The sequence below is a fragment of the Castor canadensis genome, chromosome 5 (genome assembly GCF_047511655.1).
Source record: "Castor canadensis chromosome 5, mCasCan1.hap1v2, whole genome shotgun sequence".
Classification (NCBI taxonomy): Eukaryota; Metazoa; Chordata; class Mammalia; order Rodentia; family Castoridae; genus Castor; species Castor canadensis.
The window spans coordinates 137,399,751-138,490,631 of NC_133390.1; the positions used below are offsets into that span (position 1 = coordinate 137,399,751).

General features: G+C 40.9%; 3 protein-coding genes, 2 long non-coding RNA genes and 3 other non-coding genes across 15 annotated transcripts; 2 read left to right on the forward strand and 6 right to left on the reverse strand.

Annotated features, from left to right (window-relative positions):
• Positions 1–7,256: 7,256 nt before the first annotated feature.
• Positions 7,257–217,560, reverse strand: Rin2 (Ras and Rab interactor 2). 5 transcript variants are annotated; one of them, XM_074074247.1, is made up of 15 exons: positions 217,412–217,560; positions 211,166–211,236; positions 185,527–185,648; positions 105,581–105,673; positions 70,865–70,965; positions 70,490–70,648; positions 50,319–50,511; positions 48,683–48,794; positions 45,699–45,771; positions 39,892–39,983; positions 35,398–36,531; positions 19,989–20,294; positions 17,720–17,851; positions 12,775–12,938; positions 7,257–9,544 (listed from the first exon to the last, which is right to left on the reverse strand). In XM_074074247.1, the coding sequence occupies exons 6-15, from the start codon at positions 70,510–70,512 to the stop codon at positions 9,224–9,226; spliced, it is 2,550 nt and encodes an 849-aa protein (XP_073930348.1). In that variant the 5' UTR covers positions 70,513–70,648; positions 70,865–70,965; positions 105,581–105,673; positions 185,527–185,648; positions 211,166–211,236; positions 217,412–217,560; the 3' UTR covers positions 7,257–9,223. The 5 variants fall into 5 exon arrangements, with proteins under 5 accessions (XP_073930348.1, XP_020026200.1, XP_073930347.1 ...); XM_020170611.2 differs by lacking the exon at positions 70,490–70,648; XM_074074246.1 differs by lacking the exons at positions 70,490–70,648; positions 185,527–185,648; positions 211,166–211,236; positions 217,412–217,560 and adding an exon at positions 161,998–162,520.
• A 2,895-nt stretch (positions 217,561–220,455) lies between these two features.
• LOC141423112 (uncharacterized) lies at positions 220,456–223,075 on the forward strand. Its single transcript, XR_012447768.1, has 3 exons — positions 220,456–220,514; positions 221,378–221,629; positions 223,007–223,075. It is a non-coding gene; the product is annotated as an uncharacterized lncRNA (long non-coding RNA).
• Positions 223,076–237,232: 14,157 nt separating this feature from the next.
• Positions 237,233–737,021, reverse strand: Slc24a3 (solute carrier family 24 member 3). 4 transcript variants are annotated; one of them, XM_074074249.1, is made up of 17 exons: positions 736,877–737,021; positions 666,266–666,394; positions 423,838–423,914; positions 362,247–362,321; positions 356,617–356,701; positions 356,140–356,243; positions 293,644–293,718; positions 282,463–282,488; positions 274,859–274,912; positions 270,449–270,582; positions 268,560–268,720; positions 267,560–267,842; positions 259,981–260,147; positions 257,152–257,266; positions 255,996–256,108; positions 240,501–240,566; positions 237,233–239,169 (listed from the first exon to the last, which is right to left on the reverse strand). In XM_074074249.1, exons 2-17 carry the CDS (start codon positions 666,381–666,383, stop codon positions 239,020–239,022), a joined length of 1,803 nt encoding a protein of 600 aa, XP_073930350.1. In that variant the 5' UTR covers positions 666,384–666,394; positions 736,877–737,021; the 3' UTR covers positions 237,233–239,019. The 4 variants fall into 4 exon arrangements, with proteins under 4 accessions (XP_073930350.1, XP_020026199.1, XP_073930352.1 ...); XM_020170610.2 differs by lacking the exon at positions 736,877–737,021 and adding an exon at positions 735,805–735,963; XM_074074251.1 differs by lacking the exons at positions 666,266–666,394; positions 736,877–737,021 and adding an exon at positions 657,263–657,437.
• A 56,879-nt stretch (positions 737,022–793,900) lies between these two features.
• On the reverse strand, positions 793,901–794,007 carry LOC141423552 (U6 spliceosomal RNA). The gene has a single exon (XR_012448397.1). It is a non-coding gene; the product is annotated as a U6 spliceosomal RNA (small nuclear RNA).
• A 100,988-nt stretch (positions 794,008–894,995) lies between these two features.
• On the reverse strand, positions 894,996–896,798 carry LOC141423113 (uncharacterized). The gene is made up of 3 exons (XR_012447769.1): positions 896,594–896,798; positions 896,350–896,490; positions 894,996–895,094 (listed from the first exon to the last, which is right to left on the reverse strand). It is a non-coding gene; the product is annotated as an uncharacterized lncRNA (long non-coding RNA).
• A 55,390-nt stretch (positions 896,799–952,188) lies between these two features.
• On the forward strand, positions 952,189–952,295 carry LOC141423557 (U6 spliceosomal RNA). The gene has a single exon (XR_012448402.1). It is a non-coding gene; the product is annotated as a U6 spliceosomal RNA (small nuclear RNA).
• Positions 952,296–1,061,418: 109,123 nt separating this feature from the next.
• Positions 1,061,419–1,061,889, reverse strand: Scp2d1 (SCP2 sterol binding domain containing 1). The gene has a single exon (XM_020152614.2). It carries the CDS (start codon positions 1,061,887–1,061,889, stop codon positions 1,061,419–1,061,421), a length of 471 nt encoding a protein of 156 aa, XP_020008203.2.
• A 7,907-nt stretch (positions 1,061,890–1,069,796) lies between these two features.
• On the reverse strand, positions 1,069,797–1,069,870 carry Trnaa-agc (transfer RNA alanine (anticodon AGC)). The gene has a single exon. It is a non-coding gene; the product is annotated as a tRNA-Ala (tRNA).
• Positions 1,069,871–1,090,881: the final 21,011 nt, after the last annotated feature.

Consider the following 1,090,881-nt stretch of genomic DNA (forward strand, 5'->3'; position numbering starts at 1 on the left):
CATCTACGATTGCAAAACTCTGCATTTTTAAACAAGCAAACAGCTTGGCATCTCATCTGTTATTGTTCTGCTTCTTTTCTTCCAGATGATATGGGAAGTACAAAGCACACTGTAAATATCTATTTTGATATGTCCTAGGCAACATACTTCACAATAAAATAGCTTGGATAGGTGAGTGCCTTCATTTAAAGATTTATGTTTTCTAAAATAATAACTGGGCAGGAAGGATGTGTTGATGCTGGCCGTCATTATAATTATCTATTTTCAATATTGCTAACTAGGATATACAAATGCATACACCACTGAAATTTAAAACTGACTATAGCTTTCAACTAAACAGGGCAGGCTGTTTACATCTGTTCTCTACACTATCTCACTAAAATGAGAAAAAAACCAAAGAGCTTATACTTGTAAGACAAAGAGATTGGAAGAAGAGACAAGAGCCAATGAGAATGGGCAACAAAAATTTGAATGCTAGAAGACTTATTTAGCAGACAGGAGAAAGCTAATGTTTATATAAGTGTGTGGAGAAAAGCCAACAAGAAAGGCAGTGGGTTCCAGGTGCAGAATCTGGGGAGACTCAGAGATCAGACACAGTGAGAGTGACCACAGGGAGAAGATGAAGGCCTTATACCAAAAAGTTGTGTCCCAAGTCCTCAGAGCGCAGGCAGAAAGGGGAGAGGACATTCCATTGGAAATAGGGATTATGTGAAAGTTGGTGTACTGAAAGATGAAAGCCTCACAGAACTCCCAGGTTGCTGGTCCCTACATTGAGCCAACACTACAACCCTGGGGAGGATATTGGAGAATATTGTTGGGTAGAGACCGCCTGATCCAAAAGAAAAGTCCCACAAATATTCATATTTTTGTGGTCCCTCAATAAAGTGACCAAATTGCCATATGGGGAGGACCTCAAATTAAGGAAGTTGAATCTTTATCTTTCATAGTATGGGATCAAAAAATAATATGTAACAATGAAAATAAGTCAATAAACCACAGCATACGCATTTTTTTTTTTAGAAATATGGAGATTAGTAATGGAAGACACAGGTAAGTGCTTTTGGCAAAGAGGCACTCAAAATGGGTTTGAGGTGGGGAGCAGGGAACTGGTGCTTTCCATTAAAGCCTTTCAGTGTTTGACTTTGTAAACCATGTACTGTTTTAATTAACAAATTTTTATTTTTGGAGTACTGGGGATTGAACCCAGGGCCTCACACTTAGCTAGGTAATTGCTCTAGCACTTGAACCATGTCCCCAGTCCTTTTGTTTGTATTTTGTTTTGGAGATAGGATCTCCCTAACTTTGCCCAGGCTGGCCTTGAACTCATGATCCCTCTACATCCCCTCTAGAGAGGCTGGGATTACAAGAATGCATTACCATGCCTGACTTAGTTTTTATTTTTGAAAATCTCTCTTTTTCCCCTAAAAGGGGGAAATCATGTGAAAGAAACAACTTCATCTAGAATAGCTAATGAGGGTTTGGGATGGTCCAGAACAATTACCTGGAGAAATGGAGGTGTTCTGCAGGATGTCCCACCCTGTCACTGTGAAATCACTTCTGGTGGTTCCAGCAAACCGCTTTTTTCCAAAGACATTCTCAGTAGTTCATTCTTTGCTCAGCAAATACATTTGATTAAATACATCTTCTTTTTCCAAATTGAAGGGTAAAATAGCCCTATAATTACTATATCCTCAAGGAATGAAATGCCTTTAAAAGAAGTTGGCTATCTTCTTAAAAAAAAAAGGCTCCGAGTGTGACTGATTCAGCGCTTGGATTCCATGGCCATGTCCCTTGTCACCATTCATACACCTACGCAAGCAAATTCCGGCCAAATCAGCAATCGTTAAGTTTGTCTTCTTCAACCTCTCATACTCAGAGTCTTTCCCCCATGTCCTGAGGGCCTTTCTCTTTTTCTTTTCTTTTTTTTTTTTTTAACTATCAAAGCAAGAAAAATATGATGGATGATCACAAGGTGAAAGTCTCTTTTCTTGACATTGGTATTTTAAGCCTTTTGTAGACTATGCTGATAATGTTTACACAAGCTCATGCCTTATTCCTACCTAGGAAGCATCATAAACTATTTCCTTCTCCTCTCTTTCAGGGATATAACAGCAGTACTTCTATTATATTTATTTACATTAATAAATACAAGTGCCAATGCCTCAAATATGCTCTGAACTAATGTTTTTCAATCAAACTATGTTATGTCATGTGGGGATTTTGTTAAAATGTAGATTGTGTATTTTTTGGTTTTGTGTTGCAGTACTGGAGGTCAAACCCTAGGCCTTACACATGGTGGGCAAGCACTCCACTACTGAGCTGCACTCCCAGCCCCAAATGCAGATTCGATTTCAGTAGAATTCAGAGGGGCCTAAGATTCTAACAAGCTCCCAGCAGATGGGATGCATGGTCTATGGGTGGTGGTTTTCATCTGTACAACCTTAAACTATTTGTTCAGTGAAATTTTAAATATGCCAAGAGTTGTATTTGCAAGTGATAATAATAAAAACAGAAGCCTTCTACTGTCCCAACTTGTTCATTTACATATTTACTTCTGATTGGTTGAAGAGCCTTTAACAGCTTACTTTCTTTGTAGTTTTCCTTTCAGTTTATAGTGACGTGTAAGTCTGTTCTGCATACAAGTGTACATCAATAAATTGCAGAGAAAGGAAGGTGAGAGTCGACTGAACCTGCAATCTGACAAATAAGCCTGTTCTCAAATAAGTTGTAGAACTGGCAGGAAATAGGAAGTCTGGATAAAAGAAATTATGAAAATTAATCACATCAAATACCTTCTTCTTTCTGTAAACCATAATAAAGAGCAACCCTGTGAAAGGATATAAATGCATATAATAATATCTATATAAATATGCAAATGTAGTATAAAATAAAAAGGAAAAATCTGGAGGAAAGTTGTCAAAAAATCAGTGACTATGGTTGCATTTTACTTAAATAATAATACTTTTCTGGGAAGTGTTATTTTAGGCTCCTGTGGGGGCAGAAATGGTTCCTCTCAGCTATGACTAAGAAACTATCAAGACTTGTTTTTGCAAGCTGCCTTTCTCCCTTTCTCCTTTTTTGGAAAAAGTTTCAATTGGCTACAGCTCCTGAGGATGCTCTTGACCAGTAGAGAATGCTGGGAAAAATGGGCTACTCCCAATTCTCTCTGTGTTTCTACCTCTGTCTCTCTCTGTCTCTCTCTCTCTGTCTCTCTCTGTCTCTCTCTCTCTCTCTCTCTCTCTCTCATACACACACACACACACACACACACACACACACACACACACACACACACACCCTACCACCACCACCACCACCAAAGTTAATGAATACTACTCACTTTGTTTTTGGTCCTCTCACATTAAGCATCCCACTCTAAAACATATTTCTTAATAATTTGATACCTGTTTTCTTTCCTTCTATTTCACAAGAAATTTGCTAGCAGATAACATGAATGGGTAAGTAGAAATAAATCATAGTGGGGAAATGTCATATCAGTAGACTATCTAATGATAATATTATTAATAATCCATGTTTAATGATATTTATGGTGTGCTAGGTAGTGTTCTATTCATTTGGCTTAGATAATTCATGCTGACCTTATGGCAACCCTGATGAGATGTGGTAGTCAGCTTTCTATCACTGTAACAAGTATCTCAGATAATCAGCTTATAAAGAGGAAAAGGTTTGGTTTACAGTTTTAGAGGTTTTATTCCATGATAAAGAACACCCATTGGTTTTAAGGCTTCTAATAAGAGTGCCAAATCACAATGGAGGGGAACATGTGGTACAACAAAACCACTCACTTCACAGCCAGGAAGCAAAAAAGAAAGGAAGGAACCAGGGTCCCACAATTCCCTTCAAGAACCGACCCCCCAGTGACCTAGTGACCTCCTATTAAGCCCCAGTTCTTAAAGGTTCCACCAACTCCCAATGGTGCCACCCTAGGAATCAAGCATTTAACATATGGGCCTTTGGTGGATATTAAGATCCAAACTATAACATAAGGCAAGATGCTATTATTACCTTCAGCTAATAATAAGTACATATGTTTGACACTATGTATATGTATGTTCCTTTGTAGGTTTAACCCATGGGTATGGTTTTATTTTATATGCACATGCAGGTTTAATTTAAAAAATTTTTTTCTCTAATTAATATGCTAGAACTTTACACTATCCAATATGGTAGCCACTAGACACTGGGGCTATAGATTATTTGGTCCCAGTGAGAAATCAGAAGTGCTTTAAGTGAAAAATACAAGCTTTTTGAGACCTAATATTAAAAAAGAATTAAAAATACCTCTTTTTTGTTAATTATTGAAATATATTTGGAATATCTATTACTAAAATTGATTTTACCTGTTTCTTTTGGCTATTAGAAAATTTAAAAAACTACCTATGTGATTAGCTTCATGTTTCCACTGGATGGCACCATGCTGGAGATACATAGTCCATAGTGTTCTGCCAGCCAAATAGTCAAGAATGTGCACTTGCTGGAGTGTTTGTGGCCATAGACAAGGTGCTGCTCTCTCAGGTGTGCTTCTATCCTAACACCTGTATCTTGAGCTAAACTGGTGGCTCCCAGCCCTGCTTTCATAGTAGAAGCACCTGGGAGGTGTTAGTTACCTGGGCACCTGGGTCCCATTCAAAGACTTTCTAATGGACTTTCTGATAGTCTGGGCAGCCCAACACCCAGAGTGTTATAAGCGCCCAAGTTGTTTCAAGATGCAGCCCAGTTCTGGAGGTGGTAGGCACTTGCTTAGCATGTGTAAGGTCTTGGATTTGATCCCCAGCACCTCAAAAAAAAAAAAAAAGTAGCTCAAGCTGAGAGTCACCTGTCTAAATAGGAACAGTGGACACTAAGTCTTGGTGACAGATGACTGGGTAAGTAATATATGTTTTCATAGTTCACAGTTGAGCCTCTGGCTGGAATTAGAGAACAGAGTTGTAAAAAGGATAAGGCAAGCAAAGTCTCCGTTTTGGCAGGGAGCCTCGGAATGGAATAAAAGCATTTAAAAGACCTTCTGTGTGAGAGAAACCCACCTTGTACATCCTAGTGAGGGCAGGAGAGGAAAGGAATGGAGCTCAAAAAGGCAGAGGGAGGCCCCTGCTGGAAAATGCCTTATGCTGTGTGTAGTGACATGTACCCCAGGAACCCAAGGGCAGTTCTATGATCCTAGAGGGGCAGCCATGGATACCCCTGGGCCTCAGGCTCCTCACTCCATGCTGCCAACTCACCTGGTAAGCAGTGTGTGTGTGTGAGAGAGAGATGCACTCTACCACTGAGTTACACTCCTAGCTCTAAATATATGTATCTATTTAAACTTCTTACACCTCCTTTACTAGTATCCATGTGGGAAGTTTGTGCCAGCTGCCACCTACCCTTTGATGCTAAAAATACAGATCTTTTTCAAAAAAGGTGTTTCCTGAGACACATGCCAGCTGTTTTCCTCTTCCCTTTCTCCCTTCCTGTCTTTATCATCTGCTTATGATTATGTAATATTATATGATTTTTTTTCATATTTTCACCCTAAGGCTCACTAAATAGCAAACATTATTTTTGGTCTCAATTTCACCCACATGAAAATGGTCTGAAAAATGACAGTATTTGAGAATTTACTCTCAGATACTGCTAGGTGATTAAAATAGTGTGTTCTGTGTATACCGTGTGCCTTGCAGCCCTTCCTGTGCCATTTCTCAAAGACTTTTGGGGGAGTAACCAAGGGTGATCTTAAGAGTCAGGGGCTCACTTATTCTTTGTCTCTGGCAGAACACGAAGCTCAGAGCTGCAGTGGAGGTGACACCATGTTTGTGAATGGAAGCATTCAGGCTGGGCTTCCTGTTGTATGTATATGTTTATAGATCTAAAGTTGTCACTTCCACGTGATATGAATGGCTTTAACAATTTCTATTTCTATTCTGTGTCACTGTGGGGGACACTTGGCAGTGCATCCAACATCAAAAACAAAATCCCTTCCTTTGGCTGATGTTCAACTTCCAAAACATATTTTTAGCTTTGGAAAAGCATTCCCCTCTCCCTCTACCCTGCATGTATATTTTTACTCTTCTCTTATTTCATCCAAACTTCACCAGAGTTTGTTTCCTGGCAATTTGAGAAGTGAGAAATGCCTGCGTGGGGGGAAAAATGAAGACACATGTTGTGTTGAAATTTTGACAGGGAAGCATTGCCCAATGACAAAACCAGGGATGGTCTTGTGATGTTTCCTCTTACTCATCCTAACTTTTCCTATTCTGATCTGGCTCTCATCTCACTACAGGCTGCTCGAACTGTCTCAAATTCAAATGTTGTGACCTGTTTTCAATCAACAGAGCACTGATTTCTACGTTTACAAGGACAGCATTATGGGCTTAATTTAGAAAGCAGGAAGGACAACTCTATGGATTAAGAGGCCATCTTTTAATTCACTGCAAATATCAAAAGGCAGTGTGAGCCAGCCAGTGCCTGTAATCCTAGCTGCTCAGGAGGCAGAGATCAGGAGGGTTGTGGTTTGAAGCCAGCCCAGGCAAATAGTTAGAGAGACCCTGCCTTGGAAAAATCCATCATAAAAAAGGACTGGTGGAGTGGCTCAAGTAGTACAGCATCTGCCTAGCAAGTGTGAGGCCTTGAGTTCAAACCCCAGTACTGCTAACAATAACAACAACAAAAAAACCAAAGTAGGCAGTTCATTCAGCCCTCATTCTGATGTCTAAGTGGAATCTACTACTGATGGCTTAGAAACACTTCTCAACTTGTTTTCCTTCCTCAATCAACAAGGATCAAATGAGCACTTATGATCTGTCAGGCACAGTTCCAAGTATGGGGAACACAGCAATGAAGAAAACCATGCCTGTGACCTGTTGATTTTGCAAACGCACTGAACTCTCAATCAGGACACTTCAGAGGTTGCCTAAGGCCGGGCGGGAGCTTCTGTAGGGCCCTGACTAACTCTGTTCATACTAACTGTGATTTACTCTGGATCCAACTAAGCCAAGCACTGTGCTAGATAATCCTGCGAACACTTTCAGGCCAGAGGACCACCTTTACTCTCCTCTTCTTCATAACCCTGCCCCATCAGTCCCCAAGCTTCTGAACAACTTGAGCCTTTCTGTTAACTTTCCAAAGATCATCTGACCACAACCCCAGGCACAATCTGAAATTTACTGTCATGTAAATTTCATGTCTGATTTATATGATATCTTTTGGTGCCTACTTACATCCTGACTCTAAAAGAAACAAAAAAATAGACAACCAAAGAATACTGCAAAAATTATTTTCACACAAGATTAAGGTACAGTATTACAATGTATTATGTGCAAAATGTCATTTAAAAATCATTTACAAAAGCAAGTACAACACAGTATGTGCTGAGAGTTCTATACAACAAAAACTAAGGCTGAAAAAGGCACATGGTACAAAGCCCTCCAAATTAGATGACTATACACCCTTACACAGTACAGTAACAATTTTTTTAATGACGTGTTACACTGATACATGATCCTTCTAGAATGTGTACCTACAAACTGGCTTTATAAAACATGAATCTAACTTTGCCATACATCCATAAAAAACAAACAAACAAACAAACAAAAAACTTTTGTTTGTGGTTCTGGGATTGAACTCAGGACCTGTGCATAAGCAAGCACTTTACTACCGAGCTAAGCTAAACCCCCCACTTGCCATGTTTGTATAACGCAGATGGGATTTTTGGGTGCATTTTCAAACTCTTTTTCCCAACGGCATCTTATTTAGCTCAACAAAAGCCACATTATACATGACTTACTTTCTGCTCCAAATAATTGGATGCTGTTCATTTTGATTTATGTGTAAATGGGATTGGGGGAGTATTACCCTTTATTTTTTTCTCATGGGGTTTTCAAAATTGTTTCCTAAAGTAGATACCATATGGAATAGATTTTTGCCAAATCTCATTGCCTATATACAGTGTGTGTGTATGTGTGTGTGTGTGTGTGTGTGTGTGTACACATATATATATATATATACACACACACATACATACAGATATATGTATATATAAATATACATCCATATATAAATACATATATATGTATTTTTTTGAAACAGGGTCTTGCTATGTAGCTCAGGCTAGTCTGGAATTTGCAATCCTCCTGCCTCTGCCTCCCAAGTGCTGGGATTATAGACATGTGCCACCATGCCTGGCTCTATTTACAGTATTTTAAGTATTGGTGGTTCCTTCCAACTACTTTTCTTATGTCATCCAAAGAGCCTGAACCAGCAGACTTCTCTCTTGGGTCCTTTGTTAAGAGTCTGTATTTCTCTCTCTCTCTCTCTCTCTCTACATTCATTTCTTTCTGTATTCTCAGCATCACTTGTTTAAAAAAACAAACAAACAAACAAACAAACACAAACACACAGCATAACATGGCTAAATGTGCACGAGGTGACAGTACATCCGATTTCCAAAGGCATTCTGAGGCCAGTGTCAGGAATACATTGCTTTAAGAAATCCATCAGTCTCTCTTCACAAAGTTGCCAGAACATCCAGTTACAGAAGAGAGGGTTTTAAAATGCAATACTCTCAAATCCAGCAAGAGATTTATTTTCAAATATTAAATGTTAAAATCACATGCATAATTATAGAATATTTTAAAGTTACAAAAATATTTTAAAAATCAATCCTGACAGTTTACCGGCAACTGCTATAAAAATTTCTATAAAAACACAAAGACTCTGTGTAAAAAAAAAAAAAAGGAAAGAAAGAAAGAGGAAAAGGAAAGGGATCAGAGAAGGAGAGGGGAAGGGGAGGGGTGGGGGAGGGGATGGAACCATCCACAGAACAGAGAAGTACCTGACGCACTGCACTGGGCAGTCTTGTCAAACACCTGCTGTTGGGTTCAAGAGAAGAGCTTGTACCTTAAATGTTTATTCAGCACATATACATATATGTAAGCCGACCTAGAACCTGGCTAGGAGCAGGCAGCAAACAATATCAGGATACTTGAACCATCAAAATGCAATTCTCCATTGCTGGAGGAGATGCTCACTGTTTCATGGATCTCAGGTACCTTGCCTGGCAATGTGCCTAACAATGCCCTTGACCAAGTCAGCCTGTGGACAACTTAGTCACTGAACTGAGGGGTCTTCAAGAAGGTGACTGAATTCCAAGCACAAGCATGTGGCAGCCAGAAGGTCAGATTCCTAGCTCCCTTTGGAGGCACCAATGGGAAATCCTGCATGCCTTCTATGAGGGGGTGAGGTCTTCCTCATTCTGGAAAATGACACCATAAGAATCATTCTTGATGCGCTTGTACACAAAGTGAAAGATGTGGGGTTGTGGCCGGCTGTGAAGCTCAGCCTTGATTTTTTGAGGGTAAGTGTCTTCTGCCAGCTGCTGCCACGTTTCATCAACAAAGAGAAAGAGGCTGTACTCCTCAGGGTCCTCCACCTTAAACTTCTCAGCACAGAGGTGACACACGTCCTCGGTGGTGATATAGGGTCTCACGAGGAGGGTCTTTCCTGTGCAGCCACTGTTGAACTCTTGGAATGCAACTCGGAGGTAATTCTGTAGATGGAAACAGAGATGTTACAAGAGGAACCAGTCAGCAAGAAGTCCCACTGTGAGAAGCAAGTGCAAAATCAAAGTTATAAGCCACTTTAAGGCTCTGGTTTGGCAGCATGTCTAGTGTCAGGCCATGAAGCTTGAATCACAAGGAAATAGGCTGATCTGAATTTAGTTGTGAGGAGGACTACTACGTGAACTGAGCTACCACATTTTAGTTCTTTGCAAAAAGAAGCAACTAGAAGGCCATTCAGCCCTGGTTTTCATCTTTCTGTATCCCTTATAAAGCCTGCTTAAAAAATCCCTGCATAAGAGTGTGAACTACATCTAAAGCTGGGATGATTCCCAGCTTGGAAAAGAAACCAAATAGCAGAAAATTTGGATGCAGGAGTCAGCAGGAAGAGACTTAAAACATCTAGACACAACAGCAGGTACCGTGCTTGCTTTGGCCTTAACACTTTTCTATGAAGCCTTAAGTAAGGGCAGTGAAGAAACTGCTGATGCCTAACCACTCTTTGAGCTCTTCAAATGGTGATTTCATGTGCTTCAACCTAATATAAGGGTCCAAGTGGCTTGGGAAAAAAACCAGCGGGAGGAGGATGTTGATTCTGCCAGAAGACTTTGGGAGATGATTAAGTACAAAGTGGTGTTGCAGGGACGTAAAAAGACATGTTTTGCAGGCTTGGCCTTGAGAATTGTGTGGGGTGTTTGCAATCTTGAAATACAGTAAACTTGGGGCCTCACACAGCACAAAGCCCAGATGAGGCCCAAAGAATCCTAAACTCATAGCAGGCTCTCCTGGATTCTGTGACCCTGGATTACTCTTCCAGTCTCCATGTCCTTAAGAGTAGGGCTCCCAGATAAAGTAGAGAATGCCCAGGCAAATTTGAGTTACATCTGAAAAACAAATACATTTTCTTTTTCTACATCTGGTGACCCTGCTTGGCAGTGAGGGAGGGGTGCTCTCTGACTAGGTTCTCACGCAGCTTTGGGAAGGACTGTGCACACTGCCCACATAAGATGTTTCGTGTCTACCTCTACAGAGGACATCTGCCATGACTCAGCAGAATGAGCTAGTGGGGATACCCAGACTGACACTATTGGACTTTAGAACGCATACATGTGCCATCGGACCACAGCGCCTTGCTTTACCCACCCCACTCACCCTGCCAATACTTGGTGTAACACTTGGCATGCATTTCTCAAAACTCCTGAAGAGAACTCTTTGAGAACAGTCTACATTATGCCCATTTAACTAGTGAAGAAACTGAAGCACGGAGAGGCTAGGTGACTTGCCCAAGGCCATGCAGCTTCTAAGTGGCAGAGCCAGTATTCCACTGCCCTTACCACTAGGTCACAGTCCCCCTGCCAATGTGAGGAGACTCTGTGTCTGTCTGTGACTTCGGAATGAGAGGAGTTTTGTGTCTGGGTTTTTGCTTTTAGTCCTGAACTGGGTGAGAATTTCCCTCTTGGGTGAAATTCTGAGAAGATGTTCATCTCCAAATTGAGTGTAGTCAACAGGGAGCACGTGTATCAAAGGAAGCATGGTGTCTGGGGGCCTCTAGGTTAAGAAAGAAGCTGCAGAGGGACAAAGGTGAGAAGAGGAAAGGCCTGGTGGCAGATGGAGAAAAGGAAGAACACACTTGTTTCATTCCTTCATATCTTCTCAGAGGATGAAGCACCTCAGAAGCCCCCTCCTTGCACAGCCCATGTGACAGTAGTCTAGGGGTCTAGACTACTGTTGTAAGTGCTAAATCACTTAAAACCTGGATGTTCTTAAATGACCCACTGGGATGGAGGCAGCACACAGCATGTGTTCTTGATTTTTAGATTTATATGACTGGAAGGAGTTTCTGAGAATTCCACAATCTTGGAGAACATGCTGATCTTGCTTTTCAATGACAGGCTGACTTTGAACCAAAATGTGCCTCTTGGTTACTTTCAGAGAATTAAGAAGGGGGAAAAAGGGCAAAGAAGGTGAATCTGGACAGAGACAAATCTGTCCTGTTTTTCCAGTTTCCTGCTAGGAAACTTGCCAGGTGGCACATAGAAACAAAGCACACTCAGGTTTTGTAATTCCATTTCAAATCTTCAGAATATTATTCAAAGACATTTGCAGACATACTCATAATTGCATGGACAATGGGCAAATCAGGAGTGGTTGGGTTGGGGAAAGGCTCTAGGAACCTACTATGCCACTCCTCTCTAAGAAAAAAGCTCTCTGGCAATCTGGCATTCCTGGGCACCAGCTAACGGCCCTGGAAATTCCAGCCTGGGGACCTGAAAGAGACTTGGCTCAGATGTTCACTCTTAAACTTTGCTTCCTGACTAGATGCCACAGCTGCTGCAGCTGAGGTTGTGGGGTCTTCTGTCTGGGGGAGTGAAGGAGAGAAAGGGGAAGGAGCAAGCAGCCAGCTGCAGGACATAACACTGCTGTTTCCTGAAAAAGTATGATACCAGACACCTGTGTCAGGTGCTCTGCCCTCCTTTTGGACTTCCTGTCTGGTCAAATACTCAGCACCCAGGCTGAATGTTATGGGAGAAATCCTGCCTTAATTTGACTTTCTTGTCCAAAGGGCAGTGAAATTGAAGCCAAGTATATACACACATGTACATATACACACACATGTACATATACACACATACTTATGTGGCTCAACTTAAGAGTTTTCAACACTATGATGATAGTAAAGTGATTCACACTTTTTAGAAACTATACTTTGAATTTTGAAATTTTTTGGTGTGTGTGTGCTAGGGATTGAACCCAGGGACTTGCACTACCACTGAGCTGTGCCCCAGTTTGAATTTTGAATTTGGATCCTTTCCCAGGCTAGCAACACGTGGTATAGTCCTCTCTTGTGATGCTGGGCAGCAGCATCAGTGAGCTGTTGCTCCCTGACAGCCTTGGGATCACAAGGGGCACTTCCAATCCTCTGTGGTGTGCTGATTTGCTAAGTTAGGTTAGACGCATTCAAAGCATTTTCTGCTTATGACATTTTCAACTTATGATGGGTTTGCAGGGATGTGACCCCTTTCAAGTTGAGAGCATCTGCATATCTAAACTTAAAGAAACAGAAGTGAAACAATAAGGTCAGAGGATGGCTTAAAACATCCCTTTTCCACCAGATGATTCAACCCAGAATGAACCTGGGGGCCCCAAGCTGGGATGTGCTGTGGAACCAGTTCAGTCTTCCTGGAGGACAGGGGAATAGCTTGGGGACTCAGCTGTGTACCTGGAAGTCATCCACGGAAGGGATGGTCCGGTTGGTGGTTCTCCGTTTGTGCCACTGCCTCAGGGTGTCCCTGGTCTCTGAGCTGAGCAGTCGTGCTGCTTGTTCTTCTTGGAAATTCTTTATCAGAGAGAGTGCTCCGTAGGCACTTGTCAAGTAATAGCCTCCTGGGAAGGGCAGAAAAAGCAAGTTCTCAAGAGTGTCACATTCTGGTTATGACAGTGGAGGTGTGCTAGCATTAGATGCCATATTGTTCTTCTGAACCCTCAGGGATGGGTTCCAGGACACCAACTTGGATATCAAAAGCCATGGATGCTCAAGTCTCTTACATAAAAGTATTTTAATGTAACCTAAATACCTCCTCCTGTATACTTTAAATCATCTCTAGATTACTTATAATACTTAGTGAAATGTTAATTCTAGGTTAATCATTGTTATACCATATTGTTTAAGAAATATGGACAAGGAAAAAGTCCATATATGTTTAGTACAGGCATATTTTCTTTTTTCTAAATATTTACAACCCATGGTTGGTTGACTCCATGGATGCAGAAGTCCACAGATATGGATATGGAGGGTTGACTGTAATTTCCCCCATTTCTTCCATAGAAGCACACATTCAAGAACACGTCATTCACTCTTCATCCATCCACTCATGCACCCATCTCACAGAGATTTATGGATTAACCCAGGTCTGTATCAGGAGCTGAGGGCACTGATGAGCTGAGAACAGTCCTGTTTCCATGGATGGGATTTCCATACTAGTGAAGAAGACAAAACTCCCACATTATTAAAGGGCAACTGCGAAAATGGTTTTCCAGAAAACGTCAGGGTATTGAGGCCTGTTGGGGAAGTGGGAAGAAAGGTAGCTGAGGAGAGCAGGACCAAATTCTCCCAGGCCAGAGTCATCTACAGATTTACTGGCAGTACTTGCTCTTGGTTTTTTTATTTTATGAATATTTTCTAAATTTTAAGTAAACAAAACACCTTGAAAAAAACTGATGCATACACAAAAACATGAGTATTTAAAAATAATTTCTCCTTGCTGATTTCCTTTCTTACACTTACTTGAAGACAATGTAGAATGACATTTAAGAAAAAATTTAAAAGCAACTGAGGCCAATAGGAAAATGGGACCAGGAACTAAAGAAAAGGTTAGATCAAAAAGAATTAACCTAGAAGGTAACACACACGTACAGGAAATCAATGTGAGTCAATGCCCTGTATAGCTATCCTTATCTCAACCAGCAAAAACCCTTGTTCCTTCCTATTATTGCTTATACTCTCTCTACAACAAAATTAGAAATAAGGGCAAAATAGTTTCTGCTGGGTATTGAGGGGGTGGGGGGGAGAGGGAGGGGGTGGAGAGGGTGGTAAGGGAGGGGGTGGGGGCGGGGGGGGAAATGACCCAAGCCTTGTATGCACATATGAATAATAAAAGAAAAAAATAAATAAAAAAAAAGAAAAAATTTAATAGGAAAAGTTAGTGATGTCCCTTTAATGTGCCTTTAGGAACTATCTCTTCTGCTCATGGGGAGTATTAACACACTTACAACATAAGGAGATGCATATGCATTTGTTAATAGTTTTGTACTAAAATATAATTAGGTGCCTACAGAGGAATTTGTAAATTCTACGTTTGAGAGCCACTAGGGGGTGCCTGTATATGTATTAAAATTTTTGTAATTGGGTGCAGCATATTAATATTAGAGACATTCTTTTGAAAATATCTGCTGAATATCCACTGAGAAGCCCAAGCCAATCACAGAGCAGGGGGTCGTTTGTAAGAAATAGAACATGAGATCCTGCTTTCCAGAAATGTATAAATTTATTAAAGAAAACAAGAGCAATTTATTCATGCAGGGACTAGAATTTTGTTGTGGTTAAGTGAGTTTTTTTGTGGAAGTGTCACTTTCCTGGTTCAAGTATTTAACTGATCATGCAAGACCCTGCAGAACTCTCTAGCCATCTAATCAACGTATAAAATAGAAAAAGCTCTGTTCCCTGGGAGCATGAGCAGTGAACCCTGCAAACTTGCACTAGACACGAACTTGACAGAGAACACCTTCGTTCTCTGTTGATGTGCTGTGTTGACGGAGATTTGGGTGTGGGGTGTGGGGTGTGGGGTGTGTGTGGGGGGTGCTAAAGATCAAACCTAGGATCCCAATACATGCTAGGCAAGAATTTACCACTGAGTTGCAACTCTAACCCATGTCAAATTTTTTGCTTTGTGGTTTCCTGACCTGACCATCTGTGGTGTAAGTTCCCTGTGGCAGCCTGTAAAATGCCTAATCCAGAGTGAGTTGTTGGTCTTTATTTAATATTCGTCCAATGAACAAATCAGCACATGACTGAGCATGAAATGTCATAGTACAGAATGCAAATGGTAGACAAAAGATTTCAGGAGAAAATGATACTGAATTAAGTAATCGGAAGGGTTGTGAGGGTCATTTCCATCTCCTCTCTCTCTAGAGATGACTCGCTTTCAGTCTATAGAAAGTGTATTCCTTTTCTAAGAAACTTGAGAATCACTTTCATTATATTAAAAAAAGAAGGGTTGTGAGGAGGTGTCAGCATTTAACTATGACTTGGAGAACTGCTAGAGTCCTAGTGGGGAGGAGGAGGGTTCCTTTGAATTTCAGATTTTTAGACTCTATAGTTCCGATATGCTCAGGCTGGTAAGGAGAAACCTCAAAATGCTGGAAGCACAAAATTGACCATACTTTGAAACATATGGATGCAATTAGAGGAATGTTTTAAGTTTCAGCAAAACTGCAACTCTACCAGAAGAAAGAGCTGTACTCTTCTAAGGGATTCCATGGCGCCTGTTCTGAAAATGAGAATGCCTGCTTAAACAGCAGAAAAGACATGTGGCTGTTGCTTTGCAAACCAAAGAGGGCTCTGGGCAGGCTACAGAATGGATGATCTGTAATGCCTCACCACAGTTCCTATGGGTTTGCAAAGCTGCAGTTTGAGGTGGTGCAGCTTGATCTGTACCCAAAGCTAGCCTGCCTGGCAGTTCCACTCTCCCAAGGAAGGGAGCCAAGCAGACCCAGACAGTCAAGTGAAGCAAGCTCTAGTTCATCCACAAGCTCACAGATTACTCTGTGTGTCACTAGAATAACTTTGTCTTTTTCTCACATGGGATTTCTGGAAGTGAACACAGCCACCTGTCCATCTGTCATCAACACAGAGCTTTGCTTTGGGATTATAGGGAGAGAAGGGGCAGGAAATGGTTGTCCCTATCTGCAACCACAAGAGGTAAGTATCTGTTTGTCCTAAGTACACATCATCAGCAACAGAATGGTTATTTTCCAGGGGAGACTGGCATGCCTTTCCCCTCAAATTCTCAAGAGGGCTTCATATTTATTACTACAATTACATGTGACTAAAGCTTCAAAAAAAAAAAAAAAGGCATGGCATTGAGACTAACATATGCTTCTCTTGGTGCTTGGACAAAACCACATGTATTTCTCCTCTTTCCCAATCCCAGGGAAGAGAAGACATGTAGAAGGTCTTGGTGGCTCATCATGAACATCTGGGTCCATGGCTGAGAATATTAATGAGGGAACATGAACAGGAAAGAGGGTAAAAGGAAGAAAGGGCCCATTCCTATCTGTCTGGGGTGGGACAGTGTGGAAGATGTTTATCACTCATCCTGTATCAGCACTGCCTAGAGAAAGCCTGTAAGAGTGTAGCTCTGGCTCTAGGGACCAGTGAACTCAGGTTAGAGGAATGAAAACATTAAAGGACACATTCTTGGAGTGATAATACATTTAAGTTCCTCCATGGAAAATGCAAGGTGATGTGTCCCCTGGAGTGAGTACTGTTTGCAGGTGGATCTTTGTACTCACAAGCCCAGACTGAAACTCCCTGAAGAAAAGAAAACAAATCCTCACCCTCAGGCTCTGTCTGGGTTCTCCCAGGGACACATGAAAATGGATTAGCAATGCACAGGCCCTGATCTGTTCTCCTTTAGAAAGACAAACTCACATGAGTGGCCCAGTTAGTGCTGCTTCTCAAGGCTGTGAGCCACAGTGCCAAGAATCAAATGGCTCTCCATGACACCATACCTAACTGACGTGTACAGAGGAGGAATTTCTTCTGCTAAAACATAAGGCAGAGACAAGAAGGAACCTGAACTTCTAGCAAACCACCCAGATTTCCCCCACTGTGTTTTTTTTCTAACACTGAGCAGATAAACAGGAAAGAAAATCAATGCTACTTTTATCTTAAAAACAAATAAAGATAAAACAAAAGCCAGGCTTTCATTTATTTCACTGATGCAATACAGGTTATTTTTCTGGCAATGAAAATATTTCCTGATAAAAGTTTGTAACTTCCTCTTCGAATCAAAGAAACCATTCTTTGTAAAATGATATTTATTTGATGGAATGGTAATTTTTATTGTCATTAACCAATTTCAGTGAAGTATTAATTATGGCAGGGTCACATTTTTCTCTGTGTTTTTTTCTGATCCCATTTTTCACAATGAATATATATTACTTTTATAATCAACCAAAAGCCAGTACATACTTGTAAAGAAAATAATTAAAACTGAAGTTTACCATTAAGATGCTTAAAAAAAAAAAGCCCCCTACTAACTGCTTGATGGGTACAGGGCTTTATTTTGTTTTGTTTTTTTGATGGTGCTGGAGTTTGAACTCAGGGCTTCATGCTTTGCTAGGCAGGCCCTCTACCGCTTGAGCTATTCCACCAGTCCCCTCAGGGTTTTATTTTGGGATGAAAAAAATGACTTTGGGCTAGACAGAGGTAGCAGCTGTACAACACTGTGAACATGCTAATTGCCACCAAATTGTTCACCTTAAAATGGTTCATTTTATGTTCTATTCTGTTTATCTCAATTAAAAAAATGAAAATGAAACTAAAAAAATGAAAATGAAACAAAACCTACCCAGTTCCTACAACTTTTTAAAAAACACATTACCTTCTCCATGTAACAACGATGGGTCTAGGAGCTCCATCATATATTCAATTTCAGTGTCTAATTCAAGCATGTCACACTGAGCTATGACATAGGTCAGGACTGGCAAGAAGTCATCAGCGCCATACATCCTCCCTGGGATGAGGAAGAAAGAGCAGGATGAGAATTGTATCAACTTTTCTTTCTTTCACATCCTACTTTCTACTTTTATTAGACAGAAAGAACTCATTCTGGGGAAATGTGCTATTTTTAAACAGAGGTGGGTGTTTCTGGAATCCTATGTAGTCCTTGACCCGCCCAGTTGCTAATAGGAGAGACCAGCCCTCACCGACAATCTCAGAATGAATGTTTATGAGTCAACTAACACATTTCAGATTTTCTCCCCACTTTTATGATTTGCATAGTTACAAACTAAAAGAGTACTTATAAATGTTTTCACTTTTAGCAAGTAATATTGTAAAACATTTTTTACAAAATATTTACTTATGTTAATTCTTTAAGTCTCATTTCCTATGGCTTTCTCTGCACATTAATCACAGACATAATGATAAAACCAAACTCAAACCTTTGCTCTCTACTTTGTGAATACACAGTTAAATTTTTTTTTTCTTGGGAGTACTCAGGGCCTCACTCTTGCTAGGAAGGTGCTCTACCACTTGAACCACTCCACCAGCCCTTTTCTGTATTGGACTTTTCCAAGATAGAGTCTTAGGAACTATTTGCCTAGTATGGCTTTCAAACCATGATCCTCCTGACTTGCGCCTCCCAAGTAGCTAAGGTTACAGGCATGAGCCACCCGGTGCCTGGCTCACAGTTAATTTATTTAAATGTGCCAATTCAGTACAAGACGAATATATGCACCGATTAATAGCAACATGTGGCAAAAAATTTTTAGACCTTAATTCTAGTTTCCTTTACAGTGACAGTTCTCAACCAGAGGTGATTTTGCTGCCCCAGGGGACACTTGACACTGCCTGAAGACATTTTTCACTGTCACGGTGGAGGCTAGTGTGGAACTGGCATCCAGGAGGCTAAGCTTCTTATAGGAAGCAGGACAGCTCCCACAACAAAGATTACCCTGTCTAAAATGTCACTAGTTTGTAGGTTAAGAAACCGCGCCAGAAGAAGGAATCCTATGCAGATGTTATTTTGGGATTTTTTTTCTTTTTTTGAGACAGGATCTCACTGTGTAGGTCAGGCTAGCCTTGTACTTGCTATGCAGCCCAGGCTGGCCTCAAACTCAATCCTCCTGCCTGCACCTCCTAAACGCTGGGACCATGAGTTTGCCACCATGCCTAGCTTATTTTGGTCATTTTTGCAAACCATTTTTGAACTACAGCAAATACACTTCATACTTGCAAATTTTAGAGGCCGTGTTCACAGACTATCATTACTAGCCCAAGAGGTCAGATTTTAATGTTCTCACTCAATAATCTGCAATATGCACACACATTCCTATCTATTCAATCAGAGGTTAATAGAGCTTATGTTTCCTCTTTGTTACTGCTCCATTAATTTACTCCGTAAAAAAGGTGGTAATTGCCTATAGAATCACAACATACTCACTGAAGACCTGGAATGGTGTGGGCTCCATTCCTACCTGTGAATCACGGTTATTCCTGCATCTACAGGAAACAGCAAGGGGAAATCCAAGGACTTACTTTTCTACTTTGCAAATCTCTGGTGAATTCCAACTACATTGCTTCAGCTTGTATCACAGAGGGGTGGGCCCGTGAAACTGCTCTAATGAAGCCTCATTGTTACTGAATGCTCCAAGTCTCTGAGTTTCTGACACATGCTATCAATCATTAACACAAATCCTCATTGGCCAAAACATAATAATGGTTATCACTAAGCTTTCCATTGCACTTAGGGCTACGTGTGAGTTGTCTCAGCTCATTCCCACTATATGATGGAAAGGGCCATCTATAGCTAGAGATGCAGAAACTGCAGTATAGGAGGTTAAGCCTGCCAAAGTCCCCTCAATAAATGAACTTATTCTCAGAGAGAGGATTTGAACTCACACCCCTAGAGACTGAGCTCATAACCACTACCTGAACTGAATTTTTACTCAACTCAGCATTGTACAAAAATTTCATTGTCCTTACATTTATTGGTGCTATTCACATGTGATTCATTTGACAGATATCAGAGTAACACTTACATTACCCCTGTACTGCTGGGCTGCTAGGTGAAATCAAGAAACCACAGACAGAAATCCTGGTGTGACCTGGAGGGAGGTGGCCCAAGGCCTGGACCTCAGCAGCCTCACCTGAGTTGTTCTCCATGACAGTGTAAATGAGCTTGCACACCCTCAGCAGCAGCATGACCTTCTTTTCTGGCGAATACATCTTCTGCATGGTCATGAATTTGACTTTAATTTTCTCCACATCCACCAAGTCAGGGGTGGGGGCAAAGACCCCCAGCTCCTGTGGATTCCTCTGTCGAACGAGTTGCAGGTTCTCCTTGAGTTGTTTCCATGAGCCGTCGGCCATGTGGAAGTCCTTCAGCATGGCCTCCACGTGCCCCTTGAGGGGCTTCAAGATACACTTGTGCATGGCTTTTTCCAACACCACATCTGCCAAAGGAAGCACAGCTACTGTGACCATTGTCTGAAGGAAGAAGAAACGTAACGTCTGCTTTCTTACAATGCTTGTCTGCAACTCTACATAGTGGTTAGAGGAGACAGCAGACAAGTGAGAACTTAACACCCAACAGACAACACCTAGCAACACCATGACTCACCACACCAGCATTTTTAATTATGAGCCAGCAAAACTTGATTTCCCCTAATAGTTTCTTACTTGCATATCATCAATACGATTAAAAATATCTGATTTACTTGCATCCCCCTCATAAGCAAATATTTTAGAAGACTTTCCTTTGGTCCACTGTCTTTTCCTGTTGACAAGAAAGAAAATATGTTATATTAAAGGAAAAATTTTCTAACAGAAAGGATTCAAGATCCCTTGAAAATATTTTGAGGAAATAAATTAATAATTAAACAAAATTAATAATTAAATTAATTAAGAAATAAACTAATTTCCCTCAGAAAATGTTTTCTGAGGAAATAAAGTAATAATTAAACTAAATAACTGAACTTGAATTGGATTCTGGACCAAAAACTACTTTGCTTTTTCTAAAGGACATCAGTGGGACATTAGAAAAGATCAAGATCAAATAAGGTCTGTAGACTAGGTATAGTGTTCATATGACTTCAATGTTAATTGTGTGACTCTGATAATTGTACTGTAGTTATGTAATAGATGGCTTTGTTTTTAGGAAATACACAATGAAGTACCTAGGGGAAAGTGGGCATAATGTCTCCAACTTACTGTCTCCTGGTTCAGAAAAAAGGAAGGAGTGTGTGTGTGTGTGTGTGTGTGTGTGTGTGTGTGTGTGTGTGTGTGTGTGTGTGTGTGTGTGTGTGTGTGGTGTGTGTGTGTAAACAAAAAGAAAGGAGAAAAAAGGAAATGTGTCAAAGTGCTAACATCTGGGGATTCTGGGTGAAGGCTAAATAGTTCTGCGAATTATTTGTGTAACTTTCCTGTAAGTCTGAACTGATTTCAAAATTAAAAGTTATAAAATGTTAAGTGTGTTTCTGTTCAGGGTTAGGACACACTTCAGATGTGGGCAATGTCATTCTTCCCTCCTTCCTGGTTGCCCAGCAGAGTAGCTTTCTTAGTAGATACTAAAATCACCAGTACCATAAATCTGGAAATCCAAGCTGAAAGTGATTTCTACAATGATAAATTCTCTGCTTTTTCAACACCAGATTTTTTTTTTTTTAGAGGCCGGAAAGATTTTATTTGTAGAGAATTTAGTTGTAGAAAAGAGAAGAGAAAGACTGCATATTGAGGAATGCAGGGGGTCCTGGAAACCAGTGATCCCTTCAACACCAGATTTTTAATGTCACATGCTTGCACATTCTCATTAAAGCCACTTGAGTTCTACAGCAGTGATTCCCTCATATATGATACTTCAATATGATTCCGGTTTGGAAGCCCCTGGACACACTTACAAAACTGGAAATAAGTTGTCTCTCTGGACTCTGGAATTCCTGACATTGGATCAGATCATATTGAATTCAAATTACTATCTATTATTAGAAGTACAGGGAAAAAAGAGTAATCTAAGCCAGATGAAAAAATACTGAAAACAAATTTCCTCTACCTTGAAATCAAACTGAGGCCAAAAGTTAATGCTAATTCTACAATGATTAGATCCCCCAGCCCATGGTTTTCTTTGTTCCTCCACTTCCAAATTCTGTCTGGGAGAGCTTGTTGTTTAAATATAGAGCTTAATATAATACAGAAATCAGGACTGAAGCAAAAGAGGTCATAAAGTGAGAAGAAAAGCAGAACATACCTCACATTCAACATTAAAACAAATTACTTGGTTTGGTTGTTTTGTGTTAATTAAACTTGTGCAATTTCATAGCATCTTTGAATTTACTCTATATGATCATTACCATGAAAGTCAATAATAGTAATTAATATTGAGCACTCAGATGGCTATGTCCTATCCAAATACTTCACCCATTAGCATCTAATCCCTGCAATAACTCTTACTGCTTTTGAATAACACTAACTCTATGTCCAGATGAGGAAACTGAGGTACAGAAATGGCTAATGGCTTGCTTGATGTCACATGACTACTTGAAATAACCATATATACTGGTTTTCAAAGTAAATGATCTCCTCTCTTCTTTTTTTGATGCTGTTGATTGAACCCAGGGCCTTACCCATGCTAGGCAAGTGCTCTTATCACTGAGTTACATCCCCAACCCCAATTAATCATCTCTTAACATTAAAGACAAGGTACCTTATGAACATTCACCAGTTTATTTTTCTCATCCAAAGGTTCATGAATATTAGTGACCTCTACTGGGTAAAACAGGGTCAGCAAGGGGAGAGGGCAAAAGTCATGTCAATCATTAATAAGTAATGTACATGAATGTTTATAACAATGCTATTCATTTTTGTCACAAATTGGAGATAATCCAAAGCCTTGTCTAATAGAGTGGATAGATGGGATATATTTGTACAATGGAGTTCAGACAATGGAACACATTGATTCAGTGAAGAAGTGCAGTGCTGCTCCAAATGCAGCATGGGTAAAGCTCACAGACACAATGCTGTGGGAAAGAAGCCAGATGTGAGAGTCCTACAGCATTTCATTCACATAAAATCCAAGAGCAGGCAAAACTGACCTATGGTGTCATGATGGCAGTTACCCTTGGGGTGGAGCCCACTGGGAGAGGGCAGGGGCAATGGAGGTGTTCTATTTCAGGATTCATGTGGTAGCTAGATCTGTGTGGATGTACAAAGTTCAGCAATTAAGATTTACGTACTTTATGGATGCAGATAAACATGTAGTATCAGATAACAGAAAACAACAAAACCAGCATAGGGTTTTCACCTTGAACTCCAAGAGAAACTTTTAACTTCAGAGTGAGCCTAGCAAGTTGAGTAGGTGCTGGCCTTTACCCCATGAACTTGACCCTTAGGCATAGTGGGACTGTGAGAATTCATTAGGAGATCAATTAGGCAATTGAAACTTAGATCCAATTGCCAGGTGAATAGCCCACTGTCTAACAATCCAAAATGAAAAAATAATTGCTGGTGCTGAAACCAAAGGGAAAACCTGAACAAACTCTCTGGTTATTAACCTTTTAGCTTCTAATTCTTCTAATTAGTTCTGCCTTCTTCACTGATTGATTTTAAAGTCACACAGCCAAGCAGTAAACTATTAGACTCCTTGTAGCTTTACTATAGATGACTGACATATGGTCACTATGGTAGCAATTGTTTATGTTATTTTTCAGGAATTTGGAGGTAGCCTAGTCTAGCTCAAACCAGCTAAAACCAGTGGATCTGGTTCATTTGGATCTGCCACACATGTCTAATAGGTGACCTGTCAATGTGAGTCAATGCCCTGTATAGCTATCCTTATCTCAACAGCAAAAACTCTTGTTCCTTCCTATTATTGCTTATACTCTCTCTTCAACAAAATTAGAAATAAGGGCAAAATAGTTTCTGCTGGGTATTGGGGTGGGGGAGAGGGAGGGGGTGGAGTGGGTGGTAAGGGAGGGGGTGGGGGCAGGGGGGAGAAATGAACCAAGTCTTGTATGCACATATGAATAATAAAAGAAAAATGAAAAAAAAAATAATAGGTGACCTGTTGATGTCAGAGAGTCAAAATGTCACCCTTAGAGCTAATGCTGCCATTTTCTGGATGCGTGTTCTATGAAGAGCCATGAAGTCTGACTACGCATGTGCAGACCACCAATTACTTCACTTTCCCTAACGCTAATCACCTTTTAACATGTCTCAGTCCACCCTATTCTCTTATTCCATAAGTATCCCTAAACTGTACCTTCAGGAGGTGGATTTGAGACTTGAGTCTCCCATCTCCCCACCTTTGACCACTTTGTAAATAAACTCTGTTCCTTTTGCAGAGCTTGTTAGCTGGGTGCCCATGGCTCACGCCTGTAATCCTAGTGTCTCAGGAGGCAGAGATCAGAAGGATCCTGTTTGAAGCCAGCCCCTGAAAATAGTTCACAAGACCTTGTCTCAAAAATCTCAACACAAAAAAGGGCTGGTGGAGTGGAGTGGCTCAAGGTATAGGCCCTGAGTTCAAGCCCCAGTACTTCCCCCCCCAGCCCCCACCCAGAAAAAAACCCACCAAAAACAACAACAAAAAACCTTGTTGCTTCAGTGATTGTGTGGTGAACAGGTCTGGTTCTGTAGATGCTAGATATATTTTTAAGTACTTAAAAAAAAAAAGACCACAGTTAAAAAATAAGACTTCTCTTCATTCTTTTCCAGGTCTTTACTCTTAATCACCTCAACCAACAAAAAAAATTCTTTATAAACATAGAGAATGAAAAGAAAGGCCCTGTGACCCAGCTCATTCTTTCCAGTTAGAAAATTATGGTTCTGTTCGTAAGCAAAAGGGAAAAATTATTTGAGGAACACAAGAAAAGAAGGATCTTTCAGAATGAGGACTAGCTCAGACAAAAAAAGGAAAGAACACACCCATCATGTTCTTGTAAATTATTCTTCTTGTAAATTACTCCTCTCTTTCCTCATGCAGCCAGGAAGAGGGGAAGTCAGGTTTCAAATCTAAGACATCTGTTTCTCTTGTTCTTGAAGGTATGTCAATTGCATTTACCTACCAGGAAGCATACATAACAGACACTTGCAAACACCAGAAACTATTAAAATAAAATGAATAAGGTGTTTATGTTTTTCTTGAAGCTCATTAATGTCTTTTCTATTTTTTATGATAAGAAGAACATACTAGAGAATTTCTTGAACTATAACATATTGAATTTTAGAAACAAAAGTTGAACTACTTTCTGAATGACCAAAACTAGAAACAAGTTTTCTGAAGACATTTATATAGATCATATCAATTGGTTCCAAAGACCATGGCTAAGTGGAAAGTGGAAAAGACCAAGGCAATGCTTGAGTTCTGCTTGCCTTACTGTTACTAAATGTAGTAACTGATAGGAAATATTCTGTGTGTTGACCTCTACATAAAAATTGATTCACTCCCTGATTAACAAAAGGAGGCAGAAGCCTGACCCTTTTTTCTTCCCCCTGACCTACAACACAGATTCCAGAGGTTAAAGATCAAACGAGGAAGGACCACAAACACCAATAACATTGGGTTTTGTTGTGCACTTGCTGCTTACCCACGGCTGGCCAGGGGGAAGTGTGAATCCAAGAGGCAAAGGTGAAATCCACAGAAGGTGCTTATCTTAGAAAGAGTACTAGAGCCATGGCAGCCAGCAGAGCAAGCTCCATTTACTAAATGACATTGACCAAGTCTCTTCAACTCTCACTGCTACAATCTGAGAATGTCACTGAATCATTGCCTGTGCAATCTGCCCACGACAGACTGGCAGTCTGAACCTGGATTGGTAATTGTTCAAACAATACAAAATAATAATATTCTCCTGGGAATTCTAACAGAACCCAGAGTCTAAACAGCATAACACAAGTTGAATGAATATCCCTTACCTGAAATGCAAGGGACAACAAGTATTCCAGACTTCAGAGTTTTCCAGATTTTGGAATATTTGCATAGATTTTACTGGCTGAGCATTCATTCCTAACCTAAAAATCTAAAATTTGAAACTTTTTGAGCATCTGACACAAAGTTTCAAATTTCAGACCATTCAGATTCTAAGATTAGGGATGCTTAACCTATATTAAAAATGGACAGGTTACAATCTAAATTTCTTGACAAAGACAAGAACATGAGGTTAGATCATATGGTCTTTTGGTTTATTCCAGTTCTGGCATTCTGATTTTTTTTTTGAACAGATAAAAGTAAAGTAGTAGAAATAGAGGCCAATGTTTGATTTTAAGATGAAGGTCTTTCTTGTAGGAAAATCATATAGTCAAATTTAAACTTTTATAACTGCTGAAATTTACTTGGGCAATTCATATTCTAAGATTATTTTTATTACCCTACTAGACCCCCTTTCAGCCCTATGAAGCAAGAACTATGATTGTTTTTATCTTACTGTGGAACATGAGGCTTGGAAGCCAGATGACTTTCCAAGGATGGTGGAGATGAGGTGCAAAGCAGGCGGTTCCTACGCTAAACAAGTTAGGAGATGGCATGGTGGGCCTCTCTCTGGGCAGAAAGGGCAAAACTAGTTGATGCCTCTTTTTTTTTTTTTGTGACATATTTTCCTTTTGTTGTATTAATAGGATAAGGATCAGAATGTAAGTTGAGAGAGTGTTCAGTATGGTTCAAGCACTATTAAGCACTTCACATGTATTCAACACCGTTTGACTAAGTGGGGTACATGATCTCCATCTGTCTTAGTTTGGGTTCTTCCAGAAGCTGATCCTGAGACAGGGATTGGGTGTGAGAGGTTAATTTGGGAGGTGATCCTGGGAAGTACCAGAAAAGGAAGGAGAGTAGCGAGTAGAGTGTGCTTTATTTTCACCATGGGCCACTGGAGCTGAGTCCTGTTGGGGACTCTTAAGACACACTGGTGAACATGCTTTGGAGTTGTCCCACTTAGGGGACAGGTTGCTCCTAGAGGGTGAGGTGGGGATTAATTTCCCAATCTTCCCCACTGCCCTGGGCTAGGGCTCTGGTTGCATGAGAAAGTCTTAGGTGGCAAGTGTTGGCCACTGAACACCAGACTGGCAAGCATCAATGGGTAGGGCACAATAGTGTCCACCACACCTTGTTACATGTAAAGAAACTGTGACATGGAGACACTAAGAAACAAGATCATGTGCACATGGTCAGCAGCAGCAGAGCAGGACCTCAAATCTAGTGGTCCAGCCTGAGCTCTTCTTCCCACCCACAGTCCACTCCTGCCTTTGGATGGAGAAATTTCTCCATCCAAGCATGGTAGAGCTAGAAGTTGAAAGAAATAGAAGCCTGCATTCTGCAAAGCCTTAATTTGGCACCATGTTCATCTTTCTTTACAAGCTACTCAAAATGCAGACCGCTTGGTGCTGCAGAGGCACTCAGCTTAGACACAAAGTCTGAATGGTCAGCTTGGCGATCTGTGAGCTTCAGGGAAGATGCTCTTTCCCAGCGTTATCTCCCTCAACTGTAAAATGGGGCTGCTCAGAGCTTCCCAGTGAAACGTCTGAGAGGATTGAGTGAGACCCCTCACCACGAGCACCTATCTGGATGTAAGCAAGCTGAAGTCATTAGTTCCCTCCATAGAAGGAAGGGACCCTTTGAAAAGGAACCCCAGGTTTCATGATTCAGGTCAGGATTTTTTTTCTTTTCATTATTAACTGTGGTTTGGTTAGATTGAAATGGGAACTGAAAGAGCATTGATAAGTAAATTAAAAGTCCCTGATTTCCTGGTTATCTTGCTCTCTCTCTAGACACTCATCTCTTACTCTTTTCAGCTCCTCCCCTTCATAGGTTCAGAGACCGAGGATCTGATCTGAGATTGGTATTCTGAATTTTCCATGCCTTAATTCACAGCCTCATTCTGTCCCTAACATCCTGAAAACCACAGAGGAGTCGAATTTCTTGATGGTTGTGTATCCTTCAGAACAGTGAGAATTGAGACAGGGAGAGAGAGACCTATTCCTATTTAAGATGATAAAACACAATGCATGGTGGGGGCTGGGAGAACACTCAAGCCTCTTGCTGTGTGTGGGATGAAGGGTGGATTCAGTTCCTCACTAATGGAGTTTTTGTCTTCTACTCTGTTGAGCCTCCTTTATTCTACTTCAGAACCTGGTGTTTTGGCTGGTCACATGGGTCCACAGGTTCATGTGGCTAGTGTCTCTTTTGATTGGTTAACCCCTGGGCTAAAGAAATGCTTAAGTGATTTAATTCTTATCCTGCCTGGATTCTTATCCTACAGTGTTCACCACCTTAAGGTCTCAGGCAGTTCCTGGGGATCTGCCTCTGCCTGTCTTCCATCTCTTCTTTCCTATAGGTCCCCATAAGGACCCCATATTCTTGGTGAAGCAAGCAACATTATAGGCCCTCTCCCTGTGCCTTTCCACCTTTTTCCAGTGGTTCCCTGCCTGGAATGCCCCTTCTTTCTGGGTCTAGGCTCCCGTCTTTCCCAATGTGGATTCCAGTGAAGCTTGCCCACCTGGCTGTCTCCTTCACTGGGCTCCTTCCAACTCCCAGCACACTATATCCAGTGTTCCTTGTTGCCTCTGCTAAGACACAGAGCAAATTAGATTTTTCTCCTTGACAGGAAGTCCTCTGAAAGCCAGACCTGGAGGCTGTAACTGCAGCCACCTGAAGTTCCCAGTGCAAATCTGGCCTGTAGTAGATGCTATCTGTTGAACTGGACAGAAAATCCTTACTTTGGGTGCCTACATGAAAACGATGTTTCTTGTCCTTACATCTGTAAACACAGATATGTAACTATTGATGAAATAACTGCCCATGTATGGGGCAGGTGGTGTCCCCTGTGGCTCTGCAGGGATGTTCTACTACCTGGATTTGCTTTAAGCATTGTCAATAAAGCACATTTTGGCTCATAAAGAGCAAATAATAATATGGATGCTTTGTCATTCTAAGGGTGATTCTACTACTGCCAATATAAAGATGATAATCACTGTGGCTGTCAGTCACTTGTATTTGCTCATTTTGGTGGGCTTCAATGAAGGTCATCACGCACAAGGAAAGGTAATATTCAAGTAGGAACTTACATCAGGAATTGGTTGGGCTGACTTCAGTGCCCTCTAGTAAAAGGCTAGCAAAAACAAGGGCAGAAGAGAAGAAGAAACAAATTTCCTAGGGAAGAATTCTAAAGATTATTGCTATCGTCCCTTCTTTTAGGGGTAGGGTGGAGCTTAATTCACTGTTCGAGTATGGTCGGTGCTTGGTGACTTGCTTCTAAATTGTAGGAAAAGAAGGGAACATTTAATCTTACAGGGCAGAACAACATGACCTTGTCCAGGCAATCAAGGAGAGCCCTATGGGTACCAGGCACCTTCTGGTATGATGTAGCTTCACCTCTATGGTCCTCCATCCTCTTCAGACGAGAAAGGCAGCCATTACTAACCAAGACGGGTGTTGGAAAAGGGATACCACACATGCTGGTGTCAGTCCTATTTGCGTCATAATGTGACTGTTCTAAACTTTTGTTTCCTCATCTATAAAAATGGGTATAATAAACAGGGCCTCCTGACATGTTAAGAGGATTAAAGGGGATTCTACATATAAAAGTGCTTTCACTGAGTTCCATTAAAAACACAGTAAAGTCTGTCCTTTGTATCTTCATGTCCTGCATCCATGAACCAACTGCTGACTGGAAATATTTTGGGAAAAACATCCCACAACAATAAAAGACAGAAGCAAAAATATAACAACTATATACAAAGCATTTATATTGCATTAGATATTGCAAGTAATCTAGAAATGATTTAAAGAATAGAGGAGGATGTTTACATGTTAGATAAGATACTTAACCATTTTATATAAGGGACCTGAACATCTCAGATTTTGGTACCCAAAGGGGTCCTGGAATCAATCCCCTAATGAATGCTAAAGGATGACCCTATGCAGTGAATATTGACTCTTTGACTCTACAGATGAAATGGTCCTGTGACTTCTTCTGGGCTTTGATAATAACTGAGACTCTCCAAAGTGGGCATTGAACTGAGAGGAGCAAGTAGTGTTGGGCAGTGTTGTGATACTGGGCTTGTGCAGCAGGGCGATGAGTCAGACCTGTGGGCCAGTGAGGGCTCCATCTGGGGGGTATCTGATTCCCAGAGACAGCCAGTTGGGACCATCCTTTTGCTAGGAGTAGAGTGGTGGAAAGTCACATCAAAGCCCTAACAATTCTAATGCTTTCACTTAATCATCACAGCATCTTCGGTACCCCATCCCCAGTCATGTTCCTTAATTTCTTTAACCTGGTCTGTTTCCCATCTGGGAGGCAGGAAGAGGTTAGGAATGTATCAGGAAATACTCAAGCACAGCCATGACTTGTTTTGTGATGCTGTCTGTCCCTCCCACCCTTCACACACCTCTGAGCAGAGGCTTTGTGAATTACTGAGCTCCTTGGTTGGGTATCTTGGAGTCAGTGACTCATGGTCAAGGATCCTCAGCTCCAGGGCTGGGAACCTCCTTGTGGCCTATATAATCTAATTGACCCAATTCTGATGCCTAAAGTAATAAGGTGCTTCCTCCTGTGGTCTTCAGTCTATTTTCAGAAGTTGTGTAGGCATTCTTTTCACATAACACAAGAGCCCAATCTTTCTCCCATTTCTCTAGCAATTGTTAACTGGAGGACATTGCTGTTTTTCAAGCAGTAGGATCACAAGGACTCGATCAGAAGAATCAAGATTTTTTTTGGTGGTACTGGGGTTTGAACTCAGGGCTTTTTGCTTGCTAGGCAGGCAATCTATCGCCTGAGCCACTCCACCAGAAAGATTCAAGGTTTTAATCTCAATTTGGCACTAACATGCCTCTCAAGTCACATCTCTTTTAAAACAAGGCAGATATAGCCGGATGACAGTGGCTCACGTCTGTAATCCTAGCTACTCAGGAGGCAGAGATCAGGAGGATCACAGTTCGAAGCCAGTCCAGGAAAATAGTTCATGAGACCCTATCTCAAAAAAAAATTCTGCCTCTCTCTCTCTCTCTTTTTCTCTCTCTCTCTCTCTCTCTCTCACACACACACACACACACACACACACACACACACACACACACACACACACACGAAGGCCCTAAGTACAAACCCCAGTACTGTAACAAAAGAAAACCAAGACGGATAATTCAGAGATTCATCAAATTGTGAGTTAAAAAAATTTAAATCATAGTAGATATTAGAGTTTGAGCCACCTTAAATATTCACTAAAATCAAACAAAAACCTGATCCAAATCAAAGCAGTTATGACTGTTAACTTCTAAAGAATCACATAAAACTCCTCCCATTCCCTCTTTCTGGGGGAAGGGTGAAGGGTCTCACTATATTGCAGAGGTTGACCTTGAACTCCTTGGCTCAAGAGATCGTCTTGCTTTAGCCTCCTGAATAGCTGGGATTACAAAAGTGTACCTCTGTGCCTGGCTCTTAATCCCCCTTTTCATGCATGCTTTATTCTCTGGTGACCTGCCATATTTTCAGTATAATTTCTCTATTAAAAAACAAAACAAAACAAAAATTTGGAGAGGTAAATTGGTATGCTCTTTGAAACACATGGGAACTGAATTTAATGATACTTTTTCAAGTAATTAAAATGCTCTTTCAAGAAAACACATTTCAGATGACAGCAATTAAAAAAAACAATATAGTCTTGTTTTTCACTATTGAATGGAATGTGAATAGGTGATAATTTTAAATCACTGTGGAAAGTGTAGCAAACAGTTTGAATGAAATAGAAAATTTGGGATTGCTAATATTTTTGGAGCTGGAGAAATTTTGTTTTCTTTGAAGCAAAACTTGAAAAGAGAGGGGTTTTCCAAGACTGATGTCAAGTCAAAAATAAAATTCTTTGCTGGGCCCTGGTGACTCATGGCTGTAATTCTAGCTACTCAGGAGGCAGAGATCAGAAGGATCACAGTTCAAAGCCAGCCCTGGGCAAACAGTTCACCAAATAGTCCAAGAGACCCTGTCTTGAAAAAACCCATCAAAAAAAAAAAGGACTGGTGGAGTGGCTTAAGTGGTAAGAGTGTCTACCTAGCAGGCATGAGGCCCTGAGTTCAAATTGAAGCATCGCCAAAAATATCTTTTACTAAAATTTAAACAACCAAACAATGCAACCAGTTTTACAAAATGGAGATTTCTTTACCAGAGATTTTGGACAAATCTCTCCCATTGGTGGAAAAAGACCAATGCAAGAATGGTATGACATGAAAACCCACTAATAAGGAGTAACAAGTAATGTCACATGCACCTGCACATCACAGCATGGGACACCAGTAATGAGTCTACTTCACTCTACAAATGAAAAAACTGATCCCAGGGCTTTGTGTAGGGCCTGAAACCTATGTCCACTTGTTGGTAAAACATTGGTTTGTTCTTCCATGTACTACCTTAGAGGGATGAAGGTAGGAGGCAGCTTTCCAAAGGGAAGCCCAATGGGCAGAATGAAGGTGATTCTTAGTTGCATAAAGAACCACCCTCTGAAGAAGACAGATTAGCACCATCTCTACACACTAAAGAGATCCATATGCATGAATTCAAATGGTCACTTTCCACTTATGAATGTGGCTCTAATTCTATAGGAGTTATACCAGTGAAATGCCTCCTCCTTCTTCCTTGACTTCAAGATGAACATTCTATAAATTTAGTCTTTAAATTAGAATTTTTGTCTCCTAGTTCAGAGCTATGTCTCCAGAAGTGATGGGAAAGGAAGATAGAACTAGATTCTTTTAAAGCAGGGAAACCCAACTGGCTTTCTTGAAAAGCCTACAAGCATTAGGAGACACCTGTTCAGAACAAATTTGAGACTTGAGATTCTGGGGATAGCATTTAAGTGAAGACTCTCTGGTATTCCTCCCAGGAGGTGGATGTGGTGGGAATGAACACACAAGGACAAGAAGATCTGGGATGAATGCATGCTCCCCTATGTACCTGATATCACTTTCTGGACATAATTCTGTAAGTGTTGGCCTCTGATCCTGAATTTTCAGTACAGGAACAGTATCTACTGAAATACAGCAAGCTTGAGTTATGGAGTATCAAAAGTGTCACTGTATTAACAAGTCCACAGTATGCCTCTGAGCCCTTCGTGTAGGAATATGGAAAACATAGACAACTGGGTCAAGTCTGTGTTCTGCTTAGAGTCTTAGTCTAGTTACTTGTACTTCTAAGGGGACAGACCTTTCTAATAATTAGGCCTACATCTTTCCTGCCCTGTGATGAGATTCTCAGGTTGACCTCTAATCTGCTTGCCTTCCCCTTTCTTTCCAAAAGATCAGAACTTTCACTATACTTTCAAAACAGAATGATGTTTTCATTGGTGAAGCAATAGGAAAAGCTGTCTGCTTTAAGGCAAATATTAAAACAAAACAAAACCAGGCTGGGTATGGTGGTGCATGTCTGTAGTCCTAGCTCTTCTGGAGGCTGAGGCAGGAGGATTGCTGGAGTTTAGGAGTTTGAGGTCAGCTTGGGCAAAACAGGGAGACCCTAGCTCAACAAAACAAAATCAACCAACCAGCACAAAAGCATGGCAATGTTTCTGGAGGTCACGTCCACAACTCAACAGAGGGGTTGTGACCTATTACAATACCCCTTAACTTATGATGACAAAACATAATACAAGCAGTAGCAGAAGGGTTAGGTTAGGAAAACAGGGGCTTGTGATTCCACAGAAATTCAAGTACTACACTTGCTAGCTACCAGCTGGTGTGGCCTTGGGGAAAATGGCTCTACCAGACATTCCTCCATCCCATAAGGGATGCAGATGCCTCTTTCACAGGAGGGAGGTGAGGACTCACTAAAACAGCTTGGACAGGCTGCCCGGCTCCTATGATAGGCTCCACAGATGTCAGCTTTCCTTCTCATTAGGACCTAGATTTTAAATTAAAAGGTGCATCGTCTGCAGCAGTGATGTGTATAATTTTCAGCATGTTTCTGGAGAAAATGAGCCCTTGAGCTCTAAGAGCAAATACTATATGTGAACTTAATTACAAAAGGGACTGCCAGGAGACCCTCCCAGGACTGCCTTGGATTGGTACTTACAACATCAGCAGGGAAGCAAAGGCCAAGGCCCTGTACCCTCAGGAACCCCTTCTCTGTGGGCTGGCTGGCACTGCCTACACATAGCTCAGGCCTGACATCAGCGCCTGCTGGCTACCCACCAACCGAGAGAGGAAGCTTTTCATGCAGGTCATGGTTCCTGTTAATGTTAAGTCAGAGCTGGTCTCCTCTGAGAGAAGGGTCTGGGAGGTTGGAGGAAAGAGACAGCTTATGTGGCTCTTCTGCCAAGCCTTTTCAATTCGAAGGCATGTCACAAAGACACACATTCCTTTAGCCACTGACTTTAGCAACACCCTAGCTCTAACCACGCCCCATCAACTCAGGCTCAGTCAAACCAAGGCAAGAAAACAAACAAGGCTTTGATTCCATTGTGAGCAAATCAAAGAGCTGCTCAAACTCACTTAAAGGAGAGAGGAGAGAGAGGAGAGAGAGAGAGAGAGAGAGAGAGAGAGAGAGAGAGAGAGAGAGAGAGAAAGAGAGAGAGAGAGAGAGAGACACTACTCTACCCCACACTGTTTACTATTTTCAACAAACAGACTCAATCAGAAAGAAGAAATTTGGCTTTAACTTCTGAATTGCCTGGAAATGTTTGGAAGTTTTTGGCGGCTTCTGCCTACTGAACGAAGTCTCTGAAATTAACCTTTTAGAGCCAACCTTCCAAAATTAAAACAAACCCAAAAAACCCTTCAATATTCTGTCCCTGGAAAAAAGACTGCTTGCCAAACTCACATTTGCCCTGGCAAGCTACTTGCCAAAGTAACTATTAATAATGCAGCCCTTCAATGAGGTTATAAAGTATTTCCCTTGACTTTGGAGGAAATGCCTTTCAGGTGACCTCCAAACCTTATTATTTATTTTAAAGGTATACCAAATAAATTTGTTTCTTTTTTCTTATTCCAGAACAATGTCCTGTACGGAACTCTGTGGGACAAAAAGCCAGCAGGGGGGTTACCCAGGGGGCCAGGATGGTTCCCAGGGTCCCTGAATACTGGTCTGGTTCTGCTTACTGAGCTAGCGCATGTTCACAGGTGTGCTCAAGGTAGAAACTCATTGCTCTGATCTGATCGTTGCACTCTGAACATATGCTATGCCTCTGTAAAAAATTTACTTCCTAAACAGAGCAGAACAAAATAGCCACTGCCTCTCAGAAGAGTACCTGTCTATTGAGTATCCAGCCTGCAGAGATGCACTTTCAGAAACCACACAACAGATGTAGCCTGCACAAAGCACCACAGCAGAGGCAACTCTCACCATCCAAAGTGGCACAGACTTCATCCCTGAAGGAATCACTTCGCCATTCCAACTATTCTCTCCTGAAAACATTCTGAAGCAGGGACTTGCAGCAGCAACCTTCATAAATTGATTTTTTTTCCCATTCAAATCAAGGCTGTGTCATTTTGAACTTCAGAGTAACCTTATCCAAAACAACTAACAGGGTGCGCTGTCTGACAAAGTTACAGATTCTATATTTGAAAAAAGAAAGAAAAAAAAAAAGGGCACTTACCAATTTGGTCTTCTGGGATCAGCGATTCAATGGGGGGGTCCAGCTCGGAGCTCTGAGACAAATAGTTCTTGACCTGGGTCATGAACTGCCGGATGGTCTGCAGCATGTCAGTGCTGGACACGTGGCATTCCTTGTTTTCCTGCAGGAAGCTCACGTAGTCTTGCACCAGGCACCCGAAATAGGTGCATTTGTCCCGGGACAGCTCAGCGATCCTGCGGACCATCCTCTTCTCGGGGGTCATAAAGGAACTGAACACCCCGCTCATCTTTCGAAGCTGGGACTTGACGAGCTTGGGCAGCACAAAGGAGCTGTTCCTTTTCTTTTTGGACTTGATGGGGGGAGCCATGGTCTCCTGGTCGCTCTCTTCATAGTCCTCCAGGCTGCTGTTGGTGTCCGCCTCGTAGCCATACAGAGGCATGCTCCGGTCGAACTCCAGCGAGTCAGAGGAGGAAGTGGAAATGCTCATGTCGCTCAGCCTCTGCCTGCCTCCATGGCACGGGGGCCGTGGTGATTCAGAGCTGGGAGGCTGGGCCCTTGTGCAATCCCCGGGGACGTCCTCAGGCGGGGCTCCACCTGCACTGCCAGCTGTGCCCAGCTCCAGTTCCCGGCTCAGGCCCGGCCGACTGGCGGTCAAGGTCTTTGCGCTGCCTTCCGCTTCCAGAAAAGAAGCCTGCTTCTTCAGGCGGGGTGGAGGGATGGGAGTTGGTTTTCTTCCAAGCTGAGCTACGTTCCCATGTTTGTTATGGTTGACTGTTTCTGGCATGCTCGTTTGGGTTTCAGTCCTGGACAGCCGAGGGCTTGTATAGAGACTATTAATAGCGGGTGGCGGGGGCCTGGGTGGGGGGGACCGAGGCCTCTCGGTGCCATTCGCGTTGGGAGTCCTTGTACTCGGCCGCTTCAGGCCTCCACTGAGGTCCTGGCTGTGCACTTTCAAGAAAAGAGGATTAATAAAACACAAGGCTCCGTTGGTCTGGCTGCACTCCAGCTCCGAAGGCGTCCTGGTTTTTATAGAATGCACTCCATTTATAAGGCAGAGCTGACGCAAGGAGGCAGGGCAGATGTGGTCGGAGGAGAGAGGCCTATGGGGAGGTGGAGGGTTTGGGGGTTTGTTGTCAGCTGAGGAGCTCCAAAAATCTGAAAGTCATTATCAGTGAACACAAGAATGTAAATATAGTACACTCAGGCCATTCCTTCACAAATTTAAAAAACCACACACTGTAGGGACAAGGCACCTTTTAAAAAATTTTTGCATTTATTGCATTCCCTTACCGGCAAGGGCAGAAAGGCTTGCCAGGCCCAGCTCTGGGCTGGCAGGAAGGCTCCAGGGTCCTGTAACCTTCTAAGTCCTTGAGAAATGTTGTCTCAGCCAAGACACCCAGGTCCCACCCTTCTCACAGGTAAGTCAGAAGGAAAAAAAGAACTGGAATGGTTACAGTATAAGCTCAGAAAAGGCCATCTGGGCTCTGGGGCTTGCTTTCTAAAAACCCAGTCAGTTCAGAAAGCAACACCACCCTTTCCAATCAACTTCTCCTGGGATGCCCTCCGTGAAGGCTTCCAGCCAAGGAATTGGGCCTTCAAGTTCCCATTTAATCCGTAGGATCAGCAGCTGGGCCTGGAGGATGTTACTCAATCTGCTTGGGGTTTTACACATTCAGCATTAAAACCCAAAGAAGAGGAAAACTACACTCATGGGTCCCATCAGCAAAAAAAAAAAAAAAAAAAAAAAAAAAAAGGCAGCAAGCTTATGCAAATGTTAAGTGCAGTCTCCATCACTTATCTACAACCTCCTTACTAAGGCCGATTTTGGAGTAGTACGGAGTGTTTATTGTGTCTGTACTACCTGAGTCTTCTCTTACACAAGAGTCTCTGTTTTCCATGCAAACCAAGGGAGGCCGTGATAGGGATAAATATGTGTTATAATTTCCACTTGGAATAGGTTTCTCTGTCTGTATATTTCTCTCTCTCAGTGTATTTGCTTTACCTGTGTTTCTTTCCTATGGGCCCAGAATGGCTGGTCACAGAGGGGCTGGAGGAGAAGCTTGCATTGGGAGCCTGGTTCTGCCCTGTCTGTGTGGTGACAAGCCCGATGCTGGTGTCTGTGTCATCTCCTTCATTTATGAGGGCTTTCTTATATCCTTCCTTCCCTTCCCTTCCTTCTACTTCTGGGCCATTCAACCCAAGAGTAAACAGCCACAGGTGGCTACTGAATACCTGAAAAATGGTGCATTTTTCAGAAACTGAGTATTGAATTTTTGTTCATATCAATCAATTTAAAATTTAAAATAGATACCTCAATTCATTACAAGCATTTAAGTATGTTTAGAACTTGCTTATGAGAATCTACTTTTTAAATTCTAAATACAGATCACATATTTCTGATGTAAGTTTAGGGCCTGAATGGAGATGTAAGTATACAACAAATACTGGATTTCAGACACCTTGTACAAAAAAACAGAATATAAAGTATATCATGAATACTTTTTTTGGATTTCTTATACTGATTACATGTTGAAATGATAATATTTTGGATGCATTGCATTAAATACAATAAATTATTTAAATTAGTTTAACACCAGTCCTTTTTAAATGTGGCCGCTAGAAAAATTTAAATTACACTAGGGCTTGCTTATGTTTCTGTTGGCTAACACAGCAGGTTTTGGAGGAACTAACTGATCCTTGGTTCTTTGGATCCTGTTTGGATTTCTACTGTCATGGTTGTAAGACCTTGCAAGACCTTACAAGGCTTAGAACACTTAATGTACGTGTATCTCCTTTGTAGACTAGGAGCCTTATTAATCAGAGAAGGAAAGATCTTATTAACCTTCAAGTAGACTTTTAAGAAATATTTGTTGTATGAATGAATAAATGGGGTACAGAAATTTAAAATGTGCCATCTCCACCCCAAATGGGTAATGGGTACATTAAGAATAACAAATTGAATATATACTCATTAGACCACATTCACTTCTGGTTAGTTAGTGCCCACTAGTGCAAGCTACTTTTGCCTTTATCTTTGCAAGGCACAGGCACTGTCATTGATATTCCAGTCCTTCAGCCCCCATGCTAAGCATACACTGCATGTTGACCACCAAACTAGAGCTAAGGGGATGGAGGTCACCAGAGAAAAGGGAGACCTGGTGCATGTCTTCAAGAGGCCTTGTAATCAGGTGGTGGGATGTAGCTCGGGGGCAGAGCACTTGCCTGGTATGTGCAAGGCCCTGGGTTTGATACCCAGCATACACCACAAAGGACTATAATCTATCTGATTATATTAACTTCAGGAAGTATTTCAATCTCTCTTCAAAGGGGTGTAGGACTTTGTTGCAAGAGAAGGAACTACTTTTAAATAGGGACATTTTCATTACTCTGCCATTTTTTTTTCCAGGATTCTCTTTCCCAATCCTACTACCCAGAAAGGCCTCAGACACATGTGGCAATCCTTTTGAAGCAATTAAAATTTCAGAAGGGAATGCGGAGCTTCCTCCAGCTTCTCTGTGAATGAGGGAGGCCCACTAAGAAAAGATACCCACTTCAAAACAAGTTCTTCAGATTAGAGAAAAATATGACAAAGGGGGAATATATATAATATATATATATATATAATATATATATATAATATATATATATATAATATATATATATATATATATATTATATATATATATATTCAATGTTTTAGGTAAATATTACAGTTTCTTAGGTTCTAGGAATTCTGATACTAGGGCTTCAAAATCCCAAACTTCCATTCCAATACTGTGGTGTGATTATTAACTTATCCAAAGACGGAAGTCTAAAAGAAAATTTCCCCTTTCCATCCAGAAGAAAAATTTTAGCCAAACTTAAAAAGTCTCACAGAATCCCCAGGGAAGTGGGACAAAGAAGTTGAACCGGGTGAGTTGTGTGTCCTGATCTGGTGTCAGCCTCTGCCCAGCAGAACTGTGGGAGGTTGGGAAGCCTCAGCAAAGGGGTGAAAGGGAGGAGCTAGTTCCAGCTGCCAGAGCAAGGATCCTTGGCAGGGTAAGGGATGTGACCCAGAATAGCAAGGCGGGAATTCAGTAGTAAAAGGGGAAGTGAGGCAGATGTTACTTAAGATGCTTTCATTGTCAAATTCCTCAGAGCACAGAAATGGCATCCATGCCCATGTGCTACTCAAAAATAAAAAGCTTGCAGCACCCTGGAATTTTCTTTGCCCAGCAACAGCTCACAGGTGTCTACATTATGATAGGCTTTCAATACTTGGTTGGTCCTAAACCACTGACAGGAGAAGCTAGGGAGATTTGAGGGTACCCAGACAAAACCAGACCCAGTTTTTGAGGGTTGGCTGAACATTTGGACTTAGGAAAAGAATCCCAGAATGTGTGATTTCAGGTCCTCATGCACCTCAGTGCTGGATTTTGCCATTGGAGGTGAGGATTCTTTTTGACATAGCAAGGTAGCATTAGCTAGTCCCATGGACTCATTTTAAGACAGAGCTGGGCAGGGGAACCCACTTACTTAGTCCCAGCTGGGCTAGTTCTTCAAGCTGAGCCTCAGTCTTGGCTGTTGAAATGGCATAAGGCAACTTCAAGGTGAACGGCAGCACATCCCTAATATTTCAGAAAAAAAGAGAATGTTTATACGTGCCCAGCTCCTATTGCTTGCATTCATGTTCATGCTTGAGATGTTTTAGCTTACTGTTTAAAACATCCAAAGTAGACACCACACCACAGAATGTCTCTTTACTAATGACAGGATTCAATGCTTTCCATCCTTATCTTCATTAGCACACTCAGGGAGGCCAAGAGACAAGGCCCCCATGGTTTTGGGGTACACAGTGAGGACCAATCTCCCTGCTGGGTAGCTAAAGGTATGTAGTTACTATCAGAATTGCTGACTATGTTGGTAGGTCTATCACACCTAAAAAACAGTAGGCACTAATTTGCTAGATGCCTATCTGAATGTTAGACTCCAACTCCCTGGACAGGAATGTGCAATCCTAAATTCCATCGCCTTACACATGGCAGGTGCTCCGTGAATGTCTGCTGATATCACTTGTGACATTTTCCAACTGGAGGCTGCACATTGTCCTTTGTGTATGGAAGACAAAACTCTGCCCTGTGTTTTTAAGGAAAAATTTTTCCAACTTTAATGTACACAGGAATTCCTAGGAGTCTTGTTATATTGCATACTTGGATTCAGGAGGTCTGGGTGGAGCTGGAGATTCTGCATTTCTGCCAAGCTCCCAGGCAATGAGTGCTGCTGGGCCCTGGACCATTCTTTGAAGGCAATTCTAAGGTGGTGGGATTGGTTTAAAAAAAGCATTATTCTTTCATTCATTTGACTAATGTTTATGACCATGTAGGATATGCCTAGATGTTATATGTTCCAGGGCTAGAAATAAAACACCGAAGTCTGCATAGGGTTTCCTTTCACTGCAAGAGAGGATAAATAAATATGCAATTTATAAAATAAATTTGTAGAATGGGACATATATAGAAAGTGCCATTAATAAAGGTTATACATGAAAGAGTATTTGAGGGTGATATTTGGGCAGACAAGGGTTCCCAAACAGGTGATACTTGAAGATCAATAGATGGCCAGGAAAGAGACCATGTGGGGAAGAATACCGCAAGCAGAGGAAGCAGCAGGTGAAAAGGCCCTGGGGTAGGAGAGGGTTGGCATGTATGAACCACAGCCACTGTGGTTGGGGTACAGTTAGGGAGGGATAAAACCTGGAGCTTCTGCTTGTATTCTGTTATTACGAAAATGTCCTGAAAATTTCCATTGAAGAAAATAACTATACCAAATGACCTGTTGTTTTTGGTAAGATTAGGCAACCAGATTAAATCTGGATGACTAGACAATTTTGGAACCCTTGAAGCTGTTTACAATGAATAAACAAGTCGTAAAATTAAGGAAAAGAACAAAAATATGGATGTTTTGATACTTCATAGTGTCACAAAAGCTCTACTATGCAGCTCACATGAAGTCAGGAGGTTGTTTTTCTGAGAATGTCCAGCCCAGATCACCTGATTCCATGAGACCTTTTCATCTCTCCCCCAGATGTTGTGAGCATTCCCTTCTGTGTCCACTTGTATCTGTCTGAGATGAAGCAGGTGGAGCTTCAGGGGACAGCAGCTGCTACGTGACCTGGCAGGGGCAGTGACCCTCACTACAATCCGAATGAACAATAACAGAAGGCAGGACTTTGCAATACCAAAGTATCCTGCAAATACAAGTTCACATCGATGGACCCACTGAATTAAAATCCCATTTCTTCGGCCAATTTGGGAGAAAAGCCAGTGCAACAAAGCCAACCTACCTTAAGCTTTTGCCTGGCTCAGGACAGTGCCTGGAGTTTAAACATCACCTGACTTGTTTGGGGTTTTCATAATGACATATGACAGGAAATAACATCTGCCATTTGTTAATGGATGGTTATAAGCTTTGATCTACTAGATCAAATTAGATGTTGTACATGAGTCCTTATTGACACACATACATGGGGACACTTCCTGCTCACTTACAGCCTATTAAAGAGAGGGTCCCAATCTTATAGCTTGCATAAGACAAAATAAAGCCATCATTTTACATATAAATGTGTCACCTAAGAGTTTAAATACATGTGTGGTCTAGATTTATTTCATCTCCTCTATATGTTGCATTTCTAAAGGAGCAGGAACTAACATTATTTGACAACTATTATTGCACTGCACCTGGCCCTTTAACTCCCGTGGGGCCTACATGCCAATGCTAGGAGGAAGCCATGATGCCCCATTCTATGGAGTCAGAATCATACAACGTCATAGACAGGTAAGGTCCTTGGCATGCTGTCACAAAGCCTGCGGAGTGAAGTGGAGGTTGGAACCAGCTGTGTTGGATCTCAAGGTGCATCTAAGTGGCAGAGTGTAGTGGGAAAATATGAGCTTTGGCATCGAGGTGGCCTGGTTCAAACCCCCTATCTGCTGCTTTTGATTTAATGACTGTAGGCAGGTGCCCCAATGTCTCTGAGCCTCAGCGGCTTCTCCATCCTAGTTTATGGGGATCCATGAAGATTAATGTACATATGGTGCCCAGCATAGATTTAGAAGATCCCCGCGCTCCCAATTGTTATTTTCTCTATCCCCTCAATACTCAAAGTGTAGTCTGAAGACCAGCAGCAGGAACATCCTCATCACTCAGGAGCTTGCTGGACATGCAGGATGGCAGTACCACACAGACCCCAAGAACGGACTCTGCATTTTAACAGGTGGCAAGTGATTCTAGTGTGACAGGCAGTTCTCCACACTGCTTTGACTGCACCTGAGTGACAAGAGCTGCAAAGCATTAGTAGCCAGCTGCAGTCACTACTTGTGTTCCCAATTGTGCTTTCTTTTCTTTCTTTTTTGGCAGTACTGAGGTTTGAACTCAGGGCTTTGCATTTGCTAGGCAGGTGCACTACCACTTGAGCCACTCCTCAAGCCCCTTTTGCTTTGGTTATTTTGGAGATAGAGCCTCTCTTTTTTGCTTGGGCTGGCCTGGACTGTAATCCTCTTATTTTTGGCTTCTATAATAGCTGGGATGACAAGCATGCACCATCATGTCCAGCTGTTGATTGAGATGGGGTCTCATAAACTTTTTGCAATTCATCTTGAACTGCAATCCTCCAAATCTCAACGTCCCAAGTAGCTATGGTTACAGACCAACGCCACCATGCCTGGCTTCCAATTGTGCCTTCTGTTGAGCCATCCCAATGTGGCAAGTCGTGGGCCTACCTGTCTATGAATTCCTTGTCCATGCATACTGGACACCCTCTGTGAGAGAATCCAACTCGCTATTAGAATATACTTGTAATACCAACAACCAACTTGAAAGATTTCAAATGTTTCCTTAAGACTGGGTCTTAAGAACCAAGAACACAGCTGAGTAACATTAAAAGAGAAATGAAAACATCAACTCCTCTTACATTTTGGAAAAAAACAGGAAAATTAATCTCAGGCCCTTCTAGCTGCAAAATGTCAACACTGAGGTTTTTCTGTGAACACCGTAAGTGGGTATCATGCTCTGTAATTTCCAAAGGCTTTCCTATACTGTATGTCCTTTAATCATCAGACAGTCCTGGACAGCAGGTATTCGAGTGTGCTTTGAACTTGAAGGGGACAGATGATATCTGTTCTGTGTGGCTGCCAAGTAATGTTTCATGGGTGTGAGGCTCTTTCCCAACCTCAGTATAATTACCAACAGGCAAACTATGGAGAGTAAACACCAGCCAACTTCACCTCTGGCTGACGTGAGCACTGAAATAGTCTCCTCTGATCTGGTTGGCTTTAGAGCAGACCAGGTGCAGGTCCTTGGCATGAGGTGAGGTGGGGTGGGAGGTGGAGATGAAGGAAATGCTGTCCTGCATTTTCCTTTTTGTTTAAGGCAGAGGTAGCAGTTTCATATCATTTGGGTTGCTCCTGACTTTTAGTGCTTAGGGTTTGGGGATAGCAAACCCTAAGATACTCTCATTTTCTTGGGACAGCACTGCAACAAAGAATTGAACTGTCTCAAAGTCTTCCTTATGAGGCAGTTTTTGCACAATTTTAATACAAACTTGAATGGTCACGAATGAAATTACCATGTTCATTGAAAAAAGATTGTACTTTGTTCTGTTCTGGACTTTACTTGAAAAGGCTCATCTTTGTGTAAAATGACTTTGCACATCATTTGGGTGGTATGCACACTGCAAACATAGCACTTTAGTCTGCGTTTAGTGGCTATAGCATGCAGAGTGATTATATGTATATGTGAGCTAGTAACATATTATTTTACTAGTAACATTTATTTTAAAAAATTTTATTTCAAATTTTAAAATGCCAAATAAAAAGAAACAGTGGCATTATTCATCTAAGTAATGTTTCATTCTCTTAATCTAAAGTTATTCATTATAAGTAGTTGTACTGGTTGTTCTTGGATGTTTACAAGCAATTTCTTCTCATAGGCTTGAGGGATTATGACCCAACCCTGGCAAGCAGGTGGCACCCCCGTGGGAGAGGCCTAGAGGGCCCTGGTCAATTCTAGGAGAAGCTCTAATTTTCTTCCTGCTGGTGAGCAGCGCTGAATTATCCCTCTGGAAGTGAATCCTCTTCCTCAGGACATTTACTGTGCAGCTTCAGTACCCTGGAGATCTTAGTGACTGTCCCAGGCAGGACTGAGTCAAAAACAAGGAATGTTGTTTCCAGGTAAAAGCAAGTGCTATCAGGCACAGAGTTCTTTCTTAGAATGGAGCTTTGCGCTGCATTCTAAACCTTGTTAGTAAGCTGCTTTTAGAAGAGCAGTTACATCGTACTTTCAATTAGAGCATATGGGTGCGCTATGAGCAATGAGGAATGTTGCTTCTAAAAGGAGAATGCCTCAAGGTATAAGCAAGTGCTATCAGGCACAGAGTTCTTTCTTAGAATGGAGCTTTGTGCCACATTCTTACTCAGTCTCTGAGGAAAAACTAACCCTAAATTAAACAAAAACAAACATAACCCAAATGAAATTCTCAGCTTCAGTGTGAGTTAGCTGCAAGGAGTGACCTTTGGAAACAACTGTGGTAATATATTTCCCTGTATCGCTGCAGTGAGCAAACAGAAAAACCAAAGAAGCCAATTGAGCTCTGCCAGCAAGAGAAGGAATGCTCATCTCTGAAGGTAACAAGTGTTTCGTTTCTTAATTACTGTGAGAACACTGGGTTTGAAATGCTGTTATTGCTAGAAGGAAAAGAAAACACCAATAATAATAATAATAATAATAATGAAAAGCTTTCTACAGCTCACATAATCTTGACACTGTTGATTTGGGGCTTAATTTCATGTAGACTAAAACAATTTCTTCAGTTATGAACAGAACACAAGCATCCAGTTGGCCTGAAGAATAACTGTGTAAGATTTATGGTTGGTTTAAGGAAGCCACATTTGTAGAATGGTCTCCATCCCCTGGAGAATTCTCAAAACCATTATCAGGGACCTTGAAACATTCTAAGTTTGCATCATTGGCTCCTTTCTCTCTCTTTGTGTACGTGTGCACATGTGCGTATTTGTGTGTGTGCTTCCTGCTTGATGAGTCTAGCTGACAACAACCTTGGGAACAGCTTGAAGAAATAATAATGTTAATGAGAAGTTTCTGGAGGGGTGGCTAGTTGTTTCCATCTGCAGCCTGGTCCATGGACTTGGTGAACATTTTACTTAAGCAGCCAATCCTTCCTCCAACATCTAGTAGGTGGCCAGCCTCCCAGATCCCTCCTTCCGGCTCAAATCAATATTACATCACACAAACCAAGCAGGTGATTGAAATCATAAGAGATAAACAGGCCTTACCTGCTGATGCAGTAGAAAGCAATGAGCCGGAATAAATCCGCAAAACTGATTCCTGAGCCTTCCAGGGAAAAGGCTGGAAAAGAGAGATTCCAGAAACCAGCTGAGTCTCCCTCAGTGTGTCTGGGGAAGGAAGGGCTTTCTAAGGCAGCATGCGTGGGACCAGCTCAGTCCCTGAAATGAACTACTGTGTGGCTTATCAGAACCAGCTGCAAAGAGGATGCACGACCGTAAACAGTCAGACTGCCAGATGCAGGCGGTAAACAGTCGGGAGACCGAGAGCCTCATCCCTTGACTCATGCTGTGCACATGCTCAATGCTTGGTAAACACACCAGACAAACTTGAGTTGCACAATGCTCTTTGTTTAAAAGTCTGGAGCACAACATTGGGCATAGGCAAGAAGACAGTCTGGCTACAGTGAGAGGCCACCAGCAGGACTAAGGCAAGGCCCACACTGCCCTTGACCATGGGCCTCCTGGGCCACACTCCTTTTTGCAAAACCAGGGTCCCACTGACGAAGGCACAGGGCAGAGGGACATGGAACCTGGGGGATGGTTCAAAACTCCTAGAAATCAGGTTTTGGTTAAATTCAAGATGAAAGACTCTAAAGCCACGTCCTCCCAGGTGACCTCATTGCACAAGTTTCTGAATGGAAGATGCACTCGGGAAAAAAGCTGTGTTCATTTTGTCTATCTCCCAAGTGGTGGAACAGAGAGTGGCTCAACCTCAAATCCCCATGCTTCTGCCAACAACCTTGCTGAAATTCTACTCAATTGTTATTCCAAATACACACAGTGTTACGAAGATATACTCAATCACGGACACTTTTTATTCCCTTCTTGAAAACACTTCAGGACTGGAGGTGTGGCTCAAGCAATAGAGGGCCTCCTGGCAAGCTGAAAGCCCTATGTTCAAACCCAATACAGCCAACAAACAAAAACCAAACAACAACAAAACCTCCATACCCTTATTTGCTTTGCTTATTTTGTATCATTTCGCTTACTTGTATCTTTGTAGTACTCTGAAACACAGCTAGCCTTCTAAACATATACTGTCACAGACAGACATATACACAGAAGCAACAAGCACACATGTGGGTCACAGTCTCTAGTGTTCAGTACAGGGAATCTGTTTTGGGTGGGCTAACTTCTCTGAAACTCACTTTTATCATCTATAAAATGAACAGTCATAAGACTTTGTCTCCCAGAGGAGACAAATTAAATAATTTATTTGAAAGTACTGTATAAAGACATGAAGTAGCTTTTAAAACTAAACCCTCATTGTCTACAAATAATGAAAATATGTTTTTTTGTAGTAAGCCCTTCCATCTGTAGTAAGAAAGGACCTGGTCAGGAAGGTTCCATCATGATGGGACCAAGGCCTGAGGAAACAAGTTACGCCCAGGTTAACGCTTTGCCCAAACTAGCTCTTCCAATCTCTCGAAGTCACCGGAGAGGATTAGGGAAGCTACTGAGCTTCCCTCTATTATATTAGGAAGGCAAAATCTCGGGCCACAAGGACCTCAATGAACATGAGGAAGATTTCACAAACACTGACTGTGCTTCTAGAAGCGAAAGAGGGAAGAGGCTTCCAGGCCACCTCATCATGGTGAACTTTGGATATTAGAAGGGATTTACAAACCAGTAAGATTTATGCTGGGCATGGGCGCATACCTGTAATCCCAACACTCCTGAAGGCAGGAGGATTGTAATTTCCAGACCAGCCAGGGCCACACAGTGAGACCCTCCCCAAACAAACAAGTAAACAAACAAACCACATATCTATACGATCTATCACTGCTTAGCCAGCAGACTTTCAAAAGTCAATTCAGGATCATTTAATCAACTTAAAATTCATCATTAATCCACTTAATATAAATTCAGTATCTTTAAAACAATGGGTCTGAAATGCATCTTTGGATTACCTTCTCATATGTATTATTGGCCAGGTTCTGTCTGCTCAGATGGACAGGTTTCTCTGAAATCCTTGACTTTGTGAGTTCTATGTTTACACTTCAACAGGAAGTAGATCACCAAGAATGGCAGGTTTGATCTCTGCTAGAAATGTACCCACTACAGATTCAATGAAAGGTCATTTGGCTCAGGAAGACTGACCTCTGCACTGAGTATAAATCTCACCTCTGTCCTTAAATTGACCTCATTACCTTGGGTTTCTTCAAATGCAGAAACAAAGGCAGGGTTAGGGGGAGATGGAGAAGCAAGTGAGAACACTGGTTCCAGACCTGCTTCCAAACTTGCCTCTCTGACCTTCATCCCTCAGCTTGTAAACCTGACATGTGCAGAAGCCTCTAACCTCTTTGGTGTGCAGACCCACCTTCTGATCCTTTCTTGGAGACTGGCAGTACATCAGAACTGCATGTTCCCTTTTTTATTTAAAAACTTGGCCTCCTTACGCTTCACATTTCCAATGACTGAAGGTAGAGAGCAACCATAGAACAGCAGAAAGAAAACCAGTGCTGCTGAACACCATCTCCCCTTACAACTTCTGCCAGTAATTTACCCAGCAGCCTAGATTCTGCCCTGATAAGCTGCATTTCATGGAAGACTGCACAGTCAGTGCCTGAGGGAGCTGTCTGCTAGAGGATTATTTACTCCCAGAGATGTGAAGGCACACGTTTTAGCATTAGATCCTGTGAAAAGGCTCTGTGGCTGCAGTCCTTCCTGTGACAGCTTAGTCATCCATAAACCTGGGGACCAAACCCACACTCTCCCTAACTGGGGAAGGGGCAGGGATGCCAGTAACCATTAAACCCTTACCATGCGCCTATCAGTAGGATGGACACTGTGAACAACTCAGAGGTTACCATCACTCCATTGCTCTGATGAGAAAAGCAAAGCTTCTGAGGTAGGTCATTCAGTGCCAGGACTCAGTCCCTAACATTCTGTCTGTCTGTCCATCTCAAAAACCAGGCTCCTGCCATGAGATTTGAGGCCTTCACATGAACTCAGTCCTGACCATCACTTACTGTATGTGCTTTCCTTTATGGCAAACTCCTTGAGTGGGGCTCCAAATTCACAGGGCAGGCGAAGGGAGAGGACCTTCTTCTGCATTTTGGTAGATTTACGAACCAGAAAGATCTAGTGGCAAGAAGAAAAAATCAAGTTCAGGAAATTTCTAGAAGGTTGGAACCTGGGCATATGATTTCCCTTACCCCATATGTCTGTGAATAGAACCTCCTTCCCAGAAGAACTACATGACTCAGCACAGGCCCCTCTATTGCCAGAGAAAGTTCTGAGAGCAGGCTGAAGAGCTCTCTGTTGATAACTGGCTTCAAGGAAATCTACTTTCCCTTTGACCCAGCCTTCTCCACGCACCTGAGAGCTCCCTTAGTCTGCAGAAGTGTTTTCAGTGTGGTGAAAACCTGTGGTACACACTCTCAAGCCCCCATTGCATATAGGCATCTTGGTTGATGAAACTTAAATTCTAAACACAGATAACATGGCTAAACCATAGGGCGAGGTAGGGACCACTGGTTCATCTGTCTCATGGTATAATTAAGATAGGAGTTTGAATTTATTGCCAATAGTGAAAAAGCAGGAGCTGTTTTGTATTTTTAGTTTTTACATTAAAATCTGAGTTTCAGCTTCTCTTGAAAAATGAGATAATATGATGGCAGCAATCTTCTGAAGACAAAAAAATGGCTGCTCCGTTTGGAAATGTCCTGTATTCTTTGCTATCCAATATGGTAGCCAGAATGGCTCATGAGCAATGAAGATGTGGCTAATGAAACTGAGGAACTGAATTTCTAATTTTAGTTATTTTAATTTAGGAGGATTTAAATAGTCACATGGAACAAGAGGCTAGCATATCAGACACCACCACCAATCAGATGCCAATGTCAGATACCAAACATTGAATAACTGCTTTTTTTGTTTTTAGGAACTTGTATAGACTCATGGCATGGTTTGGTTTGTTTGTTTTGTTGTTCTATTGTGTGTGTACGTGTGTGTGTGCGCGCATGTGCACATGCTGGAGATGGAACCATGGAACCCAGAGCCTTGTACACGCTAAGCAAATGTTCTATCACTAAGTTACATCCCCAGCCCTGTGGATTGGTCTTGCTTAGAGGAGACTGTAGTCTTGGATAGACAGTAGCTGAAGAAACTGAATCAGACTTTGATTCATATGGAAAGCCACTGAGACAGGCAAAGAAAAAAAGCACTACATCAGCAGCCAGAGTAGACAACTATGAGGATGTAGAACTCACTTTTGAAGGTTGGGTTCTAAGTTGATGCCTGGATCCTGGAGGGTTTCCAGGCTCAGAATGAAAGAGAGCAGTAAGGGTAACTGAGGACTCCAGAACCAGGCTTATCCTCAGTATCCATTCTCAAAAGGTCAAGCCCAGCTCCTCCTGCTTACATAGGTGCCCTACTGAACCCTGTACTTTCCATGGTAACTGAGCAGATGAAGACAGAAAGACAAATTATGAAGAGTTCTGTTTCTGGATTTGCCTCTGTAGTTTCCAGAATTTCCCTTCACTATAACCAAGTACACTCTGGGAACAATGCTTTCTAAAAGCCATGAAGAACTTCCAGGAAGTAATTCCCAGCATTTCTCTTTAAGACAGCATCAGCCCTGTCTCATGAGGGTCTGAGTCTTACCCCTGGAGGCTGGGACTGCAGGATTTCTGCTGCCTCCTCCTCACTCAGACTCAGCTGCAGCCATATGGGGTGGGTGTGCAGAAGCCGGTCCAAGATGCTGAGCCTGTTGGAGAGGCTGTCATAGCCAGAGTCCCGGGGACAGGTCTTTACATCTTTCTCCTCTGAATAACCATCATCCTTGTGTCTTACCATGCTAGGAGAAAAAGAAAAGCAGGGGTCAATGGCTGCTGCTAATTTCCTATAGGCTCATAGAGCAGAGCAGACCAGGCATAGCATGTGTACCATTCTGGGGTCACCACCTTATTGTCTCCCCCTCAACACTAAAGGCGTTGAGGACAGACAGATGTTTATTTTACCATATAAATCCCTACTATTAAAGAGAACACTTTGTATTCAACAGATCCAACCCTCTATTTTAATCCCATTTTCAGAAGGTCCTAAGCACTCTAAATATTGCTTATTTCAGGCTTTGTCTTTAAGCATAAAACATTTCTGACTATGAGGACAGAAGCCTAAATGTTAAATTCTATATATGGCAACCATGAGGTTTTAATGCTCAACAGCATCCACTAAAGCATGAATACAGCCCCTCCAAAGGCAAAATGCACCTGCATATATTCATTTTGCACCTGAATGATTGGATTTCATTTCTTCTGAAAATGAAGAACATTATGTATAATAAAACATCACAGTGAAATGGCAAAATCAGTGACATTATTCTCAGTGTCCCTGGAGTGGAAATAACCCAACTGTCTATCAATGATGGTAGATAAAGTAAATGTGGTCTATCCTTACAAAAGAGTATTATTCAGCTAGAAGAAGGAATGAATTACTAAGACATGCTAGCACCTGGATAAACCTTGAAAATACTATGCAAAGTGAAAGAAGGCAGGCATACAAGACCATGTATTATATGACTCCATTTACATGAAGAGGTCAGAACAGGCAGATCCCTAGAGAGTAGATCAGTGATTGACAGATAATAGAGAAGGGGACCAGAAGAGACTGGTACCAAGTTTCTTTTGGAGGTGACAGAAATGTTGTGGAATTGGATCATGGTGTTGATTGTACAACATTGTAAAAATACTGAAACCCCTGAATGAATCACCTAATTTTAAAGTGTGAATTTTATGGTATGTGAATCCTATCAATAAATAAACCATATTGACCTCCTTTGGTACCAATGATAATTCTGACAGTGAGATTTTAATCTCTATTTTACAATGAGAAAAATGAGGCCCAAGAAGTCTTTGAGCTGTCCAGAGTTGTAAATAGCCATAAAATGACAAGTGCTAAAAATTAAAACAAGATCTGGTGTTTATTCAACTTTGTGGGTAACAAAGAAGATTGAGAACATAGGAAAGTTTGCATCTATATGGTATCTACTATATGCTAGGATCTTTACATATATTCTCTCATTTACTCTTACATAGTAATATTTACATACTTCTCATAGGCACTATGATCCTGGTTTTTTTTTTTTTTTTTAAAGAGGACCAAGAGGCTCAGACCAGCTAAATATCTCACTCTAGGTCATGCACTTGCTCAGAAGCAAGGGGTTCTCAAATTCTGATCCAAGGATGCTTGGCTTTGGGGTCTCTCTCCCTCTCAGCCTTGTCACTTTCTGTGGTTCTCAGGGGACATATCACCAACATGGTCCTGGAGCAGCCAGTAAGAACATCAAACCTCACTGTTCATGCCCAAAGGGGCAGATGAGCTTAGGGTATACTTGGTCATTAGACATCTGAACCCCAAGAAACCCAAGTGTGTGGCCTGGATAAAATCTTTAAAAAGGATGGATGCTGAAACTGAATGGATAGTGAGAGTGAGGACATTAAAAAAGGAAAAGCGAGATTGTTCATGTGGATAACACTCCTAAGAAGTAGGACTGAACAGCCAACCTATGCTGATAATCAACTAACTGAGGGTATGAGGTAGAAGGATCATGAGTTCAAGGCCGGCCTGGGCTACATAATGAGATCTTGTTTTGAAAAACCAAGGTCTGGAAGTATAGCTCAGTGGTAGAGTACTTCACTAGCATGTTCAAGGCCCTGTGTTCCATCCCCAGTACCACAAAAAATAAGTAAAAGCCACAATGAAAGTGCAGGGGCTGGTCATAATCCCCTTGCTATCCCCCACCCCCACCTTCTTGGCTTTCTTCAGACCTAAATAATTTCATGTTTCCATTCAAGTTTTACCTTTTAGGCCAGGTATAGTGGTGCACACCTGCAGGCCCAGCTACTTGGGAGGCTGAGTCAGGAGGATACCATCTCTTCCCTCCATTTGAGCCCAGGAGATCAAGGTCAGCCCTGGCAACATAGCTAGACCCACCTCAAAAATGATTTAAAAAGGGTTATCTTTTATTTCCTCCCAAATATATGAAAGTCTTACTTTACTTTTACTGTATGTTTCCAAAATGGGGTCTATGTCAAAAAAATGGGCAGTTCCTCTTTTTTACAAATTCCATTCCAGTACTTCTGGGAATACTGAAGTGACATTTGAAGCTACAAATGAATATTTGCAACTTCCTCTTCAGAAGGAAGTTGGTGTTAAAATTCCAATCACATAAAGAAGTTAACTTTAGACCAGTAATTCTCAACTCTGGCTGCCCATTGAAAAATCACTTGAGAAGCTTAAAAAAAAGTCAATGGCTAGACTGCACCCCAGATCAAATAAATGAGACATTTTGGAGTTTTTTTTTTTTTTAAGTCCCCCATATCCCAACATGGTAAGCCAAGTTTATAACCACTGGTTAGGATTAGCACTTTCCAAACCTGAGAGTTTGGAAAACTCTTTGTGGCAATCCCCATGAGTCTTGTAAAGCCACACACTCCCGGTTTCAGTCCCAAGGTGGACACAGAGCTGCCACATTTCTAATGAGCTCTGGGAAGTATGGAAGCTGCTAATCTAAGGGCCACATTTTAAGGAATCCTTGCTTGAGAACTGAGCGCAATGCACCCACATGAACTCGGATCATGTTAGGTGATCAGAGTTAGGTGTCTGGTTTCGTTAGAGAGAGGGGGATGGATAACATGGCATTGGAGGAATTCTTGGAGCTCAAATGAAGATATTATTGGAGGGCTGGGGATGCAGCTCAGTAGTATAGCACTTGCCACTAGGCAAGACCCCAGTTGGATCCCCAGTACTGCAACAACAAAATAAAACAATACAAAATTCATCCACACCATATCCAGCTGGCTATATTTTATTGTGACCAAATTCAAGAGTTTAATACAACAGTTGTGCCCCTCATGCATGCAGTGAATAAACAGGCTGACACTTCTTCCTTCCTGATAAAGGCATATCCTATGAGTCCTCACTTGTTTGAAGATGCTAAAAAGCTTTTGTTCTGAGGATTGACCTCAGCATAAACAGCCAAGGTCCAGACAGGAAGATGGTAAGTAAGACTCATGGAGCCTCATAAAAGGCCAACCATAAAATTAGACCTTGCCTTTGCAAATGACTCAGCTAACTCCTTGATTCAGCCAGCCTCGTGAGGTTTATGGTGTATCATTACAGGACATACTGGCTTTTATCAGGGTCACCCTTCAGGGAAGAATCGATGGACGTGCAGTGAATGCTATCGTCCCAGCCAGAGCCCCTGTGTCCTGGCTGCTATGGGCAATGGCTGTCAACAGCTCACAGATGTTTCACTTCTCCCAGAAATGCCTGGAAAGTTATACCCTCTTCCTGGGCTGAGACCCATTGTTGATGACATACTGATTTGTCATGGTAGAAAAGTGGCCTTCTTGTCTCAAGGTGGGACAACTCTGGGGTACTGTCCAGCTGAGTTCCCCCTGGGGTCAGTCTAGACCCACATCTTTGCCTTCCTTCTCAGTCTATCCCTCATCCCTTACTCCTCCCTCATCCCTCACTCCTCTGCAGCCCCCAACTAGAAGCCATTTGCACAAGAATCCTTGCCTATGGATTCCTCTAGGGAACTCCCCCTAAGACAGGAAAGTTACAGAAACTAAAAAGTATTAGAAATAGAAACTAGAGAGTAAGAGAAACTAGTGACTTCCAAGACAGACAATATGCAAACAAGAGGGAAGGCAAATAATGAGTGGTTTAGAACATAATGAGATTCCAAAAATGACAGGGTCACAGTGGGGTGGCTGAAGTGCCAGCCTCAGGCCTACGACTCAATCTCACATAGCATCAAAGTTTTTAAAAGCTACGAAGGACAGTTGATGATATTTGAATAAGGGAATATATTAGATATACATTAGCTAACATTGTATTAATGTTTATTTTTCTGAATGCAATAGTTTTGTTACGGTTATATAGAAAAATACTTTTTTTTTTTTGGTGTGACTCGAGTTTGAACTCAGGACTTTGTGCTTGCAAACCAGGCACTCTACTGTTTGAATCATATCTCTAATTCATTTTGCTCTGATTATTTTGGAGATGAGGTCTTGTGAGCTATTTGCCTGGGTTGGCCTTGAACCCAGCGATCTGCCTGATCTCAGTCTCTCAGGTAGCAGAGGACAGGAGTGAGACACCAGAGCTGGTGAAAAATACTCATATTTGTAGGATATATACACCAAGGAATTCAGAAGCAAAATGTAAAAATGTTTGAAGTTATCACATGTTCTTCTTCCCATTTCCCTCCCCCCAAAAAAAGAATAAAAGAAAAAAATAGAGATAAAGCAAGTGTAAAGAAATTCAACAATTGGTGGACTTCAGTGAATAGTATTATTCTTGCAATTGAAATATCTCAGTGTAAGAGGCTTGAGAAATATTCCACATCTCAATGGGGTTTTCTGAGTATACAATTCATTCATTTATTCAATAATTACCATTAAGTCCAGGCATCTAAGCCTGCTACCACCAGGAAATGAATCTCAGACCAGGATTTAGGGAGAGACACAAGTGAAAACACTACAAACCACAGACTAGTGCACAAATGTCAGGTGCCTCTGAGGGCAGAGAACAAACACCTACTGGAAAGCTCCTGTCCTACACCTGTCCCCATGGCAACCAGGCATCATGACTCTGAAGTAGACTGGTGAGTAATTCCATCCACTCTGGAGAGCAGTGTCTCCAGCAGCAGCAACCCTTGCTTTAAGGCTCTTTGGAATGTGGGTGAGTGGCTGTCCCACTGGGCTAGATTCCCTTCATTTGCAGGGCCTGAGGAAGTTAATAGCCTTAAGTGACAATAGAAAGCTAATTCTGAGTAGGTTATCCAGGCTGACGTTAGATTTAGTTTTATGAAAATTGGCAGAATTTGGCTCATCTCAGGGAAAAGATGAATGTTCAGAAGAGACTCCAAATGACAGATGCTCTTTCTTCTCCTAATTCAGAATTCCAGAAGACAGAAGAGTGTGCTCCCAGTGACCAGTCCTAGTGGTCATGTTGTATGTATACAGCCCCTTGTACCTCCTAATACATCACTCCCTCTCCTACTCCAGTCCAAACAACATACCTGAAATGTGTATTGTGACATCACAGTCCAGTCTTTTCAAATGAATGTGAAATAGTAAGGCAAAAATATATAAAAATTTAATGTGAGGTTGTTTTAGTGGGAAAAAAATACTGGCTCAGTAAATTCATTCAACTCTCTCGATGTAAGAATCTTAGTTCAACTGTCAACATCAAAACTAGAGTTCAGGGGATGAGATGCAAGGCAAAATGCCAAATTCTTACTGTCAGTCAAGAACAGTACATGTGGAGCTGGTAGAGTGGCTCAAGTGGTAGAGCACCTGCCTGGCAAGAGTGAGGCCCTGAGTTAAAACCCTAATACCACAAACACAAAAACAAAACAAAACAAAACAAAACAAAACCAGTACATGTCTATTTGGTTAATGGGTTTCAGATGTGCAGTGCTCTGCATGGTTCTGCCCTCAGACTTTGTGCATGGGGACTACTGAATAAAAATGATAGGATTCCATTGAAAACTAACCTCTTGCCCTAGACCCAGGAGACAGACTAAAAACCAAGATGGAGTCACTCATGCTAAAAGTCAATCCAAAACCAAGTTGTTACTTGTCCTTGGGAGAATCAGGGCAGAGAAATAACAGCCAATTTTCCAAACATGACAGTGTCAGTTGGCATAACAGTGACATTTCCTCTACCTTAATGTTTACACAAAAAAGCTAACTTGATGTTAATCAATCAGTTATTTTTCTATTGTTTCCCATCTTAGAAGGAAAGTGACTTTGAAATGACAAATTTGTTGTTTTGTTCCCTATTTCTTCTTCCTTCAGCCCTTTCCTGTCTTTAAAACCAACATCCTGTGCTCAGCTCATTGGAACACTCATTCTGTTTTATGGAATGATGTGTAGCTCGATTCTAGAATAAAAAAAAAAACCAATTAAGATCTTTAAAGTGCTATAATTTTGTCCTTTGATAGGATGATAACATTATATATAAACAAGTAAAGTGGAAAGATCCTCAAACCTTCTCAATGTGTGTAAAAACGCCAGTCCCACAGATAAGTATCACATCTTTCATTTGTGGAAACTAGAGGAAGGAAATAAACAGAACAAACAACAAAGTCGTGAAAGTAAAAGGGTGATTACTAGAAGGTGAATGGGAAAGGAAGAGGGGAAGGGAAAGGAGAGGGATGACAACAAGTAAAAGGGGGGGACAAATATGATCAAAGTATACTGTATGTGTGAATGGAAATGCCATACAAACGCCTTACTTTGTAAAAATTAATACATGCTAGTAAAAAGCATACATGAAATAGTGAATAATGTGTAATACAAAATAACCCCACATCTGCACTGAGCTAAACAATAAAGCTTCTTTGGCTATATTGGGATTTGAACTCAGGACCTTGAGTTTACTAGATAAGCACTATGCAACCTCAGCCACCTTCAGCCCTTTGTATTTTTGCCTGGACAGCCTCAGATCAAAGTCCTACCTGCACCTCCTGCATAATTGGGATTACACCCACACACCACCACAACCAGCTTGTTTGTTGTGATGGGGCCTTGCTAATTTTTTTGCCTCATTGGCCTCAAATCTTGATTCTCCCAATCTTTGCCTCTAGAGTAACGGGGGTTACAGATGTGAGCCACCATGCTAACCCCTAGATTTTTTAAGTGGAAAAGTTATATCATCTAAGATAGTATGTGCCTGATTTTTTTAAGTACAAAAGTTGTTTCAGTTAAATATTTAAAATATACTAATTTTTCCTTTCTCCAGTAGACTCTTAGTTAAGTAACAACTTCTGAAAACTTCTCATGGAAGGAAAGACAAGTCCACTGCTAAATTTACCAAGATGGATGGAGGTTGGGTGTTCTGACTCGCTTCTACATGTGCGCGTGCACCTCAGCACAAACGCCCACATATCTGCCTTGGAACTGGGTACCTTTGAGGTCCACCTTCACGGACAAAACTGCTTTTACTTTAACCAGGGTCTTTTGCTTTGCTTCTACTTACAGACTTGCTGGGCTTTATAAATTGGAAACATTGGGATGACTGAGTCAGCAGGATGTATTGGAAGAATTACCACAACCCACTTGGCGGTGTGGTTTTTATCGCTGCTTCCCCTCCTAACTTCTGGCTCAGGTACCACATTTTCTTCTGTCAAGTCCTACAAAGGTGTGGAGACGTGTGTGTGTTGTGTGTGTGTGTGTTGTGTGTGTGTGTGTGTGTGTGTGTTGTGTGTGTGTGTGTGTGTGTGTGTGTGTGTGTGTGGTGGTAGTGGGGTTTGAACTCAAGGCCTCCTGCTTGGTAGGTAACCTCTCTACCACTTGAGCCACGCCTCCAGCCCCAAACCTCTCTTCTTGAAGGGCGATTCCTGTTTGCTTTGCTTGCTTCTCCTAGGCCTGTACAAAGTGTGTGGGGTTAAGAATGTCCATCACTGTCTCAGATCTGGGTTTAAGGAGTGGGTGACAGGCTCCTGCCCTGTCTCCTCTCCTGGATTTGCAGCCAGGTACTTCCCAAACTCATCCTTTAGAGATTCCTTGCTGTCCTTGAAGCTTGAAGGTCAGTTCCCTGAAGGTTCCTAGTGGATGTTCTAGTCTTTAAAGAAAAAGTTTCTCCTTGTTTTCAGGGCATGTGCCTTATACACAGTTACAGAATGAAGACTAATGGATTGGGTGGTTATTACCAGTAGGATGCTAAACTTGTCAATCAAAAGAGAATGTAAATAAACAATAACTAAACCAGAGTCCAGGTTCCAGTTTGAGTTCGCTTATGACTTAACTGTGGCTTACGGTTCATCTCATTGCTTATCTCCTGAGCATAAAGAGCTACAGTTCTGCCACCAAGTGAAGAGCTCAAAACCAAAACAAAACTCTACTGGTGGAACAGAAAGATTAATTTTGAGACTTTATAATATCTCAATGGTTGGCTAAAACTGACAATATTTCCCAAAGTGTGGTAGATCTATCACGGTGATACACGGAGGTATGGGTTCTGCTTCAATGACTAATGTGAATTTTAAGTGTTAAATGAAAACTATAGGAGGCCATTGCTTTTGACTGAGTGCCTGCATTAGGTTCTAACAGATCAGGTGAAAATTCAGATCATTCATACTTAAGTACATGTCACCAAGCGGAAATGCAGCTGTTTGTCTGACCTTCTGAGAAACCCGGATAACAGAGAGAACAGCAAATCTCTCCAAAAGGTCAGTTCCATCTGGCACGAGAATGAAGAGTCCTCTGCCTTAATCTTTGCACTCCAGGTAACCTGAAGTGGCCTGATGCTAATCAATCACTCATGTTCTACTATTCTGTCTCCCTGTCCCACCTTACCAGGAAGGCAACTTTCAAATGACCAATCAGCTTTTTGCTCTTTGTTTCTGCTTTCTCCAGCCATTCTCTGACTAAAAAACCAAAGCTCCTCTCCTTTTGGTAATTTTTTTTTTTTTTGGCACCACTGGGGTTTGAACTCAGGGCCTCACACTTGCTAGGCAGGCACTTTTACTGCTTAAGTCACTACACCAGCTCCTCTCCTCTGTTTATTGGAACACTTATTCAATTTTAAGGAATGAAGTGTTGCCCAGTTTTAGAATAAGAAATAAATCTAATTAAGATTTGAAACATTTGAGATTTTAGTTGTAATTGTTTCCTTCAACAATAGTTACATATATTTAGTGTATTTTCAAATTATTAAATTTACCTTTTAAGTGAATGTATACCCCTCCCATGTATATAAATGTAAAAGGTGAGTCCATTTAAAGAAAGCTGTTAGGTATGTGAATAAGAGGAAAACATGGCATAATAGAGTATTGAAATCTGGAATAATTTGGATTGGAACATGGGAATTTTTTTGTATTAATATTTACAAGCCTGTCTCTTGGATTCAAGGGGGAAGATCATCTTGTAAAAAGCTATTATAGCATGCTCAGTTTCCTTCTTGCTAAGTTTAAGCTGTTCTTTGTTTCTTTATGTTGGGGATTGAACCCAGGGCCTTGCCCCTGCTAAGCGCATGCTCTACTAGAATTATACTCCCAGTCCTAAGTTGTTCTTGAATGTCCATGTATGCATCTAGCTCCTGTCTACCAGTCAAAACTGAGCTCCAACCCCAGTCTCCTCCCATCTCCTTCAGATGCAAATAATCTTGGGGTCCTGAATCCCTTCACATACTGATTGCACACCTCTGAGGCACTCAGCTACTTTGGTTTCTGCACCTCATCCCCAGGTCACATTCAGGGGCAGACATGACCAGAGGTTTGAGTAGGAGGTGATGTGCAGACAGTATGGTTTATTCCTTGTTAGTGAAGAAGAGGAGAGGCTCAAGGGCACAGGGTGTCCCTATTAGCTTCCTCCTGGGGACCCCACACACAACCTCTGATTCAGTTGAGCCCTAACATGAAGGATCTGGTTGCTCAGTTCCAGTCTCAGGAGACAAAGAGCTCTTGTCTGTGTGTTTATCAGGAAATGGGTGGCAAAAATCACCACAGCTACTATGAGCTCCCTGGCCTTTGGCCATCTTGGGGCCTGGGGCAAGAAAAGGAGGCAGCTCTAGTTCTTCTGGAATAACAAATCCAAAGTTTTCAGCAGCTTCTTCCTCATTGCTCATGAATTCCTCTCATGGACACGCCCCTCTAGTTGCCTTAGGTCAACTAGCAGGGGGGGGGGGGGGCTTTGGGTGTAAAAGCCAATAATGAGTTTTAGCCTAGAAATGGGGATTCTATGCCCACCAGCATAGGATACTGGTGACAAGTTCTCCATTCAAGGTCCTCAGATACACAGAACCTTATTCCAGCACTGGGAATGGGGTTGGGATTCCAACAATATCAGCTTGTTGAGCAAGGAGAAAGTAGGTGGTAGATAGAATTGGTGGTTCTGGTCTTCGGTTAAGGCATGTGCACCCTGTAGCATCTAGAGAAACCCACAGTGGGACTGCACATGAAGGTGGGGGGCTTTAGCATTCATTCAACGAGGTCTCATTTACCTGGAATCTAAACCACCCATTTGTAGCATGTGTGTTTTTTTTCTAGGAGATAATATGTTTGGTAAGGCATATCATAGTTTCAGTTGATCAACACCAAGTGTAGTCTTCCTTAACCTTGTAATCTGTTTTCTTTTCTTTTCCTTTTTTTTTCTCTTGTGGGGCTAGGGATCGAATCTAGGACCTCAGGTATGCTAGGCAAGTGCTCTGCTACTGAGCTACACTCCCAGCCCTCCCCATCTTCAGGGATTCAGTGGAAAGAGGATTTACAATCAGTGTAGAATCAAAGCCTCATGGTCGGCCTCTTAACTATGAGGGGTTGGCCAATGACACATGCCATTTAGCCTCAGTTTCTCTGTGTCTGAAAACAGGTTCTTGTTGAAAAAAAGGAAGTCAGTTACCAAACAAACAGAACCTGAACAGAACTGCTGATTCTGAAAGCCTTCGAGTATTCATTTTGTTCCGTGAAATTTCCATGATGACTTTTATTGGCTCCTAAGTTTTGAATAGTCACAAAAAGAAAACATAGGCAATGCATTTCCATCCGAGGATTTACAAAAACTATTCCATAGACAAAATTCTAGCATTTGTCTTGGCAAAATTTAATGTGACCTGGGAGAAAGAAAATCCAAGAACCTTCTTGAGGATCACTCCCAGCAGCTCCTCAGAGAGCAGCTCCTCAGAGATGAGGTGTCCTCCATCCACCATTAGAGTCTAATACCAATCTGTCCCCAGTGCTTACCATCTTCAATTTTCAGATGGACAAAAAGGAAGGGAAAGAACGAGCAAGGGGCTAGGGGGAGGAGGTACAGGGCTTGCTTAGTGTGCTTGAAGCCATGGCTTCAACTGAGGGAGGGGAGGCCGCACTTGTGTTGATACTTTTATGTTTTTATGAGCTTTGCCCAAGACTTACAAAGCCTTTGCACATGAAGTTGCCCCAAAAGTTTGAATGAAAAGTACAACCTAGGACACGACCCTGCTGGAGGGCCCAGGATTCTTGCTACAAGAGATCAATGCAGGAGTTGTCTTAAGTATTAAGGACCAGACAGAAGTTGGAATCTGGTATATACCATGGTTATGCTCATGGAGAAGATCTTTGACCTTGTATCAAAATGCCTCCCAGTGGCCAAGATTTCAGGTTTGGTGGGAGATGAATCCACGGCCTGGTAGGGCTAAGAGAAGAGAGGTGGTGGGTCTGAGAATCAATGAGTTCTGGAAAAATATTAGTAGAAGCTTCTTATATTGAAAGATATACTGAAGAAATTCATCTAATAAAAATCTCAGGCACAAGGAACATTTCCAATTATTGTCACACACACACACACACACACACACACATACACCTCAGGCACAAGGAACATTTCCAATTATTGTCACACACACACACACACACACACACACACACACCCCAGAACAAAACGTCCCAGAAAATCTTCAATTTCAAAAACACCTAGTAGATACTCAATGATTGCTTAACACCTTCAGACATGATAGTAATTCTTTAGAATTCTGAAAGTGAATTGAATCCTTTCTCTGTAATACTAATGCCTGGAAAGGAAAGGAGGCCCAGATTCCTTCTCAGTACAGTAGAGCCCTGGCTGATACTCTCAGTTTACAGCATAAAAATTGGCAGGTGAGTTGAGAAAACCTTTTACCTTCTACCTGAGATGGGAAAGGTGGTGGGCAGAAGGCTGGGGAGAGATGTTCTTATAAAGATCACAGCATATTTGTCTGAGTTGGGAGGGACAGTAGAGGCCATCCAGTTTAACTCCTTATTTGAGGTCAAAAAGAGAAAAGTTGACAGAACTGGTCAGTTTTCTAAAATGTTTTTTCCAGTACTGGGGATCAAACCCAGGGTCTTGTGCATGCTCAGTCCACTTTATCACCCTAGTACCAGTTGTCTGACTTCTTAAGCTTTCTTGTCACATATAAGTTGGTATTTTAATTCCTTGAGGCATTTTTGTCACCTAAAATTCTAAAAGAAAAAAAATAAGTATCATATTTTGGATTACAGATTTTATTCCTGCAGGGTTGAGAGCTGTTGGGTTTTGAAGGTAGAAGCCAAAACTTCCTAAAAATGATTTCTAACAGTGAGGCACAGGAAGAGTTCTGTGACAAACTTTGAGGGCTTTCAGTGATTTTTTTTTTTTTTTTAAGTTCTATCTCCTGAGGACCAGGAGGAAAGGACTTGGAAATGGGGACAGAAAAGCCCGTCTGCCTCCAGGGTGGCACTGCCATTTTCCCAAGAGAGGAAAGATTGGGTGACGATTTTGCTTAAGAACTTCCTCTCGTTGACTCTCCGACTAGAGATGAAAAGGCCAGATATGGAGTCAACACTGGCAGCGGCATTCATTTGTTCCTGTAAAAATAAGAAAGAGAAACAAAGAACCGGTTGTCCTGGTTGCCCTTGGAGCTGAAAACAGGCAGGAGAAGGAGCCAGGCAGGCTCCAGGCTCAGCCCCGCTGCCCTCCAGCCTACAGCACTGGCATGTACACTGCTTACAGAGAGGCAAACTTTCTGTGGATTTGTAATTTCTAGTATTCAAGTGCTTTAAGCTATACTGATGTTATTTCCTAGCTTGATTAATTCACCAAGTGAATTCTAACTAAGCAGATATCTTGGCAGGGAGGCGATGCCTGCCAAGTGTAAAATAGGGCAAGGGGTATAGCTCAGTGCTACAGGGTTTGCCTAGTGTGTGTGAGGCCCTGGGTTTGATCCCCAACGCTGCTAAAAGAAAAAAAAAAGTATAAAATAAATCTATCCCTAGAGTGCGCCACTGCTAAAATTATGCAGCTGAAGTTTACTGTTGACAGAGAAGCTAACTACTACACTGAATGGTGCTATGGTTCAGCAAAACAGGAATCAAACCAGGTGCAGTGATTCATACTTATAGTCCCAGACACTAGGGAGATTGAGGCAGAAGGATTGCTTGGGCCCAGTTCAACAGCCTGACAACATAGGGAGACACTGTCTCAAATAAACCAACAAACACAAAAATACCCTCCCCCCACCAATAAAAATGGAACATATTTCTAAGACCCTGTGCAGTTCTAGGATGATCAAAAGCACCCTTGTCAGCCAATGAAAACTCATGCATGTTCTACCACTTAAATGTGTAGTAAGGCAAAGGAAAAACACTGGAAGGATAAGCACTAAAGAAATACAACAGCCAACTCAACAAACAAACAAAAGCAACTCTATCTCAGTGAGTGAATTCATGCCTTTTTTTTTTTTTTTCTAAGACCGAGTCTCTCTATGTAATCCAGGTTGGGCCTCTAATACTAGATCTTCCTGCCTTGGCCTCTCACGTGCTGGCACGTGATCATTTTTACTTTTGTCTTCTACATGCTTTTTCCATAACGTTTATGTTTAGCTTTTAGTAATTGAAAAAAAAAAAAAACCTTTAAATGTTTTTTTTTTTATATACTTTCTCATATATGACAGAAATCACCAATTGAGATAGGTTCAATAGCTCTTTGGGGGTATTTGTGATTCAGAAGCTGTTCTTACACTTGCTTAACTCATTCTTTAATAAAGTTGATGTCAGGTCTCATGTTTCCTAAAGCCACCAATGACCTGGAATGACATCTGGCTTACTTTTGTATTCATGTTATCTTTTCATTCCATTATGAAATACTCACGTGTTTATAATTATTTCCTTCCTTATTTTGTATAAATTTTTAGGCTCTACTGCATAGGTATTTTGGCACATTGCACCCACTTGATAAATATTTCCCGTCAGTTGAACTTGATGGTTGCCACATTGGTAACAAAGACTTGATCAATCCTCATAGAATTCTTTGAACCACATTCAGAACATTCTTGGTGGCTTGAAATCAGTAGTAGGGAATGACTGGAGGTAAACTGACCAAACTAATCATAGCAATCAATGGGGATGATAGGAAAAATGTCTTATTGCCAAACTACCACAGCTATAAGTCCTGCTCTATTAAGAACAAAGCCACAGCCTACCTCCACTAAGAGACAGAGCAGCTGTGTCTATGGTATCACGGGGGTGCTCCACACACACAACAGATTTTTAACTGTCTTTCGCAACACAGTCTTGACCCAACAAGCTTCTCTATTCTGCTTTCCTGTCTTGAGAAAGAATGTGAACAGCAGGCAATAAACATCCAAGAATTTATGGAAATGTACATTTATGATTCTTTGAAACAGACAAGGTATAAGAAGGAACCACAAACTTGTGAACACCAAACACTTTTTCTAAACCGCCTGAGAAACTGCAAGATAAACGTACCATTCACACAATGTACCATTCTGTAGCAGATGGTTCCTGTGAGTCTCTCATGTACTGCCAACCCAGGCTGGAACAAATCTCAATAAAGGAAGAAACTAAACTTTTTTTTTTTTTTCAGTACCGAGGATTGAACCCAGGGCCTTGAAATGCTAGGCAAGCACTCTACCACTGAGCTACACCCCAGTTATAGCTGTGACTGGTTCTAGAAGAGGCTGCTCACAGATGTGGGATGCCCTTAGCATGGGCCCCAACCTGGACCAATATGACCTGTGGTCTAGGCAGTTTTCCAGATATGGCAAGATAGAAAAATATTTATTTTGCTACCTAACACTGCACACGACACAGGTACTATGTAAGAAGTCAATTGCTTGACCTTGCTTCCAAATGACCTCATGAATATACTCTCCAAATTATACACAAGAGCAAAAGAGAATCTAAATCAGTGAAGGACCATCTCGTTTGAAGAAAAGATGGAAAAGAAATGAAATTAAGTGGCTTTAAAAGTCACAGAATTTAATTCTGTATTTGAAGTCACAGAAGTTGACAACACTTAATTTTTTTAAATATCAAAAATTATACTGGATATAGATATATTTTGAGTTTAAAGGCAGAACATAAACTTCAAAAATATCTGTATCATATCCAGGCTCTTACTTTTATTAGTTATGATGCACTAATGACAATGGCCAGATCAATTCATGAGTTGTTGAAAATCTCTACATACAGAAATACCAAAGTAAAGCAAAAGACTCTAAGAAGTAGGAAAATTTCATTGCCAACTTTTTTCTTCTGCAAATTTATTAGATCTAAAATTCAAAAGCAGAAATATAAATAATAAAATATGCATTTATACTATTTATACTTCTTCATAATTTCTGGGTAACCAACCTTTTTTTTTTTTTAATGTCCTTTTCCCAAATAACCCTTTCTATAACTTCAGTTTCCATAGATATTGCCCAGTGAAACTAGCTATGAGCTCAGAATTTCCCATGACTTTAGTCTGGAACTTAGATGTAAAAAATATGACACTATTAAACCCAGAGTTCCCATTCCTGAGTCCAACAGCACTAAGATAAATATTTGAGTCACAACACACAAGTACACCTATCTGTCTACATCCATCTTGGTTTCAGAAACTCTGAATCAACATAGCCACTCAAATGGCTAAAATGGAAAAGTAGCCAATACCAAGTGTAGATGAGATTGGAGCACACAAGTTCATGTAATCCCTTTGAAAAGCTGTTGAACACTACCTATAGGAGTTGAATATATAACCACCCTACAGACCAGTAACACTACTCTTATGTTACTGTGTCACTGAGAGATATACACAAGAATGTTCATAGCAACCTTATTCAAAATATCTCCAAACAGGAAGCAGCTCAAATATCTATCAGTAGTAGAATGGACAAACAAATTGTGGTGTATTCCTGCAATGACATACCATGCAAAACTCTGAATGAAAGAAATCAGCATTTTTTAAAGAGTACAGCTGTATAGGATTCTAGCTTCATAGTTTTGGAACTTTATAGTTCCAAACAGAGCAAAACTAGGGTTGTGGGTAGAGCTCAGTGGTAGAGCATGTACTTAGCATGCAAGAAGCCCTGCATCCAATCCCCACCACCAAAACAGAAACAAAACCAAAAAGAAACTTGAAGCAGAGCAAATCTTCAGCAATAGAAGTCGGGGTAGTGGGTACCCTTGGGTGGAGAAGGGGATGTCGGGAATGTCCTGTTTTTTGATTTGGAGGCTGGCTGTGTGGTCTGTATACTTTGTCAAAATTCATCCAGTTATATATTTATGTGTATATTTTTGCCGAATTATATTTAACATCAGGGAAAAGGTTTTTAAAAATCAGTACCCAGTGAGGGTGGGGGTCCAAAGACCAGCTGATACGGTCTCAGTTGTCTCACTGGAGAGTTATTTGATTGCAACTCTAGGCAGTCTTTCCCGACTGTAGCCCCTGTTCTTACTCAATCTTGTATTCTACCTTCTAGTCAAGGGAAGACAACAGTCTGAGTTTCACATGGCGTTTGTTTGGTTTTGTTTTTTTTTGGAGACAGGGTCTCACTGGACTAGTGGCTCACTAGTCCAGCCCAGCCTCAAACTTGTGATTCTCTGCCTCTGCCTCCCAAGTGCTGGGATTACAGGGTTGCCACCACATTGGCTTCATGATTTTTTTTTGTTTTTGTTTGCAATGAGCAGACTGCATGCTAGGCAAGTGCTTTATGATTGAGATACATCCCCAGCCCTTCAGGTGGTTTTGATGTCAAGGCTGTTACACAGTTGCTGGCAAGTTTAGACTTCTCAGAAGAGCCCTTGGGTGATGGCCAACTGCTACATGATAGCAGCATGGGGTAGAGCTTGCTAAGGAATTTTTGAATTCCATGTGCCTGGTTATGGGACAGGGTGGGAGGAATGGAGCTGCAAGACCCTGGGCATCACTCAGTGATCCACTGGGGTACAGCCTGCCAGCAAGATGGCCATAGAAGTCATGGAGGTGAGGAGGACAGGAGGAGCCAAAAAAGGCGGCAATGATCTTCAAGAACTTGGTCTGGTCACAGACCTCAGGGGTCTGAGCCCAAGGTATTTATAAGGTCATTCCTCTACTCTGATGAGGACAAAGAAATCTTTAGAGATGTGTGTCAGCATAGAGGTGATGGGCCCAGGGACGATGAAGGTAGAACACTGGTTGGCTTCAGGCATGGAGGATCTAACCAGAGACACCCTTCCTCCAAATGAACATGGAGGAAGGCAGAGTAAAAAGCCTTTATGTTTTCATACTCCCAAGTCTTCAGAGGGATGAAGTGGGAAGAAAGACGAGACACAAGACATCAGTAGAGAGAGCAGCTCACCAGGAGTAAGAAGCTTTTCATTTTTCTCCTGGTTTGCTAGCTTCTTTCTAGTGAAACATTGACAGAGGGTGGGGTAGATTTAAAATCAGCTATTATGCCAATAGCAGAAAATTAAAACAGGTTATAACTCAGGACTGATGGAGGAAGCACAGGGTGGGAGAAGGAAGGGATTCAGCCCCCCCCTCTTTTCTAGGGAGGAAGCCTTAGGCCTATCCCACATTGTTCAGTTTTTATGTACTAGTACAAGGTGGACATCTTGTTTCTGCAACAGGCCTTTGTTGCTTTAATACTTCAGAACCTACAAAGGGTTTGGCACCTTTCCTTCATCCATTCCACAAACAGTTACTAATTGTACATAGCAAGACCCTGTCTCAAAACAAACAAAATCACTGTTTTACAATATAGTTGTTTTTCCTTTCTATTATCTAGTCTATTTTATTTTGTTCATTTAAAGTATTATTCTGAGAAGGGGTCTGGGTCACAAGAAAAAGTTAAAGATCTCAAGTTCATTTCAATATTTAACCATGGAGAAACCAAATGCCAACAAGGTAAAGGAGTACTAATTCCTCAACTAAGGGACTAGCTTGGCACTTAACCTGGTGTTCCAATCATCTAAGAAAGCACAGAGTTTTTGCGGTGGCTGTGCTGTAGCAGGTGAGGGCCCGTCACAGCTCACACTCATGGAGAAGGGTGTCAGAGGAAGCTGACTGTGGTGTATCCACACAGCTGTCAGATATGCAGAGTCACGGTCCAGGGCTGTTGGCTACTTCTTTCTATAGGAGTTTTGAGTAAGGCTGTATAGTCTGAATTGTGGTTTTCCTTGTGGCCACAGCTATGTTTGTCTTAATTTCAGAAACAACTCAAAGTCCTCTTTTTCCTACCTCCCCACTGCCTGGTTCTCCTTACATCTCCTTTGGATAAGATGGAGCAATTAAAATAACAAAACAGAACAAAAACAGTGAGAAGAGCTGGAGGGGAGGGGCATGGCTCAAATAGTAGAGCATTTTGCCTAGCAAGTGCAAGGCCCTGAGTTCAAACCCTAATACTGTAAAAAAAAAATACTAAAAATTCAGTGAGAGACTCCAACACAGAAGCCCAAGCCTCATTAATTCTGTTTTTGTAAAATTTAATTTTTCTTTATTGAGACAGGGTTTCACTACATAGCCCAAGACTGGCCCTGAACTCACAATCCTCCTGCCTCACCTTCCCAAATTCTGGGATTACAGATGTGTGCCACCACACCTGGCTATAAATCCAGGTTTTTAGCCACATCATGCAGTTCCTACATTAGTAAAACAGGGGTCATAACAGACCTTTGATTCTAGAATTGTTAAGAAGATGTCATAGCAGTAAACCACTGAATTAAGTGCCTGGCATGTGGCAAACACTATATACATTGTTAAATAGAGACAGTTCATCTTGGCTTTTCTCTTTCTTTCCTATCAAATAGTTTTTTTTTAAAAGTGCTTCTAGAAATTAGTAAATTCAATTATTAAATCCTCAAAATCTGAGAACAAGTGACATTAATCTTAAAAAAAAGTTATTAGGTCATTTTTAGGGGTCAGTGTTGGGGTGTGAACTTAGGGCTTTGCAATATCAGAGCAAGTGCTCTGCCACATAAGCCACACTCCAGCCCTCTGGTCATTCTTAAATTTGGAAAGGACAAGATGAAAAGAGATACTAGGACTGGGGGTGTATCTTGGTGGTACAGCTCCTGCTTAGTAGGCACAAGGGCGTAATACTCAGCAACAAAATTAAACAAATAGATAAAAGAGATGTAAAGGATTAAATGACCCTCTAGCTCTCCCACACTAATACCTTCTGAAGTCACAGAACAAGATCTTAATGGTGCCTACCCCTCGCGCCTATAATCCTAACAGCCCCTCTGGATCTGAGTGTCTGTCACCAGCAAAGCTTGACGTTTATCTCACAGCAGTGTATTTCCTGGATGTGGAAGAAATCTGTGCTATTCATCCTTAAGTAAAAGTCACCATACATTTGTAAGTTTAGGAAAAAATTTTAAGTACTCAATTCCTTCACATTGAAGTCAAAAGAAAGCACAGAAGCATGGGGGACATCTGGTCTACCTCTGTCATTTTGAACAAAGGCAAGAAAATGGAAGGCCCACAGAACTTGCACAGCTAAGGCCAAATGCAGTTCCTCTAGAGACTCCAGGCATCAAAGCACCACCTCCCAGCTGCTTAGCACCCGCCTCCCTGGGATGGTGCTCTCTCCCCTCAGTCTTGGGCAGAGAACAAGTCAGGCTGGTTTGAAACTTGCCTGGACAACCAGAATCATCTGTATCGCCTGCATGTTGCATGACATATAAGTAAAACCCACACCATAAATCTTAGCTTTGTACTTCTCCAGGCAGCTTCAACCCCACTTTCCGGGAAAAAGTGGGGAGCTGATAATGCATCTGGCTTCCAAGGTACCAAGTATCCATGTCTTTTTGTAGGGATTACACTCTGTTGTCTTTGTTAGCAACACATTAAAATAAAGAGCTGGAAGAGGTTATTTCCAAAGATCCTTTTCCCACCCTGACCCCTGTATTCCCATTCTCCAGATAAAAATCCAGCGCCCCCCCATCCCCGGGTTCAGAGAGCGTGTAACACATGAACAATGCCTCTCCTTTCTTAATCATTTACAACTGCATCATTTCCAATACACTGGGTTGCTTTTTAGGTAACACTGGGGATTTTTCTGACCTGAGAATGCAAAATGAGTCCATCCTCTTTAGTTGCTCCCCTTTAAACCTTCTGGAGACTGACAGGGCTACACTGAATTCTATTTTGCCCACGGAGGATCCACTGCGTTATTGTTTCCATCACTGTGACATGGCACAGACAATTTTAGGTTTCCGGGTTCTGGTGCCAGGAGGAATTGAGAAGGTATAAAGTTCAAGTGCCTTCAAAGCGATTAAAATAAACGAGCAGACAAGGAGCTCCTAGGCCACTCCCACCTCCTACAGAGGATTTCATCTGGAGCCACCACCACACTCCCAGTACCCAAACTTCAGAGGAGTGACCAAATGGGCTTCACCGAGTCCCTCTTGCACACAGCACCTATTAGTCTTTGGTCACCTGTGGGTTTCAGAAGGTTCCAGGCCATTTTCCAGGCTGACATCTGGCTGCACCATCTCTTGTTTCAGTTGGCCGATCTCTGAAGCGATTGTGTCAATGAGCTATTCAAAGACAAAAATAGTATGACGTCAGAAAGTGGAGGGGCGTGGCCTGCTCACAGAGCCTGGAGAACTGACATTTCAACAGGAAGGGAGATGACCACCTATTTTTTTTTTTTTTTTTAGTCTTGGCTCTGTGAATTTCCTCTAACCAGAAGGAAAAATAAAGAGGGAGGGGGCAGCTTCCTCTTAAAAAGGGGAAGAACTTGGGTTTCGATATTGGGGAAGAACTTGGGTTTCAGTACTGTAATAAGGAAAAGAATCTGATACCCAGTTTGGTTGCTCAACACGAATACGGAGAGGAATAAATAAATTCTACTAAAACCAGGTTTCTGAATTCACTTTTCAAAAGAAATACTTCAAAGGAATTCTTTGCATTAAATTATTTGCAAGCACTATTCGGATTATAGAAATAAACTATTTAAAAGATATACAGCATATATAAACTAATTTTTTTGTGTGGTACTTGGGATCAAACCTAGGACCGACCACTGAGCCTGGATTTATTTTTGAACTCAGGGTCTTGAACTTGTCAGGCAGGTGCTCCACCACTTCAGCCATGCTGCCAGCCCTGCATTTTTTAAAAAAGGAGAGAAAGGCAGGCATGTGACACACACCTGTAGTCCTGCCTCTTAGGAGGCTGAGGTAAGATCACTTAAGCCTGGGAATTCAACATCAGCCTGGGCAATACAGTTAGACCCTATGTCTTTGAACGAATGAATGAATACATGAATACATGAATAAAATAAATTTTAAAATTTTTTAAATGGAAGCAAGAAGACAGGGGAAAGAGAAGAGAAAGGACCTATCCATGCTGGGAATGATAAGTGGTTGCTGGTTAGCCACAGAGTACCTAAGGGGAAATGTGGCCTCTTCTTGCTAAAGATTCCTGTTTTCTTATTGTCCCCACTTATGCACTGTGAAGAGGCTGCATCCAATCCTGAGACTGTAAAATCTCAAAATCACCTATTCAACAGGAGTTTTTTTTTGTATGGGTGTGTGTGTATGGTGCTGAAGACTGAACCTCGGGCCTTACACATGCCAGGCAAGTGTTCTACCACTGAGCTGCATCCCCAGCTCCTCAATACCATCTTTACCGGAACTTACTAGATAAGTGTAGAGTTGCTGCTCAAGTTTGCTACTCTGCTTACTATTTTTGAAAATATAGCTATTTTCATGTAAACATGGAATATGTTAACATGTAATAGGTCATTGTTTTAAAATAAGTATTTAAAAATATCATTTTGATTTTTGATATGGCAAATATCTAGAGATATAACCCACATAAACACAACCTCTTCAGGGTCCTCAGTAATTTTTAAGTCTCAAGAAGGTCTAAGACTAAAAGGCTGGAGAACAACTATTCTGGTTAAAGACAAATGTTATCTTGTCTCAAGTAGCTTATTCTTGCCATACAATGGAAGGGAAATGTCACTTGAACTCAGTCTGTTCAAGAAAATCTGATCTAATCCACCCATTCATTAATTTCAGAAACCTTTAGGGGCACCCACTATGAAGTGGGTACTACAAGTTGAGAGTAAGGAAGCAAGCCTCCATTCTCATGGTGAGACATTCTGGTGGTAGACAGATCACAGAACTGAGCGCTGAGAAGTTCCTGAATAAAAATAGATTAGGGTGGTGTTCTAGGGAACAGCTAAGGGGCCATGCTAATTAGTGTGGGCTGTCAGGACAGGTGTTTGTGCAATTGATAGATCCCTGAACAAAAAGGGAGGCATGAAAAGGAAAGACCCTACCACACAGAAAGTTCCAGAGCATTAGGAAAGAAAGGCAAGCAGGCATCACATCATGCCTACCTTGAAGATCATAGAATTCATGAACTTGTGTTTTGTTCAGTAAGAACAATTGGAGGGTTTTGAGTATAGCAACGATGTTTGATTGTTTTTTTTTTTTTATGGTCTAACGAGAGATTGTCTCCATGGGGTTAGGTTGTAGCTCAGTGGTAGAGCACTTGCCTAACATGTACTTGTCCTGGGCTTCATCCCACTACCAAAACAGAAAATCATCTTTTGGCTAGAGATGATTTAGAAGGGCGAAAGGAGGAAACAAGTAGACCAGTTAGGGGAAGTGCAGTGGCCCAGGCAAGAGGTGGCTTGAACCAAAGTGGAAACAGTGGAAATAGAATGAAGGGTAAAATCCAGGAATAACTTGCCATAGAAATTCATATGAGTTGATGGATTGAATGTGGAGCGAATGGGAAGGAAAGAATCAAGGATGACTCTTAAATTCTCAGTTTGAGCACTTACGTACACTGAGATAAATGATACTACCATTGACTGAGATAGTGAAGAATGAGGAAGGATTAGGCTTGAGGGGAGAAACTGAGTGGTTCTTTGGACAAGTTAAATTTTATTTCAGTTGCTTATTAGTTACCAAATAAATCTGTTCAGTATCTTTTGACATTCAGGATGGAGCTATTTATATATTTGGAGGTCAATGGCTTATATGATTGGTCTTTCAAAGCTTTGTGACAGAGAGAGGTTCTCCAAGAACAATCAATGTCCCAGTGGAAAAGGAGCCCAGCAAAGAGTTCTGGCACTCCAAATTCATAGGTCAGGAGGGAAGTCAACCAAGCATTTTATGCTGGCTCCACCCCCCATGTATGTATGACTGGGGTAAGAACCGCAGGTAGAGCTTCCAGAAGCACTGGGATCTTGAGGGAGAACCTGATCGAGAAATCCCATTTCACACACAAACACACACACACACACACACACACACACACACACACACACACACACAAAGTGGCAAAAAAGCAGACAATGACAAATATTCCAGGATATGAGAAAGGAGAAAGGAGGATCCCTCTTCTGCTGTGGAGAAATATTGTTCATAGATCCACTCTGGAAAGCACTTTGGCAATATCTTTCAGGGTCAAAGATATAGAAATCTAGAAATGCACACTTGCACACAGACTCAAGGAGACATTTAAAGACTATTTGCTATACCATAATAGGCGTGTAAGAACACCAAATTATAATCACCTAAATGTCCATTAATAGGTGAGTGGATAAAGTGAGATATAGAATACCGCACACAGTGGGTAAAATTAATGAGCCAAAGCTATATGTACTGACACATACATAAACAAAAAAGTTCAATAAGCTTTTTTTTTCCCCCTGATGTTGGAGACTAAACCCAGATCTTGTGTATGCCAGGCAAGCATTCTTAGTCTGGAAAACTTTTTTAAAAGCACAAAAATTCCAGCATGGTAGTATATGCCTGTCTCAGAACTGGGGAGGATAAGGGAGAAGGATCATTTGAGCTCACAAGTTTGAGACCAACCTGGGGCAATATAGCTAGATTCTCCCATCTCAAAACAAAAGAAAACAATTAGCAAAAAAGGAAAGACAAAAAGTGTTTCATTGAGTCTATACAATTTAACACCATGGGAAACCATTAAATATTGTTTACAGATGTACACACAGATTTAAAGGCTACCCCAAAATGTGTGGGGATTATAATCCTAACCCACAAGAGTAGTTGTCTCTAGACAGGAGAAATAGATGCATATGGTCACAGGTGGAGATGCTTACTCCCCTGTGAGACTCTGATTCTTAAAATGAAACAGAAACACAGCAAGATTTAATACAGCTGAGTGATAGATGTTTCAGTATTAGGTGAGATTTTCTGTATGCTTAATGTATGTCATAATAAAAATTGTTATTAAAAGCAAAAGAAAAAGTGGATGCATATGAAAATGGAAGGAGAGAGACTAAAAAGATGTGAACAAGGTGGGAAATCTGTGTGTCTCTGCTGAAGTCCCACCAGGCTGGGCCTGGGTCCCCTCCACTTGGTCCATGGCTGTGGTCTAGGCAGGAGAGCCATACACAGCCCAAAAGGGAGCAGAGAACACTGCCCAATGGAGGACCAGCCACACTCTCGGGTGAACCTCAGAGAGAGAACAGATCATTAAATATCTACTCACGTCTCCATCCTTTGGTCGCCCTTCAGCCCACCATATTGTTTTGAACATAAAAATCCTGGATGGCTTTCCTTAGTCAATACAGTCAACCTCCTCTAAGGAGGCTGCTTCCTCCAGATCCAGCTCTTGTTGACACCTTTGGCTGCATCTCCAGATCTCCTCATCCCACATGTGATCCATTTCTACTAGCCAAATAACATGGCTCTCACTTGGAGGCACTGGGGAGGCAAATCACTGATAACACCATTTATCTATAGTACAGAAGGAACACACAGTGACCCCAAGAATGAAATGGACAAACAGAGGCTGCATGTGGATGAATCACTATGGGGCCCTTCCCTGAGAATGGTTTTTTTCAGCTTCCTCCATCTTTTCCCTCCCCCTGCATTCAATCCTCGCTCACCTGCCTAACAGCATAAGGGGATTTTCTGACAATGGACCAAAGTTGAGTATTCCTGGGCCATGCCTGCCTCCCAAATTGTGTTCATATGTCCACCAGTTCTGCGCCCCCCCCCAAAAAAAACATACACCACCAAAGATACCATGACAGAACATTCCTTCTTCTCTGAGGTCATTCTCAGTTCCCACTGTTTGGATTTGGGTGTTCCTCACATTGTTCCTTGATAGATTTGTGTTTGTTTGTTTTTAGTTCCTGTTGACTTTGGCTCTCATCTCTTACACCTGGCTATTCCTAATTTCATTCTTTCAGGACAGAGATAACTTGTCACCCACACTCAGGGACCAGTTTTAATCTAAGCTTTCCCATGTTAAAGTCATTGGCAGTTTCTGCCTAAGTCTTTATCAAAGCTGATGCTACTAACAGAAGTTTCTCCAAATCCAGTTACATACCCTAAGACCCCAGCACACTCCTGTACTTTGTCTAGAATTCCTTCAAGAAAGGGAAGGGTGATCTAAGTATCAGCAAAGCTGGCAGGTAAACACTGCTTCTAACAATGTTTGGCTTCCCAGGAAGAGTGCAGACTCCTGGGGAGGTAACAGAGACAAGTGGCAGATATTTGGTATAGTCAGAGGGTAAAACAGGACACCAGATTGCCAAGGCACAAAGTTGGTAACACAGTGGTTCTGACCCCAAAACCCATCGTATCTGTGTCATTCCCATGAAACCAAACAGTGACTCAGGTATTAACCCAAGAGATAGCAACTACATATACAGAGCACAGTAGAGCTCAACTGGCAAAGCCAGGGCACTGCATGGGTTTGTTTCCCCCGCAGGCATGCACAGCAAGACTCATAAAGCAAAGGCATGGTGTGCTTGTCTTCAGAAGTTGGGAGCGGGGCTAGGAGTGCAGCTCCCTGGCAGAGCGCTTGTCTAACACAGGTGAGGCCCTGGGTTTGATTCCCAGCCAGGAAAAAATAAAATAAAAGATCATGGGAGGGAGAAGATTGCTGGCATGGCTGGGGACTACCAACCTAAAAAGCCAGAGGGAAGGGCCCTAGGAATCACCTGAAGAGAGAGGGAGGCAGTCAGGGTAGGTTTCTGGGTCCCTTCCCTTATTCTACTCAGAAACTCATTGCACTTGGGTGCCTTAACTTGTGAACATTTATGTGTCTAGAACCATGAGGTATTCACCAAAGGCAACTTTGCCTGCAAACCAACAGAATAATCATGAAGGTTCTGGTTCTTTCCCTACCCTTTGAGGTCACACCCAGGGCTGGGCCTGGGCAAGGCTGGGCCTGCCATGCTCCAGTCTGGCACAGGAGTCTCCACCAATTTGTACCATTTTGTAATCATTCTGGGTTATTTCTCTGTAGGCAGAGTCCTCATCTATAGAACAACACTTGAAGCAGCGACTTGTACAATTCCAAGGCAACTGTGGTTTGGTAGTAAGCACACCAGCTTTGGGCTCAGAAAAACTTGCCTTTGAATCCTGTCTCAGCCTCTCCTGTGGGCTGGGCCACCATGGACAAAAGAATCAATTTCGGTGCCCTCATCCTTGAACTTTCAAAGCTAAGGCTGAAACTAGCAAGAGGGGTAGTTGGAAGATTAAATAGAACAATGCTATCCAAATGTTTTGTAACAGGTTTATTTACATTTCTCTTAATTCTGGAAATCATGAATAAGCAGAGCTGATGCTTAAAAGACACTTAAAATGGACCCATACACCTCCCAGTCTGGAAGGAGCCATTTAATTCCCAGCAGAGACCTGGGAACCCCATCTCCCTCTGCCTGTCTGCCCAGAAGTCTAATCTAGAAATTTGCCCACTGGATATCAACTTTCCTCTAACGAGGAGAAAAGTAGTTGTATGTTTCCCTGTATGCACAAGAGGGAGGAGGGAAAAGGGAGGGACCCCAAATCTTGTTTTCTTCACTTTAGGGTTAGATAAAAGGAGAAAATTCTCTTGAAGGTCAAGTAAAAATAAAACAAGAAAGTGCTTATAAAGCAAGCTCTGATACAGAGCTTTTCAAATTCTTGGTCTCACTCAGGAATGTTATCAGTAGTTTAAAAAGGGATGTGTAGGATGAAGGATGAAGGCTTGAAACCCAGGGTGTGGGAAAAGTCAAGGGCTTGGCTCCCAGCTATTCCCTACTTCATCAACTTGGCCTTGGGGGTGTGGTGGGCTTTTCCAATCCTGGAATCAGCTCTGTGGGAATAGACCTGCCTCTAGGACCTGAAAAATCACATGATCCAAACAATTTGCTCTCCTGTCTGCTTCTGGTCTAGTGGGTGCATTCCATACTGGGGTTTTCTAAAGCAGCCACCTCTTCTATAGGGGCATCTTGGGAATGATGTAGGGCCTTAGAAGAACCTTGCTTTTTTTTTTTTTTTTGCAGTACTGGGGTTTGAACTCAGTGCCTTGCAGTTGCTAGGCAGGTACTTTACTACTTGAACCATGCCTCACCCCCCTTCCCTTTTAAAAAAATTTTATGTACTTTAAAGGGTGAGGAATGTATGTAGCTCAATAGTGTAGTACATGCTTGGCCCTGGGTTCAATCTCTAGTATTACCAAAAAAAAAAAAAAAAAAAAAAAGCCCAAAAAACTTTATGTGTTACATCAGGGTGTTTGCATTTATATTTTTTAAATTTAAGGATAATTATAAATACAACACATAAATACATTCCCATTGAACAAATCATTGTAGTTAGAACTAATCTCCCTTGACTATCTCTCATATTCCCTTTCACCTACTCAGAGGTAACCACTATTGTCAGTTTTGGGTGGATCTGGTTTTTTTTTTTAAAGACAGGGTCTCACTGGATATTCCAGGCTGGCCTCAGACTCCCAATCCTGCCATCATGCCCAGATGTGATGGTATTACTCTGCTTTTTCCATTCAATGGACTCATACTGATGTATTGTTCCATAGCTTGCTAACTTCACTCAACAAAACACTGTGAGATTTATCCACACTGCTTGATGAATCCCCAGTTCATTTAAGTGGAAATCACTTCCACCATAAGGCTATATCACAATCATGTAAGTCTACGTTGATAGACACCTGGGTCGTTCTCAATGTTTCACTCATATGCAGTGCTACAATGAACATTGTGTGTGTGCCTCTTGGACACATGTATCACCTCTGGGAAGGTGCCAGGGTCTGAGGATGTAGGTGTAAAGGTGGTGCCTCACTGTCATCCAGGAGACTATGCCCTTTTCTACTATCCCCGCCATCTTTGAAAACACTCATTTCACGTGCCAGTGTTTGATATCCAATTTTTAAACTTCAGCCAATCTGATGAGTATAAGTGATTTTTTAAATTTCATTTTGTTTTAGTTTGCTTTGCTCTAATTATTTTTTTGTTGTCTATTTGCATTTCTTTTCCTGAGAAATCACCTGGTCAGTTATCTGTTGTCCATTTTGGATTGAATAAACTATTTGAAATTAAGGGAGACCCAGAAAATTAAGGACCCAGTGCCCCTTGTGTATAGTGATATGTCAGGGTGTTGATAAGACCTCCACAGCTTTTAGCTTGTTGGACCTTCCTCAGATCTGAAACTCCCTGCAAATACCAGGTTGCTCAGTGGCCTGGCTTGAGACCAGGACTTCCATCACAGGAGGCCTCTCACATCTTGGGAGAGCGGTCAAGAAAAGAGAACGGGCTGGTGGAGTGGCTTAAGAGGTAGAGCATCTGCCTAGCAAGTTCAATGCCCCAGTAATACACACAAAAAAAGTCTGAAATCTCATAGAAAATGCTCTCTAAATATTTTGCCAGGTGCCAGTGGTTCAAATCTATAATCCTAGCTACTTGGTAAGCTGAAATTGAGAGGATCATGGTTTAAGGCTAGCCCAGGCAAATAGTTCATGAGACCCCATCTCAACCAGTATCTGGGTACAGTGGTGTGCATCCCAAGACACTCAGGAGGCTGAGATTAGGAGGACTGTGGCTCCATGCCAGTCTGGGCAAAAAAGTTCCATAGATACCATCTTAATGGAAAAAAGCTGAGTGTGGGGGCATGTGCCAGCCATCTCAGCTACAGTGGGAAGCATTAAACTAGAAGGATCGTGGTCCAGGTCTGCCTGAGCAAATAAGCAAAACCCTATCTCCATAATAACCAAAGCAAAAAGGGCTGCAGGTGTGGCTCAAGCAGTAAAGCTCCTGCCTAGTGAATGTAAAGCCCTGAGTTCAAATCTCATGCCGCCAAAAAAAAAAAAAAAGAAAAGAAAAGAAAAAGAAGAGAAGCTTGCTCCACATTCCTTGTCAGAGGTCTACAGGATGCTGGAAACTGCTTCATCTGGTACACAGAGACCAAGAAGAACCCTCAGACTCAGTCTTCAACCAATGACTGATGGAGTATAAGTACTCCAGCTTCCTCACCCCTGGGTGGGACCACTCTGAAGTGAGATCTTTGCTGCCCTCAGCCTCCCGTTAAAATGAACCAAAAATCACCCTCACAGGACTGGCTTTTCTTGATATTGGAGACTGGTCTGATCTCTTTTCCTTCCTGGATCCAACCTCTACTCCATCATGAGTTTCTCACAGGAGTACTTCCTGGTAAGGCACTTTTACAAAAACCTTTAGCTATGGACTTCTTTCTGGGGAACGTGACCTAAGATGCCTTCAACCTTTCTGCTTGGCCCCACATTTTGACCATTTGGGCTGATCTGCCTGCCTGTGGGTTATTCCTGGAGCCAAGGACTCTCCCCAATGGCCCTTACCTGGAAGCAACTTCCTCAACTCAAGCATGTTGCCTTTTGGCCCACTGCTCTATTCTCTGAGCTTGCAACACATTAGTTGAATGAACTGATTGCTTTTCCCTCTTCAGCTTTCCTCTTCATAACTTCCCTGTTTATTGGTCTTCTAGACAGGGGTAAATCAGGACACAGAGGAGGTAGCGCTCTAACTAGTCCATTATAATCTCAGCTGGACAGGATGGGGAAGTAGCTGAAATTGTGCCATCCACTAAAAAGAGGCTGCTTGAGATTTTTCAGTTATTTACTACCAAAAAGTACATTGAGGACACAATGGCTCTTCTCAGTTCAAAAGCTCTCATTGAGGGTAAGCTGTTTGCTTTAAAACACAGCTCTCCCAATAACTAACTTATAAACTGCATTACCAACACATAAAAGAGAAAAGATGGCTCCACCTTGCCACACACTCCTCACCAATATGGGGAAGGTTGGGAAGGGTGGAGAGGACCATGGTAAGGGGGCACCACTAATTCAGTACAACTTCTGAAGGCCTTAGCCCAGAGTGGGTTTTTTTTCCTTTTAAAACAATGTTCAAAATTATCCTGCAGAACACTTTGATATAACCTTCAATTTAGTGCATCCTTAGAAAAAAGTAAAATATTTAAAAGAATACGTACAGTGTCTATAGTTCAATATATGAAAAGAAGAAATAGCTTTGAGGCTGAATCTTGAATTAGTTATCCTGCCAAGGCCCTGACATATTTTGTTATGGTCTGAGGCCAGTATCATAGATGACACCATATTTCCCCCCGTGGCTTTGTGTTTTCAGGTTCAGTAATAAACTACATAACAGAAGCACCATGAAGAATGAAATTCTTGAGTTGTCACTGATGTTTTCTATGTCACTAGTTTCAGCATTCATATTTTGAATTTGATTTTGCATTTTCTTTCCCTTCCCTTCATCCTTCATCCTCCCTCCCTCCCTCCCTTCCTTCCTCCCTCACCCACCTAATTCTCCTGCCTCAGCCTCCAGAGTGCTGGGATTACAGGTGTAAACCATGCCTGGCTTTACAGTGCTTTTTAAACATCAGACTCTGAGATTACAGAAGGGGAGAAAAACAAAACCATCATATAAGAAAACTATATAAAACTTGGAATAAAGCAAAAAAGTACTGCTTCAAAGTTGCAGTTGTACACTGACAAGTATCTAAGGGTCATCTGGGATATCATTTTGTTTGATTCTTATTTAGATTAAAGCCCACACTATGAAGTCAGAGTTTAACTGAAGGAGTTTATGGAAACTACAGAATGATGTTTTTTTTGTAGAAAACAGAGCCTTAAAGGTTTTGGTTTTATTGTCCTGAATGTCGTCAGCCAGTTTTGTACTGGGCTGAAACTTGTGAAATGATGTGGTTTGCAAGTAATAAAATCATTGGACATTGGTTGGTAGATATGTAAGGCTGGCTCACAGTAGATGTTAAAGCTCATCAAGATGCTAGTTTTTTGCCCTTAGCTCTTTATTTGCCAGTTTCTGACATCTGAAAACAGCTTTAGTATGCTGTTGATTTTCTCAGTCATGAGTTAAATCAATATCAACACATGCACTCATTGTTTCAGTCTGTTTTGTGCTGTTAGAAAAGAATATCTGAGACCTGATAATTTATAAAGAACAAAGATTTATTTCTTATAGTTCTGGAGGCTAGGAAATCCGAAGCTAAGGTGTTCACATCAGGCAAAGGCATTCTTCCTGCATCATTCCATGGCAGAAGGCAGAGAGGCAAGAGAGCAAGTACATGTGGGAGAGATGGAGACAGAATCCTCACGACTCAATCACAACTATTAAAGGTCCTAATCTTTGATAGATTAAATTTCCAACACATAAACTTTGCCACATTCAAACTGTAGCACTCACTATGTATTTGTATGAGAGCCATTTATCACTTTTTGAAAATTATCCTGACATTTGGGGCTATCCCTTGTGAAAGACTTGCCAACACTTGGTCTTGGGTGGAGTATTGCTTAATCTCTCTGGAATTTAGCCTCCTCAAGCATTAAATAGATCAGAAGGTTTCCAATGCCTCTTCTGGCTCAAACACGGTGCTCCCCAGCTGTCCTGCTTTGCCCTTCCTGGATGCAATGGCATGGATAGTACAGTCATGCTCACTTCCCTTTTTTCACCTTCCTACTGACCAGCTGTCTTCGCTAGGCTTTCTATAAGCACTGGAGGAAAAAGAATGACTCACCCTTTCTGGAAGGCAACCCAAATGTATATGTCAACATTTTAAGTATGAAAGCTATCAGATTTGATGTTTCTAATTCTAGAAATTGGCCCAAAGAAATAGCCATACAAAAGAATGCTCTTGGCAGCATCATTTATAATAGTAAACAATGGAAAAGGGATGACATATCTAACAATTGTGGACTGGGTAAATAAAGTATGGTATAACAATATAATGGAATACTATGTGCCAATAAATAATGATTCTGACATATATTTATTGAGATGTGCAGTATGTGACCATGTATTATATATTAATATATCAATGCAGAAATGCATTATTAAATGAAAACAACAAACTGAAAAACAGTATGTGTTCCATAAGCCCACTTATGTAATATATCCAGATGCACTCCTGTAACAGAATTACAGACAGAGCAAAAATCTGGATGCATCAGTGACAAGATGTTCACTGGGTTCGTTTCCAGTAGAGATATAGGTGGAACACTATACATGATATTCTTTCCCTTCTTTCCACTTTTTAAATTTTCCCTGCAACAATTCCATTTTTTTTAATTGTTAAAAAAAAAAACAAAACAAAACAGAGCTCCTGGACTCAACCATTTAATACTCAGGCAACCAGAGCTTCATTTTGCCATATGGAAATGCCAACAATAGAACACTGCATTGGTGTAGGCCTTGATAAACAAAGGAAATAAGATGTTCTGTCAATTATCATGGCTGAGCTACTGAACTAGGTTCTTTACTCCCTGGAGCCAGGGCTTTGCTAATCGTACTTGCCTATCCAGCCATGCTCCCCAACCCCACTGTTGAGACAGGGTGTCACTATGTATGCCAGTCTGGGATAAAGCTTGCTAAATAGCCCAGGCTAACCTAAGTTGGTGGCCCTCTAGCCTCAGTCTCTTGAGTATTGGGATTATAGGTGCCCACCACCATACCTGGACCTATCTTTCTTTCTTTTCTTTTTCTCTCCCTTCCTCCTTCCCTCCCTCCTTTCCTTCCTTCCTTTTGACAGATCTGCTCCATTGCACAAGAGGGCAGACTTCATTATGGAATTGCAGTCACTCTTCATTCCAAAATATTAGTTATGCGGCAGACATATTTTTTAAGTTTTATTTTATTGTTTTTATATTTACTTATATGTGTATACATTATTTAGGCCACTTCCCCCCTCCCCTCACCCTGGCAGGTATTTTTTTTCCAGTTAAAAAAACTGAGTACACTCTGAGCTGTAATTTGCCTCCTGCCTCACTGCTTCCACAAAACCCACTCAAATACCTACTAATTTCAAGCTCACTGAGAGTCCAGGTCTGTGATCAAAGTAACATTTTCCCAAATGTTTTTACTCAACATTCCTAGCGTAGGATGTGAACAGGCAAGATTTTAATAAAGAGTCACTGCTCCAATAACTCTAGAAACAGCCCATGTAACCTCCTGGGTTAGAGATGTGATTATACAAAGTTACCTTAGATTCTACAGGAGCTTTTAGAGAACGAGTGAACAGGATTCTCCAAACAGAGTGATCAAAAGACTCTGTAGCCAGACACCGGTGGCTCACACCTGCAATCCTAGCTACTCAGGAGGCAGAGGTCAGGAGGATCATGGTTCAAGGCTATATTAAGCAAATAGTTCACAAGACCCTATCGAAAAAATCCATCACAAAAAAAGGCTGGTGGAGTGGCTCAAGGTGTAGGCCAGGAGCTCAAACCTCGGCACTGCAAAATAAATAAATAAATAAATAAATAAATAAATAAATAAATAAATAAATAAATAAATAAATAGTAAAAGACTCTGTTGAGTTTCTAGAGAGCACTGTTTTTCACAAATTCTGAAAAAAAAGTGCTAACTTAAAATACTGCCCCTAGGAACAATAACTGCTGTAGTTAGAATGTCAATTTTCATTAAAAAAAAAGAACACAGAAAAGAATGCAGTGAGAGTTCAAAGGGGAAGAACTGGAGAGAGGGCATGAATATATAACTTGCAACATCAAGAAGACAATTATGAAATTACTTTTTCTGTAAGTAAAGTATGATGAGTACATACATTTGGTTTAGAGGAGAAGGCAAGGGGGTTATGAAGAGAGAATTTGAATTGTAAGCAAATGTACAGCTCGGTCATTTTCAGTCCATGGAAGATGATTAGTAGTAAGTGGGGGATGAAGCACTGGGAACATGAAACTTACTGACGTGCAAAGGGGTTGTTCTTCACTGGGAAGCTGGGCTTTGATGAAGGCGTCTGTGGAGGCCCCCTCACTTATCATTTTATATAGGACTTACACAGCAGGTACTGTTGAGTACCCTGCCTGCACTCAGAAGTCAATGTTCCCTTAGGCTGTCATGGCTTTCTAGCAAGCACCTGGGAGCACCTGCCTGAGGATTTAGGATACTCTGTGGCAAGGAGCCTTCTCGAGTGTCCCAGCAGGATTGAGCCCCAAAACTCAGGCAACAAAAGCAATAATCAACAAATGGGATTATGGCAAGCTAAACAGCTTCTGCACAGCAAAGGAAACAAAAAAAGGAGAAAATATTTGTAAACTTTGCATCTGACAAGGGTTAATATCCATAATATATAAACAATCAATTCAACAGCAAAACAAATAATTTGATAAACGAACAAGAGGGGGCTGGTGGAGTGGCTCAATGGTAGCGGGCCATTCTAGCAAGCATGAGGCCCTGAGTTCAAACCCCAGTACCACCAAAAAAAAAAAAGGAACAAGGGACCTGAACAGACATTTCTCAAAAGGAGACATACAAATGGCTAACAGGAATATGAAAACATGGTCAGTATCACGAATCATCAGGCATATGCAAATTAAAACCATGATGAGATATAACCTTACCCAATTAGAATGGCTGTTACTAAGAAGACAAGTAACAGATGCTGGCATGGATGTAGAGAAAGAGCAACTCTCATACACTTCTGATGGGCGTGCAAGTTAGGACAGCTGTTGTGGGGAATAATGCGAATGTTCCTCAAAAACTCAGTTCCTCTGACCTCTGAATCAATTACACTGCTATTACAGCCGTTCAACTCTCCCATATAGGAAACACTGGGACTTGCATTTTGCAGCAGGGACTCAGATTCAAGTTCAGTCCTATCACGAACCCATCAAAACACACATGTACATGTACCTTGTGGGTGGATGGGACTCCTTAATCAGAGGAGTTTTAATATTCTTATTCAGGGCAAGAGAACTAAATAATATTCCTTAAAAACAGAATTCAACTCATATAATGGATGTCAGCATTATTTATAGCAGCCAAAAGATAAAGGTTGTACAAGAATCTGGCAATAGATGGATGGACAACCGCAATGTGACATACCCATTTGATGGAGTATTATTCAGCCTTAAAAAGGAAGGAAATTCAGACACATGGCTACCACATGGGTGGATCTTGAGGACATTATGTTAAGTGAAATACACCAGTCACAAAAGGACAAGTATTATGATTCCACTCAGAGGAGGTACTTAAAGCAGTCAAATTCATAGAAACAGAAAGTAGAATGGTGGTTGCCAGGACTTGGAGGAGAGGAAATGGGGAGTTATTTAATGGGTATAGTTTCAGTTTTATAAGATGAAAAGAGTTTTGGAGCTGGGTGGGGTGATGGGTGAATAATAATGTGAATGTATTTAATGCCACAGAACTATACTTTTTTTCATGTTTTCAATGCAGTTTTTATTTTTTTTTGTTGTGTTGGGTGGTAGTACATTGTGACATTTACAAAGGTCTCACAATGAATCAAATATATCATACTTGAATTCACCCCCTCCACCATTCTCCTTTATCCTCCTCCTCCCCCCATTCTTAGAGTAGTTTCAATAGGTATCATTTTTGCATTTACATACATGTGAACACATTTTTTTGTACCATATCCACCCACCCATCCTCTTTCCACTCTACCTGCCACCTCACCCCTCCCAGTGGTAACACTTCTCCTACTGGGCAGCACCTGTTTCCCCCTCCTATTCTCCAATTTTGTAGAAGAAAAAAGAAAAAAAAGACATTTTTGCTTGTTTGAGATTAAGGTAGCTACACGGGGAGGTTCCGTGTGATATTTCCACGTATATATGTATTACAACCCCAATTGGTTCATCTCCTCTATTTTTCTCCATTCTGCATTACTCCCTGTCTTATGGTGGTTTCAGCCAGTTTAAGAATTCTATATTCTACTTGATTTGGCCACTGTGAATAATGGTACTAAGAATATTGGCATAAAGATATCTGTTCATGTCCAAAAAAAAAAAAAAGAATTTTCTATATTCATTCTTGTATGGAGTGTATCGACCATATTCATCTTCTTAGTTTCCTTCTTTTACCCTCCCCATTTCATATGTGACCTCCGCTTAGTGTGACCAGCATTTCACAATATTGCTGCATTTGTATTAGAACTACATTCCACAAATGAGGGAGAACATGTGACCTTTGGCCTTCTGAGCCTGGCTAACTTCACTTAAAATGATGTTCTTCAGTTCCATCCATTTACCTGTGAATGACAAAATTTCATTCTCCTTTGTTGCTGAGTAAAATTCCATTGTGTATAAATTCCACATTTTCTTAATCCATTTGTCAGTGTGGGGCATCTTGGCTGTTTCCATAGCTTGGCTATTGTGAATAGTGCAGCAATAAACATGGATGTGCAGGTGTCTTTATTATAACCTGACTTACATCCCTTCACATCCCTAGGAGTGGTATAGCATGACCATATGGCAGATCTACTTTTAGTTTTTCGAGGAGCCCCACACTGTTTTCCATAGTGGTTGTACTAATTTGCATTCCTATCAGCAGTGTATGTTACTGTTTGTAGAATTGTACATTTTTAAATGGTTACCATAAGATTGGAGGCATAGTTCAAGTGGTAGAGCACCTGCCTAGCAAGGATGAGGCCCTAAATTCGGAACCCAATACTGCAAAAATTAATAAATAAGTATTTGGACTGAGGGTGCAGTTCAAGTGGTACAATACCTGTCTAGCAAAAGCTAAGCCCTGTGTTTACCACAATTAAAAAGCAACAACATATACTCTCTCTTCAACAAAATTAGAGATAAGGGCAAAATAGTTTCTGCCGGGTATTGACGGGGTGGGGGGGTAAGGGAGGGGGTGGGAGAAGGGGGGAGAAATGACCCAAACATTGTATGCACATATGAATAAAAAAAAAAAAGCAACAACAAAAATAATAATACAACATGGTGGCACATGTCTGCAATCCCAACACTCATGATCACAAGTCCAAGGCCAACATGGGCTATAGTGAAGTCAAGGCCAACATGGCACACATAGCCAGAGACCCAGTCAGGAAAATAACAAAAACCCAGACTCCATAGAGTCAGAAAACAGAATGGGAAAGATTTTTAGTTGTTTTTGTTGTTGCTTGGTATTGAACAGAATAAAATTTTATTTTACAAATACATGCTTTAGAGAGCTCTTTCTACAGAAATGATCTGTAATAATGCAGGTCCATCTTCTAAACTCTGTGCTCTCCCAAGAAGGTGATATCATCTAAGCAAATCCCAAGAGGACCCTAAGTGTGAAGTGGAGTAAACACTCTACACCAACTTTCATTGGTTCCCTACAGAGGAGCCAACCAACAGGGCACCATCCTATGCATAGCACACTCAGATGGTGCCAATTAATGCAGGGGACAAATGTAGACCCCTCAGCTAGGCCTTTCCCACACTTTACTATCTTCTATTTCCTGGTGACGTCAACCACCCAGGATGGTGACAACGGGCCTGCCATTCACACAATAAGACAGGAATTAGCATCCCACCAAACCATGTTGGGAATCTTTCTAATGTGGACAGGCCTCCTGTGATCAAGTGCCTGGGCTGAGATACCCCAGGAGGGACTCTGACCTAACTAGGAGCATCCATTGGTGCTGGCTGAACCCAGTGCTTTTCTCCTGCTTCTGTGAGCAAAGCCTGGAATCCCTCCTCCTGTTCTAGATTGTACCATTTTGGTTCAGATAAGAAAGTTGTCTGAAGCCAGATGATTTTTATCTGGGTCAAGTTGACACATACTTGAGGAAGACTCCTGGAACTGAGGTTGAACTTTGAAATCTGTTTTTGGCATTCACCTTAATTAAAAATGAACTAAATTCTCAATGACAAAACACTTAGAGTGGATAGTTGGAAATAGGTGCAAGGCACACAGGAATCCAACCCACGCGCATAGCAGCAGTATTCATAGTTGCAGAAAGATGGAAGCAGCCCCAGTGTCTATAGATGGAAAGACACAAAAATAAAATGTGAGCTAGGTGCCAGTGTTTCACTCCTGTAATCCTAGCCACTCAGGAGGCAGAGATCAGGAAGATTGAGGTTCGAAGCCATCCTGGGCAAATAGTTATCGAGACCCTATCTCAAAAATACCTATCCCCCCAAAAAAAGGGGGGGGGGCTGGTGAAGTGGCTCAAGGTGAAGGTCCCAAGTTTAAGCCCCAGTACCACAAAATAATTAAATAAATAAATAAATAAATAAATAAAAACGCAGTATATGCATTCATCAGAATGATATTCAGCCTTAAAAGGAAATTCTGGGTTGGGTGCTGTGACTGACGCCTGTAAATCCTAGCCACTCACGCATCAAAGATCAGGAAGATCACCGTTCAAGGCCAGTCCTGGCAAACAGTTAGTGAGATGTCATTTCAACCAATAAAAAACTGGGTGTGGTGGCACATGCCTGTAATTACAGCTACATGGGAATGGTAAATAGGAGGATCACCTCAGGTCAGCCTGGGCATAAACAAAAAACCCTATGCAAAAAATAACTAAGGCAAAAAGGGCTGGCAGGGTGGTTAAAGTGGTAGAGCACCTGCCTGGCAAGCGCAAAGCCCTGAGTTCAAATTCCAGTACCATCAACAAAAAAAGAAAGAAAATTCTGGCATGCTATGACAGGGACAGAAAGCAAAAGCTGAACAGAAGGGAGTTTGCAGGGTTCTGCAAACAAAGCCACAGGCATCACATGTTTCATGGTCCCAAGACCATGGCTGGCAGCACATCCACCCTCTGGGCTCACACATCAGGGTTTTTGTTATTGTTGGTTGTAGTGCTGGTATCAAACCCAGGACTTTGCACATGCTAGGAAAGTGGTGTCTCTGGGCTAACCCACAAGAATCATCTACTCTAGCAACCAAGTGATTCATTTTTGACTTCCCATTTAAGCACCATTTAAAACCAGAACCAGGTATGCTGACTTGGTAAAAATTCTTTAAGTCAGACACTTATGGAAGCACTTTCTTATATTAAATATGTAATAAAATGAACAGAACAGAACCTTTTGGAGACAAGAATCCCAACATCTAAATGCAGTGAGTATGCCTGAGCGGGATCTAGGATGAGAAGAAAATCAAGACTTGACTGGGGCAATGGATGAACATGAAGATGGGTCAGAGGTAAGAGAAGAGTACTGGGTCAATGTTTAATTTCTTGGCTTGGATCATTTGCTGTGCTTATGTAAGAGATGAGATCCTTGTTCCCAAGATTTGGAAGTACAAAGGTGGGATGCCTCCACTGTATCCTCAAGTGGTGGGAAAATATGCTACCATGCATATACAACTCCTCATAGAAAGATGAAATCACATATTTATACAGTTGTGATTGTGCACGTGGGTGTGCAAAGCAAATGGAGCAAAACGTAAGCCATGGCAAATCTGCAACTAGGGTAGTGAGTATATAGAAATTCTTCGCACTATGCTTACAGCTTTTATGGAAGTTTAAAACTGTATCAATAAAAACCACTGCCCTCATAGGGAACACAAATAACTTCAAACAGCGTTCACCGGAATGAAAAGCTGGATGCTGGTAACCACGTCCCAATTTCTCCTAATACATTTCCAAAACTCCCTTCACCCATTCTTATTTTCAGAAGTCTCTCCTTTGCAAAGTGCAGTCAGCTCTGTTCCTTGTCCCCAAAATCTGCAATAAATGTACGCTTAGAGCACAAGCCAGCGGAAGTGTGGCCAGCTGCCCCAAGGCCCACACCCCTTCCTGCACAGACTGGCTGGGCTCTGAGGCATGGCCCATGCCTTGGTCGCCATGAACACCAACCTCGCCCAGCACAGCCCCTTCCCCAGGGCTCCCACTTGATGCCCCAGAGGATCACGGCTGCTTACCTCGGACACAAGCCACCTTGGCTTCCTCCTGAGCCCTGACACCCATCAGCCTGGTTTGAAGTCTGCTCTAGCTCCTACTTTGTGTGGGGCCTGTGGAGTGAGAGTGAAACCTCCCTGAGCCTCAGTTTCCTCACCTGTAAAAAGGGGCTGTAGTACCTTGGTGGGAGGATGAGAAGGAACTCAAGTGAGGAAGGTGCCAAGTCCATGGTGGGTGTATAACAACCCAAATCACAATCAGCCCATACCATGGAGGGTTGAGTATGTGCTGGATGTCAACACGCAGGCGCACACATGCACAAAAACACACATCTGAAGGCTTTGGAACATGTCATGTCCTGGCATGACAGGACGGAGTTATTAATCCCACACTGCAAATGAGGAAACTGTGGCACTGAGAATTTGTCCAATGTCACACAGTAGGAAATGGTGTAACTGGGATTGGCAGCCAGGGTTCTCAGAACCCTGGTTTTGCCACCAGAACTTCCTGAGGCAGGCCACATATAACTTTGAGACACTAAAGTCATGCTGGACTTTATTACATTTGAAAAGTTGGTATGCGGGACTAGGGTGTAGCTCAAGTAGCAGAATGCTTTCTTAGCAAGAGGGAAGTACTGAGTTCAATCCCCAGAAAAAAGTCATTGTGTGGACCCCAGGAAACTCCAGTTGCTGCCCCCAGGTAAAATAAATCAGCTTTATCTCACATCCTGGGGCTTTCCCAAATGCACCCACCCTCTTTCTCTCAGAGCTCAGCCTTGCTACATCTGCGCATCCTTCTTGGGGTGGGCGTTTGCTTTCCTCTGGTGATAAAATCAGTAGGCAAACACCCTCTGTACAGAGGAAGGCTTGTCTCGGAGCCAGGAATAATGGCTGGAGTGGAAGTTTTTCCGTGAGAGCCCAGTGTAGCTCCCCAGCGGCCTTATCTAGATCTGCTCTTCATCTCCTTCCCCAGGAAGGCTGGACAGCCAGCCACTGCAGTAGTGTGGCATATATCACAATCACAGGCCATTCTTCAGTGGCCTGTGGGACACACTCAGGTACATTTTTGTCCAGCTTGCTTCCCAAGGGCTTAGCCTGTCTTTCGTAGTTAAGACAGCTTTTTTAGCATTTAAATAAGTACTTACCATACAAAAATCAGAAAAGCTACATAAACCCCAGATATCTAGATTCTTACAAATTACAATACTCTATCATGTTGCTGCCCTCTTTATTTTTGGAGCAAATATTTTAAGTTTGTAGTTAATTTTTTAAAAACAAGTATGCCAGAGAATTATGCAGTGCTTTCTGCATTGGATAGAGTCCTGGGCCACAAGTTTGCACCCTCCTTTGCAAATGGTCCCGAGATGGCAGAACCTTGCCCCCATCTTTACTGTTTACTGTGACCCTGCGTTATCAAAACAAGGGGACACACTGTCTTTTCTACAGTATGACTTTTGTTGTCCAATTACCACTATGGGATGTACCTTTTTTCTGAGCTCTGGCTTGTCTCTTCTTTCTTTCCTCCCTCCCTTCTTCCCTCCTTCCCTTTCTCCCTCCCTTCCTCTCCTCCTTTTGTTCTTGTCTTGTTTTTGTTCACCTGTTTGTGTTGTACATTGCTATAGATCAAATCTCACACATGCTAGCAAAAGACTCTACCATGGAGCTGACCTTCACAATGTCACCCACACCAGCAGTGGTAAGTCTTTTCAGCTGTCCTTTGTTCCCTTTCACAGAGATGATACACAGATTTTTTTTGACTCCTGTGTTGTAAGCATAGTTGATCATGGCTCCTATAGAAAGACCCAGGCAACTCTGGAATTTCCTACTGGAGAACCCACTGCCTCCTCACTTTGATATTTTGAACACTGGGTAAGAGAGGCAGGGATGGAAAAAGAATTGGCTCTGGCCTCAGCAACCAGGCCCTGAATCCTGGCCCTTCAACTTATTCTCTTGGGGGAAATCAATGGCTCTGGTATATGTTTGTTCGTTTGTGAAATGATATATTGCTACCTATATTCAAGATTGTCTTTGACTTGGGAGGGTGAGGCAGGAGGATCACAAGTTCAACGTCAGCCTGGGCTAGATATCAAGACCCTGTGTCAAATAAACAAAACTAAAGCAAACAAAAATAAAGCACAACAACAACTAAAGATTGTGTTTGAGAATTCAGTGATGAAATGCAATTATTTTCCAAATCAGCAAACTTTTCCATAGACAGCCAGATGGTAAATATTTTAGGCTTTGTAGGCAATATAGCCCCGAAACCTCTTAGCTCTGCAGTTGCATAGAAGATGCTGCAGACAACACATAAAGGAATAGCTATGACTGTTCAAGCAGAACTAGAACTTGACTTACAGAGCTTGGCCGATGGGTGGCAGTTTGCTCACTGTGTCAATGATTACCTAAAGTCCTCTTCTGCCTGCCTCTTTTCTACTCTAATACAGTATTTCAGGTAGAGCAGTGACTTCAAAACAGTGTGGAACAATCTTTCAGGGGAGGGAATGGAACCCAGGGCCTCATGAATGCTAAGAACATGGTCTACACTGAGGTACATCCTCTGCCCTGGGACAATCTTAAAAAATACACAAATGTCAAGAGTATTCAGTTTTCCTTCCTCTCTTGCCTTCCAAGAGGGAACATGTGAGCTTGGAGTCAGCTCTAGCCCATTTTTTCCTGAGCAATTATGAATGAGGAGCTGAGAAGAAAGGCAGAAAACTGAACATTTCAGTCTGGCCAAGATGATCTGCTCTAGAGACCAGAGGTGAGGAACCGAGAGGATGTTTCTGGAGAGGCCTTGGATTGAGAGACCTATGCACTTGGAGAACCATGGGTAAAGAAAGCCCACACAGGCCGTTTTCAAGAGTTCAAGTTGTACTGGTTAGGAAGCTGCTTGTGGCTGGTGTCCTTTGAGACTCCAGGGAAGATCTGAATTGCACTTGTTTTCTTAGTTGATGGACTGAAGATATGGCGCTAATGCCAGGTGACTGTTATAAAGGTGGCACATTGGTGATGTTATCACCCCCCCTTCTTAAAACCTTCTGTGGTTTTTTGATCACACTACAAATGGAATCCAATACCTCACCAGTCAGCAAAACTCAAAACTTCATGCCAGCCTCCAGCTGGCCTTCTGTTACCCTCGCCATCCTCTTCCTCTTCCAGAGTCTCACACTCTGCTCCAGGCCTTTCTTGCTTAGAAAGACTGTTCTCTCTGTCACTTAATCTCCAGCACAGTTCAGCTTAAACGTCACCTCCCCAAGAGGCCTTTCCCATCATCCATACAGGGAGCACTGTGCCTCTTCCCCAGCATCCTAGCCTGGGTTTCTCTGTTACCAGTCCCTGCCTCCCCATCACTGTACACTCAGTGCCTAGGACTGGCCCTGCCATGGAGTGCTGATTCGATTCCAGGTGATTCACATATGTGAATACATATGTATTTTTCAATCATCTGACATATTTATTGAACACAGGCCAGGTACTAAGCTAGGCCCAGGTGATACAAACTCAGTAAGACATAGTCTCTGCCCTGCAGGAGCATGCAGGATAGTGGGTGCTAAATACACGAGCACACTTTTCTGACTTTCTTTTCCTTTCCTGCTGGCAGGCCTGATATGGAGCTAGCTACAGAACCGTGGGAAAGACTTCTGTCCTATCTTACAGTGCCGATTGGGAACTCTCAGCATTACCACTACTGAAATTTGGGGCTGGATAACTTGGTGAAGGCTGTCCTGTGTAAGCACAAGTCTGGCACTGGCAGCATCTCTGGCCTCTGCCCACTAGAGGCCAGTAGCTCCTCCATCCTTCTTGTGGTGACCAGAAATATTTCCAGAAACCCAGTGGCCTGTACCATCAGGACTCTGAAACAAGCCCAGAATCTGGAAGCAGAGCAAGTGAGAAGTGACCTGGTGTGAATAATGCACATGATGCACATGCTAGTTACTCAGGGCCACCAAGGGACAGATTTGAAGCAAGTCAGAAAGCAAGACACTCATGACACAAAAACGACCCAACAGCTCCTACTCTTGATATACAAGTGTGTCAACTGCTTCTTTACCAATGACACCTCTAGCTCCCTTTGTTTCTCCCACCTTTTCTAGATAAAAATTAAGCCACCCAATCACCAAATTGCCCCTGCTTCCAGACAAACCCTCCTTTAGAGTTACCAGATATAATATGGGATGCTCAGTTAAATTTGAATTTTAGATAAATAAGAAATAATTTTTAGTGTATATATGTATACCCTAAATACTGCCCAGGAGGTACTTACACTGCTTCTGAAATGCAAATGTAGCTGGTGTCCTATGTATTCTACTTGCTAAATCTGAACACTGCCTTTCATAGAATTACACAGCACACACAGCATCCTAAACTGGACCCTCCTGCCGCCTCGGAGATCCTGGTGAGGTGCTTCTGTCTGTGTTCCTCCTAGCTGCTGCACAGAGTGATTCTCTTGCCTCAGCCTCCAGAGTGACTGGGACTACAGGTGTATTCCACTGTGCCCAGCTTTTTATGTTCTCTGTTTGTGTCTTGCTCACTTGCTCAGATATTGGGTTTAGTACAGAGGTTCTCAAACTGGAGTGAGTATCAGAGTTACCTGATACTCATCTGGGACCCCGACCCCAGCATTTCTGATTCTCTAGGTCTCGGGTAGAATCCAAGAATTGCATTTCTAGAAAGTTCTCAGGTGATGCTGGTGTTACTGTCTGGTGTAACCACTGCTAACAAGCTCTAGGTGATACCCTTGTGGCCCATTTGGGAACCACATTTCAAGTGTCAATCACTTCCAAATATGAATACAAGTACAGAGACTCAGACTCTGAAGGGGCCCATGTAGGCTAACTAGTAAGCCTCTCTGAGCTCAGGAATCACCTAGACCCATGTTAATCCCAGGGCTGCCACACCACTCTCTTGTAGGTTGGGATTTAGAGGGTTTGAGACAAGCCCGGGAAGTTTCTGCTTTTAACAAGTACCCGTAGGCACTCCTATTACATAAGAAATTTGGGGAGGAAACTCTCCCTATAGAGGGTCCTTATTTAACAGAGAAGAAATGGAAATGTGAGGGGAGTAGTATGTGTGCTCTGGTCTCACTTACCCTAGAAAGCCCCCAGTACTCAAGGCAACACCATCCCTTAGCCCCTGGGTTTACTTCACCTATCTAAAAGCAAGTCTAGTTCCTACAGAGCAAGTTAAGGTCCAGCTTGGAGGCAGTACAGGTACAGAGTGGGAATTCAGCTCCTCCATATATGTTCTATGCAGAGCCCAGTCTTGTGGACTCTTCTGTTACCCAACAGTATGTACCAGGCACAAGATAAGTGCTTTTTAAAGGTGATATTATTAAATTTTTATAACAGCAGCCTTAAGGGACTGAGATACATCTATGCCTAATTTCCAGATGGAGAATCCGAGGCCCAAATTGTTGAGATAACTTGCTCAAAGTCACATGGGTAGTAGGTAATGGAACTGAGGTAAGACCAGGCTGTCTTACTCCAGAGATAAGCACAGTTCTTAACCTCACCTGTCTTGCCTGTGTCTGGAAGAAAGATATGGCCAAATAGAACCCCTCAGGGAGTCATATGGCCTCCAGGGTCAGGGCAATGGTATATGGGAAATATCAGAAGATGTGTTTATTTGTATTTTCACCTTCTCCTTCCTGCTACCCTCTTCTGACTACTCTCTACTCCATTAAAGGTGTCTAGTGCCCCATGCTGCCCAGTCTACTCACAGTGAGGCCCTGCGCCCCATCTCACCCCACGCCAACTCCTCAACACACAAACTCAGGTTTCTTTTTGAGGCTGATCTCAGCCCATGGTTCGGAAAGCCCTAGTTCATACTAAGCTGTGAGTCACCTTAGGATACTATACCATTAAGTGCTACTTACTAAGTCAAAATAAATCTCCAAACTAAAGCCATTATGAGAGATCACCTCACACTTGTTAGAATGACTACTATCAAAAGGATAAAAGAGGACCACTATTGAAGAGAATGTGGAGTAAAGGGAACCCCTGCAAACTGTTGGTGGAAGTGAAAATTAAGACTGTCAAAAACCGAATGGAGGTTCATCAAAAAGTTAAAAATCAAGCAACCATATGATCCAGAAATCCCACAACATTTCAGAAGAAATGAAATCCCTGTTAAAGAGACATCTTCATTCCCATGCTCATTGCAGCATTATTCAAACAGCCAAGCTACGGACTCAACTTAAGTATCCATCAGTTGATGACTATATAGAGAAAGTGTGGTGTATATACACAGTGAAATATTACTCAGTCTCAAAAGAAAGGAAACCTGCCATCTGTGACAACATGGAAGAACCCGGAAGACATTATGTTAAGTGAAATAAGCCACTTACTTCAGATAAGACAGATAACACGATACCTTTCTCAAAGATCAGAGAGAGGAGAAAGAAGACTGTATCCTACCCAGTCCTCCCCGACATGTTTCCATCTGGGCCAGGGGGCTCCAGGTACCCTGCTACCTAAGGTGAGGTTACTCCTAAAGCCAGAGGATGAGCCTCTCCAGATAAAGTCTGGTGACTTTGGGCTGGCCCAAGGTACCATCTTAAGACTTAGAGAAACTTGCTGCCCCTTACCCTACCTTTCTCTTCCAGCCTTGGCTGAAAGTCCTGGGCTCTGTCTTTGAATCTTCTACCCTGTTACTGCTGAGCGTGAAGTCCTCCAGTTTGGGGGGCTCCTAGAGCCTCCGTGAGGTGGGTAGCAGTAGGAGGTAGAATGCTATATCCCAGAGCGCGTGTGTTAAAAACTTGGTCCCCAGTGGGTATAATTGGGAGATGGTGGAACCTTTAAGAAGTAGGGCCTCCAACAGGAGAAGGGGACCAGGAACTAGAGAAAAGGTGAGATCAAAAAGAATTAACCTAGAAGGTAACACCCACGCACAGGAAATCAATGTGAGTCAATGCCCTGTATAGCTATCCTTATCTCAACCAGCAAAAACCCTTGTTCCTTCCTATTATTGCTTATACTCTCTCTACAACAAAATTAGAAATAAGGGCAAAATAGTTTCTGCTGGGTATCGAGGGGGTGGGGGGGGAGGGGGAGTGGGTGGTAAGGGAGGGGGTGGGGGCAGGGGGGAGAAATGACCCAAGCCTTGTATGCACATATGAATAATAAAATAATAAAAAAAAGACACTGCAAGATCACATGCCATTCTGCAGACTTATGTTCAGAAAGAAAAGAGATAAACCTGAAGATTCCAGTTTTATTGCCTTTTAGGACTGATTTTTAAGTCAGCCAACTTAGGACAGGATGCCTTTGTTAAGTAGAGTGAAAATGTGTTATTTGTCAAAGCATTCGTTGAACCAGCTGTATCGTCTTACTGGTTCCTTCATTTGTGAGATGAATAAAAGTTTTTTTTTGTGAGTGTGTGTGTGTGTTGGGGGGTTCTTTCTTTCTTTCTTTTTTTTTTTTTTCCAGGTAGGGTCTTGCAGCCATGAGTTTAGGCTAGCATTGAACTCGAAATCCTCCTGCCTCAACCTCCTGAGTGTGAATAAAGATTTCTTTCTTTCTTTTTTTTTTTTTTTCCATAGTACTGGGGTTTTGACTCAGGGGCAAGCACTTTACCTCTTGAGTCATGTCCCCCACACCTTTGTTTTTAGATCGGGTCTTGTGCTTTTGCACTGATTAGCCTTGAACTGGAATCCTCCTACCTCTGTCTGCCTGTAGCTGAGATTACAGATATGTGACTAACTTTGCCTGGGATGGCCTAGAATCTCTATTCTACTACTTCTGCCTCCAGAGTAGCTGGGATTAGAGTCATGTACCACCACATCTGGCCTAAGTGTGAATAAACCCTAATGAGTTTTCATTTTATATCATGTAAGAGTCATGTTCTAACTTTAAAAAAAATTATACATTGACAGAACTGTCCTTCAAAACCATAACTCCTTCCCTGCCATTTTCTAATTATGAAACTTGGAGTATCAAAAAAGCCTAGACAAATACGTGACTGAGGAGAGCTTGTAGAATCTATTTCACTCCTGATTTTTAAAAAAAAAAACAAAGACCCCTGGAGCAAATGAGCACATTGGGACCTGCAGGCAACATTTAGTACCAGAAACTCTTGGCCACATGTTCTGGAATGCTATCCTATAAAACCATGCAATCCATCACTTTTTGTAAACACTAACAGTAACTGGCATCCAGTAAGCTCACGGCATTCCTGGAAAGTCATGTTCTGGGGCCTGGGGAGCTGACCTGGGATCTAATGGTATGAACAGCTGGTGAGAGGTATTGTGTGTGCATCCAGAAAAAGCCAGCGGTTCCTCCAGGGAGGAGAAGGCCACTGTTCTGGTGACCTCTCCAGATGGAGTTTCCTGGGAGAGCAAGCTGTAAAAGGGACAAATTAGTTTCTAACACCTTCAGGGTTGCCAGGTGGGGAGTTACCTGAGAACAGAGTCAGGCCAGGGCTGGCTCCTGTCCCAGCTGTATGCTTGCTAGCCCCATTTGTAAAAGGAGGGTTTAGACCAGATAAACATGAAGTCTTTGCTTTCCGGCATGGTGGCCCTCAGTCACATGTGGCTACAGAACACTTCAGATGTAGCAGTCTGAACTGAGGTGCACTGAGTGTAAAATACACACTGGATTTCAAAGACATGGTACAGTACATATGTCAAAACAGCATACTGAGCTGGGTGTATGCTCACACTTGCAAACCCTGCTATTCTGGAGGCAGAAATTGGCAGGATTGAAACTCAAGGCTAGCCTAAGCAAAAAGTTACTAAAACCTCACCTCAACTAGTAGCTAGGCATGTGCCTGACATCCCCGCTATGCAGGAAGCATAAATAGAAGGGTCATGGTCCAGGCCAGCCCAGGCAGAAATGCAGGACCCTATCCCAAAAGTAAGTAAAACAAAAGTGGCCAGGGGCATGGTTCAAGTGGTAGAGCACCTGCCTAGCAAGTGAGAGGCCCTGAGCTCAAACCCTGGTACCACTAAACAAAAACCCCACAAACATGCTATACATGTTTCATCAAACATGTACAAAAAGCCAATGTAAATTTTCTGACTATTGTTTATTTTATATTTATGACATGTTGACATGATAAAATTTGAGATATGCTAGGTTAAATGAAATATATTACTGAAATTAATTTATATGTTTTCTTTTAAACATTTTTCATGTGGCTACTAGCAAATTCAGCATTACATATAGGGCTTGCATTGTATTTCCATGGGACAGCTCTGCTCTATAGGTGTTAATGCCTATTTTCATAGAAAATAGAAAACAAAAGGCACACCAAAGTTCCAATGTCTGGAATGCTTCACAATATCATCATGAATAAATTATCACTGTCAATTGTTTGGACTAAATTTCTAATTGCTATCTTTTCCACTGCAAGGCGTTTAGACCAGTCTGCAGACAGATGGTATGGAGGGGCCTCTTAGGCAATATCTGTTTGTTCACCATCCAGGGGACATGCTAGGAACCCAGGAGGGCACTGCGTTCATCTCTAAGGTGTTTACGTATTCACAGATCCATGGAAGGATTTGCTTACTAAAATTATTGGCTAAAAGGGGACTTTTGGTTCTATCCATTATTTTTCATGCCTTTGCCATCTCTTTCCACTATTACACAATAGTGAATTGTTGTCTTTGGTTGTATATACAGAAAAAGGAATTTCCACATAAAGAAAATTCTGAAAACTCAAATGCCGGGAGTCACTGAGGTCCAAGATACATAGTTGTACCAGTTCTAGTGATTGAAAATTTGCTCTACAGACAGGATTTCTGAAAATGAATAGTGGGTCAAATGCCCAGCATATGCTGACAGTTAAAGGAACTCAATTGAGATAAAAGGAATCACAAACCCTTTAGTGTTCTATCTAGTTGGCAGAGCCAGACATGGCAATTGGGTTTTTTTTAAAAGATAGTCATACCTCTGCTCTTTATGGTACCGGAGAGCTTTCCCACAGCTTCTCTGAAATGTCTTTCCATTTCTGAAAGACAAACTCGACGTACCACCTTGTTCTACAAACTTTGCAAAACAACCACTCAAGAGGATCTCCTAAGTTGAGCCTCTGCTGCTGATCTGGACCCTCAAATGGGCTGGTTTGAGAGCCCAGGTTTTACCCCATGGCATAGTGGTTCTGCAGAACAGGAGAGCAGGGTCCCTGTGGCCCAAATACATTTCCTTCCCAGTTAGTTAAGAACAACTCTCACCTGTCCTGGAATTCCCAGGGAGGTTGGGAAGTGCCACTTAGAAACAGGGGACTCTTATACACATGTTAAGCCTGGTTGAGGCAGGTGGGTAATTCACATTGATCCTCTCTGGCATTATTAGAAGATCCCCATTGGGGTCAGGGTCATAGTAACAAAAGAGCAGAACAAATTTCTGGAGTTACAGATTGACATTCACTTCTTGGCACACTACATCAGGGCCATAGGTAGCCATTCCTACACACCATTTCTACCACAATTTTATCTTTACACAAAAGTAAAGACAGATACCAGCTCAGCCAATGTGGGCTCCATTGTCAGTGGATAAAGTGGATCTACACAGCCTGGAAAGATAGTTAGGAAGTGGAGGGTGAGAGACAGGAGGCCATGCAGGGAAAGTTGTTTTTGGGAAGCCTGATGACTGGACATCAGCAGGTTTGACTCAGACCTGTGATGCAGCAGAAGCAGGATGGGTATTGGAAAGTTGGTAGAAAGGTGAAGCACAGCCTGACAGTCCTCAAATGTCAAGGTGAAGATTACAGATGTGGTCTGGTGCCCCGCCAGAGTCTTCATACAGGTGACATGGAATATCAATGGAATGGTTTGGTGATTGTACAGACAAATCATGAATATCATCCATAATGCCCACAAATGAAAGAATGATAACCTCATTGGGAAGGTGGCTGTAGCAGAGGAAAGAAGGGTGTAGACTTTGGACCTGAAGAAGATTTGCCAGAAATGAGTGTCAAATGGTGTAGGGGTGGGAGCAACTTATAGGATGCTAAGAGATTCAGGAAAAGGAAGGATACCATGACTTTGAGCGTCCCTGCCCATAATTTAGGACTACTTGGAACTTTTCTGGCCTAGGGAGACATCTTTCTTGTACAAGCTCTTTCACTCAAAACACCCTTGAAGTTTGATAGCAATAGGTGTACATGTCTATTACTTAGAGATAACTTTGGCCTCCACTGTTTCCCATGTTTTCACAGTGACCTTGTAGAGCAGGAAGATAGCATTTTCACAGATGGTTGAGGAAAATTAACCATGATGCTGAGAAAGACTGTGGAAAATGTGTTTGTCCAGCACAGGATTTATGTGGCCAGAGCTTCCAGGATGTGATTCCACAGGAACAATAACCACAGGGCATTCTCAGTTATCCCACAATGCGTAGACCATCTGTGCATTATCCACGTGCCCCATGTTCTCCAACCTATCTGAGTCACTTCCCTGAGCCAGGACAGAAGGGAAACCACAAATCAAAGCTTGCTACTGGTGGTTAGCAACTCTGGTTTAGAAACACAAACTGGATAGGAAGGGTAATGACGAAAATAAGGTCCAAAGATTGCCCTCCAATTATTTGTGCTTTGCACAAAATCACATGAGTGCTAATAACCAAGAAAGGGATAATAATAACAATATGGAATTCAGCTGTGAGCTAAGAATCCTCACCCTTTATGAAATTGTCCTAGCTGTTACAGGGAATTTCTGATGTCTGTTAAGAAATACATTATAGTAGCATAATAGTCATTCTGAAGTTTAACTCCACCCCCACATTCCTAGATGATAAGGGGTTAATTTCAGCTCTTAAGTTAAAGTCCACTTTTGCGAGAAAGATTTCTCTGCAACCCCAGGTTGAGTTCTACATTCTTGGAACCTTTTTTTTTTTTTTTAACTTTTCATAAGAAGCACTATTTTTGTTTGTAATATCTAATGGTGTGTTTAGTACTATGATGATGCAGTGAATATCTTTCTTTGCTACTAGACTAAAAGTTCCACAAGGTCAGGGATGGCTTCTAGCTCTTCTTTCCCTGACCTAGGTCAGAGCATGGTTGAACCACAGGTGCGTAATAGATGTGACTCTAAAGTGCATAATAGATGTGTCCCAAGAGGGACAAACTGTCTCAGCAACAGAACTCTTGCTTGTTAGTGTTAAATATTCAAAGGGATGTGTCCTTCATCTTTGCAGGTAACTCCATGTCCAATGCTGGTGAGGGATTCTTGAATTAACAATGTCTATAAAGAAGAGGAACCTGGATGCGGTGGCTCACACCTGTAATCCTAACTACTTGGGAGGCTGAGATCAGGAGGATTGCAGTCTGAGGCTAACCAGGGCAAATGATTTGCAAGACTCCATCTCAACTAATAACTGGGTGCAGTGGCATGTGTCTGTCATTCCAAGTTACACAAGAGGGTGAGATCAGGAGGAATGCAGTTCCAGGGAAGTTGGAGCAAAAAAGTTTTGAGACCCCATCTCAATGGAAAATTGCTGTGTGAGGTGGTGCATCCCAGCTATGATGAGAAGTATAAAACAGGAGGATCACAGATCACAGTCCAGGCCGGACTGGGCAAAAAGTGAGACACTATCTCCAAAATTACTAGAGCTACTAGAGGTGTAGCTCAAGTGGTAGAGTACTTGCTATGTAAGAGTAAGCAGAGAGAGAGAGAGAGAGAGAGAGAGAGAGAGAGAGAGAGAGAGGGAGAGAGAGGAGAATAAAGTAATGATATTATTTACGTGGAACATCTGACTTAATTTAAACTCTGCCAAAAAATATAGATAAGAACAAGATAAATAGTGCAAGCTTCTTTGTGAACATTTTCCCCAGGGTGATTTGACCCAGGGGATATCAAATAGCAGACTCTTCATGGTTTCAGGCAGACCTTTCACCTCTTCCCTGGTTTATTCATTCATATCACATAACCTAGAAATAACCAGTTCACCTGCTGTTCCATGGAAAATTAAAATGAAAGCAAACATGTTTTTCCCAGAACTGCAGGAAAAACTGGGAATGATGGGCTTCATGATAACCTATTGAGCCCAACAGGACCCCTTCCTAGGGAACTTTCAAGGGCAATTTTGACTACATTCAATTTTCTTCTGCTTTGACTTCAAAATCTAACTACTATGTAAGATACAACTCCATGGTGCTCCCTCAGCATCATAAGGTGGTAATTATGGGCTAGCCAATATTTAAGCTAATTTAGGCAAAATGCTTTGGGTTAAGGCGGGGTTTGAGATCAGCCCTTACACATAGACAGCTAGGCCTAAATTGCAATCCAGGAACCTAGAGGTTTCAGCTCCTAGTCTATAGGAGACCTGAGGATGACCCTCCTCCCATCTGCCTCATGTCAATAGAAGCTAAACAGATTTTATTAAAAACTGGGTAAATCAATAGAGAGTTCACACTACTTATGTCGATGTAGCTTAACTATTAAGACAGAGAGTTGGACTAGTACAACTTAACTCTTTCTTCCAAAATTTCCTTGTCCAGAAAGTTAAGGCTATAAACCAATAAATATCCTTACTGTTTGCTGCAAGAAATTTCTACAAAGCAATTTTCCTTCCCAACAATCTGCTCATCTGGGGAAACAGTTCACTTATCAATGATTTACTCGCCAAGACTCACTTCAAGAACCTCTTCTTGCTGTATCCACCAATCCTGAACTATGATGTCATGAACTTCCTAAAACCCAATCAGTTCTCCACCTTGAAAGGCTTAAAGGACCGAGGCCCACAGTCCAAATTCATAAATTTATGCCTCCCAACTGTCCCTTACTTAGACACTAGGAAGACTGTCCTGATGGTCTCCCTCATTTCAGTAACAAACTCAGCTTTGCTTTATCAACAGATTGTGATTTCCTGGAAACAGGGATACATAAATAAGGCTAAATATATCCTTATAACTATAAGAGCTGAGGTAATTATTCTACATAATCACTTTTTTAGTCATAAAGTAATAAATTTTCCTCAGTGTTCTGCCTCTGGCAATAAGACTCAGTGTTTGGAACACCTGCCTATAGGAGATTTTAAGTGTACATTTTACCTCCATTTTATTTTTATTTTTTTTTCAGTTTTTATTATTATTATTTTTTTTTTATTCACATGTGCATACATTATTTGGGTCATTTCTCCCCCCCCTGCTCCCCTCCCCCACCCTCTTCCCCCTCCCCCCCGCCCCCACCCTCTTCCCCCTGCCCCCCTCAGTTCCAGGCAGGTTGTGTTCTGCCTTTATCACTAGTTTTGTTGAAGAAAAGAGACAAGCCTAATAAGGAAGACAAAGTGTTTTTGCTAGTTGAGTTGAGGATAGCTATACAGAAATATTCCTAGCATTGCTTTCATGTACACGTGTTATGACCCATGTTGATTCATCTCTAACTGATCTTTACCCTGGTTTCTGATCCTCTTCTCATGATAACCTCTGTTGCTTTAAGGTTTCTGTATTAGCTCCTCTGCAGTGGGGACATCAAACGCTTTCATGTTTTGGGTTTTCTACCTATTTCTATATCCCCAAATATTTTAAAACCAGTTTTGGACATGGTTTTGTATATTCTACAATAAGTATGCATTAATTTTAGGCTAAGTAAAAGGAAACAAATCAAAAAAGCCACCACAAGGGAACTAACTCTCAAGTGTAAATCAGAAATGACACCAAGTTTCACACACACACACACACACACACACACACACACACACACTCACACTCACACACAGTCTATATAAAATACCCATTTAAAATCTTATCTCGTTATGCTAGCAAGGTAACTCAATCTCATCATCAATATCAATATGATACCCATACAGTTGAAATAATGCTGCCTTGTTTTCCTTTTGCCTTATCACAAGAAGCCTTTGGAGTGTTTAAAAAAATGCACCAGCAAATAACATTTTATCAGTCTAAAGTGAGGCCCAGGAATTGTTGGCATTTTTTCTCTCCTTTAAGCACTTAAGCACTTCGTACAGACAAGCAAAATAAAAGGCAGAGCTTCCAGGTCTCCACACCAGTGTGGAAAGCAAAGTCCAGCTTTCATTATAATATCACCCAATCATAAAGGAAAAAGCTGAGCAGGTCACAAATCAAGAGCCCCTCCATGTCTTAGGGTGGCATCTCTGTGCCCAAGCTCTGTGCCTCTATGGAAGCACTGAATGACAAACCCCAACCTGCTGTAAAATGTGCTAACAACCGCACTGGGCTCAGGCAAGCACCCAGGCAAGCCTCAGAAAGCAGGCTTCCCTCTGCGGCTGTGGAATGCTGCAAGCTCCCCAGGTAAAGGGGGCAACCTGAGAGGGCAGATCCCAACCCAGTCTTCCTTTTACCTTAAAGAAGCTTCCTCGCTTGTCCAGACCGCGGGCGCCCATGGTCCGAGCTGACATTTCCCCTGGTCAGGCTCTACTGCATGCCTGGGACTCCTGAAGGTAGAGACATTTTTAATGGTTAGTCCAGCCTGTAGGAAATTCCTTTCAAAGCCACGGAACACTCACAACAACAGTCTGCCAAAATCTTTCTCCGTCAACAACACAGTGCCATTTATTTCCTACTAAAGCCCTTACATCTCCTTTCAGCCTGATTTCCTGCCGTGGCCGACACTGTTCCTAGATTGTGCCCCACCTCGCTGCCCCACCCCCTCCTCCAGCAGCTGACGTACAAGGTCCTTAGGACTGTGGGGAGCATAATGATTGCTTTGTGTGTTTCTTGACCTCAAGTCGAAGTCCAAGAGGGACCAATATTAGATGTCCCCATAATCTGCTCCAAAAGCTTATAGATTTAACGTGGCTGATCACAAAGGGACAGAGGAAGAATGAGGTTCTGTATGTCTCAGGAAATCCCACTGGAAAGGGGGGTGAGGTCCTCTTTAGCTCTCCCCAGGCGAGGTCAGCAGAAGGGCACTAGGAAGAAATGTTTTCTCCTCAGAAATCAGCAAGATTGGGATGCAATCTTATGCCACTGTTTACAGAGATCAGTTTGTGTAAGGGGACAGTATGTAAACAGTCCCATGATCTTCCAAGAGGTGGGGATAGGGGTTCACTTTGGAAAGAAGAGCAAAATTTAAAGGCAAGATAATCACATAGTCCTGAATCATCACCGTGGTTCTTTGAGCTTGGAATTTCCCCTCCCAGGGAACACTGCATAGAGACCAATAAACCACCCCTCCCACCCCCCTGCCCCCCACCCCTACCATCCCCCCTATCCCTGGCTCTGGACTTCAAAGCCTTGGCCTTCACTTCTAAGTTAAAAGCACACATACCTGGAAGAGCTGACCTGCCTAGACCAATATATGCACTGAGAAGGCTGGGGGAGTCCCCCACCCCTTCTTTGCCCAGAGAAACTGTCCTAGGACCAAATAGAAAACTGTCCCCTCCTTCCCCCCACATTGCTTCTTGCCAAGACATGCACAGGATGTAGTTCATCCCAACCATGACCAACACAGTGAAATAACAATAAGGGACTAGGAAGTAAAAACAACGTATCTTCCATCATTAAGGATTATTAAAAGTGGTTCACTGTAGGCAGGGTGTGTGTGTGTGTGTGAGACACGGATGGAGGAGGCACCAAAGCCAAGGCAGCCTTTCATTATGACCTTGATGACAGAGAGCCAGCAGTACAAAAGGGACTTCAAGGGTGGCATTAGAGAGGAACACATCCACTTCAGAGAAGTGCATGCATATGAGTGATCAAGGACCTTGGTAGAGAGACTGGTTTGGTCTCACGTGTTGCTGCTCAGCTTCAGCTGTGCCAACCTGTGCGGGGATCCTCACCTAGGAAAAGAATAAGAACACAGCCCTCCTTCCAGAACCTTCACCTATTTGAGGCATTGCTCCATGGCTCGGCCACTTAAAAGGTCAGCAGCGTCTTTCCTGCATTTCTTTCCACTTGCGATACTGCTGGGGTGAAGGCCAATGTCCCAAAATCCTCCTGAGAAGGCGGTGAGCTTCCCACGGCAATCCTGCTGACTCCAGAGGTTCAGGCTCTCAGGCTCAGCATCTGAATGGAGCCCAAGCTCCAATGCCTTTGAAGTCCATCCCTTATTAGCAAAGTCTGCAGGTTGGAGCCACTCCAGAAAGAAAACAGCGCTGTGTTCAGAACCAAGCATGAGATGGGAGTCTTGGGGAGCAAACGATTAACTATTTAGATCCAAAAGCACCAAAATTTTTAAAAAGCGTACACTACTTTAAACCAAGCCTAATGCCTGTCATTCTTTTTCTTCCAGATGTTTTCCCAGCAGGAGATTTAAAGTAGCCTGGCAGTTCAGGAATTGCTAAACGAGAGCCAAGACTTCCCGCCTCATCCAGACCTAAGTTTCTTTGTTCCGTTTGGAGGTTTTCCATATACAAACCCTCACTGACGATCCAAGACAGGCAGGGAATTTTGCCTGCAGCAATGGAGCAGAAATTTTTCAGGTCCCTGAAGTTTGTCACTTTAATTAGCTGCTGATGAATGCATACACACACACTTCAACCTCAAGCCGTCCTCAATTTAAAATCCACTTTGGATTCTGCACCAGATCCGTCATTTCTTTAAACCATGCAGGTGGTGTCTCTCCTTACTCATAAGGCTGTTCCAAGATGGAGATGGGCACAAGTGACAGAACATATTGACAGGTGCCAAGCGGTCACAGCCCACAGACCGGATGCTGAACCAGTCCACAGTCCAAGCAGATGGTGTGTACATCATCACCATCATTATTTAAAAAAACAAACAAACAAAAAAAAAAACCTAAAGGTCTCAAAACCAGAAGAGGTTTGGGTTTAAAGTCTTTCCTGTAGTTGCAACAGTTTCCTTCCCAAGCTATAACCTTTGACACCCTGGCTCAATATTGACAGCATCTAAGTTAACATGATTATGCTTCCTTTCCACGTGGGGTTCCCCATCCTTCTCAGATACCACCCAGCAGATTATAAAATTCCTCCAGATTTAGACCCGTGAAAATTTTCCTGTTTCCCTGAAGAGTAAACAAGCCCAGTGTGTCCAGGTCCTGTGATCTTTTCAGATGCTAGCTAATAGCCAGCAAAAAAAAGAAAAAGCATCCCCAGTGGTCTAAGGACAGGGCAAACAGTTCAGAGCTGCCAGGCTTCCCATCACATCACCAAAAGAATGTAAAAGAAGCTACAGTGGGGACCAAAGGACAAAGGCAGGAAGTGACTACTCCTCACTCTCCCAGAAACACCAGGCTCTGTCCCTTTACGGTCAGCTTAGCTGTGGCTTTCTAGGTGGCTCCAAGAGTGAATACTGAGGCAAAGGAAGATCTGTCCTTAAAAGTGAAAATAACTCCCGAGTACTCTGGCTGGTCTCCTCCTGTGTTGGCAGCAGGCTGTCCAACTCATTCTGCTCAGAGCCACCAAGGCTACCCCTACTGGACATGGCTGCAGACAGGTCTTTGATGAGTCAAATGCAGAGTTCTCAATTTCTCGTTTGCTGATTAACAGGGCTAGACTGAGTCCAGCATTCCTGCAGCCTGTGCTACCTGGCTAGGGGCCAGATTGGGGTTCTGAAATATATTGTCATGAATAGTTTAACAACAGGGATATGTTCTATGTGGAAGTCACAGATTATACTTTAACTAAGATGACTAGGATGTCACTGTCACTAGGTGACACAATTTTATGAGACCACAGTCCTATATGTGGTCTGTTGCTAGTAGAAGGATCATTATGAGGTACATAACTATTGAGAGATGGGTTTTTCCAATCCCCTCCTCCCCCTTCCTCTTCATTTAGTCAAATTGTACCCTTCCTATGTTGGGGGGTATTTTTAATTGACAAGTTAGAATTGTATAGATTTATGGTATACACCAAAACGTTTTGAACGATGTATCCATTATGCAAAGACTTAAATCAAGCTCACTGACATATCTGTCACCTCACATACTTAGCATTTATTTCTGTTGAAAACACTTAAAATCCATTATTATTAATTATGGTTACCATGTTATATCCATGATTTTTTTGGATTTATTACTCCTATCTAAATGGAATTTTATATCTTTTGGCCAGCATCACCCCAATCCTTCCCCCCTTCCTATTTTATTTGCTTTAGGTCACAAGCGTAAACCCACAAAAGACTAACAGGACCAATTATATTGAAATCCATCACTCACAAGTCTGATTGAAAGAGACACTTTGCTTATGCGGTCCTGGGTTCTCACTTCCAAGCCACTGTGAAAGTTGGTCAAAAAAAAAAAATTTTTTTTTTTTTCATTTTTCTTTTATTATTCATATGTGCATACAAGGCTTGGTTTATTTCTCCCCCCTGCCCCCACCCCCTCCCTTACCACCCACTCCACCCCCTCCCGCTCCCCCCCTCAATACCCAGCAGAAACTATTTTGCCCTTATCTCTAATTTTGTTGTAGAGAGAGTATAAGCAATAATAGGAAGGAACAAGGGGAAAAAAAAAAAAATTCTAATCACTACTTTTTCCTTCTAGCAGTTGAGGGAGGAGAGGAAATGTGGACTTTAGTCTTTGTAAACAAGATCTCATTATTCTAATTATTTTACAGCCAAATTGACAGAAGTAGGAGAAAATGACTCACCCAGGAGACCCATCAGGTCAAGTCCAAACCCTTTGCCTCGTTCTCTAAACAGCTTCCACTGGGGCAGGTCTTCTTTCATTTTAATGTTTTTCGTCTTTTCTAACAGAAGTCAAAGCAATTGGAGTGGTCTATGTCTGGGTGCAGAGAAGATCTCTGAATATTTCCATAATTATCTTTCTAATATGATGGATTTTATAAGTTGGACAGAAAAATGTTATTCCAGACTCTGGCTCAATTACTCAAGCTATGTGAATTTAAAAAAAAAAGTGTCTTGTGTCTCTGTCCAGCACTGGTTTTCTGGCACTCAACTGTCAAACTATTTTTTTTTAAAGAGTTGAGAATATAAAAACTTTTCATTGAAAACAGAAACTACTTCATTGCAAAGTAAGAGCTCCAGAGCAAGGAACTCTATTTTCTGCTCCCTTACTCAATAACTATGTTTTTAAATAGAACTAGGAGCAATGCTTAGTGCCTCAATTTTCTGAAGAGTAACTCAGCGAAATTATTATTTTTTAAACCAAGGTGCTCAGGAGGTAAACCAGGATTGGACAGGAAAAGGGGCTGATTCCAGTGAGGGTCTATGCTTTCCTATCTTGGAAAAGTGATTGACAGACTCATAGAAATTCTCACTTCATTTGTGCAACAGAAGCTCTGCCAGTGCCTCCATAGCCAGTAGATATGTAGCTACCCAAGGGTAACAGGAGGGCAGCTCTGCTGGTTAGCAAGTCTTCATTTTCTTGGATAGGAAACTGCCTCTTTCACCTCCCACCCTCATATTCTCCCTTGAGTCATTCAAGAATTAACCTCTGCAAATCTTTTGTATGAGTTCATTTTGCATTATTATACCAAAGGCTGGGTAACTTTATACAGAAAAGTGGGTTATTTAGCTCTCAGTACCACAGGATCAAGGGCCATATCTTGAGATGGCCTTCTTGTTGATGCAGGGCACCACATGGCAAGCAATGGGAGCATGCACATATATGTCTTCTGGGCTTTCTCTTACAAAGCTACCAGGATGCAATTATAGGGGATCCACCCTGATGATTTTACCTAATTCTAATCACCACTCTGCAAAGGCTCTTCCTCTAAACACTGTTTCCACCCTCTTAATACCTCACAGTAGGGATTAAATTCCAACATGAGTTTTGATGTGTGTGTGTGTGTGTGTGTGTGTGTGTGTGTGGTCCTGAGTATGAAACTCAGGGCCTTGTGCATGCAAGGCAAGTACTTTACCACCAAGAAATACTCACAGACCTGCACATGAGTTTGAGAGAGGAAAAACCATATTATCCCTCTGGACAACTGTTATTCTTCTCCTAAAGCCTCAGAGCTGGTGGGCTCAAGGGTGCTTTTCTCAAGGTCAATGAAAAGTGTGTGTATTTTCAGACCTCCTCACTTGAAAAGCTCCCACGAAACTGCACACATGTGCAGGGATTCCCACATATAATGTGGAAGCATCTTAAGCCAGCTCAGCTCTTAACCCAGAGGGTCCCATGGATGGAGCAGTCACACACACTAGTCTTCCTCAGGGCCCACTCAAAAACTTGTCAGTACTTGAGTTTAATGCTTTCTTTTTCAAGGCTCTCTGTCCATGATGGTAAAGGAGTCTATGTAGGTAGTTATTTTAATTGGCTGTGACATTCCTGGATTGGGTTTTCATCTGGACGTAATATATTAAGTGACACTTCTTTTTTTTGTGGTGCTGAGAATTGAACCCAGCATGGTCAACAAGTGCTCTACTACTGAGTTATAGCCTCAGTCACATTAAAAATTTTTTTGGAATTAACTAATTAATTAGTTAATTATCTTGAAACCATGAGACAAGGATTCCCGTCAATAGCTTATTAGAGATGACTTCAGAATACACTGGTAGGGCAGTGGAGGTGAGATACAGAAAAGCAGGGGGCAACCAATATATAAGGTGTATTACCAAGCAAGGAGCCCATATGGATCAAACCCTCTGGGGAACTTTGGGAGTTTCTCAGAGGTGTCCCAAAAGAAGGAAGAGAGAGCTGGAATAAAATTTGTCAATGAACTCCCCCCCAGAACTTCCAACATGTCCCATGGGCAGAATGGTTCTGGTGGCCAAAGAGGGCCCTTGAGCAAAGTTGGACGTTGGGGATTAGCTTGGCACAAGTAGAAATGCTAAGTACCAAGGGGATATGGGAAATACTTGGCTGTTGTCTGTCTGCTATAATTGGCAACTGTATTAGTTGGATTTCTATTATTGTAACAAAATATCCAAGATAATTTACGAAGAGAAAGGTTTATTTAGCTCATAGTCCTAGAGGATCCACTCCAAGACTGAGAATCCCAGTGTTTTGAACCTCTGACAAGGTAGCATATAATGGTGGCATGTGTAGAGAAGCAAAATCACTTACCTTATCAGCTCGGAAAAAAAGAGGGAATAAAGAAGGGGCAGAGACCCACAGTCCCCTTTGAGGGCCTTTCTGCAATACCTAAAGACCTCCCACCAAGCCCTACTTCCTAAAGATTCCACCATCTCCCAATAGCACCACCTGGGTAGGTGGCCCTTATCCAAACTATAGCAGCAGCTTTACAAAATCAGGGCACTGTGCATAAAGAGTATAGGTCAAGCTTCTCTGCTCACCCTAAACAACCATCAGTGCAGCACAGCCACAGCTTGCAAGCACTGAGTGCTTCTCTTCAGACAGGACATACAATATTCCAGTTCCCCAGAGCTCATGGACTCTGTGCCCTAAATGACCCACCTACACCCCAGGGCACACCTGGAAGGGAGACTTGTATCCTGTGCCTGACATGCAGTGTGTGTGACTCAGCTGAGTACATCTAGATGGGCACTGACCCAGGCTGTTCTCAGATGAAACAGAGAATCTTCTGCTTAGGAACTTCAGCGGACAGAGTAGGTGCTTATGCTGGAAAGCTGGATTTAGAACCTTATAACAGGTCAACTTAGGGAAAGTGGTTATCTAGAACACATGCAGAAAATACCATGAGCAGACATGAGAGGCCACAGGACCATAGTGGTGAGGGTAGAGGAGAGAATGTGTACCTGATAGACTTGAGGAGTTTGGGTAGACTTACACTCTTTTTCCATTGTTACACTTTGACCAGAATAGCTTCAGGATACAGGAGACCAGGAATTCTCAGAGCAGGGAGAACTTTAAAATCTTATCACCATCTAATAAGATGTTTAATTCAAAGATCTTGGAAACTGAAGCAGACACTGCTAAAGAAAAAGCCCCTCAAACTAGAATGGTACTTGTAGATGTCACCTTTGATGAGGACTTCCTAGTAGAGGGAGAGCTTTGGACTAAATCAGAGTAGATGCATCAACTTGTGATGATGGGGACCTGTTTCTAACCTCTTTTGTCACTATTGCAAAGGTGACTACAGACTTTTTCTATTTTTCTCCTCTCCCTCTTTCTGTGTCCTTTTTATTTAACTTTCTGACTTGAATAAAATGCAATTGATATCAGTTGATTTAGCTTCTCTGATCATGGGACAGTTGTGGACTGTTGTAAAGATGTTAACATCTTTATTATTTTAATCCTGTTATTTTAATCTGGTCTTTGTGGTCTCAAGGAAGTTTTAACTCCATATTTAATAAACACAAATATTTTGATTGGAATGATACCAACATCAGTACTTTTCATGGGGAAAATATTTTTTGGCACAAACTCCATTAAGTCATCACGATTCCTTGGCCAGTTTTCTTATGCAGTGCTGTTAAGCTGCTTAAAACTTTTTTTCAGTTTTATTTGAATTTTGTACCTTTCTTCCTTTCTAATATAAGAATTTAAAGCAGTTGAAGAGTCTATGTTTTAGTCTATTTTTGTTAAAGTTTTGGCAGTAGTGGGGTTCAAACCCAGGGCCTCATACATGTTAGGCAAGTGTTCTACCATTGAGCTATGCATTTTCAAAGCTTTACAGTGTTAGTTTTTATGTGTAGGTCTGTGATCCATATCAAATTGATTTTTGTGTATGATGTGAAGTAGAGTGTTGAGAGTCTTTAGTTTTGCATATGGATAGTCATTGAATTTTATGGGAAACAGGTTTTGGAGATAAATTCTTTTCTTTGTAATATTCGTATCAGAAATGTGATTAAACAAACAGATTTCTGACCTCAGGAAACTTTAATGTTTAAGGTTCTGACTCTGTGAGATTGTTGTTGTTTTCAATTTTCCTGGGTTAAATGATAAATATCTGATTTTTTTTTTTTTTTTTTTGGTGGCACTGGTGTTTGAGTCTCATGCTTGCTAGGCACACCCTCTACCATGAGGCATTAGGCCAGCCCCATTCTGCACTGGCTATTTTTGAGACAGGGTCTCCCTATCTCAGGCCTATACTAAGGCCATTTGTGCTTCCTTGAGTAGCCAGGGTGACAGTTAAATGCCACGTTGCCCAGCCATTGGTTGAAATGGGGTCTCATGAACTTTTTTTAAAACACTTTGGAGATCATTGTAGTAGTCTAGGTGAGAGAGATCAAAGTGGTTTTTCTCATGAACTTTTTTGCAGGGGCTAGCCTCCAGCAATAGCGTCTGGCTGAATATCTGAATTTTGTAAGATGAGTTGATGCATCTGTCAACTTTTAGTAATAAATAACCAATATGACTGTGCATAGTATTAGCTGTTATGTGTGAGGTTTTCTTCTGCCAATGTAATCTTTTCAGACCAAGTTGCTGGCATTTTCTAAAATTACAATCATTATGTAATTCACCAGGCAGGGTTTGGATCTCTCATGAATGCTGTTGGGTACAGCTTTACCCATTTTATTAGGCAATACTTGGAACAATTAGGCCACAATACTTGGAATTTTGAAATTCTTAGATAATCAGTAAGAAAAGTACAAGCAATTCTCCTCATGCACTCTAAGAATAAAATTTGACCCTGCGATGGACTAGTGTCATTCTAAACTCAATACTCTTATTCTTTAATGTTTTTGTTTAATTTACTAACAGCCTGTGCTATTAGTAAAGAGTAAAGTTCTTTACTCTTTTTTACACAAAGTCCAAAAGGTTACATTAAAATGCCCTGGGTCACCTGTCATGGTGGTATTCAGAAGGCTGAGGCAAGAGGATCATAAGTTTGATGCCAGCTGGGATACATAGTGAGATCCTGTCTCAAACAAACAAACAAAAAACCAAGGCTAGCGTCAAAATGTCATGATGGCCAGTTCTTTGAAGAAAGGATAGACATCATCACTACATAAAAAACTAGTCTCTAGAGCACATGGTGCTGAGAATCTCATGTAGTAATTTGTGCTCTGTTTTAGATATGAAGTGTTCCTCCAAAAGGCTCATGTGTTGAAGGATTGCTCCCCAGCTGGTGGTGCTAATGGGGCAATTAAATCATGAGGGCACTAACTTCATAAACAACACATGAAGTTGTTAACAATAGGGTAACAACATGAAGTTGTTAACAATAGGTTAACCCATGATGACCTCATACATGAATGGGCTATTTGGAAGTGGGCCTTGTGGAAGGAAATAGGTCACTGGGGGTGTGCTTTTGAAGGGCATATCTTGCCCCCTCCTCCTTTCTCTCTCTGCTTCCTGGTGGCCATGAGGTGAGAAACTTTCCTCTGCCATCTCTTTCACCATGATTTTCTGCTTTGCTACAGGCTAAAAGCAATGAAGCCAATCAACCATGATCTGAACCTATGAGCCCAAATAAATCGTTCCTCTTTTTGTTTCTGTGGTGCTGAGGATTAGACCCTGGGCCTTGAGCATTCTAGACAAGTGTTCTACCCCTAAGCTGGACCCCTAGCCATTTTTTCCCTTCATTTTGACCCCACTGAGGACGTTACAAACTTTTAATTTACCATTAAGATATTTATCCTTTCCTTTAACTCAATGATGTGCTGGAAATGTTTAATAACTGGTTTGCTAAGGAGTGGAAGCCCCATGTTTAAGCATTTGCCTATTTTGTGGTGCAAATACTCCTACCATGGTTGGTTTCAAACTTCCAACATGACATCAACAGACTGGCAAAATTCACAAAAATTTAATAATCAGCTCTAATGAACAGGCAGAACCAACTCCAGTGTACCGCTGTATTTAATTTGCCAATTCTAAGCCACAAGGTCTCTGAAGAGGTTGCTTTTATTTGATTCTTCATATACTGAAGTAATAAATGATACAAAAGTAAGAAACTAGACCTCTAGACTGAAACCAGTGTTTTATCCATGAAACCACATTATTTGTCACTAGTAGGACATAAACTATTTCTGGCTATTATCTTAACCAAGTTAAATGGTGCCATCAGGGAAATTTGAGGGAATTCATGTGTTTAGTGTATTATTTTAGACTTAGTGGATTTCATTTCTTTAGAGTTGAAGAGGCAAAGAAAGACTGTTCTTCAGCTAATCATACATTGGGCATCCTATATGCTTATTCATAGTAGTATTATAATCTTCCCTTACCCATGGTTTCAGTTACCCAAGGTCAACTGGGATTCAAAAAATATTAAATAGAAAATTCCATAAATAAAGAATTCACAAATCTTAAATTATGCACCTTTCTGAACAGCATGACAAAATCTTGCAACCTCCCACCCAGGACTCAAATTATCCTTTTGTCCAGCTAATCCATGCTATATATTCTACTTGCCCATTAGTCATTTAGTAGCCATCTTGGTATTCAGATGGACTGTAATGGTATCACAGTGCTTGTGTTTAAATAACTCTTATTTTGCTTAATAATAGTGATACTGGCAATTCAGATCCATCACAAGGGTCATTAAAATACTTGCATTAAGTGAAAAAGTAAAAGTTCTCAACTTAATAAGAAAAAAATTCACATGCTGAGGTTACTAAGATCTACAGGAAGGATGAATCCTTTATCTGAGAAGTTGTGAAAAGGAAAAAGTAACTTGTGGGAATTTTGGCCACAGTATGTGATGAGCACTCAGTTAAGAAGAAAAAGCACTGGAGCTGGGGATTTGGCTCAAGCAGTAGAGTGCCTGCCCAGCAAGCATGCAGCCCTAAGTGCAAACTCCAGAATCACCAAAAAATGCACAGGAGGAAAGGACATTAAATTTGTGTGTGTATAGGGGAAAAACATAGTATTTATGTATACTTTGACTATAAAATACAGCATATTCAGTATTACTGAATACTTTCAGTACTATCTGTGGTTTTAGGCATTCTCTAGGGGTCTAGCACATCGCTTGCAGATAAGGGAGATAAGGGATGTGTGTGTGCACACGTGTGTGTGTGTGTGTGTATCTACAATGTCTCCAATACCTTACACTTACACAATGCCTGGCATTATGTGCATAATATGGAAAGAAAAAAAATGAAATTTTATTAATGAATTTATTTTTTCTTTACAATTTCATAGACAGAATATTCATTCTTACCATAGGTCTTAGCAACCTTAGCATATGATTTTTTTTTCCTTTGTTGAATGAGTAAGTACAGGAGATTTTACTGAGACATCATCTGGGATGAAAAGAAGAGTTTTTAAAGAATGACTTGCTCAAAAGCATGAAATGATAGAATGAAACATACCTTCAAGAATGAGTAGTAAGCCAAAAGGCCAGTAACATACCATGAAATCTACCGTAAAACATGCTTTAAAAAGCCTAATTTTCCTCCTCTTCCTTGTCTTCCTCCTCCTTTTCCTTCTCCTCACCCTCTTCCTTCTTGAGAATAATGTGTTGATGACTAGCCCAGGCGGGCCTCAAACTTATTATGTAGCCTGGAGCTGACTTTAAGCTCAGATCCTTATGCCTCAGCCTTCCAAGGTGCTGAGATTATGGGCATGTGCCACCATGCCTGGCCAGAAATGATATTTTTATACTACTTTGAAATACTACAAAGCTGGCTTAGGGAGTTCACATGTTCCTTCTGGTTGTACCTTTCCTAGAGTCTGTAACTTGAAGGCCTTTCCTCCCTTTATAACCAGACCCAGTTTGCTTTATACAAGTACCTGATCAAGCCTGTTTCTCAGCTCTTGCATTTTTGTACAAATCAGAATGCTAGAGAGATCTCCAGATATGTTTAAGGCATCACCATTGGAGATGACAAAACAAAATGAAATAAAAATCCACTAACACAAAGGCAAAGGCAAAACTCCCAGAGAAATATAGCCTAACAAGCAAACTGACTTCTTCAAGTGTTTGTGCAAGTACATGGATCCCAGTGTTGTGGGATTACAACCTTAAAACTCCCATCCTTGCTCTAAGAAGTGAATTAGAAAGTAGGGTGTTCAAAAGACTGTGACACAGGTTACTCCAGAGGCACCTGCACACCCATGTTTATTGCAGCACTATTCACAATAGGCAAGTTATGGAAACAGCCAAGATGCCTCACTACTGACGAATGGATTAAGAAAATGTGGTGTCTATATACAATGGAATTTTATGCAGCCATGAAGAAGAATGAAATGTTATCATTTGCCGGTAAATGGATGGAATTGGAGAACATCATTCTGAGTAAGATTAGCCTGGCCCAAAAGACCAAAAATCCTATGTTCTCCCTCATATGCAGACATTAGATCAAGGGCAAACACAACAAGGGGATTGGACTTTGAGCACATGATAAAAGCGTGAGCACACAAGGGAGGTGTGAGGATAGGTAAGACACCTAAAAAATTAGCTAGCATTTATTGCCCTCAACGCAGAGAAACTAAAGCAGATACCTTAAAAGCAACTGAGGCCAATAGGGGAAGGGGACCAGTAACTAGAGAAAAGGTTAGATCAAAAAGAATTAACCTAGAAGGTAACACACATGCACAGGAAATTAATGTGAGTCAACTCCCTGTATAGCTATCCTTACCTCAACTAGCAAGAACCCTTGTTCCTTCCTATTATTGCTTATACTCTCTCTTCAACAAAATTAGAGATGAGGGCAAAATAGTTTCTGCCGGGTATCGAGGGGGTGGGGGACAGAGGGAGGTGGTGGAGTGGGTGGTAAGGGAGGGGATGGGGGCAGGGGGAGAAATGACCCAAGCATTGTATGCACATATGAATAATAAAACAATTTAAAAAAAGAAAGTAGGGTGTTTTTTTTTCCTGGTGGTACTGGGATTTGAACTCAGGGCCTCATACTTGCTAGGCAGGCCTGCTACCATTAAGCCACTATGACAGACCCCAAGAAGTGAGTTAGAAAACAGTTGGACCGCCTCAGAAGAATGTCCCCTTCTAAGCCCACACCATTCTGTGTGGGATGGTCAGCAGAATCTCATTCTCCAAAATCAAAACAACAAAATGCTATGACACCTAGAGATAGCAAATGCTCTAATAACGTGTTGTAACCGTCCCGAAACAAGACTCTGGAAGTTAGCAAAGGAGAAGCATAAAGAAACAGTCCTTCTCCAAAACAATTTAATATTTAGTGTGTCCACAAGAGTCATGGAAACCCACATCATGCCCTTGGTGGTATCTGCTACATCTCCTAAAGGCTTGATGTCAATGACTGTACCACAAAAGGTACCTGTTTAAGTCTCTCAGTTGGTTGATCAATGGCATTCATGTCTTTTGCTGGAAGAGACAAGTGCGTAGGATTAGGGTATTTTATATTATTCAGTTATGCACAGGTGGCAACTACCACATTGTTTCTTCTGGGCTCCACAGTATCTCTTTGAATCCTTGTGTTTTCCTTTCAATGGTATGCCCCACTCTTATTCAGTGGTTCAGGTGTCTGACCCCTTCCTAATGCACAGGACCAGATAGGTCAGTTGTGATCAGTGTGGGGCCCAAGGCAGAGGGAAGCAACAGGTTCAGCTCATATCCATTGAGAGTATCTGAGGGGGAGCACACACCACACCCTCAGAGAGATGATGCAGAGCATAATGGTAACCAAGGGTCAGACTCTGGAAGAACTAATGATGCATGAGCAAATGGGCCCATGGATGGATGATCTAAGTGGATAGTAGTCAGAGCCCTTGATCTTGCCTGGGTTCTTGTGGCACTCAAAAGGATGCTCAGGGAACACTGATACTTTCAGGGCTTGGACCAAGAGGATAGATGGAGGTTCATATATGTTTTATATCTAAATATTTAACAGTTATAAACCAAGACTACAAACTACAAATTACAAGCAGTCAAACATGCTACAAGTCAAAGTCAAACACACTCTGTTCTCCCACCATGACAGATGTGCCTTTGCAAGGACTTGAAAGACCCAGTTTCAATTCAAAGTTTTCAGACTGCTTGGTGTTCTGTGCCTCAATGTGGGAACATGGGGCAATCCTGAGCCTGCCTCATGACTTGTCATATCTCTCTTCCCTCTGTCACCTCTGGACACTCCTGCTTTCCTGTTCAAGTGCTGCCCCTCTCTTATCTTCTCCCAGGCCTCTAGACTACAGATGCTATACCAGGAGCAGGAAGAGTCCCTTGGGTGGAGGGATTTGGAGATAGCCTGTGTGGAGAGCAGAAGCAGGCTTGGGCCATGTGGGTGGGAATTCTAGAATGCTGGACATGAGGAGCATGGTCAAGATGGGGAGGAGAACATAAGTTCAACACAGGCACAATCTTTTGTATAGTAGACCTCTCCCTCCAGGGGGCCCTCCATGGCGGGGGTACGGTGAGGCTGGAGTAAGACAAAGTATAGGGCCCAGGTCTCAGAGAAGGATCACCTTAGGACTCACAGCAGACAGAACTCAACTTCCCTTACTGCTTTCTGTCTTCCCCTGCTTTCATCCAATCTGGGTTTGCAGAAGTATAAAATTCTGTCCTGTGTGTGACCCTGTCTGTTGTGCTCCTTCATTTGCATACAGCTTCTAAAGCCCTTTCACTGTGGACTCACCATCTTGTACTCCTTCCTCAATCCGTTCTTCATCTTTAACCATCAGCCTTTCCCTTCCAAGCAGCCCTTTATTGGAAGTCAAAACATGTGTAAGCACTGAAAAATCCTTCTGCCTTGTGTCAGAAATCAAGCTGCCATATGTACACTATTGCTGGGATTGAGGCAATTTATGATCTCACTACCAACAGCTTCTATTGACCTCAAGTTACTGCAGGTAACAGAAGAGTGTATTACATGCCTGAAAATAGCCCCAAAGCTGATTATCTTGGGGAAAGAAGGTCCCCTTCTCTTTAAGAACTTATAGTACCATCTCCAGTTAAAGGGAAGATTAGAAGTTAATGCTTTTATCTTCCTGAAGAACTTATCCTCTTACTCTCCTTCAGAAGGCTTTTTGTTAAAAGCCAAAGACAGTTTATATCTGTTTCAATGCAGGACCAAACGTCCCCTCCCCATAGTCTTTACTGGTCTAATCCAAATGAGGTGGAGAGGTCTGGATATAATGAAACTAATGCTGCATTGTTCTGGATACAATAGTGCAGTTGGCTTATGGTATTTTGATTTACAAAGGGCTTTTACTCCCAGATTCCCCATGTTATCTGTTATAAGATCACACACACTGCATGGCACCTCTATCGTGGTTCCCCTACAGTACAGAAAGCTTCTATTTTAACCAGGACTTTCTCCCCAGAGCCTTTTCTCTGGTGAGGCCCTGTTTTCTTAGGAACATTTCCCTACCAACAATTTTTTCTCTTGCTTTTTTTTTTTTTTTTTTACAACTATTGTTTTCTAACCTTTCATTATTTCATTGAAGGACACAAAGACAGTAGACAGAAATCAAATCATCTTATTGGCAGATTTGCATATTATTTCTGGATTGCCACTATTTTATTTTGTCTGGTTCCAATAAAAATAAGACAAAAACAAAACACTCAGGGTTTGTGGAGGTCCTCTTCCTGTTTCTCCACTCCTTTTCTGAACTCAGAAATACTTGTCTACAAAAAAGTACAAGAGACACGCATTTCTGGTTTTTTCTCTCTCAAATTTAGCTGCAAATGCTAATTTTCCACTTCACATTCCGTTCCTCTGAAGTCCTCGCTCCCTCTTCTGTTAATGACAACTCCAGGCTCTAAACCTCAGAGGGAGAGATCTGGCTCTCCATCACTTTGCTCGGCACATCAATCATTCTGTAGTTCTTCTGAATCTTCTGGTCCAAAGTCTCTCATCTTCCTTTCCATTCCCCACACCCACTCAGGCCTTGGACGACAGCAGCCTTAATGGCTTCAGCAGCCACTGTCTGTCTCAACCCCATCCATCCATACTGCAGGCCTGCACCAAAGGGATGGTCCCGACTGTGAGATTTTAGGAGGGCAGGAAACTTAATCTAACTATAGCATTTAGCCTGTGATGAGGACTAAATAAGGCCGTCAGGGCAGAGCCCCATGCTTAAATGCTGGTAGGCTTATAAGAGCAGGGAGGGTTGGAGGTGTAGCTCAGAGGGAGAACAGGTGCTTAGCATGTGCAAGGATCTGGGTTTGATACCCACCAACACATGTGTGCACATGCACACACACCCAGCTCCCTGTCTTGCCATGTTGTCCCTTGCTCTGTCTTGGTACCCTGCCAGCATGAAGGCCAGCCATCACTGGTTCCTGAAACATTTGATCACAGTATTTCAGACACAGGCCCTTGACCTAATGGACCAGAACTATGAGCCAACATAAAGATCTTTATAACATACCCGGTATTGTGTTAGTAGCAACAGAAATCAGACCAGCTCTTTCCCAGTATTTCGCTTCCCTGCTTGCAGCCCACATTTTAGAATTTGATATCCACGTTCCTGTATTGGGTATTCAGAGCCCCTTTGCTCTCTTTCCAACTCACTTGCCAGTCTTCTCAGTGTAATTGTGTCTCTGCATCCCTCATTAGAACCCTCTGTTCAAGGTAACCTGCCATAGTCTCAGTCGTCCCAGAAGCAGACTCTGAGACAAGTCATTGATTCCAGGAAATGCTGGTAGAGAAGGGGGACAGGTAGTACAAGGGAGCCACAGAAGAGAAGGGAGCCAAGAAAGGGTGTGTTACTGACATCCAGAAATGTTACACAAAAATTTCTGGTGTGCTGCTTCAAGCACCCTTCTAAGTTACATCTGCTTTTCATTGTCTGAGCTATAATCAATTATTTTACTTCATAATATTACGTTCTATAAGGTCTGGCCAACAGTGAATGAGTGAATTCCCAACCATTGCTCCTAGGGGAAACAAGGTTATGTTCTTGCTAGACTCTAGTCACAATATTTCATTTAACAGATCAATGCATAACCTTGCTTTATGTGTGCTTCTGCTTAAAATCACTGAATTCAATATGCCATTGACTTACTAACACTAAACTCAAGGTCAATAGCACTCTAACTCATGCCTGAACAATGTTATCTAGCACACATACTTTCTCCACAAGGCACATCACAGCCTTCTTGTGCAGAGGAATGCTAGACAGCACTTCAGAGCTGTGGTTAGGGGCCATTTAAAATAGCAAAATCACGCACACACACCCCCCCCCACATACACAGCATAAATATGTGAAAACAGCACTAAATACACTACAAAAAGGACCCTCATTCACAGTATGAGAAGTGGAACAAGAAGGATAAGCAAGACTTTATTCAGATTAGCTGTGTCAGGTGACTTAGTTTTTTTTTTTTTGCCTCTCGGTGCATGTGTACCAATGACTGCAAAAGCTTAGCATTATTAATTTGGGAAGTACAAATATACTTTAGTGAGCAGGCAAATGTGCAAATACAGAACTTGCAAATAATGACGATCAATGATGTTTATTTCAACCCATAAGGTGTGAAAATTGATAATAATACAAGTGATCATTGCCCATGAGATGCACATTTTGTTCTGTAGAGGTACAATTATTATTGCCCTGCAGATATTGACCAGTTTTCATGACCACTTACAAGTTTCAGTATTCTTAGATGGCTATGCGAGGGATCTCAAGGCCAAATGCACCTGCCATATGCTTTTATAAAGTTCTATCGAAACACGCCAAGCATTCCTTTATTAACATACTGTCTATATCTGTTTCAGGATACAGTGGAAGTGAGACCACATGTCTTACAAACCTTAAAATATTATCTAGTCATTTCCTGAAATTTTTGGTTGTATGTTTGTATATATGTACTATGAGTCCAGTTTTAACATATTTGTGACATTTTACTGTTTCCCCCATTCATTATGAGTTTTAAAAATCTTTGACATAGTTTTTTATTTAATTATCTGTACAAGTATCTTATTCTACCTTTTCTTTTGCAGTGCTAGGAATTGAACCCAGGATCTCGTGTAAGCACTTTGACACTGAGCTACAGCCTCAGTCCGTGACTATAACTTTTAAAAAACTGTATCCTTTAAGACTGAGTCTGTCCATTACTATCCATCTGGATATTGATGCCTCTGGAGAATGTGGGAAGATTGTGAGAAGTGAATGGGTTTCAAAGCTGTCCCATCAAGGTAGAGGAAGCTGAGCCACTGATCTGCCAATGCCTGTCAGTCACTGACAGGGCATTAACTCCATGGGGCTGTCTGATTGTCAGACTGAAAGCTACAGTACAGAGCCCACATGAGGGCATGGCAAGGGAAGCTGCAGGGCCCAACTGCAGATGCACCTGTCCCAGCACTTCACATCCAGTCTCACCTTTGCATTTTGGCCAAGGTGCCACACTCTGGTGGCTCTGCTTCGCTTACCCAAAATTGTTCATTCTTCAAAGACCACTGCCACACCACCTTCTCCCTGGACTTTCCCAGATCTCTGTCCCTCACAGTGATCCTCTGAAAACTTACGAGATTTATCTAGCAAACCAATAATTTGCTGAAAGAAGACTTAAAAGTTTGTAATTCCTAAATCTTGGAGTCCTCCTCTTCAATGTCACTGAAATAAATTGAGGATTCATTTCAGCTTAGTAAGAAATTAATGGGAAATATAGGGCTCCTGCCTAGGAATCATTAAAGAAGCCTGATGTATGGAGTGGTTCTGCCGCCTCCACTAGAGACCCTCAGAAAAGTGGAGATAGGAGCCATTCCTTACCAGCACCAACTTATCTCGTTGAGAACTTTCCAATGTGATAGGTACATGCTCTGACTCCAGACCAAGCCCAGACTAGCTCCCTGAAAGTAGCTTAAGTTGGCTATCCCAGGCAGGGACCTTCAGAAGCCATGTAGTGCACGGTGCACAGATATTTGCCAGCAGTGGTGATTTTTTTTATTGTTTTATTATTCATATGTGCATACAATGCTTGGGTCATTTCTCCCCCCGCCCCCACCCCTTCCGCCCCCTCCCTCTCCGCCCTACCCCCTTAATACCTGGCAGAAACTATTTTGCCCTTATCTCTAATTTTGTTGAAGAGAGAATATAAGCAATAATAGGAAGGAACAAGGGTTTTTGCTGGTTGAGATAAGGATAGCTATACAGGGAGTTGACTCACATTAATTTCTGTGCATGTGTGTTACCTTCTAGGTTAATTCTTTTTGATCTAACCTTTTCTGTAGTTCCTGGTCCCCTTTTCCTATTGGCCTCAATTGCTTTTAAGGTATCTGCTTTAGTTTCTCTGCGTTAAGGGCAACAAATGCTAGCTAATTTTTTAGGTGTCTTACCTATCCTCACACCTCCCTTGTGTGCTCTCTCTTTTATCATGTGCTTAAAGTCCAATCCCCTTGTTGTGTTTGCCCTTGATCTAATGTCTGCATATGAGGGAGAACATAGGATTTTTGGTCTTTTGGGCCAGGCTAACCTCACTCAGAATGATGTTCTCCAATTCCATCCATTTACCGGCAAATGATAACATTTCGTTCTTCTTCATGGCTGCATAAAATTCCATTGTGTATAGATAAGCAGTGGTGATTTTTCTCACTCATTATCTTTGCCATGAGATTAAGCTGCAGTTTCCCTACTGCTGTCTGGCTTGATAATAGACCTTTATTGGCTGCCTTTCTTTTCTTTTTTTGCAGTACTAGGGCTTGAACTCAGGGACTAAATTTAGAACCACTCCACCAGCCCTTTTTTGTGATGGGTCTTTTTGAGATAAGGTCTTGGGAATTATTTGCCTAGGTTATCTTCAAACCATAATCCTCCTAATCTCTGTCTCCTGAATAGCTAGAATTACAGGTGTGAGCTACCAGTGCCCAGCCTATTGGCTACCTTTCAAATCCTTAGCTCAAGGTCAGTTTCTGGGACAATCAGTCATGGCCACACACACACACACACACACACACACACACAGATTACACACTTTAATGGCTGCTTGCCCTTCCCTGTATCCTGTCCCCTTTCCTATGGGTGTTCTCATCTCAACAAGTTAGTTGTACTTGAATCTCTTCTCAGTCTGGTTCACCCATTCTTTCAGAAATAATGAGGAAACCTGCTCAATTGGTACTATATTTACAACTAGTGGATGATTTTTTTCACCAATGTAAAATCCAGAAAAAGAACATTGCAAGTTGCAAATAAGTTAAAATGCTGTGTTACACTTAGGGCAACTAAGATAAATCTATTTTGAAGAGAAGGTATAATTTTTATTAATAGAGAATCTCTCTCTCTCTCTTAAACCCTTACAGAATATATTTAAATGTGACCAAATAATTAGTCCTCTCCAGATACCCATGTGCTTTGGTCTAGCTCTGCTCCCATCTGCCCACAATGAAAGCTCTTAACAAATTGCTTCTATTTTTCTTATCATAATCCCTTGCCTGTTTCTCCATGGTAATCAGCAATTAATACCAAAATATAAATGGGCCTTTGAATCAGGCCCATTTGAATCAGATAGGAATTTTTATGTAGGAAGTGACAGAAAACTCAATTTGAATGGAATTAAAAATAAATAGTAACATCTTCTCGAAGATGGCCTGCAAATTTCATGGGGGAATGACAATGACCACACTTATAGACAACTAGATAACACCTTGACCAGGTGATCAAAATCAGCATCCAATGAGAGCAGATGGATGCTGTGCTCCTCCCGATGTGAGGCCTCAAGAAGAACACAGCATCAGTTATAGGATATGCCAAAAGGGAGTGTGAACACTGAGTCTCATCATGAGGAAACATCACATATATGCCAACTGAGGAACAGTCTATAAAAGAACTGACCTGAATTCTACAAAAATACCAACTTTGTGAAAGACAAAGTTCAAAGAGATTAAAGAGACCCCCTCAAAAAAGACATAACCTGTACTAGTTCCTAGACTAGAAGAAGAAAGATACTAGACAGATGGCCCTCAACTTACAATGGAGGAAAACCTGATAAACATATCTTGAGCTGAAAACATTGTGAGTAGAAAATGCACCTGACCTACTGAGCAGCCCAGCTTAGCAACACAGTACACTGCAGATGTCAGTTGCTTCTCTCCTGATCTCGGGGCTGAAGGGGAGCTGCCCAGTATCACAACATAGGATCTTACCACATATCACTAGCTCCAGAAAAGATCACACTTCAAATTCAAATTTGACTTTTACTGAATCTGTATTGCTTTTGCACCATTGTAAAGTCAAAAAAACTGTCAGTTGAAATCATCCTAAGTCAATGACCAACTATAGAATCTTTTGGGGAAATTGATGAAAATTGGTATGGGGGAAGGAATGTAATTCAGTAGTAGAGTGTTTGCCTAGCATGTTCAAGACCCTGGATTTGAGCCACAACACTGCAAAGAAGAAAAGGTATCAGGATGTAGAATTGAATTCCACATCACTGATCAGGCTTCAGTCTTGAGTCACCGGACTGTAGGAATGAAAGCAGACATCCTGCTCTTTAGGATTCCATACCTAAAAAGCAATGGGTGTGATGCCTGCAGTCTGTTCTCCACTCACTCAGAGAACAATGTAACAAATGGGGTAAAGCCATACAAGCAGATGAATCTGTGTAATGGTGTATGGGGTCCTCTGAGATACTGAAACTGCTCAAGGCATTATTGCCAAGGAAAAACTTAAAATCTTTAAGCAGCAAGAGTGGAAAAGGATATACTGAGTCCAGTGGTGGGGCTTCATGAGGTGGCATTGACTGATCCAGTGGCTCCGTGATTCAGTGAGGCCCTGTGTCCACATTTTGTCTCTCTTTTGGTCCATCTTCCCTAGGGGTGGTGTCTGCCCACCCTCAGGGTGGCCTATGGCCAAATGGCTGTGACAGCTCCAGTCTTCACACCTGCACACCTCACATTTGATCAAAGTCAGCACCCTCAGAAGGGTATTCTTTCCTAGAAATCCTTCCCAAGTTTGGGGAACCCCAAATTGAATCAAGTGCTTCTGATACTCAGAATGTAAAGTCTAGACTTTGACAGAGCATATGTGGTCTTCCTTAAACCGACTCAAACCTCTATTTCCACTTCTGACCTCTCCCCTGAGCTCACCCTCACCCACCACACCCTCTGTCATTAGCCCTTCTGTTTAATATGGCTCCCTTCACCACCTGGTAAACACCTTTTTATCCTTCAAGACTCAGCTCAAAGATCACTAGCTCTGTGCAACCTGCCCTAACTCCCAACCCCTGCTCATGGTCACTTCTGACAGTCTGTGGTGTGATGTTATGATCACAGGGTTCTTTGTCACCCACAGGCCACTGGCTCCTCCCGTGCAGGGCAGTGCCGCTGTTTGACATTTACAGTGAACCCAGCTCATCTGTAACATGTGGAGGAGACTATAAACCTGCCCTGACCATCCATGTTTCCTGGCCCAGCAAACATGTGTGGCAGAAATTCACAAGTGAATCTATGAGTGTACTTCTTACAGTGATGGACACGATATAATTTACTAAAACAAAGCGTTGCTCAATAAAATGCAGCTTAATCCGTGTGGGTATTTTCTTCCATGAAGGAAAATTACCCTGTTATCCGTGCCACATGGAAGCGCTGACAAGCGCAGAAGGGAGCCAAATGTGGGAAGTGCATAAGTTCTCATTTCCTGTTTTTCTCTGAGAGGCTGCTGCACCAGCCTGGGTCAGGCAACGCGTGGTTTGTGGCCCAGCACTTAGTCCTGGCTCAGAAGACAGACTGTTCATTTTATATGGGAAAGTGGGGGAAACCTCAGAAAAGCCACACTGCACAAATATCCCATCGCAAAGTAGGGGACAAGCAACCACTCTTAGCAACAGTCTGAGCTGGGCTGCTGTCAGCTCCTGATGGAGATGTATCGGGGCCCTTGGTGTAGCAGGGGCCTCATACCAGACACGCTGACACTGATGGCTCCTGCTGCCCAGCCGCAGGCCAGCCTGCTGATGCTGCTCTTTTTGGGGCCACAAAAATGCCCCATGGCTTAGAGAGCAGACTGCTGGCCTAACTGGATAACATTATCAAAGCAACTTTGCAGCCGACATCCAGAAATGTCTATTTATCTCTCTGATTTATCTCTCTGATTTGTCACTTTTAGTGAAACCACAACTCTCAGAGAAATGCGAGGACACACCCTGAAGCAAGTGATCACTCATAGTGCAATAAACCAATCACTCAGGCTGGCCTTCTGATACAAGGCATGGGGAATGCACTACCACGCTGTAGCATTCATGCCAAGAGCACAAAACCTGAGTCCGCTTGTGAGGAGTGTGATCAAACCCAAACAGAAGCTCATGCTGCAAAAACAACTAGCCAGCACTCTTCAAAAATGTTAAGATCTTGAAAGACAAGTGAAGTCTGAGGATCCGTTTCAGACTGTTTGACTCTCTGAAGAGAAATGACAATTAGATTTAAGGAGTGATCCCAAATCAAATCCTGAACCCTATGCTATGAAGAACATTTTTGGGATAATTGGTAAAACTGAGATATTGACAGGAGATTAAAATATTGTTAACAAGGAGGTCAGGTGTGGTGGCTCACATCTGTGATCCTAGCTACTTAGGAGGTGGAGGTAAGAGGATAGCTGGTTTGAGGCCAGCTGTGGCAAAAGTTGGCAAGGCCCTATTTCAAGAAATAAGCCAGGATGTGATGGCACATGCCTGTAATCCCAGCTAGGCAGGAGATGACAGTAGAGGATCATAGTCTGAGGCCAGCCTGAGCAAAAAAGGGCAAGATCCTATCTGAAAAATAACCTAAAGCACACACACACACACACACACACACACACACACACGTATGAAAAGAGAGAGAAGGAAAACAAAACAAATGTGGTAAAATGTTTTAAAAAGTGCTAATCTGGATTCATTACATTTTAGAATTCATTGTTCTATAATTGCAATTTTTCTGTAAACTTGAAATTATTTTAAAAAATTTAAATGCCTTTTATTGTCTTGTTAGTAACAAAACAAAGTAAAGTATGATTCTTAGTAATGGCTTAATGTTTTGCTAGCTCACCATGCAACATTGGAAAGTGTTTAATGAAACAAAGAAGGCACGGGAAAGCTTAATTCCAACACTGTTCAAAGCTAAATTAATCTGGAAACATGGTTTGATATGTTAGTTCTGTGTGTGTGTGTGTCTCAGTGCTTTGTAAGATATGAAATTTGATATAAAACACATTTGTGGGTGTGTGCTTTGTTAATTTAGTACTTAAGATATACAGGAAAGTGGCTGGGGTGTAGCTCAGTGGTATAGTGAATGCTTAGCATGCATGAGGACCCCAATACCCTCCAAAATATACAAGAAGTCTTAAAGACATACCTCATAACTCTGTATTTATCATTCTTGTGGATTACTCCCTATCACATCCCCTTCTCAGAGGTTACAAGAATCCTAAACTTGGTGTTCATCAGTCCCAGTATTTCTGTATTCATCTGATACATCTATATATATGTGTATATTTTTAATATATTTTTAAAAGTATAGCTTCTTTGGGAAGTAACTTGAATGCCGTGACTATAATGCATACTATATACATCACAGCACACCAAAAATACCCATTTCACAAAGGGACTACATACATCTCTTCTTAACTCTGCCTTCAATGACTTTGCATTGACCATTTGAAACCCGCCATGGTTGGAGTACTGACACCATGGAACTTTGCAAATGCTACATATGAGGGTGCTGTACACATCTGCAACAAGTCATTGAATGCACCTAGCTCCCAGGTGCCTTTGTGTCTCAAGTTTTTCAGATACTCTTTCAGATACCCAAAAGAAAAAAAGGAAGAAATGAAGCTTGGTAAGGTTTTATGGCCCAGCTAGATTGCTATAGAAAGTATTAAGGTGTCTCCAAAGGACCTTAAGAAAAAGTATCCAAAATATAATTACCCAAATAAACTTTACAAGTAACATTTGTTTAGTAGAGAATAACTCCAACAGTGACAGTCTAATGGTCCTGTAAGGATGGTAACCAGTTTTATATCTCAGACAGTGAGCACAGTGAGTATATTTCAGCAGCTCTCCCTAGATTGACTAGATATACACAGTCTTGTTTCCTTCCACCTTATTTTGAACTTGCTTTGACATTCTTTTGAGGTCTCCCTAATGAGTGAGAGAAATACTTAATCCCATGCTCATTACACGTCCATAGGAGACTTCTATTTTTAAACTCTTTAATGATCAGACATTGAGACAGAGGAAATGTGGCTGGAACTAAACATATTGGTCCTTTTTTCTTCTTGTCAAATTCAGTGTTCTGGAGGAGATTTCAGGGAGTTGGAAAGAAAGACCCAAAGGTCATTGTGTTTGATGACCTGGTAATCCTTCTTGTTCGTAGATCTAAGCCTCATGATTCTCAAAACATAACCAGGTCTGGCTGTAATAAGAACCAGGAAAATCTTAACCACAAACAGATGGATGTTTTGCCAAGAAGCTTGGTGTCCTGCTGAGCAAACTTAACAACTTTATGAAAGTTCAACTGTTAACTCTTACTCCAGAAGAGGACAAGAACACTACAAACTCAATGCTGCACCCCAGGGCAGTCAAAAGTCAGGGCAACGTCAACAGCAACTTCTCATGCCTTTGATAAACTAATGTTCCCCTAGAGTCTTTGAACATTTTTTCTCATTTATACCCTTCATTAAATTTCAATACCACAGATATCACTGTATATGAATCAGATGTAAATCTATAATTTATCTATAATTTATACATTAAAAGGAGAAGTTTCATTTTTCTCCCCCTAAAAACCAGTTTTTGCCCCGATGAGGGCAATATGTATCTGTCACACATACATGTAAACTGACTGCTATGGACTAGCAATGCCCACACAGGGCTTCTCACTGCAGTGTCTTCTCTACATGGCTGGTGAACATCAGCTTAATAACAGCAGAAACAATAACTGTTCTATGGCTTCCTAGATGCTAGTCTCTAAGCCAGCAATTCACATACTGTCCTAGTTTGGGTTCTCTCAGAAGCAAACACTGAGACATGGATTACAGGGCAGGTAATTTCTTGAGATGTGATACTAGGAAATACTGGTAGGTGAATGGGAAAGTGAGGGGGGAGAGAATGGTTTCTGATTCAGTTATCACCATGGTCAAGTAGAGTCTAATGTCACTGGGTAACTGGGAAACAGTGGCAAACACAAGCCTTAGTGTGATCCCATCTAACAGGGAAAGGGCACTGGCGTATTCAGATACCAACTGCCACCCATCATTGACTGAATTCTCCAGTACTTTTTAGGCAGAGATGCAAATGCTTCCAGCCAGAAGTCAAGTTGGTATGAGATTGGGACACGAGTATGATTTCATATAATTCTTACAGCATCTATGACAGGTTGACCTCCTAATCAGGGTGAATCTTACAGAAATGAAGCATAGAGATGTCACTGTTCCTAAGGTCAACAGGGAATAAGTGGTGAGGTACATGATGACTCCAGGGATCACAGGCTTAGCAGTAGGCTACAAGTTTACACTGCTTTTCTCCTTTCACATATGTGCAGCTCTTCTTGATTTTTCCTGCTCAATCAGATTCAACAAGTCACTGACTTGTATGAGATTGTGTTCCCCTTATGCAAACGCCCAAGTTGGGAGGACAAGGGAAGTATAGAGAAGAGGATTAAGGGAACAAGAAAAGTAGTTGTATAGAGAAAAGGATTAAGGGAACAAGAAAAGTAGTTGGCTCCTCCTCAGCCAAGAGTTCATTCCTTCGTTCCTTCCTTCCTTCTTCCCTCCCTCCCTCCCTCCCTCCGTCCTTCTCTCCCTCCCTTCCTTCCAGAGTTGAACTCAGGATGTATGCTTGCTAGATGGGCACTGTACCACTTGAGCCACACCACCAGCCCATGGTTTGGTTTTCTTAGCCACACTATAAAACAAGATCTAGCCATGAAAGGGGACAAACTTAGTAAATGTGCATTTGGCAAGGATTTAAAGCTGGGGAATGAGCTCCCAAACACTGGAAACAAAAAGATGAATAAGACCAGCCTATATCTAACTTTGAAGAACTCACAGTCTACATATCATTTTAAAGAAAAAAATAGGCTGGTTGTAGTGGCTCAAGTCTATAATCCTAGCTACTTGGGAGGTGGAAATGGGAAGGATTGTTGTTCAAAGCCAACCCAACCCAGGCAAAAAGTTTGAGAGACCCCATCTTAATCAACGGCTGGGTGTGGTGGCTTATTCCTGTGATCCCAACTACTCAGGAAAGCATAAGTAGTAGGATCATGGTCCAGGCCAGCCCAGGCATAAAGTGAGACCCTGTCTCAAAATTAACCAAGGCAAAAAAGAACTGGGTTTAGCTCAAATGATAGAGTGTGCCTACATAGTAAGCGTGAGGCCCCAAGCTCAACCCCCAGTACCATCCCCCAAAATATTATTGCATGATATGTGTTATAGCACAATAAGACAGACTTTATTCAGGATCAATAAGATGCAGAAATGGACCATGGTGATGGGGTTTTGTAGTGGGGAGAGAAAACAGCATGGGTAAGTGGGAATTTACAGCAGAGAAGCAGATAAAGAATCACTATGAGGAAGCCTCAGAGGTGAGGGGGAGTCTAGCTATAAAAACCTATCAGGAATTGTGCTGAAGATAGGCCAGATGATCAAACATCACCAGGGGAATGCAAGAGACTCGGAAACTAGATAGATATAGAGGGAGAATGGTTCCTAGTAACTTTGCGGGGTTCTTCACTAAACCTGGATTCCATAAGGACATACACAGACAGGTCTGGGAGAAGGTTTAGGAGCCTGACTAAAATCTGGTCAACGGTCTTCCTCAAGGAAAAGGCTATAGCGAACAGCTGCACAATAAAGATGATAAAGGGTGATGAGAGTGGATTTTTGTAGATAGGGAGAAATCAGTTTTGCTGCAAAGGTTGAACAGGTAGGAAAGTTATAAAAAGGAAGAACATTTGTGATGGGCTTTAAAAGATGAATAGGAGTTTAGGAGATGGACGAGATTGAGAAGGGCAGAGGGAACAGCATGCATCAGCTGGGATACTCAGTTTGTTTAAAGCAAGACATTCGACAAATTCTTGATTTACTCTGCTGACCACACTATACTTCTGAAGATAGATAAAGCCTTAAAAGGACCAATTAACCTTGAACCTAGATGACTTGGAAGTGATAAAATGTTGCTTTAGTGTTTTCAATAGTGAAAGAATAGCCCTGTTCTTCCAATGCTATCTTCCTTAATTATCTGAATAAATCTTGAGGAATCTGTATACTATGCTACTTCTTCTATGATATTTTTTCATTTGTTCATTCATTCACTCAACTATGGGGACATAAAAATGAACTAAGGCTTGGTCTCAGTTCCTAAGGTGTTCATGCTTCAGTGAGGGCCACAGTTAGAGAACCCATTACAATACAAGGTCATCAAAGCTCAAAGAGAACGATGCATGCAATATATACTTCAAGGAGAGTGAGGATGTGAGAGTGATGAAGGGTTCCTGGATCAGCTGAACCAAGAAGCCTAAAAATAAGGTAAGAAAGACCCAAGTAAGGGGACAGTCCAGTTTATAAAGAATGGCTTCCTTGTATACCAGTCCAGAGCTCCAATACTAACTTTGCACCTATTAGTACCTGAGTCATTTTGTCTGAGGGTTCCTTGGGTCCATGGCCCAGGGCTAGCACTGGTAAGCCAGAAGTGCTGGGGAGCAGCCAATGATGGAGACAGCCAGTGATTGTCAGGGGTTGGTGAGTGACTCCCTAGATCCTCTGCCCTGTGGGAGGGGCACTCCAAAACTGTGTTCCCCCAGATGTCGGAGTTCTTTAGCAGACTTAAGCTCTTGTTTTTCTCAGGAGTACCAGGCTTACTATACTCACTTCTTTCCTTCCCCATTTCACTTCCTCAATTTACTACTGGTGATTATCTGTGGATTTCTGGGGATCATCTCCCAAATAAACCACTTGCACTTGAATTCATGAATCCCAAGTTTAGGGTTTGATGACTGGATTCTCAGAATGGAGACTGTTGGTGAGGAGTAGGGCCATTTAGGGGGAAGGTAATGAGTGGAGTTTTGGAACTGTTGGGTTTGAGTTGTGAGTAGGTCATGCATGTGTAAAGTTCAGGAGGCATGGGCATTATAGATCTGGCTCTCAGGAAGGAGACATGTGCTGGACATACAGATAAGGGAGTTGTCAGCAAATATGCAGAAGCTGTTGCCATGGAATAGATGACTTATACGTGAAAGCTAAGAGAAGGTTTTATTTCAAGACACTGTCACTATAATGTTGCCAATGACACAAAAGTGTGCAAGAAAGAGAAAGGCTAAAAGCTATTTGTTGGATAGAGTCACAGAAAGGAAGAGCCAAAGAAATGGGAAGAAAATGGGGAAATTGGCATTTTATACATCCTATCCTGTTTGAGCCTCTTGAGAATCTTTGGGTGGGGTATCATCTTGCCTAACATTATCTAATTAACAAGTGATGGAGCCAGGACTGGATATGTGGCTCCCAAGAGTCCTCTTTCTACTACATGATGCTCATCAGTCCAGCAATGACAGGTGGAAGCCTCAGGACACTTAAGCTGCCTCACCCAGGCCACCTTTGGGAGATGGATGGCTCCTTCCATCTTGTTCTTGCCAATTCTTACCTCTTAGGAGACTCAACCCTATTCCTGTTGGCAGAGAATTCCAAGGACAAAACTCCTAGAATGGCTTGCCAGGGAAGTAGGTTCTGCCTACAAAGCTGCTCTGCCTTCTAAGGGAAGCCTCATAGTCTATGGCCTCCAGAGCTCATCTCTCCAGCCCCAGGGCCTCAATTCAGCTGCTGTTACCTGATTTAAGATGTATGCTTCTGTCCTCCACAGAGCTCTCAGAGGTCCTGTCTTCTCCCTGCATGTCCTGCCAACCCCTGCCTGGCTCAGGTCCCCACTGCCTAGGCAGTTCAATCCAGGCCCTGCCAGGGTCTCATTATGAAAAGCAGACCCAAACATTTGCCCTGGATTATAGGAAAACAGATGAAATCATGGAATTGTTGACATTGACCTTTCTTAGGAAAACTTACAGAGAATGGGGGTGAAGTCAGAGGATTAGGGATGAATAAATGTTATTCCAATGGAGGTCTGAGTTCCTGGATATGGTCAAGAAAAGATTATTAAGATAATGGTTTCTGAGCACTTAATAAAAAAGTGATGGCCACCAGACATTAACAAGATGTCCCTAAAATATAAGCTTTATTAACTTTTTAACATTTCTAGGCAATGAGTAAGAAGTTGCAAATATGGACAAATTTGATTTCCTTAGGGAGCTTGACAAGCATCTCAAAACATCCTAGTGGGGAAAGCAAGACAACTGTCATCTTCTCACCCAATCCCAAAGCCTCTGGAACACAGTTTTCCTGGACCAAGAATCTAAATGTTGGGCCCCTTCCTGCTTCAAACATATTCTGCAAATTTGCCGACCTTATCTTCCTAATTTGACTCTTTGATCCTTCCTGCTTCACCTACATTTGACCAGACCTGATTTCCATATCCCTCATTTACAAAATCACATTGGCATGCAGTTGAATTGGTAAGAAAAACAGGGGTTATGACACAGGAAAATGAGGAATAGCAAAGATCTCTTAAATAGGACATAGAAAAATACCCAGCAGCTCAACACAATTTTTCAAAATAACAACAAAAACATTTTAGAACGATCAACCACTAAACAAAAATAAACTGTACTGAATTAAAATTAAAAGCTTTTGTTCAGCCATACATATAATTAAAAAGTGATGAACACAGAATAGGTGAGAAAACATTCTACAGATTCTACATTCTCTTTGTTGTTATTGAGGGTCTTGTTATAGTGCCCAGGCTGGCCTTGAACTCTGTCTCAAGAAAACCTGCCTCAGCTTCCCTTACAGCTGGGACTACAGGTGTGCTCTACCACATCCAACATTAAAATGCATATCTGATGAAGAACTTATGGACTGAATATATAAAGAATCCTAAAGACTAATAATAAAAAGATAGAACAAATTTATTTTTTGCAGTAGTAGGGTTGAAACTCAGGACCTGCACCTTGAACCACTCCACCAGTCCTTTTTTGTGATGCGTTTTTTTCTGAGATAGGGTCTCTAGAGTTGTTTGCCTGGGCTAGCTTTGAACTGCAATCCTCCGGATCTCAGCCTCTTGAGTAGCTAGGATTACAGGCATGAGCCACAAGCACCCAGATCAGAACAAATTTTTAAAAAGAGCAAAAGACTGGAGACTACAGAGAATATCCCATCCTAAAGCATATGAAAGAGCATTCAACATTACTCACCAGGAAAATCCAAACTAAAGCCATAATGAAACAACCCCAGGCACCAACCTGAATGAGTAAAATTGAAGAATGACCATATCATTGTTGGCAAAGACATGGAGCACCAGGTCAAACCTAGCACTGCTGGGAGGTCAAACCTTCTTTTCCAGTCTATGCCACTGTTTCCAGCTCCACCAATCAACATGATCACTGAGAACAGATGGTAAGATGACCATCATGGCCAATTGGGTTGTGAGAATGACGGGTTTCATTTCCCATGAAAATTAAGGTACTTATGCTCCTTGTCTAGAATTCATCCAGTGTTCACACTAAGGATGAAATATTTCTCTTCACAGATGATCACTCTCCGGAGAAATGACAGCTTCTTCTGAGCTGACGGTGCTGGCACAGCTGGACAAACCCCTCAGATCCAAGTGAAAGGATGGTTGTACAGGCTCAAAATACCTGCCTAGTTAGACGGAAGGAATTTGTTTGAGTGTTCCATAGCATGGTAAGTATAGTTTATATCAATGATTTGCAACCTTCCTTCATTTTTCCGTTCCTTCGTTCCTTCGTTCCTTCCTTCCTCCCTCCCTCCCTCCCTCATTCCTTCCTTCCTTCCTTCCTGTGCTAGGAATGGAATCCAGAGACTTGAGCATACTAAGTGTGCTCTGAGCTATAATCCCAGTCCAGTAATTTCAAACCATCTAGAAAAGGAGACTTGAAATGTTCCCAACATGTATAAATGATAAATGTTTGAGGAAGTGGAAATGCTAATCACCCTGATTTGAGCACACATTGTATATACGTATTGAATAGTCATTCTCTACCTGATAAACATGTATAAATATTATGTGTCAATTAACAAAACAAACCTGAAAGACACTGTTCAGAAAAAGAGATGAAAATGGAAAGGGGGCTTCTTCATGGTAACTTATGGGTACTGTCATTTATGATGCTGGATGAACCAAGTGCTAAGGCATTTGTCCTGAAGACATTTTTGCAGAGTATCTAGGCTAAAAACGACTCAGGTGTGAAGTCTGCGGTTCAGTATGGATATTTTCAGTGTACTTTGAAATTGCTTCAATGAGAACAGTCACTTGCATAAAACCAAAAATAGATGTAGGAGGTGGTTCAGGAGAAATGAACTGGCTCCTTTTGGCTCAATCACAAGGAGCAAAGAGGGAAAATGTTGATCTTTAAAACTGTTTCTTCGAGCCTCATACATTAAACTTCACATTTTCTGGAAGCCGCTGTTTTGGGGCATTAAGAGACTTGTATTTTAATATAAAAACCACAAAACACTGGCTTTTCTCTGTGCCTTGCATTATCTGGTTCTTGGCAGACTAAAAATTCTTCCTTTTAAAACTATTTCCTTTTGGAGGTCAGCTGAAAGACCAGTTCAAGTACCACATTGATAAAACTGAACACAGGACCACTCTTAAAAGGCAGCAGTTACGGGTCCCAGTAGAAAAACACTCCGTGGTGCCAGGCTTCTGAGACATCATGCCTCAAATGTGGCTTTGTGTCAACGCAGCTGTATCCACAGGCGAAAAGTTAAAAGACTTATTTAAAAATGTTTCCCCTTCTGGAAGCTCCCTTTCAGGAACTTCTCTGTGGATCAGGAGCAAGGGTTTGGGGTAAAGGATGCTCTCTCAGCTACCAGGACAGGATGGGTCTGAATTTGCTTGTCCTGACCTTGGGAGCCTGTCTTCATGGCTGCCTGGTTCTCTAACCTCTAACCAGTCTTTCTTCTCCAGTCTGAGTGAGCATGAGCAAGTGCCTTGATAGTTGGTCAGTATCCAGGCCCAGAAAGAAAAGTCATACTTTTCTGGCTGTTTGTATTCTGAAGGCAAAAATATTAAAAGCCGCTTACTCATTCTGCAGGCAAGATGAGCTCATGGAGAACCAGGATTTGATTTTAATTGGCAAAATCTGGTAGCTTAAACATAGGCAGCTTTAATACAGTTTATAATTTGATGATATTCAGTGAATTCTATTCCTTTCCAGCTCCTCAAAAGGCCTGTAGCTCTAATTTTGTTCCAATACGATTTCCCCAAAATAGTGACCATTGTAGAGAATATAGGTATACAGAGACTTGGGGAAAAGCTAAATGCATCTGGACAACTAAACAGTAGACTAGTGGTAGAGAATCAAAATGGCAACAGGATTGTCACTGATCCACATGAGCAGATGCACATTTCTGGCTCTTTTTAAGCCAGCTGTTTAGTGGAGTTCAATATATATATTGAAATATATATATATAGACATATCATCACCTGTATGTAGCTTGATGAAGTTTTGAAAAGTTAATACATCCACTGAACCAGCATAAAAAAATAGTCAACAAACAGAAGGCCCTATCCCCTACATTCCCACTGGCTTTTATCAAAGCAGGAGGCAGCAAAATCAGGCCCCTGCCTGATTTTATAAATAAAGTTTTATTGAAACATAGCCACACCCATTCATATACATCTCATCTATGGCTCCTTTAGCACTAGACTGGCAAAGTGAGTATTTGCAACAAAGACCACCTGGCCTGCAGAGTCAACAAGAGGTACTGTCTGGATTTTAGAGGAAAAGTTTACAGGTCAGTATTCCAGAGCAGCACTGATTAAAACGGAATGGGAATCATAGATGTAATTTTAAAATTTCTAGTAACCAGATTAAAAAGTAAACAGGTAAAATTAATTTCAGTACTATACTTCATTTAACCAATACATCTAAAAATCATTTCAACTTATAATCAATATAAAAATGTGATTTTTGATCATTTTTTGGGGTGCTAATGAAGTTTGAACTCAGAGATTCATACTTGCTAGACATGTGGTCTACTACTCGAGGCATGCCCTCAGCCCTTTTTGTTCTGGAGCTAGGGTCTCACTTTTTACCTAGGCCAGCCTGGACTCTGACCCTCCTATTCTGCACTTTCCACCATAGCTAGGATGACAGGTGTGCACCACCACACCCCGTTTTTTTCCACTGAGATGAGTTCTTGCAAATTTTTATCCAAGCTGGCCTGGAACCATGATCCTCCCAATCTCAGCCTTCTACGTAGCTAGGATGACAGGCACACACCGTATCTAGCTAATGGCTGAGAAGGTGTCTTGTAAACTTTTTGTCTGGACTGGCCTCAAATCACATTCCTCCTGATTGCAGACTCCCCAGGAGCTAGGATTACTACTGGTTTCTGAACTTGATCTCCTGCAATTGACATACTTTTGAGACATCACAATAGCCTTTTGGAATTATAGGCTAATCTGGAAAGAAATCTACTTATATCCTATTGGCCACAGGAAAAATTTTAATGGAGGTAAAAAAACAATTACTTTTCAGGTTTACATCCTAATGGTTTCAGGACTTAAATTTTTTAGCTTCTATCTCAGAATGATAGTTGGTCACAGATTCAGAGGGAAAGGATGTTTTTATCCTTCAAATTTCTGAAGCAATGAAGTAGTTAATGAGCAACTCCCAAAGACCCAGCTTGCATATACAAACTGTTTCCAATCTCACCAGCCAAACTGGAAAAATACTCCACCGACATCATTTCTAGGCTATCTTTGCTTAAATTATTGTGGTCTTGGAGTTTGACATAAATAAGGATTTAAATGTAATTGACATCAGGAAATTAATGGTGTCTTCTACTGGCATCTCCACATAAGGCGTATGTACCTTGAAGCTTGTTATTTTGCCTAAATCATGTGGTCTTCCAATGGTTTATAGAACCATAAAATGTACTCTTTATAAAGTCATCAACGTTTATCTGAAAGCATTTTGACAACTGCTATGGTTTAGATGTGGTTTGTGCCCTGAAGGTTCCTGTGTTGGAAGTTTCATTCTCAGTTGGTGATGTCTTTAGGAGGTGAGGCAGAGTTGGCATTGGCTGTGTCTTTGGAGGCACAGTCCTTGGAAGAGATTAGGGTAGTTTCTGTGGGATGCTAGGTTAGTTCTTGTGAGAATGAGCTGCTATGAGAGCCCCTTTGTTCTCTTGCTTCCTGTCTAGCCATGTGACATTCCTTTTTTTCTCTCTCTCTCTCACCAGTTGCCACCATGATGGTGTTAGGTCCTCACCAGAGGCTGAATCAATACAGTTATCTGACCTTGGACTTTCAGTCTCCAAAACTGTAAGCTAAATGAACCTTTCTTTATAAAGTTACCCAGCCTCAGGTATTTCATTATAGTAATGGAAACTGACTAATACAATGACTGGAAGTTATTTTGTGAGAATAATTTTCTACTTCCAATAAGACTGATTATTAGAAACTAGGAATAGAAAGAAAGTACAACATTATAAAAGCTATATATGACAAACCTACAGCCAGCATTATACTTAACGGAAAAAAACTGAAACCATTCCCTCTAAAATCAGGGACCAGACAAGGATGCCCACTATCTCCACTGCTATTCAACATAGTACTGGAATTGCTAGCCAGAGCAATTAGGCAAGAAGAAGGAATAAAAGGAATACAAATAGGTAAAGAAACTGTCAAAATATCCCTATTTGCAGACAACATGATCCTATACCTTAAAGACCCAAAACACTCTACTCAGAAGCTTCTAGACATCATCAATAGCTATAGCAAGGTAGCAGGATATAAAATCAACATAGAAAAATCATTAGCATTTCTATACACTAACAATGAGCAAACTGAAAAAGAATGTATGAAAACAATTCCATTTATAATAGCCTCAAAAAAAAATCAAATACCTAGGTGTAAACCTAACAAAAGATGTGAATGACCTCTACAAGGAAAACTATACACTTCTAAGAAAGAGATTGAGGAAGACTATAGAAAGTGGAGCGATCTCTCATGCTCATGGATTGGTAGAATCAACATAGTAAAAATGTCCATACTCCCAAAAGTAATCTACATGTTTAATGCAATTTCCATCAAAATTCCAATGACATTCATTAAAGAGATCGAAAAATCTACCGTGAAATTTATATGGAAACACAAGAGGCCACAAATAGCCAAGGCAATACTCAGTCAAAAGAACAATGCAGGAGGTATCACAATATCTGACTTCAAACTATATTACAAAGCAATAACAATAAAAACAGCATGGTACTGGCACAAAAACAGACATGAAGACCAGTGGAAGAGAATAGAGGACCCAGATATGAAGCCACACAACTATAACCAACTTGTCTTTGACAAAGGAGCTAAAAATATATGATGGAGAAACAGCAGCCTCTTCAACAAAAACTGCTGGGAAAACTGGTTAGCAGTCTGCAAAAAACTGAAACTAGATCCATGTATATCACCCTATACCAAGATTAACTCAAAATGGATCAAGGATCTTAATATCAGACCACAAACTCTAAAGTTGATACAGGAAAGAGTAGGAAATACTCTGGAGTTAGTAGTTATAGGTAAGAACTTTCTCAACGAAACCCCAGCAGCACAGCAACTAAGAGATAGCATTGATAAATGGGACCTCATAAAGCTAAAAAGTTTCTGTTCATCAAAAGAAATGGTCTCTAAACTGAAGAGAACACCCACAGAGTGGGAGAAAATATTTGGCAGCTATACATCAGACAAAGGACTGATAACCAGAATATATAGGGAACTTAAAAAACTAAATTCTCCCAAAACTAATGAACCAATAAAGAAATGGGCAAGTGAACTAAACAGAACTTTCTCAAAAGAAGAAATTCAAATGGCCAGAAAACACATGAAAAAATGCTCACCATCTCTAGCAATAAAGGAAATGCAAATTAAAACCACACTAAGATTCCACCTCACCCCTGTTAGAATAGCCATCATCAGCAACACCACCACCAACAGGTGTTGGCGAGGATATGGGAAAAAGGAACTCTCTTACACTGTTGGTGGGAATGTAAACTAGTACAACCACTCTGGAAAAAAATTTGGAGGTTACTTAAAAAGCTAGACATTGATCTACCATTTGATCCAGCAATACCACTCTTGGGGATATACCCAAAAGACTGTGACACAGGTTACTCCAGAGGCACCTGCACACGCATGTTTATTGCGGCACTATACACAATAGCCAAGTTATGGAAACAGCCAAGATGCCCCACCACCGACGAATGGATTAAGAAAATGTGGTATCTATACACAATGGGATTTTATGCAGCCATGAAGAAGAACAAAATGTTATCATTTGCTGGTAAATGGATGGAATTGGAGAACATCATTCTGAGTGAGGTTAGCCTGGCCCAAAAGACCAAAAATCGTATGTTCTCCCTCATATGTGGACATTAGATCAAGGGCAAACATAACAATGGGATTGGACTTTGAGCATATGATAAAAGCGAGAGCACACAAGGGAGGTGTGAGGATAGGTAAGACATCTAAAAAACTAGCTAGCATTTGTTGCCCTTAACGCAGAGAAACTAAGGCAGATACCTTAAAAGTAACTGAGGCCAATAGGAAAAGGGGACCAGGAACTAGAGAAAAGGTGAGATCAAAAAGAATTAACCTAGAATGTAACACACACGCATAGGAAATTAATGTGAGTCAACTCCCTGTATAGCCATCCTTATCTCAACCAGCAAAAACCCTTGTTCCTCCTATTATTGCTTATACTCTCTCTACAACAAAATTAGAAATAAGAGCAAAATAGTTTCTGCTGGGTATTGGGGGGGGGAGAGGAAGGGGGCGGAGTGGGTGGTAAGGGAGGGGGTGGGGGCATGGGGGAGAAATGACCCAAGCCTTGTATGCACATATGAATAATAAAATAAAAAAAAAAGATTGATTCTTAGGAAAAGAAACTCAGAGAAAGTGACTATCTTTTTCAGACTTACTTTGACTTTCACTTTTTAGCATGCTGGTGGGATGTGGCACTATAAAGATTACTGTATCAGGCATAAGGAAGGGGTAGCAGTATATCTAATTCTGCATGCTAGTTTATTTTCTGTTGTTATAACAGAGTATCTGAGACCAAGTAATTTATAAAGAACAAAGATTTGTATTAGCTCATGGTTTTGGAGACTGGAAAGCCCAAGGGCATAGTAGCAGCATCTGGGAAGGGCATCATAACATAGCAGAAGGTGAGAAGTAAGTGGACACATGAAAACAGGACAGAATATGAGGTGTGGCCTCACTTTATGACAACCCAATCTCATGATAACCTTTCCCATAAGGATATTTATCTCTCTATCAAGCTAATCACTTCTTGAAGGCCCCATTCTTAACTCCTCCACAAAGGTAATCCAATGTCATGACACGTTTCAGAGGAATCAAACCATTTCCAAACCACAGCCCTGCTGGTGACTAACCGTGCAACCTGGAAACGAGTTGCCAACTCCCTTAGCTGGAGTTTCCCTGCATTTAACAGGAGTGGAGAGAGAAACTGGTAAATCCCAACATTTTTATTTGCAGCAGAGTCCCTTTCATCCAAATGAAATCCTAGGAGGAAGTTCCCAGGTAAAGGCAGAGTGGCTTTGGACATCAGGTGGCCACCCATACTCCAATTGCCATAGGAACACAAGGGCTGACTAAATACTCAGGTCCCCTTCCAATCTGCAGTCTCTCTCTCCATGTCTCAGGGTGACTATGGCAGACCTTCCAGAACTACACCCCACTGTCCTCATGACGTTCTCCACATGCCTTTGCCAGGTACTTCATAGCCCAGCCTGTCCCTTAGCTCACTCTCCCTTAGTCCTTTATGCTTGTCTGAATCTCATCCAATTAAGAGATTTCTCAAGACACACCTCCTAGAAAGCTCTCTCAAACACTTTGTTCTTCCCCATGCTCTCTTCTCTCCAGTTCTCTTCTCACCTGGGAAGCATGCGCATTACAAGGACCTTTTAATGGAGTTGACAAACATTCCCAATAAGACTCTCATCCAGAGGAGGCCCAGCACCATCCTCATTAAACACAAACTGAGTTCCACAAGTTTCCTTTGCTGGTTTCCTGTTTTTCCAAGTTGTTTCCAGTGCCTCTCCCCGATTTTCAATAGAGGTTTTGATCTCTATAAAGGTTACCTTCATCACATGATAGGCTCCATCACAATGAGGACACCTAGATCATCTTCCAAAGTACAAACTCTTCTTACACTAAAGCAAATACTCTACTTGCATGGTTCAAGTCACCATTTCAACAGTGGCCTTTTTATTCCATAAGCAGCATTTGTTATTCCCAACACCAGGTGAGGTCAAGTTCACTTCAATAGAACTGAAAGAACAGAAGCCAATTCATGTTCAAGCCACAACGCCAAAAACCAAAAAGCATAATAAAGTCCTTTTGATAAAGTCCTTGCCTGGTATGCATGAAGGACTGAATATGGCCCATGTGATCAAATGATCCCTAAAGGACAGATGTCCTTAAGAAAATGAGAGGGAGTCAAAGAAATAGGAGGCAAGTGGCACAGAAGTGCCACTGGGGACAATGGAACACTCTTAAGTTTATGTTTCAACTCTCAACAACAAAATGCCTTAATCAATTGCAAGAATTTATTTATATTTTTAAAGTGTAAAGCAGAAGTATATTAAGAAAGAAAAGTGTAAAGTGGGAGAATTGAGCCCTAGAGTTGGGGGGGGGGTCCCAAGAAAGGGTGCCCTCAATTTCAAGAATTTAAATCTGTGCATTTCTAGAAAGAAAAGACATTTCTTTATCAATTGCTTTGGATAACTCCAAGCATAATGAGGGGTCTATGAGAGCAGGTGGTAAAACCTGGAGAAGACCATGGAGCAGCCTGCATAGAACAGCTGTGCTGGGCCTTGAGGAATCGAGGCTTGCTGGCCCACTGGCTATGTCCTTGCTGGGTGAAGATGTTCTCTCTGCATCCAAGTTGTGCGAATGAAAAGACATCTGCTTACTGCAAGTATTTTGTTGTTGAACTGAAGTCAGGGAGACTTAAGCTTTGAGAGTAGCCTATGAGTGGGCTCTGTAAACATTTTTTTTCTTTTTTTGGTGGAACTGGGGTATGAACTCAGGGCTTCACACTTGCAAAGCAGGAGGTCTACTGTGTGAGCCACAACTTCAGTCCATCATGCAAACTATCGGTCCAGGCTGGCCTCCAAACTTGATCCTCCTGATCTCAGCCTCCCAAGTTAGCTAGGATTACAGGCATGAGTCATTGGCACCTGGTAATTTTTTTTTCAATGCTAGGGATAAAATCCAGGGTTTGATACCAGAAACAGGTGTTCTACCACTCACCTATATGTCCAGCCCCTATGTCAACAATCAAATGGCACCTCTGTGCACTGTGTTGGGAAGTGCTCTCTATGGAAAGGGAATGATAATATATATTTGCATGCCAAAAAGAAAAGAACATTTGATTGTTTTGTTTCTTCCCCAGCTTCCCGCCATTGTTACATTGGGGAAACATGAACACCTTACTAGAAACAGATCAATCCATACTCCTGCCCAAGGAAACATTGAGATGCTTGACCCCTCTCTTACCAAGGCAGGGTGCCAGGGTGCAATGGGGTTGGGATTCCTGAGCCTGGGTTCAGTGGGTCCCATTGGTGAAAAACGATTGTGTGATCTTGGATCAGCCATGTTCTCCTCAAGTTTCTGTTTCTTTGTTTATGAAATTGGAGGTTGGAGTTGTTGGTATTTGTGTTAGTTGGCTTTCCACTGCTATGACAAAATTCCTGAGAAAATCAGCTTAAAGGAGGAGAAATTTATTTTGGCTCATGGTTTTAAAGGGTTCAGTCCATGGTCACATGGTCACTTGACTCCATTGTTTCTGGAACTGTGGTGAGGCAGAACATTGCCGTGGAGCAAAGTTGCTTACCTCATGGGCCAGGAAGCAGAAAGAGAGAGAGACAGAAAGACATATAGGTGAGAGAGGAGGGAGGGGAGAGAGAGAGAGAGAGAAAGAGAAAGAGAAATGAAGGAGGAGGAGGAGGAAGAGGAGGAGGTGGCTCAACTCTAACTTTATATGGGCAGTAACATCTGTCTCTCGGGGGGGATGTCTTTTATTACTATAATAGATTGCTTTTGGGGGCTAGTATGTTTCATGTGACATGTCTTTATGCTCCTTTTCAGATTCCTTTTGGAAAGACTGTGTGATTTCAGGAAATGCTGTTTTAGGAAATGGAGCCACCATGCCTTCTCCAGTTGGTTCTACCCCATGTAAACCGTCTTTTAAGACTGTATAAGGATGGCAGCCACATGTACAGTGTCATGTTGTCAGCCCCTAAGGAAAATTGTAATTAACCTGTGGTTGGAGTACTCTATGGTAATATAGTTTTTGTATGTATTATCGCTAATGCATTAGTTCATCAAAAATTGGGCAAGAACTTTCTTTGCCCCAAAAATTTTCAATAAAAAAGGACCAATTTTATTTTGTCACAAAAATCTAGCTGACTGATCTGCTGCTGAGAATAGTGACAAAGGATGATTTAAGAATGCACTTTGAATTAATGTAATTGTTGTGTGTGTCATTATGAGTATTTTGTGTATGTCTTAGTCTGTATGCTACTAATGTACTTGTGGCCAGTTTTTACATTTTTGGGCTCATACATATGTGCTTAAATTGAGTTTTTTGGCATGCTTAGCTCAAAACATCTGATGTCTTTAGGTTGCTCTTAAACTACTTTTATAAAGTTAATGTGTAAAACTGTTGTCTCAAAAGTTATGCAAAGTTCTTATCCCACCCAGGTTGAACTATCTTCTGCCTTAGGACTAAAGGGAATTTATGGACAGTGATCTTAATTTGTTTAATTCTATAGTAACTGTAATTTATATTCAACTCTCTTGTATAATTAGGTTTATCAACCCATGTGTTTTTATAGATTGCTATTTTTAAAAAGAAAGAAAAATAATTTAAAATTACTTTTCTTCCTGGGTCTTCTTTTAAGGTATAAAGTTGCTAAGAGTATTTTATTAAAAACAACTATCTAAATTTGAGATTTTGTGAAAGTTGTTTCAAGATACAAATTAAACTCAATGCTTAAAAGTTCATAAGTATGTGATTGAGTTGGCTGTAGTTTAAAGTTTGTCTAGAGAATTTTCTGAGGCTAAAATTTAAGGTACTGATGTATGTCTAAAAATGGGTTTTTGTTTTATCAAGATAACTGTCAGAGATTTTTGGTGCTATAGGCCGCTACAAAAATTTATCAAAAGCAAAGCAAAAGTACACCTTCTAGATGGGATGGTGGGACTCCAAGTTTTACATGGGGTCTACAAAAAATGATCAATCCTAAAATACTGGGTTGTGTGTGTCATTAACTCTCAATGACTGAGCCTGTTATTTTTGGACTCCAGGGACTGTCAGCAAAAACCCTGCTGTGTGTCCCAAACCATTCTCTTAGTTAACATCAGCAGTCTAGGATATGATTTCTTATCAGTATCCAAGCTGTGACTCTCAGTTATCAGGTTTCCTGACTTTATGCTTACTCCCTTATCTCTTTGCATATAATCACTTGAGACATTAATCTTGTTGGCTTATTATTACCTTTTTAGAAAATGTCCTGTTTCCCCATTCTTCTCAGTTTGCAAGCTGATTACAATCCTGTGGCCTGGTGTGGCATAGGCTGCTGGTTGTTCCCTCATAGGCACAGAATCCTGAGCTCTCTGCCCACAACGTCACACTGCAGCAAGTGATGGTCTCAGATCTTAGGGAAAACTGACAAGGTCGTGGGTCTGTTTGCCCATTTCTTTGAGACTTCATACATGGTGATTTTGGTGGCCTTTGTAAAAGTATAGTTCCCATCACACAATCTGACAAGGCTTTACTTCCCAACACTAATGTACTAAATAATATTAAACAATAATTAAAATCACCTTACATCTTTTTAAAAAAATATATAACTTTCTTCAATTCCTTCAGAAAAGATTTTCTAATACTGCTTGTACCAGATGCTCCAAAATACTATTCAGTTTTCTTGCACTGAGGAACTCTTTCCCCATTATGGATTCCTAGTTTCCATTAGCAAGACTTACCTTCATGTAGCTTGGATTTGGTAGTCAATTCTCCACTGGCTGCAGAGTTTATATTAAGATGTTTTCTTTTTCTTTTTTTTTTCCCCCACACTCAGCATATTGTCTTCCTTTATATTGTTATCTTTTTATGCTGCATGTTGCTTTTGACATCAGCCTGATTCTTTGCCCAATGTGATAGTTCTACTGATGTTTTGTTTGTTGATAAACATACCTTCATTAAGAGTTTTTAAAAAATCTCATCAAACTCAATGAACAAGTTATCTTCATAACCCATTTGAAATTATTTACTCTATTTTTTGTGTCTTGCCTAAATTAATCTCTTGCCTGACATAAAAATAGAAGTATTTTTCTGGTAACACTGAGGAAACTGAGTTTAAACTAAATTAAAAAAATTCTAAGTAGGTCTAATACAGCCAGTGTCCTGTATGTTTATCTAATGATTATAAAATCATTTATAACAGTTAAAAGTATATAAAGTGAAAAAAAAAATAAATAAAGTGAACAGATATATCTCTTTCATCTAAGGTGCATTCTATGTAATAAGGTCTTTGACATTTCTACCATGTATGACAAATACTAAGAGGTCTGCCCACTTGGGCCTGACATCTGTTTGTCTTGGCTAGATAAACATTGTTAGGATATATGCTATGCAATTGAGCATTAAAACAGGGGCTACTTGGGATTACTGACACTGCCTTCCCCTAAGTGGTGGGAAATCTAGGGTTTCTGATTTTGTCAGTACTGTTCAACTGCTACTTTACCTGTAGCAGGGAGGAGGATCAGAAGAAAACAGACTAGGCCTGAGTTCTGATAACATGGCAGGGAGGTAGGGATGGCATAGCAGAGAGATAAAACATAAAGAATTCAAAGGTGAAGAGGTCACATAGCACTAGGGGTAGAAAGGCACTTAGCACTAGGTTGAAGTAGCCTGTAGAATTGCATGTAACCATATATGGGTTAAACCTTGTTTTTTAATTTTATTGCCTCTGTAACCTGCTTGCAAGGGTATATAAGGCGAGACCCCTTTGTTCTTAGGGCTCAGCCTTTGGACATGAGTCTGCTGAGTCTGTGCTGGCACAATAAAACATTGCTTCCTGCTAACTGCCTCAGAGTCTCCTATCTCAGCTAGCAAACTCCCACAACATACCTACCAAAATTCAAGGTGATGCTGTTACTAGCTCCTTTATACGTCAGGTGTATTTGTGCCCCTCAAGTATACAAACCTTTTAAAATAGAGAGTTATATAAAGACATTATACCAAGCTGGTGTCTTAGCCGTTTTTTGCAAGTTTGTGCACATGCTCCTAATTGTAATAAGAGATATTTACTAATACTGTATACAATAGAAGTAATTAGACTGTTATGTTAATTGCTAAACTGTTAATCATGGTTCTTATAAGTTAGTCATTACAGTTATGATCCTTCTGGAGCATAGACAAGTCCATGGGAAATGACTCTGACAAGTACTTACCTGTCAACTGAGTCAGACATTCTTAAATATTAGGGTCATTTTGTACTTACCTTGTAAAACTTTACTACTGTTGTCTGTTGACATTTTACAACAATTTGCAGATGCCACTACATTCTCTACAGGACAGACAGAATTGGACTTAATTAAGCCCAGTCTGAGTCATTTAAAAAAAACTCTCTTTGTTGCTTAATTTGATCAGAAAGGTTGCACTGCCACTGACTTCTGATCTGTCTGATATACTACTTCCCCTCCAAAGTGGAACCAAATCAGACTTGCTGTGAGAAAAAATAACTCCTGGCACACAAGAGACCAAACTGCCTAATCCGCAAAACCTTGAGAAGCAACTGTTCAAAGAAACAGTTTAAGATGACTACAGTTTAAAAAGACTACACAAATGAGGAGTCAATTATGCCATGCCTCTAATGGTAGCCAGAGCAGAGATATTTTTTTTAAAACGGGGTTCTTACGTATGTGCTTTCTAGTATTAAAGCCTTCTGGGCTTCTGACAAGAGTCAAACTCTTTCCTTTGGACAGGGCCTTCTGTTAAAGCAGAGGCAATACAACCATTTCTACTTCTTCCAGGGATGCTCTTTTAATTTCATGCTCATGGAGTTGTTATACTATTTCCTCTTGCATTCTACTTTGTAATGGAATTTCACTTCTGCTTAGAGACACTATGAGTCTTCTTTCTGTACAGGACCAACTATTATTGATGTTTATCCTCTAATTGGCCTGGCATCTACCCCTTAATACACCTGGCCCATAATGTAGCTATTGCCCCAATCAGTCCTTAACTGCCCCACTATAGTGGCAGTCCAAACTAAGAGGGCCATTCAAGGGTTAGAGATAGCTACAGGTATAGACACTTATAGGAAAATTAACCAATCGACTCTCCGATGGTTGTCACTTTTCACAATGAAAAATTAGATCCTTTGAGAGCTAAAACAACAAAAAAAAAGAGAGGCCTTGTCTTTTTTCTAGAAAATGGGTGCTATTTACATAGTTTAAGAGTTAATATTGTACATCCTGACTGCTGCACCTGGCAAGGCCCCTTCTGATGCTCCTATCAGTGTTCATGTTAGATCATGCCTTCTAAACTTGTTAACCAAGTTTATCTCTTCTAGGATATAAGCCTTTAGGATCCAAATTGTGAGGCAACAGGGTTATTGAACTCTGCAGATAAATGAGATCCCCATGAGAAGCCTTGATCATGCTGGACAAAAATTCAATGAGACTCAACTGAGCCCTGAGGGAGAGAAGTAGGAGAGACAATTTCCCCTTATAAGTAGGGTCTGCCACCCCTTGTCAGGCAGATACTGAAGAAGAGAATACCAGCCCTCAGCAACCCCAAAAAGATTTTTTGGGGGATTTTGTCTCTCAGGGGAAAGTTGAGGCAGGCTAAGACAGGAAAAGTTCAGGACTCTTAAAAAACATTTATGACTTAATATTGTATTGCAGATTAAATATCCTTCTCTTTCTCTGAGCCTTTTCTTCAATTGCAAATGTGTATAGGTTATTCACTCCCTGGCCCAGGGACAACTCAAATCACCCCCACCTCAGCCCAGGGATCACCCATGCCCCTTCCCATTCATCAGTTACTGGTGATTGGGAATCACCTTCCCACAGGTTAGCACCGATTTTAAAAGCACCTGGAAAGAGAAAGACACTCTCTCTGCTTCTGGTTTCCACCTGGCCCCACCATAGGCTTTTGTAACATTCTCCCCTAACCTTTAGTAAACTTTTATCATCATTCTCGCTATGTCTCCATATCCTGCCTGGATGCATCCACGTGGGATATAAAAATCCAGATTTTCTGTTGATCATTGATGACAGCAGGTTGAACTAGATCTTCCAAGAGTAGGCTGGAGATGTAACAGAGGCTTAAAAGCTACTTTAGCTGAAGGCCCTTACAGAAAACAGATGGTTGCAATGCCTCTTTTCCATAGAAATGGAAGGAATAAATGGACAGTGGGGAAAATGTAACCAGTACCACAAAAGGGGGAAAAAACCCTTTTTGTATAGCCAGTTTGCCTGCTGGCCAGTTGGTTGATTAAACTAACATTCTTTCCCTTTATCTAAATGCTAGGGAATCCAGTAACAAAGCTTAACTCCCTCTGCTCTTCAATTAGACCAGGCAGTCTTCTACCCCTTATCTCTTCCTGACCAACACAGCAATAATCCTTCCACTAAACATACAGCTTCAAAGAAGTGGCTCTGAACACTTGAAGAATCAAGGCCAGCAGTCATGGTGAACACACATCTGGTCACACAGTCAAACTGAACCCTTGAACTCCCCTTTAAAAGGTGGACATTTCTCTCAGAAGTGGGATGACAGAGGTTTCAGAGGTTGACTTTCTCTGTCCTCCTTTTTGTCTAACAAGTAATAATCCTTATTTCCTTTTTCTCAAAACTCTCCTTGTTATTTGGAAACTATAAGTCGGCATTTAGGCCAGGGGACTGGTTCTCTGGTACCAGAGAGAGAAGAGAGAGCAAGCCCTTCTGTAAACAAGTAATTCTATTATGACACACAGACTTTGAGCAGGTAAGTGGACACTGATGAAGGGAAAACAACAGGCTGGAGGCCACAAGGCATGTCTGGTTCCAGTGGTTAAATGGTTTGATGACTAAGAGTGGGTGAGGGAAAGTTCCTGAGTTTCCATTTCTTCATCTATAGAGTGAGGACAATGGGTCCTGACATCCAATTTCCCTGTACAATTGGGATAGTATAATGGATCTAGTTTCTGCAGCTGGAGGCAAGCTCTAAAGTGTGTAGGAGGAAGTTATTCTCTCTGCATGAGAGAGGAGGCCGCTCCTCCTGCTGCCTCTTTTATTTCCTTCACAAGTGTTTAGACCAACAAGTATTTATACAACACAACAGACTTTCTCAATGGCGATTTTGCAACTCCCATGGAAACCATGTGGTTGTTAGACAAACACGAATGCAGACCAGGAGATAAGAACAAATATCAGGCACATTAAGAATGTTGAGCACAGGTACATGCACAGCCTTGGACTTGGGCCCCTCTCACCGAGCAAACAATCTCACTATAGAATTCCTCCTGGAATCTGTTCTTCATAAACAGGTTGGTCCATTCATGTATGGATTTAAAATGATCCCACAGGCCTCACAAGTTTGTGTTGTTAGGCCACTGGATGGGGTTTGGGTAAGGTCTCTAGAGACTCTAGTATATAGGGTGAAGGTGTCATCCCTAGCATTAGTCTTGCTCCACAGTCATATCCCACAGTGGAGAAACAGACACTAGAGTGTGGGTGTGCCAGTACATGCTGAGTTGTCCAGACTGTGCCAAACTTGACTGCGATGGACACATTTGGACCATATGTGGGAGTATGATTTTCCCTAACCATAGGAGAAAGGGACTTGAGTAGATACAGTCAACTCTAGGCTCTAGGATGAATCCCAGTAGGAAAAAGAGTAGCTGATACCTAATTAGCTGCAGTAATACCAAATGTTTATAGCCACATTATTCATATTAGCCCAAAGGTGGAAATAATCCAAATGTCCATCACTTTATGAATAGCCAAACATAGCAAAGTATATCCATGAGATGAAATATCATTTAGCTATAAAAAGAGATGAAGTACTTATACCATGGATGAAACTTAAATACAAGTAGACCCTTGGTGTCCGCAGGTACGTGGTTCCAAGGAGACCACTGTGGAGGAAAAAACATGAGTGTTCAGGATGCACAGAGCTCAGTGCTGTACTGTGGATGCTTGGCTCATTTTTCCCATAATGATGTGAACTTCTGCTAAAGACATGACGTCTTTCAAAAATCTCAAATTTTCACTTTATCACTTAAACCAAGCATTTACTTTTACCTTGCTTTTTGGGCACCATTTCCTTTTGGGGATGCAGATTTTCACAAAATTAAGGGCAGGGAACCACTCAGCAGATTCTAAGATTTAAACACAGCTGAAGATAACATGGGACTGACTGAGAGCTTCTTCATATCCACTGAAATTTCTTTTCATTTAAAAAAGTTATTATTTCTTTGACTGTGCTTGGTCAAAACTGTGTGCTATAATCTGCAAGTAAGATGGGCTTACTGCAATAAGTGAAAGAAGACAGATGCGAAGGCCATATAGTGTGTGATTCTATTTATACAAATGTCCAAAACAGGTAAATTCCTAGAGACAGATAGTAAATCAGTAGTGGCTAGGGAAAGAGGAATGAGGAAATGACTGCAAATGCTCATGGGGCTTCTTTTGGGGACATGGAAATGTTCTGGAATTAATTCAAATAAATCAATAAAAAATTCCACTCTCCCAAGGGTAAAATCAGAAGTTAAAAATAGAAAAGAAAAAACAACCATAGAAAAGAAAAGTGATTAATTTGAGAATGTTGAAACTTCCCAGGAATAAAAATACAAATTAAACCGACAGTGAGAAACTGTTTCTCACTTACAACATTAGCCACGATTAGGAAAGAGATAATACTCATTGGTTGACTTCTCAGAGCCTCTATTTTCCCCTTAAGTATTTTAATTTTCTTTGAATATTTCTTCACATTTATTGAGTTAAGTTAATTCTCAAGTATTTTCTTTTTTGCTTCTCTTCCATATGTAGACTTTGGGATCAGGCAAACTTAGGTTAAGACCCAAGCTCTGTAATTTGCCCAGTGTGTGCACATGTGTGTTTATGTGTGCATGCATGCATATACCACATGTGTGCAATTTATGAGCAGTGTTACTTAACCTCTTTGAGACTCAGTTTTTACGTCTTTAAAAGGGGATCCTTACAGTACCCACCTCATAGCCTTACAGTGGTGTTGTAAAGAGTCACTGAAATCATGTAGCTAAGGCTTTAGGGGAAGTGTCTCGGTATGGCATGCAACAAACAACAGCTACAATAATGGTGCAGCAGTTTTGCATCACTGTGGGAAATATGAGAGATAATTAACTTATAAAGATAAAGGGCTTATTTTGGCATATGAGTAAGTAAGTTTTGATCCATAATCACTTGACCCCATTGTTTGGGGCTTGTGGCCAGGTGACCACCACGGCAGGAACAGGTGGCAGAGCAGAAGTGTTCGCCTCATGGCCAGGAAGCAAAAATGGAGAAATAAGAGAAGGCAGAGATCCCACAATCCCCTTCAAGGTCACATCCCAATGGCCTAAAGACCTCTCACTAGGCCTTACCTCCCAAAGGGTCCACCACCTCCTAAAAGTGCCACTCTGGAGACCAAGCCTTTAACACATGTGCCCTTGGGGGACATTTCAGATTCAAGCTACAGCAGGAAGCCAAGATGATGCTACTTCAATATCTCTTAATTCCTCCAAATTTAATACTTATCACTTTCAGCTCATATGACTCAACTCATTGGTCTTGTTCTTACAAAGTGATTTATATACATAAAGTTTGACAAAGCTCAACAAGAAATATCTTTGAAGAAACAGTTAAGTTCAGCAAAATTAAAAGGATGCTACTTATAAACACAAAAATAACCACATTATTTAATGTCAGTAACGGAATAGGAACTCATTCTCGTCCTCATCATAATAGCTAGAAAAATTAGATGAGAATCACATAATTTAATAAACATAAGAGACATTCAAAATTATATAACCCTAATAGGAGAAACAAAGAAAGATTTAAATAAATGGAGACAGAGAGAGAACCTGGTTTCCCAGTTGGTAAATTAGAAATGCTAGCAATGAAAATATTCCTTAACTTAATATAAAGATTTAATGTAATTTCAATTAAAATAGCTACATAACTATGATAAATTAACTTTAATCTGTTCTGTTTTTCTGATGAACAAACTGGTAGTATGTTACAAGAACTGAAAATCTTTTCATTCTCAAATTTTTAAGTTGCTGTGTGGGAGTTGAAGATAAATCCTTTAGTTTTCACATGAAGCACAATTAGGAAATAGCTTGTACTTATGAATTTACCCTAATTTTAATGAATTTAAATAAGAATTGGGGTCTATTGTGCTCAGCTTTATAATTGTTGGGGCTTCCAATGCATTAATACTATAACTCACTCTCCCTTACAGGTAGAACAACCAGCATGGATTTACAGAACAGTGGCAAGGTCACAAGGGGACATCATGGGAACAGAAGTGGCACAGGCAATGGTCTATCCCACAGACATGAGCTCAGGTATCCCTCTGGGTGTGCAGGATGGACACCAGGTAGTATAATCATGTACCAAAGGAACAGAGGTGGCTCCCCAGTATCAAGCACAGGGTCCAGAACACAAAGAAACACTGTGGTGCCTTCCCTCACCCACCTGCATTCTTTAAGAAGTGAGGCAAATTCTCTTCTTCCAGCCAGGAACTTTCCCTGCTATGGCTTCTCTGCAATAACCATGTCCACAGGGAAGAAAGTTTTTTTTTTTTTTTTAAACTCATCATGGTTAGCTAAATGGAGTATTTGAAAAAAATAAGTAATTCTGAGCATTCACTCAATTCCCCATTCATATTTGCATTTATTCTCTAAGAAAGGTAATTTAGGCTTGTGCTTGTGTTCAAAGGAAAAATGAATTTGTAGAGAAACTGACTTTTCTGGATTTCTTTTAACTACATTTATTTATCTTATAGTATAGCATTCTAAATTTTTATAGCTTTATGTAAATGACATGAAATTCCATCCCTTGTAACTCAATGGACATTTATGTTCTTTTCACCTGATCTCGTTTAAAGTAATATAATTGTTACTGAAGATTTAAAAAATTTCAGCCCTCAAGAAAATTAGTAAGTTTTCAGGTAAGGACATTTATAGACAATAACCTAAATATTTGGTGATATATATATATATATATATATAGCTTATATATATTTGATATATATATATACATCTGGTTTATATATATATTACATATGCACACACATATAGATACACACTTTCCACCACCACCACATGTATATTAGCAGAGAAAAGTAATGTTACAGATAATTCACACAATTACTAGTACAGTAACGCATTAAGAAAATGATCCATGCACTGTGGGAGTTAGTCCAAGAAACCTCTGTGACTGAATTATTTGGAGTCAAGTCTTAAAAAGAATGAGTATTATTTTTAAACAACTTTTTAAAGAACAAAAGATAATTTAAGTTTCCTGATCTGTATACTTATGAACTCTGAAGAATAAATATAACTGGTAGGGCCAGCCATGTGGTATCACACCTGTATTTTGGATTTGTTCCTCACCCTTCACAGGGGGCAGGAGGGCAAGCAGGGAGCCTGGTTGGCAACAGCAGGGCATATGCTGTGCGGCTGGGTGGTTATGTGTGTTGAATTGGACACTGCTGTGTATTAGCTGTGTGATTTGGGGTGGACCATTTGTCCTCCCTTGGCTCAGCAAGAGTACCTGGCACAAAGCAAATGTCCCACAAACTGCTATTTCCACTCACAGACAGCATCTAGTTTGGGAAAATGGGTCCCACTTGCCACATAAGCAAAAGGTCAAATGGGGAAATGTGAACAGGCTGGTAGATAATCTGCTGCTCACATCAGTGATTTCTTCACTGGTCTTAGAAGTGGGATATTTAAGAAGCTAAAGAAATAGTCCATAACTAGTCCACACAGCAGGGAAACCCTGATACATGACTGCAGGTAACTGAGCCACTGCGGTTCTCATTCAGAGCATGAAGTGGAGATCTTTGTGCACATGATTTTGGGGGAGGACTCCGAGGAGAATGGGAGTAGGGCAAGCAGGAGGGGGCAGGGAATGTGACTTCAGCAAGAGCCAAATTCAAGGCAAGGCTGCAAGGAGTTCTGGGGTTGGAATTGCACCAGAGGTCTTGTCCTGCACTGAGGCAAGGGAGCTGCTTTTCCACACCACTGGACAAGTCAGCAACTGACTGTGGGCTGACCCCATCCCTCTGTGAAGGAGACTCTCCAGAGAGGGACTGGGAACGGGCTAACAGTCAACACTCCCAACAGGGTGGGACACCAGACCAGGTTCAAGGACCTAGTGGGGCCCCAACTGCACTACAAAATGCACTTACTCCTGCACAGATAGCTTTTGCTCACTAATCATGCCTGTGAGATCACAGAAACCAAGTATTTGAGGGCAAAACATTCTTGGCATTCATACTATTGTAAGAGCTCAACAAGTTGCAAACAATGAGTCTGTGTAAAGCTAGACACCAAGGGATGTTGGCACCTAACTAGTTTTTTAAAATGCAGGTTTTATTACCATTTTGACATGACAAGGCCAACAGATCAGGAGATGACAGCCATTGAAAAGACAGTTTGTTACTCACCACTATGGTTTGAATACAGTTTGTCCCCACCAAACCTTATATTGCAATTTGATTGCCAATGTGATGATACTGAGAAGTGGTGGGGCTTTTAAGAGATAGTTGGGGTCACAGGGTTCTTCCCTCACGAAGGGATCAATGTAGCTGCTATGAGAGTGCGTTAGTTATCTTGAGAGCAGGTTGGTATAGAGCATCTGCACCACTCTTTCCCCTCCTCTCTTGCATGGCTCTGCTTGTCCTTCTACCATGCAGTCATCATGACGAGTCAGTCCTCTGATCTTGGACTTCCAGCTTCCAGAACTGTGAACTAAATAAACCTCTTTTCGTTGTGAATTACCCAGTAGTATGCCTTCTGGTATAGCAACAAAAAACATTAGAAGATAATAAGGAGGGGCATATCATGCCCTGGGAAAGCACCAGGGATTATCAGGAGGCAGAGGAGGAGTTGGGAAACAAGGTGGAGCCTTTTTGGTGATCTCCAAAGGAAGGGGCAGGCAGAGCAGGTAAGCAGGCCTAGGACTGACTCATTTAAATGTCAGCAAGCTCTAAGGCATAGGGGCTGATATGGATTGCATGTTTGTGTTCTTCCAAAATTCATGCTGAAACTTTATTCCCAATACAAACAGTATTAAGAGGAGGGGCTTTCCAATAAAGGAAATGCAAATTAAAACCACACTAAGATTCCACCTCACCCCTGTTAGAATAGCCATCATCAGCAACACCACCAACAACAGGTGTTGGCGAGGATGCGGGGAAAAAGGAACCCTCTTACACTGTTGGTGGGAATGTAGACTAGTACAACCACTCTGGAAAAAAATTTGGAGGCTACTTAAAAAGCTGGACATCGATCTACCATTTGATCCAGCAATACCACTCTTGGGGGGATATACCCAAAAGACTGTTACTCCAGAGGCACCTGCACATCCATGTTTATTGCGGCACTATTCACAATAGCCAAGTTATGGAAACAGCCAAGATGCCCCAGCACTGACGAATGGATTAAGAAAATGTGGTATCTATACACAATGGAATTTTATGCAGCCATGAAGAAGAACGAAATGTTATCATTCGCTGGTAAATGGATGGAATTGGAGAACATCATTCTGAGTGAGGTTAGCCTGGCTCAAAAGACCAAAAATCGTATGTTCTCCCTCATATGTGGACATTAGATCAAGGGCAAACACAACAAGGGGATTGGACTATGAGCACATGATAAAAGCGAGAGCACACAAGGGAGGGGTGAGGATAGGTAAGACACCTAAAAAACTAGCTAGCATTTGTTGCCCTTAATGCAGAGAAACTAAAGCAGATACCTTAAAGCAACTGAGGCCAATAGGAAAAGGGGACCAGGAACTAGAGAAAAGGTTAGATTAAAAAGAATTAACCTAGAATGTAACACCCATGCACAGGAAATCAATGTGAGTCAATGCCCTGTATAGCTATCCTTATCTCAACCAGCAAAACCCCTTGTTCCTTCCTATTATTGCTTATACTCTCTCTACAACAAAATTAGAGATAAGGGCAAAATAGTTTCTGCTGGGTATTGAGGGGGGGAGCGGGAGGGGGTGGAGTGGGTGGTAAGGGAGGGGGTGGGGGCAGGGGGGAGAAATGAACCAAGCCTTGTATGCACATATGAGAAAAAAAAAAAAAGAGGAGGGGCTTTCAAGGAAGTGACTCAGCCATAAGGGCTCTGCCCTCATGAAGGGATTGGTGCCTTATTGGTCTTGAGGGGGTGAGCTGGCTCCTTCTATCCCTTCTATCATGGGAGGACACTGTGTTCCTCCCCTCTGGAGAGCATAGCAGCACATGCCATCTTGGAAGGAGAGAGCAGCCCACACAAGACACCAAACCTCTTAGCACACTGATCTTGGAGTTCTCTGCCTCCAGAACTGTGAGCAACAAGTTTCAATTGTTCATAAATTACCTAGTCTAGGGTACTTTGTTATAGCAGCACAGGCTGCAATGCAAGTCTTGTCCCTGTGAACGGGAGGTGGAAGAAAGGGTAGAGAAAGCACTATAGACCACTGTGCAGGCAAGAGAAGCTGGCAAGGCTATTAGGGAGTAATGGATCAGCAATGGCTGTCAGAGGAGTCCCATATCTTTTGGGCATGGACCTGTCTTATTATCTCCACTGGGCTCCATCACTGGCTTAGAAATTCAATGATAGATTACAGAGCACAGCAGCTGACACCCTCAGTCATTCACATTTCCTACAGCTGCAAGTCTGCAGGCACATTTTCATGCTCCACAAGAGGAGAAGATGTATCAAAATATGTGAAACCCTGAAATACTGCCAAGAACACAAGAACACTGTGAAGAGTAGTTATTATTATTATTATTATTCATTACTGGAAAAATCTGTGTAATAGAACTATTAAATGCAATTTTCAAAGTCTAGGCTGGGGCAAGCATGGTGATGCACACCTGTAATCCCAGCACACAGGAGGCTGAAGCAGGAGGATTGGGAGTTTGAGGCCAGCCTGGGCTACATAGTGAAACCATGACTCAAAACAAATTCTAGGATGATATGCTATGAACTATTATTATTTAATTTTTTATGTATGTTTTCTCTACTATAATGAACTTGAAGACTAAAGCTCTTACATTTCTCTCCCCTTCCTGGATCTTTATAGTAGTTATATGTGGTTGTAGTATATTCTTGGTAAATGTTTACTGAATAAAGATGAATTCAGTACATCAGGGAAGACACACTGATATAATCTCAAGTGTAAGGTGGGCTTAACCTTATCTCTGAAATAAATTCATTAAAGGTTCCCAGTTTGCCCTTCTTAGGATGGTTACACCCAATTGAAAGGATTTTCAGTGAACACTCATACACATACCACCTGCCATTTTACAGTCAATCTTCCACATCCTTTTGATTCAATCTGGATTGAAAATATCCAGAAAAAAGAACCGTAACTGTATTGAACATTTGCAGACTTTTTTCTTGTCATCATTCTCTATCTAATACAGTATAACCTACTCCACAGCACCGTGTGTTATAAGTAATCTAGAGAGGATGTGAAGCACCTGCAAGGGGGCGCATGTCATGAAATAGGACTTTACACAAGGGACTTCAGCATCCTCAGATTTCTGTATCCAAGAGGGATCCTGCAACCAATCTCCTGCAGATACAGATCACAACTATACCTGTTTCACAGATATTTATCCATCTCTGCATCCGTCTATCCACCCCTCAATCCATGCTATTTTGGGTGCATTTCAGAGAAAACTGCAGGTATCTGTATTACTAACCACAGTTAAATTTTTTCACGTTAAAAATTTTCATATAAAAATTTACACTGAGTTTTTAAATAAATGAAAGAACTTCCAAATACTAGGCACCAGACATTACCTGGCTGAGAGCAACTGGCAGCTGCACCTTCCGAAAGTAAATCAAAGGCCTTGGAGGGTGGAACATCAGCTTGGAATGTGGCGTGTGGGGCGTCTGTTTGGGTGCTTCTCACATAGTCTCCAGGAAGCAGACTCTGAGACAGACGTTAATGTGCAGGAGGCTTTTTAAGGGGCCCTATGGGATCAGTGCCTGTGGAATGGGGGGTGGAGGCAGAGGGAGAAAGGCATGCGGAAAGAGGAGAGAAGGACAAGCTCAGGCAAACCCATGGGGAACTCTGGAGGCGTCGAAGTGAATTGAGTCACTTAGGCCTTTGTACTCTCCTCCTACCGTCAGTCATTGGATGTGGGCGTCCCTGGGTATAGCCATGACTTTGGACTAGGAAGCTCTGACACCCCCAAAAGATTTAGTCAAGACTGCCTGTGGTTCACATTCTCAGAAGCCAGACAACATGTGCCTCCTTAACGGGGGATCTGGTGACACACTGCAGTGTCACCACAGTAATGATACTTCACTCATTTTAACGACATGCAGTATGACAATTGCAAATGCTCTATTCCACAACAACAGGAAATTCCAGCCCAACCACATTTAGAGTACTGGAGACAGAATTATTGGCCTGGAGTAGACTGCAACATATAAGCATTTGCTTGTATGTTATGTGCTGTGGGAAGTAACACTGCAAAGGACTGAAATTTAGGGCTGATTGTTACATTATTAGGGCGTCTCTCATGAAGTAGGAAGGATCCGTACCTTAAGTAGCAGCTGGTCTCCATCACCAGGCACCATGTACCGGAGTGATGCATTAAAGAGAAGTCAAGATAGGATTCTGAGGTCATGTCACAGAAGTGGAAAAATGATCTGAGATGTGGCATATAAGTTAATGAACCACTAACTTGAACTGAGAGACACTGTTAAAATAAAATGTGAAGTTAATTAAAGCAACCAAGTCTCATGACCTCATACAAAGTCATTACAATTGACCTTGAATGAAAACCCAAATGGTTTCATTAAAATGAAATTTAAAATGCAAATTTCACTTTCTACTCCCTTCCCTTCAAAAGTATGTATCTTCCTGAGGTGTCATTTGTATATACCTCAAACCTTTTGACCATACTTCACACCCTTTGACAGTGTCTTACATGATAACTCCTGCCTTTCCAACCTAGAATGAAGAAGAAAATAACAAAAACCTCATTTTCTGGCCTCCTTGTTGCTGGACTGTGGTCATGTGCCAAGCAGATGGGCTCTTGCAAGGCTTTCTGGGGAACTGAGTGATGCAAGCAGAGCCAGAGGCATTGTTTGACAGTCAGGGGCCATGGCAGAGCTGGCTTGGCTGTAAGCAACAGTTGGGAAGGCGGTTTTCTGACTCAGCAGCCTACTGGTCCTGATAGCAATAATCTACCCTTGGGGAGAGAGGTCTGCTGTGCCATGGTGGGAGTCATTTGGGAAGCTCAACCTAAGGCCTACTTCTTGGTCCACCCATGATTCTAAGAACTCTATTCCTCAGTATCGCTCCCTGCCTACATCAGGTAGAGGTGATTCATTTGTATGCATCAAAATCCCCTGACAAAACCAGGTACGTAATGTAGGTATATAATCCCAGCATTTAGGAGGCTGGGGCAGGAGGATTGTGAGTTCAAGATAGCCTGAACCACACAGATCAAAGACAGAAAAAAGAAAAACCCTGACCAACGCATAGCCTATCATCCAAAATAGTGAATTTTAAACTTTATAATCCACAGCTCACTTTCATCAAACAATGCAGATATTCCTCCACTTATGATGGGGTTATGACTCACAAACTCATTGCAATCTGAAAACATAAGTCGAAAATGCACCAAATACACCTAATCTACTTATCATCACAGTTTATCAGAGCCTACCTCAAACATGCTCAGAACACTGACATTAGCCTACAGTTGAGCATTGCAAGAGGTACTGCATATCAGGAGCCGGGGAAAAGATCAAAATTCAAAATCCAAAATATGATTTCTAAAATCATATCACTTATATACCACTGTAAAGTATAAAACTTGTAAGCTGAACCACTGTAAGTCAGGGACAGTCTGTATTCTCTAGAAGCCCAGTATACAAAGTGGATTATAAATGGTATCATTCTAAGATAGCTTTGGTCTTTTCACACCTCTGCACTCTAGAACTCTAGGGATCCAGTGATCTCACCTATAGGAGGAGGTACAAATTCCTTAATGAGGTTATTAAAAAAGGACTCATTCATTGGACCCCACCTACTTTTTTTTACTTCATTTCTTATCATGTCTCCAGTTTTCCAGTCCCATTTGCAAGCACACCCTACAACTCTGGGTTTCCGTAACTGTCCATCTACTCTTCCCCTCTCACATGCCCATCAAGAGTATATCTGCTAGGAAAATGCCTATGCATCCTTTGAGAATCAGATCAATCATAATCTCCATGAATCTCTTACCAATACTTCCTCCCACTTCATAGGGGATAATTTCAAAACAATCTTTATATGGGCCTAACATTTCCAAATGGACCATTCTCTGGTGAGTCCAGGTAATCTATAATTTTTATGAGACACGAATTTTGAATTACTACTACACTAAACTGTATTACTAAGGTTTTTCTTTCCTTATACCCATAATATTCACCAGGGCTTCACATCAGCCAAACCTAGCAGGACGCAGTTAGCAAAGGGAGCCTGAGACCACTTAGCTAGTTGGGCCAGCCCACTTACCATATAGAGCAGAATCAGAGAAGGCAAGACTTAGGGATGGTGGGGGAGATGACCAACACAACAGCTCCAAAGTAAAATTAAAGAGAATGGGGCTGTGGTTACAATATGACACAAAGAGGCCATACTTTGTCTTGCTCTTTTTGGAGAGTAGTTAGCTCTCTGTAAGTCAAAAACAAATAAATCTATGCGTCTGTACATGAGTTTTCATGTTGGAAAATAATGCAGATGAATGGAGAAAAAGCCAACAAAGTGCTATATAATGACATGATACCACCACCAGTTAAATGCAGGAACTGAGTGATTCATCTGGCTACAAAAGTCAGATAGAGAGGTAGAAGACACAACTGATGGTGGGGATTCAACCACCCATACACATTCTCACGGCATTGCTGTGATAAAAGCACATATGACACACCCTTGACCTAACTCATTTGAGGATTCTGTCCTCAAAGTTGAGAAAGGACTGAGAGGAACTGCTATTCTTGACTTACTTACAATTAACAAGGAGGAACTATTAGGGGAAGTGGAAGTGACGGGCATTGTGAGAGGTAATTCTTAGGTCATCTTTATGTTGATGATAGCTGACAATGGGGAACCTAATCAGGCTAGGAGTTTTGTTATTCATAAGCAGAGATATCAAGAAGTTTTAAAGTGAGCCAGAGTCTCTTTAGTATCCAACTTCCCATCAGGCAGAATGGGAATGGACACCACAAACACACAAAAAAAGCAAACTGCTGAGGGAAAAGCATTGCAATCAGATCATGTGTTTGCACAGACAACGTTGCAATGAACTCTTAGAAGGGACAACTGTAAGGGTTCTAGAGGCATAGGTGAATCCTAAACAGTGCAGTGGGTCCATATGAGTAAAGTCTAGAAGATGAATGCCCAGAAGACAGGTATCCTATAATTAACAAAAAAACTCAATAAAACCCTAAAATGATTTTGTACATGTGCTTTTGGAACACAGTAAGGTTGGATGGCAGCAGAACAAGGGGAAAGCAAATCTTAATGCACATATGATGATCAAATAAAGACTTAAAGACCTGAAAGAGAAAACAAACCAGCATTAAGAAGTACCTTGAATCCTGAAGTTCATAAGATAGTTGCAAAACAGTATCTGAATGTTCTATAGGCATTTCTATTCTGGAGGGACCACAAGCCAAGCTATGGCTAAAAATAAAATGTAGGTGAGACTATTTATGATCTTGAATGCTTAGAGAAGATTAGAGAAGCATTCAAGAGAACTGAGGAAGATCTGGACAAAATTGATAGATAATAATGATTCCTGGTTCCAAAAACAGAGAAGGCAGTGGACTCCAGCTATGAGGCTGAGGGCCATTTTACACACAAATCCAGTTTGGAATTTTTGCAAGATGACATATCTTAAGCAGGGACCAGCTTGGGTTTCTAAAGATAAGCTATGCTAGCTTAGCTACAGTTATTATACGTTTGGCAGGGCTATTAAATAAGAAAATTAGGAAAAACCAGTTATGTGGCTCTAAATTTCAGAAAATGTGAAAAATGTCTTTTTAACTAAATTAAAAACTGTTCATAAGATGATGACAACAAAAAAGCTTAATGTTCACATGCAAAAAGCCCCAGACGATGGACTACTATCAACAGAAGCAGACCTGTCCTTTTCAGAGTGTCTATTAAAAAGTTAAATGAGGATAGGTATTTTGTGGAAGTTGACAAATGACTTAAAACATAAATCTTCTAAATCAAATGTTTCCTAAACATCATTCATTCACGCATTACCTTCATGATCCTTAACCACACAGAGTTAAGTATTTTCTTTAAATTGACTCACCTTTTAATTTAAATTTATATCAAATGAAGCTAATGGATTAAATGTGTTAGTTATAGCTTTGTAACAAAATGAAGTATGTAAGATTTAAAATAAATAATGATATAAAAATGCAAACAAACATTAATCTGAGTACTATCTAAAAATCTTCTGGGTTATATCTGATGACACTTGCTTTGGAAAAACGGAACCAAGATAACACAACTGGGATACAAAATACAACCCAACTGGATAGGACAATAGGTTCACAACATGAACTGCAGCAGACATGAATGTAAACTCCTGTGAGTGGAGAACATAAAATATGACTCAAACACAAACTAGAAGTGGACTCCCAAGGAAACATGTGTGAAAAGGACTCTGGGTTGAATTGAGTCTTAGCTTAAGATGATGAAGTTGCTTGAATCACGGATAAGCATTTTGGCTCATGCAAATATTGGGGAGGTCCTGTTCCATGCATCTTCAGCTCTCAGTGAGAGAACAGAGCTTAATTTTGGTAAAACTCTGCCACACTGGATTGAGGTGAGGAGAGATTTCCAAAGTAAGAGAACAAAAACCTAACGAAAGTAGGTTTACTCTACTTGGATCAGACTAAAAAAGCTACATCTAAAGGTCAGAGCTGCCTACACATTGAATGGATGTCTCTGGAAGGGAGAGGGCCTCTAATGACTGTGGAAGGCCAAGCACACGCTGAGAGCCATGTAGGACTGTTGAGAAAGTCTGAGTCCTGGAATCCCTAGAAACAAAGCCTCAGATGGAGCTTCAGATACATGTGGTTCGTTGGTACTGCCTTGTAAGGAAAGCCGGTACAGAAGGATAAAAACCAGCGCTGTCACTGCAGATGGAATCTGGTCTGGACCTGGTCCTGAGGGAATACTGGACTATGAATCATACCACACAGTTGTACTTCTTAAGGAAAGGGTAGGGCAGGGACTGCCTTTTATACCCCTATCAGTCATTGGCTCTGCTGGGTATGTCTTCCTGCATTAGTAGTTTCCCATTGGTCTAGAGCAGGTTTCCAGAGAAGCAAGCCTTAGAATTCAACACTCACTGCAGCTGGGGCAGGGTGCCCCCACCAAGTTAAGGGGATTGTGGTAAATCAGTTTCCAAAAAGTGGTTTAAGAAGTGGCCTTCTAATGTTCCTCTACTTGGAGATGAACAGTGGATCCTGACTGAGTTTTTATAATTAATGTCTTCAGCTCATTTTTTGAAAATGATTAAAGGTCAATTTCCTTTTCCTTGGTTCCTATTTAATCTTTGACAGTCAGACAGAAGTCATGACAATCTCTCTTCCTGAGACTCTAAGAAGTTCCCATTGTTGTTACAAAATCCAAGTTATGTAGGCGCTGATACAAGTTTCTGGGAGTCTGAGACCTATTTCATTTTGGAAGCCCCTTTTATGAAGGAGAATGCAAAATTGCTAATGCAAAGTTCCTATAGCACCCCCCACCCCGGGAGGGCTCTGGGCAAAGGAAGGGCCTTGAAGGACCTTTGAGTGTTACTAGATACAAAATAAACCTATACCTACCTGTATTAATTTTTGCCATAGCTACAAAAACATAGTACTATTATTAATTGACTTTAAAAAACTGACTCAGAGTATGAGAGGAGATAAATATGATCAAAATACATAATATGCAAATATGTAAGCTCATAATGAAACCCAATGTTCTGTAAAATTAACAATAAATTAAAAATTAACTCATTTCAAAACAAATATACCTAACTCATTTTAAATAATAATTATGACAAATTCACAATTTGATATGTTAAATACATGTGTTTTAAACAATCTTAAAGTAATTCCCTAAGCTCAAAAGAGTTACACCTAAAACCACCTCTTGCTCAGCCAATGGTCAATGTGCCTCCCTATAATAAAAATTAATTTTGGAAACTCTGGGCTCTGTCCTAGGCTTGCTCTTCCCAAAAGGAAAGAGTAAGGTCACTGGGACAGAGACAAGTTGGAGCTTCTGAAATAGCAGTTCACTCAGGTCCAGTTTTCAAAGCACTGCTTCTAATGCAGCTGATGCCCACAGCCAGCCTTGAGTGGGTAGAAATGTGGGCAAAGTAGGTGTTTATACCCCTCACTCACTTTGGCTCAAAGGTCAAATAGCAATTAAGGGATGAAATGGGAACTTAACTCCATCTTCAGACTTTACAGCACCAACATTTTTTGCTGCTTTCTGCTTCTTTACCACATTCACCACCAGTAGCTTTGATTTTAAAGTAAGAAGCCCCAACAATCAGTAATGTCTCCTTGTTATGGGTCTATGGCTATTAAAACAGGGAAGAGTACATTCCACATAATCATTAAATGTGTGACTTTAAGCAGTTACTTAATCACTTTGTGCATTAATCTTCCCACCTATAAAATGGGTATGCAATGAAATAATCTATGGAAAAATACTTCCATGGTGTATAACACCTGGAATATGGTGCTTAATAAATATTAGCTATTCTAATGAGTGTTATTTACTATTATAATTATTATTATTATTAGTGGTACTGGGGTCTGAACTCAGGGCATTACTTGAACCATGTCCCAGCACTTTTTGCTTTTAGTTACTTTTCAGATAGGGCCTTATACTTTTTTTTTTTTACTTAAACCATCCTCTGACTGCAATCCTCCTACATACTCCTATAGCTTATCTGGGATTACAAATGTGTATCACCCCACCAAGCTTATTTCTAGAGATAGGATCTCATTAACATTTTGTGTAGCTGGGATCCTCCTGTTCTCTGCCTGTTGAGCAGCTGGGATTATAAGTATGAGCTACCAGAATTATTTTTTAAAATACTGTTTTATTAAGTTGCTAGGTCAAATAGTCACCTCCTTTTATAGAGTACATTGTAAAGAAATAATAGCATATTAAATGTATGAAAACCATTTTGCAAGTTCAGTTATTGCTAAAAATATAAGCCATAGTAATGCATGTTTTAACATAAGTAATAAAGAGTGACTACAAATAATTAAAACTTCATTATACTTATCTAAATAGATTGCTTGGTGCCTTAGGATCTGGATTTGTAATTATGTGTATGTGCCTCATTAGTTCATTAGCATAAACCAGGGAGCACCTATTGCACGTATTGCATCATTAGCAAAGGCAAGAGCAGTGCTCTAGGTTAATATGATTCTAACTCCTGATAGGATGAAGGCTCTTAGAGAGGATCAGGGAGAGAGGCTCCTACCAAGGTAGCTTTAAAGATGAAACCAGAATGTCAGTGTATTCTTGCATCTCTTCATACAAAATGGGCTCTTCCCACTATCCCATTGATTGAGCTTTTGAAAAATCTTGAAATTCTTTGGTTTCATCTATAAGCATTCTTTTATGAGCTCTGAGAAAACACAGGAAGCCCTATGGAGAGTGATGTCACTCCCAGTGGTCAAATCTAGGCCATTCTTAACCCATTTCCTATCTTAGAGAACTGGTCAACCTGTTCCATACCAGCCAGTCACCATTTCTAGTCTGCAAGTCTCCCAGGAAGCTCAGGCCTAGAGCCATCTAGAAATAAAATACACCTGGGTTCATCCTAAAGGGTGGAACACAGACTGGAGAAAGGATTTCATGGGCCTGAAGATTCTGGATGACATATTCCTAGAAAGTCTGAAAATATCTTCTAAAAAGTTGTAGGAGATAAAAGAGCTAGATCTAATCCTTGTGTAGTGAATTCTTATAAATTTGTGTGGCCTTGGCATTCATTTTTAATATAAGTTGGACTTTCTTATACTAGAAACAGGTCTCTGTCACCTCTAACACAGTTTCCAGCCCTATGCCTCCAACCAGTTCTTCAGTGTGGTTGGTTCAGATATCTGAGCATCAACCTCCTGGAGATCACATCTCCATAAGACAGAGGGTGGCTCCTTTGCACTTCTTAGTCACTATGTGACCTCCTGGAACTTGTGCCTGCTTGCTCTAAACCCACCAATTAAAACTCCAATGTTTGGATAACACCCAAGACCCGATAAACATACTGGTCAAGAGTTTCTCCCTCTCTCTCTCTCCCCTCCCCCCATCTCTGTCCCTCCATCCCTTCTTCTTTCCCTCTCCCCCACTTTCTCCCTCTCTCCATGCCTGTATTCTCTGACATCCATGTATGTAGCCTCCAGGCATGGCATGAAACCCCCAGGATTTGTAAGTAACATAATTTTTATTCCCATATTGGGTCTCTCCTAAATTTTGATGGGATGCTTTCCATCTTAAAGATCCTAAAATACTGAGTTTTCACCCTTTCAGTTCTATTTTTCTCAGTTTATGTACTGAGAATGGGTGATACATGGCCCATAATTCATTCAACCATTCTTCTATTAAAAAAAATAAGATTTGGCAGTCCAGAGAGATGGCAGAAATATGAAAAATGCTGCCCTCTGCACCCAGACATGTATAAGAAGAACACTGCTAAAATTCAGATTTGTGACCAACCAGTGCAACAAGAACAGAAGATGGAAAGTAGAAGATCTTCCAAAGGAGGTCAGAAGAGCTTTACAAAGAAGGTAACCTTTGAGATCAGCCTGGAAGGATGAGTAGCCAAAGGAAGACAGTCGAGTCAGAAAGAAGAGAATGAGAAGTGGGAGAGTGAGAGGAGAGCAAATTCTCTGGAAAAGCCACAAATCCAACATTACCTCTACCATTGGAGTCTCACATATACTATAGAGGGAGAATGGAAGCTGGAGAAGGGAGACCAGATTGTCTTGGAGCCACATAAACACATAGATTCCATAATATGGGTGAAGATGAGGCCCAATCCTAATGCTAGCTACCTGCACACAAACTTGAAAATGAGTGACAAATACAAATTCTCAGGTCTTGCCCCAGATGTATTAAACCAAAAACCCAGGGTACTTTTCACCACTGAATACTTCTGAGCAGGAAAGTGACATTGTGGAGGGCCAACCAAGTGGGGGAATGAGACAAATGTAACTAGGGAACACAGCCAAGAGCCTGGGATTTCCCTGTAGTTCACTGAGTTTCTATGCCTGTAAAGGTTTCTGGCCAGTGTTCAAGCTAGCTAGTTATTCACGATATCACCAGCAATTATGGTCTTCTAGGCTGTCATAAGTCAAAACATCTTAGAGTACTATTAGCACTGGTAGGAAGCTGAATGATCATTGAGTAGGTAGACAGTGGGAATCTGGTATACTGATTTTCTTTCTTTCTCTCTTTTTCAGTGTGGAATCCTTTCTACAGAGTAGTCCAGGCCTTCAGGTAGAGTTGGTCCTAACCTTCTTTATTAATGCAGAAGGTGAGACCCAGAAGGCAAAAAAATCACATACCCAAAGTCTCAAGGCTAGTCATAGTCAGAGCTGGGGTTAGAACTTGTCTCTTCATGATTTCTACCTAGGAGTTCATGCCTCAACAGCATGTTAACACTTAAATTCTAACTTCAAGCAGGAAGGCTGTTATATTGTCTACTCAGAGTAATCAGATGATAAACAGGACAGGCAAAACAGAAACTTCCAGATAAGAGCTCTGTTGTCTCAACAGGATAGAGCTGGCAATCCTTGTTACTGCAAGGGTTAAAAAGTTGTATGTATGTCCTGTTGGGTGTGGCTCGAATGGTAGAGCGCCTTCTCAGCAAAAGCAAGGCCCTGAGTTCAAACCCCAGTCCCACCAAAATAAAGAAAAAAAAGTTACATGTCATTGATGTTCAGCTAATATTTGATCAGACATTTTGTATATGTGACTCAGTTCTGATTGTAGGTCAATCATATCTAACCCTTACCAGGGTGGACTGCTTTCTTGTTTTCATTTCCACCTGTAACTCTCCAGGCCAGGAGACTTGCAGGAAACTTGAGGACTAAAAAGGTAAAAATAATTTCCCATGCTCTCAGGGCTCAAACCAGAATCTGATCTTCTGACAACTTGTTTGACCTATCTAACTGGCTTAACCATTTGTCCTTGTTCTTAAAGTGCTTGAAATCCTTAACTTGCAGAGGCTTTACTCTGAAGAAGAAACTTACAATCCTCTTTATTGTAAGGATTGCAGCCAGAGCACCCCTGAGTCAAGTGACAGCAAACAGAAGTAGGATGTGATCACCCTTTGGGGACGAGTGGCCACAAGCTGTCGGTGTGTGTTATATGTGACAGAAACCTATTGAGAATAACTGTGTATGATTAAGGTATGGCTTTAAGAATATCTCTATATGCCAGGTACCAGTGGTGGTGGCTCATACCTGTAATCCTAGCTGTTCAGGAAGCAGAGATCACAGTTCGAGGCCAGCCTGGGGCAACCAGTGTGCAAGACCCTATCTTGAAAATACCCAACACAAAAAACGGCTGGTGGAGTGGCTCAAGTGGCAGAACACTTGCCTAGTAAGTATGAGGCCTTGAGTTCAAACCCCAGTACTGCACCCTCCATCGGAAAAAGAACATCTTTATAAGTCTAGCCTATGAAGAAAAAAATTACTTGGCTTAAAATTTTCTGAAATTAGACTCCAGTTGATTAGATAAAGTATAATTTGAGACAAATGAATCCATTCCAAGTTTTTCAAAGCTGCATCCATCTAATAAAATTCAACCCATCCACAAACATTATGCAGGCACCACAGGCAAGGTGCTGTGACCCACTCCTGCATCTTTTCTTGTGGAGAGAAGTACTGTTCCACAAGCTTCTTAACCAAATGAGACAAGTTTGTCCTTTCAAAATCAAGTATGTCTGTTTGTTACAAAATAAAGTGCTGCAAACTGTACGAGCCTCCAAACCGAGGCTTTATTACTTCCCTAGAGGAAGATTTAAGGCTGCTTTCATCCTGCCCCTAAAGGCAGCTGCTGAGCTGATGCTGGCCAGGCGCTTGCAAGGTGCCTGGCTCAGCCATGATAACCCATTTCCCAGAGGACCTGTGACTCTGTGGTGTGGCATGCTCAGAAGGAAGTGGCCAGCAGTGACTCCCAGTGCTCAGAGTGAAAAATGCAACTGTGACTCACATTCAAAAGAGAAAAGGTAAGGAGGAAAAAGCAATCAAAAATTAAAACCACACCAACACACTCTCACATCAGCAGATACCACACTGAGTATGTCAGTGTGACTTCTCCTTTCTCAAAGTCCAAAGAAGAAAAAAAAGAGCAACTTTTCAAAACAAAGCCTAATAAAGCTACTGATAGCAAATTAAATGAGTATAATACCAAATATAGTTGCACAAAAAGAAATGGGTTATTTTAAAGAAGCTTATATTTGTTACAAGAAAAAATGAGCTAATATAGTATTTTGTGGCCAATCTCAAATATTCCTTTATATATCCCTTCTTTCATTTTTATTGAATATTATCAAATTTTAATCTTTAACTTTTGATTAAATTACCTTTGTAAATAGGATTCTTGCCTCATTATAGGCTTCTCTCAACGAGCATAATTTGATTTCTCAATAATGAATTATCTTGGAACCCCAAGTAATTGAGTAAAATTAGATTCATTAGAATCAAATCAATAAGGAAGTGAAAAAACAAAATAAATAAATAAAAAGTAAGCCTCAAAGTTACTGGGTTCAGTCACTTTGAAGCCTGCTGGAAATGAACACATAAAGCCATAGAGCTCAGACTCAGAGTATAAACCAACTAATAATCCACATGGGCACAGATCATGAGTTTTTTTGCCAGTTGGTACTTACATGAATAAAGTGACATGGTCAACTTTAAATGTAAAGTTGATATTTCCAGAGGCTTCAATTCAGTGTGGCACGAAAGATGGCTAAGGGATTTTAAAACCAGTATAGACCAGAGCTGAATGACTTTAACAGTGTGAAGAGGAGGCTTTGCTTGGAGGTCTTGGGTGGGTGTTGTGGGATTATACCAGTTGTAGTGATCAGCCATTGCTGTAATCAGTAGTGGTGTTAGAAAATAAACACATCGCCTTTTGGCGGAAGTTAATGTCAATCAGAGAAAAGGCAGAGTCCGGCTTGTAGGAGGGGCGAGAGAGAGGAAGGATGGAGTAAGTGTATCCAAATGCTCCAGAGATCTGACCAAGAAAAATAGCCTGAGTTATAGTCTTTAAAGTGATTTTTTTGTCTAATTTTTTTTCAAGTTTGGGAGTCTCCTTGGGCCAAGCTAACCAAATCACTGAAATCTCTATTTCACATTTTATTGTGTGACGTCTCAAACACACATTTGCACTCCATTTGCCAATAAAAACATAACAAAACCAAACAATATCATTTTGGGCTCAAATAATTAAACTCTGTGTCTCACATTTAGTGATACCATTTTTCTATCCCGACCTAGTTAGCACATTTTGCCTCTTACTAGATGTGAGATTATTCATCACTTCAAATGACCCATTTGGAAGGCATATTTTTAAATGTCTGGTTTTCTATAATTTATCTTATACTTCCAAATGTCAAAATTCCTAAAACATGTTGAAACCACACTCCAGATAATACTTGTATTATTTTTCCAAACAAAAGTTTAAAAGTATTTCTGGTTATAAAATTATGAAACGAAAAGGTGACACAATCATATCAAAATTCAAATCTACTGCATTTTTACACTGAGAATAAAATTTCTGAACAAAAGAAATACAAGTCTGCTATAAAAAAAATAGAAGATATAAATTTTTAAAGTCTACACCTCTATTTGTTAATCTTCTGGAGTATATCCTTCCAGAGTTTTTATGTAAGTATCTATCTCTACCTCCTTATTATGTTTTATTTCATTTTGTAATGCTTATTATAACCTGAAATGTACTGTATGCTTATTTGATTGGTTATTGTTATGTATTTCTCCCCCTAGGATGGAAGCCTTTTGGTGGATTGCATTTTGCTACTTGGTTCATGACTAAATCCTCTTAGCCTCACTCAGTGTCAGGTGCATCATAGGTGTCTATAAAGATTTAGTGATTGACTAGTTGGCACTCACTAAATACTGAGAAAATTGAAAGCAGTTAGTAAAAGTTAACCAGCACCAAATGAGGAGATGGAAAATGGATTAGACATTTTTCTTTGTACTTCATTATTCTTTATTTCATCTGCTATTGGATGATGAGCCCATTAGTTTCTGTTTGAAACTCAATAAATCACCTCTAGGTATGTATTTGGCTCAGTTTTATTCTAGGAGAAACAGCAGAAAGAAGGAGTGTGTTTGGGGCAAATGAAAGAGAGGGGATCCAGATGACTGGGGCTGATGAGGCCACTGTGGAGTAGAATGGACTGGAAGGCCCATCGCAGAACCCCTATGTGTCTGGCTCACACTCAATTCTTCCTTGCTCATGGTTTGATCCTACAGTGTTTGGTGAAAGTCTACCAAGTGATTCTCACTCATACCCAGAGGGCAAAGGCTGAGGAAGATGAGCAACTTCTTCAGGAACTAAAGAAAGGAAGATAATAATGAGCACACTTTCCTGTCTTTCTTCATCCAACATCTTGGCATTTTTAATCACCAATTCCCCATTCACAGACAAAAAGCAGCCAAGGAAGTTTGTCTTGATTTAATGAAGATCATTGTGCCAGGCAATGAGTATTTCTGCCAAAAGCTTTAAAATCTGATCCGATCTTGCCCTTCCTTTTAATTCTTTTTGTAAAACAATTGCTGATGGGTGATGAGGGAATGGTGGCAACTAGAAGAGTTTTTAAACTTTTCATTTGGAAATCATTTTGAACTACAGAAAAACTGCAATAGTCCAGAACTTTTACCACTCAATAAGAAAAACAAGCCAACAAAAAATAAGCAAAAGATATGAACATACATTTTACCAAAGAAGGTATCAAATGATGAATATAATAGGTGGATTTTTGTGTCAATAGTTTGTTTCCTTTTTTACTGCTTAATAGTATTTCATTGTGTGGATATATGACATTTTATTTCTAAAAAATTCCATACATTTACTAAAGTACTCATAGGTGTATATTTTAAGTGGGTGAAATTTATGATATATAAATTATACCCCAATAAAGCTGTATTTTAACAATGGGAGCATATTCTAAACATTATTATATGGTATGCTTTTCTCTACTCAAAACTACAAAGAGACTTTCTCACCAGCTCTTCCTCTTATTTTTAGTGGTTATAATAATGGCTGGAGGTATTTAGTTTCTGTTATGCTCAGTGTTAAAAGCCAGGTCTTCCTTCCATCCATTCCTCAAACTTTCTTAAATATCCTGCTGCAGATATTAGTAGTACCTCACTGGCATCCCCTCAGTTTTTCAAGGATTTCCCACCACAGGTCCCTGTGACTCTCTTCCTAAAGACTCTCTGGGGACAGAAGCATACTGGAATAACTCAGGGATGGGCCAGAAGCACCAGGAAGTTATTACCCCTTGTAACTGTCCTCACCAAGGAAGGATAGTGCTGTGAGTACACACCCCAGCTCCCTCACTGGGGAGGGAGCTTAGCACACAGTCCACTGTAGAGTACTGGTTGCTTCTGGCCTTATCACGTGGCTGACTGGGAGCTGTGGCTCGCTGCTGCCTCCCAGCATCCCAAGAGAGCATTGTACTGTTCTTATCTTTAGCTGAGGAAAGGATCAAAATTCAAACTTCAATGTGGGTTTCTACTGAATGTTTATGGCTTTCACACCATCGTAAGTCAGGGACTGTCAGCTGGCTTCCCTTCCCGGTCCCATTTTCCTACTCTCCACCATTCTTCCTAGAATCACCCACCAAATAAATGACTTGCATCTAAATCTTTGCCCCAGGGTCTGCTTTGGGGGACCCCAAAATAAGACTGTGCCAAGAAGTAACACTTACTAATTAGCTTACACATTTGGTAACTTTCACTTAATCCTGTGCATTTATACAGATGGAAATAAGCTACTAAGTACACAGGCATTTTAACAGTATTAATAAAAGGAATGATCTAGAAAGAGTAATACAGAAGGTTAATCTGATTAAAGCACAATATATATTTAATATATATACATATATATATATATATATATATATATTTATGTCTGAAATACCAAGGTGAAACCCCCTTGAACTATCAATATATACTTTAAAAAATAGGAAGATAAGACAGGTCCTGTCTGGAGGTGGGTATCAGTGGGAGGGGGAAGGTAAATGGACAGGGTGAAGGAGGTTGAACTATGGTGGATGTACTTTGTATTTGTGTATGAAAATAGAACACAGAAACTGGTTGAAATTATTTTAAGAAGGTGGGAGGAGGGATTAGGGAAAACAATGGAGGGGATGAATCTAATTAAGATATATTGCAAGCACATATGTAAATCTCACAATGTATCCCCCTGTACAATTATTATATGCTAGTAAATTAAAAATATGAAAAAAAAATAAATAAAGGGAATGCTCTATCAGGCCAAAGAAGATGCCATCATTGAAGTACTGACATTGGGGTCCATGTTCATCTGCTTGCTTGCTTAGGCAATGCATGGACATAGTATAAATAATTTATGAAGTTTGGATGGTAGAAGGCTTAGGTTTCTTCCTCATACCTTCTATATATGGCCAGGAGCTCAACAGTCATGCCACATCTAGCATATGTTTTATATTTTAGAACTTACAAAAAGCATAAAACAGCAAATCTTTTCCATGCTAACTTGGAAAAAGTCCTGCAAATTTATGGCTGCAAATTCCAACCAACATGAAAGCTTTGCCTCTTCTCCTTCCAGCTAAAATTGTCTTCATGCCAGATAAGAAAGCCAAGGCATTGAGAGAAGCAAACAAATGACATTTTTTTTGCAGAAGTCAAAGCCTTTGCCCAAAATGTGTGAAAACATATATATCCACATACTTGATTTTTTCATTCTACTTGCTGCTCTTACTCCATTCAGATAAGCTACAGCAACTGCTGTATACTGATTCCAATCTAACCATTTTAGGCAGCTGCTGGGGTGGTAACAGGTTGTCACTGTCAAAGGAACAAGCTCAACAACTCCAAACACTTCAGGGACAAGGTAAAGCCACAATTCCCAGCCATGGTCTGAGAAACCAAGAATTTTCTGGAACATGATGGTGTGCTGCTTTTAACATCATTTCATCTCCCATGAATTACAAATTAGAATGTTATTGAGGATTTGGGATTTTGCTTAAGACGATCGCTAACACTGGCCTTGGTAGATTTTTAAACTTCACATAATGGTTGCCTAACTTGGAAGAAGGCAGAAGGAAGCATGGTAGGTTGTCTTGTTGGTCTGAAGACTGATTATATGCTAGATACAATCAGTCACAGATCCCCAGTGGAATACTAGAAATTCTTCTAGCAAAGGCAGAATGTGTTTCTCTGCCTCTTGACTTAGGTTTGAACATGTGACATGCTTTGGCCAATAAAATAATGAAGAAGGGTCAGCATATCAATTTCAAGCCTAGGCTTTAACAGGCCTATTGGGTTTCCGCTTAGACTTCTTGACAATGGCATGAGAAGAGCTTCCCTCACATACCTACTATCCACCAACCTGCTCTAGGATGTCTTCAGGTGTTTCCAGCCCTAACTTAGACATTAGCAAGGAGCTAAACCTAGATAGATGGAGGGAAAAAGCAGAGTCAACAAGCTGAATCCAGCCTTCATTGGCCAACTCCCAGACTTGTGTTACTCAGCTAGGATGAGCACAGCTGGGCCCAACACAGATCAGCCTAACCCCAGTCAATCTTCAGTTGTACGAGCTAAATAGATGCTTATCATCAATTTTCCCCTGAGTTTGGAGGTGGTTACACATGCAAGGACTGATGCAGAGGGCAACAGGGAAGTACAGTAAGTCAGAGGAAAAATGCATGATAGCTTTTACCTTGTTCCTTTTATGGACAAATGGACATAACAGAGAAGTTAAAATTATGATATTTATAAGTGCCTTTAAAAAGTCCTCATACCTTCTCCTAAGAATACCCCAACTCTATGTCCCATGTATGAGACAGTTCCAAGATGTATGCTATGCAACCGGTCACAGATTCCCAGCCTAAATGACCCTCAGGTGTCCACATAGTACTTTGCTCATGGTCACAGACTGTGTGGCACCCCGTACTCCCACACTGTTCTTCTGGGCTCACCGCCCATGCAAATACTTGCACTCCAATTCTTGACAAGCTTCATTTTTACAAATAATGACCAAAGCTCATTGTGCACTTGAGTTTGTTAGATGCCACACACACACAGGTGACTTGTTATTCATGCCTCAGTTTTCTCACCTATAAAATGGCGACAAGAATACCTATCTACTTTGTGCGAGGTAAGATGCAACATGTTTAAAATTAGACCTGACCCATAACAAGAGTTCCATAGATGCTACTTATCTTCAAACAAGACTTACTTATCCCTACTAGTCTCAGGACTCTAAGCTGCATCTGCTAGGATTGGAAAGAATGAGGTAGGTTTGAAGAACACAAGAAGAAAAAAGAGAATGAAGAGACACAGAATAAAATCTATCTTCATCTTTCTTTTAAAGTGATTACTTTAAAATTCTCAGCCAGCTGATGGCAGCACATGCCTTTTGCTACACAGTGAGCAGAGAGAACAAGAAGAAAGAATTCTCCATTAATTTTAGTGAGCAAATTTCTATTGCATTGAGAGTAGGAAAAGTCTGAGAACTAGAGAGGGTAAAAGAGAGGCCTGTGATGGGAGGTGTGGTCAGCATGTGCTCTTCAATGTACACACAATATGGGAGATATTCCCAGAAGACTGTGTCCCAAGTAGGGAATTATTTCAAATGGCTCAATAGTGGCCCAAGTGTTCTGGTGGGCAGAGACTTGGGGCTTGCTCTGGATTGTGCCATAGTATTGCTTGGGGTACTGCAAAATAGGGTGCTCAATCTAGATTTTGGGGGCCCTCAGGACTCAGCTAGGGAGAAAAAGAGATGGATCACCTGATTGGCATTACAGATTACCCAACTCTAATCACCCAGGTAAAGGTGGAACACTACCCACAAATAGTTCACTTACTGTTGCCAATAAATCATCCTCCAGCAATGTCATCTCACTACCCCTGCCTTTCTGTAATCTTCTCCTCATCCCAGACCTTTGACCCAAATTGCAGCAAAAGCAAGGGGGATGGAACTCAAGGGGGCCCCGGAGCTCTAGTTATACTAGGTAGGGCTGCCATTTCTAACAGGCAGCCCACCATAGCATGGGATGCTCAGCACAGGGCACTGTGAAATCACACAGCCTGGCTTCAAATTCCACCTTGGCCATTATCTCAGTTCCCCACCTGTAAAATGAAAACAATAACACCATCATCTCTTGGTACCCACAGGGGATTGGTTCTAGGTGCCCCTCGGATATTAAGTAAAATGTCATAGTGTTTGCATGTAAACTATACACATTCTCTTGTGTACCTTAAATCATCCTCAGATTGCTTATAATACGTAACGTAATGCAAATGTTGTGTAAAAGTTGTATTGTTTGGGGAACAAGGACAAGGGGAAAAAAGTCTATACTTGTTCAATACAGATGAATTTTTTTTAACTGTTTTCTATCCACTCACTCACTGTTGATTGAATCTGTGGATACAGAACCCAGAGATGCAGAAAGCTGACCCTAACGTCATCCTTATAGGTCTATTGTGATTAAATACAACAATACATGCGGCAGTGGTGTTAAGAGGCCAAGCATTTGTAAGTTGAAGCCTTGAAAAGAATATAGGAAACCATCTGACCCTTTCCCTCCTCTTTGGTTGCCCTGCCTTCTCCAACACATGAACCCATGGGAGAAGCCACAGGAAGCTTAAAGCTGCAGTGGCAGGGAGGCAGGCAGAACTAATGCTATTCCAGGCTTGTTGAATTCAGTGGGGTTTCTTTCCACCCAGTTAGAGACCAGTTACCTCCAATCTGCCTGCCAAGCCCTCACAGTTTGGCACCCCCTGCCAGACAACAAGAGGAGAAAACAACAGCAAAGAAAAAGAAATTTCAATTCCCACCTATCAACCCTGTGCTCTGCTGCCCTGTCTCAATTTCCCCTTGCCCTTTCACAGACTTAGGGAGATGAAGTAGGGATTGCAGATGGCGCCTCTTCTTCTTCTTTTTTTTTAATCTTTTGGTAGTATGGATTTTATCCAGGGCCTTGCTTAAGTGCTCTACCACTTGAGCTTTGCTCCTAGCCTTTTGTTTATTTGTTTTTCAAGGTAGGGTCTCATTAACTTTGTCCAGGCTGGTCTCAAACTTAAGATCCTCCTGCCTCTGCCCACTTAAATAGCTGGGATTACAGAAACGTACCACCTCATTGAAAACTTTTCTATTCTATATTGGTCTCAGCCTCTTCTCATCCTCTCTTCTCAATCCCTCTCAATCCCATCAGATCATTGTAAGTTATAAACCATGTGAATGGCTTCCTTTCCACATCTCTATTGTAATGTTAATTCCCTCAGTAAAATATGTGCACACTTCCACTCTCCCTGTATCCCTGCCATTTGAAAGCTGGCTCAGCAGTTCCTTCCACTAAGGGCCGACGTCTATTTCCCAGCTCTTGAATCTGGACTGTCACTTGTTTTGGCTAATAGAATGCAGCAGTGGTCACACTGCATCTTCAGCCCAAGCTTCAAGAATGCTCCCTGCCTTGGAGCCTTGCTTCTCTGTGGACAAGCTCAGACTAACCTGCTAGAGGATGAGGGATGTGTGGGACAGAGATAAGCCATCCCACTGAGGCCATCCTCCCTGGCTCAGGTCCCAGACAAGCTGGCAGGGGACTGAAGATGCATAAGGCAGCTAAACTAGCCCAATAAGCCCAGCCCAAACTGCCACCCTGCAGAATCATGACTATGATTTGAGGCTCTAGGTCTAGCATCTCTACTATGAAAATCTAGAAGATTCTGGAGCATTCCAGCTTTCAGATTTTCATGTTAGGGATGCTCAACTGGTAGAGCCTTTGCAAATATTCTAAAATTTGAAAAATCTGAAGTCTGAAACACTTCCTATCCTAAGTATCTCAGAGAAGGGATACTCAACTTGTACTAAGTTTGGGGGTAGTTTGTTAGGTAGAAAAGCTAACAGACTAGGTCATACAAAATACAGTTAAAGAATTAAACTCACCTAACATTTTGCATGAATTTATTCACCAAAGGATAATTTAAAAAATCTCATATCCTGGTCTTCTGACACCTCTGTTACTGTTGGGACCCTACCTACTGCTCCTAAGTGTACAGCTGAGTACTGGGTATTCTGAACAATGTGAAGATAAGATTTGTCCACAGTTCTCAAGTATGTGCAGTAGCATGCAGGCACATACCTAACACAAGATAAAAATCACAGTGCTACAACTCCTATGAGCAAATGCTAGCCATATTTCATATTTCTACAAATCCTACTTATTTCCCGTTCCTATAACAGAATACCGAAGACTAGGTAATTTATAAACAAAGAGCTTTATTTTGGCCAGTGGTTCTGGAAGTCCTAGAACATGGCACTGGCCTCTGCCAAGGGCCTCATGGTGGAAAGGCAAGTGGTGCACGTGGAAGAGAAATACATAGACAAGAGTGGGGTGCAGGTTCCAGGCTCACTTCATAACAACCCACGTTCACAGTGACCATGCAGCCATGTGAGAGTGATAACTCACTCTGGCTACAAAAGCATTAATCAATTCATGAAGGCTCTGTCCCCACAATCCAACACCTATTAGAGACCCCAGTATGTCCTGTCACTGCAACACTGAGGACCAAGCCTCAACATGAGATTTGATGGGGACATACCAACATACCAATTACACATATCAATGTCAGGTCTTCAATGTTGTATAGTGAATTATAGTGTCTCAAAGCCCTGTGGCAGTTTCTGCTACTGTTTAGTTTACAGTTGCATTTTATTGAAGTTATTTATTTTTACAAGTCACACACAAAGATGTTTTTATCTAACAGGAAACACAGAGGAAGTGAGAAAGGAATCTTTGGTTTTGTTAAAATGACCAGGTCTAAAGAATCCCTGAGCAGACAAAAATAGGCCTCATAAGTGACCCAAGCTTTGCTTCATTTGCAAACATAAGTGAAACTTTATACTATGTCTTGTACTTCTAATGTGCTAAACTAAATAAGGCAACTATTAATTGTAACCACTATTTTCCTTGCTTTACTTCTTCATCTGCCCTATAAAAGCCTCCCCCAGAACTACCCTCTTGTCTCCCTTGACAGAGCTCCAGTATCTCTTCTGATTCGAACTGCTATTCAAGAATTGTTGATTGCTCATACCAACTCTCTAAAAAATTTTATAGTGTCTCAATTTACTTTTTTGTTTATATTTTTGTGGTGCTGAGCATCAAACCCAAGGCCTTAGACATGCTAGGCAAACATTCCAGTTACATCCCCAATCCTTGTTTTTTTGAGACAGGGTCTTGCTCTGTAGCCTAGCCTGGCCTCAAATTTGCAATCCTCCTCCCTCAGCTTCCTGAGAGCTGGGATTACGAGTGTGTACTACCATGCCGGGTCTTCGTTTACTTTTTTAACAGCCTCAAAGGACAAACTTTCAACACCAAGATAAGATTATCTATCCCTGGAACTATATACTTCTTTACTCTATCATGACCATTATCAGGAAAACTCACATTTAACACTCTGGTATATATTTCACATGCATTTTTGAATTTTCTACTATAAGTCAGGGTCTATGCCAAAAGAAATAAGGTGACACATGTTAAAGACAGACCAATCCTTGACCTTCACAAAGTCAAACAAGGGATAGAAACATTGATCACATAGTCACACAATTATTATTTTACATGATAGGTAAAAGCATATTGTGTAACCCAAGCAGATAATGCAGTATGTGAGCACATAGTGGAAAAGTAGATAGCTTCCCAGGAGAACTCTATGTTCAAGCCAGTGCTAGAGGCATTTAAGAAGGGTCCACATTAAGGAAGCTGAGTCATAACACATTACAAAGCTAGTTCCCTAAAACATTTTTCTCTTGCCTTTTTACTCAAAAAGGCTTTGTTCTCTGAGAGCAATTGTGTCTCAGGGGCAACCAGGGCTCCAGCTCTGAGCCTAAAAAGGAACAGGGATGAATCTCACAAGACAGAGAGAGCTCTTGGTTTACGTCCCAGCAACATATGCACTAGTTATGTGGCCTTGGGTGAATGACTTCATCTCACTTGTCCTCTGCTTTCTTACTTGCTAATGAATGTAAGAGTATTTATCTTGGGTGGTGTTTCTGTGGGTTTAAGTGAGTCACCCAAAACAGCAGTGTTTATTTTGCTCATGAATCTGCCATAGGGCAGAGCTCAGCAGGATGGTTCATCAGGGACAGCTTATCTCTGCTCTATTAGGCATCAGTGGGGAAGCAGCTTGAGGCTGGTACCAGCCTACTAATATCTTGCTTGCATGCTTGCATGTCAGTGGGCTGTCAGCTGGAACTCCTGCAAGAGGCCTCACCATGGGGCTGGGCTTCCTCACCACTTGGTGGCCAGATCTCAAGGGCACACATCCCAAGACACTGAGTAAGGCAGGTGGAAACCACATCACTTTTGCTGATCTAGGCTAAATCACTTGGTATCACTTCTGCCTCATTCTCTTTGTCAAGACTGTCACTGAGTCCTGCTCAGACTCAAAGGGTAGGAAAGTCAACCCGTTCTCCTGATGAGAGAGCAGTAAGATTCTGGAAGAGTGGTAATATCACTGTTGCCCTTTGTAGAATTGTGTGCCATAGTGACCTAGACTGATGATCCTTTGATGTTCATTTCCTTTCAAGGTAAAGATTTACAATTCTATGGGAAAAAAAGATGAAAAGTGGAGACGGGGGAAGGTTGTGGGAAATGCACAAGGGAGAAAAAGGAGTGAAATAATTACTGTTGGTAAAGGCTCTGTCCTTTCTCAGTTTCTTGTGCTCCCTGATGGCACCATTTCTAAGGGCAACAACAGTTGATGTTGTGAGTATTGAATGAATTAACCCAGTAAGTTGTGCCTGCCACATGGTGAGTACTCCCTACACCTAAGTGTGATTCTACTTTATGCTCTAGGGTCTCCTAACTGTCCTGATTCGGGGGTGTCCTTGCTGCTATGGCATATGAACAGAACCCCTCAGATACCTGGGAAAACTTCCACAGTAACATTACAAAACTATGACACACAATATCCTCAATCATGTTGACAAGCTTGGAGATGAACAAAAATCCCTCAGTTTCTACATACTGGGTTTATAATTTTGTTGTTACATACCCCGTCAGGCCAGCATCTCTTCTCTCTCACTTCAGTTCAGCTCTGACCGCCCAGCCTTCTGAAGGGCTTGAGCATTTGATATTTTCTGGTAGAATTCAGAAGTCCAGATCTCATATCTCCATCTACAACAAACAGAATCCACCCTTTAGGATTTGTATGCATTTAAAATTCACCACAAAAACGACAAAGATGGCCTCTTCTTAATATGGCTCTGGGAGGACACTGACAGATAAGAGCACAGCGGTGGCTTTCCCTTCCCATGCTGGACCATGAAAGAAGGGAGAGGTCTTCATTACTAGAAAGCTCCCTAAATTCCCATGCAGATGCTCAGATTTTAAATATCCCAAATGGTCTTTCATTTTTTTAAAAATGGAACTAATTGCCAGGTAGTAGCTCACTCCCAAAATCCCAGCTACTGGGATGTGGAGATCAGGATTGCAGTTTGAGAACAGTCCTGGCAAAAAGTTAGTAAGAACTCATCTCAACCAACAGCTGGGTGTGGTGATGAACACCTATCATCTCAGCTACATAGGAAGAATATATAGAAGGATTGTGGTCCAGGCCAATCCAGGCAAAAATGCAAGATCTTATTCCTCAAATAACTAAATCAGAAAGAGTGAGGAGTGTGGCTTAAGTAGTGGAGTGTCTGCAAGCACAAGGCCTTGAGTTCAACCCCTAGTACTACCAAAAAAAAAAAAATGGGACTAAACAACCATTCTGTCATCTCTACCAATTAAGTGACAATTTGTTTTTGCCTTTACCCCTTGTACCATGTCAGTTCCATCAAAAAGGGCCCTGAAATCTTCTAGCTTGAGATTGTGGAATTGGGACTAACCTGAACATGAAATTCCCAGGTTACTTCATATTTCATTTTAACTCTATCAATACCCTACCTTTTTCAAAATTACCTAAGTACATGAATGCACTCATTTTGTTTGCAAAGAAAGCAAAACAGAAATATTAGATCACAGCTCAAGTTTCCTATGACCATTGCCACTAAACTCTGTATCCTCAGCAGAGGACTCTGTTTTAATTTGGATTATATCCTTCTAGACTGCTATGTGTTATTCCAGTATTCAATTATACTCATACAAATATGTTTCTTTTCTAAATACACATTTGTCCTAGCATTTTCTCTCCATTCTTAGGATGTCTTATTAAATGCCTTACACTAGTATAAGATCATCTCATTCTTTTTCCCTCCCAATGCTTTCACAATATGCCATTATCTCAACTCCTTTGACAGGTCCGTAACTGGTCTCTGACTTCCCCACCTGAACCTCCCTGATTCTCTCCCATGCAAGTGTCGCACACATCCCATCCTTTATATGCAGGTCCATGTTAGGTTTCTGTCCTGGAATATCCTCCAGGACCCTCTCCAGTCATTTGAGATGATTCAGTTTTTCAGGCCTGGATGCAACATATTTTGCCATGAGTCCCACATGAATCTTTCAAGCAAATTACTTAGCTTGAAATCCTCATGTATAAAATAGGGTGATTCTAAAAGCAGTTATAACCTACCTAACAGCAGTGATTATAACCTACCTTAAAGCATTGTTCTAAAAAGAAAGAAAAATAATCCATGGAATGCATTGGTCCAGGGTAGGCTACTCAGTAAATTCTGAATAGTTTCAACTGCCACCAAAACTAACATCCCCATCATCTTCATCATCAACATGACCATCATCACCAATGTGACCATCGCCACTAGCATCGCCACCATCATCGACGTCACCACTAGCATCACTGTCACAATCACCACCACCACCACCATCACGGACATAAACATCACCATCAACATTATCATCACAATCACTTTTTTCAGGAATATTTTAAATTCGACTTTCACTGTCCTTTTTTTTCTTTTTTTTGAGATGGTGTCTCACTATGTGATCCTCCTGCCTCAACCTTCTGAGTAGTTGGGACCAAAGGCACACACCACTGTACCTGGCTTCCACTTTTCTTCATGATCCAAGTTTTCCTCTAAACTTGTACTTCACACATAGATAGAACTAGTGGAATATAATCTCAATAAGCTTTACTCTCCATTTTTACCACTTCACACCTTCTAATCCTTATATGAATAGATAGATAAGAAGATTGACTTGATTTACCGCTCCACTATGTTCAGGATGAGCCGCAAAGAGCTAGTGAATAATGTAATTTAATCCTTTGAGGGTCTTCCTTTATGTTATCTATATTACGGTACTAATTAAGTGCATCCATATAAAATAATGAGGTATAAAGGCCCCATGTGCTCACTCTTACACAATTATAAAATGCACAGTTATAAATTGTGCAAGAATGTGAAGCTTGAGTCATTAAATACAAAGGATGGCATTGTTTTGATGGAACTAAGTCATATTCCACAGATGAATGTGGTGGAATTGCATCTCCTGTGAAGGGAAGGGCTCACGTAAGAGTAAAAATAGTTACCCTTGCTGCAGGGAAAGGTCAGGCTAGTAAAAGGCACCTATAAACTGAGATCAGCTGGGGGAAAGCAGACTCCAGTGCTCCCAGTGCCATGATAATTCTGGGAGTTTCACTCCCTGAGTAGAAGAGCAGGTGGAATTGCTCACACAATTCAGACCATTCCAATTTCTCTTTTGCTTTCTCTATAAATCCTGTCACATTTGTCTACCCAAACTGCTGTGATGCCATTGTTCATTTTCCCTTACTAGATTCCCTTCTCTTGAGGGAAAAACATTATCTATCAACATCTTACATCTCCTCTGCACCATCACACTCTGTAACAATCCTAATTTACAGGATGACTGAGTCCCAAAGAAAATTTAAACAACTCAAATCCAAAGCCAGGCACTAGAATTATTTGCAGAACTTGGTCACAAAAACCCAACTCTTCAGGGGTTCTCGACCCTGGCTGCACATCTGAGAAGCTTTAAGCCAGTGCCAAGCCCAGATTACATCCTGAATAAATCACATCTGAGTCTCCGCAGGTGGCACCCTGCAGCCCTGTGTTCAAAGCTGTACAGATGACTCCAATGTGCAGAGGAGGCTGAGAACCAGTGATTTAGTGATTAATGACTTCCACACTCAGCTGACTGCCATTTACAGTGGTAAATACATTTTACATCACGACCCACACTCAGGCACATGTGTACAAAACAGAAGCAAACACTTTATAAAATACTACTGCGCTCTTACCAACAGTCACACATGCTGGTATTTCCCACCCCCTTCACTTCTATTTAAAACAATGCTAGCTGTGCTCCACTTCACCAATTCATAGGTCACAATCCCCTAGGGGGTCATGACCCACAGTTTAAAAACAGTGCTCGAGATAATCCAGGATACAATTTGATAAACTGTTAAAAGATTATCCCTGAAATAAAAACATATTTCAAAAATTCCCAAAGAGGATATGTGATTCTCTGAGAATAAATCCATACTTAAAAACAACTTCATTATACGACAAATCCCTTACTTTACAAAATAGGAAAGGTCGAACTCCTGTGTACTTTTCCCCTTGCCTCAGTTTGTTATGCTTTGCCCACTGATATTTCATATCTATATGTTCATGCAGCATTTTGTCTATTTAAAAAAAACTTTAAGGATCCATTGGGGATCCTTAAACTTAAGACCTTGTACTGCTTAATGCTGTTGTGACACTGCGTATTATTCAGGGCACTGATGTTATTTTATTTTATTTTATTTTTCTGTAGGCCCTGGTGAATCACAGTATGGAGTATGCAGCAGGTCTTTGCATCATTGTTTGTTGACTGAGTGTTAGCATTCTGGCATATACTTACAATCTGGATTTTAAGAAATCACACTCTATGGAGCCTAATAAAGAGCACATGAGGCCTCACAAAGAAGGAAGTGTGCTGTCGCTATTCTCAATAGTTAACATGATGCTTCAGTAGAAGGTTCTAACTCAGACTAGTGTTAGGTCTCTAATACCTTTATCATATGGGCAAAACAGAATTAAATGTTGCTTGACAGTATCAAATTTAAATAAATGTTGCTGCAGTAGAATTAAGTGTTTCAAACACAGTTTTTGAAGACCCAAGGCGGGGGGCGGTGGGGAACCCACCAAGCAAAATGCTATTAGTCTACTTTCACAGGCAATTTGATTTTGAAAAATATAATTATTTAAATATTTTTATCATTTGTATTACTTATCCAATACTATTAAATAGCCAAACCCAAACAAACATTTATACTTGATATGACATGCCATAAAATCTTACATAAAGAAACGTAAAACACTAGCCACTTAAAACATGATTTTCAATAAGAAAAACACAGTATATATTCAAATGAGAAACAGAGTTGGAGTTAAGCAGCTGGAAAAACTTGGGAAGCTGTCCCAGTCTTCCTGGGGTAGTGTCAGGTTGTGTGTGCAAAAGGATTTGCCCTGCAGAGGGCATCTGTTTTAAATTGTTACTGAACTTGAACAAGGTTGTGCTCCTAAGAGAAATGCAAATTCTTCCAAACTTACACGGATTCTTCAACAAATTACAATTGCTCTAATGACGTGTTTCTAACCTTGAGAATTTAAATTGTCTTAAGTTTTAACTTAATTTCCCTATGGAGGAAAGCCAAATTTATGGGGGTGGAGAGGATGTCTTGAACACAGGGCTTGTTAATTACATGTCGATTAGGCATCTGTAGGAACCATGCAATGTGGGAAATTCTGTGACTATTCTCTTTACCCTCAAGTCCTTATAAAGAAATTTATAAATTAAACTCGTTAAGGCAAAAAGGAGTCGAAGAGTTGACAAGATTGGATATCATCGTGTGAAGTGAAGCCAGGCTAAGAAAGACAAATATCACATGTTATCTCTCACATGTGGAGTCAAGACCTAAAAAAAAGAATGACAAGAGTGTGAAGTGGTGGGGAGGCTGTTTGGGGGTGGGAACCTGCAGGAGGGGAGAGGGTGAAAAGAGAGAGTGAAAGGGGGTGAATGTGATGGGAGCACTTCATATGTACTTATGAAAACAGAATAATGAAATCTATTAAAATTGTTTAAAGGGGGGAGGGGAAACAAGAAAGAGTAATAGAGGGAGCTAATCTGGTCATGTGCATATTTTATTATGTGCATACATGGAACTATCACAATGAAACCTCTTTGCATAACTAATACATGCTAATATATGCTTTGTATAATTAAAATATGCTAAAGAGAAGAAAACAGGAGTTGGAGAGTAAGAGATCAACTAGATTTCATTCTTCTTGATGTAGTAGTTACTTTGCAAATTGAAATAGTTTCTTATTTTCCCATATACTTTAATGAGGTTATCTAAAAGGTTGATATGCACATCGTACGTCAACATTGAGTGCCATTAAATTTTCTGTTTGCAGATCTCATTGCTTTTAAAAAACTGGTATCAGTAGCGATTATCTCAAACAACCCCCTTTTTACAGTCTGTGCACATTGACTATGGGCGTACCATTCTCTGGATTATTAATTGTGGTCCTGGGTGTATTACTGAGGTGGTTTAAATTTGTCCCTCAGAGTTCATGTGTTGGAAATTTAGTCCCAAATTCAGCAATATTCCAAGGTGGTGATTGGGCCATGAGGGATCCATTCATGGGTTATTGGATTATCAAAACTGGCTTTGTTATAAAAGCAAGCTCCCTCTGGCACAATTGCCCTGTGTTGTCATGTGATACCCTCCATAATGTTATGGTCAGTAAGAAGGCCAGATGCCAACCAGATACAACACCAAGCTCTGGGTCTTTCCAGCTTTCAAAATCATGAGCTAAATAAACCTCTATTCCTTATAAATTATTCAGCTCAGGTATTTTGTTGTAACAACAGAAAATAAGCTAAGAAAATTACTTCACTTGATCTTTTCTTAAAGGAGGTAAAAATGGTTAGGCCCATTCTACCTTTATGTATCCAAGATTCACACATTAAAAGATTTAAGGACAAATTTAGTTGATTTCTGTTGGTACCAATGAGTGGACCACATCACTGCTGTTGGCTCAGTCTAAGAATTTACTCACTCACCTGTGAGCTTTCTCTCATTCCAATTCCCTGCACATAATTCATTACTTACAAATTCCTCAGTAGCCACGATTCAGAACTCAAATCTAGGCTTGTCTACTTTTTCCCCCAGTTTTTCTTACAATCGCTAGAGTCTCAATCTTAGGAAGTATTAAAACATTATTCCATAAACCTACTAAATGGGAAATATAGGCTTCTTACACTAAGTGAAATAGGCTTCTTAGCATCAAGACTTCTGAAGCATCTATGCAGTATGATCTAAAAGCATTACATGTGTTTCATTTTCTCCCAAAACCTTTTGAGCTTTTTGTTCATGAAAATCTTAGGATTAGGCTGGCTATGAAAGATGGTGTCCTGGAGTACTTTTTAAATGCCTGCCTTTTTCTTTAAGAGAAAGGCATTACCATCTTTGTTAGTCACTATAATAAATATTGAAATAATTGATAAGACAAAAGGCTCATTTTGGCTCATATTTTTGGAGATATCAGTCTGTGGTCTCATGGCTTTTATACCTGTGATGAGGCAGCCCATCATAGTGGGAGACATGACATTCACCTTGCAGCTGGAAAGCAGAAGGAGCAAGGAAGGGACCAGGGTTTCCAGTGCCTTTTAAGGACACACATCCAATGATCTAAAGACCTCTTGCTAGACCTCTCCTATTGAAGGGTTCATCATCTCTCAGCAGTGCTACCTTCGAGATCAAAGCTTTGAGAGATATTGAAGATCTAAACTATAGCATCATCTATCTCTCTGGGGGAGAAGACAAAGAGAAAAAAATATCATTCAAGGAAAACCATGCTACTATTATTAGAGTTAAGACCCTCTAATGTGGGCTGTCCAAAACAGTAGCCACTAGCACCATGTGGACTTGATCCCTTGAAATGTGGCAAGTCAAAATAAAGATGTATGGTAAATAGAAAAATATACACCAGGTTTTGAAGACTTAGTATGAAAAAAATGTAAATTAATAAATTTTGCTATTAATCACATGTTGAAATATTTGAAATACTGGATTAAACATCTTATTAAAATTAATTTTACTTATTTCTTTTAACTTCTAAAAATGTGACAACATTGGGCTGGACATACAGCTCAAGTAGTAGAGTGCCTGCCTAGCAAGTGTGAGGCCCTGAGTTCAAATTCCAACCAGTTCTAGGAACATTTATCCCAAGGAATAATTTATTTTTGATTAAAAAAAAAGGATAGTACCTGTGAAAAATGAGGTTTAAATTTGTTACCAAAAAAGAAATAAAAATAAGACAAAAAATTTGTTAAAGTATATTTTTTATTTCCTTCCCAGATGCTGGTGTAATGAAGATGATTTTGATTACTGTAGATTACTTTAAAATGGACTTCTCGGTTCATTTTCCTCAACCAATTATTTTAATGAAGCTCTGTTGCTATGACCTAAAGAGTTTTTCTCACTTCCACGTAGTAACATCTGAGGCAACAGGCAGATCTCCTCTCCTGGCCAATCATCTTTTACTCTGCCATGTTTTATTTCAAAGATCCAACCAAGAATTTGTTGATCTTAAGTAATCTAAACATTAGCACTGAAACTATCAAATTAGATTCTTTGCGCCTTTCTTAAATACATAGATTGAATAAAATCCACAAGATTTTTTGTCATTTTCTCAAATAAACATATTCAGTAGTTTGTAAACCTCTTATATCCATGAATGACCAATATTTCTACATCTATATATCTATATATATTTTCACGATAATTTTCAACAATTTCTAATTCTATTTTGCTGATTAAAGAAGTAGGACAAGAAATTCGTTTGTTTATTCAATTTAACAAACACTTGTTGATTCTGTTCAAGGTCTAAGCAGGACACTGCAGGGACACAAATGGGGTCCTGTTTTAGATGTGGGCTACCTGCCAGGGGTGCAGAAGATGGGTGTGGTTTTGGCTGGGGGAGTGAGGGGAAAGGCCTTTTAATTTTGGCAGAATTACTTGGCCAAAAGCAGATGTGCCAAGGTACAAGCATTAGAATCTTGGCTGGCCCCAGGCAGTTGGGGATTGCAAGGAGAGACAGGCCAGGTAAGGGCTGGGACTAGGGGAAGAATTTCCATTTTCATCTGCAAACCTGCATCTGAGTGAGGAGGTGGGTACCCGAGGTAGAAGGGTACTTAGGGAAGGCAAAGGAGACCTGAACTAGGGAACTATGGGCTGGAACTAGAAAAGAAGGTGCTCTTCAGGAAGGAAACCGTTCTCACCTGTGCCAGGCAGGAGGCAGAGGGGCAGATATGGCCACCCAGCCCATAAGGAAGTTGGGAGGACAAACCAGTATGGGCAGGTGGGTGATCATAATATTTTTAGATGAGCTGGGTCTAACTTGAAAAATCTAACAGTTAAAAAATTAACAGTAATAAATGGGTAATTCTGCATCAGCACTAAAATGTCCCTTCCCCCAAGCCCACATATACAAATAGAGAATGATGAAAAAAAGGTGCAACGACTGCCCCCTTCTAATTAATATTTAACTATATGAGGTGCAGGCACCCAGGCCTGCTAGCCTTATGAAGACTGGGGGAACTGTGGTGTCAGGGGGTGTTGGATTATTTCATTTTTGGATATGTGGAGTCTGAAGTTCTGGGAAAATCCAAATTTATAAACCCAAGAGACTGCTAAGGAAGTACCAGACACAAATGGATAACTATATCCAGAAAATAAATGCATCAATGATGAGAAAGGTGGTGGTCTAGACAGGTCAGGCCACCCTCAGACCTTCTGTTAAATTCTGGGTGCTGCAAATAAAAGGAATAGCACCCAGAAGTGGCCTATTTTGAAGCGCACAGAAACAAAATATGTGGCCATAATTAGGGAAATGTGTTTGAAGGAATCTTGGTTTACTTGGAGAAAAAAAAAAGCAGGAAAGTCTCCCTCAATCCTATCGTGTGAAAATGGACTTGATCAGTAACAATGAGAGGCTGACCTAGAGTCAAAGAATAGAATTGGAGGCAGGCAAGTTGTAACTGAAGACAAGGAATTCCGGATTTTTACCTTTAGGATGGAGTCAAATTCCTCCTCCTCAAAGATTAAAATACAGACTGGACAATCACCCTGTGGGATGCTACAGACAGGATTGAAGCATATGATGAGGACTTGGTAAGAGTCAGATGTCTCTGTCATTCCAAAGACCCACAGGAGGCGGCAGACTGGAGCAGAGAAGAGCCACCTACAGAAAGCAGGCAGGTGAAGCCACAGTAGGTAAGATGCCCAAGATACAGATTGAAGTGACAGGAAATAGTGACCTGTGGTAAGAATCTTGTACAACATGAAAGAAAAGAAGTTAGTAGAGATAGAGAAGTCCTAAAGCAATGGGAAGAAATTAAGAGTGCCAAATAACAAAACAAAGGAAGGGGATTTTTTTTTGGAAGTGTACATTTTATACAGTAAAGTACACAAATCTTAAGTGAATAAATGGGTTCACTTTAAAAGATCTTTGTATATTCCAGGGTCATGAAGATATTTTTGTATATTTTCTTCTAGAAGGTCAATTATTTTAACATTTAAGTCTGTGATTCATTGTGAAACAGTTTTTTCTGTATGGCATGGGAATCAAGTTTCATTTTTTCTAAGAAATGTCCAACAGACCTAGTACCATCTGTGGAAAAGACCTAGTACGATCCTCTCCCAACTGAGTTGTGGTGTAGCTTTTGTTGTAAGTCAAGTGACTATATATCTTGTAGGTCGATCTCTGGACTCTCACTTTTGTCCATTGATTTATATATCTATCATTGCTCTGACGTGACAGTCTTGATTATTTAGCAAGTCTTGATTATTGGTTACAAAAGACCTATAGCTATATTGGCATTTTAAAATATTACCTTGGTTATTATAATTATTTTCCATCTCCATCTAAATTTTGGAATTGCCTTATTAGTTTATATAGAAAAGAAATTCTTCAGCAACTCAATTGGAATTTCAATTAATTTGTAGGTTATCTGGAGGGGAGAGAATATTCCAATTCATGAACATGGTATGTTCTGGTCTACCATCGTCCTCTTTAAAAATTATCTAAAACAAAAACTAACACAAAAGAGATATTGGGCAAGCTGCTATTCCTTCTCTGGAAACACTTTTACTCCTTGAGGCTTCATTCATTCTAGTTATCTAAAGCAGCATAACAAGACCACAAGACTCAGTAGCTTAAAACAATAATCATTTTATTATTACCATGGTTTCTGAAGGTCTAGAATTCAGGAAGGGCTTGGCTGGGTAGTTCTGGCTAAGAGCCTCAAATGTGGCTGCAACCAGATGGTAGATAGAACTGGAAGAAAGAATGGTGGTAGGATGAGGCACAGCTGAAACAGCTGGAGAGTGGGCAGGGCATCTCTCTCTTCATGTAGTTTCCTGGTTTTGTCATGTGGTCTCTTTGCATGGACTAGTCTGGGCTTCCTCACAGCATGGTAGCCTCAGGACAATCTGTTCAGATAATGCAGCTCAGAGCTCCAGCAAGAATGTACCACAGTAAGGTGAAAATTGCATTATCTTTTCCTTTCTGACATCCTCAGAAATAATGCAGCATAATTTCTGTGACATTCTATTGGTTACAAGTTAGACACAAAGTCACCCAGATTCAAGGGAAATGATTGAAGGGGAGATGGCTAGGGAAACATGTAGGATGAATGGATGATGCTGTCACATTCTAAATTTAACAGTGTATTACAAGTGGTACATGTGAGGAAGCCACAGCCATTCTCACCTTTTAGACATATACACCAAGACGAAGCATTTCAAAGTTGTTTCTGATCACACAGAAGCAGGGGGAACTATAGCATGTTTTCTGGCTTACATACAACCTCCATGGTAAGTATAATGTATGGAAATTGCTTCTTCAACTCTAAAATATGGTATAATCTATTGTGGTCACTCATTACAATTTGGAACCATGTCTGAAAAGTTAAACTCTGAAATTTTGACATTTTACCAAGGAGAATGAAGCTCCTCTTGGAAAGTTTAATCTATTCCATAAGTACCACTTGACTTGCCCTGAGAAAGCATGGGGATATTTCATACAGTTTCGTTTAGCTAATAAAGAACTTGGAAATAAAAACTATGGCTTAGATTGGCCTTATAGTGTTTTCCATTGGAAGAGTCAGTAAGCTTCTATGTAGGCAATGCTTGCCTTGGGGTTGGGACCCACAAAAGACAGACAAAAGGTAATGGGTGATTATTGATCTGCTTCTTCTAACAGGATGGTCCCATTGATAGCATGAAGGTCCAAAAATTAAACTTGTTCATTTTCCTTCTAGAATCGCACCAACTTTCATTTCATATCTTCCTGAGTCTTATCTATTTTAGTTTTGATTTTTTGAGCTTATGATTCAAGGATATATTTTTTTACATATGAAAATACTAATCCTAGGATATTTAATTAATGTTGGAACACTGTGTATTTGTGTGTGTGCGCGTGTGTATGTGCACGCGCGCACGCGCATGTGTGTGTGCATGTGTGGGGGTGGTTGCAAGCAATGAGAACACTTATCATCCAAAATGCTTTGATTCCCAGATTGTTTTCTTCTTCTTGGAGCTTTGCTTGCATGCTCTCTGCTACTTTTTGTTCCTTTTTCAATATATTTTCTTTTCTGGACCAGCAGAAGAGTTGAAACAATCAAGGGACAGCATGTGGGTGGCTAACTGGATTTCCTGATTCAATAACGCCCTCTGCTGTTGAAATAGTGAAACAGTGTCATTCCTTTATTGTCTAATGTTTCCTCTTGGAGAGGAGTCTTCTGATTGATTCTTGATCTCCACAGGACCCTCATTTTATACTTTTTGCTGTCTCTCTCGAAATCACTAAGTTTCCAAGGGGCAAGTGCCTTTCCTGGGATTCCCTGCTTTTCTGGAGGCTTCTCCTTGTAGAATTCTGTTTCTTAGTAATTCTGAGGGCATGTGTAAACGATTATTCTATTTGTTGATTAGGATGATTTTCTTAAGTGATGAGAAGAGATTTGGATCTAGTTAATCACCATAGTTCTATTGCAACTCAGAGCTTTTATGTTTAATAGTGCTTTATATGTTTGATATGTTTAATATGTTTTTACTGCATTAAAAATACCTGTTTTACCCAAATTTGTTTACTTTTCACAAAACAGGCATTTCTTAGTTCAGTATCTTTAGGAGAACTGGTTCCAGGACCCCTAAGGATACCAAAATCCATGGATGCTCAAATCTCTTACATAAATGACATAGAGTTTGCCTATAATCTATGCACTTCACCCATATATTTGAAGTCATCTCTAGATAACTTACAACACCTAATACAAATATAAATGCTATAAAACAGTTATTAAACCACACTGTTTATGGAATAATGACAAGAAAAAAGTCTGTCCATATTCAGTGCATGGTTAATTATTGAATATTTTCTGATGTTATTTGAATCCTTGGACTTAGAACCCACCAACATGGAGAGTGAATTGAGTGACAGTTAATACATATTAAACAAGGAACTTTTTGTAATAACACATGCATAAACACAATTGTTTACATTCCTTTCTGACAACTAATGCATTCTCAAAGCTACAATTCTTAAGTATCAGCAGCTGTCACCAAAATAGGCAAAATCTTCTGTCCTAACTATGACATCAGAGGGCACAACACCCTTTATGGCAATTTCTGCTCTCAGTGAAATCACAGGTCATAGGAGTTATCAGAAAAGCCAAATCTTATTTGCAAGCTGTCTTAGGATACTGAGAACATCACAGATTTTCATCAGGGTTCTCGGGCATTGTGTACCAGTTCAGATACAGGCTGGCTTCTCGCTGTGCTAACCTGGGCCTCACCACTGGTGTAGCTGTTGCACGTACTGCCGTGTTCCCTCTTTAGTGCCAGTCTCCCTGACTCCACACTGCCAGCATCTGCATCTCTTTGCCTGAGGACTTACTTCTCTGGCCCTCCAGAGAAGTAAGTCCCTGAAGTGCTGGGCATCAGTCTTTCCAGTCCCTCGAATCCCTCAACCTATATCTGAGGGGAGATGTGTATGAATACCTGCCCTGTACTCTTCACCCTTGGGGTTTGCTGGGATCACCCTCCAAATAAACCAATTGCACTCAATCCTTGTTTATGGTCTGCTTCCAGGTGAACACAGACAAAAACAGTTCCCTAGTGCAAGGCCTTACTTCCAGTCTACTAGAGTCATCTGTACTGGTGTCGCCCAGGTCAGAGCCAAGAAGACAACCCCAAACTGGGTCCTCCCATTCAAGCAGGGTGAGAATAAGAGGTAGCCTTGGATGTGATGCCCATGGACCTGAGATCCAGGGAAGTCCCCAAGAAGGTTCTGATGGGAGTGTATGGAGAACCCATGGTATGGCCCTGGCAAATATTAACAGGGACTCTGGTGGGGTGGTCACTCTGACATCCATGGCAAGACTCTATAAGCAGTGACTTCTCTGGAACTGTTCATGGAATGAACTGAATGAGGAATTTAGTTTGAGAAAACTACATCAATGTAAACCTCATTGAACATAGGGTATTTCCAGTTACAATTCTTGCATAATAGAAATATTAGTGGTGTTCTGGTGTGACACAGCAATACCACCAGGAAGGGAGGAGCTGGATTCTGCAGAATTCCTCCCACTGACACCTACAGAATGCTAGAAAACCCACTGCCAATCATGGGATACTGCTGCTCTGAGTTCTTGGGTGAGGTCACTTCCCAAAGCGGCTATTATATGTGGAGAAGTAGAAATGGATTAGGCATATCTTCATCCCTTCACTGTGTCACAAAGTTATCAGGCACACTGGCTCTTCCTGTCACCTGCATGGCTTGACATCTCAGCACCCAGGCAGTCAATCAGTGGATCCTACTGAACACTTGCTGAGCAGCCATGCAATAAATATATCTATGCATCAAGTAGGGAATGCCCAATGTCTAAGTTAAGGGGTAAACCAACTTGGGTCATGTTTTCAAAGAGGCCAATTTGGTACAAAGTTGATGTTTTTGGTTCATTCAAAGAAAGAGAAACGGAGGCACAGGGAACCCAGGAGAAAATATCTATCTTCCACATTAACAATTCATGCTCTGAATTACATTATACTCTGGCCCAATAGTTGAATCAATGAGGCATTGGTGTTTCGTATTTTTCTGAATTGTTCAAATTGTATACAATGAGTGGATATTACCTTTATAATCAGAAATCAAAGCTGTTGTCTATTAATGATATGCAAACAGGGAGGAAAATGTTCAACTATTGCAAAAGTCATAACATTGCCTCTTTAGGGCAAACACTCTAATTTCCAGAAATAGGCTGGTTTGCCATGCTTGGGCAAGCCTAAGATTTGATGTCTTCTTTCCCTAGAGGCACAAAGTATGCTGACACCACTAAAATCCAAGCCAATCACATTAACTCAAGCTCTGTAAGCAATATCTGTGATGCCTTTGAGATCCATGACACTGCTAGATTATTTAACCACCAAAGGTCTTAGCTTAGAAAATTTCAGTGTTCTGGCTATGAAGAATACTTGTATTTCCAATGCTTGGGCCTGGGGATACTTATCTGAGGCTCTCTGCTTGTCTACAATGTAACAAGTATTGCCAGAATGAATCAGTTTTTCATCCCACATGGATCCTAGAATTTGGAATCACATTCCTTCTTGAAATCCTCTGAAGCTTCCACGTTCTCTCATCTTGGGATTCTGAGCAAGTTAGTCACACCCTTGTGAGGTTCAGTTCTACTGACCGATGAACTGTGGGTGATAAGAAATGCCCCACCCTCAGGACTGCTGTAAGAATGACACGGGATGACACCTGTCACATGCCAAGCCCAAGACCTGGCTCAGAAAAGAGCACTTAGCTCAGCACCTGCTGCATGGTGACACAGACTAAACACTAGCTGTTACTATTATAATGAAGATTTTTCTTGTCTTGTCTTTGAATGCCAGGTTTTATTTTGATGCAAGGAAACAGAGCTTGATACATAGAACTTCCAGAAATTCAGCAGTCAGATACTTTCCAATCCCTTCACTGATGCACCCTCTGGGATTGATCCAGACTTGCAATGAATGTTTAGGTTTACCACTAGGTCTCCTTTGTGGTGAACCAAGATAGGTCCTCCTGAATGCTTCCATGAGCACTCTCATTGAATCAGCCCCATAGTCCTCTTTTCTCTTTTAAGTTACTTATACTTATGGATATTATACCTTTTGACTTGGTAGTATTCTCAATCCAAACTCTGTATTGGCTGTGAGAAAAAGTAGAAAGGTGCAAATATTGTGTATACATGTATATAAATGGAGAAAAGAGACATGTTGAAACTATTCCAGGAATGGGGGGAGGGGAGATAAAGGAAAATGATGGAGCAGGTGAATTCAACTATAATATATTGTAAGAACTTTGGGAAATGCCACAATGTACCCCCAGTACAACAACAGTAATAATAATAAAGAAGCACAGCAAAAGAATTTGGATAGTACTGTAATGGGGTAGGATTTAGTAAAGAAGGTAAGAAAGCAGCTACTTTAAATAAATTGGAAAGATGGACTTTAAAAAAAAGTAGAAAGGAAACGCGCAGAGTTGTAGAAAAGTTGAGATGCCTGGAACACAATCCCAACCACCATTCATTATAGCAATGCATGTGGTTCTTCTGAGCCTCAGTTTCTTTGTTGCACTCCAACGAGCTTTCTGAGGTCCCCAGGGATGCCTGAAACCACAGACAGTACCTAATCCTATATAGAAATGTTTTTTCCTGTACATGTGAAAGAGTTAAAAAAAATAGGTCAAATTGGCATATTGATTATTTAAAGCTGAAATCACCTAAGGAACAGGAGAGTGTCCTGTTCAGGCCAAGGCTAGAAAATAGCCTTGATCACTGAAGACCAGCAATTGAGGATGTAATGAACCCAAATAAACAAACTCTGAGCTAACCCTTGTCTTCCATAAGCTTCTAAACACTGCCATGTATCTCTTAATAACATCCCTACAAACTGCTGTCCTAGTCCAGATATCCATTTGTCCTGTCACTCCTTCATAGATTTATTGCTCTTTGTCTAAAACATATAAAAGCATCTTGCTGCCGGGCACCAGTGGCTCACACCTGTAATCCTGGCTGCTCGGGAGGTAGAGATCATGGAGGATCTTGGTTTGAAGCCAGCCCGGGGAAATAGCTCATGAAACCCTATCTCGAAAATACTCAACACAAAAAAGGGCTGTGGAGTGGCTCAAGTGGTAGAGCACCTGCCTTGCAAGCATGAGGCCCCGAGTTCAAACCCCAGTACTGCTCCCCCCCCAAAAAAGTGTCTTGCTTTGGTTATTTCTTTGGACTCCATTCTCCTGTGAAGGTCCCCATGTACATGTACATCTAATAAATTTAGTATGCTTTTCTCTTGTTAATCAGCTCTTGTAGTAATCGGGTTCCTACATCAAAAGAGCCCATGTAAGAACTAAAGGGGAGAAAGAAGGATCTTGCTTTACCCTACACACGATGCCTATAATAAAGTTGAATTTCTACATTAGGCACAGTAAGAGCTTACCATCCATAACTAAGAATAAAACAGAACAATTGTAATAACATATGAAGAAGGCTATAGTTGACCTAATCAAGAAGACTGGTGATTACTCAGTGAATAGTGAATGCCACATGAATACGCTGGACAAAGGGATGATTCACATCCTGAGCAGGATGCAGCAGAAGAGTGTGACATTTCATCATGCCACTAAGAATGGTGTGCAATTTAAAACTTATAAATCATTTATTTCTGGAACTTTCCACTTCAGACTACAGGTAACTAAAACTATGGAGAGTAGAAACGTGTGTAAGGGGAGAGTCCAGAACTTAAAAGTGAAATAGTACACTTTAGGGCACACAAAGGATTGAGGCCAGAGAATGCCTGGGAAAGTCATTAATAAATATAAATAAATATCACAAAAAATATTTGTTAGTATTGGTATTTCTGTTTGAGGGAAACTGTAAAACTAAATTTCCAGGGCACTTCTTTACAGCTACACCTGGAGTAGAGGTAGAGGCTGGGTCAGCCCTCAGAGGATGACACAAGGCTCCTGAATTCAGAGTCCCACACTCAGCTGAACAATGGAGGGCCATGGAATGGAAATGTTCCTTAAACTCCAACTTCTAGAAAATGGTTAGGCTTGTCACTTATGTTTTTGGGCTCTGCCAATGGGTACCGTGGATTAACATGACCTGGTGCAAGTTATCTATATTCTCCAAGCCTCTGTTTTCCTACTGTAGAATGGTTATAAGAGTCGCCATCTTAAAGATGGAAATGAGTATTTAATAAGGTAGCATGTGGAACTCTGTCCAGTCCAAGAGTGACACACACACCTGTGCACTCAATAAACAACGGTTCTCATGGTGATCATCTGTGCTCCCACCTCTGAGAACTCTATCAACAATGTTTTGACAAAATGAAGTGGTATCCTCAGTCCCAAAGTACAAGGCAGGCATAGCTATGCCACACTCAGAAACCCTCTGCGTTAGAAGAAACCAGATGCTAATGTCCTGGTAATACCAAAGTGGGCTTATTGCATGGGTCTCATATCTTTATGCAGCTGAGGGAAATAAGCCAACAGTCAATCCTTGAATCCTTTTTAAGGACTTTGGACACCATATTTAGAAATATAAAATTCTGCATTTGTTACCATCTTGCTGATCCTAGGACAGCATCCCCATACCCTTTCCTAATGCAGTATCATCCTTGCCTGGCTTTATCTAAGCTGGAGACTGCTAACCATATCTTGCTCCACTGAAACCCTTTCTATAATCAGAAGGGAGGGTGATCTTTCAAACACAAGATCCTATTATATCATCATCTCCATAAGACAGGACAATGGCATGGAGATTAGGAAGTACCTCACCACTCAACATAGTTGAACTAACAACATAGTACTCAACAGTGATTTGATGTTGAATGCATGGGTCTCACTCCCTTCTGTCCTTTTCCTAGATTATGAAATGCTTTTATAGGCATTTTTAATTCCTTCACATGCCACAGTGGCTGAAGGCAAGAGGGGAATCATGCCTTTTCCTCATGGTAAATATTCTTCTGACTTTTTCTGCAATTTTTGACTCTTAATCTTTTCCCCACTTTTCTAGTTGCAAAACTATCACCTTTATCAGCTGCTGCTCTAAGAAAAATACAATGTGCCCAGTCCACATGCTTATCTAACTTTACTTGGAAATTGAAATCAAGGCTGTGCTGTATTGAGCTCTAAATGCGACTCCATCACCCTGTCCTCTCAAGAAATTCCAAGACACTCTCTACTGCTTCCAGTAAACTGGGGCTTGGCCACTGGGGGTAGTAAAGGAGACAAACTGATATTCAAATCATTTTCTATGCATGATGCAAGCAGAGTTTAGATATCTGAGCACTTTATTTACCAATTTTATGTAGCCAAAGGCCTCCAAACTCTGCCTGTGGTAGCTGTTTGGCAGCCCCCTAGAACAGCTGCTCTATAGGACAGGACCTCAGGGTCAGAATGAGCATCCTCCAAGGTGAAGGGAACTGCGAATTGGTCAAGGTGCAAATCAAAGGCACAATGGTAAGTTTTATACAAGCTAAAATTATTTCTTTTATTTCAATAATTTTATATTACTTTTATGTTATCAGTGAATTATTTGTATTTATTTTATTATACAATCCATGATGTTTTATAGTGACTGCAATCAGGAATTTTGAAATTCTATTGTTTAATCTCCCAAATAAAGTCATTTGGTCTCTAGCATGCCTGAAGCCAGCTGAAAGATGTTACAGTTATTAAGTGGCAACACCTCAGAGACACGTGCCTGGCACCTAACAGTGCCAGTAGGATTCTGGAAACCAGCCACGCTAGCTTAATGGGCAGCATGTCATCAAATCAATGGTCACTTTGCTTGTCCATTTCTTTAAGCCTTCAGCTCCCATCCTCTGCTTATACGCATGCCTGAGAAGGTACCAAAGCTGCTGCACGCAGCAGCTGAAGGCAGGATAGAGGCTACTCAAATGAGGCACCTTAACCATGGAATAACTACTTACCATTGAGGATGCCTGACGGTTTTCTGATTGTGTGCAAGGTCACACTTCCTGGATATTTGATCTCTCATTTTACACCTGGTTGTGAGGTGAATTATGCCCACCCAGGAAATATCTGTTAAAGTTCTAACTTTCAATACCACTGAATGTGACTTTATTTGGAAACAGGGTAAGGGCAGATTTAGACAAGTAAAGATGAAATTATTATGTGGGCCCTAATCCAGTATGAAGAGGGAAATCCAGACACAGACCTGCACGCAGGGAAGATGATATGAAGACACACAGGGAGAACATCATGTGGATATGGAGGACTACACAGAATCATTTGCAAGTCAAAGAATACTTGACGATGCCAGAAGCTGGGCAAGAAGTGAGGCCTGGAATGGATTCTTCCCTAGCACTTTTAGGGAAGCATAGCCCTAGAGACTTCTATCTCCAGAACAGTTTATCTGTTTGAAGTCACTTGTTTGAAGTCTTTTGTTATGCAGACCTGGAAAATGAATGCAGACCACATTTCCATACACAGCTATTCTGGAGCCATTATAGAGTAGTTAAGAGCATAGGTACCAGTTTGACAGACCTGGCTTTAATTATGGCTCCTCCACTTTCTTAAGTTTTGAAACCACAGATAAATTACTTCAGCTCCCTGGTCCTCAGTTTCTACCATCTGAGAAAAAATGGGGGAAATACAACTATGTCATGCATATCAGGGGAATGATATACGAGGTAACTACCTCCCAAGCTAGTCAGGTAATCTGAACTGAGGCGGGCACATGTGAAGCCCTGAGCAGAGTCTGGCACACTGAGGACACTCAGTACCCTTAGTTGCTATAATTCTACTTGGGATTTAAAGTGCTTTTCAGTGGAGCTATGTCTCCTATGACTTGAAAATGAGACCTGCACGCTCCCGGGCCAGCTTCATCATATGTGTTGCATGCAGTCACACAGGGCTTCTCCCTTGGTTCAATGTCACATGCTGCTAGAAAAATCAAATGAGATGGAGTCAAAAACTGGCAACTGAGTTGGTAGCACAGAGGCCATTAGTGACTTTGACAAATCAGTTTGGGTGCAGCATGCTGACTGAAATGGAGCTCAGAGAGAATGGGAAAAAGGGACTTGGAGACAGTGAACACAGACTGTCCTATGAAGAGTTCTGTTGGAAAATGAAGCTGAGAAATGGCCAGAGGTGGAGGTGGATATGGGGTCAAAAGAAGTGTCTTAAAGATGGGTGAAGTTACAGTGTGATTATTCCTGAATGGAGAGAGAAAAAGAAAAGAGAATGACAATTGCTGCAGTGATGTCCTTGAGGATGTGAGAGAAGCTGGGAGCTACTGCACAAAGCAGAGGGGTTGACCCTGGAGAGGAGCACAGACATCCCATCCACTGAGGCAGAACATCCAGTATAGATTTGGGTGGGAGTGTCATGTGGTGGTGGGAATATTTCTTCCTGAAATAAGAATTAGGATGGCGGGCCGGGGAGGACTGTATAGAGAAGAATCAGATGAAATAATGAGAAACCATTAATGAGTTGTGAAATCCATTTAGAAGGTTGCCACCAGAATATTTTTAATTAAGTGAAATAGGATATGATCAGAGAGAAGAAAAATATCAGAGTAGCAAGTACTGTCATGTGTTAATGATAAACTGTAGGTGCTTTTATTCTTATGTAAACATCATAGGGTATACTTAGACAAACTAAGACAGATACAAGGTCACTAGGAGATTAATCTTATGGGCGACTACCTATATTGTTGATCAAGAATATCCTTACACAGTACATGTCTGTATTAGTTCCTAAAACTTTATTTCTTCCCATATATGTAAGTGTAATTATAAGACAAGTTTTTCAAAGACTGATCAGAAGAGGAGAGTGGATGGATCAGGAATGTGGATAGAAGCCCATGAGACCAACAGCAGCTATGATTTTTCTGGTTATGTCTACCTGGCTATGGCGGCACAGCCTGTGGGAAGTGTGCTTCAGCCAGGGTTGGGATACAGTGAAGAGCATACTCTGAGAGAGACCAGGCAAGAGGATTGAGGTCTCTGCAAAGGAGGGGTTATAATTACAGAACATGGAATGACACCTGGAGAAGAAGGTAGCTCATGAGGCAGAGTGCAAAGGGACAGCTAAGCCAAAGGAACTGTATAAGAAAAATGCTATTCCATGGACTGAAACCTCTGAAACTGAGCCAAAAGAAATCTTTCCTTCTTAAAAGTTGTTCATCTCAGGCTGGCAGAGTGGCTCAAATGGTAGAGCACCTGCCTAGCAAGCATGAGGCCTAGTTCAAATCCCAGTACCACAAAAAAAAAAAAAAAAGGAATACTATGAGCAACTCTGTGCTCATAAATTTGACAGTTTAAACCGTGCACTGGTGGCCATACCTATAATCCTAGCTGTGTGGAGGCAGAGATCAAGAAGACTGCAGTTTGAAGCCAGCCAGGCAAACAGTTGAGATCCTATCTAAAAAATACCCAATACAAAAAAGGGGTGTTGGAGTGGCTCAAGTGGTAGACTGCCTGCCTTGCAAGTTTAAGGCCCTGAGTTTAAACCCTAGTACTGCCAAAAAAAAAAAAATTGCTCATCTCAGGCATTTTGTTACAGTGATGGAAAGCTGATTAATATACTCTACAAGATTGAGAGCAAGGGGAATTTTTTCCCCATACAAACAGTCATTCACAGAGAATAAATGGAAATACTTTATCAATCAGAGGACTTCCTTCTTGACACTGTGCCAGGCTTTTTGTATGGTATGTAAAAACTTTTGAAGTCAAATAGCATAGCTTGGTCAAGATTCTCAGCAACCACAAAAAAAGTTTCCTCAAAGGCAATCCTGTTAAATTAAATAATAGTAATCATATAATTGATCATATAGTCATGTTACCTTCAAATGTTGTTTTTCTGCATTTAGCAAACACAGCTGAAAGCTAGGGACATGGCTCAGTGGATATGCTTAGCATGTGTGAGGTCCTGGGTTCTATTCCTAGCACTACAAAAAAAAAAGGTAGTTGGGTATGGTGTTGCATACCTGTAATCCAAGCATTCAGGAACCTGAGGCAGGTGGATTATGAGTTCAAGGCTAGCCTAGGCTATGTAGTGAGATCCTATCTCAAACAAACAACAAAAAAATAAACCCCACAAAAATCATAATCCCAAGGCTGGGAGTGTAGCTTGGTAGTAGTATGCACAAAATCCTGCGTTCAATCCCCAGCACCCTACCCTATAAGGCATAATCTCTGAAAAATAGGAAGTCTTGGTTGCTATGCCAGACTCCCCTTTTCTCTTTCTCTGGGATCTGAGTATAGTTTTCCCAGAAGCATTTCATATTTTCATGAGAAATATAAATAATCCCCCACACTATAAAAGACCAGCTATGACTCAGAAGTTTAAATGGGGTACAGAAAAATAATAGCTAAAATGTAACCCTTTCCTTTTATGCTGACCACTCTTTTTCCTTGTTACAGTTGATCATTTTTCTCTGGAAATTAATATTCTTATGATTTCTTAATCCTTAAACTAAGCAAAAAGTACCATAGGAAAAACTTTAAAAAGAGATGAATTCCCACCTTATATCAATAGTTCAAATTAGACCTTATAATGATATCTCTTGAGATACTGAACCAGGGGGTCCTGCCATGTCATTCCAGCTTCTGTCTCACCATTGTTCCAGCTGCGGCAGACTTAGAATAAAAGATGCATGGAATTTCTACTGGTGATTTATCACTGGTAGGATTTTCAAGTTAATAGAACTCTTTCAGTAACAACATGCTTTGTCTCTGAGACCTGCTGTAATTGGTTAGTTTGAAGCAATTTTGCATATCTGGCCCTTTTATGATCCCATTGGTGGCGCCTAAGCAACTTACTAGCAAAGATGAGGGGAGGACGTAGGTGACCATGGCACAGAGCGGCAGCATGGTAGCATATGGACTCAGATGCTTCCATGCATGTATGGAGTAAGGATTTCACAAATAATGGCCTGGATAGTGAGGGTGCATGTTGCCATAGCCTGACATGGTCAGCAAATTCTTTGGACCCTCATATTTTCTGGTTTCCTAAACCCAAGGTGCTCAAAATCCCCTATCCTACACATCAAAAGCTACCCTTTAGAAAACCTGGAACCAATAATACTAGAAACAGAAAGCTAAGTATTTCCAAGAAGGATATTTACCTATCTATAGGCATCCCATAATTTACAGACTATTTCTAATAAATTCTAAAAGCATAAAAATCTGCAGCATAAGAGTGAGAAACAAACATAGCTGAGAAAGATGGTTTCTGGCAGGCTAATGTAACCATCCAGGAAGCCATGCAGGTTATCGTGTCTGGCAAATGGTTACTAAGAAACTCCTGCTCCTCATATTATTAGGAGATCACAAGAAATGAAGACGGGTAAATTCTTCATAACGGCTACCCTGCCTGCTTGAGCAAAGCTGAGAACAGACATCCCAGGCCCTGGCAGGTGCTGCCAGTGGTCTGCCCGCACACCCTCAGGTTTCTCACCATGTCTCTGCACATTTCACTGGATAGCCAATACCGGTCTCTGTCAGAGAATGGGCCTGCTTTGCCTGCATGCACAGTGAGCTACAAGTGCCTGGGGGCAGCTGTGAGCCAATGTCTGACTGATGCAGGGGTCTGAGAAGTCCAGTAAACTGGTCTCTGATCTGACCACCCTCGTGGGGCCTACGGTATCCAGAACTTTCATGTGAGATAGAGTTCAATTCCCTCAGTGGGAATTCCTCCATGCACTCTTGCTTGGCTTACTTCCCTGCCAGCTCCTTTTCCCTCTCCTCTATTTTCCTGTCCAGTAGGAACATTTCCCATTCCATTTTCAGATGAATCTTCATCTCAGCGTCTGCTTTTAGGGCACTTGATCTAAGACAGAGGCAGGTGGATGGCAAGTTTGAGGCCAGCCTGGGCTACATAGTGAGACCCTGTCTAAAACAACAAAAACAGATTGGGCACAAGTTCACAAAGGACCTGAGCATTTGTTTGTGGAACAGACTGCTCCTTTGTAGACTATCACCTTCTCCTCATACTGATTCTTTAGGATTGATGCTGCCCCAAACTGTCCTCTTGTATAGTTCTTTCCCCTCTTCCTGCACTGACAGCCATCACAGGGTCTGGACCATGTCCTCTGTCTCTCTCTTCATGCTATCCAGTTGAGAGCCTTGCATTCTAAGTGGAGTGCAGATGAATGGCATGTTCTTTCCCCCAGTCCGCCACACTCCTCTTAGTTCTCATTCCTTGTGCTTATCATTCCTGCTGGGAAGTCACTTTTCACTAACTAACACCAATGAATCCAACCATTGTAGCTTAAACACCCCTTCCACTGCAGATCCTTTGTAGATGTGCAGGAAAGGATTAAATTCCCCTTCCTTCTGTATGCAGAAACCCACTCCACATCTGCTCTTTCCTAGCTCTGCTCTTAGAAATGACTCCACCTCCAATCACAGAGTCCTATGAAAATAGAATTTAATAGAAGGACGATAACTGAGCTAACATTAAACTGCAGGAGGTTATCTGTATTATTTATATTATATATATAGCCTAAGGTCATCCTGTCAACTATTTAGAAAAGACAATGGCTAAAATTATTTGTTGGAGTATGACATGTATTCCAGGGAAAAATTATAATTCTCAGTACATACCATCTGTTAAGGCAAGAATTCCAGAATACAGGAAGAATGGTGGGGCACCCCATGAACATGGTGGAGGGGTGGGACAGGATGCTGCCTGACTGCCATGTCACACACCACACGTCACTCAACCCCAACAGGGATACCAAGAAGCTGTGAGGAAGCCAGTTAAAGTAAGTACCATCCTCACCCTGGGAGAGCACACTCTTTATCTGTCATTTCATTTTCTTCCCCCTCCTCCCTCTCTTCCTCCACCTGTCTTTCCTTCCTTCCCTTCCCTCTTCTCTCCCACCACAGATTCCATTGTTCATGAGCCATGAAACCTGTAGATAGGTCTTAATGTCCACAGGGTTGGAGTCTCCTGTCTGTAGCAACACTAGTCCATTTAAGACCCAGAGGAGATTCTTAATGTTGCCATGCTCGCTTTAATAAAGGAAAGAGGAAAAAATTCCTTTTCTAAAAAGACAGGAACCTCTACCTTTGTCCTCATTCAGACCTCTAAACTGCCAAGTAGAAAAACCACTGGAAAGGAACATAACAAAGAACTTGAATGAGAGGTTTTCAATTTCAAACTCCATGCAGATGTGTCTGTCTCGCAAGTCAAGCACTGACTACACACTCCTGACCTTGATATATTTCATCAGTATTCCCTGCCAGGCTACCAGGAAGATGAGGCAGAATCATGAAAGGGTCCTTGCAAGGGTCAGAGTACAAATGAACCTTGGAGTCAGCCAAGACCTCACACTTGCCAGCAGTGCTGAAACCAGAAACCCATGTCCCCATGGGACCAGTGTGTCATCAGGCAGCCCAGGGACCCATATGAGTATGTGGTCTGAATATACACAGCACCTTCGGGTTTTAATTCAATCAAAGATTTATCAGATGAAGAGGATCCAAAACTATCAGCTCTTTCCAAATTAATATCTAGGCTTAATATAATTCCAAACAAATTCTGTAGAATAAACCTGACTGAAAGGACTAATGGGTGAATTAGTCAAGAAAATTTCAGGGGAGGGGGAGATAAAGGGACATAAAGAGCAGTGGGACTTACCTTTCCAAATGGTAGCATGTATGTGGTACAGAGCTGGAGAGAGGCAGTTCATGCTCCAAATGATGCTGGGCCTAGGGACCAAGTATTGGGGAAGAAAGAATTCAGTTTCCATCTTCCTTTACAAACCACCTGCTGAATTATTGCAAATGAATTTAAACAATGATCTATACAATTGACACCACAAACATTAGAAGAAAGTATAAAGGGCTCTATCTGGGGACATGGAAAGGCTTCCTACGCATAGGAATCAGTAAAGAAGTCCAAAGGAAATATATAAAACATTAGACTATGCAAAAAAGTAAAGATTTTTGAATGACAAAAAGTTACAGATACTCAGCACTTTCAAGAAAAGCTGACCGAAGGGTGTGGAGGTGCAACCTTATGTATCCTGCACCTGTGTGCTGAGATCAGCCAGTCCTGGAACTGATCTTGCACAGGTGTGAATGCTGCTTGCAGGACTGCTGCCAGGTGTGTGCTCTTGGCTGACTTCCACTCAAAGTTCAAGTGCAATCCTACCCATGCAGCTGCCCTCAGTTAATGGACAGGAGAGACATCTACCTCCATTCTCTTTTAAAAAGTATTTTTGTAATGGAGCCAGTTTAAATACAATGGGGAGTTATAGCTACAGGTGTGTGTGTATGTGTGTAATGTTTTCTTTAATAAAGAAAAATGCTTTATAAAGCAACTAGAGTTCAGCTGGCTATTTAAACTAGAAAAATGTTTGGGTTTTTGAGTTTTGAATTCCTGATGATAAGCAAAATATTTCTTTCTCCCACTTACTGGGTTAACCTAGTCAATAAAATTAAACACTTCACTCATTAAAAAGGAAAAAAAAAATGCTTCCAAGTCTGATTTTTAAAATAACTCAAATTCTGAGAATTTCAGGCAAGTGGAAGATTATTTATGTACTGATAACTCCCTCTATGTACTGCCACACATCACTGAACAAAAATAACAAGCTCACAGCAGTAATTTTTAGAACACCTCTTGAGTTTATTTCCCATATGGATACTATGAAGCTCAGCAATATCATTTATTCCATTAATGATTATTAATTTATAATTAGCATAAATAGTACAGGGGAATACATTGTATTTACACGTAGGCTTACGATATATCTTGATTAGATTTCCCCCCTCCATTAGTCTACCTCTTCCCTCCTTCTTAGAACAATTTCAACAGGTTTCATTTTTCTATTTTCATATATGAATACAAAATACACCCACCATATTCATCCTCAGTCACCCTTTCCTTATGCCCACGCCTCCCCCGACTCATTTCAGAAAAACACTTGTTTTACCCTCCTGTCCACTCTTAGAGATGGTTTAAAAATAAACCAACACACCTTTATAACCTAGCCTACATAAAATTGAATCAGGAGTTTTCAATCAGGGTCAATCAGCTTAGGCAGGTGTTCAAAGCCAGCAATGAAGGGCCTTGCAGCCAAAGATTCTTGACCAGAAATAAGATCTCTCACACAGGCTGGAAAGTCCATAGCCTCATTTTTTAAAAATCCAACTTTGGGCTGGTGGAATGGCTCATGTGGCAGAGCACCTGCCTAGCAAGCCTGAGGCCCTGAGTTCAAGCCCCAGAACCACCAAAATAATAATAATAATAATAATCCAACATTGTTTCTTAGTCTCTTCCACAAAATTGGCTGTTTAAACTTTGCCAAACTGTTAGTGAGTTTAAAAAGGTTCTGTTACTAAAAATACTGTTCTTTAATCATTCATTGACAATGTGATAATGCCCTTGAGTCTTTTTGCTAGTGACTACTAACGTGTGATTCTGTCCACACTCTCAGCAGACTTCTGGGAGAGCCTGGGTTCTACCCAGTCACAACAGATGCTGGTCCTGAACTAGCAGGCGGAAAGTTCTGGATTGTCTGGCTTCTATCAGCACAGAATCTTCGTCCCCCTCCCTGGCTTAACAGTCCCTTCTCTATACCCTCTAGATAAGTGCTTCCGGGATTCCACCTTGACCCTCTTTCTTCTTGACCTGGGGCTTCTCCCTGGGTTAGTTCATCAACTACCGTTTCTGTCACTGTTGTGCCCCACTGTTTCCTGCTCCTTACTACACATTTCTAGGGAGGTGACATACAGAACTCTTGAATTCAAAAGGTGAAAAACCACTCTCAGTATTTCCTTCTTACCCTCTCCTTGGTCATGCACCCAGGAGCATACAAGTGCACACACTGATTCCTGACCTCTCCAGGGCTTGGTTAATGATTCATTATCCTTCCAGTCATCTTCCTCACCAACCCTTGATACTCCCACCCCACCCCACCTCATAGGCCCATTTTTCTCTTTTTTTTTTTTTTTCATTTTTCTTTTATTATTCATATGTGCGTACAAGGCTTGGTTTATTTCTCCCCCCTGCCCCCACCCCCTCCCTTACCACCCACTCCACCCCCTCCCGCTCCCCCCCTCAATACCCAGCAGAAACTATTTTGCCCTTATCTCTAATTTTGTTGTAGAGAGAGTATAAGCAGTAATAGGAAGGAACAAGGTTTTCTCAAAACACTCCATCCCTTGACTTTGCTGATGCTACTGTTCAAAAGGTAGCTCTGAATGGGACTTGACTTTGCACATTTTGGAAAAAAATATATATATGAAAGAAATCTTGAGATAAGTTTGCTCAGTGTAGGAGACTTAGGAACCTCCCATTGAATACTAGATCCATGTAGGTGTGCCTTTCTGATCACTGTATCACCTTTTCCAGGGCTCCTCCATTAGCCCACAATTCTCCTTTGAGTGCCTGCAACTGCCTGCCCTCTTCAGTTCCTCCTTAACTGCAATTGAGCCTGAATAACTGGGATTACTGGCCCGTGAAGAGTGCCCAACAGCACATGCAAGCTGACTCTGATTACACACACCTGATTTCAAACAATGGGTGCATATGAACTGGGGGCTGCACCTTCTGGGGTGAGGGATACCTGTTTGTCCTGGCTTGAGCCCTCCAGAGAGTGCCTATTGCTACCTTTTCATAACTAAATGCAGACACTGACACCCTAGAGAATCCATGTGGCCAGGGAGTGAGAAGTGAGAGAATGGGCACATTCCCACTCAAGGATGTGATAAGCCAAGATAAAATAGTGCTTTCGGCCTAGCGGGTAGCTCAGTGGTAGATAGAGTACTTGCTAGCATGTGCAAGGTACTGGGTTCTATTTCCAGCACTGCAAAAAACAAAAACAACCAACCAAACAAAAACCTTTAAAAACAGAATAGTGCTCTCAGTATAAGAACCTCTGGGGTTTCCACCCATATGCATAGCTGCATTGGGGACACTTGGGTTGGAAAGACTGGTTGAGATCAGAGACATTCTGGGCAGCAGGAAGGCAGCTACCGAGCTTCAGATCTGATCAAACCCTGGGAAGCTGACAATCAGATGCACAAAGCTGGCAAACCAACAAGTTAAATTTAGTAGGGTGGGTTGCTACACCTTCCTAATGTCCAGAATATGAATGTTTACCACCCTAAACATCACATAGTGACTTAGCTGGCAGAAGGTTTTGGATGTAATACCTCCCCAAGTGGACTCCTTGGAACACCGTTTCTAGAAGATGCTTCATGAGAAAGAGTACTCTGTGGCCAAATAAAGTTGGCAAACATGCCACACTGCAGTGTCATCCTAGAGCCCCAGATCATGTTCTAATAATAAAAGCTCTGAAAAATCCTGCTGTAAAAACTCAGCTTACCATTAGCATATTTACCTAACATACTCTGCCACTGTAAACCCTAGCATATCCTCAGTAAAATCACATGTTCTGGCAACTGCTGCTCTAGACCACATTTCCTGGAGTCTGCCTCTAGATAGGGCCACTTTTAGCCAAGTATGCTAGGGTGTAGCAGAATGACTGCTGGACCTGGAGCCCTGGCTCCTGGTGCTTTCACCCCTCTCAGCCTCCATCTCCTTGCCTACAAAATGCAATTAAGATTCTTGTGAGAAACAACTGAGTTACTACCTGTAAAAGCATCTTATAAAGGGCTATAAAAAATACTATCTGCTTTCTTTGGAGGCATTATTGTCCTAAGGATGTACTTCTTGCTGTGCAGTTCCTCAAAATGCTTTAGCAAAGGGATACTTTGTTCATTCAATCATTCATTCATACAGTTGTTTAACACACACTCCTTTAGCTGCAGGTCCTAAGGGCTATGATCTGGCTTTGGACCCTGGGAAGCAAGTGGCAAGTGGAGCAAGTGGCATGTTGCTTGGAATTGATACACACATGGAATTCTGGTGGTGCTGAGAAGCACCTTACCAGGGAAAGTAGGAGGAAACTTTCCTTGCTGAAATCATTAGGACTCTTGAAGTTGGGCACTACATCAAAATAAAATATAGCGAGTATGCCCAATTAATTGTGGACTCTCCAGTGTAACACACTCTTGACAGAGGAGAAATGATTCTCTGTCTCCTCCAAGCATAGGAAGAGGATTTAACTAAGTAAGGAGGTTGTTTCTAGAGACTGGAACTTCTCTTTGGAGGAGGCAGTGGTCCTTGACTTTGGAGAAGGCATGGAGGAGGGGGCAAGAGTGGGGGGATAGGAGAGCATGCTGCTGGGCTGTTACCTCTCAACAAGCACACGGGTAACCCAGAGGAAGTCGAGTCCCCTTCACTGTGCTAATCTGTCTGGAGGGGGAATGTCTCCAGATAATGGAGGTCCTGGTATCAGGTGCTCTTGCCCCATGTCCCTACTTCCAAAAACTAAGAGCAAGCCCCCAAGCCCCAAGCTCTGGTTAAGGGTCTTCTTCCCAAGTCCCAAATGTAATAGCCCCTTCACTGTCCCAGATCCTTCCCAATCCATGACCTGTGACATCCTCTAAGGAGATGAAAGCACTGAGAACAGACATACAGAGACACACAGAGCCTGAGGCAAAGAGGAAAATAAGCACCTGTATATGCATTTATCAGAACATCCTGCCCTGTTTGAACTAGGAGAAAAGCACATAAAAGCTCTACAGTCAATAAACATGACTATGTTCAAAGCCTCAGTTGCCCAATCTGTCATGTACCTCATAAACCACAAAGCAGGGGACCAGACTAATTGAGGTGGGGGTTGGGAACAACTGTCCCTTTTACACAATGACGCAGGGACATAACAACCTATCTTTATTTTACATTTTGATATTTTGTTTTATTATGGATTTTTTAGGTTCAGTTTCCTTTACATACGATTGCGTTAAACTGAGTGCTGCCAAGGCTTTATTTTTGTTTCAATATTTACAAAGTCCTGTTGGTGGACAAAGAATGCTCTAAAGTTTCCTTATTGATTCCAGCATGTTCCTAAGAAACCATAACGTGTCGTGTCCAAATCCTGCAACAAAGTGCAGCTATACTGTGCGGTCCCTTCTGCTGAACTCGGAAAGGATTTGAGAGCTCTGAGGAGAGGCGCCTCTCAGGACCCAGGGGGCCGACCTTGCCCTGTATTTCTTGGCAACATAACACAGGCTTTAAAGCCTAACGTCTGCAAACCCTGCTGTCCCCCTAGCCGTCCAGGGGCGCGCCACCGCGGGTGGGTGGAAGCCGTGCTGTGGGAGCCGAGGCCAAGGGTGGACTCCAAGCCCAGAAGGGGGCGGGGAGGCCTCAAAGCAGGCAAGTGGCCCTGTCCCTTCGCGGTTGGAACCCAGGACTCCTCCTCCGCCCGCTGTGCTCCCATCAATCATACGCAGCCCAAACACTCCTGCCCGGACTTCTTCACAAGCATGGGGAAGGAAGTCTCCTGTTGGAGCCTGTGCCCTGCACCCGGACAGGCTCCAGATTGCTCCATGGTTCGGATCGCTCGCAAGCACAGGCGCGGGGCGCACTTGACACACCGCAGGCGGCCCCACAGGTCAAGAAAGGTTTCTACCTCCCCACTCCGGCGCATTAGCTCACACACCTGCACCTCGAGCCATCGCCCCTGCACCCTGCGGTTACCCTTACCTCACCTCTGCGGGGGTCAGCCGAGGACACTCGGTGACCCTTCCTAGACCCGAGGCCTCTTAGCGCAGCGGGACATCACCCTACCCCCAGTCCTGGCGTTCCGACTCCCTGGTGCTCTCTTCCCCATCGGTACCCCCACGACCCCGGAGACACTGGCTAGCTCTTCCCCCCCCACACACCCAAATCTCCTCCGGACAGGAGGAGAATGGGGAGCAGCACTTCGCTCCTGGATCCCCAAACGCCCCCAACAGCTTCCGGAGCTTCCCCTGGCGGGCAGTGGGTGAGGGCATAGGGGGTGGGGTCTCCGCTGCCGCCGCCCCTTACCTCGCGCGGGCCCTCCCCGCAGGTCCCAAAGGCGGGGGCGACCGGTGGCCCTGCGGACAAGCGCGGGGCTGGGTTTCCCCGCCCAGGAGGAGCAGAAGGAGGAGGAAGAGGAGGAAAAGACTGAGGGGGGGAGGGGATTGGGGAGGAGAGGGGGTGGAGAAGACAGAGAGGAGGAGGGAAGGGCTTTGTGTCTGCCTCTGGCCCTCCCCCTGTTGCAGCGCTAGCCATCCCCCTCCTCCCCCAGCCACCCTCCGGAGCTCGCGGGGGCTGGGGGGGGCAGGGGCGATCGGGTCGGAGGTGGAGAGCAAGGCGCCTGCGCGACCCCAGGTCCGACCACCCCCCCCCCACTCCCTAGTACCGCCCACCCTCCGCAGATCCAGACCTCCACCCTCTTGCTTACCGGGTTACAGAGAACCCAGGCTACCACCAGGAAAAGCTAGGATCACAAAGTTTATCTAACCCAGAGCAAACTTGGCTGGGCCGGCCCTGACCCGCCTTCTTTCTGGCCTCCCTGCGGAAGACCAGAGTTTGTTCTTGGAGATTTTCCCCTTTAGCACCCACTCCCAGCGCCTGCCTTCAGCTCCCGGGATCCGCGGCGCGAGCTGGGGAAGCTCCACTGGGAGGCCAGTGGCGGCCGCGGCCCTTTGTCCTGGGCCACGATCTCCAGCGCAGGACCCACTGTAGGAGCCCAACAGCTGCAGTGGCCCTGGCTGGGCCGGGGCAGCCTGGGTTTGTGTGTGTGCTGGGCCGCCCCACCCCGCCCGGCCCGACCGAGCGGGAGCCGCAGGGAGGCTGAACGTGGTTTGGCCCGGAGCTCGAAGCCTTTTGTAACCCCGCTGGAGGCCACGCAGAAAAGCAGGGAGGCGGAAAGCTGAGGACCAGGCTCCCTAGGAGAAATAAGCATTCTCCTTTTCGGAGTCAGGTGGAGTGATGGTCATCTGCCCCGCGTCTCAGGTTTCCTAGGGGGAGGGAAACAGCACCTTTGAGGGGTAATTAGAGTAATCAAAGTGGCCTGTGTCACAAAAGGAATCCCAGAAGTCAGACACCTTGTTTTGCACGAAGTGGAAAAGAAACAGACTTTATCATTGGTATTGGTGTTTGTGAATCTTGGCTTCTAAAACCCCAGAATTATCATCTATCATCAGCTCTGCTCCCAGCAAAACATAACCCACCGCACTTGTCTCTGTGTTCAAGTCAAATGTTTAACAATTGAGCTTCTGCCATGTGCCAGGTGCTACTCAAACTTGGATGTTTGGGGAAATACATCAAATATTCCCCTCCCCTGGCAGAGCTGACACTGGTGGTCAGGCCTGAGCTAAAGAAGAGAAGCCATGAACATCATCCTTGGAATCTTGGGTCAGTGATGGAAGAAGAAAAAGATAAAGTAGAATATGGATAGCTGGAGTGCTGGTGTCTGGCACAGGTTGTAGAATTAAATAGGTGGGTGAATGGCATAAGACCCCTCCAGCAGGTGGTATTTGAGCCAAGACTTGAGGATGCTGGGCAAGGGAATGCCTCCAGAAGATGGCAGGGATCAAGGGTCTGAAGCGGCAGGTGGAAGTTCATGAGGGTTTGAGCAGAGGGTGCCATAATCTAGTGTTGCTGAAGGCTGGATGTGACTATACGGAGTCCCTACTGCAGAGTTAAGAGGCACTGAAGTCATCCAGGCCAGAGCTGAAGGTAGCACAGAGCAGGCTATAGCACTGCAGGTGGGAAGAGGTAACTGCATTCTTATCTATTTTGAAAGTAGCACTGGAAGCAATTCCTAAGAGATTGCATATGTGGGCAAAAAGGGAGAGGTGAACAGAGCTGGACTGGGCCCAAATTCCTCCCTCTTCTCTCCCTTTTTCAGCCCCAGAGAGGTGCACTTTTGTAGACAAAGGGTCCCAGGAAATGCTGAAGATTCTTGGCCCTTGCTCCTTTCTTCTTTTTCCTTTTTTTCCACTCATCCTCTTGAAAACTTCCTCTTTGCACATGGCTGCGTGGACTGTCTCACGGGCTAAGTCTCTTCCAGAAGATGGGGCCCATTTGGCCTGGCCCTGCCCCCACCCATGCAAACATCTGTTATTGTTGAAAGCTTTATTGAATCCCTGCAGCAGGAAATCAAAATAGGCCACCCCCAAAATACACTCTCTGGCATATTTCAAGTTGGCTCTTCAGAGGGGCTGCAGACCCAGGGATACCTCAGAAAGGTAATCCCCTGCCCTCTTTTTTCCCCTTTTTTTGACAGTACTGGAGGTTGAACTCAGAGCCTCTCCTTTGCTAGAGAGATGTAGTACCACTGAAGCCCCACCCCCAGCCCTTTTTACATTGGTTATTTTTGAGATAGGGTCTTGCTTTATGCACAAGGCAGCCTGGGCCAAGATCTTCCTATTTGTGCTTCCACAGATAGCTGGGATAACAGGCACATGCCACTGTACCCAGCCTTTGGTTGAGATGGGGTCTCACAAACTTTAACTTTTGCCTGGGTTGGTGGGGATCCTTCTGATCTCTGCCTCCCACATAACAATGATTATAGGCTTGAGTCATGGCACCCAACCTGAAAAGGGCTGTCCTTTTGCCTGGACTTGCATCTGTAATTGAGTGTCCCAGGCTTGGCTTCCTCTGGGACACTTTTTAGGATAGAACTTTTCACAGGAAGAAGAAATGGGGATGTGACACTTGACCTAGACAGTTACCACTGGTGAACTTCTGATGCCTCTTACCTGGAAGATGTTATCTACAAAATAGAAATACTTTGTTCAGTAAATTTGCCTCTCTTCACCCTTCCATAACTATTTTGCTACTTCCTTTACAGTAACCTCAAGCTTTGATTTCTTTCTGTAGCTCAAAATGCTATTTAAGTTTCAACTGTCAGTCCCTTTCTTGAGTCTTGTATTTTGGATATGGCTCCAGTGTTCCTGCACATTAATAAATTTATATGCTCTCTTTTTCCTGTTAATCTGCTTATTGCCAGTTTAGATAGACTAAAAATATTGAAACTTCAGTGAGGAAAGAGAACATTTCAAACTTTGCTACACTGTTTTATTCTGATTACCATTGTAGGTACCTGGTCCGTTGAAGCAAAAGAGACAAAACTTCATGCTCTGCTGGAATTCACACTGTAAGGATACTAAGTTTGCTCTCTTTCAGGGACTCACCTCCTATTTAGCAGGTTTAACCTGTAGACTGGTATGGCCACTCTGCTCAGCTGCAGAGAGCTGGAGTGCTCTCAAGGCGCTGTTAGTTGGGGGACCAACTAGCCAAGAAAATGTCTTCATTTCTAATGAAGTTATTTTCCTTTTAAAGTAAACCAAGTAGCATTGGCTCTGGAAGCAGTGTCCAGAGCTGGCAATTCAACAGTTTGTTTATCTCCTCTGCTGGACAAGGCAGGTAGAGAGGAGTGTCATGTGCTCATAAAATGACTGGAAAAGAGCCGTGTCTAAACTATAAAATAATTGAATAATAATGATGGCAATTGTTTATTTATTTAATGGTCTGTACTGGCAATGGATGATGTTACCTTGACCAATCCCCATATAGCCACTCTAGGAGACAGAGGTTACCAGTGAAGAGTTGAATATTTTCAAATGTTAGGAGTGACCTAGTAGTTATAGTTAGTTAGAACTGCCTATCTCCCTCTCCAAAAGAGAGAGGATCTTGTTATTAGGAGGAAGGAACATTGACAAGGATATATGTTATTCTTTTACTTGTATTTTTGTTTTAGAATCTAAAAGAAAGGAGTGATCAATCATCTCTGGAGTGTGGGATTATTGGGATTTTAGGTTTCATGTTTATGAACTGCTTAAATATTTAAAAGTATTAATGTATTAATACTTCAATCAGAAAAATCATTAATTTTATGTATAGAATTTATACATAGAATTAGAAGCCCAAATGTAGATGCAAACATATAATTGCCTAATATTTTGATGCCCTCTTTGACTTTATTAATTGAATCATTTAAAAATTTCTGTGCTACCTTAGGTTTCCATTGCTGTGACAAAATCAACTAAGAAGGAGTAAAAATTATTTGGCTTCCAGTTTCAGTGGTTGCAGTCCATGGTTGCTGACTCCATCACTTTGGGCCTATGACAAGGCAGAACATAATGGCAAAGCAAAGCCACACATTTCATGGCAGCTGGGAAGCAAAGAGAGAGGGAGAAGTTGGTGTCCTAAAATCTCCTTCAAGGTCACACTCCCAGTGACCTAGCTTCCACTGGGCCCCACCTCCTAAAGGTACTACTACCTCCCAATAGCTATAGGCTGGAAGCCAAGACTTTGGCATATGGGTCTTTGGGGGGAGTTTAGGCTCCAATCCTTAACAATTTGTAAGCATTGGGGTTTGTTGTTATTATACACTATTTCAATAATTGTTTATTAGTGAATGCGAACATTAAGTAATTAAGTATTCATTTATTTTCTACATTTATTCAAAATCTCAGTGTCATTTATTTTTACTCTTTTATTTCCAGCCAGTGTCACAGCTTGTATCTTGCTTTCTCCGGTAATGCTTTTCCTGAATAGAATGGATTTAGGGATTTGGGGCAGATGTGTTCACATCTTTCATTTCTATGGAGTTCTGACATTTTCCTTTGACTTTCAACCATTTATTTGCATTCCAGCATTTTCATGCTGTGTTACACAATACATAAATATTTATGTGTGCTATAATTTCACCAAGGATTGCATTAGTCATCAGTATAATAAACCTCTTTGGCCCCATTCACTGTTTGCCTCAGTATATTCCTTGACTAAAAATTCATATCTTGACCCTTTTTCTCTATGTTTGCTTCACAAAATAAAACTGTCCGTACTCTATATTAAACCACTATGGATCACTTTATTTTAGATGAATTCTTTAGAGGCAACATATGTCATAATTAGATTTTATTTTTAAACTGATGAACTTGTTTTAATTTTTTCTGTATTATTTTATGATTTTGGAGTTTTATAAAGCTGTACTATTCCCTAAGTTCTATGCTTTTATGTTAAGCTGAGGGTACTTTATTTCTTTATATACTCTCCAGTTGTTTGGAAAGTATACTTACTTGACCATTCTTTTCTTCAACACATAACTTTTGATTATCTACTGGTGTATTTACTGGCAGGCACTGTGTTTAGAAATTTCATGAAACAGATAAAGTCTTTCCTTCAAGTTCCTTGCCATCTAATAGGGGAACAGGCAATAAATATGTGAACAATGAACTATGAAGGAGCACAGTGCACGATGCATACCATGGAAAAATCACGCAGTGTTAGGGAGGAAGAGCACCTATCGGGATTGCTTTCTTTGGGGGATGTGTTAGTAAGGCTCTTGTTGTTGTGACAAAATACCCCAGAAAAACAATTTAAAAGGAGGAAAAGTTTATTTTGGCTCACGGTTTCAGAGGTTTCAGTCCACAGTTTCTGGGTCTATGGTAAGGCAGAATATCATGGTGGGGAGCATATGGCACCTCATGGCAGCCAGGGGACAGCAGGATGAAAGAGAGAGAGAGAGACCACCAGGGACAAGGTATATCTACAGTGACCTCCATCTAGGCCCCACCTCCTAATAGTCCATTCAGCAATGAATTAATCAGTGGATTAATTCACTTCATATCCTAATCACAACAGGTGATCAGAGAAGACCACCCTGAGAAGGTTGTTTTAAACTGAGATGAATGACAACGAGGACCCAGACAGGTAAATATCTGGGGAAGAACATTCAGGAAATAAGGTGCTAAAGTGGGTGTCTAAGAACAGGAAAAAGGCCACTGGGGCTGGAGATAGGTACTTAGGGGCAGTTGGGAAGGGCTTGAGCAGGAAAGTGGCTCATTGTATTTGTGTTTTAAAGTGACTATAAAGAAGCTCCTGGGAGAAAGGACTGATTGCAGGGTGGAGAGAGTGAGCAATGAATGAAAGGAAGACAGCAAGGCAGGCCTGCAGCACCAGGCAAGGGATGATGGATTATGTAGAGGGTTGGAGACCAAGGAAAGTGAATGGATTCAGGGCATACTCTGAAGATAGGACCCACTGGGCAGACTCCCTTATGTATCCTCCTGTGTGTATCTGGATGCATTTTGGATTACACTTCAGTTTCATTTAGCTATCAGTAAATTTACTAAGCTTGGAGGATGACTTAAAATAGCAAATACCTGTTGACTTTAGCTGAAGAAATATTGTCTGTTGAGACTGTGAAAATCAGAAGTTATAATGAGACAAGTGGTGTGTGTGCATGCATGTGTATTTACATTTCAGCCCTTACCTGCATTTTTCAGCAGACTAGTTTTCAGGGCACATGTGGAAATCCTGCAGGGAAGAGGGAACGAGAAATCACACACTCACTGAGGCTTTTGTTGAGCTCTTGAGTGAACTGTGGAGTCATTTACTGAGATAGAAGATATTTGGGGGGAATGGGAAATAGAGTCCTGGTTATCTTTAACTTATTTAAAACTGCCTACCATGACTACCAAGATAAAAATACACAGCTCAGCCCAGGTACAGAGCGGAATTTACCCTGCTGTCCATTTTCCTACTCACACCCCAGGCTCAGCCTCCCTATTCTTTCTATGTAGTCTTTGTTTATACACACGGGACTGTAAGATAATTTGCATTAGTGAATCATTACATTTAGACTACATGACTCATCTTTTGAGAGTTATTTTCATATCTGTCTTCACATTTCAATTCTATTTATAATAATTACATAGATTTATTTACTTGCTTATTTACTTATTTACTTTGGTGGTACTGGGGTTAGAATTCAGGGCCTCACACTTGCTAGGCATATGCTCTATCAGTTGAGCTGTATCCCCATCCCTTTTTTGCTTTACTTATTTGTGGATAGAATTTCATGTTTTTGCCTGGGGCATGCCTCTGACTGTAATATTTGTACCTATGCCTCCTGAGTAGTTGGGATTATAGCTGTATACGACCATGCCCATCCCCTAATTCTTTGTTTAATCTTATTTTAGTATATAATAACCTATCTTTCACATCATATTTTTGCCATGCTTAATGATTAACCTTTTTGTTAGTTAGAATATAAAACATTTTTAAAGAATAACATAAAAGTCGTAAGTTTCCTTAGCATATGTGTTTCTTTGAAAGCCTTTCCTGTTACACAAATGTGTATGGAACGTTCTGTTTTCTGTGGTAGATTATTAGCTCTCAACAGTTGCTCCCATTCTGGTATGGATAATATCTGTCAGTTGTCACACCAAGAGGCTGTCAGGCTTTCCTTTGCTATTCCTCTGCATCTTATGTGAGGGACCCTACAATTCCTGGCACAGATGTCTCTCTGTTACTTCTCTGTTATATAGGACAATGGTCTCAGCTTTGTATGTTACTGTCTCCCAGAGGGTCTTATAGAACCCGGATGCCCTGTCACACCTCAGACCTTTTAAATTAGAATCTCTAAGCTGGGGCTTAAGTGTAAGATGGTGATTTTAATATGTAGTCAAGGCTCTAGAAGTGTTGTTTCCTAGAAACTACAGTCTTTAAGTCAGTTCTCAGCTTTGACTGAATACCGAGAAGCTTAATAAAGAAAACACTGATGCCCAGGCTCCAACCAAGAGTCTGGGATGGTTTGGGTATAGCCTGGGTGTCAGAAAGTTTTTAAACTTCCAGGTGATGCTAGCAAAGGGTGAAAATCACTAACTCACATCCATGTAGCAAGATGCCCCAGGGATGGGTCTCAGTTCTCTGCTCTTCTCAGGAAAGGAACAGGTGTCCAGTTTTATACATAATATGTAAGAATAGTGGTGCTTGGAAAACCACAATCTGTGTTGCTTTTGCTCTGAAAGTTGGAATCAAGAATATTAATTCAAGGACAGATCAGATTCCCCACTTTTAGGAAACTTTTCCAAACAAGCAGTTGAAATTTCCCTTTGACACCATGTTTTGCATGTGTTTTGCTTTTACAAGCAGTTATATTAAGAGAACATTATTCATATCCTCCGTCTGGTAAGTCAGTTTGCGTCTGTACAGCACTCCCCAACAACCCTTTGATTTCAGCACTGAGATCATTATAGACTGGGGCTGCCAATGGACTCTGCATGGAGAAGTTGACACACAGGCTGAAACTTGAAGGGTAAGTTTTGCTAAACTGGAGGAAGAGGCTGAGCCTCCACAGAGGGCACAGCAAGGCCAAAGGAATGGAGGTGAGATTGTGCATCATGGCATGTTGATCAATGCAACTCAAAGAAGAAAGGATAGGAGAAGGCTTAGGAGAGGACAGACATCTTCCAGATACCTCAGTAACAGAACTTTTTCTTCCCATCGTCTCTATCAGCACATTTAATTTTGCAGGTGTGCTCTGTTCCATAATCCTGATTCCATTTTCTAGAGTTTGTTTATATGCCTTGTTTTAGATTTATTCTATTGATTGAACACCAATAAACCAAACTGATATTACAATTGGTATTCATGATAAGGTCTCATAGTGGGTAAGATTCAATTTCCTTCTCTTTGAATTAAGTGTCATTATTCCATAACATTTAAAGAAAAATGATGCTGGTAGCAAGATCCAATGAATTCTTTCCTTGCCTCCTTCAATTTTTAAAAATCATGACCTGTATTTTACCTCCTTAATATCTGAACCATCTTCTTAAAAAGTACCCCCCTAAGTTTCTAACTGCCCTCCCTCCCACCCTTCCTTCCTTTTTAAAATTAGCACATATTCTTTCCTTCCTTTTAAAATCATTTATATTGTCAACAGAGGATATTTACCATTACAGATCTTCAGAAATACCTAGCCTTTGCACCACACATTATGAGTGCTTCAGGAAATCTGCTTTTTCTCTGAAGTCATGGTTCCAGAAACCTCTGCATGTTTTGCTCCAGTCTGAATTGGTTGTTTTCTAGACTTGCTGGGAACTATATTGTACTACATATTTTATTGCACTGAGACTTTTTTTCTTCTACATAGATTTATTGTTTTCTACACTCTCAAGTCTTCCTTTTGTTCCCCTCACTTTATCCCAGAAAGGGCTTCAGGGAAGAAGTTCTGGTGTTCTATTGTGTGAATAGGGTGACTATAGTTAACAATAATGTATGACATATTTCAAAACAGCAAAATGACAGGATCTGTGATTTCACCACAGAGAAATGGTAAGTATTTGAGGTAATGGATAGGGTCATTGTCTTGATATGATCATCCCATAAGTGTATACATGTATTGAAATATGTAGTTATGCCAATTAAAAAATTTTAAATTGATAAGCAAACAAAAAAAAGTTGAAGTGCAGGAAAAAAAAAGCTCCAGAAGGCTCACTTACAGAGCTGAAAACATACTCATTTTGTCTTCATGGTTGGTGGATAGTTTGGATAACTGTGATATTTTGACTCAAAATACTTCTGAATCGGAAGGCATCCTTCCACGGGGCTTTACGTTTGGTGCTGTTGAGAAGAGATGTAATTGGTATTAGTCTGAATCTCTTCCTTCTCGCAGATGGTCTCATTTTCTTTTCCTCTGCAAAGTTTTCTTTAACCTCCAATTTGTGATATTCATGGGAATATGTCTGAAATGGATCTTTCTTTCATTGCTTTGTTTTCTCAATCAGTAGCTTCCTCTCTGTTTGTATCTTCACTAAATTTACTGTAGGTTCAAATTTCCTGATAAGTCTTCACAGATTTACCTCCTCGTGTAGCTCCTTACAATCATTTTAAGGGGACTCAGAGAAGGTAGCAAGTTAGATACATGCAATTAGCCTCTATTTTTAATTCTTGGTCGCCAGACACTTTACTTGGGTATTAAAGGAAAGGACAGACCCAAAAGACTGAAGGACTTGGATATCCTTGATTTACATAGTAGGAAACTGTGCCTCTCACAGTGGTCACTGATGGCCTAAAGACATGACATTAGCATGACCTCCATGTGCTCTGCCCTTAAGCAAATAGGGACGTCACTTTTCTAGTTGAATAAAAAAAGACAAAATACTCCATTAATTTCTGGACTACTTCCATATTCCGAGTATGGAGGGGAGAAATAAGAAGGGCAGTTTACTGTATAAGCTCTAAATGTCCAGTATTTCTGCAGTGTACCTGGGGCTTGTGATGTTCATGCTTCATAATTCGTAAATTCCAATGCAATTTGTAGTCGGTGCATAAACTACATCCTCAACCAAAAGATGATGTTTCTTATTCAAGTATGAAATAATGAAAAATTATCAGATGATGGCTTTTACCAGGCACTGGGTACATTTAAGCCTTCTGAAGGGTGAAATGTCCCCAGCACCACCAAGTCTTAGCCCTGTCTCCCCAGCCCCAAGCCTCTGGAAGGATCTCTTTCCCTGTGTGTGTGCGTGCGCGTGTGCGTGTGCGCGCGTGCGCGTGCGTGTGTGTAGATGCTGGCATTGGCTTTGTGTCCCTGGCATCTTCAGGTGATACTTGGAATGGATCTGCCATAGAAACACTTTCAGAGGTGGCAAAAACAAAGTCCTGTTGATCCTGTTGGTGTTGTGAAATCACCCTGGGGTCAGAAGTTCAAAGTCAATGAGTGATGGTATCTCCTTGAGAGCTCAGGATGGGAATCTGTCCCGAGCTTCTCTGTTGCTGGCAGTACCTAGCTTGTAGCAGTGTAAGTCCCATCTCTGCCTCCCTAGTCACACGGCCTTCTCTCTGTGTCCGTGACTAAATTTCCGTCTAGCATTCAACTCTGTATGATTTCATCTTAACTTGATTGTTTCTGTAAAGACCCTACTTCCAAATAAGGTTGCTGATTAAAGATTATTGAGTATCCTAAACTAAGTCACAGGCCAGAGGACAGAGGGAGGAAAGGGATAAGTTCATTTTAATTCTCAGCTTCAAACTAAATTAACAACACCACCACCAAGAAAACATAAAAAACAAAACAAAACAAACAAACAAAAACCCCTCTGCTAACTGCTTACATTCCTTTCTTATTTGGTGAAGTTGAGCTATCAGGGCCACATCATATTTGGCTTTTATTTTTACTTTTGGTAGTGCTGAGGATTGAACTCAGGGCCTGTGTGCTCTACCACTTGATCCATGAAGCCAGTCCTTTTCGCTTTTACTTTTTTTCAGGTAGAATCTTGTGCTTTTTCACCTGGGATGGGCCTTGAACTGTGATCCTTCCACCTCTATGGCCTACATAGCTGGGATTACAAGTGTGTACACCATGCAAGGCCATATCATATTCTGTTTTTAGAACTAACCAAAAAGCAGCAAAAACTTCTCTTTAGGACTAACCTCCAGGACTTTGCCCACTTTATGTTGTCGTGCTCCTCTTACTTACAGCCAGTGAAGGCTCAATGTGAATAGTTTATGTTTCTTCCCCCCAAAATTTTATCATAAAGCCTCCCAACTCCTTGATTCAGAGGACTTATTCCCAACAGCTGTCTGGCTGGTAGCTTCAGGAATTTGAGCCAAGAAAGTCCTTTTTCCTTCAGTGAGAGCTATACTGCTCAATAAACCCCTTATTTCAGAGATCTCTTAGTCTCAAAAGTTTGATTTAATATTATGTTCACATGTTTTTCTTGGAGGGTCACAATTCAACCCCACACAATCATCAGAGCAAATTAATGACAATTAGAATAGAAAAATGTGATAAATCTTGTTATCTTTCAGCAAGAGTGTTGTGAAATTTTCTTAGACTTATTATAAGTCACAGCTTTTCAAATACAGGAAGATTTGCATATAAATTCTTAGAGTACAAACATGGAAAATAAATGCTCCCTCCTAACCTCAACTCCCAATAAACACAGTAAAAGGGAAAAAAAGTGATAAAGGCGAGTGTTCTTCTACAATAAACTGCAGAACAAATGCAGAGAAATCATATTCTCATAAGAATGAAAAGTAGTTCATCTCTTTTAAAAAGATAAAGTAATTTTGTTTTTTGCTTCATCTCCTTTTAAGGTAAAAAATCTTTTTTTACCTTAAATTATTTTTGGGGAAAATAATTTTCAGAATGAACTCCTACTTTCATAATTCTTTTACTTTCTTTCTTTTTTAACTAGAGTCCTAAAGAACAGAAGTTAAAAATATAGCATTTTTTTCCATTTTGCAATTTTATGTATTCATTACACTTAGAGAACTATCACAAAACTTTTAATTCTGCAAAACAAAACAAAACAAAATTTTTCATTCAACTCAGCAAGACATTCCTGATTTATTCTGATACGTGAGCACACTCAGCTCAGTTTTTTCAGCTATGTTCTTGCAGCTTTGAATGAAATGTGAGTAATATGGAGAAGGAAAGAAAAAGAATGTAGGTGCTTGCATTGAGTTCTGTCAATTAACATCTTGTGCTGTATTTGGGGGACTTCAATAGGGTATATTTCAGGAAGAGCAAAGACTTTTAATGAAATTTCTAGAAAATTCTAGACCTGCTTGGTTGAAACATGTGTGAACATGCATGGGTAAGGAATGGTTTCTATTAAAACCAATAGGAGTTTCATGAAATCATCTAAAGCTTGGAAATAAGGCCCAAGGTTAGTAGAAGGGACATTGGTTGGCAGACCCACCCAAAGATTGTTGTGTGGACGGAGGAATGTACCTCTAACTCACTATTTGTTGTTGATCAAGAACCTAGATGTCACAAAGTTGCATGTTAACTGTGGGTCTTGTCTGAGAGGGGCAAAACATTTCTGTCAGGGAATAAAGATCATGATAGGTTGTGAATTTGCTCTGGAGCCCATTTGTGGGTCTCATATCTAGCACTTTTTTTCAGAGTCTTTGTAAATACCTATAAATCCCCAGATCTTCAAAATGCTTTTGGAATCATGTCTACCACTTTACTGACTCCCACGTTAATGAATTAATAAATTGTAAGCTGGCACAAATTCTGTTTTTGCACAAGAGTCATCTTGGAAAGACTTCAAATACTGTACTTTGACACACTTTTTATAAACTATCTCCTTGTTTGTTTTGGCAGTGGACTATAAAGAGGCTACAGCGCCAATGTGTTTCTCTGAGGCCAGGCCCTTGTTAGTACTGGGCAGAGGCCACAGACCAAAACTCCTCACTGCTTTGCTATTCTAAATGAGTAGAATAAAACTAAAAAAGTCAGAATAAAATGCCTCATTTGTTTTCATCTTGTGCTTTTGCAGATGCAATTCTGGAATGATGGCCCCAGCAGATGTGGAAGGAAGAAGCACTTAAGATCAATTCCCAATTGTTTTGTTTTGTATTTGCATTGCGGGTACAAAATAAGGAAGGGAGAATTGGGTGCAGAGTAAGGGTAACAGGAAGTCTCTAGGAAAGGAAAGTTCTACCTGAAGGAAAATTCAGGGACCCTCTGGGTTTAACACCCAGAATTTGGCATGCTGAGAGCATGATTAAATTTTGTTCACAACAGCAGAAAGACAGATTTCCATTCTTGCTCACACACTGAAGTTCCTGATGTTATACAATGGATGACTACTTCTATTCCCCTGGGTATAGAAATTACTCAGTCTTTGTGCCCTGTGGGCCAGTCATCTGCTTGTCTGCTTCCTGGCTATGTTTGCTTCTGGCTTTGACCCTTGCTACTATCTAACTGAGGTCCCAATTATTATATTAAAATTAGCAGCCTAAATGTTCTCCTACACATCTTACAAAAATTGCTGTTCTGTAAAACCACTCTGTTCCTTGTTCTGTTTTCTGCCCATTTTTTACTAAATGCATCACTTTTGTGGTTGAATTTTTCTACACCCCCCCCCGACTTTTTTCCACTTAGAGATTCAAAGGAGAAATCTCTTATCTTCCAAATGAGGCAAAGTTTCCAGGGGCTTTAGAAGGAAAAATGTAGGATTCATCCCCAAGTCATAATGGAAAGGAGATAGGCCTGTTTTGCTTATTGTTACAACTCAGAAATTTCTAACATTAGCAAGGTATCTGGCCAAATATCTGCTGTGAGTCCGGGGAGTGGGATGAATTTGAAAATGAGTGAGATGAGATACACCTTGAGTTAGATCTTTGCCTTTCAATTTAATTCTCTACATTTCCTCCTTTGCCCTAAGAAATAATAACTTGCTGAAGGAAAATGTGACTCTTTTTGCCTTCTACACTTCACTATCCATTTCCAATTTCCAATGTGTTGCTCTCTATAACTGATGGCCTGCCCATATTTGGCAATTCTGGTAATTTACTCTGATACCAGAGACAACATAGAACAACCTCATGGAAAAGGACAGTGCAAATGACTCCTGTCTTCTGGAAAGCAGAGGGAAGATAGCTACTGGCAGCACTTCTCATACTTGAGTGTTCACCCAAATCACCTGGGGATCTTATTTAAAGTGTGAGATCTGGGTGAGGATTGAGATCATGCATCTCTAACAAGTTCCCAAGAGATACTGCTGCTGCTATTATCCTGTGATCATCCTTGAGAGCTGCTACTCTTAGGCATCCCTTCTATTTTAGGGGAGCCTCATGACCTTGGTCTACGGCAGATGTGGCATCTTGCCTACATTATGGAAGAAAGTCTATGATCTTTGTTGGTCAAGGCAACTCCTAGATACTGTACTTGCTCTGCTCGGTACTATAGCCCCTAATCATGTGTCTCTTTAAATACAAGTAAAAATGAGTTAAAGATAAATAAGATTAAAACTGCATTCTTCAGTTGTCTGAGCCACATATCAAGTTCTCAATAGTCATATGTACCCAATGGCTGCCATACTGGGCAATATGGACATAGAACATTTCCTTCATTGCAGAAAGTTCTACTGGACAGCATTGTCTCTCCATCTCATCACTGTTTATATGAATTCCAAAGTATCTCTCTCCCTCTCCCTCACTCTCCCTCTTGCTCCTGCACTCACCAAAGCAGCTAGACATTCCTACACTGAGTATCAAAGACCTGTAGGACACATACCAATCCTTTTGGAATCTGCATAATAAAATATTCCAAACACTATGATTATACTTCCTTAAGTCAGTGGTCTGAACCAAGAATACATGTTAGAAACATCTGGGGAGCCTCAAACTAAAGCTAAGGTCCTGATGTGCCAGACAACCAGATAATCCAAATCAGAATGGGAAGGTAGAGTGGCTGGGCATTAGTATTCTTAAGTGCATCCTAATGCAATCACCTTGGGCTTGAGTTGAAGAATCACTGCTTTAGGCCTCAATGTAGTACCATGACCTATATAACTGACTCATCTGGAAAGCCAGGAGTGTTAGGAAATGTTTTTTGGGCTCAACAAAACACATAATTTTCCTGTCTAACTATATTCTTTTGCTGTGGTTTGGATCCAATGCAGGACTTTATGAATGATAGGCATGTGTTCTACCACTTAGCTACATCCTCAGCTGTATTTTGTATTTTGGCACATGTTACCAAACCTTTCTATCCCTCCTTCCCCTTCTACCTCCTAGTCTCTAGTGACTCTTATTCTAAACCTCTGTTCTATGACCTGAAGATTCCCAACACATAGAAATGATCAATGTTTGAGGAGATGGAAATGTTAATTATGTGATGCGATCATTATACATTATATTCATGTATTGAATTATTATAATCCACACCATAAATATGCACAAATATTTTGTACCAATTAAAAATAAAAATAAAAACATCCAGCCCTTCAGGGAACTCGTTGAAGAACCAGCAGAAGACTTCTTGGTTTTGTCTCCTTTCAATGCCTCCATTTTCAGGTGGAGTCTGAGAATCAAGACTGAAGCCTTAACAATTATTGTTTAAAAATTTCTAATAGGGTCTAAGGGTGTAAGTAGCAGGCAACTGCAGTGTGGATTTCTCATACAAGAAATCCACAGCCTTTGAAGGGAAATAAGCTTCCTTTTAATATTTCGTTTCTTCAAGATTCCCCAAATTGATCCCTGACTCATGGAGATCAAGAAGGAAAAGTGAGACATTTTTATGTTAACACATTTATTATACCCATCAGTATCCTCATGAGTGCCCCCATCACTGGGAAACACAAAGTGCCATAGAACCATAACACCAGTTACAGTTAAGCAATTTTATTTTTAGTGGAATTTGTCTCTCTAATTGTGACTACCTGCATGTAAAGGATGCATTTGGGCTGGTTGTAAGATTTTGAATTCTCTCTGTTAGATGTATAAATTAAGAAAAATACATTTAATAAAGCAATAAAAGAAAACTTTCCTGATTTCTATCTTACACTTCCATGACTGCATTGAGAAAAAGAGAGGGATTATAGAAAGAACTGTTTAGAAACAGCACTCGTGGTTTGAATATGATTTGTTTCCAGAATTCATACAGAAGTTTAATCCCCAAAGTCATATGTTAGTAGTATTAAGAGGGCAGAAACTTAATCTGACTCTGGTGTTTAGAGGTCAGGCATTTGGGAGATGAATTAGGATTAGAAAAAGTCAGTAGGGGGGAACTCCCATCATTGGATCCTGGTACCTATGAGGAGACAAACAAAGACACACATATTCAAACTTGTGTTCCCTTGTCTTTTTCCATGTGATACATTTCACTGCTTTGGGATTCTATCAGATTTAGAACAGTAGCTCTCAAAGTGGGTCTCAGACCAGCAGCAATTAATATCTGGGAGTTGATGAGAAATGCAAAATCTTGGGCCTATTCCTAGATCTACAGCTGTGAAGCCCAGAAATCTGTATTTTAGTAAGTCTCCAAGCAATTCTGAAGCACACAAAAGACTGATTTAGATGAAAAGATCGTAAATGCAGGTAAACATTTTTTTTTCATAGATGAAGTTAGGTAGAATATGTAAGCAACTGGAAAGAACAATTTCACCTGCTATAACAATCAATTTTTAGATGTTGGAATTGGTATATCAGAAACCTATAACCACACACAAAATAAATTCTACTAAGAATGAAGCATGAGGCATTTTATTCCAAACCCATTGGTGGTGAGAGCCACAATAACTAAGGAGTGTAGTAGTTCAGTATCTCACATTTGAAAAATAAATCATCTTTCATCAATCATGACACAGATGAAATATTTGGCATATCTCAAAATGAAAGGTATGGAACTGATCATTTTATCTTCTAAAAGCACTCAGAAATATTAACTTTATGCTGAAAGCACCTTTCATACACAGCACATTTCTTTTTTAGCAAAGACCACTAGACATGGCCCAGAAGCACCCAAAAAGCAATTGCAGGGATTCTGAAATTCCTCATCACATTTCACTCCCAAGCTTTGTGTGCAGTTTTCTGGAATCAGTCACTGAAATGATTATCTCAGTAAATCAGAAGATGTAACATCACCACATTCAGCTTTTGATAAGTAGGATAAGTTGGAAGTTAAATGAAAAAGAATTTTAATGTATAGAAACTTAATGTATATATGCATGCTTATGTAAATTAATTCAAGTAGAAAAATTCTTCAATGGCATACATATCAAAATCATAGTCTTAAATCTTCCTTTCCTCTTCCCTGTTGCAAAAATACAGACCAAAAATAAGATGGGTACTCACTATGTTTAAAATCTCTACAACTTGGCAAGAATGTTTGCTATATTGAGGTTTAGTAAAACCTAACAAGATTACTGGGTATAAATGCCTGGAGTGCAACAGTAAGTCATCTGAAAAATGGTGCAGTTTTATTACTCTGCCCTATGTTCTGAACGAAACAAAAATTTCCATGTGAAATCAGTTCTGGGCCACGGAATAATTTATTTTATGTGCACTGCTAATCTCCCCTCCATGGCCTTGGTTCCCGACTTCTTCAGCATCTCAGCAATGCCTGCATCTCTGGATGATGATGCAATAGAGAACTTTTTATTTGTCAGAGAAAAGCTTGTTGGATTCACCTCATTCCTGTAGTTGTATGATAAAAACAGTTGGATATTTAGGAAAATTTCAAAGATCTATTGGATTTTTTTTCCTGCAGTTTTGGTATACAGTTTTGGTATAAGACAGCTGTGTGTGTGTGTGTGTGTGTGTGTGTGTGTGTGTGTGTTCAGCACCAATCCAGAAATTATCAAAATAAACGAGACATTAATTATTATGAAGTTTACATAAAATCCTGAATGGAAATGGCCCATCTGTTTCAAAAATTGATCAAAATGGGTCAGAGCCATTGGTCGAGTATCCTATTAATGAGATAATTATCCCATTTTGATAAGGCAAAAATAAGTCCTGAGAAAAGTACCTGTATCTTCATTACCAATTTCCCAACTCTTTTCCCCAACAATCTGAATGTATCCATGAACAATTAGGCAAAGCTTAAATGCCATATTTGATTACAGTTATTGCAATTGGATGTCCTTCCTGTTTTGTACCATAATTTGAAATCTGTCTGGACTTTACATTATCATTCTCTGTCCCCTTAAAACATTTAGCTTTACTTTGAAGCTTAAGTGCTTAAAATCAGTTCAAACTTACTGTTTGGGATATACAGAGTCTCAAATCCCCAGTATGCAAATTCATGACTGTAAACTCTTAAGTGTTTGTAGCAAGAGACTTAGGAAAGCATAATCAACTTCATCCTCCTCTCCTCTATCCTGTCTTTTTGGAAGTAAGTATGTAGCTACAAAACATGTACCTATAAAAGCACCCATCCTTAAAAGGGTAAGATGAGCACTTTCCTTTTCAAAGAAGCAGAAGCTCATTCTAGTGTGCCTGGAATTATCTCCATGTTGTGGCCTCTTGATGTATCTGAGGCTGCCTGAGGGCATATGTGCTGGTCCTGGCCGGAGGCAAGCCAGGGACAGGTTGGGAATAGTCCATAAGAAAGGAGAACCTTCTCTAGGTACCTCCTAGTGTATATGGGGGTATTGGGTCAACTAAGATATGTTCAGTATGTCAAGGCCATGAGGGGTGTCCGACTGGTATATGAAATCACAGTCTCCAAAGTTAACAAAAATCAGTCATGGTAGAAAATTGCTGTGAGGATCTCTTTAGCGACATTATCAAGTTTGGAATACTGAAAAAAGTTCTTTCTTCAAATCCATCCCAACCCTTCTTAAGTTCCAGCACAGTAGAGGCAGTGAAAATGGTAACATCAGAAATTCTGCATCATGGCTAATTGGAAACCATATTCTCAATCAATAATCCAGGATCTAATTGTGCATGGTTGAGAGCTGGACAGAAGTATGATTTGCAGATTTCTCAGAAAATGCTTTTTTAAAAAATCAAAGCCTCTGATCAAATGTCTTTGCTTAAAACTAAGTACAACTAAGTAAAACTATTCCAACAAAATATTTAATATGAATACATAATGCTTTTATAAGCACCAATTAGCATAATGAAACACCCTAACCTGTGTTAAGGGTTGTATTCGTAGGATACACAAATATGGCAGTAAAATATTCTAAGATATACATGTATGCTCAAAAAAAGGCTAAGTACCTACTATTTTCTCATTCCCTTGGGAATGTATATTTTTGAGCAGTGAACTAAAGTTGGTGTTGTGAATTAGTAGCTATTTTTCTTCTGAGTCCTATAAATCAAGTTCAGGTAGAAACATGGCTTTTTTGCTAATTTTAGATCTGAATAATTATTTCTTGAGTGTCCTGTAGGATCAGAACATGGTTTACTACAACTGTGTGTTACTGTCTCTTTTAAGGAATCAGCTTGTAGGGGTTCTTAACTTTCACAATTAAAAACTTATAAAATCAGAATGGAGAACTTGACCAGTACGGAATGTCAACATCAAGACTGTAATATTCTTCCTCTCATGTCCATAATGTCAAGTGCTTTCTATAACAGGTAGAGTTCTAGAATTCTATGACAAGACCACAGGCCCAAAGTTCCTTCAAGATTTAGAAAGGACCCATGACTTGCTGCTTCCTTCCTGCAATCTGCCAGATATATGCCAGGCTTGCAGGTGAGTCGCCCTAGAAACAGTAGAAGCACAAATAACTAGCCAAACAGTGATTGCAATCATTTTACCATCATGCATTCTCCTTACTGTAATAACAACATTCCAGGAGAGAAAGTAATACACTGTGCTCAAGGAAGGATATAGAACAGAGAAGTTTATTTTACACTATCCGTCCGAGAAAACAATCGCCATAAACCAGTGCAAAATGTGCAACAGAATCGATAAGTGTGTCTTAGCTCTGAGACCCAAATTGGTGATCTCCTTTCCTGGTCCTTGGTTGGGCAGGTGCACCCTGGGCTAATGCCACCCTTGGTTTGCACCTCAGACAGAAACAGTCGACCAATTTGTAGCAGGTTATTTTTACAATTCATACCAGAATGTGTACAAGGGACTGGGAAAACCATACCAAATGAATGATAAGTGATCAGTGCTTAAAGTAAATACAAGGAACAGCACGGGCGGGCAATAATCCACAGTTTCAATAAATACAAGTGTAACAAGCATGGGTGTGTCTCAATTCGGTGGAACTAATCTGCATAATAATTCAGCATCATACAAAATCTAGCAGGGCTGTTGAGCAGTGATTGGCAAAATGTTCACAATAACTTATGCCCTTGAGCGAGTCTGTGGTTAACACACTCTGTGGTTTCCAAGGTGTCAGTTTTCTGCTTTCTCCTTCCATGGTCATCCCTCTGGGAGGGAGGGGTGGAGCTGGGCCAGCTTGGTGGTGGCATCCCATGAGGAACGACATTTGCCCAAGAGCCAGCCATCAGGGTCCAGTGTACTCAATACCAAGTGGCAAATTGGGACTTAATTGACGACATCTGTGCAAAATGCGCTTCTCTCCATTTTCCAAGAAACCAGTGTCTGTAATTCCTGCCTGGAAAGCAGTAGTGGCCTATGGGTCACTCCCTGTCACCCCAAATACCAAGCAACAAGAGCACATCTCAAGTACTCACAGACTGGGAAGCTTCTGTCAATGACTGCCTGGCATCTTGAGAATGGACAGTTAACCAGGACCCCTTAGTCAAAGGCCTCAGGCAGGCTAGAGCTATTGCTTGAAAAACTAGAAAGAACCTAGTGAGAAAGAGATGGTCATAGTGAACATGTGGGAAGTGGGTTTTCTTCCTCCAACACCTTGTGCCGCTCACCCCCACCCCCCAGGTGCAGGACATTCACGAGGTGTCCTTGGGCAGAAAAAATGCCATGCATTTGTTCATGGTGACCTCACCCAGTGGACTAAGCTCTTCCTCTATACACACTCCAATATGCCTGGGGTTCACCCCCAGGAGACAAAGCAGTACAACCTGCAGATCGTCAACTAAGCCAGAGCCCAGTGAAAGAAGACGCAAGAGAAGTACTCCAACTCTGGAAGAAAAGTAACAAAAGAGGGAGCCCCCCCCGCAAAATAAAACCCCCAAACCCAGTAACCTAGGAATCACCTCCAAACAAAACAGAATCCCAAACACTCCGCTATCAGTGGACCCTCTCTTCTCTATTTCTTCAACAGTCTCAGGTCATAAATTAGGGTAGTCTTCCATCAAATAACTTAAAAAAGGAGGTGGGATTGTAGTAAGTTGTGCCTGGCTTGGGCCAGTTAGCAGCCAGTTTTGTTCTAGAATCTCAGTCACTGTTCAAAAATGGAGCTTGAAAATTCATGTAGATGTTGGATGTCTTCACGTGGAGGAGGCAGGGAAGAAAGGGCGGGCAGGTAAAAGGGGCTGGGCAGGAGGTAGGACCAAAGAGATGGGGCATGAGGGAGGTGGCAGGGAGAGCCTGGGCCACCAGGACAGGAGCGGAGGCCTGTGGACAGCACGAGAGAGACGGACGCCATGGCCCTGGGGGCCCACGTGACTCAGGGTGCGACCAGGTCTCGTATTGCACAGAAAAGAAGGAACTGGGCCTCTGCAGGTGGCCCAGCAGATCAGTGGTCCCCACACATGGGCAAGTTCACAAAGGTGAACACGTTGAACTCCGTCATGATGGAGAAGCATAAGAACACGCCATACAGGAAGAGGCACCCACACCCTAGCTTCTTGTCCAGCTGCCACTTGTTCAGGTGAACGCCAAACACCTGAAACACACAGAATGCGTCAGAGTGCACCAATGGGGTGACCAGAATTGGGGCTGTGGGTGGTGGACCTTGGAAAACCTGCAAAATCCATGTCACAGATGGAGGAAGGTAGGAACATTAAGAAGAGAGGAAGCCAGCACATGCAGGTGGTGGAGAAGCACCTTAAAAAGTAAAAATGACAGGACCAACAAAGAGAGCTATCCAGGTCAATGACTGAACTCCAGTCCAGACTCTTCTGTGTGCAGCACCTGTGCCAGCCTCCTGTATCCTGCCCTAACAGGCCCTGGTTCACCACCAGGATACCAGCCTCTTTGTGTCAGGTGGTAGCCCAGTCCTGCAGGTAGCCCTCTAATATGCATGAATCTTTTCCCATTGTTGTACCTGGAAGTGACAAAATTGTCCTCATCTTCATTGCTGCTTCCAAACCACTATCCTTTCCTCCCTAAAAACACTCAGCATGGAATCTCAAGTCTTCAAGAGCTTCTCAAGAAGCTCTCCGTCACTTCTCTTGCTTTCTGCCTGCCCTTCTGAATGCGTATGTACAGTAAAAATATCTTTGGAACATTAAGGACAAAACAGTGCATTTCAACACTTATCACTGTGAAAATTCAATGGAATACTTGCATGGTAACAGAAAGTTTATGTGAGTCAGTCCATGTATTGATGTGAATTTGTTTCTACCAAACATGTCAGTAGAGTTGGGAATATTAACTTACAAAAATGGATGTATTGGCTCAGGTAGTGAGTGGAATGGGATAAAAGTACATTGTCAATAAAATATATTCTTAGTCTCTGAGTATTGGCTAAATCTGTGGATTCATGGATGTGTTTTGCAACCTAATAATCAATTATTATAATCTACCTCTTCAATGGCTCATCTTGCACAAAAGTGAGACGTCTCCCTTCTCTTCCCTTCCCTTCCCTTCCTTCCTTCATTTCTTCCTTCCTTCATTCCTCCTTCCCTCCCTCTTTCTCTTTCTCTTTTCTTTTGCTGTTGCTGGAGATCCAATTCAGAGCTTTATACCTGCTAGGCAAGTGCTCTACCACTGAGCTATAGCCCTGGCCTCCTCTTTACTTTTGACAAAACATTTTAAGTTTGTTATATGAGGCAGGACCATGCTTCTGAGAAGAGGGCTGGCTCCTTTCAGACAGGGAGGAGTAATTCCAGTGGGTTGCTAGGATCCTTTTTTAGAAGAAACAGCCAAGAGACAGCACATCTGGATGTCTATTGTCTCCATTCACCAGGAGGCCAAACTCATCTAGTCCCCAAAGAACCCAGGGGGAAGGAAGAACATGTGAACTCAAGAATGGAAAGAAAGCTGCAAACCTACCGTGACAAAGACAGAGGCCAGGAGCAAGCCCACAGAGTAAATCAGCCCTCTGCTATTCAGTCGAATCTATAAGAAAGGATTGAACAGAGTTAGGTTTCTGGAAAGGGCACCTGCTTAGTGTAGGGCACTCACGCAACTCTCAGGGATTCCGACTCTCTCCTCTAGGATGGAAAAAAAGGCAACAGCCTTGGTAGCTGTACTTGGGATGCATGTCCTAGAAATGTGTTCTTGTCACTGTCTTGTCCATTCTCAGCCCAATTCTGTCCTTACCTTCAGCCTCAGTCCCCCAGCTGAACCACCCAAGGCCACTTAAATTCTCATCATGTGTATTTTTGTTCTTTGCAAAATGGTTCCATCGAGGTGACCTCCAGAAAACTTTAGCTTTATCAAACTCATTACTTTTAGGGTAAATTTCTTCAAAGTAGTGATGGGAAAACATGAATATGCTTTTAAAATCTTATTTGCATAAAAATGTGGTTTTTTTCCCCCTGCCTTGCTAGGAAGAGGCAAATGAGATACAATAGAGAACAAACATAGAAGAGGAATGAGTTAAAATTCAATTTCTGGTATTAGCAAAAGGATTTTGGGGGAAAATAAAATGCTGAAGAGAGAGAAAAAGGTTTTGGAGGTTTTTTTGTTTTGGGTTTTTTTTTTTTTTTTTTTTTTTTTTTGTGATACCAGGGGTTTGATCTCAAGAACTGATGTTTGTTAGGCAAGCATTCTAGCACCTAAGCCCAGCCCCAATTTTTGGAGTTCTTATAGAACAATGTTGCCCAGTAGGACTTTCTGCAATGATGGAAATGTACTATATCGGTCCTGTTCAAGATGGTACCCATTTGGCAATTGTGGCTGTTCAGTAAAGGAACAAAATGTCTAATCTTGTTTAGTTTTAATTAATTTAAATTGCATTTGAAGAGTCAAATGTGATTTGTGGCTGTAAAATTGGGCACAGCAGGTAAAGTGTTAAGGGATTGAGTTGGCCAACAAAAATCATAGAGTTTTTACCATAGTCTAGAAAGGATATGGCTTTTGTCTTTGGCCAAAATCATGAGGCTTCCCTGAAATGGAAGGGATGCCTGAAAGTAGCAGTTCTCAAAGAGTGGTCCCAGGACCACAGCAGCAGCAGTGTCTCTTGGGAACTTCTTAGAAATGCATCACCTCAGGCCCTGCCCAAACCCACTGAGTCAGCAGTTTTGGGGGGAGTGGGGGGCAGTCCAGCCATCTGTGCTTTAACAGGCCTCCAAATGTTTCTGATGTATCAGAAAGTTTAAGAATTACTAATTTAGGGGAAGAACAAAACCTAAATCCACTTTTGTTGACCTCCAGTGGTTCTGGAGGTAGGACTTCATTTTTTAAAAGTGTTCTCTTGAAATCGCTCATGTGGATTCAAGTGCAGCCCCCCCACCCCCCGACTCCACCCTCACCCTTGACCAATGTACACAGCTGGTCCTAAAGCAAGTAAAAAAACTCAGCCTGTGTACACGGAAAGGGAAAATAAAACGATGGATTTGTCCATTATTTTCTAAGTGGTGATTATGAGTGGGAGTTGTTGGGATCCTTTGACAGTGTTCAAGGTACTGCTTGCCCGCATTTCTTCACTTCACAGTGGGGTGTTTGTATGGGAGCATGGATGTATCACCACAGGTGGGTGTATCAGGTTCAGTTCTTACTGTAGGAACCTAGGGCATAATACTTCTCACAGTAACCAATGCTCTGTCACAGAGGAAATGAGCTGAACTCTTTCCCCCATAATTCACCATCTCTGTGAATCTACTACCTGCTGAACCACAACAGGGATTGGCCTCCAATCACCTTCCTTAGGATTGCCTTCCTAAGATTAAAGGAGGATTCAACTCATATCGCTGTGACATGCAAGCAATGGGTTGATCTTGTTAATTTGGTGCAGAAAATTAGAGGATTGGCCCCATCCCAAACTGACTGGTAGCTGAACTTCTTGTAGACCCTCAACCTGGCTGTGGCTGGATCCCTCCTTTGATCAGCTGAATTGGTATAGAGAAGCCAGTATCCAGGAATGCATTACCATGCATTGTCCTGAAAAAGATTCTCTTTCCATCACGGTGGGGCATATCTGTCATCTCAGCACTTGGGAAGCTGGGGCAGGAGAGAAGATCATGAGTTTGTGGCCAGTCTGTGCTACAGAGCAAAACTCTGTCTTCAACAACAACAGCAATAACAATAACAAAGCTTCTCTCCTCCAAATATACTGTTGACACTGCCTATGATGGTTCCACTTACACCCTGGCCAGTGTTGGAAGTGACAGTTGTTCCTCAGAGCATCATGATGGCCCCTAAACAGAGGGAAGAACTGCCTTCTGGGGCTCTCCTCAGTTGCATTGTCCATGGGTGGCACAGAAACACTGAGACACTGTGAACAAACACTCAAATCCTTTGAGCTGTCAATTTTCAATACCATATGGATTGTTTATAGAATAGGGTCAATGTATTCCCAGCCCTGCTTATTCTCTGAGTTCTAGGGTTAAATCCTTGTCACCAACAAAAATTAAGTAAAGTGATTTCTTTCCCCTTAGAAACCAAGGGCCAGTGAGAGTAAAGACCTAAGCAGGAAAATTCTCTCTGGCTAGTCATTTTTCAAGTGAATCATGTTAAACCAAAGCTATTGAATTTTACTCTTCGTACATTCACATAAAGTCACAAAGAACTGTGTTGCTGAAATTCTAAACTTGGCTCTAAAGATGAAAGACAACTAAATCTTTTGTGAAATGTCTGTGGAATTTTCCACGTTCTCACTCCCTTCTCTGCATTCTTCATTTCATAGTGAATTGCTATGTGTTTTGTTTTTTTTTTCATTGTTAATTAGGGAGCTGGCTTCTAACAGCCTGTATTTATTCCCTGATGTCTGACCCCACACTTTTACACAAACATGGGAGCCAGGAATTAGGGTTCTTTCAGTTGCCTTTTGGTCTAACTTAAACACATCTGCTGGAGACCATGGGTGGTTTGGGGCAGGAGTCAATAAGCTACTATCCTTGGGTCAAATCTGTAAATAAAGTTTTATTAGAACTCAGCTCATTCATTTAAATATTATCTAGAACTACTTTCATTCTACAACATTGCACTTGAGTAGTTTTGACAGAGACTCTTTGGCCCACAAAACTTAAAATGCGTGCTTTCTGGACCTTAAAAAAAAAAAAAAAGAAAAAGCAAACAATCTATCAACCCTTGGTTTAGTGCATGGGCTCCAGACTTGGCTTCCTGGATTTTGAATCCCTGATTGATCACTCACCTGCTGTACAGCCTTGGAGAAGTAATGTAAGTTCCTTAAGCCTTGGTTTTCTGAAGCGTAAAAGGGGATTTGACTGTTTTTACTTCATGGATCTGTGAGGGTACTGAATTAACTCACATGAAAGCTCTTGAAAAGGGGCTGGAATGTAGCACATTCTCAGAAAGTATGGGTCATCATTCCCTACCTGCTCAGCAAGTTGCCTTCCCTGGCACACCTGGGTTCTTTTTTATTAACCCATCACCTGTAGCTTTTGGATCAATATCTTATTAGATTACAGACACCAAGAGGACAGGCCCATGCCTGATTTTCCCTCCATAGGCTACATGCTTAACATGAAATTGATGAGTGATAAGGAGTGGCCATGAGGTATCATGTCAAATGTGGCTGGCAAGAAGGCAATTTTCAGTGGACAGTGGGGACTGATCAGAGAGAGGCTGGAAGCAGGAACCCTGGATGTTACTTCCTGCTTAATATTCTAGAAGCAACATGATCTCTACCAAACATTCCCTATCTCCCTTCCCTTTATTTTTTATGAGGCTGTGTGGGCTTTTTTCAAAACCCAAAATATTATTATGAAAGTTTTCAAGAATTCACAGATAGTGTGTATTTCTTCCACAATTTAAAAGCAAAGTGAAAAGAGGTCTACATTGGCTTCTTCTCACCAATAGGATAGGTATTAATAAAGATGCTGAAGTTAACTAGAGACCCTACTCAGTCCTTCATGTCACCATCTCCCACCCCAGAACCCCACTCTATAGTTATGTACTTGGAACTCTTCCAAAGTGGTCCAGTTTGTCTTTCCCACCTCATTCCAGCACCTCATTTCCCTGGCTCCACATTCTGAATGTTTAAATGAGTTTCTGCTGATGATGCTGGATGTATAAGTGTGTGTGTGTGTGTGTGTGTGTGTGTGTATGTGTGTGTGTTGGGCAGGAGCGAGGCTGGGTGGCAAGGGGCAAGAGTGGAGATTTCATTGGGCAGACAGACCAGGGTGAGGGTTGGCTTAAGAAAGGGGGCAGGCAGCGTGTGCTTTTTGGTTTTAAAACCAAAGCATCAGGTATATCTAGTACCTGAATACAGCAAAACACACAGATCTTAAGTGCACTTACTCTTGAATGAGTTTTGACAAATGCATGTAATCCACACCTCCACAAAAATATAAAATATGTCCATATCCTTCAGGGCAGCAAAACTAGTCTCTTGGGGCCCACTAAGCCAGATGATAACACCAAATCCTTCTCACCTTTGCAAAAAAACCTTTGTGCTCCAACTGGGCACAGTGTTGAGCTAAGTCATTTCCTTGCCCCCGCCTCACAGATGCGAGGCACAAGAAGTGGAAACACAGAAAAATTTCATGGCAATGCTGATCTGAGAGCATGTGAAGCACATCTCAGATTGTTCCATCCTGACATTTAATGTTGTTTTTATTTCTTGTCTTCAGAAATATGCATTTTCACTTTCCAATTCCTTCTTGGCAGTGGTGCAGAGGAAACAGAAGGCTGGCTGCTTCCAAAGTCAACAGGAATGCAGTCCACAGTGCATGCATGTTTTTCAGTATGGATGTGCACATAGAGACCCATTCATAACAAGTTTCATGAAGTCATGTTGCTCGCAAAACAGTTCCCTGAACTCTACTGCATTTGGGGAACCAACACCCCCAGCCTAAAGTATTCTGATTTCCCCCATACAACAGTTTAAAACCTCTCTGTGGTCTGAGGTCAGCTCCACCCAACCAACAAATTCTTTTGGAAAAATAAGAAGCCCCTGGATTTTTTCTAATTTATTTATAATTTGGAACACATGTTGCATGTTGCTCTACACTTTCTTCTTTGGGTAGTTTTAACACTTGTTTGGGTGTAGTTTCCAAATGGATATTACTAACCTTGGCCTTACATTGGATAATATCATAGGGTAGGAATCTCTTTCCCTGAGATTTAACTGAGATGAGAAAGTGAAAAGAAAAGAGGCAAATTAATGACAGCTGGCATCCCTAAGTCCCTTCCTCTCCAAAGTCTCTCACAAAGACAATGTTGCCTTCAATTCTAGGGGCTACTTCATTAAGTAAGTAGGTAGGTTTTGTTCTCTCTATTTGAAGATGAGACAACTGAGGCTCAGACAAGTTAAGGCACTTAGTCAAAGCCACAAAGCTGGAGAAAGGTCAAGCCTGCACTTTGACATGGGCTTCAGACTCTAAATTACAGGCTCTTCATTGCATCCTGCCAGGCATCACATGGAGAGACAGAGCAATCATGCTCACTTGAGTCTTTTTTCCTGTTTTTACAAAGCCACTGAAGCCACCCTGGGGGCCCCACCCTCATGACCTCTATTAACCCTAATAATCTACCCAAATCCCCACTTCTAAATGACATATAGCTTGGGGATTAAGTTTCCAACACTGGACTTTGGGGGAACACATTCAAACCATGCACTACATCCACATCTGTTCATTTCTGATATGACCATTTAGGTGGGTGCCAGCTGCCTCCCAACACCCAGTTCCTGCAACTGTCTGCAGAGAGCTTTTTCCTGAACCATGGAAGTGCCAAACAATAAATCCCCATCAATGACTCTTACAAGCAGCTAAAAGCACCCCAGTTCCCGTGTTCTGTGTTCCTCGGATAGATCATTCAGAGACAGAGAGGCTATACACCATCTCCCAAAGCTCCCTCTTGTGAGGATTCAGTTCCAGCAGCCCATGGTGGTGACCAGCTTGCTGATGCACCTTCTGATGGCTGCTTCCCTATCCCATCTCATGTCTCCATTTTCACACTGGAGTTTCCTGCTCCTTCTGAGTAAACTTCTCACTTGAATCCTTGACTCAGGGTTTAATAGTTTCTGGGGCATCCAAACTGTGATAAACAGCGAGACTGAATCAGCTTTCCAGGTTAGCCCTTCCATGGTAGGATCTGTAAGGATCCTTCCTTCCCCAAACATCACCTAATTTTTCTTACATAGTCTCTGAACTCCAAGGGTCAAGATTTATGGTCTTACTGTAGCTCCCAAGAGCTCTTTTAGAACCATCTTGAGAAATGCCATTCATTAAGATGTCACCAAACTATCCCCAAGTCATCTCTCCAGATCTTGTGGGAGTAGTTTATAGATTGGCTCTTACAATGATTTCTGTATTGTAAATACTCCCATACTGGCCAGTTTCAAACCAGCAACATGATATCCTTGCAGGTGGGTTAGAAAGAGCTTGCTCAATTGCTTCTCTTGTCTGATCCAGCTCCAGGCCAGTTTGGATGGCTCTCACCCCCTGGGATTGGGGCAGGGATTTTCAGGAAAGGGAAGGCTGCGGTAGCAGATGGAATCAGGCTCCAGGTATTGGGGGTTGGACAGAAATGCTTGCTGGAAAAGGTGAGAAAGAACAGGGGCAACATCAAGGATTGATTGGCTCACTGACCCATTCCATACAGGTCCTCTGCTGGGTGCTGGGAGTACAGTGGAGAGAGGAATAGTTCCTGTCCTCAGTGGGAGAGTTAAAGGGAGACACTTGCATCAGAGATCACAGCCCATGCCCTAATCGGGGTTCTGCGTTTGGTGGTGGGAGTGCATATGCATGTGGAGTGCATATTCTTGAAGGAGATGACGGTGGGATGGTCTTACACCCATTTTCTCCCAATTTTCCACTTTTCTGGCTGACTAGTCCTCAGTCTCCTTTGCTCGATGATTATTTTTTTCTACCTAATGTTAAGATTTGGTTCTGGGCTTTCTTCTCTATTTATATTTACTTTTTAAAATGAGTTTTACCTTTTCAAAAACAATATTGTTGACTCCCAGGTTCATACCTGCAAAGGAGATGTCTCCTTGGAACTTCCCATTTAATCTGTTTAATGTGTTCCACTGCCTATTTGACATCAACTTAGTCCATATTAAGTGGGATCCTCCTTGTCCTAGTCTTCTTCGTCATTCTTCTTTTTGGTAATACTGGCGTTAGAATTCAGGGCCTTATACTTGCTAGCTCTACCACTTGAGCCATACCTCCATCCCTTTTTGCTTTAGTTTATTTTTTGGATAGGTTCTTCTTTTTTTTGCCCAGGGCTGGCCTTGGACCATGACTCTCCTATCTTTACTTCCCCTATAGCTGGGGTTGCAGTAGTGTATTACCGTACTAGCCTGTTTTTCAAGATAGAGTCTCACTAACTTTTTAGCCTGGCCTGGCCTCAAACTGACCCTTCCACCTCTGCCTACCTCATAGCTAGGATTACAGGCATGTGCTAACATGTGCAGCCATATTTCTTCTTAAACTTGTTCCCCATCCCTCATCTTATTTTTCACTTCCATAAATGACACCACAATACACTTAGTTGCCCAGTAAAGACCCAGAAGTTAGTTACCTTTGGCTTTTCTCTTTCTCTATCCCCTCCATGCATCCGTTAGAAAACTCTTAACAATTCTTCCTTACAATCTCTTTTTATCTCCATCTGTACTACCACCTTAACCCACATCACTAACCTCTCTTGTGTTTACCTTCCTGGCTGGTTTACTCTCTTGCAGTCTTGCCTTCATCCAATGCATCTCTAAATGGCATCACATATGATCTCAAATAGTGACTTGCTGGTCTCCCCTGCTATAGACATATAGAAAGCATGTCCAGATGCTTTCTATAGCCTCATGGTGGGCAGAAGTAGTTCCCTGCCTTCTGACTTTGAGCTTGTCTCTGTGACATACTTTGACTAATAGAAGATTAATGGAACTGACACAAACACCAGCTTGAAATCTGTCTGCAGGGTTGGGCATTGTCTCTTGTGTTCTTGCCTTTCATCATGAGAAGAACGTGTTTCATAAGTCACTGGTCCAATCAGAATGAGAGACACTTGGAGCAGAAGCATCTGAAACTTAGAGCCAAGCCCAAATCTGCCAAACACTTGTCAATTCACAGCTGCATGAATGAGAAACATATACTCGTGGATTTATGCTACTGAGTTTGGGGTCTTTTGTTACACAGCGTAATGGTAACAATAGTGAACTGACAAAACTATCCAAATCCAAGTCACCTTATTTTCCCTCATGCAAATGCTTCCTCTTCTTATCTTGCTGCCATCAGTCTTGTCTGGGCTCCAAACCTTTCTACATGTATGTCTCAGAATGTTTTTTTCTGAAATGTAATGTGATCACACCTCTCCATACTGACATCCTTCATACTTTCCATTGTGTCTTACAATGCCCTTTATCACGTGACCTCTCTCTGTCTCTAGTTTCATTCCTGCCACTCACCCCTCTACTCTCTCACTCTACCCTCCAGCCACAGAAATTGCCCGAGGGTGGGGGTCCTTCAGTCTATCAAGCCTTCTTAAACTGTTTATTCTGCTTAGAAAAAAGTCCTCTCACTCCTATTGATTTGAGCTGATAATCTCAATTTCTCAGAACAAGGGTTATTTTCTCATTAGTGTTCTAGGTCCCCAAGCCTCTGTCACACACTGTCACACCTCTCACACATCTAGCCCTAAGGTGTTCATGCACCACAATTTGTTTGGAATTGCTTGTATGTGTGGTTCTTTCTTCAGGTTGTCATTCCAGGTGTACAGGACTACCTGTCTAGTTTACCACAGCATCTCAGCACACAGTAGGTGTTCAATTAATGCCTCATCTAAGAAAGAATAAACCATGCAGAAAGTGTGGGATGAGAACATTTCTGGTTACCTCTTCTCACCTCTACGGATTCTGTCAGAAGTCATAGACTCATAGACTCAAGTGAACTCGTGCTTAGAAAGAGAAAAAGACAGCTATCTTCCATTCTCCCTCCATTGCTTCTCAGATTTATTTTTACATTTCTAAGCTCTAGCTCGGAAGTATGAGTTTGCCCTTGCTTCCTGCAGCCTGCGCAGTGACTTTCTTAGTCCTGTTAGAGCTCACTATACGAACGTTCATCACCATAATTGGACAAGAAGCACTCATTTTCCAAGCTTTGACTTTTAGAAATATTTCTTATTTTGGGTGCTAGCTCGCTTCTGAGCAAGCTGCAAATATAATAAATGTCAAAATCTGTAAAAGTACATTTTTTCCTCACTGCCAAATGCTTGAACCTAATGTCAGGCATAAAACAGCTGTCTGGATGATAATTATTCCATAATTATGACTTGGAAATCCCAGCTGGATGAGATGGGAAAATTGCTTGGAATTATCGGTAGGTCCCTTGTGAGGTTGGAAGAGGCCATTAAACCCACGCGGGACACTCAGTTCCGATGTCAGAGATGCAGAAAGATGTCCTGGGGTGACTGCTATGCTAAATGGAAGGAGGCTCTCAAGCATCCTTTTGGAAATGAAGCCCATTTTCAGGAACAGTTGGGGGTGGAGGTGAGGGCAGATCAAATGCTTGCAGAAATAAGCCTTACATTTGATTTTCCATGAACTGGAGCGTTTTTCCAAATGATTTCTGTATCTCAGATCTCAGCGTGAGGCTACACAGTGATGCTCCCAGTGTGGCTAGGTGTGGGGAAAATGGCCACTAAATGGCATGCAATGAAAGGCAGGGAGAGACCAGGGCCTGAACAAAGCGGTCATTCTCCGGAGAAGACCTGCAACAAACGGTTCCTCCAACTCTTCAGACAGAAATCCACCGTAGAAATATTGCTTACGACGGCCCAGGAAAGTGTTAACTACAGCCCCCACCATGTCTGTGGGATTTTTAGGGTGGGAATCTGGGGGGAGGGTCAGGAGTTCTCTCGCCTCTAGTTTCTTCTCTCCCTATATGAAGTTGATAAGGCCATTTTAACGTTCATAAACTGACCCTGTCCTGTCTTATAGTAAAGATTCAAACTGAGGGATGGATCCAGTGACTGCACTCCTGCTCCTGTGGCCACAGCTGTGCATGGGGACTGCTATGGCACCAGGTGCTTTTCTCAATGGTCCCTTCCCCTCTCCCTTTGGTCTTCAGTGCTTTTCTGGTTCATGGAAAAAAACCTCACTGCCTCATCTTTGCTTTTCTGGCTGCAGGAAGTAACCTCTCTGGGGCTTGCCCTCTCAGTCTGTGGAATAGGGGTTCAAACTGCATTGTACTTAGCGAGAAACCTGAGCTCTCAGCCAGGCCTTGGTGGAGGATACAACCCCTTGTCTACCCTACCCCCGTACTCCCACCACCTGATCTTCTTTCTGTTTTTGGATACAGCCTGCCTCAGTGTCTTCACATTTGCAGTCCCCTCTTCTTAAAACTCTCCTTCTCCTCCCCATACACCAATTCTTCCTGTCATCTGATTGTCATTCACAACCCAGCACAGAGCTCACCTTCCTGTCCCATAATTTCAGAGTGACACCTGCCCCTGCTTTCTATCACGTCACCATGACTCTTATCTTCATAGGCATGTCCTCTCCCAAGTCAGCACACACATGTATTTGCTCACTCACATACTGCCCTGCCCACCCAATGTACGCTCCTCTCTAGAGGGAGGGCTAAGCCTATCTTGTTCATTTCTGTATTGCCACGTTCCTGCCATGGCAGGTGCTTAGCGAGCGTTGGTCAAAGCAACACAACTTTCTCTAGAGTCTTGTCAACCAAAATTTCCATGAGGATTCTTGTGTATGCCATGGTTATTGGTCATAGAATGGCCTGGTTTTCTTGCTTCTTCCCCTCTACATCAAGGGTAAAGGACATCATTAATTACAGGCCTAATAGTTGTTCTTGTACAATTCCAGCAGAATGACTAGAGTAATCCAATTATGTAATTTTCATTTGGAAGACATAAATTTGGGCCAAACATCTAATAGGGCCTTAAGTTTTGTCTTCATGATGTTACCCCATCAATAAACATTGGGACCTGGAAAGTGTATGTTTTCATAGCTGTGGAAATTACTGACATGAGAGTAATGTTTAATTTTATGTCATCTACAGAGTATTGGGAGAATGTCAGGAGAGGGAGGATGGCAAATCACTAGGGGGATTATTTATGATAGCTGGTGTACATCTGAGTTGGAGTCTTCTTCATTCAGGAAGAGTTCAGAGTTGATAAGAGGGCCTGGCTTAATTCTGGGATGAGTTCTACTTTTGTTTTTGAAAGTTTCTGATTTTTACCTTCCATGGCTGTACCCTGTAACCCCAGTAAAAGAAAAAAATAAACATATGGATTGCTATGGTGTAAATATAGTGTCTCCCAAAGGCCCACATGTTAATGGCTTGGTTCCCAGAGGGGCACTATTGATTGTTGCTGTGGCCTTTTAAGAGGTGGGCCCTATAGAAAGTCCTAAGGTATTGGGGGCGCCTGCCACTACAGGGGATTTTGGGAACTCAGTCTGTCCTTCCTTTTTTTCTGCTTCCTGGCTCATGAGGTGAACCATTTGCTCTGCCATATGCTCCCACCATGATATGCCACCTCTACCAGAGACCTAAAGCAATGGAGCTGCCTAATTTTGGACTGGGAACCTCCAGAACTGTGAACCAAAACAAACCTTTTCTCTTTGTAAGTTAGTTGCTTCTGTTATTTCATTTTAGTAACAGTAATTCTGAAAGGCCTGAGTTTTACTGCTTCATAACTTTAGTAAGAGGGAAGTGAGAAAGTGAAACAAATGGGAACAAGCCAGGTGGGTGGTGAATTATCAGATCCACGTGCTAGAACTTGGCTGGGCCGGGGGCATCGCTATTGGCTGCTCTGCCAAGGAAGATTAATGCTGACAGAGGGTCACTAATTTCTCTTCTAAGGAAGTTAGGTCATGGTAACTGCAGGGCTTCTGCTCAGAGCAGGACAAGCAGGCTGCTTGATGATAAGGGAAGACTGAATGATGGAACCAGGATCCTCCTGTCTCCACCACTTGCTCATGTAGCATTCTGTTTCTCCTTAAAAATAAATATGTGAAGGGGTGTCATATGCATGAGCCTGCCCACACTCTCAGACCTGAAGCAGCCTTCTAACTGTGAAGGGTAGCTGTCTTGTGAAAATGAATATGAGTGCCAGGAAAGAACTTGCCATGGGTTCTATTGCATTCCACACATTTTTCATGGCTCCAGTATATGCCTGCCCCATAGTGTGTGCCATGAGGAAGACAAAAATATGAAAGTCAGTGTCCACTCTCACCAATATGTGGGTACATGAAACTGCTTCCTAACCTTATGGATAAACTTTGACAAATTCAAGAGAAAAGAATATTGGAATTTTGAAAAACAATTCTACATAATAATTTCAACTTTTTTTTTTCAGTACTAGGATTTCAACTGAGGGCATGTGTTTGTTAGGCAGGTGCTCTACCACTTGGGCTATACTCCAGAACTTTTAGTTATTTTTTGGATAGGGTCTTGTGTTTTTATCCAAGGTTGGCTTCAGCCCATGCTCCTCCTACCTACACCTCCCATACAGCTGAGATTATAGATGCACACCACGACACCTGGATTATTTGTTGAGATGGGGGGATCTCACTAACTTTTTGCCTGACTGGCCTTGAAACACGATCCTCCTGATCTCTGCCTCTTGAGTAGTTGGGTTTATAGGCATGAACCACTGTCCCTGGTCTTCCAACTCCAACTTGGAGTTCTAAAGAAAGAACTCAAAATGTAGATATAAATTTAGGTATAATTTTTAAAGCTCCCACAAAATCTATAGATTGAGGTACAAAGATGTCTGAGGCATAGTTACTTAAAACAGTGAAAATCTTGAAGCAATGTGTCTAAGAGTAGTGGCATGATTAAGCAAATTTTGGAATATCCTTATGCTAAAATATTAGGCCACCTTTGAAAATGAAGTTTCTAATGAGATTTTAAGACAACTGGGTTTGACATAACAAGAAGTAGAAAAAGTAATGTACACAATGTTTGTGTAGTGTGATCTCAGCTGCATAACACACCTAGAAAGAGGAACACTAACAATAGTTATCTCTGGATTAGAATATGGATAAATTTTATTTCATTCTCCAGAACTATAGTGTCCAACAAACAGCTGTAAGCTACATGTGGCTATATAAACTTAAGGTAATTACAATTAAATTAAAATAAAAAAATACAGTTCACACACTAAGTGCTTCTAAGTCACTTGTGGCTGGTGACTCATGTATTAGCCAGTGCATCTGTACAGCCTCTCCATCATTACAGAAGATTCTATTGCGTGGGTACTGCTTCAGAGTTTTCTATAAAGTACATGAGTTATTTTTGTGAGGGAAAAAAAAGAATAAAAAAGTGAGGGTTCAGACTAGCCAGTTGGAGAGAAACCTGAGAGATTTCTTTAGCATTGGCAAAACTTGCATTTTAAGTATGTGACAAGCCAGCCTTAATGGGAGAGTTTAAACACAATCAATAATACAGCTCTCATCTTGAGAACAGGAAAGATGTGTTACAGAAGGGACAGGTGGTCCACGTGCAACCCAGAAAAAAGGAGTCAAAGAGCCGGGATTGATCAATGTGCCAGCATGACTGGGAGAGAAAGAGGCCTCCAATATGGGTGGGTGCATTGAGCAATGGTAGCTCCAGGAAAAGTTACCCAGCAGATTTCTTTTGTTTGAATTCTGTCCTTCATCACACAAACTAGACTGGAGAGCCTACTAGTGCTCACTGCCACCTACATCTCTTCCCCTTCTGGGGCACACAGCTAGATGAATCACTCAGATCTTTCTTTTTATTATTATTATTCATTTAGTCACATGTGCATACATTGTTTGGGTCATTTCTGAGATCTTTCTTGCATCTAGGTGAGTATCCATGTGTTATTTGGACAATGGAATTAGGAGAGACAAGACACAAACTACTTTTAGCCCTTGTCAAAATGATCTGTGTAATCTATGCCTTTTCTTTCTCTTTTTTGGCTAAAAAATAAGGATTCTAAGATGGTAGAATAAGCCCCAGTCTCTGAGTTTCTGTTTGGAAGAGTCCATGGAGCTGTCAGAATGGGAACATCTGCTGTGGAATTTGAGAAATCAACCATTGTGAGTTACTCCAGGGAGATTTTGGAGTTGTCTGTAATATTGTAGCATGCACTCCTAGTCTAACTTAACCTTCTTTGCAGACGGTGTTAATGCAGCACGCCTCCAGAGACGCTTCGGCCAGTCCCTGAGAATATGGCTCTCAGGGTGTTACTAACTGATGATTTTTTTTTTTTGTACACAAGAACCAATGGGCCATGCTGTACCAGCTTGTTTAGCAAGCTTTGGGATGTATAACTGGTCTCTGCTTTGGGACTCTGAGAGTCAATTATCACAGCTGTTCTTGGAGAAGAACTGTGCCTACCTGACTATCCCCCCCAAGAGTCTCAGACGCCAGTGGACTTCCCTGAACAGAGACATCTCACATATGTCCCTCTAGTTCACTTTTAGAAGGAAGGAACTGGAATCCTGCACTTGACCTCTCTGGGCTTCTGACATTCTTCATTTACTTGTGGCTTTTATTCCATATCCTTTGCTATAATAAATCTTAGCCACAAATATAATCTGGTATTGATTCCTGTGAGTACTTCTGATGGATCATCAAACAAGGATGGTCATGGAATATCAAGAGTATCTTCCACATAAGATTTTTCTATGGGAATACAGAGAACAAATCACCCCAAATAAGTATGCTCTCTGCCTGTTACTTATGTACCTTACTGCTATCTGTTGACATAAAATACTTGTGAATTTGGTTGATGTAAGTCAACCAAAGAGGCTGACTGACAATGGTTTCACTCTTGACCTGCAGAATTTAGGAGGGTTATTTGGAATCCTGTGTCCACCCAATGAATGACACCCTTTCATTGGCCAACCTGGATGGCATCTCTTCAGGGTCTCTCTTACATGAATCACCCAGCATGTAATGAGATGAAGTAAGTACAAATATACTAGAGATGGGGTTGGCAAATTATGGCCAGGAGCCAAATTTGGCCCATCAACTGGTTTTGTATAGCTCATGAGTTGATATGATTTTTATATTTTTAAATGGTTGAAAAAAATCAAAGTATAACACACTATGACATGTGAGAATTACAAGCATTCCAATTCCAGTTTCTATAAATAAAATGGTACTGAAACTGCCAGGCTTTCTAGGCTGCTTCCTGCTACATAAGCAGGGTTAGTAGCTGTGACAGAGACCATCTGGCCCATAAAGCCTAAGATATTTACTATTTGGCTCTAGACAGAGAACATTTGCCTGCTTCTGTTCTAGAGTACTGAACATCTCCAAAGCATGGCATTGGAAAGACTTTGACAAGAGGGTTTTGTTTCTTCCTCAATATTACTATTTCCACACTTCCTTTGTCATAAGATGGTCCCAGTGGCCAAGGTCACTAAAAACACACTCCATATAGTTCTGGATTTAAGAAAAAGTTATGGGGAAAACCACTTACGTATGATCCATAATCCACAGCTAGAGTCTGCAGGGCCCAGGGAAGACCCAGCCCGATCAGGATGTCAAACACATTGCTTCCAATGGAGTTGGACACAGCCATGTCCCCCATCCCTGCAAGGATGAGAGGCCACTTGAGTGAGGGAGGGAGGGGACCCCAGGAGAGGCAGGAGCCCCATGTGGGACTCTCTCAGCTCTTTGATATAAGAGCCAGAGAGTAGTTTTTCAGGATTACATATTTGATTCTCTCCCAGTTTCTCAATGATAGAAAAAAAATGACACTGATTATAAAACATAGAAAAACACGTTCTATTGAAATGTTGAACTTTCAAATATGATCACTGATTCAAAAAACCAAACATTTTCCTCAAAATTCTGGAGGTTTTGAGCCATGCTTCTGAAAGGAACAAATTTAGTAGAGACTCACAAGCTCACAAATTACATATTTTAGTATTATTTCCTGACTGCTGTAGACTGTATTTAGATCTTCTGAATAATTGGGTAATATGAAGATAATGCAGTTAGTATAATTTTGTGAGGATTTCTAGAGGACATGGTGCTAAGTTTTGTAGCTGCACAATGCATTTGCTTAAACTAAATGCCTTCTAGCATCAATCAAACACATAAATGAGTGTGGGTGTGAAAAGGGCACAGCCATCAAGAATATCTACCTGGGGAAGTAAATGTGGTGTTGAAGAAGGAAAGGGTCTACTATACGCTGAAAACTGAACTCTGGCAACTGTCACTTTGAGGGGTGTGCATCTTGGTAAACCTTAGGTGGGGGGGGTCGGGCCTTTCTAAGCCTCAGTTTCTTTATCCACCAAATGGGAGTAAAATTGTCCCTACCTCACACACTTGTTTAAATTGATAAGAAATGCACCTAAATTCCTTACTCAGCAAAGGAGGCCCACCACTATATTTTTATTATTAGTTTTAATGATGAAAGGATGGTAATACAGCCAGAAGGGGCTGTGGGTGCTGCCTAGGAAAATGAGGGAAAAAACCTTCTGGCTCATTTGACCACCACATTGAGGTTACCCACCACTCCTTCCAAGTGGAATTTTCTGCCCCATTTGTTGCCACATGGACCCCACCCCCAGGTACAAAGAATTTCCTTCCTATTTTTTTTCCATCCCTGTCACCTCCAGAGGTCCCACCTTGTCTAGCCACAATGAGGCTGGCCATGCAGTCAGGCACACTGGTTCCTGCAGCCAGGAAGGTGATCCCCATGATGACGTCAGGAATCCCTAGCGTGTAACCGATGATCGTGACCTGGAAGAAGCAGAAAGAAGTGGTGAGTGAGCTAAGGCCCACTGTGACCCCACCTGTCCAGGCTCCCTCTGATTAAGACTCAGAAAAGGTTCCAATCTGGGCCAGTTACCTGGGGTGCACGCCTGCTCACTATATCAACACTGGGACAATGGACATCATACAGATGAAATTCAGGCCTACTGGTCATGAGACGTTGTACTCTCAGAATACAGATTTTTCAGTAAAAAGCTAGGCTTCTCATTGACTACTTTCAGGTGACAAAGGCAGTTTGTGGAAATAGATTTTCAGGAAAAAGATAATGGAACAAAATATGTGAACTCAAGATGGTCCTGGGAAACCCAGGATGCTAGGCTATGCTAAGAATGTAAGCTCTGCATCCGCAGCTGTATCGTGGGAATTTCTGTGACTTGGAAAAGGGCTGGATTTCACATCATCTAGTCTTGTCAGAAAAGCTATAGGCAGCTTTTCCTGTCATTGATTCTGCGAAGCTTGGTAAAAATGCCATTTTCTGTGTCAACTTCATCTTCTTCACCAGTTTCTCAGTTTCTTTCTTTGTTTCTCTCGCTCTCTCTCTCTCCCTCCCTCCCTTCCTACTTCTCTCCTTCCTTCCTATGCTTTCCTACTTCTCTGATGAGGAAACTGAGGCTCAGGGAGGCATTTGTCCAAGTCCAATGCTGCTGGAAAGTGGCAGAGAGGATTCCAACCTAGGTGGATGGGCTCATTGCATAGGCAGCACTGGGGTCTACACAGGAGGGGCTTTTACCAAATGAACCTGTGATACCTGAGATTTCACTATGCAGATGAGCCCATTGTTGCTCCCTGAATTTCCAGATGGAAGGAACTGAAAGTAGTTTGTGAGAGAGACATGAAGGAATTGGTAGAAAGTAACAGATAAGTGGGAAAAGAGATAAATTCCCTCTTTGTGGGCCTAGGGAAAAGACACTGGCAAGACCTAAAACTAGTAGGACATTTTAGGGCACCGTTGGGTCTTGCTCACTTTCTATAAAATTGCAACGAATGCAAACCATATGTCATAAAGAGCACATTATTCTGACAGCTGGGTGGGTCGATGTAAAAGATACCAACACAGGAAACCAGACTTCACTGCAAGACTACAATTGCTTCTTCCCTGTCCAGAGGTTTGGGGGATGTGAGGGAAATCCACTGAGATGTTTGGCTTACTCCCTTCCAAACCAGAAAAGTCTCCTCATTTCCGTTCAGAGCTGAATTTACCCCGGGGGTGGCCTCAGGCTTCTGACTTCTAGTCTCCAGGGAGGAAAGGAGATGCCACAACACACATTTCTATTCTGTTATCCTGAGGAGCTTTTGTAAACTGGACCTACAAACTTCCCGATTGAACCTTGTTTTTCCTTTCCTCAGCTCTGTCCCTGAAGACTGCGGTCTGGCTTAGCCCAGATTGGCATGCCGCACTTATGCTGTTATTATGATGTATGAGCTTGAGTATAACATTTTGGGGAACCGATTACCCAAGGAGACCAGGCCAGGTCTCTTGCTTCTCCCTGTTTTCTCCCTTACTATCAGACATTTCTCAGGACTTATCAAAATCCCGTGATTAGGAACCCAGATTAGTCAATTCACCAGTTAGTGGACTTCAGAGAAAACCAGTAAGCCCCTTGAAGTTAGGGGTAGCAGCCCCTGTCCTCCAAATCTGGATCAGAGGTAGCTCTCAGTGAACATGTCAGATGAGGGAGAAACCCCTGGCTATAAGACTTCAGTTTTAGTAAGTTTTGTGATGTTGAGGTAAGGGATAAGTATGAATTCATTGTATCAGTTTTACAAATTTGTTATTACCTCCAAAATAATCTTTTCAGAATCTTATTTTTAGCTCTTATTTCCCCTGAATTATATTGCATTTTTGTCCAATACTCATGCAAATATAATTTGGATTTTCATAACTTTTGTCATGGCTTTTAATTTCTGTCCAAATCCAATTCTAATGAATTAGGCTCCCCAGTTAAAAAGCGTAGTTCTAAGTGAACAACACATTCTGACTGGTTGGGTTTCTTAAAATGACTTTGAGGCAGAGCTAGTTTAAACTACAGCCCCATTACCCAGGCTAATCACTTAGTAAGTATTTTAATCTCAGAAGGGACCCTTAATCCAATGATGCCATTGTCTGGCTGAAGAAACTAAGACTTGGGAAGATAGGGAGGGGGCAGGTTGATTATCACTTTCCCAGTTCCTCACACTTTCCTATGTGTCTTTTACCTGTGACTTCCATTGCTCCTCACTAGAGTAAGTGGAGTGCATTTTCCCCACCTGGTGGGTGCTGGGCTTGGCCGTTGGAGTATGGGAGGAATAATGGTAAGGTAAATTAGTCCCACGTGACAGCCCTAGGGAATATCTAGTGTTTCCACTTGTCCTCTTGCATTCTAATGATACATCATGAGAGTACCATTTCCTGGTCACTACCACTATCTGAACCAAACATAACTATCCTGTAGCTTGGAGCAGAGCTGGATAGTCAGTCCCAGCTAAGATGAATCAAATCAAGTCGACCTGAAGATGTGTAAGCAGAATGAAGGCTTGTGATTCTAAACCATTCAGTTCAGGGGTAGTTTATTTTGCAGGTTATTGTACTAATCGCTGGCTGATACAGTTATTGGTTGAAGCCTCAACTCTTACTGCCCTCTACTTCAGTCTACCTTTCTCTAAAGAGATCTAGCAATGCCTGGGGTCCTGTATACACTTACCATCCACACCATCATGTAGGAGAAGGCTGCGATCCATAATGTGGATGAAGCAAATGTCACCATAAACCATTTCTCCCAGCGAGGCTTGTTGCAGTTGGGGACAGTGAAGTATAAGACAAAACTCAGTGGCCAGGTGAATGCCCATTTCACTGTTTCCAGTTTGCCAGCTAGAAAAATGCAAGGAAAAGACAAGAAATTTAGTTAGCTTTGTTTCTTTGTTCTACTAGCCCCTGCATTGCTTTCCCCAGAACTACATCTTATCATATTGCTCTTTTTCTAAAACATGGCTTTTTTTTACCACCAAAGAAGACTGACATACAAAACCAGAGTAAAAAGAGTTATCCACTGCCCACCTGCTAGTTAGGTCAGGGTGGGGCTGAAGGAATGGTTTGGGAAAAGAAGAGGAAGATACTCAGGACACAAAAGGAGTGGCATTAGAGTAGGTATGTAAAGGACTTGAAGTGGGGGGTGAGGAGCTAGGAAGACCACCGGTTTGTGTCTGTTCTCATCATAGTTTGGTGACTGAATTTTTCTAAAATTATAAAGCGCCAGTAGATATAGCGCCATCTAGTGGAATTTCTAAGCATTCGCACCCCAAGCTGATAAGGATTTGCAAATTAGTAATTAATTGGCTTCCTACCCAGCAACTTGCTGGTGTGGACAAGATGATCGATTTGCCATCTATCCCATCTTACACTATCCCTATACTGCCTGACCATTTTGTGTATGAGAGACACCCAGAAATGCTTACTTTCGTGGTTCTACTGCCATGAGTTCCTTATAACCTCAGATTTGACAAATATTAGCTCGAGTCCTTTGGCTTTTGTTACCATCCTGCTTAGCTGCTAATTCACATCCTGCTTCACTGCTAAGAAATATGTACATACCCACTTCAATGGAGATACAGAACATCTCCATCTTCCAGAAAGTTCTGTGTCTGTTTCTAGTCAGCCTTTAATCTGACAATCACAGATTAGCTTTTCCTGTTTTAAATCATCTACTAGAGTTATATGTTTACCTTCTTTGATTGAACAAGTATTTTTTTTTGTAATTTATTGATGTGTCAGCAATTAATTCCTTGTAATTGTAGTATTATTCTAACCTGTGAATACGCTACACTTGTTCATCCATTGTCATGTGGGCGGGCATTTGGGGAGTTGCCAGTTTTAGGGCATTACAACCAAAGTGACTGTGAAAACCCTTCTGGAAGTCTTTTTGTGGGCACAGTTTCATTTCTTTTGGGTGAAGACCTTGGGAAATTTCTGGGTCATGAGATGGGTATTTGCTTAACTTTGTAAGAAACTGAGAACAGTTTTTCAAAATGATTGAACTATTTCATATTCCCACCAAAGTTAGGGAGGTAATTTTTATTACAATATTTTGAATAAGGAGAATGTGTTAACACAAAGTTTAATAAAATTTGTTTCATATTTTGAACCAATACACAGTCCAATTTCATATTTTCTCTTACCAAACTCGAGTTTCTTACAATTGCATAGAAAATTGCCTAACATCATTGCTGGCACCCTCTGGTCTCCCTTAGAAGCCAGGGCAGGGTGGTTTATAGGAGAGAGTGGGGCTTCCCCATCAGATAGCGTTGGGGTCCAGTTTCCACTGTGGCTTAGGAGTTGCATTGTTCAGTTACTTAAACTCCCACAGCCTTGGTTTTATCATCTATGAAATGTGGACATGCAAACATGGAGCTCACAGAATTGCTGGGAGAATCAAATCAGATATTAGCACAGGGGTTGGACAATCTAAACTTATAAGTGGCTCTTGCCAAAATCCTGATATATTCTTGATTTGTCCTTTTCTTTCATCCCATGCCCAACCCTGACACTGACCTATGAAATTTCTACCATTTCCACAGCCTCCACTCCCCCAGTCGTTCATCTGTGGCCTGGCTACAGACCTGGCTTCTGAAGGGGAGTCCCACACCAGTAAATGTCCTACCTGCATCTGTTTCCTACCAGCAGCCAGAGGCAGAGTTTCCAAAGGCAAATTGTTCTAGAACCTTCCACTACATTTATGGTAGGGAGATATGGTTTTACTCCAAATTATGAGGCCTTTCTGATCTGATCCCTGCCCATCAATTTCCCTGTTCATATACCATCCCTCATTTGGCTCTTTTTCAGCACTCAAGCACTCTGAGCCCTTTTCAGGAAGCTCAATAAATATTAATAGTAATAACACTACTATAAACAATTTAATCAGACAGAAAAAAGAAAAGTTTGAGACTCTAGCAAAGACAGATCAAAGCAAGGAGAAAAAATTATTGGGAAAGAGGATTTCTTCCTGTCAGCTGTTATGCATATTGTTAGACTTAAAGCTGGGTGACAGTCAAGGAGATGATGACATCTCTGAGTCTGTTTGGATGGATTGTAAAGCAAGAAGTCTGTGTGACTGTTGTCTTGTGAGGGCTTCAAATACTACAGAATCTACAATATGGCCAGATCTCGGAATCTCAAATAATCCTGCAATTCCACATGTTCCTAAATCCTGCAATGGGGCGTCCAGGCTTTATCCACATGGAACTCTTAGGATCCCCTTTCTGGCCCCTTATGGGACTTGCAGGGAGAGAACCTGAGATATGGTTTGGTTTAAAATACACACGCAATCAAAGATTTCAAAGAAACACATGAATAGGAAGAGAAATGACCTCAATTTGGTTCTTTAATATTCCTCAAAAAATAAAAAAGAGAAGAAAGATGAAGTCAGACCTTACAACGGCAAGTGCTGGGAAAAATGAGATTAATCAGACAAAGCTGCACACAGTTCAGCTAGGGCCAGTGAGGGCTAAGCTTTTCCTCAGCTGTTTTCAAATATTTCAACTTGGCACTGTGAGGACATTATATCTGGAAGGCACAGTTCCACTGTCTTTAAAATGGTGTGCTTTCTTTTTGTTATTGCTCCTTTGTAACGACAATCTCAAAGGTAGAAATTCAGTGAGTATTATCTAAAATATGTCTTTAAGAGTAATATAACAAATATAACTCCTTGAGCAAACTAAGTGTTTGGGAAAGGCATTTAAAAATGATTTTGATGAGAAGTTAAACAAGAAGAGTCCACATTTTAGCTAGTCTCAATGTCCATTTCTGGACAAAGGGGTAAAAATTATTTCCTTTCCTCTTTGAGTCAACAGCAATTCTGAGCATTATTTTATCTTTTGTTCCATTACCATTTGGTCCAAACAGTGCCCCAAAGGGACAGGTTTATTTGTTCACTTAGCAAATATTTATTGGGTGCCTTCTTTGCCACTTTGGGCCATGTGCTGCTCCAGGCACTGGGGACACAGCAGTGAATTAAGAAAACAAAACTTCTTTCCATGGAGCCCATGTGCCAATGATTAGGTGATTTCATGAAAGCCAGTCAGCAACATGGAGATGAAGCAAGGGGAATGTGTTCTAGTATTCCTTTGTGAATGACTTGACTTTAAAGAGCAAAAGGCCTTGTTTCTAAATTATGTTCCTTAATTTTTTTATAAAGATTAATTCAATTGGAGACAGAAAAAGTAATTGTGCAATATTTTAGACCAATAGCTAAATACATACATTTGTTCTGGTTGTCTAGGAAATGAAAATGCACATTTTAAATAGAAAGTATAGAAAAAATTAATTCCATCTAGAAAAAAGCATAATTATATTTTGGTGGATTTCCTTCTAGTCTTCTCTTTATGGAAATGTGTTCACATTTCTGTCTGTCAATGACAAGGCATTCTTCATTCAAGAGATAAGAATAGGTATATTCTTATATGTATGTATGCATGTACATAAACTATGCATAGCATAATATACACATGACATATGTGTACATTATATCTATATATCCTATACATACAGTATGTGCACCTATGAACAGTTACATTAATACCTGTGCATTTTACATAGTATACAACACATTAAATGTATACAGTATACAATTCATGTCCCATGTACACATACATCATTTATACATTGCATCCTATACACATATGCACAATCTATTCATATATACATTCCTATGATGCATATATGCATATACACATTTATACATATATTATATATATATTTCAGGATTTACATATTACCAAATAACTAATTGGTTAATTATACCCACTACAGTCAAGTCCTGGAGAGAAGTAAACCCCAAAGCTGCATAACAGTAACAAGGAGAGGGAGCTCCATTTCCTTGCAGGATTACCATGAGAGAAAAACGTCCTCTTTGTGTGGATGGACTTTTTTCAGGCCAAAGGATCTTGGTGCAAGAGGGCCCATCGTGGGCTCCCTGGTCTGAATCTCCTTGGCATGTTGATATCCTCTGCTGGCCTGAGGCACACTCTGGCCTTCTTACCACTGAGCCATGGCCTGTCTGACCCAGGGAGGGGCCTGGTTGGGCCCCTGAGTCCAGAGATGGGGTTTCTTAGTCGCTCATGGGAGGAAAGTGAGGTCACAATGTGGCAAGTCCATTCTTCATCTCAGAGTAGAATCTGGCTCTGATTTAGGCTCTCCTAGGTCTTAGAAAAACTGTGGTCACTCTTTCACTCTAAGTCACTAGTTCTTGACTACTCCAACTGTGAACTATGGACCAGCAGCACAGGTGTCACCTGGGAGCTTGTTAGAAATGCAGAGTCCTCAGTCTTACATCAAACCTGAGTCAGGAACTAAATTTCATCAAGGATGTCCAGGGGTGAAGGGCTGGTGAGAACTTTGGTGCCTGATATGAGGTTCGTGAGCCTCAGCTGGCATGATTACAGGGAGTAGGTCACCTGCAGCCACATCTCCTCACACACAAGGAGCCAAGAATATGTGACCAAAGGTCTGAACACTCTATTGTCTGCAACTTAATCACTGAGTCAGAGGGGCTGTGAGCAGGCATTTCAAATACAGTCATGCACTGCATAATGGCCTTTCGGTCATGAATGACCACACATATGACAATGGTCCCGTAAGATTGCATCACCTAGTGATGTCATAGCCATCTTAGTGTATATGAATACACTCCATGATGTTTGCATAATCACTTAAAGACATGAATTTCTCTTAAATGACACATGATTCTACCTTGAAACTCCACAGGAAGGTCTGGAATTGTTCTTGACCAGGAAAGGAATATGGAACAAGTGATGGAAAAGGGTACTTTGTCCCACCAAGTAATGAGGCTCAGGCATGGGAACCAGACCATCGGTCTCACATCACATAGGTCTCCTTCATTGTCTATCTGGAGAGATACACTTAATCAGTGTGCCATTTTCTGCACACTGGAAGACTTTAGCAAAATAAGTGGGAGCTTGATTATGGTCTGCTAATGGTAGGCTCTGAACACAAAGTGGGATAAGCTAAGTTCTAGACATGGGCCCCTAAATTCTGCACGCCAGTCCTCAGAACCCATGAATAGGATAAGCTGCAGTCTCATGAGTGCTGTGTTTTATGGCCAAGTTGACCTTCAGTAGTGAGGTATACAGGTGGTCTGGTCTAATCATAAGCAGAAGGGGATTCCAGAGAGATCAGAAGGGTGAGCACCTGGTACATTCAGTTGAAGATGAAGAGGCTCTGTGAGGAGGAACTCAGAGGGCCTCCAGGAGCAGTGAGCAGGCCCAGAAAACAGCCAGGAAGGAGCTGTACAGCCTTAAGGAACCGAATATGCCACCAACCAGGTGTATGTGCCAAGGAAAGATTCTTCCCAAGGCTTCCGGAAAGAAACACAGTCACGTCTTTATTATGGCCTCGAGAGCTCTGAGAACCCAGCCGGTCTTCCTACCTGACCTGCAGAACTGTGAACTAACCAGTGGGGGTGTTTTCAGCTGCTAAATATGTGGCTATTTGTTATGCAGCAAGAGGAAACAAATACAGAGGCTTTCAGGGGAGGAATGGAGGGTTTGGTCATTTACTCCTTAAGATGATTTTGACCTGGTTAACAAGGAAGAAGGTTGTCAAGAAAAATCCTCAAAGGTGGCAAAATGTATCAATAGCCAGTATAGAAAACCCCTTGTCTGAGGGGTTATGTTCCATGGCCTCCATTTGTTGCCTGAAACTGTGGATGGTATAGAGCCTCACATACAGTTTCTCCTATACATTCAAACTTAGGTAAGGTTTAATTTATAAATTAGGCACAGTAAGAGATAAACAACAATAACTAATAATAAACAGAACAATTATAACATACTGTAATAAAATTGCCAGCATTACTAATCTTGCACTTCAGGGCTGTTATTAAGTAAAAAGGGTTACTTGAACATAAGCACTGCGATACCATGCTGCTAAGTGACTAACAGTTGGATAGCATACACAGTATGGATACACTGGACAAAAGAGTGGGATGGAGCAGGACATAGCTCATTATCAAACTTACAAATTGTTTATTTTCAGAATTTCTCATTTAATATTTTCAGGCTGTGGTTGATTACAATTGACCACAGTTGACTTTGGATAACTGAAACAACAAAAATGAAACCACAGATAAGGGAGGACTGCTGTATACATTTTACTATCAAGATAACTTACTGACAAATAATAATCTAACTGACAATGGTTGTAGAATTTGGCTGGAGCATCGGAATTTGGACAGATATTTTCTAATTAGTTTTGTTAGGGGTTTAATAGGTTTCTATTTAAGAGCCATGAGTGGGCTCAGTAGCAGTTTTGGTCTGTTTTATGTATGGTCCCCTGGACCCAGAGAGAGAAGCACCTTAGGATCACAGCAAGTTCTTGCACCCAAAACAACACAAAACTCAGACATATCCCCCATTAAATGGGCTTTCAAGTGGGTCATGTAATCTTCCTTAGATAGTCCTCATGCACATGCTTATTAAGCCTCAGGCACTTTGATGGTCCCCAAAAACAGCCAGAAGCTTCTAGAAAAGCAGAGACTGAATTTTTTGGGCTTGGTCCACCATTCTACTAATGGGTGGGAGACAAGGTTTCTAAAATGTCTAACTACAACAATCAGAGGAAGGAGGACTTGGCCCTGTTGGCTGAGGTCCTGAAAACTCTTACAGGCCTTGCCCCTCCCACTTTTAAGATACCAGGGAACCTGGTCAGCCCCACTGGGGAAGGACCTGCAGACCAACTTTTTGCCCAAGTCCGCATCTTCTGTGGCTCCAGCTCTGAAAATAGCAGGTTGTGGAAAAGGGAGGGACTTGAATAGGGGCAAAGAATAGGAAGTGGGAACAAAGGAATTTGGGCATGAGCCCCCAGTGCTGGCATTAGAAAGAAAGCCCTAGCAAATATATTTAATGGTATAGGTGAAGGGGAATGAAGTACTTGTGCCCTGGAGCAGGAAGCTGCCTTGCCAACATGGGTCATGTGCATTTCCTACTTATCATTGAAAGGTCTTGCAGAAGAGCTAAGAGAGGACCATTGTCTAAACAATGCATTTGATCAAAGCTCAAATTTCAACCTGTGTGATCATGTGCCACCATCTTTGTCATCTTTGGACCTTTTACAAAACAGACTTGCCCACTGTAGAAACCTCATATAAATATGCTTATGTTTACATAGACACTTTTTTTGAATTGAATAGTAAAACATTCATCCAAGTCAAGGCATCCACTCAGTGGCCTTAAAATAACTCCCCAACCCAGCCCAGATATAGGACCTCTTACAGGGGGGGTCAAATGGCGTGTATGGTCCTTCATCATCGTCTTCATCCTCCTCCTCCTCTTCTTCCTCCTCCTCGTCATTCTCATTGTTCTCGTTGTCCTCGTTCTCATTCTCTGTCTCATTGCCAGCCTCGGCAACAACATCGTCTCTCCGAGTCCCATTCACGCCCCTGTCCGGAGCACTGCTGGGCCCTGTTCCATTCTCCACCGTGTGCTTAATTGGGATTTTGATGGCGACCTCTGATTCCCCATTGGCATAAGCCCTGCTGTTTATCAGTCTTTGTCTCTGGAAAGAGAAAATGATATGTTTACCATGGTCAAAAAGATGGCAAGCACCTCACACCCAGAACTTGAGCTATCAGGATCTTTCCCGTGCAACTGACAAAGAGGCGCTTTCAGAAGACTCTGGAGTCAAGTTTTAAGAGATTACGCAAAGGAATAATCAGTTCAGACAATCTCCCTCTGGGAGGAAGGAGTAACCTTTGATGAACCATTGGAAATTGCAAATCCCCTTAGCAGAAAATTCCATGTCCAGTTGTACACTTCTTTGACGTCTGCACTGTGGGGTTATCTTTCTTCTGCAGATTGTAGGAATTCTTTTTCCATATGTGAGAAAGCCATAATAGAATTGTGTTTGGATTAGTGTATCAATAAAGCGGTCACCCCAAAGAAGGACAATTAGCTCATAGACTCTGGATTACTTTAAACTAAGATAATCTTTATTTAGCAGCTGCTTCTGTTCAGGCTTACACTAGGGGGCTTTATTTAAAAGGATGAACAAAGGAAAAAGGTAGGTAGAAGGGGACAAAAGAGTTTTGCTATATAACTGGGAGCTAGACATGCAGAGAGAAGAGTATGGATTAGTATATACAGCTGGCCAGTGAGCAAAGATGCTGGGAAAGGACTGAGGGATACTATCGCATTAAACTCGGAGTCAGGAAGCCTTCTGTCCTTTGTTTACCACCCCTGTCCAGTGGTAGGTGGACTGTGCTTTCCCAAGTACCTCATTGATCAACATGCGGCTAGCCATGGAGAGCCGGGTCTTGGGGGGGAAGTGGCTTGTGATCATGATTCGAAGGCCAGCCTCAGAGAAAGAAAGCTGGTGTGGGTAGGCCGACAGCAACTCATCCACCATGATCACTGACGCTTTGCGGTGGAAATTGGCTAGGGAAATGAAACAGATGAAATAAAATATTATTGAGGCCAGGAGTAGGAAAGAGGTATTCACTCATTCTTTCTTTTCTCCTTTATCTCCTCAATCCTTCCCTTCTTTGCATCCGTTCATCCATCCATCCAACCATCCATTTACTTACTCACTCTCCCTGCCTCCTGTCCCTCCATCCACCCATGCATCCAGGGAAGGTTATATAGAGAAAAAATTGGTGAAGAGTAAAAATCTCCTTCCCATGGGTCTTATTAATAGTTTATTTGAAATGATTTGAAACAATTCAAGCATTGCTCATTGACATGGTAAAGATGAATGATAACATAAGAGAATTCATCTTTGTCCTCAAAGGTTTCTTTCCCCACCACTTATATCTGGGACACAGGAAAGACCCCAATAACCTTTAGTATTCCCTTCAGCAGTGTTTGTACTGAGCTGTTAAATGTTACAGAACTGACTTTAGTGTCAGGTGTAAGTCATGATGTTGACATGTACATGCTCCTGAAGCCCAGCCTGTGAGCAGAGTGGACAAGGGGATGGGTTAGTGAGCTATATACGCACAGAAGACTAGTTTTCAGAAGGGATCTTGGGACAAGTCCATTATAATTATGTTCTGGGAGGCCTGAAAAATGTTCCAGCATGGCCTAAGTCTCTTCTCTGTGAATGAGTCACAGGTGCACATAGCTTACAGGTACCTTGCCACAGCCTCTATTGGTACATATTCCTATTTTTCAATCCACTAAACCATGAAATGTTCTCTGAAAACACTGACTAATATTAGGTAGCTCTACTTGGTCCTACAAGAGTTCCTTTTATGGTTATAAACTACCAAGAAGAGAAGAAATTAAATAAAATCCCCAGGAATAATGGTTCTAAATAGCACCTAAATCTTTATTAAACCTACATATAATACTCAGAAAAAAATATTTGTTTTTCGAAATTTAATAATTACCTAGGGAGTCCAAAGTAAGAGGTATATTTGAAAATAATCTGTATAGTTTCTAATATATTTCCTGTTTTTTTTTTCTGCAAAGCAACTGTATTTTCCTATGTTCTTCTACAAAAGAATGTTATTTGTCAGTGGTATCACATTATTTTGCTTAGTATATAAATTGCTTTATAAGAACATAATATTTATGTTCTTATAAATATTTATAAATATTTATTTATTTGAACATAATAATTACTTTCAAAAGAAAAGCACTTTTCACATCTCCTTTTGCACCTTGGACACTCAGTTAATGTAGCTTGAAAGTGAATTTGGATATATGTAATATTGTACTAAAAACACCTGTCACTTATAAAGCATCACACCAAATTATTGCATATACTTCATCTGATTTATTCATTACAAAATGATTCTCATTAATCTGAAGAAAAAACTGAGGCTCAGAGAGGTTAAGTAATTTGCTTCATGGTCACATAACCCAGATGTGATGGAACCAATACCCCAAAACCCATGATCTTCTCTCATTGGTCCTCTTGGCCTCATTTCTCTGTATCATTTCCAGAAAATGTGTTCTCTGAGACTCTCCACTGGGCTTCTGAGTTGGCTACCAGATACAAGACTGTTCATGATGCAGCCAAAGGGAGGGTGGGAGAGAGAGAAGCTTCTGCCTCCTTGTCTCCTCTTCCAAGAGACAGGCAGTGGTCCAGCAGAGCCAGCTGGGAATGCCTGGGTGTGGCTATGAAATGGGCAGGAGGACTCACACTCTAGCATGGGTTACCTTTCTTAAGTAGCACCACAGTTGCGTCGCAGTTGCTGCTATCATCGATTTCCGCATTATTGGCCAATCCATTGACCATGTTCCCAGCACCTTTTGTCCTCCTTTCAAAGCACTGATGGATGCAAGCATTGTATCTGAGCAAAGCAATAGATAAAAGAAAAAGTCATTAGCACTTTCCACTCCGTCATTTCCTCCATTTCCCAACTCCCTCCATGCTCTCCCTGGAGCTCCAGTGATCTAGATACATTGAGTGGGGTCCCATGCTTCATGTTATGATTGTTCTCATCATCCCGTTTCCCCTACAACATAACAACTACTTCCCAACTGAAGGGTCTATGGTAAGTGAAAATAAAATGATTATTATATAAATCAATGGTACAGGGCTTCCTTAGCCACCTCTTCAATGGCAGTGGAGGACTGACCTCCCATACTCTGAGGCTGAACATGAAGGCTTTGTGATAAGGCTCCCTGGACAATCAAACTCTCCCTTCCTTGGGCTACATCTCCAAGGTTTTTATTGTGAGGAACTAGCTTGGTGGGGAAGGGGATGTCTCATGTAATGGTTGGGCCCCATGGTCTACATATTATACACTGGGTGACTGTCCAGGTCTTTGTCTGTCTTTTGTTTCATGGAGGCAGAGATTTTATTGTGTGAATCTTTGTTATTGTTGTACCCTAATTCCAGGTCCAATTGGCTCCTGGCTTTATGAAAAAATTCTGATCTATAATTCTCTAAAATGATTGAGTAAAATCATTGTGTAGTGTGTCTTTTTAAAAAAGAGACCAGGTAGCATATGGTTTACTGAAAGAACACATAGGGAAATTTTCAGAAAGATAATAAACACAAATCCTAGCCACAAGTCACTGATAACCAGAAAAATAAGAAATGGCAAGATCTCTAGATCACTCAGGAATAATGGGAGCAACTTGAGTACAGCTGAACTGGACAGGGGCTGTTCTTGACAGGTAAATGTTCTTGTCTCTTTTTCTCCAGTACTAGAAGATTCCTAATAAGTACTTGTAGGAAACACATGAAAACTCCTGGGCAAAGACATGGATAGTGTAGACCACTACTGCTTACTCTCCCCTATTGTGCTCAAAGATCTAAAGGCTTCATAGCTTACTGTGGGGGTCCCCACACTTTGACATCCAGCCTCTCATATGAATGACAGCATGCAACCTCTCAACTGCCGGCTGGAAGTCCACTCCACCTGTGTTTCCTCTCCTCATCCTTTTGGTGCTACAGACATGAGACCCTCTGGACTCCCTTCCTGTTATATCCCTGTACCTGATTCTTCTGTCAGTGCAACTCTGGGTGGGTTCCCTATGGGAACAAGACTTATCATGGTAGAGACAGAGGGGCCCTCTGGTTGAACCTTCTCTTCCATGAGCCCCTTTCCGTATTCTTTGGAACCTATGGTTCCTACGTTGAATGAAGAAAAATAGAAAACTAGTCAAAAGTGATGGATGTTGGCTTCAAAAAGAGAAATAGATGGGCCAATCGTGGAAGACCCTCAGGATTCAACAAGAGGTGAGCACAGAATTACAACATCACTATATTTTGCAGCCTTCACAAAATAATGGATCCAGATAGTGAGCATCAATGGCTACCAACATGACAGAGAAAAAGGCACTATCAATTTCCATCCTGATGGCAAATATAGCACTATTCAGGACAGAGTCTAGCCTGATTTGAATCAAATATTGACATATAAGGAAACAAAGAAGCCAAAGGAAGAGGTTACTCTACGTTACAGGATCTCATCAACAATTTCCAAACCATGGAATCTTTGCAAGGTAAACAACTAAAGTTTGTCAAAAGAGTGATTTTTAAAATCATTTATTTGGATTCTGACTTTAGAAAAATTTATGATATATGAGACTCAAAGAAACTGTAAAATATGACCCTTGTGAAACTACTAGAAATTTGAACATTATTTTATGATATTAAAAATTAGCATTAACTTTTATGATAGTAATTGTGTCTATATTACAAATAAATCCTTTTAGGAACATATGTTGAAAGTTTTATGGATGATCTATTATAATGTCTGGGGTTTCAAAATTGTATGGAGGGAGGGATATAGATACAGTGCAGGTGAGGCAGTCATAGGCTGATGATTGTTGAGGTTGGTGATGAACACAAAGGACTTGTCATACTATTGGGTCTACTTTTGTGTGTACTCAACATTCTCCTTAATGAAATGGTCTTTCCACTTTCTAGGTTCAGTAAGAGTGCCTTCTCCTACTGTGGGAGGAGAATCAGTGTTTGTGCCATCTTGACACACAAACCATTTACCCATAAAAATACTAACTTGCATGAGAGTTTGCTATTAAAACACAATTGCATATTTTTCACTTATTGAGGTTTGGATAATAGGATAATGATATCATACAATGAGGACTTTCTTGAAACCAGACATTAGGTTAGTAACAAAGATGCCACATTCCATCTTCATAAAAAATCATTTGAGGTAAGAATTATTACTTTTATTTTATAGAAGAGGAAACTGAGATTCAAAATAACTGAATAACTTGGCCAAGGTCCCATGACTAGTAAGTGACAGGTCCATTTCCAGGGCCAAAAGAAAGCACTGGTTCTTACCCACCAGTCTTTATTGCCTCATTTGAGGAACAAATCCAAAGGAAGTGACCCAGGATGTATGGAAATCAATCGTTGCCAAGGCCATGTATATTGCATGCTCCCTTAAGGTTTCCACCTATTTGGCCAATCCAAAATTGCTTTTGGACCTTCAGACAGAATGTTTAAAATCATTTATATGCTATCTACCCAGAAGGCAACCCACGATTCTAACATATACTTTTTTTTTTTTTAAAACTGCAGCTCTGTTTTATATTTTTAATTGAATGTTTTAAATTTTGTGCTTGCACCCTGAAGCTATTTTATTGTGAAGCATGTAATTTTATAAATCAGATTTTATAAAACCCAATGATTAAAGCCTCTGATTGCAGAGGAGGATGGCTAAAGAGCAGAGATTTCAATTTAGAATTTAGGACCAGAATTTATGCAGAAAATTCTGCGAGCTGCCATTCGCTGTTTTATTTGTATCCTGCTGGTTTGAACAGCTGGAGTGGTAGTAAAGCTGAGGCATCAGCAGAAATACACTTCCGTAGCTTCCATGTCTGGCGTGATGTGGGACAGAGGAGAGGATGTGTTCACTCACTATCTTAAGGCCCCCATGCCTGCCTTTCTGATGGCTCTGGAAAAGGGTGAATTGACTGTTGAAGGGAAGCTAGTGAAATTCCTCAAACTTCCTTCCCTTTAGACTTGATCTGTGTTTGAAGACCACCACATTCTGTGAAGTCGCCAGGAAATTCATGATGGGATGCACTTTTATAGGTCAAGGTTGGGCATAGAGTAGACACTCTATGGCAGTTCTCCTCGAATCACTGCTTGGATCCACTTTCTCAAAAGGGAAGAAGAGGATTCTGACTCTCTCAGAACTCAAACTTAGAGCCTTAGACAGTTTTCTTCATAAAGTTACAAGAATTGAATAGAAAACACTGAAGTAAACTGTGTGTACTATTTAAAGCCTTCCCAAATACAGGCACTGAATCACTATATAATTTTGCCTATGTAGTTTGTCACTTGAGTGTGGCCTTTACTTAGTGACTCACTTCTAATAAATAGAATATGGCAGAAGCGATGGTGTGGAGTTCTGAGATGAGGTCATAGAAAGTGTGGCAGAGACCCTCTTGCTCCCTCCCTCTTGCTCCAGAGGAAGACGCTCAAGAAGCTCAAGTGAGGAGCTAAACCCTCCAGCCAAGTGGCATCAGTTTACCAGCTGTGTGAGTAGACCATCTCCACAGTGGACATACAAGCTTCCCTGGCCAACATCTGACCTACAATCTCATGAGAGACCCTGAGTTGGGACCCCAGTGAAGCAGCTCCTGGATTTCTAACTCTCAGAAATGGTGTGAGATGATATGTGCTTGTGGTTTTAAGACACTAAGTTTTGGGGTACTTTGTTATATGGCAACAGATGACTGGTACCACAATCGTGTGCTCCTTGGTTTTAGTCATTTCCTAATTAGCTCTAGTCCTATCTTCCCTCACCCCATGTAGAAATATAACTTATTCAATTTTACTTTATTTCTTATGAAAGTCAAAGGCAAAGTGGCCAGATCCTGAAGAGGGAGCATGGGTTCTAGAGAGTTCTCCAGTGAAACATGGAAGCTTTGATTCTGTCCTCATGTATGGATTAGAAAGGTCCTTGTTATTGCCACTAATCAAGATGACAGAGATCCCTAACAGGTTGCCAAGGAGCTGAACGAGTCTCTCATGGTGAAGGCTGAAGACCAGCCAATACCCTCTTGTACCACATCATCACATCATGCTGGGTGTAGGAGAAGGTTTGGGAAAGGAAATTATGGAGATATCTTACTTACTTCATGATGACAATGTAGATGAGATACATCAGCACAAGGACTAGAGACTCCCACCTGCACACAAACCAAGAAGAGTTACAGAAAGTGACCCCAGGCAGGCAGCGGTGAAACACCCCAACCCACTCTGAAAATGGCCAGGATGGCAAGGCAGGCGAAAAACATTTCCTGGTCTGCAGATGATTTCTATGCTGTACATGGCTTTCAATGATCTTTCTCTTTCTTCTCAACCTAAAAGGAAAATACTCCTTCTTTCCTCGCTGGTATTTGAGCCCTTGGAGCTGGCTGGCTCACATCTATAATTCAAGATACTTGGAAGCTGAGATCTGGAGGATCACAGTTCCAGACCAGTCTGGGCAAAAATGTTTATGAAACTCCATCTCAACAGTAAAAAAAGAAGAAAACAAAAAACAACTGGGCACAGTGGCATGTGCCTATCATCCTAGCAACAGCAGGAAGTATAAAATAGGATTGCGGTCCAGGCCAGCCTGGGTAAAAAGCGAGAGCCTAGCTCCAAAATAACCAGCACTAAACAGGCTGGAAGACATGGCTCAAGTTGTAGAGTGCTTGCCTAGCAAGTGTGAAGACCTGAGTTCAAACTCTGGTACTGCCAAAATGAAAAGAGAGGGAGGGAGCAAGGGAGGGGGGGAGGGAGCAGGGAGAGGGGAGAGTGTAGGGGGGAGGGGGAGGGATGGAAGAGGGAGTGAGTGAGAGAAACCTGGACAGGAAATGTCCCAACAGGGAAAGGTAAGAGAGAGCGAGAAGAAGAAAATAGTTAAGAAGAAGGAGGAAACCATAACGAAACCCACGGCAATGTACCTTGAGCTTCTTATAATTTGAAGACTTTTATCTTATTTATTTTAGTAACTTCTAGCTAAAACACAGGGAACTTGTTTCTGGGCTCCCTTTTAGCTGTAAAATTTAATTAGCTAATTGAGTAGTCATTTTGGCTTCGAGAGAAGGTGGCTAGAGTGGTGTAAAGAGGAAATTCCATGTTACGTCTATCCGTCTTTTACCCTTTTCAAAATCCATGTCTGGAAGTTGACCCTAGAGAAAAATCAGGCTAAATATATAAAGGACACTACACATTTGTACATGTATAAAAGGCTATATTGCTTCAGCACTTATAAAAGTGAAGAACTGGGGACAAGCCCGTTATTAAATGGGGAGTGGCATGTAACTTGTAAGTACGACCACACTACCACACCTCCATTAAGAATGATTCTGCCAACATTTATGTATCCATCAGAGAAAGTGCTCGGGGTATCCAAATCCCTCCAATTTCTGCCACAGTTTTCTATTCCTCTAACAGTGGAAATTCTCAGAGGGCTGGGTTTAGTACCCCTTCAATCACTGGTAAAATGGCTGTAATGTAACTTTTACCTCAATGACCCCCTAAAGAAAATGTATGTGCAGCCTAAAATTCACGAGGAAAGCAAGATTTTATTCTCGGCATTCATTTTGAAGAAAGATGCATTTTAATACACTCAGTGAGAGGTCCTTGGGAAATGAACCAACTTCAATAAAATATTACAGCCAGGGTGACTTAAGTCCAGACCTTTCTAAACAGTTATATTTATACTTTTTCTCATTCTTTTAGATCTTTTTTATTTCTTTGCTGAAAGCAAGCCCTTTTGTCACATTATTCAGACCATGTTCTCCTAGGTCATTTTTCAGGGATGCCTGTGGGATGGGACACCTGCTTTAATTAACATTTCAAGTTTACTTTGTGGACACCAAGACACAGGGTTCACTCAAGGCCTCCACATTAGACAAGCTGGGCTCCCTGACACGTCTGGGCCATCCACCTGCTGTTCCCTTGGATTTGATGGCTTGATTGTTTCATCAGCAATGCTCTTTAGAATTCTTTCCTCTTGTCCCCTTCTCCCTAGTGCCATGTGCATCTGGAAAAGACCCCATGATTCCATGTCAACTGTCTGCCTCCCTACTATCCCATAAGAGTCTCCAAGTCAGTGTTGTGTTTGATTTTTTATTGTGTTCAGTTCTGAAAGAGTCCAGTACACAGGAGGTGTGCTGAAAGAGTCTGGGATTAGACCAGATCCAGATCCAGACCTCTGAAGTCACATGGCTCTCCTTTGCTTCTTTCTGCCTAGGACATAGGCATCTTCTCCACCTTTCTCTCCAGACTATACTCCATCTGCTGCTCTCCAAGGATCTGGTTCTGTGGAATGATCCGGGTTTTTTTCTGCTCTTCCCCAATTTTCATTTTGAACCACTTTCAACTGGCTCCTGATTCTCTTGCCAAAGATGGTCTTTGGAGGGCTGCTCTGTGCTGGTACCTGGTGTGCACTGCTCTCTAATCCTAACCATGACCCAGAGTATCTGAGGCTACTCTTTTAACACCACCCAGGTAGAGTTTCCAGGTGATGATCCCAGAATCTCCCCCACAGTTACAATTTGAGACACAAAAGAAGAAACAAAACCATCATCCTGGGTACTTCAGTTTTCATATTGGGCCCTCAGACTCATGGAATACACATTCCAGATTTCCTGTGGCAGCATCACAACCCTGAATGAGTGGCCATCATGGATTCATGGACTGTGCTCTTCAGAATAAGCATATATCCTAAGAGGTGGCTCTCTGATGCTTTCTATTATAAGTGCCTTTGGGGATAGGTACCTAATAGTTTGTCTCTTGCCCTAGAATAGAACCTCACTATGTTGCAAATGATCTCAAGGAAGGTGAGCCCTGCCTTCAGTCCCAGAAGATGAACAGTGATTGGTCTAATTCTAATTTCCTGCCTGATCATCTATTGGCCAAAGCAGACCTAGTTGTTACTAAAGATATGTAAGGTGAAAGGGTACTGAGGAAGACACCAGAGCACCTTATTTCTCCCTTTTGTCTTCAATACAAATTTGACAACTAGAACCACAGCAGCCATCCTTGGGACAACTGGGTAAAGGCCAAGAGAAATACTCAGCCATTGTACATGATACATTTGGAATACTTGCTATGTCAGAAAAATAAGCCAATATAGCTGTTTTTTCTATTTAAGGCATATCTCACTAATTGCCAACCACACCACTTCTTGGCTTATGTGAACATATTGCACAATGGGCTTTGGCAATGGTGGAGGAATCTAAACCATGTGTGATGGGATACCTTGTTTTATGTACAGTTGGCCCTGTGGTGTGGCTCAACCACCCACAGATTGAAAATATTGTTTAAAAACTGCCCCTGCCTGCACACCTATGTTTATTGCGGCACTATTCACAATAGCCAAGTTATGGAAACAGCCAAAATGCCCCACCACTGATGAATGGATTAAGAAAATGTGGTATCTATACACAATGGAATTTTATGCAGCCATGAAGAACGAAATGTTATCATTCGCTGGTAAATGGATGGAATTGGAGAACATCATTCTGAGTGAGGTTAGCCTGGCCCAAAAGACCAAAAATCTTATGTTCTCCCTCATATGTGGACATTAGATCAAGGGCAAACATAACAATGGGATTGGACTTTGAGCATATGATAAAAGCGAGAGCACACAAGGGAGGGGTGAGGATAGGTAAGACACCTAAAAAACTAACTAGCATTTGTTGCCCTTAACGCAGAGAAACTAAAGCAGATACCTTAAAAGCAACTGAGGCCAATAGGAAAAGGGGAGCAGGAACTAGAGAAAAGGTTAGATCAAAAAGAATTAACCTAGAAGGTAACACACATGCACAGGAAATCAATGTGAGTCAACTCCCTGTATAGCTATCCTTATCTCAACCAGCAAAAACCCTTGTTCCTTCCTATTATTGCTTATACTCTCTCTACAACAAAATTAGAAATAAGGGCAAAATAGTTTCTGCTGGGTATCGAGGGGGTGGGGGGGGAGGGAGGGGGCGGAGTGGGTGGTAAGGGAGGGGGTGGGGGCAGGGGGGAGAAATGAACCAAGCCTTGTATGCACATATGAATAATAAAAGAAAAAAAATTGGATTAAAAAAACCCTTCCTCTGTATCAAACATATATGACAATTTTCTTGTTATTATTCTGCAATCAATATAGTATACCAGCTATTTGTATTTACATTGCATTTGCATGGTATTAGGTATTATAAGTAATCTAGAGATGATTTAAAGTATACAAGAGAATGTGTGCAAATACTGTGACATTTCATAAGGGGCTTGAGCATCTATGGATTTTGGTATCTTCAGGGGTACCTGAACCAATTCCCCAGTGATCCTGAGGGACAAATGTATTTATATTTGGCAAAGCTCATTTCTTCCTAAAGAGTAGTCCTCTTGTTTCAAAATAAACACAAGTGAAATGAGTTTTCTTTTGAAGATTTGGAGTAAATTAATTACCTGCCTTGAAATATCTAGGTCATGGTGGAATAGTCTATGCCAGGAATGGATTTCACTGTTTGAAGTACTATCGAAATGTTACTGTGCTTTAAAGCGCAGATTGAAGAATCTCATTTTAAAGAGAGAAATCAGCTCCTACAAAAACCCTTTCAGCAAAACAGAGCCTCACGATTAGCTGGATAAGAAGGCAGGAGAAGTGAACAGTAAAAAATGTCTTCAAGTTCAATATATTTTGCATTCCCTAAATGAGGAGTTAAAATCCCTGAAAGTCCCAAAGCAGTTAAGGGCCAGTGGCGCAGGCTTTAATTTCTCAGCATCACCCATGTGAGAAATGCTTTCTGTCAGTTCATGCATGTAATAACAGTAATTATGCAACAGGCCGACACTCTGGGAATGATGTTATTCGGGGGCCCTGGATGCCCCCTGACTCAGCTCTTCCCTGGCAGTGACAGCTGTGAATGATTTATGATTCCAACATCCCTTAGACTATAACAGGCACATCCTTTACAATTCATTTATCTGTGATTCCCTGGTCCCATACTCCAAACTCCATGTACAGGGGCCTTGGTGCTCAAACCAAAGGCCTACTGACTTGTTCCCTTACAGAATCTAGACTCTTCCTGTGGGCTTGGGATTCTACCCAAGGATGGGGTCAACTAATATCACAGGGAAAAAAATCCTTTGGAATGAAGAGGAAATAGAGTCTTCCTTTCTTGCTCTTTATTACCTGAAATATCCTAAAAACCTGCTTTCATCTCCTCCTGCCAGTTTTCATGCAGCAATGCCATAGAGATGGCACCGAGTGAGCGTCCTTGAGATGGACAGCCACCACACTGGCCTGGCTCTCCCTAACATTTTTCTGCATAGCAGCAGTAGAACAAGTCCTGAGGTCACTTGTGATGGAGCATCATTAGCAAAGACCGGCAACACTGACCAGTACCAAAGCACCTACTATTTGCTATGGCCGAGCAGTGGTTCTGCTAATTGTGCCATCAGCTTGTGAGAGATTGCTTCTGGAAGTTTTCTTGTGCTGCAATTTGTCCTCTTCATACCTAAGGACATGGTAGGGAAGCCACCACCTCACTGGGTGACCACACCCAGGATGATGACATAGGATCTTTCCAGGCATTTAGATCCCTTTCAGGTGGTTGATCACTATTACTCAAAAAAGACCTGATTAGAAGTCAATGTAGAGATCATGTGTCTTAAAGGACATTCTTCTAGGTTGTCTCTTTCTCTCACCTCTTGGACAGAGGAAAGAGTTGGCAAAAGTATCTTTTTAATTTTTTTTTAGGATATACCATTTGAACAGAATCTTTTTTTTTTCTTTTCTCCTTTTATTTACTTTTACTTACATGGGTATACATTGTTTGTGCCACCTCCCCTTCCCCTTCCTCCTGGGCAGAACCTGTTCTGCCCTCTTCTCTGATTATGTTAAAGAGAAAACTTAAGAGATAATGAGGAAGACATCACATTTTTGCTAGTTTGGGATAAATATATATATTCCTAGCATTGCTTCCATGCACTTGTGTATTGCAACCCCCATTTGTTCATCTCTACCAGACCTCTTTGCCATTTCCTGGTCCCCTTCCCATAGTGGCCTCTGCCAATTTAAGATTACTTTATTCGCTCCTCAACAGGGGGCACATCAACCACATTCAAGTTTTAGATTTCCTTTCCTTTCCCTGTTCTTCCTGTGCACATTCTCCCCTTAGTGTGTGACCCAAGTCCTGTAATATTACTACATTTATTTTGGGTCTACAATCCCCATATGAGGGAGAGCATTGGATTTTTGGCCTTCTGAGCCTGGCTAACTTCGCTTAAGATGATGTTATTCAGTTCCATCCATTTACTTGCTAATGACAACATTTCATTCCTCTTTGTAGCTTAGTAAAATTTCATTGTGTATAAATACCACAATTCCTTGATCTGTTTGTTGGTTGTGGGGTATCTTGGCTGTTTCCATAGCTTGGCTATTGTAAATGGTGCTGGCAAAAGTATCTTAATATCTGTCATAGTACACAACATTCATCATCAATGTGATAGGTTCCCAGCTACCCTCAAACTCTGGAGATCCCAGGGATGTCCTCAGACATAGAGATGCCCCTCCAACAAAGGGTTAGGAAAAAGATTTAGCTTTCATTTTGCTGAAAGTGAAGCTAGGTGAACTCTACTTCTTTTTCCAGCTCATTCCTAGATTTAAGTAATGCCATGAACCTTTTATAACTACAGAGTCATTCCTATTCCTAAGAAGTTATTTCACACTATTCTATTTCTGTAGATCAAATATTTGAAAAAAAAAAGGTAACAAGAAAGCACAGCACAATCAATTTCCATTTCCATTTCAAACATTTGACTTGCTCAGAACTCATCTCAAGAATAGGGATTTGGACAGTTGGTCAAAATGCAAATACCCTTCCATACATATAATTTAGGCAAATTTTTCTATAAAAAATAACTGATTTTCAGAGCCCTAAGATTTTTTTTGAATATCAGGGAGAACTTTAATGAGTTAGAGTAGGTAAAGGTCACTGATGTGCCTGGATCCTGACTTCTAAGACCTCTGTGAGATTTAGAATACTGAACTTGGTTTGTATACTGCTACAGTTTGGGTCTGGATTATTAGAAGCTTGATTCCAAGCATGGTACAACTGGAAGGTAGCGAAACCTTTAAGGGGCATGGCCTAATGGGAGGCCTTTGGGTCATTATGGGTATGTCCTTGAAGAGGATAGTGGGACCACATCCCCTTCTTCTTTCTTTTGTTTTTCAGTCATAAAGTAAGTGGTTTTGCTCTGCCCCCCACTCCCACCATGATGCTGCCAAATGCACCAGGGCCAACTGATCATGGACTAAAATGCCCGAAACTGTGAGTGAAAATAAAATTTTTCTCTTTATAAGTTGATTTCATCTTTGGTATTTTGTTATAGAAATGGGAAGCTGACTAACACAGATATAATTTGGAAAGATTAGCCAAATCTTAACCGTGGCCTAGCAAATAACTCACTACAGAATGATACAAAGAGGTCATAACATACAGCTTGGACGGTAATATCATCTAGATATAAATACCCCAAATAGAACCCTACTATCCCAGTTCAAGGGCAAAAATCTGTTTGGTAAGAGCTAATTTAATGTCTTTGTTAAGGTGGATAGAGTTTCCAAGAAATTCTAGCTGTTTTAAGCTGTCATGATATTTTCTTTTCTCTTCTAAACCCTAACTCTAGTCTTCAATATATTTGATTCTGCAGCACAAGAAAAAAAACTGAGAAAGGAAGAAGAGGTACTTACCAAGAGACCTTTTCATCATAAATGAACTGTGAAAAAAAAGGATAGAAGATTAGACACACACACACACACACACACACACACACACACACACACACACCATGCTTTAGGATGGCACATTGTCCACTTTTTTCGCTGCTATGGTGGTAATGAGCCACCTGTGGGCAAACTCTGTTCGCACTGGTTTAGTCTTCGGCCAGTACTTGTGGAAGGAGGTGGTGTTGGCAGATTCGTGTTGGGTGGCGCATGTACAGATGAGAGAAGCTTCAGGTAATCCCATTCTCCCTGCAATTTCTGTACAACAGTGGAATAACCAGGAAAGGTGACTACTCCACTTTCTAAAGCAAGACACATTGTGGAATTTAGGTCAGGAAGTTGAGGTAGGAGCTCAGCAGGTCCCTTATGTGCAACCTGTGAGATTTCTGCACATCTCAGTGCAATGTGTATCCCCTTCATGGCTTTTATGCAAGCACTTGAAATTCCATGTACTTAATGCTTTTATTTTAATTGACTTTTTTTTTGTTTTCATAAGATAATTTATATCCAGAGGAAACCTTACATCACAACCAGAAGTGGAGAATCAGCACCCCTTGACGCACATGTAGAAGGGAACCCTGAAAAAACTAAATGCAATAACAATAGTATTTTGCAGATGCTGGCTGGACCCTGTGGGCACAGTCCCTGTGCCATGAGCCTGCCTTGTTGTTAAGGCAGGAAACAAAGGCAAGTCAGAGCAGTGAAAGACGTAAGTGCTAAACTGAGGTTTTCTTCTTTTCAGTTAGAATCAGGACAGCATAGACAACAGGATTTACTTTAAGCCCTAGTCCATACTCCATGTAAGATCATTTCCCACTGCAAGGAAAAAGAACTGGCATAATCCTTTGGTTTATGTCAGGAAACTGGTTGCAGAAAACAAGTAATTTTCCAGGGGTGCTCAATTTATTATAGACTTGGTTCTAGAACTCAGTCCTGGCTCTTTTTTCATGATACATTTATTTGCTCAAATATCTTGTAGAAATAAATAATAAATAAAATGGGTACACATGTGTTACTTCAGCAAGAAGTCCTGGACCTGGTTCATAGCTCTTTCTTTCCACACTCACGAACTACAACTGCTCTGAGCACTGCTCTGAGATGGTCATCTTTGAGTGGCACTCCCTTTGGAGGCAGAAACCCTCTGGAGACTCTAAGGCAGATGCTTGCAGGATAATTTGGGTATAAAGTGTCATCATGACACCAAGACAGTAAATGTAGCTAACGATGTGGGCATCCTTTCAGTCCCCAGTGATTATAATAATCACCAGCTAAGCTGAGATGCAGCCAGTACCTCAAAGACAGCCCACAAGATACGTACAAAGAGCTCTCTCTAATTATCTTAAAGGTCCAAGAGAAAGATGAGGCAGAAGGAGCCATGCTTATTTGTAAATCATTCTTTCTAACAAGCTGTTGAAAAAAAGACATTGGCTTTATCATTTTTGTTACTCTTGTCTTTGTCATCAAATTCAACAAGTTGACATTTGGATGAAAATGCCAAGCCAGAATGGGAAGAGAATGAAAGAAATAAAAGAAACAATCCCATAATCTAGGCTGGATGGCATGGAATTCATTCCCTGGAAGTCATTCACAGTTGTTTTGTATACTCACTAGCTTGAAAAAAATTGTTATAAAGAAATAATGGAACAGACCAAATTATTTAAGATGGGAACATTTTTTATTAATTAGTTAATTCAATATTACTCTTAGCAGTAGGTTGGAACAATCAATTCATAGTCACTTAAGAGAATATAAGATACAGGGAAAAAGCTTATCAGACCAGGCCAATTTAATTTTCTTCTATCATTCAGCTATATCATATAATAGGAAAGCAGTTTTAGGAAGCTCTTATTCTATGTGATCCCCATAGATAGGAGCACAGAACCTACAGAGTTGTCACTGGGAGTTCAGTTACCCTGGCACTCACAAAATTACTTTTTGTGTACTTTCTAGGAACCAGCCATGGACCAATATGGCTGTGATATTGATTATTTCAATGATCATATCAAGGAAAAGGATGAGAATGGGCTGAATTCTACAAAGGCCTTCAAACTGAAAATAGTTTAGAGGGAGCCCAATAAAGCATCATGAGCCCAAAGGACTGTTGTAGCCAGAGAAGGAAGAGGGGGATATAATTCAGGAAAGCTGACAGGGAAAGAGAAATGGAGGTCATCATACTGTGGGTTCTAATAAATAGAAGAGTGCTGGGAAACTCTGAACGATAGATGGAGTTTTCCCTCTGATCGTTCCGCCTGGCATAAAGACACCCATCACTCAGGGCACACAGCTGCTGCTGCTGCAGAGGCCTCCACAAAGGCGGGAGGACTTAGCTGCCTTGTGGCTGAGGAGCAAACAGGTTCAGGTTTATCTCTGTGCTTTTAGAGGATTGCACTTTAAGAGAAAAGAAGAGTCTCAGAAAAGAACAATAAAATGAATGAAAGGGACTAGAAATCAGGGCTGTGAAAAAAAATGGAAATAGGCTCGTTTCTTGTGAGAATGGGGCGGGGAAGGGCACATTTGGTGGTGGTATTTAGAGGAGGTGGGGTGGCTAATCAGTTCTCAGAAATAGTGAAAATGAGGAAAGTGCCATAGGTTGCAGAACGTTCCCTTGGAAGAGGACAAGCTGGGCCATCCTGATAGGGCATTAAAATCATTCTATCTGAAAGCTTTTAAAATGACAAGGTATGACTTTTGCTTGAGGCTGCTGATGGTTGGAGGGAATGGATTTGTTATTCCTTACAGATTGTATTTTAATTATATTGAGATAATTAATGCATATTCCTCTGTTTTTATGCCCTAGTAATAATAGAGAACAAAACAACCCACAACCACTTTGGTATTCCTAGTGTAGAAGAAAATCTGAAATCATTTATTCTTGTTTAAAACAAGCAACTGCACCCTAAGTTCCACCTAGTCACCACTAGGTGGTGCTCATGCTCCGACCCGCCATCCATATTTACCCTGCCAAGGTAGTGAAGTAAAAGTGAAGTCAGTTCAAGTCCATTTTCAAAGCTCCACTAAATCTCCTGGAAGGAGAAGTACCTCAAGGCATACAGCCTACTGAAGAATGTACAGTCAACCTACTGCTGTCATGGATCAAGGTGGTATTCTAGGAGTAGCTTCTGCTTAATTCTTTTCCTTGGGGACAAGTCATCATCTATACAACACTTAATCCTCAATGTGAGTTGCAACCTAGCCTCCTTTTGGAGCCTTTGGATCAGAGTCAGCCTTTTCCCAATTGGAACTTTGAAACAAGTTTTGGGTAAGCAGCTCTTCTTTCTGGGCTCTGCTAGCTGTGTTTGGGGCCAGGCACTGGGATGGCCCAGGGACCACATGTGGGTGGTCAGTACCCAGATTTACTGAGCAGGGGCTGGGCAGGGGTTCTGACCTTTGGCCCACGTGCATTCAAAGCTATCCTTGGCTACCATGTGTTCCAACGTGTTTCCATGTGTTCTGCAGCTGGGCTAAATGTGAACAAACAGGAACGAATTGGAAAAAAGAACCAATTTCCTCCAGGCTTCAGAGAAATGCTTGGGTACCATGGAAACCAGCTTGTCAATCTTGGTGTCTGCTCTAAAATTCTTCCAAGCAAGACAGCTGACATCAGGTAGGTGAGTCCCTTGATGTCAGAGCATCCCTGGGAACTGCCAAAGAAATGGCTCATTCAAGGTAGAAGAGAAGGGGAAAGATAAGCCAGGAATGGCCCAGGTAGTGCAAGGAAAGGAGGCTGGGTGGGGAGTCAGGTGGATGCCTCAAAATCGCCATGTTGTTCCTGAGGTTTGTTTTCTATAAGCTGTAACCATGAAACAGGCAGCCACACTGCTGAAGGTAAGATTTCATAGCCTGTATTATAGTCATTGTCACCACTAGAATTTTAAGCAGTGAAAATAATAGGAGAAAATTAATGACATCACTTTCTTTCAAGAGATTGAGCCTTGAAAATGGAGACAGCTCCCCAGAGACCCTTCTTATCCAACACTGTGGGGACTCCCTTGGTTGATCTGCATTTTGGAGTCCTCACTTCTTCAGCTCTAGGAACAGGAGGTACAGATGGCTTAGCTGAGACCAGGGCAAATTTATGTGGGGAGAGGAATCTGATGGAATATACCAGAAAGCTGGGTGTTATTTATACAGACATGATTTGCACATTAGGGTTAAACAGAAATTCCTACTTGAGGACAACTCACAGGTTGATTTTATGGTGTTTGTGGTTGCAGGAAGAATGAGAGCAGGAAATAAAGATGACCTCGAGGCAGGGTTCAGAAAGAGCTGGTCATTTTATATAAGTACACAAGGGCAGGCTCCAAGGAAGAAAAGGGGATGAGAAGATGAATTTAGGAAACAGGAGATGAAGGTCTTTAAACTAAAGGACTATGTTTGCCAGGCAGTGCACAACAAACAGAAGCTAAGATTTCTTAGTCATTTTCTTTATAAAAGGTGAGTGGTTCCTTCTTGCAAGCTGCATTTTCCAAGGCTAGCTGACCAATGCTTCTGTTCAAGGAGCAAATGCAAGAATGACTCCAGCCTACTAGTTCCTCCAAACTAGGCCCTGCCACCATAGCAGGGATTGCAAAACAGGTAACCACTGTATGACCATAATTAGTTTGTTTCAGAACCTTAAAATTCTCTCAGTCATTCCTGGTGAGAATCTTCTAGCTACCATTGCTATTCTTACTTGTCCAGGGGAGAGCTGAAACGAAATGGGGCTACAATGAGTGAAAGAGACTCATAGTCTCTAAGTTGGAGAGAGAAGCAATTAATTCCCAGTGAAGAATAGGTTCAAGAGAGTGGAGTGACAGGTCAGAGGGGAGGCCAGATGAGAGGTGAGGGACCATCATCAACATGACCTCTAAGATGCTTTTCTCTCGCAGAAAGGTCAGGATGAAAAGATTTCTGGAGTATTTAAGATTAGTCATCTTCATAAATTCTAGGACAATGGGGGTACGACCATTTCTTTCTGCCTAAAAACAAGACTGCAAAATAAGGAAGCTTTAAAAGACTATAACAGGTGGGTTTCATTGGAAGTTAAATTGAATTCTGTGTAGTTGTGTAGCAGGAAGGAGGGCCAAAAAAAAAAAAAAAAAAGAAACAAGTCTGTGTTCTGATAATGTACAGCGGGGAGAGGATGACATAGCAGGGAGATAAAATTTAAAAATCTAAATGGGTAGCACTGGAAGTGAAGTAGCCAGTAGAGTTACATGCAACCACAAAGGGGTTAAACCTTGCTTTTTGCTTCTATAACCTGCTTGCAAGGGTATATCCGGTGAGACCCCTTTGTTCTCTGGGCTCAGCCTTTGGATGTGAATCCGCTGAGCCGCTGCCGGCACTCTAATAAATATTGCTTCCTGAAAAGCCTTGGTGTCCCATGTCTCTGTTCGAGATTTTCCTAACAGTTGTACAGTACAGCTGCATCTACACTGGAGTAGTGTAGATAACTGTACCATCTTAGGTATCTTCTGTGGGAAGCTTGAGGAATTGCAGCTCACTGACTTTGGGCAAGTCATTTAACCTTGGGAACCTTGGCTTTGCCATTTGTAATGGGACTCATATAATACATAGCTAGTCTGCATAACCATGAACATTAAAATAGATAATCTTTATCAGTAGACCAAATGTAGTACTCTGTTCCCATTGAGTAGTGAATCTATGCTTGTTAAAAATTATGGAGGCCTGTGAGAATGCAGGTATATTTTCTGTGGGTCAGTTTGCTGGACTGGGCTATCCAATATAGTAGCTGCTAGTTACCTGTGGCTATATAAACATAATTAATTAAAAGGAATAAAATTAAAAGTTTCTTTCCTTGCTCTTTATTAGCTGCCTTTCAAGTGTTCGGTAGCCACATGCGTGCCTGGCGGTTACCATACTGAATAGCACAAAGTTCTAGACCATTTCTTCCACTGCAGAAATTCTGTTGGAAGGGCTACAGTTTGGATGAGTACCCCAAAAGGTGCATGTGTTAAAAGCTTGGACCTTAGCATGGTACTATTGGTACTTTGAGAGGTGGAGGCTAGTGGAAGATCCTAAGTCATTGGGTCATGTCCTTGAAGATGTTTGTCTCTTCTTGTTCTTGCTCTTGCTTTTTTGGCTGGGGTTAGAACTGTGTTCTACCACACACTCCTGCTGTAATGTCTCACCCTTGTTAGAGGCCCAAAGCAATGGGGCTGCTTGTACTTGGAATAGAACTTCCAGGACCATGAAAAGGTGAAAAGGCTGGTGGTGTGGCTCAAGTGGAAGAGTGCCTGGCTAGCAAGTGTGAGGCCCTGAGTTCAAATCCTACTACCACCAAAAAAATTACCTCAGGTGCTTTGTTATAGTACCTAAAAGCTGTGTTACTGAAGTGTTGACCATCTGAGCTGTCTCTCTTCATTCCCATGGAATTCCTTCATCAGGGGCAATTGCAATGACCTCCCCCCACCAAGGCAAAAACAGAGGCATTAGCTTAGACTAGCCTTGTGCTATGCCTGTGCCCAGGGTGTCCTGAGGACTGTCCCAGCTGGGGTCAGTGGTTTCCATGGCCCTTGATCTGCAGATACACAGCACTTGTGAATCGGACTTCTGCACCAGCCCATGTTATGGGGAACCTGTTCCACAGGCCTCTCCATTCCCCCTGCAGCTTTCCTTGTCCTCAAGCAGAGATGAAGGGTAAAAATAAAGTATTTCTTTTAGGACAGCTGTCAGACTGATGATGCAACAGTCCATTTGCATTTATGTAAATTACATAATTATATAAATTTCAGTAACATTTCAATACAAGAAACTGACAGTCCTGCTGGAGTATGGAGAAAGGGGAGGATTGGGAGCCCTGAGATGCCCACAGTCCAAGTGCTTATGGGGTGGAAGAGAAGCAACAAGACAGCTGCAGTGATTTATAGACATCTGTTGGATCAGTTGGGTAGATGGACACAGAGCAACACTACAAAAAACCCACAAGGAAAGCTGACACTTTCCTTGTAGAGAGACACTTAAGTCATTGAGGGAGTCTCCAGGCACTGCCCAGCTTTTCCAAGGCCTGATGCTCCAATGTACAGAATGCCACCAGGGCTAAAGGGGATGCTTGATTTGTGTGAAGGAAGGGCAATGAGAAGAACACACTGTATTCTTTGAAAATAATAATTTCTTTAGACATTGATAAATTCTTATTTTTTTCTGCTTTCTCTTAAACACAGGCTATAAAATAGCACAGAGAAAAATGTAGGTTAAACCCAAATACCACAGTGGATGGACTCTGTGTCTCTGCATCATCAGTGTTTAGCTCTGTTGGTTGCAGAATGCACGTGCTTGTCCTGCTCCTGTGTTTTTGGTTTCTGCCCTGTTCATGTGCCATCTGTATCTGCTTACATCTTAGCTGTTTTAGATCCCAGGCAATAATGATGCTATTAGCACTTTTCTGGCTGGCTCGGAGCCTTCTGCCCCTCGGTGGCCATCAGCATCTCTGAGAAGCCATCTTGTCTGCTCTTTGGATCTCCAGGGTCCCTGATCCTCCTCGGGGCTCCTCTACATGATGGAAAATTCTCTTGATGGGGTTGTACATAGAAATGGCATCTGGTCCCACTTATTCTGGACTTGCCCTGTGGATGAATGGGCTCTTTATTGTACAACAGTTGTGCTTTCTGAACAGTTCAGAACCATATAATGGGAGAGAGCATTTAAAAAAATCTCTAATAGTTAAATAAATTGTTTAGGGAGGTTGGTAATTATTTTGTGGGTTGGAGAGAGGGCTTTTAAATAAGGAATTTTAAGTGCTCATGGTAGGGTTATGGGGAGAAGCCTTGTACTACAGCAAGAAAACTGGAATAAAAATGATTTTGTTACCATGATATTTGGGGAAACATGGAAGAGTAAGAAACCTTGATTAAAAAGCTAGAGTGAGTGTGAGTGGCAGCTTGAGGCTGGGGCATGGAAGAGATTTGGGGACATTGAAAGTTGATTTGATAAATGCTTCCTTTCTGAATATGAGATTCTGTTTTATTCTTGATTCAATTTTAAGCCTCATGTAAAAATGACCAGGGAGCATGGTCACCACTTCCCAAAAATCAATGATCCAGGAAGAATAACAGAAATCAGAGATCCAGACAAACTAAAAACAGTTAGGCTGCCACAGTTCTTTTGAGATTCTTTGGGAATCTCAAAAACTGCCTCTGGAAATGACCACTAACATGGCACAGATGAATACCCTGAGACAGGGTTTCCAACAATGGGCAAAGTGATGTTTCTCAAAACACAGCATGGGACATCTGGTATCAAATCCCCCAGGAGTGGAAGATGATGGCTAAAATGCAGTTTCCTGGGTTTTACCTCAGAGTCTGTGAAGGGAAAAGTCTCTGGTTTCTGCATTTTCAGTAAGCACACTGCTTGTTTCCAATGTGCACTGAAGCTGGGGAATCTCAGTTAAACCTCAGCTAAAGTAAAAAGAACCAAGATCCAGCCTTGAGGCCTCAGAGCTTTTCTTTTCCATTCCATTTCCCCCAAACCACAAAACTCTAGCTTTGAAAACTTGTCTGAAGTATACATCCAAATCTTTAGGTGATGGCAAAGAGTCATTTGATTTTGTAGTTTGATGCTGTCTGAAGGAAATACAGAGCTTCTCTGGCAGCCTGCACATTGGCTGTCTCAGTTCTCTGGTTTATGCACCATACCCCAAGGGCAGATTGTTGCTTGGCCCAAAGATCAGGCTCAGAGGAGTGTCACCTGGGACCCAAAGAAGCCAAACCTCTTTACTTCTTCACACATCATTAGTAACAATTAAATTTATTTTATCTTGGACAGGTCCAGATAAATTGGGCTGAAAACAAGGTATTTCACACCATACTCCAGGAGGTGCCTATGTTGAAAACGGAAGAGAGCTGACACCAGCAAAATTGCTCTTGGGAGTGGATGTTGCTATGTCTGTGTTCCTTGGGGATCTTGGCCTTCTCCATTCCATTTTGTCACCTTGTCTTTGTGAGCATAGTCATCCCTTTCTGGAATTCAGTGAAGTAGATAGTTGCATTCATTTACATGAAACAACTATCCCAACCCATGTCTCTTCAAGAACACAGTTTCCAAACAACATGCTAAAATACCCTAAAAAGGTAGGGAAGCAGAGTACACATGACCAGCAGCACAAAGCTCACTAGAAAGAGTGTTTGGGAAATATGCGTTGAAGTGAAGAGGAGAGACTCTGGGTTTCAGGTGAGCAGACCCTTTCCACAGTAACAGCTGAGAATAAGAAGACAGAGTTCACATGTCCTTAGGTCTATTAACCAGGACTTCAAAAGATGAAGCAAGTCTTCAGCTCCAATATGGCATACTGAGCCCTTCTCCTCCTCTTCTCTTGGGATGGGTCTTGGTCCTCCTAATTATTCCTACTTTAACTTGGGAGCTCTGGAGGACAAGCTTTAGAACATGTAATTAATTTCTAGGACATACATTGTGATGATTTATAAACCCAAGATTCTGAAGGTCAGAAACTGAAGTACCTACCTTGTTTCTTGTGGAAAATCTTATATCAAACAACAATGTTTACCTTATAGGCACAGAAAGTTACAATAAATTCATCTACAGGTGAGTGCTTTATGAAATAGGTCACTACATTCATTAGTGGATCTATTCCTGTCTTATAGGTAAGAAAATTAAAACTCAGAGAGATTGAATTCTTCAAGATTATTAGAGCTAGCAAGGTATATTACTTGTGGTTGTCCAGACATACAGAACCAATAGCAGATATATATTTATATACATACACACATACATACATATGTACATTAGATTATGAAGTATTAGCTCACATTATTATGGAGGTTGAGAAGTTCCAAGATCTGCCATCTACAAAAGCCAAAGTGTAGTTTCAGTCTGAGCTCAAAGGTCTGACAACCAAGGAGCCAATGCTGTAAGTCCCAGCTGAAGTCAGAAGGCCCAAGAACCAGGAGTGCCAATGTCTGAGGGTAATGGAAGATGATGACCCAGCTTAAGCAGAAAGAGGAAATTCACCCTTTCTCTGACTTTCTGTTTTATTTGGGTCTTTAGGGAATCGAGTGATACCCACACACATTGGTGAGAGTGATTGTCTTTACTCATTCTACTGATTCAAATGCTAATCTCTTCCAGAAACAGCATAGACACACATAGAAATAATATTTCACCAGCTAACTGGGCCTCCCTTGGTCCAGTCAAGTTGATACATAAAATTAACCATCACATGGGGGTTCCAGAATTAGGACTCAGATCTCCCAACTTCTATTTCATGTTGTTTCTAATTTACCATCATCTCTTCCCACATGGTTCAGCTTACCAAGCTAGGGAGTTTGGTTTTTTCCCCCCAACATGTGCTACTGATCAGCTAAACAAGAGGAAAGCAGGTATTCTTGGTAGAGACTTGGATGGTTCTGAGGACTGAATGGGGTAGAGAGGGAAGGGAGTAGGTGGCAGTGATAGTCCCACATTGCAACACAGTTTACACCACGGATATAGAGATCTGGACTATGGGGGGACATGCTGAGGAGATTTCTATGAAATGTAAATCCACAGGAAAATTAAGCCAAATGTATAAAGTGAGAGTTTGGAGGAGAAGGTCAAGTTAATATCATTTTTCCAGGCTGGGTGGTCAGGATAGAAATGGGGACTGAATTATAGGAGGAAGGTCCAATCTTAGGGTACACATTAAAAGTTCAGAGACATGTTGAGTTTGGGGCAGGAAGATGTCTAGCATGGAGTTGTTTGTTCACAACTTGCCTTCAGGGAGGTGAGGGGTATTGGCACAAAGGTGGTCATGGGAAGGGGAACTGTGTGTGTTGAGAGGAAGCAGGCATCCTGGGAGTTCACAGACTGACAATGGGAATAAGTAAGTTCCAAAGTGGGGGACTCCAAGAAGAAAAACGGGGGACTCCAAACGAGAAAGGAGTCCAAGAAGAGCAATGAGATAAGTCAGAACAAAGGTTCACCGAAACAGTGACAGGGGACTGTCATGTACCCAGATAACCTAAGTCAAAACTCCTGATGTGAGGACTCAGTGATCAGTCAGGGGTGCTGGTGAGCAAAGTAACAGGAAGCAGAGCTGTCTCCATACATAGACATGCACTTGGTCTTCACCAACAGTGTCCATGTGGATTTGCTGTGCTTTGCTCTGTGCTGAGAACTATGATGGTGAGGACTGCAACAGTAAGAGCAACTTACCACGATGAGTGCGACCACAGACAGTGTGTAGTAGATCGAATCCCTCAATAGGCACCAGGAGGAAAGAGCCACAACCTAAAGGAAAAGAGAGAAAAAGAGGACAAGAAACGGGCTGTCAGATTATTATGCAAATGAGACTGTATGACTTTTGTGGTTCTTGTCCTTCTTGAGGACCTGAACAGAATGAAAAGGTAGAGGAAGGGAGAATTTGCTCTTTCTGCTTAAGCTGAGTGATCCATCTTCCTCTGGTCAGTGACAAACCAGAGACACAGTCTCACACATATCTTCATTGTGTGGGACCCAATCAATCTGTCAGTCAATAAGAATTTATTGAAGGTCTTCGGCGGATTAGTCTGGATTGTTTTAGAGGTAGATGCCAAGATAGGATTAAACTGTAGCAGTTGGGTTAGGAGTAAATGGCCGGTTACAGAAAACGGGAGGGACAAAGGAAGCTGGCAGCAGCATCTGCCCCACCATGACCCTGGGAAGGAGAGAGGGAAGGTTGTGTAGCCCAGGCTGCTGGGCAGTCTGAGGAAGGTACAGTAAGGTCAAAGGTAAAAAGTGCCCAAATGAGTAAAAAGGTGCCCATCAGAGGTCTCTCATGTCTTCCAGGAGGTGTCTGCCTTAGCATCCCCAATGTCAGGGAGACGAGAGGTGCAGACTTAACCCAAGCCTTTGCCAATGATTCTAACATCTTCTGCAGTGTCTATGTCCCTGTGGAAGGAGCACCTGAGTTGGGCAGCTGCTCCCTTCAGAAGGGACACAGACGAGCCTCATGGCCCTCATGCCTCATTTATATCATAAGCCTGGATGTGCATTTCACTCTTGATTAATTAAAATTAAAAAAAAATTGATCTGCCTGGTGATTGGGAGAAAGTATTATTCTTAGCGCTTGGAACATGGCCCCTTAAAGAGATGCTAGCTTTGCTGACACTAGGACAACAGGCACATGGCAGCAATGGCTATAGGGGAAGGAGCACTGGCTCTGGGTACCATAAGGAAGGCAGTAGACCCAGGGATGGGCATTGTGAGGAGGTGAGGATGTCAGGTGAGACCCCTGTTCAGGAGGGAAAGTCATTTCTTCTTGGTAAATCCTTAAAAATCTCTTTTCAAGGGACACTTAGGTCCACTTTGTCAGTCAAAACATCTTTACAAAGATGTTTGGGAAGGTTTCCAGAGCCATTGTCAGAAGGCAGTCACCTGGTTGTTACTCAAACTCCCTCCCTTTCCCATCCCTGGAAGAGTGTCAACTACCCCATGGCCACAGGACATTTGTCCTTGACCTAGTAAGTGAAAAAGAACACAGCAAATGTCAACACTCCCAGACAGGTCAATGACAATCACATGCTACACCAAGAACAACAGGAAAAAGGAATCCCAATGATAAGGTGGTCTTTTGTGTTTGTATTGTTCTTGATTGCTGTTTCATCTATAAAGACCAGGAATAAACTGACAGAGTGGTTCAAGTGGTAGAGCATCTGCCTGGCAAATGCAAGGCCCTGAGTTCAAACAATAGAATTAACAATCCCCACCCTCCCCCCAAAAAACCCAAAACAACAGAAAACAAAACAGGCAAAGTCAAACCGGAGAAGACTTTCTGCATTCAAATAATAGGAAATATATGACTTAAACAAAACCATAAATGAATAATGAGGACAGTATCTTTCCATTACTACATTCTTTCACTTGTTGTATTGACACCTAGTTATTTTATGTTGCTAATATTGGCTCATTAGGTTTTGTATTTGTTGATATAAGTCACTGATGACAGGACTGTCCAGAAGAGGACTCCATGGAGATCACTGTTGAACAAAAATAAAGTATTGTTTACCCTTTCATCATTCTGTCCTGGCATTGTAAACTCTTAGAACCTGTGGTTATCACTCAACCATCTCCAGAGTAGACTAAATTGGACTAAATTGTTCATTTTCCAGCAGATCATAAAAGGTCTTGAATATGTATTTGAATTATATAATCAGGCAAATGAACTTACAAAGGAGGCAAATATCAATTTTGAATTTCTTTTAACAAATCACTTGGGCTTCTGGTTGAACACAGCATATTGAACACATACTATTACCTTTGCTCTTATTATACTGTAATGAGATGACGATAAAGGGATTTTTAAAAACGACATAAACCTACAAGTAAAAAGAATAGAAGAGATGATCAAAGCAATAAGCTTTGGGAAGCTGGAAAACAGCACCATAACTGGTAACTCATTGGTTTGGGGGAAAAGTTCTGAAAGTGGGGCTAAAGATAGGTCTGAAGACAGGACAAGTATAAGGCTGTTAAGAAGTCAATTCCCAAACTTCCTTCTGAATGACAAGCAGCCCAACCATTTCCCCTCCCTCACCTTAATAGAAAGCAAGCAACCCAGCAGTCAAAGAACAGGAGAAAGCAGAGAGGAGGAAATAATTAAATAGTTAAAGAACAACTGGCAGAAGTTAAGGACTTCTGCATTTTCAGATTCAAAGAGGCCCCCTCTGAGTGTCTGCCACAATGAATAATGACAACAAAAAAGATGTATGTAAGATACTAATCATGAATTTTCAGACTACTGAGAAACACACACACACACACACACACACACACACAGAGAGAGAGAGAGAGAGAGAGAGAGAGAGAGAGAGAGAGAGAGAGAGGGAAACAAGTTTATGTACAAAGTTTATGTACAAAGCATCAAAACCAGAATTTTTAAACAAAGATATTAGAAGCTAGAAGGAAATGGTCAATGACTTCAACCTGGAATTCTATGCCCATCCAACCAATTAATTAAAAAGTGAGAAAAGAACAAATATAAGTTTAGTTGTCTTAAAATTTTACTTCCTAGATACCCTTCCTGAAAAAGCTATTGAAGGATATATTCCATCAAAATAAGAGAGAAAACTACTTGTTATATAAAATTATGTGGCAATAAACCATAATATTTAGCAAATAGAGTCAATAATAATAATTAAAAGAAATTTTTAGCATGATGGTGAAGGGAAACCATAGACAGAAGGTAAAAGGAGATTCCAAAATAAAACTTCAGTTTAGATGGCACCTTTGTCAGACTGGACGAGATCAGAAGACTACAGACAAATAGATACCAAAAGGAGAAAACTGATGGAATATCAGATAACGTGAAACCTACAGAGAGAAGGTTAGAGAACTCTAGAAACTGAACACAGAAAAAACTGAACACAGAAAACTAAGAAAGCAAGCAAGGAAAAACCCCCAAACAACAAAATCATCAATTATGATGTGATAGTACACACTTGTAATCCCAGTAAGTGAGAGACTAAGGTGGGCAAGTTGCAAGTTTGAGGCCAGCCTGGGATATATAGCAAGACCCTGTCTCAAAAAATAAAGCAAGTATAAACCACTAGAAAAACACAGAACTGTGCCTCAAAGAAAATGAATTATTATATATTAATGGCTCAGCTATGAAGAGTGGTCACATAGTCATAAGAAGTCATAATTAAGTAGTATCATCGAACCAAACTCGATATAACTATTTGAGGACAGTTGGTATTGACTGGGTGTTAAAAGGGGCCCAAATCTTCCTGTCTATACTATGAAATCAATGGAAAATGTCTGCAACAGAAAAATCAAATAGTTGCCATTTAAGCATGTCATTTAGCAACTGTATGGCAAATATTTGAATCAGCCAAATTAGTAGGAAGTAGTTGCCTCAGAAGAGTAGGAATTGGCCTGGTGGGACTGGATAATGGCTGTTTTCTGTAATAAGCCTTCAACAACTGGTTGCCTCTTTAAGTTTTTGCATGTGTAACTTTAATAAAAACAAAAATAGGAAAGCATAAATTATCCACTTTACTGCTGCAGGAAATAAATTCCACACTAGGTCTAGATGTTTGAGCAAAGAGTGACATATTTTTTGTATAAGTAGAATCATTTCCAATGTCTGGATTGTCACAGATTTCAGCCTCAGATACAGAGCCTACTCTTAGCAAAACCGTTTTCTTTTTCCATAGATGTGATGAACTGGAGCACAAGTAAGAAGTTAAACCAGAGATGGTATCTTTCCACACTCTGGAGGGAATTAAAGGAAGGAAGGCACACATCTCAAACCATTAGTGACTGCAGGATTTATGAGGAGGGTCGGATCAGGAGTTCATGACCACATCTGTCTCACCTTTGTGAAACCAGCATGCCCCACTACAGCCAGTATTTACCTGACACTTTTTACAACCACGGGGATTGAAACATTCACTTCATTCAATCTGCACAGCAACCTAGTAAGTTTGGACTTACTCTCTTTTGCCAGCTATTTGAGCTTGGCAAAGTTGAGAGACTTGACCAAGATCATACTAGCAGTATTGGGAAAGAATGGGTCTTAAGTCTCTGTGTGCATGTACTGTGCCACAGTGTCTCACTGGAGGCCATGGGGGTTGGAGTTTCTTTACTCTGTTACTTTAAGCTGATAGGATAAGTACAGTAGATATTATAGCCAAAGTGGGCAATAGTTAAAGGCTGAAAGAAAAAAAAAAGATAGTGGCCACAGTTAAATTGAAAAATGAACTGCCTGAAGGAAATCAGGACACACATTCAAAGCAGAACAGGAGTAACCATAAGCTATGGATATGAATGTATGCTATGGATGGATATAAGGAAGAAAAGAGTTAGCTAAATAAGTACTGAAACTACTTGTCTGTTCACCTAGTTTTCAAAAACAAAATTCATGCCATTGTTTGGTAAGAGAATGTTTCATTTTTTCATAAGCATGAATATGCTGATCCTATGGGGTTCATGTGATTCCCTTTGATTCTCAGTGAAGGATATTTAAAAAAATCTCTAGATGAGGCTAGTGACCTGCTAACTCAGACCTTGAACACATTTCCTGGCACAGAGAGACATACTGGCATCTCTGCATCAAAAGGGGAGGCTCTTTGCATCTGTTGGCAGGTGTCATCCAACCCAGAGCAGGTTGATGAGAAGACAACCAGCTTCCATAGCACTTGAAAAATGGCTGGAAGGAGGCAAGACAAGTTGTTTTGGCAAAGAGACCAGAATAGGGGAGCTGGGAGCAAGCCAAAACTGAGTAATTCTGCTCTTGACCTCATAATTAATAGAGATGGTGCAGATTACAAAAGGCCATCCACCAGCAAACTCCTCCATAAATTCTGCCTTAGACAGTTTTCTTCTATAGTGCTGGGACTCTTTCCCAGCTGAAAATTCACCTTGATATTTCCTTCTCTATTTCTGGAGTGTAGTTCACACATTCTCTATTGAATATGAAACTTCAGTCTCCTTCCTATAATTTCATTTAGTTTCAGAGTGGCCTGATGCAGAAAAAAAAAATCACACTTCCAAAACAGAAGAAAACACATTCTCTTTTGGAATTCTGGCTCCTTCTAGGAGACTAAAAGTAATTGTTTATGATAAAACTATATTTTCTGTATTGTAAATCTATACACAGCTATTTATATATATGATAGTATACACAATGTCTATGGATATGTAGACTGTGTATGTATATAATGCAGCATAATATTTATGGCCATTTTTCTTGATGAATAATGGAATCTGACATTGCATTCTGCAGGAAAATGGATGGAACTGCAGATCACTGTGTTGAGTGAGATAAACAAAGCTCAAAAAGCCAAATATCTCATATTCTCCCTCATTTATGGAGCCTAGACCTAGATGATGCTGTTGATAATAATAATGGGACATTATTATCACTTAAAATAATATAAAAGGGGAGCTGTGTGGAGAGAATCAGGGGGAGAGGGAGAGAGAAGGCAAATACTACTGAGGAGTGAAGAGGATTGAAGTATGCCATATATATGACAGCATAATGAGACCCACCAAACTCTGTTTGAAAAGTGGGGGAGGACAGTTAGAGTGACTTTATTTAAGGGCAAAAACAGCAACAAATGCTGGTGAGGATGCAGTGAAACAGGAACCCTTATACACTATTGGGAATAATGAAAATTAGTACAACCATTATGGAAAATAGTATGGAGATTCCTCAAAAAACTAAAGATAGAACTGCCATATGATCCAGTGATATAATTCCTGGGCATCTATCCAAAGGAATGTAAGTCAGGATACATAGAGACACCTGCAAGCTGATGTTTACAGTACTATTCACAATAGCCAAGCTATGGAAATAAGCCAGATGCCCAACAACTGACGAATGGATCAAGAAAATGTGATATACAAATGTGTATCATAAATGTGATGAAAAACATAAATATGAAAATATGTATATATATATATATATATATATATTTTCACATATTCACATACACACAATGGAGTTTTACTCAGCCATAAGGTGTGGTCTGAAGGTAAATGGGTGCTATTGAAGGACATCATGTTAACTGAAGTAAGGCTCAGAAAGACAAAGGCCTCATGTTTAAATTACATATTTTTTCTAAGAAAATATACATGGAAGATAGATCCAAAGATAAACATGTACAAAAACAAACACGATCATATACAAACTCAGATGAGGAACATGTTTGTAACATGGAATTTCTGTATGGAACTCAGGGAAGGAGGAAAAGGAAAAGAGAATGATAAAGCATCAACAATATCATAAAACATAACATCTGTGAAGGTAGAGGATATAAGGATGTGTATTGAAAGCTGTGGAAAATGGAGGGTGGGAGGTAAAGGGGTAAGGGAGAGTAATGGAAGAAGTTGAATGGATCAAAGTAAAGTATACCCACAGCAGGGATACATCAAGATACAATATCATTAATAACACTGACTTAAGTATTAATAACAAAGAACAGGACTGTAAAATAGGTACAGAGTATGTGTGTGGGGTATTTGTGTGACGGGAGAGGGTGAATGAAGGAGATTAAGGTGAGGGATATGGTTGATGGACTTCAGATACTTGTAGGAAATAGAACAAAGAAACCTGTTGCAATTACTTTAAGTGGGGCAGGGAGGGGGAGAGATGGTAGAGGTTATCTAATCAATGTACAATATGAACCTATTTGGAACTGTGATAATGAATACCCCCTGTACAACAAATATATCCTAATATATTTTTTTTTCAAAAGGGGGGGAGGAGAAAGAGAAAGAGAGAAGATGGGAATATAATGGAGGTGATGAGCTTGTTCAAAGTGCACTGTATGCATCATAGAATTGTCACAATGAAATCTCCTTGTATTATTGAAGTATGCTAATTCAAAAATAAGGTAAAATTGAAAATGAAATAAATATGAAAAAGGCACAAATGCCCTCAATTGTGAGTGCTTGCCTTTTTTTTTTTTAAAAAGGAAAAGTATTGGAGCAGACAAAGTACCGTAATAGTTACATGACATGAAACTGCTATCATCTCATAGAAATGTTATTTCACACAAATTTCATGGAAAAAGGATTTGAGAAATCGTAACATGAGTTTTGTGCCAAGCTTTTGAGTTGACACAATTTCTACAGTGAATTCTTGTCTCAGAAAATACAGCCACACAGTCTGGAGCTAGGACAGGGACAGGCCTCCCTGAAGTGATCATCAGCATTGAAGTTCAGACAGGTGAAAGCCTGGCGTGGGCTTTTCCTCTGTAGGGAAGTCTTGGCACTACCATCTGTCCACTGTTCAAATACAGTTTTCAAAATATTTGTATGCTGAGAAAAGCCATGGAAACCTGAATCTAGCTTTCTAGAAGTTCACTAGTGGAAAATGGATGGTAATACCGGCCACAAGAAAAGACAAGACCATGCTTTTGAAAAATACAAGGAATTTCTGCTTATTTATCTTCACAACCAGGAACATAAAATGAATTGACAGTTTAAGTTTTATATTTTTCTAAGAAAACTCATTTGAGTTCTAGTTTTTATGTGAGGAAAATAAATGACAAATAAATAAGCTGCTATTGGTATATTTAAATAAAAAAGAGGCCATCTCAGGACAGTGCACACAGAGAATATGTCCCGCATAGCTTCACTGAGTGAGTACAAAAGCAGTGCATGCTCCCAGTGACCAGGGCTCTGCGGGGCTAAGAAGTGCTTTCTCAATCATCCTGACATAATGGCGGCAGTTTTCATGTTAAATGTAAGTTATCGATTTCTAGGTCTTCAAAATTGAGTAGTTCGGAGTGTTCGCGCACACGCACACACACAATCAGAATTCACAGGAAAGCAAATGCTAGTCTTGCAACCACAAGGCTATTGTCTGCTGAGCCCCTAGAGCCCTTTGCCCACTCTGAGGACCAGGTGTAGGGACATTTGCATTCACTACCAGGCCCAGATGTACCAGCACTTGGCATGGAATTTGGCAGTACTAGGTACCTGATACAGGTTTGTTGAATAAATGTAGCACATTTACAGCAATTTCATTTGGATTGGATTCACCCAGAGACAGACCTAGATCCAAATGCAAGCAGCTTATTTAGGGAGGTGGTTCTAGGAAGCATTGTTGGGAGGTTGAGGAAGTGAGGCAGGAGGTAAAGGAAGATTATAAGGAAGTTATGGTAGTGAGTGCGAGTGGCTCAGTCCCAGTAGGGATCCCTAGGATGCCATGTAGAATATGTCTTTCCCCTTGTTTCAGCCAAGTGGAGGGGAGACTGGTCTATTGGCCCACCAACTCTTATCAGTCACTGGCTGAGGGTCACACCCAGGAGTGTTGATTTCCTGGTAGCTTCTTACCCCAAGGTAGAATATATGGGCTTCAGTGACCGGGAAGAACCCAGAGAAATGAAGGTCTTGCAGTTGGAAGTCAGGCCAGTGGGAATTAAACTGAGAAAGCAGAGGGTCATGTGTGGGGCACTGGTGATGTTTGCTGTAACCAGAAACATGGATATATTCAACAATAATAGGAGTACGCATTCACACGCAGAGAACTTTATAATTTTTAAAATACAACCTGCTATAGTTTAGATCTTAAATGTCCTCCAAATACCCATGTGTTAAAAGGTTTAGTCCTCAAATTGGTGCTATGGGGAGGTGGACCTTTAAGAAGTGAAGCCTACCTAGTAAAGAGAGGTTTTAGGTCATTGAAGGCATGCCCTTGAAGGAGCTAGTGGGACTCCACCCCTTCTTCTTCTCAGTTTTGCTTTCTAACCATGAAGTAAACAGCTTCCACCATGATATACTCTCTACCATGACATACTGCCTTGCCACAGGCCCTAAAGCAATAGGACCAACTGAAACATGAGCCAATAAACCTTTGCTCTTTTTAAGTTGAGTATCTTAGGTATTTTGTTATAGTAATGGAAGCTGACTAAAACACAACACAATCCCATCGAGTAAACAGATGGTCACAGGAATTCATGTTTCAAGTTAGGAATACTGTTCCCTTCAGCCAGTAGAGTTTGAAAGAAAATTTGAAGGATTCCTGGAGGTTAGGACTGTTCTTTAGTTTGTGACACGCCATAAAGCATTTCATACTTACAATGAAGGCACTTTTCCTGAACATATGCGCTTTTCAATAAAAGTTACTAAAAATGAAATTACAATATTAGTTATCAATATTAATAGTACATGTTAGTTTTAACATTAATACTCCATCACAACTTCAGGTGATCATTGTTGTTATTATTAGCTATATTGCCAAATAAAACATAGGAGGCCCAGTTAAACTTGAATTCTAGGAAAATACAAAACAATTTTTAAATATAAGCCTATCTCAAATATCATAAACTAAAACTATAGCCATTGCTCATATAAAATTAAATTTAACTAGGTATCCTGAATTTTTGTTTGCTAAATCTGGTAACCCTCTTTGTTAGATTCTGGGCATTGATTAGGGTAATGATTTTGCATTTCTTTGGATAAACACACAATGGGAAGCTCAGTGATTTTGGATTAAATATTCTTAGGGCAAAGGGAAAGTTGAACCTTTTCTATACTGCCAGGTATTGACTGCTGTTTTATTCTTGTGGTTTGGTCTGATCAGTTTTACTTTTTCTTTGCTACTTGTTTAACTGAAATGGCTTCCAACATGTACATTATCACTCTGGGGGTGAGGAGGTGTCCTACAACTCCAAGATTTGGCTTCTCTTGGAAAAATCTGAACAGGAAACTGTGTGTCACCATGGAACTGACAGGTAGCTCCCTCTTTAGACAGGACATACATTCTTCAGGACCAAAGTTCCAACTCCAAAGCCAGGAGTCTGCTGCCATCTGCTGCTCTCTGTCATTGTTTACCTTGGTCCTGACTATGTCATTCACTTCTTCTGTATACGTGAGCCTTGGATAAACATGCATCTGTGACCCTTGACCTACAAGAATTAATTAGTACTGGCAATGAACACAATCAGTTGCCATTTCTTTGAAATTCAACATGGAGGGGGTTCTTAAACATTTTCTGTGTCAAGCACCCCTATTACTCCATGGACCTCTTTACAGAATAGTGTACTTAAAGGCATACATAAATAAAATAGCTTATTAAGAAACTGATTTACTGAAATCCAGTTATTCAAATATTGAATGATGGAGCCATAATTATACATGTACTTTTTGTAAACAAGAACCAGTAAGTTTCCTTATTATAAGAAGAGTTAGTCATTCCAACGTTGGGATGAATGAGGAAGGAAATAAGAGATATAAGTAACTATAACATAGCATGAACGCATCCTCCATTTCTACAGAACATGATTTCGTAGGTACTGGTAGTTGATTTCTCATATCTAATGACATTAGCCACCTATGCTGGGCCTAAGTGGTTGGTAAAAATAAAGGTGTAAATCTTTTCTCATTCAAGTTCACTGACCCCTCTGGTACAGTTTTTGGAGCTGTAATCCCTGAGGTTCTACTTGTTCTTAGCTCTTCATATTCAGTCATTTAATTGTCCCTCCATTAGCAAGGGGAGTAAAGGTAATGTGGGTCAATTCTGGCTATGCTGATGAAGACTCAGGTAGAAGAGATTGAAATTAATGGCAAAAATGCTGTTTGGGGCTATCTCTAGATTTCAATTATGTGTGCTGCCTGTTTTGTCCATTATCATAGATGGAAATTTGGCTATATTTATATAGTTTTCCTGGAAGAATTAAAGTAGCTCACAACATTCATTCTCTTATCTCAGACTGGTAAGTGTGGAATTGGAGTTACTCCTGGGAGGACTGAGCAGACAGATGCTCCTCACAGATGAGTGTGTGCTTGCTGCAACTCACCCCAAGTGTGTTCCAGGACAGCAGTGTTGGCCTCCCCTGGGAGCTTGTTAGAAATGTGCCTCTCCACTGAAGACTTGTGCATCAGAATCTTCCATGTCTGTGCACTTACAGTGTGAGACGCACTCACACCTATGAAATGGAAAACATAAAGAGAAAAAGACTGGTGTGGGGCCCACAGCCCTTGCCTCGAGTAGTGGGGTTTGGATGTGATGCAGCTGACATGGGAAGCCATCTAGCATCTTTGGGCCAGAGAGCAGCTGTGTGTGTGTATGGGTGTGTGTGGGGGGGTGCAGCTGGAAATGAGAATTTCCACTTGTTGGGGGTTTCTTACTTCATCCGTTCCAAGACCACCCCTGCTTAAGAAGCTGGGGAATCATCCCTTTCTACCTTGTTTAGAGCCACGCATGGGAGAGGAAAATTTCTGCTCCCTTACAAGCTTCCGCCACTGAAAAGAAAGCATAAAGAAATCCAAACCAGAATTTATTTTAAAATATATGCTCTTCAGCTTAGTAGACAGATATATGTTAGGGGTGAATATTTCCTGCTTTTAACATTTACATAAATTAAAAGGACAATCTCAAGCTTGAGGTAGCATTTTGGTGTCGCTATCTGTAATGTATAATTTTAGAACTTGGTCTCCAAGATAGTGTTGGCAAAATGGGAAGTTAACACATATCACACAAGTTCAGAAATCAGGTAGCTGAGACCATATATAGGATTTGAGTTTAAGCTTCTGGAAGTAAGGGCCTTCCTCAAGCGACATAAGTGATTACATTAGCATTTGGTGTCAATAATATTATCAGATGGTGAATGGAATGTTTCTCATAGTGTTAAGAGAATGGGTAATGGAATCATTGGGCAGGGGGGAGATGCTCCATCTCCCTTTACTTGCTCTGAAAATTGAAATGCTGCAAAAAAAGGGGATAGCAATATAGGAGAATAAGCTACTTTTCAGTCCACAGGCTAGGATATGGATTCATATGTTTCCATTTCATACCTGGAAAAATCCAAAGTTTTCTGGTTTCATCAATTAACAAAGGACAAGAAGTGTTGATTGTGTACTTTCACAATACAGATTTCTACTTACTGCTTGCAAAGAATGGAACAGTTGCAATATCGGAGCTAATATGAAGGGAGTTTCAAGTTGGAGGGATATCCCCTCTCTGGAGAGGATGCAGACCATGCTCTTCTCTTAAGGAGTGTACAGTGATGGTTTTATACAAAAAAAAATTGGTTGTTGTGTCTTTGTGGCTGCAATGGTCTTTCAGACAATCTATTTTCTTTTATTATTCATATGTGCATACAAGGCTTGGGTCATTTCTCCCCCCTGCCCCCACCCCAGACAATCTATTTTAAGTAATTTCTGTTACCCAGGGTAGGGAGAGCAGGTGGCGCTCATGAATCAATCCTGCAGCCAGGGCAAACTGAACATAAGGACATTTCATAATGTGTGCTTGGAAGATATTATATCCTCCCACATTAAACAAATTGAGAATTAAACATGGTAATACATCAATAACACAGCTAGGCTTGATCTGTATTAAACAACAAAGCAGAGCTGGGAGAACAGGGTGACTAAGGCAACCAATAAATCAGCCAGTCACTAAAAAACCCCTCCCCAAGGAGCTGAATATTTTTTAGACAAAAACATGGGGAGAGGTTGGGGGAAGCAAGTGTCCCTTCTAAAAACTAACTGTGCAGTACTTCAGAGAAAGAGGTCCTCTGCTAAAAAATGAGTACACTTGGGCTGGAGGTGTAGCTCAAGTGGTAGAGTGCCTGCCTAGCAACCACAAGGCCCTGAGTTCAATCCTCAGTACTGCCAAAAAAACCAAAAAATGGGTATGCTTCAGAACTGCCAGTGAATTAGATATAGGCTGTGGACAGGAGACAATATGTGTACAAATCTAAAAAGACAAATGTATTTTCTAACACCCACCCTGTGAAAATGATTACATTATTTTCTTCTATCTCAGTTGAATGAGGTTTTACCTTCTGATTGACTTTTAAAAAGAAAATATGAAGTATAATTTATAGGCAAAACATTGCACCCCCACAAAATGTATAGCTTAATGAGATATAAACATTTTGTACACCCATGTAGTCACTACCCTGATCATGACAGAGAACGTTTCTATTATCCAGAAATGTGTCCCCCTTTATGGCCTTCCAGGCAATCACCCCACCTATCCACACCCAACCACCCATCTAACTTCTATCACCACAGATTGGTTTTCACAGTTCTATGACTTCATTCAAGTAGAATCATAGAGCATGCATACTTTTGTGTCTGCTACTTTATTTTTGAGTTTCATCTTTGCTGTTCTGTGTATCAGTAATTTGTTCCTTTTTTTTATGGCCCTGGGGTTTTAACTCAGGACCTTGTACTTGCTAGGCAGGTGCTTTATCACTTGAGCCATGCCCCCAGACCTGTTTACATCAGTTAGTTTTCCAGTAGGGTCTGATATTTATGCCTGCACTGGCCTGGACCCCGAGCCTCTTATTTACACTTCCCAAGTAGCTGGGATGACAGGTGCATATCACCACACCCAGGCTTTTTTTTTTTTTTTTTGGTTGAGATGGGATATCTCATACTTTTTTGGTCAGGCTGTTCCTTTTCATCATTGAACAGTATTCCATTTGATTTTCCATTTACCTGCTGATGGATATTTGAGATTTTAGAAGTTTTGACAAGTGATCAAAGTTGCTGTGAACATTTTGAAACAAGTCTTTTGATGGACAGTAAAGGCTTCTTTAGAACTAGATATTTTAAAGCCCTTTGTTTCCACCTTAAGAATCTAGAGCCTCCCGGACAGATTCTGGTGTCAGCTGGGCAACTGAAATGTGTAAATGATTCTATCTATCTGACACTCTGTCTCTCTCTCTGTCTCTGTCTCTCTCTTCCTCTTTCTGTGTGTTTTTCAGCTTTTCTATGAATAATATGACCCTGACTCCTAGAAGTTAGAAATAATGAGCTAACCATATCAAAAGTGGTCTATGAAAATCAAAGCCAGGATTGTTGAACTGAAAAAGTTGACTCAGGATTGCCTTGTTAATAAGCATTTCAAAAAGATAGGCAGCCTCTCTTTAGACAGCATATAAACATTACTGTAGAGCAAAAGACTGGAAATGCTTCCCCTTTGACTGGCAATGTCTCAGTATTTAGGAATGGCCATGCTTATAAAAATAAGTGCTGAGTAGCGAACCTGGAAGGAAGGGGAAGGCACAGGAAGATTTTCCCACTTATAAACATGTGAATTATCATACGGCAGATATAGAAAGTAGTGGGAGGGCGTGTTGGACAACTTTCTTTCAAAACAATAGCAGCAGCAGCTGTAGCATCTCATTGAGTAGTTAGGAATCCAGGCACCATCCTAAGCACTTTCTCGTATGCGTTAATTAATTTAACTCTCATGCAACTCTTTAAGACGGGTGCTTGTTATTGGTTGAGTTGTATCTCTCCCTCAAGCCCCCAATCCAAAAGTTTGTGGTTTTAACCCTCAGAATGTAACTGTATTCAGAGATATGGTCTCAAAAGATATAATGACATTAAAATGAAGCCACTAAGATGAGCCCTCATCCAATATGACCAGCTTCTTTATATAAAAGGAGATTAGGATACAGAGATGTGTTTTCCTCCTGAAGACACAGGGAGAAGATTGCCATAGGCAAGCTCATAAGAAACAAATCCTCCAATGTCCTGATCTCAACTTCCAACTTTCAAAACTGTGAGAAAATAAATTTGTCACTTAAGCCACCTCTCTATGGTATTTTGTTATGGCAGCCCAAGTTTACGGATTATGATGCTACATGGTGTAATCTCCATTTTGCAGATGTGAGCAACTGAGGATCTTAGTAACCTGTTAAGCCCATATGCCCAGAATGAAGCTAGCTGAATGACTCAAAAGCCCATTCCTGTAAACATTATATAAAAACCTTTATTGTTCTCAAGTAATAAAATAAAAGGCAAGCCCCTATCTTGTGGGATTTTACAACTCACTGTGAAACTGAGGATCTGCAGACCAGGCTGGCCACAATGCTCTGTCATTAAGTCATCAAGTCCAAGGAAATGCAGACAGACTGGGCATTTATCAAAGTTCTGTCTGAGATGGGTTCCTGGGACCTTTACCAGGCCAGATCTGGGATACCTAACATGCAACACAACTGCTCTTTATCTTTGGTACTTTGTTCAGCAGTGATACACAGGGTCTGTCTGATGTTCTCCTGAGAAAATAGATAGTTTGGTATAGTCAGCTAAAATGTCCACATCCTAAACCCTGGAACCTGAGGATGTGCTAGTTTACCTGGTAAGAAGGGCTTTGCTGATGTGATTAAGTTAAATTTCTTGGATGGGAAGAGTATCCTGGATTATCCTTGTAGGCCCAAAGTAATCACATAAATCCTTTTACAAGGGGGAAGAATGAAGATCAGAGAGATTAGTGGGAGATGCGATGGTGGCAGCAAGAGGCTGACGTGACCCAAGGATGGGACCACAGTCAAGAAATGTAGGCAGACTGCAGAAGCTGAAAAAGGCAAGGAGACAGACCCCCACCCCCCAAATATCCCTAAAGCTAGATTTTATATTTTTAACCTCCAGAACTGTAAGAAATCAATTTGAATTGTTTTAAGCCACTGAGTTTAAGGTAATTTGTGATAAAGGCCTTAGGAAGCTAACCCACGTGTCCTGCTGTGGAACTCCGTGTGCCAGGTGCCAACTGCTGAGCACCACTGGCTGCACGCCCACAGCGCCCTGAATGAAGGCTATGGTCCTTCCCCTGAGGTAAAAGTGACCTGCTGTCATAAAACTAAGTGGGTCCCTAAATCTGTGCTGACAGGAGGCTGTGTGAATGTCACATCTTCTAACTCTTCCGGAAACAGAGGAGCATGCTGTTACTCTCATTTTCCAGAGAAGGAAGTGGAGGCTTAGAACAGCAAGTGCCCCACACTTGAGAGTGGCAGTGTGAGATCCACAATGAGACCAATGGAGTCTGATGCCCACAATTTCAAAACCTTTTAAAAATTAGCTTGTAGACCTGGTATGATGGGACATGCCTTGAATCTCAGCATTCGGGAGGCTAAGGCGAGAGGATCACGAGTTTGAGGCAAGCCTTGGTTGCATAGCCAGTTCCAAGCCAGCCTGAGCTACACAAGACCTTGCCTAAAACAAAACAAAGCAAAACAAAACAGAGCAAAACAAATAAACTGAGCAAAACAAAAAATACAACTAACTTTTAAAAACTATGAAACTATGTTACAGATAACTGACCAAACCATTTCAAGTGTGCAGTTCATTTGCACTCCATGTATTGAGTGCATTCACGCTGCTGTGCTTTTATGGTTAGCATCTATCTTATCACAGACTGCTGTTAAGATTGTTACCATCACCACCATCCATCTCCCGATCTCTTCAACTTCCCAAACTGAAACTTTGTATCCATAAAAGGTAGCTTCTCATTTCCCCTTCCCATTCTGGATAAATACCTTTCTAATTTCTGGCTCTGAACTTGACAATGCTAAGCACTTCCCATATGTGAAATCATACAGTATTTGTCCTTTGTGTCTGGCTTACTTCACTCAACACAATGCCTTAGAGATTCATCCATGTTCCAAGCCCATGCTTTTAACCTCTGCCCCATTTCCCACTGACCCTCAGGGAAGCTTTCTCCTGGATCCGGGTGATGGCTGCGTATATCATCTCAGTACTCAAGTCTCAAATTTACAGATGATTGGGACTCATTCTTGGCCCTCAACAATGGTGCAATGCTGAATTCTGAGACAAAAGTACACTCACACAGTCCCTGAATTGCCCACAGAGAAGCTCATCAATTACAACAGAATGAAAAAAATTACAAAATTCTTTTTAATCCTCTATAATTTCAACCAAATATTCCTCTACACAAATGCTACATCACAGAATGATGTTTCTAACACATTTATTTCCTCTAATCTTCCTGTTAAACTAAAACAGACTTAAAAAAAATTTGGGCTTTGTTTTAAATATTCCACAGGAGATATATCCTTAGATGACTTTGTAAAACAAATCTTATTCACAATACTTTTATAATGCAGTAATTGATATCCATAATCCACACACACTGACATGGGCTTGCAGATTATGGTGTACATAATGAAGGTGTCGTTCATGTAATTGGTTTTTATTCCTAAGCAATTGACATGTTCCATCCATACAACTGGCTCCTCAAGGGCCACCATCTAAATCCCATGAGAGTATTTTTGGAGCACTATCCATGGGGACCCATCCCTCCTTGCTGTTCTGGTTGTAGGGCAGTTTTTATGCTGGGGAATACCTCCCTATGGACAAAATCAGTCCTTTCCAACTGTAGCCATTTAAAATTTTTGATTTTCAATTTTTTAGTGTTTGGCAATACTGGAATTTGAACTCAGAGTCTTGAGCTTGCTACACAAGCACTCTACCACTTGAGACACTCCTCCAGATCTTTGAAAATACTTTTGATATAGTGGAGTTTAGCTTATGTCATAGCTTTGAAAATGATGTTCAGTTAGAAAATGGTTGCGTCAGATGGAAAGATGACAGCCATCCTATTCAGAAATAACTTTCAGTGAGAGGATGCTAGGAGCTAGTTGTATTTTTCTGTTTGTCTGGGATCCTAACTTAGGATCAGAATTTGGACCTTTTCCCCTTCTCAAATGGTCTCCAGATCCTAATTTGTTGTTTATTTTCACCACTGCACCCTTTTTCAAAACAAAGTCAGTTACCTGGCCAGTGTAAGTGACAAATGACCTAAGGATTTTGGAAACTGACTTCACAACCTCTCAAGACATTTAGTCAAACGTGGCGGGACATATGAGTATTTGGCTAGCTTCTGATTGTCTCAAAATTTACTGCAATTAGCTTTATACTTGAACAAAAATACTCAAAGTCACAAGTTGTCACAATCTTATTTTCCAACTTCATCTAATGCATTGACCTCTGGTTGTCTTTCTCAGCCCCAGCTTGATAACTTTATCATATGAAATCCCTCTTGTGAGTTTACACCAGAGTGGCTTTCCACAGGGTCTTTTGTACAATGAGTTTTGGAGTTTATTTCTTTCTACTCATCAATAATTTGTGCTTATATCTTTTAACTTTTATACTAGAATTAAATAATTTGACATGGTCACAATACTATAGGACTATATTTGCCTTTGCAGTTACTTTTATCAGAGAGCATTACATGTTTGTAGATTTTCATGTTTTGCCTAGCATTTTTGTTTTAACCTGAAGGAATTGCTTTAAGCATTTCTTGTAAAGTAAGTTTATTGGTAATGAACTCTCTCAGCTTTGTTTATCTGGGAAAGTGTTAACTTCATTTTTTTCTTTTTTGGTGGTATTGGGGCTTGAACTCGGGGCCTTGTGCTTGCTAGGCAGGTGCTCTACCACTTGAATCATGCACCCATCTATTTTTTCCTTTAGTTATTTTTCAGATAGGGTCTCAGGTCTCAAGCTGTTCCCCCAGGCTGGCCTTGAATCAAGATGCTCCCAATTTCTGCCTCCTGCATACTTGTGATTACAGGCGTGAGACACTGTGCCCTGCCACTTCTTTTCTCCCTTTCCTTCTTCTCCCTCTTCTGCTTCTTCTTCTCCTTCCTCTCTTCTTCCTCCTCCTTCTTTTTGTGGTCCTAGGGTTTGAATTTTGTCTTACTTCTGTTGAGAACTCTGTCAATAATCTCATGGAAACTTTCTTGTACATCAGAGTTGCTGTTCTCTTGCTCCTTTCAAGATTCTTTGTTTTGATTTTGGCCAGATGGATTACAATGTATCTTGGTGTAGGTCTCTTAGGATTAATTCCTCCTGAATTCTTTGAGTGTCTCAAATTTGTATGTACACTTCCTTCCTCAAATTTGGAAAGGTTTTGGCCATTATTCCTTCACATTGACTCTGCCCTTTCTGTAATGCATGTATTGGTCCACTTGATGGCATTCTAGAAGGCTTTCTCCTTTTTGCCCCTCTAACAGTAATTTCAAATGAGTTCTTCTGCTTGGTTGAGTCTACTATTGATTTTTTCCAATTCAATAATTATGATCTTCAACTCCAGAATTTTTTTTTAAAAAGTTTTTCTCTTTTTGTTTATATTCTCAGGTTGTTTATGGTAATTTTTAATTCTTTGTAAGGTCATTCACAGATTTCCTTTTCTTCAGGGTCCATATCTGAGATTTATTTTGTTCCTTTGACTGGCTATGTCAAAGGCCAGTCCCACCCTCCCTCCCTCCCTCCCTCCCTGCCTTCCTTCATTCCTTCCTGCCTTCCTTCCTTCCTTTCCTCCCTCCTTCCCTCCTTCCTTCCTTCCTTCTTTCTTTCCTTTCTCTCTCTCTCTCTCTCTTTTGTGGTACTTGGATTTATGCTTGTTAGGCAGGTGCTCTATCTACCATTTGAACCACACCATACCCCCAACCCCTTTTATTTAGTTAGTTTTTGGATTAGGTCTTGCATTTTTACCTGGGGCTAGCCTTGGACCACAATCCTCCTATTTATGCTTCCTGCATACTGGGATTACAAATGCATGCTTCCACACTCAACTTGTTAGTTAAGATGGGGCTCTCACTAATTTTTTTGTCCAGGCTGGCATTAAACCATGATCCTCCCAATCTCTGTCTCCTGCATACTGGGATTACAAATGTGCACCACCATGCCCTGCCCTCCTTTTTATTAAATGTCTTATTGAGATATGCACATTTGAGAAAAACGGCCACTTCTGCTAGTGTATGGACTGTCCTCATACAGAGGGACACTTTCACCATTAGCTCACTAAGTTTTCTAAGGGCCTCTACAACTATTTCTGGGGCTGTGTGTTCTCTGAGTTTGTGGGTGTATCTCCCTGCTACTTTGCCTTTTTCTACTCAGGAGTGCCCGCTGGTGTCTGTTGTGATGCTATAATCTCTACTGCTGTGGTGAACCAAGGGGCTGCCTTTGCTCTCAGTGGTCCCCAGGCATCCAACCTGTGCTGCCATTTTTTTCCCTTTAGTGCTCGGAGTCAGGCAAGACAGAAATCATTTTCTTGTGAAAGAGTAGGGACCCACCTCTCCCTGGGGAACTAGGGCAGGAGTTTAAGTAGTGTTAAGCACGGTCAAATGTGGCAAAAGCAATGTGAATGTTGACAGTATACCTTCTTTATAAGTACCCCTTTTTATGCAAATTTTTTCTTTTGTTTTGTTTTTGGCAGTGCTGGGGTTTGAATTCAGGGTCTTGCACTCTCTAGGCAGGTACTCTACCACTTGAGCCACTCCGCCAGCCTATTTTTTCCTTAAATGTGCTGAGATATTAAGGGCTGGGGAGATTTAGCCCCCAAATCAACAGCTGTTAGACTCCTCCTGGAAGCTCTGCCTGCCAAGTAGCCAGCCATACTGTCCCCATGCCAGCACCAGCTGCTTTAATACTCTAAGACTACTTTAAGGAAGCTACATGGCAACCACAGCTTGCTGCCACAGTACAATTCTGTCTCCTGAAGGCACTATCCCAACAAGTAGCTTACACGGGACTTTTGCTACCATAAGTCTTGATGAACTCTAGAAGACCTTGCAGCCACTTCTACCCAGACCAGAGGGTAGTACCTTATTCCCCTGGTGGCCCAACAGAAGACCTGTGACTGGTGCAAACACAGTCCTTCATTTGCATAAGGGACTGCCATGACTAGTGACAAGGACTTGCCATGTTTGGTGCCAACATAGTTCTTCATTTGCTTGAGGGGACTACCATGATTGGTTCAGACATCCTTGTCACATCCCCTTTCTGGCTGTATAAATAGGCTGTTGGGCTTATTTTGTAAGCAGCCAGGAAATACCTTCCTGTGCTGCCCCCTGGTATTGCAACAGCAGGACCAATAAAGACTTCTCTCAAGTTGTCTTTGTTGTTGCCTACTTCTGACTTTCATCATTAGTTAAGCGACTAAGCTGGTGACATGAAAAAAAAGAAGAGAAGGAGCAGTGGCGGAGATGGCAGCTGTGAGTACAAAACTGAGATCCCTGATGGTTTTCTCAGTGGCAGGTTTGTGAGTGTCAGCCTCTCACAACCCAAGGTGTGACACAGCTGTACTACTTCCCTGCAGCTGGTGCCACCTCCTATATACAGTAGTAGCAGTACTTGCCACCAGTGCTTCAGCCACTCTAGTTCTGACCCCATGGCCAGTGCTGACAGGTGCACTCCAGGTTGACCCTGGAGCCTGCACTGACAGATAATCTTCATCCTGATCTCAAAGGCAACACTGTCAAGAGAGGGTGCCACCTGCTGCTGCCAACTGTCATATGCCACTGCCGCTCACTAAGGATTACAGTTAACCTGCCAAGGGCCTGGAATAACTGGAGGAGCGTCTCCTTGCCTACCCATGATTTCTATCTGGGTAGAGCAAAAGAACCCCAGTCAGCAGGTTTGTGACACTTGGGCAGCACCTCAAAAAGCCAGACATTGGACGTGTTCTACCAGTCTCTTTCTCCCCTGACAGAGAAACCACGACTTGGGAGTTTCCCCAACTGCAGCCCTGCTGTTGTGGGAGGGGTAAAATAAAATGTCTACGTGCAATGGAATTTCCTTCTTTCTCCTCTAGAGCAGCTCTTCTTGGCCTTTTGTTTACCTGGAATGCTGTTTCTTGTCCAGTGATTTCTGAGGTCCTCACAAAGGCAACCTGGTCCACATGTTGCTATTAAGTTAGTTTCTGCGTGGGTGAAGGAGGATCTGGGGTGTCCATTCCTTCATCTCACTGGTATCATGGTGATACGCCCTCCACTCGTCAGTGATTTGAGCACTTCTACTCTCACAGGTTAGGACGTACCCTTTAATGGGAAGCTCATTAAATTTTCCTTAAAGTTACTTTACATTTTCCTCTACGTGTGCTGACACACATCTCCTTATGATATCCTATCACATGTGGCAGGTAAATGTTTCACAAATCACTCAAAGAACATTCATCAAGGGAAGATGCCAGGCTGTTCCAGTGCTCCTCCCTCCACTAACTAAAGCAGTAGAACAATTAAACAGTGTTGCAGGCATTACTTGTTCTTTCCTTCTTATTCTTCTCTTATCTGTTTTACCATAATTTCCCCTGCTTTCCAGAATATTTTTATTCCATGCCTTTTTTTCCATCTTCAACCTATTTGCCAAGTAAACACAAGAGTCAGGGCACTTTTATCTATAGAGGGTATAAGTAGTGTCAGGGTTCTTAAAAAATAGAAAGGTCAATGTTGAACCTATTCCAGGAATAGGGAGAGGGAATAAAGGAGAATGATGGATGGGGTGAATTCAACTACAATATAAGAACTTTTGTAAATATCACAGTGTACTCCCAGCACAACAATAATACAATAATAAAATATAGAAAAGTTAAGAATTGTGTTAGGCTAATAAATATGAAATGCCTTTTCTTTTTCTCACAAAATTCCAAATATTGGAAATACTATAATGATAGTAGGAAAATCCAGATGATAGAGAATCTAGACATACTTGAATAACAACATTTATACATGTTAAAATAGGGAAGATAGTGGATGGGAAGGATGGCCCCTGTATAATTATACCATGCCTCAAAAGAACACAGTCGGATAACTGCATCTTGGGAACAGGCACATTCTTGAATAGAACAGATCCCCACGTGATATCTTTTATTTTGTGAGACCTTTCCTAAGTGCCTGTTGTACTCACACGACTCACTGGCTTGGCTTATTCTTGCTTTGCAGATATCAGGGAAGTATGCTAAGCTTAAGTCTCATAGGCTTAACTCCTGGTCAACCTGTGGCTCTCTATTACTGGACAGGCATTTCTACCAGTTCATAGAACCATGTGGGAAGAGTCTTCAGTTAGAAGTGGAGGGTATCTAGTTCTTGTCCAATATCACCTACAAGATTGCCTATGGGATCTTTCTTGCAGTATTTAATTGACTTATGAAACAGTCCATATAGGCATACTACTAGTACTGGAAATACTCAAAGTATTTTCAGTAGATCTGGAGGAGTTGGCTTATGAAAACTGCCTTTTTCTACACTGTTAACACACGGTGGATAAAATGCTTGTGGGATGTAGCAAGACCACCGAACTAATTTTATACAAAATTTCAGATTTTGGTAAGTGCAGACATATGAAGAGAAGCATGACTTCCTTGCATTTAATGTTTCCCCAAGAAGACCTACTTCGAACCTCAAAGAATAGAATAAGGATTATCCACTTATTCTTGAAATAAGTTGCATGTTTAGCCTAAACATGGATTCGATTCTGTTCAGCACGGCATCCATGTTTGGTGTCACCTACTATAAGCAAAGTATAAAAATAGATGTTTTTCAGAAAAATACTAGAATTTCTGATTTACTCTATATGTAACTTATGTCACAATTTTGTCATCAGGGAAAGTAACATGGAGAGTATTCTTGCTCTCCTTTACTCCTGTCCTGGATCTTAGGTAAGGGGCCTCATTGTTTGGAGGCTCAGCTTTATCACTTGAAGCACAGAAGTAAAAATCCACCTCCTTTTGAACTGACATGAATCTGCATACAATCATTTAAAGTCTGACTGTGGAGCCTGACATGTAGTTTTCCTTCCTTCCTTCTTCTTTCCTTCCTTTCTTTTCTTCCTCCCTCCCTTTCTTCCTTTCTTTCTTTCTATTCTGATGTATTTTCACTGGACTTAGTGACTACTATAAGTTGAAAGTTAATGCTTTACAAATCCAAATAATATTAAAATAAAACAATTGTTATTGAAACAAATTCAAAGATACCCTACACAGCTATGGTCAGCTGTACAAACAAGGAGAAATGAAAAAAACTATTCCTCCAGATATAAGTAGGAAGAAAAATAGAATTTGGTAATGATGGAGAAAGGGAAAATCCAAAAGAAACTTGCACCAGATGAATAAATTAAGATGCCCAAAGTAAGAGACAGTGTTGCATTAAAACTCTGGGTAGGATGAAATGGAAAACTGGGAATGCATGGAAAAGATACAGTTTTCAAAGAGTTACTACTTGCATTCACTTGTGGCCAACTTTTCCTGCATAAATATACCCCTGTAAGGATAAATGGCACAGTATATGTTTGTAGTCACTTGGCTTCCATAAAGAATGAAACTATGGAAACTAGGGTTTAGTGTTATTGCTGCAGCTGTTATTGACAGCTGTTATTAGCAGCTGCAACTCCTTCCCTTAGAAAAGAACTGACAGGTGGCACTGACTGAGGATGGATGTTCATAGGGACTTTCTTAGTAAACTCAGACCCAGGGGACTTTCTCTGTGAATTACTGGTGTGAAATTGGATTGGCTGGCTGCCATCAAAATATAATGTCAGCATACTTTTAATATTGTCTCATCAAGTAAGGCAGGACATGTCCCACTATATAGTCTCTGATGAAGATTCCTTTTCTGAACTCGACCTGCACTTAATATATTTTACTTCTCAGCTTGCCTCTATATAGTAAATTCTGGATGAGGAATAAACCTTTTAATTCTATTTCCAATCATAGAATATATATCCTGGCTTCATCTAGTAGACTGCAAAAATAATCCAGATTCTTTAAGCTTATACCATCAAGAGGTAAACTTTGCTCTCCCCTCCTCTCAAGTCTGAGGTGATTTGCTTTGAGCCACACAGTACAATAGAATTGGTGGGCACCAGTTTCAAGCCTTGTCCTTAAGCAGTCTTAAGAGTCCACTTTCATTCTAGAAAATTTCCCCCACTATGAGAACTAGCCTGGGCCAGCTGCTGGAGAAAGTGAGGTTCAGCTTTCTTGCTTGAGACCTTTAGTAAATCCAGCCAGGAGCATCCCAGACCAGGACCATCTCACTGAGCTCATATTACTGGCCTAAAATGTTGTGAGCTACATAAGAGTGTTGATGTTTTAAGTCATGAAACCTTGGGATAGTTCATTACATAGCAATAGATAAATGATACTATTCAGAGCTCACTCACTGAGTCAGACTCCATGACTTTCTTTTCTTTTCTTTCTTTCATTCTTTCTTTCCTTCCTTCTTACCTTCCTTCCTTTCCTATTTCCCTTCTTCCCTCGCACCTTCATCCTCTCTCTGTTTCCTATACTTCTTTCTTCTCACTCTTTTCCTTTGCCTTTTCTTTTTTTTCCTCCTCCTCCTCCTCCTCCTCCTCCTCCTTCTCCTTCTTCATTTTTGAGACAGGATCATATAATGTAGCCCATCTTGCCCTCCAACTTTCTATGTAGCTGAGGATGGCCTCAAACTCACAATCCTGCCTCCACCTCCCAAGTACTGGGATTACAGGTATGTACTACCATGCCTGGCACATGTAAGGAGCTTACTATTTTTTGTGGGGGGGGGTGCTGGGGATTGAACCTAGGGTCTTTGACATGCTAGGCAAGTGCTCTACCATTGAGCTTCATTCCCAGCCTTACCTGCTCACTTTCTTTCTCCAAGATCTGGATAATCTGTGTAACACATTGAGTTGGACTGAATTACTGGATACAATTCTTTGCTCAACTCTGGACTCACACTGTATTTCAGGTAACTTTGCGATTCTTATAAAATATAGACTACAAATTCTAGTGCCTTGATTTTGAGAATGGTGATGTAGCTTACTCTGGACACTGGAATGAGAGCAGAAATAATGGCTCACCCATCTCTGAGCCAGACATTGTGAAACCTGACATAGTTCACTTGTCCTCTTGTGTTTTTGTCATCACTGAAAAGATTTTCCCCTGAGTAGTTGTTGCCATTTCAACCTGGCCTGAGAATGAAGGTTATGTGAGAAATAAATGCTTATTGTTGTGGGCGCCTGAGATTTAGAGACTGGTTGTTACATAGGAGTAGCTGACTAGCACATACCACTTTATTTTGACACAGCCAACATATTTAAACCTCCTTCCCAGATAAGTGGGTATCTTGTGCACTATTCTAGGCCCGAGTTCCAGGATGGTGGGTTCCAGGATACTCGCCTGCAGTGCAGCCATTGAGTAGCTTTGGAAAAATGACCTTCTGAGGCCAAGGCAAGATCAAAGCAAGCGAGAGTCTAATAAACACATTAGAGAGCAAAAGCGAGACTTCAATAAACACATTAGAGAGAAGAGACTGAGCAGAAAGGCAGGTACCAAGTAAAATTCTTCAACACAAGAGCATAGAGACACCAAGAAGAGCAGCAAGTTCATAAAGAAAATTAATAGGAGGTGAGATCTGAAAAGACTTCTGCAGGCCTTGGCTATTTTGATGGAGGTCTTTGCCCTAGCACCTGGTACAATTCATCATTATAAACCTCTAATAAATATCACCAAATTTACATCTAAAGCTACTGAAAAGATAAGCCTCTTCAAAAGTAGCCACAGGCTTGTTGGTCCTTTTGTGCCTTTGCCTCAGAGCTGAGCATGCTGGAGGCTGGCAGTCAGCACACAAAGTTCCAAAGAGCCAAGGGTCACTTATTTTGGAAAAGTGTTGATGTCTTGAGAGTTGCCACCACCAAAATAAACAGATGGTAGCAACATGGGCCTGTGGTGCTAGGTTTCTCAAGTCTTCTGAATAAGTTTATAGTCCATAGCAGCTACCAACAGAAACCTTCTCTTGCTCAATTAAAGACTCTGAATTTGAGCTGGGCATGGTGGTGCATGTCTGTAATTCCAGGTATTTGGGAGGCATAGGTAGGGAAGATCACAGTCTGAGGCCTGCCTGTACAAAACCATGAGGCCCTACCAAAAAAAAAACTAAGCCAGAAGAGCCAGGGGTGTGGCTCAAGTGGTAGAGTACTTGCCTAGCAAGTGGAAGGCCCTGGTTTCAAACCCTGGTACCACCAGAAGAACTCTCTCTCTCTCTGTCTCTGTCTCTTGTTCATTTTCAGGAACTCCCCCCAGAATTACAACACATTGTTGTTGTTGTTGTTGTTGAAGAAGAAGAAATGAAGAAGAAGAAGAAGAAGAAAAAGAAACAGAAGAAGCAGCAGCAGAAGAAACAACTCTGAATTCAAGTTGCTGGATTTGTTAACTTCTTGTCTGAAAACAAAACAAAACAAAAAAACAAATAAACCACTGAACTCATCTGAACTCATCACCATGCTCCAGGGATGGAAAATAATTCAGCATGGTTGGAATGTTAAGTCTACTTTCAGATATTCTATCCCCAAGTTTAGCCCAAAGTACTGTGTGCTGTGAAATGACCTCCTCAAAAGCGTACAGTGGTCTCAAGAATGAGAGTGAAAAATGTGTTGGACCATGCTCCCAGAAATAGATTTTTCATTTTCCAGCTCTGTCTGAAACCCATCCTCAAAGGATGTAAATGGAGGCTGTTGGTTTTATTGTAAGCAGAGAACCATCTTTAAGCACTACTCCAGTTGTGTAAAAGACACTCTGGACATTACTCAGCTATATTACCTTAGTTTCCCCTTTCTGCATTCCCTTAAGTCTGTATGGACTTTCAGATCTCAGCGGGTTAGCCCTTAAAAGGCCTCCTGCTCATTCCTCTAGTGAGGCGGTGGTTCACTCTGATTACAGTATCACTTTCTCGACACATCACAGAACCCTGCTCCAGCTTCCCATCTTGCACCAAGTCCCTGAGACTGCTCCCATCTGAGTCTCCTCTTGATCTCCTGAGGGCTCATAGTACTGGAGTGGTGCAACCATGTACTTTAAATATTTTTTTTCTTGCTCACTTATCTGCTTGTTTTTCTAGGCCCTTGACTTTGCAAGTGCACATGAATTCCCTGAGGACACCTTCTCAGAATCCATAATTCCCCTGCATCTTGCCTGATGTTGACCTAAGGAAGATGCTCCACGTATTTTTGAAATTGGATGGGTGGGGTCTGATGAGAGTGGTAAGTCTGCAATGTCAACCAGGAGAGTTGGCATTTCTGGGCTTAATGCTCTTCCATAAATAGAGTAGCTGAGATGGCTCTGGGGAGATTGGAAAGAGCAGAAAACTAGGTCTGCCCTATAGCCTTGGTCTATAGTAGTGGTAGCAACACCAAGGGGTGGGTTAGGGGTACAGAATCTTAGGTCCCATTTCAGACCTTTTGAATTAGAATCTGTATTTTACCCAAATCTCCAGTGACCTATGTGCAATTTTAAATGTGAGAAGTTTGGTATAGAAGTAAACTGGCACCTGGGACATACATACATAAGGGATATGAATCCTGCTAAAAGGAACAACTTGCTGAACACATTTAGGAATGAGGTATTATTCCCTAGGGGATCAGTCCCAACACACTCTGACAAGAGTATCAGGATCCAGGTTTTTATTTAGGTGAACAATATTAAGTATAGTAGTAAAAAAAAAAAACAACAGAAAGAAAACAGCCAAGCAACAAACCCTTTACTCATACACACAGCCTGAGGGATACTGTGAGGTGGTAACCATCAAAGTAAGAGACCTAGGGGAAAATGATGCTACTTTGAATCAATTTATTGGTTTGCTAATGTCAACCTCTGGAAAATCACTCAAGCATTCTGCATGGCTGCTGTCCCAAGACAAAGACACAATTAGGAAGATGTAGATCAAGAAGGTTCTTTAGGGATAGGAAGTTTGGTGGCTTTCTTTTGTGTTTTCTAGAAATTACACAATTATGGAATTTGCTTCTTTTTGTTACCCCTAAATACTGTGGGTCCAGAGTCTGGAAAATGAATCCTTAATTGGCCACTAAAGACAGTGAATAGAAAATCTAACTGTACATTTCACATCAAACCCATTCCAGAAAGAAATCCTTAGCTCACAAAGTTTTACTTCTCAGCTAAATTTTTTTCAGAGCCAGTGACACTTTTTATCCCCAGGAGAGTAAGGAGGTAGGTCCCTTGAAAACTGTCGGGGTTTTGCCAACATCTCTCCTGGCAAATGTAATGAGAACCAGGAAGCCACCATTCTCTTTCTCAGTTATTGCAAGGCAGACTCAAAACGTGACCAGAGATGCAGCTTCTTCTAGCCCCAAATACTTCTCTTTTCTTATCTTGTACCCTGCAACAGAAGCTCTAAAGCCATTTTTCACATAAGGAGCAAAGGCGATATCCATCGAGCTTCCCTGCAAACACAGGACAGGAGACCTGATAATGTCCTGGCAGATGGAGACTCATACCGTTTCTCCACTGATGTGATGAGCTGCTGTCCTGGTGACATCTGAGGACAGTTGATGTGGATACTATAGCTGCCGGCTCCCCACTGAATGTGAAGCCTTGTTATCAAGTTTTAATGTCAAGGTGCTGAGTGTCTTGCAATGTCATTTGTTAGTCTTTCGGCCTTTCTCTCTCAATAATGACTAATCTCCCACTGCCTGTAAGGTTTCCCATTGCAGAGAACTACCAAATGTCTTGGCTTTAAAAGAGCTTCAAATTTGAGATACTCAAGTGCAATCATGATCTTTCCAAGTTTCCTGCCCCCCATAAAGATTGATAGCACACTGACTTGTTAAGACTCCCCGATCATCATTTCCCTTATCCTGAAGGAACAAGAATCATCATTTAATCTTATTTCTAGCTGCTGGAAGCTGTCCTGATAAAAAGATCTGCTTAACAGTAAAGGTGATGTGGGGAGGCTTTGCAGGATTATAGTCTCCTTGTGCTGGGAGACCCTCAGGCTAGGCAGACTGATGGATGCCCAGCTGCTGCATCGACACTGGAGGTTGTGGAGTGAGTGAGCCAAGGAAGAAAGTGGCCAGTTTTTCTGGAAATGCCAGGACATTTGTGGAAGGGGAGGGGGTCTTTTGACTCTTTTGGTGGGGCCCAGGGGCTTTTTTGCTTGCAGAATAAAGCCTAAACCCATTGGTATGGTCTCATCCTTCTTTCCCTTAATCAACTTTCCTCTTCACCAAGATTTTCTTTGATCATAAAAATCCATAATTTTTCACCTGCACTGCCACTCCATAACTAGATTTGGTCATCTTTTAAGACAATCAATTGTCATTAGCTGACAAACATGATTTCCCCTGGCAATTTTAAGTGACATAAACAAACATATACTATTAAAAGGGTGTAGAGCACATTTTTACTTTATTAGTGCACCAAATGAAGGGGTTAGAGCCACTCCCTTGATTAGAAGCCTTAAGTAGAACCCCACAAAGTCTGTCCCAGAGTGGTGGGGATGATTTGATTTATGTTGATGTTACAGTTGTGTTGTTAAAACATGACTCCAAAATGTGGTAGCAGAAACCAACCATTCTGAGGCTCATGGGTTTTACAGATCCACAGGGATGGCTTGTCTCTGCTCTAGTTGGCATCAACTGGGGTGGCTTGAAGATTGGGAACTGGAGTCAGATGACAATTGCTTATTCTCATGTCTTTTGGGCTGGAAATACTTGGGTGGGGTGGCAACATCTGAGGCTTCTACAGCATTGTTCTCTATCCTTATAAGATCTATACAACATGGTGGCCTCAGGGTGGCTGGGCTTGTTTCAGGGTCCCAAAGGACTATGTTCTGAGAATGTGTGTGTGTGTGTTTGTGAGTGACAGACAGAGAGAGAGGAGAGAGAGAGAGAGAGAGAGAGAACTCTGGGAAAACCATGCTGCCTTTTGTGATGCAGCTCTGGAGCCATGAAATGTCACTTTTGCCTCATATTTGCTGAGCCATATAATGAGCCAATAATAATAAAGAGAGGTGATTAGATTCCATTTCTGACAGGAGGAGGGCAAACAGGTTTGCTGTTATGTTTTAAGTCACCGCCAAGTAGGCAGGAGTGGGATGGCGAGATGAGAGGGCATACCTGTTAGTAGTGCTAGGGAGGTGGCCAGGAGCTCTGGATGTCTGGCCCTCATCCAGCCAGTTTTTCTGTTAGTTTGTGAGAATCTAAACCATGTGACACTCTCAAATAGTGAGAATAAACTGACTATAAATGCTTTCTGAACCTAAAGACAAAGTTGGGCATGCCTTGTCCAACAGAGTGAAAGAGCTATGCCTTGAGAATTAGCTCAGCTTTCCTCTAAAATAACAATTCCTAACACTATTCTAATTCATTCCACATTAACTCATAAACCTTAGAACAACTCCAAGTAAGTGTTATTACCGTGTCCATTTTTAAATGAGGAAACAGAGGCACAAGAGGCTTAGAAAGTACTTACTTAAGATCACCTAGTCAGTACAGGATTGTTATGAACTAATTGTGTCCCCTCGAAATTCCTATGCTGAAATCTTAAACCCTAGGGGTCCAGAATGTGACTGTGTTTTGAAATAAGGCCTTAGAAGGGATAATTAAGGTAAAATGATATCATATGAGTGAGGCCTAATCTAATCTAACTGGGGTCCTCATAAGAAGAGATTAGGACAGGATGCATAGAGGGAAGGCAGATAGCCCTCTGTAAGCCAAGGAGAGAGGCCTGGAAGAAACCAACCCTGGTGACATCTTGACCAAACTTCTAGTCTTCAGAATTATGAGAAAATAAATTTCTGTTTTATAAGCCACCTTGGCTGAGGTGCTTTGTTATGGCATTCCTAGCTGACTAAGGTCGGGGAGAAGTGGAATCTGGGCACAGGCAGCCTGCCTCTGCTCTGCGTTCTTACATGTTTTACTCCTGTGGTTGGAATGTGGGTCCCCATCAGTGACTTTCTTCCTCTGCCTTTCCCATCACTACTAACAAGTGTGTTTTAAATTAGGCTGCACTTGTCCCTTGCAAATGTTAAGGTAGATGCTCAGTGGAAATGGTAGAAGGTCAAGCCAATTCAAAGAGGAGGAAAAATATCCCCACAAACAAAACCTGAAATGAGTCATTTAAAATAGGATGAGGGGAGTGTTAAAGCTCCCTGGGATCTGGCTTGGAAGTTGAAGATCAAAAAAGAAAAGTCACAGGGCTCTCAGAGCTTCCTGTCCATTCCTTACCAAACACTTATGTAATGTGCAGCCATGACTGAACTGTGGACCAAAACTCCCTGCTGGTACACCTCTACTCTTTTTATTAAATCCTCTTTGTACAATTGTTGCTGTGACAGACAGAAAGCATATGGGCTGGGGGTGGGTAGGGTGGGTTCTGGAAGAATGTGTGCATGGACTGGTTTGGGATCTGGACAATGGCAGCAGACTTCCCCTGAAACAGCCTAGCTCCAAGCATCAGAGAAGAAACCTGGAATGCCCTCATGCAACCAGCTTTGGTTTGCAACAGCAAAGGTTTCATCACTTGCCTTTCCTATCTGTCCTGAAAAAACTCTCATGGACCGTCTCATACGCCTATATGAGAAGAGACCTTGATACTGAGGCCAACTCAACTGGATGCTTCAAAGCTCTGCAGATGTGGGGAGCTGGCTCCTATCCTCCTAGAGGGTGGTGGATAGAAGGATCTGGGCATCTTTCCATGACTGCCACAGTCCTGGGGGCTTCTTGCTCAACACCTCTGACATGATCTTGGGACAAGTTGTTCTTTAATCACCAGAAGGGATGGGTGGACACAAATGCCTTGGAGTGGAGCCCACCAGGCATGGTCCAGGGCTGTGTAGATTCCCAAACTTGAGTCCAGATGAAGTGGGCCTGGAGGATGTGCTCTAGAGGAGCCTGTGGAGTCATGTTCATGTTGAGATTTGTCTAATGGGATTGTAAGCTCTGAAGGGCAGAGCCATGTCCATGAGACTTGGCATACCATCCTAGTATGGTGGCCAGCACACCCTAGTGAGAACAAGGTCTATGAGGCAGGGACTTCATCTGCTTCTTTCATCACAAGTATGCATTTAACAAACACTGACTGGATGTAAGAAAGAGTAAGTGATTGGTCTGTGGATCTTCTGTCTTGTGGGGAACTTGAGGCATCTATGGCAGATGTTTTTTCCTTTCCTTTATTCCATTCCTTAAACAGGCTTCAAATGGAGTCCTAAGCTGCCCATGCAGCATCTTGGATGGACCCATGTTCCAACTCTTGGTTGAAATCATCTTTAGGAAGAACAAGATACAGGAAAGGAGCTGATATTCGTAAGGATGTGACTCATCATTGATTGGTCAAAAGTTCCTCAGTGTCTCCTAGGCCTTGTGGGGGCCCTCTGTGTAATGAGGCACTTCTTGCAACTCATAATCTTAGGAGTGGTTTTGAGCACCGAAACTATTTCTGCCTACTGTTTGGTGGCCCCAACATCAGTGGGCAGTGTTTACAGATGGACACTGAGTTTGAAAACTGGGAGGGCATAACTCTTATGAAAATGTGGTCAATCTCTTATTCTACTGCAGCTGACAGGCTGTGTCCTTTCTGGGGGCCCATGCATACTCAGAGGTCCTGGATGACTCTCTCCAGAGCATTGTACAGCACATGTGGGAGGCACAGAAAGGTGATATCCAAACATTCTCTCAGGAAGTATTCACTGTTCAGCCATAGGAGTGTGGTCATCAGGTAGCCTCCACCTGCAATTGAGTTTGCCTCCATGGCAGAGCCAGCTTGCCAGAAAATATCCTTTTTGGGAGGCCCGAATCTCTGACTCTAAGAGAGGCAGTGGTATAAGGTCCTGGTACTTCAGATCTAACTAACATGGACCACACTTGTTCCATAACTCTTTGCCAGGTTGGCTAGAGCTTTGTTGAGCCTGCATTACAGCTGATTTTATCTTCTTTCCTCTTCCTTTCATGGCATTGATCCCTAAGAAACATCTTGTGCTCCAAATCCTGCCTCAGTGTCATCTTCCAGAAAACTCAGTCATTGACAGCATATTCAACATTTAACATTTCTGGATTCTTTTACAATTCTTGCATAGTACAGCTTTTTTTTTTTTTTAAAAAAGATAAAAGTTACACAAAACTGAACCAAACAACAACATAAACTAGAAACGGAATTCAATCACTTGCTGGGAAAGATGCTCTCTTCTAGAGGTCTGCCTGTCCAAGGATGAAACTAAATTCTAAGAGTCTGCAAAATTAAATCTTAAAAGATTATGACTTAAAAAAGAGATTATGGCGAGATTATGGCTCAGATGAAGAGCACAAAGAAGAGATTTACTAATCACAACACACACACACACACTCACACATATCACTAGTAAATTTTTATTGGGGTTGTTAAATGTTAACTCAGCGGATCATTTGATCTTCCTTGAATGCTCTTTCTTCTTTTTTTTTTGAATGCTCTTTCTAATTTTACTTATTATTCATCCTCAGTCTTACTGTCTTTAGAAGGGTGATCTAGGGCAGGATCTACTTGGGAACAGAAGCAAAGCCATAGCAACTGTAAAGTTGGTAGCATTTTAATCAAATCCATAGAGTCGCCATGGGAGCCTCAGTTTCCCAGGCTACACTTGATCAGTTTTATTGCTTGGGCTGAGAATTTGGTTCATAAGAGCCTTCTGTGCAGCACTTGTTTTCTCTCCGCCCACAGCCCAGCTTGGTGGCCCAGAATAACGAGTGTGAGGTGGGTATGAAAAGGAGAACAGGACCAGAATGGCTATGTACAGGTTCTGCAGTAAAGAACAATGTCTGGAGAAAAAGAAGTCAAAGGGCCTGGGACATCATGGGATAGCTTCTGGGAGAGGAAGAGCTTGGGATAGATCCTGCAGGAAGTACATTCTAGGACAAAGACATTGGATGAGCAAAGGTATAATAGCTCATTTGCACTGAAAGCTTTATAGATACCTGGTGCCACTCTAAGAATTTACATGTATTCTCTCATTTAACTAGTGCAAAGACCCCACAAGGTACAACTACTATTATTAACCCATCTTACAAATGAAGAAACTGATACATAGAGAATTTCGGTAATTTGCTCAATGTTATATAGGCAGCAAATGACAGAGATGAGATTCCCAGTAGTTGGGTTCTAAATTCCAAGCCCTTAATTATGTCTCCAATTATAATCTGCATGGTGCCACTCTAGCCACCTCACACAATTCTACAGAAATTAAAAATATATACAAAATCTGATTCCCTGCCTTGTTACAGTTACCCTAATGAGGGTTATCAGACCCAGGGAAATATCATCATCAGGTATAATCAGTTACAGAATCTCAGATGGTAGCCTAAATTCTAAGTTTTAGTCTAAGTTCTAAGAAAGTCTGACTATCAAAGGGACCCCAAAGCCAGTCACCCACTGGAGGAATCCTGAATCTCTCAGGACTAGTTACTACTCCTGTACCCACTGGCTGAAAACCACCCATGGGTAGCACTACCCTGACCCAAACACTATGATGTATTTCAGAATATAACAACCAAGACAGTTAGTCAGTTTTATTTCTTATAGTTGGAAATCTGAGAGGCTCATTCTCATAGCTACCACATATGCAAAGGTGATCATTAATGGTGGGCAATGTTAAGTCACCTGCTTTGGTCCTATTCTCACCAGCACTCTTATCTAGAATTTTGAGATAGACCAATATTCATTGGATATTCAGTAGACACAAACTGGCTCCACCCTTATCACACCATTGAAACTGCTTATTAGATCCTCGGACATATACAACTGGGAGGCAGAACTCTCACTGTGTGGAAGAATCAAGATTTACAAAGATATCAACAGCCTGTGTCAAGACAAACAAGGGTGGTATAAGAGAAATGGGTACAAATATGGAACATGCTTAAATATAGAACAGGGTGGTGCATGGGAAAAATACCTAGAGACTGGAGTTGCTCAAATGACCTCATGAACCAAGTGTAAGATCCATCTGCTACAGGGACCAATGCACCTTCACCTGGGTGAAAGGGTGAGTCATGTGATGGGGAAGAGTTGGACATTTCTCCAGGCTCAGCATTGGTCATTATACACTGAGACAATAATATCCTCTAGGTTTGGTCTCCACCCTGAAATAGAAACCTTGACCAGGTATATACATCTCAAGGAGGGACAGATATTTTGAAGCCAATTTCTAAAAAAAGTAGAGAATCCAGGGAACAGTTACCACTGTAGTTATAAACAAGGACTAGGAGGTGATCTGAGATCTGGCATTTATGACTAATTAAGCATGGAATAGATGTATTCCTTTTTGGAAGAGAAACAGAAATGGAATCTGTTGTGTATTTCAAGGAGGGAGAACTCAGAATAATACTATAAAGAACTCTTTAAAAACTCAGTAGAAAAAAAGTGTCTTGCAAAAAATGGTAAATGCTGTATCACTAAATGAGAAGTCATTGAGGATGGGTGAGCACTTGATTATGATCAACCATCAGTCAGACACCAAAGAGAACTTTAACACTGCTTAGGAATTGAGGAGATAGCAGGAAACAAGCGATAAACCTGCCTGTTCCCTGATGGAGGAAGGTGCATAGTACGTGCATAGATATTACATTGTTTACCATGTTCTATGATGATACATACTATGGAGAAAAATAAGGCAGAGCAAGGGGACTGGGAGCTGTGGGTGGGAGCCTTGTTAGTAGGGAAACTAAGGAAAGTGAGTGATCCTGAAGTAGAGGAAAGATCCAAGGATGAGAAGAAGCAAGTGTGAGGATGTCCAGGGCCGGGTGTTCCTGAAAAAAGGAAAAGAAGATACAAAAGGTACAGCACATGATGTTTCTGGGAAATAGCAAGCAGGCAAGTGAGGATGGAGGAGACACAGTGAGGGAAGAGCTGTATGTTCCTCCCTCCTTGGAATATGTGGATACAGGTTTCATTTATCTAACTTCACATTAATACCCAGAGGTCAAAATATTAAACAAGACATAGGCTCCAAAGGGCACTATTTGGCTTTTGCTTGGGTACAATGGGGCCTTGATGGCAGTTTGAGTAGAGTGGTGATATGTTCAAGTATCACTCTGGCTGCTTCGTGCAGCACAGAGCACAGGGGATGATGAAAGAGATAAAGAGATCACTGAGGGGCTACTACATTAAACCTGGGAAGGGATGATGGCAGCTCGGTCAGGGTGGCAGCCATGGATAGGATGAGAAGTGGTAGGATTTTAGATGTATTTTGAGGATTTCCAGATAATTTTGACATAGGTTATGGGGTATGGAGTCAACCAACAATGGTTTCAGGGTTCACTTGTGCCTCTGGAGATACCATTTACCTAGTAGATTGTGAGAGGAGCAGATTTTGGGACAAGTCATTAATTAGTCCAGGTTTGGATATATTTCAGAAGTCATGAATGACTGGGGATACTACACTCTTATTACTATTTCTATTATGGAGGAAGGTCTAGTAAGTAGAAGAGAAGTTGAAAAGGTGCGTGTGTGCGCGTAGGTGTGTGCGTGTGTGTGTGTACGTGTGTGCTGAACTTAGGGCCTTGTGCATGCTAAACAAGTGCTGTACCACAGAGACACATTCCTAGCCCTTTTCAATTTAAGGTCAAAAATCTTTTGGAGAAGTTCTGACCTTGACCAAAGGCTCTGCAGCAACCAGGTCTGTTTCTCATTTGGATACATCCATCCATCCAGTGGCTTTACTGATGATAATTGAGACACACATTTATGTATTATGCACTTGTGCTATAGAGTCCTAATTTAGGAATTAGAAATCTTGGTGGAGGTACCAGACTGATTCCTATTTTCAAAGAAGCTCTGAACAGGTTATAGACACCCTCTTTCCTTTTTCTTTCCAAGAACTATGCTGGTGACAGATTTAACCTTTATTCTAAACACTGAGAAAGAAGTAGAACAATGAGGAATCTTGCAGTGGAGATAGGCTGGTTGATATCCATCTTTTACACTAAATTTACTCCCCCAGCCTATTGAATTTTAGCATTTAGTACACTGGTGAAAATACCCTCACTTAGATCTAGATCTGTGGTGACTTCCTAGTTCTTCTCTCTTTTCATTCATGAAAAAGGAATTTAATACTTGCTATAGTATGAATATTTTGTTGTTGTTGTGATAATGGGATTTGAACTTAGGGCCTAGTTCTTGCTACCACTTGAGCCACAAACCCAACCCTGTAGTTTGAGTCTTGATTGGCTCCCAAAGTCCATATGTTAAAGATTTGGTCTCCAGATTTGTGTTGCTATTGGGATGTGGTGGGACCTGTGAGAGGTGGGGCTTAATGGGAGGTCCTTAGGATATTGGAAGGCATGGCCTTGAAGGGAATTGTTGGATGCTGATCCTTTCCTCTTCCTCTCTTTTGATTCCCAGTCATGAGATGAGCAGTTTTTCTTTGCCACACATTCCCACTATGATGTGCTGCCTCACCACAGGTCCCAAAGCAACTGATCATGGACCCAGAACCTCTAAAACTATGAGTCAAAATAAACCTTTTCTCTTGAAAGTAGATTAAAGCCATGGCCTTGTGCATGCGAGGCAAGTGCTCTACCTCTGAGCTATTTTCCCAGTCTAATGTTTCTTCTTTGTAAGCTTACTATCTCATGCCTTTTGTTACAATGATGGAGCACCAACACAGCATTTATAAAACCAGTACCTTCCTACCTGCTCAGAGGAGAGTAGATTTCATGCCATGATGTGTGGAAAACATGGTGGTATCCTATCTTAATCTTTTCCATATTCAATCATTTCCATGCACTCATGCTGGACTTCAAACTTCCAGTGCCTACAATTTTGCCTGAGCATTCTCTGGCTTCCTGAGCCTGTTTGTCTTCACATGGAACAGGCTGTATGTGCCAGGGAGTCACCCCCCAACCCAGTGGGGGCAGCTCTGCACGAGTGACTAACAAGAGTTGGTGGATAAACACCCCAGCTTCCTCAGCTCTTAGGAGATTTTTGAAGTGTGTGTAACCTGCCAGCTCCCAGAATTCTTCCATGGGATTGAGTCCCCAGCAGGCAGAGCAGCAACCTGCTTTACAATACACTGTGGGCTGCCTTCTTTCTCTTTGTAGTCTCTGTCTTCCACCCCTGCCAAGTATTTGCTAGGATCCTGTTCTGAATAAATTACTTACTCTAGAATGTTTGTCTGAAGGGCTGACTGCTTCCAGACAGCACAAAGTTGGACCTGAAGGAAAGGCTCCAAGATCCATCATCCCTAGATTACCATCATCTCTCTCTGTGGTCATTCCTACCAGAAGGCAGGGCAGGTACCAATCTAGAAGCTGTGGCTTGGAGCTCTCGATGGAGGTGGAGGGCAGGTCAGCTCCACCATTCTATCCCATTCACCCCACCCAAATAGGGGTGAGCCAGATTGTCTGTAAGGTTTGTTTTTTAACATTAGTGTTCTACACCTTGGAGAAGAGAAATAGTAGCTATATGATCCAAGTGTTTCTCTGTGTAAGTAAAACAATGTTTGGTTAAAGCAATAACAGTGACAACAACAAAACAATTACAACAACAACCAAAAACCCCCAGTAGGCATGGTGGCTCACACTTGTAATCCTAGCTACTTGGGAGGTTGAGATCTGGAGGATTGCTGTTCCAGTCCAGCCTGGGCAAAAACTTTGTAAGACCCTATCTCAACAGAAAAAAAGATGGGTATAGTGGTGGTTGTGTGTCTCACACCTGCCATTCCAGCTAAGGTGTGAAGCCTAGGAGGATTGACGTCTAGGCCAGTCTGAGAAAAAAGCAGTACTGGGTTCTAACCACAGTACCACCCACAAAAACCCACCAACAAACAACCTCCCCCAAGAAAAACAAAAAAGAAAAGAAGAAGGGGAGAATGAAGAGGATTAGGAGGACATGGGGAGAAGAAAGAGGAGGAAGAAGGAAGAGATGAAGAAAGAGAGGAGGAAAGAAAATGGAAAGAAAAACAGAAGACCAGGTACCAACATTCAAGAAAGGCTTATTTCATTGGAAGAGCAGTTTTCTACCTGAGTTCATTGGAAGCAATTCAAGACCAGTATATTGACTCAGTGAGTACAAATTGAGGGCTTGTGGTTATAACCAAGATGAACAAACACTGCTTCAATTTGATGGCAAAGTCACTGCAAAGAGACTGTTACTGCTTCCACTGGCCCCACAGGTACACAGAGACCGCTAAACCAAACCCTTTTTGGTCTTGAAGTCTTTTTTTTTCTTTCAGAAAAAGAAACTTCTCCCATTACTTAAGCATAATAAACATGAGGACAACTGGCAAAGAAAGACACCTTCATGTACACTACCTGAAATGGAGGTAAGTTGCATAAGAAAAAAATGGTTGCACTGAAGTTTTATCTTGCAAAAAAATATATGAACATAACATTTCCTTAAAAACATATGTTCTAGGGGCAACACACCCTGCTTGTAACAGTGAACAAAGTAGGAATAAAGTCTTGATTGTTCTTTGGTGTTATTTCCCCCATAAAACAGTAGAAGAGCATTAGATAACATCTCCCCCTCCTCCAGCCTCCTATTTTATTTTTCCACATAGTCATAAAGGGAGTTTGGGGAAACTGTGCAAGGGTTTCTTCAAGTTTCCATTCTTTTCCTAATCCTTTAATTTTTGAATCCTTCTTTGTGGAAGGATAGAGAGTCTGTGTCATCATCCTTGTCTCTTTTTCTTCCTCAACTATGAGATCCTGGTTCATCAATGTGTGGGTGTGTGGAATATGCGCCATTCTCTAACACAGGCACTTCATGAGAGCCTCCATCTTTGCCAGATTTTCAGCTTCACTTTGCAGTCAGTTAGCATTTTTATGGGATGTCACCACTTCCAACAAATAGCCTCAAACTGGACAAAGAGGCTGATGGAATGGATGGGAGAGATGCTATTGTTAAGAGGGAAAGACGGATGAGGGGGTCTAGTTTTGTCAAGTGGCTGGCTCATTAGTGAATACTGAGTGTGTTGACAACTTTGTGTCCTTGTGCAACCTCCCACAGCATTGACTCAGATAATGAACACAGTACTTAGATCAATGAGGTTCCCCAGCTCCACTACACATTATACTCTTTTTTTGTCCACTTAAAACCATATTGTTATTCTTCTTTTTTAGAGCCTTATTGTGACATGGTGATTCTATAGAAGCAACAAAAACATACCTGAAAAATAGAGCTAATCTGCAAAGAAAGTCATTAACTTAGCAATGCTTCTTCATAAAACAGCATGTGCTGACATGAGAACACATCAGCAAATGGAGCAGATACCAGTGCATTAGGTTCTCAAAGCCTGTGTGATTCCTCTGGCAGTTAACCATTTACCAACCTGTAACTTGGCATTTCATGTTTTTTTGAATGTATATGTTAATCTTATACTGCTAATGGGTATTTATTTGCATATTCATGTACTTTTCTCTACTCCTATACCACCATCACTAAAGGAAACAAAGAGCAGAAAAATCAGTTTGGCCAGATGAGTTTAGGAGTCTACTATAGATTATCATCAGCACAAATTAATAACAAAATAAAACTGGAAGATTGTCAAGGGAGTTTGAAGAAAAGATTATGTCTACCTGGTGAAATTAGAGAAAGCTTCTTACAGAAGGTGACATTGAATACTGCCTTAGAGAACAAAAATAATACTTTTTTAAAAAATACTTTTAAAATTGGAAGATGGTGTGGAGTGAACAGAGGTGAAGATGGGCATTCTGGCTAGTGGGAACAGCACTAGCCAATACACAGGTGGGAAAATGAAGGTCAGACACAATGAGCAGTTCAGTTCTGCTGGAAATATGGGTAAGGAAAGGGCAGCCAGCAATAAGGGATGGCTGTTGGGATGTGAACATGGAAGGGAGACCATGCAGGTGAGAGCTGAGGTTGGAGTGGAGGTTCAGGAATGTGAACATGGGCCTGAGGGGGTAGAGAGATAGGGATGAGGGACTGTGGAAGACCAGCTGAACAAGAGTGAAGGTCTGTACTTGATGACGTAATGGACTTGGAAAGGAAGGGACAGACAGGGGGATGCTGTGGTGGAAGAATGGGTCAGATTTGACAGCAGGTGTGATATAGAGAGTCTGCTCAAACACTAAGGCTTAAAGCACAAGGGACAGAAGCTACAGGGTACAACCAATGCTCCCAAAGAACTCAGATGCCTGATTATTAAGCAGGAAGTTTAATTCAAGGTTTAGACCTTGAACTGGAGGCTGTTTCAGAAGACTCAAGTTAGATCTGTTGGCCTCTGGCAAACCATGTCCTGAGGATGAAAGAAAAATCATGACCAGGGATGAAGAGTGGATGCTTAGAGGGGAAAATTAACATCATGAGATTAGATGAGATGAGCCCATGTAAGTGTAGCTCTATGGGGAAGGAGTGTCTCTATTTGGGGGTGTGAGCATTTTATAGAGTGGAAAGAAAGGATGCCCAATGTGAAAAGCTTGATGGATTTGTGTCTAGGAAGAGATCTTTGGGGAGCAGCTTGAAATTAGTATCAACTGGCAACCAGGGCAGGAGAAAGTCATATGGAGTATCTTTGAGTTGAAACATTTCTGGTGGTTTTCTTGAATACAACAATCTGGACCCATTCACCTGCTTCTCCCTCTCTCATACCTACACATCTCTTCCTTGATTCCTGAAGAATGAAAGAATGAGACACTGCAGAGGGTTATAGACTGACAAGTGTACCAGGTGGAGAGAATAGCTTTGTTACACATGCTCCCCCCCCCTACTGGAATGCCCAAGGAGGAGGTTGGACATGAAGCAGAACTGTGGGAATCAAGTCATCTTATGATAGTTACAAGTTGTGTGGGCCCAGACAGGCCACTTCCCTTCTGAGCATCAGTTCATTCATCTGCAAAATTAGGGGACAGACCTTCAGGTTTCTAACATTCCTGTAGGCTATAGTCATTCATTCATGGTTCATGACCTTCCCTGGCTTTCTTCACTCTACATCCTCCATCCTACCTGTCCCTGTGCCGCTCTGATCTCCCTCCTACACACAAGGGTCACACAAATGCTTTCCATTTACATTTATGGAAAGAAAAGAGGTTACTTCCTTGGGTTCTAAAAATTTACTCATCAAAGTCATCAGATGAATGTGGTTTGTAAAACAGAATTAAATTTAGTGAGAGGTCTTAGAGCTTCACTAGAACTTGAAGTCCCCAGCAAAAAATTTGTGTTTCTGTATTTCAACACCAAAATATTTTTAAACACCCTAAGTTAGGAAATAAAAAGAATAAAATCAATACCAATTGCTATTATCTCTATGGGTACTACCTAAGTCAGTGTCAATCAGAATCATTCTTAATTTAAGAAGCTCATTTAAGTGATGTTACCCCCACTCATATTGGAAGCCTCTAAGCACTCAGCAAGCAGTAACTAGAATATGACACACTCACTGGCTGAGTTCATGTGGAGCCCAGGAAGGCAGGCCGGTCTCACCTACACCTCAGGACTTTCAGGATTATGTTGAGCATGGATCTTAGGGCATGCTATCACAAGCCCACTTCATCTTGGAAAAAGAGGGAGGCTAGCTAGTTAGGCCAACTTTCTTTTATTTGGCCATTGCTCACCATGGCCAAATAGCAAGTCCAGCTGGGAAATGTCATAAGGCTTAAGCTGAGAATGTTTCCAGGTTTTTAAAATGATTATTCCCAGACTAGGAATTCAGGGCTGGGGTTGGAACTGGCTTCAAAAGGTGAGCATAACTATCCAGAACAGGGAGGTCAAGCAAGGTAGAGATTCTTCCTTTCAAGTTCCATCAAGTCTTGTGCTTCTGACTTTTGAGTGGAGAACCTGGAACAAGGTAGTGTGATAGCTGTAACACCTTTTCCTTCCAAAGATATTAAATTTTACTAGTTTTCTTTAGGCTTGACAAGTTTAATGGATAGATTTGTAGGAAAAACTGAAGCTTTCAAACTCTGGTTGTGACATGCTGGGGAAGATGTTAAAAAAATCAGGTCACTAAACAGAGACTCCATGGGTAGGAGCCAGAAAGTGTACAGTATAAAGACTTTTTTTTTTAAAGAAGGCAGCACATCCTATGGGTCTGGATGAGCAAATCTGATGATGATTCTTTTGGCAGGCTTGTAGGATTGACCTTCATTCTCTTAATAGTAGTTGATATAAATTGCTAGGAATCAAAAGAATCAGTTGATGTTAGCTTCAGGAATTCACAGGTTGCTATTGTATTCTAGCACCAAGGCTACAGTTTATTTGAAAACAGGAAAACAAAAACCTCTATTGTGGAGAAACCTTAGTAGAAGTCTTAATTGGAAATAGAATGTTAAGTGATCTAAAAGAAAAATCACAAGAAAAAGAACTGGAAATAAATATAATGTAAAAGCTTTTAAATACCTGACAGCTGTAGGTTGATACTGTTGAGTACAGAGCTTTAATTAACTTGGATCAATCAAACACTTTATATAAATGTTTCAATCATCTCTTTGCCTGGTCTTTGACCATTCCAAACCACTGGGGGAGAGGGTTGCTGAAAATCGAGGATCACTCGTAGATTTGAGATGAAGCCAGCATACCTTTCCTTGAGATTATTTGCTTGTTAATAGTTGGATGCCACAGACAGGAATGCAGGGATGTAAGACCACCATTTGCATGAATCAAGGATATCTGATTCCCTGCCCTTCCATTTACTAGCAAATGCTGATATCTTGGAGTCTGCTTTCTTGTTTATCAGATGGGGGAAAATTTTTAGCAAATCAGTTATCTAATGCCATGTAACAAATCGTTCCCACACTTAGCAACTTCAAACATAAACACTTTCTCACATAGTTAGTGAGGATTGGGAATTTGGATGTGATCTCGGTGGGTCATGCTGGCTTAGTGTCTCATTAGATGACAGCAAAGATTTTAGTGGGGCCACAGTCGTCTGATGACATAGTGAAGGATCTTAGAAGGTGGAGGATCAGCTTCTAAGGTGGCTCACTTGCATGCCTGGTAAGTCTGTGCTATTGGCAGAAGGCCTGAGTTTCTCAACATGTAGGTCTCCACACAGGGAGACTTGAGCATCCTCACAACAAGGCCTCTGCTTAGTCCAGAAAAAGTGAGCCAACAAGAAGCTATATTGCCTTTTCTGGCTAACCTCAGAAGTCACACACCACTATTTACACAACATAATAATGTTTACATGCATGGGCCTTGTTCAGCATAGGAGGGGAACAAAAAACCTGATTACCTGGAGGCTGGAGTCAATGGAATACCATCTTGGAGGGTGGCTACCACATTGACCACATGTCCTCATTTTTCAAATTTCAATGTTAGAATGAACAAACAAGGAAATATGTGTAATGATTTTTGTGTAGCATATAGCTCTCCATAAACTCTCCCCTCTTGAATTAAGATTTAGGCCAACTGTGATATGTCTAAGCTACAAAACTGTGGAGGACAGTCAGCTTAGGCACCATATTCAGAGTCAGGGAAATAAAGGAAGCTCACTCAATCTTAACGGAAAGCCAACAAATTATAGCTTAAAAGAAACACCTGTTAGATGGTTAGCTAACTAAGGGAAGTGTAAGAACAAAGTGGTCACTCTTTGGACGTTCCTAATTTCAAATATTCCATCCTGTTGTTCATAACAAACCACCTTATGGTCAATCCAATTACAATGTTTTAGCACCCAATTTGACTTCTCAATTGAACTTTTGTACCTGGAAATGGAATAAATTGTGGTCAGGCCAAGTGTTCCACTATGGGAATGGGAGGGGAGAGAATGGTCCCCAGATTAGGGGTGGCAAATACTAGAGCTGGAGACTAGCTAATAAAAATCATTGATTATAAGGGGGAAATGCTGAGAATTTGAAGGAAAAGGGGATGAGACTTGGAATAAGACAATGAACAAGATAGTGGTGAAGGTCAATGGACTGCATAATCTTTCTGGAATGAGTTGAAATGGCTGAGGATAGGCAGGTGTCCTGATGTGAGGATGCAGACCTATGACCGAAGGCAGAGGGCAACTGTGGGAATTTCTTGGAGTCTACAATTGGGGGTTTTGATCCAACAACCAAAGGCATCTACAGCTCTGGTGGAGAATCATACTTGGGTAGTGTTATGGATATTTACCATATAGCATTAAGCTGGCTTAGAACCATTTCATGCCTCTGAGAGATCTAGACTGAAACTTGGGTTTATACTCTCTGTGACATCTCACCAGAGACAACATGCTCATGAGATGCAAGTTCCAAGAACACTGTCATAATTGCAGCCAAACCCCTCACTAGGATTCCAGGGCCCCAGGACCAGCCCTGCCTGACTGTAGCTCTCCCCATGGCCTCTGCTCTCCAGCAGCATTGACTTTCTTTCAGATCCTCCTTGTTCCCTCCTCACAGCTGTTGCACAGTGGTTCATACTGTTTGGAACATTCTAGGTCTTCACACGGCTCTCCTTGCGTACAATGCAGGCCTCAGCCCCAAAGTTCCCTTCTCAAAGAGGACTCTGTTCCCTCCCCATCTGTGGTAGTTTGCTTTTTGTCCCTCCTTCTCACTAGGCACCAATGGTACCTATTTTACCATCTTTGGACCATTTTCATCTGAAATTACCTCATTAGTTTATGTTTACTTTTTGTTCACCCATCTTCCCTCTACTATCACACAGCACCAAGAGATCAGGGGTCTGTCTTTCTTGATCATTGTCATAGCCCCAAGTGCTAAAACTATCCCTTGGTAAATATTCACTGACTAAGTGATTGGACCATTTGGAGCTGTCTAGGGACTATAAAAATCTCTTCTGCCCTAAACGATATAAAGGCATTGGAGCCTCAAGCTCTCCTTGGAAATCCTTGCACAGATCTGTAAACAATGGTGCATAGTGTAACCCAGAAATAACAAAGAGGACATCTGGCTCAGTTGTTCTTATATGCACCAGCCTCAGGGAACTCAGAGGACCTGGACAGCTGTGGCTGGCACCCCAGGAATTCAAAGTCTCTTTCTGTGGCTCTGTCTCTGTCTCTCTCATTATGTGCATACCTATCCTTAAGACTGGCGATTTCACACTTACTTTCAAAATGAACAAAGAAATTAAGAAATTTAAAAAAAGAGGAATGAAAAGAAAATAAGTACCTAAACTCAAAAAGCTATAGGAAACATCTTTCTTCTGATGGAGAAAAGACTCCCTGATTTCAAAAAACTGCCAAGTGGTTTGGCAATAGCCAGCCCTCTGGGTGAACAGGTCTTCAGACTCAGGAAGGATTTAGTAACAAATACGAAGTCATTGTGGACTATTTATGGAGTCCATTGATTCTATCTTTGATAGGGTCCACTTCTTACATGAGCATCAAAAGCAGGTAAATAAACTCAAAAATATCCACTATGAACCTCCATTCCACACTGATCTCTTTCCTCTGGAAAAGGAGAGGAATTAGGGTACCCAAGGTTGGAGGTGCAAAAATTCAGTGTACACCATCCTCTCCTGGTAAGCTGCCTGAATTTTTTTCTCCATCAGAAGGAAAAAGAGGCTTTGTATAGCTTTCAGAGTTTAGGTACATCATGTCCCACTGGGTTTATCTGCTCAGTGGGCAGATGCTGTGTTGTGACCAGGAGTGCTCAGACCAGAACCCTCTCAGAATTTAAGTTTAGTCCTAGGGACTTGGTGAGTTAGGCCCAGCTCTGGCCAAATTAGGGCCAGAAATTTAATTATGCATAAAGATCCCTTTGCTTCCAATTTCTACTTGGAGCTTCACTGGATAAACTTTGAGCCCTTGATTGTGTCATGCTGTGCAATTATAGAGCTTGAAAGAGATGGAAACCATGACTCATCTTGCTAGGCCCTAACTGCACATATTCCATGTATCCCAGGCTTCTCCTGAGAAATCACTCTCAGGTCAACCATGGTGTGGGTAAATTCACATGGACTGTTCATACTCCCAGTGGTAGCAGAAAGGGGTCTGCTTGAAAGGCATGTGAACTGGCCTTCGATTCACCCATGTACCCTTTGCTGGTCATCATCATGCAGAGAGATTGCTGAGAACCAACTGTGCCTTCAACCATCTGAATTTGACATGAGTCCTGGGTAGTAGACCAAGGGACAGGACTCTTGTAAATATGGAGAAAGAACTCTTTGGATGTTGCTGACTGTGAAAGGGGGATATTCACGACAAATCATTCTTAGCACAGGGAACTATTTTAGAATAAATATTGGAGAAGGTGATATGGCGTGGATTTTAAATTTGTCCATATCTGGGTTTGAAGTGTGAACTGGACATTCCCAGCCTGGGTGACATTGAAAACCAGCCATATTTATAAAGGAGAAGTGCAGACAGTAGTCTGTATAGAGGAGAAGGCAGAGGCCTTTTCTGAAGTCATATGATTATAGCAAGTGGGGGTTTGTATGCAGAGTGGGTAGGCAAATGCTCTCTCAAACCAACCATTGACATTGCCACTGTTGAACTACATCTCTGTTTTCTCATCTATAAAATGGGGATAATGACTACTTTCTTCAACTGGTTCTACAGAGGATTAAATAAAATAATGTTTGAAAAGAATACAGCATAACAGTAACCAGAAGCACTCAATGAATGTCAGAAATAATAATTATTATTTCAAAGTAATACCACTACTATTAGATTTAAATTTTATTACTAGTAGAAAATAGGACTAATGCCTACCTTTTCTTAATCACATTATGATAGTCTTATTTAAAGCAAATCATGTTAACTAAAATATAGATTTACCCTCCCATACAGTGATATGGTTCTATGAAACAAAATTATTCACATGGGACATTAACCATATTGTTCTATCTAAGAAAAACATTAACTTGCACCCTTCTTTCCAGGAAAACTCCAGCATTTCATGTGATCTGAGGTAAGATGCTCAAATCCATATGCCATCTTGTACCACAATCATAGACAGTGTGAAATTCTAGGAGCCCTGGCATAGGTCATGTTTCAGAGCCCTTCAGAGAAAGATCTGCAATAAATCTCCATTCTCTGGTGTGTCTCCAAGATGGCACTGGTGACTTCTTTGGTTTTGCCAACAGGTCAGGGTGAGAAGTGGGAAGCAAGGGTTTTGCCCTGGGCTGTGACCTTCTCTGCAGGAGTGGGGAGGGAGGGTGCAGATGCCTAGGTTCTGGGTGTGGCACCTCTTCTGCCCTTTTCTGGGTATTAATCCCCACATAGAGGGAATTCTAGCTCCTTAACCTCTTGCCAGCCAAGGCTTAGGTATTCTTCAGAGAGAGCCACAGATCGGGGCACCAAAGCATCAGGGGATAATTGAGAAGGCAGCTGCAGAGGCTGGAAATAGACCCAGAGCCTCCATGCAAGGGGCCCCATAGAAAAGAAGGTCTAAATCCTCCAGACAAGCTCTCATCTGGGTGGAAAGGCTGAGCCAAGGCCTGGGGCAGCAACACAGGTGGAGGCTGGGGCTGCTGTGGTGGAGGATGGGCAGCAGAGAGCATCTTGATGAGCTACACTGTGGTTTGTGAAGAAAACAGGGAAACTGAAAAGAAGCAGGCAGGAGCCCTGACCTCAGGGAGGACTGGTGCCACGCTCGTGTTCTTGTTCATGCTCATTCTTAGCAGGGCCATTAGTAGCGAGCGTCTTCTGGGTGGAGGTGAAGTCAGACACATCTGAGTGTGGAGCTCGGCTTTGCTGATACTTGCTACTGGATCTTGAACAACTCACCTGTCTCTTTCAGACTTTACTCTCTCAGCCCTCAGGGTGGGATAGGGATAATACTCCTCTCTTTGGTGCTGAGCAAATTAACTGCCCACTTTGCTAGTGTTATGGACATTTCCCAGGAGGTGGCAATCTTCTAGGTGTTTGCAGATAAAAACATATGTGAGTAGACATTATTACTACTTTCACTGAATTGCTAAGGAAACCAAGGCACCGTGAAGTTAAGCAACTTCCACAGTTCATATAGTCCAGATATGGGGAGACTGGGCAAGCAGCCTTCGGAACAGTATAAAAAACAGCCTAGTGCTCGTACATTTTAATAGGATATGACTAATATTTATAATCATCTCTCTGCCTAGGGCCAGAATTATAGCTGTACATCTTAAATATTTGCTTCCCTTAAAACTTGTAGAGTCACATTTCATTAAAATCCATTTGCATTTGTGGGAGAAGACAGATGTGTAAGATTCTTTCATTTTACTGTCATAGAAATTAAGAAAATATATTTCAGCTTGATATTCTCAGTTTTTTCTGTATGTGAAACTTTTTTTTTTTTTGGATAGAACTGAAAAACAGTCTCTAAGGACCTTTGAGTCTATTAAGGGTTCTCCTGGGATTTAATTGCCCAGACAGAATTTATCTAAGCTAGGGACAGGTGGGACCTCGTGTGTGTGTGTGTGTGTGTGTGTGTGTAGGGGGATTTGGGTAGGTTGAGCTGGCAGGATCTAGAGCTAGGGCCCTGGGCAACGTAAGGCTGACAGAGCAGGGAGATTAATCAATCCCCCACTGTGTAGGAGTTACATATCTCCCACCCTGACTTGGTTTATGACTTTGTACAAGAGCACAGAAGACTTCCTTCAGAAACACTGCCCTGAGCCTTCAACCTGGCCCCAACGTTAAGAGGCAGCATGCACCAAAACCACCCAAAGATTCCAAAGCAAATGTGGCTCTGAGAAAACAACCAAGTATTTCACAAGGGACAACTCTGAGTTTTTAGTCCCAGAATCACCTGGCTGCTCCCTTCTTGGTCATTCCTCCATGTCCCTGAAACAGAGGGGACTCAAGAGAAAGCACAGAAGCAGAGAGGTGGCTGAATAAATCAATCCCATGTTGCCCCTATTAACACAGGACAGTGGGAAGGTGAAGACTTCGCTGCTCTGTCACAGCAGCGTTATGTATAGGTAACAGAAAGGGCCACAAATTTCCACTAGTCCCATACCATATTTCAATCCCCTTCCTCTTAAATTACATAATCAATACACATATAAATGCAGCTCAGAATGAAGTCTCAGTTTCTAAATGAAGACATGATCATGTTTTTCACTAGGAGATGATGGATCACCTGGGTAACCAGATTCAGCATTTTCTATAAGAGACTCTAAAACAAAGAGGTTTTAGATGCCATGTTCTGGACTAAGGAGAAGAACTACATGACAATCTGACACAACTCATTCCTTCCTTTGTGAGACGCAATCTTCTACAACCTTCCACCACAGGAGGCCCCTCTGTGCTGTTTTGCTCCACTGGTTTCTAGTGCCCCACAGAGATTAAGAATACATTCTGGAATGAAACTGCCTAGCTCCAAATCCCAGCTTTGCTATTCCTGCATGTGTGGCCCAGGGGCAAATTTCTCTACCTCCCTCTCTGGGTTCTATTTTCTCATTTGTAAATTGAGAAAAACAGTACTTCATTGCATTGATATAAGGATTAAATGTGTTAATGCATATAATTTTGTATTAACAAAACTCAGATCCAAATAAAGATTAGCTATTAACACAAAAGCTGTTTTTAATTAAAAAATAGATAATAACTGGGAACAGAAGAGGTTGTATATTTTTTTAAAGAAAAAAATAGATGCTGTGGGGAGACAGGACAGATGTTTTTAGAAACTGCATGTTGCAATAATCAAAGACAGCAAGAGAGTGGAAAAAAAATAAGGTCTACTATATAATAGCCAAGATCTGAAAATGATGAAGGCCAGGGGTCTAATGCCGTCTAACAGCTGTACCTAGTCCTTGAGTCTCCCAGCTGCTGGCTACTGCACCAAACACACTAATTCTAACTTTCCATGCACTGACTGCAGCCACAATTTCATCTTAGAGAAAAAAGCCACAAACCAATGAAGCACAAAAGACCAGTTTTCTTTCCCCTCTCCTAGGGAGTGGCAACTCAGGTATACCCTGCATATACAAGGTAAGTGGCCCCTTGCTTGAGTCAGGGACTTTTGCCAGTGAAAGCCAGACATTTGGTCCATGAGCTCCACTGCTCCCCAAATGATCTGCACGTTAGCTGGAAAGGCTAATGAATGGCATTTGGTTTTCTCACTTGGAGATTCAGACTCAGCTCCAGTCTTAAGGTTTCTATTTAAATTCAGAATTGAATTTCCCCTGCAGGAAAGAGCATCTGGATCAGGAGGGCATACATCTTATTTCACATATGTCAAGGGATGAAAAGGATTGGACTAGAAAAGTGTTTCTTCATATTAAAAAACAAAATAGAAAAAAATTGTACAAACTTTCCCATGGTTGTCTCCTCTGCTTCTCTGGTTTGGAGTTGCAACTGGGTCCTAATTGTTTGATGGCTTAGCAAGGAGAGATGGGGATTGTCAGAAGCTCATCCCAATGGTATTGCAGCCTAGTATGAACTGACAAAACGGCCAAGTTCTAGCCGGATCTAGAGCTGGCCAGGAAAGAGGGTGGAAGAAAGGAAAGGATAGAGAACATGAAGGGTCAAGCCACACTAGAGTAAATGCTGTGGGTTTTCACCATTCATTTCCTGTTCACCATATGCGAAACTATGGCCACTAAGGGGTCTGTCAACTTTGCCAATTTGAAATTCACAAAGACAGGTTGACTTGAGGTGGGAAATGCTAACCAGTGCTTAGGTGTCACTGTATTCAAGGTCCTGTAAGAGCCAACCAGGGCTTTCATCACAGTGCTATCAATGGAGTCAAGGTTCCATGAGAGAGGTGAGTTGCTCAAGGAGGTTGGGCAGGGATGCCAGGGACAACAGCTAGTGAGCAACAGATTGGTGTGGCCTTTGGAATTTAAAGTTAAATTTTAATTAAAAATAATATCTCACTATTTCAGTGACCCTCCCAAGTTTCTGTATCTGACACACAATCATTGACTTCAAGACATGCTGTTGAATGATAGGCTGCCTATTCTCTGAAAACAAACTCTCGTAACTCCTCATGGTCAATCTGTCATTAGTAGAGTCAATAGACAAATTTACATTTTTCAGGATAAAATTCCTGTTTTCTTCCATGATTTATCTCATTCCATAATTGCAGTTTTTAATTTATCAGCAAATCCTCTGTGTGATACCACCAAAAACTATTCTAAATTCACCAATCACTTCTTACTATCTCTATTCAAAAACCCCACTGAAGTCTCACCATAGGCTTCTGACTTGGTCTCCTTACCACCATCTTACTCCTACAGAGTTTTTCCTCCACTGGGTAGACAGGATGATTTTCCCAAAGTATAAATCAGAAGATGTTACTCTATGGATTAGAACTCTCTAGTCGCTTTCCATTGCACCCATACCCTTACCATGACCCTGATCAGACCTGATTTTCTCCTGCCAACTTCTCTGAGCTCTCTTTTAACCACATACTCCTTTCTGCACCAGGCTCCAAACTGGCTGTTTCTCTAATGTGATCCATTAGATACTGTTCCTGTCTGCACACCACTATTCTTTTCATCTGGAACTTTCTCCTGGACCCTTGTAGGGAGTCGCCTTCATGATCTGAGACTCCTTTGAGATATGTCCCCTGGCTACCCTCACAAAAGCCAGTCCTTTGCCTTCCCCACCTGTCACCCTCAATCCTATCGCCCAATGCATTTCCTGAAAGAATTTTTAAAAATATTATTTGACCACTTTTTGGTTTGCTTGCTGTTTTCCTGTGTTCCTCCACTGATCTACATGCTCCAGGAGGGTGGTGGCTTCTCCTATCTTGTTTATCTTTTATGTCCTATGCCTACACATAATACACAATGAATGGAAGGGCACATAAAATCACTAATTTTGTTTCATGACTTGTCTCAGGTTATGATCAAAGAGCTTCTGCTCTACACTTAGTCCCTTTCATAAATGGCCAACACTACTCTTCCTGCCATGCTACATCAGGGTCAGGCAGACACCATGGGCTCTTGGGGAGCTCACAGCCTAGTACTGTTATTTTCTCCTGGGAGAAAAGAGATTCCCTATACCTCTGTAGCCACATCAGTCATTTCATCATTGCTGGGGATGTTTTTGGATATACATCTTCCTATCAACCTTGATACTGCTCTTTGCTTACTCTGGCTTATGAGGCTAGAAGACCAGCATTTCCCTGTGTTTCCTGGGAAACACGGTTTGTCTGTCAGCTCAGATGGTATGCTCCCTCTGCTTGGATAGTGACTCATGTTCAAAGCAGTACCTGAATCAAAGCCTACATTTTAAGCAGTGCCATTTTCTTAGAGTGGAAGATGGCATTTTTTCATTGTATTAACCTATTAGCCTTCGCAGAGGGTTCTCTCATGCATTCGCTCTTGCATTCTCTATGGACCTTACTATGCTTTATTTTTTTCCACAGCACTGATGTCCAACTGACACAACATAGCTCCTCCCTGTCTCACTATCTGTCTCTATTAATATCTCACTCTCTCTTTTTCTCTCCGTCCACCCATCCATCCTCCCACCTATTCATCCATTTACCCTTCTACTTTTCTACTTACCTATCATCAATCAACCATCCTTTTTTGATATTTAATATCCTGCAGGCCAATTCTAGAATGCTATTTTTTTTCCACCGGTTTCCCTCTGGTAACCATAACAGTGCTCAGTAGACAATGGGCAGTCAGTAAACATTTGTTAAATGAAGGTACTCAAAGAAGGACCATAATAACTATTTTTGCTCAGAACACGATCAATGGATATTACCCTGACTTTAAATTCACAGATTATAAGGAGACAAAGCACCTTTCATTAACATTATCGTACAAAAAACAGGCCTGCAAGTGTTGGGAAGCCTCAGACCTCAGGTGCTGATTACAAGTCAATGCCTGGGCCCTTTGAATGGTGGAACTGCATGAAATGTGGTCTGTTCTGTCATAGCTCACACACGCCCAGTACAAGTGGGGGTGACAAGAGGTAAGACCAGGATTGCTCTGGGCATAACAGCTGAAGAGGCAGAGGTAGCTGCCTTCAGTGTCCTTCTATACATACACAGCACTGTTCTTGTGCCTTGCTAATATTCCCTGTCCCCTTTATCTTGGGAATCTTTCCCGTGGGGTGGTGTTACAAGGCCATAATTAGAATTCTTCTCTCTTCATTGGTATGTTGACTTTGCCTGTGCATAAGGGGCACACATGGAAGTGAGGGGTCCCTGTGACAAGTGCTGCGGTTCCTGGGCCTCTCTGACAACTTTCATGGAACTCAGGAGGGATGTACACAGTCAAGATGGCCTGAGTCCACCAGAAGCACAGGAGCTCAACTAAAACCACACACTCCAGACAAGGTTGAAAGAGGCAACTGATGGCCCACTGTTCTCTTTTCCCCCACTCACACCACTCTGTTGCCTTGAGAAGGTAGGCCTCATGGAACTAGAAAGGCTCTGAGGTGTGAAGAAGTGGTGGGGATAGCTGCGTTATGGTAGGAGCTTAGGGTGTAAGACCTCTGGTCTAAACTGAGTCTTTGAGCCAAGCTTCAGAGAGAACCTTCCATTTCTGTGCTGCTGTCTGAGCCCTGGAGCCTCAGTTTCCGTACTCGCTAGTTCTGTGACTGACAAGTTACTTAAGCTCTCTGAGCTTCAGTTTCCTCTTTTGCAAACAGTGTCCTCCTCAGAGAGTTCTTTGAGGATTAAGTGAATGAATATATGGTACAAGGTCAGCACCATAGATGTGTTTGTTAAAGAGATACATTAATAAAACCAACACTTTTCCAGCCAAAATGACTTTTGTCTTCATTATGTTCATCCTTCAACTCTGGGTTCAGCTACTTAGCTGGGGAGAGGGGCTTGGTTTCACACTGTCTGTACTGTGTTTGGCACTGTGTACCTCTTCCTGTGTTTTTTCCTGAGGGGTAGCCTGGCTTTGGTTCACTTTGGCATAAGCCAACATGACAGATTCCCACTGATTGCCCCACCTGTCTGTGATGAGAGGCAGTGATGGAAGCATTGTGTCCCGGAAAGAAATGGCTTTGTCTACAAGATGGACTCTCCTCTCCTCTAGGGAGGATGCTTATTTGTAATGGTGGTGAGGTGCTGGGCTCCTCGTGCATTGACAGTGTGTGTCAGCATTGAGGGCGTGCTCTCCAAGGATGTAGGCAGTGACCTAAAACTCACTTTCTAGGAGCGACACGAGGATTAATTGCATGGAAACAATGCTCATCCCCAGCTGTCCAGGACTCTGGCTTTTCTCTTCATATTTCCGGAATGGAATGATGAATCTCAGATCTCAGTTACTGCTGCACTCAGTTTGCTGGGCACCAGGGAAGCGACCTCATTTTTTTCTGTACAATTCAAGATTGCTGTTTCTGAGCACCTTTCTTGCAAACCCAAATGTGAGCAACAGCACGAATAAAACATTGCCATGACTACTCTAAATCATTTCTAATGGCCCTACTCTCTATTGATTCGGAAATAAAAACAAATTGGACACAAGGACTCAGAGGAGTGGTTGCATGTAATGATTTAGAGCCTGCCTAGACAATGGAGTAAGACAAGGACCAAACCCCAATGAACACATGGGCAAAGATCAGACTTTTCACCAAAGACAGCAGATAGGCACTTGACAAGATGCTCAGTATTATGACTCATCAAGGAAATGCAAATTAAAAGCAGTGAGGTGCTATTCATTCTCCCTAGAATGGCTAAAATTAAAATGAAGCAAAACTGATAATACCAAGTGCTGGTGATGATGGAAAGTCACTTGAATCTGACATATTAGTGGGAATACAAAATGGTTCAACTACTTTGAAGGCAGTTTGGAAGTTTTTTGTTTTTTTTTTTTTAACAACTTACTTACCACACAACCCAGTAATCTTACTAGGTAATTTGCTCAAAATAAACAAGAGCATATGTCCATAGAAAGTCCCATGGCAGATTTGTACATCCTACCATTTTGTGATGCCAGCCCAAGGAATGCAGTCATTGAGGCAGGCCACTATATCACACAGACTTTTGGCACTTATCTGCTTCATTTGATAATCAGCCATCAAAAACTATGTATTTTGGGTGGAACTGATGAGAATCTTATGTCTGAGAGAAGAGAGAAATGGGAGAGTGGTTCTGGATTAACCTAAATCAATTAAATAACTCTAGTTCCTTCCCCAGAATGATTAGCAGGACCTGAGTTTGCCGAATCAGATTTTTGTTTGATGATGTTAAGTGGAGAGAGGGGGATGGTGTGGGAAAGGAGACATTCTCTTTCTCTTTTTTGGACAATGTGGTATATATATTCTGACAATGCTATAGCCATTTTCTGTTATGAAGAAAAACTAGTTTGAGGAAGGGGACAGAGCAGACTAGAGACAAGAGAATAATAACAATGGGGCTGGAGCCCTGATGAAACCATGCCTGATATCAACTTCCCTCTGGATTCTTCAAGAGTACCAATACATTCTCTTCATTTAAGATGTCATTTGGAGCTGGATGCTAGAGGCTCATGCCTGCAATCCTAGCTATCCAGGAGGATCGTGGTTCAAAGCCAGCCTGGGCAAATAGTTCACGAGACCCTATCTCGAAAAAACCATTCACAAAAAAGGGCTGGTGGAGTGGCTCAAGGTGCAGGCCTTGAGTTCAAACCCCAGTACCACCCCCCCCAAAAAAAGTGTCATTTGGAGTTGGAGTTTTTGGTTACCTAAAACTAAAAGCTTCTTAACTAATCTAGATGTGGCTCTGATTTCAGCAGATAGTTCAAAGAGGGAGAAGAAGCCAGAAACGAGTTCTGTGAACCAAAGTCAAAGCCAACAAAGATCTGGGATAAAGATGTAGAGGCAATCTAAATGGAGCAGGACAACGCTGGGTAGGTGACCTTAGAGGAACTCTGGGCCTGGGAAAAATTGTCTGTCAGGAAGATCAGGTGTGGGGCCATGCCAGGACTTGGCCTTGGCTGGGAAAGAGTGGGAACAGCCAGGGAAAAGAAACTACCAGGGTCAGTGAGGGAGACGGCCTCAGGCAGATGGCCACTTATAGGATTGGGACATCAAAGGAAGCCTGTTCATGCCACTGGGTGTCTTCCTGGGCCAATGTCAGTCTCAGAATTGACTGGCAATGAGCCTGCAGATGGAGCTTAAGCAGGTTCAGCTGCTCTTCTGATTTAGTTGGCCTGGGACTGGAGCTAGGGATCTGCATTTGGACAGGGATCTGCCTCCTGACAAGCAGCCTGCAGAAGACACTGGGAGGAAATGAGTGTTACTGGGTGATAATCCAGTGAGTGCTCCACAGGACCTGGCTGTGGCCTTGGTTCACTCCCATACCACACATTCTGCTTTTCTACCACTCACAGGATCATGTATCAAAGCATCCTAATCCTGGGTGGGGTCTGTCCTGCTTCTGCCCCTTAGTTTCTCAATACATCACTGATCTCTTCCTCACTCCTTCATCTCCCTCTCTATGGTGGATAGAGAACCTTCAACCTCTACTTTTAGGTTTGGCAATTGGTAGTGAGTGGTTTTCAGCCTTGCTGTCCTTTGTCCCCAGTCTCTTGGGGATCTGAATTATTTCCAGAATTGAAACACAATGGGTAGGGTGTTGGGTTTTACTGGAAAACAATAAAGTGGGAATCAAGGTGTATGGGGTAAGCTGGGGTGGTTTGTGTGTCTCCCATTGTTTTTCAGCCCAAATCATCCATTTGTTTGGTGAAAGCAAAAGCCCCATTTCAGAAGATGCCATCTGATTAAAAGAGAAGCTTCTAGATGCACGTTGGTTGGGCTGAGTATTTCCATCATCCGTCTGGGGTCACTACCATCTTGCTGATATTTTTTTGTGTTGTCCCCTGATCCTATATCCTAAACTTCTAAAGAATGCATAAAATCTCAGGCTAGTCATGAGAATGCAGCAATTATATCTGGAGATTTTTAAATCATAGGTTCCCCATGTGAAAAGAGAACAGATTTGGGGTCAGCATTTGGTCAGTCTTAACTACCTCAGTAGATCCCCTTTTCAAGCTTTTAGAATCCATTTCCTTGTCTGTAGTAAAGAAACTCAGTGAGTGTATTTCTACAAACATTTGCAGAGCATAGAGTGTGGTGTCTGCACATTGGAGAAGCTTAATAAAGAGTATCTGGCATTTTTTAATATTAGAAGAAACTGTCTAATCTCTCTCCGATTGGGTGCTGAGGATCTAACCCAGGGCCTAGACAAGTGCTCTGCTACTGAGCTACATCCCTATTCCATGGCCCAGGATTCTGGAATTAATTCCATTAATTCCTTCAGTGGAGTTGAATATGAGACCAAGCAGGCAGCTTATTTTAAGACTTAGTTTTGAGTTTGTAGCAAATGTTTTATGGGTCTCCTCTTATCTCCCCACATTTAACACTTCGGGTCCTTCTGATAGTCGACACTTGTATCTCTGGCTGGGGTTTACCCTGCCTGTGCCCAGTGACCTGGAGTGCTAGAGAATATATGTTCTTTAAGAGGAGTCCTTAACCAACAAATTATGTAAGTTGGTGGAGAAATACCCCAGCTCTCTCACCACTTCCATGAGGTCACTTAGCCACCCGGAAGCCACTGTTTCCCAGTTCCCACAGATGCATTAAACCCCAGTTGCCCACCAGTATAAGTTGCTTGCTAGCACATTTTCCATGACTGCCTTCCCTTTCCTACCTCACTTCCTCAGTGTCTTATTGGCATTTCCTGTGGTCACCTTTTAAATTAACTATTGCACTTGAATCTTTGTTTAGAGTCTCCTAGGAGTACTGAAACAGAGGCATGTTCCAATTCAGACATGCAGCTTCTGGGTGCTGTTCTGCTTTGTGTAAGTGAGCCAGCTCAGATAGGGTGCTATCTGAAGAAAGGTAAACCCAGCCAAGATTAGATGGTTCTTGCCAAAGTACATCAGGCACATCCCGAGTATGCCAGGAGCCAATGTGGGAGCTCGTTATAATAAACTACAGCCATCTGCTGTCCCATAATAATTGGAATATGAAAGTCCTAATCTGGGATGCAGTTAAACTGTTTACTCTCTGTTTGTGGTTATGTATTTAAAGCCTAACATGCGCTGAATGGTGGATTTAAATTCATAAGCACATTGTCTTACAAAATTGGCATGCAGTCCTTTCAATGCAATATGCAAAATACATTAGGAGGTTGCATCAATATCGTGTTTTCTCTTTGTTGTTATTATTCTTTGTTCTTAAATAAAGAAAACTGGTAGGACCACAGCCCTGTAAATGTCTTGCAGGGATGCCAAGAACAACTCTAAGAAGCAATTTACTTCCTGTCCCATAAAATTCCCCCAAGCACCTTAGGCGAATGCCGAAACATTGGATATGTTTGCAAACTGCAAATACAGCAGACATTTAATTACATTGAATTCATCAAAACCCTAATTGAGACAGGAGCTCAAACCTTACAGCTTAATTACTTTTAATTTCAGATGGGTAACACACTTCGTCATGTACTGCCCTTTATGCTGAAATTCGTTAGAGGGAGGCCCATGGGCGCTTACTGGTAATTCTCCCAGCCAAATGAAAGTGGGGATCAACATAAATAATAATGCTAAGTGAGACCCATGATTGGTTTCATTAATCACTTCAATTCCCAATTTCCACCCTTTGCCATAACATTCCACTGCACCAGCTCTGCCGCCTAGGAAGGCTTCTCCATGTGCAAAGGCTAGGCAGCTTTCATTTCTTATGGATTTTCTTTTCCACCCACTCATCGGACAGCGCAGAATTCAGTACCAGTCCTCCGAGATCATCCTTCTGTCAACATCTCCTCATTTTGATTCTCATTTAAAAGGTCTTCTGCATGACCTTCTCTTTCCTTCCCACCACACATCTGGTGTGAACCTCACAGACTCATATTACATAATTCCACCAACCAGGTGGTCAAATTATCACTGTGACCTAGGGTGGAATTTGGTGGTGATCAGGGGTTGGTATCCTGAGAGTTGATAACTTCTATTGACTTGCCCTGCAGTCTAGGTGCTCTCAATGCTGAGCATGCTAGCTTTCATCGTTGTGGCAACACTAGCAAGTAGGTGTGCTATACCTACTTTAGAGGTGAGAAGACTGAGGCTTTGAGGGCTGAAGTAACTCCCCAATGTACCTCAGCCAGAAAATAACAGAATCAGGATTCAGTTCCAAGCCAACCAGATTCCCCAGCCCATGTTCCCTCTAAAACATCATTTTGCTTTCTTTGAGAAGACTTTAGGGTTCTACAAAACCTTGAAAAAGAGAACTGGTTGGAATTGGGAATCTCTAAGAGGGCACAGGACAAGGATAGTCAGAAGGAAGAGTTGGCTTCATATGTGGACTGCTTCTAACAACAAACCTGCTTGTTATTTCTCTCTAATCATGCGGACCTTCTGGAGGGGACAAAGTGACAGACACCAGCATTTGCTGAAGTCCAGACAATCATGTGCCTTGGATACAGCTGCTCTAACTAAGCTGGTGATGACCTGCGTTGCTGACAAATTATGTGCCACACATGCATTTGAGCCGTTTCCTAAATAATTAGTTGTGTGACACTGACTAGACACCACCCAGTCATTTGTTTCATCTCTTTACATTAGCTCTCCTTCTTTGGGCTCACTTTTGAATCAAGCTTCAGGTATGAAAGACTAATGATCTAATGACAACACTAATAATGGCCAGGCTAATAATCATACTGCTAATGGTGACAATGCTAATTAAGAGAGTGCTAACAGCAACAGATTCTGCTGGTGTGACTCTTCATCTCTGGAAGGCAATGAGAAGGCATCCAAAGCAGAGGAGAGCCAGGAGAGTGCAGATGGCACTGAAGGCAGTGGAGGAGACACATTTTCTTCTTGTTGTTTGGCAGTAACCACATACATAGAAGAATTGAAAAGCCTTGTTGTGTGGGTCACCAAAATCTAAGAAAACAGATCACTGGGAAAATAGAAGACATTCAGTCTAGTGAGTTGGACAGAGCTCAAGCATCATGAACAAAAACAACTGTCCGGGAGCCCCTTAAAAGAAGTATACTGTCCATCCGGGGGCCCTGGAGCTGATTCGTAACAAGATCAAGGTGTCCCTCTCCCTATCACTTGGAAGGAACTAACACACCAGGCAAGCCAGACAAATCTATCAGCATGAAAAAGGTGGCAGTAAGAAACGGGTCATGGAGCACAGCCATGGTGCACCTGAGTGTATCCTACAAGGAGACTGTCAAGTCTGCACCATGGGGTGCCCCACTGGCTGCTGAAAGAAACAATGGCTGCCACAGTGTGTGGGAGAAAGTAGCCAGGAGCTGCCCTTAGCCCTTCATGCCAACCAGCCACTGCTAGCAGGATTGGTCCTGACCATACAGAGGTTGTTGATTGGGTGATTAAGGCTGCCAGGTTCCTCGAAACTGCAAAAAGAGTCACTTTGGGATTTCTAGACGTTAGTTTTCCTAGAAGACACTGAGTCTTGGCTATTTGTGCAGAGAACACAGAATTTCTGTAAAGAAATTAGACTTTCAGAGCTGGCAGGACAGCTGCACACCCTTCATACTTTCAGATGCTGCTTCACCATACTGTGACCTTGGCAGCCACAAGCCTCACACTTACTTGGTTTCCCAGCAAATTGCCAAGACTTTGCGAAATGTACACTGACATTCATGTGGGTCAATCTCAGACCCACATGATATCCCCACAGCAGTGGGTAGAGTGTAGGCCTGCAAGAACCCTTGGGACCCCAACTAAAGCAAACATTGAAATAAAATAAAATGCCCCATCACTGTAGAAAGACAGGCTGTGTCTTAACCAGGGCCCACTGCAAATTATTTGTAGCAGAAACATTTCTGTCTCTTTCCTTAGCCCTCTTTCTCTCTTATTTCCTATGGGCAAAACCATACCCAAAATTGTTTTAGATGATCATGGTTGACATCAGTATAAGACGAGTTTGACACTTTCAAATTTGGAACTTGAATCTTTCAGGCGGGTTAACTTTTTTTATGTGGAACTGGGGAGTCTAGATTCTATCAACCTGAGACCAGGCAATCATGACTTCAGAGTTTTTTCACTCCACCTCATCGAGCCTCCAGGGGTGCAAGACTCCAAATAACCACTGCCCAAGACCACTGGGCCCTGATGTGGGTATGTCCCAGAAAGACAATCCCCTGCCTCCTCCCTCAAGTCCTCCCACCCCCAGATGCCAGAGGAGTCATCAGTCTTACCTGCCCTGCAAAGAGCCCACAAACACCGATGATGCACAGGATATTGAACACGGCAGAGCCCACGATTGTGCCAACTCCCACGTCACCTTTAGTGATGAAGACCCCTGAAACATAGATCCAACATCAGCCTGACTGTGGTGGCCTACCTGCATTTCAAGCTGGGTCTGGGGGAATCTTTTATGAGTTCTAGACTGTTCTCAAGGCCTACAGGAAACAGCCAAAGTTGGAGGAAGCTGTCTAATCTATAGAGAGGAGACTGTTGCTTAGCAGCATTGGCCCTGGGTCTAGAACAAGTTCACGTACAGCAAAAGCATCACTTAAATAAATCAACAGAAGAGTGGCAGACTGACGCTCTGCTTGGGCCCCTGGACTTCACTTCCTGTCAGTGGTAGACAATCCAAGTCTGGAGATTGTGTATCCCCAGAGCCCTTTTCTTTTAGATAGGGAAGGGCTGAGATATTCCTCTTGGTCACCTACCTATGACCGATGTGAACAGCTCTGGGGCCGAGCTGCCTGCTGCCATGAATGTGGCCCCTGCTACATCTTCACTGAGGTGCAGGCGCTGTAGAGGAGGAAAGACAAATCACAGGTAAGTTGGGATCCCACCTGAGAACACAGGTGACCATGACTCCTGAGGTCCAAGCCCTGAGAAAGGAAGGGCCAGGGCTCTTGGAGGCCTGGGGCTGGTCTTAAGCCCTCAGTGCCTCTCAGCCTTCTTCTCCTTCTAGAGCTTGACCACATCTACTTGTCCACACTGCTGGACCAAAACTCCTCTCCTCAATCTTCCTCACCAGCAGGATTAATGGGGAGGCTGCATATCTTCATATAGTCAAAGGTTCTGGAGAAGATCTAGGGGTTCTGTTCCATACATGTTGCACATACTCTGATTTTTTTTATTGGCATAATAATCCAAACCTGTGAACAAAATACCATGAGTTTTGCAATACTTTGATGATTTCAGGCTAAATAAGGCTTATGGTGAACAGTTTGTGAAGCTTCATTCTATAAGGATTAAGGAGGCTTTTGGGGGTATACCTGTGAGGATTACTCTCCTGAAACCCAGTCCCCATTCTTGGCCTTCAAACTCTTGGAGACAAGAGTGGAAGTAGAGACTTGAGACTGAGTAGGGGATTGATATCAGCTCTGCTGAGATAGTCCACACAATGGACTCTCCAGGTCACTCTGTTTGGTAAGTCAAAAGGTGATTTGCAAGAAGACAAGGCAGACACACATTAGAGGTTTGTTGGCAGGTTTAACTTCTTCAGTCCATCATGACCCAGAAAGTAAGTTGCTGGTTGTCAGTAAGCAGCCACTTTCCACATGCTGTCCCAGCAAAGATGGGCCATTCTGGAATGCCATTGTCCTCTTCTCAGTGGCACCAGTGGTTGCACTGTCTTGCTCAGCCATGGAGGGGCAGCGTGGCCTTGGTGGACAAAGATTGACGGGCAGGAGCCCTAATGGAGAATTTGATCTGGGATCCTGGATCCTTTAGTTCTGGACTCAACAGCTCTGGACTCACGTGGGGTACTTAAGAGACTAAGATCGAAGTCAACACTGAAAACTGGCTGGAAGGGATGCTCATTACTCTATTCTCATCAGGAAGGAGACTGCAAGGATGGCAGCATGACAGAGAGCTCAGGCTGTGGTGTGGCATGGCTTGCTTTGCTGTGAACTATGAGCCCTGAGCCTTGCCTTGCTGTGTTTCCCTTCACCTGCACTCCATGACGAGTATAACAGTAGCCTCGTGTCCTGTTCCCCTTTCTCCTTACTCAGTCCATTTGTTTCTTCTTGCATATCTCTTTCCATTCCTCCCTCTCTCATCTATAATTCATTCCAGCACTGGCAATATCTCCCTGGATTCTTAGACTCACCAGCTGGGTGGAGGGGGCCTTCTTGCTCCTGGATTCTAATGACGATGACATAGTTGTGGAAAGCCCTCAGCTCCCTCCTGAGCATGGAATAATTCCTCATGACCCAGACTGACATACAGGGCTCCCAGGAGCTGATGCAAGCTCCTGTTCTGGGGCTGTGGCTCAGATTCTCACTAACTAATACTGTTTTTTTTCAAAGACAGGATCTCATTATGTAACCCAGGTTGACTTCAGACTTATGATCCTCCTTGCCTCTGCTTCCTGAGTGTTGGGATTACAGGTATGATGCCCTGCAACCAAATACCTTTTCTTGAAATGCTTTATTAACAAGGCCTTTTCTCCAGGCATTGCTTCTCTGGTCCTGTCCCCTGCACAAGCCTTGCTCTAGTACTTCCGTCAGGATCAATCCTTTCCCCTGACTCTTCAATTTCCATGAAGCCTCCAATTACATGACCAACCTTCGGTATCAAGAGGGTTTGGTTCCAGGATCCCTGGGTGTGCCAAAATCTGCAGATGCTCAAGCCTCTTGTAGAATCGTGTAGTATCTGCATATAACCTACGCACATTCTTTTCTATACTGTAAATCATGTCTAAATTACTTAAATTCTTAATACTATGTAAATACTATGTAAATGATCGCTATAATAATAAGGGAAAAAGTCTGTATGTATTCAGCACACATGAAACCTTTTAAAAAATATTTTCAATCCGAGGTTGAATGCTTGGATACAGAATTTGTGGATACAGAGGACCAACTGTATCATTCTGGAGCTGCTCTGTGGCCTGGGAATCCTCTGATGTCAAGGACCATGCTATGTTTTGTCAAGTTTCCTACCCTGCCTTAGGCACAGAGCTTGGCCTGAGTGGGATGGAGTCTGCCCACTACTTTCACTTACTGCTCAGAAGGTTCCAATATCACCCTGAAAACTTCAGTATGGCCCCAAAGCCTTCCCACTCTCCCCATCTGACTTCATCTTCTATCCGTAAGTTTCTGCCTGACCTGGAGCTACCACCTTTTGGTCCTTAAAAACACCATGTCCATACCTTTGCTGATCTTTGGCTTATGCTGGTTGTCCCTGAAACGCCTTTCTCCTCCCTTTACCTCAGTGTAGCCAAGTCTGTCTGTCCACCTGGACAAAGGATTTCTCAACACTTTGCATGTCCCCAGATGAACCTCCTGGCTTCCCAAATCTAGCAACTGATATTTCACATAAGGGGAAAGAGGAAACTGAGGTCCAGGCGGGTAAAAAGGTTGATGGGGAGTAAGAACTTTTACAATACCAGGGCCTGACCCTTTGCTGCTTGCTGGATCATCATGATGGTCCTCTTCTCTCTTCCTTTCCCTTCTTGCTTCCCACCAGCTTCACACTTTTTCTGACTCAACTTTGAAGTATTTGAAACTGAATGAGAATCTACGCTGGGCTAAGATTTGTTGAGCAATGTGGATTTCTTTCCTAAAAACTGAAAACAACATCCTTTTTAGTGTCTCTGCCCTGTCCTGCTTTACTCTTTAAGCAATCACTAAATACACAATATCACATCACTAGGAGGAGATTATGGAAAGCAATTTGATAGGGAGGAGCCAGCTCTGACTGAACCAGGCCTGGTACAAGATCATCTCTGAACTAGGGAGGGTTCTGACAATCGCTCCACCCCTAACAAGCTGGGTGACCTGGGGTAAGATGCTCAATGTCTCTGATAACCTTTGTTCCTAAAGTGGGGATAATTTAGCTAGGGAAGTGACTACTTAGGAGGCAGAGATTGTGAGGATTATAGTTTGAGGTCAGCCTGGGCAAAACGTTAGTGAGACTCCCGCCAATCTCAATAAATAAGCCTGGTGTGGTAGTACACACCTGTGGTACCAGCTATGCAGGAGGCAAAGGTAGCATGATTGTTCCAGGGCAAAAACTGGAGACCTTATCCAAAAGTTAACTAAAACTAAAAAGGACTGGAGGCATGGTTCAAGTGGTAGAGACCTTGCCTCACAAGTCCATGGTCCTGAATTCAAACCCCAGTACTGTCTCAAAAAAGAGGGAATAATTGTAGGCACCTGGTAGGCAACTTTTTAGGGCTAATGGAAGAAAGGAATGAGTACATTCATACCATACTCACTTACCAACTGATGCAGTTTCTGGCAACTCAGGGACCCAATGAAAATAAGATTTTTGCCCTATTAAACATCTTTCTTCCTTTCTTCCTTGTCCTCGCCTCTTGTTCTTTTTGTTTTTTTGTTTGTTTGTTTGGTTTTTTTTGTTCTTTGTGTTTAAAAAGCTCACCCCCATTCTATTTTTTCTGCCATATTCCAGCTCTATGCCTTCACCTAGAAGGGCTTATGTGCCCTTGAAGGTTCTATAGGTTTCCTCAATTGAGTAGAATACATGCCAGCAACTGTATTTATATTTCCAGGACATAATGAATACCTTTGCTATTAGCAATACAAGAGTTGCATGGGGAAGAGACAGTCATTTTGATTTTCATCACAGTAGGCCATCTGTATCCTGGGTTCTGCATACATGGATTCAATGAAAATATTCAGGAAAAGAAATTGTATCTATACTGAACATGCACAGACTTTTTGTCATTAGTCTCTAAAAAATACAGTATAACACTATTCACATAGCATTTGCACTGTATTAGGTATTATAAGTCACCTATAGATAATTTAAAATATGTAGAATGACATGAATAGGTTACATGCAAATACTATACCATCTTATATAAGGGACTTGAAATTCAAGGACTGTGGTACCTACAGGGCTCTGAAACCAATCCCCTCTGGATAATGAGGGCCAACTGTATTTCAGAAAACATGAATGAATAATTACAGGTGCTGAACACTTCAACATACAGTGACCTTGCTCCTAGGTTGAGACACCACTTCCTTATCTGTGCTACTGCATAGAGGAACCCACTTCTGTGATTTCTCAAGGTCATCACTGTGGAATGATTACTTATTTATTTATAAGTACAAACAAACTTCCAGGGTATAGAAGAAACTGCTTAAGTTAGTGGTTCTCCAAGTGTGGTTTCCAGACCAGCATTGTTGGAATCCTCTGGGAACTTATTAGAAATTGAAATTATGCTCACTTTCGCCAAGACCTACTGAATCAGATGCTGTGGGGAGGGTAAAGGAAAGGGGGAGTGTCCCCAAGGTTTGAGGACCAATAGCACAATAAAATTGAAGTTCCAGATAGGAGATGTGTCTGGGAATGATGCTCTATAAAAACTGGGAATCTTAATAAAAATAAATAAATAAACCAATAAAATGCAAAGCTTGCAGATAAAGGAAGTACATCTCCAAAGAGACAGAGACGAAAGAAGTGAGAAAATGAGAAAGTTCTAGATATGCTAAATATTTTTTGATGAAAGGGATGTAACTTGCAGAGCCTTCACTGTGATGATCTATAGTGGAGACACTTTCCTGATCTGTGTGCCCAATTCTTTCATCTCAGTGCCTTTTGGGCCTCTACTTGGAGCATTTCTGTAATAAACAGAGAGAGGAAGCCTGAGGGAGGCATATAGCAGTTGAAAGTTTCTTATCCTGAAAGGATTCCACAGAACACCAAAAGAGGGGTATGAGAACAGAAGGAAATGAAGGAAGGGAAGGTGGAGAAAATGAAAAGGAGTATGAAATAGCAAAATTTAAAAGAGAAAAAGAAAATGGTGACCCAGAACACAAGTACAGATGGCCCTCCATATTTGAAGGTTCTGAATCTGCAAATTCAATCTATGGTGGATAAAAAATATTGGAAAAACTGCATCTGTACTGAACATGCACAGATTTTTGTGTTGTCATAATTTTCTAAACAACTCAGAATAACAACTATCTGTATACATTTACATTGTATTAGGCATTACAAGTAATCTAGAGATGATTTAAAGTATACAGGAGAACATGCATAGGTTATACACAAATACTACTCCATTTTAAAAAAGGGACTTGAACATTCATGGATTATAGTATCTGCTGGGTGTCCACCATAGATACCCAGGGACAACTCAAATGCAGCAGGAAAAGCTGGTCATGTGGGTTAAAGTCTGACCATCCATTGGTGTCATGCAATGTTAAACAAAGTAATTGAGCTTTTATTCTAATATTGGCTTTCTCTGTCAAACATCAGGTGCTTGGCATCTAAAACTCCCCAGGATCTTGGCAAAGAGGGTGGAACATACCAGAGCACAGACCCCATCCCAGGCCTCACTCAGTATCACTGAGAATGCAAGACAGGCATGTACCTCACAGATCTTCTCCAAGGAAGGAACGAAGAAGTCATCACACACAATGGCCAGTGCGTAGAACATGTACATGGCCTGCAGAAGAGGAGAAAAGAAAAAGTTAGGGTCAGGCAGAGCCAAGGGGATGAGGGCATGGCCACCTTTGGCTCCAATAATGTTCTCTGTTATCATAAATTTAACCTCTTACACAAAGTACGCACAAAGTCTTTGCAATGCCTGCAAGACCCAGTATGGCCTGGCCCCAGCTTCCTCTGTGTCTCATTGCCTGCCATTTAGCCCTTGTTCTCCTCTTTATTCCCTTAGCATGCCATGGTTGTCTGCTTTAGGCCCCTTGCACTTACTTTCTATTCCTTCTGCCCAGAACACTCTTTCCCTCAGATATCCTATTGGGCTAACTCCATCTTCCCCTTCAGGTCCTTGCTTAAATGTCAACGTAACTCTTCCACCCACCCTTTCCCCTCCATTCCCCTTATCTTGTTTTTGTTTTTGTATATTATATGTTATATTAATTTGTCTGTTGCCAGTCTCCACTACAAGAAGTTCAGGAGTCTATGAATTTATCTTCTTATTATTGTTGTGTCCAAAGGACTGGTACATAGTTGGTACAGTGGAATGAAGGAATAAGTAGACGAACACTTCCAACTGAGCTTGCTTGCTATTCTGGTCCCTGTAGGATGGCCTTTGCAAACTTTCTTCCATATCCTGGTCAGTTATGACCAGGGCATCCTCTAGAATTCTACCTTCTGGACCTTACCCAATCTCATGTTTCCTCTGTAAGTAATGAAATATTATTTGGATTCCAATATTAGTTGATCACCTAACATCCATTTCTCACTCCTTCCTAACAGGCCCCCAGTTCTGCCACATTTTTAGGGTGTGAAAGGTGACCCTACTCATTTCTTCAGGAGTAGATACTGATTGGTCAATCAATGTGTAGTATTCCTATTGATGATGGTTATTAGTTCAGAGGTGGGCACATAATTTAGGATTGTCCAGTTAGATAGCAGGAAAGGATTTTATTAGCCTTGCCAAAGGAGCCCATTTCTCACCCTCTGTTACTAACTGTGGACAGGAAGCTGGTGGCTCTAATTGCCACTGGCAGTTGTATTAAAGAAATTTGACTTGGGATGTAGTTGACCCTGAGTTGGAAAGCACTTGAATCCTTAATGACATCACTGAGCCATTGCTCATATGGTGCTACACCCACTCTGCCTCTGGACTTTCTGACATACATAAGCATTGTTGAGGCCAGTTTGATTTGGAGTTTCCCTATTACTTCTAGCCCAGAGCATGTACAGTGGTTCAATTTCCAGCATCCCTCACTAGTGGCTTCATTACTGGTCTTCCATCATATTTTCCTGTTGAGAACTGCTTCACAACATGGGACCCTGAGTCACACACCCTGCTTCTCACCTTAAGGCATAGGTACATGACCCAGGCTAACTATCTGAATACATCATTCCCATAACACAGTGGTGGTGGACAGAAGGTCTGATTACATGACCAAGCAGGAATTAATGAGAAGATGGGGGGAGGTCCTCTCTCCTTATAAGAGATGAAGATCTCTCAGGCCTGAAGCTGCTAGGGGCAGCTGTCATGGAGAAAAAGCTTGCCTGAGAATAATTAGAAGCTGAAACAGGCGCACACACACACACACACACACACACACACACACACACACAGAGGGATGCCCAGTGACACAGCGTGAACCCTGGACCCAGCTCAGTCTGAAACCAAGTGAACTTTCCAATCTTATGAGCTTATTACACTTAAGCTGTTTTGAGTTGAGTTTCTGTCACTGTTGACTATGTTTTATGAAGCCTTCTGTAGCAACCCATGCATGAAATGATCTTAAGTCTTTGACTCTTGGCCATTGAACAATTTAGTTCCCCACCCCAACCCCCTTTTGTATGAACTTGTTTTCTTTTCATGTGTAAATGTTTGTTCCTTTCAGCCAGAATATAAGACTCTCAAGTACACTGTGGAAACATCACACAAATGCACAGAGATAGTTGCTCCAAAACTACCAACTAGGCTAAATTATCGAAAGCTAACAAAGTATACCATAGGGGATGGGTTATATAAACTATAATTCATCATGCAATGAGATACATTAAGAGATTATGAAAAATTTACCTTTAGTGATAAGAAAATGCATTCAGAATACATGGGTAAATGCAAATGTTAATAATATGTACAATCTTTTTTTTCTTAAGCTGTTGAGGTATATGTATGTATACACATAGGTACATAAGTACATTTGCATGTAAGAATTTATAAGGTCATTCATCAAAATAATACCCATGTTTCTTCCTCAGTTAGTGTGATTCTATCTGTATTTTATAATCAGTATCTGGGGTTTCTAATTTTCTGCCCTGAATTTATATTTTCTCTATGATTTCTGTAGGTGGTGGAAGATTTTAGAGGTAAAAGCTTTGTTTTATACTTCTCTAATCTCTGAGGAGCTGGGAATCTTGGCATACAGAGAAATCTTTAAAAATAACTTTTTATTGGTTGATTATTTATAATCTACAAAATTATTCACCTGTGGTTTTTTTTCTAAAGATGTCGATTTAAAAATAATTAATGCTGTGTTTTACAGCCTGTAGATAAGCCAGAAAGTTCATTCCCAGATTGTAATGGACTCAAACCCTCTTCTGCTCTATGACTTGGCTGATCCAGTGATAAGCAGGTTTTAACAATATCCTTGAAAGGACATCCAAATTCAGTAATTGAAATATAGAACTGCACATCTGTGGATTAACCAAGATCTAAATAAGCTGTCCATCGCTGACATATTCAATTCACTGAAACAGTCAACACTGCTTAGAAGTCTATAAACCATCTCACCAGGACTATGTTCCTATATTAAGTATTGATCTTGTTTTGAGGCAAGAAGCTGTAACATCAGTGCTTGGATTGAGGTGAGAAGTGAACTGATCTGCCAAACTCTCAGTGCCTTCATGGGCAATAGCTATAGAAAGCCATGTTAGTTTCTGTGCATAAGCCAGGGTGAGGCCAGGATGCCTGCTGTCAATCAGACACCTAGTGTCAAAGCACCTCTGGGGATTTTAATGTAGTGGGGCTGCTTGCTAGCTGCAGGGCACCTTCTGACATCTGAGGACAGGCTTGTCTCTAGGGTAGCAAAAACCCCACTGTAAATCTCTCCCATGTTACTCATGGGGAAATAGGTTCCTATTGGAAAAATAAACAAAAATGCCCAAGCAAATAGAAAAAAGGAACAAAACAAAGGTATGAAGTCCAAAGGTACAAATTTAGGATGAATCCAACCTACAGGAAGTGTGACATTGATGGTATTATCAGTACAACTGGCACAAATATTTTTAAAAGATTAAGGCTGTTTCAGATTCATTTGGCCATTCATATATTTCCAAAGAATATAATATTATCATGGGCAATAATGATCACAGCAATAACATTTGCCACTGTTTCTTGAGCCAGAAATTCCATGCACGGTTCTGGTACTTTACAAGGAATAACTCACTTAATTCTTCTGACTCCTGTGGGAAGTGGGGAGTAGCTGGTCCCATTTCTCGGATGACTCAGAGAGTGTAATAACTTGCCTATAGCTTCCATAGTTAGCAAATGGCAGGGATTAGATTTGATCCCAGGAATCTCTCCAGACCTTCAGAGCCAGAGCGCTCTGCACCCCCATCTCTGTCTCTCTGTCTTTGTCTCTCTCTCTTTCACACACACACACACACACACACACACACTTCTGATTCACAACTCCACTGCCACTTTTTCTGGTTTTCAGCTGACCTGCTGATCAACTGTCTTCTCTAATCACACAAAGGGATGGACATTGTTAGAATCCAACTGTCCACTTTTTGGAGCTGCTTGTCAGAGCCATTGATGTTCTTTACTAATTTTATTTTTATAAGATACACTACAAAATATAAGACAGATTTGAACTCTCAAAAATATTTCAGCTGGCCTAGTACCTGGGGGCAACCCAAATGTGCTGTCACATACTCTGCAATCCAAGTCCTGTAGCTTGGCTTTTGGAATCAGAATAAGCCAAAGTGGAATCTGTTCTGGAAATGAACCATAGGGACATGTGTGTATGTGTGTGTGGGGTGGGGGGAGGGTCTTCTGGAGCTTTAAGTTGAGTCTTATGACCACATAGACATCTTTTCCATAGAAACTTGCAGAGCCCTCTGCAAGGGAATCTGTAGTTTGGCATTGATCATGTGCAGTCTGGGGCACGGGCCACAGTTTTGTTCACGTATCTGACCTTTTCTTAAAGGGCAGCAGCTCCAACCTTTGCACATTAATATCTGTCCTGTCTTGAAGTGGGCTGGCACAGAGCAACTTATATGAAGGAAACGGATTCCAAGGAGGGTAGTATTCATGGAGTATCTGGTGTCACCTCTGGAGTCTAGCAAAAGAAATGCCTGAGTAACACTGACTGGGCACAAGCAGCTGCTGAAAGAGACACAGCCTGGAGCATTGAAGAAAGCCCATGATAGGTCCAGGATCTCAAAACAAATCCTAGACTTGACACTTACAAGCTGGGTGATTTGACTGACTCTTCTTACCTCATTTAGCTTTCAACATAATGTGCCCTCAAGTTACTCACAAGATTGTTGTGAGCAGTGCATGGAAACAAATGGGCAAAGAGGTTTGGACACAGTAAAGTGTCTCAAGCATAGCCATTGTTCTAACAAGAGCAATGCCGTGGGGATATGGCCCAGCTAGCTTACCAGAGGAAAAGGGATGTGTGGAGCTGTGGTGAGTCAGCCCAGTTGTCTCCACCAAGGCTGTCAGGGATCAGATGAGAAGGAGCTAACCCTCGAATACAGGCCCACCTGAGACTAGCCAAGTCCAGCCCAAGTTTGACAATTCAGCTAAATCCAAAGACCCTCCCCCAACAACCAGACCAAGTAATGGCTTATTGTATGTCTCTGAGATTGTAAAGCCATTTGCTACACAGCTTAACTGTGTCAATATGTTAACTATGTCTTTTGATGCACAAGATAACAAAAAGAGTCACAGTGAAAATAAGAGTAATGAATAACTTCCAAGAAAATAAACAATGAAAAATTCCTAAGAGACAAGATGAAAAAGCAGAACTTCCAGGACAATCAGGAAGATGGGTTCCCCATTCCACTGAAATAATACTTACATGATTAAAATATATACTGTTCAGAGGCCACTAAAGAAAAAATGACTTTATTTTGAGAAAGTCACCCTTTGGATTTACAGACATATTTATTAATTCAATAATAAAGTGTGGAGCACCAACTCAAAGACAGATGCACTAGTTGGTGGGAAGTTGTCTAAGACTTAATAAGTCAGTGTCCTTGGGCAATGACTTAAAGCTCAATTGGAAACACCCAAGATAATTGGCTCCTCCAATTCAAGGTGTAAAGATCCTAAGGTAGAGGTCGGTTCCATGGAACACACTTGGTTGCCTATCCATTTGCCATTCACTTTTTATCTTGCAAACACAGCTCCAATGTTGCTCTGAGTAACAATATCTTCAGCTTTTCTAGACTCTCTGGAAATAGCTATGGCCATGGGACACAGTTTTGGCCAATGACAATAAGGCACAGATCCAAAAAGTAATCCTTCCTTTCTGCCTCAAACTTTAATTTGATGTGTGAAATAGCAGTAGCCACTGTTTGACCACAAGTGAGACAAGTGAGACGAGTACAAGATCCTGTGGATGGGAAGGACCCCTGTCTATCTGCTCTAATGTCTGAAAAGCATCTTTCTTTGCACTTCCTATTAAGTGAGAAAAGGAATCCCGTTCCAGTCACATCACTTGAGATTTGGATACTTGGAAGTCACACGCTTCTCTTACTGACATGCGGCATAGAAGATATTTTGCTGGGCAGGGGTAGTAAAGGAGACCAGAGAAGGCTTCACAGAAGAGGGATTTTGAAAGATAAATACTATCTCATCAGTCAAGTTCAAAGGTTGATTGGAACAAATAAAACTGGACAATTTTGACGACAGTGATTAAACTAAAAAATACCTAGGGTAACAAGAAATCATTGTGGCCTGTGACTTAATGGGGGTGAACAGGCTTTAGCTGAAATACTGATATACATAAGTGCTTCTGAATCATAAGGACAAATGTATTTGAGCAGCACAACGTTAACCCTGCTGTTTTATGTGGCATCTATAGTCAGCAGTTTTCACAGGTAATTTCTTTTTACTACATCATCTGAACTCCTGTCTCTGTCTTTAATTTCAACGAAAAGAGTGCTGGAGAAGCATTTCCTATCCTAGGGGAGATCTATAGAACTCTGGCCTGAGTGGAAATTGTTTTAAATCTCCCAGGGAATATGATTTGAATAACAAAAGAGAGATCTTCCTTTTTCTCCTCTTTTTCATAGTTTCAAGCAATCATATGAATAGGTTTAGAAAAGGAAATTTATTTTAAAAGCATTTCCTGCCATTACAGGCTCTGTATCATATGACCCCATAAGGCTCATGGTGGAACTCACAACATGCCTGCTTTTGAGTTCTGCTACATTTGTGGACATCATTCCCCCGGAAACACTCACTGACCTTAGTCACCAAAGAGATAAACTTAGCTTCACACCCAGATGAGGCTTTCTGAATGAGAGGATTGGGAGAGGGGAATTATAGGAAAGAAGAATGTAGCTGATGGCTATCAGTGTCCCTTCTCTTTTTCACCATATTTTTATTAATTTAGAGCTCCACTGACCTTCCAATTGTAAAATCTACCCCAGTTTCCTTGAATACTTTGATCTAACTCCACTGTGCAGTCAAGAAATGCAGGGAAATTAACCTCTGTAAGAGTCCTCAAATAGTGATTGACAGGATTTGGGGTGATAGTGTTCAGTCCCTTGTACTCTGCATGGGGTAATTATGCTGTCTCCCAGTTCCCAGCTGGATTAAACTTTCCATGTCCAGAGTGCGGCATGCTTGTTCACACACCTTTCATTAGCAGCCTTGTTTTCCCTGCCCCACTTCCTATAATCCTACTGATACCACAAATAACCTCTTACGTTCAAATTCTTGTCTCAAGGTCTGCTTCTGTGAGAACTTAAATTAAAACAAGAGGGAAGAAAGTTAAGGAAGATTATGGCTGGAATGAAATACAGTATAAAATCAACATGGGCCATTCTCATCAACCACTGTCTTCCTAAATTCTAGGGGACTTTCTTCTGAGTCCCACACCATGGTCATTGTCAGTTGGCACTGCCAAGTGAAAAGGTTTATCTTGTAGAGACTCAAATTCTAAAGGAAAAGAGCATATGCTAATGTAATTGCCCCATAGCACAAATCCTAGAATTATTTTATTCTAAAGGAGTTTCAGGATGCCCAGATGTGGACTGGGGGTTATCTCAGTGGTAGAGCAGTTGTGTTCATAGCTATGCGGTGCTCTTGGAGACTGCCATATTGGGAGACACTGTCTGGAGATTTGTCAACTCTAGGAGATATTTCAGAAAAGGAAGAGCTTTCCAGATTTCTCTTGTACTCTTTTTTCTTCTTTCTGTTTCCTCTCTCTCCTCTTCTCACTTTCCATGCCTTTTGCATGTTGTCCATTCCTGAACTACTGGCTCCTGTGTCCTTGAGGAAGTCATTTATTTCTTTTTGCTATCTGTGCCTCAGGTTACCATTGTTGTTGCCCCTTGATATCCACTGAAGGAAGGTCTGGGAACAAGTTGGGAACAGCTGGTATTGTGCCGACACCAAGGTGGGCCTGCAGGATGCTTCCTGTGGGTCAGCTACTTACTATCTCCATTTACTCTCCCAAACTTCAGGACCCTGGGTGTCATCTAGTCTCATAGGTGGGAACTGAGGCACAGGGAATATGAGGAACCTGGCTCAGGCTACATAGCTTCCAAGTGACAGAGGCAGAGTTTGAACCTGGGTGCCATTTCCTGAGTCAGCCCTCCTGAACACCAGGGCTCAGGGCATCTCAGGAAGAGGACTGTCTGCCATCTATTGAAGGGACATTTCCTGTCCTCTACCAAATACAATTCTGAGGAGACCTCCTTTAGATGGAGGTTTTTAACCTTGGTCCATAAGCTCTCAATCCCCAAGGAACACAGAAAAAAATGAGGAGTTTGTTGATTGGCAACAAGTTACATTTTTGTTCTTAAGTACTTTTTAATTATTAATTTTATTTTCTTGATTGACATAGTATTTGTCCATATTTATGAGGCACAATATGATAGGTCTTTTGTTGTTTTGTTTTGCCTTTTTTGCAGTACTGGGGATTGAACCCAGGACCTCTCATATGCTAGGCAAATGATCTATCACTGGGCCCCAATGTGATACTTTGATTCATTTACACACTGGGTAATGATCACCTTAGGATAATTAGCGTATCTATCATCTTAAATTTTTGTCATTTCTTTATGGTGAACACATTCAAAATCCATTCTTCTATCTTGAGATATATGCATCATCATTTATGCTATTTACCTTGCTGTGCCATTTTTTCTCACTAGCTTCTAATTGGAATTCAGCAATATTGCAATTGCCAAGATTTGGGCATATGTCACAGCTATTTTGTATCATACTACTAGTGTAGCAAAGACTTTGAACTCATTTATAATCACCACTTCTTCAAAAATTATGAGACTTGATGTTAAATCTTTTAATGTCTTAACAAAATACCACATGTCACTGTACTGTGTGATGTAGTGCACCAGAATAACTGGGAAATGCATACAAATGAGAGCTCTCTAGCACCATCTCTACAAGATCAAGCTGCAGTTCTGGGGCTGGGGCCCAGGGAGCTGCATTTCTAACCAGTACCAGGTGGTTCTGAAGCAGATAGTCCAAGAGAACAAACTGGGAGGGACTTTTGATGTGGTTTTTGGTCCTACTGGACCTTTGTAGGACCCCTTTAAGGGTCAAGTTCAGAATAGTGGAGGAGAGGGGCTAGTGCGTCTGACAAGATCCAGCAGGAAACAAAAGATAATTGAAGAAGGAAGGATAAGGAAAGGGATATGAACACATCTCAAGTTTAACTGACAATACATCCAAGAAGACATGAGTCCTTATTCACTTCCTCACTCCATCACCTTTACAGCTCATTCCAGGAAAGAGGAATCAACTCCCTTGCTGCTGAACAGCCTCAAACTGAGGTACTCAGTACCTCAGGCCTATAGTCTATGAATATGAAAAGGGCAGAGGCTTAAAAAAGTTTCATTCATGTCTGTATCCCCAGGCCTGGTTTAGTGTCTGCAATATTTCCCCAGTGAATGAACGAATCTTCATCCTCTTTCAATGGGCCAGGCTCTGGGCTCAGTGCTTGGCATGCATCAACTCATTTCACCTTCCAACAACCCACAGACTGAGATTCTTTTTTACATATGAATAAAGTGAAGCTTGGAAAGAATAAGACATATACCTTGTTTGAAGAGTCATAATTCATCCAAATCAAGTGCTGTATGACTGCAAAATTCCTGATCTTAATCACATAGCCCCCATTCCCAAGTGGACTTCACACACCAAGGATGGCTAATTCTGTCTGTGTGCAGCACCATTCCATCTACACATGCAAGTTTACACTTAGTGTGAAAGGGCAATTATCATCACAGAAGCAACCTCAGTTGGGTTGTTCAGAAGCAAACATTCAGAAGAGAATCTATTTGTATTGGGAGACCAATAAGGTAGCAGGGAATGCTGGATAAGAAAGGGGAAAAAGTCAAGAAGTGGAGTGATGCTAGGGGACATCCCAGCCTGCGCTTGATCCTGCACAGAACTCTGCAATACAGATTACATCAGAGAATCTGCCTTGCCTTGAGACCAAGGAGCTGAACTTTCTTACTACACCAGGTAATCATTGGCTATTGACCACCAAAAATGCTAATTCCCAGCACTGTCTACTCTCAGTGCATCTCCACCAAGATGAAGTGAAGTGGCCCAGGATAGTTCTTTGAAGGTTACAGGGGTGACCCATTAACAGCAAAGTACACAAGAGCTGTTGGACAAGCACACAAACTGGTAAAGAGGATTCATGTGGGTTTAATGGAGCACTACCATGTCTGCTAAATATGTAGCCAGAGCATTTGATATTAAAGCTAAACACAGAGCCATCGAGGGGACGAGTATGGTAAGATTGTCTGGAGGAGTTGATACTTATATCTAAGAAGATGAGCATGCATTAGCTCAGCAAAGATGTCAGGAAATAACTGGCAAGGATCAGCATGAATAAAAAAGCATGGTGTCATAAGTTAACATGGTTTGTGCTGAAAACTACAATTATTCAGTGTTGCTGGAGTTTAAATTGTGGTTGAGGAAGCAGAGACAGATGAAGTTGGAGAGACAGATAAACTTCAGGATGGAGAGGGTTTTGCAGATCATGATGAGATATTTAGATGCATAAGCCCAGACTATTGGTCTTAAAAGTAATCACTGTAGGCTCTACTAGATGGATCTCATGATGATGGTGGTGGTAGTCAAGGTCATGATGAATGACTGTGATATGATGTGGATGATGGCGATGACAGTGATGATGACGGTGGCCATGGTGATGATTTGATTGATGATGATTATAATGATGGCAATGGTGGAGATAGTGACAGTAATAGGATGTGGGCAATGATGATGGTGGTGGTGATAGGGATTGTGATGATGGCATAATCATGACAAAGCTAATGAGAATGGTGATGTTGATGACAACTGGTATTTGTTCAATATTTACCATGGGCCTATAAATTGCTTTAAAATTTAATCCTCTCAAATACATCAGGAAGCAGGCACTATTCTCTTTACTTTTCAAGCAAGAACAGTGTCAGAGATAATATATTTCCACAGTCCCAGAACCAGTACATGACAGAAACTGGACTTCATCTCTATTGTATGACTCCAATCCAAGTCAGAGCTCATGACCCTAACCCTAATTTCTTTTTGCAAGGAAAGAAGAGTGGATTTAATTCCCAGTGGTTTGTAGGTTTTCCATGACCTCTCATGCTTCTTTGGATTCTTTCTTCCCTTTTTTTCTTTGATACTTCCTATCCTTCCAGCCAACACCGGGGCACAGTCTAGGAGTTTTGCAAATTCCATGTAAAGAGGGATTCACATGAGACCTTATCTACCAACACAGGTTTCTTCTTATGGCTCACTTGAGAAAATTAGGACAATGACTTCTACTTTCAAAATGTACTGTCTGCACTAGAAAAATTGGAGGACTTTGAAATTTCAAAAATTCACTCTGTAAGACGTGGAACTCTATTTCAAGGCTTAGAGACCTGTTTCTTGCCCAAAAGTTTTTTATTAATAACCTAAGCCTAGCCTTTCAAAGGAAAACTATAATAAGGTAGTGCCAGAGATAGCACTAAATCTATTGCACAAAATAGTTCCTTTGAAAGATACCAGGCTGAGTAAAGCTATCAAGATATTTGCATTCTTGCATACCTGTCATTTTTTGTTATTCTCTCTGACATAGTTCTAGGAATTGGTGGGCCCATAGCTCTCAGATAACATCAAAGAGTAGAGCTGCAAGCTAACAGAGAGTAAGCAACCAAAACCAGAATAGGCCTGTGACATGGGCACCCAGTGCAGGTTTATAACCTGGCACCTCTTCAAACCCATTCTTTTTTTTTTCTTTTATTCACATGTGCATACAATGTTTGGGTCATTTCTCCCCCTTTCCCCCCCACCCCCTCCCTTCCCTCTCTTCCCCCCCTATGCCCCTCACTACCAGGCAAAAACTATTTTGCCCTTATCTCTGATTTTGTTGAAGAGAGAGTATAAGCAATAATAGGAAGGACCAAGGGTTTCTGCTAGTTGAGATAAGGATACAAGGAGTTGACATGCATTGATTTCCTGTACATGTGTGTTACCTTCTAAATTAATTCGTCTTGATCTAACCTTTTCTCTAGTTCCTGGTCCCCTTCTCTTATTGGTCTCTGTCATTTTAAAGTATCTGCTTTAGTTTCTCTGCGTTGAGGGCAACAAATGCTATCTAGTTTTTTGGGTGTCTTACCTATCCTCATACCTCCCTTGTGTGCTCTAGTTTTATCGTGTAATCAGAGTCCAGTCCCCTTGTTGTGTTTGCCCTTGATCTAATGTCCATATATGAGAGAAAACAAATGATTTTTGGTATTTTGGGCCAGGCTAACCTTGCTCAGAATGATGTTCTCCAGTTCCACCCATTTACTTGTGAATGATAAGATTTCATTCTTCTTTATGGCTGCATAAAATTCCACTGTGTATAAATACCATATTTTCTTAATCCATTCCTCAGTAGTGGGGCATCTTGGCTGTTTCCATAACTTGGCTATTGTGAATAATGCTGCAATAAACATGGGTCTGCAAGTGCCTCTGGAATAACCTGTGTTACACTCTGTTGGGTATATCACCAAGAGTGGTATTGCTGGATCATATGGTAGATCTATGTTTATATTTTTAAGAAGCCTCCAGATTTTTTTTCAGAGTGGTTGTACTAGTTTGCATTCCCACCAACAGTGTAAGAGGGTTCCTTTTCCCCCGCATCCTTGCCAACACCTGTTGTTGGTGGTGTTGCTGATGATGGCTATTCTAACAGGGGTGAGGTGGAATCTTAGTGTGGTTTTAACTTGCATTTCCCTTATGGCTAGAGATGGTGAGCATTTTTTCATGTGTTTTTTGGCCATTTGAATTTCTTCTTTTGAGAAAGTTCTGTTTAGTCAAACCCATATTCTTTAAATATTTATTCAACACTTACTCAGTGGAGGATGGAGGACAAAACTAATCTTCTATTAATAGAAATATCTACATAAATAAAGGCACTTATCAATTCATTTCCATTGGCACATACATAGTCAGTATTCTGAAAAATATTCTGCAAATTTCCCATTTTCTGTATTTGCTATATATTATCTTTCAAGTGTCCTTGTACTTTTCTAAAGTAGACAAATTCTTGTTGATGATTCAAAGTTTTGATGTTTGATATTTGGATAGCAAAATACATTTTATTTAACATTAGCAAATACTATACACTATTCAATTTTACATTCTTGGCTGGGTAGGATGCTGTGAGCACTTACCAAATGTACGTAAAAGAAACAGGTGGACAGTAGCAAAGCAGGAAGATGCTTCTTATTTTTACTTCCTGTGGTCGTTTCCCTCACGTATAAAGGATCAACTTATTTGTTTTGAGTTGCGTAAGGATTGTGTCATGTGGAAATCCAAGTTAAGTGGCATCATTTTTTCCACCTTATTACAGTCATGGGTGAGTGCCTACCCATCACTCACATGGTGAATCTAGCTTTGGGTACATAGTTAGAAGCCACTGTAACCTTCTTAGATTGGGAACACCACCTTAGCTGTGTGTCTTTACTGTGTCCTACGGGCAAAATCAACCTAGTCCAAAGGGACGTGGTACTGAAGTGTAAGATTTTGCATTAGTGGTGATGGGCTGCACTAGGTCATCTCAGGGTCTCTAACCCAGTTCTTCTTGTGATAGGTATAAAGGGCCAACAAGCTGGGCATTGTGGGTAGGGGGCAAGTCTGAGGCCATGTATGTAAATGAACAAAGTCTATGGGCTTGAGCAGGGTTTAAACTCTGACTTTCATTTTATTGCTTAAGATCTAGTACAGCTAGCTAAGCCAGACCAAAGCTTCCCACTACAGCACTTTGACTTCACACTTCAATGACAATCCATTAAAATAATTACCAGATGATTACTATGGACTTTTAACTAGGAGATTCAAAATGTCTCTTGTCAGACAATTAGCTTGGTTGGGCACACAGACTCCTTCCTTGCTGGCCAGTGTAGGTTGGTTTGCAATTGAGGGGTATTCTCAATTGTGGGACCTCAGTGCAAATGACTGGTGGTCTCAGCATGTTGATCTTGCAATCTGTTTACTTGGTGTGTACTTTTAAAAAGCATTCAGGGAAAGCACAAGAGAAAGATGCTCTCTGACTATTCAACTCAAACTCTTCTCTGTTGTTAGAGAAACAATGTGGGATGTTCTCATCATTAATGAGAAGGACTGATTCTTGAAGCAGTTTGTAGATGCTGACACCAATATTAGGAGCTGTGGCTGCAGGGCAGAAAGATAAAATTTAATCATGCTTTTAGTTTCCTCTCCTAGGGTTCCAAAAAGCAAGAAGCAGAGTTACAAATAAGAACCCAGGAGACCATCTAAAAAGGCACACTGGGGTAGATACACTAAAGCACAAGAGAAGTAAATTCTCTTGAGGTTATAAAGGGACTGGAAGACACTAGTTTCTCTGAGTTTTTGCAGTTCTCTTCTACACCATTCCAAACAGGAATGGAAGAAATTTGCTAGCTGATTACTGCTGCTATTTTCTACTATAAGTAAGTCAGTGAAGGCAGTGATGATACCACAGTCATGAAGCAGGGGTCAGGAAGCTGGGTCCATATCTTGGCGTGTGATGCTAGGTGAGAATTTAACCTCACTAAGGTTTTAGTTTTCCTTGTCTGTAAAACGGGAAGAATAATAGTACTTACCTTATAATGTTGTTTTGAAACCAGATAATACATGCAAAATTCTTAGCACAATAGCTGAATATTGTGAACATTCAGTAAGTACTAGATAATATTATTGGGACTGGAGTTTATTTTCATCAGTTTGCTAGAAAAATGGAGGGAAGCATTCTCTCTCTCTCACTTTTGGTGGGACTGGGGTGCTAACTCAGGGCTTCATGTCTCCAGTCCATTTTTCCTCTGGTAATTTTGGAGGTGGTAGGGGTCTCATAAATTATTTTCCCAGGTTGATCTCAAACTACAATTCTTCCTGTCTCAGCTTTCCAGGTAGCTAGAATTATAGGCCTGAGCCATAGGTGTCCAGCTAATTCTTACTTTCTTTACCAAATCAGAAGAAAAGATTAGCATGCTATTCCTCTCTTTCACTGTGGCTGTCACCTCCATAGAAGCAGACATAAGGGAAGGGTTTGCAAAAGAACTTGGTTTCCTTTTCTTCCTTTGTTTCATAAGAGTTGTTGCCTATCCAAAGAAATTCAACCCAAGTTTCATGTTCCAACAAACACATGATTTAGGATTCCCCAGTGGTCAATGGGGATAGCCAACTCAATGGTAAAATTCAACCCACCCCTGGATCCAATATTAATTGCAACTGAAAAGCAGATGGTGTCTAAATCTACATCCATCTGCTCCACATCTGTGGGATGTTTCCCCAGCAGAGAAGACAGAGCCATGGCCAATTTCTTCTTGCTCCAAGAAACACTGGACTTTTGCATTTAAGAAACTTATTATTATTTGTCATGATAAGATTTTCTCTTATCTACATAACCACAGAAACATTAAGTCAGAAATCCAGGCCAGGAAAGGTCAGTAGAAATACCTCAGGAATGTATGTAGACTTGCTACTAGAGCCCACGATACTATCACAGCAAGAGAAGAAAATATCTGAAGAAATATGACTTTTCTATTGGTTTGTAAGACAATCTCTGCTCCTGTCCATAATACATATAATTTCAATGGTTAAGTGACTTGGGTGGAGACATTATTCTATTTGATTCTATTACTATTTACTTATCTTTGTGGATAAAAACTAAGTCTACTAATTGAACAGAAGAGGAATGAATATAATGGTTCTTGTAGGGAATGCTGGTGTCTCTAGGTTGTGGTCAGGTGGGGACTTTGAACTCACTGCTATCAGCTGACAAAGCAAGCATTATTAATCAACAGTGAGGTGCCTTTCATAGTTATATTTTCTTAGCAACTTTGCACCATACAGGGAATGATGCCTTTGATTGTGTGTCTAATGGAATTTCTTGTTTATTAATGCTAATTCAGGGCTTAAAAAGTGTGTGGTATGTGTAGTAGATGTACTCCTTGCCTATTTCTGACCATAGACAGCTTTCCATCTTACCAGTGGCTTCCTACTTTTCTACCAGTGCTATAGGATGTTCCTCAGCCCATCTTCACAGCAGCCTAACAATCAGAGCAGCCCATCTTAACAATCCAGGGGCAATTCCAACAAAAGAGAAGTAGAAGTAGGTCAGTGAATCCATGACCCTTCTCAGCCCTCACTGGGACAATTTCAAGTTGTGGTCTATGCTGTCCCTCTGAAAGTCCTCAGTGGGATTGAATCCAGTTGTTCTCATTGTTAACCAGTAATTTAATTCCCTCTTTGTTGTTGTCTTCTGACATTTTTCTTGTCTCATATGTGTCCTTCTCTTACTTCTGATTCCTGGGGCCACCTCATATGAGGCACCTATAACAGGTGATATAGTGGAGTAGACTCATGAGAGCTGATTATTAAATTTTAAGGGATTCTGCAAGTCAATTGACAAACATAGGTAGCTTAAAATTGGCTATGTTGTATTTACACCCTGGGAATTTACAAATACTACCAATCAAGGCTTTTATTTATCTGTTTTTTTCAGGAGAGCCCATTGTTAAGAATTTACTAGTATACGATTGCCTTTTGTCTAAAGTTTGTGTTAGAGAACACCCAAGCCAACAGCGCTAGTAACAAGTGCTCTGGAACCAATTCATGAGCACTATCACAAAAGAATCAAAAGTTGCCATGGCTATTATAAGCATTTCTTCATGGGCCAAAGGATTAATGACTCTCAGGGCACCTAGCTGGAAAAGATAATCTGTTACTAGATTTAGAGTAAAGTGACTAGTTTAGAGAAACTAAAAGGAAAAAATGCCAGGAGCTATTGCCACTTGAAAGTAATTCCAGAAGAAATCACAGGAGAAAATATTTGTGACCTTAGGTCACACAAAGATTTACTAAATGGAACACACAAAAGGAGAAATCAGGAAAGAAAAAATATTTATAAAATGAACCACACCAAGCAAAACAAAGCAATAAAAATAAAAACCTTTGCTCTTCAAAAGATGATGCTAAGAAAATGAAAAGGAAGGTGATAGACTGGAAGAAAAGAATTGCAAAATAAAAGCTTATAAAGTACTTGTATTCATTATATATGAAAAACATTTATAACTCCAAAACAAGAAGACAATAACCCAATTAAAAGTGGGCAAAATAATTGAGCAGACATTTCCTTAAACAAGATAAATGAATGAACAAGAAGCTCCTGAAGAAATTTTCAACATCATTAGTCATTAGGGAAATGCAAATAACCACAATAAGATAATTCTACAAACTTGCTACAATATTTAGCATTAAGAATACTAATCAAGGCCCAGATGGCTTGGGAAGACGTGGACAAGGTGAGCTTCGTGGTACCGTGGTACTCCCACAGACAAGCCTGGGCCAGAGCAGAATAGCCCCCTGGACAGACCGACCTCCACCCGGGGAAAAAAGAGAAACTGAGTAATAAGCAATAAGAACAATAAAGACACGCAGGAAAGAGGGTGGGGCACCCTGAGTGCCGAAGACTGGGGGAAGGGAAGCCTTCCCAGGACTGTAAATAAACAAGCCAGGTGGGCAGGAGAGGCTCTGGCGGGAGCGGGGGTGCACGCGCCCAGCAACCAGGAGCAGGAAAGCTTGTGAGAGTGGCGGAGGGAGGAAAACTCCACAGGAGAGGAGGGAAGACCCACTTCTCATGTGAGCTGTAAACAAACATGGCGGCTGGCAGGAGCAGCAGCACCGCCCAGTAATCAGGAGCAGGAAAGCTTGTGAAAGTGGCGGTGGGAGGAAAACTGCACAGGAGAGGGGAGAAGACCCACTTCCCACATGAACTGTAAACACGCAGGCCTGAGAACGCGGGTGCAGTGTCACCTTTCCCACTGTGCTTGGAAAGGGAAAAGCTTGTAGCAGAGGCTCCCGCACAGGAGAACTCTGAGTAAACAATGCCTTCAGGGCCAGGTGAGTGCTAAGCTCACCCCAGAGATCTGCATAAATAATGCCTCCAGCAACAGCAGGCTGACAGCAGTGGGCAGGCAAGCCACAGCTGCAGATACCATCCACAGAACTGTCTCCAGACTCTTTTTTTTCTTTTTCTCTCTACCTTTGATGAGAGAACAACTGAATTACACCTGCATGCTTAAAAACTTACTGAAACTGTATTGCATTTGAACTTGGGATACTTGGTGGGCTTTTTTTTTTTGTGCGTTTGTGTGTGTGTAGTTTTGTTCTACTTTATGCGTCCCCTTTGATGAGACAACTACAGAACAACATCTGAGGCACCATCTCCAGGATTGGAGATTGAGACGGACATCCAAATTATTAAGACTGAAACTTCATTGCATTTGAACTTGGAGGTTTTTTGGTTTTTTGGTTTATTTGTTTTTTTTTTTAATTTTCTATTTTTCATTTTGTTTTAATTTATTTCTATATATAGATATTTCCTTCATTTACTTATTTTTTATTTTTATTCTTATCTTTTATTTTTATTTTTGATTTTCAATCCTCTGTCTCTATAATGTCTGTTCAGCTTACTGTCGATTAGTACACTAACATTCCCTGCTTATACTTTTGAAACTTTCTTGTCTGATTCGTTCTTCTGTTTTCTCCTCCTTGTCTGTTTATTTGCTTTGCCCTTTCCTTTAACTTCTTGCTTTCCATCTCCACTCACCCTTCCATTCTAAATATTACCATTGTTATTATTACAAGCTAGAAAATACTAAATTGGACACAGTACAGGGACAGTAACAACACCAAAGACAATGATGGGAAGACAGAAAAAAAAACAGGGAAACCAGTTTCCCAACAGCAAAAAAATTAGTACAGGAAACAGAGGGGAATGAAGAAAACAGAAACTCAGATCCAGACTCCAAAAAAATGAAGATAAATTATGCCAAAGGACCCAATGAAGCCCACAAGAATAATTTAAAAGAAGATATACTACAGGTACTCAATGAGAATTTTATAGAGATGATACTGGATAGGGTCAACCAAAATGTACAGGAGACACTCAAGAAATTCCAAGACAATAAAAATAGAGAATTTGAAAAAGCAAAAGAAGAAATAAAGGAAACCATAGAAGCACTGTATAAACACCAAAGGGAAACAGAGAACATGATGAATAAACAGATAAATGAACTCAGGACAAAAATAGACAACATTAAAAAGGAAACCACCCAGGATATGGAAAACCTCAGAAAAAAAGAATGAAACAGAACTGAAAAACAAAATGGAAGGCCAATCCAGCAGAGTAGAACAAACAGAAGACAGAATCTCAGAACTTGAAGATGAAATGGTAATTAAAGGAAAAACCGAAGAACTATTAATTAAACAACTCAAGACCTGTGAAAAGATAATGCAAGAACTCACCGACTCCATCAAAAGACCAAACTTGAGAATCATGGGCATCGAAGAAGGAGAAGAGGTGCAAGCAAAAGGAATGCGTAATATATTCAACAAAATAATAACGGAAAATTTCCCAAATCTAGAGAAAGATATTCCCATACAGATGCAAGAGGCCTCCAGGACACTAAACAGACCAGATCAAAATAGAACTACCCCACGACATATCATCATTAAAACAACAAGTTCAGAAACTAAGGAAAGAATATTGAAGGCTGTAAGAGAGAAAAAACAAGTAACATATAAAGGTAAACCCATCAAAATCACAGCAGACTTCTCAACAGAAACATTAAAAGCAAGAAGAGCGTGGGGTGAGATCTTCCAGGCATTGAATGAAAATAACTTCAACCCCAGGATACTCTACCCAGCAAAGCTATCATTCAAAATAGATGGAGCAATAAAAGTCTTCCATGATAAGCAGAAACTAAAACAATATGTGACCACAAAGCCACCATTACAAAAGATTCTGCAAGGGATTCTGCACACAGAAAGTGAAACCCAACTTAACCATGAAAAGGCAGGCAGCACCAAACCACAGGAAAAGAAAAAGCAAGACAGTAGAGAGTAACATCAAGTTAGGTACACACAATCAAACCTTCAAACAACTAAGACAACTAAATGGCAGGAATCACCACATACCTATCAGTACTAATGCTTAATGTTAATGGACTTAATTCACCCATCAAAAGACACCGTTTGACAAAATGGATTAAAAAGGAAGATCCAACAATTTGTTGCTTACAGGAGACTCATCTCACCGACAGAAATAAGCATATGCTTAGGATGAAAGGCTGGAAGAAGATTTACCAAGCCAGTGGCCCCCAAAAACAGGCAGGAGTAGCAATACTTATCTCTGACAAAGTAGACTTCAAACCTACATTGATCAAACGAGATAAAGAAGGACATTCCATACTAATAAAAGGGGAAATAGACCAAAAGGAAATAATAATCATCAATCTGTACGCACCCAATGTCAATGCACCCAATTTCATCAAACATACCCTGAAAGACCTAAAAGCATATATAAACGCCAACACAGTGGTTGTGGGAGACTTTAACACCCCATTATCATCAATAGATAGGTCATCCAAACAAAAAATCAATAAAGAAATCCAAGATCTAAAATATGCAATAGATCAAATGGACCTAGTAGATGTCTACAGAACATTTCATCCAACCTCTACACAATATACATTCTTCTCAGCAGCCCATGGAACCTTCTCCAAAATAGATCATATCCCAGGGCACAAAGCAAGCCTCAGCAAATATAGGAAAACAGAAATTATACCGTGCATACTATCTGATCACAATGCAGTAAAAGTAGAACTCAACAACAGAAGTAAAGACAAAAAAACATGCAATCAGCTGGAAACTAAATAACTCACTACTTAATGAACAATGGATCATCGATGAAATAAAAGAGGAAATTAAAAAGTTCCTGGAAGTCAATGAAAATGAAAACACAACCTACCGGAACCTATGGGACACAGCTAAGGCCATGAGTGCATATATTAAAAAGACTGAAAGATCCCAAATCAATGACCTAATGATACATCTCAAACTCCTAGAAAAACAAGAACAAGCAAATCCCAAAACAAATAGGAGAGAAATAATAAAAATAAGAGCTGAAATTAACGAAATAGAAACCAAAAAAACCATACAAAGAATTAATGAAACAAAAAGTTGGTTCTTTGAAAAAATAAACAAGATCGATAGACCCCTGGCAAACCTGACTAAAATGAGGAGAGAAAAAACCCAAATTAGTAGAATTAGGAATGCAAAAGGGGAGATAACAACAAACACCATGCAAGTCCAGGAAATCATCAGAGACTACTTTGAGAACCTATATTCAAATAAATTTGAAAATCTCAAAGAAATGGACAGATTTCTAGATACATATGATCATCCAAAACTGAACCAAGAGGAAATTAATCACCTGAATAGACCTATAACACAAAATGAAATTGAAGAAGCAATCAAGAGTCTCCCCAAAAAGAAAAGTCCAGGACCTGATGGATTCTCTGCTGAATTCTATCAGACCTTTAAAGAAGAACTGATACCAACCCTCCTTAAACTGTTCCATGAAATAGAAAGGGAAGGAAAACTGCCAAACACATTTTATGAAGCCAGTATTACACTTACCCCAAAACCAGGCAAAGACACCGCCAAAAAGGAGAACTAAAGGCCAATCTCCTTAATGAACATTGATGCAAAAATCCTCAACAAAATAATGGCAAACCGAATTCAGCAACACATCAAAAAGATTATTCACCACGACCAAGTAGGCTTCATCCCAGGGATGCAGGGGTGGGTCAACATATGAAAATCAATAAACGTAATAAACCACATTAACAGAAGCAAAGACAAAAACCACTTGATCATCTCAATAGATGCAGAAAAAGCCTTTGATAAGATCCAACATCATTTCATGATAAAAGCTCTAAGAAAACTAGGAATAGAAGGAAAGTTCCTCAACATTATAAAAGCTATATATGACAAACCTACAGCCAGCATTATACTTAATGGAGAAAAACTGAAACCATTCCCTCTAAAATCAGGAACGAGACAAGGATGCCCACTATCTTCACTCCTATTCAACATAGTACTGGAATTCCTAGCCAGAGCAATTAGGCAAGATAAGGAATAAAGGGAATACAAATAGGTAAAGAAACTGTCAAAATATCCCTATTTGCAGATGACATGATCCTATACCTTAAAGACCAAAAAAACTCTACTCAGAAGCTTCTAGACATCAATAGCTATAGCAAGGTAGCAGGATATAAAATCAACATAGAAAAATCATTAGCATTTCTATACACTAACAATGAGCAAACTGAAAAAGAATGTATGAAGACAATTCCATTTACAATAGCCTCAAAAAAATCAAATACCTAGGTGTAAACCTAACAAAAGATGTGAAAGACCTCTACAAGGAAAACTATACACTTCTGAAGAAGTAGAATCAACATAGTAAAAATGTCGATACTCCCAGAAGTAATCTACATGTTTAATGCAATTCCTATCAAAATTCCAATGACATTCATTAAAGAGATCGAAAAATCTGCCGTGAAATTTATATGGAAACAGAAGAGGCCACGAAGAGCCAAGGCAATACTCAGTCAAAAGAACAATGCAGGAGGTATCACAATACCTGACTTCAAACTATATTACAAAGCAATAACAATAAAAACAGCATGGTACTAGCACAAAAACAGACATGAAGACCAGTGGAACAGAATACAGGACCCAGATATGAAGCCACACAACTATAACCAACTTGTCTTTGACAAAGGAGCTAAAAATATACGATGGAGAAATAGCAGCCTCTTCAACAAAAACTGCTTGGAAAACTGGTTAGCAGTCTGCAAAAAACTGAAACTAGATCCATGTATATCACCCTATACCAAGATTAACTCAAAATGGACAAGGATCTTAATAGCAGACCCCAAACTCTTAAGTTGATACAGGAAAGAGTAGGAAATACTCTGGAGTTAGTAGGTATAGGTAAGAACTTTCTCAATGAAACCCCAGCAGCACAGCAACTAAGAGATAGCATAGATAAATGGGACCTCATAAAACTAAAAAGCTTCTGTTCATCAAAAGAAATGGTCTCTAAACTGAAGAGAACACCCACAGACTGGGAGAAAATATTTGCCAACTATACATCAGACAAAGGACTGATAACCAGAATATATAGGGAACTTAAACAACTAAATTCTCCCAAAACTAATGAACCAATAAAGAAATGGGCAAGTGAACTAAACAGAACTTTCTCAAAAGAAGAAATTCAAATGGCCAAAAAACACATGAAAAAATGCTCACCATCTCTAGCAATAAAGGAAATGCAAATTAAAACCACACTAAGATCCCACCTCACCCCTGTTAGAATAGACATCATTAGTAACACCACCAACAACAGGTGTTGGCGAGGATGCTGGGAAAAAGGAACCCTCTTACACTGTTGGTGGGAATGTAAACTAGTACAACCACTCTGGAAAAAAATTTGGAGGCTACTTAAAAAGCTGGACATCGATCTACCATTTGATCCAGCAATACCACTCTTGGGGATATACCCAAAAGACTGTGACACAGGTTACTCCAGAGGCACCTGCACACCCATGTTTATTGCGGCACTATTCACAATAGCCAAGTTATGGAAACAGCCAAGATGCCCCACCACTGACAAACAGATTAAGAAAATTGGTATTTATACACAATGGAATTTTATGCAGCCATGAAGAAGAACAAAATGTTATTCGCTGGTAAATGGATGGAATTGGAGAACATCATTCTCAGTGAGGTTAGCCTGGCCCAAAAGACCAAAAATCGTATGTTCTCCCTCATATGTGGACATTAGATCAAGGGCAAACACAACAATGGGATTGGACTATGAGCACATGATAAAAGCGAGAGCACACGAGGGAGGGCTGAGGATAGGTAAGACACCTAAAAAACTAGCTAGCATTTGTTGCCCTTAATACAGAGAAACTAAAGCAGATACCTTAAAAGCAACTGAGGCCAACAGGAAAAGGGGACCAGGAACTAGAGAAAAGGTTAGATCAAAAAGAATTAACCTAGAAGGTAACACCCACGCACAGGAAATCAATGTGAGTCAATGCCCTGTGTAGCTATCCTTATCTCAACTAGCAAAAACCCTTGTTCCTTCCTATTATGGCTTATACTCTCTCTACAACAAAATTAGAAATAAGGGCAAAATAGTTTCTGCTGGGTATTGAGGGGGTGGGGGGGAGAGGGAGGGGGCAGAGTGGGTGGTAAGGGAGGGGGTGGGAGCAGGGGGGAGAAATGACCCAAGCCTTGTATGCACATATGAATTAAAAAAAAAAGAATACTAATCAAAACCAGGCATGATGGTACATTCTAACCCTCAGTAAGCTGAGGTAAGGAGGATTGTGAGTTCAAGGACAGTATGGGCTATATAGTGAGTTTGAAGACAGCTTGGGCTATAATAGTGAGACCGTGTCTCAAAAACACACAGCCCCAGAACAAATCTAACATCATCAGTAGTAAAACATCAACATTCCACACTTCTGATATGCTAAACTGAAAACTGTACATCACCATAATATTCAATTGAAAACATATGACCACATTCAAATAATGAGAAAACAGAAGACAAACCCCAAATGGCCTGGACTCTTTAAAATTGTTAAAGTCAGAAAATAGAAAGACCAATGATCTGTCATGGATTAGAGGCAACCAAAGAGGCGTAACAACTAAATGCAATTTGGGACTCTGGGTTGGAGCAGAAAAGGAGATTAGTAGGAAAATTGTTGAAATTTGAATAAGGACTGTAGATTAGTTCATAGCAGTGTACCGATGTCAGTTCTTGGCTTTGATCATTACACTATGGTTATGCAAGATGTTAACATTAGAGGAAAGTAGGTGAAGGGTGTATGGGGATTTCTTACACTATTCTGCAGCCTTTCTAAATTTAAATTTATTTAAAAATAAACAGTTTCTAAAACAGTGAATAAATGTGATTAAAAGTGAATAAATGGTATGAAATTATAGATCATTTAAGTTAATTTTAATTAGAGTGTCTGTGTTTCTCAAATGTGACCCAGAGAGTCTGGGGTTTCTTTAAAGGACCTGTAATAAGAAAATGGTAAGCCTGGGAAACTCCATCCTCATTTCTTCCCCCTTCCTCTACCTTTCCATTCTAACATACGCACATATTTTCTTATGACTTTATTCAAAAGGGCGAAAATTATCACTAATAAAAATTTTAAATTTTTCATGGGATTATATTTTAAAACATCCTATTCAGGTCTAACTTTCAGAAGCTCATGATTATCAAAATGGAAATGGGGGTGGCTTTGGAGATGGTTGCTGAGCTGGTGGTGGTGATGTCAGTTGGAAAATGGTTAATAACGGATGCTCTTGGGGAAAAAAAAAACCACGTGCCAATTTATAGCATTGGCCCAATTTCCATGGTATAACTACTAACACCATGACTGATGTTAGGCTACTCCCATCATGGCCAAATTGGACAATAAGGGGCACAATAGACTCTTGTGAGCCAGTCAAAACTCCAACATCCCAGTTGACAGGCATGAGGAATTTCCATGGTTTGGGGACAAAGCTGGACACAGTATATTGATGACAGAGACACAGGCTCCCAGAAGTGTCTAGAAGTGGATGGGCCTTAAAAGCCATAGAAGAGTCAACATGTCATTATTATAAAATATCCAAGAAGATGACCTGAAGAGAAAAGAACCAGTTTGTCCTCATGAAAGTTTGAACTGAAGACTTCTACATTATCTAGGAACCCAAGCCCCACATGGAAGGTCTGGAGGGTCTGGGGCATCTTGTTGGTAGCAGGTGACAGAGGTGCAAGGGGCAGTTAAATCATGGAGAAGACCCTACATCTTACGTTACTAGGAATGGAGTGAAGACTTTTTTTTAAAATGAGTTTTGAGAAGTGTGGGGAAAATTCTGCTCTTATAAGCCATCTTGCAGGCCTAATGATTACCTGGTGCTATCTTCTGATTAGACTTCTTATTTTAGAACTTTGAGTTTTGAAATCAGTAAAGATGTAGCACATGTTGTCTGTGCAGTAAAAGAGAAAATACTACTCAGGAAGAAATACATGAAACTAATCACTTGAGGCACAGGTGCCCTAATCAGGTGTCTCTAATCTATTGTAGAAGTGAGTTGTATTTGAGTTGTTTGAGCTGCCACACTGAAATTGTCTTTTGTTTGTTTCTTATTTCTTTTTTTAAAATATACTGGCCACTACAGCAACATTTTAATAATCCAGCTAAAAACAATGCCTCCTTCTCAAATTGACATCATTACTTAGGGGTTGCCAGAAGATAACCCACTCTTATTAAATTACTTAACTCAATGGTGAAATTATTCAGCTGACTCTGAATTCTGTACCAGTTTGGGTGATGGGGCAGGGAAGAGGACAATTTAATAAGACAAACTGATTATTAACACTATGAACAATTTTCCCAGTAGAATTATTTTGTTAACAAGGAATTTTATTTTGTGTTATCCCTATGCCTAAAGCACACTGAGAAGGATGCAAGCAAGAGGCAACTTTTGCTTTTTTCAATGCTTGGGGATCAAACTTGTCTTACCAGGCAAGTGCTCTACCACTGAACTACATCCTGAGCCCCAGCATGCAAATTCATTTTTATTCTTACAATACTGGGAATTTAATTCAGCCCAGGGCCTCATGCTTGCTAGGCAAGAGCTCTACCACTTGAGCTATGCCCCCGGCACTTTTGTTTATATTTTGTCTTTGAGATAGGGTCTCACTAACATTAGCAAGGCTAGCCTTGAATTCTCAATTCTTCTATTCCACCTCCCAAGTAGCTGAGATTACAGATTGTACCACCACATTTTTCTCTATCAGGCATATCCATAGTGCTATGAATGTTTATATCCCTCCCAAATTCTTACACTGAAACCTAATCACCAGTGTGATGGTATTAGGAGATGGGGCCATTGGGAGGTGATTAGGTCATAAGGAAGGATCTGTCAAGAATGGTATTAGTGCCCTTATAAAAGAAGCCCCAGAAAGCTGCTTTGCTCTTTCCACAATGTGAGGACATATACCAGAAGATGCTATCTATGAATCAGAATGCCTTAATTAGATACCTAATCTGCGGTGCCTTTATCTTGGAGTTCCTATCCTCCACAACTGTGAGAAATAAATTTCTGTTGTGTATAAAAGAGAGGCTATTTTGTTACAGCAGCCTGAATAGACTAAGACATAAGGCAAGTCTTATGACGCATCTTTCTGAGTACTAGGGGGTTGTTGAAGATGTGATGTGATGTGTTTGTCATGCAGAGGACAGGGGTCCCTTAAAACTCTGAGCAATTCACAGTCATCTCCAGTCATTTAAAAGATGATGTTTGGGGCCTTCTTTTCCCCAGGCATGAAATAAAGGAACTGGTTTCATGATGTCCTTTCCTGCATGAATGGTCTTCACTTTACACATGAAAAATTGAGGTCCACTGAAGAGGGACTTGTTTTTCCCTGGGAGATGGAGCTAGTTAGTTATTGGTGCTATTATAGTAGAAGCAAGTTTCCTTAAATATTCTAGACCAGAGAGCTGTATAATTCTCCCTAATTTGGAGATGATCTACTGTCCTTGGTTTGCCAGCCATGCAAAAGTTTTTCTTTCTTATTGTTAATATTCACTAATGGAAGAAGAAACAGGACCACTCTTTTGAAGTATGAATTTAATAGATTGGAACTAGATGATGGAATTTCTCATCCATAACTTTTCCTTGGCTTCAGTTCCCTTTATTTAAGAAGTGTCAAATCTCCTTCAGGGGTCTCCCAAATAATGTGCTTTTTCTCCTGCCACTGAGTCTCACCAGGATCCTAGTACATTCATTATTATTTGATGTCCCTTCAGCAGGTGACTTATTTATGAGTAGCAAGTAACAAGTTACTCTCATGAGTTTCTAAGCTGAACAATAAACAAGTTTTATTGTTTTCTCAGGAATGCTGCATTCTTTTTTGAAATGTATTAATGTTGGAGGTTGCTGAGGTGATAGCTAATGCAAGGTTAATATTACAAAACTGCAATGAATTTTCAAATTCTTTACCTAATGGGAACAAATATATCTATCTAATCCAAGATTATCTGAGAGTAGCTTTTTAGCAGCTCTAAGTCTTCCCTGCTATTCCTCAGGACTTTTCTCTATTGTCCTCCCACCCTCTCTCCCAATTGGGTAGATGACTTTGCTGGCTGGCTGCAGTCCTTGCTCAACTGTTTGGTTTCTCCACTGCACTTTTACTTCTCTTTTCACTTGCCACATTTGCTGCCATCCAAGTCATTCAAAAATTGAGACACACATCCAGAGCTTACTAAAGTTATTTCAACTTTGCTTGCTGCCTCTGTTGTCCCTGATATGTCACCCTGGGTGAGGGGAAAGAAAGGAAGAAATAAAATACTATTTGAGAATCTCTTGCTGCATGCCAGGTATCCCATTAGAGGCTTTGTTTAGTTTCCTATTTAGGCTTAATGACCATCCTATGAAATAGAGGTCATGGACAAGCACTATTTTACATACAGGGAATATGAAATTTTCTGAGATTATGTAATTTGCTCAGCCACCGACAACCAGAATTGAACTCTAAGCCCAATGTGATTTCTACTGCCACAGTATTCTCTCTTCACCTTCCCTCTTCTCTCCTCAAACTCTGCTAGAAGCACTTCCATCAAACAGGCCATCAAAGAGAAATAAAATGTGAGCTACTTATGCAATTTAACATTTTCACAATTTGAACTTGTCATCTGGCATGGACTTCTGGACTATTCTGACTGGTGGCTGTCATACTGAATTTCTAATATTCCATCTCGTGCTTTCTTTCTTCTTTTAGATTGTATTGTTTTTGTTGGATCCATTCCTCTTACTTTGTATTCAATGCACTAGAGTCACTTTATGCTCTTCCAAATAATATTTTTTTCCTTTTCCTAAACCCTGTCAACTTCCCTGCACTGTGAGCCCTCTGCTATTCACAGATCATCCATTTCTGCAACTTTATCCAAAGAACACATGGGCTGGTCTGGCTCTCTGAATGTTCCCTCCCTTTTTTCACACAAATATTTCATATTTCTCATGATGCACATTTCTAAAAACATTTGAAGACAGACCTGCAGGCTTCAATGCATACTCACCCTCTGTCTTGTGTTCCCTTTGACTTCTTAGTGTCACTTATAAGGCTTATAGTCACTGTTCCACAGTCAACTGACACGGACATGGACAGCATCGGTGCTACTAACATGCTTTTTATCAGTATTAGTTTTACACACCCCCCATTCATTCTGTTATTTACTAAGTACTAGAGTGTCAAAGAGAGAGAAGCAAAGATTATTCCAATCTAGCCTCCATTTTTTTTTTGAAATTTACATAGCTGTGTTAGAGAGGCTATTCTACCCATGGATGAATAAGACTTCTAACTTATTTTTTTGTGATGAGGTGAATCACCTTACAGTAACTGTGACCAACATACCATCTTCCCATGGCTTTTAAGTGTCCTGTTAATACTAGGAACTATCCACATTCAGCACACACACAAAGCACATACAGAAGTGCACGCACAGACTTCCCTGTGTCCTCTAGGTGCTTGTGATTTACAATAATAACTTTTCAGACAAGAAAAAGGAAGGGAGGGAAAGGATGAAGGAAGGAATGGAGGAAGGTGGGAAGAAAAGTGGAAGGAAGGAAAAAAGGAAGGAAGGAAGGAGGGAAGGAAGGAAGGAAAGAAGGAAGGAAGGAAAGAAGGAGGGAAGGAAGGAAGGAAGGATGGAGGGAGGGAAGGAAGGAAGGAAGGGAGAGGCCAAGCTAGTTTGAAATCTTTAGAAGCTCTGTGTCCCTTGGCATTTGCTCACCATACTACATTCCTACTGGTCACAATCTATGGGTCTTACTAAGTATGCCCTCTTCCTCTGATGAAGCAAGATGACAAGGGAGTAGACTCATGTAATTCTGCTATTTCTTTCTTATTAAAACTGACACTTGAGGTAGCTGGGGAGGGAGCCTCTAATGCTAGTGAGAATTACAGACCAAGAGAGTGGAGAAAACCCATGAAAACCCAAACAGAATTTCAAGAGACAGAATGAAAAAAAGATCTTTAGAAATGTTTAACCTCCAAGTAAAATGCAAGCAGCTGAAATCAAATGCTGTTTCATAATGAAGCTCCATCCAGCCTTCTTATTGGAGTTTAGAGATCCAGCTGATAAACAGTGAAGCAATGATTCCTGTTGACAACAAAATAATGGCAAGAGATGTCCTAATCAGGGGAAAATGGGAATATGACTCTGTTTTTCTAAACTTCTCAGTAGATGGTCATGGCGAGGAGACTCTAAAGACCTGGTGTTAGAATCAAGTCACATCAGCAGAATATGTCCGATGTTCGCGCCAGTTGTCAGACAGAAGAGCAGACAGAAAGATGACACAGGTGAGTTTAACCTGACATACCAAGGAGAAAGGGTCTGTCTGTGGTGAACTGGAGATGTGGGAGGAGAGATATTCATGTCTGTTTTCCAATCTGCTGGAGGCAGTGGCTTAGAAGAACCAGCTCACTTTTCTATTCCTGGTTGAGAATGAGAATGGGATGGCCCCAGCTGTTTTTTTCATGAGGAGAAACATGAAACATTCCAGGAATGTTTTAATAATAAGATTAAAAAATGAAAAAACAAGGTTTCCCAACAGGTAGATTTTGAGGGAAAGTGAAATCTCTTAGGTGAGCAGTAAATAAATTGAAAATAGTTTCCAGGCAAACACAGTATCACACAGCAAAGGAGTAAGTAGCTTCTTGCTCAGTCAGCAAAAATCAACTTTCAAGTTTTTTTGCTTTGTTATGTTTTTATTTTTTAGAAATGTTTTGGTTTTGGAGAGATTTTGATATATTTTGAGCCCCAGGAATGGATCTGGGAACCGAGATCAGCCTTTTTGGTCCTCTGGAGAGTGAAGAGAAGTTGGATGATGGTAACGAAGGAGCTCCTTGAACTTGATTCTAGGACTCATGAGGACTGTTTAGGGTGTGTCCCACCAGGTGGATGATGAGCAGAAGAGTCTTCTATGGGACTGTATCAGTCCCCAGCAGCCAAAGGAGTATAGCACCCCTACCACTGCCCCCAGGGTAAAGGTCAGCTGCCTCTCCAGCACAGGGTGATAAGTGCTCTCTAAGAGGAGGTTGGGAAGAAAATGCACATGAAGCAAATGAGAGATTCAGGGCATGTTATAGCAACTCCACCAGGAATTTATTTATCTGTGCTCATCATGAAAGCAGTAGGATGAAATATGGATGTGGGATGGGGAGGTGGGAGTAAGAATTTTAAAATAATACCACTTCTATTTTAATTTTTGGAGATTTCAATATACATGTTGATGATCTTTTCAGATTCTTGGCTTTTTCTCCTCTAAAGGTCTTGTCCATCCTACCTCATACTCTCACCTCCACATTCATACTATATTAGACTATGTCATTATTAATACCTATTGTCCCCTCCCTAATTTCAAACTCACCCATTTCACCCTGAACCCTACATCCTACCTTCCTAGATTATTCCACCTAACGTCCTTTTCACCCTAAATACAGCCTGTATCTTGAAGCCATGAGAACCAAAGGAAAGCTTTGCTAAATGGAAAGATAGAAGGGACTAGCAAGGAACGAAGCTGTAACAGCATTGCATTAGTCCTTCTAGTTCAGAACTGACTCTTCTCAATTCTTTTCCTTGAAAAAATGGGCACCTGTGAATTTAAGCCACTGTTAGTTGGGTTTTCTATTCCCAGCAGCCAAACAGGACTCTCAAGGTGCAGAGTCTGTTTGCCCTATACAGTGTGTCCTCATTCTCCTCCCTACTTTTATTTTCTCTCACACCTCACTGCCCACTTGGGTCTACTTTACTTTCCACTCTCACCCTTAGCCTCATCTGCTCTTAATTACTGCCTCTTTTAAATTTTTTCAATATGGTTCTTTAATTGGTCACAGCTTTCAAGGCACTTCCTCTCTCAATTAGACTTAGGGGTAACTTTCCTACAGGTACAATATAAGAGTCTAGCAGGCCATGGATTGAAAAGCAGGAGTTAAATCTTATGCAAAGGCAAAAGGGAATTATATTGGTCCCAAACCTAATTGCATTATGACATCATTCTTCTAGCGTTTAAATTGAAGTCAAATAAAAGTAGAAATGCATTTCCCCTTTTCCTTGTACACATGCACACTTTCACACACACAAATGCACACATACATGTACACATGTACATCCCAAACCCCATCTTTGTGTAATTGTGACTTTGTTGTTACATATAAGTCATGAAGGTAGAATTCTTCTTTTCAATTTCCACTTGTTCACTGGTCTCATTTCATGAACTGAAGAAAGTCTTTAAAAATAACTGGACATAGCTCTTTCCTTTTCCTCCTTTGTGAGAAGTTTCAAGTACTATAGGACACAGCAAAATTTAGCTTGAGGATGCTACGTGCGGTCTTTGGTGTTCTCAAATGACACATGAATAAACAACGATATTGCCTTTTAAAGAACCAAAAAGAAATACATGAAGTAGAAAAATTAAGAGTGGGAAATAAAAGGAAATTATAATTCACGAGTTTCTTCTAGAATAGCATGGAGAAAGTAACTTTCAGAAAATTTCCAAGTCAAAATTTAGTAAGTGCTCTCTTGGCAATTCAAAGCTTTATTTGTATTTTTCCCAAACACACTTCTTCATGATAAGGAGTAGCAATGATTTTTTCTTTTATTTATTAGTATAATATAGTTGTACCTGGGGTATATGTTGACATTTACAAAAGTGCTTACAGTATAACTTAGATTCACCTCCTCCATCTTTTTCCTTCCTCTTCTCTTTTCCCCTTCTTAGAACAGTTTCAGCAGGTCTCACTGACCCATTTCCACACATGAACGCACAATACTTCCACCATACTCACCCCATTCACCAACTTCTTATGTCTCCCCTCCCACCGGGACCAATCCCAGGACAGGACTTGTTATACCTTCCTGTTCTTCATTTTCTAAAAAAGACATTTTTGTTTGTTTATGATGGCTATGCAGGGCGTTTCATTGTGATATTTCCATATACAATGATTAAGTGATTCAAGCAGCATAAGATATTTGAAAGAAAATAACTAGAACTTTTATTTTCAAATGAATATCACAATTCAAACTAGTCATCTGGGAAAGTTAGATAGTTTTTCTCATGTTTTCCATTTTTCAAAACATATTTGAAAATGACATTTATTATATCATTTGAAATAACCTGTCATCTAACTCCTCATCAGTTGGGAATGGGGTGGAGTGTTTAATGGAACATGATAGAGGGAGAAACTTGCTCAAAATACACTATATGCATATATAGAATTTTCATATGAAACCCCATTATACTATTAATGAATCCTAAATAAAATAATGATTATTTTAATTAAAAGAGTCCAAGATTTTGAGACTCAGTCTAGCAAATACATTGAGCAATTAGGTTATAAATAATATATATCCTGATGTTTCTAAAAATCAGGTCTGTCCTCTACACATAACTGAGGTATTAGTTTTGCTATGCCAACTTTTAGCCTGGAAGAACAATATACCTCATTTTGAGGTATGCATTCTGGATTGTTTTCCTAAAATTCAGTTGAAAGAGAGACCTGCTTATCCATCAAAACCTGGTGCTCCTAATATTTCTGGACATGGTTCACACATTAACGGGAGAACATGCACGGGAGGAATAGGGAAAGGAAAGGAAACCTAAAACTTGAATGTGGTTGATGTACCTACTGTAGAGGAGTGAATACAGCAATCTTAAACTGGCAGAGGTCAATATGGGAAGGTGACTGGGAAGTAGTGAGGAGGTCTGGTAGAGATGAACCAATGTGGGTTGTAATACACATGTGCATGGAAGCAATGGTAGGAATATCTCTGTATAGCTATCTTTATCTTAAGCTAGCAAAAATGATATGTCTTTCTTATTATCTCCTATATTTTCTCTTCACCAGAGAAAATCAGAGAAGAAGAGACAAGTGGTGGTGGTGGGGGTGTGGGTTGGTGTGGGGTGGGTGGTGGTGGTGGTGGTGAGTGGTGTGTGGGGAGTTGGCACAAACAATGTATACACATGTAAGTAAATATAAAAATGATAAAATAAAAGGAGAAAAAACCCCCCAAAACTGGTTCTCCCTAATCATGGTGTAAAGACACTAAGAATTGGCTAACCAGATAAATAAAACAGGTTCTAGCATCTATAGGAATTAGACACCATTGTGTGACTCAGTTCCAGCTAATCAAATGTGAGCTGGCAGAAGTGAGGTCTCTAATCAGTTGAACTTAGAGAGTTTATTCTTGGGGAGTCAAACATAGTCAGGTAAGGCCTCAAATGAGGCCAAGCTCTTCCTAGTGGAAGAGATGCAAAGAGTGAGAGATATTGCCTTGAAGATATCCTCTATTGATGGATGACACCTTGATTTTAGCTTGGTGAACCAGGGCAAGAGCCCAGCCATACTTTACCTGATACCTGAGACTAAGACAACAAACAGGTTTTGATTTAAGCTTCCAAGCTTATGGTAATTTGTACACAGCAACAGAAAACCAACACAGGGTCTATCTGTTAGCCTATCCTAACTAGTACCTAGACCTATTTAGTGTCAGACATCATGTAACAATTCATTATTCAATTAAAAAATAGTGATAAGGAAATTTCTAATTAATGACAGAGTTTTTCCAAGACTATTATTATAGTGTTCAAGTAGGTGAAAATAATGAATTTTCATAACAGGCCAAGTCTTCTAATTTGTGACAAGTGTGCTACCTGAATGCAGAGGAGCCACTACAAATATTTAGTAGTAGATAAGGCTTGAGTACCAAAAAATCAGACTAGATGCTGGCCTGGTCACATCTGAGAAGGGCTGACCATCAGCCTTGCTTTTAAAACAACACTTTTAATGCCACATCCACATTATTCATGCACTTGGCCAGAAGTATCCTGCATGGTCACAGAGGCGACCATGTACATCCAGAAGAGAAAAGAGTGAAGGTAGACAAATTCTAAAATAACAAATCTTGGCTGGGCATTCATTTTTGATGATCTGGGAGGAAAATCCCAGACCGTACCATACTTCCCAATACTTAAGTTATTTTGCTACAGTTGCAGTGATAGCTACAAAGATGTTCTGATTCGGGGCTGTGCCCAAAGGAGACCACTCTAATTAGAGAAGGGACAGAGCTACAGCTGGAGCTAAGGATTATTGGAAATCATGAATCTTTCTCTTGCTCTGGCCCTGGGACACTATCAAAGGAACTGCAATTTCAGCATCTGCTTCTGAGCTGGACCTAGAGCAGGGGTTGGTGGGGGAGGAAGTTGTTTTTGGCCTGGCCATTTACCCAACTACTGCTGAGCATGCATGAGTCCTCACTGGACGGAGAAGGGGGATATGACAGCAGCCATGTGGCTGCAAACTCCTGTGAGATTCTGGTTCATTGCATTGCATTGCACTGCTTTGCATTCATCTTCTGAACAGCTTTATTGAGGCATACTTTACATAAAATTCACCCATTGTAACTATATAGTTACGATTTTTAACAAATTTATGCAATCATGGAACCCTTGCCACAGTCCAGTTTTATAACACTTCCATCAACCCCAAAAGTTCCCCCACATCCATTTGCAGGCAATCTTCATTGCTACCCCCATCTTCAGGTCATCAATGAACTGCTGTTTCTCTTTAATTTGCTTTTTCTAGAGATTTCCTGTCACTATACCATGCAGATCTCATCCTTTGTACCTGGTTTCTTTTATTTAGCTCAGTGGTTTTGGGGCATCCATGATGTGTCATGCATTTAGTCAGGCACTGGAGGTGGACTGATTAGTAAAATGACACGATCCCTACCCTTATGGAGGTTAAGACTACAAGGGAGAGAGATGCTAATCAAATAACTCCACAAAAAAGTATGTAATTACACATTGTGATAATAGTTAATTGCGGAAAAGGTACAGAGTGTTATCTGATGGGTGGTCAGAGGTGCCTTCAGAATGAAGGTGACCTCTCAGATGAGATCTTAGGAATAAACTGTGATTAATCTTCCCAAGAAAGAACAAATGTCTGAATAAATGGAAGGTCAGAGGTGTCAGCTCTGTGGGAGTCAGTAGGTGGGTAGAAAGGGAAGGGAGGGGGATACTGTTTCAGCCAGATCCCACTGAGGACTCTGTAGTACAAATGCAGCAGAGCTGCCCCAATTGGAGGTGAAGCAACTGCAGGGTCTAGGCAAGAACACATGGGGGTAATGGGTAGCAGAGAAGGTAAGGGGACAGTGTTGAGAATCACTTGCTTCTCACACTGTGACATGCATACATGTCTCCAGGTAATCTTGCTAAAGTGCAGATTCTAACACAGTAGTTTTGGAGTACAGCCTGAGAACTGTATTCTCTTCAGCACACAGGTGACACCCATACTGGTGGTCCATGAACCACAGTTTGTGAAGACAGCACTGAGAAGACCCGTCAGTGGATTCAATAAGGCAGATGAAGATTTTATGGAGGGTACCCAGAATTCCAGGCTCTGCAGTACAGAAAGGGCAGCTCCAATTTCAGAAAAAGGACAGACTTCAAAGGAACCAGATTGGGAGCCAAAGTTTGGCTTAACCCCTATGGGAAGATAGAGTGTTCTGTGACTATGCTGCAGAGACTCAAAGAATCTCCAGCTTGGAAAGGACCTTAAAAATTCACTGGTCTGGTTGGGTGCGATGGTGCAAACCTGCAATCCCACAGAGGCTGAGACAGAAGAATGGAAAGTTTAAGGGGAGCCTGGGCTATGACTCCAAAGAAAAAATTGACATTCCAGAAAATGAAGGCAGTGTTTTCATACTATGGTCAACAGTTCTCAACATTCCATGAAGCTACATTGGTGGGGGCGGGGGGAGATGTGTGAAAAGTGAAGGGGGAAGAGCAGATTTGTGGTCCCTCTGACTATATATCTGGGAAGCAGCTCTGTTTTATACTATGATGAGATTTGGTTTATCATCTATTGTTTAAAAAGAAGAAGAAAAAAGAGATGGGAGGAGGCATTGAAGGATTTGAAAACATCTTACCAATCAATCCATTTGTATCAGCGACCATGAAAATGAAGCTTACAGAGTTCTTTGTCTCCTTCAGGACCTTGAAAAGCCATGTGCTTCCAAACTGGTCATCACACTTGCCCAAGCACTGCAAAAATACTGCAAGGAATTCTCCAGTGGGGAGCAGGTAGCCCCATGAATATACCAGGGGATAAGGGCAGGGCTGGCATAGCAGCAGCAGGGCCCAGGCTCCCTGCATCCACCACTCTTTCAGGGGGTTTGCTAACACTGCTCCCTTCCCAGGGCCTGGGGGGAGCATGGTTGACCTAGTTGTTTGATTCCTTTCAACTCCACATGGGAGCAAGAGTCAGAAAAAAAGCAGCCGTTTTATCTGGTCTTGATTAAACACGATCTGTGTAGAGGGGAGTGGCCAGAGGGAGGCCAGCTGGCTCTGGGGGGAGGGCCCTGGAAGAGGAGCTATGCAGAGGCCAGAAGCTGAGCACTCATATCCATTCGGACACTGGGAATTCCTCTCTTCCCAAGTTGCATTTGTCCACACAAGCTGTCTGAAGTACTTACTCAGACTGGCTCCTACAGAGTTCACTTATTTTATGTGTCATCCCTCATGTATATTATAAGCATCTTGAGTTAAAAGCTGCACATGTGTTTTGCAAATCTCCTTCTCACCTGTTGGTGCCTAGTAAGTAATGAAAGCTAAACAATAGAGCTGCATTTTTTTAAAACCCCACATGATATTTCTTCCACTAGATATTTTTTAAAAATAGCGAGCTCATGCCTATAATCCGAGCTACTCATGAGGCAGAGATTGGAAGCATTGCAGTTCGAGGCTAGTGCAGGCAAAAAGTTCAAGAGACCCCATTTTAACCAATAAAAAGTGGGGCGTGAGCTCATGTACCTGTCATCCCGGCTCTGTGGGAAGTTTAAATAGGATGATCATGTTCCACGCTGGCCTAGGCATAAATGTGACACCCTATTAAAAAAAAAAACAAAACTAAACAAGGGCTTAGGGTGTGACTCAATTGCCTGTCTGGCAAGTGCAAGGTCCTTTGTTCAAATCCCACTACTGCCCTGCCCCCCAAAAAAAATCATGAATGTGTTCAGACAGCCTTAATCTTCCCTAATCCTTGGACCTGGTGCTAGGAAGAAGCATCCATGTTTCCTTTCAGTGCTTCTAGTCCCCTGCTATTTCCCCTTACTTGCTCTCACAAGGCAGCTAATATGAGGTCAGAGTTCAGGTTCATGGTGATTCCTTCAAATACTTTGTGCCTTTCTATCCCACATGGATAGTCAGGTCCCTTCTACCATATCATCTTAGATCTGGTGGGGAGAGAGAACTGAGTAACATTTGAACCTTGGTCTTAGGCATATAAACCTAGCTTTTATCAGTGTTTGGCCCAGGTGGTTATCAGGTATGTGCCTAATTTCAAGGTTTTCTATTGTTCTTTGCTAAGAAATGCCCCTTCCCACCACCTTTAACTCTAAATTTTCATGCAAGAGTGATGTCACTCAGGCTGACTTCCCCTCCCACCTCCAGGCACAAGCACTAGAATTACAGCGGATCCTTTTATGCTTGTTTTATTTTTTTATTTCAAGCTACCTGCTGATTCTACTGCTACGTCACATCAGAATGTGGACTCGTGTTATGTCTGGACTCTCAGAACTAAGGTAAGATTAAAAGTGTCTTTCTTCCTTGCTGGTCTATTTCTCACATCTCAAGGCCAAATGCAGACTGGGCACCTCTCAGGGGTCCTTGAGGAAGGATTTCTGTGATGTTACTACTTGCCTTGGGAATTGCTTTTAGACTCCACACCTTAAACTTTCTAACAACATCAAATGTGGCAAAATAGATCCTGAAAAGGTGGTTCTGATTTTGGGAAGAGGCCCAAAACCCTCTGGAGGTAAAAATATGTGACTCATGTGGGTGGTCAAGCTGGATAATCATATCTTTTTTTAGTTAGAAATGAAGTGTAACATAATGAGCTTCCAGTGGGGCTCAAAAACACCCAAACTCTTCACTGAATAATTAGTACTTGGGATGACAGCAACATCACAGGAACCAATGGGTGGCCTCTTGGGTAGTTTGAAGATAGCACAACTCATTTCAATGCACCTTTGGAGTGTATAACTTGAACCTCATTCTGCACAACCATCAGTTGCACCTGGCAGGACTGGATTGTGCTGCTGAGTTTTGCTAAGCTCTTTGCAAATAGCACATACACTACCTTTAGGAGACTGTTTATCAGTCAATTCAACAACATTTACTGGGGTTAGCAGCCTATAAAGCATGGCATCTGGTTCATTCTAGAATGCAAGGTGCTTTCTTTCATCACCTGGGAGACTTCCATCCACCCAGCCCAGTGGTGCACTCCCTCCCAGTGGTCCTGCAGAGGAGACCTGTCAGACATACAGCTTCCTATACCAGCAGCCTTTGGGCTTAATGGCAGAGTTGCATTCACCTTTTGTTTAAGGAGCCTAAGTTTCCAAAATGATCACCAGCTTTATTCTGATCTCAAGCACAGTCACTACTAATTTATGGTAGACCCCAACTGGGTGCCTGAAACCTGGGATATTATCAAACTCTCTAGATAGAACTTCTTTCCTATTAAGTAGAGAACATTCACCTTTTCAGTTAAAGGAAGCACTATAGGGTTTTCTTTGGTATATCTGAATTGCCATAATTGCTACTCTTGTGCTTTGTGGCCCATTATTCAGTAAAAAAAAGGGTTACTTGAACACAAGCACTGCAAAACCATGACAGTCAATCTAATACCTGAGGAGACTAAATTTCTAATGGGCGAGTAGCATATACAGCATGGATATACTGGACAAAGGGATGATTCAGCCCAGATGGGAGGAAGCGAGATGGCTCCAGATTTCATCATGCTACTCATAACAGCATGCTATTGATAACTTATCATTTTTTTTTTATTACTGGAAGAAACATTTAATGTTTTCATTTAACATTTTTGGAGCATGGTTGGCCTTGAGTAACTGAGACCTCAGGAAGTGAAACTGGATAAGGGGAGACTACTGTATATATTTTCAGTATCTAATGAACACACACATGTGGTCTCCCAAACGCACATTCTCAAGGGTTGCTGAGGAGATTGGAGGGCAATTTTTACTTTGGCTTCAATATTCCATACCTGCTCAGATGTGTTCCCTTTTCTGGGCATTGCCTCTCTTGGTACGGCTTAACTCCATCTCTCCCCTTCTAAAAATCCATTTTCCACCTGGCTGCAGGTGGGCCCAATCAGTTGATTTGAAAATGCTTTGCTGGGTGGGATCTCTTGGCTTCTCATTTGGCATTGCCATGGCTTGATCCCGGATAGGTTGTAGACTCCTGGAAGGCAGGAGCTGAGGCTCTTTCTTCCTCCTGTCTAAATACCCCACATCCCCAGGCTGACCTGGCAGCCTGCACATGGGAAGAGCACCACAATGCATACTGCAGCTGATGACCTGCAGACTAGGAGAGTGTGTGGAGGGTGTCACGGAACAAGATCAACAGTCATGCACAAGTCCCATTCCTGCAAGACTGGCTTGCTAATGCCCCAACTGGAAAGCACATCCTGTCCCTCTGCTAACATTTTTTTGAATCTCAGGTAAGACCTTCTATTTGAATGGAGGCATTCTAGAAATAACAACTGAGGTCTTCAAAAATGACTTTTGTAAGGAAGAAGACTGTGTGCATAAGACCCTTCCCAAATCTGAGATTCTAGGGTCTAGGATTCGGACTGGATGGAGGCTACAAGGAAGGATGAGGACACCCACATTCCTAGCCTGCATCCTTAGGTCACCTTCCTTAGCATCTGTCCTGACATAGGCAGGTCTAAATCGTGCTTCCCAATGAATGAGTACAACCAATTCTGTGGGTCTGGGACAGGCGGTGAAGAAGGTGTTACTCTTGGATACAGGCTTTTTAAAATTTTAATTTGACCATAAAAAGGCAACAAGGAATGGGAAAGATGGAGAAAGAAGCCAGAACTGCCAGGATGGGTGGGACCTAGGTAGGGCAAGAGCTCCATTTTCCAGAGCATAAATAAATGAGTGAGCAGGGATGGAGGAGTTTTAGTGCAGCTCCAACATATTCTCAAAAGGTAGCCTCCTTGGGATAACATTGCTATTGCTATTGCTATTATTATGAAGCCTTTCACACAGGCCACTCCTTTCTCTTTGAAAGGCATCCACCCTGGGTTTTAGCCTAAAAGGTCCATTTTGCTGAAAGTTTTAAGCAAAATGTGTTCTATAAAAAGCAAAAAGCTGCTTTTAAATCAGAAGTACATGTGAGCTATATATATATGTACCGGGATCTTAAGGCAACCACCTTCTAAGTCTTCACTCTCTCTCCTGTTCTTACCCAGGACTGTTTCGCACAGTTATCTCACAAGAAGCAGGAACCCAAACCCAGACAGAATATTAGTTTTAAAATTGCTTCAAGGCCTATACATTTTTTTCTTTGCATTAACACTTGTAAGTGATCTTGGGTGACTGTAAAAATGACCTAGTACTGCCCTTAAAAGGGAAAGAAGATTGACAATGTTTTGTATCCCTCCCCCAACTTCCATTTCCATTGCTGAAAATAATTTTGGAAATTAAGGAAATCAAATGCAAACTTGCCCATTGATGCAGCCCTGACTAAAATGTGGAAGCCAAATGTCAGGACATTGGCCTCGCCCAGGCTTCATGCAATATTAACACACCCACGTGTAACACATGTGATGTGTATTCCACACAGACTATTGCCCCTCACGGACTATATGGAATGTAGGATGCATGCTGGACTTTTGTGTTACTGGCTTTTGAGAACCTTCTGTTTTCATCTTTATGTAAAGGAACAGCATTTGCATTTCATGGAAGATTAGAGAAATTTGCATTTAAAATGCATGCACAGGCAGAGGCACTTTGCAAATGGCTTCCATTGGTTGTGGGTTGCTTAGGTTGGGTCAGGGAGTACCCTTGCTGGAAGCACTGTTTACTGAATTCCCTGGTTTCACTTTTCTGATGAAGGGCTAAGTCCTTTAAAGGACAAGTTCTAGAGTCTGGGAGACACTGCTCCAAGTGCAGCTCTGCCCTGAACAAATTCACTATGTGACCTGAGTAGGTCACCTGTCCTCTCTGGGTCTTCAGTTTTTAATCTGAAAAAATGGACAGGTGATAACACCAAACATGCCTACTGTTTCCATGCAGATATCCACCAGCCAGCAGAAGAGCAGGCAGGCAGGCTTGGTAGTGAACCACCTGCACATGAACTTGAGGCTTATAGTCATGCACCTGACCTCTTGGAAGATGTGAAGAGCCTCTGTAACTGGCTGACCTCTAGCATAGTCTTTTATCCCAGGCTGCTGCCCAGAGGTAGGGAAGGCAGGAAGCCGACTAGGCCCTGTGTGTCTGGGCTGCCATGTCACCTGTGACTAGAAGATCCTGATTTTATGTTTCCTTTTAAAGTAGAATGGGTATATTTTAAGTGTTCAGTTTGAATGAATTTCAAGCCCAGTAAATGCACCTACATAATTGATAACCAGATTGATACTACACAACATGACAAGTACCCCATCATAGTCACTAACAGCCTCTAAAGTTAACCATTGTTCCAACTGCTAAGTTTGGATCTTCACTGTCTATCAAAGGCTTGGTCCATAGCTTGGTGCTATTGAGAGACTTAGGGAGGTGGGACCTAGTGAGTGGTCTTCTGATCATTGGGAATGTCCCCTCAAAGTGATAATGAGACCCTGATGTCTTCTTCTTCCCTTCATATCCTGGCCATAAGGTGAACAAGCTTAGCTCTGACACATGTTCCCACCATGATGTGCGAACTCTCATAGGCCCCAAAGCAACAGGGCCAATTAATTATGGATTAAAACCTCTAAAACTCTGAGTTTTGGCTTTAAGCCTTTCTCTTCATAAGGTGACTTATCTCAGATATTTGTTACAGTAACAGAAAAATGACCAATGCACTGACTTCTATCACTGCTGGTAAATTTTGCCTGTTTCTGTACTTTAGCACAGGTAGGTCACCTAGTCTGTACTCTTTTGCATCTGGCTTAACACAGTGTCTGTGGTATCCCACCATATTGTACAGTTGTTGATCATTGCTATTGTTGAATGGTGTTTTTGTGAGCACTGCATTGTGCATTTCTCCTTTCTATCATGCTTGGGTAGTTTCCAGTGTTTGGTTACTATGACCACTTGAACATTCTAGTACATTTGGTGGGCATCTACATGCACTTCTGCTGATGCACAGGGATGCGATTGCTGGGTCACAGAGCATGCAAATGTTCAGTTTCAGTACTTATTGTCAAACAGTTTTACAGACTCATCAATTGGTATTTCTACCAGAAGCAGATGAGAGTTCTAGTTGCTTTATATCTTTGTCAACCAAAGATATAAACACCATGTGGTGTTGCCCATCTTTCATTTGAGCCATTAGTATTTCTGAACCATTAAGAAAGGTTATTTTGCATATCATAACTATGACCATCTTTCTTTCACTACTGTCCTGAGGAAACAACTTTGCAAATGCCAATGTAAATCTATAACCAAGCCTTAGTTTCTAATCTGTAAATTATAAACATGCAAAGGAGCCCCAATGTACTGAAAGGGGCTCAGGAATCTCTATGCCTATATAGTGAGAAAGGTGAAAACAATTTTTTTTATGTTAAAAAAGAGTCTCCACACTCCAAAAGAGATTAGGGATTATTTCTCCTAGTTTCAGATTGCTGACTGTTTCCTGGAATTGTACCTGGTAAGGCTATTAGACAGGTAGAGGTCACCTGACGCTTTCCTTGGAAAGAGCTGTAAGAAGACAAGTGCTGGCTCCAGAAAGTGACGAGCTGCTTCTTGCTAACTGCCAAAATTCTATATTTACAGGAAACTGGCACTTTGTAAATACCAAGCTGTGCTATTTATGTAGCGTTTCTCATCAATATATGTAGGGATTCTGTAATTATCACAAGTGCTATTCAAAAGCTTCCGGAACCTCAGACAAGTGAGCATAACAGATTGCTGGCAGAGCCTCCAGACACCACCACCCTGAGATTCTACTTTTACATGAAGCTGAGCTACTCAGATGATAGCTAAGAGCCAGGGAAGGGCCCAGGTCTGAGATGTGACTGGGGTCTAGCCTGGCACTCATCTTCTTGAAGAATGAAACAGCTGGGGAAAGGCAGATATCTGGTCCACCTGTCCTTGTCCACTCATTCTCCATTTTATAGCAGCAAAATCTTTCCAAAATCTAGATGTGATTGGGTCAACTGAGTCCTCTCTTGATTAAATCTTCTTGATGGCTTTCATTGAAGTAAGGATAATTATTTCAGGTCTCTCCTCTGCCTCAGTTCTTGCCATTGTCTATCTTCTGCTACCGTGAGAGAACTTTGTAAATCCAAACATGTTCCATATTCTTTCTGCCTTTGCATAGACTATCTCAAGGCCTGGGAAATCCTGCCCTGCCCTCTTCACTAGTTCCACTTAGATATTACCTCTTCTTTGGTTGCAGTGGCAGACTGCTTTCCAAAGGTGACCACACCATTATTATTGTGTCCTAAGTGCTCTTTTGCAGTATGTCTGCCACACCACTGAATGAGCCTCAGGACTCTCATCCAGTAAAAGCTGGCAGAGGTAATGATAGATCAGATTCAGGGGTAGCCCTTCAGCAGTCTGATGCCCCCCCACTTCTGCCTCTTGAAGCTCTGAGCTGCTGTGTAAGTCATCCACCCTTCTCTGTTGGTGAGAGACCCCATGTAGAGCAGTGCTGAGACAGTGAGCATATGAATGGGGAGGCCATCTTAGAGGTACAGCCCTGGAGAGCACTGAGATGACTCCAGCTACATGTGTTTTCTGACTGCCATTGCACAAGGGACCTCAAGCAAGAGCTACCTAGTTGAGCCCAGTGGAACCATAGATCCAGTAATTGGAATAACTTAGCTCATTAGTATTGGGGTGCTTTGATATGCAGCAATAGATATCCAGAAGGGGAGCTTTCTCTGTTCCCAAGACAGAATCAGGCAATTCTGAAATTCAGTTGGTATATGTCAATGTGGCCAAACTGGCTATTTGTGGCTTGTATCTCTGTCTGCTTGGTTAGAATCTACAGTTGTTAAATATCAAATGCCACCCAGTCAGGGGCTTGTCAGTGAACTCTTTTCACAGTTGTGCTGACCCTTATTATACCAGATAATTTTACCTTTTAGCATATGGCTACGAAGGTACTTGTGTCTGAGGGTTTTGAGGGTTTAAAGAGACACAGTGAGCAGAGGACCTAGCATAGTGTTTGGTGCAATGCACAGCAGGCAGAGTCTTCTTGCTACATAGTGCTTGTAATTTGCCTGTCCTTCTTTTTGGATTGTAAGCTCCATACATGCCACCTATTAGGAGCTCTTCCTGCCTAATACTGCCTGGTGTCCCACAGGCACTCAAGTGTTTATCAAAGGAAGGGAAGAATGATCATTGTCTTTGGTCCCCTGTCATCTTTCCCTGCCCCCGGGATGAACCTACATGGCTGGGCTGGTTTGAGGCTCCATCAAGCTACCATGAACATCATCTTCCAGTGTAGAAAGCAGGACCCATTTCCAAAGGGGGTCTCCAGTGTGGTGAAGACCCCATGAATCACAGTGGTCTTGGGCATCAGAGGCTGAGACCATTTCTGAGGATGCAATGGTAAGAGAGGGTGAGGCAGACACCCCATTTAGGGGTCCAGACTGAGGCTGCAGGGCATGTCTGTGAGTCCCTGGGTCCCCTCAGTATTAGACTCAAGGCTAGATGACACTGGTGTAGGAGCAGGCCCAGACCATGGTCCCCACCTCAACCCTTTAGATCCTCAGGCCTTCTGGTAGCTTATAGGGATGAGGGAAAGTTGTTTTAAAATCTTTGTATAGAACAAAGCTGAGAAAACTGATCAAACAATGTGCCACTGCTCAAGCCTGGATTTTCTTGTAAGCCACTATGGGAAAGGGTGATTCTCCCTGCTGCAGTTCTGGAGCCCCATAACCTAGGGTCAAACCCTAGTTCCTCCATGCATGAGCATAATGCCCTGAAAAACATGCTCAATTTCTCTGTGCTTTATTTTCCTCTCCTTTAAAATGGAAGAATGAATTATATCTGCACTCTAGTGAGTGAGTCATCACCATCTCTGAGCCTCAAGTATCCATCTATAAAATGGGGGTGATAATAGCCACATGACAGAACAACTAATGTCTGCACTAGTGCCTGGAGAGCTGCTCACCCTTCCCACTGCTGTCTAATGTTTCCAACTTGTATTTGGGGAGATACCAGGTGGTGAGGACCATGTCTTATCTATCCCTCTGCCCCTCTCATTTGCAAAGATCTCAGTAAATAGTTACTCATTTCATGGAACCTGAGATATTGACAAACACTTTGGCCTGAACATGACATATGAAATTTGTTTTCTTGGACTAGTTAGTTACTTCTCAAGCCTCAGTTTATTAATTTATAAAATGGAGAGGATTAGAGATTCTTGGGCTGATCCAAATCCACTTTCATGAGAGAGCATGAAGACACTGGTGCACACTACCCTCCTCACCACACAGTAGGCCCCAGCCAGTACCATTTCCCTTTCCTCTTACTGGCCTGGAAGCAAAAGAATTGGACATCTGCATTTGTACATTATGTGTTTCTATGAGCCACATTTCTCTTTCTCCTGTTCTTCCTTGTAAGCATTTTAGTAGGAGAGATAAATTCCTATTACTTGGTTGATTATTAACTTACTTGTTTGTTTTTATTTTTGTAACTGTTAGGATATCTTCTGATGGACTCATTACTTATTGTGGAGTCCACTTACGGCTAAGAAATGAAATGGGGGTTCTGTGGCCTGTATACCTGTTGGCTGAGCTCACCACAGAGGAACGATGGACATAGGATGACTTTTCTGCTCATTTCCTGTTCTGACCTATGTGGACAGCTACAGAATTGATGTGACTGCACTGCACAGATTAGCTGAGTCATAAGCACTTGGAACCAGGCATTGTCCAGCATCTTGTTCTTTGCCATTAATATTATTATGTTTTAGAGCAGTGGCTCTTATTTGTGATCAGGAGTCCTACTCCTTACATGGTATTGCTGAGTCTGCACAGGTCATGTGATCTAACTCCAGGGTTTTGGAGATGTGCCCATCTACTCAGGACAAGAAAGTATAGAGTCTCCCTTTGGGACTTCTTGGTCACACCTTATTGCTCAAGATCCCAGCTACTGCCTGGAAGTTTGAGTTGGGCAACATCAAGCCTCCCGCTATGATTTTGGGTACCTCAGGCTTATCAGAAGGGGTTGTGTTCCTGGGAGTCCAACTGCATCATTGTATTATATCTGTCCAGGGATGGGGGTGGTGCTCAGGTCACCCAGTATCCCTTTCCTCTTGTACTGTATAAATCCTATATCTTGGCATTAGATTGGACCCTGAGAACATTTCCCTCATTTTAAGCATGAAGAAGCCACGATCCTGAAGGGCAAGTGAATTTCTCAAGGTCAGATCTGGTCAGCAGTGACTCTAGGACAGAACAACTCATCACCATTGAGGTGTCATGGATATCAATAAGCTTAAAAGGACATCCTCACTTATACATGCTCTCTCTCCTTTGATGAAAGGACTTGCCATTACCACTGTCCCCTAGAGATAAAGAGAAAGAGACCTTGGTACTCAGTGGATTTGAAGACATTCAACACAGCATAGCAGGGCTGAGAAGAGGCGGAGTTGCACAGTGGTAGAATACTTTCCTAAAATGCGTGAGGCCCTAAGTTGTATCCCAACACACACGCGCACACACACACACACACACACACACACACACACATCTGGTTATCATGGTGATGTCCAGCAAGAATATTATTATATCTGTAACTTGTTATTAGTCAGATCACAGTGGGAAACAATGGAAGCTTCTGCCCCTGTCTTATATTGCAGGACTCACCCTTCCCTTGCTGTGTCTCTATGCCAACACCATCACTAAACCAAGACTATATGAATATTCACAGAGCATATTTTTGCTGCCTTTCTAACACTTTTTTTAATGAGGGCCAGCTTGTTTTATATGGAATGACACAGTAAATCATCTCTTTAGTCATGCTGAGCTTTTTCTAGTTTGAATAGATTCCTCTCTGAGCTGACTTGTCTATTTACTACAGTAAGAGAGACAAGAGGATTCACATTTTGCCATTTTTGGTATAAAAAAGTCTTATTCTTTTGCCAAAATAGAAAAGAGTAGGGTGAAATTTTTGGGCAGTAGGCTCTTGATGAGAGTTCACATGGAAGCAAGAATTGGGACACGTGCAACTGACTGTACAAAACAGTTGAGTCAAAGGGGAGGCAAAGAAAGGCAGTATACACAGGTATACAGGTGGCAGAAATTTGGAATATTTGAAAAACAGGAGGAAGGTCTGGAACTAAAGTATAGTGAGTGGGAATTGAAGAGGTACTTGGAAAGATGGGCAGGGCCAAATCATGCAGTCCTGATTCTTGTGTGTGTTTTTAAAGTAGCATTTTTACTTCTACGTGGAATATGGACGTGAGGGAGAACCCTATTCACAAGCTCTTGCAGTGGTCCAGGGGGAGATGGCAGTGGCCTGAACAAGAGCTAGACCAGTGGAGATCATGAGAAGATAGGAGCAAGGTACAGAATTTGTTGATGGCTGGGAGGAGGGAGAGAAATCAAGGTTTATTGCTAAGAGTCCAGCCTGAATACCCCAGTGCATGGCAATACCAGTTATTGAGATGAAAAGGGTAAGGAATAAATTGGTTTTCAGGGAGGATGAAAGTTTTTAGTCCTTTAAAACCTTACAGCTCTATTTCAAATTACATTGTGACTCCATGTAAATCTAAGAACTGCTGTCTGAGTTGGTAAGGGAGATACACACACGTACATGCAGGCACACAAAGAGAAAAAGGTTTTCACACGTACATATGTACAATTATTTTTTTCAGAATCACATTTTAGGTAGTTATACATCATAGGTTAAAATTATTACCTACTTGTTTATTTTTGTTTGGGGGCACAGTACTGGGGATTAAACTCAGAGTCTCATGCTTGCTAGACAAGCACTCGACCACATAAGCCATGCCTCTAGTCCTTTTGCTTTTAGTTTGTTTTTCAGATATGGTCTTGAACTAAAATTTCACAGGCTGGTCTCAGACCAAGATCCTCCTACTTCTGCCTTACAAGTATCTGGGACCACAGGTGCAACACCATAACAGGCCCTGCCTTTTATTTTACAAAAAGAGCTACAGTAAAGTGTGTGTGTGTGTGTGTGTGTGTGTGTGTGTGTGTGTGATGTGTACATTCAGATCTGAGCACAGAGATAAAATTATCCTCCAAGACCTGCATTCTATACAGAATAATGGGTCTTTCCCTGAGCCAACTCTGTAACTCCACGGTGATGAATTTAGATGAATTTGGGACTATGTCCAGGAGAGGATGAGATGTACTAACACCAGCCAAAACTGCTGGTTCTGTCACAGCTTCAGATGCTGACAAGCATTATGCTAACCTCCAAAAATATACCTCTGTCCACAGAACAGAGGAAAAGGCAGTTCTAAAAATCTCAAGAAAGGAAAAGAAGAAATCCTCAGGCTTCCACCTTTGTGCATAAAACAACAGCAAACAGAGTGCTAATGAAACAGCTGACAAGACAGATTCCATGATAACAATTGGAATCTGCTCATAGTGAAGAAATAGGGAGATCTTCAGTACTGTGAGAATCAACAATATGCAAACAAACCAAAGGCCCAATACTGAGGGCCTCATTTGGACCTAATTTGTGTATTTGCTGGAGATTTCTGGGTATAGAGACTTGTCATCAAGGAATCTACTTGCAAATAGCTCCAAGGATTCTTGGGGAAAAAAGATAAGAACCTTAGGAAATAAGTCTCAAACAAAGAGTGCTATTGCTAGCTAAGGGCACATATGCTAATCATGAAGAGACAGACAAATAGGTCCCATTTTAGGCTTGCAGACTAGGGGAGAGGGAGGGTTGATTTAGGGGAGAGGGAGGGTTGATGGTAGATAGTTTACTCCAACAGTCCTCCCACCAACTCCTTGAGATCTCGTTCCAAATTCCTGAAGAAAAGAAGTTTGTGTAAATTAAAAGGGCAAGTAACTTTTGGAGCCCTTGAGTTTTCTTAAATGTGAAAAATTTGGGAAAGTCTTCAGGGGCTTTTGGAAAAGGCAAGAAACGACTGGGATCTCAGGTAAATGGAGAGGTCTTCTAGACCTTGGCCTCCTGGGGCCTTCAATGGGTAGAGTCCTCAGGTGGTGGTATAAACAGGACTGGTTTATTTCCTAGTGGTTGCATTCCAGGTCAAATGGGCTTAGGAAACCAAAGCCAGAGTTCCAAATTTCACTTCCTCCCATCCTTAATTCATGACATGTTTGGACACCTTTCATATGTGGGACACTGAGTTTGGTTGCTAAAATAATATCTTAGAAGTTTGAGGCCAGTTATTCAAGGAAAGAATTTAACTCAATAGAAGTTGGAGAACATCATGATCTGCATTAATGATGACATTTGTTTAGATTTTGTCTTTGTGAAATGGTCAGAAAGGACTCTGAGTCATTTTTAAATTGTGAAATAGACACATTGTTGCAGGGGAAGGTCTTCGTTGTCATTAGGTCTTTGCAATGTCCATTCTGTCTGGGAAGCACCAAAATCTTGCAGAGCAAGGCATGCCATTAGTATGATGCCTATAGTTGCTTCAACTTGCTTTTTCTTGCCTTGAAAGCTGAGGAGTTGTGTGGATTCAACTCACTACATGTCTCTCAAAGAATGTCTAGCACTGAAAGTCCATCCTAATATACTTAGAATTGGCAGAATGCCAAGAGCCTTATGAAAACACTGACAAGCAACTCTATCTGCTGAGAAGATAGATCATATACTCAATAGCCAAGATACTGAGTGCACTTAAAATTAATTAATTTATTCAGACACTGAACATTTGGTGTGCAATTTCTCATGCAAAGTGCCACAATGGGCATTATAGGAGCATAAGGACAACTAGGACATGGTCCCAGGTCTCTAACACCAATCTGGCGGGGGGGGGGGGGGCAGTAAAACATGTTATAGGAAAGTAACAATGAAAGGGGGTTCAGAATAGGGAGATACATGCTAGCACAAAGTTCCTCTTCTCCTCTTTCCTTAAGGGAAGTAAGAAAAAGCTTCAAAAGAGATCACATCTAACTGGACCTTATAAGGATTCCAAGAACACGAAAGGTGATGGGGATCTAGGCAGGAACTGAAGGAAAGTCAGCCCTGGGATTTCTTGGTGGTTAAAGAGTCAGTTTTGCTAGGTAATAACATGAGTGTACCTGAGAAGAGAAAAAGAACCTGGAAAAAATGGCTAACACACGGAATAGTACAAACACTCTGAAATAATAATAACAGTGGCCCCTTCTAAATGCATGGCCCTCCTCCTAGCATTTGGCATAGACTGATTTATTGAATTCTCATATGTGAAGCAGATGTTATCATTCTCATTTTACAGGAAAAACGAGGCACAGAGAAGGAAAGTAACTTGTGCCTTTACTTTAGGTAGTAATGCACCTAAAGGTGGTGAAGCTGGGGATTTGAATCCCTGCAGCCTGACTCTAACAACCCACCCCCCACACACCATACCATGTTGGCCCTCTAATGATGGGAGGTTGTTGGGGAAGAGTTCTGTGCAACACATGACCTGGACATTGCTCTCAAGAAGCTGATCTGGTGCTGGTGGAGCTAGATTTCAATAGTAAGGGGAGTAGACGGAACCAGGAAGATCATTTAGATGGCAACTGTCTGGGCAAGGGTGACCACAGCTTGACCCAGGGGAGAAGCAGTGAACATAAGATGAGAGTTAAGATTTTCTCATACCTATTATGTGTTAGGCACTGGACTAAGCATTTGTTATAATACATTCTCTTATTTAACCCTATGAGGTAGGTGCCAGCCTCATATCCATACGCAAATTGGAAAACTGAGGCCCATAATAGTAAAGGTCATATAGGCAGTACATGGTATAATAAAAAGGGCTTGCACTCTTGACTTTTATACTAACTCTGCAAAGTGGTTATAGAATGACTTATCAAGTCCAAAGTTAGTCACAGTGCTGGAGAAAATACTAGGGAATAAGTGTTTTTGATTGGGCAAGACCGTTGCTATTCAGGGCTAGGAGAGGAAATGTGTGGGCTGAATAGAAGAAACACTATCTGGGAGGGGAGGGCCAAGAGGGGATGACATTGCACACCTGTGGACAATGCCAACAGTTCTTCCATATGGGGTGTTAGAACTAGGTAGCCATAGACTTCCCATAGACCATTTAATGAGAGGCACAATGTCTTTTTCCTTAACCTCCAAGTTGGTTCAGACACTGCAAAATGGCAGAAGAGTCTGCCCAAGCAACCTGCCTCAGGAGATTCCCAAAGTGCCTTTGTGGCATCTGAGTGGCTCCAACACTGCATGTCTATGGCATGTGGAAATGGGGAGAAGACTCTGAGGAAGTCACAGCCAGAATCTGCAGGCTGAACTCAGGTGTGGGCACTGGCAAGGATCTGCCCTTTTGTGGGGTGGCCCTACTGAGTAAGATCTGGAACACAATATAGCAGGCGCTGTCAGTGACTGTCCTCTCTGGGCACTCATGTTCTGGCCACCCCATGATAACTGTCCATTTGCATGAAAGTTTTGGAGCTGCCTTGACTGTGAGTTCAACTGGAAATGCCAAGAGGCGAGGACCCGCTAAGCAGCCCTCAGTCAACAAGTGAGGAGTTTGTGCATGAATACCGCCAACTGCTCACGACCCTGTTGGAACATGTGAGAAGGGTGTTCTCCACTACCTGCCAGTTCCAGTGGCTTTAAGCTGCAGCTGAGATGCCTGACTTTGACCTCTTGATGACTGCCTTCCTCATCAGCCTCACTTACCCAGGATGCTTCCTGGGACTATCCCTGAAGGAAGTACCAGCCCTGGGCTCCTTGTCTTAGCTCTTCCTGGCACAAATCCTGAAAGAACACAATGACCCCTAGGGACACTGACTTTGAAATTCACAGCACATCTGAGTTACTGAGGTGCAGAATCTTCTTTTCTCTAAGATCAGGATTATTTTGTTGTTGTTGTTAAACTCAAAATCCTTATCTGGATTATATTTTATACCAGGGAGGTATGAAGGGGAGAGAAAGGATATACAGAATAAAAAAAAATTCCCACTGGATACCATTTAGTCAAGGGGGTTGATAAACAGATCTTTCAGTGAGGTTTTCCAGAGAACAAAATCATCAGGAAACTATTGCATTGCCAAAGAGCAAAAACCACTGAATAGCAATATTTAACATGCATGGGGCATTTTCTGACTAGAGCATTTGATTAACTGTTTTATCCAGATTGATTGGCTGAAGACTGGTTCTTTAAAGTATGACATATGATAAACCCAAATAGCAGTAAGTCATTGTTGATTTGACTTTTATACCCATATGTTCAGTGGAAAACATACACCTATAAATTGTAAATAGTCTATAGATCACTGTTATACATTATCTGTGGTGATTGGCAATGTAATCTCAGAGGAACAGATAAGGTTTATTTACTATATAAAAATTTTAAAAAAAGCAAAATATTAGAATGGGGGACAGGTGGACTAAGTAACAAGTTAGACAAACAATATGAAGAGGAGCATGTTTGTATGTTCTCCCTCATATGTGGACATTAGATCAAGGGAAAACACAACAATGGGATTGGACTTTGAGCACATGATAAAAGCGAGAGCACACAAGGGAGGGGTGAGGATAGGTAAGACACCTAAAAAAATTAGCTAGCATTTGTTGCCCTTAACGCAGAGAAGCTAAAGCAGATACCTTAAAAGCAACTGAGGCCAATAAGAAAAGGGGACCAGGAACTAGAGAAAAGGTGAGATCAAAAAGAATTAACCTAGAAGGTAACACACACGCACAGGAAATTAATGTGAGTCAATGCCCTGTATAGCTATCCTTATCTCAACCAGCAAAAACCCTTATTCCTTCCTATTATTGCTTATACTCTCTCTACAACAAAAATAGAAATAAGGGCAAAATAGTTTCTGCTGGGTATTGAGGGGGTAGGGGGGAGAGGGAGCGGGCAGAGTGGGTGGTAAGGGAGGGGGTGGGGACAGGGGGAAGAAATGATCCAAGCCTTGTATGCACATATGAATAATAAAAAAAAAAAGAGGAGCATGTTGCATGCTGCAGGTATCTGGTCTTTGAACATAAACATTTGGTATCTAAGCAATGCACAAGTTCTCTCTATTGCAGGAGGATGAGCTAAAATCCCAAATTATCTCCCTACCATCTCAATTTGGGATCTCATAAAACTAACTTTGAAATCATTTCCCTCAAAGCTTATTCCTAAAATTGCTTTCTATCTTTTCTTAGGTTCTGGTCATGAACCAAAGTGATGACAGACAGATCAACTCAAGCCAGACCTTCTTCTTTGGATGTCTGAACAGAACTGTGGTCTCAGAAATCTGTGTCTTCTGAAGTCTCATGGTTAGAAGGGGATCAAATTTGCATAGTAAGCATGGTAGGATAAATCCTGGTGAGCCCATGCCTCAGTAGTGAAACCTGATACCAAAATCCTAATGCAGGTTGAACTGGAAAGGAGGGTCCCAGGGAGTGTCAGTGGGAGAGACAGGAAATAGGTCAGGGAACAAGAGGCTGCTAACACAGGTGTCTTACAGAGCAAGTTACCAGGATGGCAACTAGAACTCCTCCTGCCAGGGGACACTAGGATTCAGGATAGAACATGCATTTGGCTAGTCCAACTTAGGCACAAGGGAACCAAGGGATTTATCCACCACCCAGCCCTTCTCTGTCAAAGGGCTGCTTCCAGGAGTGTTAGAAGTTGGTACTTGGTTAACATATACAATTAGCAGATACTAAGGGGGTAGACTCTATTCAGTGGCAGAAACTCTGGCAAGAGCTTCACATAATCTGCTCTTAGGTATCCTTTAAATCAACCTGATGATGTCAGTGCTGTATTTTTCTTCCGTGACAGATGAGGAAACTGCAGCTGTGCATGGCAAATCAACTTTCCTGTGACTACAAGATGAAACTTAGGTGGGTTTCATTGAAGGTACATGCTCTAAACCATCATGCTTTATATTCAATTCAGAGGTTCTGGGGTACCAACCCACCAGCAAGCCTGTGGGGAACGTAAGGGACCTAACAGTTTGGCATGAGCCTTCTGAATTAAGTCCCATGAGCATGGCAGAGAGGGAGTGATTTAAGATCCATTGAAACATAATTAGTTACTCTCTTTGTGTTAATCCTCTCTGGACACCAGTTTTAGCTTTGTGTTGACACTGACAAATTAAGGACATGCTCAGCACTTTTCCAAGAGTAAACAGCAAATTCCACAAGCTGCTGTAATCATTTTTCTCTTCCAGGGTGAAAGCCCTTAACTAAACATGTCTGCCCAGAGCGTGAGTTGTTGCCGGGACCTTTCTGACCAAACCATTCAGGTCCCCTTCAGTTTCAAAATCCCCTCGGCTAAATTTACTCCTAAGTATTCTATTAATGCTGTTGTAAAATGGATTATTCTTGTAAAATTTTTTTCAGGTACTTCATTGTTAGTGTATGAAAATGCTACTGACTTTTGTAAGTGGATTTTGTAATGTGTAACTTTGCTGAATTCATTTATAGGTTCTAACAGTTTCGGGGTGGTTTTCAGGGTTTCCTCTATATAAGACCACATCATCAGTAGACAATTTCATTTCTTCCTTTCTGAGTTTATGGTTAATAATGATGTGTTACATGCCTCAAATTACTGAAAGAGTGGATTTAATTAAGTAATCAATTAATTAACTTGCAGTGCTGGGGATCAGACCCAGGGCCTAACACACGTCAGGCAAGCACTCTACCACTGAGGTATATCCCTAGCCCCCAAAGAGTGGGTTTTAAATATTCTCACTACAAAGAAGTAATGAGTGTATGAGATGATTGATGTGTTAATTAGCCTGATTTGATCATTCCACAATATATACATGTATTGAAACACCACATTGCACCCCACAAAGACATACAATTATCATTTGTTAATTAGAAACTTAAAAATTAAAAACCCCTGCAACAGGCAGGACCCTGTTCCTGAGCCCTAGGCTTGATAGAAATGCCAGTTGTAGAGGCCTCCTGTGGCACCCTGTCCTGTTGCTCATGAGAACAGCAGCTGTATGTGAGTGGACTTGGTTCTAGTCCCATGACAGGAAGTACTCTGTGACAGATTAAACAAGCAAAGGCAAGTTGCTTTTTGTGGAGATGGGAAAAGGTGAAGATCAAAACCCCTAACAGTTATTGAACATCCACCATGTGCTCCACTTTAAAGATGTCTAAACTGTGGTTAGAAGATCAGGAACTTGTTCTAAAGCATTGAGTTTGTTGGTAATAGATAAGTTTTCTAAGTTATGCCCTAGATGTCCTTCTTTCTACCTAGCAAGTTATATCTTGCCCTTGTTTCTGTAAGCCTGGTGGCCTGGCAATGCCTCCTATGCATCCTGCTTGTTGGATGGCCAAGTTCAGACCATTCCTCAAGGGAACTTAGTAAAGGGGCAGAGCCTCTGTGCCAGCAATCTTTCCTCCTGACCAACTCTGTTTCTTGATTTCAAATAGACAATAAGGGAGTGGAAGCAAGATGCTAAATTACAATTCATTGCTAGGCCTTCTAAGGAAATCCCTCAGCCATATATGGCTATTTACATTTATACTAATTAAAATGAGCTAAAACAACAAAGAAACAAACAAAAACTAGTTGCTCAGTCATGCTAGCCACATTTCAAGTGCCCAATAGCCACCCATGGCCAGTGACTACAATATTGGATACTGCAGATATAATCAGCACAAAAGGTTCTGCTGGACAGGAATGGTCTATAAGGGATCCCTTGAGTTCCAAAGCCAAAGAAACAGAAGGATATGTGATACTTTAAGCCACTAAACATACAAGCATATAGAAACATCTGCCTGCTGGAAAAGAGGAATTATATTAAAATGGAAGAAAACCTCAAAGCTAGGAAGAATACTTTTGAAACCTAACAAGGTGTACAGAGAGTATTTATTCCTGTTGTGGAGTTTGATCTACTAAGGGTACAAAGCTTCCCTTACTCATTTGAGAATCTCAAATATTGATTATGTAAAACTTCATTTGACTAGAAGAGAAAATGCATCGCTTGGCTGGTAATCTCAAAGATTCATCTATCCATGTCATGCAGGACAATTAGCAAAATTCTGTGAGATATTTATAAATTGCAAACAAATCACGGGTCTAGAAAATTATTCACAGGCGTCTCTCTCTTTGGGGCAGGCCCAGTGAGTTTATAAAGGGTGCAAATTTCCTCACCAACAGGAAATTCAGCTTTTAATGTCTCAATGTTATGAAAGATGGGATATAAAGCAACCTCTAAAACAAGTGTGTTTTCTGGGAGCTATTCTTTGTTGACAAAAATTGTAAAGATCATGGATTTCTCCACTTCTAAGGAACACACACATGAAGAACAGTTGGAAGGAATACAAACCTTTTGTGAAATGCAGTCTTAGGGCTTAGGGATTTTCGAATCCACAAAAGCAGAAAGATCCAAGGGGAAATTAAAGCTGGAGTGTTCAGCAAGTTGAACTAAAAATGGTTGTGTTGAGTTTCACAAATCAACCACAAAAGAGGGAAGTATGTACATGAAAGAAAAGCAGAAGCAAGCTTGGACATCTGAGATATAAAAGACTAAGACAGGGGTCCCCAGAAACACCTGCATCCTCAGACCTGTACCTATCTGAGATTGTACAGGCCTTACGTGAAAAGGAAATTCCTGGGGTCCAAACAGTATGGGAAGCAGGAGTTTGGATGCAAATGCTGTTTGACCAGGTTTTCCAAGAGGATTGGAATTCATTTGGCACTTCTGGAGATCTCTGATTATGGCCAGTTAATCCCACTTCAAGACAGAGGTGAATATGACCACAGTGCATTAATTTTTTAAAGGTGGGGATAATAAAGAGTAATAGGTGGAGTGAATATAATTAATGTACCTTATACACATGTAGGGAAATATCACACTGAAATTCCTTTATATAATTACTAAACACTAATAAAAAAGAAGAAAGAAAAAGGACAATTCCATGACTTTCTCTGGGGCAGCTTGAGAGTTGTTTGGGGTATTTAGCTGTTAACTAAAATTTCGTGGGTTTGATGGCTGGATGATGTTCACTTATGACAGATCCTCCCAGGTCTGGGGTGTTATTTGGTGTGCCTGGGACTCTGGGATTCACTGCCCAAATGGTCCTGAGCCTTTTCTGGTGGCCTGCATAGGCCTTTCTCAATCTACAGCAGGGAAGACCACTGTGGTCACCTCTGGGCATGTCTCATCTCATTTAGCCCCCACCTTAGGCAAGGAAGGATGACTTAGCAGTAGCAGCATTGAGAACATGCCCCTCACCACTTCCATCTTTGCAGCTAAGCCATGGTGGAGTGTCTGCCATGTGAAGTCCCACCCACTGCCTGTACACCCTCATGTACTCTCACTCTCTACCACTCACATCCTGGGAATTTTCTCCCTTTAGATACCCTGGACTCCCATGTCTCTATATTGTTTCTTTCTTTTTTTGTGGTACTGGGGTTTGAACTCAGGGCCTCACACTTTCTAGGTAGGTGTTCTGCCACTTGAGCCATGCCTCTAGCCTTTTTTTGTTTTTTATTTAGTTTTTGGATAAGATCTCATTTTTGGCATGCCTGGCCTTGAACTGTGATCTTCCAGATCTCTGCCTCCCTGGTAGCTGGGATTATAGGGATAAGCCACCCACTCTCAGCTCTATATCCTTGACCATGGTACTTCACACTCCTACTTGGAAACCCTTCTCTCCATTCTCCTTTGGAAACCACCTGCCTACCCTTCAAGATCAGCACCATGGACTGGAGGCATGGCTTAAGTGGTAGAGTACCTGCCTAGCAAGTACAAGGACCTGAGTTCAAACCCCCATACTGCCAGCAAATAAATAAATAAACAGCACTACCTCAGCTTTCTGGAGGCCTTCTCTGAGACCCACAGTAGGCAGTAAAGGCCATGGCCATCACTTTGTACATGGCATGTGCTGACCATAGTGCTTCTCTTCACAAGACACTGGGTGAAGATGTTTCTCTGCCATCTAGAAGGGCCCAGACCAGCACTACTACACTTCAGGGGCTCAGGAAATGCTTTCTAGATGTGAGTGTGGGGAATATGTACTTAGTTTCTTGCAGTTTTGACTAGTCTGTTTCCCGCTGGCCCCTACGATGGTATTTGCCCTCACAGTAATTATTACATGCAGTGACATTCACATGACATTCATTCCTTGAGCATCCTCCATGTGCTGGGTGACACTGAAAGTGAAGAGGATAGAAAAAAATCATTCATTTCTGCACTGAACCAATAACAACTATGCAACTTTTGTGGTTCATGTGCCAAACATAGTACAAGTAAGCTTCTCTCGTGAAGCTTATGTCCTGGAGGAGGAGCCTGTAGTGGGTTAGAGTTGACTTTCACCTTTGGTACGCATCAGAAGGTCCACCCTAATATTTGGCTGTGCCATGTAGATGAGAGCCCCATCCTCCTGCCATGCCCACCTGCTTCTACTTTGGAAAACACATGAATGTGGAGGCCAGGCAACTTGTTCAAGCTACCATCATCTAGGTCTCTTCCCCCCAAGGGGTGGACCCTGGAGGGAGGCTTGTGTAGATAGCACCAAGTTTGGGAATATGTGGGTAGAGAATTCTGAGGTTCTGTGCAACTGGAGTGATTTCGTGAAGGAATGGGCATTGAATTTGACCCTTTTTATTGCTTATCCTGTGGATTCTAAAGTTCAGGTTCAAGGACAGGAGCTAACAGGAGCATTAGAGACCAAGAATTACCAAGTGTTAGTCTACAGACTGATGTCCACTCTTGTAAGAAAATGTCTGAGGATGATTTTTCCCATTATTGGCCACTTTGTCTTCATGCTAGCCTGGAACTGCACTACCTCAGCCAGCAGAGGCCTTGCTGGGTATCCTGGGCTCATGAAAAGCAAGGACAATGCAAAGGCTTTGGCTTTTAGCTGGGGAGGTAGAGGTGAAGAGGAAGGGACCTGCCAGCTACAGGCAACAGCATTGCTTTGGGAGGATGAAAGCACTCACTGTTTGGACTGAGAGTGGAAATCTCATATCTCAGATGTTGAGGTGACAGGGCGCAAATGGTTACCAGGGAATTCTGGATCCTATTCAGTGCCTGGGTCTCCTCAGCCTTGTGACAGGGTAGCCTCTGTGGTGCCGAAGGAGGCATCCATATTAATTGCTTAGTGCATATGACTCTCTGGAAGAGGAGGGAGGGCTGAGAGTGTTGCAAATTTCTTATTCACTTGGTTCTTTTAGAGAACATCTTAGCTAAAGTGAGATAGCTCATGCTTCCCTACCCAGCTCCCCCTCCAGATAAGAGTGGGAGTAGAGAAAGAATTGAAGAGTTGATTGCATTGACCAGGAAGGGGAGGTCAAGCTTAGGTGGCTCATGGGTCCAGATAGGTGAATCATCTTGTTAGAAGTCACACATAAAGCAAGGACAGCAGAAGTGGGCCTCAGACTCACTTCTGGATCTGTCTCCAGAGCCCAGGATGTGTCTATTGATCATCTCCATGTGAAGATAGAAAATTAAATTCCCTAACTTATCCCCTGTATCATGGTGGGTTTGTGACTGCAAGAAATACAATGGAAATGATGCTGTGTAATCTTCAAGGCCAAGTCGCACAGGGCCATGAGATTTCCTACTTGTTCGCCATAACTTACCCTCTCTGAGTCCCAGGCTGCCACATGGAAGTCGGAACTTCCACACTGGAAAGACCACATGCAGAAGCTCTGGTTAATGGTCCCAGTTAGGCCTGTTCCCGGCCAGCACCCCAGACATGGGAGTAGAGAAGCCTTCTTGGAAGGGCTCCTCCAGCACCAGAGGCTCCAGCTGCAGTCATCTGAATTGTCCCATCCACATAGAACAGCATTCCCAACATGTCCTTTCTAAACAATTGACCCAGAGAACCCATGAGCAAAATAGTGACTGGGTATGTCACTAAATTTGGGTAGTTTGTGTCATAGCAATGAATACCCAGAATGGAATTAAGAGTGTTTCAAAGGAAAGTAAATGTCAGAGATGGAAAGTATTGACATGCCTAGTCTAGGCCTTGGCTTGAGCTTGCTGGCTCTGCAATCATTCCTTACATATATCTTCAAACCCATACCCTTCCCAAATTCTCCAAGTGGGGACAAGGTAAAACAGAGACCTTAGATTCACTGGGTTTGCAGAGGAAGATGCTAGGACAATGGTGGACATTATAAAGCCAGAAGGGAGGGAACAAGCTCTTATTGATCACAAACTATGTGCTAGACACTGTGCTAGCTGCCATATACATTTACTGATTTAGCAAATACTTTGTCCCCAACATGTGTTAAGAATGGGTGTGGGAATGAAGCTATAAACAAAAGTCCCTGTTCTCATAGTGCTTATGTGTGAGTGAGGTCGACAGACAACAAGCATATAACTGTATAATGACAGGTCACATGGAGAAAACTAAAGGATGGTAAGGGGGAAATACTGTGGCATCATAGATAGGCTGTTTAGAAAAAGGATGGTGTGTGAGCAGAGAGAGAATTAGGGTAAATAATAAAGAGCAAGTCTATTTTCTGTCAGAGTCTACACTTAGGCACTAATATGAAGGAAAGTTTCACACAGATGTTTTCCAGATTACAAATCTGGAGCCTTTACAAGATACTGCATTTGGAGGGTCCTAAAGGCTCCTATGAGGCATGTGGATAGAAGGGAGGGGAGACTCTGCAGGCACCTCAGCTTCCCACCTACCTTCTGCCCTCTGAACCCCAGAGACAGAGGTATGAGAGAGGTACTTACACAGAGCACGTGCAGGACCACCGCTCCTTGTCTTCTATCCTCATTGGTAAAGATGTCATTGGGGAATTCATGCAAGGCTGAAGAACAGAGAAAGAGAACCAGCTTAGTACAGATGGCAACATTTTCAGTGCTGGAGGTCTGGGAGAGAATCACCAGCCCTCAACATGAGAATTCAGTTTTAATATGGGTGCATGAACTTGGATGATGAGAAAAACCACATCTTTAAGTTCATGAAACTCTACCCAGAATTAGTGTTTCCTTCAAATAAGAATGTAAGTGACAAACCACAGTAGTGTTAGCAGAGCCTGAGACTCAGCCTCCAATAAAAATGTTCATACTGGAGTTATATATTGGTATTCTTGCAGACTTGGATCTAGGAATACCAAAATTTGAGCACACTTAAGTAACTTATATAGAATGGTATAGTATTTGCTTACTAACTACGCATCTCTTCCTGTATAGCATCAACACTAATGAGTTATGATACCCAATAGGTTGTAGATGCTATGTAACTAGTTGCCATACTACATTGTTTAGGGTACAAAAACAGTCTGTACATGTTCTGTGCAGATATAATTTTTTCAAATACTTTCACTTGCTGCTGGTTGAATCTGTGGACGCATAACCATGAACACAGAGGGCTGACTATACTGTTACCCTATGCAGCTATCCCCCATCATTCCAGTGGTATGCGGTTCTGTAGATAACCACTTGTGACTACAGTTGACTGCAGAAGCATGTGAACTACTAGCTCACAAACTTGTTTTCTAATATTTTGACATTTCATTTCAATATGATTGGTTTCCTTTTGTAACACCATATACTTTATCACACAGAATGAAAAATGTTTTTCTGAGCAGAGCTTGTAGACTTTGCTGGATGAGGAAGGGGGCCCATGGCACATGTAGATTAAGCCCTCTGTCCTTCATTTTCCTCCTTTCTGTCTCCTCTTCACCTTCCTTGGCTTGGGGCTGTGGCCTGTGCCCATTACAACAAATCCCTCCCTGCCCTGTCACCGCGCCCCTTTCTAGCTTGGTGCACATTTGCCATAGGACCAGGATGTCAAACACAGGGCTGGTGATGGCCCTCTCTGCTCCTACAGGAGTCATGTGGATGATAAAAGCGAGAGCACACAAGGGAGGGGTGAGGATAGGTGAGACACCTAAAAAACTAGCTAGCATTTGTTGCCCTTAACGCAGAGAAACTAAAGCAGATACCTTAAAGCAACTGAGGCCAATAGGAAAAGGGGAACAGGTACTAGAGAAAAGGTTAGATCAAAAAGAATTAACCTAGAAGGTAACACCCACGCACAGGAAATCAATGTGAGTCAATGCCCTGTATAGCTATCCTTATCTCAACCAGCAAAAACCCTTGTCCCTTCCTATTATTGCTTATACTCTCTCTACAACAAAATTAGAAATAAGGGCAAAATAGTTTCTGCTGGGTATTGAGGGGGAGGGGGCAGGGGGGAGAAATGACCCAAGCCTTGTATGCACATATGAATAATAAAAGAAAAAGGAAAAAAAATAGATAAGTAAATAAAAAAAAAAAGGAGTCATGTGGATATAAGCAATAGAGGACTGAGGGCAGTATGTGAAGGGAGTTAAGGTCACACATGAGAGGGAAGCAGAAGGCTCCATTTTCCTGCCTCACCATCACATTTTTGATGAGTAACCAAGGCAGAGAGTGTAAGGGTTTCACCAAGGGTTCCATGACAGTAAATGAGAACTTGGTTTCTAAGTCCTGGCATTTTGATTTCAAATCCCTTTGGCATTCAACAAACAGAAACTGGATGAATGAAAGTTAAGTGAAGACCTGGATCCCACGGACGGAAGAGTTAAAGCCCAGCAGACACATGAACCTGTCTGGTACTCCTGAGCAAGATCAGGGTAGAGGCTGTGCCCTGAATGGGGCAGGACCCAAAAGACTTTGTCAGCTCAGCAAAGTCCAGTGAAGTTTCACCCACGGCCCTGGCCAAGCAAGAGGGAATTGAGACAGAACCACAGAAATGCTTTCGGGGTCCTCCTTCCCTTGATACTCAGGGACTATCCTCTCTGTTTCTTTTCCTGGGGTCATCAAGGGTTTTAAAAGTGACCCAATCTTGTTGTGTCCTCTGGAACCTAGCCTTGATCCATCACGAACTGGAAGCTCCTGGCCCTAGGTGCCTTGCCATCAGAAAATGTGTGAAAATTATCTAACAGATTATGCCAGCCACTGCTCTAGTACAGCTCCTGCCAGAGTCTGGGAGGAGAGTAGGCGGCCTGGGGAGCTTCCTTGCTGAATTGATGTGGCTGGTCAATGTCCAAGTTGAAGGTGAGGGATGTGGTGTAGGGAAGGGTGGAGAAAGCAAAAGTAAGTCAGTGAAATGCTTTCAAAACAATTTGCTTGCAGAACAACAGAAATTCTTACTTGGTGGTTAATAAAAACATGGAAAGAATGACCAGATTAAATAACCCCCTAGGGCACTTCATCCAACATCAGTCACACGTAACCTGATCACTTTTTCATTATAGCTCCTCTCAGCAAACACTATAGGTTCATGACAAAATTGTAACAATAGCTTCAAAGGGCTTGAACACAGTTTGCACAGAAAAAAGAATAAATATTTTAGGCCACAATTGACCACAAGTAACTGAAAAAAAAATGTGAAAAGCAAACCCAAATACCATCACACTGGAGACTGGGACTTCATAATTTGAATTGGGGTGGGGAGGCACAAATATGTGGTCCATGGTACATCCATAACCAGGAGGTCAGATAGTATGGTACCTCCAGGGCCTCTGGTATAGCTAACGGATGGTGCTGATGCCATTCTGCTTGGGTATGCTTCCCATGCCAAATCCAAAAGAATCCAAGGTGTTTCTTAAGACTGGTGCTAGGATGTTCACTGTCTTTGGGAACTTGTTTGTTTTGTGCATAAGGAGCTACGGTGAGGAGTCAGGCCCAGGTTCAGATCCCATCTACACCAAGCAAAGCCCCATTTCCTTCATATGTACATGAGTGTGTTGATATCAACCTTGTAGGATTGCTGTGAAGAGTATAGACAGTGTATATGAAATACACACCACACCATGTTTCTTGGGTCAACCTTGGGTCATTATTTTCAATTATAATAATACCAAGATGCTGGTCTGGCATGGATGGGGTAGAAGGCATAGTCTTTTCTGATTTAGGTGTTGAAATTTACCTTTTACCAATCCTGCCTTCTTTGTCTTGGCATCTGTTTGCACAGGATGGTGTTTAGTCTGTAAGAACTGTGTTTATGCATGTACTTCTCATGTTCATGCTGTTAGGACCACATGGCCCATGTGGCATGCTAGGAGAATGAAGCAGCCTCTCCCCAAAGTTTTGGGCCAAATGCCTTCAAAGTCCTCAATGTCTCTTTCTGCTCCTCTCTTTTATTTGTCCCCAATTTTCTTTACAGTACATTCTGCCAGACCTAGGGGCCAGCAACAGTCTGAGTGCTGTTCCCATGGAAACTGCAGATCCCTGAATGGATGGATCCCCCTTTCCAAGGCAACAGCAATCAACGTCCCTGCTTCTGTCTCCTGGTTGCATTCATGAAGCCTGAGTTCAATGATTCTAAGTGGAGGTTTGCAGAGAGAGGTAAAAGTGTTTTTGGTTTTGTCTGGTGAAAAAAAATTCAGAAGGGACGTGCATGTCATCTTTACACTTACTCATCACATGTTGATGAAGGAGCAGCCCAGGTTGGACATGAACACATCCTAAAGAAGTGAGATCCTTCAACATGTCTCAGCAAAAGGAATCCAGGCTTTTGCAGCCACCAGAACACCAGGCTCTCATCCCAGCAGCCTGCTCATGACAAAATACCTAGTGCTACTCGTTTGACTTGTCTTTTAGGATTGCCCACAAAAGTGGGGGTTCTGTGCTGCCTAACTCTTCTCAGCAGGCATGGGTGACTTCATGCTATTGTTTCAGACACTTTTCTCTGTCTTAGTGCTCCTCCCACTCCCCTCCCCCAAAAAACTGGCTGCTCTCACTTTCTCTGAATGGAACATTGTGAACTCTGCCAGGGGCAGAATTTACTTGACCTCCCACAAAGCCTTTCCTGACTATTTTTTTGTGGTTCATTGTACCATGCAAGCACCCATCAAATGATTTTCCAACCACATTGCAGTCATTTGCTTGCCCTTGTGTACCTTAGATTCAGGGACACTGTGAGCTCCCTGAGGACAGGAACCTTGCCATTTCTCTCTCCATTGTCGGCACCCACCAGGCAGGGATTTATGAAAATGAAATGTCAAGTAAATGTAAGTGTGAATGAACACAGAGGGCTTTTCTCAGGAGACGGCCTTTGTGTGGACACAAAAGAGAATTATTAACTGGGAATTGATGTTGGGAGGGACATTTCAGGAAAACTCCCAACAACTGGATCCCATCTCCCATGTTCATTAGGGTTGGTCATAAATATCTCATTTCTTTTTGTCCCAGAGACTTAGAAGGAGTACTTTGTATAACGCCTTTAAGTTAGGTGGGGCCAGGAAGCTAGTTTGGTTAATAAAATGTGAGCAAACTGATCTGTGTTGTCCCATGTAGCTTTGAAAGGCAGTGCCTAACTCACAACCTTGCATATTCTTGTTTCAGTATTCCTAAAAACATGTCAGGTTGAATCTTCACCAACCTGGGTTCTTGAGTGACCTGTCAGAATCCCCACTCCCCCATGTATACATTTTATACGCAGAAGTAAAAAAAAGTAACATTTGTTTTTTTGTGGCCACCAGGATTTGGGAGTTGTTTGTTACCCAGTAGACCGTAGTCTGCTTTGAGTAACACCGTAGTTAGTATGGGCCTCAGCATCCCTATGACCTTTTGTAGTTAAGATCTTGCCTCACAGCAAATTTCGGTTGTTTTCCATCTGCCCTGTTAGACTGGAGGAGGGAAGTTAAGGTTGCAGGGTTGATTCTTCCTTGTCTCCTCAGTGCTTAGCAAAATGTTCACTTTAGAAATGAGAACATTTTTCATATGTAAAGGCCCCTGAAATTATACACAAGAGAACCTGTGTGAAAGTACATCTAGGTTGAGTATCCTTTATCTGAAATGCTGGGGACCAGAGTGTTTTGGATTTGGGATTTTTTTTACTTTTGAATATATGGCTATTCAAAATGAGATATCTTGGGGGTGGGACCCAAGTCTGAACCTGAAATTCACTTATGTTTCGTATATATCTTACACACATAGCGTGAAAGTAATTTTAAATTTGTGCATGAGCAGTTTCATAATGTGATGGAATTTTCTACTTGTGGCATCATATTGGCACTTAAAACATTTCAGATTTGGGAACATTTTGAACTTTTTTTTGGACTAGGGATGTTCAACCTGTATATCCACAAGTTAATTTTCTAAATGTCTAGCCTCTGGAAATGTTTTAGAGACATTTTAGTGTACTCTCACACTCAGTGGTTAAGCAAGCCATAGTGCGAGAGGTGAAAATAAACAAGGAGAATGCTGGGTGTTCCAATGAACTGAAACTTGCTCTGAGATCATCTTCTGATTCTGTATCTGTTCTAAGGATCATAACTTAATGACTTAGAAAAAAATTTATTAACAAATCAATATACAGCGCAAAAAGTACATATTTAGCCATCCTTTATGGTATGTGCTACATACCATACTCAACCTTATGGAAAGACAAATGATGCATAATCCTTATCATGGAATAATTAACAGTTGAGTGGAGGAAAGGCTAAATTGGGGGCAAAGGAATGCTCAAGTCTGTGAAATCATTCAGTAATTTCAGTATCCTGAATTTAAGGATAGAACTAACCTTTACTGATCACACAAATAAATACTTCTCACTTTTTCATTGCTTCTACATAATAAAAAGCATTACCCTCAAATTACAGATAAGTAATCTGCGAGATAAAGTAAGTTACCAGCCCAAGTCTGAACAGTTGTTACTGGAGATGAGATTAAAGTAGGAGCTGACTTTCTAGAATGTTAATTTCAAAATATGAGAAAGGCAAATCAATCCATTTTTCTTGATTTTTAAAGAGTATATATCCTTCCTCTCAAAAACCAGAAACAAAGTCCAGTTTTGAATGAACTGATGAATGACTGATAAAGTCATGAAAAGTATCTCTGTGAAGGAAGATGCAACCACAGGTCACGGGAGAGAAGAGTCTCAATAAAGAGCTCATCAAGCTGTCAATCAAAAAGATACTGTCAATTAAACTGGTTTGAGAAGTTTAATCAGGCATATGCTTATGAGATGTTAGCACAGGGATGTGGAGGCAGGAGGATCTTGAGTTCAAGGCTAGTGTGTGCTACACAGCAAGTTCCAGCCAGCCTGGGTAATATAGGAAGATCCTGTCTCAAAAACAAAAAAATGCTTATGAGGGGACATTTTCTTACTACAGGAGCCAGGGTCCTTTAAGAGCTAAATGTCTGGATTTGAATTCCTCCTTCACCATTCAAATTCTGTAGCCTTGGGAAAATGTCTTAACTTCTTTGTATCTTAATTCTTGATATACAAAAGGGGAAAATAAAAATAATACCAGTTTATTTGTTATGAAGATAACTGTGAAGATGCTTATGAAATATGCATTACCTAGAATCAGGTAATTATCAAATGGTATCTCTTTTTCATTTTAATTAAATAAATATTGGAGAAGGAGAAATATGGGTAAGGGTGTTTCTCTAGTCATTAACGCCCTGAACACGATCCTGTATCACTTTCAAGGAATATTCAGCACTTATATCTCTTTCTCCAAAGCTAAGAAAGTGTACCCTGCCCAGATATTGCAGGCTGGAAATGCTGAAAAACTAATACTTTTCTTCCACCTAGGAGAAGACTTCAGCCAAAGTCTGATGGAAGGAGGTGCAAAAATACCCCAGCTACCTTGCCACTTGGGTGTGTTCTACTCTGAGTTTGCAGCAGAATGAAGTTTCTCACAGCAGTCTCTGACTTTATAACACACCTTTGATTGGCTGCCTTTGTTTCCTTGTCTCACTGTTTCACTTCTGGACTGTTCTCCCTGGGATTCCCTCCCAAACAAACTACTTGTACTTGAGTTTGCCTCAGGGTCTACTTCTGGTGAACCCATATTTAGACAAGGAGAGTTAGGAATTTTGCTCTTTCACACCTCTTCATTTCACACAAAGATTAGCTTTTTATCAAATGACTCATTCATATTCAGGTGATTTTACCCCAGAACAATGACAATAGTCTCTGTGGGCAATTTTCAGTGGACTTATTTCCATGTATTTATAGAGAAATGCTAGTCATCTCACTCCTGAATGCAGGTTGGATAACTGCCTTTGCTCCTTTTTCCATGGTACTGAAGCTGATCCAATACCCATGACAAACTCTCCTTGGTTTTCATTTTAGAGTTCTTTTTCTCATGTCCATATTGGCAGGAGATTTTAAACAATCATCCCACAAGCTTTTCTCCTGGAAAGCAACAGACATTCTTTGGAACTAAAGAACCTTGATCATTAGTTACGTAGACGTTTGGCCTGGCAGAGCAATGAAATGTAATTTGATGAACAAGAAACATATTTTTTATCAATAATAAAAAACCACTGCATTAGTGCTGCTCATGTCTCTGAGCCAGCAGCTACTGTAGAAAGTACAGTGATCTCATGAATAATGTAGTGTTTGCAGGCCACAAATATGGCAGCAGATAGGAGACCTATTTGCAGACCATTTGTTGGTCACGTGGGATTATCAAGACTATGTCAGTAATGAATTCTCACTAAAGAAAATAAGACATTTATGGTAAATATCCCTGTGGTGTTCAGAATTTTATGTTCTTCTTCGACTCCATTGTTCCTCAAAATGTCCCTGTTGCCAACGTCAGAGACAGACTGTTTGAAAGGATGACCTAAGGGTCCCATCAGGTGCTACATCTCCCATGTTCTTATGTCTGTTTATTGATCTAAAGAAATTCAGATCAACAAGCTGATATACACAGAAATCCACTTAATTGTACCTTAAGAGAACCCTCAATGATTAGAAAGAATATTCATTCCCTCAGCACCCATGGAAAGGATGAGGCTACACAAAAAGCTTTCTTAAGAAAATATGCTTAAAATAGTTCTTTTAGAATGTAATAATTCCCTACAGGAATCTGCACTTAAGAATTTTAATCTTTAAGCCTTTAATTTATAAAAATAAAGTATGTATGCTAAATGAAAGTTTCAAAATCAGTAACATCTTTAAATGTTAAATCATCAAATCTCAGCACTAGAAGTAACCTTTAGTGTTCTGTTGGTACATAGGTGAGAAGGCAATAACAGAAAGAATTTGTGAGAAGTACAAAGGTTTCCCTTTAAAACCTGCTCCTTTTCTTTCCCCATGTTATCCCATGATTGTCAATTTTGAAGGCAGAAAATAGCTCTTGTCTATGTTCCTCAGTTGACTGGGTAATGAGTGACTGTTAGGCTGAGTCTGTGGATAGACCAACATGATTTAATGTATTCAATGTCTGCCATGGTTATATGAATGGGAATGGAGACATGCATGTTCTTTTCACTGAATGCTGACAAAGTTCTAAAATAAGAGAATAACTGTCACTCTTGGCCTTCATAATAGTGATTACCACCATCATTTCTTTTGCTCTATATTTCTTTTAGAATATAATCCATTTAAGAGGAGGAGTATATCTTTTAGGATATAATCCATTTAACAGGAAAAGAAAATATTACAGGTATTTTAGTACAACACTCTGAAGATACTAAATACATTCAAGCATATGGTTTAGGTTATTACTACCCATAAAATATTAACTGGAAATTTAGTCTAGGACAATAAAATAAGTATCTAAGAAAACTCACAGCTTGTTATAGGAAGACAAAATATTGGCTAATTTAGTTGTCAACATGCAAACTGTGCCTACTGTTCAATTTTGTACTTGACAACCTTTGGTCCCTTCCTTGAGGGGAAAATGAAGATGCTACTGACAGGAAATCATTTGCCATTTGGTGTTACCATGTAACATATGGTTTCAGATCAAAGCACTCAAGAATCTATCAAACATACCTGGAATTATTTTAACAGGTAGATTATAAACATAGGACTCTTTTGTTAGGTAACTATATTTTTGTGTCCAAAGTCTAGATTCCAAATATCATAGATTCATTTCTTAGAAAACATGTCACTGAATATGAAGAGATATCAAGAGACCATAATTAATCCAACCCAAAAAGTAATTCTCTTATATACTTTTTTCATTTCCTTGTATATAATGTTTTTGATGATGGCATATGGTAGCTTTAAATAAAATAAATTGTCTTTTGCTTTGACAATGTGTCCAACTCAGCTTTTAGGGTATGGACCAAGAATAAGAACCAATAATTATGGAGAAACCTTAGGAAGGCCAGTATGCTATCATATATTCAGCAGAGCAAGACTAGTCAGTTTGGAGTAGGCAAGATAAAAATAAGAGGATTTAGAATCTATTTGATGTATGTGCAATAATTTCTATTATATATTTGATTTTATGTATGATGCACTGCGGAGACTCTGGATTCTGTTGTCTTCCTCTGAAGAGTGTATAATTTTTTCCTAAAAAGTGGTAGAATTACTGAGGGCTAGCTCTGATGGTGGTTTTAGGTTTGAGGCTTTGGTTGAATTGGTGAAGAGTCATCTCTTATGATGTTGTAAGCATTTCTTCTTTTTTAAATTTTCTCTGTTTTTATTGTATCATTTTCACATTTACTTACACGTGTATAAACTTACAGGTTTGTGCCACCTCTCCCCTCCTCCTGCCACCTCACCACCCTCTCCCTTCCAGGCAGAACCTGTTCTGCCCTCTTCTTCTCTGATTTTGTTGAAGAGGAAAACTTAAGAGATAATAAGAAAGACACAGCGTTTTTGCTAGTTTGGGATAAAGATAGCTATACAGAGAGATTCCTAGTGTTGCTTCTGTGCACTTGTGTATTGTAATCCACATTGGTTCATTTCTACCAGATCTCTTCACTATTTCTTTGTCCCCTTCCCATAGTGGCCTCTGCTAATTTAAGATTACTTTATTTGCTCCTCAACAGGGAGCACATTAACCACGTTCAAGTTTTAGGTTTCCTTCCCTTTCCCTATTCCTCCCATGCATGTTCTCCCATGTCCATTAAAATTACTGCATTTGCTTTAGGTCTATAATCCACATATGAGGGAGAACATGCGATTTTTGGCCTTCTTAGCTTGGTTAATTTCACTTAAGATGATGTTCTCCAGTTCCATCCATTTACTTGTGAATGCTAAAATTTCATTCTTCTTTGTGGCTGAGTAAAATTCCATTGTGTACAAATACCACATTTTCGTGATCCATTCATCAGTTGTGGGGCATCTTGGCTGTCTCCATAGCTTGGCTATTGTGAGTAGTGCTGCAATAAACATGGGTGCCCAGGTGCTTTTGTTATAACTTGGGTCACACTCCTTTGGGTATATCCCTAGGAGTGGTATTGCTGGATCATATGGCAGATCTATGTTTAGTTTTTTAAGAAGCCTCCATATTGTTTTCCATAGTGGTTGTACTAGCTTACATTCCCACCAGCAGTGTATGAGGATTCCTTTTTCCCAGCATCCTCGCCAGCATTTGTTGTTGGTGGCCTTCTTGATGATAGCCATTCTAATAGGGGTAAGGTAAACTCTTAGTGTAGTTTTCATTTGCATTTCCTTTATGGCAAGCACCTTTTCATGTGTTTTTGGCCATTTGGATTTCTTCCCTAGAAAAAGTTCTGTTTAGTTCAGTTGCCCACTTCTTTATTGGTTCATTGATTTCTTGGGGAGTTTAGTGTTTGAGCTCTCTGTATATTCTGGTTATCAGTACTTTGTCTGATATATAGCTAGCAGATATTAGAGACCATGTTTAGAGACCATGTCTTTTGTTGTGCAGAAGTTTTTTAATTTCATGTAGTCCCATTTATCCATCCTTTCTCTTAGCTGCTGGGCTGATAGAGTTCTACTGAGGAAGTCTTTGCCTATTGCTATTGTTTATAGTCTTCCTCAATCTCTTTCTATACACCAACAATCAACATATTGAGAAAGAATACAGGAAAACAATTCCATTTACAATAGCCTAAAAAAATTAAATACCTGGGAGTAAACTTAATGAAGGATGTAAATGACCTCTTCAAGGAGACTTACAAGCCACTGAAGAAAGAGATCAAGGAAGACTACAGAAGATGGAAGGATCTCCCATGCTCATGGATTGGTAGAATCAACAGAGTAAACATGGTTATACTACCAAAAGCAATATACATGTTCAACATAATACCCATCAAATTCCAATGGCATTCATCACAGAGATTGAAAAATCTACCCTAAAATTCATTTGGAAATACAAAAGACTTCGAATAGCCAAGGCAATACTGAGCAAAAAGAGCAATGCTGGAGGTATCAAACTATACTACAGCAATAAAAACACAGCATGATACTGGCACAAAAACAGACGTGTAGACCAGTGGAACAGAATAGAGGACCCATCTATGAATCCATGCAGCTATGCCCACCTTATTTTTGATAAAGGTGCCAAAAACATACTGTGGAGAATAGACAGCCTCTTCAACAAATGTTGCTGGGAAAAGTGGTTATCTGCCTGCAGAAAACTGAAACTACTTCCATGACTGTCACTATGTACTAGTATCAACTCAAAGAAGATTAAGGACCTTAATATCAGACCTAAAACTCTGAAATTAGTACATGTAAGCATTTATTCTAACAATCCTGTGCCCTTGATCTTGGGATATGTTCCTTGTAGGATTTTGATGGAAAGTATGAGCTGTTTATCAAACCTATTTAACTTTGGGACTCTGAACTCCTTTCTCTTGCTAACCATTCAGTCTTTCAACTGTTCTTTGCCCTTGGGCTGCTTGGTGTCTTTTCCAAGCATCCACAGTTGAGGCATCGATCAAGAATTGAGGAGTTAAAAGACTGTGACACAGGTTACTCCAGAGGCACCTGCACACCCATGTTTATTGCGGAACTACTCACAATAGCCAAGTTATGGAAACAGCCAAAATGCCCCACCACTGATGAATGGATTAAGAAAATGTGGTATCTATACACAATGGAATTTTATGCAGCCATGAAGAACGAAATGTTATCATTCGCTGGTAAATGGATGGAATTGGAGAACATCATTCTGAGTGAGGTTAGCCTGGCCCAAAAAACCAAAAATCGTATGTTCTCCCTCATATGTGGACATTAGATCAAGGGCAAACACAACAATAGGATTGGACTTTGAGCACTTGATAAAATCTTTAGCACACAAAGGAGGGGTGAGGATAGGTAAGACACCTAAAACATTAGCTAGCATTTGTTGCCCTTAACGCAGAGAAACTAAAGCAGATACCTTAAAAGCAACTGAGGCCAATAGGAAAAGGGGACCAGGAACTAGAGAAAAGATTAGATCAAAAAGAATTAACCTAGAAGGTAACACCCACGCACAGGAAATCAATGTGAGTCAATGCCCTGTATAGCTATCCTTATCTCAACCAGCAAAAACCCTTGTTCCTTCCTATTATGGCTTATACTCTCTCTACAACAAAATTAGAAATAAGGGCAAAATAGTTTCTGCTGGGTATTGAGGGGGTAGTGGAGAGAGAGGGAGGGGGCGGAGTGGGTGGTAAGGGAGGGGGTGGGAGCAGGGGGGAGAAATGACCCAAGGCTTGTATGCACATATGAATAATAAAATAATAATTAAAAAAATTGAGTTTATGTGCAGATTTCAAGGCTTCCCTTTGGTGACTCCTTCCTTTATTCCTTTATGATGTTTCCCCAACTTGTTCACTGTTTTAGGAGCTCCAAACTCTAATCACTGATGCCACAATTTACTAAGATTGCTGCATTCTACCTGAATTCGATTCTCTACACACCACACATCTGGGCAGCTTCCCTGGGAGAAAGCCAACTGGTGTGCCTCTCCTCTGTGTGATTTCCTTCTTTCAGGTTCATATTTTCTCCAGCCTCTGCTTGCTTTATTCACTTTCCAGTGCTTTAAAATGATTTTCATTTCTCCTCCCCCTCCTCCCCCTCTTCCTCTTCCTCCTCCTCCTCCTTCTCCTTCTCCAGCACTTTTTCCTGATAGTTTTTTTCAAGATAGGTTCTTGTGGACTATTTGCCCAAGCTGGCTTCAAACTGTGATTCTCCTGATCTCTGCCTCCTGAGTAGCTAGGATTACAGGCGTGAGCCATTGGTGCCCAGCTTTATTTATTTTTGTCTGGAGTTTATGATTGTCCCTACAGAAGTGTTAATCCACTACAATCTATATACACTACCATGCCTGGAAATCAAAAGGGCAGATTATTTTCTCCATCATGCCCTACCAAAAGGAAATGATAGTAAACCAAATTCACAAAACTGTTTTCCAAACTTGTTATTAACCACATTAAGTCCTCTATGGAACTAATGCAGCCAAGGATAAATCAGAACCCAGGGAAAATGAATGTTGAGGGCCTGGGAGGTAACCTAATTCCATGCTAACTTATATGAGTAAACAAGGAACAGACAGAAAGAGCATTTGGTACAATAGGAAGTCACAGGAAGAGATGCTTCAGCATTCCAAAGCTCTTGGCTCTAAATATTTCAAGGTCAGGCCATCTCAAAAAGGCATCAGTGGCAGTTCTGATGTCTGATGGGTGATGCCCCAAGGCTCAGAGGCAAGAATGTATGTTCAGAGGTAAAACAACATAAGACACCAGTTATAGTTAAGGGAGTGAAATCAGGTTCTTCTTTCTTTCAGGATCGGGAGGATCTCTTACATGTTTCCTCTAAGTGTTAGATTTTGATGTCTCACGTGAAGTTGGCAAATTGAAATTCACAGCAATAGAAGGTAGGTGTTTAATAAATGCTTTTCAAGCCCAGACAAATTTGTGACGTTAAAAAAAAAAAAGAAATGAATGTGCACAGAAAATGAAATTTTGACCAAGTCCAGCCATTAAATAAAGCACATAAAAATATTAACATTTAATTGTTTTAAAGGAAGAAAAGGAAAATTGTGTCCCCTTCTTACGTTAGTAGAGACTAAGATAATAAATACCAAAATTTGTGTTCAAAGGAAAGACAGAAGACAACACAAAGTAGGAGAGGAAGATTTCACGTTATTCCTGCACAGGCAATCTCTCCCATAATAATGCAATGACCTCTTGGCCCCTCAGAACTTAATGAGCTTATGCCGTTGGCTATCTTTGTGTCCTATGTGGTTATATATATATATTTGTAGAGTTGGCTGGAGTTGAGACAGATTAAAAGAAATCCTTGAAGTAATCAACATAATTATGCTGAGACAAAATAATGCAGAGGTAATGGCAGCAACATAAACTCTGTGATATAATAGCCTTGGTCATGACATCACAGAATCTAGATGCAAATGTAGATATTTAATGCCATGAGCCAGGATAAATCTCAATCTCACTTGGACCAAAGGCCAGTCAAAGAAAGAATATTCCCTTTCTAGCCCCGGTATCCAAGAATGGTTTTCCATGTGTTTGCAGAAGTTGGATCGCAGCTCATCACCTGCCATATTCTGCTTGAGTTAGTGTAGTGGATAGAGTAAAATGACACAACAGACTTTTAAAGGACAGAAAAGAATTTCACATCATTACTTCCTTTGATATTTTCTCATAAACATTAAATTTTAGGGCTTTTCATATAGATCTACTGAGAAAGTCTATTCTAATAATTATTTTAAAAAGATCCCTTAAATACTTTTCCCTTTTCCATACTGGGGATTGAACCCAGCATTCTACCACCAACATATATCCTCAGCCCTCTTTTCAATGTTTGAGCCACTTTTTAAATACAGATCACATTATTTTCTGAGACCCCAATGTTTAATTTTTTTTCATAGCTCAAATAAATGTGATCAGATCATTAAACTTATCTCCATAAAAGTGTCTGATCTCCTTGGTAACACTCAGAGAGGAAAGAGGAAAGGGGTTTCTTTGCAATCTGGTGATTAGAAGCAGCAAATCCTGTGAGGAGCCAGGACTGAGGGAGCAGGGCCCAGGCTAATTGCTTCAGAGAGGCTGGCTGTCCTATCTGAGGTAGGAGGGCTGCTGAGAGCAGCTTGTCTTTCTCTGAGTCTGTGGCACAGAAGCAAATCAAATGGTTTATTCTCAGCAATTTCAGGCAAATGGCTCTTTCCAAGGACACAGGGTTCCTTTGAGAAAGATTCAAAGATCAAAATGACTCTGGTTTCTTTATGATCACAGTCGCATGCATCCTGTAATCAGCTTTTCAGGGACACAGATGTGCACACATTTTCCCATCAATTTAGCTCAAGTGTTCAGGATATAGTGGTTATATCTGTCATGTCACTTTAAATCTGGCAGAGAATAACAAAGGAGTATACAACATGGTCTTGACCTCATGGAGTTTGTGGCTTTGTGGGGGAAGCCAGATTCAAGACTACACACACAGGAACACTAACTGAAGACTGGGAGAAGACTATGTCCCAAACTGTGCATGCACGATATGAGCACATGAGTACACACATGTAAATAATAAGGTGTATACACCCACATTGTGTATATTTACATACGTACACACGTGTTTCTACGTGTACATATGTAAGTGTGTGAGTGCATGTTTTTCCCTCTTGGTATGTAGAAATTCTAATCCCCAACATGATGGTATTGTGAGGTGGGGCCTTTAGGAGGTAATCACATGAGTGGAATTAGTGACTTTACAAGAGTCATGATAGAGCTTGCCCCTCTCTGCTCTCTACCACCATGTGAGGGTACAGGAGAAGGTGGAAGTCTGTAACCCAGAAGAGGACTCTCACCAGAATGTAACCATGTTGGTACCTTGATCTCAGACTTCCAGCCTCCAGAACTGTGAGAAATCAATTTCTGTTGTATTGTACTTCCTTGTAGCAATCAGAACTGATTAAGACAGCATGTATGTTTATTATATATCCATTGTTTCATAATAATCCTCTCCAACCACAGTGGTTTAAGACAATACAAACATTGCATTATTTTGTCTCACATTTCTGGTGGTTGAATGGCTCAGCTAGGGAGATCCTTACTCCAACACTTATCCAATTACAATCACACAGTGGTTGAATCTGGAAACATATGAAGGTTCAGGTTCTCAGTGCCTGCATGGCATTGTCCTGTGGAGACCCTAAACACCTGGGGGCTGGAACAGCTGGGAGCTCCTTGGCCTCTCTCTGTCTCCCTGCGTTCTTTCCAGGTAGTTGCTTTAGCATGGACACTTTCCACCTAATGGCTCATAGCTACACATACATGTATCAAGACAGAGCCAGGAAGAAGTCATAAGGACTCTAACAAACTAACCTGGGAAGTCCATGGAGTATTTCCACTGCCTTCTGTTAGACTAACTTCCTATTAATTCTTCTTAATGAGAAGAGTGGGCTCTACTTCCAGATTTTTGGTAGGGGAGGGACAAGATCATAAAAGAGCATGTGGAACTATTGCTGTGGCCAATTTGGAAGTTACAATCTGTCTCTATACCTCTATTAGAAATGATAACTTTCAAATAATCCATAGCTTTTACCTGGATCAGTCAGTAGCTCATGAAGTCAGGAAGAAAAGGATTACTCTGAGCCAATGCGGAGGACAAAGACCTCATGGGATGAGTGGAGTCTTGTGAAAGGGATGAATGTAAAATGGCACAGAGGAGAGGAAAGCAGAGAGTAATGTGCAAATGTAGGAGCGAGCAGGGCCATCCTATGTCTTAATGTAATAGGTATTCTTTAATGTGCTTTTTCCTTGAACAAACAGCCAAGCTCTCCAGCTAACAAATATATCTATAATGTGTTTACATGTCATTGCTCCCATTATATGATCTCTCCTGACTCTCACAGCACCCATGAGTGCTCTGTGTGGAAAATTGAGGCCCAGTTCAAAAAAGCAAGTGTGGTCCTGAGGCCAGTTCTCCTAAGCCAGAGCTACCAGAGTAGCCTCTTCAGAATCAACACTGGGCATAGCTTAGTCCACATTTTCCCCATCTTATTCAGATGAAATTGTCCTAGCCCCTTCTAATCCAGTAGGGACTGGTTGGGAGTTCTTGCCTTATTTAAGTGCTGACAATATCCTCTTGTGTCTTGACATTCTCAGCTCATTTGCTGAGAATGAGCAAGAAGTTGACTCAGTTTCTCCTGTTGCCTGACGTCCCTCCTGATGAAAAGCACGTTGGCATCTTTTGCAGTAGTAGTTTCTGTGGTCCTGGAGCCACATGTTACTATTTACTTTATGCTCATGGGATGCCAGTACCTTAATATTTGCTTGGGCAAAGCAGAGAAAGGTTGAGATCACGGCTTGTGAAAGACCCCAACAGAGCAAGGTTTAGAAATTGGGGAAGAACTGGCTTGGTGCGCTTATTGCTCCTGCGAACTCCCTTGAAAATCGCTAGAATGGGATGGAAGCAGGTGCTCTGCCCACCTCCTGAGGATGCCTTTACTATTTTGCTTACTCCAGCTCCCAGGGTGCTTACACAGCCAACAACCTGCACCCAGGCTCCCTGTGAAACTGAAGGTCCCCTCTGTGAGACTTTGCTTGATATAGTGCCTTTCCTGACTTCTTAGCTTCCCTGGTCCTAATTCCTGCTTACTACTTGATTTTTTTGGGGGGGGTCACTTTCAACATCACTTTCCAATGAAAGCATATGCCAGGCTAACCCAGGAATTACAGACGCTGCTTTTTCCTGCAATATTCCCTTGGTCATCCTAAAGGAATCCTATGCTAAATCACTGCAGAGATGAGGATCTAAACTCATGAGTGCTGGCTGGGGTGGTGGGCAGCAACTTGTTTTCCACACCCCTGGGGGTATGAGTATGGCCCTGTATGCTCTCCCTTCAATAAGAGGAACCCCACTGAGACACATACATCACTCCACAGTCCATCAGTTCCTAGGGATGTCTGTCTATTTATGCTCAGCAGAAAACACTGTTTCTATCAAGACACCCACATGCCTATGAGTCCTTACTGTGATTAGATGAGCTGGATGGTATTTAGGGTGGATTGATGCTAGACTGGACTTGCTCTGGGAAATTGTCAGTAAGAAGGGGGGGATGAGGCAGGGAGTGGAGAAGCCACAGAAACAACTACCCATGGCCAAAGTTTCCATTCCCTTTGCCAGCCAAAGGGAGCCAGGGGTGTCCCAGAGGCATGTCTGACTAGTCTGAACTGAGAGGCGGCTGTGAGATTCTCTTCTCACAGTATTTCACTGGTCTTGAACATGTTCCAGACATTTCTGTGTTTGCTCATCACATCGTTTTTAAAAATCTTGTTTTTACTGGGAAGATCAGGTCCAAAGAGCCCAAAGAGAAGAATGTGTGGTTCTATCTTTGTCCTTTGGAAATAGGTACATACTCAGGTGTCAATGGTATGCTCAGTCCCCATTTGAAGTATGGTGGAAGATTTATTTGGATATTTGAACCACATGGAAATGAAAGAAAATGGCAACACGGGTTTGGCAATGGAAAAGATTGTAACTTTTGTTGACCATTTCCAAATACCAGACAGGCAAGTGGCAGAGAAAAGGTGGGAAGCCTTAAGTAAATGGTCAGGGGCAAGAGTAGGCATATCCAAGAGAAGAAAGTCTTCCAAATATCTTCCCCACAAAAGGTATGGACCACACACACATTTTGGCCAGCTTTGCCTTTCCTGGGGAAACTGTCCTGCCATACAATGATTGGAATTAGCTATTTTTATGCCATCACATTTTTATAAGCCTGGCTGAATAGCTGAGTAGCTATGTCTCTGACTGGTGATGATTTCTACAGCAGAAAGCTTTCATGTCTGACCAACTATGTTAGCTTATGTATCCACTCTCCTCCCTATTTGTCTATAAAACATGTCTAAGACCTGCTGAGATATATGGATTTGAAAGGAAAGAGAGCTCTCATAGGATGAATGATGCTTCCCTATAAAGATGCCAACAACTTGTACAACCCGTACGATATGAAGTACAAGCAGGACAGCAACATGACTTTCTAACTCTGCAGTAGATGTGGTTGGTGTTTTCTAAGAAGCCTTCATAGAGCCTGCACTATCCCATTGGCATGTTGTGTGCTAATGCCCTGAAGTGCATTCTTCCAATTATATAATGCATGTTATCTCATCCAGAAATGTCTAGAAGATTAAGTCCTTGCTCCCAGACAGGGTTCAGCCAATGCGTGACTGATACAAAGCCCAGTCCCTGCCTCAAGATGGGACAGCTCTGTGGTACCATCCATTCTGCATTGTCTCCATGAAATCAGGCCAGGGCTAGACGGCAGTAGAGACCATACCTTTGCTGGCTCCTTCTCCTGCCTGATCCCATCGATCTCACTCCCTTCCTCCTGGGGATTCTCCATCAATAAATCACTTGCCCATCAATAAATTTTGCTCCATCAATAAATCTGCCTTAGGCATCCAACCTGAGAAAATCCCTTTGGTTGGCTATTGTTTTAAGTCTCCAAATGAACAGGCCATCTCTTGAAATGTTAAATGTGTACCAGCTGCTAGAAGTGAGTTCACTGGGCACTTTAGGGATGAGCAGAGCAAGTTTTGCCTCTTTTAATCTCTCCAAATCACTGCAGAGTTGGAATAGTGGTTCTAGCTCTTTCTGTTCCAAATAAACCCCTATCCTAAGAAAAGCGCCTGCCAGGCTGTGTGCCCTGGAAACTGACTGACAGCACAGACCAATTTGGATTTGGCATCAAGAAAAAAGTATGTTCCTGTTTTCCCACCAAAAGAAAAGAAAACAAACAAACAAACAAACAAACACAACTCTGAGGTGGTTAAAATTGGGTAGAATTTCTAACTCCCAAGTTTCCCTTTGAAGTTTGAGGAGGGATTCAGGGGGATGTTCCACATTTTAATAAAATTTCTTTTCCAGATGAGTCCATCACCTGGAAGGGAACCAGGCATTCTTTTTTGAGATGCCCCAAAGATGTGAGTCTACAAAGCTTTCCTTAGCAGATTGAACTATGATTGAGCTTATAGATTGATCCCTCTTCCTGAAGGGATGTTTTTCTGTTGAAGGACCCCTAACTTAACTTCTGGAGGGAGACTTTTCTCTCTTTTCTTACAAGACCTAAAAATGTTTCAAACATTTTCCATGGCAGGATTGACTTGGGTAGACAGGGATTGCCGATGGGCAACCTCACAGTCTAGACACGGGCAGCATCTCTGCTGGTCATATGAAGAGCTGGTGGCCAAGGCTGAGCAGCATAGACAGATGCTCATTTTTTAAAAAATTTTTATTTTATTCCTATATGCATACATTGTTTGGGTCATTTCTCCCCACTTCCCCTCACTCTCTCCCTTCCCCTTCCCACTCCCTCCCTACCCCCCCTTACCCCTTGCTACCAGGCAGAAACTATTCTGCCCTTATCTCTAATTTTGTTGAAGAGAGAGTATAAGCAATAATAGGAAGGACCAAGGGTTTCTGCTAGTTGAGGTAAGGATAGCTATACAGACTTGCATTGATTTCCTGTGCATGTATGTTACCTTCTAAGTTAATTCTTCTCGAACTAACCTTTTATAGAGAAGAGTTTTCCCCAACTTGTCTTTGACAAAGGCGCTAAAAATATACGATGGAGAAAAGACAGCCTCTTCAACAAAAACTGCTGGGAAAACTGGTTAGCAGTCTGCAAAAAACTGAAACTAGATCCATGTATATCACCCTATTCCAATATTAACTCAAAATGGATCAAGGATCTTAATATCAGACTACAAACTCTAAAGTTTGTACAGGAAAGAGTAGGAAATACTCTGGAATTAATAGGTATAGGTAAGAACTTTCTCAATGGAATCCCAGCAGCACAGCAACTAAGAGATACCATAGATAAATGGAACTTCATAAAACTAAAAAGCTTCTGCTCAACAAAAGAAATGGTCTCTAAACTGAAGAGAACACCCACAGACTGGGAGAAAATATTTGCCAGCTACACATCAGATAAAGGACTGATAACCAGAATATACAGGGAACTCAAAAAACTAAATTCTCCCAAAATGAACGAACCAATAAAGAAATAGGCAAGTGAACTAAAAAGAACTTTCTCAAAAGAAGAAATTCAAATGGCCAAAAAACACATGAAAAAATGCTCACCATCTCTAGCCATAAGGGAAATGCAAATTAAAACCACACTAACATTCCACCTCACCCCTGTTAGAATAGCCATCATTAGCAACACCACTACAGGTGTTGGCGAGGATGCTGGGAAAAAGGAACCCTCTTACACTGTTGGTGGGAATGTAAACTAGTACAACCACTCTGGAAAAAAATTTGGAGGCTACTTAAAAAGCTGAACATCGATCTACCATTTGATCCAGCAATACCACTCTTGGGGATATACTCAAAAGACTGTGACACAGGTTACTCCAGAGGCACCTGCACACCCATGTTTATTGTAGCACTATTCACAATAGCTAAGTTATGGAAACAGCCAAGATGCCCCACTACTGACGAATGGATTAAGGAAATGTGGTATTTATACACAATGGAATTTTATGCAGCCATGAAGAAGAACGAAATGTTATCATTCGCCGGTAAATGGATGGAATTGGAGAACATCATTCTGAGTGAGGTTAGCCTGGCCCAAAAGACCAAAAATCGTATATTCTCCCTCATATGCAGATATTAGATCAAGGGCAAACACAACAAGGGGATTGGACTTTGATCACATGATAAAGCGAGAGCACACAAGGAAGGTATGAGGATAGGTAAGACACCCAAAAACCTAGATAGCATTTGTTGCCCTCAACGCAGAGAAACTAAAGCAGATACTTTAAAGCAATGGAGGCCAATAGGAGAAGGGTACCAGGAACTAGAGAAAAGGTGAGATCAAAAAGAATTAACCTAGAAGGTAACACCCACGCACAGGAAATTAATGTGAGTCAACTCTCTGTATAGCTATCCTTATCTCAACCAGCAAAAACACTTGTTCCTTCCTATTATTGCTTATACTCTCTCTACAACAAAATTAGAGATAAGGGCAAAATAGTTTCTGCTTGGTATCGAGGGGGTGGGGGGAGAGGGAGGGGGTTGGGGGGTTAAGAGAGGGGGTAGGGGAAGGGGGGAGAAATAATCCAAACATTGTATGCACATATGAATAAAAAAAAAAGGAAGAGGTTTCCCTCACCAACAACAGACCCTCTCTTCCTTTCACACAGGTCTGTACCCTCCAGGCCTGGGAAGTCTCGTAGGTGCCACCCAGAAGGAATATTAACTATTTTATCAGCAACAAGGGTATCAGAGGTTCAGTGTGTAGCAAATATATACCAGAAGACCATTTCTCTTTACCTAGGCCTCTGCGGAGCCAAAGAAGCAGCAATCAGAGTGGCCATCTGCAGTACACATGTAGAAAGGTAGTCTCGTCTCTGTTTCTGGGATGTGAAGCACTGAGCCATTTTCTCCATGGAGAAAGGGAACAGGGGATGAATTGGCAGTTGACCTGAGATGTATTTTCTTGACCTCTCCTTAGCCTAACTATACCCCTAACTCAGATTCCTGACCCTCCAACCCCAGTGTTCCCATGTTGTAATCTTGCGATCCATGATCTTTCTTGAACGTTCTCAGACTCTTCCTCTTTACAACCACCCCCTTACTTTCCACTAGTGTTTCTCATTTCTGGACTTTTCTGCACATTTATCTTCAAGTTTGTCCTAAGAGTGCAGAAAGTAGTAAGCAAATGTTGATTGAAGGAGAAGATGCCTAATTATTATATTGTGTGGTTTTAGTACTTGGTTTATTCTTTCCACAAAAATTCTGGAGTACCTACTCTATGCAAGTGTTATATTCATCTGTAAGTAAACAGGTAATGCTTGGCCTTTCTTACTCTTTTTATTTTTATACATCACAGCATTGTGTGTATCTTCCAAGCTATGCAGTTAGACAGGGTTCCATGGGCTTCAGACACCCAGTACACACCAGCTGAGATGCGAATGGTGCAATCTGAAATAATAACTATTCATGTGACAAGCTCAGGGGGATGGGACGGAGAGCTATTGAGATGGCTAACAAAGAAATCTCTCATACCTGTAATGCTTCCCCATCCAGCTGGTCACCTGGTCAGCTTGTGCTGATTCCTGTCACCATAGAAACAAGCTCAGAACCAACCATCTAATTCAGAGAGCTACCCATCATCCTCACAGCAACCTCAGGGTCAGAAATAATTCCATGCCTTAAGGTAGACGTTGGCAGTCAGAAATAGGAAATGTTATTGGAAAGATTAGAAACACCATACTCAAAGCTGCTTCTTAAACTACAGGGCTGTGTAAGTCCCATTGCTATGGCTGGATGTGCTTTGCAGCTTTAATGAATGGGATGTACACATGGTGGGAATGCCTAACCAGTGCTCTGGTGCTCTGTATACGTTAAAGGATATTTGAAATGTAGTCAGGCCATGTGAGAATAAGCTTAAAAATGTTGATCTGAAGTTCCAGCTACTTCAGAGGTAGAGATAAGAGGATCAAGAGTTTGGGACCAGCTTCAGCAGTTAGGCAGAGACCTTATCTCTAAAACACAATCCTAACAAAAGGACTGTGGACCTGGCTCAAGTGATAGAGCATTTGCCTGAAGGTGTGAGGCCCTGGGTTCAATCTGCAGTGCCACACACAAAATAATGCTAATAGTTATATACTGGTTATTTTAATATTTTTAACAGGTTTGTTTATGGATCAGATAAAATAAAAATAAAATCACCTTCGGAGATAAATATATTTTTTGAAAAGTATGAAGGATAAAATTTTCTAGGGAGTATGTGGATATGATGGCCCTATAAATATGGGATGCAGGAACCTAAAGTGCCAGGCTCTTGACTTCAGGATTAAAGGGCCAAAGGTCTATACTAAGTGCGGGGAGCATGAAGAGGCTGAGATCTGCTGTCCTCACATCTTAAGACCTCCCATGGATGGACCAGGTGCCCCCAGGATGAACTCTGGTGCCAAGCCAGATGTGCATTGTCTCTATCAGTCTGTCAAACACTCTGGAAGATAAGTAGAATTATCACCCTTGCACAGATCTGGAGATCCTTCTCAAAAAGACAAAGAAGGTGCCTAAGGCCAAATAATTCCTAAAGCAGAATAAAACTGAAAACCAGTTTTGATTCCAAAACCGATTCTCTCATCCACAAGATTGTCCTGATTACCATGAAGCAACTATTTGGCCCAGAGGGTAAGGAAAAATATGCATGACTCTGTGAAGGCCAGAAGGTGCTACTAGAAAACTCATCTATGTTCTCAGTTTGTCACTTTCAGATCAGGGGCACAGTAGACAAGATAGGGATCTTCTCAGAGCTTCTTTTTCAACAGTCCTCTTCCCCACTTCACTAAGCTTCCAGCTTCCAACAGCTAGCACCTGCATGTCCTCTTCAAAGAATAGTAGCCTTAGGGCACCTATGGAAGAGTTTGGACCTTAACATCACTTGTTTGTGTCAGGTGTGTACAAACCCAGCTTCCTGGCCTGGGACACCTTATGAAGAGAATTTACACTTGAGAGTCCCCTGTGGAGTTAGAGTGAAGCTGCCCCAGGCACGACTTTTAGCCAGGTGAGGACTTTTACAGAGGTACACCCTGATTTGGTTCTTCCTCTTCCTCCCCTAATTCCCTTACCAGCCATCCTTAGAAAGTGACTAGTATACAAATCATCGTGTTGGAACCTCTTCTGGGAGCCTATCATGTCCATCTGTGTGCCAACACATAACCAGGAGGAGGAGGAGGGTCTGGGGAGTACCCAGAACATAATGGCCATTCATCAGGATGGACTGGATGAAAGGCTTGGAGAGGCAGGAGCCAGGATGACCAGAAGCTAGTCTTCATCAGGCCACCTTTGTCCAACAAGGATGAGGATTGGTCATTTCTTCCCTGAGGCCATTTCTCCCCTGAGGCCTGCACTAGAGGGGCACAAAAGACAAATGGCACTCCAGTTAACCAATTTAGGATCATGACAAAGAGCAGACATTGATGCTGGGAGTGGGGTAAGTAGAAGGAACAATCTTTGAATAGGTTAGTTACAGACTAACTAACAAGGGAGGGGAAACTAATGCACAGGAAACACAATGGCTGGAAAATCAGAAAAAGAAAAATATAAAAAATACAGTTTCTTCCTTTGCAGGGAAGAAACTGAGGGACTTGGGAAATGAAAGTTGGTGTCAATACCCCTGGCATACAAATGCAAGAATGGCAGTGAGGACCCTCCTCACTGAGAAATGGCAAGGCGAAGTTTACATGCTTTAAGTGATTGTTGCCATACCTGAATTACTGATGTGTGGAAAAGGGGAAAAAGCTTGAACTGAATTTTATTAATGATTCATATGTTAAAATATGAATAGATCACTTTCTGCTCTGTAATTTGAACAGCCTATATTATATACATGTATTGAAACATTACAATATATCACATAAATAAATATAATTATTTGTTAACTAATTTTTAAAAAATATTTAAGGAGATGAACTTGTTAATTACCCTGATTTGGTTATTATGTACTGTTTATGTGTATCAACTTATCACATTGTACCCAATAACTTTGTACAATTAAAATAATAATTTTTAAACTATAAAACAATCAGATTTTAAAAGTAGCAATTGTAGAGAATTTCCATGAGAGAAGATGGGGAAAAAGAATAGCTCTCCCAAAGCAAGTCATTCATATCTATATAAGGAATATTTTTTAAACCCTTGGGAAAGGCAAGCAGCATATTGCCTTGCACGCAGATCCCCTGTTGCTCTATGCAAAAAGCACAAGGAATTCTGTGTCTTCTAGGAAAGTGGGTCTGGAGTGTGCAACAGTAAACTAAGGAACAATGTCTATTTTTAACAGTATGTTTGGGATCCACTCACCCTAACCTCCCCAATCTTAATAGCTCTAATTGTATCAACTACTGAGTCATAATTGTTATCTTTTAGCTGATGTCCAGGTCAAGCTTTTCAGAAAATCAAATATGATTGTTCTTAAAGCTGTTTTTTTTAGGTAATTATACACATGATAACATGAGCAGGGGAATCTGGGCATCTTTCTGCCCGGAAAGCTAGTTGATTTGGTAGCATGGGACTCCTGGGCTGTGGCTTGGCTCTCTCTCAGGCTTTGCAGATAGAGTTGGGAGGTGGGGTGGGGAGGCAGAAGACATTTTTAAATTGCCTGACTTCTTACAGGTCTAAGATGAATTTCTGTTTTGGGGAAGTTAACCAGGGACCACCTTCTTAATTTGCAAAGCCCTGAGCTGTGCCTTGGAGAGGTGTTACTCTTGGGCTCAAGATTAATTTCTATAATCTATTGTCTAGAGTGACAGATGGGTAGGCATTTGGCTTTAGGGGTCAGATTGGGTGAACTGGTAATAATTCTTATGGTCAGTCATGCAATCTCTAGGAGTATCTGGAAGTTTACATAGAGGCAGGTAAGCAATTCAGGAATGCATACACACACACACAACAAAACAAAACAAAAAAAAAAACCATGCACTTTCTCTTCCCAGAGACATTCTCTACTTCCTTCTATCAGAAACTTCCAAAATCTAGTGATGGATTCAGAAAGAAAACAGGGCAACATTCAATTTTGCTATTTCATATGGTAAAGGGAATGGAATATTCCAGAGAGGTACCTACCATATGTTAACATGTGAGCCATAAATTTAAAAGACCGCATGCTATAAAGTGCATTTTAAGTTAACCCTTACAGACAGTTCAGGACATCCTCAGGACTACTCTGAAGCTCAACAATAGTTAAAATTCCACTGACAAGTTCCATGGTACCTCTGAATCATGGCTTCTGTTGATGGTGTCCTGGAACATTCTAAAGGCCCTTGAACTCACTTGAAAAAATAAATTGGGAAACTTTCATAAGAGAGAGAAATACGTAAATGTTTAGAATAGTACCTACCAAACTGCAGGTGCTTAGTAAATATAAATTAGGAACTGAGATTAAAGGCTGGAGGCCAAGGCAAATATACTGCCATGGTGTTTATTTGATTTTCTTGAATCAAGGGCTGCTTTATCATTCAATGGTAATTAAAATAAAATAATATAAAAAAGAACAAAATATTTGCCATTAAAAACTGCAGTCTTAACTCAGGATTCTGAAATGTTAAAAATTCACATATACTGAGAAAATGAAAATTCACAGAGGAAATGGTCTAATCACATGGAAAAGGGGAGCTGTCTGCTTACTGGTTCCTGTGAATGGGATCAAGACTCTAGTAAACAATTTTGAATATATGAATTGTACTAGGTCATTAGCCTTCCCCAGAAATCTAAGGATATATTCCATTGTTGAGTGCAGAAAAAAAAAAAAAACCCAACCAACCAACCAACCAACCAAAAAAAACTTGATAAGTGCTCTGGGATTGAGCTCCCTGAACTTAGCTTAAGCAAACTGTTCATACTCCTTGGCAAGGTGGCTAAAATGCAGTGTAGCCAATTTCCCAACTTGACTCAACCAAAGGAACTTTTGAAATGAAAATTCTAGGAAAAGACTATTTCCTGGTAGCACCTTTAGTGAGGAGCCCATGGTTTGTTCTTCATCGGGATGTTGTTAGGCTGGGTGGAGCCACCATTTTTCTCTACTTTATAGAATAAGGCAACTCCTGAGATCTTTCTCTTGGTCTAAGGGAGCAGAACAGAGTCCCATACATGAAGTTCCCTGACAAAGTGTTTTATTTAATTTTTTAATATAAAGAATGGTCTTCTTAACCTCTCAGACCAGGTCTTAAAGTATTGCAGTTGGAAAGAAGGAGGGGCAGACCTCCAAAGTCAGTAGGGAGCTGACTGGTATGTGTGGTCCTAGTTAATGCTCCTAAGCCCCCACCCTCTGGATTCTGCCCAGATGAGGTCCCAACCATTCCAGTTATGACTGTGGGACAAATTCAGAGTAAACAATAAGAACCACATTATTCCAGACATGCTAATTTGCCACTTGCTTTGCATAAGAGTCTCCCTTGACCACCCCCACTGGTCTTTTGGAAACAAGGGTACAATATAAGAGTCTGATTGGATGTAGTGGCATAAACATGCAGCGATGATTATCAATACATATTTCAATTTGGCCCAAATTTGAAGAAGAAAGCATTCCCCACATATAGCCTCATAGGGAAACAAACAAAGCAAAACTCTGTAGAGAATCTGACAATAAATTTGAAGCAACAGCTAACCACAAAGAACTTCATTCTAAAAAGGCTTAGAATAGAGCTTCATGACCTTCAAGTGGCGTCAATATCTTGGAGATCAGCAAATATTTCTAGAATTAAGTAGGCATGGCTTACCCTGTAAATTCACTGGGATGATGGCATGGTACACAGACTTTTTGTCTTCACCTTCTCAACCCATAATAAGGGTTGAGAAGTATAAGGGCTGTGATTGACTCAAAATTCAATTTCTTAATGTTTTACAATGTTGATGCTATTATTGCTGGGTTTAGTTCTTCTGAGAGCTTTAGGTCCACAATATGTATGAGTTTGGGGCTGATAGATGAGACATGTGTCTTCTCTGAGGCTCTATTTCCTTGTCTATCAAACTAGGCAAGAGATGTCTTGCTTTGGAAATTGCAAAGTGCTATTGTTCTTCTTCTTATTATTATTCAGAATCACTGACTCTGATGTGAGAAAAGCCAATCAGACTTGATAAAAGTGCAGAGTGAGGAAAAAGGAGGGACATATATATATTGAAAACAATAGGCTGAACCTCATTAAATGAGGGGTTGAGGTCTTGAGCCCACACCATCCATAGATAACAGCAAATATTGCCTTTTGAAATTTTCACTTACTTTTTATAAAAATTACATTCAATAAAATTCATAACTTTAGGGGAACTGAGTTTTGACAAAAAACATTAATTAATTCAACCTCTTTACAGTCAAGATGAAGAACCCATCACCTTCCAAATTCTCTGGTAGTCCACTCCTAGCCCTTGGCAAATGTTGATCTGTTTTTCTGTTCTTAAAATAAAGGAACCTAATTTATTATGATAATGATTATTTTCAGATTTTATAAATTCTGTTTCCCCAATTAGTACCATGCCTAGAGGAGAGAATCTCTTTCCTTGGGTCAGCGAGGACATGCTAAGCCTAAGGAGGCAGGGGGGATAGTAGTGAGGTTCCTGAGATGGAGTAGCAACTCCCTCTACCTGCCCACATGTCCACACTGTGCCTGTCCTTGTACCCACCTACACCATACTCCTACAGGCAACAATGTCCACAGATGGCATGATCCAAAGCCCTCTGGCTCATGACTTAAGCTAACCCCCAAAGTGGAAGACATCCTGGTTCAAGGAACAACACAATGAAACCTACAAGAAGAGGGCTTTCTGCCCTGAAGGGATGCTCTGTCTTCTGGAAGTGGCTATCTGTCTTCTCTGGGGAAAGCATGCTCAGTTGAGAGTCTCAGTTGAGATTCTAGCAATCAATATGTGGGAGACAGTTGAAGCAGATGTGTTCTGGAACTAGGTGAAGGTTGGTGGTTTGGCTTTCCAGAGCTGTGGATCAGAGAGAGGGGCTGGGGCCTTCCTTCAGCATCATAGTCAACTCTAAAAGGGAATGTGTGACCTTAAAAGCAACTGAGGCCAATAGGAAAAGGGGACCAGGAACTAGAGAAAAGGTGAGATCAAAAAGAATTAACCTAGAAGGTAACACACATGCACAGGAAATTAATGTGAGTCAACTCCCTGTATAGCTATCCTTATCTCAACCAGCAAAAACCCTTGTTCCTTCCTATTATGGCTTATACTCTCTCTACAACAAAATTAGAAATAAGGGCAAAATAGTTTCTGCTGGGTATTGTGGGGGTGGGGGGGAGAGGGAGGGGGCGGAGTGGGTGGTAAGGGAGGGGGTGGGGGCAGGGGGGAGAAATGACTCAAGCCTTGTATGCACATATGAATAATAAAATTAAAAAAAAAAGGAATGTGTGCATGTTTGGGTAGATAAATTATGCATGCATGCATTTATGTAGAATAAGTAATACATGCATTTGGAAAGTAATCCTCAAAGAGTTAAGAAGGAATAAAACTCCCAGCCACCCAATCCTGGCCCAGATTCATGCAGAATGCTCAGTCTCCAGAGGGCATGTGCATTCTCATGCATATCAAGCACTTAAGCATAAACAACCTTCTTTCTTTTTACACAAATGGTAGCTAATTAAACACAGTGGTCTGTATGCTGCTGCTTTCCCTTGACATGTCTTGGAAATCTCTCCACATGGGCCCTGGATCCAGCTGCCTCATTCACCGACTAGGTGTTAGGATGACTTATTTAACCATTGCTGAGGAAATCTGCTCTACAAACTGGGCTGCCCCAGCATCTTGTGCATAATTCTTTGTGTACATGGACAAGAATATTTAGAGGACAAACTCCTAGCTTAGGAATTGATGGATAAAAGGGCTGTACATTTATTTTTGTTCATAGAAATAAACTACAAGTTGAGTATCCCTTATCCAAAATGCCTGGGACTAGAAGTGTTTCAGATTTTGTATTTTCTTGGATTTTGGAATATTTGCATATATATAATGAGGTATCTTGGGGACAAGACCTAAGTCTAAACACAAAACTCATTTATGTTTGATACTTACACACATAGCCTGGAGGTAAGTTTAAACAGTATTTTTAGTGTGCTGTGTTTTGACTCTAACCCGTCATATCAGGTCAGATGGAGAATTTTCCACTTGTGGTATTACGTGGGGGCTCAAAAAGTTTTGGATTTTGAAGCACTTTGGATTCCAGAGTTTTGAGTTAGGGATGTTCCACCCATGCCATCCAAAGGCTTATTCCAGTATTTTTATAACTGCCAGCAATGTATGAGAGTGTCTGACCGCAGATACATTTTGCCAGTACACTGAATTATGTAACATTGTGACTTCAGCCACCAACTCAAAAAAAATTGTGTTTGTGTAGCTATCATTCGTACTTTCCTTTATAACTGATGAGTCTGAGTAGACTTCAGTATGTTTTTTTAAGGCTTACTCATATATTTTTTTCTTTTTGACTTTGTTAAAATATATATAACATAAAAAATTTCATCTTAACCAGCATTTTAAATGTACTGTTCAGCAATGTTCAGTAAATTCACATCATTTGTGTAGCTACTATCTAGAAAGCTTTCATCTTGGAAAACTGAGACTCTGTACACATGAAACAGTAACTCCCTGTTTCCTCTTCCTCTCAGCCCTGGCCAACCATGATTCTACTTTCTGCCTGAATGAATTTGACTACTCTAGAAACCTCACATAAGGGGACTCATCCAGCATTTGCTTTTAGCATAATGTCCTCAAGGTTCTTCTGTATGATAGTATGTTTCAGGAACCCTTTCCTGTTTTCAGGCTGAATAATTATCCCTTGCATGGATATACTACATTTGTTACCCATTCATCTGTAATAGGCACTTGGTTTGCTTTTCACCTGTGAAATACTGTGAATAATGCTTCCAAGTACATAGAAAAGCAAATATCTCTTCAAGTCCCTGCTTTCAATTTTTTGGACCCACCACTGGAATTGGTGGGTCATGTTCTTTCAGTATGTGGTAATGCCACTTTATTTTCAGCTAAACCTTAAACACCAGCCAGACCTCTGTTCCCAGGAAGTCTCTCTTGAATATTGAAGCCCAGCACAGAATTTGTCCTCAGCTCACTCAGCTCCCTGTGATATCTTTGGGCTTCACCTTCTAGTGAGACCCAAGAGCAAAACCAAAAAGCAACCCTACCAGCCTGGTCTCAACCTCACCCCAGAATTTGTGGAAGCTCGTCCATGAGCATAGCAGCCTCTCTCAAAGCTTCTCATACAGTGGTCACCTAAGTCCATCCTCCAGCAGTTGGCTGAGCCTTCTGGTTGTGTTGACCTGCCAGCTTCTCTTTTCCTAGCTGTAGCCCTTCTGGGGTCCACAGCAAAGGAGGCAGCTGTGGTATAGTTTTGAAAATGGTATAGTTGATAAAAATGCCACCTACCCTAAAGATCTTGCCAAATATTCTCAATTCTAAATTTAAGTTTGGTTACAATATACCCACACAACTATTCCACAAACCCACAAGCCACTGGAATGTGAAAGTCAAATTTTACGTCCAATGTCCTCAGTTGACTATTATCAAAATTTATTTTTCATTTGTTTTAATTGCAAAGCAATTTTGGGGGGTCTTTTTCTTACTGCTTTAGAAAGCCAAGCTTAGCCAAAAAATCTGACAAAGAGCTATTATTTGTTAAATGTGGGCTTCCATAGGGTGGGTAGGAGAAGGAGCCATCAGTGACAAAGTACATACAGCTGCCTTCTGGTGTCCATGGTCAGGGGGACAGTTTGATCAATGAATCAGAACTGATCAGTGGCCCTGATTTGTCTGGCTTTAGTAGTTATTAATTACAAGGAACAAGCAAATCATTAGTAAGTTATTTATTGCTGTAGAGCCCAGCTCTCCATAGTGGAGACAGAGGGTGTATTGACACGTGAATACAGAAGGCTGCACGTCACTGAGCGGGCAACCCACAGCAATGCCATGGCACATTTCTGTGACTCAGCACCCTTCCCATATGCTAAGCTGGTTTTCACACCACGTCAGAAACTCTGCGATTGAACACAGTGCACACACAGATGCACAGCTTCCCATGGCTGGGCCTTCGTTGCTTGGGGCATCCTCAAACTCTTTCTGAAGTCCTTCCTGAAATTTCTGAGACTCCACAAAGTCAGGAGTTGGAGGAAATATCTCAGCAGATATTTTCAGAATATTTCTATAAAGAGAAGCAAGAACAATCACCAAACGGAAAAGGGAGTGAAGCTATTCCAGGCTTATTTCATTCAGGCAGCATTTGATAACCATCTGAATCATGCATGACAATTGTTAGACATAGAGGATACAGAGATTATTGTGTACTAGGGAGAAATTGATGATTTAATTTCATTAATGCACAAGAAGTCTCATCACTTCCTGATGAGCACCAGGAAGATACTTTATGGTACTCTCAGAGCCTGTGAACAGAGAGGGCTTGACTCCCTGGCCTGCTGGGGAGGTAAGAAGTGTAACAATGGACTAGGGGATAAGTGGAGGAGAAATGTTTTAGGAAGAGGAAAAATCTTTAGAAGCCTGAGGGAGAGGTCAACATGGTGTTTATGCAGTTGAAGAAGGAGACTGAGGCTGGGGATAAGAAAACTGGGATGGGCTGTAGGGTGGAAGGAAATGAGATGAAGAGGGAGTTATCAGACCACACTGGCCACATGGGCCAGGTGGTCTGGAAAGGGAAAGTAAGAAGTGTAGGCCTTTACCCTTATAGAAATGGGCAACCATTTATGCATTTTTAATAAGAAAGTGCACAATCAGGTTTAATTTGTAGAAAGATCTCTTTGGCTACTGTGTGGAGAGAGTACTGAAGGGGATTGGAGAAATGTAGGCAACAGCGCTGTGCAGGTGACAGAAAGAAGTGCTTGCCCTTACTGTAGAGGAGGTTTGTGCATAGTGACCAGGGACCTGGGAGAAGAGCCAGGTCTGGGAGATGAGTCAAAAGATCAGATCAGACATGTGGCAGTTGAATATCCTATGCCTTTCCAGGAGGTATCCACAAGGTCTGGAACCCAAGAGTATGGGTCTAGAGCTCAAAGGAGAACCTTGTGAGCAGAAGCCACACAGGGGAGGCCCTATCACCCCTACAGAGAATGTCATATGTGGGAAGGTCCCCCAGGGGTGCTCACTTGGCCATCTCTGGGTAGAAGGAAAAGCTAATTTAACTTCTCTGACTTCTCTAGGGTGTGACTTTGGACACCCTCCAAAATCTAAGTCCACATATCCTAAATCAGACTTACTTTCTTCTCTCCCACCTCCGAGCAATCCACTAGGTTCTTGTCTTGTGTCCCTTCTACAGACAGGCAGGACCACCATTTCTTTAGATATCCAGTTGTAAAATCGTAATCATTCCAATTTCCGTGACCTTGAATGCTCCATGGATCAGACCTGGATTTCTGCCTTCTGGCCCTTCCTCTCCATTGCTATCAGATTCTTCTCTGATTGGCAGGATGGAATTTTAGTTAGGCCTAAAGCCAGACCTTCTGGATTCCCTTTCAGACTCTACTACTTAACTAGCTGGATAACCTTGACTTCCTCATAAGAAAATGTGGTTATGGTCTCAAAGACTTCCAAGAGTTGTGTAAAATTAAGCACTAACATGCTAACTAAAGTGCCAAAACCAGGACCTAACACATAGTAATTGCTCACTAAATATTAGTTATCATTACATTAATTCCTCTTTTAACATACTTTGTACACCCTACTGGTCACAGTGTAGCACACGTCTTGAGAATGTTGCCTAAAATATCTGGTTTTCTTCTGTTCTGGCAGCTCTTCAGAAGCGTGGGTCATTTCTCATTTGTATTTGACTCCCAACTTCCCCTTGAAAAGCCATGAATGTGCTGCATAAGTGTCTGTGCCTTCAGTGAGAGTGAAACCACAAGAAATTTTGTAAGTCCAAACATATACTGGGCAGCAGGAAAAACGAGCATTTATTATGTCCCTGTCAAGAGCCCAGAGGTTCTTGTATTAAACAGGGTAGTCACTATGCATTTGTGGAATTTTACTGGATCTTTCTTGGTACTACTAAACTCTCTGTCTTCCAGGCAAACAACAAAGTCAAGAAGGAAAAGTTTCCCAGGACCCAAATATTTATGACTAATTATCCCAACTCTTAGATTTGGTCCACTGACCAAGGGACTTGGGTAAGAAACTATCCTTTGGAAACTTTCCCTTCTACAAGATAAGCATAAAGAACGGCCCTCCCAATTGAGCATTAGTATAGGTACATAGAGTGAACAGAATGTTCTCAATCCTTCTGTGAGCAGTCTCAGGAGCTAAATGAACTAGCTTTCTGACAAAGGCACAGAACTATCTATAAGGCAGGCAATCTGCCAGGAAAGTCACCAGTAATGCACCTCATATTGGACACCATTTTTTTTTACGGTGCTGGGGTTTCAACTCAGGGCCTTCACCTTGAGCCACTCCATCAGCCCTATTTTTGAGAAGTGTTTTTCAAGATAGGGGCTCGCAAACTATTTGCCCAGGCTGGCTTCAAACCATGATCTCCTGATCTCTGCCTCCTGAGTAGCTAGGATTACAAGCATGAACCTCCAGTGCCCGGCTGGACACCATTTTTAAAAAATCAAAAGTAAGGACACATGGCTGGATGTGTCTCATGATGTCAACTTATTTCCAAAGGCAAGACTTCTAAGCTGGGTAAAGTAGGTTTGGAAGCTAAAAGAGCAAGGCGGAATATAGGATTCATTTCTATGAGTAACTGTGTCACAGAGTCATCAATAAGAACAGCCTCCTCCCAAATGAGAAAATGCTCCCACACAGGCGAAATGACAGTTCTTAGCCTACTCATCTTAAGGCCAGACATGCTAGCCTCCTGTCACCTAGGAATTAGAGCTTTCGGCTGAATGCCACAGACACCCCATCACACTGTATTGACCACATTTCAGTCTAAAAGAGGTGACAACACAAATTTGATTATAACTCTGTTGGCAGAGTACAAAAATCTTTGTACTTTTTAATCCAGGTCCACTTCATATGCATTTCCTAGTTATTGTAACCCCCATATGAAGTATGTAACACAATGATCTCTTTTCACAGGGAGAAGAATTGAGCTTCATTGAGTTTGAACAGCTTGTCCAAGTCCCCTGAGTGAGCAGGTAGTGGGAATTACAATTTTCCTCCATGGTCCTCGTAACCTGAGTACAGTTGGGGCTTTGGTGTGCTAACCATGTACTCTGATCATTCATGGTCTTCATGTGGGTGCCTAAGACTCTCCACATAAGGGCTTTATCTCGTCCTGGAGACAGCAGAACAGACCAGAAGAGACCGGGGTCAATGTCCCTAGATGTGGCCCTGCCAATGACAGACAGAATAGTAAAGATGTTGAAACAAGTCAGACCAAGAAAGGAAGCTGCATGCACAGACAGGCCCGTGATGGAAGTCTAAGATGGCCTGCACTGTGATTCTGTTGATGCTTTCATCTTTTGACTTGGAGGTAGCCAGTCAGTGAATCTGGCATGGGTCTGTTAGGAGCCTGAAGAATTCTGCACCATCTTCAGAGACCTACTACATGCTAAAGAGCAGCTTTCTGGACGAGAAAAAAAATTCTGAAGTCAGTGCATGGACAGTGCTTTGCTTCCTAAAGAGACTTGGTGCTGGCCAGCAAGGCTGTCCAGTCACTTATTCAGTCCATAAAAGTTCACTGATACTGGGAGGTTGACTGCCAGAGACTAAGCTGTGCTTTGGAGATGCAGATGAACTTGAGACAACTCTTGCCCTCAAAATGTTCTTGGTTTGCAGCTTGTTGTCATATACATAATGAGGACCCCTAAGGGATGTCTGAAACCACAGATACTATTGAGCCCTATAGAGCCTATGCTTTTTCCTACACATACATATCTGTGATAAAGTAGGCACCATAGGAGATTAACAATAGCTGGTAATAAAACAGAATAATTTTAACAGTGTACTGTAATAAAGTTATATTATTGGGGTGTCTCTCTGTCGCACACACATTATATGTTCACTTTTTCACTTAAAGGAAGCACTTTAAAGCTTCTCTTTGGCACATCTGAATTGCTAGCATCATCAATCTTGTGCTCTGGGGTCATTATTAAGTAAACCAAGGGTCACTTAAGCATAAGCACTGTGATACTGCAACGGTCAGTCTGATATCCAAGATAGCTACTAAGTGACTATCAGATGGGCAAGCACATACAGCATTGATAAGCTGGACAAAGGGATGACTCATATCCCAGATATGACAGAATAAAATGGCACAAGATTTCATCATGCCATTCAAATGGAGTGCAATTTAAAACTTATAGATTGTTCATATCTGGAATTTTCCATTTGCTCATGAGTAATTGAAACAATGGAATACAAATTATAGGATTACTATAATGCCGATGAACTACGTAGGGTTTGAATGGACTAGAAGGTCTGAAGTTATCTACTGGACACAGAGGAGCATGGATGGTTCTTTTGGAGTATAAAAGTTTGTAGGTGACTCAGTACCTGACTCCTGCTGGTGGAAATATCCACTTGTATCCCAGCAGGGGCTGAAAAACACTGTGGGTCACCAGGGTCATCCTCACCTATGGAGCACACTGTGTGACTGGACTGGTCAAGTCACAGTGAATCCAGGACTGTGGTTCTTTCATTATCCCTTTAAAAAGAGTCTTTGAGGAATGATTCAGAAAACCCCTCCCCCAAAAAGCTCGAGGACATTCTCCATGTCAAATATAAGGGAGAAAAAAAAAAAAACCCCAGCACATAAAGAATCATACTGAGAACAACAGCAGGAAAACATTTTGCTAGCTGATTTACAGTCCTGAATCAGGTCAGAAGGCCACTTCTGAAATAAAAATAGAGTCCTGAAGAGGCATCAGTTGCTCTGGGAAATCAATATGGCCCTGAGCCTTCATTTCATTTCTCCCAGGGGGTAGTGGGAGGGGAGTACATTTATCAATATCAGGAAGGCTGGGACAGGACTAGAGCAAGGATACAAGGTCACTCTCTGGTGCAGGACTCTGATGGACAGCCTCTGGATTCAGATCACTAAATGAAATCCTTAGAAATAATCAAGATGACAGATAGTAATAAAGAAGAATGATTGAAGACTCCTGGCTGGCAGCATGGATATGATTCCTGAATGCCACTCAGGGAGGGAAACTGATATCCAGGGACCTGTACTCTCTATTTCTCTGTAGGGTTTCTTATCCCTCTGTACAGGCTGTTCCTTATAAAAATGACAATCACTTCTTTCATTCACTTTCAATATCTAGAAAACCCAATATTACCAAATTTAACTCCTTTTTGGACCAAGTCTAAGTGATTTTATATTACACAGAGTACAGACAGTATATATGGAATTTATATGCATTGACTTATGATAGGGTTACATCCCAGTAACCCATCATAAGTTGAAAATATTTTGTTGAATATGCACTGAAGACATATTACCAGCAAAACACCATAGAATTCCTCTCCTTTCAAGGAACATTTTGTAAGCATTCACATTGGTCTTTTCAACTACAGGTGGTATACTTCTACATATTTTGGGTGCTAGTCCTTTATCAGACAGGAGTGTTTTATGAAGGTTTTTTTCCCACTCTGGTTTTTGCATTTGTTTTGGCAGTATTGGGTTTTGAACTCAGAGCCTCATGCTTGCTAGGAAGGTGCTCTATTACTTGAACCATGCCTCCAGCTTTTTTTTGGGGGGGGTTAGTTATTTTTCAGATAGAGCCTCACACTTTTTGTCCAGGTCCAGCCTCAATCTATGACCCTTCTACCAAATGTGTCCTGAGTAGCTGAGATTGTAGGCTTGCACCACCACACCCATCCCTGTATTCTCTTAGTAGTATCTTTCACAGACCAAAACGCTCAATTTTTTTTGGTTCTGGGATTGAACCCAGGGCCTTGCACAGGCTAGCCAAGCATTCTACCCCACAAAAAGGTTTTACTTTTAATGAAGTACAATCCGTCATATTTTTGGTGTTGTATCTCAACCATCATTCCCAAACCCAAGGTCAACTAGATTTTCTCATATCTTATCTTCTAGGTTGTTTACAGTTTTGCATTTTACATTTAGGCCTATATCTTAGATTGCTCAGCAGGAAAAAATACAAATCACTTGCTAAGTAAGATTATCAGGGCTACTCTTACCTCTGACTTTAATCAAGTTTAGGATTTTCACATTAGGCAAACTTTGACTTATTATTTTATTAATCCAACATCTTGGATTAATATCAACTGCCATCTAAATCAATCTCTAGGTGCATTTACATAAGCAGGTGCAAGGCAAATTTCCCACACATTTTGCTAAATAATCCCTCCCTCTGCCTTGGTTGGGCCTGTTTCTTTTGCTATAGGCTCAGGTCCTTACTCAGTTTTGGCTACCTATTGTTACCATTCATGTGTCTAACTTAATGCTACAGTTTAAATGAAACACAAAAGACATTTCATTATAGAGTAGAGAAAAATGTTCCTTCATTATTCTTCATCAAAATATTTTCAGGTCTTTAGATAAGGCTAAAATAAATCCTCCAGATTTTTAAAGGGGAAATGTTTAAATTGTTTAGCATTTATTTTTAAATAACAAGTAACCATATTTTGCCCCCAAACATCCATTTATTAAAATATTTTAATATATGTTTAGATACATATTAAAGTTTTCTTCCCTTATTATTTTTTGGCAGAACTTAGAGCCTTGCACTTGCAAGTCTGCCACTTGAGCCACACCTCCAGCCTTTTCTGCTTTAATTATTTTTTGGATAGAGTCTCACTTTTTTCCCAGGGTTGGCCTTAGATTGTGATCCTACATAGCTGGGACTACTGGTGTCTGATACGATGACTGACTTATTGTTTGAGGTGGGGTCTCCCTAGAATCTTTTTCTCTAGGTTGGCCTCGATTTTCAGTCTTCCTGGTCTTACCTTCTGAGTAGCTGGGGATTACAGATGTGTACCACCAGGCCTGGCCTTGATATTCTTTATATAAATCATGCACGGTTAAAGTAAATTCTAGTTATTTTTTACATGCTTATTCTTATTACCCAATAAAAGATTCAGTGTATCTTCTAACTAATCACTGAAAGTATTTGGGAAGTCATTGGTTTCAGAATCTCTTATCGTTGAACATTTGAAATTTTAAAAAAATTTTTAGACATTATCAATTGATTCTCATGATTTTCTATGTATCTAATTACGTTATCTGCAAATAAAAGTTATCCTATTTACAATAGTTATGCACCAGGACATGTAAACATTAAAGAATATTAAATTGTCTTGGATATGATTTTAATAAGGCATATGTGCTTCTTGGTCACCCCTCTTGTTGACTCTATTGTCAGACAGCCTTTTTCTGACACCAGGGGATATTATTCTCTTCAACATCAAATGTTCTTTCAACAGTTGAATTAACAAAAGCAGAGAATACAATGGCGGTTACCAGTAACTGGGTAAGGGAGATGGATGGAGGGATGTTGTTCAAAGGGTACAAAGTTTCATTTAGACATGAAATAAGTTCTGAAGCTCCACTGTACAGCATGGGTATACTGTAAGAGTATTGTAATAGTGGTATCGAGCACCTCACACACAGTACACTGTAATAAGTAATGCAATATATTGCATACTCAAAAATTGCTGAGATAATTTGCGAAAGATTGATTTTAACCATTCTTACTTTAAAAAGTATGTGAGGTGCTAGATATGTTAATTAGCTTGATTTAATCTCCTGCAATAGTCACAAATATCAGAGTGTGCCATAAATACTGTATATGCAATAAAGAAAAGGTTAAAATGTTCCTAAAATATTTTTCCTATAATGATTTTTTTCCTCCACAGAGACCTGTCTCCATGATGCATATGACTGGTTGATATTCTATTATTAATCAAGCCTGGTATCACTGGGATAAATTCTTATCTGTTCTCAAGAGATGATTCTTTTAATGTACTGCCAAATGTAGTTAGTATTCTCTTTAACAGTTCTGAATTTTTAATAATTTTCTTTTTCTAGTGCTCTATCAAGATTTTAAAATCTGGGTTGTGCTATCATCTTGTGGTGGAGAATAAAAGCCACCTTCTATCATTCTCTGGATACCTGGCACAAGGGCAGTAGGGAAGCCCCTTGGGACTTGGGGACCTTCTTGATGACCTGAAATCATGGGCTTTTTCCCTTTCGTTAGACTGGTGATCCTGGAGACCATATTAGGAATTTTAGAGGTAGCTGACCCCAAATCTTCTCTGGCTTCCAAAGGAAAGCTAGAATCCAATTGCCACTGTGGCTGACAGGCCTGATGAAGCAAGCTCCCTACTGGGCCCCTGTTGAGTAAGACAAGTAGAAAATCTCCTCAGACAGTTTAATTAAGTTGAGTGACTTTCACTGTTCTGGAAAGTAAACCAAACCATTTTCTCCATTAGCAAAAATGACAATTCAGCAACCAGACAGATTGCTGAATTAATAAAAGTTCATTAGAAAATCCATCTTTTAATTAGAAGTCCCTGCAGACCAAACCACCGAATTAAGGACTGATCCAAGTTTAAAGGACAGTGAGGTCATTAGAGTAAAGCCAGAGCTAGCCCAATTCCTCCTATACCACTTTGGGAGGACATTTACCTAAGCTCCTTATCAGCACCTACAAAGGACCTACCAGACCTTCTGTGACAAGTGACAACATTCCCCTGGGAGACTATGGTAGGAGCTACAGAGGCCAACCTATGAGTGAGAAAAGTCTTTGGTCTAGAGCTTGGGTGTAAGGTTTACTCCCCAGTGTTCAGATCATGACTCCCTGGCTCTCCAACTCACCAGCTGTGTGATGTGAATGAGTGAGTCACCTGTATGACCTCAGAAATGGGAATGATATCAGAAATGCTTTAGGTCATGGGTTGTGTGGGATAAAAAGAGAAAGCCACAGAAAGAACAGAACACAGTTCTAGATAGTGATTCCAGAAGGTCAGCAGTCATTGCTTTCATTATTGCTACTACTACTACTTATTATTGCTATTTATCCTTGGTAGGAGAAATTGTGGTGGATTTTGAGTTGTGGATCTAGAGCTATGACCTTTGCCAATTCTATAAACCCCAAGCCTCAGATTTTTTTTTTACCTTTACAATGTAAATAAAGAATATCTAGATAAACAGATACACAAAAACAAACATGATCATATGCAAACATATATGTAGAACATGTTTGCAATAATAGAGCATCAGTAATATCATACATCATAATGATATCATACTGATGACAGAGCATCAGTAATATCATACATCATAACATCTGTGAAGGTAGAGGATATAGGGATATGTATTGAAAGCTGTTGAAAAGAGGTGGGAGAGAAGGGGTAAGGAGAGTACTGGAAGGGTTGAATGGATAAAAGCAAAGTATAATCACATTTAGGATACATCAAGAACCCCCTTTGAACATTGACTTAGAAATTAATAATGAAAGACAGGACTGTAAAATAGGTACAGTGTGTGTGGGGGTACTTGTGGGAAGAGGAGGGTGAATGAAAGAGATTAAGGTTAGGGAATTGGTTGATGTACTTAAAATACAAAATAGAATAATGAAATCTCTTGCAATTGCTTTAAGTGGGGTGGGAGGGGGTCGAGGCAGAGAGATGGTGGGACCATCTAACCAATGTACAATATAAGCCTATTTAGAATTGTCGCAATAAATCCCCCCTGTACAATGAATATACCGTAATTTTACAAATGAAAAAAATCACAAGATGTACCTTGTTCTCCAGAATCCTAAGGAACTAATGTTACAGAATCTTGTGAAATGAGATACCAGCTTTATGTTCTGTTGAATGTATAACTATAGCATATAGACAGTAGCTCCTCCTTATCTGAAGTTCTGCTTTCTGAAGTTTTAGTTACCTGTATTCAATCACTGTGTGAAAGTATTAATAAATGGAAAATTCCCAAAATAAACAATTCCTAAGTGTCAAATTGCATACCGTTTGGAGTAGTGTAATGATATCTTGCTATTCTACTGTCATGCTCGGGACCTAATTCATCCTTTTGTTCAGTGCATCCATGCTGTACGTGCTATCTGTCCATTAGTCACCTGGTAGTGGACTCTTATCCGATTTACTATCTCACTATTGCACTGGATATATATAGTTTGGTGTATGTACCCATTATATACCCATGGCTTCAGGCACTCACTGAGGGTCTTTGGAATACATCCCAGTACATAAGGGGAGGCAGCTATTGTATAACTAAAACCCCTGAGACTCGAATACATCAAGTCTCAGGAGCAGTATCTTTCATTTTGAAAGTAGCAAAGACAGGTTTCCTGGGGTCAGAGAGACAAGCAGAGACTAAAAGTACTAACTCTGGACCCAAATGCCATAAGGGCTCCTGCTCCATTTAGCCTTGGCCCTGTTGTCTAGTCTCCACCCACTGGCCGTAGTGCTTGGTGACCAGTGAGTGTTCTATTGAATGGGCTAAAGACTCCTTGTTCCAGCCTCTGTTGACTTTAGCACTATATAGCCAAGTGAGATTGAACCTAACAGGGAAGTCCTCCTGGAGGTCTGTGTGTCCATGGGCGTGAATGTGTGCGATTAGAAAGGGATGAATTCTGTTCATACCCACTCATCATAACATGCTCTGTTGTTTTACACAATTGGAGGGTGGGGAGCATCCAGTCACAATCCCTTACTGTAGCAGAAAATCCTTTAATCCTTAGGCTAGTCACTGTAAGCAGTCTTGGTTCCCCCAATTAACCAGAAGACCAAGATCAACACTTTGAGAGATGCCTAGTTCAGAAATTCATGCTTTCATGGAGGATTGTCTCCCATAGCCCTGGTGAAGTGAGTTTGTGAAACACTGAGACTAATAAGGAGAAACAGGGCAGAGAGATAGAGATTGGGGCAACAGGTTTAGGCTTCTGGCTTGGTTTCCTTCCCCACACATGTTGGGCAAGTTCCTTACCACTGAACTACACCCCCAACCCGTTTCCCCACATATGTAAAGCTGAGGTGCATCATTATTTTTGTTATAAAAATCTGTTTCAGATACCTACTAGCAAAACCCATGGGCCCTGCCACCCAAGGGTGAGCCGAGTTCCTGTGAAACACAAAGGTGGCCATTACACAGACCAAATCTGCAGTGACTTTAATTGCACTTTCAGTTTTAAAGTCCCTCACTGGACTCATAGAGCTGACCCCCCCATGCATTTATTATGTGCTTAGTATAAGGACGCATGGCAGTGGCACAGGCCATTACAACTTGAGTAGTAGATACATTTAAGAATTTGTTGAAAGCTACTCAGCATAGCCACGGAGAAAGCCCCCTTGCACTAACTCAGAATATTCCTAAATTCACCCCTGCTCCAGTAGACCCTTCCAGGGATCCATGCTTTATGCAACAGGAATTTAAAAAAAATAGTAAAATAAATATTTGCAAAATTGAGTAATTTTAAAACCCTAGGAGAACTTGGTATTTAAATAAGCACATGGAAATTGCTTTATAAAGCAACAATCTCTCTGTTGTGCAGAGATTTGCAGACTATAATTTTTATAATTTTAAATTTCAACTGCTGCTCTATTTTCAAAGGATTGGGTTGAAATTTGGGTGTCAGAAGATGAACTGGCTACATTTATCTAGTTACAATTTTTAAATTAAAAATAGCAATTGTTTATACAGAGTACTGCAGGAGACATAAGGGTTATTTATGGAACAAAATTTCACCACCTTTTCTGCATATACTTATTTCTTCATCCATGACTCAGTGATGTCTGGGGTTGTCTAGAACCAGCTCCTGGGAGCCATGTGTTAAATATACAGGATTTTAATAAGTCAGTTGTTAAGTTGCTATTACCTTGACATTGGTTATTGTGTAAGTATTTACACCAACAGAAATAGGGATTTCCCCTTCTCCACTTAGGCATTTTACCAGGACAGCACTGCTCCCACTCTCTCAATAACTGTGCTGTCAACACCTAGAAATGTTGACAGAGATAGCACCTGGCTTCCCAGCTTCCAGAGCAAAAAGGGAAATGCAAAATAAATGAACTCTAAAGAAGAAATTAGTGCTGCACTGATCTTATTAATTAAGGTTGAAATCTGAGGCAATTTCTGTGACTGTTTCAGGACCACAGTAGTTTAGACTGATGGTTGGGTGAGTCCAGGAATCTCCACTGGGCAAGGACTGAACAGCCACGTCAAATACTCCAGATGCTTTGCAGCTAGAATGTCTCATGCAGCTTCAGTACTAATGCTGCCCTGTGACTCTGCTTCTCCTTTCAAGATCCTCAGATAGCTGAACCTAAAACCACCAAAATAGGCAGTTGATCAGAGAACTCCAAACATGCTCTCCAGCCTCTGCAGGTTCGAATCTCAGGCATCCTCATTTTATCTCTGTCTGGAGCCCTCCTGGTTTCTCTTCTGGGAAAAATTCACCCTTAGTCAACTTCTGTGATGCTCTGCCAATCTCATTCTTCCATTACTATGTTGGCAGTACAACTGTTGTTTGTGTTTCAGCTGTACTGGACTGAAGCTATGTGGGTTTCACATCACTAACACGTGAGTGGGGAATAAAGAAATGAATGAACTAATGTGTATGCATATGTGACGTGCTTGATGCTCAGCCCTGTGCTGGCTGAAGGGTACACTGAGGTGAGTGGGTCAAAGTCTGCCTGTGTTTCATTTTTGCCACTCTGTGTTGTTCATGACAGCATTAGTCTATGGTGGCCACGTCTATGTGTGTGCACACATCATATGTGCGCATTTGTCTGTGCATATGCACAAAGGAGAAGAAGCAGATCAGGGAACAAATCTAATACTGTGAATCTGAGTAGTCATCTCCCAGATGATGACAATATCTGAGCAAACTCTACTCAGGAGATAGCAGAGCCCTCTCTTGACCCCTGGGCCTGGCTCCCACTTTCAATACTCCCCTTCTCAAAGAAGGAAGGCCAGCTGTAAAATCCTACTACTGGAGTCCCTGAGATAACAACCCTGCTCAGGGTCCCAATGGGCCTTCTTTTCTCTGATCTGGACATTGTCCAGTTGCTTTGCTTTGCGGCATCAGGTCCATCAGTCAGTTCTCTAGCAGATAGGAAAGGAACCTTTGCATGAACCTTTGTGGAGAGGGCTTTAGCCCTTAGTGTGAGTCCTCAACTGGTAGACAAGATAAAGCTGGGCTGGATGAGGCAATGATGAGGAATACAGGGTCAGGGCAGCCCTCAACCCACTTGGGTATGGTTCTAAAATTATGGGAATGACCTGAGCTTGCTGGGTGGTCCTCAAACAAGGGTACCTGGAAGGCTTAGAGCACCTCTATGTGGGCAGACACCCCCTTAATACTGAGATGGTTATTATTTTGTATGGGAATAATAGTTCAGACTTGAATGCTCAGGTTAGCAAAATGACATACTTGGATGGACTTGTGACAACAGCCATTTGGTTTGTCAATATTTCATAAAATGATAGCGTCATTTATCCATGTACACAAATTGAGGATTTTTTAGTGCTTCTTATAATGAAGAGAGACCTTAGGCAGAGCACAGGATCCAATGTCATGACAGACTAGAAAACTAATGGATTTAGGACACCAAATATGTTTACTCTTTCATTGTACAAATTAGGAAACTGAAGTGGGATTATAAATCCAAAATCATACAAGGACAAACTGGTAGAGTTGGACTGGTCCTCAGCTTCCCTAATGTCCCCAAAGGCACCATGCAACACTGACCTTAGAGGGCTCCCTGCTCAATGCTCTGGGCAGACTATAGTGTGCAGGTCAGCTGTGGCAGCCAGAGTCCCAAGATGGGGACATACTGTTCTTTAAGAAACTTCTCAGCACTGAGTAAAATACTAGCTCCAAGACTCATGGTGAGAAAACTCCAGGTTATTTTAATTTCCATCAAAACACTTCACCACTGCTGCCAATTCCATTTCTTCTTCTTTAGCTCCCGGCTCCTTTGAAGTTCATATCATTCAACTCCTATAGCACCCCTTCTCATCCTCATACGTCCTGCCTGCCAGGTACATATCCTTCATCTAGCCCTTAATCTCTCCTGTTATAAGCATGGTGACTTTAACATCCATGGGGATAACCTTCTAGAGCCATAATCTTATTACTTCCATTAATCATGTTCTCTGTTTCTCTTAAGCTTTGACTTATTATCATGAATGTGCCACTATTTCCAATGTCTGAGTTTTAAACATCCCTTCAAATGTCCTGGCCACTCATTCTAGAGCCTTCAGAGTTCTACAACCTCCTTTTTCACTACCCATCATTCTATTCTTTTTCTTTACTTCCCTGGCTGCCCATTAGATCCCATTGTCCATCCTCTCCCCTGCTTTTTTTGGTGGTACTGGTGTTTGAAGTTAGGGCTTTAGATTTGCTAGTCAGGCACTATACCATCACAGTCACACTTTCAGACTTTTTTGCTCCACTTATTTTAGAGATAAGGTCTTGCATTTTGCCCAGACTGGCTTAGACTAAGATTCTCCTATTTTACACCCTCTTTTGCTGCTGGAATAACAGGCATGTGTCACCACATCCAGAATTTTTTCTGTTGAGATGGGGGTCCCACAAACTTTTTTTCTCACCCTGACTGCCCCTGGAGCCATGATCTTCCCAATCTCAGCCTCCCATGCATCTGGAATGACAGGCACACATTACCTACCCTGCTATTGGTTAAGATGTGGTCTGGAGAGCTTTTTTGCTCCAGCTGGCCTCAAACCACAATCCTCACAATCTCAGCCTCCCAAGTTGCCAATTTTATAGACATGAGCTACTGGTGCTTGGCTTCATTGTTTATTCTTCTAATCACTTTTTTTCACCTACCCTCTTCTCCTTGCCCCTTCTCATCTGTGTCATATTCAAGTGGCCAAACTTCAGACTGTGATCAAACCCAGTCATTTGCCTATTCTGGGCCATGTCAGAGCAGCATGTGTACCCAAGGAAGATGAAAGACATAAGCTACCAACTCTTACCTTAAATAAGCAATCAATGTGCAAAAAGGCACCAGCAGAAATGGGTGATCAGACTAGACTTTCATTGTGAGTTTGTTCATTGTAAGGAAGGAAGGAAGAAAGGAAGGAAGGAAGGAAAAAGAAAAAGAAAAGATAATGTTGCAAATCTGCTCTCTTCCTTCTACCGCTATCATAGCCACCAACCACTCTTCCCTGGACTACTGAACTGGCCCCTTTAATTGGTGTCCTGGTATTCGCCTTTGCCCTCTGCAATTCATCTTCCCATCCAGCAGCCAAAGTGATCTTTCAAAACAAATCAGCTTATGTCACTTCTGTGCTTAAAACACGTCAAACCACCCTGCTTATTTCTTTCACTGCAATTATCACAGCCTATCATTACCTTGTTTGTTTGTTTGTTTTTGTATCTATGGACTGTCTCACCCAACTAGGATGCAAGCTCAGAGGTCAGGGGCCCTTTCTTATTCTCCACTGGGTCTAGTATAAGGCCTGACATGTAGTGGACAAACTATATTACATTCTTGAATAAATTAATGAACACTTTTCAGGTAGGAAGTCTTATCATTTGATTTCAGGCCTAGGAAAGTTTCTCATTGTCAGCAGTATTTCTGTACATTCAAAAGATGAGATGTGCTTTAAATAGGTGCTGGTCCTGGCAGAAGTCAGGGCACTAGGAGAACTGCATCTCTGCAGAACCTTTTATCGCCCTCAGAAACTGAAAGCCCCTAAATATAGGCCAGCCATTAAAGATTCATGAGCTCCCACTGTGATTTATCAGAGCCATGGAAATCAGAGACTTCCATCATAGTGGGCGCTTTGACATTTGTTCCTAATCAACGAATGCACATATTTAGTACCTTTTGAGGGAAGTATGACCAGGGCAGTATTCTGGAGACCTAAGTGGCTTCCCTGAGAGCAGGCATTATTCTTTGTGCTATAATCCAAACACCAAACATCACTGTGCTGCTTCCACTACACATGGGCTAAAGAAAAGAGGTGCATCAGATCTGACCCTTTCTAGTGTTGTTTAAGGTGTCTTAATTGCTCACTGTCCTTTTTCTTCAGTGTATCTTATTTAATCACCACCTAGGAGAGATCTGCAGCATTTTCTCCTGTGGCAACCAGATTTCATGGTCCAAAGACTATTGCAAGGAGTAGGTAGAGAGGTACTGACCTGAAATAATGACATCATTTGATATTTAACAGATATTTTGCTCATATTTATCATTTGGGCTCTTTTAGTCAAGAAAAGCCAGACTTCCATGTATATGGTGAAAATATGTTTGTATTTTAATGGATAACATATAGAATTTCATTTCGGGTGCATACCCAGTCTACTTCTAAAAGTCTTGGGCATATTATTTCTCAATTAAGAAATAAGATAGCTAAGGGAATCATGGAGAAAGGCCACCACCTGAAGAGTGGTGGTCATGTAGGTGCACAGTAGAAGCTTCTGGATAGCTTTAAAAGATGTCAGTTCTCAGGCTGCACCCAGTGACTCTGGTTTAATTGTCCCAGGATGGAGCCTGGTTTCAGTGTGGTATTTAAAATCTCACCATTGACTCTAATGGGCTAGAAGCAAAAGTGCCAGCCCAGAGGAAGTAGAACTTGATTCTGTTACATCCCAGAGATGAACCACTGAGCACAATTGGGCAGTGACTTTGTTGTACATTTTCTGACATCTGTGACAAAAGGAAAACATGCTGAACCATACCAGTTTCATTTTCTGCTAAGAGGAGATGTCAAGTTGGTCTGAAGAGATAAGATTTTCTGTTTTCCTGGAAGACTCCAAAGTCATATGTGAATTTCTCTCTGACTCTTTCTGTTTCTCTGTCTCTGTCTCTCTCTTCCTCGCTCTCTCTCACACACAGTATTGGTAATATAACAGTGTTATCATCAACTATAGTTTTTTGAGGGCAGTGTTTTATTTATTTATTTATTAGTGGCACTGGGGTTTGAACTCAGGGCCTCACACTTGCTAGGCAAGTGCTCTACCACTTAAGCCACTTTGCCAGACCTTAGAGAAGTGTTTTAACTAAATTTCATTGCTCATTGACTGGATTGTAGCAAACTAATATATGTCCTAGCAAGCCATCAAAGTAAGAATCTTAACAGAAGTCTCCTGTGTTTGGGGGGAAAAAATATTCCCCAACTCCTTTGCAGAGAATCTGTTCCAAATGGGAAGTTTCCCTTGGAGGACTGGACTCTATGTATGCTTCCACAACCATGAACGGCGTCCTCAAGTCCCAAACCCCCAGGTGTTCATACCTCTACCCTACTAACTTGCTCCCATGATGGAATCCTGTAAGAAAAGGAGAGCTGGCTATTGATTCCATGAAATGTGCCTTTACTGTGTACTCTTTCCTTTATATCTTCCAGGCTTGTGCTCTGTCCAATATAGCAGCCACTGGCCACATACAGCTATCTAAATTTAAGTAAGTCAAATTTAGTAAGATTAAAAAGTTAGGCCCTCAGATGAACCAGCCATATTCAAGCGGTGGATAACCATATATGTTACCATATTGGGCACACAGACATAGAGCATTTTCATCACTGCAGAAAATTCTAGTGAACAATGTTGTTGGGGTGTGGTAGTGTCCCCTGGAAAGGCTCTGGAGAATCAATGACTGGGCTAAAAGTGAAGGAAGATCAAATACTTAATTATAATCTATGACCTCCTGGGAAAAGGGGGTCATCATACATTTGTTGGCCTTGACTTCGTAATCTGTATAACAGGCATACTCTCTTCTATTTCTTGTGGCCTCAATATAAGACTTGCTAAAAAGGGAGCTTTAAATTCCAGAGACAAGTGTACTCTGCACATAGAAAAAGTTACAATTGTGTTAATTTGGTCAATATTAAGGATCAGCAAGAAACTCCAAGAAACCAGGCCCTGGTAGAAAAATTACCACGATCAAATGAGTAAGCACACATATAGTTCTCCATTCAGTGCTCTCAACTACATGGAGTTTCATAGCACCACGCTTTCCCCAGCTGACTTCAGTTCTCATTTTGGACCTGTCTTTGTGAGTATGTGCTTGAATGGGCTTGCACACACTTCCACATGTGTGCCTCTGCATATATGTTCACATGTGTTCACTTAGCTGGGGACCTCGGGAGTCCAAAGGAAGGCAAGTTAGTCATAGGCAAGCCACAGAGCTCTGAGACAGGAGGGGCCAAACCAGATGCTTGTTCCTCCAGCTCTGAGAAGATATAGGAAAGCCCACTTCCCTCTGCCAGCCAGGGTCAGCAAGGAGGTCAGGCAGGCCCTGACAGCCTCTGTGATGCAGAACCTTTCCTGGCACTTTTTTACAGGTTCTATTGACCTTTTTACAGGTCAATAAAAACCATTAACTTCCCAGAAGTCTCCGTGACAGTGCAGCAAGATTTCATTCTCAGTGTTTCACATGTCAGGCGTCCAGGGCTGGGGATGCTCTGTGTGAATAGCCTGCTGTTTTCAAAAAGGCTTTAATAGAGGGTTGAAAAGGTGCCAGGGACTCCTCCATTCCCCTACCTGGGCTGCCTCCCAACTCCTGGGAAAGCCCCTCTTCAGTTGACAGGGGAAATTGGTCTATGCTGAGCTCCCTCCTCATAAGACCTCTGTCCAGCCAGGAGGAGCCCCCACACACTTCCTCATTCCTCTCACAGCCTCAATTCCATTTTCCATCTCTTCAAGGCAAGTTTCCTCCTGAATTTCTTAACCTATATGTGTGATGTGGGAGGGGCTCCTGTTTTCAAATACTAGCTCTTTAGAAGAGAAGTCAATGCTGTAAAGATGGGCTTCCTACCCTTGTGACCTGTCTCTGCCCAGTCAGTGTGACTAATGGTCCACACTTCTAATTTAGTCCCTCACCTATGACAACCTCTTATGCATGTTCTGCATTCACTTGGGGAGCTGCTGTTGAACAAATCATGGGAAAGACACAAAAAGATCTCCATAGCTTGATATATGCTAATAAGAAACCACAAGGACAAGGGATAGATGCTTCCATGGAGGGATTCTGGTGGTCATTGTACATAAATATGTGAACAAGCACCTCAGACACTGAACTATTACTTGATGGAGAGAATGTGGTGGGCACCTGCCCCTGGCAAAGGGGGGGGGGCGCTATCCCTGTGCACACCACCTCACTTGAGGAATACTGGCATTTCCAGACCCAATGAATATCCTCTTAGGAATGTGCTGTAAGGCAGAGTGGGTGTACAAGGTTGCACCTGTGCTTGTGCTAAAGAAAAATCGGTAGTCACTGAAGTTCCTCATTAGAAAAGCTTAGGTGAAGATGGAGCATCCATAAAAGTAAATGGTACACCATTATTAAAAGTGATGGGATAGTGACAAGGCAAGGGGATCATAGTGTGCTATAAAGAAATTTATATGACACTGTTTTCTCATCATTTTAAGTTTTGTCAATGTGGTGGGATTCATCCAGCACTTCCATCCAATTAATAATGGGATGCTATAAACAGAATCACAACTCCGTTTGATGGCATTTTCTATTTTTTTTTCTTTGAAGCAGTGGTAAGAGGTGTTTGCATGAAAATTAGCAAGAGGAACTTTTCCATGGAGATGGCCACTGCTAAGAGACTTGACCCGGAGAATTTCCCTAACCTCATTTTAGGGAATGCCTGGGTGTCTACTAGGAACCCAGACACTGTGTCAGAAAGGCAGGAAGCGGAAGCCCCAAACAGAAGACAAGTTACTCTGTGAATAGCTTAGCAGGAGCAATTAGCAAACAGAAGCTACAGAATGGAAAATGACAGTTCTGAGGACAGGTAACTCAGCACTTAACAATCAATGTCTGCATCAGTCAGGGCAGGTGAGGTTGTGCTGTGGTAATACACAGCTCAGTGGATGCAACATGTGGATTTCTCACTCACATAGTATGTGTGTTCAGTGTGCATCAGCATGAGTGTTGTACTCACTTAAATCACTTTTGGAGGCTTCATCTCACCCCTGTTTCCATGAGAGGAAGAAGTGAGACTCACTCATTAACTCTTGAACTTCCACCTAGAACAACACACCTTGCTTTTGCTCACCTTCCATTTAATAGAAAACACATCCACATGACCACACCTGGTTTCAAGGGCATAAGAATGTCATCCTGCCTTGTGCCTGGAGGAGAGGAGAACTGGGACCTTGATGAACAATCCTTAGTCAACCACAGAGGCAGTGGGCTACGGTGGAGGGTGAGACCACCTGCAAGGATACAGGTAGCAGTGTGCAATGGAGGCAGTCAAGGGAGAAAACCATTGGTGTCAAGTGTATCTCTGTCTACGAGGCCCCTAAGTGCCATGACCCTTGTTTATTTAGTGATAGTAATCACCACATGAGGAAGTCAAAGAAGCCAAGTGAATGCTTTGTGAATACAAAACAAGTCCTGGAGGCTCAGGTGCAACTGGACCCAGGGCATGCTGGATTCACTATGATTAGGACACAACAAACAAGAAGTGATCACAGCAACTCCTAACCCAACAGTTGGGAGGAGGAGGGCTTCCTCTCTTCCCTCCCATCCTGGCTTCACAATCCTCCTGGAAAAGTGGAGTTATAGATGGAGTGGAGTTATAGTGGAGTTATAGATGTATCAAGAGGAGAGCTCCCCAGATCTCTCCTCTCCTCAGGCTGTGATCATCTGAAAATAGTCATCTTCCTCCTCCTCTGTCTCCCTGCATTCCTACTGTAACTGATCTGGGCTTAAATTGGTGACATTATTGGGCTCTTTGTGTGCCCTTAGCATACTCAGGTACATATGAAGCTGGATTTCTGTAGGACCACTCAATGACCCTTACAGTAGTTCCTATAGTTATCCCACAGTGGCTAATAGAAGAGTACCTAAGAGAAAAGAGTCAGGAATGTGGTTCTCTGTGGCAAAGCACAAAGCTCAGGGTGCCCTGGGGCCCAGAGGTTGACTGCTTCCATGACTAAAACTAACTAGGGACACTGTTCACTATCAAGGCCCAGCTGAGAAAAAGCTATATCTATCCTTCTTTCCTCTTCTCTTGGAAATAGGAATAAAGAGGAAAAGGATGGCACCGTTCCTCTCCCATAGGTTCCTAGGGGCCAAGGAAGACAATTACTTACCACTCTGCCTCTGAGAACAACCCCAATGCTGTCAGTGCCTTTATCTGCCTCTCTGCAAATGACTTCCTCTGTTGTACTTTTCTGCAGGTGCACAGGCAACCCAGAAGTTCCAGGGAATTAGCATCACTCAGTAATGAAGGGAGTTGGTGAAAAATAGTTTCCTCATCTATAGGTGGGATAACTTTGATATGTGTCCTACTGTGTCTCTCAGAGCTCCCCAGGGGATTGAGTTTTAGTTGCCTGAAGGGGTAACTGGTCTGATAAACAAACTTCACTGGCGCCTGTCCCTTCCTAATCTCACTTCTTCATTTCACTGCTAGTAATTCCTGAAGTCACTTCCTGAATAAAATGCTTGCACTTTAATTCACATTGCCAGGTCAGTCTCTGGGGAATCCAAAGTTGCATATAGGTAAAGGGACTATTTCCATGTCCTCGTTTGCTATGGTTTGAATATTCATGTGTTGGAAACTTAATCCTTGAATTCACATTGATGGCATTTGGAAGTGGGACCTTTGGGGGGTAGTCAGGATTAGATGTGTTCATGAAGATGGTACCCCATGGGGAAATTTGTGGCTTTATAAGATCAGTAGAGACCAGAGCCTACACACTCTCTCTCTTGCCCTCTACCATGTCATGATGCAGTACAAAGGCCTTCACCAGATGCCAGTACCACATTCCTGGACTTTCCATCTTCCGACCCCATGAGGAAATAAATTTCTGTTGTTTATATTTTTTCCTGTCTGTGGTCATCTGTCATGGCAGCCCAAAACAGACCAAGGCAGCATTCCTCTAGTCAAGCTTTTCCCAGTGCTACATGACAAAAGAGACCGACAATTCTTTTCTTTCCCCAAATTCTTCCCATGCCTGAATTTGAGCTGGCCCTCTAGATCAGTCACAGACTCTCATGGATAAAGCCCCCATATGTGGGTACTGATACAGACTTGTACAGTCATATCATATAAATGCAAACATTAATATTGAAACCATGGTCCATCAGAAGAATGGTTACTTCTGGGTCCACAATTACAGTTAATGTGATTTTCTGCCATCCAAGAGTGATCTAGGCTTGGGTGAAGGAGGTCAATAGAGCTATGGAAGTCAAGAGAAATCACTATTTTGCCCTTTATTTGGATTTTCTGTTCCTCTCTGGAGCTAGGTCCCTGCCAGGAAGACACTGGATACAACTCAGAAGAACTTTCCATTCCCTACGGGACAAAGTGAGTTCTGCGTCACAGTCATCCTCAATGCCAATGCCCTGTGAGAAAGCCAATGTGGTAGTCCTCACATTTCAGTGGGAACTGTTGGGGGAATAGAAAAGTGAAACCACAACTTGTAAACTTCCTACCCAAAGTCATACTTTTCTCTCTTCTTTAAAGAAATCTTTCAGTAAAGATCTGTACAGATCTGTGGAAACAGATTTCTGTTTCCAAACAGCTGCCAGTTTGTCAAATCAATAAACAACAAATCACAGATAAAACTATTTTCTCCTCACTACCTGAATGCTCTTGAGTGGACTCCTCAGCCAATGTGACATTTTGCTTTTGGGAACATTCTTGACCTTTTGGAAGAGGTCAGACTGTAGGCAGAGAAGAGGTGGAGGTGGATAAGACACTTTTACCTAAGGCAGAGTGGGACCAGGCAACTTGAAGACAGAATCTCAAATTAGGACCTCAGAAAAAGTGATATATTTGAATTAAAATTCCAAACTGTCAGGGATAGGCAGTCCAGTCTACACCTTTTCTAAGTGAGAAAGCATTCTAAGTGTGGTGGAGGGCAGGGCTAGGGTCTAAGGTGCCCTCTCTAGGCTGATGTGCCCCAACTTGTCCTCACCACCTCCCTAACTCTGGTTTCATTGGCTTCATTGTGATGCTAATGGGAAACCTTGGCTGTGTCCAAAGCCTTTCTTGTTTGGGTAGATAGAAGGCCAAATACAATGCCAAATACTTTCCAGTGATAACCCATGGACATTATTCATCACTTAAAGACAAGGCTGCATCTGAGAAATGTGGCATTAGGCTGTTTCATTGTTGTGGAAACATCATAGAGCCTATAATTACACAAACTTACATAGTGTAGCCTACTATATGCCTAAGTTATATGGTATAGCCCATTGCTACTAGGCCCAGGATAAACAAAACAACACAAGATTAAATCAAGCACCAGAGAAAAAGATGCAATCAAGAGACAAGGTAAACACAAGATGTCTGAGGCTGCTGCCAGTGTAACACAGCATAATGTTTTACAGTAAATTTTTTTATAAGTAGGAGTACATTCTAAAATAGTGATAAAAAGTATAGTATAATAAACATATGAATCAGTGACAATGCTGTTTGTTATCATTACTAACTATAACATACTATACATAATTGTATGTGCTATACTTTTATGCATTGGCAGTGCAGTAGCAGAAGGTTGATTTACAACAGCATCACCACATACACAAAGCATTTTGCTATGATATTATTACAACTATAATGTCACTAGATGATAGAAAATTTTTGACTTCATTATAAATCTTTTAAGACCATCATTGTGTATACAAGCCATCATGGACTAAAACATCATTATGCAGTATGTGACTAGGCACAGCAGATGCCTCATCTCAGCCAGGACTCAGGTCTTATGCTGCAATCTTAAGATTGCAGACCTCTTAGCTCTTGGCTGTGCACAGTTCTCAAGGGTGATCAGGGAGCAGTAGGACCTGGGAAACTGTTATAAATGCTCACTCGAGACCCATAGAATCAGAAATTCTGGGGTTAGGCTCCCAGATATCTGGGCTTATTTTATGGTTTAGCTAAGAAGTATACCCCAAAAGGATCCTGGGTTTAAGGCTTGGTCCTAGCTTGTGGATCCAATCATTGGAAGGTGATTGGCTCCTGAGGGTTCTGAGCCTTCCATGGATTCATGGTATGATGGCATTATTGGGAGGTGGTAAAAAGTCAGAGGTGGGGCCTGGCTGGAGGAAATAGGTCAGAGAGAGCATTTCCTGGAAACATGTATCTTGGCTCTTGCCCTTTCTCTGCTATCTCCTTCCTTGCCTCCAAGGGTGAACTGCTTTGCTATACCCTCTCTACCACGATGGACTGAAATCTCTGAAACTGTGTGCTAAAAAAAAATCTTTCTTCCTCTAACTTGTTTTGTCAGGTATTTTCTCACAGCTACAAAAATTCTGACCAACATAGTTCAGCAACCTCTCCCCGGAATTCTAATGGGTCTCAAGTTTGAGAATGACTACTTTAGTGATTAAATTTCAAGGCACTTCAGCTAGGAATGTAGCTCAGGGGTAGAGTGATTGCCTAGCATGCATAAGGCCTTGGGTTCAATCCCCAGCATTGCAAGAAAATAAGATTCAAGACAGTGGAGGCAGATGCCTGGATTCAAATTCTTCATCATTTAATATTTGTCTAACCTATGATACTTTATTAACCTCCTGGGGGAAAATGAAGGAGAATAATAATACTTCCTTCTTAAAATTGCTTCTAGAATAAGTGAGATAGTATAAGCAAAGTACTCAGCCACATATCTGGCAAATAATAAGTGTTCATCGCACACATACCATATATACACTATATATAATGTATGTGCTTGCATGTATACATATATATGGAATATATATAATACACCCACACACAAACACACACATAAAGTCACCTTTCCTTATCTATGGGGTCCATATCCATAGATTCAACCAACTATGAATCAAAAATATTCAGAAAAAATAAATTGCTTCTGTACTAAACATGTATAGACTATTTTCCTTGTCAATACTATAAGTTATTTACATAGCATGGACACTGTATTAGGTATTATAAATAATGTAGAGATGATTTAAAGTATAAGAAGGATGTGCATAGATTGTAAACAAATAATGTAAATACTGTACTATTTCATACAATGAACTTGAGCATTCACAGAGTTTGATGTCCATAGGGGAACTGGAAATAATTGGAAGGACAGCTCCCTTTGCTGTCTCCCTTTGCTCCCTTTCTCTCTCTCTGCATATGTTCATGTATTCCTTTTCTTTTCTTGTTATTCTACTGAATGAGGAAATCAGAACCAAATCTCTCTTGTGACAGAAACCAAACTCAAAGTGGAGGACAACTGGCTTATGTAGGACCATCTAGAAAGCATTGAGTGCATTTAGATTTAGCATTTAGCATTGCAAAACTCCCTAAAAGTTGTTTGGTTTCCAAAGGCAACAAATGTCATAGTGAGCTTAAGGCAGTGCCTGAAAGGGTCAGGATGCTTGGGGCATCCCCAGGTGGAAGTTCACCAGCTCCACACCTTCCTCTTCTCAGATCTACACTCAAGGGGTGGTATGAGAAGAAGTCCCCCAATCTCTTGAAAGGTCAAGAAATGAACTCTTTAAAACAAGTACAATCTGATATCCTCTGGGATGTCTCTGGGAAATTTTATACTCTCCATTCCACACACAAGAACATCTCAGAAAGTCTATGGCAAGAGAAGGCCTGATCATTTGTTAGTACACTCTTGCTCCTCTTTTCTTTTCTTTTTTGATAGTTTAATTTTACTGGATCATTAAAGACTTGCTCAGAGGAGAGAGAAAGTAGGTAAAGGAACAAGGGAGTGCCTGGAGTAGAAGGCTTTGCAGTATCTCCTTCCATACAGCTAACATGTTGAAGAGAACGAAATGATCCACAAAAAGGACCTGGAGGGAAAAACAAAGATAAAACAGTGTGCACCGAGCACGCTCCATCAAACGTGCTTCAGTTGAGTGGCAATGGTTAAGGCACGGTGAATCAGGGGACTGCTTAGGTTCTAGTCACGACCCCTCTGCTAACTCTGTTGCCATGGGGGCATCATGCACATCACACCACTAAGCACTCAAAAGAGAAAACATGTTGGAAGCACTCATGTTAACGTTTTGCACCAGCCAGGCAGCCAAGGAGACCCAGCTGTCAGAGAGTTCTACCCTCATTCAGATAAGCCACATGAGCCTGGGTCTCTGTCCATAGATGACTTAGGAGGCAGGGAAAGCTTTGTGTCTCCTGTCAGACAGATTTCTGTTGGCCTCTAGGGAAATCCAGTTCAAACAGTAAGTCCCAAATCCTGGACCAAAAATCTTCCTTTCAGGACTACCTGCATGAGGCAGATAGAAAACAAAGTTTAAGGAGTCATCTGCTCTCAGAGTCATGCTGCCTATGTACCTGCACCACCCAGAGAGGGAGAGTCTTTAACAGCACTTGGATGACACCTTAAATATTGTGCCCTCAAAGTCTTTCTCACTGCATACTAGTCCTGGCCAGCTTCTTTTCTTTTCTTATCATATTATTGTTGTACTGGGGGTACATTGTGACATTTACAAAAGTTGTTATAATATATCATAGTTAAATTCACTCCCTCCATCATTCTCCTTTATCTCCCCTCCCCCCATTCCTGGAATAGTTTCAACAGGTCTTATTTTTCCATTTCATACATGAGTACATAATATTTCCACTATATTCACCCTCTTACACCTTTTCCTTATGTCTTCCCCCCTCTCACTGGTACCGAGCCCCAGACAAGAACTGTTTTACCTTCCTGTTCTCTATTTTTGAAGAAAAGACATTTTTGTTTGTTTAAGATAGCTTTACCATTGGGAAGTTCCTGCGAGTTTTGATTTCCACGATCAGCAGTAACAGCACCACTTGAACCTCCTACGTTCCACCCCATACTACTGAGTCGCAATCTGCACATTAACACATCCTCAGCATTCATAGCTGAAAATATGAAATTTGAGAAGTGGCAGATCTGAGGGATGGGAAGAAATCTCAGGTTCATTTGGTATTTGCCACCTCAACCTTGGTCAGCAGAAGTGATAGGTGATATTTTGGAAAGAAGATACCCCAGGGACTTCCCCGAATCTCTCTCTTGAGCCACCTGCGGATTAAAAATCTATATTCAGTGTCCAGAGAGACATCACACTGATAATATTACAAGAAATATTGATTGACAATTTATTAAATATTTAGCAAAGCATTGTGTTTAGATAGAGGAATAACCACCACCAAAGGTTCCATCCAATACTAAGACTATTTAATATTGCATTATGTCAATACAGTCTGTGAAATAAAAATCAATAAACATTTATGTGGTGTCTCCAATACATCTAGAGCTTAAAAAAAAACTGTCAGGCATATGCCCAAGTTCTCACTCCTTCCACAACTGGAAGATGTAAAGAATGACAATGAACCAGTTATTAATATGAAGGGTCAAGAGATCACAAGAAATCCACGTATACTGGGTAGTTTAATCTGATGGAACTTTAGACAGTGAATAGTGTGGGGGACATTAAGGAAACACTGAATGGAGACAATAAGACATTGGTGAGTATAACAGATTGGCCATGAGGTTCAATATTCAACATGAAAATGTCATGAATATACTTTCCTTTAAAAGTAACTCCACTCAATAAACCATGTTAATCATCCAATTCAAGTCAACCAAGACTGATGTATCAGACACATCAGACTTGTACCATCCCACAGGTAGATGCTGGGACCTAAGTCCTCCAAAATTTCAGAATGCTCCAGTGATCCCTTGGCTCCCACTGGAGGGGAGAAGTAAGTTTTGGACAAATCTAACTGTAATGCTCCCATTTTAAGCATCTAATGGGTAGTGTGATGCTACCCATTAAGGTAAGTGTGATATCTAGTCCTAAATTCTCAAGTGCCTAAAAAGACAACAGTACTGAAGTCCATCGAGGTAAGGGACCTGACAAGGCTCACACAATGAAAACTCACCAATTTCTTCCACCTTCCCACAGAATTAAATACAATTCTTATTTCAAATAGGGACTGCCACAGGATATGCAGTAACCACAAAAAAGAGACTGCTTATTCAGCTTTGGAAAACACAGTCTAGGGTAAACAAAATGTGCTATGTACATACGGTAGAGTATTGTTTACCCTTTAAAAAGGAAGGAAACCTTGTCACATGCTGCAATCGGGCTGGACCTTGAGGGCATTCTATTATATGAAATAATCCAGTCACAAAAATGACAAATACTGTATGATACCGTTTATATGAGGTGCCTGCAGTAATCAAATTCACACAGAAAGTAGAATAGTGGTTGCCAGGGTCTGGGGGAGAAGGGACTGGGGAATTAATGTTTCATGGGTACGGATTTCACTTTGGGAAGATGAGAAATATCTGAAAATGTCTCATGGTGATGGTTCCACAACAATGTGAATGTGCTCACTGCCACTGAAGTGTCCTCTTAGAAATGCTTAAGACAGTAAATTTGTATGTATTTTATGACAATTAAAAAAAGATGGCTGTTATAGAACTTGCCTATCATGAACAGGGCCCTGGATATGATCCCCAGGATCACTAAACTAATTAATTAATTAACCAGGTATTGAATGTTTTAGAAGTCTAGTTTAATGCCAAATATAAGGCTAGAATGGGTTAAAAAAAGTAATTTTTACATAGCAACTCTTGATGACCTGAGTATGAAGACTGCATCTGGACTTATTCAAGTGACTATTCAGGATGGAGAGAATATAGTGGCCTGTGTGTGCATGTATGTGCATGTGTGTGTGTGAGTGTGTGTGTGTGTGTGTGTGTGTGTGTAAGAGAGAGAGAGAGACAGAGAGAGAGAGAGAGAGAGAGAGAATCCAGAGGCTTTCTGGAGTCTTATGGATTGACAAATCCAGAACACCTTTTCCAGCAGATATCCAGACTTACAGAACACTGCAACTCCCTCCCAGCCTTGCCAACTCAGGCATGCAGAAATCATGGATGAAAGGACATTATGCAACTATAATGTAAGTATAATCTGGAATTTCTGGAGGACAAGTCTGGGGAACAAAGACATCAATGCTCCCTCCCCTCCTCATGCTCTGTGTGATTCGCCTGGGGCCACCTGATCCTAAAGTCTTGCCACCTTTGAGTTTTATACCTGGAGCTGCCACTCAATTACTTTCAGAAACCACACGTGGTTCTTTCTCTTGGGACTATCCAGCTCCACATCTGACTCCCTCACCCTCCTCCAGTGGGTACCCAAAGCAGGCCAGAGTCTCTGGCCCAGGAAATGGTAATCCTCAAAAGAACTCTAGGACATGCCCTAATCCTGATCTGGGACTTTTGGGTTTGCCTGGCTTCACAAGAAGCTCAGAGATCCAGTTTTAGGACAGAACATTAGAAAGCTTTCCCCATTATACCACTTCTCAAACATGCCCAGCTATTAACATCTCCAAGTCAATGTTGAATTTTTCACTGGCATTCTATTCAGTAGAGTAAACCATTTAAATCATAAAAATCCATATTCTTTTTCACTTAGAGTTTTTAAAAGGCTTAAGTAACTTTTATTTTAGTCTGAATTTGTATCATGAAAACAAAATGTTGCTTGAAAATGACCCAGCTGGATTTCTTCATTTTAAAGTTAGGGCTAGGGAGGTAAAGTGATCTGCCCCAGGTCATACAGCAAATTAGGCACAGAGATGAAAATGGAACCTGCCCTCTTGCATACTTTCCCCACCACCGCTGGAGTATGGTAATAAAATGTGAGACTCCACAAGTGACAGATCTGGGGTTATTACATTAGGGTTTGCCGGTATACCCCAGGCTACATGTTGATAAGCACTACATTATTCATTTTCCCCCTAGGGTTCAGACATTTTTCTGGATGCCCTATGCAGTATTTCTTTTTATAGCATCAGATAGTTCATGGAGAAGCCATATTTGGCATGTCTCCTCTTATACTAATCCTGAGAGAAAGCTCAGGCTCTCATATTTAAGCATGATGGCCTCAATAAGGAGGTCCTGGGCAGAAGTCACAGAATTATATTTTGTATTGGTGAACACAATGTGCCTGCCAAATTGAGTGTTGGGGAATACTATATGTCCAGGTGGTGGCTGGTGTATTTTATTGACTCCAAGGTCAATATCATTGCCCTCAGTCAAGTCTGTCCAATGACCAGAATTTGGGATTTGTGGGGTGATAGAGGATCTCTAAGCCATGGCTTGATGGCTACAGAGGGTAAGGATTGGAAAGGGTCTGGTCACTGAAACACTGGCCATCCCAACATGGTATTGCAGCATTTGAGGGATAGGATGAACATTTGCTCCTGGAAGGAATTGTTTAAGGCCATTCTCTTGCCATAGGCCCTCCTTCAAAGGCTACCTAATTGTGGATCCCAATTATCTTTTTCTAAAAGGTCTTCTCTTCAAGGTTAACAAAAAGTTTTACAGATACAAAGGATAGAAAAGAGCAGAATACAGGAATCTTAGAGGAGGTGCCATTCCTAGTAGCCTAGAGAACTTCCTGGTGAGTTGTACCTATTTTACCTCCCCTAATATACTATAGGTACACATCTCACTCAGCTACATAAAAGTGACCAATATAGAGTGAAATTCCTTATATATTATGGGCGCCTAATACACTATTTAAGTAGCCAATTATGTATTATGGTGACAATTAAAACTTTCATCTCCCAACCAAATAGTTCTAGTTATGTAGGCTTTGTCTTCATTTGGGTTCTCTGGAAGCTGATCCTGAGAAAAGTAGTTTATTTCGGGGGTGATCCCAGGAAGCACCAGAAAGGGTCTAGGAAGTGAGACTGAAGAGGGAAGACAGCCAATACAGGGCACATTCATGAGCTTATTATCTCAATGGGAAACTGGGACTTGGTCCCTGGGGTGCCCTCTGAAAGACAATGCTGAATCATCTTTGAATTGTTCCATGAAGAGGAGAGGAAGTTGATATTTATCTACTCTTATCCTTTATTAATTAAAAGTCATCCTGAGGCACTAATTCCCAAGCATTTTCAGCTTGCTCTAGACTCAGGCTGAGCAAACTTCCATGGCCAGAAAACACCAGTTGGGAGAGAGATGCAAGAATTAGTTAGGGACATTCATGAAACATGTCAACGGGTGTCCTATGGGGTTGGCTGAGGACACAGGCAGGGTGCTATAGTATCTTCTACAATCTCACATTCTTCCTACCTATTCAGTTTATACAGCTACTTAGTTATAATGATCAGAAATGAACTTCATAAAAATCAATCAACCCACTGACAACCCAACACTATATATATATGGCGCCTAATACACTACTTAAGGAGCCAATTATGTATTATGGTGACAATTAAAACTTTCATCTCCCAACCAAATAGTTCTAGTTATGTAGGCTTTGTCTTCATTTGGGTTCTCTGGAAGCTGATCCTGAGAAAAGTAGTTTATTTCGGGGGTGATCCCAGGAAGCACCAGAAAGGGACTAGGAAGTGAGACTGAAGAGGGAAGACAAAGAACCAGGAAAATAACAAAGAACCAGAGAATCTTGTAGTTACTGTTTATCTTCTTTAGGTAACCCCTGCAGCTGCCTACCAACATCCATCTCTCCCCTTCCTCCTTTCTAACAGGATATTGACTTTGCCCAGGTAATCTTTTCTACTCCTTACAACCAGGTGTTCATTTGCCTACAATGGCATCTTTATTACACTTGCAAATGCTTGCCTTGGGAAAGGGCATGAAATACAAGGGGTAGGTTTTTAAGAAGGAAGACACTAAAAATCTGCTGTGCTCTTGAAAAGAGACATGAGAGACACAAGAAAGAGAAGGGAGGGAGTTCAGAGGGAGGTCCTATTACCTACCTACACTCTGTTCCTATTAATGCATATTTCCAGTCATATCTGGCCATACTAACATTAGCAAAGCTAGAAATAGAAGCATTTGCTAGAGAAAGTGCTATTTAGCCAAAATTCACTCACCCTGCAAGTGTGTAGTTGGTTTGGGGATCTTACATGTGGAACTTAGCACATATCCCAATTAAATTCCTGTCATTTGCCAGTACCTATCTCTATTCTAGAGATAGCCCAGAATCTTGGTTTTCATTACACTTTGTGGATACTCTATAACCCTCCAGCCTTTTGCAAATGTGATAATTATGTATTTTATTTCTTCTTTATGGCTAGATTTTTCTCATTCTCTGTCATTTGTAAAAATGTTGAGCTTCTGGGGGGGGTCAAGAGCAGACATGCTATTATAGAAGAACCCATCCTCACCCCAAGGCCATTAATCATATTTTTGAGATAATTTTCAACCAGCTCCTTATGAACCAGCTGTATTTCATCCACAGCACAATCATCTGTCTGGCTCACAATGATCTCATAACAGATCCTGAAAATCCTATGTTGAAATCAAGACCAAACCTCTCCAGCTTGTTTTCCTGAATTAACGGCCTGAAAAAATCCTATTGCAAGTGAGGAAATGAATGTGCAGTGCAAAAGATGCTCTTAAAGATCCTTATATCAATTATAGATCAGATTTATAGGTTGGAGGACATAACAATCGTACGTCTTCACCTCACAGTTCTTATGACAGGCTGCTGGGGATGTGGCTCAGTAGTAGAGCACTTGCCTATCAATTTTTTTGCAGGTGAACGCCATAGGTGGTTAGTGTGTGTGTGTGTGTGTGTGTGTGTGTGTGTGTGTGTGTGTGTGCAAGAACAGATGCCAAACCTCTCCTCTCAATAGGGGGCGGTAAATATTCAATTGCATCAGACCTGCCTCCAAATCACTGATTTTGAGCATGCTTGCAAACCCCCAGCATCTCTGCCTCCTGAATGAAATGGTACTATCATTAGGGTGGCTTGAAGGCTGTAAAGAATAACTCATTACAATTTGGAGATAGTCACTTTAAAAAATGCAAACCACAGCTTGTAAAATGGAAAAAAAAAGTCTTGTCAGTGGTTGTGATCTTTTGCTCAAATAAATGCTTCAGTAAATGAAGCCTTTTTTTTTTTTAACAGGCAGAAGGGGAAACCTGGCAATACCTCAGTCCCCAGAGATCCTCTCCTTGGAGTTGTTTGTATTTCATTGTGCCTATTGTGGTATCAGTGGGCAGAGACTGCAAATGACCTGGGGAGGGGAAGCCAGTTCAGCTGGGGTTGAGAGCACAAAAGGGGAAGGGAGGTTGCAGACAGGGAAGGGGGGTTGGGAGTGTACACTGGGGCAGAGTGAATGTCAATGAAAATAAAGGAGCCTGGGAATATCTATTTCAAATATGTGTCCATCATCTCTGAACCCTAACCACTTCTATCCTCAGGCAACCCACTTCATCCACCCTCTCCCATGTCTCCTTGGATACTTAGCAGCTTTCCCTTTGGAGTCAGAAGTCAAGGATCTCCAGAACTTGGTCAGGTTCCCGAAGGATTCCAGTGGCTAACAGGATGTTCCTTATGTCCATCAATGCATTCTCTTCTCCCAAGGCCCAGGTCAGGGCATGAGGGGAAACATATCTGCTCCTCCATGGTACTCTGTGGAAGGACAGAGCATACGGCTCCCACAGTCCTCTTGCCTGCCTTCCTCTGGCTCTTTCCCAACACTTCCAGCCTCTCAGCCATCCCCAGGAATCCCAGATATTCCATTGCTCTCAACCTTCTCCCTTCCTCTGAGGATCCTTCTTTCCCAAACTCTCTCTCTCTCTCTCTCTCTCACACACACACACACATAAACCTCAAGCCCCAAATTAGCCACCTGCTTTCTATTTTTAATATTTTCTACTAATGAGTTGTGACAATTAAGATCGAAAGAAAGTACTGGGAGCCTGATGGCTAGATAGCAGGTTTTTATGTGAACCTTTGACAAATGGCAACCATCCAGCTCCCCGTGAACAATTCTAGCCCTCTTCTTTAAAAAATATACCATCCCTTCCCCATGGCTCCTCAAATGTGGGTCTGTAGCTGAAATAGACATGTATACTTGCAGGATAAGCCTCATGTTTCTTATCTTTCACATGCAGTGCTTCCTAGGAGTGGAGCTGGGCATCTTTTGATTTCTGTTTTTGCACTGTAATGAGTTGTGGTCTGGGTTTCTGAAAATAGCCACAGAGAGAATTCTGTCTTACAACATACGGACAGACTGAGGCATGTCCAGAAAAGCAAGTAAGGATGGGGAGGAAGGTTTTTGGTAAACACTTCCTCTTTCACTCTATGGGACTGAAAGCCCTTTTGAATACTGCTAGGTGAAACAAAACAAAGCAGACAACTCTCTTTTGAGAGTCTTGGATCTGAGATGTCCTCCCTCCCGGGTCCTGGAGGGAGAAAACAGCACCAGAAAGAGATGGAGTCATTAGGAAGTTTCTTGAAGGTTATTTACCAACAGCTGGAAATGTTACCTCCCCAAAAACCCTGAGAATTTCCCAGACCTACATGCATTTGCACTCAACATCAAAATGTCTCTACCACAGGGAGCTGCTACCCAACTTCTTATTTGCTCTTGCAAAAGCAGGAGGATTAGTTCAAGTAACAAAACTCTCCAGTTTGCACCAGTCTCCTCTCTATTGTGTCCCACAGCATAGTTGTCATCAGCGATGAAAGAAATAAAGACCTGTCTCTGCTCAAAGAACTACAGAAGCTCCACGTGATAAAAGAATGGACCAAGTTGACAAACAGGAACAAGATAGCCTGCTAAGGTTCAAGTACCATTATAGGGCACCCTGCTCCCCTGCAGAAACAGTATGTTGAGTAGGGTAGGGGCAGCCAAGCATGGCTGCATAGGATATGCAATACACAAGTATTGCAATTCCACCAGAAGCTCTTCTTGCTTCTGGGGGCTTTTAAAAATAATTTTTCTAATTCCTTTAATTTTTTTGCAGATTTCACCAAATTATACATACAAGAAAAGTATATAAGTCATAAGTTTACATACTTAACAAATTTTAACTAACTGAACATACCTACCTATTCATCACTGGGTCAAGATATGCAACAATAGAAAATCCCCAGAAGAGCCCCCGCTAAATGACAACTTTTATAAAGTTTGAGCCAAGATATCTATTCACTAAACCAATGCCATAGGCTGTGATCACCATAAGGAGTGCCCTAGCCCCTTGTCTGCTCAAAAGATCTATAGGATGGTGGTGTCCTGATAAGAGTGGCCATTGTCCTCAAGGAGTTGGCATGTGGTGAGAGATGACAACCATGTGATGCAGATTGTGGCAGAAAGGAGGGTTTTCTCTGACCCTATCTCTCTTCCTCCCCATCTGCCACCTTCTCCTTTTCACAGTAAAGATCATATCATATCACATCAGGGCTGGGGAGATAGGACCTAAATGAGAATCTCATTGGCAGTGGAGAACAAAAGGGGCAGGGACGTACCTAATCCTATGCTGACAGCTGTCTCGAGTTTGTATGCTTCCTGTTGGCCACCATCTGAATGTTGGAAGCAAGTCCAGTATACTGCTCAGAAGAAGAGATTGCCATTATGTCATGTGAAACTTTCACACCTAACTTATTCAGTCCAAGGGAAAGATGTGTGTGCTCTAACCACCTCACCCTGCAGAGACCCAGCTCCTTTCAACCACAATGCTCTTGCCTGGTTCCTGTGATTGATGCTTCATGTTGGTTCCTCCCAATGTGACACACTTTCTATCTTTCTCCTACACTGTAAGTCCTAGACTTTCTCCTTGAGGTCTGGAACTTATAGTTCCATTCCTTGAAAAAAAAGTAGACACACTCATTCATACTGAATGGATATAAAGGTCATAAAAAACAAAAGTGTTTTGCTCCCCCTTATTTTCTTCTTAGTATTCCTTCCCAAAAGTTTCAAGATAAAGAGTACTTGGAATGAATACTCCTAACTGGGAACCCACAGAGGGCCAGAGTTTGGACCTCTAGCTGCAGAACCACAGGGGAGGGGAGGGATCATATCAGAGAATCTACAGCAGTCAGACACTCCTCCTCTTCCATCAAAGGTCCAAAGTGTGTGGTTTAGCACGAGGTTTGCACACCACCTGGCCAAGAGGAAGTTCCTGCTCATCTCATATGTCAAGCACTTTATGCTCAGTGAAATGTTCAAGTTCAAGGACAGGCGAAGGTGGGAGACTTCAATGGAAGAGTCATGGGCCTGGTCAGACCCCTGGCTGGGCACCATGACTGGGAAGACCTAAGACTGACTTTTCCTTCTGGACACCAAGGCATTTGCCCAGTTCCCACTTTCCAGCACAGGGCCTATGCCTAGAACACCAATGAACTGATTTCCCTGAAAAGGTGTGTGAGAGCATGGTTCCTCTAGGGCAGGGGAGCCACCACACTTTGGGCATCTTATTTCACTGCAGCTGTCAGGGCACATCCCAGAGTTCTGAAGGGAGTCCTTAAGCCAGCACTTGCAGCAATTCTCAGCCTGTCTGCTTCTGGGTGCTCTTCAAAGCCTAGCAAAACTGCTCAGGATCTGGAGTGCAGGGAGCTGGTCCTCAGCCACAAGAGGCAGGAGGTGGTGGAGAACTCCTCTTGCAGCCATCTCTGCAGACACATAACACAGTGGGGTATTCTACCCAGTGCTAGAGCCACAGAGCCCCACCAACAGTAACTCACTCAATATGGTACTCTTGATTGGTACTTCTCCCTGCCCACTCTCTTCTTTTACCTGCCATTATCTCCCTCATAAACTATTCAAGTCTTTGTTTCTGGCTATGATTTTAGGGAATCCTGATAAAAATGGGCAGGGTCCCCTAAATATGTCTAACCCAAGACTGAACTCCAAGAGATGCTGAGTGAATATAGCTCAGTTGCACTTACCTGCCCAAGAAGTGTGGATTTTTCTTCCTTTATGAGTAAAGAGGAGAAAATGACTTCAAGGCTTGCACTCACTCAAACACTAATAATTTGTAGAGCACTCACTAGGTGCCAGGACAGTGCTAAGTTGCTTTGCACAGTGGTATGGTTTGAATGTGTCCCCTGAGAAACATATGTAGGAAACTTAATCCCCAATGTAACAGCATTGGGAAGTGTTTAGGTCATGAGGCTCCACTTTCATTAATTGATTAACTCTAATTAAGAAAGATCTTGGGGGTTATGAACAGTCTCAGTCTCTCTCACTCTCTCTCTTTTTCTCCTTCTCTTGTCTCCCTCTCTTACCTTTCTGCCTTTAATCAAGGGATGATGCAATGGCAGAAGGCCCCTTGATCTTAGATTTCTCAGCTGCCATAACTGTGAGAAATAAATTTCTTTTCTTTGCAAATTTCCTAGTCTGCAGTATTTTGTTATAGTAGTGCAAAACTGACTAATGTACAAAGTTTATTTCGTTGACTCCTTGACAACTTCCTGCGAAGAATGACACAGGTGGCACATCCCTACATCACAACAGAGACTTCAGCATGATACACTGCATTTTGGTATAGTCCATATTTGAATCACAGGTGGCCTGAGCCCAACCTTACACCCCAAATGTTGACTGTGGTGACACTGAGACAACACTGGAGGAAATGTTGATAAGAGAAACCATCAGAGACAATTTCTGGGGTGAAAAGTACAAATAACAAACTATCTGATGCTATTATTCATAAGTATAGAGAAGCCATGTGCCATCCTGGAGAAAGAGTGCTGAAGTTAGGTGGACTAGGTTTGCTTCCAGAATTAATCACTACCTTCTCTGAAAACTAAAGTTTTGTTTTCACAAGGCAAAATGTGTGCTATACAGGCTATCTTAGAGTGGACTATTGGAATTAAAAGAGGGTATACAAAGTTAACCACCTGTGACTTGTACATAGTAAGCATTCGATACAAGGCAGCTACTGATGTCATTGACACCATTATTAGTAATGCTAAATAATCTCCAACCACAGAGTTGAGAACTTTGTCTAGCACTGAGCCGGGGTTGGAAGTTTGGAGACAAAGTCCAGTTAACTCGGTATGTGCAGGTTCCTGCATGTTGAGAGGAAGGGATAACTGGTACCATGGGTTTCCTCTCAAACTCAGAACCAGCTAAGGCAAGAAGAGCCAAATCCACTGGTTGGGGCTGGAAGGAGGGGGCTCATTTTTGTGCATGAAAGTCTGGGGTTCGAAAGAACCTAGGACATCATGTGTCTTTACCTCCCAGCTGAACATTCATTCATGCACGCATTCCTTCATCCACCACAGCCTTTACGAAGTCCCCACTCTGTGCTAACTACTGGGGATTTGAAGGATTAAATCTACCACCGAAAGTAAGATAACTAAGGTGTCCCAAGTATACCAACATTGCTTTCTAAGGATGCAGTGAGGATGCAAGTGGACCATTCACTTATGGGGACCTCCCTCCAAAAATGTGTTTGAATTCCCTCAAAAGAAAATCCTGCCCAGAATTTACCTAATACTTCTTCTGAGGGCAAACCTACCATCTTCCCATCTCTGTATCTAAAGAAAAGCTCTTTCTTCTACTGAACGGAATATTGACTCCCATAATTGCACCTATTCAGATTCTGGTCTTACTGCTCAGGGCTCTGAAAACTTGTTCATTCCGTCTTCCCTTCCTTCCAGCAGACGGGATGGCCACCTGAAATGCTCATTCTCAAGGTACCAGGCACCAGCTCCTTCTTCCAGGAAAGAGATTGGACATGATGCCTAACCCTCACTGCCACAGTGTGGCATTGAGAACTGACCATCTTTGACCAAAAAGTGTCTTACTAGTAGAGAGGGGTGCAAGATTAACTAATTCCCCCTGGTTCAGGAAGCCCTTCCTTTAGAAAGACATGACATCCAGACAATAACAAGGTGGATTTGAATTTCAATTGCCCCATACCAGTCCTGTGGCTTTTGATGTTCTTGAGCCTCAGATTCTTTAACTATGAAAGGACAACAAGAATGAGTACTTCAGAGGGTGGCCATAAAGACAAAATAAGATAATGAATGCAAATGCACACAAATGCCCAGTGCAGAACCTGACCAATAGAAAGTACCTGGCAAATATTAGCTACTTCTTCAGTAAATTAAGTGCAGAAAGCTCATACCTACTTAGGTGTGCGATGCTCTTAAGAGAGCTAAGAAATTGAATTTATATTTATGGCCACCAATTTTCATCTTTTAAGATATACCTCATCATTACAGGTTGTCATTTCTGCTTTCTTACAATTAAGGCAAAGTTGGCTGCAATTCTGCCAAAACCTGTACTCCCACATCTGAGGCATACAGTTCACTTACAGTGTTTGGCCATTGGCTGATTTCTGGCCAATAATGACAAGCACTCTTTCTTGATCTAAGTCACTGAAATCTCTCATGACTTTCTACTCTCTTCCTTTCCCCATTTGCTAGACAGAAGGGGGTGATTGAGGTCTCCAGAGATGGCAATCCAAAGATGGAAAGTTCCTGAATGCCCAAGTCACTGTGTGGATGAATGCCTGCTGAATATTATATAGGACTTTGCAAGAAAGAGAAATAAACTTCTATGGTGTTAAGCCACTAAAATTTGAAGCTACCTACTATTATTATTACTCAACAAGGTACTGTCTCTTGTCCTAGTTTTATGAGGTTCATAAGGTGGGGATGTATGCTTTTAGTGCCCTAAGCTAAGTCATGCAGGAGATATTGGGAGCCAAAGCAAATCACCAGGTTTGGCCAGGGTAGCATGAATTAGTGGCAGATGTAGGCTGCAGCTGACAATGAGCACTGCAGGTACATGTGAAGGGATTTTTGGCAAAGGATCTTTTGCTTATCTGTTCACCTGTCTGCCATGTGCAATTAACAGAGCTGACTTGTCTAAAGTCCCACATCTGGCCAGTGTTAAGGCTGAGTCTCTTAGTTTTTAGCAGATGACTTTTCCCTGGTATACTAAATCAAGGTCATGTAAAGAATCCTTTTGTGACATTTACTGCTCAAATGGCTTGTGCAAGTCACCTGAACCCTGCAAGTGAGAGTAACTCTGTCTTTTCCCAAGCAATTTCCTGGAACACTTGTTTCCATTAAGACATCCAAAGACATGTCCCTTGGCAACAGGGTTCAGCCAGTGACCAAATCCAAGTCCTGCCCAAATGCAATCTGTGGATAGAGAATTAACGTCTTTTTCCTTATTGCTAGGAAATGGAAATTCAGTAATTATATTACACCTAATGAGAGATCTGGATTTCTAGACTTTTACATGTTTTTAAATCTGTAAATATTAGCTTTCCCATTGAAGCAGCTTGCTTTCAACCTCTTGTACTTTTCAATGTTTAATTAAAAGGCTCCCAGAACTCATTATATTCTGTCCTCTGAAAGTTGGCTAAAAATAAGCATTCTTTGCCATCACAGCCTTTTCCTTCCTTAATGTTCTGAAGGGTTCCTTGCTGAAGTCACACTGTCTGAAGCTTAGGGTCCCAGGCTGATGAGCCAGATGTCTAGTGCTAGCATATATCACTTCTAAGTGCTGAATACCTGGGACACTCATCCAGACAATGGGGATAAAAATGACGACAGCTTTCTCACAGCGTTTCAAAGACAAGATACATAACAGGTAGTCAGTAGGGTGGTAGTCTTCTTTTTTATTTTATGTACCTACTAAGTTAAGTTAAAGCTGGGGAAAGGAACTTAAAGGAGGTTTTTTTAGCAGATGCTATTGGTGAACTGCCCATATTCTCTCACCTTGACCATTTCAGTAGACGCCTACCTGCGGGCACCTGTACTTTCTCTGACCAAGGTCTGTCGGAAAGCTGATTTTCTCTACATCCAAAGACATCAAGAGTTTTGCGTATTGGTAGCTCCTCTTAATCCATAGCTGGTGGATGTTGTGGATCAATATCCCACTTTCTCATTTGTCAGATGTGTCTGAGTTCCCAGAGGAATTAAGCTCCAGCCACCTACTGCAACAGTTTCTTATTAATGTACTTTCTGGGCTTCTTTCCTTCCTTGTTTCACATTCTCATTCCTTGATCTGCACTGCCAAATAAATTATTTGCCCTTGAATTCTTGACCCTCAATCAAGATATCTTCTTCTAGGAGATATCAAGCATTGTGCACAAATGCATATTCATGAATTCTGGACTAAATAGTTATGAATTCTGCTTCTAGTTTCCAATGTGAAGCTTCCTGAAGTTCACATTGCTGATGCAGGAGTAATCAAAGTGGCTACCTAAGTTAGTATAAGTAATCGGGTTTGAATAAAACACATCACCTTCATGATAGTTGTTATATCTGGAGAAGAGGGCTGGGGAGTGATAAGGCTGGTGATGGCCATAGGACAATGTTCATAATACATGCATTACACTAGCTTTTATCATAAAGAGACAAAAAAACATAAGGTCATTGACAAGATCAGTTCTGGTTGGGAGTTACACAAAATATGTTAAATTATCTTTGTACTTTTCTATAATTTAAAAGTGTCTCAAAAGAAAAGTGAAAATCCCACTTAGCATAATTTGTGGGATGCAGTGAAAGTAGTGCTCAGGTGGAAATTTATACCATGAAAGGTATACAGTAGAAAAGAAGAAAGATGTAAAACCAATAATATAAGCTTCCATCTATGAAACTAAAAATGTAAAGTAAATATGAAGCAAGATGAAGAAATGAAATAATAAAAATTAGGGAAGAAATCAATAAAAAATAAAATTAGGAAAACAGTAGAAAAGATCAATGAAACTATAAGTTGGCTAGTAAAAAGATCAATAAAATTAATCAAATTCTAACCAGTTGAAAAGAAAAATGAGAGAAGAGATGAATTACTAATAAAAAATACGAGCCATAACTACTAACCTCACAGACATTAAAAAGATAATACAAGAGTATTACAAAAAACCCTATGCCTACAAACTTGAAAACTTAGATGAAATGGTCCAATTCCTTAAAAGATAAAATCTACCAAAACTCAAACAAGGAGAAACATATAATTTAAATAAGTCTCTAGCATAAAAGAAATTAAGTTAGTAATTAATAACCTTTTAAAAGAAAAATATAAAAGAGAACCAGATTCAGATCAATTTACTAGTGAATTAAACTAAACATTTAAAGAAGAAATTATCTCAAATCTCTAATTTTCCATAAAATGGAAGCAGAGAGAATACTTTACTCATTCTGAGGCCAGCATTATCCTAACACCAAAACAGACAAAGAAACTATAACAAAGGAAAACTACAGATCAACCTCTAATAAACAGATGGAAAAAAATCCTCAACAAAATATTATCAAATTAAAACAATATAGATACATTTGTTCCAAGTATGCAAGGCTGGTTCAACATTCAAAATCAACTAATGTAATTCATCACATCAACAGAGTAAGAAGGAAAATCATATAATAATACCAATAGATGCAGAAAAAGCATTTGACAAAATCCAACACTCATTCATGATAAACACTCTCAGTATATTAAGAATATAGGGGAACCTGATAGATCTACAAAAAAGACTAGAGCTAACATCATACTTAAGAGTGAGAAACCAGATGCCTTATTAACTTGTCAGCACTTCTGGCCTTCTCCACACAATAGTCTGACCCTGCTCTGTGATCAGGGAAAGACCTCACACAAGGAAAAGTAGGTGCCAAAAGAGTATTGGCAGAACTCCCTGTATTGTCACATGAAAGACTTAAATGTAGAAGTTGGGGTGAGAAACTAGATGCTTTCCCTTAAGATTAGGAACACATAAATAATATTACTTCTCATTTTTCCTACTCAACATCATTCTAGATGTCCTAGTCAATGCAATAAAATAAGAGAAGTAAATAAAAGGCATACAGATTGGAAAGGCAGAAATAAAACTATCGTTCCCATAGATTATATAATAGTCTATATAGAAAATTCTAGTAATCAACAAAATAACTCCTGGAAATAATAGGCAAGATTGTAAGAAACAAGGTTAATATACAAAAATCAATTTCTTTCCTGCAAACCCCAGCAATAAACATTTGGAATTTGAAAGTTAAAAACATGGTATCATTTATATTATCTCCCCCCAAAAAAAATAAAAAAAAGAAATAAAGAAGGAGAAAAAAGAAAAGAAAAATACTTGGGTATAAATGTAATGAAATCTTTATAAGCTCTATATTTTAGATTCCAAGATGGCGGCTAGAGGGAGAAAGCAGAAAATGTGCTTCCTAAAGTAAAATCTCGGAGAGACGCTGGAAATACACTTTACAGGAAAAACCACCGAGAAGAGGCAAAACTTTGACTCCTCCACACCTGCAGCCCGTGCATAGCATCTCCACTTCACATTAAACAGAAAATCCAGGAGGGCCCCCGTGCCACCGCCAGATGGCAATGCCCAGATGGCTTGGGAAGATGCAGAACACAAAGTGAGCTAAGCGGTACATGGTACTCCCACAGACAACCCTGGGCCAGATCAGCATAGCCCCCTGGACAGACCAACCCCCATCCAGGGAAAAAAGAAAAAAAACTGAAAAATAAGCAATAACAACAAAAAAGACATGTAGTAAGGAGGGCAGGGCACCCTGAGAGCCAAAGTGGGGGAGGGGTAATCCTTCACAGAACTGTAAATAAACAAGCCAGCCACAGAAGGCAGGAGCAGCAGCACACGCAGAGCAACCAGGAGCAGGAAAGCTTGTAAAAGCGGCAGTGGGAGGAAAACTCCACAGGAGAGGGGGGAAGACCCACTTCCCACATGAGCTGTAAATAAACACATAGTCCTGAGAAAGCTGGTGCAGTGTCATCTCCCTCAGTGTACTTGGAAAGGGGAAAGCTTGTAGCAGTGGCTCATACACAGGAGAACTCTGAGTAAACAAAGCCTGTAGGGCCAGATGAGTGCTAAGCTCACTCCTGAGATTGGCATAAATGAAGCCTCAAGCAACAGCTGGCTAACAGCAGCAGGCAGGTGAGCCACAGCCTCAGATAGTTATTCACAGAACTGTCTCCAGACTCTTTTTTTTCTTTCTTCCTTTGATAAGACAACAACTGAACTACACCTGCATGCTGAAAACCTTACTGAAACTGTATTGCATTTGAACTTGGGACACTTTGTGGTGTTTTTTTGTTTCGTGTTGTTTAGTTTAGTTTTTTTCCCCTTTGATGAGACAATGACAGAACTACTTCTGAGACACCATCTCCAGGATTGGAGGCTGAGGGGCTACCACCAAAATTATTAAGACTGAAACTTTATTGCATTTGAACTTCAAGATTTTTTTTCATTTATTTTTTTTTTCAATCCTCTGTCTCTGTAATGCCTGTTCAGCTTACTGTTGATTAGTACACTATCTCTCCCTGTTTATATCTTTGAAACTTTTTTGTTTGTTTTTTCTACTTGTTTATTTGTTTTTTCCTTTTTCTTTAACTCCTTTGCTTTCCATCTCCTCTCACAATTCCATACTAAATATCACCAGTGGTATTATTACAAGCTAGAAAATACTTAATTGCACATAGTACAGGGACAATAACAACACCAAGGGCAATGATGGGAAGACAGAAAAAACAGGGAAACAAGTACCCTCATAGCAAAAAATTAGTACAGGAACCAGAGGGAAATGAAGAAAACAGATACTCAGATTCAGACTCCAACAAAATGAAGATAAACTATGCCAAAGAACCCAATGAAGCCCACAAGAACAATCTAAAAGAAGAAATACTACAGGTAATCAATGACAATTTTATAGAGATGATACTGGATATGGTCAACCAAAATGTACAGGAGACACTTAAGAACTTCCAAGAAAACAAAAATAGAGAATTTGAAAAAGCACAAGAAGAAATAAAAGAAACCATAGAAGCACTGTATAAACACCAAAGTGAAACAAAGAACACTATTAATAAAGAGATAAATGAACTCAGGACAAAAATAGACAACATTAAAGAGGAAGTGAGGGAGAAATGAACCAAGCCTTGTATGCACATATGAATAACAAAAGGAAAAGGAAAAAAAAATAAATAAAGAGGACGTGACGGGAGATTCCAAGACGGTGGCTAAAGGGAGGAAGCAGAAAGCAAGCCTCCTATAGTGAAATCTTGGACAGATGCTGGAGACACAATTTGCAGGCATAATCAGTGAGAAGAGGCATAACTTTGACCCCTCCACACCTCCAGCTGGCACAGAGAATCTCCACTTCATGATAAACGGAGAAACCAGGAGGGCTGCTGGGCTGCCAGTCGCCCGCTCCCAGATGGCTTGGGAAGACGCGGACCAGGCGAGCTTCACGGTACCGCGATACTCCCACAGACAAGCCTGGGCCAGAGCAGCATAGCCCCCTGGACAGAACGACCTCCACCCGGGGAAAAAAGAGAAACTGACTAATAAGCAACAAGAACAATAAAGACACGCAGGAAAGAGGGTGGGGCACACTGAGCGCCTAAGATTGGGGAATCCTTCCCAGGACTGTAAATAAACAAGCCGGGCAGGCCGGAGAGGCTCTGGCGGGAGCAGGGGCGTGCGCCCAGCAACCAGGAGCGGGAAAGCTTGTGAGAGTGGCAGAGGGAGGAAAACTCCACAGGAGAGGAGGGAAGACCCACTTCTCACGTGAACTGTAAACAAACATGGTGGCTGGCAGGAGGAGCAGCACCGCCCAGTAATGAGGAGCAGGAAAGCTTGTGAAAGTGGTGGTGGGAGGAAAACTCCACAGGAGAGGGGGGAAGACCCACCTCTCACATGAACTGTAAATAAACATGCAGGCCTGAGAACACGGGTGCAGTGTCACCTTTCCCAGTGTGCTGGAAAAGGGGAAAGCTTGTGCAGTGTCACCTTTCCCAGTGTGCTGGAAAAGGGGAAAGCTTCTCCGGCACAGGAGAACTCTGAACAAACAAAGCTTGTTGGGCCACGTGAGTGCTAAGCTCACCCCAGAGATCTGCATAAATAACGCCGCCAGCAACAGCAGGCTGACAGCAGTGGGCAGGCAAGCCACAGCTGCAGATACCATTTTCAGAACTGTCTCCAGACTCTTTTTTTTTCTTTTTCTCCCTACCTTTGATGAGAGAACAACCAAATTACACCTGCATGCTGAAAAACTTACTGAAACTGTATTGCATTTGACCTTGGGACACTTGGTGGGGTTTTGTGTGTGTGTGTGTGTGTGTGTGTGTAGTTTTGTTCTACTTTATGTGTTCCCTTTGATGAGACAACTACAGAACAACATCTGAGGCACCATCTCCAGGATTGGAGACTGAGATGGACACCCAAATTATTAAGACTGAAACTTCATTGCATTTGAACTTGGAGGATATTTGGTTTTTTGGTTTTTTTTTTAATTTTCTATTTTTCATTTTACTTTAATTCATTTTTATATACAGATATTTGTTTCTTTTACTTATTTTTTATTTTTATTCTTATCTTTATTTTTTATTTTTGATTTTCAATCCTCTATCTGTCTCTCTGATGTCTGTTCAGCTTACTGTTGATTACTACACTAACGCTCCCTGTTTATACCTTTGAAACTTTCTTGTCTGATACCTTGTTCTGTTTTCTCCTTCTTGTCTGTGTATTAGTTTTTCCCTTTTCTTTAACTTCTTGCTTTCAATCTCAGCTCACCCTTCCATTCTAAATATTACCATTGTTATTATTACAAGCTAGAAAATACTTAATTGCACACAGTACAAAGATAATGATGGGAAGACAGAAAAAACAGGGAAACCAGTTTCCCCACAGCAAAAAATTAGTACAGGAACCAGAGGGGAATGAAGAAAACAAATACTCAGATCCAGACTCCAACAAAATGAAGATAAACTATGCCAAAGGACCCAATGAAGACCACAAGAATAATTTAAAAGAAGATATACTACAGGTACTCAATGAGAATTTTATAGAGATGATACTGGATAGGGTCAACCAAAATGTGCAGGAGACACTCAAGAAATTCCAAGACAACAAAAATAGAGAATTTGAAAAAGCAAAAGAAGAAATAAAGGAAACCATAGAAGCACTGTATAAACACCAAAGTGAAACAGAACACAATGAATAAACAGATAAATGAACTCAGGACAAAAATAGACAACATTAAAGAGGAAACCACCCAGGATATGGAAAACCTCAGAAAAAAAGAACGAAACAAAACTGCAAAACAAAACGGAAGGTCAATCCAGCAGAATAGAACAAACAGAAGACAGAATCTCAGAACTTGAAGATGAAATGGTAATTAAAGGAAAAACCGAAGAACTATTAATTAAACAACTCTAGACCTGTTAAAAGAAAATGCAAGAACTCACCGACTCCATCAAAACACCAAACTTGAGAATCATGGGCATCAAAGAAGGAGAAGAGGTGCAAGTGAAGGGAATGCGTAATATATTCAACAAAATAATAATGGAAAATTTCCCAAATCTAGAGAAAGATATTCCCATACAGATGCAAGAGGCCTCCAGGACACCAAACAGACCAGATCAAAATAGAACTACCCTACGACATATCATCATTAAAACAACAAGTTCAGAAACTAAGGAAAGAATATTGAAGGCTGTAAGAGAGATAAAACAGGTAACATACAAAGGTAAACCCATCAAAATCACAGCAGACTTCTCAACAGAAACATTCAAAGCAAGAAGAGCGTGGTGTGAGATCTTCCAGGCATTGAATGAAAATAACTTCAACCCCAGGATACTCTACCCAGCAAAACTATCATTCAAAATACATGGAGCAATAAAAGTCTTCCATGATAAGCAGAAACTAAAACAATATGTGACCACAAAGCCACCACTACAAAAGATTCTTCAAGTGATTCTGCACACAGAAAGTGACACCCAACTTAACCATGAAAAGACAGGCAGCACCAAACCACAGGATAAGAAAGCAAGACAGTAGAGAGTAACTTCAACTTAGGTACACACAATCAAACCTTCAAACAACTAAGACAACTAAATGACAGGAATCACCACATACCTATCAGTACTAAACTTAATGTTAATGGACTTAATTCACCCATCAAAAGACACCGTTTGACAAAATGGATTAAAAAAGAAGATCCAACAATTTGTTGCTTACAGGAGACTCATCTCACCGACAGAAATAAGCATATGCTTAGGATGAAAGGCTGGAAGAAGATTTACCAAGCCAATGGCCCCCGAAAACAAGCAGGAGTAGCAATACTTATCTCTGACAAAGTAGACTTCAAACCTACATTGATCAAACAAGATAAAGAAGGACATTCCATACTAATAAAAGGGGAAATAGACCAAAAGGAAATAATAATTATTAACTTGTATGCACCCAATGTCAATGCACCCAATTTCATCAAACATACCCTGAAAGACCTAAAAGCATATATAAACGCCAACACAGTGGTTGTGGGAGACTTTAACACCCCATTATCATCAATAGATAGGTCATCCAAACAAAAAATCAATAAAGAAATCCAAGATCTAAAATATGCAATAGATCAAATAGACCTAGTTGATGTCTACAGAACATTTCATCCAACTTCTACACAATATACATTCATCTCAGCAGCCCATGGAACCTTCTCCAAAATAGATCATATCCTAGGGCACAAAGCAAGTCTCAGCAAATATAAGAAAACAGAAATTATACTGTGCATACTATCTGATCACAATGCAGTAAAAGTAGAATTCAACAACAAAAGTAAAGACAAAAAACACGCAATCAGCTGGAAACTAAATAACTCATTACTTAATGAAGAATAGATCATTGATGAAATAAAACAGGAAATTAAAAAGTTCCTGGAAGTCAATTTAAAATGAAAACACAACCTACCGGAACCTATGGGACACAGCTAAGGCAGTCCTGAGAGGAGAGTTTATAGCCATGACTGCATATATTAAAAAGATTGAAAGATCCCAAATCAATGACCTAATGATACATCTCAAACTCCTAGAAAAACAAGAACAAGCAAATCCCAAAACAAATAGAAGGAGAGAAATAATAAAAATAAGAGCAGAAATCAACGAAATAGAAACCAAAAAAACCATACAAAGAATTAATGAAACAAAAAGTTGGTTCTTTGAAAAAATAAACAAGACCGACAGACCCCTGGCAAACCTGACTAAAATGAGGAGAGAAAAAACCCAAATTAGTAGAATTAGGAATGCAAAAGGGGAGATAACAACAAACACCATGGAAGTCCAGGAAATCATCAGAGACTACTTTGAGAACCTATATTCAAATAAATTTGAAAATCTAAAAGAAATGGACAGATTTCTAGATACATACGACCATCCAAAACTGAACCAAGAGGAAATCAGTCACCTGAATAGATCTATAACACAAAATGAAATTGAAGAAGCAATCAAGAGTCTCCCTAAAAAGAAAACTCCAGGACCTGATGGATTCTCTGCTGAATTCTATCAGACCTTTAAAGAAGAACTGATACCAACCCTCCTTAAACTGTTCCATGAAATAGAAAGGGAAGGAAAACTGCCAAACACATTTTATGAAGCCAGTATTACACTTATCCCAAAACCAGGCAAAGACACCTCCAAAAAGGAGAACTATAGGCCAATCTCCTTAATAAACATTGATGCAAAAATCCTCAACAAAATAATGGCAAACCGAATTCAACAACACATCAAAAAGATTATTCACCACAATCAAGTAGGCTTCATCCCAGGGATGCAGGGGTGGTTCAACATACGAAAATCAATAAACGTAATAAGCTACATTAACAGAAGCAAAGACAAAAACCACTTGATCATCTCAATAGATGCAGAAAAAGCCTTTGATAAGATCCAACATCATTTCATGATAAAAGCTCTAAGAAAACTAGGAATAGAAGGAAAGTACCTCAACATTATAAAAGCTATATATGACAAACCTACAGCCAGCATTATACTTAATGGAGAAAAGCTGAAACCATTCCCTCTAAAATCAGGAGCCAGACAAGGATGCCCACTATCTCCACTCCTATTCAACATAGTACTGGAATTCCTACCCAGAGCAATTAGGCAAGAAAAGGAATAAAAGGAATACAAATAGGTAAAGAAACTGTCAAAATATCCCTATTTGCAGACGACATGATCCTATACCTTAAAGACCAAAAAACTCTACTCAGAAGCTCCTAGACATCATCAATAAGCTATAGCAAGGTAGCAGGATATAAAATCAACATAGAAAAATCATTAGCATTTCTATACACTAACAATGAGCAAACTGAAAAAGAATGTATGAAAACAATTCCATTTACAATAGCCTCAAAAAAAATCAAATACCTAGGTGTAAACCTTACAAAAGATGTGAAAGACCTCTACAAGGAAAACTATACACTTCTGAAGAAAGAGATTGAGGAAGACTATAGAAAGTGCAGAGATCTCCCATGCTCATGGATTGGTAGAATCAACATAGTAAAAATGTCGATACTCCCAGAAATAATCTACATGTTTAATGCAATTCCCATCAAAATTCCAATGACATTCATTAAAGAGATCGAAAAATCTACTATGAAATTTATATGGAAACACAAGAGGCCACGAATAGCCAAGGCAATACTCAGTCAAAAGAACAATGCAGGAGGTATCACAATACCTGACTTCAAACTATATTACAAAGCAATAACAATAAAAACAGCATGGTACTAGCACAAAAACAGACATGAAGACCAGTGGAACAGAATAGAGGACCCAGACATGAAGCCAAACAACTATAACCAACTTGTCTTTGACAAAGGAGCTAAAAATATATGATGGAGAAATAGCAGCCTCTTCAACAAAAACTGCTGGGAAAACTGGTTAGCAGTCTGCAAAAAACTGAAACTAGATCCATGTATATCACCCTATACCAAGATTAACTCAAAATGGACAAGGATCTTAATAGCAGACCCCAAACTCTAAAGTTGATACAGGAAAGAGTAGGAAATACTCTAGAGTTCGTAGGTATAGGCAAGAACTTTCTCAATGAAACCCCAGCAGCACAGCAACTAAGATAGCATAGATAAATGGGACCTCATAAAACTAAAAAGCTTTTGTTCATCAAAAGAAATGGTCTCTAAACTGAAGAGAACACCCACAGAGTGGGTGAAAATATTTGCCAGCTATACATCAGACAAAGGACTGATAACCAGAATATATATGGAACTTAAACAACTAAATTCTCCCAAAACTAATGAACCAATAAAGAAATGGGCAAGTGAACTAAACAGAACTTTCTCAAAAGAAGAAATTCAAATGGCCAAAAAACACATGAAAAAGTGCTCACCATCTCTAGCAATAAAGGAAATGCAAATTAAACCACACTAAGATTCCACCTCACCCCTCTTAGAATAGCCATCATTAGCAACACCACCACCAACAGGTGTTGGCGAGGATGCTGGGAAAAAGGAAATGTCTTACAATGCTAGTGGGAATGTAAACTAGTACAACCACTCTGGAAAAAAATTTGGGGGCTACTTAAAAAGCTAAACACTGATCTAACATATGGTCCAGCAATACCACTCTTGGGGATATACCCAAAAGGCTGTGATATAGGTTACTCCAGAGGCACCTGCACACCCATGTTTATTGCGGCACTATTCACAATAGCCTAGTTATGGAAACAGCCAAGATGCACCACCACTGACGAATGGATCACGAAAATGTGGTATTTATAAACAATAGAATTTTACTCAGCCATGAAGAAGAACGAAATGTTATCATTCGCTGGTAAGTGGATGGAATTGGAGAATATCATTCTGAGTGAGGTTAGCCTGGCCCAAAAGACCAAAAATTGTATGTTCTCCCTCATATGTGGACATTAGATCAAGGGCAAACACAACAAGGGGATTGGACTTTGAGCACATGATAAAAGCGAGAGCACACAAGGGAGGGGTGAAGATAGGTAAGACACCTAAAAAATTAGCTAGTGTTTGTTACCCTTAACGCAGAGAAACTAAAGCAGATACCTTAAAAGCAAGTGAGGCCGATAAGAGAAGGGGACCAGGAACTAGAGAAAAGGTTAGATCAAAAAGAATTAACCTAGAAGGTAACACCCACGCACAGGAAATCAATGTGAGTCAATGCCCTGTATAGCTATCCTTATCTCAACCAGCAAAAACCCTTGTTCCTTCCTATTATTGCTTATACTCTCTCTACAACAAAATTAGAAATAAGGGCAAAATAGTTTCTGCTGGGTATTGAGGGGGTGGGGGGGAAGAGGGAGGTGGCGGAGTGGGCGGTAAGGGAGGGGGTGGGGGCAGGGGGGAGAAATGACCCAAGCCTTGTATGCACATATGAATAATAAAATAATAAATAAATAAATAAATAAAAATTTAAAAAAAGAAAGAATTAACCTAGAAGGTAACACACATGCACCAGAAAGTAATGTGAGTCAACTCCCTGTATAGCTAGCCTTATCTGAACTAGCAAAGACCTTTGTTCCTTCCTATTATTGCTTATACTCTCTCTTCAACAAAATTAGAGATAAGGGCAAAATAGTTTCTGCTGGGTAGCGAGGGGGTGGGGAGGATTGGAGGGGTTGGGAGTTTAGGGAGGGGGTGGGGGAAGTGGGGAGAAATGACCCAAACATTGTATGCACATATGAATAAAAAATAAATAAATTTAACAAATTTTAAAAAGGATCTATATTTTAAAAATATAAAATTTGGATGAAAGAAATCAGAGAAATACTTGAAAACTAGAGAGAAATTCCATATTCATAGATAGGAAGACTCAATATTGTTAAGATTTCAATTCTTCTAGAATCATCTGTGGGTTCAATGCAACACCAATCAAAATTATAGCAAGTGATTTTGTGAGTATGAACAAAATGTTTCCAGATTTTATATGGTAAGGTAAAAGACCAAGAAAATAGTATAAAGCTATAAATCATGACAGTATGGTATTGATAAAAGAACAGACAAATCAATGAAACAGAATAGAGTGCTCAGAAATAGACACACACAAATATAGTCAGCTGATTTTTGACAGACATCAAAGGGAATTCAATGGAGAATGGATGGTCTTTTCAGTAAGATATGCTGAGAAAAATAAATATCCATATACAAAAAGTTACTATAGACATCTACTTTCACCTTTCACAAAAATTAACTCAAAATAGATCACAGTCTAAATGTAAAATGAAAAAGTATAAACCTCTAAAAGATAACATAAGAGAAAATCTAAGTGACCTTGAATTTGGTGGTGACTTTCATATTAAACATGTAAGACAAGAAAGAAAAAAATTATAAAAATTGTAAAATTAAAAACTGCTCTGTGAAAGACTCTGCTCAGAGAATGAAAAGACAAACTATAGACTGGAAGAAAATATGTGCATTGATAGGAGATTTATGAAATATACAAAGGTTCTTAAAACTTAACAAGAAAAATCTATTTAGAAAGTGGTCAAAAGACCTGAAAAGACACCTTACCAAAGGAGATGCACAGACAGCATATAATTATGCACATAAAACAATATGTCACATCACATGTCACTAGGAAAATACAAACTAAAATACCAATGTAACTTCACAGCTATGAGAACACTGCATCCAAAACACTGATCACCCCAAATGCTAGTGAGGGTGCAACAGGATTCCCATTCACTGCCGGTGGGAATATAAAATAGTATAGTCATTTTGCAAGTTTGCAGTTCAATTAAAACTAAGCATACTTTTACTATAAGATCTAACAATTGTCTTCTTTGGCATTTACCCAAATGAGTTTAATACATACCCACACAAAAACTTAGAAATGGATGTTCATAACAGCTTATTATTAATTGCCCAAACTTGGAAGTGGCCAAGGTGACCTTTAGGTGAAAGGAAAACTGTTAAGCCAATACAAAGGGCATGATAAATGAAGCTAGGCTGGGCATGTTGGTGCATACCTGTAATTCCAGCTACTTGGGAGGCAAAAGTAGAATGATTGCCACCTAAGACTGGCCAAGGGAAAAAATGTAAGAAAAACACTAAAAGCACAAAAGGACTGGAGGCATGGCTCAAGTGGTAGAGCACTTGCCTAGCAAGCTAAAGGCCTTTAGTTCAAGCCCCAGTACTGCTAAAAAAAAAAAAGAGCATTAAAAAAATGAAAAAGAAGGATCCAGCTACTACACACACACACACACACACACACAAAAGACATGGAGGAAACATCTATGTATATTACCAAGTGAAAGAAGCCAATCTGAAAAGGGTACATGCTATATGATTCCAGTTATCTATTTTTGGAAGAAGTAAAACTATTGGTTTCCAAAAGTTTGTTGGTGGGGCGGGGGGGGGAGGGGTGAGGGGGTGTATAAGTAAGCTGGGCACAGTGAATTTTTAGGGTAGTGAAACTATTCTGCAGGATGCAATAATGGTAGACACAGGACATTATGCATTTGGCAAAACCCACAGATCTGTACAAGAATGAACTGTGATGTAAACAACAGAGCTTACTTAATAGTAATGTATCATTATTTGTTCATCAATTGTAATGCAAACTATTAGTAACAGGAAAAACTGAGATGAGGATAAAGGGGTATATGGGAACTTTCTGTACCTTCCACTCACTTCTGTAAACCTAAAACTGCTCTAAAAATAAAGTCTATTAATTTAAAATGTCTCAAACACTAAACACCTATATCTATATGTATGTGTATGTTCCCATTTCCTGGAGCTCTAAGTACAGTCTGATTGGCAGAGGGGAATGTGAGTTGGCTCCATGGGAACTCCAGCCTTAATGGCTTTGCTTTCAAATGCACATAGTCCCTTACTTGGATACCAGGATGGTAAGTCCAGAGCAAGCTGTGCTGGCCTTCTGCTTGGCTTTGGGGTGCCAGCCATCATTTCCTTCTGCCCATAGGTGGGTTGCCAGGGCTTGGAAGATTCAAACTTAACCAAGGTCACAGAGCTTGTCAGTGTCAGGGCTTGAACTAGAAACCATCCCCTACTATGCAAGGAGGAGGTAGCTCCATAAGAGGTCAGCTGGTCCCTGGCTTGGTGAGATAGATGGAAGGCTAAAGGCTTCCAGGTGTGATTTCAAAACATGGCCTGACCTGGCCAGGATTCCAATCTTGTGTGAAGTGTGGCTTGCAGGTACACAATATAAAATCCTCGTGATTGTGGAGTCTCTGTAGTAGCCTAGTTCTCACTCAGACAGCAAATAGTGTAAATGTTAGTCAATCTATTAATCTAACACACCCACCTAGCACACTAAGGAAGGAACAGTGTATCTGCATCCCGGTGCATCCTGAATCTGCCACTGCCTCAATGCACATGGTGCCCTCCATGGAAGGCAGCCTTCCTTAATCCCCTTGGACACCTTTTGGAGCCTTGGATATCATCCTCTTGTCCTCCTTCTTCTGATGACACTGTTCCTTGAACCTGGACTTCTCTCTGGTTATTTAAATCCATGCTTGAAGAGTAACGCAATGAGGCCTCTCCTCCATGAACTATTTCTGGATGTTTTCAAAGTAAATAAATCTCTTCTGATTAGTTAGGTATGGAAATGGCAATTGTGACCACTGTGTCTTTTTCCTCATAGTCTGGAAACGTAATTGATAGTACTGAAGCAGGTTGCCTTCACAAGGCCACACTGGATTGTTTTCCTGATAGTTCTGCAGTGTATGACTTTGAAGTCACAGACCACAGCAAGGAATGTAATAGATTTTGGGATACTTGTGCCCTTCTCTTTCTCCACTTGCCTTCCCAGCTTCTTCTGAGATTATAGACTGTAGACTTCTTATCTGAACATACCACACACAGCTATAACTTGATAACTAGGTGCACAGTAGATACAGTGAGTAGATGGATGGTTAAATGGGACTAGCTTGATAAGAATAAAGCATGGGGCTTGGTTTTGCCCATAAATTTACAGTTGGTATCTCTGAGCTTTAAAATAAATTAAATTCACCCAGATAGGAAGAAAATGTGAATTCTATAGTGCTTCCAGTGCCCAAGGATTTTTAGATTACTCCATTTCAGCAATCACAAATTACCAAGGTTAGGTTTGCTCTTTCCCCCATAGTTGAAAAATCCTTAGGAATATGTACTTCTTGTGTAGTAGTAAAATTTCTACATCCAATCAGAAACTCCATCACTAATCTTACTCTTCTCAAAAGATGGTTAAGTGCAAAACCAATGATGGTCCTAATTCATGGCTGAATTCCTCTTTCTCAGCCCTTCCAATCCCCAGCAGGAGTCTGCCATGTCCACTATAAGAGACCAAGCTTTTGCCAAAACAAACATTTATCAGTAAGGTCTTCCATTCTTATTCATTCAAAGACCTCTCAATATACAGGTAAAATCCAGCAAGTGTTCTGACTCCATGTAGACAAAATTTATAAAGAAACAAAAAAGAAGAATGTAGATTTGATTATTGGAAGGAAACAAGTTTTGGATTGTTTTTGGTGAATCTGGGCTGTTATAATAATCATATCTTAAGGTCCTAAAGTGTCACTTATGGGTGTCAATAGAATTTGTATAGAATTATTTAAGATATAAATCATTCATAAATGTGTCAGGAATATATCCCTGAGCTAGAAGAATGCAGCTAAATCTATCTGTTTGGGTTTTTTTGTTTGGTTACTTGGTTGGTTATTTTTGGGGGTGCAGACTACTCTCTAAATATCTGATTTTTGTTTGAGTATGTGTTTGTTTTCTACAGAAGAGAAAGCAACTTAAATCAAGCACAAATACAAAGACAAAAACTTGGTGTGATGTTCCTACAAGGCCTTGGATGTAAAAGAGCACTGCTGGGGCTGAGTGAGGCTTGACCCTCAGACTCAGGAGAGATGCCTAGTGACATCACACACAGCTCAGTGAAGGACAGGAGTCACCAACACACTTTGTTGCAGCCACAGTATGACCGGGATGTCAGGTCTGGGGGAGTGGCTGCCTCTTTGCAACCCAGAAAGCCATATCCAAGGAATATCTCTACCCTTGACTGCATACTGACTTCTTGGCAAGATTTAAAGTACTTCAGGAAACCAAGAGACGAAGGCTGCAAATCACTGTGTGGGGACGTGGGATGCAGAGGCCAGCATGTAGCTTGCTGTGTACATTACCTGTCAAGTGGAGATGTGAACACAATAGTCAATGAGTACCTTTTTGTCTACATCACCTACCGTCCCTCAAACAGGTGGTATGTCAGGGAAGCTAAGATTAAAGCTCTCCAAGATCATCTTTTTATATTACTCAGAAATAGGGATGTGCAAATCAGGTCTTCCTGGAATGAAGGCCTCCTTTTAGTTCAATATACCTGCCTGGAGTGGTAAGAGCCACTCCACTTTAGCTCTGTTAGATGTCTTTTGTACTCATAAAGGCCAGCATTTTCTTTCCAGCTAAGTGCAGAATGCCCAGACACGGGGGGATTCAACAAACTTGACCCACTTTCTTTTCTCATTATCATTTCCTGTCCTCAAAAACAGGGCCACAGGTTCAGCCTTGAAGTGAGGAGTGTGTTGGAGGCACTAACACCAGAACCTTGCATGGAAAACCACTGTATTCTCCATAGGTTCACTTGGGAGTCAGACTTGTGCATATAATATCATTCCAAAAGTTCAGCTGGCTCCTGCAATGGCCTTGTTAAGATGCCTCACCATCTAGAGAAAAATGATGAGGAAGAATGTTTTGGAATTGTGCTATGGAAGGTGACATGGTCAACCACAGTGCCCCAAATACTGATGAAAGGAAGGTGAAGGAGAGCAGAGACTTAACCAGAAGGCAGAGGTGAAGCACAATCACTCACCTGCCATCCTCTCAGCTGCTATAAAAACATCTTCCTTCAGACATATTGTTTTGTTACAGAGAACCACAGAACAGGGTCATGTCATGGTGACCCAGATGCCTATGCCATCATCCTGCCCAGGACATGTGGAAAAACATGCCCAGATAAATCCACATGGAGTGGAAAATACAGCATTCTCACCACTACCTCCTGAGATTCTTGAGGGCATTAAGTTGTCCCAATCAGCACTTGTTTTTCCTGATTTCCACAGAAAGAAGACCTGTATTCTTAGAATTTTGCACATTCTCTCCTCCCCACATTGGCATAGCCCACACGCCTTTGATCTTCCCTAACACCATCATCTATACCATTCTATTATTCCTCCAGCATTTATTGAGTGCCTACTGATCGCCAAATACTAGATAAGCATTGAAAATACACAAAGGAACCAAATAGATGTAGATCAGTGGGAAGACAGGCAAGGAACAAGCAAATAAACAATTGGATAGATGACTGAAGAAGGAAGGTGGGGTTTTTTTTTGTAAAGAGAAAAGAGAGAGACCTGACTTAAATCAGGGACTCAGATAAGGTCTCTCTGAGGAGATGTTTACACTGGGATCTACAGGATAGAAAAGAGTGAGCTGCATTATAAGTGAAAGAAACATCATTTGCAAAGGCCCTTGTAAAGAAGGTCCAGCCAGTGTGAGGAACAGAAGGTAGACTGTCAGGGCTGGGGTATTTTGTCCCAGATACGCTTCTATATGTTCTCTAATCACTCCCTCATATTCCCTTTAATCCCTCCTCTTCTTTCTATAGCTCATGTGAACAAAGCATTATACCCTTAGTTTGTTTAACTTTAAGGAACCCTCTGAGGATGATTTTTATGTATCTATGACTCTCATTTTTGTTCTGCCCAGCCATCTAACCATTTTGTCTTTTAGAACATGACCTCTCTCTTTTCATGAGTATGTCTAGCTCCCACTGTCCTAGCCCTGTCATCCAAGTGATGGCTGTATCCTCTAACATTAACCACTGCAGTGACTGGTTAAAGGTAGAAACATGGGTGGTGGTGGGCAAAAAATGGTTCCTCACTACCTTGATCATTTTAATTGGTCCAGGGAAAGGAAAGATGCCAGCTACAGCCAATCAGAACACTTTCATGGAGTTTTCTTAACTGGAGCAGAAGAGAGGGTCCTTGTCTCTCCCGAGGCTGATCCAAAAGGATGCAGGCTCAGATGGAGTGGTGAGCATAGACCTAGCTACTCAAGCAAACCAATAGGAGCAAACAAGGCTGATATCAGGAGAGATGCAGTCATATGACCTCCTGGGGTCCTTTGATCTGATGGCTGTCTACCAACTACACAGTTTATGGCAACACGTAGCCAGAAGCAGAGGAGTTTGGGAAGTATCCCCTGGTGAGTCCCCTTTAAGTATGGAGAGAGGACTATAAATCCAAATGACCACATTGGGCCATCTTGACAGGTAGAGGAGTTCTTTCTCTGTCCATGTGTGACGTTCAAGAGACATTGATCAGAATTGTGATAAGGTTGCAAGCTGAAATCATGTTTTGGTCTTTTTGCTTGGTTTTTTAAAAGAGGAAATCAAAGAAGACTACTTCTCACCTTTTAGGAATCATGGGTTAAATAGAGGGCCCACTGGAGGCTCAGCACCGATTTATCTCAGCTGCTTCCTCTTCCCAACTGTGCAACTCTGGGGTTATGTAGCAGACCTTTCTCTGTCTTGGTTCACTCATCTGGGTGAATATAAATACTATTGTGTTTGTATATGATATAGTATTAATAACCCACATTTCATGGGTGATTGAATGAGCTGGTATGTGTCAACTTCTCAGAAGACTATCTGGCACATGATAACTACTCAGTAAATTGTCACTACTATTATTTCTAAGATTTGTATTTGAACTAAGGAAGACCTCGAACTAGTGTCCTTATTGAAGATGAGTCATCAGTATAGGAAGAACAGACCAGCAGGTTTCTTGATACAGAGAATTTCAAATAATTAAGATGCAGACTCAAGAGACAAGAAAATTAATGTCCAAGTCATCATTTCATTCATTCTTAGAAATAGCACGAGTGCCCACTCCAATGTGAGGTTTAATCAAAGAGCAAGACAAAACTTTTCTCTTTTTTATGCTTCTCCTATCACTGTTGACAGAGATAAAGTTATCAGAAACTCTTATGAAACAAATGAGAAAACGACAATCACTTTTGGATTCTGAATCCACAAGTCGGTGCCTGCCAAGAGTGGATTTTTCAATGGAGTCACCTTTTTCCTGGGGAAGCAGTTCTAACATTGACCATGAGGATTTTAAGTACATATTAACTTTCTTAATATATCCCCAAAGCCTAGTGCCCAACTGTGAACACATGTACATATCATACTACACTATAGGTATTATGAATAGTTAACACTTTGCCTCTTTCTAAACAGATGAAAAGTTCTCCCAAAAAGGTCATCTGTCACCAATGCTAGCAAGTAGAGACCAGGGTTCTACAATAATCTCCATCTTATCAAGCAATTGAAACTTTATTCCTGAAAATTTTCTTGGGCTAAGATTACCTAAAAAGTGTTTTTTAATTTTTTTCTATTATGTACTAAAAATTATGCTCTGTATTTCTCATACCCTGTTCAGCTATCTGCTTGTCTCTTCAAAGCATTCCAGGCCCTCACAATGAAGTGATCATAAGGGGATGATAGACTCTGGTTCATGGACTTCTATGGGAGAATAAAGTTCTATGATTCCTTGGTTTTACTGTCCATGAAAGTTTTCCATTTATGGTGGTTTCTGTGAACACAAATGTAGCTCTAAATTTTTGCTTATCTTATTTGATAAACCACTGGAGTTTCAGCTTAGAAATGTGCATTAGACATGTCTTTCATTTTCTGTATTCTGATACTTTGTCACTCATGTCCTTGCTGACCCTAGAAAGGACTGTTCAATGGTCAGCCAATTTCTGGAGATAGTAAACAACCTACCCAGAAGTGTACTTTTCAGATACAAATCAACAGAGCTGGGCATGATGACTCACACTTGTAATGCCACATATGTAGAAGACAGGGATGGGAACATCATGGTTCTAGGCCAGCACAGGTAAAAAAGTTAGTAATACCCTATTTCAAAAACAAACCAGGCATAGTGGCACACATCTGTTATCCCAGCTTCTTTGGAGGCAGAGGTAGGAGGATCATGGTCTGAGGCTAGCCCCAGACAAAAAGTATGAGAAAAATAACTGAAAAAGAACTTAAATAAAATGAAATGGGAGCATGGCTCAAGTGGTAGAACACTTGCCTAGCAAGTGCAAGGCCCTGAGTTCAAACTCCAGTACAATCCCGAAATAAACTGTTTTTACAAACAAATAAACAAACCAATCAAGACCCCACAACCCACTTACTTTGTGTACTGGGCTCTCACACCTTAGCTGGGACCACTATCCACTTGTTCTAAGCATCACAGTGTCAAATACCAAAATCTTAGGGACAGTCCTTATGCCCTAGAGTCAATGGAAATTATTCAAAGCAACCAGTCCTAAGTGGGCTCATCCAACAAAAGCACTTGTTCACATTGTCCCTTTACTCCTTCTTTCTCCAAGTGACCCTGGTATTGCTCTGTGTGGCCCTGAATGCATGGCATGAAACTGTGATAACAAACTATTTTTTAAATGGCAGACATCTAATTTTTTGCTTTTATCACACTTCAACTTTTCTATTAATACTTTATATTTTAAAACAAAATGGGAATCTCCACTGAGTCAGTCTCACCAAAGTCCACAGCCTGCCCTAGATGAAGCAGCAGAATAATTTTGGCAAATTCACCTTTATCTTCCTTTGTTAAAGAGGAAAACCAATCATTGTAATTGAAAAAAGAATAAAAAATCAAAAATAAGCAGATGCAAGTTTAATAATCTGCATAATGGAAAAAATTTACCTAAAGTGACCTAAGTTTAGTCAATGCCTAATTCAAAAGAAAAATCTTGGTGTTTTTCCCTGTGGAACATTCATTAAAACCACCGCAAGTATGGCTTCTGAGGATTTGGGTTTTGTAAGCTCATTAGTTTGTGGAACAGCTCTCTGTGATTTGACCCAGTTTCAATTCCCAAACTCTGAAAATATAAATCTTTTATGCACAAGGATTTGGTCATCTACCATTAGTCTACTAATAAAATAAGGGAGTTATTACTCCTTATAGAACTTGAAATACCCTGGATGATACATTGCAGAGAAAGGGCATATACCATTAAATCTTGAGGGAGGTAATTTCCTAGATAGCTACTTTCATGAGGTAACTGAAGAACTATACTTCTTGTCTCCAGCTAAAGTTACCTATGGGTGACTCATGCCTATAATCCTAGCACTTAGGAGGCTTATATCTGAAGGATTATGGTTTAAGGCCATCCAAGGAAAAAAAGTTTAAGAGACCCCCATTTCAACAGAGAAAAGTTGGGTGTGGTGGTGCACACCTGTCATCTTAGTTATGACAGGAAGCATAAAATAGGAAGATCATGGTTGAGGCTGGCCTAGACAAAAAGTGAGACCCTGGCTCTAAAATAACCAGAATGAAAAGAGCTGGAGGCATGATGGATCAAGCAGTAGAGTGCTTGCTTAACTAGTAAGAAGCTCTGAGTTCAAACTCCCAGTAACACCAAAGAATAAAATAAAAAATAAAAACAAAAAACACAAAGTTATTTATGACACAGACAAATGCAATCACTACAACCCACAGAATGTTCATCAAAAGCTCTAAAGGTTCACATGGATTCATATTTCTCACAATTTACAGCACTAAACGACTATTTAAGATGCTTTGGTGAAAATAGGCTAAATAATGCATCTGGCTACTGAGAACTGGAAAAATATTCCCCTTGATAGCCAAGAGCTGATCTCTGCCATGTACCACTCCATGCTTTTTACCTAGTAGAGAAAGACCCCAGGCTTCTGACTAAACAATCCTGGCTTTCCTTGCTGATTTTTGTTGACTTTTTTTTTTTTTAACACTTACGAATGTCTTGGGGCATAAGATATGCAAAACAGTGGCAGAATCACACTTTAGCTAGGAATTCTATGTGGGATCCCTGACTGTACTTGAATAAGTATAGACAGTGAGAAAAAGCTTAATAGAAGAAATGAAAGATGGTCATAGGAAAAGAACCACAAATACTTTCAAAACATTGAAGTACTTTTCCTTATCTTTTATGATTTAGCTTCAAAAATTTTAACCCTGGAAATTTCCATTGCTTATTAGGATGATTATTAATAATACATGAAGATATCTGTTTAATTTTGTAAAAAATGATGTAAGGTGACTACCCCTTCTTAGACTCTCTGCCTTTGGTCTTGATAATTAAGTGTTTGTATAGACATCCCTGGCATATTCTTGGCTGGGATGCAAAGACCTTTGGTAGCTATTTCTCTTCCTCTGTGGCCACATCAATGACTTTGGCTCACCTCAGTAAGATGCTGGGGTTTGCAAAGATAATGCTGGGGCATTCAGGTAGCTTAGAAAGCTGTGACCTCAACTATTAAGTAGTCAGCGAATTTACCTTAACATGATAGGATTAGAGCTTGATTTTTACAACAATTTTATAACCCTCTGCTAAATTTGAAGCTCCCCTTACCATCCAGAAGCTCTTTTTACTTCAAGTTAAATGGTCCCTGTCACAGCTTAGCCCCTGATACTTCCTGGGACTGATCATAGCTGTGCCTATGTGTTGGCCAGTTGGATATGCAAAGAAATATCATTAAATTCAGACAGAGAAAGTATCTTGTTAGCAAATGATTATTTGGCTGAATTTACCTTTTTTTCTTAAAGTAAACCTATGTCTCCAGCGAGTTGTTGATTTCCTATTTCTAGCATACAACAAACTGGGGTTAAGTGTTCGATCTACCTCTCCCTTCATTTCACTGCAGTGTCATGGGCAGCAGGGAAGGAAAGCTCTGGCTACTCACCTGGCAGGTGGCACATACCTCATCTATTGACCAAAGGGTGATAAGAGCCTAGAGGCAGAGTGCTCCCAGCCAATTATGGAGTGTGGCAGGAATATCAAGGGTTGAGGGATTCCCCAATGGTTTCACCAAACATCCTCAGACTGCATGGCCAATCCAAAGGATGCTTTCAGACACTCTTGCTTTCCTCTCTCCATCCTTCATTCAAGGGCACACAGCACAGGGTCCATCACTTCTCTCCACCTTCCCCAGCTCCCTGCCCTCTTTATAGGGATTCCCTTAGTAAAATACTTGCATGCCTTGGCATTGGCTTCTCAGAGGACCAAAGTTCACAAGATTATGACATTGGGATGTCTGACAAGGGCTGGACCAAAGGCACAAAGCTCTAAACAGTCCCTTTCTACTGACAAACCAGCCAATTAAAACCTTCACCAATTGCAGAACAGCTGTTCTACATCCTAGAACCCAGGGCTGGAGGTCTCCTTTTCCCCTTCAGTAGAGATACCTAGCTGGGCTATGATCATGAGAGCAGGTAGAAGGTGAAGGGCATGACCTTGTGGATACTTCACCACTGATCAGGATCAAAGATAATCTTGAATTCCAAAACTCAAAATAGGAAGGATAGAGAGGGTATGGCTGTGCCTCTGTGTGTGTATGTATGTATGCATGTGTGACTAGGTAGGCATTTGCCTCCATGTGTGTGCACATGTGTGAATGCCTATATCTACGTGTTCATGTGCATTGGTGTATGTGCATACACATATGTGTAAGTGACTTGCAAATATGTACATGCATGTTTGTGTGCCTGCCTAGAAATATATGTGGGTGCATGTGTGTGGTCACCACCTGGGGCAGGGGCACCTCCAGGGAGAAGTGCTGCCAATATGGATCAGCTGTATTTTTATGCACTATTTTTCCCATTAACGCTCTCCCTGAAGGCTACAGAACTCCTACAGCACAGCTTCTGGTTTTAATTTCCACACAAATAAATTGGTAGAATAGTCTTTTCCTCCTCCTTTCTTTGCTTCCCTCTCCTTTCTATTCTCTCCTTCCTACTTTGCCTCCCTCTCTCCCAATTCCTCTCCAATTTTTCCTTCTTTTGGCATCAGGGCTCTTGGTCTGGTTGGAGACTGCACCTGCCTGAGTACTGAACCAAGGAAAACTCTCTCTTGATTACCTAGCTTCTCAGATCCAACCCTGCTTGCTCTCTTTAGTGAGCCCCAAAATGAACTGTGGTGCCTTTTGCCATATCTCTGTAAAATGCATGCTGGCAGAGATAATGGCTCCACAGACCCAAACTCCAAAGGTGGGCTTTACCCTAGCTGCAGCTCAATCTTGGCTCAAAGAAAAACAACAGGGTTAGTGTTGTTGATTCAGGGATGGGAAGGAAAGACCAAACAGAAGACCCTCCTGGGCCTCCCTCATGCTCCGCCTCTGCCTCTTCACTGCAGAATGCCTTCTGATGGCAGGAGGTGGCTGCCTCACTGCCCTGTCCCATATTTAATCATAGCCTGCCCTCCCCTTTCCTTTCAACTGTGCACACAAGTGTTCCAGCTAAAGGTCTGGATTAAAAATGAGAGATTTATTGTGAGGAAATTCTCCCTGGTTTAGGGTGACATAACTTGAAATCAAATGATGAGCTCTTAATCAGCAACACTGAAGATGGCTTTTATGGGTCAGACAGAAATAAAGATGGAGTTACTGAACTGCTGCACAGTGAGGAACACAGATTTATGACCTTGGATGAAGCCTATATAGATTCTGCCACCTCAGGGCATTATTTATTTAGCAGATCAGCAGGGCTTCAAAGACAATGCTCTAAGAACCTCATTGTCAAGTAAAGGAAGCAGCATATTAAAATGACACAGTAAATTCAAGTCCAGTTCTCATCAAACATATCTTCCCCACAAACATATCTCTTTCCCAGTGTGAAGTAGATTCAAGAAACAACAGTATTTCTTGGAGAAAACAGAATAATACAGATGGCGGTGCATTACTTCCGCATTTATTTACATGGCACTCCATGGGGTTTTTTCCTCCAGAGTTTTCACCATAAAGATGAGTCCAACATCATTGTGCTGCAAATACTGCTTGGATAACCCTGAATCCAGAGTATAATTCTCTTTTTTCAGAAATCTCACTTGAGTATCCCTATTTGCAGATGACATGATTCCATACCTCAAAGACCCAAAAAACTTTACCCAAAACCACCTAGATCCCATAAACAGCTTCAGCAATGTAGCAGGATACAAAATCAACTTATAAAAATCAGTAGTCTTTCTCTACACCAACAATGAAGAAATTGAGAAAGAATATAGGAAAACAATTCCATTTACAATAGCCTCAAAAAAAATTTCAAATACCTAGGAGTAAACTTAACAAAGGATGTGAATGACCTCTATAAGGAAAACTACAAAATTCTGAAGAAAGAGACTGAGAAAGACTACAGAAGGTAGAAAGATCTCCCATGCTCATGGATTGGTAGAATCAACATAGTAAATATGGCTATACTACCAAAAGCAATCTACATGTTCAATGCAATTCCCATCAAAATCCCAATGATATTCATCACAGAGATCGAAAAATCTATTCTGAAGTTCATTTGGAAACAAAATTGACTGTGAATAGCCAAGGCAATACTGAGCAAAAAGTGCAATGCTGGAAGTATCACCATACCTGACTTCAAACTACACTACTATTGTTTTTAGCAATAAAAACAGCATGGTACTGGCACAAAAACAGATATGAAGATCAGTGGAACATAACAGAGGACCTGGATATGAATCCATACAGCTACGCTCACCTTATTTTTGACAAAGGTACCAAAAACATACAATGGAGAATAGACAGCCTCTTCAACAAATATTCTGGGAAAAGTGGTTATCTGCCTTCAGAAAACCGAAACTAGATCCATGCCTATAACCCTGTACTAGTATCAACTCAAAGTGGATTAAAGACCTTAATACAAGACACAAAACTCTGAAGTTAGTACAGGTAAGAGCAGGGAATACTCTGGAAGCAATAAGTATAGGCAAAGACTTCCTCAAATAGAACTCTAGCAGTCCAGCTAGAAAGGATGGACAAATGGGACTATATGAAATTAAAAAGCTTCTGCACAATAAAAGAAATGGTCTCTAAACTGAAGAGACCACCCACAGAGTGGGAGAAAATATTCGCTGGCTATACATTAGACAAAGTACTGATAACCAGAATATACAGGGAGATCAAAAAACTAAACTCCTCCCAATCAGTGAACCAATAAAGAAGTGGGCAACTGAACTAAACAGAACTTTTTCAAAAGAGGAAATCAAAATGGCCAAAAAACACATGAAAAAAATGCTCACCATCCCTGGCCATAAAGGAAATACCAATCGAACCACACTAAGATTCCATCTCAGTCCTGTTAAAATAGCTATCATCAAAACACCACCACCAACAAATGTTGATAAGGATGTGGGGAAAAAGGAACCCTTGTACACTGCTGGTGGGAATGTAAGCTAGTACAACCACTTTGGAAAACAATATGGAGGCATCTTAAAAAACTAAGCATGGATCTGCCATATGATCCAGCAATACCACCCCTAGGGATATACCCAAAGGAATGAGACTCAGGTTATTCCAAAGGCACCTGCACACTCATGTTTACTGCAGCACTATTCACAATAGCCAAGTTATGGAAACAGCCAAGATGCCCCACTACTGACGAATGGATTAAGAAAATGTGTTATTTATACACGGTGGAATTTTACTCAGCCACAAAGAGGAATGAAATTTTGTCATTCACAAGTAAATGGATGGAACTGGAGAACATCATCTTAAGCGATGTTAGTCAGGCTCAGAAGGCCAAAAATCGCATGTTCTCCCTCATATGTGGATTATAGACCTAAAACAAATGCAGTAATATTATTGGACATGGGTCTCACACTAGCAGGAGAACGTGTACAACAGGAATAGGGAAGGGGAAGGAAATCTAAAAGTTGATGTGCCCACTGTAGAGGAGTGAATAAAGTAATCTTAAACTGGCAGAGGCCACTATTGGTAGGTGACTTGGAAGTAGTGAAGAGGTCTGGTAGAAATGAACCAATGGAGACAATGCTAGGAATCTCTCTGTACAGCTATCTTTATCTCAAACTAACAAAAATGCCATGTCTTTCTTATCATCTCTTATGTTTTCTCTTCAACAAAATTGGAGTAGAGGGCAGAACAGGTTCTACCTGGAAGCAAGGGGGGTAGTAGAAAGGGGAAGGGAGCCGGGGCAGGGGGGAAAGGTGGCCCAAACAATGTATACATATATGAATAAATGTATAAACAATTAAAAAAATAAAAAAAGAAATCTGACTTGAGCACAGGAAATTGTATGTCAAAGGGGGTATAAAATTGGCAGTTTCTTATTGGTCAATCCAACCCAACAGCCATTTTCTTATAGAGGCAAAATTGAGAAGAGTTGGGGACAGTGGAGTGGAAGTACTTGCTTTTGTCAACATTTCCACATCTTTCTGCATTTAGTAATCTTCAGAGAAATGAACCTGCCTGCTGACAACTGTAGCCCACCAGGGGAAAGTTATTTCAGGTTTTAAAAAACATTATATTTTACTTTAAGTTTTCTGGTGGAAGAGGGAGTAAAGGAAATAATGAAGTGAAAGGGAAGAAGAACTAAGAAAGGATTGCATGTTTGTTGTAACCAATAAAAGTCCCAATGTGTGTACCATAGCTTGTCTGTTCCACATCTGCAATACCCTTTAAGGCATGCATAAGGATATGGCTATGGTATAAGTACTTTATGTTTCCATACTACATTGCTTGTATAAGGTTTCTCACAAACACCAACTGAGTAGGGCAGGTAAGTAATAGCTCCAGTTTTAAACATAAAGAGATGTGGACAATGAGGTTCCAACTTGCCCAAGATCATCTGGCACAGAAGTGATGGAATCTGGAGTGGATCAGAACTCAGAACCCCAGTCTTGGAACTCAAGTCTTCTCCCTCAAGGTAAAGAATATGATGGTCCATGCCACTCAAAGAGAGAATTCATGTGAGCAATGAAGTCATAGCTGCACTGAAAGACTTCTCATTTTGAGGAAAAAGAACATCTGTAGGCAAGTGCTAGTGGAAAGACTCCACCATCTAGAAATCAAAGATCCTCCACATTCTTGTTTGTAAACTAAGAAATTCTTGGCCCTTGCTTGTGGTGCCACTATGAATTGAAGTTTTCTGAAGAAGTTGCATCTATATTAAAGATCCTACAGACTTCTTGACATTGACTGACTAGAACATTGTGATTGTGAAGAGATGGAATAGATGGAGAGCTAAAATTATCTTGGGCTATCTTAAATTCTTAAATAGCCAATTACCTTAACTTTCCTATCTGATCTAACATTTCACAGCTAACAAACTTCTTAGAATGTATCACCAAGCTTAACAGACTTCTGACCTCCATCAACCCTAAAGTTAAGAAGCTATAACATCTGTTCTGCTGAAGCTTACCTACCCGATCCTCCCACTCATGCAATTGATAAATGTGTTGATTTATGACTTTCTTTTGTTCTACAACTATAAAAGTTCATCTCACCACCCCTTACATTGTGGAACACTTCTTTCAGGGTAACTTGAATTGGTGTTTTTGCACTTTGATCACTCATCTGTGGCTCAAAATAAACTATTGTCTTATTTCCTTTAAAGCAGAGTTGTTATTTTTACATTGACAACCTGACACCTAGTCAGACATTTATTTTTGAGAAGTCTCTCAGAGTCTCATAACTCCTATTTAACACACATCATCAGTACTATCTATGTCTAAGCCTGCTCAATGTTCAAACCAGAAAAGAGAAAGGAGAATGACTATGTTTTACTGGTGTGAGAAGAGTTATTACAGGCAAACCAGAAGACAGCAAAAGTCAAAACTGTTCCCTTTAAGGGAGCAGACAGCAAGCACAATAATCACAGCCAGGTTCCTGCTGATGCTACTGAGTTAAGAAATAGCTAAGTATCATGTATTAGATACCATGTAAAAAGGTGAGGAAGTATTTTTAAAAGATTGGACCAAATAAACAAAAGCAAAAGAGAGCAATATTCTATTGTTATTGAATTTGTATCTAAAGGAACTTTCAATTATTTGTGTAATGCAAACTCAAGGAACATGGCAGTGTTAAATCCTTGAGTGTTCTTGCAAATACACAAGACAGCAGAATTTTTGATAAGGCTTCTAAAACATGGAATTATCCATTGATATTAAAGTCATGCATGAATACAGAGGCCTACACCGTTAGCCAAACACAACTTGCCTTTTGGAAATGAATGGAAGAGAAAAGGCCCCGTTCCAGGGAAACTTGGTAGGTTCTAAGAGCACATTAGTAAGCTGCTTCCTGCTGCTCTGGTATCCTCTCTCCCTCAGGCAAATACTTTATTTTTTTTCAAGACCTTTATTCTGCCAGGGATACTCCAGGACACGCCTGTAAGGAGAACATATAGAAGGGTCTCTCAAGGTTACCACCCAGCAGCCTGTTTCCCAATGACAGTTATCACATGCCACGTTGGGACCAAACCTGCATCACTTGACCCAGAACAGAATACTACAGCTTGTGTGGGATCCAAAAAGCTGGGAAACAATATCAGTTTTGTTTTTTAGTGATTTTATTAGCATATAATAGCTGCACAGGGGGATACATTGTGGTATTTATATATGTGTTTAAAATATTTATTTAATATTTAATATGTATTTACTCCTCTATCATTCTCCCTCTTTTCCCCTCCCCCTTCTTAAAACAATTTCAATGGTTTCATTTTTCTATTTTCATATATGGATTCAAAATACATCCACCATATTCACCTTCATTCCCCCTTTCCTTGTGCCCACCTGCCTCCCATGGGTACCTTCCCTTCAAAATATCTATTTTTCTCTCCTGCTCTTCATTTTTTAAATTAAGTGTATAAAAATCAGTTTACTTTTTTAACAGTAGTGAGTTACACTTTTATAGGATAGGCTCAACATTTCGTTCTCCAGCCTCCAGATGTTCCCTCAGATGAAATACCTCTACATTTAAATAATGAGTATATTTGTTCATTTGAGTAAAGTAAAATTAATGTAGTGTTTTCCTGTGTGTTCAGAATTTGGGAACACTCTGCAGCATATGTATACATCTCATCCATGATTATGGCTTTTACTGTCTTGAATGCCGGTAATTCATTGCCACCAGCCCCACCCCACCTGGTGTTCCAAACTTCCTGGGTATCTGCTTCCCAAATTCCATTTCAGACTGAAATCATTTCAGAGCCTTTGATGAAACACATGTGTACATATGTTACATATGCACACACAATGACACATGAATGCACACACAGGTATAGATACAAAGACACATGCACACACTCAAACATGCACACTGAACATACAAGCATACCCATGTATACACAGAGACAAACACACAGACACATGTATCCACACATGTACACACAAGCATATATACACACAGAGAATGCACCCACATGTTGCTTCTGCCTCCTTGTCTTTCCTGTCTTGGTTTGGACACAAAAATGCCTCTCTATCTTTGTCTAACCACTGGAAAGTCTTTTTATTCCCTTGTTCTTCTTCTCTTTTTACCTTTGCCCAAACACCAGAAAATCCTATTATTTCTATGCTCTTCTGTTCTCTTTGTCTTTTTCCTTCTTAGATCCACTCAAGCGCAGAGCCTCTAATTTACCCTTCAATTCCCTCCCAGTCCCACTCTCAAAGTTCTGGCACTTACCATCACCTTCCTGGACAACTGCATTCGTTCCTAATCCAGCCCTTTATGTCCCACCTCAATTCCATTCTCCCACAGTACCAATGAAAACTCAAATGGAACAGCCTCTATGAAAGGGAATGTGACAACATCTCACAAAATTACATGTGCATTTGTCTTTCAAAACAGCAATCCCATTTTCAGGAGTTTACCTGGAAGATATAAGTTCACAAGTAGAAATAACTCATTACAGCACTGTCTGTAATAGCAAAGTATTGGAAACAACCCAAATGCCCATTCCTAGAAGACTAGTTAGGGAAACAATTTTATTTAGAATTGGCTTTGAAGTGAAAGCATTTTATGTTTAAAAAATCAAAGACCAAAAAAAACCCCAATGTTGTGTACAAATAAATCTAATTGTACACATTTATAACATAACCACACACACAAATAATAAACTCAACTAATACTTAAATACCGATAGAAGGCCATATTCTAAGGAAGAAGATACACAACGAAAACTATGATTTTACCTTGTAAGTTTGCTGCTGTTGGTATTGTTGCTTGTATAGTAATCTGGACTTTTGTGCATATTGTAAGAAAGAGCAAATAGGTAAACTTATTCATATATATTGGAGTCAATAGGAGGAATATGGAATGGGGGAAAGTGTAACACTTGCATTGATATTACTGGAATTATTTTATAAGGTTTTAAAAATATTCCCAAGACTCTCGATTCAAAGGGCCTAAAGCAAGAATGTTTCTGCAGCCATGCCACACAGCTGACAATCAGACCATGGTCTCTTAAGATCATATCTCACTAAAAGGAATTAGGGTTCTTCAGAGAAGTGATTAACTCCAAGTCTAACAGAGAAAAGCACAAAAGAAGGTAGAAAGCCTGAATCTACTTGAAGTTGAAGGAGGACCCCCAAGGACTCATGAGCTGGCTTTGAAGGACTCTCACTGGCCCAATTTGGGACAATTTGAGCACCAAAAAGCATAATGACATGCATTGAATAAAAAACGAATTCCATGACTCTACAATGATATATATTTAAAGGGGGTATAGTGGGAGCTTTTCTTTAGAGAAGAATATCAATCTACCCATGGAGAGTGAAAGAATTGTAAAATCACCCTAGTTAGAAAGGGTCAAATATATCTTTAAATTATATTGTGGTGACACAACCAGGTGAACCACTTAGCACAAAAATGTTGGGGAAAGCTGGCATCATAAGTCCCTTGAGGTGGTATTATGGGAAGAACATTATCTCTTCTTTGTGGCGCTTTTGCCCAAAATGTTTAACCTTAATCTAATTATTTTTTTGACCTAGTGAGTTAAATTTTATTTAAGAAATAGTATTTTTAAGCACACAACCTTTCTAAGCATATATGTTAATTTTATTAAGGATCCTTTTTACATGAGGAATCTCCTGTCACATTCAAAATTCTCTGTGTTTTAACCATTTCATTAGGATGCTTTTGGGCTATTTATCCCACCTTGATAATCTTCTCTGAACTTCTTGGATGTAGATATTCACAACTTTTATCACATTTTGTCTAACTATGAAGGAGCACTTGCACATATCCACACTAAGGGCGGTTCTACAGTGACTGTTGTAATTTCATCAAGAGTTAATGTCAAGAAAAATGAAACAAAAAGATGGGAGACTGGTCTGCATTAAAAGAGACACAGAACTAATATCCACAAATGCAATGTCTTCCTTAAGCAGACTCTTGATAAAGAACAGGCGACCTAATGACTTAATTTGGAGGTAATTCAGAACATTTCTCTACATAAAGAATATCAGATAATAGATTCAATATATTATCAAATGCCCAATTCCAGAGGTGTGATAATGGCATTGTAATTATATGGAACAATGTCCTTTCCTCCTGGAAACCAAAACTCAAGAATTTTGTTATGATGCTTATACCCTACTTTCAAAGGTTCTGAAAAAATTTTACAGAGAGGGGAAGAAAGTCAAAGTGGTCCTGTTAAAAGGTGGGAATCCAGGTGTCAGTTATACAGCTATTTTTTGTAGTATTCTTGCAACTTTCCTGTAGACTTGGAAGCTTTGAAGTAACAAGCTGGGCAAGTAACAAGTTGACCTTCAATGTTTGATCTCTGTTTAATTTCCCAACTGTAACTTTTTTCACCTCTGAACCTTGCACCTTTTTGCTCCAGCCACACCTTCCTGTTTGCTCTTTCTCCATGACAATATATCTTTGTTTCCTGCTCTGCCATGGCACATAAGCGTCCTTCCACCATTATGAATTCCTTCCTTTCTTTTCCTATAATAACTTCTTTTCCTTTTAACTTATCATAGTCAAGACTCCTTAGGGGACAAATGCCTTTTGTGCACATCCCTGCCTCCACTATATTAGAATGGGTTATGGTTTGAAATAGAATGCAGACATACCTGGCATCCTGGACTGATTTGTAAGCTCCTCAGGTAGAACTGGCTTCAAACTGTGATTGCACTGTCAAAACTTGGCACTCTCAAATGTCTGTGAGACCAGACCAACTATGAGAGTTGGACAGGGATATCTCTAACCATGCTGCCTGCTCCAAAGGGCAGGATTCTGCTTCTCTGGCTCAAGCCCTGGATGGTGCTGTGTTATTAGTAACAACAAATGGGGTTCTGGAGGACCAATGCCATTCAGCGCCCATATCAAAACAGAAACTGAACCCCTGGGAGATGAGAAAACAACTCTGCAAGCCCTCCTGCTGATTAGGCCCATTAAAAACATTGTGGTGGGGGATATTCCTGCTTAGCTTATTCTTTGGGAAGGAAAGCAAGCTGCAAAGTTTTTGAGTGGGCTGGGCTACATTTTCTTCTGTTCTAATTATCTTTCAGACCTTGGAGACCCTTTATTACAATGGCACTCACCCTGGCTATTGGGTTGCAGGTTCTGCGGTTGGGGCTGAGTGGGCCAAGCAGGAAGCACTGGAGGAAGAGAGATGTCCCCTCTTAAGCTTGGCTCCTCAAATGTTTCTCTCACATGGTATCTGGCTGACAAGCACAGCAGAAAAAAAAAATGTGAACAGTTCCTGATCTGTTAAAGTAGCTTCCTGTGGCCCATAACCCAGAACCAGTCCTGGCCAGTTCAGTTGGATGTGGGGCAAGAGCTGCAATATGCATATCTCCCCTGTGCGTGCTAAGCTCATTTGTGCTTGCTCAGGCAATAAGAATACACTGGTTTTATAAATGTGGAAACTGAAGTTTGAGGAATTAAAGAGGCAGAGCTAGTAAGAAGTGTTTTATGGCCACAAGAGGACAGAGATGGGGAGTTGCTGAACCTTATCAATCAATCAGTAATCAATGACACTTACGTATCACTATCACTCCACCAGAGTCTATAGTCATCATCCCTCACATCCCTCTATGGGGTCTCATTCTTCTCCTAAATCAATGGGTTGGGTTTTATAAAGAAGTGAGAAATTCCTTCCTGACCGCTAAAATAATTCTTGCTTGCAATATGGACTTCCTGCTTAAGCTTAGAACTTTCTTAGAAGCTGTGGCTGCTCATTAGAAACACCTGGGGACATTTAAAAAGCTCCCTCTGCCAGAACTCACAGCAGACCAATTACCTTTGGGGAGGGGATAGAAGCATCAGTATTTTTAAAGTTCCCCAGGTGACCTTAACTTACAGCCAGGGTTAATAAATACTGTCAGTATTTTCATAAAAGCTGCCAGGCCAGGGGCAGAAATCACCCTGTTTAACAGCTGACTGCAAAAGATGCTGAACTCTGGAGATGGACAGCCCAGGTTAGAGGCCAGGTCCCTGACCTCTAGGTCAATGAGCACAGTACTCCCCTTTCTATCAACTAATGAGGAAAAGAGACTTCTGCCTCCTCTGCCCTGGATGGGATAACTTTGAGATGTTTTCTTCAGTCTCTCAAAGGTCCCCAGTGCGACTGAGCCCCAGATTCCCATCATGATAACTCTCTTCCTGACCCTAGTGCATCTTGTATTGGCTCTCCAGAGGAAGCCTGGGTCATGTCGGTTGGATTCAGGAGTCAATTAGTAGAGACTCCTACTTACCTCACTCCCTCATGCTGCTTCCTGGTATCACCTCCTAAACCCAAGCCCTAGTACAGGGTCAGCTGTTGGAGGAAACCAAACTAAGCATGGTGAGATTTGGAGTTTCTGTCTCTGAGCCCATGTAGTCTCTAACAGCTTTCAATAGTGAAGAGCAGGGAGCTGTAATCCTCCCCCATACCCCACCTCCCACTTCCAAAGGGAAGAGGCAGGGAAAGGCAACTGGAGTGGGGATCCAGCCTAGGAGGCTGACCCTTTTTTCTGACTCGTTCACATCCCTCCCCCTTGGGTAGCCTGAAGGACAGAAAAGCTAGTTCATCTAATAGGTGAAGAACTGGGCTCAACCGCCAACATTCCTCTGACAGAAGTTCAGGAACTTTCCCTTGGAGGCACCAGGGCACCCATTAAATATGAAATCAATCACTTATCCAAGACTTTATGCCAGATCCCTATTCTCTGCATGCATTGTAAGCTGAGCCTCAGCCTAAAATATCCTCTTCTTCTCTCTTAAATAGCCAGGAACATGGAAAATAGCTTTTTAATGCCTGGTTTGTGCCAACAGAAAGGAAATTTGGCAATCGAATCTCACAGGTGGTGGCATGTACATCCGCTGGGAGGCACAAAATGTCCGCTTCTTTGTGATGTTATTAACAATCAGTGGTCTTGGCCTGGCTCCTTTATTTCACTGGGGACAATGCAACATGATGAAGTTCTCATTCCTTCTTTGTTTCACAGTTGAAATGCTGTATAAAAAGAAACTTTCTCTCATCAACTGTTTAGTTACCTCAGTTACAGTTTTACAAGAAAGACATAATAAATGCTTGGTTCTTTCTTGTTATTTACCAGCTTTCAAAATAATGACTTGAAACCTTAGCATCTTCCAAAGGTGGACAACAAATTTTCCTTCTTTGAAGAATCGTTAAAGACTTGTGGTTTGAAACTCACTGGGTTCACTGCAGTCATTATCTTAAGGGGTACTAGAATCACACACTTTGGTCAGTGGGAAGCTCTCTAAATTGGCTCCTGAGCCTTACTGGCATTTTGCAGACTTCGAAAACTGTTTTCTTCTTTGGTTTGACGCAATGTTCCATCTTGTTCACTTCCTGTTCCAACCTTACAATCAACCATTTCTTCAATGATCTCTGGTCTCTTTAGGGGGGAATGGTATCTAGCTGACAGTCTTTTATAATTCATTGTTATAGACACTCAATAGTCTTTCAAAGTAGCCAACTCACACATGTGAGTTGGACATTTTCTTGTTTTTCTTTGATAATTTCTCCTTTTCCATTTTCTTGTTTCTATAACCCTTATGTAACTGGAGTTTCATATTTTTCAGACCAGTTCTCTAATTTTCTTCTTATTTTATTCCACCCCATTGAAATTTTATTCTGCTTTCTGGGAGATTTCAGTTTTTATGTTGCCACTATGTTATGGAATGTTTTGTTTTTGCTATTCTGTTTTTTTATTTCCAAGAGCTCTACTGAGCTCTCTGAATGTTCCTTTCTTATAGCATACTGTTCTTATTCCATTATACCCAAGGCTATTGATTATCATTTTCTTGATGTTTCATATGTATGCCACACTGTCTCTGCTTCCTTCAAATTCTTTTTGTCTTGCTTTCTCACTTTGATTTCTGACTTTCCCCTTTAAACATCTGATGATCCTTTGTTGCTCATTCATGTTTGAGAAACAGGCTAAAATGCTGATTGAAAGCTCTTGTTTCTATGAAGGAAGAGCCTGTCTTCTGATGAACTTCACTGCACAGTGAGCAGATAAGAGCTAGAAATTTCTCAGTGGACTTCTAATGCCAATATTATATAGGTCTTTTGAACTGAATAGTTTCCCTCAAAGGGACTTCTTCTTTCCTCCAATTTCCTGCCTGGAGAGTATAGATATGGCTTCTGTTTTGGGGTGCCAAGCAGTGGTCTTATCATTCAAGGTATAGATTTTTGACTCTCATCTTTGTAGCATGACACCTCATACAGCATCTCCACCCCAGCTGTTACCTGAGTCAGCCAGAGAAGGCACCTTCAGAGTTATGCTGGGGTTAATGTGGGGACTGGTTTCCTGGCTGTGTGGTATGGCAAGAGAAGATACCTAGAAGTTTATGTCACTATTCCCAGTGAAAAGTCAGCTGATTCTTCTGTTTTTATCTCTTACCCCAAGTCTATACCTTCAGAGGTGCCTGGCCCCTTGCTTTCTGAGCCTTTAGAGCTTCTTCACTGTGAATAATCTTGCTTCTAGTCCACTTCTCATCTTGCAGGAGCAGGAATCCAGCTGTCTCTGGTCCATGGCTCAGGTGCCCTTCATCCATCTCCCTTGACAACTTGTGAAGTTGAGTTGACAGCTCTCCCCTGCTCACTATTCTTCCATTCTCATTGTATTTGTAATTTGATGCCTTGTTTTATTTAGATTAAAAAAAGGGTTTGGTGAAGGAACAAAGAAAAACACATATGCACCATGTTTAACCCTAATCTATTTTCTACACCATTGCTAGAGGAACTCATTGTAATATACAAATGTGATCATGCAACTTCTTTTTGACCATTCCTTACTGTCTCTAGGATAAAGTTCAATTAGTTAATATTTAAGGTCATTTATGGGTCTGTTTTATCCACACATACCTCTCAAGTGTAATACAGCTAAAATTTGTTGCATTTCCCCAATACTTAAAACTTTCTCTGGCAATAGTCCTCTGTGTATGCTGCCTCTCCAGTCTATGTTGTCTTTCTCATTTCTCTTCTTTGGTCTAATTCTTGCTCATTCTGAAACAGTAAGCTTAGCTACCACCTGCTCCAAGTCCAGCAGGATGATTCCTATTGGTTCAGGATGAAAAGCACCTCTTGTTTCATCCCACAGTACCTTATGCAAGCTTTGCTATAGCACTCATAACATTTTGTTGTATCTATATGTTTCCCCTATAGACTGGAAGCTCCTTGAAAGATTCCTTTCTCCATATTTCAAGCACTTGGTACAGAGCCAGGGAAATTATACATGCTCAATATTAATACAATGAACAAGCGAGGAAATAAGTTTTTTGGTTCACAATCTAAAATTCCTATTCTACTCTCCTATTTGTTATGTCTTTAGTAAATGTTAAAATTCCATTTTTGTTCAATATTTCTGTACTATTAATTTGCTTTAACCAAGGAGGTATTACCTATGAGAAATTGGTAGGACAAAACACCTACTTGAAGGTTTCCTTAGGCTGACTCATTTTTCTGACATCAGTTTCCTCATCTGTGAGGGAGAGGGGCTCTTATCAGTCAGAGGTCTTCATTATAAGCAAAAGAAGCCCCTCTGCCTGACTTTGCAAGAGGACAATTAATTAAAGGGATATTAGGTAGCTCACAGAATTGCCATGAGGACTGGAAAACCAGACTCAGAAACAGACATGGACACAGGCAAGTTCAATGGCCAGAAGCACATTCAAAATCATGCCACTGAACCTGCATGGTAGTGGCCACTGCCAGGCCTACATCAGTGTCACAGCTTGCAGAATGGACATGACACCTCAGTGCACTACCTAGAGAAATGGAAAAAGCTGTCATGAGAATCAGTTCCCTTCTTCCCTTCCCCTTTCCTTGCAAGTGCAGGTGGATGTGTCTGTCTGTCTGGCCAAGGTCTGGTGCTCCTACCATGGGGAGCTAGGACCTCAGTACTGATGCTCTTATGTACTTTGGATATTGGTGGCTAAGTCTTCTACCAGGATGGATATGGTGGGAAAATACCCAACCTTGTCATAACTGGATTCAGATGCTGGTGAGCAATACAATACAAACATGCTACAGGGATGGAGCTATTGGCTCCCAAAACCTAACACACAGCCTTGGATACTTAAGAAGAAGCCCTTAGACATAAAAGAGCTCACAAATAACTGGAAATGGCAATGAAATCATAGGGGTTTGAACCAATTCTCAAGGGTTGTTTTTTTAATTTTTAAAAAGCTCCTACTTCATTTTTTTATTACCATATTATTATTGCACTGGTACATTGTGACCTTTACAAAAGTGCTTACACTATATCTTGGTTAAATTCACTCTCTCAGTCATTCACTTTTATTCTCCCTTCCCCCATTCTTAGATAGTTTCAATAGGTCTCATTTTACCATTTTAATATGAGAGTATATAATATTTCTACCATATTCGCCCTTTCCTTAAGGCAGAGTCTCAGCTGACTTGGAGATTCAAGGAGGGCACATTCTTGCCAAGCTTCAGCTGCTCTAGTTTCTAGGATCTCAACTGGAGCCAGACAGGACCTCATAATTACCAAGCCCTCTGTTCTAATCATTTTGTGCACAAATTACACAGAAGCGATGAAACTTTCCCAGGGACTATGGGTGAATTAAGGCTGATCTGGGCCATAGGACAGATTATTAATCCTTAGGGAGGGATCTGTCCCAGAATCACACAGCCCCTTCCCTGAAGTTCTTCAAAATTGGAGTCTGTTTGTCATGTTCAAACACTTGTCTTGGTTTTGATTTGTTTTTGTGCAAATAGTTTATCTCCCTAATGAATCTCACAATGGCAGAGCTTGGGATTGTAACATCTCTTGAGTCTTTCACACCCACTTACAGTGCTGGCAGATACCATCCATGGTAGAAAATAAATACTTGAGGGCACAAATCAAATTAGTAGAATTTCTCTTCCATGAATGAAATGACCATTTGGAGCTTCCTTCCATAGCCTCAATATCACATTTCATAATTAATTTATCCATACAGAATGTTTTCTCAGTTCTCAGTGAAGTCAAATGAACAAATGAGTTAGCCATTCTGTCTCCCAGGACTTGTGTCAGTTAAACGGGGACAAAGAGCCACTTTGGCCTTAGTTGTCAGGTTCTCACACCAAAAAAATTGTGAAGGGAGGTCTCTAAGTACCCAGAGCAAAGTTCCCAAAATTTTCCAAAACAGATAAGCAAAACCATCTAGAATTCACCTTTTAAAGCAATTTGAATACTTTAATTTTTATAGTCTGTTCCACTTACTTTTTGACAATAGATTTTTCTTATTTTTTTTTAGGAGAGCCTGGATAAACCCTTTTACCCCATGCAGGAGCATGTGAGGATGACTGTGGATGTGTCTCCAGAAATCGTCCATTAGGCGATGAAGCACTGTAGTAGTCTCCTAGGACTGCTATAACAAATTACCACCAATGAGGTGGCTTAAAACAACAAAAACTAACCCTCTTATGTTCCTGGAGGCCAAAAGTCCAAAATCAAAATGTCAGTTGAGCCACACTCCCTACAGAGGTTGTGGGGGTGGGAAATGATTTTCCTTGCCTCTTCAAGGCATCCCTTGACTAGTGGCAGCCTCTCTCTAATCCATGACTCTACCTTCATATAACCTTTTCCTCTATGTGTTTGGCCACCCTCAGTCTCTCTTTTCTGATGCAACCTGTGAGGACATTCTGGGTCATCAAGATAATCTAGAGTAATATTAATCAAACCTTTAGCATAACATTCATGCTTTTGCATATAAAGTAATATTAGGAAGTACATATTTGGAAGGGCATCTTTTTACAGCTGATTACAGGTCTTTAAGAAAAATGCTTGATTGAAATTTTCAATGAACCTGAACATTATTTAAGACATAGAAGGGGTGTTACAACATTTCCATCCTGCAGGATGACTTTCCCTGGATTCACTGTCTGGAATTGGGGTGAAGGGGCAACTGTAGTTGAACAGTTTCACCTATCCTCAAGGTAACCCTTTCAGGCAAATGTTCCCAGTGAAGATAGGGCGGTTACATACACAGTCTTGAGGACCAGGTTTTCTAATTTGAAATCTGGGCTCTGCCACCTACAAGCTGTGTAAACTTCAGCAAACAGTTTGCTTATTTTTGTTGTATTTGGTTTGTATGCCTCAACTTCCTCATTTGCCAGGGGAATCAGTGGAATACTCACCTTAGTGAGGTAGTGTGATGAAATGAGTCAATATGTGTAAAGTACCCAGCCCAGCTCTTGCACATCATAAACACAGAACTTTTTTTCATGATTGTGTGTATCTACAAATGAGGAAACTGAGGCACAGAGGAGTTCATATAATGGCCAAACTCGGAAAGCTAATAAGCAGAAGAGACATGATTCAAAGCCAGGCTGGTCTGACTCTCAACTCTTGCTTAGCTACCATGGCATAGCCTTTCATACCTAGAAAGGAAGGTGTAAGATGCATGATTTGGATGTCTTGAACTTAGGGGTTGGGGGGTATGGCTCAAGTGTCAGAGCACCTGCCTAGCAAGCATAAGGTCCTGAGTTCAAACCCCAGTACCACCCTCAAGATTTATAAGAACTTAGATGTACTGCAGACCTTAGGTTTCTCTTCTGGAATTGGAATACGATAGGAAAATCTACCTGACAAAGCAAATTCTCTTGCATGCAGAGTTTAAGCAACTCCTTTCCCCAGGAGAAGATAAAAATCACAGAACAGTATGCAGAGTCGTTTTTTTTTCTTCAAGTTTTACTGGGCATAATTGGAATACAAAACTTGTACACATTTAAGGTATACATCTTGGTGAGCTGAAAGTCAGTTTTGAAAAGTTGTTTTATCCTAAGATTTTAAAAAGTGGATATTGGATGACTTATTTAGGTTTTCTTTAATAAAAGTGAATGGTGTGGCTATGGCTGCCACATTTGTTTCCACCTCAACTTTTATGTGGATATGTGTGAGACTGGACCCTATGGTAAAGTTTCACCTCACTGTACAAATGGAGATCTAATTCTTGATTAGGTGGCTTCTGTCATTCAGCCCACATCATGAACTGTATAATCAAGGCCATGAGTCTACATTGTTTTGAAACAACATGTCAGGAAAGAAAGGATGCATCTCTGAGTTTTATATTCCATAATGAAGAGTGGAGGGCTAAGGGGTGTGTGTGTGTGTGTGTGTGTGTGTGTGTGTGTGTGTGTGGTGTGTGCCACTGTGAATGTATGCATGTACATGTTCTCAGCACACTAGGATCTTTACCCTGCTTCCCATAGACCCCTGGCTGTTTGACAACACATCAAAACCAAATACATTCAAGGCTTTTTCACTGACTCTAGCACTTCATATATACATTTGCAGGTATTATAATGAAATCACTAACTGTATTCAAAATAAAAAGATCTGAACTGGTCCCTAACTAAAGAAGCATACTACAAGACTATAATAAATAATAAAAAATGCACAAAGTGATACAGAGAAGGGGAAACTCAATAAGAGGTTAAGATAGTCATTTATTTTGGTGAAAGCATTATATTGAGTCTTAGCTCTTTGGCAACCAAGGAAGCATAATAGTATGTGTTACCTAATTTTTTGTTCACAAGTTGAGTACATATTGTAAGATAATGCTAAACCATAAAGTCATTGATCTGGACTGGGTGCATCTATCAGGGATCATTATTATTTTTCTATTTTAAGAGGAAATATATCCTTTCTGGAAAACCTGGGGGAAATATTTTTAAAGAAAATGGTAACTGTTATCTCATTGCCCTGAGATAGCTGCTGTGAGGATTTGGAGCATGTTCTTCCAGTCTCTTCCCACTTAAAAAACATAGATGAAATCATGTGCCATGATATTTTCCTATTAATGTTTCATCTTGAGAGTTTTTCCATGTCATGAACAACTCTTCTCATACAGGTAATGTTATGGCTCGATATTCCATGGAATGGATAAGCCACATTTACTGAGCTATTCTCATAGTTAGGTGACCTTTGGCTCATTTAAATAATCTAACCATCTACTAAGAACATGTTGGTATAAAAATGAAGTCCCACCTTTCTCTGATGACCTTCTCAAGATACATTCCTGGTTTAATCCCTGGGTCAAACAGTATCTGCATATTTTAAGGCTTCTAATGCATTTGGGAAGGTTATTTTCCAGAATGTCTGTGCTTCTGAGTAGCACATGATATTCGACCTCACTGCACCCTTTCAAGACCATCATTTTAGAATCTTTGTTAATTTGATAAGAGGGATGATGTACCTCTGCTATTTCAATTTGCATTTTGTTCAGAACCAATGAGACTGGAAGTTCTATTCTATGTTGATTTGTCATTTACATTTCCTCTTTAGAGATTAGTTTGCCCTTTACCTAGGTATCTATTTTGGGTCTTCAAGTTTTTCATATTGATTTCCAAGACTTCTTTATATATTAAAAAACATTTATCTTATTATTTTGTCATGTTTGTTTCAAATATTGCCAAATATGATGCTTACCCATTATTTTGTTCAGGAGTGAATATTATGGAGAGAAATGCTAAAATGTTATGAAGTCAAACTTACTGTTTCCATTATGCATTCTTTTAGTGCATTTACATTAAACAATTCTAGCACAGAGCTTTACTAGAATACTCGTCTTCTAGGGACTAAAGTAGATGTTACAGAGACTTTTGTTTTTCCTTTGAGTCATCTGCTTCAGAATAGGAATTTGAAAATCAAACGTAATCATCAGGGCTGCAGTTAGATCTTAAGTGTTCCCCAAAGGTCCATGTGCTATTGGCTTGGCCCCAGAGTGGCACTATTAAGAGGTTGTAGAACCAGGTGGAGCCCAGCGAAGGGCCATATGTTATTGGCAGTGTGCCCTTGAAGGGATTGTGAGACTAAAGCTCCCTCCTTTCTCTCTCTGCCTCCTAGCCATGAGGTGAGCAGTTTTGTTCCATTATGATGCCTCAGCACAAAGGCAATGTGGGACCAATCAGTCGTGGACTGGAACCTCCAAAACTGTGAGTCAAAATAAAGCTTTTATTTTTATAAGTTGATTATCTCACGTATTTGTAATACTGATGGGAAGCTGACTAATACAGTCTGCACTGCAAAGGTGGGGTTGAGGGTCAAGTAAAAGGGGATTACTGGGTATCCTTCATAAAAACCAAAACAAGCTACAAGAGGAGGCAACACATAGCCGGAACATCCACTTCGGGCATCTTCTCAGATGCCCTCCTCAAAGAGGCCACTTGGAACTCAGTAATCCTCTTCTTGAAGAGGAGTTGGGAAGCTTTTCTAACTTTTTAATCTTCTCTCCCGTTCTTCTTCTGTTAACCACTGTCATAAACACCAAGAATCCCAAATTCTATGACCGTTTATTCACTTATACAACAAATACTCATTACATTTTGATTTCACTCAAGAAACTCCATAAAGCATCATAAAAACTCATGTTCTCATTTTCCCATTTTAATTATATTTTCAGAAAGAAACATACAAGTCCAGGCAAATTCTGGGAAAATGTTCATCCCAGCCCTATATTTCTGGGTTTGGCTTTTCTCAATGACTTAGAACAAAAAGCCAAAGGGCTGAACATTACTTCAGGTGCTAGCAGATGGTGGGAATGTCCCAGGTGGCTACTAATTAGAGCACTCACAATAAGATGGTGCATTCTGGTAGCAAGCATCATCTGGATGGTCTTCCCCATTTAAGCCACTGTTTCCAATTCTGGTTATCATTATTGTTATAACACTACATTGTGTTCAACAGAGATATAGTGAAAAGAAGGGTGCCTACAAAATAACAGAAACTGGCCGGTTACTGATTGTTTGGTGGCTGGAAGCCAATCAGGTAATGATTTGCAAGCTGTTTGATTGTTACTTCACATATGGAGAAGTACAAGGGTTCCAGGCCATGAGCAAATAGCCCATTTCCTCCTGTTCTGCAAGATTTTAAGCTAAAATAAGTGCCCTATGCTGTGCTTTGAGACATTTTGAAAGAATTTCATCAGGAAATGCTATTGTCTTTGGGTTTTGTTGCTCCTCCTCTTCTTCTTCTTCTTCTTCCTTACTGTCTTGTTCAATTTGACATTTTGCCCATGAGGGAAATTTAATAGTCATCATCTTCATTATTTTCCTATCCCTGTTCTATAGGGCTTTCTCTAGGAATTTTGGTTGTCTTGTTACCTCAATCAGCTTTTTTCCTCTTCTGGGTCACTCCTTCTTCCAGAATAATTTCATTAAGCTTAGTTTTGTTCAAGTTGAAACAAAGATGCATTGGATGAATTGGAACAAAATGCATGAGATAAATTCACAGATCAAATACACTGAATTCCTAGAGTTACTGGGGTGTGAAATTTGCCTCATGCTATAGCACAATAATATTGTGGTTTAATATCTTTAAAAACCTTTTCTAGATTGTTTCATAAGGAGGGGCTAAAACACTGAGGATGCTCACAGTTAAAAATGTAATGAAGAATAAGCACTGTATGAGGTGGGGGCTATACAGGAAACTTTATTAAGCTGTTACTGTGAATTTCTTATATCTTGACAGAACCTGAGAAGAACACATAGTTTGTTAAATAGCTAAAACACAAAACTTGACTATTTTGGAAGTGGCAAGGGAAACTGAATGTCCCCATGCCCAAAGTTACAGCATTGTGCTGCTGGAGGTCAAGTGCTAAAGTCACACGCTTGGGTTTTGCTTCTCAAAAGCATAACCCACAATTATTCACACTTAGCAGGGGAAGCACTTGAGACACTTCCCAAGTGATATCCTTTACTTCCTATTTGCTTTCTCTAATCATTCCCACATCAGGCTTGCTTGATTCACATACGCATCAAAATAAGACTATTCTGACTGCCAGAGCTTTCAGCTGCCTGAGAAATCCATCTTGCTTCTGGCTGTTGGTGGCACTGAAAAGATCCAGATCCTAGAATTAGAATAAAGGATCATCAGTCTGCTTGGTGATGTCCAAGGCAAAGTCCAAATATATCTTGAAGTCCAAATATTGACTTCATTTTTCAATATCAGGACACTGTGGGTTCTGAAGACTTGAGCTAGTGAAATAAAGAAGTGTCAGTGTACACAGCCATTATCTCCTCCCCCAAAATCCATATTCTCTGTTGAAGCAAGAACTTGGAGAAAGGCCATTCCCAGGCCCAGGTTGGGGATATCCTATCTGGAGACCCTTGGAGAAGATTCATCAACTCAGGAAGAGAGGGGAGTGAACCATCCTATAGCAAGGATTTCAAGGACTCATCACTCACACCATGATATTTCTGGAGGCCAACAAGGCTTCCTCTAAACTAGTCAAGAAATGAGCCATCTTTGCCCTAAACATCAAAGAGGAACATGTTGATCGCTCAGAAAGGAAAGGGACTCAGGAGCCCTGCTGAGGCACTAAAGAAGGCAAAGAGGATGTATGTGGCCTCTCCTATATCCTGAGACACCATCTCAAAAGGCCAAAAATGTAAACATCTCCCACCTTAACTCCCTTTTTCTGTCAACTGTGGACCCAATGATTTAGTGCAGTTTGTTGTGAGCTAGTTTCTATTTTAAAGATGATCTCTTACACTGGGGAATGTTCAATAAATATTTGCAGAAAGAACAAATAAAATTGCAAATGAAAATGGTTCTAGTGTCACCTCTAGAGATACCTTAAAATCATGGCTTACTGGATTCACATGTTCATTTATTTTTAGCATTTAATTCACACTTGCTATGTGCCACACAATATTCTGGGTGTCACAGCAAAACTATATGTGGTTTAGCCTTCTTGGAATCAAGGGATCTGTCTGATAGAAACACTTACTTTCCACTTGCTCCAGGATGAAGTGGCGTACTTTCTGCAGTTCCACCATCACTTCGTAGTTGGACACTTCCATCACTTGCCATTTTCTCTTCCTCTGAAATGAATACTAATGAAATGGGCTTAGTATCACGTAGCAGCCCAGAACAGAAATTTCTGTTTCTCTCACACTGTCCTGAGAAACACAGCTTCATGACAGCGTCCTGTTTTCCTTTCTTTCTCTTATCTTGGGTATGGGGCCACAACTTCACAACAGGTCAGTTTTTTTAAGGACATTATCTAATGCCTTTTTTTTTCAAGGTGGGCATTTATTTCTTCTGTTCCAGGTATGACATCTTCTGCTTCTTTGCAAGTATTTTTCCTAGATCTCTAATAAGTTGTTTGATAAAGTCTCCCAGCTTGTTTTAAGGCACTGCCTTTGTTACATGGTTCCTTTCAATGTTTTCTAATAAATGTACCTATTTTTACTGCAGTTCCTTATTGTATAATTGACTGTATAATTTTAATTCTGCCATTAAAAAATTTTTCTACATATTTTTTCAGATTAGAACTGCAACTCAAGTATCATAAAAAAGCTGGACGATTAAAAAAAGTAGAAGAAAAAAATTAAAGATAATCATGATGCTACTATGCAAAGACATTCACTGTGAATGCCTTGAACCACCCTCTTCCAGGATAGTTTATAAACACACATGCATTATAACTGTGATACTATCAATAGTTTTATATTTTAAAAAATTGACATTGCATTATTAACATTTTCTTATGTCATCAAAATTATTCACAATCGTGATCTTAAATGGTGACATAGTATTTTATACCATGGGGCTACTATAATTTGTTTCATCCCTTTCCCAGTTTGTCACTTGGGCTGTTTTATCTTTGTAACAGAAGTGTGTCAGGAATTTATGTCCCTCTGCCCCTTTTCTAAACAGATTAGAATGCATACACTGTGACTGCTGTGATAGAAGCACACCATTGCTAAATGGGCAAATGAACTGACCAGACAAAATAAGTACAAATGGGAGGAGTGTGTGTGTGTGTAGCCACCAGGAAAATGCAAATCAAAACTATACAGATTCTATCTCACCCTATCAGCACAGTTATAATCAAGAAAACAAACAAAACAAGTGCTACAAGGATGAAGGAGAAAAGGAAACCTTATACACTGTTGGTGGGGATGTAAATTACTCCAGACACTGTTGGTGGGGATGTAAATTACTCCAGGCACTATGGAAATCGTTATGGAGGTTCCTCAAGAAACTAAAAATAGAGCTACCCTATGATCCTGCTATACCACTCCAAATCAAAGTGAACATACAACCCATGATTATCATGGCATTATTCACAATAGCCAAGCTATGGAATCATCTTAGATGTTCATCAACAGATGAATAGATAAAGAAAATATGATATATACAATGGAGTGTTATTTGGCCATGTTGTTTCAAGGAAATAGATGGAACTGGAGATTATCATGTTAAGTAAAATAAGCCAGACTCGGAAAGAAAAATATTCCATGTTTTCTCTCATACGTGAAACCCAGAGTTTAAAAAAGACATGGCCCATTATTATTATTATCATTATCATCATCATCATTTTAGGTCTAGGTTCCACAAATGAGCGAGAACATGCAATATTGGACTTTTTGAGCTTGGGTCATCTTATCCAACATAACGATCTCCAGTCGTGAGACATGAATGTGAAAGGAAGACTGTCTGGGTTGGGGGAAGAATCAGCAGGATGTGGGAGGGGAAAAAGAAAGGATACTCTCTCTATATATATCTCTATCTATCTATCTATCTATCTACCTATATATATATACACATACGTATACATGAAGATGGAATAATGAAACCCACCAAACACTGTTTGAAAAGAGGGGGGTGGAAGAAGAAGGATGGTAATATAATGGACAGTGTGAACTTGTTCAAAGTACACAGTACCCATTATGAAATTATCACAACGAAATCCTCTTGTATTATTAATATATGCTAATTCAAAACTAAAATAAAGATTTAAAAAATACATTGAAGGAGAAGGAGGACTATTGGGGAAGAGGAAGGGGACTAATGAGGAGTGGACAGAGGGGGAAATGAGGGGGGAAGAATATGATCAAAGTACATTACATACATATATGAAAATGTCATAATGAATCCCATTATTTTGTGCAACTGATACACACTGATGAAAAATTTTAACAAAAAGAAACATACTATTGTTATTATTTCTTTGTTAAAGTAGGGAGATGGATTCAGTAAGGGATGGAAATTGGCAGATATGTGGTACTCACAGGCTCTACTCTAAGACCCATCACAGGCAGGCATCACTAATTAATCATGACATTATTTCTTGTTGACTCTGACAAAATGGTGAACCAGAGAATTTCTACTAATTATTGAGTTGTGTCAGTGATCAACATGATAGAGAAAGGGAAATATATGACATGTCACAAGAGGAGAAACTCTGTACATATAAATGATAACTATGATTATTATTGCTGATCTTCTTTAGCTTTTTTTCCACTTTTTTCTTTCTATGCCTGAAATTAATCAAAGGCAAAAACTCCAAATAGAGACACTTTTGTGATTCATTTATTCTCCTTGAAGCTCTTTCTCTGTTGCAACTTTCCTACAGTTCTCTTCTAAAGCCAGAAAAACTTTGTTGTTATTTTCCCTTCTCGTTTCTGACATGAAAGGCAGCTCCGCCCTGCCAGGTGGCCTCCCTCAATACCTGGAACAGCTGCAGCAGGCTCCATCAGAGCACAGCCTGCCCCTTCGTCAACTCCCAGGAGGAAGACAGAAATGAGGACACAGCATTGGGACACAGAGAAACTAAAAATGACAAATACTTCCCATCTGAAGGGCATTTACAATTATCTCAAAATTTTACACCTCCATTATTTCAGTTGATCATAAAAACTTTCATAACTCTTTCTTTGCCTTATACCTTCTTAGGCAGCCTCTCAGCTCAGCTCTGTGTACTTCATGGCCTACTCCTCCACCGATGGATTCTTTGAAAAGAATGAGTCTCCATTGTCAATGGTTCAACAAACCCAATGATCTCCCCCAACTTCCTACTCAGTTTCCAGAAATGGACCCTCTGCTCAGTCAATTTGTATCCTCCTGATCACAGCTTACTGGTTGATAGAAACCCCATTGTTTATCGTTTTGTCAGAGTCAGTTGGAAAGTGTGCCATGATCGATTAGTGATGTCTATCTATGAAGGGTCTTAGAGGAAGCCCTGTGAGTACCACATATCTGCCAACTGCCATCCCTTACTGGATTCACTCCCTACCTTACCAATGCTTGTATTTGTATCTTTGTAACTCAATTCCTTAAACAGACAATAGAGAAAGCAACAACTCACCTCACCCATGCACTGACTCATTCTAGTCAGAGGCTGACTGGTCAATGAGGGCAGTGAGAAGACTATTCACTGCTGCATCAGACCTTACATTTAATCATTTCTCCTTCTTTGCTACCTTTTCTTTTTTGCCACACTCCTGTATCTCATTCCTACTCTTCTCATTGCATTTATCACTCTAACAAATATGTCAATATGAGTTTTTATCCCCCACTAGGCTGAAAATTCCTTGAAGGTAGGAATTACGTCTTGTTTGTTCAAAATGGACTGGCACAGAATGGGTTTTCAACAAGCATCTTTTAATTGAATTGGACTGACTCGCTGGATAAAGATCTAAATTAAAGGTCAATTATTTTAGTCTTTGCACAGACATTAGAGGAAAGGATAAGCAGAAAAGGTGCCAAATTAAACTCTGGGTTCCTCAAATTCTAGATCAATGTTGCTAATCTTCTATAATTTCACAACTATTCTCACGTGAGTACAGAATACTTATGTGACATTTCAAAGAAGAGGGAATCTTCCAGATGGGTTAAGATGGTTATGTTTTGGTAACAATAGCCCAACACATGCCCCTCCCCGCCAACACACCACACACACACATGCATGCATACACACAAATAATACATACTTAAGAACACTAGTCATTCTGCTAAAATCCTGAGATTTGAGTTGGTCACCCCAATATTATTGAAGTCTGTTAAGCCTCTTAGACCAATATCTAAGGACTTTTCAAAGCAATCAGATAAGAAAGGAAGGGCAGACATAAGATTTCAGCAGGTTCCATGAGGCAACTCAAAATCAGATTTTCAGAGGTTCCCATTTCAAATTCCATTTGCTGACAGAGTATTTATTAACACAATCCTTCAGCACAGGAAATTGTTCACCGAATAAACATGAGTACATTTCAAATACATTTCATTATTTTACCCAAAGTTCCTTCTACAAAAAGACAAATTTAAAACACCTTCATTTTCTACTGTCCAGTGTGTGCAATTCCATTAGTCCAGGAAGCTGCATCTTTTAATAAGTAGAATCTTATTTTAGTAGAAATAAAATTAAAATTATGAAATTTTTCTTGTGGGTTTGTGATTTTGTTTTAAACCAATAGAAAACAGTGTCAATGCCAAACATATAACATGGGAATTCCATGATTATGTTAGGATGGTTTTCAATGAAAATAGAGGTTAAGGCCTATGCAGCTGGGGCACTGGTTTGTGGTCACTAGGGAAGGTCACTAGGGGGTGTGTCATACTGTCTGCAATTTCTATCCTAAGTACTCTAAAAAAGAAGTGGGAAGAGACTAAGTGAGCTCTTAAAATAAAACTGTCTCCCTATTAATGGGCTTGGAAGAAACCTTGAAACGTTACAGAGCAGCCACTCAAGTGGAGAAGAGCTAGTCTCCTTAGGAAGAGCCCGTTCACTTCTTTGGTCAGGCCAAGGCTCATGTGATGAACAACATGCAGTGTAAGAGGACAAGTTCAGACTAGTAGGAACAGACCACATCTGCCTGGCTTCCCCCTGGGTCCTATCACTAGTCATGCTACATTACATTGAAGTTTGCATGGGGCTGGATTAAAGCCTGTATTCAAATCAACAAATGGTCTGGTTAACAATTTCATGAGGAAGGAGGCTGATGAAAGGATGGGGGAAAAAAACTGAGGTAAAACTAGGGCACAGGTAACTTCTTTCCTGGCAATGCCCAACAAAGCTGCACTTACTCAATACCTTATGCTCAGTGGCTTTCACTAGCCACTTACTTTCCCACTTTTACCTACCTGACCATAACAAGTGGATATGGGTTTTTTCACCATAGCGATGTCATAAGAACCTAAGGATTTCTACAACTAGAGAGGTCACTGACTTCAATATTAGCTGACAAAAACTAATCTCCACGAATGAACAATGATCTATTCTGTTAATTGATCCAATTCCAGCTCCCAGGAAAGTACATGGCAGGTGCTCACAAATATTTTATGGGTAGAACTGAATTCTGAATTCAGGTTCAGAATTTTCCCTTTCAGTAAGGCAGGAGTGCCACACAACCATGGCGCTGATTTCCCTTTACTCTTAGTAGCTGTGTGATCTAACCATGCCTTGAGCTTCAGCTTCCTCATGTGTGAAGAGTGAAGAGGTGACTTCAGAAGCATTTTCTAACTACATGACATCCAGTTCCAAAGCTTGCAGAGGTTCGTCTGTGCAGGAGGTACACAGGAAACCTGAGCACATCTGTCTTCATTCATTCAATTATGAGGGTTAATCAAAATATTTTGTTTGGGTAAAATATTCCATTGCTAATGACACCTGACAATATGTATAATCCCTTAAACCCATCTTGGCTACACTGGTATTCTTAGGGCTGGAATACTCCAAAGTCTGTGGTTCCCCAAGGCAGGCACACATGCTATTCCCTTGACCTGGAATTCCCTTTCCTGCCCACCCACTGCTACATCTCTGCCAGACTAACTTCTACTCAAAAGTTACTTCCTCTAAGTTCCATTACTAGTTCTCATAACACTCTGTACTTTTTATTGATGGTGTTTTTTATACTCTTAATTAAATAAATCAGTATAATTATTGATCTGACGTTTGTTCCTCTTACTAAATTATGATCTCCATAAAGATGAGTGCACACACTGGGCTTGAACCACCTGGTCCCTAGAGCTGACCTTATATGCCTCTTTTTACAATTATTTCCTGAAGGAAGGAATGAATGATCGAAACTTTAACAGGCATTGGGATGCTGTATTAGAGTTCATTACTATGAGGGCACAATCACACATACCTTAAGATGTTGGCAATACTAGTAATTCTTGGGGACTCATTTCTCTTAGAAAAGTAGAGAAACAATACCGGCCCTTCCCAAGACTGACAGATCCCTCTCTGTCCTATGAAGTATCTTAAAATGGCAGGTCCATGGCTCTTCTGTAACAACTCAAATGGTCCCAGGTCCATATTTCAGGCATGAAGGGTCTAACATTGTATATAATATCGTATATTAGCACAGCCATACTTATTACATTGATTAAAATTAAATAAAATCAAATTTTCAGTTCTTCTGAAATTTTGTGACAGTTCTTCTCTCACATTAGTCATTGTTTTTGAGTGGTAAAGAGCAATCTTTGGCTCTAATAGCTACTGTTCTGGCCACCACAGAGACAAACCATTTCCACCAATGCAGAAAGTTCTTCTGGACACACTGTTCTGTACCCTTCTAAGCACCACACATTCCACATTTCTGTGTCATCCATATTGCTCTCCATAGGGGTTTTACCTTCTTTCCTAACATCACAATTGCTACTTGTTACAGCTGAATATTCACTGCTGATATTTGTGAAAAGTCAGAAGTAAGATTTTAAAAGCTATCATGTGTCAAAGAAACAAACTTCTTTGATTGTTCCTTCTGCCCAAAAGATTTTAAATGATCTGTTTATTCTCATTATTTTCATGTTTTGTGATGACAACAACTTCCTTTCAAGGTTGTCCCTCTTACTCTTGCCCTTATTTTGCTAGGCCATCTCATTTTATTCCTCTTTGAGGACATGGCCTCATTTCTAAGGTGATGGTTTCTCATCATATCTTTTCTTCTGAGATCCTGGTTAGTTTGTTTCTAAAGCAAAATTATACATTGTTGAATCACTGCTCCAATATCTGAATTAATCTCTCACTCATATGCGTATAATGATTAAGAAAAATGGCCAGTGAGATAGAAAAACCTAAGCAAATCTGCTTTCCTGGACTGAATCTCTTCATTTGCTGGATATTCCAACTGAGATCATCATGGACTTGATTATTTTGTGATCATTTCTCTCAAGGCTCCTGTTTAATCTTTAGATTAGAGCTTTAGAGTAGCAATTCTTTCTTTGCTCTTTCATAACATTACATTAAAAAGGGATTTCTTTCCTTTCTAAGGGTTGTGACTTGTTCCCATGTAGCCCCTGCCTCAGTTTTGGCTTTCCCAGAAGCAGACACAAGACAAAGATTCAAAGGAAAATAATGCTTTGGGGAGTGGAGCTGAAAAAACACCAGTAGGTGGTAAGGGAATGAGAAAGTGAAGTGAAGGCGATCAACGAAAGGTGTGTTATAAAACCAGCTACCTCAGCACATAACTCTAACTGAATCCCACAGGGAATTCTAGGAAGCATGTCAAGCCTGTGATTCCAAGGCAAGGAAGCTGGGTTATTTATATGCTAGTTCGCACAGTCTTCTTGTGAGGATGAAGTGTGTTATTTCTGCACACTTTCAGACTTCCACTGGACAGGCATAACATGTTTTATTGTCCAAAAAGACCCTCAGACAAAGAAGTACAGTGCTATAAGCATCTTTGGAAATATCACACTGAACCCCGTAATATGAACAATCAGAATGTGTTAATTTAAAAATGCTGGCAGTCAGAACACGGGCAGCCATGCCCTGAAGTGGTAAGGGTGGAGGTTTTGGGCAGGGTTGTGACAGCAGTGCCACACCCCCAAACTGGTTCTTAATCAATCTTTGTTGGGAAATCCTTTGGGAAAAGCCATTAACCTTTCAATTTCTCTGTATTCCCTTCAGACCAACAAAGGGTCCAAAGTAGATGTTCCCCCAATGTTCTGCAAACTTTGGTAGATTCTTGAGGCTCTGAACTACTTTCTAATAAGTTATTTTAGTGGATGTCCATATCGTGCCCAAGCCTGACAGTAGACTCTCAGATGCAACAAGTGTGTTGACCTAGAAGTATTGCATAGGTTTTCTGTGTGGCCTGTTCTTACTCCCCAAGAACCTGAGAGATGACAGAGGCTGATGTCACTCTTGACAGCACCATCCCATGTCTATGGAGTGGTTCTTCAGCCAACTCTGTGACCCCAGAGATTTTCCTAACCATCAAGGCACTGTCTCAATGATTCTTTGGAATTTCAGGAATATCAACTGAAACCACTGACCCTTTCAGACCTGTCAGTACCTTTCCTAAAATAGGAAAGCACTTGTTATCTGCCAGGCGTGTTCTAAGCACTTAACATCAATCAAGTGCAGCCCTAGGAAAAACAGCTGAAAGTTGAGAAAACCAAAGGACAGAGATTTAAACATCTGCCCAGATCCAGCTTTGGGCCAAGATTAACAAACTATAAACAAACAAAAATTACACAATCACATCTCTCAATAGATTCACAAAAAGCACTTTACAAAATCCAATATTCATTTTTAACAAAGTCTCAGCAAACTAGGAGTAAGAAGGGAACTTCTCACTTGATATAGGGTATCTACAATAAAAGCCTACAGCATATATCATATTGAATAGTGAAAGACTGAATCTTTTTCCACTCAATAAGAGGCAAGGTAAGAATGTCTACTCTTTTCACTTCTTTTCAAAATTTTGGACATCCAGCCAGTGCAGTAAGGCAAGAAAAAGAAATAAAAGGCATTCATATTGGAAAAAAATGGTAAAACTGCCTTTATTCATAGACATTGTGACACTCTCAGTATAGAAAACCTAATGCAGTGAAGGAGAAGCTATTAGAAGGAACATATGAATTTTGCAAGGAAGTTTACAGAAAACAAAATCAGTATAAAAAATCTATTATGTTTTAAATACTACCAAGAACAATCAAAACTCAAAATCAAAATAAAGTATCAAAATGAAAACATTTAAAAGCAAAACATTTTAGCATCAAAAATGTGATAAATGTGGGATAAATCTCACAAAGACATGCAAGATCTGTACATTGGAAATTATAAAACATTGCTGAGAGAAATTAAACACTTCAACAAATGGAGAGACATGCTGTGTTCATGTGTTGGAAAACTCAATATTGCATAGATGTCAATTATTTCCAATTCAATTTATATATCCAACACATTCCCAATCAAAATCCACTCATGGTGCCTTAAAGTTAAATTAAGCAGTGAAAGGAAATCAACTAGGAGTCTTACAAGTTTTATTCATAAGCAAAAAGATCAACAATGGGAGAAGAGAGAGGGCTCCAAATTCTGAAATAAGTAAGTAAAGTGAAAGAAGCCAAGTTAGAAGAAAGAAGTATAACACACCTTTAATTTAGTTAAGTAGATTACATTGTCCTAAAGTACTGTTTAAAGAAAATGGTGTTGGATTCCTCTATAGGTGAACCTCTCCCTTGCTCAGTTTGAGGGAGTACACCAAGTTTCTTACTTCCTGTTAGCATCTTACTTCCTCCTGGAAACTTACTTCCTGTTGTTGCCTCAGATCCTCAGAGAACAAAGCTTATAATGCAAATCTCTTCCTTCCAGCTCTCAAAGGATCACATCAAGCTCTATAAGCGCTTTCAGCATCACAACCATAGTTCCAAATTATGTTCTTTCCTGGAAGCGTCCAACTTATGTAACGATACAGAGTCTGGCTATTTTTGTTATCCTCAAACTTTAGAATATTTACCTTGTTCCCTTATCTGTTTAATTACCACTTTCCTTTGTAAAAAAAAAAGCATAATATTTCCCTTCATTTTGGAAAAGGCTAAGATTTTTAAGGTTAAAAAATAATGAAAAAACAGTCCTTCCTTTGAAAACAACAAATATCTGTTGTTTAATACATCATTGTTAGGATTTTGTTTTCCTTCAGTTTGAAAATACTGCTAAATGACTGGGTTCAGGTCTTGTTTTCTTTCCAACTCCTGTGGTTTCCAACTAGTTCATTATCTTGATGGAGGGCTGGGCTTCAAGATATGCTATCTCAAAGATTATTTCATGCCTTTGGCAAGAACCTCACTGGTTATGATAAAAACAAATCACTCATATTTTGAGAGAAGGAAAACATATGGTTTGCAGAAGAAATTCTGCTAATGAGAAAGCAATAATGTATGACTTAAGAGATCCAAATCTATATGTTAAAATATGCAAGATGTGGGATGAGGGAAAATTTGAAAAGTGAGCAGAATGTGTTTAAATTGAGACCAAAATAATTAATTCTATTGAGTTTGGTTGAAATGCACACAGATATGAAAACCCATTTACCAAAGCATCTGGTGCGTGCGCATGTGTTTGTTGGGGCCCATATTTAGTGATGTTAATTATCATTTTTTCCTTTATCCTTTAGGCCAAGTTGTCTTCCAATTTCAATCCCACCTTTACAAACACAAATCATGTGTACATTACATAAAGAGGAATTTGACTGGGATGGAAATACAAAAGAGCACGTATACACAAGGTTGGCAAGTAAAGGTGGTAGAGTCTGCATGTATGCCCCTGACAAGTTTTTTCTTGCACTAATTACTGTGATTTGACATGACCTCATATTTTTTAGACACTATATGATCCTGGCAAACTAAAGTGTCAATGAAAATTATACTCCATCAGCTAAAAACATTCCTAACTGCCAGGGAAGTAATTTGATCTGCACTGTGAGCAAAGACTTCAAAAGGATGTTCATACAGATCGTGTTTTATTCCAGCCAAAGGGGTTGAACAATATGTGGCTATTATAATTGTGTTTAAACTATTGCATGTTCTAGACCTGTTCTGTCCAATATGGTAGCCAGTGGTGGCCTGCAGCTGTTGAGCTGTGTGTTGTCTGAAACGATATGTATCCAAAGTATAAAATACATACGGGATTTTGTAGACTTGGTATAAAAAGAGAACTTAAATACCTCATTAATAACTTGTATACTGGTCTCATGTTGACACTATTTCAATAATAAAATGAGGAAGGAAAAATATAATTTTCAAGTCAATCTCATCATCTTCTTTTTTCTTTAAGGTGGCTATTAGAAGATTTAAAAGTACATTATGGGTCTTGCCTGATGTTTCTATTAGACAGTGCTATTCCAGATGGTAAGAGGGGTGACCCCTCTGACCTCACTGCTTGGTCTATTTTAAAGCACATAGATTTTAAAAGCAGCACTCTTTGAGAGTCAATTCCCACACACATTAGAAGTCTAATCCTCCGGGAATCAGAATATTGGTAATTTACTTTTTCAGAGGTGTAAATGGTCATCTCCAGGGGCTGCTGTATAACTTCTTCAGTGACAGCTAATTCCTGGTGATAAGTTAGAGTAACATTGCAGCCACAATATCATTCTCATTATTAAAAGCAGATGAACAAATCACCATGCGAGCTGGGAGGGGAAACACCTCACCTAGAAAATTGAAGCCCCCAAATTCTCACCTCAACCATTTCCTGCAGGCTTATGTTTTGCTACTACCTGCTATGACCTTTCACAATCCCATACCCTTTCCACATTCTATTTGCTAGAATGCTCAGATTCCCTTTCTCTCCCTGTAAAACTCCTACTCACATTTTAAAACCCAACTCAGATGCTTCCTCCTTTGCAAAGTCATCCCACTCTGCTCCTGTAGTTCTCTACCAATTTTAGCATTTAATTACTAGAGCACAGATAGGTTTCATCATAATTATTTGACTCTCTATTTATATATGCACAGACCATCTGACATAATTTGTAGCTCTTTATGTGCCCACAATATTGTCAGGCCAACAAAATCAGTGTTGAATTGGTATGCCTTTGTGTGTGCATATTCCTGTATCCACTTGCAAATACACATGAACAGAAAAGAAAAATCTACTAACCTAAATAGAGTCTACACACCAAAATATTAACAATGATCAATTCTGGTGATGATAGTAAGTGACTTATGAGTGATCTTTTAAAACTACAGTAAAGTATACAAACATAAAGTTTATCATCTTAACCATTTCCTGGTGTACAGTTCAGTAGTGTTAACTATGTGCACTTTTTGTGCAACATTTCAAGAATTTTTCACCTCTCACAAAGGAAACTCTAGCTCTCTATTTTCCCTCCCCCCAGCTCCTGGCAGTCACCATTCTACATTTGTTTCCATGAGCTTAACTATTCTAGATACTTCATAGAAGTGAAATCATAAAGTATTTGTCATTTTATGACTGGGTTATTACCCAAGGTTCATACATGCTCTAGCATGTGTCTCTTCCTTTTTAAGGCTGCATAATACTCTGTTATATGTATATACCACAATAGGTATGCATTCATCCATCATCGGACATTTGGGTTGTTTCTACCTTTGGTTTTTATAAATAGTGCTGCTGCTGCTATGAATGTGCTTATGAAAGCATCTGCTTGAATCTTTTCTTTTAATTCTTGTTTTGACTTGTGCATCTTATTTTGAGAAATATCTATTCAAGTTCTTTGTTCACTTTTAAATTTGGTTTGCTTCTTGTTTGGGGTTCTTTTTTTTTTTTTTTTTGCAGTACTGGAGCTTGAACTCAGGGCCTACATCTTGAGCCATTCCACCAGCCCTTTTATGTGATGGGTTTTTTCAAGATAGGGTCTCAGGAACTAGTCGCCTGGGCTGGCTTCAAACCACAATCCTCTGATCTCTGCCTCCTGAGAAGCTAGGATTATAGGCATAAGCCACTGGTGCCTGGCTTATTTGGGGATTTTAAGAGTTCTTTATATATAATGATATGAACTGCTTATCAGATACACGATTTGTAAATATTTTTCCTATTCACTTTTCACTCGTTTATGGTGTCCTTTCATTCTTGAAAGTTTTTTATTTTGATGTAGTACAATTTATATTTCTTTTATTTATATTTCTTCCTGATTTTGGTGTCATAACTGGGAAACCACTGCTGAATCCAGTGTCATGAAGCTTTTCTCCTATGTTTTTTTTTCTAACAGTTTCATAGTTTTAGATCTTCTTTTTAGGCCTTTGATCCATTTGGAGCTAGTTTTTGTACATGGTATAAAGTAAAGGCCCAACTTCATCCTTTTGCATATATCAAATTTGTCTCAACTTTGTTTATTATAAATATTGTCCTTTCTCCACTGAATTGTCTTGGCATCTTGTTGAAAATCATTTGGCCACATGCACAAGGCTTCATTTCTGGACTATTTTATTCCATGATCTATATCTATCTTTATACAGCTACTGTACTGTTTGATCACTGCAGCATTTATAGTAAGTTTTGCAATCAGTAAGTGTGAACCAATGAGTGCGTATTGATGATTTTTTATGCATTATACATTCCTCATAAGTTTTCTATAGGGACCATGTATAATTTTTATAGTTAGATGAAAAGTAATTTAACAAAAAATAATTTGTTGGACAGATCATGACTGAACCATTTCACTGAAAAATCACTCAAATATCACTAGATGTGATCAGAGATGAGATAAAAAGAAAGCAAAAGCATTTCAGTTCTGGCCAAAAAACATACATGGTAGGAAAAGATCTTTCTCCTGTTGACTATAAGTTCTTCTTTTCTTGACAGGATGAGGCCACTCATTGCTGTTATGAGATCATATGTCTCTCTGGTAGTCTTTTAATAAAGATTTACCCCCTTCCATTTAAAATGAAAATGCAAATGTTAAAGGCATATGTAAATGGTTGAGAAACTTTCACTCTGAATTTATGATGTCATCCAGTGAGGGTGAGAGGAGGGTCCTTATCCTGGCAGACTGAGATGACCACCAATTTCAATGGTACACAGAATAATCTTCTCCAAGATCATTACCATAGGTGCCAGGGCACATCTTCATTTCTGGATTTGACTTAGCATTCTCCTCCCAAGGAGGTGAAAAAGTTACAGAGAAACTCACAGCCAAGCTTGAAATACCCAAGCCCAAGCCTGGGCTGGAATAATTCTCATCACCCAGTAAGTTCTCTCCCAAACCTGCATCTCAAGAGAGGTTTACAGCCTCAACCCTCCAAGAAGAGTAATGGAAAACACTGCAATCCAGTGTGAAATGCTTTGGAGCACTTAAAGCAGACTGGGGTATTTGAGGGTATTGTGTCCCTTCTGTGACCACCTTTCTATCCACCTATATAGACCGCTAGGTGACTGGAAGGCACAATGAGGAGGGACTTCAAATGTTTCTGTGGCTTGTTTATCATGGGAAAATCATAGGTTGGTCTCAGGGAACTTTTAAAACATGGACCTCTAGTCATGTAAGTTCCAAAAACTGACCTTCCTTCCTTCCTTCCTTTCTCTCTCTCTCTCTCTCTCTCTCTCTCTCTCTCTCTCTCTCTCTCTCTCTCTTCTCTCTCTCTCTCTCTCTCTCTCTCTCTCAGCAGTACTGGGGTGTGAACTCAGGGCTTCCACCTTCCACTTAATGGGGTGGTGCTCTACCACTTGAGCCATGCCTCCAGTCACCTTTCAATTTTTAAACACTTATTTTGCAACAACTATGTGTCAATCACAAGAGAAAAACGATGAGATCTCAGTCCTGACCTCAGTAAGTTACATTTCTCAAAGGGAGATAGACCCAAAGAGTCACCAGCATTCTGAACATCAGTTCCCTTCTCCACATACTAGAGTTACAGGTTCCACCATACACTGGCTGACACATAATCACACAGCAGAGACAGAAGTCAAATTCTCAGGAAGTCTTTTCACATTAACTTAGACACAGGCTTTAAGAGAACAGAGGAATTATCAAAGGCAAAAAAATAAACTCAGGATTTTTTCTGAAAAATTCCTCCAGATATGGAGCTAGAATAAGTCTTCTTGCTGGTCAGCAAAGTCCCTTCCCAAAGATTGAATTCGGCACCTACTTGCAGCAAATCCAAATGTGCAGTGGTCCAGGCCAGTAGCTCTCACACTGGAGGTTGCCTCTGAATCTCCTGAAGGCTGGTTGCTGTGTACACTGAAGGGCCCCACCCAAGAGGTTCAGCTTCAGGAAGTATGAGCTGGGGCCTGAAATCTAACAAGTTCCCAAATGATGCTGATGCTGCTGGATGGGGACCCCACTTTGAGAACCATCAGTTAAGACTTTGTGCATGGAGATCTAAGAAGACTTTCAGTGACACACATTTAGACTCATTCCTAGGCTCCTCCAACCACATTCATTTAGCCACAGTCACTCAATCCTTTAGTCAGGCAACAAGTTGCTCACAGGGATAGTTAATGCTAGTTGTCAAGTTGACTGTATTGAGAGATACCTAGAAAATTGGTGGATCACACATGCACACATCTGGGTGTGTTTATGAGAATATTTCCAGAGCAGATTCACATGTGGATCAGTGAAATGAGTGGGCACCCTGAACATGGGGAACACTATTCAATCACTTGGGGAACCCTGATGGAACCAAAAAATGGAAGGGCAAGCTCATGTGCACATGTTTGGCCCTTCTGTAGTAAGTTTGTTTATTTCCTGCCGCTGTGGATATCAGACTCCAGATTCTTCAGGCTTTGAATGTGGACTTGTAGCAGGAACTCTCCGGGGAGCATCCAGGCCTTTAGTGCTAGATTAGGCTGCATCACTGGTCTCTTGTTTTGAGATGCCCAGCTTCTCAAACTGAACAGCTACTGGTTTCCTCAGCTCTCCAGGCTGCAGAGGGCCATTTTGGAACTATTCAACCTCTGATCATGTGAGCCAGTGTAGTAAATCCTATATATATATATATATATATATAGGATTTATATATATATATATATATATATATATATATATATATATATATATATATGAATATATATATATTCTGTTTCTTCTGTTTCTCTGGAGAACTATAATTAATGCATTCAGTATGGCCTGGAGCTGGTCTGGAATACAGAAAGAGCAGAAAACACATTTGGGGTTCAACCAAGGGAGCTCAGGATCTTGGTGGTTAAGATTTAAGAGAGGCTTTCTTAAGTAGGTTAAACAACAGGAAAGGCATCCTGGGGTTACATGCCAGGTGAGCAGTGATGACAATGCCCATGGGCACATCTGGGGACACATCCTTTCCTACAGCCTTCTGAAGGTCTTATTATGTATCACTTTTTCAGGTAAACACAGTAAAGTACTTAGGCCAGTAGGAGAAGGCCCTCCACTGATATATGACCTTAGTGATCATTAGTCCTCAAAAGTCACAAAGGTGAGAAAAGAGAGGAGGACATTCCTGGGGATTCACTGGCAGACGATGCCACCCTCCTTCTCAATTAACTGGACTGTTTTCACTGAGCCTGTCTGCAGGGGCTGATAGAGCCCAGATTAGGACAATCACTGATTTGAAGTGTATTTTCTAATTTAGATGAATGGAGATATAGAGCGAGAATAATAAATAGCAATTGAAGGGTCTAGGTGGTGGCTATATGCATGTTAAAAAGGTGCTCTCAGGGTGACTGAAAATTCTCATAAAATGGTGAAGGGAAAAGGATGGGAGCAGTGGTGGAGGACTATGGAGACAAGACATTAATAAGAGCTTAGAGGGAAAAGAGTATCTAGGATAAATCATAATTAAAATGTAGTATTTTCCATTAGTTAATTTTTTATTGAATAACTATTATTGAGTATCTGCTGTATTTCAGACACTGTCCCTAGTTGGAAATTCAACAATAAATCCAATTAATTTCTAGAATTGTCATAGAGCTTATAGTAGAGGATGCAGGAAAATTAACAAATAAATCTCTAAGATAGAGGGAGGAGGACTGTCAGTACACAGTGGACTAGGATTTCCAGTGCTCATCCTTTCACATAAACATCAACTTGAGCAACAATCCATGCAATAAAATATCTTCACAAAACCTAAGGAATTCAGATTAGAGACTATAGCACCTGGGTGTAGCAAAGAAATAAAAAAAACATACTGATAAGGATAGGAAGGACAGGATGGCCCTTCAGTCCCAAACTTCAAATGTGCCCTAGCACCAAGTGAGGCCCATATTACTCCAGGCTCTATCCCACCCTGAAGCTAGGTCAGCCCCTATAGACTCAGTGTCCAGACCCATCCCTCTCCCTGGCTAGCACCTACAATTCCAGGCTCTCAGCCTACCCTTACAGACATAGCCACAAAGGCTCTCCAGAGTCCAAGCAGACCCCTATGGCTCCAGGCACCAGATCCATACTCACGGATGCAGTCTCCATGCTGCCCCCTGCATGTATAAGCTCTAGGCCTATCTGGCACCAGGCAAGTCCCTATGGCTCCAGAATTCAGACTGATTCCACAGCTCTATGGCCCAGTAAACTCAGCATGTAGACCCAGCCTCTAGGCGTACTCCAGTTCTAGGCCCAGACTCTATAACCCCAGATCCCAGGCTACTATTACAAAGCTAACCTCCAAAATGGCCTTTATGGATCAAGCATGAGACCTACCTACCCAAGGACACAAGTAGCAAGCCTACTCATGGATTCTACTAAATGGCCCTCCCAGAGTTTCTAAATCAGCTGCCTGCTGAAGGGTTTTCCTTACCAAAGCCCATCAATAAATACTGAAGAAGCCTATTTTTTCAAATGTGCAAGAACCAGCCCATGGCCTTAGGGATCATGAGTAATCAGGAAAACATGACATCATCAAAAGAATAAAATGAAGAGCCATTAACTGACCTCAAAGAAATACAGATTTATGGACTACCTTGCAAAGAATCCAAATGTCCTCAAAGAAGGTCATTAAGCTACAAGAGAACAGACAACTAAATGAAATCAGGAAAATAAAACACAACAAAATGATAAGTTCAACAAAGAGCTAGACACAATAAAAGAAGGACTAGATAGAAATTCTGTAAGAACATAATGACAGAATGTAGTGGGCTTTTACAGAAGATTTTGATCAAGCAAAAGAAAGAATTAGTGAAATTAAGATAGGTCATTTGCAATTACACAGAAGAATAAAAAGAGAAGTAAATGGAAAGAAGTGAAGAAAGCCTATGGGAATTATGAGACACTCTCAAGCAAATCAAAATATGTATTATAAAAGTTCTAGAAGGAGCAGAGAAAGAAAAAGAGACAGAGATTCTATTTAAATAAACAAGACAGAAAACTTCCAAAATCTAGAAAGAGGAATGATCCTCGAGATCTATAAAACCCAAAAGACCCAAATAGATTAAATATAAAGAGATCTTCACCAAGACACATTATAATCAAATTTTCAAAAGTCAAAGACAGAAAGAGAATTTTGAAAGCAGCAAAAGAAAAGCAAATTGCCACATACAAGGGAGCTTTGATAACACTATCAGCATATTTCTTAGCAGGAACTTTGCAGACCAGAAAAATGTGGTATGATGTATTAAAAATATCAAAAAGAGGAAATTCCAAGATGGCGGCTAGAGGGAGGAAGCAGAAAGCGAACCTCCTATAGTGAAATCTTGGAGAGACGCTGGAGACACACTTTGCAGGCATAATCACCGAGAAAAGGCATAACTTTGACTCCTCCACATCTCCAGCCGGTGCAGAGAATCTCCACTTCACGTTAAACGGAGAACCGAGGAGGGCCCCCGGGGCCGCCAGTGGCTGGCACCCATACGGCTTGGGAAGGCGCGGACCAGGTGAGCTTTGCGGTACCACGGTAGCCCCACAGACAAGCCTGGGCCAGAGCAGCATAGCCCCCTGGACAGACTGATCTCCACCCGGGAAAAAAAGAGAAACTGAGTACTAAGCAATAAGAACAGTTAAGACACGCTGGAAAGAGGGTGGGGCGCCCTGAGCGCTGAAGATTGGGGGAAGGGAACCCTTCCCGGGACTGTAAATAAACAAGCTGGGCAGCCCGGAGAGGCTCTGGCATGCCCAGCAACCAGGAGCGGGGACGCTTGTGAGAGGAGGGAAGACCCACTTCCCACGTGAACTGTAAATAAACACGCAGGCCTGACAACGCGGGGCAGTGTCACCTTTCCCAGTGCTTGGAAAGGGGAAAGGCTGTAGCAGAGGGCCCCCCGCACAGGAGAACTCTGAGCAAACAAAGCCTGTGGGACCAGGTGAGTGCTAGCTCACCCCAGAGATCTGCATAAATAACGCCGCCAGCTACAGGCTGAGAGCAGCAGGCAGGCAAGCCACAGTTGCAGATACCACTCTCAGAACTGCCTCCAGACGCTTTTTTTTCTTTTTCTCCCTACCTTTGATGAGAGAACAACCGAATTACACCTGCAAGCCGAAAAACTTACTGAAACTGTATTGCATTTGAACTGGGGATACATGGTGGGGCTTTTTTTTTTTTTCTTTCTTCTGTGTGTGTGTGAGTGTAGTTTTGTTCTACTTTATGCATCCCCTTTGATGAGACAACTACAGAACAACATCTGAGGCACCAACTCCAGGACTGGAGATTGAGACGGACATCCAAATTATTAAGACTGAAATTTCATTGCATATAAACTTGGAAGTTTTTTGGTTTTTTTTTTTTTTAATTTTCTATTTTCCATTTTATTTTAATTCATTTTTATAAATAGATATTACTTTCATATACTTATTTTTTATTTTTTTATCTTTGATTTTCAATCCTCTCTCTGTCTCTCTATTGTCTGTTCAGCTTACTGTCGATTAGTACACTAACACTCCCTGTTTATACCTTTGAAGCTCTCTTGTCTGATACCTTGTTCTGCTTTCTCTCTCTTGTCTGTATATTTGTTTTCCCCTTTTCTTTAACTTCTTGCTTTCCATCTCAGCTCACTCTTCCATTCTCAATATTACCATTGTTATTATTACAAGCTAGAAAATACTTAATTACACACAGTACAGGGACAGTAACAACACCAAGGACAATGACGGGAAGACAGAAAAAACAAGGAAACCAGTTTCCCCACAGCAAAAAATTAGTACAGGAACCAGAGGGGAATGAAGAGAACAGAAACTCAGATCCAGACTCCAACAAAATGAAGATAAACTATGCCAAAGGACCCAATGAAGCCCACAAGAATAATTTAAAAGAAGACATACTACAAGTACTCAATGAGAATTTTATAGAGATGATACTGGATAGGGTCAACCAAAATGTACAGGAGACACTCAAGAAATTCCAAGACAATAAAAATAGAGAATTTGAAAAAGCAAAAGAAGAAATAAAGGAAACCATAGAAGCACTGTATAAACACCAAAGTGAAAGAGAGAACACAATGAATAAATGGATAAATGAACTCAGGACAAAAATAGACAACAATAAAGAAGAAAACAGCCAGGATATGGAAAACCTCAGAAAAAAGAACGAAACAGAACTGCAAAACAAAACGGAAGGCCAATCCAGCAGAATAGAACAAACAGAAGACAGAATCTCAGAACTTGAAGATGAAATGGTAATTAAAGGAAAAACTGAAGAACTATTAATTAAACAACTCAAGACCTGTGAAAAGAAAATGCAAGAACTCACTGACTCCATCAAAACACCAAACTTGAGAATCATGGGCATCGAAAAAGGAAAAGAGGTGCAAGTGAAGGGAATGCGTAATATATTCAACAAAATAATAACGGAAAATTTCCCAAATCTAGAGAAAGAGATTCCCATACAAATGCAAGAGGCCTCCAGGACACCAAACAGACCAGATCAAAATAGAACTACTCCACGACATATCATCATTAAAACAACAAGTTCAGAAACTAAGGAAAGAATATTGAAGGCTGTAAGAGAGAAAAAACAAGTAACATACAAAGGTAAACCCATCAAAATAACAGCAGACTTCTCAACTGAAACATTAAAAGCAAGAAGAGCGTGGGGTGAGATCTTCCGGGCACTGAATGAAAATAACTTCAACCCCAGGATACTCTACCCAGCAAAACTATCATTCAAAATACATGGAGCAATAAAAGTCTTCCATGATAAGCAGAAACTAAAACAATATGTGACCACAAAGCCACCATTACAAAAGATTCTGCAAGGGATCCTGCACACAGAAAGTGACACCCAACTTAACCATGAAAAGGCAGGCAGCACCAAACCACAGGATAAGAAAAAGCAAGACAGTAGAGAGTAACATCAAGTCAGGTACACACAATCAAACCTTCAAACAACTAAGATAACTAAATGGCAGGAATCACCACATACCTATCAGTACTAACACTTAATGTTAATGGACTTAATTCACCCATCAAAAGACACCGTTTGACAAAATGGATTAAAAAAGAAGATCCAACAATTTGTTGCTTACAGGAGACTCATCTCACCGACAGAAATAAGCATATGCTTAGGATGAAAGGCTGGAAGAAGATTTACCAAGCCAATGGCCCCCGAAAACAAGCAGGAGTAGCAATACTTATCTCTGACAAAGTAGACTTCAAACCTACATTGATCAAACGAGATAAAGAAGGACATTCCATACTAATAAAAGGGGAAATAGACCAAATGGAAATAATAATCATCAATCTGTACGCACCCAATGTCAACGCACCCAATTTCATCAAACATACCCTGAAAGACCTAAAAGCATATATAAACGCCAACACAGTGGTTGTGGGAGACTAACACTCCATTATCATCAATAGATAGGTCATCCAAACAAAAACTCAATAAAGAAATCCAAGATCTAAAATATGCAATAGATCAAGTGGACCTAGTAGATGTCTACAGAACATTTCATCCAACCTCTACACAATATACATTCTTCTCAGCAGCCCATGGAACCTTCTCCAAAATAGATCATAACCTAGGGCACAAAGCAAGCCTCAGCAAATATAAGAAAATAGAAATAATACCATGCATACTATCTGACCACAATGCAGTAAAAGTAGAACTCAACAACAAAAGTAAAGACAAAAAACATGCAAACAGCTGGAAACTAAATAACTCATTACTTAATGAAGAATGGATCATCGATGCAATAAAAGAGGAAATTAAAAAGTTCCTAGAAGTCAATGAAAATGAAAACACAACCTACCGGAACCTATGGGACACAGCTAAGGCAGTCTTGAGAGGAAAGTTTATAGCCATGAGTGCATATATTAAAAAGATTATAAGATCCCAAATCAATGACCTAATGATACATCTCAAACTCCTAGAAAAACAAGAACAAGCAAATCCCAAAACAAATAGAAGGAGAGAAATAATAAAAATAAGAGCTGAAATCAACGAAATAGAAACCAAAAAAACCATACAAAGAATTAATGAAACAAAAAGTTGGTTCTTTGAAAAAATAAACAAGATCGATAGACCCCTGGCAAACCTGACTAAAATGAGGAGAGAAAAAACCCAAATTAGTAGAATTAGGAATGCAAAAGGGGAGATAACAACAAACACCATGGAAGTCCAGGAAATCATCAGAGACTACTTTGAGAACCTATATTCAAATAAATTTGAAAATCTAAAAGAAATGGACAGATTTCTAGATACATATGATCATCCAAAACTGAACCAAGAGGAAATTAATCACCTGAATAGACCTATAACACAAAATGAAATTGAAGCAGCAATCAAGAGTCTCCCCAAAAAGAAAAGTCCAGGACCTGATGGATTCTCTGTTGAATTCTATCAGACCTTTAAAGAAGAACTGATACCAACCCTCCTTAAACTGTTCCATGAAATAGAAAGGGAAGGAAAACTGCCAAACACATTCTTTGAAGCCAGTATTACACTTATCCCAAAACCAGGCAAAGACACCTCCAAAAAGAAGAACTATAGGCCAATCTCCTTAATGAACATTGATGCAAAAATCCTCAACAAAATAATGGCAAATCGAATTCAGCAACACATCAAAAAGATTATTCACCATGACCAGGTAGGCTTCATCCCAGGGATGCAGGGGTGGTTCAACATACGAAAATCAATAAACGTAATAAACCACATTAACAGAAGCAAAGACAAAAACCACTTGATCATCTCAATAGATGCAGAAAAAGCCTTTGATAAGATCCAACATCATTTCATGATAAAAGCTCTAAGAAAACTAGGAATAGAAGGAAAGTTCCTCAACATTATAAAAGCTATATATAACAAACCTACAGCCAGCATTATACTTAACGGAGAAAAATTAAAACCATTCCCTCTAAAATCAGACACCAGACAAGGATGCCCACTATCTCCACTCCTATTCAACATAATACTGGAATTCCTAGCCAGAGCAATTAGGCAAGAAGAAGGAATAAAAGGAATACAAATAGGTAAAGAAACTGTCAAAATATCCCTATTTGCAGACGACATGATCCTATACCTTAAAGACCCAAAAAACTCTACTCAGAAGCTTCTAGACATCATCAATAGCTATAGCAAGGTAGCAGGATATAAAATCAACATAGAAAAATCATTAGCATTTCTATACACTAACAATGAGCAAACAGAAAAAGAATGTATGAAAACAATTCCATTTACAATAGCCTCAAAAAAAATCAAATACCTAGGTGTAAACCTAACAAAAGATGTGAAAGACCTCTACAAGGAAAACTATACACTTCTGAAGAAAGAGATTGAGGAAGACTATAGAAAGTGGAGAGATCTCCCATGCTCATGGATTGGTAGAATCAACATAGTAAAAATCTCGATACTCCCCAAAGTAATCTACATGTTTAATGCAATTCCCATCAAAATTCCAATGACATTCATTAAAGAGATCGAAAAATCTACTGTGAAATTTATATGGAAACACAAGAGGCCACGAATAGCCAAGGCAATACTCAGTCAAAAGAACAATGCAGGAGGTATCACAATACCTGACTTCAAACTATATTACAAAGCAATAACAATAAAAACAGCATGGTACTGGCACAAAAACAGACATGAAGACCAGTGGAACAGAATAGAGGATCCAGATATGAAGCCACACAACTATGAGCAACTTATCTTTGACAAAGGAGCTAAAAATATACGATGGAAAAATAGCAGCCTCTTCAACAAAAACTGCTGGGAAAACTGGTTAGCAGTCTGCAAAAAACTGAAACTAGATCCATGTATATCACCCTATACCAAGATTAACTCAAAATGGATCAAGGATCTTAATATCAGACCCCAAACTCTTAAGTTGATACAAGAAAGAGTAGGAAATACTCTGGAGTTAGTAGGTATAGGTAAGAACTTTCTCAATGAAACCCCAGCAGCACAGCAACTAAGAGATAGCATAGATAAATGGGACCTCATAAAACTAAAAAGCTTCTGTTCATCAAAAGAAATGGTCTCTAAACTGAAGAGAACACCCACAGAGTGGGAGAAAATATTTGCCAATTATACATCAGACAAAGGACTGATGACCAGAATATACAGGGAACTTAAAAAACTAAATTCTCCCAAAACTAATGAACCAATAAAGAAATGGGCAAGAGAACTAAACAGAACTTTCTCAAAAGAAGAAATTCAAATGGTCAGAAAACACATGAAAAAATGCTCACCATCTCTAGCAATAAAGGAAATGCAAATTAAAACCACACTAAGATTCCACCTCACCCCTGTTAGAATAGCCATCATCAGCAACACCACCAACAACAGGTGTTGGCGAGGATGCGGGTAAAAAGGAACCCTCTTACACTGTTGGTGGGAATGTAGACTAGTACAACCACTCTGGAAAAAAATTTGGAGGCTACTTAAAAAGCTGGACATCGATCTACCATTTGATCCAGCAATACCACTCTTGGGGATATACCCAAAAGACTGTTACTCCGGAGGCACCTGCACATCCATGTTTATTGCAGCACTATTCACAATAGCCAAGTTATGGAAACAGCCAAGATGCCCCAGCACTGACGAATGGATTAAGAAAATGTGGTATCTATACACAATGGAATTTTATGCAGCCATGAAGAAGAACGAAATGTTATCATTCGCTGGTAAATGGATGGAATTGGAGAACATCATTCTGAGTGAGGTTAGCCTGGCCCAAAAGACCAAAAATCGTATGTTCTCCTTCATATGTGGACATTAGATCAAGGGCAAACACAACAAGGGGATTAGACTATGAGCACATGATAAAAGCGAGAGCACACAAGGGAGGGGTGAGGATAGGTAAGACACCTAAAAAACTAGCTAGCATTTGTTGCCCTTAACGCAGAGAAACTAAAGCAGATACCTTAAAAGCAACTGAGGCCAATAGGAAAAGGGGACCAGGTACTAGAGAAAAGGTTAGATCAAAAAGAATTAACATAGAAGGTAACACACATGCACAGGAAATCAATGTGAGTCAATGCCCTGTATAGCTATCCTTATCTCAACCAGCAAAAACCCTTGTTCCTTCCTATTATTGCTCATACTCTCTCTACAACAAAATTAGAGATAAGGGCAAAATAGTTTCTGCTGGGTATTGAGGGGGGGGGAGCGGGAGGGGGTGGAGTGGGTGGTAAGGGAGGGGGTGGGGGCAGGGGGGAGAAATGAACCAAGCCTTGTATGCACATATGAATAATAAAAGAAAAATGAAAAATAAATAAATAAATAAATAAAAATGACAAGAAAAAAAAAAAAAGAAATTCTCCAGTTCCATTCATTTACCTGAAAACAACATAATTTTTGTTATTTCTTTTATAAATTTAAAGTTTGGTGTTTCTGGAAAAAAAAATAAAAATAAAAATATCGAAAAGAGAACTACCAAATCATGAATACTATATCCAGTAGGCTGTCCTTCAGAAATGAAGGAGAGATTAGGACTTTGTCAAATGAAAGGGATAGTAGTTCGTCACCATTAGGTATCTGCCATCAATAAACGCCAAAGGTAATTCTTCAAGTTGAAACAAAAGAATATGAACAACTACAAAGCATTTGAAAGCAAAAACTCAATTTAAAGGAAGGTTGTAGTAAAATTCAGGTGGTGCATAAATCACTTTTAACTCTAGTATAAAACTTAAAGGGCAGACACTCAGAGTGTAGCTCAGTACTAGAGCATTTGCTAGCATAGCCAAGGTACTGGGTTCAATTCCTAGCCCCTTTCCATCAAAATGAAATAAAAGTTAAAACACATTAGTACTAAAAATAACTACAGATATGATAACTTGGTAATGAATGTACGACATAAAAGATGCAAACACAATAGAAGAAGTTAAATCTAGTTTTCTATGTGGTCAATGGTTAAGCTGTTATCAAATTAAAATAGACTATGATAACTACTATAGTCTAGACAAAGAAAAACCTGAAGGTGATATTAAAAGAGAAAAGAAATCAAAGCAAAGTTAAAGAGAAAGGAATCAAAGCATATCATTATGAAATTTATCAAATCACAAAGGAAGATAAGAAGAATGCAACAAAGGAACTACAAAACAAAACATTTAACAAAATGTAGTAGTAAATTCCAAAAGAAGATGTATTGAATTCTCCAATGGAAAGATATGGAAGATTTGAATTCTTTAAAAAAATCCAAATATATGCTGCCCACCAAAGGCTTATTTTAGTTTTTAGGGCATAGACAGACTGAAAATGAAGGGAAGGAAAAACATATTGTATGCAAATGGAAGGCAGGGGAGACCATATTTGTTTCAAACTATACTTTAAATCAAAAACTGTCATAAGAGATAAACATGATCATTACATAACAATAAAGGGTTTGACTCATTGGCTATACAATAATTATAAATATATATGCACCCAACATTGAAACACCTCAATATATAACGTAAATTTTGTAGAATTAAAGGGAGAAACAGACACAATACAGTAATAGTAAGGATCTTCAACATTCCACTTTTGACAATGAACAAATCATCAAGACAGAAAATCAATAAAGAAACAGCAGACTTGAATGAACAATACTATATATACAAGTGGACCAAGCAGACATATACAGAACATGCCATCCAAAAGCAGCAGAATACATTCTTTTCAAGCACACACTGAATCTCCTCAAGGGCAGATCATATGTTAGGCCACAAGAAAAGTCTGAGCAAATTCATGAAGACTAAAATCATATCAAGTATCTTTTCCAACCACAATGAAACTAGCAATGCAAAACAAAAAATTGGAAAAGACACAAATATGTGGAGATTAAACAATACACTTTTGAACAACCAATGGGTCAAAAAAATATCTTGGGACAAATGAAAATGGAAATGCAACATGCCAAAAATTATGGCATGTAGCAAAAGCAGTTCTATAAGGAAGTTCACTGGAATGAATGCTTATGTAAGGAAAATGAAAGTTCCAAAATAAACAACTGAATTTATACCCCAAGGAACCAAAAAAAGAAGAAAACTAAGATCAACACCAGAAAAAGTAAATAAATAACAACCTCAATTGAAATCAATGAAATGGAGAATAGAATAGATCAACGAAACCAAGTTTTTAGAAAAGAAAAACAAAAGAGACAAATCTAAGCTGGACTAAGAGAGAGAATTCAAACAAAATTGTAAACGAAATAGAAGACAATACAACAGCTATCACAGTCATAATAGAGATCCATAAGGATTACTTTGAGCAACTACACATCAATAACTACAAGAAATGGATAAATTCCTAGAAACATACAACCTATCAAGATAGAATCATAAAAAAATCAAAAAATCTCCACAGACCAATGAGTAAGACTGGTAAGTAATCGAAAATCTAACAAAGAAAAGCTCAGGATCAGATGGCTTCATGGCTGAATTCTAACACACATTCAAAGACTAAATAACGATCCTTCAACACTTTCAAAAAAATAGAACCCTAGAATATTTCCAAACTTATTTTATCAATTCAGGTCACTCTGGATACAAGAATCAGACAAAGACACTGCAAAAAAAAGAAAACTACAGATCAGTATCTTTAATGAACATAGATGCAATAATCCTCAATAATGCTAGCAAACTTAATTCAATAATGCATCAAAAGATTATATATCACGGCCAAGTGATATTTATATCTGGGATGCAAATTTAGTCTAACATATGCAAATCAATTAATGTGATATACCATATTATCAGAAAGAATGTTAAAAACTGAGATGATTATCTCAATAGATACAAAAATCATTTAACAAAACAAATTCTTTCATTATAAAACTCTCAACAAATTAGATATGGAATGAACATAACAAAGGTCGCTTACAAGAAACTCACAGCCAATATCATAATGAATGGGAAAACTCTGAAAGCTTTGCCTCTAATATCTGGTACAAGGCAACTCTCTCACTTCTATTCAATACAGTACTAGAAGTCATACCCAGAGCAGTTAGGCAAGAAAAGTGAATGAAAGGTATCCATACTGAGCAGGAAGAAATCAAATTGTTTTTGTTTATGGATGACATAATTTCATATGCAGAAAACACTAAATATGCCACTAAAATTATTAGAACTAATAAATCAATTTAATAAAGTTTCAGGATACATACATAATCAACATACAGACATCAGAGGTGTTTCTATACACTAATAACAATGCTATCTGGAAAAAAACAAGAAAATATACATTTGCAATAGCATCAAAAGAAATATTTATGAATAAATTTAACTGAAGGGAAAATCTATACCTTGAAACTTAAAAGAAATTAATGAAAGACATTGAGTAAGACATAAATAAAAGGAAAGACATCCAAGTTCTGGCTTATAAGAATTAACTTTGTTGAAATGTATATCTAGCCATAGCATTCAAAGATTCAATGAAATTCCCATCAAAATTCCAATGGTAGTTTTTCAGAAAAACAATCCTAAAATTTAATGGTGCCCAAAAGATCCCCAAAGCAATCTTTAAAAAAATAAGAAATTTCCTTTTAAATATACCAGATTTAAAAACATGCTACACAGCCAATAATCAGAACACATTAGTGATGTAAAAACAGACATATAGGCCACTAAAACAGAATAGGGAGTCCCAAAATAAACCCACACTTTTACAGTTAATTGATCTTTAACAAATGTGTTAAAAATATGCAATGAAGAAAGGGACCATCTCTATTCAATAAATGGTATTGGCAAAATCAGATATCCACATGGTGAAGAATTCTTCCAAAAGTCAACCAACAAAGAATTAAAGACTTAAATGTAAGATGTGAAACTGTAAAACTCCTAGAAGAAAACAGGAAAAAGACTTCTTGATATTGGTTTAGGCAATGGTTTTTTTGATATGACCTCATAGTCAGCAAAAGTAAAAATAGGCAACAGGATTGCATCAAACTAAAAACCATCCACACATCAAAAGAAACAACAAGGTAAAGAAACAAGCTATAGAATGGGAAAAAATATTTGCAAATCATACATTTAGTAAGGAGTTAATATCCAAAATATATAAGGAACTCAAACAACTCAATAGCAAGAAAGCAGATGACCTGTTTTAAAAATGGAAAAGCGCCCTAAATGGACATTTCTCAAAAGAAGACAAACTGCCAACAAGTATATAAAAACATGCTCAATCACCATGAAAACACAAATTAAAAGTACAATGAAATATCCTACATCTATTAGGATGACTATCATGAAGAAATGCACGTGTTAGATGAAGATGCAGAGGAAAGAAGTGCTTGTATACTACTGGTGGGACTGCAAACTCGTGTAGCCATTATGGGAAACCGTATAGAGGTTCCTCAGCAAACTAAAAGTAGAACTCCCATGTGATCCAAAAATCCCTGTGCATGAAGCTGACTGTTGGGAGTAAAGGAAGTGCAGGGAGGGACTGGGATTCCAACCCAAGCCCTTGGAGCCTTTAGCTCTGACTGGTGGGGGAAGAAAGTGCAGATGAAGCATTATCCTGCTGGCAGTACTGAGCTAATAAGAAACTAATAACTGACATCTACAGAAAGCTTTCAGCTTCAGGAGATGCAAGCAGATGGTGAAGGAAGCAAATCAAAATGAAAATAGTTCTGGAGGTTTCTCGATGAGGAGCCAGCAGGCACACGAGGAGGTCGTGCAGATGTCCCAAGTTTCACCCTAATGAGGCCCAGAACCCAGTGGGTCAAGCAAAACAGCAACATGACAACCAGAAGCTTGTTATGCACGGACACAGAGCACTGCCACATGCACGTGAATTCATCACCATGCACGTGACATACATACACTTTCAGCATTTTGCAGGATAAATGGCCAATTTTTGCCCAAGGGGAAAGGAAAATAAAAACTTCACTTGTCTCAAAAAATGTTAAAGAGTAGTGTATGCCCCCACACCATCTTTTCTGGCAACTCTACTGCATTCACAAAGCCTCCAGGTTTCTCTTCTTGAAGAACAGGGTTAAGCAAAAAATTCAAGACCCATGATGCAACAGCAGCTGTCTGAAGAGGTTTCTATGGAAAATGGACTGGATTAGCCAAGCGGCATCCAGAGAAATATGGATATCATCATGATTACCTCCCATTTATAGCCTAGCCTCTTGGGAGAGTGTTGATCAGGGCTGCCAGAGAGGATAAATCAATTCATTCCAATTAGACTTGGTGACTTTACCACTTGCACTTTGAGAATCAGGCTGGAATCACTTTGAAAGGAGATCATCTCTCTTTTCCTCTCTATTTAAACAGAAGCCTCCATCAGAAATGGACTGAAAATATGTTTTGGCAGCTGAGTCAGTGACAATTGTACAGAGTTGAATGCTCGTAATTTTGCAGGCTTTGCCATTAGAGACACGGGGCAGCCAGACTTGAGTGAATACACTAGAGCATTCAAGCAAACTGCAGCTTGTCACCTGAGTTGGCCTCCTCAGGCCTTGATATGTCATGTTTGTTTCACAAATCAATTTGTAGGTGGGAGAAGACAGACAGGCAATGGAGGAAAGCTGTAATGAAGGTCCCCTCTCCCCTTCAACATTAGTGAAGTGTGGTCATCCGGGCTCAATGCACCCTGGAGGTTTCAGTGTTACCTCATAAGGCCAGAGATGGAGTAGCCAGGCAGGGACAGATGCTAGTTACACTTAGGGCGAGAGCAGCTCTCAAATCAGGAAGGACATGTGAATTCACACAGCATGTCTGCCAGCCATCAGGGCCCCAGAACAAAGATAAAAGCCTTGCTACATTGTCTTCTAAAAAGAGGAGGAAGTTGCTTTATTTTAGTCACTATGTCTCTTATGAGTAAAAGAATATATATTTATAATATATATAATAATGTTCACTTTATTTTCCTTTTAAGATTATTTTCTTCTTCCTCCCACTACAGTATCCTACAGGGTTTCAATCAATCATATTATCTTCATCAACAGTAATCATGTCTTTAGAACTTTTCACACACTCAGATCATGCCTTGTGAGACATCACACTGGGAAGGCTTCTAGATTTTGCATCTCCACCCACAAATAAGAAGTGGCATTTTCTCCCACGCTTGCAGGCCCTGGAATACTGATCGATCAGCCAAATTCATAGCATTATTCACTTGTAGTGAATCACACAAATTGCTGACATATTTACCAAGATGTTGACATGCTAAAGAATGCTTCCCAGTCCCCCACTGAGGACTGACACGTGGCAGACATCCACATAAATGTCAGAAGGATGTTGGTGGCAGAGAACATCATGTCTGGAATGCAGAGCAGACATTGCAAATGCCACTTGAGAGGCTCCCTTTCATTCAGAGATGTACTTCCTTCAATTTGTACTTGAGCGTGTCAACCTTCATTGCTTATTTCTGTGTTCCTGCTTAATGGGACACCTGCCTCTCCAGTCACTCTGTGGCTAGATAAGTGCAGATTTTTGTCAGTCTTGAAAACTGTCAGAAACAAGACACTATAATACTATGACTTGCTAACACTTTCGAGACATTTCTTCTAGGGACCTTTGCCTAGTACATGAATGGCTATGGTCTCTAACTCTGCTGGAGCAGAGAAGGGGAAGGGGAAAACAGAGGCTTAGGGACAAAGAAAGAAACCTGAAGTGGATGCCAAATGCCCTATCAGAACTGCTTACCTCTTCCCACAAGTAGAGGGGCCCACTCCTATTACTCGCTGTTAGTGCTTAGAATAACAAAGGCCCTTGGGCATGCAGCAGAGGGTACACCTTTCAAATCCTGAAAGTACCTCCTGCCATTGGGCCTTTTCATCTACAATTCCATCTTCCCAGGCATCCGCACAGTTAGCTCCCTCTACTCAGGTCTGGGTCAAACAGTACCTCCTCTGAGAGGCCTTTCCAGACGGTCTTTACTGTCATTCTCTATCCCCTCATCCTGCTTTATTTTTTCTTTTCAGCTCTTATCATCATCTGTCATATAATGCATTTGCTTGTTTAGCTTTTATTTTTTTATTCTCCTTCTCCAACCAGAATGTAAAGTATTGATGACTAGGACTTAACTTTGTTCACTGGTCTGTCCCCAACATCTGTAACAGTATATGGTACAAGAGTTTACAATGAACACTTGTTAAAAGAATAGAATGAATGAAAGAATGATTTTTTTTAAAAAAAGGTAAAAGAGCAATGCAGGAATTCCTGTTGGTAATAGCAGTATTTATACTCAGACTAGTCATCATAATAATATCTAACGTCCTTGCAGGACACTGAGCAAAGCACTGTTAGGCATCTTCTGTTTCCCCATCCTGCTTTTAGGCTCTGGCACCTCACGTATCTGTTTATGTTAGCCTGGACAATCATCAGAGGAGAGAAGTCATTGTTCAATGCTCCATCATTTCAGAATTGCTACCAAGGAAAGCTTCTTACACTTTATTCTGTTACGGATATCAAAGGAAAACACAGGCTTAAAATAGGAAATTAAATTTCATGGTTGAAAGTTCAGTGCATGGAAATATTTCCAACATCAGTTTACCTCTTAGCAACATAATTATCCTGTTCTACTCACAGCTGCTGGTATATGGTATTCCCTATCATTCCAGAACCCAAGGAACCTAAGAAATAAGCTTCCAGAAGATTCCACTCTACTTCCTTTGAAAATACTCCATGAGACTTTCGGAGACTAAACCACCCAGAGCCCTGGAAACTCAGAGGAAAAATAACAGAAGAGAAACAAATCAGCAACCACTGGAGACTGAGCTTCCTCCTTCAGGTCCACATCAGTACAGCAGCCAAAGAGATCTTTGCAGAACATAAATCCACCCTGAAAATGACCATAGAAGTGCCTGTTTTTCTTGGAATCAGGGTCAGCTTGTTTACATACCCCACAAGGACAGACATTGCCAGGTCTCTGTCAATGCCTACCACCTTGTCTGGCACTACACTCTCCTTCTTTCCCATTCTGCAGTATTGTTTGCTTGTTTTGTTTTTTTTTTGATTGTTGTTTGTTTTTTACAGTGCTAGATATCAAGCCTAGGGCCTTGCACATGCTGAGTACATGTTTGTCCACTGAGCTGCATCCCCAGCACCTGCAATCTTCTGTTAGTTCCTCTAATGCACTCTGCCTCTTCAAATCACAGAGGTTTTGCAGATTCCTTCAACCTTCACCTGGTTGATATTCTTCAGGTAGATTCCAGCTCCAGTGCCATTTTCTTTTCTGTAAAACAGTTCCTTTTCCCCAGTCCTGTTGTATAATCTTATAGAACTACATCTTCTACCATACTTTTCTAAATTTGTCAGCATGTATTTGACTATTATCTCATGATTACCTGTACCTCCCCTACTAAGCTCTCTGTGGTCAAGAATGGTTTTGTTTCTCCTCACTATTTACTCCCCAGCACCAAGTATGATACTTAACATTCATCAGTGTGCTCCAGAGAGGTGAGCTAATGGATGCATGGATGAATGCATGCATGGAGCATACTAACCAGCCTGTGTTTGTGTCACAGGCTTATTATTAGCAATTCTATGAGTGCTTTAGGTGCTTTATAAGTATTTTAGCCAAGTATGAAAACTCATATCCTCCCTCAATCCCAAGCCCACAGTTGACGTTATAAGGGGAAACAATCAGATTATAATGAGTATATATTATTGTTGTCATTGTGGTCAGATGCAGTGGCCAAAGAGAGGAGGGGATGCCTATATCAAGGTTTAATCACATCTGACATTATCATTCAACAGAAGCAGTAAGTGGGTTTCTTCTGTTGAGCATCTGATAGTCCCTAACTCACTGTCACCTACCAAAGGTAACTGAGGTTGTGTGAGTATGAGCTCCTCATCCCTACTCCATGGCCCATAGAGATGCCTTGTGTGGCACAAACAATAATGCATCTCACTCAGATTCTCCACCAACCTGGTGAGTCTTGGCCTTACCAACCCCCTTATTTCTAAAGAAGTAAAAAATGACACCTCACTGATGGTGGGATTCCATACCAAACTCATCAAGGTCATGACTGCCATGCCATAAGTGCCTTTGCCTTTCAGCCTTATCATCAAGGGTTTTCCCACCAGTATCCCCCACACTAACAGGCTAACCCAGCCCACGTCTAAAGTGAAGCTGCCAGGACCACGTGGCTCTGAACATATGTGACTGACTAAATCAGTGACTTCCCAACCAAGAGGCACTGAACAGATGACATCAGTAACACTTGTGTTCTGGGAGCACTTTTCTCCCACTCATGGTTCACTGACTGCTTTCTGAAATCTTCTTTATTAGGCAGCAATTTTCCATTTCTAACAATTAGTCCTCACCTGCTTACAGTCATTATAAGCCAGAGTCATTAAGAAATAGCCTACTCTGAAACTGGAGTGGACTCCAGGCATCTATAATTGGCCTCTATTATTATCATTATTTGACTTAGGAGACCAGGGATCTGCCTCTCAAGCTTTGGATGATACCAATCACATTTAGCTCTTTTCATTAGAAAAACTACTACTTCCTCAAGACGTAACTCTTTATTCTGGCAACCATGGAATGAGAAAAGAGAGAGATGAGGAAAATAAACACTTGCAAAATGAAGAACGACTGAGCTTTGGGACCTGTGTGACCCATTACAAAATCCTCCAGGGACTTTCTGCCTAGTCACGTACACTAATCTTGGGTGGAAGGTCAAGGAAAGAAAGGAGGTTGAAACCTTATTAAAGAAAAAAAGTACAGAGGATCTTCAACTGACTGACTCACTTAGCCCTAAATTCAAATGTGAATTTTTACACTGGTTCAATTTGTTCTTTCATTTACTGAACAAATGTTGCCAACCATGTTGACCAAGTTTAGCCAGATCACATTTACTTTTATCACAATCAATTAGCTTAATTTTATTTTCCATGCAGAGGATAATTTACAGCCAACAGCTTAGGGTTTAAAAACAGGAGTCTTGCTTTGGTCACTGATAGCTTCCAGGCCTGATTTATTTCTCCTTTCTTAACAACAGTGACCCAGAAAACTTTTTTAAACTCTATATAGGCCAAGCTGTGCTCCATTGTAGGTCCACAGCACCACACATTCCTAGCAAACACCATGGGATGAGTGACTGTTCCAAACTGACCACACTCAAGCGCTGTACCTGGCTCTAGAGGGTTCTCCTTTCCAGGAAGCATGCTCCACCAGAAGCCTCCACCCACACAGATCTGAAGTGAGAAGTTCCAAAAAGAAATGACTCTTTAGACTGAGGGCCAGCAAGCTTTTTCTGTGAAGGGACAGTGAAGAAATCCTTTAGGCTCATGGACCAGCAGGCCTCTCTAGCAGCTACTCAGCTGCCATTGTAACAGGAAAGCAACCATAGCAGCACAGAAATGAGCAGGTGTGGCTGTGCCCCAACAATCTTACATACAAAAATGAGAGAGTAGATTTGGTGTGAGGGCTGTAGTTTGCCATTCCCTGTTTTTAACTGTACTTTTTTCTAACTCAAGTTTGCTTTTTTTTCTGAACAGTTCTGTGCACAGGAAGCTGTATCCTTATCACCATTTGGAACTGACTAATCAGCATTCAAATTCCATGGAAGAACAAAGCAGTGGAAGGTCTTTTCATATTTCTTTCATTGAGGGATTATTTATGGGCAAGAAAATGCAAAGATTTTAAGTGTGCATTGAACAAGTTGTGGAAAGTGCTTATATCCAAGTAACCCTCAGTCTATGAAAGAAAGAGAACATTCCCATAATCCTATAAAGTCCCCTTTGTGAAACCTGACATCTATCACCATGGCTTTGTTGAATCATTTCTAGAGCTTCACCAAAGTGGAATCATGCAGAATGGATTCTGAGGTCTGGCGTCTTCATTCTTTACTCTATTTGTAATCTAGCCATGTGCTACTGCATTCTATCAGTATTCATTCTTTTTGATTACTGTGCTGTAGTCCATTGCATAGATAGGATACAATTTATCCTGTCCTCTCTCTTCCTGACAAGGGCACATTGCCCCAAACTCCTAAAATCAAATTCATTCCAAATCAAAAAGAGTAGAAATACCCCCCAAGAAGTGCCTAAACTGGAAATAACAAACTTTATCCCCACTACTTTCAAATTTCCATGTGGAACAAGTCAATCTCCCATCCCATCCATACACACCAAAATGGTAACCTTGCCTCAGGGAACAGTGGGGAAAATGTACACACTGTCACTAATAAATAATCCCCGTGTCACCAGAATCCCAAGTAGGCAGCCCTGGCAAAGTCTCTAGAAACCATGAATGCGTCTCTCCCAACCTTTTCATTTGCCACGTGATGGACAGGCCTGTGGCATTTCCTCTACTAACACTGGACTGTGAGGCTGGACTGCATAATTAACACCCATGGTTATTTTTCAATGCCTGCACCTGGTACTCTTAATTTAATTATCTCTCCATTTCTACAATTCACTGCACACTGGTGACTGCTCCACCTGGCCATCCTTTGCCCTGAATCTCTACTTGCCTGCAGGACTTTTCATCCAGAAATAATCAGGAACACAAGGTCCTCTGTCTTGTGGCCAACTCGGCCGTGAACACTCTGAGACCAAGAGGGAAGTTTTATCTCCAGCAAAGGGAGTCAGCTCACAGCCGTGTTAAAGGGACAGGGTTGACATCCAAGCATTTCTGCTATATACTAAGAGCTACCAAAAAAAGTGGCAATGACCTTTCAGAACACTTGGAACATTCCTGTTCTAGGAATCTCTTTTTCCCTTGAGTTGCTTATGTTGGAGAGAGAATTAATAGATTGGAATCAGCTTTCCAGCAAAGCTAGCGCAGTCGGCTGCCATGAGTGTACATGCCATCAGTGTTCACAATCTGGAGATGACACTTGGTCTCACTCTGTAGGACCTTTTCAGTTCATCCTGCATGTTACTATTATTCACCATAATAAGACAGTGGCCATCTTGAACACAGGCAGCCTTCCACTAGTCCTTTCACTGTTGGATTCTTGTTGAATATGGTACCTAGAGCCGAAAACATTATTCCCAAATTGTAAGTTTAAATAAAACTATGAGCACAATAACAAAGTTGCAGAATATATTAGTTGAGTAACTAAAGCATTCCAGAAGGCATTGCAATTTTCACCATTCCCTCACCCTACACACTGGTGCACATACATGCAAACTCACAAATACACTCTTTGTATAAGGTTACAATGATTGGACTTTGATTATCAGTTTTAGATAAGAAAGCTTGGCTGTCTTTAACTTCTTATTTCAATCTGCCCAGACACACGAAAGAAACTTATAAGACAGGTATAAGAATTTTAGAGATCTGACCTCATTTTAAAAGTCCTTCCTCACTCACATGGCAAATTCTAGATTGCCTATGCAAAGTCAAAAAAAAGTCTCAGGAAATTCTGACATGCTGCACTCAGCTTCTGTGATTTTTCAAGGGTATGCAGAGGAGTTGCAGAGTTCCACCCTGTCGACACTTCAGTAGCACCCCCCACCATATACCTCTTAGCCAGATGCACAGCCAGGCCACTGAGGGCCAAGGCATGCTAGCTTCCTGGTTTGACAGATGGTGTTATTTCTAAGCCTCAGCACGGAGGTGACCACAACACACTTTCCATGATTTACAGTATCTGTCATCGAGTTTGATATGGAGCTTCCTCCCCTCACATGCCATAAGGCCATGTGCCAGCTATCTGCAGTAACTTCCCTAAGTCTATAACCTATCTGGGTACAATCTGTCTTCCCAGGCCACAGGTCTGACACTGAGCTTTCTCCTGGGTGTCTGCCTGCCCTGTGTCCATTTCTCTTTCTGGATTGGAAACATAGTGCTAATCTTAGAAGTTGGTGGGGACATGCACAAGACAGTTCCAGCAGTTTTGTCCTCAGATTAAAAGAAAATCTACCCAGCTCACCACACACTCTGTACCACAGTGTCAAGATAGATACATGTTCTGGGAAACATGAAAAAAATGCACAGACCAATGCCTTAGGATTGTCTCACTCAAAGGGAGACAGAGCTGGGGTATTTATATACCAGTGCCCATCTGTCATAGTATGGGTGCCCCAAGAAGTATTTATTTCTCTGACTTCGTCTACCACAAAGGCAGGCAAGGCACACTTAGGTGGCCAGAGGAAGCCCTGAGGCAAAGGAGTGCAAGTGCTCTGATGGGTATGGGTGAAGAAAATGTGCAGGGCTGTGGTAGTCCCTTAATCCTACATTCTCATGCTGGGCACTTCTGTGACTCATACATGTGCCTTACTTTCTATGACCCACACATAAACCCTATCTAGAAAACTGAGCCATCATACCTACCTCACACGCTTATGATGAGAATTACATCAGATGATGCTGTGGACCGACTGTGCAAATCATAAAGCACAGCCAAATCACTAATTGCCCCAAGCCCATAGGGATGAAGCACCCTGGGCAGAAAGCTCTAAGAGAGATGAGAAAGACAGAGGCCTTAAACCTTCATGTCTTATAAGTGAGCTTGAAGGGGAGCCTCAGTCAATAGTCGAGATTCCCTTCGACTGAGCGTGTATTGGGGGGGGGGGGCGGTGCAGATACTCAACCTAATTCTCAAGCACGTGAATCCAGCCTGCTTCATCAGCATCCAAGCTCAGGAGGAACGTATCACTTTAACAGGGTTCTGGTTACTTGTGCATGCAACCAGAAAAAAAGGCAACCTGAGCAGCAGGTCAACAACCCACTCAGGGGTGACATCTGAGGGGTCAGGTAAGCAGAGAATGACTGGGGTTCCTTGCTTTGCTCTTAGAACTACAAGATAAAATCATACACTTGTCTAGTCTGAGCCTCTTTTCTACCAGGGCCTCATGCAAAGACATTTGACATAAAAATACCCACACTACCTTACAACACTGTGGTGTGAAAAGCTGTCATCAATGGCTAGGTGACAACTACCTGGATAAGGAATCTGTCTTAACCTCAGTATTGAACTCATCCAAGAAGAACCTGAAAGAAGCTGTGACCAACCCTAACAGGGATCTAGGATGTGTAGATACATTTTCCTCCCATGCACTCTACCCCTCTATCACCACAGTTTCATAATTTCTTGGTTTAAAAACTATTTTAATAAATACTTCTAAATCCAGAAGTCCACTCACTCTAAAAAAATGGTGCTTTTTGAGCATTAGCTCAAGCTCTTCTTCCACCTACTCTCTTCCCTCATTCATATTCTTCTTAACAAAGTCTTCTTAACCTAGCACCCAGGGACTGGGAATACACAGAGTAGGCTTGAATGCTGATCCTACATGTCAACAGGCAAAAATCTCAACATCTGAATCTGAATACCTCAACATCTAGACCTGTGAATGTCTCAAGACTCAATTTTCACATCACAATATCTCAACATGTGAATGTCTTAACATGTTAACATGTAGATGTCACATCATCATCTGAACATGTAAATGTCTCAGCATCTCAATGCAGATTGTTGAGATGCAAATGTCAGCAACGCAAAAGTCTCAACATAGATTTTACATATGAACCTGTGAATATCTCAATGCCTCAATATGCAAATATCTCTGTATCTTAACATGTGAATGTTAAAATATCTGAACCTATGAAGACTTCAACATATCAAATCATGCAAATGTTTTGACATTACAGCTTAAAATGTGCCGAGTAAGACATAATCTTCTCCTTTCACATCTGATTGCTCAGAACCCTACTGAAATACTAACTCTTGTAGAAACCATTTTTTGCAGATAGGCACTACATCTCACTGGCAGGGACACGGTTGGTTAAGCTTTGAAACCACCTAAGAACACTGTATTTTGAGAGAAATTAGACTGCTTACTATTTCAGATGCTCCCAAATCCTTGTTAGGGCTAAGGGCCACTCTGAGGCCCTTACACTTTACTAAAAGTGGCTTTGGAATTACTCTCATGACTCCACACAGATAATTGCAGATAAGGTGGAGTCACAGATTGGAAACAGACTCTGACTCACTGCTCTACTGCCATCACAGACTGAGAATGTCACCCAATTTTATCCCACTTTCGTACCTGTTACTCATTAAAGTCTTGGGTTATTTTTAGAAATCTTAAATTCCAGTTCAAGTATATTTAAGACTGCAAAAAAACAAAGAGAGAGAGAGAGAGTGCAATTACTATTTGAAATTTTCCATTGAAAATCTCTGCATTTAAAAAACCTTGATTCTTAATTAATGGTAAGTTTTAGATACCTAGAAAATCCCATGTAAAGGAAATCTTGCATTCCCCAACAACACAGATATGTTACTCTAATTACCATATCTAGTTAGTGGATGATCACATCAGCTTACCTTTCATCATTTTCAGTGCATTTTTACACGTATCATTTCAGAGTTTTAGAGAAAGGGCTTTTGAGTTAGAGTATCTGCATTTGAATTCTAGTGTGAACACATGCTGGGGGTGTAACCCTGATATGTTTAAAGGCACTTGATTTGTTTGACCTCAGTGCTTTTCTGTGACAAGTGGAAGTAATGATAGTTAAATACAAGTTTCTTGTAAAAAATTAAACAATGCAGGCAAAGCACAATGAAGAGGCTGGGACATAGTAGGTTCTTAATCAGATGTTATTTTTAGCTATACTCCCTTTCTACTATTATTATTTTTTGTGTGTATGACAGGGTTTCACTATGTAACCCAGGCTGCCTTGAACTTGGCAATCCTCCAGGCTCAGCCTCACAGTGCTGTGATCAGAGGAGTGTATCATTACTCCTGGCTACCCCTCAGTCCTTTTCATTCAGTCACCATGCCAATTCTGTGAAGGAGGAGATGAATATAGCTCCGTCATTTCCCAGAGTTGATGACTGGCACATGAAGAACCATGGACCTTGCCTCAGACCCAGACATATACATAGGATAGTTATGCCAGATATCTAAGTTTTAACAAACATTTGCATTTATTCTTACGTTCATCATTTAAAATTGGTAACCAGTCTTCTTTGCAACCATAACCCTAGAAGTATCCCAATGTATTCAGAGAACTCAAATCCAAACTCCTAAGTACACTGCTAATTCCACTTTAGCCAGTCTTCCCCGAAGTCTGACGGGACAGTCAAGAAAGCTGAAAAAGGGGCACAAAGATAAATTGAAATGGAATCACCTGGGTCTTAGGTAAAAAATGATGTTACTTCATATTCTTGAGTGTTGCAAAGAGTTTTGTTGAAAATTATTAACATTCACTGTGGAATGGTAATGGTGCAGGATGAAATTACTTGACAAACTTCCTGCATCCTTTTCAAAAATGATTAAACAGTGGGGCTTCACATGTGTCACCTGGGAACTTGGACTTGGGCGACTACCACCAGCAATTTAAGACAACTGTAACCCCAATAGATGTCTTCTTGGTCCTGAACTCTCCAGATTTGAAGAGGGCTGCTACTTTCATATTTTGCTGTTCTTCACTCTGACCCCACAATACCCCTCCCTTCCTACCTGGGACCCAGCACTGTTGAGGAAGCTTGTAACCCAGATTGGGGGCTCAGAAGTGGGTCCAGAGAACAGCAGTGGCCTTTTAAAGAGCCATGGGTCTTTTCAAGCACACTGCCCTTTTCTTCCCCTTCTTCAGTCAAAGCTGTAGAGTTTCCACCCACAACTGAAGAGCAGTTATATTACTTACCAGATTATTCCCTGGGGACATTGACCTTGCCTCAGACATGGCTATATTGGATAGCTTTATGCCCGACATCTAAGTTTTAATGAATGTTTATAAATCTTCTTAGGTCCATCATGCAGAATTGGTAAACAGTCTAATTTGCAGCATAAAGGAAGAAAAAAATGTCCACTTGGGAGTAATGTCAACTCTTTCAGTGAGAGCCCTACAGTCCAGCATGTGTCCAGCTGGGGATGCCCATTCAAGGTGCTCTATAGCATGTCTAAGACCATGGAAGGAACTGACCATGAGAGAAGCTGAGTCCAAAGAACACACACTCTCATGTGGCTTATTGTTTTTAGAGCATGCTAGAGAATTACAACAGACTACTTGGAGCCTTAACAATCACTTATTTTGTATTGGGTGTTTAAAAAAAAGCAAAGGATTTTTTTCTTTGAGTGTTATACATATGCCAGGAAAAATAGTTCCTGGAGAACGAAAACAACTCAAGGGTCATTTTGCAACTTGAGAGGATCCATTGGGTCCAGTTGCAAAGATGCCATTTTCTCCAAAGAAATGAGGCTCAGTGTCCAGGGAGGAGACAGATTCTGGGTCAGGCAGTTGACTCGATGGCAATGGTTCATGTCTTTAGGGAAGAACCAGCCCTCTCCCCTTTTTGGAGATAGCTGCAGGTACAGTAAGGACTTCTTCTCTGGCCAGGAAGGATGAGGGCTACTAAACGACCGGTGTACAAAACCTAAGGGGGAGCAGATCTATGACATTTTTTGCCTGGCCTCATGTGTATACAGGGCTCCAGACTTCCTCAGGAGTGGTTAAATTTTAACCACATGTCACCCAACATCTCCAGGGTTGGGTTGGGAAACCCATTCAACTCCAGGTTTTCTTTGGGCAGTACTGTCATCTGCAGGGCCAAGAACCCACCAATCAATGGTATGCATGGAGGAGAAGCAGAAGAAATTAAGAGAAAAGAAGCAGAAAAAGCCCAACTTACAAGTTCACCCAGGATGGTGTTGGGCAGCCACCCTGAAAATCACAGAGAGAGGCTCCCAAGGCCTCTCTGGGTACATTGTTTGTTGAGAATGATGTTCTCAACACGGTCCTTCATGGAGTCACACATTTGGATTAGGTGTCGACAGATGTCTCCTGAGAGGCTCTGCACTTGGTGCAAAGGACAAGCAATGAGGATATTTCTCCCTACTGGCTTCTTCAGCTTGACTTTCCTTCAGGCCAACTTGTGAGGACACTAGGAATCACTAAAGCAGAATTTCTGAAGGAGTGGTGCAGGGATGGGTAGCATCAACTTCCCTGAGAAGCTTGTGGAAAATGCAGATAATTAAGTCCCACCCCAGACCTTCTTACTGAAGGAGGACTCTGGGGGTGGGCCTGGGAATCTGAGCATTCACAAGCCCTCCAGGGAGCTGGATTAGCATTCCTAGTTCCAGATTCCCAGCTGTGGTACAACCACAATAGATTTTGCAGAAAATGGACAGGGGTTCCATTGTAGGTCATTTCTTCAGTCTCTTTCAATTCTACACTCTTTCTATAGGCTTTAGTGAGGTTTCTATGTGGGAGAGTATTTCAGAATATGTGAAGTAGTAATCTGGCTGGAATGGGGCATTTAGTTTTGTTTTTTTCAATTGCTATTCAGATAAGCACATGGTTATTATTTAAATTATTTGTTATGGATCAGGAAAAATGGTAAAGTTTTTCTAATGACACTTTTCTTCACACTTTATTTAAGAGTGAGAAAATGTCACTGGTTCTTTTTAAAGGCTATTCTTAGTAACTGTTGTCTATGGACAGTTGTACTAGAGCCTCCCCCCACTGCATGGTCCCCAACCCTTCTCTGAGTTTCCATAACTCGCACATCCAACAATAAAGGGCACTTCTTTCACAGGACACTGACCTGGGAAAAATGAAGACTTCTTTTTTTCCTTTCTGACTTTTCCCTGACATGTGGTCTAGGTATTATTTATTATCTGTTTTTTTCTCTCTGCCTCCAGGCAAGGACTATATTTAAGCCAATTCAAACTTTGCAAGTCTTAAAAATAACTCTCCCTTTACTAACCTCTTCTAGATTTGGCAGGAAATTTCTTGGAACAGGAAATTCATCTTTCTACCTGCTTACCCCTTGTGATTGGGCAGGTAGATCTTTTCTTACTATTTCTAACTATTATAATACCATCTGACAAGGTCCATATTTTTCATTATTAGTTTTTATTTTTGCTGGTGGTGGTTGGGGTAGGAGTAGGTCATGTTTTCCTGCTTCATTGCCAAGGATGCTGAAGTCCAATGGGAAAGAAGATTAACTTCTTCAAAGGCAAAATAGTTATCAAGGCCTGTCATGAATATTCACCCCTTGATGGAACTTATCCTTATCTAATTGTTCCTGAAAGTTATCCCAGCCTTCTGGAAGTAAAAGTGACTGTGAGTATTTTAAAGAACAACCACATGCCCATGGTATAGGTAAGCCGATAATTACCTTCAAAGTGAATTACTTTCATGCTGAAAGGAGGCACCTAAGAGTTTTCTTTCCTTGTGGTTCCTCCATTCAATGAGTTTTTAGTACATTTGTGGGTTCTGAACTGTATTCCCCATCTACTCTTAACAATTAGAACTTATCTAAGTTTTTTTTTTTTCTGTTCCTAAAAAATATTTCAATAGTCATCCCCTGAATGGGTCTCCCCAAAACATGTTTCTCTCTTCATGAGACCCCAAGTAGCAATAAGTGGGCATCTTTAGTGAGAGAGAGATCTTTGGTAGAATCAAATTTACTTCACTAATAGTTAAAGAAAACATAGAGGCTAGCAATTGGGGGTGGGGGAAGTTTCACCTTGCTGAGAAATGAAGAATGGGACACATTTGGAAGTTAGGTCAGTAGAAGAAATATTAAGGTCAATTGGTCTCCTATTCCCACCTCCCACCCACCCCCCCGGTGTGCCTGACCTGTATCCCACCAACATCCATAGGCATATATGGAGACAGCATTCTCAAAAGTTCCTGAGGGGCTCAACACCAAATTTTCCCTCCTTTGATATAGATGTGCCATTTAGATAGCTTTACTATGTAATAGAATTTCTTGGAATGGCACAGACACTCTGTACTGTTTAGTATGAGGGCCACCTGCCACTGGGTCTATTGCACATTTGACATGTAACTAGTATGAAGGATGGGCCAAACTTGAATTTTATTTAATTCACATTTACATTTCAATAGCCACATATAGCTAGTAGCTATCATGTTGGGCTGCTTAGAGCTGGAGGAAAGGAAGTGGAATTTCTGGGACAATGTCCTGTCTTCCCCAGCCACCTAATGATTTCTCTGGATGTGATCACAAGTTGAATATTGGCTCCTTAAAAAGGAATTCTTTCCCAGGTTGGAAGCTGAAGAAGAAAGGGCAATTGTTTTGTAAGGAAATGGAGAGAACTTAGGCTTGAAATTTCCACTGAGGTGAAACAGAGCCTTCATTATAAATGTATAGAGTTTGGATGAAAGCAGAAGGCCAAAAAGAAAGTCCCGCCTTTAATTTTTTTAACCCTGTATTATCCACTAGGGATAAAGAGTAGATAGATCTGTGAGAATCCAAGGGCTTTTATTGCCAAGGAAAGGGTGGACTAAACGGGGGTCTTATTAGATGCCCAGGCTCTCGAACTAGCTGTGGTCTCCCATTTTCAGTTTTACCATCTTGCTGAGCCTACCTCATTTGGGAAGGTAGAAGAAGACAGGACAGAGAACCAGTTGACTTTTTCTTTGGTGGCCATTATTCATGAGGTGAATGATAAGGAGGCTTTTAAAGAATCCCAAAGGCTGGAAGATCAAGGTAGTTCTGTGACTGGTACCATTTGGTATTGGTGCATTGACCATGTTCACTTGAAGAAACTAGCTCTATTTTGGAATGTTCCTTAACAATGATTGACAAGCTGCTGTTACCGGTTGTCTGCTGGGCAACAGGCTCCATGCTTCATGTTGAGATTCAAGAAGCATCATTTATGACTACAGAACATTATAGCTGGAAAGATATGTGTTCTTGGAGAGACAAAATATGTGCTCTTAGAATAAATGACAGTAAAAGTAGTTTTCAAAGTGTTAATTTTATGGTAAAGAATAGGGTGTGTGTGAGAGAGAGAGAGAGAAAGAGGGAAAGAGAGAGGGAGAGGGTAGGGAAAACCTTATGTTAGAGGGATGCTGAGTTCCTTTGAATCTGAGAACCATGATGGCTGGTGTCTCAACTGAGGACAGTATAGTCATTGATTGGTGATAATGAACTGTGACATTCTAAGATAGATAAGGTACAACCACAGTGAAAATGGTGCAGTTGAGGTTAAAAGCAGCAAACCAGGTCAGAAGATTTGCCCTGGGAAACTGGACCCCTACTTGCCTGTCACTCCATCAGCTTCATCTTATTTCCCTTAATGTTGCTTCCTATCATAGTCTTCTTTAGCACATGCCACTGGCTGGGTGTCTCAGTCTTCTTGCAGCATTCTCAGCCTGGATCTGGCTTCAGAGTCTGCTGTGTGCCTTCTGATTACACTTTTGGTATGCCCCTCTAGCAATGGCTACTGCATTCAGCTAAGGTCTGGGCATTGATCCTCCTTCCTGGGTGCTCAGTGGGCTCAGTCCTAGGCTCATTGACTTAACCGCTCTTCTGGAACAAACAGCCATGACAACTATTGGCCCAAAACCCAGAAATGTAGCCAAACAATGCATTATTTAAAGACAATCATTTAAAAACTGTTAAATCAATTCTAAAACAAAAATGAAACCCATGGTCCCTCAGCATCCAGGAGAATTTTCTAGTCCTGAGATGTCAAAGGGTATATGACATCTGAAGGAGCTCTGAAGGAGCTCTCTCTTACTGGTCAAATCTGAGACCACTGGAATACCAAAATAAATAAAGCAATAACAGGCTATAATCCATATGGTGAAATCAATGTCTGTGAGTCCACATTTGCAAGAATGAATGAATGAATGAGGGATAGAAAAATCTCTTTAAGTAAGAGAAATGGTAAAATGTGATAAATTACCATTTGACCTACATTATCATAATACAGAATGTGCTGCTGTGTTAGTCAGCTTTCAGTAACTATCACAAAACCCCCGAGATAATTACCTTATAAAGAGAAAAGATTTTGGTGCATGAGTATTAGAGGTTCCAGTTCATGATCAGGCAGACCCATTGCTTTTAGGGTTCTAGTGGGCATGCAGATAGTAATGGCTGGGAGTATATGGCAGAGAAAACTGTTTGCCTCATGGCCACATCCACAACTGCCTATGGACCTCCCATTAAGTCCCACCTACTAAAGGTTTCACCACCCTTAGTAGTCCCCTGGGAACCAAACCTTTAACACCTGGATCTTTGGGAGACATTCAGGATCTGAACTTCAGCAGACAAATAATGACATTTCCATCAGTGATAGACTGCATACAGTTCCACAAGACTATAATGGAGTTGAAAACTTCCTATCATCTCATGACATTATAATCATTATAATATTGTAGTTGTATAAAAGTACAGCATATATGATTTCATACACTACATAGCACTTGATAATAAATTATTATTGGTTTAGGTATTTACTATCTTATACTTTTAAATCATTATTTTAGAGTAAACTATTTATCAAAACCAGTATGCTATGTCACATTGGCTATAGCCTCATAGATTTTGTGTTTACTGGGTCTCTTGATTGCATCATTTTCTCTTGTGCTTGATTTAATCCACATTGTTTTGTTCACCATGGACATATGAGCAATAGGCTATACCATGTATATATAGCCTACTGCACCTAGGGCCATTACATAGGGATGTGTGTGTGTTTGTGTGTGTGTGTGCTTAGTATTTGTGTATATAATACCATAGAGCCTAACTGTATACTGCTGTTCCATCTCAGTTTCCATAAGTATGATTTTTGTGCAACCACAAGCTGCCTAAGGATGGATTTCTTTTTTTCTTAATTTTTTTTACAGTGGTGAAGATGGAACCCAGGGTCTCTTGCATGTTAGGGAGTGCTCTACCACTGAGCTACATCCTCAGCCCTTACAGATGCCTTTCTCCGAATACATCCTTGTCATAAAGCGAGGCACAACTATAATTGTTTCAAGCAAGAACTATAAATTAATTGTAAATCTAGTAGATAAGTACTTGATAAACAGGATATTTGTGTGGTCTCAAAGTATATCCCACGGGATACCTATTAATTACAAAGGGGAAAGTAATAACTTCACAGAGGAGGAAGGTGGCTGCCTCTGCCCTAAGTGAGTGATTGAAGTTAAAGCTTCAGGGCAGGGACAAATCTGCATTGTGCAACCTCATAGAGGGTAAGTATTGGGCCTTGGGAAAGCCACAGCACCATTCCTGAGCTTGTCCTGTGTACAAATGTAAAACCTGCACATAATTATGAGAAACTGTCAGGTAAATCCAAGTTGAGGTATTCTGCCAAATAACTGGCCTCTACTCTTCCAAAATATCAAGAGCATCAAAGGCAAAAAAAGACTGAGGAACTGCCCTGGACTGTAGGAGACTGGACAGTTAAGTATAATGTGTGACTTTTGGTTGAGTCCTGGACCATAATCATTTTCCTTTTCCTATGAAAAAGGAATAGTAAGATAATGAGTCAAATGAGTAAGTCCTGTAGATTAGATATATAGTAAAGTTATCCTTGTTAATTTCCATCTTTTGATGATTTTGTAGTGATTATGGAAGAGAATATCCCTGTTCTTAGGGAATACACTAAAATGTTTAGGCACACAGGAACAGGATGTCTAGTTGACTGGAAGAGGTACCGAGGACCTTTCTGGGTGACAGAAATGCTCTGTAGCTTGATGGGTATGGGTTACCAGGGAATCCATACTTGTTAAAATGCATTGAGGTATACACTGATAATGTATGCATTTTCCAATAGGTAGATTATGAGTCAACGAAAAATAAAATCAGAAAAAAGTTAAACACTTAAAAGCAACTTCAAAATTGTTTACTGTAAAAAGTCATTGCAGAAGGTATAAGTCTTTCACAATGGCTACTCTGAAATTTCAGAGAAGTCTTCCATCATAGCATATTAATTTTTTTTTTTTAATTTCTTACTTTTTGATTATATATTATTCCTTCATAGCATCACATGGAGCAACATAAATATGTGTCAATTGTTTGATGGCTCATATTATTGATATTATTATACATTTCATCTTATTTGAAATCTGGAAGGCAGGAAAAACATTTGTGTTTCCTGGGAAGAACAGTGGGTGACCCCAGGTCAGAACTTTCCAGGCACTCAAAACCTCTATGGAAATGTTCTTGCCATCCAGCAAGCCATCTGTCACATTTCTATATATGTATTTAATACAGTTTGATCATATACACCCCCTCAATTACTCTTTCTTATCATCCCTTTTCACATTTTTTAAAGTTTCATTATTCTACTTTCATGCATTTTTCTCTCTTTTTTTTGGCTATGCTGGGGATGGAGCCCAGGGCCTCAGGCATGTTAGGCAAATGTTTTACCACTCAAGCCACATCCCCAACCCCCAGCAGACCATCTGAAGGGTGGCAGGCTCCGTGGCTCATAGCTCCATGGTATGGAGCCAGACAATGTTGATCAAAGTTTCCTCTTAAGGAAAAAAAGCTCTCTGCCTTGTTTCACAAAGGTTGGAGAATTTATTTGTTGCTTTTTTAATCACCCTCCTGTGCCAGAAAACTTCAGGACATTGTCATTCCTCTGCCTCCAAATCAGATAGAGTAAATGTTTTCTACCAGCCTAGCCCAGTAGGAGAGACAGGATGTGCAAACAAGTTGTCAGGTCTCTGAATCATAGACTAGCGCTCAGGTCAAGGAAACGGGGTGTGGATTTCACCATGCAGTCTCTTGTATCATGGCCTGGGTTGCTCAAAAAATGAAACAAGTCACACATTGGACCAGTATTGGGCTGTTGTCAGCAGAGTGCTAGTTCCCATCCTTCAGCACGTGCTTGAGTCAGACAGGCAACATTCTAACCCTTGTTTGCAGAAAATAAAATGGGGGTTTAGGGATCTCAATGCACTAGAAACTTCTTTGTTTCTTTTCTAGGTCTCTTGCCTGTCTTAGTGTGGGTTTTTGCAGTAGCAGAGCCTGAGCAAGGATTTGAGTGTAGGTTATCTGTTTGGGAGAGAAGAGAAGGAAAGCACTGGAGGCAACAGGGCTGAAAGTCCCCTGGTGGGAGATCCTGGAAAGCAGCATACAGCATGGGCCTCAGCATTTTCCCACCCATGCATGTATATAGATAATATGGCAGCTTTTATTAGTTGTTGGTTAGAGGGCTACTGGGAGATGTGGGGAGGATGTTAATTCTTGAAATGTCTGTCTTTCACTTATTTGGGCAAAGAGATGGTGCAAAGGAGAGCTGGCAAGCACTGAAAGGGCAAAGGCCAAGAAGCAGAATACCAATATTTGCTACACTACCTTTTGAGGGCTGGACCATGTGGAATAGACTGAGACTGTAGCAGCAAAAGGGCGTTCCAGGCTGGACTGCAAACCTGGCCTTGGAATAGACACACGTTGCCATGGGAACCACAGGCTGGGAAGACTCAGAAAGGCATTGGGAAGAGACAGGCACACCACTCTCAAGGTAGTTCCTGAGAAAAAGGCCTAAGCCTCCCAAGTGCCCACCATTATAATAAACCCAATTATCCACCACTCAAATGTGAGGCACCCTCCCAGCCATAACCCCCATATCTCACATCAGGGTGAAAACCTTTGGCCACCCATGCTTTGTAGTGATCCCCTGCCTTTGTGGGCTTGGATGCCAGACCCAGCTCTCATCCCAGATCTCAGAATGGCAGCTCCTAGCCATAAGAAGTTGAGCAAAGTCCTTGAATTATCCATGTCTATTTCTCATGTGCTATAGTTACGTGCTCCTGGGATCATCTAACTCAGGGGAAAAGGTGCAGAAATTGAGAGAGGCAGGAGTGAGGCTATAAGGAGAGAAAAAGAAAGCAACGCAAACAAGTAAAACATGATGATGCATAGGAAAAGGGCAGGAATATCCACAATCCACTGACATTCTTATTCAGTGCCATCTCTGACTCAACCATGTCAGCTCTCTGAGGGTGAACAATGCTTTGAAGGAAAAAGAGAAAATTGAAAATAAGAAAAAAAATGGCTCATGGAGGAATAAAGGCCATGACCTTGCCTTATTTGTATTACCCAGGGGAAGGCTTATGCGTCATTCCATTGATTTTACAAAAATGGGAAAACAAAAGAAAGAAACAAATCAATGAATAGATGAACCAAGGCTTAGAGAAGCTTCCTATCTCTTCCTAAGAACTGAATCCAACAACTCCACTGACTACCTCTATAGTGAAAGCAACCATTAGAGTAGGAAGGAAGGGAGAAATCAGAAATGTGAATGAATATGGGGCTCTCCCTCTACCTGCTTGCACCACCCAAAGGACACAGAGAAAAATTCTGTCTCTCTCTGTGGTGGGCAGAATTACAGATTTAATCAGATGGTATCAGAGGGCAAATATTTGGACCTGTCTATGGAAAGTTCTTCTGATTCACCATTTCCTGTGGTGGCCTGGGGCTAGATGGGATCACGGGGAAATGAATTACATAGAGAGGGCACATGCCTAAGTTGGTCAGAGAGAGAGAGAGAGAGAGAGAGAGAGAGAGAGAGAGAGAGAGAGAGAGAGTCTATTTGTTTCCTTTTTATTAAAGGGAAGCCTAGCCATCGCTCTGTTCAGGGACCTGGAGGTTGGCTTCCTGCCCGTGCCTCATTTTGTCCTTTCATAGGGATGCTTTTGGTTTGTTGCTGGTATTTAGTTTTCAGAGAGGATCTGACTTACATCGAATTTCTCTCTTAGCAAACCCCTAAGGAAATCAGGCCTCTTCTGGAACCTTCCTTGTCTTGTGGCCAGCATCAGTCCCATTGTCACTTTCTCTGCAAAGCAGTCCCCTGAGCTGGGATGACCTCATCTTTTACCTGGCTAAAAGTTGGATGAGGACTGGTAGTCTGGAAGGAACAATGCACAATATTGGTTTAAAAGAGCAGGAAACCTCGGAGGGTAGGGGGGAGAAATGACCCAAACAATGTATGCACATATGAATAAACGAATAAAAAAAAAAGATCAGAAAACCTGCTGGGGACCTGTGGTTCATGCCTGTGATCCTAGTTACTCAGGAGATGGCAACAGGGAGGATCATGGTTCAATACCAGCCCAAGAATGTAAACTAGTACAACCACTCTGGAAAAAATTTGGAGGCTTCTTAAAAATCTAAACATAGATCTACCATATGATCCAGTAATACCACTCTTGGGGATATACCCCAAAGAATGTGACACAGGTTACTCCATAGGCACCTGCACACCCATGTTTATTGCAGCACTATTCACAATAGCCAAGTTGTGGAAACAGCCAAGATGCCCCACCACTGACGAATGGATTAAGAAAATGTGGTATTTATACACAATGGAATTTTATGCAGCCATGAAGCAGAATGAAATCTTATCATTCGCAAGTAAATGGATGGAATTGGAGAACATCATTCTGAGCAAGGTTTGCCTGGCCTATAAGACCAAAAATCGTATGTTCTCCCTCTTATGCGGACATTAGATCAAGGGTAAACACAACAAAGGGACTGGACTCTGATCACATGATAAAGCGAGAGCACACAGGGAGGTATGAAGATAGGTAAGACACCCAAAACATTAGATAGCTTTTGTTGCCCTCAATGCAGAGAAACTAATGTTGATACTTTAAAGTGACAGAGGCCAATAGGAGAAGGGGACCAGGAACTAGAGAAAAGGTTAGTTTGAGAAGAATTAATTTAGAAGGTAACACACATGTACAGGAAAGCAATGCAAGTCAACTCCCTGTATAGCTATCCTTATCTCAACTAGCAAAACCCCTTGGTCCTTCCTGTTACTGCTTATACTCTCTCTTCAACAAAATTAGAGATAAGGGCAAAATAGTTTCTGCCTGGTAGCGTGGGGTTGAGGGGAGAGGGAGGGGCTTGGGGGTAAGGGAGTGGGTGGGGGAAGGGGGGAGAAATGACCCAAACATTGTATGCACATATGAGTAAAAGAAAAAAGCAAAAGACTAGCCCAAGCAAAAAGTTTGCAAGACTGCATCCCAATAGAAAAAGCTGGGGATGGTGGTTTGCACCTGTCATTCCAGCTCCTGCAGGAAGCATAAATAGGAAGATCATGGTCCAGGCAAGTCTGCACAAAAAAGAGAGATCCTATTTCCAAAATAACCAAAGCAAAAAGGGCTGGAGGCATGGCTCAAGCAGTAGAGCACCTGTCTAGCAAGTCTGAAGCCTTAAGTTCAAATCTAGTACTGCAAAAAAAAAAAAGTTCAGAAGATCAAAAAGGAATGAAACTCAAAAAAAGAAATAAAGAACTACCACTTCTCTCAGAGGAGCAGGCAGGACCCAGTGGGAAAAGCTTGGGGAGGGAATGCCAGTCATTATTCTAATATCCAGTATATCACATGATTTTAGAAAATCATTCCAAGTTTCTGGTCTTTCTTTTTTCACTGAAAAGGTAAGACCATGGAGCAACATGACGTCCAAAACCCAAAAGGAAAACCAAGGAGAACTGACTTTGGGGATATCACTTGCACCAGAAGATTTGAGGGAGGACAGTCACCTCTTATACTAAAACACAGACTCATTATGCTGCAGGTATAAATATGCTTAAGTTTTATTTTATAAAGATAATGACTATAATTTAGTTACATGCCTATATCAAACCAATTTCAACAAGAGCCTGCCACTGCTGTATCTGTTCCTAGTTCTTCTTGCCAGGAACACCTGGGTAAAATACTAGAAAAGTTGTCCTCTCTCTCTGTGTTTTGGCAATTGGAACAGCCCATATGCTACCTGATCACCCCTAGGACAAACCTTCACCATCTCCATGTCTTTTCCTGGTGTTGTTTCTATCTAGGATGGTAGTTCCTGATTCTTGGGGGGGACCCTGAGCCCATGGATAATCTGATTAAAGTGGATATAAATTTGAACTTAGTGTTTGCCCAGTTGAGATGTTAAGATTTTCTCATTCGTGTCATACTTCAGACATCAGATGATTTCAATCATGACATAGTTACTGACTTCTTCTCAGCTATATCTGTTAAATTCTTCTTCCACACCCTTTCTCTGCAGCAAACAGTGGTGACAGCACTAGGAAGTTTTCATCCATGACTAGAGCTTATTGCATCTTTCTGCCTGAGGATGTTCTCTGGCCCCAGGAGAGTGTGTGGCTTCCACATGGGCAGGCTATAAATGCTGGGGAGTTTACTGCCAGGAGTGGCCCTCACCCTACCTTCTCACCTCTCAGTGGCTCAATGCTGTGATTACTTTCTTCCAGAGTCCAGGTGTGGTGTACAGGTAGTATATGTGTGGCCAGTCATGAATTTAGGGCAGGACCTTCCCCTGAACAGCCACCCTGAGGTAACACACCCACCTCCTTGCTCTTCCCTCACTTGCCACATCCTGAAAGCATTTGAGGTCATGGACCCTGGTCTGGATTATTGATAGGAAAATCCTAAATGAAACAGTCATGAGCGGAAACTTAAGTACCACAAATAAACTATATAAAAATGATGACACTTGGAGCAGGAAGGAGAATAACTCTGGCAACTCAGCTGAGTTAGAGGGGCAAGTTTGCCAGAGTTGGATCCCCATTGGAGGTAACTAAACTGAAAAAATGGTAAGTGATGATGATTAAAATGTACCAGAGTCAGTATCTACCAACACACATCAAAATAATTAGCATGGCCATTTGGCAAAAGCAAGGTTTGAAAAAGGTAGCCAAGACTAGCTCCAATCCAATGCTCTTTGGCAGGCTTATTGGAATGTCTGCATGGCTTTGTCTGTCATTTGAAGTGTGAGGTAATCCCTTACCAACTAGAGTCTCTCACCCAGAGACAGGGACTGACCATGCTCCCAAGGGGCAGGAGATACTTAGAAGATAAGAGCAACACATATATCTATCTCTAAGCTCAGGGAAGTAAAGAACTTTTCATACAAGATGCAGCCTGAACCATAAAGGAAAAAAATGAAAGGCTGAGTGTGATGGCTCACATCTGTAATTGCAGCTACATGGGAGGCAGAGATGGGATAAAGACTGCAGTTTGAGGACAATCTGGGCAAAAGGATTCATGGAGACTCAATCTCAAAAAATAAGTCAGGCATAGTGGTATGCATCTATAATCCCAGAAAGCAGAAGTAGGGGGATCTTGGTTCATGTCCAGCCCTGAACAAAAGCAAGAGACCCTACCTGAAAAATAAAAACTAAGGCAAAAGGGCTGGGCACATGGCTCAAGAGGTACATCACTTGTCCAGCAAATACAAGGCCCTAAGTTCAAATCCTAGTACTGCCAACAAAAGGTAAAGAAATTACACATTTATTTACATTAAAGTTTAAATTTTTTTGTGTCTCCAAAACCAGCATTCACAGGAATAAAGACGAACTATGGACAAAATATAACAAAAAGTAATATCCAGAATATGGAATGTTCTCAAAGAGATAATTTTAAAAAGGCAAAGTCTATGAATAAGCAACCCACAGAAGAGACCACTGAAATGTCCAGTGAACTTGTAACCTAAAGCTGAACCTGATGGGTGTGTTTGTTTCCTCGGCCAAATGCACAAATTATCACAAACGGAGTGACATGAAACAGCAGAAATTTATCCTGTCATAGTTTCAGTGGCCAGAAGTGCAAACTCAAGGTGTGGCCAGGCTGTGTGCCATGCAGAGGCTCTAAGGGAGATTCTACAATTTGCCTTTCATGGCTTCTGGTTGCTGTTGGCATTACTTGGCTTGTGGATTGCATTGCTTGCATCTCTGCCTCTTTGTATTGGCTTTTTCTCTGTGCGTTCTAATCTTCTTCCTCTAAGGACATTTGTGATGACATCATGGGCCCACTTAGATAATCCAGGATAATCTCTTCATCTCTAAATCCTCGATCACATCTGCAAAATAATTTATCGTATAAAATTACCAAATGAAGTAGTATTCACAAATTCCAGGGATTATCACCTGTTATCTTTGGACCAATAACCAGGAAGATGCAAATTAAAACCACATTAAGAAATCATTTCACATCATCAGACTGCAGATATGAGAAGGTCTCACAATAGCAAGTATTGATGACAATGTAGAGCAATAGGAGTTCAGATCTCCTGCTGGTTAGGGCATAAAGCAGTCAGTCTAATAAAGCTATACAGCAGTTTGGGAGAATTCATATCATTTAAGAATGCACATATTGTATGACCCAGACTTTCTATGCTAAAGAATTTCATCTGATCAGGAGACACCCATGAAAATGGTCGGTGGAGCCCTGCCATGTTGAAATTCTGACAAACGATCCAAGTGCCCATCAACAGGAGAATGCTAGCCTAACTGTGCCAACATCATATGACAGGATACCGAGCAGCATTACAAATAAGAGAGATGGAGTCCCACATATTTGCATGGATAAATCTTGCAGAAATGTTGAGGAGGAAAGGCATGTTGCAGAGTGATAGATGAAGTGCCATAACATTTATGCCAAGTTATTATTTTTTTTTTTTTTGGTGCTGGGGACCGAACTCAGGGCCTTGTACTTGCCAGGCAAGTGCTCTTCCACTGAGCTAAATCCGCAACCCCAATGCCAAGTTAAAAAAAGACATGCAGCTGATATGTGGTGTTGTTTATGCAAACATCTGCTTGTGATGAAAGCATAACAATATGAATAGAAATCACACACAACAGTCAGGAGTGGTGTTCCCCTACAATCCCAGTACTTGGGGATTGTGAGTTCAAGGTCAGCCTGGCCTATATAGTGAGATTGTCTCACGAAACCAAGGGTTGGGGATGTAGCTTGTTGGTAGAATGCTTACCTAGCACATGCCAGGCCCTGGGTTCAACTCCTAGCATTGCAAGAAACAATCACCAACACCCAATTGTGAGTGAAGCTTTTCCTTGAGAGACAGGGGACTCGATGCAATTAAGTATAAGGAGTGAAAAATCTGAAGATTTCAAAAATATATTTGAAAATAGTTTATGTGTTAGGGGGATGATGGTCATATGGAAATTCATTATACTGTTCCTATGTGTTTTTATGTCTGAAATATTTTGTCACACATTTTTTTTTAATTTAGGAGGTGATGCACACAGCAGGTGAGAGGGCTGACAGGTGGTCCATCCTAGTAGGAACGCCTGGTACTGGAAGACTTTGGTCTTACCCCAGTGATTCTTAACTTCGGGTCTACAGACTCTCAAATTATCTATGAATAAAATTTAGGGAGTCTGTGAAGTGGGATGAACAAAAATACATGTACATTTTTTAATTCTTCCAATTTAAATGTAGCATTCTTCTAGTGTGAATGTAGGCAGCATAGCCCACAGTATTAGCAATCGCCATGCTTTATCACTATAGTATTTGGGTATTTTACAGCACATTACAGTGTGGCAGACATCCCCAAATAGCATTTCTGCTAATCAACAATGCAAGATGACAGAAGGCCCACCAATAGATCTTGCTATTAAATGTGCTAATAAGGAAACCCACAGAGAATTCCACCACCAGGTTGTTTATTCACTCTACTGATAACTATATTTCAATCTAATTGAAATACGTTTTGGTGTTCTGTGTATTTTATCCTGAGTATCTTAAAACAAAATTTTACCACATTAATAAGGGGTTCAGAAACTCCTCAAAAAGGAGAGAGGTCTGGGATTCTCAAGGGGTCAGGTCAGTGGCTATTGAAGTCCATTGTTATGGTCAGAGAGGCCAGAATAAGAATCAGATCTTGATTTCAGGAGGAAAAGGAAATTGCACTTGCTTATCTTAGCAGCTGTTGAATGCAGAGCCCAGGAATTAAGATGAACTATTTTCGAATGTGCCATCGTTCTTACACTGACTTCTCTCTGTCTTGTTTTAGTGGATTTTAATCAGGACCTATCTTGTGAAGTGTTCTGAACTCAGACATAAATTTAACACAAGAACTGAACTGAGGGATCAAGTCTCTGAGGGAGCCTCCAATAGAACAGAAACTGAACTGAATGGAATGTAGGCTGAGCTTTGTAATTTGGTGATAACCAAATGCAGCTTTCTCCCTTGGGGACTGAATGATGCCCTGACTCTGCTCAGCCTGGGATGTGGCAGGCAGGCATTGGAAGTCTGTCCAGGGTCACAGGATGCCAATTCAGACAAGAGACATGACTGCTACCAGCAGAAAGTAGCCTCCTCCATGATATCCACATACCCACCCATCAACATTTCTGCCCTCAACAAAGAGTTTGGGGAGTCTGTACCTTACTGCTGCCCATAACATAAGGGATGATATCTGAGGAGTGAGGCTGGCAAGAACCTGGCACATTGTGGCCCCAATGTACTTTTTCACAATATATACAATTTATGTATATATTTTAGCAAAGTTGAAGCCATTGATTTAGTTATATTTGTTAAAGAATCCATTTGCATTATTTGCAGAATCATTAGTTACATGGATAATGCAAATATTTCTCTTATGAGAAAAGTGACTAAAAAGATAAAATAGCTATTTTAAGTCCATCATTCATTGACCATATGCAATGTGCTAGGTATGCTTCTAGGTGCTTTTGAAAAATCAACTTTATTGAGATATAATTTATATGTAGTAAACTGCAGCCATTTCAATTGTACCGTTGCATCACCCCAAGTTTCTCTATACACCTTTATAATCCAGCCCTTCCACACCTACCTCCCCATGTAACCACTGACCTGCCTTCTGTTATTATAACATGCATTTTCTAGCATGTTTTGCAAACAATTATATGGTATGCATTCTTTCGTGTCTGGTTTTTGTTCAGCATGAAGTTTCTGAGATCCTTGTGTTTTCCAGTGACTCCTTCTTTTCATTTCTAGGCAATATCCCATTACACATATGTACCATTATTTGTTTTTTGTTTATCAGTTGATGGACATCTGGGTTTTTCCAGTTTGGGGCTATTATGAACAAAATGGCTGTGTACATCCATATACATATCTTTTTTCTTTTTAATTTAATTTTTAAGGTAGGATCTTGCTATGTTGCCCAGTCTGGCTATGAACTCTTGGGGCTCAAGCAATCCTCCTGTTTTAGCCTCTCAAGAAACTGAGATTACAGGTGCACACCCCCACAACCAGCTCATGTACATAGCTTTTATTACCATATATTTTCATGTTTCTTGGATAACAGCTACAGGCAGCATGGCTGGATCATACAGTTAAGTGGATGTTTATTTTATCAGAAACTCTATAATCTGCTTTCAAAAGTGGTTGCCCCATTTTACATTCCCATCAACCAGGCAACAGAATTCTAGTTGCTCTACATTCTTTTCAACATTTGCTAGTGTCAGCTTCTAAATTTGAGTCATTCTAGTGAGCATGTAGTAGTGTCTCATGGTAATTTTAATTTTCGTTTCTCAATGACTAATGATTTTGATCATCCTTCCATGAGCTTATAATGTTATGTATTTTTATCAGTCTGGTTAATGTGATAAAAGTGTCCTGCACAGGGGAAGCACTTGATCGTATCTCTTGCTTCCTCTTCATCCTTTCTATGTTCAAACAGTTTTTGAGATGCAAACTCTTTATGGACAAGGACCAAAGCTTAATAATCCTTTTGTCTCTAGCATGTATTTGACATTCAGTAGGTAGTCAATTAAAGTCTGCAGGAAAAAACGAGCAGACAAATTCCAGTTAATTCCAAGACGTAATCTTTTGACATTCTTGGGTTCTACTAGAGTGCTGAGCAGCAGGCTTCTCTATGTTGAATGGCCCAAGACTGCTAATTTTTTTAAATTGCTATGATTAAGCTGTCATGTCCCCCATATCTGATCTTCAGATTCCCCCTGCCTGTAGATGACCTATCTTCCAAAGTTATTATTTGAATCTACCATGCTTAGGATGCTAAAAAAAGGTTGATTTTTGACTTTTACGTTCACAACTTAAAAGAAAAGCAAATGGGCCTGCCTAAGTAAGGTCCTTACAGATGTTAACGGATGACTGTATGAGTGTATAAAAAGGTTGAAGGCTTGGTTCAATTGGTAGTGCACCTGCCTAGCAAGGGTGAAGCCCTGAGTTCAAACTCCAGTACTTAAAAAAAAAAAGAGTGTGTACAAGCATTTTCTATATAATGCCTCTTCCACACTAAAAGTTGAGAACCCACATGTTGGAACAGGAGTCCTGGGCCAGGAAGCAATTTGACAATGAGGTTCAATGCAGACTCCAACTTTACAGAGAGAAACATCCCTCAGGAAAGAGAGATCTGTGTCCAAATCCTAACTCCTCTACTTCACCCCTCAGATCTTAGGATGCTCGTGAATCTCACTGAGGTTCATGTTCCTCATTTGAATATCATGGAAATAGGCTGAGGATGTAGCTCAGTAGGAAAGTGCTTACCGTCATACTTGAGATCCTGGGTTTGATCTCCAGAACCAGAAGAAAAAAAATCAGGAAAAATAGTAACATTCTCAGACTGCTTTAAGAATTAAATGAAAAGATGAACTTAGAAGCTCTCCAAACAGAAGCTACTCATTGCAGTCTTTAACAAATGCTAGTTTCCTTTTTCCTGAGCAAGGCTGCCATTGGTGGTGGTCCAGTTCTCTTTAAGCAACTGGTATCACCATCTCCCAGCTGCTGGGAGTTCTGGAGCTAAAGTTCAGATTCTCTCTGCAGAACTTCATTTCATCAGTAGAGACTCCTGGAAGGCTGTATCCCCTATCCCATTCTCCAGGATCCACTGATTGACTAATAGAAAAACAGAAACTGGGACCCTTGACCCAAAAAGAGTGATTCTAGAGGTGTGATTTAAGCTACAGAAGCATCCATGCCTTATAGTATATCAGGCCAAGTCTGAGCCTGACATAGTACCCTCTTTTTTTGCTTCTTCCTTGCCCAATTCTGCTTCTCTCCCTCTTTTCTAGTTCTCTTCTGAGTGTTCACCCTCAATTAAACACATACTTGTGAATACCTGCCTCAAGATATGCATTTGGGCATCCCACTTATGATACCCAAGAACTGGGACATCAGTTCCTTCATGATGAATTAGTGACATAAAGAATAATATTTTCTGAAGTCATGCTCTTGGACTACTGGAGTTGTGAAGGAGCCACAGGTGAAGAGGTTTTTCATACATTCTCTGCTTCTTGAAACCCATGGGATTCTTTGTATTCATTGTGGTCAGTCTGCCTCAGACCAATCATTTGGGGGAAACTGAGGGTAACCAAACAATCAAACAAGAGGCATTTCCTGAAGTATTGGGAGTATATAGAAAGGAGCTCCACAAAGTCAAGCCCCCACCCCTCATGTCAGTGATATAAAAGACACCAACAAATATCCCGAGAAAGGAACTTTAGGGGAGGCTTTAGGATTGGCAAATATTACTACCACTGTAGTTGCAGACATGAGGGTTTAAAACAATCTTAATCACATAACTTAGGCCATACAAAACACTGAAGATGTTCTCCAAGCTGACTCTTAAGCCAGGACATAAGGATAAGAGAGGAAGAGAATCTGGGGAGGGAGAGATATCAGAAAATCACAGAGATGAGGTCTTTTTTTAACCATACAGCTAGATTTACAGAAAAAGCAGATAAGGCACAGAGGTTGGTCATAATAGTGTTTAACCAGTATTATGGGAGAAAAAATAGACACTGGACATATCAAGAACGAGCTTCCACTTTGGAAAAGGTGCAGGAGAAGAAAACGATCCCCACATTTGGATGCCTGAAAAAATGTGAAAGGCTAAAGATACCTATGGGTGGAGTTGTCAGAGCAGCAGTAAGAGATACCCACAGGGCCAATGCCAGGTTTCTGGGGAAGACTGAGATGAGGTACGAATGTGGGGAAATAATACTTCTCTCATGGCCCAGTCCTGGATCTAGGCTGTTTGTGACCATCACAAAGATGGATGAACACCAAAGTATACAAGGAAGGGTAAGGCCAATGATCAAGGGGATTTGGAGTCTGGGTTGTGGGGGAATTTAATAGTATTAATATGTACAAAGTCCGTAAGAGGATATTAAGGGCAAGGATACCATCTGTACATACTGGTAAAGGTCTAAGTTAAACTGCCATGGGGTCTGGACAAAGGTGAGTAGAAAATCAAACTTGTGGCTCTACTCTTTTTTAAAATTCTCTCAGGATGATGAGAAAATAACACATTGATTCACAACCCATGGAAATCAAGAAGTCTTCTAAGAATCCTCCTTTCTGATACTAAATTATTCCAAAGTGATCATTTAGTCTCATTCTTCCAACAAAGGGCACATAAGAGGAAGAACATATCAGGTATCTGTCTAGATTGATCTTCCCAATCTAATCATTTGCATTAGATCACAACTGTTTCATTCTCTGTGCTAATTCCTAACAACTGGCAATGTCTACCTGGGGCTCAGGAATATGCTGTGATTGACTACTGAGGGGAGATGGTGGCAAATGGCTCTCTCTCTCTCTGAAAGAAAACTTCCAATGATTTCAAATGCTAAAACGTTAAATCGAATTATCTATCTATGTATTAAAAAACACCTTAACATATTTTAAATACAATAGCACAAACAGTAGTAGTAAAAGGAGAGAGAAAAGGAAGGGGAAGAAAGAAAAGAGAAGACAGCAGAGTCAGAAATCAAGGAAAGGAAAGTAGGAGCCAATTCAGTTAGGAATGAATATGTAAAAGTAATTTTACAAGGTAATGGATCTCTTCCACCAAATTCTATTTTAATCAAATGCTCTTTTTTATACCAACTATAGAACAAAATGAAATTTCACATTAAAAAGTATTTCCCATTTGTCATTTATAAACTCTGCAGCTATGAATTCATTCCTTATAAATAGCAGAGCTGATTACTCTCAGTAAGTCCTGGCTTAAGGTAGAGCTATGGTAGCCAAGAACTTCTCAGAATCATTCTCTCTAGAAATCCTAGACCCTCCAATTGAGCTCATGCTCTTAAGGCCTGTTCCTCATCCTGTTGGGCCCTCTGAAGAATACATGCCACCATTTACAAGGATTAGTCTTGTGACATGAAGAAGACAATCATTCCAGCTAAGAGCTTAGGGACAGAGGCCTCACAGGTGGCAAATCACGTAGACAAAATATCAACCAGAGAAAAATCAAAGGATTAAAAAAAAAACAAAGAAGAGAGGAGGTCAGACATGGTAATAATTCAATATGAATTTGAGTTCTCAAGAAGTAGAACTTAAAAATTCAGGGCTAGTAGTTATTGAGAGATAAAGAGAACAATAGCAAGGAAGTGGAAGACAGAAGAAAGAGCCAATAGAGAGTAAGTTGTCAAGTCAGTTCCTGCTGTGGACAACTGAAGTCTCTCTGCTTGGAGCTCCAGAAAACCATGTTGAACATGTACCTCAGAGCTGTCTCACCCAGCAAGTAAGAGACCTGGGCATTTACACACTGGTCTCATCAATTCTTGTCTGAGGACTGTTCCCAGGGCTGTATATTCCCCCGGGACCCCTGGTGTGCTTGTGGAGCAAGCATAATGGTCTTCCCAAGTGTTGCAGAGCAACCCAAGCTGGGTGGGTGGCTCAGGCAGCAGGAAGCTCCGGAAATACACAAGTAATATGACTTGAAGAATCTGAGCTGGGCAAGGACAGTGGCTAACACACAGTCCAATTCCTTTAGAAGAGACATAGACCAGCGTGGTCAAATGTTGGTTTAAGGACATGGATAGAGGATTGATGCAAGGAGAGAGACCATCCCATGAGGCAGAGATTTTACAGGTTCTCCCTATGGGCAGTCAATGCTTATTGCTATGGTGGTTTAGGAAAGAACATACTGGAGAAGTGACTTTAGAAATGGCTTCTTGGAAAGAGGGTCTCTTACCATTCACCAAGTGTGTATTTCTTGGCAAGGCACTACACAGAGGAAAGTGCCAGAGCACTTGACCTTAAAGGAATGTATAGTCTAGGAGGAAGTGAGATTGGGTAATGTAAACAGACTTACTTCATATGAAGCAGGATGTGCTAGTTATTGAGTGGGAGTGAAGTCTGAAGTTTAGTGTCTTTCCATAGAGAAAAACTGTCTGATCAGCTGATCATGGAGGCCTTCTTTGAGGAGGTGATACTTGAGAATGAAGGAGATTTTGACAAAGACAGATGAAGAGGAGGGGAGGCCATTCCAGTAGGGGAGAGTGAAAGGAGAACATAACATAGGCATCAGTCGCTGACTGAGAAACTCATAAAACAGCAGGCAGTTGTATACACTTCCTGCATTCCTGGCCATGTCTTCAGAGTGGAGGAGATAAAGTGGTTTGGGGTTCTGGCGGAGTTTGAGAAGGGAGAGAGGACTAGCTCTGCCATTCAGAAATCAGACTTGCTCAGAGATATGTTTAAGTGTCCAACGGAACGTTCACAGGCACTGATGGTTGCAACTGTGGTGATGACCACACCAACAGCAAGCAGGTAATGCGTATAGGAGATGAAAGGTGCAACTAGCAGGAGACTGAATATTCTCCTTTGTTCTGTCTGGCTGCAGAACTTTGTGAAATGACAGAAATATTCTGTATTTGCACTATCCACCACAGTGACATTCACCTCCTCTTGTTATGGAATGATTGCTCCTCCAGATATGACTGTGTTTACACATATTGGGAAGTTTATCTGAGACCCTAAAATGAGCCAGTATGAAAACTTCCAATCATCTAGAAATTCCCAATCCCCTTCAAAGAAAGAAAATCACCCTCTGGAGGCCCATGGGAAATGGGAAATGCCTTTTGCCAGCCCATAAAGAATGCCTGAAGTACCACAATATGAAACTGAAACCCCACATCAGGGAGTCCTTGGCTTCTAGTGGAGCTGGAACAGATGTCCTGGGGGAAGCAAGGTCAATTACTACCTTGTTGTGACCTGCCAGAGTTGCTGTCTGTCATCAGTTGGCAACCCAGTCACAGAACACAAGCCAAAGATGGCGCAACTCTTGATGGGATTAAAGAAAAAGATTCTGTTCACTATCAGGAGAGATTTGAAGGTAGGACAAGGACAGATGGGAACTCAGCTCCACATACTGGATTGTTTGACCATGCTACAAACATTGTGTCCCTCTACTGTCACTACAACCCCATGGTGGAGGGGTCTGACTAGTTTCATTTTATAAATGCAAAACCTAAGACTTAGTTATAACTTATCTCAGATACAGGCTGAAATATGGCTCAGAGTCATGACTGACCCCCAAATCTTCCATATATCCTAAATAACCCCAAACATAGTATTTTTGATGCTATAACTTTCTCCTTCCACCTTTCACTTGTTTTTTGTTTTTTCATGGGCAAAACCGAGGCTATGTTATAATTTATTGTATAAATTCATTAATCACAAATATTAATTATGCCAATCTGCATAATTTTATTAAATTTTATTCACTTATTATTAGACTTTATTTTAGAGTGGCTTTAGGTTCACAGAAAAATTGAACAGAATATCAAGTTCCCAAAAGCTCCCATCCCCCCAGTTTCCCCTACTATTAACATCTGACATTAGTGGAGTATATTTGTAACAACTGATTAATGAATATTAATACATTTTTATGAACTAAGACCTAAGGGTTAATTCTTGATATATATTCTGTGGGTTTTGACAAATTCACAATGTTCTATATCGACCATTATAGTAGCACCTAGAATAAATTCTCTGCACTCTACCCATTTACCGTTCCCTTTCTCCCTCTCCTGGAACTCGAAGCAAACCAATCTATTCGTTATTCACATACTTTTACCTTTTTCATAATGTCATATAATTGGAATCATATAGTATATATCCTTTTTAAGTTGGCTTATTTTACTTAGCAAATATGCATTAAAGTGTTCTCTGTGTCTTTTTTCAGGGAAGGGGGCTCATTTCTTCTTATCACTGAATAATATTCCACTGTAATCTACACAACTGAAGGACATCTTGGTTGCTTCCAATTTGGGAGCTCTCCATCTTTTGTCCATTATTTCACCAGTACCATCCTGTCTTGATTACTGTCACTTGGTAGTAAGTATTGAAGTACTATCAATCTCCTGACTGTTCTTCAATATTAAATATGCTATTCTTTTTGCCTCCTCATATAAACTAAAGAATCACTTTGTTAATATCCACAAAATAGCTTTCTGGGCTTTTGATTGTACTATCATTGAATCTAAACATTAATTCAGAAAGAACTGACATCCTTAGCAATATTGAATCTCCCCATTCAAAACTATGGGAAGAATCTCTCCATTTATCTCATTCTTTGATTTCTTTCATCGAACTTTTATAGTTTTTCTCATATAAATCTTGTAAATATTTTGTGACATTTATACTAAGTATTTCCTTATTTGTGCAAATGTAACTGGTTTTTTTTTAATTTCAAATTTTAATTGTTCACTACTGGTATACAAAAGAAAGCAATAGACCCTTGTTTCCTGGTATATAGCAACCTTGCTATAATTTGTTAGTTTCAGAAGTATTTTTGACAGTTGCAGTTTTCTACAGGCAATTGTACAATCTGAAACAAAGACAGTTTTATTTCCTCCATCCAAATCTGCACATTTTAAATTTCCTTTACTGGTCTTATCGCACTGACTAGAGGTTCTAGTAGAATGTTAGCGGGAGTGGTGCAAGTAAACATCCTTGTTTTTTTCATGGTTTTGAGGGGACAGCATATGGTTTCTCAGCATCATGTTAAGTCTCTCGTGCTGTTGGGTAGTGGATGTTCCACCCATCATCTCCTGGCACTCACTCTTCCTTGACTGAGGGCTTTCTGTGGCCACAGGGCAGGTTCATCCCATTGTGTGGGTAAGGCCAGGACTGCTGGGTAGTTAATCTCCCAGAAACAAGTCTCCAACAATAGTGTACTAGAATTCATAGATAAATGTTCCCCAGTATGCTCGCTCCAGCTGAGGGAAAAACCTATCCTCTGAAGGCTCCCTCTCTTACCTAGTGGGTTGAACCCCTGTTGCCCATAGAAATGACTTATTTACTATTATATGGTTTGTTGGCTGCCTTGCCTATCTCACCTCCCACTTTCCTCTGAGTGCCTCTTGGACCACCTCCTAAATAAACTAATTGTATTCAAAGTCTAGTGTCAGAGTCATTGTCTTGGGAAGGCCCCAAAGCAAGCTATGTACATATGCAAAATTATAACTGATTTCATTCTGTCTATAGTTGTAAAACACAAGGTTCAGGATGCAAATATTGTTCAGAGATGCAACCATGGTTCCACTAGAAACTCCTCAGCCATATCATTAAACTTAAGGAATAACGCAGTAGGCAAAACTTAAAAAAAAAGAAAATCAAAAGGCAAATAAAAATTTTAAAATGAGGTGGCAATGTACTTTGTTGTGGTCTCCAAGTTTCTCTGCTATTTCCATCACTGACCATTGCCCTTGCCTATCCACTGAAGAAACCCACAGATTCTCATCTGCTTTCCCCAACCCAGAAACCAATGCTCAGGAGAGAAGTCCTCCATGATTCTTTCCAGGCACAGAGATCAGAGCTTATAGCCAAGACTGTGGGAAAATTAAGGTCCAAAATACTTCCAAATTAGTACTGGTTAAAGAGAGGTCCACAGGAAATATGACCCAATGACTTTACAAAATATGGCTGAGCCCAAACCCTCTGTGCTCCAATGTTTCCAACAAGCATCCCACATCTGTAAAATCACATCCTAATCCCTTTTCCTTTATTGATTAAAAAGTCGACCACCTGGTCTATAAGGCTCTCTCCATTATCTTGCTTTGTTGAATGTATCTAACATTGTTTCCCAACACTAACCAGTCCTACCTTATGCTCGTGCCAGAACTTGCTTCTAGTCCTGAACCCAGCAAAATTGTTCTCATTTTGTGCCATCCCTTACCATGACAACACTCTCCAGTCTTCCCTCTGTCTGCACACTTTTAAAAACCTCCATAGAGCCCCTGTCCTCAGTGATGTCTTTCTCACCATTTCTTTTTTTCCTTCAACTCTCAGAGAAGTAAATCTGTACAACTCTATTGGGTCCAACACAATGTCTGCCATAATGAGATATGACAGACCAATTCACACTGTTGTTGGCATTGGCTCTGCTCCATGCCCCAACAGATGCTATTCCTATTCTACAGGCACTCCTGACTCTTGCAATTCTACCAAGATCCATCTCAAACGTTACCACTTCTGTGAAGCCACCTTCATCAGGCAGAATTCACATTTCCTTTAAGAATAACAACAGATACAAAGATGAAAATAAAAATAACTTCCTTCTGCCACCAGAAACACTTTCTAATATTCCACATATATTTTCATATAACACAAAACAGTTACCATAAAAAGGTTCCCATGTCACTCAACATTCAACAACCTAATATGTCATTTACCAATGTATGATGATTATAATTGAATATGATCTTAAACATCAGATTCATTCAAAGATTAACATGGCCAACTTGACAGAAATTTGTAATGACAGGTACTGAGGGCCAAAGTTTTGAACACTGGCAGAGTACAGGTCCCATGGCTCTGTCCCAGTTTCCCACAGGGGCTGGGTAGATGTAAAGACTGATTTATTAATGGACCTTCTCTGGCTAATGGCCCAGTCATCTTTGTCACTGCCAATATTTTGTGACTTGAATTTTAAGCTCTAGAACAGAAAGCTAATCAGTTTAACTCACTATAGATGGCATTACATTATCAAATTATTTAAAGGCTGGCCAAGGAAAATCAAACCTACAAACAAAAATTGGTACTTACCTCTTCTTGTAGGTAAAATCAAAGTTGGTGCATTTCCTTAAGGCTCCATATGCAGACTAATAATTCCAATAACTACAACAATAATAACAACCAATATTTTACAAAAAATTAAAATGCTTTTGACACTCACCATCTCATTTACTTTTCACAAATACTCCTAACAGATATTAGAGATGAGAACACAAAATCCCAGAGAGTCTAATGAGTTTATCCAATGCAATTAAGGGTGGAGATGAGGCTCAGACATCAGAATTCCAATTCCAAGTGTTACACTCATTTTTATCATATCATGCTGCCTCTCCAAGTTTCCTTTTCCACACAGAACAATGAACAATGAGTTACCCTAAGATGGGGTGTTCCCTAATGAAGCAAGATGACATGCATGAGTCAAAACTAGGATCTCCCCAAAGTTGTATGCAACCTTCCAGAGAAAGCCATCCCATTCATTCTATAGAATATCCTGCACCTGCCCAGAAACATGGCTCCTTTCTCCCTAAGCTGTGTGTGCAGAGAGGGATGTGTTTTTGCTCTTCTTGGACACACTCCCAAAGTACTAGCATACAGCCTGGTCAAGAAAACCTTTGCTTGTCACCACTATGTGGTGACTCTATAGGAAGCACCCAACCAGAATACTCTCAGAAATGCACACAGGAAATTATAGATAGATGTGGTCAGGGTCAGAAGCACAGAGAGACAGTGAAAAGAACATAATAATTGGCATTGGGAGCCTTCAATCCTAGATCTACCCTTGGTAGGGAGTCAAAGGGTGGCCACACCTCCTTATGGGCTTCAGTTTCATTGGCAGAATGAAGATATAGCTAGATAATATAAAAAAGGCTGGATTCTGTGCATTTGTAAGGTGGAAAACTGTTACCTATTTTTAGGGGGGGGCCTTGATAAAATTGCCTTTCAAATCTTTGAGGTGAGCAGAGGACCATGTTCCATGGTGTTCCAGTACAGGTTTTACAGGAAGACAATACAGCTCTTTATTGTCTACAATCTCTTTTTTTATAATTTTCCTGGAGTTTGAACTCAGTGCTTTATGCTTGCTAGGTAGGTACTCTACCACTTGAGCCACTCCTCTAGCCTCCTATTGTCTACAATCTCTTTCCAATACAGTCTGAAGGAGACAAAGCCAGATCCAGTTCCCAAATGACTATGATCCTCACTTAACCACTATACCTTTTTAAAAATACAAATTCCTGGTTTTCACTTCCAGTAATTGTGACCTGGTGTGCCTGTAGGGGGCCCTGAAATCTGTATAAAAGGAACAACTTCCCAACTTCCCAAGTGATTGTCTTGAACCTCTGTGATTATCTCTGAATAAACCTAACTTGTCAAGGTACGCTATCAACCTAAAATACTTTGCTGGTTTGGCCTACTGTGAGGAGTCTCAACCTAGGAGATCAAAAAAAGAAAAAACAAAAAACCCTTTGCCCAGGAACAACACAGAGCAATTAATTTAACTCCTCTGAAGGTATGAGGTATTGGTAAGTTTTTTGTTTTTTTTTTCAGTACTAGGGTTTGAATTCAGGGTCTTGTGCTTACTAGGCAAGCACTCTACCATTTGACCTATGCCCCCAGCTCTTTTTGCTTTATTTTTCAGATAGGATCTTGTACTTTTTGCCCAGGCTGACCTTGAACCAAGATCCTCCCAGGCTTTGCCGCCCAAGGAACTGGGATTACAGGCATGAGCCACTGTACCTGGCAACATTAGTAGTTTCAGAAGTCTCTGGGCAATCCTAGCTGGGCTCTGGTATACTTATCATGCAGTTCAAGTGGGGAGGGCATAGAGTCAACAGGGCAAAAGTCCTGAGCTTGACTTCTGGTTCTATCATTCACTTTGTACAAGTCACTTTACTCCCAGAGTCTCAGTTCCCTCACACAGAGGGTCTAGCAAGACCTGTTGCAATTGGTTTGGCAAACATTGAGTATGGTTTATATAGAAATCTTCCTGTGGAATTGTGCCGTTCCCTCAAGTAGAAATACAATACAACTCTACTTTTTATATTATCACTTTTGTTATAAACAGAAGACCCAGATAACAAGATTAGAGACAGAAATCTAGAGATTGCTGTGCTATTTCTGGGTATGTATCAGAAAAACAAGAATCTTAGATGCCAAGTGATTCCCACTCTCTGTTGTGGGGACCTGGAAATGCCTAGTCTCTAAATCCTGTATTGCTCTTTGCTCACCCCCACCTGCCCAGGCTGTGGGTAGTATAAAACGGACAGTGGGAGATACAGAGAAAACACTCATGCCCTTCATTGGGATGCCATCTGTATGAGTTTGTAAGGTCTGCTCTCACAGGGTACTACAGATGGTGTGACTTGAGCCACAGAAATGTATTGTCTCACAGTTCTGGAGGCAGATATCCAAGATTAAGGTATAGGCAGAACAGGTTCCTTCTGAGGTCTATGAAGGAAAATTTGTTTCATAGCTCTAAAGATTCTAGTGTTTGCTGCCGGTCTTTGGTGTTCCTTGGTATGTAAAAACATCACCCAAATATCTGCCTTCATCTCATGTGGCATTCTCCTATGTGCATGTTTGTGTCCAGACGTCCCCTTTTTATGATGGCACCTCTCATACTGGCTTAATATGACCCTAATACTTCATCTTAACAGAGTTACCTCTGTAAGGACTCTATCTCCAAATAAGGCCACATTTTGAGGTGGTGCTGGAATGCCAACCTATCTGTTTTAGGATAGAATTCAATCCATAGCACTATCCCAAACCTAAGGGCCTGAGCCCAACCACTGGCTCCTCCTCATGTCCCAACTGGCAGTGACAGATACAAGCTGAGGGACATTTGCAAGGATGCACAGCTTCAGTTAGAAGGTTATTTTGCCCAACATCTCTTGCTTCACAAACTATTAGAAGGATGTCCTATAGAGATCATACAGAATTCACTTATTTCCTTCTGTAATTTCTCTGTTTCCCTGCCTTCTTTTCTCTACTCAATATACTGTTGATTAAGCATGATTTATCAAATTCTTAATAAAGTATTACTAACTCAGAGCTGTATCCAAGGGACTTGGCTCTCAGTCAGCATCTGATGAAGGTTGTCTTGAGCTTAGCACTGGCCCCCACCTCCTGGTTAGTTTCTGGCCTTCAGCCTCCAGTCTTGGCAAATCTCACAGCCCTAGGTTAAGAACACGGTTCTACCCAGCAGGTAGATCAGGGTGGGAGCAAAACACCATGTGGGAAGCAAAGTGAAATGTGACTCCAAGAATTATTTAACAATTTTTGCTTCTTCTACCTAAACATCCTTTAGGTTTAGTTTTCCTGACCTGTTCTTTTTACTTCTCCTAATAAAACAGAAAATATCAGAAGTAACAACTAAATATATGAAATGACATTTTGTTCCCTTATAAACTGTTATATAGATACAGTGACAGTTTATGAATAAATATTCTCATGGATTCTTTATTGAGTGTATTTATTTATTATTCTCTTTTACAGAATCAACACCCACATAGACTCTGAAAAGCAAACCAAATAAATACCCGGAGATAAAATGAATTGCCCTCTGCTAAAATGCAGCCCCTGTGATAACAACAAGGACTGAACTCAATTATCTGAACCTTAGCTTTAGCACCATTCCCCATGGGAATTCAACACAGAGGTTATAATGTAAAGTTCTGCAAGCATTCAAATTAATTACAAACAGAGTCTGGTTTGTTGAGAGTTCCATGTCCAAGAATGCCTTTCCACAATTCAGCAAGTTTAGAGCTCTTTCAAAGCTTGGCAAGTATCCCTTTGCTGAGGAGAAGCCATCCCTTCAAAATATGGAAAGTCCCTGTGTGAATCAAAAATGCTATCTCTGTGGCAACCAAAAGATGTTTCCACTCAAACTGGTCCTTTCAGACCCGGCCTTAAAACTGTGGTGGAGAACCTTTGAGGAGGCAAAAACTGGGCATATACCTCAGGCTTATTCATTGCCAGGGAGCCCTCTACAGCACAGCCAGCCCCATAGCATAACAGTGATTATAAGAGCCATCTTGAAATGAGTGAAGTGAAGGGAACCACCACACTGATGAACTCGTGCACTCTTTGCAGCCTCACTCATTATTGCCCATTATTACTCACTATGACTGCCACTGTACTGATACAAATCTGAAGCCTCTCAGGTCAGCATCTTGCCCAAGGTCACACTTGCACCTGAAGGAGCCAGATTTTCATATTCTACTGGACTCCAGAAGCTAAAATCTTAAGTTCTCCCTCATGCTTCTCAACAGTTAGATCCAACAACTGGATGAAATCAAATAGCCAGTAAGATCTAATCCCAAAGCCAAGACAAAGCCCGTCCTGCCGCAAGTTTCACTTCTCAAGTGGCCTCAGTGACCATGCACAGATACAGCCTTCAGGATCTCCACAAGTCTGAGAAGTAAGGGGCTCGAGGGCTCCTTCAGAAAAGAATCCAAGAGCTGCTGGAGAAAATGTCAGAGGAAGAAATCTGATATGCAACCAGCTCACAGGCCCTAGGGTTTGCTGACCCTGTTATATGAGAGACAAACTGCGAAGCAAGACCTCAATTAATATCCTGTCATGTCAGAGGCTCCACTGACCAAAGTCACAGCAAGAATGACAGGGCAGGGGAGATCTTGATTTGCCATGTGAAACTACCTCATAAGAAGTTTTATTTCACCACTTCTTTCCATGAAAGGGAGAGAAGTAATATTCATTTTCTTTTTATAAAAAAAAAAGCTGTAGCGGAAACTATGTGGATACTTTATTTTAAAGCTCTATAAGATTAAAAGGCATATGGTATCTATAACTTCTCAATTTGTTTTTTCATCATATTAGTGATAGAGCCAATGTGAGAGATAATTTAAAAATCTCCCCTTTGCAATCAGTTTTTTCTGCTCCTCAGTTTTTTCTGCTCCTCTCATTATTTAATCACACCATACCTTGAATTTTCGCTGTTCTTCTGACTTAATTTGGCCATAAGAATCAGTGATGCTATGCCATTTCCCAACCTAGGCTTTGTGTACTCCATTTCCTGCCACCATTCTATGAATGAGTCCCGGTTCGTTACTGGAGGATGAGAGACAAGTCTTAGCCAATAGTCAGCCAACTTTAAGACAGGTGAGACCATCCTAATCCTGCTCTCCTCCAGCTGACCACAGACACACACTGAGCCTGTCCCAGATCAACATACAGTAAGATCACCTTATTTGCAGATTTACATGGCTAAGCATGATCCAAAAAATAGTAAATTAAAAAATCAAAAGAAACGTCAAAACCAAAATTCTTAATTTCCACATGCACATTCTGCAGCTCAGGTGATGTGGAGAAGCTCTCAGCCAGTGCCACGCTATTGTCTGTTACGTTTAAATCACTGTATGATCTGCTGAGTGTTTCCTTGACCTTGATTTTGTGAAAATCTGCCTCCCAAAAAGCAAATGGTGCCCCAAAAGCAAGGTAAAAGTTAATGTGCTTAATTTAAGTGATAAAGTTAAAAAATTCAGCTTTGTCGAAAGACAGCATGTCTTTAGTGGAAGTTAGGAGGAATTATGCAGAAAATGAATCAAGCAACTACACACAGTACAGCAGTGATCTCTGTGCATCTTAAGCACTCACAGCTTTTCCTCAGTGGTGGCCTCCTTAGACCCATATACCTGTGGATAGTTACTAAGGGGCTGCTGTAACTGCCCAGCTGACTTGTGGGCGCATGAGTGATAGTAATGTTTATTGCTTGAAGAAACCCAAATTTGGGGATGGGTTGTTACACAGCTATAGGTAACTGATACAAAAAGGTTCCCAATGCAAGAATGAATCATTATTTCCTGAAGATCCTCACATGGCAGACATGCATTTGTTCTGAGCAAGTGCTTACTTTCCTGGTTCATCACTTTGTGTAGGAAAACAAGCTGCTTTAAGAACTACTATTTACAGACTTTTAGTATGAGGATGAGCATTTTGTTCCATTTTATTATTTAATTCTGACACCAAATACACACACACACACACACACACACAAGGACTGAGTCTTAATATCCTCATATTAAATGAGGAAACAGACAGACTCAGGCTGAGTAAATTAAAGCCACAGTTATATGTGGCCAGTCTAATATGTGACTCCAAGGCCAGTTTATCCCAAGCCCACATACTTAAGAAGTCCTGTGTCTATAGTTACTTAGTTATGCCTGTTGGGTTAGAAGAGTCCCAACATGGACATATAGTAACTCTATGTGCATTTACTGATCAGAAGTTTCATGAGTAATGAGCTTCCCCAGTTTCACCCAGGTCAAGAGAGGACAAGCCAAGAGCAGGCTGATCTAACTTCACTCCCTGTGGCTATGGGAAAGAGAGCTATTCTCCCGGTACAAAAGTTGTAAGAAGAGTCTTGAGACAGGGTCAAAAAGCTTATTCTATAAGGAGATAGATAGTAAATATTTTATGTTTTTTAGGTCATATAGTGTTGAATACTGTTCTACCATAAAACCAGGCACAGACATCCTGGATGAGTGTGGCCAGGTCCCATAAAATTTTGTTTACAAAAACAGGCCTAGTTCACCAAGCCTTGGACTTAATGGACAGAGTCAGGCAAGTAGGAATACACTGTAATGTTAGTTCGCTTACTCCCTGGAGTTAGGAAACAATAATAAATGGACTATTAAAGTGTCTTGAATATAAATGATGTGTGAATCACCCACTCTTTTGTATAAGATGACAGTGATGACTCATCTTGATTGACTTGTACTATATGCTCAGACCGCTGTGTTAAGAAAGACCCAGAGGCTGTATCTTAGGTCTGTAAGAAACAGCACTGTAATGGATTAGCACTGTCTGTCCTGGGCAGGGAAAGGGAAAAAGATGGCATGAGGTAAGTCCAAATGTTCTACACATTTGTCATTTATGTTCTATATTATCACTGTTCATTTTCAATGACAATTAATGGATGATAATTCAGGTTCCTTGTGAAGGACAGCAGTAAATAATCTGAATGCCTTTAACTCAGTGATTTGCTTGACATCTTCAATCACATCATCCTTAAAACAAAGAGATGGGCAGTACAATGAAGCTAAAGAAGACTAAACCAATTGCCCGCCACTAATATTTCCAATAATGTACCAACCCATATAAGTCAAGTGAATAATTCTGACAATGCCCTTGTAACAGATTTACCCTGGCAGCTTGTACCCGGGCAGAGTGAAGCACACAGGCAACAGGTATGATTTCTCCCTCAATTAAGACTCAGCAGCTCCTCTTCTCTGTCCACTGATACAGGATATAAGGACACATAACTTTCCTACAGTGGTCATTTAAAAGCTTATTAAATTTCATTAATTCACTATTGTCTTCAGCTGAGCACACATGTTCTATTTGCTAAGAGAGGCTACAAGCCTATCCAGCTAAAGTGCAAAAGACAGAAAACAGTGAAAACACATCCTTAGATACCACTTCCTTCATTCTGATCTTCTTAATACCTAAGTTTCAGACAATCTGACATGGAGGGATTCATTTTCCAACATTCTATTTAGACAGGCACTGTCCACGATGCTAGCCACTAACCATACATGGCCATTTAAATTAAAATCAAGTAAAATTAAAAATTCAATTCCTCAGTCATATTAGTCCTATTTCAGGCTATATTACTACAGTGCAGGTAGAGAACATATTCTTAGAAAGTCTTATTGGATAGCACTGATTCGGACTAAAGTGGCTGTGGCTATCTGCCACTGATACCCTAATTCTCTACCTGAGTGTTTAGTTTCTGGCTGAGAGAGCATATTGAACTCACATGCAGGGCAGGCCAGGCCAGTAGTGCCGACAAACACCCCCAGAAGCAGTGCCAACTAACAATAGATGGGAATGGGTTGACAAGCACCCCAACTTCCATATGCTCTGGCTTAGATAACCTGGGTGACTCTAAGACATGTCCTATGGAGGCTCTCAGAGTTGCCCAGTATCAATGAGCCTGCTGGCCATTGTGAACACCTGTTTACCCACACTGTTCCCATTAGCTCAGCTTGGGTCAGCTTCTGGAGGAAGCCACAGCTAACTATGGCAGTAGTTCATAAATCCTAAATAGCCACATTCAAATTGGCAGTAAAAACTAGCTAATTTCACCGGTGAAAAGAAAAAGATAATCATTTATGAAATTACTATTGAGATCTCAGAAAAAGTCTTTTGTTTACTTTCTTATGGTGTATGATATACTTTTATATGCTGTATAGCACTCTTTTATTGTTTTTTCCCCTGTGTTGATATTTCTCAACTTCACCATTTGCTTAATCACCAAGTCTACTCTTGAAGCACTTTAGTTATTTCCAAAAATCAAATCACTCTCAAATGACATCTGACCTCCATTGAGAATATTGAAAAGACTACGTTCCTGGCTCTGAAAGCTATTCCCACAGTCAGTTGGGCTCTCAGGACCTTTCAGACAGTAGCAAGTCATTAGAACAAGTGGACCACAGCCATGGAGACGATGACCACTTATTTATATTCTTTATTTCCTGTGTGGCTTTTAAAATTCAGTATCTTTCTGGTCAAGCCTGTCTGCCTAGCTCTTTTGCTGGCTTATTTTTCCTAACAGTTTCATGAAGACATAATTCACAGCCCATACAATTCAACCCCTAAAAGTCTGCCATTTGATGTTTTTTAGTATATTCACAGGATTCTGCAACTATATCTTTTTTTTTTTTTAGGTGCTGGAGATTAAATTCAGAGCTTCAGCAAGTGCTCTACACTTGAGCCACACTCCTAGTCCTGTTTTCTTTTTCTTAAATTTGTTTTTCATATAGGGTCTTGCACTAACTTTTGCACAGGTTGGCCTCAAACCTCTATTCTCCTACTTCCACCTCCCTAGTAGCTGGGATTGTATGTGTATACCACCACGCAAGTCCCTTTTGTATTCTTCTTTTACCATAAATGGGAACAGGCAGTGTGATCTCACACTTTATTCCTACTCAAGAACCTTGTGCTTGCCTCCAAAAATCAAAGTCACACTGCACTGGAGGATATGTTAGTATAGACAGATGAATAAGCAATGGGCATATTAATGTGGCTTTCTTCCTTTCCACTTTAAAAATTACTATGTTCAATCACATTCACCTGTTTAACTGCAAAACAAAGGGCAAGACTTATTGGTAACATTTTGTTTGCTGAAAAATGCAAATTCCTTTGCAAAAATGTATTCTTTAAAAAATCTCCTTCCTCCCTAGTTCCCTGATCCTGACTGATGCCACAAGCCACTTAGGTGAAAAAATTCCCTCTTCTTCCAACATTGCTCTTTGCAGCAAACCCCCACCTTTCCTGGACACACACCCATCTGTTGGAGCCACTTAAGTCCTCATCCAAAACTATTTCACAGACCCTAATGTGAGCATGCTGGTGGTGAAGGAAGGATGAGTCACAGCAGATAATGTCAGATCCAGGGAGAAGACACCAGAGCAGCACTCTTCATAACCCAGAACCTATCTGCTTAGAACTGTGGAGATCACAGTTGGCTGTCCTTCTAGGGACACCTGCTGTCTTACTATACAGCTCCCCACCATCAGACACATATGCATGACACGCACACACACAGCCTAACACTTGAAGGGTTTGATGAGAGCTGTCCACTCTCTAAAGAACAGCTCACGGTTCTCCAAAGAACACTTCCCTTTTCCCTGGTCCTCACATTTTCTGACAAGAGGGAGCCAAAGACCATCAAGTAGCCATGAGAACTCAGCCATTAGCCACTTCAGCTCACTGAAAAAGCTCAGTTCATCTGACAATAAGGGGAGGTAAACTAAATAGCCTTTTGAGTGTCCCCCCTAAAATTTCCTGGCTCCCTAGACTTTATAATTCCAAGTTCTAGAAAGGGTAACCAGTATAAGGAAAGGTGGGAATCCATTAGTAGGCAAGAAAACCACAATGTTTATTTTCTTTAAAATATTCCAGGTAGCATCAGAGTGTCCATGAGGCCAATACCACCTTCTCTTATTTTAGGCGGTACGATGATCTTTCTGGAAACTTGATGTGTTTTTCTTACTGTGGAACTGGCCTCTTCAGTAATATTCTGGGTTTCTATTTATTCTTCCCCCAAAATCAGGTCTGAAAGTAACTCAATAGCCAAAAAAAAAAATCAGCTGGAGAGAGAAGGATTTTTGTCATTCTTGGCATGTGTCAAAGTAGGATTGGAAAAAGAAATCTGGTCAATTTTTAGAGTTGCTGAGAGGCACAGAGTGACTGCACTAACGATATGTTTTGGTATAAAAAAAATTAAATAGAAATGGTGTGCTTAAGTCATCTGTACTAGACAGACATTAGTATCAAGAGGATATGGGTTAGAAGGAAACACAGGTGAGAGGTGCCCTGATTGCTTCTCCTGGGTTCCTGGATGAAGGTGGTGATTTTGGCCTCAGTGGGTGGACTGCTGACTGCTTTTTGTGCTCAGTGTTCCCATACCATTCATATTCCACATGATAACCAGAGTGGTATTCAGAAACCTGGTTCATTGGTTTCCATTCTTCTAGACTTCCCCTAGCTCCCTTTCCTATTCAGAATAAAATCAAAGCTCTTTACTCTAACAAGAACTTAGACAGTCCACCCCCACCCAAGCTTCCAATACTTATCTCTATCTTCCCTCCTAGTCTCCACCAAAATGTCCTTCTTCATCCCTCACACACCTTCATTTCAGTCCTGACTGTGGGTCTTTGGGGGAGCTGCTACCTCAGCCTAGAATGTTCTTTCCTGGTTGATACAAGACCAGCTCCCTCCCACAATCAAGTTCCTGTGCCAGGGCTCCCAATAGGACTGACCCTCCCATCAACCCCTTTCAACACCTCTTACCTTGTTCCCCTTTTCTGTGGGCATGGATCATAATCTGATGTTTTCTAGTTCTTTGTTTATCACTTTATTCTGTCCCCTCTCCTGAGAACAGAAGCATCCTAAGAAGAGGGGCTTGTCTGGGTGGCACAATGGAGACCCCTTCCTCTCCACACCAAGAAATTTGGACTTTAAAAAAGGTCTTTTTTTAACTTATTGTTTCCACTTTGTTGAAATTTCAATTTGTCTAGACTTATTCTAATTATTATGTTCATTTTTTCATACCATCCATCCATTTCTAGCATCCTTCATATTTTCATAGATAAGTTTATTGTCTATTATTTGTTTTCATCACCACCACTCCCAGCCCAGATGGAAGGTCCATAAGGGTAGAGACTGGATTTTCTTTTGTTCCTTTTCTTTATGTCTTTGAACACATAATGAGTGATACATAGTGGATGCCCAATAAAGATATATTGAATGAATGAACGTGGTTCCATACAACCTTGTAGAAAAGTGGAAAAATAACAAGGATATACATTTAGACCATAAAAGTGTGATGAATTGAGAATTCAATAGAGGGTCTTGAGGCTGGAAGCAGGGAAGTCCAAATCAACAACATCTTAATGAAGGGAGGGTTACATTTACTTAAGCACAATGCATAAATGCAAAAACCCCACTGACCAATGAACAGATACTTAACCAACAAGTGACAAGAATGGAAAACAGATCACACTAAGGGGAGGGCACTAAAGGGAGGAACAGGGTAAAAGAAGGAAGTAGAGAAGGTAAATATGGTTGATAAACTTTCTATATAAAATGAATAGAGGATTTTTAAACCTGTTGAAATCACCGTAAGAGGACTAAAGTAGAAAGTAGAAAAATGGAGGAGACGAACCAATTCAGGATATAATTAATACATACATACATGGAAATGTCATAATGAAACTCTCTGTATATATATCTTAAACAGTAACATCCTAATGATATAAAGATGGCAAAAATCATAAATCAATTGAATAAATATTCAAATGAAGAACAATATGTTCTGAAGCAGGTGCCACTTAGGATAAAGGTATGGAGGACCTCACTGAAGTCCAAAGATATGTAATGTGCCAAGGTTCACAGCAAGACTCTTCAGAGCAGGTGGTGTGGCACACGTTTCTCTTGTTTATTCCAGAAGTATGTGCATCCAACAAATCATGTGGTACACATTCACATCTTCTGGTATGCTCCAGCCATTGGTAGGACTTGTATATAGGTTTTTCTCTTGATGACCTGTTAGGACACAAAGCCACTAAAGCTGTCTGCTGTTCCATCACTCACCATGCTCACCATGGTGAAGAATAGGCAGGGAATCAACCAAACCTTCTCAATAGCTAGAGAAACTATTGGATTAAGGTATCTCCATTAATCCACCACTCCAGCAATCACCAAAGGAGAGAGCTTCAGAATTTCTCTTCCCATTGTGTGAAATAAAAAAAAGCAAAAATGATGTAAATCTTGGTAGCTGAATAGTAAAAAATGAGGTATTAAAAATAAAATCAAAGAAATAAAGAAACATTAATCAAAGTAAGTGTAGGAAATGTAAACCTCCATAACAAGGTCAGGCCTTGTTTCTTTCTTGGCACAAAGTATCGTTCTAATGAATCTCTAAACAGTACCTAATTACTGGCCAGATTTATTTTTCCTGGCTTTCCAAAGAATCCATTTCTATAAAACAAAGAAAACAAGTTTTGTTTTGTTCTCTATTTAAAAAGAAAACTGAATGTGCTGGAAATTCTCCTGATCCAATCTCCACTTAACCCTGCATCTTGGTCTATGCCCCAGAAGGCCCAGCATGGCTACCTTGTCCTCTGGTTTTCTAGTGAACAGCGGAGATTAAAGGGTGGAAGGACACAGAGGCCAGGGTACCCATTCTCCCAATTCTCTCTCAGCCCATGGCTGTTTCCAAGTCCTAAGATTCCTTCTCTCTCTTCCTGTTCCCCGCCTCCCCCATTTCCTTTTGCTCCTCCTGCCACAAGGTTTTATTGGCTCATCACTACTACAGCTACTCTGGGTGCTTCAGCATTTCCTCTGCTTCCCTCATCCCACCCATCTTGGCCAATAGTGTGCTCACGAAACTGTCCCTTCCAAGTGTTCCATCTGTAGCTTCCCAGACTCTGGTCAGAAGAAGAATTCATGTGCCAAGGGGACATCACACCAGAGGAAAATATTCTCATAGCCCTGGTAGCTGCCTCCTGTCCCAAAGTGATGGTCAGGAAGGCATAGGACAGTGGAGGGAACCACCATCCACTCTGAGCTGGGCTGGGGTTGCTCACTCATGTCAGCACTCAAGGCTGTGGTCTATATTACTTCTTTCTATGAGGTAATCCCACTCTGACCTAAAGGCCACTTAAAGTATTTTTAGGAATGCATGAAAGTGATGAACATGAGTAAGAATGAGATGTTGTCATCTCATTAAAAAAAAAAGCTCTACCTTCCATTCACCTCTGAGCTGTCATCACAGAAAAGCCATTTCTTGAATGTCAATTTCCAGGGTGAAGATCAAAGACTGAAGACACCATGAGGATTAACTCCCTGAACAAAAGACTGATGGCATTTGTCACAATATTACTTTCAATATTAGATTGTATTCAACTCTTTGGAAAAAAATAAGATAATTGGCTTTCCTTTTTCTAATACATAATTGGTGATATTCTAGAGACACAACCTAAGGAAATCTCATTACTGAATCAATAACTTGATTTTCTCTGATTCTACATATGGGTAAAGATGTCAAATCATCATGGCACAGAGTCCAGAAAGGGTGGTGAACAGTGAAGCCCCCACAGAGCACAACAGACCCAACTCCCCAGGCTCGACAAGGTGTATGGAGTTGTGACGACACCTCTTAGCATGGCACCTCTAGGAAAGACATTTTCTTAAAAGCAGAATCTCCCACCCATCAATTAGAGCAGTGAAAAGGCCTTGTGATAAATGCCAAAGGATTTATAACTCAGACAGCATAATATGTTTGTGGCCCAATCTCACAGCAGGTAAGAAAAAATATTAAAGTTAAAAATGATTTCAAATTGATATAGGTAGACTGTTAGCACCAAAGACAGCAGAATTCTGGATAATTTCTCTTGCTTTAATGAGGGGAAAGGACAGTCAAATTTGCCCTCTGGCATCCATTTATAACTTATCACTCACCAAAGCAGACAGCCTAGAGATCTCAAATGATTGAAATTTCAAGAGGAATTATTTAATGGTTTAGGAAGAAAAATTTTTATTCTAAAGTATTCCAAGGCCATATATTGTGATCACCCAACAGATTCCATAACCATACTTTGTGAGCTCTTATCCTGAGCTAGGCATTGTGCTAAGAGCTCTCTGTGTATGGCCTCATTTACCTCTAACAAGGCAAATATTCTTCTTGTCTATGACTGAGTAGAAAGCAAATATTCTTAATTTAGTAGACCTTTTTAAAAATTCTAATGAGGGTACTGATAACATTAATTAAATGGTTTTCAAAGCCACAATTTTTTTCTTAAAACCAAGAAGGGAAAACAAGTAATTTTCCAGCTCAAGCTAATTCTTCTGCCATCTTGACAAATGAAAAATAAGTTTTTATTTCACTTATAGATAAGGATAGTTTCTAACATATCTTTGAAAGAAAGTTCCATCAAATGTGTAAGTGATAACCAGAGCAAAATGGACTGGACATGTGGCTCAAGCAATAGAGTACCTGCTTTGTGAGAATGAAGCCCTGAGTTCAGACCCCAGTCCCACCAAAAAATAAACTAAATTTCGACTCCAAAAAAAAAAATGTGTAAGTGGTAGCAAAAGTTCTCCTTAGGTCTCACCCTCCAGTATTGACCTCCTGTTGAATGTGAGATTCATGAGTGTATCCCAGATGGCAGACTAAAAATGCACTGGGCTCATGATGTATGGTTGTCTGAATATGCATGGCTACTCCTCCTCAGCCCCAGAGGGCCTGATTCCATTGGTTCTTGAGTGGTGGTTCACACCTATAATCCGAGCTACTCAGGAAGCCGAGATCAGAAGCATTGCAGTTTGAAGTCAGCCCAGGCAAATAGCTCACAAGACCCTATCCCAAAAAACCCATCACAAAAGAAGGGTTGGTGGAGTGGCTCATGGCATAGGCCCTGAGTTCAAATCCAGTGCCACACACAAAAAAAAGAGTATCTTAAATATAAAAGACAGATATGATAAGCTTTGCCAGAAACAACAACCTGAGGAAAAAGTTCTGGTTTATAGAAAAATTCCAGAACATTTTCAGATTGAGCCATCCAAAAGAATTTGTGTCACAGAGCTTCTGGCACTTTTACTCCAGTTAACACATTAGTAGTTAAACTTTGCTCTCCGTCATTCTGCTTATAAAGCTCTGTTGTCAATAATTTAAAAGTTTAAAGAATAAAAAGGATTGTATTTCTCTTCAAAGGAAAACTTGTTCATCCAAACTGGGTTCCTCAAGGTTTGGGGTATGGCTCAAGTATAAAGTGCCTGCCTAGAAAGCATGAAGTCCCTGAGTTCAAATCCCAGTACCTCTGAATTGGGTTCCTTTCTGTCCAGTGTCTTTGTGTCTCATTGTCCTTTTCTCATTTCTAGCTGACAGAGAGAGTTAAATCCAATAAACATGAGGAAGGGCTTACCCACAGTCCCTGGGTTTGCTGTGCTCTTTGAGCTCCTGGCTGCTGTGCCCAGTTCCAGTGTCTGACTTTACCAAATGGACACTAAAAATACTCAGAAAAACTGCTATACTCCAAGTAGGTTTCACAGAACAGGTAGGTGTAAACTATAGAAAGAAATTCCAGGTCACTGAAAGTCAAAGATACTCCAGCAGGAAAGAGCTAGATGCAGTAAGATTGGAAAGTCTATTAGGGACATGTCAGCTCATGGCCAAAAGTGGAACAATTTGAGCTCAAAAAAAATGATGACAATGGATTGTAAAAAAAAAAAAATAAGAAAGACTCAATGGATCTGTTGATCCGCAGTAATACTAAGTGGAGGGAAAGGTGTTTTACAGATGAATATCAGCTAACACAAAAGTAATTAAACAGGAAAATCACTATTTTACTAACCCTGATACAATTAATAACTGATCTGGATGAGGATGATTTAAAGCCACAGGATGAAAGGTCGTGGGGAATCAGGAAAGTTATACATATGCAAAGCAGTGATATGATGGACGCACCGTAACCAAGTGATCAAAACTGACAAATAGGAAACACAGTGACTATGTGTGGCTCTTGGTGGGATGTACTGAGAAGGATGCTATAGCACTTAAGCAGTACTGGGGTTTGAACTCGGGGCCTTGCACTTACTAGGCATGTATTCTACCACTTGAACTACACTTCCAGTTCTCTTTTGTTTAGTTATTTTTTGAATAGGGTCTCCTGTTTTTGCTGGGACCAGCCAGAGCTCAATCCTTCTATTTACACTTCCTGTGTAGCTGGACTGACAGGTACATGCCACCATTCCTAGTTTTTATTGGTTAAGATGGGATCTTGGAAACTTTTCACTTGGGCTGGCCTCCTAATCTCTGTTTCCAAAGAAAATAGGAATACAGGAGTGAGCCAATGTACCCAGCACTTATATTGCATTCTTGCCAAAGATGTTCAACCTGCATCTAATCAAGGAGAGACAGAGCATGTCATTCTACAAGTTAACAGACCTAAACTTGCTAAAGTATCAGTGGTAATAAAGAGAAAAATGCAGGGAGCTGTTTCTAAAATACAACCAAATGTAATTTTAAAAACTTTTGGGGAAAATGTGAATATAATTAGATATTATTGATATTAGTTTTGACCAGCAAATGAAACTGAAAATTTTCCCTTGACAAATACTTTTAATTATTATAAACACATTTAAATGTAGCAAATATCTTAAGAGACCTAAGAAATAAGATAATCTTAAGATGATCTATACTGATTTCTAGATGATGTAACAGCCTGGAGGTAGAAGGAGCTTTTTAACAGTCCTAGGTTTTTCCAAGAGTGCAGTCACAGAGCATGAGTTTCTTCAAATTTCTTTTTCTCCTCCTCACATATTTTCAATATTCTCATCAGTTTATTCTTTCCTCTGCCCTCTGATTCCCGAGACTGCCAACCACAGTGCTCTGTGCCTGCCAGTAACTTGGCAAATATCCACTCATTAAATTACTAATAATTTTGCTTACTTCCACTACTCAGCTCTTAATGCTCTTAATTTGGTGAAGAAACATATGCATTACTTCAAGTTTTCAAGACGACTATTCCATTCCTTGAGTGTGTGATGGTACTGTGCTTATGGATGGGAATGTAATGCTTTTGTTCCCAGGAGATCAGACCGAAGTATTTAGAACCAAAGGGTCATGATGTTTTTCTGCAACTGACTTTCAAATGATTTTGCTCCCCCAAAACCTTCAAATAGAACTGCATATATGTACATATATTTATATATACATACACAGTGTACACACATATAAACTTATATAAAATACACATGTACATATGTATACGCATACACATGCATGTGTATAATAATAATGTATGCACAATGTAATATCGCAAACATAGACACAATACATAATGAGTGATCAAGCAAATGTGATCAACCCCTGCTTAAGACATTGACACAGAGCCAGAAGTGTGCAGAACCAAAAAGAGCAGTCCACTCAAAGCATAATGACCACAGCATGAACCAAGGAGGGACAACATCTGTCCCAGAAAAATGAGCAGATGTCTAAACTCAAGAGCTCCAGAATAGCAATTCATCAACAATCTCCTAAATGAGGTGGAAATAATCCTTTAAGTTCCACTCAGTCATCCCCTCATGTTAATTTCATAATTTGACCTTTATGATGTTAGTAAATTACCATATTTTGATTGAAACAAAAATACATGCACGCCATTTCTCCAAATGACAAAGCATGGCCAGTCTGCGCCTGAAAGAAAACAAAGTTACAGGACAGCTGCCACCCAGGACACAGGCTCTCCCTCTGTGCTTCTTTAAACCCACTTTTACTCAAGCACATTTGGCTCCAGGTGCAGCCTTGACATCCAACAGATTTAAGCAAATGTAATTACAGGTGAGCAAGCTGCATGGGCCCAGTCTTTCTGATTTGTGATGCAGCCGTCGAAGAGGAAAGCAGGTCTAGAACTTTCCTGGGAGTTTGTCAGAGAAAGCTCTGGTAATCTTCCCATTGCACAAGGAGGAGCCTCTGACTCTGAGGTGTGAGTAAACCACATCTCCATGATCAACAGGGCACCAGTCAACTGCTATACACCAGTATGGACATAGCAATTGTTCAGTACTAAACTATTATCTAACAGTTGGTAAATAACTGCCCTTCAAACCCCTCTAGCATCTCTTCCTGTGCTTCACTGCCCCACAGGGATTCTCCCATCACTGCCTCCTCATTACCCACTGACCAACCCAAGGTCTTGCTCCATCCAACCCATCGATTCTTGAGCTCTGTCGTTGAATATTTTAAACAGTACTCTGCCTTCTGGACTCCTGTTCTTCTATGGCAAGGAGGCTATTTTATTCATTTCTACATCCCTACACATCTTGTAAAGCCATCCACATAGGAGGTACCAGTTAAAAGCATCTGAAAGCATCCACTGAGGATTAAAAGGAGTCTGTGCTGGGCAGGACTGACTGTGCATGAGTCAGGTGAGTGGCAAGGAAGTGACAAGATAGAGATCAAACTGCACTACCTTTGAGACACACCCAAGTTTCAAGGGCAAGGCCTAGGAACAGCAAGAGGGCTGTGGGACTGACTTATTTACATGCCAGTTCTGCCAGAAAATGCTTGAGATATATGTTTAAAATAACAAACACATACATTTATGGAACAGAAAATTAAGCCCTTCCCATCCTTCCTGGTATCTCCAATGGGCAGCAGAATCCATGGTTCTTTGACATGCACTTTGGTCTTCTATTTCTATTTCCTTAAAGAAGCTAAGCCTCTGAAAACTTATTATAACTTGAAATATAGCTGGTAATGTCTAAGGAAAATGAGGCAGAGATGTGAGGCAAACACTTTGAGAGTCTAAAGAACTGAATGCTCTGACACATGGTATGAGGAAGCTTTTACATCCCCAAGATTGGGCTCCTTCTTCACCCTCTGAGGTCTGGAAAATGCTGGAAAGGGGAAAGACCTCTGCAGAAGGACAGTAGTTGTCTCAAAAGAAACCACCATTTAGACTGAAGCAGCCATTCTGTATGGAATTAGATGGAATACTTCTCTCCCTTTACACAGTGAGTGGTCCAGAGAATGGTTCTGGGACATAACTCGCCCACCTGTTGGCAATCCTTTCCAGACCTGAAGAGCATCCCTGCATCCTTGCAATCTTTTCCCCCTAAAGTTCCATGTCTCAGATGCACAGCAGTGGCCCCTCTCCACACCTAACCTTCCACCTGAGAAATTCACAAGACATTAGGCCCAGAGGCATCTAACTGCTGAAAATACAGTGTCTTCTACTCTTGATTTCATACCTGGTAGCAACAGAAGCTAATCTCAGGAAATAAGCACAGAAGAAGTTAATTTGGTGTTTCTGGAAAAGTTGTGAACATAAATACCAGAACATATCTCAGTGGGAACAAGTCCCAGTACTTCTCAAGGCTCTGGTCTTGCTCTGTCTTCTGCTCTACCCATCATGGCTAATCACTTCTTCCCTGTATCTACTTTCTCCTACCTGCAAAAATGACACAAGTAAATGTCTTGGTTTCACATTTCCCCAAATAGGCACTGAGATAAATATTTGATGTAAATAAATCATTTGAGATGTGAAGATAGAGGAAGAAGGAATTAAGACAGGAGAGAGTTAGCAAATAAAGCATGAGCTACCAAACAGGTTACTACCACAGGCAATTAGAGCTTAATCATACTGGGTAATCTAGGAGATGTGTAGACTCACCCTCAGTCTTTCCCCTGAGGGATGAAGGGGCTGGGATAGTTACACACCAATTCTCATCAGACATTGGCTATAGGCTTCTCCAGGGATCATGAAGTCCCTGACACTTCCAGACTGCCATGACTGGGAAGAGAGAAAAGTGGACTCTGGTCCCCAGAGAAAGCCTTTTGGTAAAGGAGTATAGGAGCAAACAGCTAGCACCTGGCCAGTGTGCAGTGAAGTGGTAAGAGCAAGGAGCCAAAGGCAGGGCATGGGTGGTATCTGCTTCTTGAAAGACCCAGAAACTCAGCTATTACTGATCCAACACAAGGTTTACACTTCTCAGGAGAAAAGTGTCCTGAAAACACAAGGCATGCTCATTCACCCCAAAAAACAATTCTATTTTCCTGACAAGAAGGAGAGAGCTGGGGGAGAACCAAAGAGACCCCCCAAAAGTGCATGTACCTGTCTACAACTCAAGGGAGGAAGGGTATCCACCACAGGGCTGTCTAAAAGAGACATCTCAAGGAAAGTCTGGCATGTGGTTGGGAACCCAAATCTGACCATTCGAGGGTTGGGAGGAAGAGTGGCCCACGGTCTGGCCGTGGCTGCTTTGTCCTGAGTGCTCTTTTTCCCTTTGCCTCCTTTCTGTGAATGCAGCAGGTCACAGGGGAGTCACTGCGGGAAGCAGAGTGGAAATGAAAGCACCGCTCATCGGGGGATGAGAAACAGAAACAAGAGGATTTACGTAGCCATCAGTAAGTGCATTTGCCCAGTCACCTGGTAGCTTGCTTGAAACAGACTCTAGTTTTAAAACTTTTGCAGAGATCTGGGGACACTTAGAAGCCTGCCTCCTTGGTAAAAACCTCAACATTGTTCTCATTTTCACCCCTGCAAAGCCACCTCAGCTCAGTAACCTTTCCCCACTCTTGTGGCCAACCTGGCCTTCATCTTCCCCTCTATCCTCTTCTAGCTTCTTATTGATTTATGGCTCCTGTTGTCAGACCTTAAACTCACACTTTTTGAACTACTAGACATTTTCAAAATTGGTTTTTTAAATTTTTCTGATTTATGAGCTACAGCTCAAATTACACAGGGAAATCCTGTCCTGTCAAATGTACCATTGTACTTGCTTATGTGAGGTGAAGATGCTAGTGTTTTACAGCCCACTGCTCCAAACTGTCTGTATGTAAACTTCCTTCCTTTGCTTTTTATGTCAATCATGGAGACCTGATTATCTTCTCTCTTGCTTCTGAGCCTTTCTTCCACCCCCTTTTCTCCAACTAAACAGCAAGTGGGCAAGTGGGCCTCCTCTTTCCCAGTATAACCTCTCACACAATTGCTTTCCAAGTTCTTTTGTGCAAGAGCAAATAACTGTGAACTCTGGTTACTGTGCTGATTCTCCAGTAGGGTAGTAACCTTTCTACCAGCAGAGCCACTGGGTCCACACAGACCATAGCAATCACCAGCTTGGGTGTTCTCAGAGCATCTTGAGCACATAGAACACTGCTCCAGGAAATCCCCATGGTTACAACCACAACAGAGAGGCATCTGCACTTGTAGGAAGAGCTGTGGTTCTATGAGGTTGAGGGATCTGTCATTACCCATAAAACCCACTTAGGGTGGGACCATGATCCAAGGTTTCAGCACAAATCTGGTCTCTTTCCAGAATATTCCACTCCATTCCTACTTGGTGCTGAATGGAAAATGTACACCTCTTTCTATGTACTGAGTGAGGACCTCTGAAACCCCAGCTCTACTACTTGATCCTGAAATCTGCAAGCTGTGGAAAACCTGCCCTGCAACACTGAGATCTGCTTCACACAGCTTCCCTCCTGTTTCAGAGTAAATGTTGCCAGTCTGGTAGAAAAGAGGGGAAAACAGGTTTGCCTGGCAAGGAGTAAACTGACCTATCCTGTGTTAACTGTAGGAACAGTTGTGGGCACCGGGATAAATGGGTCTGAATACCCACACAAAAGACCTTTCATTGCCAGACAACAAAACAAAGCAGGTGACCTCCTAGAGCTGGGACAGAATGAGGTGTCCCAGAAGGCAGTGACCTGACTGCCAGCACACTGGCTCAGTGACCCAATCAAAGTAAATTTCTTCTTCAGCATTTTCATATAATGTGACCTTCACCTGAGTGCCAAAACATGCAGTTAATGTTTTGGGATGACTGGGTAATACGGCAATTCTTTGCTTGGAAGACACTATGTGTGAAACTCACATCTGACATACCAGGCCTCCTGCTCTTAGTTGGTAACTTGTGTCCAAATACTGGCAGGCCAAGGCCTGGTAGACACTAAGGTGTGTTATAATAAGCTTTTTCGGACTCTCCTCCTGGAAGATGGTGAGGACAGGCAGCATGCTGGAAAAGCAGGCATTCAGGCTGCCTGAATAGTTGAAAACCCTCCAGAGCAGGTCCCTTCCACCTGCAGAAAAGGAAAATGCCACTTTTCAGTGAGACTGCTCAAGTATCCAGAACACCAGGAAATGAATTTAGATTAGGACCAGGCACCTTTAATCCAACCTGTCTTGAAAAATATTGGGTCTGGGGTCCTGCAGCTATACAGGAAAATCACAGATAAACTTGGGACAGAGAATTTCCAAAGACAAAAGTTATTATTGTCCATCAGCAGAAACCAGGTTATATGCACTTAAGCTGAGTAAGTGACCAGAGTGATCGGTCCATGACTTACATCAGGGAATGCCTATGGCATGAGCGCAGGAGGGCACCCAATCCCCTGAAAGTCTACAGTTCAATCTAACTGTGTGGCATTGCCCTGACCCTCTGCCCACGTGAAATGTGTCATCTCCTAGTGTCCTGGGGTGGGGTAGCACAAGTTTCTAAAGCCTCAAAGGGACTAAACTTGTCAGTGTGGCATGACACTGACACTGACTTGAAAAGGGCTGAAGAAAAGATTGAAGAACAAGAGAAACTGGCCCTGTATCACTGTAATGCATAAGATCTCCTCTGAAAGCAGAGATTGTTACATGCCCCCTGGAATCAGTAGCCAGAACACTGTAGCCGTGGTAGATTTAATGTCTGAAATTATTGGTTAAGTCTCAAAATCTGACTTGCTAAGTCAGTTAAGAACGGAAACACCTAGAGAGGCAAGTTCAGGCCTAGGAGTTGAAATGGGCCACCAGCCCAGACTACAGCTGGATTCTGGACTTGCTCAGGTTTCTTGTCTCTATTCAACTCAGTATCACTCAGGTGTAAAGCCTGGGGCAAATGGGAGGAACCAGCCACCCCACCTGTTGTTCCTCCTGGGGAGGCTCTGATTTAACTCTACCTCAGAGAGGACAGGGCAGCATCCAAAATCCTCTATTACACTTCATCTCTCTGTTGTAGGAAGAAAGAGCAATAAACAAAGGTAAAGACAAAGGGAGGAATAAATGAAAATACTGGAGAACATTCCTGTATAGCCTCATCTTGTTGGTCCTGACACTGCTGGTTGTACAAAGTACAGTAAATGGGGGGATAGTGAATGAGAGTGGCCTGTGTGCATGTGGATTACAAGGCCAGGGAACCTAGGTAGCCATGCCCTGCCCATGGTCACCACTGACTACTAATACCTATGCTGCCACAACAGCACATGCAGCGAGCCAGGCACATTGAGCCTTTGAACTACCACACAGCTAGTAGTGTGGTAGTTTCATCCAAGAGCTGAAATAAAACTCACAACCTCAATGCCCTTCTCCACCATTGCCAACATAAAGACTGGACAAAAGGTGTGCAGAAACAAGCAAAACAAAATGAAAAAAATCATCTGACACAGCCATTTAACAAGTAGCAAAATAAAGTGGAAAATGTTCCTTGATGATGTTTTGTAATCCATATATGTGCCTGTAAATGAATAAAAGGAGATCATGAAGAATCCCACCCTATCAGCTGACCTCTTCATAGTGGTTCTTTTTTTGTTTGTTTGTTTGTTTGCTTGTTTGGGTTTTTTTGTGTGCAGCATAGTTGGAAAAGGTAAGGTATAAATGAAGAAGAATTTTAATTTTTTATCTATATAATTCAGTACTGTTTGGATTTTCTAGGATAAGTGTGTATTCTTAAATGGCTCTTCTAATTAAAAACAAAGATATAGGATAGAACTGGAGAACATAATTCTGAGTGTGGTTAGCCTGGCCCAAAAGACCAAAAATCATATGTTCTCCCTCATATGTAGACATTAGATCAAGGGCAAACACAACAAGGGGATTGGACTTTGATCACATGATAAAGCGAGAGCACACAAGGGAGGTGTGAGGATAGGTAAGACACCCAAAAAATTAGATAGCAGTTGTTGCCCTCAATGCAGAGAACCTACTGCAGATACTTTAAAGCAACAGAGGCCAATAGGAGAAGGGAGCCAGGAACTAGAGAAAAGGTTAGTTTGAGAAGAATTAATTTAGAAGGTAATATACATGCACAGGAAATCAGTGCAAGTCAACTCCCTGTAGAGCTATCCTTATCTCAACTAGCAAAAACCCTTGGTCCTTCCTATTATTGCTTATACTCTCTCTTCAACAAAATTAGAGATAAGGGCAAAATAGTTTTGCCTGGTAGCGAGGGGGTAGGGGGGAGAGGGAGGGGGCATGGGGTAAGGGAGGGGGCAGGGGGAAGCGGGGAGAAATGACCCAAACATTGTATGCACATATGAATAAAAGAAAAAAAATAAAGATATAAATATAAGCTATATATATGTATATATATACATACATATATATATACACACACACATATATATATACATACATATATATATATATATATTAAGCTGTTCTAAGCTTCCATATTATTGGAGCTTTGAACAGTTTTCTGGACCGTCCTCTACACTTAAAAATAACATTAGCACATTAATAAATTGATCAAGTAGTATTCTGGTTCACACAATAATTTTCCTTTCCAAGACTTATTGTTCTTATAGTGTACACTCTCTTTCAATATTCCAGGGTTTGAAACATGAATTAGAATGATAGCTGGAAATGTGAGCAAAATTACCCATTACTTGTGACAGATGATAGAGAGAATACACAGGAAAAAGTCCTGATGCTACAAATGGAATATAGTCAGTCATGTTCTTACGTGGGCCCAGGATTACACCAGGCATCAATAACTATAATTCTTCTGAAAGATGAATTTCAATGAGTATAAAATCCTTTTTGAAGTCTTTTGAAAGATGGATTTCTATAAGTACAATAAGGTGACCAGAGGTGACAGAAGACAGCTTCACACTGTCATTGCAAACATCCAACAGGTTATTCTGATTTCATGGCCTCCAACTTCTCACATGAGGCCCATTGTTCTTCCAGGTGAGATCTAATTTGTTTTCTGTTGGAGATACTTGTTGACTTGAACAGAGACTCCTCTTGGAAGCCTTTCTTCACCTCACACCTTATGTCCATCCTCCTTTGGGCCTCATCCATGCCCAATGTACACACCTTTAGTACAGCATTTAAAACTCAGGATGGAAGTAACTGTATTTCCCTGTCACATTCAGCTTGTGGTTCTTGAAGACTGAAACTGTGTTCTGCCTCCAAACCTCCTCATCTCCTGGAGAATGCCTGGCACAGCACAAAAGTCCAGGGACTGTTGAGTGAATTTCACTATGAAGTTACTATCTATCCTTATTTGCTGTGTGTAGCCCTGGAATGATCCACCACCTGGTGAAAACTGAAGAGTGGACTCTGCTGGTTGGAATTTCTCAGTGCAAGTCAGTTCTTGGGCAGTTTTTGGCCCTTGAACCTGTGATTTAAGTCCTGCCCAAATTCCTCACTTATCTGAACTCAAGTCTGCACACACAAGTGAGCAACCAAAACCAAAGCTCCAATGGCCCCCAAATTGTGCTTCTTGAAGGAAATCAGGAAGAAAGGAAGAGTCCCATAGAGGGAAAGAAAAACAAAAGCTTCAGGGAGCCTCCAAGAAAGAAATTAAACACAAATTAGAATGAGCTCAAAAAGGTCTTTTCCCAGATTTGAAGCACCCTGGTTGTCCTTGGAGTTCGTCTTTGACCTTTCCCCAGAAAAACTGAATGTGGCTAAAGAAACAGGTAGTGCAAGAAGTGCAGAACGTGTTGATACACAACATCTGGAAAGTATGACTCCAGAGTGAGTTATGTAACTGGCAGCGGAGAGCAGCACCAGGCTCTGTTTATGCTCTTACTGCCCAAGTGATTGCAACACAGACAAATGGCCATCTCCAGCAAGGGCTTCGTAGGCTGCAGACATCTACAAGGAAGAACAGTGGCCTAAGCAGTAAGTTTCTTGCCCAGGTGTCATAGTTCAGTCCTGGAGCAGCCCTGATCTTCCAGAGAACTGGCCTGGAGTAGAGAAGACATATTTCTCATGACATACCTGCCCTGAAATCTTACTGTTCACTACTCGAGCTCTCCTGCAGAGCCTTATTGATTTTTGTTTCATATACCATATTTAACAAAAGAAGAGCGAAATAATATTTACTAAACACATACTAGCCTCACTCTTCTTAAAGTCTACTATACCCATGATTACCTGAGAACTTTTGAAATTCACATTCAGCTTCAGTGGGTCCAGATGCAGTCTGAGCGTCTGCATGGACAATAGGCTCCCAGCCAGAGTGAAGCCTCTGGTCCCCAGACTACGCTCTGAGTAGCAAGATTCTTAAATATGGTGGGAAGATGCTGGAAGGCCCAGTGTAAAAGCAAGGGTCCATCTGGTTCAGAGACTAAAAAATGAATGATCAGATGTCAACACACCTTGATGAGGTAGATGGAGGGTGGAACACTTCAGGGTTTCCATAACAGGTACTTAGAAAATGCTTTGGTTAAAAGCATTGAGTCCTCACTTGGTCCCCAAGTTAACCAAAAACAGGATAAAAGCCTAGCATCCCTGCCTTCATTTTGCATGTTGTCTTTCTCTTAAAAGCTTGGATTAGACTCCTGCTTACCTCTGCTTATAGGCATGTTAATCACTTAAACAATGTCTGTCTAAAATCCAGTGAAATCTCACCTATTTCATCTCCCTTCAAGACTGAGAGCACATAGATAGAGTAACTGAGGTATCTTACCATCAACTTTTACAATTTCCTATTTCAGACCCCCACTCCCAAAGAGGTATCTGAAAGTATCCAGTCATTGTCCAAAACCGCAAGTCACCATGGATTCCAAGAACACTGAGCCTCACAGACTGATCACCCCATGGTGAGAGCATCCCCCCAAGCAGGAGCAATTACCTCATGGGAACCAGATTGTCTCCTCAAATAGTAAGGATTTCTTTGGGATATATTGGAACACCAGAACTGAGATAATGACCACACTTTGACAAATACCTCCTGCCCCTGCTCCAATTCTTCCTTTATTTAAACTTGAAGCTCATGTTAGTACCCTGGAAACACACTTGGGGTCATTGAATCGCTTTATCTGTTCTTCCAAAGGTGGTCACATTGATTAAAACTTCTTTCTCTGCCCTTCACCATGACTTCTGACTTTAATTGGTGTATTGGGACTGGTGACCAAACCTAATCTTTGGGGACTCCTGGAGCTGGAGCTTTTGCCCTAAAACTCTGATTTCACTGCCTCCATTGTAAAGTCTGGCTCAGCTAAGCCCGTCAGGGTCTGCTGGATGCTCTCAGCTATGCAGGGTAGGTAGGCCGGACACTGGTAATGGAGTAAACGTGATGTTCTCCCACTCTGGCCTTGCCCAGTGACCCAGAATTGCTCCCAGTGTGTTTGGGCCATAGGAGGGGAGTTCAGTTCTCCTGGAGAACAGGGAGTGCCCTGTCTTTGCATCTCCTCAAAGGTGATTCTGTATCTGCATGTGTATGGCTAAGAAGGGAACAATAAAAAGCTTCTGAAAATAACCCTCTAAACAGAGAAAAATCCAGGAAAAATTTTCAACTATCCTGGAGGAGGCCACTGCTCTGCGTCATCTGCAAAGTAAAGGCCTTGATGCCTAAAATTGAAGAACTGTTTTCTCTCCCAAAAAACGGAGAGGAAAGGGAAGCTACTGGCCATGGTTTTCCAAAATTCACAGTCACAGGAACCACGTGGGGAGCTTATTCATGTGTAAATTCTGATCCAGTAGCTCTGTGTTTCTAATGTGCTCCCATGTGTTGCTGTTGCTGCTAGGCTCATCCTTGAGCACACTGAGTAATGGAGGCTAGAGAGTGTGCTAGTCACCTTGTTAAGTCCTTATTCTGTATTAGTTAATTTAATATCCTAGTCATGCTATCAGGTCAAGCACAGATCACTGGCAGATGAGGAAGCCTATATTCAGTGAAGTCAGGAAAGATGATAAAGTTCTGCAGCTAAAAAACGGGAAGGGCCAGATTTCCAGTCTGTTTCCAGTTGATGCTGCCTGAGCTTGTGCACTTCCAATGACATGTGCTATCAAGATGGCTCTTTAGAAGACCAGAGGGTGTAAAAAATTTAAAGATAGACCTAGAAAGTAATAGAGTGACAGTGGCCTCAGTGGCAATAAAAAAAGAGGTCCTGGTCTGTCCTGTAAGACAGTACAATAACATACATCCTCAACAAACCACAACTTCAATCGATCACAAGAAAGCTAAATCCACATTTAGTGTACTATGACTCAGAAGGCAAGAATGTATAGAACGTGCTTTAGAAAGACATCAATGAAATGCTTATCACTCTTTTAAATGGTCTGGCATTTAAAGAGATGTTTCATTTCATTCATTCACTATATTCAACAAACATTTGTTGAATTCCTAGATATGCAAGAAACTGCACTATCAGCAGCAGTCACTTAGGCAGAAAGAATTTCTCCAGGATGTCAGATAAATGAGGTATTTCAGCTATAATGCAGACTCCTTAACAATAAAATAAAGCCCCTACTGAAGTCTTGGTTACTATTTCTCCATTCCAAGTTGCAAATGACACAGCTGATTTCAGACACTTGAATAAAAAATAGCTTAATAAAAGTTTTCAGAGTACATCAAGTACAAAATCTATGTTGATGAGCTCTCATCCAAACACATGGCAAATGGACAGGGTCCTTAGTGTGATTTGGCTCTCCAACTGCTGTTCTCAGAAGACATCACAGATGTCACTTTCCTCCAGCTAGTGGCCTAGGAACCACAAAAGTAGACCCATAGTTTAATTTCTGAACTCTCAAAATGAGTAAGAAGATTGAAGTCCCTTGAGGTTTTTTGCAATTTCATAATGAAACCAGTCCATGTCTAAGTGGGAGCTTTCTTTCTGCAAGGGTGATTTGAGCAATATTCACAGATGTGGATTAAAGAAACTAAAAGTCAAGGAGTTGGTAACAACAGGTTGACTAACATATCTCTAGAGAGACCATTTCCTTCCAAAGTACTTCATTAGCCCACTAGAAAATCTCATAGCAGTGAAGTCAATATTTGACTTATTTTGATTAATATGATACATGCTTATGTAAACAATGGCCGGGTTGAAGGGGAAAAGGACTTACCTGGTGCTCACTCATCCTTCCCTGTCCATTTCCTAAGGTCCCTCTTTATATTCCTATAGAAGGGGAACTCTGTCATGTAGATATTACATCAACTCATGATGGCATTTCACTTTCAAAACTTTGTTGGGGTGGAGGTGTGGCTCAAGTGGTAGAGAATTTATTAGCAAGTGCAAGGCCCTGAGTTTAATCCCCAGTACTGAAAACAAATTTTTTTGTTTCCATGAAGATCAGACACAAGAAAATTCCAATTGCAGTAGTCCCCCTCATCCATGGAGGATACCTTCCAGGACTCCTAACAGATAACTGAAGCTGCAGATAATACAAAACCTATATGTGCTATTTTCTCCTATACATGCATAATTATGGTAAAACTTAATTTATAAATTAGGTAAATAAGATTAATAATAAATAATAATAAAATAATTATTTTAAAATACTATAATAAAAACTATGTGAATGTGCTCTCTCTCTCTCTCAGAACATTTTATTGTACCATAGATCCTACTAGCAACCTCAGTATATGACTTTTTTTCTTTCCTTAAATCAAGAATATTATCTTTTTACTTAAAGTAAGTACTTGGCAACTTCTCTGTGGCATATCTGAATTGCCAGCATCACTGCTGGCAACAATGTGCTTGGGGACATTGTAAATAAGTAAAATATGGGTTATTTCAATACAAGCATTGCAATACCATAACAGTTGATCTAAAATCTGAGATGGCTACTAAGTGACTAGATACACTAGATGGATCTTGTACTAGACAAAGTAATGAATTATGTCCAAGGCAGGACAGATAGGGACAGCTAGATATTTCATCACCATACTCAGAATAGCACACAATTTTAAAGCTTTTTTATGGAATTTTCCATTTTGTCTTTTCAGACTGTGGTTGATCACAAGTAACCAAAACCACAGAAAATGAGCCCATGGGTTAAGGGAAGACTACTGTATTTCTGTGATGAGTTAGCTTAAATAAACCAGCATTTCCTTGGTCTCAACAGATGTATGGTTGGTTCTAAAGTCCCCAGGGTTCTTAACATGCACCTCTAAAACTTTAACTGGCTGCCTGTGATGAGATGTTTCAGAGGATCACAACCTGGATTTGAAATCGGGTGGTACTACATGCCCTCAGTATAAAGCAAGATTTGCAACAATTCACACCCACATGGATGGGCATCTCCCCGGTGTGTTTTGAAGAATCTCAGACTACTAAGCAAATGGTAGAAATTACCAGAAAAAAAGGTTCCATTACCTACTAGTATGGGAAACAGGGGCTTAAACATTCAAGCAGGTTTCTTCCTGTGACTCTTAGAGGCTTTGCTGTGAAGGTGTATTAGGTCTCTCCAAAAATAAGATGCCCTGGGTTTCCCAAGCTCAGTGGATGATGAAAGCTCCTTCCTCAGCTCTGTCTTCCAAGCTGTTGCTAAACAAGATACATTTTCAGCATTCACCATACTCTATCTACTTTTCAGGCAAGTGTTACTATTTGTTTCATTCAAGTTAGATCAAGGATTCTTAGAACAGGAGCACTCTGATAGCCAGACAAAGACGGTTCCTCATTCACATCTGCTGTCCACCATCCCCAACTTTTTCTCATTTCATCTCTGTAGACCCATGGAGGCTAGGGTCTTGTGTGACAACAATGGTCATTATGCTGCACTTTCATTCATTCACGAAATACTGGAGCTACTCCTTGCCAAGGCCTGGTCTAGGCCCTGAGAAAAGAGCAAGAAATAGGTGAGACAAAGACTGCCCTCAGGAGTTTCCTGAATATTCCTCTGCAAAGGACTTTACCAGCAAGATGTCTGTTTTCTTAAATTCTATCTTTTATCATTCATCTAAGCTCTTCATCTATATAAAGACAGATTTTATGTCTCCTTTTAAAAAAATTCTCTTTTAGCACTAGCTGAAACCTCAAAGATCACCCAATATATCCATGCATTTCATATACCAAAAAAAACTCCCAATTTGAAAGGAGTGTACCAATTGATTGAGCATTTCATGTACACCCAATACTAATAAATATTAGGCACAATTACAAATATTATCTGATTTGCTCTTCATAATAACCCAGTGATGTAGTTCATATCCTTAGTTGTGAGATAAGAGGACTAATAACCCCATCTGATTGATGAAAAGGCCATGTCCAAAATCTCATCTATAGAATCCCAGATGGATACAGTTTCTATGGCAAACTGCCTTTTAAATATTCTACAGTTTTATCGAAACCCCCAGCCAAATCCTCATCAGGACAGTGTACAGCCAGGACTTGGAAAAGACCTCAAGTCATTGGAGGACTCGGACCTTACTCAGAGGAAAGGTCAGTGAAAGGGCATCAGGAAGCACTTCCATCAGTACAACTGCTGTATGGTGTCACATGAGAAGGTTTTTATCTCTATGTGCCATCCTAGTGTGAAAACAGTGGAAGCAACTACAGGAATGGAGGTCCAAGAAAGAGCAACACCCCAAATTAGGGCTTGGCATCTATTTTTAACATGTACTATTACTTTAAACAAATTCTTTACTCTCTGTGATTCTTGTGTCTCAATTATTTATAATCTCACTCCTCGGTCATGGTGAATGCTGTGAAAGCATTCCAAGAAGTGAGAAACTGGAATCATATTTCTTAAGTGGTGTATGGTTTAAATCTTGAATAGCCCCCAATGGCCCATGTAGTAAAGGCTTGGTCTCTAGCCAGTAGTACTATTTAGAGGTGGTGGAACCTTTAGGAAGTGGGGCCTAGTGGAACGAAGTTAAATCATTGAGGCCATGCCCTTGGAAGAGATATTGAGATTTCAGCCCCTCCTTTCTCTCTCTCCTTTCTTCCTGGCTACCATGAGAGGGGCATCTTCCTCTGCATATGTTCCCTACCATGATGCTCTGTCTCACCCAGGCCCAAAGGCAACTGAGTCAAGTGACAATGAACTGAAATCTCTGAGACCATGAAGCAAAATAAAACCTTCTTCTAATAAGTTGATTGTGTCAGATATTTTATCACAGCAACAGAAAGCTAATTAATAAATGACTTTCATGGAAAACACATGATTACATAGAAAATAACCATCCTCCCATATTTCCTCATGAGAGAGGTAATGCTAGAGACATCCTTTAAAAAAAGGAGGAGACATTCTAAGTAACAGAATGCAAAGGAAACTAACTATGGGGAAAAAACTACATAACTGTACAGAAAAAAGGTGACATCTAAGAGCTACGAACCCTATGGAGCCCATGGGACCATCCTTCTCCAGGAATGTGATAGTCCATGGCAATGTTTATCCTCCATGAACAGCTGCTAGCAACCCACATAGATCTTATGTGAACGAACATTCCAAGCAGCCAACAGGAAAAGTTAAATTTAGAAGCACAACTATCACTTTGCATTCAAGAAAGAAAGAAAAAGAAATCATGTCTTAAAACTCAGACAGGGCCAAAATATCCTGGTTCAAGTTTTCAGGGTGTGGATTATCTAAGCAGCTAAGCACTGAAGATGCCCAAGGATAAGCTTTTCATTACCACTGTCCTCTATTCTCACAGTGCCCAAACACACTCTTTTTCTCTGCTTTTGTTAGTAATGAGCAATGTGCATTTTCTCCCAGCCCCACCCCCATTTCTTCCCCCCTGTACAATGTTTTTGTCATTGGTTTTAACTTGAGGAATTTGCATAATAATTTTCTTTTAAGAAGAGGGGGCAAAAGTACCAGTAGATGACTCAGAACCTCATTGTGTTCTTTCTTAGCCACCAGTTTCCCTCACTCTGGGTATGTGGCCTCTGCTGGATCATTTACAGCAGCTGGACAATGGAGTACTGCTGAGGAAACACGGAGGGAGGTTTTGAAGGAATGAATGGGATTTCTGTCTGTTATGTCATAAAGAATCTGTGCTACTATAGGTAGGCAGGAATAGATGTCTCTGATCCTCCCCACAAGGTCCTTGAAGGTGAAGACCCTAAGACACCTGCACCTTACAGAGTAGGAGAATAACTGCCTTGATAGAGCCCCCGATTTGTTCTAAGCATGACAGGATGCTCACTCTTCATGAAGGCTATTAATTATCCTAACCATGACTGATACTTATTGCACACTGACGGTGATGTAACAGGCACGTGGAAGAGGGCGGCCTCTTTATGACAACCTTAGGTACAAGGAGTTGAATCCAGGGTTTATGGGGCCAGTGCTTATACAATTCAGGGGAACTTCTTTAACAAAAAAAGACAACCAAATTATGACTAGGAAATTAGACATAAGGTCTTGGAAAAGCCCCAAGGCTCATGCTTCCCAGTAAATGCATCATCGTCTTTGAGACTTTTGTTTTTGAGATCAGGTCTTGCTATGTTGCTGAGAGTGGCCTTGAATTCATGATCCTCCTGCCTCAGCTTCCAGAGTAGCTGGGATTATAAATATCTACAACCATGCCAGGTTTAACATCATCTGCTTTGAAAGATGAGAAAACTGAAATGAGTAGTTATACAAATTTTTCCCTGGACTCTCGATGGGAAATAAAAGACTCAACTAATTTAAAGATCATTATATCATCCAATGCTTTGAGAAGAGAAATGGCAGTCTTCATTGTCACAGAAACTTGACCATCTTTTGATAAATTTGTAAAACTTGGTTACTGTTATGTGAAGCTCTGAATTTTAAAGAGAAATAATGAAAAAATGCTCAGTCTCTTCTCATAATAACTTGTTTAAAATTTGTCCTATGGGGACGTTTTATTCAGTTGAAATTAAAAGAAAAGGATGTTAACTCAAGACAAATGGTTCCATCTCTCAGGGAACCAGTAGCTTTGGATTTTCTGAGCTGGCAGATACTGTCCCCCATGGCCTCCTGATACCTCTGAGAAATGCAGCAGATTCATGGTGGATATAACATCTTGTCTGGATACACCCAAAAGACTGTGACACAGGTTACTCCAGAGGCACCTGCACACCCATGTTTATTGCGGCACTATTCACAATAGCCAAGTTATGGAAACAGCCAAGATGCCCCACCACTGACGAATGAATTAAGAAAATGTGGTATCTATACACAATGGAATTTTATGCAGCCATGAAGAAGAACGAAATGTTATCATTCGCTGGTAAATGGATGGAATTGGAGAACATCATTCTGAGTGAGGTTAGCCTGGCCCAAAAGACCAAAAATCATATGTTCTCCCTCATATGTGGACATTAGATCAAGGGCAAACACAACAAGGGGATTGGACTATGAGCACATGATAAAAGCGAGAGCACACAAGGGAGGTGTGAGGATAGGTAAGACACCTAAAAAATTAGTTAGCATTTGTTGCCCTTAACGCAGAGAAACTAAAGCAGATACCTTAAAAGCAACTGAGGCCAACAGGAAAAGGGGACCAGGAACTAGAGAAAAGGTTAGATCAAAAAGAATTAACCTAGAAGGTAACACCCACGCACAGGAAATCAATGTAAGTCAATGCCCTGTATAGCTATCCTTATCTCAACCAGCAAAACCCCTTGTTCCTTCCTATTATTGCTTATACTCTCTCCACAACAAAATTAGAAATAAGGGCAAAATAGTTTCTGCTGGGTATTGAGGGAAGAGGGAGAGGTGGAGTGGGTGGTAAGGGAAGGGGTGGGGGCAGGGGGGAGAAATGACCCAAGCATTGTATGCACATATGAACAATAAAAAAAAAAATCTTGTCTGTTGCCCAGGAAGCCAAGAGAGAGTGGTCAGCAACCACCAGGTAAGAAATGGTGACAATGCTATTCACGACTGACAGTGACAAGAGAGGTAGCAACTCCCTTGTCATGAATAAGACTTCTCTTCCTTGGAACACATAAGGGTGGTCTTTTGCATAAATCATTTACAATCAAGTCTAAAAGTGTTCCTGTATCTTCTAGTAGATATAGGTATCTAACATTTTCTTTGAACTTGTCTTCTTTCCTGAAACGAGACAACTTGAACAGTGCGAAAGTCTGCTAGCCTGAGGTGGAAAGGATGGATTCATTCTCTGGCTGTACAGTCTATGAAAATTGTGCCACCTTAAATAGGTCATTAACCTGCTGGCTCTAAATTTCCTTGCTTGACAAATTAGGGTGTTGATAATATTAATTATTCACAGCTGGAAACTAAAAATAACCCATAAGTTTATTACTGAGTGATAGATAAGCAGCATTAAATGATACAATGGAATACTATACAGCAGATAAAATGAACTAGAATATATACATACATCTCAAAAATATATGAGGGAAAACATCACAGAATATTAATATAGGAAATAACATTTATATTAATTTGAAAACACACCAAAATTATTTATCACTTATGCATACATAGACATGAAGTAAAAATATTAAACACAGTTTAGACAACCCCAAAGAAAGATGATGATTGCTCCTTGAGGTAGAAAATATGAATGGACAAATAAAAATTATGCAAATTTCTATGACCGGAAGAACAGGCTAGGGATGTAGTTCAGTGATAGAGTGCTTGTCTAGCATGCACAAGGCCCTGGGTGTGACAGCACCACCAAAAGGAAAAAAAGCGAGAAAGATTAGAAGCAAATACAGGTTGAATCAATCCCCAATCTGAAAATCCAAAATTCAAAAGTTCTGAGTGCCAACATGATGCCTAATGCCACAGGAGAAATTCCATACCTAATTTCTCATGCCTTTATGTACACAGACTTTATTTCATGCATAAACATATTTAAAATACTGTATTGCATAAAGCCACCCTCAGGTTATGAGTAGAAGATGTATATAAAATATAAAAGAACTGCATGCTTGGCTTTGGGTTCCATCCTCAAGATATGTCTTCATGTATGTGCAAATATCTCAAAATAAAAAAAAATCTTGTCTGAAGCACTACTGCTCCTAAATATTTAGGATAAGGCTTATTCGACCTATATAAAAATGTTCATATCTTTATTAATTCTGAGAAGTAAATACACTGGAGTTTCTTATATTTCACTTTGTAGTTTTCCTATATTAATTACACTAGAGTTTGTTATATTTCCCTTTATTTTTCTGTATTGATTTTTTTGTTTCAAATTAAAATGAAAAAAAAACCTGCCAAAGTAAAGTTACATGCACACAATCATTCATTCAGCAAAGATTTAACATCATATATTCCAACATTCTTGGAATTGTCTATACCCTGGAGTTGTAATAATGAGCAAAGCAGTCCTGGTCCCAGCTCTTACATGGCTTATCACTCACAGGACAAAGACAAATTCTTGTAAAAATAATGCATCCACTCAAGATTTTCCCTGAAGTTCAGCTTGGGGAGGAGCAAGGTGCTGGGAAGTAGTACTTAGGCATGGCTGGGTTTTAATCCCAGTCTTCCCCACCCTCAGTAAGTGCTCCTGGAATGCCTGACTCATGGGCATATTACCAGAATTAAGGAGATACTGCAGGTAGAGCACTTAGCCCAGCCCTGGCTCTAAGGAAGCATTCAACAAGTGCCAATTCCTTTACTCTGTCTCTGAGAAAAGCCTATGGATTTAAGTCCTAGTGTAGGAATGCTGAATTTGCATCTGGAATAATTATATCTAACAGCTGAGCAAGGACTGAATCAGCTCCAGTTTCCTCACATGTTGTTCAAACATAATAACAGCAGGCTGACTTCTAAGAGCGGAACAGGAGATGAATATTTGACTTAGAATATAACTTGGATAGTGACAGTGATAGGGGTATCCAAACCATGTCACAGAAGGTAACAGCTAAAAAACTGAGAGGGAAGCCTAACAAGGAAGAAATTAATAGCTGCCCTCAAAGGTATGCCATGTAGAAAAGGAATAAAATTTATTTTACAAAACTCAAAATGACTTAGGGGAAACTTCGGTTCTTCACAAAGAAAACAATTTTAATAACTCCAGTTGCCCAGGGAATGAAAAGCCTCTGAAAGGAGGTGGGGAGTGAACTCCCCAACACTGTGACAATCTAAGGGCATGTGGAAGAGCATTTCATTGTGATGGTATAAAGGAAATTCAGAAATTACTGAATGGGCTGTTGGACCACATGATTTTCTTTTAAATTTCTGAGTATTGAGAGATTATGACTCTAACTTATGCAAAGAGGAGATAAAACAATCCAAAGGTATGCTACTCCTGCTCATTACCCTTAATAGAAACTTCCATTGTTGTAACACCTTTCATATGCATTTTCACATTTCTTCCTACGTGCCAGTAAGGAAATGGCAAATCCATCTGGGTAGAGGTTCAGAGAAAGAAGAGAGAGTAAAGACATGGGGCCCTGCCCTCCACCAGACCTGAAACATTGGAAGGGATGCTGGAGTCACTGCTATGCACTCTGCAGCTGGCTACTTCCTGAAGCCAAGGGCTCAGTTCCAAAAGGCACGTTAGATGCCCAGTGTTGGCCACAGGCCCAGAGCACAGAACATGGAAGGGTGTATCCCAAAGCTGTCACCACTGCTGTGATCCTGTCTGCAGGGAGAAACATATCAACTGCTTGTGGCCAGACACTGAACAGGCCTTACAAACCCCAAAGTAGTAAGGCTGAAACAGCTAGAAATCTCCTGTTTTCCTTTAGGCAACAAAGCTTACCAGCAAGTCAGAGATTTTCCCTTCATTGTCCTTTCTCCCCTTATACTGACTTCTTGGGAAGCAGGAGGCGAGTCAATCATTGCACCAGAGGAAGAAGTAATGGACAGTGGGGACCCTTTGAGCCATGGAGGTCCTGCAGCAGTGTGATAATTAGTTTCTGTACGCTATAGTCACTAAGGCCACAAGATGGATCTAACTCAAGTTAGCAGCACAAAAGGGCAACAATCCTTATTTTTTCTACTAACTCTTCTACTTCTGGAAATTCCTGGGCTCATTTATGAAATCCCAATTCAGGGTGTCTTATGCAGTTTCAGTCAATGGTCCTGTGGCTGTAGTCATCCAGAGGGTGTCTTCAGTCACCCATTTACTCGTTGAATTGGCTGTCAGTCAGTACCCCAAGCCAGAGATGACTGGAGCACCTGCATGTGGGTTTCCCTGATGCCTCAGCTTCCTCCCAGCATGGTGGCTAGGTTCCAAGAGCAACCTATCACAAGACAGAGAAAGAGAGAGACAGACAGACAGAGTGCCAGCCAAGTGGAAGCTGTGTTGTCTCTTATGATTCAGAAGACACATAACTTCTGCCACATTCTATCAATTAGAAGGGAGTCACAAGAGCCAGTCATATTCAGGGGGGGCACTTAATATTGTGAGAAAAATCACAGTGCTTGTGAGCATAGTTTAAAATACCACAAGATACAAACCATCCTCTAGAAACTGCATTCCACTGCCTCTGAAGGATCCACACAAGACAATGGAATCCCCTGCCACTGTACTAAGCTTTGAGCTGAAAAGCATCACTAAGCTTGATGTGTCCCACATATGAAGGTCTCTGGAAATACGAAATCATGGAGGAGTTGAACATTTGGGCTATAAGGTTCCCACTTTAGACATATTGACATACTTTGAAGGATGATTTAGTGTGAAGTACAAATTCCATTTCACACAAAGTAAAGCCCAATGAAAAATTAAACAGCTACCTGAAAATAAAGATTAATTTGCCCTTTACTGTGGAGCCAGAAAAGCCAGCGTATGCCCCTAAAATTTCGCACACACACACACACACACACACACACACACACACACAGACACATCAAAGATAAAGACAACACATCTCCCAAGGGTTCAAATAGAGTCTTCTCTCTGAGTTTACGTTAAGTTCTGGGTACAGATGCCGGAAACCCTTCTAGAAATAACTCTTTTACTTTAATAGATGGCAAAATAAAAAGATCTGCCCTGGTGAGGGGACCCTTAGGAACAGTCTCTATTTTCTTACAGAAGGAGTTGAGGTATGACTTTTGTACTGTTTCCCTTTTTGCAATTTTGAGATATTTAGAGTTTTCTTGGGTTTCCAGAATTCTGATGCATGGACAGAAAAGGCAAAAGATAAATGAGAAAGGCAGAAATGTTTCCTAGTTTTCATGGAATTCCCCTACCCACCATGCAGCCTGCTGCTTGTGGAGCTAATCAGTCTTGTGCAAACACATGTTACAAGGCCATGGAAACTAATGGGGTGAGCCTGAGTACCTACACTTAGCAAGAGGAATGCATGTACACACAGAGGAAAAGAAAAAATTGATTTGTGGTCTTCTGGATTAGGATGAGTTTTCCAACCTATTCAACCATGTTGGATAGGTAGAAGAAGTTTAGCAATGGCTGCTGGTGCCCAAATGTCCCACCTCCCCTTACCTAGGTCATTGGGACACACTGGTCCATCTTCCAGCTACCAACATCTGTATTTCTTTTACCTGAGGACTGTCTTTGGTTTTGGGCACTGCTCTACATGCATGAAGGACAGGCTGGATGTGCCAGGGCTTTGACCTGTTGGAGGCTCGGAGCAGCCTCCAACAAATGACTGATGGAAGTTGGTGCATGAATACTCTCTAGCTCCCTTCCCTCTTGATGGGAGAACTCTGAAGTGTGTCTTCTCTGCTGTATCCATAGTTTCCTGAGTAGATAAAACCCAGGTACACACAGTAGTCACCAGCTAAGGAAACATCATACATTGGATAGCTTGTCTCCTGTTCCTTGTCATTTGCCCACTCCCTGCTGGTGTTTCCCAGGATCAACTTCTAAATACATTAAATGCACCTAAATCCTTGTCTTAGCATCTGCTTCTAGAAGAACCCAAAAACTAAGTCAAGATGTTTAATGGGTACAGCAATATATTTATGATCACCAAGGGTGTGCCATCGTCTGTGTCATTTGTGTATTTCAAATGGCCTACTTAAAATCACCTTGTCAGGACCTGAAAAATAAAAAGGAACACAGAAACAAAGACACCAAAGGATTCTTCTGAGACAGAACTTGTTGGAAAATGAGGGTCTTAACCTATTAAAGGTTAACCTATTTAACCAAAGACCCTAACACACACAGTTCCCACTTTAATGCAGGGTGTCTGGTTTCCTTTACTAACCAGGCATCTATTTTCAAATTAAAGTGCTTGAAGAAAGAATGCCTCGCTCTCTAATGCTGTTATTGTAACGAGTCTGCCCTGCTCTAGAAGGATGCCACACTGGCCTTCTAGTCTCTGGAACCAGCTTCCACAGCAGAATTACATGGCTTTTTTACTCAATGGATCACACCATTTCCAACTCCTCAGCTTCTTGCCTCCTACTTCTTGTGATAGCTCGATGTGTTGCATTAGACCTTGAGAAGAGGAACCGGTTATAATGCCCTAAGAACCAGGGGGACCTCTTCCTCCCCTCCCTTCCTGTTACCACAGGTTTCTGAGCCAAGTGCAACGTTCTGCTTTGGAGGAAAGTGTGAGGCAGGATTAGAGGTAACCAGTCCTTGCTAAGTTGTCTTCCCTGACAATGTTTCCAGACATCACAAAAGTCTCTTTAAAACCTGACCTAAAATTAGGAAGAAAAGTGAGCAAAGTCTATAAGGAATTTCCTGAACAGAAACAAACCCAACATATTAACATTTATCTGGAAAGTTTACCATAGTACATGTGCTATCTGTATATATTGGTATATATTTACATTGTGTACATAGATAGTCAAGAACGTATCTACACAAAAACATGAATGAATCCCAAAAAGTGTGCTAAAAGGCTTACATCAAAGAGTATGAATCACATGACTCTCACACATAGAGTTCTAGAACAGGCACAAACTAATCTATAGTGATAGCAATTGGTTGTATGATTGTGTATAGGTGAGTTAGGTTGGGAATTTTCTGGAAAAGGGCATGGAAGAACTTCCTGGGGTGATGGTATGTCCTATATCTTGATAGGATATAAGTGTACAAGTTCATTTATATATCAGAACTCATCCATGTTTGCCAGTATCTTGGTAAGAATCTTTGCATTTACATTCATTATACTAAATGGAGAACAACTGAAACCATTCCCACTAAAGTCAGGAACGAGACAGGGATGCCCACTTTCCCCACTCATATTCCATATTCATCCATGTTTGCCAGTATCTTGGTAAGAATCTTTGCATTTACATTCATTATACTAAATGGAGAACAACTGAAACCATTCCCACTAAAGTCAGGAACGAGACAGGGATGCCCACTTTCCCCACTCATATTCCATATAGTTTTGGAATTCCTAGCTAGAGCAGTAAGATAAGAACAAGAAATAAACGTAATTTGAATAGGGAAGGAAGAAGTCAAACTATCCCTATTTATAGATGACATGATCCTATACCTAAAAGACTCTAAAAACTCTACCAAAAAACTATTAGAAATCATAAACTCTTTCGGCAAAGTAGCAGGATACAAAATTAACATACAGAAATCAGTAGCTCTCCTATATACCAACAATGAACAGACTGAGAAAGAAATCAGGTAAACAATCCCATTTACAATAGCCTCAAAAACAACAAATTACCTTGGAATAAATTTAATGAAGGAAACCAAAGACCTTTTCAATGAAAACTATAAACTGAAGAGAAAAATCAAAGAAGATATCAGAAGATGGAAAGATCTCCCATGCTTGTGGATTTGGTAGAATCAACATAGCAAAAATGGCCATACCACCAAAAGTAATCTACTGTCAAATTTCCAACCCCTATCAAAATTCCAATCACATTCTTTACAGAAATAGAAAAATCAATCCTGAAATATATATGGAAACACAGAGACCTCGAACAGCCAAAGCAATTTTGAGCAAAAAGTCCAATGCTTGAAGTACCTCAACACCTGACTTCAAACTATACTACAGACTTGTAACAATAAAAACAGCATGGTCATGGCACAAAACAGACTGGAAGACCAATGGATTATAACAGAAGACCCAGACATAAACCTACACATCTATAGCCAACTGATCTTCAACAAAAGAGCCAAAAACACATTATGGAGAAAAGACAGCCTCTTCAACAAATGTTGCTGGGAAAACTGGATATCCAAATATAGAAGACTGAAACTGGATCCCTGTAACAAAACCAACTCAAAGTGGATCAAAGACCTTAATATAAAGCCTGAAATTCTGAAACAACTCCGGGAAGTAGTAGGAAATACACTGGAACATTATAGGTATAGGGAATGACTTCCTAAGTAAAACTCAAAAGACCCAGCTTCTGAGAGAAAGAATAAACAAATGGGACTGCATCAAACTAAAGAGCTTCTGCACAGCAAAGGAAACAGTCACCAGATGCAAGAAACAGCCCACAAAATAGAAGAAAATCTTTCCCAGCTACTCATCCAGTAAGGGACTAATATCTAAAATCTACAGGGAACTCAAAAAACTCAGGCTCAGAGAATCAACACCCCAGTGAAGAAATGGGCACATGAATTAAACAGGGAATTCTCAAAGGAAGAGATAACAAGTGCCCAATAAATACATGAAGAAATATTCAGCTTCCCTGGTTAAGAGATGCAAATCAAAACAACACTTAGATTTCATCTCACCCCACTTAGAATGGCCATAATCTAGAGTAATAACAACAAATGCTGGCGAGGATGTGGCAAAACAGGAACTCTTATACTCTGCTGGTGGGAATGCAAATTAGTATAACCACTATGGAAAGAATTATGGAGATTCCTCAAAAAGCTAAAGATAGAACTGCCATATGATACTGTGATACTACTCCTGGGCATCTACCCAAAGGAACATAAGTCAGGATACAATAGAGACACCTGTACACAGATGTTCATCACAGTACTGTTCACAATAGCCAAACTTTGGAAACAACCCAGACGCCCTACTACTGATGAATGGATCAAGAAAATGTGGTACATATACACAATGGAGTTTCACTCAGTCATAAGGAATAATGACATGTGGTTTGAAGTTAAATAGATGCAATCGGAGGACATCATGTTAAGTGAAGTAAGCCAGGTTCAGAAAGACAAAGGTCCCAAGTATTCTCTCATATTTGTAATACAGATCCAAAAGATAAACATATACATAAAAACAAGCATGATCATACACAAACTCATATGTAGTAATAGTGGAATTACTCTATGGAACTCAGGGAAAGAAGGAAAGGAAAAGAGAATGATAGAGCATCAGTAATATCGTAAAACATAACATCTGTGAAGAAAGAAGATATAAGGATGTGTATTGAAAGCTGTTGAAAAATGGGGGGGGGTGGGAGGTGAAGGGGTAAGGGAGAGTAATGGAAGGGGTTGAACAGACCAAAGTAAAATATACCCACAGTGGGGATACATTGAGAAAATCCTTTGAACACCAACTTAAATATTAATAATGAAAGACAGGACTGTAAAACAGGTATAGTGTTGGGGGGGTACTAGTGGGAGGGGGAGGGCAAATGAAGGAGATTAAGGTGAGGGTATGTGGTTGGTGGACTTCATATACTCAAATGAAACAGAATGAAGAAACCTCTTGCAATTGCTTTAACTGGGGCAGGAAGGAGGTTGAGGAGAGATGATGGGGGTGATCTAACCAATGTACAATATAAGCCTAATTGGAATTGTCACTATGAATCCTCCTCTGTACAACGAATATATCCTAATAAAAATTTTATAATAAAGAAACCTCACTCATGGTACACTTAAGACTTATTTGTGTACTTTATTGAGTAGAATACAAATGTAGCCCAAAAAGAAGGGTAAATAATGAACTTTAATTAATGATATCCACTCTAAAGTATTCATGAGAGGAATGTATTTTCGGTTTTTGTTGTTTGGTTGGTTTGGTTTGTTTTTGCTTTTGAGAGGGTCTCACTATGTAAGTCAGGCTGGCCTTGAATTCATTAGGTAGCCCAACCTGGCCCCAACTCAAGATGTTCCTGCTTCAGGTTCCCAAGTGCTAGGATTTCAGATGTGTACCACCATGCCTGGCAAAGGAATATATTAGTTTATGCAAATTATTTTGAAATCCACTAAAATAGGATGCATTGACGAATGAATACAGGGTTGGATATATGGATAAATATGTGATAAAGTTACTATAAGTAAAATGCAAATTATAGAGCCTAGGTGCTTGGTCTAGAGGTGTTCACCATAAAATTCTTTCTATTTTCCTATATGTTTGCAAATGTTCATAATTAGATGTTGCAGTGTAAAGAAAAGGACCTAACAGCAAGATTCTTGAGGCTGAATGGGAAGAAAGAGAAAGCAAATTTTCAAACATACTGCACATGAAATTGTGGCATTTTAAGACAATAATTCTGGATTTATAAGGGTAACTACTGAGAAATTCTATCCCTCAGGGAACTACTAAGCAGAGTCACCAGTCACCAAGTTATTTGGTCTGAGCACCATAAAGGAAACACCCTTTCCTGAACCATGAACACAAAGTAAAACTGCCAAAGGACCAACGTCTTGCCTGAAACAAGTCACTGGATAAAAACATCCCACAGAGGGGGAGGTTCAGCTGTGTTACCACTTTAAATTCAGTGTTAAATAATTTGATTTAATAAGTTGACCGAGGATTTGTGGTTAAAATGGAGCAGACAGTGGAGAAATATGGAAGGACAGTAGCTTCTAGCTCCATGCAACATGGATCACCTCTTTTTGGATGATTAGACTGAAGTCACAGCCCAAGGGTAGACTCACACCTCAGTATTCATGATGAAAGTGTTCTACAGTATGAATGAATTCCTATTCCCCAATAAAAGATGAACAGGTGGCTTATTTTGATAGTGGCACACTGTTCTTATGTGACCAGTATATAAGTTTGACAATTTTGACTATTTCTACTTTATGTCTGGATTTTTATAACATTAGTACCTGTCAGATTCATTTTATTGCTATCCAACAGTAGGAAGTACCCATGCCTTAAAAGTCAGAGAGAAAAATCCACAGTAAGAATAATAATCATAATCCCCTCAGCATTACTCTTTGAGACCCTGTTTATGAGACCCCTTAGGATCTGCACAAAGTGTGTGTTCAGGAAATGGGCATCCATTCAAGGCTGAGGATTTTTAAAACAGTTCACATGGAGTCCACCAACTGTGTGTCATACATCGTCCCTGCTACATAGAAGAAGAAGTCAAGGCCCTGGCAGGCTAAATAGCTGGTCTAGTGTTGCACAGCCTGTGAGTGGATGTCAAAGTCAGAATTCCTCTCCAGATCTGTGCGACCCTGGCTTACATCCCTAACTCTACCTACAACTTATAAAATGTGTGCACCCCTGTTCTCACTCCAGAGTGGTCTGTCCCAATGGGCTATAATCTGTTGTCTTTCCTTTCTTGATCGGGTATTTCTGTGGTACTGGGTGGGCCTTGAGGTTTCACTGCAGGCCTAAGAGTGGAGTCCAGGCTGAGCTCATGAGCCTTGACAGGGATGAATAAGCCATCGGGCTGGGTTCAAAACCATTTTGTTCTGAGTCTGTTTCTAAAAAGGGCTACTAATCTTTAATTTAGGGACTCTATTGTTCTATTATAGAAATTTTAGCCAAATGAATGAGATTTAATCAAGAACTTCAGAAGTGCCTATATGATAACACTGAGATGTTCTTATTTAAATGTGCTCTCTGAAGTCAAACATGAACCCTGTTGTGGGCCTAGCTAGGGCCTGCTCCAGGTTATCCAAACTATAGGGGTAGCCATCATCCCACTGCCACAGGTAGTCCATGAGGGTACCTCCATTCAAGTTCACTGATAGGTAGCACACCCTCCTTGGAGCCTTCAGCCAAGCTGTCCCTCCTGTTCTATGGAGACTGTATACTAAGCCTCACTGGGCCTCATCCTCCCCTGTAGCCCCAGAGTTCACCATGGCCTTAGAGTGTCATGATCCAGGTCAAAGTGTGGTCAGAGTCTGGCACCCCAAATCCCTGCCAGGTCTCCCAGACACTTGAGCTCTGCACCTCAGACAGCCCTAGCTACTGAGCACATGGCAGAGGGGAGATAAGCACTGAGCACTGAGGCAATCACGTGCCACAGACAAGATAATATCTACAGACATGAAAAGGCAGGGACAGTCCCTCCCAATTTTAATATATGAAGATTTTAAAATACAGCTAGGATGAAACTCCATCCTGATGTTTCTGAGGAAACTTAAAAACAAAGCCCACTTCTCCACTAAGATGGATCATAAAAATGAATTAATATGGCTTACAAGGAAACACGAATGGTGAGGAGGCTACAGAAAGATCGATTTGGTGTCTTGAATTTGGTGGATGGTCTCCTTTTGTTTGTGTGTTTGCTTGTTGTGGATTAGAAAAGGGTTCTAATTGGTATATTGACTGGCTCGTCTGCCCTCAGCCAGCAGGACAAAGATGGACAGTGTATAGAGGTGGTCTCAGGTTATGCTTCTCTACCTGGCTCTCACTGCATTACTCAGTGTCTTAGTCTATTTGGGTTGCTATTACAGAATACCATAGATTGGGTGGTCTCCAAATAACATGAATTTATTACTCACAGTTCTGGAAGTTAGAAGTCCAAGATTAAGCACTGGCAGATTCTGTGGCTGGTGAGTGTCCTCTTCTGATTCACAGATGGTGCCTTCTCTCTTTGCCCTCACATGGTGGAAGAGGAAAGGGAGCTCTCACTCTTCTTTCACAAAGGCACTGATCTCATTCTTGAGGGCTTCAATCTCATGACCTAGTTACCTCCCAAGGCCCCACTTCCTGGTATCTTCTCCTTGGGCTGGTGGAAATTGCAACATATGAATTTTGTATGAACACAAACATTCAGACCGCAGAAGCCAGGAAGCTTGAAAACCTGAGACCTGGTTCCCAGCCCTGTTTTCGTAGCTTGGGGAGGAGCCTAGATTTAGAATCTCCCCCAAGTGACTCCCATGAACTAAGCCAAGGGGCCTCACTCTCAAGGGTACCTAACAAGTCCCTGGAGAAGCTGGGGAAACCCAGATGTCTGGGCCTTCTTCCCAAAGGCTCTGATCTAGCAGGTCTCAAATTTGGCCCAGGAATGAACACTACTGTCAAACCCCAGGAGCTACTGCTGCTTCTGATTCTGAGGCATCTGAGAGCACTTAGATGTTACCCTCCTGGCAACCCAGATTTTCAGATTTGACATAAGACTTACTATACACACTACCAAGGTGAGGAGAGACAGCCTAGCCATGCAGCTGGAGGTGAAAGAGTACCCTGGCCCTCGGACCCTGGAGACAGCCCTTCACACCTCCAGACCTCAGCCCTGGCTTCATGTGCAAAATGAGCTGGTCATTGGAATGAGATAATTTCTGAGTGAGAGATTCAGAAGAGCACCCTAGTTCCCCTGGACACATTGCTGCTCTGGAAATGACTGAAGAGAGCCAGGTAAGAGTGAACCCCAGAGGGCTGAAAACATGGGCTAGCATTTGCTCTTTAGCTGGAAGGAGATGCAACTCTCACTAAAATTTTAAACACACCCTCAATATATGGACAGTGAAATGCTGAAGGATTTCTCTTTTTTTGTGTTGTGTTTTTTGTTTCTTTGTTTTTTGAGACAGAGTCTCACTATGTAGCCCAGGCTACCCTCAAATTTGAGATCCTTCTGCTTCAGTCTCCCAAGTTCTGGGATTACAGAAGTATCTACCATACCCAACCATGTCAAAGGATTTCAATTGTGTGTTTGGTGGAGGCAATAAAGGGTGGTTACTTGAATCAAAGAATTTTCCCCAAAGGGAAAACATTAAACCATTAAACATTCCTGGGCACGATGGCTTATATCTATAATCCTAGCTACTTAGGAGAGAGAGATTGGGAGGATCCCAGTTTGAGGCCAGCCCATGGCAAAAAGTTAACAATACCCCATCTCAATAAATAAGCTGGGCATGGTGGCTCAGGCCTGTAATCCCAGCTATTCAGGAGGCATTAGGTGAGAGGACTGTAGCCCAAGGCCAGCCCCAGACAAAAATGCAAGAGCCCATCCAAAAAATAAAGCAAAAAAGGACTGAGGGCATGGCTCAAGTGGTAGAGCATCTGCAGAGCAAGTGTGAGACCCTGAGTTCAAACCCCAGTACCACCACCCAAAAAAAAAAAAAGAAAGAAAATAAAATATTGAACATGGCACAGATACTATCTGGGGAAAAGATCTGGGATAGCAGAGAGGAGCTTAGGTATACCATTCCTGCTTCAGTTTTCCTTTGAGGTCACATAGGACACTGGTCCCAGGGCCTAGAACAGGACAGACACTTAGACCTCTAAGTGTCTCTGTGAAGGACCAGACTTTTCAGGCCCTGTAGTCTGTGTTGCAAGTACTCAATTCTGTCTTCATAGAAAAAGCAGCCACAGACAACACACAAATGGATGTGAATGGCTGTGTTCCAATAAAACTTTATTTACAAAAAGACTCAGCAGGCCTAATTTAGCCAAGAGCTTTTGTTTGTTGAGTCCTGGCTTTAAAGAAAAAGACTTGGAAGTCACTAGATGTAGTAACTCCTACACTTCTCACATCTGTGACTCTGGATTTTCAATTTCTTAACTTATCTATCAACTGGTCATTATAAGACAATCATTCTTGAGCCTGATGTATTTGTTCCAAGGGCCAAACTGCTCCAGTGAGCTAATGAACATGAAATGCTTTGGAAGTCTAAAGTGCTTTGCAAATAGGCCCACAAAGGTCCTGCATCCAAGACCAGAGTTTCATCAACCTGTGTATCACGAAAATTCCAAGCACCACTCATCAGATTAGGTTAGCTGGGTAGCTTAAAAAACAGAGATTTGTTTGTTTTTTTTAAATGCCTCAATAAAAAAAAAGTCCTAAAAGAACTTCAAAGATAGAAGAAATGAATGGTGCCTGGCCCTTTCCTGCTGAACCTGAACTTAAAATCAATATTAGTGCAAAAATGAAAATACTCTGCTCTCTATTTCATCCGGTTTTTCTACATAGTGGCCTCTTATGCCAGAAAACGTTACTAGTCAGAAGCTTCTAGTTGACATCTCTGTCTGTCTTCTTCACACAGCTCAACCATAAGAATGTTGCATTTTTGCTGAAGTAATCTAAATGACTAAGTTATCCTTAAACCAGTCTTAATAACCCCCCATGTTCTAATGTGTTATACGGTAAACAGCCCCCATTATTGCATTTCTTACAACAGAAATAAAGGAGCTGCAATGTATCAAGCACAAGCTATAGTTGAGGGGACAGCTACTCTAAAAAAGTTTACTTTACTTTACTTAATGATTACTGCAGCTCCCATGAAGAAATCATCTTCGTCTGTACTTTACAGAAGGTGGAAATGAGATGCAACGAATTTAGGAAATTCACCTGATCTCCCAAAGGTTAAAAGTGATGGAATTGGGACTAGAGCTTTACTCCAGAACACAAACCCCTCCCACACAATCGCCAAGACTTTATCTACGCAAAAACACTCACTATTTTCCCTAAGGTTCTTGAACATCCGAGGAAACGATGCAGTTTGCAAATGGGCACAACTGGGATAACTTCTTCCTCACTGGTGACCTTCCCAAGGTGAAAAAGACAATCAAATTGTCTCCACCAATCTTCACCTTGACCAGGTGAACATTGTGATGACCGAGACAAGAGTTAAGCAAGTCTTGGAACACAAAAGTTAGGGTTATGATTTTTCTACAAGAGGAATATAGTGCCTTTGTAATAAATAAGCATAAAGAAAAGTTGGGAGGTTTTTTTAAGTTGGGGAAAGATAATGTAGCAGAGACTAGCTAGCTATTCACCAAAGCTGATTTCTCTGCCTTCTATATTCTGCTAATATATATGTCCCATCCTTCTTTGCAGTTAGAAGTCGTCATGTGACTGAGTTCTGACCAATGGAATTTGAGCAGAAGTGAGCACTGAGCCCAAACCTGCTATGCACAATCTTCCATGTTCTTTACCATCAATGCCAAGAACCACAGTGCCTTCCAGGCCAAGTTTGAGGATAGGAAAGCCATCAGGTGAACCGATCTGGAGTCCACAAACCACACTTCTTGCAGCAGAGCCAACCACCCACCAGAGCTGTACATGACAGAGAAAAAAAATGCTCTTATATAAAACCCACAAATCTGTTACAGTAGCTCTATAACCTCATCTAGCTAATTCAATAAAAAGTTTGATACAAATTAAAAAGCGGATCACATTAGTTTCTAATTTGTTCCACTTAAGAATGTCAACAGCTATTATCTGAATCATTAAGAAAGTTACAACTATAAATGGGAGTTAGTGAAAGTTCTGTGGCCTAGTGAAATAATGTATGGATGTTAAGATTTTAAACTTTTCTTTCTGGATCCAAACCTAGCAACAACCACACAAAGGTGATTTCAATTTGTCATTTCTAATATTTTGTATATGTTTGGCAAAAAATATTAAAATTAATTCTGCCTGTTGGTTTTTACTTTTGCAATGTAGCTACTAGAAAATCTGTAATTATACTTGTAGTGTACATTAGGTTTCTATCAACAGTGCTATTCTAGATGGTATCAATGTCAGATTTTCTATTCCATTATTTATATGTTCTCTAGCCTGTGGGAGTTGGATGGCCTTATTTTGCTTCTGACAAGTCCTGTGACCTTTGGCAAGTTGTCAATCCTCTATAGATCTCGATTTTTCAAGTAAAATATGAAAAAGTTGGACTGGTCATGCTTTATAGATTGGTTATGTCCAGCCCTGTGTTAAACCAGTCACCCCCAATGTTATGGTTCAAACTCCCAAACAGTGGGATCCCAAAGTTACATTGTTCATGGCCAACACCTTGAACAGATTCTCCCTGTTTGTCCATCCATGTCTGGGATCTTGATAGTGGACCACACATACTCCTTAAATCTCCCCTTACATAACTTTTCTTATAGAGACCCCTTGCTTCCCTCCTCTATTGCAATCCTCACTTAACTCGGGTTATGTGGTTTCAGCCACTCCCATAACCACCTGATCTGGTAACGACTTGGCAGGTTCCCTTAGGACCAGTGCCCTGCAACTCTCGCCTTTGTCTTACAACCCAGACCCAGGTATCTTTACCAACTTCACAGGCCTTAAATCAAAACTAAACCAGGCAGTCAGGTGACCCTCTATCCAGAGTCTCAAAGTGACCTCAGAGTGAAGCCCACACTAAGGTCACCACTTTAAATAAAGTTTAAAAAAATCACTTTCCAAAGTTTATTTGAAACAGGCACTCTAAGGAGAAGCTCATTTCCTTAAAATATCAAAGAACTGAAAATGAAAAGATGATAGATTTTTCTGACGACATACTGTGAAGTGTATAAATAAAATTCTGCAGAGTGTATGCAGAAATCTTACAAATAATTCATTTCTGTTGCAGTTGTCCACCACCCTCGATATTACATTTAGCTAACTTAATTTTCCGTGGATCAAATTCATTCAAAGTTAAATTTCTCTTAATAGGTCATCTGAGTAAACAGTTTCAAGTGTTACTTGCCAAAAAAACAATATGTTTCCAGGCTTCAGATGAAATCGGCAGTGTCAGGCTAAGAAAACAACCTTAAAAATTCACAGAGAGCTGGAACAATTGCAGAAAAAATTGGATCCTGGAGGTCAGTCTTTTTCACTCAGTTTTGGAGGTTAAAAAAAAGACAAATTTCCACTAAAACCAGGCCTTTGAGGGGAGAGGGAAAATGCCATTTTTGACAAAATCCCAAATATCTCAAAGCAATGTATTCTTAAAATACTGTTATCATATGAAGAGTGTGCCATCCCAATGTTGTCACATGTCACAGATATCACTACCATTTTATAACAGGCCCCTGAACCATGGGCTTTACCCAGCCCACAAACTGTGTGCCCTGAGCTGTTGACTTTCAGGGAGAGGGAAAAGGGACAGGGCAGGGGGAGAGGAGAAGGGACTAGAAGAAGGGTTGAGGTATGGCAGTTATTAAGGGAAGTGGAAGGGTCTCTTGGGGTTTTTGTCAATCTCTTCTCTGGAAATTTCTCAGGCTTATTGGAATTGTACAATACAATGGATAAAGTAGCTGAAGGTTTGTTTCATAGTTGCAAAAATGGATATCTGAGAAGCAAACAAACCCCATGCCCACAACAGGAAATACAACCACAACAGAAGTAATTCCAGCTCTAATTTCTGAACCTTCAGCCTTCCTCTACTGGCACCTAAAGCCAGAGGTTCTGAGAACATAGCCTGAGAAGACAGTGACATCACAAGTGGTAACTGGATGTACTGCAAGACAGATGTTACATTGACTCCCACCTTTGATCTTGACCCTTACTCACACAGGTATATCTCATACTGGCACCCCGAATTCCCAAGTTCCTGTTAAACAACCACCTCTCTAAGCACTGACGGGACCCTGATCCATCATCTCTCTCAAGTACATGATTCTGCTGACGTACAGATAGGAAAGGGAAGAGGTCAGAATCAACAGGGCTCCCTTCCTAGCCCCTATGTTAAACCTTTTAAGAGCAGACACCACTGTATTCAATCAGTACAAATGCTATTCATTGCATTCTTAAGGGAAACTGTTGGTTTGTTCCAGCTCAGTCTTCCCACTCAACAATATGTCAAAAGTAGAGATGAACACAGTATTCCCCCCAATCCACAGTTTCACTTTCTTCAGTTTCAATAACCTATAGTCACTCATGGTCCAAAAATATTACATGGAAAATTTCAGATATGAGCAATTCATAAGTCTTACATAACTTTTATCACAGTATACTGTTATAACTGTTCTACTTTATTATTAGTTATTATTGCTACTCTCTTACTGAGTTTAATTTAAAAATTACACTTTATCATAGGTGTGTATGTACAAGAAGAAAACAGTATATATAGGGTTTAGTACTCTCCGTGGTTTTAGATATCCATCAGGAGTCTTGGAACATATCCCCCATGGCCAGGGGACAGTTGTACTATGAAAATGGTAACAGTAAATCAGGACCTTCTCAATTTTTTTCATAATGTATCTTCTCAGTCAAGAATGAGAAGCAGACTGCATCCTGGGAAGAGCACTGAGGTAGCAGGCAGTGGGGGTCATGTGTCTATGGCATGTTTCACTCACATCTCTGCTAGATACAGATGCTGAGCAGAAACACTGATGCTCATTGTCATGCACGAGATGTTCAAAGCTTGTCTGTGAGAAGATGGTACTTGAGTCTCACTGTCCAGCTGACTGACAGCTCAAACCTGGGTCACATGAGGTTGTGGACTACTCACAGAACATACTTAAGGAGAGTGGCTGGAGAATGTGGTTCTCGGAATCTTGCACCTGACCCACCTGTGCTGGAGAGATGGGTACCCCCTAGCAGATTGTAGGAAAGTCCTGAGTAAACTCCTACTTCAGAGCTATTAAACGTGGGGCACTAAGCTTTATTTTACTTTATTACTTCATTACCAATTCTCAAAGCAGTTGTGAGAAGGAAAAATAATTATAATTTCACAGAGAAACAGGTTTAAAAAAAACTTCCTTATCTTGCCCAAAGCCATAGCTTTTAAGCTGCGATTCAAACCCAGGTGAGCATGACTCCATGTCCCAAGTTAAAGATGGGACTCTTGGATATACATCTGCTCTGCATTCTTGAGATGCATGTGAAATGGACACACAGGAGATGTGTCCACAGACAACCAGAAGTTTTAGACCAGCCTATCTAGAATGATTCAGAACATTTCTAGTCACTCTCAACATTTCTGATGGAAATGTTCTAGAACCTGTGCTGCCAGTTATGGTAGCCACTAGTCACATGTAGATACTGGATACCTGACATATGGCTAGTGCAGACGAGCACCTGTATTTTCATTTTATTTAACTTGCATTCACTCAAATTAAAATAATCACTGAATATCCATATTAGAGGCACAGTTACAGACATTTCATACCAACAGAACTTAGGAAAGAAAACAGTACCCACAGTTTAGATGATTGAAGTTTCATGAATACTACATGCTCTGACATGCTAAGGCATATCAGTTTCAGGCATGCTCATCTTCCTACAGAATTTGGCTCAGAGTAAAGGGTCCCAGAAATGAAGCCCAGTGCCTTTGGTCTACAGATGAGGAAATCAAGAATGTCCATCATGGTTCCACATTCTTTTTGGACCTGCTGTATGCAACATGACCAAATTCTCCTTTATTGCCTCCCATTTCTCTCCTGAAGGCTTTCTTCTCCTCCTTTTCCCTGTTCCCTCTCTGCCAACCCCAACAGGTGTAAGGTTCGTGCTCTTTTTATCAACCTGGACATTTTCTATGCTATCTATGAGTTTTGTCATTTCCTCACTTGGAATAGCTTTCAATGCACTTGAAGTTACCACATCTGTCACTCTGAGAAAGGCATTTCCTAACATAGTGAGCAATACCACTCACAGAGATACTGCCCACCTTTCCTTAAAGGCATAACCCCAACAACAGGGCACAGAAGCTCTTCATCCCCACTGGCCCTGCATATGGCCAAACCCAACACTGGAAACTAGTTACAATATCCTATCTGACTTCATTCTTTCCCCCCAAACAGTATACAACTTTGTGAAACATCTTCTATTCTCAAAGGTCTATGACCTTCAGCGATATAGTGATGATTGTCTGTAAGCATCCATGCTGACACTAAAAAATGAGGCAGGGCTTTGGATGTGGGATAGATATGTTATTGAGTTTCTAGGCCCATGTAAGGGTATGCATGAAGTCCAAGTGCACACCAGGGAAGAAAGGAAGGCCCTGAAGAGTTCTGGATCCAAGTCAGGATGACAAAATATGGCCACAAACCTAATCCATCCCACAGCTGGTTTTATATAGCCTGTAAGCTAAGAATAGTTTAAAATTTTTAAAGCATTGTTAAAAAAAGATTTTTAAAGACAATGTTATAGATACTATCTATGACCTGCAAAACCTAAAATATTTACTGTCTGGACCTTTCCAGAACAAGTTCACTGACCCATGGCACAAATGATCAGGGACTTCATCATCCAGAATGGTACTTGTCATGGCCCTGAGGACTAGTGATCTGAGCTCCAGTAACTCCTAGGTCCCTTCAATCCCCTTTGAATTTATTTTTTTGAAGTTCAGTAATATTAGAAGTAAAATGTTCTATAAACCTTTCTAAAGATAGGTACAATATATATCACACGCAACGACAAGTAAATGCACATTGACTTCATCTAAGAAGAGCAACATTATAGGTGAGGATCTGGCTGAATCTCTAAATCTTTACTATAAAAACCAACCAGAGAGGACCCCAGGGATCAAAGCAAAGAACAGAACATCCTCATCCATCCTATTGCTGACACAGTTTCTCACTTGTTAGCACCATCTCCACATTTGGTATCAGTATGAAATCAGGATGCCATTGACTTTGACTTACCTTTTTCATCAACTCCACTAGAAAAAGAAGAGAAATAAATTCTTTAAAATCTCCAGAGCTCTTACCTTGGAGTTTCTGAGATACCTGTTCTAAATATCCTTAAAAATATTTCTAGATTAGACTTCAAAGAAAAAAGCATGGCATCTAGCCCTTCCTCTGTTATAGCCAAAGATGATGGCAGCCACTGCCCGACACACGGCCATCACTGTTACCTGGTTCAGTACAGTTCTTGCTGCTCCGGAGTCCTGCATCTTCGGAAGTCAGAGTGTCATTCACCTGCATTAGCTTCCTCCCCACCATCCACTTTCTGTCTTCCCCAATGAGGTCCATAAGGTCAAGCTCTGGGGAGAAAAAGACAATAACCTTCCATCACTAACAGATGAGTTTCAGCCTTTACCATGCTGGGTGCTCAGCTTAGACCCTCAAGTCATATTGCCTTTACCTGCCTAAGGAATTCCTCTGGCTGCTGAATCCCAATGGGCCTAACACAGGCAGTCCTCAGCCAATATAGGTAGGAACTGATGTATAAATATCTCACCGCTGGAGTGAGATGACTTTGAGGTATGTATTCTAAACTGGATTGCAGAGTTTTCCACAGTGGGATTAAGCTCCTGTTGTCTACAGTATAACTCTCCTGGTAAAGCATATTTGATTAGTAGGTGTCTCTTCTCTGTATCAATCCCCTGCATCTAATGGCATGCCAAGAAATATTTAACAATCAATATCCTGGGGAAGAAATAGCCCACATTTGTAGCCATTGGCCAATTTCCATGGTATCATTATTTCCACTAGGGTCAACTTCAAGTAACCCACAGGACATCATTGAGAATAGAACTTGGCAAGAGATGAGCACAGTTAACTCCACTAAATCAATTTGAGTTGGTTTCAGCCTAAACTCTGGAATCCAGAATACACAACAGAATACACAAACTCAAAATGTTGAGTTTGAAGTATCTACAGAGCATTGAAAGAGAAGCCTGTTGATAAAGATACCTTGGACGAGGGAGTTAACATACAGAGAACACCAGAAAGTACTAAGAAAACTGGGAAGGACATGAAGCATATGTCTGGGTATGGTTTCTAGATGTGTCATGGATGGATGGAGACCCTACCCATATAAATGTCTAGATGGGGATGACTAAAAAGGAGTGGAAGTAGATATTTGGGGACTCCAACATTCCTCCAGCGAGTATGTTGAGTAAAAGAATCCAGCAAATGATCATGGGAGGAAGGAAAATAGCAAGGGACCATGGTGCCATGGAAGATGCACAGAAAGAGAACTCAAAGAAACAGTAATCAATAATCTTGACCACCATGTCAAATTCAACAGTACAAAGGCAGAGATATGACATTTGGAGCTTGACATCAGAGGTCATTAGGAGCTGGAGGCAGGCAGCTTTCTAGCAACTTCACACTAAAGAAGAAGTGATGTGAGGCCATGGCTGCCTCTTGAATGTCTAGTATAGCTGTGGGCAGAAAATGGATCTAAGTATAAGACTATAGCCTAATTCCTAGCCCAGTGTCCTTCATACACAGCCAAAGAACACACCCAGACTTAAAGACAAGGTATTCTGAAACAGTCAATAAGGAGGTGAAAGTCATCATACCCTCTTCTCTATTTCTATAGTGATTCACAGTTTCCCAAGATTTCACCTGCATTATTGAATTTTATCTTTATAATACTACCCAGGAAAGAAAGAAAGAGCATGAACATTGTCTCTCCAATACCTAATCACTACTGGCTCAGAGTAGGACTCAATACAAGTTGAAATCACTATTCTCACTTTATAGATAGGCAAAGTGAGACTCCTGGAAGTTTTTGGAAATAATGATGCTTGTGGGCACCTCACTAAGGCCAAACAGCTCTCTTCATCGGCTACACTCTTCATTGGCTACTGATTGAAGGCTATTCCCAAAGGATATTTATTCTTCAGCTTTTCCCACCTACCACTTGGGCATTCATAGTTAGCTCCTGTGTCCAGCAAAGACCTTGGACAATGAGATGTTGTACCACACCAGTAAGCACTGGGGAAGTCAGAGCAATGAATATGGACAGAGTAGCATGGCACTTGCCAATCCACATGATATCTAAAGACAGTCATGCTGTGGCTTGCAGACTAGCCATCCTACTGTCCTCATAATCTGGGTCAGAGAAAAGCACTCTGTGAAACTGCAATCATAAGATTCAGGAAGACCCCAAAGATTTGCAAAGAAGTAAGAGTATGCCTTCCAATGACTTCCAAAGCTCTTTTTTATGCCAAGTTTCCATGGTTCTGTAAATTCTAAAAGAAAAGCTGATACCAATTAAGAGATGCAAAAGTAAAGCCAGCTATTGTAGCAGAAAATTAGAGGATTTTTTAACATAATGATTCAGTATCTTCAGGAATTAGAGACTATTAAGGCAGCACCTCTGGATTCCAAAACCTACAAACTTTTATCTCAACAAAAATAGACTTGACTCCTGACCACCAATATAATAATGCAGAGACCAGAGTCTGAGAAAATAAGAATAATGAAAACATTTTATTACATTCATTTCCTTCCTAGTGAGAACCAAGTTTGACAGTACCATACCCCAGTTCATTTGTCCTCACAAAACTCCCAGTGAGATAAGAACAGAGAGTTGGTTCTGAGGTCAAATTACCTTTGGAGTAAGTTAGAGTAGAAGTGATTTCCTAAGATCTGAACCATTCCATGGTCACAGAAATGATCTTTAATAGTTTTCATGGCTTCTCTATTGAGTGTTCTATTACATGTGAAGAACTTTCCATTCCTCATTATGTTGCATCTTTATAACAGTCCTACATGGAAATATTAGCTCCATTTTGCAAATAATTTAGGTGAAGCACCAGAGATTAAACAATAAGCCCAAAGTCACACAGTGAGCAAGTGGAATTGGAAACAAATTGGAACCCAAGTCTACTGACTTGAAAGGCCAGATTCTTGGTAAATCCTTAGATAGGATGAAATTCACCATAGTTGCATTATCCAGTAAGATAGATAACACAGACTGAACCTTATAATAGGGTAGGGTGAAGACTTTCTCACTGGACCTATGTCCCCAGAAACTATTAGGAATAGCAGTGAGATATGAGCATCACCCCTTGAAAGCATCACAAACAAAAGAGTAAGATAGTTCTGAAACCCCACTCTATGCATGGTATTCTTCTCAGTGTGGTTTCCTGGAGATTAAGCTGGTTCTACTAGCCACAGAGTACAGAGTACTATTCTGGCACATAGGGAGGAGGAGCAGAGGGTGACCAGTGGGAAAGCCTTGGTGGGTCAGAGGGTGAAGTGGATAGAGAGGTACCCACACTTGCTGTTTTCACTGCTCTCTCCTTGCTCACCTCCCCAGCTTCCTTGGACTGATCTGCTACAGCAAAGAGGCTGCTCCACAAGCTACACTTGAGCAATGTCAACAAAAACACTTGGCCCCCATCCATTGCATTCTTGGCTCCTCATCTGCCAGGCCCTGGAAGTAGCATGTTGGCCTAATTTGTCAGGGGAAGGGGTGGGAGCTGAGGGGCAAAGAAGGAAGGCAGAAGTCTCCCATGTCACATGTCACCAGCAGAGGCAGCCTGTATGACTGTGGGCTCAGAGAAGCAGGATCAGGAGGGGTCTGTGGAGATGGTGTGGGCTGCTGCTGACAGGAGAGGAACCCCCATTCTCAATCTGAGACTCAAAGTGCATGCACTGAGGAAGGAAAGAAAGTAGAGGCTGGGTGCCAAGTTTCCATTACAGAGCTGTGTGTTCACCCTCTTGCGCTCTAGCTCACTTGCTTAGTGTCTCTCCCTCTCTCTCCCTCTCTCTCTCTCTCCCTCCCTCTCTCTCTCTCTCTCTCTCTCTCTCTCTCTCTCTCTCTCTCTCTCTCTCTCTCCTTCCCCCTCTCTCTGTCTCTCCAGCCACCCCTCCACACACACAAACACACCACACATAGTTGCTCTCTCACTTGCTCCCCTCCCCTCCTTCCCATGCTGGAGCATAGAAAGCCCAAGGATTTCTGACACCAACAATGGACCTTCATGGATGTCCCCTGATGTTCAGCTCCAGCTCACAGCCTTCACCAGAAGACTAACACATAGTCTCCTGGGTTCAACCTTGTCCCACAGGTCTCCCAAACCTTTCCAAACACAGGTCCCAGATCCAGCACAGTGGTAGGACTGTCTGCTCTCTGGTGTGGGGATTAACTCCTTCAGACACCTGGGCAGGTGTGGGTGTCAGCGGCAGCAACAGCATCTTAATGCCCCTCAGCTATGTGCCAGTATACTGTCTGTGTGGTCTCACTACATCCTCTTATAGGGAATATTGCCCCTTTCTCAGCTTCTGCTGCTGGGGTTAAGCAGTCAAGATGGAACCCAGGTCCCGCGCTGACTCCAAAGTCCAGGTGTTTGCTTTCCACCTTGTCTAGGAGCTCCAGGAGCTTGGGAAGGGCCCTTATGGGGTCCACAGGCTCCTTTTGAGAGGGCATATTAACTCTCTTCTCCCGTGAATTGGAATGCTGCCTCGCTTTTTAAAAACTGAGATGGAGAGAACTACTATTCCCAAATATCCAAAGAACCATGGCAACAGCCCCTGATTTACAGATGTAGAAATTGAGCCATGGAATCAAGAAGATCCAGAAAACTCAGTGAAGGACACAAGAAACCAAGCTGATGGCAGCAGTCACTGACTTCGGTTCTCTAGGCTGCCTCAGCGTTCCTCGTCAAGGTTATAAATACCCACCCTGCAGTTTACACAGCTGCCTCAACTCTGCACCCAGGGTCCTCACCCCAAGGTTGGAGGTCGCGTTTGCATAAGTCAGCAGCCAGCTGACAGCCTTCTGCCGACTCCAGGAGCAGCAACAGTCTCCAAATGACCTCCTTCCAGACCCCACCCCTCAAGTCTCTGGAGGGTGCGATCTCACCCTCTGTGGGTAAGAGGGCAGTGGAACACTGGCTTTATACATGTGGATATTCCACATGGATTTTTAAACAAGAGTTTCCCATTGCATTTGTTCATGACCCTTGAAAGAAGCACAATTGTGGAAAAGCTGCACCTCACCAAAGCAAAGCATCCAAACCCACCAGGAGAAGAAGTGGAGACTACATGGACCATGTACTGATTTCCCCCCAACTGCCTCCAGAAAGACAGAGAAGGAGAGATCCAGAAAATCTGTCTGAAAGAAGAGCTCTGAACTACAGAGAAGTCATGGATTCCTCCTACCATTAACATACTGTGTCTGATGGGTGAAGGAACTCAGAAACAATGGGCTGGGTCAAGTTCACCCTCCATGTTTCCATTGAGACAACTGGAAATCACAGACAGCAACTGTTAGGCTTGATTTAAACTTCTTCCCAGTATTTCCACTCCAAAGAGAAAACCTGCGTTGAGGCTGAAATCAACGGAAAGTCTTGGTTCCTCCAATAGGGCCTTCCATTTACTTGAGGGGTGAGGAGGGGAGCAGGAAACCAACCCCAGCCACCTGCCCAGTTGAAGCAGAAACTTTACTTTACTTGCCATGGCAGCATCAGAACGTCTTGGGGTCAGACAAGAGTTGGAGTCTGCATCTAAGGAAGCCCACAGGAGATCCCTGGGCAGTCTTAGGCTGAGGTGCTGCTTCATGGCCCTCAGGGGTGGCCCTCCCAGCATCACAGAAAAAGCCCTTGGGGGCTGTAGGTAATTCAAGGACCTGGCATCACTGCTGGGCTAAAGACAAAGGTTCTGGATGGAAGCAGGGAAAGCAAGGGTATTGCAAGCTACAGTGTCACAGGGCTTCCCTGTGAGATGGGTAGTGTCCAGTCATGTCCTGAGTCCATGGAGATTGGCCAGCGCACATGCAAACTCACTCATGGCAAGGGAAAATGAAGACCTGGATTTCTCACTGCTTCCTACCCAAATCTGCTCACCTTCCTGTCCCGCTGACAGTCCATAATCCCACCCCACATGTCTACACCAACCCTGGAAAAGACTGAGTGTGGGGAGAAGTAGGTTGGTGAGCCCCTGGCAAAGATGGCCTTAGACCACCCAAAGCACTCAGACCAAAGGTCTGAACCAAGAATCTGAATAGACCCCAAATGCAGAATCTGTCCTGGATGTTGGGAAGATCAAGGTGAGGTGATGAATGGGAAATCTCTCTGCTGCTTGCAGAGAGAAGACCTTCCTCCAAGAAGCCTTCCAGAACCTCTAAGACCCGTGTCATCAGAATCTGCCTGTCTTTATTTGATTGCTCTTCCCTCACCCCATCCCCAAATTATAAACACAGGAAACCCAACTTCCAGCTATTTTCTTGGCACCAGTTCTCCAGGCCTGCCAACCATCCCACAACTGGCCTGAAACCCAGCTGGTGCAGCACAGCCATGGCATCTTGGTGTTTAATAACAGTCAACACCTGGTGAAAATAAGGAGTATCCACAAATCTACAACGTAACAGGTGAGCACAGAATGTCCAAGAAAGATTGTGGTCTAACACATCCCTCAGAGTTGTACCCCTTGACTTGGGGTTTAAGTTTAAATGATAAGCCCAGAAATTTTAGTGGCAAACCTGAGCCCAAACCCACAGGTTTTAGGTTCCTGGACCAAACTGTTTTTATATTATAACCTCATGACTCAGCATATGGTCCCTGAACCTGTGTGTAAACATTACCTGGGAGCATGTAAGAAATGTAGAACCCTGAATCAGACCCTGCATTTTCACTAGGTGACTCACACACACACCAAATGTGGAGAAGGGATGGACCCTTCACAGCTCCCAGGACAGTGCTTGGCTTGATCTCTCAGTACCTAGAGTCTAATGTCAGGCAACCTCATCTCAGACTTCTAGCCTCCAGAACTGTGAGAAATAAATTTCTCTTCTTTAAGCCACCCAGTCTATGGTATTCTGTTATAACTGACTAAGACACGTCTCAGACTTTAATGGGCATGCATGTAAAGTGCAGATTCTGAGTAAGTAGATCTGAGATGAGCTCTGGGATTCTGAATTGCTAACAAGTTAGTGGATACCAGAGCTGCTGATCCACAACACTCTGAGTAGTGAGACCATGACTCATCTTCAAATGAATACAACCAGCATGAATGCATGGGAGTGCCCTAAGTAGGCTGCATTTAAGCAAGGAAACTGCAAGTTTCCAGGCAATGCATTCTGCAGTATCTCCAAACACTCACCAAAGATGTCCAATCAAGTGGGTCTGAGTAGAACCAATAGAACCTGTACCTTTGGAAGTGAGATGGCAGGAATAGAAGTGAAAAGGATGGTGCTGTTATCAGTATCAGTACCATGTGGCAGGGGAAAGAAGATGAAACTGTGAGGGACATTCCTTCTTTCCTTCATGTGCTAATAGGCAAACCTAGAGTTAGCTCCCTCCAGATGCAAGAGCATGCTGAGCCTTACCAATTATCATACAGGATTCAGGAGCAAATACCAAAATCAAATTACATGTCCACTGCACCTGATGACAGGAAGTGAAAAGCACTGTGTGTTTCTCAGATGGCAGAAGGCATTATGTGCGCTGATAAATACCATGCTCACTTCCATTATTCTCAACACACGCACACACACTCAAGGGCCAGAGGTCAAGTCATCTCAACCTGTGTTGATGTCTGAGACATTGGCCTTTTAAAAAAACATTTTATTAGCATAGATTAGTTGTACAGGGGCCTCATTTTGACATTTCCATATATGCTTACAATGTACCTTGGTATACTGTCCATCCTTCCTCATCCCCCTCCCCTCCACTTAAATGATTGTGTCAGGTTTTATTGGTCTACTTCACACAAGCATGTAAAGTACATCAACCATATTTACCCTCCTTTAACCTCTCATTCACTCTCCTCTTCCCTGTCCTTCATTATTTAAGTGTATGTTCATTGTTCAAAGGGTTTTCTCCATGGCATTCCACCTGTGAATATATTGCACTTTAGTGAGATTAACCCCCTCCATTATTCTTTCTTACCCTTTCCCCCTTACCCTCTATTATTCAACAGCTTTCAGTGAGTTTCATTATGCCTTCCTACATAGAAGCAGTGTATTTAACATTATTCACACCCTATTATTCCTTTCCTCTCCTCCCTATAGTCCCCGTCAAATAGCAGCATTATTGCAAGCATATTCTCTATATACACATTTGTATTTGTGTATATGTTTATCTTTTGAATCTATCTTCCACCTATGAGAGAAATCATGCAACTTTTGTCTTTCTGAACTTGGCTTACTTTGCTTAACATGATGATCTCCACTTCCACCCATTTACCTGCAAACAACATAATTTCATTCTTATTTAAGGCTGTATAATATTCCATTTTGGTGTATATATATATATATATATATGTGTGTGTGCGTGTGTGTGTGTGTGTGTGTGTCACATTTTCTTAATCCATTAGTTTTAGGGCATCTGGACTGTTTCCATAGCTTGGCTATTTTGAGTAGAACTGCAATAAACATGGGAGTGCAAGTGTCTCGTTACTGTATCCTGACTTATAATGGAACACAGAAGCATAAGCAATAACTTCCTAAATACAACTCCAATAGCCCAGAAATTAAGAGAAAGGATTGAGTATTGGGACTACATCAAACTAAAAAGCTTCTGCACAGCAAAGGAAACAGTCACGAGACTGAAGAGACAACCCACAGAATGGGAGAAAATCTTTGCCAGCTATGCATCTGACAAGGGATTAATAACCAGAATATATAGGGAGCTCAAAAACTGAACTGCCAAAGAATCAATGACCCAGTGAAGAAATGGGCAAATGAACTGAACAGCACCACTAGTTTTATAACAAAAACAGCTTTCAAGGGCTAGTCAGGCTGGAAAGAAGGAGAAATGGGGAGGAAAGAGGGGACAAAGGGAAACAGATTCCCACAACTAATGGAAATATTATGGGATCCTGGGTATGAGATGGAAATCACCTTTCAGAGAAAGGTTGCTAATTAAAATGTTTTGTCATACTCCCTGGGCTTTCATTTGAACACCCGACCCAACGCCTAACCTGCCAAGGAAATTGGGGAATTAAATGGAGATACATCTGGTAAGTGGTTGCCTATCCCCTTATGTGCTCCTGAAATACTTCCTAAACTATTTCCCACATTGTAAAAGGCACAGAACTACAAACACCACCGTGGTCAGTCTATACTTGGGTTGTACAAAAGAACTTTGTACATCAATGGGAGTTTACCTACATGGTACAATATGGTAGCTACTAGCTACCAGTGACTATTACTCATTTTGAATATGAATATCCAACTGGAAACTGCATTTTTTATCTTTTATTTAATTTTTATTAACATGTACTTAAATTTAGTCACATGTGGCTAGTGGCCACACTAAGGGTTGCCTTATGTCTTAAGTAGAATGACCCTATTCCAAGGTCAAAAACCAAGGCAGAGAAGCCCAACTCTATCAGAACACTGCAGGGACAAGTGTAGGTAAAGGAAACTGTAGTGGCTTTTGGAAAGACATAATCAGATATTCTGTTTTATTTTGCCCTCCTTCTTTGTGAAGAAGACAGCTGATCTTCCTTAGAAAAGAATGGAACAGGTCCTCAAAACTAAAAACTAGCCCTAAGCCCTCTTAGACAAAAGAGTTATGGTAACCATTGCCCAAATCAGAATTTAAAGCAAAAACAACTCAAGTTTATCAAGAACTCATGAGGTCCACATGGAAAGGTACCTGGCTTGTGTTAATATGAATTTACCACAGTTAACATTTGGTGACGTGGTATTCTAGCCCTAGATCTGCCACTAGCTTTAGACTCTTGGAGAAATTGAGTCACTTTATCTCAATTAATGCATCTAAAAGTTGAAAGGCATGCATGAGCTGACCAGTAATGTTCACTTAGTTTGGATTTTAAATGCATTTTTTAAAATCCAGGGTAGATTCATCTGATGAAGGCTGGTAGACTCCCCAGCCTCCAGAGTTGTGTGCTCTCAGGGGATGGGCCACATGACTTTTTGGATAGTAGCAAGAAAATATTAGAAACTTCTTATCTCTATTACATGGAACTCTAAAAATGAGAAAAACACATATTTATTTAATATTTAAAATAAGGGTTGGCAGTAGCACCCACTCTGAGTCCATGGGTCAGCATACCCCATTAGGAACATAATAGAAGGTACCTGTTGTCCACACAGGGAAAGGGCCTAAAGGAAGAGTACAGGACAGATAGACATGGTGACTTTTCATAGAACTGTAGCATACTACACTTTACATGGGTTCAGTTGAATGGATTTTCTACCGTTATTTGAAATAATAAATCTTTACAATACTTCAAGATGAGATAGGGGCATGGTCTTGAACTTTTGACCATATAGAGGTACACTGATTATCTTTTAGCAAAGATTTTTTAAATTGCTCATCTTAAAGATGAATTGTGCCCTTCTCTCTTATTAAAAATACTACTATAAAATGCTAACTTTTTCTGGGATACATACAGCCACAAGCTAACCTCACAGATATTTTCAGATAACATACTCTACACCCACATACACCTCCTTCAAAATAACATTTTTAGTGGCACTGGGGTTTGCACTTGGGGCCTCACACTTGCTTGGCAGTTGCTCTACCACTTGAGACACGCCCCTAGCCCTTATTTTGCAGATGTCTTTTGCCCTCATTGGCTTGCATGGCAACTGTCTATACTTCTTTATAGCTGGAATTACAAGTGCAAGACACACACCCTGCTTGTTTGTCCAGACAGGGCTCTCACTAACTCTCCCACCTTCCACCCTTGCTGCTGGCCCCAAACTATAGTACTCCAGAGCTCTGTCTCCCAGGTAGCTGGGATTATAAACCACCACACACAGTCCTCCAAGATGACATTTTTAACAACCAGTGAAAAAGTGGCTGCTTTACTAAAGAAGTTTGTTCTATGAAAAATAAAATAGCATTTTGAAAACAATTATCAAAAAATTTTGTTGCCCCTCCTACAATGATAAAAACAGAAGACTCTGAAATCATTTGTATGTCTCACCTTAATCTTGGAAGTAATATCGTTTTTAAAAATTCCAAAACAAGGAGTTTCAATGAGTTTTTTGACTCCATTTATTCAGATATTTAAATGCAACACCCTCTGAAAAGTTGCAAGATCAATCTACTGTAACCAGAGAAGATGAGCAGTCTTGCATAACTGGTAAATGAAATTAAAAAATTAATATCGTGATGTGGTCAATATAGCCTGTGAAGCCCTTTGTATCATTTGGATCTGGGTGACTTGATGAACTATCTATTTCAGAAGGAACAGCCATTAAACTTCAATATTAAAATAAACTCAACTTTAAATTAAAATAAACTGACCTTCAAGTAGATGTTCCTCCAAGTACAGGACTAACATTTTCAAAAATGATGTATGTTCAGTCAGCCATACTTGATAAAATAGTTATTGTATACAATAATGGCCATCTTATAAGACTTCAGCAAAATCAAAACACTTTGTTCTATGAAAAATAGACTATTATTATTAAATGGCTTGTTTTATCATTATTTTATCTTGAATTTATGTTTCATCATATATAAACGTCTGGAGTGGATCTATGTTTTATGGGGCTGGGTAATATTTGGGTCCAACTTTTAAATGTAAAAATTAAATACAAAATTAAGTTTGAGGCTTAAAGATAATACATCATGACACATATGATATACATTACAGTGTGAATAATACATAATTTCTAAATAAATGTGCATTCATCAGAACAGCCTCACCTGACACCTTCCACTCCAGCTCCCCCATATGGCCACACCCCAAGCTTTGTTGGTGGGTACTCATGTCTGTATTTTTCACACATCTGATACATTTGACCCCTGTAAACCTGCCAAATTTGTTCCTTCAGTTCTCTTTAAAACTCCCATCTTTTGCTTCCAGTTGAGTAGAATTTGACCACACTACATTACTTGGCTCCTCAAAATCACTGCCATTTCCATCATTTGTGCTTGGATAAACAGTCCAATTTATTCCCGAGTACAAGTCTAAAATTGTCTGCTGTTTCCTCTCAGACTGCCTTGTCCCTGCCATTACAGAAGAATGCTGGAACTGAGACTTTCCCTCATTCTGAGCTCTTCGTAATTCATGCTGACAGTAAAAATATCAGGAGGGAAGAGAAACACAAAAAAATTTATTCTTCCTGATCTTAACTGAACACCTTTCTTCCAAATACCAGGACTCTCCAGAAGGTTAAGAGAAGGAAGAGGGACCACAAGGACAAGGAGGCACAGTGGAAATAGTGAGAAAGAGCATCTCATTTCTCACAAAGAGTAAGAAATTTACCTTTGAACAATTACTACAGGCATCCGTATATGCTTATTTCCTCCCTTAGGTTATAAGAAGCTTCCTGACATTGTTTTCCTTTTCTTATTGGCCCTTAGCATTTGCACAGAGGAGGGATTCAGTAAATGTCTATCGGAAAATTTAAATGCTGCCTACACTCCCCACTTCCATTCCCTCAGTCTCCCTTCTCACTTGGTTTGAGTCAACCTCAGAATTTCATTTGGGAACAATCCTCCACCAGGCCCTGTTGTCTAGTCTCCCTGTTCTGAGAGGAAGCTCCAGCCATATATGCCATGGGAGCAGCCTGTAACAAAGGTCTGGCCTACCACTGCAGTTTGTATCTTCAATGTCCCCCAAAGTTCCATGAGTTAAAGGCTTGGTCTCTAGCTTGGCATCACTGGGACTGTGGTGGAGCCTTTAGGAGGTGGGACATAGCAAAAGGAATTTAGGGCATTGGTAGTATGCCCTTGATGGGGATTGTGTCACCCAGCCTCTCTTTCTTTCTTTCCTCCTCTCTCTCTCTCTCTCTCTCTCTCTCTCTCTCCAGACACCATGACATATACAGCTTTGCTTCACTATAGGCTCCCAACAATGATGTGCTGTCCACTACAGGCACAAAGAAATGACAATGGGGCCAACCAATCATGGACTGAAACTTCCAAAACTATGAGCCAAAATAAACCTTTCCTTTGTATAAGTTGATTGTCTCAAGTATTTTGTTACAATAACAAAAAGCTGACTATCACATTGATCAAAGTCCCATATCCCACAGTCTCTGATGGTTGATTCTAATAAGCAGACATAACTGAGCCAAACTAGTCAAAGCAGAGCTCCCAGGAGAGTGACTCACCTAGATTCTACCAGTAGACCTGAATTTAGAATTAGGAGAGCCCAGAGGCTTGGACTTAAAGAATGTAGTCAGCATCTAAAGGTGGCCAGAGCCAGATCAAGAGACAAACAGCCAAGGTCCTGATGACATGACATTTTATTTCCAAATGCTAGACTGATCATGAGCCTTTCAATTACATGTTGCAGTGGCTTCCTTCTACAGCCTGAGCCAGACTGCATCAGCTTTTCTTAGTAGCAACTGAGAGATTCCTAGCATCCACTCCTCCAGTCTTCCACTTTTTAAATCCCATCCCATGTAAAGTCTAGTGAAATACAAAACACAAACCCAATAAAACTCTTCCCCAAACCTTCCTGCCTCTACTCTGTGCCCATGCATGGCATACTGTTAACCAAAAAGCTTTCTTTTCTCTTCATAAATGTCCCTTATCCTGCAATGAATGTGAAGCCTCTCAAATGGCTTCCACAAATCGAACTAATACAGCTATAAAAGCACTGGGAAACTGAGGGTAATTAAGATAGCTATGGAGCACAAAAGGTTCATTCTGTTCATTTGTGAAGCTAGGAATCAAATGCCAGGTAAGCACTCTACGTCTGAGCTACATCACCAGCAACCCAAAGGTACAGGCTGCAAAGGGTGAGGGTTGGCCACTGATAATCAAGCAATAGAGCTATGCACAGCTCCCAAAATACACAGGCAAGCCTGGGCCTGTTGGCAACCTGAGGCTCACCCAAACAAACAACCTCAAATGCTATTGTGATGTCGCAGTAATGCTTTAGGTTGCAATGCAATGCTTGATATTTGGGGAGGCTTCCCCAAAGCCAAGTTTGAGAAAAACATTTGGGAAAGTGAAGGAGAAGTGAGGAAAATGAAAAACAAGGAAAGTGAGGAAGAATATGTAACGGTGCCTCATTGAGGCTGTTTTGCTAGCAACAAAAGTATAAGCCCATTGGAATCTCAGAGATGCATCCAGAATGCCTCCTAAAACTGTCCACCTGAAGGATGAGGTGGTGTAGCTCCTGTGCCTCACCAGTTGAAGGTTGCTCCTTTAGGTGCATGAGCTCCCCAAATTCTAGCCTGAGCTTTGAGTGGGTCAAGGTAGTTGCCACCTGCGGGGAGACCCTGGACCAGGAAACAGAAAGCTACATCCTGGCATTGCACTGGGACTCTGAACTCATAGGGAATTGACCAGTGCAGCTGCAGCTGGAACTGGAGGAGGGCTAAGGGGATGCCTGGAGGGAAATCAAATAATGTCAGCTGCTGAAGGTAACCTTGGCCTTGTTTTGAAAGCAACATCTCTTGAAGCAAGCGGGAAGATGTGATTGGTCCTCAACCACAGACACTGAGACTCCCTAATAATGTTCTCCCCTTTTGTTCTCTCCTCCCACCATGGAACCCGACTCCAGATCTAAAATGTCCTCTTGACGCTTCACAAAGAGAAGGGCAGGACCAGGAAGCACCAGCAGTGCACTTTCCACTTAAACACAAAGCCACCTCGTGCTCTTCACTTTTTCCTACTCTTTGGCCCACATGCATACCTTTCCAAATTGGAAACTGAAACCAGCAATAAGAGAACAACAAAGGTGAATGGAAAGATAGATAGGATCCATGCCCCCTCAATTTCAGTCCAAGTTGAGGCCAGCAAGAAGAAAGGAGAGACAGGGAGTGAGGACACTGTTGAGCTGGGCAGGACGGGCTGGTGTAACAGGGCATGTCACCTGAGCAATGCACAAGCTTCTTTCTCACAATCCATCTAGGGAGCACCACCTCCCTCACACTAATTCTCAGTCGACCCCTACAAGTATATTTGTATTGACTAGGGATTTGCTTAAGTAATCAGGTCCTGCTTAATTTTCCAGAGCTCTGAAAAAAGCACTGATATGTAATGACATCCAATGACTTCCCCCCGAAAACACTTACTGAAGGCCAGGTGCCAGTGGCTCACGCCTGTAATCCCAGCTACTCAGGAGGCAGAGATCAGGAGGATCAATGTTTGCAGCCAGCTGGGACAAATAGTTCACAAGATTCTATCTCAAAAAACCCATCATAGAAAAGGGCTGGTGGAGTGGCTCAAGGTATAGGCCCTGAGTTCAAACTCCAGTACCACCACCAAAAAAAAAACTTACTGAAATGAAACTCAAGGCTGGGCATTGTGGCTCACACCTGTAATCCTAGATGCTAGGAGGCAGAGACGGGGAAGCTCAAGGTTCAAGGCCAGCCCAGGCAAAAAAATTAGGGAAACCTCATCTCAATTAAGAGGCTGAGCATGGTGGCATGTGTGTCATTACAGCTATTCAGGAGGCCATAGATAGGAGGATTGTTGTCTGAGGCTATCCCTGGGCAAAACATGAGATCCTACCTAAAAAATAACTAAAGAGAAAAAAGGGTTGGGGACATGGCTCAAGGTGTAGAGCACCTGCCTAGCAAGGCCCTGAGTTCAAACCCTCATACTGCTGGGGGAAAAAAATAAAACTCAATGTGTAGTATTTGGTATCTGCCACATGCCTAGCTGAGGGCCCCTGGAGCCTGCAAGCCTGCTCACTCCCTGCTCTCCATCCACACTCTCTCCCACAAAGCCATACTGAGCTACTCTCTTCTGATTGTTGGACCTATGGTGCAACACAGCTTCCTACCAGCCAAAATGAAAGGACATGTCCATCTCTTCTGAAATCACCTAAGATTTCTTCATGGCAGAAAGATGAAGGGAGGTGATGGGCAGATTGGTCACAAACTCAGAGAGCAGGGACAGTAAATGTCCCCATAGCAGATATCACAGATATCATCCTTTTCTCAGGATCCCTTCCACTCATCCTCCCTGGACCAGTAGGACATGATGGAGAAGGGGAGGCTTGACCCCACCTCAATTGCAAGAATAAGCCACCACATCATAGGAAGAATCAGTATACTGCATCTCTTTGGCCAAAGGAGTGGTAAGTGACCCCAGTAAGGCCAGTGAGATGTGAAGGAGATTTTCTGGCAACTTTTAGGATGGAAGGCCTCTCATTCTTCAGAGAAAAGTGCTGGTGTTAAATGTTGTTTCCCTTCTGTGTGAAGAGGCAATGCCTGGAACCACGGCAGTTATTTTGCCACCATACAGGAAACTAACACAAGAAAGGGAAGGAAAGGAAAGAATGAAACTGGGTTCTTTTATTGACAGAAACGTTTGTGGGTAAATCTCCCAAAAGGCCAAGCATTTTGAACTGCTCTCTATTTTTGAGTGGGTAAAGGATCATGACTGATGTATAGTATTAAGCCTCATGTTAAGATACATAATCATTGCCATGAAACATCATATTCTGTTTCAAAGTACTGCCTTGCAACTTCCTGACCTGTGGCCTCTTCTTCCAAGAAGCTGACCCTGCACGTGTGAGCCACACTTCTCATAAAGGCAGTAAATGCTTATTGCAAAGTCCCTATCCCTCTTCTCTGGGGGTCCATCCTTACCAAGTAAAATCATGTTAACTACAGCAAGAGAGAGCATCCACGTGTTCTTAATTAATTCCCATTAACACTCAAAAACTCAGCACCCAAAGAATCAACACCCCAATGAAGAAATGGGCACATGACTTAAACAGGGAACTCTCAAAGGAAGAGGTACAAACAGCCAGTAAATACATGAAGAAGTGTTCAACTTCCCTGGTTATAAAAGAGATGCAAATCAAAACAACACTTAGATTTCATCTCAGCCCAGTTAAATGGCCATCATCAAGAGGAATAACAACAACAAATGCTGGTGAGGATGTGGTGAAACAGGAACCCTTACACACTGCTGGTGGGAATGCAAACTAGTAAAACTACTATGGAAAGCAATATGGAGATTCCTGAAAAAACTAGAGATAGAACTGCCATATGATACAGTGATACCTCTCCTGGGTATCAACCCAAAAGAATGTAAGACAGGATACAGTAGAGACACCTGTACAGTGATGATCATCACAGCACTACTCACAATAGCCAAGCTCTGGGAACCCAGACGCCCTACAACGGATGAAAGGATCGTGAAATTGTGGTACACATGCACCATGGAGTACTTCTCAGCCACAAGGAATAATGACATGGGGTTTGAAGGTAAATGGATGCAATTAGAGGAAATCATGCTAAGTGAAGTTAGAAACACAAAAGATGCATGTTTTCTCTCATACATGGAAGAAAAACATGTGCACAAAAACAGGCATGATCATATACAAACTAAATTGTAGAACATGTTTGTAACAGTACAGCTACTCTATGGAATTTGGGGAAAGACAGAAAGGAAAAGAGAATGACAGAGCATCAGTAATATTGCATACCATAAGATGGGAAGGTAGAGTATATGAGGATATGTATTGAAAACTGTTGAAAAATGGGGGTTGGGAGGTAAAGGGATAAGGGAGAAAATTTAAAGGCACTGAACAGACCAAAGTAAAGCACAGCCGCAGTGGGCATACATTAAGACATCCCATTAAATGTCAACTCAAACATTAATAATGAAAACCAGAACTGTTAAATAGGCCAGGTGTGTGCGGGGGAGGGGAGGAGGAGATACTAGTGGGAAGGGAGTGGGGAGGATGAATGAAGGAGATTAAGGTGATGGTATATGGTAGATGGACTTCATACACGTATATGAAACAGAACTAAAAAATTCTTGCTATTGCTTTAAGTGGGGTAGAAGGGCTGATGGGAGAGATAATGAGGGCAATGTAAATAATGTACATTAGACTAATTGGAATTGTTACTAAGAATACCCTGCTTGTATAATGAATATATCCTAATAAAAATTTATTAAAAAAAAACTAATCCCCATTAAGGCAGCCTAATGTCAACCCTACACCATACCAGAAATAGAGAAGGATGGAAAAATGACAGAGTCCCCAGTCAAAGTTCCCATCTCTCTGAGACACAGCTTGCCTCAGAGACACTCAATGAAGCCAAGACCATGATGCAAATGGTGTTATCTGATTCATGAGGTTGCCTGGAGCATGTGTTGAGCCTCACGAGGGGCTGGGGCACGTAACATGCTGTAGAACATCTTTCCTTTTCACTTCCTGCTTCCCAGGCCACCCTGATTGTTTCCAATGAGAAACACATTGCATCTGTGCCTTGAGTTGATCCATCCTCTCTGATGGAGGCTGTCTACTGCTGGATGACAAACAGGAAGCCAGAGTCAAAGAAGCATGTCCATCCACGCCAGGGGGGTTACCTCACTCAAGAGGGCAGAGCTCCAGTAACCACATCCTATATTGCAAATGACACCTTCAAGAATGACATCCCACAGGCCTTCTCCACGGGTCTGCAGAGGATGACACTTTACTTCATGGGAAGAAGTAAACCAGAAAATTCTCTTCTACAGCTGCAAGTGGAGCAGCTCTTCTATCAATCCATGCAGAGGATGCACAGGTTGTGACCTGAGCAATTATGTTTTAATCTCTGGCTCATTGTGTTTAGTACATGTTTGCTGAACTTCACAATAGTGACTGCCCTTGTTCCTTCTATTATTTCTAACTACAATCCAGACATGCCTTTAGCAACATCTATCCTCTGTGAGATTATGTGCTGAGCATCATACAAAGGTACATGTGTACTTGCATTCATATTTGCCATCCTGGCTGTGCCTATCTCATGCCAGGTATGGTTCAGGAGGCCTCCATTGTATCTCAATATCTTGCTTATTACAACAGCCTGTGAACTGTTGTTATCCTATTGCTCAGAATCTAATCCAGCAACTTGCCAAAGGTCATAAGCTACATGTTGAGCCTCTGCATTGACTAGATTGCAGGTAGCACTAAGTTCAATGTCAACCTTATAGTTGTTCTGGAAGAATCAATGTGATCACCTCAGGTTCCTAGTTCTATAAGCAAAAGAACCTGGCCTAACACCCCACCTCCTTGCTCCCGGTCTAGGCATCATTCCTTGGTCTTTCAGTACCTTAAACTCAGGAAACCTAAACTCTCATCTCAGCTTCATGAACATCATCTTTCTCTCAATGTTCCGATCTAAAACATGGGATGGATAGGGCTCAAAGAGAGATTTTACCATGGCGAGAAAATAAAGCTATAAATGCAACAAAATGTTAATGGCGGATCTCGATGGTGATATCAGTGTTCATTACACAATTCTTTCAGTGCTTCTGTGTGGTTGAATATTTTCATACAAAATGTTGGAGGGAAAATAATATTGCAAAGACCTTGGTTGTATATTAATAACACCCTCCTAGTAGTATCTGAAAGTATTATCAAGAAAGATCAATGCAGTAGTAAGGGTCATGCCCAAGTTCCAAGAGTACAATGAACCCCTTCAAGGGTGGCCATGCCTAAGTACAGTGTGACCACTAGGTGTTCATAGCACTTTTGCTGGTTCCTAAATATGGTAGGGCTCTGCCACCCAGCAGGGCTTTGCTTCCAAGACTAGTTTTTGAGGGCACTCAAAATGACAGACAGAGCCTCACCATCTCTCGAGCTTCATACACATTTCAGCTCCTCTTCCAGAACCACAGTCTGACTTATCTTCTCTTCTGAGGGACTTGGGGGCTTTCCCTCAAGAGCACACCATATCTGCAAAATGTCCTGTCCCAGGAAATTGATGAAATAATTCAGCGCAGCTCCATTTTCAATCCCTCCTCAGGCTATCACTATTACTAGGAAACTTACCTGATTCTAATTCAACTGTGAATCAGGGTCTATCCTCTGCACCAATATTAAAATGGAAACCATCTATTGACATGGCTCATTTCTCTGATGAATTATTGCCAGAACCAGATAGGCCCTTGAAGCCAGTCACACACTACCCTGCAAACCACTCTGATTTGGTTTGGAAGGCACTGGCCACAAATTGTGCTTAATAATTGCTGCACAAGTCCTGTGCCTGCTTAATCTTCTCTAGAGATCTCTGAACAGTGTGGGCTTATGGAAAAGCCATAGGAAAGTAAGTGCTTATTCCATAGGAAAGTAAGTGCTTATTCATATCTACCTTACCATTACTGTTCCAATTACTGCTCCTGTGTGTATCTAACTTTCACTTAAAAAGACACCCAGGACCCAAAGAAGTTGGCCTTGTTCTCTGGAAAAATATTAAACGTGACTTTTCCAAAAAACCCTCTCTTCCCCTTGTCTTTGCCAAAACTTTAAAATGGGTGGGAAGAACTCATGGAGCAGGAAGCAATCAGCTGATCAAGAGCCAGGTGAGAGCTTGTGTGAGGCCTCCGAATCTTGGCACCAGTTTTTTCAATGAAAATCCATACAATGAGAGGGATACCAATTTAGAAAGAACACTGCAGACAGGAGCCTACCCGAAGGCAGGTGCATAGGAATACAGAGGTGCAGGAGGGCTCCTGGCTACAGGCTCAGGCTCTGACTGCCTGTAAGCAGCAGGTGAAAGAACAGAGTAAAACCACTCATCCTCACAATAGAAACACAAACCATATCCAGGAGTTTGGTGGGGTCTTTGTTTTGTTTTGTTTTTATGGATGCTGACACTGTAGATCTTGCAGGAGTCAGGTCTTTCTGCAGAGGAATATAACTTAGACCTTTGAATTTCCCTACAGCACCCAGCAAGCCACACACAGAAGAGGCAGTAGAGAAGTAATTCCCATGAAAGGTCTCACAAAGACGCTTCCTGAGATCATTTTCAGCCCCCCTTGCAAATGCAATTCAGGAGCAAGATTTGTGCTTGGACATTAAGCTTTTGGGGGAATGAAAGATGTTCCCTGGGTTCCTAGCTGAACCATGCAGGATGAAGGAATCAGGCACATGTGGAACCCTTTTGTCACCCAGGGATCAGCTGCTTTTTCCTCTTGGCCTGCCACTCAGCAATGGGCTCCAAATAAACCTTCCAAGAGGAGGATCGATTAAGGAAACCATTATTCAGGCTCAGACAGTAAATTTTTAAAAAACAGCTCTGTCTTTGGTTACAGATGGCTCTGGGTGGTTCAAGGAGACAGGAGTAAGTGACAGTTCAGCTCTTAGACTCACCTTACATGACTCTCTTTTTCCAGGATTTTTCTTTAAAAATCTATTTTTGCAAATGTTATTAAAAAGGACCCAAATGACCTTTCTCCAAGTTGGGTTTTAGCCATGATGCTAGATGAGTCATCAGAAGTCCAAACCTGGGCACTGTTTCATGGAAGAACAGAAGTTTGGAGCTAGGACAGTCCTTAGAGAGAGTCTGATGCAGTGGTCCAAGAGAAATAGAATATGAGCCATGCAAGCAATTCTAGAATTTCTACAGACATATTAAAATGCAACATCAAACAGGTGAAATTAATTTTAATACATACTCTACTTAACCTGATATATCTAAAATATTATTTTAACATATAAAAATTATAAAAATTATTTCATCGCCATTACCAAGACACAACTTGTGACTCTATGATCTGAATTTCACCCATGTGAAAGTGTACAATTAAACAGTTTTAAAAATATTTACAGACGTATGTAACCTTCACCAACATCTAATTTTAGAATATTTTCATCATGGCAAAAGGCCGTTTTGTACCCATTAGCAGCTTGTCCACTGCCCATTCGTTTAGCCCCGGGTAACCACTGCTCTGCCTCTGTGCCAGTAGGTTTGCCCACACTGGACATATGCTTTCAATGGGATTATACAACATGTAGTCTATGGTGAATGGGTTGTTTAATTAGCACAATGTTTTCAAGGTTCATCCATATTGTAGAATACATCAGTTCATCATTCCTTTTACTAGGTCAATACTGTTCCATGTGTGCATACAAAGAATTATTAATGAGCTATTTGGACATTCTGCTTTTGAATGAAGCTTTCAAAAAACATTGTGTATTTTACTCTCACTGAAAATTTCCCCTGGACCAGCTACATTCTATATGTTTCATAGCCAACTGTGGCTCATTGCTCCCATACTTGACAACACAAGTCTAGTCTATCTCTTTTTAGGAAACCAAATAAAAGGCCTGGAAGGACAATTACTTGCTCAAGGTTACAAGCCAGCCACATTTGAGCTTGAACCCAAGTGTTCTTGGGCTTATCCTATGGCACATGCTTCTTTCTCAGCATCTAGAGAGGATGAAGATGGAAGTCCACCCAGCTAAACAAACACCCAAGGAAATTTACTCTTCTCCCCCAAGGACTACCATTCTGGCCACCATTCTGTATTCAACTAGGACACAGGCCCAGGGACAAGGAGAAGAAACCCAGCCACATCACCCTAAGGAAAGCGCCTCTTGGCTGGGTGTGGTGGTGCACACCTGTAATCCCAGCACTCACTAGGCTGAGGCAGGAGGTTCTCGAATTTGAGACCAGCATGGGATACATAATCAGACTCTGTCTCAAAAAAAAAAAAAACCATAAACAAAAGCACCTCTGCGCTCTTTAGACAGCTGACTTCCAACAGCAGCCACAACCTATAGGCAGCAAAGGTTAAAAAGATGGATTATCACGAACAAGTCACCAACTGCCCTGAGGCTCCTTGGCAGAGGGACAATACACACATCTCTTGCTTTACAGAGTAGTCATGGAGACAAGATGCAGACATACCTGAATAGGAGAGGCCTGTGGATAATGACAGTCAATGAACACCCATCCCTTATAAACAATCTTGTCTTGTGCTTCCTCTTCCAGTGAATCAAAGGCATTTACTATTTCTGAGGAAAGACAGATGCATCCTTTCTTCTGCATATAGTAGAGGAATAATTATTAATAATAGCTAACACTTGTATGACAGTAATTAGGTGCCAGAAGGTTTACATACAGTAGCTTTAGTTGCTTTATATACCCCTCACAACCCCATGTGATAATAGTAATACTATCATCATTATTATTATTATTTTCATTTAAAGACAAAAGAAGGGCTTGGGGCATGGCTCAAGTGGTAGAGCACCTGCCTGGCAAACTCAAGGCCCTGAGTTCCCTGAGTTCAAACCCCAGTACCACCAAAAAGGAAAAGAGAAAGGAATTATGGCAAAGAAAGGTTACATAAACTTCTCAAGGTCACAGTGCTGGGACACACTAGTCAGCACTTGATCCCAGGAAGTCTGGCTGCAATATTCAGGTTCCCAGCTGTGAGGCTGCCCTTGAAGAGCTTGTAACATCCAGGAAACCCAGTCTCTCCTTGTGAAGTCTCTTCCACTTCAGTAGAACTCAAAGACTCCCCAGCTCATATCACACGTCCTCCAGAATCTCGCCTTCCAATTCCAAAGAACATTTGTGGCCACCCCTAACTACAGGCATGAGTCAGAAAGACAAAAACTTTCTTTCTTTTGCTTATGAATTATTATTACTTGTCATCACGCTTGTACAAGCCACAGAGTCTGGATTTATTAAATTGGAAGGAAAGCTGCTGAGTTTGTTACTGAGGAATGACAGATTCCACAATACTGGGAGTCACAACTTTTGTCCCCACAATCATGCCCCTCCAGCCTGGCTGCATGAAATGCTTTCCTGCAAATCCGTGCCCCAGACAGCAAGCAGACTGGTGAGCTTGTGCAGGTGGTTCCTCCACAGTGAACCCTCTCTGCTCACCTTGGCTTGCTGAAGATTAAGAGGGGTTCCCAGAACCTGTCTGAGAGGCCCTGGAGCAGGTGGACAGACATTAGGGTACCTGGGCAATGTCATCCCACAGGAGCTCACTGGACAGTCCTGGCCAGAGGTCACAATCTGGCTGGAGATGGCTACAGGCATGTTCGGTTTGCTCATACAACACTGTGAAAGCTCCCCAATTTCATATAAAAAGCCAGATTTCCAGCTTCTCCTGAAAAATCAGAAGACCTGACAGCACAGGCCAAAGTGGAAGCACCCCATGGGGGCAGAGGGGAGCATCTTCCTGTGCTGGGAGAGGAAACAGCATGTCCTCACCAACTGTCCTCACCACTCCCTCCTGCCTCTCAACGGGAGGTGTAGAATGAGCACAGAACATCACACCAGACCCAGCCATGGAGGGAAGTGAGACCCCCAGCTTATCAAGCCACGTTCATACCCCACACAGAACAGTGGTGAGCTTGTGGATCCTGCACTCAGCCCCTTTCCTCTATGTCTGAGAATAGCAGATTTTCTTTTCTTCTCCCACGCAAATGCCTCATTTCTCCATCTACTCCAGAAGCTTTTGTAGGACTGGTCTAGGTCATAGGCTTCTCTTTACTCCCTTACTGCCAGACTGGACTGAGTCCACGGTAGGTTCTCAGTGAGGGAAACCTTATGGTGACTTCATGTAGCTCCTTGAATTTCAAACCTATGCCAAGCCCTCTAAGAAGACCATGAAAAAGACACAGATGGGATTCCTACAGGCAAAGACACTGATGACTCAAAAGTAACAATCATGAAACAATCAGAGAAGTCAGAGAAGTAAATGCCAGATTACGTGGACAGGGTACAGAAAATCCAGAGGATCTGACTTGACTGCTCAGAGAACTTAGGCCCTCAGGGGAACAGCAAATTGTGCCCAGGTGACGCCTGCAATGGATTCATAAGCATGTGCTAGGCATGCCTTCCTCAGATCCTGGCGTCCTGAACAATTGCGTGCCACTCCTGAAGCGAGAGAACCCTGAAAATGACTAACTCCTGCAACCAAGAGTGGCAGGTCATTTACACTCAACATGTGCGATCACTGGTTGGAATTTCTAGGACATTGCCTGGACACAGGGACATCCCAACAAGTCCCCAGAGGATGTGAAGTTTCAAGTCAGCCCCCTCCTACATCTACCCTGACAAGAGTAGGCAGACAAACCAATGGGCTACTAGGGCCAATGCCCAATACCTTCTATAAATGACACCATTCTATCTGCAGCCCAGGGAGTATATAAAAAGCAGCACCATTACCTAATCTTGTGGGAAAACCAAGCATTCAGGAATTGCTTCACATGTTGCCACATGACCTTGCTTCACTCCAAGAGGCAAAGTATCATTCACTGCCTAATTACATAAGTCTAAATGCATACACAGCTCCCTCCATGAGCTCATGAAATTATGTACCACTTTTGTGTATGCCTTTAGAACGTAGTATAAAGCTATCAACAAATCAATTCAAAATATAAGTTAACCCCCTCACCCACATTGGAAGATCCAAAGAAATTTATCATTGGAGATACATAAAAAAAGCTGTTGAATAAATCCATGGAGATGTTATCAGCCTAGTTTACACAGTCCTGTGAAACAAAGTCACAAATGAATGCCCCATGACAACTCAAGAGGAACAGGCAGGGGCTTCTAAAAAGTGTCCCCCCTCTCCATTCCAACAGTAGGCATTTTGAAGCAAGAATGAGAGAAGTAGGAAGGGAAAAAAAGAAAACAGCTCTGAGTATCAAGCTGTTATTGATACTCAGATTGGAAAAGATGAAACTGAACCACTTTGTCAGCTAGCTGATTTCAAAGGATGACAGTAATGATTAAAATCAGCTGTCTGGATTAATTAGTGCCTATTACCACAAGTAGATTATTACCCTGTCACCACCACAGTTCTTCTTTCTTGATCCAAGCTTTGGGGGCAAAGATTTTGCTACCAGTAACTGCTGGGACTCCCCCTCCAAAAAAAAAAAAAACTGAGGATCTCTCCAACACAAAGATCACTCGAGTTCACTCTGCCTCCTATGTGCCCTTCTGCTGTGGAAAACTGTTTAGCTCCATTTCAAAGCTAGTTATTTTGGCCCCAACTCCTCGTTAGTCTTCAATCCATGGTTGTCTGGGGTAGCATTCACTCTGACCAACATGGACAGCTGTGTCCAGAGGAACAATGTTTGCCCAAGATGGTTGTAAAAGACAGCAAGGAATTTTTTGACAACACTTTGTGTTGTCTTTGATGGAATCAACCACCACTATAAATTACAAATCCATAGCACTGGACTGCAGCCACTCAGCATGTTGTCTAGCCATACAGAAAGGACATCTGAAGTGTGTATGGCTCATGGCTTTCAAGACAAAGAATCTGGGGGACTTTCTATAGCAAGGAAAGTGGGATCCCCTTAACTCTCTGCCACCAACCCATAAAGCTAGCTAGAGAGAACTGATAGTGAAAAAGACACCCCAAGCTCCTATATGTGCCCCTATAGGCCCTCTGCAGGGTCCTACCCACTGCTTCCCAGATCAGGGCCTGCATTTTAGCTTCTCTCAAGAGCTATCTCCTGTGTCTGTGCAACCGAGAAGTACTGAAGCTTTATCTGGGGCTGGGGAGGGAGGTGAGCAACCCTTCATGTGTAGGGAATGGGATTTGGTGCATGAATACTCCAGATTTTTCACCTCCTGTGGTATGATCCCACAGCCTATTCTAGGGCTGGGGGCATGACTTAAGTGGTAGAGCCCTTGCCTGACAAGTGCGAAGCCCTAAGTTCAAGCACCAGTACAGTTAAGCAAAACAAAACAAAATCCTGAGGCCTGTTCTACACAATCTCTCCAAGATTTCCACTAGGGTTAAGTCCAGTTGCCCACTGCAGTACTCTGCTTTGCAGTACAGCACTTACACATCCTTCCCCTACTCTTGTCTCCCTTACCTCATTCCCTATTCAGGAGAGTGATCATCCCATTTGACATGCCCAGATGAAAACTGTATCCAGATCTGAGGAACCTCATCCTCATTCCATGGTTCTTTCTTGTACCAAGCCCTTGTCTAAGTGTCTGCCTTTAGGGAAACCCAAACCAAGACATTGGCTAAACAGACAGGATTTAAATTCATAAGTTCTTTTTGCCTTCTCTGCCTGTGGCTTATTCTATAGGGAATACTTTAGCACATTCTTACTACTCCTAGTATAGAAATAGTGGGCATAAGGAAAATTCCAGAAAGAAGAAGGGGTACCTCTGACCCTACAATAGTGAGTGGCAAAATTGGCCTGCGATCTGCCCAAGCAGCTATATCTGTACTTCCCTTGGCCAGTCATCTCTAAGACTGCTTTCCTTTCCTTACCTTCCATTAAGTGAGTGAAATGAATTCTCTATTCTGAACACCATTCAATATCTGCCACAGCAGTATATAATAAGGCAGGGATAATAGACAGAGTATCAATTAGTGATGTCTGTAATGATACCAAGATAGAGTAGTGACAGAACACCAGGAATTTATAATCATTTCTTTTTGGAAGAGCATAAAGACTTGGAAATAGGACAAATTATAAAATTAAAACTCAATTCTAATACATAGCATATGTAAGACCCCAAGGCATCTTAATATTACTGTTTAGGCTTTAGTTCCCTCATCTATGTAAGTGGAGACAGTAGTTCCTAACCTACTGCAATTGTGTGTGATGATAGATGAGAGCTCCCAGCACACTCCTTGCTCAATAAATGTTTGATTCCCTTCATACTGGGTGCAGAAATTCTCTTTTATAAAAAGTGCTTTGGTTTTCTTAAACAAATACAATATTTGGCAAAACTACTTAATACATTTACTGATGAAGAACTGCAAAAGGTTTTTTTTTAAAAAAATTTAAAGCTCTAAAATGAACTTCTTCCTCTGGCTACACCTCTCTTCTGGTTGAAGTAGTTTGTCAGTGGAATTCAGCCCTCGAGGCAAAGACATCTGATTCTAAGTAAACTATAACACACCCTGTAGAGGGTGGCAGCCATAATTCCCAGGTCAATTAAAAACACTGAGGAAAGAAGGTGCTGAGAGATGGGTCTGGCTTTGATGAAACATGCTTTGAATAATTCACCAGAAAATATGCATGTTTAGACCCTGTACATTAGCTGATTGTTCCATTTAGAAAAGGGACTGTCCCGTTTGGCCTATATGGAGACTCTATTCCACTCTGAGGAGCCTCAAGCTCCTGACTGTTATGTATCCTAGCCATCAAGATAGTGGGAACTTCTGCAATTGAGAAGAAACTTGAAAACCTTGTGCAAATGGTATAAGCAGTGGCTTGGAAAATATGCTGGAAAGTTAGCTGCCAAAAACCAAAAATGAGAGCAATTTCAGGCACTTCCATTTGCCAGTAAACATGCCAGAGATCAGTATTGAGCCCAGCCCAAGATGGAGACTAGGCACATGGCTGCTGAATGACTTAATGACTGCTGGCCTCTGCACACTTGGAATGCCCATAGGACAGCATTTGAGGATTGCAATTAGGAAAGGTACCCTTTCAAATCAGGCAAGGGACAGAAGATAAAGACTTGATGAATGGGTATGTCTCTTCCCAGGGAATAATATGAGCAAGCTGAGTACAAGCTTTGCAGTTCTTGTAGGTTATAATTCCAATGGCTATGATTTAGGCAAAGAGCAGTGCCCAACAACATGGTTGAAGTTTCTGTTCTGATGTGTATTAACTGTAATTGCTAACGGTAGAAAGTTTGAGGCTAATTCTTGGTCCCTAATAAGTAGTACACCATGACCAGTGACATACACATCAATTTTTGCAAACTTGGTCATGAAGGGTCACTCTGCATTAGTTATTCAGTCCACCAACAAGACAGCAAATCATCAAGTTGTGCTTCCTCCCTGTCTTCCCCTGATTAAACCTATGTGACATGTTACAAGACAGCTACTCAAAAAAGGAAATTGGCCAACCAGATGAAAGTGGAGCAAAGAAATGAGAAGTAGCACCACTGGAATGGAAGTGTGACCAGAACATAAGAGATGAGGAACACACAGCTGACCATGGCAATGTTGACATGACTGTGATTCATGAGACGAGATCTACAGTCATAGGAATTAGTGATGACAAATTAATCAACACAAATGAAAAAAGTAGTTACAAGAGAAGAGAATGGCATTTTATGGAACTCTTGGAGATACTCCATGTTACTGAAAGCACAAAAGACAAACCAAAAAACAAGTATGACCACTGGCCAGTGGGTCAAAAAGGACACTTACCCCATAGCATAAGCACTGTTCAGACTACTCTGCATAAGGTTCTTTATTCTTTTCTTTTTTTTTTTTCTTTTTTAGCAGTACCAGGGTTTGAACTCATGGCCTCAGTCTTTGCTAGGCAGACACTCTATCACTTGAGTTGCTCCACCAGCCTTTTTTTGTGTTGGATATTTTTGAGATAGAGTCTTGCTAACTATTTGTCCAGGCTGTCTCTTCACCAAGATCCTCCTGATCTCTGCCTCCCAAGTAGCTAGGACTACAGGTGTGAGCCACCAGTGCCCAGCTGTTTTTTTTTTTTAACAACAAAAAGTAAGTCATTTCCATTCTTAATATTCTAATGTTTCAAATTAAGTATGCTAATGAAATGTTTGTTTTTTTTTTCTATTTTACTATACACTCATAACTGATACTGAGAGTTTTTAATGATTAGACAAAAACGTTAAAGTTCCACAGAACCATCACAATTTTTCTTATGGACACTAAGATTGCTTTGCATGGTTTTGATCTGTGTGGTCCATTTATACCATGGTGTTGACACACATAATTAATTCTCTCTAAAAGTAGGAGCCCCATAAGGAAGAAAAATAGCAAAATTTTTGCTTAAGGTTGCTGGATTTCTGGCTCCAATACATGAAGCAAAGTGCCAGAAATGTGGTCAATTTTTTCCAAGCCTTTTTCTTTTTATTTCTGGGACTGTGCTGGGCTCTAGGACAAAAATGGACTGGCAAATAAGAAACAAAGGCATCCAATGTAGGTTTTATAAAGCTTTACCATATCCCGTCACCCTTTGAAGGATGGGTTTCTCCACTGCTCTCGCCACCTGTAACATGAGACTCTTACACTCCCTGTCTACAAAGGAGAAAACTGAGACAAAGATGAGGTTCTTACCTTACACAGTAAAGAAAAAGAGCTACAACTCTGCTGTCCATGTAACTTTAAATTGCCTAGTGCTTACATTTTAAATTTTTCAAAAAGAAATGAATTGTAACAATTTTTAATTAACCCAATACATCAAAAATATTACCCTTGCAACATGTAATCAATATAAAATTACTAATGAAATATTCATGTTCTTTTGTACTGTCTTCAGAATCTGATGTCATTTTACTCATCTCAGTCCCACAATTCAAATACTCACTCGGCCACACGTGACAGTTGGCTGCTGCACCACACAGAGCAGGGAACTGTCTGCTGCCAGGAATGCACATTTCAGTGGCTAAGAGCCTCAGACTTTCAGCCACAAAATTACCACCTCAGGATTATACCCTTTCCTCCTAAAGAGTGTTCTGAGAAAGTCGCAGATCACTAGAAAGTACTGAGACACTTCAGAAATTGAAGTTAGATTTTTTCCCTCAATTTTCTTTTAGTCATAATGATATTCAGCAAAGCAGCTGAGGAAGTAGCTTTGATGCAGATGGTCAGAGTTTGGGCGTAGGTTGGGCACAGAATGGTTTTTATACATAAATAGGAAGCCTGACCCACCAGGAAGGGCCCCACTCAGGAAGACAGTAACCAAGGAACCACTGGCCTTGCTTTCTAAATAGTACGTGTTTGTCTGTCCACAGATGACTGAAGTATAGATATGGACTTAATTTTTGCTTATTGATCTGGAAGAACTTTCTTATTAATTCTAACTATCTGTTTGTATACTCTTTTTATTCAGAAAATTACATTTGTGAATAATTTGTGTTGAAATATTTTCTTTTTCTTTGACTCCTTAAACTGACTACAACCTCAGAGAAGATGCTGATTGGAAGGGATGATAATGATCACTCTTGCTTATTCCTGATACTAATGTTTAATTAATTATTATACTTATTTTCAGGTTTTGGTAAAATGCTCTGCTCCCTATTAGTCCTGAGTAGCTGAGAGATAAAGTAGAGTGGAGAAAAAGAATAGCTTTGGACATTTTAAGTGTTTCTCTGCATCTGTTACAATGATCACATTTTTCTTTATCTGTTTATGAGGCAAATAACATTAATAAGTTTAAGTAAACATATTTTAAACTACTGATTAAATTTTTTTAATATTGCACATTTTATTACAGTTTCAGCTTCTTCTTTGGCCCTGTTAAGCTATTCCTTTCTAGGAAAATGTCAATTTTATCTGAGTTTCCTTAGTATATTGGCAGTCACTTACTCTTTTTCATCTCTGCTTCAGCTATTTCTATGTTCCACTTTTCTTCACAATTATTAACCATTTTTGCTGACCAAGCTTAACAAGGAATCTATGTATTTTATTGTTCCTTATGAAAACTAAATTTGTTTTTGACAATTAATTATAGATGTTTTCTATTTTACTGGGCATACTCACTAAAAATATTTCCCTTCATCTAATGTCTTTGGATTTATTTTATTACTCTTTCCCCTACCTTCTTACACTGAAGAATGAACTCATTCATTTTTAGTCTTCTTTCACTGTAGTATAATACAATCATGGGCTGCATAATGAATGACATTTCAGTCAACAACAGATGCCATACACAATGCTCCCATAAGATTACAATGGAGTTGAAATTTCCTATTGCCTAGTGATGTCCTAGCTACTGTGCAGACCACAGGATGCATTACCTGTGTGTTCTTGGTGATGCTGATATAAATAAAGCTACTGTGCTTCCAGTCACAGACTAGTACAGCAATACAATTCTGCACAGTTCACGATGCTTGGTAATGAAAATGAACCACTGTTGCTGGTTTGTGTACTTACTACCCTATACTTTTCATCATTATTTTAGAGTATACTCCTTTCTCTTATTAAATAAAAAAGAATGACTATAAAAGAGCCTTAGGCAGATCCTGAAGTGATCCAGATGAAGGTACTGTCATCACAGGAGGTGACAGCACCATGTGTGTTATTGCCTCAGAGACCTTCCAATGGGACCAGATGTGGAGACTGAAGACAGTGACATTCATGATCCTGATCTCATGTAGCCTAGGCTAGCATGTATGCTTGTGTCTTAATTTTTTTAACAAAAACACTTAAAAAGTTTATAGAATAAGAATATAAAAGAAGTATTTTTGTACAGTTGCATGATGTGTTTGTGTTTAAAGCTATGACAGTCAAAAAGCCTAAAAGAGTCACAAGTCTAAAACAGAAAATTTACAGTTACAGTGAGCTTAGGTTGATTTATTATCTAGAAACATATTTTAAAATAAATTTAATGTAGCCTAAGTGTTCAGTGTTTATAGAATGCACAGTCATGTTCAAGGTCTTCTTGTTCACTCACCTGTCACTGACTCATCCAGAGCAACTTCCAGTCCATTCAAGTGTACCATTTTGTATCTTTTGCAATGTATTTTACTGTCCCTATCCCATGTTAGATACACAAATACTAACCATGGTATTACAACTGCCTGCAGTATTCAGTACAGTATCATGCTGTGCAAGTAGCCTAGGTTGTAGGCGGCTATGCCATCCAGGTGTAGTGTAAGTACACTCTATTATGTGTTCACACAACAAATACGCCTAATATCTCATTTCTCAGAATGGGTCCCAATCATTTGGTGGTGCACGACTGTAGGATAAAATGTAGTATGATTTAATAGAATGTACGGCATGTAGTGTGAAAGTAACAAATGTGTCTGTGGTCAAAATATTTAGTAGTTGTGATGCTGACTTCATGACCACTTCTGAGACTTACATTATGGGCAGACAGGTGAATCCTTTCATATATTCTATTTTTATGCATTTTGAAAAATATATGCATCTATATTGCTGAGAGTAAGGTGCTATATATGCCCATTGGATCAAACCTTTGTTTAAATTTTCTACACCCTTAATTGACCTTTTTTTTAAATTTTTTTTAATTGACCTTTTGATTATTCAGTTTCAAAGAAAGTTGTACTAAAATATCTCAATATAATAACAAATTTGTCAGTTTCTTCCTGTTATACCTTCAGGTTTTCCTTTATGTTGAGACTATGTTATAGTCTCAACATATAGACTAGCTTGTAAGTTTTAAATTGCTGTATCTTCCCACTAAACGGTATCATTTACTATTAATTACTAACTCTTTATCTCAACTAATATTTTTTGGACCTTAGAATTACTTCATTGGAGCTGGCTACTGGTGGTTCATGCCAGTAATCCTAGCTACTCAGGAGGTAAAGATCAGGAGGATCATAATTCAAAGCCAGCCCCAGGCAAGTAGTTCGTGAAACCTACCTTGAAAAAACCCATCACATAAAAGAGTTGGTGTAGTGGCTCAGGATGTAGGCCCTGAGTTCAAGCCCCCATTGCCCACACACACACACACACACACAAAACACTACTTTATTGGATAGCAATATCCAATTCAATCCATGAGGGCCTTTCTGTTAGTGTTTGCCTATGACATCTTTCTCCATTCTTTTATTTTCAACCAATTGAGCCCTTGTGTTGTACATGCATGTGTCCCCTGTAAACAGAAAGATGAAATTTTTTTTCTACTGTAGCTTGACAATCTGTAATAAACTTACTCCATTTACATATATTATTATTCATCTATTTGCATCTTTTATTCATTCTGCTCTTTCTCTTCCTCTGTTTCTTCTTCTCATTCTTTTCTCCCTTCTTTGGATTGACTGAGCTCTGCCTACCAATTTTTTCACTTTTAGTTTGGAAATAATGTATGCTACCTATTCGGTACTTCTTTGTAAGCTTTGATATATACATTTGACTAAATAAAATTAAATTTTAATATTGACTCTCTTCCTCAAAAACACAAGGACTTGAAGTGTTTTAATTCTGATCACCTATCCAAATTAATCATACTTGCACAGTCATTGCTTTATGCAATCTAAAATGCTTCATATGTATGTTTATATGTATTTATGTGTACTCCAAACCCACTTGAGGCAGGCCCCATGCCAAAATATTTTTGGAGAAGACTCCTCTTAGCCCCAGTCAATGCCAAGGTCAAAAGGGACAAACTTCTTAGCATTTTCTTTCATGAGAAGTAGACTTACTGTGTGGTCCTCTACTTACTAATCAAAGGGTTCCTCTTTCGTGTCAATAACTTAGATTTAATTCCCCAACCCACTTATATCCCCAGCCTTGCCTTCTGTCCTTTTATGGTCATTAAAGGTATATCTCTTTTTTACTGAAATGGACAAATGCCATGAAGGAAAACAGTGCCAAAACACTGATTGTATGGATACTCAGCTTTCTCTTTATTTACAGCTCCAAGGATATCTCCTACTTCCTTGTAAATTCGTCTCTGCTACAATACTATCCAGCATATTGTTTTGGATCAGGAGGATTTCCCAAGTATTTTGTCTACTGGATATCACACAGAAGTCAAAATGACCTTTAGAAAATGCTTATCTGGTCATGTCATTCCCTTCCTGCTTAAAACCCCTCAACAACTCCCCTTTGACCTGAGGATGGGTACCTGATTGTTTACTGCAACTCAGTATTGCCTGCTGTTGCCATACCCCAGCTCCTCCCACGTTGCTCTGCCCCTTGCTCACTTCTCCCTAGCGCACAGGTCTTCCAAGCCCAATCTCACTAGTGCACCACCACATTACGGACTTGGCAAAAGCTGGGTCCTTGTCCTTGTCTTCACCTGGTGAACACCCCCTCCACCTTGTTTTCATGTATTTGACTCCCATTCATACCTCAGATGTGCTCTCGATGATTACTTCCTCAGAGAAGTCTTGTCTGGCCCTACAGACTAATTTAGGGTTCCATATTGCATGCTCTACGGATGCAATATGCATATTGCTTCTAGTGCGTGTCTTCGGTTGCGATTATACACTTAGAAGTGTAAGTTTCTAATTGGTGTCTGTCTTTTCAGTAGTCTCTCAGCATTGGATCTCTAGCAGCTAGGTCAGCATCCGGTTCACAGTATCCCACTCACAAGGCACTAAGGGAATACTCACTGTATGGAACGCAGAAGTGATTGCAATGACCCACTGCTGGTGGGATGAAGGCCAGGATTAGGGGGTGATAATGGAAAAGGAAAGGTCAGACAGGAGAGCAATGGCAAGAAAGAATTGAAGCCTTTGGTAAATGAATGTGATAATAAATTTTAAAAGGAGCTATGTTTCATTGGAAGAACTTTTTTTGGTAGTACTAGAGGTTGAACTCTGGGCCTCATACTTGCTAGGCAGGCTTTTTGCTTTAGTTATTTTTCAGATAGGGTTTTGCTTTATGCCTAGATTGACCTTGACTGCAATCCTCCTATTTGTGCTTCCTAATGTAGCTGGAATGATAGGAGCAACCCAACACTCCCAGCCACTGGTTGAGATGGGGTCATGCAAATTGTTTTGCTAAAGCTGGCAAACCATGATCCTTCTAATCTCTGCCTTCCAAGTAGCTAGGGTTATAGGCTAGAGACACTGTGCCTGGACAAACTATTAAATTTTTTTGGTAGCATTAGGGTTGGAATTCAGGGCTTTGTACTTCCTAGGGAGGAGCTCTACCACTCAAGCCAGGAATCCAGCCCTATTTGATAGAACTTTGATTACTGACATGTTAGCCCTACTGAGTATGAAGTATAAGAACACCCAGATATAAAAGTTCAGTAGTAGTTGGAAATGCAACTATCATATCCTTGAACTATCTAGATGTTCCAGATGTGTCCTTTTCCCACACCTCCCAACATCCACTCCAAAATGGCTATGCTTTAGACCCTTCTATGCTGTCTGAGCCATTTAATTTCTGGTTCAGAGTCACTATTTCAACTTATAAATCATATACATGTATCTTTATAAATCATATTTTATGCTCATTAATATAGGTTCTAAGAAACCACACAGGGTAAATTCAGTAATTCACTTTTAAATAACTCTTCAAAGGGCTGAGTGTGGTGGTACATACCAATAATCCCAGTTACTAGGGAGACAGAGAAAGGAGGATCTCAATTTGAAGTCAACCCAGGCAAAAAAGTGGTGAGATCCTATTTCAGAAATAAGCCAGGCATGGTGGCACAAACCTGTAATACCAGCAACTCAGGAGGCAGAGGAGAAGCCAAGCTGGCCCAGGCAAAAGCATGAGGCACTAACTAAAAACAAAGTAAAGCAAAAAGTGCTAGGGCATGACTCAAGTGGTAGACCACAAGGGTGAGGTCCTAAGTTCATACCCCAGTACTGCCAAAAAAGAATTCTTAAAAAGGAAAAAAAAATACCTTGTGAAGTTATATGGAGAGTAAAATCCCCATTTTAATATAATAACGTTTTAAAAGAGCCAGGATGATGGTTTACACCTTTAATCCTGGCACTTGGGAAGCTGAGGCAAGAGGATTGAGCATTGCAGGCCAGTCTAGGCTACACGGTGAGACCCTATTAAAAAAATAAATAAAGATACAAACACTCCAAAATGAAAAAAAAATTATTTCTATTTATATATTGAAAAAGGAGACAGAAAGGTAACTTTTTGAGCAAGTTTACTGGATTTTACTGAGTTCAGTAGAAAATCATGCCTTCTCTACTGCATACCCTTCCCAGATTGATTGATTCTAACTTCATTGCCTTGGAGCTATTTTACAACTCTTTAAATTGATAGTAATGCAAAATAATTATTTATACATTCAAATTTTGTGGAGTAGGTTCAATTGTCTTCTCTCTCCTTCTGTGGAAGAAAACTATTTTGGTTCTATTTGCACGTTCATTCCAATTTGATCTATAAATGTGTCTGTTCTTTGGATTTTCCTTGGACATGTGTAACATTTTACCAGTTTCCTTATTCTTAACAGATTATATAAAATCTTTAGCACATGTTTATTTTATATCTGTAGGAGGGTCAAGGTTTAACATTTCTGAAATTATTATTTAGCAAGGACTAAGGGAACTTGCCCAGTGAATTCAGAGACAATTGACAGCTAACTGGCACTTTCGGAACTCCAAGATGCTTTTGATACAGTTTTGAGAAAAGAGTGAATAGTGCTTCTTCCCACAATTAAAACTCCATTGCCTGAACCCCAATCTGTACGGGACATCTCAGACACAATACAAATAAAGCTGGCCTCATCCCACACTTGTCTGTTGACTCAGTGAATAAGTAAAATGAATGAGTGAATGAAGCGCAAACACAGACAAAAACTGGAGTATTCTTTTACTAGGATCATACACACTGGTTCCAGATTATCCCTCCCTCCATGTTGTAAATTAATCTTCCTCTTGGATCTGGGTTCCAGAATGCCCATTCACAACCCTGCAGTTCACCTCATGTCCTCTGACTTTTCTAGGAAATTCTTTGAGTTCTTATTCTCAAACCCAAAACTCACTACTGAGATGGGAGCCTACAGTGAGTATCCAATAGCATCAAGGCACAAAGAGAGATGCTGAAGCCATCACTTTATCCAAAACACCCGTCCAGAGATCTTGAAGGTATAACTGGGTCAATCAAAGGGAGCTATTAAACTTGCTGCCTCGAGGGATCAAATTCACTTATTATTCAGCATTTCGACAGCCCTTAACACTCATTTTTCAGCACCCTTTTGGCAGGGGACAAAGGGCAGCCATTTTGCAGTAAAATGACCCCTATTGTCTAACGATGCTGATTCATCATTCATCACAATTGCTTTCAATATAAGCTTAGTGTGACAAAGCTCCTGAAGTGAATTCTGAGTCACCAGCATCTCTAACTTGGTTAAGAAGGGACAGAGGTGAAAATATCACTAACTGTCCACTAGCACTATCAGCACAGATGCACTGAAAGGCTAGTTATAAATCATTCTTACCTACTCATCAGTGCTGATTTTAACAAACATTCCCAGGCATGCTCAGTAAGTGCTTTCCAGTGTTTCACAATTCAGACCTGGATGCCTACCCCAGCCTGGGTGAGACTGGTATGATTAGTCTAATCAATACCACACCCCAGGAAAGGAGGAATGCAAATGGGGTGGCAGGAAGAAAAGCCAGGCCATCCTGAGAAAATGGTCCTGGGCTGAGAGTCATGGTTCTGGAGCACCTGAGTAGTTCCTCAGCTCCCCAGCTCTGCTTGATGTTAACATTAACCCTTGCATATCAGAGCACATGGACTAAGCAGGAACATACAGCTGAGTGGACAGACCATTAATCACTAAGGTTTGACAAACTCAAACAGGGATGCCTCCCCCAACATCTGGGATCCCCAGGCCCTGTCGTAACCTCACAGCAACATCTTTTTCTTTTACATTTATGTATTTTTAATTTTGTTAGTGTATATTAAATTGTACAGAGGGGTTTCATTGTGATTATTTTCATACAAGCATATAATGTGCTTTGGTCAAATTCACCCTTTCTGTTGCTCTTTCTTGTCCTTCCTCCCCCCTTTCAACTGGGTTTTATTATTCTACTTACATACCTGCATGATCATAATCATCCCCCCATTTTCTCCTCATGTCACACTGTTTCTCTTCCCCAAACTGGTCCCTGTTTTACACTCACATCATTTGCTCTTTTCTTTTCATTCTAGACTCTGTATATGAGAGAGAACATACATGCCGTATTTGTCTTTCATAGTCTGACTTATTTTGCTTCACATGACAATTTCCAGTTCTATCCATCTTCTTACCAACAACATAACTTCATTCTTCTTCATGAATAATACCCCACTGTGTCTGCATAACACATTTTCATCACCATTCATTGGTGGATGGCTTATCACCTCACAGCCACATCTGTACAACTCTACTTTGCCTACTTGTGTAGTAGCACTTTTGGATACAGGTGGTTTATTTACCCCAAATCCACTGCATCATCCCATCAGGGATCCACAGACTCTTTTAGCAGCATGATCTAAATTGGCTAGACTGGAAAAGCTTACAAAGTGGTTCACAAGGACAGAGCTATAGAGGTGGAGGCTGATGGCGGTCAGGTTCACAGAGGATATAGCATCCACTAGACCCACTTCCCTGTCCAGGCATCATTACACTTCTGTGAGCAGTGTCTACTCATGGCTCTCAGCTGCCTCTGTCTCCAGACAAGCTGGCTCACCTGAGAGGTCACACACCTGTCATCTATTCCATGCCAGTGTGGTGAACTGGGGCTATAAAAGATAGCCCTTTCACCCAAGACAGAATCAACTCTGTGATGTCATGTGTTCGGGAGATCCCAGTGGAATCAGCTAGATTCCAGCAGAGATGACATTCTGTTCATCCCCAGCCTCTCCTGCTTGCCTTTCTTAATAATTTACCTGCCCAAGAATCAAGCTGTGCCAGCCAGAGACAGTGGATGACTCATAGGTGGAGGTTCATGGTTCCTTTTCCATATATTCCTTCACAGGGGATGTGGGCTACTGCAGGCAGCACCTACGCGACCTTCTCTGGTTTCCTTGAGCCTGTCTATATGCAAGAAATTTGGTCCACCATGAAGAAAGTTGTACAGTCCCTGAAACTTCAAGAAACCTAGCATTGGGAAACCACTGGAGAGAAAAGTGTGATTTTATAGGAAAAAGACACATTCCTGAGATCACTCTGTGTCTAGTGATAGGAACAGAGGGGCTGCTTACTATTTCCATGCATCAAGAACCTCAGATCTCCTCCAGCTGAGGCTGTAATGGTGAATAAAAATGCCACGAGCCTGCGCTTTCAGCCGTAATTACATAAGCTCAGGCAGCTGCACTAGTTATTGCAGGGAAACCAGAAGCCTCAACTGCTAGTTGTGTGAGTCCATCATGAATTTCAGGGGAAAAGGAGGGGATAAGTACCTTACTAATTTATCAGCCCACAGAATATTCCAAGATATTGGATGATGGGAAGATACTCATAGAAGGGGACATGGAGAACAACATTTTTTGTACCTTGTTAAGCTGATCATCTCTGTTAGGCACTTAGGGTTGTGGACAGCCAGAGAGAAGATGCAGGAGATGTAGGTCATCCCCAAATCATGCTTCACACCAAATATCACGGCACCCCTCATAGTCCAAGGAGTGTCCTAAAAATCAAAAGGACAGCTTCTCACACCTGGGCTTTGCAGTAGTGAAGGAGAAGAGGCTGTCCCTAGCCAAAAGGTAGGGCCATTGACAGTGACATAAAACCCCATCCAGGCCACCTGGCTCACTTGCCTTTGCTTTCAGTGTTTACTCCCAGCCCAGGACCTTTTCCAGGACAGCACTTTGTGTTCAGGGCCCAAGACTAGTGCCATGGATGCCTGCAGGGCTCCCAGGCTGTGTCCAGGCAGCTTCCCCACAGATGCCCTGACTCTAGCATTGTCTCAAAGACACAGTCATTGAAAGAGAGACCAAAAGGATCCCTCAGATCAGCACTGGGAGCCTCCTTGTCTGGCTGGAGGCCGGGCTCTGCAGAGGTCACTGAGCATGACACTCCACATGATGGGTACAGCTCCATCTTCAGAGGAACTCCCCCGCAATAGGCTGAAGCAGCTGCCAGTGTTTCCTAGAAGGCTGGGGTGGCAGCCAGACAGAAGGGAACAAGTCGAGCTTTCAGATACTACCCCTCCACTCCAAGTGGTATGACTTCAGACCAGACTCCCAAACCTCTGAGCCACCAGGTAGGGTGAGAACAATGTGACAAGATTGTGGTGTTGATCAAATCAATTACCTGCTGACACAGAGAGCTGGGCACACCCCAGCCTGCCACAAATATGCCATGGGATGTCCAAGATGTACTCCTAGCCAGACTGAAAGGAGGAGAGAAGGGAAGGGTTGGCCACCCAAGAGATATGGGAATGTCCTCCTGTGTGCTACAGGACCTCACATGATAGGTGAGTCTTGTACCCTATTTCAAAACTGCCCAGAGGGAGCTAGTTCCATGGGTGCTAGGGAGAGGCTGACAGTGGGATCCCCAGTCACAAAAGGTGGTGGCTAAATAAGGCAAGGCGCTGTGTTTAGAAAACATGCCACCCTATCACTTCCATCTGAAGGAGTTTGGGCTGTCTCTCCTCCTACCATTTAGTACAGGTTTAGAAAATTACAAAAATCACACAGAGACCAGGGAGAGGAGCTGGTGCTTATAGGCCTGCTCCAGACATGATAATTTTGGAAAGACTCATCCTGAGTCTTTTTTTTTTCGTTTTCTCTTTTAAAAAAGTGTTTCTTGAAGAGCTCCAGTTACTCAGATCACACTTTCTCCAGTAATGACACTTTTCTCCTCACTGTGATCCCCATGCCTGCATTACTACCTCAAGGAGCTGATCCTCCTACACACAGGGGTGTGCATGTGTGCATTTGTGTGTGTGTGCATGTGTATGTGTATTTTGTGTGTTGGAAGAGGGAGGAAAGAGAACAGGAGGACTAGGAGGGATGATAATAGAAAGAGTTGTTGGTTTTGCCTCCGGAAGCCTTTGGTGTGTCCCTGGTCTAGCCACTCTTATATGTGACAGGGACTCAACACCAAATAAGAGTGTTGGGCTGAGACATCACAGTGTTGGGACTGCCCCTTCCCAAAGGTTTGTTTTCTCTCTTGGCTGTGGTTTGCCCACGAAGTCTTTCCATTCATCCAATGTGACTATGGATTTCAAACCCAATTCTTCACTTTGCCTTAAAGTCCATGTTACATATTGAATAGGTACATCCATTTTGGAGAACTGCTGGTTAGACCTAAAGTAGAACATGGATATCCCTTAAGACTCTCCAGTTCCACTCTGGAGTAAATGGAAGTGCATACATGTAACTACAGAAAGCCATGAGCAAGAATGTTCTAAGCAGCATGACTCATAACAAAAAAAGAAACACTGGAAATCACCCAGGTGTCCATTAATTGTCACAAAATAGTGAATGGCAATGATAGTGAATAATCTACAATCAGACATGGCCATGTTGATGAATCTCACAAACATGTCATTCAGCAAAGATTCCACAGATTATGCTACTTCAACATACAATTCCAAGCAGAATGAATCTATACTTATAGAAGGGGTATGGTGGTCACTCTTGCAGTAGGGTGTTTAGTTTATGAAAAATCATCAGGCTATAAGCTTATGCGAGATTTTCTCTCTCTCTCTCTCTCTCTCTCTCTCTCTCTCTCTCTCTCTCTCTCTCTCTCTGTCTCTGTGTGTGTGTGCGCCTGTGCATGTGTATATATAAAACTTCAAAAGCAGTTTTAAAGAAAGCAACAAAATGAATCATGTTCTCTCTGCACTGAAAGATCCTTGTCACTTCCTATTTGGGTTGAAAATAGAAAAGGCAGCAGGAAAATGTTATAGCAGCTCAGGCTCTTGTAAAATCTACTAAAAGTAAAATCAGCTGAAGCAAGACACAGGCACAGGCTTCAATCAGAAGGCAAGGTGGAGAATGGGAGTGGTTCATGTGAAGAAGGCAAAACCAAGCGTCTATGTGAGAATGACCCATCTCTCCTGCCCAACTTTTCCCTCACTGGGGCAAATTTCAACCCAACTTAATTCAGCCACATGTTGATGTTCATGCAGTCAATTTCTTCATTCAATTATGATGTACATGCTTGCAAAAGACCAGAGACCAAGCACAGTTGTTCCTCAATACCCATGGGTGATGGCTTCCAAGACCCCTGAGCATACATCAAAATTCACAGATGCACAAATCCCTTATGCAAAATAACAGAGTCTTTGCATGTAACCTACATACATCCATATGATTCAACTCATCTCTACATTACTTCTAATACCTAATACAATGTAAAGCTATGTAAAACAGTAGTTACACTGTGTTGTACAAGGAATAGTGACCAAAAAAAAGAACATACATTTCAGTACAGACATAATTTTTTCTGAATATTTTTTATCACAGTTGGTTGAATATGGAGGGCCAACTCTACTATGTAAGGAAAACATGTGAGGGATCCACCTTGCACCCCAAATTCCAGCCTGGCCTTGCTGGTTTTCAGAAATCTCAGGGAGACTGGTGCCAGTCTGAGCCAGCATGTGACATGAACAGATGTTGACCCCAGAGAGCACAGCTTCCCATGACTTCACAGGGACCCCACGCCAGGCCTTCTCACAAGGTAATTCTCATGAAGTCCCTTTTCAAGATGACTTGCAGATGGCAAAGCAGATGAAGGCAGGCAGCTGAGGCAGAAGAGGAGCCTGCTAACAAAATCCAGACCTTGACTGCTCACTCCATCCACCACCACTCCCTGCCCAGCAGCAGCTGCCCCTCACATTCCTAGTCAACCATCATCTCTTTCCACTGCAGAAAGACCTTTGCTTTGGGAAGGAAAGGAAAAGCATAAGCATTTGAAACTCCTGAGACTTGGAGGGTCTCTAAACTCAAAACTTGAAGCACCTTCAAGAAAAGGGCACATAGGCAATGGGCTAACTGCCGTCTTTATAAGGACATAGTCTGTTAAATGTCTGTTGTATTGCCATCATTTCTCTTTATCAACCTTTCAGGCCAAGTGTGATATAATTAATTTTACTGTTAAATTGCAGGATTTAGAAGTGTCTGGAGCTTCAGCAGCTTCCCTAGCAGCCCAGAGAAGTAGGAAACTCAATCGCTCAACTCTTTTTAAAAAACAGAGTCAGGTTCATAAACCTGCAGACACTGAACTACATTCTTGCTATAGTTTTGATGTGGCTTGTCCCCCTGGGCTCATGTGTTGGACACTCGGTCTCCAGTGAGGCGATGTTGGGAGACGGTGGAACCTTTAAGAGGTGGGGCTCTAGTGGGAAGTGGTTTGGTGATTAGAGGAGCTGACATTGGAAAGCATTAATGAAGTTTTTAAAGGACCTTGTGAGAGTAGATTGTTATAAAAATAGCAATACTGGCCCCTCTGTGCATGTACATCTGCCATGATGTCATGAAGCCAGGGAGCCCTCAACAGAGCTAGCACTATGCTATTTGGAATTTCAGACTCTAAAACTGTGAGCTAAATAAGCCCCTTTTTCTTTATAAAGCACTAAGCCTCATGTATTTCCTTAGAGCAACAGAAAACAAGAGTAAGACAATCTCTAAGAGACAATACCTCCCTCCTTTCCACACATGCATTCCTATCTATCTATGGGTCTTCTGTCACAGCTATTGACCTTTCAATGTGTCCTGGATGCTCAATTTAAGCTTTTTTCTTATCTAAAAACCTTGTGAGGTGGAGGATAGAAGCATAGACTGAAAAATGCAGCAGTCTCCCCCTAAGGGGAAATGGAGACTCCATACTTCTCCAGGCAACAGTTGCTTTTGTTGCTTCCCCCGGAACTCCTTTACAGCATTAACCCATATTGGTCACTGTCAATACCAATGTCCACACTCTAACCACAACACCTTCCTCTACCACAGTATTTGCACCTAGTTTCCTGTCATAGGGAAACAGGATTTTTTCCTGTAGCACTCTTGTTTACACAGGCCACAGCACTGATCATAAACCATGCTGGTTTGGATGCTAAACAAAGCATCAAAAGCCTGATTCCTAGACAAACTTCTCCAGGGGGTAGGGTCCCCAAAATAATTTGTACTCTGTTCAAAGAGAGCAACCATGAAATACAGCCAAAAATCCCAGAAGTATTTCATCTGAGGTCAAGGAGGCAATGATTTCTCCATTTGTAAGTAGAAATCAATTCATTCATTCATTCATTCATTCAACAGCTATCTATCAAACTTTTCCCTGCAAAGAAACTGCAGGCATGTGGAAGCATCTGAGACTCAGAATGTACCTGAACAGATTTCAATGTGAAAAGGTAAATGAATAATGGATCTGGAGATCTCACTGCTCAGTGTCACCCAGAGAAACCGTACTCACACATATGCACTAAGAGCAGTGCAAAAGAATGTTCAACATCGGTGCTACTTACGATTGGAAAAACAATAAAAACAACACAAATGTTCCACAAGATGGGATAAACTAAAGAGTAAATCCATATCAAGGAGTTAGAGGCCAGGGAGGAAAATAGAAACCACAGTAGGTATTTCAAGTGGAGGGAACTGAATAGAGGGAATTGGATTTATAAATAAGTGACAGTATGGTCAAAGAGAATGTCAGAAATTAGCAACAGGAGGAAGATCTTAGCATCTCCAGGATGAGAAAGGTGTTACCACAGCTCTGGAGTCAGGCCATGAAGGGTAAGGCTGTCTGGCATAAATGTAGTCACAGCCACTGCCAAAGATACTGCCTTAAGCAGTAGGGGGGCAGGGAGGGAATGAGAAAGAGGTAACTTTTTTTCTCTCTCCCTCCTTCCTGTTGACCAGGTTTACCCAGAAGCTGGAAGACAAGAGAGCTGGGAATGTAGCTCTCTGGTCTACAGCAGTGTAGGGAAAGGGTGAAGGACACATGTGAGGATGCACGGGATATTTTGGGAGACTTTTCTGACATTAAAAAGAAAGAAGATCAATTGCTAACATACACTATTGAATGAGAATATACAAGATTCCAAATGAAATGGCACACACTGAAATGCACATCAAAAGAGCTCCAGTGGTGCAATCAGTTAGTGCGAGGTACTTACATGAAATGCACGTCTAAGTATGCTGAAATTCCATCTGTTTAGTATGAATAAATAAAAATGTGTACAAACCAAGACATGCCCAATTGATTATGGTATGGCTTCTGGACAGGGTTGTAGATGCTGGGGATACAGATGCTAAAAAAGGACATTAGCTCTATCTGGGATGTCTTCAGTCTGCACAAGAAAAAAGTAATCTATGAATTACTTTGGTAATAACAATTGATTTTAAGGCCTGGGGGTGGAAGAAAATGAAGACATGTTTGTCAAAGGGTACAAATTGCAGTTATGAGATGAATACATTCTGAGGTCTAATATATAGCCATGGTGGCTACAGTTAATACTATGCTGTTTACATGAAATTTGAAGAGAGAGTAGATTTAAAGTGTTTCACAACACAAACACAGGCACACATACACAATATAAATGGTAATTATAGTGATAGATGTGTTCATTAACATGACTTTGGTAATCAGTGCACAATGTCTACACATATCATCACACTGCATATCATATATATATATATATATATATATATATATATATGCAAACATATATATATATCTTATATGTATCAATTAAATATCTTTAAATTAAAAAGTGAATGTACAAGCCAGCTCTGCCAACCCTGCTTGTCAGAGCTAGTGCCCTCCCCAAGTTACTTTTTAGGGTAATTTTCATGTGGCATTACAGCCTTCTATTTACACAGGCCTGTCTTCCTACTAGACTCTGGGTGCCACCAGAGCAAGGACTGTGTCTTATTTAGCTCTGCAATGGTACCAGTAGTGAATGGCTCCCCAATAAATGTTGGCTTAGCTGCATTAAATTAAATTATGAACAAGTTCCAAAAAAGAAACATTGACTGCTAACTAGAATAAGGGGACAAGGACATAGAACTTGAGTTAAGCCATGAAAGAGGTTCAAGATTAAATGCTTGAGAGCCTGTAATTTTGAAAGCTCTTTATACATGGTGAACATTTGGTGTATCACCAGTGTTCATTCTGTCAAATTCATTTATATTTCACCTGCACCTTGACCTTACAGTCCATGGAATGGGCTCTACATCTCTGAGGTAGGCTGGAGCTGAATATTGGAGGCTTCAAGCACAGGATATAGGATCCAATCTCACCTTATCTAACCTTGTACATACTGGGGAAATATGAACGGATGCTCAGCAGAATGCACCTGCCCCCAGCACAGCACTGCTTCAGGAAGCCCATCAGTATGATGTGCTGGAATGGATAGCGGGGAGGTAGTTGGGACCTGGGAAGCCAGAAGATGCAAGTATTAAGTGACAAGGTTTGGACCTGAGAAAAGATGACAGTAGAGACAAAGGACAGCTGGGAGAGATACTATGAAAGAGAAAGAACAGAAATCCAGATTACTGATGCTAGTGTAATAAAGATACTGAAATTCAGGATGCTCTGGTATTAAACCTGGGTGTCAAAAGAGGAAAGAACCCTAGGTTAAGAAGTAATTCCAGGAGTTTTTAGAAACATTCACACTGGAGATGAAAAATAAATGTTTCTCTTGCATCTGCAAGGGACTCGGGCCATGACTAGCCCTCTGCGCAAAATGGAGGCCACATGGGTGCACAGACAGGATGATAAGAAAGTGGCACCTTTCTGTGGAAAGTACAGTCCTTCCTCTGAGTGGCTGCTGCTCCATGCCAGAGTCTTAGCCCCAGTCACACATAAACTGGACATTCTGTGAAGGACATGGCTTGTGCCAGCCCTGATGGAGCACTGTTGAAGTTTAAAAGATAGCAGAGAATGTAAGAAATGAGTCAAGTGTTCCATGAGAAGACAGTAGTCCAAGTGGGAACACGAATTTATCAACAGTGTTTAACTCAGTGTGAGCAAATTCATAGTAAAGAAATGACTCTGGTAGTTCCTATGCTGTCAAGACATATTTCAGGCAAGTGCTAGCAAGGGTGGGATAGAAAGACTTCAAAACACCCTCTACTCTGTGTGTGTGTGTGTGTGTGTGTGTGTGTGTGTGTGTGTCTGCATGTTGCATGGGCATATGCACACTATTAAGCATCTGTTTATCAATGCACAGTGCTGTGGTTGACTCTTGCATAAATGACCAATGATGGGAACCCTTGGACTTCTTCTAAGCTCAAGCTGGGTTCGCCAAGGAAAGCTCCCTGAGGGTCTGCTACTTGGTTAAGTATTAGAACCATATTCACTGGTGCAGCAGGCAGAATGTTGATGCTCATCCTCACCATAGGATTGGGGATCAAAGCCCAGAGTCAAATATCAAAATAAATACTGCATAACAAAAATGGCAGCCAAATCATAGCTGTTGCTCCCAGTCTTTTAGAAATACCCTCTGCCCTCAGCCTTATTTCTTGGGAACATGCCAACACCACAGAATATACCTATGCACACCTGCAGTCCCCTTTGAGGTCAGCAAAGGTGCCATTCCTTGGAGACTCATGGGAGTTAAGACTTCCACTCCAGAAAGAAAGGAGATCCATTCTCCTTTCTATCCCCAACAAGATCTACATTTTCTCTCTCAATACCATTGAGTTGTCAAAAAAGCCATAACTGCCTGACCAACATAGAAGGATCTTGATCTCAGCATTTCTAACATAGACTTTTAGGTACTCTGAAGGACAGTCACTGTGAAGCTTCATGTTACTATGACAAAATACCCCTGACCTAACTTATAAGGAGGAGAGGTTTATTTTGGCTCAGAGTTTTAGAGGTTTCAGTCAATAATCTCTTCACCCCATTGCTTTGGGCCTGTAGCGAGGTAGCAAATCAGGATGGGAGCACATAGCACAGGTGGCCTGTTCACCACATGGCAGCCGGAAAGCAAAGATTGGAAACAGCTGAAGTTCCAATATCCCCTTCAAAGGTACGCCCCCAATGATCTAACTTCCTTCTACTAGGCCCAGCCCTCAAGGTTCCACCATTTCCCTAAACAGCCATGGGCTGATGACCAAGCCTTCAACACATGAGCCTCTGGGGGGACACTCAAGATATGAACTGCAACAGTCTCTCACAGAGAAAACCATATGCTGAGAGGAGTGTTCACACATGTACAGAGAGCAAAACTTTCAGCACCTGCTCACTGTCCTGGCTTATAGCAATGCTTCTCAAACTTTTCCTTCCCACACAGTAAGAGACCTTGTTAAGCAAAGTTTCCTGGGTCTCCTTCTCAGAGATTCAGCAAGATGGGGTGGAACCCAAAATTTTTGCATTGCTTAAAATCTCCAAGGGGATCCCAGGAGGGTACTGCCGATGATGATCCAACAGTCTACTTTGAAAAACACTGACTTACACTAAGAGCAAAAATTTATGACATGCAGAAAGAATCTGTTGAGCTGTGCAATTTCAATGGCTTTGTGAAACCAACAGAAAATCACATTTACAAGAGTAATTCTCATGAAATAAAAATGAATGATGATCAGGGCATGCTTAGAAGCAAAACTATATTGCTCTGACTATAAATTAGCCTTAGAAAAAAGCATATTTCCAACATCTTCCAGGAGACTAGTGATTTAAAATTAATGATCTTATTAGAGAAATTTAGTGTTACTAATGTAAAGACAGCTTAGCATAAATGCTCACATTTCACAGATGAGGAAACTGAGAACCAAGAGTCCATGCAGAAGGCTACTTGCAGAAGTGGGACTAGAATCCACATCTCTAGATTTGCTGTCCAGTACTCCTGTTCTGGGCAATATCCCTGACCTTGTGAGCCGACTTTCTATCCATCAATGTCTTCATGGCAGAACCATAAAGATGCAAAAGCATTAGGAATTTTTACTATCCTTTGTAGTAGAACAATGCAGACAAGTCCTGCACAATGTCTACATAAAAGACATCATTTCTGGTGTCTCCTAAGATAAACCCTCATTCCATCCTGACACTCAGAACATTCATCAGAAAAGAGCATGCCAGGCAAGTGTGCTTCCTGTTTCCCCTTCTTCCTCCTCTCCTTCCCACCCTACTTCCAGTGGACTTGAAGAACATTGGAAAGCAAACCCCAAGATTTGAAAATACCATCAAGGGACACTTATAGCACCTCAGGAAGCCCATGGGAGCATTCCTAACCATTTATACAAAATGTATCCATTTATGGTTTTCTTGGCTGGAGATAAAAAGATGATATTCTTGCCATTTTAGGGAAAACAACTGTCCAAATCTATCTCATAGTGGACATCTTTCTCCTTAGAAGCTGAGATCTGTTGTTTTTAATTCAATTAGTGCTGCTGGCTTGTACAACCACAGGGAGTCTGGGGAAACTTCCCATCCCCCAGCCCAGACTTCTCTTGCAGAACCAAGACAAGGGTTAAATTTTTTGTTTTCCCTTCTTATTTTGTTATCAGAGGGGCAGTCAGTGCTTAGGAAAGCCAAAGCCACTGTCAAGAAGACAAGGAAAACAAAGTACCTTTTTAAAAAGGAAAGGTCATCAAGTGCTCTATTTGAAGGAGATGCCTGGGCCTGACAATGATGTTGTCCAAGTTGGTAGCTCTCCTTGACTTCCCTGTCCCATTCGTGCTATGCTTCTACCTCCAGCTGTAGTAGAGGTTCTGGAAGTTTCTACTGAGGAACAATTTTAGGTAGAAGCACAAGCTGACATTGAAGAGATACGATGATTTACAGCAGACTCATGTGCAAAGGTGTCTAATGTATAAGATATCTTTTTGTTTGTTTTCATTTGAATAATTTTATTAGCACAGATTAATTGCACAAAGGGGTTTCATTGTGATATAAAATATCTTAACTTCCAATACTTTAAATAACCACCAATAAATAATTATGACCTATCTATTCAGTGGAATGCCAACCAACATAATATGGAAATTATTTAAAAAGTTGTTACCTTCATTTAAAATATGTTATCATGAAAAGACAACATGGAACATCCTACCTATAAGTCAAAATGTAACATACTATGCATTTACTTTCTTTCATTCATTCAGTTAGGAGAACTACTTACTACCTATGTGAAAATTATACATGTATATGACCAAACACTTGAAAGGAACTTTGAAAAATTGGTATTTTGATGGCAATGGGTAGTATAATTTTAATTCAATTTCTTCTATTACTAATAGTAGTTATACAGTTTACAGTACTCCATCAAGGATTTAAATTAGTTAGTACAATGTCATCTGAGAAAAAAAAGTAATAATCGAACAAATATTTATTGAGTTTCTCCTGAGCACCAGGCACTGGTCATACAAACATAAGTGCAATAGTCCAAATTCCTGCTCTCAGGGAGCTGACATTACAGTTGGGAGAGCATAACAACCAAATGAGCAAAGAAATGTGTAACTATCAAATGCTGACACATAAATGCTAATATAAATGCTCCACTGATGTGTACACAGTCAACCACTCAGAACTTCTTCACTTTGTGAGAGTTAGATGATGGCCAGTATTTGATACCATGAGTGTATGACTTTCCTATTTTTGCTGTAATAAATTACAATAAACTTAATGGCTTTAAATAGCTACAAATCTCACACCTCTAGAACTCAAAATCCAAAAGGGTTCTCACTTGACTAAATTCAATGTGTCAGCAGGGCTATGTTCCTTCTGCAAACTATAGGACAGAATCCATTTCCTTGTATTTTCCAGCTCCTGGAGGTTGCTTGCGTTGTTTGGCTCACAGCCCACTTCCATCTTCAAGCCAGTAATCTCATTGCTCCGACCTCTGCTTAGATCATCACAATCTCTTCTCTGACTGATTCTCCTTGCCTCCCTCTCTCACTTATAAAGATCCATGTGATAGTACTGTGGCCACTTTGAATATCCAGGATAATCTTCACATCTCAAGGTCAGCTGATTTGCAAATTTGATTCCATCTGCAACTTTAATTACTCCCTTAATTACCATGTGATATAACAAATTCACAGGTTCCATGGATCAGGGAATAAACATCTGCGAGGGGCATAATTCCACCTATCACACTAGTGTAATCTCTTCCTTCAGAGATGGTCAGAATAGGAGAACCAGAGCAAGAGTTTTTACTCAGGAGGTATAAACGCAAAATGACCCCAGTTCTACCTGTGAGACTCTGGGCAAGTCACTTTATCTCAAATGAGGATAACAATACCTAATCCATGGTTCTGTGGAGATAATGATGTGAGGTAAACTATGCAAAGTATGGGAAACACAAAGGTAAGTTAGTGAATATTAGATAGATTTAGTTGTTCCTGAATCCCTCTAACCATGAACTAAATTTCCTTTTCTTGATAACAAACTAAGTTTTTCAAGCCAAAAAAAAATCTGAACATGGATTCTGGGATAGGATATTATGGTAATTAGCCAACGGCATGTGATTCATTTTTCCCACATTCTCTGAAGGAAATACAGAAATACATAAAAAGATTCTGAGTGTGAATGAGCCCCTAAAACATAAAAATGGTATGACAGGTGGACTGTGAGGGCATACACTGATCCCCAGGTGTGAACTCTAATCTCGGAAACATGAAAGGAATTGCTTTTGAGGGTACCCCCACCCTGTCAATGTCTTTTTATATCCATTCATTCAGAGACTCCAATTCACAGAAATACAATTCAGCCAGGCCAGAAAGTAGTGATATACTGCCTTCTGGAGATTCATGGAAAAGAGGAGGGACAGAAAGAACCAAGGAAGATACACAAACCGAGGAATGTATTAGATTTTTGTGTACTGTGTCTAGGTCAGGTGTGGTGGTTCTTAGTACTCACCAGGCCCCAAGTTCAATCTCCAGTCTCAGAAGACAAAAAGTAGGAAGAACTATCCATTGATGGAAATTGTAATAAATAATGTTCCACCTAAATATTCAGGCTACCAGGAACATGATCTCCTCTCATGCAACTTAACTTACCAATGTGTAAGTTGATGTTTGTAGAGGTCCTCAGCTTGTGTGAAAGGAGATCTTAGATCCTGCTGTGCAGTAGCCTGAATATTTAGGGAAAATAAGATTTGTTGCACAGCCATAAATATTCAACATGGGTTTCTCATTCAAATGTGGATGGCCAAAAAAAATCCATGAAAATTCTCTGTAACACATAAAAAGAAAAATACTCTTCTTCTATGAAGAATTTACTATGGAAAATAGAAGTAAATTTCCAAAAGAACCTATTTGCAACCTCAATTTTCTTCAAAGAAACATGGGCTACATGAAAGAAAAACTATTAACTGGAGAGGATGACTAAGATTACAATGGGCGTTAAATAATATGGAGGTGGGCAATGCATGAAATAGCTGAAAGAAATCAAGTACAGAACATAAGTGGTAATGATAGGCAATGGAATGGCTCAAGTGGTAGAGTGCTTGCCTAGCAAGTGTGAGGCCCTGAATTCAAACCTCAAAAAAAGAAAGAAAAAAAACCCAATTCAGGCCCTGAATTCAAACCAAAACAACAACAAAAAGACAATGGAGAGAAGAAACAATAGTGTTGAAAAATCAAATTACCTAGGAGAAAAATAATATTCAGGCTCTTGTAGAAAGAAGTGGGAAAGAATGAAAGAGAAAATGACCAACATGAAAGACAGCTGGCTGTCTAAATTACAAACAGTTCATGTTCCAAGAAAAATACTGAAACAAATGGAAAGTCACAATCGAAGATCTTAGTCTCCAAACAAAATGAAATAAAATTAGAATTTGGCATTAAAAATATATACATAAAAACACCTTGACAAATTAGAAATTTTTTTAAGTCTACATAATTACAGAAAAAGATAAAAGTGCAATTAAGACTATGTGTACAGTAGCAGTAAAGATGGTATGACATTTAAACATTTATAGTGTGAGTCTAAGGCTACCTTCAAACTCAATGCATCAATCAAAAAGAACAAAAATAAATAAAATTCCTAATTCAACATACTAGAAAATAAAATAAAGGAATTAAAAAATTTTAAATAAATATTAAAACTGTAATGAATAACTAAGAAAAGGGGGTAAAAGTAAAATTAATACAGTAGACAGATATTCAAAAGTTAATAAAATAGACCAATACAATCAGGTTTGTCAAGGAAAAAAAAGATATCCACTTTATAAGTTAGCACTGATAAAAAAATTACATAATCATAATTACACACAAAGTTATAGCAAAACACAGTAATGTATAATTTTCATCTAAAAAAATCTTAATGAAACTGACACTTCTCTGGGAAAATATAAATTGGCCATACATACATAAAGTATCAATGAAAGAAACTGCAGTTTATTCAAAATTACTGTCAAAGAAGGCCACATGGGCAGGCAGTATTGGATGTGTTTCTTCAGATTTTCAAGTTACAGATAATTTCTTTGCTTCATAAAATATTCCAGAACATAGAGAAACACTAATTTATTTTGAAAAGTTAGTATGATCCTGACATTAAAACCTGGCAAAGAAGCTATATATAAACTTAACTTACTAATTTATGAGCAAAATTTTCATAGAAAACCCCAACAAATCAAATCTGGCACCATATTAAAAAGTATGTCATGGCTATCCAGGCTTTACTATGGGAGTGGCTTGCTACAGATACCTATTTATATTATACTACACTAATTAAACACTTCAATGAATGTGTAAAAGGCATTTGGTCACATACAAAATCTATGATTGATCTTTAAAATTTACAAATGAGAAATAAAAAGAAACTTCCATAGCAAAATGAAAAACAAACAACAGCAAATAATAAACTATTCAGTTACAGCATGAATCTGAATATTCCCTAGTGGTAAATTATTGAAAATTTTAGTGGCATTGGTTTATATAAAAATTATTTTTATTACTTTCATAATTTTAATCTTCTAAGACTAAAACATAAAATTTTTTTTAAAAAATATATGGAATAAAGCAACAGCAAAAATAAATAACAAATGCCAGAGTTACAGGAAAGACGTAGGAAAAACATCATGAATCTTAACAGACTTCTTTAAAACCTTGATCAAACAAAGCAGCACATTAGGAGTGAGAAGAATCAATGCTATAAAATGTCATTTTCCCACAAACTACAGATTTATCCAAACCTAGAGGAATTTCAAGGAAATTTAACAGATTCTAAAGTTAACTTAAAAAGATAAACAAGTGATAATTGCAAATGACTTTTTCCAAAACAAGAGGAAAAGACTCTTGCCCTACCAGATAAATAATATGCTAATAAACTACAACAATTAATTAATGAGTAAATAGAATAAAATAAATCTTGAAAACTGCCACTGGCACATAGGGAAAAGGCAGGGAATAAAAGTGATACAGCAAATGTGTAGGTAGAGATTAGTCCATAAACAATGCTAGAATTGACTGCTAACTCTATCAAAATCTTTGACTCACGCTAAAATAAATTCCAAATGAAAAAGAGAAGGCAAGTTAAAAATAAAAGCTAAATCATATGAATGGGGGTGGGGGGAACATAAAGGAGTATGTGGAATAGGGATGACAGAAACCCTGGATCTAAGAATAAAACAATGAAAAAACATAAATGAAAAGAAATACAGTTTTAAGTAGATTAAAGTGAAAATGTATATACCAAAAATTTCTTTGAGAGAGGATAAAATATTTCTATAAAACATCAATATAGATCTTATGAGCATTTAAAAAACACTATCATACTATTAGAAAAAATGGAAACTACAAATGAACAAACTTTTCTCCCAAGGAAAGAAACATAAGTGGCCAATGAATATTTGTAAAATTACTCAGCCTCACTGTCAAAGGAGGAAAACAAACTAAAGCAATGAGACACCATCTTTCTGCAATCAAAATGAGTTACAAATATGTCTGGGCTAAGGGTGTAGGACAGTGGTACAGCAATTGCCTCGTATGTGCAAAGCTCTGGGTTTGAATGTGAGCACCACAAAATAAAATGTAAAACAATTATAATATTCACTTCAGGCAAAAGAACTTTAAAGCACTTTCAAAATGGCCATTGGGATTTCAAATTTGTTCAAATTCCTGGAAAGTGATAGAGCAGTATGTGTTAGCCTTTACAATAAATATCCTTTTTGACACGCTAAGAATTATCTAAGCTAAAGAAATTGTCAGAGATTGGCAAAGCCTTCTGTACAAGAAACTCATTACAGTGAAGATACAGGAAAATAACCACAGTATCCCAAATGATGGCCTGAATAAGTAAGTTAAGATACAAGCAAAGGATAAAATGTAATAGTTAAGTCTGGGGAATGTAGAACCAGATAGCCTGGATTCAAATTCTACTTGATCATATAGAAACCTTGTGACCTTGGGCAATTTACTTCAACTCTTCATGTCTTATTTTCTTTGCATGCAAAGTGCAGATAAACATGGTACCTACTCTACAAGATTGCTGGAGAGATTAAAGAAGTCAAGACAGGTAAAGCACTTGGAACAATGCCTCAGGCAGGCTAATTGCTCAATAAGCATCACTTGCTGTCAAGCTAGGAAAGATACTGTGGTTTTGATTTTATGCCAAATGTGGTGGCACACATCTGTAGTCCTAGCACTCTGGAGGCAGAGACAGGAGGATTGTGAGTTTTAGTCCTGTCTGGGCTACATAAAAAGTTTCAGGTCAGCCTTGGCTACATAGTTGAGGCCTGTTCTCAAAAAACAAATGTGATTTTCATTTATTATGCAGACAAACTATTCTTTTTATGTTTAATGCCAGAGAAATGCCTATGAAAAGCTAAAGAAGCAGGATTCAGCAATTCTAAACAATCTCTTCTAGGAAACAGGTGAGGATACATCCTAACTCACCTTACAGGGCCTATAACATCCTGATAGCAAAACCAGACAAACACTGTACTAGAAAAGAAAACTGCAGACCCACATTTCAGGTGATCATAAACACAAACATCCTCAACAAAATTTGATCAAGTCAAATCCAATAAATATAAAGTGAAAAACACACCATGATCCAGTGTGACTTATCCTGGGGATGCAAGGCTGATTCTATATTCAAAAATAATTCCATGTAATCCATCATATTGATTGTCTAAAGAAGAAAAAATCACATGAACATATCAACTGACACAGGAAAAACATTCAACAAACTTCAATATCCATCACTGATTTAAAAAAAAAAGTAAAAGAAAAACCTCTCAGCAAACTAAGACTACATATAGACATGAACTTCCGTAACTTCCTAAAGGACACCTATGAAAAATCTACAGCAAACATCACATTTAACAGTGAAGAACTAAATACTTTCCACCATCATCAAGGATGAGGAAACTCAGCATTATACTGATAGGCCTAGCCAATGCAATAAGGTAAGAAAAAGAAATTACCTGGATCTACGTGTTCATAACACCTCTATCCCCATAACTACCAAAACTACAACCAATCCAAATGGTTTTCAACAGGTAAATGAATAAACAAACCATCAAACATCTGCATAATGTTCTACCACTCAGTTTAAAAAAAAAGAATTAGCTATTAATTCAGGAAACAACTTAGGTAAGTCCGAGAGTAAAAGAAACAAGTCTCAAAAGAATTCTGACTATAGGAGTCCATTTGAATGACAATTTTTTTGTTCTTACTTCTGTTTTTGTTTTTGAGTCAGGGTCTCACTATGTAACCCAAACTGACCTTCAACTCACAATCCTCCTGCCTCCGCCTTCATAATGCTTTGATTACAGGTGTGCACCACTACAACTGGATACACAATATTCTTAAAAAGACAAAACTATAATGACAGAGAACAAACCAAGGTCAGGGATGAGGGGAGAATGTTGCTACAGAGAAATAGTCTAAGGGAGCTTTGGAGAGGTATACACTCTTTTGTATCCTGACTGTCAATCAATTTTATTGTGAGTAATTTTTTATTTAAAAATTAAGTAACATTTAATTTAAAAAATTAAATCAATATCTAAGACATTATATGTGATATATCAATTTTGACATATATAAAGGAGGGAATTTATTACCCTGTTGGAAAATGATAAAATTGACCTGAACTCATGCCTGATTTATTCAAAGCAGGTACAATGAGTTTATTTTCTGCATAAAGTCCAACACATATCCGTGATTTTAAACCACCAAATTGGAATTACATTTCATCAGGTTTTCAAAACCTGGGTTGATAAGGCCCTGGGAGTTTTTCTTTTTTGGAATTGATGTTCAATCCCAGCCTAGATCAGAAACATCAGAAAAAGAGTTGAAAACTTTCAATATTCCAGCACTTCAAAAAACACTTCAGAATTTGAGATTTTACTAACAGTTTGTTTGCATTAAATATATGTTCTTAACTCTGCTGGTTTTTTTCTTAAGTATTTATAAGCAAGGAGTCAGAATTCCAATTCTCTTCTATGTCATTCTCTCTAACATAAAATCAGATGTGAAGACTCAATGGTCCCTAAGAGAGCCTCCATCCTAATACTCCAGGAAACAATATTGCTATAAGTAATATGCAGGACACATGACTAAGCTGCCTGACTGAGCAAACTATCTGAATAAATTGTTTTCACAGAGCATTCATTCATAAATTGTGCAAATAACAGAAAAAATTATGCATCAAAGAAACTTAACAGGCCAAACTTGCCCTTATCTGGCATTTCATTCAGATTTCCATACCTAACCTGCCATGGCAGGAAACTCTCCTCATCCTAACTTCTGAATGTAAATGAACTTGATGTTTGTTTCACTGCCCCAACTTATTAGCAATCTTTTGTGAAAAGTACAATATTCTTGATGATGGAGTTTCCCTTAATTCTTCAAGTTACAATTTTTACTTGTTTTATTATTGAAATAGATGCTATGTTCCTTGCTTTGATTGCATCTTTTGCACTAATAGGACAAGAGCTATAGTCATAAAAGCGACACATGGGATCTTTGGCCAGAATTTTGTCTGTGGTCAAGGATAGACAAACCTACACAGGTGGAAAACCGTACAGAGCTTTTACTGTGTGTGAGCACACACAATGAAAGTAAAGCAGGGTATGTGAATAAGAGTGGTGCATTGCATTGATGCCACTATCTTGGTGATGATTTTACTACAGTTTTATAACATGTTACCAGTAAAGGAAAGTAGGAAAAATATACAATGGTGTTGCTGCATTACTTCTTCCATCTGAATGTGAATCTGCAATTCTCCCAATACAACTTTCAATTTAAAAAAAAAGACTATGATGAAGATTAAGCCTTCCTCCTACCCTTGACAATTAGTTCTTGCAAAAGGCAGCAACTCCTCTCAATTTCCTATGTAAAAAAGAAAAGGAAGGAAATGAAGAAGGGAAGAAAGCAAGCTGACTTAAATAACTTGGGATGGTCTTTCTAGGTCTCCAAACAAATTATTCAGCCCTTTCATACTCATGTTGGGAAGGGAATATTCTGTAAGTCAGGAAAAGAAGCTTTGCTGAACACATCTCCCCCAGCACCAGCTTCCTCTCTTACTGAATTCCCAGAAGTAACAGATCTTTCCTCTTACAACAGACACTGAGCGATCTTTCTCAGGGAAACCTGACCATCCCTGATAGAGATGGAAATCTAGACATGGAGCACTGCCCAATGAAATGGACTGGTCAGATCATCTTGTAGGGATACTCACAATCAACAAGGTTTTCCTTTGTTGTTCCAATCATCTTTGCAACAGCCTCACCTAAACACGAGGTAGATGGTAGACATCAATGTTCCCCTGACATTTGAAGCAACCACATAATATGAAAAACAGAACAAAACAAAAGGACAACAGCAGCTTGGAGAAACAAGTCCACAGAGGGAAAAGAAAATTTCAAAGACAGTTATGTATATATTTAAGAGACAAAAGACATGATACTGTATTGATGTAGCAGAACAGGAGGCATTAAAAATAACTTGCATGGGGAAAAGCTGTTGGAAATTAAAAATATGACAGCAGAAATAAAAATTCAGTGTAGGAGTTGGAAACTCTTGATTAAGAAAATCTATAAAAATTAGAGCAAATGGCCCGTGTGATGGTGCATGCCTGTGGTTCTAGCACTCAGAAGGCAGAGGCACGAAGATCACAAGTTCATGGCCACCCTGGGCTACATAGCAAGACCCTTTCTCAAAAAGAAATTAGAGAAAAAGGATGGAGAAATGGGAAAAAGAATATTAGGTGATCAATACGGAAGTCAAGCATACAAATAACAAAGAGTCCAGAAAGAGAGAGGAGAGAACTGATGATGAAGGAAATCACCCAAGGAAAGTTCCCAGACCAAAATGATATCCACTTCCAGATAAAAAGAATCTAATGAAAAATCTAGTAAAATGGATGAACTCAGGCCAACACCAGTCATATAATTGTGACATGACTGACATTACAGCAAGTACATCAGGAACAAAGCAAATAACATACATCTTTTAGAGGGAGAAAACAGATTTTCAAAACACTTTAAAAACTAGGACAACATCAAAGTTCCCAGAGGCATCACTGGAAGGTGGAAGACATTCAAGCAATGCCTTTAAAATCCCAAGGAAAATCCAACCTAAATTCTTGACCCAGGCTAACTACCTAATAAATGGGCTGTAGAAGGAATGTATTTTCAAGCACACAAGTTCTCAAACGTCCCTGCTCCCCGCACCTGTAATGTGTGATCCCAAAAGCATACACCACGAATGCAGAAATAAGCCAAAAAAGATACATACACGGCTTCCAGGAAGCAGGGCTTTCAACACTGGGAAAGCTGAAAGAAATATACACGATGAAGCTGAAGGGAGATCACAAGATGAGAGGGGCAGCAGGTTTAACAAGCAACCTGTCTGGACTAGAGCAGGCCAGAGGAATCTGGTAAAGATTTCTTTCCTTGATAAAGGAAAGCTTTATCAAGTCCTTAATGTCACTGTACATATGAAGAGGAGAGCAAGGCCAAGGGGAGAAAGTTTGGGCTTAATTGTGGCAAAGGTTTAGAAACAAGTAGACAAATAATAATTTACATTCAGGACAGGACAACTAAGGACAGTGTGTTTCACACTCAGCTACAAAAAAGCATTTACCTGGCTGTGATAAGGCAAATGCTGAACATTAATCTAACCCAGTAGTTAGATTAGTGCTGAATATTGGCACCTTTCTATGTGACTGAAAAAAAAAAAACATACCAATGCCCATGCCACACCCAGGAGCATTACATCAGAACCTCTGGGGGATGAGACTCAGACATGAGTAAGGTTCAAAGTTTCCCCAGTGATTAAAATGTGCAGAGAAGACTGACAACCACAGAGCTCACCAAAGAGACAATTTTCACCCTGTGGTACACTACTCGCAAGTCCTCGTGCACCACTGCAACTTCTTACAATCCTGATTTTTCAACTGTCAGTTAGATGTTCCACCAGCTCTTAGTCAAACTCTCCAAAAGTGAATGTTTTATGATCTCTCTGAAAAAAAATGGCAGTACTGAGTTCCTGATGTCATTTGGTAACGCCTCCTTTCTCTAGTCACTCATCTGCTCCTTGTACCCTTTGTTCTTTCCTGTCCTATCCCCCACAGGTTCAAATTCCATGGCAACATCAATGTTCCCCTGACATTCGAAGCATTTCACTAAAGTGAAAACAACTTTTGCTTAGCTCAAACAATGTAGAAGTACAAAGAGGAAAATGAAGGGAAGCGTTGCAAAAGTTGTAAATGGGAACTCCCCCAAACTGGATAGTAGATGAGCTAACTTCATTTATTCACCCTCTGATAAATAAATAGCAATTGAAAAGCAAAAAACTCCTCTCAATTTCCTATGTAAAAAAGAAAAGGAAGGAAAGGAAGAAGGGAAGAAATAGGAACCCAAAACACATGATGGAGAAAAGAGAGCCTCTTCAACAAACGCTGCTGGGAAAACTAGATATCCACATGCAGAAGACTGAAACTAGATCCCTGTCTTTCACCCTGTACCAACATAAGCTCAAAGTGGATCAAAGCCCTTGATATAAGGCCTGAAACTTTGAAACAACTCCAGGAAGCAGTAGGAAATACACTGGAACAGATAGGTACAGGGAACAACTTCCTAAAAAGAATTCAAAAGGCTCAGCATCTAAGAAAAAATAATGAACAATGGGACTGCATCAAACTAAAGAGCTTCTGCACAGCAAAGGAAAAAGTCACCAGACTCAAGAGACAGCCCACAGAATGGGAGGAAATCTTTGCCAGCTACTCATCCAATAAGAGACTACAGGGAACTCAAAAAAATCAGCCCCCAAAGAATCAACACCCCAATGAAGAAATAGGTACATGAATTAAACAGGGAATTCTCAAAGGAAGTGTCCACTTCCCTGGTTATAAAAGAGATGCAATTCAAAACAACACTTAGATTTCCTCTCACCCCAGTTAGAATGGCCAGAATCAAGGGTAATAAAACAACAAATGCTGAAGGATGTGGTGAAACAGGAACCCTTACACACTGCTGGTGGGAATGCAAACTAGTAAAACTACTATGGAAAGCAATATGGAGATTCCTGAAAAAACTAGAGATAGAACTGCCATATGATACAGTGATACCTCTCCTGGGCATCTACCCAAAAGAACGTAAGACAGGATACAGTAGAGACACCTGTACAGCGATGATCATCACAGCACTACTCACAATAGCCAAGCTCTGGGAACCCAGATGCCCTACAACTGATGAAAGGATCATGAAATTGTGGTACACATGCACCATGGAGTACTTCTCAGCCACAAGGAATAATGACATGGGGTTTGATGGTAAATGGATGCAGTTGGAGAACATCGTGTTGAATGAAGTTAGCCAGGATCAGAAACACAAAAGACGCATGTTTTCTGACTTTCTTTTGTGTATATGTTGATCCATAGACAAACAAAAACATGCATGATCATATATAAACTCAATTGTAGAACATGTTTGTAACAGTGGAACTACTCTATGGAACTTGGGGAAAGAGAGAAAGGAAAAGAGAATGACAGAGCATCAGTAATATTGCGTAACACAAGATTTGAAGGTAGAGGATATAAGGATGTGTATTGAAAGCTGTTGAAAACCAGGGGGTGGGAGGTAAAGGGATAAGGGAGAATATTCGAAGGGATTGAACACCCCAAAGTAAAGCACAGCCACAGTGGTCATGCATTGAGACACTATTTTGAGCATCAACTCAAATATTAATAATGAAAACCAGGACTATAAAATAGGCACAGTGTGTGCAGGGAGGGGGGTACTTGTGAGAGAGGGGACAGTAAAGGAAGGAGATTAAGGTGATGGTATATGGTTGATGGACTTCACATACCTATATGAAACAGACCTAAAAATCCTCTTGCAATTGCTTTAAGTGGGGTGGGGAGGGGAGTGAGGGAGAGAGATGATGGGGGAAATGTAAATAACATGCAATATAAGACTGATTAGAATTGTCACTGCAAATCCTGCCCCCTCGTATAATAAATACATCCTAATAAAAATTCATAATAAAAAAGAAAAGCAAGAAATAGTTAGCAGAGTTCATGTTTTAAATAAGCAACTTACACTGGTTTGGACAGCTCCAGAAAAGCCAAAGGCCTTTTTCCTATTCTCTAGAGTCCCCCAATCCCCAAACCCTAGAGTTCACAGTCATGATCAACCTGATCCTAGGTCCACAGGTGGGGCCATGTAATAAGTTGAGTTCCTACCCAGGTCTGAAAAAAAAAATCTCTGTATAGCCATTCTAACCCCGTAACTATGCTTATGGTTCAAAGCAAAGTTAGTCTCACAGTCTCCATGTTGTATTTAATTATACTTCAATCCTTTGCGAGAAAAACTCTATGCTTTCCTGCCCTTGTTAATCACTTAAGATGGAAATGAGCATTGACTGAAAACCTGTATTAAGAGTTCTTCCAGTGTAGGAGGGTGAATATGGTGGAAATGTTACGTACTCACGTATGTACGTAGAAAAATGAGAGCTGCTGAAACTACTGCAGGAATGGGAGGGAAGAAGGATAATAATTGAGGGGTGAATTCAACTCTGATACGTTGTAAGAACTTTTGTAAATGTCACAATGTACCCCCAGTGCAACAATAACAAAAAAGAGAAAGAAAGAGTTCTTCAAGAACACCAGCCCACTTTCTTCTTGGTCTTGCTGGCTGAGCAAATCTTTTTCCTTGCCCCAACTACCTATTCTCAACTCCTAGGGCCCTTTTTAGTGGCAGGTAAACAGACTTGGATTTGGTGAGTACTGATCCCTCCCTTTCTACACATCAATCTCATAAAAGGCTGTGGCTTCATGTAGGATCCATGCCTTAAATCTCATTACCATAGCACAGTCCCACACGGTGTCTGGGATACCAATTTATTCCCTCCTCTGAATTGAAAAGAAAGAAGTTGTTTTCCTGTACTTTTACTAATGCTTGATATTACCATATTTTAACTTTTCCAAATCTAAGTGCTTCATAATTTTTAAATTTGTGTTGCCCAGGCTGATAATTAAGGTTGTATCTATTGGCCAGTTAGAGTTGCATTTTCGTAAATTGCCTGCCTGTATCTTTTGCTGAGTTTTCCATGAGTTTACCTTTGTAACAGCCCATACTTTACCATTCTAAGTACTTTTATTTTTCAGATCCCAGCTTCTCTGATCACCTGACCTCCTCCAGGCCACTCTGCATCTCTTGTTCATATCGCTCATAATTTTTTTTTTCATTTTTCTTTTATTATTCATATGTGCATACAAGGCTTGGTTTATTTCTCCCCCCTGCCCCCACCCCCTCCCTTACCACCCACTCCACCCCCTCCCGCTCCCCCCCTCAATACCCAGCAGAAACTATTTTGCCCTTATCTCTAATTTTGTTGTAGAGAGAGTATAAGCAATAATAGGAAGGAACAAGGGGTTTTGCTGGTTGAGATAAGGATTCGCTCATAATTTTTAAAAAGTACTTTGTTCAGTGCCTCTCTTCTCACTAAACCTCAAGGATGGAGACTTTGGGTGTCCATCTCAGACACTGTCACCCCAGCAACCAGCAAAAAGAGCCTGCCAAGAGTATGATGAATGAATGGACAAAGGTCCCAGTGCCTGACACACTTGGGGTCCAGGCAGGAACTCCTTCAAAGGGTCCTTCTAAAAAAGTTTCCTAAGCGACAGTTAACAAAAGTGGGGGCAGGGCCAGGAAGTCAGTAAGAGACAGTAATATTCCAGGACTAGCAACAATGAGGATCATGGCCAACCCCAGGCTGGAAGAGGGATAAGAAGAGACTGCCAGGTAGAAATAAGGAGATCCACAGCCCATCACTGATTGACTCATACAAAACCTTCCACCACTTGAGTCTTTAACACTTCAAATCCTTGAATCCTACAAGATATCACCCTATTTACAACTATTGCAACAATGAATAAACATAATTGCCAAACAATCTCTACAGAAACAGAAGTCAGGAATAAGCCAGAAAACCTCAAATTCCTTTTCTGGCAGCACAACCCACTTCCTGTGAACTTCAGGGACATTTTATGAATTCCCCATACCTCAGTTTCCCCATTGGGAAAGTCTGTGTTGTACTATTATCTCCCCACAAAAAATTCTTCTGCCTAAGGAAATCTCCTTACAGAAAAGAGAGTTGTCAAAACCCTCTCCTACCAGCCAACTTCCATCAAGTCTTGGACTTCTCAGCAAAAAGCTGGTTTTGCAATTCTTTTGGCTTTGCCAACCCTCCAGGGTAAAAAAATCTTCCCACAAGGATTCAAGACTTGCAAGTAGAGGAAATCTTTGAGAAAAATCTGGGTTGATGAGCAGCTAAGAAAAGCCAGGAGGAAAGAGACACATCTATATATGTTTGTGCAGAAAATAGAAAAGGTTGGAAGCAATGTGTTTCAAAAATACTGCTTCTTGAAATCAACCTTCTGTTGCTTCTTTACTCCTCAGTTGACTGAAAAAGGCAGGGTGATTCCCAATCTTCTAGTCACACCCTCCTGAGCCAAGGCTGGAAAATGCAGTAGCAGGCAGCTTTGACATAGGTAGTTCTGGGTTCAAATCTCTCAATGTAGCCAATCAAGCTCAAGTCCAGCATGCTACTTTTCTTCAGCTTAGTGTTATTCCAGTAAAAATGGGTAACATCATCTTATTTGCAGAACTAGAGATAGAATTATGAAAATAAAATGTATACCTGGTAATGGGCTCCTAACACATGGTAGCTAGTTTCTACACAGACAATGCAGTTCAGAAATCAAGAGCTTCTTTACTTAATAAAATTGTTTTGGATGTGCCTCTGTATTTAACATAAATCTGTTGAGTTCCCATAATGGGCTGGGTGATGAAGATGACAGAGGTGAAGATAGTTCATAAGGTCCCTGACCTCCTGGCACTCAGGATCTGGTGAGGATGAATGTTCCTTAAATCTTGATCAAATAAATACATAATTTCCAACTGTGAGAACTTCCATGAGAGCAGTGAATACTGTGAGAACTGTATTCAGAGATCACAATGGGAAACCTAGAATAGTCAAGAAGATCAAGATCCTGGGCCAGAACTGAAAGAATAACTAGTTGTGGTGGTGAACACAGGAGACTACACAGTCAGACCAGCACACTGGAGAGATATGAGGCCAGAAGAGTCCTCCTCTTGCGATTAAACAGAAAAGCCAGAGTGACAACGTTAAGATATGGAAGGTGAGAGGAGGGGACATGAGGCTGGGGAGTCCAGCAGGCCTGCTCTGAGCCCTCTGAGGAAAGAAACCACAGAAGCAAAGATGGGCACTCAAATCTGCAATTTAAATTTGCAGTTCAAATCTCCATTGCAGCCTCTTCTTCAAAGATGACCTCGGGCCCAAAGCCAGGTAAGATGAGCAGCAATGCTTTCACAGTTGGAAGACATTTCAAAGACAATATGCATACATACATGAGCACATGTGCATAAATAAACATATGAATATGATTTGTGTACGTTTGTTTTAGTCATCATTGGCTACTTTGGGTAATGTCTAAATCACTCCTAAATTATGATCCTTTCAGAACCCTGGATTTTCCAAAGAGCATGTCACATCACTCATGCTCTTCTTACAGTGTGACCCTATACTCATCCACTGAGAGAGTAATGGTTCTATGTTTCTACTCCTTGAACCTGGGCTGACATTTGTCACTGCCTTGACCATCAAAAAATAGTGGCAGTGACACTGTGTATATCGCTTCTGAAGCTAGGACATAAAAATGCCATGCACTTCCACTTTGTTCCCTTGGGACGCTTGCTCTCGGAACCCAGCTGCCATGCTCTGAGGAAGTTCAAACTGAGCCACGTGGACAGGCCACGTGTAGGTCTGGGCCAAAAGCCACATCAACCCCCAGACATGGGAGTGATGTTGCCTCGGATGATTCCAGATCCAGCTGTCAAGTCGCCCAGCTTTGCAACCTTTCCAGCTGGGGCCCCTGACATAATGGAGCAGACAAAAGTCATCCCCACTAGGCCCCATCCAAATTCCTGATCCAACATATGCATGAACAAAAAAAAAATTAAATGACCATTTTATGCCAAGTTTTGGGCAGATGTGTTACACTCAACAATAAATGACACAAAAAATATCTCAAAGCTATGTACACACACACACATACACACACGTGCGTGTGCACATAAATTTATGCATATGCACATATATTTTTCTTTAACCTCGCCCCAAGAACCTTCTAGAGAGGATAACCATCATTACTCCTGAATTAGAATTCCTAGGCTTTATCCACACCACTTCTGGAAAAAAGATGGCCAGGTAGTTTATATCCAAGAAAAATTAAGCACTTTTAAACCACTCAAAATATGCAAAAGCAATCGATTCTCATTGCAAAAATAAATGAAAACTCTCATTAGCAAATCTAACACCTTATTTCAACTGTTTTTGAAAACAGAGATCAAAAATGAGAAACAAGTAGATAGAGAACCCGGCTCTGGTCCTTCTCCACTGCTGAAGGCTCGCAGATCTGAAAGGAGTATTTGTAGATGAAATAAAGCAATGTATTTAAGGTCTTCTTGGCACAGTGCCTGGCACTTAAGATCCCACCAAACTGCAGTTATTATTATTATTGCTTTTTGTTGTTGTTAGGATTAAGAGTTTTCTTGCTTCTAGCACTAACCCTTCCTGACCTATATTAAACATCCCTTATGTTCCATCTCCTGGAGTGGGGAGCGGTAAAAACTTCTTTTCTATCCTGCATGTATGTAACCAAATATGGAAAATCTCCTCCATATACAACCAAAACTTTTCAGTATATAACCAAATCTGACTTGGGCTAGAAGTCAAAGAGATCTCAGATTCCATATGATCAGAAATATTATATAACATTATATAACTACCACACATCCCTATTTGGTTTAGTAAAAGAATTATCCCTTTTTTTAGGAAAGAAAAGGAAAAAAAGATCAATATGTGAAAGAAAATAAGCTTCTGAGAAGTTACCTTTCATAATCACTGAATGACTTTCAAGATGAGTAAATAAAAATATTACCTTTGATCATTATGAAGGTACCTCAAGTGAGTATATAAATATTACAAAGCTGCACCCAGACTGTGGCACCAATACCAGGGAACAGAGGTGAGAACAAAGAGCTAGTTCACTCCAGGTTGGTTTTTTCCTCTACTCCATTAACAGCATGACTTTAGCCTAAACATTCAGCCTCTCTAAGTCACAATGTCTTTAAAACAGGCTAAATTCCAAACTTTTTTATCCATACTTAAAGACCATTAAGCAGAGTGGCCCCCAAGTTTCCAGAGTAAGACTCACTATTCGAATGTCTGTATAAGCTAAATGACAATTTCCCAAGCAGAAATAACATCATTTATGGAATCACAGGCATTAATTAATCTGTTAAAAAATTATCTTCAAAAACCCAAGCCTTGCTGCAAACTGCTACTGTGCATCATGTGCTGAAATCCTCAAGATCCAATGGAAGAAAGGGGACTTCAGACAGAATTAGAACTAGCAAGTCAACTGGGGGAAATAAACAGAGAGGCCAGCACCCTCCTTAACAGGGCTGGCTTTTCCCAGTTAGATCTCTGGGTCCTGTAGGGGGTCGGGGGGTGGTTCCTAACTGGACAGTGGTGGGAAGGTGTAAAGAGGAAGTGAGAGATAGAAAGAGAACATAAATGGTAAAGAGGAGAAGAGGAAAAGGTAGGGATAGGGGAAATGGATATGCTATGGCTAAGTCTCAGTCCACAGTACTTGAACAGAAATGTCACTATCAGGGAAACCATTTCAAAATGACAGGTCTAGTCACCAGGTTCCAAGTTCACAGAGAATGACTCCCACTGCCCCATATGTACTAAATCCCTTGCCATTGATCCAATTAATGGTGTAGGTCACATTCTCTATCCAGGGGGGAAAAAATATCTTTTGTATTCTGGGAAGTGGTGGGAACCTTGTGACTCACAGGGCTGGAAAAATGGCTGGCATGCAATTGACTTGGAATGGCCCTTGCCAAAGGTAGCATGAACTGTCACCTGGCTTTTCACTCAGAAAATTAGGAACCCTCTGGGTGAGACTTAGTCAGTAGACTGATGCCTGGCAGGTCTGAATCTGCCCTTGGAGAGAAGTCAATTCCCCCACATAAGCACAGCCTGCTCCCTGGTGTCAACACCCATGGCATGGCCAGAAGATCCTGAATACAGAGCAATGGAGAGAGGCAAGCAGTGGAGTCTTAAGGCTTTACTGAAGACCAAAACCGCCTCTCTCCTATTACCATATATGATGAAGTCTGTTGAGAGATCTGCTAAGAACTGAATGATCGTCCAGTTTCACCATGAAACATCACACCAATTTGAGAGAGATCCCATTATGTTTGCTGGCACGTTTAAAAACATGTTATCATCACTATCAAAATGCCTTTATTCTGCACTTCACAACACCTTGCATCAGAGCTATGTCTATTTTAACATCACAGCACATATTTGTAACTGCTTTTTCTCACAGACATTTATATGGCTGTTTTCCTACAAACCCTGCCACTTGAAAGGCCGGAATATAAAACCATTTTACAACAGTTATTTTTCTAAGTCTTTCCTTCGTATTTTTTTAGACAGCTGCACCCCAGAGTCCAAATTGTTTTCAGTGGACAACTGTTCTGAGCACATTTCTCCACAAGGTCTATTTCAGCTCCAGAAAGGCCAAGGACAAAGATAAGACCAAAGTTGTGTGTGAAAGAGCAGACCCAGGGCAGACCCACTCCAATGGACTGGGACAGAGTGATGAGTGGTCCGGCCCACAGCAGCCAGTCCACAAGACGCGGCGGCTGTGGGGATGGAGTCGGTGTCTTCCCAGCGAGCGGTCAGTTTAATAGAACAAATCCATTCCCATGCCCTGGCTAGTGGCTAACACTTTTTTCCTATCCGAAGTTCCGGGCACCTGTTCTAAAAAGGGCAAGAGCTTTGAGATGTGCCCCACCAGGCCTGTTCTCTATGGGGAACATGGGGCGAACTCCGTGTTAACCAGCCACAGCCTTCAAGCCTTCCAGGAGCCAGAGTGTACAGGTGGTTACCTGCACAGGTACTGAATCTTACCAGGACAACTTTATTACTGGCCTTGCAGGAGGCTTGTGCAGGATAAGAACCCCCGGCCCCCTTGGGTAGGGTAAGGTCACCACCACGACTCCCTCCAACTTGCGGGAAAGGGGCAGGAGCATTGGCACAGGTAATGGTACCCTGAGCAGCCAGGCGCCCAAGCGTGCTGGCCGCTTCTCCATGGCTGGGGTCCTGGCGCGAGCCCCGCGGGGGACAGGGGGCTGTCCTCCTGCCTGCACCCCTGCCCCCGACCCTGCCGGCTGGCCCTCGCGGCTCCGACCCGGCTACACGGCCGCGCCGACCGCAGCCGCCCCGCGCGCGCGGAGCCGCAGCGCCCACTCGGGGCAGGCAGCGCCAGCACTCACCCTTCTGCTCTCGCAGGCTCGACAGCGACCAGAGCAGCAGCGCCACCGAGGCCAGGAAGCAAAGCTGGCTCAGCAAAAGGTCCCTCCGCCGGCGGCGGCGCCGGCGACGCGCGCGGTCCTCGTCGCCGGGCAGCGGCATCCTTGGGCGGCCGGATGGCGGCCCCGGCGGGCAGCGGCCGCTCGTGCCGCGGGCGGCCGCGGCGAGGACGGCGGCGGGAGGCAGCCCTGCCTGCAGCAGCCGCGCGTCCTCGCTGCGCTCCCACCCGGCCGCCGCCTCCTCCTCCTCTCCCTCCTCCTGGCCGCTGCCCGTCCCCTCGTCGTCGCCCTCGCCGTCGCTATCGCTCAGTCCCTCCTCTCCCCCCTCCTCCTCCTCCTCGCTGCTCGCCCGCGCCGCCGCCTCCCGGCGCTCGGGGTCCCTCTCCTCCTCGCGCGCCATGCTCCCACGCTCCGCGCCCGCGCTCGGCCTGGGGCGGCGGCGCGGCGGGGGCGGCGGGGGCGGCCGAGAGGCGGGGGGCGGCGGCCGCCGAGGAGGAGGAGGAGGAGCGGGGAAAGACCCGCGGGAGGAGGGCCCGCTGCTGGCCAACGCGGCCGGCTGGCGAGGCCACCCCGGGCAGGCTCCGGCCTCGCGGGCTGCAGGAGCGCGTCGTGGGTCGCTCCCCTACTCCATGGGCAGCGCTCAGGAACCGGGGACTGAGCAGGGGTCGGAGCGCACCGGGAGCTTCGAGCGAGCCCGTATTACAGGCGAGCGCAGTTTCCCGCAGCCTGCAGCGGCAGCGCGGCTGGTCGGGCCCGGGTCGGCGGCAGGGGGGCGCACGGGCGGGGGGCAGTGCCTAGGATGCAGCCCGGCGCTGGCCAGCACCGCGGGGAGGGGGCGCGCAGGGTGGAGACTGGGCTGGCGAGGGAGCCCGGTGTGCAATCCTTCAACCTTTCCGTGCCAAGGGAAGGGGGCCGTGCAGGGGACCCCCCCACACGCGGGACACTCACGCCACTGCCAGCAGGCAGCTCTCCACCGAAAAGGGTTGGCTGGAAACTTTCGAAAAACCGAGGGTCTCTAGCCCCCCCTCCCACTCACCCGCTTCCAATGTAGGGTCGCCGCTAGGGCGCTCGGTTGATTGCACACTGGCACTGGTCTTGCCTCTTCCTGCGGGCCTCCCGGGTTCCTCCCTGCCCCCGTGCGAGGATCCCCCTGCGCGCCAGGTTTGGGTCCTGGAACAGGCCTCCCCTCAGGCTTTTGGCTCTCTAGGTGTGTCCTGGCTCCCCCCTCTGGCCCAGGCTCACACTTCGCTCCCTGATGTGCTGCGCCAAGCCCAGTGCTGTGACTGAGGAGAGGTAGAGAACTGGCATGGTCCCTGGGAGAGGAAGCCTGGGGTACTAGAGCAACCTGGGGAGTAGGCTCCAGGCTCCCTACAGTGGGAACTTCAGCCTGCCTCACCCACCAGGTTAGAGACCTAGTTCCCCCACTCCCCTGCTTCCATTTCTCCTCCTGCCCTTTCTGCTGAATGTGTAGAGACCTGCAGAAGGTGCCCACTTGCAGAGGACACCTAGTGATCTCAGACATAGCCCATTCTCTCTCCTTGGGCTTCACTGGCCTCTGCCCAGGTGCCTCCCTTGGGCTACTGGCTGGATGGCACATACAGCCCTGAAAAGGAGATGCCTTTGTAGTGAGACTGAAAACAAAAGGTCCTGTTCCAAACAGGATCACCTGGAAACCATGTATCTGGGTGACTTTGTGGAATTGTATCAGATCAGGGAAGGTAGCTCTAGGCTCCAGGGAGGTGGAGAGGAAGGAGGGGAACCTCTGTATGAATTTGCCTAGGTTCCAGAGGGCCTGTAGAGTGCAAATGTGTCCATCTGTGGGTGACTTGAAATCTCAGATGTCCTCTGACAGTATTTGGGGACACAGCAAGAGGCTAAGCAGGTTGCCATAGGTGGTTTCCTTTCCGTAGAAGGGCCATTTCACCCAGCAAGAGTGGAGGACTTTTGCTTCCTGTGCAAATTCAGTATAATTCAACTAAGTACAATAGACATTCAAATGATGTTTCTAGTGAAAGGTAAGAAAAATAAAAGGTGAATGAGAGAATCTGGAATTAATTGGGTTAGGAAACAAACATTCACTCAAGGAAGTGCCACAGGCACAGGAATTGTGTAATCTGGTGATGAGGGTGGGTGGGTGAAAGGAACAGATTAAGGAGGAGGAAGTGAGAAAGGAGGAACTGGCAATCCCTTGGAAAAGAGAACACTCCTGTAGCCCAGAGAAAGGATTCTTCTACTTAGTATTCATTTTTGAAAGATGTCAGAGCAGAGGGAGGTAGTGAAGTAAAACAGAAAGATCCCCAGAGAAGCCAACCACTACTCAGGGAAAGAGGAGTGGGGACCTTTGGTCCCCAGCCTGACAGCACCTTAACCCCGGGTGGGCTCCTCATTTTTTCAGGGATGGTGCCTCTTTGAGAATTTGCCTGGGACCAGGGAAGGCCTTGGTCTCCAACCACACCCCCTCCATCAGGCAAGTGTGTGGTGGAGCAGGATCTAGGGTCCACTATCAGCACTGAAGGAGACAGACCTGAGGGGGCTCCTCTACAAAGGAAAAATAGACATTTTTGCCTTACCTGGCCCTCCCAGTTCTTGGAAGGTCCCCCAGGAAACTGAATTTTGGAAGGAGCAGGAGCTGAAATAAACAAGTGCTTATTGTGATCTTTCAAAATCAAGATCATCATCAATCCTGACATGGCTTTTCCCTTCTATACCTATTTGTACTTGATCTCACAGTTTGTGCAGGTAGCCTCAAAAAGGAAATTCCATGCTCTGATAGTCTGAGAATAACCTTGGGAAAAGAAGCATCATTTCCAGACAGGCAGGGCTGCTTACCCTTCTAAGAATGAAACAGGTGTATTTACCGAGCACTTCTCCACCCTGGGCTGGATTCTGGGCTCACCATCCTTGCCCCTGTTTCTATTCCCATAAGCATTTCACTCTCAGTTCCATGCAGAGATCTGGGGACTGATAAGAATAGAAGTGGTTCTTGGTTCTCCTAGCTATGCCTTTATAACAAAAGATAAAAAGTCCTTGAATTCACAGACTCTCAGTCCAGACCAAATCTTCCATTAGCCAGCAAGTAGGACCCCTTCTGTGCCTAAACAAGGCAATTCTCTGGGCCTTCCCTCAGTCTTTCTGGCTCTCTGTAGCCTCCCCTTGCCCACAGTGCCCAGATCTGACAGAGCAGTTTCTACAACAAAGCAAGATTGTGTCTCCATAACACCAAACATTGCCAGTTGTGTCAAACAGATAACTGTCAAACAGATAAACTGTCAATTTAGAAAGGGGAAGAGGTGGGGAGGAGATGACAAAAGCCACTTTGCTTAGTAAAGCGACACATGGGCTTCTTTGCCTTGGCTGCTCAGTAACACAAGGAGATGTGGTCCAAGCAAAGAAAGATCACTAGATGTTCATGGGAAACCTTTAAGCACAAAAAGACTAATGTTTGCAGATGGGATAGAGGGGAGAAATCCTTCCATAGAATATTCCTAGAACAGCCTCAGATGCCATACCCTTTCCTGGATAATAATTCACCTGTAGCCTGGGGAAATGTTTTCATTGATAGGATTGATTGACTGCTCTTCACCTCCTGGTGAATCCCCTGCACATGCAGAGTCCCATAGATCTGGACAAAACCCCAAGTTTACCAAGGAAGGGTTCAAGTACTCCCCCCCCAATTCTTGCCCACTTCCCCTAAAATAGCATTTTGACAGACAAAAAAAAAAAATCACTCCTCTGTGGTGAGTCCTGACTCCACATCCTGACCGTTAGATCACCCTGTCTACAAGGTGGGTTCCCATTATGTTAGGTATTCCATTTTAGGACTGGAGTTAAAAGAAACCACTTATAACTGTTTCCAATTTTAATTTTTAAGTTTTTCCCTAACTGTGGGCATTGTTTGGTGACTTTTGACTCACTACTCAAATATGACTATAGTTTTTTTCTCCCACCTAATGTTTATTGTCATATGCTCTGCTATCTTCTCTAAAAAAATATTATATATATGCCCAGCAAAATGCACACTGCTTAAAGTGTTAGCTCAATGAGTTTGTGCTATACGCCCAGCTAAATAAGTTCCAAGTCAGGACATGGAACACCTCCCTTCCTTCTTGTGCTAACTCCCTGCTAAGCAATAACCCTCCCCCAAGATAACTCCTCGTCATCCCACTCTTCCCATCCTGGGTTATTGTTGCCTGTCTTTGAACTTCACGTAAATGAAGGCTACTTTGGCTCAGCTTTGTTTCCATGAGATCCGTCCACAGCAGTGTGCATAGCTTTGATTTATTCTTTTCATGCTTTGTAGGTGTGGATTTTTTCTACCTGATGCTTCAGTTCCCTTCCAAGTTCAGCGTAAGCCAAGAATAATCAAACAACTGCATCTGGATCAGAGACAAATGACCTCCCAGACTGGCTAGTTTCATAAGGATCCTTAGCGGAAAAGAAACAGTCATTGGCCGTTTCTCAAACAGGTTTCCCTAAATAAGGAGGGGTCCAAGGACAACTCCAGAAACACAGGTCAACTGACAAATTTTACGGTTTCAAAGCTTTTAAAAATAAGCATAGAGGAATTCCTAAGAAGTACATAAAATTTGGAGGCTGCTTTTAATGGAAAAAAAAGTCAGTACAACCCATTTCCTGTACATTCTTTCCACCTCTTTTCTAGACAAAAATAGAACAGGTGCTTTCAAGAGAGATGCACACCAGTCCTTGACAGTCATGGAGCATCTTTTCAATGCAGTTCTGATGGACATGAAAAGCATATGGGAGCTTGTCAGAAATGTCCATCCCCAGCCTGTGGGAGAGGGGAGGGCCTAGTAAGCTGCATTATTAACCAGCTCCTGGGGATTCTTCCATATTACGGTTTGAGACTTGCTGTTCTTGGGAAAGGAACATCTTGGGATGTATTTTGGGTAGATCATGGGAAGCAGATCTAATAAGAAAAAGTATATTATCTAGCCTGTATTCATGGATATTTTCATTTGACTTATTTTGGGTGTTTGGAAGAAATAAAAACAGTTCTTGAACACACCCTATGGGTATGTCTGTATCTCTTGGTTCACATTGAGTACTATTTAAATGAATCCTATAAAATAATTCTGAATCACAGAAATAAAAGATTAAAAATTGAAATCCTCAGAAGACAAAAATTAAGCATTCACAATTGAGCCATTTGTTCATTCTATCAGGATCATTCAGAAAGAAAACACACAAACACCTCTAATTTTATTCTGTCCATGTAAATTTGAGCAGAGGGGATGTAGAGTATGGCAGGGGAGCCCAGGCAGGACTTTTTGTTGTTGTTGTTGTTACCATACAAATATTAGGCTTAGGAATCTCTTTTTGTTGTTGTTTTTGTCTAGTTTGTTCATTTGTTTTTTGAGATGGTGTTTCACTCTGTAGCCCAAGCTGGCCTTGAACTTGATATCCTCCTACCTCAGCCTTCCTAGTGCCGAAATTATAGGTGTGCTCCATCACACCCACTATAATCAAGGAAATCAATCTGTAAAATGTCTTATCATTTTAAAATTTCAAAACCTCATCCTGAGAGGCTGATAGGCTAGGATGCACACCGTAAGTGAAAACTAGAAGCCACAATACGAATTGTACAATCCTATTTTGTGAAGTTTACAAAATCACATCCCTTTCTCACCTGCCCCCGATATAGATATACATAGATCTGAATGATCCTGCTAGAATGAACAAATCACTCAAATTGTGAATACTTAGAGAATTTAAATTTCCACCTGTGTGTGTGTGTGTGTGTGTGTGTGTGTGTGTGCACATGTATGCACACACGCATCTGTGTTTAGGTGTTCAGCAGTGGTTATTCCTGGAGATGAGATTATAGGATTGGAGGTGGACATCAATGAACATTTATTTTTTCTTTTATAGTCTCCTATAGTTTGAAAATTATTTTCTTCCATCCATGCATCCTAAATTTTATTTTTTAAAGTGAACAAAACAACTAAAAGCCTTCATATGTAAGCAGTTCAGGGAAGTTGACCTAACTTAGAGGAACTGGCATGGTTTGATTTGGAAGGAGCAAGCAGAAGCCTAGTTGGAGCTCCCAGGGCTGCCTTCCCATGGGAATGTTCAGCATTTGCTCCCTGTTCTGTGCTCTGAGGCTCCTTTCTGGGGAGCCCTAGATTGGGTGGTGCTAAAGGGACAAGGCAGCCACCTAGATGGTCAGCCTGGACAGGCTAGAGCAGGAACTTAAACTTCTGATTCTAATCTGGCCACAGATCCGAGGTATAGCCCATTCCCTCCCTGTGCCTCAGTTTCCTCACTGCTAATTAGAAAGATAATGACAACCCTTCCTCCCGTAAGATGTTTCCCAGCAATGAAAATTGTTGGAAATAAAAAACTTGCAAAAGAAAGCGATACGAAAGTCAGTTGCCTTGTTGAACAGCTCTATATTATCTCCATGACGGTAATCACAGCAAACCCCTTAACCCAAACCTCAAATCTGTCTGCAGAATTCACTTTAATTCAAACCAAGTGCAACAACCTGAGAGTCGTAAGCACACCACCCATCACTAAGTCCTCTTCACCAGAGAGGTCTGAGATCAGTGGGGTAGCTCCATACTATCTGGAATTCTAGGCAATTCTTACCTCATTTCATCCAGGAGGTTACCAGGACTGAAGGATGACTCAGCCCAGATGCTGCCTGCCTGAAAACGCTGTGGTGGGGCGCCCCCTGCTGGTAGTGGTAAACATCCTCCTGGGGAATTTCCCTTTGCATACAAGGTGTGTTCCCTACCTGTCCTTCACTGGCTTAGCTTAATCTTAGACTGAATCCACAGTCTCTTTTCTTTCCATACTTCCTTCTAGGCAACATTAAGATTTTATTATGATTACTGGTGTGTCACATGCAGCACTTTCTGTCTCTAGAGTTTGTTTCATTGGCAAGATTTCCTCAAATTTTATTATCAAGCTGTACTATTTAAATGTTTATTTGTTTAAAATTGAGTTCTTTTCTTTGAAGCTTTACATGTGATTTAGACAGGGATCATTCATAGCATTTTCTTTCCAGTCATGTAAGTCCTTGTTACTCAAAATGTCATCGCAGAACCAACAGGGACCCACAGTCAATGGATCCAATCACCTTCCAATCACCTGGAAGCTTGTTAGAAATGCAGAATTTCAGGCTCACCACAGACCTGATAAATCAGAATCTTCATTTCTTAAAAAATCCATGTACAATTCCTACACACATTAAAAATTCAGAATCATGGATTTGGTTGATGCTTTCTCATGAATTAGATGACTATACTTCATAACTCTCTTAGTTCATTCTGTACTGCTATGACAAAATGCCTGAAGCTAAATAACCTATGAAGTAAAGGAGCAATTTAGTGGTTGGAGGTCCAAATGGTTGGAGGTCCAAACAGCAGTACCAGTGTCTTGGTGAGGGCCCCTGACTATGTCAGAACATGGCAAAGAAACAGAAAGGGAACCAGCCAGGTACAGAAAAGGCCAAATGCATGGAGTGGACTCCTTTTTATAAAACCTTGCTCTAATAGTCTTTTTGTTTTGTGTGCCCTAATGGTCTTATAAGACTAGATTAATCCCAAGAACTCCCAACAGTCAGCACTAATTCATTCATGAGATTGGTGCCCTCATGGCCTAATTACCTGCTACTAGGATTCACTTCTTAGAAGTTGTACCATCTCAGCATCATGCCCCAGGAGATCCACCTTCCAACATGTGAACCCTTGGGGAACCCACTGGAACCATATGCAAACCTCAATAATAGCTACATATGGTCATGGCTAACTAAGCATTACAACACTCGTGTTTACACGTGCTCCTTTCACTTTTCCAACTTTCTTTGTCTCATCTTCTTTTAAACACCTCTTAAATATAGAAACCCAACAAAACCAAATTTCCAGTGTTTAAGCATTTGAAGTAATGTGTAAGCAAAAGATTCTGAAGTTCGTAAGGAATAAGAATTCCAGTTACAGGATCAAACGTTTAGCTGTGAATAGAAAGGCATTCTATTCAGCATAACATTGAAAAGAGAAATTTCTATGTTAAATTCCACATCTATTGTAAATTCTGCTAGTTCAATAATAGCATCCACATACAATGCATTTTAAACACAAAACAGGGTATAACCTAAACTTTAAAAAAAGTATCATGAGAATTTGAAAATACAATCCTGCCTTGGCAGAAACCTTTTTTAGATTTTCAAAGTGTTCTCACCCTTAGTCTGCATTAGTCATGTTCTCATGAAGGTATTTATGTCCCAAAATATCATTTTTTATAAGATGAGCAAAATTATTAAAGGAATGAAGAAAAGATAGTCCTTTGAGATGCTAAAATTTGGTACAACCACTTTTGTTCAACTTTTTATTTTCAGTTAATTTTAAACTTAAAAAAATTGCAAAAATTCTACAAGATTTGCTGTTGGTCCTTCATCAGTCTTCTAATGGTATCACTTTGGGTATCTGTAACCAAAGATCTGAGAAACTAGATTAAAATAGCTGTTACTACTAATTAAACCACATAATTTATCTAAATTTCATCATTTTTTTCTTCTCAGTTCCAGTATCAGAGATCCCATGTCACATTTAGTTGTTATTTCTTCCTAGTTTCCTCCAGCCCATGATAGTTCTTCATTCTTTCTCTCTCATGACTTTGACACTTTTGAAGCATATTGAGAGATCATCTCATAGAATGGTCCTTAATTTAGGCTTGTCTGATACGTTCTCCTGGTTTGCATAAGATTATGTATTTTTGGAAATGAAATGATGCATGTCCTCAATGCATCCTACCAAGAAATTCATGATGCCTCTCTTACGTTTTATTACTAGTGATGTTAACCTTGACCACTGGGAGTTAATATTTGAAGGTAGATACTTTGAAACTACAAACATTGAGTTTCTCCTCAAAACTCCACCTAGTAGTTTCAACAGCCATTGATGGATCTTTCTGCAACAACAATTACTGTGGGGTTCACCTGTTTTGTAAAAAGTTACTTGCCATATTCCTGAACCAGTGAATGACTACTAGAGGGGACTTCAGTGTGTGAATAGGCAGAGAATTTGAAGAAGGAAAGAAGTTATGTTTAAATAATAAACAATGAGCAGTGTGGAAGGAAGGCAGATGGCCCCTTCATGGGGTATGTTTTCATGCTGTCGTGGTATTCCAGGGAGTTAAATGTGTAAGTGCACCACTCAACTTCAACACTTCATTATAGTCTATGGATAAGAGTTCCTGTCCACAGGCCTACCAGTCAAGGATGAAAGGATTATCAGACTTACAGATAGTCATATCTTTGAAAGAGCTATGGTGCCATTCCGAGTAGAAAAACCATACAAGGGCCTATATACCAAATCTACAGTTAATGTAGTACATAAATCAAGTGGAGACTATTACTTATAATCTTTTGATTGCATTTTAACAGTTAAACCACCCACATTTTATTAGTATTAGCACATTCCTTCCATAGACACAACTTTTGTCTTTGACTATTTGAAAGGGTTTTTGTGAAGAAATTCTTGGTCAGATCTGTTGAGTATTATACCATGGTGGCTTACAACTTCAAAATTTCATGGTTCAAAGGTATTTTGTTTTGTTTTGTTCTTAAAGCGTGATTTATGCTCTCTTTGTATATAAGAGAAACATCAGAGGTACTGAACTTACAACAAGGGCTCTTTGCTCAAACAGCAAACCCCTCTAATTCCAACTGTGCAACAATCTCCACTTCCAGAACCCAGAGTGAATACTCTACCAAGATCAGGGCTCAAAGGACCCAGGAGCTAATTCTGGTTTTTCTACCTTAATCCAGGATTCAGAGAATGTCACAGCTTCCAGCTGCCTTCATTTTTCTCATTTATAAAAACACCACTTTATTTTGTTGCTAAGATAAAGAATAACTGCCTCATCATTCACAGTGACACACAGCTATCAGGGAATTTCACCCTTCTGAGAAAGAGAAATTATTGACCCCTCCCACAGTGATCACAGGCATAAAGGCATTGATGTGTGTGCATTCGTCCATCACATGTGATATGAGTACTAGGATGTTCTGTGGCAGTGAAAAATCTTACACAGGTAATATTTCACTCTTGTTCAAAGTTTTATAAGCGTCTATAAAGTATATCCAAAAGTTGCTCTCTCCATAACAGCAATGAGAACTGTGGGGAAAATGGTAGCAAACAACTTTGTGAGAACTCCAAAAATCAACCCAGGGTTTCCCTCAATCTACAGGCATTTATTCAAGAAAAAATAGCTGAAACTAAGTAGGAACAGTGAACTCTGTGGCATTCTAGCTTGCCTTCTTTCTATTCCCACTTTTCAGTTCCAAGGTAGCCTTGACAACCAATAGTCCAGAATCCCAGAGTAAAGCCAGCAGCCAGTGGAAGAGGAAGATTGTCATTAGTGGACATAGCTGATGGTTCCTTCTATAACCTGACTCAGAGCTCACCCCATGCAAATAGCTTTTTGCCTGTGGGAGTTAATTGGAAATTTTCAGCAACAATTGTTTAACATCATGCCCAAGGCAATGAATAACAGATGGAACAAACAGTAGTCCAACCAAAAATTTAAAAGTAAGAACAAGATAAAGAGAAGCCTGTAGGAGGTTTTGAAAACACCTGAATTTATGGAAATAGAAAGCCACACACATGAAGGGCTGCATGTATGCCCAGGTCAGTGCACACACTGAGGAAGACCTGAGAAGGTCCTAAGTTCCCTTCTCTGACTGACTTCAGGTTCTGTGCAAATGGGAAAGAAAAGCCAAGGGGGCCTTACTGCTCTGGGCTGCTATAGCATGGATGTCCTGGGAGGGGTCCTTGAGCTCTGGAAAGAAAAAGATAATTACTATCACGAGAACATATGAAACACAGGATATGAAACATAATATATCATAAATAAATCATGAGAACATATGAACATATGAAACTCACTGGTAGAAGTAAATTCATAGTCAAATTCACAATGCCCTATGACTACAATGGTGCATGTACATCACTACCATGAAGGTTAAAAGTTGAAGTGATCAAAAACAACTATAGACAAAGAGGTTGTTATGAAATATACAATATAAAACAATATAACTCGACAAAAAAGTATAAATTATGGGGGGAGGGTAAAAGACTGCAGTATATGCATGCAACTGAAATTAGGTTACCATCAAGTTAAAATACTCTAATTATTTACTTGTTTAATGCAAACCCCATGGTAACCACAAAGCAAAAATCTAAACAGATACATAAATGAGGAAAAAAAAGAGTCAAAGTTTAGTATTATAGAAAGTCACAAAAGTAGACAAGAGAGGAACAAAGCAACAAAGGATCTATAAAACAACCAGAAAACCATTAACAAAAGTGTAGGAGTAAATCCTCACCTATCAATAATAATGGGAATGTAAATGGATTAAACTTTCCAATCTAAAGACACAAAATTACTAAATCAATAATAAAAAAAATAAGATCTAACTAAATACTGTATAAAGGAAACACACTCTAACAATAAGGACGTATGTAAGCTGAAAATAAAGGGGTGGAAAAAGATATTTTTATGCACATAGTAACCAAAAGAGAGCAGGGATGACTGTGCATATATCAGATAAAGCAGATTTCATGTCAAAACTTTTACAAGAGACAAAGAAGGTCATTATTTAATGACAACAATGAAACAACAGTAGGGGACTTTAATATCCCACTTTGAAGGATGGGTACATCAATCAGGCAGAAATTAATAAGGAAATACTAGACTTGAACTGTACTTTAGACTGAATGAACTTCAGAAACATATTGCATTCAACTGTGTTAGAACACACATGCTTTTCAAGAGTGGAACTTCTCCAGGACAGATCATCTGTTAGGCCACCAAACAAGTCTAAATAGATTTAGGAAGGTTGAAATCGTGTCAGGTATTACTCCCAACCACAACAGAATAAAAGTAGAAATCAATAATTGGAGGAATCTTGAACTATTTTTCAAATATGTAGAAATTTAACAACATGCTCCTGAACAACAAATGGAGCAAAAAATAAATCCACAGGGAAAAATTTAAATTATCTTGAGATAAATGACGGTGGAAATCCAACATATTTTAAAATCTGTAGGATGCAGCAAAAGTACCCCACCAAAGGGAAGTTTATAGAAACTAATTCCTACATTAACAAAGAAAGTTCCCAATAAATAGTGTAACGTTATTCTCCAGAAAGCTAAAAAATAGAACAAACTAAATCTAAAAATGCCTTTTGTTAGCAAAAGGAAGGAACTAATAAAGATAAGAACAGAAATAAGTCAAATAGAGAACAGAAAACCCATTAAAAATCAATAAAACCAAGAGTTGACTCTGAAAAATAAATGACCCAACAAACCCTTAAGCTAGATGAAGTAACATGAAATGAGGGAAGACTCAAATGCTTAAAATCGGAAATGAAAGTACAAACATGTATAAATGCACTTTGGAAATGAAGGGATAGTAAAGGACTATTATGAACATTGATATGCCAACAAATTGGGTGACCTAGGGGAAATGGATAAATTCCCAGAAAAATATAAACTACCAAGATTAAATCAGGCAAAAATTAAAACTTTAAACAGAACAGTAACAAAGAAAGAAATAATTTAAAACTTTGCAATAAAGAAAAGCCCAGAGGTAAACGTGGATTTACCTCTGAATTCTATCAAACATTCAAAGAAGAATTATTATCAATAATTCTTGATCCTTCCAAAAATTAGAGCTAGCTGGAGATGTAGCTCAAATGTTAGAGTGCCTGCCTAGCAAGCATCAGGCGCTGAGTTCAACCCTTCCTCCCCAACTCCCTCCCCAAGATTAGAGCTAGAGGAACTACTTCCAAACTTATTTTATGAGGCTAGCATCACCTTGATATCTGTGCCAGAAGAGACCCCACAAGAAGAGAAAATTACAAACCAATAGCTCTGATGAACATTACTACAAAAACCCACTATAAAATATTAGCAAACTGAATTCAAAAACATTATACACCATGACCAAGTGGAATTTATCCCTGGCATGCAAGGCTGGTTTAACATATGCAAATCAGTCAACACTATTATTAACAGAGTAAGAGAGAAAAACCACCTCAATTGTCAAAGAAAAGTATTTATTCACCATCCTTTCTGATAAAACATCTTAGAAATTCATATATAGAAGTAAAGTATTCAAAGCAATAAATATTATTTATTAAAAATTCACAATTAATATCATAATCAATGGGAAACAATTGAGAGTTTTCCTACTAAGATCCAGTACAAGGCAGGGATACAACCTCTCAACACTTCTGTTCAACATAACACTAGTAGTACTAGCAAAAACAGAGAAGAAAAAGAAATAAGAGACAGGAAGAAGTACAATCATCTGTATTGGCTGATGACACACTTCTATATGTAAAAAGCCCCAAAGGTTGCACACACACACACACACACACACAGAACTAATAAATGAATTAAGTTGTAGAATATAAAACAACATACAAAATTATTTTACATATCTATACATAAATAGCAATCTAGCTAAAAAAAAATTTTTAATTCCATTTATTTACTTTTGCAGATTTAGCTTTTAGCCTTGGCAGTGGTTTTTTGAATACCACACCAAAAGCTCAGGCTATAAAAGCAAAAAAAAAAATGAATGAATGAGATTACATCAAACTAAAAATTTCTGCACAGAGAGAGAAAGAATCAACAATATGAAAAGGCAACCTAAAGACTGGGAAAATTTTATAAATAACTCCTATGACTCAGCAGAAAAACAAGCCTATTTTTAAAAAATGTTCAAAGGTCCTAAACAGACATTTCTCCAAAGTAACATAAAAACAGCAAACACATATATGAAAGTGTGCTCAACATCACTAATCATCAGGGAAATAAAAATCAAAACCACTATGAGATACCATCTCACACCTGTTAGAATGGTGGCTATCAAAAAGACATGTAATAATAAATGTGTGGAAAAGAGGGAGTCTTGGCACACTGTTGGTGAGATTGTAAATTGGTACAGCTATTACAGAAAACAGTATGGAGTTTCCTAAGGAAATTAGAGCTAGAACTACCATATGACCCAGCAATCTCTCTTCTGGCTATGGTAATACCCAAAAGAGATGAAGCCACCACCATGGAAAGGTTTCAGCAGTCTCAGGTCCACCATACATTATTCACAATGGCCAAGATATTTGAACAACCCCATTGTCCATAATGGATGACTAGATAAAGAAAATGTTGCACAGTATTCCCCCTTTATCTATAGTTTCACTTTCTGCACTTTCAGTTACCCACAGTCAACCAAGATCTGAAAATATTAAAAGGACAATTTCAGAAAAAACAACCCAAAGTTCTGAGTGCTGTTCTGTGTGCTGTTCTGAGTAGCGTGGTGAAATCATGCACTTTTCCTCTCTGTCTTTCCCCAATGGCAAATCCTCTTTTTGTCTGTGGTACCTGTATCATATATGCTACCTGCTTGGTAGTCATTTAATACCCATCTCAGGTATCAGCACCTAGCCCTTTATACAACAGTATATACACTGTGCTATCTGAGATCTGGGTACTTAACGGAGTCTTGGAACATATCCCTTACCAGATGTGGGAAGGCTACTGTGTGAGTATATACACATGTAAATGGAATATGACTGAGCCTTAAAGAAGAAACAGGAGATCCTTACATTTACTACAACATGGGTGGACCTAGAGGACATTATGCCAAATGAAATAAGCCAGACACCAAAAGAAAAATGTTGTGTGATCTCACCTATATGTTTACACGTGGAATTTAAAAAATAGAACAGAATGTCAAATATAAAGAGATGGAGAATAAAACAGTGGCTACCAGAGGTGGGGGCAGGGAGGAAACAGGGAAATGTGTGTCAAAAGATTCAAAGTAGCAGATGTGTAGGATATTCTGGTCTAGAGATCTAATGCACAGCATGAGGGGTAGAGTTAATAAAATTGTATTTTGTTCGGAATTTTGTTACATAAGTAGATTTTAGCTGTGCTTGTCACAAAAGTAACTGTGATGATGGATATGTTAATTTGCTTCACCATGGTAACCCTTTTACTATCTATATGTATCCCACACTATGTTGTGTACCACACATATATGTAATAAAATTTATTTTTAAAGAAATACTAAAGGGAGTCCCTCGGGTTAAGTGAAAGGACACTGTAAAGTAACTCAAATCCATTAAAACAAGAATACTGGTAAGGCCAACTATTAGAGGTAAATATAACAACAGTATAAATGTATTTTTCATTTGTAACTTTTATACTATCAGGTTTAAAACACAACTGCCTAAGGCTGTAGTTACAAATTGATAGTGATGGGCATACAATACATAAGAATGTAATCTGTATGACAATAACAATATAAAAGAGTTGAGGAGAATGGGTTTATGTAAAAGTGAAATTTTTGAACAACGTTGCAATTAAGATGGTGCTAAATTGAAACACATTGAGATGATGTTCATTGCAATCTCCTGAACAATCACTAAAAATCTTCTTAAACCGATAAAACAAATAACCAGAGAATCAAGATGGTATCCTATGAAATTTTCTACTAAATGCAAAATAAACCAGCAATGGAAACTAGAGAATAAAAACAATATAAAATGTAATGCCAGGTGTAGTGATCAATGCCTGTAATCCCAGTACTGGGAAGGAAGATCCCAGTAGGGAGGAAGATCAAGAGTTTGAAGTCAGCCTGGGCTACAAAAACTACCAAATAAAACCAACATATATTGGCCACATGTCATATGAATTAACTTGCATGAAATATCTAGAAAATGCAAATCTATACAGAAAGATTGTAATTGTCAGAGGCTTAGAGAAAAGGAGAATTGGAAGTGAATGGTAAATATAGGGTTTCTTTTGGGGATGATGACATATGGTGATATTGTCATATCTTTGTGAATATGCTAGAAATCACTGAACTGTACACTTGACAGAGGTAAATTTTATAATATATGAATTAAATCTCAATTTAAAATTGAATGGAAAACATGTATTACACAGGAGAAATAGTTCTGGGAGTAAGATTGTGTATTAGTTACTTTTACATATCTGTGACCAAAATACCTGAGAGAACAACTAAAGGAAGGAAAGATTTATTTTAGCTCACAGTTTCAGCCCATGGTTGTTTAGCCCCATGTGCCTGAGCAGACTTCATAGCAATAGAAGCATATGGCAGAGGACCTTCTTCACTCATAGTGGACAGGAAGCAGAGAGAGAAAGGAAAGGGCTAGGTACAACATACAGCCCCATGACCTTTTTCCTCTAGCTAGGTCCCACCTCCTAAAGTTTCCAGTACCTCCCAAAACAGTGCCACCAACTGGGTGCTAAGTCCCCCCAACACACCTTGGGAGAGTTACTCAACCTTTCTTCAACTTGGCTCACTCATATTTAAAATGAGATAACAGCATCTACGTCATAGAGTTGCTAAGGGAAAAATCTAGATAAATACATGAAAAATGCCCAAAAACCAATGAGTGGATAAAGAAAATATGCCTAGAAAGGGGTGAAGGAGGACAAATATGGTGGAAATATTATTTACTTATATATGAAAATGGGAAAATGAGACCTTTTGAAACTATTTTAAGAAGGGGGGAAGGAGGGTGAAAGGAGAATGATGGAGGAGGTAAATTTGACTAAGCTATGTTATAAGCACTTATGTAAATATCACAATGTACCCCCAGTACAAATAACATAAAATAATTCGCAAAAGTTTAAAAAAACAGAAAAATTAAATCATGCCATTTGTAGGAAGATGAATGGAACTAGAGATCATAATGTTGAGTGAGATAAATCAAGCTCAAAAGACCAAATACCATGTTTTCACCCACTGTTGGAATATATACCAAAAATGATGATATTAGTAATAATAATAATAATTATAATAATGAATGTAAAAAAGGAACTGTCAGGGGATCAATGAGGGGGAGGGGTACTTAGGAGTGAAGAGGACTGAAGTACATTATACATATATATATGTACACACATATATAAAGACAGCATAATAATGAGAATCACTAAACCAAGGGGTAGGAGGGAGGGAGGGTATGGGAATATAATAGGGGTGAATTTGTTCAGAGTACACTGTACACATCCATAGAATTATCACAATGAAACCCCCTTGTACTATTAATATATGATAATTAACAAAAAGAAAATAATACTCAAAACACTTTCATGTGATAAGTATTCAACAAAAATTAGCTATTACTATTGATTATACTTACATCATGTTTTAATTTTATAACAAGAAGAGGTTTTACAGCTTCCTCAGTCTTCTGAGAGCCCCCCTCCATCCCTTGATACTAAAATTCTTGACTGACATATGCCTTTCCATCATCCATCTGGTCAGTTTTCCATTCTTCAGCTATTAACTTGACACACTTGCCAGGTCTTCATTTGTCAGTGGTCTTGTAAGTGAACCAGTGGTCCTCCAACATCATTTACCTTGACCTCTTATAATCCTACGTCTTTGACTAGGTTTTCAATTTCACTTATCAACTAAATTGTACTGGATTGTATCAAATTGTGTTTACAAAAATTAATCAATTACCCAAAATCCAAAATACTTAGAAGTTAGATAGGCAAAGATAGATGCCAATTTTTAGTGGGGAGAGATGTTTAAGGGAAACAGTTTTTAAGCCATCAATCCATTCACCGATATATTTTCATGTTGAAATGACTTCTGCTGTCTTAGCCAAACTCATTCCTCAGAGGATGTTTTTCAAGGACACAAACATAGCCCAGACTCCATTGACCTCTTCACCTCTCTTTCTTCTCAAAGTATTTCAGGTAGATACCTAATAACACATCTGGCCAAATTCAGTATGACTGGGTGCTAAATCAGTATTTGGCATAAAGAAGCATAGATATAGATTATCATATTTACAACAAAATTCTGGCAAACCGAAGTATATCAGAAATACTGAATGGTAAAGAGATATCTACACTCCCATATTCATTTCAGCACTATTCACAATGACAAGCTATGGAATCCACATAAGTGTTCACCAATGGACAAATGAATAAAGGAAATATATCTCTATATAGAATGGAATACTAGTCAGACTATAAAAAGTAGAAGGTTCTGTCATTTGTGACATGAATTAATTTAGAGGATTTCTTATTAATGTAATTATGTTAAGTGAAATAAGCCAGGCACAGAAAGACAAATTCTGCATGATCTCACTTGTATATGACCCCTAAAACAGTTGAACTCACAGAAGGACAGATAAAATGGCAGTGGTCATGGCTAAAGGACAGTGAAGAGTGGGAGATATGGTCAAAGGATATAAAAGTTCAGTTAGGAGGACATGCACTATATAACATGCACTTGAAACCATTAAGAGAGTAGACTTTGAGTGTTCTCAACACAAAAATGGTAAGTATGTGAAGTAAGTCATATGTTAGTGAGCTTGATTTAGTTATTTCACAATGTATATACACTTCAAATCGTGTCATACATCATCAATATATCCAATTTCAATTTTTCAACTAAAATAACTTTAAAAATTTAAATGAAAAAAGAAATTCAGTTATCATAATTTTATTAATTAGAATTTTGAAAGTTTTAAAAACTTTTGTTTTTATTTTTGTCCTCAAGACAGAGTCTCGTCATGTTTCCAGACTGCCTGGAACTTGCAATCCTTCTGCTTCAGTCTTCCAAGTGCTGGGATTGCACAAATGCATCACTATGCCCAGCAAGAAGTTACATTTTAATATCTGCCACTTCTAACCAGTAATTTGCTATCATTACTCTTTGCTTTATTACTTGTTGAACACACAACTGGAAGGTGTGTACAAAACATGGCAGGCAGCCAGGCACCAGTGGTTCATGCCTGTAATCCTAGCTTCTTGGGAGGCTGAATCCGGAGGATCAAGGTTGTAGACTGGCCTGGGCAAATAGTTCATGAGACCCCCGTCTCCAAAATAACCACAGCAAAATGGTCTGGAGGTGTAGCTCAAGTGGAAGAGTGTCTGCTTTGCAAGTGTGAAGCCCTGAGTTCAAACCCCAGTCCCACCGAAAAAAGGCCTGCTTGTGAGCTTCTCATTCACTTGTAGCCTTCTTGATGTATGTTCCATTGTCAGTTGTGTGCTTTTACTGACTTTTCATTCTGTAAATATTTAGCAGATCAGCCTTTACTCAATTCAGAGAAACCCAATCAATCATCTGTTAGCAAGCCAGATAATCAAAGGTAAAAAGGACCTCACTCAGAATGCCTGATTCAAGATATAGAAGCAGCACATTAAATCACATCAACAACTGCTTTGAGTGTGACATTGTATAGCTCGGTAAAATGATTTTGTTACATGTTGTTGGAACTTTGCACATTGGCTCCATACCTTCATTTAAAACCACTGAGAATGATCATAGCCTAAAGCAAACACTTTGACATATTTTACTTAAAATTTAAGCTTCTGTGAATTCAAAACCATAAATTCTGCTTTTTTGAGTTTTTACTAATAATAAAATACTTGTTCTTACAGTTTTCAAAATATGTCTGCTTCGTTTTTATTGTATTTCGATGAAGATGTTTCATCACAGAGTTTTGTATTTTTTTTTCTTTTTCATGGAATTTTGAAGGAGCATAATTTGTTCTCGCAATATATAAAGAAGACATACATAAGACTTTTTCCTAAAAGTTTTATAGATTAAAGTGGTAAAATCGGCAAAATAGACTATTTGGTCTTCTAAAAATTAAGGTTCCAGCAAAGACAAATAACAGGTCAGAACACAGTATGGAGAAATCACCATAGGAAGGGGACAAAGGAGAAAGGAGAAAAACAGAGGGCATGAATCAATTTGGGTTATAATACATGTATATATGGAAATGTCACAATGAAACACCCTGTATAGCAATCTTAAACAAACAAAAATGTCTTTTTAAATAAAAAAAAAAACACAGAGAACAGGCAGGCAAAATAGGAACTGTCTAGGAGTTGGCACCAGTATGTGGGGGGCGGTGGATATATAGGGAAAATGTGTAGGAGGAAGAATATGGTGAAAATATTACATACTCATGTATGAAAATGGAGACATGTGGAAACTATTCCAGGAATGAAGGAGGAAGATGAAGAGAATGATGGAGGGGGTGAATTCAACTGTGTTATAAGAATTTTGGTAAATGTCACAATGCAACAATAATATATAAATAAATAGATGAAAGAGAAAGAAAGGAATGAAGGAAGGCAGGAAGGGAGGGAGGGAGGGAGAGAGGGAGGAGGGAGGGAGGGAGAAAGGAAGAAGGAAGGAAGGAACGAAGGAACAAAGGAACGAAGGAAGGAAACAATATGGATGCTAGAGCTAAATTTTCATGCATCCCTATATTCAGTGGAAACACATCTGCTAAACCCAGTTAGGGCTGGGGTGTAGCTCAGTGGTAGTATGCACGAGGTCCTGGGTTTTACTTTTATCACCACACAAAACAACAAAGCACAAACAACAAAAAGCCCAATTAAAGTAAAAATGCCTATTGAACACTCAATAGGTCAGAGACTCAGAATTTGTTTGGGAATGCAATGTTATTTTTTAAATAAATATAAATTTATGATCTGAAAATTTTTACAGCTTTGTGATAGTATTTGAACTTTCTGTACCAGCTGAGCTCTAAGCATGGATTCCTTCACTCCCCAAGAACAGCTTCTGTGAAGTTTTTATGCAGAGTGTGCCTGCACTAACACCTAATGGAGTCACTTGAATGCCTCCTTGAAGGAGAGCAACTCATTTTGCTGACTGAGTCACATCATTACAGTGAGGTTAGAGGTGAGGTTCAGCAAAGAAGCACCCTCATTCCCGGAAGAGTACAGATTCTGCAGCCTAGCTCTATGGGTGATATATACATATGTATTTTTGATAAGTTGTATTTTATTTTTCAGTTAGTTGAAAGTATTTGTAAATTCCTCCTGAGAATTCTTTAACCTATATGTTATCTAGAAATGTATTTTAAATATCCAAATATTTCAGAATTTTGGATTATCTTTCTGTAATTGACTTCTAGTTTCATCCCGTTATGGTCTGAGAACACTCTTTATATGACTTCTATTTCTTTAAATTTGTTAAGGTATATTTTACAATCCAGAAAGTGATCTATCTTGATAACAGTGCCATGTAAGCTTGAGAAAAATGTATATTTTGCTCTTGTTGATGAGTATTCTATAAATGTCAAGTTGACTCATACTGCTGTTTAGATCAACTGTCTCTTTTCTGGTTTTCTGCTTACTCCATCAACCAATTATTGAAATAGGGTGTTTTAATAGTGATAGTTATAATAGTGATTTTGTGTATTTTTCTTTGTAGTTCAATTAGTTTTTACCTTATGTATTTTGATGTTTTGTTGTTAGGTGAATACACACTTAGGACTGTCATATCTTTTTTAGAGAATTCATCCCTTTATCATTTTGTAAAGCCCTTTTTTAATCTCCAATAATTTTTCTTGCCCTGAAATCATCTTTGTCAGAAATTAATGTAGTTATTTCAGTTTTATTTACTAGGGAACATGATATATCTTTTTCTCTTCTTTTTTTTTTTATAGTACTGGGGTTTGAACTCAGTGCCTACCTCTTGAGCCACTCCACCAGCCCTTTTTTGTGAAGGTTTTTTTTTTTCAAGATCAGGTCTTATGAACTATTTGCCTGTGCTGGCTTCGAGCCATGATCCTCCTGATTTCTGCCTCCTGAGTAGTTAGCATTACAGGCTTGAGCCACCAGTGCCCAGCTGCCTTTACTTTTAATCTGTATAAGTCTTTACATTTAAAGGGGGTTTTGTTTTTAATGCAATCTAACAATTTTTATCTTTTAATTAGTAAATTTAGAGCATTGATATGTGTGAATTATTGATCTAAAATAGTATCTACAATGTTTATAACTTTTTCTTTTTTTTCTTTCTTCTTTCCCCTCTTTTCTGCTTCCTCTGATTTTTTTTTTTTTTCTGAGACAGGGTCTTGCTATGCAGTCTAAGCTGGCCTTGAACTCTCCATCATCCTGCCCTAATCTCCCGATTGCTGCAATGACAGGCATGTGCCACTATGCCCACTTTTCTTCTTTGATCTTAAATGAGCATTTTATGAGTTCATTTTCTTTCCAATCATAGCATACAAATTATATCTTATTTTAAAAAATTAGTAATTGCTCTAGAGCTGCAGTTTACAATTACAACTTGTCTAAATTCTCCTTCAAGTTAACACTATATCACTTTAAGTGTAGAATAGCTTCCTGTTTGTAATCCTGGTTCCTTGTCCTTTGTGACATTGTTGTTACTCACTGCAGTTATCCATATACTATAACAACAAAGTACATTGTTACTATTGTTATTTTAAACAAGGAGTTATCTTTTAAATCAACAAAGAATGACAAAAATTAAACTCCTATTTTATCTTCATTTATTTGTTCTCCACTACTCTTCCTTTCTTTCTGTAGATTCATGTTTCTGACATATATAATTTTCCTTCTCCATGTAGAACTTTTGTTTTAATGTTTCTTGCTGGGAAGTGTGCTGCCAATGAATTATGTTATTGAGAAAAATCATTATTTGTCCTTCATTTTTGAAGGATAATTTCATGGAATCAAAATTCTAAATTTTGTCCTTCAATGTTTTAATTATTTCACTCTATTCTCTGCTTATTTTCATGATTTCTGATGAGAGATTCTCTGTAATTCTTATCTTTGTTCTTACATAGGTAAGCTTTTCCCTTCTGTCTTTCTTGTTTTTTTATAGAATTTGTTATTGATTTTCTGCAGTTTAAGCATGAGATGGCTAGTTGTAGATTTTTTGGTACTTATCTCAATGTTCTGTAATTTTTTCTTCGATCTGTAGTTTTGTGTCTCTCATTATTATTATTACTTCAAACATTTCTTCTCCTTTGCCTTCTCCTCTGGTATTTCAATTAAATGTAGTTATACATTCTGAAAGTTTAGAACAGTTCTAGGGTATTTTGTTCTGCTTTTTAAAATTATTGTGGTTTTTTGCATGTTAGTTTAGAAATCTTCAGCCTCTCCATGTTGATACTGATGAGCCCAACTAAGGCTTTCTTCATTTCTATTCCAGTATTTTTTATTTTTAAGAATTCCTTTTGGTTATTTCTTAGAGTTTTCATCTCTGCTTAATTACCATCAAATCTTCTATGCTGTCTTCTTCATCCACTTTAGCCCTTAACAGAGTAAACATAGTTATCTTAAATTCCTTTTCTGATCATTTCAAACTCTGTGTAATACCTGAATCTGCTTCTGATGCTTCTTTTTCACTTCAGGCTGTGTTATTTCCTGTGTTGTTTAGCATGCTTCGTAATTTTTTTAACTGAAAGCCAGGTATGAAGTGTTGGAAACTAGAATTGAGGTAAAGCCGTTAGTGTTAGCCATCATGTTAACTCAGTCTAGGAATTGGGCTGTGTCTGTTAACAGTAGGTGGCAGAGGCCTCTAACTGTCTGCTGTCTTTGTTAAGACAACATGCAAGAATAGATGAGGCATGAAAACAGAGCCATGGAAAAATCTAATCTAGATATACACAATGCATAAAGATGTAAGATTTAACAAAACCAACATGAAGGGGGATAGAGCTGTTTAGAAGTAGAGATTTTTGCATTCTATTTAAGCTAAATTGGTAAAAATTCAGATTAGATTATTGCAAATTTAGGATATTATATGTAATCCCCACAACCACAAAAAATCTAAAGAATATACACAAAGGAAATGAGAAAGAAAGCGTAACAGTTCACTGTAAAGCAACAAAACACAAAAGAAGACAATGACAGATGAAATGAGAAGCACAGAAGTGTAACACATGCATAAAAAATAGAAAAATAACAGAGGTCTTTCCATTTCAGTAATTACTTTAAATATAAGTGAATTAAACTTTTCAATCAAAGGCAGTGATTGGCAGAATGAACAACACTATAAACCAGCAGACAGGACTAGAGCACTCCACCAACAGATAACAGAATGTACATTTCAAGTGCACATAGAACATTCTCCAAAACATAAAATACATTAGATCACAAGATGAGGTTTCAGTAGAAACCTCAAAAATGTAAGGAAATCAGAAAATTCATAAATATGTGGAAATTAAACAACATTTTAAAATGACTAAATAGTCAAAGAAAACACACACAAAAAAAAACTATAAAATTCTTAGAAATGAAGAAATAGAAGTATACACAACAAAACTTATGATATACAGTGAAGGTGGTATGGAACATTTGCTCCATGCAAAATTTATAGTTGTAAATGCCTACACTTGAAAGGTAAAAAGATCTTAAATCAATAATATTATACCTCAAAGAAAAGGAAAACAAATTAAATCCACAGATAAGAGAAAGAATAAAATAATAAAGATTAGAATAAAAAATAAGTGAAATAGTGAATAAAAATAGAATCAATGAAACCAAACATTTATTCTTTAAAAGATCAGTAAAATTGATAAAACTTTAGCTGAATTGATGAAGATAAAAATGGAGACATTGCAAATAGCTAAACAACCTAACAGAATCAAAAAGATTTATAAAGAATACTAGGAATGACTGTACAAAAAGAAATTATATATCCCAGTTGAATTAGAAGCATTTGTAACAACACATACATTAGCTAAACTGACTCAAGAAGAAATGAAAAATCTTAACAAACCTATATAACAAATAAAGAGACTGAGGGCTGGAGATGCAGCTCTGTGTCCTTGCCCAGCATGCATGAGGCCTTGGATTCAATCCCTAGCATTGAAGAAAGAAAAAAAAAAAACCAGACATTGAATCAATGATGAAAAACTTTCTAACAAAGAAAAATCCACAGCTAATCACTTCACTAGTGAGTTCTGCCCAATATTTATAGAAAATTTAACATCAATCCTTCTAAAACTCTTCTAAAAAATAGAAGAGGAAGCAACATTTCTTACTCATCCAATGCAGGTATCAGTACCCCAGTAACAAAGCCGGGAAAAGACATCATAAGAAAAGAAATTGCAAATCAGGGTTTCCTTTGTATATATATGCAAAAGTTCTCTACAAAGTACTAGCAAATTGAATCCAATAATAAATTAAAAGGATTATACACCATGATGAATTGGAATCTATCCAAGAAATGTCAGGGTGGTTCAGTAAACAAAAATCAATTAATAAAAATCACATTCATAAAATGAAAGGAAAAAAACCCACATCATTATCTTGATTGATGCACAGAATGCATATGTCAAAATCCAACACCCCTGAAAGATAAAAACACTCAGAAAAACTCAAAGTTGTATGAAACTTCTCCAAAACAATAAAGGATATTTATGAATATCCCACAGTAAACATAGTATTCAATGGTAAAAGACTTAAGGCTTTTCCCCTAAGATTAGGAATAACACAGACTACCCACTTCCACCACTTCTTTTCAACCTTATAATTTAAGTTCTCACCACAAGAATTAGAAAAGAAAAATAAATAAATGTCATCCAAATTGGAAAGGAAAAAGTATAATCATCTCTATTAGCAGATCACATGATCCTACAGATGGGAAATCACAAAGAAATTATAAGAAAGCTACTGTAGCTAACAAATTCACTACCATTGTAGGGTACAAGATCAACACATAAAGATCTACTTCTACCTACACAACTTCAATGAATAACAACAAAAAAAAAGAAGTTAAGAAAGCAATTCCATTTACCTTACAATACCATCTAAAATAAGACAATCCCTGGTAATAATTTAAACCAAGGAGGTAAAAGATTTGTTCACTGGAAATTTCCAAACATTGCTTAAAAAGAAAAAAAAAAAGGTAAAGATCTAAGTAAAGCAGAAACATCCTGCTTTCATGAATAGGAAGAGTTCATGTTGCTAAGAAGTCAATACTATCCAAGTTACCTACAAATTCAAAGCAAACCCCTGTCCAAATTCCAACAGTTTTCGCAGACAAAGAAAAGCCAATTTGCACATTCATAAGAAATTGCAAGAGGCACCAATCGGCCAACAACAGTGCTAGAAAGAAGTCTCATTTTTTCCCTTCAAAACTTACTACAAAGTTGCAGTAATCAAAACAGCATGATCCTGAAATGAGGATAGGCATATAAATCAATGATATAAAATTGAGACTCCAAAAATACATCTATGGCAAATTAATTTTTAGCAAGAATAACTCAAAATCTATTGAATGAGGGAAAAGATACTCTTTCTCAACCATGATGCAGGGAAGACTGGATAGCCACATGCAAAAGAATGAAGTTGGGCACCTCCCTCATATTATATACAAAAATAAATTCAAAATTGATCAATAACTTAAATGCAAGAGCTAAAAATATTAAAACTCAAAAGAAAATAGGAAATCTGCATGATATGGGATGTGGTAATGGCTTTTTAAAATATGTTGCCAAAAACAGAAAGAAAAGAAAAATAATTTAGATTTACAGAAGTTAAAAACTTTTATGCATCAAAAAGCATAGCTAAGAGAATAAAAACCCACAGAATGGGAGAAAATAGAAATCTGAAGATCCATATAAAAGAGAAAAATGGATTTTAAAACATTTTTGGATTAGGATATTGTCTGAGAAGAGCACAGAGATATTGATTAACATTGGACATTGTTAAGTCAAATGTTCAGATCAAAATTTTTAGTTTAAGCAGTAAAGAATGAAACTGAGCATTTTCCTTGCAATCTAGTAGAATGAAAAAATGCAATAAGTCAGAAAGAGGGCCAGAGAGAGAGAGAAAGAGAGAGAGAAACAGAAAAGTAAGACAAACAGTAAAAAATAAGATGCTGGAAATCAATCACATGATCATAATCAATTTAAAGAAGTTTACAGAGAAACTATGTTTTCATGCTGTATGATATTTTCATCTAGTTACTTATCTAAAACAATAAAACACAAAAGGTTGAAAGTCCAAAACTAAAAAATGGAAAAGGCCATACCAGGCCAAATACTACCCAAAGTGAGCTGGTAAGATATATTGCTCTCAGACAAAATAAATTCAGAATGAAAGTGTCATAACATATAGGTAAAAATATCAATTTACCTGGAATTATAACAATTTAAAGCTTGTAATCACCTGAAAACATAATCTCATATTTAATATCTTTTAACCGTTATCCATTCTCACATTGTTGTTTTACCACACCTTTCCCAATAATTATTATACCAAGTATATCAACAACTGGTGAGATAGAACACTTGACTAAGACAATTATCACACTTGACTGATGAATAACATATACTTGCTAGATAATTCAAAGGTCAAAGAAAATGGAAACTAGAAAATGCTTCAATTAATTTTGCCAGAAGTAGTTGAACAGTGTTCAAAAAATTCAAAATTCGCCAACTTCAGGCAAGATTGATCAGAAAGTAAGGAAAACAGAGAAAGGGAGACAGAGGGGAAGAGAGAAGAAGAAGGAGAAAGAGAAGGAGAAGGGGTAACTTGACTCAGGAATGAAAAAGGGTATCTCAGTATGAATGCCACAGACATGAAAAGGATTAAAAAGGATATTATGACTATGCCAGTTAGCTGAAATGGATGCATTCTTAGAAATACATAACTTACCAAAACTGACTACTCAAGAAAAATCTGAATGAAGTAATATTAACTAATGAAATCTAGGGCTGGGTTCATGGCTTGAGTGGTAGACTGCCTGCCTAGCAAGTGCAAGTCCCTGAGTTCAAACCCCAATACTACTGAAATTTAAAAAATAAAACTTAATTAAAATGTCCATAAATAATATCAGGCTCAGATGGTTTTGCAGTTGGGTTCACCTGAACATTTAAGGAATAGACAATTCTATTTCTGCACAAACTCAGAGCCCAAAAGAGGCAAAACCTTGAGAGCAAAGCCAGTTGAGGACAAGAATGGGAAAATTGCAATCTCAAACTTGACATGTAAAGCCTTCCACAGACTATTAGCCTATTGAATCTAAACATGAAAATAATGTATAGAATTTGACCGAGGTGGATTTATTCCTAGAACACAAGGTTAGACCAACATTAGAAAACTTATTAATGAAATTGCTGAAGTGAATCCAAGTTTATGTAGAACTTTCCAACACAAATAGGGCTGAAATCAAACTATGAACTGATGGGATGTGATCTGAGGTACTAAAGCATCTTCTATAGAACAAACTTTATTTAGACAAACACAGGCAGGGAAAATCAGACAAGAAAAGATAACTTGATGCAGCTACATGAAAATAAGGAACTTATGCTCAATAAAAAATTCCAGTAAATGAAAAGGCAGGAAAATATGCTTGCTTCATGTCTATAATGCAAAGAATTTGAACCAAAGGTTCATAAGCATCTCTTTTCAATCCATAAGAAAGGATTAAATAGCCTAATAGTAAAAGAGAAATAGAGAAATGCAGTGGAGTGAGTGTATTCTCCTAGAACTCCCGTGCTGACCTTCTAATCCTCAATGTGAGAGTGTTAGAGGGGGATGATTGGGTCACGAGAGTGGAGGCTTCTTGAATGGGATTAGTATCCTTGTAAAAAGAACCATTGGAAACTCTTTCTTTCTGCTATGTGAGAATACACTCAATAGTAGCAACCGGAAAAAAGGAACTCACTAGAACCCAACCTTGCTGGAACTTGGACCTCAGATTTCCACCCTCCAGAACTGTGAGAAGTTAAATTTCCTTGTTCATATGCTAGCCATTCTATGAGAGTTTGTTGTAAGATCCAAACTGTTTAAGACAAAGAGTAAAAAATAATGACTAATAATATGCAAAAACATCCTCAAATTCATTAGTAACTAGAGAAATACAAACGAAAAGTATATACATTAAAATGTCTGGCAATACCAGGTGTTGGCAAGCATTCAGAGAAGTAGAAGCACTAATATCTAACAATGGAGTACAATGTGACTAAAACAATCTTGGAAAATAATTTGTCTTTAAATTCAAAGTTTTGTTTTAAAGCAAAAAATTCTTTCCCCATACATGTAATTTAAAAATATACCTATACAATTACATATATGCACTGATAAAGCATTTCTACTTCAATATATTTGCCCTATTTTCCCTAGAAAAATAATTATATGCAGGTAAATAGCACAAAATTTTCGTAATTTGTGGTAGCAGAAAAAATGGAGAAATAAACTTACCATCTATTGAAAATAGATTGAGTTCATAAATTTGGTATATTCCACAATGCAGCAAGAAAAAATAAATAAAAATCCTGCAGTTAATACATTAATATGGATGAGTTTCAAAAGGTTAATGCTAGGTAGAAAAAGAAAACTTTTAGGATACCTTAGGCATCCTTATTCACAAAACAAGTTGTATAATGTTTAAATATGGAAAAACTAAAAAGGGAAAGACAGGAAATGTTTGACACTCATGGCAGAAGGTGGTGAGATCATCTGGGAAAAGGTACACAGAACTCTTCAGAGGTCAAAGCAAGCAGCATTTGGCTTTTAATAAAATAGCAATTATTCTTTGAAATGTATATATGCCTTCATTGGTATGTGTTTCCTCAAGGGTCACTTACAGGTTCTAAGTATACAGATTATGTCCATGCATCTGGAGAGAAACTGAAATTGTTCTTGGACCAAAATGTATCTTCTGGTCAATGCCCAACACTGAAGCAGTCATAGTCATCTGTGTTGCGAGATAGGGTGGGAGCTGGGATGGGAGAGGGGAGCACACTGTAATACTTTTCTAGAACTGCTATAACAATTTATTAACTGGGTGCTTAAAGTAACAGAAATGTATTCTCTCACAGTTCTGAAGGCTAAAAATCCAAAAACAAGGTATCAACAGAACTGTGCTGCCTCCATATTCAAGGCAAGAACCCATCCTGCCTCACCCAATTTCTGGTGGCTGCCAGCAATCCTGGACATTCCTTTGTCAGTAGAAGTATCACTCCACTCTGCCTCCATCATCATAGAGTGTTCTCACTGACGGTTTTCTTTTCTCATAAGGACATCAGGTACTGGATTAGGACCCACCCTCTCCAGTATGACGTCACCATAACTAATTACATCTGCAAACACTGCTTCCAAATAAGGTCACATTCTGGTTTCTGAGTGAACATGAGTTTTGAGGGGACACTATTGAATTAAGACAAATGCCCATTATGATTAACTAAATTACAAAGTGGTTGTCCCAGAAAGGAATCCTGCCTTTCTCCTAAGCTAAGAGGCTCAAAGTGTACCTAGCCTTGAGAAAAACATTTCTTCTCCTCATAACCCTAAAAACATGATTTAGGTCTTAGGCAGACTCTGACTCAGAGTACCACTACATTTTACTCTTAGGAGAAATCAATGTAAACTGGATATATATAAGTCAAGGGGCTGCTTGTGTCCTTGGGAGGCATCACTGTTACCTTGAATATTGACTTTGGAAGTGAAGGCTCAAGTGTTCTTGGGGGAATGTAAAGTTGACACATGTTCTAGCAGAGCTTTGCCTGAGGACTTGTTGCTTAAGTGGAAGAAATGTATATGTTCCCATACAGATTGCTTGTGCTCATTGAGTTATGTATCGCTTCCTCTGGGCAGGCAGGAGTTAGAATAGAGAGGGAGATGTGTTTGTACCTTGTACTGATAGAAAAACTGAAAATTAACTGAATTGGGGAAATCAACATATTTTGGGTAGCCTGTTCATCCCTCAGTATTTCAGAGGACAATGCTGTGTTGTCCTTTGGTCTATTATGTTCTAGTGCAATTGTCTTGTGGGCAGTGGGCAGCAAGCTTATACTCCTGTGAGCAAAGTTGCTGTTTTATCTGGAAGGTTTTCATAACTCTAAGACCACTGGAAAGAGGTCTATACTGAATTGAAGTCATTGCCCAGGAAGACAGGCCTTGTTCTATGATGCTAGAAAAAATGTCTTTCTTTCTGGGGCCATGTGTCTGGTTCTCTTCACAAAGATCACTTAGTACAAAGAACTGCTAACTAGATATCAAAGAACTAAAAAGGAAGAAAGAGAACACCAGAATGTCATGCAAGTAGAAGAGCAGGAAGCAGTGATCACTGGTAGGAGTGGAAGAACACAAAGAAGAATCTGTAGTTATTGAAACACAGATGCTTAAGAAGAGGTTTCACACACATAAAATTTGTACCAATGAGAAGGGGACATCAGGAATTGGTGTGGATGCCTCTGAGTTCACAGGAGGGTCCCTATGGGCTTCTGAGGAGGGGACACTGGCAGGCTGGGGCTGCTATCTGTGGGTGAGGAGTGATAACTTGGTTGTGTGAATGTTGAGAAAACCATAAACTAGATCAACTGTTGCTAAGAACACATGGTACTGCCAGTGTGGAGAATAAAGGCATGGGCAGGAAGAAAATAAGGAAGTGCAAGCCCTTCCCCGTCCATCCCTATGGTCTTCCTCTTAAGCTTCTTCTGATAGAGACCAACACCAGGAGCTGGCAGAACAGAAGTGAGTCCTGATCCCCACTTACAAAAAGCAGTTGATGATAAAGGACAACAGCTTTGTAACTGGTCCAGTCTACATCTGGTTCTCCATATATATCTTCCAACACACATTCCATTCACTGGCTATTAAACTCTCACTACACCTGAAAAGATGCAATATTTCTTCATACCACCTAGATGCCTAACTCCCTCCCCAAGATAAGGAGAGCCAAAGTCTTAAGACCCATTGTGTCTATTTCAGAGTAGTTTATAGCCAGGTCCCTGACAATCCATGGAGCTCAAGGCAACCTGGGTGGGGAAGCAGAATGGTGGTACTTGTCAAGTGGCCTCTGATCTCAAGAACCTTTTATACAGTTCTAATGTGTTTCTTGGTGACTCTTTTTGCTTTTTATTGCATTCATGGATCAACAAGGGAACACTTTAATTTAATACCTGTTAAAAAGTCTCAGAAAAAAAAGTCTCAGAGTCCATATCTCATGGTGAATGTAAAAGATGGGCTGAAATTTCAAACTTTGAACTCACCTCTGATTTGGCAGAATTTTTAATATTAACTGATTCTTTCCTAAGATGATTTGAGGTTCTTATGACTCTGGAGTTTCAGAATGGCTCATGAAAGGATAAGTTTGGAAAGAAAAGAGGTTGTTTCCTAATAGTAAATAGTTTTTTAAAACTATCTCTACAATATAACTTAACATTTGAAAATATGAGCTGTTCAAAGGAGGCTGCAAACTGGCGGCCTGACTACTGTCCCCAGTCACTTTTGTTTGGTGAGCACAGTATTTCCTTTAGTTTTTAAAAAATGTACCTGAATGCCCCCAATAGGACTCATGTGGTCTTCAGTTTTCCAGTCACCATAAGTCCTTAATGTCTCATTTGACCAATGTACACCATTAGTCCATCACTTGCATGGACTTTTCAACTGAATTAATATTGATGGTCTTGTTTTTTCTCTTTAAAAGAGGCTGTGTCACCAATGAAACCAGAATTCATCTGCCATACCTTCCTTCAAATGAAGCACAATCTATGATCCTTGACAGGGATAAGGGGTCCTGTCCCCAGAAGTCACTACATCAGAACTCCAGGGAGATTTAATGAAGAGCAGATCAGTGAATGCATACATTAGGACAGTGAAGAAGAAGCATGAGACCCATTTCTTGTGGATTTTCAACTCACCCAAATAAAACATGTGATATAACAAATTAACACATTCTACACTCAGGCAAAGAAGGTGTAGTTTTCTTATTAATAATAAAATATTTAATCTCCCTAGTGATCCAGGATGCCCCAATCCCAAAGGGTAAGTGGGAAATGTCTTTGGCAATAAAATAATTGGGCTTCGTAGTCATCTCCTTTTAGTTAGTTTACTATGGTCTCTTTCAGATAAATGTTTATACGATTCATATTCTACCGCTTTCCTTCTCCTCTTTAACCCAGAACCTAGAGACATAAAAGTGTCTGTCTTATTTTTGGGAAATCTGTGGGATGGAGGTGTCTGGGGTTCAACTGCTTAAGGAATTGACAGTGTCCCCAGGGGACATCCTCTTAAAGTCCATAGTTGCTGACTCTCAGGTCTGGTGGGCCTCCATATTTACCTTGACCCATCTCAGCTCTTACTCGTACCATGCAACCTTCTGAGGTCTGTATCTGGGATAGTCCACCTCATTGGCTCAGCATTCACATATGTCACACAGCACATAGTCCATACATTAGCTAAATCACTTTATGTCTCTACCCAAAATGATTCAGCTACTTTTCATACAACCTAGATGTTCATCCAAAGCAATGTTGTGTATTCACTAAGCATTTCATTTTCCTTCAGACAACACAGGAAGCTTGAAATTCCCAGCCTTCTTTACATCCAGGTCTGGTTATGTGACTAGTTCTGAACAATGACAGAGAGATGTTTGCCTTTTCTGAAATTGGCCATCAGTTAAAGAGTCATTTTACTCCTGCCACAATGACCCCCATGGTAAGCTCTTTGCTACCACCATCAGTTTCTCTGCACATCCCTCCATGAGATGTGGAACTTCTCCATCACTTCAGTGCCATGGGGAAGAAAAAAAGTCTGGGTGCTAAACTCAATTTTTTTTCTCTGAATTTTTGTACATCAATCTAGATATGCCTTGTAAAGAAGATTCCTTCCATATTTCCAAAGGAAAATCAGACAAATGTCTCCTAGACTACAGCCTTGCCTTCAATCTACCCAAGAATCTGACCTAAAGAGAAAAGTCAGGATACTCACATCTCACACTTATGTTCCCATGTAATAAGATTAGAAATTCATATTCAAAGGAAATGTAGCTTTCCATGTGATTCCGTCACTCATGAAATTTAGCCTAATCTTATTAACTCTACTTGAACCAAAAAACCCGTTTACATAACTTAGTATTTTTCTGGTGAATGCTTAGTTTTCTGATCCTTTGCTCCTTCTGAGGTGTTACATGGTATTTGAAGTGGGGACTTCTTGCTGATGGAGGAGAGGTATTCTCAGATCCATGCACACAGGTCCAGGTACAGCTATAAGTTCTCTGGACTCCTTTAAGAGACCCCTAATCCATCTATTCTCAAGGTAGTCTGTTTTTACTGGAGGCTGCAATTGTGACTGATGAACCCATCATTCAGATTCTTGACCCCATTAGAGCCTGAGGTCCCTCCTCTTGACTTGGCCTCCCAATCAAATATTTTCTGGTGTAGAAATCTGTTTGGGACTTACATCCAGTTCCTAGCCTGGGTGACTTTCCCTATAATTCTTGTCTATAAACTAAGCTTCTCCCTCCTTGGGGTCTCCAGAGTCTGTAACCTGAGACCCAAGGGACCATGAAAGTGTTAGCTTTAAGACTCTCTTTCTCTTTTTGCCTAATCACAGGGACTAAAACTTCAAGTGGAACACATGCCAATGTCCCTGTGCCTTTAATTTTCCCTCAAATCCAGGGGAGGATCAGGCTGTACATCTCAACGTTTCCTCCATAATTCTTCTCTCTTCCTACAATTCCATGGGAGCTTTCATGTCTACCTCCTGTCGGGCAGAACTTTCACCAAAGCTACTTTTCCAAAGGGCGATTCCCTCGCCACCCTTCTCCTGCCTATTTTTGCAAAATAGCTACTGGGCAACATACAATAGATAGAAATAAAAGTAGAAACGAAAATCTTATTTTTCTTAACTTTCAAATCATTACTCCACCAGAAGTGTATAGATTACAATGCCTCTTGGATGGAAGACCATAATCATGTTACTGTGGATAGAATTATTTATTGCCCTCAATATTTTTATTTGGATAATACAACATTTCTTAGCATGTCCCCACAAACACACACTTACCCCTAGAGTGTTTGCCACCTACTCCATCTTGCAGTGCTTCAGGAGAGCTGTGTGCAGCTAATGCAGGCAGTGCTACCTTCCCAGCAGCTGGGCGGTCTCCACCTGCTCACCCCTCCTCTTAGGCCTCTGCTCTGCTCACCCTCAGAAACACTGGCACAAAGCCCAGCAGTAGTCAGGACAGATGTGTTCCCAACTTGATAGTTGATCCCAATCTTGGGGAAAGGTAACAGAGAAACCCAATAGAGGAGTATACGTAAGTTTTTAAGTACATTTTCCAGGTGTTCCTAAAGTCAGAGATTCCAAAGTTTCTAAAGATCAGATTTTCTGATACAATTAAGTCAGCCAGATGTCCACCGCGCCTTTTTCCATTTCGTCATTGGGTGGCACAGGAAAAGAGTCACCACCCCTCAGTAATTCTGAATTTCTAGTTCTCTGTGTTTGACCTATGTCTCATTTTCTCAGACTATAGTTTATAAAAGTATATTTTTTCATAAGACTAAAACAGAATGAAACACTAACCCTCCCTTCCTCTTTCTGGTCTCTGTGCATATCTGTAGAACATTCTTGGCAGTGGCTGCTCTGCACGGCTGCCCTTCTCACATTGCTCATCCAAGAAGCATACCACACGCAGCACCAGGTTCAGTCCTGTTTTCTCCCACACAGGCCACTTGTGTGCCCTGAACCTGCCTGCATTTTATTGTACTTATGTACAAAAAGCACTAAGTCAAAGACTTTTGGTTTGCTATTGCCTTCTCTTTCTTAACTGTAGCCTATTACCTGAGACCTGAGTTTAAATTTTCTCTTTACTCTTCAACAGGTGTGTAACCTTGGATGTCACTTACCTCTCTTGGACTTAACGTTTCTGGGCTGTGAATAGCAGTCTGGGAGACAGAACTGTTACCTTTCAATAAGAGGAAATGATCTTACTGAGGTTGGGTCTAGAGATCCCACCTGGATGAGAGAGGACCACATGTGCCTAGTAGGAAGTATGTTTAATGTAAGCCAGGCTCACAAAAGAACCAGGTAAGATCTACTGCAGTGATGACAGGTAAAGGAAAAGAACTGAAATCTCCCAGGACATGGGAGCCAGGGACTGTGTATAGTTTGACTGCAGGGAGTGTTGGGAGGATGGGAGAGAAGGTAGCCAAATGGGTAGCCCTCACCTGAAGGTTCAGTCTGCAAGACCATTGGTAGAATGAGGGAGGAACAAAGGCTTTCTCTTCTGAGCCCAAATGTTTCCTCTATGCTACTTTACAAGAGCATTGACTTTTGAATCCAAGGCATAAAACTCCCTTTTTCTCTGAAATAGAACTGTCAAAAATTACCCCAAACTACAACATGGAATAGATACTTGCATGGGGTGAAACAGAGAAAGAAAAATATGTGCAGCAAAATGGTCTATAGAAAGACTGTACTTGAATGTTCATAGCAGCTATATTTGTAACTGAAAACAGCCCAGGGGTCCATAAACAAAAAGGATGGATACACAAACTGTAGTCTATTGATACAATAGAATTCCAGTCAACAACAAGAATGATTGCGTTGCTACCTTGCTACTCAAGAGATGGAAGAATCTTACAAATAATGAAGGAAAGAGTAGACACAAAAAAGAACACATAAACATGAATCCAATTTCATGAAGTTCTAAAACAGGAAAATTTAAACAATGTTAACATAAATGGGAAAGTGGCTGTATGCAGTCTTGGATGGATGGAAATTAATTGGAAAGGGGTACAAGGAAACTTTTATGGTGATGGAAATGTTCATTATCTTGATAGGAGTGTGAATTACACAGGAACATACATGAGTCAAAATTCAAGACCTGCAATTGTATTGAATATAAATGCCTTAAACCTAAGGCCCTAAAACCTAAGCAGAGAGGTATCAGAGACCTATTCCAAACTGTATTCTCCCTATATTGACTTCCTGACAAATCTACCTTTTTATTGTTAGTTTGATTAAAGAATAAACCATACTCTCCAAGGAGTTCCAGGTCTCCATATGTAGGCAGAACTGCCAGAGGCCTGGGCAGTCCTCCAACAGAGACATGGGCTAGCTGTTAGGAAGGAGCACTGAACATGCATAAAATGATAATGGAGCACTGATGACAGCACGTACTTCAGTTACTGCCTCAAATATCAACTGCCACTAATGCCTTCTCTGCAGGCTTATTGTGAGGACTCGGACCACTGAAGCAAAGCAACTGGCACGTGACAGATGCTTTAGAAGTGATAGTCAAGTACAACCACTCTGGAAAAAAATTTGGAGGCTACTTAAAAAGCTGGACATCGATCTACCATTTGATCCAGCAATACCACTCTTGGGGATATACCCAAAAGACTGTTACTCCAGAGGCACCTGCACATCCATGTTTATTGCAGCACTATTCACAATAGCCAAGTTATGGAAACAGCCAAGATGCCCCAGCACTGACGAATGGATTAAGAAAATGTGGTATCTATACACAATGGAATTTTATGCAGCCATGAAGAAGAACGAAATGTTATCATTCGCTGGTAAATGGATGGAATTGGAGAACATCATTCTGAGTGAGGTTAGCCTGGCCCAAAAGACCAAAAATCTAGAAAAAAGGTTAGATCAAAAAGAATTAACCTAGAAGGTAACACCCATGCACAGGAAATCAATGTGAGTCAATGCCCTGTATAGCTATCCTTACCTCAACCAGCAAAACCCCTTGTTCCTTCCTATTATTGCTTATACTCTCTCTACAACAAAATTAGAGATAAGGGCAAAATAGTTTCTGCTGGGTATTGAGGGGGGGAGCGGGAGGGGGTGGACTGGGTGGTAAGGGAGGGGGTGGGGGCAGGGGGGAGAAATGAACCAAGCCTTGTATGCACATATGAATGATAAAAGAAAAATGAAAAAAAAAAAAAAGACCAAAAATCGTATGTTCTCCCTCATAAGTGGACATTAGATCAAGGGCAAACACAACAAGGGGATTGGACTATGAGCACATGATAAAAGTGAGAGCACACAAGGGAGGGGTGAGGATAGGTAAGACACCTAAAAAACTAGCTAGCATTTGTTGCCCTTAATGCAGAGAAACTAAAGCAGATACCTTAAAGCAACTGAGGCCAATAGGAAAAGGGGACCAGGAACTAGAGAAAAGGTTAGATCAAAAAGAATTAACCTAGAAGGTAACACCCACGCACAGGAAATCAATGTGAGTCAATGCCCTGTATAGCTATCCTTATCTCAACCAGCAAAACCCCTTGTTCCTTCCTATTATTGCTTATACTCTCTCTACAACAAAATTAGAGATAAGGGCAAAATAGTTTCTGCTGGGTATTGAGGGGGGGAGCGGGAGGGGGTGGAGTGGGTGGTAAGGGAGGGGGTGGGGGCAGGGGGAGAAATGACCCAAGCCTTGTATGCACATATGAATAATAAAAGAAAAATGAAAAAAAAAGAAAAAAAAGACCCACTTATAAATTCACCACCTTTGGGCCTAGGAACAGAATTTAGTTGTTCTTTTTTTTTAGTGCTACTGGGATTTGAACTCAGGGCCTCACACTTGCTTAGGCAGGCACTTTCCCACTTCAGCCATGCCTCCAGATCTTTTTGCTTTAATTTATTTTTCAGATAGGGTCTCATGCTTTTGCCCAGGGCCAGTCAGGAGCCACAAAAAAAAAAAAAAAAAAAAGAAGTGATAGTCAGCAGGGTTGTGTTTTAGAGACAGAAATCTTTAATGAGTTACAGAGAGGAAACTAAAGAAAAAGAAATACAGACAAACAAAAAAGAGAAAATAAACTAAACAAGAAATCCCCAAACCAAAAAGAAAAGCCACCACAGCTGGATACCTATATTGAGCAGATGTAGTCCAAGCTAGGAGTCTCTGCAAAGTACAAAAAACCCCATTGATACAGGCCTCACCCAAGATACAAATGCCATTTGGAGATAAGCAATTGCATAGGATCCACACACACACACACACGCACATGCACATGCACAGTGAGTAGCATGGCTACGCTAATGTAGGAAATGTGAAGACAGGTAAGCTAAAGCTAGGGTCAAAATTCCCACAGCACCAAATGTGGACCTAGACTCACAGCCTTAGGCAGAAGATGAACAGAAAGCTGTGTTTGCTGGTTATGACTTTGTTGTTACTGTTGATGGTGATTATAAAGATAGATAGATAGACAGATAGATAGATAGATAGCTATAGAATCTATTGAACACATGCTTTCTTGGAAGCACTCAATATGTTTTTTCTTTTTTATCTTCTCTCTTTCTTTCTTTGTTTTTTGAGACAGGGACTCTATATAGCCCAGGATGAACTTTGACTAACTATATAACCAAGGCTGACCTCAAACCGACAATCTTTCTGTCTCAGCCTCCCAAGTGCTGGGATTATAAGCATGTACCACCATGCCCAGCTTTAAGTGCTTTTTCTATGATAATCTACCCAAGAAGTAAAAAGGCACTGAAAATTATTTTAATTTTGTAAATGAACTCATGGAAGCTGAGAAAGATTATTTCCTTGGTTTGGTAACCTACAAGTTCTCTGCCCATTTGCACATGCACTGCCAAAATCAAGCTGTAAACTGTCTGCCCCCTTTGTCTTTGCCTGGTGTTAAAGTCCTGTCCTCCTCCATCAGCCAACAGTAGCCCTGGCACATTGCATTTCAGCATCACTTGGGCCTTTTGTTGAATCCTCAGACCAATTTCCCTTTTCCTCTGAATGTTTAATCCCTAATGAACTAAGCTTTACCATAGGGTGGTCTCCTCACACAAATTATTAAATTTATCATCAAAATTTCCCCCACTGGGTTAGGAAGAGGACCAGGCCAGATAACTTAAGTATGCTGGCTTCCAGCCATCTCTTCTTTCTCTCTGTCCCTGACACTCCAAAATATTATACTCCAAAATCATTATACCCATAATGATTTGTTCCAGCCAATTGGCAATATTCTTAAGTAATTGTTCAGTCTTTTCTGAGGCAGAAAGTCCTGACAATCTGGAATCCAAGAAACTAAAAGACCCAGGGAAGCTGCAGAGGATGAGGTGCCCACCAACCATTCAATGGCCAAGGAGAGAGAAATTCCACCACAGGGGCCTGACCTGACAATTAGCATGAATCACTGAATTACAGAAACAGTATAATTTGCCACTCAACCACAAATGGACACCTTTACACAGGCTGCTTCTTCTTTGTGTCAAGAAATTGTGACATTTCATTCCACTTCCATCTCAAATGAGATGGATGAACTTGGGTCTCTGTTTCTTCAACCCTAAGATAAAAGGCTGGGGATTCTGAAAGTCTGTACTCCTTTAAACTTTCTAAGTTAAAAAACTGTTGCTACCAATTTGGCACCCATAAATAAATATTTATTTGTCCTGCTAAACAAACTGTGGTCACAGGTCTCCAAGAAGTGAGCAATCCTGTTTTAGAGAAGATAATTTCCCAACTGAGGCATTAGAGAGAAAGGAAAAATCATTGACAAACAACTCAGCTTGAGTTATTTCAAACACACCATAAAACGAGTTGTGAAGGATTTTACAACTTGTTGGGTGGATGGAATTCTGCCTTGTATGCAGACAGCTCAAACACATCATAAAAAATAAAAAGACCTTGCCAAACTCATAAATAAACATCTCTGAGTTCTGATATCATGCGTTCACTTTACATTCTTTTATTTTACTGGCCATGGTGGGTTACTAATGAAACCTGTATTTCACACCTTTGGCTTAGCTATTTCCAAAGTCTCTAGGTTTGGTCACTCACGTGACTCAAGTGGTGGATGGTGGAGTCTTACCAACTCCAGAAACAGGATTTACCTGTGGACCCACCACATATCAAACATTCATGCCCTCTTTCTGCCACAGTCCTTCCCAGAACAGGGACTCCACAGTCCTGTAACACATGGTGGGGTGGTACTTATCAAGAAAGGAAAAATGCCATTGCAATAGATGCTGTTGCTACCTGGCCTGTGTCTTCTGGACACCATGCATTCTTGCGTCATCATTGCCTTCCAAGTATAAATACTTAGAGGTCTTTGCCAAGTCAAAGGTCTTCTTTGATCTCTGGAACCTGCTTTGCCTGAGCAAATGGAGGCTGAAAATGCCAGAGAGTTAACATCCTCTGGCGAGCATCCTTAAGGTAATTGCAGATCAAAATAACAAAGTAATACCCCAACTCTAGAGGTTCTCAGTGGATGAAGGCCTACTTGCCCCAGAAGCAGACTTAATAGCACATGTTGTTGGCTTCCCTCCACTCCGTTTCATTCTCCTACTCTCGTATCTGTTCCTGAGATCACTTCTCAAATAAACTACTGCCTCCTAGGAGCTAGATATAAGAAAGTCATTCAATGTAATGCAATTGCTTCTCTACAGTTCCACTAATGCAGTCAGAAACATCTATGTGTTTACATACAATCTCTCTGCATAGGATTTAAGGGAGTCCAAAATTATTTATTGAGCTTCTTATACATGCCTAGTGCAATGAGATAAAATAAAAAGTAGTTTAGCCTTAGGAAATTACAGCCTTGCCTTGCATTTTATTTTTTAAATAACTTTTAGTTCTTTTTCTTATTACAAAAGTAATAGATGTTTATTGCAGGAAGTATAGAAATTAGAGCTTAGCAAATAGGATGAAATACGTATCATCAATAATCTTACCACCCAGGTTGTACCACTGCTGATATTTTAGTGAGCATTTTTCCAAATGGGGAAAAATGTGCGTGTGTGTGTGCACGCGCACATGTGCACGCATGCACGTGCTCCAATATGGAATCTTAATGTGTATACTGTTTGGAATTCACTTTTTCCATTTAACAATGTCTTAAACATCTCGCCACATAAATATTCTGCTACAACTGTGTTTATGGATAGAAAACAGTGTTCCATTGCATAGTTCTGTCATGATTTATTTAATCTATTGCCCATCATTGAACACTCAGGCTGACATTTCATATTTAAAGCACCATCACAGACAGTGGTTCCTTTGATCTACCCAACAAGAAGTTGTTGGGGAAGGCAGGTCAAATAGGGACTGTTTGACAGATGGGCCAACAGGGACCCATCTTGTAAAGGAGATTAGATTCAGACATCTGAAACATCACAAGCATGATAAAGTATTATGCTCTGTGGAGCTGAACATAAGTTGTATTAAAGAGGCCAATTTATTCCCCACCCTGCACACCACACACACACACCTTTAATGAGGTCTCTGTTCATGCACCCCAGATGGATGGGCATCACACCGGCCACCTTGTCTAATCTTTTGTGTCATAGTTGATTGAGCCATGGTGGACACCATACCAAAGGGGAACCCGTCCATTTGTTGGTTAACCTATGGTTCTTGTGTCCTGGCTTGAAAGATAAATCTGGGTAAACCAACATCTTTTTTCAGGATTTAGAACAAAGAGAAAGAAAGGTAAGTGTTAGGTCAGTTGTAGGTATGTCTATAGACATGGAGAGTTGAGGAGAGGGGAGCCAATTAGGGCCATTTTTCATACCAAAGTTAGAAAGTAAATCCCAGAGGAAGAAGGCTGGGGAACAATGATTGTATAAAAATAACAGGGAGAAGCTGGATGTGGTGGTACATGCTTGTAATACCAAGTCTTGGAAGAGTAAGGCAGGAGAATAGTGAAGCATGGGCTACATAGCAAGTTGAAGCCCGTCTGGGCTACAGAAGAGGAAGAGGAGAGAAAAGAAGGAGGAGGAAGAAGAGAAAGAGGAGGAAAAGGTGGAGGAGGAGGAGGAGGAGGAGAAAATCAAGGGCACTAGTTGAAGATACTGCACATGCCAGCCCCATTGATGGAAGTGACCTGTTCATCCTTATCCTGAAGCCTAGTTCTTCAGCCATTTCTGGACCTTTCTATATTCTTTTTTTTCTCTTATTCATATGTGCATACAATGTTTGGGTCATTTCTCCCCCCTTTCCCCACCCCTTCCCCCTTTCTGTATTCTTGAATAAATTTCTCATATGCCAACTTCATTTCACTTTATTGAAACTCAGATAAGTGTCAATTTATTCTTTATGAATAGATGTAAAGGCTATGGAAATGTATTAACAAGGAATATTTAGTATGTGCTGGAATAGTCAGATTATTCATGAAAGAAGTCAAAAGTATCCAGGTCTTGGGAGATGTTTGGGATTTGAATGATTGTGATGAACAAGAAGACAGGTGAAGGGGGGTGGTCCATGCTTAGCAGAATGAAGGAAGATCCTGTGAGTTCCTTTATCAAGTTCCTTTCTGAAGAGGGAGGGGCATTGATGGTTGAAGAAGAAAACCCTCCAAGAAGAGCACGAAGAATTTTCAATTTATCACATGACTTCTATACAATAGCCAAATAACATGAGGAAATGAAACCACTGGTCTCTCTAAATTCAAAGAGTATCTAAAGAAGAGAAGTGTAATGCATTATGCATGAGACATACAAGGACACCTACAGCTCATCTGTTCTACAGTGGACCCCAATCCTTTAGCCCAGTTTCCCCAGTGAATAGAGCCATTGTTATGTCCCTTCAACCATTCACAGACCAACCAAATGTCCTTCATTACTTACATATCAGCCCTGTTAAAACCTCATCCTAGTGCTGAGAAGAGGCTTTCCAGAAATGCTGATGAATCAAAAGGAGATCAAAGAAGAAAGCACCACTTCATCCTTGGGAATGTTAGAAAGTCAAGGATGCAAAACTTTTTGAGTGGTAATAATGTCACAATGGAAAATTCCCAGTGTACAAGCAAGGAAATTTGAACAGACTTTCTTAGAAAAGAAGAGATGAGTTCTTCAAATCCCTTCAATGTGGGTATCATTAAATATCTAGAATGTAAGCATTGTTCCCCCCCAGAAATTGAAAATGTGTGCCTTCATCTACTGCCAAGTAATCAATCAAAAATTAGACATGGCTTCCAGTTCAGCTTTGCCATTACAAATATATTTCCATGCAGTATTACAACACAGTATAGCACACACAGTGTGGAGGTGGAATGAGGGGCGGTGAAAGTACCTTCCAAAACTAACGCTCTATTTCTCCTAGTTAATCACTGAGTGCTGTGCTAAGCCCTGGGGCAATGCAAAAGAAGTGAATTTAATAGTTGGACAAAACTTGTTTTCCATCCTGCTTCCTGAGAGGACTTCTCACAGCCCACAGGGGGCATCACTGGCAAGAAAGCTTCTATCCTGTCTCTCTTTCTCTTTAGTTCCTCTCTACTCCAGCTCTACTGTTCATGAAGCAGGTGATATTTTATTCTCTCCACTGTGTCCCATCAAACCTCAATGGCCCCAATTATCCATCCAAACTCCCCTAAGGCCCAGTGGTCTTCATAGCTGTCTCTTTTTTCCCCTTCTTTCAGTCCTTTCTGCCATGTCCAGGTGGCCACACTGCTCTTCAGACATATGAAGCTTATTTATGCCTCTGGGACAGTCCACTTGTCACTCCAAGATCTCACACAAGCAGATCTTCTATAACATGACCTACATGTTCCTAAAAATGATCCCACTATGCAAACTCATGCAACAAACCCTACAGGGCTTATGGGGGAAATGGAGGCAGAGACATGGCACTCAAAGTGCTACCAGTGACACATTTTTAAAAAGACAAGATCCTAATAAATATTGTAGCTGAATATTACCCAGGTAAATGGATAAGAAACAAAGATGAGGGCTGGTGGAGTGGCTCAAGTGGTAGAGTACTTGCCTAGCAAGTGGAAGGCCTGGAGTTCAAACCCTAGTAATCTTCACAAAAAAAAATTAAAGAAACAAAAATGAGAAGGTGTTGCTTGGCCTTGAAAAAGACCTAAAGTTTGCCTGTGGAAGCAGACATTGGGAGTTGCACATTATAAATTGTTGTGAATGGAATAGGACAAGGTCATCTGAGATCAAACAAAAGTTATGTCACTGAATGTGCATGGCTGTGCATCACACATGTGAGCTGAGGTAGCTTGTAGATGTTTGAAACTCATGTGTGCCTTTTGTGTATTGCTAAGCAGCTCGACTCATTGGATGCCATTTTCTATGCTTACCTTGTGTTTTGCAAATGAAACCATGCATAAGCAAATTCAAAACTTGTTTCCTAAAATAGTGATCACACTGGAACAAATTCACATTTTCAAAACAAGTCTGAGAGCAGAACAGACTGCAATTCAGATTTCAGCTGCTGCCTCTCCAGATAGACCACTGCTTGCTGCCCAATCAAATGTGGTCTCTCTTTCACCACCATGAGGCCCCAACATACTACACTGTTCAAGTTTTCTTATAAGAATCATGTTGTCTAAAGCTATTTTGAATATTTATGTGATGTATTTTCCCCCTCACTGGCCTCTAATCTCCATGACAGGAGACATTGCCCCTTATCTAGCACCATGTACCCATCACCTGCCTAGTATCTGGCACAGTGTAAAGTATAAATGATAGAAATTTTTTGATAAATTAGGACCCTTATATATTAGCACTCCTAGAGAATGGGCATATACTAGCCCTTCCATTCCCACCCCACCCCTTACCAACTCTTCTATAAAAGGTGGTGAGAAAAGGTTCTCTTTTTTTTTAACCTTCTGACTTGTCCTAGTTACTATTGCTGCATAGCAAATTAACTCCAAATATAGAGACCTAAGACAATCATATTTTATGGTTTCATATTCATAGATGAGGAATTGAACAAGGAGGGCACACTGGGGATAACTTGTTTCTGCTTTGCTATGTCCGGGACCTCAACTAGGAAGACTTGAAGATTTGGTGTGACTCAATGACTGGGGTCTAGTTCATTGCCAGGTATAGAACTTGGTCTGAACCAACTCAGAATTTAAAACTGCCATGCAGATTGCCTACTTGTGACCTCTATATGTGGTTTGGCTTCCTCACTGCATGGTGGCCTCTGTGCAACAGTGCCAGGAAGGGCACAAAGACGAGTCACCTGTTATCATCTAGCTTCAGAAACCATATGGAATCATTTCTGCCATATTCTATCAGTCAAGCTGTCACAATTTATAGTGGAACCCCACAGGTGTTCCACTCTAATTCATGGAATCCATGGATTATGTTATATTCATAACATATATGATTATGTTCTATCAGTATCAAGAGTCTGTTATATTCAATGCCACAGTTGACTTTAAGATTAGGAGAAGGACATGATATAATCCCATGAGCCCTTACAAACAGAGAATATTCTCTGGCTGATAGGAGAAGAGGAAGTCACAGATATTTGAAAAATAAGGGAGATTCAATGTGCTGTTGCTGACTTGAAGATGGAAGAAACCACATGAAAAGGCATGTAGATGACCTGTAGTTGCAAAGAGTTCCCCCAGTTCAGTCAATAAGGAAAAGGGACCTCAGTCCTATAATCACAAGTAACTGAATTCTATGGAAACTGATTTCCCTCAGAGCCTCTAGACAAGAATTCTTCATGGCCACTCTCTTGGTTTTAGCCTTGTGGTTCCCTAATCAAAGAATGCAGAGAGGCAATGCTGGACTTCTGACCCTCAGAATTATAAGCTAATAAACAGATGCTGCTTTAAGTGGCTAAGTTGGTAATTTATTATAGAGAAATAGAAAACCAGCAAACTAGTCCTTCCAGATCCAAGGAAAGGAGGCTTAGATCCTTAACCCCAATGGGAGGAGTGACAATGAATTTTGTTACTCTTTTTCAAAATCATCAAAGATCATTTTCAGAAGTCTCTTCCCCATCTTTTTATCCATCTATACAATAAAATGACATAGAAAAACCAGGTTTAAACTTAGCTATCTCTATCAGCCAGCCCAGGTGCTGGCTCTTTTCCCTCATCACTGCATGTCCAACTCAGCTGAAGACTGCACCTGCTTGGCACCTATTGTCAACCCTGGATGTCCACTGCCCTCTGGCAAGACTTATCATGGCTATTTATATAAATCTAAATATGAGGACATGCAGACTCATCCAACACCAACCAAACTAGCTGTACTATATATTCTACAACAAAGAGGAATCAGAGATGCTAAAATGATGATTCTTGCCAAAGCAGTCAAAGGGCCAAAGCCATGAGAGAGCTTCAGGGAAACTTCATGTGGTGGACACAGAGGAATAAAAGACATAATCAAATCTCAGTAAGAAAACTTATAATCTATTTAAAATTATAACTTTATTATATGATGATATAATAATGATCTGGTAAGCACTTAAAACCAGAAAATCAGAATATTAGGGATATCATTCCCACTCCCTGATATGGGCAGACTATCATGTGCAATGGAGACCACAGCTTTATGTGATCATGGATATTCTATTGATCTTCTCACCAAGATGATAGCCACTAGCATAGGTGACTGCTGAGCACTTGAGAAGTGGCTGGTTCTGATAAGGAATTGATTTTATCTAAATCTAAGTAACCTTGATAGTTACCACAGCATTTTAGAGAACATATTTAGACTTTTTTCAGTGTAATGTTTTAATTGGGAAAAATCCAGCTATGGACTTGATGAACAATAGGGAAGGTAGACTAAGAAAGTTAAATAGATCTGTTGTCACCGTTGGAGAGGACCCATGGCATCCTAGCATCTGGCCTGAAGGGCCAATGAGGAGACTTAAGTATGAATCATAGGAGCTACTTGGAGCACACATCACTGATAAGTCTTCCCAACAATGTCCCTAGTAGGGGCTACAAATTGACTTTTCAAGGGTAGCAATCTAGGCAGTCTCTAAAACTACTGCTGCCACAGGCTGGTAACTCTCTACTTAGCAAAGCAGGAGTGTGGAGGAAAAATTTTTTTATCTTTAACCAACAACATGAAAAGACTATGGGAGCTTATTTGGAAGATGTATTGACTTCAACCATAATAAAATAGGAAGGGTGAACTTGACTAGGACTCAGAATGGTTTGTCTAAAATATGTCCTTCTTTTCAGTGACAGACTTTTTTTGGCACAGAATCTCACTATGCAACTCAGCCCTCCTGGAGTTCGAGATCCTTCTGCCTCAACCTCCTAAATGACTGGGATTATAGCCATATGGCACTGTGTCCTGCTTAGAGACAGATGTTTTGCCATTATCTGACTTCTCTTTGGGGTAGTAATATCTTCCTCTTTCCACCTCAATTGTCTGATGAATTCTTGGTACAGCCAAAGTATCTCATAATGCATTAATCTCTCACTGAAAAATAGAAACGATGAATCATTATTACCCTTGCCCTGTGGTTGGTCTCAAGCAAATTCTAGTTATCTGTGATGTATTTACATCAGTGACCACAAAAGAAGCAACTGAGAATTGTCTGTCAGCCATAGTTTGCATGACTTCCCAGTATGGAGGGAATATTCCCACTGAATCAAGTACCAAGAAGTCTAATAGTTTATTTGGCAACACAATTCCTGAAGGCCATTCTAAAGGGCCTTGAAAGTGTCCATTCAAAATTGACTTTCTCCCCACTATACACACATGTACCCACACACACACCCCATCGTATGCACACACACCATACCCCACATACATGCACACCATAGCTCCACACACACAAACCACACACATCAAACACACACACACCATGTGCACACACACATCAGTAAATTTGGCAGCCAAGAAATGATAGGGAGTTGCTATTCTCAGGTCACAACAGGAGATTTTGTGGGAACCCAACCTGGGATCTCATTTACATTCAAACAGCCAACAAAGCTGTCTTTACTTCCATCAGGAGTTAAGCTGAAGAGGATAGGTACCTGGTGGCCAATCTCAAGCTAAGCCTCCTGGGAACTCCTGCTGGATCAGGCATTCAGCTACCAAAACCAAATAATAGGACTCACAGAAAAAAAAAAAAAGATAGTGTGTAGGACCATTTCTATTTTAGAGTTTTCCCTAGAAATGCTTCTTAAACTTATGATATATGCCAAGTCTATTTAAACTGAGATCTAGCATAAGATGGGATTGAATTCAACACCAATGTATAAAGATCTAACTATCTTCATACTCTTTCAACATCTTCATTATTTCACCATGTGTCAGTGAGTCACTGGTACAGTTTCCTGGTGCTGTGCTCCTAGATAGGTCTGAGAAGAAGCAGGGAATCGGCCTAAACACAAGATGTCACATCCATTCAAGGCTACTTAGAAATGGCCCCATTCACGGTGGTGGGCATGTCACTTCTCCAACAGTTGCTCAGCCTTGGGTCCCTAAAGTAGCCTCACTATTTGTGGAGATTTCAGTCACAAGGTAAGAATATTATCTCAGTAAGTAGGCTATAAGTGGAAGAAGTTCTGCTCAGAAGGAAGAGATCATGATTTCAGGCCTAGCTGTACCTAGCTGAAGAGTTTGGGACAAGTCATCTAACTGTGTGTCATGAACATCATTTTAAAAAATTAGCTTTTGCAATGGAAAAAACACTGGACAGAGATCACACAATCTAGAAAGGAAAAATGTACATCTACACACAAGTATTTATGTATTTTTAATGGTTAATGGTTTTATGGAAATATTTTTGATGCATTTACTTCCATTAAAGCCAGAAATGTAAGTTTATAATAAATTCTGATTTTGGTATAAACAAAATATTTAGGCTTAGAATAATGCCAAGTTTAATATACCTATTTTTATTTTTCGGTATTTTTTTCAAGAACTTTAATGTTTTAGAAAAAAATCATAGGAGTACACATTGTCCCTTTACTGTGGGCTCCAAATGTCTCAACAGGGCACAAACAGATCCTGTCTTTATGCCAAATTTTGACATTTTGTTTGCCACATATTTCTTTGCATTAGTTTTTATTTCAAATGTTATATTAAAATATGATTTGCTTCTCCTTAATTCTGTGCCAGACAGGAATGCTCCACTCAGTCTCAGCCCTGCTGGAGAGAATGGGGAAGAGGCTATATTCAAAGGTATAATAACAGCATTTCCAGAAGGCATAAAGAAAACCAAGAAGGGAGAATAAATTCCAAACAAGATTAGTAGCAAGGAAGTCGTACACAAAGGTGAAGCTATAGGGCTATCAAACACACAGAATAGAAAATTAAACCATGGAGGGAGAAATCACACAACACAAACAAAGATAATGTTTAACTTCACATCAGCAACTGCATAAGTCAAAGTATGATAAAAACATGTTGATTATGAGAGAAAAATCAACCTAGAATTGTATGTATAGTGAAACTATTCTTTAAGCATAAAGTCAAAATAAAAGCATTTTCAGATGAGAGTCTCATCTGACATGGCTCATGTCTGTAATCCTAGCTACTCAGGAAGCAGAGAACAGGATTGTGGTTCAAAGCCAGCACAGGTTCACAAAACCCTATCTCAAAAAAAAAACTTATCACATAAAAGGACTGGTGGACTGGCTTAAGTTGTAGGCCCTGAGTTTAAGCTCCAGTACAGCAAAAAAGTGAGATTGAATTCAAATGCTAAAAATCAAATTTATTTAATTCCTCCTCCTTCTTCTTCTGGTACTAAGGATTGAATCAGGACCTTATGCATGCTAGGTAAGTGCTCCACCACTTAAGCCATGCCCCCAGACTTTTTTTTTTTTTTAAGATAGGGTCCTGCTGACTTTTATCATTCTGGTGTAGAACTTGTGATCTTCCTGAGTATCTAGGATTACAGAAGTGTGCCACCATGTCTTGCTCACCTCTTTTCATTAAATATTACCCATAGCAAGAAAAAACACACTAAAACATATAGTATGCACTATAGTGATAAAAATAGAATTCAAAACTTCCAAACCATTTAAAGTTGTTAAAAATAAAGGAAGAGAAAAAACAATCTTCCAAAGACAACAATATAAATGCAAGAAAGAATGACCCCCCAAAAAAAGCCCTTTAACAAACAGAAACCATAAAATTAGATGGTGGATGGCATAGCCATACAATGGACGACTACATAGCAGGTCAAATGAGTGAGCCACTGAAATGTGAAACAAAATGGGAGAATCTTCCGCCTCCCCCCCAAAAAAAGAAGTCCCAGAAGAAAATGTAGAGTACAAATCAAATGATAAAGCTAAAAATCATGCAGACCTGAACATACTTATGTGATAAAAATATCATCAAATGCAAAATTCAAGGCAAGGGTTAACTGCACAGGAACGGGAGGGGCACAGCTTCAGAAAGGTGCCCACAGGGACTTCCAAGGAAGTTGTAATCCTCCAGTTAACTTGGTGGTGAGTATAGGAGTTTATAATCTGTCATTCTTCTTGTGAAAATTATTTTACACTTATATAATTTTATTTCTTCTTTTGCTTTTTCAAATTCTCTATTTTTATTGTCTTGGAATTTCTTGAGTGTCTCCTGTACATTTTGGTTGACCCTATCCAGTATCATCTCTATAAAATTCTCATTGAGTACTTGTAGTATGTCTTCTTTTAAATTATTCTTGTAGGCTTCATTGGGTCCTTTGGCATAGTTTATCTTCATTTTGTTGGAGTCTGGCTCTGAGTTTCTGTTCTCTTCATTCCCCTCTGGTTCCTGTACTAATTTTTTGCTGTGGGGAAACTGGTTTCCTTGTTTTTTCTGTCTTCCTGTCATTGTCCTTGGTGTTGTTACTGTCCCTGTACTGTGTGTAATTAAGTATTTTCTAGCTTGTAATAATAACAATGGTAATATTGAGAATGGAAGAGTGAGCTGAGATGGAAAGCAAGAAGTTAAAGAAAAGGGGAAAACAAATATACAGACAAGAGGGAGAAAGCAGAACAAGGTATCAGACAAGAGAGTTTCAAAGGTATAAACAGGGAGTGTTAGTGTACTAATCGACAGTAAGCTGAACAGACAATAGAGTGACAGAGAGAGGATTGAAAATCAAAGATAAAAAAAATAAAAAATAAGTATATGAGAGTAATATCTATTTATAAAAATGAATTAAAGTAAAATGGAAAATAAAAAATTAAAAAAAACAAAAAAAAACAAAAAACCAAAAAACTTCCAAGTTTATATGCAATGCAATTTTAGTCTTAATAATTTGGATGTCCGTCTCAATCTCCAGTCCTGGAGTTGGTGCCTCAGATGTTGTTCTGTAGTTGTCTCATCAAAGGGGATGCATAAAGTAGAACAAAACTACACTCACACACACACAGAAGAAAAAAAAAAAAGCCCCACCAAGTGTCCCCAGTTCAAATGCAATACAGTTTCAGTAAGTTTTTCGGCTTGCAGGTGTAATTCGGTTCTCTCATCAAAGGTAGGGAGAAAAAGAAAAAAAAAGCATCTGGAGGCAGTTCTGAGAGTGGTATCTGCAACTGTGGCTTGCCTGCCTGCTGCTCTCAGCCTGTAGCTGGCGGCGTTATTTATGCAGATCTCTGGGGTGAGCTTAGCACTCACCTGGTCCCACAGGCTTTGTTTGCTCAGAGTTCTCCTGTGCGGGAGCCTCTGCTACAGGCTTTTCCCTTTCCAAGCACTGGGAAAGGCGACACTGCCCCGAGTTGTCAGGCCTGCGTGTTTATTTACAGTTCACGTGGGAAGTGGGTCTTCCCTCCTCTCACAAGCGTCCCCGCTCCTGGCTGCTGGGCGCGCCCCGCTCCCGCCAGAGCCTCTCCGGCCCGCCCGGCTCGTTTATTTACAGTCCCGGGAAGGATTCCCTTCCCCCAATCTTCAGCGCTCAGGGCGCCCCACCCTCTTTCCAGCGTCTTAACTGTTCTTATTGCTTAGTACTCAGTTTCTCTTTTTTTCCCGGGTGGAGGTCAGTCTGTCCAGGGGGCTATGCTGCTCTGGCCCAGGCTTGTCTGTGGGGGAACCGCGGTACCGCGAAGCTCACCTGGTCCGCGTCTTCCCAAGCCGTATGGGCGCCGGCCACTGGCGGCCCGGGGGCCTCCTCGGTTCTCCGTTTAACGTGAAGTGGAGATTCTCTGCGCTGGCTGGAGATGTGGAGGAGTCAAAGTTATGCCTTTTCTCGGTGATTATGCCTGCAAAGTGTGTCTCCAGCGTCTCTCCAAGATTTCACTATAGGAGGGTCGCTTTCTGCTTCCTACCTCTAGCCGCCATCTTGGAATTCCTATAATTTTAAAATTAAAAAATTGAGAAAGAAATGGACCTAGGACAACAAGTGTTCCAAAGGCATTCTTTTTAGCAAGTTGTAAAAGTCCTTCTAAGGACACCTGAGGAATGAATCACCACCAAACCCAAACTCAGGTACCCCGTTCCCAGAGCACTGAGTGATCGTGCAGTACCTCAAGGCAAAGCTGAAATGTCTGTGATGGGTTTGAGTAGTGGTGGAAGGCCAATTAAAGTCCAGAGTGTTTATTTTTAGTATCTAAAGCTTTGTTACTTTTGACTGGAAATATCTGGTATTCCCTATTCAGGTTTTTTAATACCTCCGAGTTGCAAGTTTCTGCAAATAAATTCTAATTGAATTGCCTCACTCCTTAAAATAATGAAGCCCCACACGTGGTAGTGAGAAAGCAGAGAAAGAGATGAAGGCCCCGAGTGTGTTTAGCAGTGTGGGAAATTATGCTAAATGACCCAGGTGGGGAGAGCCCAGCCCCCAGTGTACTCTCGCTGAGGGGTGCTCTGCGTCCTGCAGAGTCACTCCCTCTGGGAGTGTGAACAGGGCACATCCACACCAATAGGCTACATCCCAAAGGCTCCATACCAGTTGTGTCAACTCTGAGGGAAGTTCAGTCTTTTCCCAGGATTTCCTTTTCCAGAATTCTTTAGAATTCCCAAAGGTACTCACACACTTTTCAGAATAGGGCTCTGCCACCCATATCACCTAACAGCCAGGTTGCAAAGATGCAATTGCAGAAGATAACATCAGCTTTCAGCACCCTGCTCAGGTCTCCTGAGCACTCACCATACCCACACATACCTAGACAGCAGGTGATTTAGCCTCTGAGGGCTTGTTGACCAAACCTATTGCTGCTCTCACTATGCTAGGGAAACAATAGCCCCAAAGAGTAGTGAGTACACAAATGTGTCATCTTATTTACACCTCACAGAAACCCTGAGAGGCAGGTTCTCTATATTCCAATTAGCAGATGGCAAAACTGAGCCTCAAAGAGGTTAAGTAAATTTCTTCAAATCACCTAGCCCCTAATAGGCAATGCTAGAACAGCAGCCCAGATCAACAGAAGCTGGAAGCCCAGCTCTTATGCATGATGACAAAGCAAATCATCCAGACCCAAATGTATTAGTACTTCAAAACCAGCCAGGTTCTACAGCACTGCAGAACTTGCAGAGTTTGAAATGAGCTCTCCCAGCACAAGACACTCTGTGCGTACCTACACACACACACATACCTGCTCCTCCAGCTGCTGTCAAGAGCAACTTTGCATACTAGTATTTGCTGAGTAAGCCATACCGAACTCAGTCCAGTCTCTTTTTTTTTTTTTACAAGAACACTCTCTTCTCATTGTGGTCGAGTGGGAAGAGATTTTGATTTGCGGTAAAAACACCAGTGTTCTGATTCCAGCTTGTCCACATCACAGGTGCCCCAGGAGGAGCAAGACACAACCCACCTAGACAGCTTGGTTTCCTCAAGTGTGCACTGGGATTAGAGATGCCTGTGCCACAGGGTAGTATTGAGTGTGCAAATGATTAATTTAGATGACGTAAATGTGAAACAGTCTAGCACCATGTAGATACTGATGGCTTAAGGCATTGTTCCTTAATAACAACCTTGTAACATAAATGTAAAAACATGCAGCATTGGAGTCAGTCAGGCTTTGCTGGGGGTCTTGGCAGATCTTGGGAAATGACTATCTCTGAGCCATTTTAGTGTGAAGCAATTCAGCCCCTATTAAATGAGATGATGTAAGTACAACCACTATGGAAAACAGAGTGGAAACTCCTCAAAAAACTAAAACTAGATCTTCTATCTTATCCAGCAGTTCCACTCCTAGGGATTTACCTGAAGGAATGTAAGACAGGTTACAACAAAGGCACCTGCACACCCATGTTTATTGCAGCACTATTCACAATAGCTAAGCTATGGAAACAGCCAAGATGCCCCACTACTGATGAATGAATTAAGAAAATGTGGTATCTATACACAGTGGAATTCTATTCAGCCACAAAGAAGAATGAAATTTTGTCATTTCAGGTAAATGGATGGAGCTAGAGAACATCATCTTAAATGAAGTCAACCAGGTTCAGAAGGCCAAAAGTGGCACGTTTTCTCTCATATGTGGAATATAAACCTAATACAAATGGAGCAGTATTATGGAAAACAGGTCATGCTAAGGAGGGGTCACACACAAGAAGGGGAGGGTAAAGAAGAAAGTTAAGATGAATATGGTTGATGTACTCTCTATACAAGAATGAATATAGAATTTTTAAACTGATTGAAACAACCATCAGAAAAGGACTAAAGTAGAAAGAAGTAAAATAGAGGAAATAAACCAAATTGGGCTATAATACATACAAGTATGGAAGTGCCACATGGAAACTTCCTGTATAGCTATCTTAAACAAGCAAAAATGCCATTTCTTTTTTCTTTTTTCCTTTTGAAAAATCAGAGAACAGTAGGGTGGAACAGGTCCTGCTTATGGGGACTGATACCAGTGAAAGAGGGGAAGAGTTGGGTTAATGGTGTAGGAGGGTGAATGTGGTGCAAATACTGTGTGCACATGTATGTAAATGGAAAAAAAGATAACTGTTGAAACTATTTCTCGAATTGGAGGTGGAGAGGATAAAGGAGAGAGGTGGAGGAGGTGAATTCAAGTATGATATATTTGCTATACTGTAAGAACCTTTGTAAATGCCACAATGTACCCCCACCCAGCACAACAATAAAATTAAAGCAAGAGACGCTGAGCAGCTACCAAGCATAGGTGTTTCCACTAGAGAGATGTCATGGACATAAATAAACCAAGGGCACAGTTTATAGTAAAATACTTAGGAAGGGATGAGTGATGAAAATTTCATTCCTTTTTTTTTTTTTTTTTGTATTTTGAGGCAGGGTCTCATGTAACCCAGGCTGACCTTGGACATATAATCTTCCTGCTTCAGCATCCTGAGTTCTGCGATTACTATCATGTCTGGCTTATTATTTGTACTTTTAGTATATTTAATTGTAAGTTTAGAAAACTTAGTTTTAAAGAAAAGTCTTGTGAGGAGGTACACACTGCACTTACCTATTCCTGGATGGAGCCTTTCTGGGGCCTCCAATAGGAGTCATGGCACAGGTAGTCAGGGTCAGACTCAGCCTTGGGGAAGTCAAATGTAGAATGGAGGACAGAGTGGTAAGGATACATGCGAGAGTGAGAAGGATAATTCAATCCTAATTTTAAACTCTTCAGGCACAGAGGGAGTGGCAGAAGAAAGCTTGATGACTTCAAAGACTGATGGCTGAAATGTCTGGGATTTGAATCCAGTCACTCTGCTTGATGAGCGTGATGCTATTCAGCAATTGCTACCTCAGTCTCCCACAGAAGCCCCCACAGGATTGTGTAAGGAGTATTTGTGTTAGTGGATATGTGTTGAATAAACCAGCAGGTTTATATTAACACAGAGAAAATGCAGGTAGAATTATTATTTTTTTGGCAGTACTGGGGTTTGAACTCAGGGTCTCACAGTTGCTTGGTGGGTGCTCTATCACTTGGGTCACACCTCCAACTCTTTTTACTTTAGTTACATTTGTGTTTATGCCACAGCCAGCCTGGACTGAGATCCTCCTGTTTGTGCTTCCTTTGAAGCTGGGATGATAGGCAAAGCCACCAAGTCCAGCTATTGGTTAAGATGGGGTCTTCCTTTTTACCTGGGCTGGCCTCTATCCATGGCCCTCGCAATCTCTGCCTTCTGAGTAGCTGGATTTACAGATGTGAGCCACCATGCCCAACCCTACTTTGAAACAGCCCCATCCCAGAGAAATCACCTACCATTGGCACTCTAGACTCATCCTGTGCTAGCTTTAACTTCAAGGAAGTCTCCAGAGGGTACACATTCTGTATCCTCTACCCCTACAAATGCCCAGCAAATGAGACCCTGTGCAATAGTACAGGCAGTGATGTGGTGGAGAAGGTGCATACAGTTACATCTCCTTACCAGTCTCCATTTAGTTCATCACCAGGTTTCCAACCCTTAAATCACCCATGGCGGGTGGATTTATAACATAGAAATTGGCAAATACTATAACTCGGGGCTTTTTCTTGCAAAGAGCTGGTTGTTAAACATTTATCAACGTACTGCTGCTCCTTCTTGTAGCCTTCCTGACCTAAGCAGTTTAATTTGTTTAATGGAAGGAGTACATTGTGCTTTACATCAAGAAAAATCAATCTCTCTCCAGCAAGGCATTAAAGGAAATAATGTAGCCTGTCCAATCCTATTACCAGAACACACTGTGACCAAAAGAATGAACAAAATTAGCTTTATGCAAACAGTTTCTCAGGGTGGTTTTAGGAACAAGTAGACAAATTCAAGATAACCTCATATCTAATGCATTTCCATTAATATTCACATCTTTGGAACTTAGCAATTTGCAGAATACAATTTAAAGTGATACAAAGTCTTGCCTCCCTAGAGCTCATGATAAAAGCACATCATAGGTACCAGCTGTAGCTTGCCAGGCCTTGTCATAGACAGATAGCTCCTGACACTCACCTTATTTCAGAAAAGCAATGCCCAGAGAAGAGAAAGCAATAGCAAGATCACCAACTTCAATTAAACAACCCAAAGAAGTAGATGTCACTATTTTTTGGTAGTGATTCTAATTTGAACTCAAGGTCTTGTGCTTGCCAGACAAGGGGTCTGCACTTGAACCATGCCTCCAGTCCTTTTGACTTTTTAAGGTTATTTTATGGTTTATTTTCTTTTTTCATTTATTTTGCAGTAATGGGGATTGAACTCAGGGCTTTGAGCTTGCTGGGCAAGTGCTTTACCACTTAAGCCATATTCTCAGCTCCAGGTTATTGTTTAAATAGGATCTCCTGGTTTTTCCCAGAAATAGCCTGGACTTGATGCTCCTACTATGGGTTTCTGCATAGCTGGGATGACAGGTGCATGCCACCATACCCAGCTTCTTGGCTGAGTTGGAGTTTCACTAACTTTTGCCCAGAATGGACTTGAACAACAGTCTTCCTGATCTCGGCCTCCTGAACATCTGGGATTACAGGCATGAGCCGTCATGTTGACTGTAGATGCCAACTTTAAGTGAGTACTTCTCACTCATGTTCAGCTAGAAGGAGACCTAAGAGTGGTGGATTACACTATTGGCTCCAATTCTTCATCCTTCTCTGCATTCATGCCCTTTGTTATATGACTTTTTTAAAATTTCTTTTATTCATGTGTGCATACAATGTTTGGGTCATTTCTCCCTCTTTCCCCCCCTGCCCCCTTCCTTTTCCCCATCCCTTCCTCTTCCCCCTTACCACCTCACTACCAGGCAGAAATTATTTTACCCTTATCTCTAATTTTGTTGTAGAGAGAGTATAAGCAATAATAGGAAGGACCAAGGGTTTTTGCTAGTTGAGATAAAGATAGCTATACAGGGAGTTGACTCGCATTGATTTCCTGTGCATATGTGTTACATTCTAAATTAATTCTTCTCAAACTAACCTTTTGTCTAGTTCCTGGTCCCCTTCTCCTATTGGCCTCTGTCACTTTAAAGTAAAAATACGGAACACTTCACAAATTTGTGTGTCATCCTTGCTCAGGGGCCATGCTAATCTTCTCTGTATCGTTCCAATTTTAGTATATGTGCTGCCGAAGCGAGCACTGGTATATGACTTTGTAATGTCTTCCACCAAAGAGATGACCACTTGCCTACCTCCTAGACTTTGTAGTTATCCACATGACTGATTTTAGTCAATAGAATGAGGGTAAATAAGCCTATGACTTTGGAGACCGCACATATTTTTCTCTTGTCATAGTTCTGCTCTGCTATCACTATAAGAACATGACTAAATCTGGTATGGCAGCTCATATAATCCCAGCTACTTAGCAAGTGGGGGTTGGGAGGATCGTAGTCCAAAGCTGACCAGGCAAAAAGCATGAGACCTTGCCTGAGAAATAACTAAAGCAAAAAGTGCTGGGGGCATGGATCAAGTGGTAGAGAGCTTTCCTGTCAAGAACAAAGCCCTGGATGAAGGAGAAAGAAGAGGAGGTCAACAGCAAACTCTCCAACAGGAAGTACCACACTCAATGGGAATTTTGCTCAGAGAATTTTGAAATTTATCCAGGTCTTGTTTCTGGCTCAAGGAGACTAGACACACTCTAAAGCTTAAGTGCCTTTCACTTGGAAAGGATAGAGGTGGAAGATGGTGATTGAACTATAAATGTCTGTAGCTTCCTCAGCTCAGCTGCATTCTGACAGTGGAGTAGATTGCCCACACCAAAGAAAACACCTAGAAGCAGCATGTAAGATACAAGGTTTATTGAAACTTATGAGCAGAGAAGCTAATAAGAGATAAACTTCCTAACAAAGTCAAATGTCCAGGAGTGGCTGGACTAACAGTGTGTGTGGGGGTGGGGGGCAGGTTGTCCAAAAGGAGCTCCTCTGGGTCCAGTAGTGCAGCTCTGCCAGTCCAGGAAGAACATGTACAAACCAAGAGTGATGTATGGAAAGTCCAATGACATCAGCTAGACCAGGAGCATTTATTCTTCTCACAGTATTCCTTTACCTTCCTGCTTAGCACCTGGTAGAGGGTGTACATGTGAGACTATGCAAACAATTCAAGTTCACTATTAGCTTGCTAGCTTGCTTTGCCTTGGTATGGCCTGAATTCAAAGGAATAGATCAGGAAGCAGATTTCCTCTGAAGATCAGGTCAGCTTGCCTCAGTCCAAGTGTGCTTGGGAGAAGCCAACCTTATCTGAGCACTCTGTCCCTGCCCTCCCAGCCCACTTCAATTGCTCCATTGGCTTGGCTAGCACCTTGGCAGCAGAGAAGGGGCATGTTAAGGACATGCCAGTTGATGCTGATACTCTATTTTTCTCAGGGATCCTTGTGCTCTGGAAAATATTCCCCTAGCGAAGAACTCATCTCTGATGTACCCATCAGACACATGATTCAGACTTTGTAGCAGTTCCTCATTTTGCCTTTCTTTGCATTCATGGTTGAACATTCTTTCCCTGGTCATGATCTGAGGGCAAGGAGACTTTATGTTATCTGGTGTTTTTAGCCAGAGTTTCTTAAAATGACAATGGCAGTTGGGGCTGGATAATTCTTGTTGTGTGGGCAATTATAGAATGTAGAATTGTAGAATGTATATTAGCATCCTGACCTCTACCCAAGAGATGGCAGTTAACAATCTACCAAGGTGACAACCAAAAATGGGGCCAGACATTTCCAATCATCTGCTGAGGGGCAACATCAGAGATGTACTTGTAAATGTTTTACACCTAGCTTGATTTGGAGCATTTGGACCACTTCCTATTTCCATGGTGTAAATGCTCCCATTGTGGCCAATTTCAAGCTGCAATAGTGATGTCACAGTTGGGGTGATTGTGTTGTAACACATCATGATATAGAATTTCCAATATACTCATGCCATAGACATAAATAACCTCATGTTCACAGAAAATAGGAAAATATAGTAAAAGAATAAGGAAGTGATGGATGATACTTTGTTTTTAATATAATGTATCTAATTATATTGTTAGATAGTTTAATTTATCATGGTGGTGTTTAATAATTGGCTTATAATTCTTGTATTTAGCAGCTGATTCTCACAAGCCACCACAAATCCTCTACCATAATTACAAACACACTCCACAGTTGAGTCACAAGAGATCGATCATTATGGCTCATAATAGGGCAGGCCAACAAACTGAGAGCTTCAAAGCTACTTGCCAAGGCATGTATGATAAGGACAGACTCTAGTCCAAGGTAGCATCTAAAGCTTGTTAGGGACTGAGGTTTGACAAGCATTAGCTGGGAATCAGAGCCTTAATTTACCTTTAGAAGGCTATGTCTCCAACTTTTGCCCTTTGCCTCACTCACAGCAAACAGTAGTATCAACTTACAACTACAGAAAACTGAGCTTAATCTCTAAGTTTTGCTGGAATTTTAACTTTTCTGTCCCTAAAGGTTTACCTTTCAAAAGATAGGATAAGGTGTGAAATAAGGGCAGAGCAGCAAAAATTCATAGTTTTCTGGGGCAATGCCTTAAGATAATATCAAATTAAAAATCCATTCTTACTGTCAAAATATCCCTATTTGCAGACGACATGATCCTATACCTTAAAGACCCAAAAAACTCTACTCAGAAGCTTCTAGACATCATCAATAGCTATAGCAAGGTAGCAGGATATAAAATCAACATAGAAAAATCATTCACATTTCTATACACTAACAATGAACAAACGGAAAAAGAATGTATGAAAACAATTCCATTTACAATAGCCTCAAACAAAATCAAATACCTAGGTGTAAACCTAACAAAAGATGTGAAAGACCTCTACAAGGAAAACTATACACTTCTGAAGAAAGAGATTGAGGAACACTATAGAAAGTGGAGAGATCTCCCATGCTCATGGATTGGTAGAATCAACATAGTAAAAATCTCGATACTCCCAAAAGTAATCTACATGTTTAATGCAATTCCCATCAAAATTCCAATGACATTCATTAAAGAGATTGAAAAATCTACTGTGAAATTTATATGGAAACACAAGAGGCCACGAATAGCCAAGGCAATACTCAGTCAAAAGAACAATGCAGGAGGTATCACAATACCTGACTTCAAACTATATTACAAAGCAATAACAATAAAAACAGCATGGTACTGGCACAAAAACAGACATGAAGACCAGTGGAACAGAATAGAGGACCCAGATATGAAGCCACACAACTACAACCAACTTGTCTTTGACAAAGGAGCTAAAAATATACGATGGAGAAATAGCAGCCTCTTCAACAAAAACTGCTGGGAAAACTGGTTAGCAGTCTGCAAAAAACTGAAACTAGATCCATGTATATCACCCTATACCAAGATTAACTCAAAATGGATCAAGGATCTTAATATCAGACCCCAAACTCTTAAGTTGATACAAGAAAGAGTAGGAAATACTCTGGAGTTAGTAGGTATAGGTAAGAACTTTCTCAATGAAACCCCAGCAGCACAGCAACTAAGAGATAGCATAGATAAATGGGACCTCATAAAACTAAAAAGCTTTTGTTCATCAAAAGAAATGGTCTCTAAACTGAAGAGAACACCCACAGAGTGGGAGAAAATATTTGCCAGCTACACATCAGACAAAGGACTGATAACCAGAATATATAGGGAACTTAAAAAACTAAATTCTCCCAAAACTAATGAACCAATAAAGAAATGGGCAAGTGAACTAAACAGAACTTTCTCAAAAGAAGAAATTCAAATGGCCAAAAAACACATGAAAAAATGCTCACCATCTCTAGCAATAAAGGAAATGCAAATTAAAACCACGCTAAGATTCCACCTCACCCCTGTTAGAATAGCCATCATCAGCAACACCACCAACAACAGGTGTTGGCGAGGATGCGGGGAAAAAGGAACCCTCTTACACTGTTGGTGGGAATGTAGACTAGTACAACCACTCTGAAAAAAAATTTGGAGGCTACTTAAAAAGCTGGACATCGATCTACCATTTGATCCAGCAATACCACTCTTGGGGATATACCCAAAAGACTGTTACTCCAGAGGCACCTGCACATCCATGTTTATTGTGGCACTATTCACAATAGCCAAGTTATGGAAACAGCCAAGATGCCCCAGCACTGACGAATGGATTAAGAAAATGTGGTATCTATACACAATGGAATTTTATGCAGCCATGAAGAAGAACGAAATGTTATCATTCGCTGGTAAATGGATGGAATTGGAGAACATCATCCTGAGTGAGGTTAGCCTGGCTTAAAAAACCAAAAATCATATGTTCTCCCTCATATGTGGACATTAGATCAAGGGCAAACACAACAAGGGGATTGGACTATGAGCACATGATAAAAGTGAGAGCACACAAGGGAGGGGTGAGGATAGGTAAGACACCTAAAAAACTAGCTAGCATTTGTTGCCCTTAACGCAGAGAAACTACAGCAGATACCTTAAAGCAACTGAAGCCAATAGGAAAAGGGGAACAGGTACTAGAGAAAAGGTTAGACCAAAAAGAATTAACCTAGAAGGTAACACCCACGCACAGGAAATCAATGTGTGTCAATGCCCTGTATAGCTATCCTTATCTCAACCAGCAAAAAACCCTGTTCCTTCCTATTATTGCTTATACTCTCTCTACAAAATTAGAGATAAGGGCAAAATAGTTTCTGCTGGGTATTGAGAGGGGGGAGCAGGAGGGGGTGGAGTGGGTGGTAAGGGAGGGGGTGAGGGCAGGGGGGAGAAATGAACCAAGCCTTGTATGCACATATGAATAATAAAAGAAAAATGAAAAAAAAAAAGAAATCCATTCTTAAACCAGAGTTGAGCATCATTTACACATTAGTAAAACTTGAAGTGACTGGATTTCCTTTCCCAGAGATGTATGCTCCTGTTGTTTTGTCAGTGGGTCTTCTGACTGCTGACATTTTGCATTTAGCCGTCATTTTTTTGTTATCTTTCTGAAGTTATGTGGGATGCCAAGATAGAATCTCTTTGAAAAGTGAGCTATTGTGAGTTTCTCTCCTGTTCTACAAATCCCTTCTATATGGCCAGCCAGTGAAAAATGGAAAATCTTAAGATTAAGGAGTGAATTTGGTGGAAAAATGGTAAGGAGTAGTGAAAAGTGCTCCTGGAAACTAAGGCCAATGACATTTCTTTCTGGACAACTCTGACTACACACTTTGATATTCAAGGGTCATCAAATGTGTGACAGCCAGCAGTGATGGGATTCCAACATGGCTAAAGTCTCTTCTCACCTAAAATAAGAAGTAGCCCTCCAAATAATTTCACAAAGCAAGTCCCACTTCTAACAGTATCTCATGAAACATTCCTTAAAATCTTAAAATACTAAGCTCTGGTAACCTCCTATGTTGGAAATGTAGGCCCCAAAAGTGACCACGTGGAGAGGCGTGATCTGGCCAAGAGATTCTTTATTGCCAGGTGGGAGAGGGAGAGCCAAGAGAGAGAGAGAGAGAGAGACTCAGCATGATCTGATTGGTTAGGATCTTATGGTTCATGCTGATTGGAGGTTGGGGCAGAAGGAGGATTCAAGCTAGACTTGAGGCAGGACCGTTACCCTGGGAAACAGAAGCTTAAAGGTGCAGTAAGAACTGAAACCTATCAGCGCCATTATTGCCAACATTCTTCCCTTTTTTGTTTGTTAAGGAAGGGGGGCGTTGTGTTTGCTCTGGCTTCTTCCAGCTGGCAAGGGGCGGCATAGGGGAAGGGAGGGTTAGTTGGCAAACGTTGTTGGGGTGGTGAGCCTCATGATGGTGTACACCCAGGCTCCGAAAATGAAGATTTCCTCTTCCCTGAAGTTGATGAAGGTCCCTTGTAGCCATAGGTCATAAAGAGTCTCGAGCCAATCCTTCGACCTCTGCATGGTGGGTATCAGCCAAGTATCCTTGTGATTTGGAGAGGTTGGTATCCCTGGAGGTACAACTGGTTAAATTTTTGATTAGCAATAGCGACATGCAGTATGATACAAAGGAGGAAGCTTAAGAATAGGAGAGCAAGAAACATAAGCATTAGGACAGGCATTGGCCAGGAGAACCACTGTGAAATGTTGTTCCCTAGACAATTTCAAGAGTCCTCTAACTACAAAGAGAGAAATGGGTGGCCATACATTATCTAAGACCCAAATAGGAATATTAGGAGAAGCATAAAAAGGTGTCTGTTCAGGGACTACATACATAGGGATCTAAATTCTGCAAAATCCTATAACTGCCAGGAAAGCTGTAAGCTGTCTTATGGTATGGGGGTTGGGAAACGGAAGATTGGGTTGATGCATTTATGACTCAGGGAGTGAGTCTGTCCCTTTAAGGCCACACCTAGGTAGGTGACCTGTGGGGGGCAGGGGCTGTCAGGATTTAAATGTAACACTCTTGGATAAAAGAGAGCTTTAGCTCATTATTTTATATAAATTGACACTTTCAACTTTTTAAATGTTTGTACCATATTTAGATAAAGTATAACATAATACTGTTACAAGGTGGTCATTTAAGACACATAAGCAAATATGTAAATGAACTCTGATTTAGTAGTACTTAAAGCTTGACAAGATCAGCAGAAAACACGAATCATTTCTTTGATAAAATCTTTCTCTGTAATGGTTTTTTGTAGATGTTACTCAGAGCAGAACAATATTAAGAAAACCTTGTTATTTCATAGACATAGAGGATTTGATTTTAGTTTGACATGACCCTAAAAATCTTTTAGGCAACTCTTAGATTATATTCAACTTAAACTTTATCACACACCAAAGCTTTTATTGTACACTTTTCAAACTTACTCAGACCTTCATACAACATACTAAACCCTTTGATGGTTTGTCCTTATCCTTCCTCTTTGAAACAATCTTTAGGAAAAACCCTTCTTTACAAAATCCCTTCTCATCCAAAAAACCATTCCTTTTTTCTTTAACTTCTCAAGAAATACATTTATTACCTATCTATATCCTTTCCAGTTGTTTACTTTGTAACTTGTATTTTAAAATTGACTTTTATAAGAATTTAAAATTTATTACAGGGGCTGGAACAACTAATTAGTAGCCCTTACTGTTTTTAGGAATAGGCATACAGCCTCATCATCCCTCAGGCTTGAGGGGATATTGTTTTAGGTGTGGAAACTGTGAGGGATTTTTGAGTTTTATTTGAATAGGGAGGGCCATCCTGCCTCACCCTACACTCATCTCATCAGTCCACACTGTGGAATCTTCTTTGTTCCTGAAGGAGGGGCCAGCAGAGATAGGTGCCTAGGGAGAGGAGAATTTGAGCTTTAATTGAGATACTAAATCCTGTCCCAGCAGGGACACTGGAGTTTTAGGTACTATGAGGAAAGAGTGACAGAAGAGGAGGTTTCCCCAAGAGCAGGCCAGAGGCCAGGTAAACTAGCGTTCTAGGGGCTGGCCAGATTTGCCCCAAACGATAACTTTTGTCATTGGACCAGGGACCAGGAGAAAAAGGTAAGAAAGAGAAATGGGCTCCACTGTCTAGGAGGAAAATGACCTTTTGTTTTTCTGCCATTATGGCTCCTCAACATTGATGCCAAGAAGTGGAGTGTGGACAGGAGACTTGGACCCATCAATCTATAGGAGGTGGCACCTCACCTTCCATCTGGTGACGGGGGCACTTAGACCTCCAGTGGTTACCCTTGCAGAGGGCAGGGTCCCGGTTGGAGGCAGGGCTGTCTCTCGGGCTGTCCCCCCTTAACCATTCTCTGCAGAAGTGCCCCTCCTGTCCACCACGGTAGCAAGTTCAGGGTACAGGCCCTAGTCAGGTGGGGCTCTCTCTGAGAGCAGCAATAAGGCCATGGTGTCTCTTATCTTTTTCTCTCCTGTTAGTAAGGTCCCAGACATACAGACATAGCCATAAATACAGACATGGCTAGCTGTATTACTTGTTCAATGACTTCCCTTCAGCCACAGTCTGAGTTTTTACAAATATCTGGGGCTGACTGTTAGAAATTTATCTTTGAGGAGAACCTCTCTCACCTGTGACTCTGAGTCCACAGTGGTATGCTTTCTGATAGCGTCCTTAAGATGCTGTAGAAAGGTAAGAGGATTTTTTCTTCCTAAGTTGTTGCTGTAAAGTAAAGTTGTTATTTTACATTGACACCTGACACTCTGGAGAGCAAGTCTCTGAACTGTTCTGGGCCTCAGTTTCCTCGCTTGAAGAATGAGGGATCTGGTCTAGGTTAAACTACATTTTTCTACTATGAGATGGCTGAAGTGACATTAATGCCATTTATCTTCTTTACCATTTTTTATTTTTATTTTTTCGGTAATGCTGGGGAATTGAACCCAGGGCTTTGCCCATGCTGGGCAGACATTCTCCCATTGAGCTACTTCCTCAGCCCCAAATATTATTATTATTATTTTTTACTTTGGCTGTACTGGGCTTGAACTCAGGACTTTATGCTTGTAAAGTGGCACTCTACTGCTTGAGCCATATAATCATTTCCAACCTGAATGGCCTGGGCCAGAACTCATTGCTTTTCTAATGAGACAAGAGTCTGGTCTAGTAGAAGCATACTATCCTTTCATGTCAGTTGAAAGGTTTGGATCACAGAGATAAAGGCTTGAATGTATTTGTCTGGGCATCAGTACAGCTGTTTAGATGTTTTTAAATTTCCCTTAGATCTGATAACTGGAAGGGGACATACGATTTGCCCTCTTCCTACCATTGCCTGTTGGAGAGGGAAGCACTCATTAAGAGGTTCTGAGTATTGGGGTGGCTTAGAAGGTAGAAATTTGTATAGGAGACCTCAGTTTACTTTTTTTTCTTTTATAGAAAAGGTCTAATTGGAGTATGGTATTGTAATTTAAGGAGCCCTGTGAAGGCCACTTCTCTTGGTCACCCAAGGCATACTGAGGCCAGGCCTCAGTACAAAGCTTCCAACATGTACCAGCCAGAAGACTGGAAGATGCAGGTCCCATCTAGAAAGAACAAAACGTTAGGATCCTGTCTTTTAGCTAACAGCAGGCAGCCTCTTTAATAAAGGCTACTTTTTTAACAAAGAAATCATTTGTAAAGTTAGAGAAGGGCATTCAGGGGGCATTACAGGCCAATAACAGTGCCATACGGGACAACTAACGTTAATATTTGGAGGGAAAATTTTATGCTGAGGCCAAAGGTATAGAAAATTCTAAATGAGAAGTTTAGAGACCACAGTAATATCTATTTTGTTACTTCTGGAATTATAACCTTGAGCTAAAAATTGGCTTACAAGGGCTGGGTCTGATGCCCTGAGGTGTGAGGTGGGACTAGGAGCAGGACTTGTGCAAGGCGCCACTCCCTCCACACACACCTGGGACAAATGACACCTGTCACCCCTCCCCTCTTCCTGTGTACTCTGCGCACGTTTATTCTAGGGGAAGTGACAGCGGGCCACAGCCATTGCCACGTGTGGCTGGCGGCCCAGGATGTATTGGGTCCTCTCTATGGATTTTCTTAGCTATGACAGGCATTTTTGCTGTGTCCAGAAGCCCACATCCTGTGCACAGGCACGCCTGTTTGCTTTCCCTCCTCCCCTTGTGGGGGCGGAGTTACAGCATGAGCATGGCAGCTGCAGGTTTTTGTAAGCACTTTTATAAAGCAGCTGATTTAAAGTTACTTTAGACTGAGAGGCCTGGCAAACTAGTTGGAATAACTTAAATCATAAGATACCATGCTACGGGTTTTTCATGGGAGGGAGGGTCCCAGTAAGCCCAGGGAGGGGAAGGCAGACAGAGACAAAGGACACATGGTGAAACCATGGAGGAGGCAGAAAAGGTGTGCTGACATCTTAGGTAAGGGAGAGGAAGGCAGAGCCTGGAGGCATGACACAGGCCTGAGGGATTAGCCATCACCTGTGTCTCTAGGTTGCTCCCATTGATTGGTACTGGCAAGCTTTCAGCAAAACGAAACCTCCACTCCAAATAAATCCGAGGCTTGGTCTCAGCCCAGAGGAAGGGAGCATGAGTTCTCCCAGAGCTGGAATCACCTTGAGGCCAGAATTGGCAAGGAGTGGCTTGCTTAACTCCATGATGGGAAAGTTTTTCAGGAAGATAGGAGGAGATAGGTATGGTAAGCAGTGCAAGAAGTCTATTTACGTGGGAAAGGAGGAGGTTTGGAGAGGAATTGGCTGATTTAGAAAATGGTTTACAGGCTGATAGAATCTGCGCAGGGGAACAGAAAGTACAGAGGGAGGGTTTGAAGTCAGAGAGCCAGATTTAGATGGAGGTATGAAATGGCTTGGACATAATGGAATCTCTCCCCATCATCCCGATCGCTCGCAGTAGTTATATGTCCCATAAAAGATTGGGATCTAAAGACCCAAAAAGGGGCCAGTGATTTTGGTTGTCTAAAGGATAAGTGGGCCAGATTTGAGTGCAAAAGTCGATTAATTTTTTTGGTTTTATATCTGGGGTCAAACCCAAGGTGTCTAAATTATTGAGGAGGCCTCTCAATGGGGAGTCAGATGGCAAAGAGGATGTAGAGGCACCCATTGTGTGGGACCTGGTCCCGTAATGGAGGAGGAGAGTATTATGAATCATGGGGCATCCTCACACAACTCAAATACCTGACAACAGCACAAGGCACACGAGAATCAGTTGTCACTGAGATCTAGTGGTGTGCTGGGCCGAATGGCCAAGGGCTATGGGACACCTGGACCCAGGCTTTTTGACGAGGGGTATCTGAGACCCAAAACAAAATGGATCCAAGCCTGACAAGGAAGGGAATCCCTCTGCTGCCTGAGCCATCCAGAGATAGCCAAACAGGGGAAATGTTGAAAACCCCGGAGACACTGAAGGGAGATACCACAAAGGGAGCCTGAGAAGGGTATGTGGACTCACCAAAGAATGTCCAGTGTTGTATGCAAGCAGGGCAATTGGGAAGATGAGTCCTGGCCAGTCACGTCCTCAGGTCGTGGGAGAGTTGGAATGGGGGTCCCACCAGGATTAGTGGGGAGCCCCCATCTGAGTCACAGCACCAAAATGTTGGAAATGTAGGCCCCAAAAGTGACCATGTGGAGAGGAGTGATCTGGCCAAGAGATTCTTTATTGCCGGGTGGGAGAGGGAGAGAGCCAAGAGAGCTGAGAGAGAGAGAGAGAGAGAGAGGGAGAGGGAGAGAGAGAGAGAGAAGGTCAGGTGCTTAAATACCTCTCAGTGAGACTCAGCATGATCTGATTGGTTAGGATCTTATGGTTCATGCTGATTGGAGATTGGGGCAGAAGGAGGATTCAACCTAGACTTGAGCCAGGACCGTGACCCTGGAAAACAGAAGCTTAAGGGTGCAGTAAGAACCGAAACCTATCAGCACCATTATTGCCAACATCCTAGATCACTCAAATCACAGTCTCTTGGTGTGGGACCCAGGGTCAGTACCTTCTGAAGGCCCCAGTGAATGCCAGTGTGCAGCCAGATGTGGGAACTATGGTCTGAGGCATATAAAGGCTTGAAGAAATCCACCCTTCCTGAGCCAGTAATTCTACCACTCAGAGATGAACATTGGGATATATGTACGAGAATTGTTATCACAGCAATGTTTACACTAGTGGAAAATTGGGAGCAACCCAATTATCCAATGAGGATTGACTTAGTAAATTATGATTCATCCTTTAATGAAATATTATGTAATATGCCAGTTATGCATTCGAAGACTATTTTGGGACATGGGCAAATGCAATTGTATAAAATATACACATATAGGTATGTATGTTTAAAATGTTAACGGGATGGCCCCAGAATTATGTAAGAATTTTTTTGTGTGTGTTCTTCTTTGTACATGTTAAGCTTTTTCAGACAGCAAAGAACATGGTCTGTGGTTTGAATATGGATGGTGTCCCCTGAGGGCTCATGTTTTAAAAGCTTGGTCCCCAGGATAGTGCCAATGGAAGGTGCTGTGAACTTTTAGAAGGATTTTGGATCACTGGGGGTTGTGACCTCGAAAGGGATTGTAGGCACCCAGCTCCTCCTCTATCTGTCTCCTTCCTGCATTGTAACAGGAGTGGTTTACTCTGACACAGGCTCCCCGCCATTGCCATCTTGGACCTTCACCAGAGGTCCAAGATAATGGTACTGCCTGATTTGGGACTGAAACTTTCAGAACCATAATCTATGCAAACCTTTTCTCTTTATTCATTAATTGCCTCAGGTATTTTGTTTTAGTAATGCAAAACTGAATAATACAGATATGTTGGCCAGTGTTTGGGAGAGGAAGGGGTTATAAAAAAAAAAAAAGACAAAAAGTGATTTCAGCCTCTCCACAGCCAGACCTCAACTGACTGGAAGAACATACAGGACCAAGACTACTTGGGGTAAAACAAGCTCAAACAGTATAAAGTTTGTCTTTTGCTTCCTGTATCAATAGTTCACTAGTCAAATTTTTTACCATTTTGGTATGATGACTATTCTCAATTACTGTGTCTCCTTTGTTGGAGTTACCAACTATTTGGGTGTCCCATTGTGAATTGAGAAAGTGGGCACAAGATTAGCATCTAGGGTCAGTACTGTTGGACAGATCTCTTCAGCTGATCATTCTTTTGATTGTCTGCATTAGATTGATAATCCGTGGTCCAATGGATTGTGGCCAGAGCAGCAGGGTCCTGTGCTATTGCACATGGACATGTTTCTCAGCCCATTATTGATGGCTCATGGGTTCACATGAACATGGTTTATAGGAAGTATTCTGGGACACCTGGCAGGGGAATGGAAAGGGGGAAGCAGGAAGCCCGTGTGCAGTATCCAGCCAAGTGGCACAGAAGGACTTGGGCTCAGTCTCATAGGGGAGCTCAGGAGAGGCATCAGAATTGCCCAAATTGTGAGAATTGGGGAGAGGAGTTGGCAAGGTAAGAGGGCTAGCTAGCTCTCATCAGTCATTGGTCAAGAGCAGCCCTGAAGGAATTAAAGCCCAGGGTCTCCACATGTCCTTGACCTTTAGAAGTAGTCTACCATGAGAAAGGTGCTGGTGCTAACTGCTGGGGCTGAAAGCTCACATGGATGAAAAGAGTATAAATAAAGCAATACACCCTATGCTGCAATGGACCTGGTCCAGCCCAAATGAACTTGAGACCAAATGAACATAAAGACCACAGGGGAGCCTTCCTCAGAATTAACCCTAAATTCTTTGCCTCAGAAATTTGGATATTCACTGAGCTCAACCCACTGCATTGATACTGCTTTATCCTGATGTTTTATAGAGAAGAACTCAGGACAGTAATGGTGGTTCCGAGGAGAAAATAATGATGTGACTATTAAAGGCTGTCCCATTACTGCTGATGGATTAGACAAGAGAGACCCTTCTGCTCCAGGCCACACCTCTGAAGTCTCGCTCACACACTGGGTGACACCCCCTCGCTCCTCCTAAAGGTATTCCTGTACTGTGCTTCCTTCCCTCCTCCCTAAATCCTCCCCCACAACTTTTGTTTCTGTTGGAACAATATTATTCACAATGCACAGGTGGCTGCACACTGAACCTTTTCTTCCAGTTTCTGTTCTAAGCACAGATAATTATGCACGTCAAGTTAACATGCAGAGGTAAATATTGTAATTTGGCTTCAGGGGTATTATACATAATATGGTTTTTGTTTCCTTTGCCTCACCAGCTAAACAGAGAGCATTGTGTCTCCTACTGGAGGGGCTTGGAATATTCTGGAAGACACATAAATAAGGTTTTTAATTAAAAAAAAATCACTGTGAGCCCTGCTGCTAGCATCCCTTCTCTTTTGAATAGCAACATTATTTGTGACATCCGGTGTCAGGCAAACTCAGCTTATGAGTCATGCGCCAGCAAGACACATGTGCCAATGCCATTATGAAATGATGAGCCCCCCACGATCAAACGTGGGATGCTTTATTTGCAGATTAAACAGGAAGCTTTCTCCAGAGGCTCCTAAATCAGCAGAGTTATCAACTGGTTATTGCCAATTAGCATTTCTGCTTGAAAAACCGCTGGGGATCATTTACATGTGAATTCTCACCTAACTCCAGGAGGAAACCAAGTTGCATCCCACTGGCTTCTCCCTAGACCAGAGGATAACATTCAGATTAGGCAAGTTAATGGGCTTAATGCCATACCACAATCCTGCAAGAGACTCAGAAAGATAGAACTTGAATTCCAGGCAGGCCTCATTCATTAGCATCTCACCAATGTGGTTGCTTTTGTTCTTGTTGTTGCTGTTGTTTTATTTTGTTAAATATATTAACTAGAGTCAAGCTTCAGGACCAAAAGAATGAGGCCTGTTTCTCACTGGCTGTGGAATGCAGTGATCTCCCCCAATATTATTCTAAAGTGAACTTGACTAAAACCTTAAAACTATGAATAACTAAAAAATTGGCTTCAGTTCCCTAAATATACCTGCTGGATGGGAATAACTGAGCACCTTGAAGCTATGAGTAAATTTTATGATAAATAAATATTCATTCAACTGAATGTTTATTGAGTATCCAGGAGCTGTGTGCACACAAGGGTCATCTTCCAGCAAGTACCGGAAGTGGAAAGGAAGACGCACACTCCTTCCTGTCAACCTTGAAGATTAGCTTCTGGAGGAAGAAGGAGCAATGAAGGGTCCCTGGGGGGGGGGGGGCGTGGCAAAGTGCCTTCACCACTGCCAGCTGGAGTCATGGACAAAGGACCCAAAATCCTGCCCTTGGGAATGAAGCTAAGAATGTCTCTCCCTTCGATTTGACCTTCCAGAGAGCAGAAAACATTTACATTAGGGTCTAAGAAATGCTGTGATTTGAAAAGAAAAATTAACCAGGGCAGCTGGGAGGAGAAATAAACACAGTATTTTAAAGTTAATTAAATATCTTATTTAGTATCTGCCAAATGTATGATCCCAGAGGGTAAAGGAGTTGGCAAACAAGTAGACAAAAGATAGAACAGGGGATGGGGTTTTCCTCACCCAGCCTCAGTTCCAGTTTCAGAATGTGACCCCCACCATGGGGATGACAAGCATTTGAGCAAGAGCGTCTAGTAGTATGACAAAAGCTTCAGCAGCACTTGCCTTATGCCCCATGCTGTTAAAAAGTACTTCACCGCTAGCTCAAGGAAACTCCACATCACTGCTATAAGGAGAGCAATATCATTTTTTCCACTTCACAGATAAATAAGGTATGGCACAGAGGGGTAAAGCAAAATACCTTCATGTCCTGCCTGGAGATCACTTTCTTTTTTATCTCTTCATTTCTCTTCCCAAGACCCTTAATGTCAAACACTTGCAATTCAACTCCGTAAGTACTTATCAGATTTCAAGTGTGTCCAAGATAGGACATTATAAAGATCAGAAAATAGCAAGACTTGGGATCTATCATCAAAGAGTCTAAACCCAAGTCTTGCGTGTTGGCTTATGCCTGAAATCCTAGCTACTCAGGAGGCAGAGATCAGGAGGATTGGAATTGGAGGCTAGCCCAGGCAAAAAGTTCTTGAGACTCTGTTTCAACCACAAAAGCTGGGTGTGGTGGTGTACACCTGCTACCCCAGCTACATGGGAAGCATAGACAAGATCACAATCCAGGCCAGCCAGGTATAGACATGAAACCCTATTCAAAAAAAGCAAAAAGGGCTAGGGCCATGGCTCAAGTGACAGAGCACCTCCCTAGCAAGCATGAGGCCCTAGGTTCAAAACCAAGTACTACAAAAAAAAAAAAAAGCCCAAATCTAGCAATAAAGATGAATCTGGATACAGAGAAAATTCTAATTCACAGTGGAATGCTCTGTGGGCTATGATGAGGAAAGGGCAATTTAATCTTAAGAAGAAATTCAAAATGATAGGGATTTGCAAGCATTCCTTTACTATAGCAAAATATCTGAGATAACCAATTTATTATAGACTAAACTTTCTCAGTTTTGGAAAGTCTAGTCTATGATCACTTGGTCCCATTGACTTGTGCCTGTGGAAGGTAACACATCATTTTGGGAGCAACAAGACAGAACAAAACTATTTTGCTTGTGGCCAGAAAGTGAAAGAAAACAAGGAAGTGTCAGGGTCCCACAATCACCTTCAAGGTCATACTTCTAAAGATCTAAACACCTCTGACTAGGCCCCACCTCTTAAAAGGTCTTACCACCTCCCAATAGCACCACCTTGGGAGCAAGACTTTAACATATAGACCTTTAGGGGACATTCCACAACCAAGCTAGAGCACTGTGCTTGTTTTTCACTATTTCTAAAAATATGTGCTTTCTTTCTGATCATGAGAGTAAAATTCTTTGAAAAAAATACAGTGAAGGTTAAAAAACAAAATTACAATTATTCATAATCTAACCATCCAGAGAAAAACATTATTATATGTTGGTGTATACCATTTCAATCTCTTTTTTTCTGCAAAGAAAAGCTTTAAAAAAATAACATTAGAATTATGCTCCTGATTCTCTTGCAGACAGTTGCACCTAGATTCCAGCTAAAGAGAACAAATGAAGAGTCTTCAGAAAGAGCTGCTTCTCCTTGTTTAGCTGGTGCAGAGAATCTCCACTTCACGTTAAACGGAGAAACGAGGAGGGCCCCCGGGGCCGCCAGTGGCCGGCGCCCATACGGCTTGGGAAGACGCGGACCAGGTGAGCTTCGCGGTACCGCGGTAGCCCCACAGACAAGCCTGGGCCAGAGCAGCATAGCCCCCTGGACAGACTGACCTCCACCTGGGAAAAAAAAAAGAAACTGAGTAATAAGCAATAAGAACAGTCAAGACACGCTGGAAAGAGGGTGGGGCACCCTGAGCACTGAAGATTGGGGGAAGAGAATCCTTCCCGGGACTGTAAATAAACAAGCCAGGCGGCCGGAGAGGCTCTGGCGGGAGCGGGGCGCGTGCCCAGCAACCAGGAGCGGGGAAGCTTGTGAGAGGAGGGAAGACCCACTTCCCAGGTGAACTGTAAACAAACATGGCGCCCGGCAGGAGCAGCAGCACCGCCCAGTAAGCAGGAGCAGGAAAGCTTCTGAAAGTGGCAGTGGGAGGAAAACTTCAGAGGAGAGGGGGGAAGACCCACCTCCCACATGAACTGTAAATAAACACGCAGGCCTGACAACACGGGGGCAGTGTCACCTTTCCCAGTGCTTGGAAAGGGGAAAGCCTGTAGCAGAGGCTCCCGCACAGGAGAACTCTGAGCAAACAAAGCCTGTGGGACCAGGTGAGTGCTAGCTCACCCCAGAGATCTGCATAAATAACACCGCCAGCTACAGGCTGAGAGCAGCAGGCAGGCAAGCCACAGTTGCAGATACCACTCTCAGAACTGTCTCCAGACGCTTTTTTTTCTTTTTCTCCCTACCTTTGATGAGAGAACAACCGAATTACACCTGCAAGCTGAAAACTTACTGAAACTGTATTGCATTTGAACTGGGGACACTTGGTGGGGCTTTTGTGTGTGTGTGTGTGTGTGTGTGTGTGTGTGGGTGGGTGAGTGTGTAGTTTTGTTCTACTTTATGCATCCCCTTTGATGAGACAACTACAGAACAACATCTGAGGCACCAACTCCAGGACTGGAGATTGAGACGGACACCCAAATTATTAAGACTGAAACTGCATTGCATATAAACTTGGAAGTTTTTTGGTTTTTTTTTTTTAATTTTCTATTTTCCATTTTATTTTAATTCATTTTTATATATAGATATTACTTTCATTTACTTATTTTTTATTTTTTTATCTTTGATTTTCAATCCTCTCTCTGTCTCTCGAATGTCTGTTCAGCTTACTGTCGAATAGTACACTAACACTCCCTGTTTATACCTTTGAAACTCTCTTGTCTGATACCTTGTTCTGCTTTCTCCCTCTTGTCTGTATATTTGCTTTCCCCTTTTCTTTAACTTCTTGCTTTCCATCTCAGCTCACTCTTCCATTCTAAACATTACCATTGTTATTATTACAAGCTAGAAAATACTTAATTACACACAGTACAGGGACAGTAACAACACCAAGGACAATGACGGGAAGACAGAAAAAACAGGGAAACCAGTTTCCCCACAGCAAAAAATTAGTACAGGAACCAGAGGGGAATGAAGAGAACAGAAACTCAGATCCAGACTCCAAAAAAAGGAAGATAAACTATGCCAAAGGACCCAATGAAGCCCACAAGAATAATTTAAAAGAAGACATACTACAAGTACTCAATGAGAATTTTATAGAGATGATACTGGATAGGGTCAACCAAAATGTACAGGAGACACTCAAGAAATTCCAAGACAATAAAAATAGAGAATTTGAAAAAGCAAAAGAAAAAATAAAGGAAACCATAGAAGCACTGTATAAACACCAAAGTGAAAGAGAGAACACAATGAATAAATGGATAAATGAACTCAGGACAAAAATAGACAACAATAAAGAAGAAAACTGCCAGGATATGGAAAACCTCAGAAAAAAGAACGAAACAGAACTGCAAAACAAAACGGAAGGCCAATCCAGCAGAATAGAACAAACAGAAGACAGAATCTCAGAACTTGAAGATGAAATGGTAATTAAAGGAAAAACCGAAGAACTATTAATTAAACAACTCAAGACCTGTGAAAAGAAAATGCAAGAACTCACCGACTCCATCAAAAGACCAAACTTGAGAATCATGGGCATCGAAGAAGGAGAAGAGGTGAAAGTGAAGGGAATGAGCAATATATTCAACAAAATAATAACAGAAAATTTCCCAAATCTAGAGAAAGATATTCCCATACAAATGCAAGAGGCCTCCAGGACACCAAACAGACCAGATCAAAATAGAACTACTCCACGACATATCATCATTAAAACAACAAGTTCAGAAACTAAGGAAAGAATATTGAAGGCTGTAAGAGAGAAAAAATAAGTAACATACAAAGGTAAACCCATCAAAATCACAGCAGACTTCTCAACAGAAATATTAAAAGCAAGAAGAGCATGGGGTGAGATCTTCCGGGCACTGAATGAAAATAACTTCAACCCCAGGATACACTACCCAGCAAAGCTATCATTCAAAATAGATGGAGCAATAAAAGTCTTCCATGATAAGCAGAAACTAAAACAATATGTGACCACAAAGCCACCATTACAAAAGATTCTGCAAGGGATCCTGCACACAGAAAGTGACACCCAACTTAACCATGAAAAGGCAGGCAGCACCAAACCACAGGAAAAGAAAAAGCAAGACAGTAGAGAGTAACATCAAGTTAGGTACACACAATCAAACCTTCAAACAACTAAGACAACTAAATGGCAGGAATCACCACATACCTATCAGTACTAACGCTTAATGGTAATGGACCTAATTCACCCATCAAAAGACACCGTTTGACAAAATGGATTAAAAATTAAGATCCAACAATTTGTTGCTTACAGGAGACTCATCTCACCAACAGAAATAAGCATATGCTTAGGATGAAAGGCTGGAAGAAGATTTACCAAGCCAATGGCCCCCGAAAACAAGCAGGAGTAGCAATACTTATCTCTGACAAAGTAGACTTCAAACCTACATTGATCAAACGAGATAAAGAAGGACATTCCATACTAATAAAAGGGGAAATAGACCAAAAGGAAATAATAATCATCAATCTGTATGCACCCAATGTCAACGCACCCAATTTCATCAAACATACCATGAAAGACCTAAAAGCATATATAAACGCCAACACGGTGGTTGTGGGAGACTTTAACACTCCATTATCATCAATAGATAGGTCATCCAAACAAAAACTCAATAAAGAAATCCAAGATCTAAAATATGCAATAAATCAAGTGGACCTAGTAGATGTCTACAGAACATTTCATCCAACCTCTACACAATATACATTCTTCTCAGCAGCCCATGGAACCTTCTCCAAAATAGATCATATCCTAGGGCACAAAGCAAGCCTCAGCAAATATAAGAAAATAGAAATAATACCATGCATACTATCTGACCACAATGCAGTAAAAGTAGAACTCAACAACAAAAGTAAAGACAAAAAACATGCAAACAGCTGGAAACTAAATAACTCATTACTTAATGAAGAATGGATCATCAATGCAATAAAAGAGGAAATTAAAAAGTTCCTGGAAGTCAATGAAAATGAAAACACAACCTACCGGAACCTATGGGACACAGCTAAGGCAGTCTTGAGAGGAAAGTTTATAGCCATGAGTGCATATATTAAAAAGATTGAAAGATCCCAAATCAATGACCTAATGATACATCTCAAACTCCTAGAAAAACAAGAACAAGCAAATCCCAAAACAAATAGAAGGAGAGAAATAATAAAAATAAGAGCTGAAGTCAACGAAATAGAAACCAAAAAAACCATACAAAGAATTAATGAAACAAAAAGTTGGTTCTTTGAAAAAATAAACAAGATCGATAGACCCCTGGCAAACCTGACTAAAATGAGGAGAGAAAAAACCCAAATTAGTAGAATCAGGAATGCAAAAGGGGAGATAACAACAAACACCATGGAAGTCCAGGAAATCATCAGAGACTACTTTGAGAACCTATATTCAAATAAATTTGAAAATCTAAAAGAAATGGACAGATTTCTAGATACATATGATCATCCAAAACTGAACCAAGAGGAAATTAATCACCTGAATAGACCTATAACACAAAATGAAATTGAAGCAGCAATCAAGAGTCTCCCCAAAAAGAAAACTCCAGGAACTGATGAATTCTCTGCTGAATTCTATCAGACCTTTAAAGAAGAACTGATACCAACCCTCCTTAAACTGTTCCACGAAGTAGAAAGGGAAGGAAAACTGCCAAACACATTTTATGAAGCCAGTATTACACTTATCCCAAAACCAGGCAAAGACACCTCCAAAAAGGAGAACTATAGGCCAATCTCCTTAATGAACATTGATGCAAAAACTCCTCAACAAAATAATGGTAAACCGAATTCAGCAACACATCAAAAAGATTATTCACCACGACCAAGTAGGCTTCATCCCAGGGATGCAGGGGTGGTTCAACATACGAAAATCAATAAACGTAATAAACCACATTAACAGAAGCAAAGACAAAAACCACTTGATCATCTCTATAGATGCAGAAAAAGCCTTTGATAAGATCCAACATCATTTCATGATAAAAGCTCTAAGAAAACTAGGAATAGAAGGAAACTTTCTCAACATTATAAAAGCTATCTATGACAAACCTACAGCCAGCATTATACTTAATGGAGAAAAATTAAAACCATTCCCTCTAAAATCAGGAACCAGACAAGGATGCCCACTATCTCCACTCCTATTCAACATAGTACTGGAATTCCTAGCCAGAGCAATTAGGCAAGAAGAAGGAATAAAAGGAATACAAATAGGTAAAGAAACTGTCAAAATATCCCTATTTGCAGATGACATGATCCTATACCTTAAAGACCCAAAAAACTCTACTCAGAAGCTTCTAGACATCATCAATAGCTATAGTAAGGTAGCAGGATATAAAATCAACATAGAAAAATCATTAGCATTTCTATACACTAACAAAGAGCAAACGGAAAAAGAATGTATGAAAACAATTCCATTTACAATAGCCTCAAACAAAATCAAATACCTAGGTGTAAACCTAACAAAAGATGTGAAAGACCTCTACAAGGAAAACTATACACTTCTGAAGAAAGAGATTGAGGAACACTATAGAAAGTGGAGAGATCTCCCATGCTCATGGATTGGTAGAATCAACATAGTAAAAATGTCGATACTCCCCAAAGTAATCTACATGTTTAATGCAATTCCCATCAAAATTCCAATGACATTCATTAAAGACATTGAAAAATCTACTGTTAAATTTATATGGAAACACAAGAGGCCACGAATAGCCAAGGCAATACTCAGTCAAAAGAACAATGCAGGAGGTATCACAATACCTGACTTCAAACTATATTACAAAGCAATAACAATAAAAACAGCATGGTACTGGCACAAAAACAGACATGAAGACCAGTGGAACAGAATAGAGGATCCAGATATGAAGCCACACAACTATAAGCAACTTATCTTTGACAAAGGAGCTAAAAATATACGATGGAGAAATAGCAGCCTCTTCAACAAAATCTGCTGGGAAAACTGGTTAGCAGTCTGCAAAAAACTGGAACTAGATCCATGTATATCACACTATACCAAGATTAACTCAAAATGGATCAAGGATCTTAATATCAGACCTCAAACTCTTAAGTTGATACAAGAAAGAGTAGGAAATACTCTGTAGTTAGTAGGTATAGGTAAGAACTTTCTCAATGAAACCCCAGCAGCACAGCAACTAAGAGATAGCATAGATAAATGGGACCTCATAAAACTAAAAAGCTTCTGTTCATCAAAAGAAATGGTCTCTAAACTGAAGAGAACACCCACAGAGTGGGAGAAAATATTTGCCAACTATAAATCAGACAAAGGACTGATAACCAGAATATACAGGGAACTTAAAAAACTAAATTCTCCCAAAACTAATGAACCAATAAGGAAATGGGCACGTGAACTAAACAGAACTTTCTCAAAAGAAGAAATTCAAATGGCCAGAAAACACATGAAAAAATGCTCACCATCTCTAGCAATAAAGGAAATGCAAATTAAAACCACACTAAGATTCCACCTCACCCCTGTTAGAATAGCCATCATCAGCAGCACCACCAACAACAGGTGTTGGCGAGGATGCGGGGAAAAAGGAACCCTCTTACACTGTTACTCTTACAATGTAGACTAGTACAACCACTCTGGAAAAAAATTTGGAGGCTACTTAAAAAGCTGGTCATCGATCTACCATTTGATCCAGCAATACCACTCTTGGGGATATACCCAAAAGACTGTTACTCCAGAGGCACCTGCACATCCATGTTTATTGCGGCACTATTCACAATAGCCAAGTTATGGAAACAGCCAAGATGCCCCAGCACTGACGAATGGATTAAGAAAATGTGGTATCTATACACAATGGAATTTTATGCAGCCATGAAGAAGAACAAAATGCTATCATTCACTGGTAAATGGATGGAATTGGAGAACATCATCCTGAGTGAGGTTAGCCTGGCTCAAAAAACCAAAAATCGTATGTTCTCCCTCATATGTGGACATTAGATCAAGGGCAAACACAACAAGGGGATTGGACTATGAGCACATGATAAAAGCAAGAGCACACAAGGGAGGGGTGAGGATAGGTAAGACACCTAAAAAACTAGCTAGCATTTGTTGCCCTTAACGCAGAGAAACTACAGCAGATACCTTAAAGCAACTGAAGCCAATAGGAAAAGGGGAACAGGTACTAGAGAAAAGGTTAGATCAAAAAGAATTAACCTAGAAGGTAACACCCACACACAGGAAATCAATGTGTGTCAATGCCCTGTATAGCTATCCTTATCTCAACCAGCAAAAACCCTTGTTCCTTCCTATTATTGCTTATACTCTCTCTACAACAAAATTAGAAATAAGGGCAAAATAGTTTCTGCTGGGTATTGATGGGATGGGGGGGAGAGGATTGGGTGGTAAGGGAGGGGGTGGGGGCAGGGGGGAGAAATGACCCAAGCCTTGTATGCACATATGAATAATAAAAGAAAAATGAAAAAAATAAAAAATAAAAAATAAAAATTAAAAAATTAAAAAAAAAAGAATTATGCTCCTTAGATAATTTTGTATCAACATTATATCATGCGCATTTTCCATTATGGCTAAAAATTGTTTAACATACAATATTTTTTGTGGTACGGGGGCTTGATTCAAACTCAGGGCCTATACCTTGAGCAACTCCACCAGCCCATTGTTGTGATGGGTTTTTTTCTAGATAAATTCTCGAGAACTATTTGCCTGCGCTGGCTTCAAACCATAACCCTCCTGATCTCTGCCTCCTGAGTAGCTAGGATTACAGGCATGAGCCTGTAATATTTTAAAGGCAACATGACATGCTCATGCATGGACATGACATAACTTGGGTATATAGTAATGTACATATACATATGTCTATATATACAAATATATGTAATAACTATAGTGGCAAATGTTGCACTGAATCTTCCTTCTGTAAAAATGATTTTTGTATTTGTAAGAAGTTAGCACATTTCTACTTAAACCATGTTCATTCTTCTTATTTGGACATTGCTGGTTTGGGAGAGGCCAGGTTTTTCAATCGTGGACTCACAGCCCATGCTCCCGGCTTCCACCTGAGTGGGAGACAGTGTCTCCTCATTGCACTGGCCATTTTGCCAGGTCTATTTGTCCCTCTGGAGGATGTCCATCCTCACACCCTCCTGCCAGCACTGTCTTTTCATACAACAGCCAAGTGGTGACCAGGAGTCCCACTAACATTCCAACTGCCGATAGTCTAAGTCAAAAATAAATTTCCCTTTGTCAAAAGACCATAGAAATGAGTCCTACTGGCACATTTTGAGTCATGAATCATGTGTCTTTTGTTCAACCAATTGTGAAGTCCAAGGAGGTTACACTGGTCAGCCAGATCTCTGTTTTTCCCAAGGTCATCACTCAACTACTAAATAATGAAATCAAGTTGTATGTAGACCTGGTCTATCTTCAGAGTCCATGCTAACCATTTTGCTCGGCTGCACAGAAGTCCCATACAGAAAAACAAAGCAGGGAAGGTGGAAGGAGTACAAATGGTGAGGAATAGAGGAACAGGGAGGAATTTTACACTGAGTACTATGAAAGCTGTCCAAATCAAAATGGAGTCACTTGTTTCAGGCCATACCAAAAAATAAAATAAATCTGGGAGGCTTTTGAGGAGGAGATCTCATGCACATATGCCTGATAGTAAGAATTATCACAAAGATTCTTCCAGAACAACAACCTTACACAAAGAATACTTCTACAAGGATGTCTGTCCAATAACTATTTGTTCAACCATGGGTCTAGTACCATCCTTGCTGTTGATCCTTGTGGCTAAGGATTATTGTTTCAAAACAACTCATGCAATCCTCTTCATTTTATCTTCAAAAGTTTCCTTTTTCCCCATCCCCTTTGATTACACCCACAGTTTTCATGACATCTGTTCCACATTGCAACATTTATGCTCATTCCCAAATAGGGGGACTTTGCAGTTCATCAAGGTAGGTACATACATCCTCACTCTGTTCATTACAAAAAAGAACACAGACATAGAAGGACACAAAAGAGTTAAAAAAAAAAAAGAGTACCCAGCCTTCCCCAGAACAAACAAAAAACAAAATGAATAAAAGGTCTGGGAGTATATGTAGCTTAATTGTAGAGTGCTTGCCTGCCCTTGTTCCTGGGTTCAAAAAACAACATGCCATCCAGACAGAAAACAAGGTCTTTTAAGACCAGCTGCTACACTCAGAGTGGAGAGCATGATAAAGAAGGAACAAAAATTCTTTTCTCCTGCTCAAAATGTAGAAAGATTTTTAACTGGTTGCTTGAGAGCCAGCACCCTTCTGATGTCCCAAGACTTGTAAATATTAAGAGTAATATTTTCACATTCATAGTTATTAAAACATTGATACTAAACACAATAAAATGTATTGTTGAATATTGGTGATTGTCGTTATTACTAGAGCACTGAGTGCTTACAGGGACAAGCCCTGTTCTAAGTACATTTATTTGTTTAATCCTCAGGAGTCCCATGGGCAACTTCCATCTCCATCCTTCCTGGTCCACCAGCACATATAACCCAGATGATCGTCTTTCCTGCAGGAGGCATTTTCTTCCTCCAGCTTCTGGGACAATGCTCTCTCTTGGCTTCTCCATCTGTTACCTTGATACATTCCTCTCTACTTTCTAATTCTTTAAACATTAGGGGATATCCTTGTCTTGGTCAATCTGGGTTGCTATAACAATGTACCACAGACTTGGTGATATTAATAACAGGAATAAGTAATAATAAGCATAATGATAAGGAATAATAAGTATTCTCACAGCTCTGGAGGCTGTCCAAGATCAAGGTGTCAGCACAGTTGGGTTCTCTCCTGGGGTGCAGACTTCTTAGTTTTTATCCTCACACAGCAGACAGAGAACAATAGTGCAATCTTGGGTCTTTTTTATAAGGCAGTAAGCCCATTCATAACTGCTTTGCTCTCATGATCTAATCACCTCCCAAAAGGCCCCACACTCCTAATACCCCACACTGGAGTTTAGGATTTCTACACACGAATTTTTCTAGAACAATGCAATTTTAATGCATTGCTCTCTCAAACAGCTCCACGTGCCTCCTTCTCATGACTTTCAATACAATCTCAGCCAGTCTTGTATCTCTAAGTACTAGCACAATAACACCACTGGAATTTTATCTTTTTTATTATTTTAGCATGAGCCAAAAAGTCCAATCAACCTGTGATAAAATCCTTCTCCCCAAACACTAGACTATATTCAAAATAATTACTGTAGTTGTTGCCTTCCTTTAGAGATAAACAAGTAAGGTTCAAACTGATGCACATTCATGACTTTCTCTTTAATAAACATTATATTCTACATGGAAGTTTATCTGGAGAATTCTCAATAACAGAGTTGGACTCCATCACACTCAGACTCAGCAACATGCATTCCCTCCAATTATGAGCATGCGTTCATAATGGTTTGGAATCCTTCTTCAAGCTGGGACCTTGGGCTCAGTTGTACCTCCAATGCCTGGATGTAGTCAACAGATCCAAAATAAACAAGAACAACACAGCAACTCTGAAGACCAAGACATGGGACTTGAGTCACTTACCTCTGTGACCACTTGGAGTTTGTGCACTTAAAATATTAAACAGTGAAGCCCAGTGCAAAGTGCAAGGTTTACTCATTTTGTTTGATAAGTAAAAATTTAAGTTCATACATGTAAATGTCACCAACTTTGATTAATAGCTTTAAAACTGTATTTTAATTCTTTCCAATTTGCTAATCGCTTTAAAACTAAAGAACAAATGAGGTGGTGATTACTTTTTAATTACTACATGGATAATATTGAATTTTGTCATATAGAGGAGGGGCTTTAAAACAATCTGTGGGTATCAAATGGTACAACTGCATATAAGAAATGGGTGCTGTTATCATTATCAACATTTATTTAACAGATGAGGAAACTGAGGAATAGTGGACTTATGTAGCCTTAACCCTGAAGTAACACTTAAGTGACTGAGCAAAGATGCAAAGTCAGTCTGCAGTGATCCCCTGCCCTTGGTGTGAATGAACCTCCATTTGGACCTGCCTTTGATTGACCACTGGACACTCATGTTTTATTTATAGCTAAATAGTATTTGTTGTGCCAATGCACACACACTTAACTAAATTAAAATAAAGTCTATAAATTTGTGACCCAGTGATTCCAGTCAGTGTACCAAGAGAAAGTTCATGCTTCCAAAAACACATGTAGAAGAATACTCAGAGCGGCACAGAAGCCAGACACAAAAGTGTGTATTTGGTAGAATTCTGTTTATGTGATGTTCAAAACAGGAAAAACTAATTGATGGAGATAGAGGGCAGAATAATGGTTGCCCAGAGGGCTACTGATAGGTAATGGAAACTGGGGGAACCTCCTGGGATGCTCATGGGTTCCAAATCTTGATCTAGGTTCTGGTTGCATAGGTGTACATACACATAAACTTTTATTGAGCTCGATACACGGAAGTGTATTTTAGACATTTTACATATGTTACATTCCAACAGGAAAGTTAAAGAATAAAACAAAAGAATCCCTCTAAGCATAGCAAATAGAGAATTCTGGACCAAGTAAACAGTTGACATCTCTGGTACATCTGTGTGAGCTTTGGTGTGCCGGTTAAGCAGTTCCCATGTAAAATGGTTCAAGGGCTGGGCTGTGCCTGTTCCCAACCCTACAGGAGTGTGCCCACGCAGGCAGGGAATCCCACTGCTAAGAGTCAGCCAGCCAGGCCTTCCCTGAACTCACATGATGGAGAAAAGAGGAAGTGACCAGACTTGAAGGGCAGAGCTGTCAAGGTCAAGTGTTTAGTGATATCACCCCTGGTGCACTGCTCAAAAGGGCTGCTGACAGGAAGTGCCAGCTTAGGGGCAGGGCAGCACTGTAAGGCTTCACTTGGCATTGTCAAAGGGGGGGGCGTTGCCTGACCCCAACACCTGTCTGAGTGCTTCTCAGCTTGGCAAACCTAAGGGCAAGAGATGTAGAGGGGTTTTAGTCAATGCTAAGAGCAAAATGATTACATCAAGACATTTATAGCATTTCCTTTTCCTTCACAGGATTGGGTCTCATCATTCCTATTCCGCTCTCTTCTGAACCCTGGTATTGTCAAGGAAGAAAATTAAAGTGGAGAAACTTTGGTTCAGGGCACTTAAAATGGAACCAAGAGACCTCGTTAAAACAGGTCCCAGGCATATCCACACCTGGACTTATGAACTGCTTTGTCTGCACCTACCCACCTGGGTCCATGCTGACCTTGTGAACTGAACCCAAGTGCAACTTCCTGGAACAAAACTCACCAGCCTTTCTAACAGCATGCAGAACCACCCCTCTTGTTCCTGACACTGTGCCCAATCTCTTTCCTGCAAGGACAGTCTGACCTTTGCCACACCAGTCATTCCTGACAAACAATAGATGTAATTAACAACCCCTTGCAGTTACAGATGTAAGCACAGCCACTGTGTTCTAAAATACCTGAGCCTGAATTTTGTGTCTCCTGGATTGCAATCTTGATAAGCCCCAAATAAATGTAATTCTTCTTTGTTCTCCATAGGTTGATTTTTATCTCTGCCAGCAGTATATTTCACTTTTCTTGTTCCAACCTGACCACATGCTACCCCTTTCTACTTGAAATGCTTTCTAGGAGAATTTCTTTAGCAATCATAGTAAAATATTCTATCTACACTTTCCACATATCCCTCACTTCCTCTAAAAATATGAATTGATTTCTGAGGGCAACGCACATTTCTGATGACAGAAATAAACTTTAGGTTTTACCAAAATGTTCTCATTGCTCTGTGGAAAACAGAACACATTCTTTTTTTTTTATTATTCATATGTGCATACAATGTTTGGGTCATTTCTTCCCCCTTCCCCCCACCTCTTCCGTTACCCCCCCACCCCCGCACCCTCCGTTATCCCCTCTTACCCCTTGCTACCAGGCAGAAACTATTCTGCCTTTATCTCTAATTTTGTCGAAGAGAGAGTATAAGCAATAATAGGAAGAACCAAGAGTTTTTGCTAGTTGACATAAGACTAGCTATACAGGGAGTTGACTCGCATTGATTTCCTGTACATGTATGTTACCTTCTAAGTTAATTCTTCTCGAACTAACCTTTTCTCTAGTTCCTGGTCCCCTTCTCCTATCAGCCTTGGTTGCTTTAAAGTATCTGCTTTACTGGCCCAAAAGACCAAAAATCGTATGTTCTCCCTCATATGTGGACATTAGATCAAGGGCAAACACAACAAGGGGATTGGACTTTGAGCACATGATAAAAGTGAGAGCACACAAGGGAGGGGTGAGGATAGGTAAGACACCTAAAAAACTAGCTAGCATTTGTTGCCCTTAACGCAGAGAAACTACAGCAGATACCTTAAAGCAACTGAAGCCAATAGGAAAAGGGGAACAGGTACTAGAGAAAAGGTTAGATCAAAAAGAATTAACCTAGAAGGTAACACCCACACACAGGAAATCAATGTGTGTCAATGCCCTGTATAGCTATCCTTATCTCAACCAGCAAAAACCCTTGTTCCTTCCTATTATTGCTTATACTCTCTCTACAACAAAATTAGAAATAAGGGCAAAATAGTTTCTGCTGGGTATTGATGGGATGGGGGGGAGAGGATTGGGTGGTAAGGGAGGGGGTGGGGGCAGGGGGGAGAAATGACCCAAGCCTTGTATGCACATATGAATAATAAAAGAAAAATGAAAAAAATAAAAAATAAAAAATAAAAATTAAAAAATTAAAAAAAAAAGAATTATGCTCCTTAGATAATTTTGTATCAACATTATATCATGCGCATTTTCCATTATGGCTAAAAATTGTTTAACATACAATATTTTTTGTGGTACGGGGGCTTGATTCAAACTCAGGGCCTATACCTTGAGCAACTCCACCAGCCCATTGTTGTGATGGGTTTTTTTCTAGATAAATTCTCGAGAACTATTTGCCTGCGCTGGCTTCAAACCATAACCCTCCTGATCTCTGCCTCCTGAGTAGCTAGGATTACAGGCATGAGCCTGTAATATTTTAAAGGCAACATGACATGCTCATGCATGGACATGACATAACTTGGGTATATAGTAATGTACATATACATATGTCTATATATACAAATATATGTAATAACTATAGTGGCAAATGTTGCACTGAATCTTCCTTCTGTAAAAATGATTTTTGTATTTGTAAGAAGTTAGCACATTTCTACTTAAACCATGTTCATTCTTCTTATTTGGACATTGCTGGTTTGGGAGAGGCCAGGTTTTTCAATCGTGGACTCACAGCCCATGCTCCCGGCTTCCACCTGAGTGGGAGACAGTGTCTCCTCATTGCACTGGCCATTTTGCCAGGTCTATTTGTCCCTCTGGAGGATGTCCATCCTCACACCCTCCTGCCAGCACTGTCTTTTCATACAACAGCCAAGTGGTGACCAGGAGTCCCACTAACATTCCAACTGCCGATAGTCTAAGTCAAAAATAAATTTCCCTTTGTCAAAAGACCATAGAAATGAGTCCTACTGGCACATTTTGAGTCATGAATCATGTGTCTTTTGTTCAACCAATTGTGAAGTCCAAGGAGGTTACACTGGTCAGCCAGATCTCTGTTTTTCCCAAGGTCATCACTCAACTACTAAATAATGAAATCAAGTTGTATGTAGACCTGGTCTATCTTCAGAGTCCATGCTAACCATTTTGCTCGGCTGCACAGAAGTCCCATACAGAAAAACAAAGCAGGGAAGGTGGAAGGAGTACAAATGGTGAGGAATAGAGGAACAGGGAGGAATTTTACACTGAGTACTATGAAAGCTGTCCAAATCAAAATGGAGTCACTTGTTTCAGGCCATACCAAAAAATAAAATAAATCTGGGAGGCTTTTGAGGAGGAGATCTCATGCACATATGCCTGATAGTAAGAATTATCACAAAGATTCTTCCAGAACAACAACCTTACACAAAGAATACTTCTACAAGGATGTCTGTCCAATAACTATTTGTTCAACCATGGGTCTAGTACCATCCTTGCTGTTGATCCTTGTGGCTAAGGATTATTGTTTCAAAACAACTCATGCAATCCTCTTCATTTTATCTTCAAAAGTTTCCTTTTTCCCCATCCCCTTTGATTACACCCACAGTTTTCATGACATCTGTTCCACATTGCAACATTTATGCTCATTCCCAAATAGGGGGACTTTGCAGTTCATCAAGGTAGGTACATACATCCTCACTCTGTTCATTACAAAAAAGAACACAGACATAGAAGGACACAAAAGAGTTAAAAAAAAAAAAGAGTACCCAGCCTTCCCCAGAACAAACAAAAAACAAAATGAATAAAAGGTCTGGGAGTATATGTAGCTTAATTGTAGAGTGCTTGCCTGCCCTTGTTCCTGGGTTCAAAAAACAACATGCCATCCAGACAGAAAACAAGGTCTTTTAAGACCAGCTGCTACACTCAGAGTGGAGAGCATGATAAAGAAGGAACAAAAATTCTTTTCTCCTGCTCAAAATGTAGAAAGATTTTTAACTGGTTGCTTGAGAGCCAGCACCCTTCTGATGTCCCAAGACTTGTAAATATTAAGAGTAATATTTTCACATTCATAGTTATTAAAACATTGATACTAAACACAATAAAATGTATTGTTGAATATTGGTGATTGTCGTTATTACTAGAGCACTGAGTGCTTACAGGGACAAGCCCTGTTCTAAGTACATTTATTTGTTTAATCCTCAGGAGTCCCATGGGCAACTTCCATCTCCATCCTTCCTGGTCCACCAGCACATATAACCCAGATGATCGTCTTTCCTGCAGGAGGCATTTTCTTCCTCCAGCTTCTGGGACAATGCTCTCTCTTGGCTTCTCCATCTGTTACCTTGATACATTCCTCTCTACTTTCTAATTCTTTAAACATTAGGGGATATCCTTGTCTTGGTCAATCTGGGTTGCTATAACAAAGTACCACAGACTTGGTGATATTAATAACAGGAATAAGTAATAATAAGCATAATGATAAGGAATAATAAGTATTCTCACAGCTCTGGAGGCTGTCCAAGATCAAGGTGTCAGCACAGTTGGGTTCTCTCCTGGGGTGCAGACTTCTTAGTTTTTATCCTCACACAGCAGACAGAGAACAATAGTGCAATCTTGGGTCTTTTTTATAAGGCAGTAAGCCCATTCATAACTGCTTTGCTCTCATGATCTAATCACCTCCCAAAAGGCCCCACACTCCTAATACCCCACACTGGAGTTTAGGATTTCTACACACGAATTTTTCTAGAACAATGCAATTTTAATGCATTGCTCTCTCAAACAGCTCCACGTGCCTCCTTCTCATGACTTTCAATACAATCTCAGCCAGTCTTGTATCTCTAAGTACTAGCACAATAACACCACTGGAATTTTATCTTTTTTATTATTTTAGCATGAGCCAAAAAGTCCAATCAACCTGTGATAAAATCCTTCTCCCCAAACACTAGACTATATTCAAAATAATTACTGTAGTTGTTGCCTTCCTTTAGAGATAAACAAGTAAGGTTCAAACTGATGCACATTCATGACTTTCTCTTTAATAAACATTATATTCTACATGGAAGTTTATCTGGAGAATTCTCAATAACAGAGTTGGACTCCATCACACTCAGACTCAGCAACATGCATTCCCTCCAATTATGAGCATGCGTTCATAATGGTTTGGAATCCTTCTTCAAGCTGGGACCTTGGGCTCAGTTGTACCTCCAATGCCTGGATGTAGTCAACAGATCCAAAATAAACAAGAACAACACAGCAACTCTGAAGACCAAGACATGGGACTTGAGTCACTTACCTCTGTGACCACTTGGAGTTTGTGCACTTAAAATATTAAACAGTGAAGCCCAGTGCAAAGTGCAAGGTTTACTCATTTTGTTTGATAAGTAAAAATTTAAGTTCATACATGTAAATGTCACCAACTTTGATTAATAGCTTTAAAACTGTATTTTAATTCTTTCCAATTTGCTAATCGCTTTAAAACTAAAGAACAAATGAGGTGGTGATTACTTTTTAATTACTACATGGATAATATTGAATTTTGTCATATAGAGGAGGGGCTTTAAAACAATCTGTGGGTATCAAATGGTACAACTGCATATAAGAAATGGGTGCTGTTATCATTATCAACATTTATTTAACAGATGAGGAAACTGAGGAATAGTGGACTTATGTAGCCTTAACCCTGAAGTAACACTTAAGTGACTGAGCAAAGATGCAAAGTCAGTCTGCAGTGATCCCCTGCCCTTGGTGTGAATGAACCTCCATTTGGACCTGCCTTTGATTGACCACTGGACACTCATGTTTTATTTATAGCTAAATAGTATTTGTTGTGCCAATGCACACACACTTAACTAAATTAAAATAAAGTCTATAAATTTGTGACCCAGTGATTCCAGTCAGTGTACCAAGAGAAAGTTCATGCTTCCAAAAACACATGTAGAAGAATACTCAGAGCGGCACAGAAGCCAGACACAAAAGTGTGTATTTGGTAGAATTCTGTTTATGTGATGTTCAAAACAGGAAAAACTAATTGATGGAGATAGAGGGCAGAATAATGGTTGCCCAGAGGGCTACTGATAGGTAATGGAAACTGGGGGAACCTCCTGGGATGCTCATGGGTTCCAAATCTTGATCTAGGTTCTGGTTGCATAGGTGTACATACACATAAACTTTTATTGAGCTCGATACACGGAAGTGTATTTTAGACATTTTACATATGTTATATTCCAACAGGAAAGTTAAAGAATAAAACAAAAGAATCCCTCTAAGCATAGCAAATAGAGAATTCTGGACCAAGTAAACAGTTGACATCTCTGGTACATCTGTGTGAGCTTTGGTGTGCCGGTTAAGCAGTTCCCATGTAAAATGGTTCAAGGGCTGGGCTGTGCCTGTTCCCAACCCTACAGGAGTGTGCCCACGCAGGCAGGGAATCCCACTGCTAAGAGTCAGCCAGCCAGGCCTTCCCTGAACTCACATGATGGAGAAAAGAGGAAGTGACCAGACTTGAAGGGCAGAGCTGTCAAGGTCAAGTGTTTAGTGATATCACCCCTGGTGCACTGCTCAAAAGGGCTGCTGACAGGAAGTGCCAGCTTAGGGGCAGGGCAGCACTGTAAGGCTTCACTTGGCATTGTCAAGGGGGGGGGCGTTGCCTGACCCCAACACCTGTCTGAGTGCTTCTCAGCTTGGCAAACCTAAGGGCAAGAGATGTAGAGGGGTTTTAGTCAATGCTAAGAGCAAAATGATTACATCAAGACATTTATAGCATTTCCTTTTCCTTCACAGGATTGGGTCTCATCATTCCTATTCCGCTCTCTTCTGAACCCTGGTATTGTCAAGGAAGAAAATTAAAGTGGAGAAACTTTGGTTCAGGGCACTTAAAATGGAACCAAGAGACCTCGTTAAAACAGGTCCCAGGCATATCCACACCTGGACTTATGAACTGCTTTGTCTGCACCTACCCACCTGGGTCCATGCTGACCTTGTGAACTGAACCCAAGTGCAACTTCCTGGAACAAAACTCACCAGCCTTTCTAACAGCATGCAGAACCACCCCTCTTGTTCCTGACACTGTGCCCAATCTCTTTCCTGCAAGGACAGTCTGACCTTTGCCACACCAGTCATTCCTGACAAACAATAGATGTAATTAACAACCCCTTGCAGTTACAGATGTAAGCACAGCCACTGTGTTCTAAAATACCTGAGCCTGAATTTTGTGTCTCCTGGATTGCAATCTTGATAAGCCCCAAATAAATGTAATTCTTCTTTGTTCTCCATAGGTTGATTTTTATCTCTGCCAGCAGTATATTTCACTTTTCTTGTTCCAACCTGACCACATGCTACCCCTTTCTACTTGAAATGCTTTCTAGGAGAATTTCTTTAGCAATCATAGTAAAATATTCTATCTACACTTTCCACATATCCCTCACTTCCTCTAAAAATATGAATTGATTTCTGAGGGCAACGCACATTTCTGATGACAGAAATAAACTTTAGGTTTTACCAAAATGTTCTCATTGCTCTGTGGAAAACAGAACACATTCTTTTTTTTTTATTATTCATATGTGCATACAATGTTTGGGTCATTTCTTCCCCCTTCCCCCCACCTCTTCCGTTACCCCCCCACCCCCGCACCCTCCGTTATCCCCTCTTACCCCTTGCTACCAGGCAGAAACTATTCTGCCTTTATCTCTAATTTTGTCGAAGAGAGAGTATAAGCAATAATAGGAAGAACCAAGAGTTTTTGCTAGTTGACATAAGACTAGCTATACAGGGAGTTGACTCGCATTGATTTCCTGTACATGTATGTTACCTTCTAAGTTAATTCTTCTCGAACTAACCTTTTCTCTAGTTCCTGGTCCCCTTCTCCTATCAGCCTTGGTTGCTTTAAAGTATCTGCTTTACTGGCCCAAAAGACCAAAAATCGTATGTTCTCCCTCATATGTGGACATTAGATCAAGGGCAAACACAACAAGGGGATTGGACTTTGAGCACATGATAAAAGTGAGAGCACACAAGGGAGGGGTGAGGATAGGTAAGACACCTAAAAAACTAGCTAGCATTTGTTGCCCTTAACGCAGAGAAACTACAGCAGATACCTTAAAGCAACTGAAGCCAATAGGAAAAGGGGAACAGGTACTAGAGAAAAGGTTAGATCAAAAAGAATTAACCTAGAAGGTAACACCCACACACAGGAAATCAATGTGTGTCAATGCCCTGTATAGCTATCCTTATCTCAACCAGCAAAAACCCTTGTTCCTTCCTATTATTGCTTATACTCTCTCTACAACAAAATTAGAAATAAGGGCAAAATAGTTTCTGCTGGGTATTGATGGGATGGGGGGGAGAGGATTGGGTGGTAAGGGAGGGGGTGGGGGCAGGGGGGAGAAATGACCCAAGCCTTGTATGCACATATGAATAATAAAAGAAAAATGAAAAAAATAAAAAATAAAAAATAAAAATTAAAAAATTAAAAAAAAAAGAATTATGCTCCTTAGATAATTTTGTATCAACATTATATCATGCGCATTTTCCATTATGGCTAAAAATTGTTTAACATACAATATTTTTTGTGGTACGGGGGCTTGATTCAAACTCAGGGCCTATACCTTGAGCAACTCCACCAGCCCATTGTTGTGATGGGTTTTTTTCTAGATAAATTCTCGAGAACTATTTGCCTGCGCTGGCTTCAAACCATAACCCTCCTGATCTCTGCCTCCTGAGTAGCTAGGATTACAGGCATGAGCCTGTAATATTTTAAAGGCAACATGACATGCTCATGCATGGACATGACATAACTTGGGTATATAGTAATGTACATATACATATGTCTATATATACAAATATATGTAATAACTATAGTGGCAAATGTTGCACTGAATCTTCCTTCTGTAAAAATGATTTTTGTATTTGTAAGAAGTTAGCACATTTCTACTTAAACCATGTTCATTCTTCTTATTTGGACATTGCTGGTTTGGGAGAGGCCAGGTTTTTCAATCGTGGACTCACAGCCCATGCTCCCGGCTTCCACCTGAGTGGGAGACAGTGTCTCCTCATTGCACTGGCCATTTTGCCAGGTCTATTTGTCCCTCTGGAGGATGTCCATCCTCACACCCTCCTGCCAGCACTGTCTTTTCATACAACAGCCAAGTGGTGACCAGGAGTCCCACTAACATTCCAACTGCCGATAGTCTAAGTCAAAAATAAATTTCCCTTTGTCAAAAGACCATAGAAATGAGTCCTACTGGCACATTTTGAGTCATGAATCATGTGTCTTTTGTTCAACCAATTGTGAAGTCCAAGGAGGTTACACTGGTCAGCCAGATCTCTGTTTTTCCCAAGGTCATCACTCAACTACTAAATAATGAAATCAAGTTGTATGTAGACCTGGTCTATCTTCAGAGTCCATGCTAACCATTTTGCTCGGCTGCACAGAAGTCCCATACAGAAAAACAAAGCAGGGAAGGTGGAAGGAGTACAAATGGTGAGGAATAGAGGAACAGGGAGGAATTTTACACTGAGTACTATGAAAGCTGTCCAAATCAAAATGGAGTCACTTGTTTCAGGCCATACCAAAAAATAAAATAAATCTGGGAGGCTTTTGAGGAGGAGATCTCATGCACATATGCCTGATAGTAAGAATTATCACAAAGATTCTTCCAGAACAACAACCTTACACAAAGAATACTTCTACAAGGATGTCTGTCCAATAACTATTTGTTCAACCATGGGTCTAGTACCATCCTTGCTGTTGATCCTTGTGGCTAAGGATTATTGTTTCAAAACAACTCATGCAATCCTCTTCATTTTATCTTCAAAAGTTTCCTTTTTCCCCATCCCCTTTGATTACACCCACAGTTTTCATGACATCTGTTCCACATTGCAACATTTATGCTCATTCCCAAATAGGGGGACTTTGCAGTTCATCAAGGTAGGTACATACATCCTCACTCTGTTCATTACAAAAAAGAACACAGACATAGAAGGACACAAAAGAGTTAAAAAAAAAAAAGAGTACCCAGCCTTCCCCAGAACAAACAAAAAACAAAATGAATAAAAGGTCTGGGAGTATATGTAGCTTAATTGTAGAGTGCTTGCCTGCCCTTGTTCCTGGGTTCAAAAAACAACATGCCATCCAGACAGAAAACAAGGTCTTTTAAGACCAGCTGCTACACTCAGAGTGGAGAGCATGATAAAGAAGGAACAAAAATTCTTTTCTCCTGCTCAAAATGTAGAAAGATTTTTAACTGGTTGCTTGAGAGCCAGCACCCTTCTGATGTCCCAAGACTTGTAAATATTAAGAGTAATATTTTCACATTCATAGTTATTAAAACATTGATACTAAACACAATAAAATGTATTGTTGAATATTGGTGATTGTCGTTATTACTAGAGCACTGAGTGCTTACAGGGACAAGCCCTGTTCTAAGTACATTTATTTGTTTAATCCTCAGGAGTCCCATGGGCAACTTCCATCTCCATCCTTCCTGGTCCACCAGCACATATAACCCAGATGATCGTCTTTCCTGCAGGAGGCATTTTCTTCCTCCAGCTTCTGGGACAATGCTCTCTCTTGGCTTCTCCATCTGTTACCTTGATACATTCCTCTCTACTTTCTAATTCTTTAAACATTAGGGGATATCCTTGTCTTGGTCAATCTGGGTTGCTATAACAAAGTACCACAGACTTGGTGATATTAATAACAGGAATAAGTAATAATAAGCATAATGATAAGGAATAATAAGTATTCTCACAGCTCTGGAGGCTGTCCAAGATCAAGGTGTCAGCACAGTTGGGTTCTCTCCTGGGGTGCAGACTTCTTAGTTTTTATCCTCACACAGCAGACAGAGAACAATAGTGCAATCTTGGGTCTTTTTTATAAGGCAGTAAGCCCATTCATAACTGCTTTGCTCTCATGATCTAATCACCTCCCAAAAGGCCCCACACTCCTAATACCCCACACTGGAGTTTAGGATTTCTACACACGAATTTTTCTAGAACAATGCAATTTTAATGCATTGCTCTCTCAAACAGCTCCACGTGCCTCCTTCTCATGACTTTCAATACAATCTCAGCCAGTCTTGTATCTCTAAGTACTAGCACAATAACACCACTGGAATTTTATCTTTTTTATTATTTTAGCATGAGCCAAAAAGTCCAATCAACCTGTGATAAAATCCTTCTCCCCAAACACTAGACTATATTCAAAATAATTACTGTAGTTGTTGCCTTCCTTTAGAGATAAACAAGTAAGGTTCAAACTGATGCACATTCATGACTTTCTCTTTAATAAACATTATATTCTACATGGAAGTTTATCTGGAGAATTCTCAATAACAGAGTTGGACTCCATCACACTCAGACTCAGCAACATGCATTCCCTCCAATTATGAGCATGCGTTCATAATGGTTTGGAATCCTTCTTCAAGCTGGGACCTTGGGCTCAGTTGTACCTCCAATGCCTGGATGTAGTCAACAGATCCAAAATAAACAAGAACAACACAGCAACTCTGAAGACCAAGACATGGGACTTGAGTCACTTACCTCTGTGACCACTTGGAGTTTGTGCACTTAAAATATTAAACAGTGAAGCCCAGTGCAAAGTGCAAGGTTTACTCATTTTGTTTGATAAGTAAAAATTTAAGTTCATACATGTAAATGTCACCAACTTTGATTAATAGCTTTAAAACTGTATTTTAATTCTTTCCAATTTGCTAATCGCTTTAAAACTAAAGAACAAATGAGGTGGTGATTACTTTTTAATTACTACATGGATAATATTGAATTTTGTCATATAGAGGAGGGGCTTTAAAACAATCTGTGGGTATCAAATGGTACAACTGCATATAAGAAATGGGTGCTGTTATCATTATCAACATTTATTTAACAGATGAGGAAACTGAGGAATAGTGGACTTATGTAGCCTTAACCCTGAAGTAACACTTAAGTGACTGAGCAAAGATGCAAAGTCAGTCTGCAGTGATCCCCTGCCCTTGGTGTGAATGAACCTCCATTTGGACCTGCCTTTGATTGACCACTGGACACTCATGTTTTATTTATAGCTAAATAGTATTTGTTGTGCCAATGCACACACACTTAACTAAATTAAAATAAAGTCTATAAATTTGTGACCCAGTGATTCCAGTCAGTGTACCAAGAGAAAGTTCATGCTTCCAAAAACACATGTAGAAGAATACTCAGAGCGGCACAGAAGCCAGACACAAAAGTGTGTATTTGGTAGAATTCTGTTTATGTGATGTTCAAAACAGGAAAAACTAATTGATGGAGATAGAGGGCAGAATAATGGTTGCCCAGAGGGCTACTGATAGGTAATGGAAACTGGGGGAACCTCCTGGGATGCTCATGGGTTCCAAATCTTGATCTAGGTTCTGGTTGCATAGGTGTACATACACATAAACTTTTATTGAGCTCGATACACGGAAGTGTATTTTAGACATTTTACATATGTTATATTCCAACAGGAAAGTTAAAGAATAAAACAAAAGAATCCCTCTAAGCATAGCAAATAGAGAATTCTGGACCAAGTAAACAGTTGACATCTCTGGTACATCTGTGTGAGCTTTGGTGTGCCGGTTAAGCAGTTCCCATGTAAAATGGTTCAAGGGCTGGGCTGTGCCTGTTCCCAACCCTACAGGAGTGTGCCCACGCAGGCAGGGAATCCCACTGCTAAGAGTCAGCCAGCCAGGCCTTCCCTGAACTCACATGATGGAGAAAAGAGGAAGTGACCAGACTTGAAGGGCAGAGCTGTCAAGGTCAAGTGTTTAGTGATATCACCCCTGGTGCACTGCTCAAAAGGGCTGCTGACAGGAAGTGCCAGCTTAGGGGCAGGGCAGCACTGTAAGGCTTCACTTGGCATTGTCAAAGGGGGGGGCGTTGCCTGACCCCAACACCTGTCTGAGTGCTTCTCAGCTTGGCAAACCTAAGGGCAAGAGATGTAGAGGGGTTTTAGTCAATGCTAAGAGCAAAATGATTACATCAAGACATTTATAGCATTTCCTTTTCCTTCACAGGATTGGGTCTCATCATTCCTATTCCGCTCTCTTCTGAACCCTGGTATTGTCAAGGAAGAAAATTAAAGTGGAGAAACTTTGGTTCAGGGCACTTAAAATGGAACCAAGAGACCTCGTTAAAACAGGTCCCAGGCATATCCACACCTGGACTTATGAACTGCTTTGTCTGCACCTACCCACCTGGGTCCATGCTGACCTTGTGAACTGAACCCAAGTGCAACTTCCTGGAACAAAACTCACCAGCCTTTCTAACAGCATGCAGAACCACCCCTCTTGTTCCTGACACTGTGCCCAATCTCTTTCCTGCAAGGACAGTCTGACCTTTGCCACACCAGTCATTCCTGACAAACAATAGATGTAATTAACAACCCCTTGCAGTTACAGATGTAAGCACAGCCACTGTGTTCTAAAATACCTGAGCCTGAATTTTGTGTCTCCTGGATTGCAATCTTGATAAGCCCCAAATAAATGTAATTCTTCTTTGTTCTCCATAGGTTGATTTTTATCTCTGCCAGCAGTATATTTCACTTTTCTTGTTCCAACCTGACCACATGCTACCCCTTTCTACTTGAAATGCTTTCTAGGAGAATTTCTTTAGCAATCATAGTAAAATATTCTATCTACACTTTCCACATATCCCTCACTTCCTCTAAAAATATGAATTGATTTCTGAGGGCAACGCACATTTCTGATGACAGAAATAAACTTTAGGTTTTACCAAAATGTTCTCATTGCTCTGTGGAAAACAGAACACATTCTTTTTTTTTTATTATTCATATGTGCATACAATGTTTGGGTCATTTCTTCCCCCTTCCCCCCACCTCTTCCGTTACCCCCCCACCCCCGCACCCTCCGTTATCCCCTCTTACCCCTTGCTACCAGGCAGAAACTATTCTGCCTTTATCTCTAATTTTGTCGAAGAGAGAGTATAAGCAATAATAGGAAGAACCAAGAGTTTTTGCTAGTTGACATAAGACTAGCTATACAGGGAGTTGACTCGCATTGATTTCCTGTACATGTATGTTACCTTCTAAGTTAATTCTTCTCGAACTAACCTTTTCTCTAGTTCCTGGTCCCCTTCTCCTATCAGCCTTGGTTGCTTTAAAGTATCTGCTTTACTGGCCCAAAAGACCAAAAATCGTATGTTCTCCCTCATATGTGGACATTAGATCAAGGGCAAACACAACAAGGGGATTGGACTTTGAGCACATGATAAAAGTGAGAGCACACAAGGGAGGGGTGAGGATAGGTAAGACACCTAAAAAACTAGCTAGCATTTGTTGCCCTTAACGCAGAGAAACTACAGCAGATACCTTAAAGCAACTGAAGCCAATAGGAAAAGGGGAACAGGTACTAGAGAAAAGGTTAGATCAAAAAGAATTAACCTAGAAGGTAACACCCACACACAGGAAATCAATGTGTGTCAATGCCCTGTATAGCTATCCTTATCTCAACCAGCAAAAACCCTTGTTCCTTCCTATTATTGCTTATACTCTCTCTACAACAAAATTAGAAATAAGGGCAAAATAGTTTCTGCTGGGTATTGATGGGATGGGGGGGAGAGGATTGGGTGGTAAGGGAGGGGGTGGGGGCAGGGGGGAGAAATGACCCAAGCCTTGTATGCACATATGAATAATAAAAGAAAAATGAAAAAAATAAAAAATAAAAAATAAAAATTAAAAAATTAAAAAAAAAAGAATTATGCTCCTTAGATAATTTTGTATCAACATTATATCATGCGCATTTTCCATTATGGCTAAAAATTGTTTAACATACAATATTTTTTGTGGTACGGGGGCTTGATTCAAACTCAGGGCCTATACCTTGAGCAACTCCACCAGCCCATTGTTGTGATGGGTTTTTTTCTAGATAAATTCTCGAGAACTATTTGCCTGCGCTGGCTTCAAACCATAACCCTCCTGATCTCTGCCTCCTGAGTAGCTAGGATTACAGGCATGAGCCTGTAATATTTTAAAGGCAACATGACATGCTCATGCATGGACATGACATAACTTGGGTATATAGTAATGTACATATACATATGTCTATATATACAAATATATGTAATAACTATAGTGGCAAATGTTGCACTGAATCTTCCTTCTGTAAAAATGATTTTTGTATTTGTAAGAAGTTAGCACATTTCTACTTAAACCATGTTCATTCTTCTTATTTGGACATTGCTGGTTTGGGAGAGGCCAGGTTTTTCAATCGTGGACTCACAGCCCATGCTCCCGGCTTCCACCTGAGTGGGAGACAGTGTCTCCTCATTGCACTGGCCATTTTGCCAGGTCTATTTGTCCCTCTGGAGGATGTCCATCCTCACACCCTCCTGCCAGCACTGTCTTTTCATACAACAGCCAAGTGGTGACCAGGAGTCCCACTAACATTCCAACTGCCGATAGTCTAAGTCAAAAATAAATTTCCCTTTGTCAAAAGACCATAGAAATGAGTCCTACTGGCACATTTTGAGTCATGAATCATGTGTCTTTTGTTCAACCAATTGTGAAGTCCAAGGAGGTTACACTGGTCAGCCAGATCTCTGTTTTTCCCAAGGTCATCACTCAACTACTAAATAATGAAATCAAGTTGTATGTAGACCTGGTCTATCTTCAGAGTCCATGCTAACCATTTTGCTCGGCTGCACAGAAGTCCCATACAGAAAAACAAAGCAGGGAAGGTGGAAGGAGTACAAATGGTGAGGAATAGAGGAACAGGGAGGAATTTTACACTGAGTACTATGAAAGCTGTCCAAATCAAAATGGAGTCACTTGTTTCAGGCCATACCAAAAAATAAAATAAATCTGGGAGGCTTTTGAGGAGGAGATCTCATGCACATATGCCTGATAGTAAGAATTATCACAAAGATTCTTCCAGAACAACAACCTTACACAAAGAATACTTCTACAAGGATGTCTGTCCAATAACTATTTGTTCAACCATGGGTCTAGTACCATCCTTGCTGTTGATCCTTGTGGCTAAGGATTATTGTTTCAAAACAACTCATGCAATCCTCTTCATTTTATCTTCAAAAGTTTCCTTTTTCCCCATCCCCTTTGATTACACCCACAGTTTTCATGACATCTGTTCCACATTGCAACATTTATGCTCATTCCCAAATAGGGGGACTTTGCAGTTCATCAAGGTAGGTACATACATCCTCACTCTGTTCATTACAAAAAAGAACACAGACATAGAAGGACACAAAAGAGTTAAAAAAAAAAAAGAGTACCCAGCCTTCCCCAGAACAAACAAAAAACAAAATGAATAAAAGGTCTGGGAGTATATGTAGCTTAATTGTAGAGTGCTTGCCTGCCCTTGTTCCTGGGTTCAAAAAACAACATGCCATCCAGACAGAAAACAAGGTCTTTTAAGACCAGCTGCTACACTCAGAGTGGAGAGCATGATAAAGAAGGAACAAAAATTCTTTTCTCCTGCTCAAAATGTAGAAAGATTTTTAACTGGTTGCTTGAGAGCCAGCACCCTTCTGATGTCCCAAGACTTGTAAATATTAAGAGTAATATTTTCACATTCATAGTTATTAAAACATTGATACTAAACACAATAAAATGTATTGTTGAATATTGGTGATTGTCGTTATTACTAGAGCACTGAGTGCTTACAGGGACAAGCCCTGTTCTAAGTACATTTATTTGTTTAATCCTCAGGAGTCCCATGGGCAACTTCCATCTCCATCCTTCCTGGTCCACCAGCACATATAACCCAGATGATCGTCTTTCCTGCAGGAGGCATTTTCTTCCTCCAGCTTCTGGGACAATGCTCTCTCTTGGCTTCTCCATCTGTTACCTTGATACATTCCTCTCTACTTTCTAATTCTTTAAACATTAGGGGATATCCTTGTCTTGGTCAATCTGGGTTGCTATAACAAAGTACCACAGACTTGGTGATATTAATAACAGGAATAAGTAATAATAAGCATAATGATAAGGAATAATAAGTATTCTCACAGCTCTGGAGGCTGTCCAAGATCAAGGTGTCAGCACAGTTGGGTTCTCTCCTGGGGTGCAGACTTCTTAGTTTTTATCCTCACACAGCAGACAGAGAACAATAGTGCAATCTTGGGTCTTTTTTATAAGGCAGTAAGCCCATTCATAACTGCTTTGCTCTCATGATCTAATCACCTCCCAAAAGGCCCCACACTCCTAATACCCCACACTGGAGTTTAGGATTTCTACACACGAATTTTTCTAGAACAATGCAATTTTAATGCATTGCTCTCTCAAACAGCTCCACGTGCCTCCTTCTCATGACTTTCAATACAATCTCAGCCAGTCTTGTATCTCTAAGTACTAGCACAATAACACCACTGGAATTTTATCTTTTTTATTATTTTAGCATGAGCCAAAAAGTCCAATCAACCTGTGATAAAATCCTTCTCCCCAAACACTAGACTATATTCAAAATAATTACTGTAGTTGTTGCCTTCCTTTAGAGATAAACAAGTAAGGTTCAAACTGATGCACATTCATGACTTTCTCTTTAATAAACATTATATTCTACATGGAAGTTTATCTGGAGAATTCTCAATAACAGAGTTGGACTCCATCACACTCAGACTCAGCAACATGCATTCCCTCCAATTATGAGCATGCGTTCATAATGGTTTGGAATCCTTCTTCAAGCTGGGACCTTGGGCTCAGTTGTACCTCCAATGCCTGGATGTAGTCAACAGATCCAAAATAAACAAGAACAACACAGCAACTCTGAAGACCAAGACATGGGACTTGAGTCACTTACCTCTGTGACCACTTGGAGTTTGTGCACTTAAAATATTAAACAGTGAAGCCCAGTGCAAAGTGCAAGGTTTACTCATTTTGTTTGATAAGTAAAAATTTAAGTTCATACATGTAAATGTCACCAACTTTGATTAATAGCTTTAAAACTGTATTTTAATTCTTTCCAATTTGCTAATCGCTTTAAAACTAAAGAACAAATGAGGTGGTGATTACTTTTTAATTACTACATGGATAATATTGAATTTTGTCATATAGAGGAGGGGCTTTAAAACAATCTGTGGGTATCAAATGGTACAACTGCATATAAGAAATGGGTGCTGTTATCATTATCAACATTTATTTAACAGATGAGGAAACTGAGGAATAGTGGACTTATGTAGCCTTAACCCTGAAGTAACACTTAAGTGACTGAGCAAAGATGCAAAGTCAGTCTGCAGTGATCCCCTGCCCTTGGTGTGAATGAACCTCCATTTGGACCTGCCTTTGATTGACCACTGGACACTCATGTTTTATTTATAGCTAAATAGTATTTGTTGTGCCAATGCACACACACTTAACTAAATTAAAATAAAGTCTATAAATTTGTGACCCAGTGATTCCAGTCAGTGTACCAAGAGAAAGTTCATGCTTCCAAAAACACATGTAGAAGAATACTCAGAGCGGCACAGAAGCCAGACACAAAAGTGTGTATTTGGTAGAATTCTGTTTATGTGATGTTCAAAACAGGAAAAACTAATTGATGGAGATAGAGGGCAGAATAATGGTTGCCCAGAGGGCTACTGATAGGTAATGGAAACTGGGGGAACCTCCTGGGATGCTCATGGGTTCCAAATCTTGATCTAGGTTCTGGTTGCATAGGTGTACATACACATAAACTTTTATTGAGCTCGATACACGGAAGTGTATTTTAGACATTTTACATATGTTATATTCCAACAGGAAAGTTAAAGAATAAAACAAAAGAATCCCTCTAAGCATAGCAAATAGAGAATTCTGGACCAAGTAAACAGTTGACATCTCTGGTACATCTGTGTGAGCTTTGGTGTGCCGGTTAAGCAGTTCCCATGTAAAATGGTTCAAGGGCTGGGCTGTGCCTGTTCCCAACCCTACAGGAGTGTGCCCACGCAGGCAGGGAATCCCACTGCTAAGAGTCAGCCAGCCAGGCCTTCCCTGAACTCACATGATGGAGAAAAGAGGAAGTGACCAGACTTGAAGGGCAGAGCTGTCAAGGTCAAGTGTTTAGTGATATCACCCCTGGTGCACTGCTCAAAAGGGCTGCTGACAGGAAGTGCCAGCTTAGGGGCAGGGCAGCACTGTAAGGCTTCACTTGGCATTGTCAAAGGGGGGGGCGTTGCCTGACCCCAACACCTGTCTGAGTGCTTCTCAGCTTGGCAAACCTAAGGGCAAGAGATGTAGAGGGGTTTTAGTCAATGCTAAGAGCAAAATGATTACATCAAGACATTTATAGCATTTCCTTTTCCTTCACAGGATTGGGTCTCATCATTCCTATTCCGCTCTCTTCTGAACCCTGGTATTGTCAAGGAAGAAAATTAAAGTGGAGAAACTTTGGTTCAGGGCACTTAAAATGGAACCAAGAGACCTCGTTAAAACAGGTCCCAGGCATATCCACACCTGGACTTATGAACTGCTTTGTCTGCACCTACCCACCTGGGTCCATGCTGACCTTGTGAACTGAACCCAAGTGCAACTTCCTGGAACAAAACTCACCAGCCTTTCTAACAGCATGCAGAACCACCCCTCTTGTTCCTGACACTGTGCCCAATCTCTTTCCTGCAAGGACAGTCTGACCTTTGCCACACCAGTCATTCCTGACAAACAATAGATGTAATTAACAACCCCTTGCAGTTACAGATGTAAGCACAGCCACTGTGTTCTAAAATACCTGAGCCTGAATTTTGTGTCTCCTGGATTGCAATCTTGATAAGCCCCAAATAAATGTAATTCTTCTTTGTTCTCCATAGGTTGATTTTTATCTCTGCCAGCAGTATATTTCACTTTTCTTGTTCCAACCTGACCACATGCTACCCCTTTCTACTTGAAATGCTTTCTAGGAGAATTTCTTTAGCAATCATAGTAAAATATTCTATCTACACTTTCCACATATCCCTCACTTCCTCTAAAAATATGAATTGATTTCTGAGGGCAACGCACATTTCTGATGACAGAAATAAACTTTAGGTTTTACCAAAATGTTCTCATTGCTCTGTGGAAAACAGAACACATTCTTTTTTTTTTATTATTCATATGTGCATACAATGTTTGGGTCATTTCTTCCCCCTTCCCCCCACCTCTTCCGTTACCCCCCCACCCCCGCACCCTCCGTTATCCCCTCTTACCCCTTGCTACCAGGCAGAAACTATTCTGCCTTTATCTCTAATTTTGTCGAAGAGAGAGTATAAGCAATAATAGGAAGAACCAAGAGTTTTTGCTAGTTGACATAAGACTAGCTATACAGGGAGTTGACTCGCATTGATTTCCTGTACATGTATGTTACCTTCTAAGTTAATTCTTCTCGAACTAACCTTTTCTCTAGTTCCTGGTCCCCTTCTCCTATCAGCCTTGGTTGCTTTAAAGTATCTGCTTTACTGGCCCAAAAGACCAAAAATCGTATGTTCTCCCTCATATGTGGACATTAGATCAAGGGCAAACACAACAAGGGGATTGGACTTTGAGCACATGATAAAAGTGAGAGCACACAAGGGAGGGGTGAGGATAGGTAAGACACCTAAAAAACTAGCTAGCATTTGTTGCCCTTAACGCAGAGAAACTACAGCAGATACCTTAAAGCAACTGAAGCCAATAGGAAAAGGGGAACAGGTACTAGAGAAAAGGTTAGATCAAAAAGAATTAACCTAGAAGGTAACACCCACACACAGGAAATCAATGTGTGTCAATGCCCTGTATAGCTATCCTTATCTCAACCAGCAAAAACCCTTGTTCCTTCCTATTATTGCTTATACTCTCTCTACAACAAAATTAGAAATAAGGGCAAAATAGTTTCTGCTGGGTATTGATGGGATGGGGGGGAGAGGATTGGGTGGTAAGGGAGGGGGTGGGGGCAGGGGGGAGAAATGACCCAAGCATTGTATGCACATATGAATAATAAAACAATAAAAAAATAAAGTATCTGCTTTAGTTTCTCTGCATTGAGGGCAACAAATGCTATCTAGCTTTTTGGGTGTCTTACCTATCCTCATACCTTCTTTGTGTGTTCTAGCTTTATCATGTGATCAAAGTCCAATTCCCTTGTTGTGTTTGCCCTTGATCTAATGTCCGCATATGAGGGAAAACATACAATTTTTGGTCTTTTGGGTCAGGCTAACCTCACTGAGAATCATGCTCTCCAATTCCATCCATTTACCTGCGAATGATAACATTTCGTTCTTCATGGTTGCATAAAATTCCATTGTGTATAAATACCACATTTTCTTAATCCATTCGTCAGTAGTGGGGCATCTTGGCTGTTTCCATAACTTGCCTATTGTGAATAGTGCTGCAATAAACATGGGTGTGCAGGTGCCTCTGTAGTAACCTGTGTCACAGTCTTTTGGGTATATCCCCAAGAGTGATATTGCTGGATCATATGGTAGATCAATGTTTAGATTTTTAAAAAGCCTCCAAATTTTTTTTCAGAGTGGTTGTACTAGTTTACATTCCCACCAGCAGTGTAAGAGGGTTCCTTTTCCCCACATCCTCGCCAACACCTACCACAGAACACATTCTTAACCAACTGCCGTTGGCTTCTCCCAGGATCTAGTCTATGGCCAGGGCTTGGTGATCAAAGTAACTAGTAGAGTTTTCAGTTATGTATACCACTTTGGTATCTTTCTAATATACTTAGGGTATAATTCCAAAATTATGTAGCAAGTCATTCTGTTGGGCCGAAAACAGACACACGAGAGACAAAAAATCTTCACAAGGCAATTCCTTTTGAACAAAATGGTGCAAGCATGTGCTCACTCCAGCTGAGCAAACACACGAGCATAAAATGGCTGACCATGGCTCCTCCTTATATCCCTGATCAGTTTTACCCGTCCCTAACCCAAGATTTGTCCCAGGTCAAAGGTTCACACTCTCCCTTGATTGGCTAAAAGGCTTGGGGGATGGGTTAGGGCAATGGAGTTGTACAGGAATCTGGACGAAGAAGCAAGGACCCTTTAAACATGCAAGTTTATTGTGGACATCCCTAGCATGATGAGAAATTTGGGCTCACTCCAACACAGATGGAAAATACTTCAGACCACTCAAGAGGGAAAACTCAAGATTCTCTATTCATTGTGGATCAACCATGCTAAGAGGCTAATAAACTTACAAGAATGAGAAAGTGGAGAAGGAAGTAAAGTCATAAAGCCATTTCTCAGAACCCAGAGCCATTTCATTAGTTATTCAAATCTGATTGCGAAAGGACTGAAAAATAGGTAAAATTTGAAGTTCTGGCTTGTATATTCAGTATCAGTTGGGGAAAATCCAATCATTTCATAATTACCCTAAATCAAATTGGGGGTGGAAAGTAGGAGCTACTTTTAAGAAACCACCTGCACTTGCCTAGCAAGTATGAGGCCCTGAGTTCAAACCCTAGTACCTGCCCACCCCCCAAAAAGAGAGAGAGAAACCACTTGCTCCATTTTCTTAGGAACCAACTGACATGTTTTTTAGGCTATTAAAAAAAAAAGGTTTACTATTGTAAAAGAAGGCATTTTACAGCTTAAAAGTCTGTGTTCCCCAGGGCACAGGCACGGCAATAATTTGACAGAGGTCTCACACTGTCACAATTAGCATGACTGAGTGATTTTCCAATTTGTGGAATGCCTTGGGAAGGATAAAACAAAAACACAAACAGCAGCGCCAAGCACACACTCAGAAATAATTATAAGGAGCACTATTTCCCTGCCTAACTCCTTCTTAAATCCCTAGAGCCCGGTCTCACACTCCAGGGCAATGCCTCTGGGATGGTATAGGCCCTGCAAAGGGTCTCCTCTTCTGCCCATTAGTGGTTGGTGTGGACCAACACAGAACCCCTCTGGGTACAACCTCAATGACCCTCCATTATGTAGCTTGCATTGACTTCTACAAGCTTCCTTCATTACTGTATCCCTAGTTTCTAGCGTGGTGTCTGTGTTTATGTGCTTAACAAACATCTGCTGAATTCAATTTTAAAAGCAAGCATTTGATGCCCAGGCATGGAAATCAGAAAGCCAATTCCTGCCTACCTGCATACAAACTGGTTGGAGAAAGAAAATTAAACACATACCAATCTGGTGATAAAATCCAGGGCTGTGAACATGGTGATAACACAGAATCAATAACTTCCTTCACTAGAAAATCACTGAAATTAATCTCTACTTTCTCTGATTTTTCAAAAGATGGTCCTGTCCATCCTTTTGGGGATGACAGCTGCCTCCTCTCTCCTAACATTTGTGACATAGCACCCAAAACATGAGGTGCCCTGGGCCCACTCCTGACTGTCCTGAAACCACTGTCCTCCTTTGCTCCTCCACTCTAGTGGTCACCTAAGATGTCTCTCCTACACCGTGCTATATCCTTTGACCAGACTACAGTCTCAGAGCCTTACAAAGCCCCTGATCTAGTGGACAGTTCTCTCATTTGACTGGGTGTTTTATTTCATTTCAATTCCCCATCTTTCTGAAAACACAGGCTACATCTTTGTTTGAACTGCAAAACTCATGTGTATCATTGTTGAAATCTACCTGCCCCTTGCCATCCTCCAGGCCACTACTTCAAAAATCCCTAAAGCAGGGAAATGCCAAAAACCATGGCTATAAATCAAATAGTACTAAATGGCTTTTACTGAAAACCCTAAATGCAGGTGGTTTTGGTCAGTTGGGCAGCTCAGTGATGACTTCTCCATGGTTCTTGCATTTCCTCATGATCCTAAGAGGGAGCTTCATCCTCAGCAACACATCCTCACGTAAAGGGGAAGAGTGGGGCAGAATCTTTGTGCTCACATGGTTCTCTCTTAGTAAGGAAGAAGAATACATCCCATAGCACACCAGAAGGCTCCCCTTTATGTCCTATTGTCCAGGATGGTTTATATATACCCCTCTTAGCACAGAGACTGGGTCCACTTCCAACAAAGGGCAAACGATCTCCTCCCAAATGAATAGAATTGTATTCTCTTAAGAATACAATACACAAGCAATATGGAAAGAATTTTTACATAGAAAAATAAGTGTTTGCAACGGTCAAATAAAAGTGACTGCAACAAAGGGCACTGGTTACTTCACATAACAGGAATTTCCATGATTGGTTAATTGACAAACTAAACTATAGTCATGGTTCCCTTAATGATAGGGATACATTCTGAGAAGTTCTTCACTAGGTGATTGTGTTGTTGTATAAACACCATGGAGTGTACTTACACAAACATAGATAGTTTTAGGTCAATTTCACAACAGGAAATCAAGGAATGCAGTAAACATGAGATGGAGATGTTGCCAAAGCAATGTGGCATACTATTTTATAGTAAACTTTTTTATAAGTAGAAGGAGTATACTCCAAAATAAAAATAGTATTATTCACAATATCCAGGTGTTGAGGTGGTCAACAACTGATGAATGGACAAAGAAGATGTGGTACATGCATACAATGGAATATCATTCAGTTATAAAGAAGAATTAAATTATATTATTTGCAGGAAAATGGATGGAAACGGATATCATCATGTTGAGCAAGATAAGACAAGCTCAGAAAGATAGATATCACATGTTTTTATTCATATGTATAATCTAGACCTAATAACAGAAATAATAATTTTATAATATGATTATAAAAGGTGTACTATTTGGGGGACCAAAGGAATGGGAAGAGGAGCAGGAGAGGGTGATGAGGAGTGAATATAATTGAAGTATAATCAAAGTAGATATGTAAATAGCATAATGAAACCCACTAAAAACTGTAAAAAAATATTGGGGGAGGAGAGAGGGAGATTATGAAAGAGTGATAGAAGGGGTGAATTTGATCAAAGTATATCACACACACATATGGGATGATGAAAATATCACAATGAAACCCCTTTGTACAATTAATTTATGCTAATAATACAACAGGAGAACATTTTTTGAAGTATCGTATAGTAAATACACAGCCAGTATAATAGTCATTTATTATCATTGTCAAGTACAATATACTATATACATAATCACATATACAGGACTTTCATTCTTTGTACAGCTGGTAGCACAGTAGATTTGTTCACACCAGCATCACTGCAAACAAGTGAGTGACACATTGTGCTATGACATTTTGATGACAATGACATCAGTACATGTCAGGTAATTTTCCATTCCATTATCATCTTGTAGGAACACCATTGTACATACAGTCCATCTTTGACTAAAATGTCATTATGGAGATTGTGATTATATGTCAAAGGTCTGGTGTGGCTTCTCTGTCACATTCTGTGCTTTTCCCCTTTGGTCATTAGACTGCCAACATTGCATTCTCACATATACCATGGGATGTTCCTCCTCTGTGTCACTCTTTAAAAATACAAAGGAAAATCCTTCTCACGAGCTCTGAGATGACTTCCCCCTCATTCCATGGGTCGGAATCAATTGCATGTCCAAGGGTAAGCAAAAGGGTGCCTGAGTGCATTTCTGCCCTATTTCAGAATAGAAGGTATGCCTGTGTCAGCAAGGAGAAAGCCAATGGGTGAACGTTGGATAGGCCTGGTAGCAATGACTGAGCTACCATGAGTATCATAAATGTTCAGAATAGAGAGGTGTTCATGAGGTTATGCCAGTCAGATAGAGGTTCATGAAAGAGCCAGTTTGCAGTCAAATAATCTTTTGGATGGGACACAAACCAATCCTCTTGCTATATGATTAAACTGTGTGCGGGATCACTCAGTCCATGCTATTTCACGGTGTTGGTCCATGTGCCTTGAGGGACATCAGCTCATGCCTTTCATCACCTCTCCACCTTGGCCTATTTTTCTTGCTGAATGACGCAGACCTATTTCTCAGTTACAAGCAAGGATGCCCACGATAGCAAATCACTGAACAATTCCCCGAAATGGAGTTAGGAACTCCGCACATAGACTGGTAGGCATGGCTGAGCTTGAGAGTGAGGGGAATAGCTCTGAGATGTGGGTGGTTTTGACCCTTTTCCTGGAAGCTTTATTAAGAATCATTGCTCACAAGTTCCTGCCAGGTCATTAAGTCTAATTGCACCATCCTGAGAATAATGAGCCACATCTTCACAGAGGGACGTGGTGGGTTTCACTGGTGAAAAGCCACAGCTTTATCTCACACCTCTGCTTTTTTATGTCCATCTTCCTCCTTGAGGCCCAGACCTCAAGACTCCTTAACAAAACATAACTACTGACGCCACAGACTGCTGAAGGTACAATGGATGGTTCAGAGATGACCATAAGGCAGTGTGTGGGTCGAAGGGACACAGTTAACAGTCACAGGAACCTCATTGTGCTATGAGCTGCACTGTCATACTTAACTCCCTAACAACCCTAAGGGGCAGTCACTCCTAACAACCCTAGGGGATCATCACTCTCATTACTAACTTACAGAGGAAGAAATTTGTATTTCTCTGAGACTTTGCAATTTGCCCAATGTCATACCCTCTAGGATCTGGCAAAGCCTAGGTTTGAACCAAGAGCCCTGATTTTTCTCCTTTACTCATGTTATGGAAATTAGTTGAGAACTTCTGCAAATCAGGCTTCTCTAAAATTTGGCCATGACCAAAAAGAATTCTCAAGACTCAAGAAGTCAAATGAAATAACACTCTTTACTCTCAAAAATCTAACTTTATGGTGTCAGATGAAAAAGCCAGACTTAATGAAACAGCAATTTAAATAGTAAAATCAAAATGCACACATGGCCAGAAAGGGCAGGAAGTACGTTTTCTACCAACAAGAAAGTGATCCTCAGGAAAGGAGTAAAGGCAACGAAAAGGATCTGGAAGTGCAAAAACATCATAGACTTGTAGAATGTGAAGATCTCAGAAGAGGAGTCCTACGTTTTGGAATTTTATGAATCAATGTCAACTCTCTTCCCCTCTTCCTCTAGCTCCCCATTGGAAGGCTGGTGTGTTTGCACAGCATCAGTGAGTTCCTTTACCCCATGGTTTCCATGTGGCCATAGCCAATGCTAGATATGGAAACAGCCAAGTAGCTACCTCCTGGCAATTTGATTATATTAGACATTCCCATCATGATGGTAACAGTGCTTTACCCTCATAGTGACACACACAGTAGTAAGGAATGTGCCTTCTTTGCTTGGCTGCTTAACATCCAGAGTCACTTTTCTTGGATTTAGGAAATGAAATTCATTATCCACTGCATGGGTCCCCATATGATGTTTCTCCTACTCAGAAAACATGGTTTTAATGCAGAGGGAGTGTGGTGATAGGCTCGCACAATGGAATTCACTGCTCTTTCCAGGTGCCCCATCACTTGGATGCTGGCTTAATATGTGCTGAAATGAACTGCTGAAGGCTCAGGGATAGCACCTGCCTACACCACATGAGCTTGGGGAAATTGTCCTGTATGAAATGCTTTAAACTAGCATCCAAATAGAGTACTCACTCTGCCATAGCTAGTGCAAAAATGCACAAATGGTCCATCTTACTGTTAGTTCTGATAATCCACGTGAGGACCTTTCGCTTATTGCCCCCATGTTCTTGCCTCCCTGTGTTTAGAAGGACCAAAAGAGGAATGGTTTCTCCAGAAAGGCAACCGCGATGATGCTGACCTAAAAATAGGGACACTGGTAATTACTAAATTTCCAATTTCAACTGGGAATATAACCAAATTGATGTCATCCCATAATGTCAATGTTTCATAAAGATGACAAATGAAAATGCGTGCTAATAGGCAAAGGGGTTCATTATGTCGGATGTCTTCTGCTTGCTTCCGTACCTGCCTTGTATTAGTCTTCTTGGGCTGCTAAAACAAAAATGTCATAGACTGTGTGGCTTAAACCACAGACACTTATTTTTCACAGTTCTGGAGGCTGCAAATTCAAGATCAAGATGCTGCCAGATTAGGTGTCTGGTGAGAGCTCTCTCCCTGGTTTGTAAATGACATCATCTCATTGTGTCTTCATGTGGCAGGAAAAGGGCAAGAGAGTTTTTTAGGGTCCATTTTATCAGGGCAATAATTCCACTCCTGAAGGCTTCACCCTCATACCTAATTTTTCCCTAGTGGCCAGCCTCCTAATACTATGATGTTAGGGGTTAAGATTTAAACATATAAATTTGGTGGGAGGTGCACACAAATAGTCAGTCTTTACCATATCTCCACCATGATCTCTGTCTTAGGAGACTGACCATCCTGGCTTATATACAATGGCACCCTTATTCTCTGGCTTTCTATTGCATTTGGTCAACAGAGAAACTTAGCAAAAGCTTAGAAGTAGGAGAGATATGAGATGGAGTGTTTATTCCTGGGCTTCCCTCTTGCAGTCTTTCAGAGGGGTGATGACTTTCTATGGAAGATCTTATCTTCTCTTGAGGTGGCTTGTGCCACAGAGCTGTGTTTCCAGTTTCTAGAAACTTCTCTTTATTTTGCCACTCAGGCCAAGAGCTCATAACAAAACCCATGCTTTCTAAATCTAGGTTGCTGTACTACCTCTTAGGGTTTTTCTTACCCCTTGGTATATAGCCTATTTATTAAACCCTTCTCAAATCATCCTTGTTGGAGTGATTGATGCTACAAGTAAGCATAAATGTCAGGGAAATAAATGGTGGGATTGGATTTTAAATTTTTATTAAAAAATTAGTTTACTAAAGAACTATTATTTCATAAAATAATCAAGAAAATTTTATTTTATGTAAAACTCACTGTATCCTCCTTTTTTATTTTCATTACTATGAACCAGTGCTATGGACTGATTGCTTGTGTCTCACCAGAATTCATATGTTGAAAGGCTAATCCGCAATGTGTTAGCATTTAGATATGGGACCTTTGGGAGGTAACTAGGTCATGAAGGTGGAACCTCACAATTGGATCAGTGCCCTTTTAAGAAGAGACAGGAGAGCTTTCTTCTTTTCCCCCTCCCCTCCTTATCTCCTCCTTCTTCTCTTTCTCCTCCTCCTTCTTCTCCTCTCTTTCTCTCTCTCTCTCTCTCCCTCTCTCTCCCCCCTTCTTCCCTCCCCCTCTTTCTCTGCAATGTCAGACATAATGAGAAAAGTCATTCACAAACCAAGACAAGAAGTCTTATCAGAACTTGACCATGCTGATGCCCTGATCTCAGAGTTTGAGCCTCCAGGATTATGAGAATAAATTTCTATTGTACACCAAGTCTATGGCATTTTAATCATAGCTTTAGTAAGACAACTAGTGATAGTGTCACCAAGAACAGGCACCCCTTTGTTAACCAGTTTTTGAGAATCAACATCGTAATTATTGGCCTGACTATTCACCTGAATAGAGAAAGAAGGATTCTATGGACACAGCTTCTTTCTCTCATATTTTATTATTCCTATTCTTCCTAATTCATCTCTGTAAGACTGATCAACTCCTGTAATCCCAGTCTGTGTCCATTTCTGCACAAAACCAGTAGCTTATGAAAGCTCATGGAAACAATGTTAAGAGAGGAATTTTATTAACTCCCAAGGTCCCTTTGTTATACCAGACAAGTCAAAGCAAAATCTTGGCCCCACTGTGTCTCAGGTACTGTGTCAGGATATCCAAGAGAGTGAGGAAGACTATCTTGTGCTTGGAAATCAGCATCATGATACCATGTTGCATGTCTCCTTGGACAATTTCTGCTTTTGCACCAGGATACAGTCTTCCTTCAGTGAAGGCCCACCCATGCAGGGTCACAGGTACTGCAGGCAGTGAGGTGAGAAGTCATGGAAGCAAGTAGAAGAGGAAAAGGTCTTCTCAATTGTCTGTCTCATCCTTCCTGGAGTAGGGTTGACAAGAAAGAAAGAATAGCACATCACTTCACCCTGAAATTGAAAAGAAATTGATCTTAGGAAATTTTTTTTAATGTAAGTAAAATTTTAGAAGAGGCATGGAGAGCTTGCTAAACTGAAGAAATGACTTAACAAAGAGAATTCCTCAAAGAGGAGCTTTGGACAATCTGCTTGCAGATGTGCCTGACCTCTCCTCTAGTTACTACTGTGCTCTATTTGAAGTTCTAAAGCAGTGGCCTCTGCCAGTGCTACCCACAGTCCCTCCATCTGCTGGAAGCAGCCTGTGCTCAGTGAAGGCCTCATGAGGCTCCCAGCCCAGGGGCTCTCTCTGTTTTTCAGAAATAGGCTGGACTTAAACAGTGTCTCTGTCCATTTTGTGCTGTTATAACAAAATGCCACATACATGATAATTTATAAGAACAGGAATTCATTTCCTCACAGCTCTGGAATCTGGAAAGTTCAAGATCAAGTTGTTGGTGTCTAATGACAGTTTTCTTGCTGTATCCTCATATGGCAGGAGGCAGAAGAGCAAAAAAGGGACAAAAGTCTTACATGGCACAAGGGCAAAGGGAACAAACTCACTTCCACAAGCTCTTTTTTATAGAGGCATTAATGCATTAGGCCCTCTCTTCCGAAACTGTCACACTGGGGACTAAGTTGCCAAAACAGGAATTCTGAGGGACACATTCAGAATGCAAGAATGCAGGGATTGTTAAAGCCAACACTCCACTGAGAGGGCAGAGTTAGTGAAGGAAACCTAGCATTCACCAGAGGCGTGCTCTCTAGTCCTTGAGCTAGAATGACTGGGTCTTTTCCTAATTCCTGCAAAAAGCCTGATCCACAAGTATTTAACAAACACAAATTACAAGACTTCCTCCAAAACTATTTTCTACTCATACCTTGATTCTTGTCTTAATCAAAAAGTATTCTGCTTCCATTTGATGAACCCCTCCCCATTTCTCCTGACGCAGAGGCTTGTCCCCCAAAACTACCACCTACTTTGCCACACATTCACCAGGACTTCAGGGAAGATTAAGCTTGTGCTACGCATACTTATTACAGGCCACATGTTTATCAAGAACGTCTTCTACCTTCAAGTGCTAGTCATCATAATTTGCAGGAACAATACAGTAGGAAAGAGCTCAGCAGCCAGGTGCTCTGGGTGTAGGTCTACACTGACATACGTGTAGGACCTCTCATCAGGACGATTGACATAATGAAAATCACCATCTCAGTGATCCTCCAGCTCCAGTTCCTACCTCCATAAGATCAGTGATGCATCCCCTCAGTTTGACTCATATGAAAAGGTCTTGTGCTCTGGGCACCAGAAATTGCCCAGCTACCCTAGAATGGATTATAACTACACTAGAAAATATAGACAATCCTAGACACTCAATAATAGACTTGATGAGTCTGATAGATGGACCCGCTGCTCACAAAAGAAGGGCAAAGGCAGAAGCAGCCACCCTGAAATCAACATAGAGAATTCCCTAGTCAGGTGACAACACCACCAAGTTAATCCAGAGAGACTTTGCAATTCAGTTGTTGTTTTTTTTAATGAAAAGCTACAGTAAGTTTCACTTTCTGTGCCATAAAGCTCTGTCCATTTGAACAAATGCATATTGTCAATGTAAGATATCTGTCATCACAGAACAGCCAGGAGAGTTCCACTGCCCCACAGTTCCATGGTGCTGTGCCCATTCATCTCACCCCTCCCTCCCTGATCCTTGGCAACTAATATGTCCCCATATGTCCTTTTCCAGAATGTCATACAGTTGGAAGAATATGTAGCCTCTAGAGTATTTTCTTTCACTTAATAATATGTATTAAAGTTTCTTCAATTTCTTTTCGTGATAACTCATTTTAGGGATATACCACTGTCTGTTTATTCATACACCTGCTGAAGGACATCTGGGTTGCTTTTAATTTTTTCTTGATTATACATAAAGCTGCTATAAATATTCTTATGTAGGTTTTGTGTGGACATCAATTTTCAACTTGTTTGGGTAAATATTAAGAATCCTAATTGTTGGCTCATATGAAAAGACTGTGTTTAGCTTTGTAAGAAACTGCCAAAGTGTCTTTAAAGTGTCTGCACCATTTTATGTTCTCACCAGCAATGAATGAGAGTTCCTACTTCTCCATATCTTCACTGGCATTTAGTATTATCAGATTTTTAGATTTTAGCCATTTTAATATGTGTGGTGGCATTTCATGGTTATTTTAATTTGCACTTCCATAATAGTAAATGACACTGAGCATCATTTCCCATGCTCATTTGCCATTTGTTTATCTCCTTTGGTGAGGCATCTGTTCAGATCTTTTGACCATTTTTAAATTAGGTGATTTACTTTAATTAAGTTTTAAGAGTTCTTTTTATATTTTGGATATTTGTTTTGCAAAGATTTTCTCCTAGTCTGTAATTTGTCTTTCCATTCTTTTAACAATGTCTTTTGCAGAACAGAAAGTTTTTAATTTTAGTAAAGCCAAAGATATTGGTAGTTTCTTTCACAGATTTGGGCTTTTCGTGTTTGATCTAAAAATAAAATTTAATTTTTTCTTACTTTTTATTCTAGGAGTTTTGTGTTTACAGTTAGGTTTATGATTTGTTTTGAGTTAATTTTTATGGGAGATTCAGGGTCTGTGTTGAGTGTTTTCTGCTTTGTTTTTTATATACAGACAACCTATTACTCCCGCTTGATTTGTCAAAAAGACCGTCTCTGCTCCATTGTATTCCCTTTGCTCCACTGCCAAGGATCTCTTGAGCATATTCGTGTGGCTCTATTTCTGGGCTTTTAATTCTGTTCCATTTTAATTCCTTCACTAACACCACACTTTCTTGTTTATAGTAAGCCTGGAAGTCAGATAGTGCCAGTCCTCCAGCTTTCTTCTTCATTATGGTGCTGGCTATGCTGGGACTTTTATCTTTCCATATAAACTTTAGAATCAATTTGTTAACATCACAAAGTAGCTTTCTGGGATTTTCATTGAGATTGCATTGAATCACCATAGAGTCAATGCAATTCTAAAATTGAGAAAAGTATACATCTTAGCAATATTAAATTTTATATGAACATGAAATATTTTTTCATTATCAATATTAAATTTTTAAGTTTTCTTTCAGTAGTGTTTTGTAGTTTTCTGTATATAGACTCTATACATGTTTTTTGTCTTCATTTTTTGTTTTGTGATAACAGAAACGCTGATACTTGGCTGGAGATGCAGTTCAAGTGGCATAGCGCCTTCCTAGAAATAGTCACTTCTGTTTTCACAAAAGATTAAACAAATGTCTTCCAAAAAAGACAAACGGCTAAAATAGTGTCATTTCATTACTATAAATAAGGATGTTTGGTTCTTTGATCTTGGTGGGCAAAAAAGGGGTTTCCAGCAGTAGAGAAATTATGTTGGACTAGAAGCTGCTTATCCTGAAGTTCCTAGAAGAGAGAGGAGAGGAAGAACATTGGGTAGAGCATGCAGTAGGTGGCAAGTCTTAGGTTGTCTGGGAGCACCTTAAGGAACCTAAATAAATTCAAGATACTAGAAACTTGACAAGGAAAAATGAGAACAAGTTTCTTGCTACTTATAATCCCTAATTTCCTAAGGCCATCTAGAAATTCACTTTGGCTTCCCCATCAACTAACAAAATCCATTTCTTGCTGCATTTGCTTCTTAATTGTAGAAACCCTAGGGACACAGCATGGGATGAAAAAGAAACACTTTGCAGAATATCTTCCAATAATTCAAAGCTGAGGAAGAGCATTTGCTATAGGCATCCTCCGCTTCCCCACAGATTAGTTCACTAATTTAGAGGTGGCTGGCTCAAGAGACACAGGCCCACTGGGGCTATCTTAAGCAAAAAGGAGAGCTACCAGCTCTTGTCATAATCCTGAAGACAGATGGTATCCTCACAGGCCTCTGAGTGTCTGGGATCAGATTGGAAATGCTACATGTGAAATTGAGAATGAAAATGAAAACCTCTTGCCATACCTATATAAGGCAGAGCCAAGAGACCATGGGGAAAAATGCTCAGGTCACAAAGAATTGTTTCAGGACTTGCCCCTTAGGCTAATCCAATGAAATCATCTGCTATAATTTTTACCCAGCAACTGATGAGGAAACGATTTAGTATGAATTAAGACAAATTGTACTCAATCACTGCCCCCACTTGCCAACCAGGGCTTGCCAGGTGATGGGCAGCCTGCAAATGCTGATAGATTGCTTTCAAAATAGTTGTTGCAGTTTTCTCCCTTCCTCTTCCAAAATACAACTTTCCTTTTTACCTCAGACTTACTAGAAATCATCCTGGTCTCTGCATATATCTTATTGCAGTCCTCATTTTTTATTAACCCCAAATAAAACCTCTTTGCTTAGTGATTTGTCTCTATCTTTATTTAGCTTTGCCACCACAAAGATCCCAAGTATAGTAAGAGACCTACAGGGAAGTCTTCCATTGTGGCCTGAAGCGTCTTCGTGGCTGTTTGTCACGGCTTTTCCTCTTCAGGGCAAGACTGACTATTAACTGTCCTCTAACTGCAGCACACAGGGCATGTGTACCCTTCTCAGGGGACCTCCTCCTCGCCTGCATTCAGGTAAGGAGCCCTGCTAATCCACAACAGTGGATCTCAAACTTGAGGGGTAGCAGAATCACCTGGGGTCTTTGTTATAGCTCAGGTTTCTGGGCCCACTCCCAAATTTGGATTCCCTGATTTTCATGTGAAACCTGATAATTCACATCTCTAACAAGTTCCAGGTAATACTGTTGCTGCTGTCTGTGAACCACACTGTGAAAACCGATAGTCTCCCTCTTCCTGGTCTAGAAATCATACTTGCTCATGAGTCCTAGGTAACAGCCAGTCACAAACTTCCTTCAGCTTATTTGGGAATCAAAGGGACAAATTTCTTCCTAACTCTGACCAAAACTTTTCTAAAGGTTACAGGCTTCTGTTCCTCTCTCTCGCTGCCTCTTCCTTCATGGCATTTATATTTAATATCTAACAGAGACCAATGGAAGCCAAGTTCTCTGGAAAGAGATTCTGATTTGCCTGCGTGGGTCATGTGACTCCACTCTATTGGAGAAATAGACTAGGACAGGGCATTCACAGACCCTCGTGTTCTCCCCTGTGTCAATAAGTCAGGCTTGCTTGCCATTTAAGTCTCACTAACACTGACCATGACTGACCCGATTTCTTCTTGTTGGTTAGCAGTGAATGACTTTGATGAAACACCTACCTGCTAATGCTCACTGACCATCTAAGGGCATATACCAAGTACCAGGAAGCAGAAAGCAACTGTCAGAGCTAGGCTTAGGCCCAGGGTGCTCTGCCACAAATTCTGGCCAAATGGTGCTCATCCTTATCTCTCAGTGTGAATACAGAATCAGAGGGGTTCTTCCATGTATGTGCTCAACACTGTTATTGAGCGGCATGGGTACGATTTTGCATGCATACACACATTAATTTCTCAGAGTATACTTATATCAAAGGCATTATCACCCCTCTTTTATGGATGAGAAAATGTGAGACTTGGGTGAAGAAATGTGCTTACAGGATCAGAACCACTTGCTTATCTGATTCCAAAGTCCAAAATATTAATGTCTGTGTGCTACTGTTTCTCCAGATTGTTTGTTCCTGGCCCACTATCCCAGATACTTGCATATGCATGACAACATTTCATAAGATGCCCACATTATATGCATATGAGTATGGGTGTGAGTGTAGTATAATATACATATATGGTTAAAAAAAAAACATGCCAGCTGACATCAAACAGTAAACAAGTCGTAATACTGCCAACTGAGTATAAGCAACCTTCCTAGAATATAAATCATATTCAGACCAGGACACTTGGTGACCAGGGTGGAACAAAACAGAAACAAGACCTCACTATAGTTGTGTCTAAAACTAATTAGAGACAAATACACTCTCCAACAAAATTAACTGATAGCTATCTTCTGTTCCTTTACAGTGCCAACGTTAGCCTCGTTTTAATCCTCCTGCTGCCTAGATAACAATATTCAGGTGCTCTCAACATCAGCATTGTTTCTGCTGTCTAATAACACCCAACCAGAACTAGCATCCACTTTCCCAAACCCTCTTTAGAATCACCCAACCAGTCCACTTTCTGTAAGAACTGCACTTCCCATGTTCTAAGACATCCATTTCCCTCTGTGTGGTCGATCAGAACTGCTGCAGAAATTTAAATACGCCTGATTCTTATTTAACTGCAGGTGTATCCTGGAGTCATTGGCTGAGGAGGTTTCAGAAACACACACACACACACACATACACACAGCATTTAAGGCATTAGTGTATTCATTGATGAAACACATACCCACTAAATTCACCAAGTTCATGCAACTAATTCAGAAAATTCACAGATTGCACCCTTTATCTGTATAGAACCTGTATGCTTTATCTGTGCAGAGCCTAATCCAGCCTCCTTGAACCTTGAAGTCAAGACTCAGTTTCCTTGGGTAAAGCCCTAGGACTCAGACTAATTTTCCAGCACCTTGCTCTGGCACAAACCTCTGGACCTAAAACAGGGATTAGAAATGTCTGAAGAGAAGGTGGACTTCAGGTCTTCAAAGCACAAGCACACATGCAGATCGAAATGTGCACAATACATTTGTGAAGCAGTCTCACAGAGAAACAGAGAGGGAGGTGTGGATTGCAAATATGGAGGTGAGATAAAAACAGAATTCCTCCCACAAAAGGAAAGAAAGAGTCCTGGTTTAGAAGGAAAAATCTCATTCTGGCTCTGCCAGTACCACCAGGGTGATCTTGAACCAGGACTGTAAAATAAAGATTGGACAAGACACCTGGCTTTCTAACTTGAGCTACTCAGAGCTCCCACACTTACCTTTGTGGAAACCATTTTGGAGTGGCTGAGAAGGCTTTGGAAGTCCCTACCACCACCACTGTAATATCTCTTAAGCATTTATTCTAATCTAGACAGTAATTTGTCAGATTTCTTAAAAGCAATTTGAAAAAAATCACTGAACTAAATAAATCTTATTCCACAGTTTTATGTCAGGAAAGTATAGGATATAATTGCTAAACTCAAAAGGAAAACAAAATGTCCAACCCTTTTTTCAAAACTTTAAGGTAAAAAGTTCATTCCCCAGGTAAAAAGAGCACTCCTCATGGTATAGTGACTGAAGTTTCTCTCATTCACAGAGCATCTGAATGAAAAGTCTGATTGATGAATGGATTAGAAAATAACATTAGTATGTCACTTCAATTTTAGCACATAAGTGAGAATGTTCAATATCATATTCTAAAAGAATTAAGCAATATTGAGATTTCAGATACCACAGAGATATGGAGAGAAGACGCTTTTGCTTAGAGGCTCATTATGAAACAAGTGTGGTGGAGGCCTAGGGCTTAGCCAGCCCTGCCAAGCCTTACTGTAGGGGAGAGCAGCTGGAGCAATGGGTCGAAAGTCGGGTAAGACACGGATAGAGAAATTTGGAGGAGGGCTAGGGCACACATGCAATGGTAGGATTAGAGAAAAGGGGTCTGGATTTAGGATTGAGGACTGAAAAATGGGATGTGACCCAGTAGCTAGAGGATCCTGTCAAGTTCCATAAGCAAATGACTCTTCTGTCATCTTACAATTTCTGAAAGAAAAAAAAAAAAGAAGCAGAAAAGTAAGCCCAGCCATTATGGGCTTTGTATCTTTATTTTTTATATTCTTAATGCTTTTGGAATGTTAAACTTTTGATGTTATTCACAGGCATGTGCGTGAATAATGAGCTTACATTAAGTGACTAGCCCTCAGAATAAGAAATAGAACATTACCAGGACTCACCTCTGAAGTATCCATCCTCATGCCCCAACCTTCCTCCATCAGCCTGCCTTCCAACAGATAAACTACTGTTTCTCATTTTCAAACTTTATGTAATGGAGTCATGGACAAGAATATACACTCATGTATGCCTGGCTTCTTATGTTCAACATTATGTACCTGCAAAATTCATTCCTGTTGTGCCATGTTGGTGCATTTTATTCGTTCTCACTGCTATAGTATAAATTGTGTAAGTAGAGCTTGAATTATTCATTGACTCTACTATTGATGAGCATTTATGGTAGTTTCAGTTTGGGGCATGTGTTAGTTAGCTTTCCATGACGGTAACAAAATACCTGAGGTAATCAACTTAAACAAGAGGAAAAGCTTATTTTAGCTTACCATTTTAGAAATTTCAGTCTGTTTGGCCTCAAACTACTATTAGTTGTGCATCTGTAGAAATGGGATCTTCCCTCTTAGGTTCCCAGAACCTGTAAGTGAAAGTAATACAGCTGTGCCTCTCTTCATGGCTATGAGAAAGAAGCCCTTGCAGGGGCTCTTGCTGTGGGATCTGCATGGGGGGGAGGTGGGGAGTGTATTGAATTACCTGACTCTGCTGAGGTCATTCTACTCCAGCAATCCATCCCACCCCACCCAGCCTTTGGCCCAGAGCAGAATGCATCCCTGCCCTCAGGCTGCCAATGATTCCTTTGATACATGCTTGAAGTAGAAGCCCAGCTGCAACTGTGCTATGTTTCATAGAGATGCTTTTGTCAACTATTGAACATTACTACTGCCAAACTGTCTCAGGCACTGGTAGTGACTGCTGCATGCTCTAGAGGCCAGCAGAGGTAAGAGACAAATAGAAAAGTTATACCTGTTTTCTTCCTCCTGTAAACTTGTCACGAAATAGTTACCCCCAGTAGCTAACCCTAGTAGTGAAGTCTGCAAACAGGGCTGACCCAGAAGTCCAGGCTAATAATGATTTGGTAGCTTGGCTGGGCCCTGAGTATGAAATCAGGAAAACATTAGCAATTGTTCCAGTTGACAGGACTCTGAGGACAATGGGGATTCATAGCTGTGTCTTGGTAGCCCTACCACACGTGCAAGCAGTTGGAACCAGAGGCAATGCAAAACATTTCACTTTACTGGATGTGTATACATTTCTATTTCCTTCTCAAGATTAAACCCACTCACTCCCCTCAGCGCCTCTGTTGACAGTCTTCTGGGAATAAGCGGTGTGGGATGTCTGCGTTCTATGTCTGTTTCAAGTTGAAAGGAGAGCAAAAACACGATTATATTTTTAGAAGCTGGGAGAGACAGACTGGATGGGGTTGAGAGTAAAAGCAAATTCCAGCAACCAAGTTAACAGATGCTTCTCTTAAATGCAAATATTCCATCTGATCACAGGGAAGTTATGTGCTCTTTGAGACTACAATGCAACATGAATGTTGAGCCACTGTCTCTTTTCTTTTCTTTATAGCCCCAAGAAAATTCAAGGGTAAAAAAATGAGTGAAAATCTTCAAATGAAATAAATAAATAAGTAAATGAAAGATGATCTTCCATATGGTTGGACTGAAGCCCTGCTTGGTATCAAGGAGACAAACCAGACCCATGCCTCTCAAGGAAACAGCTTTGATGAGTGTGGCAAGAATTCCTGTTGCAAATATGCATGACCTAACTGCCAGGAAGGAATGGTATTTATTGGTTTAGTATGACTTGGTAAATACCTTCTCAACTTCTTGTTTCCAGATCAAAACAATTTAATTTTTTAAAAAAGTACTGAATTTGCTCTATGTACAAATGGTATTATACTAAAGTACACAAAAATTCTAGTTCAATGAAGAAGAAAAGATGAATAAGATGACGTCCCTTCCCCCCAAAGAACTAGATAGAGTCCAGTTAAGGCGAAAGACATAGGACCTATGACGCACTACATGGTAAGGAGAGACCTCCATAAATGGCTGTAGGAAGTGAGGCCAACAGGCTTGGGAGGTCTCCTCTGTCTTGGCCACTTAGCAGCTGTGATCCTGGAGAGATGCATATTCCTCAGATGTTGTTACAAGAATCAGAAAGACTCAGATACATAAAGTTCTAGAATGGGAAATGGCATAAAGGGGAAAATACAACACTGCCAGTCCTTTTGCTGAACAATCTGTTGTCTAGTTGGCACCACCATGAGTCCCACCTAAGAGGTAGAGCCACATTCCTTGCACCCCTTCCTTGTGGAGATCCAGGGTTACAAGAGAAGCTCATTACCAGTGAGAAGAATGTGGGTGGGAAGGCAGACGTAAAACAGAGGCTACAGTTCCCGGGAATTCAAGTTGTCTACTGCATAGGGTCGTTGAGTATGGTGGTTTAGCAAGTTTAGCAAGCCTCACTTGGGGTTTGCTTGTTGACAACTAGGAATGGTGGTTTCTCAGACGCCTTTGTGATTTCCAGTCTTTCTAGCTCTGAGTTGCAAGTGACCGTTCTCCTCATCCTTCAGCTGAAGCCTTCAGACCATCACTTTCCCAGACCCTCCCATATCCATGGAAGTCTCAATTCCTATATTAAACCACATATTTAGTGGCCTGTTCTCTGATGCATTGTCCATCCCAAAGTCTTGAATGATAAGAAATAATTAGGTGTATTTGGGGACTGATTCAAAGAGTGACATGGTTGCCTCATACCAACATATTTTGGGAACAAAGTCACAGCCAGGTAGTTCTGGACAGAATTGCTCAGGGACTGTTTCTGTGCATCTAAGCATCTCTGTGGCCATAACTCTTCATAAAACTCTGGCTTTGAGGCCAGAGTTAATGATGAACACATTCACATATAAAATTTTGTCATTTACTATTATTTTGCTGTGGTACCCTTCCTGGATCAGCAAGACAGTCATGGCTCTGTTGAATTCAGCTTGGTTCTAGACTCCAAGTTGAGCTTAGTTCTGCTCTATGTAACCTTTGTTCTGTAATCTAGCATGAAGGGTCTGTAGCTCCTGGAGCATGCTCTTCAGAATCAGTCAGGTTCTCCTGCAATAATGCTGCATAACACAGATAACGTACCACAGACCCCTAGCGGTCTACGTGTCCAATGTATTCCTGTTCTATAATTTAGACTTCATAACTATTCCTCCACAATCCCTCAGTTCTTGGTTCAGAAGTTTTCGTGACATCTCTGAAGGGTAAAGAATAGTGATATTTTGTGATGATCTCCAAAGCGAGGTGTCCACACCCCTAGGATTATGACAGCCACTTCCTTGGGTCATGGAAGGAAAACACTTGATCACTTAGATATTCAAATATGTATTTAAATTTATCTTTATTAAAAACATTTAAAAAATTTTAAAAGAATATTAGCCTTTCAATGGTTACTATTTGGAATGGCATGGGGTTTCCACTGAATTCATATGCTAGTCATATAACCTGGGTAGCTGAAGGAAAGCTGGAATTCTATAATGCAAAAGGTTTGGCAGTGATTGTTTTCCCCTCAAACCTTCCTTAATTTGAATTCCAGGATATTAAGTCCTAATGACCTAAAGCATCCACTAGATGTAATGACTTGAGTTCTACGCATCTAGAATGGGTCTCACTAGCTCTGCACCTCCCTTGGAAGAATCCAGGAAAATTATTCAAATCGCTTTCAGTAGGGCTTATTTCTGTTGAGAATGTCTGAATGAAGCCATCATATTTAGCACATCATTTTTGGAAAAGTGTCAAAAACAAAAGTAAACATTGAGGGGTTTTGCAGTGATGTTTAAAGTCTCTATCCAGTACTTCATAAAATTTCAAAAAAATTACTACTGGACACAAAACCACTTAACTTTGAAACAGCACTTGTCCTCCTTTGACAATAAAAACTGTCTCAAAGAATGCACAGAAAACAATATGGCAACAAACTAAAATGTATCCTTTGGTCAGCAAACAACACTGTGATATTCATGGAAAAACCACAGAAGAAGCAAGCATTTGACCAGCATTCAGTGTGGAGATTATAAACAGATCAAGTGCAGATGTTTGTAACAAGTTTTAGATTATGAGATTTTCCAGATTGCTTTCAATAATGAAATTCACAAAGAATCACTTTTGGTGAGTCACTACAATAAAGATGCGCATGGAAAGATAATCTTAACAATTGATTTCTTTATTAAATACAAGGTCTTATGAGATTAAAAAAGAATTCTGGCATAAGGTTACTAAAACAGCATTCTATGTAAAACAGAAAGAGCTTCATTCCTAGGTAAACTCTTGTAACAAATACCTTGTATCCAGAAGTACACCCAAGGCTACAAGATATCAATGATGTTGGAAAATTATGTAATGAAGACCTTAAAGGTCAAATAGAATGTTTACAATATTTCATAATAGGAAAGGAACTGACTTTGAAACTTTTTTATGCCACATAAAGATTTGTGTGCTGTCTCACAGCAAAGTACTTAAAAGTTATGTCAGATTTTAAAGATGGTTCACATGCTTTCTTTTATAAGAAGACAAGTGTTTCAAATTTGCTGTCTTTTCCTGTGATGACAAGTGGCTGTCACGGCTTTGTTACTTAACAAATATTTTCTCTTAAAAGAAATGTCTTACCTGTCTAGTCAAGGTAAAGATGACATTTAAATGAAAAGTCAAAAGAAACTATTGTTGTAAAGAAATGTGTGTTATGAAGAGAACCTTCTTTTGTTCAGTACTGAGGATTGAGCCCAGGGTCTTACACATGCTAAGAAAGTGCTCTACCCCTGAGATACATCTCCAGCCCTAAAGAGAGCATTTTTAAAAGATATGTGGATTCTTTTCCCCAAATCAAGTGTGCTATCTATTAAAACTCTGCAATTTCCACACTTTAAAAAACTTGGGAACATTTTCTAATCTGTTAAAGAATCTTCCAAATGAAGAATTTCAAGGATTAATGAAGAACTTCTTCAAAATACTTAAGTATAAAGTCATGTGAGTAGTTTGCAAAAGAAACTAACAGAAGGTCACCAAGGAGGAGTAAAATTTGCTAGAAAACTTTCAATAAAAACCTTTGCAAAATTGATAGATTGAGAAATGTGTGTTGTGACTAGGTAGTAAAACCCATAATGTACTTATCCTGTTTAATTCACTTTAACATAAAATTCTACTTTTAAATCAGTTTAGCCCCCAAATGGCAAGTTCATATGTTTCAATCTAATACATATGTTTGTGTAACATCTAGTGGCCTATACTCTCACAACTGCTCTGGCAATGGGTCTTGTACTGCATAACCCATCTCTATTCAGCTAAATTAGAAGTTTGAGATAGTAACTAGAGTTGCAAGAAGCCAGGAACCTGAAGCTTCTCTTTCTAATGCTGAGACAGGGAAGATGCTGTGAAGGACTTCTATTGGATGGGCCAAGACAACCTCAGAGAACATTTGCACAAAGGCATTAATAAATGTTTCCGGGTGACACAGAGAAAGGGCAAGAGACCCAGCAATTGGGTTGAAGAAGGATGTAACAATGGAATTAGGGGTCAAAGAGGCAATGACCTGCCTGAATCAATGACATACAGCTGAATAGGATAACATATGTAGTGAGGCAATGAGAACAACTGGGAATGAGCTACATACCCCTCACTCCTCTTCTTGGGACACATGGACCTTCTGCAGCATCCCAGAACTTAGACACAACCCTGAAGCAAAAGGAGAAAAAATTCCCGATGTGGTGGTACACATTTGTAATCCCCAAAACTCAAGAGTCCAAGGCAAGTGGATCATGTGTTCAAGGCCTTCTTGGGCTGTGCAGCAAGACCTGGTCTCAAAATAAAGAAAGAGGAGGAGAAACACTGAAATGGTAGAGAGTTTCCATCTCTCAGCCAAATGAGAAAGTGAAATTAATTCAGTTTAAAGACAGAGAAAGCTGCCTGGTCCCCTGAGAGGGATACTGAGATGGTAGCACTTCATTGGACTTTGACCATGGAGGGAGGAAGAAGCTCTTGCTCTAATGGAGGTGATCTATCCTTAATCCAGAAGGGCAGTTTCTTGAGAGTTGTGTAGACTGGGAGGAAAATAGGCCATTTCCCAACTTACTAAGAGCCTTTGCAAGACATCCTTGACTTGGAATTGAGGGAAGAGATGAAATTCTGAAGCAGAGGTGGGCAGATGTTGACTTATTTGTTCAGGAACAGCAGCTTTAGAGAAAGTGCCTCAAATTTATCATCTCTCTTCTCTTATCCCACAATCTTACCTTCAAATTCCTCAAAATAAATGTACCATCTGATTAAAACAGATTTTGACAGCTAAAATATCAGGAGATATAGGGCTTCCATATTTCTTCCTGTCTTCCCTGGCAATGTTTCCACAGGAGAGGGACAAGCACAAAGGCAGCCATAATCAGAAGTATTGATTCTAGTGCTCAAAACATTTTTCATCAGTCTCTGAAATTATATTGTCAAGTAAAGAAAGCAAATAGAGCAAGTGTTCTTGTTGAGTATACCTATAAAAATGGGTGAGGTGTTATGGACCATGGATTTTTCAGGGAACTCACTTCCATCTTCTCAAAATGTCTTCCTCTAGCCACCCACCATTCAGGTTTGTAAACTCAATGACAGGTCCGTCTGCTTTGTGAGCTCCCTAGCCAAGCAGACATGCTCTAGTGCAAGGATTTTACAAGTAATTCCTGGGACATTTCCTGATTTTTAAAGGGTTTCTGAGAAGCAAGTTCCTGGATACCAAGTGAATATACTAGATGGTGCTCATCTCATCTTTGCTAAGTTATAGATTATTTGATACTTTTTCCAGTACTGGGAATTGAACCCAAAGGCTTGCACATGCTAGCTAAGCATTCTATCACTTGATCCATGCTCTCAGCTCTGATTACTTGATACTTAGAGTTAAGTTAGGTGATAGGCACACAGTCTTAAGAAGATGAAGTTTCTGATTTCATTGATCTTATAATGTAACAGGGAATCCAAACACATAATAGGCAAACACTTCCACACCATAGAAGGAGAGCTATGAGAGCAGGAACCATTGTGTAAGAGAAGCACCAGGGAAAGTCTTGCAGGGAAATGGATGGCTTCTACTTTGAGTCATATATGTTGAAGGATAATTTCCTGGCATAGCAAATATACAAGGGCTGAGAGGCCCTGTGGGTTTTGAGGAAGCTTCAGAGTACAGTACAATGGAAGTACATTCGATTTTTTCCAATGGAGTTTATTAAGATACCATTCACATGTAACCAAATGTACCATTTTTAATGCACAGTTCTATAAGTTTTGACAGATGTACATAATTATACAATCATTACCACAATCGAGATATAGGAGAATCCATCACACCCAATTTCCTGCTGTACCCCCTTTTGGTCCATCTGATCCCCTGACTTAGCCCTGATAATGATGGATCTGTTTTCTGTCCCTGTGGTATTTCCTTTCCAGAATGTTGTATCAATGGAATCATGTCATGTATAGTTTATGAGTCTGTTTTCTTTCACTTAGCATTATACATTTGAGATTTATTCATGCTTTTATGTAGATATACATGAGATTTTTGGTCCATTCAATTTAAGGCTATGGTCATTTTACATTTTCACCAATGACTTGATCCAGAAAACCTAAATTTTTATTGAGTTTTTAATTGCCAAGAGAAATCCCAGATGGGATCCTGGAATTATGGCTGCATACATGCATGGCTGCTTACCATCCCTTCCAAACTCTCCATCTGCAATAACACAATGTGTAAGGTACGGCCAGCCATCACCCATAAAGAGAAAGCCCCTGCCTGTCTCTGTTCCCCTTTCTGCATGTGAGCCTCAGAAGACCTGCCTAGTCCCTAAATGTTTGTGACCTGAAAGAGATGGTGCACACTGATGTGCAACTAACACCAGTCCCCATGAAGGGGAAGCTCTATCACTTGTCCCCAAAGAGACCTAAGGACAGAGAGGTTCCTCTAATACTCCAGCTGATTAAACACAATTTTCCAGGTTTTTCACCACCACCTCATAAAAGACAAAACTTCTATCCCTTGCACTATCTGCCAGTTGAGAAACCAAAACTATAAACTGTGCAAACTCTAAGGGAATACGCACCTATGAGCAGATAAATGAAATAAGACCTATTTAAGAGAGTAGTGCTTATTCTTGGCTGATTTATTGGAGTCATCTGGGGAGTTTTAAAAGCTACTAATGCCTGAGTTCCACTACCAACACTTCTCCATTAATTGGTTTCATTGTGTCCTAGGCATTGGGATTTTTAAAAACTCCCTAGAGTGTTTCTTATGTGTGGCCAGGGTTGAGAACCTCCAAATTAAGGAAATTTGGCAACCCAAGGGAAAAGACTATGTTTAACAAGGAAAGCAGATGATTTTCTGAAATAGAGCTAATGGAAGAGACGAAGAACTTAAATGAAAAACAAATGAGAACTCCCAAAGGGCATTTAACTTAACACAGAACAAAAGATTTTCTAGAACTTAGATACTTATTTCTGAAATTACAAATTCAATAGGTTAACTGGGAAGAGAATATTCCTTGTGAGAACCAAATTACTATTTTGGAAGGTCAAGTGGAAGAAGTATTTTGTAAATGATGGGAAATTCATGGGGAATTAAGAAAAGAGACTCAGAGAACAGATCCAGGGTATTTGAATGTTAATAATAAAAGCTTACTAAATGGAGAATAGGGAACAGATGCAGAAGTAATAAATAAGGAAATCATAAAAGAAAAGTTGTCTTAGAAAAAAAGTTTTGAATCTTTGGGTTAAAAAAAGCAACATAGCCCAAGTATAATTAATCATATGTTTAAAAAAAAGAGAGACCCCCCCAGTAACATTTCTGGATGAAATTCCTGAACTCTAATTATGGAAAAGAAAATATTACATGCATACAGAAAAAAATGACAGATTACTTACGATGGGAAAAAAAGAATAGGTTAGCAGATACCTTGTCTGCAATACTGGAGGTGAGACTGGAAAAATGTGTAAAGATGATTGAATGAGAACAGTTTTCCAAGAATCCTATGCCCAGCCACAATATCAATCATCTGTCAAGGCAAAAGAAAGATATTTTTAGACATACAGAGATTCAGAAAGTCTGTAGAAAATACAGATGATTCCTATATTAAACTACTAAAACTATTCCAGATATAGAAAAAGATGGAAACTTCAAATCCATTCAATGACACTAGTTTAATCATACTACAAAACTTGTATAGAATGTACCAAAAAAGTAAAATAAAAACAAAGAACACTACTCTAGATTGATTTTATGTATCAGTATGAATGTTAAATTATAAAAGAAACATTGGCAAATTGAGCCCGTTAGTATATTAAAAGGATGACTAGGGAAAATGTGTTAAAGGACGTAGATTATTTGATTCCCAGATGAATAAATTTTTTGATAAGCACATATCCTATGGAATTTAATTAGTATAAGTCATAATCCCAAAATTATTTTTATAAGCCATGCTGATTCTAATATTAATATTTAGAAAATCAAAAGAACTAGAAAAGCTGAGGTGACTTTTTAAAGAACCATAAAGTAGAGAAAGCACATTACCTGATTTTGAGACTTCTCGTTTTGTTTTCTCTGTTTTTAGATGCAGGATCTCACTGCATATGCCAGTCCAGCCTCAAATTCAGGATCCTCCCGCCTCCTGAGTGCTAGAATTACATGTTTACTACCACGCCTGGCTAAGACTAACTTTTAATAAAGCTGCACTAATTGAGACAGTAGGACAGAATGAGAGTCCAAAAATAGACCAATATAAATATGACCAACTGATTTTTAAGAAAGGTGCAAAAGAAATCCACAGGAGGAAGGGCAGTCTTTTTAAAAAACTATACTTTGATGCTCATATGCAAAAAAAAAAAAAAAAGAACTTCAACCTAAACCATTATACAAAAATTAACTTAAAGTTGGTCATAATTCCAAATGTAAAGCTATAAAATTTTTATAAGAAACTACAGAAGAAAATCTTCAAGACCTAGGGTTAAGCAGAAAGTTCTTAGACATGGCACTAATAGATGAACTTAAAAAAATATGGAGAATTTTCAAGGATATTCAATAATTCATGAACTAAATGTATTAAATTATAATGCATAATATGCAGTAACATTAAATGACTTCTAAATATTTTTTGCAGTGGCATAGAAAAGAAGATGTTTGTTAGAAGTTTGGGGGAATATTTTCCTTTTAGCACTTCCATACATTTTATAGCAATTGCACTTAGAATTGAGCATGGAATTTTACAAACTGCCTTTTTAGCACTGACTAAATGTGATTTTCTTTAAACATTACCTTTCCTCTATATTGTTCACATACTAAGCCATGTTAAAGATTCTGTAATAGGAAAGATTTGCTTATATCACTACTATTATTAAACATTGTTTTGGAGGTTTTCTCCTAATGCTACAAAACAAAATACTCAAGACTAGTAGTAAATCTGACAAGGCAATGGTTGAGGATGTACCTCAGTGGTACAGTGCTTCCCTAGCATGCATGAGGCTCTGGCTTTGATCCCTAGCACTGCAAAGAATATTTTTTTTAAAAAAAAAGGAAAGAAGAGGTAAAATTAATTTCACCTGAAGATTATATGCTTCCATATAATCTTAGAATCCCCCTCCCCAAACCAGGCATGGTGGCTGATGACTAAAACTCCAGCACTCAGGAAGATAAGGCAGGAGGATTTTAATTTCAAGGCCAGTCCGTACTACATAGGGAAAACCCTATCTCAAAAACAAAAAACAAAACAAAATAAGAGAACTCAGACAAAAACTACTAAAAGTAATAGAAGAATTAAATAATGCAATAACAGAAGATAAATATCTGTTACTTGATGGAGTTTTAACATGCTAACTGAAGTACAAAGATGAAGTGTTTTTATTTTTATGTAATGATGGCCTTCAATAATATTCTGTTAAAACTCTTACCCACTCTTTCATTTGGGTAGCATCCATTCTAGTACAGTTATGTGTTAAAATTACATAGCAATATGTAATTTTATGTAATATGTAATTGAGTCATCATTATATTGCAAACATTTTGTATGCTCCTGCACATAATTAAAATATTCATTTTAATTTGCTATATTCCATAACATAATATTTTGTGCCATAATTTAATAAAATGTTCCCTAGTTTGGGGACATTTGGGCTTATGACCAATGCCTGGCTATTAGAGATAATCCTTTAATGAGTACCTTTGGGTAGACTTCACTGTTAGAGTTATTTTCTGAACATAAACCCTCATCTATGCATAAATACTTTAATATTTCTTGGGTGCTTTTGCTTTTCAAATTCTGTTCCAAGGTTGTACTAATTTGTACTGCTATTGATTAAACAAATATTGGTCAGCTACTTCTCTCCTGCCATTCTGATTGGACAGATCACTGCAATGGTTTCTCTTATTATCTATATAAGAGATGGAAAATGTCCAGCAACTAACAAGATCTCTAACTCTTATTTCAGGCCACTTATATAAATCTTACTGTGTCAATGTTTGGTTTAGGACCTTGCCAGGCAAATAGTCATAGGGGAAGAGGTCCATCCTGAACTCAGGAGATTCTATGGCTAACCATACTTTCAGTTGAATTTAATTACATTCCATTTTTTACTGGATTTTAAAAGTTGTTGAAGGATGACTCAGGTACAGATAAAGGATCCGTACAGGGGTTAAGAGTGGAATGTACTTTTGAGAGTAAGGGATATGAAAGTGAGTTCTAAAGGGCATGAAAAAGACCTGGGTTGGTATAAAGTAGAGAAAGTACACTTAACCTGTTCTCCTGAATGCACCTGACACCTGCACAGAACACATGGAGCATCTACTTGAGAACATGAAAAGTAAACAGTAACAGGTAGATTAAGGGAGAGGACAGGAATTCAAGGGCTATTGAACTGGCAGAAGTGTTTTGTTCCTCTCCAGTATTTCCTGCTCTTAACTCAATGCAGCACTGAAGGGACAGCTCCAGGAGAAGCCCCCCAGTGTTACTTGCAGTATGGGAGAGGAGTCCTCTAACACTCAGAAAGAATAGAAATCCTACCCGTTTTTTTCCCTTTTTTTCATTCTCTGGTCACCACAGTTTGGTGCCAATGGTGGCACCAGAAAAAAAAAAAAATCAAGGAGGGATCACAGGAGCCTCAAACTCAGGAAGAGAACTTTCCTCACCAGTTGGAGGAGCTGTGATCCCAATTGGATGAGATTGAGATAAATACCATTGCTTCTGTTGTCTCTCCTCCTGCTGTTTGACCCCAGACATGGGTACATTTGAGAAAAGGAAGTACCAGAATAAATAAAGCATCATGGTTTTTTCTTCTGGAGAACTAAACAGGGGAACCCCTAGGGAATCAGAAAATACTGAGGCGGTCAAAAACTGGGTGGGATCAGAAAAGCAATCATACTAAGTTGGTTATGACTCTTGCTTGATCACAAGATGTCATGCATAGCCCAACCCTACACAGCACACTATAGACTTGGAGCACTGACCCCTGACATAGACCACCACTCAGATACCAAATGGGACTGGGTGAGACATATGTGGGACAGATACAAATAGTACTGCAAGTATGTTACTATGTAATGGATATTGAAACCTAAAGAGACTGGCCAGAACTGGCAGAATGGATTTTCAAAAATGCAATCCAATTATATATTGTCCATAAGACTCACTTCAGATCTCAAGACACAAATATGTTGGAAGTGATAGAATGGATGGAAAAATATTCTATGGAAATAATAATCAAAAGAGAGCAGAAGTGGTTGTACTAGCATCAGAAAAATACACTTTAAGTAAAAAATTGTTGTGAGACAAAGAAGGAGAGCTGGGAATGTGGCTTAGTGGTGGAGCAGTTACCTAACATGCATAAGACCCTGGGTTTTATCCCCAGCATCACAAACAGTGAGGGGAGAGAAAGAGAGAGAGAGAGAAAAAAAACTATATTTTATGAAAGAGTCAATTCATCAAGAACATTATAACTATTATAAACATATAGACATTTAACCTCACAGACCATCCTACAATAATAGTTTATTATTTCAATGCCTTCTTTTCAATAGTAGATAAAGCAACTAGACAAAAGATATATTTTGAAATAGTACTTGAACAACGCATATGTAAAAACACTCTACCCCAAAACAGTAGCATATACAGTCTTCTCCCATGAACTTGGAGAATTCTCCAGGACAGACCCTACATTAGACCATAAAACAAGTCTGAGGAAAGTTTACAAGCTTGAAATTTCTTACTATAATACAATGAAACTAGAAATCAATAACAGAATAAAATGGTCAAGTTCACAAATTTGTAGAAATTAAAAAGCACACTCTTAAACAACTAGTGGATCAAAGATGAAATATGAAGGTAAATTAGAAAAAAACCCTTTCAAACAAATTCAAGTGTAAACACAAAAAATATAACTTCTAGGATGCAGTGAAAACAATACTGGAGGGAAATCTGTAGCTCTACTGCCATATTTAAAATGAAGAAAGTTATCAACTCAGCAGCTAAACTTGTATACCTTAAGGAATTAGAAAAAGGATAAATTAATCAACTGCTAGCAGAGAAAAGAAAAGAGGTGATCAGAGTGGGGATAAGTGAAATAAAGACTAGAAACAGAAAATCAATGAAACCAAAATTTGTTTCTTTTAAAGGACCAATAAAATTAACAAAAGTTTACCAAGACTGACAAAGAAAAAAAGGGGGTAAGACTCAAGTTTACTTAAATTGAAATTAAAGTGGGAAAACTACCACCAATCTTACAGAAGTAAAAAATTATAGAACAGTACCATGAACAATTTACACCAATAAATTAGATAAACTGGTTGAAGTGGAAAAATCCATACTGAAATTGACTAAAGAAGAAATAGAAAATCTGAAGAGATGTATAACAAAGTAAAGAAATTGAACAAGTAATGGAAAACCCCAACAAAGAAAAGTTCAAGGCCGGATGGCTTCCCTAGTGAGTTCTATCAAACATTTAAGAAAAATTAAACCAATCCTTCCCTAACTCTTCTAAAAAATAAAAGGATAGGGAGAATTTTCTAACTCATTTTATAAAGATAGCATTGCCTTCATACCAAAGGCAGATAAAGATACCACAAGAAAAAAACTACAAATATCCTTTATGAATATAGAGATAACATTCCTCAACAAAATGCTAGCAATCTAAATCCAAAAGCATATTAAAATGATTACACACCATTACCAAGGGATTTATCCTAGAAACACAATGGTGATTCAACATATGGGAATCCATTAGTGTAATATGCATTAATAGAAATGTTTTAATCACATGATTTTCTCATTCAATTCAGGGAAACATTTGACAGATTTCAAAAGTCTTTCATGACAGAAGCACTCAGAAAACTAAATAGAAAGAACTTCCTCGATATGGTAAAAGTAATTTATGAAAATCCACAACTAACATGATATTCAATGATGAAAGACTGAAAACTATCACCCCCAAGATGATGTCTAGTCTAGTCTTCTGTTGCTGTATCAAATTACTTGAAGTTGGGTACTTTATAAAGAAAAGATGCTTTATAAAAGCTTTATATGCTCACCTTTTGAGGAGGCTGAAAGTTGAAGATTGTTTGGCCTCTGGTGAAGGCCTCATGGCAGGTGGCATCACAATGGTGAGAGCACATGCAGAAGAGGACTTTGGGAACCAGGTTTTTTCTTTTATAACAACTCATTCTCATGGGACCTAACCAAGATCCTACAAGAACTATAATTAATCTTTACCAAACACAATGCTTCCTGACCTAGATACCTGGCACAAGGCCTGATCTCTTAGAGTTTCCATGACTTCTCCACATTGCCACACTGAGGACCAAGATTCCAGCTCATGAATCTTTGGTGAACACATGCAAACCATAACAGATGAGTAGCAGAGGAATGCCCATGTTCACCATCACTGTTCAAAGTCATACTAGAAATGCTAGCTAGAGCAATGAGGCAAGAAAAAGAAATAAAAGACATCCAAATTGGAAAGAAAAAAGTAAAACTATCTCCAATTATAGATATTCTCTATTTTCCTATGTATAGGATATTCTATAGAACAGCCAAAACTTAGGGCTAATACATGAAGTCAGCAAAGTTACAGCATATACATCAAAGCACAAAAATCAATTCTTTCTATATTAGTGAGGAACAACCCAGCATGGAAAAGCACGCCATTCACAATTGCATCAAAAAGAATAAAATACTTGGGAATAAATTTAACCAAGGACATTCAAGACCTGTGCACTGAAACCTACAATACATTGCTGAATAAATTAAAGATGATCTAAATAAATGAAAATACATCTTGTGTTCATGAATTAGAATATTTAATATTAAGAAGGCAATATTTCTATCTACAAATGTAATGTCATTCTTATCAAAATTCCAATAAGCATTTTGCAGAAATGAAAAAATCTGATCTTAGAATTCACATGGAATTGCCAAGGGCCCAGAATAGCCAAAATAATCATGAAAGAGAAAAATAAAATTAAGATTCTCTCACCTTCTGATATCAAAACTTGCTACAAATCTAAGCTAATCCAAGCAGTGTGGTACTGGGCTCAGGACAAAGAAGTTAATCAATGGAATATAATTGTGAGTCCAGAAATGAACCCATACGTCATCTAAGGTAAATCAATTTTTGACAATGATTTTATGATTATTCAAAGAGGGAAAACAGTCTTCAGCAAATGATTCTGGGACAACTGAATACCCATGTGCAAAAAAATGGAGTTGGGCACTAATATTATATATAAAAAATTACCTCACAATGGGCCAAACATATAAATGTAAGAGATGCAGTTTTTTTTAAAAAAATGCTTAGAAGAAAATAAAGGGACAAATTTTCATGACCTTGGTTTCTTAAATCTGACACCAAAATTATAGGTGAAAAAAATTAAAAATAGACATACTAAATTTCATCAAAATTAAAATCTTTTGTGCATCAAAGGACATTTCAAGAGAGTAAAAAGACAATCCCAGAATGGGAAAATATTTACAAATCAGACATCTGATAAAGGACTTGCATCCAGAATCTATAAAGAACTCTTACAACTGGACAGCAAATAGATAACAACCTATTGCCTATTAAAAAATAGGCAAAGGACTTAGATATTTCTCCAAGAATACACAAATGGATCACAGAAACATGAAAATACACTCTATGTCATTAGTTATTGAGAGATGCAAATCAAAGCCACAGTGAGATACTGCTGCTCACTCACTGAGGATAGCTACAACCATGAGTCAGATAACAGCAAGTGTGGATGGGGATGTGAGAATTGGAGCTCTCAGTTCCTGTTTGTGGGAATATGAGATGGTGCAGCCATGGTAGGATGACATTTATACAAAATGTCAACAGCAAGAAACCTTATGGAGACACAAAGTGAATTGATGATTGCCCAGGTCTGGGGCAAGTGTTAGGAATGGAGGGGACTGGAAAGTGATAGCTAAATGATACAGGATTTCTTTTTGAGGTGACAAAATTCTCTAAAATTGACTGGTGACAGTTGCAAGCATCTGTAACTATGCTAAAACCATTGAATTTGTAGACATTAAATGGGCACATTGCATTCACAATAAGGCCATTATTTTTTTGAAAATTGCTGACAAGGAAGTAGAATACCATTACAGAGAAGAATACAAATGGCACAGCTGTTCCAGAAAACAGTTTGCAAGTTCCTTATGAATTTGAACTTACCATATGACCCAGCGATCCCATCCCTAGGTGCTTGCCATAGAGAAATGAAATTTTTGTGTTCACACAAAAATATGGACTCAACTTTTTATATAATTTCTACTGATAATCTCCCCAAGTCAATCAATGGATGGCATCATGGAAGCATAATGGAACACTAGTCACCAGAAGATAATGAACTTTTGGTATCAGATGAGCTTCAGAGCCACCATGCTGAGTGAAAGAAGCCAAGCTCAAAATCTTATGTAGCTTATGATTCCATTTATTTGATATTTGCAAGAATATAAAACTAGTAATAAAGAACAAATCAGTGTTTGCCAAGGGCTGGAGGAAGAAGGAGGATGCAACTATAAAAGGGCAGTATGAGGATGTCTGGGGAGTTGGCAAAACTGTTTTTACTGATCATGGTGGGAGTAACACGAAACTATACATTTGGTGGCATTCATAGAATTGTATGCCCAAAACGTCAACATTGTGGCCAGACACAGTGCTCATGTCTGATTCCCAGTTACTTGGGAGGTGGAGATGTGGAAGACTGTAGTTCAATACCAACCCAGGAAAAAAATTAGTGTGACTTTATCTCAATAAATAAGCCAAGAATGGTGGTATTCTCTGCAATCCTCAGCTATGTTAGAGGCATAGGTAGTAGGATTTCAGCGTTCAGGCCAGTCAAGGACAAAAAATGTGAGACCCTATCTGAAAAAATAAGTAAACTAAAAAAGGGCTGGGGTTGTGGCTTGAGTGGTAGAGTACCTGCCTAGCAAGTGTGAGGCCTTGAGTTCAAGACCAGTACTGGCAAAAAAACAAAAAAACACCTTAATGTCATTGTATGTTAATTTAAAAATTAAAGTAAAAGAGGATTCCAAGATGGCAACTAAAGGGAGGAAGCAGAAAGTGTGCTTCCTAAAGTAAAATCTTGGAGAGACACTGGAGATACAACTTGCAGGAAAAACCACCAAGAAGAGGTAAAACCCAGACACTGCAACACCTGCAGCCTGCACATAGCATTCCCACTCCACATTAAATGGAGAAACCAGGAGGGTTCCCACGCCGCCAGATGCCAGCTTCTACCAGGTCAAGAGACGCAGACTACCAGGTGGGCTAAGCGGCATGCAGTACTCCCACAAACAACCCTGGGCCAGATCAGCATAGCCCCCTGGACAGACTGACCCTCACCTAAGGAAAAAACAAAAACAAACTGAATAATCTGAATAATAAACAATAACAACAAGAAAAGACACAAGAAAAAGAGGGCGGGGTGCCTTGAGCGCTGAAGGGGGTGGCAATCGGAACTGTAAATAAACAAACTGGCTGGAGAAAGCAGGAGTGGCAGCCCCAGCCCAGCAACCTTGGAGCGTGAAAGCTTGTAAAAGTGGCTGTGTGAGGAAAGCTCCACTGCAGAGGGGGCAAAGGGACACTTCCTATGTGAACTGTAAATAAGCACACCAGCCATAGAAGGCAGATGTAGCGCCACCTCCCCCAGTGTGCTTGGAAAGGGGAAAACTTGTAACAGTGGCGGTCACGACCAGGAGAACTCTAAGTAAACAAAGCCTGAGGGGCCAGGTGAGTGTTAAGCTCACTCCTGAGATCTGCATAAATAAAGCCTCCAGCAACAGCAGGCTGACAGCAGAGGGCAGGTGAGCCACAGTCTCAGATAGACATTCACAGAACTGTCTCCAGACCTTTTTTTTTCTTTTTTCCTTTTCTCTTCCCTTGATGAGACAACGACATAACTACAACTGCATGCTGAAAGACTTACTGAAACTGTATTGCATTTGAACTTGGGATATTTTGTTGTGTTTTTTCTGTTTTGGTTTTTGGGTTTTTTTCCCCTTTGATGAGACAATGACAAAACTACTTCTGAGACACCATCTCCAGGATTGGAGACTGAGGGACTAACACCAAAATTATCAACACTGAAACTTTATTGCATCTGTACTTGGGGATTTTTTGTAATCCTAATGCTTGTTTAGCTTACTGTTGATTAGTACACTATCTCTCCCTGTTTATTTCTTTGACACTGGGTTTTTTTACTTGTTTGTTTGTTTGTTTTTCCCTTTTTCTTTACCTTCTTTGCTTTCCCTCTCCTCTCACCCTTCCATTCTAGATTTCACCATTGTTATTACAAGCTAGAAAATACTTAATTACACACAGTACAGGGACAGTAACAATAGCAAGGGCAATGATGGGAAAATGGAAAAAAAGAGCGAAAACAGTTTACACCCAGCAGAGGGAAATGAAAAAACAGATACTCAGATTCAGACTCCAACAAAAAGAAGATAAACTATACCAAAGAACCCAATGAAGCACACAAGAACAAGCTGAAAGAAGAAACCATGTAAGTAATCAATGAGAATTTTATAGAGATGATACTGGATACGGCCAACCAAAATGTACAGGAGACACTCAAAAAATTCCTAGACAACAAATATAGAGAATTTGAAAGCACAAGAAGAAAAAACAAGAAACCATAGAAGCACTATGTAAACACCAAAGTGAAACAAAGAACACGATTAATAAAGAGAAATGAACTCAGAACAAAAATACACAATATTAGAGAGGAAGTGACTAAGGATATGGAAAAACTCAGAAAAAAGAATGAAACAGAAATGTAAAACAAAATGGAAGGCCAATCCAGCAGAACAGAAAAAGCAGAAGACAGAATCTCAGAACTCGAAGATGAAATAGTAATTAAAGGAAAAACCAAAGAACTATTAATTAAACAACTTAAGACCTGTGAAAAGAAAATGCAAGAACTCACTGACTCCATCAAAAGACCAAACTTGAGAATCATGGGCATTGAAGAAGGAGAAGAGGTGCAAGCAAAGGGAATGCGTAATATTTTCAACATAATAATAACAGAAAATTTCCCAAATCTAGAGAAATCTACTCACATACAGGTGCACAAGGCCTCCAGAACACAAAACAGACCTGACCAAAATAGAACTACACCACGGCATATTATCATTAAAACAACAAGTACAGAGACTCGAGAAAGAATATTGAAGGCTGTAAGAGAGAAAAAACAAATAACGTACAAAGATAAACCCATCAAAATCACAGCAGACTTCTCAACAGAAATATTAAAAGCAAGAAGAGCTTGGGGTGAGGTCTTCTGGGCACTGAATGAAAATAATTTCAACCCTAGGGTACTCTACCCAGCAAAACTATCATTCAAAATAGATGGAGCAATAAAAGTCTTCCATGATAAGCAGAAACTAAAACAATATGTGACCACAAAGCCACCACTACAAAAGATTCTTCAAGGGATTCTGCACACAGAAAGTGAAATCCAACATAACCATGAAAGGGTAGGCAGCACCAAACTACAGGAAAAGAAAAAGCAAGAAAGTAAAGAGTAACATAGATTTAGGTACACACAATCAAACCTTCAAACAACTAAGAGAACTAAATGACAGGAATCACCACATACCTATCAGTACTAACACTTAATGTTAATGGACTTAATTCCCCCATCAAAAGGCACCATTTGACAAAATGGATTAAAAAGGAAGATCCAACAATTTGTTGCTTACAGGAGACCCATCTCACCGACAGAAATAAGCATAAGCTTAGGATGAAAGGCTGGAAGAAGATTTACCAAGCCAATGGCCCCCCAAAACAGGCAGGAGTAGCAATACTCTGACAAAGTAGACTTCAAATCTACATTGATCAAACCAGATAAAGAAGGACATTCCATACTAATAAAAGGAGAAATAGACCAAAAGGAAACAACAATTATCAAACTATACGAACCCAATGTCAACACACCCAATTTCATCAAACATACCCTGAAGGACCTAAAAGCATATATTAACTCCAACACAGTGGTTGTGGGAGACTTTAACAACCCATTATCATCAATAGATAGGTCATCCAAACAAAAAAAAATCAATAAAGAAATCCTAGATCTAAAATATACCATAGATCAAATGGACCTAGTTGATGTCTACAGAACATTTCATCCAACTTCCACAATATACATACTTCTCAGCAGCCCCTGGAATCTTCTCCAAAAAGATCATATCCTAGGGCACAAAACAAGACTCAGCAAATATAAGAAAATAGAAATTATGCCATGCATTCTATCTGATCACAATGCAATATAACTAGAACTCAACAATAAAAATAAAGACAAAAAACTTGCAAACAGCTGGAAACTGAATAACTCATTGCGTAATGAACAATGGGTCATTGATGAAATAAAAGAGGAAATTCCTGGAATTTCCTGGAAGTCAATGAAAATCAAAACACAACCTACCAGAACCTATGGGACATAGCTAAGGCAGTCCTGAGAGGAAAGTTTATAGCCATTAGTGTATATATTAAAAAGACTGAAAGATCTCAAATCAATGACCTAATGCTATATCTCAAACTCCTAGAAAAACAAAAACAAGCAAATCCCAAAACAAATAGAAGGACAGAAATAATAAAAATAAAAGCTCAAATCAATGAAATAGGAAATTTCATTGAAATAGAAGACAAAAAAAACATACAAAGAATTAATGAAACAAAAAACTGGTTCTTTGAAAAAATAAACAAGATTGACAGAACTCTGGCAAACCTGACTAAAAAGAGGAGAGTAAAAACCAAAATTAGTAAAATCAGGAACACAAAAGGGGAGATAACAACAAACACCATAGAAGTCCAGGAAATCATCAGAGACTACTTTGAGAACCTACATTCAAATAAATTCGAAAATCTTTAAAAAATGGACAGATTTCTGAGTACTTATGATCATCTAAAACTGAACCAAGAGGACATTAATCATGTGAATAGATCTATAACACAAAATAAAATTGAAGCATCAATCAAGAGTCTCCCTAAAAAGAAAAGTCCAGGACCTGATGGATTCTCTGCTGAATTCTATCAGACCTTAAAGAAGAACTAATACTAAGCCTCTTTAAATTGTTCCACAAAATAGAAAGGGAAGGAAAACTGCCTAACACATTTTATGAAGCCAGAATTACACTTATCCCAAAACCAAGCAAAGACACCTCCAAAATGGAGAACTATAGGGCAATCTCCTTAATGAACATTGATGAAAAATCCTCAATAAAATAATGGCTTCATCCCAGGAAGGCAGGGGTGGTTCAACATACGAAAATTAATAAACATAATAAACCACATTAACAGAAGCAAAGACAAAAACCACTTGATCATCTCAATAGATGCAGAAAAAGCCTTTGATAAGATCCAACACCATTTCATGATAAAAGCTCTAAGAAAACTAGGAATAGAAGGAAAGTACCTCAACATTATAAAAGCTATATATGACAAACCTACAGCCAGCATTATACTTAATGGAGAAAAACTGAAACCATTCCCTCTAAAATCAGGAACTAGACAAAGATGCCCACTATCTCCACTCCTATTCAACATAGTACTGGAATTCCTAGCCAGAGCAATTAGGCAAGAAGAAGGAATAAAAGGAATACAAATAGGTAAAGAAACTGTCAAAATATCCCTATTTGCAGATGACATGATCCTATACCTTAAAGAGCCAAAAAAAAAAAAAAACTCTACTCAGAAGCTTCTAGACATCATCAATAGCTACAGCAAGGTAGCAGGATATACAATCAAAATAGAAAAATCAAAGATCTTAATATCAGACCACAAACTCTAAAGTTGATACAGGAAAGAGTAGGAAATACTCTGGAGTTAGTAGGTATAGGTAAGAATTTTCTCAACGGAACCCCAGCAGCACAGCAACTAAGAGATAGCATAGATAAATGGGACTTCATAAAACTAAAAAGCTTCTGTTCATCAAAAGAAATGGTCTCTAAACTGAACAGAACACCCACAGAGTGGGAGAAAATATTTGCCAGCTACACATCAGACAAAGGACTGATAACCAGAATATATAGGGAACTTAAAAAACTAAATTCTCCCAAAACTAATAAACCAGTAAAGAAATGGGCAAGTGAACTAAACAGAACTTTCTCAAAAGAAGAAATTCAAATGGCCAAAAAACACATGAAAAAATGCTCACCATCTCTAGCAATAAAGGAAATGTAAATTAAAACCACACTAAGATTCCGCCTCACCCTGTTAGAATAGCCATCATCAGCAACACCACCAACAACAGGTATTGGCGATGATTTGGGGAAAAAGGAACTCTCTTACACTGTTGGTGGGAACATAAACTAGTACAACCACTCTGGAAAAAAAATTTGAGGCTACTTAAAAAGCTAAACACTGATCTACCATTTGATCCAGCAATACCACTCTTGGGGATATACCCAAAAGACTGTGACACAGGTTAGTCCAGAGGCACCTGAACACCCATGTTTATTGCAGCACTATTCACAATAGCCAAGTTATGGAAACAGTCAAGATGCCCCACTACTGACAAATGGATCAAGAAAATGTGGTATTTATACACAATGGAATTTTATGCAGCCATGAAGAAGAATGAAATGTTATCATTCGCTGGTAAATGGATGGAATTGGAGAACATCATTCTGAGTGAGGTTAGCCTGGCCCAAAAGACCAAAAATCATGTGTTCTCCCTCATATGCGGACATTAGATCAAGGGCAAACAGAACAAGGGGATTGGACTTGAGCTCATGATAAAAGCAAGAGCACACAAGGGAGGTGTGAGGCTAAGTAAGACACCTAAAAAATTAGCTATCATTTGTTGCCCTCAATGCAGAGAAACTAAAGCAGAAACCTAAAAGCAACTGAGGTCAATAGGAAAAGGGGACCAGGAGCTAGAGAAAAGGTTAGATCAAAAACAATTAACCTAGAAGGTAACACACATGCACAGGAAAGTAATGTGAGTCAACTCCCTGTATAGCTATCCTTATTTCAACTAGCAAAAGCCCTTGTTCCTTCATATTATTGCTTATACTCTCTCTTCAACAAAATTAGAGAGAAGGGCAAAATAGTTTCTGCCAGGTATCGAGGGGGAGGGGGGGAGAGGGAGGGGGAAGGGTGGGTGAGGGCAGGGGGTAGAAATGACCCAAGCATTGTATGTACATATGAATAATAAAACAACAAAAAATTTTAAAATTAAAAATAAAACAAAATAAAATCAGGACCCAGACAAGGATGCCCACTATCTCCACTCCTATTCAACATAGTACTGGAATTCCTAGCCAGAACAATTAGGCAAGAAAAGGAATAAAAGGAATACAAATAGGTAAAGAAACTGTCAAAATATCCCTATTTGCAGACGACATGATCCTATACCTTAAAGACCCAAAAAACTCTACTCAGAAGCTCCTAGACACCATCAATAGCTATAGCAAGGTAGCAGGATATAAAATCAACATAGAAAAATCATTAGCATTTCTATACACGAAATAATGAACAAACTGAGAAAGAATATATGAAAACAATTCCATTTACAATAGCTTCAAAAAAAATCAAATACCTAGGTGTAAACCTAACAAAAGATGTGAAAGACCTCTACAAGGAAAACTATATCTGAAGAAAGAGATTGAGGAAGACTATAGAAAGTGGAGAGATCTCCCATGCTCATGGATTGGTAAAAATGTCGATACTCCCAAAAGTAATCTACATGTTTAATGCAATTCCCATCAAAATCCCAATGACATTCATCAAAGAGATTGAGGAATCTACCATTAAATTTATATGGAAACACAACAGACCACAAATAGCCAAGGCAATACTCAGTCAAAAGAACAATGCAGGAGGTATCACAATACCTGACTTCAAACTATATTACAAAGCAGTAACAATAAAAACAGCATGGTACTGGCACAAAAACAGACATGAAGACCAGTGGAACAGAATAGAGGACCCAGATATGAAGCCACACAACTCTAACCAACTTATCTTTGACAAAGGAGCTAAAAATATACAATGGAGAAAAGACAGCCTCTTCAACAAAAACTGCTGGGAAAACTGGTTAGCAGTCTGCAAAAAACTGAAACTAGATCCATGTTTATCACCCTATACCAAGATTAACTCAAAATGGATCAAGGATCTTAATATCAGACCCCAAACTCTAAAGTTGGTACAGGAAGGAGTAGGAAATACCTCAGAATTAATATGTATAGGCAAGAACTTTCTCATTAAACCCCAGCAGCTCAGCACCTAAGAGATAGCATAGATAAGTGGGACTTCATAAAACTAAAAAGCTTCTGCTCAACAAAAGAAATGGTCTCTAAACTGAAAAGACCACCCACAAAGGACTGATAACCAGAATATATAGGGAACTCAGAAAACTAAATTCTCCCAAAATTAATGAACCAATAAAGAAATAGGCAAGTGAACTAAACAGAACTTTCTCAAAAGAAGAAATTCAAATGGCCAAAAAACACATGAAAAAATGCTCACCATCTCTAGCCATAAAGGAAATGCAAGTTAAAACCACACTAAGATTCCACCTCACTCCTGTTAGAATAGCCATCATTAGCAACACCACTAACAACAGGTGTTCGCAAGGATGTGGGGAAAAAGGAACATTCTTACACTGCTGGTGGGAATGTAAACTAGTACAACCACTCTGGAAAAAAATTTGGTGGCTTCTTAAAAATCTAAACCTTGACCTACTATATGATCCAGCAATACCACTCTTGGGGATATACACAAAAGATTGTGACACAGGTTACTCCAGAGGCACCTGCACACCCATGTTTATTGCCTCACTATTCACAATAGCCAAGTTATGGAAACAGCCAAGATGCCCCACTACTGACGAATGGATTAAGAAAATGTGGTATTTATACACAATGGAATTTTATGCAGCCATGAAGAAGAATGAAATGTTATCATTTGCTGGTAAATGGATGGAATTGGAGAACATAATTCTGAGTGAGGTGAGCCTGGACCAGTAGACCTCATATGTGGACATTAGATCAAGAACAAACACAACAGGGGATTGGACGTTGATCACATGGTAAAGCGAGAACACACAAGGAATGTATGAGGATAGGTAAAACACCCAAAAAACTAGATAGCATTTGTTGCCCTCAACACAGAGAAACTAAAGCAGATACTTTAAAGCAACAGAGGCCAATAGGAGAAGGGGACCAGGAACTAGAGAAAAGGTTAGTTCGAGAAGAATTAATTTAGAAGGTAAAACACATGTATAGGAAATCAATGCGAGTCAACTCCCTGTATAGCTATCCTTATGTCAACTAGCAAAAACCCTTGGTCCTTCCTATGATTGCTTATACTCTCTCTTCAACAAAACTAGAGATAAGGGCAGAATAGTTTCTGCCTGATAGAGAGGGGTTTGAGGGGTAAGCGAGGGGGAGAAGGGAGGGGGCAGGAGGAAGGGGGGAGAGATACCCAAACATTGTATGTACATATGAATATAATAAAAATGGAAAAAAATTAAAGCAAACTTTTTATTTATTTATTTATTTATTTATTTGCTGGGACTTGGATTTGAACTTAGAGTCTGATTCTTGATAGGTAAGGCACTCTACCATTTGAGCAATGATCAGTCCTGTTTTTATCTTTTTGGTATAACTATTTTTCAGGTAGTATCTTGTGTTTTTGCCTGGGGCAGGCCTCAGACAGCAATCCTCCTACCTGTATTTCCTGTGTAGCTGTAATTACATTCACCCACCACCATGTCCAGCATATTTATTGAGATGGGTATTGTTAATTTTTTGTTTTGGTCTAATCTTGAACTTGATCCTCCTGATCTCTACCTCCTGAGTAGCTGGGATCACAGGCATGAGCCCTCAAGCCAGGCTTAAAGTGAAAAAAAATTAAATCAAAACATTAAAGCATAAAAAAGGCAAAAGAAAAAGAAGATTCAAGAGGAAAGGAAAGAAATGGGAAGAGAATTCACATAACAAGCAACTTTGCTGGGAAAGGAAGGGAAACTGGCAAATAGAATTCACACAGACTTACTCTATCAAGTAACCATCCAACAGATATGGTGATTAACAGAGCATAGGAGTAACCAACTGGGTGACATCATGTGACTGTGCCAGCCAATGGGAAGTGGGAAGGAAAGGCCAAAGCCCCCAGTGTATCTACATTCCACTGTGGCTGATGCAGTGGCAAAAGAGGCTCCTAGACTCCATATTCACTGGCCACTCTGGTACCTCTACTGTCTCAGGGATAGACCAGGAAACCAAGCTCTCTTTTGCATCCTTGTGTGCCTAACTTACAGAGCAAGAGAGAAGAAAGTGAGCAAGCACAAGAGCACCTGAATCACCGTGACTCCAGACACTTCTGCCACAAGAGTCCCCTCCACCATTTGACCTAAGAACCCAAGTGAGCAAAGAAGGAGACATGGAGCCAACCAGAGCAGAGACTTCCACATCTGACCTGTGCGATCCTTTCATTACATCAGTGCTACCAAGACTGGGAGCTGTCTATCCCTGCCTGTTTTGTTTATTGTTTTTGTTTCTGTGTTTTTGGGTGCAGTTTTATAGAGTATTTTTGGAGCCATTTTAGTTTCACAGCAAGTCAGTAGAAGGTGCCAAGAGTTCCTGCATTCCCTCTGCCCTCCGCTCCATAGTCTCGCATACTACCCTAACCCACACAACAATGGTATATGTCTCATGACTGATGAAGGTACACTGCGACACTATCAAAGTCCACAGTTTTCAGTCACTCTTGGTACTGTACACTTCGCAAGTTTATAGTGGTGTACATCTCTACCATTGCAGTATCACAGCGTACTCCTACTGTCCTCACCAGCCTGTGTGTTCCCCCTGCTTTCGATGTGTCTCTTCTGCTCCTCCCATCAAGAGATGGAGTGGATGTCCTCACCTTTCAAATGTGGGCCAGCCTTAAGACTCCATATGGCTACTACGATGTGGAGAATGCCTTCTGAAATTAGGCCTCAAGATAACTTGCAGCTTCCACTCTTCCTAGAATCCAGAAGAGCCTTTCATTGGATGAGAGAAAATACAGGGAACACCTCAAACTATGCTAGAACAGTCAACAGCCAGCTGACCCCAAGCAAGCACCCAGCCAGGATCAGCCACACCACTTACCCACTCTGCAGAAGATGGGGAAATGCCTGAGAGTCCCACTAACCAGAGAAGAAACACTCAGCTGGGTCTGGTGACCTGTGGCCTGAAGTCTGGCCTTACAGTGCCTTGTTACTCAGGAGTATCTCACTGATAAATATGGGGAAGCATCAGGAAGAAACAATCCAGAAGTTCGAAAGGCCTCCCAGAGAGGATAGCACATGGAGGCTAGCTTTCTCAAGCCTCCCAAGCATCCGCTCTCATCTAGAGATGGAAGTGAGGAGGGTCTCCAGCTCTTACTCTGCTATGTTATCTATCACTAACCTGGTAGCCTCATGTTCTGCTGTCAATATTTACTTACAGATAGATTATGGGGTAGTTTTTACCAGCCTCCTTCCTTGGAAGACATTTTCATATGCTTAATCTTACAGAGGAAACAAACAGTCCCTGAAGTGTAATTTGGGGAAGGTACATTTTTATTTTGTGGACTAATACTGTCAAAGGAAGGGGTAAGAAGTAGGAGCTCAGGCTATGAGCCAGACCAGATGAAACCTCAGACAACATAACGGAGTTCTAGAATAATACCGCCTTCATGTTGCCCTGTGTCTGGTTGAAATAGCCTGGCCTTTCTACCCTCACCTCACTCAGTCACCTGACACGGGCCATCCCTGGAAAAGTCTATTCCAGAAAAGGTGGCGCTCTGTGGCAGAAGCAGACTGATGGAGCTAATGGCTGAAGACCACCCGCTGATCTCACCCCCCACAGGTGAGGACAAGTACTTCCCTAAGGGCTCCCAGGTATGCATCTCAGTGTCTACCACAGACATAAATGAGTTCAGTGATTGTATTTTACTGAATTAGGAATTGGGTCCCTAATCTTATATCGTATCTGAGGGTCTAAAGAAAAATGTCACTATCTACTCAACGAATATTTGTAGGGTGTTCTTGACACTGCAAGTATTATAAGTCCATTTTCTTATTCTCAAATAGTCCATAACCTAGGGGGAGGAGACATATCCAAATACCGTTAATGAAGACAAAATAAAATTATTGCTAAGTGGAAACACTGGTGCAGTATTCTGGGAACAGAGAAGACATTCACAAAGAACAAATTAAAAATGCATGGCAGTGTAAATATTTTAGTACTGAGCTAAGGGTGTAGCCATTATGAGATCTCAGTACAGAAGACTTAAGTAGTCAGGGGGCTTAGCGGGCCCCAAGAATGAACAGACCATGGAGACTGAGGATGGAGGGATAGTCCAGTGGTAGAAGCAGCATGCATGAAGCCAGTGGCCCACATCTCAGTAGTAACCCCCAGTCCAGCTTGCTCAGTGCCCACAGAGGTTCCTAAATCTTCTGAGTCGCAGTCCTGTTGGCAACAGGACCAGACCTGGCACAGAGTCTTTTCATGCCATGACCAGCATGGTACATCCTCACCCAAGACAGCCACATTGAGTAAGATTAATAAGCAAGGAATAGTCAGCTGGGCATCCAAACTATCTCAGACTGAACGCTGAGCAGGCAAGAAAAAGACAGTGTTGACTCCCTTTCTGTGGATCTCTTGTAAGGATATAGTGGGGCTGGCCAAAGATTTTCTTCTCCATGCCAGAAGTGAGCATAACAGCCCTCCTTTCTGAGCATCTGACCTAAGCTCCAGCTCCCACATTCAACTCCAGAACAAGGAACCTCCTTTTCCCTAACAAACCTAGAGATTACAGCTGTCCTTGAAGCCACCACAAAGGGTGACAGCCTTTGAGATGATTCGGTCCTGGTGTCTGTCCCACCAGCCAGGAACAGCATCAGAGGCTGCCCAAGTCACCTTGGAGCTCAGGGCTGGAGTTGGGAGCTTTTTGTGCACCCTCTCATTTATCCTCACAACCAGAACCACCATGTCACATGACTCCAGGGTCACATTCTCATTGTACTCAAGGAGAAACTGATGATGTACAGGACAAGGTGAATGGAGCCCTGAAAATGCACAACAAGACAGCCCTGCTGGAAACAGGGTTGTACTGGAACCATTAGCATCCCTATATCTCATGGGAGGAAACGAGCTAATTTGAAGAACTTGTGCCAGGTCACATATATGGCAGGTGTGCAGGGAGTGAACCAAGTCCTTCCTGACTTCAACACAGATTTTAAACTGGCCTCCTCTCCAAAACTCCCTGCATCTTGAGGCAGGACAAGGTCTCAGAAGTACCACAGAGCACATCAAGGGGCCAGGGAGTCCCACAGGGAGAAGGGAAACAATGAAGGCAAACTCTATGTTGCCAGGCACCAGAGGCTAACGCCTATAATCCTAGTTATTTGGGAGGCTGAGATCAGGAGGATTGCTGTTCAAGACCAGCCCAGGCAAACAGTTTGAGAGACCCCCATCTCTGAAATAACCAGAGCAAAATGGACTGGAGGTGTGACTCAAGGGTAGAGTGCTTGCTTAGCAAGTACAGAGCGAGCTCTGAGTTCAAATACATGTCCCACCAAAATAATAATAATAATAAACCAAACTCTGTGTCAAATGCTCCAGGAACAACCTGTAAGCTGAAATGGATGATCCCCAAATGGCCAAGCCCAGTAGAAAAAAGCAGCCAACCTCATCCTCTATGAAAGCAAAGTTGCATTTGGAAACTTGATATTCTAAACATTGTAAATCCAGGGTTTTTCAGGCTTGTGTTTGATATCAAGCCTATTACCTATTGGAAGTTTCCCAGGGCGGTGTCTATGGGCTTAAAAAAAAAGCCCAGTGATTAGAGGAATTAGCCAAAATGACTTGCTCAAAAGCTACTTAATCAGTGTTTTATGCAGGCTCTAACTGTAACAGGAAACGTTTTCAGGACCTTGTGTGACAGAGACACTGAACACACTTAGAAGTAGCACTGTCAGGACAACCCCTAGCACCCTCTGCTTTTAATCTTTTTTCTTCCAGGACTAATTCTGCTTATTATTATTATTAATTCCATATGGTATGTTAATACATTCTTCACATACAACCTGTCACCTCTGAAACACTCTCTAGTCTTCAGATGGAGTTTAGAGGAAAATTTGGAAGCAGAAAAGCCACGTGGATGATGGATTTTAAGAAAGGATCAGCAGGCAGCAGGCACATTTGGGTCCACAGGGCAGGAGCACCAATGGAACGCATTTTTCTTCAGCATCATTTACATCTTATTTTGTGCCACCATTCCTTCTGATGGGGGTAAGGAGACTTAGTCTATTTTGATGACCAGGTAAACTGAGTCATTTCAAATTTAATCCAGGTTTTCCCCTTTCCTTCCTCCTCCCTGCAGGGTTTATAGAGCAGTGGCTGTAGGCCAGGTATCAGCGGGAACTCTCTAGACCTTGCCCAGCCTCTGTGGACTCTGCAGTCTGCTGAGCTGGGCTTCGCCTGCCTAGTTCTCACCCTTGCCACCTTCCCTTGAGGCTTGGGTTGTTCACCCTCATGCTCTGTGTCCTCCTGGTGGGCCATCATCTAATCTGAAGGCCTCATGGGGCCCAGAAAGATTCCAGGAGCCTGAACGGACACCTCAAGACCCCTCCCTAGGCCTCCCTGACTGCTCCTGAGCCTCACAAGTGCAAGAGGAGGGGCAGCTTCAACCTAGGCAGTCTGCTGGGGGCTCCCCTGCCCTTGGCTTCCCAAAGTCTTCATGGGCTTCACAAGTTCATTTAGAAAAGTAACCCTGAGCATTGACTCCTGCTATTCTCTTGGCATTTTGGTGACTGTGTGCCAGGAAGGGCCACACACTGTTGATGTCGACATGAGCAGCCTTCCCCAAAATCCATACCTGTCCACTGCACACTGCATCCTTCTCAGGGAACAAAATGCACTTGGCCAACCACTGACTTAAATTCTTTGCATACAGTTCACTTAATCCTCACAACAAAATATGTGCTATAAGGATTTCCATTCCATAATTGAGGAAACTGAGCCACAGAGCAACCATGTAGCTTTCCAAGTTCCCACAGCTCATAAATAGTAAGGAAGACTCAAGCCCCTAGTGTTTTCTTGCCTTATTCTTTTTGTGTGGTGGTGGGGGGTGGATTTTTGAACTCAGGGCCTCATGCTTGCCTGCCACCACTTGAGCCACGTCCCCAACCACTTTTTGCTTTAGTTATTTTTCAGATAGGGTCTATCACTATTATCAAGGGCCTGCTTCAGATGGTAATTCTCCTACCTATCTACACCTCCTGAGAAGCCTGAATTATAGACATATGCCACCATGACCAACTTGGTTTTTGGGATAAGTGTCACTAACTTTTTTCCCTGGCTGGCCTCAAACCATGACCCTCATATCACTGCCTCCCAAATAGCTGGGATTAAAGCAGTGGACTACTGGGCCTGGCCCCATGCTGCCTTGTTCTTAATGGCTGTGCTGGCTCATGTCATGTGTCATACATGACAGCCCTTCACTCAAATCTGACCTTTAACTGGCTTATATTGGGATTGGTTCTCCCACATGTGCCTATCATGGGTGCTGGCTGCCTGCCCAGATCCTAAGGCATGCAGTCCCCAGTAGCCACAGGACAGCTGGTAGCTCCCCCTGTGTGCCTCTCACCTATCAAGTCCACCCTCACTGACAGGAAGCCCCCACCTGGCTGAGGAGTTTAGAAAGCCAGCCCAGCTCCTTTGCTTTTCTCAGGACAACCCAGAACCCCCAGGGACTGGCCAAGGCCTATGGTAACTATGGCCATCTCAACTCCTTGCTCTACCCAAGACTATCCCTGCCTGGTGCAGCCTTGGGAGTGCACCTCCTCACCAGGGCCATGTCCCAACTGCAGCCTTAAAGACAACGATGAGGAAAGCAAACATGAGTATGTAAGAGGTGCTCAAACTGCTTTTTCTGAAAAGCATGGACTCCTTACTCAGGCCCACGATTAACTAATAGCAGGAGAAAAGTCTGCTTCATTCATTTTATATCTGACCTTGCTCTAATCCACTCTCTTTGCAGTCACCTAGCAATCACCTTGGATTCCAGAAAGGACAGAACAAGAACTGATAATATCTTCATGACAAAGAATTGAAACTATCCCCAACAGTAGAGCCTCCTTTGGAAGGACCTCTCTCCAGATAACTTCCCCAGAACAAGGACTGAGGTAATGACCAGCCAGACCACACCTGTAACTGGAGTGGTTTAACTTGCTTATTTTGTCCCCTGCCCCAAGTTCTTTGACTATTTAAACCTATAACTTATGTCTGTACTCCGAAGATGGCTGAAGATGGGCTGAGTGCTTGCTCTGCCTCTTTCTGAGCTGTGTAATAAACTTCCTTTCTCTGCCTTCACCATGCCTCTTTACTTGGTATTTGGGGGTGAATGGCTAGACCTGGCATGTGGAATCCCACGAGTTTGGGCTTTTAGTCCAAATATCTGGTTTCAAACCCTCCTATCTGCCCCTGGCTGCTTCCATCTTGGACCAGGGGAAGGTTCCCATCTACCAGCCACTGCTGGGACTCTGCATAGCCCAGTGGACACTGCTGGGTGCCATGGCATCGGTCTCAAGATGCAATTTACAAACTGCCCTTCCAGTGTCTTAGGTGGCAGGAGCACTAAGATGTGTGTCCTAACCTCAAATCTGGAATAAATCCCTGAAGGTGGCCTGATAGGCTGGGAGGGAGGAGTAAGAAAGGAGGACAAGAAGTTTCCCCTCAAATGTGGGGCAACAGGGACAAAGAGACCGCTGGTCCCAAAGACTTGTCTTTGAGACCCAAGGCTGTTATGGACAAACTGTGTGAACTTGGGCATCTGGCTGGCCTTTCCTGGTCACACCCCTTCATATGGAACGAGGGGTCACGAAGGTTGCCTGGGCCCTGGGAGGTTTCACTGCAAGGGCAGGGGACATTCAAGGTCATTGCCCTTCCCTCCCTCCCAACTTCTACCCAATTAGGCCTCAATTAGGAGCAGAGTTAGATGAAAGATCTCTCCCAGTGACTTGGGTCCCAGACAGTAGATTAGCTGAGGAACATGACCCTTGGCAGCTATGGGGACTCTGAAGGAAAGCCTGCACCACACAATGGAAAATATTATTCAGGAGCAGCTTTAAATAGTCCATGGATGCATAAAGAGCTGGAAGATAGCCCATGGAAGCCACCAGGGCGGCCAGACCCCAAGTATGGGAGCTTAAGAAGGACGCTGAGTCACTGGGACTCTCAGCTTCCGGAGCCTCCTCAGGTCCAGCTGCTTTTACTCTGGGCTTCCTGAGAAACCACAGTGGTCCTCCACCTCTCCCACACACTCAGCAGTGGTCAGGAGGTGACAAGAACAAGCTTCACACCACCTCTGCATCTTAAAACAGTGGTTCTCAGAGCCAAGTTCATCGGAATCACCAGGAGCACTTACTTGTTAGATCACCAGTTCTAGATCCGCCCAGGGTTCCCAATTCAGCAAGTCTGGGTGGGGCCCAAGAGTCTGCAATTCTACCAAGTTCTGGGAGTCCACTGTGAGAATGACTGCTCAGGGCCAGTGGTTCACCAGGCCACACCCTAGACAATTAAGTCAGGCTCTGTAGGGTTGGTGCCCAGGTGTGAAAGCTCTTCAGGTGATTCTAATATGACGCCAAGTTTGGGGTCCATTGCTCCAACGAGTCAAATACCACTTGGAGAAAAACCAAGAAAGAGCTACAGACAGGACTGACTAGAACTAAGATGATGGGTGCCATTGGTACCTCCAGAAGCCTTTGGAAATCCAGCAAGGAAGGCCTCACTGAGCTTCTAGGTGAAGCCTGGTGGTCATAGACTGCTCTCACAGGCCACATTTGTGCTCTTACTGCTTAAACTGGGCTCAGGGATCAGTAGCAAGCAGTGGGGCTGCTGAGAAATGCAGAAGCTCAGGCTCCACCCCAGAGCTAGCAAGTCTGAACCTGCTCTTGAATGAGTCCTGGGTAGTAAATGTGCCCTCTACTGTCTAAGCATCACTGATTTGTCTGGTGTATAAGTTCGGCCAGCAGCTGAGGCAGGGGTGGAGACAAAGCCCTTTAAACCCAAGGCTGTTCCCAGAGGCCATGTCATCAGCTCCCTAAGTCAGAGAATTTCAGAAGGCTGGGATATTCCTGCTTTATATATAAATTACCTAGACAGCTCTGTGTGTGTGTGCATGCATGCATGTAGGTGTTCAGAATTCCCACAAGTTGCTGGAACTAGGTTTCTTCTTTTTCTTTACCCATTTTTGTTTGAAAATATTATATAAAACAATGGGTTTCCTTGTGGCATTTTCATACATGCATAGAATGTACTTTGATCATACTCACCCCTCTATCATCCCCTCTTATCTCATTACCCCCACTGTCTTCCCTAATAAATCACCTTTCTACTTCCATGTCTCCCCCCCACCACATTTCACACATGAAAGAAAACATGCAATACTTGACTTTTTGAGTCTGGCTTCTTTCGTCTAACATGATGCTCTCCACTTCCTTCCATTTTCCTACAAATGACATGATTCATTCTTCTTTATGGCTGAATAAACTCAATTGTGTTTACATACCACATTTTCTTTATTCACTCATCTGTCGATGGGCACTTAGGCTGATTCCATAACTTGGCTATTGTGAATTGTGATACCATAAACATGGTTGTGCAGGTGACTGATTCCTTCAGTTATGTACCCTCGAGTGGTATTGCTGAATTATATGGAGAGTCTATTTTTAGTTTTTCCATTTTTTCTTTTTCTTTTTTTTCTTTTTTGTGGTACTGGGTTTGAACTCAGGGCCTATACCTTGAGTCACTTCACCAGCCCCTTTTTGTGATGGGATTTTTTTGAGATAAGTGTCTTGCAAACTATTTGCCTAGGCTGGCTTCAAACCACGAACCTCCTGATCTCTGCCTCCTGAGTAGCTGGGGTTATAGGAATGAGTCACCAGTGCCCGGCTCTATTTTTAGTTTTTTGAGGAACCTCTATATTCCTGTCTGTACATAGAGACTGCACTAATTTTACATTCCCACTAATAGGGCATTAGGGTTCCTTTTTTCCCCACTTCCTCACTAGCATTTGTTGTTTTCTTGATGACCGCCATTCTGACTGGGGTAAGATGGAATCTCAGTGTAGTTTTGATTTGCATTTCCCTGATGGCTAAGAATGCTGAACACTGCTTCATGTATTTATAGGCTATTTGTGTTTCTTTTGAAAAGTGTTAATTCAGTTCATTTGCTCATTTATTGATTGGATTACTTATTCTTTGGTGTTTAATTTTTGAGTTCTTCATATATTCTGGATAGTAATTCCCTGTTGGTGAATAACTGGCAAATATTTTCTCCCATTCTGTAGGCTGTCCAAGACGAGGCTTCTGAAATACCCTCTCCCCATCCAGGGATCTGGCCAAACCCTTGAACCTGAGCCATCATCACACCTGATTGGAATATATATATATATGGAGTTATAAACCTAACCACAGCTTCAAACAGTGATCCTAACCATGACCTACACATTAAAATCATCCAGGTAGCTTGAAAATCTCCCTGATGCCCAGACCACAGGCAGACCAATCCCTGGAAGTTCTGGAGGTAGGACCCAGGGGATCTGAAGCTCTGCAGGAGATTCCAAGAAGACCCAGTCATCTATGCTGTTCCTTCTGCTGACCTCCCTCTCACAGCCTTCAACAGTTCCAGCTCACCTCTCCTTCACTGCAGCATGTTGTACACTGTCCACTTGGACACTGGATTCTCTTGATGGAACAGCACCATGAGCATCCTTCCAGACAGGGATGGCATTCTGCACACAAAGCAAATTCAGTTATCTGCTGAGTTCACAAAACTACGAGAGAGCTACAGCCCTCAGGGCATTTTAATCTTGTCTGTCTGATTTCGCAGCAAAACACCACAAGTTTGAGCAGCTGCAGTCAGAGTGTGGTTGTGGCACCAACAGGGGCTGTCAGGACAGCAACACACAGGGGACAGAGGCCAGAACAAATTTCCCTTGTGCTGCCCCTTGTATTTCAGTGGTGGCACACATGTAAGCAGCCGGTGGTTGGTGCAAGAATTCACTTCTTGAATTCTTCTGAACATCATGAAGAAAAAAGATTTAAAGAGAATTGTCCAATCAATTCAGTATCCTATTGCAAATATCCTTGTATAGTGCAGACAATTTTTGCAGTGAGATAGACAGTTTTTTAAAACACATTAAGAACCATTCACTTTTAAACAATTAAAGCTCACACATAAGTTAAATACCATATTTCGAAATCCATTAAATTATTTCTGGAAAAATATAGATTAAAAAATCAGGAAGTAGTCTTGTTTTTTTTTATACAATGACCTATTTGGGAATTATTCTTCATACCTTACATGGCAAACAGTGTGGTTAGGTTAAGGATCTTGAGAGGAATGGCTTATCCTGGATTATCCTGAAGCATGCTAAATACAATCACATGTATCCTTGTAAGGAGACAGAGGGAGTTTTGAAACAGACATACACAGAGAAGAAGGCGATGAGTAGATGGAGCCAGAGATTGGAGTAATAGTCTTAAACCACAAAATACCAGCATCCTTCAGAAACTGGAAGATGCAAAAACCAGATTCTCCTCAGAGCTCTTGGGAGTAGTATGCACATTCTGCCCACAACTAGCCCTGGGAATCTGATTTCGGACTTCTGGCTCTGGGACCCTGAGAGTTGTTTAAAGCCACCAAATTTGTGATTTGTTATATCAGCTATGAGAAACTAAGACACCAATTTACAAATGTGAGAAAATGAAGTACAAGTGTTCCTCCACTTAACATGGGATTACGTCCCAATAAACCCATGGTAATCTGAAAATAGGATTAAGTTGAAAATACTTTTAATACACCTAACCTCTGGAACGTCACAGCTTAGCAGCACAGCACACAAAGTGTACAGCTGTTTCCTCTCATGATCTCGTGGCTAACTAGAAAAATCAATGCCACTGTCCACCATTATGAGAAAAGATCAGACCTGGGGAAAAGCTCAAAATTCAAGTACAGTTTCTACAGAACATGCATTGTTTTCTTACCATCACAAGTTGAAGATTCAAAAGTCAAATCATTGTAAGTCAGGAACCTTCTATACAGACATCGAGTGCCTTTTCTAAAATCACACAGCTCAGGACAAACTCAGGGTTTGTACTCTCTTCCCAAATTTGGCATTTGCTTTTCTAAAGAATTCAACAGTCAGAATCAGTCTGAGGGCGGAGGTAGAAAAAAAAATCTGCTTAGATTTCCAAGTCTACTCAGTTCCTCTGAGCAGCTGAAACTCACCTCCCTAAAAGCATGGTGGGTAACGAAGGGCATTGTGTCTGCACCAGTCAGGGCTGAGTCTCCCAAGCCTCCTGTCTCCAAACTCATCATTCATTCCACTAACATTCACAGGATGCCAACCCTGGCTGAGATCCCTGGGGCCAGGAGGGAATCAGCCACAGTCTCTTTTCTGGGGACAGTCATCCCATAGAGGAAGGTCACAAATATGCGGGAGGGACCATGTTGCAGAATCAAGCCTTGAAGTTCATTGCCAAAAATAAAAAAAAAAAAAAAACCAAAAGTGGGAGGGAATGCAGAGTGACAAGTGCCAGGAAAGAACCAAAGTGGAGAATGTAAGAAAGTGCTTGGGGCAAATGGAGAAAGGCCAGTGACACTATACATGGCCATGAAAACCCTTTCTGGGGCCCCAAAAGAGACAAAGAACCCAGGAATAGAAAGACAAGCATAAGACCAATCAAGGCTTGTGTGGCAACCTGAGTGAAGGTGGTAGGGACCTTGGGGGTTGGAGAAATAGTGGATAGTGGAGGACCAGAGCATGCAGACAAGGACAGTGAGGAGGTGAGGGCAGGAGGGAAGAGGACTGAGATAGGTCTTGCCTTTTATTCTAGGGGTGTGGTGTCAAGCATGGCATGGCTTGCTCCTCCAAATCAGAATCTCCCTGTAATGCTCAATGTTCTTACATTTATTCCCCACAGTACTGACAGCAAGGTAATGGGAGAAAAAGAAGTATAATGGATGCTTTCTTTTAGGTACTACTTACTCCGAAAGACTTGTTTGGAGTCACAGAACATCAGATCTTACTAGAAGGAAAGAGGGTGGAAAGGATGGAAGAAATGAGTACTGTCTCACCAACTGTCTCACCACAGAGTTCCCCCCAATTCCACCAGCTTGGGAGCTGCTCCCAAAGCAAGACCGAAACAGCCCCCACTTCCCTACCCCCCGTCCTGCAGAGCTTGCTGCTCCTAAGCTGGTGGAACTGGGGGGGAGTTGTGGTGAGCCAGCTGGCAGAAATGTGCTCGCATTAATTAATGTTCAGAGGGGTTCAATAACATGCTCAAAGTTACTGGGTCCAGGTTAGAAAATATCAATGTCTCCTAGCTCCATAATTCTTTTTCCACTATGCCACACTGTCTCTAAAAAAACAAAGCTTCTGTACTGACAAAGGTTGAAATGATCTAGAGTCTTATCTTTAGTAATATGCAGATGACATTTAATGTTGTTATGCATTGATTATTTTAACCTTACTATTATTTGTGATGGCTATTTTGCTAGGCTAGATTAGCACTTAAACTATCTTTAACATGAATCCTTGTTTTTTGCTAAAATTTCTTATCTGTTTCAAGGTTTAGATGAACATAAATTCTGTATACAAACTTTAAATATATACAATCAAATTTAACTGTACCATGAAAAATGTGGTTTGTGTTAATTTTTAAAAAATAAAAATTAAGGGAGAGGTATAGTGGCTCACACCTGTAATCCTAACTACTCAGGAGACAGATCAGGAGGATTAGAGGGTAGCTTGGGGGAAAAGCTCACAAGACCCCATCTCAGCAGCTGGGTGTGGAGGCTCTTGCACCTGTCACTCCAGCTACTCAAGAAACATAAATAGGAGACTCATAGTCCAGGCCAGCCTGGGTGTAAATGCAAGACACTATTTGGAAAATAACTAAAAATGGCTGGGATATGTCTCCAGAGGTAGAGCACCTTGCCTGTCAAACATGAGGCCCTAAGTTCAAACCCCAGTACGGCTAATAAAAATAAGTAAATACTTTAAAATATATTTTAAAAAAAACCATAAAGTCAGCCCAGTATGGGAATGGGGTCCTCAGTGAAGTCACTTTTGCCAACTTTTCCACAAGTCTGTTCCTGACTGAACAATTATTGCAACCTATCCTTTGGGAAAAACAGGACATCTACCAGCTGACCCCCACTCCCGTAACACCACACATACATACTTTGTCAACTGTCAGCAGGACAAAGCACCAAATCCAGAGCAGTAGCAAAGAGACAGAAAGGTCCTCCAGCCCAGCCATCAGAATCCCTGGCAGCTGCCATAAGAATGAGGGGGTCCTACTCTTTAAGACCTCAGAGGGGACTTACCACCACTGAATAACTTCCAGAGGGTCTTTCTAGAGCAGATGGCCAGAGTGTCTCTCTATGTGAGAAGAGGCTGCTTTGTCTTCAGTGGGCAATGATGTCCACAGATGGCAGGTCTCTGACTGCCCAAATGGCCAGACAGAGCTAATCACTTCCTTTCGGTAACCTCTTAAATCTTTATTTGTAAATTTAAAAGACCTGGCAGGACCTACAAAAGCCCCAAAGCAGCAAGCTCAAAGCTTGGGAAGGGCTGGGTATAGAGAATTAGTGGAGGAGGCTTGGAAGGGAATAAACCCTCCACTGGATGCCAAGGGAGAAGGAGGGGGAGAGCGTGAGCACCACAGTTCCTCCATTGTCTGCTCCTGACGTCAGTTTCACCATGTTGCTCTACTCACTGGTTACCCAGCTGCCATTGCACTGAAACTTCAGAAGATGGGAGTACATCAGTAGCTGGGTCTTTCAGCCCCAATCTCAGTGCTGGGCTAGGAGCCATGAAAGATGCAGAAGATGTAGAACTTTGGATCCTGGCACTCAAGGAGCTCAGAGTTAATTTAGTTGTAGAGAAAAGAAGAACATGTGTAAAAAAATCATCTTTTAATTCTTTTTTGTGACTGAATAATATTGCACTGTGTATACATACCACATTTTCTTTATCTGGTCATCCATTAATGACACTAGGCTAAGTAAAATGATCCAAACACAAAAAGACAAGTACCACATGTTCTCTCCCATATTTGAAAGCTATAGAAATAGAGATTAGAATACTGGTTACAGATGGGAAGGGGAAGAACACGGAGAGGTTGGTTATCAAGTACAACAGTTAGAAAAGACAAGTAAGGTCTAGCTTTTGACAGCATAGCAGCATGGCTGTGACTAATAGTAATTTGTTGTATATTTCAAAACATCTAGAAGAAAGGCCTTGACTGTTTTCAACACAAAATAACAAATGTTAGCCAGGTGTGAAGGTTCACACCTGTAATCCCAGCACTCAGAAGGCTGAAGCAGGAGGATCTGGAGTTCAAGTCTGGGCTTCATAGTGAGATCCTGTCTCAAAAAAAAAAAAAACCCACACAAAGCAAAACAACAACAAAAAGAAGTGATAATACAGCAAGGGGATTGGACTTTGATCACATGATAAGGTGAGAGCACACAAGGGAGGTATGAGGATAGGTAAGAAACCCAAAAAACATGACAGTATTTGATGTCCTCAATGCAAAGGAACTAATCCAGAAACTTGAAAGCAACAGAGGCCAATAGGAGAAGGGGACCAGGAACTAGAGAAAAGGTCAGCTTGAGAAGAATCAACTTAGAATGTAACACATATGTACATGAAAGAAATGCAAGGACTCTCCCTATATAGCTATCCTTATCTCAACTAGCAAAAACCCTTTGTCCTTCTTATTATTGTCTATACTCTCTCTTCAACAAAATTAGGGATAAGGGCAGAACAGTTTCTGCCTGGAAGCAAGGGGGTAGGGGGGAAATGAAGGGGGCTGAAGGAAAAGGAGGGTGTGAGGGGAAGGGGGGAGAAATGACCCAAACATTGTATGCAAATATGAATAAATGAAAAAAAAAGAAATAATAGAAACTAATTTATTAATAAACACTGCCTGTATGGTGGACAAAAAAAAAACAGAAGTGATAAATGTTTGAGGTGCTGGATATGCTAATTACCTTGATTTGATCATTAGAACATGATTTTATCATTAGACATTTATCATTAGACAAGGAGTACAGGGGACCACACAAATATGTACAATTATTATATGCCAGCTAACAGTAAAAGAGAAAGAAAAGAAGCCGAGATGAGAGCATCCATAATGATGTTTCAGAAGCAAGAGTGCAGCAATTCTCAAATTGAAGTGTGCATCCAAGTCCCCTGGAGGCTTGTTAAGGCACAGCTGGCTTGGCTTGTCCCCAGTTCCCAAGGTGGCCTGCCTGGGAGGGGCCTAGGAATGTGTATTTCTAACAGGCTCCCATGTCTGACCAATGCTTCTGTTCCAAAGATCACACTTTAAGAACCTCTAAAGTAGCAGAAGCTCAGAAGGACAAGCCACAGACACCTTTAATTTAACTCCTTTCTCACTGATCCAGTAAGTGTCAGGCGTGCGGTTGCTGAACACCCCTGGGAGCGGTCCTCTGCCTGTTTCCAAGCATAGTACATGGGTGGCAGCTCAGGGATACTTCTCTGTGGGGATGCATCCATTTCAAATTATTTTCAGTGTATCGTGGACTAATACTTTTGTAAAATACAAAGCCACAGTGAGGATGTTGCAGCCATCTTAAAGTGCCATAACTTCTCTCATGTTCATCTTGTCACCAACTGGTAACAAATAGCTTGTGTATTGGCACCAGCCCATTAGCCACTCTGAAGGGTGCTACCTGATAACCTCCATGTCCCCAGGGAGTCTTCACACACACGTGAATGTGGCCAAGAAGCTGGGAGCACTGACATCCTCTCTGCTGTCTGAAGGGAGGATGTAAGCCCACTGGGAAAGGATAAGTATTGCAACACCTTGTCCACTTGCATGAAGTCAGCAGGTAGAGAGCAGGGCTGAGCCCACTGTTCCATCCCCTAAGCCCAGGCCTTGAGGCACTGCTCCTCCATGACTGGGGAGAGATGGCTCTGGCAGCAGAAGATGCTGAGGCTTGAGAGAGGAACTCTGCTGAGAGCCCCTGAGGGAGACCAAAGCAGCTGTGGCCAGATGCATCTCCAGCTTCAGGCCCCCATCCAAACTGGGACCATGTCCCAAGCAAGGGTCAAGATTGACTGACCAGGAGCTGCTGCTCCCAAATACATGACTACAAAATCTGGCTGAGGACCCTCCTCTTCCCTTATCTCCTCTACCTGCTGTCTTCTGGCTGCCTGGAAGCTAGGGCCTCAGTCCTGGTATCTCTGGCAATGGAAGGTGAACAATAGGACCTCAGAAACCAGGATGGCCATGGAGATGGTTACAGGAAGCTGTGACCCTGAGCACCTTGCAGGGTGTTCTCTGAAACCATTTATCCCCCCAATACCTTACTGACCACTGCTCCAATTGGTTGGACTGTGTCTGTTACCTGGAACCACAGGGGAAACGGGGAGGATGAAGAAGAGCAGGCAGGGCCAGCTGCAGCCATCAAAAGACCCGATGCTCATCTGTGTAGGAGCCTTGTCTATTTTGCTTTGGTTTTTATTGAGCAAATTTCCAAACGAGTCTCTACTTCCCACCTTTAATTGGCTTGGGCAGTGCTGTGCTTTTCACAGTGGCATTTCCCTGGCATCCAATATTTCCCCACCATCCTCTAAGTCCCACTTACAGGGAAGGATAACAAACATGAGCCAAGCCAGGTCTCACTCTGAAGCACCTGTGGGTTGTATCAGTTAGCTGTTGCTGCATAATAAATTGTCCCAAGGTTTGTGACTTACAACCAACAACCATTTGGCTTAAACATAATAGTGTGTGATGCTGTGGGTCAGGAACCCAGGGAGGACACAACACATCACTGCTCCATGCAGTGTTGGCTAGGACAGCTGGCCAGGGACTGGAGGACCAAGATGGCTTCACTATTGTGTTCAATCCCTCATCAGGGGTAACTCAGGTCTGAGCTTCAGTTCTCTTCCTTGTGACCTCCAGTCTTCCTCTCCAGCTAGACAGAGCACACTTCTTTAGTTGGTGGCTTGAATCCAAGAGAGTAAAAGCAGTGCTTTAATGGTGGCTGACACCCAGCTCCCACATCCAGAGGAATGGCTTTCTTTGGTCTGGAGTGCAGCCAAGGCCTCAAGAATTTCAGTCTCTCCACTCTAAAGAATGCCTAAGACCAAGATACTTTACTCTAGCCATCAACCCTGAAGGCTGGATCATGGACCGGCAGCAAGAGCACCCCTGGGAGCTTGACATGCGAAAGCTCAGGCCCCTTGGCCACAGGGAAGTGCATTGGTATGGGTGGGACCATAGCTGTCACTAAATGATGGCATCATTGGCTGGAAGGGCCAGTGTTGGGGCTGTAGCTTATATCTGTAAAGTGCTTTCTCTACAGCGTTCCGGACCACAGGCCTCCAGGTGATTGCCCACAATGAACAGTTGTTCTCAAGATAACAGAGAGGCATCAGGAGAAATAAAAATGTAAAGGCATGCCCAATCATTAGAATTACAAGGAGATCTGAGAAAGGCAGATTGTTGGGCTGGATTTGGGAAGGTGGTAACAGAGGTTTAGGGGTAGACCAGGTGACAAGGAGACTTGAATGTGATTCTAGCTGCCTCTTGGCCTTGAATCTGCATCTCTACCTCTGTAAAACAGAGATGTGTGCTCCAAGTTCTTGACCATCTATTTTTACCAAGAGTGCCTGGGGATTTAGGCAAAATAGTCACACAACCTTACAGATGGGGGCTGGTAGAAGCTTCCCTCATCCTCACGCCTCAGTCCAAAACACCTCAAAGTCCATTCTTGATGTATTTCCCTTTCTGTCCTGCTGAACATCTGTCCTTTACCACACTCCCATCCCCTTTCCTAGGTGAACCCCTAAACATTTCTCTCCAGCTCATGCAAGCTTCTCTGCCTGCCTTGGCCCCTCAAATCCAGCACATATGAGGATTCCTGAGTTGTCCAGTAAACGCAAGCCGTTGATGGCATCACAACTGTGCAGCAGAATGTAACTCAGTCTTCTTGGGTTCCCTGCCAGGCCCCCCACCACCCAGCTCCCTTTCCTACCATCTAACCCTTGCCACCTGGCCCTGTAAGATGGATGCTGATAGTTCCTTCAACAGTGAACAGTGCTTGGGAGCCTATGTTCCCACCCTACTGGTCCCACTGCTGCCATGCTCCCACCTTCTCTGTCCGGCTAATCCTTATAACTTCTGCCCCATGTACCCAGGAGACCCTGATGGACAGTGCATCCCCTGGTGTTTGGACCTGGTAATGTAGCATTCCTGTTCCTAGATCCAGCTCAGATGGCACCTTGCCCTTGAAGCTGACCCTGACACAGGGAGCATTGGATACATGGCCCATGTACCACCTGCATTAAAAATCTTGTGCATGCCTTCACACAGTGCACACATGACTACTGAGCACTTGACACGTGACTGGTTCCGGTTGAGGTGTATTGCTAGATGCAAAATGTGCCAAATTTCAACAGCTTCATATACAAAAAAACAGCTCATTACTAATTCTTACACCACATGTTGAAATAATAATAGTTTGGATATGTTGGGTTAGATAAAATATTTTATTGAAATGAATTCCACCTGTTCTTTTCACTGTTTTTAATGAGTTTATTAGAAAGCCTACCGTTGCTCACATGGTTCACTTTTCTTCTGTTAAATACACTGACCCAGAACCTTCTTGATTAGCTGTAACCTAAGGAAAAAATTTTAACTTCTTTAAAACTCAGTTTCCTTCTCTACAAAATCATTCTGATTTTGTCTTTTAAGATTCAGTGAGGAAGAAGGAGCAGATATGAGCATGTGGTAAGATCTCTATCAGTGTGGGCATTAAGTATATCACATTGAATTAACCATTACAGTGCTTCAAGGTCATATTCATTTCCAATGCCTAGAGTTGTACACAACACCTGACACATAATAGGTATAGCAGGGGCAGACTCTATTAAAAGGGGGACCTGAGTGGCAGCTTGTAGATTGGCTCAGTTGCAAGAACCCTACCCATGATTGGTGCTCTATCCACCAGGTAGAGGACGTTCTTCCCTTCCCCTTAGTCTCTGTCTGAAATTCATCACATCCCTGGTGCCCACCTGCCTGGCCAGTGCACCTGCAGCCTTCACCACCTCTAACCCCTTCTCTCAACCTCCCTCTCTAATTCTTCTCCCATCTGGCTCCCGATCTTTTGCAGATACCCTGATCCTGGCAAATACTCCCTGAAAAGAGCTGCCCAGGCAGGATCCTGCAGGGAAAACTCTCCCCACAAACAGTGAATCATTCCACCTGCTTCTATTGTTGTCGTAGGCAAGCAACCAAACAGATTGTTTTCTCCAGCTATTTCTGAGCCTTTTTCAGAAACATCCTTATCTTCAAACAGAGATTCTAAACCAACCACAAATCATCCTGGATGAATGCTAGCCAATTTGATTCCTGGTAAAGAAAAGCATAGGGTTTCTCCACAGAAAATTAAAGTCCACATTGTTCTGACATTCATGTGGGTGTAGAAGAGGTGGGTAGAAGCCCCAGGAGATGATATCAGAGCTATCTGTATTTCCAAATCCCTAAAGTACCTTTGGGCAATGCTGAATTTACCCTAGCTATCCCATTGGGATCTGATTGAGTTTGACTTGAGTTTTCAACATGGCATTGATGTTCTAGCATGCCTTCTCCCACCCCTGGAAAGATCAGTGGGATTCCAAGTTAGGCAAATGTCCAGGCATAGCTAAGTCCATATGCAGGACTCTACAGATATATCTTCTGGAAAAAGTTGAGCCCCAAATTCTCTTTCTGAGAATGTGGAATTCAGCTTACTTGGAAAAGAACAGGGTCAGGTATAAGAGAGGTTTGTAGAGACAGTGATCAGAACAGGACACATCTTACCAAGGCCAACACTTCCTTCAAGCAGGGATAGCAATGACTTAGGTCCACAATCTCAGAACCTTCAGGGGCCATAGGAACCATTAGCCCAATCACCTACTCTGTACATGAGAACCCCGGAGCCTAGAGACAGAGAGAAACTTGTCCAAGTGGTTCTATGATGGGGCAGCACCCTATCCCATGCTAACTCCTAGACGAGTCCTAATAGGGCTCCTTCCAGCAAGCCTATGTCATGACTCACACAGGAAACATTCTTAGTAAGCTCCTATTTATCAACACACAGATGAAGATAGGTGGGAGCTCCAAAAATAGCTCACTTTGTCCCAAATGCCACCATTAAAGACTCACTGACCTAAGGAAACAGCATTCTAGGTTAGCCTGCATGAACATCAGATGGGTTCATAGAGTGAGTTCTTGGCGATTCATACTTTATGTGGCACCTTCCTCCTTGCCAAGCTGGGATGGTGGTGTTCACAGGAACTGTCGAATGGAGGGAGAGGCAAGAAACTGCCCTCATGGAACACAGGATGTTTTCTTCCCATGGGAGGCTTCTGGAAGACCAGAGGACAGACAGCTTAGCCACCAGGGAAGAAGAGGGAAAGGGGCTGAGAACAGAATTGTAAACTTCCTTATTAAGGGTGGATCCAGTTACTGGCTCCAATTCTCCACCCCTCCCTGTATCCCTGCTCTTGGCCATTGCAGTCCCTCTCACTAAAGGCAGAGAGGCCTCCCTCTTCTCATCCCCCTTGATTTAGACTCAGTCACATGTTTTATTTTGGCCAATAGGATAAGGCAGAAGTGATGTGTGCCTGTTTCCAGTCTCTTGTACTTATGTCATCACCATGAGAAGAGCCACCCTGGGACAGCTGTTGTTCTCAGCCTGGCAGGCAGAGTGAACCCAGGTAAAGCAGATCGAAGGCCAGGCAGAAGTGAAGGCCAAGTGCAGCCAGTCACAGAGGGTGGAGCAAAGGCTGCAACCAGCTACCCTGATGGTGCAAAAAGAAGGAGATTGAGTCTGGCAGAGCTTGGGTGATGCTTCCCTTGGGAAGGAATGATAAGATTTGAAGGATGGAAGCCACAGGTAGATGGGGAACTCAGACATGAGAAAGACCATGAACACAAGCCTAGGGTGGGAAAGGGGAGTAAATATTTACAGAGAAATGGATAGCTCAGAGCAGCGGGAGCAGTGCTGTCTAAAAGAGTTCTGTGATTATAGCCACATCCTGTGTGTGTATCATCCGAGGAGGAAGCTGCAAGCCACACATGGACATTGAGCACTTGAAATTTCATCAGTGCTGCTGATGAAATGAACTTTTTATTTTCTTTCATTTTAATTAATTTATCTTTAAAGAACTGAGTGGCCAGTGGCTACCAACTAGATGACACAGATCTGGAATATTAAGAATATTGAGGGCTGAAGTAAGGGAGGCTAGAGACCACTTTCACCAGTAGAACATCCGAGTTCAAGGACCATGTCATTATAACAACATTTGCTGCCTCCTGGGCCCTGAGCACAGCACTGTCATATAGTATCTCATTTAATATTCCCAATGTCCTCTTAGATAGGTGGTGGCATTGTCCCCATTCAACATTTGAGTATACTCAGGCACAGAAGGAAAAGTCAGTGAGAGGCAGAGCCAGATTTGAAGCAAACCTGGGACTTTGCTTCTCCCTCCCAAATACATCTTGACCCTTCTGGCCATTTGCAAAGACTTCAGAGTCCCTCTCCGGGTGTTTTCCTGTCAGACAGATCTGAGACAGGCTTTGCTTGCAAGAATTTGTTTTCTTAACTTGCTTGCTATTGGTTGATGGGGAGTGTGATCTTTTCACAGAACAGGATTGGCAGAGCTGAGAGGAAAGAAAGTCAACCTCAAGATGGTTTATACACTGGCCACCTCTATGAGCAGCCAGCTACTTCCCTCAGAGGGCCTATCCATACATGCCAGAGATGTGGAGGACAGAGAGCCATCCCCAGGGGAGAGGGTTGGCCCAGGTGTGTTCAGCACCAGAAGAACCAATGGGCTCCTGTCATCCATCACAGAGACACAGAGAATGGATGGCAACTATCTCATGATTTCCTTTATAGGAAATGTCTAGAATAGGCCAACACAGAGGTTGCAGGTGAGTGGTGGCCAGAGGCTGAGTGGGGAAAGGGGTCAGTGTTAATGGCACAGGACTCCTGTATGGAGTGAGGAAAATGTTCTGGGATTAGATGGTAGTCGTGGGTACTGGTGAATTTTATGCTATGTGAATTTTACCTCAATTGAAGAAAAAGTGCATTGCTAAGAGCCATGATGACTGAAGACTCAGGGTCCAAGCTGAGCTTCTTGAGGGTCAGCCCATAGTGCAGGCTCACCCAGGGGAAGACCCCCTCCTTCACTTTCACAGACACCCCTGGAAACTTTAACAGGGAGGCAGGACTGATGTGGAGCAGTCTGTCATCCTTTCTTGGCTCATCAGCCAGATGTTGCCTCTCTCTGATCGACTCAGACACAATGAGGTCATTGCTCTTTTCTAAGGGCAGCACTGGAGCAGCTTGCCTGGACCCAAGGCACAGAGCCCTGCGCCCCTCTCCAGCTCAGCTGTGCAGAAAGCACATGGGCTCAGGCCCCCAGGGCCCTGCCAGCTGCAGGACTGGCCTGGACTTCAGTTCCCCTGAGGTCACATAGGGACTGATGATGTCTTGCACTGCCCTTCCCATCTGTGTGATTTCATCACACCAAGAGGTTTCACTTTTCCCCCTTGCCTGGACCCCAGGCTGCTTCTGTTGCTTGAGGGTAATGGGGCCTGAGGGGACCCCTGGACTCTGGTGCCTGTAAGTCTGTTGTGGGGACACCTGAGCTTCTGTTCTTCCTGGTCGCCTGATGACACAAGGGCTCCTCCAGGAAGGGATCCTAACTGTACTCCACACAACAGTTTGGACATGTCTGAACTAATCTACCCCACCCAATCACCAAGGATGCTAGGCCCATGGAAACCCCACTTTCTCCATGAAAAAGTGGGGTCTACATCTGGGTGGACATATGGCTCACTTAAAGCCAAAAAGTGTGTGGTAGTGGTGACATCAAGTGACTGCTAAGGTAGAATGGAAATACCCATGCTGTTGCCACTATTGCACACGGCACGGACCCTTGACTTTGAAGACCTGAATAATTTTATAAGGCCAACATCTTGAGAGAAAACTCAAGCCAAAGGAGAGGCCATGTGTCAATGTTCTTGTCAACAGCCATAGCGAAGGTCCAGCCAAAAGCTGGCATCAGCAGACATGCAAGTGAGGGGAAAGCCTCCAGATGATTCCAGCCCACAGCCTTCAGTCACTCACACTTGAATTCTTCTTCCCAGCCAAGGCCTCAAAACATATGAAGCAGACACAGCCATTCTTGCTATGGCCTGTCTGAATTCAAGAGTCTTAGAATGGTTGAGCATGACAAGATGGCCATCTTAGGCTGCTGAATTTGCTAACACAGCAAGAGTACCTGGGACATCCTTCAATCAAAAGACGTAAGATGTGCCTGCCCTAGTCTGGCCATCGAGGGTGCAAAAATGATGGGAAAACCATACCATCTTTAAAGACAGAATCCCATGAGGGAGCAGTCACATCACACACAGGTGGCAGGTTACTGGTGCTGTGTGTATGACGCTAGCACAGCATCCTGGAGAGGCTTCCAGAAGCATGGAAAGATGAGCATGGCATTATTCTCTTCACACAGAGTCAGAAAACACACAGAGGTACTAGGGGTACAAAGTGCAGCAGTGGCTGCTGGGCTGTAAGATCCTACTGAGGTGCAGCTGTGCCACGAGTCCCCATTCTTCCCTACAACATCTGCTTCCCCTAGAAGCCTTTGCCCAGTTCCTTGACTATGCCAAACCCTCATCCACCTTCTCAGCCTTCGCAATTGTTTTTCCCTCTACTTAGAACAGTTTCCTTATTCAACCTTATTTCCCCCAGGTCGGGTGCTTCTCCAGGTCACACCCCTTGCATCCTCCTCTCATGGAACATTGCACCTGCAATTGCATGTTTATCTGTCAGTTTATGGACAGGCAAACTCCACTGCCAGATCTCATGAGGAGGGTAAGAAGATGACTATTTGGTTCACCTGCATTCTCAGTGCCTCACACAGCGGTGGGCAGACAGTAGGCACTCAGTGATTACTTGCTGAGAAGTGAGTCCATGGATGACTGAGCGGCCCCACCCTTGGATTTGTTCTAATCCCTGATCCCATGGTTAGTGTCTTCTGGATCATCACCTGATTTTTTGCCTTATCATTGGTTTTCTGAACCTCATCCACCCCTCCCTCAGAAGAGCTTGCTGCCACCTTCCATAATTCACATGTACCAACCCAGCTACAACACAACCCCACTGGGCCGTAGCTTCCATCAGCCACCTGATAACACTCAGCTCTGCTCTGCCAATCCTCCTACACCTGGGATCCAGCATCAACAAGCAGCAATGTCATGTTCAGGCCAACCCCTATTCAGGGCTGCATCACAGTGAGGGACAGTGAGAGCGAGGGACGGGGAGAAATGGATGACAAGTTGCAGAGAACTCCTATGACTGCTAGCACCCCAGCCTCCATTCTGAGGAACATCGCATGCACTCAAAGAGAAAAGAATCATCTGACTTGACAAGGCTGTATGATGTCATTTCTCTGAAGTGCTTGTAGAGATGACAAAATGAAAGTGGCCAGGGAGACATCTTCCTGGAGATGCAGAGTAGTTTGACACTTGGAATGGAAGAGAAGGGGAAGGCATAGGAAAGATATAATTGTGGACATCAGGCTCTGTCCTCAGAGGTGGCTTCAGAGACATTGTCCCTGGGGTTGTGCTCCCTCCTTAGCAAACACAGAGACTGTAAATGATGTCTAAATATAGCCAGGAGATTACCCAGAATCACTCACCAGCTGCCTAGCTGCTCATCCCCATTCAGCTTGGCTGAATCAGATGAAGAACTTTCTTGTGTCCAGAAGGCCTTATTGAGTCTCAGTGCCTGACAGCAGAAAGAAAGAGGCACCATGTTTGCCCCACTTGGTTCCACAGCAGCCAGGTATTTGCTTTCTCCCTGTGGGTCTTTCTGAAGAAAAGAAAGCAAAGCTGGGTGACATAAGTCATTGCAAAGACCATGAACGCAAGGCCAGTCACTGATTTGGGTTGAAAAGCTAGGAAATGCCACAATTGCCATTCTCAGTTTGCCCTCTCATGTGCTGAATTTCTCCCCTGGTATAGAATTAGTTTTATGGTCTTTAAAAGTATATACAAAGACCCTGCTTCAAGCCCTGGCTCTGCCACTCACTAGCTATGTGACTGAACAAGTGTCTTAAGCCCTTTGTTGCTTCGGTCTCTCATCTGTAAAATGGAGATAATAATAGAAGCTTTTCAAAAGGTAGTGAGGGGGTTAAGCAAAGTAATTCATTCAGTATTCAGCAATTATTATTAGTTGAGCAACTAAAATGTTCCAGACAAAATTTCTAGGTACTTAGGATCCTTTGACATAGAAAATAATGACCCTTCCTTTCATGGAGCTTCTATTCAGGCATGGGTAGATTAACAATAAGCATGAAATAAACAAGTAAATGAGCTGGTATGTTAGAAAGTGAAAGTGGATGTAATGCAGATGAGGTAGAGGAAGGGGACAATGCTTCGTCCCACCCCCTCACTGGGAGACAGGATATAACTCCCATCTCTTTGTAACAGGGCTCCCCTTAGTGACTTGCTTGGCTAAGAGAATGTAGCAGAGTGATATTCTAAAGCCAGATCAGAAGACTTACAGCTTTCTTCTGGATCACATGTAACACTCTTTCTGAACTCCCTGAGGATCCATGTAATAAATCTGACTTCCCTGAGGCCACCATGTTGGAGGGGCCACATGGAGCTTCTCTGTTTCACCATCCAGTTGATCCCAGGCCTTCCAGGAATCTCTGCCAAGGCACTGGACATGGGATGAAGCCATGGGCTCCAGATCAGCCCATCCACCAGCTAAATAAGACCAAATGACCTGAATTAATGAATATAGTGCAAAAGACAAGCCCAGTTGAGCCTGGTTTGAATGGACCCATACAATTCTGAGATCCTAAAATGATGGTTGTTTTTAGTTGCTTAAGTTTTGGAATCGTTTGTTACACAGCAATAGATGACCAGAACATAGTGGTAAGGGGGACCTGGGTATAATGCATATAAAACCCTTAGGCCACTGGCCACAAGATGTCATCAGACATTATTATTCCCTGTTAGTATTTTTCACAAGCCTTGCTTCCTTTTAGCAGGAACCATTCCAAGCCAGGGCTTTCTGTTAGGCACCATACTTGGGACATGTGTGTTTTCATGCACAGGGAACAGACACTGTTCCTCCTCTCAGAGATGGTATCTCAAGGAACAGAAAGATACAGAGAGGCTTAGAACTCAAGGACAGCAGGATAAGAAAAGGGCTGTAGATGTCCCCGTGGGCAGACATTGATCTCTGCGCTTGAACTTTACCATCAAATATACATTCACACACTTTCTCAGACCCCAAAATTTTGCCGATTGTGCTTTGAAGGACAGAGAGGTTTTCCTGGTCAGCACAATCTTATATTACTCAAGGAAAGTAATTATAGTGATGTCTCATTAGTCCACACAGAGTTCTCCTGAGAACACTGCAAAGGAACTGAGGCCGCTTGCATTTTTTACTTCTCTCTCTCTCTCTCTCTCTGTTCTGTTTTGCTCAGTTCCAATAGTATGAAAGGAAAACAACCTACCAGAAGAAAATGGCTGTAAACCAGCGAATTCTAGAACTTTCTTGGATGAAAATGAAAGAATGTGATTAAATTGATTAATTAAATATTCCTGAGGCAGCAGAATCTTTTTATCAGTATGTATTACTTGTGTAAAGGGGTATCGTTGTGATATTTCCATATATGCATGTAATGTACTTTGGACATATTTACCTCCCCTTTTTTATACAATTTTAATGGGCTTCAGTATGTTCTTTTTTTTTGGCAGCACTGGGATTTGAACTCAGGGCTTAATGTTTGCTATGCAGGCACTCTCTCACTTCAGCCACTCTGCCAGCCCATGATTAGCTAAATGGTTTACAATGCAGTTTTAATAAAGAGTGTGTCATTTCAGTTCCTGTGTCTGATGAGTGTCCAAATAACCTCATTAGCATCCCCCGTCCTATTCCAATTGCAGGCAAAGTACCTGAGAGAACTTCCCCTTGCAGGGGAAAATACCACATACATTCAACCCTATTTGAGAAGTCATAGTCATTGCTGTAAGAGATATTGTAATAAATCAATATTTATCAAGCATCTATGATGTGCCCAGAAAAGATGCTTAAAATTTGGGGGAAAACACAGTGCCTATCCTCCAAGAAGCTTGACTAACAAGCAGTAACTATGTAAGAAAAGTGGTAAATATTATGTGTCATACAGAAAGGCAGTATCAGTAGCAAGCAACAGGCTTGTTGGCTTACCACAATAGGAAAGAGAAGAAGAAACTGCCAAGCCAAGTGAAAACCTCATCAGTCTTGGTTTTCAGTTTCCTCTGCTGGACTCTTACCTGGAGTTGGAGGAAGAAGAGAGAAAAACAGGAAAAGAATGAACTGAGCACTCTGCTTATGAGGGCCTATATGTGCTGGGAGGGTGGTAGCTGTCATTTCATTTACCCTTCACAACTGCCATACATGGAAGTGCTACTGTCAAAGAATTGAGGATCCCCAGAAGTTGAGTATTCAGCCAAGGTTTCCTGAGCATGCATCCTCACACAGGTCTGAAAAAGCCAAATATCCAGGCCCTTTGCTCTCTGGCCAGTCACACTGCTTTAATATACTGACCTCACCCTATTTCCAAAACCACTTTGATTTTTGAGAGATTTGCATATAAATTGGTAGTTTGCCTAATGGACAAGGTGACGGAACAGCTGAGAAGCCATACAAAGATTAGTGACAGAGAGAGGCCACTCTATCTGCAGGGATAGGAGTACAAAAATGAGGAAATGTGTTTCTGCAGCTACAGAAGTGAAAAGCCTGGCCTGCAGGAGCAGTGGGTCTGGATAGATGGAAGGAGGAGCTGTCCAGCAGCAGAAGTCAGGGAGAAATGCTAGACAGGATAGAGAAGGAAAATCAGATGCTTTTCATATCCCACTTCAGGGCAAGGATGGAATTCTAAGAAGCCAAATAATACCACTGCTTAGAAAGTGACTTTCTCAGTGCTTCTCAAACCCAGTGAGCCTCAGAATTAGCGTACCTCGCTCAATCCAGAGGCTCTGATGCTATAAGTCAGGGTAAGACCTGGACATGGGTATTTTGGAGTAGATTATACAGATAGGGTTGAGAACTGATATAGTAAACCACAAGCTCCAGAATAGCAATGCTACAGTGTCTGGCCCAACAGTGTGTGTGTGTGTGTGTGTGTGTGTGTGTGTGTGTGTGTGTGTGTGTGTGTGTGTGTCTATGTCTATGTCTGTGTCTGTGTGTGTATTAAATGTTTGGACAAATAAATGAATTAATAAACAGTGATAACACAGAGACCTTGGGAAGCCAGGTAGATGAGACAGATGCCATTACAGGGCAAATTGAATATGTCGAGGGTCAATAGTGAAAAATAAGCCAGGTGTGGTAGCACACACTCAGCACTCAGCAGGCTGAGTCAGGAGGATTGTGAGTTCAAGTCCAGCCTGTGCTACATAGTGAGACAAAAATAGAAAATAAGGCTATGCTAAAGAGGTGAACATGGATACCAAGGTAATCCCAAGAAAGACATCTTTTAACCTGAAATGAATCAAAGGCCAAGACAGGGGCAGATTCCCAAAAGATGACAGGGAAGACTGAATCCCCACAATGAGAGCATGGCTGCAGATCCACTTGGTCTGAGCTGCCACCCCTGGACTATGAAGGGCCCACGGCAACTGACTAACTAACTGCATCTTGGTTTCATTGCAAGCTTTTCCCACTGTCTCTCCTTCCATGATGCCTCCAGCATGGAGGGCCTATGTGTGGCAGGCAGCATTTGAAGCTCTTTCCACTGTGCTCGAGTTAGTCAGTGGCACCCTTGGAAGGGCCACCCCACGGTTTGGAGGAGACTGCAGATAGTTGTCCCCCACCTGGATACAGGTAACAGCCTGTTAGTCCAGTAGCTGCCTGGGGAGTTTTGAGTAAACCACAAGAACCATTTGTACCCCCTTTCCATTCCTTATCCTCCCCTCCCTTGTATGTCTTTTTCATTTCCATCTCCCATTCTTTCTTCCACATCCTTCCTTCTTCCCTCCTGCCATATCCTCTCTCTTCCCTTTCCCTCTACCTTCCAACTTCTTCATGTCCTGGGACCTCACTCCACTAGTTTTTCATATGTGTGTGTGTGTGTGTGTGTTTGTGTGTGTGTCTTTCTGTGTGTGTGTGTGTCTTTGTGTGTGTGTGTGTGTGTGTGTGCGCGCGTGTGTGTTGTGGTACTGGGGTTTGAACCCAGGACCTCACACTTGTTTAGGCAGGCATTCTACCACTTGAGTCATGCCCCCCCACTGCATTTTACTTTAGCTGGGGGCAGCCTCAAACTGTGCTCTTCCTCCCTCTGCCTCCAATATATCTGGGATTATAACGTGAACCACCATGTCTGGTTTAATGATTGAGATGGGATCTTGCTTTTTCCCTAAGCTGGCATCAAAAGGCGATCCTCCCGATCTCCACCTCCCAAGTAGTTGGAATTATAGGCATGAGCAACCATACTTAGCCTAACACTTTGGGCAAAGCCTTCTTTAATCTATATTTCTATTCTCTCTTGGATGAAATAGGACTACATGCAGGCACACCCTTGAATGGCTTATCCGAGAGGATGGATGATACATGGCTCTATAGAAAAAAGGAGAGTGGCTGCCTTGATTACTCCCTGGGGAAACTTTAGAACTCAGGACCTTTCAAGTTCATATGAAAGAGTGGCAGGCAAGGTCACTGCAGCTATTTCAGTCCAATCTGGGCTTCAGTCAGCTCTTCTCTCCCCATTAGGGGAGGCTTGCATTTGAGAACTCTGCCCTTTTCTTTGCATCACAAACACAAGAACTGTTGTGTCACCAAGTCCCAGAGGGTGCAGGGTGCACTTCGGTTGCTTGCCCCTCAGCCTTCAGGATGAGAATAAGGCCAGTGGCAATTGCTGGGAATGACCTACCATGGGGACCAGCATGTCCTCGGGCCCCGACAATGCCTGAGCCTCGTTTCCCATCAAAATAATCTAAGGAGCATGTCAAAGCACCCAGACGCCAGGACCTTCTCCAGACATATTGGAATAGGCTGTCTAAGTTGGGTCCAGGCAGCCAACCCAGTATCTTGCCACTAATTTCCTTCAAGCTGCCCTGAAGGAACTTTTCATCTAGACATGGCAGGCTGCTTACCCCTGACTCATGAAGAGCCTTCTGGCCAAGGCTTTTTAACTTGACTCACACTGTCTACATGGCAACGAGTGCGTATATTTTTAGACCTACTATGTGCATGTCTAAAGAAGCAGAACAAAAACCACATCATGACAAAGTAGTTCCTCACTTACACACTTAGACTTTTTCCTAACCCCAATGTAGGCAGCATGATAAATTTTCCGACTTTGTCTTTTTGGCAGTACTGGGGTTTGAACTCAGGGCTTCACACTTGGAAGGCGGGTGCTCTACCACTTGAGCCACTCTACCAGCCCTTTTTTGTATTGGATATTTTCAAGATAGGGTCTCTCAAACTATTTGCCAGGGGCTGGCTTCCAAGCTTGATCCTCCTGATCTCTACTTCCCAAGTAGCTAGGATTACAGGGGTGAGCTATGGGCACCCGGTTCATTTTCTGACTTTCACCCCCTTTCCTTGTGCCTTTTGTGAGGCACTAATTAGTTTTAGATGAAAAAGAATGATGCAGAGACAAAAAACTCCCAAACATCGTAAACAGCTTCAGCAAAGTAGCAGGATACAAAATCAACTTACAAAAATCAGTAGCCTTTCTATGTACCAACAATAGAAAGGTTGAGAAAGAATAAAAGAAAACAATTTCATTTACAATAGCCTCCAAAACAAGTCAAATACCTAGGAATAAACCTAGCAAAGGATGTGAATGACCTCTACAAGGAGGCCATTGTAAAAGCCACTGAAGAAAGAGATCAAAGACTATAGAAGGTGAAAGATCTCCCATGCTCGTGGATTGGTAGAATCAACATAGTAAAAATGGCTATACTATCAAAAGCAAACTACATGTTCAACACAATACCATCAAAATCCCAATGACATTCATCACAGAGATTGAAAAATCTAACCTAAAGTTCATTTGGAAACACAAAATACCACAAATAGCCAAGGTTACCTTGGCAATGCTGGAGGTATCACAATACCAGACTTCAAACTATACTACAGAGCCATAACAATAAAAACAGCATGGCACTGGCACAAAAGCAGATATGAAGACCAGTGGAATAGAACAGAGGACCCAGATATGAATCCACACAACTATACCCATCTTATTTTTGACAAAGGTGTCAAAAACGTACTATGGAGAAAAGACAGCTTCTTCAACAAATGTTAGTGGGAAAACGATATCTGCCTGCAGAAAACTAAAACTAGATCTATGCCTGTCATCCTGTCCAAGCATCAACTCAAAGTGGATTAAGGACCTTCATAGCAGGAAATACACTGGAAGCAATAGGCATAGGCAAAGGCTTCCTCAGTAGAACTCAAACAGTTCAGCAATTAAAAGAAAGGATTGGCAAATAGGACTACATGAAATTAAAAAGCTTCTGCACAGCAAAAGAAATGGTCTCTAAATTGAAGAGACCACCCACAGAGTGGGAGAAAATATTTGCTAGCTACACATCAGACAAGGACCTGATAACCAGAATATAAAGGGAGCTGAAAAAACTAAACTCCCCAAAAATCAATGACCCAGTAAAGAACTGGACAACTGAACTAAACAGAACTTTTTCAAAGGAAGAAGTCCAAATAGCTAAAAAACACATGAAAAAATGCTCACATCTCTGTCCATAAAGGAAATGAAAATCAAAACCACACTAAGATTCTACCTCACTCCTGTTACAATAGCTACCATCAAGAACACCACTAACAACAAATGTTGATGAGGATGCGGGGAAAAAGGAACCTTCATACACTGCTGGTGGGAATGTAAGCTAGTACACCCACTTTGGAAAACAATATGGAGGCTTCTTAAAAAACTAAAAATAGATCTGCTCTAAGATCCAGCAATATCAATCATAGGATGTACCCAAAGGAATGTGAGTCAGGTTACTACAAGGCACCTGCACACCCAGGTTTACTGCAGCACTACTCACAATGGAAACAGCCAAGATGTCCCACTACTGATGAATGGATTAAGAAAATGTGGTATTTACATACGATCATCCAAAACTGAACTAAGAGGAAATTAATCACCTGAATAGATCTATAACACAAAATGAAATTGAAGCAGTAATCAAGAATCTCCCCAAAAAGAAAAGTCCAGGACCTGATGAATTCTCTGCTGAATTCTATCAGACCGTTAAAGAAGAACTGATACCAACCCTCCTTAAACTGTTCCACGAAATAGAAAGGGAAGGAAAATTGCCTAACACATTTTATGAAGCCAGTATTAAACTTATCCCAAAACCAGGCAAAGACACCTCCAAAAAGGAGAACTATAGGCCAATCTCCTTAATGAACATTAATGTAAAAATCCTCAACAAAATAATGGCAAACCAAATTCAACAACACATCAAAAAGATTATTCACCACGACCAATTAGGCTTCATCCCAGGAATACAGGGGTGGTTCAACATAGGAAAATCAATAAATGTAATAAACCACATTAACAGAAGCAAAGACAAAAACCACTTGATCATCTCAATAGATGCAGAAAAGGCCTTGATAAGATCCAACAAAATTTCATGATAAAAGCTCTAAGAAAACTAGGAATAGAAGGAAAGTACCTCAACATTATAAAAGCTATATGTGACAAACCTACAGCCAGCATTACACTTAATGGAGAAAAACTGAAACCATTCCCTCTAAAATCAGGAACCAGACAAGGATGCCCACTATCTCCACTCCTATTCAACATAGTACTGGAATTCCTAGCCAGAGCAATTAGGCAAGAAGAAGGAATAAAAGGAATACAAATAGGTAAAGAAACTGTCATAATATCCCTATTTGCAGACGACATGATCCTATACCTTAAAGACCCAAAAAACTCTACTCAGAAGCTTCTAGACATCATCAATAGCTACAGCAAGGTAGCAGAATATAAAATCAACATAGAAAAATCATTAGCATTTCTATACACTAATAATGAACAAACTGAGAAAGAATATATGAAAACAATTCCATTTACAATAGCCTCAAGAAAAATCAAATACCTAGGTGTAAACCTAACAAAAGATGTGAAAGACCTCTACAAGGAAAACTATAAACTTCTAAAGAAAGAGATTGAGGAAGACTATAGAAAGTGGAGAGATCTCCCATGCTCATGGATTGGTAGAATCAACATAGTAAAAATGTCAATACTCCCAGAAGTAATCTACATGTTTAATGCAATTCCCATCAAAATTCCAATGACATTCATTAAAGAGATTGAAAAATCTACCGTGAAATTTATATGGAAACACAAGAGACCACAAATAGCCAAGGCAATACTCAGTGAAAGGAACAATGCTGGAGGCATCACGATACCTGACTTCAAACTATATTACAAAGCAATAACAATAAAAACAGCATGGTACTGGCACAAAAACAGACATGAAGACCAGTGGAACAGAACAGAGGACACAGATATGAAGCCACACAACTATAACCAACTTGTCTTTGACAAAGGCGCTAAAAATACACGATGGAGAAAAGACAGCCTCTTCAACAAAAACTGCTGGGAAAACTGGTTAGCAGTCTGCAAAAAACTGAAACTAGATCCATGTATATCACCTTATACCAAGATTAACTCAAAATGGATCAAGGATCTTAATATCAGACCACAAACTCTAAAGTTGATAAAGGAAAGAGTAGGAAATCTCTGGAATTAGTAGGTATAGGTAAGAACTTTCTCTATGGAACCGCAGCAGCACAGCAACTAAGAGACAGCATAGATAAATGGGACTTCATAAAACTAAAAAGCTGCTCAACAAAAGAAATGGTCTCTAAACTGAAGAGAACACCCACAGAGTGGGAGAAAATATTTGCCAGCTACACATCAGACAAACGACTAATAACCAGAATATACAGGGAACTTAAAAAACTAAATTCTCCCAAAACTAATGAACCAATAGTGAAATGGGCAAGTGAACTAAACAGAAGAAATTCAAATGGCCAAAAAACATATGAAAAAATGCTCACCATCTCTAGCAATAAAGGAGATGCAAATTAAAACCACACTAAGATTCCACCTTACCCTTGTTAGAATAGCCATCATTAGCAACATCACCAACAACAGGTGTTGGTGAGGATTCGGGGAAAAAGGAACCCTCTTACACTGTTGGTGGGAATGTAAACTAGTACAACCATTCTGGAAAAAAATTTGGAGGCTACTTAAAAGCTAGACATTGATCTACCATTTGATCCAGCAATACCACTCTTGGGGATATACCCAAAAGACTGTGACACAAGTTACTCCAGAGGCACCTGCACACCCAGGTTTATTGCAGCACTATTCACAATAGCCAAGTTATGGAAACAGCCAAGATGCCCCAGCACTGACAAATGGATTAAGAAAATGTGGTATTTATACACAATGGAATTTTATGCAGCCATGAAGAAGAACGAAATGTTATCATTTGCTGGTAAATGGATGGAATTGGAGAACATTATTCTGAGTGAGGTGAGCCTGGCACAAAAGACCAAAAATCATATGTTCTCCCTCATATGTGGACATTAGATCAAGGGCAAACACAACAATGGGATTGAACTTTGATCACAAGATAAAAGCGAGAGCCCACAAGAGAGATATGAGGATAGGTAAGACACCTAAAAAATTAGCTAGCATTTGTTGCCCTCAATGCAGAGAAACTAAAGCAGATACCTTAAAAGCAACTGAGGCCAATAGGAGAAGGGAACCATTAACTAGAGAAAAGGTTAGATCAAAAAGAATTAACCTAGAAGGTAACACACATGCACAGGAAATTAATGTGAGTCAACTCCCTGTATAGCTATCCCTTTCTCAACTAGCAAAAACCCTTGTTCCTTCCTATTATTGCTTATACTCTCTCTTCAACAAAATTAGAGATAAGGGCAAAATAGTTTCTGCCGGGTATCGAGGGTGTGGGGGGGAGAGGGAGGTGGTGGAGTGGGTGGTAAATGAGGGGGTGGGAGCAGGGGGCAGAAATGACCCAAGCATTGTATGCACATATGAACAATAAAAAAATAAATAAATAAAAAGAAAAGAAAATGTGGTATTTATACACAGTGGAGTTTTACCCAGCCACAAAGAGGAATGAAATTTTATCATTCAGAGGCAAATGGATAGAACTGGAGAACATCATCTTTTTTTTTTCCTTTTTTTTTCTTTTATTATTCATATGTGCATACAAGGCTTGGGTCATTTCTCCCCCCTGCCCCCACCCTCTCCCTTACCACCCAATCCTCTCCCCCCCATCCCATCAATACCCAGCAGAAACTATTTTGCCCTTATTTCTAATTTTGTTGTAGAGAGAGTATAAGCAATAATAGGAAGGAACAAGGGTTTTTGCTGGTTGAGATAAGGATAGCTATACAGGGCATTGACTCACATTGATCTCCTGTGCATGTGTGTTACCTTCTAGGTTAATTCTTTTTGATCTAACCTTTTCTCTAGTTCCTGGTCCCCTTTTCCTGTTGGCCTCAGTTGCTTTTAAGGTATCTGCTTTAGTTTCTCTGCATTAAGGGCAACAAATGCTAGCTAATTTTTTAGGTGTCTTACCTATCCTCACCCCTCCCTTGTGTGCTCTCGCTTTTATCATGTGCTCAAAGTCCAATCCCATTGTTATGTTTGCCCTTGATCTAATGTCCACATATGAGGGAGAACATACAATTATTGCTCTTTTGGGCCAGGCTAACCTCACTCAGAATGATAGGAGAACATCATCTTAAGTGAATTTAGCCAGGCTTAGAAGGCCAAAAATCATATGTTCTCCCTCATATGCAGATTATAGACCTAAAACAAATGCAGTGATATTATTGGACATGGGTCACACTAAGGGGAGAATGCATACAGGAGGGATAGGACAGGGTAAGGAAACCAAAAACGTAAATGTGGTTGATGTGCCCACTGTAGGGGAATAAATATAGTAATCTTAAACTGGCAGAAACCACTATGAGAAGGGGACTAGCGAGTAGTGAAGATGACTGGAAGAGATGAACCAATTGGGGCTGTAATACATATGTGCATGGAAGCAACAGAAGGAATCTACTGTATAGCTATCTTTATCTCAAACTAGCAAAAACGCCATGTTTTTCTTATTATCTTTTATTATTTTTCTTCTACAAAATGGGAGAACAGGCAGGAGGAAGAGGTTCTGCCTGGGGGTGGGGGGTGGGGGGGAGGTGGTTTGGTCCCAGGGGAAGGGGGGAGGTGGTGGGGAAAGGGATAGGAGGATAAATATGGTGCAAATAAAGAGAATACTGTGGAGAGAGTATTGTGTGATTGTTTCCAGACCTTACCCAACAGGGGTGTGTGGCTCGGTGCACAGTCATCATGGTAAGCCTGAGCCTTCTCTCCAGCTCCGTCAGAAAACAGGAGTGAATGTCTTAAAGCTAAAGGCCTTATCTTCCCACCAGCTTCCAAGGATGGTGTAGTAGGAACACCAGTTCCTGTGGCCAAGATAGGGACAAACCCAGGGCAGGTATGTGGAGGAGGAACAGGTGACTCACTGCAGCTCACCTGGTATTTTAAAAACATTTTTCACAGCAGAATCATGGTTTTCAGTTTCCTGCATGAGAATCCCCCACCTCAACTAGTTAACAAGGAATTTCCTGGGTTGACGCCATAGATCTTCCTTGTGCCCTCTCCTAGCTGCCCCCTCTCCCCGACACACAGACACAGCAGCTTTGGAGCATTGCTTGGAACTTTGTGCTCCCATGAAACCCAATTCAAACCATTGTCCTCATTTATGTGGCCTCCTCTTCCACTCAGTGACTTCTGTGAAGTTCAGAGATATGTCTGGAGAACCCATGATGACGTCATAGAACGTAGGGCCATGACTCTGCCAGCCTGTGGTCACCAAGGTAAGAATGAACCATGTCATCTCTCTTAGTTTGGGACTTTGAGACAAAGACTTGCATACAGGCAATTTCTTCAGGAGGTTAACCCTTGAATATAGGAGAGCAAGGCGAGTTAATTGAGATCAGGGAGGAGGAGAGACCAATGAAAGGGTGCAATACAGAAGTCACTGCCAGGCAATGGGGACTCCACTGGGAAGCATTCAGAGTACCCCAGAAATATCAGCCTGAAAGAAAGGAAGCTCTTTGTACCTCTTGGGAAAGAATTTCCCTGAAGGTATTAAATACACCCCACCACGACCATCACACACACATTCTCACACGTGTCTGCACTACAATTGTACCTTGGTGCTTACGTAGATTGTGCACAGTGGTGATCCTTGGTGTCTTTGGTGACGCTATCTTTCTAGAAGAATTTGTCCCAGAAAAAAAATCATTTTGTCATTAAAACCACAAAGAAAATGTAGATGAGATTTTTCTAGTACTTTCTTCATGCAGAATTACCCATTCCTCCATGGATGTACTTTTGAAATCGAGGGAGGCAGGCCCCACATCCACACCGGCCTCTCTGTGCCTCTGACCTTCACTTTAGTATTGCTGGCTCCCCTCCCCCAACTCCTCTTGGCTCCAGGAATGTGGACTGGAGTGTCCAGGCTGCCCCTGCTCACCTGGACTACAGGAAGCACTTTCTTGAAGGGGTGTGAGCAAATGACTGTGCCCAGGCAATCCTCAGGGACATAGCTCGTCGGCACTGAGGTGTCCAGCATGAGCTCATCCCAGCAATCAGGGCTGGGCTGGGCCCTGTCTGTAGGACTTCTGAGCTCAGGTTAGTGTAACCAGGCTAAAGCAAGCATGACTCTTTCAGCTTGGACTCTGGACTCACTTTCACTTTGTTCAAAGAAGTAAACTCTTTTTCCCATTAACACCACCTACCCAGTGATTTTTAACTTTTTCAGAGCTGGTCTACACAGGGGCTTGGGAAATGTTCACAATAGTAATGGGAGGCTAAACCAATAGAACATGAAACTGTGCAGCATGATACTAGTTGTGTTGAGAGAGAGAGAGACTAGAGGAATGAACCACAGATGTCATTTGGTCAAGGGTCCATACTTGTCTGGGGTCAGTGGTTCTCAAAGTATGATCCCTGGTTCAGCAGCATCAGCATTACCTGAGAAATTACTAGAAATGCAAATTCTCAGTCTCCATCAGACTTTAGGCTTATGGAATCAGAAATTCTGGGAATGGCCCCCAACTATGTAGGAGATTATCATGCGTGCTAAAATTTGAAGTCTACTGACTTAGGCTTATTAATTGCTCACTGTGCATTGGGAGTAGACAGAGTTGTTCTCAGTGCTCAAGAGGTTATATTGGGGTGGGGGAGGTGGTGTAAAGCAAGTGCCCGAAGAAGCAAAATCCCAGGGAGAATAGCCACACATGAGCAATCCAGATGCAAGCAAGGGGTCTGAACAAGATGGGTGCTAGAAGCATCCACAGCAAAGAAAAAATCAAAGGAAGGGGGAGAAAAAAAGGAGGCCAAGAGAGAGAAAAAGCAAAACAAAAGGGAAAAGGGGGAAAAGGAGGTTCTTAGTGGCGCCCCAGCTGTTTCTCTGCCAGTCTGGCCAGCTCCCTAACAAGCCCCAAGCGAGTAGGCAGGCCTTAATTTGCATGGCTGATTTAGCCAGCAAGTTCCAGTATAGGAAAGCTGAAACCTCCTGGTAGTCTTTGAAGTCTCCAAGCAAAAAAGAAAGTCAGAAACCCAACCATCTTAGTTCAATGTATCTGCCAGCAACAGTTAGCAGTTTCCAGACACCTCTACACCATCAGAAGAGAAGTGGGGCCTCCCGGGTATGCTACAGACTTTTGATTGCTGGGAATATCAAAGCCTCCAGTCACATATCCAGGTTTCCCTAACTAGGTGTCAATTAAAAATGTATGGCCCTCCCCTCAGCCCATCCAATGGCACATTTCATTTATGCTCATATATAGTGTTTGGGCTTTTTAAAATCCTCTATCAAGATCCTCTCTTCTCCCCACACTTGGTAGTGCATTAGTTACCATGGAAACAATGAGGCCTCAGTGGGATGGGCAGAGCTTAATTAACTGCTACAGAAAGTTATTATGCCCAGTGATTGGATATTTTATGTATGTGTGTGTATATGTGTGTGTGTGTATGTGTATACATATCACATAGTATATATACATTTATATTCTGATAAGTAACTTTCCAAAGGAAACAGTATACATGTTGAAGTTAAAATACTAGGATTGTGGAACCAGCCCTGCACACTATGTGCCACACACGATAACTTACTCTACAAAAAGGGGATATTGGGCAAGGGTGCAGCAGACCAGAATGGAAAGAATGTTGGCACAACAGGTAAGACAGCTGGCTTCCTGCCCTGGGCACAGCTCTGTCTGCAGGTTACTGCCTGGGTGACCCAGAAAAAGCTGTTCTCTCTTTAAGACTATTTCCTAATCAGTGAGAGAACTGAACAAAGTGCTTTCTAAGACTCTTTTCTGTGTTCACACTCTGATTCTAATGCTGCTTCATCAACGGGCTTTTCTGTTTAAAGGAGGACTACCATCTGTGGCAAGGGTGAATTCCTTCATTTGTCTACTCATCCATTTAATATGTATCCAAGTTCAGACAGCCTCTAATCCTGGGTGAATTCTGCAAAATGTTGAAAGATTGAGAATTCTGTTGAACAGTATCTTTGGAATAAAGATGTCTCATAGCATAGGAACACCATGAGACACAGTGGAAACATGGCCTTATTTCTCACTGGCCAGCTTGCTTAGACAGACAATCACAGACCTGATCCCAAAGGACAAATCCACAACCTCATTAATCAAACATTGTGCCCCAGATATTCAATTTCTTGTTTCTACTTCAACTACCCACTGAAGCGGTGGGATTTATCTTCCTCAGCCATACACTTTTCCCTTCCCATTTCAAATGTCTCTACTAAGAGACTATTAGCTGACCCTACCTAGTTATCTTAAAGTTTAGATTAAGAAGAATAACTCAGTCTAGAACTATCTCTAGATTTCATTGACCACTAACTTATCTTCTATTAAAGATCAAAAGTGATAAATGAGGCCAAAATTCAGATTCAAAGGTTATTTCCTGGTAGTAAAATTCTTTCCCAAGCAGTACTTTCAGGGCTTTTTCTCTTGGTAGGTTCATTAGGTCTTTGAGACCCAAGGGCTTTAGACAGGAGAGTGCCTGTAAAAGCCACCCGCGTATAACCAGACATCAGCTGTCCCGCTCTTTCCATTTGCTCTTGGTAAAGATGAAGGCAGGGCAATAGCAGTCTTTATTAAAGGAGCTACCTATTAATTGCCATATTAACTTGCTCAACCCTCCTGCCAGGTAGGAATGATTTTCTCCATGTTTTAGATGAGGAAAAATTGTGCTCAAAGGTATTAAATAACACACTTTGTCACACAGCTAGTATGAAGCAGGTCCATCTGATTTCAGAGCACTTGATGATATATGCAACAATTTATCAGTTACCAGTTGCCCTCATAGTGCCCACAAAACCCCCCAAATGCAGCAGCTTCAAACAACTATTTTGCTCTTGAGGCTGTGGCTCATCTAGAACTTTCTGCTAACCTTGGTCAGGTCTGCTCATAGAGCTGGTCTACTATGGGCTATTTGGCTGTTCTCAGTGGGGCCTTAATGTCTGTCTGCTGGTTTATAATGGCCTTGGCTGAGATCAGGGAAGATGTGAGTCCTTTTCACATCTAACACTCTAGCAAGCTAGCTCAGGCACGTATTCAGAGTTACGGCAAGATAGGCAAGACAGCAAGGGCCAATGTATAAGCATTGTTCAAGCTTCTGAGTTACCCATTTTCTGTGCTAACATCCCATTGTCTAAACTAAGTCACATGGCTCCGCCAGGAGAGCTGAATGCCTTGCCCACGGTGGGAAGAGTAAAGAACGGAGTAAAGAACACTGTCAATGCAACCAGTGTACCATAGGTGCTTCTCACATGCTGATCACCCTTTTACCCCCGTAAATGAAGACATTGATGATGTCTTTGTGGGAGTTGTTTAAAGAGAAACAATTAATATGACTTCCATCTGTGAACAGCATCAAAAATAAACATGTATGCTAAGGAATATGAAAAATAATTTCTTGTTAGCATGTAGATGAAAGAGCTAAATAAGATGTAGCTTTTAAAAAGACTATGTCTCAACTAGCAAAAACCCTTGTTCCTTCCTATTATTGCTTATACTCTCTCTTCAACAAAATTAGAGATAAGGGCAAAATAATTTCTGCCAGTTATCGAGGGGGTGGGGGGGAAAGGGAGGGGGCGGGATGGGTGGTAAAGGAGGGGGTGGGGGCAGGGGGGAGGAATGACCCAAGCGTTGTATGCACATATGAATAAAAAAAAAAGAAACAGAGGACTTGAAAATAATTAATTAATTAATTAATTAAATGAAAAGACTATGTGATCTTGAAAACAAATAATTTTTTTCCCTAAAGGAAATCCAGAATTTCCTTTGGACCAAGTTTGGTCAAAATAAGAAGCCAATACTCCAACTTTAATGCTTATAAAGTTATATATTTATACAATTTTTAGGAATCCCATCCAGCCACGGCAAATCAACTAATTTCAAAACAATCTTCTTTTTAACCTTCTGGAGTGAGAATAAAATTCTTTTTTTCTAAGAAAGAGAAGAAATGGGTTAAACCACAACTCCCAGGTTACTTCTCCTAGGATACTAGCTTGAACCAAAGATCCCAGGGTCAGCTGACTTTATGACACTCACATGCTTACATGGCACCTTGTTCCCCCAACACCAAACATCTGAATATTTTGAGTGTTTTATAGACCAAACATTTGGATTCTTGGCCACATTTTTCCATTTTCCATTTGGAAAAGAATGAACACAGTCTGAGGTTTGTCTCTCAGACTTCCTAGGAAGATGACCTTGGATGCCTTAGAAAAGGCAACATTTTAAACCAGTACAAATTATAATGACTGTCCTTACAATTAGCTGTCTAACAGGCAGCCATGGAATCCAGAGCATGGAGAAAGATGATGAAGAAATAAAGGTGGAATCGAAAGTGCTAGGACTTTCAGATATATTAACACAACCTAGGATACCATAGGCCCCTATTTGTTTTCCTTAAGGAAAATGTTTTATGTGGTTAAATGACTCACTCAAAGTCACATGGCTGGTCAAGAATAAGGTATCTTCTCATACTTGTGGAAAGTCTGCAAACGTGGTATCTGCCACATAGATGTCATTTTTCAAGCATCTGTTCAGTCACAGACAAAAATGTAGTTTGAAGAGTTGTAAAAGTAAACAGCTCTCTGTTGTGTGAATACGATGTGTGCACCCATACACGTGTGTATGCCATCTCTACTTTAGGTAAGTCAGTGACACTACAGTTCAACAGAGCTCGTACAGAGAAAAAACAGAGCCTTTTCCACAAACACCACCCATTATCCCACACTAGGGCTGCCGTTTGACTCTGAGGTCTGGATAACAAGGAAGATTCCAAGACCAAAAGCTTTTACAGTCAATGGAAAAACCAATCAACTTGAGCTAATTCACTTTTCCATTGCTGTTGGCATTGCTGGGAAAAGTGGAAAGAGAATCAAAGTGAAGATGTTTAAAAGGACAGAACAAATTTCCAGGGGAACTTGCTGTGTTCTTTCAGGCTCAGGAGTTCAAGAAGTACAGTTGACTTTCCAGAGCTGCAAGTTTCACAACCATGGATTCAACCAACCTTGAATAAATATATATATTTATATATACACATACATATATAATAAATGTATATACACATATCCATACATATGTATATGTGCTTATATGTCATTATATAATTATATATGTATATTTATATGTCTCTGTATAAATATGTATCTATGTATATGTATATATTTATATAATTTATATAATTTTTTGGTGGTACTGGGGATTGAACTCAGGTCCTCAAGCTTGCTAAGCAAGCACTCCACCACTTAAGCCATACCCCTCCTGTCCTTTTGCCTTTTTTAAAGTTTGTTTTTCAGATAGGGTCTCATGCTTTTGTCATTGCTGGTCCTAGACGGTGATCCTCCTGTCTGCATCCAAAGTATCTGGGATTATAGGCACAACACCCAGCTTGTTTTTGAGACAGGGTCTCATTAACCTTTTTCTTTTAAATCCAAGTTTCTTTTCATGAGAAGCCAACACAGATACATTCCTATAGGCTGTGTTTCCCGCAATAATCTTTATGCCTCCCCCCAGTTATACGCTAAGGATTTCTCTCTTCATAAAGTTTGTAAACCCTTTTTTTAGTCTATGAGTTGTATTTTTCCACATTTTTATTAGTGAAAATTAATTGTACAATGTGGAGGTTTCATGGTGATATTTCCATGCATAGCTATAATATACTTTGGTCATATTCACCCTTCTATTACTCTTTCTTATACCCTTTCTCCCAACCTCCCTTTTTTATCCTTTTTGCAATTTTTGGTGGTACTGGGGTTTGAACTCAGGGCCTCACACTTGCCACACAGGTGCTCTACTGCTTAAGCCACTCCACCAACCTTCCTACAATGTTTTAAATGGGTTTCATTATGACCTTTTCATAAATGTATACAATGTGCTTTGATCATATTCTGTAGGTCTCTCTAACTGTGTCTGGTCTGGCTTTGAATTGTGATCCACCTATCTCCACCTCATGAGTAGCTAGGATTACAGGCATGTACCACCATGCCCCACCTGTGTGTGTGTATATATGCATTTCAGGAACAGACTTTTTTCTTGTCATTATTCCCTAAATAATAAAGTATAACAAACTATTTAGATAGCATTTACATTTGTTTTCAACAAATGTAATCTAAAGCTAAGTAATCTAAAGATTAAAAGTTTATGGAAGGATGTATGTAGGTAATATGCAAACACTGCATCATTTCAGATAAAGTACTTGAGCATCTGTGGACTTGGGCATCACAAGGATCCTGGAAACCATCCGTCATGAATACTGAGGGACAACTGCACATAAATCCAGAACAAGTAAAAGTACTACCTCACACCTAGAATGAACCAGAACAAGGACTCTCCCAACAGGCCTCATTTTCAACAAAAGCATCTTATTTTCAACCTGATACAACAGACCTGACTGCTGTCCTTGCTTCACCAGACCCTCTTCTTATGTTGTGAGAGAAACCTCCAGGTTTATAGAGAGGTCTGAGCTATCTTGCCTCATCTGGCTGACCTCAGAGGAGTTTCTTAAACATGATTGATCTCTGCTTGCCTAGATGTCAGAAAAACTGTGACAAAATGGCTCCTACCTTCACCAGAGATGTCACAAGCATCCTGACAGCCAATAGTACCTATCAATTACCAGAATGAAGGGACAACCCACAGAATGGGAGAAAATCTTTTCAAGCTCTTCACTGGACAAAAAATTAATATCCACAATACCTAAAGAGCTCAAAAAGATCAAATATTATAACTAATAAATGGGCAAACAAATTGAATAGACAGTTCTCAAGAGAAGAAAAGAAATGGCCAATAAATACATGAAGAATGCTCAACATCCTCAGCCAGAAAGGAAGTGCATATTAAAATGACACTGATATTCCATCTTACCCCAGTCAAAATGGCAATCATCAAAAAAACACAAGACAACGAATGGTGGTGAGGATGAAGGGTCAGGGGGTGGAGGGGAGGAAGGAATTTTATACATGGTTGGTGGAATGCAATGGAAATCAGTATGGAGGCTCCTCAAAAAACTAAAAATAGAACTACCATTTGATCCTGCTATACCACTCCTGGACGTGTATCTGAAAAAATGTAAATCAGCATGCAATAGAGATATCTACACTCTCATGTTTATTGCAGCACTATTCACAATAGCCAAACAATGAAACCAGTCTAAATGCTCAACATAGCTAAATGGATAAAGAAAATATTATATACATACACACACACATAAAGGAGTATTAGTCATAAAAAAATGACATTTGCAGGAAAATAGATGGAGCTGGAAGTCACTATGCTGAGCAAGACAAACCAAGATCAAAAAGACAAATATCTCATGTTTCCACTCATATGTGAAATCTGACATAATAATGATAATGAAATATGACATGAATACAAAAAGGAGATGGTGGGGGAGGGAACTAGTAGTAGGGTGGAGGGAAAGGAGAGGATGGGGATAAATATGATCAAAGTATATTTTATATATATATATATATATATATATACATGAAAATTGCAGAAACACTTTATATAATGTATGAAAATAGCATAGTGAAACCCACTAACAAGTACTGAAAAAGGGAAAGAAGGGAGGGGTTTAAGAAAGAGTGATAGCAGGGATGAATTTGATCAAAGTACAATATATGCATATATAGAACTATTCCAATGAAACCCATTTGTACAATTAACTTATGTCAGTAATAATTAATAAGGAGAGGAGGAGGGGAAGGGGAAAAGGAAGAGGAGGAGAAGTTAGAGGAGACAGTGCCACGAGGCAAGCAGCTTTGTGTGTCACCTCTGCTGACTGGACAGAAGTGGCTTGCTTCAGATGCAGTGTTTTCAGTGACTGGATCTGAGAACTGCACACGTCCTCTCTCCAGTCAAGTAGGCTGCTCAAAACTGTGAGATGGCAGGAATGTCACCTTGTATCTCCACACCCCAGCTCCCTGAATCATAAAATGAAAAATACACCTAGCTCAGCAACACAAAGAGTATTAAACTCAAAACCTAACCAAATGTTGCTATTCACCATTTTTTTCTTGATTGGAGGAAACCAAGGTGACACCAAAAAAGGACAAACTTAATCACAGTAAAACCCATCATATTTTGAGGGTCAACACTGTGCTAGGTGTTACTTACCCATCTTCTCCCTCAATTTTCATAGCACGTGGTTCTAAAAGAGGGCCCAAAGGGTTGCTTGACCCCTTATCTGAAGAAGATAAAGATTTACTCAAGTTGTCTCTACCCAAAGAGAAACTTACTAACACAGGTTGTCAGGATGAGTAGTGTACTGAATTTTGGGAACCAATTCTCCAGAAAGTAGAACCCCATTCTCAGGAAAATAGATTTCTTCTGGAATCAGATACTTTCAAGTGAAAAACCTACTTTCTAAGATTATAAGAAATTCCCAGATTCCAGATGGCAGTAGGGATGGATCTGAGAGTATTTAGCATTAAGCAGTACTTGGCAGCGTACCAGATGTTAGAGGGCTCTAGAGAAGTAGAAACGTTGTCCTTGAGGAGTCCAAATCCATCCCTCCATCCACCCACCCCTCCATTATGCATCCATTCATGCATCAATTAATCAACTCATCCATCCATCCATCCATCCAACCAACCAACAAACCAACCAACCATTCATTCATTCAAACATATTTACTTAGCTCCTGTTGTATAAGCTCATAGATCTATGCTATGTAAAGTTAGAGGTCTGCTGCCTTCTGAGAGCTCACACTAGGGTATAGTGACATAACACGGAGAGTAGTTTAGAATCAGTATGTCAGAAGCAATATAACAATAGGTGACAAGTAGCCAAGCTTTCTATAAGCAATCAAGGCAATGGATATTAAAAGCTATAATATTTTTATTCTCTTTGGCTTAGTAAATCTATTTCAAGAAATGTATCTGGGCAAAATTATTGTATATTTGAATAATCACACATGAATGAAGATTTAATTGTGTTTTTCATTGCCATATTGCTTGGAATAATAAAAAAGGGAATATATTCCAAATGGTAAATGAAGGATGAGCTAAGTTAATTATGATTCATTCACACACTGGAAAGTTCTGTGATCATTAATGTGTCTACACATATTGTGAAAGGAAAAACTCAGGTCATTAAACAATATATAAAAAGATCCTATTTTGATTTTTCAATTATATTGCATTGTATAGATGAATTAGTATCCCAAGTAAGACCAGATCCTCTTCAGGCTGCAAAAGAGTAATGTAGGTTTTTACAGTTTTCTGATAATGTATGGCAACAAATATTTCTTTAATAATTATCTTTTGTCACCCTTTCCCTTCCTTAAAATCCTACTCTATACTATAGATACTTAGATATCCTTTAATTCTGTTTTTGGTCTCTCTCATCTCCCCTCCCAAACTCCAGATTTTGAAACTTCTTCCTTCCTTACACATCATTTTCCCCTCTCCTCACTATCTCTCTCTTCCTCCTTTCTCTATCTCTCCCTTCTTCTCTCCTTCTTTCTGTTGGGCTCTGTCTCCTCTTCTCTACCACATTCTTCCCTGTACCTTATCTCTTTTCCTTAGGATATCTCCTTGCCTTTTCTTCTATAGATCATGTTGGCCTCTCTCAAGCATGTTCAAATTTCTTGTCCACCAATCTCTCCACCCAGAAGAATAAAGACACTTCTCAGAAAGAGGAGGGAAATGCAAGTACATATGGGTTAATATTTTAATGTATTTCTCACATCTATTATTAATATTAGATATCTGATAAAGTTTAGTATAATTTGATTCTATTTGATTATTCAAACTTTTCTTTGATTTTTCAAAAATAAACATGTTTCTAGGTATATCACAACTTCCTTAGGCCACATGGCCTCTTTTCAGCCATATATTTCCATTTCCTCCTCTCTTACTGAAATTCACATGCCAGCCACAGAGATGACATACTTCTTTTTTTTTTCCTTTGACTTTAGTGTATACTTTTTTTTTAAATGTTATTATTCATATGTGCATACAAGCCTTGGTTCATTTCTCCCCCCTGCCCCCACCCCCTCCCTTACCATCCACTCTGCCCCCTCCCTCTCCCCCCCACCCCATCAATACCCAGCAGAAACTATTTTGCCCTTATTTCTAATTTTGTTGTAGAGAGAGTATAAACAATAATAGGAAGGGACAAGGGTTTTTGCTGGTTGAGATAAGGATAGCTATACAGGGCATTGACTCACATTGATTTCCTATGCGTGTGTGTTACCTTCTAGGTTAATTCTTTTTCATCTAACCTTTTCTCTAGGTCCTGGTCCCCTATTCCTATTGGCCTCAGTTGCTTTTAAGGTATCTGCTTTAGTTTCTCTGCGTTAACAGCAACAAATGCTAGCTAATTTTTTAGGTGTCTTACCTATCCTCACCCCTCCCTTGTGTGCTCTCGCTTTTATCATGTGCTCAAAGTCCAATCCCCTTGTTGTGTTTGCGCTTGATCTAATGTCCACATTTGAGGGTGAACATACGATTTTTGGTCTTTTGGGCCAGGCTAACCTCAATCAGAATGACGTTCTCCAATCCCATCCATTTACCAGCGAATGATAACATTTCGTTCTTCTTCATGGCTGCATAAAATTCCATTGTGTATAAATACCACATTTTCTTAATCTATTTGTCAGTAGTGGGGCATCTTGGCTGTTTCCATAACTTGGCTATTGTGAATAGTGCTGCAATAAACATGGGTGTGCAGGTGCCTCTGGAGTAACCTGTGTCACAATCTTTTGGGTATATCCCCAAGAGTGGTATTGCTGGATCAAATGGTAGATCAATGTCTAGCTTTTAAGTAGCTCCAAATTTTTTTCCATAGTGGTTGTACTAGTTTACATTCCCACCAACAGTGTATGAGGGTTCCTTTTTCCCCACATCCTCGCCAACACCTGTTGTTGGTGGTGTTGCTGATGATGGCTATTCTAACAGGGGTGAGGTGGAATCTTAGCGTGGTTTTAATTTGCATTTCCTTTATTGCTAGAGATGGTGGGCATTTTTTCATGTGTTTTTTGGCCATTTGAATTTCTTCTTTTGAGAAAGTTCTATTTAGTTCACTTGCCCATTTCTTTATTGGTTCATTAGTTTGGGGAGAATTTAGTTTTTTAAGTTCCCTATATATTCTGGTTATCAGTCCTTTGTCTGATGTGTAGCTGGCAAATATTTTCTCCCACTCTGTGGGTGTTCTCTTCAGTTTAGAGACCATTTCTTTTGATGAACAGAAGCTTTTTAGTTTTATGAGGTCCCATTTATCTATGCTATCTCTTAGTTGCTGTGCTGCTGGGGTTTCATTGAGAAAGTTCTTACCTATACCTACTAACTCCAGAGTATTTCCTACTCTTTCCTGTATCAACTTAAGAGTTTGTGGTCTGATATTAAGATCCTTGATCCATTTTGAGTTAATCTTGGTATAAGGTGATATACATGGATCTAGTTTCAGTTTTTTGCAGACTGCTAACCAGTTTTCCCAGCAGTTTTTGAAGAGGCTGCTATTTCTCCATCATATATTTTTAGCTCCTTTGTCAAAGACAAGTTGGTTGTAGTTGTGTGGCTTCATATCTGGGTCCTCTATTCTGTTCCACTGGTCTTCATGTCTGTTTTTGTGCCAGTACCATTCTGTTTTTATTGCTACTGCTTTGTAATATAGTTTGAAGTCAGTTATTGTGATACCTCCTGCATTGTTCTTTTGACTGAGTATTGCCTTGGCTATTTGTGGTCTCTTGTGTTTCCATATAAATTTCACGGTAGATTTTTCAATCTCTTTAATGAATGTCATTGGAATTTTGATGGGAATTGCATTAAACATGTAGATTACTTTAGGGAGTATGGACATTTTTACTATGTTGGTTCTACCAATCCATGAGCATGGGAGATCTCTCCACTTTCTATAGTCTTCCTCAATCTCTTTCTTCAGAAGTGTATAGTTTTCCTTGTAGAGGTCTTTCACATCTTTTGTTAGGTTTACACCTAGGTATTTGATTTTGTTTGAGGCTATTGTAAATGGAATTATTTTCATGTATTCTTTTTCAGTTTGCTCATTATTAGTGTATAGAAATGCTAATGATTTTTCTATGTTGATTTTATATTCTGCTACCTTGCTATAGCTATTGATGATGTCTAGAAGCTTCTGAGTAGAGTGTTTTGGGTCTTTAAGGTATAGGATCATGGATGACATACTTCTTAATGTAGCATGTCTGCTGAAAGAGGGTCTCCTTTATCTCAGTGTGGGCAACTTGCATCAGAAGACCTTAAGTACTTAATAAAAATACCCATCTTACTCAACTTTTCTCTCTCACTTTCCAGCTATGCATACATACACTTACTCTCAGAATTTACCAAATATGGCCATACTATGACTGTATTTTAAATATTTTATTGCCCTCTGCAAAAACCTGTAATTGAATTCAAAGAGGACACATATCACAGACCCTTCCCAACTTCAGTCCTCCACCTGGTGGTGCAGGGATACAGTCCTCCCTCACCTCATTCTGTTATCTTGAGAATTGCACAGATGTAAAGAAACAAACATCCCCATGTTTCTCTGATGCAAGCCTTGTCCCAATCTCTAGCCACTACTGTAGTGCTGCCTTCTGTAGACAACCTCATATAAGTCCCACCTCCCAAAGCTGCCCAAACCCTAGTTCCCAAGGTCCCAGAGTAGAACAGGATTCCACCCTGCCAGGACCCTGAAACATGGATGGTTGTCCTCAGCATCTCACATAAGGGCCTCTGCAAAACAAGATCTTTTGCTTTTTGTTTCTGAATCTCCCACTGAGGATTCCAAACAGTCCCAGAGGCTGGACAGGGAGCCAACTCCTAGCCATTCCTCCCGCCATCTCATCTCTCCTTCTTCTACTACCAAAAATCTTCTGTGTTAGTCACCATTCTGTTACTGTAACAAGATGTCTGAGATAAATCATCTTAAATGAGGAAAGATTGATTTTGGTTCACAGTTTGGAGGTTTTAGTCCACAGTTAGTTGGTCCCATTGCTATTGGGCCTGTGGAGAAGCAGCACATCATGGTAGAAACATTGACAGAAAACTGCTCACCTCTTGATGGCTGGGAAGCAAAGAGAGGATATTGGCTGCCAATATCCCCTTCAAGGGCACACACTACTGCCCACAGTTACCTAACATCCTTCTACTACACTTGACTGCCTAAAGGTACCACTACCTCCCAATAGCACCTCACCCTGAGAACCAAGCCTTCAACACATGGGCCTTTGGGATACATTTGTGATCCAAACTATTAACACTTCTTTCCCTTCAACAATATCACATCAAGGCATGTGTCTGAACTCCTGAAAACACCAAGGATGGGAAAAAAAATTTCCTGGACGAAGAAAATGGGTTCAGCTCTGGCCCAGCCAAAACTCTGTTTCATCATCTTTAGCTAGTGCCTCTTTCGGTCTTCATGGGTATTTTCACTGCAGATTAGAAGCTCCTGACAATGAGAAACAACATATCAACAGACCCAATCTGTGGAGCACATAACAATATTTGCCAAAGATGGTTAAATATGGGCAGACCTTGGTAACTCCCTCCAGCAGGACATGACAGAGTAGCACTGTGTGATTTCCTTGGCCAAGTCATAAAAAGTCGTACAGCTTCCAGCAGGCTCTCCTTCACTTGGGGCATGCATCTCAAGAGCTAAGGGATGCCATAGAAGATGTCTGGCTACCCTCAAGTCATCTTGCTGAAAATATCATGTGGATAGGCAGGGAAAGTAGAGAGATAAGTGAGGAACCTCTGTGTACCAGTCCCAGCTGCTCAGGTCTTCCCAGCACAAACTTCTGAACATGCAAGTGAGATAGGATGCCAGCCCTTAACCTTTGTGGTGTTCCAACTCATGCCATGGGAGCAGAGATATGCTGGACCTAAAAAGTTGCAGGGTTATAAATATTGTCATTGTTTTAAGCCATCAAATTTAAGGTGTTATGTCTTGCAGCCATAGTTACCAGCAAGATCTTGAAAACCTGGGCTCTGACATTCCAAGGTCCTTGAGAATGGATGGTAACTTCGTCTTGCCCCTAGTGACCAACACAGAAATCATTAACTCCAGGAAGGAAAGTCTATTGGCAGTAAGAGAAAAGGAAAGAGGAAGAGAGAGAGAGGGAGGAAGGGAGAGTGAGGGAGGAAAGGGAGAGGGAGGGAGGGAGCGAGAGAGAGAGAGAGAAGAACAAGAATAAGGAGGGGGAGGAGGAGGAGGAGGAAAAAGAAGGAGAAGGAAGAAGAAAAAGAAGGAAGAGGAAAAATTGCATGAGCTTACAATAGGACTTCTTTCTTGGCCTCCATGAGGTATCTGTTTTCACATTTTGAGACCTAAAGTAGATATTTTCCCATGGGAAGATGTGGGTAAAGAGGACTTTGCATGCTGAGCTTCTGGTCACAAGGTGACAGGCTCTTGCCATTTGAACTTTCTCCCTGAATGACTCACATGCTAGCATGACGGCAGTACCTTCATTTGTCCCCTAGAAGCCAAATCTAAGATGAATAAGTGATTTACCTGGATGAAGACCCCAGTAAATACATAGGAGTGCAGGGAGGTGAGTTGGAGAAGGAAAGGAGACAAATAGCACATGTGTTATTAAGTCAGTTAACACTATGGGCAACTGGAACTCAATCCTGCTGGGAGCTCTGGAGGACCATTCAAATATGCTTCAGAATTGTCCCATACAAGGGACAAGGAAGCTGGGAGTAGTCTCCAAATTGCACATGGCCTGTCTCATGAAAGCCTTGTGCACCCTAAGTAGAGAGTGGCAGGTGCTTAAAGTACTGGAAAGATAAGGGCTGGGATGTAATAGACAGGACCAACAGCGCTTGCCTGAGTCATTGTGAGACTGGACAAAGTGCCAAGGCCTCTACCATTGTGGAGCTGGTAGCAGCCATCATCTGACTGCACCAAGGAAATTAGCTGAACAAGAAGTGTGCAGCAAGCTCAAAGGTCCTGAGGTAGGAACTTGTGAAACAGATTGGGAGATAATTTCAAAGACAGAGCAACATCCCTGAGCACAAGTGGCCTTTCAGGCCACAGACAGGACTCTGATTTTACTCTGAGTAAAATAAGAAGCTGTTGGGTACAGCAGAATGGTGTAATCCAATCTGTGCCTTGACATGAATGACTCCAGCTGCTACACTGAGGAAGGAGCTAAGGGGTAAGTGACCAGATAGCAGACTGCCACATTACTGCTAGTGAGGTAATAGTGGCTTAGACCAAGATGGAGGCAGCTGAAGATACTGAAAGAAATGGGCAGATCTTGTATATTTTGAAGGTTAAGACAGGATTTGCTGACAGGTTGCACGAACAATGTAAACACAAGGAAAAAGGCCAGGCTACTGGAATCCTACCATCATCCCTATAATATTCCCTTGCTGGAAAATTGGAGATAAGGGCAAAATAGTTTCTGCCGGGTATCGAGGGGGTAGGGGAGAGAGGAAAGGGGCGGAGTAAGTGGTAAGGGAGGGGGTGAGGGCAGGGGGGAGATATGACCCAAGCCTTGTATGCACATATGAATAATAAAAAAATAAAAATAAAAAAATATATATTCCCTTGTTGGTCCTTGAATGGGACCAGAAGATTTCCCTCAGAAGGGGAAAAATTCCAACTTCTGCTCAGTTTCCAGTTTTCAGGGCACAGGGCTGAGCTTCCACTCACACTGCCATATCTCCCTTCCTTTTCCTGTGGTCTCTTCTCTCCAGCATCCTCTCTTTGTAGCTGCTCCCCACCTGGGTGGCACCTGGGAGAGATACCTGTGAAAGGCCCCTTTGTGTCCAGTCATCCTTTCTGGAGTCATCCTTGTGGCCTTGGACACTGGCCTTTCAACTTTAAGCCAAGGACGCTCAAGAAGGCAAGAAGAGCAGACACTGTCCTTATGCAACATGGAGCCCAGTCGAAAGATTGGGCTACATTCCGGGATGCTCTGGCATGGGTGGATGAGACTTACCTTTTGTGAGGTCCCTGGGAAGGAGTCTAGGGGCAGGGGGATCACCACTTCACAAATGGAGCCCAGAGCTTCCCCTATGAAGAAACTATAGCTGAGACCGTTGGGAAATCCATTTCCAAAAAATGACACCACCAGCCCCATCTGGACATGAGAGAAGTGACTGGGCCAACCTCCTGGCATCAGGAAGTAACAGGACTTTTCCAGTTAGCTGTCTGGATATGCTTTGAGGCATATCAAGAAAGAACCAGGGTCTGCAACTTGTCTGATACTTGGAACTGCTGAATTTTCATGTTTTATGTGAAATGTTCTCATCCAAAAAGTCCCGGGTTTCCGAACAAGAACACAGTGTGTCTGCCTCAAACATTTCGCCCTTGGAGATGCTCCATATCTCCAGCCTGTAAACCGTGATCTAAAACAGCCTGGGCTGCTCACGCCTGCTTCCAGCAAGATGGAAAACAAGCAGTTGGATGGTTTCGCCTGAGAAATAGTGCAGTGCCAAATACATGCTGCAGAAACGTCACCCCAAGCCCCACACTGGAGCTCCGACATCTCCCACCAGACCTCATTTCCCTTTTGACTGAGGAGACAGGGCTCAGTCCAGGGCTTTGTCTTCCTGGCATACATCTTAAACTGAGTCCTCAAAAGTTTATTTGGGGGAGGGGTCTAGTTGCCTAACAATTTGAAACCAAGGCTCCTAGCAGTTTTAAACTTTATTAAAAAATTATACATTCTTTCCTCTTTTTAAAAAAATGTTTTATGGTCTTGTATTATTATTTCGGGAACCCTTAAGTTAAAATTTCACTTGGTAAAGAAACTGCTTTGTTATGCCCTTGAGATGGGGGGACAAGATGGTATGAGGGAACTCAATAGACTGAGAGGTGGGAGGGTGGGCTCTCAGCTTGGCTCTAGGGCTTAGGCAGATTTCTAAAATCTCTATGGCTCTCCTTTCTCACCTGTAATATATGGGAGGAAATTCAACTGTCCCTAAGTAAGGGATCCTGTGTTGTGTTGAACTGTATGTCCCCAAACTGGCCACACACCAGCTGTCCCCTCTCCAACATGGCATCAACCATAGCTACTGTCCTTTTAGTCATAATGGTCGACCTAGACACAGAATGGATGGAACACCTGGAACAAGGGTCTCCAAGCACCTTCCTATAATCTTAGCCCTGCATTCCATTGCTTTCCTGTAAAACCTGGTTCTGAGGGAACAGGGAGATTTTATCCATCTCTGAGATTACCCAAGAGAAAATTCTGGAAAAGCAAATGGAATTAGGGGAAAATGAACATTCATGACAAGAAGCTCCATTCTATCAACAAGGACCCTGTCTGCAAAACAAACATGAGGAGCTGAAAGAGACACTATAAACCAGGCTAACACCATCCCTGGAACCATATTGATTTTGTAATCAAGATAAAACTGATGGTAAGGGAGAATATTTCATAGAAGAAATATCCGTTAAGTGTCCACCATATACCAGGCTCTGATGATCCAAAAATGAACAAAATGGACAAGAAGAGTTCATGGAACTTTTGTTCTCATGGGAGAAAGAGACAGGAAAGCAATAAACAGAAAACCCTAAGTCAGATGGTGATAAGTGGAAAGCAGAAAAATAAAGTAGGGAAATGGAGGGAGTTTCAGGGAAGATTTTAGAGGAATTGGAGTCAGAGACAGAAGAAAGGGAGCCTCCTGAGTCCCAGCCGCCCCATGCTAAAACAATGGAGGGAGCTGGGCACCAGTGGCTCACACCTGCAATCCTAGCTACTTGTGAAGCTAAGATTGGGAGGCTAGCCTGGTCGAATAGTTCACGAGCCTCCATCTCCAAAATAACCAGAGTAAAATGGACTACAGGTGTGACTCAAGCAGTAGATTACCTGCTTTGCAGGCACAAAACCCTAAATTCAAACCCCAATCCCAGAAGAAAAAAAAACTGATGACTGGATTAAAAAATAGTGTGGCTTTTGTAGAGTGATGTGGATTCTCATTCTGGGGCCACCTGTCTTTCTTACAGTTTGGGAAATAGTCATAATAAAACTGGTCTACCAGAGATACCAGCTTAAAGCAACATGCCACTTGGAAAAGGGGTTGGCCTTGCTAAGTATGTGTTATGATTTGAATATGATTCATCCTTCCAAAACTCATGTTGCAGTTTAATCCCCATTGTAAGTTACTAAGGTAGAAACTTTGTCCAACTAAGGTACTTAGATGTGGAGCCTTTAGGAGATGATTAATATTAAATAAGGTCATAAGGTGGACCCCTCATGACTGAATACTGGTGGCTATAGACAAGAGAGATACTAAAACACACACACACACACACACAAACACAAACACACACACACACACACACAAATGCACGCTTCCCATCTTTTGGCATGTGAGCCTCTGTGCCACCTTGGAACACTGCCAACAAGAGGCCAATGACTAGATACAGCCCTGCAACCTTGGACCAGAATTGTAAACCAAATAAACTTCCTTTCTTTACAACATACCCAGTCGGTGGTATTGTGTTATTAACAACAGATAACGGACTGATGTAGTATGTTGAAAAATCTGAACCTTAATTCTTTACATTCATGGACCGCCCCATTCACTTACACTGAACATTCCCTGTCATGGCATAGTTGTCACTTCATGCAGTTACATGCAATGCATTTATGTGACCTGCTTACCCAGGATGGGCTTTTCAGTTCTCCACTCCTGGTGACATTGCAATGAGAAGGAGGAGTCCTTATCAATCAGTGTTTTCAGTGGTCCCCAATTCATGTTCTGTGGAGCAGCTGTATGAGAATTACTCAGGGAACTGGTATAAACTCATGAGTTATCCTGAGTCTGACTCTAAATCTGTGATATAAATAGGTGGTAGATACTTGGAGTAGTGTCCCCAATTCATTCACATCTTTCTGTATCCATGCCCTTGGGCGGGCCCATCCCACAAGACTCTGGGCTTGTCCATGGATTGTCTTTGACCCCTGGGACATCAGCAAATATAACATTCGCACAGTCTTTTTAAAAAGTTTGAGCTTTGGGGCTCACACTTTTGTCATTTTTGGAGTCTGTGGCTCCACGTGAATGAGCTCAAGTTGGCTTGCTGGATGAAAACAGCGTGTGGTTCCCCAACCAACAGTCTGCCGACCACCAACCAAGGAAGGACACAGTCCTAGACAAGACAAGCCTCAGCCAAACTGCTGGCCAACCTCAGTGCCTCACCGAATCCCATTAGGATCAGTTGAGCAGAACCCTCCAACTGACCCACAAAACTGTGAGCTAAATAAATAGCTAGTGTTTTAAGCTATTAAGTTTGTGGGAGGTTCTTTTCATGTATATTTAAAGTATATAACATGATGCTTTGATATACATAGTGAAAGGCTTACCACAGTCAAACGAATTAATGTGACTCTCTTCTCATGCTTACAGCGTGTGTGCGTGTGTGTGTGTTAAGAACACCTGAGATCTGTAACATTGGTAAATAAAACCATGAAGTCCTGAAGTAATTTCTTAAGCATCAACTAACAGAAGACTCAAGGTTTTGTAATTTCCATGAGTTCTCCAGGTATATCTGAGACCCCATGATGTGTTCACCTTCATCACGACCACCTCCTACTGCCTTTTCTCCAGACATCATGGGTGGCACAGCTGCAGCCTTGCTAAAAAGTGGAGTGTGGAGAAGGAGGCCTCATGCTCAGTTCCCAGAGAGAATAGAGACTATTGGAGCTGCTCCAGTTTCCGGTGGAAAGTTTGGGCATTTTCCAGTATCAACCACAAATGGATGATACTGGAGAACCATCAGGAGAAATAACCACAGATAAGTTCCATGTCAGATATGGACAAGAAGAAGGTATAGAAATGAAGCTGTTAAGTTTTTCCATCTCTTGGAAACTTAAGCCTAAGGGATGAAAAATCCCACAGACCTGGGATATAACATCATAAGAACCTTAAAGGAGAGGGTTGGAAGTCAATGTGGACTCTGCAGCGGCAGAGATGAGCAAATGTGGGTAAAGGGACTGAAAAGCAGCCACAGACAATTGTCCTGCTCTTTCACCCCACTGGCTCTTTTTCCCCAGAGGGAAAAAGTATTGCTCCACTTTTCAAAATGAAACTCATCCAAAAAGCCCAGGGATCAAAATCATTTTCTTAGACAACACCCTAGATATCAAAATAGGTATATAGGATTTTACAACAATGTTTAATTTATGTATTTTTGGGGTACGGTGTGATAATTTGATACATGTACACAATGTGCAGTGAAGTAGGAGGAAGAATAGAGAGGTTGGATAATGAGTTCCAAACTACATTTAAGACAAATAATTTCTAGTGTGTGTATAGCACAATATATAATATATATAATATATAATATATATATAATTAACATTTTTTTAAAAAGTAACTAGAAGAGAGGAATTCAAAGTTTCCCAACACAAAGAAATGATAAATGTTTGAGGAAATGGAAGTAATAATTATTCTGAATTGATCAGAATGTAGGATTTTGGGGGTGCTGAGAATCTGGCAGGCAAACCTCTTAAGGGTAACACCTGGCCCTGTCTTTCAGGCCAGATCCACCTCAGCTTGTCAGGCAGCTGCAGCAGCTCTGGGGCTGGACTGCCTCAGTCTCCCTCAACATTCTTTCTCAAGGTCCAGTTCTTGATACAATCAAGAAGTTCTTTCTAATAGTCACAAAGCTCTTGCCAGAAAACCAGCCTTTTTTTTTCTAGACTAAACATTATATGGCAATTCTATAAGACATCCACTTACCCACAAAAAAGTATTCATCTGGAACAATGCGGCCCAGCAAATGGGCTCCATCAGCCAAATTATTTTAGAAAATGCCCTTCTACCAGCCGGAGAGGCAGTGAGAAGTAAAGCCCGCCGCTGTGCTCTGAGACTCCACAGAGGGGACTCTGGACTATATTTTATGACCTGGAAGAAGGCATTTCCTTCACTATAAATGAGAGCTGTGAGATCTTGAGAGAATGAGATCTTGAGTCCCATTCATTTCTGCCCTTCCTAGTGCCAGGATCCTGCTCTGAGCTCACACCAGCAGGACCACCCTGGGTTTTGGACCAGCTGCCCATTCCCAGTAATAGGTAAAGGGTGTCCCCAGTGAAGCTGATATCTAAATACAGGCTCAAGAGAAACTGAGTTATTAGGCCTCCAATTTTCCTCATCCCCACCTGAAAATATTGGTCACTGATGGTGAGCTTAAGGCCCACAGTGGGCAGGTGGTTTTCTCTCCTCTCTAACCCTCCGAAACTGAATTTTAGTTCTGTTCAACCAGTAGGGTCTTCTACTCAGCAGGCCCTGGGAACAAGGAATGTAGAAGAATCAGATAAGTTCTCTCTACTTAAGTGACCTCCCTCCCAACATCCCCCACCCGTTCAGGACAAAATTGGTCATACCCAGATCAGTTGGGGGTAAAAGGTGTGCTGGCAAGTGAACTCACAGAGACACTGTGGGAAGCTGCTCAAAACTATCCCTCTATCAGATATCCCAAGGGATGAGTCTACCTTGACGCCTTTAGCAGCTGCTCCGCTTGCCCTCATGCCTGGTCAATCTAGGGTACCAACACCCTACTGTCAGCAACCACACCTCTTTATCCAAGGCCTTCTCTGGTGCTAAAGCCACTCTGTTCCACCCATGAATGAAAAGAAACCAATGTCCTTGGAGAGCAGCTCTCAACCAATAGCTCATGGGAAGTGGAGGGTAAATACCCAGCTCCCTCACTGCTCCAGTGGGACAATCCTGACGCATGCTCCACACTGGCTGCAGGAGACCTCAGCAAGGCAGGGTTCCAGGTGCCCTTGGTGGAAACTCCTTTCATAGCACATCTTATTGGCTAGTTGCCCTTCTCTGGCTCACCTCCCACTCCCCTACCACTGTTTCCTTCACCTTCCAAATAAACTACTTGTCCTGACAGCTTGTTGGAGGGTCTACTTCTGGGGAAACCCAACCTAATAAAAGCATTTGATTTTTTTCTCTCTAGCTCCACTTGAACCTAAAACACTTTTATTTCTGTCTTCTCCCACCACAAAAGCATGGCTTCACCCCATTATGCTCTGGATAAGTCTTGCTGTGATTTGAACGTGCCTAATATACAGGATCTCACTTGCCTCGGTAATTAGGGCTTCCATATTGAAACCACTCTTGAGTTTGCTACACCAACTAGACCAGTGTCCTAGAGGCCATGTAGCCCTCAGGGTGAACTTCCAGAGTCAGCTTAGGCCCCATCATAGCTGGTGTTGAAGCTTTGGCTATCCCATCACCTTGATCTCCCTAACTGTCCCTCCTCATCCTCATCCAGGAGCCAAGGAGTGAGTCAGTGACACACCAGCATGGTTCACAGTCAGCATCTAGAACTCTAACCAAAAGAAATTTCATTCCAAAGCCTGGTACCATGTCCTTGGCTCTCACTTGCCTGTCTCTCCTCACTTCTCCCACACTGTGCCCTTTGGCTTGAAGGCTGCTTATCTTTTCTGACCTGGATGCTCTAGGGGTCTGCTCTCTGAGGTTGTGACCTTTGGTTATGTCAGCTCCATTCAGCCTGGTCAAGGCATGGCTTCAGGTTGTGGGGACAGCAATGAAGCAGCTATTTCTGATCTGTTGGAGGATCTAGATAAGTACTTAGGCAATTACAACCCACGGGGGCAAGCCTGTGATAGGAGAGTACAGAATGATTCAGGAGCACCGAAGGGGCACCATGAGAGTGACGTCAAACCTGTACTAAGAATTGTCCAGGGAAGAGTGGGAGGGAAAAGCATATTTCTGGCTCATGGAGCAGCAACTACAAAGGCCAGAGGTGGGTAAAATGCTCTCCAGTGAATCCCAGGTTATACAGCTAGGAATAAATACAGGAGCCTGACAATAACTAATGACACATTCTCCTCTCAGCTGAAGCTAAAAGTTAAATATTTGAATGTGCGGGTGGTTAGTTCACTAGTAAGTTTTATTTACTCGCAGAATCCTACCTCTGAGTTCCTCCCTCTGTGGCTGCTCTGTCTCTGCAGGGGATAAACACCATTATCCACAGAACCATTTAGAAGACATTTGGGCGAAGTGCAAACAGTTTAATTGAGCCTTCAGTGTGTGGGTGGCAGAAAAACTGAGCTCCAGGGGATGGGAGGATTTCATTGTTAAGTCATTTTCTCTAGGTAAAAAGCAGCATGCTTGAGTCAATAGATGAGAAAACAGGTAGTGGAAACCCGTACCTGATTACTAGCTCCACCAGTGAAACACCTAGGGTGCAGTGCTGTATCATTGTAAAGACAGATGGCATGTGAATTAATTGCCAGAAAAGAAGCCAGCAGGCTCTGCCAGCTCCAGCCCATCTCATCATGGGGTTGTCTCACCCAGTCATGGCATAAGCCCATCAAGTTGTGAGGCCTAGAAGAGACTCAGGCTAGTACTAGGCACTGAAGAACTTGAGTGAGTTGCATCTCTTCTTTACTGATTCTTCTTTGATTTCTGTCATGGACAAGAGTAGGGAGTGTGTGACTTCTGGAGGAAAATGCAAGAGGGAATCTCCTGATGTGGAGAAGCAGATAGCAGGAGGCAGTGAGTATGGCAGGAGAGGAAGATAGAGGTATTGGATTCATCACATTGGATGGCATTGACAGAATTTGAGTGGGCACTGAGCTTTGGAAGAGTCTTTTCTATTCAAATCTGACATTTTTTAAAAGAAATAATTTATCTGTCCTTGTACCCACACCCACACATGCCTACATCGCACACACACACACACACACACACACACACACACTTCCTTTTTGCCCTTTCCTGCAACCTTCACCCAAACAGTGGGTTTTGTACCAATGAGGAACTGGCACAGTTCCCCAAGATAGCCAATTCCCAGAAAATACCTTCAAAGTGACTGGAGGAAGACATTATCGTGATGCCTTACCCAGAAGCTATAGGGAGTAGATTGGATGTCAATTGTCATAATCTGAGTGGAGTCCTATTGGAAAGATAAGAACTAGCCAGGCAAAATTCTGCCTAGGACTAGGGTTTTGTAAAAAAACAAACAAAAAAAAAAACCTGTTTTAACCTAGCCTTTTTTAAATTGTCAATATTCCATTAATCTTATTTCCAATCATCTCAGGAAACAACATGGGTGGGTTTTTTTCTGCTGTATCAGCCTTGCCTGTATCCTAGCCTGACCCCGTCTTTAGAAAGATGAAATCAAACCCTTTGACAATCCCTGGTTTCATGTTTCCAAAACTCTTCCCATTTCTTTGGCTTTCCCTTCTACCATGCCTCCAAACACCTTGAGACTTCTGGAGATACCCTGCCCAGTGCATGCTTCATGTTCCCTATAAGACAGTACCATAGAGGGGTGTAGGAGATGGGAGTTTTTGTTCCTGCAAATACCTAAAACAGACAGAGCATCACTGCTGTGTTTCTACTCACCAATGAAGGGACACAGAATCCACTGAGGGCACCTTGGGGTAAGAATTGGATTCATTCTCAACTTCCCTGCTCCTAAGAAGCAATGCCAACAGCAGTCTTACAGTAAATGAGATATGATATCCCCTGGGCTAGCCATGCCAACGACCTAACTTCTCACACTGTGAAATACCTGTATGTGGTATTAACACATGTATTGATTTATCTATTAACTATTAAATTCATACTAGAGCTGGAAGATTATCTAGAGCAGAGATCAGTCAGTAAGCTATCCAGCTGCTGCTTTTGCATACCTTAAAAGCTAAGACTGTTGCTAAAGTTTTAATATGTTCCCCTAAATTTCCTGTTTTGGAAAATTAATCTACAAGTTCCCATGTTGATGGTACTGGGGGATGGAGCCTTTGCATAGTAGTTAGGATTAAATAAAAACATGAGGGTGAGGTCCCCATAATGGCATTGTTGGCCTTGTAAGAGAAGAGACAACTGGGCCAGCTTTCTTGCTCTGTCTCAGCATACGATGCCCCTACCAGAGGGCAACACCAGGCCCTCACCAGATGCTGAACACATACCAGTGCCATGATCTTAGATTTGCCAACTTCCAGAACCATGAGCAAAAAATACTCCCCCCCTTTTTTTAATAAATTATTCCTTCTATGGCACTCAGTTATAGCAACAGAAAATGGGCTAAGACAAATGAGGTTCATACATCTTAACGGTTATACCTTAAAGGGTTATTTAAGTACCTACATAATATTCTTCATTTTGTTCTTTTCCAACAAAGCCTGAAATTTTTTTTCTTTTATTATTCATATGTGCATACAAAGCTTGGGTCATTTCACCCCCCTGCCCTCACCCCCCCCTTACCACCCACTCCTCCCCCTTCCTCTCCCCCTACCCCCTCAATACCCAGCAGAAACTATTTTGCCCTTATTTCTAATTTTGTTGTAGAGAGAGTATAAGCCATAATAGGAAGGAACATGGGTTTTTGCTGGTTGAGATAAGGATAGCTATACAGGGCATTGACTCACATTGATTTCCTGTGCGTGGGTGTTACCTTCTAGGTTAATTCTTTTTGATCTCACCTTTTCTCTAGTTCCTGGTCCCCTTTTCCTATTGGTCTCAGTTGTTTTTAAGGTATCTGCTTTAGTTTCTCTGACTTAAGGGCAACAAATGCTAGCTAATTTTTTAGGTGTCTTACCTATCCTCACCTCTCCCTTGTGTGCTCTCACTTTTATCATGTACAAAGCCTGAAATTTTTACCACGGCCCTTTAAGAAACCCCTTGCCAACCTATGTTCTAGATTAGAGGTTCTCAATGGAGCCAAAATAACAGAAGAAAATGTGAATATCAGAATCTCTGAGTTGGAATCAGGATGTACTTGTGTGGTGAAAAAGCATAATCTAGCTCTATAATACAGGAATTTTAGTTGTAGCTATAATCCAGAGAAACCCTGCTACATGGACAAGTAAGGTCATGGCCACATTATATCTAACTATAACAAAAAAGAGAAATGTAAAAGTAAGCCGTGATATATTAGTAAGATGAAAATGAATACAGCAGTAAGAAAATTTACCCAAACCTAGGTACATATAAACTTATAAAAATATAATCCTGATTGTAAAAAGTTCATTTGAAGTTGATCTGTATTCTCTAAAACTAACTGCATAAATTTGCAAGTAAATTTCAAAATAATACTATCTACTTTTCTTAGGAGTATGTATATCTGGCTAGCTGTCTCACTGGCTAGATGGCTATGAAAAGATATCAAAATTGACTGGAAGAGTATACAGCAAAATTCATGTATTACCTCAAAAAAAAAAGGAGGAAAATAGAGAGAAAGACAGAGGATGCAAAGAGTGACATAAGAAAGAAGACGAGGATGAAATGGCTGCCAAAGGGAACTTCATCTGTATTGTTTATTTTATCCTTACATACATATACAACACATACACACACACACACACACACACACACACACACTTTCACACATACACACACACATTGAAGTGAAAAAAGAAAAATGCAAATACAAATTATGAGTAGTTGAAAGCTGAGTACTTGTTTCATATTTCTGGTCTCCAAATTAAGAAAGCATATTCTAAAATTATCATTGTTTTGATTTGGTCTTTTCTACTATAATTAATTTATTTCAAAATTCTGAGTAACTAAAGAACACTGTGAGATTCTGGTCTAATCAAAAGGAGCATGGATATTCAAAAATTTGAGAAATGCTAATCTGATATAGTAGCTTTCAATTTTGAATGAACTTTATTGAAATATTATTTACATACAACATATTTAACCCATTTAATACACAGTTTGGTGAGTTTTGACCACACATCCATTGAATAACCACCTCAATTAAGGGCTGGGGACATAGTTCAAGAATACTTACCTCCCAAGTATAAAGCCTGGGTTCAATCCCCAGTACCACCACTTTAAGAAAAGAAAAGATGCATGGCACCTCCTCTGCTCCCCAAAAGCTCTTATGTCCTTGAACCCCATCCTCCAACCCCTTGAAAGCCAGGGAACCACAGCTCTGGTTTCTGAGTAGATTTTTTCCCCACCAAATCTTCCTTTCAAATCAACGCTTGAGGTCAAACCCCAGAAATCAGTTACATGAAGTCTGAGTTGCCCTGGATGAATAGTCCTGGCAGGATACAAGGCTAGTAACCCTGTTTGAAAACCATAAAACCTTAGCAATGGTTCTTTCTTCCCAATTCTGAACACTGCTTTTAGCACAGAATTTTTCTTATAGCCCCATATGCTAGGAAGTGCCATTTTATTACCTCTTGGATGAGAAAATACATATTACATAGAGATTCCAAAACCCCAGGATCATTGGCCCACCGTGATCTGTGGGTCATCCATTCTAAAAATATTTAGTTCAACCTCTCATTTTACATTCAAGGAAACTTGGACCCAGAGTAGAGGAGACTTGCCTGAAGTTCACACAACTGCAGAATGTGAATCAGTTCTAAGATACAAGGTGCATTTGACCTGGTCCATACCCCCATGGAGTTGGCATCTCTGGCAACCTGCCCAATATTCTCCCCTACCACTGCGCTGACATTAGATGCCCACAGTGTCCTCCCAGGAAAGTGCTGCTGGGCTAGGGCCTGGGGTTGGTATTCCAGAAGGTTGAGTACAGAAGTGGGATGGCACCTTGCAGTCACAAAAACCATGGGTGCTTAAAGTTAAGAGATAAATCCAAGAGGGGACTTTTAAAAAGTGGCCAAAAGTTGTACCACTAAAGGAGAATAATCAAAAGGAATGAGTCATGGTATAAAGTCATCTAACAGGGCCTGCTATATAACTGACATTCAAATCATAGTTGCCCCATTTCCACTTGTGTCGTAGAAAGTCACAGGAGAACACTTCTCCTCACTGTAACAATGTGGAAAAACCAGGAAATCCACAAAATTAAAACTCTGTGAGCCCATCAGTGTTGAGATCATAAAGCAAGTAAAAGAACTAGATTCCAAAGAGTGAAATGTTCCTCTGAGGAGAATGAGGCATGCAACTGGGTCATCTTTGTTAGAGTGCAGAAAGAAGAGGAGGCTGCCACAAAAGTATATAAGAAGCAATAAGTTAAAGTTTTAATGAATTTGAAAAGGTCAAGATAGGGCCAACATACCAGTTTAGAATCACAACATCACCAGATACAAGGAGGGTTCACAGTTATTCATAAGCCCTTTGCCATGGGCCTTCACCAGTAACTCATAAGAAATATTGGTACAAGAGAAGAACTGGAACAAGTCCCCTAAGGTGGCACAAATGTGCTGCTGCCACTGGGGCATAGGCGCGGTGTCTTGCCCACTTCCCAGACTCTTCCTTCAGATGAAGCAATACCACTAAGCTGCTAGATTGGGGGACAGAATGCCAGTGAACCCAGAATCCAGTGCCAATACAAAGCAGAGGGTTGCAACTGATGAATAAGAGTAAGAAACTCTCTCCCAACCAAGACCCATCACAGATACAAAGGAGAGTTTGGGAGGGGGTGGGAGCAGGGGGGAGAAATGACCCAAGCCTTGTATGCACATATGAATAATAAAATTTAAAAAAAAAAGGAGAGTTTGGTGTCCATGGGGAGATGTGCTAATAAAATCCATCCCTGAGACTCAAGAGCAGAGCCCCTTCCTAAGTCTGAAGATGGACTAGGAAAAGTGAGATACTATCCACTCCCAGACCCCATGAGCACCAAGTAAAAATCAACAGAGAATGTTACTAGAAGAAGATCAATATGTTAAAGAAATTGACTATGCAGATATTGCTGAAAGTTGAGTGTGAAATAGGAACACTGAAGCAGCTCCTCCAGCACTCCAGTCCTGACATTAAACAGAGGATAACAACAGCACTCTGGTGATGGAATTTGATGTCTGAGGTATACTAAAGGAAGTGGTGGCAGCAGCAAATCAGAGCTCATCTCAGTTACTGAGCAGACTGAGTCAATCACTCATGCCAACAGCTGACCAAAGGGGCATGTCCATTTCTTGTATACACTTCAGCCTCTGCTGGTTCTCCATAGCCCATGTCTGGCATGCAATACAAAATCTTGAGATACACAAAAAAGTAAGAAAGAAAAACCCACTGTAGAGAAATAAAACATTAACAAAACCAGACACAGAGATGACTTAGCTGTTGGAACCATCAGCTATGGAGTTTAAAATAACTATACTTAATATGTTTTAAAAACTTAGTGTGAAAAGTGAACAGCACGCATTAGGAAATAGGGAATTTCATCTGAAAGTTAAGAAGAGTCAAATGCAAATACCAGTGCTTGCTTCGGCAGCACATATACTAAAATTGGAATGATACGGAGAAGATTAGCATGGCCCCTGTGCAAGGATGACATGCAAATTCATGAAGTGTTCCATATTTTTCCAACAACACATCAGAAAAATCATCCACTATGACCAAGTCGGCTTCATCCCAGAGATGCAGGGGTGGTTCAACATACACAAATCTATAAATGTAATACATCACATCAATAGAAGCAAAGACAAAAACCACTTGATCATCTCAATAGATGCAGAAAAAGCCTTCAACAAGATCCAACACCACTTCATGATAAAAGCTCTAAGAAAACTAGGAATAGAAGGAATGTACCTCAACATTGTAAAGGCTATATATGACAAACGTACAGCCAACATCATACTTAATGGTGAAAAACTGAAACCATTTCTCCTAAAATTAGGAACTAGACAAGGATGCCCACTATCTCCACTCCTTTTCAACATAGTACTGGAATTCCTATCCAGACCAATTAGGCAAGAAGAAGAAATAAAAGGAATACAAATAGGTAAAGAAACTGTCAAAATATCCATATTTGTTAACAATATGATCCTATACCTTAAAGACCAAAAAACTCTATTCAAAAACTATTAGACACCATAAACAGCTTCAGCAAGGTGGCAAGATACAAAATCAACTTACAAAAATCATTAGCTTTTCTTTTTTTTTCATTTTTCTTTTATTATTCATATGTGCATACAAGGCTTGGTTCATTTCTCCCCCCTGCCCCCACCCCCTCCCTTACCACCCACTCCGCCCCATCCCTCTCCCCTCCCAATACAAAGCAGAAACTATTTTGCCCTTATTTCTAATTTTGTTGTAGAGAGAGTATAAACAATAATAGGAAGGAACAAGGGTTTTTGCTGGTTGAGATAAGGATAGCTATACAGGGCATTGACTCACATTGATTTCCTGTGCGTGTGTGTTACCTTCTAGGTGAATTCTTTTTGATCTAACTTTTTCTCTATTTCCTGGTCCCCTTTTCCAATTGGCCTCAGTTGCTTTAAGGTATCTGCTTTAGTTTCTCTGACTTAAGGGCAACAAATGCTAGCTAGTTTTTTAGGTGTCTTATCTATCCTCACCCCTCCCTTGTGTGCTCTCACTTTTATCATGTGCTTATAGTCCAATCCCCTTGTTGTGTTTGCCCTTGATCTAATGTCCACATATGAGGGAGAACATACGATTTTTGGTCTTTTGAGCCAGGCTAACCTCACTCAGAATGATGTTCTCCAATTCCATCCATTTACCAGCGAATGATAACATTTCATTCTTCTTCATGGCTGCATAGAATTCCATTGTGTATAGATACCACATTTTCTTAATCCATTCATCAGTGGTGGTGCATCTTGGCTGTTTCCATAACTTGGCTATTGTGAATAGTGCCGCAATAAACATGGGTGTGCAGGTGCCTCTGGAGTAACCTGTGTCACAGCCTTTGGGTATATTCCCAAGAGTGGTATTACTGGATCAAATGGTAGATCCATGTTTAACTTTTTAAGTAGCCTCCAAATTTTTTTACAGAGTGGTTGTACTAGTCTACATTCCCACCAACAGTGTAAGAGGGTTCCTTTTTCCCCGCATCCTCGACAACACCTGTTGGTGGTGGTGTTGCTGATGATGGCTATTCTAACAGGGGTGAGGTGAAATCTTAGCGTGGTTTTAATTTGCATTTCCTTTATTGCTAGAGATGGTGAGCATTTTTTCATGTGTTTTCTGGCCATTTGAATTTCTTCTTTTAAGAAAGTTCTGTTTAGTTCACTTGCCCATTTCTTTATTGGTTCATTAGTTTGGGGAGAATTTAGGTTTTTTTTTTGTTTTTTTTGTTTTTTTTAGTTTTCATGTTCTTTTTTTTTTTTTTGCTTTTATTTTATTTTTTTTATTTTTTATTTTTTTTTTCATTTTTCTTTTACTATTCATATGTGCATACAAGGCTTGGTTCATTTCTCCCCCCTGCCCCCACCCCCTCCCTTACCACCCACTCCACCCCCTCCCGCTCCCCCCCTCAATACCCAGCAGAAACTATTTTGCTCTTATCTCTAATTTTGTTGTAGAGAGAGTATAAGCAATAATAGGAAGGAACAAGGGGTTTTGCTGGTTGAGATAAGGATAGCTATACAGGGCATTGACTCACATTGATTTCCTGTGTGTGGGTGTTACCTTCCAGGTTAATTCTTTTTGATCTAACCTTTTCTCTAGTACCTGTTCCCCTTTTCCTATTGGCCTCAGTTGCTTTAAGGTATCTGCTTTAGTTTCTCTGCATTAAGGGCAACAAATGCTAGCTAGTTTTTTAGGTGTCTTACCTATCCTCACCCCTTACTTGTGTGCTCTCGCTTTTATCATGTGCTCATAGTCCGATCCCCTTGTTGTGTTTGCCCTTGATCTAATGTCCACATATGAGGGAGAACATACGATTTTTGGTCTTTTGAGCCAGGCTAACCTCACTCAGAATGATGTTCTCCAATTCCATCCATTTACCAGCGAATGATAACATTTCGTTCTTCTTCATGGCTGCATAAAATTCCATTGTGTATAGATACCACATTTTCTTAATCCATTCGTCAGTGGTGGGGCATCTTGGCTGTTTCCATAACTTGGCTATTGTGAATACTGCTGCAATAAACATGGATGTGCAAGTGCCTCTGGAGTAACAGTCTTTTGGGTATATCCCCAAGAGTGGTATTGCTGGATCAAATGGTAGATCGATGTCCAGCTTTTTAAGTAGCCTCCAAATTTTTCTCCAGAGTGGTTGTACTAGTCTACATTCCCACCAACAGTGTAAGAGGGTTCCTCTTTCCCCGCATCCTCGCCAACACCTGTTGTTGGTGGTGTTGCTGATGATGGCTATTCTAACAGGGGTGAGGTGGAATCTTAGTGTGGTTTTAATTTGCATTTCCTTTATTGCTAGAGATGGTGAGCATTTTTTCATGTGTTTTCTGGCCATTTGAATTTCTTCTTTTGAGAAAGTTCTGTTTAGTTCACATGCCCATTTCTTTATTGGTTCATTAGTTTTGGGAGAATTTAGTTTTTTAAGTTCCCTATATATTCTGGTTATCAGTCCTTTGTCTGATGTGTAGCTGGCAAATATTTTCTCCCACTCTGTGGGTGTTCTCTTCAGTTTAGAGACCATTTCTTTTGATGAACAGAAGCTTTTTAGTTTTATGAGGTCCCATTTATCTATGCTATCTCTTAGTTGCTGTGCTGCTGGGGTTTCATTGAGAAAGTTCTTACCTATACCTACTAACTCCAGAGTATTTCCTACTCTTTCCTGTATCAACTTTAGAGTTTGTGGTCTGATATTAAGATCCTTGATCCATTTTGAGTTAATCTTGGTATAGGGTGATATACATGGATCTAGTTTCAGTTTTTTGCATACTGCTAACCAGTTTTCCCAGCAGTTTTTGTTGAAGAGGCTGCTATTTCTCCATCGTATATTTTTAGCTCCTTTGTCAAAAATAAGTTGGTTGTAGTTGTGTGGCTTCATATCTGGGTCCTCTATTCTGTTCCACTGGTCTTCATGTCTGTTTTTGTGCCAGTACCATGCTGTTTTTATTGTTATTGCTTTGTAATATAGTTTGAAGTCAGGTATTGTGATACCTCCTGCATTGTTCTTTTGACTGAGTATTGCCTTGGCTATTCGTGGCCTCTTGTGTTTCCATATAAATTTCACGGTAGATTTTTCAATCTCTTTAATGAATGTCATTGGAATTTTGATGGGAATTGCATTAAACATGTAGATTACTTTAGGGAGTATCGACATTTTTACTATGTTGATTCTACCAATCCACGAGCATGGGAGATCTCTCCACTTTCTATGGTCTTCCTCAATCTCTTTCTTCAGAAGTGTATAGTTTTCCTTGTAGAGGTCTTTCACATCTTTTGTTAGGTTTACACCTAGGTATTTGATTTTGTTTGAGGCTATTGTAAATGGAATTGTTTTTATACATTCTTTTTCCGTTTGCTCATTATTAGTGTATAGAAATGCTAATGATTTTTCTATGTTGATTTTATATCCTGCTACCTTGCTATAGCTATTGATGATGTCTAGAAGCTTCTGAGTAGAGTTTTTTGGGTCTTTAAGGTATAGGATCATGTCGTCTGCAAATAGGGATATTTTGACAGTTTCTTTACCTATTTGTATTCCTTTTATTCTTTCTTCTTGCCTAATTGCTCTGGCTAGCAATTCCAGTACTATGTTGAATAGGAGTGGAGATAGTGGGCATCCTTGTCTCATTACTGATTTTAGAGGGAATGGTTTCAGTTTTTCTCCGTTAAGTATAATGCTGGCTGTAGGTTTGTCATATATAGCTTTTATAATGTTGAGGTACTTTCCTTCTATTCCTAGTTTTCTTAGAGCTTTTATCATGAAATGGTGTTGGATCTTATCAGAGGCTTTTTCTGCATCTATTGAGATGATCAAGTGGTTTTTGTCTTTGCTTCTGTTAATGTGGTTTATTACGTTTATTGATTTTCGTATGTTGAACCACCCCTGCATCCCTGGGATGAAGCCTACTTGGTCGTGGTGAATAATCTTTTTGATGTGTTGCTGAATTCGGTTTGCCATTATTTTGTTGAGGATTTTTGCATCAATGTTCATTAAGGAGATTGGCCTATAGTTCTCCTTTTTGGAGGTGTCTTTGCCTGGTTTTGGGATAAGTGTAATACTGGCTTCATAAAATGTGTTTGGCAGTTTTCATTAGCTTTTCTATACACCAACAATGAACAAACTGAGAAGGAATATATAGAAACAATTCCATTTACAATAGCCTCAAAAAATATCAAATACCTAGGTGTAAACTTAACAAAGGATGTGAATGACCTCTACAAGGAGAACTACAAACACCTGAAGAAAGAGATCGAGGAAGACTACAGAAGATAGAAAGATCTCTCATGCTCATGGGTTGGTAGAATCAACATAGTAAAAATGGCTATACTACCGAAAGCAATCTACATGTTCAATGCAATTCCCACCAAAATCCCAATGACTTTCATCACAGAGATTGAAAAATCTACCCTGAAGTTCATTTGGAAACACAAGAGACCGTAAATAGCCAAGGCAATACTCAGCAAAAAGAGTAATGCTGGAGATATCACAATACTAGACTTCAAACTATATTACAAAGCAATAACAATAAAAACAGCATAGTACTGGCACAAAAACAGACATGAAGAGCAGAGGAACAGAATAGAGGACCCAGATATGAAACCAAGTAACTATACCCACCTTATTTTTGACAAAGGGGCCAAAAACATATGATGGAGAAAAGACAGCCTCTTCAACAAACGTTGCTGGAAAAAGTGGTTATCTGCCTGCAAGAAACTGCAACTAGATCCATGTTTATCATCTTGTACTAGTACCAACTCAAAATGGATCAAAGACCTTAACATCAGACCCAAAACTCTGAAGTTAGTACAGGAAGGAGCAGGAAACACTTTGGAAGTAAAAGGTATAGGCACGGACTTCCTCAATAGAACCCCAGCAGCCCAGCAACTAAGAGAAAGAACAGAAAAATGGGACTTCATAAAATTAAAAAGATTCTGTAAAACAAAAGAAATGGTCTCTAAACTGAAGAGACCACCCACAGAGTGGGAGAAAATATTTGCCAGCTATACATCAGATAAAGCACTGAAAACCAGAATACACAGGGAACTTAAGAAACTAAACTCTCCCAAAATCAATGAACCAATAAAGAAATGGGCAACTGAACTAAACAGAACTTTCTCAAAAGAAGAAATTCAAAAGGCCAAAAGACACATGAAAAAATGGTCACCATCTCTAGCCATAAAGGAAATGCAAATCAAAACCACACTAAAATTCCACCTCATCCCTGTTAGAATAGCCATCATCAAAAACACCACAACAAACAACAGGTGTTGGCAAGGATGTTGGGAAAAAGGAACCCTCTTACACTGCTGGTGGGAATGCAACTGGTACAACCACTCTGGAAAAAAGTTTGGAGGCTTTTCTTAAAAATCTAAATATAGATCTGCCATATGATCCAGCAATCCCACTCCTGGGGATATACCCAAAGGAATGCAACACAGACTACTCCAAAGGCACCTGCACACCCATGTCTATTGCAGCACTATTCACAATAGCCAAATTATGGAAATAGCCAAGATGCCCCACTACTGATGAATGGATCAAGAAAATGCAGTAGTTATACACAATGGAATTTTACTCAGCCCTGAAGAAGAATGAAATCCTATCATTTGCAAGTAAATGGATGAAACTGGAGAACATCATTCTGAGTGAGGTTAGCCAGGCTCAGAAGACCAAACATCATATGTTCTCCCTCATATGTGGACTTTAGATATAGGGCAAATAAAGCAATGTTGTTGGACTTGAGTCACATGACAAGGGGAAAGCACATACAGGAAGTATGAGAATAGGTAGAAAACCCAAAATATTAAAGTGTTTGATGTCCCCACTCCAGAGGAACTAATACAGAAACCTTAAAGCAACAGAGGTCAACACAAGAAGAGGATCAGGTACCAGTGTAAAGATCAGTTAGAGATGAATCAACATGGGTTGCAACACATTTGTACATGGAAGCAATGCTAGGAATCTCTCTGTATAGCTATCCTTAACCTAACTAGCAAAAACAATTTGTCTTCCTTATTATGCTTATGTCTTCTCTTCTACAAAATTAGAGATAAATGCAGAACTGGCTCTGCTTGGAAGCAAGGGGAGCTGGGAGGGAGAGGGTGGGGGTGGGGGCAGGGGGGAGAAATGACCCAAATAATATATGCACATGTGAATAAATTAATAAAAAATGCAAATACTAGATATAAAAGACACAATTTCAGAAATTAATTCCTTCTATTACTATAAGCTAGAACCAGCTGAGCAAGGAACTAATGAAAATGAAGGTAAGTCAGTAAAAGTTCTACATACTGAAATACAAAAGTAAAGAGTGAAAAAGCAGAAGAGAGCATGAAAAATCTGTAGGGCCATATCATGCAGTCTAACATATATCCTCTTGAAGGCCCGGAAAATAAAAGAAAGAGAATGAGGCAGAAGAAATATTTTGATGAAACAATAACCAAGAATATTCTAAAATTAATGAAAAACTTTAAGAAGTCAGTCAACTCTGATCAGGATAAAAATAAAATATGCACACATGAAAACAGAGCCATACAAACACATAAAGACTTCAAGAAAGTCAGAGAAAAGAAGAAACATTGCATGGAGTACTAAAGATTATAACCACAGTGGACTCTTCATTCAAAACCCATGCAAGCAGGAAGACAATGGAATGATGAATTTAACATATTAAAAGACAATAACTTCAATTCAGATTGAAGACACAAATTGAGACTTTTTCAGACACAAATTTTGAGAGAATTATTAGTAAAGTGTCATGATGAGAAATGTGAAAGAAATTCTTCAAGGAGTGTAAGTATGAAACTTATATCAACTTAAAGAAACAAAGAATAACAATGGTAAAGCAAAACCTAAATTGAATGACATTTTTATTTTTAGTAACTTTAAAAGTACTGGCTATGCAAAGAAAAAACAGTAATAATATATTTTGAGGTTTATAAAATATGTTTCAGTAAGATACATAACAATAGCAACAGGATGGGAGAACATGGGAGTACACTATTTCAATGTTCTTTTCTTTTTTGTGGGACTGGGGTTTGAATTCAAACTTTGTGGTTGAAAAGCAGGTACTCTATCTCTTAAGTCACACCTCCAGTCCATTTTTCTCTGGTTATGTTGGAGATGGGGTCTTGTGAGCTATTTGTCCAGCTAGCCTTGAACCATGATTCTCCTTATCTCAGCTTCTCAACTAGCTAGGATTACAGGTAGGAGCCACCAGCATGGCATTATTTTAATATCCTTATTATACTTAGAAGGATATGCTATTATTTTAAGGAATACTCTGGTAAGATAAAGATATATAAAAAGTATATTTAAAAATAAGATAATAGTGAATCATTTAAAATATTCAATATATTTGAAAGAAGACAGAAAAAAGGAACAAATGGAACAAATAGAAAATAACTAGCAAGGTGATAAATTTAAATCAATCATATTAATAATTACCTTTAATTTCATGGTCTAAAATACTCCAATTGGACCATAGAGACTGTCAAATTATCATGCCTTCAACTTGAAATATAAAGACATAGATAGATGAAGAAAAGGCACACTCTACAAATACTAACCAAAAGAAAGCTAAAATGCTATATTAGCATTAGACAAGGAATAAGACTTTCCAGACTTCAAGGACTATTACCAGGGATAAACAGGATCCTTACATAATGATAATAGAAAAAATTCACAATTCTAAATATCACCATTGTTATTATTACAAGCTAGAAAATATTTAATTGCACACAGTACAGGGACATAACAATACCAAGGGCAATGATGGGAAGACAGAAAAAACAGAGAAACCAGTTTCCCCACAGCAAAAAATTAGTACAGGCCCAGAGGGAAATGAAGAAAACAGATACTCAGATCAGACTCCAACAAAATGAAGATAAACTATGCCAAAGAACCCAATGAAGCCCACAAGAATAAGCTAAAAGAAGAAATCCTACAGGTAATCAATGAGAATTTTATAGAGATGATACTGGATACGGTCAACCAAAATGTACAGGAGACACTCAAGAAATTCCTAGACAACAAAAATAGAGAATTTGAAAGCACAAGAAGAAATAAAAGAAACCATAGAAGCACTGTATAAACACCAAAGTGAAACAAAGAACACGATTAATAAAGAGATAAATGAACTCAGGGAGAAAATAGACAACATTAAAGAGGAAGTGACTCAGGATATGGAAAAACTCAGAAAAAAGAATGAAACAGAAATGCAAAACAAAAGGGAAGGTCAATCCAGCAGAATAGAACAAACAGAAGACAGAATCTCAGAACTCGAAGATGAAATGGGAAAGTAAAAACTGAAGAACCATTAGTTAAACAAATCAAGACCTGTGAAGAGAAAATTCAAGAACTTACTGACTCCATCAAAAGACCAAACCCGAGAATCATGGGCATTGAAGAAGGAGAAGTGCAAGCAAAGGGAATACGTAATATATTCAACAAAATACTAACAGAAAATTTCCCAAATCTAGAGAAATCTATTCTCCTACAGATGCAAGAGGCCTCCAGAACACCAAACAGACCTGACCAAAATAGAACTACCCCAAAGCAAATTACCATTAAAATAACAAGTACAAAGACCCAAGAAAGAATATTAAAGGCTGTAAGAGAGAAAAAACAAATAACATACAAAGGTAAACCCATCAAAATCATAGCAGACTTCTCAACAGAAACATTAAAAGCAAGAAGAGCTTGGGGTGAGGTCTTCTGGGCACTGAATGAAAATAACTTCAACCCTAGGATACTCTACCCAGCAAAACTATCATTCAAAATAGATGGAGCAATAAAAGTCTTCCATGATAAGCAGAAACTAAAACAATATGTGACCACAAAGCCACCACTACAAAAGATTCTTCAAAGGATTCTGCACACAGAAAGTGAAACCCAACATAACCATGAAAGGGCAGGCATCACCAAACTACAGGAAAAGAAAAAGCAAGAAAAAAGAGAGTAACCTCAACTTAGGTACACACAATCAAACCTTCAAACAACTAAGACAACTAAATGACAGGAATCACCACATACCTATCAGTACTAACACTTAATGTTAATGGACTTAATTCCCCCATCAAAAGGCAGTGTTTGACAAAATGGATTAAAAAGGAAGATCCAATAGTTTGTTGGTTACAGGAGACACATCTCACTGACAGAAATAAGCATAGGCTTAGGATGAAAGGCTGGAAGAAGATTTACCAAGCCAATGGCCCCTGAAAACAGGGAGGAGTAGCAATACTTATCTCTGACAAAGTAGACTTCAAACTTACATTGATCAAACGAGATAAAGAAGGACATTCCATACTAATAAAAGGGGAAATAGACCAAAAGGAAATAAAATTTATCAACCTATATGCACCCAATGTCAATGCACCCAATTTCATCAAACATACCCTGAAGGACCAAAAAGCATATATTAACTCCAGCACAGTAATCATGGGAGACTTTAACACCACATTATCATCAATAGATAGGTCATCCAAACAAAAAAATCAATGAAGAAACCCAAGATCTAAAATATACCATAGATCAAATGGACCTAGTTGCTGTCTAAAGAACATTTCATCCAACTTATACAAAATATACATTCTTCTCAGCAGCCCATGGAACCTTCTCCAAAATAGATCATATCCTAGGGCACAAACCAAGCCTCGTCAAATATAAGAAAATAAAAATTATACCATGCATTCTATCTGATCACAATGCAATAAAACTAGAACTCAACAACAAAATTAAAGACAAAAACCATACAAAGATCTGGAAACTGAATAACTCATTGCTTAATGAACAATGGATCATTGATGAAATAAAAGAGGAAATTAAAAAGTTCCTGGAAGTCAATGAAAATGAAAACACAACCTACTGGAACCTATGGGACACAGCAAAGGCAGTCCTGAGAGGAAAGTTTATAGCCACGAGTGCACATATTAAAAAGACTGAAAGATCCAAAATCAATGACCTAGTGATATATCTCAAACTCCTAGAAAAACAAGAACAAGCAAATACCAAAATAAATAGAAGGAAAGAAATACTAAAAATAAGAGCTGAAATTAATGAAATAGGAACCAAAAAACCATATAAAGAATTAATGATACAAAAAGTTGGTTCTTTGAAAAAATAAACAAGATCGACAGACCCCTGGCAAACCTGACTAAAATGAAGAGAGAAAAAACCCAAATTAGTACAAACAGGAATGCAAAAGGGAAGACAACAACAAACACCATGGAAGTCCAGGAAATCATCAGAGACTACTTCAAGAACTTATATTCAAATAAATTCAAAAACCTCAAAGAAATGGACAGATTTATAGATACATATGATCATCCAAAACTGAACCAAGAGGATACTAATCATCTGAATAGATCTATAACACAAAATGAAATTGAAGCAGCAATCAAGAGTCTCCCCAAAAAGAAAACTCCAGGACCTGATGGATTCTCTGCTGAATTCTATCAGACCTTTAAAAAAGAACTGATACCAACCCTCCTTAAACTGTTCCACAAAATAGAAAGGGAAGGAAAACTGCCTAACACATTTTATGAAGCCAGTATTACACTTATCCCAAAACCAGGCAAAGACACCTCCAAAAAGGAGAACTATAGGCCAATCTCCTTAATGAACATTAATGAAAAAACCCTTAATAAAATAATGGCAAACCATATTCAGCAACACATCAAAAAGATCATTCACCACGACCAAGTAGGCTTCATCCCAGGGATGCAGGGGTGGTTCAACATACGAAAATCAGTAAGCGTAATAAACCACATTAACAGAAGCAAAGACAAAAACCACTTGATCATCTCAATAGATGCAGAAAAAGCCTTTGATAAGATCCAACACCATTTCATGATAAAGGCTCTAAGAAAACTAGGCATAGAAGGAAACTACCTCAAAATTATAAAAGCTATATATGACAAACCTACAGCCAGCATTATACTTAACGGAGAAAAACTGAAACCATTCCCTCTAAAATCAGGAACCAGACAAGGATGCCCACTATCTCCACTCCTATTCAACATAGTACTGGAATTCCTAGCCAGAGCAATTAGGCAAGAAGAAAGAATAAAAGGAATACAAATAGGTAAAGAAACTGTCAAAATATCCCTATTTGCAGACGACATGATCCTATACCTTAAAGACCAAAAAAACTTTACTCAAAAGCTCCTAGACACCATCAATAGCTACAGCAATGTAGCAGGATATAAAATCAACATAGAAAAATCATTAGCATTTCTATACACTAATAATGAACAAACTGAGAAAGAATATATGAAAACAATTCCATTTACAACAGCCTCAAAAAAAATCAAATACCTAGGTGTAAAGCTAACAAAAGATGTGAAAGACCTCTACAAGGAAAACTATATACTTCTGAAGAAAGAGATTGAGGAAGACCATAGAAAGTGGAGAGATCTCCCATGCTCGTGGATTGGTAGAATCAACATAGTAAAAATGTCGATACTCCCTAAAGTAATCTACATGTTTAATGCAATTCCCATCAAAATTCCAATGACATTCATTAAAGAGATTGAAAAATCTACCGTGAAATTTATATGGAAACACAAGAGGCCACGAAGAGCCAAGGCAATACTCAGTCAAAAGAACAATGCAGGAGGTATCACAATACCTGACTTCAAACTATATTACAAAGCAATAACAATAAAAACAGCATGGTACTGGCACAAAAACAGACATGAAGACCAGTGGAATAGAATAGAGGACCCAGATATGAAGCCACACAACTACAACCAACTTGTCTTTGACAAAGGAGCTAAAAATATACGATGGAGAAATAGCAGCCTCTTCAACAAAAACTGCTGGGAAAACTGGTTAGCAGTCTGCAAAAAACTGAAACTAGATCCATGTATATCACCCTATACCAAGATTAACTCAAAATGGATCAAGGATCTTAATATCAGACCACAAACTCTTAAGTTGATACAAAAAAGAGTAGGAAATACTCTGGAGTTAGTAGGTATAGGTAAGAACTTTCTCAATGAAATCCCAGCAGCACAGCAACTAAGAGATAGCATAGATAAATGGGACCTCATAAAACTAAAAAGCTTCTGTTCATCAAAAGAAATGATCTCTAAACAGAAGAGAACACCCACAGAGTGGGAGAAAATATTTGCCAGCTACACATCAGACAAAGGACTGATAACCAGAATATATAGGGAACTTAAAAAACTAAATTCTCCCAAAACTAATGAACCAGTAAAGAAATGGGCAAGTGAACTAAACAGAACTTTCTCAAAAGAAGAAATTCAAATGGCCAAAAAACACATGAAAAAATGCTCACCATCTCTAGCAATAAAGGAAATGCAAATTAAAACCACACTAAGATTCCACCTCACCCTTGTTAGAATAGCCATCATCAGCAACACCAACAACAACAGGTGTTGTCGAGGATGCAGGGAAAAAGGAACCCTCTTACACTGTTGGTGGGAATGTAAACTAGTACAACTATTCTGGTAAAAAATTTGGAGGCTACTTAAAAAGCTGGACATTGATCTACCATTTGATCCAGCAATACCACTCTTGGGGATATACCCAAAAGATTGTGACACAGGTTACTCCAGAGGCACCTGCACACCCATGTTTATTGCGGCACTATTCACAACAGCCACGTTATGGAAACAGCCGAGATGCCCCAGCACCGACGAGTGGATCAAGAAAATGCGGTATCTGTACACAGTGGAATTCTATGCAGCCGTGAAGAAGAACGAGATGTTATCATTCGCTGGTAAATGGATGGAATTGGAGAACATCATTCTGAGTGAGGTTAGCCTGGCCCAAAAGACCAAAAATCGTATGTTCTCCCTCATATGTGGACACTAGATCAAGGGCAAACACAACAATGTGATTGGACTTTGAGCACATGATAAAAGCGAGAGCACACAAGGGAGGGGTAAGGATAGGTAAGACACCTAAAAAATTAGCTAGCATTTGTTGCCCTCAATGCAGAAAAACTAAAGCAGATACCTTAAAAGCAACTGAGACCAATAGGAAAAGGGGAACAGGAAATAGAGAAAAGGTTAGATCAAAAAGAATTAATCTAGAAGGTAACACACACGCACAGGAAATTAATGTGAGTCAACTCCTTGTATAGCTATCCTTATTTCAACCAGCAAAAACCCTTGTTCCTTCCTATTATGGCTTATACTCTCTCTACAACAAAATTAGAAATAAGGGCAAAATAGTTTCTGCTGGGTATTGAGGGAGTGGGGAGGAGAGGGAGGGGGCGGAGTGGGTGGTAAGGGAGGGGGTGGGGGCAGGGGGGAGAAATGACCCAAGCCTTGTATGCACATATGAATAATAAAATAAAATAAAATAAATGTATGCTATGATAAAGCCAAAAAAAAAATGGATGGAATTGGAGAACATCATTCTGAGTGAGGTTAGCCTGGCCCAAAAGACCAAAAATCATATGTTCTCCCTCATATGCGGACATTAGGTCAAGGGCAAACACAAAAGAAAAAAGAAGAAATTCACCAAGAAGTTAAAATAGTCCTAAATATGTATGTACCTAACCACATCAAAATATAACAAACATAAACTTATTCAAAGGAAAGGTTGTAGACAAATCCCCAATGATAGATAGAGACTTTATCACTCTTGTCTCAGTGATCAACACAAGTAGAGGAAAAAGCAGTTAAGGCTATGGAAGACCTGTACAACACTATGAGCCAAACTAACCGAATTGAAACTTATAGTCCTCCATCCAACAACAGTAGACTCACATTAGTTGCAAGTGTATATGGAACATTCACCAAAAGAGACCAAACTCTGAACCATAAACAAATCATAACAAATATAAGATAATTCAATTCATATAAAATATGTACTCTCCCTGCAAAATATATACCCTAACCAATGGAAATAAACTAGAAATAAAGAACCGAAAGGAATTAAAAACATCTACATTATTTAGAGATTAAATAAGCAATGCTTATGGAAATAAAGGGAGAAATGGAGCAGGAGAAAAAGAAAAAGGAAAAGGGGGAAAGGAAGAAAGGGAAGGAGAAAGGGAAGGAAATGAAAACAGGAGAAACAGAGAGGAGGGAAAAAGAGGGATTGTGTCAGAAGGAAGGAAGCAATCCAAGAGGGATGCAGGAAAGGGTAGGCACAACCTGAAACCTTTCTTACCCCAAAGAATAGACTGTAGGTACCTTTTTAGTCTCATATGAGAAAGTACATTAATTTGGTCTAATTAGAGTTACAAAAAAAAACTGTGATGGGTCTTTTGTCTGGTAATAATTCCATCCTAAATACTGCAGAATTAGTCAAGCTTGGCACATCACTCAAGTTAGGAACTCTTTACTCCTTATGGTTCAAAGCATCATCAGAAGTTTTCTCTGCTTGAAGATAAAAGATTCCCTGCATCTTCAGGTCTATTCAGTCTCCTTCTGACCTAGCTATCTTGGTGGGCAGGTTCTTGAGGACTCAAACTCACCTCACACTGACAGTTGTTATGCACACCCTACCTGTGTTCTGCTCTTCCCCAGTGAAGTCTACAACCCTGCCAGGCCCTTCTAGGCTATGCCCAAGAGTACACATATGGCAAGGAAGTCACCACCCTGCCTAAGCACTCACAACCAACAGGAGAGTGGGGGCCATGGATAAGTGCTTCAGACTCTCATCCTTCCATATATTTTTTGTGTGCTTCTCAGAAGTCTGAACAAATTAAGTCCTGCTGTTCACACAACACATTCTTCTTCCCTGTCTCATCCTGAATGCTTTTCCTGCTTGCTTCATAGGATTGCTTCCCAAAAAACTACCTGCCCCAAGTCCCCTGTCTTAGGCTCAAGATAGATTCTGTAACTGAAGTCTCAGGACCTCTGAATTGCCTGGCTTTTTACATTCAGAATGGCCTCTTATGTTGTCCTTCATCCTCCACCAAAGAACAACCACACACACTGGTACTCGATCCTTATTTTGGATCTAATCCATGCTTGGTGCATGCTAAGAAAGCACTCTACCACTGAGTTACTCCAGCCCTAAACTTAGTCATTTTTAAGAGATGAACTAGACACTAATTCCAGGGGGTTGGAAAAGACAGGGTGAAAACTGCCATCACAGACCAGTTATTGCTTTTGCATTTTTTCAACTGACATTAACGGTAAAGGAGCCAAGAACATGTGGTCAAGCAAGCCAACTGTCCCCAAGTTATCTCATTCCCAGGACTCCATCAGACACATAAAATATGCATACACAGAGCAGTACCTAAAAACGGAAACTAAATCATGACAAATTTAAGATATATTTTGGGTTTTTTAAACATGATATTACAATATCATTTTAAATTTACTTTTTAACCAATACATAAAAACTGTACAGATTTATATATGTATAATACATACATAGTAATACATAATACACATAATGGTACATGTACTCAATAAATCAATACATATACAAAATGGTATACATGTATTCACCATGTAGTATTTAAATCAAATTAAACACAGCACTTTCCTCAAACACTTATTTCTTTATGATGAAATCATTCAAAATTTAAGACATATTTTGAACCTGGGTGCTCCCTGACCTATCTTCCTATGCTTCTAAGAAGAGTCAGGGCCATGTGCCTCAGGATCTCATGGCCCCATTACTAAAGCAGAAGAGGAACATGATAAGCCCAGGCTCGGAGCAATTTCCTCAGCATACAGCCAGCCAAAGATTCCTCCCCTCCTTTCACACCCTGACCTCTGTAGTGAGTCACCTCTTCTCCCTCCAGCATGACTACCAATCCATCAAAGGAAAAAGGACAGCCTTCTCCCTTTTAGGAAAAAACATTTTCAAAGCACTGAATTCTCCTGGAAGGGACTCCTGGAGGGATTTCCAAGGAAACTGTCAGTAAGACAGTATAGAACTCTTCAACTTCTTCAATCCAGGCCTAAAGGTTATTAAAAGCCTCTTGTGTACAAATACAGCATCAAGAAGGACACAGAGATGAGGAAAACCCAGAGCTTGCCCTCAGGGAGATTTCAGTTAAATGGGTGAAATGACAACCAAGAGCGCAGGGAGATGCTTTTACAAAAAGCATATGTCTCTTTTGCCAGTTCATGATACACCAGAGGGTAGAAGTGAAGCAAATGCTTCAGGCTGTGTTGGAAGACTCAGTTTCCAAGTGGAAAACCAAGTTAATGATACTGAGGAACACACAGACCAGTTAGAAGTTTAACAAAGGTCTCAGCTGTGGTTTTCTGTGAAAAGAGGAAACTACTCCATCCCACCCTCATCTCTCCCATCAAAACTCATGTTGAGAATTTGTTCCGCAATGTGACGGTGTTATGAGGTGGGGTGTGGTGGGAGAAGTTACAGTCATAAGGGTGGAGCCCTTATGAATGGATTAATGCCTTCCTTGAAGAAATGAATTAGTTGTCATGGGAGTTCAGCCCCTTTTCTTTATTCTTCACCTGCCTGCTTGTTCACCCGGCACAAAATCCTCACCAGAAGCTAATCAGATGAAGCCAACCAAACAGGTTTTCCAGACTCCAAAACTGTGAGCCAAGTAAACTTCTCTTTATAAATTTCCAAGTCTCAAGTATTCTGTTACAGCAACAAAAAACAAAAAACAGAACTAAGACATCTGACCTGCTCTGGGAAGTACCTCCTTCTATAAGGTCCAAGCCTATAGCTGTGTCTTCTTCCATAGGAACCTAGGCTGGCCTATGGCACCCAGCAAGCAACTCACTTGGGATATAATTGTTTGTTATGCCTGGGGCACTCACCTAACCTTTGGAGCACATTACCCTTTAAAGTCATGAGACTAAAAATTCTGAAGCTGAACTTCAGAGAGATGCTCAAAGGCAGAATGCAATGTAGAAATTTCTCCTCTCCATCTTGTGCATAGCCCCCCCATGGCACCCCAATAAGTTTAGCTATATTCACCACAGTTTTTCCAGATATTGAAAAAAATCTCAATTCCAAGATCCTTACCTCAGCACATTTCCATGCTGAGGCAAGTTAAAGAAAGCTATAAATTCTTCAATGTTCTTCTCATCGGGAGATAGGCTCTGAACCCTGGCCTTTAATTCTGAACTGGACTTAGGTCCTCACTTGCCCAAAAGAAAATACCTCTTGCTGTGGCAAAAATGGTATTCAAAAGCTATGATGCTGAGTCATAAGATGTAAAGCAGCTTGCCCAGGCCAAAAGGAACTCTTAGCCTTGGGTTGTTCTCATACACAACCTAGCCACCATATAGTGAAAAGACAAAGCCACACGGAGAGGCCACACACCAGTGCTCTGATAACAGCCCCAGCCAACAACCCACATCAACTATCAGCCATGTAAATGAGGCGTCTCACTCATCCAACCCAGTTGAGACCACAGCATCTACAGCCCCAGCCACCATCTGACTGCAGCTACAAAAGAGATCATGAGCAAAACCTTCCCACATAAGCCCAGCCAACCCACAAAAACACAAGAAGTAATACTAAATTATTGTTTTAAACCACAAAGTTTTGGTGTCAATTTTGTCTAGCAAACAGATAACAAGAGAACATGCACAGGAGAAATTAGTGAGCACCAAGTCCCCTGCTCACAGTAAGGGACTACCAACCCTTCCTTCATGGATCTTCACTTCTCCTGGGGGCCCAGAAAATTGTGAACAGACCCCTCATTTCCAAATACCTACAGAAGGCAGCAATTGGGTCACAGAGAAGACCCTCAAATCCAAGAGTTCCATTGTATAAAAAACCTGCATTGATTCTCAGTCCTATACCCCAACTATAACTCTGCTAACTACCATATGTTCCAGAGCAGAGCACGCAGATTCTTTAACACAGACTCTGCCAAAATATAACTCCTTCTCTGGCACAGTTATTCTGAGAACCACAGAAGTACTGCTTACAGTGTGACCTATGAATTTATCTGCTCTCCACAAGCTCATTGTTTTGCCCAGAAAGGCACACTGCCAAATGACATCCCTTCAAATTATTCATTACACCTGTTTTGAGGATCTACTGCATCCCAGGAAGTGAGTTAGACATAGATATAAGGGACATAAGCATGAATAAAGTAGAATCACTCCCCAAAGCTATCAGTCTAGGCCAGGTCAATCCACTACAGTGCTAAGGAATGAGTGCTCTGAAAGCATTATGTACAAAGTCTCATGCAGCCACAAATAGGCTGCTTTTAGAAGAGCAAAGCAAGCTTTCAAAGAGTGGTGGTATTTGAAGTGAGTTTGAAGGATAAACAGGAGTTGGCAAAGCAAAAAAAACAGGTATGGAATGAGAGTCCAGGCAAAAGCAAAGAGAAGGCAAAGGTTTAAAGTGCAAAAGTGCTCAAAGTCCAAAATGCACTTCATACTTTCAAGTATTCTGGAGGTCAAATGAGTCAGAGTCAAAATGTAAGAAGATGAGAATGAGAGACTGAGGTTGGGCAAAGCAGGGCTTACTAGTCAGGGTAAACATTTGGGAGTTGATACCATGGGATGAATCAGATACTATAAACCAGTAACAGACTAGATCTGTGTTTCACCATAGTGACTTTGGTGTACAGAGGGTAGATTAGAACTGTGTATTAATCAGATTTTTCTGAATAACAAACACTTCAAAATCATAGTAGCATAGAGCAATATGAATTTATTTCTCATTTTTGAAACTACATTTGGCTAAGTATGGCTGACTTGGACTAAGATTGGCTGAATCTGGCTAAGGACTATGAATGGAGTCCAAGTCTGCTCCACCTGTCTCTCACTATCCTTGGACCAGAAGCTAGCCTGGGCATTTGCTTCTTGTAGCAATGGCAGCAATTAAAAGGGCAGGTCCATTTCAAGCCTCTGCTCACATTATAGTTTTCAACACCCTTGTGTGACATGGGAAGTCAAATGACCAAGCCCCAAGTCAGGAGCATCCACCAGGAGGTCATGGAGAGAATATGGATAAATGAGTCTATTACAAAAGAATGGAGAGTTGGGACTCCAAATAAAATCAATCAATGACAAGCCAGACAAATCAGGAATAAAGGGGACCCAGAGAGAAGATCATTACAAAGGCCTATACTGGAGGTGATGAGCATCGGGAACAGAGCCAATGACAGGAGGAAATATAAGAAAAAGAATCTACAGGAGCAGGAGAGAGAGCAGGCAGGGACACCACTGCAGCTTCCAGCTCAGGTGATCAGGAGGATGCAGTTAGGAACGCACACTTCATACGAAACCTGTTTGGTCATTGAAGGCAAGAGTGAAAGTTCTGTAGTCAAATGAAAATTAATTTGAAGGCTTAAAGGAGAGATCTAGGCCAGAAGTACAATAAGAGTTAAGTCTAGAGCTACCCTATAAGATATGGCAATCACTCACTGTGTGACTAATTAAAATTCAGTAAAATTTAAAATTCAGTTTCCTAGTTGCATTATCCACATTTTCAGGGCTCAGAAGCTCCATGTGGCCCATGGCTGTCATATTGAACAGCATGGATATAGGACACTTCTGTCATCATAGAAAATCTATTGGATAATATTGAATAGTGCCTAAGCCACTAACAGTGGTTAAGATGGAAGAGTAAGCGACGGAGTGATCTATAGGTGTAGTGAGAGTCAAGTCAAAAGATAAGTTGAGTTGGGGTGATTCAAATAGCAGCAGCAGGTCATTAGGCCTCTGGGTGGAGAACTAAGCTACTCTCCTTTGCTCACCCAGCATGAGTTAACTATCAGCACTTGCTCCTGACTCCTCTCCAAAAGCCCAATGATATAGAGACCTAGTCACTAAGGATCACATTAAACTTGCATCCAGCATAAAACTTAGTCTGTTTCCACATTCACTTAGCATTGACTGTGCACCTGGTATGTACTGGGAACTCATATTACACTGAAAGGTAAAGCAGGCACTCTGCCCTCAAAAAGCTTGTCGTTTGATAAAACTACATATGATCTTACTATACTACTGCCAGGCGTATATCCAAAGGATATATGCAAACATCCATGTTGCAAACTACGTATGGCAGTACATACAAAGACTGAGAGTGACTTTTAACTTCTGAGAAGAGCTGCTGGCTACAAACACAGGAAATGAATTAAACTAACAACCAGTGACCTTGGCAGAGAACCCCAAGACTTAGGTGAGAAAGTAGCCACAGCCAACACCTTAACTTCAGCCTTACTAGACTCAGAAGACCCAAATTGCCTGTCCACAGATTCCTGGCCATTGAAACTGTGCTCTAATATATTTGTGTTGTTTGAAGCTGCAAGGTTTGTAGTAATTTTTACACAGCAATGGGAAAATATTTTTTTCTTCTTTACAGTGACAGGTTCCTCATTTCCTTCTAATCCCTCACCAGAAGCATCTTTAATGTACTTATCATTTCACAAGACAGAATTTCTCTAAGATGGTACAAACTTTCTTAGTCATGCTCCTCACTTGCTTGTAAGGGAAAATACTTAGAAGTTCCAGAGATGAGGATGTGGATATCTTTGGGAGGCAAGATAATTATTCAGCCATCCATGATATTGTAATGTGAATACATGACACTATGCATTGCCAAAACCCATAGAACTTTACAGCACAAAGAGTGAAACTTAACATATGCAAATTTTAAAAAACATTTCAGATGTCAGGATATCCCAGCATGGAATGCAGAATGTGATTTTTTAAAAATCATCTATCTATTACTACAAATGTATGAGAAAAACCTCAATAGAGGGGCTAATTCTAGGACTGGCGGCAGAAAATATATAAAATCAATCTGGAGTATCTTATACCACCTAAAAGTAAGATTTTTCTCAGAAAGAATGAAGGAAAGAAGGTAGAAAGGAAGAAAGGAAGGGAGGGAGAGAAGAAGGGAGGGAGGGAGGGAAGAAAGGCATGAGGAAGGGAGGGAGGAAAGTGGGAAGGAGGGAGGGAAAGACACAAATGTTGGTCAGGGTGATACATGACTATAATCCCAGCTACTCAGGAGGATTGTGGTTTGAGACTAGCCCTGCCCAAGTTAGTGTGAAACCCTATTTGAAAAACAAACTAAAAGCATGAGTGGGTATATGGCTCAAGTGATAGAGCGCTTGACTAGCAACCACAAAGTCCTGAGTTCAATCCCCAGTACCCAACAAAACATACACATACACACAAAGATAGAGATGTGTCAAAGGGAAATAAGCACCAATTAAAGAGCTCCCAGTGACCAAAGTTGAAATAATTTAAGCAACCAAATGAACTAGCATTGAATTATAGGTAAAAGTGTAAAGTAAACACCCATGAGTTCATAATACTATAAATGTTTGAATAAATCAAAATAAGGGGAGAAGAGACAGATCTCTGTGTAGAAGAATTTCAAATAATTTCTATAGATACTCCAGCCTCAGGGAGATGGAGCGCAGCACCCCATTCACTCAGTTACTGGTAGTGTTAATGGTTCTCATCCATAGATGGAAAGGGGAAAAATAGTTACGTCCCCATGGAGAGACCTGACAAACACCCCCTTGGCCAGGTGATGAAGGTTCTGATCAACAGTGATAGGTAATTTTGATAGTATGTACCCTTGACATTATGTGAGGACAATGTCACTTTACCTCTGTGGTCTTCCTTCCAAGAACACATCCTTCTAGCCCTCTAGCCTAATCACGAGGAGGAAAAATCAGATAAATCCCCAAAGTGGTGCATCACACAAAATACCTTGTCAATACTCCCCAAAACTGTCAAAGTGATCAAAAACTTGGGAAGTTTGGGAAACTATCACAGCCAGGGAAAGCTAAGGAGACAATGTGACTGCTAAATGTACTGTGGTATCCTAGATGGGATCCTGGAAAAGAAAAAGACTTAGGTTAAAACTAAGCATATCTAATCAAGTATAAACATTAATAAAAGTATTGGTTCATTATTATGACAAATGTCCCATACTAATTATAAATATTAATTTGAGAGGAAAGTGAGTTTGGGGCATATGGAAACTCTGTTCTACCTTTGCATGTTCCTCTATAAAATAACTATAAAATAAAAGGTTCATTTCAAAAATAGGGAGGTAATTAAAGTGTTTATATTGGGCAAAGTGCTGTAACAATCCTTGGGAAGACAGAGATGTTGGACTGGAAGAAGAAATGGCTTCAGTCCCAGAAATCATCAGGAGCCTAAGATGGTGATGGTCGGGAGCAAGGTCCACAACAATGGTCAGGAGGTTCCAAAATTCCTGGGTTTTACCAACCATCCCTGTACCACCAGCACTGTATCATTATGACATCCATGGAACATGCTTTGGCTTCTAAGATCCTCAGGTATGTGGTGTCATGGGCCACTGTCTGCTGCTATAACAGGGTCCCTCAGGCTGTATACTTACAGACAATAGAAGTTTACTTTGCTAATATTTCTGGAGACATAGTACTAGATCTGTAAGTGCCTGTGTCTCTGGGCTACATCATAATGGCAAAGGACAAGCAAGCACTTGAGAGACAGAGAGAAAGGACAAGAGGAACACTGACCTTACAAGTACAGCTACAATGGTCTTTAGATTTCAACATGAGTTTTGGACAGCACATTCAAACCATGGCTGATGTATCAAATGAGTGTGGAATTCAAGCTCAAATCAAATATCAGACTGTACAGAAAGTCAAAAAAACAAGCTCTAATCATTTAAAGGTCTATGATTTTATGAACTTAGAAACAGCCTTGACAGATGCTCTCCAAAGAAGATCAGGAGTTGAATAACTAACAACTTATAACAAATAAGCTGACATTCCAAAATCCTTTAACTATGATTTTTGCTTGCACCATTCTTCTTAAATAATATTTTCATTTCTCATAAAACATGTCCAAGGCTGCTCCTGAAAGAGACTAACAGAACCCAGCAAAGTGAGTTTTGGTCAAATTCATTTGGCTTTAGCTTTCAGCTTTCCAGCAGAAATCCAGGTCAGTCAATCAGAATGTAATTTGTTGAAACCCTGCATTTTGAACATGAACGTCAGCCAACACTGAGAGAGAGAAAAGAAATATGAAGCTTGATGGTGGAGCCCTGCATTTGCAGAATAGAGCAGCCAGACGCCTGCTGAGATGGGGTATTTTGAAGTAAACACATGAAATTGAGCAGTTTCCTGGTTTCTGTCAACCAAAGATTAGGAGGCAGAAGTTAAATGCAGGCATTTTTCCCTCCACAAATGAAACGTGGTATTCAGAAAGCTCTTTGTAAAGCATTCAGTGCATACTGTGAGTAGCTAAAATGCCCTGTACCTGGAAACAGAGAGGTCTTCCAGACATAGTAATAACACTTAAGGTGCTAATTATCTTCAGCTCAAGAGACCCTGGATTTCTCATCCTCCTCCCCTAAAAATCCCTCTGTGTAAGAGAGGAGATCAACAATGAAATGAACTACTTACACAGCAAAAGTGAAGGGGAAGGAATGGTGGGAGAGTGGTTGGTTTAGGGATTGGGTTTGTTTGGGGTTTGTATTTTAGTGGGTTGGTTGGTAATCTTGTTGTTTGGTTTTCTCTCTTTTTTTCAGGCATTTCTCTTGTTTCTTTAACCAGATTGTAAGTCCCTGGAAAGACAGCCCCATGGATCTTATGCAACATGAGCCCAGCCCAAGCACAAGCATTTACTTACCAAGAGGCCATAAGTTCCATAAACTTACGTCAGGTATGGCAAAGATGTTTTGATTTGATAGTTTACACAACACAAAGACTTTTCTAAAAGCCTTCCTGGCAGGACAAGTGGAGTGCCTGCCCCTTGGGTCTAGGTGAAAAACAAGGAACAATGGAAAGTCTTTAGACTGTGGACTTCTATTCAAGTCAGGGCCAACAGTCCAGGGCAACTCTCCACCTTCCTTCATTTGGGAAAAGAGCATTTGGACCTGGACTAGATGGTCTCATCCTATTCAACCCACGTCACCTATGTTTTCAGTTCTGGGAGCCAATTATTACAGAAATGCAGAGGAAAGGACTGGAGGTATTTCGGTTTGATGTGACACAGAAAATGACAATCTTTGACCTTTCTCTTGAAAAAGTAAAAAGAAAAATTACCTGCATTTGTGTATAAATAGATACAAAATAATTACATATTTTCACAAGGGAAACACACCGCAGACAAAATGTGGACTTTTTCTTATTCATGTCTCTTCTGTCACTTCAAAGGGCAGTCTTGAACTTCCCACGCACACTTTGGTATCTGGCCTGTCAGAAGAAATTTGTCTACATTTCTGCCAGCTCAGCTGCTGCTGAAGATAAGGACACCCATCGCAGAGTGCTGGAACTAGCCCTCTGCCAAGATCCAAGGACTGTAAGAAATCATTTATTTTTTTATGTAAATGTCTGCATCAGATGCTTCATGTCACAAATTCTGGAGCAAGACAGCTATTATACATAGCAGCAAGGAAGCAGGACCTCTAGAAGAGTCCACAATACACCCTCCTCTAGGAGCCAGGTTCTTCTTAAAGCATAAATTGGTTCTAGGTGAACTTGCAGTGTACTTCAGCTGTGCCTGCTTGACCCAGAGCACCCATCAGCATCCACCATGCACTGTCACTCATGACCTGGACCCAATGGTGGCAACTGGTGACGAGGATCTCACTGATACTGTTTTGTAGACTGGGATGCTCTTGGTCCGCTTCAGTCAAATTTCTTCCTTTAGCTTCTGATTGAATGACTCAGGAGACATCTGAAATGTGTCATTCTGAAAACACCTTTTCTTCTGGCTTCCCAAATATGAGCCCAGAATGAATAGTTTGTATAATAAGTTTTTGTATTGCTAAGTTATGTCCAAATGTGGGAGGGACACATGTACGGCACACTATTCAGATGTATAGAAAAACAGAGCTATTGCTCCTGGAGATTTCTGCTTCCAGTAACAGATGGCTAGATAACTAGATAAATAGACAACTTCTCTCATAAAAGAGCCATCTTCTAAAAAGTTGTCATTTTCTAACAAGAAACAGTGTTGTGAAGAGTGATCCCTGCCCGCCCCTGGGTGCCATCGGTAGGTGTTAACGATGTAAAGCACTCTACAGAAAGCCTCATTCTCCAAAGAGAAAGATTTGCACAATAGTCTGCTTCAGTGAGCACATGGTCCCTATGTCACTGCATTATAGTATGGAGTAGTCATTGGCAGCCATAATGATGATGATCACATGCCATCAAGGAAAGTTTACACCACATAGATGCTCTGTTTAATTTCTTTTAGAAAACCTTCTCTCCCAAGTGCTCATTGGCTCATGACATGAAAAGGCAAATATGAAAACTGTATGGATTGCCAACTTTTCAGAGAATTCTTGGATAAATAAGATGATACTGTGTTCATGGTTTTTTTTTAATCAATGAATCAAAATCATAATCTGAACAATTTTAAAAGTATGGACCAAAGTAACAATCTCAGCATAAGACTGAAAATCCCTGTGAGTCTCCCTGTGATACTTCCTGTTCTGTATAAGTCAAAAGACACTTAACACCTGACACTTTATCATTTAAGCAAAATAACCTGCAGACCAGAGGCCTTGGGAAGTTGTCCTGGCATCTTCCCAAATGCACAAATGCTTCCAAATGCACACAGTAAATCTACAAAGGTGAACGCTCTCAGACCCTTGCTGATGACTCAGCCACCCAATTCAAGCAGGATGAAATGCTACCAATGCATAGCAGTAGCCGTTGCTTCCACCTGGACACAGGTACAATGGGCCTTTCAGGGGCTCTCTATTCTTAGTTCATGCCAGACCATTCTCAACCTAAGCTTACACTCCATAAAGTGCCTTCCCAGTGACACCCCATCAGCCACCCATTCACTTAAGAGGCCACCTTCCTAGTACTTCCTGTATGTGTGATTCCATAAAGAAGGTAGAAACTGATAGATCAGTCAATGTGCTAAGACATTATTAGCACCCATAAACAATAAAGGATTCTAGTCTACTTTACTTAAATACGTCAGGGATAATGGTCCATTTGGGCTTTATAAAGAATTTGCCACACAAAATTGTTTCTGCCGGGTATCGAGGGGGTGGGGGGGAGAGGGAAGGAGCAGGGTGGGTGGTAAGAGAGGGGGTGGGGGCGGGGGGGGAAATGACCCAAGCATTGTATGCACATATGAATAATAAAAAAATAAATAAAAATAAAAATAAAAAGAATTTGCCACAATCTCTCGGCAAGTTCAAGCTGCTTTTCCTCCATAAAGCCTCCCAAATCTGGCCACTTCCCCTCTGAACCATGGTGTCTGATTCTTGGGTCTCTGAACAATTTCCCAATGCATTTCCAGGCTCCCAGTCTTGTTTGTTATAGGCTGGTCCTCACACAACAGCTAGGGATTATTGTTTTGGGGGATTTGGAGGGGGGTTAGGATGTGTGTGTGTGTGTGTGTGTGTGTCTGTGTGTGGTTTTGTTTTGGTGGTACTGGGGTTTGAACTAAGGGCCTCACACTTGCTAGGCAGATGCTCTGCCACTTGAGCCACTCCACCCTGGATTTTTATAAAGCGGTCACTCCTGCTTTAAGCCTTCCAGAGTCTTCTATTACTTAGAATCAAGTCCAAAATGTTTGCATGGCCTAAAAGGCCCCATCCTATCTGGCCCCGCCTTCCTGCCTCTCTACACATTACCTCATTCTTGCCTGTTCTCACTGTTCCAGTTACATTGGCCTTGCCAGCCAGGCCTTGGACATATCCAGCCTGTTCCTACCTTGAGACAATTGATGTCCCTGATGCTTGGATGTTCTTTTTCCAGGTGAATCATGGCTGGATTCTAATTGTCACCTCCTCAAAGAGGCCTTCCTTAACAGCATAACCATAAAACAGCTCCTTCTCAGCTAACATTCTCCTACATATTTCCTTCTGTTTCCCTGTAGGATACTGCAGTTCCAGAAATTAACTTGCTTTATTGGGCATGTACTTGGATCTTTTGTTCCTCCTAGAACTTTGAGAGTAGGGTACTTGCTCATCTTGCCCAGTATTGCATGGTCAATACCCAGAATAGTGCTTAACGGGCATTGGTTGAGTGAATCAACCAATTTTTAAAGCTCCAGAATACATATAATCTAAGTAGTGGCACTGATTGTCATTTTGTTTCAAGAGAATAAATCGAGCCATATTTTAGTCAGAGTTTTATTTGGACTGGACACAGTGCCTCACACCTGTAATTCTAGCTACTCAGGAGGCAGAGACTGAGGGATTTCAGTTCAAGGCCAGCCTGGACAAAAAGTTCTTGGGACTCCATCTCAACTAAAAACTTGGGTGTGGTGGTTCACAATGTAATCCCAGATATGCAGGAGCCATAATTAGGAGGATCACAGTCTGAGGCCAGCCCCAGACAAAAATGTAAGACCCTGTTTGAGTTGTTTTTTTTTTTTTTTTTACATTACTGGGGTTTGAACTCAGGGCCTTGTGCTTGCCAGGCAGGTGCTCTACCACTTGAGCCATGTCCCCAACCCTTGAGACCCTGTTTGAAAAACAACTAAAGAATAAAAAAGCTGGGAGTGTGGCTCAAGTGGTAGAACATCTGTCTAGCAAGCATGAGGCCCTGAGTTCAAACCCCAGCACCATAAAAATAAAATCAGGAACCAGTGGCTCAAGCCTCTGGTTCAACCCAACACACACACACACAAAACAAAGGGCTGGTAGAGTGGCTCAAGTGGTTGAGTGCCTGCCTAGCCATGGTGAGGCCCTTAGTTCAAACCTCAGTACTAAAAAAAGTAAAAAAGAAAGAAATTATGTTAAAAACAAATCACATTATAAAAGCACTTCCTCACTGTTCTGCCACATACTCTATCACCATGCTCTTGAGGACGCTTGCAGCCATTGTACTTGACCTGGTAGAAACCATGTGACTTGTGTTCTTGGTTGGAAATATTTGCACTACAGAAACGGGCAAGTGCCACAAATCTGGGCTAGGTTTATTATTTTATTGATTGTCTAGACTTAAGAAAGTGATGAAGAAAATTTCAATTATATAAATTAAGTCAACTTGTAGCTATTACATTGTGAATGGTAACTTTTTTTAAGTTGAGGAACTAGTCCTTCAAAGTTTGAAAACTATGATCTGACTCAGCAAAGTTGCTTGCCATTAATACACAAGTGACATTCTGGTGTATGTCTTCCTTTTGTTTTACTTTCTCTTTTTTTTTTTTTCAGTACTAGGGTTGAACTCAGGGCCTTGTGTTTGCCAGGCAGGTGCTCTACCACTTGAGCCACACCCCAAGTCCTCATTTCACTTACCTTTTACTCCTTAATGTAAACAAAAATATTAACTGACACTCAAGTCAGAATACACTCATTCAACAATTTGCAAGAGTTTGACAAAAAACAATGAAAACATTCTGTGAAAATCAACTGGCTACATGAATAGTACAGGGTATTGAATATTTTATTATTGTTGTTCATAAATTATTGCTACACACTCTATGTATCAGCAAAATTGATAATGCTCCTATATACATAAATCTGTGCTTTTTTCAGAGAGCCAGTTGTTAGATACTGGCCGACATACAACTAACACATGACTGTCTAGGCACCACCCCCAGAGCCCCAGATTTTACAGAGTGGATGTAAGGCCCAAGAATTTGCATTTCTAAAACTTTTCCAAAAGATTCTTGTCCTGCTGTTCCAGATACCCACCTCTGAGAACCTCCGACCTACATGAAAAGGAAGCCCCATCATGGGTCTTCTTGTTGATGCATGGACAGTTCACCTCCTTGCACTCTGTCACCAGGTACATTGTCAAATGAATATGAGCTTCTATTGCTGGAGACATTACAACTTAATTCAAAAAAGTCAATATTTGCTCAATAATGATAAATCTTGAGACAAAACAAAGAGAGGTATTAACTCCATCTAGTCAGCAGCCAGCTGGCTAGAACTCACTCAGCCAATAGATTGTCCCCATTAATCTGCCATGTCATTTCAAATCTCCACTATTAGAATCAACCCAGAAAGACCTTGCATATGTATAAATATTTTGCCTGAGAGGCTAGCCACAGCAACTCACTGAAAGGTTTTCTCAGACACAGCCACCATCCTTATTCTCAGACAAAGGCCGGTCATCCTCCCATCCTTGCACACTTCTATTTGCTCATTATTAAACTCAGTTCCACTTACTCCTCTTTCTTTGTAGACCTAGGTTCATAGAGGAACATTGTCCATCACATTTGTGGTTAAGAAAGCAGAACTTTGTATGCATAGCTTGGATTAAGATTCCAGCTTGGCTGTATAGTGTTAAGCTAATTTCTTGATCTGTCTGTATTTCCATTTCCTTATGGAAATAGAAATAATAATAATCCCAACTTATAAATTCATTTAAACAATTCAGTGAGTTGATACTTACAATGCTTAGAACAATACCTGGCATATGAATAAGTGACAACCAAATCAATAACTCGTTTTGCAGTTGACTTATAAATGTTACTTTATATTATTATAATAATCTAATATAATAAACACCTGTGAATATGCCATGAACATATGACCCAAAATTTAATGACAATTTGCATCTATTTCACATCTACCCATATGCTTTTCCTTCATACTCTCCCCTACCTTTCAAAATCAATGTAACCAGAGCTTCAAGTTACTTTCTTACATTGAATATATTTTTAACACATGCATTTCTAAAAATATATCATTTCATTTTAGTTGCTTTAAATTTTATTACAAGTGGGAAGTGGGGTATATATTTTCCTAGGACCCCCTTTTTGTGGTACAAGGACTTGAACTCAGGGCCTACACCTTGAGCCATTCTACCAGCCCCTTTTTGTGAAGGGTTTTTTAGAGATAGGGTCTTGTGGAACTACATTTGCCTGGGCTGACTTCGAACCAAGATCCTCTTGATCTCTGCCTCCTGAGTAACTAGGATTACAGGCATGAGCTACCAGCACCTGGCCCTAGGACCCTTTAAAATGAAATGTTACATTGTTGTGTACAACTATAATTTAGATTAACTACTTAGTACTATTTACATAAAATATGTGTCTGAACCCATGGAGTGGGCTCCATCACTCCAAACTAACATTCAAAAAATTATTAAGGTTTAAAAAGTTCCTACTTTGGGAAGACCCAGCTGGGAAATTCAGTCAGGATGCTGGTTCTACCACATCACCTCTTTACAAGAAAGAGCTTTGAGCTTTAGCTAGAAATGTCTTGCTCTGAATGGGACACACTGTGACCCTTTACTTCTTTGTCCTTTAGATCTTATTCTTCTACTTACATCTGCAAATGAGGTCCATTTGAGGGGTTGTCACCCTGGGATAGTTGCTGGGCAAAACCAGCCCATACCTCAATCATGGCAGCCTGCATTCTGTTCATCTTCACAGCAGGTCCTGCTCTTGGTTTGACATCCTCTCACTGAGGGTGAGGTACCAGGGTAAGGAATGCTTGGAGGCGGTGGACAGAGAGAGTAGTGAACCCAGGGGGACTGTCAGGTAACACCTGAACAGCATGAAGGCCCCAGATGCCTAAGAAGCATCTGGGCATTATGGGTGTGGAGAGAGGGTTGAAGTGCTCGGCATCCACTTCCATCACAGCCTTACCTCAAAATAATCCTGGGGAGAAAAAGGCAGCGGTTAGATTTATGGTTTATTTATGCCAGCATCACCCCAAAATGCACCTGGAAATAACTTTCATAGCATACCTAGAATCATAGACTGCCTAGAATTACTATCTTCTTTTTCATGCTAGAGGACATGGGAAATTCAGAGAAGTTTTGGTCCATAAGGAAAATCAAACAATTCCCAATTCACTGGGGCTGGAAAACAGCCCTGAATCCTGGTGTCTCTTCAGAAGCTGATTGATCTGTCCTTGCAAGAGCAACAGGGAGCACAATGAATCACTTATTTTCAAGCTGGAGGACAGAGCAAGCACCTGCTCTTTTGTATTTTCAGTTGGGCCTTTAAACCTTGATCTGTTAATAGCCGTGAAAGTTCTCTGAGCCTTCTAGAAGCCAAAATTAGCATCACTGTTCTCAGAGGACAGTCTCCAAATGTCAGATGGTAAGCAGAAGTAGGGGAGCACAGGGATGGCAGGAAAAAGAGGTTAAGCTGAACTCAAACAAAGGAAGGACAACAAAATCTTCCAGTGTTCTCTTTGCTGACCATCTGCAACAGACAGAAGAGGTTTTCAGTCCAGCTCTGTGCATATCTTATAAGGTAATTTGAGTCTATATACCCTTAGAGATGGAGGTAAACTAGCTCTAAACTCAAATTTAACAACCTGTTGAATATTGCACACTCCCTGTGAAATCCCTGTTTCTGACCTTCTGTCATCATGGCTCCCTCCTTCCTTTACCTTCTCCAACTCTCTCTTCTCTTCCCACAGCCTCCAAGATGGTCCTTATTGGTCTCCTGATATGCACTATTTTGTGTAGTTCCCTCCCACCTTGTACCAGGGTTAGTCTGTATGTCTAATAGCACATGGCAGAAATAATGGTATGTCACTTCTGAGATTAGGTTATAAAAGATTGTGACTTCAGTCTTAGGTTCTCTCTCTTTTTCTGACCCCCCAATCTCTGTCTGTCTGTCTGTCTGTCTCTCTCTCTCTCTCTCTCTCTCTCTCTCTCCCTCCCTGTCCTCCTCCCCCTCTTCCTCTCCCTGTCCTGTGATGGGGTCATGCAGTAAGGACCCTGATGAAGAGCCCCGTATGGTGAGGAACTTAAATCTCCACCCACAACCATATGAATGAGCTTGGATGCAATCCCTTCCATCCTAGTCAAGCTTGGGAGAAGTGAGAGACCCTGAACCAGCAAAGTCTAGCTGACTTGTTTCCAAATTCCAAACCCCCAGAGACCGTGTGAGATAATAAATGCTGTCAAACAAAAACTACTAAGTCTGAGGTGATTTGTTGTACAGAATAAATAACTAAAACTCTCTTACTCATGGTGGCACAGTACAAAATTCCAGCCTATGCACCTTCCACAAGAAATCCAACCACATCAAGTGCATTTTACTAAATATATGTAGAGCTGCAGAGGGGAAGAATTAGACCCAGAAGCAAGTGACAGCTTTCCTTGCTCCAGGCTCTCTCTCCATGCCCTTCCTCTCAGAACTGCCATATTTTGAAGGCCCACATTCCAGACACTTCATGCTCTGTGACCTCTCCTAGAACACAAGTCCAATCTGTTCCTGCTATCTCTACCTACTATCATGTCACATCTGCTTTAAAATAAGGCAATTCTGCAGGTACCATACCACTTACTAAAGCACTTTTTCATACTGTATCTTAATAGTACATCTTTCCAAAGCAACAAATACCCTTCTGTAACATCTTTTCACTAATTGAAAACTATTCCACTGTGTATGAATATTAACAGAATATATTTATCAAGTCCATTTTATGTTACATTTTTACTGTTTCCTATATTCATAGAATCTACTTCAGTGAATATCCTTGAAACTAAGTCTTTGAACAGATATTTGGTTCAGAACAGAAATTTCCATGGGATAAAGTTCTGGACAAATGAATGCTAGGAAACAAAGAGTTTTTAAGCTGCTAATGCTTTTGGTATTCATTGCCTCACTGAGCTCCAAAAATGATTATACCATTCCTGTTAGGATTGATAGTAGTGTCTGAATAGATCTGCATATCCACTAACATTATGGATTATTCAAATATTGTTCTGAAAAACTTGTTGCCTGTTAAATGATTTCATTTGTAAAATACGGTTCCTACATATTATTTGTTTCAATCAAGAAGGAGCCCACTTCCATCATATTTTAAAATTAACTATTGCTGATACAGAATTATAGACTTTTTTCCTAGAGTTGATTTCCAGCCATATTTCTGAACTCTCAGCTCATTATTTTATGTTTTCCAAATAAAAAAATCACATGATTTGGAACTACTATCATCTGTAAGTCTTCTTTTCTAAGCATTATCCCCGTTATCTGTCATACTGCATTGGCTATCATATGTAAAAAATATTCAAGTAGAGAGAAAAGATGACGGCAAATTTTCATCATTCCTGACTTTAGTGAGAATGTTTCCAATGTTTCTCATTAAAAGTAATGTTTCCTCTTAGTTTAACTTAGTGTTTTAATTGGTTAGCAATTTTCCAGCTGTTTTAAAACTGGCTTATAAAGCAAATTAGAAAGAAGTCCTACAGCAAGTTCTGGCAAGATTTGACACAACCAAATGTCTCTACCTTCAGCCTAAGTCTGAGATCATGCCCCTTCTCGTCTCAACATGGCTTTCAAAGGCCTCTTGAGAGTACTTGTCTTCTTAGTCACATATAGTGGAAGGAAAAGATCCATCCACATAGCCACTTTCCCAGGAACCAGAAATACATGTTCTTGTGTCACACTGACCCAACGGACCATCACTTGTCCATTCCTGGACAAGTCAGTACAGCCAGTGGACAACAATGCAGATTAGCGTAAACCAATATGAAAACACAGAGTGACCCAAATCAGAATATTCCCTACAATACTCTTTATCAAATTTAAGGATCCATCCTTCTCTTCCTATTCAAAGAGTTCTATCAAAAATAGATATTGATGTTCATCAAATGCCTCTTCATCTATTTCCGCTTCCCTTTCATCTTCCTTAATATACTGTGATTGTTTCTACACTTCAAGATCCTTAAAAGCTAAACTTCTTAGCTTCTCTTGCAATACTTTGTAAAGCTTTGCTTTAAAGAGATGTTTAATAGGCTGGGCATGATAATATATGTACCTGTAATCCCAGTTCTCAGGAGTCTGAGGCGAGAGGATTCTGGATTCCATATCAGACTGGAGACCATGCCATAGTGAGATCCTGTCTCAAAGAAAAAAAATAGGTGTTTAATAAATATCTCAAAAGTTTTGAAAGATAGTCCAACTGGGATACTGCCTCTTGGGAGCCTCCTCACCACTAAGGGCATCCAACAGCCCAAAAGTTGTGAGTCAATGGGTCAACTTATTAAAAGATTAATGTTGTCTTATTAAAAAGATTCATGTTGTCTAAGCCTGTGACAACAAAAACACGGTGAGTGAGTTCTGGCTCTGGTTCATCCTGATTTCAAATGAAGCTAAAACTAAAGAGTGCTGTGCATCTTGGCAATTTCCACCCCTGAAACATGGCTCCAGCACTTGCCTCTTTCTCGGATATTCCAACCCAAATCACTCCATGTCCTAGGTATCCATGAACTCACCTTCCCTTCAAGCTCATTTAGGATAGGTATCTGTACCTTGTATTTGTGTCATAATTAGCACAATGCTTATGTGTGATAATATTATTTGTTGGAAATTATTCAGGAATATTCTGAAATATCAACTTTCTAGGCAAGCATTCTAAGGTCACTGACTGGACTTAAGCAAAACCTTCAATACATGAGGAATAAGATGGCTAAGTTTTACTTTTCACCTTTATGTGTCCTTATTTTTTTGTACTCCGCTCTCTTAGCCCATTGGGGAAAAAAATTTATAAATAGTGCCATCTGTTGGATCACAGTTTATGGTCACTGTAAATTTCATCCATCAAAAACACTTCTGGAGCTCAAAGCCAAGTTTTCTGGTAAACATTGCAGGTGGAGACATTTGGCTTTTGCCAAATTGTCACTGGGCCAACACAGCTTCAGGTTTTGCAGACAATAAGTTTTAAGTGCACATAACTGACACAAGCGGTGGAGATTGCTTTAATGACTGACCAAGGTCTATAGGTGAAGATCACTTCCATGTCCATTACTCAGGCATCCAAGTACAGTTACTTATAAAAATAGTATTTCTCTAATCTTGTACCTTGCACGTGTCTCTGAATCTCTCCAAGGATTTTTCAGAGTCACTCAAACTTGTACAGTCAATAGACTCATAGAAATCAAAGCTGTCCTCAGAGATCCTCCTTCTACAGAGGAGAACGCAGTCGGGCATCAGGAGGAGCGGATGGCTAATTTAAGTTTGCATACATGGTTGGTGCCCAGTGCACCACGTTATGGAAACAGCCGAGATGCCCCAGCACCGACGAGTGGATCAAGAAAATGCGGTATCTGTACACAGTGGAATTCTATGCAGCCGTGAAGAAGAACGAGATGTTATCATTCGCTGGGAAATGGATGGAATTGGAGAACATCATTCTGAGTGAGGTGAGCCTGGCCCAAAAGACCAAAAATCGTATGTTCTCCCTCATATGTGGACATTAGATCAAGGGCAAACACAACAAGGGGATTGGACTATGAGCACATGATAAAAGCGAGAGCACACAAGGGAGGGGTGAGGATAGGTAAGACACCTAAAAAATTAGTTAGCATTTGTTGCCCTTAATGCAGAGAAACTAAAGCAGATACCTTAAAGCAACTGAGGCCAATAGGAAAAGGGGACCAGGAACTAGAGAAAAGGTTAGATCAAAAAGAATTAACCTAGAAGGTAACACCCACGCACAGGAAATCAATGTGAGTCAATGCCCTGTATAGCTATCCTTATCTCAACCAGCAAAAACCCTTGTTCCTTCCTATTATTGCTTATACTCTCTCTACAACAAAATTAGAAATAAGGGCAAAATAGTTTCTGCTGGGTATCGAGGGGGTGGGGGGGGAGAGGGAGGGGGCGGAGTGGGTGGTAAGGGAGGGGGTGGGGGCAGGGGGGAGAAATGACCCAAGCCTTGTATGCACATATGAATAATAAAAAAAAAAAGGAAAAAAAAAAGAACTCTGCCCACTTCATTCTAAGAGGAGCTTTCTTTCCATGGGTGCCTCAGCCTATTTTCTGATCCTATAACAAAATACTTGAAATCAGGTCATTTATAAAGAATAGGAGTTTATTCAGCTCATGGTTCTGGAGGCTGGAAAGTCCAAGGCATAGAACTGGCATCCACTCGGCAGCTAGGGAGGGCCTTTGTACTGCATCATAACATAGTAGGGCATCAAGATGCAGGGCAGAGCAAGCATGCTGGCTCAGGTAGCTCTCCTCATTTTATAAAACCACTAATGCCATCAGAGGGGCACCACCCTCAGGACCTCATCTAGCTCAAATTACCTCCCAAACGCCCTACCTCTGAATACACTAACATAGGAATTTGGGGATTAAGTTTTCAAAACATGAACTTTTGGGGGACACATTCAAACCATAACAATGGGACATTAAAACAGTTGTGTTAGTCTACAAGGATCCCATGAGTCACTATCAACACTGATTAACCAAGTCAGAGCCAGTGTTTTCTTGTCACTGATCTCCTAATAGCCCGCTATGGATTCTCTGGAGAAGCAGCTGTGTGATTTTGCCAGTTACCCATGAGCCACATTTGCTGGCAAAGATTATAGGTCATTCACTGGGGAGAATTAAGCTAATGCATCATTTTATACTCACAGCTATGCATGGGACTACATATATGGTATTGTTTCCACAATATTAATTGTTCCACCCTTCTGAGAACATAAAACAGATTAAAGTTAAAGTTCTCCTCACTGACAAAATTTGCTCAACACTCTAAAAACCCAATTCAGTAGAGGTCCAGGAAGACAAGCTATGAAGGCTTTTAATAAATTTTTTTCTTGTTTTAAAACATATAGTGAAGAACTTTGGTTTCTATGGAAGCTTTTCCAGAGATTGATTCTGTAATTAAATACAGTCCCAAATACTGTGATACCATTGCTATTGGAGCTGTGTTTTGAGTTTGTGATCCATGTGATTTGGTTCACTTGAGGTAGATGGTCATTCTTGGGGTCAGTCATTCATAGAAGTCATTTTTAGAAGACAAGAGTCTTCTAAGAGTTGATGAGCATAGATAATGGAACTTGCTTATAGAGACTCAGTCCTTTGGAGACACAACGGCATCTTCGAAAATCGCATAAAATCTATGTGTGCTAGTTCCAGGAAAGCACACATACACACCAACATTGAATTGTAATCTCAGGGGATCTATGGACCTTATACTACCCAACTTCTACTTATAGTCTAATACAGAAGCAAACCAGGGATTAAGAAGAGTGAATTCTCTGCAGAACATCCTAAGCCAAAAATAAATTTTTAAAAAAAAACAGTTGCTTTTATTGTCACTGTGACCAAACACCTGGCAAAAACAATTTAAGGGAGGAAGACTTATTTTGGCTAACATTTTCAGAGGTTTCAGGAGATGACTGCTTGGCCAGAAGATGATGGCAGCAGGAGTGTATGGTAGAGGAGCACTGTTCACCTCATGGCAAACAGGAAGCAGAGACAATGAGATAGAGATCAGGGACAGATACTCCCAAGGTCCCACCTCCAGGAACCTACTTCCTCCAGCTAGGCCTCACCTCCTAAAGTTTCCAGAACCTTCCAAAATGGCACCACCAGCTGGAAACCAAGCCCCCAATATATGAACTTTTGTGGTAGGGGCACATCATATTCAAACCATAACAATCTTACACTTAGATTATTTAATTTATTGTTCCTTTCAGTATGTATTTCCATTTTGTAATTCAGAAACCTTTAGGAAAATTTTGTTGAGTGTTAGTCTTTTCTCAATTATACTATTAAGGGAAAGGGTTGTGTCCCTATTCAAGCTAGAATCAAGAGGGTTACATTTGGAAGGACAAAGTCTAGACAATGTGATCCAGCTACCCCACACATTGAGGATATACTCCTTGGGTGATCTGTGTTTTGTTTTCCTGTTTAAGAAAGTGCACACATTTCACAGTTGACTATAAAAACTCATTATATTGGTGAGGATACATTGACAGAATCACCCCCATCATCAGAGGCTGCAAGATCATCCTTGTCATTTGCTTTTGTTTTTGCTTTCCTGCTTTTCATGAAAAGAGATCCGTCCTTCTCCTGGAGTTCATTGTTTCAGTCTCCTGTACAGAAAGTGACAGCAAGTTGGTGCCAGTGAGAAGCCTCTCCAGGAGGTCCACTCTTCAGCTTGCATAGCTTACCTCACTGACTCAGGTTGTAACCATCTGAGTTAGTTACCCTCAACTTTGAGACCTGAGGAGAGGTCTGAGTCCCCTAAAAAGCTTCTTCTGAAGGAAGAAGTATCATTCTGCAACTGTACCCAAGATACAGATTGTACCTACAACTATATCCAAGGTCAATAGTGTGCTCAACTTCAGAAATTTAACTGAAAGCTTGGAATCCAGAATGAAATAACAGATGCAATAACTGTTCTGTGGATTCTCCCACCAGAAGGGAAAGGGAACTGGGTTAGTCTTATAAGTTGTTAGCACCAGAAAGGCCTAAACTCTGGTTCACAGGGCTCTAATACATGGCAGGACTCCAGAAAGGACAGAGTGACTTTTCAGGTTTGGGAGGGTTCAAGAGTACAAATAAGATCACCATAGCAGGGATTTCATGACAGAACCTATGATAAGAAGCTATATGTGTACAGGCTCTGGGCTCCAAACAAAGGCACTGCCTTCACTAGACTTGGTTAGACAAATAACAAAGGAAATTTGACAAATGAGCCCAGAAATTAAATGGGAGATGTGAGCTCCTCGTGGAGGCAAAGGAGAGTTGCAAATAGTAGGAACCAAGGACCAGGAGGGATGAAGGATGCCAGGAAATGACAGTCTCAGCAGGGTAAATAAAAGGTGGTTGAGTCTCAAAGCTAGACTATCCCGTAATAACCTCCTACTTGAACACGCCTGGTCCCAGAAGAGTTCAAGGTCACATCATAGACTATACATCAGCCCTACTTGTTATATGGACTGAAGTCAGACATTAGTCAGAAAAAAAAAAAGAGAGCAACAAAGTGTGGTCAACCTGGAGATCTCTTTTGAGTGTTATGGTTTAGATATGTTTGTCCTCCTAAGGTTCATACACTGGAAGTTTGGTTCTCAATGTAGCACACTTGAAAGGTATACCTTTAAGAGGTGAGGCCTAGCGGGAGGTGATTGTTTCATGTCTGCCTTCCTTGTGAAGGCAGTAATGCTAGTCTCACAGACTGGATTTTCTCTTTCAGAAGTGGGCTAATAGCTGGCACCTGTGGCTCCCAACTGTAATCCTAACTACTTGGGAGGCTGAGATCGGGAGGATCACAGTCCAGGCAAAAAGTTCACAAGACTTTATCTCAGTTAAAAAAAAAAAAAAAAAAGCTAGGTATGGTGACATGAGCTTGTCATCACAGCCAGGTTATAAAGCGAGACCCTATTTCAAAAATGACTAGAGAAAAAAAGGGCTGGAGGCATGACTCAAGTGATAGAATGCCTCCCTAGTAAGCATGAAGTCCTTAGTTCAAACCCCAGTACCTCTAAAAAAAAAAGTGGCTTAGTTCCTATGACAGCAAGCCTGGTCCTCTCTACTCCTGCTTCCTATATTACCATGTGAAGTCTTTCTCGTGTAGGCACTGCTGCCATGTGATGTCACCCACCATATTGTGATGTAGCCAGAAGTTCCTAACCAGAGTCTGTCCAGATGGGGACACTCATTTTTGAACTTTCAGCTGCCCAAACTGTGAGCCAAATTAACCACTTTTCCTTATAAAATACCCACCACCAGGTATTTTTGATAGCAACACAAAACAGACTAAGACAAGTGTGGATGTCTTTTGAGATTCCTAGGATCAGCAAACATCTTAAGTATTCACTAAGTCCAACCTTTAAGTGAAACCCAAATTTTATTTGGATTTTTTAGATAATTTCTAACTAAAGAAGTCTACTCTTGACTCATTTTCCCCACCAGGGATGATATAAAGTAAGTATCTATAGAGTCTCAATTTGTCAAGAGCTCTGCAAGTCCTCATAAAATATTGACACTTTGAACAAATAATATCCTTCCCTTTATCTCTGGCACGAATGGATAAATTGAATAGTATTCGATACACAACAGACTTTATTGACTTTGCTCAGAAATCATTCCATATGTGACTTAATTTCCAAAGGGCTTTGGAGGTAGCCAACAAGAGTAGATGAAGTATAAAAGATGAGCCCGGGCGCACTCTGTCCCCCCATGGGTATTCCTCTAATGATGAGGCTTAGAAATCCTGGCTATAATTATTTATTTCGTTCTCCATACAAACTTCTCCAAGAAACCTTCAGTCATCACTCACAGGAAATTCCCCCTGAATCCAGACAACGATTGTCAAGTTCTAAAGGAAACCAAATCCACAAACAAACTTGTACTCTCTACATTGATCTAATTCTTTATGGTGATTCCTCTCTAAAAGGCTATGTTAGTTAGCCTTCTGTTACTGTAACAAAATAACTGAGATAATCAAATTATAAAGAGAAAATGTTTACTTTGGCCCACAGTTTGGAGGTGTCAGTCCATGATCAGTTGGCCCTGTTGCTTTTAGACCTGTATTGAGGAAGCACATCATGGTCGGAACTTGTAATGAAACAAAACCACTCATCCTATGCCTAGGAAGCAAAATGGAAAGGAAGGGATCAGGGTTCCCTAATTATTGAGGGTACTCCTCTCAATGACCTAAAGACCTCTCACTAGACCCCACCTCTTAAGTTTTTACCACCTCCCAATAGCACCACACAGGGCATCAAGACTCTACCTCATGGACTTTCGAGTTACAGACTGCAGTGCAGGCTGTAGCTATTACTGGATCCATAGTGATTGTTCTTTCTATCCTAATCTTGCATTTTAAACATACGCTTCGTGTTAGGAAAGCCATTCAACTCTGATCCCTGACCTGTGACTGAAGCTGGGAATTTAATGAGGGCCACTTTCCCTTTTGTTCCTTTGAGGATTCCTTGGCATGTGACGTCTGGGTGAGCAGGTGAATCCAGCTTTTATTCACTTTGGATTTTACCTGGTGTTTATAACATTAGTGGTATAATAGCCTTTAGAAAAATTTAAAAAACAAAACAAGATAAAAGTGAGACAAACAGATTTAAGATAAGGAAATGTCTGCTTGAGAGGGGAATGAATAGAGTTTGGGGCCTACTTTTATTCTTCCTAATCTTTCTTGATATTTAAAAATATGGAAAAGAAAGGGGGAAAACAGCCAGAACCAGTGTAGTTCATTTATTTTCTTTCTTTCTTTCTTTCTTTTTTGTTATTGTTTTTGTTGGTACTGGGTTTTGAACTCTGGGCCTCACGCTTGCTAGGCAGGCACTCTACTACTTGGCACTCTACTACCAGCCCTATTTTTTTGTGTTGGGTATTTTCAAGAAAGGGTCTCTGGAGCTATTTGCCAGGACTGGCTTCAAACTGCGATTCTCCTGATCTCTGCCTCTTGAGTAGCTAGGATTACAGGCGTGAGCCACTGGCACCTTGCTGAGTTTATGTCTTTCCTGTCATCATTCTATGCATCTTGAACACAGTTGAGATAAGACTGCATATGGAATTCACGATCCTGTGAACCCTAATAAACAATTTTCTATGTCATTAAAAGTATAACAAACATTATTCTTAGATGTCACATAATTTTCCACTCCACGAATGCTCTGTGATTTACTCACCCATAATGACAAGCATTTAAATTTTCAACTTCTTATTTTTATAAACCACTCTGAAGCAGCCTTCTTTGGATATTTAGCAATAAATTTGGACTGCGTTTAGGTATTTAGATACACACACACATACATATACCTGGGATGGAACCAGGTCCTCACACATGCCATGCAAGCACTGTACCACTGAGCCATATTCCCAGCCCCAGGGTTATATCTTTAGGAAAGCTTCTTGAGAGGAAATTTATACAGTCAAAGGAAATGGACATTGGTAAGGCTCTGATACATGTCATGAAGCTGCTGAGCTACTTACTCAGCAGACAGTTAAAGCAAGCAACATAGCCACCCTGGGGTTTAATAGGCCTGCTCAGTTGTCTGCTATATAAACAGGAGGGCAGGCCTTCCACCTGTCCACAAGGATAAATCAGTTTGACATAGAAGTTATTTAATAAGTAGAAGTTGTAAATATCTTTCCCATATTTTCCAAGTTGTATATAGAACTTTATAATCAGAAGAAATGGCTGATTTTTAAAACTTGCTCTACAATAAGGTCATTCCCCATTGCTTCTTGAGCGATCTCAAGAGAAATACCACTGCTTTCCACAGTACAGTTTATACAGCAGATTAAGTCCCCTTCAGAATAGTTCCTTATGTGATCCTCACAAGTGCTTGACTTAGGCACCTCATGTGTTATTACCATCTCCATTTTATCTGTGACAAGACTGAGGTTCCCCAGAGTTTAAGTATTTCACAGGGGACATGAAAACGAAAGCCTTGTGGACTGCCAGGATCTAAAAGAGTAGGCATTCTTGGTTTTCAGTTCCTTTAACTGATCTTTTTTCTATTGCTCTCTTATACATGAAATGTACACGCTGCTATGGAAACCAACATGGTACAAAGCTGGAGAGAAAGAACAAGTTCATCTCTGCCTAATGTCTCACTTGAATGTCGCCTGCTGAGGAACCAGCTGTGTTCCTAGACTCTTTTCTCTGAGCCCAAAATAATATGTGTGCATGTGTTGGGGGGTACTTTTGTAGCATGTTATTCTGCCACTGTAGGAGAAGCAATTGTTGGTATTTGAATGGTGGTTAGATTTCTGCAAGGGAGATGGTCTAGCTTATTATATATCTGTACTGTATGAGATAGCCTAATGCTCCTAGGCTATAAACCTGTACAGCAATTTACTGACTAAATACTGCAGGCAATTGTAATACAATGGTAAGTATTTTTATGCATAGAAAAGATGCATAAAAACACTAGAAGAAAGGAATTTTTCAACTCCATCGTAATCTTCTTTTGAGTTAGCATACGTTAATAATACAAGGGGGTTTCATTATAATTATTTCATAGATGTGTACTGTGTACTTTGAACAGGTTCACCCTCTCCATTATCTTCTCATACCTCCTCCCTCCTTTTTCAAACAGTGTTTGGTAGGTTTCGTTATGCTGTCTTCATACGTATATTTGTAATGTACTTTGATCTTCTTCACCCCTTGGTAACCTTTCCTTTTCCCCTTCATCCTCCTGCTGATTCTCCCCCAAGACAGTACCCCCTTTACATTCATGTTCTATTATTATCATCATCGTCATTGTTTTAGGTCTAGATTCTACAAATGAGCCAAAACATGAAATTCTTGAGCTTGGTTTTTCTTGCTCAACATGATGATCTCCAGTTCCATCCATTTTCCTAAAAACAACATAATTTAATTTTCTTCATGACTGAGTAATACTCCATGGTGTGTGTGTGTGTGTGTGTGTGTGTGCGCGCGCACGCATGCATGCTTGCACCATATTTTCTTTATCCATTATGGAACTGTCATGGTATGTGTGGTATGTGTTGACCGACATTCATTATGCAGTGCGTGATTGTCCTTAAAATAGGTACTGGCCTTTCAACACCTTCTGTGATAAGGTAATTTCTCACTTTTTTTGGCAAAACTGGGATTTGAGCTCAGGGCCTTGAGCCACTCCACCAGCCAGGTGGAAAAACCAGGGTTTTTTTGTTTGTTTGTTTGTTTGTTTGTTTGAGGTAGGATCTCGTGAACTATTTGCCTGGATTGGCTTTGAACCGGGATCCTCCTGATCTCTGCTAGGATTACAGGCATGAGCCACCACTGGCTAAGGTAACGTCTTACATTTTGATCTTCTTACATTTGATAGCAACTGGTGAGGTTGGTGTTATCTCCATCAACAGAAAGGAGACTGAGGCGCTGTGTGACAGAAACTAGCTAGATGCCTACCAATCTGACTTCTTCTTCCTGGATACTTAAAAAGACTACATTTTCCAGACTTCCTCACAATTAGGAAGGGGCCGTATGTTTTGGTCTTGGTCAATGGAACTGGGCAAAAGTGTTGTAACTCATTTAAGGTCAAACCATACAATTTTTCTCTCTGATTATCCATATTCTTCCTTTCCTGATAGGTCAGTTAAATGGAAAGAATTCAAGAAAGAGCTTCCAGGAGGCCCTTGAGCATACAAGAACTACCTTACAGAAGGAAACTATATTCCTGAGTCACAATGTGGAAGACAGCCACTTGACCCTGGTGGACTGTAGTACAAGAAATAAACACTGATGATACGAAGTTGCATAATGTAAAGATTTGTTTGCTATTGCAGCATTGCACAGCCTTCCCTAACACAAAGACTAGCTCCAGATCACCCATGAAGGACACTCAGGCTACATTATCCTCCTGTAACTCCTGATGACAGGCCTTAAATGGGATCAGGAAATTCTGTTTCCAGTTTCTTTGCAGTATAGAGGGAAAGAGCTCTAGAGTCACTGAAATTAGCTGACAATAGACAGATTCACAGGAGAAAAGGTGTACAAATTTATTAACAGCATCACAGGAGAGTGATAATCCAATAGCCCAATATATTCAGAAACATATACCCTTCTTCACAGGAGAGAGGAAAATGGGGAAAGAAGGCAATGTTGTGAGATAATAAATTATTTTTAAGGGATTATGCAGGAGCCCAGAGAATAAATAATAGCTTGGGACAACATTGCTCTTGGTTCTGGGGGAGTTAAAGGAAGGCAAATGTCATATTATGCAGACAAAGTCTCCCTCTGAGCTGCCCTCAGAAGAATAGATGAAAAATCTGTCTGAGTGTAGAGACTTTTAGTCTCTTCTGTGGATAATGTTCCTGGTTATTTGATGAGATTCCTAGGAAGGGAGCTTAAGACAGTTGCATTTCTTTCAGAAGTTTCCCCAGTCAAATAAGAGAATTTCAAAGGTGGGGTAAGGTTAGAAAGTCCTTGCTTCTGAGACAGTTTCAAAGGTCTTCCAGGTTTCTTTTAATTCACTAGTGCTTATCATGCCAAGCCACCAAACTTTGGGGTATTGTCTTCTGAGCTTCAACAGCAGTTCATCTCTGCTTCTTGTAGAGTGGCCTGAAGACAGCAGGCAAATTCATTCAAAGCTCACTTGGTGCATTTCTGGAAGTTGGGGCTGGTCGTTGGCTGGGACTTCAGCTAGGGCTGATGGCACTAAACATGACCTCCATGTGGAAACTCTACTTCCTCACAGCACAAGCAAACCCCACAAAAGGATCAGCTGGAGGCTGTCTCACATTTTATGATCTAGCCTGGAAATACACACTGTGTTACTTCCAACATAGTTCGCAAGTCAACCCAGACTCAAGGGAAAAGACCAGAAATCCCACCATCTGATGGGAAGATATTGGGGCAAGTAGAATGAAAGATCTCAGAATAAAAATATAATCTGCCATATATAACTAACCAAGACCCTCAATAATTGGAAAAAAAACTGGTAAATAGGGTTTGGTCCTGACCCCACCACCATCACCACTAATTTTTTTTTTTTTGCAGTCCTGGGGTGTGAACTCAGGGATTCCCACTTGCAAGGCAGATGCTCTACTGCTTGATCCATGCCTCCAACCCTGTTCCCCCTTCTTAATGATGAAAATAATGTATGCATAGTCTATGTGTGTACAGAAATTTTCTGGAAATATCCACAAGACACAGTTAACAATAATTTCCTCCAAGGAATGAGACTGGCCCTCCAAAATAGAAGCAAAGCTCTCTTCACCTTGCATACCTTACTGTTCGAAGTGTTTACCATGTGCTTCTGTTTTTTCCATAATACTAAATAGAAATTTTAAGTGACGAATAGGGATATTCTAAGATGATTATACACATTTTCCTTTTTTCTCTGTTGAAATCATTGAATGTTTGGAGGCCAACCAATTGATGCAAATGAGAAAAAAAGGAGGGGGGAATTTTTTGATTTTCAATTGTGATGCCTGTTTTTATTTTGTACTCACTAGATGGTAATTTGGCAAAATCAGAATCACATTTGCACATGCAAGAAATTCTTAATTTCTCTCCATCAGTGAATACTCATCTTGGCTACACATTCAAATCACCTGATAAGTTTTATAAAAACAAGACTTCTAAGCCCCACTTTAACCCACTAAATCCATCCTCTGAGATGAATGCCCAGGAATCTGTAACTTAAAGCTCTCTCCTGTGACTCTAACACCATCAGCTCACCCCTGGGATTTTGAACTTGATTTTGTAAAGAAAACAACCATCAGCCCTGCTTCCAGAGGTAGACCCAATGGTCCCCAGGCTTGCTTTTCCAGCTATGGGTCACAGACCTTCCGTATCAGTATCACCTCAGGGATGCAAATTCTCAATGCCAAATCTCAAAAGCTTTAAAAAAAAGATCCCCAGATGATTCTTGGGCACAATAAAGTCTGAGAGGCACTGATCTAAAGGATATAATCCAAAGAGCAGAGAACAAAACAGACAAAAACCCTATCTTCATGAAGCTTATTTTCACTGGTAGAAGATTAAGTACAACAATATAACAATATTTCCTACATTATTTATTTACCTAAATGTAGCATGTAAAAGTGATTTTGAGGGTAACAAGTAATGAGTGAATTGTCTGCTTTATGTTTCAAAATAGCACATTAGATTTGGATAAGTGCTAGGGAAGAGGGAAGAGAATGTGTGTGGGGGGTTGGAATATGTTTGCATCTTTAGGTAGAATGGTCAAGAAAGAACCCAATGCATTGGAATAAGGCCTGAAGTAGGTGATGGATGGAATCTTACAGAAATCTGATGAACAACAATCTGCGGAGAGGAGAGCCAGTGTCAAGGCCTCCCAGGCACTGTAGGCCAGGAGAAAGGAGTTACCAGGGCTGCCTGCTTGAGCCCATTTGGCATTGGGTACACTTTGTCCCCTACTCCGAGTAAGATATGGGAACAGTGATGTGATTTTTGGTTTCAAAGACCCAGTAGCTGCTGGCTTGGAAACACACAGTGGGGCTGGACTAGAAACAGGGATCCCAGGAACAAAGCTATCACAATAATCCAGAGGAGAAACCATGGCTGGTCAGAGCAAGGTGGCAGCAGACAAGGCTTTGAGAACTATAAAGGGTCCATATCCTGCTGTGCCTTCTGGCCTGGCCATGTGTGACGACACTTCTCCCCACTTCCAGGAGGTACAGATAAAGCTGGCATTGTCTATGTCTCTTCCAAAGTGTCCCTCAGGGCACAAGGTGGTGGGGGTGGGGGGTGAGATATACAAAGCAATCCAGACTAAAATTGTGTTTCATTTTCTCATGTTTGCATCAAAGACTGCTGCTTACGAAGGTAGAGTCTGACTGTGTCATTCGCAAAGGTTAATGTGCTGTGTTGTTTAACTGTTCTATATAAAGCACTGTAATGGTTGCCAAAGGGGGGAAATTAGAGTCTCTGCAGAGCACAGAAGTCATAAAAAACACAGCTTAGCTTCCAGTGAGATTTGGAAGAAGTCCCTGAGTGACTCACCCACGATTTCTCTTTTCACTCACTCTGAGGCTGAATGATTGTCATTTGTCTTTATTAGTACAGATAATTAAGCAGTACAATTCTGGCGGGGAGCTGGCCTGGAGGAGAAAGTGGGAAGAAGGGAGAGAGGAAGGAGCATCTCCATTGTGTTCTACCTATCTTCATATGGATCATCTCGCTGCCCACACAAACTCATTAAAATGTTCTTCCCCTCAGGTTCATCTTTGTTCAAACTCAAAAATCTTTTGACCACCATGGTCCATCCTTATAATCACTAGTCTCTACTCTCTTAGAAGCCTGAGGTTGGAGTCAACAGGAAGAACTCTACCAGAAAGACCATACAGCAGAGAGATGCCAAAGAGCCAGCTGCCATAATGAAGGAAAGGGAAGGCAATACACATTTGCAGCCAGGGGAAAACACAGATATGATTTTATTACTTTATAAAGCCGGAGATGCTGAGGAATGGGCCTATTCCACTCATTCATTGTCCCACTGATGAAGAAAATGAAGCTGGAAATTTGAGTGACTTGCCTAAGGATGCCTAACTAATTGGTACCAGACCAGTACATTAAGCAGAGCCCCTATCTCTAACCCTCATGTCTGAATAGTTTAAGACTAGCTTCTTTAGGGGTTAAGTACAGAGTCTCTGTCCTATGTTTCTAGAGAACCCCAAATACTGTTATACCTTGACAGTAGGGTACCTTTGGCATTTGAGAAAACTGCAGAAGCAGGAAGCGTCTCTGCCCTTTTCCCACATTCTCCCTTGAAGAAGGCCACAAAAGAATTCTCTGACATTCCTCTAAAGTAGCTCATCAGACTCATTCCAGAGGGGTCTCCCAATACCTGGAAGAAAGAAGCCAAAGACTCACAGACATCAAGAAGAATCTGAGCAAACAGGCCTGCTTAGTTCCTACTCATCTTATTCCCATTAATCATATCCCCTTTGTCCAATCATACTTCTGCATGACTATCCATTCCTCCTCAAACCTGTCCATAAAAATACACAGATTTCCCTATTCTTGGGTCTTCAATTCTGAAGGACTCCATGCCTTTAACTTGATAATCTGTCATTTGATACAAAATGCTCAGGCATGAACACTGTGATGGGTAAGGAAAAAGATATTACCTTTCTCCCCTACTTTTTAATTAAGAGGTACTATGAGAAAATTATGTTTATAATGTCCAGTTTCTCATCCCTTTTCTCTGACTTCCCCTAGAGCAAGCAGGTTTGCCTTCTGCTCAGTTTGCTCTACCTTTCTTAAGACAATGCTCTTAATCAGGCACAGTAGTGCACACCTGCAATCCCAGCCTTCAGGAGACTGAGGTGAGAGGATGAGTTCTACTGTAGCCTGGGCTATATAATGAGACCCCCGTATAATAAAGAAATACATAGTACTTTTTTTAAGGGAGCAAGAAATGCCTTGTCCACAATTGGTCATCCAAAAGTGCTGTCTAGGGGAAACACACTATTCTGTAGTGTCATATACTGGCCAAATCTTCTTTTCACTATCTCCAGCCAGTAATAGTCATTCACTGGGGATTGATAACCTGATCAGAGAACTAACTGCATAAAGAGTGGCAGTAAGAAAACAAGATAGAATTGAAGAAGCGAGTATTAAGTTTGACCAACCCTGTAAAGCAATAGTCCCAAGGCTTCCACTTCCCAATCATGAGGTTAGTGCCCAGCCTGAGCTTAGAGTGACAAACACCACAGACTTCACTCTCTTCTTCTTAAAGACCATGTTGACACCAATGGACTTCCTAATCAGCCATTCACTTTAACCTACGCCTGAAATTGAATTGTATGTCAACAAGCACCCAAATTTTAGTAATCTTCAAAGTGACTCCCTAACTTCATTAGAAGAAAAGGACAAACTGTCCTTCTCTGGTCACAGCCAGGTGTGAGTGGACAGAATTGAAGCTGCTCTATAAGAAGAGTAAACACACCTTGGCTTCAAACTGAGAGAACTCAGGTTCACATGACATTACAGAACAGGGATCCTGAGAGACAGAAGGACCTTGCAGGCCACCTTACTAATGAGGAAACCCCAGGGGCTCCCCTGGACTTTTCCATCACACCACAGTCTCCCCCACCCCCACCCCCACCCACCCATCTGCAAGGCCTGTGAGGCCTTCAAGTGACTATCTGGCTATTCAGAGGTGGATGTCTTTGATTGACTTTCCATGAATTAGGCCATTTGAAGTGCCTATAGCAGTTAAACTGAAGACAACTGGTAGCCATATAAATGGTTTCTGTCCTTAGCAATGCAAATAAATTTTATCTCAAAGAGAATATAACTCTCTGTACCTCAAATTCTCATTTGAACCTCTTTGAACAACTGACTGGCTCATTTGGTTAATAAGCTAAATAAAATCTTTGACACCATTTCATGCTTATATAAAAGTCATGTTTCTAGTGTCTTGCAAATGATCAGTAGCCATTCCCCTAATCAACCTTAGACTTGGAGACCAGCACGGGAGTTTAGTATTATCTGCAGCAATGATACCAAGAGTTAAAAGTTCAACTTCTGACATTCAAAGAAGGGTTTGAATTCCCAGCAAGATAATGGAGTCTAAATCCAGGCTTTGTAGAGAGAAGGATTTTCTAATTTCCTTTATCTCTTCCCTTTTAAAGAGCCTGGAGAAACGAAGGGAGTCCAGGCAGACAGGAGAGGGAAGGGGAGAGTCCCTTCCCTCTCTAGCCTGGGTGGAGAGGAGTAGACCCTAGCTTAATTGCCCTGGATTGAAGGAGCTGATATCAGTATATAAATTGAAGGGAAAGGAAAGACAGCAGGGCCTCAGCCTCACTTCCTATCCAGACTGTGGAAGGGGATGTGTCACATTTAGCTGGTAGCCCAAACAGGGTGGGCACAACCAAATTAACCCCAGGTGCAAGATGGCTAGGCAGAGTTAAATGTTCCCAAGCAGCATGGGTGATGTTGACAGATTTAGCGCCTAAAATACAGGACACCCAATTAGAAAAACAATGAATGAAATTTCTTTTTTTAGTTTTTGTGTAATGATGCTCCCAGAATTCTGGGACATACTTACATCAAGAAATTATTTATTGTTTACCCAATACATTCTGTATTTTATCTCCATGTGACATGGAGAGTGATGGAAGCCAGAGTTTCCTGCAGCCCTGAGGGTGCAGCTATCATCATGATAAGAGATGTAGAATGGGCCACAGGGTTTGAGAGACACAGGTACACCTCAAGTGAGGCCATAGTGAGTAAAAGTGGGACTGGGTGAGCCAGAAAGAGTCCCCAGCACTGACCAGAATCACTGGGAGAGACCAGAATCCAATGTGGTTTCTCAGCCACAGATGCCAACAGAAATAGATCAGCGGGCCTATGACCAGCTGCACCTGGGCATTACCAGTCCAAGAGCTAAGATGGACCTGAGGGAAGAAGCAGAAGGCCACAAAATGAACCCTCCACCTGTCCTTACCATCACAAGCCACACAGGCCACGGCTTCCCCACACACTCAGCTGCACCTTAGGGAAGAAGTGGGAGAGACAGAAATCAGAAAGTCTAGGTATTTTACTCAAAGGAGACTGACATTGGCCTAAAGAAACTGCTTTATGTGGTGGTTCACATTAAGCTTATTAGAATTAACAAAATGATGGAGGCCTGGGAGAAGAGATAAGGTGAAGCAAAGAGAAGCAACATAGAAGATAATCCATCTGTACTTTGGAGTGTGTGATAATTTTGTGACTCGGCCACATTCATATTTATAATCATTAAACTTTCACGCACTGCAAATATTTTCTGGTTAGTTTTGTTATGGCATTTGGTTTTATACCACCACTTTTTATATAAACGTTTTCATTTTGATGCAGTCTATCAAAATCTGTCAAGTACACATTGGGCATTTTGTATTTTATTTAAGAAAATTTTTCTATCTCAAGATTATTAACAAGTATAACTACATTTTCTTCTAATACTTTTATAGTTATAAATTTACATTTCACTGTTAATTTGTTGTATGCAGTTTCATGATATACTTTTATAACTGGTAAGGCAAGATCCTTTTTTTGGTTTATTTATTCATTTATTCATATGTACATACATTTTTTGGGCCATCTCTCCCCCTTGACCCCACTCCCTCCCTCTGCCCCCCACCCCCAAGATCCTTATAATGTTCTTTATAAGAAATTGTCTGATTTGTTCTGCTCATCATATTCTTTTTAAAAATCCTGCTGGCATTTTATGGATCAATTTAGGGAGAATTGAGAAATAAACAGCCTAGAAAAAGTTCAACTCCTCATTTGCTTAGAATTCTACATTTAGCAAGGCTTCATAATTTTTTCATGAAGATCTTAAACATTAACTATTAGGTATCATAATTTTGTGGCAAGGAAATTGTTCTAATTCATTATTGTTGGTGTTTAAGAAATGTTTTGACTTTTCTATGACTGATCTTCTATCACAACCCTTTATAGAAATCTAATAACTTGTCACTTGATCTTCTTAGATTTTTCTAAGTAAAAATATCATCTCCAAACACCTCGTCTCTACCTCTCTCGTTGCACTGGCTTCCAATGCAATGTTGAATAGCAGTGGTGATCATGCTATCCTCATCTTGCTGTCAAATTTGATGGAAATGCTGGTGTGTTTGGTAGATACTTGGTATCAAGATCTTATCTTGAATGCATCAGTAGCTTGTCAACCCTTAATACCAGCACCTAACTGGTACACCGCCCTCTCTCTTACCCATGTTTACTGCTCCCTCCAGGGGGCAGATACCTTTTCCTGCTGCTGCTACACAGGTTGTGGCAACATCATCAACCATCTTGGACAGGTGACCCAGCTACCTCACTTACTGCACCCATAGCCTCATCCCAGAACTCTTGTTCAGCACCATTTGACTGCTCTGCCACTTGAAGAACTCACATGCATGTATTGATTTGTAAATTCTACTTTCAACCTGATTTCCTCTCCCTTCTTGCTTTCATTCAGATCCAAGAAAAGTAATAGATGCATTTTTCTAAAACTACAATGAGTGTGCTTTTTGTCTTACTTGTAAATTTTAGAGATCTACTCTAGGTAAGGGTATGGTTTGCAGGTTTGCTCACCCTAGTATTTTTATATGTCTCTCCCAGATAAATCATTTTCACCCCTTAATCAAAGGCTCCCACCCACCCAACCCTCCAAGGAAAGACTCCATCTCCTCAGCATGTTAACAAGACCATGCTGGTGCAGGACACCTTCTCTGACTCCTCCAGGGACTCTGGGATAGAAAAGACCTCATTGGGTCATCATGAAAGCTAATTACAGATAGGCTGTTATTTATGTTGCTGCTGAACTTGGCCCTCAAAGTCACCTTCTCAATAAGCATGGGTCCAGAGAGAACATGAGAAAAAATGGAGGCTATTTCATGCTGATGGCTGTAGTCACAAAGGTCCACTTTAGACACTCAAACAAGCTGAGATTTGACCTCGGTAGTGACCTTACAAAGAGGCTTCAACATTGTAGGGACTAAAATTGCCTAAGAAAAATGCCCCCACTGGTCTTTCAGCAGTCCACTGTGTACCCAAAGGATGGTAATACGAACACTTCTAGTTATTTAGAATTACTTTTTGACCTTCAAAATCCATAATTACATCCCGACTGACATTTTACATACCTCAAGTGTTTGATAATTCCTCTGATGTGGGTAAGTTCCTACTTTAGGACTAGTTATTAGAATCCATCTAATCCCATTGGCTTTCCCCTCCAAGGAGCCATAGTTGAATCAGGCTCAGATGGAGGAATCAAGAAAAGATGCAGAGTTAACAAATGAACTACAAATTATTGGCCTCAGATGTGTGGACAAGTAGATTTCCAAGGCTTAAAAGTCCTCTCTGGTCTGCTTTTACTGGAATCATCCCTTGCTGGTTTTAAATATTCAAACTTGACTATGTGAACAGTTTCAGAAGCAATAGGGCAATGGTAGGTGCTAGGTTCAAGGGTGGGGATGTCAGCAGGTGGGAAAATATAGTCTTTTGCTTTTGAAAGTAGCAAAAGACTTTCAAATCCCCAGAGTGGGGAGCCTGAAATTCATCTCTAATGTTGAAGAAAGGAGGACATGAAGTTCCAACTGATATGACCAGGACTTTGCTGCCACCTATCCTCCATCCCTAGATCTGGCCGTGCCTTCAAATGCCATACACCAAACTAAGCTATCCACTAAGCTACCCAACAGTGCAAAGCTGATTCTTAATGGCATGTTCCTACACCTCCTGCTCGATAGAAACCAAAAGATACCACAACACTCAAAGGAGGGTGGTACCCAGAGCAGTATAAGACTTGTGCAACATCAACAGCAAGCTAACAGTAACATGTTTACATCTGGACAAGCAGGTCCAGAGAGCCTCTCACCCAGATGACAAACCATTGAAGTTTCTGATCCAAAGAGCAGTGATGCAAATCTGTCTAATGCTAAAGGAGAAAGTCTATGTTTAGAATATCAGAGTGTTTTAATCTATTTGTCTTAGATTAGGATCCTCCAGAAACAGACCCTGAAATGAGAATTTGAATATTAAGTAGTTTATTTTTCAGGTGGTACCAGAAAGCACAACCAGAGAATTGGAAAGAGAAGACAACGAAGGATGGATGTACCCAACTGGGTTACCACTATGGGCCACTGAGGATCAGTCACACTGGGCATTCTGGGAGACAGTAATAACACAGCCCAGACAGCCTCCCACCTTGGGACAAAGTAGGGATCTTTATCTATTAAATACTATCATCATTGGAGACATTAACTTTCTGCCTGCCCAGGTTTGACATAGCACCCCAGAGAGCGCCCTCAGGTGGAGACCTGGAGGACTTGCGGCAGGAAGCCCTCAGCACACACTGACTACAAAGAGCAGATGGAGGGAACAGCAGCCCCATCTGCAACCCTGCTCTCTCTCCTTTGCAAGCTGTGACAGGTGGATTTTCCTAATAATCTTGTGATATATCTACTCTTGTCTCTTCCCTTGGGTGGTTACAGCTCGACCCATTTCTTGGACACTGGCTGGTATATACTCAGTGACCTATTCAGGCTATATTCACCCACTGTTCTACAGTCTCCCCAGCCATGCCCTCTGTCACTAGGGTTTCCATAAACTCCAGCCTCCAGTGCTTCATCCACTCTATCAAGTCCTAGAGGAATAACTCTATGGAGCAATGTTTTATAAGTGCCATTCATAATTCTAAAACTTTTTGTGGCTTCCCGTTCCCTGTAGAGTGGCATCCTTCAGCCTCAGCCTTCTGGGTCTCCATTATCCAATCTGACTTCCCAGTCCAGGGATCCAACCAGTCTAGCCACTAAGACAGCAATGGCTGTATCACCAACATCTTTGCTTACACTGCAACCTCCCTGTATCTCTCTGATTCAGCACGAATCTCTTACTTGGAGGACAGATCAAGCCTCACCTCCTCCAGGGAGCCTTCTCACACGACTCCAGCCAACTGGACCCTTAAGTCTTTCTCTTGAGTCACAGACAGGCTTTGTCTGCACCATCCATGGGGACTGTAAGTGCTCCACTTTGTGCTGGAGTTTATCATTTTATATACTCTGTCTTAGCCCATCAAAAGTATGAATGGCATCTCACACTTCCTTTTGCCTCTCCAAACACCTGGCAGATGAAGGGCATGCACACACATTTGTGTTGAGAGTGCTGATGGAAGATGAGACTCCACAGTTAGACACATCAGAGACACGTCTCTCACACACCCTTGACCTGGTTAGTGCCTGGGACCAAGTGCCTGGCCACTTGATAATCACATACATGGGAAATTAATTAATTGATCATTCAACCACTGTCCTTGGCATAATGACATCTTAAGTAAAAACAGTACTGGGTCTTGTTTGATAGCCTTGAAGTTCTATTCACATCTTTATGTTTTATTTGGACCTCTCCACCTTTCTTAAAATGTCACTATTCACCCCAAATCTGTTTTATAAAAGAAAAATCCTGTGACTTTGTTATAATTTTCCTTCAATAAAAAATGACTTTGAAGGGAGAAAACAAATTTGGGTGGCTTTTTTATGTTCTTCTTTGTTTGGAACTAAAAGTGTTGAAGTTTGGTACACTGGGGACCTGACATCCACAGTTACCATGGTACCATGTGAGATCTTCCCATGATGCAGTTCTCTGCAGACTCACAGGGCCTGGGCAGATGGAGGCGCCCATGCAGCACCCTGTGCTGCTCATCTCTGTCTCCCTAGAACCTAGCTAAAGTCTCAGCAAAGATGGGCAAGTGTGGACTCAGATTACATCTCATGGCCCATTTTACATGCAATCCAGGGGGAGTGAACCCAGGACAGCAGTTCTACACATTACAATTGACTGAAACCCAACAAAAATGGGCTCATATAGCATATGTAATACAGGAGGCCCATTATTAGAATCCAGTGAGGCCTGAGCAAAAATGGCATTCAGACTCCAGGAAGGGCTGAAACAGAGTCAGAGAGGGCCTGAAGCAAGAGTCATCTCTTCATCCAGTCCCTGCTGCTCCCTGCATGTCGGCTGCATTCTTCTTTTTGAGTCAACTGGCTTTCACTATTCTCCTGCCACCCTGAAGCAGGACTGCGAGTGGGCTCAGCACTGACTCCCCATCCTGCCATGCACACAGTACCCAGTGTGGTCAAACATGCCCTAGAGGTAGGATCATATTGTATGACTGTGGCTGCTAGAGCTGACTCCTGTGGATGAGGGAGGGGAGTTTAAAGAACACGCTATGAGCTGTCTATATACCCCCCAAAATATGTCTAAAACAGACCTCCTAAGAGAAGATCTTCCTATAAGAAATACCCAAGGGACACCTTCAGGGCAAAGAACACTAGGATGTGAAAAAGCATGTCCTAGCTGGGTATGTGGCAAATACCTGTGATCCCAGCTACTCAGGAAGTGGACACAGGAAGATCATGAGTTTGAAGCTAGCCTGCGCAAAGCTAATGAGACCCTATCTCAAAAACAAAATACAAAAACAAAAAAGGGCTGTGGGTGTGGCTCAAGAGGTACAGTGCTTGCCTAGCATGTGAAAGGCCCTGAGTTCAATCACTAGTACTGCAAAAACAAAAACAAAGCAAAACAAAAATGCCCATATCCATGAATTCTTGAGGAAGGAAAAAAATTACACAAGCACATTTTGTTGTTGTTTGTTTTTTGTTTTTTGAGATAGGCTCTTTCTATGTAACAGAGATAGGCCCGGAACTCTTGATCCTCCTGCCTCCGCCTTTCCAGCACTAGGATTATAGTCATACACCACCACGCTCTGCTCACAATGCATTTATAAGAGGAAAACAGCCCATGCTAAATTATATGTGGTTAGTGGGGCACAAGTAGATGGAATCTTCCCAATGATTGCTATGTGGAGTTACACATTGCTGGGTAGTTGTTTTGCCTTGTTTTGTGATGAACATATTTTTTACTTACTTTTGAGTGCTCTGCCCATGTAGTAAGGCAACCCCAACTCATGTGGGAAATTACAAAGTGTGTGGATGATTTCAAAGTAGTCCTCCCATCCAGATGTTGTAGCACAGGTTTGTCATTTCTTTCTGTCACCCTAAGTTTCCTGGACCCTGACATAATCCAAGCTCAGGAGAACAGATGAGAGCCTCCAGCATGGAGAAAGAGACAGACAATTGACCTTTAATTGAAAATCTCCCACTTATCAATTGCTGCTTAGCAAAACAGTCCAACCCTTAGTGATTTAAAACAACAGTTGTTTTGCTTAGAAATCTGTAGTCTGGACAGGATGGGGTGGGACAGCTTATGTCTATTCCTGTGGAGTCAGCACAGGCAGTGTTCTATGGATGTTCAGTGTAGTATAACTCATCCTTTGGCATCCAGGTGGGGCTGCCTGTCAGATGGGAGCTCAGGCAGTCTGTGACCTGGGACCTTGATCCCCGCCCCCATATGGACCTCTCCCATGCCAGTGGGCTTCCTCACAGCATGGCAGCTGGAGTCCAACAGGGGGCATCCCAAGAGACAGGAAGAAACTGACACCTTGTCCCCTCTACTGTGTTCTTTTGATCCAGTAGTCATAGAACCCAGTTTCAAGTGGGAGGAAAAATAGACCTACTTCTTAGTGGGAGAGGTATCATGGAAATCAGGGGCTTCATTTTATAACTACCACAGCTATTTGTGTAGATATTTGTGTAGAAAAGTAATATTGCCAAGGTGAAAGTTTGGTTTTGTCTCTCAGGCACTGCTTCCCAAGGTTTATGGGTCTTTTCCCATCACTACCTCCATTCCCAGCCCAGCCCCTTCCAGCAAGGGGGGATCTGAATCATGGACACTCCCAGTGAAGGCTGAGGAGGGAGATCCCTGGTAGAGAGCTCAAAGGGGTGAAGGTTCAAGGGTCATGAAAGAGAGAAAGAGAAGAGGTTTCTCCACATCCATGAGTGAGTGGCCTAATGTAGAGGGCTCCAACCATGCAAGACCAAGCGCTAACCCTCGTGGGAGCTGGGATGGACAAACAGTAGAGCAGAGAAGCCATATGTCCAGCCTAGTATAAACTCTGCATGGCTTAGATTAGAGGGTCAGTGGTTTTTCCCCTAAAAAGACATAGCAAATACATTGCAAACTACTTTATAGTCTCTGTTACATCTTCTTGATGTAAGAATCATATAAAAATCATTCTTATCCTATGGCCACACAAATGCCACTGGCAAGATTTAGCCCCACTCCTGGTTGCTGACCCCTGATTTAGTACCCTTGTTTAAGGTATGATCAGAGGCCATGCCATGCCAGCAGCACAAAGCAGCTTATTAAAATGCAGAATCTTCTGCACACAGAAAGTGAAACCCAACTTAACCATGAAAAGACAGGCAGCACCAAACCACAAGAAAAGAAAAGGCAAGAAAGTAGAGAGTAACCTCAACTCAGGGACACACAATCAAACATTCAAACAACTAAGACAACTAAATGACAGGAATCACCACATACCTATCAGTACTAACACTTAATGTTAATGGACTTAATTCACCCATCAAAAGGCACCGCTTGATGAAATGGATTAAAAAGAAGATCCAACAATTTGTTGCTTACAGGAGACCCATCTCACTGACAGAAATAAGCATAGGCTTAAGATAAAAGGCTGGAAGAAGATTTACCAAGCCAATGGCCCCCGAAAACAGGCAGGAGTAGCAATACTTATCTCTGACAAAGAAGACTTCAAACCTACATTGATCAAACGAGCTAAAGAAGGACATTCCATACTAATAAAAGGGGAAATAGACCAAAAGGAAATAATAATCATCAACCTGTATGCACCCAATGTCAACGCACCCAATTTCATCAAACATACCCTGAAAGACCTAAAAGCATATATTAACACCAACACAGTGGTTGTGGGAGACTTTAACACCCCATTAACATCAATAGATAGGTCATCCAAACAAAAAATCAACAAAGATATCCAAGATCTAAAATATACAATAGATCAAATGGACCTTCTTGATGTCTACAGAACATTTCATCCAACTTCTACACAATATACATTCTTCTCAGCAGCCCATGGAACCTTCTCCAAAATAGACCATATCCTAGGGCACAAAGCAAGCCTCAGCAAATATAAGAAAATAGAAATCATACCATGCATACTATCTGATCACAATGCAGTAAAAGTAGAACTCAACAACAAAAGTAAAGACAAAAAACAAGCAAACAGCTGGAAACTAAATAACTCATTACTTAATGAACAATGGGTCATTGATGAAATAAAAGAGGAAATTTAAAAGTTCCTGGAAGTCAATGAAAATGAAAACACAACCTACTGGAACCTATGGGACACAGGAAAGGCAGTCCTGAGAAGAAAGTTTATAGCCATGAGTGCATATATTAAAAAGACTGAAAGATCCCAAATCAATGACCTAATGATACATCTCAAACTCCTAGAAAAACAAGAACAAGCAAATCCCAAAACAAATAGAAGGAGAGAAATAATAAAAATAAGAGCTGAAATCAACTAAATAGAAACCAAAAAAACCATACAAAGAATTAATGCAACAAAAAGTTGGTTCTTTGAAAAAATAAACAAGATCGATAGACCCCTGGCAAACCAAACTAAAATGAGGAGAGAAAAAATCAAAATTAGTAGAATCAGGAATGCAAACGGGGAGATAACAACAAACACCATGGAGGTCCAGAAAATCATCAGAGACTACTTAGAGAACCTATATTCAAATACATTCAAAAACCTTAAAGAAATGGACAGATTTATAGATACATATGATCATCCAAAACTGAACCAAGAGGAAATTAATCACCTGAATAGATTTATAACACAAAATGAAATTGAAGCAGCAATCAAGAGTCTCCCCAAAAAGAAAACTCCAGGACCTGATGGATTCTCTGCTGAATTCTGTCAGACCTTTAAAGAAGAACTCATACCAATCCTCCTTAAACTGTTCCACGAAATAGAAAAGGAAGGAAAACTGCCGAACACATCTTATGAAGCCAGTATTACACTTATCCCAAAACCAGGCAAAGACACCTCCAAAAAGGAGAACTATAGACCAATCTCCTTAATGAACATTGATGCAAAAATCCTCAACAAAATAATGGCAAACCGAATTCAACAACACATCAAAAAGATTATTCACCACGACCAAGTAGCCTTCATCCCAGGGATGCAGGGGTGGTTCAACATACAAAAATCAATAAATGTAATAAACGACATTAACAGAAGAAAACACAAAAACCACTTGATTATCTTAATAGATGCAGAAAAAGCCTTTGAATGGATCAAGGATCTTAATATCAGACCACAAACTCTAAAGTTGATACAGGAAAGAGTACGAAATACTCTGGAGTCAGTAGGTATAGGTAAGAACTTTCTCAACGAAACCCCAGCAGCACAGCAACTAAGAGATAGCATAGATAAATGGGACCTCATAAAGCTAAAAAGCTTCTGTTCATCAAAAGAAATGGTCTCTAAACTGAAGAGAACACCCACAGAGTGGGAGAAAATATTTGCCAACTATACATCAGACAAAGGACTCACAACTAGAATATATAGGGAACTTAAAAAACTAAATTCTCACAAAACTAATGAACCAAGAAATGGGCAAGTGAACTAAACAGAACTTTCTCAAAAGAAGAAATTTAAATAGCCAAAAAACACATGAAAAAATGCTCACCATCTCTAGCAATAAAGGAAATGCAAATTAAAACCACACTAAGATTCCACCTCACCTCTGTTAGAATAGCCATCACTAGCAACACCACCAACAACAGGTGTTGGCGAGGATGCGGGGAAAAAGGAACCCTCTTACACTGTTGGTGGGAATGTAGACTAGTACAACCACTCTGGAAAAAAATTTGGAGGCTACTTAAAAAGCTAGACATTAATCTACCATTTGATCCAGCAATACCACTCTTGGGGATATAACCAAAAGACTGTGACAAAGGTTACTCCAGAGGCACCTGCACACCCATGTTTATTGTGGCACTATTCACAATAGCCAAGTTATGGAAACAGCCAAGATGCCCCACCACCGACGAATGGATTAAGAAAATGCGGTATCTATACACAATGGAATTTTATGCAGCCATGAAGAAGAACAAAATGTTATCATTCACCGGTAAATGGATGGAATTGGAGAACATCATTCTGAGTGAGGTTAGCCTGGCCCAAAAGACCAAAACTCGTATGTTCTCCCTCATATGCGGACATTAGATCAAGCGCAAACACAACAAGGGGATTGGACTTTGAGCACATGATAAAAGCGAGAGCACACAAGGGAGCGGTGAGGATAGGTAAGACACCTAAAAAATTAGTTAGCATTTGTTGCCCTTAACGCAGAGAAACTAAAGCAGATACCTTAAAATCAACTGAGGCCAATAGGAAAAGGGGACCAGGAACTAGAGAAAAGGTGAGATCAAAAAGAATTAACCTAGAAGGTAACACACAGGCACAGGAAATTAATGTGAGTCAACTCCCTGTATAGCTATCCTTATCTCAACCAGCAAAAACCCTTGTTCCTTCCTATTATTGCTTATATTCTCTCTACAACAAAATTAGAAATAAGGGCAAAATAGTTTCTGTTGGGTAATTAGGAGGTGAGGGGGAGAGGGAGGGGGTGGAGTGCGTGGTAAGGGAGGGGGTGGGGGCAGGGGGGAGAAATGACTCAAGCCTTGTATGCACATATGAATAATAAAATAAAATAAAAGAATAAATACAAAAAAAAGAAAAATCATTAGCATTTCTATACACTAACAATGAGCAAACTGAAAAAAAAATGTATGAAAACAATTCCATTTACAATAGACTCAAAAAAAATCAAATACCTAGGTGTAAACCTAACAAAAGATGTGAATGACCTCTACAAGGAAAACTATAAACTTCTGAAGAAAGAGATTGAGGAAGACTACAGAAAGTGGAGAGATCTCCCATGCTCATGGATTGGTAGAATCAACATAGTAAAAATGTTGATACTCCCAAAAGTAATCTACATGTTTAATGCAATTCCCATCAAAATTCCAATGACATTCATTAAAGAGATTGAAAAATCTACTGTTAAATTTATATGGAAACACAAGAGGCCACGAATAGCCAAGGCAATACTCAGTCAAAAGAACAATGCAGGAGGTATCACAATACCTGACTTCAAACTATATTACAAAGCAATAACAATAAAAACAGCATGGTACTGGCACAAAAACAGACATGAAGACCAGTGGAACAAAATAGAAGACCCAGATATGAAGCCACACAACTATAAACAACTTGTCTTTGACAAAGGAGCTAAAAATATACGATGGAGAAATAGCAGCCTCTTCAACAAAAACTGCTGGGAAAACTGGTTAGCAGTCTGCAAAACACTGAAACTAGATCCATGTATATCACCCTATACCAAGATTAACAAAAAATGGATCAAGGATCTTAATATCAGACCACAAACTCTAAAGTTGATACAGAAAAGAGTACGAAATACTCTGGAGTTAGTAGGTATAGGCAAGAACTTTCTCAATGAAACCCCAGCAGCACAGCAACTAAGAGACAGCATAGATAAATGGGACCTCATAAAACTAAAAAGCTTCTGTTCTTTAAAAGAAATGGTCTCTAAACTGAAGAGAACACCCACAGAGTGGGAGAAAATATTTGCCAGCTACACATCAGACAAAGGACTGATAACCAGAATATATAGGGAACTTTAAAAACTAAATTCTCCCAAAACTAATGAACCAAGAAAGAAATGGGCAAGTGAACTAAACAGAACTTTCTCAAAAGAAGAAATTCAAATGGCCAGAAAACATATGAAAAAATGCTCACCATCTCTAGCAATAAAGGAAATGCAAATTAAAACCACGCTAAGATTCCACCTCACCTCTGTTAGAATAGCCATCATTAGCAACACCACCAACAACAGGTGTTGGCGAGGATGCGGGGAAAAAGGAACCCTCTTACACTGTTGGTGGGAATGTAGACTAGTACAACCACTCTGGAAAAAAATTTGGAGGCTACTTAAAAAGCTAGACATTGATCTACCATTTGATCCAGCAATACCACTCTTGGGGATATACCCAAAAGACTGTGACAGGTTACTCCAGAGGCACCTGCACACCCATGTTTATTGCGGTACTATTCACAATAGCCAAGTTATGGAAACAGCCAAGATGCCCCACTACTGACGAATGGATTAAGAAAATGCGGTATCTATACACAATGGAATTTCATGCAGCCATGAAGAAGAATGAAATGTTATCATTCGCTGGTAAATGGATGGAATTGGAGAACATCATTCTGAGTGAGGTTAGCCTGGCTCAAAAGACCAAAAATCGTATGTTCTCCCTCATATGTGGACATTAGATCAAGCGCAAACACAACAAGGGGATTGGACTTTGTGCACATGATAAAAGTGAGAGCACACAAGGGAGGGGTGAGGATAAGTAAGACACCTAAAAAATTAGCTAGCATTTGTTGCCCTTAATGCAGAGAAACTAAAGCAGATACCTTAAAGCAACTGAGGCCAATAGGAAAAGGGGACCAGGAACTAGAGAAAAGGTGAGATCAAAAAGAATTAACCTAGAAGGTAACACCCACGCACAGGAAATCAATGTTAGTCAATGCCCTGTATAGCTATCCTTATCTCAACCAGCAAAAACCCTTGTTCCTTCGTATTATTGCTTATATTCTCTCTACAACAAAATTAGAAATAAGGGCAAAATAGTTTCTGCTGGGTATTGAGGGGGTAGGGGGTAGAGGGAGGGGGTGGTGTGGGAGGTAAGGGAGGGGGTGGGGGCAGGAGGGAGAAATGACCCAAGCCTTGTATACACATATGAATAATAAAACAATAAAAATAAAAAATAAATAAATAAATAAATAAAATGCAGAATCTTGGGTCTATCCCAGACTTGATTACTCAATTCTAGGACCCCTGTTTAGACTCTACCCTTAGTCACCAGGCTGAGGACACTTCAGCTTCCCCTGCATTCCATGTGCACATACAATGGTGAGCATCCTCTTTGGGATGGACAGCCCCCATTTTCTTCCATCTGGAAGGAACATACCAGAATTAGGCAAGTGAGACCTGCTGGGAGATTACCCTTCCCCTAAACATGAAGCTATGTTTGCCTCAGGCTTAAAATGGCATCTGGTTGGCTTCTCATGAATTTCCACCAGAACATTTCTGAAGGCTCAGAAAACATGGAAATTTCACACCACCGCTGTTGTGTGTTGAGGATAATTTCTGCAAATTCTCTAGCATTCCTTCCACACAGGCAGCATAGGCTTCCCTCCCCTTTGAACCTGGCTCATCTCAGGGACTCATTTGTTAACAGAATGCAGCACAAGAGGTATAGCGTAGCTTCTGAGGCCTCAACCACCCTGAGGCCTCCATGCTGAGGGTGCCATGTTAGCCATTCTGGCTGACCACCCAGCTTAGCTCCTTGTTGGCTGGCAGACACATGGGGATGCCATCTTGGACTTCAGCCCAGATATTTGCAACCCAGCTGACATGCATCTATTAGACATAAAGAACTGCTCAGTCAACCCCTTCCCACAAAGTCATAAGAAAGAGAAAGTGGCTCTTTTAAGCTCTAGGCTTTGGGGTAATTTATTACAGAGCAAAATTTACAACAACAATCATCAAAAACCAAGACCTATCCAGGTGTAGTAGCATACATCTATAGACCCAGTTACTCGGGAAATTTTGCAAGAAGATCACTTGAGTCTAGCCTGGGTAACATAGCAAGACCCTGTCTCAAAGAGAAAAAAAAAAGAGAACGTACAAAGAAGTATCATTAACTCTCATACCAGTCAATCAGGTAAGCCACACAGGGGTAGAAAGACAAGCCTCCAACTATCCAGGTACAAAAAGTTGTTTGCCCCTTCCTTCCTACCTTCTTCTGTGCAAGAAAGTTCTAAGTCAATTTGTTAACATAGGTACAAATTAAGCACGTTGATCCCCTGGCTGATTCTTATCCCATGGAAGGAAAGCTAGACTGTCTAGTGTTTGACACATGGCTCTGGGGTGATGTGAATAGACTCCAAGCTCCACCTTTGGTTAGCTCTGCATCCTTGCACACAGAGCATAACCTCTCTGTGTCTGGGTTCCCTCACAGGATCTTGTGAGAATTCATAATGACTATCTGACCCTCCAAATGGTGCTTGGTTCATAATAAGTGCTCAGGAAATGTTGGCTAACATCCTCATTTTCTTCCTCCTCCTCATCATTAATCCTGAGGTCTGATTCAGTAGGGGATGGAATAGGGATGGCATTTCTGAAAGCCCTTCAGGTCATTCATTTGAGAGCTGGTATATATGCTGGACAGATAATTGGGCAGCTGGAGCCATACCCTATGAATATTTGTTAAGAGTTTACTGTGAGCCAGGGAAGTAAAACCAGGCTCAGGGACCCCCTGAACTGGTGGATCATTTAATACTCCTTCAAACCAATACTCATTAAATATTCACTCAACATGCTCTTATTTAACGGAAGAAGAGAGCCTGGGTTCCTATAATGTGGTCAGTTATTGTGTTAGGCCCTGGGCTAGGTCCCAGGGACACAAAAATGGACCATCAGATCCCTTCCCTGCATCTCCAAGGAGCTCAGTTTCCTCCCACCCCCCAAAGCAGACAAACCTTCCCCTCAGCCTCCTACCATCACTCTGCTATCCGTGGAAGGGATGGAAGGGTGATAAGAGGGTGGAATGATGGAGGATGGGAAACAGGAGTTTCCCCTGTGCTATCAGCAAGCCTCTTCTTATGGCTATGGAGAAGCAGAGATGGTTACACCATCGCTCACTTGGCCTCCAGCTGAACTGTAAACAAGAGGCAGCATGCACAGAGACCATAGTTAATAATGATTCATTAGCTATTTCAAAATTGCTGAAAGGGTCCATTTTAAATGTTTTCAGCACAAAAAAAGATAAATACATAAGGTAACGCATGTGTTAGTAATCTTGATTTAATCATTCCACATTATGTACATATACCAAACATCATATTGTACTCCATAAATATATGCAAATATTATTTGTCAATTTAAAAATATTTTTTAACAGAGGCTACCAGAGGGGTAATGAGCCTTCATTCTAATGAAAAGAGCATTCTCCTGGTCTAAAGATACAGTAACCAATCAGAGCTGAGGCCGCTTCCAGATACAGGACTTTCAATTGTAAAGCCAGGAAAGTCCCAGGCAAACCAGGGTCAGTTAATCACCCTGCTTAAGGGATTCCCCTGGGGCTTTTTCTGCAGTCAGAAGGATGGAGCTGACATAGCTCCCATGTGTAGTAGGCAGAGCCCATCATCCACAGCCAAGAATGAGCATGTTGTTTATTACACATTGCTTTTTCAAGAGGAAACCTAGTCCAATCCTCCCCACCCCACCCTCAGTGTGAACTACCTAGACAAGTAAAGAGATTTCTCAAAAGAAGTCCTTCCCGTTTGCCTGTGAGTGAGCTGCAGCCCTCTCCCACCTTCTACAGGTGATTCATCCAATCACCAAACTTTCTCCCACTGCCACAAAAACTTACCCTCCAGTTATTTCCCAGCTCAAAAACTCTGTGTGAAGAAGGAAAAGCCATTCTAGTTTGCCACTCAGCAATCTTAATTAAGATCAGTCTACTTATAAATATTCAACCAGACAAGAAAGTTCCATAAGCTCCTGTTTGTTACAGAGCAGCTTAATTACAGAGGCTGAGTCTTGAGTGCCTGTGGGAGTTGCAGACTGCTGTAAATACCATTAACCCCAAGGAAAAAGCTACGTTCTTAGCAACAAAATTCCCAAATCTGATGGGGGAAACAGCCACACATACTTTCATACAGAAAAAAATGACATCCAAAGAAAGTTCCAGCTTTGTCCCCTGCTAAGATTGGAGATCAAGCACAACTACCGTGAAGATGCTGACTTCCAGGGAGGCAGTTGGCCAAGGCCTCAGTTTCTCCCATTTGCAAAGCTCTTTCAGAGGTCCTTTCAGTTATAAGTCTGTCTTTTATCCCTCAGGAGGGGTGAGGACTGAGAGCCCGGTCATGGCCAAGTTTGGAGGTGTGTGGAGCAAGATTCTTGTGATGGGATCCTGGCTGTGATAAGTCCACATGTGAAATGGTCACTGCAGGCTCTGATCACAAGATTATGGCCAGCCAGTCATACATAACCTTGTTTTATGGGTGAATTATTTAAAGACACTTTATTTAATATATATTCATTAATACTGAACTCACAGTCAAAGCACTATGACTGATGCCTGGACAGTACTTACCTAGCACTCACATTTTCTCTGTAAGGCATATCCCAGCCTTCTGCACATAGGAATACTGGAGAGCCACTTAGTACTACATTTTGGGGAGCTTTTAAACAGTGAAATCATCAAACAATACAAAGATGTGACACTAAAGTTACAGCGAGAGGGTTTGTTTACAGTTTGATAGCTGAAACAAGAATTCAGAACATTGCCTTGTTTGACCTCAGCTGGGAAAGTTCACATCAAACAGCTCAAATTTTCCACCATTCTGCACATGTTCACAAATGACTGTGAAAGTGCCACAAGGATTGATTTTTAAGACTACAAATCTATTTTTGCAAGTAGGCAAACTCACGTATACAAAATCCATGAATCATGAGGATCAACTGTCCATTAAACTCAGCAATTCTACTCCTAGACAAATGAATATTTATGTCCACCAAAGGATAAGCACAAGAATGTACAGAGCAACTTTAGTCATCATAGTCCAGACCTGGAAATAACTCAAACATCTACCAACAAGAAAATAAAGAGTGATTATATTCATACAATGAATGACTAATCAGGGATACAAAAGAACTAACTACCAACACAGGCTCAATGATATAGAGGAATCCCAAAAACATTAAGTTGAGCAAAAGATGCAAAGCCCAAAACACTTTATAGGGAGCAGACTAGTGGTTACCTGAGCCAGGGAAGTGAAGAGGAGGCTGCTAGAAAAAGGATGTTTAAACAGGGATGGGATGAACTTGGAAAGGAGAAATAACTTCTAATGTCCTGCAGGATGGTAGGGTAACTGTGTTTTGACAATTAATTGTATATTTCAAAATAGGCAGGAGAGAAGATCTTGAATATTCTTGATATGAACAAGTGATAAATGTTGGAAATAATGGATATGCCAATTGCCCATATCACACCATACTCTATAAATATATGCAATTATTACATTAAAATTATAATTTTCAAATATTTTAAGACTAAACACTTTACATAAAATTCAAGATCAAGTAAAATTAATCTGTGGTGATAGAAAATAGAAAATAAGTATGGTAAATATTAATGTAATTCTCTTAATAATCACTTTGAATGCCAATGATCTAAATATACAAATTAAAAAACAAAGATTGTATCCTTATCTCAACCAGCAAAAACACTTGTTCCTTCCTATTATTGCTTATACTCTCTCTACAACAAAATTAGAAATAAGGGCAAAATAGTTTCTGCTGGGTATTGAGGGAGTGGGGGGGAGAGGGAGGGGGCGGAGTGGGAGGCAAGGGAGGGGGTGGGGGCAGGGGGGATAAATGACCCAAACCTTGTATGCACATATGAATAATAAAACAATAAATAAATAAATAAATAAATAAATAAAACAAAGATTGTTAGAATGCATCAAAAATAAAGACCCAATTATATATTGTCTAGAGGAAACACACATCAAGTATAAAGGCATATGCATTTTAAAAGTAAAAGAATTAAATATCACACTAACACTAATAAAAGGAAAACTGTAGTAACTATATTAATTTTAGACAAAGCAGACTTGAGGGAAAGGAAAACTATAAGGGTAAAGTAAAGAGACATATTACACAATAATAAAGTGGTCAATTCTCCAAGAAGATGCAATACTTCTTAATGTGTATGTGCCTAACAATAGAACATCAATATAAGTGAGGCAAAAGCTGATGGAGCTGCAAGGAAAAAGAGATGAATCCATGATTGTAGTTAAGGGACTTCAATACTCCTCTATCAGAAATGGTCTGATTCAGTCCGCAGAAAATCTGTAGGAACATAATTGAACTCAACAACACCATCAATCAACTGCATATAATTGACATCATAGAGTAGTTCATCCAACAAGAGCAGAATACATATGCTTCTTCAGCTCACATGGGACATTTGCCAATTTAGACCATACTCTGGGCTATAAAACACACCTTGACAAATTTAAGAGAATATAAATCATATAACATCTGCTATCAGACCACAACAGAATTAAACTAAAAATCGATAACAGAAAGATAGCTGGAAAATCCCAAAATGATTCATATCTGGGTTCCAGCTTAGTATTTTTTTAAAGATCCCCAGGTATAATGTTTAATTTTATGTGTCAGCTTAGCTAGACTATAATGTACACAGCATTAGTCTAGATGTTGCTTGGTGTAAAAACATTTATGTTAGTCAGGTTTTTTTTTTCACTCTGACAAGATACCTGAGAAAACAGCTTAGGAGAGGAAGGATTTAATTGCTCACATTTTCAGCCCATCATGGCAGGAAGGATACTCTAGAGTAGAATAGCTCATGTTATTATTAAGGTCAGGAAACAGAGAGAGAGAGAGAGAGAATGCCTGAGCTCAATGGGTGTTCTCCTTTTCCCCTTTTATTCTACCTGGGCCCCTGCCTATGGAATTGTGCCTACCACTTTCAGGGCATGTCGTCCCACCTAAGTTAATGAACTCTGGAAAAGCCCTCACAGACACAACCAGACCTATGCTTTACTAATCTTCTAGATGCTTCTCAATCTAATCAAGATTTACCATCACAAATCTACCCATTGTCAACTTGACATTGAAAGATGTCTCCTTAAACAATAACATTGCACCTCCGGCCCCCAAAGCCTCATGTCCATTTCATGATGCAAAGTGATGCATTCAGTCTAGCTCCAAGAGTCCCCATAGTTTTAGCAGTTCCAACATTGTTCACAAGTTCAAGTTCAAAGTTTCTTCTGAAACTCCAGGCCAACTCTTAGCTGTGAGCCCCTGTTTAAAAAAAAAAAAAGTTATGTACTTCCAATATAAAATAGCACAGAGTAAACTTTCCCACTCCAAAAGGGAAAAAGGGATGAAACCAAAGTAAGACCAAAACCCAGCAGGACAAACACTAAATCCTGTAGCTTCAGACCCAGCATTCATAGCACACAGAGTCATGATGTGAACTCCAGTGGGCTTCGGCATCCCTGGCCCTATGGTCTTGGTATTTACAAGCCACATGGTCTCTTGGACTGGCTCCACTTGTTGTCTGTGGCTTTCCTTGGTGGATAGTCCATGTTCCAGGCATCCCCAACTTCCTAGGGTCTCCATTATGTCTTCAGCTTCAGCCACATAGCTTCACACATTGCCCTCTCAGGGGTTGCTTGCAGGGAATCCAACCCTATACATTGCCTTGCCTCCTAGGCCTTCCTTCGAAATCTTGGTGAAAGTCTCCATGACCCCATAACTTGCATTTTGTGTACTTGCAAAACCAGCATGATGTGGATTATACAACATCTGCTTCTAGCTTCAGCAATAGCAAAGTCCCCTTGGACCATAGCTGCCTTGACTTCTGAGAGCCCGGGTGGTTGAGCACAATGAAATGAATTCTGAGGAGCCCTGTGTGAGCAGGGTACCTGGAAGTGTTGGCTTCTGAAGGAAAAGTATTACAAATAAATTTATTCTTTTATATCCTTTAGGTTGTAATGGATGGGGTCTGGACAATTCCTGGGATACACTTAAGGCATTTTTCCTATTGTCCAATGCAAGGTTTTTAGCTTCTTTTTTAATGCCACTAATCTCTTGAGAAATTATAACTTCCTTAGCCCAAACTTTTCACTGACTTTTCTGACCAAACTGAAAGTGTTTCTGTCTTGCTTTTTGCTCCTGATTCTCACTATAAACCTGGCTATCAACAATCAGTAAAACCATGCCACAGCCTGAGTGCTGGACTGATTTGAAATTTCATTTACCAAATTAATTATTCCACCATCCTTAGGCTCAGCTTCCTCCAAGTCTTAGGACCCAGACAAAATATGGACAAGTTTTTTGCCAGAATGTAACACAAATGGCCTATGATCTAATCCCCAGTAGAGCTCTGATTTCCATCTGAAATATCATGAGCACAGTCTTTGCCATCTGCATTTCTATCAGCATTCTGGTGTTCTGAGCACCTACCAGAATTGTCACATATATAAGAATTTTACTCAGCTATAAGGAATAATGACATATGGTTTGAAGGTAAATGGATGCAATTGGAGGACCTCATGTTAAGTGAAGTAAGCCAGGTTCAGAAAGACAAAGGCCACATGTATTCTCTCACACATGGCAGATAAATCCAAAAGATAAACATATACACAAAACAAGCATGATCATATACAAACTCATATGTAGAACGTTTTTGTAATAGTGGCATGAACTTGAAGAAAGAGGGAAAGGAAAAAAGAATGATAGAGCATCAGTAACATTGTAAAACATAACATCTATGAAGATAGCAGATATAAGGATGTGTACTGAAAGCTGTTGAAAAATGGGGTGTGGGAAGTGAAGGGGTAAGGGAGAGTACTGGAAGGGGTTGAGTGGAGCAAAGTAAAGTATGCCCACAGTGGGGATATGTCAAGAAACCCCTTTGAACATCAACTTAAATATTAATAATTTAAGATAGAACTATAAAATAGGTACAGTAGAAGGGATAGTAGTGGAAGGTGGGGGTGAATGAAGGAGATTAAAGTGAGGGTATATGGTAATGGGTTTCTATTTCTACTTACATGAACTAGAACAACGAAACCTCTTATAATTGCTTTAAGTGGGGCAGGGAGGGAGTTAAGGGGGAGAGACAATGGGGGTGATCTAACTAGTATACAATATAAGCCTAATTGGAATTGTCACTATGAATGCCCCCCCAGTATAATGAATATAGCATAATAAAAAATTTGCATCACAAAAAGAGTAACCATCACAATATTTTTTAGATATAGTTAACATTTGGATCAGTAGACTTAGAGTAAAATAAATTGTCTTCCACAATGTGAGTGGGCCTCATCAAATCAATTGAAGGTCTTAGGAGTATAGAACTGAGGTTTCCATGGAAGAAAGAATTTTGACATCAAAATTGCACCTCAGAAATTTTGCCTGAGCTTCCAGCCTAGCCTAATAACTTGTTCTGTGGATTCTGGATTTAAGAGTGCAACATCAAGTCTCAATCTCTCTAGATAGATAGATAGATAGATAGATAGATAGATAGATAGATAGACAGACAGATAGATAGATAGATAGATGGACAGATAGATGTAGGTAGGTAGATAAATACATAGATAGATCTACACTCCCTTCCTTTATTTCTCTGAAGAACTCTAAGTAATACACTAAGCGATAGTCAATGTGCAGCCAAAATGAAGAACTGGCACAATGGATCTATGAGAAATTATGAAGAAGCCTAACACTATTGATTATGCAAGTACACTAATCGCTCTACCCCCAGAGTGACTAGAATTGGCCAGAGTAGTGCTTGAGGTAGACATCTGCAGGGGCCTGGGCTCTTACATGGTCTAGCCACAAATGGGAAATGGACCTTTAGAAACACACCACCACAGCTATCCAACCAACAAAGATATTCCAAGGGTGATTTTTGTAGCCAAATTTGGGGATTATTAGGATTTAGAAGAGGGACAAGGTAGGATTTTCAGTCATTTCCTTGGTGGACTCTAAAACTAATATCCATTTCCAACTCGACTGCTATGACTTAGCACCAGCCTAACATCATGGAGGCACAGCCAAGGCTCGTGTAGAAGACAGATTGCCAGGGTCCTCTCATGTTCACAAATTCTTCCACTGGACAAATGGCTTTCACACAATTAGCTCATTTCAAACTGCCAACAATCCAGTGAGGTAGCCAAGAACTATAATATTATCCTCAATTTACAGACAAGGGAATCAAGGATCAGAGGTAGAATGGCCAAAGTCACAAAGCCAAAGAGAGGTTAAGTTGGGGTTCAGACCCACATTCCCTGACTCACAGTGCAGGATTCTGTTTAAAAAAATAGATTGTATTTGTTGAGCACTAGTCATGTGTTCATGGTACTGGCTACATTTTGTATCAATTAATATACTCTTCATAATTACACTAGAAGGTATATATTAGGCTCACCATTTTACAGATAAAGAAACTAAGATTTTGTCCTGACTCACGTGGCAGTCTTCTAAAAGTGGATGTCGGCAACACTGTATTAGAAAACAGCCAAGGCAGTGACATGACAGGCAGATGCCTAGTCTGTGGTCAAAGAAGCTAAAAACTATACAAACAGATTTGTTAGTGTATGCCTAGACCAGAGATTGGTGGAACAGACTACTTCAAAGAGATGTTACTGTCCCTACACCATCTATCCATTTCCCAGCTTCCTCTAAATCCAAGTAGCTGAGCAGGAGAGCAGAATTCTCATCCACTATATTTCCTGGAGCCAGAGTTCAAGCATGATATGTGAGCATATCCATGTGCATATTCCTGCCCTCAAGGCAAAAAATAACCTAGATAGGTGATAAGAATGAGAGATGTCTAAAGGGAAATCTGATTCCACCAAGCTCTCGTACATGAATCCTTGCATGCAAAAACAGAGAGATCCTATTTGATGGCTTCCTTTTAAGTTCCTTACTTTGAAATAACTATTTGTCTTAACATCACCAATTATGGAAACAATGGGCATCATTTTGTTCCTGATATGATACACTGAGAAGGAAGCTAATCATTTCTGAAGTATTCCTGCCAAAAGTTCATCAGCTAAATCTAATCATAAGGAACATCAAGCAAAACCTTGTTGAAGGATTTTTCACAAGATAACCAGCCTATGCTCTTTCAATATATGAACATCCTCAAAGTCAAAGAGACTGAAGAAATGTTCCAGAATAAAGGAGAATAAAGACATACGACAAATAAATGCAATTTATGACCCTGGATGGAATCCTGAACCATGAAACGTTTTTCCTTTTGTTGTAAAAATATTTTAACTGACAGAATTTGAAGGAAGGTCTATAGATTATCTAACAGTCTAACAGTATTGTATCAATGCTAATTTCCTGGTTTTGAAGGCTGTGGTGTGGCTATTCAAGACAATGTCCAGCTTTTAAAGAAAATGTAAATTGAAATAATAGGGCAGGAGAGAGAGAGAACAAGCATAATAAATATTAATGTTTAGGATAGCTGGGTAAAGAGTAAAAGATTTATTTTGTACTACTCCTGAAACTTTCCTCTAAGTCTGAAATTACTTCAAAATAAAAATAATTTATTTAGAGTTGGGCATTAATGAGTAAACATGATGAAATGCTCAGTCCTGCTGGGGAAACTATGATTGTCTATATAAAACAAATTTCAAAATTGGACTAAACGAGGAGGAAGTGGGAATATTAATCCACCAACTCTATTCCTCTTTGGTTGAAGGTTGCTTCCTGGGTATTAACACTCCAACATTTTCATACTGCCTGTTTGTGGCAGGGTACCACCTCCACCAGACATCCTAAGGCAGAAGAACACAAGAAACTGTGGGGAGTGGATTATGAGAAGTTTATGAGAACTTGACATAAGCACAGTTGTGCTCAGAGATCTATAGGCTGAGTTTGGCATGACCCCAGCCACAGAAGAGAGGGAGAAGGCAAAATGTAGCACAGCTGCTTTCCTAAATTGTTTATGTTCAGAGAAGTAGGAACACAGGTTTCTCTTGTTACAATGTCACACCCCTCCCCAAGAACTGTTGCTCCACCTCCTTGTTTACCACTGGATATAAAAGATTTGCTGAAGGAGTATGCAAGGTTTTTTTTTTTTCTTTTGGCAGTACTGGTTTTCTTTTTTTCTTTTATTTTTCATATGTACATACAAGGCTTGCTTCATTTCTTCCCCCTGCCCCCACCCCCTCCCTTACCACCCATTCCGCCCCCTCCCTCTCCCCCCCCCAATACCCAGCAGAAACTATTTTGCCCTTATTTCTAATTTTGTTGTAGAGAGAGTATAAGCAATAACAGGAAGGGAAGAGGGTTTTTGCTGGTTGAGATAAGGATAGCTATACAGGGCATTGACTCACATTGATTTCCTGCGTGTGGGTGTTGCCTTCTAAGTTAAATCTTTTTGATCTAACCTTTTCTCTAGTACCTGTTCCCCTTTTCCTATTGGCCTCAGTTGCTTTTAAGGTATCTGCTTTAGTTTCTCTGCGTTAAGGGCAACAAATGCTAACTAATTTTTTAGGTGTCTTACCTATCCTCACACCTCCCTTGTGTGCTAAAGCTTTTATCATGTGCTCATAGTCTAATCCCATTGTTGTGTTTGCCCTTGATCTAATGTCCACATATGAGGGAGAACATACGATTTTTGGTCTTTTGGGCCAAGCTAACCTCACTCAGAATGATGTTCTCCAATTCCATCCATTTACCAGCAAATGATAACATTTCGTTCTTCTTCATGGCTGCATAAAATTCCATTGTGTATAGATACCACATTTTCTTAATCCATTCATCAGTGGTGGGGCATCTTGGCTGTTTCCATAACTTGGCTATTGTGAATAGTGCTGCAATAAACATGGGTGTGCAGGTGCCTTTGGAGTAACCTGTGTCACAGTCTTTTGGGTATATCTCCTAGAGTGGTATATGCAAGGTTTTTTGATGGGGATAGATTGATTGGTGGGCAGCTTGGGAGGGAACTGTTGCAGAATGACACTGCAGCTGCTGAGTTATGCTAGAGATTAGAGGAAACATGGGACAGTGCAAATCTAAGCACCAAGACTTTAAGAAAGCTAAAGAGAGAACATGGGACAGTGCAAGTCTGAGGACCAAGACTTTAAGAGAGATTAAAGAAAATATGGACAGAGAGAGTCTAAGGAAAGAGACTTTAAAGAATAGAAAAGAAACAAGGTTTTAAAGAAAGACTTTAGAAGGAAGGCCTTAAAGAATAGAGAAGATTTATGCAGCCATGAAGAAGAACAAAATGTTATCATTCGTTGGTAAATGGATGGAATTGGAGAACATCATTCTGAGTGAGGTTAGCCTGGCCCAAAAGACCAAAAATCATATGTTCTCCCTCAAATGTGGACATTAGATCAAGCGCAAACACAACAAGGGGATTGGACTTTGAGCACATGATAAAAGCTTTAGCACACAAGGGAGGTGTGAGGATAGGTAAGACACCTAAAAAATTAGCTAGCATTTGTTGCCCTTAACGCAGAGAAACTAAAGCAGATACCTTAAAAGCAACTGAAGCCAATAGGAAAAGGGGACCAGGAACTAGAGAAAAGGTGAAATCAAAAAGAATTAACCTAGAAGGTAACACCCATGCACAGGAAATTAATGTGAGTCAACTCCCTGTATAGCTATCCTTATCTCAACCAGCAAAAACCCTTGTTCCTTCCTATTATTGCTTATACTCTCTCTACAACAAAATTAGAAATAAGGGCAAAATAATTTCTGCTCGGTATTGAGGGGGTAGGGGGGAGGGGGGGGCGGAGTGGGTAGTAAGGGACGGGGTGGGGGCAAGAGGGAGAAATGACCCAAGCCTTGTATGCACATGTAAATAATAAAAGAAAAAAAAGAATAGAGAAGAAAAGAGAAGCAAAAGAAGAGTTATTAGAGAAAAGAAGTAATGAGGCTGTTGTGCATCTCCATCTGAGTGCCCAACACACCTGACCCCAACTTTCTGCATGTCTGTCTTCTATTGTTTGTCCTTTCTGTGTTTCCAGTCACCCCCAGTTAGGCTCAGTAGAACAGAAGCTTGTGAGAAACTTGTGAGAAGAAACTATGGTGTGTGAGAATTGCTTGCAGATGACCTTTGATGTAGGTGCTATTCACCTCTTTGGATAGAGTAGCTATAGTGTCCTCTAGAGTGGTCCAACCTAACATCTACCCTTTACCAAAACATTATCTACCACCCAAAGGGCTTTCAGGCATGGAACCTATAAAAACATCTGTATGAGGTTGAGTTGATATCCCATGTTCTGGAAAATGAAGACTCAGTTGTGATGTAATGAACAATCAGATTCCTCCATACTGCAGAGCTTGCAGTATGGAGTTTCCCAGGAATGGGCTAATTTGGAACTTTCTAGACAAGCCAGTTTCACTGCTTGAAGCCAGGACCTAAGTTGGGTATTACCTGAAGGATGGCCAAAAAAAACAGTCTCATGCTGCCTGAGGTTATGGTTTTTAAAGTCAAGGATGGTAAGGGCTTAAATCCAGCTTGATTCCAGGAACCAAATCAAGGAACCTCTTGCCTTAACAGACAGTTCATCAAAGAGAAACTATAGATATTGAATAACCACATGAATTCATTATTAACTATCAGGAAATGCAAATTGAAATTCATCATGAGTTCAACATCGTTAGGTATCAGGAAATTCACATCAAAACTACAATGATGTATCATTATAACCCTATCAGAATGGCAAAAATAAAAAATAGTGACAATACCAATGCTGGCAGTGATATGGAGAAATTTCATTGCTCAGTCACTGCTGGTAGTAATGTAAAATAATATATCCATGCAGAAAAACACTTTGACAGTTTCATATAAAACTAAATATCCAGAGTAACAAGGCAGATGGCAGAGTAGGAAACAGGGGGAATATGTCTCCCCACCTGGAGAAAAATTGTGCTGGCAAAATTTGTCTGATGTACCTATTTTCAAAGTCTAGAATCAAAATGTTTGCAACTTCCAGGGTAAAGTTTGGGTGATAAATTTCAGTTAATGTCAGTCAATTTGAGCTCCAGTAGTGGCTACTCAGCACCTACTACCTAGCCCCATGACAGGCAGCCTGGCACATGCTCCAGGAAGCAGCTCGCACATAGCTAGTGGGAGCCAGGTTTGGCAATAAGGACCTTGCCCTCCAAATATAAGTGATCTTTGTTATGATTGCTGATCATGGAGGTGTAGACAAAGAGGTGGATAGCCAGTGTTGCAACCTCTTCTCCAACTGAATCAATTCCCATGAGATTTAAAGAGCTAGTTCCTATTTCCTTTCTCCCTTTATTTTTTCTTTTTTCACTCTTGGAAGACAGACATTTAAAAATGAGATATACAGAAGCAACCACATATACAAGGATATTCAGAAAGTCACCTTGAATACCCAGAGAGAAGAGCAAGTCAAAAACACCTGAGGAAGACTTAAAGTTTATACCTCAGGATGATTTTTTTAAACTACATTTTAAAAAGTAAGAAAAGGGAAAAAAGAAGGAGGAGGAGGAAAATGAGGAGAAAGAAGAGAAGGAGGAGGAGAAAGTGAAAGTTAAGAAGGAGGAGGAGGGGGAGGAGAGGAAAGGTAAGGGAAGGAGAACCTGGGATAAAAAGAAGAAACTCTAATTTCCAGAGTTATAAGATTCGAATGTTTAGGTTTCAACCAAAAATCAAAAGGCATACAAAGAAAATTAAAGTACAGCCCATTCAAAGGAAAAAATAAATCAAGAGAAACTGTTTCAAATTAGAGATAAGGGCAAAATAGTTTCTGCCTGGTAGCAAAGGGTGAGGGGGAAAGGGAGGAGGCTGGAGGGTAAGGGAGGGGTGGGGGGAAGAGGGGGAGAAATGACCCAAACATTGTATGCACATATGAATAAAAAAATTTTTTAATTAACATTAAAAAAATAAATAAATAAATAAATAAATTTTTAAAAAGAAAGAAACTGTTTCTAAGAAAAAATAGGTGGTGGGTTTACTATACAAAGACTTTAAAAGAACTGTCTCAGAAAATCTCTAAGAACTAAGGGAGGACATAGTCAGGAAAATTATGTATGATCCAAGGGAAATAAAACAAGAGGTAACATTATAGGAGCATTATGCATTACAAAATACTGTAATAGAGAACAAAAAGGAACCAAAAATATCTGGAGCTAAAAAGCACAGTAACTGAAATGAGAAAACCACTAGAAAGATTCAAAGCAGACGTAGCAGGCAGAAGAAAAAATCAATAAACTTGAAGACAAGACAATGGAAATTATTAGCTCTGAGGAGTAAAAAGAAAAAGAAGATTGAAGAAAAGTGAACAGAGCCCAAGAGACCATCAGGCTGACCAACAGACACATTGTAGAAGTGACTAGAAGAGAAGCAAGAGAGAAGGGAGAAGATCAACTTTAAAATACTGGCTGAAATCTTCCCAAATTTGATGAACATCATGAATAAAAACATCCAAGAAGCCTAAAAATTCCAAACACGATAAAGTCAGAGACACACAAAGGCATACCATAATGAAGCTGCCAAAAGCCAGAGACAAAGAGAATCTTGAAAGCAGCAATAGAGAAGCAACTTGATGTATGCAAGAGACCCAATAAGACTAGCAACTGATTTTTCCTCAGAAACTGTGGAGGACAGAGATCAATGGGTTGACATATTTAAAGTGCTAAAAGAAAACAAAACTGTCAACCAAAAACCAATATCTGGCAAAAAAAATTTTTTTCTTCAAAAGTGATGGAGAAATCAAGACATTTCCAGATAAACAAAAGCTGAAGAAGTTCACCACTAGACCTACCCTGAAAGAAATGCTGAAGGGAGTCCTTCAGGTTGAAATAAAAACCAGCAGACAGTATCACAGTCATATAAAGCCATAAATAACTCCAGTAAAGGTAAATGCATGCATAATCATAAAAGCTAATATTAATATAACTTATAACTCCACCTTGTGTTTTCTATTTGATTTAAGAAACTAATGCACTAAAAACAATTAGTCCATGTTTTAGAGACACAATACATAATAGATGTAATTTTGTGACATTGATAACTGAAAGGGAAGAGGACAGAGCTATAGAGGAGTAGAGTTTTGTTATGCTATTGAAGCTAAACTGCTATTAATTCAAATTAGGGTGTTATAAATCTAAATGTAATCTCCATGATAGTCATAAAGAAAATAGCAATAAATACACAAAAAATAAATGAGAATAAAATCAAATATATCACTATAAAAAAGCAACCAAATACAAAATAGCAATTTAGGAAATGTAGAACAAAAAAGCCATAGAACATGTAGAAAACAAATACCAAAATGACAGAAATAATTTCTTCATTATTGGCAATTAATTTATAATTTGTAATATATATAAATGATTAAACTACTGCAAAAGACATTGGCATAATAGATTAAAAATAGCAATACCATCAAAAATAGACTATCTTTAAGGAATTTCTTTACCTCCAAACATTGACAGTAACAGTAAAATGATCAAAAAAAGAAATTCCACACAAAAGACAGTAAATTTAAGAAGAGTCAATCCCAAAGGCTACACATTGTATGATTCCACTATAGATGTGAAGAGATAAGTGGTTGCCAGGGTAAGGATGGGGGGTGGTGACACAAGTGAAATGACTGTGACTATAAGGAGTGACACAAGCTATCTTTGTAGAGATGTTCTGTATCACTTGTGAATACACAAAATTTCTCATGTGATAAAATAGCATAGAACTAAATAAATACATACACACAAATGAGTGCAAGTAAAACTAGGGAATCTAAACAAGATGAGTGTGTGTGTGTTGTATCAATGTCCATATTCTGGTTTTATTACTGTGCTACAGTTTTGCAAAATGTCATTAAGGAATACTACATGAAGGGTACATAAGATCCCTCTGTATTATTGCTTTGAACTGTGACTCTACAGTTACCTAAAAATTAAAATTTTAATTTAAAAAATGTAAGAAAAGAGTAGATGCATATGAAAAGACTGATCAAATATAAATATATATATTTAGTTGGACAAAGTCGGAAGAATAAGTGACTTGGAACCAGCAGGGACCATAAAGGATCATCCAATCCAGCAGACAAAGGCACAGGTGTTTGCAGAAGGAGGACCTCTCATAAATGAGTGAAGTGGAAAGACCAGAAGACTGGAGTGGCTAGAGATGACAAGTCCCTTCTAAAGAGGAATCTACTACTCACCTACAAAGAAGCATGCTACTGTCACTAGACTTTCCAATTTTTCTAGGAAAGAAAAAAGATTTTAATTGGAAATCATCACATTTTTAAATGTTGACAACTAATATAAAATTTCTCAAACACTGTGCAGATTAAATAAAATATATTTGTCCCTCTGTATCCACATAGGATTGGTTCTAGGACCCCTGTGGATACCCAAATTAGGTGATGCTCACATCCTTTATATAAAATGGCATAGAATTTGCATATAATCTGTGCACATCCTCCCGTACACTTGAAATCATCTCTAGATTACTTAGAATACCTAATACAATGTAAATGCTATGTAAATAGATGTCATACTATGTCACTTTTATCTATATTATGTTTTGGTATATTGTTAATTTTAGTTTTTTTAAACATTTTCAATCAGCAGTTGGTTGAATCAGATGTAGACTCTGCAGATATGAAGGATCAACTGTACAACTGCAGATCATATGAAAAAAATTCAAGCTGCCAGGTTTTTTTTATTTTTCGTCTATCCCACCTCTCCTTCTCCACTTCATCTAACCAAGTTATACTCATGATCTAGGGCTTAGTGAATGCCTTCTCATTCTTGACCTGTCTTGGAGCCCCGCACTGAGCAACAGGCCTTTCTCTGTACTTGTCTAGCTTTCCTTCACCTTCCTGCCATTCCCTGCTTACCTCCATCAGAGCAATTCCTCCCACTATGTCAAAGTACCTGATTGCCTGAGAGCTCTGTACAGCTTACATGGCTACTTTGATGCTAGGTAACAGGGCAGCCAAGAATGAGCTGATCCGAGCTGAGTGGCTCTTCTGCTAAGCTAGACTGGGCTGGCTTATGAGAGTGATTTGACTGCAGTCAGCTAATGAGAGTGATCTGACTGCAGTCAGCTAATCTAGGTTAGCCTCAACTGGCATGGCTCTGCTTCACGTATCTCTCATCCTCCTTCTAGATCCGGTGGGCTAGCTTGTCACGTCTTTTCACGGCGTTAGCATAGACACAAGAAGGAAACATGCCAAAGACTCTTAAGACCTAGGCTCAAATCAGCACAAAGTTACTTCCACCTACCAAAAAAGTCGCATGGTCTAACCTAAAGTCAAGAGTTAGGAGAACAGAATCCACCTCTTTCGTGGGAAGTACTGAAAATCGATGCAAGAACAGACTAGGTGCAGGGAGGCCTCAGTGTGATCTTCCTCATGTTTCCGGGGTTAGGAGTTTTGTCAAGCTCATTCTGTATTCGGAACTTTATCATTGTGCCAAGCATAGAATAAGTGCTTACTAGTTGTTTTTGAGATCAGGAGAGGAAAAAATGGATGACTAAATAGTCCACCTTTTTATTGTCAAATGAGGAACAGACCCAGAGGAATAGAGTGACTTGCCCAAAGTCAAAATTAGTGCCTAGATTCAAGAACTGGATTCAGATTTCTGTTCTTTCCACCATGTGGCACCCAACCCTCTGCCCTCTGAGTCGGCCAAGGGATGCTGTTTGGAGTAAACTCCTCCAGGCCAACTCACAGCACCTGTGTGTGCAGCTACTGTGTGGTGAAATTGTCCAAGGTATGGGTCTGGCTAGCCCCTTGCTAACCTCTTGCATAAAATGGGAAGAAAAGATGCTCACTCTGCCAACGGAGAGAACACAGGGCCAAATGTCTCCCCGCATCAGTGTCATCTTTTCCCCTTACACGCTAATCTCCCCGTCAGGGGGTTGGAGGAGGCTGCTATTTCTGGGCAGTTTCCTGCAGTTTGATGCTTGTGCTTCTAATCACTACTGCCACTTGCTGGTGTCCCCTTTGGTATATTAACACTTTCATCCATGTGAATTTTTTGTGTGCTTGCATCCTGAAGCTGCTTAAAGTGAAAGGGGAAATTTTATTTGCCTGGAAAACTCCAGCCCCTTTCTTCCTTCTGAGGTACTGGTAGCCATTGCTTCATCAGCATGGGGCAAGCTGGAGGTCTAAAATACAGCAAACCTCTTCTTGTCAAAAGAGAGAGTATTTAGCCAAATCTCTCATAGCCCCCACTGAGAACCAAGGAGGAGTGATCAAGGGTTCCTGCACTGTATAATTTTATTTTTCTTGGCTGCTAGTTAAGAAAATCAGGCTCTAGTCATCAGATAACTGTGTGGCCTTTAAAAGGCACTTAAGTCTCTACACCTGAGTTGCTAGCTCCAAAACAGAGCAGGTGACTTTTCAAGAACATGCTTGGATCCCCCAGAGACACAGCTGGAAGCACCTAGCAGGGAGGAAGAATGGACCCTGAAGCCATGGGATAAAGCCATAGCATCTCTGGTACTTTCAAACTTGTTTTTCTAATGTCAGATACAGCATGGAGAATGCAAGGTCGAGACTCGCTGGGGCTTGGTTGGCTACATTGTGCTACACTTCCCATTCCAAAAATATGATTTTTTTTCTCCTCATCTAACACTAGGGGAACTTGTTAGAAATGTGTAAGAAACACCAAGATTAACCCCTACCTAGTCTAACACTTGCTGAATCTCTGGACTAAGAAACAGCAAGGGTTGAGGCTATATCTCAGTGGCAGAACTCTTGCCTAGCATGCATAAGAACCTGGGTTTGATCCCAGCACTACAACAAAGAAAAGAAGAAAGACAATCAAACACCCTGGGGAAGGTAAATAAATGAACTTCTCTGGAAAATTGTTTAGTGGTTTCTTGTAAAGTTAAATGTACATTTACCTCTGGCCTACCAATTCCACTCCTTGTTACCTACGAAATGATTCATTTCCTAATACCCATACAAAAACATCTCCTCATGAGTCCACGAAAACACTTGTCCCTGGATGCTTATTATAGATGGAAGACAAAGATGTTCGTCAACAGGAAAATAGATAAACTGCAGTACATCCCACAATGAAATTCTCCTCAGCAATAAAAAGAAGTAATAATACATGCAGCAAGTTGGATGAATGTCAAAGTCATTATGCTGAGTGAGAGGGGCCAAATGCCCAGGAGTGCATAACATACGATTCTGTTCATGTGTAATTCTAGAAGCAACCATACAAAGCCGTGGGGAGAGAAATTAGAATAGGGTTTACCCTGAGGGTGTGTGAAGGGACTGACTGGGGAAAAAAAGAGCAAGAAAACATTCTGGAGCGAGGGAGATGTTTTCTGTCATGATGACGGTGTTCATTACACAGGCCTATCCATTTGTCAAAATTCATGGAACTGCGATTAAAATCTGTGCATTTTACCATATATAAATTAGACCTCAATTTAAAAGGAAACAAAACTCTTGCCTGCCGAACAGAGATGTCACTGGGAAATGTGAGCTGGCACTCTCCCTGAAAACTTAAGAAGAATAGCAGTGTTCTAAACATCAGACACTTCTTGGAACTGTCATTGAAGGGCTGTTGAACAGAAAACTCTGAGCTTGGGACAAATTCAGTTTGTCAATATCCAATGATTGCCTACCCAGCTGAGGAGTGTTATTAACACATAGCATCTTAGAAAATGTCACTGTTACAGGATGGGCTCCTAGAAAACAGAGTGTGGGTGAAGATTAGCTCACAGGAGGCCTTGGAAGAAAGTATGCTTGGGTCAGAGCTGGTGGGAAGAAAGAAAGGGAGACAGAAATGGGCAGAGGGAATTGCCAAACAGCAATGCATTCTCAACACTGGCTTGTCCAGTGCCATGGGAGCCTGATACTCAAGGGGCCCTGCTGACTCCCAGCTCTGGGAGGAGAGGGAATTCTTGTCTCCAGCTCAGATACAGGCCCTTGTTTCAAATGCACTCCGGAATTGGTGTCTCTGGCTGACTATGACCAGAGAAGGAAGCAGCAATGTTATACAGGAGGAAAGTAATGTTCTTTTGAGTTTGTGGATGATGAAATTGAGAGAATTAACTTTTGATTAATTAATAACCAGCCGATGGAGGGGGTAAAGGAGAGTGAATATAGCTACATGAAAATAGAACAGTGAAACTTGTTAAAATCATTTTAATTGGGGGAGGGGAGTAATGGTGGGAGTGAAACTGACCAAGGTACATTGTGGGCATATATGGAAATGTCACAATGAAAACCCCCCTGTAAAACTAATATATGCTAATAAAAATGTTAAATTTAAAAAAAAACAGCTGACATGCCTTCCAAGAGAAATGAGGGTATTATTTGCTTTAGCTGCAAAAGGATCTCATCCACTTCTTGGTTAGAGACACACATACCCACTGCTGGTAATCCATGAGACTCTGTGTCATCCTTGGTATGGGTGGCTTACTTGGGAGGGGATCCTAGGAAAGCAGAGTGACAGGAAGGAAGGGAAAGCCAATAAAATTCTTTGACTACACTTAATACACGGCGTACAACTGCAAATCAATGTGACCAGATACCCTCCGAGAAACTATAAAACACACCTCAGAATTTTCCCTCCATTGCTTGAGGGCTGCCCCCACTTGTCACAGCCCCACTCTCATGGGTAACACTTAGAGACAGCTTGAACTACCTCCTGAGACTCCAGAGAAAGCTCTGATCTGCACAGAATCCCTTCTGAGACATGCCATGCCATGCATGTGTGAGCCATGTGGTCTGCTGACAATCAGAGCTGGGTGGTCCACGCACAGCTCATGCAATTATGAACCATGGCCATAGTTAAAAGAGTCCAGACTTGGATCAATGGGGTATGTTGCCCATCTTGACATTCTGAATTTTTGAACAAAAGCCCCCATTTTTCTTTTGTATTAGTCCCTGAAAATTATGTCACTGACCTTGCTGACAACCTCCAACTCTTATCTCCTCAGAATCCAACTTGACTATCAAGCCAAGTCACATTCTCCTCAGAGCAGTGCCTAGCCAATGACTGTGTAAGGCAGCAATATGAGGAAGGGCCTAGACATCTCCATCCAATGTGGGATTCCCCGCAGGGGCAGCTTTGGCTGGTATAGACTTTGTGATTTCTGTATCGTGGTCTGAAAGCTCCTTCTGCTTAATCCTGCATCCCTCGTTTTCCTCTCCCAGTCATTAATCCCCAAGTCATCTTGGGAGTCCTACCTCTGACTCAGCATCTTCTGTCCAAGGAACACACCTGTCTCCAAAACTGAAGTCAGAGATGGAGGTGGGGAGTGAGATAACAGAGACACTACAAAAATCACTTCCACTGCTGTCCAGCCTTGTGGAACTCACACCCCCATCACCCAACAGGTAGGGTCAGGAATTCATCATAGGATTTGAAAAAGGATTTAAAACATCACATGCACAACAAAACTGAAATGAAGTAAAAAAATTCTGTAAACCCGAGAAACACAGGAATGAGACTGCAGACACAGCTAGGTCATTTTAACCCAGAGCAGCAGGTTTGTGCAAAATCCCTAATGCTGTAAAGATAATAAATGACCCCAGTAAAAACCTTTTCCTTCTATCATAATTCTAACCTGGAACATATAACATCAGGGATCCAACGACTGGTTAATGTCCTGTGTTGTTCTCGTCAGTCAATGAAATTTTAACAACTGGTTTACTGTAACATCCTTCCTAGTTCTTTTTTTTTTTCTTTTTAATCTATAAAAACCCAAATCCTTATATTCCATTTGGGGAATGCTAAATTCCTGAGAGCTAGGATATGTTCCTCCTGGTGATCATCTTCGTAGTGGTTCAGATAAACTCTGTTTTCATACTCAGTGTGCCTCAACTTGCCTTCTAGGTTGACCTGGAATGTGTCCTACTACCTTGAGGCGTTTCTATGACCTTCACCTAAATTTTTCCCTGTGGCTCACTCCAGAAAACTGAGATTTTGCCTCAGTTTCACATATGGCACTTCATTTCTGTTGTGAAATGAGCTGTGCCTTGTACACTTGTACCCTAAATGAGACCCTGACTAATTCTTGCCATCCTCCCTCCCTGTGCTACAAAATGAGAATTGATGAAAACAGTAGAAATTGACATTTGGAAAAGCCATAGTCAGACACCTTTGTGATACCCAACACCCCAAATTCTTCACCAGTGACCTACTGTTTCTCTTAGAACAGTTCTCTTATCTAGCTTGGAACTTTCTTCTTCTCTCCACCTTCATGACCAACACGAGATGATGACTTTCCACCTTGAGCCATTTTCCATGGAAAAACAAAATTTATCTCTCTCCACACAAATGTGCAACAAGGCAAAATTATGTCATTACACACCATATTAATGACACACCCATATGCACACACACTATATGAACCTGTATTTGCAACTATGCACAGTTGTCACTCAATTCTTCATATGTGGGCTGACTCTGCTGCTGTCCACCTGAGCTCGTGGCTGACTTCTTGAGTTTACTAGCAGCTGTGCTGGAGAGCTACTGGGAACACAAGGCATCACCACTGGAAACACCTGCACCTGTCTCTGCCCAAGAGCTTCCTGTAGCCATAGGAAACCCTCTCCAACTGTGCACAACACAACCCCTAGTGCCAAGAAGTCTGTCCCCAAGTAAGCTCAACTAACAAGAGGGGAGAGTTAGTGAGTGATCACTCTCTCTTCCCCATTGCTCTGCTTCTTAATGGGATGTACCAGTGGCTCTCAAACAGCCTCAGAATCAGCCAGAAGGCTTCAATAATATGGATTGCCAAGCCCCACAGAGCTTCTGTTTAGTAGGTCTGGAGTGAAGCCTCCAGATTTTGCATTTCTAACAGGCTCCAGGTGGTACCCATCTTATTGGCACAGAGCTTGCCCCTTAAGAAGATGTTCTTCAGAGTATCTCCAGTGCAGTGGAGCCCCTGGTGCCCACAGAGGCCACCCTGCTCACTTGCACACATGTTCTTGGCTTCTCTCTCTCTCATTTCCTACTCCCTTGCTTGGAGTCGCCTCCCACATGAACTCCTGGCCCTTAAGTCCTTGTCTCAGAGTTTGCTTTTGATGGAACTCAAGTAGAATGTCAGAGTTTCTTGTATAGCCTCTCTCTCTCTCTCTCTCTGTCCCTCCCTCCATATATATACTTTCAATTAAAAGTATAGCTAGTAGTATGGGATTCCTGAAGGAGGTCCTGACACCCCCAAAGTATTGAAAAATCACTAATTTAGATAAAGCCCTCATTTTACAAATGGTCCATAAAGACTTGAAGTCTTCATAAGGAATATGTAGACCAGAAACCAGAACTCATAGACTCTCATTCTCTCATACTGCCTATTTGGAAGGCGCTATGGTTTATAGTCAGATGTGGTGATACCACCTGTAATCCTAGCACTTGGAAGGCTAAAGCAGGGGGATAATGAGTTCCAGGCCAGCAAATTTTCTGGGATATTTCTATTTTGCCTCTAGAAGGAGCCAGCTCTGCTGATGCCTTAATATTAGCCTAGTGAGATTGATTTCAGACTTCTCACCTCTCGAATTATAAAAGAATTCAAATAAGTTTATGTTTTTTAAGGTTGTGATGATTTGTACACCCATAAGACACCAATTAAGATGCTTTGTCTTTCATGAAGCCTCACCTCTTTACATGGTAGTCACTTTCAATTGTACCCTTGAAAGCAAAAAGTAAGCCTAACCTCTATATCCACTTTCCTCATCTGGTCAATTGAAATGAAAAACTTTGTCCTACTTATTCTGATTCAATCAAAAAGGTGCTTTTTAAACAGTCTCCTGATGAAGCACTTGGCTTTCAAAGTTGGAACCTGCTCCCAGGTTTTCATTTACACCCTACCTCTTCTCTCCATGAAGTGAAACAGCAGGGGCACAGTGACGCGCACACAGAGCTATTGGCAACAACCAATAGCTCTGGAAAAATTCAAACAGGCATGTTGCTCCCCAAGCCTTCAGGCCAAATGAACACAGTGACATTGTTTGACTTTCCCACAAATCTCTTCGCTTTATTCTCTGGCACTGAAAAGAAGAAATGAGCAGGGAAATCTTCATAACTATCATTTCTCCTTAAGAAACCAGTTAGGCCAGCCTTTTCCTAAAAAAAAAAAAAAAGTCCATTATGGTCCTGGAAAATTAGTTACTGTACTCAAAACTAGCAGACCCATAGATGTGTCTACTGGTTCATTGAAATGCACATGGATCACCTATGTAACTAAGCCCCAACCAGGACCTCTTCGGAGGTGGCACGTTTTCAAGACCCTTTTCTCCAAGGAATAATGTACATCCTAATAGATGAATGTTGTATCTTGTTTAATTCTCTCTTGTTCCTGCTCCATACCAGAAAAAGACAGTGAACTTTTGTTCATTCAGAAGTTTGGCTCCAAAAATTTGAGCTGCCAAGATGAAACTTATACTGCACAGAAAAGACAAGATGTTAATTTTTAACCCTCAGTGAAGGACAAGTCAGTCCTCCATAAGTAGAGCAATAACACATTCCAGTTTGCCTGGGAAAATCCTAGTTTATGCCAGTAATCATGCTCTGTAATTATTAGTGGTGCCCCCTTTACCCTCAAAATCATGCTGAAAGGTTGATAAATTTATAGTCATTCTACCTAGACCTGTTCTCTGAGGCCTTGGTCTGATGGAAAGGCTAGGAAGGCAACCTGTTGTCAATATCTGGAAATCCACTTGACCTGCACCCCAGCGGATGTTCTGGTTCAATGTAGCCCAAAGTCCATTTGATTCAGGAGGCCAACAGTGATTGGTATTATTTTTTTCCTGCTGCTGACCCGGGAGGTTTGAAACTATGGCCCTATTCAAACATCTCAAAGCCATTTCCTTAAAATCAACTGAGGTATCTACCTAAGCTGCCTTAGAAAGTTAGATGTAAGGGATGAGAGCACCCTACAGAACACAGGACATGGCTTTCAAGAGTAGTCAAGTCCTTGGGAGAGAAAGTCAGCCTGGGTTAGTGCTATCCCTGTATTCAGAAGCAAGGGCCTGCACAACCCTGAGCCCAGAGAGCAGGGACCTTTGAGAGTTTACCCAACTCTGTGGTTGGGCACTTGGTGCAAGGCAGCTGTTGGCAAGTGTTTGATGAACAAAATCAGCTTAGAAGCCTAGAGGAGAGAGATGTGGTGGGAAGGAAACAGCCAGACAGGCACCTCTGGGTGTCACCCAGGGAGTTCTCATTTTCCTCCATTCATTGCCTTTCATTGTTCCTGATTATGGTTTTTGCTCCTGTCCATCTCACATCCTTACATTAATCCTTCCAATTTAGGGAAATTTTACTACATTGTGTTTGCCAATTTCCTATTTAAAGCAACATGGAGGCAAGTTCCCCAGCTTCCTGAGTGGCTCAGAAGCAAGCTGAACAATCAGAACATGGGAGTTCTTTGCTTCTAGAGTCTGCCTTTTAGGAAACAGTATTGGGTTTGAAGTAAAGACATGCCCAAAGCAGGAAAACAGCTGCTTTCATAGAAAAATAGGAGAGTCAGAACAGAAGAGGCAGTATTGAGAAAGGAGTGACTAGACCAGCCATGAATTTTGGTTTTTCGCTTAAAACATAAACACTGAAGACAGAAGTACCTGCTTTTCTACTGTCTTTTCTCCCTTATTAAGTTCAATGACAAAGGCATTTTTCTTGCTTGCTTCATATAAGAAACAAGGTTAGCAATGGAGACTTGTGAACAGCTTCGTGTGACCACCACGGCCATCCACTGACCTCATCAACTATCTATAGGTTTGTGCTATGGTTTTGATACCCCCAAGGCTCATGTATTAAGGCTTAGTCACCAGCCCATGGTGGTGTTGGGAGGTGGTGGAATCTTTAAGAGCAAGGCCTAGTAGAAGAAAGTTAGGTCATTAGAAGTATGCTTTTGAAAGGGATATTGGGACCAGCCCCTTTCTGATTCTCACTTTGCTTCCTGGTTACCATGAGGTGAGCAGATTTTCTCCATCACATGATCTCCACCATGATGTGCTGCCCACTACTGGTCCAAAGGCAATTGGGCCAAGTAACTGTGGACTAAAACTTCTGAAGCCATGAGCCAAACCTTTCTACTTTTAAATTGATTATCTCAGGTATTTTATCACAGATACAGAAAACTAACACACTCCATAACAAACTTTCCTAAACAATAACAACTTATTTAGCTCACAATTTTGTGAGTCAGAAATCTGGGCTGGGCTCGGCAGGCTGATTGTTCCAGTCTTCACTGGATACCTCATGTGGCTTTGCTGATCCTATCTGGGATCCCTCACCTATATGGACCTCAATGGGGACAACTTGGTTCTGATGCATTGTATCTGTCCTCCAGCAGATTGGCCCTGACATATTTACATGATAGAGACAGAGTCCCAAAGAAATCAAGCAGAAGCACACACCACTTCTTCAGGCACAGCCCAGAACTGGCTCACTGTCTCCTTCACTCCCTCAGCTAGCTAGCAAGTCAAAAAGCCAGGATCAAAGGGTGTAGATACAGATTCCCTTCTTGATGGGAAGCCACAAAGTCACATTGCAAGAGAGACAGATAAAACAAGGAGACAACAATTGTGGCCATTTGTTCAGTGTTCTTATACAAACTTTGAAGTAAGAAATATAAATATTTAATCTCCAGGCTCCCAATGTATTAAAAACAAAGAGGAAAGTTCTCTGGGGGAGTTTCCTGAACCTTTTTCTGGATGAACCTCCGTCCACAAAACCAGATAGAATGCCAGACTCATGCCTGTGGTAACAGCCAGTTGGGAGACAAAGACAGGACAATTGTGGCACCAGGCCATCCTGGGCAAAGTTAGCAAGACCCTATCTGAAAACACAAACTAAAAGCAAAAGGACTGGGGACATGGCTCAAGTGGTGAAGCACTTGAGGCACCTGAGTTCAATTCTCAGTACCACACAAAAAAGAAGGAAAAAACTCTTTTTATAGGGGTGCCAGGGGCAGCACTTCAGGAGGAACAATGAAGAACAGAGTGCCCCATCTTCCAGTACTGAAGTTCATCCCCAAGCAAATGGGGAAACTCAAACAAAAGTAATATTACTGGACATGGGTCACATACTAAGGGGAGAATGCGCACAGGAGGAATAGGGAAAGGGAAGGAAACCTAAAACTTGAATGTGGTTGATGTGATCACTATAAAGAAGTGAATAAAGTAATCTCAAACTGGCAGAGGTCACTATGGGAAGGGGACCAGGAAGTAGTGAAGAGGTCTGGCAGAGATGAACCAATATTGGTTGTAACACACGTGCATGGAAGCAATGCTCAGAATCTCTCTGTATAGCTATTTTTATCTCAAATTAGCAAAAATGCTATGTTTTTCTATGTTTTCTCTCCAACGAAATTGATGAACAAGAGGGCAGGGGTACCGGGGACAGGTTCTGCCCGGAAGCAGGGGGTGGGGGGGAGGTGGTCCAAATAATGTATACACATGTAAGTAAATATAAAAATGATAAAATAAAAAAAGAACCTGTTCATCTCCTCTCCCAGACCCAATTCTCATCAGTCCAAACCTGTGGCACAGCACACCCTACAAACAGGTAAGAGTGCCCAAAAAAAGGAGTGGAAACAGAAGGCAGCCTTGGCCCACCCTCCCCAGGGCTGCTCTGATGCTGAGTGGGATCCTGACTAATAGATAGTAAACACATCCACAGCTTTCCTGGGTCTGAATGTTGATATTTCTCTTTCCTTTTGTTCCATAAAAATAAACAAAACAACTAATGTGTTGCTTGGTTTCCTTTGGAGGGCAGTGGGGAGTGGGCTGATGTAGTCAGTTTGCCTACAGTATTTTCAGAAAGATGGAGAAAAACCAAGTGTTTGGATACAGGCTACCTTCCGGGTCAAGACAGATGATTTATGGAAGGCCCTGGGCCTAGGGGGATGGCAGAGCCAACCTACAGGCAGCTGTGGGACCAGGGTCTCACACTGATTCTAAGACATGCTTTTCTTCCAATCCTAACAGCCCTGAGCTTGGGCTACACATTATTACCAAAGATTCCTTACAACCACTTCCTCTAAGAAGCAGGCATGGCGTAAGTACTGTTGCCTATACACACTTGAATATTGAAGTACCACTATCAAAACCTGCAGAGTAAGTATCAGTAACATGGTTGGAAATCCTGGGACCACCATTGATAGACATGGGGTTGAGAAGAAGAGAAACATGCACTCTGAAACCCTCACAAAACAGGAATGCCAAGCAGGCTAGCTTTCCACAACTGCAAAACCAGCAGCAGAATTCAGAGCCAATCATTTTAGTTCTTGTATGGATTATGCAAGTTGAACTCATAGAAGGAGAGTAGCTGGGCACCGGTAGCTCACACCTGCACGTGAACCATTGAGTTTATAGTCAAAATCCCTACTCTTTTTTTTTAGGCCTTCTATATTCTTAGTGCAGATCAACTCCAAGATAAAGTCTTATTCCTTCTTCCTGGGGGAAGAAGATTCTAGCTACTGAAAAGGCTTAGATCAGGAAAATTGTGGTTCCAGGCCAGCCTGGTCAAATAGGTTAGCAAGTCCCAATCTAAACCAATAAAATCTAGGTGTGGTGGCACGCACCTGTCATTCCAGTGATGGTGGGAACTGTAAAATACGAGGATTGCAGTCCAGGCCTGCCTGAGACAAAAATGAGACTCTATCTCCAAAATAGCCAGAGAAAAAGGGTTGAAATTGTAGCTCAAGAGGCAAAGCACCTGTGCTAGCAAGTATGAAGCCCTAAGTTCAAATCCCAATACCACCAAAAAAAGAAGAAAGAAAAGAAATAGAGAGTAGAATGGTTATTACCAGAGGTGGGGGCAGTAGGTAGATAGGAGGTGTTGATCAAAGGGACAAACTTTCAGTTTACACAGGAGTAATCAGCTCTAGTAACCTACTGCAGAATGGTGACTAGAATTGACAGTAACTGATATTTCAAAATTGCAGAAATGTTAGATTTTTAAATGTTCTCACCACAAAAAATAATAGGCATATGAGGTAATAGATATGTTAATTAGCCGGATGTACTCATTCCACAATGCACATGTATAGTTTAACATCACATTACACCTCAGAAATATAGACAGTATTATTTGCCAATTAAAATACAAAAAGAATTACTACACGACCCAGACTGTTGATAGTAGTAAGGATGATATTATCTGGGGAGGGAGGAACCACAGGAGTCAATAACTTACAGTCCAAATTGAGTCAGAAAAATCAGGTTGGTAGTAAGAAATTTAGAATATAATAACCAACTTATTTTGCTTATTTTTTTCCTTTTAATGTTCACTCAAATACTCTCAGATAAAAATCTTTACCTAATTAAATCTGAAAGTTCTCTTTCAAATAAGTTAAAAAATAAAATGCTGAGGAAAGCAGGCTGACTTTGTTTTAGTTGTAATGTTATTTCTTCCTCAGTTAGACATAAAATAAGGGTGCACTTTAGAATTAGGTAGAGCTAAAGATCCTAGATCTGACTTCTTACTCAAACCACGGTGTAGTGACAGGAAGAATTCTGAGACCACTGAGTTTGTAATCAAAGTATCCACTCTTCTTTTAGGCCTTCTTGAATGAAAAACATTCATCTTCAGATACAAAATGCTGCTGGATTCTTAATGCAAATTAGTTCCAAGAAAAGGTCTCATTTCTTCTTCCTGGGGGACCAACGACATGGAAAACTCAAGGGAACATGCCTTCTGGGGGGTTCTTGTATTTTAACAGTGGGAGTAGAAGACTCCTCCAAGAGTGGGATTTCAGGCACTGGAGGTTGGAGAAGGACGGGGAGGAGTGAGTTCTCAACCCACCACTCCTTGAAATCTGGCCACATGAGTGAAAACACCTGGGTAGTGTGGACAATTGGTGGGGAACGGATTTGAATTTGCAAAAGAACCTTCCTTCTTCCCCTCATGTTCCAAGTAAATGTTCTAGATGTTTGGGACAAAGACAAAAAATAAACCATATGTTGGGGAGATAGATATATGGAAAACAAATGTAGAAACTATCCATCAACAGTAAAAATGGATCAATAAGTTGTGGTTATGACATTATGATATATGTATATTGGTTTTCATCTATAGTTCCTAGCTTTAACTACCTCCCCAAGACTGGTCATACAAACCCTAATCTTTCCCTGCCTTTAGCTGACCATAAAGAAATTCCACCTAACACCTAACATGTTGGAAAGTAGGTTAAAAGACCTTCCTCATTCCAGAGGGGACGTGCCCCTACCCAGGAGAAAGGAATGCTTCTGAAAGAGACCAAAAAGAATCTGAATGGAAGAGTCAGATTTGGGTGGGTTTTCCGGTGAATAACAATCATGCCTATGCAATGAAGTCTCCATGAAAAGCCAAAAGGACAGGGTTGAAGAGTTTCCCAATAGCTGAATATGTGGAGGTTCCTGGAGGGTGGTGCACCTGGAGAGGGCATGGAAGTTCCATACCTCTTTCCCCAATGTGCCCTAAGTACCTCTTCATTTGTATCCTTTGTAATATTCTTGACAATAAATCAAGAAACACAAGTGAGTTCTGTGAGCTGCTTGACTTAAGTACTAGAACCTGAGGAGGCGGTTGTGGGAGCCCCAATTTATAGCTGGCCCATCAGAAGCACAGATGAAACAGCCTGGGGCAGGTAACTGGCATTGAAGTGAGGGAGGGCAGCCTCGCAGGACTGAGCCCTCAACCTGTGGGATCTAATGTCCCCAGATAAATAGCTTCAGAACTGAATTAGAGAACACAGCTATTGTCTGCTGCTTCCAAATTGATTGCTTGCTGGCAGGAAGAAATTGCCACACCTTCTCAGGTCAGAGAAGTCTGTGTGATTGTGATGTGAGAACAGAGGAAAAGCAATGCAGTTTGCCTTTCCAACAGAGTGGATTAGTCATAAAATGAAATACGGTACAGCAGAGAAAATGCATGAGCCAAAGTTCATGCAAGAAATACATAAATTCACAAATGTAACATTGGGCCAAAGAGTCTAGACACAAAAGCATTCAGCATCCACAGCTCTGTTGATACGGAGAACAAAAGCTCGGAAACCCAAACAATGTTTTTTTCAGTTGGGATTGTGGCTCCCCGGGATCCAGGGACTAAGAAGGGACTGGAAGGAGGCATGAAGAGAATATCAGGAATGCTGAGAATATCCTGTTTCATCATCTGCTGTTGGCTTATGAAAATATGGTTGTGATCAGTTTAGGAAAATTCACTTAAGCGGCACACGAAGGGTGTGTGCACCTCCTGTATAATGAATGTTATTTGTCAATAAAAAGTGAAAAAGGAAGGTTCCTTTGAGTTGCTAAGACTGGGGAGAAACCCAAACAAGCTGGCTACAGCATTTGAAAGAAGGGACTGCCTGGCACCACCAATGGCTCACGCCTGTAATCCTAGCTAGGATCTTAGGAGGCAGAGATCAGGAGGATTCAAACCCCAATACTGAAAAAAAAAAAGGAACTGATTCATTAGCCTCCAGTTTTTGTAGCCTGTCCAAAGCAATGCTGTGGACAGAGGGTGTAAGTCACCACCACTTCCTGAAATAAAGCTCTGCATAATAAAGAGTTCCCTGAGAACCTCAGGAAACGAGTTTCATACAATCAATCAAGGCTTCAGAGGGTGTCTGCTTCCTCGCTAAGGCAAGACTTGAAACCATATGTGTACACACAACATACACATATATACATGTAACACGTATACACAAATGCACACACATGCACACTCAGCAACCTCTAATGGTTATCATTTAGAGCCTAGACTAACTCATAGCACTGGTTGTCATTCCATCTGCCAATTTTATGGCCCCAATCTCTCTCCAGCCAGCCTATCCTCACACCATTCCCCCACCCACACTTTAATAGTAAGTAGTTATTTAGTCAATATTGATTGGGTTCCTGTACTAGGTGTGTAATTTGCCAGCAGCCATCCAAGGTAAGGAACACAATCCCAGTCTTACAGATGGAGCCAAGGCTCAGAGCAACCAGAACACTTGCTCCAATTCAAGCTGGGTGGCAAGGGGTGGAGCTCTTACACAGGGTTTCCTCCATGTTAGAAACTACAGGCTTGATCTTCCTGTTTTCTAACACCACATAACGAACCACCCCAAAACAGTGACTTAAAACAGGGATAATCGTTTGTTTTGCTCAGGAATCTGGAGGGAAGTGGGCTCCACTAGGCGGTCTCCTACATTTGTAGAGATGTAGTGTCTGGGGCCATCATTACGGACCCCTCACGGAGAATCCGGTGTCCCTGGGCATCTCTCTTCTCTCCCAACACGTTCTCTCCACAAGGCAATCGAGGGTGGCAGGACTCCTTATGCAGGGCTCAGTGTGTGTCTAAGAACCTAAAAGAAACCTAGCAAGTCATGTCATATCACTTCTGCCACATTTCATCCATTGACGCAGTCACAAGTACCCACCCAAGTTCAAAATAAGGGGACCTAGGTCAACTTATATTCTGCATTTTGACAGGGAGAGTATCAAAGAATTTCTAGATGCATTTCAAACTACAACTAGTAAATAGTGAATATTGACAATGATCCCACATGTTCACTCTCTCCCCCCACTTCAGACTGGTGATTAGAATTCCCTACTCCTGATTTTGGGTTCGGCCACATGACACACCTGATGTTGGCCAAGGAATGTGTGGACAAGATGAAAACTGAAGAAGTCTGCTCTTCTCTCTTATTGTCATGGGGAAAACTAACCAGTCCACAAGCCTGGGGTGCTATGATTTGGATGTGGTTTGTCCCCCAAGTGTTTATGGACTGAAGATTGGCCCCCAATGTAACAGTTTTAAGAGGTGTGGAACCATTAAGAGGTGAGGTCTAAAATGAAATCATTAGGTCAGCAGGACATTGCTTTCAGAAGGAATTAACTCTGGTCTTACAGAGTAAATTAACTCCCATGAGAGCAAATTATAGAAAAGGAGCTGGATTGGCCCCTCCCCACTCTCTGGCTTCCTGTCTTACCATGTGATCTCTTCTGCAGACCCTCCCACCATTGTGATGTCATTTGCCATAAGGTTGTCAGAGCAGAGCAAAAGTAGGTGCCATACTCTTAGACCTCAATAACTATGAGCCAGATAAACCTCTTTTCCTTAATAACTACTCAGACTCAAGTATTTTGGTACAGTAATGGAAACTGACTAATACAGAGGAGGAGAAAGAGGACCTGAAAGTCACCATAACTCAGCTAGCCTCAATGAGCAAGCCTACAGTCAGCCTCATATCCATGAGGATGAATCAAGACTGTGTTAAGTCACAGAGTTCTGAGAGAGCTTGTGACACAGTAAGTAATTGATATACTGTCATTTTAAAAAGACATGGGAACCCAACTTCAGGAATAGTATTTGGGATAGGTAAGAAAGCCTTGTGAATGACAGAGTTGCTCAAGATGAAGAAAATATAAATAAGAAACAATATGACAGCCAAAACATAGCATAAAAATTTTCCAAGGCCATGCTGATGGTCTCCACCAAATTGATTTTTGCTAAGAGTCTCCCACCAAAGCCACTGCCAAGTTCTGGTCAGGGACAGCTGCCTAGAGCAGCTCACTGATGTCAACTCATTGTGACACTTGCTTCCCATTCACTGCGTTGTATATTGTGCTGTATGTGCTGTGTGGATATGAAAATGGAGAGTGTCTTTGAATGATTCTTTGTAATGAAAAAAAATTAAAATTCATCATATAGTAGTCAGTGGTCTTGAATTCAGACACTGGCTTTCTTTTTCTTAGAAAGAAGGGGGGAGGCAATGGGAGGCACGAGGAAATAAATTGTTATTTTCTCTTGCTAAATAAACTTTCCTTGGAAAAATTATTGCCTCTAGATTCCTGTTTTGTTTATACCACCTTATCTCTTACGGAGCCTACACCACACCACCACCCCAATTTCCTCCCTGGAAGACAATGGGAAGTAACTCAATCCATGAGAAGAGGCTGGAATCTGAGTTACAGAACTTTAAAGCTTAAAAGTGTGTCAGAGTAGAGCTAATCCAACTCAGCTGACTCCCTTACACAGGTAAGGCTTGAGCCCAGAGAGGGCAAGACCTGTGGTTGGGAGGTGACTCATTGCCTACAAAACTCATGTCAGAATTTAATCCCCAAAGTGAGGTATTAAAAGGGCAGCAACTTAATCCATGGCGTTTGGGAGGTGACTAGTATTACATAAGGTCATCAGTGTAGAGCCCCTTGATTGAACCCTGGTGGCTTTATAAGAATAGAGAGAGACCAGACAGATATGAACACACATCTCTGCTCTCTTGCCATGTGATGCCAGGACCCGTGTCACCTCAGGCTATCTCCTAGTTGTTACTCTGACTTCACTCCTCAGGAAGTCTACCCAGTCGGTTGAATGGAGTTAGTCTCACCCAGTCTATGAAGACTTCCTGGGCTATTCCTGAGCCCACAATTTTCTTAAGGATTGAAAGTGTCCATTTTGCTCACCATTCCATCATTTACCCATGGCCTAGTAGGTACACTAGGTAGTAGATGTTTGATCCCTACCACAGAATGAATGAGTGAATAAATGAATGGTTAGGGGCTGTCACCATCAACAGATTTTCCCTTTATATCATGCAAAGAGGAAGGTTCCAAAGGAGGGGTGTGGCCAAAGCAGAAGGAACTATCCCAGGACTCCCTTCCTAAATCCAGACTTCTCTTCAGTCTTCCTAGAGGCTCTTCTGAATCCCACCCCCCAACACGAAAACTTGTGCTTGGCAACCCTGGAAAAGCCCTCATGTCTCAATGATGTCCCAGGCCTCAGAAAAACCCCCACACTAGGTGCTGCCCCCAGCAGGCTCTGATCCACTTCACAGGCTTCGGGGGTTCAAATGAGAAACTTGCTTAGCTGAAAAGCTGTGCAACCACCTGCCTAAAAATTGCTTCAGCTTTGTTCTTTTTGTTGGCTTTTTGTTTTCTTCCAGTGTCTGGGATCAAATCCAGGGCCTTGCACATGCTAAGCAAGCACTTCACCACTGAGCTCCTTCCCCACCTCTTCTTTTTTTTTTTCTTTACTGGTAAAGAACAAGAGAAAACACAGGGTCCCAGCCCCTGCTGGGGATCATTGAAACTAAGTGACCATATCCAGAAAAACCCACCATCTCCCCCACAGGACCTCCTCAGGCCACAAAACAACACAAAAAAACATTTGAACATGAGGCACTTTCTGACTAGAGATGGTGAAACCTTTCCTCGTTAGGAGATAATGATCCAGGAGCTGCCAAAAGAAACACGGAAATAACCACCATCCATTTGACTCTGAGTGAGCCCCACAGCCCACCATTGGCGTGTTTCCTCAGCAATTTGTGCCCCCACCTCTGTGGCCATGCCAGCCCCCCACCCTGACTAACAGCCTATGGAAACACTCCTGAGAGCCCCATCCCAGCCCATTCTCCATGCTGCCTATAAATCTTATCATGGGCTTTGGAAGCCTCCAGCTGTTTTCAAGAGTTAACTAAACATCAATTTAATTACACTGCTAGGCTATACAAATATTGTGCTCCACCAAATGGTACAAAGCAGATATTTTTAGAAGGTCGCAGATGTTCTTGTGATTAGCCAAGTCACAGGTCTGGAAGAGGTTTTTTCCCCAGAGAGAATCCTCGGAAGTCACTTGGGGTGCTTCCTGACGTGGTTAACTTCAGGCATTCAGCCCTGGATGTTCACAGTATGCTCAAGAGAATTCCCTCCTGGCCCCTCTTCTTGGCCCTGGAGCTGGACGTGTTTCCCTCTGAAACCCAGCAAGTGACGTCCAAAGTCCCAGATCCTGGAGCCCATGAGGCCAAGTAAATCAGATTCCAGACCCCAACATGCACTGTCTCTGCACCTCTGGATTGGCCTTGCCTCTTGATTAACACCACAAACATTCAAATATTTATAAAGCACCAGTTATGCAGAAGGCGCCATGTTGTCACTATCACTAAAACTGGGGGAAGATACTAACACAATTTATGTGAAAGAACAAGACTTCTGGACACCCAGGTAGCCAAGGAAGTTCATAGCAAGACTGTTTGAAATCAGCCGAACTGGAAACAGTCCCAAATACAAGGGAACTCCACTTGGCAATGGAATCAGTGAGCTGTAACGACACACAACAGTGAGGACAAATCTCAGACACTGGATGCTGTGTGGAAGAAGCCAGACACAACAGCACTTGTACAGCATGGTCCCACTTAGGCAAAGTACAAAGCCGGGCAGAACGAAAACTATAGTCTAAAAGCTGTGGAGGAGACAGGAACCAGAAGAGTGGGACTGGAACTTCAGGGGTGATGGTCATGACTATTTCTTCTTTCTTTGGCAGCACTGGGATTTGAACTCATGGCCTCATGCTTGCTAGGCAGTTGCTCCTCTGCTGCTTGAGCCATGCCCCAGACTTACTCTTTTTTTTTTTTTTTTTGATTTAGTTATTTTTTAGATAGGGCCCCACAATTTTGCCCAGGGTTGGCCTCAGATCACAATCTTGCTACCAATGCCTCCTGTGTAGCTGGGATTACAGGAGCATGCCACCACACACTGCTTGTTGATAGGCACGGAGTTTCACAAAATTTTTGCTCTGGCTGGCCTCAAACCACAAACCCCCTGATCTCTGCCTCCTGCATAGCTGGAATTATAGGCGTAAGCTACTACACCCTGTCCATGTCCTATTTCTTCTTTCCTTTTTAACATTTGTTTATTAGCATACGTTAATAGTACAAGATTTCATTGTGATCATCCCATAGATGCAGACAGTGTACTTTGAACAAATTCACCCCTCTATTATATTCCCTTAGCCTCCCTTTTTCTCTCCCTCTTTTCAAACAGTGCTGGGTTTCATTATGCTATCTTCATATATACATATACATACACATTTTTCAATTCTCTTCACCCCCCAGAGCTCTCTCCTTTCCCCTTCCCCTATATGATTCTCCCTCTTCAGATAGTCCCCCTTTACAATCATATCCCATTATTATAACTATTATCATTTTAAGTCCAGATTCCACATGAGCAAAAGTATGCAATATTTAGCTTTTTGAGTTTGGCTTATCTTGCATGACATAATAATCTCCATTTCCTTCTATTTTCCTGCAAATGACACATTTTCATTCTTCTTTATGGTGGAACATACTGCATTGTGTGTTTATACTACATTTTCTTTATCCATTCATCAGTTGTTGGGTACCTAAGCTGATGCAGCTATTGTGAGTAGTGCCGTAAGCATGGGTGTGTTGGTGTCTCTCGTGTGTGTTGATTTACACTCCTTTGAATATATGTGAAGAGTGATATAGCAGGATTTTAAGGTAGCTCTACTTTTAGTTTTTTAAGGAACCTCCATGCTGATTCCATAGTGGTTGTACTAATTTACATTCCCACCAACAACAGTGTATGGAAGGTTCCTTTTCCCCTGTGTCCTCGCCAGCATTTGTTGTGTGTGTTCTTGATGGCAGCCTTTCTGGCTGGAGTGAGATGGGATCTCAGGGTTGTTTTGATTTGCATTTCCTTTGTGACAAAGTATATTGGACATTCATTCATGTATTTATTAGCCATTTGAACTTCTTCTGAAAATAATTGTCTGTTCAATTCTTTGCCCATTTATTAATTGAATTATCTGTTCTTTTTTTTTTTTGTAGAACTGGGGTTTGAAGTCAGGGTGAGACAGGTGCTCTACCACCGGAGCCACAGACCAGTCCTTTTTTGCTTTAGGTTTTTTTCAGATAGGGCCTGTGCTTTTGCCAGGGGCCAGCCTCCTGTATAACTGAGATTACAGATGCATACCACTACAACCAGTTTCTTTGCTGAGAAGGGATCTTGCTAACTTTTTGCCTGGGCTGGCCTTGAACTCTGATCCTGCCATTCTCCTCCACCTCCTGAGAAGCTGTGATCACAGTTATGAACCACTATTCCTGCTCCTATCTAAGACATTTTAGATGCCCTATAAATATTTGTTAAATGGATTAACTAATTGATCACTAAGTCAATGAACAGATGAAATCTGGCAGTTAACAAGAATCCAAAATCTACCCTAACTTAAAACTTCCACAATGAAAACCTTACCCTCAAGGCTGGTGCTGTCTTGGGTCTTACACCTAAACACGTGTGAGTGGGTCCACTGATGGGAGCTGAGACATCTGTGCTTCCCTGAGTCCTGTTTAGGAGTAAAATAATTGACTGCGAGACAGTGTGGGGGCCCCTTATAGTAGCCCCAAGCTCCAGATCTCAGTTAGTCTCCATGAAGGCAAGGACTCCTTCAAGACACCCCTCAGGGGCTAGAAGCTGCTTGCTCCATCCCTCCTGGGGTACGATGAACATCTGACCCTGTTCAAAGAAAAAGGAGGCAGCCTTCCTGGAGAGCCAGCCCAAACTGTCACAAGAACCTATGCTGGCTGTGTGTTTCACCTCTCTGGGCCTCAGTTTCCCACCACAAGGCTCGCCTTCCAGTGGAATGCCATCACCTGGACTGAGAGAAAGGTTTTCATTCACCATTGCATCCTAATGCTGGCCCAGAGCCTAGGATCCATGTTTGCTAAGTGACGGAGCTTTTCAGTCAATGAAATGATGACACTTCAACTCTAGATTGCATTGGGCTCTTGCAGCACTAAGCCTTTGAGCTGCCATTCACCGAATCAGTCGCAGATTCAGTGGGTCCCTCAGAAGTGGGGGAGCAGGCTGCAAACAGGCACGGAAGGACTATTTTGTGGGACACCCAGCAGATGAGCTGGCATGCACACACCTCCAGGCTATCCCTGGAAGGAGCCCCTTACTTCAGTGCCAAGAGTCCTCGGTCATCACTTGGACCTGATTTCCCTCCTCCCACCCCTCAGCAGGAAAAGAGAAAACCTGGCTAGTGTGAGTTTCATAAGCATTCACATCAAAGTTGGGGGGGCCATTTCCCAGCAGCATCCTGTACCTCTACCAGAAAGCCATGAAATCCTTCATCGGAATGATCTAGCCTTTCCTGCTTTGGGCAAATAATCAAAATATCCCTGACTATGGAGAAACTCAAAATTCTTATTAGTGGACCTAGGACCAGATGCATGCTTCAGTCCTCCTCTCCCAGCTCCCATGGTAAATATAACTGATTCGTAGCTTTATCTGTCAACTCTGTTTTGGTGCTACTGGGAAAGGCCAATACTTGGCAGGGGTTTCCCAGCATCCTTATCTGGGACCCATCACACCACATTCCTCTGTTGAGCAAGGGAAGATGGAAGCCCCTGAGGACAGAAGGACCAAAAGAAGCAATGGGCCCAGTACTCCTGACCCTGCCCCTTCTCCTGCCCTTTGGCCAACATCCCAGCCCCATCCCAGTCCCATCCCAGTCCTAGAACACTGAGGACCAGAAAAACACAATGAGAGAAAATGAATTGCACCTCCCAGAAAGAGGGTCTCATTTTGCACTCTTCACATATAAAACAGTCCCAGGTAAGAGTGTCCCTGAGGGTCATAAGCAAATGCAAGCAAGTTTTCCCCCTAGGAATGCCAAGTCCATTTCTGATCCTTGGCAGGGGACATTCTTTGAAGGAGAGATCTGTGTATTGCCATCTGGAAAAAGTCATAGCACAAGATGGGGAATAGTATCTCTGGTGAGCTTCGAACCCTGTGGGGAAAAATCCAAAAGAACAGCAGGGGGAGGGCTGGAGCATGCCTAACATGGACACATGGCTTATGTGCACACATCTGGAAGGAAACACAAGAAGCCAGCAGCTCTGGGTGCCTTTAGGGAGAAAAATGGGGGAAAGGGGAAAAAATATGAAGAGCTGAATTTTCTCATTTGTACTACTTGAATTTTTTCCATATGTATTTTTTAATGTTAAAGAATCTGTTCATTCATTTATTAAAATATTTGTGGAGTCCATGGTGGATATCAGGCACTGAGAGAATGAGACAAGGGGAACTCAGAGAAGGGCTCTGACTGATTCCTGCCCTCAGGACCTTCTAGCACTTAGAGAAGCACAGGGAGTTTTGCAGGCTGCCATGCAAATTGAGACTTTTCTGAGAAAACAGGGATTGCTGACTAAATATTAAGATGTAGTATAAACCAGGACCTTCCTGGAAAACCCAGACCTTACTTCTTCCTCCACCTGGTCTCTAAGCAACCCTTGTTGCTGACTCATTTTGACTTAGGATAAAAAGTGATCTGAACTAATTAGATTCCTTTCTTAGGAATTTGGAATTGGGGAAATGGTATTAGATGAAGTCATGAGGGTTCTTATAAGAGGTCAAGTTCTCTCTCTGTCCCTTCTCTCCTCTCTCTGTCTCTCTCTCTCTGTCTCTCTCTCCCTGCCCCTTTCTCTCTGCCATTTGGGGATGTAGTAAGAAGGTGGTTGCCTGTAAATGAGGAAGAGATCCTTCACCAGTCTCTACCTCCAAATACCATCATATTGGGGTAATGCTTCAACATGTGAATTCGGGACAGGGACACAAATACTTAGTTCATTGCATTACCTTGTATGACCAAAAGGATGTTGAAGATGTAATTAAGGTTACTGATCAGTAGATTAGTGTGGAGATTATCTTGGATATCTGGGTGGTCCAGTGTAATCACGTGTAGGGCAGAAGATGAAAGCAGAAGAATTCAGAGAGATTTGAAGCCTGAGATGGACTCAGTACTTCTGAGTCTGCTGGCTCTACAGATGGAGAAGTCACCTGACTAAGAAAGTAGGCAGCTTCAGGGAGCTGAGAAAGCATTCTTGGTTGACAGTAGGGAAAGAGGCTTCAGTCCTACAACCAAAAAAGCTGAATCCTGCCATAACCTGAATGAGCTTGGTGCTGATTCTTCCATGAAGCCCCAGATAGAGACCAGTCTGGCCATTCCTTGATATCTGTCTTGAGAAATAAAACTCAGTGGACCCACCTGGACTTCTGAGCTGTAGAAACTGTGAATCAATGCAGAGGTACTGTCTTAAGCCATTAAATTTGCAGTAATTTTTATACAGTCATAGAAAAATCAACACAGGGCATTTCAGTTAGGATGTAGAGTAAGATCATTTACTGTGGGGAGCTAAACACAAATCCCTACAGGTCCCAAAGAGACAGGCCCAGCTTGAGAAAATGACAATGTAAGCCCCATCACATGTGGCCACCAAAACACAACCTCTGAGGCAAGGATGCAGTGAAGAGAGTGGGGCCTGGGTCTAACTTCAAAGCCTACCCCACTTCCACCCCTGAGCTGTTGTGTAATAGAAATAGGGACTCAGCGTGGAAAAATTTCAATTTTTTAAGAGAATTCAGAAGTCCCATTTTATGTCCTAATTCAAATTTAGAACACTATGCTGACCAACCTTGTACAGACCAAACAAAACACAGATATATATTTGAATCAGATGTGACCTTCTAGGGCTCCAACTGAATATAAAAGAAAAGGCAGGAGCACAACAGACCTGAGTGTGGACTTCTTAGGGACATAATGGGTAGCCCTTAAAAGCCTCCCAACCCTTTCCACTCATTCAGAGGAGAAAAGGAACTCACATTTATGGGTAAACCTGCTTAGACAGTGGCCATGCCAGGCTGCCCTGATTGGAGTACCGTGGCAATCTGACGTTGAAAAGGCTACTGCCTCTGTTTCAAGATGAGGGAAATGGGACAAGGAGTGGTTCAATAACCATCCATGATGATACTGATGTTAAATGGTGGCTCTGGGATCAAAACTACACTTTGGATTCCAAAACTGAGTCCTTCCACTCACCCCTGTAGCACTTGAAAAAGGAGTTTCCTGTTGTTTCCCAAGACCTGACCATTTCTCTCCCCACTGGTTATTAATCACCTTCCTCTGCTTACTCAAGGCTCCTGCTCATCCATCCCTTCAGCTCCTATCATGGAGACCACCCAATCTGCCATAGCCTTCCTTCACCCTCTGACATCCTAGACTTTTAGATTCACCCTCACTGCTTGCTTGTAGCTCAGGTTTTCATTTCCCCAATTCCAAATTCCTAAGAAAGGAATCTAATTAGTTCAGATCACTTTTTATCCTAAGTCAAAATGAGTCAGCAACAAGGGTTGCTTAGAGACCAGGTGGAGGAAGAAGTAAGGTCTGGGTTGCCCAGACCTTAGCAACCCTTGTCTGAGGGCCAATCAACAGAGACCATAACCATTTTTGTGGTAAAAGCAGAACCCTTGAGTAACAGGAGCTGGACCAAGCCACTTCCCTCAAAAATGGATGTGTACATAACAGTATATCAAACACCCCATGCTGGTCACTCAAATATGGCCTAAGTGGAGGGAGCCTTAAAACAGTACTCACAGAACTCAGAACTCGTGGTCAGTTAGAATCCTCTGAGATGTCATGGAAGGAACACCATGTGGACCTCAAGGTCATGACCCCCATGAGGAAAGAAGCCAGGAAGCACACCAAGCCTCCACTTACAAACCTTAGCAATTTCTCACCATGGAGTCATTAACTGGACAAATGATGGCTTTCTTTCCCAGAGAGAAGACATTTTGTTAGCAACAAACCCTCAATTTGTCTTTTCCTAATATGGAGAAGCTCAGAAGTCCTCTGCAGAACCATCCTAATCAGTCAGGGGGTGGAAAGCTAGGTGTACGATGAGATTAGAGGACTCATTTTGCAGAGAGAGGAATAGAGTTATAGGTCTTCTCCAGGACTCCAACCTCACAAAGCCCTCACTTTGAATGGAGGCTGGTGGCTTTCAATGACAGCTTCACTAGTTTAGATTGAAGATAATAAACTGCATATGTATACATATAAAGTGTACAGTTTGATGTCCTGACCTATAGGTACCTATAAACCATCAGCACAACCAGGATAATGGTATATCCATCACCCCACGTTTTCTCCTGACCATTTATAACACTTGCCTCCCATTCTACTCCACTCTCCATGCCCCTGTGTCCAGGAAACCACTGGTATTCTGTGGCTACAGTTTGCATCTTCTAGTATTTCATAAATAGAATCATATAGCATCTACTCGATTTTCTCTGGCTTCTTCCACTGGGCATGTTAGTTTGACATTCACCCAGTTTGCTGGCTGTACATCAACAGTTCATTCCTTTTTATTGCTAAGTAGTTTTTCATAGTATGACATACCACAATTTTTTCATCTGTTCGTCTATTAGTGAACATGTGATTTATTTCCAGTTGGGGATTATTACAAAAGCAGCTACCATGAACATTCACATACAAATTTTCATACTTACACATACGCTTTCATTTGCCTTGAGGGAACACTTAAGGACTGGATGACTGAATCCTTTGGTAGGTGAGTGGTTTGAATGTGTCCCCTAAAAGTTTATAAGTTGGAAACATAATCCCCAAGTTTATGTTAACAGTATTTGGAGGTGGTGCCTTTGGGAGATTAGAGTTAGATGAGGTCATAGTGTGGGGCACATCAAGGTATTAGTGGCTTTATAAGAAGAGGGCAACACCTGATCTAGGACATAGCTATCTCAGTGTATGCTCTCTGCCATATTATGATGCAGCAGAAAGTCCCCATCAGATGCTGCTCAGGTGTCAAAACTATCCTCTTAGACTTCCCAGCCTCCAGAACCATGAGCCAAATAAACCTCTATGCTTTATAAATGATCCAGACTAGGGTATTTTATTATAGCAACAGAAAATGGACTGAGACAACAGGCCTGAGTTTGACTGTGGCAGTTTTGATGTTTAATTTTCCTATGAATTTCAGAGTGTCCACACTGTATATATTTAGAGGTACACATAGACCATGTGTGAACCAATAATATACACACTCACCCATTAGGAGATTAAAGCAGCTGCAGCTGGCTTCATCACAGTCCTCCCAGACACAGAGCTCCCAGAAGGGAAAATTTCTCTGGATAAGCCTTTGATTTCTATAAAATCTTCAATGCACAAATTCCCAACAGCATCAATACTTTAGAAGTGGCTCAAATAAGGCTATGCAATCTGTCTCCTGGAGAGCCTTTAAATAGAATAGTCATGGTAAATATTGAAAGCATCACATGAAGAGGTCCCCCAAGTGTGGTCCCATCAACATCTGAAAACTTGATTAAAAAATGTGTATCCTCTACAGCCCAGACCTACTGAGTAGGGTCCCCATTAATCTGGACCTGAACCAACCTTCCAGGTAATTCTGGTGCATGCTCCAGAACCACTGGCCTAGAATAGCTTTCAAGCACTTCAGCTTTCCTGGAGTGGAATCCATCTGAAGTTATAATACACCAAAAGCATTGTCCTTGTATTGCTGGGCTCCCCTCACAGAGCTGTGGGGCTCACCCTCTCCAAGCCCTGCAACCCTGCATTAATTTCCTCATCGAGCCAAGTTACCACATTGACAGCACACATGCACCAAACTTTTTAAAAGATAGTTTGTAGGAACTAAACCAGTGGAGCATTTAAACCCAATTATTGGAATCACCCATTGCACTCCACGTGGCTTTCACCTTGGCATATGAAAATATAAATGGAGCTAAGAAAGAAGATGATTGTGGATGATGCACTCTGACACTCTTTACTGCTCCAGAACCCCTGGCAAATGTACATGTCAGCAGGAAAATTTATCGAACTTGAATTGGAAGAATTTGAGTAAAAGTATTGGATACTTTTTCACTTTAATATTCAGTTTAAGCATGATTTCCCCTCAACATAGCGAGAAGTCTTGATCTTTTCTTTGGTATTTTTGCATACTTAAGTTTTAGCCCAGTCTTTGAAAACCCTCTCCAGCTTCTGGCCAAGCAGAACTTTGCCGCTCACTTTGAACTTGCCAGCCAGGAAAGCCTTCTGTGGATTTATTTTGCCCCAAACTAACTCCATAAAGACAGACTCCGGGATGGTGAAGACAGTGTCTGCTGGGAGCCTGGCAGAGCCCATGTACATGTCCCCAGGACCATTCTTCAGGTCAATGGTCCACTGAAGAATGGTCTTTCCATCTTTGGTTATGTCCAGCTGAAAGATGGCATTGACTTTCTTTACCAGTTGTGCCCCCACTTCTTTGATGTGATGGCTAATGTCCTCAAACACTGGGAAGCTCTTGAATTCTGACAGCTCTAGAGGGTGTGGCATGGCAGGTTCCCCAGCTGAACCCAGAGCCTTGAATTGGCCCACCTGAGGTCCATTCCCTGCTTTGATCTTGGGTTGATGGTCAATTCTTTTCCACATCTTACTGAGCTGGTTCTCTTGACTTTGCCGTCTGGCCTGTGAGTAGCTGTGGCCAGATTAATATCCACAGACCAGATTGTGACATCAAAGGTAAGGGCCAAGCAGGGACTGAGGCCGGTGTGTGTTCTGCAGTGTTACTGGCCAAATAAACCTAAAAATATGACATGGGATGAGAGCTTACATAGGTAATTGTGAGGCAGATGCACACATCCACACCTACCTCAAACCAATCAAGACTGTTGGTCCCATAAACCCAAAAAGTCTGAACCTTTCAACAGGGTGAAAGAAACTGGACCCAGAAGGTTCCTTAGTGATTTGAACTCTGTCCTACAAAGCAGGCATCTCCCAGTTTGCAATCCTAACTCGTCCTGAGAGAGATTCTTCTGATTCCTTTAAAAGTGGATAGTCCTTAAGGCACAAATCCTGACGCTGGATTTGGTTTTATCAGGTAGAGAGGGAAATAAAGGGCAGGGGGAGTGGGAGAGGAAGAAATTTCCCCAAGGTCAGCAGAAGATGCTTCTGGTCTCCTGTGATGATTTCATAGTATAATGTAGCTCCTGCCCTGAGCCAAGATGCAGAGTTCTATGCATTGTACATTATTAACACATTTAATTGCCATTACAACCATGAGGTAGGTACTATTTTATCACCAATTTACAGATGAGGAAATGAAAAGAAGGAAAACCAGTATGACTTGCCCAGAGTCACACAGCTAGTAAGTAGTGTAACCAGATTTGAACAGAGGCAGAAGGACTGTAGAATCTACTCTTATATTCTACATTTTATTTCGAAGCAAGTCTAGCTTTACAAAAATTATGCAAAAATATTACCTATATAAACTGCACCCAGCTTTCCCAAGTGCTAACATCTTACATGCCCACAGGACAGTAACCTGATCTGAGATTAACACAAGCACAATACTATTGACTGAGCTACAGACTGTGTTCATATTTTGCCAATTGTCCCCACTATTGTCCATTTGCTGGTCTAGAACCCAGATTCTAGCCCAGAATTCCACAATGCTTTTAGTTGTGTGTCTTCCTGGTACCCTATAAAGTCCAGGGCAGTTCTTTTGTCTTTGTCTATCATGACATCGACACTTTGAAAGAATACTTGCCAGTTATTTCATAAAATGTCCCTTGTTTAAGGTCTGTATAATGTTTTCTCATGTTAGGTTGAGGTTATGAATTTTGGGTAGCACTATCACAGAGTTGCTTTTGTGCCTTCTCCAATGCATTATATCCAGGGGGCATGATTTCATGTCTCCTTTATGCTGATGTTGACCTTGATCCTTGGTTAAAGTAGTGTCCACCAGATTTCTTCACTCCAGAGTTCCTGTTTTCCCCCTTTGTTATCAGTATACCTCTTCTGGAGAGGTAATTTGAGGTTTTTCAAATATGCTTTCCTGATCATGTTTTGGCCTTCTTCTGTTGAACCCGTCCGTGGCCCATACCTGCCACAATGCCCATGGTGTGTGCCAAGTGGCATTTTATATATTTTATACCCCATCCTCCCTCGAGATTAAATAATTGGAATTCTGCTCTAGGAAGAGCTGCATCTTCACTCGCATGTCTTTACTTATTCAATTATTTATCTCAATATGGTATTATAGTCTATTGTTATCATTGTTTATTTTCTTGTTCAAATTGTCACAGATTTAGCCACAGGGAGCTCCATCAAGTTGGCACCTGTGTCAACAGGTCCTGTACAAAACTACTCTTATAGGTAAGGGAAGCTATACATATTTGGTGGTACCGGGGCTTGATTTCAGGGCCTCATGCTTGCTAGCCTTGCTAGGCGGATGGAGCTCATCCCATATGAATTATTCAGACAGGTCTAGAACTGGGCTGTCAATGTCCTGCCACAGTGTGCCACAGGGGAGCATAGCCCACAGTCACACAAAAGAAATCCAAATCGTTCCAGGACTCAATGATACAGTTTAGAATTGCCATCACATAATTATGGTAAAAGGGCACCAGTTTTTAATCAGTTTTATTATTTAAAGTCTCAGCCAGGCACTAATGGCTCATGACTATAATCCTTGCTTCTTCAAGGCTGATATCAGAAGACTGCTGTTCCAAGCCAGCCCTCCTCCAATGTGGGGGGCGGGGGACACACTAATTAGCAAGAGTCCCATCTTAACAGGAAAAATCTGGGCATGGTGCTCTATGCTTCTCATCCCAACTAGGGTGGGAAGCAAAAAATAAGAGGATCATGGTCCAGTCAGCCTGCACCAAAAATGAGACCCTATCGCTAAAACAATCAGAGCAAAAGGGCTGGGGGTGTGGCTCAAGTGGTAGAGTGCCTTCCTAGGTGTGTGAAACCCTGAGTTCAAACCCCATTACCACACCAAAAAAAAAAAAAAAACCTCTCAAAGCAGATAATGCTCATCTTGTTGCCTGCACCATGACAGGCTATGTCTCCTCCCCTGCCTGACACACCGCTGGCCTTGGAAAACACATGCCCTCCAGCTAGACATGATTATCCACAGCCCCCTTGAGATTCATTCTCTGTTGGTTGCTATTCAGACCCAAGAATCTAGTCACAGCAGATTTGTGGCTCTGGGCTTCTGCATTCCTTAAGTGTTTTAAAGGAATGTGAGAGGCTTGGAGACCTGTTCTGTATAAAAAGAGTTGTAAGGGTATCTTACTAAATAGGATGCTTTGAGCTTCAAGGAACAACTACCACCACTAAAACTAAACATAACTTAATCCAGTGGTTCCAAACTGTGGCCTCAAACCAGCAGCATCGGTATCACTCAGGAATTAGCAAGAAATGCAAGGTGTCACCCTAGAGCTGCCTAATCAAAACCTCTGGGAGTGGGACTCAGCTCTATATTCAGAGTCACCAGAGAAACAAAACCTGTTGGCTATATAAATTTGAAAGATGTTTTTACAGTGAATATGTCCACCAATATTCTGTCAACAATTTTTTTACTTGTTTGAATTCTTCTATCTTATTTTTTTCACTCATTTCAAAGTAGATTACAGGCATCAGTAGCCCCTAAACGTTTCAACATGGAAAGCAGTTAAATGTAAAATTTTCATACAAAAATGTACAAATCTTGTGTGCCTTTGCTGAGATGTAAGTGATGCGTATACTCAAAAATAACTGAGGTTAATACCATGTGACAGCAGCCTCACAGCGCCTCGAGGATGGAGCCCCCTGCAGCACATGCAGACACCTGAACAAGCAGGGGCCCCAGTTCCTTCTCCACTCCTCAGGTGAAGGCTTCTCTCCTGGTAGGGTGAAGCTAACACCACAAGGCCCAAGAGACAAATCTTAAAATTCCTCTACCAAAGATTCAAGGACCAGAGGACATTAATCGAGATTTCCACATTGAGAAGACAATGTACCTTCTGAGGTTACACATAGGTGAAAAACAATTTTCTGGGGAAGGGGAGATGAAGGAGAATGACGGAGAGGGTGAATTTAAGATATACTGAAAGTACTTTTGTAAATGTTACAAAGTACTCCCAGCACAGCAATAATATGACAATAAAAAAATTTAAATCCAGGTTTCCTTTTTTCTTTTTAAATTAATTAATTAATTTTAATTGTCTCCTAACAGTACATATTTATAGGGTACAATGTAATGTTTTGGTTTATGTATATAATATGTAATGGTCAAATCAGAATGTTTAACATCTCAATAACAGTGGGTGAAGCTCTTATCTAAGCAGAATTCCAGCTCTCACTCTGTTGAAAGGATGTGATAGATCAAATCATCCCTGAAATAAGAGTATTCATCCATAGCCTTCCATGACTTCATTGTAAATGGAGAAGTATCCCCATCTCTTTGGAGGTGGGTGTTTCAATATGACCTGCTTTGGCCGGTGGGGTGTTAGCGGCATGAAGGGAGCCAAGGCTTGAAACATATTAGGGAAGTCTGGCTCTGCTCTTGTGCTTTGCCATGGCCACGGGAAGATCATGCCCTGGGCAGCTGCTGGTGCCGGAAGGAGGAGACACATGTGAGCTGGCCTCAGACCAAGTAAGACAAAGCCCACCCTCGATCTGCCAAACAGCAAATTACCCTATAGACCCAAAACTTCTGAGCTCTGGTGTGATGTGTTACTTGGGATTATTGTGGTACTAGCTGACTCAGACAAACTACAAAGAACAAGATGGCTAGGCTTGCAAATCAGGTCTTGGGGACGAGACCTTCAGAGCTAAAAACAAGCAAGTCTTAGGGCAGGTGTAGCCTGCAATCTTTCCACACAGGAGACAGATACATTCAGTGCTAGGACCAGCAACAGTGGAATCCCAGGGCCCATCTAAAACCTGTTAAATTAATGTCTGCGTTTAACAAGATCCCCAGTGACTCCACAGCTCATTAAAGTTTGGAAAATGGTGAACTACAACATGAGAAGGTCTATATGCCTACTCACACACTTGTCAAATTCTCACTGGTTTGAGAATAAAAACAACTGCATAAATTGTCTTCAGGTTAAAGTTTACAAGTAACAAACACAATTTGAGAAAAGCATTATTCAAAGAAAATATTTAAATATTTTAGTGAAATTTTTCACTTATGATTTTTTTCTCCATTTTTAAATTAGTAGACTTTTTTTCTTTCCCCCACTTAGAGCAATTTTGGGCTTCCAGGAAAATTAAGCAGAAAGCACAGGATGTTCCCAGACACTCCCTCTCCCTCCTGCTTAGTTTCCCCTTACCATCTTGTGTTAATGTGATACATTTGTTACAACTGATGAGCCAATGTTGATACATTGTTATGTAATACTGATACATTGTTACCCATTAAAGTCCATACTTCACATTAGGGTTTGCTTAGTGCTTTAAATTCCATGAATTTTGGCCAAATGCATAATGTCCTGTGTCTACCATTGCGGTATAATACAGAATTGTTTCACAGCCCTAAAAATCCTCTGAGCTCTACTCCCTCATCCCTCCCTCCCCACTAGTCTCTGGCAAATACTGATCTTTCACTGTCACTAGCTTTGCCCTTTCCAGAATGTCCATAGTTGGAATCATGCAATATGTAGCTTTTTCGATTGACTTCCTTACAATCTGCATTTAAGATTTTTCCATGTCTTTTCACATCTTCATAGCTCTTTCTAATTCCTAAGTAATGTTACCTCATGTTACTACAGTCTGTCTATTCATCTATTGAAGGACATTTTAGTTGCTTCCAAGTTTTTTCAATTATGATCAAAGCTGCTTATGCTCTTTTACAGATTTTTAAAATACTGAAGTGTGTGTGTAGCAACTGGGTCAATTATTACTGATGTTACTATTGTTATTTATTGAGCAGTAATACTCTTACCAGCACTAGTACAAAATCCTGACAATATTCTGAGGTAGTTACTAATATTATTTTCATTTCACAAATGAGGAAAGTTGAGAGGCTGGGTAATTTGTCTAATAGCTAATACCTTTGGACCTAAGAGTTTACAGGTTTGGACATTTCCAAGTTATGGTTTTTGTTTCATCTAGTCCTTTTGGAACAATGTTTTTTGATGAATTTTCATTATAGATTAAGACATGAAATTAATCTTGCTTTAAAGAAACAGGATTTCTATTCCCTTCATGAGTTTCTATCTTTAATGAGTGGGTATTTCTACCATTAATGGAATGCCAATATGAATGACAATTAAAGTACATTAAAAGGTGCTCAAAATCATCAGTCTTTAGGAAATTAAATCAAAACTAGTCAGCCCTCCTTATCTGCAAAGCCATATCTACTGACTCAACCAAGGATTGAAAATATTTTAAGTTATATCTGTACTGAACATGCACAGATGTTTTACTTGTCATTATTCCCTAAGCAATACAGTATAACAATTATTTACATAGCATTTACATTTTAATAAGTATTAAAAGTAATTGAGATTATTGAAAGTATATGGGAGAATTATTAGGTTACTGTAAATACTATATTTTATTTGAAAGACCTGAGAATTCTCAAATTTTGGTATCTACAGGGAGTCCTGGAAGTAATCTATCTAGGATACCAAGGGACAATTGTACAGTGACATATCTCTTCACCCCCTTTAGAATGGTGAAAATTGGAAATAGTGGTATGGTAGGTTGTTGTGAGGATGTGGAGCAACAAGAACCCTTGAACACTGCTGGTGAGAGTGAAAATGCTGCAGCTGCTATCACCCACTTCTTGGCAGTGTCGTGTAAAGTCAAACCTGTGCTGACTCTACAGTCCATTAGTTCCACTCATTGGTATTAATGAAAGGGAAATAAAAATGTGTGCATACAGAAAGACAAGCAATGAGTGTTCTCAGCAGCAGTATCCACCAAAGCAAGATGCTGGAGAGAATCCAAATTTTGTTTTCTGCTCTTCATCTTCTGTTCATCAAGAAGAGACTGGATAAACAAGTTGTGAAACAATCATAGAATGGAATAGTCCTTATCAATTAAAAGGCATAAGCCATTTACTCACTCAGTGATATGGACAAATCTCAGTGAATGAAAAAAAAACCGGATTCAAAGGACAACATACTTTATGATTCAATTTATATGACAGTCTAAAATGGCAAACTACAGGAACAGAACAAATAATTACTGATTTTCAGGGATTGGGGGTAGAATGTGGGTTCATCTATAAACAAAAGGGCATACAGGAGCTTTGCAGGATTTGGGGGGGGGGGTTGATGAGACTTTTCTCTGTCCTGATTGTGAGGGTGATTACATAACTGCACATTAAGAAAGATGAATTTAAATATGTAAATTATACCTCAACAAGCCTGACTTAAAAAAAAACAGATTTACATCGTTACTGGTCAAAAGACAGATCTAAAATACTGGATTTTTGTTTTATAAAATCAGTTTCTAGTTCTTGTTGCACTAAGTGCACAGTTTTGAATTTTAAATCACTTCTTATATCAGTTAACTTTTTCTTTTTTCAGTACTGGGGTTAAAACTCAGGGCTTCAAGCTTGCTAGGCAGGTGCTCTACCTCTTTAGCCACACCTCCAACCCTATCAGTTAACTTTTGTTCATTATGCAATGATCAAATGACCAAGAATTTCAGTGACCTGACATTAGATGTTTGATTTCTCACAGGGCTGTCAGGCAGCTGGGGTCAGCTGACCTAGCTTGAGATCAGCTAAGCAGCTGTCCTAAGACACACATGTCTCTGGGGCCAGTGAACCAGCTAGGTGTGTTCTTCTCATGGTGGTGGTGACAGAGCACAGAGGCTCACTGCCATAACCACCATGGACAGATGGCAAGCATACCTCTCAGAGCCAAAGTCAAAGGCTTACGAAGCACACTCCACCCAGGATGAGGCAGTGAGAGGACAAGAGACAAGTAGGGAAGAAAAACTGGGATCCACAATGCAATCTGTCATAGACATGTAAAAAGGAAGATGGTTTTTCTCACACATGGAAAGCCCCATAGCCTTTGACCTGCATCACCATCTGGCAACAATCACCCAGCATTGAAAATGAAGAGGCTTCTTGCTTTAGGCAGGCCGGGCGGTGGGGAGGGGTCTCCCTCCCACAGCTCATTGTCTTCACCTCCCTGAACCCTGATACACCCTTTCAAAGATCAGGTGTTCTGTGAAAATGTTCTAGAATTCCTGAGATCTTTTCTTCACCTAATTTCACCAGGAATTCTGCTAGAATTTGGACAAATATTCAAGTACCCCAAATATGCCTTTTTATCCATTTATGTAATATATATTTACTGAACACCTACTGTGTGACAGCATTGAACTAGACACTGCTAAGAATACACCCAAAGACAGAAAACAACAAGTGCTGGGGATGATGTGAGAAAATTGGAATCCTTGTGCACTATTGGTAGGAGTGCTAAATGCAGCTTTTGGGAAACACCATGGCAGCTCCTTTAAAAATTACACATAGAACTTCCATATGACCCAGTAATCCTACTTCTAAGTATAGACTCAAAAGGACTGAAAGGATCTATTTTTTTTGGTGGCACTGGGATTTGAACTCAGGACCTCCTGCTTGCTAGGCAGGAGCTCTTACCACTTGAGCCACCCTACCAGCCTGAAAGTAGGATCTTGAATGGGTGTTTGCACCCATATTCACAGCAGCATTTCTTGCAATAGCCAAAAGGTGGTATATAAATTATTCAGCCTTAAACAGGAATGAAATTTGATGCATGCCACAACATGAAAGAATCTTGAAGATATTATGTTACATGAAATAAGCCAGACACAAAAGAACAAATGCTGTATGATTCCACTTACATAAAGTACCTGGAGTACTTCAATTCATAGAGACAGAAAGTATAATAGTGGTTACTAGAGTCTGGCAGGTGGAGAGAATGGAGAGTTAGTGTTTAATAGATACATAACATCAGTATGGGAAAATTCAAAAGATGGATAGTGGTGGTGTTTTCAGAACACTATAAATGCACTTAATGTCACTGAATTGTACCTTGAAATGGCTAAAATGGTAAATTTTATGTTATATATCTTACCACAATGACAAAGACTACACAAAGGAAAAGCAATGTGTCTGTAAAGCATTTACAGCCTACTAGGAGAGAAAACAAATACAAATATCTAAGTACCATAAGAAAGATAGTATGGTGGTTAAGTATATTCACACATTCTTCATTATTTCTCCCTTTAAAAGGTGGAGCCTACCTACCCTTCCTTAAGGGTGGGCTGTACTTAGTGATTCATCTCTAACAATTCACAGTATTGCAGAAGAGGGCATAGGAGACCAAGATTAGAGCATAAAAAGCATTGTGGCTTCCTACTTGCTCTTGAATCACTCATTCTGGGTGAAACCAACTGCCATGTGTGAGGAGGCTCAAACAGCTCTGTGGATAAGTCCATGTGTTGAGGAACTAAAGAGGAGTCCATGTGGTGAGGACTGAAGTCTTCTGCCAAGAGTGAGCAATCCTGTAAGAAGACCCTCTATCCCTTCAAATCAAACCTTCAAGTGACTGCAGCCTGGCCAACATCTCAATTTCAATCTCAATGGGGACCTTAAGTCACAACCACCTAACTAAACCTCTCCCAAATTTGTGACCAATGGAAATTGTGAGATGGTAAGTGTTTGTTGTTTAAGCCAATAATTTTAGGAGTAATTTATTAACAGCAATAGGTAACATAAAATATACACAGTGCTAAGAGAATTTAGGAAGAAAAAGAGGAATTAGGATATGTTTACTGAAGGAAGTGACTTTTGTGCTCAGCCTTCAAGGATCTATTGGTGATGCTATGCCAGATGGAAGGGACCAAATGGTCAAAGTCATTGACAGAACAAAGCCCTGGGATGTACAAGGAAAACATCTACAGTTATGCTTGGCTAAACATGAAGATGAATGAAAAGAGACAAAATTCAGTAGAAAAACTGGGGTTACATTCATTCATTCAACACATTATATTGGGTACCAGGATCTTGAATAACAAACTTTAAAATTCATATTGATTCTCTGGACAGTTGGGAAGCACTGAAGTTCATCTGAATTGAGTCTTGGGGAGGGTCAGCTCCCCTCCCCCAACAGTGTGAATGTATATGAAACAAGGTTGGCTGGGAGCAAGAGCCAGGTGCCATCAGAACCTGCCTCTCTGGTGAGACATTGATGGGGAAGTGAAAATGAAAAGAGAAGCTCTGGAAACAAGTAGAATCACCACAGAGAAGAATATGAAATTTTGAATTTAAAGAAAGCCAAAAGGGGAGAAGGATGGAAGGAAGAGAAGTGGTGGAAATAGTCAAATGTTGCCACACAACTGTAAAAGTGGGAATCAAAAAAGATCCATTGCTGAATGCTGCACCTCGGAACAAAGTGGAAGTAACGGTGGGGATGAAGTGGCCCTAAGAAAACTCCCAAAGGGTTTGTCAGGAAAGAGAAGTAAGAGAAAGGAGGAATTTGAGAAGAAACGACAGTTAAGAATACTTTTTAGGAGAAGGAAATGTATGCTATATGCAGAAGGGAAGTGTAAAATAAGAACAAAATGCAAAGGAAATGGGAGGAATCTATAGTGTAGTTGTTAAAAGCTTCACTCGGCTGGGTTTGAATACCACCAGTGAGACCCCGTACAAAAAAACAACAACAACAAAAAAAAAAGTATCTACTTGGTACCTCTGTAAGGATAACATTACCCATTACATTGGATGTTGCTAACAACAAAATGAGGCCCATAGAAAGTGTGTAGCACAGATAAACATTCAGTAGGGTTAGCTCTTCTCATAAAATGGGATACAACAAGGAACAAGATCTTGCTGGGGAACGGCATGAGATAGGATGATGGGCCTTGAGAGCCATGGAGAACTCATGCTCAACAAGGAAGATGGGCAAGGATGTTCAATCATTTTTAGGTTGGAGACAATCCCTATCTATCTCTCCAGATTTTCGCTCACCCTAGCCCTGCAAGGGCCCTTCACTTAGACCAACTGTTTTGTACAACCTTCCTAAACATCACTTGAACTTCCCATTTTTAGATTTTTGCCTCCTTCCCTCTATTTCCATCCAAACTCTGTCCTTCCTTCAACCCCCACTTCAGATTAAGTTTGCCTCTATCAAGCCCACTACCCCCACCATACAGTAGAATCCACACATTCAGACACATTTTAAACTGGTACAGGAGTACAAATACAGCCAAACCAAGCACAGGACAGTCTCAGAAAACATTTTAGTAATACTTTACAATGTTTGGGGACTGGAGGTGTGGCTCAAGTGGTAGAGCACCTGCTTTGCAAGTGTAAAGCCCTAAGTTCAAACCCCAACACCACCAAAAAAAAAAAAAAAAAAAAAACAATGTGTGGGAAACATTCAGGAATAGTATCTCTTTCATCTTGGCTGTAAAGAAACTGGGAATTAAGAAATGACAGGTGAAAATCAAAATTTTACCTTTTCCTGGCGGCATGGCTCAAGTGGGAGAGCAACTGCCTAGCAAGCATGAAGCCCTGAGTTCAAATCTCAGTAGTGTCAAAAATATGCCTTTATCATAGATAAAATCATAGTTTAAAGAAAAGATTTAATGTGAGGGCTCAATAGGCCTGCCAACTAAATCCCACAATACAAGGTAGAGTTACCCACACATGCACCTATTGGCCACCCTCCTGGGAGGCCTCTGCATAGAAGCTGTAGTACATAGAACACTCAGAAAGTTCTGGACTCAAGGAAATTTGTTTTATACTTCCAGAATCATCACACAAAAAACATCACTCTATCAAAGAGAATCAATGGGGTGAAGAGTAGCTAAAAGTGATTTAGGAAGAAGTTTCTTTGGGGAAGAAATACTTCATTGAAGAAACCAGAGAGTAGAGCTAGGCCTTCCCATCTTGTAAATTCTAGCTCAAGCTATGCTGGGGGTGTAAATGGAAAGCCATGCCCTACAGAATATGGTCATTTCCTGGCTTCTTCCAATATTTCCTTTTTGTGCTTCATTTTCTTCTGTTATTCTTCTCTCAGGTTTGGTTGGGGTTTTTACAACTCAAGGTGGGGGTTCTCTCAGTTGCCCTCAATCCCTCCCATAGCCCCAGTCTGTCTGGGCAGAGTCCCTTTATAACTCTGCTTGAAAAATAAATAGACCCCACTTTAATGGCAGCTTTGTGACCTGTAAGTCAAGAGAACATTCAATATTGTAGGTGTCAAAACAGGCTAGCTTGAGTCTTAAAAAATAATGTAGGAAATACTAACTCATGTTTCCCAGGGGGGTACAGAGTCAGAGGCTCTCAGAATCAACTGGTCAACAGAAACTAGAACTTTAGACAGAAAAATGTTTCTAAATAAGAAATCAACATAACCTTTGAGACCAGCACTGCCCAATTGAAGTTTCTTAGATTACAAAAATGTTCTATATCTGTGCTCTCCAAAGCAGTAGCCACTAGCTATATGTGGTTACTGATCACTTTACATATGGAGAGTGTTTCTGAGGAACTAAATTTTTAATTTAAATTGTGAATTTAAATTCATTCACATATGATTTTCTATCAGCATCCTTGAAAACAACTCCCACATGGTCCTAATCACAGTAACGAAATTACATAGGCATCTGTTGCTTCCTACTCTTGATTCACCAATCTACACTAAACTCATATAAAAATCCATTCCCAAAACTTCTAATAACTCACTTAAGAATATTACACATGGGAAACAGACAGAAGCTTCCAATGATAGGATGTGAGGGTACCCCCATTTTCAGTCAGAGTTAAAGGCCCAAAGACAAACATAATTAAAACTACTACTGATGCATTTATCTCTGAATAAGACATATACATGCCCAAGTGAGTGAATCCTGGGTAATTTCTGAGTTAAGTTATACAGGGTATGACTGCCTGCAAAATCAACACATTCAACTCCTTCTTACATACCAGGCACATTGTCTCTGATCAGTAGGTAAAAAAAAAAAACATTTTAGTTATCAATGGCCACAAGAATGCTGCATACCAAAATCAGGGTCTTCAAACAGTAGGTATTCATCTAGCTCATTGGTTAATGAGTGAACACTAGGGCAGGTTCAGTTGGGTAATTCTCCTGGTCTGTCCTGGGGCTCACTTGGATGTCTGGTGGGTCTCTATCAACTGTGGTAATGGGGTGACTAGACCATCTGTCTACTTCTCCCACAGGCTACACTAGGTAGCCTGCCAAAGTGAGGCCAAAAACATTAGCAAAGCATCTCAAGCCTCTGCTTGCACCTAGTGACCAAAGAACATCACATGGGTGATCCACGCCTCATGGTGGATGGCCACTGCTGGGCTATGGAGCAAAGAGTACAGATATAGCAAGGGGTGAAAGTTTGGGCCAATAATGCAATTAATCTACCACACCCACATTATCAGGCCCTGAAACCTTTCTTTCTGAAAAAAAAAAAAACAACAACTCTGAATTACAACAAACTCATGTACATTCTCCAAACATAAACATAAAAGAGGTCACACTCTCCCTAAGAGGCATGTATTCTTATTTTAGAACATGGTATATTTATCATGTAAAGGTATTTATTTTAAAACTAAGCTAAAGAAAGGCCCAAAGACAAGACTAAAATAGAAGAGCTATATTTATCTTTGAATAATTATATACAAGCCTAACTGGTAACCTTTTCTTAATTAGGTAAAATGTATACAATATGCCTGCCCATAAACTAACAAACTGATTTTGAACAAACAAAATTGACACATAAACTTTCCAGTGACAATAACATTAGTGAAAACATGTTTTAGAATGTCTCTTTTTATAACTGTTGTCCAAAACAAAGGCACATTCTTTCACTGCCCTATATAGAACACTCTGAATGGTTTCAACTACAAGCACTAAAACCAGTCACAACTCAAATGGCTTAAACAGAAAAGGGAATTACCATCTCACATAAGAGTTCTTGAGGCATGTCTAGAGTGACCAACCATTGCGTGTGCTAAGAACTGAGACATTTTCTAGGACACAGAACCCCCATTACTAAAACCTGGAAGTTCCAGGCAAAGAGGCACCAGTCCAGTATTGGAGGTTTGGTTACTTGAGTAGTTCCGTGACTTTTCGACGACCCCAGGTCCTTCCTTCCATCTTCCTGTTGTGCCATGCTAAAGCTATCCTAAGGCCAAGCAGCATCTATTGTGGTTGGAAGACAGTGACAATACTTAGAGGCAAAATTCAGAAAAACAGAATTGAACCATTTTCTCCCACGTTTGTCTCTTTATCTGGACGCATTTGCCAGGTGCTGTTCAGTAGCTTCTCTCCCATCTCATTGGCTGAGACTGGATTGGCTTAGGTTAATCAAGCGCCACCTTTGAGGCGAGGCTCAGGCATCTTTCTCAGAATCTCTGGCTGCGTTAGAAGGACGCGGATCCAAGAACCATTGATGTCACGTCGGAAAAGAGAGCAACCACCACCCTCTGCGGGGGGAAATGTGCCTCACTGAGTGTATTCACGGGGGACTCAGAAGTATTAAGCATGATATAAAATATGGGATTTGTTGTAGAGCTTAAGCTTCTACTTAGCAGAAGGTTAAACAGTTTATGGACGGCGGCTGCTCCAGTGTCCGGTGCGGGGCCTGAGTTCAGCAGGGCAGGCAGCCTGGCCCATAAGTCGGAGAAGCAAAAAGTGGAATCTAAGCGAGCTGAAGCTGCTCCTGGCCAGCAGGCCTCCCAGGAACTGCTAGAAGTTAGGAAAACTGAAAGAAACCCACGTATACACAGCAGACCCGGAACACCAGAGAGCTGCGCGAGCAGCTGTTCTCCACTGACCCCTTCCTAGTGTGAAAAGAAGACCACGTGAGTCACTTCCGCTTTCCTAGGAGCTCGCCAGGTCACGTGGTCTGTATAGCCGGAAGTGTATGGCCACCGGAATCCTGGGAAGCGTAGTTCCAGCTCAGCTCAGTTACCAGTACAAAGCGACAGTGCTATACCGAAAATGGCTTTGATATTTAAAAATGGCCTAGTTACGGTGAATATGGTGCATGTATGAAAATAGAATAATGAAACCTGTTGAAATTGCTCTAAGAAGGGCAGGGAAGAGGGAGACCAATGGAAGAGGTAAATCCAAGATACTCTCTGAAGTACATATGTAAACATCACAATGTAGCCCCCTGTACATCTATTATATGCTACTAAAATTAAAACAAAAACAACTCAAGTCTAGGAAATAAGTTGATTGAATAGCCTTAGTACTGGCACTTAGCTCCTCTGCGAGAATATGTCACTTTAACCCTTATTCTTTCATTTTTCCCCACACGCTGCTAGGGACTCTGATCGCCCCACCAGAGCAACGTGAAAAAAATAAAAAACAAACTTGCTAAGTTCTTCACTCACTCCCAGTAACTCAACTCACAGTTTGGACACACTATTGTGAGGCCTAGCAACCCTCCCCCCTCTCCCCCTGGAGAAGTCAGATGCAATTAATCCTAAAGAGCTTGGTCAGTCCCTACATCTCACTGAACTCAGTGAATCAAAATCACTGTGCCCGTGAGCCACAGTACGGTTTTGGAAGATGTATCAATCCTAAACTAGGGGTGAGACATGAAAACAAAAAGCCAAGATTTCTGTCAAGCAAGCAGGAAAGATGCCTATTTTGGAACCTATTTAGTTAAAGTGTATTATTAAAAAGGTGATTACACTATGCCAGCCTTATGCAAAGATTTATTGCACAAGGTTTTGACTAAGTGCTGCCAAAAAAAGTAATAAATTTTAAAAGTCAAAAGAAATTTCAAAAAAATTAAATTTTCATGCACACATAATGCAGCTCAGTTGATGCTGAGATGCTTAATTGTGTTTAAGTTGTTGCTTGATCTGCTGCATGTGTCCCTGCCCTTAATTTTGTGAAAATCTGCCTTCTAAAAAGCAAATGGTGACCAAAAGGCAAGGTAAGAGCTACAGTAATCCTCCCAAGCCAAAAAGGTCACATTACGTGCTTAACTTAAGTGATAAAGTGAAAAAAATTTTAATTTGCTGAAAGGCAGCCTATCTTTAGGAAGATGGGCAGTGTTATTGAAAAAAAATGAATCAAGCATCCATAATACAGTACTTAACTCTATGCATCCTGAGCATTGTTGGGTTTTCTTTTCTTTTTTGGCAGCATTGGGATTTGAACTCAGGGCCTCACGCTTGCAAGGCAGGTGCTCCTATTGCTTGAGCCACTTTGCCAGCATTACTCATGGGTTGTCCTCAAGGAGGTCTTCTTGGAACTATATACCTGCAGATACCAATGGTCTACTCTACTGTATCTAGGAATACATCACAGAAACTCCAATTTAAGGTTAAGAACAACAGTCTTCAAGGATCTTACCTAAATTATTCATTTAAAAATGAGGACCCTTACATGAGTGAATACCTCATGAGTGAATCTAAAAAATGCAATGCTAACTGGAACAAACTGGACACAAAAGACTACATAGTGTATAGTTTTATTTGAAGTTCAAAAACAGTCAAAACTAATTCAAAGTAGAAAAATCAGAGAGTTTACCTTGGAGTATGGGGGTGAAATGAACTGGGAAGAGACCTAAGGAACTTTCAGGCGATGAATATATGCATTTTGTCAAAATTCATCAGAGGGTGAATGTATGTAACTTATTCTGAAATGCATCAAAAAATAAGATGGATTGGTGAGTGAATAAAAAGATAAATAGACATGTAAGAAAATGAATACAGCAACATGTTAATTGTAGGATCCATGTGGTGGTTATATAGTTCAGCATAGGATTAAGTGATAGATAGATACTAGTGAACTGACTGGGGAAGAGATGGTAAAAGAAAACATCGCTGGAAAAGGATATAATAATTACTGTCAATTAAGAGAAAGGCAGGTCAGACCTTCAGAACATTTCATGTGGTTCACTCTGTTCTTTAAAATATACAAAAATAACTTTGTTAAGTTCAGTTTCCTTTACATTTGCTAGGTGCTTGCTATATGATTACTCTATAGCAACTATAGTTTTCAACTATAGTTGAAAACTTAAGAGTACCTATTCTCCTTTCAAAGTCCCAAGATCAGTCAGATGTAACTTAATGTGCTGTGTAACAAACCACCACAAAATGCAGTGGTTCACAATAAACAATGATTTCTTGCTTTCACATTTACAGAGTGGCCAGGGATTGGCCCGTCTAGGCTAGGCTCACTTGATCTTTTGTCCAAATTCCACGTGTCTCTTCTCCAGCTTGGACCAGTAGGCTCCCTGGTTAATGTTTCTCTCATGATGGTGACTGCAACACAAGGGGACAAGAAATCCTACACAACTACATGTTAAGACTGCTCCCATCACCTGTGCTAAAATTCCATTTTCTAAAGCAAGTAACAACTATTACTAATAGTCACAGACCCCCTTATACCCAGACCTAGAAATGGAGGGTTTATCTCAGGCTCATTATTTATCATTGCAGGAGAATCGGGAGCTGCTGTCATCCCAGAATTTAGCAGTGCTAGCTAGAACCCTCTTCCTGAAACCTGTTTGGATATGCTGTTCAAGGAATCTCAAGTATATAAGTTGGCCAACTCCAGTGGACTGTTCTATTTTGCCTCTTCAGCTTCCCTGAAGGGAGAATCCCAAGTGGAAAATTACAAACATCTGGCCAAGAGAAGGAATACAGGGCACTTATTTTTCTGCTTTAGGAGAAGTCAATTAGAGTTTCAATTTCCTCAGTTAAATGTCACCTTTTTACAACATCCTGGAAGGAGAGTTGGCAGCCCTTTCATAAGGAAGAGACATTTTTCAGGGAAAGCTTTATTGTCTAAAAAGACATGGAAGGGTCCAGAGATTAAAGGTCCCTCTTGGGCTGTCTGAACTTCCCAGCACTCTCGGTTTCTATTTTGAGCAGAGCATTTGGCTTCCCTTGTAGCCTCAAGTGAGCCTTTTGAGTCTCCCTGCAGCACTTTTCTACCTTTTGCAAAAAAGGATAATAAGACTTGCTGCTGGGTAATGCATGTAAAGTGCTCAGAGGAGCTTGGGAGGAAGGTAGGCTTCTTGAGGAGAATGCTGTCAGCATGTTTTTTCCTGATCTCCAGATATTTTCAGTGTGTGGTACCCCTCATTAGAGCATCTGGTCCTTTTTCAGAGAAGTTAGACGAAAGCCAGAACAAATGCAGCAGAGAGGATCCCTTCTCTTGCCTCTGCTGCAGAGGAGATATGTCAGGTTGAGTGATGAGCAATTGCTATTCTTTCCTTGCTAAAACTTTGTACCCTATTTTCAAATTAAGGAACACATTGTTGGCATTCCTGAAAGGTGAAACACTCCCTCTTCATTGTGTAGTCACTAACTGGTGCTTTATCACCATTTCTGTGAGGGTGTGTCTGGTCTGCAGAATCCTTCCTTCCCCTCAGTGCTAGGTGAGATTGTGAGAGCATTGACTGTGTAAAGTTAGATCCTAAATCATCTCCTGCTTGTAAGGAGGTATTACCCTTAAAAAGAGCTCATCTGTTAAGTGTCTGCAACTTATTTTGAAGTGTATCAAAATAGAATAACCAAATTGATACATTTTAAAAATTATTTTTAAGTTTTTTTCAGCTACGGGGGACTCATTTTCTCCCTCTACAAATTTTTTTAGACACAATGCAATCAACTTTAATATCAGAAAAATTCAAAGTTATTTCTGCAGACTATGTGCTTTTTGTGCTCTTACTATTAAACATGTTTTGAAGGTGATCGAGAGTGGGGTGGGGATGGGGACTAAGTTGTGAAGATTGGACACACAGGGCCCCTAAATGGAAAACTGAAAGATGTTGTCAACAACTTCATGGGAAAGATCTTTCCGATAATATAAAAAAGTCCTTCACCTGATTATACATATTTACAGCTATCTTCTAATGTTTCAGGAGAAAAAAATCTTTTCAAGACAGTACAAAGCATCTTCGATCCAACTGTCCATAAGTCTACCACCATGCATAATTTTACTGAAGAGTTTGCATTTTAAAAAATATATTATTTTGTATTGATAATCATATGCAAACTCTAATAGGTTTATTGATATACCCACTTATTTGGTACTTAAAATGGAAAGAGAACATCATAATTTCCTTCCATTACCTACCCCCTTCCAAAAAGAATAAAAGTCAATTTTTTTAATTCAGGGAGAAAAGTCTAGTACATGTTCACTATCTACCTTAATAATTTTTCTTTGCCCAAATAACAGAAACTAAAGCTGCTGTCTTTTATTTACATAGTTCTTCCTTCTTGTTGTTCTTTTGCTTCAAAATGTTGATTTTGAGTAACTAAAACATACACACTTTCCATAAACAATGCTTCATTGGGGGCCCAATGAGGAAAATGGAGCGAAACATTTGAGCAAGACATGCAAACTCTGTACACTTTGTCAATTATTGTTATCAAGCTAGGAAGGAAAGAAAGATCCAAGGTAAAAGAGACAACTTGCCTCACAAAAAATATGTTAGTAGAATTTAAAGCTTATTGGTATCCTGTCTTTTCATTCCACAGAGAAGCTACATTCAGTATGCTCTGTTATCATTCCAAAATTAAAAGTGGAAAGGAACTGCAATGGAATGATATTGATGCTGATAAATTCCTTGAGAAAATTCCAGATCCATTGCTACAACTCATCATTCCCTCCTGTCTTGTCCCCCAGACGATTCACCTATGATACTGACATTGTCAACTTACGGATCCTCTGACTATTGATCCAATATCATCTGCCTCTTTTCCAGCATGTCAAAAAGAGATGGGTTTTCATTCTCTTTTAAGCTGAGATAGTTGGTTGGGAGGAAATTATTTCAGTGTTTGGAACTTAAGGAATTTATCCTTCTTAGATGGGGACTCTCCTGTATCTTTGGTCAGTTTTGATGGATCAGCATCTCAGGAAGAGAGAAGGGGAAGATACAGTTTCTTTTTTATGTATTTTCCATCTATGGCTGGCTGAATACATGGGTGTGGAATCCACAGAAACTGAGAGTAGACTGTATTATTCTTCAATAAAATAAAATGTTAATATATACATATGTATATATATATATATATATATATAATTGCAAAAAAGTTAAAATAGAAAATATTGGGGGGAATCTTTGACTTAACTGTCCAACCTCTCACTTTTCACCCCCCCACACACTTCATGGGAGAGATAGTGCCATACTGAATGGTGCTGAGGAGGAACAAAGAGCCACATCCAAAGTAACCTGAGTAGTCCCTCTTCCCAAGCCCTTTCTTGATCCCACTGTGTTGACTGCCGTGTGTTGAAAGGTGAAAAACAACAATCCTTTTGCCTGGTCAAGCCAATGGACTTGCTCCACAGACCCAGCTCCTCTCCATGGTACATTTCAAGTCTGTCCTTTGAGGAAGAAGCAGAGACCCTGCCTTGCTGTACCCCAAACCATATTCTCTGGGCTGTTGCTACCAGTCACAGAGAGGCTATTTTAATCTCCAGTTCCAATTGTTTGCATCTAGTTCTCAACAGACTTCAAAGATGGAAGGGAAAGAGACGTGGTTAATTGTTACCCCTCAAACTGCAAAAACTTCTTTCTCACAGGGTAAAAAGTGAAGACAAGAATAAATGTATTGCCTTCCTTTCATGCTGAAGAGCAGAGGTCATAAGTCTATAAATGTGGAATTCAAAGAGATAATGACTGTCCCCTAGGAACCAAACCAACTGAATAATAATTAAATTAATTCATCTCTATCCTATAATATTTTCCTGTACTAACTGTGCCCCTGGGATGGGGTTTAGAGTGGCTTGCTATAATGTCAAAGGTCATCCTTTTGCTGAGTGAAGCATTACACTCACCAATTGCTATACACGGAGAAACTATGACCATGATATTTTGTATTACTTCCCTTTGATCTGTAACTTGGTTTTTTTTGAAAAGTACTGTTTATTTGGACAAGTCCTCTCTTGCTGTTGGGAACCCTTCCACCATCATGTGAAGAATCCTGTGCTACTTGAATCGAGGCCATCCTAACCAAAGCGCACCAGAAATAGAAGTAAAATCAGCCAAAACCATGATGTCCTGCCTGAGCAGCCCAGATAGGAAGAGTCACCCAGAAAAGCCACAGAATCTTGAAAAAGAAAAATGTATTATCACTACACACCTGTTTTTTTTTTCATTTTTCTTTTATTATTCATATGTGCATACAAGGATTGGTTCATTTCTCCCCCCTGCCCCCACCCCCTCCCTTACCACCCACTCCGCCCCCTCCCTCTCCCCCCCCCAATACCCAGCAGAAACTATTTTGCCCTTATTTCTAATTTTGTTGTAGAGAAAGTATAAGCAATAATAGGAAGGAACAAGAGTTTTTGCTGGTTGAGATAAGGATAGCTATACAGGGCATTGACTCACATTGATTTCCTGTGCGTGGGTGTTACCTTCTAGGTTAATTCTTTTTGATCTAACATTTTCTCTAGTACCTGTTCCCCTTTTCCTATTGGCCTCAGTTGCTTTAAGGTATCTGCTTTAGTTTCTCTGCGTTAAGGGCAACAAATGCTAGCTAGTTTTTTAGGTGTCTTACCTATCCTCATCCCTCCCTTGTGTGCTCTCGCTTTTATCATGTACTCAAAGTCCAATCCCCTTGTTGTGTTTGCCCTTGATCTAACGTCCACATATGAGGGAGAACATACGATTTTTGGTTTTTTGAGCCAGGCTAACCTCACTCAGAATGATGTTCTCCAATTCCATCCATTTACCAGCGAATGATAACATTTCGTTCTTCTTCATGGCTGCATAAAATTCCATTGTGTATAGATACCACATTTTCTTAATCCATTCGTCAGTGCTGGGGCATCTTGGCTGTTTCCATAACTTGGCTATTGTGAATAGTGCCGCAATAAACATGGATGTGCAGGTGCCTCTGGAGTAACAGTCTTTTGGGTATATCCCCAAGAGTGGTATTGCTGGATCAAATGGTAGATCGATGTCCAGCTTTTTAAGTAGCCTCCAAATTTTTTTCCAGAGTGGTTGTACTAGTCTACCTTCCCACCAACAGTGTAAGAGGGTTCCTTTTTCCCCGCATCCTCGCCAACACCTGTTGTTGGTGGTGTTGCTGATGATGGCTATTCTAACAGGGGTGAGGTGGAATCTTAGAGTGGTTTTAATTTGCATTTCCTTTATTGCTAGAGATGGTGAGCATTTTTTCATGTGTTTTCTGGCCATTTGAATTTCTTATTTTGAGAAAGTTCTGTTTAGTTCACATGCCCATTTCTTTATTGGTTCATTAGTTTTGGGAGAATTTAGTTTTTTAAGTTCCCTGTATATTCTGGTTATCAGTCCTTTGTCTGATGTATAGTTGGCAAATATTTTCTCCCACTCTGTGGGTACACACCTGTTATAATGACAAAAATCCAAAACACCAACACCAAATGCTGGACTGGATGAGAAGCAACAGGAACTTTTACTTATTGAGAATGAGAATGCAAAACGGTGCAATCGTTTTGGAAGATAGTTTGGCAGTTTCTTTAAAAATTAAACAATGGGCTGGTGATGTAGCTCAGTGATAGAGCACTGTCTAGCAGTCTAGCATGAACAAGGCCCTGCATTTGCTCCCCCACACTACCAAAATAAAAAGAATTTAAGCAAAAGGTTGAGCATGGTGTTGCACACCTATGAGTCCAGCACTCAAGAGGCTGATGCAGGAGGATCACAGATTCAAGGCCAGCTGGAGCTACATAGTGAGACCTTGCCTCAAAACAAACTTAAACATGCTCTTCCTATCACCATCCAGCAACCATGCTCATTGGTGTTTATCTGAAGTAGTTGAGGACTTATGTACACACTAATGTTTATAGCAGCTTTACTCTTAATTAATAAAATGTAGAAACCACCAAGATGCCCTTTGGTAAGTGAATGGATAAATAAGTTGTGGTACATCCAGACAAGCATTAAAAATAAATGAGCTATCACACCCTGGAACCTTGACTGCACATTACTAAGTGAAAGACTTCAATGTGAAAAGGCCACATATTACAAGAGTCCAAGCATATGACATTTTAGGAAGTGGTTAAAAAAAAAAAGATCAGTGGCTACTAGGGGTTGGGAGGAGGGAAAAATGAAGAGGCAGAGCACAGAAGATTTTTAGGGCAATGAAACTATTATGTGTTATGACTATACTGCTGTCAGAATAATAATGTCACTCTACATTTGTCAAATCCCATAGAATATACAACGCCAAGAGCAGCCCTAATGTAACCTATGGGCTGTAAGTGAAGATGTTTTAATGTAGGCTCATCAGTGGTAACAGAAGCACCACTCTGGTGCTGGGTGTTGATAGAGGGGGAGGCTATGGGGGCATAAAAGGGACAGGAATTACATAAGAATTCTCTGTAGTTTCTGCTTAGTTTTTTTGTGAACCTAAAACTTCTCTTAAAAAATTTAGTTCCGATGAACCAATTCAAGCTATAATACATATATTTCACAAGGAAACAAACAAAAATGTCATTATTTTTACAAAAACAGAGAACAGGAGTACAGAACAGGTCCTGTCAGGGGTTCAGTACCAGTGGGAAGGGTGAGGATGTGGAAGATGGTGTGCGAGAGTGAATATGGTGCAAGTATTGTGTGTGTGTGTGTGTGTGTGTATATATATATATATATGTAAATAGGAAAATGAGACCTATTGGAATGGGAGGAGGGGGATAAAGGAGAATGATTGAGGGGGTGAATTCAACTAAGAACTTTTGTAACTGTCACAATGTACCTCCAGCACAACAATAATATTTTTTTTTAATTAAGCCCATTAAAACACATATATTATTGCAAGCTGTTAGGATTTGGGGCCTGTTACATAGCAAAAACTACCTGACATAAGGTCAACCATGGGTGGGAAACAGTGGCAAATCTCTGTTACCTCAGAACTGAAATACAAAAATGAGAAAACATAATAGAACAGCAGTCATGAAATTCAGGAGTAAGTTATATCCATACCTATAATTTGGCATGTTAGTTAAAACCAAGCCAGGATGAGTGCCATTTTTTAACAAGAACTCACATTAATAGCCTAATGCCACACTGTTTTAGTTTCTTCCTTATTGTTAGGGAAAGGAATTCTTTCCACTGAGGCCTGACAGCAAAGTCCTATTTCAAAAATGGAGCACAAGGTAACAAATACAATTCCTATGTTTACTTTTAAAGAGGCAGGGGGTATGAAGTGCTTCAACCCAAGCAGTTCAGCATGTCTTACTCATCACAGACCTGTCCTGTCTAATCTCCTGATCCAATAGGGACCGTGTCATAAGCACCATAGGGAAGAGAAAAGGCAATGTTGAAGTTCACTACCCCTGCCTTCCTCTCCCACATGCACCAACAGACTCAGCATTCAGCCTCGTCTCTTATTAAAAGACTGTGACACTGATGACCAAAGATCTCTCTGCATGTCAAGGATAATGTGTTCAGAACATTGCCTTGGAAGGTAAAACAAGAAAGTTTTCTGTAAATGAAAAACTGAAGTCAGGGTCCCGAGGTCAGATTCCAGCCCCAGCAAGGTTTGTCTCTCGGCTGATGTGCAAGCTGAAATCCTCATCTAGCCTTGCAAAAGATTTTGGGATTCAGAGAGAAGGGGGACAGAGCACAGTGTACTCACAGAGGAAGCTGGCAATGGTTTCAAATTAGTGCAATCTCCTGAATTGGTATGAATTCCATCAAGGCCATTAATTAGTTGTTAACCATATGCCTCTTGTCTTTGAATATGCTTCTTAATTCAACATGAAAATGACAATTCAATTACAGACCAGCCCAGAGACTGAACTTCTACCCCTGAGCACTTTATTCCTAGTCTCCTCCCCCATTCATAGGACAATCCAGAAATGGATTGAAACTTATCCTGGACCAGTGATGAGACAGCTTTGCCCATTACACTGAGGAAAAGACAGAACTGACTAGTGAAGCTAAATCTACAAATTTGGAGAGGCTTTTTTAGTTTAAATCAAACAATACCCCAAGGGAGACACTTCCCTAAATTCTTCATCAATGATGATATAGGTCAATTAAAGTGAGGAGTTGGACTCTAACAAGCATGTTTTTTTTAACTGCAAGTACAAGTTCTTAAGTGTGTATTGAGTGTATATGTGTTAATGTCTTGTCCCTCATGCAAATACACAATCATGATATTAGAACATCTTTTTGGAGTTACATTGTTTCCTTTGGCAACATCAGTAAAGTGCTGATAAATCAAGCACTGGCAAGAATACAGAGCAGTTTACATTCTCTTACCTTGCTAGTAAAATTGCAAAATGGTATAGAACTTCTCCCGTCCCCCCACCTTGTTGTTAAATATTTACAGAATAGCAGCGGGAGTGTTTAGTAGGCATAGCACTTAGTTGCCAACAACAGAATCCATTCTGAGCTGATTGACCATCAGAAAATTTGAGAAGGGAAGAAATGTGAGAAGTCTGCTGAGATTTGAAAGGTTTCCTTCAGGTATGCCTATGTCTTGAATATGCTGAAAGCTGAGCATGAATGTGGTATCGCCATTGATATCACCCTGCCAAAATCTGAGACCAGCAAGTATTATGTGACATCCTGATGTCCCAGGACACAAAGACTTTATTTTTAAAAAGTGATTATGGGCATGTCTCATGCCGACTATGCTATCCTGATAATTACTGCTGTTGGTGATTTTGAAACTGGTGTCTCCAAGAATGGGTAGACTTATGAGTATGTCCTTCTGGTTTACACATTGGATATGAAACAAGAAAACTAATGCTACTGAGTCATCTTACAGCCAGAAAAATATGAGAAAATTGTTTAGGAAGTCAGTACCAACATTAAGAAATTGGTTACAACCCCAACTCAATAGCTTTTGTGCCGATTTCTGGTTGGAATCTGACAACAAACATACTGTAGCCAACAGTATGAACATTCATGGTTCAAAAGATGAAAAGTCACTCATAAAGATAGCAATGTCAATGAAACCACACTGCTTGAAGATTTAGATTGCATCCTACTAGCACCTGTCCAGTTGATAAGCCCTTTGTCTCCAATAGGTTCTACAATTTTGTGTACAAAATTGGTTCTCTCCTTATTGGCCAAGTGGAGACTGGTGTTCTTAAACTCAGCATGGTGGACACCTTTACCCATGTGACAATGGAAGGAAAATCATGGTGAAATACACCATGAAGTTTTGGTCCTGGAGACAATGTGGACTTCAACATCAGGACTATGTCTCTCAAAGATGTTCATCATAGCAATGAGGTTGGTGACAGGAAAAATGACCCAGCAATGGTAGTAACTGGCTTTGCTGCTCAGACCTGCAAATCCAGGCCACATCAGTGCTGGTCATGCCCCTGTACTGTACTGTCACACAATTCACATTGCTTTGCAAGTTCACTGACCTAACAGAAAATTGAGTCCCTTTCTGGGAAGAAACCATAGGATGACTCCAAATTCTTAAAATCTGATGATGCTGCCATTGTTAATATGGTTCTTGGCAAGCCCACATATTTTGCTGGGTTGTTTTGCTATTGATGATAAGCAACAGGCAGTTGCTGTGGGTGTTTTTTCTAAAGTGTAGACAAGAAGACTGTGATCTGGCAAGGTCACCACGACTTCCCAGAAGGCTCAGAGGGCTAAATGAGTATTATCCCTAACACCTGCCACCTCAGTCTTCATCAGTGGTGGAAAAATGGTCTCAATTGGCCATTTAAGTTTAATAGTAAGACTGGTTAATGATAACAATGTATTGTAAAGCCTTCAGATGAAAATGAGAATGTTTTCATGCATCGTTTAGTTGTAAGTTTTGTTATTAGTTTTTATACTGAGTACTTTTAGTGAGAACTACCTAACTAAAAATCTGTTACAGAGTTTTGAGACCTATTAAGACAAATTTGAATGTAAAAGGGAAGGAAGTTAGGTCTAGTGTAACAAAAGTTAACCTAAGATTATATTTCTTTGCATGGAGGAGGAAAAAATTTTAATGATTATTTTCATTTTTGGGAGAAAAACAGAGGCCTTGAGATAGAATAGTGCTGTTCATTTGCAAATCCTTCTTAGGCCTAAAAGATCCAAGTATGCTCCCATGGGAATGGATAGAAATCTGTGGACAGCTGACATTTTTGCCTGCCTTGTACCTCTCCCAATTTTTACCATAGTACCTTGTGAGAGACCAGTAACTAAACAGACTGAGAAGGTACTTTGACATGTGCAAGGCCATGTCAAAGACCTTTGTGCTGAGAAGGCAAGGCCCCGGCACAAAGGAGGTGAGCAAGATTCAGCAAGGCTGCCTTGCAAGAGGGGAGACTGAGGCAGTGGAAATAGACCTTGGCATGAGCAGGGCTCTGTCAAAGGGCCCTTTGGCTGATAGGCCGGACCCAAGGGTAGGCAAGATTCAGCAAGGCTGCCTTCAGGAAAACAGGGTGTTGAGGTAGTCAGGATAGTCTGCAGCAAATAACATGCCACAGCTGCGCTGTTCCTGCCGCCTACGCGACTGGACCCGTGCGAACTCGACCTGCACTTCACCCCGGCTTTCCCACACCTGCTGTATTAATGAATGCCGTTGTAGGCAGAGGGGGTCACCGGCATGTCTCATCAGAATTGCTGGACCCACCCGATCCCAAGCTTTTCTGTATGTCTGTCTTTTTGTCTTTTTTCTCAAACCCCAGTTGCTCCCAGTGAGGTCAAGGGACCTGCTCACGCTGCCCATGAGAGTACCTGGCTTTTCCTTTGGGGCAGTATATCCTTTCCCATTCCATGTGGTCTTTTCAATCAAAGAACTTTCCCCCAACACCCACCCAAGCAGTGGGATCATGTCCCATGTCAGGCCAGGGCATCCCAAGGAATCTGGATCTTAAGCCTAATGACATAAAAATAAATCAGCTGCAACTAAGTCATTCCCATGCTAGTTCCCTGTTTCAGAGATCTCCAGAGTGACCCTGTTCCTGCTGCTTTTGAGGTCTCATTGCAAAACTCTTCCAAGTCTATGAGCTTTCTGATGTCCTTTTAAAATGACTGTTCCATTTGTTAGCTGGAGTCTGTTTCTGTTGTTTGCCGTCAAAAGACACTAGCTGATATGCAAGTGCTGTAGTAGAATGGGGCTTGTTTTTCCTACCAGAGGCCTGTTTTGGTTAATTCTTATTCACCTGATCATAGGGTATGGCACGTGGGTCATTGTAATAATGGTCTCAATGACTTCATGCCCTTTTGCAATGTGATAGTAGTGTTTCATCAAAACTGTATTTTGGACTCTATTCCCTTAAATCTGGGCTGTTTTGTGAATTATTTTAACCACTAACCTATGGTGGAAGTAATGTCAGTGATGTCACAAATATAAACCTCTAGTGACCCTGACATTGTCATGCTGTGAGGGAGCTCAGGGTAGGCTGCTGGAGGATTAAAAGCCACTTAAAGTAGAGCCAAGGCATGCTACAAATAGCCAGGTGTGTGATGGCAAGTCACTAGATGACAATGGCCGTCTATGTGAACCCAGGTAAGGTCAGCAAGAAACAAAACAAAACAAAGAAACTACCGAGATTGCCAAATGATTAAATGTGAAAAGTAAGAATTAATTGTTGTTTCAAGCCATTTGGAGTGTTTTGTTACATAGACAATGGATTAATGAGGGGAGGGGAACACAGAACACAGCTACCTTTGGGACAATCTTGCAGCTGCTTCCAGCTGTAGCTTGCTCTATAGATTTTGGATTTATATGAATTTCCAGCCTGTTGGCTGTCTTACAGAGTTTATATTTGCTAGCCCCACAGTTGACTGAAGTAGTTAAACTTTCTTCCTTCTCTCTCTTTCTTCCTTCTATCCAACAAACATAATTTTCCTGAGGACCGCTATGATCTTTTTCTTTAAAATTTAATTTTATTAATATTATTTATAACTGACTTGTAATCATACACATTTATGGGGTACAATGTGATGTCCTGATATATGTATACAATGTAGAATGATCAAATCAAGCCACTGAATTCTATGACCTCTTGTTAGCTATTGACAGTTATTTTCTCTTCCAATCCATTCCAAGTTCTTTTCATTCTCCTTACTATTATTTTTTCTGAGATGGTGTCATGCTGAGGAGCCTAGGCTGGCCTGAAATTGCAGTCTTCCTCCCTCTGCCTCTGGGATTATAGACATGTGCCACCACACCTAATTCCATCCTCCTTTATCGTTCATTGATCCTGACTTTCATGCTCACCTGATGCAGCACCATGTTCTTTATTTAGGAACTGCCAAATGGCCATGCCTTACCCATAACTTTGGATAAATTTAATCCTTAGATCTTCTTACTGCTATATTCCAATAAGCTGAAATTATATGGTTTTATAAGTTTCTCCTCTAGGACTGAAATGAATCTCAAATGTTAGGCAGGAGAAAAGATAGTGTAGAATAGCCAATCACAGATCCTTAACAACAGTCCATCATACCACTACCATACTGCCATGCAGCAATTATTTGGAGTTTAGATCTCTAGCCTCTGTCATCCATCCTGACCAGGTTCTGAGGAAGCTCAGGTGCATAGAGAAACCACATATGTATGCTCTGTCCTAGTCTTCAAGTCTTCCCACCCCAAGCATTGGACACAGATTGAAGGAGTCTTTGAATCATTCTAGCCCACAACTGTTGAGTCAATCCAGCATTGAAGTCTTCCCAGAAAAGACCTTAGAATTAGGGAACAGAGACACATCACCTGTGGTGTGCTTTGTTCAAATTCCTGATCAACTGAATTCATTAATT

Excerpts from the sequence above, each read along its gene's own strand:
- Rin2 (XM_020170611.2), bottom strand. The coding sequence starts at position 105,637 with ATGTCAGCTCGGACCATGGGCGCCCGCGGTCTGGACAAGCGAGGAAGC. Across the intron at positions 48,795-50,318 it reads TGCAGTCCCAGCCTCCAGGG|ATCTTTCTGGTTCGTAAATC; the intron begins GTAAGACTCAGA and ends TCTTGCCACTAG. Across the intron at positions 9,545-12,774 it reads CTTCCGTGGATGACTTCCAG|AATTACCTCCGAGTTGCATT; the intron begins GTACACAGCTGA and ends TTCCATCTACAG.
- Slc24a3 (XM_020170610.2), bottom strand. The coding sequence starts at position 735,943 with ATGCCGCTGCCCGGCGACGAGGACCGCGCGCGTCGCCGGCGCCGCCGC. Across the intron at positions 423,915-666,265 it reads CAAGAACTGTACTGAACCAG|CCTTGCATGAATTCCCCAAT; the intron begins GTAACAGTGATG and ends TCTGTTCTTCAG. Across the intron at positions 256,109-257,151 it reads CCTCATTGTGGCTAGACAAG|GGATGGGGGACATGGCTGTG; the intron begins GTGGGACCTCTG and ends TCATCCTTGCAG.
- Scp2d1 (XM_020152614.2), bottom strand. The coding sequence starts at position 1,061,889 with ATGTGGAAAAGAATTGACCATCAACCCAAGATCAAAGCAGGGAATGGA.